Raw genomic sequence first — 1,153,433 nt, 5'->3', positions numbered from 1 at the left:
ATGGAAGTCAAGATTGTGTGAAGCACACATGAAATATATTGAAAAGCAAAGAATGAATCTTATGAAATGTAATGAAAAACAAGTAATGAATATTACGAAAGAGTTTGAAAGTAATGTGAAGGAAAAATAGCACCATAGAGTGAACTGTATGAAAGAACACATTGTGGAAAAGTTAAGGAACTGGCAAAGAGGAAAACACATAGTGACAAAGCCAAAAGGCTGGCAAGGAGAAAGCGAAGTGAATGTGAACTAGAACACAGGTGTGGTGACAGAAGAACCTGTGTGGGCAAGAAAGCCTAGGGTTATCTGTCGCAGTGACCTGTACTGGGTGGACCGTGTGGTCCGATATCTGTGCCTAGACTGGGGATACCCTATCTGTCAAAGTCAAGGAAACATGCAGATAACACATCTGCTTGTGTGAAAGAGATTGCTGAAGTGAAGCAGAAGAAAGCAATCTGTAAAAGCTGCCAAGAAACCAGAAGTGGTGTAATGTTGACCTGGAACTGGTCTTTGAATAATAAGAGACTGAAACTAAGAGTGAGTTGACAAGCTGGACAAGCTGACGTCTTGGTGAAGGGAACCCGAAGACCTTATAAACTTTGTTGTTGCCTTGAGGAAGGGAACCTTGAGGCCCCCTTTTTGGAACTGTGTAGTCTTCTTGGGGAAGGGACCCCCAAGACTTTGTGGAACTGTCTTGAACTTGGGCAAGGGGAGTAGGAAAGCAAGACAAGAGTTGGAAGAAGCTCAGAACTTTATTTATGGAACACTATTTGAGTTGTTGTTGACATCCCTACACATTGTTTAGCTTTAGTTGTGATGGTAAGTATAGGTTTTGGACACAGGCAGAATTTTAAGTTGAACTTACTGACTTAGACTATCCTTAGTTTCTTTAGGTAGGGAAATACCACCTTCGCATAGGGCAACTTAGGCCTTCAACCATACTGACATTTAAATGAATAAAAGTATTTTTATTTGAACTTTGAATCTGTTGTCTGTGCCTTGCTTCATGATGCCTTCACACGGTTTAAGCAAAGTAGGAGTATTACGAGACAAAGGGGACTGATCTCATAGTGAATCAAGTACAATTGAAGTTTTTGATGTGGAAGCAGCAGCACTGATAAGTCATCCTGACAACTATACCATTGTGCATCCTAAAACTGTAACTAAGAGAATAACCACTGTTAACCACTAGCTGTATATTACTGACAGTTGTGGATATTGCATTTGTTTTTGAACTCTGGCAAGTCTACTTGAAAAGGTGACGAAGGCATTGGGGCTGGGTCTACCATTGGCGCTATTAGGGGAAAGTGGAAAGTGGTTATTTCACCAAGGAGCAGGTATTTGCTATCATTGGAACGTTCGTTAACAAAGTTTTCCATTGACTTTGAAACATCAAGAACTGATTTGAGACATTTCCTTCTTTGGTTGAACACTAAAAGAACTGATCTTGAATCCTGGGAAGGAAAATCACCCAGGACATTCGAAGGTTATTTAGAGACTGTGAATTTTGTTCTTGTCATGTTGTATTGCCATATATTTTATTTATGTATTTGTTGCTTAGTGGGAGGGCCAGTTATCCTTTGTTAGAGTGTTTCCACTTAGCTTTGGTTAGGCAAGGAAATCCTCAGCAGAGTAGCGATAGTGAAGTATTTTGAACATATTTGTTTAAGAATAAAATAGCCTATGTTGACAGATTCACAAGCAGTTGTCTGCCTCACATTACTGACCCCTCACTTATGGTGGCTGAAGTGGGATGCAACTAGCTTGATACAAACTTGGGGCCCCAAGGAAATGTGGGATTAGGACTCCCGCATGAAATTAATAATACGTCCTACGAAGGGAGAGGAATTTGTGGTACATGCAAAACCCAAGGATACTATCTTTCAGATTAAACAAAAAATAGTGACCACAACTGACTTCCTCTTTGAGCAACAAAAACTGTTCCTTCGCTAGAAACCTTTGTCCAACATCAAGCAAGTATCAGACTATCGTTGATGTTGTATAGCCAACTAACTTCAATTCTAATACCCAAGTTAAGACCTCCCCTTACTTTTTCACCTACCTCACCTGATATTAACATCAGTGGGGCTGAGTGTCCTGAGACAACCAGAGAAGTAGAAGCTGAAACAACTATTTCTGTAGACATAATATCAGAATCTGAGGCTAGTGAAGAGTAGTTTACTTTTTACTGAAAAACCTAAGGGGATTTCTGTGGAAATATTATCTGAGGGTTTTATAATGGCTACATTAAATAATGTCTTGATAAAGCTGACTGAACCTCAGATTCAGGCAGAAATTAGATTCCAGGAAGGACCAGAAAGAATTATAGCTTCTTCACAAAGACCTGTAATCCCACAAGGTGCATTACAACCCTATAGGGAAGGGGAAGACGTGAGGCATTTTTTCTCCATTTTGAAAGATTTAGCTCACTGCTTAAATTGGAGCTCAGAATTAAAAATATGTTGCTTGGCCACCCTTCTCAAAGGTGAAATTCGAAATTCTTACCATCTTCTTCACCCAGATGGTACCACACCTTTTCCTGAGATAAAAGAGGGATTATTAAAGAAAATGGGTCTAACAGAAAAATAGTATAAACAAAAGTTATGCAACATTAAATTGACCCCAGATGAGACTCCTATAGAATTAGCTGCTATTATACAGAACACCTTATCTTGGTGGTTGGAAAATAAACATTGGAAGATGTATTAGAAACCCTAACTATAGGACAATTCATTAATTCCATACCCCATTCCTGCAAAAAGCCATTCTACAGATTAACAAACTTCATTTGCCTCCAGTTTTTGAAACTGCCTAACATATTTTAGAAGCTAGCAAACATGTACAAAGTCTACATAAAAGTAATACATAAGAAAAGAACCTAAAGTTATACCTCACTCTTCTCATAGAATAGAAAAGTCAAAAATTCCAGTGGGGTTTTCCAACAATTTCTAGAGACGTTGGGAGTGGAATTAAAAGAACACCTGGGGTGAAAGGAAAATAAGAAACTAGATCAGAGGGATCTAGAGACCAAAGACCATCCCCAATATTTTGTTTTTCATGATGACAGGCGGGACATTTGGCATGGCACTGTCCCTCTAATAAGAAAGAAGAACCTATGGGAATTGGTTATATGATGGGAGATGATGGAAACGGCTACATTGAAAAAGAGCACAAGGAATAGCATCCCACAGAAACTATAAATACCTTATTCTTATGACGAGAACATTTCAAAACCCATGATAATGCTTTGGTAAATGGTATTCCAGTCCAAGCTTTAATTGATTCTGGTAGTCGACAAACAGCCATAAAACCAAACTTAATATCATCCAAAACTCTTAAGGAAAATCGACCTATTCAGGTTATTTCTGCTCATGGAGATGAAGAAATGTATTACAGAACTCCTGTTGTCATTGTAATTCAGGGAAACACCACTAGAGTGAATGTTGCCGTCATTCCAGGGTTACCAGAAGAAATTATTATTGGTACTGACATCCCGAATTTTGAAAAACGACATCAAAATGTAAACCATCCTAGCGGTTTCTCACATTGTTCCCACAATTCATGGTCTCATTAAGAATTATTTTCTAATGACCCAGTCTGGGACTGGGAGACTGGCTGACCTGCTAAGAATGCGGGGGAGGCAGGTGAAGGAGAGGAGCGGCAACCTGGACTGTGAGGTCAGGTTTTTAGGGAAACGGTATGTGAAGAATCTGACTGCTCCCTCACTAATACTCTGCCTAAAGTCTCTTCCCAGGTGCTCAGGGAAAGGCAGACGCTCTCTGATCCTGGGGGTTGTGTACTGTGGAAGGATCACCTGGGAGGAGACGGGGCCGAGGGCGGTAAGTGTATCCCGTGGGATAAGACACAGTATTTGTCCTTTGAAAGGAAGTGCCTTCTTGAGTTGCCAAAACAGGTAATGGCATATTGTCATTATATTGACCCTAACTCACATATAAGATTTGTGTCAAGGGGTACAAGTTCTATTAAATCTGAGCAAGCCTTGTTAAAAGAAAGATCTTTTAAGAATAAATACCCTCCTTACTCCCTAAGCTATAATATAAAAAGGTGTAGAGAAATTGCCTTAAGTCAAATGTCTTCCTCTGTAACAACTAATTCTGACAGTCCATCTTTAAATGAGTTTAAGGAACATAGAGCTGCCTTTCAAATGAACTCAATTGTTGGAAGAAACTACTTTGTTGAAGGGAACTACAAGTCCCATAATCCCAGAAGTACTGGAACTGAGGCATGCTGCAGCAGTAGTCAGGCTATTAAACAGCCCACACCTGAAGGAACCTGAGAGGCATAAAAGGCCCCCTCAGTTGCAGACCATTAGAAGTATGCGAAGGAGCTAGAACTGTGACTAGAATACAAACTGTAGCAGTTGTAGCAGACAGAAGAAAGCACAAGGCTGGCAAACCAAGCAGAAATGGGAGAACAAGAGGGACGCCGGAACATGGAGACAGCAGATTTCCCCTGCTTGTTCTGAGAGGGTCCTGTTCCCCAAAACTATGAAGTTTAGAAGCTGTGCAGCAGAAGAAGTGCAGGAGAGCTGTCTTTATCCATGTGAGCCTGATTGCCATGGTTGCTGCTCAGAAGACGTGCTGGGGACCGAGACTAGGAACAGTTGCCAAGCCGTGCGTCTCAGGAGTGAGAGGGGCTCCAGAAATGTGTGGGCAGACCGGAGACACCTTTGCAGAGGAAGGGTGTGGGTACCTAAGAAGCAAGAAGCAGTAAAAGTTGTGTCAGAAGTCGGGAAAGCAGTGCAACACACAGAGCAAGAGTCAAAGAAGCAGGTGAGTGAAGTACAGCCTTCTAATACCTTGTGCAAGCATTGCCGACAACAGTATCCAGCTCCCTGTTAACTTGGGGAATAGTTAAAGTGAGTAGAAGTGGTTTGTTGATACTGAAATACCTGAACAATGGAAATGTAGCACTCCCGTATAACGTGAAATGTCGTTTACTCGTGTGAGAAGTTAGCATTACTTAAAACCATTGTTCAATCATTAAAAGAATGTTACTGCATCAAGAAGTGGTCGCGTGTCACCAATTAAGGAGAGTGAACGCTGAGAAGACCATTATCAAATACCTAATATTGATAATACCATTGTTGACATTTTAAAACTTTGAAAACAACATCAAGAAGTGATTGTGTGTGTCTAATTGTGATTTCTAAAGAAAGACTGAATCATTTTCTTTACCTTAACGTGGCATACCTTTCATATAAAAGAAGTTAAAGTGTTTAAACTATTGAAGAAGGGAAAAAGCATTGCCCACGCTAAGAATCTCCCCATATTACTAGTGAAACCAGCCTTTCTCAGAAGTAAGAAGCAATATAACTGTACTTTAAAGTTAACAACAGTTCATTGGCCTACAATACATGTGTGCAAGCATTACCTGAAGCTAAGCAAGTGGCACCAAGGCTTTTGGGAAATTACTTGGGCTGATAACTGACAGAAAAGTGTAAGTAAGGTTGGGGAAGGGAAACTGGCTGCTTGTAAAGACTATTCTGAAGTTGGCACAACCTGTAGTGCCAGAGACTGTGGAAGGGCAAGAGAAGTGAGTCTTAAAGGCAAACCCAGGTTATTATTATGGCAGACAGATGAGAGAGGCAAAGTGGCTGCCCCTTTTGAAGAGAGCTATTCAGAGGAAGAGTCCCTTGCCTACTTGAAGTTGTTGAAGTACTTTAAAGTATGCCTTATCAAAGCCTGTCTAAAAGTACAATCACTGAAGCAGTGGTAGTAGGCCAAAGCACCGAAGGACAAACCCAGGTTGTTATTGTGGCAGTCAGACAAGAAGGGAAAGAGACTTCCCCTTTTGAAGAAAGTTATTCAGAGGAAGAGTGCCTTACCTACTTGAAGTTAAAGTCAAACCTTTCCATTGACTTTGAAATATCAAGAACTGATTTGAGACATTTCTCTATTTGGTTGGACACTAGCAGAACTGGCCTTGAATCCTGGGGAAGGGAAATCACCCAGGACATTAAAAGGTTATTTAGAGGCTGTGAATGTTGGTTATGTCATGTTGTATTGCCATATATTATATTTGTGTATTTGTTGCTAACCCTGGACCAGTTTACAGGGCTGCCAAACAGCAAACGCCAAGCGGGGAACGTGTATTACTGGGGTTCACGTAAAGTTTCACACGCGAAAGGGCCTGTGCGAGTGGGGTACGTGTATAACTGGGGTTCGCGTGAAGTTTCACACGCGATTGGAGCAGGGTACGTGTATTACGGGGTTCGTCGGAAGTTTCACACGCGAAAGGGCCCTATGCGAGCGGAGTACGTGTATTCCTGGGGTTTGCGGGAAGTCTCACATGCGATTTCAGCAGGGTATGTGTATTTCGGGGGTGCGCAGGAAGTTTCACACACGAAAGGGCCTGTGCGAGTGGGGTACGTGTATTCCTGGGGTTCGCGGGAAGTCTCACACGCGATTTCAGCAGGGTACGTGTATTTTGGGGGTGCGCAGGAAGTTTCACATGCGAAAGGGCCTGTGCGAGTGGGGTACGTGTATTCCTGGGGTTCGCGGGAAGTCTCACACGCGATTTCAGCAGGGTACGTGTATTACAGGGTTCGCGGGAAGTTTCACACGCGAAAGGGCCCTGTGCGAGCGGGGTACGTGTTTTCCTGGGGTTCGCGGGAAGTCTCACACGCGATTTCAGCAGGGTACGTGTATTACGGGGTTCGCAGGAAGTTTTACACGCGAAAGGGCCTGTGTGAGTGGGGTACGTGTATTCCTGGGGTTCGCGGGAAGTCTCACACGCGATTTCAGCAGGGTACGTGTATTACAGGGTTCGCGGGAAGTTTCACACGCGAAAGGGCCCTGTGCGAGCGGGGTACGTGTTTTCCTGGGGTTCGCGGGAAGTCTCACACGCGATTTCAGCAGGGTACGTGTATTACGGGGTTCGCAGGAAGTTTTACACGCGAAAGGGCCCTGTGCGAGCGGGGTAGGTGTATTCCTGGGGTTCACGGGAAGTCTCACACGCGGTTTCAGCAGGGTACGTGTATTTCAGGGGTGCCGGGGACTCCTACACGTGAATTGGCAGTGTGGGTCCTCCCAGGTGTTCCCTCTGCACCCTCCACGGCCCCTGCAGGCAGCCCACACCACAGGGGACTACCCTGCACCCCAGGTCATGTCCTGCAGGCAGCCCATCCACCACGGGCATGCCCCCCAGCCAAGCCACATGTCACCTTGCACTACTGATCACCAACTCATGTCCCCTTGCACCCCCACCCCCCAGCACTGAGGGGCACCTGCCAGAAGGCCCCCACTCATGTCCCCTTGCACCCCCATCCCCCAGCAGTGCAGGGCACCTGCCAGCAGGCCCCCACTCATGTCCCACTCATGTCTCCCTGTACCCTGACCCCCCAGCAGTGCAGGGCACCTGCCAGCAGGCCCCCACTCATGTCCCACTCATGTCCCCTTGCAACCCCACCCCCCAGCAGTGAAATGCTGATCTCATGACACAAACCAAAAGTCAACTATGTACATCAACACATGTCCGTCACACACATACACTGGTTGGCATTGCTTGTGTAAACCCACATTTTCACATACATCAACCCAATGAGCGAATCCCACACATGGAACTAAAAAATGAAAATGTATTATGTACATGAAATCAAAAATGAAATGAAAGCATACCAAAATATGAAACATGAAATGAAAAGCATGTGAAAAAGATGATTGAATGAAAATGATAACCAATCCAAAATAATTTGAAAGAAAAACAGTGCAAAGTCACCCTCCAACAACGCAAATCCAAAGGAAATGTAAAAGAAAATCTCCATTGCTTCATGTTCATAATAAAAAAAAAAAGAAATCAATCCATAGTAGAACTATTTACAATCCATTGTCTGGAAAAAATAAATCCATTGCTCCATGTCCATAATGCAAAAAAACCCCAAAAATGAATACATGATGAAACTATATACAATCCATTGTCCAAGGATGTAAAGGATCCATGATCCCAACCAAACAAATGAAACCTACCTAAGTAACTACCTAAAAATATAACTATATACAAATTTGTGTGGCATTGTCCATTGACCACAAATAAAAGCAAAACGAAAAGGAAACCTAACTCTAAAAACTATTTACAAGGGCAGCAAGCTAGTCCGACGGCTCACTTTTGGATGTCACGGGCAAGGGCATCATCAAACTCCTGCTCAATGTCCTGGAGGAGGTCCTCTTCCATGGCCCCGAGGGTTCGCATGGACAACGACATGTTCTCCTCCAACTCCCTGCAAATTGCCTCGAGGCACTCAGCCCGCCTCAGGGCCCTCCGAATGGAGTTCTCCGCCCTGACCATCGTGAGCCATGCCTCTTCTGCCCGCTGCCACTCTGCATCTATAGCATGGCCTAACCGCTGCCACACGGAAGAGACTTCCAGTCCTCCTGCCCTCTGGCCGATGCCTGCCCCTCCTATGTCGAAGGCCCTGAGCCATGATGGCTCCCACCTTGTTGCTGCTGCTGCTGTGCCTCTGCCTGTGCCCTGGCTCTTGCTGCCTGCACATCCTCCTCCAGCTGGGGTGCAGTTGTTGAGGTGGCCACCCCTGCTGGACGTCCGACTCCCGACTGTGGCAGGGATGTGTCCTCCACCAGCCTGGCCGCAGGGTCAGAGGCAGCTCCACAGGGTACCTAGTTGATACATGGGTGGGAAGATGGCATGGAGGACGACTGGGGCATAGGGGGTTCAGTTGAGGAGGGGGTCAGAACAATGTCCAGAAAACGGAGGAATCCGGCCCTGGTGAGCTGTCCCAGTAGGTCAACGCGGTCAACGAGCCATTCGAGAAGACGTGCAGTCTCCTCATGAAAAGACTGCAGGTCACCTCGCATAGCCCGTTGACGCAACGCCACCCCACGCAGGACAGGATCAACCCGGTCCCGGATAGCCACGTCCGCAGGGAGAGGAAGGCCATTTGTTGTAAGCGGATCCCCTCCCTGAAAACGGGTCTGGACATAGGCATCCCTGCTGGTGCGGGATGATGCGGTCACAGGATCGGGGACAGGATTACACACAGGCACCTCCGCGGTGGCCTGTGCTGCCTCCTGTCCCTGCCCCTGCATTGCACCACTAGCACGTCTCCGGGTGGCGGGATGATCCCTGCCGCTGTGCTACACAGCACCCTCTCCGCCCTCTTCTTCAGTTGACGCTGCAGACAGGGAGATATAAAACACAGGCAGCAGGGCACTGTACAATGGACTGATACACACATGACAGTTGCACATGAGTGGCATTGTTTATCTACAGACATGGCATCACACTCCACGACACACATGTCATTTTAACTCACACACATGAACATTCCAACAGCAATTTTGCACCAGGCAGCACCATCCATACACATACAACAGCATGACCAGCCAAAGGTGAGCCTGACATCACATGAAACACAAGGAGTGCACTAGACATGCACACACGCCACCACACTTACATGCATGTCTACATCTCCTCCAACTGTTGTAGTGATTAGATCGTCATACATGTCACATCTGCCATTCATCCTTCTACATATCAGTGTCACGTGCATCCATGTTGCATCACAGTTGCACACTTGTCAGATACACATACATGCACATGTACACAGTGCAGATACATGCATTATAAACCACCATCCATGCCACAACCATGCCAATGTACATCCACAGAAATTCAAACATGTGTGCTCCCACACCTGCATTTGCCCAGCATGCTTACCAACACATACACCATCAATGTGTCTCACAACTGAGAGGACTCACATGTGGCAGCCTTACACCCATGTTGATACACATCCCTACATGGCCCTACATAAACACATGTGCAACCTGCACACTACTGGCACACCACGACACGCACAGCATACTATCAACATGCATGTACACTTACCGCTCGACTCCAGACGGGTCTGCCTCTCAAGGATCTGGACGTAGAGCGCTGGGCATATGCGTTCCAGGACCCTCATTTGATTGTTCGACAGCTGGCCCCGGCGCCCCTTGGCATCCGCTGCCTTAGCGAGACGCCAGGCCTTGTTGAGGGTCCTGGACCTGAAGTCCTCCCAGCGCTTCTTGACATGATGTAAGTCGTGGACTGCCACCCCCTCCGCGTTGATGGCAGTCACGAGGTCCATCCAGATCCTGGTCCGTCCTTCATTGTCGGCGCGCGAACGAGGGCATCATACTGCCCCAGGACTTGCTCCACCAGGACACCAACTTCGGTGGCAGCGAAGCTGGTGGCCCTCTGCCTCTCTGGCTGGGGGTTGCCAGTGCTGCCAGATGGTGTTGTGCCGGACATGGCAACCCCAGAGGCAGGAGTGGGTGGGCAACTGGGTCCTGGGGCTGGGCTGTGGAGCGATGGAATCCCAGTCGGAAGTCTTCGGTTCCAGCAGGGGTGGTCACAGCAACTACACCCCTGGCTGACGTGCAGGCAGCAAATGGCAGGGCACGTGGGCATCAGGCAGTCAGGCAGCAGCAGATGGCAGGTGGGAGCGTGCTTGGGGCTCTGGGGGGCAGTAATTCAGCCTTCTGGGCAGGAGCGTGGTCTTCTGTGTGTTTTCGCGTGGCCAGCTTGATACGGAGTGATTTGGCATGTGAACAAAATTGCACGTCAGCATGTAATTCGAGGAAAGGGCCTTAGCGCATAAGTGCATCAGCACACGCACGCGATTCCATTGGACCAATGGCCCTTAGCGCGTAAGCGCGTAAGTTACATTACGCGCACGGGCGTTTCCCTCATAGCACGTGATGACAGAGCATACGTGGAAAAACTGCACGTCCGAGTGTCATCGCGTTTAATTGGAGGAAAGCGCCCGTGTACAAGTGTATCTGACATGTACGTGTGGGCCGGTTTAAAAGGTACGTGATGGACGCCATTTCCTTGTATGTGCTTTTCGTGGAGAGCGAGTGGGTTTAATCTGTACTTCTTGTCGGTTCACATGCGATTACTTCACAGCGTTTCTAGTTCGTACTCCCTGTTACCTCTGACAGCTCTTTTCTGAATTTTTGTTGGGCCTGTTTCCTCAAACAGAGTTCACTTCTCCTTTTGTCCTGTCTCCTCAGACAGCGTACAATTCTTCTTTTGGCGGGGTGTTGCCAAAGCGCACAAGCACATATTTTTTACATTCTTTTTCCAGGCAGACGGTAGGTTCCGCACATACTTTGCAACTGTGCTTGCCCCGTGTGTCGCGTTCCCCATCAGAGGTCATTGTAGGCTGCGTGTATTATGCGTACGCTTAGTTTTGTGTTTCTGGGTGCCACAGCGTAGTGCGGGTTCATTTTTTCATGCACGTGGTCTACGAGGGGTTGCGTGCACGTTACTTTTTGATTTTGGGCTGCCTGTGCGTTGCGTGACCCGTCATCTTCCCCCAGGGGTCACAGACAGCTTTGTTAGAGCACTAGGGTACGAATTCCATCTGGTATCCTACCCCTTTGACCCCCAATTGCCCAGGACAATAGTTTACTGCAACTCCCATATGCACAACAACATCAGTGCCATGGTTGGGAGGCGACCAAGCGGTAAGGGAGGCAAAGGTGGCTGACCTTCAAAAGGTGGGCGTGGTGGGCGCGGTAGGGGACGTGGCCGGGATTTGCAGGGTGCCCCTATACCCCATGTGTGGAGGAACAATCAGGGACACCCAGGCCCCCCCCCATGGTTGAGGGAAACGTGAATGACACCATCCCAGCTCAGCCCCTGTTGGACCAGCCCATTGTGGCACCTGACCTGGCACAGGATGACTCCCTGGCTGACTTCCAGGTCAGCAAGTCTAGGCCACGTGTGGCGGTGCAAGTTGTTGTCACCAAGCCACGTGGATCTGGGGCAGCTATGTCATCTGCTGCCCCAAGTATGCAGGGTGGGGAGGCTGCAGGGGCAGCTGCAGCTCCATCCGCCCTAGCTCTGACTCTCTCAGCCATGACAGTGTCAGTACAGGTCCATCAAACTGATGTTCCCCCTGCCAACATTACCCTGCATCCAATGCCTGCATCAAGACCTCTGGTCATTGTGCATTCCCACACTCCTACTACCCAGTCCACCGGTGATTCTGCCCCTACTGACCAGAGCGGCGTAAGCCACTCTGGCTCTGCTCCATCTTTAAAGAAGAGGAAGAAGGGTGCTCTGGCACGACAGACTGAGACCCCAGACACAGCTACACACTCTGGTACCTCAAGGAAGCCTTGCTTTAATGATCCGGAACTTGATGCACTTGTGGCCTATGTGTCGGCACATAGCCACAAAATGCTTGTGATTGCAGGGTCCAAGACCACAACTGGTCAACGTAAGGCACACTGGCAGATCATCGCCGACCGCATAAGTGCCCTTTTGTGAGGCGCACAGCTGATGATTGGTACAAGCGGTGGAATGACCTGAAACGCAGACCAAAGAACAAGCTGGCCTCAAATCATGCCGCTACTCTGGTGACTGGCGGTGGGTCTCCACAAGAGGACAACGAACTCACTGAACATGAGTCTGTTGCTGGGGCCTTCGTCACAGAGGAACAGATCCAAGGTGTGGGAGAACTACCTGATTATGATGCATTGTCCGGTGAGTGCCCATGCATGTGTGTGTAATGCATGTGTATGTTGTTTGGGTGACGGGTTCTGATTGAGTGCCAGGTGAGAGTGTGTGTGCCTGAGTGGTATGGGTCACCCATGTGCTTCATCCAAAACATTCAGCGGCCTTGGATTTGGGTGTGACAGTATCCCTTCTGCCTACAGTAGTAATTTAGCGCAACATTACGGCAGTTGCCCTTGAAGTGACATCTTGCAACAACATTATTTGTATTTTTCAGTGTTCGTTCAGTCTGATTGTTTCAATTCTCCCACTTTTGCTACGCATTCCTCAGCCCTATTTTCACATTTGTGACATGCTTCTGTCATTGATGAACCCCACATTGGCCCACATGTTTTACCTTGTTAGGTGAATGATTTGATCATTCAGGCTGATTGAGTATTGACCTGATCACATACATTTTTGGGGCCTGTTTGAATGTGGAACATGATAGTTGTTTCCTGTCATGTTGAAGTGCACAACCATTGATGTGTACATCGGCCTGCAATCACTGTATTTTTGTACACTGGATGTGTTGCAGTGTGTGGCACATGCCTATTTTGTCACACTATGTAGCATTTTTCATCTCATCATGTCCATCTCACATGGATGCCTGACAGTATTCATTCACTGACATATGGATGTACTTGTGGAATGTACCATGGCTATGGTACATGCCATCTGTGTGATGGCATGTGTCATGTATGTGTATTGGACATGCCACTCACAGGCCAATGTGTGATGGCAGTGATACCCAGCATGCAGCAAATGTGTTGCTCTTCCATCTTGGTGTCATCAGTGTCTGCCTTTTGCCTCTTCTTCCAACTCAGTGACAGTGCATGCATGGGAGGGTTATAGTCATGTGGGACATGTGTAAATCATGTACTGGTTCTGTAGCTTGTCAGGCCTATTTGTGTGCTATGGTGCTAATGCCTGTTTCCATTTTTTGTCTTTCATGTTTTTGCAGGGGATGACGCACTTGATGCTGTTGAGGTTGAGGAGATGGTGCAGACCCAGGAGGGATCCCAGGCACGACCGGGCACCAGTGGGGGACGTGGTGTGGTGGTGGGTGAGAACCAAATCTTGCTGCAGACCATTCTGTCCAGGGGTGCCTCTGGGTGCACCTCCCCAGACCTCTATTCAGGTGCTGATTCGGATGATGAGACCTATGTGCCGTCGCAGGTAAGTGTTTCTGGCAGGGATTCTGTTCTGTCCAACCCACCTGCACCAGGGGTAGAACCCTCTATGGGGATCTCAGTGTTGGTAAATCCGCCTTTGGCGGTTACGGATGCAGGGTCACACTCCACAAAATCTGATCCTGTTCCTGGGCCAGCAGATCAGAGGGGGAATGCAGCCCTGCAGCCTCAGGCAGTGCCGGCACAGGAAGGCGCAGATCGCCGGCCCCAAACAGGTGTGGTGCCTGCCGACACGGTGGCCGTACGCCACCAGGCAATACCGCATAGGAACAATCCATGTACGGTATGGCAACCCAACAGGCAGCATCAGTTGAGATGATGGCTCAAGCAATGGAGAGGGTGGCCACTTCCATTGTCCCCCCTGAAAGGCAGATGGAGCAACTACAGCAGCTAACAGACTCCATTTGCCAATCACACAGGGAGGACATGTTGGCGTCCAACAGGGACAGATGGGCGGCACTGGAGACTATGCCAATCGATATCAATAGAGTCCCAGGGCCACAGGGAAGCCCTGAGGGTAGAACTCCATCACCTCAGGGAGACTCTTGTTGACCTTGAGGCTTCCACTAACTTGAGGACAGAACAGCAGCTGGGGCGGCTCACATGTTCGCTCTCAGCTGAGATGCAGGCAACTCGGGAGGAGATCCGGGCATCACGTCAGGTGGTGCATGGGGATCTCCACACTATAATCCTCCAGAACGAGACCTTCCACACCCGCATGCTTGCTGCCATGGAGGACCATACTGGGGCTTTGCGTGGGCTGCCTCCCATAGCACCACCACCTCCTGTGGCAGCAGCAGAGGGTGATGAGAGCGACAGCAGCAGTTCTCCCACATTGGCGTAGCTGTGCAGGCCATGAGCCCATGGAGGTGTTTTTTTTTCCCAACATCCACACAGGTGGCTGTTGGTGCGCACCCTGTCCTCGGACCTCCTGGGTGCCCCTCCCAGCCCCCACATGGCCATTTTTGATTTTTGATTTTTTTTACAGTGTGTTACCTTGTGTGGCTCCCGTGGGCATACACTGTATTCCGGCTGGGCACATGCAGGCCTGTCCTGAGTTTGGGTTAGATGCTTCGTTTCGTGAGACACACACCCCTCCTGCTTCCCGTTTCCATGGGCTTGCAAAGGGTGTGCCCAAGTGACAGTGACTTACACAGTGACGTTGGACTCCCATGAGCTGTGTGGGCAGTCTGTAGTCAATACTGTGTATACATTCCTAGTGGATATTGTTGTTGTATTGTACACTGCATGGTGTATTGATATGTGCTTGTGCATCCATGTCTTCCTCCTAATTTGCAGGTTCATTCCTCATGTCTTCACAAGGCCGTCTACTTTGGAGATGGAGTTCATGTTGTAAGCAGTGCACTTACACATTTGCGTGGCAGCAACACTGTACAGTTGGAAGTGGTCGATGTGCTGGCATAATCAGGTTGTAAGACTACCACTACTTTAACTTAGTACTGTCATGTTTATTCTATGTTTGAGGCTGTGTAGCTGAATTGTATTGTTTGTAAGTATTTGGTCATGTGTGTTGTTAGTTGTACAATACTGGGAGCATTTTGTGTGTGGCCAGTTTCCATTAGGGACACTATACTTTGTGACACTTGTGTCATGTTTTGGGGATTGCTTTGTTTGCTCTCACATAGCGTGGCATGCCATGCTGTATTGAGTGGCGGTGCTGGGGAGGGGTTGGGTGACATGGCACTGTTGTCATGTTGTATTTTTCAAGGGGGTAATGAATTTAGCAGCATAGAAGTGTGTCTTTTGAGGACACAGCATTGGTGGTGTTTGTATAGGTAGGGATGCACACAATGTAACACTTCCAGGTGACCAATCTCAGGCTGGTATGGTTGTGACAGTTGGCTGTCCCTTATGTCATCATCATTGATTGTCTGATGGTATGTGCCAGGGCTGTGTGCACTCCACAGGGGTGTGATTTTAGGTGAAGTAATTAGCCACCAGCTGCGTACGGGATGCCTCACCCCGTGCCCTTTCCCCTCCCATGCGCAGCGGGCGTGCATGTGGTTGGGGATGTGGGGGCACCACCATGTCCACGGGCAGGCCCCGGCGTGTTGCAACATTGTGCAGGACACATGCTGCCTCTATGATCCTGCACACTACTGAGGGAGCGTATAACAGCGGCCCGTCAGAACGGTCAAGGGAACGAAAGCGTGACTTGAGCACTCCGAATGTGCGCTCCACTATGCCCCGGGTTGCAATGTGGGCTGTGCTGTATCTTACCTCGGATGGCATGGTGGGGTTCCGATTTGGCGTCATCATGTGGGTGCTCAGAGGGTAGGCACTGTCCCCTGGGGAGGTGGTGATGGGTATCATTAGTGGCGTTGTGACATTACTCAGTATCTGACATGCATGCATGTGCTGTGGCATTTATACTCACTGAGCAGCCATGTATCGCCATGCCGCCCAGCTTCTAGGTCCCGGTTTAGGGTTGACATTCTGTAAATAAAACTGTCATGGGTGGACCCTGGATAGTTGGCATATACTGAGGTGATGATTCCCTTGACATCACATACTACCTGCACGGTGATGGACTGTCAGTGCTTGCGGTTTCTATAGATGTGCTCTGATGCCCTGGGGGGATGTAGAGCCACATGGGTGCAATCAATGGCACCTAGGACTTTGGGGAATTGTGCCATCCGTAGAAATCCTGGACGGCAGCCTGCCTTTCTGCAGGTGTTCTGGAGAGGTATATGTGCCTGCGGACGGATGGGCGTGCAGTCATGATGGCCAAGACCTGGTGTAGGCAGCGTGACTGCGTTGCCTGTAACACCCCCCCCCACTATAGCACTTGTCCGCTGAAATGATCCAGTGGCCAAGAAGTGCAGTGCATTGAGGACCTTCTGCAGGGGGCTGAGTGCTTGGGAGCACAGGGTGGGTGATGTGAGGTCATCCTCCCACTCACTGACCAGGTTGAGTATTATGTGAGGTGGAAACCTGTACCTCCCATACACCTGGTCATCAGGCATCCCAAAAAGGCTGGTTCTGGGTGTGAAAATTCTGGGCCTGACTATCCTCCTCCTCCTCCTGCGGTATCCCACGACCACTGCTGCTAGGAATGGTATATTCATCCTGGCGTCTGAGCTTGTTTGTTGTTTGCGCGCACATTTATGCTGCACGGGTCCACGTACGCCTGCTGGCGTACGTGTTCCCTGATTAGCGCGTCTTTTTTGGCGCACGCGTTAGCCCCGTTCGAATACATGAATACGTGTTTTGAACGTGCGTGTGGGCGTTCCGCGCATTTGCCTCCTGTACTTCCCCCGTGACGCCCACATTTTCACACGTTGTTCCCCATTCCGCGTGTCACACCCTCTGTTCCTCCTACTTTTGTTGTGTGCGCCGCGTTATGTGCGATTTCGATGTGCGCGTAGCGCATGCTGTTTGGAGACGTGTGCGCCAGCATGCGCCAAGCAGAATTTTGCCGCACATCCTGGGATTTACACGCGCACGGACTTCCATGAATCGCTGTGCACGGGTTTCGCTGCGATTTTCGCAATGGCACTGCGATTCGCCCGCTTTTGCACGCTTTTGCACGCTTTCGCACGCTTGCGCTGAAAATTTCAGCGCACATTAATTCCATGAATTGGCCCGCAGGTCTTTAGGGGAAGGGTATGTGATGAATCCTGTGGAATCCTCACAGAATCCCAGCCTAAAGTCTCCTCCCATGTGGCCAGTGTAGGGCAGTCGCTACCTGATCCTATCCCTGGGGGTGGTATTATGTGGGATCACATGAGAGGAGGTTCAGGTCAGGAAGGCTGGGAGAGTACTCTGAATCATTTTCGTAAGGATCAAACCATATTAATGGAATGTTGTAAAGTTGGAAATTCTGAGATTAAAAGGAATATGAACATTATCGACATCAAGTCCTATATACTGAGACGAGGAAGAGGAGCTCAGAGTTACAAAACTATAGTGTGCAGTCTAGTGGTTGTAATGACCCACACCTGAGGCGGACCTTTAAACGTTTAAAGACCTTTAAGGTGCAGGTCATTAAGTAAAAGCTTTGAGAGCAGCATAAGCAGGAGAAAGAACCAGGAAACGGATCTGCCGCTGTTGTGTAAGCGGGATGCCATGTCGAAGAAGTGGCAGAGGCCGTGAGTCCTGTAGAATGCAGAGAATGCACAGCAGGAAGCAGTACAGAGACTAGCTATCCCAAGGAAGAGAGAAGCTCTCCTGGTCCTGCGTGCTGCTCCGTGTGTGGCATTCACCGGAGTGCGAGCGTAGCAGAGAAAGCTTCAACTACAGGAGGCGCGAGCAACGAGCATGTTACCGAAGCTGTCAGATGCCTGTGCAAACCTGACAGAAGAAGAAACAGGAGCAGCAGGTCCAGCAATGATGCTCGGAAAGACTGGTAAATTGGCCTTTGTCAGTAAACGCCAGTGTGCTCCGAAACAGGCCACTGGCTCAAAAGAAAACTTTTGAATACTGAACTAATGAATTGAAGCAATTTGGGCGCAACTCTTATCATAAGAGAGATTGAATTAAAAATATTGTAACTACCATTGCCAAAGCCAAAAGGGAATAATATTCAAAGTGAATGTGATTTACAGAAAGGAAGATCACTTGTAAAAGAAAATGATAACCAGAATTGCCTAAGCCAAAGAAAAGCAATTAAAGGAAACCAAAGATGGCAGAATAGAAACCCTGCTTATAAGAATTATGAAGGGGGAGAGAAATACAATCTGCATTTTCTGGGGCAAATGAATCAGTGTGAGAGACATTGTCAATATGAACTGTATTCTTGAAGCCTTGAAGCAGTTTGTTGATTTGACTTCCCCATTGGGGATTTAAGTGTGAAAGTTTAAAGCAAACCTCACCACAAAGTACTCATAGTAGCAGTAGGAGTTTTATCCTGGCAGGATTTTCAATGCATATATTATAACTGTGTAGAAATAGTACTCAACGATTTACTTAGATTTAAAGTTCCATTCACTTAGAAGACATCACATATTAGTTTCACTTCAATGTAAAGTATCATTCGGTTTAACATGAAGCATCACAATGGTTATATTCAGATTTGAAGTTTCACTTTGCTTCTATATTGAAGATGTAACAGTTCTGCTCTTTTGTTACATTTTCACTCTGTTTGGTGTTAAACAAAACATGGATTATACTCAACTTGATATTTAATAGGCACGGTTTGCACTTGTTAAGGTTTTCATTCAGTTTGGTATTCAAGAAACCTGGTTTGTATTGAATTAGATGTTCAATTGGCATGAAATGCATTTGTTTAGGGGATTTCATTCAGTTTGGTATTCGAGAAACCTGGTTTGTATTCAATTAAGTGTTCAATTGACACTAGTTGCACTTGTTAAGGTTTCCTTTCAACCCGCAGTATAATATTTCTGTCACAAGTTTCCCCTTTTCTCACCTGTTTTCGCTGTTTGCTGGAATCCTTTTGGAGGAGTCTTCTTCCGTACGGTGCAGGTCTTGTACAACCCCGCACGGCCGTCTTTGGCTTCCAGCGTTCGTTCAGCTTCAATGTCCGGGATCACTAGGAAACTCCAGGAAGTCCAGGATAGGAAGAAAATGTACTCGGAGGCGGGTACACGGAGTCCGGGAAGAAGGCAGGATAAGAAGGGAGTAGGATAGTAGGAGGAAGCGGAGAACCGGGAACCAGGAAACAACAGAGTTCCGCGAAGGCAAACTACGGAGCACGCGTCTAGCCACAGCAATCAGTAGCGTTGAGACACGCGGGGCCGTGGGGGCATGGCTCCTTTGTAGAACATGCTACATCAGAAGTAAGAGCTGGTAGGCTGCGCTCTGTGATTAACGGCCATGTTGGAAGTACCACGGAGTGTAAGCCCCTATGTGTCAAGGACCAGGAGGTCCAGAAGGGGCGTGTCCTACGGTTCATGACAATTTCCTTTAATTCACTTCAAACAAAATGTACTTCTATCTGAGACTTTCAAAATCGTGTTTTCTCTCACATGCAACCACTTTGAAATGAAGTATTCCCCGTCATTCAGCGTTGGACAATGGATTGAATCGAAGATCTTCGAAAACGTGTTTCCTCAAACACGTGACCACTCCGATACAAAGTATTTCTTGAACAACCAAGCAGAAACACTAGTGCAATGGGTTTCTTAATAGATTGAACCTCACTGGTTGCTTTCAAGGACTTCACAGAAGCCAGGATCATACAGCATTTTGCTCCTCACATCAGGGGTCCAACTCCTGCCCCTGAGGCGCTCCTGTGTCGACGTCCCAACACAGGGAAACAAGCATCTTGAAAACACATAAAAGGGACAGCGTCTCCGCTTGGCTCCCTTCTTAATGTTCAGTTTGCTCAACGTAGCACCAGCTCCCACACCACGCTTACACCACCCTTCCTGCTGCTATTCCTTTCATTCCCCCCTGCACAGTTTTCTCTGTTGTCTCTTTTGCTGCTGGGCTGGCCTCCTTTTATACACCTGCAACCTTGACAGGCTGCAGGTATGGATATCAAATCAGCCCTGCCTGACCACAATCAACGGGACATGTCGGACCTTTACAGCTCTCAGCAGGCATCGGGTCTTGTACAACCCCGCACGGCCATCTTCGGCTTCCAGCGTTCGTTCAGCTTCAATGTCCGGGATCACTAGGAAACTCCAGGAAGTCCAGGATAGGAAGAAAGTGTACTCGGAGGTGGGTATACAGAGTCTGGGAAGAAGGCAGGATAAGAAGGGAGTAGGATAGTAGGAGGAAGCGGAGGACCGGGAACCAGGAAACAACAGAGTTCTGCGAAGGCAAACTACGGAGCACACGTCTAGCCACAGCAATCAGTAGCGTTGAGACACGCGGGGCCGTGGGGGCATGGCTCCTTTATAGAACATGCTACATCAGAAGTAAGAGCTGGTAGGCTGCGCTCTGTGATTAACGGCCATGTTCGAAGTACCACAGAGTGTAAGCCCCTATGTGTCAAGGACCAGGAGGTCCAGAAGGGACGTGTCCTACGGTTCATGACAATTTCCTTTAATTCACTTCAAACAAAATGTACTTCTATCTGAGACTTTCAAAATCGTGTTTTCTCTCACATGCAACCACTTTGAAATGAAGTATTCCCCGTCATTCAGCGTTGGACGATGGATTGAATCGAAGATCTTCGAAAACGTGTTTCCTCAAACACGTGACCACTCCGATACAAAGTATTTCTTGAACAACCAAGCAGAAACACTAGTGCAGTGGGTTTCTTAATAGATTGAACCTCACTGGTTGCTTTCAAGGACTTCACAGAAGCCAGGATCATACAGCATTTTGCTCCTCACATCAGGGGTCCAACTCCTGCCCCTCAGGCGCTCCTGTGTCGACGTCCCAACACAGGGAAACAAGCATCTTGAAAACACATAAAAGGGACAGCGTCTCCGCTTGGCTCCCTTCTTAATGTTCAGTTTGCTCAACGTAGCACCAGCTCCCACGCCACGCTTACACCACCCTTCCTGCTGCTATTCCTTTCATTCCCCCATGCACAGTTTTCTCTGTTGTCTCTTTTGCTGCTGGGCTGGCCTCCTTTTATACACCTGCAACCTTGACAGGCTGCAGGTGTGGATATCAAATCAGCCCTGCCTGACAACAATCAACGGGACATGTCGGACCTTTACAGCTCTCAGCAGGCATCTTCCTCGTCTGGGTACCAAAGTGGTGAAAGAGTGTGGTCCTCATTGTTCGTAGTTGTCTCTTCTTCGTCCCGGTACTGTCAAGTGTTAAATGCGGAGAAATTAGGGCAACTGGCTTATAACAGTTTAGGAAAATGGGAGAAGGGTTGGGTTGGTCACTAATGGAAAGCGGGGATGCCATGTCTCGAACGAGGGCACCCCACTTCCAGTCCCCAAGGACCCTCCACCCAAGTGATCCTCCCTCACTTCTCCGCCCCCAGGGTCAGGATCCAAGATATTCAACATTAAGTGCCAGAACTGCAGCAACTAACGGCTGAACCTGGTACATTGTAGCCTTTCTTTTGGATGTCTCCATTGTCAGAAACCTGAAGGTGTCTCACTCGCTAGTCCTCAGGTATCTGTCATCCTGGTGGCCAGGCCATCGCTTTTGGATCCAGTTCCTGGGGGTGGAACAGTGCAGGAGGATCACCTGGATGGGAGGTCTTTGGGGAGTGGAAGTGGGACACCGGACGGTGAGACGCAGTATCCCCTTGCCTGTAACACCTTTACCCCTTTAGCTTTAGGATACGTAGGTCTCACCCTCCACCCCCTTTTTGACACAAACACTTTCTCGTGGATAACTTACTGTGAGGGAAAATGGACTAACACCTGAGCCGTAAACCTGATATGTCCCACTACAATAGTCAGGCAATTACTGATCATTACACACACCTGACTTCCATCACACTTCCCCAAACGGATGAAAGGCGGAGCACGAAAGTACACACTGAGCAAGCAAAGCAAACGAGGAAGCAGCAGTTCCGAGATGGCAGTTTAATACAAGGCGGAAGACGGCAAAACCGAAGAGGATTGCAAGGAGGGAAACACCATTGACCGTTTCACTGACAGGTCGCATCGTTCATGAGCCTTCCAAAGTAGGAAACGTAAGACCTGAAATTAACGCTAAAGAATCCTGCATTGTGTATCGGAGGTACCCGGGGCTCTCCCGTGTTGATAGTCAAGGCGTGGCGAAGCGTTTGCCGCTGCGGTACTGTGCTTGGCTCCTACAACAAAACAGCATCAGTAAAGTCAGCACAGCCGATGAGTTGGGGAGACTGATACCAGACCGGTCTGTGTGGAAATCAAGGTTGCAAGCAGCAACATTGTGTGAAGAAGATTATAAGACAGCAGATGACTGAATGAACGTTGAAGCTAAAATACGATACTTAGACAGAGTGGTCCGGCATCACGTGGCTGCTCATTCAGAGGTCTCTGTTAGGTATGCAATCGAAAGAGTGCGAACGTTAAAAGAAAGACAAATTTGAAATCAACGTGGTGCTGCAACGGGTCAAGCCAAACCCCATGCACATTAGAAAGTCTTCAATACTTGATTTAAAGTTGACATTGGTCCGAACCTGGCTGAGCGAGACTAATTGTGTAGAAGGGATCTGAGCCCGGCAGAGGGGGATCCGGGGTGACCCGTGAGTCACCCGAAAAGGAAGAACCTACGAACATTGTACGATAAAGTCATAGGTGAAAGACAGGCTCAAGCCCAGCAGAGGGAAGCCTGTGTGGAACTTTATGCTAAAATGATCTGAGCCCAGTTGAAAGGGATCCGGGGTAGATATTGAATCACCCGATGTGAATATTTGTGAAAATCCAGAAGAGAAAATAACTTGTATAATTGGTTGCATTAGGCCCTTTGAGTCAAAAGACTTTGAGAAGCAAGGAGACTTATGCTCCGGAGGCCCTGATGCTGATGAGTGAACTGTAACCTCGTGCTAAAGAAGTCAGAGACTGGGTTATGCTCGAGTGGTCCGCCTTATCGCATGCTAAAAACATGGGGAAGAGAGGCCAATGGCCTAAAAATCTGACATGTCCCTTTCAACACTTTTTTCTTTTTCATAACATTGTTTACCACACTATTTGTATTTAGAGGTAAGGATTGGCAATAGGTCTTTTAGTATAGGACCTTTTATTTTGAGAAGATACCACTAGGACTACGTTATTATTATTTGATGATCGTAGCTTGCTCCCATCTGTAGATCTAGGTTTAGAAAGGCGTTTATCATACCCTTTTTGAATTTCAATAAACACCCTTGAAAAGTGGTCACTTGTGTCTGTTTTACTGTTAATGCTATACCTTCCTTACATAATCTATCAGGTTATTAATTGCACTAACCTGTATGTAGACAGCAGTGACGCTTGTAGGAGCAGCCAGTCAGGTAGGGAGAGGGTTTTGATAAGGGTAGAAGTAGTGCAGAGATGGTGCTGAAGAGAAAGCGACTTTGCAGTAGCAGCTATGTAAAGAAAATGCTGCGGAGGAGCAGCTTTGGTGGGTAACACCAGGATCTCTCACCATAGCAAGGGCAGATTGAAGAAGCTGCTAGACAGCAAGCGTACAACGGAGGAAGTGGCTTACAGAATGCTGCTCGGAAGGAAGCGGCTCATAATTGCAGAAGTGCGATAGGGAACGCTCAGAAAAGGCAATCTGGTAGGGTAGAGCAGCGAGGAGCACCAAACAGTCAGGAGGACATGAAGACAAAAACATGGATTGTAGATTTAAGTGCAAGTTCACTAATAGTTAGTAGCGACCCACCAGTTTTTTCTCTTTAAATAGATGTGAGTTTCCGGGTCTGTGATTGGGCATGGGGTTAGCGCCAGGGTCGGACTGGGCCATAAAATTGTCTTGGGTACCAATGAAAAAGTGGGCCACAATTGCAATTGGCTATTCATTCCTTTTGTGACACGGTTTGAATGGTACCCAAGGGGGATTCCTTTGATAAAATGTGATGCAAATTGTGTATTTTAAAGAATATTTATTCAGCAACACTGGTCAAAACTATTAGCCGCATAGTGAAATAACTCATCAACCTGTCCCACATTGGCCAAAAAAGTGGCCCACTTTGATAAAAAAAAACAGGTCCACACCAGCATTTTGCTTTTTTGGTTCAGCTGTGGACCTAATGCCCTATAGGCCAGTCCGAGCCTGGTTAGCGCCATCTTGAAATGATCTAGAATGCTTATACAAAAACGTGATGGAATTTAGCAGGTGCCATCTTGAACAGAAAGATGAATAGGAAGGATACTGTTACAGCGGTGGCACCGTTGGAGACGAGGAGGCAGGCAAATTTATTACGTTGCTTTGCAGACGTGATTATCCGTCTAGTCTTCCTCCAATATGGCGGCCGCTGATCGGAATATCAGCTGTTTCCCACCGCCGGCTCACCACGTTGCATCCCTTTGTATTCCTGCTAGGGTAATAGGCTTGTTTTCTCTCTTGCTCTATCCAGCACTACTACTCCTCCAAACCCATCTTCTTTGTGCCTCCCTGTTGGCGGTCTCGCACTGCTTCCTCACCTTCCCCCTCCCTTTCTTTCCTTGGTTTCCTGCATTTCCCGGACCTCTCCTACCACGGATGCCAGCACCTCCCGTGAACTTGCTTCTTCCCAGCATTCCGGATCTGCCATCTACACATTGGGTTTTTCCCCACCTTTGAGGCCATGACCTGCTTGCCTGCCCCGGTGTGTCCTCTGTCTAACAGGGAGACATTGTGGCGGCAAAGCAGGACTGACCTTACCTCTTCAAAGAACGCCTCGCTGATAAGAAGAAAGGCAAACCTGACACAAAATCTCAGCGGACTCCTCCTAAGGACAGAAGCTCCAAACTCACAGGTGAGAGTTTGCAACGCCGTGAAAACTGTCCGAGATGGCGCAACTTCAGGAACTGGTCAATGCAGTACAGGCTTTGTCTACAACGGTACAGAACCTAAAAGCGGAGAACGCTACATTACATAATTTCATAACTGCTCGAGATGCTTTGGCTCCTGAAGCCCCTTTGGGAACTCTAACATGTGGGAAGTTTGATGGGACAGCTGGGCTGATGAAGGGATTCCTTGAGGCCTATACGGTTCATTTTATGTTTCGGGAAACCAGCTTTTCTTCAGATAAAGCGTAGATTGGATATATGATATCCAACATGACGGGAAGCGCATTAGCATGGGCCACACCTTTGGTCATTTTGGCCAGCCCTTTGGTGAACAACTATGCCGGGTTTATCCAAGCCGTTAGGGAAATGTTTGAGCGACAAGAACTTACCTACAATGTCTATAAGTCCCTTCTGGACATATGTCAAGGCACCTTGGACGTATTGGCCTACATAACTAAGTTTAAAAGACTAGCGGCAGAAGCTGGATGGCCTGAATCAGCCCAGTGCTCCATCTTTAGGAGGGGGCTAACAGAAGACATTAAGGATGAATTAGCCCATGTTGCCCGTCCTGCTACTTTAGCTGACCTAGTGCCTCCAATCCTTCAGATCGAACATTGACAAGAAGAACGAAAAGAAGAGAGATAGAAATACAAAGGAACCTCCTCAGGTAGTCCCCTCCACTTCTTCAAAAGAGACCTCAGTGACCGAGGAAACTATGCAAATAGGGCCCGCCGGTGGTCCATTGTCTCCAACGGAGAGGCAAAGACAAAGCGATAAAGGATTATGTTTATACTGTTGGGTCCGGGATCATCTTTTAATGGACTGTCCGTAAGTTCCCCCTAGGAAACAGGGAAATGCCAAACCCCGATCCTAGAAGGAACGGTGAATCGGGGTGTTGGGTCTAGTCCCTTGTATCGTACGTTGAAAATAGATAATCACACAGACGACCGCCGTATGGTCCTTTGAGTAACATTGACACCACCTTTTGGGAAGGAAATAGAAGCCTTTGTGCTCCTGAATAGCGGAGCTGCAGGACTTTTCATGGACATACAATTGGCTGAAGCGAACAACATCACCCTGGAGGATCGCTTATACAATCAACCTGTTGAAGGAGTAGACGGCAGACCACCTATTTCGGGCCCCATTACTAAGAAATAAAGAACCTCTTAATGACCGTCAATTACCACCAAGAAGAGGTACCTTTTGATATCATTAGGGGGGGCTCATTTTCTTCTCATTTTAGGTATTCCTTGGCTACGGAAACATAACCCGACCATCAACTGGGCTTTCAATCAGATACAGTTTTATCAGAGCAGAATGGTTTGATCCAGGATTCTAATTCCTCCGCAGGAGCTTCGCTATTATTTATTCCCAAAAAGGATACTAGTTAGCTTGGACCCTGCATCGATTATAGAGGCCTCAATCAAGTCACCATTAAAGATCGGTACCCCATGCCCCTTAACAATAATATCTTGGAGGCCATCCAATGTTCCATCATATTCAGCAAGTTGGATCCCCAAGAGGTATAGCATCTTCTCTGAATAAAGCAAGGGGATCAATGGAAGATGGCTTTCCACACCCCCTACAGACATTATGAATACCAGGTCATGCTTTTTGGTCTGGTAAATGCACCAGCTATGTTTCAATGGTTCATGGACTGACTTTTCTCAGATATTCTATTTCAGCATGCAGTTGTCTACCTTGATGATACCCTGTTTTTTTCAGCCTCACCAGAGTTACACCATCGTTACCTCACAGGAGTATTACAAAGGCTACAAGAAAATCAGTTTATGGTTAAGCCAGAAAAGTGTCTGTTTGAAGTTCCTTCCATCTCATACCTTGCTTTTATTCTTTCCAAACAAGCTATAGAGATATATCCATGTAAGACTTCAGCTATCACCAAGTGGCCATCCCCTTGAACCGTCAAAGATTTTCAAGGATTTTTAGGGGTGGGCAATTTTGACCACAGATTCATTCAAAATTTCTCCCGGATTATACTCCCAATCACTCATCTGTAAAAGAAGGATGTTCCTTTTGTCTGGAATATTAAAACAGAGAAGGCCTTCCAACTGTTGAAAACAACATTTTGTTCTGCACCTGTCCTTATTCAACCAGATCAAGACAAACCCTTTATAGTAGAGACTGATGCCTCTCATGGTGCCATTGGAGCCGTGCTTAAACAGGTCAGAAAGGACAAACTTGAACATCCGCTAGCCTACTACTCAGCGTTCCTTACAAATAGCAAAACCAATGATTCCGTTATCGAAAAGGAGTTACTGGCTATCCGGGCAGCTTACACTGAATGGAGACATTTATTGTTGGGGGCTGTACACCTCTTTAAAGTCTGCATGGATCACAAGAACCTCAAGATATTACAGCAAATCGAATGTCACTGTAGCCGTCCAGCCAGGTGGGCCTACTTCTTCTCACAATATGACTTTACCATCACCTATCTTCCCGGGATTCAAAGCATCATTGTGGATGCTCTCTCAAGAGGATATCATGATGACAACAGAACATCCTTTCCCCCGGATAGGATATTGTGAAACAAACAAGTCATTTATGTGGTGAACACCTTCTTAGATCTGCTCTGCAAGGCTTACCTGAACGCTCTTGTACCCATGAAACTTCAAGACCAACTACATCTTGTTACCAAGGGAGATCTTGTTTTTTATCTTGGACCTTTGGTCATACCATCACCACTATTACAGGGGAAAGTCGTGTCTATGTGTAATGACAGCCCCACAGCCGGACATAGGGGCGTAGTAAGTACAATTGATCTCGTTTCACACACTTTCTCGTGGCCCACCTTAAGGAATGATGTTAAGGAATTTGTCATGGCTCACCCCATATGCAGTAAAAGTAAATATTCTACACAGAAACCCATAGGAAAACTGTTATAACCCCCAGTACCAAGAGGTCCCTGGACTCATATCTCTTTGGAGTTTGTTGTTGACCTACCTCCATCCAAAGGCAAAACAGTACTCTTGGTTACTGTGGACTCATTTAGCAAGATGGCTCATGTTTCCCCATTACCCACTATTCCATCAGCTCCAGTGATGGCCACAGTTTTTCTGAGAGACATCTTTCGTTTACATGAACTCCCTATTTCCATAACTACTGACCAAGGTTCATAATACACCTCTAATTTCTGGTCTACACTGTGCAAGCTCTTCGGCATCGAAAGAGTGCTTTCATCAGGATACGATCCACAAACGGTCAAACTGAATGCCTAAACCACACCACAGAACAATACCTCTGGTGTTACATCTCATGTAACCAAGACAACTGGGCTGATATGTTGACTCTTTCAGAATTCACCTATAGCAATACTATTCACACGACCACCAGCATGAGCCCTTTCCATTGTCTAACATGAATTCATCCGAGAACACTTCCCACCTCGGTTGTACCTCCCACAACCTTCCGGTTCTTGATGACCTGTTGACCCAGATCACGGTTAACCATAAGAAAGCTAAGGAACGTCTTCAAGCAACCCAAGAACGGAACAAGAACAACGCTGATAAACACTGTAGAGACAATCCATCTTGGGAGGTTGGAGACAAGGTATGGTTGTCCACCAGATATTTACCTCGGTGAATACGCTACTCAAGTCTAAACTCTCTCTGAGATATCTTGGACCTTTTTTTTTATCTCTGCCAAGATTAACCCTGTTGCCATCAGACTCAGTCTGCCCAAGACCTGGGATCGCATTCATCCAGTGTTTCACGCTTCCCTATTAAGAACATACATCCCGAACAAGCACAACCGACCCTTACCTCACGCAGATACAGAAATCTCTGATCCAGATCCCGAGCAATGTGAGGTCTCTCGCATCTGCGATTCCTGTTTCTATCGAGGTGATATACAATATCTAATGAATTGGAATGGATACTCTATTCAAGAAAGAACATGAGAACCAGCACAACACATACATGCCCTGATACTCTTCAAAAAGTTCCACCGACGATATCCATGGATGCCGGGGACAGATCCGAAGAGGAGTTGTCATACTGTCACAGCGACAGAGTGGTCGCTGTGGCACCGTTGGAGAAGAGGGGGCCTGTGAATCCATCACGCAGCTTTGCAGACATGATTACCGGTCTAGTCTTCCTGCAATATGGCACCCGCCGATCGGAATATCAACTGTTTCCCACTGCCGGCTCGCTGCGTTGCAACCTTTTGTATTCCTGCTAGGGTAATACGCTTGTTTTCTCTCTTGCTCTATCCAGCACCACTACTCCAGACCTGTCTTCTTTGTGCCTCCCTGTTGGCGGTCTTGCTGCACTTCGTCGCATTTCCCCCTCCCCTCCCTTCATTTCCTTGGTTTCCCGCATTTCCCGGACCTCTCCGACCACAGATACCAGTACTTCCCGTAAACTTGCTTCTTCCCAGCATTCTGGATCTGCCATCTACACGTTGTTGATTTTTTAGCCACTTCAGCTTTTCACCCATTTTTTTTTTTTTGATAAAACATTTTTATTATCATTTCATTACAACATAAACAAAACAACCAAAACCAAAAAGGGAGGAACAAGAAAGAGACGAGGCAGTTACAACCACTGGGCCGGCCCAGCCCACCTTACAATAATAATTTGTCTTGCATCACCGTTTTCGTGGAGTACGGTCACGGTTCACCTTATAAGTGTTCAGGGTGATGTCCCCGAAGTCTGTATACTTCAGGGCCCTCCCTCCTCCCATGCCGCCCATATTTTGGAGGCTTTGTTGGGACAGCCTCTTGCGGTATAGATCCTTCTTTCAATCATAGCACATGTGTCCATGTCCAATGCCCATTGCTCCAATTTCGGAGAGTCCGGGGCTCCCCATTTCTGTGCAATATTGCGCTTGATTAGGGCTGCTGCCGTATGCAATAGCAATTCTTCCCATTTGTTCAGTTTGTGCTCTCCCGGTGCTCCCAGGATTAGGACCTTCGGGTCCATGTCTATAGTTTTGGAGAGTATCCGGGCCAGTTCCCGACAGCAGGCCTCCCAGAAAGTACGGATCCGGGGACAGGACCACAGGATGTGGAAGAAGGTTCCCTCCTCATCCCCGCACCTGAGGCAGTTCAGGTTCGTTGCTTTCCCCCACCCAAACATAGCAGTTCTAGGATAATACACTCTATGCAGTATTTTCAGTTGCACCAGTCTAAGTCTCGAGGAAATGGCGGCTTCCCGTGGGTGCATTAGTACCCGGATCCATTCCTCAGGGTCGATCCCCCCTACATCTATTTCCCACTTGGCCTTTAGATTGGTCAACTCAGGGGTTGCGAAGGAAGTGATGGCGTTATAGAGAATCGATATGCATTTGGAGGGGATATATTTGGGTAAAATGTTGCGTTCTAGAGGTGAGCATTCCGGGATATTGTCCTCTGTCGATATATGGACTCTCAGGGCATGGGACATTTGCATGTGATGGTATCTCTCATTGTCTGGGAGCTGGAACCTGCATTGTAGGTCCGCAAACGGGGCAAGATTCCCATCCTTCAAGACATCCCCCACCCTCTGGATCCCAGCCCTCACCCAGCACGGCCAGGGCTTGAGCTTCGCAATTTCTTTCAGGTTGGCGTTACGCCATAGGGGTTGCGCCGCCGATAGTCTGTTCCCCCACCCCACGAACTTGTGGGCGTTCCTCCAGGTGGTAATAATCTGTGCCTTAATTGTTAGTGGGGAAGATCTGGGGGGGGGGGGGTTTGGTAGAGTAGTTGCAATGGGTCGGTGTCGTGCATTGTTCCCACCTCGGCTTTGATATGGAGTAATTCCCGGTCTCCATGCAGAAGGTCATTAATCACCACCAATTGGGAGGCCCAATAGTAGGTCTGAAGGCGGGGCACTCCGATCCCACCCTCCCAGATCGACCTCTGAAGTGTGGCCAGGGCTATACATGCTTTTCCTTCGCCCCATAGGAGCTCCATGAGGAGGGTTTCCACCCGGCCAAATTCAGCCCCCGAGATCTGCAGCGGGCGTTTGAAGGATGTAAAGGAACCGCAGGAGAGCTAACATTTTAAAAAGGGTGGCTCTACCCATGAGGGTCAGGGGGAGAAGCTTCCAGTGTTATACATCGTTGGAGAATCGGTCCATGATCGGTTTGAGATTGTGCATGGTTTAACTGGTAAGATCTGTTGTTATCCAGATCCCAAGATATCAAAAGCCAAACTTTTCTATGTGGTATGGACAGTCAAGTGGATCAGGCTGACCCCTACCCTTCACCGGGAAGAAAACAGATTTCTTCCAATTGATCCTTAGACCGCTAAATTCCCCGTATTGGACAAGCATCCGGGTCACCACGGGGCAGGTTTGGACAGGATCTCCCAGGTAAATCAGGAGATCATCCGCGTATAGGGATATCCGGTCTTCGTGTCCCTCTGGCCACCTGAATCCTATCCAGGATGTGCTCTGGCGAAGCCATTTGGCCAACGGCTCTATCGCAAGAGCGAAGAGAAGGGGGAGAAGGGGGCACCCCTGTCTTGTACCCCTGCCCAGTCGGAAAGAGCGTGAGGTTCACCCATTCACCCTGACCTCCGCCCGGACATTTGTATACAGCAGTTTCACCCATCCCAAGAATCCCTCCCCGAAGCCTATGCGTTCCATGATCTCCCAGAGGCCATCCCATCGGACCGAACCAAAGGCCTTCTCAAAATTAATCGCTAGAAGAGCAAGCGGGTTGTTAATGGTGGGAGCCCTCTCTAATGCCAAGTGGAGTCGACGCAGGTTCATACGGGTCGATTTGTGTGGCATAAAGCCACATTGATCCGGGTGTATTAGGGCATCAGCCACCGGTTGTAACCTGTTGGCTAGGAGTTTGGTAAGGACCGTAGCCTCGCCATTGATTAGCGAGATTGGCCTATAAGAGGTGCACTGATCCTGGGGCTTATCAGGTTTAGGGATGACCACAATGGTGGCCTTACAGAGGGCCTGCGGGAGGGTGCCCTGTTCCCAGGCTGTCAAAAACATTTTATGGAGGGAAGATGTAATGTTGCCCTCCCCCAGCTTCCGCCAGGTTTCAGCTGGGAACCCATTAGGGCCCGGTGTCTTCCCGGTTTGCAATTGCGCTAGTGCTTCGGCAACCTCGGTCTCCGAGAGGGCAGAGTCGAGACTCGCCCTTTGCTGTACTGAGAGAGTTGGGAGTGGTATGTCACAAAGGAGAGTTGGGTCCAGCTGCAGGGTCAGGGCCCGATAGAGTGTTTCATAGAATTGGGCGAAGGCCTCGGCTATCTCAGCGTCCGATGTGCACCTTTCACCCCTTAAGGTGACAATCTCACGAACGCAACATTGTCCCTCATCCCTTTTCTCCAGACAAGCTAGCATTCTGCCGGCTTTGTCCCCATGTTCATAGATTCTGGCTCGAGAGTGCCAATGGGCTTGTTTAGCATTGTCCAATAAGAGGTTTCAGAGCCGCTCAGTGGCTCATATAAGGGCGAGCTGGGTCTGTGGTGATGGGTCAAGGATGTGTTCGCTCTCGCGTCGGGCCAGTTCGCCCTCCACTGTTGCTATGTCTTGGAGTCTCACCCGCCTCCTATTTGCCACCCAGGATATTATGGCGCCCCGTAAGACTGTCTTATAGGCCTCCCATACCACCACCGGGTCCTGTTCTCCGTTATCATTAAACTCGAAGTATTCGGTGGAGACTTCCGTAAGGTGGTCAACTAGCTCGGGGAAACCCAGGTAGTAATTGTTCAATCTCCAAGTTCTAGGGGGGGGAACCTGTGTGCCAATTTCCACAAGTAGGGGTGAGTGGTCTGAGATGCCCCGGGGAAGGAAGTCGGCCGCTTGTGCCCTGTAAAGATCTGTGTGTGGGACAAAGAGATAGTCAATCCTGGAGAGGGAGCCGTGGGCTACAGAGTGAAAGGAGTACCCTCTGGTGTCCGGGTGTAACTCTCGCCATACATCACCCAAACCCAAAGCAGATGCAAAGTTATACAGTTTCGTAGGGGTATCCGGGTTGCGATGTCTAAGGTGCTTACGGTCAGTGGTATTGCACATGACATCATTAAAATCTCCCCCCAGAAACAGCCTATCAGGTTGGTGTTTTCCAATGAGGGCCGTCAAATCCTCCAGCAGCTCCTGCCCCAACCCAGGTGGGGAGTACACTGAAGCAAAAGCGACCCTCTCCTCCCAAAGCGTTCCCAGAATCAGCACATAGCGGCCCCTAGGGTCCTGTTCCAGGCTCTGAATAGCAAAAGGAATGCGCTTGTGTACAAGAATGAGGGTGCCCCTGGAACCCATTGTGTAACCCACATGTAAGGCCGTCCTGTAGTTTGTGCATTGGAAATGGGCACAGTTTGATCACGCAAGGTGTGTTTCGGATAGTAGGGCCACGTCGGGGGAGTGTCTGCTAAGTAGTTGCTTAATCAGGCGCCTTTTGATCGCGGAGCCCATCCCATTTACGTTCCAGGTGAGTACCTTAAAAGATTTGGGGCTTTCAGTCGGGATCGACTGGGGTTGTATGGATGCTATCCGATAGTCAGGATAAGAGATTGGGCGGGTGATTCACAAGGAGGGTGTCCCCGTCAGTGGTGATGTATTGTGGTGGCTGCCCCAGGGTAAATGATATTGTACTGTCTGGACCATCTGTGGCCTCGTCTTCCCATGAACCTCAACAAACCCTGCAGTTTGCAGTGACGCGTTGCTCCCAGGGTAACAAAAAACTCCCTATAACTTTCCCTTCCCTCCCCCTCCCCATACTCCACCCCAACACAAAGTACCTGTAGCCCAAACATCTTTGACACTCAAAGAGGGTAGAGCGTCAACCTTGTGAACCCCCGTTTAGGTGAAAACTAAAGAAGTTAGGGGGGGCCCGGTAGTCTTCTCCCAGGTCCAATGGTGATACGCCACCGCCGCCACAATATTAACGACGTAAACGACTTACAACAGTTTCGTGGCACCAACCGGCTTAGTCCGTGGTATCAGTTCGGTCTCACACCCGCTTGTGGGATCAGACGCCCCCGCGGGGGGCCCGCCAGAGTCAGTCCCCGGCTTCCGCCGGTTGGTTCGGTGAGGGTGGCTGATCCGGCTCCGGTGGGTGTCGTGCCGGTGGCCTGGGATTTCTGTCTCTGTTGGCTCGAGGTGCCGACCAGTCTCCCTCGATTTGCTGCTCTGCCCAGCGCCAGGCCTCCCTTGGGTCGCTGAAGTGGACCGGTGTGCCCTTGTGATAGATTTTCAGCTGTGCCAGGAAGAGGAGGCCGTATTTGGCTCCCATCGCTTGCAACTGCCTTTTAAGTTTATCAAAGGATTGTTGTGCTTTCTGGACCTCCCGCGTGTAGTCCGGGAAAAAGGCTATCTTGGATCCGTTAAAGGTGATCGAGCCTTTGGTTCGTGCAAGGTGCAGCAGCGTGTCTCGATCCCGATAGTTCAATAGTCTTGCGATCACCATTCGCGGGGGAGCACCGGGCACTGGTCTACCCGTGGGCATTCGGTGGGCCCTCTCTATAGAAAATAATTTAGAGAAGGATTGCTGGTCGAACAGGTCCATTAGCCACTGCTCCAAGAAAAGCTCCATGCAGTGGCCTTCGGCCTTCTCGGGAATACCTAAAATCCGAATGTTGTTGTGTCTGGACCTGCCCTCTCCTTCTTCGACTCTGGCTTCCAGAGTTTTGAGCTTGGCGGTGACCCCTTGAAGCTGTTGTTGCACTGCGTGCAGTCCATCCTCCGTGTTGGAAATACGCTGTTCCGCCTCGCCCGTTCGTGCTGACAATTTCTGCAGGTCGTGTCGGAGGAGGGACACGTCCAGGCTGATTCCGTCCATCTTCTACTCCATCGACGTGCGGGAGTCTGCTATGGCTGCCATAACGTCCCTCAGGGAGAGTCCAGGTACCGAGTCCTCCTCTACCGACGGCAGCGGTTGGGAGTCGGGGGGTTGCGTTGGAGGGATTGTGTACTGTTCGATTCTGTTTTGCATGGTGGGCCGTCTAGCTTTGTCTTTCCCCATGTCCGTAGCCGGGCACTCACCGCTGTATGCGGGTCTTCGTCGCGGCGACCAACTGGCCGCGCCCGTCTCTCCTCGTCCGGGTGGAGCGTTTCAGAGTCCAGCCAGCCGAGTCCTCCAGTCGGGGTCCCACGGGGCTACGCCGTAACTCCCGGCCCTTGCCAGTCCTCCGGAGCTCCGTCCCCGACTCTGACTGGCAACCACCTCAGAGTGCGTGGATGGTCCGGTCCCCGCTCAAAGCGCGCCCAGTGCTCCGGCGGCCATCTTGGTTCGTGGTCGGGCCTCACCGGCGTCTCCTTCCTGGGCTCCCACCACTGCAGCCCCGGCGCGTTTCAGGCTGGAATTCGCCCCAGATGTGCCCTGGGGTATCACGCACCGGAGATCGTATTTTGGGGGTCACTAGATGGTCTTAATTAGTTGTTTATAACAGAATGTTAGGCCGCGGCAGCGGGAGCTCCAAAGGCGCACATCTACCGCATTGCGCAGTTGGCCACGCCCCCTCTTTTCACCCATTTTTGAGTCCTTGACCTGCTTGCTCGCCCCAGTGTGTCCTCTGTCTAACAGGGAGACATTGTAGCGGCCATTCAGGACGGACCTTACCTCTTCAAAGAACGCCTCAGTGATAAGAAGGCAAACCTGGCACAGAATCTCAGCGGACTACTTCTAAGGACAGCACCTCCAAACTCACAGGTGAGAGATGCATTCCTTTCCATCTTTTCCATAACAATCTGGAGGAGGTATTCCTAACTACTATGGTGTAGTGAAAATAACAGTGAACCATTAACAAAGCCCTGGCAGGCGAGTATACCAGGCAGCTGACATTGTTGGAAGATACCTGGCAGGGGAGTATACAAGGGTATCTGAGAAGCCAATTAAAGAAGTCCTGAAAGGCAAATATACCTGGCACTTGAAGCTATATTAAGACTTTGACATTGTGGGAGGATACCTGGCAGGGGAATATACCAGGGGACCTGACAACGCCCATGAAAGAAGTCCTGGCCGGCAAATATACCAGGCACCCGAAGTTGTATACAGATTCTGACATTGTGAGAATGTACATGGCAGGGGAGAACACAAGGGGATCTGAAAACCCATAGAAGGATTCCTGGCAGGAGAGCACACCAGGTAATCTGTAAAAATTACACATATAGCCAAAGAAAGACTGTTGTGGAATGTATTGTTTGAACAAGAATGTTGTAAATCCAGTAAAGACACAAGGGAACTGTTGGATAGAGAGATACCCTTGCCATCCTTCTTAGGGGGCTGGAGGAAGGAAGCCACCCTCTGGATCCAAGGGTCTTTTCCTTGGAGAATACTCTTGTTGAATGATTCTTATATTTTTGGTTGTGAACACTTTTTGCTAACATCGAGTCATAGACATTTCCTTGCACCCTTTGTTGTTTTGTTTCTAGTGTGATAGTTAGCCTAGGGCATTTTGGACACAAGCATGACTTTTAAGCTACTGACTACTTCACACAGATAGATCCTTAGTTTTAGTTTTCTAGATAAGGAAGTTCCTCTTTAGAATGGGGCTAGAGAGGCATTTTGCCAGCCCATTTTTGTTTCATAAAATGTCAGACTTTGAGAAAATCATAACCTTGTGTCCACCTCTCATTTCTGACCCCTCACATATGGTGTCAGAGTGGGATCGAACTCAGTTGACACAATCTGGGGATCCCACACGAGTAGAGAGAAAACTAGCCTTTCAGTTGATACCTCTGGGGAAGACTGGAATAACAGCACCTCCTCCATCAGTGGGTCATATACCCAAGAAACCAAGACAGGTTCGAATTCCCTAACACCTGTATTTTGAGAAAGAGCTAGACAGATTATTTTTCCTACCAGTGGACTGGGATCCCTAGAAAGATACTGTGAGCCCCTAACTCATTAACATTCCACGGTGGGGATTGTTTTCCACTCATTAGCCTGCCAAGCTATTTTGTCAACTAGGAAGACCGTGGAGAGCAACATTTAACATCTTTTTGTCCCTGAAATTGACTGGTACCGGAAAAAGACAAGGTGATAGTTTCTTTGAGAGTACAGATAGATTACCCCACCAGCATGTCCCTCTACATTATACACTGCAGAGAAGAAAATAAAAAAAATGTCACCTCTTCTGTGGAAAAGAACTGGAATGTATTTCTTTACATTTTTCTTCAACTCCCATATAAATCAACAGGAGGAAGATAGTGAGAAGGTTAGTATATGGTATCTTAAAGGAAAGGAGGCCTTCGAGGGACATCAACCCGACGACATCGACGCAGGACGCCCTCTGCCGAAAAAGTTTCTGAAGTGCACAGCTGTGGACATTATAACCCTTGTGCCAAATGAATAGTGTCGAATTGTCTTTCGCGCCACTCTGGCCACGCCAAAAGGGGATCTGTGGCCAAAGCAGTGCGCCAAAACGGCCTGCGACAAAAGGATTGCGAAAAAACTTACCGTACTGCTGTTAAATGATACAAGCCTGTTTTTGGCACGGCCGTTTTATCGCCAGCTGTTTTGGCACACCATTTTGGCTAAATAGCCCCTTTTGGCGCGGCCAAAGTGGCGTGAAAGCCAATTTGGCGCGTGCCTTTTGGCCCGAGGGTCGTTTGGACACGTCTGACATTGCAGCCTATGTGTAAACGGCCCTCGTGCCAAATGGGTCCTGCGGGCTGCCCTAACCCCTGTGAGTTATTCATGTAACATGAGAGCTTGTGAAGCAGATGTGCACGTTTATTAAATGCATATTTACTTACATGTAGGGCCCAGGCATTTAATAGATTTCGGGAGCCGTTTGACAACATTGAAAGAGGGTTCCCCTAAACATGAAATGGGTAATGGCTTTAGAGTCCTTGTAATACACAGCAGTAAAACAAAAAAAAGTCATTTTAACCTCCTAGCAACAAGTGCAACATAGGCTTGTTTTTCTGCAGAAATAAAAAAAAAGGTCCACAAACCATTACCACATATTAGCTTAGAAACTGAGTCAACACCTTATATTCATTGCAAACATGTTCTATTCTTTGTTTGTCGAACTGGCAGTCTTCAAGATAAACGCTAAGTGAAAAAAAACATGAAGCACTATGTAACTAGTGTTGCAGTGTTAGTTACGCTTGCTGGTGAAAAAAGAACCAGTGGGGGTGAATATACCTTGATGCCGAGGCATCCATATTGTGTTTTTCCGCCTCCAGTAGGCGTGCTGTTGGTGCTTCGTGGCAATGCTTTTGCTCCATCAGATCAACAGTGTGATGCTGCCCCCTTAAGGGAAGCGCACGCGGCGGCGTAACGTTGCACGCCGCCGCGTGCATTATAAATAAAGGGGGCGTTCCCGGCCGCGACGTTGTGACCGGGGAGCCCAAACTGAACAGACGTGTGCAGCTCAGTTTGTGGGGTTGGGGGCTTACGGGGATCGCTACATGGGTCAGAGGGACCCCCAACAGTGGCAACGAGGTCAGCATGTTGCCCGCCCCGGCGGTGAAACTCTTCAGAACCCTTGAAACGGAGCGGACGACGGTGATCATTCGTTCCATGCCGCGGGCCGGGTAGACTCCATGCGGCAAACGGCCATTTTGGAATCCTGGCAAGGGATACTCACGGTGCTCCGGTAGGGCCCGTGTGGGGCATTCATGCCTCATTTTTGGAATATATGATAGCAGGCAGCTATATCTGCCCACACATGCCCAAATTTAGATTTTTTTTTTTATTTTTGCCGAGCCAAGTCAGGTGAAAGGGGGAAGGGTGCTGAGGCCTGCTTAACCCCTACACCTCCCTTGCTCAATTTTTGGGACATCTATGCTGAATTACAATTCATCCATGCCATCCTGCAGCTGAGGATCTTCATCTTCATCATCTCCTTCATCATCATGCCCAGCTCCTGTGTGTAAAGGCACATTTTGGACTGGCAACTTCTGTGGCCTGCAACATCTGCTGCTCATCATCATCGTCATCATCATCAGGTCTGGACAATTGACTTTCTAGGTGTGTCTGGACTGGTGCACTCAGCGGCCCCCCCTTTGGGCCTGTGCTGGCTGGGTGAGTTGCGGCCCCCAGTTCATTTTGGGGGTGCCTGTGCGCTCTAACACATGAGTGCGCCTGGTGGCCAGGGCGGTGGGCAGCCTGCAGCCCTACAGCAACCTCAAGTCCAGCCCCAACCTCAGGCTCAACCAGTTGCGCAGCCAGTGCAGCCAGTGCCCCAAGTCATGGCGCAGCTGTAGGCCCCGTCGGCGCTCCAGCCAATCCCAGAGTTTGATGTCTCGGGCCCCCCATCCAGGGGCCCAGGTGAAAATGGTGGGTGGACCGTTTGGACATGTATTTCAGAGCCACCATGGAGACGAATGATGGCAGCAAGCTGGCAACGCTGGTGTACGCTGCTGGGCCTGCAATGCAGGAGATCTTTGAGTCACTTCAGACCACTGATGCCTCGTATGGGGCCACCAAAACGGCCCTCCACAATCACTTCATACCACTCACCAACGCTGATTATGAAAGGTTCGTCATGCTGTCGGCCCGACAGAAGGAAGACGAGACGTTGGACACTTTTTACGGTCGTCTCAAATGCCTCTCCCTGGCATGTGCGTGGGGTGACCCGGATGACATGATTAGAACACTCCTTCTACAGGTCTGTTCGTCAGGAAAACTAAGGCGACAGGTACTGAGGGAACCAGGCACCACCCTTGCTCGCATCCTTGAACTGGGATGCTGCCATGAGGTGTCAGAGGCGAGGGCGTCCAAGATGGAGGCTGGAACACGCCCAGTGAAGACGGAAGAGGTATGTGCGGTGGGGCGTGGTGGCAGAGGTGCCAGGAGGCCAGGTACCAGTATCCGCGACAGGGGCGGGAGAGCTGGTGAATCCTGCCAAAAGTCTGGCTATGACCTGCCACACCCTGCCAAGTGCCCAGCGGCGGGAAGGACCTGTGTACGGTGCGGCCTTGCTGACCACTATGCTCGTGTGTGCAAGGCGTCCCTGCCTGTAATGGTGCCCAGGGGCCCAGTTCGATCGGGGTTCCTGCGTCAAGCCCGCCACCTAACGTGGCACAGGCAGACCAAGGAGAAGAAGATGCCCAAGCCAAGCAGGAAGAGGAAGAAGAGGAGAAGAATATCTTCTTTGTGTCAAGTGTAGGGGCTCTAAAGGCGAGAAACAGATGACAACCGTGGTGTGTGGTCGCCATGAATAAGTCGCCCGTCCCGGTGCTTGTAGACACAAGGGCGTCGGTCAACGTGATGGCCCGTGGACACTATGATGCAATGGCCAAACCACCGAAACTGGTCAGCCCGAGAGCCTGCATCTTCGCCTACGCAGGACCAGAACCGATCTCATTGGATGGCGCATTTGTGGCAAAGGTGGAACATGATGGGTCAAAGATCACGGCAAGGTTTTATGTGACACCGGTGAGCATGAATACACTACTGAGCTGTGCTGCGGCAGAGGCCCTAGGCATTGTAAGCTTCGCTTACTCCGTCTACTTGGAGGACATACATGACCTATTAGACAAGCACTCTGCCCTGTTCCAAGGAATCGGTCAAATGGCCGGTGATCCAGTGAGGCTGCACATAAATGAGTCTGTGCAGCCCATAGCTTTGAAACATCAGAGGGTGCCCTTCCATCTCAGGGAACAAATAGACAAGGAGCTGGACAATCTAGTGAATTTAGACATTATTGAGAAGTTGGAAGGTCCCACACCATGGGTATCAATGATAGTGGTGGCGAGGAAACCGAAACAACCTGACTCAGTAATGATATGTGTCGATATGAGGCTACCCAATAAGGCCATAAAGAGAGAAAGACATTTGACGCCAACCATCAACGACATCATCGCAGAACTGCAGGGGGCCCGCTTCTTCTCAAAGCTAGATCTCTGGGCCGATTACCACCAGGTCATCCTACATCTGGAGTCAAGGTACCAAGGTACATAACGACCTTCACAACACACAGAGGCCTGTACAGGTATAAGAGACTCCGTTTTGGCGTGTCATCAGCAGCTGAGGTGTTCCAAAATATCATCAGGGGTGCCCTAGCTGACCTGGATGGAGTCCTAAACATCCTTGACGACATCCTGGTGTTCGCCAAGACTGAGGTCGACCACTAAGAAAAGCAAGCTGGCCAGAACTTTCGAGAGGCTGCAGTCGTTGGGCCTGAAGCTCCACAGGGAAAAGTGCGAGTTTCTGCGTCCGACGATCAAATTCTTTGGATTCATGTTCAAGGAAGGGGGGGGGCCCAGATCCAAGAAAAGTGAAAGAAATCAAAGAGGCCCAGCCACCCGAGAATGTATCAGAGGTGAGGAGTTTTCTTGGGATGGTGACATACTGTGGTCGGTTCATCCAGAACTCAGCATACAGGTCAGAGCCTGTGAGGGCCCTCACAAAACAAGAAACAGCATGGCACTGGGGCCATCTCGAGCAGGCGGCGTTTGAGGCCTTCTTCGACCGAAGATACTATGGCATTCTTCGACCCAACACTTCAGTCGGAGATCATTGTGGATGCAAGCCCATTTGGACTGGGGGCTGTATTGATGCAAATTGGCCTGGATGAAAGCGTTCGTCCAGTAGAGTATGCCAGCAAGGCGCTGTCTGACACCGAGCAGAGCTACTCCCAGATCGAGCGGGAGGCTCTCGCCGTGTTGTGGCCGTGCAGGCATGGACCACAAGCCCCTGCGTCCCATCCTAGCAGGGTCCTCGTCCAAGCCACTGGCGAGAATTGAACGGTGGATGCTCGCCCTCCTGGAGCATGGAGTCTCCTTAGTGTACAGACCCGGCGCCAACAATGCGCCGGACTACCTGTCCCGTCACCCCGGGGGTGGCAGCAATGACTCACCGGATGCTTGTGCTGAGGAGGCAGATGACCACGTACGGATGGTGGTGGAAGCGGCCACCCCGAATGCCATGCCCATCAAGGAGCTGGAGGCAGCATCAGCCCAGGACGAGTGCTTTCAGATCCTGAAGACCGCGATGCAGCATGGGTCATGGAAAACCGTGCTTGAATCACTGGCCGGACGCACCCAAGAAGCCATGGTGGTGCTTGAACAATTGTGGAAGGTGAAGGAGGAACTATCGTTCTCGGCCACGGGCCTCCTGTTGAGGGGTGACCGCATCGTCGTGCCCCAAGCCAAGATCCACGAGTTGATAAGTTTAGTCCACCAGGGACATCAAGGGGCCGCCAAGACCAAGGCCCGACTATGTCTCAAGGTGTGGTTCCCGGAGTTGGAATGGAGGGTCGACGAGTATGTGGCCGCATGTGTCTGGTGTCAGGCAGCAACCCTGATACAACGAGAACCGGATATTGAAACTGTACCTAGAGGGATGCTACTGTGGGAGGTGGTGCATGCGGATTTTGGGTCTGCCACACTAGGCACACACTTCCTGGTGGTGGTGGACGAATACTCTCGCTAGCCGGATGTGGAATTTGTGGACTCAGTGGCCTTTGAGCATGTGGTTGTGGCCCTCGAGAAAGTATTTGCTGCTCATGGGTTTCCTCATCCCCTGTGCTCGGACAATGGGGTGCCTTTTCAGGGGAGCGTTTCTCAGAACTGATGGACAGGTATGGGGTTCAACACCGGAATATCACCCCGCTTTGGCCAAGAGCCAAAGGTGGGGCGGAAAGGCTGATGAGAACTCTGAATAAGACATTCCGGATAGCACAAGGCCAAGGACGCTGTCTGCAAAGAGCGGTATATCAGTTCCTGAGAGTCTACCGGACCACTCCCCACGCGTCGACGGGGGTGGCTCTGGCCGAGGCCCTAGTCAAACGGTGCCCTCGAGGGCTGCTGCTCGAGGTCGGTGAGAAGGAGCCTGGAGTGATCGTCGACGACCAGCAGGTGGATCTCGATCGAAGGCTGCGGACGGAGCAGGAGAATGTGAGGAGAGGGCTCTGCCCGCAACGCCTAGAACCTGGGGATGAGGTGCTCATAAGAAATAGGCACCCCCACGGGAAGCTATCACTCCCATATGAACCGGAACCGCTGGACGTGGTGGCGTCAAGGGGACCATGGTGACTGCATCGGACGGGAGGTCGGCAGTTGAGCTTCTTTAAGAGACTAGGGTACACAAGAACTGACCCACCCGAGGAACAAGAAAGTATGGAAGTACCTGACGAGGGGGGATGGGCTGCCCCCTTCCCCTCATCCCCAGCCCGGGGACTGCCGTTGGAAGGATCGCCCGTGCCGAAGCCCAGCGGTAGGTACCCCCAGAGGACTGGGCGAGGGAAACCCGCTCGCCTCACTGACTATGTGATGGGACAGGTCTCCTCAACGGCCCCTGTGTCGTGTGTAGTTGTCACGGGGATCCAGGGCGGCTGTGAATAAAGGGGTGCTGTGGGATGTTTTGGTTATTTGCACTGTTTGATGTGTTATTATTGTTGGTTGGAACTGTTGATGCACATTTGTTTGTCCTCATGAAAAAGGAGGAGTGTGATGCTGCCCCCTTAAGGGAAGCGTACACGGCGGCGTGACGTTGCACGCCGCCGTGTGCATTATAAATAAAGGGGGCGTTCCCGGCCGCAACAGTGCGACCGGGGAGCCCGAACTGAACAGACGTGTGCTGCTCAGTCTGTGGGGTTGAGGGCTCACAGGGATCGCTACATGGGTCAGAGGAACCCCCAACAAACGTGATGCAGCTCTGCCCGACCTAAACAAATACACTAAAGCACAGAGTTTTGAACAACCTTCAACATGTCTGTTATCTACACTAAAACCCATAACCACTGCTCATAGGGAGGATAGCTCAGGGGCAAGGTGCTCCCCTTGGAAGCAAGACGACATGTAGCACCACAGGTTTGATCCCCGGGTCCTCCCTTAGAAACCTCTGGGCATTATGTGCGTTATAAATAACCTATCATCATGAATGAAAAGCACCCATCGCGAATTTCATAAAAACAACGCACTAAAATGCAATGGAAACTGATAGGAATAGTTAAATCATATCTTTTTTTTATTTTATGTTTTAAATCATATAAGCAAACACTCATTCCCAAATTGGGCTAGAATACATTATTATAAATGTTATGTTATGTTATCGGTACTTGTATAGCGCACCATCACCAATGGAATTGGTCCCCAGGCGCTCTGGCGGATCTGTAAACAGGAAGGGTGGGGATAGGGTTAGTCGGGAGGAGGGGAGAAGGAGAGTGGGAGATATGGTGTGCTGTTGGCAGCTTCAGCTCGGTTGACACCGAGTGCTGGGCTTTGGTGCTAGGATCGGATGAATGCCTCGAGTGCTGTGGGTGAAGTTTATGTGTTGTTGATGCGGTGTGGTAAAGTGCGTGCGGATTGCTGGGAGAGAGATGGTTGTGTGGTTTTGTGTGGGTTTAAGTAAGCAGAAGATTGAGAATTGGGTTAGTGGGGTCTGTATCCAGGTTCAGGTACTTACGATTCCATTAGAGTTGTATACCTGTGGGTTCGGATGTTGCTGTGGGTTCGGATGTTGCTGGTTCCTGGTGACCGACTTGATTTGGCGGTGTTGCGCTGGTCCAGCTGTATCCTATTGCGTATAGTATGGATTGGTGGGTGCGTCTGAACCTAATCTTCAGGTGTGGGACTGGGTGGGTGATATCTATCCTTCGGTAATCTAGTGTGACCCTGGTCAGTTAAGGCTTTGAGTGGTTCAGGGTTGCGGTCATGTTGAAGTGTTGTCCTAGTGGGTCCGTCTTGGTGAGCGTGTGTATTCAGACGTTCGTATCCTTCAGTTGTGACTGATTCTTTTATTTCCGTGGAGCGAACATCCTTGAGACTGTTGTTTAGTTGTAGTTTGTGTGGTGGGGCATTGTGCTTCCTGCTTTGTATTGGTGGGCCGTGTGTAGTGATAAAACATTCTGTTTCTCGCCCATTGCCTTGGGCCCGTGATGCAGTGCTTATAACACATGCCCAAATATAAGTGCTCTAGCTAACACAGTATGTATGATGTACTCGTCCTACAACTAATGGCAATCTGCCAGGAAAAGGCACCTTATTGAACGGCGTACCTTGTCTATTCGCTGCATGCTTCATTACAGGCCCCCTCCAGGAGAGGTCCAACGGGATGCGCTGTTCAACGCCGAAACGTCACTGCGCCCAATGATCCCTACTGGCTGCAGCCGACAGGGTGCGGCAAAACGGGACCTGTGGACAAATGTCCGCGCCGAAACGTCCAGTCCCGCTGTTGAACAGAACACCTTTGACGCCGCCAGTTCACCGCAGCCACTTGGGGGCAGCGGCCGATTTGGCACGCCCATTTTGGCAAAGGAGCCTTTCTGACATGGCCAATTTGGCGCGTGGGACATTTGGACGTGGCTGACATTGCAGCCACGTCTAAACTCCCTCATGCCAAATTCAAAATCATAATTCTTTGCAAATGCAGCCCTTTGAGGTATTGTGCCTGTTAACGTGTTGCATTTGCAAAGAATGATTTTTATGAATAATTGTGGAGTGGAACATATACTGCCCACTTGGAGTATATATGCTAACGAAATGCACATTCTGGTGTGTAACAAATGATTCTATATTCATATGAAAATGGACCGCATCACCTTCCCTGTGTTTTCATCTTCTCAAATGGACCACATCTCCATCACCATGTTCACATCGCTCCAACTAGATATCTCCACCACTATGTTCACATGTCCCCAAATGGACCGCACCGCCTTCACTGTGTGCGCATCGACTCAGCTGGACCTCATCTCGTCCACTGTGTTCACCTCTCCCCAAATGGACCGCACCGCCTTCACTCTGTGCGCATCGACTCAGCTGGACCTCATCTCGTCCACTGTGTTCACCTCTCCCCAAATGGACCGCACCGCCTTCACTCTGTGCGCATCGACTCAGCTGGACCTCATCTCGTCCACTGTGTTCACGTCTCCCCAAATGGACCACACCGCCTTCACTCTGTGCACATCGACTCAGCTGGACCTCATCTCGTCCACTGTGTTCACGTCTCCCCAAATGGACCACACCGCCTTCACTCTGTGCACATCGACTCAGCTGGACCTCATCTCGTCCACTGTGTTCACGTCTCCCCAAATGGACCACACCGCCTTCACTCTGTGCACATCGACTCAGCTGGACCTCATCTCGTCCACTGTGTTCACGTCTCCCCAAATGGACCACACCGCCTTCACTGTGTGCACATCGACTCAGCTGGACCTCATCTCGTCTACTGTGTTCACGTCTCCCCAAACGGACCACACCGCCTTCACTCTGTGCACATCGCCTCAGCTGGACCTCATCTCGTCCACTTTGTTCACGTCTCCCCAAACGGACCACACCGCCTTCACTCTGTGCACATCGCCTCAACTGGACCTCATCTCGTCCACTGTGTTCACGTCTCCCCAAACGGACCACACCGCCTTCACTCTGTGCACATCGCCTCAACTGGACCTCATCTCGTCCACTGTGTTCACGTCTCCCCAAACGGACCACACCGCCTTCACTCTGTGCACATCGCCTCAACTGGACCTCATCTCGTCCACTGTGTTCACGTCTCCCCAAACGGACCACACCGCCTTCACTGTGTGCACATCGCCTCAACTGGACCTCATCCCGTCCACTGTGTTCACGTCTCCCCAAACGGACCACACCGCCTTCACTGTGTGCACATCGCCTCAACTGGACCTCATCCCGTCCACTTTGTTCACGTCTCCCCAAACGGACCACACCGCCTTCACTGTGTGCACATCGCCTCAACTGGACCTCATCTCGTCCACTGTGTTCACGTCTCCCCAAACGGACCACACCGCCTTCACTGTGTGCACATCGCCTCAACTGGACCTCATCTCGTCCACTGTGTTCACGTCTCCCCAAACGGACCACACCGCCTTCACTGTGTGCACATCGACCCCACACCGCCTTCACTGTGTGCACATCGACTCAACTGGACCTCATCTCGTCCACACTGTCCTCATCTCGTCCACTGTGTTCACGTCTCCCCAAACGGACCACACCGCCTTCACTTGGACCTCATCTCGTCCACTGTGTTCACGTCTCCTCAAACGGACCACACCGCCTTCACTGTGTGCACATCGACTCAACTAGACCTCATCTCGTCCACTGTGTTCACGTCTCCCCAAACGGACCACACCGCCTTCACTGTGTGCACATCGACCCCACACCGCCTTCACTGTGTGCACATCGACTCAACTGGACCTCATCTCGTCCACACTGTCCTCATCTCGTCCACTGTGTTCACGTCTCCCCAAACGGACCACACCGCCTTCACTTGGACCTCATCTCGTCCACTGTGTTCACGTCTCCTCAAACGGACCACACCGCCTTCACTGTGTGCACATCGACTCAACTAGACCTCATCTCGTCCACTGTGTTCACGTCTCCCCAAATGGACCACACCACCTTCACTGTGTGCACATCGCCTCAACTGGACCTCATCTCGTCCACTGTGTTCACGTCTCCTCAAACGGACCACACCACCTTCACTGTGTGCACATCATCTCATCCACTGTGTTCACCTCTCCCCAAATGGACCACACCGCCTTGACTGTGTGCACATCGACTCAATTGGACCTTATCTCGTCCACTGTCTTCACCTCTCCCCAAATGGACCTCATCTCGTAGACTACGGGCACCTCTCTGGAGAAAGATCCAAGGTGCTCTCAGGTATCATAATGTCCGCTGCCGCGGGCTCGGCTGGTAAATCGGAGCTGCTGCTTTTGTCGGTGGGTGTACCGTATGGGGGACACTTGGGGGAGCATGATGCTCGAAATACGCCGCTATTCTGGTAAAACAGCGAGGCGGGTTAAGGCACATGCTGCGGTCTGTTTGTATTCTGTGATATTCTCTCATGGCGGAGGAGTCAGCCTTTTCCCGTCAAATATCGATAACCCCAGGACTAATGGATGATGACAACACCCGTCTCCTGCAGTGTATCACTACCACAGTGTCGGCTAAGAGTTCTATAAAAAGAAATAGATCGTTATAATCCGTTTTAACATTTTACGATTGAGGATTATTATCTGTCTAAAGAAAGGTTTGTTTGGATAACTCTATGCGCGGTGAATTGCGCCACGTGGTATGGCCAGGAGCTGCCCTCACCCAAACACGATGCGCCTTGTATTCCAGAGCCACACAAACCCATGGCGCTAGCGTGTGCTCAAACGTTGGAGTGGGAACCGCCCCTTGTGTGTTTTGTACCTGGGCCCATGTGCATGCATTGGAAAGTCTCCCCAACCCCGCATAGTGCACATATTCCAATGTTTGCACCGCAAGGCACTACAACTACTGCTGCGCAAGCATACATCACAGTCTGTTAAGAGTTGTAGGCTGCAGATATGATGGGGAAGAAACACCATGGGCTTATGGTCATCCCACTAAGAGTATCTACCACGTGTTAGTGAGGATGACCAATGCATCGTGCACAGCGAGGCTTGTGCATTTCTCGGAACAAGGGCATTTTATCTCCCTGAACGAGTTTATGCCACTCAGCAAGGGGCTGTATTGGTTGATTTTTCCTAGCAACTTTTGGCTTAAATGTACACGGCAACCCGTTGCTCACAGTGCGGCCAATACCCGCGCCGAAACATCCTGGCGCCAGAACATCCCAGCGGCGAGCTGGCCGCGCCAAAACGGCTCTGCGGCCAATGGGCTGAGACAAACCAGCCGGCACCGAAATGTTCTGCTCCGGCTGTCGAAACCCGAACTAATGTGTTAATGGTCTTCGATTGCCTCCTGGTGGCCATATTGGAGAATGTTTCTTCTTAGTATGAAAAATGTCTCCTATGGTTCACTACTCAATAAATCAGAAGGTCAGTCTTTCAATTCTGCCAGTGTAAAATCCCCTATTTTTGTTTCATGCATGTATTGCTTAAAACTAATTTCATTTTAGGGTGTTTTGCAGTTTCTCAATGGCGATAAAGGATGTCTGTGTATGTATCGCATTGTGAGTTCGAGCAACAGCATTGCATGCTTGTGGTAGACGTCCCGTGGTGCTTTAGCTGATTCTGTGCAAGGGCGGAACTGGTTGACAGTGTGGCCTCTTTTTTTTTTTTTTTTTACCTATGCACATATATGTAGCCTTGCGCTCGGAATGTTAACTGGGTCAGGTCCCCAGGGTACTGGAACTGGCATACCTTCAAAGGGATCTTGAAGAGGCGCCCTCATAACACGCGAGGCACACCCGCCGCCGAGAGCATCCACATGCCAGCAGCTTTCCACAAGCAGGGGAGCCGACTTATGAATTCCGGGAGAGGGCAAATACAGGAAGTGACATCACTGGCAGTTATATGACCGCAAATTTGCATGTAGTCGCCCACCTGGTGTAACGCCCGCGGGAGAGGGGGGGGGGACGCGCAGCCCAGAACAGTGGAAACATTGACTAGAATGCACTGCATATACTAAACTCAAGTAAGAAGGAGATTTAAGCCATGGAGTTGCATTCCAGTAGGCCATCACTGCCCCTACTCCACCGCTCTATAATCGTCCAGGTTGCAGTAGCCCTCCCTCAAAAGGCAGAGCAACACAACTAGGATGGGAGAATGAAATGCTTGCTAAACAGAAGGTACAGCTGCAAGGTGGAGTACCACCACCACCACCAAAAAAAAAGTTCCCAATTCAAGGGAAACGAGAAGTAAAGACGTTTCCAGATTAAAAACTACCAAGCAAGACGTGTGTGGTGCCATAGTTCAGTAAAACATCAACAATTCAAACTTACAATAGTGCTGCTGTAGATTGGCCAGCCACAGGTGGCATTTGCTAAGATGTTACCTCTGGGTAACCAGATAGTTAGGGATGTAGCTTAATCTTAAACCTTTCAGTGGACACATCAGATGTTCTGCTGAAGTATAATGCAATCCTCGCTGAAGTATAATGCAATCAAGTGTGGTTTCAGACTTGGGGGGAAGAGTGTTAACTGCTTTTAACATTGTAGTTTAGCAGAAATTCTGGTAAAGTAGTGTACAATGTTAAAAAGTAGTTACCCAGGCTCACCCTGCACCCAAGTGATGTTTGGGACTGATGGAAGCACTCGAGTCTAAATGTTGTAGCCATGGTTGTCTCCATGTTTTAAAAACTCCCACTTTCCTGGTTTTCAACATTAATTTGAAACACCCCTTATTCAAAAAATGAAGGAGTCAGTAAAAAAAAGTACACCCCACTTATGCTTAATAACAACTTACCTTCCAAGAAACGAGCATACACCTCATTTGTCAGGGACTGCTATTAGAGGCCCTGGTACTCGCACCATTTTGCACCTGCTACAATCAATGCCCAGTTAATACCACTATGGCTGTGCCTGGCAAGTGCCTTTCCCCTGCCTGCACAAAAGGCCAAACGTTTGGCATTGCCAATGCTTGTTTGAGGTTACTGTAGACGGATGAAGAGAGAATTAAAGTGTGCAAAATAAAAAACGGCATTCACCGAAATATTCCAAATTGCGAACACTTGGGCAGTTCTACACCACTGCTGCCACCCAGGCCCGTTTCTTGGCCCAGGTGAGGCGGGCAGCTGCCCGGGGCGCAATTGCCCCGGTCCCTGCCCCTGGCTGGAGGGGTTCACATGTCTGGGTTTGTGGCGGCGATTGCCAAGGGCAGAGAGTTCGGCAGTGCCGTAGCAGGTGCTGGCTCTGCCTCTTCTGACTGTAATGTCACATAGTACAGAAGTACTACGTGACATTACGGAAGTCAGAGAAGGCTCCCAGCCCACTCCCTCCCTTGACTTTCACGCCACTTGGGCTGGGGGTGGGCTGGGGGCACAAAAAGGCGCCTTTCCTGATGGCTGCTCACCTTTGCTGCTGGCTGTATCCTGTGCTCCAGACGGCTGCTGTCCTTTCTGCGTTCCTGGCTTCCCGGTGTTGGACCCTGCGATTCGAAGACTTCACTGCTTTCCTTGCAGCGTTCCTGGCAGAAACATTTCTTTGCAGCTCAGGCTTGTTTGTGTGCACAGTGCACCGCTTCATCAGAAAGAAGCTAGGTGCCATGTTTATTTTATTATGCTTTGTTCTTCTAAGTCCTTGACCCCTTTGTTTGTGTTTTCCCTTTGGGAGCCGTACTATGCATGATTGATCTCGTGTGCGTGTACTAAGTGTGTGTTTGTGTCAGCATGAAAGTATGAGAGTGTGTGTTTTCACTGGTCCCCTTTTCCCACTGTGTGCCCCCACTGTGTCCCAATGTGTGCCCCCACTGGTCCCCGTGTCCCAGTGTGTGGCCCCACTGGTCCCCTGCCCCACCGGTCCCCTGCCCCACTGGTCCCCTTTTAACACTGTGTGCCCCCACTGGTCCCTGTGTCTCAATGTGTGCCCCCACTGGTCCCTGTGTCACGATGTTTGCCCCCACTGGTCCCCGTGCCACAATGTGTGCCCCCACTGGTCCCCATGTCCCACTGTGTCCCAATGTGTGCCCCCACTGTGTCCCAATGTGTGCCCCCACTGGTCCCCATGTCCCAATGTGTGCCCCCACTGGTCCCTGTGCCACAATGTGTGCCCCCCACTGATCCCCTTGTCCCAATGTGTGCCCCCACTGGTCCCTGTGTCCCAATGTGTGCCCTCACTGGTCCCCGTGTCCCAATGTTGTGCAGTGTTATATTGCGTTTGGGAGTGGCGCGCGGGGTGCGGTGGGAGTGGGGTGCGGTGGGAGTGGGCCACGAGGTGGGGGGCGCATTCCTAGTGTTTCACCCTGGGCACCAAATGGGCTAGAAACTACCCTGCTGCCACCACCCATAGTGCGACAGAGGCCAGGCCTTTGTGGGGCCTCAGGCTCCATTAGGAACCTATTCATGAAGAAAATAAAAAGCACACACCTTCTTTTGTCTTCATAAATAGGCTGTTAATGGGGCCTGAGGCCTCACAAAGGCCCGGCCCCTGTCGCACTTAGCATGTGTGGCAGGGGCCATTGATCGGGCTGCTGCTTGTTGATGAAGCAACAGCCCGATGCTTTGGTAATTTATTATTTTTCTTTTCAAACTGTGGATGCGCGCCCCCCTGGACATGAGGCTGCGGCCCACCAGAGGGGCGCGCTACCCACAGTTTGAATACCGCTGCCCTAAGCCCTCCTCTCCAGGACCATACACCAATATGAGTCCTAGAGGGGAGGGCTTAAAGGAATGGTTCGCCCAAAGAGCCCCAAATAGGAAAGCAGATTTAGGCAGAAACACTGCAGCATTTAGCATTTCCCATTTGGGGCTCTCGGGCCCCCCGTGGGGAGCCCGAGAGCCCCAAATGGGAAATCAGCTGTAGGCAGAAACACCGCGGCATGTAAACACAACCGCGTTGTGTTTCTGCTTGCCTTGGCTTTCACTTTGGGTCTGCGGGAGCACCGGAGACCCAAAGTGATAGCCACGGCAGGCAGAAACACAACGCTGTTGTGTTTGAAAACGCTGTGTTTTTTTTTTCTAAGTTTCTCAGGCTCCTCTGGCTTGGAGGAGCCTGAGAAACTTAGAAAGAAAAACCGCAGCGTTTTCAAACACAATAACGTTGTATTTATGTTTGCGGTCGCTTCAAAAGCTACTGCAAACATAAATACGTTTTTAAAGCTGCGGTTTTATTTCTAAGTTTTCCGGGCTCCTCCAGCCCAGAAAACTTAGGAAAAAAAACGCAGCTAGTGCTTATTTTAAAAAAATAAATAAATAGCACTTACCGAGATTCAGCTGCAGCTTTTCTGCCTGTAGTCTCCGGTCCGCGTCATCAGAGTCCCGGCACCAATGAAGGAAAAGCCACCCAGTGGTAGCTTTTGTTTACTACAGCTGGCTGGCTTTTCCTTCATTAGTGCCGCAAAAGCAAAAGCCAGCACAGGCGGGCATCCATTTCACAAAATGGATGCGCCCATGTGCTTGCTTTTTCAATTTTTGAGCTTGAATTGCTCAAAATTTTACATAGGAACTTAAAAAAAAAAGTGTGAGTATATTTGTTTTATTATTGCCCATCTTTTTGGCCAATAACATTTTTTGGGCGAACCATTCCTTTAATCGGACATGTTCGCACTTTTACCTGGCCGGAGAGAAATTATGCGGTATCGATGGAAAGGGCCATCAATGCTGCATCACTTCTCTCTGGCCGGGGGGGCTCAGCCCCGACTTGATTTTGCCGGGGGGGCTCGGGCCCCAGAGCCTCTCAGTACTCTGCGCCCCTGTCCACAAGGAAACATTGCATTTATCTGAATTAAGAACAACTTGCCTGGGAGATGTTGAGTCGTAATTGTGCACAATATAACACAGGACATGGACACCAGTCTCATGCTTCCAGCTGCTTTATTCTCTAACTACAGACTAACTGGTCCCTACCCTTGCCCCTGCTTCCCTCTCCCATGTCAGACACTTCCTCTTAAAGGGGCTGCACTCTTTACTCAGTAACACCCCCCATTGCTTATCAGGGAAGGTCGTGCCTAAATTTGTTCAACCCGGCGGAGTGGTCCCTGTATGGTCTGCTGTGGGCGGCCGGGTAACTCGCGGGTCTCTCCCTCTAATGTCCTTGGTGGAGGATCCTCAGTCCTTTCTATTTGAGGTTCTTCTTCTGTCAAGTGTGGGTTCTCATCACAGTCCTCTTGGAACAGTTTGCGGAAGAATAAGGCATTTCGGGTGATCTCCCCATCTTCTCCGATGGCTGCGACCATTGGCCCTTTGACGTCGGGGACGAGGAGTGGCTCAGCCATATCTCGCATTTGTCTTGCTTCTTCCTGATGAGTACGACCTCGCCGATTGGGAGTTGATGTTCTTCTGCCTTTCTTTTCCGATCTGTCCATTCTTTGGCTTTCCTCCTTTTCTCAGCGTCCAGTTTCCTGATCTCTGCATATTCTGCTGGGGTGTAGTCCTCGAGCTGTGGCAGCCGAGTCCTCGGCTTGTATTTTATCGTAAGCTCTGTTGGTGTCCGTCCCGTTGTTTCATGCAGCGTGTTTCTATAACTTCTCAGCATTTGCGAGGTGGCTTGGGACATTGGCATTAGGTCTGCAGTTGCCTTCTGGTGTTTCCTTTTTTATGGTGGCATAAACCACTCTACCCATGGGCATCATTTTTGGGGGGATAGGGGTGTTTGTCCCCCCAACTTTCATGGCACACCATTGTGTCCCCATTCATTTGGCTGGGGCACCTTTTCTTCAAATGTCATGTCCCCCCCCCCCAACATTTTCAGCAAAGTTACTCCACTGACTCTACCATGCGGTTGGCTTGTGGCCATAGGGGCGTGATTCTTTGATGGTGAAACCCAAGGTGTGCCCCAAACTTTCAGAAGTCCTGGCCCTGGAACGGCAGGCTGTTATCTGTTCTTACTGTGTTGGGGACTCCCCACTCACTAAACAGTTAATTGATTACTCCCACAACTTGGTGAAACGCTGTGGACTGAACATGCTTTACTAGGGGAAAGCGTGAGTATTCATCGATGGCCACTAGTAAATGGCCTCCTTTTTCTAGAGGTCCGTAGTCCATCGCTACCCTTTGCCAGGGTCCTTCCGGTAAGGGTACTGTTTGTAGTGGGCATGGGAGGCTGTTTGTTGCTGTTACTTGGCATGGTGTACAGTGCCTTAGCGTGTCTTCTACTATCGCATCCATGTATGGGAACCACACCTGGTTTTGCAATATCATTTTTGTGTTGGCGACCCCTCCATGGCCTTCGTGCGCAATGATTACCAGGGCATTCCTCAGGCTCTTGGGGCCACTAGGCGATTCCCTCTCAGGAGTGTCCCTTGGTCCATCGTGGCAAGTTACTTGTGGACCTTTGCTATTCTCTGCCGGTCCCTCCTGTCCACCAGCCCGGTCGCAATGTGTTCCGTTGTCAGGTATCGCCACCTGTTAGTATTGGTGAGGTTGATTGCTGCTTTTTTGGTGGAATCCGTCTTGCTTCTGTCAGCAAAGAGGTTACTTGTGATGGCAGGGGGTAGTGCATTGAGGGATAAGTAAGCGATGTATTCCTCCGCTTCATGTTCCTTAACGTTCTTTACCCCCCCCCCCCCCGGGTGTCGTGATAAGTAGTCGGCTGGATTAGCCTCGCCCCTGGGTTTATGAACAATGGTATAATCATACACTTGGAGCCTGATGCCCCATCGTTCAATGCGCAGTGGCATCTTGGTCTTGGGATTTCCGAACAGGGAGAGGAGTGCTTGATGGCCTGTGATGAGGACGAACGCCTGTCCAATGATAAAGTGGTTGAATTTCTCACACACCCAGACGGCGTCCAGGCTTTCGCATTCCGCCTGGAGTACGCTTGTTCGATGTCAGAGAGTGCCCTGCTGGCATATGCAACCACCTTTGTGCTGGTTTTGTCGTTAGGGTCTGTCTGTGCGAGGATGGCCCCTCGCCCTATGGGGCAAGCATTGACAGTGATCTCGGTGTCCCACTTGGGGTTGAAAAATGCCAGCTGGTGGTTGTTGGCTAGTTCCTGCTTGATGGTGGAGAAAGCATGACAGTGTTTGTTGCATTCGAAGTGAAGGTCCTTCTTGAGGAGTTTCCTGAGTGGGTTGGTAAGAGTCGCATAGTGTGGCAAGTAGCAAGTGCAGTATCCCGCCATTCCTAAGAAGGAACTCAGTTCTGCTACATCATTAGGAGCTTCTAGATTCAAGATTGTGCTGATCTTGTCGGGGACTGCACTGATCCTCCGGTCGGAGAATATGTGGCCAAAGAAGCACAGGCTGCGTTTATTGATGGTGGATTTTGGTCTATTGAGGGTGAAACCGGCTTTGTGTGGGGTGTCGCACACCTGTCTTAAGGCGTCATCATGCTGTTCCTGGATGACGCCAAACACAAACATTTCATCGCTGTAGTTGAAGGCATTCGTGAGCGGTGCGTTCAGTCTCTGTATTGTTTCCTGAAATATCTCGGCGGCAGATGATATCCCAAAATTGAGCCGCTTGTAACGGAATATGCCTTCATGTGTCGTGAATGTAGTTACGGGTCAATGACCAGCTGGTGATAACCTTGGTTCAGGTCTAGCTTGGAGAACCGGGTGGCCTGGTTCAGTCTTACCGAATATCTTCAATATTTGGTCCTGGGTGCCTCTCCCTCTGAATTGCGGTGTTGGGAATCTGCATGTTGACACAGAGGCATAAGCGTCCGTCGGATTTGGGTACCACTATTAGCGGAGACACCCATGTGGTGGGCCCGTCAACTCTCTGTATGATGCCATTTTCAAGGAGGATGTACAATTTTGTGTGTTACCTGGGCTTGTAGGTGAAACCCAATTCTCAGAGGGTGTTGTGGTACTGGTCTCACTGTCGGGTCAATTTGGAGTTTGATGAGGGTATCTTCCAACATTCTGACCCCTTTGAACAGTTCCGGGAACATGACCTTCAGCTCTCATCATTGTCCAATTCTCGTTGCAAGAGTGTCTGTAGCACTTGGGCGTTTGGTTGGAGGCCTTCCACCATCTCGGATTGGTCAAATTGAATGTTGATGAGTGCCAAGGCGGTGGCTGTCTTGTAGCTGAGAAGTCATCTTCCAGTCACAGGACTGTGTATAACGTGGATCATGGTGGGAATGCGTTGCCCTCTGTTTACCAGGTCACAGCAGAACTGACCTATGGATTGGAGAGGGACTGTTGCTGCCCACTGGAAGATGCAAGTCTGGGATGGTTGTAGCGGATAGGCACCCGCAATGGAGTGGTATGTTCTCTCGTTCATGACATTTATGGTGGCTCGTGTATCAATAAGGAATGGCGTGTGTAGTCCTCCTATTTGTACGGTCACTTTCGGTGCTGCACTATCATTGGAGGTGTCATACATCAGCCGGACATATTCCCTGCTATATCTGTTGTATTCGTAGTAGGGCTCTATTGTTGCTTGTTCTGCATCCGCTGTGGGGTTTTCGTATGAGTCATTTGTTGTGTAGTCTTGTCCAAATTTTTGGTCTTCCATCTGATTTGGTTGTGTGTGAAAGAGGTATTCTGATGTCTCAGAGTGTCTACCAGGTGGGACGACATTCACATTTACGACAGCCCTGTTGAACCCTGGATGGGTGGGATATGTCGCTATGTTTCTGTTTCGGTTGGTCCTCCTGCTGCCCTTCTCTGGGTATGGGCGCGGGTTGGGGGTTCTTGGTGGGTCATATCTTCTGTTAGGGTTTAGCTGTGGAGGTGGCCTGTATGCAGGCAGCATTGGTGTTTTCTCCCGGCACATGATTTGGAAATGATTCTCCTGGCCGCACCTCATACACATTTGCCCAATGGACGGGCACTGGCCCTTGTGGGGAAATTCGAAGCCGCACCCATGACATTGTCTCTCTGGTGGGGCTCGATGGTTGGTGTTCCATGGTTCTTGATGAGGGGTAGCGCCAGTGTATCGGTTCTCTCCTTGTGGAGTGGTGGCGATTGCAGTCACTCTGTCTGTTTTCTTCGGATTCTCTATGTTGGCCGCTTGCATGTCGACCCTTTCATACACCCGCATGAGGTCTGCTATCTCCTGTAGCGGGAGTGGTTTCTTCAGCAGGCGTTTTCTAAATTACGAGGATATGCATCCTTCTATCACCCTCAACCTGATGACCTTGTCATCGTTGAAGTTTGCAAAGTCACAATATGTTATCTTTCTCTGGATTCGGAGTATGAATTGGCCAATTTTCTTGTGGGACACTTGCGTGCACTGGTTGAAAGTGTATATTTCGTAGTCTCTGTTGGGAAGGACTACTAATTTTCAGTTGTTTGCAGTTGTGAGAAGTTGATATGCCGATTACTCCTGGGGCGGGATTGTTTTTATGATTCCTTTCATCTCCTTCCCTACGAGATTTGTGAAAATGTCTGTTTTGTTGGGTGCATCCTATTTCCCTACCACCCTCATGAAGTCCTCGAATTCTTCCATCCACTCCTGCCATCTCTGGCCCTGCTCTTCTTGGGGCTCTAGCGTGAATGGATTAAGGTGTCGTAGAAAGGTCACCGGGGCACCAGCTTGTGCACCTGCATCTACTGGCGCACCTTGCAACATTTTTTAAGCAGCTCGGTTTCGTTTCCACTGCATGTGGGCTGGGCTGCCTTGTGTCATAGTTCCTCACGTGGGGCAGGGTGTGCTTCTGCTTTTCCCAAGTCTGTAGCACTCTGTCTTTGTTGCTCTGCTCTGCTGTCCCTTCTTGTAAAGCTGGGGTGCATGTGCTGCAGTGAGTTTGGCAGCTTGAGGCTGTGGTGCACGTGTTGCGGTGGGTTTGGTAGCTTGGCTGTATCATGGAAGGTGTGGCAGCCTTGCCGTGTTACTGTCCTATGGGTCTGGGTGCACGTGCTGCAGTGTGCTCCCACGTGGTCCAGTGGGTTGGCTTTCCTATGTTGTTATTCTGTGGAGGACGGTTTGTAATTGTTGTCCTCGCTTTCATGCAGCAGGACGTATTGTCTAATTACACCGCTCTGCTTTCTGATCCTTGCGTTCTAGGGATTGTGTAGTGGGACTATGTGGTGTGCGTACTATGCAGCCTGTTATGCCGCTCTGCTTTCCAATCCTCAATGTGCGCTTGCCTTCCCAACACCTCCGTGTTAATCGCTGCCTCCTCAGGTTCCCCTTCCATCTTACCGGATACACAGTGCCTCGCACTCCTCTATGCCCCTGCAGGCGGTCTCCCTCGTCGACGCTGTCCGTTATGCCGGGATGCTCCTCCTTGCGTGGCCTGTTGTCCTTTCCGTCGCACAGCCACAGCCGACTTTCTGCACGCGAGGACCACCATGCTGACTTCGCCGACCTTGCGTGGTGTGATTCACCTTTGACGGCAGCGCCCGCCTTATCTTCTTTCCTGGCGGCCTCCTTCAGTCGCCTGCCGCAGCTCCTCGCTGGGGTACTCCTCCTGCCGCCTGGTGTGTTCTCCTTTCCGGCTGCCTCTTTCAGCCTCCCTGTGTTCTCACACGGTCCTCCTCACCGCCGACTGCACTACATGCCGTGGATTAGGTGCAGTGGGTCGTGGCGCCTCGTCGCCAGTTGTTGCGTCGTAACTGCGCACAATATAACACAGGACACAGACATCAGTCTCTTAATTCTCTAACTACAGACTAACTTGTCCCTCCCCTTGTCCCTCCCCTTCCCCCTGCTTTCCTCTCCCATGTCAGTCACTCCCTCTTGAAGGGGCTGCACCCTTTACTCAGTAATAGGAGAGAAAAATGGTACTCCGAAAAACCCTGCACTAGGTCTCTAGCACCCACTCCAGTAGCTTAGGGCTCTGTTGAAACATTCTAGGGTGAGAGAGAGTGGTACGACTTACTGCTATTGCAACCCACTCCCATGACCTCTGATGGTTCTTCGAGCGGTGCTGCTGGGCCCCCGTGCAGCTGTTGTTAAACATCCCCACCCTAGTCGCAGAGGTGTAGCTTCCTCAATTATATTGGGGAGCTCATGGTGTGGTTCAGAGATTTTCCCATCAAGCTAAGGAGCGTGCCAGCACTATATTATGTTGTTATGATACAAACAATATATACATATAACTGTGACTGCTGTGTCTTCTGAGCTTCTTTACAATGTTTTATAGTTGCAGGGCGTACCTGTCTTAATCACATCCTTTCATGTCTCCTACACAAAATTCTCATTTGCGCTCTCAAACCAAGAACTCGCCATACTAAACTCACATTGCTTGCATTGTAGAATCGTTTTCTTCACTCAAGTCATGAGGACACACACATGGCTCACAATTAGTCATGAGTGAAATAAGCGATAATGCAGCCTGTAGAATGCACTTCATAAATGGCCAATACTATTCTATATATTGCAACATGGCAGTCTGTTAAGGCATGCAAGAGTGAGCCTATGTGTAGGGTATGCTTAAAAATGACTTTAAAGCAATAAAAATTTAGTCAGATAAGGAAACTAAGGCAATGATCTGCATATTGATTTGTTCAGGATTACCTACTTTAGTCAAGTGGAAAAGCTGTGCTAGTTCTGTAGTTTGGTATCAAGTCATTTTAAGTATGATGGTGTGGTAAAAATGTGTCAGTAACAGAATTATTTGCCCTTTTACCATACAGCCATAATTCACTTGAGGTATTTCTTGGTAGCGGAAGTGGTAGCAGAAGTGGTCTGCTGTGGTAAACTTTGTTGGCAGTATCTTTTCAGTTTCTACTTGTGGACAGGGCCATCTTAAGCAATTTGGGGGCCCGGGGCATGGACACCTCTGGGGCCCCCCTCCAACAGACCAAAGGAATTAAGGGATATAGACTATCTAGTGCGCCACACCCCATGTCATGATAACAACCCATAGCTTGATATGGTGCCTCGCAGAGATTAATATAAACATGGTAAACTCCCTTTCAGATACCTTACACTCTTCATTCATGTTGTAATCAGAGTGATAAACAAGTAGCATTTCAAGGGAAACATTAGCAATCTACGACAAGGGTACTTATGTTCAAGCATAGGTACAGCAAACATTTCATCAATAGCTGCCACGTGGAAGGTATACTGGACATAGTATAACTGCGGGACACAGATTTTATGACAAAGGTACACATAATCCAGAATAGTCAAATGACTCAGATTAGCTGCCTCAGAGACAGAAAAAGTGCTCAAGCAGGCGAGCAACGGGAAGCAATGATAAAACTACACATACCATAGCATAGAGAGTGGATGACGATTTCAAGATACAAGGAAGGGGCCGTATCCAGACAGACTGAGATTAGAAGTGGGACATATTTTTCAAGCAGTGTTGAAATTCGAAAGCAAAGAAACAGGTGGCTGTGATGTGTAATATAACAATGCTCACTATCATTATAGAGGAAGCAACACTATGGGCCTCATTACGAGTATGGAGGCAGCCATGCCCTTAAAGGCATGGTCTAGTAAAAAATGTTATTGTCCCTACGGGTCGGCCATGTTTTTTTAAGCCTAAGTGGCTCGATTTTAGAAAACTTTCCTATGGACCTTACCCGAGTTTTCATCCATTAAACGCACACGAAAACAGGCACCAGGGAGCCGCCATTTTGTGATAACCCTATCACTTGCCGCATCGCTCTGGCTGACCTGCTTTTGCGGCACTAAATCAATTTCTCCGCCCCTGAGCCTGACATTATCCAAACATTCATATTCCCCGCCTCTCTCCGTGACGTTACTGTGCTGCATAGGCAAACGCGCCCAGTCGTCTTCTACGCGACTTCACACAGAACCCGGAAACCAACACAGACCATCTCACAACACAGCGCGCCACAATTCGGAATATGAAACTGTACTTTAAAATCAAACAGCAACACGGTACATTTGGTAAAGTACATTTATTTGACATTAAATGTTTAGAGAATATTCAGCAATTGCCATATGAACTCCGAAAGCCATTTATTTTCTTTTATCTGTATCCGCAATGGTACACAGGGTGTTGCTTTTCATTAAAAGAAGCACTTTGGAAGCATGGTGAACCGCAAGGCTGTTCCATCAACTAGGCACTAGTCCATCGTAAAGGTTGATATGTTGCTTCTAGCCACTAGTACAGCGTAAGGGCATGTGGGCCCTTGGCGATCGTCCCATAAAATTGTCAGTGTGCTCCAGTTGTTCACACGAAGCTGTAGGTGTCTCACGAAGAAACCGTCTGCCGGTGTCTCAAACCGATGACAGTAGCAGAAGGGGAGCAAATACCTGTTATGAAAACAAAAAAATTATAATTAGTCTCGCCAGCCGATCTTCATTAATATTACTCATTTTATTTATTACAGCCGATCAGAAACTATTTGCTTGCAAGGATAGTTCAATGGAGTATGTTCGGCTCTAAAATCAATGCGAAAAGTAACAAAATAAATCGAGGCCAACACACAATGATAAATGACAGTTAGTCTACATGCGCGTGGAATGATATGATATATGATATGGCATTTGTAACGCGCCTATACACAAGTGTTTCAAGGCGCGACGAGGCAGGTGGGGAACAAGGGCAGACAGACAATGGTCCTACTAGGCCAGGTGTCTTTCTGATCGCGCATGGGGAAGGGGGGAGGGGGTAAAAGTGCCGTACATGGTTAGTCGAATACAAGATAAATAATAGGGCCAGCTGGTGGCAAGTGCAAGTTAAATGCTGGGAGAAGGGGCTGAAGGATACAGAGACAGTCCCGTAGTGCAGGTAGGCAGTGCAGGGAAAAGTGGCTGGGCCAAGGACCGAGATCGGTGAGACCAGTGGACCTGCATGCCCATGTGCCCACTACGAACACGTTTTCCTTGCTTTTCCTAGCTCTTCATTCATTCATTTATTTATGCATCCATTCATTAGATCTTCATTCCGGTATAAAAGCGTCTAAAGATTTACTCACATTATATTTGAAATTTCCATTGCGTCTCTTCGTAATGCAGTCTGTAAAACGGACCGTGCTCTTGACAACGATTTTTCGTATACTGAACTAAAATGAAACTCGGTCTAGTTTCTGAATTTTCTGCCTTATCGTCTCTTACGTTATTGCGCACCCCCTTCAAATGTAGTTCTTTCGGCATGGTCCCTGTCTCAAGGTCAAAAAACAAAAACAATAGACCCTTATACTTCCAGTGCGACTTGTGGGCCTCTTCTGGGAGCGAGCTGAAAATGAAAGCCGCTGTCCTTCGCATTCTTTATTTGCAACATCACGTAGTAAAGGCATCTGTGAGAACTTGAAGTTTAGAATCCCTCTATGTAGTGCGCCTCAATGTGCAAATGCGAACTGGCTTCTCTCCCAAATGCCACGGCCCGCTTGGTGCGTTCTAAGGCCCCCAATTTTGTCCCCGTTGTCTGCGAGCTTTGCAGCCCAAATGGAGACATTTAATTTTTGGCGGAAGGTCAGGGAAAGTATAAAGTACCACAAAGTGAGATTTATTGTTTGTTTGTTTGTTTTATTATTTGCAATACGCAAGCCTCCCCTCCGTTAACAGTGCGCAACAGTGCGCAGCATTTACATTTATATGAGATGAGACATGAGAAAAATATATACATACACATATATGAGGTGAATAGAGAGAATTCAAAGATGACACCCAGCTTGTTCGCCACCCATGATGGTGAATGTAGGGGTTAGGGTTACAGGTACACTGTACAATAACATTTATTTACAAAAAGACAATCGTATTGCAATTATTTAAACCGGGATTTGTACTTCACAACCAGCTGTGCTTCGGGTGGGCATGGCACAGTTGCAATGTTCGGTGGCAATGAATCACTGCTCTGCACAGAAACGTCCAAAATTCCATATCTGTGCTTCTCTAACACAGCAACAATAAGGCCTTTCACAAAGCCGAACTGCATTTCATCATAGACTGGTTTGATCACCCATTGCTTACTTCGTTTTGAAAACACCTTAGTGTAGCGAGGCATCCTTACTTTACCCCTAGTCCTAGATTGTTCACGTCCGACATTGCTGTTATGGGCCAAGACCGCCAGTAGAGTGCGATGTTTCATGCCCCGAAAGCTAAAATGCAAGCGCTTTGGCCTGTACTTTAGGCACATATTGTGGAACACCTCCAAATCTCCTGTGTGACAGAATTCTGTCAGTCCTCTCAAATCTCTTGATAGAGTTTTGTCGAATACAATCTTCTCAATGGCTTTGAGTGTCTGTGAAGATGGAATCTACCACTTCTTCCGTGCCTCCTCTGGGGACAAAGGGCCATGTTCACATTGGTGGAAATGTTGATTTTCTGTCCAGCGGTGAACGTTGGTACAGTGGTGCATCAGTGACCGCCATTTTTCAAGTAGTATTTCCACTGACTCTTCACAAGTTTTTGAGCTCCACTAAAGATGGTTGGTGATAGAATGGGACCACTGCAAAATACTTTCAAAACCTTTTTTTTTCCTGCAGCCGAGATTTTCTTACTGATTGATTTAGCAAGATGCCATACGTCAAATTGATGATTAATATGTGGGAACTGCTCTCTCATTGTCTTGGCAATTGAAACGTGTCTGTCCGTGGCTATGAGGTTGATGTGCATTCCCCTTGATTGTAGATATTCCACTGATTTTATAAATCCTAGTTTCTCCATGGCCACTGAGGATGTACATTGTGTTACCTGCACGACCACCGAACTCACAATTTTCTTACTATCCATGTCCTGAAAGTGGTAGGTGCAGTACTTGGCAGAAAATCCAGGGCTGTCGCACTGTCCATCGCCGGCTAGCCTGAAAAGTTTCCCTTCGAATGTACTTACTAGAGACAATTGTTCAATTTTCCAAGCGTCACTAATGGCCAGAAACAGATAATCACGTTGGTATATGTAGTACAGCGATTTAGAAATGAAATGGAGTCCCACAAACTGAAAGAAAGCCTCTAACTTTCTAAAACTGGAGCCACTAAAAAGTGATGCATCTGCACACAGTAGATTGCCTGCTGGCATTTTCCCCAGCATCGTTTGTGCAGACCATGAGAACCTATGATTTAATCTACAGGCGGCATTTATTTTGACGTTACTGCCTTTTATTTGACGAGTCACATTAATCAATGGCTTCCCACATACTTTCCCTCTAACGGAATGCACACATTTCAGCATACTTATAATTTCCATCAAACAACTGTCGAATACAATGTATTTGCTCTCTTTCATTAGACTGTCATCCTGCGTCAACGTTGTTGCGGCCTGTGACATTGCGGAGATTTCAACACATTGGAAAGTAATATCGCTGATATCAAGTTCTGATGCGTCTATGGATGCTGCGGCTGGTTCATTCTCTGTCATTTCGACATCTATTACTTCAACATTGATGGTAGAACACAACAATGTCGACAGGTTTTTGGGTGGCAAATTTTTGGCAGGTGTAGATTGTGTGAATTGATCTGCAACTACTTCAGAGCTATCTTCAATACATTCAATAACATCTTCTTGTGGTGGTGCGATCGCACTGTAGCAATGGTCCAATGCAACTTTGCTGTATTCTCCAAACACAGTTAATTCATGTTCTGGCGATTGGACATGAGCATCTCGAGCCTGAACACGCCTCGCCTCAATTAATAGTTCCTCCATAGTGTACATGGTCTGGCAAGCAACATCTCTCATTCGCTTCACTGTCTGTGTATGTATAGTTCTGACACCCACGGGTAACTGGAGGAGAGATTGGAAAAGAGATGTTCAGTTTAAACACAAGATAAAGTGTAGTCCAATTGACTGGAAAAAAACATAAAATAGTCCCCAGCACAAACATTTTTTTAAAGTTATGAACTGTTTGTAACTAACCTTTTTTTGGTGTTTTTTCTTTGCAACTTTTTTGACTCGACCTTGAACATCTGCACGCTTTAGCTCCGATTCGTTTCCGCATGTTCTCCCTTCCTCTTGCGCGGCAACGTCTATATTTTCTGTATCCGCATAGACAGCACGGAATGAGGCTCCATCGTCTCCCTGAAACATAGTACTTAGCATAAAACACACGTGAGGACGAACACACAGGTACATCTCAATAGCCAAACACGATTTAAACATTGTGTGCACCAATCAAACGACAAGTATTCGACCAGTGATGATCTATTTCGATGGAGCTGTCAGTATCCATACCTCTGGCTCTGCATGGACTGCCATGAATGGTTGTATTGGAGAGGAGGCATCCGCATCTCCCTGAAACACAGTACTTGCATTAGTATGGTTTTCAATATTGGAAACATAACACACACTTGGGGTCAACGGCACAGGTACATATAAAGAGATAACCACAAATGATGCATTGTCTAAAACAATCAAGGAAAATATAAGTATGCAGATTTCATCGACTTATTTCTCCGATTCCTTAACATCTGCATCATCAAAATGGGATGTTGTGATTGTAGTGGAAGCTCCGTCGTCTCCCTGAAACACAGTACTTGCATTAGTATGGTTTTCAATATTGGAAACATAACACACACTTGGGGTCGAACGCACAGGTACATATAAAGAGATAACCACAAATGATGCATTGTCTAAAAGAATCAAGGAAAATCTAAATATGATCACATTTCATCGACTTATTTCTCTGATTTATTTACATCTGCATCATCTAAATGGGATGTTGTGATTGTAGTGGAACCTCCGTCGTCTCCCTGAAACACAACACTTGCGTTAATAGGGAAGAAAGTATAGCAAATGGAATCACGTTATATGAACACGCATGATGGAGCTGTCAGTATCCATACCTCGTGCTGCTGAAGAATATCTATGGATGTTGCGGGGGGCGTGGCCGACCGCCATGTGAGAAAGCCGCGCTTCGTAGCAGCTCCGTTGATGCGCTCATCATTTTGCCAACAACCTGCATCCACCTTAAATGAAACTACACCTGCGACCCGAAGATCGCTTCGGTACAGTCGGCTGACCTTCCGACGGTGTTTTGGGGCCGGTGCGTGGCCTCACCGAGGAGAAACGCCGTGGTGTAGGAGGAAAGCGCACGACTCAAAATGGCGACCGCTTGCTGACCGCGGAAGAGACGAGCGCCGGATCGCGCCCAACACAGAGCGGAAAAGGAGGCTCGCCTCGGACTCCGGCTACCAGGGGGAATTGGCCCAGTCGACCGACGGCCGGAGACTGCATCTGCCCCGTGCGCCTCCCCTGCAGTAGAGGCGCACAACGAAGGGCTCAGACCCGGTAACAGCGCTACGAGGTACGGAGTGGGAACAGGGCTGGGGGGACATTCGGCTCGTCGACCGAACCTGCTGCATCATCCCTGAGAGAGGTTGCACTCTACCACCGGCCCTATTGGAGGCCGGGGCGCTCCGGAAACAAGGGTTTGCCGAGATCATAATCCTCGCCCCCCAGCACCCCAACCCGCCGGCGCCCCCCATTCCAAGCCCGCCCGCACAAGAGATGTCCGCAAAAGGCCCCAGGAACAAGCACAAGCAGACAACCATGGAGGCGTTCGCAGCCACTGGCGCCCTCAAACCAGATGCCGCCTCGACGACCTCGGAGGTAGGACCCTCTGAACCCACGAACTCGCAACTACTGGAAGCCATTACGGCGCTCCAAAAAACCATGGAGGGCAAGATAGATGCCATGGCCATCGACTTAAACCTACTCAGACAAGATGTGCGCTCCATTGCGGGCAGAACGGAGGCATTGGAGTCCCAGGTTAAAGAAAATACTGACGCCAAAACTCGCCTCTTAAGAGAGGTAGATGCCCTAGCCCAGAAAGTCAAGAACCTCGAAGACAGGGCGGACGAGGCGGAAGGACGGGCACGCCGCAATAACATAAGAATTATCGGATTGCCGGAAGGGACGGAAGGGAACGACCCCACGAACTTTGTCGAAAATCTGCTGCTGCAAGAGGTCGGTGCCGGCAAATTGTCTCAGGGGTTCACCATCGAGAGGGCGCACAGATCCCTCACTAAGCGCCCACCACCGGGGAACCCGCCAAGGCCGATAATAGCTAAAGTCCTCAATTACAAAGACAGAGAGACTATCCTGGCTCACTCACGGAATGGGGGCCACATTGAGTCTGGCTCCGCCAAAATCGCAATCTACCCGGACTATACCCTCCAAGTCCAAAGGAGCAGAGCCCAATTCGCCCACATCAAGGCCAGATTGAAAAATGCGGGCTTGCGATACATGCTACTATACCCGGCCAGACTTAAGATCATCCATAACAATCGAACGCACCTCTTCGAATCACCGACAGATATAAATGAATGGATGGACAGGGAGCAGATCCCTGACATAGAAGGAAGGCAACGGAAAACAAGAGAAAACGGCACCCCCAAGGAAGCCTAATGAAACCACTTTATCGGGACGTATGCGAAGTAATCTCACCTTGCAGATTGTGGCACCATCGAGTGCCTTGGAGCTGACCGAATGGCACCGCTTGGTATCGGACACTACCAAGGGGATTGGCCCGCACCCCCGAATCTCTTTGGGTATCTAACCCGCCCGTAGGGCACCAGAGGACCGTAGGTCTAATGGAGCAGAAACGGGGATGTCAGGATGGGGGGAACCCCGTTAGACTAGTTCTGTTATTGGCTAACGCCAAGTTCACTGTTTGCAGGGTCGGGAAATTGCCCGTTAGCATCCCGTCCCAGTTAGTTAATGGGAAAGTCCGGAACCACCTTGACCACCACACATCACCACTTCAAACTAGTATTGTTAAGTGCCACCGCCAGAGCAGGCCACTGAACCATACACTGATAGGCCGGGGGGCGACACCACAGGGCAGCCCACCCACGTCCTCACACTCACGCTACACCCATGACTAACGTTGTTAAAGTCATGTCATGGAACGTTAGGGGCCTGAACAGCTACATCAAACAACACAGGGTCCACACCTTCCTCAAACGCCACAAGATAGGAATCGCCCTATTGCAGGAAACCCACCTGAATGCACAGAAACTTGCGGCACTGGCTAAGAGATGGAGAGGAACCCTGATAGGCACCACGTACTCTAACTATGCACGGGGAGTCCTGATATGGATTGCCCCCACCATTCCCGTCAACCTCACATGCACCCACATCGATAACGAAGGTAGGATGGCCTTGCTCAGAGGCACCATAGACGGCAGAGAATTCTGCCTAGTAAACACCTATGCCCCCAACCATGATGCGACGGTCTTCTTCCGCTCCTTATACACCCGGCTTAGCCCGGACAGAGACGGCACGCTCATATGGGGTGGCGATCATAACTGCACCCTTGACCCGCGTATGGACAGATCGGATAACAAACATACCCGCCCCTCCCCTCCCGCTAAAATACTGAAAGCCCTCTTACATCAATACGCCCTGCTAGACCTCTGGAGGACTCAGCACCCGGAAGAAAGAGGCTACTCCTTTTACTCACCCCCTCACGCGGTCTACACTAGAATCGACAGCCTACTGGTGAGCGAGGAACACTTAGACACATTTGTAGACACGCAATACCTCGCTAGAGTGCTGTCTGATCACTCCCCCATAGTAACCTCCTGGACATTAACGGCACCGCGACCCCCCATACCCACATGGAGACTCAGAGGCGAAGCACTGTTAGACAAGGCTTTCCAAGAACAGATTAGGCAATGCACGGCGAACTATTGGCTGACAAATAAGGACAGCGTCCAACATGTCAGCACGGCATGGGAAGCTTACAAAGTAGTGATTAGGGGGGAGGCGATAGCCACTATAGGGTGGGTCCAAAAGTCTATCACAGCTAAGTTGGCTATTGCTGAAAACGAGCTGCAGCAACTAGAATCTTTGGCCTCCTCAGACCCAGCCCACGTACATAGCATAATCGAACTAAAGAAGGCCTGTCTACAACATTGGGAGGCCCTCGGGAAACTCAGCTACACGAAATACATCGAAAGAAACCACGCCCTCGGTGACAAACCGGGCAAGCTACTAGCGTGGCTCTGCAAGCGGGAAACCCCTAGAATACCTATCTGCCACATGCGCGATGATGAAGGCGTAGACACGTACTCACAAGCAACCATAAACCATATATTCACGAAGTACTATCAGGCCCTCTACACCGACCCCTCACAGCCAACAGACACTGAAATAGGGGATGTATTGGACATCATTGATTTACCACACCTCGAGGAACACGCGGCTGAATCCCTGGAAGGGCCAATAACCCCCGACGAGGTCGCAGTGATCATTAGAACGCTCCCCGCAGGGAAAACCCCAGGTCCGGATGGGCTCCCGGGCGAGTTCTATAAGGCCTATGAAGCCGAACTAGCCCCACTACTTGCCCAAGTCTTCAACGAGGCATACGACACAGGCCGACTACCCAGCACCATGAGGGAGGCAACCATCATACCCCTCTTGAAACCTGATAAAGATGGCGCAGAGTGCGGCTCGTACAGGCCGCTATCCCTACTGAACACAGATAGCAAGATTCTCGCAGCAATCCTGGCCATGAGGTTACGCAGAGTCATCCCGTCCTTGATCCACCAAGACCAGACAGCATATGTGCCCGGTAGAACCATTACGGAAAACCTACGCAGACTGCACCATGTTATCCACAGCACTGAAGGCAGACGGACACAATGTGCAGTAGCATCCCTTGACGCCTCTAAAGCATTTGACTCAGTGCGCTGGAGATGGCTCCTGGCCACCATGTCTAAGATGGGAATAGGGCTCAGCTACATAAAATGGGTCACACTCCTTTACACCAATCCAGAGGCCAGAGTACGCACCAACAGCACCTTCTCACACAAATGGGAGCTTTCTCGAGGAACTAGGCAGGGATGCCCCCTATCACCCATGCTGTATATTATAGCTATAGAACCCGTGGCAGCATATGTGAGACAGGAATACGGGGATGGAGGCATACTAGTAGATGGGGTGAACCATGTGATTTCCATGTACGCCGACGATATGCTCCTCTATCTAACAAACCCCACACACATACTGCCCTACATACTGGAAACCTTAGATAGATTTCACAGATACACGGGGATCCAGATCAACCGGGACAAATCATGCCTATTCCCCCTCGCCGCCTTGAGCGGGAAAATGGCCGGTCAGCTCCCCGATCTTGCCCTAAACTGGGAACCCTCCTCCTTCAAATACCTGGGCATCAGAGTGCACAGAGACCCCAAGACTGAGCACGTACTGAACACAGTGAGGGCAAAGGAAGGCCTGGCAAGGTCAATGGAGTTCTGGAGCAGGCTGCCGCTATCGGTAGCGGGCAGGGTGGGCCTGCTGAAAATGGTGGCGCTTCCCAGACTGCTGTATTTCTTCACCAACGTACCACACAACATACCACGACAATTTTTCAACGAACTACACAGACTGTGCAGAACATTCTTGTGGCAGGATGGCAGGCGTAGGGTCGCCCTCGAAACGATGCAGAGACCGTATGACAAGGGGGGCCTCAGAGTGCCAAACTTCGAACTGTATTACCTGGCCGGACAATTGAAGCACGTGATACAATGGATGGCCGACGAGGCCACTACGGACACTCGCTTGCTATAGCCGCAAGTCCCGCAATTGCTCCTCAGGGACCTGCTATGGTCTGAACCCAAGTCTAAACAACCTCACTCATACCTGATTCTCTTGGGCGTCCAAATCTGGCGGAGGGCCTGTAAGGCTGCACTGATCCCTGACCCCTACTCTCCTCAGATCCCTATAGCCGCCATCATGGCCAACAGACCGGGAAGCCATAGGATAATAAGAGACACTTGGGAACCTTGCGGCGTAGCTACCCTGGGCGACCTGGCGGATGATCAGGGAATCTTAACCTTCGCGGAGTTACAAAAAGTCTCTGGTATCCACACGGGACAGTTCTTACTCCACAATGCAGTGATTAGGAAACTGGTGACCCGCTGGCCACCAACGGATCCGTTAAATACTGGTCACGAACACATTGAGGACCTGCTCGGGGCGGCCGAGGGTGGCCATGAGACCTCAAGAATATATGACACACTGCTAGACAGCGTCACCCAACGAAACCTCCAGTGTAAGGCAGCGTGGGAACAGGAACTAGGATCACAATTCGAAGACAATGAATGGGGGGCCATAATGGGATACCACAGGAAAGTATCCAGGAACGCCAGGTTCCAACTCATCCAATTCTACATTACGAATAGAGCGTATCTCACACCAGACGTCATCTCCAGATTTAGTGGAGCTGTGACCACTGGGTGCCCCAAATGCAACGAAGCCCACGCGGCGATGATACATATGTTTTGGGGATGCCCCGCCATTCAGTCTTTCTGGGCCCAGGTCAAAGCCAAGGTGGCCGAGGCGAACATCACCCTAGAAGTTCATACGCCAAAAGCATGCATCCTCGGCATATACCCCAGAAGCAAGAAGAACAGACCACTCAATAAACTAAAAGACCTAATGTATATACTGGCGAAGAGACGCATTGCAATGAATTGGAAGCGCCCGCGGGCCCCCTGCTTGTTGACTTGGTGGCAAGACCTCCGCAAATGGACGAACGCAGAGACAGCGGTCTGGGAGATGGCGCAGTGCCAACAAAGGCAGGACACCTCAGACGACCTACTACAATGGGTGGAGCTAACGGTTACGCTGTTCAGCCCCAACATGGGAAGCTCCTCTGGCGATGACACAGATGACCCACAACAATCACGTGGATGAACTGGTGGTGTAACACGTTTGGGCCCGGACAAGTTGGGATAGGGAGGGGGGAGGGTGGGATGGGTGTGATTGCACTTTGTTTTTTGTGTATGTTCACGTTGATGACACAATGAAAATAATAAAACAGATTTAAAAAAAAAAAAAAAATCTATGGATGTTGCAAATGTAGTGCGCACTTCCGAAAGCTGTTGCGCAGTTCGTATCCGCATGGTCCCGCTTCCACTTCCCCTGGAATTACTTGAATGTCAGGCTCTGCATCAAGTGCAGGGGTTGATGCTCCATCAACTGCCCGAAACATAGTACTTGCATTAGTGAGGATTACAATAGTGAAAACATAACACACACCTGGGGTCGACAGCACAGGTACATATCAACGGCTAACCACGAATGAAACATTGTGTAGAACAATCAAACGATGGAGCTGTCAGTATCCATACCTCCTGCTGGTGAAGAACATCTAGAAATGTTGTAGATGTGGCGGACGCTTCAGCATCTCCCTGAAAGACAGTACTTGCATTAGTATGGATAACACTAATTATAACTGAAAACAAACACCAGTGGACGATAACTAAGGTGTATATCAATTGGAAAGCACTAACCAAACATTCGGTAAAATAATTACACGATAGAAGAAAACTATTACTTGACATGCATAAAACAAGTCTGTAGCGGATTAGCCTAGTAAGATTACCTGATACGCGCTAGAAGTGGTTGATAACTGCGACCACGTCAAGGATGTAGAATGTTCTTGCTTCAGATCCAAGGGATAGTCAAGAAGTTGTAAAGGTAAATTAATGATTGATAATGAAATGCCAATATTAAAAATAGCCATGTAAGGCGACAGAATACTTGAAAAATGCTTAATACAGCACAGTTCCCTGTTCCCATATATATACATTGTGTATGTGGGTTATGAAATCGAAAAAGAATATATTGATAAATGTCATTATTCAAAAATCTATTCACTCATATCAATATCGAAATTATTACAAGGGATAGAACACCTACAATAGCAATTAATCCATTCGGCTACCTACACACGACCGCAAGGCCTAAAGCTAAATCCGGACACTTGACTCACCGGTGGCGGAATGTGGACGAATAGAGTGGGAATAGCATTTTCGAGCAATTTCCGTGTCGTTCGCCATTTATTCTTCTTTGTTACCCAAGATGTTGTGTACATGTCCAAGGAAAAGTGCCGGCTGCAGATGCGGTATCGATCACCCTTCTTGTCCTGTAAGACTTGTTGGACTCTACTTTCCAGCTCATCCAGTGGATATCCGCAATGTCTGACCCATTCGCTTTTTCGATCAACAGTTTTCGGGAATACATGCATTGTAGTGCCTTCAGATTTCGCATGGGTCTTCGAAGGGCAACCGCTAATCGAACAGGCAGGCATTGTTGATAAATCTGAAAAGTAAATATCGACATTATTATACAATCTTCAAGAATAAAGATTTGATACAAAAGTAAATGAATCATACAATGATCAATGCAAGGTTTGTTTTGGTCACAGGAACTATACCAGTTCATTATGTGCGGCTTAGTATTTGCATAAGTTGCAGAAATGTATAAATGATGTGACTAAAATCTGAACATGTGACTCGTCCCTTGGATGTTCTGTCTTGCACGAGAAGGAAACATGCTTACATTATAGACTGGACCCCCGAAGGATGCAATTCTATGACAATAGACACAGATGAAAATAAATAGATCTATTGATAGCATAGCAATGGAAACTCAAGTCAATAGCAATGAGACCAATGAACATAGCACTATTGTGTACTCTACTCGCAAATAGAAATTTAAAAATCTGCGAAATATGACTAGGGTACATGGCCTTACCTTGACCAACAAACAGTTGGATTCAGCAAGCAGAGCAGTATGTTGCAGGAGAATAGGTGGGTGGCCACAGGTAGCACACTGATGGGTTTGCTCTAAGCGGTCACAGAAGTTCACGGAAAGCACAACGACGAGCAGATTAGCGCAGATCTCAGTGGTTGCCAGGTAGCACGTTCAGGAGTTGACTTGAAAAGCACAAAGATGTTCTCATGAGACATATCAAGTGGTTTATAAAGTATTAGAAACAGGGGTGTGTTTGTGAATGAATGACGTATGTATGTCGTGGTATTAGGAGGGCGGCCTGCTTCAAGGGGAGGCCTGGCTGGAGACACGGGGTCTGAGGAGGCCATGTGACCGATGGCCCTTGGCGTGGGATACCTTTTGAAGTGCACATGTAGTTTGGCACCTTGGCCTTTCGCGCCCCTGACAGCGCGCATCCACTGGCGCAAACCGCCTTTGATAGAGGGGGTGGGATGGATGGGCCTGGGGCGTGCAGATAAGGCACAGGAAGACTGCTGAATGGGGACACACTTATGTGGATTGCAGGGGGGCGGCCTGCTTCAAGGGGACGCCTGGCTGAAGACACGGGGTCTGAGGAGGACATGTGACCGATGGCCCCTTGGCGTGGGATACCTTTTGAAGTGTACATGTAGTTTGGCACCTTGGCCTTTCGCGCCCCTGACAGCGCGCATCCCCGGGTGCGAACCGCCTTTGATAGAGGGGGTGGGATGGATGGGCCAGGGGCATGCAGATAAGGCACAGGAAGACTGCTGAATGGAGACACACTTATGTGGATTGCAGGGGGGTGGCCTGCTTCAAGGGAAGGCCTGGCTGGAGACACGGGGTCTGAGGAGGCCATGTAACCAATGGCCCCTTGGCGTGGGATACCTTTTGAAGTGTACGTGTAGTTTGGCACCTTGGCCTTTCGCGCCCCTGACAGCGCACATCCACTGGCGCAAACCGCCTTTGATAGAGGGGGTGGGATGGATGGGCCTGGGGCGTGCAGATAAGGCACAGGAAAACTTCTGAATGGAGACACACTTATGTGGATTGCAGGGGGACGGCCTGCTTCAAGGGGAGGCCTGGCTGGAGACACGGGGTCTGAGGAGGACATGTGACCGATGGCCCCTTGGCGTGGGATACCTTTTGAAGTGTACATGTAGTTTGGCACCTTGGCCTTTCGCGCCCCTGACAGCGCGCATCCCCGGGTGCGAACCGCCTTTGATAGAGGGGGTGGGATGGATGGGCCTGGGGCGTGCAGATAAGGCACAGGAAGACTGCTGAATGGAGACACACTTATGTGGATTGCAGGGGGGCGGCCTTCTTCAAGGGGAGGCCTGGCTGGAGACACGGGGTCTGAGGAGGCCATGTGACCGATGGCCCCTTGGCGTGGGATACCTTTTGAAGTGTACATGTAGTTTGGCACCTTGGCCTTTCGCGCCCCTGACAGCGCGCATCCACTGGCGCAAACCGCCTTTGATAGAGGGGGTGGGATGGATGGGCCTGGGGCGTGCAGATAAGGCACAGGAAGACTGCTGAATGGAGACACACTTATGTGGATTGCAGGGGGACGGCCTGCTTCAAGGGGAGGCCTGGCTGGAGACACGGGTCTCAGGAGGACATGTGACCGATGGCCCCTTGGCGTGGGATACCTTTTGAAGTGTACATGTAGTTTGGCACCTTGGCCTTTCGCGCCCCTGACAGCGCGCATCCCCGGGTGCGAACCGCCTTTGATGGAGGGGGTGGGATGGATGGGCCTGGGGCGTGCAGTTAAGGCACAGGAAGACTGCTGAATGGAGACACACTTATGTGGATTGCAGGGGGGTGGCCTGCTTCAAGGAGAGGCCTGGCTGGAGACACGGGGTCTGAGGAGGCCATGTGACCAATGGCCCCTTGGCGTGGGATACCTTTTGAAGTGTACATGTAGTTTGGCACCTTGGCCTTTCGCGCCCCTGATAGCGCGCATCCACTGGCGCAAACCGCCTTTGATAGAGGGGGTGGGATGGATGGGACTGGGGCGTGCAGATAAGGCACAGGAAGACTGCTGAATGGAGACACACTTATGTGGATTGCAGGGGGGCGGCCTGCTTCAAGGGGAGGCCTGGCTGGAGACACGGGGTCTGAGGAGGACATGTGACCGATGGCCCCTTGCCGTGGGATACCTTTTGAAGTGTACATGTAGTTTGGCACCTTGGCCTTTCGCGCCCCTGACAGCGCGCATCCCCGGGTGCGAACCGCCTTTGATAGAGGGGGTGGGATGGATGGGCCTGGGGCGTGCAGATAAGGCACAGGAAGACTGCTGAATGGAGACACACTTATGTGGATTGCAGGGGGGGTGGCCTGCTTCAAGGTGAGGCCTGGCTGGAGACACGGGGTCTGAAGAGGCCATGTAACCAATGGCCCCTTGGTGTGGGATACCTTTTGAAGTGTACGTGTAGTTTGGCACCTTGGCCTTTCGCGCCCCTGACAGCGCGCATCCACTGGCGCAAACCGCCTTTGATAGAGGGGGTGGGATGGATGGGCCTGGGGCGTGCAGATAAGGCACAGGAAGACTGCTGAATGGAGACACACTTATGTGGATTGCAGGGGGAAGACCTGCTTCAAGGGGAGGCCTGGCTGGAGACACAGGGTCTGAGGAGGACATGTGACCGATGGCCCCTTGGCGTGGGATACCTTTTGAAGTGTACATGTAGTTTGGCACCTTGGCCTTTCGCGCCCCTGACAGCGCGCATCCCCAGGTGCGAACCGCCTTTGATAGAGGGGGTGGGATGGATGGGCCTGGGGCGTGCAGATAAGGCACAGGAAGACTGCTGAATGGAGACACACTTATGTGGATTGCAGGGTGGCGGCCTGCTTCAAGGGGAGGCCTGGCTGGAGACACGGGGTCTGAGGAGGCCATGTGACCGATGGCCCCTTGGCGTGGGATACCTTTTGAAGTGTACATGTAGTTTGGCACCTTGGCCTTTCGCGCCCCTGACAGCGCGCATCCACTGGCGCAAACCGCCTTTGATAGAGGGGGTGGGATGGATGGGCCTGGGGCGTGCAGATAAGGCACAGGAAGACTGCTGAATGGAGACACACTTATGTGGATTGCAGGGGGACGGCCTGCTTCAAGGGGAGGCGTCGCTGGAGACACGGGTCTGAGGAGGACATGTGACCGATGGCCCCTTGGCGTGGGATACCTTTTGAAGTGTACATGTAGTTTGGCACCTTGGCCTTTCGCGCCCCTGACAGCGCGCATCCCCGGGTGCGAACCGCCTTTGATAGAGGGGGTGGGATGGATGGGCCTGGGGCGTGCAGATATGGCACAGGAAGACTGCTGAATGGAGACACACTTATGTGGATTGCAGGGGGGTGGCCTGCTTCAAGGGGAGGCCTGGCTGGAGACACGGGGTCTGAGGAGGCCATGTGACCGATGGACCCTTGGCGTGGGATAGCTTTTGAAGTGTACATGTAGTTTGGCACCTTGGCCTTTCGCGCCCCTGACAGCGCGCATCCCCGGGTGCGAACCGCCTTGGATAGAGGGGGTGGGATGGATGGGCCTGGGGCGTGCAGATAAGGCACAGGAAGACTGCTGAATGGAGACACACTTATGTGGATTGCAGGGGGGCAGCCTGCTTCAAGGGGAGGCCTGGCTGGAGACACGGGGTCTGAGGAGGCCATGTGACCGATGGCCCCTTGGCGTGGGATACCTTTTGAAGTGTACATGTAGTTTGGCACCTTGGCCTTTCGCGCCCCTGACAGCGCGCACCCACTGGCGCAAACCGCCTTTGATAGAGGTGGTGGGATGGATGGGCCTCGGGCGTGCAGATAAGGCACAGGAAGACTGCTGAATGGAGACACACTTATGTGGATTGCAGGGGGGCGGCCTGCTTCAAGGGGAGGCCTGGCTGGAGACACGGGGTCTGAGGAGGCCATGTGACCGATGGCCCCTTGGCGTGGGATACCTTTTAAAGTGTACATGTAGTTTGGCACCTTGGCCTTTCGCGCCCTGACAGCGCGCATCCACTGGCGCAAAACGCCTTTGATAGAGGGGGTGGGATGGATGGGCCTGGGGCGTGCAGATAAGGCACAGGAAGACTGCTGAATGGAGACACACTTATGTGGATTGCAGGGGGGCGGCCTGCTTCAAGGGGAGGCCTGGCTGGAGACAAGGGGTCTGAGGAGGACATGTGACCGATGGCCCCTTGCCGTGGGATACCTTTTGAAGTGTACATGTAGTTTGGCACCTTGGCCTTTCGCGCCCCTGACAGCGCGCATCCCCGGGTGCGAACCGCCTTTGATAGAGGGGGTGGGATGGATGGGCCTGTGGCGTGCAGATAAGGCACAGGAAGACTGCTGAATGGAGACACACTTATGTGGATTGCAAGGGGGTGGCCTGCTTCAAGGGGAGGCCTGGCTGGAGACACGGGGTCTGAGGAGGCCATGTAACCAATGGCCCCTTGGCGTGGGATACCTTTTGAAGTGTACATGTAGTTTGGCACCTTGGCCTTTCGCGCCCCTGACAGCGCGCATCCACTGGCGCAAACCGCCTTTGATAGAGGGGGTGGGATGGATGGGCCTGGGGCGTGCAGATAAGGCACAGGAAGACTGCTGAATGGAGACACACTTATGTGGATTGCAGGGGGAAGACCTGCTTCAAGGGGAGGCCTGGCTGGAGACACAGGGTCTGAGGAGGACATGTGACCGATGGCCCCTTGGCGTGGGATACCTTTTGAAGTGCACATGTAGTTTGGCACCTTGGCCTTTCGCGCCCCTGACAGCGCGCATCCACTGGCACAAACCGCCTTTGATAGAGGGGGTGGGATGGATGGGCCTGGGGCGTGCAGATAAGGCACAGGAAGACTGCTGAATGGGGACACACTTATGTGGATTGCAGGGGGGCGACCTGCTTCAAGGGGAGGCCTGGCTGAAGACACGGGGTCTGAGGAGGACATGTGACCGATGGCCCCTTGGCGTGGGATACCTTTTGAAGTGTACATGTAGTTTGGCACCTTGGCCTTTCGCGCCCCTGACAGCGCGCATCCCCGGGTGCGAACCGCCTTTGATAGAGGGGGTGGGATGGATGGGCCAGGGGCATGCAGATAAGGCACAGGAGGACTGCTGAATGGAGACACACTTATGTGGATTGCAGGGGGGCGGCTTGCTTCAACGGGAGGCCTGGCTGGAGACACAGGGTCTGAGGAGGCCATGTAACCGATGGCCCCTTGGCGTGGGATACCTTTTGAAGTGTACGTGTAGTTTGGCACCTTGGCCTTTCGCGCCCCTGACAGCGCGCATCCACTGGCGCAAACCGCCTTTGATAGAGGGGGTGGGATGGATGGGCCTGGGGCGTGCAGATAAGGCACAGGAAGACTGCTGAATGGAGACACACTTATGTGGATTGCAGGGGGGCGGCCTGCTTCAAGGGGAGGCCTGGCTGGAGACACGGGGTCTGAGGAGGACATGTGACCGATGGCCCCTTGGCGTGGGATACCTTTTGAAGTGTACATGTAGTTTGGCACCTTGGCCTTTCGCAACCCCTGACAGTGCGCATCCCCGGGTGCGAACCGCCTTTGATAGAGGGGGTGGGATGGATGGGCCTGGGGTGTGCAGATAAGGCACAGGAAGACTGCTGAATGGAGACACACTTATGTGGATTGCAGGGGGGCGGCCTGCTTCAAGGGGAGGCCTGGCTGGAGACACGGGGTCTGAGGAGGCCATGTGACCGATGGCCACTTGGCGTGGGATACCTTTTGAAGTGTACATGTAGTTTGGCACCTTGGCCTTTCGCGCCCCTGACAGCGCGCATCCACTGGCGCAAACCGCCTTTGATAGAGGGGGTGGGATGGATGGGCCTGGGGCGTGCAGATAAGGCACAGGAAGACTGCTGAATGGAGACTCACTTATGTGGATTGCAGGGGGGCGGCCTGCTTCAAGGGGAGGCCTGGCTGGAGACACGGGGTCTGAAGAGGACATGTGACCGATGGCCCCTTGGCGTGGGATACCTTTTGAAGTGTACATGTAGTTTGGCACCTTGGCCTTTCGCGCCCCTGACAGCGCGCATCCCCGGGTGCGAACCGCCTTTGATAGAGGGGGTGGGATGGATGAGCCTGGGGCGTGCAGATAAGGCACAGGAAGACTGCTGAATGGAGACACACTTATGTGGATTGCAGGGGGGTGGCCTGCTTCAAGGGGAGGCCTGGCTGGAGACACGGGGTCTGAGGAGGCCATGTAACCAATGGCCCCTTGGCGTGGGATACCTTTTGAAGTGTACGTGTAGTTTGGCACCTTGGCCTTTCGCGCCCCTGACAGCGCACATCCACTGGCGCAAACCGCCTTTGATAGAGGGGGTGGGATGGATGGGCCTGGGGCGTGCAGATAAGGCACAGGAAAACTGCTGAATGGAGACACACTTATGTGGATTGCAGGGGGACGGCCTGCTTCAAGGGGAGGCCTGGCTGGAGACACGGGGTCTGAGGAGGACATGTGACCGATGGCCCCTTGGCGTGGGATACCTTTTGAAGTGTACATGTAGTTTGGCACCTTTGCCTTTCGCGCCCCTGACAGCGCGCATCCCCGGGTGCGAACCGCCTTTGATAGAGGGGGTGGGATGGATGGGTCTGGGGCGTGCAGATAAGGCACAGGAAGACTGCTGAATGGAGACACACTTATGTGGATTGCAGGGGGGCGGCCTTCTTCAAGGGGAGGCCTGGCTGGAGACACGGGGTCTGAGGAGGCCATGTGACCGATGGCCCCTTGGCGTGGGATACCTTTTGAAGTGTACATGTAGTTTGGCACCTTGGCCTTTCGCGCCCCTGACAGCGCGCATCCACTGGCGCAAACCGCCTTTGATAGAGGGGGTGGGATGGATGGGCCTGGGGCGTGCAGATAAGGCACAGGAAGACTGCTGAATGGAGACACACTTATGTGGATTGCAGGGGGACGGCCTGCTTCAAGGGGAGGCCTGGCTGGAGACACGGGTCTCAGGAGGACATGTGACCGATGGCCCCTTGGCGTGGGATACCTTTTGAAGTGTACATGTAGTTTGGCACCTTGGCCTTTCGCGCCCCTGACAGCGCGCATCCACTGGCGCAAACCGCCTTTGATAGAGGGGGTGGGATGGATGGGCCTGGGGCGTGCAGATAAGGCACAGGAAGACTGCTGAATGGAGACTCACTTATGTGGATTGCAGGGGGGCGGCCTGCTTCAAGGGGAGGCCTGGCTGGAGACACGGGGTCTGAAGAGGACATGTGACCGATGGCCCCTTGGCGTGGGATACCTTTTGAAGTGTACATGTAGTTTGGCACCTTGGCCTTTCGCGCCCCTGACAGCGCGCATCCCCGGGTGCGAACCGCCTTTGATAGAGGGGGTGGGATGGATGGGCCTGGGGCGTGCAGATAAGGCACAGGAAGACTGCTGAATGGAGACACACTTATGTGGATTGCAGGGGGGTGGCCTGCTTCAAGGGGAGGCCTGGCTGGAGACACGGGGTCTGAGGAGGCCATGTAACCAATGGCCCCTTGGCGTGGGATACCTTTTGAAGTGTACGTGTAGTTTGGCACCTTGGCCTTTCGCGCCCCTGACAGCACACATCCACTGGCGCAAACCGCCTTTGATAGAGGGGGTGGGATGGATGGGCCTGGGGCGTGCAGATAAGGCACAGGAAAACTGCTGAATGGAGACACACTTATGTGGATTGCAGGGGGACGGCCTGCTTCAAGGGGAGGCCTGGCTGGAGACACGGGGTCTGAGGAGGACATGTGACCGATGGCCCCTTGGCGTGGGATACCTTTTGAAGTGTACATGTAGTTTGGCACCTTTGCCTTTCGCGCCCCTGACAGCGCGCATCCCCGGGTGCGAACCGCCTTTGATAGAGGGGGTGGGATGGATGGGCCTGGGGCGTGCAGATAAGGCACAGGAAGACTGCTGAATGGAGACACACTTATGTGGATTGCAGGGGGGCGGCCTTCTTCAAGGGGAGGCCTGGCTGGAGACACGGGGTCTGAGGAGGCCATGTGACCGATGGCCCCTTGGCGTGGGATACCTTTTGAAGTGTACATGTAGTTTGGCACCTTGGCCTTTCGCGCCCCTGACAGCGCGCATCCACTGGCGCAAACCGCCTTTGATAGAGGGGGTGGGATGGATGGGCCTGGGGCGTGCAGATAAGGCACAGGAAGACTGCTGAATGTAGACACACTTATGTGGATTGCAGGGGGACGGCCTGCTTCAAGGGGAGTCCTGGCTGGAGACACGGGTCTCAGGAGGACATGTGACCGATGGCCCCTTGGCGTGGGATACCTTTTGAAGTGTACATGTAGTTTGGCACCTTGGCCTTTCGCGCCCCTGATAGCGCGCATCCACTGGCGCAAACCGCCTTTGATAGAGGGGGTGGGATGGATGGGCCTGGGGCGTGCAGATAAGGCACAGGAAGACTGCTGAATGGAGACACACTTATGTGGATTGCAGGGGGGCGGCCTGCTTCAAGGAGAGGCCTGGCTGGAGACACGGGGTCTGAGGAAGACATGTGACCGATGGCCCCTTGGCGTGGGATACCTTTTGAAGTGTACATGTAGTTTGGCACCTTGGCCTTTCGCGCCCCTGACAGCGCGCATCCCCGGTTGCGAACCGCCTTTGATAGAGGGGGTGGGATGGATGGGCCTGGGGCGTGCAGATAAGGCACAGGAAGACTGCTGAATGGAGACACACTTATGTGGATTGCAGGGGGGGTGGCCTGCTTCAAGGGGAGGCCTGGCTGGAGACACGGGGTCTGAGGAGGCCATGTAACCAATGGCCCCTTGGTGTGGGATACCTTTTGAAGTGTACGTGTAGTTTGGCACCTTGGCCTTTCGCGCCCCTGACAGCGCGCATCCACTGGCACAAACCGCCTTTGATAGAGGGGGTGGGATGGATGGGCCTGGGGCGTGCAGATAAGGCACAGGAAGACTGCTGAATGGAGACACACTTATGTGGATTGCAGGGGGAAGACCTGCTTCAAGGGGAGGCCTGGCTGGAGACACAGGGTCTGAGGAGGACATGTGACCGATGGCCCCTTGGCGTGGGATACCTTTTGAAGTGTACATGTAGTTTGGCACCTTGGCCTTTCGCGCCCCTGACAGCGCGCATCCCCGGGTGCGAACCGCCTTTGATAGAGGGGGTGGGATGGATGGGCCTGGGGCGTGCAGATAAGGCACAGGAAGACTGCTGAATGGAGACACACTTATGTGGATTGCAGGGGGACGGCCTGCTTCAAGGGGAGGCCTGGCTGGAGACACGGGGTCTGAGGAGGCCATGTGACCCATGGCCCCTTGGCGTGGGATACCTTTTGAAGTGTACATGTAGTTTGGCACCTTTGCCTTTCGCGCCCCTGACAGCGCGCATCCACTGGCGCAAACCGCCTTTGATAGAGGGTGTGGGATGGATGGGCCTGGGGCGTGCAGATAAGGCACAGGAAGACTGCTGAATGGAGACACACTTATGTGGATTGCAGGGGGACGGCCTGCTTCAAGGGGAGGCCTCGCTGGAGACACGGGTCTGAGGAGGACATGTGACCGATGGCCCCTTGGCGTGGGATACCTTTTGAAGTGTACATGTAGTTTGGCACCTTGGCCTTTCGCGCCCCTGACAGCGTGCATCCCCGGGTGCGAACCGCCTTTGATAGTGGGGGTGGGATGGATGGGCCTGGGGCGTGCAGATAAGGCACAGGAAGACTGCTGAATGGAGACACACTTATGTGGATTGCAGGGGGGTGGCCTGCTTCAAGGGGAGGCCTGGCTGGAGACACGGGGTCTGAGGAGGCCATGTGACCGATGGACCCTTGGCGTGGGATAGCTTTTGAAGTGTACATGTAGTTTGGCACCTTGGCCTTTCGCGCCCAAGACAGCGCGCATCCCCGGGTGCGAACCGCCTTGGATAGAGGGGGTGGGATGGATGGGCCTGGGGCGTGCAGATAAGGCACAGGAAGACTGCTGAATGGAGACACACTTATGTGGATTGCAGGGGGGCAGCCTGCTTCAAGGGGAGGCCTGGCTGGAGACACGGGGTCTGAGGAGGCCATGTGACCGATGGCCCCTTGGCGTGGGATACCTTTTGAAGTGTACATGTAGTTTGGCACCTTGGCCTTTCGCGCCCCTGACAGCGCGCATCCACTGGCGCAAACCGCCTTTGATAGAGGGGGTGGGATGGATGGGCCTCGGGCGTGCAGATAAGGCACAGGAAGACTGCTGAATGGAGACACACTTATGTGGATTGCAGGGGGGCGGCCTGCTTCAAGGGGAGGCCTGGCTGGAGACACGGGGTCTGAGGAGGCCATGTGACCGATGGCCCCTTGGCGTGGGATACCTTTTGAAGTGTACATGTAGTTTGGCATCTTGGCCTTTCGCGCCCCTGACAGCGCGCATCCACTGGCGCAAAACGCCTTTGATAGAGGGGGTGGGATGGATGGGCCTGGGGCGTGCAGATAAGGCACAGGAAGACTGCTGAATGGAGACACACTTATGTGGATTGCAAGGGGGTGGCCTGCTTCAAGGGGAGGCCTGGCTGGAGACACGGGGTCTGAGGAGGCCATGTAACCAATGGCCCCTTGGCGTGGGATACCTTTTGAAGTGTACATGTAGTTTGGCACCTTGGCCTTTCACGCCCCTGACAGCGCGCATCCACTGGCGCAAACCGCCTTTGATAGAGGGGGTGGGATGGATGGGCCTGGGGCGTGCAGATAAGGCACAGGAAGACTGCTGAATGGAGACACACTTATGTGGATTGCAGGGGGAAGACCTGCTTCAAGGGGAGGCCTGGCTGGAGACACAGGGTCTGAGGAGGACATGTGACCGATGGCCCCTTGGCGTGGGATACCTTTTGAAGTGCACATGTAGTTTGGCACCTTGGCCTTTCGCGCCCCTGACAGCGCGCATCCACTGGCGCAAACTGCCTTTGATAGAGGGGGTGGGATGGATGGGCCTGGGGCGTGCAGATAAGGCACAGGAAGACTGCTGAATGGGGACACACTTATGTGGATTGCAGGGGGGCGGCCTGCGCCAAGGGGAGGCCTGGCTGAAGACACGGGGTCTGAGGAGGACATGTGACCGATGGCCCCTTGGCGTGGGATACCTTTTGAAGTGTACATGTAGTTTGGCACCTTGGCCTTTCGCGCCCCTGACAGCGTGCATCCCCGGGTGCGAACCGCCTTTGATAGAGGGGGTGGGATGGATGGGCCAGGGGCATGCAGATAAGGCACAGGAGGACTGCTGAATGGAGACACACTTATGTGGATTGCAGGGGGGCGGCCTGCTTCAACGGGAGGCCTGGCTGGAGACACAGGGTCTGAGGAGGCCATGTAACCGATGGCCCCTTGGCGTGGGATACCTTTTGAAGTGTACGTGTAGTTTGGCACCTTGGCCTTTCGCGCCCCTGACAGCGCGCATCCACTGGCGCAAAACGCCTTTGATAGAGGAGGTGGGATGGATGGGCCTGGGGCGTACAGATAAGGCACAGGAAGACTGCTGAATGGAGACACACTTATGTGGATTGCAGGGGGGCGGCCTGCTTCAAGGAGAGGCCTGGCTGGAGACACGGGGTCTGAGGAGGACATGTGACCGATGGCCCCTTGGCGTGGGATACCTTTTGAAGTGTACATGTAGTTTGGCACCTTGGCCTTTCGCGCCCCTGACAGCACGCATCCCCGGTTGCGAACCGCCTTTGATAGAGGGGGTGGGATGGATGGGCCTGGGGCGTGCAGATAAGGCACAGGAAGACTGCTGAATGGAGACACACTTATGTGGATTGCAGGGGGGGTGGCCTGCTTCAAGGGGAGGCCTGGCTGGAGACACGGGGTCTGAGGAGGCCATGTAACCAATGGCCCCTTGGTGTGGGATACCTTTTGAAGTGTACGTGTAGTTTGGCACCTTGGCCTTTCGCGCCCCTGACAGCGCGCATCCACTGGCACAAACCGCCTTTGATAGAGGGGGTGGGATGGATGGGCCTGGGGTGTGCAGATAAGGCACAGGAAGACTGCTGAATGGAGACACACTTATGTGGATTGCAGGGGGAAGACCTGCTTCAAGGGGAGGCCTGGCTGGAGACACAGGGTCTGAGGAGGACATGTGACCGATGGCCCCTTGGCGTGGGATACCTTTTGAAGTGTACATGTAGTTTGGCACCTTGGCCTTTCGCGCCCCTGACAGCGCGCATCCCCGGGTGCGAACCGCCTTTGATAGAGGGGGTGGGATGGATGGGCCTGGGGCGTGCAGATAAGGCACAGGAAGACTGCTGAATGGAGACACACTTATGTGGATTGCAGGGGGGCGGCCTGCTTCAAGGGGAGGCCTGGCTGGAGACACGGGGTCTGAGGAGGCCATGTGACCGATGGACCCTTGGCGTGGGATAGCTTTTGAAGTGTACATGTAGTTTGGCACCTTGGCCTTTCGCGCCCAAGACAGCGCGCATCCCCGGGTGCGAACCGCCTTGGATAGAGGGGGTGGGATGGATGGGCCTGGGGCGTGCAGATAAGGCACAGGAAGACTGCTGAATGGAGACACACTTATGTGGATTGCAGGGGGGCAGCCTGCTTCAAGGGGAGGCCTGGCTGGAGACACGGGGTCTGAGGAGGCCATGTGACCGATGGCCCCTTGGCGTGGGATACCTTTTGAAGTGTACATGTAGTTTGGCACCTTGGCCTTTCGCGCCCCTGACAGCGCGCATCCACTGGCGCAAACCGCCTTTGATAGAGGGGGTGGGATGGATGGGCCTCGGGCGTGCAGATAAGGCACAGGAAGACTGCTGAATGGAGACACACTTATGTGGATTGCAGGGGGGCGGCCTGCTTCAAGGGGAGGCCTGGCTGGAGACACGGGGTCTGAGGAGGCCATGTGACCGATGGCCCCTTGGCGTGGGATACCTTTTGAAGTGTACATGTAGTTTGGCATCTTGGCCTTTCGCGCCCCTGACAGCGCGCATCCACTGGCGCAAAACGCCTTTGATAGAGGGGGTGGGATGGATGGGCCTGGGGCGTGCAGATAAGGCACAGGAAGACTGCTGAATGGAGACACACTTATGTGGATTGCAAGGGGGTGGCCTGCTTCAAGGGGAGGCCTGGCTGGAGACACGGGGTCTGAGGAGGCCATGTAACCGATGGCCCCTTGGCGTGGGATACCTTTTGAAGTGTACATGTAGTTTGGCACCTTGGCCTTTCACGCCCCTGACAGCGCGCATCCACTGGCGCAAACCGCCTTTGATAGAGGGGGTGGGATGGATGGGCCTGGGGCGTGCAGATAAGGCACAGGAAGACTGCTGAATGGAGACACACTTATGTGGATTGCAGGGGGAAGACCTGCTTCAAGGGGAGGCCTGGCTGGAGACACAGGGTCTGAGGAGGACATGTGACCGATGGCCCCTTGGCGTGGGATACCTTTTGAAGTGCACATGTAGTTTGGCACCTTGGCCTTTCGCGCCCCTGACAGCGCGCATCCACTGGCGCAAACCGCCTTTGATAGAGGGGGTGGGATGGATGGGCCTGGGGCGTGCAGATAAGGCACAGGAAGACTGCTGAATGGGGACACACTTATGTGGATTGCAGGGGGGCGGCCTGCGCCAAGGGGAGGCCTGGCTGAAGACACGGGGTCTGAGGAGGACATGTGACCGATGGCCCCTTGGCGTGGGATACCTTTTGAAGTGTACATGTAGTTTGGCACCTTGGCCTTTCGCGCCCCTGACAGCGTGCATCCCCGGGTGCGAACCGCCTTTGATAGAGGGGGTGGGATGGATGGGCCAGGGGCATGCAGATAAGGCACAGGAGGACTGCTGAATGGAGACACACTTATGTGGATTGCAGGGGGGCGGCCTGCTTCAACGGGAGGCCTGGCTGGAGACACAGGGTCTGAGGAGGCCATGTAACCGATGGCCCCTTGGCGTGGGATACCTTTTGAAGTGTACGTGTAGTTTGGCACCTTGGCCTTTCGCGCCCCTGACAGCGCGCATCCACTGGCGCAAAACGCCTTTGATAGAGGAGGTGGGATGGATGGGCCTGGGGCGTACAGATAAGGCACAGGAAGACTGCTGAATGGAGACACACTTATGTGGATTGCAGGGGGACGGCCTGCTTCAAGGGGAGGCCTGGCTGGAGACACGGGGTCTGAGGAGGACATGTGACCGATGGCCCTTGGCGTGGGATACCTTTTGAAGTGTACATGTAGTTTGGCACCTTGGCCTTTCGCGCCCCTGACAGCGCGCATCCCCGGGTGCGAACCGCCTTTGATAGAGGGGGTGGGATGGATGGGCCTGGGGTGTGCAGATAAGGCACAGGAAGACTGCTGAATGGAGACACACTTATGTGGATTGCAGGGGGGCGGCCTGCTTCAAGGGGAGGCCTGGCTGGAGACACGGGGTCTGAGGAGGCCATGTGACCGATGGCCCCTTGGCGTGGGATACCTTTTGAAGTGTACATGTAGTTTGGCACCTTGGCCTTTCGCGCCCCTGACAGCGCGCATCCACTGGCGCAAACCGCCTTTGATAGAGGGGGTGGGATGGATGGGCCTGGGGCGTGCAGATAAGGCACAGGAAGACTGCTGAATGGAGACTCACTTATGTGGATTGCAGGGGGGCGGCCTGCTTCAAGGGGAGGCCTGGCTGGAGACACAGGGTCTGAAGAGGACATGTGACCGATGGCCCCTTGGCGTGGGATACCTTTTGAAGTGTACATGTAGTTTGGCACCTTGGCCTTTCGCGCCCCTGACAGCGCGCATCCCCGGGTGCGAACCGCCTTTGATAGAGGGGGTGGGATGGATGGGCCTGGGGCGTGCAGATAAGGCACAGGAAGACTGCTGAATGGAGACACACTTATGTGGATTGCAGGGGGGTGGCCTGCTTCAAGGGGAGGCCTGGCTGGAGACACGGGGTCTGAGGAGGCCATGTAACCAATGGCCCCTTGGCGTGGGATACCTTTTGAAGTGTACGTGTAGTTTGGCACCTTGGCCTTTCGCGCCCCTGACAGCGCACATCCACTGGCGCAAACCGCCTTTGATAGAGGGGGTGGGATGGATGGGCCTGGGGCGTGCAGATAAGGCACAGGAAAACTGCTGAATGGAGACACACTTATGTGGATTGCAGGGGGACGGCCTGCTTCAAGGGGAGGCCTGGCTGGAGACACGGGGTCTGATGAGGACATGTGACCGATGGCCCCTTGGCGTGGGATACCTTTTGAAGTGTACATGTAGTTTGGCACCTTTGCCTTTCGCGCCCCTGACAGCGCGCATCCCCGGGTGCGAACCGCCTTTGATAGAGGGGGTGGGATGGATGGGCCTGGGGCGTGCAGATAAGGCACAGGAAGACTGCTGAATGGAGACACACTTATGTGGATTGCAGGGGGGCGGCCTTCTTCAAGGGGAGGCCTGGCTGGAGACACGGGGTCTGAGGAGGCCATGTGACCGATGGCCCCTTGGCGTGGGATACCTTTTGAAGTGTACATGTAGTTTGGCACCTTGGCCTTTCGCGCCCGTGACAGCGCGCATCCACTGGCGCAAACCGCCTTTGATAGAGGGGGTGGGATGGATGGGCCTGGGGCGTGCAGATAAGGCACAGGAAGACTGCTGAATGGAGACACACTTATGTGGATTGCAGGGGGACGGCCTGCTTCAAGGGGAGGCCTGGCTGGAGACACGGGTCTCAGGAGGACATGTGACCGATGGCCCCTTGGCGTGGGATACCTTTTGAAGTGTACATGTAGTTTGGCACCTTGGCCTTTCGCGCCCCTGACAGCGCGCATCCCCGGGTGCGAACCGCCTTTGATAGAGGGGGTGGGATGGATGGGCCTGGGGCGTGCAGTTAAGGCACAGGAAGACTGCTGAATGGAGACACACTTATGTGGATTGCAGGGGGGTGGCCTGCTTCAAGGAGAGGCCTGGCTGGAGACACGGGGTCTGAGGAGGCCATGTGACCAATGGCCCCTTGGCGTGGGATACCTTTTGAAGTGTACATGTAGTTTGGCACCTTGGCCTTTCGCGCCCCTGACAGCGCGCATCCACTGGCGCAAACCGCCTTTGATAGAGGGGGTGGGATGGATGGGCCTGGGGCGTGCAGATAAGGCACAGGAAGACTGCTGAATGGAGACACACTTTTGTGATTTGCAGGGGGGCGGCCTGCTTCAAGGGGAGGCCTGGCTGGAGACACGGGGTCTGAGGAGGACATGTGACCGATGGCCCCTTGCCGTGGGATACCTTTTGAAGTGTACATGTAGTTTGGCACCTTGGCTTTTCGCGCCCCTGACAGCGCGCATCCCCGGGTGCGAACCGCCTTTGATAGAGGGGGTGGGATGGATGGGCCTGGGGCGTGCAGATAAGGCACAGGAAGACTGCTGAATGGAGACACACTTATGTGGATTGCAGGGGGGGTGGCCTGCTTCAAGGGGAGGCCTGGCTGGAGACACGGGGTCTGAGGAGGCCATGTAACCAATGGCCCCTTGGTGTGGGATACCTTTTGAAGTGTACGTGTAGTTTGGCACCTTGGCCTTTCGCGCCCCTGACAGCGCGCATCCACTGGCGCAAACCGCCTTTGATAGAGGGGGTGGGATGGATGGGCCTGGGGCGTGCAGATAAGGCACAGGAAGACTGCTGAATGGAGACACACTTATGTGGATTGCAGGGGGAAGACCTGCTTCAAGGGGAGGCCTGGCTGGAGACACAGGGTCTGAGGAGGACATGTGATCGATGGCCCCTTGGCGTGGGATACCTTTTGAAGTGTACATGTAGTTTGGCACCTTGGCCTTTCGCGCCCCTGACAGCGCGCATCCCCGGGTGCGAACCGCCTTTGATAGAGGGGGTGGGATGGATGGGCCTGGGGCGTGCAGATAAGGCACAGGAAGACTGCTGAATGGAGACACACTTATGTGGATTGCAGGGGGGCGGCCTGCTTCAAGGGGAGGCCTGGCTGGAGACACGGGGTCTGAGGAGGCCATGTGACCGATGGCCCCTTGGCGTGGGATACCTTTTGAAGTGTACATGTAGTTTGGCACCTTGGCCTTTCGCGCCCCTGACAGCGCGCATCCACTGGCGCAAACCGCCTTTGATAGAGGGGGTGGGATGGATGGGCCTGGGGCGTGCAGATAAGGCACAGGAAGACTGCTGAATGGAGACACACTTATGTGGATTGCAGGGGGACGGCCTGCTTCAAGGGGAGGCCTCGCTGGAGACACGGGTCTGAGGAGGACATGTGACCGATGGCCCCTTGGCGTGGGATACCTTTTGAAGTGTACATGTAGTTTGGCACCTTGGCCTTTCGCGCCCCTGACAGCGCGCATCCACTGGCGCAAAACGCCTTTGATAGAGGGGGTGGGATGGATGGGCCTGGGGCGTGCAGATAAGGCACAGGAAGACTGCTGAATGGAGACACACTTATGTGGATTGCAGGGGGGCGGCCTGCTTCAAGGGGAGGCCTGGCTGGAGACACGGGGTCTGAGGAGGCCATGTGACCCATGGCCCCTTGGCGTGGGATACCTTTTGAAGTGTACATGTAGTTTGGCACCTTGGCCTTTCGCGCCCCTGACAGCGCGCATCCACTGGCGCAAACCGCCTTTGATAGAGGGGGTGGGATGGATGGGCCTGGGGCGTGCAGATAAGGCACAGGAAGACTGCTGAATGGAGACACACTTATGTGGATTGCAGGGGGACGGCCTGCTTCAAGGGGAGGCCTCGCTGGAGACACGGGTCTGAGGAGGACATGTGACCGATGGCCCCTTGGCGTGGGATACCTTTTGAAGTGTACATGTAGTTTGGCACCTTGGCCTTTCGCGCCCCTGACAGCGTGCATCCCCGGGTGCGAACCGCCTTTGATAGAGGGGGTGGGATGGATGGGCCTGGGGCGTGCAGATAAGGCACAGGAAGACTGCTGAATGGAGACACACTTATGTGGATTGCAGGGGGGTGGCCTGCTTCAAGGGGAGGCCTGGCTGGAGACACGGGTCTGAGGAGGCCATGTGACCGATGGACCCTTGGCGTGGGATAGCTTTTGAAGTGTACATGTAGTTTGGCACCTTGGCCTTTCGCGCCCCTGACAGCGCGCATCCCCGGGTGCGAACCGCCTTGGATAGAGGGGGTGGGATGGATGGGCCTGGGGCGTGCAGATAAGGCACAGGAAGACTGCTGAATGGCGACACACTTATGTGGATTGCAGGGGGGCAGCCTGCTTCAAGGGGAGGCCTGGCTGGAGACACGGGGTCTGAGGAGGCCATGTGACCGATGGCCCCTTGGCGTGGGATACCTTTTGAAGTGTACATGTAGTTTGGCACCTTGGCCTTTCGCGCCCCTGACAGCGCGCATCCACTGGCGCAAACCGCCTTTGATAGAGGGGGTGGGATGGATGGGCCTCGGGCGTGCAGATAAGGCACAGGAAGACTGCTGAATGGAGACACACTTATGTGGATTGCAGGGGGGCGGCCTGCTTCAAGGGGACGCCTGGCTGGAGACACGGGGTCTGAGGAGGCCATGTGACCGATGGCCCCTTGGCGTGGGATACCTTTTGAAGTGTACATGTAGTTTGGCACCTTGGCCTTTCGCGCCCCTGACAGCGCGCATCCACTGGCGCAAAACGCCTTTGATAGAGGGGGTGGGATGGATGGGCCTGGGGCGTGCAGATAAGGCACAGGAAGACTGCTGAATGGAGACACACTTATGTGGATTGCAGGGGGGCGGCCTGCTTCAAGGGGAGGCCTGGCTGGAGACACGGGGTCTGAGGAGGACATGTGACCGATGGCCCCTTGGCGTGGGATACCTTTTGAAGTGTACATGTAGTTTGGCACCTTGGCCTTTCGCGCCCCTGACAGCGCGCATCCCCGGGTGCGAACCGCCTTTGATAGAGGGGGTGGGATGGATGGGCCTGTGGCGTGCAGATAAGGCACAGGAAGACTGCTGAATGGAGACACACTTATGTGGATTGCAAGGGGGTGGCCTGCTTCAAGGGGAGGCCTGGCTGGAGACACGGGGTCTGAGGAGGCCATGTAACCAATGGCCCCTTGGCGTGGGATACCTTTTGAAGTGTACATGTAGTTTGGCACCTTGGCCTTTCGCGCCCCTGACAGCGCGCATCCACTGGCGCAAACCGCCTTTGATAGAGGGGGTGGGATGGATGGGCCTGGGGCGTGCAGATAAGGCACAGGAAGACTGCTGAATGGAGACACACTTATGTGGATTGCAGGGGGAAGACCTGCTTCAAGGGGAGGCCTGGCTGGAGACACAGGGTCTGAGGAGGACATGTGACCGATGGCCCCTTGGCATGGGATACCTTTTGAAGTGCACATGTAGTTTGGCACCTTGGCCTGTCGCGCCCCTGACAGCGCGCATCCACTGGCGCAAACCGCCTTTGATAGAGGGGGTGGGATGGATGGGCCTGGGGCGTGCAGATAAGGCACAGGAAGACTGCTGAATGGGGACACACTTATGTGGATTGCAGGGGGGCGGCCTGCTTCAAGGGGAGGCCTGGCTGAAGACACGGGGTCTGAGGAGGACATGTGACCGATGGCCCCTTGGCGTGGGATACCTTTTGAAGTGTACATGTAGTTTGGCACCTTGGCCTTTCGCGCCCCTGACAGCGCGCATCCCCGGGTGCGAACCGCCTTTGATAGAGGGGGTGGGATGGATGGGCCAGGGGCATGCAGATAAGGCACAGGAGGACTGCTGAATGGAGACACACTTATGTGGATTGCAGGGGGGCGGCCTGCTTCAACGGGAGGCCTGGCTGGAGACACAGGGTCTGAGGAGGCCATGTAACCGATGGCCCCTTGGCGTGGGATACCTTTTGAAGTGTACGTGTAGTTTGGCACCTTGGCCTTTCGCGCCCCTGACAGCGCGCATCCACTGGCGCAAAACGCCTTTGATAGAGGAGGTGGGATGGATGGGCCTGGGGCGTGCAGATAAGGCACAGGAAGACTGCTGAATGGAGACACACTTATGTGGATTGCAGGGGGACGGCCTGCTTCAAGGGGAGGCCTGGCTGGAGACACGGGGTCTGAGGAGGACATGTGACCGATGGCCCTTGGCGTGGGATACCTTTTGAAGTGTACATGTAGTTTGGCACCTTGGCCTTTCGCGCCACTGACAGCGCGCATCCCCGGGTGCGAACCGCCTTTGATAGAGGGGGTGGGATGGATGGGCCTGGGGTGTGCAGATAAGGCACAGGAAGACTGCTGAATGGAGACACACTTATGTGGATTGCAGGGGGGCGGCCTGCTTCAAGGGGAGGCCTGGCTGGAGACACGGGGTCTGAGGAGGCCATGTGACCGATGGCCCCTTGGCGTGGGATACCTTTTGAAGTGTACATGTAGTTTGGCACCTTGGCCTTTCGCGCCCCTGACAGCGCGCATCCACTGGCGCAAACCGCCTTTGATAGAGGGGGTGGGATGGATGGGCCTGGGGCGTGCAGATAAGGCACAGGAAGACTGCTGAATGGAGACTCACTTATGTGGATTGCAGGGGGGCGGCCTGCTTCAAGGGGAGGCCTGGCTGGAGACACAGGGTCTGAAGAGGACATGTGACCGATGGCCCCTTGGCGTGGGATACCTTTTGAAGTGTACATGTAGTTTGGCACCTTGGCCTTTCGCGCCCCTGACAGCGCGCATCCCCGGGTGCGAACCGCCTTTGATAGAGGGGGTGGGATGGATGGCCTGGGGCGTGCAGATAAGGCACAGGAAGACTGCTGAATGGAGACACACTTATGTGGATTGCAGGGGGGTGGCCTGCTTCAAGGGGAGGCCTGGCTGGAGACACGGGGTCTGAGGAGGCCATGTAACCAATGGCCCCTTGGCGTGGGATACCTTTTGAAGTGTACGTGTAGTTTGGCACCTTGGCCTTTCGCGCTCCTGACAGCGCACATCCACTGGCGCAAACCGCCTTTGATAGAGGGGGTGGGATGGATGGGCCTGGGGCGTGCAGATAAGGCACAGGAAAACTGCTGAATGGAGACACACTTATGTGGATTGCAGGGGGACGGCCTGCTTCAAGGGGAGGCCTGGCTGGAGACACGGGGTCTGATGAGGACATGTGACCGATGGCCCCTTGGCGTGGGATACCTTTTGAAGTGTACATGTAGTTTGGCACCTTTGCCTTTCGCGCCCCTGACAGCGCGCATCCCCGGGTGCGAACCGCCTTTGATAGAGGGGGTGGGATGGATGGGCCTGGGGCGTGCAGATAAGGCACAGGAAGACTGCTGAATGGAGACACACTTATGTGGATTGCAGGGGGGCGGCCTTCTTCAAGGGGAGGCCTGGCTGGAGACACGGGGTCTGAGGAGGCCATGTGACCGATGGCCCCTTGGCGTGGGATACCTTTTGAAGTGTACATGTAGTTTGGCACCTTGGCCTTTCGCGCCCCTGACAGCGCGCATCCACTGGCGCAAACCGCCTTTGATAGAGGGGGTGGGATGGATGGGCCTGGGGCGTGCAGATAAGGCACAGGAAGACTGCTGAATGGAGACACACTTATGTGGATTGCAGGGGGACGGCCTGCTTCAAGGGGAGGCCTGGCTGGAGACACGGGTCTCAGGAGGACATGTGACCGATGGCCCCTTGGCGTGGGATACCTTTTGAAGTGTACATGTAGTTTGGCACCTTGGCCTTTCGCGGCCCTGACAGCGCGCATCCCCGGGTGCGAACCGCCTTTGATAGAGGGGGTGGGATGGATGGGCCTGGGGCGTGCAGTTAAGGCACAGGAAGACTGCTGAATGGAGACACACTTATGTGGATTGCAGGGGGGTGGCCTGCTTCAAGGAGAGGCCTGGCTGGAGACACGGGGTCTGAGGAGGCCATGTGACCAATGGCCCCTTGGCGTGGGATACCTTTTGAAGTGTACATGTAGTTTGGCACCTTGGCCTTTCGCGCCCCTGATAGCGCGCATCCACTGGCGCAAACCGCCTTTGATAGAGGGGGTGGGATGGATGGGCCTGGGGCGTGCAGATAAGGCACAGGAAGACTGCTGAATGGAGACACCCTTTTGTGATTTGCAGGGGGGCGGCCTGCTTCAAGGGGAGGCCTGGCTGGAGACACGGGGTCTGAGGAGGACATGTGACCGATGGCCCCTTGCCGTGGGATACCTTTTGAAGTGTACATGTAGTTTGGCACCTTGGCCATTCGCGCCCCTGACAGCGCGCATCCCCGGGTGCGAACCGCCTTTGATAGAGGGGGTGGGATGGATGGGCCTGGGGCGTGCAGATAAGGCACAGGAAGACTGCTGAATGGAGACACACTTATGTGGATTGCAGGGGGGGGTGGCCTGCTTCAAGGGGAGGCCTGGCTGGAGACACGGGGTCTGAGGAGGCCATGTAACCAATGGCCCCTTGGTGTGGGATACCTTTTGAAGTGTACGTGTAGTTTGGCACCTTGGCCTTTCGCGCCCCTGACAGCGCGCATCCACTGGCGCAAACCGCCTTTGATAGAGGGGGTGGGATGGATGGGCCTGGGGCGTGCAGATAAGGCACAGGAAGACTGCTGAATGGAGACACACTTATGTGGATTGCAGGGGGAAGACCTGCTTCAAGGGGAGGCCTGGCTGGAGACACAGGGTCTGAGGAGGACATGTGATCGATGGCCCCTTGGCGTGGGATACCTTTTGAAGTGTACATGTAGTTTGGCACCTTGGCCTTTCGCGCCCCTGACAGCGCGCATCCCCGGGTGCGAACCGCCTTTGATAGAGGGGGTGGGATGGATGGGCCTGGGGCGTGCAGATGAGGCACAGGAAGACTGCTGAATGGAGACACACTTATGTGGATTGCAGGGGGGGGCCTGCTTCAAGGGGAGGCCTGGCTGGAGACACGGGGTCTGAGGAGGCCATGTGACCGATGGCCCCTTGGCGTGAGATACCTTTTGAAGTGTACATGTAGTTTGGCACCTTGGCCTTTCGCGCCCCTGACAGCGCGCATCCACTGGCGCAAACCGCCTTTGATAGAGGGGGTGGGATGGATGGGCCTGGGGCGTGCAGATAAGGCACAGGAAGACTGCTGAATGGAGACACACTTATGTGGATTGCAGGGGGACGGCCTGCTTCAAGGGGAGGTCTCGCTGGAGACACGGGTCTGAGGAGGACATGTGACCGATGGCCCCTTGGCGTGGGATACCTTTTGAAGTGTACATGTAGTTTGGCACCTTGGCCTTTCGCGCCCCTGACAGCGCGCATCCCCGGGTGCGAACCGCCTTTGATAGAGAGGGTGGGATGGATGGGCCTGGGGCCTGCAGATAAGGCACAGGAAGACTGCTGAATGGAGACACACTTATGTGGATTGCAGGGGGGTGGCCTGCTTCAAGGGGAGGCCTGGCTGGAGACACGGGGTCTGAGGAGGCCATGTGACCGATGGACCCTTGGCGTGGGATAGCTTTTGAAGTGTACATGTAGTTTGGCACCTTGGCCTTTCGCGCCCCTGACAGCGCGCATCCCCGGGTGCGAACCGCCTTGGATAGAGGGGGTGGGATGGATGGGCCTGGGGCGTGCAGATAAGGCACAGGAAGACTGCTGAATGGAGACACACTTATGTGGATTGCAGGGGGGCAGCCTGCTTCAAGGGGAGGCCTGGCTGGAGACACGGGGTCTGAGGAGGCCATGTGACCGATGGCCCCTTGGCGTGGGATACCTTTTGAAGTGTACATGTAGTTTGGCACCTTGGCCTTTCGCGCCCCTGACAGCGCGCATCCACTGGCGCAAACCGCCTTTGATAGAGGGGGTGGGATGGATGGGCCTGGGGCGTGCAGATAAGGCACAGGAAGACTGCTGAATGGAGAAACACTTATGTGGATTGCAGGGGGACGGCCTGCTTCAAGGGGAGGCCTGGCTGGAGACACGGGTCTCAGGAGGACATGTGACCGATGGCCCCTTGGCGTGGGATACCTTTTGAAGTGTACATGTAGTTTGGCACCTTGGCCTTTCGCGCCCCTGACAGCGCGCATCCCCGGGTGCGAACCGCCTTTGATAGAGGGGGTGGGATGGATGGGCCTGGGGCGTGCAGTTAAGGCACAGGAAGACTGCTGAATGGAGACACACTTATGTGGATTGCAGGGGGGTGGCCTGCTTCAAGGAGAGGCCTGGCTGGAGACACGGGGTCTGAGGAGGCCATGTGACCAATGGCCCCTTGGCGTGGGATACCTTTTGAAGTGTACATGTAGTTTGGCACCTTGGCCTTTCGCGCCCCTGATAGCGCGCATCCACTGGCGCAAACCGCCTTTGATAGAGGGGGTGGGATGGATGGGCCTGGGGCGTGCAGATAAGGCACAGGAAGACTGCTGAATGGAGACACCCTTTTGTGATTTGCAGGGGGGCGGCCTGCTTCAAGGGGAGGCCTGGCTGGAGACACGGGGTCTGAGGAGGACATGTGACCGATGGCCCCTTGCCGTGGGATACCTTTTGAAGTGTACATGTAGTTTGGCACCTTGGCCATTCGCGCCCCTGACAGCGCGCATCCCCGGGTGCGAACCGCCTTTGATAGAGGGGGTGGGATGGATGGGCCTGGGGCGTGCAGATAAGGCACAGGAAGACTGCTGAATGGAGACACACTTATGTGGATTGCAGGGGGGGTGGCCTGCTTCAAGGGGAGGCCTGGCTGGAGACACGGGGTCTGAGGAGGCCATGTAACCAATGGCCCCTTGGTGTGGGATACCTTTTGAAGTGTACGTGTAGTTTGGCACCTTGGCCTTTCGCGCCCCTGACAGCGCGCATCCACTGGCGCAAACCGCCTTTGATAGAGGGGGTGGGATGGATGGGCCTGGGGCGTGCAGATAAGGCACAGGAAGACTGCTGAATGGAGACACACTTATGTGGATTGCAGGGGGAAGACCTGCTTCAAGGGGAGGCCTGGCTGGAGACACAGGGTCTGAGGAGGACATGTGATCGATGGCCCCTTGGCGTGGGATACCTTTTGAAGTGTACATGTAGTTTGGCACCTTGGCCTTTCGCGCCCCTGACAGCGCGCATCCCCGGGTGCGAACCGCCTTTGATAGAGGGGGTGGGATGGATGGGCCTGGGGCGTGCAGATGAGGCACAGGAAGACTGCTGAATGGAGACACACTTATGTGGATTGCAGGGGGGGGCCTGCTTCAAGGGGAGGCCTGGCTGGAGACACGGGGTCTGAGGAGGCCATGTGACCGATGGCCCCTTGGCGTGAGATACCTTTTGAAGTGTACATGTAGTTTGGCACCTTGGCCTTTCGCGCCCCTGACAGCGCGCATCCACTGGCGCAAACCGCCTTTGATAGAGGGGGTGGGATGGATGGGCCTGGGGCGTGCAGATAAGGCACAGGAAGACTGCTGAATGGAGACACACTTATGTGGATTGCAGGGGGACGGCCTGCTTCAAGGGGAGGCCTCGCTGGAGACACGGGTCTGAGGAGGACATGTGACCGATGGCCCCTTGGCGTGGGATACCTTTTGAAGTGTACATGTAGTTTGGCACCTTGGCCTTTCGCGCCCCTGACAGCGCGCATCCCCGGGTGCGAACCGCCTTTGATAGAGAGGGTGGGATGGATGGGCCTGGGGCCTGCAGATAAGGCACAGGAAGACTGCTGAATGGAGACACACTTATGTGGATTGCAGGGGGGTGGCCTGCTTCAAGGGGAGGCCTGGCTGGAGACACGGGGTCTGAGGAGGCCATGTGACCGATGGACCCTTGGCGTGGGATAGCTTTTGAAGTGTACATGTAGTTTGGCACCTTGGCCTTTCGCGCCCCTGACAGCGCGCATCCCCGGGTGCGAACCGCCTTGGATAGAGGGGGTGGGATGGATGGGCCTGGGGCGTGCAGATAAGGCACAGGAAGACTGCTGAATGGAGACACACTTATGTGGATTGCAGGGGGGCAGCCTGCTTCAAGGGGAGGCCTGGCTGGAGACACGGGGTCTGAGGAGGCCATGTGACCGATGGCCCCTTGGCGTGGGATACCTTTTGAAGTGTACATGTAGTTTGGCACCTTGGCCTTTAGCGCCCCTGACAGCGCGCATCCACTGGCGCAAACCGCCTTTGATAGAGGGGGTGGGATGGATGGGCCTCGGGCGTGCAGATAAGGCACAGGAAGACTGCTGAATGGAGACACACTTATGTGGATTGCAGGGGGGCGGCCTGCTTCAAGGGGAGGCCTGGCTGGAGACACGGGGTCTGAGGAGGCCATGTGACCGATGGCCCCTTGGCGTGGGATACCTTTTGAAGTGTACATGTAGTTTGGCACCTTGGCCTTTCGCGCCCCTGACAGCGCGCATCCACTGGCGCAAAACGCCTTTGATAGAGGGGGTGGGATGGATGGGCCTGGGGCGTGCAGATAAGGCACAGGAAGACTGCTGAATGGAGACACACCTATGTGGATTGCAGGGGGGCGGCCTGCTTCAAGGGGAGGCCTGGCTGGAGACACGGGGTCTGAGGAGGACATGTGACCGATGGCCCCTTGGCGTGGGATACCTTTTGAAGTGTACATGTAGTTTGGCACCTTGGCCTTTCGCGCCCCTGACAGCGCGCATCCCCGGGTGCGAACCGCCTTTGATAGAGGGGGTGGGATGGATGGGCCTGTGGCGTGCAGATAAGGCACAGGAAGACTGCTGAATGGAGACACACTTATGTGGATTGCAAGGGGGTGGCCTGCTTCAAGGGGAGGCCTGGCTGGAGACACGGGGTCTGAGGAGGCCATGTAACCAATGGCCCCTTGGCGTGGGATACCTTTTGAAGTGTACATGTAGTTTGGCACCTTGGCCTTTCGCGCCCCTGACAGCGCGCATCCACTGGCGCAAACCGCCTTTGATAGAGGGGGTGGGATGGATGGGCCTGGGGCGTGCAGATAAGGCACAGGAAGACTGCTGAATGGAGACACACTTATGTGGATTGCAGGGGGAAGACCTGCTTCAAGGGGAGGGCTGGCTGGAGACACAGGGTCTGAGGAGGACATGTGACCGATGGCCCCTTGGCGTGGGATACCTTTTGAAGTGTACATGTAGTTTGGCACCTTGGCCTTTCGCGCCCCTGACAGCGCGCATCCCCGGGTGCGAACCGCCTTTGATAGAGGGGGTGGGATGGATGGGCCTGGGGCGTGCAGATAAGACACAGGAAGACTGCTGAATGGAGACACACTTATGTGGATTGCAGGGGGACGGCCTGCTTCAAGGGGAGGCCTGGCTGGAGACACGGGGTCTGAGGAGGACATGTGACCGATGGCCCCTTGGCGTGGGATACCTTTTGAAGTGTACATGTAGTTTGGCACCTTGGCCTTTCGCGCCCCTGACAGGGCGCATCCCCGGGTGCGAACCGCCTTTGATAGAGGGGGTGGGATGGATGGGCCTGGGGCGTGCAGATAAGGCACAGGAAGACTGCTGAATGGAGACACACTTATGTGGATTGCAGGGGGACGGCCTGCTTCAAGGGGAGGCCTGGCTGGAGACACGGGGTCTGAGGAGGACATGTGACCGATGGCCCCTTGGCGTGGGATACCTTTTGAAGTGTACATGTAGTTTGGCACCTTGGCCTTTCGCGCCCCTGACAGCGCGCATCCCCGGGTGCGAACCGCCTTTGATAGAGGGGGTGGGATGGATGGGCCTGGGGCGTGCAGTTAAGGCACAGGAAGACTGCTGAATGGAGACACACTTATGTGGATTGCAGGGGGGTGGCCTGCTTCAAGGAGAGGCCTGGCTGGAGACACGGGGTCTGAGGAGGCCATGTGACCAATGGCCCCTTGGCGTGGGATACCTTTTGAAGTGTACATGTAGTTTGGCACCTTGGCCTTTCGCGCCCCTGACAGCGCGCATCCACTGGCGCAAACCGCCTTTGATAGAGGGGGTGGGATGGATGGGCCTGGGGCGTGCAGATAAGGCACAGGAAGACTGCTGAATGGAGACACACTTATGTGGATTGCAGGGGGGCGGCCTGCTTCAAGGGGAGGCCTGGCTGGAGACACGGGGTCTGAGGAGGACATGTGACCGATGGCCCCTTGCCGTGGGATACCTTTTGAAGTGTACATGTAGTTTGGCACCTTGGCCTTTCGCGCCCCTGACAGCGCGCATCCCCGGGTGCGAACCGCCTTTGATAGAGGGGGTGGGATGGATGGGCCTGGGGCGTGCAGATAAGGCACAGGAAGACTGCTGAATGGAGACACACTTATGTGGATTGCAGGGGGTGGCCTGCTTCAAGGGGAGGCCTGGCTGGAGACACTGGGTCTGAGGAGGACATGTGACCGATGGCCCCTTGGCGTGGGATACCTTTTGAAGTGTACATGTAGTTTGGCACCTTGGCCTTTCGTGCCCCTGACAGCGCGCATCCCCGGGTGCGAACCGCCTTTGATAGAGGGGGTGGGATGGATGGGCCTGGGGCGTGCAGATAAGGCACAGGAAGACTGCTGAATGGAGACACACTTATGTGGATTGCAGGGGGGCGGCCTGCTTCAAGGGGAGGCCTGGCTGGAGACACGGGGTCTGAGGAGGCCATGTGACGGATGGCCCCTTGGCGTGGGATACCTTTTGAAGTGTACATGTAGTTTGGCACCTTGGCCTTTCGCGCCCCTGACAGCGCGCATCCACTGGCGCAAAACGCCTTTGATAGAGGGGGTGGGATGGATGGGCCTGGGGCGTGCAGATAAGGCACAGGAAGACTGCTGAATGGAGACACACTTATGTGGATTGCAGGGGGGCGGCCTGCTTCAAGGGGAGGCCTGGCTGGAGACACGGGTCTGAGGAGGACATGTGACCGATGGCCCCTTGGCGTGGGATACCTTTTGAAGTGCACATGTAGTTTGGCACCTTGGCCTTTCGCGCCCCTGACAGCGCGCATCCACTGGCGCAAACCGCCTTTGATAGAGGGGGTGGGATGGATGGGCCTGGGGCGTGCAGATAAGGCACAGGAAGACTGCTGAATGGAGACACACTTATGTGGATTGCAGGGGGATGGCCTGCTTCAAGGGGAGGCCTGGCTGAAGACACGGGGTCTGAGGAGGACATGTGACCGATGGCCCCTTGCCGTGGGATACCTTTTGAAGTGTACATGTAGTTTGGCACCTTGGCCTTTCGCGCCCCTGACAGCGCGCATCCCCGGGTGCGAACCGCCTTTGATAGAGGGGGTGGGATGGATGGGCCAGGGGCGTGCAGATAAGGCACAGGAAGACTGCTGAATGGAGACACACTTATGTGGAATGCAGGGGGGCGGCCTGCTTCAACGGGAGGCCTGGCTGGAGACACAGGGTCTGAGGAGGCCATGTAACCAATGGCCCCTTGGCGTGGGATACCTTTTGAAGTGTACGTGTAGTTTGGCACCTTGGCCTTTCGCGCCCCTGACAGCGCGCATCCACTGGCGCAAACCGCCTTTGATAGAGGGGGTGGGATGGATGGGCCTGGGGCGTGCAGATAAGGCACAGGAAGACTGCTGAATGGAGACACACTTATGTGGATTGCAGGGGGACGGCCTGCTTCAAGGGGAGGCCTGGCTGGAGACACGGGGTCTGAGGAGGACATGTGACCGATGGCCCCTTGGCGTGGGATACCTTTTGAAGTGTACGTGTAGTTTGGCACCTTGGCCTTTCGCGCCCCTGACAGCGCGCATCCCCGGGTGCGAACCACCTTTGATAGAGGGGGTGGGCTGGATGGGCCTGGGGTGTGCAGATAAGGCACAGGAAGACTGCTGAATGGAGACACACTTATGTGGATTGCAGGGGGGCGGCCTGCTTCAAGGGGAGGCCTGGCTGGAGACACGGGGTCTGAGGAGGCCATGTGACCGATGGCCCCTTGGTGTGGGATACCTTTTGAAGTGTACATGTAGTTTGGCACCTTGGCCTTTCGCGCCCCTGACAGCGCGCATCCACTGGCGCAAACTGCCTTTGATAGAGGGGGTGGGATGGATGGGCCTGGGGCGTGCAGATAAGGCACAGGAAGACTGCTGAATGGAGACACACTTATGTGGATTGCAGGAGGGCGGCCTGCTTCAAGGGGAGGCCTGGCTGGAGACACAGGGTCTGAGGAGGCCATGTGACCGATGGCCCCTTGGCGTGGGATACCTTTTGAAGTGTACATGTAGTTTGGCACCTTGGCCTTTCGCGCCCCTGACAGCGCGCATCCACTGGCGCAAACCGCCTTTGATAGAGGGGGTGGGATGGATGGGCCTGGGGCGTGCAGATAAGGCACAGGAAGACTGCTGAATGGAGACACACTTATGTGGATTGCAGGGGGGCGGCCTGCTTCAAGGGGAGGCCTGGCTGGAGACACGGGGTCTGAGGAGGACATGTGACCGATGGCCCCTTGGCGTGGGATACCTTTTGAAGTGTACATGTAGTTTGGCACCTTGGCCTTTCGCGCCCCTGACAGCGCGCATCCCCGGGTGCAAACCGCCTTTGATAGAGGGGGTGGGATGGATGGGCCTGGGGCGTGCAGATAAGGCACAGGAAGACTGCTGAATGGAGACACACTTATGTGGATTGCAGGGGGTGGCCTGCTTCAAGGGGAGGCCTGGCTGGAGACACGGGGTCTGAGGAGGCCATGTAACCAATGGCCCCTTGGCGTGGGATACCTTTTGAAGTGTACCTGTAGTTTGGCACCTTGGCCTTTCGCGCCCCTGACAGCGCACATCCACTGGCGCAAACCGCCTTTGATAGAGGGGGTGGGATCGATGGGCCTGGGGCGTGCAGATAAGGCACAGGAAGAGTGCTGAATGGAGACACACTTATGTGGATTGCAGGGGGAAGACCTGCTTCAAGGGGAGGCCTGGCTGGAGACACGGGGTCTGAGGAGGACATGTGACCGATGGCCCCTTGGCGTAGGATACCTTTTGAAGTGTACATGTAGTTTGGCACCTTGGCCTTTCGTGCCCCTGACAGCGCGCATCCCCGGGTGCGAACCGCCTTTGATAGAGGGGGTGGGATGGATGGGCCTGGGGCGTGCAGATAAGGCACAGGAAGACTGCTGAATGGAGACACACTTATGTGGATTGCAGGGGGACGGCCTGCTTCAAGGGGAGGCCTGGCTGGAGACACGGGGTCTGAGGAGGACATGTGACCGATGGCCCCTTGGCGTGGGATACCTTTTGAAGTGTACATGTAGTTTGGCACCTTGGCCTTTCGCGCCCCTGACAGCGCGCATCCCCGGGAGCGAACCGCCTTTGATAGAGGGGGTGGGCTGGATGGGCCTGGGGTGTGCAGATAAGGCACAGGAAGACTGCTGAATGGAGACACACTTATGTGGATTGCAGGGGGGCGGCCTGCTTCAAGGGGAGGCCTGGCTGGAGACACGGGGTCTGAGGAGGCCATGTGACCGATGGCCCCTTGGTGTGGGATACCTTTTGAAGTGTACATGTAGTTTGGCACCTTGGCCTTTCGCGCCCCTGACAGCGCGCATCCACTGGCGCAAACCGCCTTTGATAGAGGGGGTGGGATGGATGGGCCTGGGGCGTGCAGATAAGGCACAGGAAGACTGCTGAATGGAGACACACTTATGTGGATTGCAGGAGGGCGGCCTGCTTCAAGGGGAGGCCTGGCTGGAGACACGGGGTCTGAGGAGGACATGTGACCGATGGCCCCTTGGCGTGGGATACCTTTTGAAGTGTACATGTAGTTTGGCACCTTGGCCTTTCGCGCCCCTGACAGCGCGCATCCCCGGGTGCGAACCGCCTTTGATAGAGGGGGTGGGATGGATGGGCCTGGGGCGTGCAGTTAAGGCACAGGAAGACTGCTGAATGGAGACACACTTATGTGGATTGCAGGGGGGTGGCCTGCTTCAAGGAGAGGCCTGGCTGGAGACACGGGGTCTGAGGAGGCCATGTGACCAATGGCCCCTTGGCGTGGGATACCTTTTGAAGTGTACATGTAGTTTGGCACCTTGGCCTTTCGCGCCCCTGACAGCGCGCATCCACTGGCGCAAACCGCCTTTGATAGAGGGGGTGGGATGGATGGGCCTGGGCCGTGCAGATAAGGCACAGGAAGACTGCTGAATGGAGACACACTTATGTGGATTGCAGGGGGGCGGCCTGCTTCAAGGGGAGGCCTGGCTGGAGACACGGGGTCTGAGGAGGACATGTGACCGATGGCCCCTTGGCGTGGGATACCTTTTGAAGTGTACATGTAGTTTGGCACCTTGGCCTTTCGCGCCCCTGACAGCGCGCATCCCCGGGTGCGAACCGCCTTTGATAGAGGGGGTGGGATGGATGGGCCTGGGGCGTGCAGATAAGACACAGGAAGACTGCTGAATGGAGACACACTTATGTGGATTGCAGGGGGACGGCCTGCTTCAAGGGGAGGCCTGGCTGGAGACACGGGGTCTGAGGAGGACATGTGACCGATGGCCCCTTGGCGTGGGATACCTTTTGAAGTGTACATGTAGTTTGGCACCTTGGCCTTTCGCGCCCCTGACAGGGCGCATCCCCGGGTGCGAACCGCCTTTGATAGAGGGGGTGGGATGGATGGGCCTGGGGCGTGCAGATAAGGCACAGGAAGACTGCTGAATGGAGACACACTTATGTGGATTGCAGGGGGACGGCCTGCTTCAAGGGGAGGCCTGGCTGGAGACACGGGGTCTGAGGAGGACATGTGACCGATGGCCCCTTGGCGTGGGATACCTTTTGAAGTGTACATGTAGTTTGGCACCTTGGCCTTTCGCGCCCCTGACAGCGCGCATCCCCGGGTGCGAACCGCCTTTGATAGAGGGGGTGGGATGGATGGGCCTGGGGCGTGCAGTTAAGGCACAGGAAGACTGCTGAATGGAGACACACTTATGTGGATTGCAGGGGGGTGGCCTGCTTCAAGGAGAGGCCTGGCTGGAGACACGGGGTCTGAGGAGGCCATGTGACCAATGGCCCCTTGGCGTGGGATACCTTTTGAAGTGTACATGTAGTTTGGCACCTTGGCCTTTCGCGCCCCTGACAGCGCGCATCCACTGGCGCAAACCGCCTTTGATAGAGGGGGTGGGATGGATGGGCCTGGGGCGTGCAGATAAGGCACAGGAAGACTGCTGAATGGAGACACACTTATGTGGATTGCAGGGGGGCGGCCTGCTTCAAGGGGAGGCCTGGCTGGAGACACGGGGTCTGAGGAGGACATGTGACCGATGGCCCCTTGCCGTGGGATACCTTTTGAAGTGTACATGTAGTTTGGCACCTTGGCCTTTCGCGCCCCTGACAGCGCGCATCCCCGGGTGCGAACCGCCTTTGATAGAGGGGGTGGGATGGATGGGCCTGGGGCGTGCAGATAAGGCACAGGAAGACTGCTGAATGGAGACACACTTATGTGGATTGCAGGGGGTGGCCTGCTTCAAGGGGAGGCCTGGCTGGAGACACGGGGTCTGAGGAGGCCATGTAACCAATGGCCCCTTGGCGTGGGATACCTTTTGAAGTGTACCTGTAGTTTGGCACCTTGGCCTTTCGCGCCCCTGACAGCGCGCATCCACTGGCGCAAACCGCCTTTGATAGAGGGGGTGGGATGGATGGGCCTGGGGCGTGCAGATAAGGCACAGGAAGACTGCTGAATGGAGACACACTTATGTGGATTGCAGGGGGAAGACCTGCTTCAAGGGGAGGCCTGGCTGGAGACACTGGGTCTGAGGAGGACATGTGACCGATGGCCCCTTGGCGTGGGATACCTTTTGAAGTGTACATGTAGTTTGGCACCTTGGCCTTTCGTGCCCCTGACAGCGCGCATCCCCGGGTGCGAACCGCCTTTGATAGAGGGGGTGGGATGGATGGGCCTGGGGCGTGCAGATAAGGCACAGGAAGACTGCTGAATGGAGACACACTTATGTGGATTGCAGGGGGGCGGCCTGCTTCAAGGGGAGGCCTGGCTGGAGACACGGGGTCTGAGGAGGCCATGTGACGGATGGCCCCTTGGCGTGGGATACCTTTTGAAGTGTACATGTAGTTTGGCACCTTGGCCTTTCGCGCCCCTGACAGCGCGCATCCACTGGCGCAAAACGCCTTTGATAGAGGGGGTGGGATGGATGGGCCTGGGGCGTGCAGATAAGGCACAGGAAGACTGCTGAATGGAGACACACTTATGTGGATTGCAGGGGGACGGCCTGCTTCAAGGGGAGGCCTGGCTGGAGACACGGGTCTGAGGAGGACATGTGACCGATGGCCCCTTGGCGTGGGATACCTTTTGAAGTGCACATGTAGTTTGGCACCTTGGCCTTTCGCGCCCCTGACAGCGCGCATCCACTGGCGCAAACCGCCTTTGATAGAGGGGGTGGGATGGATGGGCCTGGGGCGTGCAGATAAGGCACAGGAAGACTGCTGAATGGAGACACACTTATGTGGATTGCAGGGGGACGGCCTGCTTCAAGGGGAGGCCTGGCTGAAGACACGGGGTCTGAGGAGGACATGTGACCGATGGCCCCTTGCCGTGGGATACCTTTTGAAGTGTACATGTAGTTTGGCACCTTGGCCTTTCGCGCCCCTGACAGCGCGCATCCCCGGGTGCGAACCGCCTTTGATAGAGGGGGTGGGATGGATGGGCCAGGGGCGTGCAGATAAGGCACAGGAAGACTGCTGAATGGAGACACACTTATGTGGAATGCAGGGGGGCGGCCTGCTTCAACGGGAGGCCTGGCTGGAGACACAGGGTCTGAGGAGGCCATGTAACCAATGGCCCCTTGGCGTGGGATACCTTTTGAAGTGTACGTGTAGTTTGGCACCTTGGCCTTTCGCGCCCCTGACAGCGCGCATCCACTGGCGCAAACCGCCTTTGATAGAGGGGGTGGGATGGATGGGCCTGGGGCGTGCAGATAAGGCACAGGAAGACTGCTGAATGGAGACACACTTATGTGGATTGCAGGGGGACGGCCTGCTTCAAGGGGAGGCCTGGCTGGAGACACGGGGTCTGAGGAGGCCATGTGACGGATGGCCCCTTGGCGTGGGATACCTTTTGAAGTGTACATGTAGTTTGGCACCTTGGCCTTTCGCGCCCCTGACAGCGCGCATCCACTGGCGCAAAACGCCTTTGATAGAGGGGGTGGGATGGATGGGCCTGGGGCGTGCAGATAAGGCACAGGAAGACTGCTGAATGGAGACACACTTATGTGGATTGCAGGGGGACGGCCTGCTTCAAGGGGAGGCCTGGCTGGAGACACGGGTCTGAGGAGGACATGTGACCGATGGCCCCTTGGCGTGGGATACCTTTTGAAGTGCACATGTAGTTTGGCACCTTGGCCTTTCGCGCCCCTGACAGCGCGCATCCACTGGCGCAAACCGCCTTTGATAGAGGGGGTGGGATGGATGGGCCTGGGGCGTGCAGATAAGGCACAGGAAGACTGCTGAATGGAGACACACTTATGTGGATTGCAGGGGGACGGCCTGCTTCAAGGGGAGGCCTGGCTGAAGACACGGGGTCTGAGGAGGACATGTGACCGATGGCCCCTTGCCGTGGGATACCTTTTGAAGTGTACATGTAGTTTGGCACCTTGGCCTTTCGCGCCCCTGACAGCGCGCATCCCCGGGTGCGAACCGCCTTTGATAGAGGGGGTGGGATGGATGGGCCAGGGGCGTGCAGATAAGGCACAGGAAGACTGCTGAATGGAGACACACTTATGTGGAATGCAGGGGGGCGGCCTGCTTCAACGGGAGGCCTGGCTGGAGACACAGGGTCTGAGGAGGCCATGTAACCAATGGCCCCTTGGCGTGGGATACCTTTTGAAGTGTACGTGTAGTTTGGCACCTTGGCCTTTCGCGCCCCTGACAGCGCGCATCCACTGGCGCAAACCGCCTTTGATAGAGGGGGTGGGATGGATGGGCCTGGGGCGTGCAGATAAGGCACAGGAAGACTGCTGAATGGAGACACACTTATGTGGATTGCAGGGGGACGGCCTGCTTCAAGGGGAGGCCTGGCTGGAGACACGGGGTCTGAGGAGGACATGTGACCGATGGCCCCTTGGCGTGGGATACCTTTTGAAGTGTACATGTAGTTTGGCACCTTGGCCTTTCGCGCCCCTGACAGCGCGCATCCCCGGGTGCGAACCACCTTTGATAGAGGGGGTGGGCTGGATGGGCCTGAGGTGTGCAGATAAGGCACAGGAAGACTGCTGAATGGAGACACACTTATGTGGATTGCAGGGGGGCGGCCTGCTTCAAGGGGAGGCCTGGCTGGAGACACGGGGTCTGGGGAGGCCATGTGACCGATGGCCCCTTGGTGTGGGATACCTTTTGAAGTGTACATGTAGTTTGGCACCTTGGCCTTTCGCGCCCCTGACAGCGCGCATCCACTGGCGCAAACCGCCTTTGATAGAGGGGGTGGGATGGATGGGCCTGGGGCGTGCAGATAAGGCACAGGAAGACTGCTGAATGGAGACACACTTATGTGGATTGCAGGAGGGCGGCCTGCTTCAAGGAGAGGCCTGGCTGGAGACACAGGGTCTGAGGAGGCCATGTGACCGATGGCCCCTTGGCGTGGGATACCTTTTGAAGTGTACATGTAGTTTGGCACCTTGGCCTTTCGCGCCCCTGACAGCGCGCATCCACTGGCGCAAAACGCCTTTGATAGAGGGGGTGGGATGGATGGGCCTGGGGCGTGCAGATAAGGCACAGGAAGACTGCTGAATGGAGACACACTTATGTGGATTGCAGGGGGTGGCCAGCTTCAAGGGGAGGCCTGGCTGGAGACACGGGGTCTGAGGAGGCCATGTAACCAATGGCCCCTTGGCGTGGGATACCTTTTGAAGTGTACCTGTAGTTTGGCACCTTGGCCTTTCGCGCCCCTGACAGCGCACATCCACTGGCGCAAACCGCCTTTGATAGAGGGGGTGGGATCGATGGGCCTGGGGCGTGCAGATAAGGCACAGGAAGACTGCTGAATGGAGACACACTTATGTGGATTGCAGGGGGACGGCCTGCTTCAAGGGGAGGCCTGGCTGGAGACACGGGTCTGAGGAGGACATGTGACCGATGGCCCCTTGGCGTGGGATACCTTTTGAAGTGTACATGTAGTTTGGCACCTTGGCCTTTCGCGCCCCTGACAGCGCGCATCCACTGGCGCAAACCGCCTTTGATAGAGGGGGTGGGATGGATGGGCCAGGGGCGTGCAGATAAGGCACAGGAAGACTGCTGAATGGAGACACACTTATGTGGAATGCAGGGGGGCGGCCTGCTTCAACGGGAGGCCTGGCTGGAGACACAGGGTCTGAGGAGGCCATGTAACCAATGGCCCCTTGGCGTGGGATACCTTTTGAAGTGTACGTGTAGTTTGGCACCTTGGCCTTTCGCGCCCCTGACAGCGCGCATCCACTGGCGCAAACCGCCTTTGATAGAGGGGGTGGGATGGATGGGCCTGGGGCGTGCAGATAAGGCACAGGAAGACTGCTGAATGGAGACACACTTATGTGGATTGCAGGGGGACGGCCTGCTTCAAGGGGAGGCCTGGCTGGAGACACGGGGTCTGAGGAGGACATGTGACCGATGGCCCCTTGGCGTGGGATACCTTTTGAAGTGTACATGTAGTTTGGCACCTTGGCCTTTCGCGCCCCTGACAGCGCGCATCCCCGGGTGCGAACCACCTTTGATAGAGGGGGTGGGCTGGATGGGCCTGAGGTGTGCAGATAAGGCACAGGAAGACTGCTGAATGGAGACACACTTATGTGGATTGCAGGGGGGCGGCCTGCTTCAAGGGGAGGCCTGGCTGGAGACACGGGGTCTGGGGAGGCCATGTGACCGATGGCCCCTTGGTGTGGGATACCTTTTGAAGTGTACATGTAGTTTGGCACCTTGGCCTTTCGCGCCCCTGACAGCGCACATCCACTGGCGCAAACCGCCTTTGATAGAGGGGGTGGGATGGATGGGCCTGGGGCGTGCAGATAAGGCACAGGAAGACTGCTGAATGGAGACACACTTATGTGGATTGCAGGAGGGCGGCCTGCTTCAAGGGGAGGCCTGGCTGGAGACACAGGGTCTGAGGAGGCCATGTGACCGATGGCCCCTTGGCGTGGGATACCTTTTGAAGTGTACATGTAGTTTGGCACCTTGGCCTTTCGCGCCCCTGACAGCGCGCATCCCCGGGTGCGAACCGCCTTTGATAGAGGGGGTGGGATGGATGGGCCTGGGGCGTGCAGATAAGGCACAGGAAGACTGCTGAATGGAGACACACTTATGTGGATTGCAGGGGGTGGCCAGCTTCAAGGGGAGGCCTGGCTGGAGACACGGGGTCTGAGGAGGCCATGTAACCAATGGCCCCTTGGCGTGGGATACCTTTTGAAGTGTACCTGTAGTTTGGCACCTTGGCCTTTCGCGCCCCTGACAGCGCACATCCACTGGCGCAAACCGCCTTTGATAGAGGGGGTGGGATCGATGGGCCTGGGGCGTGCAGATAAGGCACAGGAAGAGTGCTGAATGGAGACACACTTATGTGGATTGCAGGGGGAAGACCTGCTTCAAGGGGAGGCCTGGCTGGAGACACGGGGTCTGAGGAGGACATGTGACCGATGGCCCCTTGGCGTAGGATACCTTTTGAAGTGTACATGTAGTTTGGCACCTTGGCCTTTCGTGCCCCTGACAGCGCGCATCCCCGGGTGCGAACCGCCTTTGATAGAGGGGGTGGGATGGATGGGCCTGGGGCGTGCAGATAAGGCACAGGAAGACTGCTGAATGGAGACACACTTATGTGGATTGCAGGGGGGCGGCCTGCTTCAAGGGGAGGCCTGGCTGGAGACACGGGGTCTGAGGAGGCCATGTGACCGATGGCCCCTTGGCGTGGGATACCTTTTGAAGTGTACATGTAGTTTGGCACCTTGGCCTTTCGCGCCCCTGACAGCGCGCATCCACTGGCGCAAAACGCCTTTGATAGAGGGGGTGGGATGGATGGGCCTGGGGCGTGCAGATAAGGCACAGGAAGACTGCTGAATGGAGACACACTTATGTGGATTGCAGGGGGACGGCCTGCTTCAAGGGGAGGCCTGGCTGGAGACACGGGTCTGAGGAGGACATGTGACCGATGGCCCCTTGGCGTGGGATACCTTTTGAAGTGCACATGTAGTTTGGCACCTTGGCCTTTCGCGCCCCTGACAGCGCGCATCCACTGGCGCAAACCGCCTTTGATAGAGGGGGTGGGATGGATGGGCCTGGGGCGTGCAGATAAGGCACAGGAAGACTGCTGAATCGAGACACACTTATGTGGATTGCAGGGGGACGGCCTGCTTCAAGGGGAGGCCTGGCTGAAGACACGGGGTCTGAGGAGGACATGTGACCGATGGCCCCTTGCCGTGGGATACCTTTTGAAGTGTACATGTAGTTTGGCACCTTGGCCTTTCGCGCCCCTGACAGCGCGCATCCCCGGGTGCGAACCGCCTTTGATAGAGGGGGTGGGATGGATGGGCCAGGGGCGTGCAGATAAGGCACAGGAAGACTGCTGAATGGAGACACACTTATGTGGAATGCAGGGGGGCGGCCTGCTTCAACGGGAGGCCTGGCTGGAGACACAGGGTCTGAGGAGGCCATGTAACCAATGGCCCCTTGGCGTGGGATACCTTTTGAAGTGTACGTGTAGTTTGGCACCTTGGCCTTCCGCGCCCCTGACAGCGCGCATCCACTGGCACAAACCGCCTTTGATAGAGGGGGTGGGATGGATGGGCCTGGGGCGTGCAGATAAGGCACAGGAAGACTGCTGAATGGAGACACACTTATGTGGATTGCAGGGGGACGGCCTGCTTCAAGGGGAGGCCTGGCTGGAGACACGGGGTCTGAGGAGGACATGTGACCGATGGCCCCTTGGCGTGGGATACCTTTTGAAGTGTACATGTAGTTTGGCACCTTGGCCTTTCGCGCCCCTGACAGCGCGCATCCCCGGGTGCGAACCACCTTTGATAGAGGGGGTGGGCTGGATGGGCCTGGGGTGTGCAGATAAGGCACAGGAAGACTGCTGAATGGAGACACACTTATGTGGATTGCAGGGGGGCGGCCTGCTTCAAGGGGAGGCCTGGCTGGAGACACGGGGTCTGAGGAGGCCATGTGACCGATGGCCCCTTGGTGTGGGATACCTTTTGAAGTGTACATGTAGTTTGGCACCTTGGCCTTTCGCGCCCCTGACAGCGCGCATCCACTGGCGCAAACCGCCTTTGATAGAGGGGGTGGGATGGATGGGCCTGGGGCGTGCAGATAAGGCACAGGAAGACTGCTGAATGGAGACACACTTATGTGGATTGCAGGAGGGCGGCCTGCTTCAAGGGGAGGCCTGGCTGGAGACACAGGGTCTGAGGAGGCCATGTGACCGATGGCCCCTTGGCGTGGGATACCTTTTGAAGTGTACATGTAGTTTGGCACCTTGGCCTTTCGCGCCCCTGACAGCGCGCATCCCCTGGCGCAAACCGCCTTTGATAGAGGGGGTGGGATGGATGGGCCTGGGGCGTGCAGATAAGGCACAGGAAGACTGCTGAATGGAGACACACTTATGTGGATTGCAGGGGGGCGGCCTGCTTCAAGGGGAGGCCTGGCTGGAGACACGGGGTCTGAGGAGGACATGTGACCGATGGCCCCTTGGCGTGGGATACCTTTTGAAGTGTACATGTAGTTTGGCACCTTGGCCTTTCGCGCCCCTGACAGCGCGCATCCCCGGGTGCGAACCGCCTTTGATAGAGGGGGTGGGATGGATGGGCCTGGGGCGTGCAGATAAGGCACAGGAAGACTGCTGAATGGAGACACACTTATGTGGATTGCAGGGGGTGGCCTGCTTCAAGGGGAGGCCTGGCTGGAGACACGGGGTCTGAGGAGGCCATGTAACCAATGGCCCCTTGGCGTGGGATACCTTTTGAAGTGTACCTGTAGTTTGGCACCTTGGCCTTTCGCGCCCCTGACAGCGCACATCCACTGGCGCAAACCGCCTTTGATAGAGGGGGTGGGATCGATGGGCCTGGGGCGTGCAGATAAGGCACAGGAAGAGTGCTGAATGGAGACACACTTATGTGGATTGCAGGGGGAAGACCTGCTTCAAGGGGAGGCCTGGCTGGAGACACGGGGTCTGAGGAGGACATGTGACCGATGGCCCCTTGGCGTAGGATACCTTTTGAAGTGTACATGTAGTTTGGCACCTTGGCCTTTCGTGCCCCTGACAGCGCGCATCCCCGGGTGCGAACCGCCTTTGATAGAGGGGGTGGGATGGATGGGCCTGGGGCGTGCAGATAAGGCACAGGAAGACTGCTGAATGGAGACACACTTATGTGGATTGCAGGGGGGCGGCCTGCTTCAAGGGGAGGCCTGGCTGGAGACACGGGGTCTGAGGAGGCCATGTGACCGATGGCCCCTTGGCGTGGGATACCTTTTGAAGTGTACATGTAGTTTGGCACCTTGGCCTTTCGCGCCCCTGACAGCGCGCATCCACTGGCGCAAAACGCCTTTGATAGAGGGGGTGGGATGGATGGGCCTGGGGCGTGCAGATAAGGCACAGGAAGACTGCTGAATGGAGACACACTTATGTGGATTGCAGGGGGACGGCCTGCTTCAAGGGGAGGCCTGGCTGGAGACACGGGTCTGAGGAGGACATGTGACCGATGGCCCCTTGGCGTGGGATACCTTTTGAAGTGCACATGTAGTTTGGCACCTTGGCCTTTCGCGCCCCTGACAGCGCGCATCCACTGGCGCAAACCGCCTTTGATAGAGGGGGTGGGATGGATGGGCCTGGGGCGTGCAGATAAGGCACAGGAAGACTGCTGAATCGAGACACACTTATGTGGATTGCAGGGGGACGGCCTGCTTCAAGGGGAGGCCTGGCTGAAGACACGGGGTCTGAGGAGGACATGTGACCGATGGCCCCTTGGCGTGGGATACCTTTTGAAGTGTACATGTAGTTTGGCACCTTGGCCTTTCGCGCCCCTGACAGCGCGCATCCCCGGGTGCGAACCGCCTTTGATAGAGGGGGTGGGATGGATGGGCCAGGGGCGTGCAGATAAGGCACAGGAAGACTGCTGAATGGAGACACACTTATGTGGAATGCAGGGGGGCGGCCTGCTTCAACGGGAGGCCTGGCTGGAGACACAGGGTCTGAGGAGGCCATGTAACCAATGGCCCCTTGGCGTGGGATACCTTTTGAAGTGTACGTGTAGTTTGGCACCTTGGCCTTTCGCGCCCTGACAGCGCGCATCCACTGGCGCAAACCGCCTTTGATAGAGGGGGTGGGATGGATGGGCCTGGGGCGTGCAGATAAGGCACAGGAAGACTGCTGAATGGAGACACACTTATGTGGATTGCAGGGGGACGGCCTGCTTCAAGGGGAGGCCTGGCTGGAGACACGGGGTCTGAGGAGGACATGTGACCGATGGCCCTTGGTGTGGGATACCTTTTGAATTGTACATGTAGTTTGGCACCTTGGCCTTTCGCGCCCCTGACAGCGCGCATCCCCGGGTGCGAACCACCTTTGATAGAGGGGGTGGGCTGGATGGGCCTGGGGTGTGCAGATAAGGCACAGGAAGACTGCTGAATGGAGACACACTTATGTGGATTGCAGGGGGGCGGCCTGCTTCAAGGGGAGGCCTGGCTGGAGACACGGGGTCTGAGGAGGCCATGTGACCGATGGCCCCTTGGTGTGGGATACCTTTTGAAGTGTACATGTAGTTTGGCACCTTGGCCTTTCGCGCCCCTGACAGCGCGCATCCACTGGCGCAAACCGCCTTTGATAGAGGGGGTGGGATGGATGGGCCTGGGGCGTGCAGATAAGGCACAGGAAGACTGCTGAATGGAGACACACTTATGTGGATTGCAGGAGGGCGGCCTGCTTCAAGGGGAGGCCTGGCTGGAGACACGGGGTCTGAGGAGGCCATGTGACCGATGGCCCCTTGGCGTGGGATACCTTTTGAAGTGTACATGTAGTTTGGCACCTTGGCCTTTCGCGCCCCTGACAGCGCGCATCCACTGGCGCAAACCGCCTTTGATAGAGGGGGTGGGATGGATGGGCCTGGGGCGTGCAGATAAGGCACAGGAAGACTGCTGAATGGAGACACACTTATGTGGATTGCAGGGGGGCGGCCTGCTTCAAGGGGAGGCCTGGCTGGAGACACGGGGTCTGAGGAGGACATGTGACCGATGGCCCCTTGGCGTGGGATACCTTTTGAAGTGTACATGTAGTTTGGCACCTTGGCCTTTCGCGCCCCTGACAGCGCGCATCCCCGGGTGCGAACCACCTTTGATAGAGGGGGTGGGCTGGATGGGCCTGGGGTGTGCAGATAAGGCACAGGAAGACTGCTGAATGGAGACACACTTATGTGGATTGCAGGGGGGCGGCCTGCTTCAAGGGGAGGCCTGGCTGGAGACACGGGGTCTGAGGAGGACATGTGACCGATGGCCCCTTGACGTGGGATACCTTTTGAAGTGTACATGTAGTTTGGCACCTTGGCCTTTCGCGCCCCTGACAGCGCGCATCCACTGGCGCAAACCGCCTTTGATAGAGGGGGTGGGATGGATGGGCCTGGGGCGTGCAGATAAGGCACAGGAAGACTGCTGAATGGAGACACACTTATGTGGATTGCAGGGGGGCGGCCTGCTTCAAGGGGAGGCCTGGCTGGAGACACGGGGTCCGAGGAGGACATGTGACCGATGGCCCCTTGGCGTGGGATACCTTTTGAAGTGTACATGTAGTTTGGCACCTTGGCCTTTCGCGCCCCTGACAGCGCGCATCCCCGGGTGCGAACCGCCTTTGATAGAGGGGGTGGGATGGATGGGCCTGGGGCGTGCAGATAAGGCACAGGAAGACTGCTGAATGGAGACACACTTATGTGGATTGCAGGGGGTGGCCTGCTTCAAGAGGAGGCCTGGCTGGAGACACGGGGTCTGAGGAGGCCATGTAACCAATGGCCCCTTGGCGTGGGATACCTTTTGAAGTGTACCTGTAGTTTGGCACCTTGGCCTTTCGCGCCCCTGACAGCGCACATCCACTGGCGCAAACCGCCTTTGATAGAGGGGGTGGGATGGATGGGCCTGCGGCGTGCAGATAAGGCACAGGAAGACTGCTGAATGGAGACACACTTATGTGGATTGCAGGGGGAAGACCTGCTTCAAGGGGAGGCCTGGCTGGAGACACGGGGTCTGAGGAGGACATGTGACCGATGGCCCCTTGGCGTGGGATACCTTTTGAAGTGTACATGTAGTTTGGCACCTTGGCCTTTCGTGCCCCTGACAGCGCGCATCCCCGGGTGCGAACCGCCTTTGATAGAGGGGGTGGGATGGATGGGCCTGGGGCGTGCAGATAAGGCACAGGAAGACTGCTGAATGGAGACACACTTATGTGGATTGCAGGGGGGCGGCCTGCTTCAAGGGGAGGCCTGGCTGGAGACACGGGGTCTGAGGAGGCCATGTGACCGATGGCCCCTTGGCGTGGGATACCTTTTGAAGTGTACATGTAGTTTGGCACCTTGGCCTTTCGCGCCCCTGACAGCGCGCATCCACTGGCGCAAAACGCCTTTGATAGAGGGGGTGGGATGGATGGGCCTGGGGCGTGCAGATAAGGCACAGGAAGACTGCTGAATGGAGACACACTTATGTGGATTGCAGGGGGACGGCCTGCTTCAAGGGGAGGCCTGGCTGGAGACACGGGTCTGAGGAGGACATGTGACCGATGGCCCCTTGGCGTGGGATACCTTTTGAAGTGCACATGTAGTTTGGCACCTTGGCCTTTCGCGCCCCTGACAGCGTGCATCCACTGGCGCAAACCGCCTTTGATCGAGGGTGTGGGATGGATGGGCCTGGGGCGTGCAGATAAGGCACAGGAAGACTGCTGAATGGAGACACACTTATGTGGATTGCAGGGGGACGGCCTGCTTCAAGGGGAGGCCTGGCTGAAGACACGGGGTCTGAGGAGGACATGTGACCGATGGCCCCTTGGCGTGGGATACCTTTTGAAGTGTACATGTAGTTTGGCACCTTGGCCTTTCGCGCCCCTGACAGCGTGCATCCCCGGGTGCGAACCGCCTTTGATAGAGGGGGTGGGATGGATGGGCCAGGGGCGTGCAGATAAGGCACAGGAAGACTGCTGAATGGAGACACACTTATGTGGAATGCAGGGGGCGGCCTGCTTCAACGGGAGGCCTGGCTGGAGACACAGGGTCTGAGGAGGCCATGTAACCAATGGCCCCTTGGCGTGGGATACCTTTTGAAGTGTACGTGTAGTTTGGCACCTTGGCCTTTCGCGCCCCTGACAGCGCGCATCCACTGGCGCAAACCGCCTTTGATAGAGGGGGTGGGATGGATGGGCCTGGGGCGTGCAGATAAGGCACAGGAAGACTGCTGAATGGAGACACACTTATGTGGATTGCAGGGGGACGGCCTGCTTCAAGGGGAGGCCTGGCTGGAGACACGGGGTCTGAGGAGGCCATGTGACCGATGGCTCCTTGGTGTGGGATACCTTTTGAAGTGTACATGTAGTTTGGCACCTTGGCCTTTCGCGCCCCTGACAGCGCGCATCCACTGGCGCAAACCGCCTTTGATAGAGGGGGTGGGATGGATGGGCCTGGGGCGTGCAGATAAGGCACAGGAAGACTGCTGAATGGAGACACACTTATGTGGATTGCAGGAGGGCGGCCTGCTTCAAGGGGAGGCCTGGCTGGAGACACGGGGTCTCAGGAGGCCATGTGACCGATGGCCCCTTGGCGTGGGATACCTTTTGAAGTGTACATGTAGTTTGGCACCTTGGCCTTTCGCGCCCCTGACAGCGCGCATCCACTAGCGCAAACCGCCTTTGATAGAGGGGGTGGGATGGATGGGCCTGGGGCGTGCAGATAAGGCACAGGAAGACTGCTGAATGGAGACACACTTATGTGGATTGCAGGGGGGCGGCCTGCTTCAAGGGGAGGCCTGGCTGGAGACACGGGGTCTGAGGAGGACATGTGACCGATGGCCCCTTGGCGTGGGATACCTTTTGAAGTGTACATGTAGTTTGGCACCTTGGCCTTTCGCGCCCCTGACAGCGCGCATCCCCGGGTGCGAACCGCCTTTGATAGAGGGGGTGGGATGGATGGGCCTGTGGCGTGCAGATAAGGCACAGGAAGACTGCTGAATGGAGACACACTTATGTGGATTGCAAGGGGGTGGCCTGCTTCAAGGGGAGGCCTGGCTGGAGACACGGGGTCTGAGGAGGACATGTGACCGATGGCCCCTTGGCGTGGGATACCTTTTGAAGTGTACATGTAGTTTGGCACCTTGGCCTTTCGCGCCCCTGACAGCGCGCATCCCCGGGTGCGAACCGCCTTTGATAGAGGGGGTGGGATGGTTGGGCCTGGGGCGTGCAGATAAGGCACAGGAAGACTGCTGAATGGAGACACACTTATGTGGATTGCAGGGGGGTGGCCTGCTTCAAGGAGAGGCCTGGCTGGAGACACGGGGTCTGAGGAGGCCATGTGACCTATGGCCCCTTGGCGTGGGATACCTTTTGAAGTGTACATGTAGTTTGGCACCTTGGCATTTCGCGCCCCTGACAGCGCGCATCCACTGGCGCAAACCGCCTTTGATAGAGGGGGTGGGATGGATGGGCCTGGGGCGTGCAGATAAGGCACAGGAAGACTGCTGAATATAGACACACTTATGTGGATTGCAGGGGGGCGGCCTGCTTCAAGGGGAGGCCTGGCTGGAGACACGGGGTCTGAGGAGGACATGTGACCGATGGCCCCTTGCCGTGGGATACCTTTTGAAGTGTACATGTAGTTTGGCACCTTGGCCTTTCGCGCCCCTGACAGCGCGCATCCCCGGGTGCGAACCGCCTTTGATAGAGGGGGTGGGATGGATGGGCCTGGGGCGTGCAGATAAGGCACAGGAAGACTGCTGAATGGAGACACACTTATGTGGATTGCGGGGGGTGGCCTGCTTCAAGGGGAGGCCTGGCTGGAGACACGGGGTCTGAGGAGGCCATGTAACCAATGGCCCCTTGGCGTGGGATACCTTTTAAAGTGTACGTGTAGTTTGGCACCTTGGCCTTTCGCGCCCCTGACAGCGCGCATCCACTGGCGCAAACCGCCTTTGATAGAGGGGGTGGGATGGATGGGCCTGGGGCGTGCAGATAAGGCACAGGAAGACTGCTGAATGAAGACACACTTATGTGGATTGCAGGGGGAAGACCTGCTTCAAGGGGAGGCCTGGCTGGAGACACGGGGTCTGAGGAGAACATGTGACCGATGGCCCCTTGGCGTGGGATACCTTTTGAAGTGTACATGTAGTTTGGCACCTTGGCCTTTCGTGCCCCTGAAAGCGCGCATCCCTGGGTGCGAACCGCCTTTGATAGAGGGGGTGGGATGGATGGGCCTGGGGCGTGCAGATAAGGCACAGGAAGACTGCTGAATGGAGACACACTTATGTGGATTGCAGGGGGGCGGCCTGCTTCAAGGGGAGGCCTGGCTGGAGACACGGGGTCTGAGGAGGCCATGTGACCGATGGCCCCTTGGCGTGGGATACCTTTTGAAGTGTACATGTAGTTTGGCACCTTGGCCTTTCGCGCCCCTGACAGCGCGCATCCCCGGGTGCGAACTGCCTTTGATAGAGGGGGTGGGATGAATGGGCCTGGGGCGTGCAGATAAGGCACAGGAAGACTGCTGAATGGAGACACACTTATGTGGATTGCAGGGGGGTGGCCTGCTTCAAGGGGAGGCCTGGCTAGAGACACAGGGTCTGAGGAGGCCATGTGACCGATGGACCCTTGGCGTGGGATAGCTTTTGAAGTGTACATGTAGTTTGGCACCTTGGCCTTTCGCGCCCCTGACAGCGCGCATCCCCGGGTGCGAACCGCCTTGGATAGAGGGGGTGGGATGGATGGGCCTGGGGCGTGCAGATAAGGCACAGGAAGACTGCTGAATGGAGACACACTTATGTGGATTGCAGGGGGGCAGCCTGCTTCAAGGGGAGGCCTGGCTGGAGACACGGGGTCTGAGGAGGCCATGTGACCGATGGCCCCTTGGCGTGGGATACCTTTTGAAGTGTACATGTAGTTTGGCACCTTGGCCTTTCGCGCCCCTGACAGCGCGCATCCACTGGCGCAAACCGCCTTTGATAGAGGGGGTGGGATGGATGGGTCTGGGGCGTGCAGATAAGGCACAGGAAGACTGCTGAATGGAGACACACTTATGTGGATTGCAGGGGGGCGGCCTGCTTCAAGAGGAGGCCTGGCTGGAGACACGGGGTCTGAGGAGGCCATGTGAGCAATGGCCCCTTGGCGTGGGATACCTTTTGAAGTGTACATGTAGTTTGGCACCTTGGCCTTTCGCGCCCCTGACAGCGCGCATCCCCGGGTGCGAACCGCCTTTGATAGAGGGGGTGGAATGGATGGGCCTGGGGCGTGCAGTTAAGGCACAGGAAGACTGCTGAATGGAGACACACTTATGTGGATTGCAGGGGGGTGGCCTGCTTCAAGGAGAGGCCTGGCTGGAGACACGGGGTCTGAGGAGGCCATGTGACCTATGGCCCCTTGGCGTGGGATACCTTTTGAAGTGTACATGTAGTTTGGCACCTTGGCCTTTCGCGCCCCTGACAGCGCGCATCCACTGGCGCAAACCGCCTTTGATAGAGGGGGTGGGATGGATGGGCCTGGGGCGTGCAGATAAGGCACAGGAAGACTGCTGAATATAGACACACTTATGTGGATTGCAGGGGGGCGGCCTGCTTCAAGGGGAGGCCTGGCTGGAGACACGGGGTCTGAGGAGGACATGTGACCGATGGCCCCTTGCCGTGGGATACCTTTTGAAGTGTACATGTAGTTTGGCCCCTTGGCCTTTCGCGCCCCGGACAGCGCGCATCCCCGGGTGCGAACCGCCTTTGATAGAGGGGGTGGGATGGATGGGCCTGGGGCGTGCAGATAAGGCACAGGAAGACTGCTGAATGGAGACACACTTATGTGGATTGCGGGGGGTGGCCTACTTCAAGGGGAGGCCTGGCTGGAGACACGGGGTCTGAGGAGGCCATGTAACCAATGGCCCCTTGGCGTGGGATACCTTTTGAAGTGTACGTGTAGTTTGGCACCTTGGCCTTTCGCGCCCCTGACAGCGCGCATCCACTGGCGCAAACCGCCTTTGATAGAGGGGGTGGGATGGATGGGCCTGGGGCGTGCAGATAAGGCACAGGAAGACTGCTGAATGGAGACACACTTATGTGGATTGCAGGGGGAAGACCTGCTTCAAGGGGAGGCCTGGCTGGAGACACGGGGTCTGAGGAGGACATGTGACCGATGGCCCCTTGGCGTGGGATACCTTTTGAAGTGTACATGTAGTTTGGCACCTTGGCCTTTCGTGCCCCTGACAGCGCGCATCCCCGGGTGCGAACCGCCTTTGATAGAGGGGGTGGGATGGATGGGCCTGGGGCATGCAGATAAGGCACAGGAAGACTGCTGAATGGAGACACACTTATGTGGATTGCAGGGGGGCGGCCTGCTTCAAGGGGAGGCCTGGCTGGAGACACGGGGTCTGAGGAGGCCATGTGACCGATGGCCCCTTGGCGTGGGATACCTTTTGAAGTGTACATGTAGTTTGGCACCTTGGCCTTTCGCGCCCCTGACAGCGCGCATCCCCGGGTGCGAACCGCCTTTGATAGAGGGGGTGGGATGGATGGGCTTGGGGCGTGCAGATAAGGCACAGGAAGACTGCTGAATGGAGACACACTTATGTGGATTGCAGGGGGGTGGCCTGCTTCAAGGGGAGGCCTGGCTAGAGACACGGGGTCTGAGGAGGCCATGTGACCGATGGACCCTTGGCGTGGGATAGCTTTTGAAGTGTACATGTAGTTTGGCACCTTGGCCTTTCGCGCCCCTGACAGCGCGCATCCCTGGGTGCGAACCGCCTTGGATAGAGGGGGTGGGATGGATGGGCCTGGGGCGTGCAGATAAGGCACAGGAAGACTGCTGAATGGAGACACACTTATGTGGATTGCAGGGGGGCAGCCTGCTTCAAGGGGAGGCCTGGCTGGAGACACGGGGTCTGAGGAGGCCATGTGACCGATGGCCCCTTGGCGTGGGATACCTTTTGAAGTGTACATGTAGTTTGGCACCTTGGCCTTTCGCGCCCCTGACAGCGCGCATCCACTGGCGCAAACCGCCTTTGATAGAGGGGGTGGGATGGATGGGTCTGGGGCGTGCAGATAAGGCACAGGAAGACTGCTGAATGGAGACACACTTATGTGGATTGCAGGGGGGCGGCCTGCTTCAAGAGGAGGCCTGGCTGGAGACACGGGGTCTGAGGAGGCCATGTGAGCAATGGCCCCTTGGCGTGGGATACCTTTTGAAGTGTACATGCTGTTTGGCACCTTGGCCGTTCGCGCCCGTGACAGCCCCCCATGCCAGTGCTCATCCCCGGGTGCGAACCGCCTTTGATAGTATATCGTTGCTTATCAATAACAAATGCCACATACCGGAGATTCTTGTGAGCACAGACCCACACTTCAACCGGTGTATTATAGTGGTCAAGACCCTAAAGCCTGTATAATCCAATGGTAATTGTTAGTATAGATATATGTGTGACTTTTAAAGCGACATAACCTACTGAAATACTTTGAACAAGTGTTATTTAGTGCATGCATTATCGAGAATATGTTATGTTAGCTTAGATAGATAGTGACCACCCTGCTTCACAGCGACCAGACCTTCACTCATTCGTAGCACAGATGTCTGACGTCCATCCTTGAATGGAAACACACTTGATTCATTTAAAAAATCGAAACAACCGTTCTTAAAATATATGTGGGGTTTTATTTTGTATCTTATTCTCATGACACAAAAATACAAGACTTTAAAGATTATACAGGTCAGGTTGCAGCACAGCGAGAGAAAATCCCCTGTACTGACCGCTGTCACTCGGGAACGTTTCTCTTATGGCACGAACGGCACAGGCGGGTATCACTCTTCGAACGTGGTGTCCAAGCCTCCCGTAGAGCCACCATGTAAAGGAACGATAGGCCACCAGCCTGTACCACCTGTGAAAAGGAATGAAACAAACTGTTTTTAAATGACCAAGATAAGTTTAATAAACGTTTGTTGTCAATGACAATTCTTGTCATTCTGCTCGGACAAATGCTATCTAGACAATGCACACTATTGAACGACTTTCATGCGTTACTATGATATGAATATATAATTTTGGATATAGTAGAAGACCATGAAATAGGAGTGGCATGACAAGCAGAGTATACTTACTCGTTACTCGGATTACGAGGACAAACAGTTGCGCGAAGTTCGTGCATAAGCACCATCATTATTCTCAACACGGCCCGTGTGAGGCAGGCTGCCCTGAAGTCTGGCAGCTCAGTGATGCATTGCGGTCGTGGCTCGCCTTCCGAAATGTAGGCCAGGCATCCCCGAGTTTTCTCGGCAGCAGCAGTTCTCCTCCTCGGTTGGCATTAGCTCGCACCGATTGCATGTGCACCAGGTGGAGACGCCGTCCATGCGACTAGGCCCAGGCTCTTCATCTGTTGATTCGTCCTGCCAACTGCCGTCCGAATCCCCATTGTTTTCGCGTGCTTCCCTTTCCAGTAGTTCCTCCTCGGTATACTCGGGCTCGTACATGTAGGGCATTATTGTAGCCATTGTGTGGTAAACAAAGTAAAATAATTTACCGAGATGGTACAGGTGTTCACACGGGCTACAAGCGGCGAAGGTAGCTGACCAGCGCACAGAAACGAGTCACAAAATACTCTAAGTAACACAGAGAGAGGAATAGAATCGAAAATCTGCTGCTGTGTGTTGTGAAACGGTCTGTTTATACTTATTGAGGAAAGAGGCGTCCTGCCATTTCCATGGCGACACGTCATTAGCTGAGGCGCAGCGAATGTTGACACAAGACGTGCTTTGGCGTTGGGAAATGGGCGGTACGGGTCTGCTGATGACAGGCTCAGGGGCGGGGGAATTGATTTAGTTCCGCAGAAGCAGGTCAGCCAGGGCGATGCGGCAAGTGATAGGATTATCACAAAATGGCGGCTCCCTGGTGCCTGTTTTCGCTTGCGTTTAATGGACGAAAACTCGGGTAAGGTCCATAGGAAAGTTTCCTAAAATCAAGCCACTTAGGGTTAAAAAAACATGGCCGACCCGTAGGGACAATAAAAATGTTTACTAGACCATGCCTTTAATAAGGGCGTGGCTGCCTCCATACCTGGTTCCAAGTCTGGGTTCCTTCAATGAGGAATTACCGGGCCATTCCAACCTTGGAAGACCCGGTAATTCCTTATTGAAAAAAACCCTCCCCATTCCCATTTGAGCCCCCATAGGGCTCAATGGGAATGGGGAGGGAGCAAATAACGGGCCCGTTATTAGCTCCCTGGTCCCCTTGCGGGACCCGCTAAGGACGTCTGGTCTGACCAGACGTTCTGAGCGGGTCCCGCAACGGGACCTCTTAATAGGGCATCCCGTAATGAACGGTGCCGGTCCCGTACCGGCACCGTTCCGGGAGTGCCAGGGTCGGAATGAGGCCCTATATTTAGCCAGTGAAACCATGAGAGAGTCTTTTTTAAAGATCATACCCTGAGAACAAATTCACTCTTAAGGGCTGACAATTATGAAAAGTTTAGGGACTTGCAATTTTGACAGGTGAGGAAATATAAGATTAAATGAGACACCCAGGATCACACATTGATTAAGAGGTGAAGATGGGATTCGTATCCACTCTGCAATGTATGCTCTTTACCAATTTATTTTCTAGTTTTTACCCTGAACTAAAATAATCCCATTTTACAGAACTGACATGGAAAATATTAAAATCACATAACCCAATATAAACATTTTTAAAAACAAAACGTTATAGAAATATATGCAAAATGGGAATGATTGTCTCCATCATCAAGGAAAGTATATAAATACCAGCATACTGATGGGTGTGATATGATAGGTTATTTATAACAAGTTTAATACCCAGAGGTTTCTAAGCGGGGATTGAACCTGTATTGCTCAGTGTCGTCTTGCTTCCAAGGCAAGCACGTTGCCCCTGAGCTATCCTCCCGAGACTATGCGTGTGATCTTAAAAGATTTCAGATAGGTTTCTGTTTTGTATTTTAAAGCTTTAAATACGCCCCAAACACAGGCTTGGGCGATGGTATTTAAAAATGTGCAGAAAAACCTTTGAATTGTACAAAAAACCAAACCGTTTTGTTGTCACATAAGCAGACCTTAAAATATGCTTGTAAGAAACCTGCAATATCTTGTCTGCTCTCTTCTGTCTAGAACTCCTTCCACTCAAATGGCCTAGATGTTAGGAAAGATCAGGTAATTGGACAAACAATGCCACCAGTATGTGAGAAGTAAACCTTTTCATAGAAGGCAGTGCAGTACTGTCAGTAATATAAGATTTGTCCAGGATCACTGTATCATCTGCTGGCAAAGCCAGGATCCAAGCATGAACGCTTTGGTTCCACAGTCTGGAGTTTGGATTCATAAACACCCCTAACACTTTATTGTCATCATTAGAGGTGCCTGCTTAGGTTTTAGAACTCCCCATCTAAACAAATCAATTTCAAGACCTTCACCATACTGACGCTATGTTAGTTTCTATAGCAAACGCTATCTGGTGGAGGTACATCAGTGATGATAACACCTTGCGTGCTATAAAACAAAGTACATATACATGCAGGCTTAACAACTTCATACATTCAAAACTCTGAGTAGGACTTGCTGCAATTTGGTAATCTTGCATATGAACGTATATCTCAGCAATGAGTGCTTAACACACTGAGTTATCCTCTGAACCATAGGGGCACTCACATTTATCAAAATGTATTTCAACTTTGGCTTTTGCACATGATAAATATAATCCCTACAGAAAGGTGAGAATGCTACAGGTGTTGTGCCACGCAAACTATGTATACCACAGCGAACATAGCATTACAGGATGAAAAGATCAGAACAACATGTACTTGTCAACAACAGACAGAAAATAGGTTTAGCCTTAGCAGCAAACCATAGAAAATCCTGATGTGTGACACTTCATTTTGTTGACTTAGGGAAACTGACTTTTTTTTTAAGAAGGCTTCCTCTTGGGTCCCCCTCCAGGGTCGGGGCCCGGGGCAAGTGCCACTTTTGCCCTCCCATAAAGATGTCTCTGCTTGTGGAGGTGGGCCGACTGTGCGAGGACTTGCAGCAACCCCCTTTAAAATACCAGAATCTGAGCGGAGTGCAGAAGTGGTAGCCGAAGTGGTCTTCCGTGATCTGCTGTGGAAGCTACAAAGTTGCGGACCAACGACGGAATGGTGCCTTGCAGAGCGATCACGGACATTAGTGGTGAGTGATTCTACCCTGCACAAGTTGTATAGTTATATTCGCGCCTTAAACTACTTTCGACTTGGCTCCCTCCACTTAATGAACCCGCATAATTCAGCTCCCACTTAAATTAGCTCTTACTCTCTCCACAGCAAAGCGAAGACACAGAGACGTGTTATGCCTCACACGTCATCTTCACTGAGTCTCTCATAGTCAACTCATATGGAAAGCGTCAGAAAGCAACTGGGCCCTATGCTGCCAATCACAGCAGATGTAATGATGGACAATATTTCTCCTTTGAGGGTTCTCCCTTCATCCCTGATGGATAATTATATTTTAAAAGCAATTGTGCCTAATCTAGAGCTGCCTGTTCAGGACTTGCAAGAACACTTGGGCCTGACAAACATGGCGACTTAACAGGACCGCAGAATATCATTTTCTTGTGAGGTATGTGTTATCATAGACACCAACCTTTCCAAGTCCCCGTCTTTGTGGCTGACTCCCCGAAATCAGCATTACTGAGGGATCACCCCTCACTCCTACCGGACTCTCTGTGCAATATGTTTATGAGATAACCTTTGGGCATGTCGGTAAACGAAGCCACAAATACCCAAGGCTCAGTGCTGCATGCCCTAAACTTTACTCTGACCCAATTGGCAAAATCCTACGAATGCATCTCAGAAGAATTTTGAGAACAGCAAGTTACCCATACCTCACTGGCTGCCAAAGTAGCGTTTTTGAGGGTTTTATTTATGGTTCCATCCACCATAATCCTCATAAACCTCATCTGCCTGCTTCTGTGAATCGGATTCGTTCATCTTCAGCTCCCCCATCTTCTTCTTCACTCATATTTACCCGGGTAGGTCTCATTTGACTACTCTCTCCTACTTTCTTAGACAAATTCAAGTTCCTCGTTACTGTCGCCCTGCCATCAGACGCAGTCACCATGGACCCTTTCACCGCCACCACGTCCATGGGCCGGGGTTCATAAGTCAACAAAAGTTTGCCTTCAGGATGTCTGTTCCTCACCAACATCTCATCTCCAGGTGACAGATGATGTGGCTGCAACCCTGGACGGATGTTCTCACTTTCATTCCTGGCCCTCCTCTCTTCTGACACTCTTAGGTCATCAATCTCAGCAGGTGCCCTCCTTTCTAGGCATGGTAAAAAACTGCGAGGACATCTCTTGAGAACAGTGCTTCCAAAGGGGAGACTCCAGTTGAGCAGTGGGGAGTTGCTCTGTATTCTCTCAAAAACTGGAATAGGGCCATTTTCAGGTATTGATCTGGCCATGGTCAATGCGAAATATCTTGAGTTTGCACATATCGTTCTGCCTCACTATTCGCTCTCGGCCACACCAAAGAGATCTTCCTGCGGCTTATCCCATAGTCTAACATGAACTGTGCAAAACTGTCACCTTGGAATGGCGGTCCATTATCCGAACACATTTCCATCAGGAAACCCTGTGAGGCAACTACCTTCTCTATTATTGGCGCTATGTGAGCAAACTATGTGGACTCCACAAATTCCACTTCTGGATACCGTGTCCACTGATCAATGAACACCCGGAAATGTGTGTTCCGTCCGGTGGACACGAAATCCATGTGTACAGTCTCCCAGGGGCGACAACATCTTGGAATGGACTCAATCCGCGTTTCCCATTGCACCTGGGCTGCTGCTTGGCACCACACGCAGCTCATCATAAATTCGTCGAAACAACTCTCCAGGTTCGGGAACTACACCTTATGCCTCAGGCACGCTTTGGCTTTGGCAGCACCCTGGTGGCCCTGATGCGCCAATGCAATTACCTGTGGAATCTTGACAGAGGAGACAACCATCTTCTTCCCTCTTAATAGTAATCCTGAATTGGTGAAGGCTAGTTTTTCTCTTTTACTAAGTCCCATCAGGATCCCTTTCCATTCCCCCTTGTGCAATGCTTCATGGAGGAGGCAGAAACACTCGTCTTCGCCCTAAGTGCCAGTCAACTCCTGCACTGACATGGAATTTGGAGTAGCTGATTCAATTACCAACTGGACAAACTCCTCCACCTCGGCCTCCCCAGTCTCTGGTTGACTGTCTTTCCCCAATGGATATCTCAAAAGATAGTCTGCAGCCTTATTTGACCCAGGGCGATAGACCAAACACACCCCATACTCTAACAGGGCAAGAATCCATCACTTAATCTGGGCAGGTGGTTTTGACGATTACCCTGCCATGATCAGTATAAGAGGTTTGTGGTCGGTGACCACAGTTACTGGTCTCCCCAGAATGTACAAACGGAAATGCCAGAACCCCCAGAGCACTGCTAAATCCTCTCTCTCTATTTGGGAGTATTGTTGTTCTGTTTCAGATAGGGCTCTGCTTGCAAATGCCACCGGTCTCACGTTTCCACTTGAATCATGAGTCAGTACTGCACCCAACCCAAACTGGCTCGATTCCACCACAATCTCAGACACCAGGGTTGGATCAAAAAACACCATGGTGCTATTTGCTGTGAGAACTTCCTTGATATCGTCAAATGTTGCCTGTTCCAGCGGACTCCATTGCCCCACGGTATCTTTCTTTGCTAGGTTCTGTAAAGGCTCAGACAGCGTGGCCAGATTCTTAATGAATCGCTCACAGTATATCACCATTCCGAGGAAGGTACAGACTTCTGACACCATCTTGGGGTGTTTTGCATCCTTGATGTCCTTCACTTTACCCGAGTCTGGTAACCCACACCCTTTATGGAACACAAACCCAAAGAAGTCCATTCTTTTCCAGAAGAACTCACACTTGTCCTTATGTAGAGTGAGACCAAGTGATCTATTTATTTCCAGGTTCTTCTCCATGTGTTCCATTTCCGATTTCACAAAAACCAGAATGGAATCACTGATGTTTAAAACTCTGTCCAGGGGTTTGTCTCTCAATGTGCCCCTCTCTTTCTCTTTCTCTGGGTCTTTCCTCTGCCTTATCCCATTCCCCACGATCAGCTAACTTCCTGATAGCATCAGCTTGCAGGACTGAGTGAATTGCTATTCTCGCAGCTGAGTGGAGTTAATAAATGTGTGTTTTTGCCTGCACAGTGTCACAGATCGAAACCCGCTAAATGTATCAGCTTTATAAGAAGAGAGGGCTAGAAGGAAAGGAGCAGTACAGGCAATTGAAAAGGCAAGATATTAATAAGTCCAATGGGGGAAAGGTTCCTTCTGCAACGCCTGAAGAGGGGGTGGAGGAGGAGTGCCTGGGGATGCCTTTACCATACAAGCCGACTTATGTTGAGTTACGGAAGTTTGTGGGAGCAATGTTGGAGACAGAATCTAGATATGTGCATTCAAATTATGAATAGGAGTGTGGTCAAACTCTGGTAATGGCTGCCCGACTTAAGATGGATAGACAGCCTCATGTGAATGTAAAATTGTTTTAGCAAGGGAGGGCGTGGCCGGCCGAGGACCCGAACGGATGGCTCCTAGGTAGGCTCTGGGAACCCCTTCCTCAACGAAGCCCAAATCCCCCCAAATAATGCCTGAATTTTCACAGAAAAAGACCTAGGCATATATGAATGCCTAATGCACAATCAGGGAAGAGAGGAGACGGTGAGATGCTGCCGTGTGTCAGAGCGGTCCAGGAAACCCATCTGGTGGACGAAGAGGCGCATCTCCTCGTGCAAACGAAACAATTTTACTATATTAAAGGGGATAAAGCGAATCGATTCCTCGCAGCCAAACTGAGACAGCAGAAAAAACGGAATCGCATAATCCAACTTAAAAATCGAGAAGGGAACCTAGTGCGGGGGGAAAAGGCAATAGAGCAAGTGATGCACTCATACTATACCAAAAACCTGAAAGGGGAGTACCTGGAGAGGGAGGAGCAGATAGCATTTCTTAATCAGATATCCCTGCCACGAATCAGCGATCTAGATAGGCAAATGCTAGAAGCACCCATAACAGAGGAAGATGTGGGAGAGGTGATAAGAGCAGTGAAAGGGAATAAATCTCCAGGCCCTGATGGGCTTAGTAATGCGTATTACAAAACATTTAGAACCACTCTGGTAGGCCCCCTAACGAAGCTGTTTAATTCCATCCGGGATTCCAGGAGGATCTCCGGGGACATGAGCCTGGCAACCACAGTATTGTTATTAAAACCAGACAGGGACCCCGTAAACTGCACAAGCTACCGCCCCATATCGTGATAAACGGGGATGCGAAAATCTATTCTACAGTACTGGCCCGTAGACTAGCAGATGTCCTACCGAGGATAATTCATCCCGATCAGGCAGGTTTTGTACAAGGGCGACACACATACAACAACATTTGCAGAGCCATAGACACAATCGTTTGGGGCCGAAGAACAGGACAGTGGTTTTCGGTACTGGCGTTAGACGCCTCCAGAGCCTTTGACAGTCTACACTGTTTTTTTTTTTACAGCTAACCCAGGAAAAGTTTGGGTGCGGCCCGATCTATACCCGCATGGTAATGGCCAATTTCGTATATCCATCTACTCGGCTATTGGTTAATGGACGGCTCACAGATAGTATCCCCATTCAGAAGGGTACGAGGCAGGGGTGTCCATTGTCGCCTCTGATCTTTGCCATGGCCAGGGAGCTGTTGGCACAAAGGGCCCGCGATGACCCAGAGATCCATGGGGTGGAGGTAGGCGCTGGGGGGGGTGCAAAAAATGGCTCTCTATGCCAATTACATTCTCATGTTCCTATAAGATACAGCACATTCACTCCCAAGGGCAATAGACTTGCTAGACGAGTTCGCAAAGGTCTCCGGGTTCCACATCAATTATCCCAAATCTAAGGCACTCAATATTACTGAAAGAGCAGAGCAAGTGATAGAATGGGAGGATAGGTACCCACTGAAATGGGAACAGAAAGCGGTAAAATACCTAGGAATACAGCTGACCCCCAGATATGGGAAACTATATGGGGCCAACATCCCGGATTTACTGAAAGCACTGGCAGGAGATCTAAAACGTTGGGAGGTGCAAGAACTGTCATGGCTGGCACAGATAACGGACGTAAAAATAACCTTGCTCCCTAGGTTCTATATGTGGTGGGGGCCCTACCAATACACATCCCAAATCCAGCAATTCAAAAATTACAGAGGGAGGTGATGGCCTTTATTTGGAAGGGGAAAAAACCAAGGGTCCCCAAAAAGGTATTGTTTAGACCGCAAGTGTTAGGGGGGTTGGGAGTCCCGGAAATCTGCAGATACTTGTGGGCAGCGCAGATAGCTCCCATGTTACAATGGTCACCTAGAGACAATCAAAACTGTTGGGCTACCCTTGAAGGGGAAGCAACTAAGGCTGCCTTGGAAGCCTCACCTTTCTTGCTGAACGACACAGAGGCAAAGAGGGTACATTACTTGAGTCAACCAAAGCCACCCTATGGTATTGAGACAAAGCGCTGAGGGGCAGAAAGGTAAAAATCAGGGGGGGGGGGGTACTTTAGCACCGGTTGCCCACAACCCAGCCTTTACTCCCGGGATGCGGACTGACTTCTGGGCACAATGGGGGGGAGAGAACAGACACTGACATTGGGAGACCTTTATGAAGAGGGCACGCCCCTAACATTTGAGAGATGCAAGGCTAAATTTAATATACCGGAAAGTGAGAGATTCCATTATATTCAACTGAGTCATCGGATTTCCAATGAGAGGGTCTGAGAGGGGGCAACCCAGGATCCAGTGGGGCTAGAACCCACGATAAAAGAATGCCAACTGAAAAAAGGGGTGTCAAAATTGTATAGTTTAATAGAAGCAGTGGATCCTGAGGAATCCCTCCTGTATATGCAAAAGTGGGAGGCTGACATAGGGAGGCCAATCTCCGGAGAGACCTGGAGTCAAATATGGCAAAGGGCCGCTAAAAGCTCCAAATGCACCTCAATCAAAGAAGCAGCATACAAAATGTGTTTGAGGTGGTATATGACACCAGCACGCATGCACTCCATTAATCCGGACTACCCCATATCCTGCTGGAGAGGCTGCGGTCACCCTGGAGACCTAATTCATATGTGGTGTTCCTGCTCGGTGGCAGAAATATATTGGAGGGAGATCGTGAGCCACATCAAGGAGATAACAGGGGCACAACTGCCATTTGACCCGATGGTGGTCCTACTGGGGAAGGCAGTTGAAGGGTGTTATGCAAACTCGGGGACCAAAGCCAGCCTTATTACCCATATGCTGAGTGCTGCTAGAATAACCCTGGCGCAAACATGGAAGAACAAACAAGGGCCGATAGTAGCCATGTGGTGGGTAAGACTATGGGGAGTGATGGCCATGGAAAAAGTAACTGCATTATCCTACGGCTCCTACACAAAATATTTGAACACTTGGACGCCACTGCATGAATTTACAGATGATAAAGAACAAATGTACTTTAAGCCTAAACTGCTCCGCAACATACCTGTTACCTGGAAGTGCATATCCTGGGCCGGAAGGTCATCTAGCCCGGAGGCTCATGAAGCCGAAATATGCAAACCCACACTCGAATGTTGGGACATTTTTGTTTGGGGGTGGGGGGACTTTTAAACAGTTAAAATATAAGAGCAAATAAAACTCAAAGCTGAAGCGGACAATGAGGATGAGCCAACACTTGTTATCCTCTAAATGTTTGTAACCAATGCTCATGAAAACCTAAATAAAGTTGGTAAAAAAAAATGTTGGCAATCGGGAAATACACAGGAGGTCCACGCCTTAATTGATACCGGGCGGAGGCCTCATTGATTCACGGGAATCCTTCAAGGTTTAATGGTAAGCATTTCACCATTACGGGGTTGGGAGGTAAAGAGACTCCCGCAGTCTAAACCAGAATTGACATGAAAATTGATACTTTAAAAAGGAATAAATATCAAGTACTGATTGTTCCCATACCAGAATACATCATCGGCCTTGATATTCTGGAGGGGTTGACCCTCAGGTTATAAGGTAAAACATATTAATTTGGGGTGAGTGCATTAACATGTACTCTCGTTCTCGTAGGGACATTGAAAATGCCCCTTATGTAGGTTCCCCTAGCCACAAAATAAGTATCTGTGAAACAATATTGTATCCCTGGGGGGCAGAAGGAGATTTCAGACACCATTAAGTGGTATGTCAAAGCAGGTGTGCTATGACCTGTGACTACGGCTTGGAAAAATCTGGTCTGGCTGGTTAAAAAAACGGACAGAAGCTATAGGATGACTGTGGATTATCGATAATTGAATAAGTACACTCCTCCGTTAGTCCCCACAGTTCCAGATGCAGTTACTTTGATTGAGAATGTGCAGAAGTTCGAAGGAACCTGGTATGCGGTTATCGATTTGGGAAATGCATTTTTCACAGTACCGATTGCGGAAGAGTTCCAAGAGCAATTTGCATTTTCCTGGAATGGGAGGAAATATACGTTTCAATGTTTGCCCATGGGGTACATGCATAGTCTGACTATCTGGCACCGGCTGGTGGCAGAACATCTGGATATAATTCTGTGCAAACCAGATGTGCAAATGTCACACTATGTTAATGATATCTTGATGCAAGGAAACAATGAGCAAAGCGTGCGGATAAACCTAGACCTCATTACGGAGGGACTGACAAGGGAAGGCTGGGAAATTAATGAGACGAAAACCCAAGGTCCCGCAGAGACTGTGATCTTTCTGGGGATCCAGTGGCATAATGGGCATTGGGAGATGGTACCGAAGGCTAAAAAAAAGATCCTTGAGTTCTCCACACCTGTGAATAAATAACAAGCCCAACAGTTCATAGGTCTGTTTGGATTTTGGAGACAGCATTTACCGCAGATTCTGGCACCCCTTTACAGGGTGACATGAAAGAAATTTCATTTTGAATAGGGAGAGGAACAAGAAAAGGCATTACAATTGGCGAAAGATACCATACAGAGAGTGCTTGATTTATGGCCATTGAGGTCAGGGGAAATGGAGCTGAATGTATCGGTGTAAGACAACTATGCAAACTGTGGAGTGCATTTGGGTGGGTCCGGGGACATGTGAGGAACAGTGGCAAATGTATCCATATTGTAACTGAATTCAACGATCTAGATGACGAATGATGTTGATGTCACTATGCAGCCTACTACCAGTTTCGCTGTGGGGTATCGTGGCTCCTGGAGAAAATGTTGTGAGCATGATGTTTTGTCCTCTCCTGCAGTTTCTTTTATTCGACATGGCTATGCCGCCATTGTGGATCAACCTGAGAATATATGGGTCTTCCTGGCCTGTCGTATCTTGAACATCTCACATTTCTGTCTAGCAGATGTACATGATGCTAGGAATTGTAACGCTCACCTGGTATCCCCGGGGACGCCACTCAGTCTGGCTGGACCCTTCACTCCCTCTCGAACCTCTTCCCTTGGTAATGCCTCAGAGAGTTGGGCCTGCAATACAGGAGTGCTGGGTTCAAACTTAATTGTTCCTTGCTGCTTAACCCCCCTCCTCCCTTGAAAACCAGACCTTCCCTCAGACCTGTCCTCACCTTGATTTTTTGTACGATGCGCTCTCCATCCTGCTTCTCAATGCAGTGGCGCGTAGATGGAGCGGGCGTGTTGCGACCGAGTTACTTCACTGGTGCGAGCCCTGTGCGAGTCCAGTCCTGCTGTGACTCCAACTTTGTTAAGGTAGGTTGCTTCTTCACAGTTTTGATATTTCAGTCTCTCTTCTTTCTTTCTTCCTCCTTATTCTTTTGCTAATGTCTCTGTTTTCTTTCCTCTTGGTGTGGAAAGTGATTTTGGCCTTGCCATGCGGATCGGCGTGGAGCATGAATTGGTGAGCGAATGCGCGTTGCGCTGCGTTATTCCGAAAGTAATGTGCAGTGCGTGACGATCATCTGCCTTACTTGTGCTAACCTGTGTTTCTTGTCTTGCTTGCAGGTCGCTGTGATATTCCAGAATGGATGCTGACCACGAGACGTTCGAATCAGGTAAGCGTCTTGTGCTTCCTTAACAGGAATGATTCGGTGCTCACTAATGCTGTTCTTTCTCTCTCTCCTTTCCAGGTTGTGGTGCTCTGGAGGAGAATGCAGCGCCTAGATGCTGGTGTTACGGAGAAGGATGCAGCGCCTAGATGCTGGAGTTCTCTGGACCGGATAATAGATGGACTGAAGACAGGATGCTACTCACAGGTAAGTGCTGTTGTAATGATGTTCTTGTTCTTTCAGGGTGCGCGATTCCAGGATTCAGCAGGTAAGGAATTCAGGAGGCAGAGCTGGACACGGTGAGCGTCACGCTGCTAATCGCAGAGTTACGCAAAGCGTGTTCCTCTGTTTGGGCATGGCTTATATAGCCCCAGGAACTCCAAGGCCCAACCACACCCAAAACACTAGACCGCATGGCTCAGTTCTGGGAACTGAGCTATGTGGGAGCCTCCATGTTAGACCAGCCGATTACGAAGTCCAGACCCCCATATTACCTTCACATTAAGCATGAGCCTGGCACCAGAGGCTCCAGGACTGACTCCAGGTGAGTCTTTGGCAAGGTGGCAAGGCCTTTGAGGCCATAATAGGAGACCCTAACTTGGCTCCCAGGGGAAGACTAACTTGCCTATGAGGGTTGGGGGTACGGACCATGACAGGATTCTAATTTCAACGTCCCTTGTACCGGTGCCTACCCCAGCCCCGGTGTTGCAGCACATTTTTGGAGTATTGCATAGTGACTCCCTCGTGGAGGATTCAGATGTCAGGAGTTATTTTTCTGTCTATGAGTATTGCCGATTTTGCACTGATACTGATCGCAAATGGAGAAATATGAGTCAGATTATTACCTATAATATTGCTCCTGCTGACGTGTGCTATCTAATGACTTGTGATCCTCAGTGCATCAGCAAGTGTCAACAATTGGACCTGACCGGCGATCAAAGTGGCACTGATTCTGAAAAACGTTTATGTGCTCGATCTATCTCTGTGTGTACTGATGTATCTATCAACATGTTTTGTAATTTTACTGTTCTGGCAGCCAGTCATATATGACATTTTAAGCTCCCTATTGGTTGGCTGTTCTCTTGTGGCAACAGTACATATTCTATATTCCCGCTGACATTTCTGGTGGCCCTTGTGCTTTAACACGCCTTAGCTTAATGATGTTTCCTTTACAGCCTGATATTCGCCGCTCCATGCGTGCCGTGCACCATATTGGTTTATCTTCTGATTGTGACTCTAATGTGAAATTGATGTCTGAAGCTGAAGTGTTAGCACTGGCTTTTTCTTTGGTGGGTATATTCGGATTAGCTGCTGGGGCCTATACATCCTTAATTAAGCTGGCTTGCGTGGTAGTGAAATGGCTTAATGACACATTTCAAGCTTTAACTGAGCTATTGTTAGACAATATGAATTTTAGAAAAGCTATTTTGCAGAATAAGGCTGCTATTGATTATTTGTTTTTGAAACACTATTTGGGTTGCAATGCTGTGGAAGGGATGTGTTGCTTTAATTTGGAGGATCACTCCCGTTGTATCGAAAAACACATTGGTGGTTTGAAAGACCTGATCTCCCAAGTCATGCAAGATCAGAACGGGAGCTGGTGGGATCAGGTATTTTCATGGATTCCAGGGGCATTACTTTATATTTTTGTTTGGATTTTTGCTGTGTTGATGGTTCTCATCGTTTGCTCTTGTTGTATTTCTTGTATCCCAAATTTAATGGGTATGTTTTTTCGGCAGCAAAAGCCGTCTTATCATTCATTGGGATATGGAAATTGATTGTCCAAAGGTTGGAGTGTAATGCGTGTGCGAATATTAGCTAAAAAACATGGCGCCGGTGCGCAGCCATTTTGGACATTCACTTTCATAACCGCAATGGAAGTATCCATTTTTGTAAACACAATTAAGAAGACATGAGCTCTGCAACAGATGCACAGTTGCAATGCTTATATTTGGAAGCAGATGAGTTCATTTAGAGGGATAGTCAGCGCATTGTTCGATCAAGGACGTGCCAAGAAGGGAGTCGGAGCTGTGCAGGTGCAGTGGTATGGGGAGCTGGGAGCGAGCGCGCGGGAGACGAGCTGGGTTTTTCCACTATTAACTGGATTTTTCCACTCTGTGCCTCCATGCTTGTTGGCTGTCCTTCGGCCGGGGACGGTTTGGTAACCTACGGTGGGCGGTGATCATTTCCCCATATGAGAGAGGTATCCAGGTAGTAGAATTCAGAATTGGAACCCCCGGGTGATGAAGTCTCGCTGAGAGGGAAACGCACTGCCCCAGACCCCGTTAGAATGTGTGATCTCTCTTCCCATCTGCCTTGGGACTGGGTAGTGTCAAAGTGGCCGAGATGAAGCTCTCTTCTCTTCAACTATTCTAACAGTGAAGTATTTTCTTTAGTTATATTGTTGTATGTGTTTATGTATAACCATCCTCATTCTTTTATAGTGTTCAGTGTATGTTTTTATGTTATGTGAATAAAGGGCCTGTAAAGAGCCAATCATATTTTAACTCTTGGTCCAAGGTTGGGTTACTGCCTCCCTGAGTCCAAGAACTTTTGCTCTGTGTGTTCTGGTAAGTGATCTCTAGGGTAACTGCACACAACGCAAAAGCAAAACAGAGCCATAGATGGGGGTTTGACCAGAGTGATATAGAGGAAAGGTTTTCTGACTTTCACTATAAGGGGTAAGTTTTAGGTGACAACAAGCCATTAAGAACTTGGGAATTATAGGGTCTTCCTCAGGGGAAAGGGGGGAATACTGCGCCTTATCCAGTGAAATCACTGTATCTCCCCAATAGTTGTCTCCTCCCATATGATCCTCCCATACGTCACCGCCCCCAGTGTCAGGATCATTTAGCGGCTACCGTCCCCTGGCCTCATGGGAGGAGGGCACCGCCAGGGATTCAGTGATGACTCCACTGAATTCATCACAGTAGGGTGCAGTTTGCTAATGTAAGTTTCCGTTTTTTTCCTGTCATTCTGTTTTTTGTTTGCAGTTTTGTGGATAGGGAATTTTATATAATGTTATAATAATTTTGTTATTTATTCTTACTGCATTTTCTACCCATCTAAAAGGCAGGCACCATCCTCATGGGTTAGCCTCAGGTAGCCAGCTGGGCTGAGGGTGAGGGAATTGAGCCTGATTGTTGCTTTATCATAAGTGACATTTCTTGGAGCACACCTCCACTCAAGTGCTCAAGCTGACAGAGTCCCTACAGTCCCTCACCAGCCAGGTCAAATGTCTGGGTAAAGCCCCTGGAATAGCAGGAAGCAGTATTCTGGTCTGCTATGTGTCTAAGGATATCGGCCCGAGGCTTTGCCACTTAGCAGCCACAGGAGAGACCCTATAGTGTCATATCCTCTCTCGGCATTGAACACATTTACAGGGTTGTAGGCTACTGTACCACTCTCACCACCCATGCTTAGTACAAGCCTGACTTGCCCAGCACTGCGCCCAGTCATTCCGCAGCACCCATTGTAGGTGCCATCATGTCTGCATCCGTAAGCACCCCTATTTCACCAGGGCCTAGTGTGTGCCAGTGTTGCACCAGAGGATAGAGGGCCAAACTGATCGCTCCCACCATGGCGGATGCCTTCAAGGACGTCTTACATGAGGCCAGAAGAAAGATGAAGAAGAATACCAACTTTGGGTATACCAGATAAACCAGATGATATACGTCTGGAGATCTCCAGACCGGCAGAAGAGGCATTGTGTCATTGAGAGTCTAAGCAGTCCTGCAATGGGAGTTATCCAGGTGCCCCATGCCATGCATCCGGAACCCCATAGCAAAGGACATCATGTACATGCTGGATGGAGTGTTTGGAGTTACTGAGTCCAGCATCAGCTGATGGTGACATATTATCTCACCCGACTCCACCAGTCGGAAAGACTCCAAGAATATTTGGCTAGGATTGAGCCGATTCTACAGCTGGCTTTTCAACGGAAGTGGATTGAGCCGAACAGCCTGCACCTGGCCAGACCGCAACAAGTAAAACACAGGGCAACATCACTGCCGCTGATGCCTCTGCAGCTATGACTCTGAGAACAGACCCAGAAACCACCCTCCTTTGATGAACTAGTCCAGGAGGTGCGCACTCTGGAAGGCAAGAAGGAGGACTCAGAGTACAGTCTACTGAGCCAACTGATTTCTCCATGCACTGCTCAAGAATTTGACCTGTAATATCAAGTGGAAGCATTGTGCCAAACCATACAGGCGATGTAGCTGCAGAGGCCGTTGGCAAGCCACCCCCTGTAGTATCATCCAGGCCATCATATTACGGAAGAGGCTGTACATTGCCATCCCAAGACAGAGAACACCTACTCTTCAGGCACACAAAAGAGCCAAGGCTGCCCTAAGCCTAACAATGGCGTACCACACCGCTCCAGCCTTGCCATCTCTGCCATAGTTGTGGACAGGCGGGCCACACCTTCCGTATGTGCATGAACCCACTGGATTATATCTAGGCTGCAGACAGATTCCAGGCCTTGAACACCTCAAGCACACACAATGGTGGGAAATGCCAGGGAGGACCAGGATGGCAGAGCACTTGAATCCTCAATACGACTGCGCTCTGACCGAGTAGAGACAAACAACAAGTCTGCACCAGCAGACTAGCCCATTGCTGCAGTAACACTACTGGTGGGAAAGTCATCTGGGAACAAGCATCCGCCCAGACCAGCTAGTCCACCCGAGAGGAACATCACCTTTAGTCCAACTACCAGCAAGCACAACTCCAGAACACCATGGGCAATATCTAATGGGCTGAAACGCCCACCAGCCACTGTGACAATTGCCATTGCTGAATGACAGGCACAAACGCTTCTGGATAGTGGCTCACAGGTGGCCATTGTTTATGAGCCGATCTACCAAAAACACCTGGCGCATCCCATTGGAGCCCTTGGCTAGTCTGAACGTTCTCAGAATGGGAGATTACCTGTGCCAATATCTGGAATACATCTGAGTCAGTCAGCACTCCTATCGACACCCTGGCTCAGTCAGAGTAAAGATACTGCAACATTGGTGGTAATTGGAATTAATTCCTTTATGTTCAACGCACTAGTAACATTATGTCAGGAGATAGCTGGACCACAATATGCCAGCATGTTGTCCATGAACACCATGTGCTAACAGGCATACTTGCAGAGAGGGAGCTGGTCCAGAGCTTGATGGACCCATTGGAAATGTTTGCACCACCTAGTTTGAGCAGATCATGATCCCGGAACATGACACAGTGATGGTCCCTGGCAGAGTGCCATTCAGCAGTGATCAATGACCAAGACGTCTGGTATTGAAGGCATTAGAATGTGGTGAGCTCCCAGGGGGCTTACTGGTACAGCAGACCTTGGTGACAATGGATGGAACGGACCTAAAGACCATCAAGATACTGGTAATTAATGTGACCAACGGAACCTCCTGCTTACCAGTATGCACCATCATCTCACAGTTCTACCAGACCGCTACTGTAGCCTGAGCAAGTGTTGCCACCAGCCCATCCGAGAAGGCGATGGATCCGAAGACCTTGGACTTTGGTGACTCCTCGATCTCAGAGACAAGGGCCACCTGAGGGAGCAGCTTGCCCTCCTCACCAAGCCCCTGGGATATCAGCAAGGCCCACGGAGTGTAACACCGGATCCAGATGTCTGATGACATGCCCTTCATGGTGCGGTCGTGATGCATTGCACCAGGAGACATGGAGGATGTATGCCGCCTTCTGGATGAACTTTGCAGGCAGGGTTTATCCAGGAGTCAAGGAGCCCCTATGCTTATCCCATTGTCGTTGCCCGGAAGAGGAACCGTAATGTCGGATGTGCATCGAGCACGTCGACTTAAGACCTGCACTATTTCAGACCCCTATACTGAGGCAATGGACTGCCTGACGGGGAGTATGTGGTTTTCAGTCCGTAAGGGTGCAGAAGTATGAGTTGGACACAGTGGTGATATATTTTTGGGCAAAGACTTTAATTAACACAAAAAGGTTGGAAAAATGCCTCTGTATCCGTAAACACTAAGAGGAGGTTTCCCCGCCTTAGTGTAAACTATTGAAATGTCAGGAAGTCCGAAAGCAAAATGTCTCTCACTGTTGTGTCGAAAACCTACCTCTGACTCTAACACTTATGTTTCCTAAATAACTGTGCAAGGTGTTCGTTGGCGAATGAAACAATGTTCTTAGTATTCTCAATGATCAGAAATGTTCCAAAAGTAGCTAGTAGTTAAGTGACGAAAAGAAATGTTCAAATATCACAATGTTCCATGATTGGGGTAGTGCTCCTTTCCCCTAGGCATATTCTTCTTTCAAGAGGTTGGATCACAAAGAAGATAAAGTCTACTGTTTTCAGTCTTTATATCCTGTTGACTTTGGATTCATCTCCACAAAGTATTGGATTCACTTTATTGTATCTAGGGTCTTTTGTCCGCTGGTTTCCAGTCTTTTGTGTGGGTGCAGGTCCCAGACTTGCAAAGATGGTTTAGCCTCCCCTCTTGCAAAACTGGGCAATTTTTAATAGATGTCTCTTTTACAGGGTCCCAGTTCCTCTTGTGGTTAGGCCTTGATTTCAGATATGTGTGTGGGTCCCAGACTCGCACAGCAGCGATGCTTCCCCCTGGTCCACTCTCTTGCCAAGTGAGTCACTGGATTGGATTCTCTTTCGGGTCGTAGGCCCTCTCTTTTGGGTGCACGTCCCAGACTTTCACAGTGGTGTTACTCTATCTTGATTTACTCTCCTGCCAAGAGAGCAACTGGTTTTGATTCTCTTTCAGGTTCCAGGCCCTCTCCTTTGGGTATGAGTCCCAGACTCATAAGGTAGTGTTACTCCCTCTTGGTTTACTCTCCTGCCGAGTGAGCAACTGGTTTTGATTCTCTGTGGAGGCTCAGACCCTCTCGTTTGGGTGCAAGTTCCCAACTCGCAAGGTGGTGTTACTTCCCCTTGGTGTACTCTTCTGCCAAGAGAGCAACTGGGTTTGATTTTGTTTTCAGGTCCCAGACCCTCTTTTAAGATTCCCTGGACCTCTAACAATGTCTGGTAAACCTGTGTACCTGTCCTTTCCTGGAACAATACCAGTGTTTTCCCAGTCACTGTGTTGCTCACTAAGGCTCTGAGAATTCTTTGGAGAGAGGAAGATTCTGCAGCGCTTCGTGCGGTATCTCTTCTCTTCCTGCTATGGATCCTGTGCTGCAAGTGGTTCACCGGGATTCGAGTAGCCTCGGGGTAAGAACCGGCACTGATGCCCTCGGTCCTTGGTGCTTGGACCTTTGTCAGCCTTTCCTCTACCTGTCACAGGTTTCCCCTTTTCTCACCTGTTTTCTCTGTTTTGCAGAGTCCTTTGTCGGGGTTTTCTTTCGAGCAGTTCGGGTCTTGTACAAGCCCGCTCGGCCGTCTTCAGATTCCAGGATTCGTTCAGCTTCTTCGTCCGGGATCTAGGAAACTCCAGGAAGCTTGGAATGGAGGCAGCACACGGAGGCGGTCTGCGCGGAACGCGGAAGAGACAGGACCAAGGAAGGTAGTAGGAAAGGAGAAGGAGGAAGGTCCGGGAACCATGAAGCAACACAGTTCAGGAGAACGAACTACAGAGCACGTCAGGCCACAGCTATCGGTAGCGTTGAGACGCGTGGAACCGCAGGGGAGTGGCTAATTTATAGGACGTGCTGCATAGGACATAAAGGTCGATAGACCGCGTTCCGTGTATACGGCTATGTTGGGTGTACTACAGCGAGTAACCCCCGACGTGCCAGGGACCAGGAAGACCAGAAGGGGCGTGATCGATGCCCTATTCATGGCATTTCGCCTCCTTGTGTCATCCTTGGATCGTCATTTCTTCTATCTGCGAGTCAGATCGGGCCCTCGTGACGTCACCATTCGTCTTTCATTAAGGCATTTTTGGTTTCTTCCGGGACGGTACGTAGGCCATCTTCATTTCCTCTTATTTGCTGGTAGGGTTTTCTCAATGGATACCTTACTGTCCATGATTGTCTGGTTATTGGTACTTCAACAGGTGTTGCTCTTCTGATGGGTACTGGGCAGAGCCCTACTGTGGCTCTCTGCTGGTTTATTTGCTCATCATACGTCACATATTTTGGTGTGAACGTTCCTGGAACTTCAAAATGGGTGACTGGAGTGCAGGCTTTATTTGGGACCTTTTCTACACTGCCCCATCTGGGCGATTCATCGGCCACTTTCACTTCCTCCTTTGGATTCATCTTACTTGGTTCCTCTATATTCATCTTCACTTCATCGTCTGGGTTCATTCCTACGTCATCTTCTGGGTCTGTATATGATGGTTTGAAGAAGTGTCTCTTTGGAGTCCATATCTTTATTACTCCTTTCAGGTTTACTGCTGTCCTTACATGTTCATCTTTATTCTATGTCATTAGTTGACATTGTCCATTTGGGCTGCAGTAAATCCATCTTCGCACATCATTTTTGCATTTCCTGGGATAAAGAAACTTTGTGCCTTCTGGTGCGTGCCTGCTGGCCCTAACAAAGTCTCTTATTTCTTCATCAGTCAGATCTCTGGGCTTCCATCCTGGCTTGACATCAATCATGATCTTCATCCCTATGGCTTTCTTTGCAGTTTTCTGGCATTGTGAGATTATTATCTTGATAACACAAAATCCTAGTAATATCATCACTAGCAGGGCTTCCAAGAACTTGAATGTATCTGCCATGCATTGTGGAACCCATGAAAACAGTGATCCAAACCAGCTGTCATCATCAACTTCATCGGTTTCATTGATCATTTGCTTCTGTAGGTTTGTCAGCATACCTATGGCTTCTGTTAAAGTTCAATTTTCCTCGTTGTGAGAAGGTATAAATGTGCAACATGATTCTCCCGTTTTTGCACAAACTCCACCATCCATAGCTGTGACCATGTCAAGGACATATCTGTTCTGGATAGTCATCAGTCGGATTGCTCTTAACTCTTCCTTGATGGCATTGAATCCTTTTATAGTCGTGTTGATCGTCTGCAGTAACTCCCATCTGGTTAACTGCAACCATTTAGTATTTACTCCAACTTGGATTCTTGGCACGAAGAGCATCGTGAACACTGATGAGGTGAGGCTGAACAGCCTGTGTTCATATGGGATTGCATGAAATGCTTCTTCTGATTTAGCAGAGAAGTAATTTTCTCTCTTCATTCGGGTTATTAGTTCCACAGATCTCTTCTTCCTTAGGTGAGCATCTACTTTCGGGAAACTGTCAATATTCAGGTCACTTTTCGGGATCACCAACACTGGAATGTGGACATTCACTATTGTGCATATGCCTCCCCAGTTTTTCGGCAGTCTTATGTATGCTTTGGATCCACATGCCCAATAATGATCTATGATCACTGCAGTCCCATGTACCATTCCTGGAGCATAAAAAATGTGTCCGAAGTTCTGATTCTCCCCCATTTTCCTTGTGCCATTGTTCCTGAAGCACAATTTTGGGCTTTCTAGTGGCACTATCTGCAAGGGTCCTCCTATGTCTTCGACCCTGTTAAGACGGAATTCTGAACTCTGTCCTAGTGGCGCAGAAGTTCAGAAGGCCAACCTAATTACTTGGAACAGGGTAACCTCTGGACGAGCCAGACCAATCAAGGTAGCGATCGCGGCGGTCAAGACTAGGTCTCAAGAGGGGTGTGGGTGACTGAAAGCCCGCAATGAGCACACAAAGCAAGAGCGCTTACAAACTACTCCAAACAGTTGTTATATCAAAAATATATACACATTTATTTTAAGGCCTTTAAAATAATGACCGTAGCGAGAAAATCACAATATCACAATATTAAGCCAACACATACCATATCAACACAATATATATACAAATACGACAGTCGCAAGCGTTATATGCACGAAATGTGTAGTCCACCTGCAAGGGAAGGAAAACAGGCAGTGCGATAATGCTTTAGACTCAGTTCGCCTTCAGAGGCACCTAACTAGATGGAAGTCCGAGCCCTGCGAAGAGTGGAGCCTTGTGCTCAAAGTACCTGCACACGCTGGTGCCAACGGGCAAAAGGAGAAGCTCTTCGGAGGAAGTCAGGCAGTTCGGGTTAGTGCACAACAGAAGAAGAACAGGTTCCGCGACTCAAGCGCAGCCTCCACAGTGAGCAGAAGCAGAGCGCGAGTACGGACAAAAGGGTGCTGTTTTTACACAGCGGGGAAAAGCAATGGGCTACTGCAGGAGGGCGACCAGATCCTAGCTATACTACTCACCGGTCCCCGATGCAAGCAGACCCAGGCTTCTCCACGTTAGTTTCAGCAGCTGGCAGGTTCAGAAGAGCCGGGAATGCCTTGTCGTCGTGTAGAGAAAAAAGACGTCCCAATCGAAGAAACCTGCACAGTTTTGTCACCACAGCAGGGCAACGGAGCGGCCGTGTGTATCTGAGCCAAATGTACACTACTCACTTCAGACTTGGGAACGCCAAGTGTACTAAGCGTGTGAGAGTGACAAGGACTCGAAATACAACACAACCTGGCGGCGGTTACAGAGCAGGACTCCCGTGTAAGCTGGTCAGTCAACTGGATGGCCCAGAGACGCTTCCGAAGGCTTACTGGCAGGAGATGATGAAGTCGCCGAGAATAGCTGTTCCTGCTATTCCAAAGGTCGAAGCACCAGTACAGGCCTTCTGGTTCGATCAAAGGAGGAAAGGGTTTCACAGGACGACAGCAGTGCAAAGGAGGAGTCCTTCAGCGGGTCACCAGCGATTCCTCAGTCCAGCCTCTTGGTTGCAGGATACTTGGCTCCTGTATTCCTTCGTTTGTGAGAACTCAGGAGATCGACATGGTAGTGGTGTTTCCAGCCCCCTCTTATCCATGGTTCCCTTCGCGCCAAAACGGAGGGGACCCAATGGGAGATCCGCTCATCAACACACACACCATTCGTGGACCAATCACGGACCACGGTGGTCCCAGGCATTCACACCACCCTAGACTCTCTGGCACCCAGGATGTGTATTGGGACCAGACATCCCAGCCCACACCCTGGAGGTACACAAAAGACATGTAGAAGCCCGCGAAAGCATCCGTGTTTCGCGGGAAAGTACATGCCCAAATAAGGAAGGCCCCGGGTCGGCTCGACCTGGGGAAGGTGAAGGGAGCAAGACGGTCAGCGGACAGGACAAAGGAGCCTCGTGGTCTGGCCATTTTGGGAGCCAGGCCACCATTTTGGGTTAAGCGCAAAAACGTGCTTAGAACGCCAAAAGGAGCTCAAAATACAAAGAAACGATCGCTGCCACCATTCCCGTCCCTGAATTACTTGCACCGATCAAATACCATCCTAAACGAGTATCTAGGGCCTGTAGAAGGCTAGAGACCCAAGAGAGCTGTAACTTAGCTGACAGTGCCCTCTTGTGTCATGTTGCACTAAAGCCGCAACATGATAAAAGAAACTACGGGAAACAGCGTTCCCCGGTACTGACTGTCTTAAGGGCATGTCAGTTTCCCCGTAAGAAAAGGAGCGAAAGCCCAGAGGAGTGCAGCAGAAGGCTGCACTTCTCTGGCAAAGTCAAGAACAAGGTGAAAAACAACAGCAAAAAGTTTAGGGGTTGCCACATGGAAGGAAAATTACCTACAATTACGAAATCTTTCCTAACAGACCCATGTTAGCAGTTTTGCAAGTTTTGGCCATAATGGCTTGCACAGTCTTTGTGAGTTTTCAATTGCTTCCTTGCAGGCTCCGAGGACCATCCATGCTCTGCAGATCACTACTCCTTTCTCCCATCTGTCTGGTGAAAGCACTGTTCCCCAAATCTGCATTTGACCTCTGTTTTTTCCAGATGTGAGTCTCTTCTGGGGTTTTTCCTTGGATATTTAGTCTCGAGTTTACTTCCCATCTTATTCCTGCTCCTTTAACTCCAGGCTTCTCGTGCCTGATCACATGATTCCTAGTATGAGCTCTGTTTCTTGTCTTAATGTCTTGGACATAATCATCTTCATCGGGATAAGCTGTTTCAATTGCCCATATCAATGAGGCATCACTTCCCATGAACTGGCCTCTGGTCTTGCACATTGCTACGTGTGAGAGACAGTGTGCTGTTGGGACATCAATTTATGCAGCCACAAAGACCTTGGACTTCCCCATGCTGTACGATAGGAGTGCGTAAACAAAGCATTGCCCTTCGGAATTTCTTCTTCCAACTTCCTTCATATGCTGGTACCAAATATTGTTACCTAGGTGTGCTGTGTTATCCAGGTAGTCGTTCAGTTCATTGTCATCTCCATGCATGCTTCTCTTGATTCTTAAGGTTTTCATGTAGTTTGCTATTACTACATCTCAGGTATCCCGGTCCATGGTGCAGGCCTCCTCATCTGCGCCATTTGAGTGGACAAGATTCTGGCAGCTCTTTCCTTTTCTTCATACATCTTTTTCCTGCTGGATACAAATGCCCATGCCAACCAGCCTGATGCTGGCTTGGTGTATGGCTATATTGTGGAACTGGTACTTATCTCTTGTGTGGGAACATATATGCTTGGCAATACAGTCTCTGCGGTTTTGGTTTTCAGTTCCTAATGCAGCTTCTTCGCTTTGGCTATGTGTGGAAATAATGAGTCTACTATCGGGTGTGCTGGTGAGATCTTCTTTGAATTTGCCTTTGTCTTCATTAGGGTTGCTTCAGGAGTGTTTATCATCATCATTTCTGTTGGTTTTGTCTTCAATGCTTCTTTTCTTTCTACAATGTCTCCTGTGAAGTTTCTTATGGTAGACAGTCTCTTCTTCTCTACTGCTTTGGTTTGTGGTTCTGCAGTTATTGACACTAGGCCTATTTTATGTGCATTCAGTGTTTGTGTGTGTGTAGTTGCCAGTGATTTTACTCCATTCATCTCTTGCCGACCCTGTCTCCAGCTTTTCTTCTCATTCGTCACCACAAGTGTGTGCATATCGTTGCTAATTGCATCCATTTCAAGTTCATTCACTCCACCTTCAGATCTTCTAGGGATTGAAATGACTATATAAGTACTGGGTGCTTTTGTGGGTTTCCTGCGTGCATCATTGGGTGGGTGCACTGAATTTGGAACTCTTTGTGCACCAATAAAGAATGCAGTTCTAATCGTTAATGACAATAAAATAATGATGAATATGATACATAGGTACATTATAGTCCTATACGTTAGGTGGCAGCATTTTCTTCCAGAGAAACACGGGTGCCTCTCTTCTTGTGGGAGGACCAGATTGCTGCTCTGGACCTCCATCTCGATCATTCAGCAAGTGTAAATGTTAGTATTCCTTTACCCAATATCGTCTTTCAGGTTCTGTGTTTAGAGTGTCAGGTGCTCCACAAGTGTCCCCCCTCTTGCGAGGGACAATTGTCTCTTATTTCAGGATACAGTTCCTTTGCTAGACTATGGAAAAATTCAAATTAGGTAGCACTTCAGTGAGTCCCTTTACTGTGCATGTTCAAATTAGGTAAGTGTTGCGCTCACCTGGACCCCACAGGGGTGTCGATCGGACCCAGACAGCTGCGGTCTCCTTCAACGTGATGCGTAGTGCAGAGATGACTGTCTGGACTGGCCCGCCTAGTCTTGTCTGCTGGACCCGAAGAAGTATTTTCCTGCAAGTGGAGACAGGGATTAACCACCTGTGGGTTTTAGTGATGGCCTCCCAACTGTTCTCGCTTTCCCCCACTAATCACCTCCGATATCCCCTTAGTAACCTCACCTTATGTTCGTAAAAGATGAGCTCTCCATCCTGCGTGTCTTGCAGGGGCGCGTAGATACCAGTTACTTCACTGGTTTGAAGGCGTTGGGAGAGTTCCGGTAAGTATTGACTCTGAAGTCCCTGGCGGGATCGGTAAGTATCAAGTTCAAAGATTTCAATGTGCCGATGTTCACTCTTGTCCCCTTCCTTCCTTAAGTTGCAACTGAGTTTGTGAGAAGAAGGTCTCGTAGCTGCTGCTGGCATTCAGGTAAGAGTCTGTGTTACCCAACACTGTCCGGTAACTATTGCATGCGTTAACGTGTTGTTTTTCTCCCTCTTTACAGATGCGACATATGAAAATGTGGAGAGTTATGGAATAATACCGCCGGTGGTAAGTCTATGGTGGTAAGAGGTTGTATTTGTTGATTCCCTTGGCTCACCTTGTTTTTTCTTGTGTCCCCTAGGTGCCGGATTACGGCAAAGAAATGATGGAGACAGTGCCAGATCGAAAGATGCTGTGAGAACTGGTGAGTATGGCGCCGTGCTGGAGCTGGTGAAGCGACGCGTGCAGGACTGATGTACTTTCCAGGTCCGGAGATGAAATGGTTCCGGAATTAGGTGAGGAATTTGAAATAAGTTAATTTTCTAACCTTGTCCTTTTCTTCTTCTTCATTCTAGGAGCTCCGGATTCGAGGCAGGTGTGGCAGAAGACTGGATGCTGGCTGCAGGCACGCGGGCGTGGCAGAAGACTGGATGCTGGCTGCAGGCACGGTGAGCGTCACGCTGCTGGATGCAGAATAATGCGAAGCATGTGCTGCTGTTCGGGTGTGGTTTAAATAGCCTCCAAAGTAGTTCCAGGTAAGAAGTTCCCTAGAGCCACACCCGAGTAAAAAATAGTCCCTGTAACAAAATAGTCCCATCCAGGCCTCATGTAGGCTTGGACTCTTTTGCAGCATGTTCTGCATCAGGTAAGTAAAGTCTATGAGCCTGGCGCCTATGGTGCCAGGATGATTTCTATGATGAGCCTGGCGCCTAAGGCGCCAGGACTGAACCCAGACAGCCCCTAGCCGGGGCTGCTGAGGTTTAAACAAATGTCTGGATGCCTGCTCCCGGAGCTGAGGGCCTTGGTCCTGATGCCCGGGGGTAGGCATCATGACAGTAAGCTCCCAGTCCACCCCTCGGATTTGCTTCAGTCCTGAAGACATATTGGACACTGATCAATATGAAGAAATAAGGAAAAATAACAAGTGTAACAAGTGAAGTTCTTGACACTGCTTCCTCGATCTGTCCCTCGGCGGAAGGCATTTTAGAATCTCCTCAGATAGCTCCTCTGATGATTAGAAAGTTCCACCTGAGGCATAATTCCATGCAGGAGCATTCCCATCTGTGTGACATTAGCTGGATCCCTGATGAATGTGAGGACGTCAACATCGATAGGTCTCCCCACTAGCTCGGGAAAGTCAGTGACTAGGCAAAAAGGACATTGTGTGCCAATCTGCTGTCTTCTGGTGACAGGGACATCCTTCCTGTCTTGCTGAGGTTCACGAACATATGTTTTTTCCCTAAATGTGAACAATGTCTGCACTCTTCGGTCGCATGGAGTGCGACTAGAATTATTATTTTATTTAAAAGATGGTTTAAATGTTCCGTATTTGCTGGATCTCGAAGAAATGTGAGTGTATCTGTTGTTCTCCCGATAAGAGTTGGACAGTCTTCGATTATTCGAAAGAACATTGGGTTGATAAGCTCATCTATTTCCGCCTGTGTTGGTAACATAGAGTTCTTTCTCACTGTACTCAGGGAGTAGGATAAGTTGTTCGGCAATGACAGTAAGCAGTTGTCTTATTGTCTTTTCGTTTTCAGGATCTTGAAGAAAGTCTGTGACACTGGTGAGCCTCCCTTCCAGTGACGGGTATGATCTTAACACTAGATTAAAATAGGTGACTAGGTCCTTTGTGATGTCTCTACTGTGGGACACCATAAGTGATTCCGAATAGGGTCTCGGTGTGGAATGAGTCGGGATACTGTATTTGCTTCCAATGTAAGTGTCTTTGGTCAATATTTGGCATATTCTTCTCTCATCAAGGCTTAAGTGTGCCTCAGTTCAAAGTTCAAAGTCAACAGACTATTTTGTGGCTTATACATGCAATTTCTCTTCATCCTGCAACTAGGATGCACAGAGTGTCAGTTCTTACATCCTTATGCCTTTTTTTTCCTTAGAGGAAGTGTCCAATTTAAGCCACAACTTGCAAAAAGTTCCTTGTCTTCGTCTTGTTGGACATGCGTCCTTCTTCCTCGTTATGGATCTCGTCTGCACGTGCTGTGGTTTTTCCCTGCCGCTCGTCGATTCCTCTCATTGGGGTGCAGGCAGGGGGCTTACTCCGATGTAAGGTTTGATATCGCCAAGAAAAATCCAAGCTCTCCTGGCTTGTAATTTCACTGCGGATGGAGTGCAGTCCTCTACTGTGAATGGACCATTAAATCTTGGCTCATCCTAATATTTCCTCGTGTGGTTCCTCACGAGGACAGCGTCTCCAGGGAAGACGGGTGGAACACGTAGACCTTGAACTTGGTCTGTTGCAGTATCTCCTTCTGTGTTCTGTGCTGCGGTTCACCCTTTTCGTCATCGCTGCAGCTGGTTTGAAATTACAGTAAGGCAAGATGTCATGCAGTACAGATAGTTTTGCATTTCAGATCCTAAACTCCTGTTGACTGGGCATCACATCTAGCTCTATCTCGGGGTGTCAAGGTAGTTCTCATTCTTCTTCCTGTGGCTATCTCGTGTGGCGTAAGATAATGGTCTGAACCTGGTTGGTTCCGAAGTGCATACAGTGCCAGTGGAAGGCAGTGCAACCATCCCTTCCATAGAGTAAGCTTCAACTTGGCTATCCTTTCCTTTAACAAGCTGTTGAGCTTCTCACAGATCCCATTACCTTGCGGATGATACACCGACGAGAACTTGTGCTTTATACCAAGCAGCAAGCTAATCTGCTCAAATATTGAATTAACAAAGTGAGGGCCATTATCTGATCTCATGACTTTGCATACTCCCCACCTTGGGAACACTTCCCTCACTAAAACTGTGGCCGCACAGGTAGAGTCTGGGTATGTACATGGACCTGCCTCTATCCATCTAGAGAACGGACACACCACAACAATTAAATATCTGTACCCGTTACATACTTAAATCATGTCGACGTAATCGATATGCAAGTGCTGAAAAGGCCTATTTGGCCTGCGGATGACTCCTCTCATCACTTTTAATGTGTGCCCGGCTGTGAATTGCTGGCAGATCATACAGGTCACTATAAAGAATGCAACATGCTCAGCTAAATTTGGTATGAACCAGTCTTCCGCGAGCGTTGCTGCTAGATTCTCTTTGGTCATATGGGCTGGGTAATGTAGTTTCTCCAGTGCTATTTCTAATAGGACTATAGGCATTACTGGTTTACCAGTGCTGTCTTTTCGCCACAAGCTGTCAGAGGGGTTTAAAGAACATCCTCAACATTTCCACATGTTCTTCTCTTCCTGTGGTACCTCCCCTTGGAGTTCCATTAGCTGTGTTTGCCCCAAATTGATATAACTCTCAGGTACGGTTCGTGTGACCATCATTCGTTCGTTGGCATGGATACCTTCGACTGCCATGATTGTTTCACCTTTGGATGCCATACGTTTGGCTTCCGTGTCTGCTGCTTGATTTCCGCGTGAGATCAAATCTGTCCCTTTCGTGTGAGCGGTGCATTTCACGACCGCTATGCCCACAGAGAGCCTGTCCAATAAGGCTGCGTGCTGCACTGGCGTGCTGTCCGCTCGTAGGTAGCCCCTCCTTTTCCAGCGTGCTAAACCTGCGTGCACTGTTGACGTCACATAGGCGGAGTCACTGTACACCGTTACTTCCTGCTCTGCATGATTCTCAATGGCGAGTATCAACGCCAATAATTCTGCAGCCTGTGCTGAATAATAAGATGGTATTTGTGCGCTAAGGAGCACTCAAAATTCTCCATTTGCTGTGTGTTTCATCACAGCAACGCCTGTATATCTTTGTCCGTCCCCTTGATCGATCCTTGAAGACGATCTCTCCTCCTGCCAAGGCATTTTCTTTCCCCCTGGGGATTTCATTGTAGAATTCTTCATAATTTGTGCAGTCATGTATCGGTTCTCCTTCAGTGACTGGCTCTGCTATAAACATAGCTGGGTTCACTATCTTACATCGGACTACCTTAATCAATGGATTTGATGTGATCACTTCATAAGCAGAAGCTCTCTGAGCTGTCAGTGTGCCCTTTGGTTTCTCTAGGATGGCAAATAATGAGTGATTGACGTAGAACATCGTTGAGCATCCCATCACAATGGTTGTAGCCTTCTCTATGGCGAATGCTGCGGCAGCTCAACTTTGTTCACATGGGAAATGACCTCTCATTACTAGGTCCAAATTCCCACTGTAGTATGCCTGGGGCTTGTACCCCAACGGGGTTCTCTGCGTGAGTACTGCTGTCATAACGTTGCCATCTGTGTGCGAAAACAGGTAGAATTTGTCTGCATAATTGGGAATCTTGAGAACTGGAGCTGTGCAAATAGCTCTTTTGAGTTCAGCAAACCCTTTCTCCATGGTTTCAGACCATTCAATCTTTTCTTTCGTCACTTGGGCCTTTTTTAGGGCCTGAAGAAAAGGTTTAGTATAGCTGTAGTCGAAGAACCATGCCCTGACATAGTTGCATAAGCCTAAAAAGCTCTGCATCTGCTTTATCGTGTGCGGCTTAGCCGTGTTCAATATGGCTTCAGCCCTTTCTGGGGTCACTTTCTTTCCCTCGTGTGAGATCAGCTGGCCTATGTACAGCACTTCTTGTTGACGATATTGTAACTTTTCTTTGTCAACTTTTATATCCTTTCTCAGGCAGTATAGTCAATAGCTGAACAGAATCGTGCCTGCATTGCTCTTCTGTTGTACTGCAAATTAAGATATCATCCACGTACTGCAGGACGACACTTTTTAATGCTATATTGCTTAGGTCCATCTGCAGGTCTCTGTTGAAAATAGAAGGAGACTTACAGTACCCCTGTGGTAGCCTCGTGCTTTTCAGATACATTTGTCTGAACGTGAATGGCATCAGATCTTGTGAGTCATGGTGCAACGGGATTGACAAAAATGCATTTTTCAAGTCAATCACCGTGAAATATTTTGCCTCAAAGGGTATGTTGCATAGAATTGTAGACGGGTTAGGGACTAGAGGGAACTCGGCCTCAACAATATCGTTTATTGGCCTTAGGTCTTGCACTAGCCTCCAAGACCCCCCTTTACTTTTTTCACAGGGTACACTGACGTATTACATGGTGACTCTAACATCACTTAGATGCCCTGATCCATCATGGCAGAAATTGTCTTGAAAATGTCCTCATCTGCCTCTCTGGACATGGGATATTGTCAGGCTCTTGGTAGAATTGCTCCTGGTTTCAGTTCAATCTTTACTTCTCCAAGCCCCTTCAAGAGGCCTACGTCATAGGGTCCTGTAGTCCACACTGAGACAGGCACTTTGGCTATGTCATCATCAAAATATTCAGGATGTTTTAGTGCCAACATCATTCTCTGAGGTACTTCTCTTTTAATTATTTTAACCCAAAAGGTGAGATTCACTTCCACCATTGTCTCTTTGAGCTCTGCTTGTTCTTCAAACAGATCGTCATCGGTGAAGTCAGTCACTCGATATCCTTCTTCAATGGCAATTATCGCGCACCATTGTCGGCCCTCGTCATCATAACCATCAATCAAGGCCACTCTCCCTCTCACTGCGGCTGTGTGTATCATCAAGGGAAATACTTGTCACTCCTCCTCATGCATCGGTATTCTTGGTCTAAATAGGAACTCATCAGGGGTTCTGTAACGCTCACCTGGTATCCACGGGGACGTCACTCAGCCTGTTCTGACCTCTTACGACCTCGAACCCTTCCCTGGAGTCTACTCGACTGGAGACTGGGCCTTGTTTTCTTGGAAAGTGTGCTCTCCATCCTGCTTTCAGCGCAGGGGCGCGTTGATTGATGCGGGCTTGTTGCTGCCTAGTTACTTCACTGGCAAGAGTCCGACAGGTAAGTATAATGAGTCTTTTGAACAGTTCTCTAACTTCATTCCTTTCTTAGATGATGGCCAATGTCCAGGGATGGCGACGTGTTGCTGAGATGATTAGCGCTGAAGGTGAGTGAGAGCGCGATGCACGATGCAACCCTTTTGTATTTGTATTGAACTGAGTTCTTTTTCTGTGTCTTTTAGGTGCCGCAACATTTTCAGCGTGGATGCCGGTTATGAAGAAGAAATGCAGTGAGTAAGCGCGGTATGCAGCGCCTCCAGATGTTTCCACGCTAACCTGGAGGGTATTTTCCCGCTTGCAGATGGATGAGAAGTTCCGGAGACAGAGTTCCCCCAGAGCGGCTGGGATTCAGGTAAGCGTTTGAAGCTCGTACAGTCTTTAAAAATAAGCGAAGGTTTGCTGAATGCTTACTAATGCCTTTTTTCTGTTCTTTTCCCTTTTCCTTAGGAAGAGGCGTGCCGGGATGGGAATTACACCGCTGAAGCGCTGCAAGGTAAGGCTGTTCCTAACAGTGTTCTTGTTCTTGCAGGAGCTGAGTGCAGAAGAAAGATGCAGGCCTACTGGAGACCGATCCGAACACGGTGAGTGTCACGCTGCAGGTGCAGAAAACACAAAACATGTTTCTCAGCCTGGGCGTGGCTTAAATAGTCTCTCGGTATCCCAGGTGTCTCTGGGCTGAACCACACCCAAAAGACTAGACTGCACATGCAGTTCTGGTAACCGAAATATGTGGGGGCATCCATCTTGTCCCCATCAATGCACTACAAGTCCAATCCCCAATGTTATCCTATGGGAGTGAGTGAGTCTGGTGCCACACGCGCCAAGTCTGACTCCAAGTGGGTCTTTGGAGGGATGGAGAAGCCCTTGAGGGCCATGTAGGTGATCGTGGCCTGGCTCCAGCCTGTCATCTTGGAGGGCTGGGGACATGAGGGGCAGGAATCATGACAGCACTCCCCCCCAAGACCCCTCTCAAGGTGGTCCAGGTTTGTTTGGATGGTTTTGATGAAATCGTCTAAGCAAGCGAGGTACATGGATGTACTGACAAGGCTCCCATGTCCTGTCTTGTGGACCATACCCCTTCCAGTCTACTAAGTACTATAATTTGGATCTGATGTACTTTGAATTCAGGATGTCCTTGACTTCGAATTCTGGCTCCCCGGCGACTACTACTGGCTGAGGTGGCGTTGCTACCGGGGTCCCAGGTTGAACAGGTTTAAGGAGAGACACGTGGAACACAGGATGAATCTGCATGTTTGACGGCACAGCTAGTCTGACTGCCACAGGATTTATCACGGAGGTGACGGTGAATGGACCCAGGTATCTTGAACGGAAAGTTTGCGTTCCTTTAATGGACACGTGTTTAGACGCCAGCCAGACTTTGTCTCCTACTTGGTAGGTGGGGGCCTTTGCTTGGTGTTGATCAGCAAACTTCTTTTGGCGATTCTTAGCTTGAAGTAGGTGTTCAGCTGCCCTTTTAAAGGTTTGAGAAATGGTTGTGTGCAAGGTTTTGACTGCTGGCATTTCCAGGGTTGTAGAAACGTCCAACTCAGAAGTACGTGGGTGCCTGCCATACATGGTATAAAAGGGTGTCTGCCCAGTGCTGGTGTGTAGGGAATTATTATAAGCATATTCAGCTATCCATAATAGGTCGAACCAGCTTCCTTCAGCTTGGTGTAACATGCAACGCAGATACTGCTCGAGCGTCTGATTTGTCCTCTCAGTTTGACCATCTGTTTGGGGATGGTGACTGGTGGATAGCCGGATGTCGATCTGGGCCATAGAGCAGGATTTTTCTCCAGAAGTTAGATACGAATTTAGTACCTCAGTCTGAGACCAAAACTGAAGGAAACCCCTGGAGCCGTACGATGCCTTCAAGAAATACCTTTGCCAGAGTGGAAGCATTTGGGAGCCCCTTAAAAAGAATGAAATGTGCCATTTTTGAAAATAGGTCCACGAGCACAGGAATAGTGTTAAACCCTTGACTGGGTGGTAAGTCAGTAATAAAATCGAGGGACAACGTGTGCCAGGGTGCTGGTGGGATTTCCAATGGCTGTAATAGCCCAGCCAGTTACTGCTTGGATGACTTCTTTTGAGCACACACTCTACAAGATAGGATGAATTGGATAATGTCTTTATGCCACGTGGGCCACCAATAATTTCGTTTTACATTGGCTAGGGTTTTAGTGATTCCGCGGTAGCCCTCGATCAAGGAATCATGATAACCGGACATGACTTGTTCTCGTAGTTCTTGGTTTGGTAAGAATAAACGATTCCTGAAGTAGGGCACCTGATCTTTTATCATGTAATGTTCTCCTTGTGCACTCCACGCTTGTAATTGCTCCGGACTCATCAGGTTTTGGATTTCTTCATGTAATTCTTTCTGAGTTATGGTTGCTGTGATTCCTAGGAGCTTGTCACTCGGGATGATTGCTATTGGGTCAGGGGTCTGATACCCTTGCTCTTCCACCCCCATACGGGAAAGGGCATCGGCCTTCCCGTTTTTCACCCCTGGTCGAAATGTAATCACGTAGTCATATTCAGCAAAAAAAAGAGCTCAACGTAGTTGTCGTGAGGATTGGGCCTTTGCCGTTTTTAGGTACTGGAGGTTCCGGTGCTCAGTTATTACGGTGATTGTGTGTCTGGCGCCCAAGAGGTAGTGCCGCCATGCCTTAAAGGCTGACTTAATGGCCAGGAGTTCTTTGTCTGTGATAGCGTAATTAAGTTCAGGGGTTGTGAATTTACGCTACCAGAAGGCAACAGGGTGTAACTGGCCCGTTTCGGGGTCCTTTTGTGAGAGGCCGGCTCCCATAGCCATGCTTGAGGCGTCCGTTTCCACCAGGTATGGGAGATCAGGGCGAGGGTGGCGTAAGATTGGGGCAGATGTGAATCTTGCTTTGAGTTCCTGGAAAGCTTCCTCGGCTTCTGTTGTCCACTAGAACTTTTTGCTGCTTTTCCTTAGCAATGACGTGATGGGATGCACAATTTGTGAAAATCCTGGGATGGACCGGAGGTAGAAGTTTGCAAAACCCAGCATACTTTGAACCCCCTTGAATGAATTTGGGGATGGCCAGTTCAGGATAGCATCTACCTTTTGTACATCCATTCGGATTCCATTTGGGCTGAGAATAAAGCCCAGGAATTCCATCTCGGAGACGTGGAATGAACACTTTTCGAGCTTGGCGTAGAGCTGGTGTTGACAGAGTTTCTCCAATACGGATCAGACGTGTTTAACGTGGTCCTGCTTTGATGCAGAATATACTAGAATATCGTCATTGTACACTAGAGCACAGACATCAATCAATTCCTGTAGGACATCGTTCATGAAGTATTGAAATGCTGCAGGCGTGTTGCAAAGGCCAAAGGGCATTACTTGATATTCGTGCAAGCCATATTTGGTGCAAAAAGCAGTTTTCCATTCGTCCCCCTGTTTTACGCAAACAAGGTGATATGCCCCCCTCAGGGGGGATTTGTGTAGATTTGGGCATCTTTGACTTGATCTAACAATTCAGGGATCAGTAGCAGGGGGTAGCAGTTTATTACGGTAATCTGGTTCAGTATGCGATAGTCGATGCACATTCTTTAATCCCCCTCCTTTTTTGATACGAAGAATAGAGGACGAGCTGCTGAAGACTTCGAGGGACGGATGAACCCGTTGGCCAGGTATTGGTTAAAATAGGCTTTCAGGTGCTGGTATTCTGGTTCCGTGAGCGCGTAAATTCGCCCACAAGGTATTTGTGCGCCGGGTATCAGGTCGATTTGGCAATCGTATGGTCTATGCGGTGGCAGGGTATTAGCCTGTTCTTTCTGAAAGACATCTTGAAAGTCCTGGTATTCACTTGGTAGGTTGCCGATTGCCACAGTCGCAAGCGTGGAGGTTCTGGTGTCTATTGGTTGTTTCTCTTGGAGATAACATGTGTGGGCGCAAGTCTCGGGAAAGGCCAATTCTTTTGCTCGGCAATCGATTCGAGGATTGTGAGCTACCAACCATGGCATTCCCAAAATCAACCGGAACTGTGGTGCCTTAATGAGGTTGAAAACGATAGATTCTTGGTGTCCAGCCTGGCACAGAAGGGTTAAAGCTGCAGTGCATTGGGATACTGTACCAGAAGCTATTTCCGTGCCATCGACAGTGGTAACAGTGTCGGTGGTTGATGCAGGGCGTAGCGGAAGCCCTATCTTTGCCGCAAGATCCTGGTCGATGTAATTCCCAACGGCTCCACTGTCAATGTATGCTCTTACTGCATCCATCCAAGATGGTTGTTGGTGATTGATCAAGACCACAGGTAGTGCAAAATGGGAGGTCTGTAGTTCACTTTCTTCGCTCGACAAGTGGACCCCTACACTTGCCGGGCTGGGGAGTTTTCCAATTTCTTGATGGTATCTTCCTTGTCCGTGGCCCCTACCGTCCTCCTCGGTGGCTTCACAGGGCACTCTTTAAGGAAATGACCTGACCTTCCACAGTACAGACATAACTGCTGCTGTCTCCTTTTATCCCTTTCTGCTTTAGTCAAGGGGGATCTGACCCCCCCCCAATTTGCATTGGTTCTCCTGAACCTTCCGTTGTGTGGGCAATATTGTCCTTTGAACGCACATACATAGGGTGAGGGTCCGGTCTGGTTCGATCTGCTCTTCGGTCCTGCAACCTATGATCCAGTTGAACAACAAGGTCAATGAATTCTGAGCAGTCTTTTGGGGGGTTCACTACTTGTGCAAGAACATCCTTGAGCTCCCCCCGCAACCCCTGATGAAATAACGTGGTTCTCTTCTCCACTGGCCATTCTGCTTCAACTACGAGTCTATTGAACGTGGCTATGTATGTTAATAGGTCTTGATTTCTTTGGCGTAGGGACAGAAGTTCGTTGTCTAATGCCTGCCCATGAGTATGACAGGTGAACAGCTTTTCCATCTCCTGCTGAAAGCCCCTGAAGTCATGCAGCAAAGGATCGTCTTGGGCCACAAAGGGTACAGACCAGTCCGCAGCGCTACCACTAAGGTAGAATAGCATAAAAGCGACCCGTGATTGGTCATTCGGAAAGGCCCATGGTCTACAAAGGAAGTGCAGGTGGAACTGGTTCATGAACGTTGCAAACCTCTTGGGATCCCCCGTAAATCGTTCAAGCGGGGCCAAGGGAACTGCTCCAGGAAGGGTTATCTGAACGGGATTGGCTGATGGTGCTGGCATCGAGGGCACGCTTCCCGGCAATGGTGCATGCCCTGCTTGTGACTGGAGAAGTTGCTGGCTTAAATCATCAGTGCGTTCTTTTGCTACTATCAGCTCTCTCCTCAGGGTGTTGGGCTCCTGCCTGGCTGCATGTACTTCGGAACGTAGCTGCCCCAACATGTGGGCTAACTGGTCAGTTTCTGACGTTTCCATGATGCCCAGGTGGATTTTGATGTGAGTCTTTGTGTTCTGTAACGCTCACGTGGTATCCACAGGGACGTCACTCAGCCTGTTCTGACCTCTTACGACCTCAAACCCTTCCCTGGAGTCTACTCGGCTGGAGACTGGGCCTTGTTTTCTTGGAAATTGTGCTCTCCGTCCTGCTTTCAGTGCAGGGGCGCGTTGATTGATGCAGGCTCGTTGCTGCCTAGTTACGTCACTGGCAAGAGTCCCACAGGTAAGTATAATGAGTCTTTTGAACAGTTCTCTAACTTCGTTCCTTTGCTTCCTTAGATGATGGCCGGCGTCCGGGGATGGCGACATGCTGCTGAGATGAGTAGTGCTGAAGGTGAGTGAGAGCGCGATGCACGATGCAACCCTTTCGTATTTGTATTGAACTGAGTTCTTTTTCTGTGTCTTTTAGGTGCCGCGACGTTTCAGCGTGGATGCCGGTTATGAAGAAGAAATGCAGTGAGTAAGCGCGGTATGCGGTGCCTCTGGATGTTTCCACGCTAACCTGGAGTGTCTTTTCCCTCTTGCAGATGGATGAGAGGTTCCGGAGACAGAGTTCCCCCAGAGTGGCTGGGATTCAGGTAAGTGTTTGAAGCTCGTACAGTCTTTAAAAATAAGCGAAGATTTGCTGAATGCTTACTAATGCCTTTTTTCTGTTCTTTTCCCTTTTCCTTAGGAAGAGGCGTGCCGGGATGGGAATGACACCGCCGAAGATACCCGCAGAACAGAAGGAGTCATGAATGATGGGCAGAAGCGCCGCAAGGTAAGGCTGTTCCTAACAGTGTTTTTGTTCTTGCAGGAGCTGAGCGCAGAAGAAAGATGCAGGGCTACCGGAGACCGATCCGAACACAGTGAGTGTCACGCTGCAGGTGCAGAAAACACAAAGCATGTTTCTCAGCCTGGGTGTGGCTTAAATAGTCTCTGGGTATCCCAGGTGTCTCTGGGCTCAACCACACCCAAAAGACTAGACTGCACATGAAGTTCTGGGAACGGAAATATGTGGGGGCATCAATCTTGTCTCCATCAATGCACTACAAGTCCAATCCCCAATGTTATCCTATGGGAGCGAGTGAGTCAGGTGCCACAAGCGCCAAGTTTGACTCCACGTGGGTCTTTGGAGGGATGGAGTGGCCCTTGAGGGCCATGTAGGTGATCGTGGCCTGGCTCCAGCCTGACATCTTGGAGGGCTGGGGACATGAGGGGCAGGAATCATGACAGGTTCTGGTTTTGTCTGCAAGGCCTGGCAATCCTGCCATGAGCACACGCATACCATATGCGAAAATGTCTGGCTCTAATGGTATGGCCCTCATAGCTATGTGTCCTGAGTATGCTCTAATCATTTTGCATACATTTGAGTAGTACATTCCTGGAGTGGAACATACTATGCCCTCCTCCGTGAACGAGATTGTCATGTTTAACTTCGTCATTAAATCTCGACCTAAAATGTTTACTGGTGTCTGACGAGAATATAGTAAAGGCACATTCATTTTGCATTCTCCTATAGAGACTGGAAGTGCATTTGTAAAGGGAACTCGACTGGCAGCTCCTGTAAAACTCTGAGTATCTATGGCCTCGCCAGACAAGGAAAAAGATCTGCCTTCACATTTGCACGAGCGTGTTGCACCCATGTCAACTAGGAATTAATATTCTTTACCCCCTACAACGGCATCCACCCTAGGTTCCCTGTGAGGGTCTGGTGTCACTGATAGGATAGAACACATCAGGGTTCATATACAAATTTGGTCCACTGTGTACTTGTGGAATTCCCCCATTCCGATTGTTACTTCCCCTTCCAGGGTTCGGAGTCTGCCCTGTGCTCATTGTCTGTGGCACTTGCAACAGTGCCTGTTGGGATTGTCCTTGTGGAAAATTTCCCATGCTCTGAGGTTGCACGCCTTGTTGTACTCCTGGCGCTTGTTGTTGCACTGTGTGATTCTGTGCAACACCCTGCTGTAAAACTACAGGTGGATTTGCAATGCCTGCTCCTATTCCTTGGCCGTTCTGCATCATGCCTTGATTTCTGCATGTGCGAACCAGATACCCTGCCATTCCACACTGCCAACAAACTGGCTGTGGTAGGACCATTTGCCCATTTGACATATCTTGGTTACCATTTTGCATATTTTGAAAACCTCCTGGATTGTTTTGGAAACCTCACTGATTGCTCTGCCATCCTCTTCCTCTAAATCCTCTTCCCCTTGGGTAAAACCCTGCGTTACTCTGATTATTCTGTTGTGGACTAGCCACCTGCTGCATGCTTGATTCAGCTGCGCTAGTTAACATGGCTCCTTCAAGAGCATACTTTGATAATTTCTTCTGCACCAATTTCGCTTCCTCAACCTTTCGAGTTGCTTCCTTTCTGCGATTCTTTTTCTGGAGCAGTTCACAATAATGTGCAATGGTCAACTGTATTTCAGCCCAAGGCTTGGCTTCAATCCCCACCAATTTCTTGAGTTGTTTCTGCACCGGCTCTGGCAGCCCTTGGCACAGTACATGGTAAAACACAGGTATAGATTTTGTGCACGATTCATGAGTCTCGAGTACCCATGCGTCTTGGAAATTCTGTATATAAATTAACAGATACTCAGAATCCTTCATTTTTCGAGTCATTATAGCTCCCCTATCGGAAGTATCTGGGTATAGCACTCGTAGCGATTTCCATACTGCGGCTCTACAATTGTTAAATGGAGCTCCGTCATGCGCTGTATTAATTGTGGTTACACCAGGGTCTGCTCGTGCCCACACATCATCTGCTCTCTCACCAAGTATGGCGATTAGGAGACATTTGATGTCCACTATGGTTAGCGTGTTTCCTCCTGTCATTTTCTCTAATTCATGTATCCATTTTCCAGATCCCGATGTCAGCATTGGAAGTTTGTTTTTCAGATTTTCTCGATCCATGTGTGGCCATGGAATATATTGCGGTCTTACTCCCCCTTTCTCAAGCAATGGAAATTGGGATGCATAACCCTTTCTCTCTTCCCTCATTGTTCTCCTGTCTATTGCAGGGGTAATATTCCTGCATCACCGTCTGCCTAGCAATGTCCTTAACCTGTCTACATAGGGTGGTTTAGTCACCCCCCTCTGACCATGAGATACTTTGTCATGTCGGTCAGACTGTGTGGCTGACTCTGATGCCCTCGGTACAGACTCGCTGGTGTCTGACCATCTTATTCCTTTTTCCCTTGGGAGTCGCCTTTCGCTCCGTCTCTCCTCCTCATTTGCCTTACGCTCCTCCCATTTCAGAGTCGGACATTGTCTGTCCCCAACTAGTGTGACTGCTCTTATCCTCTTTGTTCCTACTTATTTCTAATCTATCCAGGGATAGCTCTCTATTTCCGCTACTTCGGGTGACATCTCCAGTGTCATACAGCTGAGCGCTCTCCAGGCGCTCGTCTTCTCCCTCTCCTTGGGGTATTTGTTCTAGCCCATTTCATCATATATTCTATTGATCGTTTCTCCGATGCTTCTGGTATCGAAGTCATCTTCCATATTTGCCCTAGACGTGCCTGGTATTGAATCGTACGCAGGAAAGAATTCTTCGATGTCTTCCCAGTCTACAACTGGATCAGGTTTTTTAACCTCTCTCTCCAAATATTCAAGATATGTCTTCGCTTACGTTCTATATTGTCATCTAATTCTTTGCGCTTTCTCGCCTCTTCTCTGACCTTATCTTCTTCCTTTCTCTTTTCATTTCTATGTTCATTTGCCCATCGAATTTCCTCAGCTCTCCATCTCCTTATTCTTTTTTCACGTATCCTTTGCTCTTCTTCTAACCTTTGCTATTTCTTTCTGTCTTGATCATTGGCTGCTCTTGGGTTGCGATTGGGCTGTCTTTCTTGGTCTTCGCGATATAGCTGTTCTCGCCTTTGTCTGTCTTTCCCTCTTATCCTTTTGTCTCTCAACTCCTTCTCTTTCCCCTTTCTCTGTGTCTCATTGAACCTTTCCTTTTGTTTCGCGTCATCAAGTTTCAATAAAATGTGTCCTCCAACCCATTCGTCCTTTACGAATGCTATCTCATCAGTTCTATCTTTGCTTCCTTTCCATCTCTTCCCTTCTCTCTCCTTGTCGAGAGATGCACTTATCTGTGCCTGATCTCTCCTTTTGTCATCACGTCTCCCCATGTCCCTTGGGACTGCGGAGGTAATATTTTTGTCCTTATCTGTCCTGTGATTTTCATCATTACTATGTGTAGGTCATTCATATGCAGGGTTGCTATAACCCGACGTTGCTTTAAGTTCTCTCAGTGGGTATAACCCCTCGTCCTTACTTTCTTACATTTTTGTTTCGAGTGGGGCAGGTGGCACTGTGGGTGTCTCACCCCCCTCTGTGCATACACTAAGTATCCAATCTGTTGGCTGCTCCTCTTCCTTTCCCTGTTCATACATTTTCCATAACTCGTTTTTCTTGCCTGTATATGTGGCATGCAAATATGTCATCTAATGTTGTAAGACGGCTTTGGATAAAGATCCATTTTGTGGCCATGGCATAAACATCTTGTGGGCGGTGCCTTTATGCCACTCGGTACTATATTTATTTAGCTTGGGTGCGTGTTTTGGCAACTGCTTGCATAAGTGTGCCAATAATGTCATGTCTTTCATGCTTAAATCTGTTCCCTTTCCTTTTATACAACACCTGTCAATGCTTTTGTGTGGCTTGTACAATTCCAACAATATGAGCAAGCACCAAATACCGCAAGTTCCAATCCAAATTTTCACAAAATTTTATATATTCTAATTTACTCAAAAAACACAGATTTGTATGCGATTCTATCTCAGCTATTAAATCGCACAATTTTTTAATCCATTTTTTCAAAGAAAATGTTCAATATATATGACGTCACAACAGCACAGCATATGACAGACCTTTGACAGACTAGACAGGCACCAGCTGGACACAAATATCTCTGCCTCTAATCATTACCCCTTCATGGAGTGTAAACGTACCCCTTTCACGACGTCTTTAAACATTGTGGTAGTCTAATCGTTCCCCATTATGTGGGACTCTGGGTACACGTTTCTTCTAGCCACTATATTAGCATCGGAAGAAGGCGAATCCTCTCACTTCTCGGGTGTCTGCCTCGGTATCCTCTCTCTTCTCAGGTGTCCTCCCCGGTAACCCTTTATTTATTTAGTTATTCTCGAGTCATTATCCCCTTATATATATACAGTCTTTTCTACTTCTAACTACATTTTGTTTTCCCTCCTCCCTCCGTTACCTTTTCCCTCTACTTGTTCTAAGGCACGCACTATTTGCCAAAGCATTACATTTTTTGTTTCACTCACTGTTCGCATGGTTCCTCTCTGGACCCTCGGGGTCAATGCCTTCGTTATTGACTTCTTCAGCTTTTCACCTGCTCTGCTGGCCGTAGGAGTGGGAAGGGAACTGTGGGGAAAATGGGTCCCTTCAGGCCCTTCCTGCAGGTGTCGACGAGGAGAGGTAATTACTGACGGGCCCATTGGTCAGCACTCACCCTCGAAGACTAGTAATACAAGATAGCTGCACCATGCGAGGACAGAGTGCAGGATTCACATACTCCAGCAAGAATCAATAATCAGGACTAAGTAAATTGGCAAAGGGAAGTCCGTTTAATGATACATACATCAGCTTATGGAAATCAGCAGCATCACGAACACCTGCCTCACCCCGACTTCCCCGAACTTTAGTCAAACAGCCTCTTTTATGGGCAAAATCCGTCATTATTGACGTCTAATTCTACAAAAAATCATCATGCAATACAATTGGTTGGGAAAGGTAACTTAAGTATAGGTGCTATATCTGTATATGGAAATATAGCATGCGGCCTGGTTAACTCTTATCTGGTGGGCGTCTAAACCCATCCCTCTACAACACATGTGATTGACGTCACTACAAGTACGACGTCTCATTGGTTACAGTGCCTATAGGACCCTAGATTACATTGTCCCTTGTGATTGGGCAAGTTACACCCCTAAACATAAATCCCCACTTTTAATTAGCAGCATGCAGAATGGACACCCATGTGCCTGGTGTCCCAAGTTTCACCCTTCCTCCCTTCCATCAATCAGTGGTTTAGGGCTATGTGTCAATTAGTTGGCTGGGTATGGCCTCGGATCTGTAGTCTCTTATCAGGACAAGTTATGGCACCCTCAGGTTCTGGATGACATCAGGTGGGGGTACATCTTCCCACCTGTCTGGTCACGTGCTAGTCCACTGTGAATCTTCTTCAGTTCCCAACCTTTTGTGCATTTAATTCTGTGTGCGCTTAGCCACCTGCATGGGCCTCTCTTATCTTGACCTTCACGGGCAGGCTGGTATGCTCTGAAGTTGGAGCCTCGTGAGCTCAAGCTCACCACCGCTTCTCTGGTTGACCTCGATTTCCCCGGCATGAGACATCCTTTGTTAAGTTTCGATCCCGCTCTTTCCTCAGCTTAGGCCTGGATATGAAACTTGGCCAGTCAGGCCTTGGCCGCCTGGGAGTACTTCTGTTTATACAAAACGGTGTTGCACGTGTACATTGTGCTGTATTGAGGTAGATGTATACAGTTGACGCTTTCCGCTCTAACTTCTACTAAGCATTGCAAGCAGAATCGATTTCTTAGCATCTTGCGTTTCAAGCTTATTTACACACGCTCAACAGGGCGGTTGCTTCCGTCTTGTCTCATGGCACCATTCTAATACGTTTTTCACAGTGCCTCTCCCATTTTTCCACTACAATTGTCCTCGCAGTTATCAGCTTTCAGTACTCCTTCAGTTCGTTCTTGGAGCTGCTCTGGTCCTCGTCTCATCTCCACTGGCCTTCCATTATGGCTTTTGGAGTCTCTTCATGGACCGCGTGTAGGCATTCCTCATCGTTCCGTATCAACGGCTGCTATGGTTGTCTGATTGGGTATCGTGCTGCCCAGGGTTGCCTGGTTATGGGCATTTTAACAGATACTGATCTTCTAATGTACACAGGGCACAGGCCCATTGCAGCCCTTTGTTGGTTCAGCTGCTCCTCGTATGTCACATACCTTGGCAAGTACTTTACTGGCACCTCGAAGCGAGGGGCAGGGGTGCAGGACACGTCTGGGGTCTCCTCTACACTCCCTCCTCTGGTCGGTTCATCGACCACTTCTGCTTCCTCCTTTATATTGAGGTTCTTTGATTCTTCTGTGTCTTGTTCATCGTTTTCTGGGTTTACACAAGATGGCGTGAATGTATGCAATTTGGGTGTCCATATCTTTATCACTCCTTTCAAACTTCCTCCTGTTCTCACATGCTCATCTTTGTTCCAGGTCATCAATTGGCATTGTCCATTTGGACTGCAGTAAATCCATTTGCCTTCTTCGTTTCTTGGGATAAGTGAATTTTGTTCCCTCTGGTGCAAATTCACTGGCCTTCACAAAGTCCTTTATCTCCTCATCTGTCAGGTCTCTGGGCTTCCAGCCCGGTTCGACATCGACCATAATTTTCATCCCGATGGCCTTCTTTGCAGATTTCTGGCACTGTGTGATGATTATCTTGATAACACAGAACCCTAGCAGTACCATTGCTAGCAAGGCTCCCAGAAACTTGAATATATCGGCCATCCATTGTGGGACCTATGAGAATAGGTTCCCAAACCAACTGTCATCATGTACTTCATCTATTTTCTCGGTCATCTGGGTTTTCAGGGTTGTTAACATGCTTATGGCCTCTGTGAGGGTTCCATTTTCTTCGTCGTGTGATGGTATAAAGTGCAGCATGATTCTCCAATTTTTGCGCAAACACCTCCATCCATTGCGGTGATCATGTCAAGCACATATCTGTTCTGGAGAGTCATCAGTCTGACTGGTGTTGATGGTCTGCAGTAACTCCCATCTCGTTATCTGCAACCACTTGGTGATTGCAGCAACTTGGATATGCGGCAAGAGTATTGTTGTAAATAATGATGAAGTTAGGCTAAGCAGCCTGTGTTCATAGGGAATGGCATAAAATGCGTCCTCTGATTTGGCGGAGAAGTAATTCTCCCTCTTCATTCTTGACTTTAGTTCCACAGACCTCCTTTTCCTCAGGTGAGCATCTGCTTTCGGAAAGCTGTCCAAATTCAGTTCACTTTTTGGGATCACTAGTGCAGGAACGTGGACGTTCACCAGTGTGCATATGCCTCCCCAGTTCTTTGGTAGTCTTATGTAGGCCTTGGATCCACATGCCCAATAATGGTCCACTAGGACTATGGTTCCTTGTGCCATTCCTGGGGCTTCATATATGCGTCCACAGTTTTGATTCTCCCCCATTTTCCTTGTGCTTTTACTTCTAAAGCACAGTTTCGGGTTTTCCAGCGGTACTATTTGCAGGGGGCCTCCTCTGTCTTCGACTCACGTTAACAGCTTTACCAATTTTGGCCAAAGTGGTTTACAAAGTCTTTGTGAATTTTCTATTGCTTCTTGGCAGGCTCCAAGGACCATCCAATCTCGGCAGATTACGACTCCTTCTTCCCAACCGTCAGGGGACACTACTGATCCCCAGATCTGCATTTGGCCTCGGTTTTTTCCAAATGTGAGCTTCTTCTGCCGTTTTCGCTTGGACTTTCAGTCTTGAGTTTATTTCCCACCTTATTCCTGACCCTTTGACGTCACGATTTTCATATCTAATCACATGATACTTGGTGTGCGCCCTATTTCTTGTTTTGATGTCCTGGACAAACCCATCTTAATCAGGCTAGTCCTTTTCGTTGGCCCATATCAATGAGGCATCTCTTCCCATGAATTGTCCTCTGGTGTTGCACATAGCTACGGGCGACATACAGTGTGCTGTGGGGACATCTACTTCTACAGCCACGAAGATCTTGGACTTTCCCATGCTGTATGGCAGGAGTACACAGATGAAACATTCTCCTTCTGATTGCCTTCATCCAACTTCCTTTATGTGCTGGTACCATATGTTGTTTCCAAGATGGGCTGTGCTGTCCAAGTAGTCGTTTAGTTCATTGTCCGTTTAATATGGGCTTCTCTTGATTCTTAATGTTTTTCTGTAGTTGGCCATCACTATGTCTCTGAATGCGTCTGTACTGCTCTTTCGTTCAGGTAGTTTCTCTGGTATTATCCTTGGAGGGGCAGGTTTCATTTCCTGCCCTGCAGTAGTAGGGGGAGGTTTTGTGTTTCTTTTCCTTCCCTCGTGCATTCTTTTGTAGATTTCCTCCCACCACATCTAGCTTACCATCCTTCCAACACGCGGCAGTGTCGTAGGCTCGGTAGTTGCTTCTAACATTGGAGCTGGTGTGCTCGCTATCACAGTTGTGGTAGTTGTCTTGCTCAGCTCCTCATGTAGCTCCTTTGCTCTATGTATGAGTGGGAAGACATACTCAACTATCGCATGTGTTTTCTCAGTGAAGTCTTTCGTTGCTTCCTTTGTTTTATCGAGTGATTTTGCTATTTCACTTCGGTTTGGTTTCTCGCGTTGCTCCCTGCTTTCTGGAGCTGCTTGTTCCACAGGTGATTTTTCTCTTTCAGTTGGTTTAGCCTGCGGGTTCGTAGCCATTGACACTTGCCCTTGTTCATGTGCACTCATTGTATGGGTGCGTGCCGTGGACAGTGCTATGTTATCATACATTCCGTGCTAACCTGTCTCCAGCCTTTCTCACCATTCATTACTTCAAGTGTATACTTGTTACTGCTAATTACATTCAACTGTAAATCGTTTGCTTTATCATCAGTTTTTCTTGGAACAGGGATGACAATATAAGGTCTGGGTGCTTTTGTGGGCCCCAGATGTTCATTACCTGGTGGATGCACAGACATTGGGATGCTTCGTGCACCAATAAAAAATGTAGTTCTAATGGTTAACGATAAAAATACTACAATAATCACAATGCATATACATATGATGGCCTTGAAAGACAACTTGCAACATCTCCTTCCAGGGAACCGTTGGTGCCCTTCCACTGGTGGCACGACTAAGTTACAGTTTGGGCCCCCATTTCAAATACGTCCACAGTCAATAGTTTATTTCTCTTCTTATTCTGTTTTCGTTGTTCAAAGTTCAATAAACACTAAAGTGACAAGTGCAGTTCAATGTCCCCCCTCTTACGAGTGATGATGATGATAGTCTCTGAGTATGGAGTACAGTTCCTTTACTAGACTGTGGAAAAAGGATAGACTATCGTTTCCAACACATCACAATTATCCTGTATTTGTATGGCCAGCATATTCCCAGGGCACTCTTCCAACTCGCCTTGGCCCTGGGGACATACAGGACCTTGTTTGCTGTGACACCATGAAAGGATGGATTCGCTACAAATCACACAAAATAAAATTTTGAAAAAATAAAAATAAAAGTGAACATATGAGAAGGTAGGAAAAAATAAGAAAAAGGTTGAAGAAGGTAAACACAGCAGTGAAGTTCATGTCGCTGTTCCTTTCACTTGGTCCTTCGAGGTCGAGTTGGTGAACAGCCTCTCTCTCCCCCATTTACTCCACTGCAGAATGATAATGCACACAATAGGAAAAAATAAGAAAAATAGGAAAAGAAGTTCAAGATGTAGTTATCCTTGTTTCTGCCCCTTTCGATTCGTTCTACGTTGGAAGCATGAAGAACTGTGTCTTTGTTTCCTTGCTCTGCCCCCGGCTGGGGATTCTAAAAGGTTTTATCTTGGATCTCTCCTTTCTAAGGCTCGCCTCAGCAGCGGATGTCCATAATTGCTTCTTAGTTGTGATGCAATAGCTCTTAGGAGCCTGTACAGTTGGGCATTCTTTGCTGGATCATTAAGAAAAGTGGGCACATCAATGTTGCGGGGTCTGCCCACTAGTTCTGGAAAGTTTTCAATGAGATGAAAGAAAACGCGAAATGCATACCGACTGTCTTCAGGTGTTAACGACATTTGTCTGGTTCTTTGGCTCTAAAGTCACAGGCCTTTTCTTACAGTGTGATCAGTTGTTTTTTTTTTCTTCGATCTGTCCCTCGTCGGCTAATCTCACTGAAATCTCCTCAGGAATTCTCGCTGGAAATTGGAAAGCTCCACCTGGAGCATGATGCCTTGGAGGAGTGCACCCATGTGTGGGGCGTTGGCCGGATTCCTAAGAAAGGTGATGACGTCAACATCTGCAGGTCTCCCCACCATTTCCAGATAGTCTGTGACTAATCGAAATAAAACGTTGTGTGCCAGCCGTGTATCCTCAGGTGATAGGGACATTTGCCTTGTTTGCTGGGACCTAATCACAGTCCCTTCTTTTGATGCGAACACGTTTTGCACTTCCCTGCTGCGTGAGTTGCAACCAAGTGGTTCAGCTTGTACCACACTTGGTTGAGGAAGTCATTGTTTTTTGGATCTCTAATGAATGTCAATGTATCTGTAGTTCTCCAGATAAGTCCGGGACATTCTTCGATGATGCGGAAGAACAAAGTATATGTGATCTCGTCAATGATTACTTGAGGCTGGAGCATTGGTCTTTGAGTCACTGTGCTCGGGCAACTCGGCGAAGACCTCTGCGATGACAGTCAATAGTTGCCTGATTGCCTTCTTGTTTGCAGGGTCTTGAATGAATTCAGTAATGCTGGCTTCTCTGCCTATAAGTGAAGGGTAAGACAGTGCCACCAGTTGGAAGTAGGTTAGCACATCCCATGTGAGGCTTCTGCTGTGGTGAACCATATGTCCATGAACAAAGACTTGATCTTACTTTTACTTCTTATCAGAGTCTTAGGTTTTAAATGCTTTGTGTGGCTTTCAGTGTTCATGATATTAACACTTTTGCTGATATGAGTACGTGATTTTCTTCCTTTACCCTGCACCTTTGACTGCACAGAGTGTTTGCTTGCTTACTATTATCTCTTTTAGTGTAAATGAAAAAGTTCAGTCGTGGGCACAATTTTTCACAATAGTTCTTTTGTTGACTATACTGACTGTTCGTGTAATTGTTCTTTTGACACGTTTCACTTGGCTTGAGGAAATGTCTTGTTTTACGAATCTCACTTCCCTAAGGTTCTCGTTACTTGTCTGCTCATGCGTCCTTCTTCCTCGCCGTAGATCTTGTCTGCACGTGCTGAGGTTCTTCCTCCTTATCTGTAGGTTCCTCGTTGCTGGGTGCAGCAGGAGTGCCCTCTCCTATGAACAGCTTGATGTCGTTCATGAAAATCCAGGCTCTTTGGCCCATGAGCTTGACAGCGGACAGGGTGCAGTCCTCTACGATGAAGGGGCCGTTAAATTTCGTTTCGTCCCATTTCTTTCTCGTAAAGTTCTTCACAAGAACTCTGTCCCCCGGGAAGACTAGGGGTGCGTCAAGGCTGAGAGCTGTGCCTTCATCAGCACTGTCTGTTGTGGTTCGTGCTGTGCTGTCCCCTTTCCGCCGTCGCTGCAGCTGGCCTGAAATGATAGAGGTGCTGGCTATGAGACAGTCAAAGTACGCCTTCATCTCATCTCCCAGAACCTCACTAGTTGACTGGGCATTACATCTAGCTCTGTCTCGGGGGGTAAGAGGGGTCCTCATCCTTCTCCCAGTGACTATTTTGTGCGGCATAAGATGATAGTCTGAGCCTGGTTGGTTCCAAAGCGCATACAATGCCAGTGGTAGGCAGTGCATCCATCCCTTTCTTAATGTGAGTTTCAACTTGGCTATCCTTTCCTTAAGCAAGCCGTTGATTCGTTCACATATCCCATTACCCTCTGGATGATACGCTGACGAAAACTTATGCTTTATACCCAGCAACAAGCTAATCTGCTCAAATACTGCATTTACAAAATGTGCCCCATTATCAGATCTCATTACCTCGCACACCCCCCATCTAGGGAAAACCTCCCTCACCAGGAATTTAGCATCACAGGCAGCGTCAGGGTGTGTACAGGGGCCTGCTTCTACCCACCTGGGGAAGGGACACACCACCACAAGTAAATACCTGTACCCATTACACACCTGAATCATATTGACATAATTGATGTGCAGGTGCTGGAAAGGTCCATTTGGTCTGGGGATGACTCCTCCCACTACTTTTAATGTGTGCCCAGAGGTGAATTGTTGGCAGATAATGCAATTTACCATAAAGAACGCAACATGCTCTGCTAAATTTGGTGTAAACCAGTCTTCTGCAAGAGTTGCAGCAAGATTTTCTTTTGACATATGAATGGGGTAGTGAAGCTGTTCTAGTGCTACCTTTAGAAGGGCGACAGGCATTACTGGTTTACCAGTGCTATCTTGCCTCCACAATCCGTCAGAGGGGTTTAAAGAACACCCCCAACGCTTCCTTACATTTTTCTCCTCCTGGGGTGCCTCCCCCTGGAGCTCCATTAGTTGAGATTGCCACATATTGCTATAGGCTTCTGGAGTGGCTCGTGCTACCATAATTCGTTCATGGGTATGTGCCACCTCCACGTCCATGATTGTTTCAGTTTTGGATGCCATACGTTTGGCTTCCGTGTCACCTTCATGATTTCCACGTGACTCAAAATCTGTCCCTTTGGTATGAGCGGCGCATTTCACGACAGCTATGCCCACTGGGAGCTGTAGTGCTTTTATCAGCCTGTCCAATAAGGCTGCGTGTTGCACTGGTGTGCCGTCTGCTCGGAGGTAGCCCCTCCTTTTCCAGCACGCTAATCCTGCATGCACTGTTGACGTCACATAGGCGGAGTCGCTGTACACTATTACTTCCTGGTCTGCATGATTCTCAATGGCGAGTATCAGCGCCACTAGCTCTGCAGCCTGTGCCGAATAGTGAGATGGTATCCGTGCACTGACAAGTACTCGGAACTCTCCACTCGCTATGTGTTTGATCATGGCCACGCCTGTATATCTTTGTCCGTCTTCTTGGTTGATTCTAGAAGACCCGTCAATAAAGACGATCTCTCCACCTTCCAGGGCATTTTCCTTTACCCTGGGGATTTCATCATAAAATTCCTCATAGTTCACACAGTCATGCACAGGTTCTCCCTCTGTGACTGGCTCAGCTATAAACATGGCAGGGTTCACGGTTTTGCATTGCACTATTTTGATCGATGGATTAGAGATAATCACCTCATAGGCTGATGCTCTCTAAGAAGTCAGCGTGCCCTTTGGCTTTTCCAGTATGGCAAATAGCGAGTGCTCAACATATAATGTCATGGAGCACCCCATCACAATGGATGACGCCTTCTCAATGGCGAACGTGGCAGCAGCTAGGTTTTGTTCACATGGGAGGTGGCCCTTCATGACCGGGTCCAAACTCCCGCTGTAATATGCCAGGGGTTTATATCCCAATGAGGTTCGCTGCGCGAGCACTGCTGTCATAAAATTGCCATCAGTATGAGAAAACAAACAGAATTCCTCAGCATAATTAGGAATCCCGAGAACCGGGGCCTTACAAATTGCCCCCTTGAGTTCAGTAAACCCCTTCTCCATATCTTCATTCCATTCAATTTTTTCCCTCGTCGCCTGGGCCTTTTTAAGGGCCTGTAACAAGGGCTTGGTATATGAGCTGTAGTCGAAGACCCATGCTCTGACATAGTTGCACAGGCCTAAGAAGCTTTGCATTTGTTTTATTGTGTGCGGCTTGGCTGTGTTCATGATAGCCTCGGCCCTTTCTGGGGTTTCCTTTTTCCCCTATTGTGAGATCAGTTGCCCTATGTACAAAACCTCCCGTTGGCAGTACTGCAAATTGTCCTTGTCCACTTTGTATTCCTTCTCAGCCAGTATAGTTAATAGCTGGACTGAGTCATGTCGCATTGCTCTTCAGTGATGCTGCAGATTAGAATGTCATCTACATACTGCAAAACAACACTGTCCACCGCAATATTGCTTAGGTCAATTTGCAGGACTCTGTTGAAAATTGATGAAGACTCGCAATACCCCTGTGGCAGCCTGGTACGTTTCAGGCACATTTGTCTGAAAGTAAATGACATCAGGTCTTGTGAGTCACGGTGCAATGGAATTGAGAAGAATGCATTTTTCAAATCGATCACCGTGAAGCATTTTGCCTCAGTGGGTATGTTGCACAAAATTGTGGATGGATTTGGGACTAAATGGAACTCGGCTTCGACTATGTCGTTTAGGGCTCGTAAATCCTGGATTAAACACCAGGACCCTCCCTTTGACTTCTTGACAGGATAAATCACTGTGTTGCAGGGTGATTCCGATGTCACTAGAATGCCCTGCTCCATCATGACGGAGATTGTCTTTGCAATCCCTTCATCCGCTTCTCTGGACATGGGATATTGTTTTCACTTCGCCGGCTCCCTTCAGGAGAGCTATGTCATAGGGCCCTGTAGTCCATACTTTGGCCGGCACTAGGGCCATGTCGTTATCAAAGTACCCTGGGCGTACTAACGCTAACATCATCCTCTGTGGTACCTCTCGCCTGATCATTTTGACACAAAATATGAGACTCACTTACACCCGTGTCTCTTCTAGGTCAGGGTGTTCTTCGAACAGATCGTCATCGGTAACGTCAGTCACTCGATACCCTTCTTTGATGGTGACAATCGCGCACCAAGGTCTACCCTCGTCGTCACATCCTTCAACCAATGCTACCTTTCCTCGTACCGCGGCGGATTGTATCATTAAGGGAAACACCTGTCCCTCCTCTTCGTGCATGGGTATTCTTGGCCTGAATAGAAACTCATCAGGGGTTCTCATAGTCTTGTCTGCGAGGCCTGGCAATCCTGCCATGAGCACTCGTACTCCATATGCAAAAACTTCTGGTTCCAACGGTGCAGCTCTCATGGCTGCACGTCCAGAGTATGATCTGATCATTTTGCATATGTTTGAATAATGCATTCCTGGGGTGGAGCACACTATGCCATCCTCAGTGAATGAGATGGTCATATTCAACTTTGTCATCAAGTCCTGACCCATAATATTTACTGGGGACTGACGAGAATACAATAAAGGTACATTCATATTGCACTGTCCCACTGAGACTGGGAGTGCATCAGTAAAGGGAACTCTGCTATGAGCTCCAGTAAAACTCTGGGTGTTTATTGCCTCGCCGGACAAGGAGAACTTGCCTTCTAGTATGCACGAGCGCGTTGCACCCGTGTCAACTAAGAAGGAATATTCTTTCCCTCCTATGGTGACATTTACCCTAGGTTCCCTGTTAGGGTATGGTGTCACTGATAGGATGGAACACATCAGAGATCCCTGTGAGCCGTCCTATTTCATGTATAGGTTCGGTCCACTGTATACCTGTGGGTCTCCCCCACTAGAGTTAGTGCCCTGAGCCACTTGCGACAGTGTCTGCTGGGGTTGTCCCTGTGGTACATTCCCCATGTTCTGTGGCTTGACCACTTGCTGTGCACCCTGCTGCAAGCCAACCGCCTGCTGCTGTATGGAATAATTTTGCATATTGCCCTGTTGTGGGGTAGTAGGTTGATTCACCGTGGCTGCCCCCACCCCTTGATTGTTCTGCCACATACCTTGGCTTCTGCACATGCGCACCACATGTCCTGTCACTCCACATAGCCAACACACTGGCGGTGGTCGGGCCATCTGTCCATCTGGCATAGTTGGACTGCCCATCGGTGTGCTCTGGATAGCACCTTGAACATTTTGAAAACCTCCTTGGTTACCTCGAAACCCTCCCTGATTACTCTGCCATCCTCTTCCTCCATAACCCTTTCCTCTTGGGTAAAATCCCGCGTTACCCTGATTGGTCTGTGGCGGGTTAGTTGCACGTTGTTCACTCGATTCAGCTGGACTTGTTAGCATGGCTCCCTCGAGAGCATATTTTGAGAGCTTCCTTTGCACTAGTTTCACCTCTTCTCCCTTACGTGTTGTCTCTTTCTTCCGATTCTTTTCTTGCAACAGTCTACAATAATGGGCAATTGTCAACTGGATTTCGGCCCACGGTTTAGCTTCTATTCCTACCAATTTTTTGAGTTGTTTTTGCACCAGTTCCGGTAACCCCTGGCACAATATATGATAGAATACAGGGATAGATTTCGTCCAAGACTCATGCGTTTCAAGCACCCACGCGTCTTGATAATTCTGGATATAAAGCAACAGATCATCCGACTCCTTCATTTTTCGAGTCATTATAGCTCCCATATCAGATGTGTCTGGATATAGCGTATGTAGCTGTTAAGACGGATTTCTGAACTCTGTCCTGGCGGCGCAGAAGTTCAGAAGGCCAACCTAATTACTTGGAACAGGGTAACCTCTGGACAAGCCAGACCAATCAGGGTAGCGATCGCGGCGGTCAAGACTAGGTCTCAAGAGGGGCGAGGGTGACTGAAAGCCCGCAATGAGCACACAAAGCAAAGACACTTACAAATTACTCCAAACAGGTGTTATATTAAAAATATATACAAATTTTTTTCCAAGGCCTTTGCAACAATGACCGTAGTGAGAAATCACAATAAAACTCTAGTAAACCAACACATACCAAACCAATACAATATATATACAAATACAAACAAGTCTAAAGCGTTAGATACACGAAATGTGTAGTCCACCTAGAAGGGGAGGAAAAAAGGCAGTGCGAAATAATGATTAGACCCTGTCCGCCTTCAGAGGCACCTAACTGAAAGGAAGTCCAAGCCCTACGAAGAGTGGAGCCTTGTGCTCAAAAGTACCTGCACACGCTGGTGCCAACGGGCAAAAAGGGGAGTCTCTTCGAGGGAATCAGGCAGTTCAGTTCGGTGCACAAATGAAGAAGAACAGAGTTCCGCGACTCAAGCGCAGCCTCCACTGTGGGCAGAAGCAGAGCGCGAGTACGGAAAGGTATGCTGTTTGACACAGCAGGGAAAAGCTATGGGCTCCTGCAGGAGGGCGACCAGTTCCTAGCTATGCTACTCACCGGTCCCCGATGCAAGCAGACCCAGGCTTCTCCGCGTCAGTTTCAGTGCTGGCAGGTTCAGGGGAGCAGAGGAAGTCTTGTCGTCGTGTAGATTCTGCAGCAGCAGAGTTGAGTTAAAGATGTCCCAAACGAAGTGAACCCGCACAGTTTGTTACCACAGCAGGGCAACGGAGCGGCCGTGTGTATCTCAGCCAAATGTACACTACTAACTTCAGACCTGGGAATGCCAAGTGTACGAATCGTGTGAGAGTGACAAGGACTCGAAATACAACACAACCTGGCGGCGGTTACAGAGCAAGACTCCTGAGTAGGCTGGTCAGTCTGCTGGATGGCCCAGAGACACTTCCGAAGGCTTACGTGCAGGAGATGGTGAAGATGCCGAGAATAGCTGTTCCCGCTATTCCAAGGGTCGAAGTACCAGTACAGGCCTTCTGGTTCGATCAGAGGTAAAAAGGGTTTCACAAAGCGACAGCAGTGCAGAGGAGCAGTCCTTCAGCGGGTCACCAGCGATTCCTCGGTTCAGCCTCGTGGTTGCAGGATACTTGGCTCCTGTATTCCTTTGTTCGTGAGAACTCAAGAGATCGACATGGTAGTGGCGTTTCCAGCCCCCTCTTATCCACGGTTCCCTTCGCGCCAAAACAGAGGGGACCCAATGGGAGATCGGCTCATAAAACACTCACACCATACGTGGACCTATAACGGACCACGGTGGTCCCAGGCATTCACACCACACTAGACTCTCTGGCACCCAGGATGTGTATTGGGACCAGACATCCCAGCCCACATCCTGGAGGCACACACAAGGCCTGTAGAAGCCCGCGAAAGCATCTGTGTTTCACGGGAAAGTACATGCCCAAATAAGGAAGGCCCCGGGTCGGCTCGACCTGGGGAAGGTGAAGGGAGCAAGACGGTCAGCGGACAGGACAAAGGAGCCTCGTGGTCTGGCCATTTTGGGAGCCAGGCCACCATGTTGGGCTAAGCGCGAGAAACGCGCTTAAAACGCCAAAAGGAGCTCAAAAACACAAGAAACGATCGCTGCCACCATTCCCGTCCGTGATTCACTTGCACCGATCAGTTACAATCCAAAAAGAGTATCTAGGGCCTGTAGAAGGCTAGAGACCCAAGAGAGCAGTAACAGTGCCCTCTTGTGTCATGTTGCACGAAAGCTGCAACATGATAAAGAAACTACGGAAAATAGCGTTTCCCGGTACTGACTGTCTTAAGGGCATGTCAGTTTCCCAGTAAGAATGGAGCGAAAGCCCAGAGGAGTGCGGCAGAAGGCTGCACTTCTCTGGCAAAGTCTAGATCATGGTGAAAACAACAGCAAAAAGTTTAGGGGTTGCCACATGGAAGGAAAATTACCCACAATTAAGAAATCTTTCCTAACACTCGCCCTTCCCAGACTATGGACAGGGGGAACTAATCCACCCCTGGATGAGTCTCTTGTTCAGGTCGGTTAAACATTCTGGACAACCCATCAGCATTGCTATGTTGGACACCTGGCCTATGCTCAATAGTGAAGTCGAAGCCTTGTAGACTTATGGACCACCTAAGCAACTTTGGATTCTCTCCCTTCATGTTCATTAGCCACTTTAAGGGCTTATGGTCAGTTTGCACAGTGAAGTGGGTCCCATAGAGGTAGGGCCTCAGCTTCCGTAGGGCCCACACAACAGAGAAACATTCTTTGTCCACTGTGGACCATCTGAGCTCTCTGTCCTTAAACTGGCGACTAATAAAACCAATAGGGTGTTCCTTACCCTTCTCATCTACTTGCGATAGTACAGCTCCTATCCCAGTGTCAGAGGCGTCGGTCTTTGATAATCAGGGGCCCTGAGGACAGGGGCCTGGCACAAGGAGTCTTTTAAGCCGTTGAAGGCCTTCTCACACTCGTCGGTCCAAGTTACCTTCTTGGGTTTCTTCGGAGTGGTGAGGGCAGTCAGAGGGGCAGCTATGGTGCCATAGTCTGCCACTAAGTTGCGGTAATACCCCGTGAGTCCTAAGAAGGCTCTCAATTGGGTCTGTGTAGTGGGGGTAGGCCAGTCTTGTACTGCTTGTACTTTACTGGGAAGAGGATGTATCCTCCCTCCACCTACTTCATGTCCAAGGTAAACCACTGAGCCTTGTCCAATCTGGCATTTACTAGCCTTTATGGTCAAGTGTGCTTTCTGAAGAGCCTGGAGCACAATCCCGAGGTGTTTCACATGGTCTTCCCAGGTGGCACTGAAAACTGCTATATCGTCCAGATATGCAAGACAGAATTCGTCCAACCCATTCAACACATGATTCACAAGCCTCTGGAGAGTGGCAGGTGCATTCTTCAACCCGAACGGCATTACCCTGAGTTGGTAAAGGCCGTCTGGAGTAGAAAACGCTGTCTTCTCCTTGGCATGTTCTGCTAAAGCTATTTGCCAATAGCCAGCAGTGAGGTCAAACGTGCTGAGGTACTTGGAGGCACCCAAAGTATCCACCAGCTCATCTGTTCGTGGCAAGGGGTGTGCATCTGTCTTGGTGACAGCATTCAGAGCCCTGTAATCCATGCAGAACCTCAATTAAGAAGTGCCTGCCTTTGGAACCAAAACCACAGGGCTGGACCAAGGACTACTAGAGGGTTCAATCACCACAAGGTCTAACATCTTGTTGACCTCGGTCTTAATATAAGACTGTACTTTGTCTGACATCCTATATCCCCTACTTTTGGTAGGTACACTGTCTCCTGTGTCTATGTTATGTTTGCACCAAGGTGTCAAACCAGGCGACTGTGAAAACAGGGAAGAAAACTGCCTAAGCAAACTTTTCACCTCAGCCTGCTGATCAGAAGTCAGGTGAGGGGCCACTCGGACACCCTCAAAGGAGCTATCTGAAGGACCGCTTTGGAACAGGTCAGGGAGAGGTTCAGACTCCTCTTCCTCAACATCTGAAGCCAGTAGCAGTGCTGCGACTTTGACTCTTGGGACCAAAGCGTCAGCCTATTTACGTGAAACACTTTTGGAGCCTGTCCAGGCCTTCCAAGGTCCACTAAATAGTTAACCTCACCCAGGGGCTCCACCACTGTGTAAGGGCCTGACCATTTGTCCTGTAAAGCTCGAGGCCTTATAGGATTCATGATCAGGACTTGCTGACCAGGTGTAAAGTTGATGAGGGAAGCTTTCTGGTCGCACCAATGTTTCACCAGCGCTTGTCCTGCCTTCAATTTATCACTAGCCAAGCCCATCAGAAGTACCATCTGTTTTCTGAGCCCCAGCACATAATCTACTATGTTGGTAGTAACAGGGGGAGTGGGCATCTCCCATCCCTCTTTGACTATGGCTAAGGGTCCTCGTAAAGGATGACCGAACAGAAGTTCGAAGGGGCTGAAGCCAACACCCTCCTGTGGTACCTCTCGGTAGGCAAACAGTAAGCATGGTAAAAGAAGATCCCATTTTCTTCTCTGAGGTTCTTCCAGAGCCCCAATCATGCTCTTTAACGTTCTGTTGAAACGTTCCACCAGACCATTGGTCTGGGGGTGGTATGCAGAAGAGAACTTGTAGGTGACCCCACATTCTTTCCACATAGCCTGCATATACTTCGACATAAAGTTGCTGCCACGATCCGACACAACTTCTTTAGGGAAGCCAACCCTAGTAAATATGCCAAGTAACGCTTTTGCAACTGACTTGGCAGTTACAGTCTTCAATGGGATGGCCTCAGGATATCTGGTTGCATGGTCGACCAGCACCAGGATAAACCTATTGCCCGAGGATGTTTGCGGGTCAAGGGGACCAACAATGTCGATCCCTACCCTTTCGAATGTTATTCCCAAAACTGGGAGTGGTACCAATGGAGCTTGGATTGTCGAGCCAACCTTACCAGATAACTGGCAGGAGGCACAACTCCTGCAGTGACTTTCTACTTGCACCCCCATCTTGGGCCAGTAGAAGTGCATGGATAACCTTTGCTTGGTCCTCTTAATACCAAGGTGACCAGCAAGGGGCACTTCATGCGCCAACTGCAGGAGGAAGGGTCTTACAGCAAGGGGAACCACCAACCTCCTATGTTCTCCTTCTGTAGACTCTGTGGGCTCACTATAAGGAGGCCACCTTCCCAATAAATCTGATGCGTCCCAGGAGGTTCACCCTCAAGCTGGGAGCAGGCCTGTCTCCTTAGGCCTTCCAGAGATGGGCACTCACGTTGGCCTTTACTGAATTCTTCCGTGTCAGGACCACCTTCTACTAACAAGTCTTTTAGTTCAGGATGGTCGTTGGGGTCAAATACTTCAGGCATCGCCACCTCCTCGTCAGGCCCGGGCGATTGACCAACTTCCTCCACCGCAGTGGTAGGCGAGCTCGGGGGAATGTTCTCTTTCCCTCGTCTTGACTTGTTTACTCCTTTCGCCTTGGGTTTCCCCTTCGGCTGGGGCGGCGTATTGGTCTTGGCCAATGCGGCCCGTGCTTGAGACCGTGTGTAGGGTCTGTCGGCAGTGTCTCCTACGAGCCCTAAAGCTCTGAGATCATTGCCTAACAAGACCTTTCCTGGGACGTTTCTCTGAATGCTAACTGGAATCCTGACTGCTGTACCATTTAAAGTCAGATTTACAGGTATTACTGGGAACATGCGGAGTGGGCCGTCAGCCAACTTAGTGGGCATCAGAGTAGCTTTGGCAACTTCCTCTGAGTCTACCAAGGTAGAATCCACTACAGTTCGACTGCACCCACTATCCCTAAGAGCTGGAGTGTCCACTCCATTGATCAGCACACTGTCTTTAAAGTAGTGCTTGGTATTATCTGGAATCCTAGCATAAGCCTCTGCGACTTTAGGCTCCCAGGAACCCAGGGAAACTAAAACTACCTCAGCTTTTATCCCGCTGGGGAATGAGTCTGAGGAGAAGGATGCTCCTGTAATCTCTTCTTCCTCGTAGGAGGAGAAGGCCAGATTAGCGGAGTGGACCCCCAAAGGTTTAACCTTACACCGGGGATCCCCCTTCACGTGGTCAGTTGCTCCACAAGCAAAACAAGATCCATTGGGTCTGTTTACATAGGGAGGCTTATTGTAACCAGAGTTCTGTTTCGGAGGCTGACCTCCACTACCCTGTGAGTTCTCTTGTGTCTTACCCTTATTTTTCTTTTTGTGGCCCTTTTGAGAAGAAGATTTATCAGATTCTCCACCCTCCTTATCTTTGGACTTTTTCCCTTCCTCCTGCTTACCAGGATGAGTTTTGTCCTTATGGGACACTCGATGTGACACCCATAAGTCTGCTGCAATGGCCAGCTTCTTAGGATCTATCTCCTTCGAATCGGCCAAATGCTGCTTAAGCTCCGGGGAAGAAGATGCAAAAATGTGTTCCAGCATGACAAGATTTATCATGCCTTCAAAGGTAGAAACCTTATAACCTTCGACCCAGCCAGTCAAGTTTTTTAAGGATTCGGTTACATAAGATACCCAAGTACCACCTTCTTTTTTCTTGTACTCTCGGAATCATTTTAAATATTGGGCAGGAGTCTTTCCAAACTTTAAAATGAGAGTTTGCTTTAACATTGCGAAATCAGCTCGCTCAGCCTTCGACATTTCCATAATGGCACTACAGCCAGAATGGGGCAGTCTGCTGAGTAACCAGGCAATCTTATCAGCATTGTCAACTTCTTGAACTTCACATGCATACTCAAACATATTCAGCCAGTCCATAATGTCATTCCTTTCCTCATACACACTGAGCAGATTTTTCGGAAACCGTGGATGAGAGGAGGCCCCAGACCCATGTCCAGGACCCTTGGACCCATTTGCAACCTGAAGCTTGGCCAGTTCCAACTGGTGATCCCTGTCTTTCTATTTTTCTGCCTGTTCGATTTGTAGTTTGGCTATTCTGAACTCAAGCTCCTTCTGCCTAAACCGCAGCTCTTGCTTCTTGAATTCAAGCATAACCTCCCCATCAACACTGGCAGAGGAAACATTAGACATCTCATCCTCCCTGTCCTCGTGGTCGCGGTGGATCAGTGCAGCGGCAGAACCGTCAGTTCTACCAGTGAGAGCAGCCCCACCTCCTTCCGCACTGTCCTCAGAAGTTATAGCGTCAAGCTGCGCTTCTTGCCACGCCACGATTCTTTGGATCATATCCAATTTAGTGCCTTGAGAGGAAACACCTCTCTCCGCACACATCTTTTTCAATGTTTCGGATTTGGAAGCATTTAAAGTTAACAAGGTATTTGTTTCCATACTGTTAGATAGGACTATGGCCTTTTTAAAGTTATACTACGACAATTCACTACGTGTCCTGGTAGGAATAACTTGAAATGCCTTAGTTCGTGCGCAACACTGGATACCTTCAGTCGTATCCCACCGCTGTACACCAATTTTTTAAGACGGATTTCTGAACTCTGTCCTGGCGGCGCAGAAGTTCAGAAGGCCAACCTAATTACTTGGAACAGGGTAACCTCTGGACAAGCCAGACCAATCACGGTAGCGATCACGGCGGTCAAGACTAGGTCTCAAGAGGGGTGAGGGTGACTGAAAGCCCGCAATGAGCACACAAAGCAAGGACACTTACAAATTACTCCAAACAGGTGTTATATTAAAAATATATACACATTTATCCCAAGGCCTTTGCAACAATGACCGTAGCGAGAAATCACAATAAAACTCTAGTAAACCAACACATACCAAACCAATACAATATATATACAAATACAAACGAGTCTAAAGCGTTAGATGCACGAAATGTGTAGTCCACCTAGAAGGGGAGGAAAACAGGCAGTGCAAAATAATGATTAGACCCAGTCCGCCTTCAGAGGCACCTAACTGAAAGGAAGTCCAAGCCCTACGAAGAGTGGAGCCTTGTGCTCAAAAGTACCTGCACACGCTGGTGCCAACGGGCAAAAAGGGGAGTCTCTTCGAGGGAATCAGGCAGTTCAGTTCGGTGCACAAATGAAGAAGAACAGAGTTCCGCGACTCAAGCTCAGCCTCCACTGTGGGCAGAAGCAGAGCGCGAGTACGGAAAGGCGTGCTGTTTGACACAGCAGGGAAATGCTATGGGCTCCTGCAGGAGGGCGACCAGTTCCTAGCTATGCTACTCACCGGTCCCCGATGCAAGCAGACCCAGGCTTCTCCACGTCAGTTTCAGTGCTAGCAGGTTCAGGGGAGCAGGGGAAGTCTCGTCGTCGTGTAGATTCTGCAGCAGCAGAGTTGAGTTAAAGATGTCCCAAATGAAGTGAACCCGCACAGTTTGTTACCACAGCAGGGCAACGGAGCGGCCGTGTGTATCTCAGCCAAATGTACACTACTCACTTCAGACCTGGGAATGCCAAGTGTACGAATCGTGTGAGAGTGACAAGGACTCGAAATACAACACAACCTGGCGGCGGTTACAGAGCAAGACTCCTGGGTAGGCTGGTCAGTCTGTTGGATGGCCCAGAGACACTTCCGAAGTTTTACATGCAGGAGATGGTGAAGATGCAGAGAATAGCTGTTCCCGCTATTCCAAGGGTCGAAGTACCAGTACAGGCCTTCTGGTTCGATCAGAGGTAAAAAGGGTTTCACAAAGCGACAGCAGTGCAGAGGAGCAGTCCTTCAGCGGGTCACCAGCGATTCCTCGGTTCAGCCTCGTGGTTGCAGGATACTTGGCTCCTGTATTCCTTTGTTCGTGAGAACTCAGGAGATCGACATGGTAGTGGCGTTTCCAGCCCCCTCTTATCCACGGTTCCCTTCGCGCCAAAACAGAGGGGACCCAATGGGAGATCTGCTCATAAAACACTCACACCATACATGGACCAATCACGGACCACGGTGGTCCCAGGCATTCACACCACACTAGACTCTCTGGCACCCAGGATGTGTATTGGAACCAGACATCCCAGCCCACATCCTGGAGGCACACACAAGGCCTGTAGAAGCCCGCGAAAGCATCTGTGTTTCGTGGGAAAGTACATGCCCAAATAAGGAAGGCCCCGGGTCGGAAGGTGAAGGGAGCAAGACGGTCAGCGGACAGGACAAAGGAGCCTCGTGGTCTGGCCATTTTGGGAGCCAGGCCACCATTTTGGGCTAAGCGCGAGAAACGCGCTTAAAATGCCAAAAGGAGCTCAAAAACACAAGAAACGATCGCTGCCACCATTCCCGTCTATGATTCACTTGCACCGATCAGTTACAATCCAAAAAGAGTATCTAGGGCCTGTAGAAGGCTAGAGACCCAAGAGAGCAGTAACTTAGCTTACAGTGCCCTCTTGTGTCATGTTGCAGGAAAGCTGCAACATGATAAAGAAACTACGGAAAACAGCGTTTCCCGGTACTGACTGTCTTAAGGGCATGTCAGTTTCCCCGTAAGAATGGAGCGAAAGCCCAGAGGAGTGCGGCAGAAGGCTGCACTTCTCTGGCAAAGTCTAGATCATGGTGATAACAACAGCAAAAAGTTTAGGGGTTACCACATGGAAGGAAAATTACCCACAATTAAGAAATCTTTCCTAACAGTAGCGCTTTCCATACTGCTGCTCTACAGTTATTAAATGGTGCTCCGTCATGAGAGGTGTTAGTTATGGTTACCCTTGGGTAGCCTGCCCTTTTCCACACATCGTCTGCTCTTTCTCCGAGTATAGCAATTAGGAGACCCTTGATGTCCCCTATGGCTAGGGTGACGCCCCCCGTCATTTTTTCTAGCTCATGTATCCACTTCCCGGCTCCCGATCTCAACATTGGAAGTTTATTTTTGAGATTCCCTCGGTCCATGTGTGGCCATGGAATATATTGCGGTCTTGCTCCCCCTTTTTCTAGCAGTGGGAATTGGAATGCGCAATCCTCCTTTTCCTTTTCTTTACCTCCTCGGTCTCTTGCCGGGGTGGCGTTCCCACCTTGCTTTCTACCTGGCAGTGCCCTTAACCTATCTGTATAGGCAGGTGCCAACGCCCCCCTCTGACCGTGGGGTGTTTCTTCATGTCGGCTGGACTGTCCAGCGGACTTCAGTGTCCTATTTATGGACCTGCCCGCGTCTAACCATTGTACCTCTCGGATCCCTGGGAGCCGCTTTTCGCATCGTCTCCCTTCGTCATACATCACTTCCCCCGCTTCCCCATCTGAGTCAGACTCTGAATGCTCCCAGTTCGCACAACTTCTTGCATCATCTTCATTCTGGCCAACTTCTATTCTGTCTAGGGAACGTCCCCTACTCCCACTGCTTCGGGTGACATCCTCAGTGTCATATAGATGAGTGCTCTCTAAGCGCTCATCTTCCCTTCCCTCTTGGGAGATTCGTTCCAGTCCCATCTCATCATATATTTTATCAATCGCTTCCCCGATGCTTCTGGTGTGCAAGTCATCATCAATAATTGTCCCGCTTGTACCTGGCACTGCATCACTTCTTGGAAAGAACTCTTCTATGTCTTCCCAGTCTACAACAGGATTGGGTTTTTTCACTTCCCGCTGCCAATATTCTAAATCTCGCGCCCTTTGCCTACGTTTACGATTCCTCATCCATCTCTTCGCTTCTTCGCCTCCTCTCTAGCCTTATCTTCTTCCCTCATCTGTTCGTTTCTACGTTCTTTTGCCCTTCTACTTTCCTCATCTTCTCTCTTCTTCACTTTCCTTTCGTGCACCATCCTTTCTTCCTCCAACTTTAGCATGTTCTCCCTGTACCTTTCATAGGCTGCATATTGCGTGCGACTGAGCGGTATATCCTGCTCTTCGCGATATAGTTGGTCTCGCCTCAACCTATCCTTTTTCCTTGCCCTCTCGTCTCTCATAGCCATTTCTTTCTTCTTTTCCTTACTTTGCGCCTCAACAGACAGTTCACTCGACCTTGCGTCATCACTTCCTTTTCCATCTAATTTCAATAGTATCTGCCCTCCCATCCATTCGTCCTTTGCAAATGTTACCTCGTCGGTTCCTTTCTGCTTCTTTTCCTCTCTCTCTCTATCGAGAGGTGCACTCGTCTGTGCCTGGCCCTTTCTTTCTTCATCTCGCCTCTCTTTGTCCCACGGGATCGTGGAGGCCGAGTCAATATCCTGTTCCTTCTCTTTCGTCTCGTCACTGCTACACGCAGGTGACTCGTATGCAGGGTTGCTATAACCTGTGGCTGCCTTAAATTCTCGTAGTGGTTAAAGGCCTTCCGACTTACTTCCCTCAACAACTGGTTCCGGCGGGGCAGGTGGCACGGTAGGGGTCTCACCCCCCTCCGTACATACATTTAATATCCAGTCTGCGGGAGGTTCTTCTTCCTTTACTTGTTCAAACATTTTACAAAGCTCGAGAACGGCAAGGCGTTTCTCGAGCTTCTTCCCGCTATATGTGGCATGTAAGAACATGGTCATGTGCTGCAAGACAGCCTTAGAAAGAGACCCATTCTGAGGCCACGGCATAAACATTTTATTTGCGGTGCCCTTAACCCACTTCTGGCTGTATTTCTTCAGCTTTGCTGCATGTTTTGGCAATTGCTTGCACAAGTGTGCAAGTGGGGTAACTTCTTCCATTCTTAATTTTGTCACCAACAATGATCACACAGTGTTTCAATTTTACACTATTATGAGCGAGCACCACATACGCAAGCTCCAATCCAACTTTCCCGCAAAATTTTTACACCAACAGTTTTACTCGAAACACATCAATTCAGTGGCAATTCCCTCTCATTTACAGAATCGCGAAAACCAAAAATGCATTGCCATCATTTAACATCACAATAATTCCACATTCAGCATACAAAGAACATATAGGACAGACCCTTGACAGACTAGACGACACCAGCTGGTCAACGTATACCTGCCTTCTAATTATCACTGCGTCATGGGATTTGAACTAACCCCTTTATGACGTCTTTAAACGTCATCGTAGCCTAAAGTCCCCCCTCTGTTGGCTCTGGGTTCAAGTTCCTTCTGATCACTCTTTAAAGCGCAGGAACAAGGCAAATTTACAGTTTTCTCTCGGGTGCCCCCCGGTATTCCTTACAGTTTTTAATCTCGGGTGTCCCCCTGGTATTCCTTACAGTTTTTAATCTCGGGTGCCCCCCCGGTATTCCTTACCCCAGTTCCTTCAGGTGACCATGTCTTTTACCCCCTATATATATATATATACAGTCTTTTCTACGTCTAGCTCTATTATTTTTTCTCCGCCATCCACCGTTACCTTTCCCTTCTTACTCTAAGGCCTATAAAACCTTTGCCAGGATAACAAGTTTCGTTGTTTCACTCACCAATCGACTCTTTTCCTCTCTGGAACTTCAGGATCACCGCCCCTTCCTCTTCCTGCTTTTAAGGTTTTCGTCCGATCCGCTGCCCGTGGGAATGAGATGGGTTATGCTTGGAAAGGCGGGTTCCTTCAGACCCACTGCAGATTTTTTGGGAATGATTACACTATCATTGCCCACGGGGAGCTTCTCAGCCTACTCAGCCGGAATGGCGAAAAGACTTGTGATGTAACCGAAGGCCCAGAGTTACTTTGTGCTGTCGGTTTAAAGGTGTCTTATAACTATATTGATCGATTATCAATAATCGATGGCCGTAACCATCCTCTGCTACCAAGTGTCGACGAGGAGAGGTAATTACTGACGGGCCCATTGGTCAGTACCACCAAGACGGACACAAACCCAGGCTCAGTCTCTGAACCAGAACCCATGCAGATAGGAGCATTCCGTGGAAGCCTTCCGTGGACCTATATCCCCGCAAGAAAGGATGAGAAGGATTCATACGGGGTTGTGCATGTATTGTGCCTCAGACAAACACTTGGTTAGGGAGTGTCCTCTAGCCCCTCCTCGGCGTTCGGGAAACGCCAGCTCCAGATCCTAGATGGAGCAGAGCTTCGGGAGAGAGATATTTGCTCCACATCAATTCCATCCTTGACAAAAACATTTGGTGATACTACAGGCCCTCCTGTCGTCCTCGAAGAATAAGGCCTATCCCATTCTGGCCTTGGTAAACTGCGGAGCTATGAGAATTTTCATTGATCAAGACTAGGTTGTTAGTCATTATAATCCGTATGAGACACAAAGCACCAGGCAGCCGGTGGAAGCAATCGACGGAAGACCCCTCACTTCAGGACCCATAAGCCTGCAGACAAAAGAGATCCAGCTTTCCATAAACCATCACCAAGAGCGGATTACATTCGACATCATTAAGTCAGCTCATTACGCCATGGTATTGGGTATGCCCTGGTTACAGAAGCACAATCCGTATATCAATTGGACAGCAGGATCACTATTCCTAAGCTCAGAGTTTTGTATGTCCCACTGTCTATTCCTGGATTCCTCCTTGACACCCCCTAAAGAACCACTAAGAGACCAGCAAACACCACTCATGGTTTCCAATATCATACAAGTCCCAGAGGCCTATCAGGGATATGCTGATGTATTTTCAACTGCCATAGTCCAGGCCTTACCCCCTGACAGACCTGAAGACTGTGCCATAGATACAGATCCCTCAGCAGTGATTCCCTTCGGCAGAATGTTCATCCTTTGCGAACCAGAGAAAAAGGCCCTCCGGGAATACCTGGATACCAACCTTGAAAACGGCACCATAAAACCCTCAAAATCTCCAGCGGGTGCTTCGTTGTTCTTTGTTCCCAAGAAGGACACCAAGGAACTCAGACCTTGCCTCGACTATCGTGGCTTAAATCAATGCACCCTCAAAGATCGGTACCCACTGCCCCTGATCTTGGATATCCTGGAAGCTGTGAGAGGTGCCGTAATGTTCACGAAGTTGGATTTCCGGGGGGGCTATCATTTGATCCATGTCTGGGAAGGAGACGAATGGAAAACAGCCTTTAGAACACCCTTTGGTCAGTATGAATATCTAGTCATGCCCTTTGGAATAGCTAATGCCCCTGCAGTTTTTCAACGTTTTATGGATAGGGTGTTTTCTGACATTATTCCTCTTCGTCATTGTCTATGTGTGTCATGCACAACAAATCAGTTACACAACTACGCACCACACTGCCTGATACCCCGACACACACTGCTAGACTCCCTGGGTCACAGTCTGCCTCCCAAGCCATCCCTTTACCTATGGTGCGAGGCAGTCGTCATCACCGGCGGATTCGGGCCGTGCGCAGAGGCCGGCCCGGTTTGTTGCCTCGTTTCCATTGGCAACTCCCGTGGAGACTGCGTTCGGGCTTGAGCACCCGATCGCAGTTACTTCCTGGTTCCGCGACGGCTTCCCGATCACATGTTCAAGGTTCCGCTCACGTGACTGGGAGCCGGCGCACGTAAAAGCCGGGAAGTTCGAGTTGCTCACCGCTTCACAGCTGTTTCATAACTCTGTTTGGCGCTTTCAGGATTTACGTTGTTTGCTGCATCGGATTTTGGACTCAGGCTTACGAACCACGGATTGGCTTTCTTGCTCCACGGATACTGTCACTCGGAACTCTGCACGGACATTGGTACTCTGGACTCTTTTGCTACGCTCAACGGATTGCTTTCGGATTTCCCCTTCTGGCTTTTGATCTTCCGACCATAGACTTTGTGATCAGTTTCAAGTTCCCTTAGTCTACGGAAGGGCTACAGGTATCAGCCGGTACCTACCATCTGGGACACAGCTGCCCGGATCTTTGACGCTCCCTCGCATCTGACCTCAGGCACCCTAGCTCCATCACGCTAGAGTAGGTAAGAATGTTTTGCACGCTCTTTCATATCAAAGTACTGTGTTTGCCTGTGCTAACCCTAACTTCCTTTTAACAGGCTCTGGGGTCCTCGGCGTCATCAGATCCGGCAAATCATCAAACCACCTGTGGCCTCAAAGCTCGCACAGGGAGTTCCTTTACTCTCTCCCTGTGGGTGATTTGTGGACAGAGGCTCATTTACTCTTCACTACGCGGCAAGTCACGACAGACTGTGAAGCTGTTGCGTTGTGATGAGTATGGAGCCTGCAGCTGAGGATCCCGTGGCTGCCTTGGTACAGGCACTCACATTGCTAAGGGCAGATATGGGTGCAGCCACTGCTGCGATACACCAGAGGCTAGATTTTATCCAAAGTACACAACACCCTCTGCCCGCCGATGCTGAGTTCGGGGAGGCCGCTGCCGCGGCACAACCTCCAGCTGTCCAGCCTATTGTTCCTCAGCCTCCTATTGCCCCTACAACACCTCAGTTGCCAGTACTCATGCCCACGTCTTTTCCCTTGGCTGCTCCAGAAAGGTTCCACGGTGACCCTAGAAAGTTTTGCACCTTTATAAACCAGTGCAAACTACACTTCCTCTGCAGACCTCAGGCTTTTCTCGACACCACCACAAAAGCAGCGTTCACTCTGTCTCATTTGGCCGGCACTGCTGCAGCATGGGCTAACCCTTTGTTGGAAAATGACAACCCTGTTCTATACGACTTTGAGCTACTGATCACAGAAATGTCTCGTGTGTTCGACACACGTCACAAGGCCCAGTCCCGGGACCTCGAGCTGTTAGATCTGACTCAAGGAAAGGGATCCCTCATAGAATACATTGCTCGTTTCAATCAGCTAGTCGCTGAAACGTCCTGGCCTGAACAAAAAAAGGCAGTTGTCTTCTATAGAGGGCTCAACAACACCATGAAAGATGCTATGGCTGTCGTCCCTTCCTTGCCCATGACCCACACCGATTTAGTGGACCTCGTGTTACAAATTGACGCAAGGCATTCCGAACGTCGGTTTGAAACAGGAGTCCCCAATACCAATTTGCCTTCCTCTTCCTCTGATACAGGCGTCGAGCCCATGCAGATAGGTGGTATTCGCAGCCCCTTTCACACAAGTAGAGAGGGACCGCAGAAGAACTGACCATGCTTGTTTCTATTGCGGCCTGAATGGCCATTTTGTAAAGTCATGTCCTAGATGCCCTAAGCTCAAGAATCCGGTTTTTCGGAATGCTCGACCCTAGATCCGGGGGCCGGCTCGAGCAGTACTTCCATTTACCCGGACAGGTACCCCAACTATGGCAGGATTAGGCCAGTGTTAGTACAGGCCACGTTAAAACCAACACCCGATATTGTTCACGCTGTCTCGATTTACTTAGACTCAGGCGCCACGGGCAACTATATTGACATTAAACTGGCTGGATCCTTAAATCTACCTCTGATTACCAAGGAACATCCAGAGCCGGTACAGGCGGTGGATGGCACAGCACTGGTTTCAGGCCCAATCAAGCAACAGACTGCCCCGGTCACCCTAACTATTCAGAACACGCATCAGGAAGTTATCTCATTCGACCTGATTACAATGCCACAGTTTGGGATCATATTGGGTCTCCCTTGGTTGCATCAACACAACCCTTTGATTGACTGGAAGTCTGGGCAGGTTCATTTCGAATCTGAAACGTGTCAGAACTATTGTCTCACCGCACCTGACGACACTGAATCACCCTCACGAGCCCTAGGGGCCATAGCGCAACTCACACTACACGAAGACGTTCCTATGGCCCTGGAGCCTCATGTGGTGGGGGCTGTTGCCACTGGTTTCCCTACAGAATACGGGGATTTCCATGAGGTCTTTGATAAGGGTTCCTCGGAGGTGCTCCCGCCACATCGTTGCTACGACTGCCCCATCGACCTGCTTCCTGACTCTGTGATTCCCTCAGGTCGCATCCATTCCTTGTCTCCCTCGGAAGAACAAGCATTAAAGGAGTACATACAGGTAGCCTTGAAGGTCGGTCATATACGTCCCTCCACTTAACCGGCGGCTAGCCCTATTTTCTTTGTCCCCAAAAAGGAGGGTGATCTGCGTCCTTGTGTGGACTACCACCGACTAAATTCTATTACCATCAAGAATCGATACCCAATTCCTTTGATTACCCCCTTATTGGACAGGTTAAGCAATGCCACCATCTTCACAAAACTTGATCTCCGCGGGGCCTATAACCTGGTCAGAATCCGCTCCGAAGATGAGTGGAAGATGGCCTTCTGTACTCGCTACGGATTGTTTGAATATGTGGTCATGCCCTTCGGGCTTTGTAACACCCCTGCTACCTTCCAACGTTTCATGAATGAGATCTTTCACAACTTGTTGGATGTGTGTGTAGCAGTATACCTGGATGACCTCTTGATATACTCACAGAACATGAAGGACCACATATCACATGTCCGCGAGGTACTGCCCCATCTCCGCCGACACTCACTCTATGCCAAACCTGAGAAATGTCAGTTCCACACTGAAAGCGTGGAATTTCTGGGTTTCCATATCACCCTGGGGGTTTGGCAATGAACCAGTACAAGGTCGGTGCGGTTTTGGACTGGCCGAAGCCCTGTAACATTAAGGCCCTGCAATCATTCCTTGGGTTCTCGAATTTCTACAGGCGCTTCATCCAAGATTTCTCGTCCCTTGTAGCCCCCCTTACTGCCCTGACCAGTCCCAAGTCACATTTTGTCTGGTTGGATAAACACCAAGCTGCTTTTGACGCCCTGAAATTAGCATTTACTACGGCTCCTGTCCTGAAGCACCCTGACCCAGAACTCCCGTTCAGGAGGCTGATGCTTCCTCCTTCGCCCTTCGTGCGGTCTTGTCCCAACGCTGTCCTTCTTCGGGTCAGTTACACCCGGTTGCGTTTCATTCTCGGAAGTTCTCTGCTACGGAGTTGCATTACACCGTCACAGAGAAGGAGCTGTTGGCCATCAAGGATGCCTTCCAGGTCTGGCGACATCATCTGTTGGGGGCAAGGCACGCTGTCACTGTGTTCACCGACCACCGTAACCTCCAGGACTTGGCCTCGCTAAAGTGTATTAACAGTCGGCAGGTGCAGTGGCACTTGTTCTTCGCAGCCTTTGACTTCCAGATCAAACATCGGTCCGGTCTGTCCCATGGGAAGGCGGACGCATTGTCTCGCTCTCCAGGTGGGGTATCCTTGCCTGTTTTCCCGGAAAATCTATTAGACCCAACATGTTATTTGTATTTGCACCCCTCCTCTGTCTTTGTTGGATTCCATTCGCAAATGGGTCTCACTACATCCTGATCAGGTTACCGAGTGGGATCCGGTGTTTCATGACGGGCTACCATATATCCAAAACAGATTGTGGTTACCAACAACCGACACTCGCAATCTTGCTCTGGAATGGTCCCACGATAGCGCCATCAATGGCCATCCCGGACAAAAACGCACGTTGGACCTCCTCAGACGTTGGTGTTGGTGGCCCTCCATGAAACACGACATAGAAGGATTCGTTAACACCTGTGCAATATGCGCCCAGTGTAAGCACCGCAGGGGGTGTCCGGTGGGGCTCCTGCTTCCTTTACCCATACCCCCCAGGCCCTGGCACACGGTATCCATGGATTTCATAACAGACCTACCCCGAACCAAGGGATTCGATACCATTTGGGTGGTGGTCGACTCCTTTTCCAAAATGGCTCATTTTATTCCCTGTTCTGGCATCCCTTCAGCCCCGGCCTTGGCCGATCTTTTCTTTAGATCAGTCTTTTGCCTCTTTGGGTTACCCACGGTTATCATCTCAGATAGGGGTCCCCAGTTCACTTCCCGTTTCTGGCGAGGACTCACGGTCCTCCTGTGTATCGATTCCCATTTTTCCTCCGCATATCATCCGGAGACGGACGGCCAGAGTGAGAGGGTGAACCAAGCCATGGAGCAGTATTTGCGTTGTCTAGTGTTGCAACACCAGCAGTCCTGGCTGAGTTTGCTGCACCTCGCTGAGTTCTCCTACAACAACGCAATGCATTCCTCCACTGGCTCTTCTCCCTTTTATGTTTTGTATGGTCAACACCCTCGCACCTTGCCTATCCGAGACCTTGCACCTTCTGATAATCCTGCTGCTGCTGCCTGTGCTCGCGACTTGTCGGCCGTTCAGGCCCAAACCCTTACTCACCTTCGGGAGGCCCAGGAGTCTACGAAGGCTGCAGCGGATCGGAGGATGACAGTGGCACCTTCCTATGTTGTGGGGAACAGGGTTTGGCTCTCTTCTCGCCATCTCAGGCTTCCTGTTTGTCGCAAATTACTCCCTCGTTTTGTGGGCCCTTATAGGATTTCCGGTGTAATAAACCCTGTGGCTTATCGCCTCTCGGTCCCTGCCTCCTGGCGCATACACCCTGTTTTCCACACCTCTTTGTTGAAACCTTGTCCGGCCCCTACCCGTCTCCGGTCTACGCCTGGTCCTGTTTCTGTGGGTGACTCGATGGAGTATGAGGTCTCGGGTATATTGGGTTCTCGTCTTGTTCGGGGTGGTCTCCAGTACCTTGTGGACTTGGCGGGTTTTGGCCCCGAGGAGCGCTGTTGGGTCCCCGCGTGTGATGTCCATGCCCCGAGGCTTGTTTCACATTTTCACCGGGAACACCCTTCTTGCCCACGTGGTCGTGGCCCATTGAGGGGGTGCTCTGTCATGCACAACAAATCAGTTACACAACTACGCACCACACTGCCTGATACCCCGACACACACTGCTAGACTCCCTGGGTCACAGTCCGCCTCCCAAGCCATCCCTTCACCTATGGTGCGAGGGAGTCGTCTTGACCGGCGGATTCTGGCCGTGCGCAGAGGCCGGCCCGGTTTGTTGCCTCGTTTCCATTGGCAACTCCCGTGGAGACTGCGTTCGGGCTTGAGCACGCGATCGCGGTTACTTCCTGGTTCCGCGACGGCTTCCCGATCACGTGTTCAAGGTTCCGCTCACGTGACTGGGAGCCGGCGCACGTAAAAGCCGGGAAGTTCGAGTTGATCACCGCTTCACAGCTGTTTCACAACTCTGTTTGGCGCTTTCAGGATTTACGTTGTTTGCTGCATCGGATTTTGGACTCAGGCTTACGAACCACGGATTGGCTTTCTTGCTCCACGGATACTGTCACTCGGAACTCTGCACGGACATTGGTACTCTGGACTCTTTTGCTATGCTCAACGGATTGCTTTCGGATTTCCCCTTCTGGCTTTTGATCTTCCGACCATAGACTTCGTGATCAGTTTCAAGTTCCCTTCGGCTACGGAAGGGCTACAAGTATCAGCCGGTACCTACCATCTGGGATACAGCTGCCCGGATCTTTGACGCTCCCTCGCATCTGACCTCAGGCACCCTAGCTCCATCCCGCTAGAGTAGGTAAGAAAGTTTTGCACGCTCTTTCATATCAAAGTACTGTGTTTGCCTGTGCTAACCCTAACTTCCTTTTAACAGCCTCTGGGGTCCTCGGCGTCATCAGATCCGGCGAATCATCAAACCACCTGTGGCCTCAAAGCTCGCACAGGGAGTTCCTTTACTCTCTCCCTGTGGGTGATTTGTGGACAGAGGCTCATTTACTCTTCACTACACGGCAAGTCACGACAATGTGGATGACATATTGATCTTTTCCAAGGATCCTCTAAAGCATGAAGAACATGTAAAGGCAGTATTACAACGACTCTGTGAACACAAACTTTTAGCCAAACCCGAAAAATGCTTGTTTCACGTTACTTCTGTTCACTACCTAGGATTTATCCTTAGACCAGAAGGAATTGGTATGGACCCTTCAAAGGTAAAGGCCATACTGGCATGGCCCGCTCCCACGTCCGTGAAACAAGTTCAATCCTTCCTGGGGTTTGCCAACTTCTACCGGAAGTTCATTTCTACCTTTTCTGAGATTGTTCAGCCAATCGTTGCCCTCTTGAAGAAAGACACCCCCTTTATCTGGTCTACACCGCAAGATAAGGCATTCCAACGTTTAAAGACAGAGTTCACGCAAGCCCCCATCTTGGCCCAACCCGACATAAATCGGCCATTCCTAGTGGAAACGGATGCCTCTAACTACGTCATAGGAGCGGTCTTGAAGCAGGAACTTGAGGATAAACTGGAACACCCCATTGCTTACCTCTCACGAACCCTGACTCCCAGAGAGACACATTACTCCGTCCTGGAAAAGGAACTGTTAGCCATCCGCCAAGCCTTCACTGAATGGCGACATCTACTTCTGGGTGCTAGATATCCAGTTCAGGTCCGCATGGTTCATCGGAATCTTCAAATTCTACAGTCGTTGGAGTGCAGGAACAGTTGTCAGGTGCGTTGGGCCTACTTCTTTGCCCAGTACCAATTCCAAATCACTCATGTTCCCGGATCACAAAACCTGATTGCTGATGCCTTATCTCGACGTCCTGACTATGTAACTACTGAAGACAGGGCCTATCCTAAAATGTTTCCCCACACGATCTTTGTAGCTCAGGCAGTCAACCTCCTGGAAGAAATTTGAGTGCAAACCCAATCCTCTGACCTCTGGAAGGATATTTCAAGGAAGAATCCATGGAACCTAAGAGTTAAGGATGGATATTTATTCAACGACAATGCACTGGTCATTCCTACACAGAAATTACAACAAAGAATAATAAACCTCTGTCATGGTACCCTTCACTCCGGACATCGTGGCATAACCAACACCCTCCGTCTCATACAAAGACAGTTTTGGTGGCCTGGAATGAAGACCAACGTACAGCAGTACATCAAAGCTCGTACTATCTGCAGTCAAAATAAACATGATAACAAGAGACCGGTGGGTCTTCTACTGCAACCTACACTGCCAACAAGGCCATGGGAATTAATTGCTACAGACTTCATTGTGGAATTACCACCTTCCCGAGGATACACGACCATCATGGTTACCATAAACTTGTTCACTCATATGGCTCATTTTACACCCCTGTGTAAGCTACCATCTTCGTCCGAGCTTGCTGGAATCTTCCTGGAACACATATTCCGTTTACATGGACTTCCTTCCAAGATCATATCTGATCGAGGACCTCAATACGTCTATCAATTCTGGAAACATCTGTCTCATTTTGGGAATCCAACGCGCCCTCTCATCTGGTTATCATCCCCAAACCAATGGGGCCACAGAACGTGCTAATCAGATCCTGGAGCAGTATCTTCGATGTTTCGCCACCAAGGTTCAGGATGACTGGTCGCTCCTGATACCCGGGGCTGAATTTGCCTATAACAATTCCGATCATTCAGCACTTAAGACCAGTCCCTTTTATTGTAGCCAAGTATTCCATCCATTGGTTCTACCCTCTGTTCTCCCTCATCCTACACCAGTACCTACTGTCGACTCCTGGATAGAAACCCTCATCAACATACACCAGGAGGCCAAAGAAAGCTTTGAGAGGGCCAGAACACAGACTAAGAGGTATGCAGATTCCAAAAGAAGACCAGGTCCTTCTTATGCATTTGGTGATCAAGTCTGGTTGTCCTCGAAATTACTACCCCGACATCTACGGCCAAACAAGTTGGCCCCTCGGTACTATGGTGCGTTTCCCATCAAGGAAATTATCAATTCAGTTTCATACCGGATCAGACTACCAGACTCCTGGAAGAAAATTCACCCAGTATTTCACACATCCTTAATAAAATCCTACACCTAATCCTCCCGGAAATCCTGCCGACCTTCTCCTCTGCTGGTCGACAACCAATTGGAATATGAAGTATGCCGAATATGTGACTCCAGGTATAAACGGGGTCAGCTTCAATACCTGGATGAATGGAAAGGATATCCTCCTAGTGAAAGAACCTGGGAAGCACTTTCTAATCTCAAGGCCCCTCGACTGCTCAGAAGATTTCACCTTATACACCCGGGAAAATCCGGAGGAACAGGTCTTCGGAAGAGGCATGTTGTCAAGAACTACAGAACATGCACCTTTTGGACTTCCTGGTCCTTGTCACAATGGGGCTTACACTCCCTTGTACTCCCAACATGGCCCTCCACTGTGAAACACTTTCCTCGCTCTACACCTTGGACGTATCGTGTTCTATTAATAGACCACGCCTCCCGCGGCTCCGCGCGTCACAATGCTATTGCGAAGTAGCGACCAGACGTGTGCTCTGTAGCTCGCGGTATTGTTTTCCTTGTTTCTTTCCAGCCAACCCCATTCCTAGTCCCTTTCCTTCCTTTCTTGTTTCCTGGACTCGTGTGCTAGTAGCGCACTCTGTAAATTTCCCGGATTCCTGGATCTTAACATCCCGGAACTTTGAACGCAAGCTGGAGTCGGAAGAGACTCGTGCAGCCTTAGTCAAGACTCGATCCGTCCGCAAGAAGGCATCGATCAAGAAATCCAGCAAAGATCGAACTCAGGTGAGAAGGGGGAACTCCTTGACACCTGGTAATTCAAAATGGGTGACTGGAGGGCAGGCTTTATTTGGGACCTCCTCTACACCCTCTAGCCGGATGTCCACAGGTGTGTAATGCGAGCGAGAATAACATGGCGTTGATGCGCAGCTTAGAACACTCATCTACCATTGTAGTAAAAAGTCTGCGCTTCCGCGGGCCTCACAGAATGAACAAGTAGTAGGGAAAATAGAGCAGGGTCACATAGATATTTTGCAAGTGGACTGACTACAGAGAATAGTTATTGTATTGGTAGTGAAGGACAAATCCAGAAGGGGAGTTGGAGTGCACTGCAGCTGCACGATAAGGGGTCTGGGAATGCATGAAAGTAGAGAAGCGCTGGGTTTTTCCACTTTCAACTGGATTTTTCCACCCTTTGTCTCTTCGATTTGTGGTCTGCCTTTCGGCCGAGGGCAGAACGCGATTTGGAAGGGAGAGGGGGATAACTCATAAATGAGAGTGCAACACAGAAAGGTGGTTGTTGGATGTTGAACCCCGGGTGTTGCAGTCTCACTGATAGGGAGGACGCTTCGCTTCAGACCCTGTTGACCATAACTATCTCTTTTCCTACCTGCTCAGGGATTAAGCAGTGTTGTCTGGTGACCAAGATGAAGTTTTCCTCTGCTGTATGGATCACAGTGATGAAATTTATATTCTAATCAATCTATCTGTGAATATATGTTCATATGTATTCGTGTTTTATTTTTCATTATTATTTATTCTAGCCATATAGACGCAATACAAGGTGAACCGGGTAACTCTGGGAGTTTTAACCACTGTGTTTCTTCAAGTTTTGGACTCACCGCGTCTCTCATTATCAGTGACTTTTTTTCCTTTTTCTCAGGTTCTCAGACTCCTATTTTATTTTGTTTTAATAGACCCTCACCCAGCCTTTCTTTCAATTGGGATTTTATTTTGGGTTGAGAAAAACAATGAGACCCCACTTTTATGCAGTAACCTAAGAACTCTATTACCTGCAGCATGATTTTGGGTGGTTTCTTTAGCTAGGGTTAAGGAATGTTTAGTCAATTGTAAAATAGGTCTTTGGAGATTCAGAGGTAAACTATTAGTGAGTTGCTCCAGGGCCAAAGCTTCTAATTCTCTGAATGTATTCCTATCAACATTTTCAGTTTAGCCCACTCTGAGTAATAGCTCTTGTTTAATTCCCTCAAATGGGTTACGCCCCAAGGGATTTAGGGTCTGATAAGATGTCTGCAAATCTCCTTTTAGTAGGGGAGCTAAATAACACATTTTTAACTTGTTTCCCACTGAAACTGCTGGGCCAATCACTCAAAATTCAAGAAGAATTTTCACAATTCTTCCCCTTCTCTATATGGTTGTTAAATCATCTGAGGGAGAATGGGCCCTGTTTGAGCTGCTACCACCCTAGCAATACTTTCTTGATATCTTGCTTCTGCTTCAACGTGGTCGTCTACTAAACATTCTAGGTGAGCCTCCAAAGTAGCCATGATCTCAATTGGGGTTGTTTTTAAACTTTCGGATAATACTATCTTATCTGGGGTTTCTAGTGGCAATTGGCCACAGGGACAGACCTCAGTAGTCTCAAAAGAAAACATTTCTTCTTTCAATATTTGAACGAATTGCTTATACTAAGGAGTCACTAAGGTCTAAAACCGGGACCTCTCCACTTTTTGTTAATTTGTCTTCCGTAAACCATTCAAAATTAACAGAAGCTGGTGCTAGCACCGCTTTGGAAACAACTACCTGTGAACTTTTTGTCAAACTTGTTTTTTGTCGTGACTTGCCGCGTAGTGAAGAATAAAGGGGCCTCTGTCCACAAATCACCCACAGGAAGAGAGTAAAGGAACTCCCTGTGCGAGCTTTGAGGCCACAGGTTGTTTGATGATTCACTGGATCTGATGACGCAGAGGATCCCAGAGGCTGTTAAAAGGAAGTTAGGGTTAGCACAGGCAAACACAGTACTTTGATATGAAAGAGTGTGCAAAAACGTTCTTACCTAAATCTAGCGGGATGAAGCTAAGGTGCCCAGGGTCAGATGCGAGGGAGCGTCAAAAATCCGGACAGCCGTGCCCTAGCTGGTAGGTACCGGCTGGTGCCTGTAGCCCTTCGGTAGCTGAAGGGAACTTGAAACTGATCACAAAGTCTATGGTCGGAAGATCAAAAGCCAGAAAGGGATAATCCAAAATCAATCCGTTGAGCGTAGCACAAGAGTACCAAAATCCGTACAAAGTTCCGAGTGACAGTATCCGTGGAGCAAGAAAGCAAATCCGTGGTTCGTAAGCCTGAGTCCAAAATCCGATGGAACAAACAACGTAAATCCTGAAAGCGCCAAACAGAGTTGTGAAACCGCTCTGAAGCGGTGAGCAACTCGAACTTCCCGCCTTTTATGTGCGTCGGCTCGCAGTCACGTGAGCGGAAACTTGACCACGTGATTGGGAAACCGTCACGAAATCAGGAAGTAACCGTGATCGGGTTCTCAAGCCCGAACGCATCCTCCACGGGAGTTGCCAATGAAAACGAGGTAAAAACTGGGCCGGCCTCTGCACACGACCCGAAACCGCCGGTGATGACGACTCCCTCACACCATAGGTGAGGTGATGACTTGGGAGGCGGACTGTGACCCGGGGATTCTAGCAGTGTGTGTCGGGGTGTCAATCAATATGGTGCATGGTTGTGTACCTGACTTGTTGTGCATGACAGAGCCCCCCCTCAATGGCCCACGACCACGTGGGCAGGAAGGATGATCCCGGTGAAAACGTGAAACAAGCTTTGGGGCATGGACATCACACGCGCAGACCCAACAACGCTCCTCGGGGCCAAAACCTGCCCAATCCACAAAGTACTGGAGACCACCCCGAACCATACGGGAACCCAATATACCCAAAACCTCATATTCCATCGAGTCCCCCACTGAAACAGGACCAGGCGTAGACCGGAGACGGGTAGGGGCCGGGCAAGGTTTCAGCAAAGAGGTGTGAAAAACAGGGTGTATGCGCCAGGAGGCAGGGACCGAGAGGCGATAAGCTACAGGGTTTCTTACAGCGGAAATCCTATATGGGCCCACAAAGCGAGGGAGCAATTTGCGACAACCAGGAAGCCTGAGATGGCGAGAAGAGAGCCAAACCCTGTCTCCCACAACATAGGAAGGTGCCACTGTCCTCCTCCGATCCGCTGCAACCTTCGTAGACTCCTGGGCCTCCCGAAGGTGAGTAAGGGTTTGAGCCTGAACGGCCAATAAGTCGCGGGCACAGGCAGCAGCAGCAGGATTATCAGAAAGTGCAAGGTCTGGGATAGGCAAAGTGCGAGGGTGTTGACCATACAAAACATAAAAGGGAGAAGAACCAGTGGAGGAATGCGTTGCGTTGTTGTAGGAGAACTCAGCGAGGTGTAGTAAACTCAGCCAGGACTGCTGGTGTTGCAACACTAGACAACGCAAATACTGCTCCATGGCTTGGTTCACCCTCTCAGTCTGGCCGTCCGTCTCTGGATGATATGTGGAAGAGAAACAGGAATCGATGCCTAGAAGGACCGTGAGTGCTCGCCAGAAACGAGAAGTGAACTGAGGACCCCTATCTGAGATGATAACTGTGGGTAACCCAAAGAGACAAAAGACCGATTTGAAGAAAAGATCGGCCAAGGCCGGGGCTGAAGGGATGCCGGAACAGGGAATAAAACAAGCCATTTTGGAAAAGGAGTCGACTACTACCCAAATGGTATCGAATCCCTTGGTTCGGGGTAGGTCTGTTACAAAATCCATGGATACCGTGTGCCAGGGCCTGGGGGGTATGGGTAAAGGAAGCAAGAGCCCCAGCGGGCACCCTCTGCGATGTTTACACTGGGCGCATATTGCACAGGTGTTAACGTATCCTTCTACGTCGTGTTTCAAGGAGGGCCACCAACACCAACGTCTGAGGAGGTCCAACGTGCGTCTTTGTCCGGGATGACCATTGATGGCGCTATCGTAGGACCATTCCAAAGCAACATTACGAGCGTCGGTAGTTGGTAACCACAATCTGTTTTGGATATACGGTAGCCCGTCATGAAACACCGGATCCCACTCGGTAACCTGATCAGGATGTAGTGAAACCCATTTGCGAATGGAATCCACCAAAGACATAGGAGGGGTGCAAATACAAATGACATGCTGGTCTAACAGCTTTTCCGGGAAAACAGGCAAGGATACCCCACCCGGAGAGCGAGACAACGCGTCCGCCTTCCCATGGGACAACCGGACCTATGTTTGATCTGAAAGTCAAAGGCCGCAAAGAACAAGTGTCACCGCACTTGCCGACTGTTAATACACTTTAATGAGGCCAAATCCTGGAGGTTACGGTGGTCAGTGAACACAGTGACAGCGTGCCTTGCCCCCAACAGATGATGCCGCCAAACCTGGAAGGCATCCTTGATGGCCAACAGCTCCTTCTCTGTGACGGTGTAGTGCAACTCCGTAGCAGAGAACTTCCGAGAATGAAACGCAACCGGGTGTAACTGACCCGAAGAAGGACAGCGTTGGGACAAGACTGCACCAAGGGCAAAGGAGGAAGCATCAGCCTCCACGATGAACGGGAGTTCTGGGTCCAAGTGCTTCAGGACGGGGGCCATGGTAAATGCTAATTTCAGGGCGTCAAAAGCAGCTTGGTGTTCATGTGACCAGACAAAAGGGGACTTAGGACTGGTCAGGGCAGTGAGAGGGGCTACAATGGATAAGAAATCCTGGATGAAGCGCCTGTAGAAATTTGAGAACCCAAGGAATGATTGCAGGGCCTTAATGTTATAGGGCTTAGGCCAATCCAAGACCGCACGGACCTTGGACTGGTTCATTGCCAGACCCCCAGGGGTGATATGGAAACCCAGAAATTCCACACTTTCAGTGTGGAACTGACATTTCTCAGGTTTGGCATAGGGTGAGTGTTGGCGGAGACGGGACAGTACTTCGCGGACATGTGATATGTGGTCTTTCATGTTCTGTGAGTATATCAAGATGTCATCCAGGTAGACTGCTACACACACATCCAACAAGTCGTGAAAGATCTCATTCATGAAACGTTGGAAGGTAGCAGGGGCGTTACAAAGCCCGAAGGGCATGACCACATATTCAAACAATCCATAGCGAGTGCAGAAGGCCGTTTTCCACTCGTCTCCGGAACGAATTCTGACCAGATTATATGCCCCGCGGAGGTCAAGTTTTGTGAAGATGGTGGCATGGCTTAACATGTCCAATAATGGGATAATCAAAGGAATCCGATATCGATTCTTGATGGTAATAGAATTTAGTCGACGGTAGTCCACACAAGGACGCAGATCGCCCTCTTTTTTGGGGACAAAAAAAATAGGGCTAGCCGCCGGTGAGGTGGAAGGACGTATATGACCGACCTTCAAGGCTACCTGTATGTACTCCTTTAAAGCCTGTTCTTCCGAGGGAGACAAGGAATAGATACGACCTGAGGGAATCACAGAATCAGGAAGCAAGTCGATGGGGCAGTCGTAGGAACGATGTGGCGGGAGGACCTCCGAGGAACCCTTATCAAAGACTTTGTGGAAATCCCAGTATTCTGTAGGAAAACCAGTGGCAACAGCCCCCACCACATGAGGCTCTATGGCCATAGTAGCGTCTTCGTGTAGTGTGAGTTGCGCTATGACCCCTAGGGCTCGTGGGGGTGATACAGTGTTGTCAGAGGCAGTGAGACAAAAGTTCTGACATATTTCAGATTCGAAATGAACCTGCCCAGACTTCCAATCAATCAAAGGGTTGTGTAGATGCAACCAGGGGAGACCCAATATGATCCCAAACTGTGGCATAGTAATCAGGTTGAATGAGATAACTTCCTGATGCGTGTTCTGGATAGTTAGCGTGACCGGGGCAGTCTGTTGCTTGATTGGGCCTGAAATCAGTGCTGTGCCATCCACCGCCTGCACCGGCTCTGGATGCTCTTTGGTAATCAGAGGTAAATTTAAGGACCCAGCCAGTTTAATGTCAATATAGTTGCCCGTGGCGCCTGAGTCTAAGTAAATTGAGACAGCATGAACAATATCGGGTGTTGGTTTTATCGTGGCTTGCACTAACACTGGCCTAATCCTGCCAAAGTTGGGGTACCTGTCCGGGGAAAGGGTAGTATTGCTCGAGCCAGCCCCCGGATCTAGGGTCGAGCATTCTGAAAAAACGGATTCTTGAGCTTAGGGCGTCTAGGACATGACTTTACGAAATGGCCATTCAGGCCGCAATAGAAACAAGCATGGTCAGTTCTTCTGCGGTCTCTCTCTAATTGTGTGATAGGGCTGCGAATACCACCTATCTGCATGGGCTCGAAGCCTGTGTCAGAGGAGGAGGAAGGCAAATTGGTATTGGGAACTCCTGTTTCAAAACGACGTTCGTAACGCCTTGCGTCGATTTGTAACGCGAGGTCCACTAAATCGGTATGGGTCGTGGGCAAGGAAGGGACGACAGCCATAGCGTCTTTCATGGTGTTGTTGAGCCCTCTATAGAAGACAACTGCCTTTTTTTGTTCAGGCCATGACGTTTCAGCAGTTAGCTGATTGAAAAGAGCAATGTATTCTATGAGGATCCCTTTCCTTGAGTCAGATCTAACAGCACGAGGTCTCGGGACTGTGCTTTGTGGCGTGTATCAAACACACAAGACATTTCTGTGATCAGCAGCTCAAAGTCGTATAGAACAGGATTATCTTTTTCCAACAAAGGGTTAGCCCATGCTGCTGCAGTGCCGGCCAAATGAGATAAAGTGAACGCCGCTTTTGTGGTGGCATCGGGGAAAGCCTGAGGTCTGCAAAGGAAGTGTAGTTTGCACTGGTTTATAAATGTACGAAACTTTCTAGGATCACCTTGGAACCTTTCTGGGGCGGCCAAGGGAAATGACGTGGGCATGAGTACTGGCAACTGAGGTGTTGTAGGGACAATAGGGGGCTGAGGAACAATAGGCTGAACAGGTGGGATTTGAGCCGCGGCAGCAGCCTCTCCGAACTCAGCATCTGCAGGCAGGGGGTGTTGTGTACTTTGGATCAAATCTAGCCTCTGGTGTGTCGCAGCAGTGGCTGCACCCATATCCGCCCATAGCAATGTGAGTGCCTGTACCAAAGCAGCCACGGGATCCTCAGCTGCAGGCTCCATACTCATCACAACGCAACGGCTTCACAGTCTGTCGTGACTTGCCACGTAGTGAAGAATAAAGGGGCCTCTGTCCACAAATCACCCACAGGAAGAGAGTAAAGGAACTCCCTGTGCGAGCTTTGAGGCCACAGGTTGTTTGATGATTCACTGGATCTGATGACGCCGAGGATCCCAGAGGCTGTTAAGAGGAAGTTAGGGTTAGCACAGGCAAACACAGAACTTTGATATGATAGAGTGTGCAAAACCTTTCTTACCTAAATCTAGCGGTATGAAGCTAAGGTGCCCAGGGTCAAATGCGAGGGAGCGTCAAAGATCCGGATAGCCGTGCCCTAGATGGTAGGTACCGGCTGGTGCCTGTAGCCCTTCGGTAGCTGAAGGGAACTTGAAACTGATCACAAAGTCTATGGTCGGAAGATCAAAAGCCAGAAAGGGATGATCCAAAATCAATCTGTTGAGCGTAGCACAAGAGTACCAAAATCCGTACAAAGTTCCGAGTGACAGTATCCGTGGAGCAAGAAAGCAAATCCGTGGTTCGTAAGCCTGAGTCCAAAATCCAATGGAACAAACAACGTAAATCCTGAAAGCGCCAAACAGAGTTGTGAAACAGCTGTGAAGCTGTGAGCAACTCGAACTTCCCGGCTTTTACGTGTGTCGGCTACCAGTCACGTGAGCGGAAACTTGACCACGTGATCGGGAAACCGTCGCGAAACCAGGAAGTAACCGTGATCGGGTTCTCAAGCCCGAACGCAGCCTCCACGGGAGTTGCCAATGAAAACGAGGTAACAAACTGGGCCGGCCTCTGCGCACGACCCGAAACCGCCGGTGATGACGACTCCCTCGCACCATAGGTGAGGTGATGACTTGGGAGGCGGACTGTGACCCGGGGATTCTAGCAGTGTGTGTCGGGGTGTCAATCAATATGGTGCATGGTTGTGTACCTGACTTGTTGTGCATGACAGTTTTATACCAAAAGTTTTGATCGGAGGAAGACTGTATCCAATCTAATATCCAAGTTTAATTTTTGGTTTGGACCAATATCGTAATTGGGGAGACGAGCTCTGTCACTCAGGGGTCTTCCTTTAACTTTTTAACTGCCATGGGTTTTCCCCCCCCAGTGCCAAGGCCTTTTTTGGTGATTTCAGTATTTCCTATAAAAAGAGACAGTTCTCTGGACTTAAAAGAGAGATTTAAATCTATGATATACCAATCCTAACAGAATCTGGTACATCACTACTTGTTTTATATGTACTATGTATATGTTTTGTGAAGTTGTTTTAGCTTGCACTGATAGCCTGTTACGTATTCCTTGTTTTATATTGGATGTGAAGTACTGTATTGTGGACCATTGAATTTAATTAGATGTTTTAACTCTCTGGATTTATTATTAAAAATGATGTTGACCTTTTATTAGTGACTGGTCCCCCCTTTCCTAGTTCAAGTTCTACTCTAGCACCTATACTAGCTTTGTCTTCCATTTTTATAGTAACTACTATCCACCTGGATATAGACAAAGTAGACACAGTTACTCCTTGAAAGTCAGTGTTCTACCGGGATTCCTCCCTTTATAAGAAAGATTTCAGTATTTCACCATGCAAAGCCTTCTAACATTTTCTTCTTCATTAACCCCTTAATGGCCAATGACGAGCTATCTCGTCCTTGGCACTGGGGAGGTAATCCCAAGGACGCAATACCTCGTCCTTGGCACTTAAAGGGTTAAAAAAGGAGTTTTTGTTGAAAGATCGGAATTTTTAGTTTCTCAATCAGTATTTATTTAATAAAAAAATGGATTTCGTCAGGGACACTTTTAATTGGGTTTGTTCGCCCTGTACTCCTTTTATGTTTATTAACATTTGAAGGTTAAATCAATTAGTTGTCTTTCGCCAGGTTCCAGGATTACTCCTCTACTACTGGAGAGACCAAATCCTATGGATTCTTTAGTTGTCACTATAGAGATGTTGACTTGTTCACTAAGTCTGATAATGCTAATGATCCCCAAGTTTGTATCAGCCAGGTCGGATCCCACCTCTGACGCCATATATAAGGGTGCAGAAGTGTGAGTCGGACACAGCAGTGATATATTTTTGGGCAAACACTTTTGTTAACACAAAAAGGTTGGAAAAATGCCTCTCTATCCCTGAACACAACGAGGGGTTTCCCCGCCTCAGTATAAACTAATGAAAATGTGAGGAAGTCTGAAAGTAGAAAGTCTGTCACTGTTGTATCAAAAACCTACCTCTATGGACTATAACTCCTGACGATACAGTTAAATTAACAAATGCATGAATGAGCAAACCGCTCCCAAAATTTGTGGCTCTGGTAAAGAACTACAGAGCGGATCATTTATGTTTGAATAGTACCTGGTGAGTGACAATCAGATTGTTTAAAATGATCTGATTGGCCCTCGACTGTGCCTACCTGCTCGACACATCTCTGCTCACCACTGCAGCCCCGGAGTTCCTTCCGCGAGTGGCTGCCATAGAATGGGTATAGGGACTATGTGTAGTCCCTTCTCTCCTTTCCATGTTGGCCATTTACCTTGTTTTGATTTGTATTTCTTTTTTAAATGGCCACCATGGAAAGGGAGAAGGGACTACGTGTAGTCCCTTCTCCCTTTCCATGGTGGCCATTTTTTTCTTACTTTTCTGTTAGTGTTTTCAATGGCTTCCATGGAAAGGGAGAAGGGACTATGTAAAGTCTATTCTCCCTGTTCTTTGGTAGCCATTTTTTTTCTTCTCGTCTCTTTTTCAGTTGCAAAACACTGACAGCATCTCGCAACTGAAAGAAAGACTATTAGTACTCTGGTCTTACGGGCCTGAGTACTAATAGCAATAAGCCCCTTGCAGTTAGGGCATTACCGCGTCAGGTAATAACCCAGGCCTGCGTTAAGGCTCTTGCTTGGCTCGGGCCTGTAACTATGGGCCCAGGGGTATTACCTGAAGCGGTAATACCCCACCTCCTCTGGGCTTATTGCTTAAATAGTAAATTGCACAGTAGTGGACCACTTCCGTTTGTACTTGCATGCAGAAGGTCCCCTCCATGCAGTTTTAAACATTTGAAACACGCAGTGGTAAGGAAAGGTGTAAAACACTCGAAAAATCACCTTAACACGTTCTACTACGTTTGAAAAAGTGTAAATGCAATTGGTGATTGTGGGAGGCATTTAGAATGGATTCCATTCCATAGAAGTTCACTGCATTACCGGCAGCAACAAAATCACGTTCTGGCAGTAATGCAGGTGGATTTTAAAGGCATGGGCTAAAGCGGGAGGACATGTCAAGCTCCCCCAGCTCTGCCTGCCAAATGATAGAAAATCCAACAGAATCCAATAACCGGCAGTAAAATTGTACTCTGGCATTTTCAGGTCCACAGGACTTTGAAATGAACCCTGGGATCTTACTTTGCCACCAAAAAAAGGGATGCCTATTCTCTAATAAAAGAAAGGGTCAGTTATTTGTCTTGCTGTCATTTTTCAGGAAAGGCTCTACCTCCCACTTTGAGTCATATTGTGTTTTATGGACCTTTCACTTCATCAAAGATTAAGCTTCCTTTGATACCAATCTCCCTTCTTTTAAAACAGGGCACTATTGATTTTTTATTTTTTATTTATAGCTTCCACTCTTTAGAAACAATTATTAAAGACTACGTTTTTCAAATGGTATCTTTCTCAGTGCGCCAACTTTCTGCATCATATATTGTCTTGTCACGGTGGTAACTTTTGATTGTTTCCAAATATCACAATTTCCCCTCAATGGTCTTTTTTATTATCATTTTATTAATGTTCATTATTTTCTTCCAATATTTTTCGTCACTTTTTGAATCAAAGTCTAGTATTCACTTTTTAGTTACTAGTTTCCTTCTCTCTACATGTGTTTCTCCATTTTTTTTATAATGGGTCATCAGGAGAGAATACTGTATTCTTTGCTTGATATTGCTTTTGCTATTTTCTGAAAATGATTACCTTTGTGGTGTATTCTATTACTGCACTGTTAATCACAGTCGGTAAGCACCAAGTCAGAAGAGGATATCCGCTTGTCCCTCTTGCACCGCTGATCCGCGATATTTGTCTTGCTGTCATTTCATGAAAGGCTCTACCTCCTACTTTGAGTCATATTGTGTTTTAGGGACCTTTCGCTTCATCAAAGATTAAGCTTCCTTTGATACCAATCTCCCTTCTTTTAAAACAAACAGACCATTACAGATTGTTTCTTTAGCTTCCACTCTTTGCAAACAATTATTGAACACCACTTATCAATCAGATATTTTCTGTCCTTTTTTTATAAGGATAGCAAAATAACAGTCTATTGAAATTTCTGCTCGCAGTAGTTATGTGACTTTAAATATTGACTGTAGCCATTTTTTTTGTTTGGGCTATTACGTGTCAGAGCCACCACTAAGCCGAAAATATTGCATTAGAGTACAGATGGGAAGAAAGGGCATTTGAGGCGGGAGACACAGCTTGTAGGTGGTGTTTGGTTCTTTGCCCACCCATTGACTGCCCATGGCCATGGTAATCCCTATAGCCATTCCCACCCAGTTCCTGCCCCTCCCTGCCCAAAACACCTCCTCATGGGAACTCTTGCAGCTCACTTTAATCAAGCCTTACCATAATAATAATAGTGTATTTCTTATATAGCGCTACACACACATAGGTCTCAGAGCCCTGAAATAACAGATGACATTATTATCCCACAGAGTGGTACTCAATTATCGAAGGATGAAAGGCTAAGTTGACCATGCCAGGATTCACACCTGCCACAGCAGGCTGCGCACAGATATCAGGGGCAAGCGCTTAGCTCACTGTGCTATCTGCGTGGATCAAACGTTGCACTCTAAGTGCCTTCCAGTGTTTTTTCATAGCAGTCATCTGAGAGTTAACGGGTGTCAAGGTACTCTCCTGATCCCTCTCTTCACCTGATTCTTTTGATAAACGTCTTGTTTCTTCAGAGATTCTATTCTTGCGGTCCTTTCGGGTCTCCCTTGGCCTCCTCTCCTTTTTTCCATTTTTGTGTGTAAGTAAGGGCGAGCTCCCTCGGAGGCTACCTTGACCTGTTAGGAATCAGGACGAAGATGAACCCCAAGGAGCAAGCTCACATAAACTTCCAGGGGAAAAGCCTTACTAGGCAGAAAATAACCCTGGGCAAGATGGTGATTAGGTAATTTAGTGATAGGAAAAGCTTCTTCAGGAATAGTTCCCCTCCTTGGAGATGAGGAATTGTAGATGACACATGGATCTTGAAGACACAGTTCAAAGTTCTTTCCAATGGTACAGTTAAAGTTAGTCCTCTTGAGTTCAAAGGACAAGCCACCAGAAACAGCCAAAATTGCTAAAGGAAAACTGTACAAAACAAAAAGCAGTACAGCTAAAACAGGAAAAGTATCTACAGAGAAAAGGAAGAAAGACAACTAGACTAAACTAAGTAGGAGAAATGGGGGAAAAGTAACTGGTTAGATGAGAAGGATCTGTGAAAAGCTATAAAGAAGAAAAGGAATACCCGGTAAGGAAATAGCAATAGAAACTAGAACAAGAGAAAAGAACGGAACGTACAGAAGTATGGACCGATAACGAAGGAAAAAGGAAAGAGAAGACAGAGAGAGAGAGAGAAAAGATTGGAACGTACCGAGGTGCAACCGGCAGAAGTAAAAATGGAAGAAACAGTTACGAAGAGGTAAGGATGGAACGTACCGAGGTACGAACCGGAAAAGAAAGCAGAAGGGAAGCAGCTAACAGAGATAGCAACCGAAATGGAACGTACCTGAAAAACCCCGGAAGTAAACACAAAGCCGCCTGTGAGAGGACGGTACGATCCAAGACAGACAGAAACCAAGGGAAGGAAAGTTGGAAAAGCACAGAAAAGGAAAGCTTAAAGTAAGGGAAAAAATGCAGGAACAGCTAAGGTGAAATGCAACAGTACAAGCAAGGTCCAAGACGGATACAACACAAAGGCGTATCCGGAAAAGGCCATCTATAAACATCTGGCGGCCATCTTGGGTGAACAATAGACCGCAAAATGCGGTTTAGAGTGAACGAGACAGCCTAATCTCCACTTGTGCCAAAGCTTCCATGAACGGAACGTGACAGTATACCCCCGTCTCAACCCCTTTCCATCTGGCTTGGCCGGAAATAAAGAGTGAAAACGTCAGATGAGACGAGGAGCATCAATATTCTGAACAGGTTCCCAGGTACGTTCAGCCTTGGAATAACCCTTCCAATGAACAAGGTACTGCAAGGACCCTCTACAGTATCTGGAATCTGTTGTGACTTGAGTGTCGTGTAGGCAGAAGAGGCCTCCGTCCCCAAATGCCGCACAGAGAGAACCTAAAGCCACTCTCTGTGCAGCCGTTGAGGCCACAGGCGAAGATGTTCAAGTCCGGGACCGCGAACCTCTGGGACCCCACGCTGCTGCAAGAAAATGCGTATTAAGTACCAAGCAAGAAACAGTAACCACAGTATTTAGGAAAAACGGAAAGGTCTTACCAATCAGGGTCAAGGAAGAGGTAGTAAACCTAGTGGAGAGGTCCGGGACCCACGTGGACTGAAGTACCCCAAGAGGAGTAGTCCTCAGTTGTTCGCCTGTTAGCAGGAACTGTGGAGCTATGAGACAAGAAGTCCAAAGAGCCAAGGTGCAAGAGGGAGATCCAGGAGGCAGTCCAATAACAGTCCGTGGTCAAGAGCCGGATATCACTTATGCAAACAAATCCAAAGGGGTAGATCCAAGAAGAGTCCAGTAGAGCAAGCCAGGTCGATTCCGTAAGCAGTCAGTGATCCAAAGGTACGTAACGCCAAACAGGATGCAGAGCACAGCTGTGAAGCAACGAATACCTGGGTTTCCGTGTTTAAGTACTTGCGCTTCTGATCACGTGATGCGCGGCTGAGTCACGTGATCGGGCAAGAGCGTCACGTGACCTTACAGTCCCGCGACGCGGAAGCTCAATGCTAGCCCTTCGCGATCCTAGGCGCCAAGGTAATTGCCAATGAAGAAATGGCCGTAGCCTGACAGCAGTCCTGTTACGGACCAGGCGCGGGCGCAATCGCAAAGCGTGTGAGAGTCCACGTGAGTCTCGGAGAATCGGGGAAGAAAGGGAAGAGCGAGACGGGGGATGGGGGAGCGCCTTGGGGACCACATGATGAGGGATCGTGACAGAATCCACCAAATGATCCACTTCGTAGACATCTGGATCTGGACTGTCAATCTGCTGGTGTCAGAATGCACCAAAGTATCAACCGAAAAGGATACAATATTCAAAAGGATACAGGAGGTAGGGTCTTCCGGATCCCTGTTCACCCGACTTGATAGTCGTGAAGTCAACAAAGACCTTCCAAATGATACAACCCTCTGGCTGATAAAACAGGCAGAGCGATGGATCACTGGAAAGGGCGTGGGTAAGGTATAGTAATCCAGCCTAGGACAAATTAAAGTATCATGAATAACTGCTCCAACCTGAGTATGATGAGTTAGATAATGACAGGAATGATCACACTGACCTGTATCTCTGGGTAGAATAATCCAGAAGTCTCTTGATGGATTTGAAATGAAGAACAAAACGACAGGGAAGGGAAAATTAGTAAGGGAGACTTATCCCGGACGGAACGAGGCTCACGCTAGATACGGGTTGAATTCACCACAGGATAGCGTCCAAAGTTCAGTTCAAAGTCACTTCCAATAATCCTTGAAAGGCTTCCTTCCCACTTAGGGATCAATCCTTCTGTTAATTCCACAGATGCAGGAGTTAGAAGAAATAGCGTTTGAAGACAACGTGAGCGTGTGGATTTACACGCGGGCAGGAATCGCGCAGCCTGGGCCAGCCGCGTGTGAAGACAACGTGCGCGTGTGAATTTACACGCGGGCAGGGTTCGCGCAGCCTTGGCCAGCCGCACTTGAAGACGAAGAGCGCGTGTGGATTTTACACGCGGGCAGGATTCACGCAGCCTGGGCCGGCCGCACTTGAAGACGAAGAGCGCGTGTGGATGTTACACGCGGGCAGGATTTACGCAGCCTTGGCCAGCCGCGTATGAAGACAAAGAGCGCGTGTGGACTTTACACGCGGGCAGGATTCACGCAGCCTGGGCCGGCCGCACTTGAAGACGAAGAGCGCGTGTGGATGTTACACGCGGGCAGGATTTACGCAGCCTTGGCCAGCCGCGTATGAAGACAAAGAGCGCGTGTGGATTTTACACGCGGGCAGGATTCACGCAGCCTGGGCCGGCCGCACTTGAAGACGAAGAGCGCGTGTGGATTTTACACGCGGGCAGGATTCACACAGCCTTGGCCAGCCGCGTATGAAGACAAAGAGCGCGTGTGGATTTTACACGCGGGCAGGATTCACGCAGCCTTGGCCAGCCGCGTATGAAGACAAAGAGCGCGTGTGGATTATCACGCGAAGGGATAGCTCCAGGAATCAGCGTGTGGCGGAACACACGCTATCGAAGGCCCAAAAGTAGCTGTAGGAAGATACCAGGATGTAGATCAGAGGTTCAGCTACACGACGCCAATAGAGACGATCAGAAGCAGCGAGTGAAGTTTCTACGCTGCTTAAATACGTGATACCGTAGTTCACGTGACGAAGCAAAAGTCACGTGAAGTTAGCGACGTGAAAAGTGTAAACGTCGTTTTCCCGGTAACGTATCGAATAGCCTCCATTTGGAGTAGAACGGTCTAGCTGTTCTACGAGCGTAGCGTCCAGCATGCATGACAGTGCCATCCCCCAAAGGGACAACCTCTCCCCTTCTTGTGTGGAAGCGCTTCAATAAAGCAGGAGCATGGATGTTGGAAAGAGGTTCCCAGGACCTATCTTCGGGTCCATAGCCCTTCCAGTCCACCAGATAATATGGTCTACCAGAACGGAGTTTCATATCCAGTATGTCTTGTACCTCGTATTCATCAGATCCCCGCACAGAAATAGCAACAGGCCGTACCGGCAGTCTAGTAGTGTCAGAGAAAGGCTTGATGAGCGAGACGTGGAATACAGGATGCACCCGCCATCGTTGTGGCAAAGCCAGACGTACAGCAGCAGGATTAAGAACATGGAGCACAACATACGGACCGATGAATCTAGGCAACAATTTCTTTTTGCCCGGAATTCTTAAGTTCTTAGTGGATAGCCAGACTTTCATCCCAGCCTTATAGACAGGTGCGGACACCCTATGAGCGTCGGCATAGAACTTGTCACGTCGTTTGGCCTGCTCCAATTGCTGCTTCACCTTTCTTTGTAATCTCTTCAGATCACGAAGCGTACGGCCTGCGGCAGGCGTGTCCAGGGATAGACCGGAATCTAGAGGTATTGATCGGGGGTGTTGTCCATAGAGAGCATAGAACGGTGAAGTGCCTATGGCACTATGATAAGAGTTGTTATAGGCGAATTCAGCCGCCGGCAGTACCGTGAGCCAATCCGATTGGTATTGCAAACACAGACACCGCAGATATTGTTCCATAGTACAATTGACTCTTTCAGTCTGTCCGTCGGTTTGAGGATGATAAGCGCTGGACATTCTATCATCAATTAGTAATGCAGATGTTAAGGCTCTCCAAAAGCGTGACGCAAACTGCGAGCCCCTGTCAGTAATGATTACTGATGGTAGACCAAAGAAACGGAATATATGTTGGATGAATAGATCAGCCAGAACAGTAGCAGTTGGTAAACCAATACAAGGAATAAATAGGGCCAATTTAGTGAAATAATCCACTACGACCCATAGGGTATCGTATCCTTGATTTGGGGGGAGTTCCACCACAAAGTCCATAGATATCATGTCCCATGGTTTGGTAGGGACAGGCAGGGATTGGAGTAAGCCCACTGGTTTACCAGGAGTATTTTTACATTGGATACATACAGAACAAGAAGATACGTAGTTTATAACGTCTTTTGCCATGGATGGCCACCAGCACCACCTTTTGAGCAGGTCCAGTGTTTTCTTCTGTCCAGGATGGGCTGCAATCAAGGAATCATGATTCCATTTGAGGGCTTTATCCCGCATTGAAGGAGTTGATAGATAAAGCACCCCCTGTGTGAATGGTAAACCGTTATGCACGTCTAGATTCATATCCTGGACTACTTGTGGATTATTTTTTACCCACTCTTGTATTTCGGTTTTTAAGGATGGTTGAACCGAACAACCACAAATCACATGATCTGCCAACAGCTGGATCTGTACTTGTTTTTCTTCCTGCGCCTCTTTACTCATACGGGACAAAGCGTCCGACTTAACATGTTCTCGGGCAGGACGATAGGTGACCTGGAAATCGTATTGGGCAAAAAAGACATGCCATCTGGCCTGACGGGCCGTAAGGCATTTCATGGATTTGAATGCTTGGAGATTTCTATGGTCAGAGTACACCAACACCTGTTGTTTGGCCCCAAGAAGATGATGACGCCATTCTCGGAAGGCATCTTTGATAGCCAGTAGTTCCCGCTCAGTAACGGTGTAGTTCCGTTCATATGAGGTGAGTTTACGAGAGAAGAAAGCCACTGGGTGTTCCTCCTTGGTTTCTGTGCAGACTTGTGAGAGCACTGCGCCAATAGCGACACTGGATGCGTCCGCTTCAACGACAAACTGGCGATCAGGATCCGGATGTTGAAGCACGGGTGCAGTGGTAAATGCTTCCTTCAGTTTTTCGAATGCAGCTTGGGCATGTTGGTTCCAACAGAAAGGTACTTTGGAACTAGTTAAAGCCGTCAAAGGAGCTACTGTTTTGGAAAAGGAATGGATGAATCTGCGATAGAAATTCGCAAAGCCCAAGAAAGACTGTAGCGACTTGACGTTATGTGGAATTGGCCAATTCAAGACTGCCTTTACCTTGGAACGACTCATTCGAGCACCTAGATTGGTAATGTCGTAACCAAGGAACTCCACTTCCTGCGAATGAAAGACACATTTTTCGGCTTTCACATAAAGGTGGTTCTCCCTAAGTCTTTGTAGGACTGTAGAAACATGTCTGACGTGTTCCGATAGAGATGAGGAGTAAATCAAAATGTCGTCCAGATAGACAACCACAAATCGGTCCATGATGTCTCTGAATATATCATTCATGAAGAATTGAAATGTGGCGGGAGCATTGCACAGACCAAAAGGCATCACCAAATATTCGTAAAGACCATACCGTGTCTTAAAAGCGGTCTTCCATTCGTCGCCTTCACGAATGCGAACCAAATTGTATGCACCTCGCAAGTCCAGTTTGGTGAAGTAACTGGAAGTGCCCAACTGATCCAACAGCACGTTTATTAGCGGTAAGGGGTATTGGTTTTTGATGGTGATATCATTAAGTGCCCTGTAATCAATGCAGGGTCTGAGGTCTCCCTCTTTCTTAGGAACAAAGAATAGAGGAGATGCAGCAGGAGATTGCGAGGGTCGTATAAAGCCCATGGCTAGCGCCTTGTCAATGTATTCCTTTAACACGACATCTTCTTTAGGTGTTAAAGAATAAACACGGCCTGTAGGAATTTTGGCACCCGGAATCAGTTCGATAGGACAGTCGTACTGTCGATGAGGAGGTAATTGTTCTGCCTGGCCTTTATCAAAGACATCAGCATAATCAGCGTATTCGCATGGTATGATATTGTCGCATTGATGTACAACGCTGATAGCAGAATCCTCCACCACAGAGGCCAATATGTGTTGTTTATTTGACACCTCCTGACTGGTAAAGCAATGTTCGTTGCAATGAGTCGAAGGATATTGGAGCGATCCCGAAACCCAGTCAACAGTAGGATTGTGAAGGGTTAACCATGCAAGACCAAGTATGATCTCGTACTGTGGAGCAGCAATAACATCGAAGACGATTTCTTCTGAATGGTTATTTGATAACGTCATCCGAACAGGTACCGTCTCCTGGGTTACCATACCAGAAGTTAACACAGATCCGTCCACGGTATTCACCGTTTCAGGTTTTTTTTTGTTTACTAGGGGTAAGGAACGGTTCTTGGCATAGGTGATGTCTATATAATTGCTGGTGGCTCCAGAATCAACCATGGCCTTGGAAACCACTTCTCGCTCATCACAATGTAACGTCACCTGAACTATTACAGGTGCATGTTTAGGAATGGTACTGGAGTCCGATGAAACACTCGACATAGGGACTCCTGCTAATGTCGAGTTTTGGCGTTTCCCGCACGCTTGACGGGTTTTTTAGGACATGTTGCCAATAAATGCTCGGAAGAACCACAATACATACATAAGTGGTTTTTTCTTCGGTTCTCCCGTTCTGTATTGGACAATCGGCCTCTCACGGCGCCTATTTGCATGGGTTCAGGGTCGTTAGAGATGACTGCTGGTGTCTCTGACCGCCCCGAGACTGGCATGAAGGGCTTTTTCTCTCCCTTTCGAGCATTCCTTCGGGCGTCGATTTGTAGAACCAAATTGAGCAGCTCTGGGAAACCCGTAGGAACCACAGGAACAGTAGATAAGGCGTCTTTCAGTTCTTCAGAAAGACCCTTGTAAAAAACAGCCGTTTTCTTGCTGTCAGGCCATTGGGTTTCCGCCGTCAGTTGATTGAACCGGGCGACGTAAGACATAAGGGGTTGGCTGCCTTGTTGTAGGTTAAGCAACTCTAAATCTGTGGCTTGAGTAGAGTAACGCATGTCAAAGACTTTACTCATAGCAGTCAAGAGATCGTCACAATCGTACAACAAAGGGCTATTAGTTTCCAACAAAGGGTTAGCCCAAGCAGCAGCCGTGCCCCCTAAATGGGAAAGCACGAAGGCTGCTTTTGTGGTTAGGTCAGGAAAAGATGTAGGACGGCAAAGGAAATGGAGTCGGCACTGGTTTACAAAGGTTCTGTAGGTTTTGGGATCACCCGTGAACCTTTCTGGAGGGGCCAAGGGAAACTGAGTGGGCATAACCACGTTAATAGTCTCCTGTGGGGGTGCCGTAGTCCCAGATCCGGATGCGGTAGCCATCGGCGCTTGTGTTCCCTGAGGACTACCATGTAGGGCGTCTTGCATAACGTCCATACGGTGCCGTAACATGTCCTGTGCAGTAACCATTTCGTTTCTCAAATCGTGGATCAACTGTGTCAAAACAGTTAAAGGATCCGTACCCTCCATGGCTTCTGATTCTGTCAGAATGCACCAAAGTATCAACCGAAAAGGATACAATATTCAAAAGGATACAGGAGGTAGGGTCTTCCGGATCCCTGTTCACCCGACTTGATAGTCGTGAAGTCAACAAAGACCTTCCAAATGATACAACCCTCTGGCTGATAAAACAGGCAGAGCGATGGATCACTGGAAAGGGCGTGGGTAAGGTATAGTAATCCAGCCTAGGACAAATTAAAGTATCATGAATAACTGCTCCAACCTGAGTATGATGAGTTAGATAATGACAGGAATGATCACACTGACCTGTATCTCTGGGTAGAATAATCCAGAAGTCTCTTGATGGATTTGAAATGAAGAACAAAACGACAGGGAAGGGAAAATTAGTAAGGGAGACTTATCCCGGACGGAACGAGGCTCACGCTAGATACGGGTTGAATTCACCACAGGATAGCGTCCAAAGTTCAGTTCAAAGTCACTTCCAATAATCCTTGAAAGGCTTCCTTCCCACTTAGGGATCAATCCTTCTGTTAATTCCACAGATGCAGGAGTTAGAAGAAATAGCGTTTGAAGACAACGTGAGCGTGTGGATTTACACGCGGGCAGGAATCGCGCAGCCTGGGCCAGCCGCGTGTGAAGACAACGTGCGCGTGTGAATTTACACGCGGGCAGGGTTCGCGCAGCCTTGGCCAGCCGCACTTGAAGACGAAGAGCGCGTGTGGATTTTACACGCGGGCAGGATTCACGCAGCCTGGGCCGGCCGCACTTGAAGACGAAGAGCGCGTGTGGATGTTACACGCGGGCAGGATTTACGCAGCCTTGGCCAGCCGCGTATGAAGACAAAGAGCGCGTGTGGACTTTACACGCGGGCAGGATTCACGCAGCCTGGGCCGGCCGCACTTGAAGACGAAGAGCGCGTGTGGATGTTACACGCGGGCAGGATTTACGCAGCCTTGGCCAGCCGCGTATGAAGACAAAGAGCGCGTGTGGATTTTACACGCGGGCAGGATTCACGCAGCCTGGGCCGGCCGCACTTGAAGACGAAGAGCGCGTGTGGATTTTACACGCGGGCAGGATTCACACAGCCTTGGCCAGCCGCGTATGAAGACAAAGAGCGCGTGTGGATTTTACACGCGGGCAGGATTCACGCAGCCTTGGCCAGCCGCGTATGAAGACAAAGAGCGCGTGTGGATTATCACGCGAAGGGATAGCTCCAGGAATCAGCGTGTGGCGGAACACACGCTATCGAAGGCCCAAAAGTAGCTGTAGGAAGATACCAGGATGTAGATCAGAGGTTCAGCTACACGACGCCAATAGAGACGATCAGAAGCAGCGAGTGAAGTTTCTACGCTGCTTAAATACGTGATACCGTAGTTCACGTGACGAAGCAAAAGTCACGTGAAGTTAGCGACGTGAAAAGTGTAAACGTCGTTTTCCCGGTAACGTATCGAATAGCCTCCATTTGGAGTAGAACGGTCTAGCTGTTCTACGAGCGTAGCGTCCAGCATGCATGACAGCTGGACAGTGGAAATCTCCCTTCGAAAAGGATCCTTGACATAAAGCTTGAGCAGAGAAGTACTGAATACAGGATGTACCTTTTTAAGAGGACTTGGCAATTTTAACCGAAAGGCCACTGGATTCAACCTGGAAACTATCAGAAATGTACAATGTAACGAGAAGATAATTTGCCCCGATTAACCCATCTCGGAAGGAACCTAGTAGATAGCCAAACTCAAGTACTCGTTTATAGGAACCACGACTCTTCTCCAAAGCGTCTAAGGCATCCTTATGTACCTGTTTGAGAGATGTAACCAACACATCCATCACCGGTGAATTGGTAGAAGAGAGGGGATTCAATGGTATATGTAGAGGATCGAAGCCATAAGTGCAATAGAAAGGACTCATCCTGATGGTGGAATGCTTGGCATTATTATATGAGAATTCTGCCATGGGAAAAAAGTCTACCCAATCACCTTGCTCAAGGCAACAGTAACAGCTAAGATACTGTTCAAGTGTAGCATTTAACCTTTTGGTTTGACCATTTGTCTGGGGATGGTAACCCGACAAAAGAGCTCGATTGATACCCATCTGTTCACATAATGAGGTCCAGAACTTCTAAGTAAATTGGACACCTCGGTCAGAAATGATGGTAAGAGGTATGCCATGCAGTCTTACTATCTCCTTAAGGAAGACACCTGCAGTTGTCAGTGCAGATGGAACACTGGGTAACACTGTGAAATGAGCCAGTTTACTGTCACACCTGCGGTACGATACGCACTGCGCCTCTTGCGTTACCACTTTCTGCAGGAGCGAAGACTGTGGAGAACGGCTCCTTTCGGGCAATGCTGGAGGTTGCTAGGGAAACTGAGGTGGTTGTCGCGTAGTCACGTGACTGGTCAGCTGACCGCTACGTTGCCACCCAGTAGCACGACACGCCTCCTCAATTCCCGTTCACTTACCCATAAAGGTGTCCGTAACGCCAGACTAGGCGCTTCTGATTAGCGTTACTACTCCAAATCAATTACTGTCAAACTCCTTTGTGAAACTGACCTCGGGTAGCCCTCTTCGACCACTCTTTTTGTCTCTCCCTTACCTTTGATCCAGCGCTCTGCTTACTTCTTGGAGCTCTTCAAGGCGAACTCCCGCCCGCAATCTTCCCCGCCCAGCACAAGTCCCGTCTTCGAGCTGAGCAGCTCCTGGGTACCCAGCATACTCACAGGACTCAAGTCATAACCCTGCTATCGCGGAAACCAACGGTAGTCTCGATCGGTGATCCTGATTGGTTAAGACTCCTCCTCACCCGGTAAGACTGAAACTTTACCTTTATCATCTGGGAATTGTCTTCCACACCTTTTTCCTCTGTATCCACCTAACTACAATACCATACTCAGCGATTGTTCACCATCCGCATAGCTGGACAATACATACTGTAATCATTTATCTCCTCTTTGGAAACTCACCGGCAGATCAGTGCAATAATTTGAACGCTCTGCTGTAGTCATTGCACCAACGCGTACCTAGTATCTGCCATTGTTCCGTTCGGGGAGTTCCCTATACTAACCTTCCCTTTTCTTATTTTATCCTGCCGTTGTTACCAATATCTAGGCATTTCTTTAGGCTACAGAGGGCAAGAATTGGCAATTCCTCTATTGTTTCTCAGAAAGCTTTCTCTCTGACCCTGGCTAATATAAAATTCAATTTTTTCTTATAGATACAACCAATCTACTATCACCTGTATTTCAGGTACTGACCCTAGCAGCAGATCTGTATTACATTTCCTTCTTCCATTTGGTTCTAATCATTTGTCCTTTCTTTACAGCTTGGTGAAAGTGGTGTGGGTATCCCCGCTCTTTTGGGTAAATTACCATCTTGGCTGTTATCTAAAACAGCAGGAAGGTCCATTGCCAAAAAGAGTTCCCTCAGTGAGAGGGGGTCGTGTCTGGGTATTTCCACACTGGGAATTACGTCAGCAGTGACTGAAGGTTCTGGAATCATTGAACAGCTCTCATCTAGTCCTGAGCCAACGCTCCGGCCTGTCTGCACGGTGATGAATCTAACATTTACTGTAAGTGTTCACAGTAACCATTATAGCAGTACAATGCTTGGAAACAGGTAAATCTACAACAAAATCCATAGAAATGTGTTCCCAAGGCCGGGACGGTAAACCACACTGTTGAAGGAGGCCAAGTGGTTTTTGTCTGGAAACCTTGTTAGAAGCTCAAACTGGGCAGGCTTCTACGTATCTCTTGGCGTCCTGGTGCATAGTTGGCCACCAAAATCTTCTGGAAAGAAACTCTAGTGTTGCATTTTGTCCTTTGTGACCAGACATGGGAGTGTCATGACGCCATTGCAGAGCTTGAAGTTGTAACGAGGAAGAGGCTAAGTATAGTGCTTCCTGATGAAATAGTAAGCCCCTCCGGAAAACCAAGGCCTTAGGAAGATCGTTCTTCTTAATCTTCTTGGTAGTATGCTGTACCTCTCTAAGAAAAGGAACTACAGTATTCACAAGTACTTGGCTGCGAAGTAAAGGTTCATGATCAACATAGGTGCCTGACCACTCCCTGACCACTCCCCAAGACTTCTAGACAGGGAGTCAGCTACCACGTTCTTTGAGCTAGGTATGTAAGTGATCTGAAAATCATACTGAGAAAAATAGTGTGCCCATCTGGCGTGGCGACAGTTTTTGCACTCCATTTGTTGAAGTACTCTTATGTTGCGGTGGTCTGTTCTAACCAAAAAGAAGTGAACAGCTCCCTGAAGCAGGTGACGCCATTCTTCACATCCCTGGGAAATGGCCAGAAGCTCCTTCTCCAAAACCGAATAGTTCTTCTCACTGATAGTAAGGGTTTGAGAATAATATGCCACAGGATGTTCAATTTCGTTTCTCTCTTATATGAGGACTGCCCCTATAGGGTTCTAGGTAATTTGGTCGAATCTAAATGGTCGACAGGACAAATGGTCGACACCAAAAGGTCGACAGGTCAAATGGTCAATTTATTTTTCACATTTTTTTTTTTGGGGGGTTCCGCCCCACCCCCCTTTTTTTTGCTAAAAACCCCTTTTTTTCCCTAAACGAAAACCTAAAATATATATATATAAATTTTTAAAAAATTTGACCATTTGACCTGTCGACCAAATTGTGTCGACCATTTGTCTGTCGACCATTTGTCTGTCGACCATTTGACTAGACACCCCCCATTAGCCCCTCCTGAGGTGTCTGCTTCTAGTATGAAGGGTAAAGTTTGATCCGGTTGGATCAGGATAGGAGCAGTGGTAAATAAGGTCTTAAGAGCTTGGAAGGCCTCTTGAGCTGCAGTAGAAAATTCAAAAACCAGTCCCTTCTTAAGTAAGGAAGTTATAGGCAAAATGGTGTTAGAAAAATTAGGTATAAACCGCCTATAAAAATTGGCGAGCCCCAATAATCTTTTAACCCCCTTCACCGTAGTGGGCAGTTTCCAGTCCAGTATTGCCTTGACCTTGACAGGATCCATCTGAACCCCCTCTGGAGTAAGGATGAAACCCAGGTAAGCCACCTCTGATACTTCAAAGGCACACGTCTCAGGTTTGGCAAACAATTGGTTCAACAGCAGTCTTCGTAACACCTCTTCCACATGAGAACGATGCTCCTCTAGGGAGGAAGAAAATATGAGGATGTCATCCAAATATATCACCTTGGAAAAGTACAAGAGATCAGCAAAAATGTTGTTGATGAACCTTTGGAATATAGCCAGGGCGTTGACAAGGCCAAAAGGCATAACGCGATATTCATACAAGCCGAGTGGTGTCCTGAATGCAGTTTTCCACTCGTCACCACTCCTTATACGCAGAAGATGATATGCACCACGGAGATCTAGTTTGGTGAAGTATCTTGCTCCTCAAACTGCTTCCAATATATCTCTGATGAGGGGCATAGCGGTCACGAATAGTCCGTTGGTTAAGACCTCTGTAATCGATACAGGGTCTTAACTCTGAAGATCCCTTCTTGGAGACAAAAAAACAATGAAGCCCCACCAGGAGATCACGATTCTTGGATAAGACCATTATGAAGATTAGCTTCTAGGTATTCTTTGAGAGCTTGTTTCTCAGGAATGGAGAGAGGATACATTTGTCCAAACGGAATCTGAGCCCCTTCCTGCAGGTCGATGCGGCAGTCTTCTGGTCAGTGTGGAGGTAGAATTCGAGGGAGTCTGTCTACAAATACCTCACTGTACTTCTGATATTGTCTTGGTACTGAAGAAATGATGGTCTTTGTCAGTGTGACATGTTCGCTAGGCTGAGTAAGTTCTAGAGCAGATTGTAAGCAAAATTGGGTACAATAGGTGGAAGCAAAACGAAGGGTGTTGGCCTTCCAATCTATCTTTGAGTTATGTCACCGTAACCAAGGTATCCCTAGGATTACAGGGAAGTGCGCTGCCCTCATGACATCAAAAGTCAACCTTTCGGTGTTGTTTCCCCAATGCCATCTGGATGGGAGAGGTCTCTAAGACAATGGGCCCTGAGGATAATGGCATACCATCAACCCCTTCCACTGGCACATGCTTTTCCTTCTCCTTAAGCGAGAGTAGATTAGTCTTAGCCCAGGTGATATCTACAAAATTTCCTGCATCCCCACAATCCAACATGGCAAGTGTCTTGAAAGTCTGCGTGGAGGAAACATTCAGCTGAACAGAAAATACCATAAGACGACTGTCCTCCTCCTCCTCTACTGATCTGGTATTCTCGCAGGGGGTTGATCGTAACTCCCCGATACCTCCCCTGCATAGGTTCAGGGTTGAGAGTTTCCCTTCGCTTGTGTGAAATCTCTGGACATGAATTAAGTTGGTGTTTGTCAGATCCACAGTAGGCACACAATCCCTTATCTCTTCTTCTTCTCTCCTCTGGTGATAAAGGCCCTCTTGTAGCCCCTTTCTGCATTGGTTCTTCAGTGGTAAAGTATTCTTTGGACGTTGGTGAGAAGACGGGCAACAGAGAATAGTACCTTCCTTTTCTCTTTTCCTTTCTTCGTTCAAGGCATCTGAATTCGATCTGTAAAACAGCCGTAGCTAAGTCCTGAAAACTGGTAGGTCTGGGTATCGGTGCCAGTTCGTACTCTCTTTGTGTAATCCTCTGCGAAAAAGTGTCTGCTGAGCAGAATCGGGCCAGCCAGATTGTGAGGATACACATTGAAATTGGGATATGTAAGTCTGGACACCCCGAGTTCCTTGTCGAATGTCCACCATGGCTTCAAAAGAAGAAAATCGAACCTCAGATCTATCAAATCGTCTCTTAAAGTTCTGCACAAATAGTTGGTAATCGGTCATAGATGGATCTGCATTGGTTATCAACGGAGTAGCCCAAGTAAGGGCATTGCCAATCAGATTGGCTATCAAGAAGCCAACCTTAGATCTGTCTGTCTCGTATGTCTTAGGGCGAAAAGAAAAAATATACATGACATGCGTCCAAAAACTCCTCGAGTTGTTTCAGGTTACCGTTGTATCTTGCAAAAGGAAATGGCAATGGAGGAATGTCACCTCTGGTATCCTCTCCAAGGGCAATCTGCTGAGTCAGAATAGTATTCTGGTCCTTAAGTGTCTGTAATTCAATTTGAAGACCCCGGATCGCATTAGCCAGCTCCTGGAATTGTTCCAATGAAGCCATCTTTGGGAGTTGTATACTGTCAGATTTCAAGGTACTCTCCCGCTCCCTCTCCTCACCTGATTCTTCTAATAAACGTCTTGTTTCTTCAGAGATTCTATTCTTGCGATCCTTTCGGGTCTCCCTTGGCCTCCTCTCCTGACAACGTGACAACGGGGGTCATTATAAGTTTGACAGTCTGGGAAAATTGCTGATAATTTTATGACCAGCAATTTTCCCGGACCGGCAAACTACAGGTTTGCCAGTGGGGGTTCAATGATTTACCTCCGGTCAAGAGCTGTAAATAAATCAGGTCCCCACTGGCAAAAAACAGCCAGTATTTCTGGCATTGGTTTTACCGGTGCCAGAAATACTGACAAGTCCCTCCATCAAGTCCTACGGGACTCCATGGAATAGGGATTTACCGCCCTTTCCGCCACCTGTGCTATCCAGGAAATCCTGATATCAGGAGACGGAAACGGTAGGTCACTTTTCTGGTATCCCACCAGAATTACAGGTGGGAAACCAGCAAACTTGTAATAAGGGCCAATTGTCTTAATTGAAGCTGTAAAATGCATACAAATATGTAAACCAGCTTTCAGCCACTCGATTTATAAGCAATATGCGTGTCCTTCACTGAAGTCCTGTTAACAGTTTTGGCTAGTGGAAAAGTATTAGGCATTTGCCAGGCACTGCTCTCAGATTCCCAGGCACTTCAGCATTTCACACCTGCTACCATCAATGGCCAGATAATATCACTACGGCAGTGCCTTTCGCCGTTTCCCATGCCTACACAAAAGCCCAAACTGTTGGCATTGCCAATGATTGTTCCACTATTAATAGTAACAAGCTGAACTGTTGAGCTGCGCTCATGCAGGTCCCTCCTACTTGACTGAGATATCTTAAAATGCGAAATGTTCTTCTCCCCTTTATGTGTTGCTCGGGGTCTTACAAAAGGATTGCTTTGATTCTATAGATACCTGTCGTGACATGTCGGGAGGAGGGACAGTATAACAAGAGTGGTAGCATCGTTGTAACACGCCCACACCCTGCTGTTTGTGTTTTCTCTTCACTCAATTGCCAATGCGGACGAGGTAGAAAAGGATCCTGTGTAGCCATTTTGCCCTTCGTCCCAGACGCTGGCATACATTGTGCTCCTGGTTCTGCTTTGAAGAGATGCATTAATGCTCTGATTACTTACCGGTAATCTTCATTACTCCTAGTCATACTCTTCCTCGTCACAATACTTACCTCATGAGGCCCCTGCCTCCGACACAGGACCTTCTTTTATTTCTACTATCCCCTATAACTCCTCCCCTCCAACCACATCACCCAGTTTACATAACCAAGCCGGAGCATGGGACCTTCCCTGCAGTGAGGGAGAGGAGGGCCGTCAGTAATGTGACGAGGAAGAGTAGGACTAGGATTAATGAAGATTACCGGTAAGCAATCAGAGCATTACCTCAACGTCCACTCTTCCTCGTCCCAGTACTTACCTCATGAGATATACCAAAGCAAAGGAAAATTGAGACACAGAGCCAAAAACAGTGCAGAAAAACACACACCTTTAATAACTCTAAATTCACATTTTCTGCAAAGATTTTGACATTTGACATGCTTAGTATCAATGGAGCTGTGTATTTTGGCTCAATTGAAAAGGGAGCAAAAAACACATGTAGAGTGAATGTTTTGCTTATTTATTTAGCCAAAGTCAAGTCAGTGCGGGTTTGATGCTACATAGTATTTTTTTTTAAAGTGCACATACAAAAAAGCAATACAATACATCAGAAGTAAATGCCGACGGGGTTGACCTCTATGTACATACATTACATTCAAATGCTTTAAATGTTTTTTGTAGAGAACAATCCCCATATGATCTCATAACAATACTGGGTGAAGTGTAAAAAGCGGGCTCAAATTAGTCTTCACTAGTACATCCTTCTTGTTACTTCCGAGGTGTACTAGGTCTTGGGAGTAACCTACTCTTTTTTGTATGTGCATTGTCATGTGAATGTTCATCTATGAGTAGTTTGAATTTATTTGTGTACTTTTCCTTTCCTTGCTTTGCTAATATGTCTGCCAAATAATAGGCAGACATTGTCAAAACACTTTTTTAAAAATACTATGTGACATCAAACCCGCACTTACTTGACTTTGGCTAAATAAATAAGCTAAACATTCACTCTACGTGTGTTTTTTGCTCCCTTTTCAATTGAGCCAAAATACACAGCTCCATTGATACTAAGCATGTCAAATGTCAAAATCTTTGCAGAAAATGTTTATGCAAAGTATTACAGCTCCTTGTGGTAGGACACCACCCTCCTGTTCCAATAGCTGCTTGGAAGCAGAACAACGCGAAGCACTGATTGCTGGAAGGGCGTGGCTTATATAGACGGCCCCGCCCAAGGATGCAGCCACACCCTGAACACTGGACCGCATGTAGGTGTTTATTCAGCTCTCTACCTACCACGTTGGATCACCAAGAGTGTAGTGCTAAAACACCTGGCCATTTCTTATGAGCCTGGCGCTAAAGGCGCCCGGACTGGGTCCAGGTGGGTCCCTTCTCATTTTTGAAGGAGCTTATACCCTGGCCATATTCCTCATGTTGTGTCATGACCCTTAGTGTTGTCTTGGGGCAACGCTCAGTTCTGACAATGACATTCAACCTATAGTGGTTGATGAAAGTGCTTTGATCTTCCCAGGTGCTAGCCCTACAAATCTCCTGTAGAGAAACCCCCCTTACATCGGCCCAGGAAGCTGCCAAACCCGTGGTCGACCGCCCCTGAATGTGCGCAGGTACAGGCAGGCCAAAAGCCATATAGGTCATGGAGACCACAACACGGATCCACCGGCTAATGGAAACCACTGAGGCCTTGCATCCAGCACCAGCCGGGCCAAATGTAATCAGTAGACTATCAGATTGGTAGAAAGGGGCTGTCCTAGCCAAATACTCCAACACTGCCCGCCGCACATCAATGGTATGCCAGGCCACCTCCTCTGGCATTAGCGGATCCTGAAAAAAGGCAGGGAGAACCAGATCGAGAGGTGTGAATCCGAGACGCAACTTTCGGGAGAAACTTCGGAACACACCTTAATACCACTGAGTCCAGCAGCACCCTCAAGAAGGAGTGACATAATAGAGCCCCAATCTCCCCTAGCCTATGGGCAGAAGTGATGGCGATAAGAAAGGCAGTCATCAGTGTAAGATGTTTAATGTCAATCTCATAAATGGGCTCAAAAGGAGGCCCATGAAGGAACCGAAAGACGAGAGGGAGAGCCCAAGGGGGAAGCCCATTATAAGTACAAGGACGTGAAGATGAAAACCCTCAGAGCAACTTCGCCACAAACACCTCCCCATCCAGATGACCATCCCCCAAGAGGAATTTTATGGAGGCCCATTGAGAGCGAAGCGTGGAAACCACCATGCCCTTGTGAAATCCTCCTGGAGGAACTGGAGGATAGCAGAGAGGCCAGAACGCAGGGGAGGGATCCCAGACCGCCCACACCAGTCCCAGAAATGGCCCCAGTGCCTGCCATATGCCTTCAGAGTAGAGGGTCTAAGAGCATTCATGATAGACTCTACCACAGGACCCGAAAACCCCTGAGACATCAACCTAGCCCGTGCAATAGCCACACTGACCATTGAATCTGTCAGACTCCCAGCCTCAGATCCCCCTGAAGAGGACACAGCCACTTCGGGACCAGCCAAGGATCCCGGGACTGAAGCTCCAACAGAGAGGGGAACCAACTCCGGCGGGCCCCGCAGGGAGCCCGAGAGCACTGCTGCATATGCTGGAGCCGAAGGCCCCGCCACACAGCCCCACCAGGGAGGCCAGCAATCGTCATTCCCCAGCGCCCCACAAGAAGTCCAACCTGCTGGAGGCAAGAAAATTTAAACTGGGTGACGTGGTTGGAGGGGAGGAGTTATAGGGGATAGTAGAAATAAAGAAGGTCAGGAACAGTGGACATGGAGGTAAAGCTGCTTCTGAGCACTAACGTGGAAGAGGCACTAATTACATAGGCTTTTATGTGCTGGTTGTTCTGTGGTCATGACAGTGGCTCATTGGGAGCTCTGTATCAGGTTTCTCGTTAAGCAGTAAGTGTGTGGCATGAACACGATTACGCGTCTGTTTTCACTTTGCTGCCAGATGAGTAGCTAAAGAAGATTAATGCATAACACTCGCCTACGTGTCTTCGATTAAATCTCAAGCCCCACTCATGATAGTGAGAGGGGGAAAAGTAATTCCTGAAAGCAAAGCAACAAGTAGAGCTGAAAAAAATCCCTCAAGCTACGGCAACTCAAGTGCCAGCTTCACCACCCTACTAGAGCGTTTGATGGTGGGGAAATCATTACATCTCACTGTGCTGTATCTGCCTAAATTCGAAGCTCCAAGGCAGTGCTTTAAGTGGGCCGGGGCCACCCGCGGCCAGGCCCCGGCAGTCTCCAAAAAGTGGGGCTGAGCCGGGGCCCTTAAGCCATCCTTTATAAAGCTTTGCCTACGGACAATGAGGCCTCTGACTTTGTCCGTTGGCAAAGCTTTATAAAAAATGGATTGAATTGTGTACTTTTCAAGCCATCTTTTATAAACATAGAAATGTTACATATTTCTATGTTTATAAAATATGTCTTGCATACTACACAAATCATAGTAAGGTACTCATACAAATATATAAATGCTTACATGCATTTATATATTTGTTTGCATACCTTACTACAGTTTGTGGAATTTTTAGGCCACGCCCACCCCACAAGCCATGCCCCCAAATGAGCCCACTCCCCTCGATTTCTTACCCCACTTATAGCCCTGCTCCTACGGGGTATACTGTTCACAGTATACACTTGCCAAAAAAAGGCCTCACTCATGACATTGATCCATATGCTGTAAAAATAAAAGTGGCAATGTCAATGCGCCCTAGAGTATCAACAGCTGATATCATTATCTGTGCTGTCACTTCAAGTGATGTCAATACGCATGCAAATGACTGGGTTGAGGTTGTCCTCTGCGCATAGGGCTTCACAAATGCAAGAATCAGCACTGTGCAATCCTGTTTTTTTCCTCCCCATTTTGGGGTATGCAGTTTGGGATTTTGAAGACATAAATACTATAAAGCACACACTAGAGCAGGTCTGGGTGGGGTACTTACACCTGAAATGTGACAACGTGTCGTCCTGTACCCCACGCAGTATCCAAATGAAAAGGCAATAGCCAGCACCAGCATCCCTGGCGATTATGAAAAGCAAAGAGAAAAGGCGATCGGTCAAAACACTTCTAAACGAAGTAGAGGGCAGCGCCGCCATTACGGGTGCTCTTAGACAGTGATGAGCACTTAATGCCCGCACTGAATGCCGCTGTTCACGCTAACCCAGAAGAAACACGTTTGCTAAATTGCCAAATGGTATTTGAAAGGTGACACTGACATTAGAGGCAGGAAAGAGCCTCCCAGCATAGGTGTCAAAAATAAGAAAGAGTGCACTGCGAAGTCAGCGGCTCTTCACCGATTCTTTTTTCTTAGCAAGTCGTTTTCTTAGTGATGCCGTCTAATTAAACTACAAACCGCTAAGGAAAACGAGCCACAGAACTGATCTCCTTAATGCTGTGTAAAGCTCCTTGGTTTCCCCGCTCAAAAAAAGAGAGAGCAAAATTGCAAACAACGACAGTAGTACAGCTGCGAAGTCGTTAAGTCGGTCACAATGCACTTGTCCCTTTCCTTGCAAGAAGAGGTTGCCTGTCATTTTTTAGGCACAATAGGAAGAAAAACACCTACTAGATTGGAAACAGCTTTTGACATTTTGTGACCTGATAAGCAGCTCTTTGGCGAAGTAATACGTTGGCTAATAAGGGGACTGGTGGGACGAGGGGACTTGTTTGTGAGGTGGTGTGGGGGTTGCCTGCACGCGCTGCCCCGCACTGGGCATATTAGGGGGGCGGTTCTTTAGCTGAGCGGCTGTGAACGCAGCGGCGTATTTGGATGCAGGTGCTTTGTCTCGCGCGCCGCCGCCACAGGTGTGCGGTGAGGGGGGGGGCGCTCCCGGCCACGCCCACCCCTTCCCCTCCATATAAAGGCGCTCCCAGGGCTACTCGGGAGTTTTTTTTGGCAGTTTCTCACAAGGCCCCGCCCCCCCCTGCCGTTGTCCGGAGATGGGATACAGCTGGAAGGAGCGGTGCGTGATGTGCCTGGCGGTGCTGTGTGCCGCGCGGCTGGGCAGGGCTGCCGCAGGTGAGCGCATGCGCGGGCTGGCTGCGCTCTCTGGTGGTGGTGGCGGCGTGCACGCGAGCTGCCAGGGCTGTGCTAAGTTTGTCTGGTGAGGCTTGAGTGAGGTGAAGTGTGTAACTTTTGTCTTGGGTTAAATAATGACTCCCAGACAACCCTAAACGGGGCGGTTAAGATTTTGTTTAAAACTGTAGCAAACTCCCTTTAACTGCGTTTACAACTCATTCTCGATTGTCTTCTATTTTTAAAAGGTGATTTTGGGATGCGTCTAATTTGGCGGGAAACTTTTCTCAAAACAACTTGACACTATTTCTGTAGCGCACGGACATTGTTGTAGTTTAAGTTGTAATGTAATTCTTAGAATGTTCTTTTAAACAAAAAGGGGTCCTTGCGTCGCCTTTTATTCACCGCACCCCTCTACCCTTGCTCGAGTTGGCAGCGCTGGCTCCGGGAACCTTTTCTAACTATCTGCAAAGGCTTTCATAAGCGGATTTCCGACATTGCCAAACGTTTACATAGTCTTATCCAACAGTTCTTGTACTTTTGTATCGAGGTAGAGTATGCCGTATTCCCTCCCATGTTCACGCAGCTGTCGGATTAATAGCCCAGTGGTCTTTGGTGGGGTGTTTTGTGCACACAAGTTAAACGACTTCCTCCTGTGCAGGGTCGGACTGGGCCATACAGTTGTCTCGGGCACCAGTGAAAAAGTGCCCCACCATTGCAAATGGCTATTCATTTCTTTTGTACCACTTTGCATAGTAACCAATGGGGATTTTTTTGTTGGTGTGAAATTGTGCTTTTCAAAGAATATTTATTAAGCAACACTGGTCAAAACTACTAGCCGCAGAGAAAATAGACTCGTCACAATGGCGCAAATTGGCAAAAAAATTGCCCACTTTGACCAAGAAAACTGTCCCACATGAGTGTTTTATTTTTGGTTCGGCCCTGGGGCTGTCGCCCAGTCCAAGCCTGCTACTGAGATATAAACTGCTGTCATTCTGTGCATTTCCTGAAATTACAATCCCTATTGATAGTCGAGGATTGCCTGGCATGCGCCATTTCATGGTAGATGGAGTTTCAGGGCAATGCTATCGTGTGCCTCTTTCTTATGCAACTTTTACAAAGGTTCCCAAACAAGTTCAAATATTGCACGCCCTGATTGTGTAACAACCCAAAACATATTTTTGGAATGCTGTGCGTTTTATCCAGGCTGCAGAGAAGCGGACTTTCATTGATTTGTAAACCAACCCAGGATTTCAACTAGACAAAACATTTTTTTGTAATCGGGGGGTGGGGGTGTGAAGTGTCGAATGATATATGTACCTAATATTTAAGATGCTGGCTGCTTTGTATAAAACCGAATTACATTTTGGGAATATAAGAATGACCAATTTATCAAACATTTGTTTTATTTGTATATTCATTTTTTAGGCCCCTATACAACAGAATTGTTTCTGAGCGCCACAAGGCTAAATGGGAAGGGAACAGCGGAAATAACTTTGGCAAAAACAGCCATGCTCCTACTAGGCCTTGTGGCATTTGGACGTGCAGGAGATATGGAGAAGCAGAGAGATGGAAGGAGGGGGGGGAGCAGAGGTGTGGACACGTGCCGGTGGATGGCCCAGGAGGGAAGTGCTAAGGGGAGCCAAGGAGGAGTACCTCAGGCTAAGTGCTGGTGCAGGTGACTCCCAATGGTGGAATGCAGGGCCCTCTAGGACAGTGTAGTTGGGGATGAGGGTACTGGTCTGGACCTGGAATCTTGTTCCACTGGCTGCAGTGGGGTGATTAACCGGGGATGGAAAGAGGTAGAGAAAAGTAGACTTTTGAGCAGTTTAAGAACTTAAGTACGCCTAACTAAAGTCTGAGCGGGGCAGTGAGGCTGTTACAAAGGGAGGTACCAGCCGAGGAGACCTGCCCCCACTATCTGCTTGGGGAAGTGTTTGACAGTCTGAGTTGGAAGAGCCTATGGCTGTAGCAGGGGAGTATTTAGGGAGGGAATTTGGAGATAGCATGGTCCCAGGCCGCAGAAGGCCTTGTGGATGATGCAGGTCTTGAATTTGATCCTTGTAGCCACTGGGAGATAGTGAAAGGATTTTAAGGTTGGAGAGATGGTCCCTGGGCTTGACGCCAAGGATAAGTCTTGGAGCCCTATTCTGTTATCTGGAGGAGGGTAGGGAGATTGAGAAAGGGGCTGTTGCAGGATTTCAGCCTGTAGAGGACCAGAGCTCTAGAGACAGAGCTTCTGGAGGGAGGTGAGGAAAGGAAGAATGCCTCTGGGGAGGTGGAGTTGGAAGTGGGACTTCCTTGTAAGGGCTATGTTGTGAGTGGTGAGAGAGCAGAATCAAAGATGTGTGGTTTTTGGCCTCAGGGTGGTGGGGGTAGAGGACCCAAAGAGTGGCCAGATGGTAGGAGGGAAAGAGGACGCAGGGGTCGGATCTGTTTTGCTGGCAATAAGTTAGCTGCACAGCATTCCTGAACTGCAGACAGTCTGGGATCAGAGGAGGTAGTGGAACGAAGTTTGAAGGAAAGCTGGATAATTGGCATAACACTGGCAATTAGGAGATCAGAACAGGTGAGCAAGAAGGGCGAGATAGATATTGTTGAGCCATGGGGATGAGATGGAGCACTGGGTAGAGTGGTGGTGGAGGACAAAGGGCCCAGTTGCAGCTGGGAAGGGCGGTTAGTGAGGTCAACCTGTCCAGTACCTGGAAAGTGAAGCCGAGGATGTCGGCCATTTTGAAGATCGTGGTTGACCTTGTCAAAGGCAGAGAGATCAAGGAGAATGAGAACAGTGGGAGTGTTGGAGTCTAGATTTCAGAGCACGGTTTCACAGGTGTTCAGGAGAGCAGTTTCTGTGCCTCTGTATGCCCAGAATCCGGATTGCAAAAAAAGAGGGGTACCTATTTTAACGTCCCTAGTTCTACCGGTCATTCAATCAGAAATAACAAAGGGCTCGAACTAGTAGACAAAAATAAGGATGACTGGATCACAAACAATTTTTAACTTGGTTTCAATTCCCAAGACTTTTTATTTTTGAGCAAATGCACTGTCTAAAACCAATATTAAACATTTCCTACAACACTATGGCCCATTCTTTTTCATTCATTCACATTCATACTACCATCGTCAGTCTCTCTTCAACAATTCATTCTTTGAAAAATGGTCTATATATAAAAGAACAGTCGTTTATCTGTTATGTTTTTAAATGATTACAATTCATTATAAGACATCCCCATCAATTTGGGGTATCAGTGTGTTCTATTCCCACAGCTCTCACGTCGACACATGTTTCAGTTGCTCTCTGCGAGCATCATCACTAATACTCTCTGTACAGCGACCTTCAGGACAGAACCCATTTTTCAAGCACATATATTGACATGGGCCACACCATCTATAAAAATACATAAAAACTGCATCAGTATTGTTCCCATCAATCCTTTTAGAGTTATTCAGTTGCATATTAATATCTCTATAATTTATAGAGCAACATCCAACTCACCTCCTATCCAGTGGAATCAGGAGGGGCAGGATGTAGTATTCTAATTCAGCACATCTTAATTGAAATCTGGAGGATAATTGTCGTCTGATCTAGGGTTAAAAGCATATATCCATTACCATTTGTTATACCAATTTCACTAGATCGCAAAAGAAAACATTGTTTTTGTAGCTTTGCAAAAGAAAGCAGGTGCCCATCGATGGATGGGAACCAAGTTAAGAGGGGGCTATGTTACTTACTCAAAGCAGAAACAGCCAAAGTTTCCAATATTCGTTTTTGTTCGTATTATGTAGAAAAATTCCAAAGAAGACTTTTATTTTCAGAACCTTCCTTCTTTAATCACCTTTCTTTTGGTTCATGTAGTGGTTAAATTTAGCTGGTGCATCGATCTGTAAAAATATACAGATAACTGTTATATAAACTCCGCGTGACTCGCACTGCTCAGTGAGTGTTATCTTATTTCATATTGGACATTCTCCCCCTTTATTTAAAATCTATACTGGTGCCCCTATTTGTCAAAATTGGGAGCAAAAACCTCCAGTCATTAATTCGAGCCAAATCCAACCCATCTTCTCTCTGGGGTGGCATAATTTTTAGTTAAACTCCATTTAGATGAACAACTTTGCGGCTGCTGCGTATATCAAAATTTATCTTTTCTCTAGCCGTATGTGGTTTTCCTTTCTGCATACACCATGGCGTTTGCAATGTAGCCAGCAGCGTCGCGGTAGCGTTGTCATCAGCACGACTCCTCGTGTTGATGGCAGACGAGAGGACTATTAAGCGCTCGCGCGCATCTAGGGAAAACTCCTCGATTCTCAGACTCTATTTAGTCTACTCATTTTTTTTTTTTTTTGGCGGCCATCTAACCTTGGAACTTAAAAACATGTTGTATATATTTAGTTGATACATAAACTCTAATATCGGGTTTTTATACAACTCTGTTAATCATAGATACAGAAGAAAGACTGTTAAAATGTCTATTGCCAATTTTCTTGTACCCATCGTGTTAAAGCGTTCTTCTACTAAAAAAAATCTTCTGCTTAAAAAATATACGACTTATTATATTATATGTTCAAAAATATCTATATAAGGTAGACATTACTATGTGATGAAACAACACTTAATAAACGTATTTTATGAAAACACCATTTAATCCCGCAACTGCATAGGGAGTTATAAATTGAGCCCCTTGCTATTTATTTCGTATCTGCTACAAAGCATGAGATGTTTTACAGATTGGCAACCAGATGGTTCCATTCCACGGATAGATTAAGACCTTGTTTAACTGTATCCAGGGTGTGTATCCAACGTTGTTTCTGATGTAGGAGAGTACCCATGTCGCCACCTCTCTTGGAAGGCTTTATTGCTTGTAACACAAACCATGTAAGGTCTGTGTCTTTATGCCCGTATTTCCCAAAGTGCTCCACGAGCGGTTTATCTGCCACTTTCTTATACATGACCTGTGTTCCAAAATCCGCTGTCGTGCTTCCCTGGTAGTTTTGCCTACATATAGTAGGTCACACAGACATCTAATTACGTAAATGGCATTCTTGGTTTTGCAGTTGGTGTGTTTTCTGAGTTGCCATTTCACCTGTCTATATTCAAAATCAGTTCTTCTGCCAGAATCCGGATTGGTCATGAAGGTAACCAACAAGATCAGTGTGGAGCTTAAGTTGGGAGAGGACCAGCTTCTCCAGGAGTTTACCCAGGAAGGGGGTAGTGAAAATAGGGCGATGGTCTGGCAAGAGGGGTCATCAGACTGTTTGAGGGTGCAGAATGGAGTGCTTGGGGGGGATGGAGTGAAGGAGCCAGTGGTGAAGGAGTGGTTACAGAAGTCTGCAAGAGCCTGGCTGAAAGAGGTTGTCCTTAATGGTTCTGGAAGAGCAGGGGAGCAGCTGTTTGTAGGTGACCTTCATAGAGCGGACCCCTTTAGAATCTTCATCCAGTGCTATGGGCTGGAGGGAGGACAGCTAGGGGGGGTGGGAGGGGAGCATGTGCAGGAGTGGAGATGGAAGAATGAGGAAAAGAGATCCTGGGTTTTTGATGCCAAAGCAGTACAGAGCCTGGTATGAAGGGGTGAAGTGGAAAATGCAACTCGATTGTTCGGCTGTTGATGGCTCCAGAGATGTGGGCTTGGATGGGGGCCCGCCTCTTGGAGCAGCTAGAGAAGCGATATTGCTGTTTGTCAAGAGGGTAAACCCAAGGTCTGCCACTTCTGTTCAGTAACGGCACGTTTCAGAGATGCTAGATCAGTCATTGCAGTTCTTGGAGGCAGGTTTTAGGTGGATCCTCATAACGGGGGCAAGGATGTCAAGGTTGTTGGGAATGAGGTGCAGGATTGGCAAAGAGGTGCAGGTTAGCAAGCAGTCGGAGGGAGATCAGAAGTGGGAATAAGAGCGGCATGAATTTGGAGGCAAAAGCAGCAACTGACACTCACTTCATTGGTCGAATGACTGTGAAGGAGGCTGAGGGTGCCTCTGATAAAGGGCAAAGGGGTCCCAGGTGGGAGGATGAGTGGCCAGACCAGGAGAGGGTGGTGACCAGATTAGAGATGGGATGTTGCCAGAAATTAGGGTGTCCAGAGTGACTGGCAGTTGGTAGGGCTAGAAGGAAGAATAGAGGGAGTCAGAGGACACAGAACGGAGAGGTGGATGTTGAAGTCACCAAGGAGAAGGAGTTTAGAAGAGGTTGAGAGGGAGAGAGATGGGGCCAGGAGCCCTGTAGATGGGGGTGAGAGTAGGCACGAACCAAGCCTACAGATGAGGCATTCAAAAGGTAGGATTGAGTAGGTATGATGAAAGCAGGGACCCACTCAAGGAAGATCAGGGCCACTCCACCCGACTGGTGGGGTCCTGGTTTGGAGAGGATTTTGTAGCCTTCCGGAAAGTGTCAAGAGCAGTGACAGTTGGCCTTGAACCAGGTCTCTGTATTCGTGAGGGCATCAAGGTCAGTCTTCGAGAATGAGGAGCATTTGACAGCAGAGCAAGCATTCAGAGTAGCTAAGTGAAGCTGGTTACCACCTTTGAATTTTTTCTGTGGGGCTGGGTACAGGGGTGTGGTAAACCGATCGGTGGGGAAGGATTGGCAGGAGAAACGAGGACATTTGAGCAGGCAGGAGCTGGTTGGGTAGAGTAGGTTGAGAACCTTGGGCATGATGGTGCCCTTATGATGGACATTATACACCTAGAGGATGAGAAGCATGGCAGGAGTACTTCCACCTAGTACCATAATTAGTGGGTGAGGAGGAGAAAGGGGAGTGGAGACCAGATTGGGGGGAGGTCCGTAGGTCAGGGAGGGGACAGAGAAGAGGATGTCAGTAATAGTCTGCCTGGAAGGAACATTGATGTAGGTGGTAGCAATAGGTAGGCCTGGGTAGCAGTCCAGGAGAGCTTGTTTCATCTTCTCTTCCAGATGTGAGGCTGGATATGTGAGAGTAGCAGTTGACATAGATAGGGGCGATAGTGCTATGGGAGTAGCGGGGGAGACAGCTGAGAATGCACGAGAACTTGCCAAGTGACCTAGCAGCCAGGCATGCACAGAAGTGACCTAGCAGCCAGGCATGCACAGAAGAAAATATGAAATGGAAGACAAATGAAAAGATGTAAAAAGCACACAAGTTCGAATTTGCAATAGAGCACTAAAATGCAGCACACAAATCGCTGATGCGAAGATTTAAGTACACCTAATTTAGAATTTTCAGGAAAAGTATCAATGTATGAGGGCACTGCAAGAAACATTAAACATGGTTCAGAGTAACAGTGGGGCGGCTTGAGTAGTCAAAATCAGGCTGTTGGCCAACAGAGCAGACGAGCACGCAAAGGCACTTGTAACAAATGCCATAGGAAGGAGGGCGACCTGCAACTTCACTGTCATGGAGATGAATGACACTGTTAGCCAGTCAGATTGCAGAGGTCCGCTGCAGAGGCACGTAGGTGGAGAGGTGAGGTTAAATTCAGTGCAGCATGAAGGTTTCATCGGAACCAAGAGGATGGCGAGGCTGGGTAATGGCAGAAAGGTTGCAGGAGGGGATGAACGGGCCTTGAGGCTGCAGTGGGGGTGTGACTGAGATACAGGCGTGCGACCTCCAGTGAAGCTCTGGATCAGAGGGGGAGGACAGGGCAATGGTTTGGACCATAGGAAGAAGGCTGGTGTCCCCAGGGAGCAAAGTCAAAGCGGGGGCTGTTCCATCATGGGAGGGGGGTCCCTCTCAGCCCGCCCAGGCACGGATGGGGCCAGACAGGGGTGAGCAAGACCCTTTCTGGAGGTTCTTTGAGTGGGCTGGCGATCGCCTTCCGGCTCCGTTCCCCAAAGGAGGATGAATCTATGGCCAGCCAATCATGGCAAACCTCCTCCAGAAAGCACGCTCGGCTGTTATGAATGCTGTGCGGGGTGGCCATGATGAACGCCGTCTCTCGAAGGCCTTTATACGTGTGGTGGGCCCCTGCTAGTAATTCAAACTTTCAGGCATTCTAAGTATGCAGGGCACACTGACTATCGTCAGAATAGTCACCCTGACAGTAAAACGTGTGGAAAGCATGAGACACAAACCACTTTAGATGGTTTCATTGTTTTTTTTGTGAGCAAGGAGGATTTTCAGATAGTGTGAAAACGAGCGCCAGCAGTCGGGAGTCTCAGGCAGTGGGAGAGGGGCTTGGGGAGGAGGGGGGCTTGCGGGGGAAGAACTTTCAAATGTTGGGAGATGGGTTAACTTCAGAGACTTGGGGCACACATTCTAATGACTATCATTGTGCAACTTCAGTGTTAACTCTCCATGTCTGAAACCACACCCTTAAGCCCTGCTGTGAGAATAAGCAGTTTCCTATCGTCCCACCTTGCCAATATTCCCCGGACATGTAAATACTAACCCATCACAATTTGAATTGTGCAAAAATGTATGCATATGAATGCGGGTGAAAAAACGTTTTACGATAGTAATTGCCGGCAATTGCGAACTCTGCAGCCACAGGCAATGTTGGTCAGTGTCCTGTTTTGCTACTGCCCCGTAGGTCAGCCAAATCTGTCCCCATAAACTAACACCTTATGGGGGGGCGGGGCTCAGTCTACCCAATGGTCGTTGCGAAACTCGGTCAAAACCACAGGCTATGCCCTTACCTCGTGATGTGCCAGTGTCGTACGTGAATAGGACGTCACCACGGTCTCCTTTCTTTTGACACTTGCAGTTTTATAACTGAAAAGCAACACTCGGAGTAACAAGATGCAGAGAAACGGGGGGCGGTGGTCAAATCGCTTTGTTCTCTGCGGGCATTATGTAAAGTTCCTTACAAATTCGATATAGGAGGCTGCAGCAGAGCGCCACTATTAGTGCGCTGCTGCTTGACTAAAAACAATTACACAACTTTGTCGAATGTCATGTCTAGGTTTGGTTTTCTTAGCATTGTGGTACCTGTAGTTCTGGGCTTGAATTGGAAACATCACGCACTACAGGGAGGTACACGAAAGCAATGAAATAAGGCGAGGACCAGGTGTTGGGGAATACATGTGTTGCCCACAATCCCCATGTAGTAAGAAGCTAGTTTATTGATTGGGAGGTAACTGCAAGTCTGGACATGTAAACTCCAGTTCACTGATCGGCCTGGCTGGATGGCAGACATGTTATGGGGCAACTTGGCAATATTTTAAGATGATGGAATGCAGACCATTCTGTACATCAATTCTTAGTGCTTTAAATGGAGAGAAGTAGTGCAGATACACTCCAACCTAGAAGCCAGAAATTCTGCGGCAGTGCTTTTGGTGCTGAACGTCAGCGCGGCACCAAGGGGACAGGCGCCATTTAGGCACACCCTGTTTGTAGGCAATGCCCAGTGAGGTTGCATTGTGCCAAGGAGACCCCACTTTGGTAAAGCAGTGTATTTGAGAGCCTTTCACACATCCAGTTATGCTTTGTGTTTAGAATATCTAGATTAATTGACTTTCTTTGTGTATGAAACTAGCAGATATCACAGCTGTAAAGGGGAGTTTCATTATTGCTAGTTTTATTGCTTAAGAAATTCGATATATATGAGCTGTGAGTTTTCAATCGAAAACGTTGCATCAGAACTCCAGTTAAACATTTACATGTTCGAATAGGCACTACTAATAAACTTCTTGAGTAATTTCCCAGGCTTTCCAAATCAATCCCTGCTCCATCAAAGGAAGCCAATGGTAAAAGGTAAAACCCACTTAGCAAAACAGTGTTCCATGCCAGATGCTGAGCACAGTACATGCATGTATGTCTCTACTTCTGTTCTGCAGGGAGGGCCTTGAACGAGACATAAGGTTGGTGGGGAGAGGTGGCGGCAAAGGGCGCAACTTCCCCAGAAAAGGGATGCAGAAGCTTAATCCTTTGTGATAGTGAAATGAAAAGCTTTCCTTTACACCTCTCAACATAGCTGAGTACCAGTACTCTTTAAGGCGTTGAGAAGTGCAGGTAATGAGGGCTTTGCAGACCCGGCAAACTTAAAGCACTGCTTTTTCTAATGTCCAGTGTTACTCCCAGTCCTGCCCTCCAGAAATGCCTCGCCATGCGAGACCTACGTGTAGATGTACGTTTATGGGGGAGTAAACGTCACTATTGTGTAAGGGAGAAGAGCACACTGAGTTTACAAACGGGACCAACAGACTATCTCCAATCTGCCATTGGAATATACAGTAGTGTAAATTCAGCAAATCTTTTCAGAAATCGGTGGAAATGGGGTAAATTGACTGACCTAGGTGCTCATTCAACATTTCTGCCTTCAAAATGGCGGGTCGCACTCAAGTCTGTTGTGCTTTAATCCAAATGAAACTGCTTCCCCACTTTGCTATAAAGTGTTGATTACTTGATAGTGCAGCACTTTTTGATTTTTAGACTAGATTAAACGGTCTTCCTTACCAAGATTATAATGTCTTCGCATACACCCTCAACCCAGTGTTCTGTTCCGTGAGCTGTATGCTCCTTAATGTATCTGTATTCTGAACACACCATTTTCCTCGATCAACAAATGCTATGTGAAAGTATGATTTTTACCAAACTGGTCAACTTCATTTGTTATCGAAAATTGGTGTTGCTTGCAGGCTTTAATAAATGCGCAATTGTTTAACTTCCTTGGGCTGAAGTGTGGACGGATTCAATGTACTTGCTGGGTTCCATGCATGCATCACTTTGCTTTGATACTTTGAACGTCATGTTTATTGAACACGCATCACTTGTGTAGATTTTGGAAGACATTTATGCGGGGAACATTGTACGATGATGCAAAACTGCAGATGGGTAAGTGCGGTCTAGTCTTAACAAAATGTAAAACAGACAATCTTGGCTAAAATCCAAGCTTCTCCATTAAATGAAAGTATCTGGTCTTGGGCAAATCACCTTACACTGCAGTGCTTTAATTTCCTTATTTCAGTTACCTTGACACATTGATGGCAATTTTGGTCAGCCAGGGGTTGCAGATACTACTGCTGGCAACATCATTGCCAACCCCTGGTTATAACCAGAAGCACTGTCAGTGGCAGAAATGTGGCTCTTGAAGGCATGCAAGGTAGAAATACAAAGTCATGATGTAAAAATACTTCTTAAACACATGCATGCTGAAATGCGGAGTACTCTAGCGTGCGGTTTGGTTTTAAAGTGTCATTTTCATCCTCAAACCTGAAGAGCCGACTCTCGGGAATGAATTTTAGCCAGAGCATTTTTTTCAAAGGCATAGTAATGGGCCAATTTCTTTCAGATTAGGCTACTGCAAGAAGTCTGACTTCTATGTTCATGGTTTAAAAAAAATCAAACTAGAACAATCTCCCTTGTGCCTGTTGTAGTTTCTTCAACGTTGGTTTGTATTTATGAAATCGTTGTACCAGAATGCAAAGGAACACGGTCTACATCATACACGAGCTGTTCACACCCCACATGGAACACATGAAGTGCCTGTACGTATTAAGTGTTGTCAAGATGACAAAGTAACATTTTAAGCACAAACCTTTTGATCATCAAACTAGGTTACGTCTCTGCTGGCCTCACAGCTGAGTTCCAAATTATGGAATCTCCCTCCTTTAAAGGTCGATTTATTGGGATTAAAGGACACCTATTACATGTGGAAATGGCAGTACCGAATTATGCAGCTTTGTGTAAAGTTATATTGATTTAGTAGGCTAGATTGGATTTGTTTAGCGCCTACTGCCATTGATATGGAAGACCATAGTCGGAGGATTGAGAAGTGGTAGGAGTTGTGAATGCGCATTTAAATCCCCAACGAAGGTAGTAAGGAGTGGCTAGGTCCCTCATAGCATCCCGTAATTATCAATTGAGGGGACGGGTGCTGTGACAAATTGTCAGAGGGTCCACGAGTATGTTTTGCTATGTGAGTGTCATGGACTCTGCTGTATTCTATGGGAGGTGCCATTTGGGCTCAGGGTGATTTATGTTATGGGTGGGTCTAGTTGGTGAATCGGTTTGTGGGAATGCGGGCTGAGCCCCTGGTGGGCCACAGCTGTATTCCCCAGGATGCAGTGCAGGAGGGTCAGGCTGAAGAGAATGAGGCGTCGTTGCAGTTAGTCATGCAGAGTGTTTAATAAAGGCTTGCTCAAGAGGCGCTAAGTCCCACCTAGGTAAGCTCCTCAAGGAAACAGCAAACCCCACCCCTGGAAACACTGGGACCGAACATGTGGCAAAAACAGTGCTAAGGTGCGTAGCAGGATCTACCTTTGGGGCATTGTGTGGGATGCGTGTGGGGCTGAATCTCAATGTCTACATTCAGAGTAACAACCCTACTCTTGGAATACTTGCAGAAGCTAATACCAGTGTTACTACAGCTATGGTAAAAATGCATGACCATGTCTTACCTGGAAGTAGTGGCAAAGGGGAGTGTGGCATTGGGCTGGGCTCCAGGGTGAAAAGGCAAACTGGGATGGACGGCACCCTTTTGCTGAGCCCATTGCTGCCTGGGCAAGGCCTTGGGAGTCTCTCGTCTGAGATTCGAGGGTCACCTGATCCAGAGCAAACAACCAATCTAGGGTCAGCTGGGCAGTCAGGGGGTGGAATAGAGGGCTCAAGGTGAAAGGCACGTCCTGGTGTAACCCCATGGAAGTGCTCAGAGGAGCAATCTGGCAGGCAAACGTGGAAATGGTGAAAGGGGCCAATGCCTGATGTGCCCAAGGGGCAACTCACAATTTGCTTGGAGCCACGAGGCGACCTTCTCTGCGCTGGATGCAGAATGTATGCATTCTGGCAGCCCTCTTCCCAACCACTTTTGGCAGACAAGAGAAGTGATGGCAGAAAGGAAGGATTGCTACTGAATACTGTACTCGGTGTACTGCCCAAGACTGGTCCAACAATGCTACACATGCTTCTGAAGTATTTCCATAAACTGGGAAAAGCAGGACTAGAATAATTTTCTTATGGGACCCGATGAAAGGATCCACAGCATGTTACAAGCCCAAAGGTGCTGCTTTTGGAAGTGTTGGTTGCAGAATCCAGCATTTCAGTAATCCAAGTGCTGTCGAGCTGATACCACCATGCACTTTCTCCATTGCCTTTTCTTCAAACTATGCTTTGCCACAAAGCCACCACAAGAATACATTTGAGCTGACAAGAAGCCACCAATGGGGGTGGGGATTGGGGGAGATGCCATAAATCAGTGCCTTGCTGCATCGAACCTTGATAAAAGATTTTTTCTCCAGACTCCAACCACCTGTCGAGTGATCAAGAATCGAAATCGCCACTGCCTGCAATTGGAGTTGGTGGAGCTCCTCTATCCGCCAGTCCATACACATACCAGTCTGAGTCCAACCAAGAAGTTAACCTGCTTCGAACCGTGACTGGCTACATTGAAAAGTGCTCAGAAGATTTGACGGTGAAGACACAAAGGACAAAGTAGAATTTTTTTTAATCGTCTAGAGGCCCCAAAAAGACTTTTCTAGGTTCTTACCCCTGGCCTTTATACCCTGGGCCCTTGAGACAGTTAAGACACCATTCCATATCTTGGACATGCCTAAGTAACCTTGCAGGGTGCAACGTTGGAATGTTGTTGGTAACCATGTTGGTAACAAAAGGCAAAGGCAGTGCAATGGACAGTAAGTAGATTTCTAGCAAGCATAGAGTTCTGTGTAGCAGCCACAGTAAGGCCCTTCACATCAGGAGCGGAAAGCAAATTTCAGGATGCATGCCCCACCAATGTACGCATGTGCAACCAAAGAACCACCCTCAAGGGATTCTCGGCCATGACCAGCCAGATCTGTATTAGGGATAAGAGGTGGACCCTGAAGAAACTTCCAGATTAGGGTGACGTTCAGCAGACTATACAGCCCTGAGATGGCTGCCTGGGTAGTCATTGTACCCTGTTGGCAGACCTCTAAGGATTTCTGCATTAATGACTGTGCCTCTCAAAAGTTTTGGTAATTTCATTTCTGTAAATCATCTTGCCAACCCAATCACCTGCGCTGCAGCTGCCTAGCTAAGTTAATGGGTTCTGACCCATAACAGGGAGAGGGTGATTGAAACACAATGTACCATAAACCGAGCCTGTGTAAGATAAAGGTGATCTGGGGAACCTATTCTATAACCTCCTTTAAAAGCAACAAGTTGTTTTGCATTACAACCTGATGCACAAATGACTGTACTGCAACGCAGGCGCTCTGAACCAAGCCCATTGACAGCAGCAGGATAAATGTTGCTTGGCAGTAAAACTGAGATATGTAAAAACCCAAGAAAGAGGGCGTTCAAGAACTGTGGGCACAATTTACATTGACACAGCAAAACCTTTTTCGGCAGCAGGGAGTCAAGGTTCATGCTTTCAAAATTCCTTTTAAGGTACAGATCCGGGGGAGGAGGGGGTTCAGTCTCATCAGTCCACACCTCCTCCCCCCACACTCTACACTCAAAATATGCACCCAAGCTTGGTGCAGAAGCTAAGCTTTGTCAGGACAATTTCTAAACGGAGGAAGTCGATGTGCCTAGTGGCAGGCCATTTCAGAGGGGAGGTGCATATGATTGTGTATGCCCCAAGTGGTAAGACTCCAGGCACTGAAGGTGACTCAGGTGTGTTCTTATCAACTTTTGTTGAAGCACCATTCACCACAGTAATCGTAATGGCTGAACACGAAGAAATATGGATACCCCCACATCGCCCCTTAACCATGCAACTGTTGCAGGTTCATTCCTAGCTCCCAGCAGCACATGACAGTACAAATACACAAGGATCACCCTTGTGAAGCTGCTGCATGTGCTTTATGGTATAGCAACCAAGATGCAGTATTAATACCTTCCGAAATTGTGCATTTGCCGTGTCCCTTATGAAACACAGTTGAAGAATCCTACTTGCTCCAACTGTGCAACTGCTGTATGTGCTTTGACCACAAAAACAATGCAACATAGCCAGTCCTTCCCCTGTGTTGAACGAGCCGAGAAAGTTAAAGGAGAGATGTTTAAGAAGCACCTTGCTTTTTTGTAATAAGTTTGTGGCACAATGACTGGCTGTTCTCTTGGAGCACACGCCTCCACACGCTTACACTGAGGCACAGCCGCTTAAGTGTCGCAGGAGGTGCAGGTCAAGCTGTAACTGTGCACTTAACCTACTCCAGTACCAGTGAGTTGGAGTCCATACTGTGAATGTCATGTGAGGCTATAGCTCATCTTGCAGTGCCAAACCATGAGGCTATACTGGCAGAGGCAGTGTCACTAACCTATGATGGTTATGCTGATTTAAAATGGCGTATCATGAAATCACATGTACTATAATACAAAATACAGTATTATTGGTACTATTGTACCACGGTCATGAATTCACCCATGGCATATCAAGGCAGTACTCTTGTTAATGTATGGTTGGGAACCAAAACAACGTGTTTACTGCATTTGTTTTAATTCAGTTATCGTAGCTTTTTACATCAATGATGCTACTTGTATCAATTTCACAACAACACTTCATATGGTACTGACAAGTGTCATGCCACTTCTGTGATGTCATAGGTTGTCATTCCGTTACCCCCTCATAAAGGTGTAACTCTTGGGTAGGTTGGCAAGAGCGTAGGCTGTCTCCAGTCAGATCTTGACTACATGTTTTAATAGCACCTGATTTGATGCACGCAATGCTAAGTGTTAGGGAGAATTCTGTTTAGGCTGAATTTCCTAACCTAGTGAGTCCCCCAGCAGCTTTGCTGGATTTTTGGGGTTTATTTTTTTCTCCTGCCAAAAGTGACTTTTACCCTCACTCTTGGACATGATTTGAGTGTGTTTCTTTGAATCTAGATGTGTTTAATGGGCTATGGGGTCTTTTACTCCATAGGGTTTCATGTGTTTTTGTGATGTTACACAGCACCCTCCGTGCAGTAACACAGGGGTGTCATAGTGACCCCCCAGTATAGACTCCATACCCTGGGACTGACTACTGTCTCCCAGGGCATGTAAAGTCACCATTGACTTTACTAGTCTTAAATTCTGAACAGAACAGTACAAACCATCATATTGTGGACGTACTGGCTGGGGCAATTCGATTGCCCAGGGTCTGTTAGTCGAGGGGGCACGTCTCCGTCCCCCCTGATCGAGTTTTGGCTGGTGGCAGTGGATACTATTTATATTCAACCGCAAATATTTTCCTATGGGATTTCCCATTGTTTTAGGCTACTATCTTTAATTATTTACGGTAGCCTCAAACATACCGCTGGTTTATTTAATTAATAATTCTCCGGTTGGTATTTTTTGCCAAAACTTGATTCTAAAATGGCGTTTGTGTTCTCTTCTGTGACTCCAACCCAAGTCGAGCCCTTTGTTCCACTTTTTGGCAGGCTTCTCCACAGAAGCCCTCCAAAGTGGTGCCACTATGTCTGGGGTACTTGGGAGGGGTGGAGGGGAATTTAGTCACCCTGGACTGAGTTGCCTAGGCAACTCAAGTCGCACTCCGTCCTGATTGGCCCAAGTGAGCATGTTTGAGTGACAGCTAGGCTGAGTGAATGGGGGTTTGCTGCATAAAAGCAGGGCTTTGGGGACTGGAACTTCAGAAGTCGCCACAGGACCTAAGAATCCGACGAGGGAGAAGCTGAGCCGACCTGCCACGACACCACCACCGGTGGAGCCCTGCTGGACTGCCTCACCACTTTTCCCAACAACAGAGATCTCCCGCCGGAGAGTCTTCTTCCTTTGACTGGTGGGGATAACCAGTTTCACCGTCTTTTTCGCTTTTCCGACGTATCTCGTGGCCGCCTTGCCCGTGCCAAGCACCCCGGCAACCGGGATACCACGTTTTACCATGACCGCGAGACAAATGTACCACCTTTAACCGGAAAACTCAGCAGCTGGTTTCTTCCCTGGTAGTGCAACGACCTTCATCTTTCCTCCAAGTCGAGATCGTCTCTTCCCCTGGACGACGCAACTTGCACCCACTACCAGGAACTGCCACCGCTGGAGGATCCTTCCCACTTAAGGTACCGTGTCCTGCCTGGCTTCCCTTGCAACCGACTGTACGGGGTAGATTTAGCCCCCGGCTTTCGAACCTGGGTTAGCCTGGGACATCCTGGCTAAACTTTTCTAAGCCTCTACTCTTTTCTGAACCCTCTGCAAGACTTTCTAAGCCTAGTGTAATTGTGTGATCTTGGGCGCCTTTGTGCTCTGCTCTCTCTAAGAGTGGGCCCAGCCTTTGGACTTTGGCTCACCAGTGACTTTTTGCTCTCTGCCTTGCTAACCGTGTTCTGGAATCAGAGTGGTGTACCCCTTCATATTCTGTCTTTTTCCCTCCCAAGCGCTCACCTCTGTATGAAAATAAGTGGTGTTTTACTGTGATTTTCTAATAGGGGGAAAAAGGGGTGTATATATCATAATAGTAACTGTTTAGAATATTTTACAATAAGAGTGCTGGAGTGCTTCAACTGTGTTTTTAAATAAATAATTATATACTTTGATACCAAAAGCTCTGGTCAGTGTTTGTATTAATGTATCTGAGTGCCTATTGAGTATACTTTGAATACTGCCTAACTGTTCTTGAGGGAAGTCTGACTGCTCAGCCACAGCTACCAGGTAAATCTGGGTGGTACAGACTGCTAGCTACCAAGTGGGTTTACTGCCAACACCTGTAGTCTTAAATCTTTTACAGTGGTCCCTAAGGGAACTGCACAGGTTTCTGCCTAACACTAACCAAAAATGTAACTTGGTTCCTTTATTAGACATCCTACCTTTGTCATGCAGTTGTGTAATTTTCAGCAACTGGTAAGTTATTTTTTTGGTGGTCGTAGATGTAGTGACCAAAAACAAACCTGCCAAATACAAACTGTTCAAGAACCACCAATTACTAAATTAGTGCTGAACCTGCCCAAAAGGAGTCTCTGGAAACACAACACGCATCAGTTCCCTCAATAACCTAGTGGGAAGGAATTGAAAACCTGGCTTTGACCATCCGCCAATCCTCTGGCTCATGCTCTTTCAGAGGGAAGACCCCCTCCTGCTAGAGGGGTGATCAGGTTTGGCAGGCAGTGCAAGGTGGGTTTAACCATCTCGACTGCACAAATGAATTGTAGGTATATTTAGGAGCTTGACAAAGGGGAGCAAAGGTTCCTGAATAATACAGCCCTTGCAGATGCACGTGAACAATGAATAGCTACCAATGAACTACTCGATGAGTTAAAACACAACTATTGCCAAAAAAACCCAAATTGACCAAGGATACCAAAGAATTCAAATTGGACTTAGTTTTCCCATACATAACAGATCAAGCAGTTGAAGCAAAAAAAACCTAGCAAATGTCCCAGAACTAAGGACAGCCAAGGAGAAGGGTTATTTTTTCCAACCCAAGAAGCAGCGACTCGAACGACCAGTCTACTCAACCGAATGTGAGGATTTGGAAACTACCAACCACAGCCTTTTTTAGGAGGAGGGATTATTGGGGGTGGTCCAGGATGGTGCCCTCCATGGTTCCATCTATACACACCAATGATGCGCTAATCATGTGACCGCAGGCGACAAACTCACTAAGGAAACAGACACGTATGCCTATTCAACTTGGAAAATTTAGAACGAACTACAGCTAATATCTGCAATATCCAAAGGTTTGTCCTATGTTCCGACCCATCAGACCTATTGGTTCAGTACAGAAATGGAGATCAAATTTCTTCCCCAAACTATATGCTTTGGTCTTTGAAGACCAAAGTTTTATAAAAAGCGAACCTGATTCAGGTCTTCATGTTCCCTCTAAGTTCTGTCCACAGGATAATTAAATACCACATCATCCCCTTCGGAAAAAAATGCATTCTGACGGATTTGAACAAACCTAAAAAACAAACATCACAACATGTGAGATGAGAATAAAGCCATTATGGAACTCTCCAAAGACTGGTCCGTAGTCATCAAGCCAGTAGACAAAGGGGAGGAATTGTCCTCATGACTTCGGCACAGTATATCAATGATGAATACATTGTTTATGGATGGCGACAGGTACAAGAAAATAAAACGGACCCTACAAAGTTTATTCTTGACCAACTCATTGATGGCTAGTTATTGAAGAGATGGGAGCTGGATCACCACTTAAGAATTTGAATTCTTGACTAAGGGGGATACCAACAATATATACGCCCTCCCCAAAATCCATAAACATTGAGAACCCACCAGGACACCCCATTGTCTCCAGTTGTGCTTCTATTTTGGAACCAATACGCACATTTATACTTTAAAAAACCTATGAGCATACTAACACCCATATACCTATGTGATACGACCCACACCATTCAGATTTTTGAAGGTTTACCACTTGATCAAACCATGCATTTGTTGGTGACCGTGGACATTACGTCCCTTTACACCAGCATATCGCAAGTAGGAGCAATAGAATGCATGCAGTAACATCTGACTCAATACAACATGCAGATCAGGGTACCTGAGAACTTGATTGAATTGATACTGGCCCTTTGTAAGATGAGTATAATGGGCAGTTTTATTTAGCGTATGGCTATTGGCGCCCCATTTGCACCAGCTCTGGTGATTCTATGCATGTCAGATTTTGAAGACACAATATTCCATCAAGAACAAACCCCTTCAAGAATCAGATACATTAATGGAGGTTTATTGATGACCTATTCATCTGGGTTGGGACTGAAACTGACCTTCGGTTTTTGCATGGTCTCAACAACATAGATGAGAATATCCAATTCACAGTGGAGTTCAGCAGTACGGAAGTCAACTTCTTAGATTTGAAGATCCAACATGAAGATGGTCTGCTTAAATGTAATTTGTTTCACAAACCTAGCGATAGGAATACACCTACATTTCTCCAGTGATCACTTCAAACATCTGCAGGAGAATCTCCCATACGCAAATTCCACCGGATTAGGAGGAATTGCACAAATATTTCTACAATCGCACCCATGATCTGGATAATAGACTGGATGAGGGGGGATACCCCAGAGGCCTCTCACCAAATCCAAGAAACGGGCAAGATTTTACAACAGGGATGCTCTTATGACTCACAAAGAAACCAATGTGGAGAAGGGGTCAGGAACTACATGTGTAACTACCCATGGGACACTCCTACTAAATTTGTAAATTAATATCCAAATACTGGCCTCTGACAAGGTTGAGCCTTCCCGATGAACCACCAGAGGTTTGTGTACAAACGGGCAAAAAAAACTCAGGGACCAGCTGGTCCATTCCAGATTCATTTAAACAGCCCCGAGATTGGGTTTATGGAACCTTAGGACCACCATTGGGCATTACCCTTGTGGCAACTGTACCACCTGCAGATTCACCAAGATCAAAGAATTTGACATCCATGGCAGGACTTGGGTACTTCGGAATCTCACAAATGGCAAAACCAAACAAGTTGTGTATGTTAAAGAATGCCCATGTGGCCTAACGTATGTGGGTCAAATTCTGAGACCCATTCATATTAGAATCATCGAGCATAGATCCAGGATCATATTCAGAAACGTAAGTGCCCCACTGGTCAGCACTCTGTGGATGATATAACATGCTGGATTGAGGATAACATTGCAGGTAGGCTGGTACAAAAAGAAGCAAGATGGATACATAGGTTGGACTCCTTTCATAAAAGCTTGAATTGAGGAATTTGTACCCCCTATGTAGAATTGGTGTTGCAATATTACACTCCACTATTTGGAGCCACTCAACCACCACCTCACTACCGGGTGTACCAACTGTACCAGGCATTTTACTGACCAGCTGCCTGTTGCATTTTGGGCAAGGAACAGGCTAGTATGGCTCGTGGATCAACAGGACACCCTTCATCTATGTCCTGCTCAGATTTCCTTTGTGGATCTGATATAGGCTCTGATGTCTCTTATGACATCCGATTTAACACTGCAAGACTGACATTATGCTCAGTACATGATAGAATTTTCATGCCCACAATTGGTGTTGCAACATTACACTACAATAATTGGAGCCACCCACTACCACCTCTACTATCTGGTATATCAGTTGCACCAGGTCTTACCTACCAACTGCCTGCTGCATTTTGGGCAAGGGATAGGCCAATATGGCCCTTGGATAAACAGCAGGACAGCCCTCGGCTATGTCCTGCTCGGTTTTCTTGTGGATTTGATACAAGCTCAGATGTCTGATCTGTCATGACATCAGACATTACACTGTACAAGACTGAGACCCTATTTTGCATGCCTAAAGAACACACTGGGTAGCTTGTACACATGAACAGGATCGGATGTACAGCATGGCCATGTGCATTGCACATTGACTGTGGCTGCACGTTTATGTGTAAGGCTGAACATTCATTCTTGGATGTTAAGCCTGTATTGATTGCAGCAGCAGTACCATTATGAAAACATGAAGATAAGTAGGTCCAAGTATTTACTTGCCTTTTTCACTTTGTACATCGAAACCTGGCTCATACCTGCCAGAAGTAGTTTCCAAACACTGGTTTCTTCGTTCCTGTCTTGCAGCTTGCATTAGCCACGCACTGCAAGTCCTCACTGGTCGCCATGACAAGTCAACATCACGTTCAGTATGTGGTTGACATTCGGAAGTGACGCTGCTGTTAGCTTTGATATTACTATGGCAACGTGGCCGACTCAGTGAGCCGAAGACGCCAGATGAGTGAATGCCATGATGCACACGGATTACCTTCCAGGTTTGTGGCGTCCCGGAGGGACCTTAATTTCAACTTTAGTGAGTGTTTTTTTACAGCAGTTTTATTTTGCAGCTCGCTGACTGCCCGTTAGTTACCGATCCCACTGTTGAACAGTTCAGTGTACTTGGTGCAATCATGCATGTCTGCTTTCCCTGCTAGTTCTGCTATGAATGTTCATGGGTTCACTACTCTGCATCTGACATTTTTGATAGGTTTGAGATGATCACTTCATATCCTGATACTCTTGTGTGGGCAATGTACTTTAGGGTTTCTCAAGAATGTTAAACAGGGCATGTTCCACGTATGTGAGAAGCCCATTGTGATACTAGCAGACATATCAATTGCAAAAGCTGCTGATGCCAATGATCAGAATAATGGCCTCATCACTGGATGTAAAATCCAACTGTAATATGGTAGTGTTTTGTGTCCCAAGGCAGTCTTCTGTGTGAGCACTGCTGTCATTCTCACTGTTCCAATGCGAGAATAGGATGAATTCTGCACTGTAATCTGGGATCTCTAAAACAGGTGCTTCGCATATTGCCTCTTCGAAAGCTTCTGTCATTTCACCAGTCAGGCTATGTCACTCATATTTTTGAGCGTATGAGTCCTGGGGTATTATGTATGCACTGTAGTCAAAGACCCATGCCCTGCAACAGTTGCATAGGTCCAAGAATTGTTGCATTTCCCTCACTGTTCTTGGTTTGGCTGTTTTCATGATTGCCTCTGCTCTTTGGGGTCACTTTTCTTCCTTTTTGGGATGTTATCCCATGTGCAAGACTCCCCCCCCCCCCCCCCCCCCTCGCAATATTGCAATGTTTTTGTCCACTTTGTGCCAGTTTTCGGCCATGACTCAGTAATTGTATTCTTTCCTCCACTGTTTGTTTCGCTGCTCACCAGAATGTCATCTACATACTGGATCACTACGCTAACATGATGTAGGTTTTCCAGGTACATGTGGAGGACCCTGTTAACGATTGATGCAGTTTCACAGTACCCTTGGGGGTAAACACTTGGGGTTCCACTTCTCATTTCTGTGTGGAAACTAGGTCAAGTCTTGTGATGCCTCATGAAGGGGATTGAATTGAAGGCATTCTTTAAATCTGCCACTGTGAAATGTGGCTGATGGAATATTGCACAATATCGTAGCTGGATTTTGGATGAATGGAAATTCGGCTTAGAATATTTAGGGGCTGAATAAATCTCGTAGACCCCTGTTGCTTTTTTCACTGGAACACTGCCGTGTTACATGGAGACTCTGATGGCACTAGTATTCCCAGTGGCAGAAATTGTCATAAATCTTCTTTTGACATTTGACACTGTCTAACTCATGGCAAAATTGCTTTGTTTTAGCTTGATCTTAACTGCACCCACTCCTTTCAGTAAAAGTTGCATGGACTGCTGGTCAACAATGTCCTTGGTAGCTGTGCCAAGTCTTCTAGAAAAATGTTATCCGTGCCATTCTCTGTGGTACTTCAATTCTCATCCAGTGAGGTTTATGAAAAACAATCTGTCATCTATGAACAGTTTGACATCTGTCAATCAGTAAGTCCTTCATTGAGAGCGATCACTGCTCGCTATGCTTGTCCCTCTTCATCGGTCCCATGAATAACCATCCTCTCTTCTCACTAGGACTTCTATTTCTATTGGAATCACTCGCCCCTCCCAAGCATCCATAGGTACTTGTAGTCTGAATGAAACGTTCTGATGGTATTTTCAATGTACCCACTATCCCATGTAGCCAGTCTAGCAAAAGGTGTACTCCATAATGAAATACTTCTGGGTCTAATGGAATGGCCGCTGTGCTTCCTGGCCAAAAAATGCTTATGAATTTTGTGCATTTATGGTCTATCGGAAGCAGCCACAGTATTGCTGGGTGAGAGGTGTGACTTGATGCAATCCTCGGACAACATGCTTACCCAGTTGTTTGGAGTGTGCTTTACTCGGTTGGAGGGACGTGGTTCTCACCCCGGAGAGCACATAGTGGTTTACTAGGCCTGGGCGGGGGGGGGGGGGGGGAGAACAAAGTCTAGCACAGAGCAACCTTTGTGTGAAGATTGCGGCTTCAGTGGCAGCATCAGGACAGCCCCAATGCTGTAGCCATCTGCTGGGAAAGGTAGCCGCAATGGTGTAGTGCACCGAGTGAGCTAAACCAAAAGTATGATTGGGGGCGAGTGCTCAGGCTGAAGCTGCTGTTTTATTGCACCTTAATGGTACATTAACGGCCTACTGCTTCTGTATTGAAACGCCCATAAGGTCTATGGCGAGTTAATTGAGGTAAGTATTTAGTGTTTGGGTGCATGGTGGAGCTACTAAGCAGTCTATGGGCTGAGAAAAGCCACAGTGATGTGCGTTTACTCTGCAGACCCTCTAAACCCTCTAATTGATAACTTGGAACTCTTGGAAGGAGGGAGTGAGGGCAGTGGCCCTTGGGCACCTACATGGCTGCTGCTTGATCTATGAGCAGGGTGCAAGCTGATTTATAGGTGAAGGTCCACTAATGGGACATCAGACCTATGACTGGCCCTTGATTGAATTTTGGAGCAATTAGCTGGAATTGAACCTTTGCACGGGCAGTCACTTTCGGCTGAGCTGCTTTTTTTTGATTGGGTTGCAGTATCTTGTTTAGTGGTTTTGGTACTGTTGCCATTATTTTGGGAGGCCAATTCAGTCAAGAAAATATTCGGTAAAGATGCAGGATAGCAGATAAACATTAGCTCCAGCTTTAGCCAAGGAATGCCCAAGCACTCACGACCATTTACTAAGTTTTAAATTACTTTATAAATCACAAGTAGTGCAAAACAATATTAAAGCATACAACAGCAGTTCCTGGTCAGACCAGGTGTGAAGCAGCGCTCACCCAACGGGTGGAAAAACGCCACACGTTCCACTCAACTCGCGAGTTTCCTCTGGCTTGTAGTGCCCAACTAGTGTATTCTCGTGTTTGTTACCTCGCAAGCTGTGTGATGGACCCCTCCCACCTGCCGCTTGCGCATCATGTGATTATCAGTTTAAATTTACTGCAGGCGAACTCTATGGTTCGGTATGGTGGTGATTCTACCATCTTGGAATGTCAATGTTGTAGAAGTGTTCAGAAATCGAACACTAATGGGCCAAATTAATAGTAGGCTGATGCGTGCAGGTACAGGGGAAGTCAAATGCTCTGCGGGGATGAAATGTATCAACTTCATTACGAGATTTCGCACCAGTGCACAAATACAATATTTGTTGCCTCACAGCATGAGAATTCTCTGCAGTGTAACAAGCAATCTGCAAGAGGAAATGAGTGCAAAACACAAATGCAGTTGCTGCAGCCAAACTCCGACAATGCCTGTCTGTGTGATGCACAGAGAAGAACCCCACAATAGTGTTGCAAATTCATCTCAATGCACCGTGGGGTGTTGAGCGGTGCATGTTAAACCAGCTGATGTCTGGTTCGCCCAAAAGTGCAAGTGCATATGTGGAAAGAAAAGTGCATGTTTCAATAAAAAATGCCTAACTGCCCAACCCCGGGCAATACAGTAGTAGCAATAGACAATGCCTTTCTAGTGTTAGTGCAATATAAAGACTAAGTGGCCTACTTGGGCAAATGTCTGAATATATGCTCGTCTGGAAGTACTATATCAAGGGGGAAAAGGTGCACAGAATTTCCCCCCTAGGGAGATAACAAATGCATCTATATATCATGTCTCCCTATCTCTTTATCATGCAGCAGGCATGTCAGAAATCCGGCAGCATATTCCTGGATCTATTCGGTAACCTTCTTGTGAAAAGACCAACTAGCCGTGTAAATGTGCAATTGGTTCAGTCTTAAGGTGCAAGGTAATACATACATAAAGATTAATCCAAACATGATTAAAAAGTATAGGATCAATGCATATTTAGTTTTTATAAAACTAAAAGATGTCTTGTGTTCATATCAGACTATCAGTCTATTGGCATCTTGTGTATAATGGCAAAACATGTACTTTTAGGATTAAAAAGAGCATGAGTGGCAAAACTGACTAAAAATAACTATAGTTGGAATTATATATAGAACAAAGATAGCTAAAATGAATGGCTGTCAAGCTGATGGTGAAATAAAGCAGTTAGAGCTGCGGAGTCCTCTTTTTTAGGGGGCTGTGTGGCAAAGGACTAATATGAATCTATAATGCAACAAGAATACCACAGAAACAGCTACCCGCCTACACACGTGCCAGGTGTCTAGTTGCACAACGTGCTACCTTTCATGTCGATCAATTATTTGCGACAGAAAACATAGAGAAATACATATTTTAATTCATGGATACAAAACACTTAGAAAAATTAAAAACAGGAGAGACAAAAATGCACATAACATTCCATAAGAGAACCTATACTGAAAAACAATTGTCTTGACCAGTTGGTTTTAACTGAACACATTCGTCAGATACTGGTGATGTAGTGAGGTTAGTAAACAAATAAGGTGACATCCTATTAAATGAAACCTTGATGCAATTCACTATCCTTGACTTAGTTAATTTTTCTGTCCTTGACTTTGTCGACACCAACAAGTTTTCTGGGTCCTGGCAAAAGATGGTTAAACAGGCTCAGTAGCTAGTTATTTGATGCTATCAGGCATGCGTCGGACCCGTCTTCAGGACTATATTTATATAGATCTCCCAAATTGGGATTTTAGTAATAGTTAATTGGTAAATTTCCTAAAAACCAAACGAAAAAACCGTGTTGGTAACAAGATAAAAACAAAGTGTAGTGTCTGTGTGTGCACATGCAACTAATTCAACTAACCTTTTTGTGGTTTATTTGGCGTGTGTGGCCTTGATTTTAGAACAAATGCAGACATGATTCACTGGTCCCAACTGTGGTTTCTTTTCAAAGATTTTGAAACTGCAACAAACGAAAAAGATTTTTATGAAAAGTTTGTTTTTTCTTTTGCAAAACCGTCCTTGAAAAAACTGGCCTCGTGGAGGGCCGCCTCCCCTGTTGGGAGCATTATTCCCAGAATCTGAACCACTACTATTGCTAGAATTTGAGAAGGAAACACATTTTTTGTGTCCGCAAATGAAGCTATATCGTAGAATATCTTCGCTTGGATCAAGAGGTATGTTCCTCCCTTTTCAAAAAAACAGTATTTTATTAAATGCTCAAAACAATAGTGCAACATAATTGATTTGAAGGCAGTTTGTATCACTTTAGGTACGAACTTAACTTGGCTCATTTAGTAGGCTTCGCTGCTATTTCACTTCCATTTTCGTTTTGAACTCCCGCTTTCTAACGAATGTAATACAAATGACAAACACTCAAAGGCAGTCTGTACCGCTTTAAATATGAACTCGATTTGGCTCATTTAGGTGGCTCTGTTGTCAGTCATTTTTGAACTTTTGCCTTCTAATGAATGTAGCGCAAAGGAAAAAACAAACTTTTCATAAATCTTTTTCGTTTGTTGCAGTTTCAAAATCTTTGAAAAGAAATCACAGTTGGGACCAGTGAATCCTGTCCGCATTTGTTCTAAAATCAAGGCCACACACGCCAAATAAACCACGAAAAGGCTAGTTGAATTAGTTGCATGTGCACACACACTACACTTTGTTTTTATCTTGTTACCAACACGGTTTTTTCGTTTGGTTTTTAGGAAATTTACAAATTAACTATTTCTGAAATCCCAATTTGGGAGATCTATATAAATCAAGTCCTGAAGACGGGTCCGACACATGCCTGATAGCATCAAATAACTAGCTACTGAGCCTGTTTAACCATCTTTTGCCAGGACCCAGAAACACACTCTTTGGTGTCGACAAAGTCAAGGACAGAAAAATTAACTAAGTCAAGGATAGTGAATTGCATCAAGGTTTCATTTAATAATAGGATGTCACCTCATTTGTTTACTAACCTCACTACATCACCAGTATCTGACGAATGTGTTCAGTTAAAACCAACTGGTCAAGACAATTGTTTCAGTATCTCTTATGGAATGTTATGTGAATTTTTGTCTCCTGTTTTTAATTTTTCTCAGTGTTTTGTATCCATGAATTAAAATATGTATTTCTGTTTTCTGTCGCAAATAATTGATCGACATGAAAGGTAGCACGTTGTGCAACTAGACACACCTGGCACGTGTGTAGGCGGGTAGCTGTTTCTGTGTCAAGCTGATAGTACATATTTAGTCTATAAACACATAGCTCAGAGTCCACATTCAGGCCATTTGATTTTAAGGTGTCAAATTTGAAGATTGACTTGGCTTCTAGTTGGCGTAACTCTTCTCTGATGTATTTTTGTTTGACGCCGAAATGTAGCGCCAGAGGGTATGTCTGATCTCCATTTTTTATTGCTCTGTAGTGTTGCAGAATACGCAGTTTGAGGGGACCAATGGTGGATATTATATAATGTAACCCACAACTGCATGTGATTGCGTAGACTACAAACTTAGTAAGGCACGTTATTTTCTGCTTGTTGCCATTGTTTTCCATTGGCACTAATCGGAAAGTCTTTGGAAACATAATTACACATTTTAAATTGACCACATCTTTTAAAACCCACATGTTCACGATTGCCTGAAAGCCAGCTGGATGACGTAGCATTGGTTATCAGTGCTCGGTGCCAGGATATGCTACAAAGTTGGAGCTTTGCGGAAAGTCTCTCGGTCTCAACTCCGATACTTTGCATAGGTCTCTGTCAATGTTCCAATGTCGATGAATGATCACTCTGATGTTGTTGGCTTGTTGATTGTAGCCTGTTATAAATCTTATTTCATTTTTCGGTTTAGTTTGGTGTAAAGAGATCTCTTCTGGATTGTTTCTCTGCTTAATTTAAGCATTCAGTCACTGTGCTTTTCAGATAGCCTCTCAACAAATCTGTTGCCAATATTTTTGGCTTCTTTTTGAAAATCTGCCTCTTTGCTGCACACTTTTCGCCCTAAAATTCTCCATAGGGTGTAGATTTTTTGAGAGCTGTGGGATGATTGCGAGCGTGGAGTTGGAACTGGTTTCTTTTCTGTACAGGGTAGTTAATTCATTCTGATCAATTTGTAATAACGCATCCAGAAATAGCATTGTTTTTTGCTAATGGTACTAGTTAACTTCAAATTAAATACATTGGAGTTTAGACTAGTGTACTTTTCATTTTCGGTCCCATCCCATATTAAAAACAGATCAATGAATCGATGCCACATCACTGTTTGGTAAATTCTTCCAGCTTCTCATTCCATGCCACTGTCGTTTCCCACCAACCAATATAAAGATTGGCGTAAGTGGGCGCCATACATGACCCCATGGCCATGCCCTGGTTTTGTCTATAAATTGCATAGTCATACAGGAAAAAATTGTGTTCCAGACAGAATTTCAACATTTCTAACAGCATCTTATTATGCTGGCGGTAGCTTACAGATCTGCTGTCTAAAAAGTGACGGCATGCATTCAGTCCATATTGGTGCTGTATAGACTTATACAGGGACACTACGTCCAAGGAGAAAAAGACTCCCAATTGACCTCACTTAATTTCAGCAGGAGATCTGATGTATCCTGAATATACGAGTTCAAATTTATGACAAATGGCTGGAGGAAATGGTCTAGGAATTTAGGTGTTTTCCAGGAAGCTACCTATTGAGGACACTATTGGGCGTCCTGGAGGATCAATTAAGGTCTTGTGGATCTTTGGATTGAAATAGATCAGTGGGGTGAAGGTGAGCATTCTTTAAGAAATGATATTCGTCATTTTCTATCGGATCTTCATTCCAATGGAATAATAGTTCATGGTATTCGCTGTTGGTAATGTCAGGGTTCACAGTGATAGCCCCTTGGATCTGGTGCCCCAGTCATCGACTCCCATGAGGGCCTGTCAAGCCCCCAGAGCCTCTTGGACTCAGTCCTGGCGCCATTGGCGCCAGGCTCATGATATGGGATGATTCATGTAGAACTACTTGCCCAGTCTAGGCAGGACTGGACCTTTGTTTCCTCAGGGTGTGGCTGAGGGACTATTTTGTTCAGAGCAGGGAGTGGTAAAGGGACTACTTGCAAGGCTATTTAAGCCACGCCCTGCCTACAGAACACGCTTCGCGTTATTCTGCACTCTTGCAGCGTAACGCTCACCGTGTCTGTTCTGTTCCTGAACTTCTACAGCCACGGCCGTCCTGGACTCTAACCGTCGGCATCTGGAAGGGGAAAAAGACAGAAAATACGAGTCAGGGCAGCGGCGAAACCTTACCTGCAAAATCCTTCAACTGGCAGCATCTTCGACTTCTTCGGCCGCTCCCGGGCCCTCGCATCAGTCGACTCACTTCGTTCAATCTGAAGAGCCCTTTCGGGCCCAGTATCCTTCCGGAACATCTTCGGAGTGTTCCTCCATTCTTCATTCCAGCGCCGCACCACCTCTGCAAATGAATAGTGACAGTTTAGTCGCGCATAGAAGGAAAAGACAACACTTCCGATAACATTGCTTCATTCTTGCGCTCCACTTACCTGTAATACATCTGCTCGGCGTGCCAAGTCCATCTGACTCCCCATGCATAATCCATTCGAAGCCACGCCTGAAAAGAGATACTGATTTAAGGAGTTGGGGCATAATGACTCAGACTTTATACCAAGCAGTCATTGGCATAGAGACTTACCTGTTCGTCCAAGCTCTCCGCGACTCAGCATTCGCTCTTCAGATCAGTGAAGTAACTTGATCCTGGAAGACAGATTGCTGGAAGGAGGGCCTGCCTTACAAAACTACAAGGTGAGATCAGATGGTAGCAGAGAGGGGGGTCCAACTCGACTCTCTCCCAGCCGCTAATACCTTATTTTAACCTTGCAGACAACACCTCGGGAGGGTGGTAACTGGGGAAAGCCACATCACCAATCACGCATCAACCGTGAAGTTCATGTGAGCGTGATGGGTAATTCTCAAAATAGATTTCTCCACTGGTTCATAACACAATCTGTCACTGAGTTGTCTGTTTGCTTCTTTGACATAGCTGGTACTGTCCATGACAACTATGCTCCCTCCCTTATCTGAGGGTCGAATGACTATGTTGTGATCGTTTTTCAATGTTTCCAGTGCACATATTTGTGTGGGGTTGAGGTTTTTGGACCTCATGTTAACAGAGCTCGATAGGACTTTAAGATCTCATCAATTTTTCAAAGATTTCTATTGGGCTGCATGCGATGTTGGGGCAGAAAGCTGATTTTGGCTTGAATTTGCTGAAGCAGCTCATGTTGGTATTGATATGTGATCGTTCCGCCAACAAGGTGTCATCCATTGTCTGTGTATTCACAGCATTGGGATTAAAGTGCAATTCATCTATGCAGAATAAGGTGGCTAGATCTTTCTTTGATAGAATGGAGGCAGTCTCTGTATCTGAATCTTTCTTGGGTCTTTTGTCCCCAACTTGTGTTGTGAAAAATTTAGTGAGCTTAAGTTTTCGCGTGAACTTGAAAAGGTCTATTCGATCTGGGTGAGGCTTCTGGTTGAAATGTTAAATATTTTTAGCTGGTCGTATTCTTGCCTCTCGGTTTCCCCTTCTGTTCCTAGATCTTGTTGCCCTTCCAATTTGATCTTCCCCACTTTGCATGGCTGCCCCGCCTGGTTGTCCTCTTCCCGTCTTTCCTCTTGATCCTCGACCGGCTGATTGGCCTCGTCCTCTTTTGTCCATTCTGCTGTCCATATGGAGTAGCTTGAACTCTAAAAAAAAAAAAAATCAACTTTTTTGTTGATTGTGCTCCTACGGAATATGAGAGGTCAATTGCTGAACTGCTAGGTTCATCTACAAATGCTTCATTTTGTCTTGTTTGGGGATTCTTTTGTTACATTCTTGCTTTTATGGGCCCATCAAATCTCTTGGCGAAGGTGTATATTCTACCTTGCTCGTAATCCAGCCTCTCTTTTGAATTTGAGCTGTTTCCTTGTTCGTAATTCTCCTTCAAATCTTTCAAGATTCTCTTCCAGTCTCGTCATACGCTTTTTGGCATTCATCACAACCTTCTGAAGCAAATAGTTCTTCTATGGTTTCTATTTCTTTCATTAGTTTTATTCTATCTAATTTCACGTATTTGACAGGGCTTTCAATCATTTGAAATGAGCAAGTATTCGTGTGGGTTGTCCATTCTATTAGTAACGGATCTATGTCTTCAAACGTGGGTATTAAGATTCTTAGTCCCCTTGGTATGCGCTGTGCTTCTAGATGCATCGGTAGGGTCATAGCCTCCCACCATTTAGAGATCTCCTTTTTCTTTATCAAGCTTTTGTTGCACTGTACGATTTGCTGGTAGACTGTCATTGGTAGCACCAGTTGTTGTCTTGATCAAACAGGATAATCGCTGCTGCCATCTGTTTTGCTTCCACCTGGTCTTCCATATCTCAGATTACACTAATAGTGATATCCCAGACGTATGCTTGGGTATTGCACTAAAAACTCAATAAATAACTGGGTGCTAAAACAGATGATGAATGTATACATGTCTTATCCAGCTCTACAGACTTCTGTGGTGGCTCTCCCAGGTGGTCTGCCCCTCAATGTTAAGGAGATTAGCAGAAAATAGCTCTGTAATTACAATAGAGGGATGCTCAACCGTGATTTTGATGGTGCTAAAAATGTCACTGTAAATCCACAATGGTTTATCACGGGAGGGGGCAGCAGTAAATTGGAAAAACAGTTGTTGGCCCCTAGACTGCACTCTACCTCATTACTGAGCTGGTGCTGTTGGGCTAGAGCTGTCTAGGCTATAAAGATTCAAGAAAATACTCAGTAAAGATGCCACCCATGCTCTTTTTAATCCTAAAAGCATATGTTCTTTGCCATTATACACGAGATGCCAATAGACTCTCTATGATCTCTGATGTGAACACAAGACATCTTTTAACTTGATTTTATATCAACTAAATATGCATTGATCCTATAATTTTTAATCATGTTGTAATCTTTTTATACATATTACCTTGCACCTTAAGACTGAACCAATTGTTGGTCTTTTCACAAGAATTTGTTACCTCTAGAATAGATTATCCAGGAATATGCTGCCGGATTTCTGACATGCCTGCTGCGTGATAAGAGATGGGGAGACATGATATATAGATGCATTTATCTCCCAAGGGGGTAAATTCAGTGCACCTTTTCCCCCTTGATATAGTACTTCCAGACGAGCATATATTCCGATCAAGGGCTAGATTTGGACATTTGTCCAAGTAGGCTACTTAGTCTTTCTTTATATTGGACTAGCACTTTAGAAAGGTGTCTATTGCTAGTACTGTATTGCCCGGGTTGGGCAGTTAGGCATTTGCACATCTTTATTGAAACATGCTCTTTTCTTTCCACATATGCACTTGCACTTTTGGGTGGACCAGACATCAGCTGGTTTAACATGCACCGCTCAATACCCCACAGTGCATTGAGATGAATTTGCCACACTATTGTGGGGTTCTTCTCTCTGTGCATCACACAGGCAGGCATTGTCGGAGTTTGGCTGCAGCAACTGCATTTGTGTTTTGCACTCATTCCCTTTTGCAGATGGCTTGTCACACTGTAGAGAATTTCTTCTCACGCAGTGAGGCAACAAATGGTGTATTTGTGAACTGGCGCGAAATCTCATAAGTCTCTACATTTTATCCCCGCAGAGCCATGGAGTGTTTGACTTCCCCTGTACCTGCTGATTGCGTGCATCAGCCTACTAAATTGGCCCATTAGTGTTCGATTTCTGAACACATACGTAAGTCCTTGAACAACATAGACATTCCAAGATGGCGGAATCACCACCATACCAAACCATAGTTCGTCTGCAGTAAATTTAGACTGATCACATGACACGCAGGTGGGAGGGGTCTATCTCACGGCCTGCGAGGTAACATAAACACAAGAATACACTAGTTGGGAATAACTACAAGCCTGAGGAAGCTTGCAAGTCGAGCGGAATGCGTGACGTTTTTTCACCCGTTGGGGGTGAGTGCTGTTTCACACCTGGTCTGACCAGGAACTGCTGTTGTATGCTTTTTAATATTAGTTTGCACTACTTGTGATTAATTTTAAACTTAGTAAATGGTCATGAGTTCTTGGGCATTCCTTGGCTAAAGCTGGAGCTAATGTTTTATCCTGCATCTTTACAGAGTATTTTCTTGTATATATTCAATCCCTGTATATAATATACTGTAATTGTGCTTACAATATTAATGACAAAGGGATGGACTACAAAGCAAGAGAATTTGCTAAATTGCCACCACCTTGTGCATACTCTTAGCGCAGCCACCAAGAGACAGGTCATGCCGAAAGCACGTCCCATGCAGGGGGTTACGGGCCTCATTGAAAGGATGAATACCAACAGCAATGAACAAATAACTTGCTAAGAGATGGCCCTTCTGTACCACCAACTGTGTCCCCTGAACACACTAAAAAACTAGTTTGCCTGCTGTGTTCCAGGGTAACAGTCATTGGACAGTCTGCTGCGGGAGCAAGAGAAGATGGACACATTTTTTCCAACTTTCTATGAATAGATATGGATGTCCTCCAGTAGTAGCGAGTTCACCTAATTCGATGGGTGTTTGCTTGATTTTAAGATGAGCTTCCTTAACAGGAAATGCACGAAATATTGAACTCGCTGTATCACTTCCTCCAACTAATTTTTCCATAACCCCTGATCTTGAAAAAATAGTGCACACTTATACTGACAGTGGCAGCTTGGATACAGCAAAAAGTATGATACAAGATGATGCTAATCTTAATGACCCAAGCTTTATGGCAAGCTTGAATACAATTGCTGTGAAGATGCATTCAATTGTTGGTTCATGATGGACATTGGCAAACAGAGCAATAAAGGGGATTGTGGCAAGGGTAGTGATGGGATTTTGACGAATAGTGTAGTGGATAAGGGACGTACATGAGAAATACAAAGTGTATTTTGCAGAATAGGTGGATGTAGTCAGCAATTGAGTCCAGTATAAATACTTTCAATTTCTGATCCTTTTGTGTCCTTTGTGGATACAAATCAAATAGGTTTATGCAGGAACTGCCAGCTATAAAATCTCCTATTGCATGTACTCTTGCCATCTAACAACCATTTGGAAACACCACAGATGCGCAGAAAGAGAAAACAAAACTATTGTCTAAACACAATTAACTGTGGAAGCACGCACTGATGCATTGGGAACTATCACAAACATTTTCAAGAATGTGACTTCAGCAAAGCCTAAGTGCCAATTCCCCAAACATTGCTTAAGCGACGAGCTGGCACTTTAGATGGCTACAATTTCCTGAGGAGTGTCACTTAGGCCAGCAATGAAAGGTGTGGATATATACAAACAAAGTTCAAGTCACAAGGGGCCAACAGATAACATCCGATATGGGTACACAATGTAGATTGACCATGGCCAGTAAACCCTCCCAGATGACAGCTGAGATTGTAGACCACACTTAAGGCCATTTCCGACAATGTGCCGACTTGCATGTTGGTGGTGGCCAAGGACCAACCAGGCCACACTTCTTTGCATAACGATAGTACTCGCTGCTACAAACAGCATTATGACAAACCATCTGAAACTCGAGCATATTATCCAAAAAGGCTGATTTATGTCAGGTTGCTTTTGGTCCTCTTGTCAAAGGAGATTCTGGCATTTTGGTGCTAGACTGCCCTTGTGTGCGGGACAAAGACTGATGGGCAAATGGATATTCCTCCTTTGTGATAAGTATAGTGTGCTAAAAGATGGCTGCAGACTCTCAGGGGGAAAACAGAACCGGTTATCATGCAATGTTCTTTCTAGAAAGGCGCTGGGTACCTTTTTTATGTCCCTGGTATTCCTGTTCTGTGCGGCTTGGTTAGGCTTTCTCTCTCGTCCTGCGGCTTGTGGCCTTATGTGATCCTTGTTATACTTGTACTATGATTTCTCTATCTTGCTATGTTTCCATAGGTGTTGTATTTGGTCCTTCTAGGTTCCTTATGTGATCCTGTAGTTCCATAAGGTTAGCTGCCATAAGCATCTGGAAGCTTGCTCTGCATCTCTTGGTTACCTTGCGTTTAGCGTTTCTGCACTAATCTAATGAGCAAAATAAAAGCTTTTGACACTGTATATGCAGCTGTCTCCAGAACTGTAATCATGTTAGGCTGCAAGTGTGCTTCGTGGCTGTCGTGGTCACTAATCACGTCGGCACAGTTGTTTCTCGGCATTAGTCAACTTAATCCATCCAGGCATTTGGGTCCATGACCAATGTTGAAGGATCTGTATCCATAGACATACAGTGGATTAGGTTTGAATTGGTTTCTGAGAGCGTCTTTCTGCATACGTTGGCCACTGGTCCTCCTGGGGGCTGGCCGAATAGTGAGTGACTGGATGCATTTTTGATTCTTCGGGCTTTCATGTTGAACTCTTCCTCCCAAGAGGCCTTTAAGACGAGGTAGCAATACTCGTGGTGGATGGGGATGCAGAAATTGAACATCAATAATCAAAACAATTCAGGAGTTTACTTTGTTTTAATAGCAATTATCTAAAACTGGGTACAATGGGCATCATCCGCCACACAACTATCTCGGTGCATTTTAGATTTTTTTTTATAACAAACTTGCTAATGTCCCTTCCGATTTATATTAACTGGTGTTTTGCGCCAGTAGAATAGTGGCATGGAACTCATGTTCTCCTATAGTGATTGGTAAGTTGTCGGTAAATTGAATCGAGCTTGTGGACCCAGAGAAACTGCACATTCATGACAATGCATTATATTGGGTACTTATTGGACCGGGTCAACCCTGTATCTAAATGGAAGAAAAGGTCTCGTCCCCTATGGTCACTCCAATCCGTGGTGCCTCTTGTTGATGTGGTGTAACTGATAGGATTGAACACATGAAGTTACTCTGTGGGCTGTCCTACTGTGGGTATAAATTCATCCCTGTCCCAGTGAAGCTTCTTCCTACCACAGCCAAGCTCCTTATTCTGCTTGTATGCGTCTGTACTCCTGTTTTCCCATTTCATGTCTCCAGTGTTCTTGTACTGGCACTTGCATCGGTTTGCTGTCTGCATAGGGAGTTGCGTTTTGAATTGGTGCCTGTTGTGCTTGTATTTGTGGCGCATATGTCTGATAAAGTGAGATCTTGGGCATAATGTTCAGGTGGCTCTGCACCATGTGGTGGATATGCCATCCCCCCTTTTGGATACTGCCAATTATGCTGCATCCCTCCCCTACTTCTACAAACTGGAGATGTGTCCAATTTTTCCACACGTAAAGCACTGCTGAGGCTGTCCTCCAGGTCTGGGCTTTCTTCCATTAAACCCTCATTTTGGAGCTGAAAACCCAGCCCCTTTTCCTCATGGTGCAACCACCTTCCCTGTAGCCAGTAATTATATTCTCCCCTTCCTGCAAAGCTTCCTCCAGCCATTGACTGCCTGCTGTGCGTTTGTCACCACTCCTCTCCCCCCCACTTGTCAACATGACTCCTTCCAATGAAAACATAGCTTTTTCTGAACAAACGTTGCTTCCTCCAGCTGTCTGTCCTTGTTTAATTAGAAAAATGTAATTGACCATAGTGAACTATAGTTAATTGAATCTCTGGCCATGCTTTCAGTTCTCTCTGCACTGGCTCGGTAAACTCCTAACACAATGTGATGGAAAATAGCTATAGTTTTGTCCCATGGTGCCCTCGTTTCAAGATGCCATCTCTTGGGAGAGTTGGTGGAGTTGGCCCGTTAAACCTATTGGAAAAATGGTCAGTTTTTCTTCCGTTTCCGTGGAAGAACTGAGCAGACACCTACCCACACGGCGCAGACAGTTTGTGTTCTGTGGATGTGGTGTGCCAACCTACTGCCCATCAGAGCAGCATTCAATCATTGCTATTGGAGAAAGGTACATTGCTGCCCCGTATGAAGCATCTATATATGGAGTGCGATTTTTAGTGACCGCTAATCAGCTGTCATTTCCCCCCTCCCTATGAGGGTGGTTTTATACTGGGTCCTTCTCCGGTACAGTTGCTTGTGTGAATTTTCTTACTATACGGTGGGTTGGGCAAGCTTGAGTTTCTGGGAACAGCTTTACTTTGAGTGCCTGGTAAGAGTCGGCCTGGTGGTGTTTTAAAGCAGTCCTTGCTTTAAATCTAGTTCCATGCTGAGATGCCTGGCACAGTGATTAACAAAACTTGCATCTATAATCTGCGTAGTGGTAAGCCTTATGCGAAAGGCAGTCCTCATAATGGTGCTGTAAACAGGAGTCACTGAAACCTTGCATATTGTCAGACCCAGTCAATGGATGTCTAAATGTCAAGGATTCGTCCAAAGGCCCGCTAGTGGGGGAAAGTAGACTTATTTGCCGCAACAGGAAGCGAAGGGTGGGACAAACCGATTTACAGGGCAGGGTGGGGGAGGGGGGTACACTATCTTGATTAGAGGCTCATTTTCAGATTTTGTTGACATTGACAATTCTTAGAATTGCTACTCTCCGGGACACTTGACTGGTTTGGGAAACACCCTTGTTGTGAGATCTGAGACCAGGAAACCACCCAGACATTAGCGGACTTGATTCAGCCCAATCCCAGAGGCTGGACCAGAATTTATTGGCATCCCCTAATCTATGCCTGGACCTTAGTGGACGATCCGAGTGAAAATGGACATGGCCAGCACAGTGCATCTAGTAGCCCCGCTTTGGTGTTATCGGACACATCAGTCAGCCCCTGATGTACTGGATTTTACAGTGAAGATCTTAAATTTGTGGGCTGTTATTTTGGAAAAGGTTAAAAAATAACCTTTTCTCTAGATGCACTGGAGAAAAGGTTTCATAAAGGAGAATACATGATAGATTAAGGCAAGGGATAGGTGGGGGAAGCTGTGGCAAATCAGGAAAATGGTCAGTGTATTACGAATATATCGATGAGTGCCAAATAGCAGCTGTCTAACCAAGAGCTCTATTTTTTGTGACAAGGAGAGGCACTTGGCTAAGAGGGCAAAGAAAAGGGATGCATTGAAAGTTGTTAGTTATTGATGCCTCGTCCCCTGCAAGGGCACCAAAATGCAAAAATTATTGATGACCAACTCGCTATAAGTAAACAAAGTTATGAGGTGCCAACAGCGGCAGCGGCTATCTGCTGGTACATTGACCAGCTGGCTGGGGAAAGAGGATGAGGGTGGGTTAAAAGAGGTTGTCCATTCTAAGGTAACTGCTGAAACGGGGCCTGTGCAGCGGACGCGGTCGAGAGAAACCACATTCTAAGTTCACAGCTGACTTTTAATGGCAAGCTCACAGTAAAAGTACAACTAAATGCCAAGCACACATTGCGAAGTGACATCAGGAAAGTTGGTCTCCTCTGTTTACTCAGTTTCTCGGGATTAGGAAATTAAAGCAAACCTAGACTGTGGTTGAAACGGCAGCGGCTGTCTGCTAAAACAGTGTGCTGGCAATTTATGTTCGCGGATTTGTGGTAAAATTCGGACAATGTGGCAAATGCTAGCTGCTGCCAAAGGGGGGGGGCACAAGTTAAACAATTACCTCCATCAGTGTCTTGAGCATTGGGAGATTTGGATCGTGCTCCCCCTGCCCCAGTTATCAATAGGGTGTTGCATATAAATCAGGATGAGATTTATACAGCCATAATTCATTAAAAAAAAAAAACTCCTGTGCCCCTGGCCCAAATGGAATATTTAATGTGGTCTTGAAGACTGCCCCAGGGGCCTGGTCCTAAATAATAAAAATTCTATTTGACAAAGTATGTCGAGCAATAATTCCTGAGTCCTGGGGACTGGCAATTCTATTGTCAGTATACAAAAAAGGATAGGACCTTACTGGCAAATTATAGGTTGCTTTCGTTACTTGACGTAACTGGCAAACATCAACTTTTATTCTGGCTGCTCTCTAGACATGGGTTATGGAAGAAAATATATTTTGGACCCCCTGCAAATTGTTTTCAGGGCTGGTTTGGCAACTACCCATAATAGGATGCTTGACAAGTGAGACAAAGATTGGGGAAATCCACCTTGTACCTGATCTATGTGGACTCCAGTGCAGCCTTCGAATTTTGTGGCAAAAATGTAGTAATCTGGGCTGCCTGCATTGGCTGCGGACTATTTTGATAAACTTGGATAACGGGTACTGGGACCAGGTTGCGATTGGATGAAGGGGTGTTATCGGGGAAAGTTGAGCTGAACATTGGAGTCAAGGGTGTGAGCTGGCTCCCCTGGTCAATTAGCATGTGACAGATCTCAGGAAATTACTGCGCCTGGTTGGTATTACAATAAAATGATGTAAACTTGATTTCTTGTACTGTTTATGGAGATTTTTTGGTATTTATGGATCGAACAGTTGGCAGCATGAGGACCACATTTCAGGCAGATTATGCTTTATCATAATGAATTGGTCATAAATGTGAGCAAAACTAGGCAATGGTGGTAGTGGGGCAGAAAATGAGTTGGGTGGCCCTGGATACTCTGATTGGAAGAATTGAATGAGATTATCCGTATCTGGGTTTGGAGCTGAAGGCAAATGGGGACTACCACAGAGTAATGGCCTTTAAGAAAAGCAAAGCTTGTCTATAAATCAACCGATAGCTGGATTTTCAATTGAGGGAATCCTTAGTTTCTGTGGTCAGTGCTTCACCGATAGCTGGATTTTCAATTGAGGGAATCCTTAGTTTCTGTGGTCAGTGCTTCTCCCCGGTGATTTTGTACAGGTTAGAGGTGCTTTCTTATGGGGATGTGCAGTTGCTGAATGTGTTAAAAGGGAAATTCTGGAGGGCAGTACTGCATTGGTGCCATCAACTCCCATTGCGTATGTTAGTTTAGAGGTGGGACTGGTTTATCTTCACTCCAAGTCGTGCATACGAAGAGGGGTGCTGTATCTTAATCTCATATGGAACCACAGTGCCCGTACTTCATATTCTGGCAGATAGCTATGGCTGTGAACATAACGGTCCTTCAGGATTTGTGCAATTAAATGAAGAATGTTTTGTGCGTATCTGGTAGTACTTGGATTTTGAGGAACAGGTTATGATGGTATGAAAAGTGCCTATAAAAAGAGGGTGGAGCGTTGAGATTGGATAAACTGAGCATTTATCTCTGCACAATTGAATGTATGTGGCCTGTGTGACACATTCATATTTATATTTAAAAACCCTGGTGCATGTTGCGCAGCCCTAGTCCTGAAGTGCGTATCTTTATATTGCGGTTGCAGATAATTCAGCTCCCATTGCTGGTTACTCGGGTCTCACACCAAAATGCCTATAGAAAGTAGAATGTTACTCACCGCTCCGCAAGTAGGTCGGGAATTCAGGATTAGAAGACCTTGGAGACAATGGTAATACAGGAATTGATGTCAGCCTCCAATGTTCCAAGTCCCCTGAATACAATGATTCAGGCTCTTTTCCACAATGGGCCTCTCTGCTATTTCAATCTGAACAGGCAGAGGTGTCTATTGAATAAGAGCGGGGAGAACACACACCACCAAACCAATGCTGAAAAGGAAAGAAGAGGATTAGCAGTGTTGAGTAGAGGTAGGAATGTATTTAGACAACAGTGGAGAAAATATACCTAGATATGGAATGGAGATTCCCCTGGAATGGGACTGTTCTACAAAGGAAATTAGCCCAATTATGAGATGAGTGGATTCTATCTATAGGATAATTAACCTCAAAACAGACTTGAATGGTAGGAATCTCAGGGATAAATGTAGTCCAGATGTAAAAAAACGGCAGGATAAAATAATAAACAGGTAAGTTAGTACAGGGTAATAGCCCGGGTGGCACGAGGGTCGCACTAGAGCCGGGTTGGTGCAATCTCTGGAAAGCGTCACAATATGCACTTGGAAAACAGTTCAGAAGAATGATAATCCGTAAGATTCCAAATGTTCAGCGAAACTGGGAAGGTCCAAGAACTCCCAACAGGGACAGTAATTATGAGTGAAGCAGTAGCGAATAAGTGGCACTGACAGGCAATCAAATAACAGGAAAGCAAGTGTACCTTGGTGTATATAGTAGGCACAGCCTCTGGAACGGTTGAGACGTCCCGGCATACTCTTTACGAGTGATTGCAGGAAGGCGGTAGGAGCTGGGTGAACAATCCAGTCACGGACAGTGTTGATCCCAGGAGAGACGAGCGTAATTAGGAAGAGAGAAGGCAGTCCATAGGCGGTCCGGGTCAGTAACGTAGCGGTCGAGGAAACGATGCCGAATCAGGAGAGAAAACAATCCAGGGTCAGGCGAGGGTCTGGTAATCAATCAGGAAATGTAAGTAATACTTCACAAACGGACGTAACCCTGGCAGCGAGCAAGCTCAATTAGCAGCAATGAGCCCACGGAAGCCGGCAGTTTTAACGAGCAAAGGGGCGTGGCCTGCACACGTTTCCTATGTGCAAGGCGTGTCAGCTGACAGGCTGTGCCAGAGCTTGTACAGGCGCCATGGCAACCTGCAGCGGTTCCACAAGACAGTCTGCGAATGTGACATGCTTCGCAGGGGAAACATTTTCTGCCAAAGCATAACATAGAAGAATCTGTTGTATAAGTAGGTTGGAACCAGCTAGACATGTTGCCACTTGAATGTAGAGCTGGGTCTAACTCATGTGTATGCTGAGTAAGCCAGTCGCTGAGGGAGTCGCAGTCCTTGCAGTCCCTGCAAGTCCCGGCATTTCCGCATGGAAGGGATGGATCCTGCTACACAGCAGCCAGTCGACCCTCAACAGACCCACTCCAGGGCGGGAGAGGGGATGAAGAGACTTCTACGAAGCTCAAAACCACTAATCACCACAAAAGGCGAACTCAACCCAGTACCTGGGGGGCCAAGCGCCCAATCCCCCTTCATTTTCCCAAGACCGCTTGCCCAAAATAGGGCCAACCCCTCGAGGGGGGGGGGGGGTCCACAGTTTGGAAACCCACTTCTGAGCCCGTGCCCCCTCTTCGAGCAGCGGAACTCTTAGAGGGGGGCTTCGGTCACATGTTCCAAGCTGGAGCCGATCTCCAACCAACCATTTCCACAGCTCTAAAGGGACACGACAGCATCGGACCTTTAGGGAGCAACCTAAACTCTGTGCCCCTCCACACCCAAATCAGGGTGGCTAACCACAGACTCAATGCAGACTGCAAGCCTCTTCCATCGGGCTTGCTCGAGCAGCAGAATTTGCGGATTCCGCCAGATCTCCCCACGATCGTGGCCCGCCCCCCACTGCCGGCCGAAGGGCTGACAGGGGAGGTGGAAGACGAAAATGGGGAGAGCGGCGCATGCAGCCGCAAGAGCCCAAAACAGGGCGGCCACCTGGAACACAAAATCTCGCCCACAGCACCAGACAAGGCAGCTCCTACCTGCCTTCCGGAAAGCCCCTCTGTGGGTCCACCAGCGGGGGTTAGGGGGCCCGGGATCGAGGAGCCGTATGAGCGCTGCGTTGGTCTAGCGGCGTGCGAGGAGGAGCACCCGCTCCTACGTCCGCCCCGGCGGAGTGCGGACTAGAGCGGGTTGCCAAGGGAACGTTCGGGGAGCCACTCGACGAGGCTCCACCAGTGGCGAGACTCGGAACAACATCGGAGAGCCACAGCCTCGGAGAGCCGTGGGAAGCAGGCGGCTCGCCCCCTTCAGCACCGGCAGAGGGATGGGCAGACACGGAGACACATAATTGCCCCGTTCAACCCACAACACCATCGGCAAGAGTGACCACACCTCGCATGCAGAAAAATGGTCCGTTGTGCACAAATAAAAGCCCAAAAAAGAAACAAAAAGTGCAACATCAAAAAATAAAGAAACATCTCCAAGTGCACAACTGCACGAGCTAAACATGAAAAGCTCAACACCAAAGAAAAAATTCCATCTTTAATAAAGCAAGAAAGAGGGGACTAGCAAAAACTACGACGTGCAAAAATAACCAGGGTATGTCGGTAAGACTTCTTCAACCGTCTGGGCAAAAAAAAACTCGTCACAGATGACGAAATCTGACGCCGAAATTCTAGAAGCACTCATAGATCTTGCTCCAACTCCCAAGATGAGAATAACCGAAGAAGACTCGGCAAGTGGGAAACCCGTAGGGCGAGATAACCCCCGGCCTACCTTCATTTTGAGAACCGGCATCCTATTCCGACACCCACCAGCCACGAAATTGGGCTGGGAACTATCCTGAAGGATCCCATGGTAGTAAGTGCACTAGGCAGTTCTGCCACTTCGGAGCAGCAAATCAGCGAAACGGAGGGGCGGCATCGGAATGGCACCCTCGTCCTCATAACCCCTCGAAAAATGAAGAAGGCTTTGCCGATTGAGAGCCATGACAATACAAGCGACACACCAGCAGACGACTTGGGAACAGAACTACTGAGCAACAAAACCGCCCGGACTTTAAACCCATTGAAAATAATACAAAGCCCGGACATATCTGAGCAGACATTCCCGGGAAATATGAGTCCAACTATCAGTCTCACTACAAACTCAAAATGGTCAGAACCAGTGAATAGCAACAAACTCGGAACTGAGCCACAGAAGGAAGCATCGCCCCCAAGCCCAGTGGCCATTCGGTCAGACTAAGGGAGCAAACTCCTCCACACAGACTTCCCCAAATGATAAACAAAAGAAGGCCGCTCCTCAGAATTTGCCAAATCCACGCCCATATAAGGGGACACAACCTGCCCCAACAATTTTCATTGGACGAGACCCTCGCTACCCCAAATAAAGCCAGAAGGAGCAGTGAGGCTTCTGCCCCCAGTAAAAACGAGACTCCAGGGAAAAAACACGACACTCTGGCTTTTACGTCAGCAATAACAATAGCGCTCGCCCCCTTCTGTCAACTTTATGAAGCACTGAGCGACTCGCTGAAAGACCAGACTACGCTATTAGCAATGGCACACACTAAGCTGCTATTCCTTGAAGGATATATTACAGCACTAGGAACACGCCCACTCGAAAAGCCAACGGGCGCACCAGGTTGCTCTCCTCCATCAATGGGACAGGAAAAGGAGGGACAAATCCTAGAACCCGCAGCGCTCATCTCAAGAAGAAACAGAGCTACCCAAACTGAACCATGCTGCCATCCGATGTCCACGGGAGAAAGTTTGTCTTCTGCCTTAAATCGATCCCGGGAGGGCCACTTTCCGCTCTTCTCCGCTTTTCCCTCTAAACCAAAACCTTGCCCGTCTCGGACATCTGCATTAAAAGCCCCCAAAGGGCCAGCAGAAGGCACTTACATCTCAAGGGCCACAAAGTTGGATACTCCACCAAAGTCTATGTCTACAAACATAACATCCCTGAGAGCGGACCAAGAAGAAACAGTCCTAACTCTCGGAGCCCTGCCGAGACCAATTCGAGAAAAGAGACCGAAAAACCAAGAGGAGAACGCTCTGCAACAAACTTCAGACAGTGGAACAAGTCTCAAATCTTCCCTGGCCAATGAAAAAATGTATGTCACTCAGCCACTACCAATCTCACCGAAATCAGTGGACGACTTTCTAAGGGACAAGACCTCTATGAACATTTCTCAGCATCTTGACACCGGATGTAAGCATTCAAATCGACTTAACTGCAGACAAAAGAATCCTGCCCCTAAAGCGACAGGCGGAGGAAAGTGGTCAATACCCAGGCACCACCTGCCCTTGAGCAAAGCACTGATAACAGAAGGACCCGGGGAGGATCAAAGGAACTGAGTTATTGGAAACCGCCATTAGGAAATAAAGTTCTTCCTGCGGAGGATACAAAAATAACTCGAGGAGTGGGAAATAGCCCAAGGTCATGCGAACGCCCAGGAGTCCAGAGAAGGCTGACAGAATTCAATTCATTCATAACACAGAAAAAACAGACAAGAGTCAAACAACAATCTACAAACTAACAGAAATCCAGGAACACTGAGCACATGACCTTGAACAGAAACACGATACTCAGAATCTTCAGCAAAACTACCACGTTAAAAAGTTGAGGTCAGATGACCTGGCACTGGTTGAACCGTATCACAAAAAATCAACAGCAAAAGCCTACCTACATCTAAAAGCGTCATTCGTGATTAAAGACCTTGAAGACACCCGGCGAGAACTACATAAATCTGGAATCGGGATACTAAACTGGTCGGAGTCCAACAGTGAAGCATCAAGGGAGAGAGAAACAATTAGAAGCCCGCACCCGAAATCCCGAGACCGCTTAGAACCAAAGAGACGGGACTACGAGACCTCGACTCGCACCCCGCGTTGGAGAAAACAGAAGCGAGTGTCTCCGCGAAACCGACACCAAACCTCAAACTACGAAAGAACCAACTTGGAAAACCGAAGGGAGTACGCATTGCACGAAACACCTAGGCAAAATCTGAGGAGAGAACGAGACCGCGAACCCACTTCCCATGCGGAGGGAAGAGAAATCGAAACAAGAGGGAACAGAAAAGAGGAAGGAGCAAAAGTGGCAGATAACCTCTCCTACTCCTCCCCGCGACTCGAATGCTTCAGAGAAACCGGCACTCAGAATTCCATCCAACAAAGAACCAGCACGCCTCTTGAATTCCAGGACAGCCAAAGCATAAGGAATCAACTGTGGTCCTGGCTACCGAAAGCCCTTCTCAAACCATCACAAAAATAGCAACCAGCAGGGCCTAAAAAGCTGCCTCGAGACACCAAGGACATAGCTAACGATCACCCTAAAACTGGGCTCTTGGAATACGTGCGGATTCAAACACTTAACACAAAGGAGGAATCAACTTAGGGCAGTTTGACATCTTGGCCCTACAAGAAACTTGGCTCACGGAGGTACCGTCTTTGGACGGCTTTGAAATTGTTCTCTCCCCGGCAGTGAAAAGCCGCTTGGGCAGGCCATCGTCTGGAATTCTATTAGCGGTTCGCGCAGGGAGAGGAATCAGCATTACGAAAGTCCTGGAATCATCCAAACACCACCTGGTAGCATCCTTGGAATGGGCAAGCCCCCATGCGTCAAATACAACCAAAAGAAGACCCCCAGAAGGCCAAGCTCGCAGTGATTGTTGTATACTGGAATTCCCTAGTAATCTGACGCAAAGTTCCTCAAACTGATTGAAAAATCAATAGACACCCTATTTGTGGAGGAAAACACAGTTCACATAATAATCTGTGGGGACTTAAACGCCAACTGTCTGACCGGAAGGGAATGGTCGAGAGAGTCTATAAGGAAGAGCACAAAGGAAGAAAGAGGAGCCCAATGGAACGACCTTATGGCTTCCAGAGGATTCAGCAACATGGCTAAGGACTTTCCTGCTACAAATAGACCTCCGACGTGGAAAAGAATGAAAAAGTCTGCGACAATAGACTACATCTTCACATCTGCAGAAATGCAGAAAGTGATGTCCTCATTCGAGGTGATTAAAACAGAAGCAAGCGACCATAACTTACTACAAGCGACGTGGAACTCCAGCTGTAAAGACAAAAGGAGGATGAGGCATATGGTCGAAAGTAACAATCAAGGAACCCGCCTAAGGCTAACCGAAGAAAGAATCGACCAACTAACTTCGAAATACTCTTTCTGCAACTCAACAATAGATTATCAACCCCTGCTAAGCCCTTTCAAAATCATCCTGAACTAGAAACGGGAGACTGACTCGGCCAAATCGCACCAATTTGACAAACAGGTGGTGGCCAGAAGGGCCATAATACGAAAGCTAAAAAGGTGGACGAAAAGGAACAACTCGACAGCACTGCAAGAAGAACTGAAAGCAGAAACGAAAAAATATAAAGCCTCGATAAAAAACCATCGAATAAATTTGTATCAAAAAGACTCAAACAATGCTGAAAAAAGGGGCGGGAAAAGATGCCAGACTTTTGGAAACTGCTAAACCAAGTGTGCACGACAAACTCAAACACCCCTTGTAACGCAGTAAGCGAAGAAAATTGGATAACGCACTTCACTGATCTGTTTCGAGCACCATCAAAGGCGAACCCTACAAACCATGAGGAAACCGAAACAGAGTGGACTGACGTGTCCGATAAAGAAGACATCCATGACTTGTTGAGAACTCAAAGCTTCCAGAGCACCTGGACCAGACGGGATCACAAACACCGATCTGAAAACATACTCCGAAAACTGGGTGCCCTTTATAAGCCAGGTGCTCAGTAAATGTTCAAATACCAGATCCATCCCGAGGTCCTGGACCTCAGCTATAGTGGTTCCCATCTATAAAAAAGGCGCAAAGTCGGATCCACACAACTACAGGCCAATTGCCCTGTTGGACACAATCGGGAAAATATACGGCTCCCTGCTCCTAAAGAGATTTCAAAACTGGGCAAAGAGCGCCCCCTGCGCTGATCCATTTCAAGCAGGATTAAAAAAAAACAAACGGCCACAGTTAACATCATGCTACTTAGCATAACCAAAAGTAAGACTCTGCAAGGATCCTCGAACTTTTCTCGCTTTCATTGACCTATCGCAAGCATTCGACATGGTGGACAGAGAAATGCTATGGGAGAAGTTAAAAACATGCGACTGTCCCCCGAACATCCTTGCTCCAATAAAAGCTCTCCACAAAGGAACAACCATAAGGGTCAAACTAGATCAACAGGGCCTACTCTCGGAGGAGAGCTCAACCAACCGAGGAGTGAAACAGGGGTGCCCGTTGGCCCCCGAATTATTCATTGCTTTTCTGGGTGACATAAAAGCAAGCAAGAAGACTCGATCGTTTCCTCCGAAAATTGGCAACACACCAGTCTCGGGAATGCTATACGCCGATGACATCACCCTGCTGGATAGAACAGAAATTGGTCTCCAGAGACAAATGAACGATCTAGCAGAGTTTATCAACCAGGCCAACTTAATCATAAACAAAGCAAAAACAAAAGTGCTTATACTGGGGGGAAAAAACCAAAAGAGCGAAAGATTTCACCTGGAACCTTGAAAAAGTCAAAGTGGAAACAGTAAAAAACTTCAGATACCTGGGTGTAATAATAGACAGCACTCCCACAGAATCAGCGATGCAAACAGAACTCTGGAAGAAAGTGCGTTCCCTGACCTCCCAAGCCAGAGTGCTGGACAAGAAATTTGGTCGCTTCTCTCTGATTCCGACAATAACTTTCTATAAAGCCAAAGCTGTCCCGGCCCTGACATACGGAGCAGCTGCGATGCCATCGGTTCCAAACACAATATGGAAAAAACTCGAGGGTTACTTTTGGAAATCAGTACTAAATCTGCCAAAATCAACCCAGATGGAGGCAATAAGACGAGAACTAGGCCTTGTCTCACTAAGCACGACAGTGGAATTGGCAAGTGTATCCTTGTTCAGAAAAACAATCCTTCCCGACGCGCCACCTCTTTACAAACTAATTGACTTGGAGATCAAGACAGGCGCGTGCAGCATGATTCTGAATTGGGCTGAACATATAAAATCAAAGCTGACCCAAATTGCGTGTACAAAAGACCTCATCACGAATCCAAATAAGATAAAAAAAATTGGAAGAGGCTGACTGGATCAACACCGAAGAGATAGCCAAAAGAAACAAGACCTTGTCCACTTTCCCTCAAGAACCAAAGAAGCTAAATGAGACTACCCAGTTACTCAGAAGATTCCCAAACAAATCAATGAGACACTTTCTTCTAAGAGCTCGTTTAAACCTGCTACACACAAACGAGATTCTGTTTGCAAGAGGATACTCGACCTCCAAAAGCTGCCGTCTATGTAAAGCTGACTCTGAAACAGTAAGACATTTGTTACTGGTATGCCCAGTGATGCACCAGTTTCGTTTACTATATCTTCACCCGCTCCTCGAACTATACACTGATGGCGAAGAGGAAACATGGTGGAACCGCCTAATCAGTGGACAAAAAACAAACTGGTCGATCGCAACTGCAAAAATTCTACAGAACGCCCTACTACAGTGCACAGAGTACGCCACCGACTGCAATCATATAACTAGAGGAAACTGAGATCTTTTGTTAAATCCAGATTTTGGAAAAATATGTGGGCCGATATGATTCAATTAAGACAACTGAATTTTAGAATTACCGTTGAATACAGACTGATTCTATGCACAGCACTTTACTGTTTGACAAGTTTCTAAACGGTAGAAGTATGATTGTGTTTTTCTAAATTGATTCTGCTATGTTGTACAATTGATTTGTTGATTTTAACTATGGATCATATGAAGTATGAATTGGCTGGCAACTTTCTGATGTGTTTTTTGATTATGTAATAAAATGTTTAATTGTGGTGATTATGAAATTGTTTATAAAAGTTCTTAGTAAAATTTCTGAGCTATATACAATTAAGCTCTTGATGAATGTAAGCAACAAAGGTCTTCGTCATTCCACATCTTGCATGTCATACTTGCACTCATGTCTGAAGTATGAGGAAATTTCACTCCGCGTGCCCTCAACACATGTGTCCTACAATTATTGAATGGTGCTCTGTCGTGAGTCGTACTGTCGTGAGTCGTGTTCTGCTAGTTTCCAAATGGCTGCTCTCCCCAATGGTGGCAGGAAGCATACTGTCACCCACTTCTAAAGGCATCCCTGATGTCATTCTTCTAAGTTCAGAAATCCATTTACCTGGTCCTGATTACAAAGTTGGTAACATACACCTTAAATTATCCATGTCCATTTGTGGCAATGGTATATATTGCAGCTGTGCGCCCTTTTTTTTCTAGTAATGGAAATTCTGCACCATGTTCAAATCCAGCTGACCCCTTCGTCTTTGCGTCGTGTCATGCTAATTTTCACCCTTGTATAGCACTCAACCTGTTTACATACGGTGTTCCTTCTTCCAAACTACACGATTGCCCTTATGGATAGTTGGGTTATGGATAGTTGGGTTAGGCCACAGGATTTTGCCCTTCTGATTCTTCCAGATTAGACCACTTTATCTCTTTTCGGTCCTTAAGCTTGTGGAGGGGCTTTGCATGTCCTGCACCCCTTCGTCATTTTCACTTTTCTCTCTCCTCTCCAACTGATCGTCCCCCCAACTTCCATCAAGTCCCTAGACCTGTCAATCCAATTTTATTATGGGACTCATTTGATGCCAACTCTTCAGTGCTTTTCCCAGTAAGCTTCTCTGTGGAGACTGTACTACTGTTTATTTTACAGATTGCACAAGTATCCCTCCTGCTTCTGTACAGATTACCAATCCTTTGTGTATTGCTGTTCCTTACTCTTCATTTTGAAGTGGATGGTTTTGTCTCGTCCTTACCACATCTTTCCAAACTTTCATCCCTTTCCTGTCTCTCCCTTTTTCTCCTTCCTTAACCATGTGTTCTGTCAATCTTGTCAATTTCTTTCACCCATTTGTTTCGGCTTAGTTCCCGCTTTCTCAACTTTCTTCTCCTTCCTCAATTTTCCTTTGTCTTCTCTTTAGTACATCCTTTCCATCACTTCCCTTTCCCTTCTCTCCTGCTCCTTTGTTTTCTCATTCTTTTTTTTGTTTCTTTATTTCCTCCAATTCCCTTCTCATCTTGTTTCCTCTCCTCTGCATCAAATTGCCTCTCCCTTTACTTCTCTTCCTGTCTCTCATTCTTTCTTCAATCTCCTACACCCTTTTCTGTCATACCTTTTCTTCCCGTTTCCTATCCTCTTCACCTGTCTTTAACTTCCCTTTCTGTCTTTAGGATCATCCATATTTCTTCTGTCCAGTTTAAGCAAAGTCGTCCCACCCACTTGTTCAGTGATCACTATCTCTTCCCTATTGCCCTTCCCCGCTATATTCTCTCATGGGCACTGGCTTGTACTCCATCAGTTAGCTCCACTTACAGCAACTTCACTACTGTAAGCAGAGGGTGCATATAGTTAGTGCACCATGCTGCTTTTAATTTCAATGGATAGAATACCTGTCCTGCACCTGTCCTATTGATGCTGTAGGGAGGAACTGGGGGCACAGTGACCCCCCCTTCATGCTGATTAAGCATCCAGTCCCTCAAGGTTGGCTCTTCCACCTCATCCACAAACATTTTCTATAACTCTAAAATGGCACATCTTTTTTACAACTTTTGTCCTTTATACGCAGTGTAAAAGTCATGTTACAGCACAGAATTCATAATTGTACCCTCTGGAAGCCAAGGTAAGAACAGTTTTCCCGCTGTGCCACAAACTTACTGTGTGGTACTTGGATGTGATCCTTGTCCCATGGAAGAAACTTTCATAAAAGCAGAAGGGTAGTGTCTCCCACGATGGAACTTAAACCTTCAAACCCCCTCTCTCCTCTTTCCATCACTTTCTACGCCTTGCTCAACGCCTCTACTACAACTACTGTTTGGGCAGGCACCACAAACGCCGTCCATGCTCCGTACTTTGCCCTTTGAGTCCAAACCACAGTACCACATGCTCTACAATGTAAATCAATATCCACAAAGCAATGTTTTCTCGGACTAAATGACTTCTCATCCTCTTGCAGTCTTATAAACATAGGTGCACCTTTAAAAATACCTCAACAAAACACCCCAAGCCAATGGCCATCTTCCTGCTCTTTCTGACAAGGTATCCTCTAAATGTTTACCCAAAAAGGTTGCGGCCTGGGGTGCCATACTCTCCCCTGACCTTGTTGCAGGCAATCTTTTACTCTTCAATATCTTAATACCCCACCATGAGGTTTAATGTGCCACCTTCCATAGCCTTGTTTACAGGTATCCTCTCATAGATGAATCCTTCATAACCCTCACCCCAAATAATATACAGAGAAATCCCTCCCCGTTCATTAATTTGAAACTCCATACTTCTGTGAATTGGCTGAGGCCTTCAGTATCAATCCTCCCCCATACCGGCCACTTTGGCCTTGGCCTGTGGGATGCCCATAGGTGCAGGGCAGGATTTTCTCCAAGGGGCTCCTGTCGCCAATCTCAGTTCAGTGTGATTCACTGTTCTCCATGGGTCCTTCCACAGACCTGTGTAGCGGAAAGATTCGACAATCCGAGGGTGCTGGCCAACCATCTGAACTGCTACCATGTACAGGTGGACTGGAAATGATATGCTGCACCCAATAAAGGAAGAGTCCAGGTAATTGACAATAGTTTTTATGAAAGACAGCAAAGTCTCCATGCTCTCATCCTTCTCAAGCATGACCACGGCAGAAAATACATCACAATTAGTCTCATTACAATCTTGATTACAAAACCTACAGGGATTGGTTAAGGGAGCGGTCTACATATAGTATGTGTAAGTTAGGTTCTTCATTGGTCACAACTGATATAGTGGCCCCACCTCAAAAGATGACATAAATTGGCTACTGCAACAGTGGCAAGACTGCATCATTGGAAAGTGTTGGTTGGCATTGGCTTTACCAACCTTGGATACTTGGCAAGTTATCCGCACGTGAGCAAAAATAGGGGTAGGGGATTGACATCAAGGTGCTGTTTCATTCAATGAAGATGCAATCCCTGATTTCCTAGGCCTCAAGTCACGACATCCAGCTTTGGACTTGGCCTTGCCTGAAACCTCTCAAAACCTTTGGGGAGTTGAGGCAGGTGTATCTGTCTGGTGCTAATGAATGGACAGTGGTCTCTAATCATGAGTCACGTGAGACCATGTTTTGAATTCTGTTCATCTTTTACCATGAAATTTGCTCTTATGTGGGTGATATGCCTTGACTTGGTCGAGCTTTTCATGCGTTTCCAAACTTTTAATTAGCTGGCACTCAAAGGTTGTGCAGTCAATGTGCTTTGCACTTAGGAATTATCTTCTGTTCTTTAAAGCTATCCACACCGCCCTTTTCTGCAGTATCCATGGAAGGGAGCCACGTAGCCACTATCTGGCCTTGCTCAGGTCTGTTTTTCAGCTAATTCAGCACATTTAATCTCCCTGCAGCTTTGTGGTGTTTGGGTTCGCCATTCACTCGAACGTGGTTTCAGTCCATTTTATCCAATATAGCCACTTGTTACCGTTTGCTTTATATGTTAAGCAAGCTATGATGTGTATCGTTAATCTTGCGTTTCAGCATATACATTGTTTCATAAAACCGGCCTCCTATTTAGAATTTGGGGGATGCAGCACTGGGCACATTCAATGATGCTCTTACGCAGGAAGAGTTTGGAAGGGGTAGGTCTCTACAATTTGTTAATGTCAACTCGTTAGCTACTCTTAATCTTTCATGCGATAGCTGAACTCTGGTAGGATTACTAAATCTACTAATTTTGAGATTAAAAATGTCTGGGCAATATTGACAACATTATGAAAGGCGCTTGTGTCTCGGACATGGATTAATTGGTATTTAAACACAGGCTGTGTACAAACCCTATTTGGATATGATTGCTCGGAATTACTCCTGGGCCCTGTACGTGGAATTTAGAACAGGATATTTGAGGGTACGGGAATATACAAATTCATCGGGTAGCAAGTGCCTATTATGTGGCGCAATTAACAACGGTACACTTTTGTGTGAAGGGTTGAAAGAACTAAGCCCCTTAAACCATTGCTTGTATTACATGATTTTTGAAGTGACGCCAACCAATTTGCTAGACAATCTGATCTGGTAGTATGTTTTTGTGTCCAAGTAGATTCTCTGAGCATGCTTAAGAAAATGTTTATTACTAACACTTTAGATACAAGGACGTCCCATTTTGAAATAGTTATCCTTGTCTCCCTCAGTTTCGATTTGATCATGTTCTATTTTCTTAAGTAATTGAGGATTTAATTGCTAGCTATGTAGAAATATATTTTAATGGATTAAGGGAGCAATTAATGTTCTTGTATGCGTATATCCAGGATAATGGCTACCTATGTAGAAATGGGAAGATAAGTTTTTTTAATTTTTTTCTATTAATGGAACCATGACTTGTGTATTTTAATGTCTTTGTCCTGATGACTTTAAAGTCGAATTAAGGATTGTAAATGGGTTTCTAGTGTCTATTGAATGACTGTAAATATTCATGTGTAAATGCACGTTGACCTAATGTTTGCGTTTCTTCGTGAATGCATATTTGCTTTCTCATGTATCTGTATCAGTTTGGCAGTAATGTCACTTGTATTTACACCAGGTTTAGTTCACCTTGAGTTTGCAAAGTCATCTCTTCCTTGCTAGTTACAGGATAAGGTCGGTAGGGGTGTCTTAGCGAGTAGTCTCCCATGTTTGTGATATTTAGGAGGGGAAGTGGGTGACATAATTGACGTACCCTCGTTTTTATGGTATGGAGGTGGAGAGGGAATGACATTTTCATCACTGTCTAGATTGGGGGGGGGGGGAAAGATCATGATGAAGGGGTAGTGGAAACTACGGTTTTTCAGCTTAACAGAATTTAGAGGCCAATACAATATACATGATTTTGAAACCATCCAAAATTGTACTACACTCCTGCAAGGAAAGAGATTAACCCCTTGAGGTATTGTCCTTGGGATTAACTCCCTGTTGCCAAGGACGAGATGCCTCTTCCTTGGCACTTAAGGGGTTAATCAAAACTTTAGAAGGCATTGAATGGCAAAATAGCAAAATCGCCAAATAGGATTTGGGACTGGGGGGACAACCCATGGCAGCAGTTAAACGGAAGGGAAAAAACGATTGTTAGTTGGAGATTAGTCCTGCCACAGTGATTCATAAAGAACTACAATGGCACATGTTTGGTCTTTAAGTCTGCCTCCAACGTAAGCTGCAAGCCCATCAACCAATAACTCAAATCCAAGTACCCTATGACACAATTGTCTATGCTGTCTTTTCCTTGAAAGTAGGATAACCCAATGTACACAATGCAATTCATTCTTGGGTGTGAAATAATTCTCCAGACCTGGATTTCAGGCTTCCTTCATGTTTTCTGGTCATTTTAGTCCTGCATTCAAGTACTGTACAAAGGTTCCAAATAACATGTACAGATAAACTAGGAATCTAGAATGACTTGTAAAGCGTACTGCAAACTGTTGGGTCACAATTATGTCTTAAAGTATTTTGGGAGTTTTTATGCTTTGCATTATGCTATCATGTATGCACGTTACTGTTGTGCAGCAAAAATAAACATTTATTGAACTTTATCCCAAAATGACATGTCTATCTCCAGAGGTGTCTGCCGATATGCAGAGATCTGTGTGCAACGTGCATGCATATATAAATTATGTCAGGGGCAGTCTCCGCCTTTTCCTCAGTTGAGTGAGTGGAACAGTGTGGTTTGTAAGGTCCCATTTGCAATGTTGTGAAGCAGCAAAGTGGCAGTAGGGACTAGTATGCAAAAACAAGCTTATGACGAAAATGTGTGGCCGTTTTCCTAGCATAGGATGGGGGCCTGTTGGAACGCAACTGCAAGGGGACAAAGGAGTTCTAGGAATATATAGTGCTACAAGGTCATCTGTGGGACATGAGTACTTTTAAGGGGCATTGGGTGATGACTCGAATGCACTTTCAAGACTTTAAAGTTGTCCAGAGTGTCGAAAGAAATGCCACCTGGCTCCACCCCAGAATAATTCACTGGTCTGGTCTCCCTGCACAACTTTTTCTGCAGTTATCCAGCCAATGTATTCACTCAAATCGTTTAATTTGCTCTGGTACATTTGTTGACAGCTTCTCATCTGTTTGTTCACCAGTCTTCATTTGCATTTCAGATTAGGACAATTGCTAAATGTCTGCTTCAGCCTCTGAAAGGGGCTCACCAGTAAGAACGCTTTGCATTTTGGTGAGGGTAGGAAAGAACCGAACTATGGTTGGCAGGAACACGTCATTGCTGGAGAATTGGTAGACCACAAGTTAGAAACAGTTCTCGGGAAGCAAGCAATATTAACTACAATGCAAAATTAATACCCATTTGTAGACCATTTTTAGGTAATATAAACAGTTTTGTTTACAACCCAGCACAGAAGGCTAATCCCTTTTTTCAAATCGGCCGCCCTTGGGCACAGCACTTCACTATGCACCAGAATCCATCTACAGGAACACTGTTATGGTCTTTATTTCAATCCTTGATCGTTACCTTTAAGTTTGATCATGCTACTGCTGGGCACGGGCCCCATTGTGTTCTTATTGTAGAGCCTGAATTCATAGTTTTCTCAGTTTGGTATCTTTGGCAACCAGTGTTTTCCACAAGCAGCCAAATAGTTCAGACATAGGTTTATGGCCACAGTACTTCTGTAGCTCCATAAAAGTTAATTTGCATTGGAACCAACAATGCAGCTGTGAGGAATTGCCATTTGGCAAGGGTATAATGATGCTGTAACTTCATCTCCAAGGGCAGTCTTCTGTCCAGACTCCCCTTGTCAACTCCATTCCAAAAAGTGCACTTGTGCGCTGCTGCATCAGCCTAATCACAGCACCAGCTCCACTCGTGGCGTAGCGCTGGTTCAAAGGTCCCAAGATGCCCACTCAGCCGCAGTGCTGGCCAAGTCTCTGCTGTGCCCCCTTTGTCATCTCAGACACTGTATCCAGCTCTGCATGTCAATAGATTACCCCAGAATTCTTCCTATTACCCAGATTCTTTGACACAAAATGCTATGCCCAAAAATGTGTTGAACAGGGTGGATTTCTTCAGGGGTTGCTGGATTCTCCAGGGACTCCTATGGTCCATTACAAAGTCTCTAGTATTCTCCAGAAGTACCGGCATTAGGGGTTTTCTTACTCGCAAACGTAGACCTGCCCGGCAGTGTATGAGGTTTCACAGGTCTAGAAGCCCCCACCTGGCTTGGATCTATTTACAGCAACTGGGGATAAATTATTAGAAACCAGCAATCTCTTGCCTGCTTCGCGAGATGAAGACAATGGCATGGCCATGGGGAGGGAAGAGATTCCAAAGTCCTGCCCGCCAGATATTTTCTGTTTAGATTGTGCAGACAGGATCACTTTCCCTGGTTGACAATCAGCCTGGCAACAGCTGTCCACTTTATCCATGTACTGGTATTACCCAGGTAAGGTAAGATGTATTTGAGAAGTGTTATCTGAGTTACTACACAAATGTATCCAATGAAATCCATCCATGTGCAAAAATCAAGTGGTTTAACAGGTCTGACTCCTTGGACATATTGTCCTTTACTTGTAGTAATTGTTCAGGGGTAAAGTGCGTCTGAGGGCTGTCCTCAATCAGGCAGCAGCTGTACTATAACTGGTGTATGTGGTCCAAGGTTAACCTTAATCCCCATGTCACCAGAAGATGGTACCATGGGACGGGGCTCATATCAATTTTATTAACCTTTTCAAGATTAACAAACCCATCATTTACAAAGTTATGGGTTTGGCAAACCAGCTCTTTACATCCATTGTGCATGTCAATGGTATCACTAATATAAGAGGATCAGGTTTCTCAATGTGTAATGTATCTCTTGCGTGAGCTCAACGCCAGAACCTCGGAAACAGGTGGTAGTCACAGGAGTTGGTCACGGGAGTTAGCGGGGACTTCAGGACCATCCTTAACAGACATCAGAGCAGTTTATCAGGGGGGTCAGTGGCTTTTTATGAATAGCTTTTATTTACTTGCATAATGCTCCAAAAAACACTGCACATCATATGCATTGAAATGGCACCTTGCTATCCACAGAAAGGCAGTACCTGAGACTGCTTCCCACCGCTGCTGTCAGGATAGCAAACCCCTCCAAGACAGATGTGCAGTACCACCCGCCAAATGCCCTGAACATGGTGCAAGGCACAAGTGGCGGGCCCCTGCAGACACAGTGCATGCAAACTTGTCAACACAACAGCCTCTGACAGGCATTAGATTAGAGGAAATGACCCAAAGGTCTAAGCGGAGACGTCAAGATGCTCTGCTGTCTTAACGGCTGCTTCCGACTCCCCTTCCTAGATGTAGGGCTTATGATGTTGGAGCGATGCATATTACAAACCAGTTTTTCTCCTTTTTGGGGTATGTTTTACTAATAAACCTACTAAATGTGGGTTTACTTCCATTATCCTGGTTTTCCAGAACAAGAAATATTGTGTGGTTAAATGTATTGATTTGCTACTGCCAATCTCATAAAGTCAGTCATAGCTGTTAATTTCCTTTAAAAAAAACCTTCAAGCTGCTGTCTTTACCTATTCTGGCCAGATTCATGTACCTAGCTGGCATTGATATTCCTTTGGGGCCCATTCCTCTAGGGGTGCCATGTCATATGGCTTACAGGTCCTTTTTGGCGTGAGGTTCCCTGCAAGACCCAAGATCAGCTGGCCTAGCTGTTCCACCATTAAGGTTTATTATTTTTACACTGGCCCTGCAGGTTTTGGAAACTGCAGTAAAATTACCTTAAATGTGCAAAATTGCAACCTGTCTTCACTTAAGGTAGCTATTTTCTTGGGTAGCCTTGCACAAAAATATTGAACTTTTAACGTAGTGCAGAACACATTCCTTAGAGGCATACAGCAGTAACATTTTGTACAGCAGTGTGGAGTTATAGGATCTACATTTGTAGGCATGGCTCAAACATATCAATACATTCACACTCTACATATTTTTCAATGATTTACTTAAGTATTCATAGAAAGGCTCCCAAATGTCCTTGGGTCTACAGCTTGATGGAACCACAGACATGTGCCTCCTCGCATTCATTGACCTGTCATTTCTCTGACCCACATTCCGATCTCTAGAACAGTTGCAGACTTCCAGCTTGAAGGTTTTTTTTAAAGGAAATTAACAGCTACTATTGACTTTATGAGATTGGCACACGCTTGTGTTGAGTATGTAGTATAGCAGCTTTGAGGGCCCCATGAGTCATTTATGGCCCCCATGACATGTGTCTTCTGTAGCATCACCACTTTAGAAGCCTGCCTATTCAATTATGCAGCGACCTTTTTTCGCTTTAATGGAGTGATTGAGCCCTCGGATGTTCCATGACATGCATGTAATATCAGTTTCCAACATGTTTGGAGTGTTTACAATTGAGGCCCCGTTGCCGCCAGGAAAGCCCTAGCGTGCAACAGTCTTATGAAGTTAAGGAGCATTCTGCACTGTTTTTCAAACATAAGCCTCTTCATTTTGAACCGTGAACCTAGTAGGTCCTAAAATTTGCAATTGCAAACAACCTTGCCAAACCCCAACCCACAACTGGACGATGGAACCCACATGGTGCAGTCTGTGGAACTGTACAGATGGCTGCCTTCCTGCCACCAGCCTCGTGATATGGGTTACCTGTGGCCATAATCCTTTCGCTGTACGGGCCTGTTCAGCTGTGTGGAGTCAATAGTTCATGATATTTGGATCATTGTTACTTGCGGGGGAGCCCCCACATCTCGGTCCTTCTCGGCAGCGGAACAGAGACCTTGGCTTCAATGTATGCTGTTGCTTCCTCAGGATCCTCAAAGAAGGGCGCCCTTCCGCCATGCTGTACACGTAATTTTGCCTGGTATAGCAGGGCATATTGGAATTGTCAGATTCGTAGTAATTTCTTGACTGGATCAAATGACTTGCGTTTGGATAATACATTTGTGGCACTCGGGATATATGTATATTTCAGATGATTCATATCGTGGTACCTTTTCTCTTGCCATACAAAGGATTAGATCTGTCCCGATGCAGTTTGGCGAGGGTGGTGAGAGGGGGAGCCCCGGGCTTGGGGACAGGGGTACAATACCTGGTGCACTCTTTCAACCAAGAAATGTTGAGAGCCTGGAAGAGGCGAATAGTGTTTTCAGGAGGTTCTCGACAAACTGCTCCATCAGGCCCTTACAGGCCGCCTCTGACATCGGGACTATCCGGATGTTATTCCGAAGAGATCTTGATTCTAGGTAGTCACATTTGGTACAAAGTCTGCTGAACTCTTGCTGCAGATGCATGATGTCTCATGCTTTGAGCGAATCGGATGATAAAATTACAATCTCGTTTCGACTTCTGTTATGCGGGCCCCTTTTCAAGTTTAGACTTCAGCAATCTGATGGTGGAAACAATGTCATCTAGCTTCACGTTCGCAGCCATGAAGCTGCTTTGCATCACTGTGAGCAGGTGATAATCTGACGGAGGCGAGGGCTGCACAGCCGCAGATGGGGTATCAGCAGGGTTCGGGCTCTTAGCCGGCGTGCCAGTGTATGTATCCATTGGGTCTTTTTTGGAACTGGCCCCCTTGTCATGTTTCACACTGGGTAACTGTGCTGGAGACAGTTGAGTGATTGTCGGCTTCTTCAAGCATGGTTATGTGTCAGCCTTGTGGTGGTCAGTTTCCTCGCTCTATTAGGAGCTTTGCAGATAATCAAAGGGCAACATAGTTATACCTGAAATATTGTTTCAGGTGGCCTAGAGGCCGGCAGATGCAGGTCACACAGTAAATTTGGCGAGAGTGTTGTCTGTAATAGTATTAGGCCCTCCGAACTGGGCTGACCATGTGATAAAGCTGGGAGTAAGTGAGCCCAGCCAGGTGAGCTTTCAGCGTCTTCATTCACGCAGCTCCGCTCAGGACTGCCTACTGTCGTGTCTGGTGCATCTGCCTCTGATTTCAGCTAACCCCCTGCAGTAGAAGCCACATCAGAGCAGCAGCAGGGAGTAGGGTATGGCCCAGGGCTGTGTCCGCCCAGAAATCTCCTTTATGTGGGCTAACTTATCCTCTGCAACGTGCACGCTGGGAGAACACACCAGACCTGCTCCCTGCATTTACAGTGCTCGTGCCCCAGCACGGTGCTCTTCAAAGATGCACACCGTCGGGCTATCGATGCAGCACAGGCCTTGTGAACCACTGCAATGGTCGTTTTGGGACCTCTGCCAGTGGAGGATGCAGATACATCCACCGTTCCCTCTGCACCTTCAGCTGCAGCTCGGGCTGCACATTCCTGGCCTTGGCTGCAGTCCTCACCCCTCCTCCAGGGAGCGAACACCCGGGCCTGACCCAGTCCTGAGTCTGCAGGCTTTGGGGCGATCCGGGCGGCACCTCTGTTCCCGCTCGCGACAGGATCCTTAATTGACGTGGCTCTAGGCACCCCCTCGACCGGTTCTCAGAGCCCAAGGCTCAGGAAAGGCAGGCTTCAGGGCGATCCTGGCGGCTCCAGTTATTTCAGCTCCCGGGAGGATCTTGGTGGATGTGATGTCGGGCACCTCTGCAGTGGGACAGCCTCCAGTGGTACAAAGGCAGGGTGCGTAGCAGCCACCCTCTCGACTGCATACTATAGGCACTTGCAGCGTCGGGATTTCAGTCAAACGAAGCTCCTCACCGCCACTCTGGATCTGCACTCAAATGAACCCACAGGTTCACAGGACCTTCTCCAGCGTCCAGCTGGTATCTGATGATTCAAGCAGGCATTCATTTTAATTCAACCTTCAGCTTTTACGAGGCTGGAGCTCCTCGTTCAGACGACCATCTTGTTGGCTGCTCAACGCCCTAAAATACATTTTTAATAAAGGCAATGGAGGCGTACATTTTCTCACCCTTTATCCCCTCCCTAATTTGATTACCTTAAATCCTAGGTAATTAAATTCATTTCCATAACGAGAGCAAAGGAGATGTTTGCATTTTTCTACAGTGGAGGAGCTCGACCAATTCATGCCAAGACGCACAATAGCACATCAGAGGAAGTGATCCAGCAGCATGTTTATAGCCTATTGATTAGTTACAGCATGCCTGTGAACACTCGCTGCTTTTTGGGTGATTTTCTTGTGTTTTCCTTCGAAGTTTCTGTAATGAAAAATCTATGCCTCCATTGGCTTTATTAAAATTATGATTTTCTTACACCGCAAAGAATCACTAATTTGTTCAATAACAGTGAAATAAAATGCTTTTAGGATTGCACACTGTGAAGCCAGGATTTGGGCCCAGTTTGCAACGTGAACTCTTCACCACATCTTCCCAGCTCTAGTTGGGAGAAATAGGGGTTTGGTTTTTTCAAGAATACGGTTTGGTAGATCAAACTTAAAACAAATCTTGTAGGCCAACCTGAAAACTATAAATCCATTCCAAAATCTTAAAGTTCAGAGTATGGGCGTAGCATCTTTTGCTATTTAATGGGACACAGAATACAAGGTAGTGTGGCTAAAAACATCCTTGATTTTGGACCTGTGGTTACCTTGTAGATAAGGTAACTTTGTATTTTGACAGGCCTGCCTACCATTACATATTTTATGAACAGTGAATTCCTCCAATCACAAATCACCCCTTACCACCCACAGAGGAGATTGAGATCAAGCAGCAACAAACGTAGAATCCAGGCACTATGGATAAACCTGTACAGAAGTAGTCTTCTCGATCCTCATAGCAAAACCAACTCCATCCCCAATCTCCTAACAGAAGACATCTGACAATTTTGAAACGGTTAAAAAAAGACTATTCAACAAAGTGGGATCGAGGCCTATCTACAACTTTAAACATGGACTAAAGCGCTGGTACCATTGCACAACGAATGACTCCTCAAAATGAACACAATGCCTAATGAACACCACCAGACCTGACAACTTCCTCAACAAATGACACAACAAGAAATACAACACCCTTTAAGTAATACCACAAATCTTATGAAACAAAATAACATCACCAAAGCGCACTAGTTTCCCAGGCTAGCACATTTCTCTGCCCCCCAGCCCCTGAGCCACACTACCAGAGAATGTGGGATTCAAAAGCTGAGTGAAGATAAAACCAGAAGCAGGTTTACAAGAAAACTGAACCCCAAGAAAACCTAGTCTGGCAGATCTTGTTCAAAGAACCCAACTTGCAACCTCACTTCAACACCATACCAATATCTTGGCCCATCACAAGGTAATACAAACTCTCCCTCTCCAACCACTAAAACCCACAGTGCAGACCATCTGCCCTCTGATCTCCTCTGGAAATCTAGACCCCTGGGGAAATGCCACAAACCATCTGGCGAATTCAATCACCCAAGCACCAGTTCCTCCTGGCTCTATTGGCACCAACATTTGAGCACAATACTTGTCTTTTCCCTTTGCCCCCCCAACCACTCCCTTTTCTCTTTCTAATCTACAAGAGACCATGAAAATAGCAACAGTCCACAGTGCAAATCCCGAAAACACAACATGAACACTTGCCAAACTTTAAAATAAGTTCTAGAACTATTTCCTAACAGTTGACATGAAGCCTTCTAGGAAATACTTCTTGGAGCAAAGAGAAAGCTAGGTGATCGAAACATGAACTACTCCATGTTTTATCCAGCCAAGCTGCATGTTGAATAGAATCTCAGTAATGCCTGAAGCAGCCCATGACATTGACAAAGTGGGACCTCTTATGCCCCTGTAAATAAAAAGATGTAAGGGCCACCAAAAGACAACAAAGCTTGAGAATGCTTAATGGTCACGGATTCCGTGACTGCGTGTCTAGCATAATGTGGATAGGATTAAAGTATGAGAAATATCTTGTCGATATTTCCAGTTGATTGCTCAATTCTGTGGTGACCTGTGACACGCCAACTTGTGATGTAGAGCTGGGGTGTTAGCTTGATTACTGTTCTAGTGTACAGGCCCATTTACATGGGCCGAAGCGCAGATTTTCATTGACACGGTTAGGACCGCTATATATCTAAAGCAAGCGGCTCTCTCCTAGCAGTGACATCAGGCAAAGCCGACTGCATCGGATTAATTTACACAGCCAAACATACTTTCGCCCTTTTTATTATATTCGATTGTTAGATGGGTTGCAAGTGGTCACGGGAAATGTTGCCATGGGTAGTATACAGGCAGTTGGCAAAATTTAATTCAAATCTGGTGAAGTTCTGTACTAACATGGATAGGGGTGCAACTAAGGGTTTGCAGATCCGGCTGATTCCCGAGAGGGTAGGTTCATGAGGGGTGGGGTGAAGATGTCCACATGGAAATGTATATGGGAATGTGAAAGCAAGCAATACTGCAGGAGTCGCCCACCTCATGTGGTGATATAGATTTTCATTCCAGGGAATTAGTGTTCATACATTAGATTTTGATAGACAAGGTTATCCAAGATGAGTATAAATGGCTGTACGTTTCCCTAATGTAATATGTGGAGTTATTTTAATAACTCTTATTATGGCCAGATATGACGCATGCTCAGTGTCCCTTCAATCGCTATTCGACGAATTGCAGGGCTGGTAGATCTGATTCATGCATCACACAGGGATTGGGAGGTGCAGCAAGGAGTACATTAAATCTTCACCACCACTCCATTGATCCACTGTTAATAATTCCCAAGGCTTTGGCCAATCACTCCCCAGTGCGCTGTTCAATACTAAATTCATATTGCTGCTAGCGGATGGTTACTGCTGCTTATTGATACTGTCTTAAATTGTTGAGCAATGAATGCCCTGAATTACAGGCGAATTTGGAGACTGCATTTTTGAAGGGGTTGGAGCTTGACTAATGGGAGGGAGAACAAAAGGGGTTGGAACAGTAAAATAGTTGCTTTTGGGTAAAGTTTCTAATTGAAATCATAGCTGAAATCTTTTAGCAAATGCTTATATTGAAACTGTTTGGCAAAGATCTATGGTGAAGGACTTGGCTGAATGTTGTAATTGAAGATCAAATCTGAGATAGGGTTGCAGGATATATTCCAAGAAATGGGGGGGGGGGGGGGGCAAGGGCACGAAATCAGCTCTTGATAGGATACTGAAACGAACGTATTTCAAAACAGTGGCAATCTGATTTTATTGGATGGCATAACTTTATCTTAAGGAGAAGCAAAGTAACAATAAACCCAGTTCAAAGTCTGGCGAAAAAGCTATGGACGACTGTATATTTTTTTTAAATTAAATAAATATCACTTGGATGCACTTGCACATTTGGTTAAGATGTATGCTTATGAACTGTGCCGTTTTGCATTTCATTGCTCCTGTAAGGAAATGGTGCTCATTCTAAATCTCCCCTACAATCTTTGTGCTACCCCTGGCACTGCCTCAGAAACCAGGCCTAATGTCGTTCACGCTGACGTTCGTGATTCATCGCCTATTGAGAACACACGAGTCAATGGCTTTGCTTTTGGCACTCTAGGAATTGCAGAGCGGAGCCCCTACATTTGCACTTTTCATTCACCCAGGTCTATTCAAAGAATGAAGCCGGCTGAAAATCGAATAACACTTTAATTGCACTAAAGTGTAAGTCTTCCCTCAATTCTTGCTGTAGTATTTTTGCACAGGAATCCTACATAATCTACTTGCGTTACATGGGTGCTTAATAGTTTGATTTAAAGGGAATCCATTAGTTTTCCACCAAAATGAAAATCAAACTTGCAGAAAAGCACTGGGGGTGGACAGTTTACCAGCTCTACCTGCAAAAATCTGTATAGTCCCTACTGTAAAGAAGTATAAAGCAGGCGTCCTATGTCATGCCTGCTTTCCCACATTTTCTATGTGGGATTGGAAAATTAGGGAATACGTGTTCAAGCTGGTCTCTTTTTCAAAGATAACTTGCATAATGGGAGCCAGCACAGGTAATTCATGCAGATGTGCCTGTTTTAATTGCTATAAGGAACCTAAACATTTTTCACATTAACACTAGCAATATAATCTTGCTGTATTCCTGATATTTTTTGTGCATGTGGCTGCTGTTTAGCTTACTTGAGTTTGACAGTACATTGCAAACTGAAGCACCAATCTATAAACCTTTGTTAAGGAAATTACACTTTTGTATACATTTTGTAGAAAGGGAGGGTAATATCTCGGTGCTCACCACAGGTGAGCACATTTGTGCATTGCACAAATCCTTATTTAAGCGAATTAATGTACTGGGTGACAGTGAAACAGGGGACCAGGGTACAAATCATGGATTCTCCACTTGACCAATGTGTGATCATGGGAAAATCACTTTAGTTATAGGGTTAAATTTTCTTCTCCAATTGGGGTCACATGATATTGATTCAGTCCAGTTCGCACAATAATAAAACACAAGCTGCATGTATCTGGCATCAGACTTTTCCGATTGTTAGAATGGATTTCTACTCTGCTCTGGTGTACAGATGTTTAGGGGGGCCAACTGGGGTACACTTCTGGGAAGATAGCAAGACCAATTCATGGTAGCTTGGAGAGCAGTGAAGGCTAAATTGCAGGACAAGTGGGGGTGATCTGAGGTCTTTGAGCACAGTTTGACACCAATAATTACCCTTAGGCCGCAGTTTACGAAAATATACAATTTTGGCCCAAGAACAAACACAAGTGAATAATGGAAAACACAGTAATATCACCACTCCAACACACACTATGTAAAATAGTCATTTTTGGTCAATGCAGTAAGGTGCAGAATCCTACCATAACCTGCAAGGAGAAAGGGCAGGCAAAACATTGAATCTTCATAGCTGGGTTACCCTAACTTTTGAAGTCAAGCCCTACAATGAAAATCCATGTGCTGAATTTTGTGCATGTAAAAGCTCTCGACCATGCGGAAAGTCTCCAAGTACAATATCTAAGGAGCTGGAAAAGTTGGGTAGGATTAAGTGTGGAAAACCGGTTCTGAGCGCCGGGAGGATCTGCTGCGGGAGAATAAAGTGATTCCCAACTTTTGGAGGAATTTAGGAATCGAAGGCTACCCAAGGCAAGGACCACAAGGAATCCTTTGTGTGTAAAAATGCAATGGATGAACTAGGGGCCACCGGTTGTGGTTTGAGTACTCGCAGCCCTTTACTCACTTGGGGCCAAGCTTGGCAGGACTGGTGACGGTCCCATTTCCCGGTACAATTTCCTGCCCTGTACAATTTCCTTGTTTCAAAGTGCACGGGTGCTGCGAGTGCAGGTCCGGTTTACACCAGGAGCTGTATGTCATCTCGGTTGCAGGACAAAGAAAACGCCAATGCAGCTGGTCTCGGGGCACTTGAAAGGTGGGAAAGTCGCGAGCAGTGATGGTCACTGGTGCACAGTGGCACCCAACTCAGTCTGATCCACACGTCTCTTGTGGCCAAACGCAGGTGGGGACAATTAAATTTGGCAAAAAGGTGCTTTGCAGTGCAAGATGGGATTCCTCCAAAGGTTGAGACGAAACTTGAAGTCCTGCATGGGTGCCAAGGTTGGAGCTGGACAGTCCACTGGTTGGCCCAGGGACACCGAGAAGGCTTTTGCAGTGCAATCAGGAGTTTTCCTGCGATTTGTCCCACTACTCCAAACTGGTTCAAGCACCCTTGCAGGTCTTCAGAGATGGAGACAAACAGGGCTCTACCGGGACAACAGCAGGCTCAGGGTGCCAACCTTCTGCAGGGTTCCGGACAATTCTTGGGTCTGCTTGGCTCTTCTGGACATTTGGCTCAGTGTACAGGTTTTCAAACCTGTTGCTGATCTGCAGCTCTACATTCAGGACCCCTCATATTCACAAGCCCAGTGAGTTCTTGCACACAGCTGGCCAACGAGATCTGCCCCAATCATGCATACCAGCAGTGGTCCATTGTGGCTCTCATGCCCTCATGCACACCAGACGTGTTGGTACCAGTAGTGGCTTGGGACCATACAGTCCCAGCCCACTTCCTGGGTACCTACACATGTGGCATGCAGGAGCCTGCAAAAAGCAGCAGCTTTCACAGGCAACTGCATGTCCAGATAAGGAATTCCTGGGTCACAAAGATGGGGGGGGGGGGGGGGGGGGGAAAGGCCAACGGACAAATGGGCAAAGGGCATATCTTGTGGCACAGCCATGACGGGCACTAGCCAGTCATGAATCCAACACAGTAAGTTGATATACATGAAAATGCTTCTGCTGCCACGAGTCTACTCCTAGGCACATTGCCCAGTTATCTAAAAATCATTAGTGGATGACTAGGGCCCGAAAATGCAAGGACCCCATTGCACGGTACAATATTTTACTTTGTGCAATGAAATACAGTTCCCAAATGTGGCAAAGTCAAGACTACGAGAAACAAAGTTTCTCAGTACTGACAGTCTGAAGAACATGCCAGTTTCCCCATAAAGATGAGCAAAGTCAAGTGGAGTGCAGCTGAAGACTGCTCCCCTGGCAAGTCAGGACAGGAGGCTGCAACAAAAGCAAAATGTTTGGGGGTCCACAAATGGAGGTAAATTAGCAGTGTGACATTTTTCACACCATAAGATGACAGTAGTTGGTTGAGGCTTCACTTGGCATACAATTATTGCACTTAAGCCAGAGGCTGTTGATTGCATAATATGAATATACATGGTAAACACTTATAGTAGCATATTATGGCACTACCTGGGAAATATGTTGCTCTTTTAATATTATAGCAGTGCCTGCCGTCTAAGGCAGTTTCTCACATTGAGGGATTACCAGTTCTAAGATGACAGTGTGGACCGTTGGTGACGTGAGGGTAACGAGTGGGCCCGGCGCACGGAAGGACGCACACGTGGCTTGGGCCCTTCCACTCCTAAAACTGACAGCTATCTTTTTCAGCCAGTTTTTCCAGTCCGCCTGCAGATGCAGTCTTTCCAACCAGTTAGGAAGGAGGGAGAGCCTGAGGACCTGAATCGCCAAGTTAATGTTTCATATTTATTGTATGATTTTTCACCTTTTTGCAGGGATGTCAATTTTTTTTCCCTCAATTTGCCCTCTGTAGGGGTGGACATTGTGAGCGTGCTGGTTATGAATGATTCATGTGCTGTCCACATTGCAAACTGCATTTCCATGTTTGTTCTGAGTTTACTTGGGATGAACCGGTAGTGTTCTATATTGTGCAATTGGGTTCTTGGCAAATGGTTTTGTCTGGAATTGTTTTTAAGCCCTACCGTCACCCAGCCAACGCAGACAAGTGGCGTGGGTCCTCCCTTTATTTCCAGGTGATTGGAATCTCAAATATCTGTACTCAAGAATAGACTGGTATGTGGTGTGGAGATCGTCAAGAACCCCTATTTGCATCGAAGTATATCTTCAAACAGAGGAAGCCTATAAATGATGGACATTAATAAAAGTAGATCATTGATGACGATGCCCAAATGCCTCAAGGTCTAAATGATTCACCTGCATCATGGGACTGATCCTGAGTTTATTCACTTGGTTATGTCTGCAGCTAATTTCCCATTGTAGGTGACCATCATTAGCACATGGAGAATATTTGTCTTGTCCAATCAATAGACTGCAATAATTAACTATTGGTATTGACTGCATTCAAAGCATTGTGTTGAAATGCCAACAAACAAATGCAAATTACCATGCAAGATTGTTTTCAGCAAGACACTTCCTCTATTGGGAGATTTTTTGCTGCAACACCCTATTAAACACAAAGCTAAAACCTAGGAACATGCTTTAATGTTAGATCTTTCACTTTTTCATGACACCTTGTGCATGCTCATGTTAAACCTGCTGCAGTATAAGTTTGTAATTTAAATGCTTAACTTGACAATCGTATTTTTATATAACAAAATAAACGCATTTGTTCCTTTTACTCAGTTTTACTTCACCAACCCATTACTATTATGTGCTAATAGCCTTCTAGAACTTGGGAGTGTTCATTTCCTCCCACCTATGGCCCTCTATTTTGCCATCAATTGGTGGAGGCCATTATCCGGCTGTGACCCCCCCTCCCTTTGTCTAGGATAGATTTGTGTGCGATAGTTACCGAATTCCAACTCTTTGCTTGGATTGAGTGAGTACATTTGTTGGCCTAGCCCTATGTATTGTAACAGATAATGCAGATGTATGTGGGCTGGCACTTGCAACAAATGGTTGAAGGATCTGAATTGGGGTTTTACTGTGGCAGAATGGTCCGCCGGAAATTACTGCATAAGAAATGTACATTATACATAGTTTATATTTTTCATGCTGACATTGTAAAACCCCAAAACCTAACCCCTGCCCACACCCCCACTTAACATTCACCTCGACGCACTGTCCCTGTGACGCTCGCTCCCGTTCACTTTTGCGATCGGGAACTAGCGCTGCTGTCTTTTTTTTTTTTGGTCGGGCAGCTGCAGGGGTGCCTCCCACAACCACTGCTCACTATACTGTATAGTATGGTGAGCAGGGTTGTTGCGGGGGAGACCTCCACAGCCCCCGCAGCCTTTGTTTCTTTTTCTTTACCTACCCCATCTAAATATCCATACCACAAAAGGTTCGAACTTTTTGTAGTTCGAACTTTTGGTGGTATGTATTTTAGGTATTTTGGTGGGGTAGGTAAATTGGATTCAGTCATTTCGGTGGAAACCAAGAATCTGACCTATTGATGCATGCTGATTTAACCCACCACCTGAAGGCTGAAAGACACTTAGGAGATGACAAAGTAGAGGAGTTGGCTTTGCCGTGGTGGATGCCAGAAAGTGCTCCAGAATGGATATTGGAGGACCCAAAGGCAGACGAGGGCGCACAGGTCCCCGGGCTGCAAACATTAATTGCTATGTTTGGGATAGCCAACCCTTTGGGTCAAGGAATAATCTGAAAAGGATCCATTCATTCTGTTTTTTAGCACCACCTTTAAGTTTGAAAAAGTAAATATTTTAATTTCATTTAATCTGCCCCATGACATCCCCTGTCCCATACACTCGCAAATTACTATCCTGGAGTCGCACATTGTTTCGTCACAATGGTACATCCTGCATTTATGAAACATTGCTCTTTGGTATTTTGTGAACGCCTTTCTTTTCACTAAAGTTCCCCCTTGCAACCATGTCATCTTAATTACTTTGTCTTTTTATTTTGATGACTTCCTACATTTTTCACTTTGAGAACTAATTGCTATGTCTGCTGCAGACCAAGATGCATTTTTACAAACTGCTCAAAAGTGAAAACGGACCGTGCTGGGGTGCTCGACTCAATCGACAGGCAGTAAAGTAGACACTGATCCCTTCTCGGCCTGTCTTCTGGGAACAAACACCTCTACAGATAAGGTGGTCCCAGTTTACCTTGCACCTCACTTGATATGAAGCCTATAAACAGATTGCTTACTTAGCTACTGTGTGTAGGCCCCCTGATTTGCGATTTAAATATCCTGGGAGATCACAAATAGTTTTAGGTGGTTAATTTGTAAAAATAAACGACTAGGGCCCAAACATTTTCTAGCTGGTCTTGCACATTGGAGCATGCGCTCCTCAGGCACTGCCACCACCTACGTCCTATTTATGGTTAAAGATGCAACTACCAGCTCATTGTGGGTGATGGCTGAACTTTACATGGAGATGCAATTCAGGTACCAATCAATGTAAGATAAAAGAACATACTAGTTGTAGAGTGTAAGTGTTTGAACATATTCATGTGCTAGGATTCTATAGGTGCAAAGTGGAACTGGTTGACTATCCACAGAAACGAGAACAAACCTACTTTTCACCTATGGTAAAATGATTGACAAATGCAGGAATAATCATAACTTAGTTTCCAGTTAAACACTAAAGACATTTCTTGCATAGCTTGGCACTCCCACACCCTTCCTCAGCAGTCTTTCTCTGGTCTTGCCACTGTTCCTAGCTCCTGTCCTCTTGTCAGCCCACGCTTCTGTGGCAGTGATGCTGGTAAATAAAGCAGCAGAGCTGCACCAGTGTCATGCAGGCTAACCGTGCGGGTTTTGCCAGAACAATCTCCTAGCATCTTCACTGTTAACCAAAACAATTGATGATTGGCTCTTTAATGTGCATCCGGGCCATTGGGTTCTTGAATAACAATCAGTGAGCCTGCCCGGGATGCAGATACCCAGACAGTGCACACTGTTGCCTGCTGTGACACTGACTGTTAAAAGAAAGTTGCCTAAACACCATGTTATAATCACACACCCCGAAACAAGTGCCAGTGCCCTGATTCCTAGGGCAGAACCCTGGCTAACACGCCACAAAATAAGCACTGGCTCATCCCTAAAAAGGTGTTTCAAAATGTGAAGGATAACATCTGAGTGCATGGCAGATCAAATCCACTCAAAACCCATCTAATCCTGCACTGTTTTTGGCAACATGGAAATTATTACAGTATTCAGACAATTTGTCTTTAACACAATACTCCATGTAGTAACTTGTTCATCTTATTGGTGACCAACGCACCGCCATAAGCCTGTTGGGCAATTTTACAGCAGTTGTGTTGGTGTGCCCAAACGTGGCAAGTATGCCAGAGGTACTGGAGTCAAACGAAACCAGCCTCAAGGATGAGATCGACAAAGGGCAAGGCAGAACCCAGCTGCTTTATCCAAATACAGCAGGGACAGCACACATACAAATCTCGAGGCTCTCTATGAATACATAGAAAATACCAAGTATCTTGGTCATCCATGTCATAAATCACAATTTTACAACTCCTACAGTGAGTGGGCATTGGTTAAGTGAGGTGTGGCTACATGTAGATCATGTAAGTTAGACCTTTAGTGGTGGCAGACCTTTAGTGGTGGCAGACCTTTAGTGGTGGCAGACCTTCTGACTACCACCCTCGTTTTGCTAAAGGCTAAACTAGATCTATTCGCTAGGGGATTGGTTGGCCTATGACTTGGTGGGCAGCATGACACTATTGAATTTAATTGGTTAGCATCTTTGTAACCAACCTTGGTCACTTTACAGGTCGTCAACATGAGCCAGATAGGGTGTAGGGAGAGAGCTGCCCATGGAGTGTCAATTTTTCAATTAGTTACCCTCCCTCATCCTTGGGTCATGAGACTGAGCAATTACCTTGTACATAAGGTGGTTTGTGCTGGCAGCTAATGAATAGCCAGTAATCTTCACTTAGGAGTCACGTGCTGGAGGACCATGAATAACATGGAATTAACTCCTATTTATTGGGATTTTAGCCAATTGTCATGTTTTCTGTTTCCACCATAGACACACTGCCTATTCTTCATGGAGCTTGCTGGCAAAGGATGGTTGTATTGATATAAACCTTTAATCACATTGGGAGTATCCTGGTGTCTGGAACTATCTCGTGCCTTCGATCTGTTCTCATTCTCCCTAAACTTGGCTACCATCTGAGCTCTGCGCAGCTCAGTACTTCTGTGGATTCAGCATTTTGAGTGCTTTGAAGTCAAGTCCTGCGCCTATTTAAAAGCATGCTGCAGTGTAATTTTAAAGATTGATGCCCTGTTGCACTCTGGTTTCTACGTTAGTGAGCTATACTCACATGTTCATGTTGTATTCAACATATACATCTGCTATGTCTGTGTTCATGTCTTGTGGTTGCTGTTTCCATGTATAAATGCATATTGACCCTAGTGTCCATATGGAGTTCATATCTATATTATGTCTAGTGCATGTGCCTACTAATGTTGGCTTGACTGTTCTTGCTATCTTCAGCTCAGATTGGCTTTAACGCCTCAACGCTCCCCAGAAAAAATACAACCCACTAGGAAAAAAGCCCAGCACACCTCTTGCAAGGAGAACAAGGTGTATTCTCACAAATACAAGTGCCAGCAAAGAATTATGCATCAACGAAGCGCTCTGCCAAAAACAGCATAAACGGTATATAAAGGTATACTGCATCACAAGTGACATCACATAGGTTACATATCAGGTAGCTGGTTGGTGTGACCCTATACACATATAACCTGCGTGATGCCAGATCGGTTGTAGCATCTTTTGTCCATCTTCCATCGTATGGTACAGATGCTCTAATTGGAAATTTATTTAAAAAATTCATTATTTTATAGTTTACAGTGCACCTGGTACCAAGGACATGAGCAAGGTGGATTCTTTTCGAGGTTGTAATAACGTCACAGAACTATGTGAATCCCTGCTCCAATCTCAGACAATTGGCGCCGCCACAAGTTTCCCACCCACAACTTAAATTTGTTACCTTCTCCCCTGGTACTCAACAGCACAAATCACATGAACCGATGGTGGGGGCAGGCCGTCATCGGTCTGATCTTCTTGATCGATCAGCCAATGTAGTTTTATGGCCCGGGGTCTTGGGGTGGTCAGTTCACTCAAATGTGTTCTGGCCTGGGGGGGGGCAAGGGCAGAGGGTACATGTCCCTGGCTGCTATAATTGAAAGGGCTGGTCTGACAAAGGCTTAAAGCCCCTACCCCTTCTCGTGGGATAGCTCTTGAAAGATCAATTCTGACTCGCTTGGCCTTACAGGGTACATTCCTTTTGGGCTACAGGCACTAATGAGACAAAGGAGAACTGTGTATTTCCAATTAACATTCTACGGGGCTGTGAGCAGAAAACACGCACCCTTCTAACCCTCGGGATGGGATTAAGCACACTGGCATAACTCTTAACACTAGGCCTCAACTTCAAGATGGTCTATCTTTGAAACTGGAGTCTCAATCCACAAATACGGTTAGTACCAAGATTCACTATATTTCCACCAGTCTCGCTTTTTCTGGTGCCCCTCTGTTCATTAGCTACCCCCACACAATCTCCTTCTACAACACTGTTGTCCTAAATTGCTGAGGGGTCTGGGACTTCCGACACTGCATCCCAACATTCCCCCCCTTTAGTTCTGTATTAATGAACTCCCTTGCCATCCTCTCAGTCTCATACCTCCATGTTCCTTTCTTGGGCACCCACACTCTACATACTGAGTGCAAGCTTTCGCCCACTTGCGCATACTGCTCTGGGGTGCAAGTAAAATATGTACAGCCCCAATTTCCTTCCAAGTCAACCCAATGTGCCTCCATTTTTAGGATCTGGTGGGGCTGTAGTAACTGTTCCAGGAGGATCAATTCTTTGCTCTATTCTCACCATGCAAGTTATATTTGGGTCATTTGTTTGTGCCTGCCCATCTTTTGTACCATGAGGTGCCTTGCTTTCCCCAATAATCGCACTATTGGGGATCACTTTAGCACAGCATCAAAGGCCCAACTGGCAAGTGCAGAAGATCTCCCGCACAAACACCATCACTAATATTTTTACAACTGCTCCCATCCACGACTGTGCCCACGAAGAGATTGTCAAACCAATATTTTTTTATGAATCCCTGCTTCCTGCATGTTATATTATAATTGTTCTTCTATAACACACTTAATGCCAACAAGTGGTTTCTAAGCATTGGATCGGGATTTGAACTGGTTTTGTGCTGTTTTGCTTCCAAGACCAACACGTTGCCCTTGAGCTATGCTTCCTCCCCTATGTTCTGACGGTGTACACATCCTCTTGAGACCCATTGATGGCTTTGTTTGGGGGTACACAAGTACATCAGGATTCTCCTATTTTTTTTTTTACAAAGATGGCTTCGCTGGCTGTAAATCGATCAACACATACCGGTTATGCAATGTCATTAACCGGATGGCTCAGTTCGACCTTGATCACGTTGAATCCTTGTTCAATGTAATTCGCCAGCTGTATCAGTTACCACCTAACTATTTGCAGCCATTTGGCATTGGCTGCTGCTTGTATTCCTGGCACTAAGTGAAGCAAAACATTTCTATATTGTACAGACTGTATTGGTCAGGTATTTCGTGAAGCAATTGAGCTGAGCTTTTTACATTTTCTCTCTCAAATTGTGTTTTTCCTGGTTAGATCTGGAAAACAGGGGGTTGCAGTGGGGGGGATGCAGAGGCAGTTGGCCCTGGGTGTGGTGTGGGGTTAACCATGGTAGCACAAAAACAACGGTTTTGTAGGAAATGTTTTAATGCTTGAAAAATCTGAGGCAAAAAGCTGGAGGTGTGTATCCTCTAACTCGTAAGTGCAAGGCGTTACAGGAGGGTAGCAAATCCAAAGGGGTTAGTGCTTCACTGTCCAGGACTGGGGATTAGATTCTGGAGCTGTGAGGTGGTAGTCCGATCTGGATAGGGTTAGCTGTTCATATTCTGTGTTCTGTATAGTTTCTTTAATGGTTCCCGTGGGTAACAAAGGATCAGAGATATTTGCCGCTTGGAAATGCACAGATTAAAAAGAATTCTTTGGCCAAGGGGCCAAGTGTTGAGGGGAGGCTCTTCTAAAATGTCACACTCATACCATCTGGGAGTGTGCTGGAGCAGTTGTTTACGCAATATCTTATTCCTGGTCTTATAATTGGGTGTCTTTCAGGGACCACAAGGATAGAGTGCAATTTGGTCAGCGAGTGTACGCCCCTCCATGATGGTGGGATGTGCAGCCATGCCTGCTGGCCAGAGACTCAGTGCATGTCCTTTACTGCTGCTTTTCCAGTCTTGAGATCTGAAATGTTTGCGCTTGTCATTGGTGCCCAGAGACATCGCCTGCGTTTTAAAAGCACCGTTATTCTCATTTCTGCACCTTCACTGGCTTCTCCTTTGCTTCAATCCGTCATCTTTGTCACATGCTTCCCCCAGTACTCTTGACATGCTTGGTTTACCATCTGAACCACTGCTTTTCTGTGTCCAAGTCCCCCTGCAATACAGCTCATCATTCTCTTCCCACAGATTGGCCACAAGCTTCACTCCTAGCTGCATGTAGGGTCTTTGTAAGCACTGCAGGCTTCTGGCATAAGGCACATTGCTGTTCATCTGGATCCATCGTCACAAGGTGTATGCTGTGCACTTGGAACGTGCTTTGCAACCTACATAGTGCTAGATGGACAAGACATTGAGCATCCAAAAGTGTAACCTCTTGTGGTATTAGTACCGTGAGGGCTCTGCATGTGGTATTAAGGAGCAAATATGCCGGCTCCCATTTCCCTGATTTCCCCACCAAGCTCATGTCCTCGTACCAACTGTTATTCATCTCTGGATGAGGCACATCCTGTCATGTCAAAACTTAATCCCCGATATTAATCGCAAGTTTTCTTAATGCTTTCATATGGAATGTATCTTTGAATGTAGTATATTCAGATCCATTTTGTCATGCTGTTACCATTTATTGGTGTTGGTGAATTCCCATTATCGTGTTCCCATTCTGATGTGTACACGCACCTCTGGTACACTTCCTTTTATATGTTCTAACCATATAAAATTCCATACTAAATATAGTACGAAACCAAACCTAAAGATACAAAATATTTTCAATGCCAAATGCATCACACAAATACATAGAGAAAAACCAAGCATTACCAAATTTGTTCCTGGCTCCATGTACAGTAGCAACAGGCGCACTGACCAGCAATTGTACCTGCATTATTAGATAAAACAAAGAATTTGTTGGAAATAGTGAAACGAACACAAATCTTAAATCAAAATGTAATTCTGAATTCATAACATTTCTGTATGTAATTCATATACTTATGTACATTCCATTCAGTGAATTGCCCTTCAAATTTGTGTTGTCTTTTAGTAGACACTAATGTACTATTGTGGGGCTCGTTAATGGGGGGAGGGGGGTGCAGCTTTCGGAGCCTTTCGAACATCAGACAGGTGCACCCAATAGCGTAGCTCCCAGACCTTCAGAGTTGCGTACACAACAGTAAAAGGCCTGGTGTATCTTCACTCCTCCTGCGTACAAAGTCCAGAAACAATTGACGAAGCTGTGTTGTTGAAGTCGGTGCAGTGCTCATTGTTTGTTCGACCGCCGTGGTGCGATCTGTTGAGAACTGCATTTTATTGATCTAGTCAAAACAGTGAAGTAATCCTTAAATTCCACACCTAGAATGGGTGCTGCCCTGTGAGCATCATTCGTTGGGCAGTTACCACCTCATGTGGTAAGTGCGCCTAACAGGGCTGCATGCGCAAACTGAATAAAGCGAGAGGGAGACGATGCATCCAGTTTCTTTGCAGGGTGCACACAACTTAGATAATTTGTCCTTTAGATATCCATTGATCCGCTCCACGACCCAGTTGGCCTGAGGGTGGTAAATTGTGCACATCAATGATTGATGCCCAGTGAGTGAAATGGGTGCCATTGTCTGACCGCAGCACATTGCAAACACCCCAGTGAGGGAATGCCTCACAAAAAATTTGGCTGCGCATTTAGCATCTGGATATGCACAAGGACATGCCTCAACCCACCGGGGAATGGATACCACAATGAGCTCTACCTACTCCCATAGCACCGTTCTCCCATGTAAGCATATGCACCTTGTATTCTATGGGTGTGGCCACTACTGTAGGTCTGGCATGTGATGCATTATCACCATTTTATTAAGCACATCCTGTAGATTGGGGACAAACCAATTGTCCAGTATATTTGCAGCAATGTTTTGTTTTGACAAATGACCAGTATGATGCAACTGGTCAAGCGACTCAACAGTTTGTGTGGCGTCACAACTTTACCCATGCTTTTTTGTCGCCACAACAAATCTGTGGGGGATTGTCTACAGCCGCTTTTCTGCCATGACTCCTTCTCCTGCAAGGCCCGGCCTTGTAATTCAATAATCTGTGCTATTGGAGGTGAAGTGTACTGTGCTGGTAACTGCTCTTGCCCCTGTGCTATTACTGGACAATCCGATGTTGGGCACTGGAAGTTAAGCGGCCTGTTAAGCTGCCGCTTGAAACTGTGACATTATGGGCGGCATCATGGAGGGCTCGGAATGGGCATCGATTAGTTTATCCAATAATGCTGCATGTTGAACCGGGCACCCATCAGCCTGCCTAAACCCACTCCTTTTCCACCTTGCAAGCCCAGAATGCCCTGTTGTCACATAGGCCGAATCAGAATAAATGCTCTGCTGTCTGGGATGAATAATGCATGTGCAGCCTTTTCTGTCCCAGTACTTTGTACTCACCATCCACTAAGTGGCCAACTGTCGCGCCCATATGTCTCAGGCCTGTCCCCATGTCAATTGCTGAACCGTCAACAAAAAGTACTCCCCACCCCCCTTCCTCAATTGGGTTATCTTTGCTTTTGGTATGTCGTCCTCCCACTCAAAGGTTAGTCATGCCTAGCGAGGTCTTCCCCCGTACAGTTCAGTCAGGAAAGTAGCAAGGTTTACTGTTTTGCACCGTGCTGTGTATGTTTGGGCTGGCTAAAATAATCTCGTATGCGGATGTCTGCTGTGTGGTAAACATTTATTTAGATTGTTCCAAAATAGCAAATACTGCAAGCTCCACGTACAATGTTGCAGAACACCACATGGTGATTGTGGACCTTTCTCTATTGCGAATGCAGCGGCGGTAAGCACCTATTCGCAAGGTAACTGTCATAGCTTAGAAAAATATAGCCCAAAAGGAGTGTTTTTACCATTGGTTCAGGTGGTTTTAAAAGGTGCACCCCTGCCCCCTCAGCATTGACACGTTGGGTCATGTGCATCTAGACAGTGACCCCAACCAGGCACCTTTCGTCTTATCCCAGATCGGGCTGTTTGGCCAGATGTGGTGTTGCCAAGACCGACCCCCCCCCCCCCCTTAAAGTTTAGTCATTATCTGCTAGTTAGTCACCAGCACTTATTCAGAAGGATGTTGGTTATGCTAATGTTGCAGAATTTAGTCCACCTTTCCTCTAACAAGGGAGAAGATTGTCTCAAGAGGGCCGTATATATTTATAATCAGAATATTGTGGTTCTTATGGTCTGGACCAGTGCTAATGGCTGCCAAGATGCAAAGAGGCAACTCCTTTTATAAAGGGGGTGAGTGACAGGTTGGTTTTGGCCCCTATTGCCAAACCTCCCATCGGCTGGCCCCTTGATCTACGCACAACAGGATTACATAAAATATGGAAGCATTCGATAAGGAAGTTGGCTGTAAGCCAGGTCTCCCTCAAAAGAAACACATCACTAGTTAAAAGTAATCGAGTCCCTCCGGGTTAGACATGAATGAATTGTATCTACGTCTTTTCAGGGAGACCAATTATAAACATTTGATCTAATGGGTCAAAAGGTAAGTGTCGGGGCACCATTGATTGACACATTGGGGGCCTAGAGAGATGCTTGTATGTGACATGGTGGCCAACTCATACATTCATGGTCCTGTTTGACCTGGGGTTTGATATGTGAAGCTTTGGTCAACCGTTCTGTAACTCCTTCATCTTTAGCAATGTTATGAAGGTTTGCAACAGGCAGTCAGCTGATCACCCAGTTTCCGGAGGCCTATATGACGGGCACTTCATAGGCTTTTCACTACTGATGAAATAAATTCCATTACAGCCCGGTTAGTTTGACTTTCAGGCAGCTCCGTGAACGATGGTCTCACTATTGATGTTCCTTAGCGCAGAGATGTTCTTAAATGGATTCATTAAGAAACCTTTGTTCATAAATGGACTCGCTGCTCAAAGGTACATTTGCTCCAATTTGGCCCATTTTCCCAAGGGTAAGTCACAGTAGGATGAGGCTTGGGCACCTCCCCCAGTGACTATTCCATACTAGCATATATAACCGAGCCGAGTACCAATTAGCTCGGTTATGTCATTTGTACTTTATGGCATAGTTAGAAGCTTGTCTAAAGTGGCCTTGCTCATTCATTGTCCTAGGTTGGTCAGGGAAAATATTGTCCATGTGCAGAATGAGTTTTTCTCGGTGCCGCATCCAGCGCACACAAGGTGTTGGGTTGCACTTGCTAGCCACGAATCAATATGCCATAATCGGCAGCTAAGCTTTTGGCTGTGCCTATCTTTGATAGTTGGTGCAAATCCGGGACAGCATATTGGGTGCTAACATCTGCCGATAATTCCTGACTTGCCCATGTTACCATTTTTTTCAACTTCTGTTTACTTGGCAGATTTGTCGGAGCACAGTGGTTACAGTGAATGTGTTTTCAACAAAAGCACAAATACAGTTCACAACAATGACTTTGTGGTATTCGAGGCACATAAATAGCATTGATCATTGGAATGAGACGGTAGGTTCACTTTTGTTGTTCACACAAGGTTACTGATCCAGAGGCAAGGGTGGCTAGGTAGGTTTGGAACTCAATTCAGACATTGCTCGGGCAGGATGTAGGAGGTAATTGGTCAAAGTACAGTTATTCACAACTCTGGGCCGAGGTAAATGGCATCAACCAGGTTTTGGGACTGGGTGAGACACCTGCTTCCACTTCAACAGAATACATCTCTTGGCAATCATACAACCTTTATTAACAAATGAGCTGAGACTTTTATTTGAGAGGTTATCCCACATGCCAAATAGGACTGCCACAGGGGAGTGTTCAAGGGGATATCCACCACATCAGAGAGGGTCAATACAGTGTCCCAAAATGTTCCCAGTAGGGCACAAGACCAGAACATATGCATGAGATCGGCAGGGCTAAATCAGTACCTAGGGCAGGAATACTAATCATTCTGGGAAATCTGTCTTTCGGGGGTGTAATATAGTTTAACAACTTATATTGTATGCATCTGAAATTCAAGGAGACCAGTTTAGTGTGTACACACGTGTTTTCACTGGGTGTCAGAGCTAGATTCCCCAAGTCATCAGACCAGCTATAGTGGATTGTCGGGGACAAAGTGGAACGATGATTCACAACCATTTTATAGAGCGTTGAAAGTATGCAGCGGCTACTGCTAGAATTAGCAATGAATGACATCTCCCCGGTGTGGGGGTGGAGGAGAGATGAGGGGATGAGCAGCGCTCCCAAAGGATAACCTGGCCACTGCAATTTTTCAGCCACCTATAATAATGCAATTCCTGAGCCAGTATGTACCCGGTGACCTGGCAGTGGGGTGATGAATTTACCGTCAAAAACTAGGTCGACTACAGCCCTATAGCTGAGACGCTCCCATTGAGCCGCCATGTGGCTTCACAGGCGTGGCCCAGACCAGGGAACCTCCACAGCGGCAGCCATTTATAGTAGGGGCGTGTTAGTGTAGTTTAAGATGCAATGCCAGGCTAGCACCATGGAGGACATCGGATCAAAAGGCATTTGTCGTTCTATTTGCTGCCTAACATCAGACCTTCCTGTAGCCAGGTGCTCAAGCTTGACATGAGGTGGTTGTAGTTTTTCACCATACCAGTAGGAAACATATTGGGCCTTTGCGGCCAGCCAGTATAACTCTATCAGGAGCCCTAAAGCCACCCCTCTTATAAGGGGGGGTAATGGTGACCAACCTTTTCCAGACTGCTCTGGTGTGCCACAGGAATTGAGCAGTGTCCGTAAAGCTTTGAGAAGGAACTGCCAGGCCAGTTTGGAAAGTTAAGCCAGGCATGTTAGCAAATATATACAGTAGTTTGAGTACCAGCACCATCTTGAGTAGGGAGTTTTCCCACCATCGTGAGTGGGAGAGCCCTCAATCTGGCCAACCTGCTTGTCACAATCCTCCATGGCCCCGTAGTTGTCTTGCAAGAGGGAGGATCTCACACCGCAGACCCAGTGTGCTAGATATTTTATCCCATTGGGGACCAGAGGAGGGGGTAACCGCCAGACGGATGCTTGGTGCTGCCAGTTAGTGGAAACATCGGATTTGGAATGGTTTATTGGGAACCCAGAGAGACGCCCTAGCTGGATTGTCATGAAGGATTATATCCAGATTTGTTTGAGGATCCCTGTGTCCATGGTGGGACCCATATGTTTAATATAGCGTAGCATTTTTGGGCCAATACTAATTTTGCAAGCACCACCCAGAAGTACTCCCACAGATCATGTCAAATGCTTTCTGCCCATCGAGTGTCACGGACACTGCTTCAGCCACCGGGTCTATTCTGGCCATTACATCGAATAGGTGTCTAATGGTCAATGAAATTGACCTGCCTGGGATAAAGCCCCCCTGCTCACTATGGACAATGTGAGGCATCCGTGCGGGAAACCTATGTGCGAGAGCTTTGGCATAGATCAACATACATGATGGGAGAGGGGCCTGTAGGAACATTTGTTGGGCTTGAGCAGGATAGTTATGATGGCCTCACGTAGGGAAGGGGGCCGGGTGGAGGTGTAAAGTGCCTCCACCATACCTCAGACTAACGAGCAGGGACGCGTGTTCTTGGTAAAATTCACTCTGCCCAGGTAAACCACAGTGAGGATCTCTTCCATGAACAGGGGGCCCTCAAGACCCGCCGGGGTTTGAGTGCTCAGTCGCGACAGGTGTATTCCTTCAAGCAGGGAATTCACTTGTGTGCCGTGTTGGTCAGATGTAGAAAGGGATTTATAGAAATCAGAACACTGAGGATCCCCTGGTCAGACCAGTGGGGATTCCCAGTTTATCTGTTAAATCCTCCTGGGTACAGCCGCCCTCTGAATTGGCCTGTCTAGCTAGTGTTCTACCTCGACTTCTCCCCTCCCCATATTTCCTGGCTGCTTGCAGGTGAGAAATATTGCACCTCTTGGAGGCCATGTGCTTCGAATAGTTCTAGTTCAGGTCATAGCTGTGCCAGCACCTGTGGATTAGGATGTAGTCATCTCCAGGGTTTAGAGTTTGATCTGGGAGCACTGGAAGTCTTTTCTGATGGTCTTCAAGACACTGGCTTATCTAGAGATTTGACATTCCACAGGTATAAATCCGCTGCATAACACACAAAAGTATGTCTCGATTTCTGCTCAGATCCCTGCCTTGAATACAATGTCTGAGTGCTTCAGATTTGAACTGCCAAGCAATACCTGCCCCAGGTGATCTGTGTTCAGTCGGTACTACTGGGGAGTGGTCAGAGTACGAGGGATTATCATGACGTCCCTAGCCATATGTCAGAAGTGTCAATGCGTGAGGAGCTGTCATGCACGGATGAGTAGAATGTGTATTGTCGCGCTTGTGGGTATAAAAGGTGCCAAGAATCACTCAATTCCTGGTATTTATGTGGGCCAAAAGCTGCTGAGCTGCGAGACCTAGCTCTGGGGGGGCCACACTGGACCTGTACATTGTCTGATCGAGCGTCCAGTTAATGCCCCCCAAATGATCGAAGCCAGGAAAACCAGTGAGACGTTACATCAAAAAATTCAGAAGAGTCTCTTGGTGCATAGGTGTTAACTAGCAGCAGTTAGATACCTTTGATGGAGCAATGGAGGATGACCTAGCACCCTCCGGGGTCTACATATTTCTTTTTAGGATACATTTCAGATTTGTGAATTAGCATCATGACCCCCCTAGATTGGGTTGATTGTCCCCCCATGCTGGAGCAATAGTCCCTGGATGCCCCCTCTTTTGCAAGCGTCTCCCGGAGAAGGACATTTGCTCTGTGCCTATCAACATAAGCCATGATCTTAGGTGATTTTGTGGTTCCCTAACCCCCTTAAATTCCAGCTCATCAACATAAGACCCATTACAGAGAATAGTTACTGGGTGCACCTCTAACCTCCTTGTATACTTTCTGAGTATATTTTCCCAACCTTGTACTCTGCTGCCAATTAGTCCAAAGAATATCCACCTTAATCAGTTCAAAAGTGCAACAGGCGCTTGAACATTCAGACTTATTACCAGTGCAGATCTCAACTCCCACCCCCAACCTTCAGTGTAGAATCTCGATGCCGCCCTCCCCCAACAGGGCCATAACATTGTTCAAGTAGCTGATATGGGGGTAACTGCTGCTGCTCCGGTGCGCACCACAATTTCAGAATCACATATTTGAATATACCAGTGGTGGTGATGGGTTAATCTTCAGGTGCTATAAAGTCATCAAGAAGACGGATGTAGCTGCAACAAGATCATGAGGTTGCTCAGCCTGGTAATTGATCATTCTCAATAGCTCCCCCGTGGTTCTGGATCGGTATTTGGGCCTCTATGAACTTCACCGCTTCATCCAGTACTGTGAAGAAATGTACTTTGACACGGAACTGAAATTTCAGACTGGCTGGAAAAAGCATTCCATATTGCATGTCTCGGGCCTGCAGCATTTTCCTGACACCCACAAATTGCCGTTTCTCGTTTTGTACTGAAAGTGAAAAATCTGGAAAGATGCAAATTGTCTGGGAGCCCAGTTGGAGTTCCACCCCCCCTACCCCCTGGAGAGCCTCCGTAGATGGTCTGTCTAGAAAGCTGAGGATTTTCACAATGGGGCGAGGGAAGTCTCCTGGTTTTGTTTGCAGCGAGAGTCTGGTGAGTACGTTCTACTGCAAATAAGGGGAGAGGACAGGTGTCCAGCAGATCCCTGAGATTTTACACCACTTGTTCCATGCCGCTGACGAGCGTCCTCCAGGACCCCCACAGTACAGATGTTCCTCCTGGAAGGTGATTAGAGGGCGTCACACTTGTTTCTTACTGTTCTTTTCCTTCACCTGGGATGAAACTGTTTTGAAGCCCCTGAACGGTGTCCTCAGTCACCCCAATTCTCGTCGCTGCTTCAGTAATGCACCTGGACTCCTTGGCTAGCTGCAATCGCGTGGATACCACAGCCATAAGATCATCCAGCTTTTCATGGACAGCAGCAAATCATTTAGCCATGGCTTCCCTCATGTGCATAAGGTCCAGGGGTGGTGCCATGGTGTACTGTATCTGGTCTGGGGTGGGCTGGTAGAGGTTCCAGGACTTCATGAGGGGTGACTCCTGACACACCTCCCCAACTAATGCCTCTAGCCATGGCGGACATGTCGGAGGGGCGTCCACCCAAAGGAGAGCACTAAAGACACAAAGCAGGGGATCAAACTGTCAGTATGTGATGACCCAGCCTCACGTAGCACCCCTGGAGCTGGTCGGTAGTTATAGCATGCCGCTCAAAGCAGGTAGGTAGCTAGGGCAAATTGTATTGTAGCACGGCTTAGCAGTTGGCCATGGGTGGCATATGGGGCACGCACAGGCAGTTGGTCGCAGGCACAATGGAAATGTTTTAGGGTTTGACAACTTTTCAGAGTCCCTCTGGACCCACTGCAATGCAGCCCGATCAGTGGGTCGGCTAATCTGAATGGGGCCCGTGAGCCGGTCCTGGCGAGGTCCCCTGCAAACCCCAGTGATCAGTATCTGGGAGGTCAACAATGGCCCACGCTAGAAAGAGGCCGGCGTGGAGGTTGTGGCCAGAGCGCTAGGTTGACAATGTCTCAGTCCATACAGCAGCCTGTTGGGATGGGGTGTGCCAGCCTGGAAGGGAGTTTGGGGCCAGCGCGGCAATTCAATGCTCACTCCAGGCGGATGTTGGAGCAATGTAGGCACTGTGACGCAGGGTGGCCTGGGGCCATCTTAATATTATAGGATGCAAGGGCTTTAGCTGTGGGTGCACTCGCCACCAGTATGGCCCGGGTGTGTTGTGGCCGTCTGATGCTGCCTGAATCTAGTTTTGAACACTGTGGCCATGGTGCGAGCACATGGATATGCCCGCTGCCACCGGCACAGGCAAAGAGCCTGGATATGTTCCCCCCCCGCTTGCTACAACAGGGACACTGGATTGGTGCTAGGGCTGTGGTGTGAGGCAGCCAGGGGGCCCTCTTTGAATTATGCAGTAGGTAGAGGTCAGCTGAGGGGGCACTAACCGCCGGGTAGGCCTGGGCACCCTGGGGCCGCCTGGAGCAGCCAGAGTACAGTATTCAACCCTGCAACTGTAGCACGGGCACAGGGGTATGCGCGTTGCTGCCAGTTCAGGTGGGAGTCCGAATGCGCTTCCCCTCTTGTTGCATCCAGGACATGGAGCCTCCGGCAGCACCCCGGGATGCCCCGCTGAGGAGGCAGATCTTCCTGGAGCTAGTGTCTTACAGCATCAGCGGCTCCTTCCAGGACAGTCGTAGGATTGCAAGACTGCGCAGAGCGGGAGGGGGGGGGCGGCAGGCACTGTTGTGCGGCTAACAAAATGGCCCCCCTGAGAAGCTCCGGTGACTGCGTTATTATCCTGTTGAAAATCTTCCACTTGGCACACCCCCCAAACTCCCTCTTGGAGCTGGAGAATATATGTGCGAACGGAGAGGGCACCACCTGAGCCAAATGATTGCCTGGAACGAATATCATGTGGGCTGTGTGCGGCACCACCTCGTGGATCCCCTGGCCTGACTCCTGAAAAGCCTGCTGGGGGTGGGACCACTGTGTGGCAGTTGGCGAGGATCTGAAGACCTGCATCGAGGGGTGGCAGAGGACCCTGGAAATACCTGCCGAGTGCCAATACCCCATTCTGGGGAAAGTGAGGAGAGCAGGCTCCATGGCGTGCACCCGTAACGGGTGCCTTGCAGCTGCCCAGCCCTCCCCTGCGATGGAGAGTCTGCACTGCGTGAGCGGGGACCGGTATGAGGTACGTAGCCATGAAACCTGACTGCCACCGAGGCATGCAACATCCGCCTGAGGTGAGCTTCGCCTGGTCAGCGCACAGGCAGGGAGCGGGATGAGACACTGGCCCCTTGAGATAGCACGAGAGCCTGCACAATAATAAACAGCAGTCCATAGCTGGTGACCACTCCTCTTGCCTATAACTTGATTGCAACGGGGCCCGCTGGTAGGGATTACCATCCACCGCTTGGGTACTTAAACAGGAGACGCCACCATCCTCGCCCTGCACACGCCGAAGTACACCGCAGTGCCTCTGTCCATAGAAGGGGTGTGGGTGAGATAAAAGCATAATCTACTCACTATTACTGCACCACTGAGGGGTTGGGGATTGGAGATCTGAATGCCTGGAACCCTGAGGGGAGCGCGAGAAGATGCACTGCTCCCGATCACTCGAGACGAATGGCATAGCCCCAGGCCATTCAGAGGCAGCTACAATAATGCGCAGCCTGGCTACAGACGTGGCCCGGAGCCCCAGGAGCTGAAGACCTGCCATACACATTGGAAAAGCTGGGGTGGTAGATGCCGCCGTCCCCCAAGCAGCAGGATAAATGACAGGCTATAGGGGGGGATACACACTGCAGGAACAACATATAGCCCTGAGAATATTTAACTGACCCATCAGTCTTCAGATGGAGTGATGCCTCATTAAGTACCATTAGAGGAATACCCTACACAGTGCCATAATTGCCAGCATTGCAGAATACCGCAGTCAAGCAGGGTCCACACCTATACCCGCACGAGAACAGGACGGGATAACGGACAAGTAATGCGGTTCGCCCTTCAATAACTATAGAACACGGACTGCCTGATCAGTTGAGCATTAGAACCTTACGGTACTCTTACTGAACCCCTGCCTCTGAGATAATAGCCAGAAATAAGTTGAGGAAACCAGGACAGGGGTGGGAGGGGGGGCGTGATACTGGTGGCCGCACACCCCAGAGGTCTGTAAATAAAGCAGCCAGTGCTGCACCAAGGACTCTCCCCCTCGATTTGGTTATTGGATCGCCTCTTACCTCATGGCAGTTGTGGCGGCAGAGACTGTACCACAGATTCTCGGCACACAATACGCTGGAATACACAGGAACTCTTGGGGTAACATAGCTGGCTAAAATACATGCAACATAAAGACCACGCTAAGCACCCCACAAGGATCGGAGGTGACCCACAGCCTGGTAGAGGGGGCGAGCCCTGCACAGAGCCTAACGAACCAAAAAACCAGTCTGGACTAATACTGATAACCACAGCAAAGGCATAGTAAAGTGACTAAGGGCCTCTGAAGATACCATGAACGGCTAATTTACCATTAAAAGCAACACGACCAGGGTCTTGAATAACCCACGTGGGTGGCGAAGGCTTGAGGACCACACTACAATGGTCAACCCCAAAAAGCAGGCAAAAATGTACCAATTTGGCGAGTTGACCAGCCTCAGCTGACTCAACCCCCCACACCCCCAAGCAGAACCAAACTCCATTTTAAATGGAAATGGCAGCCCTGAACCAGTCATTACTAGCGCTGAAGAGCAGCACCGACAACCTAGGGGCAAAGATTGACGCCCTAACATGTAAGGTCAATATTTCAGCCATACAAATAGACAAGCAGTGTGGTTGCATGACAGAAGCTGAACAAAGGATATGAGATGGAGTAGAGTGGCCACCCTGCAATGAGAAGTGGCTGAACTACAGCAATCAGTTAAGAATGTAATGGCCGCGGTGTGGCCTGGAGCTCCGGCGACTCGGATGCTCCTTTAAGAACCTGCCGTGACGGGCCTACTGCAGCATTAAAATCTAATGTTCTGATGGTAAAATAAACCCCCCCAAATTTCACCTGGGGGGTGTCTGAACTTCCGCTGCTCACTGCGGTGTCCACTCCGGAGCTGAACGTGGCCAGGAAGCCAGCCCTCGGAGCTTCGAAATCAGCAGCCCCTCTGCCGCCTTCATCCAAAATGGCAGGGGTGGAGCTCGAGAACCTGACGTGTGGGTGATGCAGGCTTCGGCGAGCGACTAAGCAACATTGGAGGCAGTCCAGGCCACACAGCAATGAACCTGACCTGGGCCACCCCCCCCCCCCCACACCAGCTGCCACGTGCGGGTTTAGCTGCGCCTCCTCGGTGCCTTCCAGTCCCGATGCGGCACCCGCATTCGTTCCTGTGCCTGCTGGCGGCCCCACCCTGCTCCAAGTAGGCTCTTGGGTGCATGTGCTGGTGTGGGCCCTGCGGGCAGGAGACAGCGTTCGTGAGGGAGAACCCCGGTCTTCAGCGGTCCCTTGGGTGCCTGGAGGCCCCCTGTTCACAATCGGGTGCGGGCAGAGGACTAATACGGGCACTGTGCCCATACAGCAGGCTACCTGCTTGGAGGACTAGACCCAGATCTACCAGGTGGTGCCCCACAACGTGGCAGGTCCCACCCCAACAGCACCCCAGAACTCCTCTGCTCCAGGATAAGGTGGGTTTCAACTGGTCAGGAGACCCTCCGCTACTAATGGAGGGTCTGGTATTCACCCTGCAGGTGGCCCTGCTCCTCCCCCGGGAAACCATACCCCGCCCATCACACACCTGACTTGGCTGGCCCTGCCTGGGCACCCCGCTGGAGCTAGGGGATTTCAGAAGCGGCCCGGCCCTCCCTTTGGTAGCTCTTCCCCTCCAGGGACGCCTGGCCCACTCTGCCTCCCCCAATGCCTCTATAAAACGGTGGGGGCCCTCAACACACGGACTCCCTCAACCCAGCGATGATCCGCACAAGGTGGCAACATCCTCCACGCATAAAGCGTAGTTATCAAGATCTAGTCCATATCATCCTGCCCAGATCAAGCCTCTGCCGGCCCTTCCCGGTCACCCAAACTGAACATCGAGGGTCATTAGAAACCCCCTGCTCTTCTCACTCTGCGGCCCACACTTCCTGGCGCGCCTGAGCCCACTCTGCTCCCCCCTCACCGTTGCAGCATAACAGCAGGGGTCTGTGTTCCACAGCGGGGGACTGCAATCCAGGGAACCTGTGAGACCGCCAATTACCGGCTACAGAACCGTGTTTCCCACTTCAACATCCTCCACCCACGCCTCGGAGGGTCCTCGAGTCCACCTCAGGGAACCACGCTTGTAACAATGACTAAGCAATCGAAGGCGGGCAAGAACTGACATTGTATCCATGTTTCGACTGACAAAGGGAAGAAGCTCGACCCACCCCCTGAAAGCCACCCCACCAAAAGCCCAAGAAGACTGGGGCTCCCTAGCTACCAAAGAGGACATACGGGCCTTCATGGCCGACATTAAAACCGAAATCAGATCCTGCATGACTGAGCGTACCACCAAGCTAGAACACACGGATGAAAGGGTGAATGAGATGGAACAAAGACTGGGGGAGATCACTGACCGCTCCCAGGACCAGGCGGTCGCACTAGGGGAAATCCAAAGCTCTAAGATCCCTACAGGATAAGTGTGAAATCCTTGAGTTCAAGCAAGAGGATTTGGAAAACCGGGCTCGGAGAAACAACCTCAGAATCCGTGGGGTTCCATCTTCTGTGCCAGACAAAGACCTGGCCGAATACATGGGGTCTTCATCCAAGCTCTGCTTCCACACCTAGACAAACCACAACTCCTTCTGGACTGCACCCACAGATTGCGCCCACAATGAGGGGTGGACTCTGATCTCACTCCGGATGTGATAACAAGAGTGCACTTTACCACAAAGGAGGCAATTTCAGCTATCCGCCGCACCTGAGACGAACTCTCCTTTCAGGCGTCGCCTCTCATATAACAAGACCTCTCCCTACTCACCCTCCAGTGGAGGAAAACCCTCCTGCCCTTGGCTCTCTTCCTGAACGAGCAACAGATTCGGTACAGATGGCTGTTCCCAACCACTCTACAATTTTCATACAACAGCACGCTACGCAGAATCGGCCACCTCGAAGACGCCAGCAAGATCATGCGACCCTCCGCACCTCTAGAGGACACTGCACCAAGATCGGAGGACCCTATAGGCCGGGAATCGGAGGTCCTTTCAAAGCCTACACGTTCCTAATGGTCCAAAGTCCCATGAAATAGCAGAAAATAGAGCGCAAAAAGACTCTGCTGTAGGTTTGCGCCCTCCGGGGCTGTTCTCCAAGCACTGTTACGGAGATGCCTCACCATCCTTGACCCAGCCACAGATGATCACGTTTGACGCAGCGGGTCCCACCTATGGCCCATGCCCAGTTCCAAGGTACATTCCACCCCTGAGTCCTTGGAACTCCGTTACACTCGTATTTCCACGATTGGCCCTGTTGGCCAGGGGGATGGCCACATTCACAAAATTGGCCCCTCCACCAGTTATGCTCCCCGTTGGGGGCACATGTTAAAACCCAAAGAGCAAGGTGACTTAGGGTTAACATTCCCCCGGGATGCTGGCTAATCAACACCTCACCGACCCTACCCCCGAACATAACAGCAGCGGCGGATCAAGCACAGGGACATAAGACCCTAAAGTTTCTTACGCTGAATGTTAACGGATTGAACTCTCCCGCTAAACAGAATCGATCTTGAAAAAACTCCAGGACTAGGACACAGCGGTAGCTAGGATACAGGAGACCCATTTGCTACCGGAAGATTGGGGTTGGCTCTGCTCTAGGTTTTTCCCCACTTCAATTTGTTGCTTCAGGGGGCTCCAAGAAAAGCGGCATAGAAATACTCTTCAGAAAGGGCCTGAACCCTCAAATTCCTGACACCAAATCATGCCCGGAAGGCTGATCGATGGCTGTCAAGTGTCAATTGCTGGGAGATATCTATTTTATTTCAATATATTGCCCCCAACACTGGGCAATTGGCTTTTTACGACTATGTGGGCACCATCTCACTTTATAGAAGGCCAAACTATAATTGGGGGTGACTTTAACGGAGTGCCGGACCCCACAAGGGACAGATCGCACCCCCCTACTCACGGAGACTTCACTCAAGCACTCAGCCTCCTACGCTTGTTTAGAACACTCAAAGTGGTAGACTTATGGCGGATCCGCCATACTTCTGAAAGACTACTCCTACGTCCATCGGATCTTCTCAAGGATAGACCTCCTGACGTCTGCTCGGGTGCTCGCCTACACCGAAGAGGTATCCATCGGCCCCTGGATTCTGTCAGACCACGCCCCAGTAACCATGGAAATCCGAGCACACATTCCAAAGCCCAATTCTTCCCCAGATGGTCGCTATATGACCCAATGCTTAACGAAATGCTGCTCGGACACGATCGCAAAAGCGATCAAACTTTCTTAAGGAAAACCTGGTGGAAGACACCTTCCCGCAACACCTGGGACGCCCTAAAGGCAGTGATCAGGGGTAGGCTAATCACACAAGGGGTGGCATTTCATTGCAACAGACGCCAGGCCCACCTAGCCTTGGAGGAGGAACTTAAAACAGCGGAAGAGACTCGTAAGGAAAAAGGCTGGTCCCCAGGACACAGTGAGCCATCCGCATCGCCAGGAAAAAACTAGAGGCTCATTATGCCAAACATACGGCCCACCTTATGGCCAAAGCCAAGCAATTTTACTACACCAAGAGCAACAAGGCTAACAAGCTGCTGGTAGCCAAACTAGCCAAGGCAAAATTGTAACAACCATCGTGGGCCTCCGAGACTCACAGGGATAATACAATACGCGGAAACCAAAAAACTACACGTGGCGGTGGAACATCTGTGCTGGTAATGACGGCACCCTCCTGGAACCAGAGCGAACAAAGGGAGTACCTATGGAAGGCGGACCTCCCCCCCCCCCCCCCCCCACTGCACAACTTGCCTAGAGAAAGCCTGGAGTCCCCAATTACAGGTGAGGAGGCTGAAGCTAGTAAGTCACTCAAACCCTGAGCCCCGTTGGCTTCTCCGAGATTTTGTAAAATCTTTAAACCCCAACTGATCTCCCCCTTGGTGGCACTCTTCAATTCCTTCAGGGAAACTGGGACGGTGAGCCCTTCAATGCAAGAATCCACCACAATCCTCTTTCCTAAGCCAGGGAAAGACTAGAGACCCAGCCTCTTATAGGCTGATAGCCCTCCTGAATAGCGACGCCAATCTATATTCCAAGATCTTGGCTAACCGTCTGGCCCGCGTGCTGTCTGAGCTAATTCACACTGACCAAACAGGCTTTATTTTAAATGGAGCTGCAGGCGATAACATGCGCAGAACCCTGAACCTGGTCGACCTAGCCACACAACTCCCAAGGGCTGGTGTTGATGGCTCTGGATGCCACCAAAGCCTTTGACAAGGTGGACTGGTCCTTCATGCATCTTACGTTGGAGGCCTTTGGATTCGACCTGACATTCCAGACAATTGTCCTGGCTAACTACAAAGCACCAAAACTCTCCTTAGAATTAATGGTTCATTCTCTGCTCTGATCTCCCTGACCTGTGGGACCAGACGAGGCTGCCCCCTACCCCCACTGTTCGCGCTCATTATGGAACCATTCGCCCAAAGGATCAGATAGAACAGCTATATCGGGGGCCCTCACTCCAACCTGTCGCAACACAAAATCGCCCTATACGCAGATGTGCTGCTCACAATCTCGGAACCCCGCACCTCACTACAACATGCCCTAGCCGAAATAGTTGGCTATGGCGAGGTCACTGGCTTCGCCATTAACTTTTCCAAATCGGTGGCCCTGAGCATAGGTCTCTCCCCGAAGGAGCGGGAGGCCCTGATCCCAATGTGCCCAATTACGTGGAAGAGAAAGTCCATCCCCTACCTAGGGGTCCAGATCCTGGCAAACCCGAGAGATACATTTCAAGCTAATTTCACCAAGCTCTTCAAAGAATTAGAGGTTGACTTGAAACGCTGGGCATCCCAAGAAATCTCCTTAATGGGTCGCATAACGGCCTGCAAAATCCTCTTACCAATATTCCTCTACGCCTGCTCATCCCTCCTGGTAGCAATCCTAAAATCCGACCTAAATGAGCTGCAGAAGATGCTCCAGTTCATCTGGAAGGGCAAAAAAAGCTAGAATCCCCCGGAAGAAACTAGCGGGGGATGCAAGACTTGGAGCTCTAGGGGTCCCCAAACTGCAGGCCTATAGGGCAGCAGCACAACTAGCTCACGTCCGTGCCTGGCAAATAGCCGTGGACTGCCCAAGATGGGTGGAACTTGAGCAGGCAGGGCTCCTGCTCCTCAGATTCCTTCCGCACATTCCACCCACCCTTGGAGAACACGGGAAGGGCCTCCTGCTGACTTGTACCATTTCCTGGCAACATTGCTACACAGTATCCTCTTAACATGGTATAGCTGGAGAGGTTTTAGTAAAGTTTCCGGATTAGCTTGTTCATGGTAATCTGTGTTCCTCTCACCCCCCTGCCGCCAGTCATGGCTGTCAATCGTTCATCTCGGCACTTTCCACATCCGTATTAGCCAGTGTGGGAGGAGCAATGGGCATTCAGCGTCCTGTTGCCACTCATGCAGAGTCGGGAGATGGTCAAAGCCTGGCTGATTATGTAGGGTAAATAGTGCCAACAAGGTAATGCAACCAACTCTTCTTTAGGGTCTTAGTTTTGCAATCAATTTCTTTAAGAGATCATTGAGCTGTTCACAAAAGCCATTGGTATGTGGGTGATATGCGGACGAGAATTTGTCTCATCCCCGAGAGGTTACTGATGTGGTTGAAGATCTCATTTACTAAATGCAGTCCATTGTTGTAACGCAACACATTGCACATCCCCCACTGTGGGAATACCTTGCCTATGAAGAATTTTGCTGCACATGTAGTGTTGGGGTTTGTGCATGGGCCAACTTCGATTCATTTGGTGGTGGGGGGGAGGGACCTGCGACTACAAACATGTACCTGTTGGTGTTACAATTTTGGGTCATGTCTACATAGTCAATGTGTAGATGCTGCAATGGTTTTGAGACGTGGTATTTCTCCTCCATTCAGTGTGCACTGTAGTAAACCTCTGACAGATTAAACAACGATGACTTTGGCAACGTATTCTACTAGATTGGGGACGAATCAGTACTGCAAGACATTCTCTGGATGTGTTCTAGTTAAATCAATTGTCCGAACGCTACTGTAAGCAGCCCTCTGGGCACAACAGGGTTTCCGTTGCTGTCCTGCTGCAACATTGCATCTGTGGGAGATGAAAACGATCCCCTCCTCCATAATTCCTGCTCTTGTGATGAAGCCCTCACCTGCAATTCAGCCATTTGCGAAATGGGCAGTGTTAAAGCCTTCTCCTGTGTCGTGCGTTTAGAGAAATTCACTGCTTTTTGAAGTCGATGGCCTAGTTGCTGTGAGAAAACAAATCCGGTGTCCTGCGCACTTCACCACAGCGATGGCCGTTCAAGTGCATCTAAGCCAGTCTAGGAATGGCGCATGCTATACGTGTGCCGTCTGTGTGCAGGAAGGCCCTCCTTTTCCAATGTGATGGTCCTGCATGTACTCTTTACTTCACATAGGTGGAATAGTCACTGCCTCGCCTGCATGCACTTCTAGCACCAAAATAGACTATCTCAGTTCTGCTAGTGCTGAGATGCGCTGGCAATTTCGCTCTCCTCACTACCTCAAGCAGTCAATCTTGCTTTTACCACTGCTCTTCCACTATGCCTCTCCCCGTGCTGATCTACGAGGACCAGTCAATGAAGAGAATTGTCCCCCCGTGCATTCTCCTTAGCCTTGGGTAAATAATGGTATTCAGTATAGTTGGTGCAATTGTGCATGCGATCTCCCTCCTCCACTGGTTCTGCCATGAATCTGGCTGTTTGCCACTCTGTACCTGACAATTTTTGAGGGATTTGATATAATCACCTCGTAACGGGATGCTGTGTGGTCAATGTGCTTTTGGGTTTCTCAAATATGGCGAATAAATGTTCAACATTTATACTGCTGATATTCAATTGCAAAAGCTGCTGCAGCCAATGCTTCACATGCGTAGTGGCCTCATTACTGGATCTAGCAGTCCACTGTAAAATGCTAATGGTTTGTCCCATGTTGGTTTTCTGTGCAAGCACCCATCATCCCTACTCCATTTGAATGGGAAAGCAGAATTCATTATCGAGGATCCCTAATACTACAGCTTTGCTAATTGCCATTTTCAACTCATCAAAACCTTTTCACCTCACCTGTCCAGGCTATGTCAATCTAGTCTTTCTGTGCTTCTTTCAATCCTTTTAAAAGTGGTCTGCTTATGTACTGTAATCGAAGACCCATGCTCTACAGTAATTGCAAATGCTTCAAAACTACTGTAATTATTTCACTGTCTCTGGCCTGCACGTTCCATTATTCCTACTGCTCTCGGGTGCGTCCTTACTGCCTTCTTTTGATATCAGCTGACCTATATATGATCTCTTCCTGGCAATATTGCATTTTCTGTTAACTTTGTACCACTTCTCTGCCAACAGGCATTAATTTCACTGAGTCGCTCCTGCACTCTTCCATGGTACTGGATGACCGCACTGTCAAGTTGTATGTTTCTGGAGTCCATCTGTAACACACTGAAGACCAGGGTAATTCACAGTACCATGGAGGTAACAGTATGTTGCAACTGAGTCCTGCTACAAGTTAACACAGTAAAGTACTGTGACTCGGGATGCAAGGGAATTGAAAAAACGCATTCTTTAAATCAATGACTGAAAGATTTGGCTGTGGACAGGATATTGCATAGTATCGCAGCTGGATTTGGCACTAATGGGAATTCTGCAGCATTTTCAGGGAGGTGGAGTTCCTGTATAAATCTCAGACCATTTTTTTTAAAATGGGTACACTGCCTTGTTACTTATAGATTCTGAAGGAACTAATAGCCTGTCGCGTCAAGGCGGCAATGATTTCATAGATGTCCTTGTCTGCTTCCTTTGACATGGGGTATTGTCTTACTCATGGTAAAATAGCCTTTTTTAGTTTCATTTTCAGTGCCCCTACCCCTTTAAATAGCCCGATGACACATGGACTTCAGGTCCATAGCGAGCTTGACACATGCACCAAATCGCCTTGCAAAAAGACATACCTGCGTGGCCAAAGACATTCTCTGGGGAATTTCCCTGGGCTCAATTTTCAGCTGATGGGGGAGACAACTCAAATGACCCCAGGAGGAGCTGGAGCTCTCCCCCACCCCCCCCTGCCCAATGCAGGAGCAGTGCCCCGATGTGCACCCGGATTGATGCCAGACTGCCTGCCTAATTTCTGCAGCACCACGGAGCATGCCACTCGTCATCGGTAAGTAATTCCACATTTCGGTGGATTACTTCCATAATAGCACGCTACTGCTTGGATGGCCCATTATCCCCAGTCCCTGCCAAATTAGATTCGATTTTGCTCTGATCTGTGTAATTATCCATTCGTAAGATAATAGACAGAATAGCATACCTACAAATCCAGCACCACCTTGAAACCAACCAACTCTTAGGTACCCGCCAATCAGGATTCAGACCACAGCACGGCACAAACAGCCTTAATTGATCTTAAGCACAGATTGATGAACTCAATGACAAGGGAAACACCGCCATGGCACTCCTCCTTGACCTGTCAGCAGCCTTTGATCTGGTGGATTACGCAGTCCTGTGCAAGCACCTGGCATCGGCTGCCCACTTCTCAAACTAGGCCATAGCCTGGATCCAATCATTTTTGGGCAACCGCACAATGAGTCTTCTCTACATTGGCATCAGCAGACCCATCAAAATTACTTGTGCTGTATCCCAAGGCTCCTGCGTCTCGCCAACTCTATACAATATCTTTACCAAGCCCCTATTTGACAAATTGGACAGACTGGGTGTCACCTACACCAATTACGCAGACACTCAGATCCTCATTCCCCTTTCGGGCAATTTCGATACGGAAACGGCCCTGGTAAACAAAATATATCCTCATTCAGGCATGGATGGCCACACATGGACTATGCCTGAATGATAACGCCAAAATCCTACTCTGATCCATGCCAATTTAAAAAAAACTCAGCCCAACTACTCAGCATTTAACATTGATGGCAACATAATTAGTCTCAACTAGGCTTTCACCTCGATTCAGCCCTAACACCAAAAAAAACATTAACTCCCTTGCATCTTCTATACGTGCAAGCTTATTAGGGCAAGCAGAGCTTTCCTCACCCAGGCCAGCTGTATCATCATTACTAATGCCCTAATACTTTCCAAACTTTATTGCAATGCTATGTATTTGGATGCTAACAAATACATCATTGACAAAATTCAAATATTGCAAAATAACGCCCTTAGAACTGCCCTCAATTTACCTTCTAAAGAACACATCTCCAATACCAGAAGAAAATACAAATGGCTCAATCTGTGACAGAATCTCACTCAAGACAGCATCACTCGCCTTCAAATGTATTAATAATGCAGCCCCCCACACCTGGCAACAAGATTTGTGAGGAAAAACCTCAACTCGTCCCACCAGAACCATCAACTCCTACTGCCTTTAGATTCCCAAATTTAGACAAAAAACAGGCAGCAGCAGTTTCCCAGTTAAGGCAGCCCAACATTGGAAGGCTCTCCCACTTAACAGAACAGTCCTACTATAGCTTTAGGTGGAATATTTTCGCATTGCTACACTCCAATGATCCCCACGATTAACCACGCACTAATCCATCACTATTAACCCGACTGTACATATGTATATTTTGAACTGATTTGTGTGATTTAGTATGTTTATACTATGCCTGTAACAAAGCTTTTAAGAAATCTTGCTTTCCTGTGCTCTGTAGCGCCCTGTTAGCTTTGGGTTTGGTGCACCATACAAAATCAATAAACTGCTAAACATCACTTCAGAGTACTCATCTGTGAATAATCCGTCACGTTAGTTAGCCTATGCACCTCGTCATGTGCAATTACTGTACACCAATTTACTTAATCTGTCCCGTGCAAGATCACTTTCCTCACTATTTCTGCCTCCAGCTCACTCCCAATTATTTGCCCTTCCTCCACATCCGTGGGTACTTCTGGACGAAACAAACTCTGCTGATAACATTGTCCTGTATTCTTGGGAGCCATGCTCGTGCCATGTAGGAACGCTTGAGGGTCGAGTGGCACACCCTCTGGTTTTTGACCGTAAAAGTCTTTTTAAAATTCTCATGCATTTATAATGGATGACTGGGGTGGAACACAATATCCCCCCTGTTAAGTAAATTATATTGTGATGTTAAATTTACTAATCCAGTCTCTCCCCAATATACTTACTAGTGTCGGGCGGCCTATGGTTATGGGTAAGTTCTGCAAATGGAACCTTTGTCGTCGCTCCAGAAAATCATTGTGCTTCCATGGATATATCGCTCTCTAACACAGGATCAAGTAGCTCCCATATCTACTAAAAAGGAGAACTTCTTCTCACCTGTGGTCACCCTGACCAGAGGTGGTTCTTGTGGGTCTGGGTTAATGCATGGGATCGGACACAGCAAGTCAGTCTGTGGGCTTTCCTATTGTGGGTACATGTTCAGCCCTGTCCTGGTGAATGGATTCCTTCCAACTGTCTCACCCTGTTCTATGCGGTGCCTGTGGTAATATGTTTGCACCCCATGGTGTCACTGCATTCTGCTGTGTTGGTGTCTGCATTGGTGATTGCTGTTTGGTGTGACACCCCTTGTTGCATCTGCTGCATTTGTGGTGTTTGTGCCCGATACTGCATATGTTGGCGGCTCTGTTATACAGTGGGAGATATGTTGGCCTGCCTCTAGTGTCCATTGGTTGCCAGTTCTGTTGCATCCTCCCCTGCTTCTGCATACGCTTGAAATGTGCCCCATTTTCCTGCATGTCCAACACTTTTGCAATAGTCTCCCAAATTGTGGTTGCCCCTTTAAACCCTCCTTGCTGGACTGGAAATCCAAACCCTCTGCCTCTGGGTGCAAGCTCTTTCCCCTGTGTGTAAAAGTTGTACTACCCCCTTGCTAATTTCCCATTTGGGCCAGGAGGTGGCTGCTGTACCTCCTGTACTGTATTTTCTCCCAGGTTTCAACATATAGCACCAACTTTGCCTCCTTTTTCTTTCCATCTTGTTTCAATCTGTTTCCCGATACTACTAGACAAGCCTAGCAGCCGCTCGTGCCACCAAGTTGATCATAGCCATTCACTCCCTACCTTGCCCGACTACACACCTAAGATGCATACTCGACCAAGGCACCAGAACCGGGCCCTACAATCCCTCTGCCCAGCCTGTCCTTTAGCACCACTGCCTCGGTAGGGCTACATTGCTGCAAGATATATCCTGACCTAGATCAGTATCCTGCCAAGACCTACCCTGTAACCCAGCATAATTTACAACCATGGACCCGGAAAATGGGCTCCCTGACAGTGCTGAGCTTAACAATGACCCTCCAACTGTGCAAATCATAGCTTACTCTGGTCCAACCTGTAAATCTACAGAGTACCACTATCACGAAACATGAGGACGATCAGAGTTCATTCAGACCCAGAAAGTAACCATGAACAGGGGCTCCTAATAATAGATCACCCACTCCAGACACACTCCTCTCCTAACTCTATGCTCACACTCTACACCAACAAACAATAGTGCGGCTATATCCCTGGATCAATTTCGGCCTAGCTGCACACATACAATCTCTCCATGAACACCTCAACATCCTGTTAGAACGCAGCTATACCCCATGAAAAAATCAGCCTAGTTGCGCACAAACGTCCTACACAGGTATAATGCTGCAAGAGTGCAATCTGAGACAACCTCCTGATTCAACACATTCGACTGATCACTCACTACCACCACACATAGTATTAGGATGCAGCCACCATTACGCAAATCAAACTGGCTACACACATTGAGTGCACCCTTCCACTGGTGCTAGCGGTAGCCAAGTGCTGGTGCACTGGTACCCTGCTCTCGACGGACCTGGACTATGATCCCCAAGGGTGTTCAACCCACAAGCACTATGAGATCATAACAATGAGATGTAGAGTGCTATATAAATGCCAAATCCCAAAACATCAATTGTATCTCAGGCCACGGTTTTGCCTGTATCCCACAATTTTTTTTATTGCCTCTACTTCAGCGAGTCCCTAACTCAAATGTGTCTCCCAGGGCTCCTTAGTTTCCAATCTCCTTTTGTATTTCCTATATGTATGCAGCAGGGTCTTCCTTGGCCCCATTTTCCATGTCCTGATTTCCCCAGGTCTGACGTGTATGGATATTGTATTCTCAATGCCCTCCAAGCATCTGCTCTGCAATTAAAAGTTGCCCCATCATGTGTTTTGGGCTGTCACTCCAGGATACCCTGCCTGCTTCCAAATGTCTTCTAATTGTTTACCCAATATAGCAGCGAACACGGTTGCCTACTGCTAGCATGATTCCACCTGTCATTCTCTCCCATTCATATTCACTTTCCTGCCCCTGCTGTGAGTGATGACAGTTCATTAATCAAGTTTTTATCCATCTTTGGCCATGGTATATTTTGTGCTAGTGCTTCCCTTTCTCTAAGAGAAATTAGTTCAGCCCGGTCCCAGCACATCTGTGCCCCTTGTCTTTGTCACTGCGTCTGTCATGTTCTTTTCCAGATATATCTCAATCTAGTTGCATGCTGTCCTTCTAAACTGTCTGAGCATGCCTCAGTGTGCCTTCTGTAGCCATGAATACTCCCCAGGTTCCAACCTCATTGCTGGCTCTGCCCACGCCTCACCGTACCCTTTCTGGCTCATGCTGCTTTCCCCTCACTTCCTTAGTCTCATTTGTCTTCAAACATTTAGAACTTTCTTCATCCTCCCAGTCTTCAAAATCCAATCAGCTAATGGGGTTGGTTCTATATTCCGTTCCTAACCTGCTCCATTACATTCCTGCTTTCCTCAGACATCCCATTCGCTACCTTTCTATTGCCCCAATAACCTCCTTTCTATTCCTGTCTAAACTGACTACTTGTAATTCCTTACCCCTGATCCAACCCTATATGCTTGCAAATAATGGCATCAACATCTTTGCAGCATTCCTCTGAGCTCCTTTCTCGTTCCTGGACTTCATGCCGATTCTTTCCTTTGCTCCTTCCGTTTCTTCCTGCCTTTCTGTCTAAAATGGTATGCCCCTTAAGAACAGACTTTGTTTCGGTGCCTCTCCCTGCTATTTGCATCATGCTTGCTCTACCTTTCTTCCTGCATTTCTCTCTTCTCCCTCTGTTTTAATCTCTTCCTGCATCTTTCCTTTCCCCTGTCTCTTCCATTTTCTCCACTTTGCTTTTGTCTTCTTTCTCTTGTCTTTAACTTCCTTTGCCTTCTCGTTGGGACTGGACAATGCCCTTATCCAGTTTGAGCATTCTGTCCTCCCAAACATTGTTGGATAGTATGACTGTCTCCAACTTCTCATTTTGCCTGCCTCTCTGAACCTCTGCCTCTGCAAGTCTGGCTTGCAAATCGTGGCACTCGTCATACTCCATGTGGATACTGGTGGTTTACTTCTTTTCTCTCTACCGACAATGTCTTTACGGCTATGAGGGAGGTGTACATGCATGGCTAGTATATCCTGCTGCTGCTTTTAATACATGTAATGTGTGTCTGTGCAGTCGGGGACTATTTTTCACTCTAGCGAAGAGGAGCAGCTGTGGGTGTCATACACTCCTCGTCATGCTGATTAAGCAGCCATTCTTTCATCTTGGGTTGTACTATGTCCTCTGTAAATTCTCCATAATTCAAAAAATACCTAATCTGTTTCATAACTCTTTTCCCCTATCCACAGCCTGTAATTAGGTGCATATGTGTTGCAGTACTGTGAGTGCCTTCTTGCAGCCACGACAGGAACATTTACCTGTCGTACCTTAACTCATACTGCATGGTACTTGAGGAGGGGAACTTGTCTTTGTACCAAGGCAATGATTTGCATGAATGAATAATAGGGCTGTCCCCATTACAATATATTATGATATAAGTTAGCGATAGTGACCAATTTTACTTTCATTCTTATACCACTCTTTCTTCTTGAACACCCTCCCCACAATATTTTTCCACAGTGAAATACTCCTGTGGTCTGAGACCACTCCTCCTGTGCCACCCAATCCTTTTGAGCAGCACCACAAAAACACCCCTCACTCATTGTGCATCCACACCTCACTGCCCTTCAATCCTGAGTGGCACCACAAACACCACTCTTACTCTGAGCAGCCCCACCTCGCTGCTCCTGCACTGTACCACACCCTTTGGTCCACACCACCAGTTTGTGTTCTCCACAAATACACACATCCACTACTACAAGGCAACTTAACTATCTTGCATCATAAAACGGGTGCAAGCAATCAGTACACAATATAATACAATACGGCTGTCATCCGAGGTATCAGTCTTTTATTTCTGCCCGGTAACTATGCTTACCATGTGATCTTTCCTGGCCCTTGCCAAAAGCTAACTTTTTTTCTCAATTTCTTTAATTTCTCACATAAACCAAAAATAACACCTCCCCCGTTTTGCCGTGCCTGTCATACTTTCACCCATGATCTGCTGAAGGTCTTCGGTATCGAGTCTCTCCTCTCAGCATGCAACCCTCCCCATCCTATGCGGTTTGTGGGGCCAGACAGGATATTTCTCCAGGGGGCCTCCTGTTGGCCCTTCTGAGCATATTCCCGCTCTCTCGGAACATCCCCTGCTGCCCCAAGTCCTCAGGGAACACGGCAGGGACTTCTGGGCAATCTGACACTCTGCTGGTAGCAGAGGAAAGTGGGCTGTTGAGGCGGACCAAATGTCCCGGGTATGCCAGAGGTACTGGAGTCAAACGAAACTGGACTCAAGGATGGGATAGACAAAGGGCAAGACAAAACCCAGCTTCATTATCCAGACAAAGTACGGACAGCACACAAGTCTAAAAATCTCAAGGCTCTCCTCTAATATATACAAAACACGAAGTACCTTGGACACATATATGGCGTCATGCATCACAATTTTACAAAAACTATGGGGAATTGGCATTGGTAAAGGGATGTGGCAACATATGGATCACATAGGGGTTACACATTTTAATTGGGTAAACTGTATCTGGTGGATGTCCACCTGGAGAGCGCCCTAATTTTGATGTAGGTTAAACCATCTATTTGTTGGGGGATTGGTTGGCCTATAACTCGGTGGTTGGCATGCCACTATTAAGTTTTTTGGATGATATCTTACTAACCAACCATGGCAAGTTGACAGGTCGTCAAGATATGAGCCAGAAGGGGTGTAGGGGAGGGAGGCCCCTGGACTGTCCATTGTTCAATTAGTTTCCATCCCTCCTGCTCCGGTCATGGGACTGAGCAATTACTTTGTACTTGATCTTGCAAGGCGGCTTATGTCTTGTGTGTACTTTTAGGGATTCTATGTACTAATGTCGTCTGGAAAGCCTCCAGGTGGGCAACTCTTTTTTTTTTCTGAACCCTAAAACTTTCCCCAAATATTCTAGGAGGGGTATGTTATTTTTTAAACTTGAATCCTAGAATATTTAGGGCAAGTGTTTGATTTTACTGAGGGTTCATTTGTTGGGAAATGTTGTCCTCTGTTGGTCATTTCCTAGACTATCACTGGACACCCTTTTAGGGAGTCTTGCGGGTGTTTTATCTTGTGCTGGCAGCTAATGAATGGCCATTATTCTTCACTTAGTCACATGTTGGAGGACCGTGAATAAAATGTAATTAACTCCGATTTATTGGGATTCTAGCTAATTCTAATGTGATGTTTCAGGTTTCCACCAGGGACACTTGAATATTCTTCATGGACCTTGTTGGCTTACTATTCTAGTGCACCTGGCAAATAAAGGACCGCTGTATTCATATAAACCTTTAATTACATTGGGAGTTTGCTGCTTGCATCTGGCAAACTGCTGTCTCATGCCTTCAGTCTGCTGTTCTCATCCTCCCTCACTGTAACCTTGCGCTAATTTCAGCTACCATCTGAGCTCTGACTAGCTCAGTATTTTTGTGATTTCCGCAGTTTGAGTTCTTTTCAAAGTCTTGAGGCTTGGGCCTTTTTTAAAAGCCTGCTGCAGCATCCATTTTGAAGATGTCTGCCCTTGATCGGGTGCAGGGCAGAAGCTAGGGGTGACTTGGGCATCTGCCTCCCAACCGTTGCCATTGAAATGGCCCTTACATTTTAATAATTGGTCTGGTAGAGTATTTGCTGAACAATCACAGATTCTAGTAAACTATAGTGCACATGCAACTATTTAGGCTGCGCCAATGTTTCCTATAAAGGATGAGGCTGTTTAATGGTCCATTCTGTGCCCCAGATTGTGTATTGTACCCATGAAAAGCATGCATCTGTGTACCAGGTCCGGCCAGACCATTTTATTTTCAAATTTCTTTATTGGGATTTATGTAATAAAACAGTGCCTCACTGGATCGCACAGTCACAGTAGTAATAGTCAGGAATACACAAAATAGGCCATTTGTGAATTAACGATTAAACAGAAATAACAAAACAATAACAATATTAACAACATGAACAAGTCTCCATATGGTCGATGATCTAAGCAACAAGGGGGGGGTCAAGCAGCAAGCGAGCACAGGTTAGGTACTGCGCCAGTATTCCGTTCCAGATATCGTGTGTCGACAGGGGTCAGTCGCTCAAGGGGGTTTATCGTCGTTGGAGGGGTTGAGTAAGGCCCAAGTAAGAGTTTTCCAGGCAGCAAGTCCCAAGCTCGTGTTTTCAGGGGATGTGGTGAGGCCGTTCTCCCAAGCTGAGGTTTCTGCCCCTATCCAGCGCTCCAGTTCGTTGTGCCATACCTGATATTGTGGGCCTCCAGGTCGCTTCCAAGCCATAGCAATGGTCCTTTTGACCAGAATGCATGCCAGGTCCATGAGCTTGACTGAGTGTTTGAACTTGGCCAGTCTGGGGTATGTTCCAAGAAGGCACTCCTTCGGGGTCCATTCATATCTGGTCATGCCTGCCTCGCTACATAGGAGTTCCACTCTCGCCCATAGTCGCCGGACCTGGACACATCCCCAGAACATGTGTAAGAGATTTGCTTCGTCTCTGCCACACCATGGGCAGTTATGGTGGGGTAGCTTATATATTTTGGCTATTCTAAGTGGTGTCAAGTAAGATCGGTATAACATGTTGAGTTGTATCAGTTTAAATCTAGAATTTCTGGATACCGCATTAGGGAACGCTAGTGCTCTACCCCATTCGGCTTCAGTCAGTTCGTGACCCAGGTCCCTCTCCCATTTGGTTTTGAGGTCCTGACTGCGGGGGTTGGGCCTGTCTATTAGGTGACTATATATGCGGGACACAGGCCTCCATCCATCCGCCAAGCTGTATAGGTGTGTTATGAAGGAGTCGGTTTCGGGCTCCTCGGGCCATGTGTCCCATTTAGTCCTAGCCAATTTGCGGATCTTTATGTACCAAAGGAATTGACCAGCCGGAACGCCAACATCAGATTGCAAGGAGGGGAAATCCCGGAAGGTGCCCTCATTGTATAGATCCCCCCAAGTGTATACTCCCAGCCTTTCCCAGTGTCGGATGGAGGCGAGGTCCACCGAGTTCTGGCATAGGTCGGCTAAGAGCGGTATGTCCGGGTTGTAACTGTTTCAAGTGAAGAAGGCTCATAACCCTTTGCCATACCTGACGACCCAGGGTAGCTAAGAAAGGAATCCCATCCATAAGACGTTGAGGGGCCCAAACGAGTTCATTTAACCGGATTGGAGCAATCGGGTGCTGTAAAAGCAGAGTTTCGGGGGTAACATCATCGGCTAGCCATTTAGCCACAAAGCTTAGTTGGGCAGCCAGGTAGTAACGTTCCAGGTCAGGGAGCCGAATGCCTCCTTGTTCGTAGGGGAGGGTCAGCGTGGATAATGCAAATTTGTGCCTACTAGTTCCCCACAGGAAGTCTTTAAGTATCCTCCCTAAGAGACGGAAGAAGGGAGTTCTAATGTAGTAAAAAATATTTTGAAACCCATAGAGAAATCTGGGGAGAACAATCATCTTAATGATGGAAGCCCTACCCATCATGGATAGGGGGAGGCGAGCCCAAAACCCAATTGACTTGCGCAAGGGAGGCAGCGCCGCTACCGTGTTGTTGGCATGCATGAGTTCAGGCGTATGATAAATATTGATGCCCAGATAGCGGAACGTGGTGGGGCACCAACCTATGCCTAGTGAGGGGAGGTCATCTACGTGTATATTCCGGAGGGCGCCCAACGGAAACAGACAAGACTTGTGTCTGCTAAAGTGTATGCCTGATACCTTGGCAAAGTTGCCGAGGACCTCCAACATGGTTGGGACATTCAGCTGTGGGTCCCTCACATAAAGGAGAACATCGTCCGCATATAGGGAAATTATATGATCCACCCCGTCAATCCTTATGCCAGCGTCAAAGAATTGTTTTCTAAAGAAAATGGCAATGGGTTCAAGCCCGATTATATATAGCATGGGGGAGAGCGGGCAGCCCTGCCTTGTGCCCCTTTGTATGTCCCATTCCGTGGAGATGAGCCGACCAGTTTTCATCCGAGCTCGCGGCTTGGTGTAGAGGACTGTGATCCATCGAATGAATCGTTCTCCGAAACCAAACTCCCCAAGTACCGCAATCAGCCATTCCCAGAAAATTGAATCGAACGCTTTGATGGCGTCCAAAGAAAGCAAAGCGTGGGATTTCCCTGTATGAGTGGGATGTGACAGTACGTGTTGTAATCTGCGTAGATTGGCAGTGGTGTTACGGCCCGGCACAAAGCCGCTTTGGTCGGGGTGCACCACCTCTCCAATCACCCTGGACAGCCGCTTGGCCAGAATGGTTGTGAGGATTTTAACATAATTGAGCATAGCGAGAGGGCGATAGGAGTCAGTCATCTGCAGGCTTACCAGGCTTGAGGAGCGGAACCACCAAGGTCTCACGCATGCTCCCGGGCAGGATGCCCGACTCATAGGCTTCTAGGAACACCTCGTGCAGCAGCGGGGACAGTTCCGGCTCGTAGGTTTTGTAAAATTCGGCGGGTAGCCCATCACTACCCGGAGCCTTGCAGGTGGCCAGGGACTCGATGGCGTCTTTTATGTCATCTATGTTGATTTCAGCATCTAGAGCCTCCTTGCATGGCAACGGGAGTGGGGGCAGTCCAATTTCGTCCAGGGTGTTTGAGATTTCCTCGGAGGGCACCATATCAGTATGGGAGTATAGTCGGGTATAGAACTGCCCGAAGGTGTTATTAATTCCCTGTTGGGACCGTTGTAGCGTGCCATCAGCATCTTAGGGCTGTGGTCGAGTGCTTAGGGTGTTCTTTCCTACACAGCCAGGCGAGTAGTCTACCAGGTTTGTCAGCGTGGGCGTGTGTTTTATTGGTTCTGGTAATGTAATCAAATTTGGCAAGTCTGTCCCAGGCTTCCTTGCAGGCGGCCCTGGTCCTGGCCAGCCTGTCCTCCTGTGGTTGGGGGTCCAGGGTGTTGGATTCTAGCTGTTCTATTTCAGATTCTAATAATTCAAGTTCGGTTCTTAGGTGTTTCCTCATGCCTCCAGCCTTTGCTATGACCTCTCCCCTTACAACCACTTTGAGAGCGTCCCAGACCGTGCTTAGGTGGTCAACACTGTCTTTGTTCTCACAGATGTAGTTCTCTAGAGATTCTCTAAGGCTTTCCCTGAACTCTGAGTCTTTAAGTGCCTCAGTGGGCATCCTCCATGTGGGTATGGGAGAACTGGGTCCAGTGATGTTCCATTCAATTATCAGGGGAGAGTGGTCGGAGATGGTGCGACCCAGGTAGTTAGAGTCAATCTGGGGGAAGCTCTCTCTGCCGGTGAAGAGATAATCGATTCTGGTGTGAAGATTGTGTGGCGAGGAGTAAAAGGAGTAGCCCCGATCCCCGGGGTGTTGTTCCCGCCAGATGTCTACCAGGTCTAGACGATTTAGCATGGTGTTCATGGCGGTGGTAGCAGTTGACGTGCCCGCTAAGGGGGGAGCCGACCTGTCGAGCACAGGGTCGCTGACGCAATTAAAGTCGCCACCCCAAATAAGGAATGCATCTCTATAGGGTGCAATCTTTGTGTATAACATGGTGAGGTGCGCGGGGATGTTATTGTTGGGGAGGTATGAATTGACAATACATATCTCTGTTTGTTCGATGTGGCCCAAGAGTATAACATACCTTCCATCAGGGTCCATTTCAGCTTTGGTAAGCTGGAAGGGGATGTGAGGACTGATCCAGGTGAATACCCCTCTAGCGAATTTGGAGTATGTGGACCCGAACCCCTGTCCACCCCAATATGATTTGAGTGCCGCCATGGATTCCTTGGTTAAGTGGGTTTCTTGTAATAGGGCCAACTCTATCCTTTTTCTGTGCAGATAGGATTTTATTCTGTTCCGGCGTAAATAAGTACCCAGACCCCTCACATTCCAGGTGGCGATTTTAAGGCGTGTGGGCATGATGGTGGCGAAGGAGCCGGGGCGATGGGCCCGTGGCAGTTTCAACCCTCCACGAGCCAGCTCCATGTGCTGAGCGGCTGCCCCCTGGGTCTGTGCACTGCAATCTCCCTGCCGACCTTGATTGTTGCGTTGATGTGTTAATCGGAGACTTGTGAACAAATTTAACTTCCACTCGAACAGGTGGATTGAACAAGAAAGTTAACTGTGTGTTGCCCCCAGCAGCTGTTCTGGGAGGACAATGCTGGGGGGTTCCACTACCCATCGGCCTGTCCAGGTCATGTGGTGCAGTTGTGGTGTTGGCCTTGGGCCAGCCATGCTTGGGGTGGGGTGGGTTGTGACGATGTCTGTGGGGTGGTCCGTAGGGCTCCCGTCCTTAAAAGAGCCAATCAATCGTTGCTGTAAGAAGATCTATTTGGGTTCAGCCGTTGGGTGCCAAGATGTGATCCTCTCCCTCAGCCAAATTGTTGTGCTCCATCCACATAGTGGCTGCTGCCGGGGTCTCCATGTAGACGGCTTTGCCTTTGTATAGTATTTTGAGGCGCGAGGGATACAGGAGCATGTATTTGAGGGCGAGCTTCCGCAGTTGGGCTTTGACAGGTATGAATGAGTTCCTGGCTCGCTGCACTTGTGGGGTATAGTCGGGATAGATTACGATCTTGGAGCCATCGCGTCTGATCTCGCCTCCGTCCCTCGAGAATTTGAGGATCGTCTCCCTGTCGCGAAAGTTTAAGATCTTGGCGATCATCGGGCGAGGGTGTGATCCCGGAGGGGGTCGCTTTTGTAGGGCGCGGTGGGCTCTCGACAGAAGCCCTGTGTGAGCTTGCCAGCTCCGATTTCCTGCATTAGTAAGGACTCAATCAATTCTGTTGGGTCGGTGCCTTCCATCCCCTCAGGAACGCCAAGGACTCTGATGTTATTGCGGCGAGCCCTCCCCTCTGCTTCCTCCGATCTCGCTTCAAGATGAGCCACTTGTCTCTCGTGTGATGACTTTTTGCTTTAAGTCCTTGGCAGTGTCTGTGGTGTCCTGTAGGTTTATTTCCACCTTATCTATTCTTTCTGCTAGGTTGCGGGCGTCCTGACGGATGAGCTGTATGTCCACCTTGAGTTCAGACGTGCATGGAGACTAGGATAGATGGAGTGCTGCGATAGCCTGTAGCACTTGGGCGTTGCTGGGGTCGGCAGCGTTTGTTGGGGGTTCTGTCTGTGTGGGGATCTCGTGTTGGCCGGGCTGTTTGGGTTTAGCCCCCGAGAACGAGTCCATGATTGATGTACCCCTGTTCTTGTTGCGTGAGGTAGACATTTGTCCTTCCTGGTATTGTGACGGCAGGGATGAGCCACCAAACGGCCCCTAGGCAGTGTAAAAACAATGTGAGCCACACCGAACTGCGCGTTTCAGAGAAGTTCGGTGGTATTCTTTGGTAGCGCCGGAGGGCGCAAGGGGGTGTAGGTAGTTGTGTGGCCCAATGCAGGATATTACCTCAGCAGGACAACGGGGTGCGCTGCGATCCCCTGGCACGCCGGGCCGCTATCCCGCAGCCCCACTGGGCCCTGCCGTCTGTGGCTCAGGCGTGTTCCGGCTCCCAAGCGTTGGGTCAGGGTTTACAGTCTTACCGGTGCTTCTATGCCTGTGCTGTTCGCTCCCCAGCCGCCCGGCTATCTATTCAGGATGGGAGGAGGAGGGACCCGCGTAGCTCGCCGCGGTGACAGGGGCCTGCTTAGGTCTCCGCCGCCCCGACACACGGAGCTCCTCGCCGACGGGGTCTCCCACGTGGTGGCCGCTGTCCGTTCGCACTCCGTGTCTCTTCCGCGGCGATCCCGGAGCCGCGAATATGGCTCCGTCCGCTCCCCCGGGCAATGCGGAGGTTCTTTCGGGTGTTCGGGGGCCCCCAGCAGCGGGACGTCCCCCGAGGAGTAGGGGGGTGCAAAGGTGTCCGGTCTTTCCACTCCGAGGCAGGGGGGGCGGCGCCCGATGGATTATCTCCCCGCTGCCTCGCTGCCAGCTTGGCCCGTCCCTCCGTCAGGCCTTGCCGCCGTCCGCCATCTTGTTTCACCCGGGGGCAGCAGTACGAAGGCTGCGTTTTCGGGAACGCCGGTTCCGATTCCCCTCGTTCCAGCGCCGAGCGGGGTCGGAATCGCCTCCCCCTCCTGGGTGTGAGTTTGGCTCTTGGTTGGGTCGGGAATATAGGTCGAGTAAAGGATCTGGGCCAGGATCGAGACGGGAGCTCCACACAGTCACGTCTTTACGCCATCAGCGCTGGCCACGCCCCTCCCGGCCAGACCATATAAGGTCTTTGGTCTGGCTAGCCAGTGCTAATTAGTGGCTTGTAATTTCTAGGTAACTGCCTCAGTTATGGCCATCTTTGCTACATGCATTTCATGTGCAAGATGAAAGTAAGTTGGGTTTTCGAGGAATTTGAGCTTCCTTATTGAGTCCCTGTTTTGTGGGTGCGCTTTCGAATGTGTTTGCTACGTAGGGGCTCACTGACTTTTCAGGGCTGTGATGTGTACATGTTGTGGATTGGCACTCACAAATTTAAAGTTCAGCCAGAACTGCTGTCCAAACACAACCCCGCATGAAGGGTTGTAAATCATGTGGTGAAACATAATTGGGTCTGTGTGAAATGCACACACATTCAGGGTTTCGTGGGTGATGCAAACTGTCAAGGAGCATGAATAAAATGGTGCACTTTGGAACTGTCGTATCTTGGGACAGGTTAGTGCAAGTCTGGCTACAGTTAGGAAAGCAATGAGAAGATGGATCCAACCCCAGGGCGGATTCTAAAAATCTGAGGACAAATCATTAGGAACAGGAAAGACATTGGGTGGACCAGGGACACTTCCAAAAGCAGAGCAGGGCACAGATCCTCGCGCATGGGTCAGGGATTCTTCTCACTGGTCCTGGGGTTGAAGCACCAGTGTCTGGAGAGAGGTTGTCTTCGGTGACTTGGCTGGAGGCAATGCTGATCAGCAACTGTCATCCTCTGGTTATCAGACTGCATTTATTTATAGGGGTTATGGCTCCGACAATGATCTGCCAAATGGCTCCAGGAGTCCTTTTATCCAGGAATTCGACTGGAGTTAACCAATGGTATGGATCACCATTCAAACTGGCTGGGGCTGTCCAATCATGGACAGCCTCTTGCCAACACACCTGCCCACCAACAGATGTAGAGGGGGACCAGACAGTCACCACATTCGGTCACAAACAGAACGCAGCCTTGCACTGGAAAGGGCTGGTCATATATGGCAATTAAGACCCGAGAGGGCAGCAAGGTCATGGCACAACGTGGCCAAAGGACAGGCACACATTTGCGTAGCCTTTTTAGGGTATGTGGTACTCTAAATGGCATTGTGCACTATTGCATTTAAACTCAAACATGGTAGGAAAGTCTGCTGTCAACAGCCGTTCCTGGAGCCACTGTGCTGGTAACCATATTTACAAAAGAAAATTGTAATACAAAGCACTGAGACTGAATTTCCCTTTAAGGTGTATGCAGCTTTAAAAATAGAAGTATTCCACTAAGGGAGACATGGTCTTCCAGTACTGGTTATCTTATGGACTGATCAGTTTAATCATACATGTGAGCAAAATATAAGGTAAGTAAACCTGAGGATTTTTCTTGTCTCCAGTCAGGCCAGGAATAGACATTAGCACAAAGGTATGCTATCCCATAGATGGATATCGGAGGAAAGCAGCAGAAAGAAAATCTTTCCCAACTGGCGTTTGAGAGACTCCTATTCAGTGTAGGTCGATGTCGGGCCATTGGGTGGGGTGGATGTCAGTACTGTTGCCATAGTTGCTTGGATTCATTATCTGGAAAGGGCTGTTTTGACGCTGAAGATTCCTTTACCAATTGTGGTATTGAACGGATTAGCCCATGATGGCAAGTGTTAGTATTAGGTGGTGCTTTAGCACCACGTGTTGACTAAAGCTATTGCATTGGAGTACAGATGGGGTGAAATTCCATATGAGGGGCATACAGTTTGTAGGTGTTTGGTTATTTGCCCACTCATTTACTGCCCATGGCCATTTCCACCAGTTTCTGCCCCTCTCCACCCAAAACACATCCTCTTGGCATCTTTGAGCAGGCTTTCTCAAGCCTAACCAGCAAAACTTGCACTCAAATGGCTTGCCAGTGATTTATTTTTTCAAAGCAGTCTTCTGAGAGTTAATGATTTAATTGGAGCTGTAATAGTGCCACTGGGGTAATACAAATTGTGTCCTTCACTGAAGTCCTGTAAAAACCAGCGTTGGCAAAGCCAACAGTTTTGCCTAGTGTAAGGGGATTGGTCATTTACAAGTCAATGCCATTTAGATGCCCAGGTGCTTGCAACATTTTGCACTTGTTACCATCAATAGCCAGTTAGTACCACTAAGGCAGTGCCTGGCACAAGTGCATTTCCCATGCCTAAACAAAAGTGTAAACTGTTGACATTGCCAATGTCTTAAGTCTTGTAAAGGAAAGGAAGGCCACGAACTGGTGTCTAGTGGAGTTGATCCACCAAGACAGATGTTTCCTCAGTTGCCTATACTTATTTGAGACTTAGACAGTTAAATTCAACAACAAAACTGCATTTGCTTGAAGGGGTGAAATGCAAAATAAAAGCCTATGATTAAACACAGCCACAAGCTACGCCCATCCAAGGAAAGTGAAATATAATACAAGTGATCAGCTAAAATGTAAACATAAATGTTTCCTATTAGGACCTTAGGAATTGACCCCCACTGATTATGCAATCCAGCCTTACCCAACAGTTTTTAAACTATCTAGATTTTCAAATTGGAATTTTTGTAAATCGTTGTGTATGATTAAGTCACTTGCATTAGGAATTTTGTAGTACATTTAAGACTGGTGGCAGTTTTAGATAATCATGTATTTGTGGTTTTACTGCACACCAGTACATTGTTCAGCCATGTAGTATGGCAGTTCTCTACCAGTGTTGGCAATGTACAAGGGCGTGTTCCTTGTTTTGGGATGCCGATTTGTCACTTCATTGACTTCATGTTAAGTATTAGTTGGGGAGATGCACAGAATGTGAAGTTATATGATTGAAAGTACCTGGGTACTGAGAAATATTGCCATCTTCCTGTCTGAAATGCGAACAGTGCACTATTTGCCAGTGGGTGAACCAATGCACCCATGAGTCTTGGCTTTCAATAGAGCTGCAGTTGTTGTACAGCATAGACAAGTGTCCAGCTCACATGTGTCCATCCAGTTTACCAATGGATAAGAGCCCTGCGGAAGTATCCAAAGTGGCTACAGAGGTGATCAACTGGCATCACCCCAGTGATCCACCCATGCTACAGCATCAGTCCTTCTGGCAAGGACACCAGCCAGATGAATATGCACTGAATACTAAGTGGAATGAAGTTCAGTCCTGGTAAGTCTGGCCAACTTGGCAATACGGAGTTAAAGATCCCATGTTTGGGAATTGGAGGATTCATGAGATTAAGTGGCAGGCTGATGGCTCACATGAACAGGCCAGTTGGAACCACTGAAGTGTTCAGATTTGTCAGTCCAGTTGACCCTAGAACCTCTGAGGGCAATTGGTGGTCATAGAGGGCACAGCTCAATTCCTGTTGCCTGCTGAAGGAAGAGGGATGATCCTCCTAAGGAGTAATTGTGTTGAAGCCATTCAGTTATTATTCCTGTCATTCCTTGTTTGACATTTTCAAGGCATGAAAAAAAAAATTATTGCTTGAAATGAGTATTGTATGTTAAGATACAATCTTTAAAGAAATATAAACCAATGGGAGAAGGAAAAATCAAATGGTGAAATTACTTTTCTACTCCCAGACGTGCCATATAATCTTGCACCGGCCTGGTTTAGAGTAAGCCATTTTAGAAATATTAATGTTCTTGCAAGATGGTCTTTCAGTCTGACTAGCTGAAAAGATGTCTTATCAGCCATTGCAAAAAGCTTTCTTTATGCATCCTTGGCCACACCATTATTTACAGTCCCGCACAGGTTGACACCACTCCAGAACTCTAAACGGCTGTGCATTCACTTTTTTATATGCCTAGGTAACATTTAAAAGGGATAAGTGTACATGGAGGAGCTTTACATTGGTTCCTTTTTGTGTAGAGACTTTGAATATAACTCGGGAACCAGAGAAACCTTAAATTAAATCATTCTTCAAATGCATTGCACAATAAAGACTCAAATGTATTCTGAAACTTAGTACTTTGTCTGAAGCTGTCATGTTTACATTCCTGATGAGATGGAGGCAGAACCCCTCTTTTATTGTAAGGGGGCCTGACTCTAGACGGTTGGGTATCAGTAGCAAAAATGGAGAACAGTCAAATGTGTCTATAAGAAATTAAACTTTGTTTTAAGATTTCTCTACTCATGGTGAACTTTATGAGCTAGTGTATACTAATCTAGCTTCACTGCCAACATAGGGTGACCCTCCATGCATTAATGGCTAGGGTAGCTTTTGACTGTTCTTCATTTTTGCTACTGATAGGTTTACATTCCTGCCATCTTCTGCTATGCTGCTATTGAGGTTTTCCAGACTAACCACCTTTAGGTCGATTGTTTCCTTGTCTCACACTAGCACTCAAGATATTTACTCCATATGCCCTAAAATAAATGGCTAAGGGGTGATGCTCTTCGTTAGGACTTGACTCTGAAACTCCTCACCGCCTGTGCTTTAACCTCCACCTATCTGTATTAGGAAAATGCTTCAGGTACTTTTCTCTCGGTAGAACAGTGCTGCATTTACAAATGGCTCCTATTCAGCACCAAGATTCCTGCAATAGGTTATCTGCGTTCCGAAGACCAATTAACCAGACTAATCTACCTCAGCCAAATTATAGGAAACTGGCCTTATCTGACAGATGCTGATGCCGCCTTTACAGTGAAGGTGGCTAGAATTTTTTTCCAGCACATATATGTTCTTGGAAAAGTATCTCACATTTCCACTGTCCTTCAATGTAGACGCCCATATGTTTATTACCAATCTCGATTTGTTACTGGAAAAGATACAGGCATAAAACCTCTGATTTCCAAAGATCTGGACCATTGGTGATCTCCGCTGTGGATTACAGTAGATCTCTCCCTGGCCATTGAGACCCCTCTTAGTGATGGGTGCTATGGTATGGTAACATCAATGGGAAATTTAGTATGTACTTTTAATTGCTCATATATTCTATACATGTAAATTGTGAATTCTTACTGTGCAGTAATTCTCTAATACATTAGTCTTTTTGGTTGCTTGCTTCATAAAGGCTTCAACAAATGTTTAATAGGTCGATAAATAATGGGTCTTGGTGCAATTCCCCACCTTAAGTGCTAAGCAAACAATTGAAATGGGCAGTTTACCTAAAATATTCTGTGGATCATTAACTTGATGTCATTGCTTTGCAGATCTACTTTGTAATGCAACTCAGCAAACCATTTGTGGAGACAAATGTGTTCCTTTTGCCTGGCTCTGCAATGAAGAAATTGATTGTCCTGATGAATCAGACGAGCAATGTGGTGAGTTGACTTTTTTGGAGCAAATTTCAAATGAGGTTGGTCCTTGGGCACGGAGTATAGAAAATATTAAAATGTTTATTGGGGAAAATTGTATCTTAAGGCACTATTAGTAATACTTACAGATGTATGTCTGTAGATGCATGTCTGTATAATGGTCTGCATGAACTCCACTCTTTAAAATGGTGAAGGACATGATTGTCAATGTTTGCCTATACCGAAGTGGAAAGCTTTTGTGTAAGATAACAAAAATGGGGCAGGTTTTAGCTCAAAAGTAAAATGAATCACTTCTGTGATTTGTCCTTTGTTTCTTGTTTAAAGGGTAGCATGTTACTCTGCTTTTCTCCAGCATTGGATCTTTCATGGATTCACATGCTGTGAATATTGCCCGTCAGGCTGGGAATCCCTGGTTACCTTGACTTAGTAATTTTCATATGGAAACATTTGACACCTAGTGTCCCATCTGCATCGTGGGTGCTTTTGGTCCTCACCAATAGGACGTAGAGTGTATAGCTCTGCTCAAGCAGCTTCCCCTCAGATTTCAACTGTCTTCCGAGCTGTTGGGATTACTTGTATTCATCTCTCCTGAGTGAATTTCCTTAATCAAAAATGTATATTCAACTTCCTTCATCCGGAGCAATAGTCTAAGTACATGGTCCTATTTAGAACCATGGAGACCTCGGGACCAAAAGTCTTTGTTTAGGCCTTTTGACACTTGCAGCATTAATGTCTGAGGGCGATAGACATACGGAATGTCTTTACTGTCTCTACCCCAACCATTCTGCAGACGGATGTGACATCTGCCAGGGCTTCTCACAAAAAACCCTTAAGGAAAGAAACCGTCTCCTAATCTGACTCAATGAGGGAGCGTACCTGGCGTCGGAAGTGGGGTCATTGAGTGGAAGAGCTAACAATTCCTGTGACAATTGGTCATCACGATGAAGATAAAGATCTGGTGGCGAAAAACCAAACCGGTGAGGCCCTGGGTCACCATACGGCCAAACATTCTTTCCCTGTAAAAAAACTACCACCAGCTAGTGGTGAGCAGTGCCATACTAGGTATAAGCACTCGAGCAAGGCCCTGTCTGACACCATTGGAAAAATCGAGGGATAAAGGCTCACACCTGTCTGACCCGTCCAGGAGATCTCCATTGACGGACAAGCACAGATCCAAAAGCGGCTACGAGGACGTCTTCGATGAAAAAGAAACTCTACTCATTGGAATCTCGCAGATCCTCCTTGGGGCATGAATGGTCGAGACACCGGTCGATCACAATATCAAAATCCACTCGCGATAACTTAGTCGACAAGGGATGGGCCGTTGACACTGACAATCGCCACGTCAACTACCAAAAAACCCAAATTGCCCGGAGAAAAACCTAAGCAGCCGTCGACCACCATCAACACTTTGGAATTACCTATGCAGGCAGTAGGTTGTCTCCCAAAGGTATTTTGAAAACCTCAACGGGGGACGCGGTACAGCATGACCAGGTTCCTTTAGGAATGTTTTCTATAGAATACCCAGATATCGTGCCAGAAGGAATTTTGCAGCATGGAGTGGGATTTTGAGCCTCTTCCAGAAGAATATCCAGATGTCAGTGACTCGTTCCTGAAAAAGGAACTTTCTCTCTAGAGGGGCCTTGGATAGGAGGATGGGAAGACTCACCTCTAAAGTTTCAGACACCTACTCTACCATCGACACCTGCAGGGATGAGCAGTATAAATCCACAATACACCCTGATAAACCCCCAATCCTTGCTTTCCCTGCAAGCGCTTCCAACACTGCAATCACTTTTGGGGCAGCTTGATGACAGGCTTCTGCTCCTGCCGGCTCAGACAATTTGGGCACAGAAAGAAGCCAATTTACTCCACAGCATCAAAGGGACCCAAGCCATCCCTGTTGAGTCCAAGACCAGCTTCCTAGAGTTCAAACACCTCGGAGCCCTCTACCTTCACGAGGATATAGCCCACGTAGAAGAGAGCAAGGGGGAGAATTGGTGGACACAGACCAGGACACTGGTCCTCCCAGATACAATCTCCACCTCGTCTCCACGCAGAGCTGACACCTCGGGCACAGATGATCCTGACCAAGACGCATAGGGTAGCCCTGCTCAACCTTTGCCTCCAGATGACATTGGGGCGTTTCACTCCATGATGTCTAAAGCATGCCATGAGTTTGATTTGATTCTGCAAGAGGAAAAGGATAGTTTCCTCTTCGACCACATGGGTAAACGCAGGAAAGCAGTGTTTTCCATGCCCACCCTGGATCACGTTTGGCAGGAGGGCCTCTGAAGCATCCATTTACAGAACCGACAAAGGTAGACTGGACAAGAAGTTTAAGGTGGCAGACACACCAAAATGCCTCCCCTCACAACCCGCTCCAGTCGGTGGTTTCAGCAGCAGCCAGCCGCAAGGCTCGTACACAGCAAAAGTGCACCAGTCCCCAGACAACAAAAACAGGAAAATGGGATGCCTTTGGAAAAAAGGTTTTCACCATTAGGGCAACAACTGTCAAAGCAGCAAATGCCCTTGCAATAGTTGCTCGATACGATGGAGAGATGTGGCACTGGCTAGCTCCTATATTGGAACACTTGCCGGAACAGAAGGCAGCCATGATGCAGTGCGTGAAGGTAGGAAGCCTCGAATCACAGCATTAATATCGCTGTCGACCTATCTGAAACATGCTTCAGATTGGCAATGGGGTAGTTCTCAGACGGCAAGCATGGTTATGTTGCACCAATTTTTGTCAGGAAGTGCAGCACAAGGTCATCAATATACTCAAGGGGAAAATCTGTTTGGTGACAAGATTGAGGAGGCCCTTAAAGTCGTGAAGGCAAATTAAGACACTGCTAGGTCTCTTGCAGCCTGCAGGGCAGGTGGCCCTTTTGCTCCTTTTGAGGAGTTTCAGGTAATTCAAGATTCTCATCCTCTATAGACGCGAATTACTGTAGACCTAGATACTACTCTCAGGGTTACAGAATACCTCAAAGTCAGCGTGTGGATCAACCACCTCTCGGAGGTAGGAAACATAAGGCCGACAATGACTGCCTCAGTGGAAGACCGGCTGGGGAAATGTGACGTTCTGCCTCAATGAGTGGCAAACAATAACAAGGGACAAGTGGGGTAGTAGATGAAATCCAGTACGGCCACTTTTTGGAGTTAAAGCGTGCACAATTCCCGATGCCTCCTGCAAATATTTAAAACCTGCACCTTCAGGTTTTACAGAAGGAGGTACGTCCAATGCTAAAACGAGCCATCGGAAGGGTTCCTCTTTCAGCAAGAGGAAAAGCAGGTACTTTGTCAAAAAACCAAACTGGAAGTGGTGCCCAATCCTGGACTTGTAAAGGCTGAACCAAAACATAAAAAAGCATAAGTTCAAGATGGTAACTCTCCAGGAGGTCATAAAGGCCATTGAACCCCACAAATATCTGGCAGCGTTAGATCTCAAGGATGCAGGCTTCCACGTATCAATACGCCCAAAGCACTGACAGTACCTCAGATTTGTGGTTGGTAAAAGCCATTACCAGTTTCGGGTACTTCCATTCGGCCTGAAATCAGCACCCAGGACGTTCACGAAATGCCTGGCACCTTTAGCAGCCTTCCTTCAAAAACAGGGCCACCACATCTACCCATACTTGGTTCAACATATTAACCAGCCTTGCGTTCTCTCGGACAAGCGCTGCTTCAACAATTGGGGTTTACAATAAATTACACAATCTTGCACTGTTCCCTCCAAAAAAGTGTGGTATCTGGGCGCTCCATTTCTCACGGACCAAAGTCTTGTCAGACCCTTATGGGACAGGATAAAAAAATTGACAATCCTAGCAAATTTTCACGCCAAACAAGCGAGTCATGGCCCACACATGCATGTCTCTACTAGGGACCATGTCCTCCTGTATCCCTCTAATCCCCCACTGCAGGCTGCACATGCAGCCAGTGCAAAGGTTTCTGGCTACCAGATGGTCCCAAATCCAGGGTTCCTGGTTGTAAAGACTGGAAGGGGGGTTTCTGTACTCCTGCTCTCTATATGGTAGAGGATAGGCACACAGGATCCCAGCCAATATTCTCTATTGTTGGTAGCAATGGACAAGCAATCCAGGCCTAGATTCTCTGGAGGTGATGCAGGCTAGTTCTTCAGTGTAGTCCCAAGCCCCCACAAAAGAATGTCCACACACTGTATTAAAACAGTATTTATACAATTAAGGTTCAAGGTTATATACACTAACTCACTTTGTGATTAGTTAATCTAAAATGGCAAATATCTAAAGTTCTTAATGGTACCACAATTATCAAATTTCATTAAAGTGCATAAACTGTACTCTGGTCAAATGTCAAACATCAATTCATGGTAACCAACAATAGATATAGGAGGGAAAGCGGTTGGTTAGAAAAATTGGCAGAATACTAGCCCCTACCACTAGACAGTTGTGTGGAGATCAGCCTGCCCCCACCTGGGCAACCTGTAAAGATATATCACAAGCCCAGTCCATATATTGTATAAGTCTTATTTCCTTCTATAATGTTTCTACCACCCCAATGTACCTGGAATAACAGTTCGGTGACGAGTCGTCGACTGAGCCTTCTTGAGTGGTTCCCTTTAAAGCAGGAGCCACGGATCGTTGAGATGTCTCGAAAGTGAACTCTGCATCGAGGCAGCAGCTTCTGTCCCAGCGATGCTCGCCGATTCAAAGACATCCTGCAAGGAAGATGTGTGCAGGGTACCTTGATGTCGATAGTGCAGGACCGCAATGAGTTTGTGAAGAACTGTGGCCCAGCAAGGGCGTCTGAGCCAAGCGTGTCTACGGTCTTTGGGTGGCAGGAAACCCATCGGCGGAGACTCCTCGGCGCATCGCCGGCCTGGTCTTCTCCGGCGGGATAAGATGGGCGGTGGTGCAGACAAGCGCGTCCATGAATCAAGTCTTGGGCAAAGGAGTGTGCGGCTCCTGTCATCGGTGGCACAGCGTCAAGCGGTCCCTACTTCTGGGCAACACAGCTTCGATGGGCCCCAGGGGTTATGAAAACCCGGGTCAACGACGGTGGACGGAATGTCCCGTGCTTATATTCATTCTCCTCATTGGTCCCAGTCTCCGGTAGGCAGCCTGTCAAGGGTCTGACTTCCAGGTTAGCAGTGCTCGATAGTCCCTCGGAGCATGGGAAGAGGGCGCCTAACCAGGTCCTCTCTTGGATCAGTCTCAACAGCTTTTGGATTTTGGCAAAGGGCGACAGCGGTCAACCTTCAGGCTCTGCGTCGAGATACAGCTTCAGTTTCCATGTTAGTTTCAACTCCAGCTTCTGGACGAGTTCTAGCAGTGAGAGGCCCCCAGATATACTAGTTGATCTCTCATTCATTCTGCTAGGTCACACTCGGGCAACCAATCACTCAGAAGGGCATTCAGCAGTCAGCCAATCAGGCATACAGTGCATTCAGGCCATTCTCCCTCTCGCACTCAATACAAGCAATGTGTATTGGGACAAGTACCCAGACTTTCAACACCACACTGCATTCATACCAGTTCCGGGCAGGGCTGTCTCGATCATTGTGTCAAACACCAGAAACCCACAACAAAAAGTGCATATTGGTCACACAGTCCATTCACCCAGGTCCCATCCACAGGGTGTACCCACAACAGTCACTGGAAAGGCTCCAACCAGTCTGGCCTGGACTTCACAATACCATATATGGAACTTCTCCCCGATAGGCTGTTGGGTGGCAGGGACAGAGTCAGGGATTCCCAGGACCTTGGGAAAACCAGGTGACGGGAAATAAGATGGCCCCTGTGGCCTCTTGCTTTCTATCAGGAATCAATTCATTCCAATGGCAGGGCCTGGGTATCCCAAAATGGAGGATACTCAGGGCACCTGTCAAATTCAGCATGGAGCAGCAACCAGCCCATACCCAGCTGTGTGGGCCACAGAGGTGCCCAAAAATATACACTAGGGGCAAAGGGTTGCACCCCACGTGTGTGTGTGTGCGCGCCATAAGGGTATCCCATGGGTCTGTACACCAAACCAAAAACGGGAAGAGCTGCACTGCAAGGAGACCCACATGGACTCCTGAGCAGAAAACAATACAAAACACAAATGAAAAAGGACTACAGGACAAGGACTGGGAGGCCATGTCCCTCCAATGCATTTCCAGCATCACACTGGTCAGTTACCTTACCCTCACTCAATCTGTCAAGCACACTAAAATGGTGGACCTACTCTTGGAACATCGCAAAATGAATGCCCATGGTGGAACCCAATTACTATCTTTCAATTGTGACAGATGCCGCCCTGGCGGGATGGGGAGCTCATTTGGACAAGCACCAAGGCCTTTCACCCCATCACATAAACGTGCTGGAACTGCAGGGTAGTACATTGGGCTCTGAAATACTTCCTGCTAATCAAGTATTTGGTGGTTAGAATTTTATGCGCGCAAACAAAGCGGAACATGGTCAAACACCCTGGCCCAAGAAGCGCAGACCATTTGGCATTGGGCCATCCAACACATTCTGCTTCAAATCTTTCACCTGCCGGGATACAGAACAAGCAAGCACACACCCTCAGCGGGATGTATCGCAGTCACCTGAATGGCAACTGTATAACCTCCAGATTTCAAGGATTTTCTCAACGTGGGGTCATCCCCCTCTAAACATTTCGCACACTCACAACAAGCAGTGAAAGAAATGTGCAAGCAGGATCCTGCATCCCGACTCTTGGATGCTTTCTTGCTCCCATGGAACAGCGTGTTCACATGAGTCCCCATTCCCTCTTATCAGGCAACCTATACAGATACGCAAAGGTCACTGCAAAATTATCCTGGTGGTCCTGTGGCTCAGGCAGACCTGGTTCTCCGACCTTGTGCAGCTGGCAGTGGACAATCCATTCCATCTAGGATCTCATACCAATCTTCTATCCCAGAACAGCGGGATGATTCTTCGCGATCCCGGGGTCTCTCAAATTAACATGGCTCCTGACCACGATGAATTCGGCTATTTGAACATCCCTCAAGACTCTTGGCGTATTATAGCAGCTGCAACCATAACTCTACCTACATTCTTTCAAAACGCCACTTCACCAGCGGAGAAAGCCCTACACACTCTGGACGTGAAAAGGGCTTTGATATATTATCTAGACCAGACAAAATCCCTTAGATTGACTAACCAGCTCTTTGTCGCCTCTGGCCCATCCAACAAGGGAAAATCCATTTCAAAACTGGATGTTACAAGATGGATTTCATCTACAATCTCCTTCTGTGACTGCAAGGCCAATAGATCATTGCAAACGGCATCTAGAGCACTCTACAAGGGCCACAGCTGCCTCTGCAGCTCTTAGCAGGGGTTTCCATCAGACATTTGCTATGGGGCAACATGGGCAGTGCCCCACAGTTACCAGGCACTACTGCTTACATCAGCATGCTGAGGACGCGCAGATGGGACAGGCAGTCCCTAAACTGCTTTTCCAGGAAGGTAAGGCCCACAGCTTTTTTCCCTTTTCTACTTGCATATGTAATTTCCATGCATGAACGTGAACATTTGAAAGGATCTAATCTTTTTGCCTGGTTTATCACCTAACGTGTATATTGCTATAATCTATTCGCAGCATGTGCATTCCAGCATCTCCAATGCTGGAGAAGGGAGTAGTTTCTTACCTGTAACTCCAGATCTCCAGATCTCCAGTGTTGGTATCTTTCATGGATTCACATGCACCCTTCTGCCTACCCCCTACAGGCAATCCTCCTCCATTAGGGATATTCTCCTGCCTGAGTGGTGAAAGTCTGAGGGGGAGCTGCTCGGGCGGAGCTTTACACTCCACGTCCTATTGGTGGAACAAAATCACCCACAACGTCGATGGGACAATCAATGTGTCAAGTTTTTCCATACATAAATTACTAAGTCAAGGTAAACGGCGATTACCAGCCTGGCTGGGAATATTCACAGCAAGTGAATCCATGAAAGTTACCAACGCTGACGAAATGGAGTTACAGGTAAGAAACCACTCCCTTATACTGCACCAAGTACGCCTGGGGAAGTGTATGCAAATCTGCTGGATGGGTAGCTATGGTGGCGTAACCTTTATGCACAATCCAGGCTATGGATAAGGTCCAAGAGAATGTGGCCACATGTCTGTCGGGAGGAGATGCCACATTGGCGGAGGATAAACAATGTGGCAGGCAGATTTAGTTGTAAAATCAGTATGTGTAGCATGTTAGTAAAAAGATACTAATTGTTGTAGACTCCTATCCAAGTATGCATCCCCTTAAAACTGCAGAGAAAGATTGCTGAAGATGTCAGACAGTTGTACTCGTCAGTGAATGACTCTAAGCTGCCATTTCAATAGAATGATACTTAAAATTAGGTTTTAGTTTAGCCAGTCAGTCAGTTTGTTTGTTCAGATAAATTCATTCATCCATTAAACACAATGAAAACCATGACCTGTAAAATCTCACCATAAAACAGTCACACTGTTAAAACACATGTTCCTGCTTCAAATTCACTTCAAAATAAGTGCATTAATGCAATCCCAATATCATTTAAAATGGGGAATCATCTCAATTGTGCCAAGATCCCCTTTCTCTGCTACCTACATTGGGCATTTTTGTCCTTTCAAAATACCAATCTGCTGCCAAGAAATATAACTAAGCCGGCCTGTGGGAGTGAATGTTCGAGGACCAGTAAAATTGTAGGCCTTCTAATATCTCTAAGCTGGGTAAAACAAAATGAGGTGCTTCAGGGCCTCTATCAGCCCCACAAGCAGGACAGCTGGGTAATTTGGGGTACCCTACCCAGTTTACCATATTGGCCCCTTAGCTGTAGGCAGTCCTGGCCTGTGTAAAAGATGCACAAAGCTCTTATCGGACCGCTATTGCTCCGATGTCGGCAGACGAAGGATTTTCCATATTGCAACTGGACAAAAACTCAACCATGTAGGCTAACTGGGAGATTTTGGCCCAATTTGCCCTTTCCATGACAGACTTAATAATAAAATGCTAATTAGCCGAGGAGTGGAACCAAAAGGAAACTGGAGCAAGCAACCATTAGTCCTCCCAGAAATCATGCCCAGTTCCCTATTGACTGAGGCCGAGGAGCCTGGCAATCTGAAAAGCCTTTTAAGGAACATGTTTTACTTCACCTGGATCCCAGGGGCTTTCATATAGCCCCACGGGGGTGCTCCATATAAAGTGGCTGCCTTGGTCTTTAAAGTATAGTCCTTGAGAACCAAATCCATAGGTTGACCCTGACAGCGCGATAGGAATCGGCAATGCCTCTTAGATATTGAGTGAGCGCGACCAATGACCGACTCAAAATCTAAGACCCAAATAATCAAATTCTTTAACTCTGGGGATAATATCGCCATTGCAGATCATAGGGTGCATTTTCACTGATCTACTCCTGCCCCCACATCCAATTACTGCAGATTTCGAGGTATTTATTTTTAACCCCAAGTTGGCCAGGACCAGAAAGGCACTAAACCTCAAACTCTGGTAATCCGTCCCCATATCCACCAGGGCTTTCAAGAGGTAATTAATGTAACGTGTAAACAGAATTGGGGCCAAAACACACCCCTGGTGAACCCCCACTCCCCACATCAAAGCACACGGTTGTCATGGCCACTGGGCAGTAGCCCAGTGCTTCACTTCATGCAGGGTCCCAATTGACCCAGTCTTGGCACCAAGCTGATTTTAAAGTGTGCATGGCAAACAGAACACCGAAGGCAGGTGCAGCAAGGCCGGGTGGGGCCCTATTATCACAGGGAAGGCACGTGCAGAAGGCCGAAGTAGGAGCAATGTGGGGACACAGGGTGGGGCCTAAGGGGAGTGGCTGGGGCCAGGCTATATAAGCCGGCCCCACCTGCATACTGGCGCTTTGTGTTTGCTGAGTGCAGCGTAACGCTTATCGCTGTTCAGAAGATTCTTACCTGATTCAGCACGTGCGCCTTCAGCACCTACCTGGCTCAACCCGTGCATCTCCAGTCTCCAGATACCTCAACCATCTTATCTGGAATTAGCCACACCATCGCCGGAAGCACCGCCATCAGCTTCCACTCTGCAGTCTCTGTGCACGCCTTACCTGAGGGCCACACTATCGCTGGAGGCGCTGTCATCTGCGCCTGACTCCGCCGTAGCTGCCTTCATTTTACCGGTCTTCCGGAATCCTCTGCAGGTACCGCCCAGCATCCTTACCTGTTCTGAATTCCACCAACACGGGACCTTCATCAGATGCAGCCTCCACACGGATCTTCATCTCGGCAGCCAGTAGTAGTTAGACACCGCTCTCCGGCCATCGCCGACCTGCGGACCTGCCGCGCCTGCAAAGAGAAGAGACACAAGGTGAGCGGTCACAGACTTTAACTCGCTAAAGCGGCACTACTCAAAAGCTTCTGCAACTGCCTACCAGTGGTGGGGGCATCCAGAGCAGACTTTTCTCCATCACACGCTCCTGGGTCATCTTCACTACAGGGTAAAGAGAACAATATACCATTACTAGCAATATTCCTTGGGACAGTATTGTTACAAGAATACGAACAATCGTCCTCATAAAAGATGTCAAGACGGAATGGTCGCAGCCGGTCTGGACCTCTGCAATTTGGACTAGTGACGCAGGTCATCAGTAGCGCCCCTGCTGAAGGAAAGCAGGACGGAGAGCTCATCCTTGCATACAAACAGGTGAGCTTGCATGGGTAAACTTCTATGCACTACAATTTGGTGCGAAAGGGCAGAGGGGAACTACGACTCCACCACGCTTTCCTTACTGCCTCATTTTATCACAGGTCCAGCCTTCCTGACCCATGGAAAGACAGCAGTTGGGGGAGAGAAGTGACCGGAGGGAGCCAACTCCGGGGAGGGCTCCAACCGTGCCCCAATGCCCCCGCAGAGCCCAGGTGAGCTTAACAGTGCAATGACCCCCTGAAACCACTTTGCACACATGCCTGATTCTCCCTGTGGAGTTCTCAGTGTTCTTCGGGCAGCCCATGAACCCGAGCACGTCCCACAATTTTGATCTAGCCACGTTGTTGAAGGCCGTGCTCTGGTCCATAAATGCTAAATACTCTGCCTCTGCCCTGCAAAAGACGGAGTTAGTAATTCACAAATACAAATTCAGTTCCTGTTCCATGGTGCCCACCCAGGCTGGAAACCAAGCTGGATGTCAGTCCGCCAAGCACCCTCTTGGCCAAGTCTGTATCCAAGAAGCACCCTCCCAAATATTTTTAACAAAGAGTCCAATAGGGAGCTCGGTCTGTACGATATTGGACTAACTGGGTCTCCTTTTTAAAAATGGGGAAGATGTCAGACTTGCAGGAGGGTGGAAAATGGCCAGAAGCCAAGCCGGCATTAAACGCTATGGTCAACACGGCACCCATAGGTCAATCTGGTCCTGAAATGAATCCGAAGGGATAGCGTCTGGGCCAGTGGCCTTATTGAGTGCCTGTGATTTATGGCTGAAGCAACATCCTCCAGCCTAAAGCAGTTCTCAATGTCTGCTGAACATTCCCCAGCTCCATAGAGGGAAGCCAAATTATCCTTCCACATAGCCGCTTCCACATGGGTACCCCTTGTTCTTTCCTTGCGGTTTTAGGCTGAGCCCCGTTAACAAATTCACAAAACGCTTTAGCATTGTTCGACCAAGAGGCCTCATTCTTCCCAGGCTTTTATTTCAAGTGCCAGTTTCCTCTCTTCCAACATCACCCAATAACTAGCTCTTGCCCGAATGATCTCCCCGCGAGAACTATCAGCAGACTTCAATACCATTAGGACTTTTTTGGCCAAAATGCAGGAGTAGTAAAACTACCCCCTCTTGCTTGGACTCCTTTTCTGTGATGCACTACAAAACCCTTTGAGTGCCTCCAGTATATTGAGAAAATGCTCCAACCACTCTGGGTTAACTGCACCATCTAGGATGCACCGGATATCCACCTATCAGCCAGAACATCAAGGTGCAAATCTTTCCTGAATTTTTCCCCAGGTCCCCTTGTGGACACATTTTATGAGTTTACCACACGAGTGACCATCTTGCTCGCCTGCCAAACACTCCATTCCCCTTCGTTTCAAAGCAATTGGGTTCTGATGGCTACTGAGTCCAGCACCACTTCAAAAGCCACTATTCTCCCAAAGTCCACTGGGACAAATCTATGGTAGACAAAACCAGGTGATGAGTATAGTTACCCCGAATATCCCCCCATTTACAGAACACATCCCCCTTTGGTTTAGCCATAGGGAAAATTGCAAACCCATCCCACACACCCGAACATACTTCATTTTCAGGTTGGGGATGTGTATGGATAAGTCTTCCTGGAGGTCGATGGAATCGCCCGAAGGGCCCGTTCCCATTCTGAAGTTAAAGTCTCCACCCCACACAAAATCACACGTCTATTCCCCCGATTCCAGACTTGTTCATCAATGAAGGCCTTCAGTTTTTCTAGTTTTTTTAACAGCCTTATGGGGGACTGTTATAAAATGTGAGGATTGCTTCTGGATCCCCCCGTGACCCCTGATAGGGTAAGATTTGCAGCATCTGTAAGGTCAAATTTGATATCAACTACCTTGCAGTTCATTGAGGCCTTAACCAATATTGCCAATCCCCATAGCATCTGCCTCATAGGAAACATAACCATTGAGGAGTTTCTTGTGCCCAGGTTTCCTGCAGAATTATTTAGTAGGCATACAGAAATGTCGCAATTTCCTCCCTCACGAATTTCCCTCCAACCCACGCTATATTCCACGAGAGCAGACCATCACCAAGGGTGAATTCACCTGCCTAACCAGGTTTTCTCCAATCTCACTGTTAACGTCGCCCCGCACTCCACTTTCCCCACACGCTGTTACAATCTTGACAGGGGCTGTTATGGTGGGGGTAGAAACCGTACGTCAGTATCTCTTCGAAATTGCAATGCCCAAGGGTGCCACCCTCTTGTCATTCATTCTCTGACTAGCCATGCCAGCGCCAAACCTTGTTAACACATTCTGGATTGGGCAGGAATTGTATTCCCATAGGTTTCTCCCCCCTTAGGGCATCCCAACTCTGTCCCTGATTCTGTGTCCTCTCCTTTGGGCCATTCATCTGCTCCACAGCCCTCCCCAAGGACGAATAAAGTTTTAGTTTAGGCAATACCTACAAATGCACAAACCCCATCGATTTAAATTTGCAAGGACACCCAGGGCAATGTCCATGCCTTTGATTAAACTGATTCAGTGAGGGGGATGAACTTAACAGGCTTAAAAAATGGTCACTTCAATACCTCCCGACTGAGTTGTTTACTATGGGTAGCCAGGACTGCCCTATGGATTTTGCCATATGGCATTGTCTTTACCTAGTGTATACCGAACATAAAAATCAAGTGTTCAGCTGCCTGTCGTATTGCCACTATAGTAAATTGCATGAATGCGACTAGGGAGGATTATTTTGCAATATAATGGAACTGGGACAAGGTCACTCTTATAGTCCAAGACATTGAATGTCACGTCCCTCAGTGCCCTTCTGCTTGATGCAATTGAAGCTTAAAGAACAAGATTCCTCAGTATTTCTGTAACTACGGTGCTATGTGACGTGTGCATTTTCTATATTACTTGCGATCTGTTCGTAATATGCCCAAACATCGCTTAGTGTTGAATTGTTTTGACCGAGAATTAAACTCCCCAACATAGGCCCATCCATATCACAATACTGGGATGCACAGCATATTTGTATTCACCATGTTTAAACTGGTTTTTCATATTAAAGTCTCTCAAAAACACTACCAGCTGGTCGGGGCTGTGAGTGTCAAAGGGGCCTGTCACATTCAGTTCTGGCTGCTCATAAAATCCATTAACTTTGGTCACAAGTGAACTCCATGAAAAAGCAAGACACATTGCTTTGGCGTATGTCCGTATCAGGGAGTGGGGAAATGTTCAGGGATGTGTCAACGGTGAACTCTGTGGGCTGAAGTCTGCATTGCTTAACAATTCAATAGGAAAACTAATTGAATTTTAATAAAATGTAATCGTTTGAAAAGTCATTTGTTTGGAGAGGAAGCTCCCATCAACTTAAAATTGCAGTTTAGAGCTACAAATTGTAGATTCTGGCCCATGGAAACTGAGACCTGGAAGAATACAATGCACCACAACCTTCCAATTGTTCTTGCTGGCCTATATAGTAAAGTGATCTATATTTAATGACACTCAATTCCAGTGTGTTTTCGTGAGAAAAATGCCTTTTCATAAGTTAAGCAATGAGTTCACCCTTCCTACTGATGAGACTGGTGAAAGCCCACCTCTGTCTCAAGATCTGTGGATATAATCTATAGATTATAAAAAAGCATGCACACAGCATTAAATAATATTGGAGAGGAAGATGTAATATTTCCGGAAGGTGGCAATGGTGGAAGAGCACTGAACCCATCTGGATGACTAATCTGTATGCAGACTGGAGACGAAAGCTGACCAGCCCATGTTAGAAATTGATATCCAGATAGCCATATGAAAATAGAGCTTGCTGATCAAGTAATTCCATATTAACTGGGTCTCTGCTGATTCACAATGAGAAGCCACATTTGAAATATACATAATTCTGAATTAAAATTTTTGCTAGATTATCCATGGTAAAATCCCTTGAATCAAAGCACCAGGGTATTGGAGGGAAATCCTAATGACAAAGACCTAGATGCAATGTTCGATAAAATTCCATGTGTGCCATTTATGAAACAAAAAGCACTTTATATCGAGGTGCAATTTAAAATGCCACATTTTGGAGCATTTTAATTTTACAAAACTAACTCTGCATTCATCATTAAATGGAATCCTTGGCTCATGCTGGTGTAGTCACACAGGCCAAGATTTAAGTCCTAACACTATTGTCTAACCTTATCTGCCATTTTAGTGGATGTTGCAAGTCTTTTCATAAATTTGTTTGCAACAGAAATCCGCACCAAGAATGTATTCACATCAGTGTTCCTTATTTTGAAATGTGGCGAAGATCTGTGTACTGTGAAAGGGCTGGGGTGTTTTAAAATTGTACCTTTTACTGGATAAGATTACATCTCCAGTTCAAACTGTTTACATGAGAACCCACACATGAGATTAATATAAGCAGGTAACCTTTGTTTTACTGACAAATTGTTCTAATGTCAATATTGTAATTTCCATAGTGTAAAGCTGGCAACCCTTGTTTTGAAATTGAAATTTAGTTCTTTAAAACAGATTTTGAGCAAATACTGTTGCCTGGAATTGTGCTTTGGGAATATTCAACAGATTGTGCCACCCTAGCTGAATCTATGTTCAAACACAGCTCTACAATAGGGTCACAGAAATCCTCAGTGAGAGAAAATATTATTTGCACATATGGGAAGGGATATTGAAGTCGACAATCTGTCCATACTCTTCCACAATGCCTGTCCTCTCAATTTATTGACAGATCTTCCAATTGCTGATGCATATTATCAATGGAGTCTGGATTAAAACGGTGCAGCTTTAAATGTGTTGTATGCAAATTTGAATGGTTTAATCCACATCACAAACGTTTATTTTGTGGTTTAAAATGAGCAATAACCTGCAGATTCTTGCTCATATCAAACCACAGCAGGACACACACTTTACTGTACTATTAGTTTCATATCAGTTAATGGCTGTCACAAGCTATTTTACAATACAAGAAGGAAATGGTCACAGTGCTGCAGTGACAACTGAAAACAGTCTCTGCTGGCTAAAGCAGCAGGCATTGATGCCAAAGCAGAAGCTTAACTATAGAGTAGTAGTGATGCAATTTTTGTATTACATGTCAATGATATCAAGACTAGCCTGTAATAAGAACTTTCAGGCTTCAATACTGGTATTACAGGGTGCCATTTCAATCCTAAAATCGGTGCCTGTACAACAGATGTCCTTTCATTAAAAAGACCTTTGTAACTGGTGAGTGCCATTTCTAGGGCCAACTGACGTGCACTCTATCGCTCGCGCAATTAAACTAATCAGTTTACCACATACTTTGTAGATTAAATGTCTTGGCTTTTAGCATATTTTTGCTTGTTTTCAAAACAGTAAACCCTTTAATTTTGCCTGCACTTCATTGGTAGAGCTTTGTAAACCTTACATTATAAATCTCTTATCTATAACTGCGTTTCCCTTTATTGCGGTTAACTGCACCCGGGTGAATATCTTTCATAGCATTCTTTAATCTTGCACATTGCTTGCTTCGAACATGGCCAGGTTTGTATTGGTCTAGGCCTACGAGTCGTTGAGACAGTGTGCCTCTTGGTGAGGATCTTTAAACTGCTTTTTGTAATTTTCAAACTGCTTTCCTTCAACATGAGATTAACCATTGCTACTTAAGCTGCACCTCTGCCTTTTTTTAAAACTGGAGTGTAAACCTGGCCGGTAGCCTAGGTCCTAGGCCTCAGGCAGTGCTGGCCCACACATTGAGATAATTAAAGTCACAATATTTATTGTAACTACTTAAATCTGACACCTAGTGCTGTGTGTCACTTCCCCTTATAATGCCCCCACCCTAGCCGCACATCTGCATGAGGCAACAGCTGATGTGCCAACACGACACCCTTTCTTAAATCACCAGTCACCATAGTATTAAAACATCCCAATAAGTCTTAAGGGTTTCATCTCGGCCCTGACTGGCCACCCCCCAGCCAGCCAGGGGGGCTCCTCATTGATGGCAGCACCTGTCCTACTCTTCATCAATGCCTCACTGTTACCTTGGCTCGACCCCTCTGAGTTCCACAGATTCGGGGAGCCCACGGGGGTGTCCCAAGTATCCGGCTTCTCTACACATGCTTTGTAATGTGATGCTTTTCTTGTGATTGTCTGAACTTGTCGTCTGCCCTGATCATGGTACATTTCATTTGGGTAAGGACCTCCAGGGCAAAGGGGATCTTCCTTCCGCCATTGTCTGGCACACCTCCACTCGGTCACCATCCGCCCATGAGTCCTCTTGCACCCTCTGCCTTTATTTGTTCATTTTCGTTTTTTCCCGAATTTTCAGATCTGCAACTCTGGTATGTCGAGGTATGTACCTTGTGGGATGCAGGGTCTGATTGTCGGCCGAACATGATCGGGCACAAACCAGTGGTACTATGGGGTGTTGGTAGTCACTCAGAAGCTGTTATGTTTGTTCAAATGGTTTGCATGTCACATGGCAACTTGTAGTGCCTGCTTGATGCTTCCCACGAAGCGTTTCGACCATGCTGTTGGCCTGGGGCCAGAGTGGCATGTTTCTGTGCTTCAGCCCCATGTATTGTGCGAAGTTGGCAAAGTCCACACTCGTAAATGGGGGGGCCCCGTTATCAGATTTGATAGTTTGGGGATTCCGTTTTCTGAGAATGCTGTCCAATCTTGTATCACTGAGGTAGCTGCTGTGGCTGGGACAAACAAGCCATCCCTGTCTGGATCCAAGAAATCAATCGCAAGCTCCTCCCATATGCCACTCGGTAACGGGAACGTTTGTAGAGGATGTGGGGCTGGGACCCACCATGTAGAATGTCCAGCATTTCCAGAGTGACTGTAAAACCATGTGATCCCATCCCAGGAACCATACTTTTTCATGCAGGAGCCTCTTGGTGGATACCACCCCCTGGTGACCTTCATGAGCCAGGTCGACCTGCTGGAGTATGTTGGTAGCACAACCTTGTTGCATTTAATCAGTATGTGGTCCACTGTGACCTGAAGTTCATCCTGTTTCAAGACCAGGATCTGTACATCTTCCTGGATGGAGCAGTCGATGTCTTGCCTGGTCTCTTCTATGTTTAATCTTCCCTGTTGCCAGGCAACGCATGATGGCCAACGCCGGTTCCACCACCAATTCTTGCAGGAGAGTTTGCCATGCTACCGGGAACAGTTTCATGTGGTGGATGATGTAGTGCATATAGGGTTATGCTATCCAGTGCTCCGGTCGGGTGGTATTGGTGGGATGGCACAACAAATAGTCTGGAAGATTCCTTTCCTTCCCTGGCCTGTGGCATGTGAATTTGTAATCCTGCAGATTGAGCCCCCACCTTGCTATGCACAAGAGGCTTCCTTGCTCGGTTTGCCATAGATGGTGAGGAGTGACTGATGGTCCACAATTGTGAAGGTTTTTCCATTATAGGAACAGGGGCTAGGGGATGTACTAAAAGGCCCAGACTCCCTCTAGACAGCTCTCCTCTCCCTGGGAGTAAAATCTGTACGGTTGCTGAAAAGATATGGCCAAAGAATTTGTCTTCTGTAAATTGTATTTGTCTTTGTTCAGTGTGACTTGGGCAGCCTCTAAGGCCAGGCAACCCTGATGCAGTGTATCGCCATGTTTTTGTGTTGATTTGCCAAAGAATAGAATGTCATCACTATAATTAAAGCAGTTTGGTCTATGTTTGACCTGATGAATTTCTTCCTGGAATAGCTCTGCTGCAGATGATATTCCCAACTTCAGCCTCTTATAGCGTAATAACCCCCTATGGGACACGAACCTGGTGATATATCGTGACTCCTGGGTGAGTTCTAACTGATGTTAGCCCTTGTTGATGACTAGCTTAGAATATTGTTGCCCCATTGAGGCAATGAATCATGCCCGCAATTTGTGGTGCTTGGTGCTGTTTTCACTGAATGGCTTCATTTGGCTGGTGCATGTCCACACAGAGCCTTATGGAACCTCTGCCAATGTGTTAGGGACAGGCACTATTGGTGATACCCATGGGGTGGGCCCGACTGCGGGCTTGCTATTTAGGTCTAGCTGCCAGCAAATCTCTTCCTCTACTTGTTTCCTTATGTTAAAGGGATCCCTCTGTAATGTTGAACGAATGGCTTAATTGAGGGGTCGATGTGCAGTGCATTTTGGCATATAGCATATTTTGGCGCAGCTTGCCCAAACCCTTGAACAGATTGCGAATGCTTTCACCACATGGCCATTTGGACCCAGATATTTGTGTGCCATCAACTGGTACAAGATGTCAACTGGTCCCATGGCGACCACTGTTCAGAAAATCAAAATACCTCCACTGTTTAAGGGTTTATTGGACCCATATGGGTATGTCAACATACGACTGCTTCAGTGGGTGGGCAAGGTTATTTGCATCCTCGCTCATCACCTTGACTGTAGCACTGGTGTCAATATGAAATTTGGTTGGCATGTTGTGGACCTGTAAGATCAGTGTGGGGATGTGCTCTTTTGCCACTGCATTTCCTAGTGCCCACACCATTTTTCTGGGTGTTCATCGGGGGAGGAGAATTCACTTCCCGAGTGGGAATGTACCACTACATAGTGCATATTTCGGTGGGACTGTTAGGACCCTCTGTCTCGGGACCTGTATTATCCTCGTGATTCGTATTTATCCCCTTCACTCTCCCCAGGGCGGTGCGTCTTGCATTGACGGCCTGGATTCCTGTCTGGTATTTTTGTCACCTAATACTCTTGGGGAGCCACACTGCAGAGGGGCCAGGAGCGCATTTTGGCATATAGTTCAGAAGTGGTGGTCGTTACCTCTGCATGCCACACTTTTCGGTCCCAGTACCAGTCACGTGCCTTCGTGGGGACGTTCGTATCTGAAGCATGATTTGTTCGATGCTCCAACTCCCTCCTGAGGTGTCGTCATCAGTTTCTTAAGATTTGTGATATTTGGGCGTTGTAGATGGGGTTGCCTTGCCCATGTTGACGAACTGTTGTGAAATGGCTGCGTCAGTTCTGGCCATGGCCAAAATCTCATCCAGAGACCGCTGTTCAATTCTTTTGGAATTCACGGGACTCTCAACCCACCCTGACCCCTTGACTGCAGCCTGCTTCCTCATTGGAAGATCGATGAAATGAGCAATGTTTTATCAGTTGTCCAGCATTCCCCCCTCTTGTCTGGTTGTGTGGAACAAATTGGTATGTCGGGCAAAATACGTGGCTCCAGCTTCTTGAATCTCTTTGAATGTGGCCTGCTCATCCACTAGAATTTTATGTATGGGGGGCACCCACCGCTAAGGTCTGCTTTTTCCGATCGTCTGTAAGGCCTTTGAACACTTTGAAGTCCTTGGCCCTTGGCATCCACCTTGCGCCTAAATTGCTGGTGTCTGAGGTCGAAAGGAACCAGCAACTGTCATGGCACTGACTCCCCCTGCGTTATTTGGGACGTACCTGAGCAACGTGCCAACTGTCGCAGGTTTGGCTTCATGGTGTAGCGCCCGTAGGGGCATAGCCGCTGCAGTGAGGGGGTCACCCCTCCGCCATTTGAAACTGCAGGCCAGTTATATCGGGCCCGCAGCAACGGGCAGCATGGGTAGCGGTAGTTGCCAGTGTAATCCCGTTCCTATGCCTCAAACCTTGCTTCCCCCAGGAAGCACTGGCCCACACACGACAGAGGCCCACACAGTGGGATGCTTCCACTCCCAATATTTATTGCAACTAAATCTGACCCCTCCAGTGTGTCATTGCCCCCGCATAACTCCTCCCTCAAAGCCGCTCCATATCAAGGCAACAGCTAATGCGCCAACACGACAAACCGTTGCACTGCAACTTAGTCCCTACATGGGGGTGGGCATGACTTTGTTCAGCCATCTGTTTTGCTTGGAACACTGACGCAAACTGCTTTCGGTGATAAACTGGTGCTTGCCTGCATCATTGTGTGCTTACTTCACAATTCAATTTAGTTAGCACTTGGTTCTGCATTGTCTACATGTAGCTCTATCCCTGTGAGCTAGTATTTTGACAACCTCAATCACACCAATGTTTACCAATTTAAGCTACGTGCCTCAGTGTACTTGCAAAGGGTACTACTGATCACCCTGTTGCAACTTCCATGTCCAGGGGAGCTTTTAGGTTGTCTTGGGAAAACATACCCCATTCGTAATAACACATGGTCTCGATGGAGGGTGAAAACATGAATGATTTTGTGAGATTGGTGTCTCTAAAGGTGTTTAAATGCATCTACAACCCCATTACAGGCCTCACCCAGGTCGACTTTTGATAGGTAGCATGCTATTTCAGTCATGAAGAATATTTTGCTCGCTATGAATTTGCAGCCTGATCATGTCCAACAAAATAGCGCTTTGCATTGAACAGGGTGATGTAACACTCCTCCACTACAAATGAGTGGTGCAGGCCAATAGGTTAAGGGGATGTCTAGGCATGTCTTGGCCGGCTATAATCATGGATTTTGTTGGGGGGAATGGAGAATCTCTCCTTTGCTTTTGGGATGTAAATTACTAACCCCCCTTCACCCCCCTCTCCTGGCTCCTCCCAAGTGTGATGGCAGGATGGTGGGGTGGCAGTGTGGGTTTGATTTATTTTGGTTGATTTTATTTATTTTCCATCCCATGGTATTTTGGATCCTTGCACCCAGGTGCAAGAGACATGGCCACACCCAAAATAGAGGTATGTCTAAAAGGGGCATGACCATGGCCAAAAGAGGGCCGGGGTTCCATCCCCAAAAACTCTGAAGAATAAAAGATCATGGCAGATCCCAAATTATTTATAGTTGACTGGTGGGGTTAGTGCTTAAAGTGCCTTTTATTGTAACAAGCAGCAGAAGGCTTGTCCTGTTGCCTGGAGCAACGGAGTATGTGTGGGTTGTCTGGGTTTTGGGCTGATGGAGTGGGACAACAGAATACGTTTTGGTATTGGGTGTTCAGACAGCGATAAAAGGGCATGTACACTTCTACCCTTTATAGTATGTTTAGATGGAGCCGAATTCCAATGAAATATGAGTGGGCAAACAAAGCGTGCTAGCAACTTCCTTGGCTAGCTGGTTTGCCTTTCAGCTTGGCAGTAAAAGTCTTTAAAGGTGGCTTACCTTGATGTCAGCTGATGGAAAATTCCATTGATCAGGGCTGATCAAGTAAATGATTAGAAGGCAGCTTAGAGGCAGGTGGAACAGTTGTGAGGGACTGATTCAGGGCAAAGACAGAACTGGAGGATAGAAAATGGCAAGGTGGCGAGGCATAGATGGGTTTGAAGTAATACGCAAATTTAAAAGGCAAAGATCATACATAAGAGACACTCAGTATGAAGATATGTGGATGTCTAGGGGAGAGCTGTTTATGTTTCAGTGCGTTTGTGTAGCAAAGTTCTGTCTTTAATAGCAGTCGTGATGTAGGTGTATGCCGTAGTCGTATGCTGAGAAGTAGGGTGGATGTGAGATTTATAAAATGAGGCGTTGCAGATCTTCCCGTCATGTTGATCCTGGCTACCGTGGAAGCAATGAAGGGATGTAGTTTGAGTTTTCTGTCCGAGGATTTCAAAGTTGTGAGCCTTTAGGGATTGTATGAGGTAACTGGAGAAGATGGATTTGGCGCTGGTAGAGCCTCTGCCTTTGAGGTTAGTTTTGGGGCCATGCATTGCCATTTAGTTGCAAATGATAGTGGATGATGTGCTCACATGTGAAGGAGGGTATGATATGGGTGCTAAAAAGCCAAAGGAGATATATTTACCCAGGCAGTTGTGTGGAAGTGGTCTCTGGGCTGAAACTTTTTTGCTGTGAGCTCCTGGGCAGGTTGGGGGGGTGGTGGCAGGTGGGGTTTCTGTTGGTGCCTTTCAGTACAGAATGCTTTAGGTACAAGGATTGTTTTGCGACGGATGTAGATTGTAAAAGATGTCATAGTAGCACGATGAGGGGTGAGTAGTGGGAAACAGTTCTGTCTTGTTTGGCTGCTGCAAAGCCCCAATTGTACAGGGGCACAGAGTATTTAGGTGGTTGATGCAGGTGAAGAAAATTCTAATTTGGAGTGATAGACTGATCTGACTGTTACAGGTGAACTGTAGGGTTGTGTCTAGATAGGTTTTACCATGTTACCCTGTAGAGGCTGGTAGGATGCCTATAGTAGAGGAAAAGACGGATTACCCCACTTTGTCTGTTTATACTCTGGTTGGTGTACCACTAACAACCTCTCCCAAATGTCAGTTACTCACATCTCCACTACTGTTTATTATAACAATATTTATTTCATACACCTGCCAAGTATAAATGAATTTATCCTCATGATGAAAGAGGCGAAAGTGTTTTCAAAACTGGACAGGAGGAATGCGCATCAGATCCATCTCCACAGACTCCAGGCACCTCACAGCATTCACCCCGTTTGGGACGTACCAGTTCACCAAGATGCCTTTCAAGATCATCAGCAGCCTCAGCATTCCAGCGTATGATGGACACTACTGCGAGAGATGGGTAATGTCTCCTACTTCCAGGACGATCTACTGGTGTACACCACCAATGGGGACACGCATGATGCTACATTGAGGAAAGTGCCCACTAAATTACATAATGCAGGGGTGAAGCAAAGAGAGAAGTATGTCTTGAAAGCACAAGAAGTGAAACACCTGCGGTACAAGATATCTGCCAGAGGAATCTGCCCTTAAAACCTGGTGCAGGCCATTGTCAAAGCCCCAGATGAAGTAAGATAGTTTCTGGGACTTGCAGAATACTATGCCAAGTTCATCCCGAACATTGCGCTTGCGACCACTTGTGCAATTGGCCTGAAACAGACATGGAATGATTTACGTGCCTGCCGCTCTATTTGTAATATCATGTCTGGTGCACCTTGGCATGTGATTCACGTTGCACAGCCAACAGGATTCCATGAAGAAAGTCATTCTTGCAGCTTGCTGTCAATACTATTTGCAGGGAAAACATTTTCACTGGCTGACATTCTAATGGTAGTGCTGCCAACAATGTTGGTTAAAGGCTTCCCTTCGACTCCTGTGTTCTTTCAGTAATTCAAAAAAAGTATTGTACAGTATAGCTCCGTTTCTAGGTAAACTGCACTACGCAGTGAAAAAAAACGCTTTCCATGTTTTTAAATTAATGAAGTAGTGAACGGAGGATGGCACAGGGGGCAACGTGCTGGTCTGGAAGCAAGACCATGCAGAGCAACAGGTTTGAATAACAGATCCGTGCTTACAAACCGAACTGTACGGCATTGGGTGAATTATAAAAAACAATTCAATAAAATAAATTCAAATAAAATATCAAAATCGGCTTTCTTGATTCCGCCAATCTAGCTGCAGCTGAGCAATTTTCCCAGCTTGATGACTTTTTTATGCCACATGTCTTACTCCTGGTTTTACTGCTTGATCAATGGCTACCTGCAGGTATATGGTTTCTATGAATTGGATATCGACCATGGATTTTCTTGGGGCTGTGCACCGGGTTTCTGAGCAAAAACATTCTTTACATGCCTCACAGGATTTAATTGCTTGTACAAAAAGAAGACGCATGTCAGAGTTGGGTGGGGTAGATGCAGTCCTGCACTGCTCCAATTATTTACTCACCCACTCAGATGGAGCAAGCGCTTTTAGTTCACTTTTTCAATAATATTTGAAACTTAATGTTTTGTTTTTCTCCAAATTCCACAAGCATTTTTGTTGCCTGAGGTAATGAGGTGCAAATGATGTAAGATTCTGGGTGAAAAACGTCTGGGTGAAAAAAGATGTGTAAATGCCAAGTAGCATGGGATGAAGCATTTGTGTGGCATGCCTGCTTACATGGGATGTCACCATATGCTAATTCAACAGACTTGTGCCTGCAATTCCATCATGGTTGACTGATATGCAAATGTAGTTCTTTTCACCTACTTGAAGTCAAAACTTACAAAGAACAGTGGTGAAAAAATGTAAGGAGATAATTTGTGTCTCGTCTGGTGAAGAGGGATATGTAAAGTGTGAGGAGTGGATGCATTTAATTGGGCCAAAGGCAGCAGATCCCGACAGCAATGAGATTGCTTTACCCATTTCTGATTGGATGTTTTGTCACGTTGTTCAAATGTCAACTCGAGGAATATTTACCAATCTGCACTTTACTTAAAAATCCATCTAGACCTGCAGGATGTGTTTCTTAGCTCATACTCTACCTAAGAGAAATGTACTCGACCCATGTTTACCAGCGCTTTCTGTAAAATGGCACATGCTGCTAGAAGCACACTTCAAATGTGGTGCAATGCTGCTAGCAATGCAGTCAAACGTATTTGCACTTACTGCAAATCTTTATTTGCAGTAATTTCAAATAGCCCCATACCTCCAGCAAGGTTGAGTACCATGCAATTGGTACTTGCCCTACAGTCTCATTGCCAATGCTAGTGAGTTAGTGTACTGTACATGCATGATGGACCCCGGGTAACATTCAGTTTTATGCCAAATTCTCATTCATGCATTACAATTGTTACTAGATCATAAGGTATCTAGTCGGTGGTAGCGCTTAGAAGATCCAGTGGTTCGGCGAGTGGTTGTTTTAATTTGTAAGGGGTAGGTTTGCCTCGGCTACTTCTGAGAACCTAATTGTCCAACTACCAAATCACCTGAAGTTCAGGAGACTTTGCCAAGCACACAGTCTGGGCTTGGTTGAGTTTGGCATCAAAGTTATATATGAAGCATGCACAATTGGAGTTGAGGATCAGTCTTGTGGGTTGAGACAAAACCGCTACAACAATTTAGGGATGGGGAGAACAATGTAAATGGCATTTAACTCTGGCAAAGTTGCTGTTAAAGTAGGATTTGTTTTAAAGATGAAGGAAATTAGCCATATTTTCTCTTGTAGTTGGAGCAGATGCCTGAGACCACCTTGCATGATACACATGTGAACTTTGTTACTGCATGAAGAGAATCCCAGAATAGTTTTGACAGGGTACATTAAGTGGCTGTAACCGTGCCAACTTTGTGACAAGGCAAAATACTTTGGGCTAGCAAAGAACTAGTTTAGCAGCAGGATATCTACATTGGGTGGCTGTTAATCTGTGCAGTATCGATGCATTTTGTTTGCTTCTAGTAATCATGGTTAAACACTTTGAACCACTTCCTCAATCATTGCAATTGGTCGAATGTAGTTTGCATTGACATAATCTGGGGATTGGGCTAAAATAGTATAGGGCGTCCTGGTTATATTTGTGCATCAGCCTAGGAGACAGAAGGAAGTAATAGTTGAGGTAGAAAATGTAAGTTATTTTTTTGACTGCTACTCATTAGTAAGCAGAGAATTTATTGAGCACCTTTATGACAGATGTGACGGCTCCAGTCATGGGAAGGCTCACATTGCGACGGGCAGCCCATGCTTCATGACACTGCAGTCCAGTAACTTAAAATATTTGCCTCCACACTCATGCCCCTGTGAGTGCACCTGCACCAAAGAGCACTGATGGAAAAACCTTCAAGTCCATTGCTGAAATGGCTTTCACAAACTAATGTTAATGTTTGACATGTTGCTCTAAATCAGAAATTGTACAAAGGCTCAGTGAAAAAATGCTTGCCTACAATGGTGCTTGCTTTCTTGCATCATAGCAATGGGGAAATTAAGTATTGACACTTTGCAAATACATAAAGAAAAACGTTCTTCCTCTTCCCACCCCCCTTTCCCGTGGCAGCAGCACCCACCCCAGCTACTCTTGTCACCCCCCCCTCCCCCCGTCGATCCATAGCATTACGTGGTCTGTCACACAATGTCGAATACCTTCAAGTTATGCGGACACCATTGCTTCATATAGTCCCCCTGTATGTATGCCAATGACCTCTCCCAGTCCTGGCAATAATTTATATCCCATTCCCTGTATACTGTGACCCCCTCCATTGTGAGCATCCCCCACAATTTCTTAAACCGGTCAATGCATGTTGGAGGCTCCCTGCTTCCAGTGCTTCGCGGTCACCTGCCATGCTATCAGCATCATCATGAAGGCCTTTTTTTGGGCTTTGACAGATGGGCTAATCCCACGATCAATAAGTCCATACATCCACTCTGGGGCACAGGGCTGCATCAAACCTAATCATTGTATCTGGGATGTAACGTCTGCCCAGAATGGGCCCAAAACCAGGCATTGCCACCAAATGTGCTTCCAATTAGCCCTTCACGAGCCCCCTCACCAACATTCATGCCGACTAGCAGCATATATTTTATGTAACTTACTGGGGTAAAGTGCCACTGCATCATATCCTTATACCAAGTCTTGAAGCCGCGTCATTTTAGGAATATTTCCCCTCTATTTTCCCAATGGTCTATAGGGATGTCCGCCCCCTCATGTGGCCTCCCATTGATTAATGTTACCCCCCAGTGAGCAGGCGTCCCAGCATCCATCAGTATTTATATAGCATGGCTCGCATCTGCTTAGTCTGAGTGCATGGTGATTAATTTTTCAAAGATGGTCCTCTCCCTCCCTCCTGCTTGCTTGACCCCGCGGCTCAATATCCAATGTTTCATTTGATAGCACCCCCTTCTGTCACCATCTGTGAGCCCGATGTGGTGGTTGCAGTCCTCAAACACGCATATTTGCTCCCCCATCCTGTTCCCCCTAGCTGTCTACATCCCACCATGCACCATTGCCTAAAGGATCCCTGTGCCATCTTTGGTGAAAATTGCCCTTTCCCAAAAAGTGGAGTAAAGTGTGACGGGCATGAAGACGGGGCACCCTGCTCCAACAGCAGATCCCAAATACTGCATACCACAGACACTACCTGGCCTCAGCTAGTGTTTTGGGGTCTATCTCGCCTACAAAGCCATAATCTTCTCCAGGGGTTTCCCAGCCACTACCCTATCCATCTGCACCCATGGCTTGCAGCTGTCCCCAGAGAACCACTCTTGCACTACTCATATGTACCGCCTCACAGTACTTGAGAAAGTTTGGGAGCCCCCCACCACCTTTAGGGGAGCCATCAAGGTCTGTAGTTTTTCGCAGATGTTTATTCTGCCAAACAAATTTGGAGACCAATCTATTCAGTGACACAGGACCTCAGGACAGGGACAGGAAGAGCCTGAAAGTAAATTAGTACCCTAAGCAATGTGACCATTTTCACGGTTGAAATATGGCCAAGCCATCCGCAGCAGAGTCCACTTTTCCAGGTCAATCTTAATCTGCCATAGTGCCTCAGGGTAGTTCCTATCATATACCTGTGATCATGTCTGCGATGCTCACCCTTATACTCCAGTCTGCCACAGGAAAAGGGAAATATTGCAGCAGTGTTGATGGCTGTTAAGGGGTGAGTTCCAAGGTCAGTAGTTTTGACTTCTGCATATTGAATTTTGAGCCTGGCTACCTGCTCAACCCTATGTTCGCTACAATAACAGTATCAAGGTCCCCGGTGCTGTTGGTCAACATGTCATTGGCAAACGCAGTAACCTTGTGTTCCAAACTGTATGCCCCTCCATGCCAAATTAAGCCTGAGCTTCAAGAGTAGGGGATTTAAAAATGTCTTTAATAACTGAGCTAGAAGGCATCTGTCTTGTGCTGCACAGGATGGGGGGATGCACCAGTAAAGATGGGTATTGATCAATAGTCTCATCTTGGGGTTTCTATAGTTGGCTCTCACCATCTTCACAAACTTGTCTCCCAGTCCCATATGCTTCAAGACGGTAAATGGAAAAGACCACTCTACGTGTCAAAAGCTTCTCGGCATCTAATGAGATCAGCACAGGCAGTACCTGGTGTTTTGTGGCTTTCTCCACCAGGTGGGCTATTCTCGTTTAATCAAAGGTCTGCCGCCCTGTAATAAACCCTGATTGCTCTCGGTCGACTCATTTCGGGAGCAGCAGAGCTAATCTAGCCGACAGGGTACCAGTGTACCATTTTGCATCGATGTTCCGCCATGGTCTGGGTCACTTTCCCATTGATCGCAATTGCATTGAAGTGCTTAGTGAGCCTCGGCACTAGCTTCCAGCTATATTTCTTATAAAAGGCTGCCAGGGAACCATCAGACCTGTGCACCTTATACAAGGGTAGGGATTTAATTGCAGTCTCCACCACCTCCCGTATGTGTCCCCCTTTAAGATCTCTTTCCATGGGCGATCGATGCGCTACCACTGGTGAAGGGAAGTAGTCCTCTGCTGCTCCTTGATCGGGTTCCTGGAGGTGCACAGATTCATAATAGTTTGCGAAAATCTGTTATAGCCTCACTCTGTTACAATCAACCTGTTCGGCTGTGCTACCTGTAGAATGGTCTGGGCCGCAGCAGTTTGTATTTGCTGCGCCAGTAGCCCATCTGCCTTGTTGGCGCTCAGTCTCTGCTTAGCCCTCAGCAGTGACCATTTGGCCCTGCGTGTGCGCAGCAGATCAAGTTGACCCCAGATGTTTCAGCATCTTCTACAGGGCCCTCATTCACCTTTTGGCTAGGGCATGGCTTACCTCCCTCAATTGAGACTTTTGCCATTGCTCCCCACAGCTTTTCCCTCTGTTCCCTGAGTGCCATCAATTCTCCCTGCATCACTGCTTTAAATGCATCCCAAACACCACCTGTGTGGCATATTGACTGTCATTGGTGGCAAAGTAGCAATCTTGGCTCCTATAGCCTCTGCGATCAGTCCATTGTTTAGCAGCTCCCTTGGGAACATCCAGCCCCACAATCCTCTCGGCTCCTCATGGTGCCGAATCATCATCATCATCATCATCATCATCATCATCACCACCACTAACGGGGATGATCTAACAATGAAATCGACCCAGTGCTTCCTCCCCACATCCCTCATCAACTTGGCCATCCCTCATATCTAGTCTATCCTGGATAGTGACTGATACATATGTGAATCCCCTCCCCTTTCATAGTCTGCCAGACAACGCACAAGGCTGAATTGTCAAAGCTGTTGACTAGGGAGCGAGTGGACCCTGCCGCCCTGCGCCTGAGCTATCAATGTGTGGGCTCATGCCAAATTAAAGACCCCAGTGAGTATCCCTTTCCCCTACCACGAAGTGCTCCAGTTTGGTTGCTACCTCCCGCAGGAACCCATCTTGCCCAACAATAGGCTCGTACAGTCGCCAATGTGACCCGCCTGTGCTCAATCTGGACCCGCTCATATGGGTACCTGCCTTCTGGGTTAAACTGGGTTTGTGTAATCTGAGTGTTAAATGAATCCTGGTACCCAATAAACACCCCCACCGTCTTCCCCTGGACATTATCTTTGTACATCTGCAAGAACTATTTCAGCCGGATCATTGTTTTATCATTTTTCCTTGAGTTTCTCTGGAGCATTGACGTCCACTTCACTTTATTTGCGCTTCTACCTTCCTGCGCTTGAGTACCGCTCCCATTGTGTGAGCAGGCTGAATGCTCCCTGGGGAAACGCTGCTCTCTACCACGTTTTTATCGTGCGGCATCTTTCCTGCCATTTACCTTTTCTGTTGCCACTTCCCTGCCCCCTTTACACCCGAACCTTTGTAACTCCCCCCAACAGTATCCCCCCACCCCAACAAACCTTCTCATGTTCGAAACAGAGATCCACTGATGCAATTGGACACCAACCCTGTGGCCCTGAGAGTAAACACCTGGGGCAAACCCCTTTGGAGGCTACCCAAACGTCATTCCAGATTCCAAGTACTCATCCGACCATCCCCATCCCAGGTCTCCATCTCCTTGATCTTAGTATACCGCTCCATCCTCTGCTACCCCACTCGACTCGCAACCCTGTTGACCTTAATCTATAACCTAGCCACCCTTCATAACTTCCTTTCTCCCCCCTTTCCTCATCCCGGCCTAATAGTCCAGCTAGTCTGGCAGTTTTCTCAGCTTGCCCCCTCCCTGCTTGCACCCGAGGCCCTTTAAAGCATGCCCCTTTACCTCGATTTCTCATCTGCTCTGCCCCCTCATGATTGGGTGAGGGGTGCGTCTGAGCTGCTGCTCTGGCGACCTGTTCTTCCAGGTAGAACAGAACTTGCCTTTCCGCACTCGTTATGCGATGTCCCATCTATCGTGAAAAGCAGGCCAAAGGACAAGGTTCATTTATATGGAATATGCTTGTCGTTTTCGCCACGGCACTGTAGGCTCCCTGGCCTTGGTCCATATTGTTGCTAGCGTGCCTGAAGCAGCCACGGAACAGGGATGCAAGGAGGTGCTTTAACAGGAGGCACTGCGCTGTCATAGGGGACATTGAACAGTGGGAACACCTGAGGGGTACTGGCTCTCACCGCAGTTGCAGGCGGGCACAGGACTATAAAGAATCTGAAGCAAACTCCATAGGCGTATGAGGGTACCTGGTCCCTACTATTAGAAGACAACGGGCGATCCTGAACGGGAGTGGTAGTTGGATTGCACAGGCAGCCCCTGGGGGCAGCAGGCTATCCATCAGGTCAAATGGCTATACATCAATGTATACAAGATTGATCCGTCATAGACAATAGATATTCAGGAAATCAAAATGTCCGAACCGCGCTATTCCATGTAGTCCAACCCGAAAGTTAACAATTCATATACAACACCCTGCGACGTAGGTGCGCATAACACATTAGCAATCACCAATAGATCACCATTTGGTGCCATTCAGGGGCCCATTTTCACAATTGTCACAATTTTCGTAATGCACATCAAAATGTACAGTCCAATCACATTAATTGTAATTTCCATTTACATTGTGAAAGTATACGTGTTGTAGTGAAGGAAGAAAAAGAAAATGAGCCATTGGGGATGGCTCCCATACGACGACCTCCTGGTACCTTTGCACACCCTTCCGGCTTTCCAGACCCCAGGATACACCTATGGGCTCTTGCCACCACTTGCTGTATGGTGTGGGGGTGGCTAGCCCTGGGCCCCCTCCTGCTCCAGCACCTGGGTGTCTACTTTTCTTTCACTGGCCCATGTCCATATTATGCCTCAATTGCCTGCTGGCTAGGGCCCTGGGCTTCTTACAGTCCCCCTCCTGGGGCCTCTCAGCACCACTGCTCCTCCTACTGCTCTTCCAGGGCCCAGGATATTGCCTCGCACACCTCCTGCGCTGCTGCTGGCTGGTTCGTTCCCTGGGCATCTGTCCGTCCTTCCTACTGTGCTCCCTATAGTGCGCGCTGCCCAACTTCCCTCATGTAGTAACATTTGTATAGCACCAAAAGCCCTAAGGCGTCCATGCGCTCGCATACAGACGAGGGAAAAGAAACTATAGCTGAAAGTTTACATAAACAGTGTAGTTTTCAGGAATTTTCTGAAGGTTAAGTGATTTGGTTCTTCTGAGTGTTTGGGGCAGATCATTCCATGCATTTGCAACCAGAACTGGAAAGGAGCGTCCATTTCCACGTATTCTCTTGACACTGGCCACTTTCAGAAAATGGGCTGAGGTGGATGGAAGGTCTCTAGTAGACTTGTGTATGGAGACTTTTTCCTTCAGATGACTAGGTGCTGATCCATAGATGCACTTATGACATAAGGTCAGTATGAAGGGGATCCTAGCCGATATAGGAACCCGGTGCAGTTCCTTTCTGGCGGAGGTAGTTGGTTAATTGTTTCATGCCATAGACCATGCGGATAGCCGCATTTTGGATTTTTTGCAATCTGGAAATGTCTTCCTTGCTGGCCACCCAATAAGGCATTGCAGTCTTCCACTCGTGGAAGAATAACGGCCCTTGTCTTTAGAAATTAACATCCGTTGGCAGTGGCATTCAGAGGCCTTACCGGGGGTGGGGGGGTAGGGGGTTCACAGCTGGACTAACTCCCAGCAGATCATTGCCACCTGCCCTGTGCCTCCCAGGGCTGCTGGTTATCTCCCTGGCATGCACTCCACCTGGGAGCTGCAATGGGCACCCCACCTCACACACTTCACCAGCAGTCACATTTATCGGCTCCGGTGAGGGGGGGAGGGAGAGGGCTTCCCCGATCCTCCGCTCTCCTGATCTTTGCCCCCGCTGCGCTGTCAGGAAGGTCTTGTGTCTCTCTGCAGGTAGGCACAGTTTGCTTCCTTTAGGCCCAGGACGGAGCGCAGGACCTCACGTCCTCACTGTGCCACCATCTTGAATCCGCTATTTTAATAGTACAGAAATTCATCCTCTGGATGAAAGCGTTGGCTCTACTGGCACTTGAAAACCTCTGCAGTGTAAAAACCGATCTCTGCAGCAAACACTAAACTGCGCTATTGTTGAAGTGAACTCGAACAGTGTAAATGTTTAACTATTTTCCAGCAATGTGAGGCACTGCAGAAAGTGCCACTGGTCATTCAGTTTAATGCCTTAATATTGTTTTTCCCTCCAAGTCAACCCTTTGCTTGATCGGTAAGGAAGAAGGGTTGTGGCTCCTTGCAGCAAGGCACCCCAAACCATCAGCAGAGCAGCCTTGGCTGTATGCATGCTTAGGAGTCTTGTGCAATCGACACTCCACACTATTGCAAACTTTCTTATGTGGTCTTGGTGTTGAGCTAGTTTTATTTTCACCTGTATACATGCAGTGTTTTGAGTAAATGTTGGTTCAGATGCAAGATCCATGTGTGAAACGTCAGTTTTTTGAAGTACCGGTTGACCTCCAGTGGCTGTTAAAGGGGAAAATATGGTAAGGGAGAAGGCACTCCAGCACTTTTCCTGCCTAACTGAGCATTCACAGTTCAATATTCGGAATTTGTTGTGGTGAATTGACTTCTGCTATTTACAAGGATGAGTAGAGGCTAAAGTGCCCACTCATCCCCCACACTTGCACAACCCAAGAGCCAACACAATCCTAAAGATGAAACTGGCAGAGTCAGGAGATATACATTCTTCCCCTTGTGGTTATGTGGGCCGAGGGAAGGATCTACTCTAGAGTGGTATGAATGTGGTTCAATAGCAACCCAAACAGCGAAGCATACTAGTCCAAATGAAAGAAATGCCCAATCAGGGTTGTATATACATATATCCTTTAATGAAACACCATGTACAATAAAAACAAACTTGTCGGCTGGGTTGGCCGGCTGTCAAGGTTCATTGGTTGAGTTGGTACCAGGTTGCAGAGGTGTCAATTCGATGCTGAGGCTCAGGTCATGGGTACACAAGGGTCTGGTTAATTAACTTGCTGGAGCAGCGATTAAGGAGCTTGTGCTTCAAATGGTGGACTCGAGCAGTGCAAAGCAGTAGTACCTTTTGTTCAAACCAAGGCAATGATGTGCTTCAGCTGGCGCGGTCAACCTTAAAGTCGAGCAGTAAATGCTGGTTCAGAGCACCGAAGGCTAGAAAGGGCCAAAGTTGGTCCTTTTCTCTGGCTCCGAAACAGAGGGCATGCTGGCACGCACCTTCTGTGATCCTGCAACATGGTTAGGTCCTAGGTAGCAGGCGGGTGGGGTGGCTGGCAGGTGCAGGCTTTGGTCCTGCAGCATAGGTCACCTCAATGGTCCATGGGGATGATTGCGGGGCAGCTCCTGCCTTGACCTCAACTGGAGGACTTTACAAAGGATTCTCTGCCTGTTCCAGCGACATCTTCCAGGGTTGGTTTCAAGAGCTGATCAAGTAGTGATGCGAGACCCCATTGTTGATTGGACTGAAGCGGACCTGCTTCTGGTGTCAAATTCCTGCTATTGAAATAGGTGGACCTTGCCCCTTTTTAATAAACTTTTATTTTTTACAATTTTCAGTTACATGCATGGAATGAACAATGTACAATTATATATGCATATCAAGCGCAAATGATGGTGTTGTGGACAGTGATACCTACCGCCTATGTACAAAATGGTAGCATAGATGTATATATCATCACCCCACGGTTAATTTATACTTCCTGATACTAATGAATTATTACTGTACATAGCTATGATAACTAGCACAAGAATGATCATTGTGTATTAGAATACAACCAAGAGGTGTCTATCCTTGCAATTCAGTATAGTCTAAGCAGCCTAAGAGGAGTGCAGTCTGGGTAATCCAAAAGTGGCATGAATAACAAAATATCAATCAATATTTGTTAATCATTACATCCATGTCTATAGATAAACCCTTGCCCCTATTCTGGCTCCACTGCACTATGCAGGTATGTTTGAAAAGGAGACCAGTAATCCACAGCACGTACCGATTGAGGGCACCAGATCCCTATACATGTTTGCGTGCATTACACCAGGCCAGGACCCTCATCCAATCTACTGCAGCGGCCAGTTGAGGCCACCATGTTAAACGCACAAAGCTTGGCAATAGAGAGCTATGCCATGAAATCTGCGGACACCTCTCAAACCTGTGAGTGAGGCTCAGCAAGAATATTTGCGGCACGTGTGGTACATCACAATTGATAATCATGATGGGCTGTCTGAATCACCAACCAGTATAAGGTAATCAACAGTTCCAGGCCAAATGTAAAAAATCTGCATCCTGCGACTTACATCACGAACACGAACGTAGGGTGATGGGTGAATCTTTTACTGGAGTAATATTTGCTTGATGTATACTTTATTATAAAAGGAAGCAGTTGGTAGTTCATACACTTTCCTGGTTGACATATTTCCAATCAATGTCCTCAATACTGTTGAGTGTATTTCCGATCTCATTGGGCTTTCCTGGCTGTACCCTTGCGACATTTCTGAACCATAGAGTATATCCGAGACACCATGTGTTGCATCTGGTCTTTGGTTACAAGAAGTCGTGGCATACTTGAGGGTTGTGGTAGGTGCGAGTATGTGCTCAGCAGGGCACCGAAATCACGTCTAACCCTGCAATGTGTCCTCTGCAACTATGGCGCACCTCCCAGATCTTTAAACTTTATCAGATGAACTCACCTTCCATAAACCAATCGACCCTTCCAATAGCACCCAAATCCCTACATAATCTGGTGTTGAATATGCAGCTCAATCCGCCTACTGCATGCAGATCAAACACCCGGTGATAATGACAGTACTTGACTTAATGCAATACATGCTATCTGCCCCATAACTCTGTGAATGTTTGGTGCCAATATGGCCGTCTCGAAGGCTATATGCTGTCTACATGGCGCCACCACATACCAACTCTATCACTTGCCTGAGCCACCAGTAAGGGACTGCCAGTCTGCCCTCTTTAAAGGAATTGTAAGACCTGCCTAGAGAAACCTTGTCAACATAGTGGGTTTTGTCAAAGTATGACTTGGGTGGCCTAACTGCTGGTACATTCAAAAAGATCTACAAAACGTGGGGACGTCTACCATTTTTTGGAGAAAGAAAAATAAATTAAACTATTCAATTTAAATACAATATATGAAATGTAGTCAAGATTACAAAAACTATATAAATTACAAAACATTATATAAACATCCCCCAAAGTCACCCGGTTCACATCATATAATATACAAATATCAGATTCAATACAATGATAGAAATGTTCCCCACATCTTGCCTTGTTTCCTATATAAAAATCTTTCCACATCTGCCAGGTTATGCATTTCATTCAACCATACCTCCTTCTCTGAAGTAAAATCAGATTTTCAATGCCTAAGGATTTTTCTTTCCCCCCCCACCATGGCACCTCTAAATAACCACTTTTTTTGGCATTGAGTGAGCTCCTCCAAGGTTGCATCATTTCCCAATATCAATGTTTCAAAACCAATCGGTTCATTCAAGACATTCTCCAAAATTGCACCTATATCTCTCCAATTCTAGCACCTTCCTGCAATCTCACATTTGTTCCAGTGTACCTGTTTCATGAACACAAACCCAACACTCCGGATCATCCTTCAAACCTCTCTTCATAATCTATTCGGGGGTCCAATAAACCCTGTTTAGGATCTTAATTTGTCTCATTCTTTCAGTTAAACCCAAGGAACAAAGTTTGACGTTTGCACACGTCCTCGTTCATGTCTCCACTGTAATGCCAGAGCCAATCCTTCGACTCCATTCATCTCAGCAAATCATTGCCCTTATATTCATTTAAAATCTGTTTGTATACCCGGCTAGCTAGGCCACCCTCTCCTACCAATGACACTCTTCTAAAACAATCCAGATTTAACTTGGCCTGAAAATCAATCTCATCTATAGCAATCTTTAATTTCCTGTAATCTGAAATTTTCAGTATTAAATTGTTATTCTCTAGCACTCATCCAATTACCTTCTTGAAGTAGATCTCAATCCAACTGACACCACCCAAAAACCAATCCGGCCGGAATAACGTGTTTTCTAATTTAATAGAGGGATTCATCCATAATGAAGCACCAGGATCTTTGTATGCATCAACACCCAATAATCTAACCAATTTCTTCTGAGTTTCTCAGACAGACAGTCAGTGGATCTTTCACACTTCTCACTCTTGATTCTGTGGTCAATAATGCCCTTGGTGACAAAGGACCATTATAACTTGCCTCTGCCATAACCCATGCATCAGGTATCCGTGCCAAAAAATCAACTATAAAATCACAAATAAGCAAGATGGGCCCTAAAGTTTGGCACTCCTAGTCCACCTTTATCCAAAGGTAATTGTAGTTTCCACAATCTTAACCTGGGTGGCTTCTTATCCCATAGAAATCCCTGGATAAGTATGTCCACCTCATTCCAATATTGAGTATCAATATTTAGCGGGATCATACTCAAGATGGAATTGATCTTAGGGGTTAATACCATCTTTAAAGCATTAACCTTTCCCCATAGCAAAAGATTCAATAAACCCCATCACTCCATATCGTTTTTAAAGGTCATACAAATCGTATTCATGTTTACCTTCACCAAATCGTTGCCTTTCGGGGGTAATCCAGATCCCAAGATACAGCATTTTATCCAGGCACCATCTGACCCCCAGACCAGTTATACATTTTCTTACCACAGCAAGGTACCAGGGGCATCACCTCTGACTTTGTCCAATTTATTTTATAGCCAGACAAAATGTGAAACATTGTCAACTTCCATGAGAGTTGGTAATGACTTCGAAGTCCCGGAGAACCAGAAGAATATCAGCAGACAGCCATAGTTTTGTTGCAACCCCCAACATGACACACAATGTAGATCAGGGTCATATCTAATAACAGCCGCCAGTGGTTCGATCACAATAACAAACCATGGGGAAAGAGGACACCCTTGTCCTGTCCCTCTTTCCAGCCTGAATGGATCGAACGTCTACCATTGGTTTTGACATTCGCTGTCGGGTCTGAATATAGTAGTTTAATCCATGACCTGTACTTCACCCCAAAATGCATTTTTTCAAGGACTAAAAAGAGGAAGTCCCAATCCACTTGATCGAATGCCTTCTCTGCATCCAGTGAAAAAACAGCAGCACCGTCCAATGGATCAGTCGCCTTAGCAATCGTATGAAACAGCCTCCTAATGTTACTTGATATATTCCTACCTTTCACAAAACCCGATTGGTTCTCATTTTTCAAGGTTGGAAGATTATTTTCCAGTCTAATAGCCAAGACTTTCGCCAGAATTGTATTGTCTGTGTTAATAAGACTAATCGGCCTATAGATCGCAGGAAGTGTTTCATCTTTCCCTTCTTAGGAAAGACAGATATCATTGCATGTCTTGTAGATGTCGGTAGTAGGCCATTTGCCAAAGAGGCCACATACATATCCTTTACTAATTAAAGGGCCGAATTTGGCAACACCTTGTAGAACTCCACTGGAAAGCCATAGGGTCATGGTGATTTCCCTACATTTAATCTGTTGATGGCCCATTTAATCTCATCCAATGTCAATTCCTCCTCAAGTAACTATCATAATCTGTAAACCTGGTAAGCTTTGTCTTCTGAAGAAAGACTACCACTGATGGTCATACTAGATTCATTCCGGTGTAAATGTACATAGTCTCAAAAGATTGTTTTCTTCCGGATGAAAGGTGACTGGTCCATCCTTGTCTTGAATAGATTTAATTGAACGCTCCAATTCCTCTTCAGTCTATAGGCTAGCCACCGGTCACATTTCTCTCCTTTCTCAAAATACACACCTCTATCTATGGTATTTCCGTACGTCAATTATTTTTCAGTTCTCTTCAGTTTCAACAATTTAGCAGTACCATCCGAGTCACGTGGGTCTGCCATTGTTTTCTTAGACAAATCACCAATTTTCATCTCAAGTTCCTTTTTGTCTATTATGTTTCGTATTTAAACCACACGTTAGATTAATCAAATAACCTTGCATGGTACACTTGAAAGCTTCCTATACAATTTCTGGTTTCAAAATCGCCCCTGTGGTTTTCTGACACGAAAAAATCAATTTCGGTGTTCAGTTTCTCTACTTCCTCTTCCACTTGGAGAATGAATAATGCAGTCTTACAAGTATATTGTCTTTGTCTCAAACAATGTAATGCACATTGTCACATGTGCATGGTCTGTTAGCAGAATGTTGCCTATTTCACTGGTTTTATGGTACTGTCATTTTTCCGGCCGTCGGTAACATATCAAGTCTAGAATAAAGTGTTCGCCCGAGTAAAAACTATATTCTCTAGCAAATGGATGTTTCATTCTCCAACAGTCCTGCAGGGCATGTTCCTCAAGCAGGCTTTTCAGAGAATGACGGTCAGTCTGCTTACTATTCAGACACACTTCTATCCAAATCCTTGTTCCTTGCCACCTAGATTATCTGTACCCAAATCCTGTAATGATTGAGCCACTTTCCTATAAAATGACCAATCATCCACAGATGGGGCATAAATATTACAGCCACAATACTTCCCTGAATATTAACTAATAAAGCCACCATTCTCCCCTATTGGTCTGACAATTCTCATTACTTTTATTGGAACATTTCTCTGAATCAAAATTGCTGTTCCTCTTGAACGTGTGGAAAGAGGAGCCATAGACCCTCACAACCCAACCCTTCAGGGTTTCAATTTCATCCTTAAGATGAGTTTCTTGAATAAAACAAATCACTTTTTAGCTCTCTTAAATGGGTCATAACCTTCCTTTATTTTTAGATTTAGCCCATTTACGTTCCATGTAACCACACGTAGGTAATCTGCCATCTTCATCACCCCACCATTAGTGTCCAAATAAAGGCACCTCAGCTAAATGTATTAATCCTAACAAGTGTCTACCATTTTAATGATTGATATACAGGCAATTGGGGATAGTGGCAGTATTCCTCAGCACTCTGGTTTAGCTTCTGTGACATCAACTACAGCAGAGTAGTCCTCTTCAAGCAGTTTATACACATCTGCATAGACTTGCACTCCGAGATGGCTAACACCCTCTGGACACCATTTGAACTCGCAATTAGTTAAAACGAGTTGTGCTGGGTGTAAGTGGAAAAAGGCCACTTTGTCCAGATGAGCATGAGTCCAGAATCGCCCATATTCCTTACTAGCTTCGACATTTTGATCAATGTTGTGGGCAGGATTCGAGATGTACAATTGGCCGTCCACACATAGTGAGCCGAGAACCTTCTGCATATAAAAAGCAAGCCCTCTGTTAATGGGATCAATAGCTGTCGCAAATGGAGGTGTAAGGGGGCAGCGCTGCCACGTGCCACTTTATAATTCAAATGGGACTGTCTCAATTGACAATAGCTTGGCCATAGGATTAGTATACAGCAGCCTGATCAGTCCCACGTGGTGCAATATGGTGAAAAGGGCCAACTCATGGAATCTAATGCTTTTTCAGCATCTAATAGCATTGCACAGCCTGGGACTCCAGGCTATCTGGGATAGTACTGCAAATAGACTTGTGTTGCATTGTGTGGACCTGCCTGCTATGAACCGTGGCAAGACAATTCTGCTCAACAGAGGAGTCTAATTGCCAACAGTTTTGCCAATATTTTACTAACATTTACGAAACGGCCTGTATGAAGCACACTACAAAACCATCTTTAACTGTGGGGGTGAATGTCTGCTTGTGCAGGGCCTCCTGATCTACCCCTCCTAGCAATGAGGCCAGTGTGGTTGCATATATTCTTTATACTACTGTATGGCAACATCAGTACCTGGTGCCTTAACATTGAAGAGGTCTCTGATAGCTCTTCTAACTTGAGCTGTGGAAGTAGTAACATTCAACCGCTCCCGATGTTTCTCGACTGCCCAGGCCAGCTCAGCCCTCTCCAGATACATGACGCTCCCTCACTGGGAATATCTTCAGGTTTACTATATAAGGCTGAGTAAAATAATACAAATGCCTTCATGATGGATTCCTGATCCCTCTGCATCAGTCTTCTATCTCCAAAGTCCGAGTTTGTGGCTTTTCAGCTCAAGGTGCCCAGGATATAAGTCTGACTGGTCGATCTCCCTCCCCATACCGTATGGCTGAAAGTCTGCAGCCAAGAAAACTGATCTCCCTGTAAGCAGCATCTCGTAACTTGGCCAGTTTATCCTTAATGGCTGCCAGTGGCTAGTATTGCTATCTCAGTCCTGTCGAGCGTACCACTCAACGCCCTAAGCATTCCGTTCTCCTTGGAGATGCAGACCACTCATAGATATACCACGTACATTTCCCAGAGTGTAGTCCCCCTCCGCTACCGAACACCTGCTATCAATAAAACCCGACATTTCAGTTCGATGTTTGGAAGAAAATGCCACGTCGCTTTGCAAATCAAACTTGCATTTCCAGCTTCTGCAGTTGTAACTCACATTGGTTAGTTGGTATCATTGTGACCGGGGAGTGATCAGAAAGCATGCGTGTTAGAATTTCAATATTTCACCCAGATTCCCATTTTCTCGTAAATGAGCCATCTATGCAGGAATAAGAATCATGAACAGAAAAGGGTATATTCCACACTAAAGCCCTGCAGTGCTCTCGCAGTGTCACTCGGAGGTCTGGCCCGGTCTAATGTGAGATGAATTACTGTGTTCATTCATATCGCCTGCTACAAACACTGAATCGATGCATTTGTATAATTTACCGGAGATTTTCAAAGAAACCGGGGAAATCTTTCAGAATCATACATGTAAACAAATACAACGCATTGTCCAGAAATGCAACCAGCAAGAATAGTGAATCTCCCCTCAGTCAGGTACTGCTTTGTTGTTGGAAGCCTAATGCACTGTGCAGAAGTAAAGCATTATCTGACATACATTCCAGAACAAGGATAGTTCACATGGAGTCCAAATCATTTGAGGCGCCTCTCGGATGTGAACATGTGATTTGTCCCCTTGTAAAACTTTCAGTTAGCATGAAAAAGCATTGCATACTTTACATTTTTCTCGCCGCCTGCACTTGACAAAAAAAGTTTCACATTTTCAACTGCATCATTGAAGTCAGGATGTATAGAGATGCAAGCATTTTTCAAAGGGCAGCTCACACTTTTCTCTGGCAGCCTTAAGGTTCGGATCTGTCCCTTTAGTTAATACCTTGGCAATAACTGTATGGGGTGGAATACTGGGGCAGGTGTGGACCCAAATGCCTGATCCGCTCTGAGGTCCGAAAAAAGTGACCAGGATTTGTGGCAGCTGTTTTTCTAGAAAAATTCCCAGTGGTCTTTTGCTGCAGTTTCTGGCTGGACAATGAGTCGTATATCATTGTGACGCTCCTAGTCTATAATTTTCCTGTACCATCTTAATGTCCTTTTCCAGGCTTTTAACCCTCTTTTCCAGGTCAATCAGTCTCTTTGGCGAGTCCTATGCAAGTCTCTGCCTCTGACATTCAGCCACATTGCTGCTCGACCTTGCATTGAGCGTTCCAATCTGCACCCTAAGTTATCAAATTTCTGGTCTAGTGTACTGAGGGTACCCTTCATATCTGGGAAAATAGTACATAAAGTATGTTAAATGAGGTGGTCAGGGGGAGTAATAGGCTAAGCCGTCTCAACAATATCTTTTGAACTGGAGTTCTTGGCAAACTCATCCAGTCGGCTGTTTCTTAGCGGCAGTTTCAGGCATTTCCACCGCTTTGCCGGACAGCACAGCACCCAGAAAGTCCTAGTGGCAGAAAAAATACTGCAGTCTCTCCACACTCCATATAGCTATAACGGGTAGTTAACGAGGGCAGCAAATAGCCTAAATAGCAGGAGAAGCCTAAATAACCAATTACAATATCCAAGTACCCCTTTGACTAGCATCTGGAGGGAGCCCAGCTGGGCATAAAAAAACTCAAGGCCACTGCTGAATCCAGCACCAAACACAGCTACAGTGCAATAAAGCACAGAGGGCTTTTGTCAGCAGTTCAACTGTTAGATTAACATTCGAGCTTAAAATGTGCAGGCTTGAAGTAGTAAGGGGGTGGTTTGCATGTCGTCCCCCTATTAGCTGTAGAGCTCCCCTCATTACACATTTAGCCATATCAAGGTAGGCAGACTGACCCACCAAGTGATGCCCTGGCAATTTACTTTTAGGATTCCAAAAAACATATCTACAGCACCCATCAAGTGTGCTCCTCGGTGTAGCCCAGTACAAGCTCCATCCCCAACCTGAGCAGAGTAATTCTCTGCCTGGGCTCGGTGCATCAGGAGGCTGTGATCAACATTCCAAAGAGTGCCAAAGGATATGAGAGAGGCGCAGCAATGACGATCGCCACTACAATGTCGTATCCAGTATTTTTCTTTGACAGTATGGAGACACTGTGCTAGTTCAAGAGTTGTTACAACGGCCCATCTTACAACACATCCTTCCAGAGGCTACCGCGGCAAACCCCATCAAGCGGGCAATACTACCATGTGCTATTTCAACCATGAAAGGAAGTCACTTTGCCACTACAGAATTAGGTCTCCAGATTCTTGAGTTCCCAGTCCAATTTATAGTGCATATCTTGAGGAAAGGCAGCCGTCACTTATGTTTGAAAGGATTATAGGTTCTCCAGGCTGAGTGTGACCTTCAGGCCGCCATCTCAATTGATGTCCTCTAAAACCCCCCCTGTGCCTTTGCCCTTCTGACATCAGAGCAAACAAGCTTTGTGCTACAGGAAGTGGAGTGGCCTGGAAAGAGGCAGATACAAACAAGATGGAAGAATCTTCCCCCAAACTGTACAGATGTCTCACTGGCTGCACTAACCCCCTTCCCAATAAAATGAGTCATTTAGAAATGTGGCACAACCTGACCCCCCCCACCCCCTCAACCCCCCACTACCACAACGGTACAGTCCTGCCAGTGGGCAGGGTGTGCCTTGTCTTGAAGGAACACACAACCCTTCGACAGCTGAACTGATCCCACAATATCAATTTAATGTGGCTTGGATAACTGAGGCTGACCACAATACCCTAACTTGGGTACAGCTTATATTTACAATTTACCATGCCACCAGGACAGGATCAGTGTTATGCAGTTTTTGGAACGGGGGTGCATATAAATGCAGCCTCTGTGCTGCAAAAACTTGTGCTGTCATTGCAGCTGCCAAGAGGGGGTACCTGTGACCTCAACCTGCTCGGTCACTGGTAGAGCAGGAGCTGCAAATCTGGATACTCGTGCATCAGGGCATAAGTGTACAGTGTGCTTTTGGCATGGATTCTTTGAACTAGGAATATGATCAACAGATTGTAAAAACCACATGTGCGACATGGGGATGTTGCGGTTTATTATGCGGTCACTCAACTCGGAGATTCCCCCTCCCCCTCCAAGCAAGGTGGTGCACAATAAAGCACTGTTCAAGTTCACTTTGAGGCCTCCAACCCGTCTTGCTCCCAACCCCAACAAATACCTTGTCACCAGTGGACTAGGAACCAGGCCGGTGTGTAGGAAGAATATAGATTTTATTGAATCAAGGTTTGACAGACTAACATTAGCCCCCAATGCTGTGGCAACACCCAATATCGCAACCATCAGTCTATTCTTCAAACAGATGACATTTTGCAGCATGCAATCACAATTTACGACCGATTGAATTTCGATTTAACCAGTGAAAAATGTTCGTAATAAAATACAAAATCCACAAATGACTTAATTTGGAAAAATACTTCTCCCAGCAACCCCACCTCCAGGCCTCAATTAAATGAGCCCTTTGATTTGAAAGGCAAGGAGTGTGAGTACAATGGAAAAATCGTTTTGGGCTTGTTATTTTAAAGGCAAGGTTGGGAAAAAGAACTCGAATAGTTTTTCAACACACCTGTAAATAAAAGGCAGGACTTGCTAACTTGGTCAGAGAAAAATGGAAACCAAAAGGGAACTTTCGGTTTTGTACACACAGATAAGATGCAATACTTTGCAATTCTGTTAAAATGAATGGGGAATTTCCTTTTGCAACACACACGGATGAGGTGCAATACTTGGTAATTCTGATTTAAAATAAAATGCGGATGAATGTGAAATTTTGTTTTTGCACCCTCCCCACTGACTTGAAAGCTGCTGTTTTGTGGATTACTACTTTTGGGGATTAGGGACACCCCCTTCGTGGAAGTCAAGGATTTCAGAAACAGTCAACCGATTTATGGGCTATACCAGCTATAACACTAGGTTTGAATTGTGTTAGTTTCGAATTCTAACATTGAACCTGTTATTTTCTAGATGGGAATTAATTGATTTACTTTAATCCAATGTGCTAAGGATCTACACAGCTCCCCCCCCCTTCACACTTTAATGGAAAGGTTTAGGATGGCTGCTCCTAACACAATGCAATGTAATTAACTGCGTGTTACTCCAAACAATCTTCTGTGCTTTTTTTTCTTGACCTCTCCGCTGCTTTCAACATGGTGGACCACTCTTTGCTTCTGGATTCACTTTCCTCATTTGGTTTTTGTGGTTCTGTCCTATCCTGGTTTTCTTATCTAACCGCACATTCGCCATATCCTGGGGCGCCATTATTTCTCCTTCCTCTTGATCAGAGTCCCAGAAGGGTCTGTTCTTGGTACTTTTCTTTTTTCTTTATACACTTCTTTTCTTGCACCTGTCATCTCTTCCTTTGGAGTGTTGCATCACTTTTATGTGGATGACACTCAGCTCTTTCTGTTTCTCATCCTTCACACCTGACATCCACTCCACCCTCTCTTCCCGTCTTACTGCTATGTCATGGATGACTTACTATTTTTTCACCTTAAATTCCAGAAAGATTGAAGTTCCTCTTTCCTGCTAATACTCTTCCACAGCCCTCTCCTTTTCTCTTTCCCCCTCAACCTTGGTGATTTCTCCTACTGCCCGCAATCTCAGTCTTTATTTTGACTAACTTCTCCTTCAGCCATCATCTCACTCACCTCTCAAGCCTGTCGTTTTCACCTCTTTAATATTTGTAAAATTAGCCCCTTTCTCACTTTTCATGTCACTTAGCTCTTGGTTTCCTCTCATTTTTTCTCGACTTTTCTACTGCTGTTTTACTTTTTGTTCTTCCATGCTCTCGCCTAGCCCCTCTTAAATCAATCCATCATTCCTCATTCGCTCACTCTCCTTACTTTCTCATCGTGACTCTATCTCCTCTTCTCTTGGATGGCTCTCATTTCATTCTCATCTTAAAATCAATTTCCTCTGTTTAGTATTCAAATCTCTTTATGGCCTTGCTCCTGATTATCTCGCTGCTTTCATTTTATTCTCCTTCTCGGCCTTTCTGCTCTGCTGGACTCTTCTTACTTACTGTTCCCTGTGCCCCTTGTGCACAATCTCACTTTCGATCTTTTCAACTGCTGGCCCCTCTCCACTGGAACCTCCCTCTATCCCTCCGATCTGTGACTTCCTACTGTTCTGCTCCTTAAAATGTCACTTCAGTCCCCTGTCTGATTGCTACTGGCTGATTTCGAACACAATTGTTTATGCTGATTTTATTGTACTGCTGATTGTACTTTGTGTGAAGCGCTTTGGCAAAAAGCGCTATGTAAAACTATATAAAACCTAATGAAATACAAATGTTAACAGAGGGTGGTTTTGTATGGGGAATTTACTTTTAATGGATTTAATGAATTGTGTGAAGGGCAGATCCAGTTTCACCCCCTCCTTGACACACCAATGGAAAGGGATAAAGACGGGTGACTCCCCACACAATTGATGGCTTTTGGATGGGTCTACTTACATGGGAGGCTTTGAGGGAAAACAGGGCTCTTCTGAAGTCAGCACAGGTCTGTTTAAGGGCTCTCCGTCAAGGATTTCCACCTGCAGCCAGACTTTCTGCTGCTCTGGGTCCCAGCCAGCTTCATTTCCTAGCCACTGTGTCCAATGCAAGGATTGAGGCCCCTCTGCTAGTTTCTCGCAAGAGTCCAGCAGCAGCGCTCTCTCAGAATAATTCACACAAAAACCCCAGTTTTGATGCAAACCTGCCCTTTTCTGGGGGTAGTGATGCTGCAATATGGTCTTAATTCCTGCGGTCTGGATTGGCTAGTTAGCTCCATTCACCTCCCCACCATACCCCCTGCCTGCTGATAGGACCAGCAGTTGAAAGATATGTATGATGTAGGCTGATGGAGAAGAATAGATGCATCATTTCAAATTCACAAGGATTAGTGTTTCTCTTGTTCTTTTTATCTTTTTTATTTGCTTGTTTGCAGCCAAGAAAAAAGGCTTTTACAAGGATGAGGTAAAAGGAAACTTAAGTTTTCCCGGTTTAAGTGTGGAAAACAAAGTTGGAGATGGTCTGAAAAGTCTAAGGAGTCTAGGAAAAGTCGGACTAGGTTGCTTTAGAGATTTGCGATTTTATCCATCGGCAGTTTTAAAATTTTAGCAGCTGAGATGGTCCATTTGTTGTTGTCGCCAGAGAAGACGGGTCCACCAAAGGTCCTCATCACGGAGGTCACTGTCCAAAAACAATGGTGAAAGATGCGTCTTTCTGAGATTTTGCATTTCATCATTAGATGGCATAGGGTTTCTGGCTGGCCGGTTTCCTGACCGAGTCTACATACACTTGAGACCGCTCTGATTTTCAGGATTTCCCCTGTTGGTAGGAGGTTGAATCGTGCTCTGAGAAATGTTCCTCGAGTTTATTGGGGAATTTGTTTATGTATAGCGCTACCTCTTTTCTTTTGCGCACTATTGCAGGGAGATGGGTCAATAGTCTGTTAGATGAAGCCTGGTCTAAGGTCTTAATACAGTCTAGGTCTTCCATCTTAGTTTTTATCCTCAGGGGATTGGCTATCAGGTCCTCTTCTGTACAGGCTATTGTGTTCAGCAGAGCTTTGTTCCTTTAACACCAGCCAGTTAATTGTGCACAAGTCCCTTTGGCGGCTTCCTCTTTGATTAGAACATAGATACTCGGACTGTCCAGAAGCAGGAGTTTTCTGAATAGTTGGATTCAACTGTTTATTGCTGCCAGTAGGGAAAGCAGGCCGAGTTCACGTCTAATCGCTACAATGGATGTCGACTTGGGGATTTGCAAAACTGAGCACCAAAAAAAGCCCTCCAATTTTGGCCAGATCGTCTCTGGCACTTCCAGGCAAGTGTCCATGCCATATACCATTGAGAGGATGACTTTGGTTTTATAAAATTGAATGGCTGGCAGCAGGGAAAACCTTCTGTAATTTTTGTCGAGCATTCTTGTCTGCACTACAAGATTGCAGATCTTGGACCAGAGCACTCGCTGCAAATGGGCCTCGGATTTGGAGCAGTCTAAGGTAACGCCCAAATATTTAAAGTGATCGACTGACTCTAACTTTGTTCCTTCGAGGAACCACATTGGTTTTACTTTTTTCGATGGCGCTTTTTCCATGGTCAAAATTTTGGTTTTATTCTTATTGATTTCTAAGTTGTTGAGAGAGGACACCAGGTGGTCAAGTTTTCGTTGAAGCCCGATTGGGGTTTGATCAGCCAGAATCATGTCCTCCACATACAATAAATACAGAACCTCAGAGAAACTGATTTTGGCGGAAAAGCCTGAACTTTAAGTGCATAGTCTTTGTAGTCCCCAAGAAAGATGATGAAAAGTGCAGGGGCCAAAGGATGCCTCTAAAAGATGGAATTTCCACAGAAAGCAATCCATTTTGACTTGGGCGTACTCGCATAAGAGTTCCCGTGTGGAGGGCTCTGATGGGCGCCAAGATGGAAGGAGGGCAATTCCAGGCTGCTAATTTACCCAAAGCTTATTCCTGTCCACGCGGTCAAACACTTGGGTTAAATCCATAAAGGCTAGGTGCACTCGGGGAGCGCCGGCTTGAACTTTACTTTTCAAGATGTTGAGAATCATGTTTGCGGATGTGTTGGCATTTTTCAAGAAGCCAGTTTGAAGCGGGTGCGCAGACGATTTCACCCAATGTTGGAATTTTCCGAACAATAGCAAGGTGAAAACCTTGCCGATGGTATCCAATAGTGCTATCGTACAATAGTTAGACGGATCTTCTCTTGGACCCTTTTTAAAAATGGTAACCACCACCGGCGAGGTCCATAAGGGGATGGTTTTGTACTTGTTGCAGCGAGTGTAAATTAGGCTGATCAGGGGCACCCATTCTTCGGATACTGCTTTAAGTCAAAGTTGCTAAGGCCATCTGGGCCCGGTGCTCTAGAGACTTAACTTCTGGATCTTTCTGAGGATATCCTCCTTGTCTGTGATGTTTACCAAAGGAACCAACGTGGTCTTTGCTCCAAGTGCAGACGCTGCGACATGGAACAAAGAGGTTCTTAAAATGGTCTACCCATTTCTCTTCGCTTACAGAGTTCGTTAGAATCGCATTAGGTTGAAAGCCTGAGGGCCTGATTAGTGACCAATTCCTTTGTGTTTTTTTTGGGCCACAATCTGGAGCATTTGTTTGGCGTCTTGTTGGTATAGGTCGATCTTGTAGGCTCTGAGCCATGATCTGTAGTTACGTTGTCTGGAACTGGGACCATGCTTCTGGAGTATTTAGTTTAAGAAGTCTTTTGAGCTGCCTTAGATTACGGCGGCGTTCAACGAGGACTGTACTGTACCCATGCGGTCCTTTTACTTGGATGGATTTTGTTGGCAAGCGATATTTCAAAAGTAGAGGTTGATGGTCCCCTGTGGGATATTTCCCTTTGCCAATGTTGGCTTCTCTGCCATGTGTAGTTTTTCACAAGTTCAGTAATATTTGACCATGTTAACTTGAGCCTCGTTTGCTGCTGGTTTGACTCAATGGTAGCGTTCCATGAAGGGTTTTGGATGCAGCTGGTAGAGCAGCTAGTGGTCACAAGATTGTGGTCGCTTTCTTCGGTCCTCAGAAATTTAAACAAGTAGAGTTGTTCCAATAGGGTGGTAGAGACGAAAATGTTATGCAAGGCTGCAAAAGATGAAGCTCTTTCCCATATAGGAATCAGTTGGTCGGCTAAGGCAATAGACAAGGCGTTGTGTAAAGATCTAAAAGTCATAAGCGCCTGCCATTCGGAACCTCTTTCGTCAGAAGCGGAGCTTGGTAGTTTTGATGCATGTCGGTTAGGGCAGGTGGTGTTCAGGTCACCGCAGATGAGGATATTGGACAGTAGATAGTCTGCCAAGAATTTGTCAATCACTTCACTTACATTTGCACAGAACGCTTCAGTTCCCTGAGGGCTCCAGTAGAGAATGATTATCCCCAATTAGATTTTTCTAGGTGTCGAGTTCAAGTTGTCACTAACATCCCAAGTTAAAAGGGTGGCTAGTTGGCCATAAAATTCATAAGTTTTCTTTGAGGTTTACCCCTGAGCCATTATAAACTGCCAAAAGTAGGCCAGATGAGGGTCTGCTGAGAGGGCCTCTGCTGGCAGGAGATGTGATTACCGTCAAGAAGTGGAATCTCCTCCAACCAAGTTTCTTGGAGGCAAAGTATATCGAAAGCGCCTAAATCAGTTCCTCCCAGGTTTTGTAAGGTGCTGGTGCCCTCATGTTCCATGATCCCAACTTTAATCTGAACTGTTTTGGTTGATCTTTTGAGTTGGTTTTTGGAAAGTGTCTGAGGTGCAGTGGCTGCTATCTCTTGCTCATTGGATTAAATGATTTCGGCAGCAAAGCCCATATCCCTTTCCTGGGACTTGCATCTCGACGTTTTTCTGGTAGTTGGGTTCGAAAGCTTTCTGGTCCATCTTCTGCAGAAGTGCGGGCTCCTGTTCTGACGTGTTGGTCTGTTCCTTGAGGCTTGATACAGTTCCTCAGGTTTTCATTGAGAGGAACGTGAGGCACACTATCTTTGGTAATCTCTATCGCCATGGAAGAGCTCTGCAGAATTTAGGATGTGTCCCTGGTTACTGAAAGTCGCGGATTCCTTTGTAGTTCTGGACGGCCCTCTTGGAGATCTTCCCCCATCTTGAGTTTTTGTACAGTTCTTCCGTCTTCGAGACGTATAGGTGGTGTGTTCCTCTCTTGGTGGTAGAATCCCTACGGATCGTCTAATTGGATCTGCTGGTTTGTAGTTCAGTCAGTCGGAAGCCTCGGATTTCGAGGTCATGATAGGCGTTGCTGTATGTTCTGAAGAGATGGAGCTTTAATGTGCAAATAAGCCTTAGCCAGCCCTTCTCGATATGGTTCAATAAGAAGGAAATCCATCGGTTTTCAGAGTTTATCTTGGTTGTTTTAGAGAGCAGATGTAAGATAGGCCTCCTATTAAAGATCAGATCCTCCTTTATCTCTGGGGTTTGTTCAAGCTAGAGTCTCTGGTTTCGTCATTAGTTTGATTAGAATCCTTGTGTGAAATGGTTCTCCCAGAAGTTTTTGTAGAGCAGTGATCGTAGCTTAGTTTACTGTCTTTCGTGGGTTCCAAGAGTTCTTGTTTTTTTTCTCAGTTTCAGTCTCTCGCCAGAGATCTGGCGTTCTGCCTTAGGAGAGCTCTGGGGCCCTCGATGAGGACGGGATTGCAATCGTGTGATCTGGGAGAAGTTTGGCCGCTGTCCTTATCGGAGTGCGCCGATATTGTGCCTTTGAGGTTTATTGCAGGAGTCGTTGGTACTGCATGCTGCTCAGGTTCTTGCCCCAGCGAATTTTTTATCGGAAGTACCGGAACTGACGACTTTGTTGTTTGTGGACTTTCGTCAATATCTATATGGATGGTTAAGTCCATTGATTCTTTGTCCTGTAAGAAGTCGTTTACCGTAATGGGTGAAGGTGGCGATGAGCCCGTGCTGGGGCCAGAGGCTGTGGGTTTTGGGTGGTCTTTTCGGATGTTGGTGGTAAAGTCCAGGTTCGATGTTATGTGCCCATGGCCGCGTGAGACCCTTTCCCGGACTGCCGACTGCTTTGTAAGTTGGAAAACCACTTGCCTCGTGTTCGCAGTTGGCTTTTTCAAGTTGGTTTTAGAATTTTTGAAGATGTGATATCCTACGGAGGCCAGTAAGTGGGACCAAGCCAGAGAGCTGGGGCCTGGTGGATCCGTCATCAACGGATGGAGTCGGCGGTAAGGTACTGGTTGGTATATTGGTTAGGTCGATTGTCGTGGTGGACTGATGCTGAATATCTGAAGACTCGGGTAGAATAGGTCTGAAACCCGCCTTCTCCGCTGGGCTGGATCTTTTTGTTCTAAAATGTCTCATATGGTAACTTCCTTGGTCTTCCAATAACCCATAATATATAATTTTCTATATTTTACAGCGACTGTCACGCTCACCTGCTCTACACGGGGGGGGGTGCTCGTGTGCGTAGGGTGTTGTATGTTCTGATGCTGCTCTGCTTGGCTGGTGATGCTAGCTTGCGTCTCCCCTTAGTCCTTGCTTCAGGAGGTGTTAGCCTGCAAGTCGAAACAAGATATTAGCTACCGAAGGGAGCTGGTCAGTGGTTTCACCTCCCTGCGGTCTATCCTTCACTTCTTCTGGCTCACCTCGGTTTTTTAATGGGCGAGCTCTCCGTCCTGCAGTCTGGCAGGGGCGCGGTTCAGTCTTTCCTGGATAGTTACGTCACTGATCCGAAGGAAGTTGATGAAGTAGAAGGCCCGGGAGTAAGCAGGTAAGACTCTATTCCAATAACTGCTTGGAATGACTGCCTTTAAGTCTTTCTGTTCAAGATAACTAATGTCTGTTATTGCCTTACAGGTGTGGTGTTTAGCGACCTTCGGATGATGGATGACCCTCCTGACAATGATGCTCAGGATTCCTGCCGGTAAGTATAGCGCTGTGCTGGGTGCGCAAATGTTCGCCTCTGTAGCTTTCCTTTGCTACGTGCGACTAACCTGTTTGTCCTTTTCTGTTCAACAGGTACGGCGTGAGTCCAGGAAGAAGAGTAGAAGATCCGTGTGGCGGTGTCGAGCTGCGGCGTGCTGCTGAGTGAAGAACTGTCTGAAGTTCCTGTCGCCGGCCGATAAGGTGAGTAGCTACCCGAGAGGGTGATTTTTGTTCTGTTCTGCAGATGCAGCGGTTCAGGGGAAACCAGGAGATGAGATCTGGATGTACTGCAGGTAAGGCCTTCGATGCTTAAATAACTCCTGTTATTCTCTGTTTACAGGTGCCGATGGATGGAAGACTCTGGACGGGCGTGGCAGAAGGAAGCAAGAACTGATCTGACGGTGAGCGTTACGCTGCAGGAGTGCAGAATAACGTGAAGCGTGTTAAGATTGTTGGGTGCGGTTTAAATAGCCTTGCAAGTAGTACCAAGAAAATAGTCCTTCTGCGTATCCCTTCTCTCAGGTAAAGTAGTTCCAGGCCACATCCTGAACTAAATGGCTCAGCCTCTCTGAGCCAAGTTAATGCACCATGTCACTAACCGCTCCATGAGCCTGGCGCCAGGACTGAGTCCAGGTGAGCCTGGCTGGGGCCTGATAAGCCCCCAAGGGGGGCCAAAGTTCGGGATGGCCCCACCAGTTTCAGGGTTTTGGGTGCCTGCACCATGACAGACTTGGACCATACTCCTTGAACTTCGGCATGCCCTTCCTGAGCAGAGCAACCGTTTTTCGCAGTTTTCTGCTGTGCCAAAATTGGGACAGTTCCCCATTTAAAACATACTTTAATGATTTACTATATTGCCAACGCTCCCATTGCTCAGGTGTATGTAAATGGAAACAATCCTACTTTTCCACATAACTTAAATAAGGTACCTCACAAAAATGTTTTTATAGGGTCACAATGGGCATTTTCTCCTGGTTAATTTTAACCCCCGGGGTGGGCTCTTATGGACACACACAGCTCCTCTTAAGGAAAAACTGTATTCAATGTTTAATCAATGGCAGGGCATAACATGGCCTCAGTAGGTATCCATTTCCCTGAAAACATGTGACCAGCCATCTGGTTTCTGTGTTTATCTTAACATGTCCTTCTTGGCTTCAAAGCCTTGCTCTGTGCTTAATGTACAGTTTTTTTATATGAAGATTGACCCTGAGATTACTTCTGCAGGACATGTTATCTGCAACTAATTCACCACCAGACTTTCTTCTTGGTAGGCCCAGCTCCAAAAAAGCCTGGAGTTCAGAAATCGAAGGGTCTTTGTTCAGAATTAATGCACTTTTTATGGGGAACCTGACCTCAAAGGTTGTCTGTTATCTGCATCACCGTAGTTGAAATCTCTCCTCCATCTTTGTATTTATTTTTTCTTTATCGGTCATGGGTCAGTTTCGTTTCAGTGGAAATGGCCCTCTGCAGGCATGCTTTTCAAAGTACAGCTTTAGATCACCAAATGTTTTTACCTTTTTGACATTTTTTACGGTATTGTTTAACCAGTTGCATAGTAAACTACATTTAAACCTGTTTTTTGCTTCGCAATATTAACCCTGAGGTATATTCAGAATTTCACCAAATAGGCCAGATAACAGAGCACCAGTGTTCAATTATGAAAAATGAGCCTTTCCATGTCATTTTGGCTGTTGAAAATAAACGCTCTCTTCCCTCGTGTGAAAAATCATACTTCATGTGGATTCCTGAATCAGTCTCAGCAGCATCTACAATATCTTTATGCAACATATCTGTCTCTAAGAAAGTGTAGCTTTTCATATTTTATGAAAACTGCATTTTCAGCCACATGTCTATTGTCATGCATTGGGCTCAGCTTGCAATTTCATGTTTTCAGGCACATTTTCCTTCACTTGAGCGCCTGTTCAGTTTGGTAATGTTGAGAGGCCCCTTTCTGTTCACGTCCTAGGCCTTGAGTCGGGCACAAGTATTTTGGGACCGGCCTGCATTTTCTAATGGTTGGCACTAGTCCACTTCACACTTAAATACTGGCCTGTTTTTCTGACATTCAGGGACTATATTTTACCCCACAGGGGTGGTGGGGTGTTTGAATCAATGAGGGGCGCCCTTCATAAAGCTTCATGAAGGGACCCAATCATGGGTTAATTTTTAGTCTAGAGTTTTGTGTAGTGTCTGAAAGTGGTTAAACTGTGTGGTTTCATAGCTGGGGAAAAACATCAAGGGATCCTCAATATTCTTTTAACCCACAACGCCCTTCCCAACATTTTAGGACTGGTACAATTATATAAAGAAACTCAAGTCCTAGAATGTTTGGGGAAAGTGTTGGCTAGTGGGTTAAAAAAAGGAGTACCCCCTGTTTAGTTCAGTGATAAACTCACTGGGTACCGTTAAACCATCCACTCTGATACTACCATCTGAAGGTTTGGTATTGGCTTTAAAGTCATGCCAAAGTCCTACTTGTTGACAAGAGTAGCGTTTAAGGAAGGGTTGCCCAACTCTGGGTCCCGAGTGCCAGAATCCTGACTGGTTTTCAGGATATCCATCAATATTCAAGAGGAAAATATGCACATATTTAGAATCATGTAAATCGAGCTCATGAATATTAATGAGGGTTTTCCTGAAAACCCAGCATGAATCTTCCCCGCGAGGGCTGCAGTTGGACAACCCTGGTTCAAGGCAGCTCATTGCTTACTATCGTGTTCAACTTTATTTTTGACTACATGATCTTTTTAAATGGTCTTGAATGCCACTGCTGGTCTCCCCTTCAGACTTTTTAGTTGAATTAACAGATTTGTTTGGTGATCCTAAACTCCTTGTTCTCCCAGCTTTAATTTTGTAGACAACCCTTGGATAGAGGATGGCTAACAAAGGATTTCATAATTTGTAGGAGAAGAAATTAAATATCAATATGGGTTTGGAGTACTTTCCAGGTTGCCCAAAAGGTAGTGGGCCAGAAGTTGAGCATATTGCTAAGGCAGTATATTCAAAGATTGAGGCAGTGTTTTGAAACATCAGGCAGATTGGCATACAAAATGTTAAGGCCTCACCCATGCCAAAAATGAGTAGGCAGAGATCATCCATGTTTAAATCCTTGTTCTCTAATTTAATCTTATCTTTTGCAAGTCAGCAAATGCTGTTGGGATGTCGCTGTGCACCACCACTCTGTTCCCCATGATGACTCTTTGCCCCCAGCCCCTCCATGCTGTTGCTGTATGCCCCCAAACCCCCTGGTCCCCTGCAATGTCGCTGTGTGCCCCAGCCCCTCCGGTCCTTGTGTACCGTTCCTGTCTGTCTTGGCACTTGCACCGTCTGGGTGTCGCTAGACCGACTAGTGGCTAGACTTCACATTCTTGTTCATGGCCTGTGGGAGTGTAGTTTTCCCTTGTCCCCCCCTGTCATTTAGCGTTTTTGAAGCGTGCTGTGTATGAACCATGTATCACTATACATACTTTACACATCACACAATTAGAGTGCAGCTACACTCCTCGATCAATTCGGCCTAGCTGCTCACATACGAACACTATCCCATGAACACCTAATTCTAATAACACGCAGCTATATTCCATGAAAAAAACGGCCTAGCTGCACACATGCATCCCACAGGCCTAATGCACCCAGAACCCAATCTGTGTCCACCCGCCAGACTGCACACATTGAACCGATACCACCACACCTAATGTTAGGATGCAGCTACCATCGAGCAATTACATCAGCTGCACACTTAACTGGTGCACCCAAGCACCATACGACACCCTACTCTCAACTGACTTGGACTTGGTCCCGAGGGCGTTCAACCTACAAGCGCTTTGAGGTCAAACCAATGATATAGAACGCTATATAAATGCCAAATAACATAACTGTGCTGCCAATTCAAGTCGTATGCCTTTGCATACAAAAGTTCAATAAAATCAAGTGGGTTTGTATGGTGAAAGGGGAAATTCGTTTTTGCCCTGAAAAGCAAATGGCAGTGATCAAGAGCATCACCTTGAGTGATAGAATAAGCAGTCAGTGCAAAGTGCATGACGGTCATTGGTTGAGAAAATGCAGGAGTTATGAGACTACAGAAATGAAACGGTGAATTAAAATTATAATGTAGGCATTCGGCACAACTGGAGTTTAGTTCGTATGGATTACCTTTTGTAATGTTTGTGCAAATATTTCCTTAGTGATCTATTCTGTTTCCAGTGATTAACATCTGGTTGAATGATTCCCTGCATTTCATTTTGCACGTACTGAAATCTGGGACAGTGAAGGAAACGCAGCTTGATGGGAGTGTTAACCTGAGCGCTCCGAGGTTTAAGCATGGGGCATTGTGCTGTTTCCTACTGGTAATGGTTTCTTCTGCATTTTCACTTTTTTGTTATTCGTTGTGCAAGGTATTGTGCAACTTTGTAACTTCTCAGACCGGTCCCTTGGGTGGAAGTGTAATTACCTTATGTTGACCTCAGTGATCATCTCTTAGCTTACCTTGGTGTTAATGTAGAACAATATAGTGGATAGTTTTTTTTGGTCTTACCTGCAGGAGTGGTCTTCCATTCATTAGTTCTAGTCTTGATGTCAGAATTGCATGTGCAGGAGGAAATGGTTGATGGGTTATGTCATAGATTGTTTGGGCTCAACCAGTTTTGAATGTGTGCAGATGTTTTCCAAAAACAGGACACCATGTTCAGTTTTCGTAGTTTGCTCCTCCAGCTTGGTTCCCAGCAAGTTCAATTTCTGGCAATTTGAATATTCCTACAACTAGAGTTGGGGGGTGGGGTGGCGGGGGCTGAGAATTTGTGGGTGCTGACAGGGGGAATGGCTCAAAGAGCAAATGCGTAGAGCTTGCAGAACATGCCTATTGTGGTCTCAAATGTACAAGGAAGAACATACATTATCAAAGCATAGAACATTTCAACTTTTATGCTAGTCAGAAATGTTTGGCGTGCATTCAGTCCTTTAGCTGTGGTAAAGATGCAATCTCTCTCATTTAAGTTTGTGTATGAAAGTAGATCAGCTTGGGCCAAATTGGGCTCTTTCACAAACGTGCTGTGCTGGAATCACTAAACCTGGCATTTGGCTTGAGCCCCCCGCCCCCACACCTCTACCTAAATCTCATAGTGCTCTTTCAGGATGGGTTTTGTAGCTCCAGCCTAACAAGGCAAAAGTTAGATGTAACAAATTACTGGCAATAGTCAAACATAACGTGGTTTATTTTAGGCGTTTTCCTGTGGGCAATTACCACTGGTAGAATGCCATAATCTACTTCTAAGATCCTTGGTGGTGTGTGCTATGTGCAAGTGGCCAAGGCTGTGCATTGTTCTAGAAGAGGTCTTCTACGAGGTCAGATTTGGGTTCAAAACAATACACTAGCTCCTTTTGCACACATTTCAAGAAGTCTTGTTGGCTCCATGTGAATCTCATTACTCCATGTGCTTATCTTTATATAGATGTTGGGTGTCTTTAACGTAAGTTTTCAAAAGTTTGAATGTGGACCTGGAGTTGCCCCATTGCCAACAAAATAAATAAAACTGGGCTGCAATACACCGACCTATTTACAACCATTAATTTCTTTAATTGACTTTGTAGTGTCTCAAAATATTTCCAATGTTAAAGTAATGCTGCATTAGAAAAGTGATCCCTACCAGGCAAGCCTTAGTCATGATGTACTGCTGTGGTCTAGACCAGCCTGCACATTTCAAACTTGATGTCTCAACTGTTGCAAACTAAAATTGACCACTATTAGTGGCGACATTGAATTGAATGGAACTTGCAAAATGCATTCACTTACGTGGGTTTCGAGCTGCGTTAAATGTTGTACATAGACTAACCAAAATAATCTGTTTATATTGGGCACGTCTAAGGTCATCCCGCCATTTTGGGTAGGGGCGGGGGAAGTACTTGGTTCTTCTGGGCTGGAATGGAAGGTATTGAATCTGCTCTAACCTCGTTAGGTGTCAGTGGGTGCTGGTAAAAGAGGGAGGCATTACGAAATAATGCGATTACAATAATTAAGCAGGCACATGCAACGCTTTTACAGGAAGAAGCAGGGGAGTTGCTAGGGCTGGAAAAGACCCGGGGCTAAGCTGATGTCGGAACTGTTGGGACTGGGGGCTAGCTAGTCTTTTGGCTGTAGCTCCTGAGATTCTATCCGGGGCTACAACCAAAAGATCAGGGGCTGTAGCCCCTTTAGCCCCCCCTAGCAACGCCCCTGGGAAGAAGCAATAACCCATTGGGCTCAAACTGCTAGTGCCTCAGCATATTGGGAAAGAAAGCAAACCTTTGGATGAGAGTAATATCTTGACTTCGCCTCGCTCTTGTCGCACTTGTCTTGGACTGCTCCTTGTCAATCTGTAATTGGCCGCACTGGAATACAAATGGAACAGGACTGCTGCAGATTTTTGTCAAAACTATTCTTGTCCGGTTACACAAATCTGAGAGCGCAACACTTGCGCCAAATTTTGCGCGAGTTTGGGTGAATGTTTTCTAACAAAGCAATTAGTACTGTGTACATGGACTAAGTGCAAAACAGTCATTTATGCCGTCGGTAAGTATCTGCAGAGAGCCCGGCCGGTTAGGAAAGCAATAATACAAGCAATAACTACTCATATCAACAACAGTAGGGATACAGGTCACGATTCATGACCTGGTGTTCAGCCTTGTCACAATGGTGAGCAATGACATCTTGATTGTGACGAACATTTTTATATCTGTGTATAAATGCCTCCTCTTTACCGCACTTGCTACCCGTTTTTGTAGTTCTCCAGCATTGGATCTTTCATGGATTCACATGCTGTGAATATTCCCTGTCAGGCTGGGAACCTCGGTCCCTTTAACCTAGCGTCTTCCTATGGAAAACGTTGACACTTCAGTGTCCTATCAACCTTTTTGGGTGCTTTAGTCCCCACCAATAGGACGTAGGCTATAAATGGCCCCGCTCCTGCGGTTTCCTTCTGATTTCAACCGTCTCCAAACTGTTGATCACCTTGTGTTGTTTTTTGCATGCGCCTGTGCTTTGTGTATTGAGATGGCTTCTGGGGCTCCGAAGAAGTCTGCTCCATTATAGAAAAGTTGGTTTGGGGAGATTCCTCAAGATCTCTCCTGGTCCTGTGCCTTGTGGGTTGAAGGTGTTTGAGGGTGACGGGCATATGGATTGCCTCTACTGCCTTTACCCTCATCACTCGGCTGACTCTTGCGAGATCTGTAGAGTTTTCACAAAAGACTCTTAAGGACCGCAATCAGCAGTTGGTTTGGCTTAATGAAGGCCCCTCGCATGTGGGGTCATTTCGGAGCATGTCCTTGGAGCAGCCTGTGCAGTCGGCAGAACATCGCCGGGTGGCATCAGCCGAGCCTCCGGCTAAGAAACCTCGTCCTGCTCCTGTGTCGGAGGTCTGGAAGAGTGGTAGATCCTCTTTGAGTAAGCAGCTGTCGAAGGGGGCTTCTTCATCCAAGCATGGTCTGTCAGACCATTCCCGAGGGTCTGGTGGTAGGCCCGAGAAGTCGGTGTCGCAGGAGAAGGCCAAGGAGGACTCGTCATCGAAGCACTCATCTTTGCCGGACCATCACAGGTCGTCCTCTAAGCACCGGTCCAGCGCTGCCAGGGTGGCTACGGAGCTGTGTTGGATAAAGGCCCGATGCTTTTCTCATCATTGAGGATCGACAGACGGTTTACCGACGAGTGGGGCTTGGCAGTCTTCCGCTTTTGACTCTCTTCTGCCTGACATCATTCTACATCAGGACACGGCACCTTTTTCGTTGTCCTCGGAGGTGGACGACCGGGAGCCAGTGTTGGGCCTGTCGGCCTTGGGACTGCAGATTGTTGGACCGTCGGTGGCTAGTCCTGCTAGTTATTCACTGCTAAACCCGCAGTCTATGCTGTCGCTCCAGGTTCTGTCCATGCAGCAATAATAGTTTGGCCAGCTGGATGCGAGGTTGCCTCCGCTGAGTGGGGTCCTGGTGGGGTCTGTCATGGACGCTACTGGTGTTCCACTGCGTTTGTCTGCCACGGCTGGGTTGCCGGTGAGTGAAGATCATCGGTTGTAGGTCAAAGGATCGACAAAGGGTCGAGTGGTCAAAGGATCGACACCAAAGGACCGAAAACCAAAGGATTGAATTTTTTACTTTTTTTTGGGGGGGGGGGGGGTCCACCACTTTTTTCACGAAACCCCTAAAACAATATATAATTTAAAAAAAATGTGATCCTTTGGTTTTCGATCCTTTGACCATTCGAACCTTTGGATTCGATCCTTTGACCAGACACCAAGATCATCCATGTTCATTCCCTGAGGAGGGTGAACTGCTGGAATCTGAGTTGTATAGTGTGCCTCTGGACACCATGTCTACTGGGTCATCGTCGATGGGGAGGTAGAACAGCTCGAAGTCCGGTGCAGCCTTCCACGCCTGATGTTGGGGCGTTCCATGCCATGATGGCAAAGGTGTGTGGGATTTGGGTGAACACCTGAAGAACAGGAGTGTTTACTGATCACATGGGCAAGAGACAAAAAGTGATCACATGGGCAAGAGACGGAAAGCGATCACATGGGCAAGAGACGGAAAGCAGTATTCTCATGCCTATTCCGGACCACTTGTGGCAGGAGGGCCTGCGCACGATGCGGCATCCCTTTTCAGAACCGGCTGTCAAAGGGAGACTGGAGAAAAAGTTCAAGGCCCCCGACTCTACCCCGAAGTGCTTAGTGTCGCAGCCCACTCCTGAGTCTAGTGTTGGCGGCAGCCAGCCGTAAAGCCTGGAGTCGGCACAAGTGTTACTCCTCTGGACAGTGAAGCCAGGAGACGGGATGCCTTCGGGAAGAAAGTTTTGACTGTTGGGGTGACGACGGTGAAAGCGGCCAATTCCTTAGTGATCATGGCACACTATGACCGTGAGATGTGGCATCGGCTAGCACCTATTTTAGAAAATCTGCCGAGGAGCACTGCACGACTGCCATGCTTTTGGTGTTTGAAGGGGAGGAAGCTTCCAATCACTGTATTCTTGCCGTTGACCTAGCGGAGTCCGGCTTTAAGCAGATTAACAGTGGGGTAGTGCTGCATCGCCAAGCCTGGCTTAAGTGCACAGACTGTAACCCGGAGGTGCATTGTAAGGTTCTCGACATGCCCTGTGAGGGGGAGCAGGTGTTTGGCGATTAAATTGATGAGACCCTCAAAGAGATGAAGGAAGACATGGAGACTGCAAATTCATTGGGGGCTTTGCAGAGTGGGCGCTCTTTTCACTCCTTTGGATCATTCGGGGGGGCTTCGGGTAATGCCCGGTTTGTGTGTACCAGAGACCGGGCTTACGGGCGGTCAGGTTATTCCTCCCAGGGGTATCCGAGATCGGCGCAGAGGAGTCAAGACTTTCAGGCCCAGTGGAAGAGGGGTGCACAGCCCTCCACCTCTAAGGGGATACAGGCTAAACCCCAACAATGACCCCCTTCATAACAATATTCTGGGGGCAGAGTGGCGATGGATGAGTGGTGCAAGATTATGTCGGACCGTTGGGTGTTGGCTATGTTGCTGGAGTTCAAGTGTTCCCAGTTTCCATTCCTCCGGTGTATGCCTTGCAACCTCACCTTCCCATCCTACGGCAGGAGGTAGTCATGCTACAGAAAGGGGCTATAGAATTGGTTCGTGGCAGAGGGCAAGAGGTCTATTCCGTTGGGTCTCTTCACTATAAAGTAGTGGGAAAGTGGCGACCCATACTGGATCTTCCGCCATTGAACAAGACATGCAACGCCTGAAGTTCAAGATGCTCACTCTTCAGGAAGTTATCCGGTCGGTACAGCCGAACGTGTTTCTGGCATCTTGGATTTACAGGACGCATACTTCCACATTCCCATGTGTCGACGGCTCCGCAAGTTTCTGCAATTTGTTGGAGAAGATTACCAGTTTCGGGTACTCCCGTTCGGGTTAAAGTTGTCCCCAGGATGTTGACCAAATGTTTGGCGCCAGTGGCAGCGTGGTTCCGATGGGAGGATCATCACGTGTACCTGGACGACTGGCTGGTGCGAGGCTCTTCGCCTGGGGAGGAGCAGGAAAGTCTCAGTGCTACTATGCAGCTGTTGCAATGGCTAGGCTTCGCCATAAACTTCAAGAAATCCTTTCTGTTGCCGTCTAAGGACTTGGTGTTTCTGGGGGCGGAGTTTCGGACTAAACTGGGACTTGTGAAGCCCTCTAGCGAGAGGGTCATGAAGCTCCTGCAAAGGGCGGCAGAGTGGAAGATCGGCACAAGGGTGTCGGTCCGGACCTACATGTCGCTGCTGGGGGCCATGGCGTCCTGCATTCCACTGTTGCCAAACTGTCTTTTTGAGGCCGTTGCAAGAGTTCCTTGTGGATCGGTGGGCTCGGTTGCAGCTCTTGGTCAGACAAATTGGTGATCTGGTGGAAGCTCTTCGTAGGTGGGAGTGCTCGGACAATCTGGTTTGGGGCATGCTGTTGCTGGAAGCGGAGTTCCAATTTACGATTGTTGCAGATGACTCTGACCGGGTGGGGGGAGCATCTCGGTGGCTCCCAAGTGCAAGGACTGGTCTTGGGTGGAAGCTCAGCTCCACATAAATGTCCTCTAGTTGAGCGTGGTTAATTGGGCCCTCAAATCGTTTCTACTGCGCCTATGCGGTTCGGTGGTGAGGGTGTTGACGGGAAATACCACCACGATGTTTTATCTCAGGAAGCAGGGGGCACGCATTCCAGGGTGCTGTTGAAGGAAGCACAGGAACTTTGCCATTGGGCCCTGTTGCACGACATTGGCATTGTGGCTTTATCTGCCGGGAGTGTTGAATGTGCAGGCAGATGGGCTCAGCAGGGATGTAGGTCAGCTGCACAATGGCAGCTGAAGGAGCAACAGGTGTCCATGATCTTCCAGAAGTGTGAACGTCCTCCGTTGGATCTCTTTGCAACGATGGAGAACAAACAGTGCAGGACGTTCGCCAGCAGGTGGGCTCACCGGGAGTCTCTGGGTGATGCGTTCTTGTTCCTGTGGACGGGCCAGTTTGCGTATGCCTTTCCTTCGTTTCTGCTCATCCCACGGACCCTCCAGTGGATTCAGAGATGCCATGTCGTGTGATTCTGGTGTCTCCGTTCTGGGCCAGCCATGGTTCTCGGATCTCCTTCACCTGTCGGTAGCAGAGCAGATTCGGCTGGAAGCAACGCCGGACCTTCTTTCTCAGGACAACGGCGCTGTGGCACCACAATCCGGGAGCCCTCAGCCTGACTGCTTGGCTCCTGACTGAGTTTGGCCTGCTAAGGGTATCGGTGCCTGTCGCCGGATTTTCGAGGCGGCAAGAACACCGTCCACGAATGTCTCCTATGCATGTAAATGGAAAAGGTTTTGTGTATGGTGTAAGGGCCAACCGGGGGTGGACCCTTTGAACATTTCCCCAGAACAAGTTCTTCCCTACCTGTTGCAGTTGGCGGAAAAGGGACTGGCGTTATCATCCATAAAAGTCACACTTAGCAGCGATTTTCTAGATTTACTCGGAGGCGACATGCGGCCCCTCTGTTTAGTGATCGCCTAATCAAGCATTTCTTGAAGGGGTCGTTTTGTACGTTTCCTCCGGTCAAGAAGTTTGTGCCATTATGGAGCCTTAATGTGGTACTGATGAGACCACCTTTTGTACCGCTGTCGACGGCCCCTTTGCAGTTTGTCATGGAAGGTGACTTTTCTGGTGGCCATTACTTCGGCTAGGAGGATATCAGTTGCAAGCATTGGTGGTGGCTCCCCCATACTTGAGGTTCTTGAAGGACAAGGTTGTGTTGGCTACCAATCCGCACTTTATCCCTAAAGTACCAACGTTTCACAAATTCTATTGTTTTGCCCTTGTTTTTTGCTTCAGTGTCCACGCCTGCAGAACAGCTCTGCATTTGCTGGACGTAGAGGGCGTTGAAGTTTTATTTGAATCGTACTTATGATTTCTGGAAATCTAAACAGCTCTTTGTGGCTTCTGGGCCGTCCATCAAGAGACGGGTAATCTCCAAACAGGGAATCTTGTTGGGTGCCCTCTGCTAGTTCGTTCTGCCAAACTAAAGCTGGGAAGGACTCCGAAGGCACACTCTACGAGGTCTACGGCTTCGTCAGCGGCATTATGGTCAGGGATTCCACTAGTGGACATTTGCCAGGCAGCCTCCTGGGTGGTGCCGCATAACTTTACCCGGCATTACTGTCTGGGGCAGCAGCATGGTGACGTGCAGGTGGGATGGGTGGTCCTGCAACGCCTATTTCAATACGGTAAGCCCTGCAGTGTCGGGGTGATTTCATTTTTGTACTTGATCACTATATGGGTTTATTGGTCTCATGTCTGAGTTTCTGTATTGGTTTGCCTTTACACTCCGCCATGCATGATTGGTACTGCTATGTAGTCTATTCACAGCATGTGAAGCCATGAAAGATCCAATGCTGGAGAAGGGAGTAGTTTCTTACTTGTAACTCCATTTCTCCAGCGTTGGTAACTTTCATGGATTCACATGCGCCCTCCGGCCACCCCAGCAGGCACACCTGGTTTGGGTTCCTCTAGTTTGGAGGTTAAAATCTGAAGGAAAGCCGCAGGAGCGGGCTATTTATAGCCTACGTCCTATTGGTGGGGACTAATGCACCCAAAAAGGTTGTTGATGGGACACTAAAGTATCGAAGTTTTCCATATGAAAACGCTAGGTTAAAGTGACCGAGGTTCCCAGCCTGACGGGGAATATTCACACCATGTGAATCCATGAAGGATGCCAACGCTGGAGAAATGGAGTTACAGGTAAGAAACTACTCCCTTCACTCGTGTAGAAGTTTTGCTAGTGTATATAAATTGAGATGTTTTTTAACATGCAATGAATTTTAACATTAGTTTTTATGTATGCTTTTTGTATTTTTTTCATGCTTTTTAAGGGTTCGCCCGAAATCTATTCAGGCACCTGTAATTTAATAATTGTTGTTGCCTACAAGGACCGTAGTGTGATGTGATTATCTGTAAATCTGGAAAAACCTATTTCATGTACAACGTGACCTGAAACGACCACCATTTGACGTATTAGGAAGTGAGACTCTAATTTGAGTAGCTAAGCAAAATTATGTTTTAGTAGCACTTGTTACCCCTGCGTGATTGCCACTTACCTGTATGCCAGTTTTCCAATATCCTGTGAGGTTCTGATAAACTAGCTTTTAATATGAGCTTTCTTTCTTTACCCCTTTCTATCTCTCTGCTGTGGCTGACATCCAGAGCAAACATGTCATGGTGACACAAATGCATTTCAGTGTGACAACGGAAAGTGTATTTCTAGCACCTGGATTTGTGATGGGGTCAGAGACTGCGTGGACGGCTCGGATGAAGCAGACTGTGGTAGGTACACAGAATACTACAGCAAATATGTCCACTCTTGGGCTAATTTAAATGTTTTTTTTACAAATGTTCAACCAGTGTGTTTAGGCTTATGGAAATCCAATTGAATATCTTGTGATCCACCAATAACTACCATTTGTTTCTGCCCCAAAAGAAAATATATTACTGCTGTATTTAGAACTCGCTCTAGTCAGTGCAAAACAATTCCATTCTGTAAATCATCCAGGGTGTGTTTAAGAATTCACATCTGAAGTGCATGTTTTAGCTTTAAGAGCAACAATATTGATTGCGTAATGCAGGAAGTCTGCAAACCTTGTAGTGCACCTATTAGCATGGCGCAAGAAGCACAACCTGCAATACCTCTCTTCTGAAATGCAATTTTTATTTTGACTTTTTAAAAAAAATCTCATTCAAGATTACAACCTACATTGTTTCAAGGTGGAAGCAAAGTTCATAGCCTGTTCGCTGATTCCTTCTTGACGGGTAGGTAAATGTGAATAAGTGCAGCAGGGTTCTGTGGTTTGTGGTAATGGTAGAATTGATCTCCTGGGTCAAGTGCATATGCAGAAAATCTGCAATATAATCCGGATCATTTGGTCTAATGTGTGGGGCGCTGTTGCAGGAGGCAGTGGGCCTTTGAGTGTGGAGGGAGTCATTGAGAAAGGTACGATGGTGCTGATTTGGAGAGGCATTGATGAGTAATGGCCAGGGTCTTGAAGCTGATGCAGTCCTTGACTGGAAGCCTGTGGGCCTTCCTCCTAGCGGGTGTCATGTGTTCCAATTTGGGGAGGTCAAGCGTGGTACAGAGTGATTTATTTTGGATCACTTGTAGTTTTAGTTTTAGTGGTGCCCACAAAGGGGGCATTGCAGTAATCCAATTTGGTGCCAATGATGGCATGTGCAATTGCAAGATGATTGATTGGTGGAGAGGAAGGGTTTACAGGCATTGAGCTTTGTAGTGGATGCAGCAGAGGATGCCATGTCAATGTGCTGCGACATGTTGAGGGAGGAATCGAGGTAATTAATGTTTTTACTGATATGGGGATGGTGTGGCCATTAATGAGGAAGGCTTGGCAGGCTGCGTCAAGGCTGGCATGTGAAGAGTGCCTACGGTAAACTGTTTTTCTTTGGACAGGCAGAGGCTGTGGGTTGCCATCCAGGCTTGGATAGTTTTGTAGATGAGTTAAGGATGGAACGTCATAGTATCTGGGTGTCACCGCTGAAATTGGTGTAAGAAATGCCCATGGAGTCGAGGAGCTCAAGATGGGTCTAGTGTAGATGTTAGGGTGGGTGAGTTGCATGAGACTTGTGGAACTCCACAAGAGACTGGACTAGGGCGGTGATAGCATTTCTAATGTTGACGCATGAAGATGTCTGCTGGGGAAGTAGAATGCTAGCCAGTTGGAAGCTTGGGAAATTGAGGTAGTGGAAGGTTTGGTGTTTTGCCAGGTTGAAAGACCGGGAAAGGTTGAAGGGCAAGTTTGCCCGAGTGACGTAACTCGTTGATTTTATTTCAAGACTTGGAGGTGGCGACAGGCGTGTTTAAAGCTGGGAGAAAAACAAGATTAACAGCCAAGCTCTCACTCAAGAGTTTCCAACGTTTCAACAGGAAAAAGCAGTTTATATATTACAAATGAGTCACTTCGGATGACATTGTGCCCACCAAATTACAAAAACCTATCGCTATTCGTTGGCTCTTTGATAAGCTACACCTATTTCTTATAGGTTAACCTGTTATGATTGGGTGGCCCCTATCGAAGGTCCCACCCAGGAGACATTCCATTAAATGTGCTACATCACCTTTCTTAAATATCATTGGCACTAACATTATCATGCAGTGAGGCAAGGTTAAATGTTTATCAGTTGGCATGAAGTCAGGCTATCCTTGAACTGCCAGGGTATGAAGCAATATGGAGGCAGATGGGGGTAGAGGAATGTGTTGCTCTTAAATAAAACCACCCATGTTCTTGCCGCCATGCCGTCACTCGGTATAGGACTTTTGTCCTTGCAGGTCTGCCTGCTGCAGCCCGACTTGCACCAGTAAATGCGCAATGTTGCCTTGGCACATTATGAATAACTATTATGAATAATTTTACTTTGGCCAACTTTAAGATTTTACTCTGCGTTTATTTTGTATTGTAGCTGCATCTGTGCTTGTGCGTTAAACAGTCTGTCGGCTACTATATTTCACAGGCAGCTCTTTTCATCTCATGAACTTCAAACACTGTTACTGTAACTAATGTGTTTTAATGGTTGGACACTTGCTGCAGTAGACGCTGATCTTGCAAGCTGTTCCTGCATGTAAAACTCTCCTCCGGGTTCTCTCGGCCTTCCCATTTCTTTCAGGCAGGTATCATCTAGCCACGCAGATTTCTCAGAATTAACTATTTGAGGTACTTTGAGCTGTGAGGCCTAACTGACTTTCCAAAGCCTGAAAAATGGCAATTGGGGCCACATGGAGGAAAGCTAACCTTTACGTGCGCTCTGAGACTGAGGGAATTAAAGGGGCTCTGAGCCCTGCCTTTACCCCTGCCCCCCACCCCCCAGAAAGCTGAACAGGCGGTAGCCCCGTGAGGGAAAAGTCTTGAACACCAGCTCCAAGTTTGGAGCTGATCTGTCCACATGCAGCGGAGTTGGCTGTCTTGACTGCGGAGGTGGGAGAGAGAACCCCGGCCTGCAGAGGTGATTACATTAAAGGATACGCGAGGCCCGATCTGGTGTGGATCTCACATGCAGGAAGCCCACAGAGAACCTTGGCAGCTGAGCAGCCCTCCCCCGCTCTGTGGCAGCAGGTCCAGCACTAAACAGGCCACAGCAGGTGGTGCACAGGGAGGCATGGCGGAACAACCAGCCTCACTGTTCCATGCTCAGGAGAGCTGGTCACATCTTAGCTCCTGTAATAAGGCCAGAACAAGAGGTGAGATGCAGGCTTGGACCCCCGTGGTGCAGGTGCCCGGATAGTACACAGCAGAGGGGTCTTGCTGGGCAAGGGGTGCTGGACTGGGGGTGAGTCCTTCCATGTGCCCCACCTCATATTTGACCCTCATAAGAGGTCCCTGGAGCACCCACTTGGCTGATGGAGACCCGACACTAGAGAGCTGAAGTGAGGCAGTGAGGTGGGAGCCCAATACAAGGTCCAGGCAGCAATCCCACGGGGGTAGGGCAATCGCCCCATCAGATGAACACCGCAGAGGAGCACCACTGGTATGCAGCAGAGGCATGTGCCGGGAGCTGTCCAAGTTTTAAAAACCCAGCCACAGAGGAAGAGTTGGAGTAGTCCCCTGCGAACACTTGAGTGGGGTGCCCATGCAAGTATCCTGGTGAGAGCCACAGGAGGCCGACCCGAGGGTGGATGCCACTGCTCTGATGTTGCTGGACAAGCAGTAGGGGAGGGGTCGATTCCAGGGCAGTCGCAGTCTCCAGGAGTTTGGAGGAGACCAGACCAAAGGCTTAGACATCTAGAGGAAGGCAAGTGTGGCCTAATGAATCCTTGGCCTGGAGTTTGATGGCCAAAACTACCGGCTGGCGATGGAGGGCGGCATAAGTAGTGTCTGAACTCATGGGTGACTCACGGCTCTGGGCATCTGCACTGGGAGAGACGGCAGGATCAGGGGCTCAGCCCGCAGGTGCCAGAAATGGACGCAAGATGACATGGACCCGCAAATGCCAAAAGCGCAATACTCCACCAAGAGGCCCGTCTGACCCTTGACCTGGTCACATGAAGGAGGGGAGCAAGTGTACAGCCTTGTGGAGTGGTCGAAGGAGAGGTGGTTTTGAGGTGTTTTGCAAGGGGGGTGGAGGGGACTCGAGAAGACTGAGGAGTTTTGTTTGAAGTGAGTCCTGTTGACTCGAACTCTGTTGGTGATCCTGGACGGCGGTAGGGTTGGGATCTGATGCTGGGGATAAGCGGGAAGGGAGGGGGGAGGGCAATTGTGGGTTTTCAATGTTTAGGGGTTTGCGGAATAGCCCTTCATTGGGCTCAAGGTGTTCAGCGGTACAGTTCGGTCTGTATCGGTGAGGGATGGTGTCAAGGAGAGGAACGTGGTCATGACCTCCAGGGTGATTGGCTCCCTTAATGTGAGGGGCTGAATTCTCTTGCCAAGAGATCAATGACCATGCGGGAATTCCGAAGGGCGAAGCTAGATCTCCTGATGGTACATGAGGGGCAGGGAACCGCACCTGGGACAGGGATCGGGGGAGGGGTTTGTGGCCTTGGGCAAAGAGAAAAAGGGAGGGGTGGCATTTGTGCTCTCTGTTATGTTCATTAAGGGATGCATGGTGAAAGGATCAGTGTGCTCACTATGCTCCCAATGTGGGTCAAGTGGAATTTTGAGAGGGTGTGAAGAATGAACTTAAGATCTTTGGGGATGGCCAGCTAGTGCTGGGGGGATTTCAACATGGTTCTTGACCCGGTTAGAGACCACAAGAGGATGGGTGTGGGGAGGGGCGACAAGCCAGGCAAAGCAACCTCCAGAAGGCTTATTAAAATGAACCAGGAAATGGGCCTTACAGACTCCCTAGTAGAAGAGGGTTGGGGGGGAGACTGACCCTTTACCTTCTCATCGGTCCACAACTCCTTCTCTAGGATCTATTTGGTACTAGTGTATACCGAGGATGAGGGGGGCAGTCTCCTGCGTCATACTGGTCCCATGGTCCGATCACGATATGGTCAAAGTAGTTGTGGGGAATTATTTTAGTCAAAGGCCATCAGCAGGGTGGTGCTGCAATGATTTTCTGTTGAGGGATGGGGGTGGGGGGGTTGCTGTCCCAGTCGATGTTATCAGAGATCAGACTACTTTGCCTTCAATGACAATGGGGAGGTGGGGGTTCAGTCTCTATGGGTAGGCTTTAAGGCCACACTGCGGGGGGTGCTCATTGGGATCGAATCCCAGAAAAAGAACACGGGGCACAAGACCAGCTACGGGGAAGATCGGGGAATTACAGCTAGGGAGGCCGGGGGCCTGGTGGGCAACCTACCTTACACCGTGTAGTGCTGCAAAACTGCAGCTTTATAAGGCAAAGCTAAAGGCCATCTTAGTCCAGGACACGGAGAAAAAATTACTATTCCTAAAACAAATGCCCGAGCAAGGGGAAAAAGCAGGCGAGATCCTGGTTTGGAAGCTACAGGAGAAAAAAAAGGCAAGAGGGGTCATTGGAGTTCTACGAAAATCTCTATACATCTGAATTCACGGGTGATGATGGCCAGATGGCAGCTTTCCTGGATCACCTTTCTCTACCAGGGGTGCTGTTGAGTGGGGGGGATGTTTGGGGAGGGGGTGAGTCTGAACGTCTGGAGCGCCCATCTCTGAAGTGATTGTACTGACAATCAAGAGGATGAAGATGGGGACCACACTAGGGAACGAGGGATGGGTTCTCAGTCCTATTTTACTGAAGGTTCGGCTACAGCCTGGCCCCTTATCTAGCCAGTGTTCAATGAGGGGTTGACGGGAGGGGCACAATGTTGGAGGTGCAACTCACAAAGGCAGGGACCCGACGAGATGTGCCTCCTACCACCTGATTTAGTTGCTCAAAAACCCTGGCCAAAATCCTGGGCTCCTGATTGAAGGCCTGCTCCCTTCACTGGTACACGGGGATTAGGTTGGTTCGAGGGAGACCAGGCTGACAACATTCGAAAGACCATCGATCTGATGCATCCAGGGAGAGGTGAGAGGGGGAAAGGGGGGGGCATAGGGGGAGGGGGGAGGGGGAGGACGGGGGCGTGCTGTGGGGGGAGGAGTATCTAATTGCATTTCTGGTAGTTTTTAATTTGTATTACTATCGGTGATGCATTGCGACAGGCTTTAATGTGGTATTGTATTTCTAGTGATAAATGGCACTTTATCAAGTAAAACAGCACTGAGCTGTAACTATTCTAAGCAGTGATCTCAAACCTCCCCAAAATGGCTTGGTGATTCCACTTTAAGCCTTCCAATCTAGAGGACAATAGTATTTCAGTGTTTCAATTGAGTACTGTGCATCCTCCAATGTTTTGAGCTTTAACCACTTTCACCTTAATGGGCGAGTACAACATGCATTATATTCCTTTACATCTCCTCCGAGGACTTGTTGGGGATATGAACATTAACTCATTTTTCCCACGTATTTTCCTTTCCAGAACAGATTGAGCTGCTCAGAGCACATGGCTAGGCGGAGTTCAAAACCGAGCTAGGGCAGTCTGCGGTAGCGTTTCAACTGTTTGGAGACTAAGGAAGTCTCTCTGCTTGCTACTGTTACCAGGAGATGGGGAATTAACACAGTATACCAACTCCTTTTATGTGCAGTGTGTTCAAAGCTGATGAATACATATACAATATTTGCAAAGCACAAGTGGAACAAAGCATCCTGTTGCATATTGAAAACTGTACTGCAGTCTCTTTACTGTACCTATACCTGGAGGCGTTTCACCCGCTATGCTTGCCTGCAGCTTCTAAAAACAGCAGAAGTGCGCAGAGTACAAGCTGGGCAAAGTGGTCCGTTTTGGTCCAATGTAGTCTGGCGCAGATCGGCATGTCAATGGTTACTCCCCATTCTTCACTAAGCTTGCCAACGAAATCTAAAGGTAAGCCCGCAAAGAAATGTACTGCATGTTTATTTCCATGACCAGACTGACTTTGCCCTGCTTTTCATCAGTGGAAGGCAGACCTGTAATTTCAGTTTATATTGGCCAGGCCTCCCCCAAAGAGATGTCTGGCAAAGTGTTGAACAAGACCAAAATCTATAATTTTTGATTTGAGGAGAGAAGTAGGTCAGGTCTGCTTAGACACGCAACCTCAAAGCAAAACAGCCTTTTTTCATAGCTGCGGAATGCAACGGAGGAACCGGCAACAAAGGGTGAGCTATGATGCAGCAATCAGAGGGGATAACTCATTTGGAAAACCAGTTGCTTGGTTTCTGATATTGACACTCTTTGCTGGAACTTTTACTCCTGGCAAGGTGCTTCATTGCTGCAACCATCAAATGCCTCAAATGAGGCACCTACAACTGGTGGCTCCACCTGTTGCACAAGGGCAATCCCAAAGAATGTCTGACACTGAACCTGTACCCTGACCTAAAAGAGGTCTGTTGCAATAGATGCTCTGCAATCAAATCGTACGATAGATAGTAATATAAATGACACTAGCTCCAATCCAAACTCGAGCTTACGAGTCTTCGTTGCTGTAATTATTATTGAAATTATGTGGCACAATAAATGAGGATTTACAATTGCAGGGTGACCGCAAAGCCTTTAAGACTAAATATTATCTGACTTAAAAGACAGAGGCTTAACCAAAACGGAGGAGGCCGAAATTGCATCGTCCCAAGGGGCTGTTATCATGCCAGGGAGTTTGGAGGAAGAGTCTGTAGTCAAAAACGAGGATGTCAATCCTTTTCAAGATTAGGAAGAGGCACTTGGCTAAATGATATACAATGTGGGGGAGATGTCAGCCAGAGTCGTAAACCCACCTACGGATGCCCCTTGAAACGAACAGCTAAGTTCGACCATTGTTTACCTTCCAAAATCCAAGAAGTCCAAAAGATTCTGCTTAAAAAAAGGCTTCAAAAGAAGGCCAAAACTCTTTTCAGTCTCTTGTGACTCTTCTCACGCCAGCTTGAGGAGATCTCCCAAAAAAACATCCCACCATGAGATTGAAGTGGCAGGACGTCGGGTATTTGAGGTACCCCCAGAGAATGGAAACGTAAGCCTAAGACTGACACACATGTGTTAAACATGAGGTTCTTCATGATTGGAATTGATCCACCTGATTCAACAAAAAGTAGGATACATTGTTCACTGCTATTAAAACTGCTCCACGATCCATGCAAGAGTTTTAAATTCAAGTGAGTTTTTCTGGAGCCCCTGTACTAAAACGATGGCAACATTCACATTTACTGCTTCTTGCCAGAAACTGCATACTTAGTACAACAATATCAAGCTACTCTTACAAAGTAAAGCTATGTGCTGGACAGGGATGTGTATATTCCCTCTGGACCTGCTTGCTGTGAAAAATGTAAGGGTGGGCAAAAGGAGACCACCAAGCAATGCAGGAACAAAGGTGACGTGCCCGGTGTGAACCAGAACGAAAATGCATGTGGTTGGGAGTGGCTAAAGTTTCCTGCCTATGCAAGGAGAAGAAAATGAAATTGCAATGTCACCTGCTTTAACACCAGGGGCCGCTCATGAGCTAGATGGACTGATCCCTATATAACCTTCAACATGATGACGCATTTCTGTTACCGGAAACCTGGTTGGTCTCCCTACACATCGATGGTTTCCATTTATACCAAGAGCTCACTAAGAGGCCCCCGAGGACGACCTTATGGGGTCTTATTATTGGAGTAAAAAAAGGTCTGAAATCTGGTATTTTGACAAAAGAAAGCAATGGAAACCTGTTGAGTGGAGATCCCATACAGTGTGGGAGGAGTCTGTAAAAGCATGTTGGTACAAAATGTGTACACCCCACCTGGAAAACCACATCAATGACATTTTTGATTACATAGATATAATTTTTACAAAATGGGTAGGGGCATGAAACTGAATGGTGGCAGGTGATTTCAATGCCCAATGCAGAGACCATGATGCATGTGCCACTTTCGAAAATGTCAGCTGTAAGTTTATGATGGAAAAGACATTGGTGAGTTTCCACCTTTAAGGAGTGGTAGTTTACACTTCTGAATGGTAAAACGTGGTACTGCCCGGGCAAGGGCACCTGGAGAAATAGGCATAGCTCAGCCATGATGGACTATCTTTGGCAGCGATGCGCGCCTAGAAAGGGTCATGTTTTGTCGCTGTCCCAGTGAATACAGCAACCACGAGATCTTGTCCCAGACTATGGGTGTTATAGGTGTCAGTAAAATAGTTACCCTATAATGGAGGATCGAAGTCCAACCACGAGGGAAACCATATTCATTGGTCACACGACAATATGCAAAGGCTGCTAGAAGGGTTTCAAACGCTTGCCTGTATAGGTTTTTAACACTCTGTTGCATTACCACTAATGAAATGAAGACTGGCTGTGCAGTTGACCCATAGGGTGGGGCATGCAGATGCAGGCGACTTGTAGCCGCTGATAAAAAACATATTGTTTGGTGTGGCAATTTGGGACACCAAAGGTAACCTGAGAAGGGGAACTAAAACTTAGGGAGTTGAGCAAGGCGGTTTGCTGGCTTCCCTGTTTAATGTATAACAGCCTGACATACCATCTCACCTAGCTGTAAATGCTCCTGTCCTCCTAAGTTTGGCAACTCCAGGGCCGCTAGAGTAGAGTGTTGTACGCTGATGAACTTGGGGCATATGCACTGGAAAACAAACTGTTTTGGACAATATCAAGAGTATGCTAGTGGCTGGGAGTTAAGTCAACCAAAAAGCTATGTTAACATCACTGGGCTGCATCAATTACATTGGTAATTAACCCTATCTGGGCCTTGAGATGAGCACTTGGGCTGATTTAGCTCTTATAAAGGAAGCTGGAACCGGAAAGGCCCAGCAACGTACACACCTGTACTGCAAGTTTGCTAAAAATACAGCAGAGTATACTGTTGGGAAATATTTCTCTTTACTGCACCTTTCCTTTCATTTTTATGGACCCTAAACATTTTGCTTTTATTTTTGAACCTGACCTGCACTTTTTACAGTGAAGTCGTAAGCTTCACTACGCTGTCCTTTGCTCATCTTTTATGGGGAAAACTGACATGTCCTTCAGGCCGTCAGTACTCTGAAATATTGTTTCCCTTAGTGTTGCGACTGCTACTACTTAAGCTACAACAATTGATAAGTTACTAATCATTGATCAGTGCAGTACAATGGGGTACTTGTTTTGCCCTAGACTATCGCTCAAAGGATTTTAGGTTACTCTAGGTGTGCTAAATGGACAAGCTGGTGGCAGCAGTGACTTTTGAATTTGTTAGTGCTTTTTGTTTTAACCTTACTGCGTTTGGCTACAAACTGTGCCTAGTGTCCAAACCTGGCCATGCCGCATGGATTTTTGCTCGTCATTTGGCCATCTTTGTTAGCCTTCTTCCTAGCCTGATAGCCCAGGAAAATCCTTATATGGACTTCCAGTGTCCGGGAAAGCAGAGGCTTTTTGCGGGCTACTGGAGGGCTATGTGTTTGCTGGCAGGATATGGGCTCCGACTGTATGGATGAGTGTTCCCGCCAGTGGTCTTGATTGAACCACTGCTGGGGGTGTGTGGCTAGTCCTGCTATTGGCGAGTGGGAGTTTCGGCTCTTACCTGGCTTTTAGGCTAAGAGGATCCCTGCACCCATTCTAGAGAGATCCTGGAGTAACCTGAAGGAACCAAGACTTCTGTCCAGCTGTGAGACTGTGAAGAGACCGGAGACCCGACTGAAGGCGGCCTGGTGACCAACTTCTGCTGATAATCATGCGAAGGAGCTGCGAGCCTTAGATTGGAGGCAATATCCATTCCTGATGCCTGCTTGGTACCCTGCAAAGAGCCTTCGGACATGTCCGGGGACTGGCCTGTGGCTGACCAGCTCAGTTTGCCTACTGTGGTGCTGACCTCGCTGTTCCGAGTTGCCACCTTGAACTTTAGGGGAGGTGGGATGTTGGGGGGGGGGGGGGGGGCGGGGGAATCCTCAGCTTGTCCTAAAATACTTAGTTTAGTACAAATTTGGTGTCCTAGCTTTAAGGGGACCGAGATAGGATGGAAAGTCTGGCCATGACAAGTAAGGACCTTTGCGTCACCGTGCTGCGGCGACCACCATCCAACTGCTTACCTGGCCCGACTCCAGTCCCGAGATAAATCCTGCAACGAGTTTTGCTGCATTCTTCATCCAAGAGTCCTTACACCAGCGAAAGACACCAACCTGAGATCACCTTGCACCTGAAACCCCTTCACATCGATGACTGTGACTGACGGCGGGAAAACCAACCTCAGACCTTCTTCCATTGACCTGCCAAGTCCTGGAAAGAATGGGAGTATGGGAGGGAGCGGGGGGTCAGTTAGTTTCTTCCCTACCCCTAAACTCCCTTTAAAAGTTTTCCTAACTTTCACTATACTTTGCTTTTACCATAGCTTGCTGGCGCAATCATTCCGAAAGTTGGGGGCACTTCTATTAGTTAGAATATATTGTCTTCTAACACTTGGAACTGTTCACTGGACCCCAGAGACCCTACCTTAATTTTTTTCCAACTTCACAAACTGTCAACTTTCCTGAACCTTTGGGCATAAGGCCCCAAACAACTTGGAAGGACTTTTGAAGTTACCTGAAAGCTTGAAGCATATATCAAACTAAATTGAAGCTTATATCAAACTAAATTAAAACAAATGTCGAATACTGATATTGATATTTGTATTTGTTTTCATTCTTTAATGTACACATTGATTCAAAGATTTTTTTTGTTTCTATGATGAAATGTAAATGGAATAGGATAGATGAATTTAATTTTAAGAATATTATTTGAAAACATATATTATGATTCACAAACTACTCTCGTGCTCTTCAAACGGGAGTTGCGTAAATGGGTGATTTCAGTGATCATACCTGGCTATCAGTTCAACCTGACCCTCAAACTGTTACCAGTTCAGCTACCCATCCGTTGCTGGGGTTAAGCGTAAAATGACACCATATGGCCCAACTGGGTTTATTGTCCATGTTGTCTTTGATAAGAAATAATTCTTAAAGGTCAGAATTCTCAAATGCTCCCTCCTGAAACTCCCAAGGAAGGTGCCTTCAGCTGAATATCTGCTCTAATCTCTTTTTACAAAGTTTGTCCATCTTTACATTCCTGGTATAATCATTCTTCCATGAGTGACATTGTGAGGGCAACCTCTGCTACATTGACTTCAGCAGCATGACACTCGTATGTGCTCAGACCCAGGGATGACTGGCATTTGAGGGTCAGCCTTCTGGCACTTGCATGGGCCCCAGAGCTAGATCTTCAGGATCTCACCCTTTGCAGAAACTATCAGACTGTAGTTTGCCTGCAGAGAAGTGATGGGACAGAATTCTGGCAGCAGGGTCTCGTACAAACTAGTAAAGACCTAAACAAGTACCTAGAACTGGGCAGGGGGGGTGGGGTCTGCTAGTATTCCTCAATGCTGCAGGGTTGCAGAGAGACTATTGGCCCTTGTAACAAATATCCCCACCTGAAAGGTGAATCTCGATTGGGCAGAATCGTGTCCTTCATCCCTGGATGTCAGCCTTTCCATGTACCCGAAGCCCGTCTTTCCTCTGTCCTCCATTTCAGAGACCCATAACTTCCATATTCCCTATTGCTTCTGTTAGTGCGTGGTACAACTATCCTTTTACATTAACGATCACCACCGGAGTGGTCCCCTGGCGCTCTGGCGGCTCTGAAAAAGGGGAAAGGGGTGGGGGGGGATGGTGAGTTAGTGGGAATACGCTGGAAAAGTGCAAGAGAGCAGTGATTTGCTGTTGGCAGCCTCCGCCCGATGGGTCGGTTGGCTGGGCTTAGTGTTCTACGGTTGGTAGTCGTTGTGTGCTGTTGTGAGTGTCTGTGTGGTTTGTTTTGTTGTTGCGGTGTAGTGAAGTTTGTGTGGATTGTTGTGTAGTAGGATTATGGTTGGAGTTTGAGAGGTGTATGCAGACGGGTGAAATTGGTGTATTGGTGTATTGGTTAATTGGCATTGCTGTCCTTGCAATTATGTCTAGGTGTGGTGCTTGCTATCATTCACAATTCCATCCAAGTGTGGCACCTGGAAACATTCCCATTTCCATCTAGATGCGGCGCAGGCTAAAGTTCAGGATTACATTGAAGTGTGGCGTATGCCAACATTCACATTTCCGTCTAAGTGTGGCACATGCTAGCATTGACAAGTAGGTTTGTATGCACTGCAAGGCAACATTTACAATCCTAGAGGGCGCTAGAGAGCCACCCAAGATGGCCGCTTCCTGAGAGAGCTCCGTGGGGCTCTAATGAATCCTGTAACATCGATGCTCCTGTGATGGTTGGAATGACCCATCCTACAGCTGTGCTCATTCACTGAGCTTCACTGATCATTTTGAGATAAATCTCGACCCAGACGCTTGACCACAGCCCGAGATACTCGCTCTCAGATCTGAGGCCTGCTGGCTGACGGATTGAGTGGTCGTGGCCCTTGCGTGTGAGCGGAGTGGCGGAGGCGGGCACTTGGCGGGAGTCTCGGCAGCAGGACCAGGAGCAGCGCCGTTCAAGGAGGGTGGACGTGTGCGTGCTTGCCCCTGTGAGACGAGGTGGTCTCCGTCCCCCACGGCGACCCGTCGTGAGGGCAGAGGAGCGACGAGGCGGGGTGCCGGAGTCCCGAGACAGCCCAGGTGGGAGCAGACGGCAGCACGGGCGGGCTTGGCGCGGCCGCTGCCCCGCCCTGTCCCGCCACGGCATTATCTGCGCGGCCCCCGCCAACAGCTGACCGCGCTGTGGCGCAGACCTGGTGCGCAGCGCGGGGGAGCAATCCCCGCTCAAGGCCGCTTCCTAGAAACCTGATGCACGACACGTGACCTGGTGAGGCCTCCCACAGCGCCCATCCGTTCAGCTACAGACACGGAGAGGCCTGGTGCAGTTAACCGGATATCTGAAAGCTAGTAAATACCGGCAGCATTGATCCTGGGAACAAGAAGCTGCAGCCGACCCGAGGTGGCTGGGGCTTGGCCTTGGGGGCCTAACGCGCTGATACAAGCCGCATGACCCATGGGCACACATCTCCCCGCTGACTGCACCATGTGCCGCTGCCCCTCGGCACAGCTGGTATAGAAGGCCTGTGGCAAATACTGGCATACGAACTCCTTCAAAGCAGCCGCAGTTACAGTAGTGTGGCTGTGTAAGCAGCAGTGTGCCGTGCAGGTCCCACGCTCAGTGCACGGACTCTCGGCATCAAGCAACGAAGGCATCGCGCTAACATCCGGAAAAGTACGCGGTGCGGCTGCCGTCTGGGTCCACCAGGCACCGCTATAAACCAAGACAGACGCAACCTAGCCAGGTTCCACGGACAATCTCCCCAAGCTATCATGGGGAAAGGAGATAAGAACCAGAAGAAACTGACTTTCGAAGCCAGCTCACAGGCCAAGCCCACGACCAGCAGCAGACCCAACTCCCCGTCACCTGACACGATGTCAACCGAGTACCAGATCCCGCATCTCGATATAAGGGAGTTTCTGATGGACCTGAAAGCTGGCATCAGCGGCCTGGGATGCAAATTGGACACCCTATCGACGAAGGTAGATCAGCTTCAGCACAGGCTCGATAAACAAGCCGATCGACTCGACAATGTCGAACGCGTGTCCGACCTGGACGATGGATCAGCGTCACTGACATCCCGTGTCTCTGCGCTCGAAACCCAGATGAAGGTGGTGTGCGCCAAGAATGAGGATTTGGAGGGCCGCTCCCATAGGAACAACCTCAGGATCATAGGGGTGAGGGAGCGACAAATCCCAGGTAAAATGGAAGACTTTGTGGAACAGATCTGCGTAGCTCTCTTCGGTAGAGAAACACTGTCTCAGCTATTTGTGGTAGAGAGAGCGCACCGAATCCCGAACACTAGACCGGCGCCCGGCGCACACCCTAGACCAATCATTGCAAGACTTTTAAACTACAAGGATCGCGACGCCATGCTCAGGGCAGCCAGAGACAATATGGAAACTTCAATACGATGGCGACTCCATTCAAATCTTGCCAGATTTCTCGCAGGCGGTGCAAACGCAGAGGAGATCCTTTACAACAGTCAAGCGACGCTTACAGGACAATCATATCCTCTATTCCATGCTATATCCAGCGAAACTGCATATCCAACATGAGGGGAAGGCCCAATTCTTCAATATCCCCGAAGAAGCCAATGACTACCTGGATCGGACTGGCTGCAGACATGGCGGGAACAATCCGGTACCCCGTCGGGAAGAGCGAGCGAGAAGAGACCCCCCTTAATCTACAACTCCAGTAATGGGCGGATGTGACCCGCACGGCGCCTCCTTCCATGGTCAATGTACATCACAGGAACGAAACTGTCGCTATAGGAAGCCCGGTACCCTCTTGACAGGCTACTAGCCCCCCTAGCGCGGCTATGCTTGCAACTCTGTTCTATATGGGGGGATTACTGTGGGCCAGTTGGGGGTTGCCCACACAAGGGAGGGACTCAGGCCAGATGCAGCCGCTTTACTCACCCCGCAACGTTGACGATATATAACTTTGATAACCCGGAAGCCAAGCCCATCAGTCACTCCAATACTTCAAGGCACCATTATCACTTTCACGTCCTGACAGGCGAGAATCCACCCGGCCTTCAGAATGCCAGCCATAACATTTAGAATAGCCACCTGGAACATCCGTGGCGGCAATCAACCGGCAAAGAACCGGAAAATCCTTCAATGTCTCGTAGGCATAAGGTTAACATCGCCATTCTTCAGGAAACCCATCTCCCGCCGGCATCGGAATCAGTGGGCCAAGTCCTGGGGTTGTCACAGGTATTTTTCATTGTATTTGTCCTTTGCCAGAGGGGTCGCTATTCTGATTGATAGAAGGGCAAACTTCAGTCTCATTGAATCGGTGAAGGACACGGAAGGCGGGGGCCTGCTGGTGAGGGGAATAATTGCAGGGAAAGAAGTGGTGATTGTAAATTCCTACGCTCCCAACACTGATGGACCTGACAATTTCAACTGGGTGATGTCCCAACTAGGGAGGTCCAACGCAGAAACAATCATATGGGGTGCTGACCTTAACACACCGATGGACCTTACTCTAGACAAATCCCATAACACCACTGGGAATCGGTCCAAAGCCAGTAGTCAAGTTCGAGATATGTCAAGCGTTTGACCTGTCTGACGCATGGCGGCATCACAACCGAGATGCGAAAGACTTCACATTCTACTCGCACGTTCACAACACCAGCTCCAGGATAGATTACATCATGGCCTCCACCCATTGTCCGTTTGCCTGGGGAGCGAGCCAAATCCTACCACACACGCTATCCGACCACTTAATGGTCACACTTGACGTCTCCATGGCGGGCGCAACAGTCCCCGGATTGAACTGGAGATTCAAGCTGGGTGCGCTTTCAGACAGTTTTCGCAGAGGAGCTGCGTGAGGAAAGAACATCCTTCATTGAGAGAAATCAAGGCTCGGTCAAGGCGACCAGCACCATCTGGGAAACGCTAAAGTGCTTTGTGCGCAGAATATGTTTGGGTAAGGAAAATGGTGTACTGAAGCTGACAGCGAAACCCGTCTGAAGGATCTAGAAATGAAGGCTATCTCAGCTCCTAGCCCGCAAATCCAGGCAGAGCTGAAGGAGGAGCTTCAGAGGTTCAGGGAAACAGCCGAAAGAGTTAAAATTTCTAGGGCGGAAACACCAGCTCCGACAATATGAAGAGGGTCAGAAGCCAGGAGCCCTGCTCGCCCGATTACTATCGGTGGACAAAGCCCCAACCCGGGTGGAATGTGTTAAAGACGCACGAGGGCAGCGTGTCTATGCAGAAGTGGACATCGCCAAGGCATTTCGTGACTTCTACCAGGACCTGTACAGCTCTAGAGGCAATTCGGACTCTGAATCTCTGCAAGAATACCTAGACGACACTGAGCTGTACTGGGTGGAAGCAGACAGACGAGAACCTCTTAATGCTCCGATAACGACAGAAGAAATACTGGAAGGAATAAAATCCCTCGAGTTCCAAGGCACCAGGTCCAGATGGACTTACTGGAGAGTTTTACAAGGCCTACGCAACTTCCCTTGCCCCTCTCTTGCTACACGTATATGAAGAATCCATTGAAAGCGGATGCCTTCCCCAACACTACGGGAAGCCAATACAATTCTTTTACACAAAGCCGGCAGACCCGTTGACGAATGTGCATCCTATAGACCAATTTCTTTGATCAACCTGGAAAATAAAATCCTGGCAAATTCTTGCATCCAGGCTCCTTCCCCTTATGCCAGCACTAGTGATTGGAGACCAAGCCGGATTTATCCCAGGGCGCAACACCACCTATGGCATCAGGCGTCTGTTTGGCGTCATGGAGGCCCTGGATCCATCGCAACAGGCAATAGCGGTGCTTCTTGACGCCGAGAAGGCATTTGACTCTGTGGAATGGCCATTCATGCTAGCAACGCTTAGACAAATGGGTTTTGACAACATCTTTATTAAATTGGTGTCATTATTGTAAAACAGCCCCCGATCCTATATTACACTAGGGAACACTAGATCTGCATGCATTTCACTTGAAGGCGGAAGAAGGCAGGGATGCCCACTTTCAGCTTTGATCTTTGCTCTCATTATGGAACCCCTGGCTTCCAGACTACGCGAATTCCAAATACAGAGGCCTCAAATTAGGCCCCCACAAATTGTCTCCCTCTATGCTGACGATGTTATATTATTTGTCAGCAATCCCCAGGAGAACCTTAACCCGGTAATGCGGGAGGTATTAAGATTTGGGCAAATGTCGGGATTAAAAATCAATCACCCTAAATCTGTGATATTCCCCCTGATCCCTCACACGGGGCAATTTGCCGATGACCATGGCTTTAAATGGGAGAACTCAGGGGTACGCTACTTGGGTATATTTATGTCGCGAAACCATCACGAGATATATAAAGACAACTATGTCTCCACGCTCACCTCTATTCAGGAACAGGTGCACAGGTGGAAAACGCTCCCACTAACGCTGTGGGGCAGGACCTCTCACGAAGATGGTTTTACTCCCCAAGCTTCTGTACCTGTTTACCAATATCCCGTTACTACTCCTGAAAGTCGAGGCTGCAGTCTTGGAACTACTGTGGGCCGGTAAACCGGCGCGCGTAGCTTACGACACCCTAGTTCTGCCGGCATCAAAAGGAGGCCTTGCGCTCCCAGACATTGAGAAGTACTATTCGGCATCTTGGGCACAGTTTCTAAGCCACTGGTACACGACCCACTTCGTGCGTCCACATGTGCAGGTGGAACGTGCTCTGGCCTCTCCCGACTTGCTCAGTGCCGTTATTAGTCAAATCCCTGTTCCGTACAACACTCTAAATACGGTCCTCTCTACGTACGCAGTCTGGAAGAAGATACCTGCTAAGTATGGGGTGACCGTGAGATACTCCCCTTTGCTACCGATCAGGTTCATTCCAGGTGTTCCGCTCATGAATGAAAAAGTATTCTTAATATGGGTCGACAAGCTTAATATTCACTCCTTCGGTGATGTCTTCCCGGGAGGCACCTTTCTAACGCCTCAGATGGCCAAGAAAGGGGCGGAAGCACCTCACTGGATATCTTTATTTCAGACTGCGCTATACCCTGCAAAAAATACTGCCCTCTTTTCCTGAACAACCCCCTACATGGGATCTGCTGCACAAAACCATCCAGGCCGAGGGAGAGGGGAGGCTGGTCTCGGCACTCTACAGGTCCCTAGTGGCAGACACCGGGTCACCCAATGCCAGAACTCAAAGATGGGAATCGGACCTCCAGATGTCGATAGATGCTGGGGACTGGTCCTACATTCTATATCAAACCCAAAACGTCGCGGTGAATACACGATATAAACTAATACACTTAATTACGTGCACCAAACATATTACACCCCTGCCAAGAAACACCGACATCACCCTGAAGTATCGGCCCAATGTGAACGTTGTACAGCAGCGCATGCTGACTTTTTCCACCTGGCATGGGACTGCCCCGGAATCCAGCGGTTCTGGGTCTCAGTCCTGCAGATCGTTGCCGATATTATTGGGGAACAAGTAGCTCCTCTACAGTTGGCGGCCCTTCTCGGCCTCACAAAATACTTACGCCCCGCATCCCGCAGACTGGCGGCTCTCCTCCTGGTGCTGGCCCGTAGGCGGATCGCTATGGCCTGGAGCCGGGGCCCCTTACCCAAAATTGAAGATTGGAAAAAAGACTACCTATTGTCAGGATGTAGAGAGCGAATTTATAAGAACTCTACCACTGCATGCTCGACCCCCCGATATCTGGGGGCCGTATATTATAGATCTGCTAAATAGTTCAGCTCCTTCTGTTACTCAGCGCTCCTGACTCCGAAATAGATCTGTGAGATTGAAAGACACTGTATATTTGTGCCTTAATGGTGATTGACAATTAACCAGGAAAGTCCTGATGCTCGTTGTTGACATGAGTGGGGTGGGGCGGCTTCGCGGTCAAACCCGTGAGCGGGAAATGTTATGTTTTTTCACTTTATTCTATTTCTTTCCCTTTCTTCAACTCGTCCCTTTCCTACTGTTTCGCCTCACTACGTTAACGCACCCTGATGGTGTGCTTGTGTTTTTATGAAAATCTCAAATAAAGTTTAACATTTTTTTTACAATCATGAATAGATTGAGGCTGGTAGTCCTGAATCTGTCCAAGTATGCATGATGTAAGTCTATGGCAGTATGTTATGGTAAGGTAGAATGGCGGCCTTTCTGGTGTAGAGTAATTGCTTTACAACCCACCCATGCCACACTTAGTTTTTGAATAGATTGAGGCTGGTAGTCCTGAATCTGTCCAAGTATGCATGATGTAAGTCTATGGCAGTATGTTATGGTAAGGTAGAATGGCGGCCTTTCTGGTGTAGAGTAATTGCTTTACAACCCACCCATGCCACACTTAGTTTTTGTTGGTGTCTGTTCACTGCTGGCTTCACTGGCTTCCCCTGATGACACCTGCAGAGACACTATCTGGAGCCACCCTTAGCCACAGGGGCTGCTCGGGCAGGGGGCTGCCCAGGGGTGTCCTTGATGGGTTGGTGGACCAATCAGAGCGGGAGGCGGGCTATGAGATCAGGGAAGCGGGAGGCCCAGGAAGAGAACCACACGCCAAGTGCGCACAAACCAAATCATTTCCCAAATGGAGCTATTTTAGTCAGTTAAGAGGAGTAGGTCAGGAGACACTCACCAGGTCCAGTAGCAGGGACCAATCACGGGTGCTGGAAGGGATGGGAGGCAGGCGAGACATTCAGGAAGCGGATCAGGGGTTAGGATGGGATGGTGCGGAGTGCACCTGTGGATTTTACTTTGCTTTTTATTTTTAAAAGGCGACACCAAAACGGGTGCAAAGGCAGCACGAGACACTGCTTTGCAGGCAAGCCTTACCTCTGAGCTGGAGATGTCAAATCAAGTAGCAGTTAACCTTTTCACCCCTGTCGCCTGCCCCCACCCTTGCTCCCCGTTGGCCAGGTGTACGTGCTCTAACCTTCCATTCACCCAACCCGTTCCTAACCCCTGCCCCAGGTCCCCATCTTATTCCTCACCCCCGGGGTCCTGCCGCTCTCTCGCCTCCTCACCCCTCCCTCGGTACCTGACCTCTGCCCCTTCCACCCGGTCTCCAGGCCTACTACTCGCTCCCTGTTGCTGGTGGTTCCCCCATTAGGTTTCTGGTCGTCTTCATTCCCCGATGGACTTGTCCCCTTCCCTTACCCCTGTGGCATGCCCCTCGTTCCCCTGGGGGTTCCCGCCACTCCTCCCCTTTTGCGCCCCCCTGGTACCCAACCACTAGTTCTGGCCCAACTAGCTGCGCTGCTTCCCGTAAATTTGTCCCCTACAGTTAGTAGCAGTCAAGCATATGCAAACTAAATATATGAACTCCTTGCATCTTGCGGTTTCAGCTTTGGCGAAGGCTATGAATATATCGATATGTGTCTACCTACGTGGATCATAAGCATGTGCTTCATGCAATAAACTAGTATATGTACATGTAACTTCATGAATGGATACTTCATGTAGAAGTGTGGCTTCGTTGTGATGTCATTGATCTTTGGTTTTGCTGTTAGTTGACTTGCTCAATGTTTCCATGTCGTCCAAATCAATTGGGTATAGTCTGAACGACTGAGAATAACGTTTCGCGCACCTGAGATACATGGAGGATCACAGTGATGGGCCTTAAGAGCAACGCACATCTGTTTCTCTCCCTTTGTGTTGAGTTGTGTAGGGGGCAGGAGGAATAGAGGTGCCCCCCCGGTCTACAGCCCCATTGGGAAGTTTCTACCTATATATTGTGGGGTTTAATGATGGCCACAGCACACGAAAGGAAAGACTGGGTTAGGCCTCTGATTTGAAGTACATTGTTCTAATGGGAAAAGACATGCTGAACTATACATGCCAGCCCAAACCTTAACACTGCAAAGGGGCATGGTGAGTGAACATGTCTTGCTGGAAGATGACACAAGGAGCAGTGTATTAAGGAAAGTGTGTCTACAGTTTAAACAGAGTATGCTGAAAAGTCAAATCTCTATTGCAGAAAGTAATTGAAGGTGCAGCTTTTTAAAGGAAAACATGAACTACGTTGCTTCAATTTCAGTCACCAGTGGAAAAACAAGGGTGGTGTGCAAATCGAGGGACTGAACTTCAATGTCCAGAGGCATGTGCATTTTGCAAAAAGGAAACATTTTGCCAAGATTGAATCTATTATCAAATGAACAGTGATGTGCAAACATGTTCAAAATAATAGGAATGCTGCACTGTTTAAAGAAAGATGTTGTAACAAGCAAAGTACAGAATTATGGTCATTGGTGCCGACTTAGACACGAGATTCAAAACAAAGCCCCCCCTCCCCCCCGCCCCTGCACTCTTGGCTTTGCTCAGGCTCCCCCAGCGGATAAACAATTACTTTGAACCTTTCAAGCTCACAAAGATGTAGCCAGTGTGTGGCAACTATTTATTGGTGGGCTGCATAAAGAGCTGAAATCAAGTGAAGCTGAAATTTGAAAAATACTACAAATTGAAGACTTTTTGTGGACTTCCTGGCTTTATGGGGGGGGGGGGCTGCCATTAAGAGTGTCATTAATGTCAGACATTCTGGACTGAGATCAAATATTTTCAGCCTCCCTCAGCTTGGCCTTTGTCTTCACAAGGAGAGATTAATCATTTTATTGAAGGCCTAAACCATGCTCCCACAGCCCTGTACCAGGGAAATGAAACTCAAAAGAGCTAAAACTACCTGTGGAATTAATGCGATGCTATGTAGAATTTGTGTTGCCATTGTATTGCCCATTTAACCACATTTTTGTGATTTTCTTCATCTGAAAGGATAGAAAGGCCAGCCGGGTGTCATATTAAAGATTATTTCAAGGCGGTTCTGTCGGGGTAATTCCCATAAAAAATCAGATTTGCAACACATTTGTTCTAGAAAGTCAGAATTCAATTAAAGACAGAGGCGAAGGATTATGCTTCTTTCCATTTTACTACTTCAGTAGCAAAGTAACAACCAAGAATATAAACAATAACAAAGCTAAAAGAAACTGCACTAACCACTGAATTAGTCTTTGGTAGTCCTGATTTTATTGGTCTTCAAATGCACCACGTGACAAACTTAACCAATCAGTATAGTCATTGTCCATGACCACTCTCTTCTCACCCTTCCTTTGCTCGATCGAAATTGCGTCCACTGATATGCACAATCTTGTTGTGTACTCGAAAAACCTTACTCAATTCCCTGTTTTGCGTCCACCACTGAACCTATTGGGAAAAACAAATATATACGGTGACTGCAAGTCAAAAGAGTTTGGACAAAGTTAAAACAACCAGTTCCATTTGTTATAACTTTATGCATATATAACATGTAACACTTATCATATTAATCATCAAATCCACTTGAGCGTTTATAAAACTCTAAAATTAGTTCAATACATAATCATCACATTCATTGATTGACAGGGTGGAGTAATCCTTTGCCTCTGTGCCTTTAATAGAATTATGACTTTCTGGAACGAATTCTAAGTCAAGACCGGAGGTTTGGATTATGCTTGTTCAAAGCATACTCGCCACTAACTTTGCCACTCTGTTGGTTTAAAATAAAATATCGTCGATTAATTCGACCAAACTGCTGATCAAATGTGTTCCGTTCTGGCTCCTATGTTAAATGCCTTGGTAGCCATCGCTCCCCTAGCTGAGTGAGCCACCATACTTTTCTACGTCAATGCCTGCCTGATCCATCACCCATTTAAGCCATCTGGCTATAGTAGCCGGCATTACGGCCTGGAATGGTTTACAGATAGCTATTAACTGATACTCCTGGTGGTCTCACTTCCCTCGTCATAGCCTCATATGCTGACAAACATCTGACCGTGCATAATTAAGGTTGACCCAGAAAAGAATCATGGTATGGATTTCAAATCTGTCTTGGTCGTCCTCGTTATGAGGAAGGTCACTCAATTCAGTGATATTCTTCCTATTGATCTCCAGCACTCTAATGTCTATTTTATGAGACAGTCGACCTAGGAGCATGGATAGTTTGCCTGAAATGGCCTTCCTGGATAAATACTGGTTATACGGCCATGATGGAAAAGTTTCAATTCTGTGTCCACATCACATTACTGTATATTTCTCTCCTAGATGGTCTAGTCATCTCTACTCCCCTTAATAGTCTGCTAATCGGGGGGGGGGGCATTCTATCGCGATCCCTTCTATCCTGGGGTGCCCTGCTAATATCGTGGACCTGGCCGTATTGATGGTTCAATATGCTTTCCCTTGAGCTGCCATCTGTGCTAGGAAATTGGCCACAAGAACTAAATCTGTTCCATCGGGATGAATGTCCCTCTCAATAAACCAGCTAGTCCATGCAAATTTGTACAGTGTTCTTGGGGCCCAGGATTCGTTAATGATTTCAGCCTCATTGGATAATCCTGGCCTAACCCAAGATCTCCTGAAATCGTCCATGCGATTAGATTGTTTGCCTAACCTCACTAAAGGGTGGCTGAGGCCTCTGGGGTCCTGTACAATGAACTCTTACCTGGGTAGAGCCACCGGGTTGTGATGTGAGAATTCCTGTACACTGGGGAACCACACCTGCCCCCTCCAGTCGGCATAACGAACTAGTGATGCTTTCTGCCGCCTCACCTGGGCTAGCGCCCTCGCTATCATGGAGAAAGCAGGGAAGGCATAATGTTTTTGTTGACCCCACAATTGGAGGAAGGCATCTCCAGCTGAAGAACCGAGGTAGTTTGTGGTTCAATCTCGATGCAAATAGACCTGGCATGGCCCCCAACGAGTAATCCGTTCTTGGAACACCTCCTCTTCCAGCTTCCAATCGCTGGCGTCCCCAAGGTATCTGGAGTTCCAGTCGGCCACCTCATTCTGATGGCCCTGTAAGTACTCTGCCGTCACTGACACTTTCCTCTGAAGACAGTTGCCAGAATTCCTTAGCCAATTTTGCCAATAATTTGGATCTCGTCCCTCCCAGTCTGCCGAGACGTTGTCCATCTTGAGTAAGACACATTGTGCTTTCTCTTGGGTCCAGCATTTCACTGCAAAAGACCCTACCAGTAATTCTAGACAGTTGATGTGGAGAGTTGTCACCTAGTCCGACCACCTGCCCCCTGTCGACAAGTTCCCACATAGGGCTCCCCAGCCCAATCTGCTGCGTCTGATTCGATGATCAGGTCCGGGGATGAGCCGAATATGGCTCTCCCATTCCATGCATCCATGTGGTATAGCCACCATTCTTATTTGTCCCTTAGTTTGTGGGAGATAACGTTTGTTTCAGAAGATGCGCCCCTCCTGAGGTCTGATCTTTAATCTCTGTAGTGCTCTGTAATGCAGCGGCCCTGGGAATATAGCCTGGATCGATGACTCTAGTTGTCCCACTAACCTCGCTAGGGTGTCTTATGTTTCTTGATATCGTTAGCCTTGGTATTGGGTAGGCTGAAGGATCCCTGTGTTCCACTCTAAACCCCAGGAATTCCTTTGTCCATTCCCCAATATTTTGGATTTCTCCCAATTTATTAGGAAGCCCAGATCCTGCAATTATTTTACTGTTGTCTGCAGCTGACGGCTGTCTTGACACCAAGCATATATCATCTAGGTATATTATAATTCTTATTCCCCGACTCCTAAGGTGGGTCACTACTGGCTTCATTATTTTGGTGAAACGCCATGGTGCGGATGCCAGCCCAATGGGAAGGCATTGAAATTCCCATGTCGACTCCCCCAGATAAATCTTCAGAATTTGCAGTGTTCCGTTGCTATGGGTATAGTTGGGTATGTGTCTTTTAGATCTATTCTGGCGAGCCAATCTCCTTGAATTAACGGTTCTCTTAACAGGTGTATCCCTTCCATTTTGAAGTTTCTGTACACGTGTACACGACAAATTTGTTCAAACCCTTCAGATTTAGAATTGGTCTTACCTTGTTTCCCCTTCACAAGGAACATGTTGCTTATGAAACCTCTCGAGGAATCTGTTGTATTATGGCATTTTTGCTTTCCAGCCCTGTTCTGCCAATAGTAATTGTCTGTCTTTAGCTCTAAAACCCTTGGATGGTTCCTCTGTTGTGGTATCTTGTGAAAACATTGCAGAGTCTCTAGTATCCATGTATCTCCAGATATAGCGTAGCAATTTATTTATAAATTCTGCTAGTTTCACCCCTACTGCTGGGGTAATTAAGCGGAAGGCTGTTTGCTCTCACCTGTGGAGTTCTGTTGACGCTCTCTGTGCCGTGACAAAAGGCTGGTATCCCCTTTGTCATGGACATGGGGGGAAGCTACTATATAAAAAGTACAAAGGGGTTTTCTGTCTAGCGGAACTCTACATACATTATACTTTAAATAATATTTGACAGACTTCAAATGGGTAGCTGGGAGAGAGGCATGGTTAGGACAACATTGCAACAAACATATTCAATTATGATATTTTATTAAATATAAAAACTATTGATCTGAATACTCTGCCCATAATTAATGTAGGGCTTCCACAGTGGATAAAGGTACATAAGCAATCAAATGCCAAGACATTCCACATTGTGAACCTGTTGTGCAATATGCACCAATACGAAATTAGTAGATGGACAGAACCCGCTCCGTGTGAAAAATTGACAGGGAAGGAGGCTGTGCCTCGCTTGATTAAGGCAGCATACAGGTCTAAAGAATTTCAGGCAACTGTGATGTGCATTAAATGAATTCGAGATGCAGCAAAAGCTAAAGTGCATCTAATAAATCGGCCAAAGTGCATAGAAACTAGAAAACCTAAGATCTAGAATCAATTTCAAGTGTAATAATCACTGAAGTGCATTAAATCTGGAAAACATTTCATCAACAATCAAATGCGGTGGATTAAGTCAACTACAAGAAATGTTGACATCGTGAATAAACGCCAAAGTCACCCAAATTGATCTTTAAATTGGTAGTTTCAACGGTTAGATAAATCTAGTCTCTTGTGACTGATAAACGTCTTCCTCAGGACAAAGCACTCAAGCGAAAAAACACACTATGTTGACATTCAAGTTAGTGATGATTTCACCAGTTATTCTGAATTAACACTTTTCTTCAGACAGCAATTTAGTGTTAAGGTAAACGCACATTCTGTCAAATAAAAAATGCAAAGGCAGTGTTAAAAAGAGCTCAGACCGAGCCAACCTCCCAGTATAAACAAAACGAAATTCAGTGAAATTAATAATAGAACAATATGTACCATGGTCTCAACCCAGTTGGTAGAACTCTGCAAACAATTTCTTCCCATGTAAGAGGTCAATCACAAAAGCAGACATACATTAATTGATCTGTGGAGACAAGGACAGAAAAAACTGGGATGAATACAGCCCCAGTTAAAAGTGAGATTAGCAGAAGCCCACATGACGTGGGGCTGACAGAAAAACATCTAAATGTCGGTTAAAACAGACACTCACCTGTCTGTGGAAACCAGAAGTGTCGCAATGTTTCGAAAAGCGAGACTAGACCTGAAGGGCCATGAAAACAATGGAAACAAGAAGTGTTCCAATCAACTCCATAGTAAGCAGTGTCGTGGAGAAAATCTCAATGTGTGAAAACTGCTGAAAAGACAGACGCCATGAAAGATGTATTAGGATCTGTTGACAAGCCTTAAAATTTGTTTGAATTGAAATTTAAGTGTAAATACAAAATAACTTCTAATATAGGCAACTTGAAAACAGTGATACCGTCATATAGGGATGTCCAAAAACAAGATGCAGTCATTCAATCGCATCTTAAGGAGTATCGAGGGGCCATGATAAATATTAGTTAAGACCCAGCCAAAAGTGTTGCAAAGTTAAGGCACAGAGGTGAAATTACAGAATTGAAATAGGCGTCTTATCTTAACGCCCATTTGCTTGCCTCCAAGGTATGTATGGTACGCCGTGCAGTATGGATGGCATTTCAGTAGGAAAAGCCATGACAATTAGCGAGACAAACCGCCAAGGTACAGTGAAATGCACTGGCAGAGATGTTAAGGAGAAGAACCTACTGCATGCGTTTACGAACACCCGACGGCAATGACAAACATAGGTTTCAACCTGATAGTTTGGAAAGAGCCTGCTGTCTCGAGTATACGTGAATGTAATTAGTATAAACGAGCGACGTGCGAACGTGAGAAAGAAGCACGTGATCTGACTGAATGGAGAACGCTGAAGGGGTCGGCCAGAACGCCATACGAAGAACACGCCTACCTTTAGACTAGACCATGTAGGAAACCAAGGACAAGCATGTCCAATCCAATGCAAGCTAGCAGAAGGATGCATAACGCTGAAGCGCTCAATGCTTCCACAGGAATCAAGCACATAGACTGCCAAAAGGGGCCATGGTGCCAAAAGCTCACAGCAAAAGCACTGCCCATGGCCCCCACAAGGGGCATGGTATACCATGAAAATCCATAGCCATGGAAGTAGGAGTAAAAAATAAACAAAAGGAAAATCGCGTGAAACAAGTCTCAACTGAAAAGATATGTAAATCAACATAAGGAGAAACGGGGCATGCATCTTTCAAAAATGGCATGCATCTTCAAAAAGAAAATGTGGCTATCGGTCGAAAACAGCAGCGGCCAAAGAGTGCTCAAATGGCCCATGCCGCCAGCCTCTTCCCCCTTTGCCCCTTGAGGGGGAAGAAAGGGGTCTGCCTTCGGTGGTCTTGGTCTCCACTGCGTCCTATCCTTGAAGGATCTATTGAATGTGAACCAGCCAGCAGAGCGATTCCCCACCTCTGCTTGCCCTCCCGAAAATCTGCCTTCCAAACATGGTCTTGAGGGACGCTTGCACTTTATCTGGCGCTGCATAGGAGTTTGCAAACTTTAGTTCCTTGATTAAAGAATCTCCGAAGAGATTCTCGTTCGCTGTCGATGCAAAATCTGATTAAGCTTGTTAGCTTAATTTTGATCTATCTTCGCTACAAGCGATCTTCTTTCTGTGGTAATCTCATGATTTGGGTTACCTAGCATACAGATTGCTCTCTGGGCCCACCCGATCAAAATCATTGGGTCCACCGTTTCACCCTCCTCTCTGGCTTCGCTTATCTGCAATTTCTTGGTGGGTGGTCCCAACATGTCCAGCATCTTGTCCTGGCATGATAGCTATCCAGACCTGTCCTTGCGTCTTTGGTATATTTGCTCATAAAAGGCGCATTTTTGTCAATCTGTCTCAGCGGCACCCTCCTGGAGGGGAGTTCTTGGGCATTCTGCCCTCTTAATCCTTGCCTCTTTTGCTAGGACTGCTCTCAGGCGTTTTCTCAGGCCGCTATCATCTTTGGCAGCTCCCACTCGGAAGATCGGGGGTGGATCAGTGCTTCTGGGTCCGTCCCCTGCACCGTCCTAGGTCTCCTTTCTTTCTTTGACGCTTTACGGCCTTCTTCCTCTGAGGATATTGAGTATACCTCCTCTGAATAGTCATCCTCCTCCATCTGAGTTATCAGAGAATTTATCTTTCGACCTGCTAGGCCCCACCTTGGATCTCAATCTCCTTCTCTTAACTCCCTTCTTAACCACCCTTCTTAGGTGGTGTGCTCGGGGTGGTATGGGCTTCATCTGTCCTGCGGGCTGTCTTTCTGTCACCTTTCATTCTCCCCTGTGCTTTCAGGCCTTTAATCCCCTCGACCCTGTGAGAATTTGAGCCAATCCTCCATCAGAGCTATGTGCTGTGGTCCTTACCCCAACAAGGCCCCCAAGACTTTTTGAAGGATCAGTCCTCTTAGAGTGGCTCCTCTTTTGGCTAATACTAGCCTTGTCCTTATCACTGGAGGAGCTCATGCCAGCACAGAACAGTGGGCATTATATTATGCCAGGAATATTTACAGTTAATCTCTTGGAGATTGTGTGTATATATAGCGCAGGTTTTACCTGGGACTGTGCCAGTCAATGTCAGCTGTGGTACCTCTCTGTAGCCTGCAGGGCCGCTGCGTTTGCCAAGATGGTTGCGCTCTGAAGTATTGAGTGGATTATCTCCTTTGAAGTACCCAAGGATATATATGGGGATGCTCAGAGCAATCGGTTGACAGTTTATACGGAATGTAGGGAGCGCCGGAACTGTGGTCCCATTGCGCTTCTTCTGTTGCCCTACTGCGGGGCTCCCTTTATGGTTGTGGTCGTTGTAGCACCATCCCCGTCATGACCTCTCCCTCAATCACATGAAAAATGTGGATGAGCTCCACTAAATCCTCTACGCTGTGCGTGCAAGTCTGGCCCTATGCCCCACACAAATTATTACATAAACATGAAATTCATAAGGAAAAAGCACTTAACTCTATGCCAAGCAGCAAAGAAAGTGGCAGTGGAGGAGAAGAGAGATTGTGGTCATGGACAAGGACTATACTGATTGGTTAAGTTTGTCACATGGTCCGTTTGAAGACCAATAATATCAGGGCTACCAAAGATTCTATTTCAATGGTTGTTGTAGTTTTTTAGCTTTATCGTTTATATTGTTGTTTGTTACTTTGTTGCTGAGTAGTAAAATGGAAAGAGAAGCATAATCTGAGCTTCTGGTCTTGACTTAAAATTGGAATTTTAGAACTCTGGTTCCAAACTAAAAAGTGATCATAGCTTCCCAGAAAGCGGGGGGGGGGGAGCTGAAACTCGGGACAATGGTGGGTAAGTTTATCACATAACTGCTGGTAAATTTTGATGAACACTGGAATATTTTTCTGGTAATTGAGGAAAAACCACCAATTGCACATGCAACATCAGAGTGGGGCTAGTGAACGCGTTTCATGTTGCGATTTGTTAAATTTCACTTAAAAGATTTGTGGCTGCATATTAAGATTTTGCTGTTATTGCCGAAATAAAACATGTTATACTTGTCATATTTGCGATGCTGTTAAATCGCTGGGTTTTATGGCTGTGCCTAGGCTTTAGGTTATGATGCAAGACAGTTCTGGTATTAAAGTTGATCTGTAGATTTTCATTGTAGCCCTGTGACTTTGGGACACGAACAGGATGAAAACTTGCATGATTGAATGAAACACATCTGTGAAACTTCTTATACATATGCATTTTTTACAAGAAAATGTGGTTATTGAAATTGTAGTTGTCTAGTTCTGTTTTAGGAGAGTTTTGTGTTCAAATATGATTTCAATATTTTGATCCCTGTTTTGGCAGAAACGGGCAAAATAAAGTTAATACCATTTTCCAAAATGAAAATCTGCGGCAATTGATTCAGAGTAGTCATTTTGAGATTATGGTAATTTAATTTTTATGGAGCATGGCTTTTGAAATATAACCCAACGGATTTTGTTAGCAAGCAATGGTTGTCCTATTTCATTAGTAGGAATGGGATTGATTGATGGATGCAGGCAGGGCTACTGATTTCAGATTGAAAGTTATTTGCAAAGAAAGCATTGTCACTTGCCCCTCAATTCTCCGCAAACAGCACACCATCTTCTTACTATCCACGAGTCCGTTGTCACTAGCCAGTGGCAAGTGCACATTTTGTGGCCTCGGCGCAGTAGTTAATTTGTAACCATCTAAGTTACCTGGCCTGCAGTGACTAGCTTAAAGTTGAAAATAAACATCTTGTCTAGCCCTGGTAGTTAGTCTGGGCAGTTGACTTTCCTTGGGCATAGATTGCGGGTGGATAAGAGTTGAGCGTTCCTTCATGGGATTTCATAATTGTCCCCGCCTGAAGAACCACGTCAGCAGAGCATCATAAGCAGTGAAATTACCTGGGTACCATTCCTCATCACTTCACAGCCCCTTAATAAGGGTGGCATCAAAAGCCTACACCCTGATGGCAGTGGCAATGCTCTAGTTGCAGAGCTAGATGAGCAGCCTAAGCCTGAAGTGTGCAGAGGACATTGAGGATCAAACTCGGAGAAACATGATAACATCACCTTGATCACATGTTACTTTTTTAGAATAGGGTTCATTTTGATTGCATTTGCTAGGGTAATGTTTTTGGTGGGTACGTGTGGAAAAATGTCCAGGGGGATTTCTGAAGGCAGCCACCTCACTGCTACCATGCACAATTGCCCAGCATCTTTTTGTAATCAAGCTACAAACATTGTATGCAATTTTACTCAAATCTGTCAAACCATTACCCGGCTTTATGGAAGAAACCCAAAATGAGACCACCTAATGCAGCCAGTTTGCTTGCATGAAAACAAGCAAAGCTGTGGACCAAATGCAGGTCTGAGATTTGCTCTCAAGCAATGTAATCTTGAAGCATGAGTGCTAGCGTCAATAGCACTGTTATAGCTGTCCATATGACGAAAGAATTTCCGGTTTACATTTAAAAAAAATTAGATTGGGTTAAACGTATACTTTGTTTAGGTGACAATGCAAATGACATTGTTTTGTCAAATTATTCAAAGCAGAGGGTCTTCACACAACAGTTGCCAGTACAGGTTCTTGCAGTACATGATTCAGGTCTTCACTACACCAGACAATAGTCGCTTTCGCTGCCCTTTAACAGCCTGTGTGTGTTCCAAATATGTGATCTGCAACCTCCATTCTGATAACGTTTGGCTTTATAAACCGTATGGACTCTCGGCTCATGATCAGTGCTTCTGATGGACTACAAATGTAGCACGTGTCGGAGTTGCTTTAACATTTAGGATGCATAACAATGGCGCCAGTGCTTAATTTTTAAAATAAGTGCCAGTGGCCAAAAACTCTTGGCTCACTAATGCCGGCCTGGTTCGGATGAGTGCTAGATCGGCCCACCTCCAGCACATCACACTGCTGCTCCATGGGCTCTGCATTTCAATTCACTCCTTAAATACAATTACATTTCTTTTCTTCCAACCCAGTCTGGAAGCGGCTACCATAAGAGGGTTGTGTCTAACTTTCGCTGTTCACTTTTTTTGGCAGGCCCACAGTCTCAGCTCGCTGTCTTGTCGGTAATATTTAACGTTCTGAAAACTGTTGCCCGCCGCTGCGTGCAAGGCGCATTCCTTTGTGGATTCACCCACATCAATTACTGAAGACATGGAAACTTTTTGTCGTACAAAATCAACCATTTAGTCGCTCATTCATAATAAATATAAATGCTCGAAATAAAATGTTCGCTTCAGCTTCCGCTGCACTGACATGTTGAAGCAGCTTCTTACCATTATATACCCATACAAGTCATCCTAATCGCAGATTTATCAAAAACACTTATACATTTTGAAAGTGACATGCAGTGGTGCGAATAAGCCACGCAGGACTGTGAATGCCATTGTCTTTTCTGCTTCTATCACATCAGATATTGAATGTGTTTGCTCTTTTTAAATGATGCCTCTCAGGGTTTCCTTTCAAAATTCTCTATCTGCAATGTTCATGGGGAGTACATCTTAAATGCTGTGAAAGGCACGGCTCAGTGAGCCGAAGCATAGTCTAGGCACAGCGGTAAATTGGCACCCTCTGTCAAGCTCTCCATCAAAAAGATGTCTCCTGTGCACAGTCCTTGCTCCCATCAGATGTTTACTGAACGGAACTTCTCCATCATTGGATCTTTCATGGATTAACACGCTGTGAATATTTCCCATTGTCTGGCTGGGAAACCTCAGTAACTTTAATATAGCAGTTTTCCTATGGACAACTTCGACACTGTGTCCTATCGACGTCTTTATGGGTGATTTATGCTGCACCAATAGAATGTTCAGTATAAATGGCCCCACCCCCGTGGCTTCCATTCATATTTCAACTGTCTCAACTGTTGGATCACCTTGCGTTCTCGAGAATTTTTGCTCTCCGTCTTTTATCCGCGGCTTCACTGCTCCGGTGTGGTTCAGGCCCGTCATGTCATCTGTGGGCCCGAAGAAGTCGTTCCGGCCATGCGAGACCTGCGGCCCCAAGAACATTTATGAAGGACGGTCATGTGGACTGCCTGTACTCCAATCATTCCATGGAGAACTGAGATTTGCCAGGGGTTTTCCCAGAAGAAGCTCGGACCGTAACCGGCAGTTGAGGATCGGAGGTTGGTTTGGCCCGCTGGGGCAAATCTGTCTTCGGCAAAAAGGTCACCTTCGCACCAGAGGGTTCATTCAGTGGTTGCTGTAGTCAAAGCACAATTGCAACAGCTGCCGCATGGGTATTTGGCCAAAACTGCTGGCATGCCCCAACTTGATATCTTAGTCTGCTTTTCCTGTGCTGAATTTCTATCCGATTTGGAGACCAATCTTTAATGTTCCTTCCTTTTTTGAAAGCATAAATTGGTTTCAGTAATGCCAGAATATTCAATTGAAGCAGATGCCGGCGGGTGGCTATAATTTTCTTAATTTTGTTGTGCTGAGTATTGTATGTTAACGCACAAACCAATTGATCTTTTCTTAGCTTTCTGTTTTTGCTGTCTTTTTTTGAGTAGATCCTCTGTTTTGCTCGTTTCTTTGATAGGACATCCCCTGTTTTTCAGTCTTCAATAATTGCTGCTTGTTTTGTAAAATCTTCCAACTTGGAACAATTCCCGCGTACCATTAAGAATTGTCCATATGGAATATTGGACCTCGGGGACTGTGCGTGGAAACTTTGGTGATGTAATAGTGTTTCTATCTGATTCCTTTCTAAATAGATCTACCAAGAGGACATCTTTTTCTACTTTAATAGATCTAGAAACGGGATCTCTTTTTTGCTAGTTTGTATGTAAATTTTAAATTGGGATTGAGTACTGGATTCTTGCCCATAGGTAAGACGCTAGGCGGTCAGGATTTAAAAGTACTGAATTAACCATGCTGCTTAACAATGGGAACCAATCTGGGTTGTTACTGATGTGTTTAACTGCCTGCACGCCCAAAGATTTGTACAGAGGTCATGCAGAGTTGTTTGTGGAGTCCAAACGGGCATCGATTCTGGCTTTTGCACAATTTTGTTAAATCAGATTAGAACGATTTTCCTTAAATAAAGTTAGACGGATTTAATCCTACACGGTTTACCATACACATACTGGGTGAGATTTAACGGGCCCTGTTTAGAAACTAGAAAACTGGGGTATGAGCATGACAATGGAATTTGCTCCCCGATTGAAATGTTTATAAAATGAAAAACCTGGAAAGTAGAGACATGAGCTTTTAATAAGTGTTTTAATAGATTTGTTTTTAGAAATGTTTACATATCCTGAAGACACACAATGATCTGGAAGAAATCCACCAGAGACTGTTGAGTCAAAACTACATACCTTGTTCGCCAAAGCAGTGGAGCTTCTCATGTAGTTCTTTTTTTTTAAATTCTTGCGAGCAATATATTGGATGTGAATCTCCTTATACAATGCTGTAACCATCACAATCACCCAGTGTTGTATTATTGATACTTCTGATGTGCTTGTCCTGAAAGTGTTGTGCTCGCTGGGAAGGATTTCGTGCAATACACGCATTTAATGCATCTTTTTTTGTCGACAGTATGCACTGGTGTAAACGTTAAATGCACTTCCACACCTAAATGCATTGAATCTTGGCGCGTCTGCGATAACCACAGTGACTGCGATGATGGGTCTGATGAGTCGAGTTGCCCAGACAATAGGTGCCTAGAGCACCAATGGCAGTGCAGGAACAAGGTGTGCATCATGGAATCCTGGAAATGCAACGGAGTAAACGACTGTGGAGATACGTCTGATGAAGAGGCCTGTGCAATACTTGGTATTTTTTACCCTGTTCTAAATGTTGCAAATATGTTTAGTGTTCATGTACTGTACATTTCGACATACAGCTCTTATGACTCAAGGCATGCCACATCTTCAGTTTTGGCCTGAAAATATTTCTGAAATGTCTGATACGGCTGTGAGATTTTATGCCTTCTTATTCAACTGGGCCAATGCCTGTGCACAGGAATGCTCTATCCCAAAACACAGTATACTATTTTCTGGCACAGGTTTTCAAGGATCTTAGCGCTTCCTCCAACTCATGCCATCCTAAATTCCCCACCGTTCTAACGCCACCCTCAGAAACCCCTCTTGCAATGTCCCACGCACATTTTAGTTTTTGGCCAGTTTCCGACCCGCACCCTTCACTAATCGGGAGATCAAACACCATACCCTCCCTCCCAGCTCACCCCTAACCGCTCAGTGGGCGGGTTCCACCCAATTACCCCACTCCCATTTTACTTAACTGTTCATCTTCTCCCGTTGCCTGACTGCACATCGAACACTAGATATATAAAGACACTACATTCGTGGGCCCTCTGTTCGCTGCGCAGTGAAGTCAGTGGTCCATGTGAGGAATTGGATCATCCACACAGGGAAAGTGTGCTCGCCTGGGCTTTTTTTGATAAATGAAAATGAATGAGACCAACCTTCCAGAAATGAACCACACCCACTTGTTCGGGTAAATTCTGGGGTCGGCATAGCCGTACCTAGGGTCTGCTGACCTCAAGCTCACGGAAGGACCCAACTCCCTCCAATGTCACTAAGTCGAGGTCCACACAAGGAGCAAAGGATAACTGCCGTTTTATTATATCAAATGAGCAGGGACAACCTACTAGGCATCAAGTTCCATCGGAGTGCATCTCAACAATTTCAGGCTCACAGGCTCTTTTTGTACATTCGTGACGTCACAATTGTCCATCAAAATCCTTCCCCAAACCCAACACCACTCTGGGTTGGCTCCCAGAATGGTAGGTCCAGTATAGACATGTAGGGTATTTTTGTTATTGGTGGTCGCGGTGTCCGGTGATGTACTTGGTTCATCCCTAAAAATTGCTACCTGAAAAATGTTACATTAGAACACCTGATTGGCTGGAGATTCTGGCCGCCTGTTCCCTAGTGTCCTGATTGGTCAGTCTGTGGGCCCCCAAGCCTGGGACCATCGTTGTTCCCAGCCTGCGAGACACCTGCTCTTGTATACTGTGTATCAATAAGATGACTGTGACCGTGTGTAACAAGGAGTTCTTTGCTAATGCCATGAGAGCAGTCCAGTCCCAGCGTATATTGTAGGTGAATTGTTGCAATTCTGTAGTGAGGTTCAGTCTCGGACGTGAGATAGCTGCATCGGCCCAGCTTCCAGGTCTTGGCATCATGTCTGGTCGGCCGGATCACGTGAGACCGCTGGCAAAGTCTAATTACTTCGTTTTGTATTTTAGCTTGAGGTAAACTACCCTGTATCTGGGCTCATCGTGGCACAGTGAGTGAGGATGTCGCTTGCAACATTGTGGCCTTCGTGATGGCAGTTCCTGCCAGGGCGATTCTGCTCACTCAGCAGCTTGGAGCTTCGAGATTTCTGTAAAAGGAGTTTGTGTGCTGGATTGATCTGAGGCCTACCTAAGTTCTGGTTATTCTTCCAGTATGATTGTTCAAGGGTTAAAAGCATGCAATGAGCAGTCAGGTCCCTTGAGTGCTCCTGTCCATCCATCGAGTAAATGGCGATTAGTGTCTGCAAACATATACACAAGCTCTTCTGGCATCTTGCATTTCTGTAGTGCGATAGCGAGACTATATGGAAAATAACAAACGTGCAGACAGGATGTGTCACTGTCCTCTAGCTCATAGAACTGTACGTGTATGTTAGTGTGGATTGGTGTCCCCCGATTGTGCCTACTGCATGAGTGCTTCCTGTCTAATGCGGCTATGTCGTCATGGAGTCGAACGGTTGCAGCATGGCTTGCGGGAACGTCAATAGGGTTGGTCCATAGTGTCATCTCCAGCTTCGGCCTTGGTTGTCGTTGGTTATGTTGGCTAAGGCTCTTGCCATCGCGGGATTGAGCAGGAGGATGGCTGGATGTCTGTCGTGATGTGAGCTTACGTTGGGAGTGGTGGGACCGGGTGCAATCTCGGATAGTCGATAGTTGTTCAGTCGCGAGTGCTTCTTCCAGTTAGGGGCCCCATCAGGAGGGAAGGGACACTCTATCATCCCTCTACACATTTCATCTACTTACCGCACCAAACACATAGTCCCCTGTGCTCTGGGAAGACGCATCCTACAGGCGCCCCTCGGTCCATGAAAGCATTCCAAAAGAGGGGCAGGCAGACTTTCTTCCAGCCATGAGCAGCCCAATTTAAAATATCAAAGGATCCATTTATCTGCATTCCTTTGTTCTCTAGCTGGGGGCAGTGCATACTAATGAGTCTAGTGGACCTGGTTGTTCTGCCTGAACTGCCACCTGCTGGTTCTTCTGGCAGACGTTGGGGGTAGTTAAATCCAAGATGTTTCCAAAATATCGTATTGGCTTGTTCATAAGATGTTAACCTATGTTTAAGGTGAACCGAGCCACTCTAGCATGCTGTGGCTGGATGGATTTCTTGCATAATAACTGCTAAACAGTACCATTTTTGTCGCGGTTTATTACACGGTCACACCCAAGTTGGGGAGCTCCTTCCCCCCACAAAGAATGTGGCAGACAATGAATCGCTTTGAGTGATTTCAGGTTTTTTTGAGGCCCTCACCGGTGTCTCTCACCAACAAATATCCAGTGCCACAGTGGACTAGGAACCAGGCCGGTGTGTTAAGAATATATTGATTAATTTATTCAACCAAATATCACAAATACCACTCACTATGCTATACAGTAGAACGAGCAGGGTGTTGCAGGGGACACCCCTGCAGCACACCTGATAAAAAAAGGGGCTACTGGGGTGTCCCACAAGACCCCGCTCACTATACTTTACACTGTAGTGAGCAGGTGTTGCGGGGAAACCCCTGCAACTTCCGAAAAGAAGAAAAAAAAGAAAGGTACCCTGCGGGGCTGGTTCCCGATCACACAAGTGAAAGGGAACTGGCTCCGCAGTGAGACGGTGTGAAGGAAAGGTAAGTAGGGTAGTGCTATGTTGGGAGTATGAGGAGGTGTTGGGTGTGGTTGGGGGGGCTGTCATGGGTGTGTTGTGGGTTTGTAGATGCGTGTTCGCATGGGAAATGTGCGAACCTTTTGTGGTTCGCACATTTCTCATGCAAACTTTTCCGTCTCAGACTTCACGCAGATCCTACCCTACAGCAAGCAGCCTGTTCGTACATAAATGCATTTTAATTGCCATATTATAAAACGCAGTTTCAAAATATATACGTGTTGCTTTGAAATTGTCTGTGTGGATGAACTTTTTATAGGCAGAAACCATGTTCGCACTTTGAAAGTCTGGCGAGCATTTCTGAGCATATTCATGTAAATGAGGGAGTAACAAAATGACCTTTTATTTTACATGTAAAATGCTCTATTTCACTGCAGCTGCTGGGGCACAATCTGGTATTTCATTTAAGATACTATGCACTGGGGTTTCTTGAATATCAGTGCAGCTCTCCACGGATTTGTCAAAAACATCATTGCCACACGTCTGTCTTTCCCTTCATGTGCACATTTTAGCATCTTCAGATTTTTAGGCCTACTTTCTTTACTTTTGATTTGTGTTCCATATGCTTATGTCGGCCATCATTTCTGTGCTGGCCTTGTATTTTGGTGAGTCATCATAATGGACTCTGGCCTTTGTATTTCTGGCATCCAGGGGCTATTTCACCCCACATTTTTCCTCCTCCTTGCTTGTAGTTGAGACATTTTTAATTCCTGCTTTGGAGGGTTTAATTATAGGCCAGCTGTGGGTCAACACTTATTTGAGCCCTCCCTTCAAGGCCACTGCCCTTTTTTCAATGTTAATGATTCATCCGACCAGTGTTTTTGAAGCATGTGAGATCAAAGCTTTTTTCTCCCAAATGGTCATATAATCTGCACGGATTCATAAAGTGATGCATGTCCACAGGAATTCAAACAATTGCGTGGCTTGTTTGGGTGGTGATAAAGGTTATGTGCAGTTTGTCTTATGATTCATCTGTTGCATGTTAATCTGCCTATTAAAGGTACATTAAGTTTACCCTTTTGCTTTGGTAGCCAACTGATGGCTGAGGAGCATTCTCTGACCTGGCGAGCTGGAGATATCACTTTAATTCCGCAGAGATGAGGTTGACCTCCCTGCCAACCTCAGGACAAATGCCGACTAAGCTTTTTCTTTTGGGTTTCAAATGTTTTCTTTAGTTGAATAAACATCTTGTGAGACTTAAAAGCAGTTATGGGGGTAACACAAGTGGGCATCTCAGTCCTTTTGGCACAGCAAAGTGATGCGGTTTTGAATACTTCAAGCCCAACATGATTTGCTCCTTACCATTGCCCTTGAAAACTGTAGAAGCACATATATACGAAAATGTAGTAACTTACAATATAAACATGTGCTTGGTTGTACAGATGTTTGACAGCACTTTTCATACAATATGGAGGTGGAATTAAAGTGACAATGTACCTATACCTGATTCTTCAGTTCTAGTTTAGAACTTTGCATTCGGAAATTGCACCTGTAACCTTCAGGTTATGTTTCTCATTACTCGCCTCACTCACTACATGAAATATTGTCTAATCTTATAGTGAATAAAATGCAAGACATATAATGAACATTTGAAATGCCTGAGCTGAAGCCTGGGCAATGCATGATATTCTAATTCGTAGGTTGGGGCAGTTGGGTTCACCGCTTGTAGCAGCAAGAACCGGGCTGTAGCCTGAAATTCCTGTTCAAGTGTTTTGCGCTTAGATTTTGTCCATCCCTTTCACCCCCCAATAGAACTCGATGTGACTCCTAGTTCAAATGGGGTCTATAGCTTTTCAAAAAAGGACCAAGTAATTCTCAATTTATCTATTGGAGTGTTGTCGGCATCCTGGTAGATATTGTAGCATTAAACGTTATTGTTTGCAGGTGTTCTTTTGCAATGTAGAATCCGCCGGTTATAGGTATGTACAATTGCATATAAGCAGCCATTTACCTAAACATCCCTATGTGAGGATTAAACAAATTATCACAACATACCAATGGTTATAATCAAAGTTCTGTATGTAGACAACACAATACCATCTGAAAAAGATACAGCTTAACTTTTCAGTTTCTTTGAAACTGAACTGAAGCAACAGATGCATTAAGTCCTGGGCAGTGGAAGGGACATAGATAGTTGCCACACCCTTCAGGGTATGTCGCACTCCATGTTAGTTTGACCCATACTTTTAGAATGTGATGAAACTTACTTGGTGAAAACGTTTAAAAGTGAAGACTGCACAGCTAATGTCACTGCCACTTTCAGAATCGCATACATCTCAAATGGTAACTCCACTCTGTATTCAATTTCATCACATCATTGAGACCCCTTGCCTGGCTTTTGGACATTAATATTTATTGTGGATGTGATGTATTTAATAGTCCTTTGAAAATCCTCTGTATGGTGTTTGTCACTATGTACTAAAGGGGCTGTAACGAATGGGTGTCCAGTGGTCCTGCAGATTTGAAAATATGTAAAGTTTTGAGATGTTATACATACAGAACCTTCTTTGACTAAAACGTATTTTTATGCAAATCATTTGGACCCCAATATTTTTGTTCTATTGTGTACATCACTTACTATTGCTGTGGGTTTTATTTCTTGTTGAATTATAGAAGACATTACCCTAAAAGACCACCTCAAATTCACTTTTCAAATGTTCCCTTTAAGCAGATGTTAAATTAAAACAAACTTTTTGATTTCAACTTGCTTTGTCTAGCTGTACACTTTTGCTTTATTCCTTGTACTTTCCCTGCATCACCCATTGCGCGCACACACACATCTGTTAGCTTGAAGTGTCGTAAGTTACCAACAAGAGAAACCTGGACCCAATGTGACATCCACTTGTATTGTCCTCTATTTAAAGCGTTGCTGTTATCCAGCTTGTCTAAGATGGCTCAAGGAGTAGTCACCAAGTTGGATTAAGCAAGAAGAAAACTACTATCCAATAATGCAATGCCCAAGTGACTTAATGAAAGTAATGCACCACTTTCTAATTATAATTTGCGCACTTTGTAACTTGTCTAACATTTTATTGGTATCTGGCAAAAAGTCCTAGTTTCTATAAATGTGATTGTTGCATGCTATACTACCAACCAATACATTACTACTGCAGACCTCATGAAACTACCTCAGACATAATTCTGACACTTGGAAGACCAGTAATAACACCCTCATGCTACTGGCCCTTTGTGATCATGTAACCCTTTTAAATGGCTATCTTTAACCTTTAAACATTGAAGACCTGTCTCCAACTTTGCATCATGTTGCCAGGCAACACTGGTCTGTAATAACTAGTCGAGTGATACCGTGGCTTAAATATCCCGCAGCAAATAGTTAAAACATTCATTTCAAGGAGGACTACATCAGATTTTGGAAGTATTGACTGTTTTAACTGTTTGGTGAAACTTGAGGGGTTTCCCTTTATATAGGGACATATGTCCTAATGGTACTTCAGGGGTGCTGCTCAAGAAGACCTTTATGTGAACAAGTGTACATGGGTCGTTATCTCTTCTCCTTTCCTGGCAATGCAGCTAGAGTTGTGATTTTGGAGCTTTGGTCAAACAGGGAAATAAGCCACTGCCAAGCAGGTTGGCGAACATCAATGGAGAACGCAGCAAACTAGATCAGCATGCACAAATCCTAAAACTAGCATGCCCCTCCCCAAAATATAGCAGCAGTTCTACCTTTCTAGACACAGTGAATGCTATCAGAATGGTGTCCACAACGGTGCTCGTTAAGACCTCTTAAGGTGTACACTCAGAGCTTCCTGCTGATCTTGCAAACTTCAAAGGGAAACACAATTCTCGCATTCCTTCAGCTCTCATGTGGGGAGGACCAATCGGGAGGTGCAGCTGTGTCTTGTTACACATCTATGGTAGCTTTATCTAGCTTAAATTACAGAGCAGTGTCCCCAGTTACAACTGCACCAATAATAATGCACGTTCATAAAAGTTGCTTAACTTTGCAGAGCACGAGTAGTGCTGTGATAGATTTTTCACTTTGGTGTGCCCGGCATAAATACGTGCAGCAGAACATCTTTATGAAAACATGAGATCTCCTCTGTAACCAGGCCAGAATAACACTATAGGTCTGGCCTGACAAATCTACCAGCATTAATATTGGTTGGCATCTTCAAGTAGTTTTACACTTAATTTGACTTCGGTGCATAGTCTCTCATACATGCATGTACTTTAGTTTCTTATTGCACAGGTCCTTAATAGCACTGAAAGTAAATTGCTCACAGGCAGTACTTGAGTGCAATTGGGGCCATTATAAGCATCAGTCCAACAAGGTCCTGGCCTAAACGGGGGATGGGGAAGCCGCAAGGTGCGGGTGGCAAAATGTGTACACCATATACATGAAGGGGAATGAGGGCCTGCCTCTAAAGTGAGGGGTACCAGAATAAACCGCGCTTCATTCAGATATTTTGCTTTTTTTCAATCACTATGAAAAGGGGTACCTGCAAAATGCAGGTAATTACCTTCTCGCTTGAAACACAGTACTCTCCATACAGCGCAGAGTTTTCCACAAAACCACTTTCTTTGAAGTGCTATGTGAAAATGTACTTAGATGTGGTCTGAGCTGAGTGGCAACGATGTAAACTTAATCTCATGGGATGCGATTTTTTTTTTTTTAAGAGATCAGATTTTTAAACTACAGAGTTTAAATGTTAATAAAGAAAAATGTTCCTTTTATTTAATTTTTAATGTGTTGTAAGCTGCCTTTAACATAGTATGGTAATGTGCTTTTATGTTGTATGTTTCGTACAAAACTCTGTGTGGCTATGTATTTGGAGAAAAAAATAAAAATGTACTTTCAAGCCTGATTGTTCAGGACCAACTTTAAATTGAGAGCAAAGTGTGCTAATAGGCACTTCCCCCATAAAGAAAGCTTTGGCAGCCGTTTAAAATGGTTCCTTGCTGCACTGGAACAATGGTACGGGAAAGACAAAAATGTTTGGAGACTTATCGACAAGGTGATTGTAACCCCATGATAGATTTCCAGCTTGAAAACCACTCTGTATGAACAAAATGCAATTTTTGTTTTTCTAACGTAAGCGGTGTTGTTTGACATACATTTTTATTCAATCCATAAGTCATATGTTGCTGTACGCAGCCACTTGTTTTGTCAGCGTTGGGACATTACACCAATGTACACATTACAGTATTTCCCATGACACCATATAAGTAGGACAAGGATACACCTATATTCCTTATCTATGTATTCCTAGAATGGTCCCCAAATAGCCTTGGGTCTGCATGCTGTTGGGACCATGTTCACGTATCCTTCCTGTCATTTGAAAAGTCAGTTCTTTGAACCAGTCTTTCAATGTTGGTGCTTGGTTTGATTTCCACCGTGATGGAATGCATTTTTTGGCTATTATGCACCCCATGTTAAAAACCCGGATCGTGACCTTCACTTTGCCAATGTCTCTGAATAGGTATCTGAGCGGAAGCATCGGAGGGGATGTCAATTATTTGGTGCAACACTTCAGCCCCCTTACCCCAGAATTCCTGTATTCATATACAGCTCTAGAACATGTGTATGGTATCTGCCTTATCCCGCTCACATTTTATGCACCTATTTGCACCATTGGGGCGAATTTAGCAATTTTCTCCGCTGAATGTCATCTATTAAACTTTTTAAATTGTATTCTCCTGTACTGTGAGTTTGAGAGTTCTTTAGTGAGTTGGCAGAATTTCTGCCATTTTGTTTCCTCTATGGTATTTTCTGTCCCTTTCCCACTTCAATCTAACAGTGTTATGTATTACACTTTTGTTTTGCACTGTGTGTATTCTGGACAGTAGCCCGCTGCAACTTTCACCCCACACAACCATCTCTATGCATTCAGTAGTTTCTGGCTGTGGGGGAATATTAGCTATTTTTTTTTTCACAGCTGCACACATGGCTGGACCGGCCCCCAGTTTTGCTTTACTCTTCTAAGTTGACAAACCTTCCTCCCCCGAATAGAGATCTCCTAGTTTCATTTCTTTCCCTGGGTTCCAAGCTGTCTGAATATCCGAGTCAAATGTGTGAGCGGGGGCGGGAGACTTCGGGGAAGTTCCACAATGGAATACTACTGCAATATGGGATGGTCGTGTCCAGTCTTCTATAGATTCGATTCCACACATTTACCTTAAGTGGACTTGGAAAATGTAAATTTATTTTTAAAGTAGAACATTTAGAACTAACTTGTAGCGCAGTCATTTTTTGAGAAAACAAAATTCTTTATTGCCCCTGTAATAATTACATATCTGCCATTGGGGTCAATGTGGGTGGATTCTTAATTTAATTTTATGGATTCATGTATTGGTGTAATCATCCCACACGCTTGTGTAGAATACCGGTCTACCCCATTTCGGTGCCATTTTCCGATTTGTTGTCAAAGGCATGTTTCCTGTAGCATCACCACATTAGGTGAGTGACGCTCCAGATTGGCCCATATCTTTCTGGCTTTTATCAGATAACTTTAAACTGATCATGGTATGCCCGCAGTTTAAACTATCTGCCATTCATATCCAGTGTATCTATCGCACTCGATCAAATCTCGGTCTCCCAGTTTTCGAACATTCTGCCATTTTCGACCCGCTCCAAGTGCAAGTTTTCTGGTTTTCATACATTCGCTCAACATATGGGCCTGGTCGAGTAACCCCACTCTCGCACAGCTACTTTAACTTAACTTAGAAAACACCCCCCTCCTCCCACCTCCCGGCCCCATCTTTTCGAACTGTGGATGCCATCAGAGGCATTTTATTGGCCGCCATGCCCTCGTCAGGTTCCGGTGTTCCCCACCTGCTTATAATTAATTCGTATTCACATGCCTATTACAATTTACTCATTAAGTGATTTTCTCATATAGGACCTTAGTCATTCGCATCTCTCACACCTTCTGCATCTCTTATTGGATTATTTGTCTCTGTCGAGGCAGCCGCGGAGCAGGAATGGAGGCCTCAACATAGTTGAGCACATCTGCCGGGACTCGAAGTGTCCTTTCCCCATGTTGTATTCTTAGTTTAGCAGGGAAAATCCAAGAGTATGGTACTTTACATGCTCTCAAAAGTCTCTTTACAGGGTTTTACAGTCTCCTCTGGGCTTGCATGCCAGCGGCGAAGTCCGGGTAGATGTTGCTTGGTTCAAATCGCAGCATACCAAGTTCTCTGGAAAGCTTTAGGATAGTATCCTGATCCCTGTAATTTAGCAGCCTTGTTATGATCGTCCGTGGTGGTGCACCAGGACATGGCAGCGGAGCCAGGGTGCTGCGCGCTTTTTCAACAAGGAATTGCGCAGAGAATGTGGAGGTGTCAAACTGTCTTTAGGAGAGACTCGAAGGGTTCCATCGTGCCTCTACATGATGATTTGGGCACCCGATAATGTGTACGTTACATCTGGAACGCAATTCTAAGTCCTCACACTTAGTTTTTATCTTGGTCAACTGTTTTGAGGGTCAATATATCAGGGTCGTGTTGTTGGAGTGTTATCTTCTGCCGTGTTGACTAGTTTCCACCTCATTGATTCTTCCACTCTCCTCTAATTTTGCTTTGAGGAAGCCCATTGTTGTGACAATATATTCTAATATCACATTTATGGCCATAAAGCTGCTCTGCATGGTCTGGAGGAGGTGGTCGTCGCATGTTTACTTCCAGCGTCCCGTCAGGCACTGGAGTCAGAGACCACCCCAGTGGACGAGGGTCTGGCCAGCAAGAGTCCATTGGGCCTTTTTTCTTAGCAACTTTGGTCATGGTGTCTGAGTATGTTACAGGATGCTGTGCCAGTGTTTGTCCGCTGTGAGTGGCCGTATTGTTAATGATTCCAATCGGGTGTCACACACCAGACCAGAACTCTTGCCCTTATGCCAGAAGGTAGCGCACAATTAAAATTTTCTTTATTTCCTAGAATGTGGATTGAGCTGGCACCCGACCTGTCTCAACCCCCCTTTTACAAATACCCTGTGTCACAATGGACCAGGAACCAGGCCGGTGGGTGATAATACAATATATTTTAAATTCAAATGAAATCACACCATTTTAATATTGGGCAGCAATCACCAATGGGGTGATAATTACAAGGTAAAAGGATGAAATACACTTGGTTTGACCTACTATAACCTATCCAAAGCACACATGAATGGGAGGAATTTTACTGTTCGGGTAGATAGGACCTGAGTTAAGATCTCCGCCTGCAATGCTCCCTCAAACCCTTAGTTAGTAATTGGATTTTGAGTGGATAGAAAGGAGCAGCAATGAGCCGGGTACACTAGGCAGCAAACAGAATTTAAATACGACCTTCCCCCACAACATGGGAGGCAAAATCGGATTCTAAAACCTTTCCAATTGGCTAAATAACACTCAGTATTGGTAAATTATTGATTTGCATGTGCGGTTGAATAAATTAGGTAAATATGAGTTCTAACAGTATCAGGAATGTGGGATCACTAGCAACTCCAAGGCAAGGTACTAACTGCATACAGTTCAAACTTCAACTTTGAAGTGACAACACAGTGCTGCCAAAATCACACGCATAGAAATTGCACTTACTTACTTTCACAGGTTTAAATGTCGAAACGGTTTGAAAAACGGGTGAAATAGACAGAATTGTAATGCGGTTTTTATGCTGGATGACAGATGCACATCACAGGTATAATATGCAAGTGAAAGAGTGACTAACTTAATGACAGGATGAGATTTTCAAGGGAAAAGTAAATTTGGTTTTGAAAATAAAAGCAGTTAACAATCGGTTTGGAAAGGACAAGTTAACTTAAACTAGATTTGGTGGCGAGGAAAGGGAAACGCCACCCGGGAATAGAAGTGTTACGTGTCAGTTGTAACCCTTAACACAGTGTGCCTCTCTTTAGGAAGAAATAATTTATTTAATCAAAATATTACTAAGGACTTACACATGATAGAAATGAATGGAAGAATAGCGCAAACACTAGGAAATCAAGGACCTGATGCACAGAGAATTCTGACAGTTTGAAACAAGTTATCAGGGTATTAATGGGATTACTTGGAGTGGAACAAAGACACGGTATCAAGATGGGGTATGTTGTGTTGCTATGGGATGGGGTGATGCTCACATCAGCACTTGAGCTTGTGATTTGGGACAGTCAACCGGGTTTCTGGACACCAAGGCAATATCTGGTCACTGGTCACCGCAGCGGGGCTCTCCTAGAAGGAAACAGCTGGGCCTGGCCGGTCCCTGGATATCGAGGGTACAGCTGGCATTCGGGTAGTGGGACAAGAAGCCGGTCTGGTCACAGGATACTCTCAAAGGGTACCACTGCTTTCCCCCCTTTCTCCGTGAGTTATTGGGATTTCAGTGGGATTTCTTTTTGGATCAGTGGTCCTGCTTGCATAGGGTCAGCCATGTTCTGACCTGGCAGTGGGATCTGGAATCTGGCAGGATGAATATGTAAAATCGGGATATGCAGGGGCTGGAAAAATTCAGAAGACTCACGTCTGTGAGCTTCCCCTTTTTTATAAGGCGGGTGACATCACAGGATTATCCAATGGGGCATGCTTTGGCTGGACATGCCTTTAACAGGATAGGTCAGCCTATGTATGTCGCCTCCTCCCTAGAAGCATAATGGACTGAAGGAGGGCACTCAGTTTTATGGGGTGTTTTTGAGGTACAGAGCCATCCTATACTCATTTTTGCCAAAAATCAGTCTGCACATAAATCGCACATGTTTACAGTTGGGGCACTTTTGCAAATCACATATGCTCTGTGTGGAATTTGTCATTTGCCTAACATTCCAACTCCCAGGTCTGTACAACATTTTTTTGTCCTAATCGTTTGCCATTTTTGGTGGGAAATGTTTCACCTACAATTCTAACTTTATACATTTGTACATATCATAGATCCTGTTTGCATTTTTTGACATTCCACCATGGATACCTTTCCCATGATTTACCTTTTTCTGCTGTTTGCGTCCCCTACATCCTAGGGAAAGCTACAATGTCTTGTTTTAATGCCCCAAAATCATATTTAAACTGTTAAACTTTCGCATTACTGCGTTGTCCGGTTGCAGAAATAAAAATCCAAACTTTATTAATTCAGAACATTATTTTGCCCCAAATGGGCTAGCTCTTGTCTCCCATAGAAGGACATACTTCCAAATGTTGCTCTGGCGTGGCCTTTGAGTCTCCCCAGTTTAAGTTGAGGGGAGGTGGGACTGACAAATTCACACTTGTGTCCCAGAATCTATTGTATCAGATTGAAGCACTGCCACAGAGTCTGATGAGCGTGTTTGTCATGATGCCTACTCCCGGGAAGCCAGTTCAGGCCCAGCGTCCCCGAAAGCAGACATGTCCCCAGGGAGGGACCCAGCAACCCCTTATAGGGGCTCTTTGGACATTGTCCTGGCGCCTTTGGCGCCAGGCTCATAGAAGGCATCAGTCCTGGCACCATAGGCACCAGGCTCATTATGGGAGTGCTTGGATGGATTTACCTGATGCAGATCATGCTGCCGGATCCAGACCTCCTTGAGGTCTGAAAGGGACTATTTTACCTATGGGACTATTTTACCACTCGGGCGTGGCTGAGGAAGAATACTTACTTGGAACTACTTTGGGGGCCATTTAAACCACGCCCAGACAGCAGCTCACACTTCGCGTTGTTCTGCATCTAGCAGCTGGACGCTCACCGTGTCTGCTACTGCATCCTGGCTCCAGCCACGCCCGCCTGCAACCTGGAACACCTGAAAAGGAAGGAAAGGAGAGAAAGGTGAATAATTGAACTTTACCTACCTCCATCCGGAGTCCGGAACCATCACTCCGATCCTGAGAAAAGACATTATTTTTAGAAGTGCATCGCTCGCTGCAGCGCCGCGTTCCACTCGCCTTCACGAGGCGCCCTCGGGCTCTTCAGCGACCATTGGCACCATCCGTTGCCTTTCAGCGCCTAAAGAGAAAGGGACAAAACAAAGGTGAGCGAAGGAACAGATTGAGGAAGGCCTGATTCTTCCACCTTAAGACTTACCTGTTTATTGTTGGGACAATCTTTCCTCACCTCGGGTCGGCGCCGCTTCTTTGGCACTTCCGTACCCTGGCTCCTAAGGGGAAAAAGACACGCATTAGTGGGTGAAAGCAAGATCACTAAGGGAACCATCCATCAAAAAGACTCACCAGAGTTTACCTTCGGCGAATCCATTCCTCTACGCGGATTCTTCATCCTGCATCTGAAATAGAGAAAAGGACAACGGACAATTAAGGCTTGAACTTTTGCAACTGAATACTTACGGCCTCATATCGGAAAAGTCAAGCAGAGTTGAATACTCACCAAACCCGAGATCCAGTGAAGTAACTGGAAATCAACGCGCCCCTGCATCGGAAGCAGGATGGAGAGCTCGTCCTTTCAGACTCTAAGGGGAATCGCGGAGGGGGTTCGAGAAGTGAGAGGGGGGAAGGGGGGGAATCCGAATCATTATCCCGCAGACAGTTAATCCCCTTTTCCATCTACAGAAGGATTCTTCACCGGCCAGACAGGCGAGGTTTGGGGGTCCAGTCCGTCTTCCGAGTCCTGCGCATCACCTTAAAAGAGGTCATAGCAGTCCAGAACAGGTCGGCGCCTCTGTGGGAATCGGGTGAGCGTTAGTGTAATATTCTTCTTGGTCTATTCAAAGTTTCCAGATGCTGGTTCCCTTTGGGGGGTTGAGGGGAGGCAATATGATGTTCCCAGGAAGCAAATGTCCTTTGAATCCAGGCCAGGAAAAGTCTGTTCTGTGGCTTCAGCAGAGTACATGCATTTTTTTTTTCTAAACCAGAAAGCAAATCTGTTGGAATTAAATAACCCATATATGTTTACCACAAACCCCCACCCCCCACCACATTCTGTGCAAAGACAGGGCCTTAACTCAACATTTCACTTTTAAACAGCATTTTCTTTGCTTGTCAAAAGCACATTTTACACATGGGTTAATTCTGCTGGGATGTCACTTTCAAATGCGGCCTTCTCGCATTCATTTTCTGAATCTTTCCAACGCCCCACTCATGTTTCTAATGCACAGGCATCTGTCCAAATAAAGATCCATTGAAACTGACATAAGCTAGGGGAGAGAGAGCTTTTTATAAAGGATTTAGTTGTGATATTTTGTTGTAAAGTGTTTTGCGCATGGCTTGAAGTTTTTGTTGTTTTGCAGATCTTGCCTGACACAGCCTGTCATTCATTGATGAATGCATTCTTTTGCTGGAGCACAACTTGAATATGGCTGGTCCTAGCTGAGTCCCACTGCAACCAACTGTGTACTGTTGAAAACGGTGGAAAAGAGCTTCAGGGCTCAGTCATTTTAAATGTAAAATATTTCCTTTTTCAATGGGAAATTTTGAGCTAGCAGCAAAGCAGCGCTGATTTTCAATTAAGTTTTGGTGCACATAAGGAAAACACTGGGAGCCTTTCTCTGGGTGTTCCATGTTCCTTCTTGCCCAATAGGTGCTTGGCAAAGACAGCCCAGCCATCGTTTCTGTAGCTGCAAAACGCAGTTTTGATGCAAGGCAGTAGTGCTCAATGGAGCCACCGCAGCCATTCTGCTGGTACTGCTGAATTGTACCTTGGTGATGGAGGGGAATTCTGCAGTGTTGGTAAATGTACCCCACAGTATCGTATCCCAATGCCTCAGTGACCGGCCTGCACGAGTTGTCAGCTTGAAATTGTGTTGGACATCACGTGGTGATCTCAATTATATTCACTTAAAATTGTATGTGCCCCTCGTATTACTCGTGGACAGTTGCTTGTATGCTGTAGAGAAGGAGCAAAGTACCCCCACCTCAATCACCTCGGCCATCTTGCCTATGTTTGGAACCAGAGAGTGAGGCATGTGCGGTACCAGTGAAAATATGGATATCTAGGAGAATCCTGTAGGCAAGGTTCCCATTGAGAAAACATACCTGCATATGAGACAGTATGATGGCCATTTGAATTAAATCCGGAAGAAGTAAAGCAAATGAATGCTGAAAACAAATGTCATGCAGAGCCAAGCTGATGTACATAGAAGAGATGCAGATATTCTATAAGGCATCAAGAAAGTATTGACGATAAGTGGCATCAAGATGAAGAAACATATGCTACAGAACTGATGAAGATGCCAAGTCAGTTTACACGTGTACAGATGCAAAGGAAACGCATGTAGACAAAGTATTCTTGAGGCTAGGTAAGTAGTGAATAAAATGCAGCATGCATATATACAAATAAAGAATGGATGTTTCCACTACGTGTTAAAGCAGAGCTCTGCTAAAGGAAGGCCTTGTTTCCAGTGTGTCGCCGTTGGAAAACAAGTAAATTACAAAGTGAATCTCAGAAAGGCGAGACTTGATGAGCCAAGAAGGCAAGGTCTTATCAGGCTGGAGTGAGCAGACATTGGATACAAATCACGTGAAAGAACGAACTCCTGTTCAGGAGACGTCGAAGGGTTATTAAAACAGTATTTTAAATAGAGGCTCGATTTTGTGGTCTTCAGTCTCATAGAGGGAAGAAGTTGGACGAACATGATGGTCACACCTACGCATGAGGGCAGAGCGTGCCTTCACTCCCCTGAATTCTCCATAGCAAGGAACACTCCCAAGGACAAGTTCAAAGCCCTAATTGACAGCAGACCACTGTGGTGATGATGGATGAATATGCTAATTGGTGAGAAGCAATGGTCCAAGCCGAGCTCACCAGTACCTGTAAGCCCAGTCTGCGTGCTGCTAGACGTAGGTGGAAAAGTACTGACGGAGGTTAGAGTGCCAACCAATGGTAGAGGACCGCATGATTAAGGGTCATATAGTTTGTGTATCCAATGAGATGTGTATTTAGTGACATTCATAGTGATCGGTTTTAAGGGAGGGCTTAGTTGCCCCACCTGATAAGAAACCTTTCACATTTCCTCACTGTCTTAGATGAGTATAGATCATATACCTAGATATTCCCTTAGACCCTATCACATTTGCCATTAGGTTTTGAAGTTTGCCACATAGGATGACTTCAGTAACACGTAGGTTGACGTCACCTATGACGATTTATTGCTATAAGGGTGCCTTTTTTCAAGATGCATTGAGAGTTCTTACCCTGGGATGTCCGTTGTACTCCCTGTTTTAGATAATTGATATTAAAACAGTTGTCCTTTTGCCAACTACCTGAGTCATTTCGATTATTGATGTTTGAGTAACTCCTGCAACCCCATCCATCTCAAGGGTATTGGTACCTCATCTTAAAGGGCTGGAGGACCCCAGTTCAATGCTGTGTAGTCTACACTTTCTAGCGACTTCAGCTGAGGTCTCAATCGCTAGTCTGACCAGGAGTATTTCTCCCAGTTAGGCCCCCTCGTCGAGTTCATGTATTTTAAATTAGTTGGGTTCTCTGTTTGTCCCAGTGCCGTTTCGTTGAAGCAGTAGTATCCCCCCCCCCCAATTTGAATAGCGAGCCTGCACCTTTGCGTTATTGTCACTGTGTCTGGCAGTTGCAATTCCTTTTCATTCCCGAGTACCCCTTGCTGGCACCAGTTAATTTGTTTCCTTAGATTCAGTGGTGTTGGCGTCTAGCTTTCCTGCAGGGTCGCATCGCCGTAGTCCCCCAACCCGGGACCAATTTCCTTTTGCCTCACTGGATCACAGTTGAGCATTCAGCCAGAAGTATGGGCCCTTGGGGCTTTCCTGGGCAAGAGCGTTGTAGCAGTCACTCGTGCCTATTGCACTTATTTGTAAAATGTTGTGCACCCACTCATTCAAACGTTCTCAGACCATTCATCTCCCGGGGTGGAGAGGCCTCTAAAAGCTAGTCTTTCTCCAAAACCACTTTGTTGGTATTGTTCACTCCCCAAGTGGTGAATGGGGTGCCCAATGCTAGATGGGGAGCCCACTCCGGTGCTCACCAGGGCCAGTGCAGAACCACAAGGTGCAGGCAGGAGCAGTCCGTTTCTCCCCAGCTCTCCCAGGGCTGATATTCACACATAGCTCGGGTATCGCTGCGGTAGGGGGAGTGACTCTGCAGCAGCGGGGAAACCAGACTGTATCTCACCTCGATAGCCCCCTGCTCCTACCCGCAGCGGTACCGATGGAGGCACCCACCTTCCAAGGATATCACTTAGTTGAAATAAGGCCACAATGGGTCGTCTCTGGGTCAGCAGCAGCCCGAGATGTAGGGCATGCCCAACCCAGTCCACTGCAGTCTGCTCAACCCACACCGATGGGTTAATTCCTCCAGCTCTGGGAGAGGCCACTGCAGCCCGCGGGGACCAATCCGCCACCCGGTATCTTAATTACTTTCGGCTGATTCATTGAGGCAGCCTGCATCGTTTTAACCTCTCATCCAGAGCAGTTTTCGCTTCAAACTCTGGCCTCGGCCCTTCCCTCCAGCGCATCCCAGTAGCGGGCTCAGCCGATACTCTACGCCTCAGTGTTCAGATCAGCACAACTCGGGCCCCGGCCAGGCACGAAAGCTCACATTTGGACATTCTGTACAGAGATGTCTTCATTTGTCTGTTGATTTCAGTGCTGTATTAGGTATAAATCGGGATGAATTTGTTCAAGGAGTACTAGTGGGACCGGAGCCACACAATCAGGCGGCAATCTCCTTCGGCTACACAACAGTGCCCCCAGAAGAGAACATGTTCTACCGCTAATCGAATGAATCCCCAAGGATCATATACCCTCGAAATAAAAGGGGTTGGCAAAGCATTGCTAGGATTTTGCTTGCCACAGCGTGTGGTGGTCTGCAATTTACCAAATTGCCCCCCCTACTAATTTCTTTAGGACATGTGCACTCTGGGATGTAACTTTACTTTCCCATTAATGAATAGATGCTGTGACTTGAAGACATTGGGGTTGAAGGGAATTCCCAGTCGCCTGAACTGGAAAATAAGGTTCAAGCAATGGAATACCTTTTGAAGTTGCAGTATGGGTCTTGTGTGCAATTGCAGACCTTTGCCAGGGCCCATTTCAGGATTTGCGTGCTGCAGGTAAGGCTGTGGCGCAAGTTTTCTTTCTCATCGTGGACGAGCATGTGAAGATGCTGGTGGGGTGGGAGGGGGGGTAGACTGCAGCTCCTGGTATGAAATTGGAGGGTGCCGCAATTCATGATAGTTGCATGGGAAGAGCTTTGTGATGCTAGTTTGATTTCAGTAGCGAACACAGGTGTGGCTCAGCAGATCTGGGATAGGGTGCACAAGAGCATTGTGTAATGGTGGAAATTGTGGATTCCAGATATGGCACTACAGAGGTTGCCGAAAATCTCCATGTACTCGGACCGAGCTTTGTATTGATCCTTGGCTTAGCGGGCTGTACTAATCAGGCTGATGATCACATGGTTTTCTTAAGTGGCTTTTCAAAGCCTGATGAAATAACATACTAAATTTGCATCATTTTCAGATGTGTAGTGTCCTTGCTAGAACAGTAGTTGTGGGTACATTTTGGTTATTGGGTTATCTGGTGGACGTCTGTGTCCTGGACGCTGAATGCTTGCTGCAAGTTAAATCTGTGTGTTCTACAGACTTGCTTTACTGTAGGAACATGGTGATGTCGCGATAGACTGCCATCCAATAAACCATAAGCATTTCACAATGTACTACCACAAATACCTTTTCCATTGTACATTTATTTGCAAAGACAGCAGTTGTCGCTTGGTGGTGGCTTTCATTTCAGCTGAGGAGACGGAATGGTTTGCATATAACCAGGTCCTTTCATGACCGTACCTTGGAGATTGTGATTGCTGCTTAGCCTTTCATGTTAGTCATTTTCCAGGAAGGAGCTGCCTGAATCATGAAATAATATGCCTGTAACAAAACATCTTCATGATCCTCTGACATCAAATCATTTGGGTTGTCCTCCTGTAGGTGGTATCTCAAAGGATATTGGCTAATCGGAATGAATTTCGACACTAACGAAGTGATAAGGTGCCTCAGTTGGGGCTGGACTGCCCTTTTGGAGTGGGACAGTCGGATTTGCGTTTAGTCTTTCCCTTTCTGTAATAGTATCGAGGTTTGCCCAGAGCAAAGCCCGAGGTTTGATCATTCAAAAACTTCCAAACATCACTTTTTTTTGTTTTGGTAAACCATGTTACGCTCATTGAACTCTAGTGACTTACAACCATCCTTTTAATGTACTGTTGGTGCAACTGAATAGTAAAGAAAGCACCGAAAGGGGATTACCAGCTGCTTGTGATATGCACCACCTCACACGTGCTGGTGCTGCGTGGCAAGGTGTATGAATTAACCATCCCCGTACATGTCAAAAATGATGTGCCGACATTTGCCTCAAAGCATTTTGTCGTGGCCCATAGACCTGTCCTATGCATGTGATATATAGTTTTGCTCCATGTCAATCCATTTTTACTTTAAATAGATTAATACTGTGTGGCGCTGCTTGGGTGTACTTTAGGGCTCTACCTGATGTGCATAAAAAATTGTGAATGTACTACTTACAACAACCCTCCAAATGTCCTTCTGGCGAACAGGGCTATCTTGTGGGTAGACACAATTTGTGCTCCTGTGGAATATTCTAGACTAGCAATAAATCGGTTTATGTTGGTAATTTTCGCCATGAACAAGTGAAATCCCCCCATCCTTCCCAACGCTGTGTTCACCATTACTGAGTCTGCCAGTTTAAGGAAATATTGTATTGATGCGAAGTAGTTATGAAAAGTTAGTGGGTGTGAGAATGAATACTAACCCGATTCAAGCAGGAGACAAAGTGATGGGCTAGGAGCGAATTGTATCCTCCAACACAAGGTAATGGTTTGTGCAGTCAAGAGCCTGAAACCAGCAATTGGGCATTTTGCCTAGGGTGTCAAAATTCCTTACAAAGGCCTGTACACATAGCATTTTGTTGATGGACTACAATGTTTTCATGACCGCTAGTCCAGGTTTATGGCGCAGATGCCCTGACTTTGGTAATTCTGCCATTAGACAGTCTTCTGCACAAATATTAAAGGGTTCTTGAACTGGCCTTTCTGCATATACTCTTAAGTAAAGTGACATGTCTATCTGACTTGCAGTCTCATTGCCACCTTTCCAATCCTCATTAAAATCCATCATACAAAGCTGCTTAAGCCGTTACTGTTGCTGCTTAGTTTTAATACCTGTGTGCAACCTCTAAAATATTCTGAATTGCCACTGTTATATGCATGGGATTTTCACTGCTTATAAAATCTGAAGGGGGAAGCAGATCAATTAGACTGTTTGCTTAAGTGACATCCAGAAATGTCACTGAATCCTGACATTTGAAATTCGTTCTCTGGTTATTTAATCGGAGATCTTGATTTTTGGTAGAAATCCTTTCTCCGCTGCAGTTTTTAGATTTCACTGATGGATGTTTTGAACTTGAAAGGTTGAGGTCCTGTTTTTTCCAACTTGAGTTTTTTTTTTTTGTAGGGAACAAGGTTTTTTCAAACTATATAGGCCAATTCTGTAACTGCTGCCCTGAAAAGGGGTGAACGAGTAACTGACCAGTTGATAGTGGGATTATAAAATAAAATGGTTCAAAGGAGGACACGGCACACCAGTCAGCTGAGGCATTGGGTGGCCAAGATACTAACTGCATTGGATCTAGGAGCAGGGTGGCCATGGAGCGGGAATGATGACCCAGGGAATGGACTGCTCTTGGCTTAGGAAATGGAGCTTCCATACAGATTTTAAGGATTGTACTGTTTTTGATGTATGTGGGAGGGGCGGGGGTGGTCATCAATCAAAAACGTTATTCAGCCATCAAAGTACATCCTGTCAATTTACGGAAATGCACCAAAATGTCGCCCTCAGAATTCCGACTCCCGAAATTCGACTTATTTTTTTTCTGATCCCCCCCACCCCTTACAGCACATATATGTGGGGTGGTTTGGGATATAATAGTAATTTGGGAGTATTGCGGGGGGTGGGGGGGACAAGGTGTCTCCCTGCATATCTGTGGTGTAAAGGAGGTTGAAAAAGTCAGTATTTATTCGGCTGTCAGAATTCTGGGGGTCGTCATGATCGCATAGATCCCAATTTACAGTAAACCAAACATGATACTACACATCAAAGAATCGGGGGGGGGGGGGAGAGACTAAGAGCCCATCCCCTTTCAGGGTGACTTCTGCACCAGGGGCCCACCTGCGTTTGACCCCACTAAGCCCCCTTCCTAAGGCTGAGGTTTGTGTCAGTTAGGGGGGTGTTCCTCAGTTTGCCTAGTTAGGCCATCTGGACCAATGCATGGGTGCAGACTGATTAGGGTGCCATGCTTGGGCGACCAACCATCCCCACCCCCTGTTCCCCAGACCGCCTCAGCCAGTCTCCGTTCCCAAAGTCAATTCAACAGTGTCAAAGGCTTTCTGTCCTTTGCTTGGAGTTCTACCGCATCCCGCCATGATTTCTCTGGAGACAGTCGGAAGCTCCTACTGTCCGTACCAAATGCAGGCTTTTGTTTAACAGGGCATCCTTTGGGTCCATTTGTTCATTTTTAATTTTGAACCCCCATGGAGATTGTCGCACTTAGAATTCCTTGGGCACGGGGCTTAATCCTGCCCTTTCTTTGCCCTGTGGCTTCACCTCTAGTTGCCCTTAGGCTAGTGCATTTTGTAGCCACTGGGCTTGATGCATAATCTTCTGGGGGAGATGGCTGTCTTAGTTAGGCACCCCTTTGGACACCCCCTGCTTAGCAATATTATCATAGGGGACTTTTGTGTTGGTGGGGCTTTGTTTCCCAGAGTTGTGACGATCATAGTTCACAGCGGTGTGCACTAGGCTCTGGGGACATCTGTGTAATGGGGCATTCCATGGGCCGTTTGGAAGGCCCCTTACCAACAATGGAAGTGGTGCAGGGCTCCCCCTCCTACCCTCACCAGTGCCCTATCAGGCCAGCAAGCATTTTCTTGTTACCAACTCAGCAAACGCTTAATTGCACTTCTACGCTCTGGTAGAAGAGTCATCCCAGGGATTGATCAGTGGCTGACCCGGCTCCCAATTTAGGTGCATGTCGTGGGCGCTGGTGGTGGTGGTGGGGGGGGGGGGGGGGGGAGGGGAGGGAGGAGGAATAGGCGAAGAAAAGAGCTGGCCCCATAGCAAGTCAACAGTGTTCACTCCAGGCACTGATAAAGGAGCCAGAGGAAAATTCGGTAACCAAGGAATCCATGATCACTCTACAGGTTTAGTCTTGTGATTGGGGGGGGGGGGGGGGGGTGGGTTGGCAGCGGTTGATAAAGGGCAGTATTTTGGTCATTGGCAGGGATGCAGGCAGGGACTAGGCAGGGGGTCGTTGGGGTGGAGTTTGGGATCATGCAAATGCTTGCAGGTGTGTCCGGGGTGGCACCCTCCCTTTTGTCCTTTTTGGAGGTCGTCTGCATAGTTCTCAGGTATCGAGGTTCTGGTGGCAAGGGTACCATGGCGGTAAAGGACTCTTGAACCCAGGTGGGGTCAATAGAAATTGAGTGACACTCATGCCCTCCAGGTCGTCAGCCTTGTCAGTCAGGCACTACTTCAGATATTTCCTTCAGACGGTGACCTACTTCCTGTGGTATCCAGGGTCATGCCTTGGATTTCTTGGTTCGAATCAATGCAGCCCACCCCTGAGCATGTGTCAAACAGGCCATCTAAGTTGCAGTACTTTGCTCGGCGAGCAACTAGTGTGGAGTCTGTGGGCATCCTTCTGTGGGCCTCTCCAAAGTCTGTGTTCCCCCTTCCCCTAGGAATTGGTACATTTTGCCGATCAGCGAATGCACCTCCCCTGTGGGTCGGTTATCTTCTTGGGTAATGGGATAAGTAGCCTGGTCCCCCCCCCACCCCCCTCCACTCCCCAAGGACAGGATCACTAGTCATAGTTTGGGACACGCCTCCATGTTCCTGCCGTTGCATTGCCAACATCCTGCACTGTGATTTGGGTGCAGGGTGATCCTCTTCTTGGGCATAGAACAGGGAGCAGAAGAGGAGCAGGGGAGAAGGGAAGGTGGGTGAGGGCTCCATACACGAGGTTCGGGGAGAACAATTGGGTGTAGCGCCTCGCCACTGTGCCACAGTACAGTTCCAGTAGCACGCAGCCAGCCATCCAACAGCAGATATACATCCACTCCTGCATTGCTTCCCCCTAACAGCCTTCGATCCCTCAGCAGTGCAGAGCTCTCCCTTTCCTTAACACTGCGCCCTTGTCCCACCGCGGGCTTCACTGTTTTGGGGTCTGGGGCGCGTGGCCAGAGGCAACAGGAAGCAAAGACCCAGGAGGGGTCTGTAGGCTGCCAAACACTGCACCCTTGCCCTGCTGCGGATGGTGTTTAAGTAGGGTGGTTTTTGTTTGCGATGAGGAGCAATGTGGGAAAAGCAAGAATGCATTGGATTGGTAAACACAAAGGTGAGGGTGGATGGTGTGTGGCGGTGTCTAGTGAGCCTTGAGGGGGTAGGGCAGTAATTCATGGATGGATTTAAAACCTAGGAATTTGAAGAGGGATGATTTGTCTGCCAGGTGGCATGCAGGCAATGATGGGAAGTGGTAAAAAGGGCAAAGGGGTGTGTGGCAAAGTTTAGTCTTTGGTCAAGTTAAGTGGAGGCTAGCACAGTAGTCAAGGAGACTGTTACCAGAGTTATGAGGGTTTTGGCAGTAGGTTTCATCCTTGAAGGGAGTCTAGTGCCACAATGATGGGCACTTCTCTTGTGAAGAGTACCAACTGCCACCTCAAACACTTGTTTCTGCCTTATTGGGCATCATTTGCGTGGCAATGTTTTGTCTCAAGGCGTCCATGTCTGCATTACCCTTCCACTTTCGGGTGAAACCGCAAACATTTCAAATTGGCAAATGGATAGTTCTCCCCTGAGAACGGTACTATGAGGTAGAACATGTCTAGTTAGAACCGGAGTGTGAACCGCCCATATAACAGCTTGTTTGCAATTCCCAGTCAAGGTGCTCCCAAAGTTCTGCATAACCTGGACACCTATTGAGGCTGGCAGTAATAAAATGGTGAAGCAAAAAATAGCTTGTCTAAAAGGACAGTTTGTGTCCTTTAGAGGATGAGCAAGCAGGTCCTGAAAGCATGCATCAATTGATGGATTGCTGTGAGGCAGTCACGTGGGATCAGTGAGTGGGGGAGGATGCAAGTGTTTTTGAAGGAGCCCTCGGGTCAAAACAGATTACCAAGGGGGCTGGCGAGGAGAAATTGAAAAGGTGAAGCGTAGCAGGACTAGGTCTGTCTACCTAGGTTCTAGGTAGACAGGGAGGTAATGGAGTTCCTGGGTGGGCATCCCATGATGGATGGAGCAATGGCAAGCTTAGTAAAGCAGTGTTTTTGGATTCAAGGATCTGAAGAGGCGTTTTATACCATAGGAAAATAATTGGTGCTTCCAAGAGGGGCGAAGACAGAGCAGTGGTCTGAATACTGGAGACAATTGTGGGGACTCCTCTAGTAGAATTGAGAAATCTAACAGAACTTCAGAGTTCATAAGGTAGGTGGATAATCACAGGCAGATTGTTGGCACCCTTTCTGGTCAGTCTGGATTTGAGATCCTGATTGAAGCAGGAAGGGAAATATCCCAAGATGCTTTGCATGCTCCACAGCTTTAGCACCTCCCATCAAGTTATTGTCCGGAATGCCTTAATCTCATCCTGATAGAATTGTTGGCTTTGCTAATCACAGTGCACTTGGTTACTGGCCGTCAGCCATTGGGTCCTTTGGGTAAAAATATACAATGTTACTGGGTTGGGCACTTCCTCAGTAAACTAGACTCATTAGAATGTTGTCCCTAACCTCTTGGTTAACAAAGTTTGCTAATGTTCTCTCATGCCTAACCTACTTGATTTTACAGGGTTTTGGGTTAAGATAAGGTGTTTGGCAATCTATGACCTTGCTCTGTGTAATTTTCATGGGTGGCCCATGTGAAAACACTGTCACGTGTTGGTCTTGATGGCATATCTTCTGACTTCATCATCTTTGCCACTTGCATTTCAAACAGCTTGACTTCTGGGCAAGTTATCTTTTAACACAGTTCTCGGTAAAGTATTATATCGCAGGTGAAACAGCCCTTTGGAGGTCACAAAGAATGCCTGTGTATTTCTGCTTGCAGATCTGATGGAAAGGAGTCAGGATTGCATGCAAGTTTGCAGTAATTTGTGGTCCTAGTATGCTTTCTACCTTGAAAGCAACTAGCATTCCACTGATGGGTTACAAGCGTGTGTCCCTTTATAGAGCTGCAGAGCAGCCCATTTTACTACCTGAGCTGGGTGTAAACACCCAGATACAGGGTGACTTGCTTTGAGGGGGATATTCTCAGGTGAAAAGGGGACAGATGCAAATGCAGTCATCCCGGGAAGCAGGGGGCTGAGAGGGAAGAGGACCTGCATCCAGACTGCATTGACGTAATTTAGGTGTCACCCTTGCTACCCCTAAAAAAAAATATTTATTTTTTTAAATGGAAGCTTCTGGGCTGTGGCCAGTGGCATGTGGTGATTTGGGAGTGGCCTTTTATTTTTTTTAAATGTAAAAGGTCTGAACAAGAGAGCCAGAGTTCCACAAGTGTAACATTTTGAGCAGTGACCCTAAATAAGAGAATAGGAATGATCATTTCTTTCTGGACTTCTATAAAATAGTTGCTAAACTAAAGGTTTCCTTCAGAGATGCTTCAGGGGGGTGAGACACTGATTTAGTCAGTCCTTAAACACCTCGTTCACAATGCAGACAAAGCTCCAAAAAGTATTTAGAGTAGAATAAGCATCCATTTCGAACTATGCATTTTGCTTTTCGCAAGGTGCAGTTACAGCCTGCTTTTTTCTGCCGTTCTCTGTTACGGTCATCGCAAGGCATTCCATCTCGGTGTCCTCGCTCACTTAACAGTGCGCCTAAAAGCTTGTGTAGAAATGTTTCACCATAGCACATCAAGTGGCCCTTAATTTAATTTTGCCACAATTAATGCGTGGTTTCAATGTGTCTTTCCTATCGCCATGTTCAGGGTGTTTGCGTGTGTGAGGTAACGAGTGCCCAGAGTACGTAACGCTGTGAGTGCGCTGCTTACCTCGCGCTACTCTAAATTCTTTAACACAGTTATGAACCCTACCAAAGATATGTATTTTGCCAACCTCTGAAGCCTCAAAAGTACATCCACGCAGGCTTGACATGTGACTAACTTTGCACCAGACCTGCAGATGAGCTGGCCAGCTTTTAAATGTTACCAGTTTAAGTTTCCACTACAGAGTGTAATTTGCTTGGTGACTTCGAGAACATTCAGACATGTAATTGCTCATTTTACTATAGCCGGTAAGATGGCTCAGTGGATTAAGTGGTTGTTGCTGTTATGTCTGGTCTGCAGGCCCGAATACCAGCAAGGCCATCTCAGCCTTTAATCTTTCTAAGGTTGATAAATGAGTACCAACAGTGGGTGGGTGATATTGTATTTATTTTTGTTGTATATAAAGCATTCACAGTAATTTGGTAATATGGGGCCTATAGGCACAGATATCAACGATACATATGGTGATCTATGCTTGCATGAAATGTATCGGTGATATTGTACCATATTTCTCCAGCATTGGATCTTTCATGGATTCACATGCTTAGAATATTCCCCGTCGTCAGACTGGGACCCCTCGGTACACATATATAGCCTTTTCCTATAGGAAAACTTCTGACACTTGTGTCCTATCAATGTCCTTTTAGGACCCGCCTACGCATGCGTAGGCCGTCCCAGTATAAGAGGCCCGCCCCCGCGGCTCCCCTTCAGATTTCAACCGTCTCCAAAGTAGTGGGATCTCCTCGCGTTGTCTTACTATTTTGTACAAGGTTGTATACCTGGAGTTGGAGTTAGAGAAAATGTCCTCCATGTCAGGAAAAGCGCTGTTCCGTCCACGTGCGGCTTGAAAAAAGTTTACGAGGGGGACGGACATAGGGATTGTATATATTGCCTCCACCCTCATCATTCGGTGGATAACTGCGACATATGCAAAGGGTTTTCTCAAAAAACCCTCAAAGACCGGAGTCGACGGCTGGTGGCATGGCTGAATGATGGAGCGGGGGCATACCCCCCTTTGGAGGTAGGCTCCACACAATCGGCGAAAACATCACGCCGTGCTACCTCGTCGGAACCACCGACGAAGAAATCTTGACCGACGTCAAAGAAATCATCTTCATCAAAAAAGCATGGAAAGGAAATCCTCCTCGGGCGATCATAGATCGACCACGAGTCGAGTAAAAGCAGGCCAAGTGTGGAAAAGGCGGGACCGCCTAAACCACCTGCTAAGTCACCGTCGTCGGCGGTCCAGTCATCGGCCTCCACCCTGCCACTAACGCAGGTGGCATCCACCGTCCCACCGTCCCACCGACAACGGCGGCGACGATGGCCTCGTCGACGGGGGTTCTACAGGAGGCCTGGAGGCCTGAGGTTTTTGATCCGATCCCCCGGATACTTTACTGCAAGAACAGGCTGTGTCGCTGTCCTCGGAAGACGAGAACGGGAGAATAGCTGGCCCAGCAGACCTAGGGCTACAAGTGGCTGACAAGTAGTCGAGGGGATCCGGTATACCGGTATCTGCCCCTCTTCTCAATCCTCAATCTGTTTTGTCGTTGGAAATTCTGTCCACGCTTCAGTCCTTGCTACAGTCATTGGACCAGAGACTACCTCAGGCAAACCTGCCAGTCACCCATCGACGAGCCGGGCCTGTCCCGTCCACCGACACACCTACGCACGCCAATCTCAGCACTGGCACAAGAGGAAGGTGAGCTGCCAGATTCGGAGTCTGACAGGGGAGCCATGTCGGATATCTCATCATCCCCCTCCAGGGATCCAACCTGGGAGTCAGAGGTGGAGTTGGAAACCCCTAGAAGCCCAGCTCACCCGTCCCCTCCGGACGACATTGCATCATTCCATTCTATGATGGAGAAGGCGTGCAAAGAATTTGGTTTGTCCCAGGAAGAACAGAAAAAGGACTGTTTTTTTTGTTCGACCACATGGGTAGGTCTGTGTTCTCAATACCAATACTAGACCACGTGTGGAAGGAGGGTTTGCAGACAATGCGTCACCCTTTTTCAGAGCCGGCAGTGAAAGGACGGCTCGAGAAAAAGTTTAAGGCTCCAGAGTCTACCCCCAAGTGTTTATCCTCCCAACCAACGCCAGACTCTATGGTGTCGGCGGCAAGGAAGGCGAAGGCCCAGCACAAGTGCACGACTCCACCTGAAAACGAGGCGAGACGCCAGGATGCCTTTGGCAAAAAAGTGCTATCCGTGGGAGCAACCACAGTAAAGGTTGCAAACTCTCTGGCAATTGTAGCCAGGTACGACGGGGAGATGTGGCACAGGCTAGCTCCATTGCTTGATCGTCTTCCGGAAGAGCATAGGAAAGTAGCGATGTTACTTGTCCGAGAGGGTGAGGAAGCCTCAAATCACGCAATAAACATTGCGGTGGACCTCGCTGAGTCAGGCTTCAAGCAAGTCAATAATGGGGTTGTATTACGACGACAGTCATGGCTTAAGTACCTACTTCAGGCCAGAGGTACAACACAGTTTTAGATATGCCCTTTGAGGGAGACCTTCTTTTCGGTGAGAAGGTGGACGAAACCCTAAAGGGAATGAAGGAGGACTCGGACACGGCACGTTCATTGGTGAAGGTACGCATACATATGTAATGTTGTGCTCACACTTGGAGTTTGTACTAATCACCATATGTGTTAAAAGAATGTACCCTTTGTTAAAAGAAGAGGCCTTCTCTTTATACAGCGGCATTTAAGACCTGCTGACCTGGCAAGAACTTGTTTTTAACAGAAGAATTGTGTTTGGTCACTGTATGTCGAAGCATGCTGAGCCTGCTAAAACTATCTGCAGATTACGGGTGGGGAAGGAATGAGTAAGCACAGCCTCGTGCACAGAGATAAGGACACAGAGGGGCACGAGAGAGAGCGAATAACAGATAACAGGAAACCACAATAGCAGATGTTGAACTGTTGACCGTTGATGCAAAGTCATGACTGGGAGGAACCGCCTTGTGGTGGACATAATCTATGTGCAGCAATGTATGACAATGTAAAACAGATGGGTATAAAAGGACCACGATGTGCAGGGGAAAGGGCGGCACTTTGACGACTTGCTTTGCGAGACGGTTGAACTTGTGGCCCATTCGCGAATGCTTGTGTTAATAAAGCAATGTTTACTCAACTCTTTTCTGTTTGAGTTTTTATAGGGTCCCTTTTGTACTGGTTATGGTGACGGCGAGAAATCGCACCCACAATTTTGGTGTCAGAAGTGGGACGCGAAGGAGCGACAGTCCGTCACTGGGTGAGGAACGCCGCGGCGGAACCGGAGAAGGAATTGATCACAGGGCCACAACAACTGAATCCGCACCTTTGATTGCAACCAACGCGTCATCCTTGTTTTTCCGGCTCCATTGGCGGTGGAACAGCAGGCTGTCGCCCTTCGGGTCCGGAACACTCTGGCGGGACCCTTAAGATAAGTGGTATGGACGGATGCATGATGGAATAAGGAAATAATGATTCAGGGTTTGTGAAGAGGACGGTGGTAAGTCCGTCTATGAAGAAGTAATGTTGAAATGATGATATGTTAGATACGCCAGGAGGATGTATTATTATTGTTAGCCAATAGGTGCATATTTGGGAAAGGTGAGTGTTTTAGGCAATTGCGGTATACCGCCAAGATGGGTCAAACGGCTTCCCACAAGGGAGGTATAGGCAAGAGACACTATGCCCCCCTTGAAGGAACCCCTGCATTTGATATGTTGATTAAACATGGATTGAACTCGACATTGTTTTTAAGGGAGCGGTCTGAATATACAAAAGATTCGATTGAACATAATTGGCCAGATACCGGGTCCTTTGACATAGACCGCATATCCAAAATAGAAATAGTTAGTAAAAAGACGGGTTATACCCGCACAGTTTGAGGCTATACGACTATGGAGGGTAGAAGCAATGCGCAGGCGCAATGCTCAGAATAAACAAAAAGCAAAGGAGCAGAAGAGAACGGTAAATCAAAAATTACATGATCTAGAGATAAAAGAGAAGGGTGAGAGGCTAGATCAGTTGGATAGACATATGATGATTAAGAACAGTGGGGGTATGTATCCTGCCGTGCCGGTGCCTCGATATGAAGATGTGATAGGGCTAGAAGCAGAACAAACAACGACTGAATTGTTTCCAGGAGCTACAGCTCCACCGGCAGACAGTGAGGGTGAAAGGGTGGAATTCCCAATGAAGTATGGAGACCCAGATAGGTTGATAGACCATAGGAGAACGACTACTGTAGAAAAGGATAGAGATGGAGACTTGCAAATCCTTATGACCGGGCTGTATGGCACACCCCTCCATGACAGCCTACGGGACCAATTGGGGCGTTTGACACCTTTGGAATTTAGGACAGTGGCCACTAAACTATATACCTTTCATGAGGGTAACTGTAAATTGAGAGGACAGAGTACTGCGGATCTGCCCTCAGCATATCAGGACGCTGTTGCGTTACTACCAGTGACTGCGTCCAGTGTTCAGTTATGGGGATGTATGTCCGACATAATAGCGGAAGTCATAAGGGGCGGTGTTGAATGGGAGAAGGAAAAGAGGGCATGGGAAAGAGGTGAGGGAAAGAGAGGCTAAACTCAAAGATGCAGACCAGGCGGGCCAAAACGTAGCTAATCGTATGATAGCATCCATACACTCGCAGTCCATGCCCACCCTGGTGAGTCTGATGGAGGGCCTTGGCTGGCCTATACAAGTAAACGTAATTAAATATCATCTTATTAGGGTGGATGATATAGAAGAGGAAAAGGAGCCTAGATATGTGCCCCAGTGGAATAGGATTAGGACGGAATTGGATAAGAAACTGCTATCTATAAGAGTGGATGATTCAGGGGCGGAAGAATGGAGGATGGCTAAGGTGGAGAAACTATTAAAAGATTATAAAAAAATAAAAGAGAAAGCTCTTAGTCATCAATCCTCTGTTTCGCCACCAGCGCAGGCCCCTGTGAGTGAACAAACAAATACGGAAAAGTTACTATTAATGCCAATGAGAGTGCCAACCCACCATAGAGGCAGCCACTGGTAACATGATGCGCACCTATGTGTATGTCCCTTTATCCCGAATTGAATTAATGCATATCACCAAGTCCATCCCCGACCCCCGTATAGACCCGGCAGGATTCTACAAAGAAGTAGGAAAGTTATTCAGACCAGGGTTATTTACCGTAGAGGATGTAGATAACATATTGTTAGCCATTGTCCCAGAAGAAATATGGACCCCCTTTCGTGCCAAAGACAATGAAACAATAAAATGGAAAGATGTAATGGATGCAAGCAAAAATAGAAAACTGCATGAGGAATATCCTGAACCCCTAAGGGGGCATGGCATGGCAGTCCTGAGGGCTCTAGAAAAGGTGTTACCCCCATTTGATGTGAATGTGGAGAAACTGTCCGCTGTGATACAGGGTGCAAGTGAGGAAGTAGCACAGTACTTTCTGCGTTATGAAGCAGCATTCAAAGCGCACAGTGGGCTAGAGATAGGGTCTGAAACGGGCCAACGGTACTTTGCCACAAACTTTGTAGAGGGGCTCCACGGGCCAATTCAGGAGAACATTAGGAGGGCAGAAAGTACATGGATGACTAGAAACCCCCGGGATCTCCTCGAAATGGCTAGGTATTACGAAAGAGGGGAAAGAGTGAAGGGACAACAAAAGGCACGACAAGAGAAGGATTTAAAAACCAAAGTGTTGATGCAACAGTTGCATCAAGGGCCCCAAGGCAGGTATAACTACAATTATAACGGCCCGTCACAGGGCTATAGTAGCAACATGATAGGGGGCCAAGGGACAGGAAGAGGTACAGTGCAAGGAGGTGCGCTATATGGGAGGAGGGATGGGCTACCCCAAGATGTATGTGCCTTCTGCAAGAGACCCGGACACTGGAAATCCCAGTGTCCCCAGAGTGGTGGGAGAGGAAGGGGCGTACGGCCCCCTTCACAGACAACATTTGCCCCAGGAAATAGGACTGGTGGGTACGGCAACCAAGACAATAGAATGTTTAAACCCCCTCAACCCAATGCCTTTGACGGACAAGCAAGAGGGTATGTTCCCTGGCCGGCCCCGCCTCCCCCAATCTACTGTATCAGCCACGACAAACGACACAAGTGCAAGGTGTATGCCAGGGTGAAGAATGTGGAGAAGGGGTATACTATAACAATGATTTTCAGGATAACACAAGCGATATGTCCTGAGGATGCCGGAATGAGATAGCGGGAGTGGTGCAGGTTCCTATAGACCAAAGGGGGCCTTATGCCTCTATTGGGATCGGCCCCCACCAAAACTTGAGATGTCTGGTAGACACGGGAGCTGGAAACAGTTCCGTGAATATCAGAGCCATCCCCGCTGTCCCATTATCGGATAAAAGCAAGGTATCAGTTGGATTTGGGGGAAATCCAATAAAGACTCCTGTAAGTGAAATAGTAGAAGCGGAACTTCATGGGGTAAAATGGGAGAATGGGTGGCTATTGACCAATCACTGCCCATAAAACTTGTTAGGTATTGATGCATTAAAAACGCTAGGGGCCACAATATATTGCTCCCCCCAGGGAGTGAGAATGACCATAAGCAAACCTATGAGTATGATAGGAGTAATGCAAACCCTGCCCCCGGAACTCCAAGACATCCCGAATGAACTATGGGCCACTCATGGGAATGATGTAGGAGTGTTGGATGTTTCCCCAGTAGTAATCAAACTAAAGCCCGGTGCCAGGTTGCCCAGGATAAAACAATATCGCATATCACACGAGGGAGAGCAGGCACTATATCAAATAGTACAGGACATGATACGGTTAGGGGTGGTAGAGCCAACAAATGATAGCCCTTGTAACTCTCCGATCCTTCCAGTACACAAGAAAGGTGATGAAGCCTTACCCTATCGTTTTATTATTGATTTGAGAGAAATAAACAAAATAGTAGAACCCAGATATCCAGTTGTCCCTAATATTTCAAGTGTACTCACTTTAATTCCCAAAACAGCAAAATGGTTTACGGTAATTGATTTGAAAAATGCCTTCAGCATTCCTATTGCCGAAGAAAGCAGGTACCTGTTTAGTTTCACTCTTCGAGATAGACCGTATCGATTTACTAGAGCCCCGCAGGGATATACAGAAAGTCCCGCCATATTCAGCCAAGCACTAAAAACACAGATGGATAACCTAGCCCTACCCACTAACACTGCTCTGATACAATATGTTGATGATTTGCTATTATGTGCAGCCACCGAAGAGGAATGCCATTATGTGACCAGATTGGTGCTAATGCACTTAGCAGAGAATAAGCACAAGGTAGCCCTAGCCAAAATGCAGTATGTAAAAGAAAAGGTCCATTATTTAGGCTTTGAGCTGTCCGAAGAGGGGCGAACCCTGTCTACTGATCGCATTGCTTTGATACAGTCCATAAAAGGTCCAGACACGGCAAAGGGTCTCCGAAGGATAATTGGTGTTTTATCCTACTGTAGGCACTGGATTCCTGAATTCTCTGTATTGATCCAGCCCATGCTAAAAGCCTTAAAAGAAGTACAAGAAAACGGCCCATTAGAATGGACGCCTGAGATGGAAAAAGCCCTGACAGCTATGAAAGATGTTCTATGCCACGCACCGGCCTTAGGCACACCTGATTATACTAAGAGATTTTGCCTTTTTGTTGATGAACAGGAAGGTTGCGCTGTGTCAGTCTTGACACAGGAACAAGGGGGTAAACAGAGACCATGTGCATATTTTTCTAGCACTCTGGACTCAGTAGCTCGAGGCCTACCCCCATGCATGAGAGCAGTAGCTGCAGCAGCGACAGCCCTAAAACAAAGTGCAGGTGTCATCCTAGGGAGTGAAGTAACAGTAAAGGTTCCACATACGGTAGATGTTCTTCTGAATAGAGTGCATACACAGCATTTGACTACAGCTAGACTCACACAGTATGAGATGATCCTGTTTGCCAGTAATGTAAAAATTGAACGGTGTAACACTTTGAATCCAGCGACACTGCTTCCTTTGCCCACCTCACCTGATGACATTAGGCATGATTGTGTGATCCAAATGGAAGAACACACTAAGGGTAGAGCAGACCTGCAAGACACCCCGCTGGTTGATAATGAGGGTATATTATTCTGTGATGGTTCCTGTTTCAAACTGCCAAATGGGGAGACAACAGCAGGGTATGCAGTAACTACAGGGGAACGGTTGATTGAGAGTGGGAAAGTGTGTGAAAAATCGGCCCAGGCAGCAGAATTAATTGCGCTAACTAGAGCATTAGTGTTAAGCAGCGGTATGAAAGTGACAATTTATACTGATTCAGCCTACGCTCATGGGGTGGTTTCCAGTTTTGGTAAACTCTGGGGAGAGCGTGGGTTTTTAACCTCCCAAGGTGATACTATTAAACATGCCCGATTGATTGCTGAATTATTGCAAGCCCTTACGCTGCCCAAAATGGTGGCCGTAGTGAAGTGCTCAGCCCATAAAAAAACACTGGATTATGTCACGGAGGGAAATTCTTTGGCTGACCAGATGGCTAAACTAGCTGCCACAAGGGACACTCGGTGGGAAGCCCGACAGCTCATAGTGGGGAGGGATGTGACTATGGAAGGGACGAAGGAGCGCGTAAAGGAAATCCAAGCAGATGCAACCATTGAAGAAAGACTATCTTGGCACAAGGATGATCAATATGAGGAGACGGTAGATGGGCTATGGGCACATACCAAAACGAACACCTGGGTACTACCTGATGCATACTTACCTGTGATAGTGAGCGTGGCTCATGGTCCAACCCACGTTAACGCAAGAACTATGGAAGAAGTTTTAAGTACTGTGTGGTACAACAAAAGATTGGGAATGTATTGTCGCCAATGGGCAAAACAATGTGAAATATGTGTTTTATATAATGTGGGGAAAGGTGTACCGGCCCCGGCGGGCCACAGTAAGTTACCCACCTGCCCTTTTGAGGTGGTGTATATGGACTTTATACAGCTGGAGCCTGTAAATAAACATTCCTACTGTTTGGTGATGAAATGTGGGTTCTCAGGATGGGTGGAAGCATATCCCCTGCGGGACAATAGTGCCACCTCCACAGCACAATGCATATTGAAACACTGGGTGCCCTTGTATACGGTCCCCAGATATCTATGGTCTGACAATGGGACTCATTTTACTGGTGAAGTAGTACGCAAAGTTTGCAAGGCCCTTGGTATTGATCAACGTTTCCACACAGTTTTTCATCCTCAATCAGCTGGGATTATAGAGGGCACAAATAAGGTACTGAAGAACAAACTGGCAAAGGCTTGTGCTGAAACGGGACTGAAATGGCCGGATGCATTGCCTATTGCATTATTGAGTATGCGTACTATGCCTAAGCGTACACATGGTTTATCTCCTTTCGAAATTGTTATGGGGCGCCCACCAAGTATTGGGACCCCCATATCACCTAAGAGATTGTCTGAGCAAGCATGGCCTGCATTACAACAGTACTATATTGGGTTAACTAATAGACTGATTTCTATTAATGCACAGGTGAACGCAGTAGCTCCATCTCCTCTGATAGGAGAAGGTCACGACGTGCAGCCCGGTGACTGGGTTGTTATAAAAGCCTTCGATCGCACCAGCGGACTGCAACCCAGATGGAGGGGCCCGTTTCAGGTGCTCCTCGCAACACAAACTGCGGTAAAAGTTGATGGCAAACCGCACTGGTACCACGTGAATCACGTCAAGAAGACGCTTCCATTACTGATTCCTCCGGAAAAGGGAACCAACCAACCCCAGGTTGCAACAGTACTGCCAGACGCCATTAGTAGGTGTGCCCATCGTCTCCGATCCTGTGACGTGTATGTGCCAAGCAACGTGTAAGGACACTGTTTTGAACTTTGATCATTAGGGAGATGAACATTTGGACTCTCTTGTTGGTTTTAGCAGAATTGTGCCTTACTGAAGACGGGCTTGTAGCCTGAAGGGCCTTCGGCGTTCCCCTCCTGGGACAGGCGCTACGAGACGTGGGATAGATCGGATGAAGGTTTTCAGTGAGACCTACCACTATTAGAGTAATAAGGACACTGGTGCTTTAAATAGGGGATATTGCTATATCGCTAGGTTGCAACTGATATACGCTGTATACTGAGCCATATACTGAACTATGTCTACACCCGTGTATGCTGGTTTAGTCCCTGAACGGATAAGTGTATGCTCCTCAAACACAGAAGGTAAGAGGAAAATACCAGTTTGTACCACAAGAGGCAAAATTTTGTTTTCTGTATGCACGATAGTAGTACTAATAGCATTTGCCATAATATTCTGGTATCTGGAACATCCATCTAGATATGAATTAAAGAACCTGTTGCCCGAGTCAAATGAAACAGGGAGAACAGATTGGGTCAAGAGCAGGAATCGAGATGCCTATGACCAACACGACCCGGAAGACTATGCTAAAAATGAATACGTGAAGATAATAAACACAACATATGGGGTAGTGAATAAAACTGATTGCTGGATCTGCACCCACATGCCCCGACATAGCAGTGAAGGCATCCCAGTGTATGCATCGCCAGTTACTGAGGATGCCGGGTGTACATTAATTTACATGAGAATAGTGTCAGCACAGCAATACATGATACCGAATACCGCTTGTTATGTTAGAGGAGAGAACAAAACCCTTCTAAAGGAAAAGATACGCTATAAAATCAAAACTGAGGGAATCGGGCTTGCACCTGCTATGGTACGGATAGTAAGAGAACCTCCTCCCCCCTATCACCATCACACAAGAGTTTAGGCCAAAGAATATATGTTTTAAGAGGAGCGCAAGAGGTAATCAAAGAATGATCTCGGGGTGCAGTCAAATGGTGAATCTAAATAACTACGCGAAGGGATTGTTACAGATTGAAGGACATGCCTACCTCTGTAACAAGAGGGCTTATTTGTGGTTAGCCAAAGATTTTGTTGGGGTATGTTACATAGCCAGAATAATGCCGGCTGTGATGGTATATGCCCCGTCTACTCTGCATAAAGAAATACACAGCAGAAATAAACGAGCAGTAAACCCAAAAATTCCTACGTATCAACCTACAGGATGGGAAACGTTTATAGATCTGATGGGGGTCCTGGTTCCTCCAGCGGGCATCTTTATGAACAGTCAAGAAATCCAAAAGCTAAACGGGGCCCTTGAGTTCGTAATCGAAGAATCTGCAGACCTAATGGAAAACATCACTTATGAAATGAAAGCAATTCGGCTAGTGGCTCTCCAAAATAGGTATGTCTTAGACATACTCACTGCAGAAAGGGCCGGAGTCTGTTTTTTGGTGGGATCCCAATGCTGTGTTTACATACCAGAAGGGAGTACAGGAATCCTGGATGGAGTAAACAAACTGCATAAAGTGGCGGATAGCATCCACCAGGAGGAAGGGTCAGGAGATAGCTGGTGGATGAAGCTCCTGAAAGAAATTGGATGGCAACTTCTTACGCCTATACTGGTTCTAGCGGCAATAGTTGTAGGAATTTGTCTCTGCATCCAATGCTTCCCGGTATGTGTGTCGTGCTGTGTTTCCATGTGTTCTTCCAGCATAACGCGCCTAAATCCAATGGATAAAAGCCATGTACAACAGGAATTTTTTGACATGGGAGGCCTGGAGAAGATTATGGTACATACAGTATGTGATGTTGCTTTCCTACCATCTGCTTATGCTAGGACTGTTTAGATTGATGCTCAAGTGTGAGCAAAGGGTGGATTGAAGGTACGCATACATATGTAATGTTGTGCTCACACTTGGAGTTTGTACTAATCACCATATGTGTTAAAAGAATGTACCCTTTGTTAAAAGAAGAGGCCTTCTCTTTATACAGCGGCATTTAAGACCTGCTGACCTGGCAAGAACTTGTTTTTAACAGAAGAATTGTGTTTGGTCACTGTATGTCGAAGCATGCTGAGCCTGCTAAAACTATCTGCAGATTACGGGTGGGGAAGGAATGAGTAAGCACAGCCTCGTGCACAGAGATAAGGACACAGAGGGGCACGAGAGAGAGCGAATAACAGATAACAGGAAACCACAATAGCAGATGTTGAACTGTTCACCGTTGATGCAAAGTCATGACTGGGAGGAACCGCCTTGTGGTGGACATAATCTATGTGCAGCAATGTATGACCATGTAAAACAGATGGGTATAAAAGGACCACGATGTGCAGGGGAAAGGGCGGCACTTTGACGACTTGCTTTGCGAGACGGTTGAACTTGTGGCCCATTCGCGAATGCTTGTGTGTTAATAAAGCAATGTTTACTCAACTCTTTTCTGTTTGAGTTTTTATAGGGTCCCTTTTGTACTGGTTATGGTGACGGCGAGAAATCGCACCCACATTGGGTGCCCTCCAGAGTGGCCGCAGCTACAAGTCTTTTCGTCCCTTTAGAGGAGCTTCAGGTAATTCCAGATTCTCTGCGTCTGGAGACAGATCCTTTGGCAGATCGGCTTACCCCTCCCAGGGATACAGACGTGCTTCCCAAACGACAAACCAACGCCGTAATTTCCAGACGTCCAGGAAAAGACCATCATATCCGTCGTCGAGAGACAAGCAAAATAAAGATCAGCAGTGACCTACAACGCACCGTTCTGGGGGGGGAAGAGTGTCAGCATATGTCCACGAATGGGAACGAATAACGACGGATCAATGGGTGCTGGACACTATAAGAAACGGACACTCTCTACAATTCAAACACAGCCCTCCGCACATTCCACCTGCGTTCACTGCTCATTCCCATCTGAAGATACTGCAACAAGAGGTAACACTCATGTTAGCAAAGGGTGTGATAGAATTAGTTCCAACATCACAGAGGTCAAGGAGTTTACTCAAGATATTTCGTCGTAAAAAAGCCGAACGGCAAATGGCGTCCCATTTTAGACTTGCGCATTCTCAAGTCTTTAAAGAGCCTAAAATTCAAGATGCTCACTCTGCAGGAAGTGATCCGCGCCGTTCAAGAGGGGGATTTTCTAGCGTCCCTGGATTTACAGGACGCGTACTTCCATATTCTAATGTGTCAAACATAGGAAATTCCTGAGATTTGTAATAGGGCGTACTCACTACCAGTTCACGGTTCTTCCCTTTGGGCTCAAGACCTCCCCCAGAACGTTCACGAAATGCCTGGCTCCAGTAGCGGCCTGGCTAAGGAAGCAAGGCCACCATGTATACCCATACCTCGACGACTGGCTGGTAAGGGGATCCTCCCCAGCGTCGACCAACACAAGTTTACAAGCCACCATGCAGCTTCTACAACAGCTGGGATTCGCCATAAACTTCGAAAAATCCTCTGTTGCCATCGAGAACGCTGGTATTCCTGGGGCACAGTTCGAGACCTAGTTAGGGCTAGTGAAACCGTCTCTCGACAGAACCTCAAGACTCAATCAGCAAGCGAGCCGACTACGGCGAAAGACCAGGCTCTCAGTGAGAAAATGTTTCGGTCCTAGGGGCCATGGCATCCTGCATCCATCTGGTGGAAAACTGTTGCCTATTCATGAGGCCAGTCCAGGAATTCCTCGCGGACCGATGGACGCAGGCTCAAGGATCGTGGTCAGACAAGATAACCATCGACGACAAGCTGCTTCAGACCGTTCAGTGGTGGCAGAGTTTCCACAATCTGAGCAACGCTGTACCCCCTACAGGAACCGGAGTTTCAGCTAACCATAGTCACGGATGCGTCCCTAACCGGATGGGGAGCTCACATGGGTACTCTCCAAACGCAAGGTTGCTGGTCTCCAACGGAGTCACTCCTACACATAAACGTGTTAGAGCTCAGAGCAGTACGATGGGCCTTGAAGGCATTCCTACCACACATCAAGGGTTCGCCAGTACGAGTACTGACCGACAATACAACGGCCATGTTTTATCTGAGGAAACAAGGAGGGACGCGATCAAGAACTCTTTCCATAGAAGCCCAGAAAACATGGCATTGGGCATTAAAGCACGACATTTCCATCATGGCTCACCACCTCCCAGGAGTGAGGAACTCCCAAGCAGACTCCCTCAGCAGAAGCATGGCCCAGATACCATACGAGTGGGAAATGGACACAGTTCACCTGATGAAAGTGTTCGAGAAATGGGGTCACCCCCCTCTGGACGCATTCGCGACCAAAGACGATAAGAAATGCGAGCAATTCGCAAGCAGATGGCCTCAAGAGGGTTCCATGGGGGAGGCATTCTCCTTCCCATGGAAGGACATGTTCCTTTATGCTTTTCCCCTGTTCCCCCTCATACGGAGGACAATACAGTGGATACGCAGATACAATAGCCGGGTAGTTCTAGTTGCACCATACTGGCCAAGGCAACCGTGGTTCTCCGACCTGCTTCACCTGTCGCTGGAACATCCCATAGCGTTTCCGAGAGTCTTGAACCTACTATCCCGGGACAAAGGCACGGTGTGGCATCACGACCCGGACAGTCTCAACCTTGCAGCCTGGCTCCTGACTTTTCGGAGTTCGGTGCTTTAGACGTTTCGGAGGATTGTCAAAAAATTCTGCAGGCGGCTCGAGCCCCGTCTACAAACAAATCTTACTCCTATAAGTGGCAGAGGTTCTGTGAATGGTGTAGAGGACAACAAGGCCTACAACCGTTGTTGGTGACGCCGGAACAAGTTCTACCTTACCTGCCTGCTCCTCTTGGCGGAGAGGGGGTTATCCTTCACATCGATAAAGGTGCACCTGGCGGCCATCTCAAGGTTCAAAAGGAAGAGGCAGTCGTCTCCTCTATTTAGCAACAGACTTGTAAAACACTTCATGAGGGGTTTATTTCGAGTTTTTCCCCCGGTAAAACGTTTTCCCCCAACTTGGAGTCTCAACAGTGTTGGCAGGCTTAATGAAACCGCCTTTTGAGCCTATGGCCACGTCCGACATAAAATTCATTTCGTGGAAGTTGGCATTCTTGATTGCTATCACATCAGCTAGGAGAATCTCGGAACTGCAAGCGCTGGTTGTAGACCCGCCATACCTAAGATTCTTTAAGGACAAAGTGGTCCTGGCAACTAATCCTACGTTCGTCCCAAAAGTTCCGACAGTGTATCACAAACACTCATCCATTGTTCTCCCTACTTTCTTCGCCACACCATCATCGACAGCAGAAAAAGCTCTTCATACCCTGGACGTTAAGAGGGCTCTGAAATTTTACCTGCATCGTACACAGGAACTCGGGTCTACTCGACAACTGTTCATCGCATATGGTCCGTCGACGAGAGGAAAAGCAATCTCTAAACAAGGATTGGCTCGATGGGTCTCATCGACGATTGCGTTTTGTCACTCCAAGGTCGGAAGGCCACTGCAAGGACATCCTAGAGCCCATTCTACAAGATCAATGTCCTCCTCAGCAGCTTTATGGGCAGGAATTCCGCTGACGGACCTATGCCAAGCTGCGGCATGGTCAGTGCCCCACACGTTTACCCGCCACTACTGCCTTGCCAGGCAGCAGGCCGACGAGGTGCAGATGGGAAGAGCTGTCCTGCGCCATCTGTTTCAGTAAGGTAAGCTCCACGCTGTGGAGAATCTGTTTTCTACCTTTTTGATGACAGTATACTTTGTGGGTAAGGTTATGAGTTAACTTATTCCTACTGTACATATGCATTGTGTAGTATGGTGAGGGTATATTACATTACATTCTCACCGCCGTCTCAGGTGTTACTGCTATACAATCTATTCTAAGCATGTGAATCCATGAAAGATCCAATGCTGGAGAAGGGAATTGTTTCTTACCTGTAACTCCATTTCTCCAGCATTGGTATCTTTCATGGATTCACATGCGCCCGCCAACCTCCCGGAATGCAATGTATTTGATTAGTTTAACCCTTCCTACTTTGGAGGGGCGAAATCTGAAGGGGAGCCGCGGGGGCGGGCCTCTTATACTGGGACGGCCTACAGAGCATGCGTAGGCGGGTCCTAAAAGGACGTAGATAGGACACAAGTGTCGGAGGTTTTCCTATAGGAAAAGGCTATATATGTGTACCGAGGGGTCCCAGTCTGACTGGGAATATTCTAAGCATGTGAATCCATGAAAGATACCAATGCTGGAGAAATGGAGTTACAGGTAAACTATTCCCTTTCATAGTGTACTTAGGAACATTGCTATGTGAAGCCGCTTCCTGTTGGTGAAAGGTCGTGTTCTATTGCTTCAGGTGATGTCACTTTGTGGTGGAGTGAAATGACACTTCCTGTGATTCTTTCGTTACCCCTGTCATGTTGGTGAAACTGTCCCTGCCAGACTGTACAGAGGAAAAAAAAATGCATACCAGACAGATCGCCTACTGTTTCAAGTGGGAAGAGTTCTTTTTCGCTGGTGTAGTGTTGCTAACTCCCCTGAAAGAGTGGGGTAGAAATGTCATATCCTTCATTGATTAAACCTAATAAATTCACTTGGTGCACACACTGCACTTCTGAGTTTGTATTTGTAAATTGGTAAATGTGCAATATTTTATAATTCAATAGATTATAAAAGTATAGAGTTCGTATGACCCGTAGAATTGGATGTCAATGTGATCTCATGACCGGCAGTATGAAGATGCTGAATGCATATTTAAAATTTCACACGTGCCTTTGTTCAAATATGGTCTACTTCAAATGAGTGTAGACATCTTCTGCATTAATCCCGAGAAGGCAAACATGGTGACGTCAGCCACAATGTGTGGCTCTGTGTAAATATTGAAGCTCAAAGCCTAACGTGTTTGTAACTTGTTATGTTCCTGAGATCTGCAGTTCACCTTGGTCTTTGGAACATCCTTTTCAATCTCTCCCAACCAACCACTGTATACCTCATTGCTTCCTCCATTTAATAATTGTAAATTTTGCACGTTGTGATGGTAGTTCTACACATTGCAGGTCTATCATTGGGAGATGTGTCCATAAGAGAAAGCTGCTGAAGTGACGCACTGGCCAAATTAAAACATGCAGCAAAGGAAGCTGCAAGACTCGCAGGAGAAAGTTGATTGTCTCCAAACATTGCTCCTCGAGGCATTTTCAATAACATGATTGTGCCACTCCTTTCTGAGCAGCCTGTTCAATTTCTAATTCCTGCAGTCGTTTTGTGGCGACACAGCAGAACATCTCCAGCTCCACCTTTTAGCAAGGTTCCTCTTGCAAATTTAATGGATGGCAATGTAACGTACTTTGCTGGTCAGCAGAATAAGCATCTGATTAGTCCCACTGCATCTGTGGTGTTCTCTGATTGGTGGAAGGACATTGCATTGGGTGCAGCAGTGACCGCAGGGAGGGGAAATGTGGCCAGTAGGAAACTAAATCTACTGTTGGGTTTAGGAGAGATGGGGTTGGATGTGGAACATGTAATAGGGTGGGGTCCTTGGAGGGAGAAGATGGGTGGAGGCACATCACTAGAATGGAACCCCTTTTCCATCAAAACACGTGCTCTGCAGGGCTTTTAACGTGGCTCTCACACTTTCATGGGAGCACAAGCAACATCTAACAGGCTTTTGCCTTGTGGGCCAAAACATCAAGATGCTAAACCAGGCAAGCCGAGCTGCCCACATCAGTTGCTCTTCCTGCCAAAACATTTTGGGTTGCATGTGTTTGTCTACGACTGCTTCCTTCGGGAAGTGGGCCAAGTTATTAGTTTATGGTTGGTCAAAATGTCATACTTCATAGGGATCCAGTGGTTGCTTCATTCAGATCCTTTGCACTGTGACTTGCTAATATTCACTGAAATATCCTTGGTTTAGCTGCAGTTAAGTTGTGCAGATTTAACGCAACAAAACACTTAAAATTCAGTGGATGTCGAAGTCATGACCAGCTTAACTCGGCATGCTCTCATTGATGTCCTCCATAATCCTATGCCCCTCATGTCTCATAATCCTATGCCACTCATGCCTCATCCTATTCCCCTCATGCCTCATAATCCTATGCCCCTCATGTCATTGTGAATCCCTTCTCTTATGATATGTATGTGCGCATGGGCTTTGCAAAGGGAATGTTGTGCAGAGTTAAGCTGGTCATGGCTTCCCAGGACCGCTGAATTTCAAGGTTGTGTAAAATCTGTGGAAATTAACTGCACCATAAGGTTTTTTCAGTATATTGCAAGGGTTTTGTGATGCCATATTTTATTAGACATAGTCTTTTTACAGGCCTTTGGCCATGACCTCCAATACATGTTCCCTCCAATATTTTGTTTGTACCCCCTATGTGGCCACAGCCTTTTGGTGTGGCTACTGTACATGTCTTTCGGGCCCACTAGCCAGGGCCTTCTGCCCTGACCAGTGAGCATGGCCTTCAGCCGTGCCCTTTGTTTAAAACACTACTGGGCCATTATCCATGGCCTTTGCCAATGTGCATCTCTTTTGGGCCCACTAGCCAAGTTCTTCCGCTGTCCACTTCACATATTGCACCATTCAGTTGTCTAAAGTAACAGTAGCCATATCTTGGGCCACACCCATTACCCCACTTCACTGTACCAGGAAAATTCCACTTTTATTTGTGTTCTCCTTTTAACTGTTTAAAAAAAAAAACGTTGTTTTGCAAAATATCAGCCAAATCGCTCTTGCGAGTCAAAAGTTAGCAATTCAATTTATTTGGTTTCCTATGGAACTTGATACTCAACTAATAGTGTGGCGATCGCTGTTCTGTCTCTGTTCAACAAAATAATGAATGGTGCCGGCTCATCTACCAAGTGTATCGACTTTCCCAAAACATGTACAGTTCTCTGGACTGGCATGTGGTATGGTAATGTGTTGGCACGACCCGTTGTGTCCTGCACATGACGTGCCTTCCCTTCTAGCCTATTTCTCTGTGGCTGCCTTATACGGAAGGTGTACGAGCAGGATTTTGAGAGTGTTTCTGTTTAAATCCTAACCCCCGCCGTACCCATTGTGAGTAAGGGGTGTGTGATTTGTTCAATCAAAGAGGTCGGTGTTTGATGCAATCCTTGCTAGCTAGTGCAGCGGACATCTGCAGGCCCGTTTCTGATTGTAATTTGCCCCAGTTGCTTGTGGGAGTCGAGGCGCATGCTCCAATTTCCTGCTTTTACATTCTGCCTGTGCACCGTTGACACCTGTTTTTCTGTGGTGTTTTCAGGTTTTATTGCTTGTAAGTGGATAATGTTTAGGACCAGTGTATGTTTGATTGGACTGATTGACTTGTTTGTTGCAATGGGAGATGGGGGCATCGAGTTATGTATGGACATGTATGGTTTGGTGTCGTTATCCTCCATCTATTGTATTAGAATGTTGAGGCCTTTGTGAATGACAGCTCGGTGAATGAGTTGTAAATATTTCATAAATCCCACTTGGACCGGAGCTATTGTGCCCAGGGATGGTCCATTTGGTGTCTCCCATGTCTTACAACTAGGCTAAAGATTAACTGAATTTTTTAAGTGATGTGTTTTCTACTTAGTGTCTACATGTACACTAAAGTGCATTTCTTTATCAAAATTTGACCTACCACCAACTCAAGAGAACTTCTTGAATTGACACCCGAGAATATTCATGCCAGGTCCTCACAGACCATGTATACCTTAATAAAAAAAAACTTTGCATGATGCTAGATGCCTCATCACTTGTTAAATCAGTCACGGTAGATATGAAGGCTCACTGCTTCAGAGCAGTGCCACTTGCATTTTGCTACTTTGAGCATTTGCTACTCTTACTGAGGCTGTAAATTTGGCCTACAAGGAGTGTAAAAACAGGTCAACCCCTTTTTGCCAAGAAGGCCCACTACCAGGTGAACCTGGTAAGAGGTATTCTTCCTTTCGTTACCAAGGAATCTCGCTGTCTACAGAGCCCTGGTTCTCTCTAGGCTGGACTACTGCAACAGCCGCTTTCTCAATCTGCTTCCTCTACGCCCCACCCTCTGCAACTAATGCAGAACAGGACTGCAAGACTTGATTGCCGCCTGGTTAGAAAAGAGTCTGGATATTTCAGTCTTAAACTCAGTGCTATACCCACTCAACCACCAACAGGGCTTTACTTGAGCAGGTTTTTTTTATTATTTGTTTAGCCATCAAAGTACACAATGGACAATTACTATGCAAAAAGATGTAATATTTGGTCCTTTGCACTATAGCACTGGCAAGCATTTTCCCAATGCTACATTTTTAAATCTGCATTTGAAGCACAGTGCAAAACCGTAGGGTCAGGGGAAAGTGTCCCAGTAGACTACCCTGCATGGCCCAATCGAATTCCAGATGGCAATGAATCTGGATGGCTCAAACTATTTGCTGATATAAGTAACAAAAAACCAGGTTTGAGACTTATCTGGATAATGGTGGCCAGACGTATTGATTAAAATCTGAAATCCTAGATGATGTGGCCAGACGTATTGATTAAAATCTCAAATCCTAGATGATGATACAGTTTATCTGAATTCTTATACAGGAATTACTGATTTAATGAAAACAGACACTTGACAAATTGGTTTCTGCCCTGCATGAGAAGTAGAGGACCAAGCACTTGCTGAACCCTCACTTTTACAAAACAAGAGCCAACCCAATCCTAAAGGTAAAATGGGAACACTTAAGGGAAGTACCTCCTTTGCCTTTTGTAGTAGCATGGGTAGAGGGGTATGCTGTACTCGGGCAAATCCTAAACGGCAAAGTATAACCGTACAAAATAAAGGAATGTCCAATCCACGTTATATACACATGTATACATACCTTAATTAAACACACGTATGCAAAAACGAAATGGACAATATTACAAAAACTCACTCCTAGAGAACACAGATTATGCAAGGTAGGAAAATGGTGCACTCTGGATAATGAAACTGGGGAGGAAAAGGCCATAACCCCAATGTTCAGAAAGGAGATGTTGAGTTGCGAAAAGAATTGGGACCTAACGCATCTCTATGGCCCAAAATGGACCATGGGGCAGTTATCGGGCAAGAATACCTTGCAGTGGATTGACAATGGCAAACCAGACTTTTCAGTGGTTTGAAGATGTGGCAGTCGCGGTGTTCCACCAGCAAGCAGATGATGTGGTGGGGGGTTCAAACAGACTGTTGTGGTTTGAACTGTCACCAACGCATTGCGGATAGTTTAGGTCACTAGGTTCAGCTGTCAAGGTTTGCCGGCAGTCATGCTGGTGACTATGCATGGGCTAGTTGGTTGAAGGCTGGGATATGAAGGATGGTGGTTTAGGGAGAGCACCAGGTGGTTCGACTGGAATGGTGATTAAGAGTAGTAGTTTGAATAGTGGTTTGAGTGATGCAAGTGCCATGATGCGGATTTGTTCAAGCTGAGGTGACGATGTGCTTTAGCTGGTGCGATGCAGTGGCAAACTAGAATGGGCAGAACTGCAATTTGAATGTTGTAGAGTGCCCAAGGCAGCTCTGAAGGGTCCTGTTGATTTGAAATGGGTCAAACCCTCGAATCATGGCTAGCAGTAGAAGGAATACTACCGGTCTAGCATCTCTCAGGATCTGACAGTTCCACTCCAGAGTCTCCATGACAAGAGGAGTCCTTGTTTCAGGCTCCCAAATGTGGAGGAGGTTGGCACACACCTTCAGGGGTCCTTCAGCAGGATGAGGTCTTGGGCAGCAGCATGGCTGGCAGAAATGCAGGCCTTGTTGCAGCAGCCATTCACCCCAATGGTCCCTGGGGATGGCTGGGGGACGGAGCCTGCCTCTGCCTTGCTACACCTGCCTTCACCTCAACTGCAGGACTGCTAAAGAGGGTCCCCCCAGGCCCGGGACTCTGTTTTGTTCACAGCACTCTGTGCACTGTTACCATTGTTGCCACTGGTCTGAACACCTAACCTGAGAGAGTACCTGCAGATTGCAGTTTTGGTGGACAAACAAAGTATCAATCTTGTCTGCTTCGCTGTGAACTCCTCTTCTTACCATGAGTAATAGCAGTTGTTTGGCTCTGCTGGGTCACGTGTGCGAAGACCGCAAAACAAAGCCTTTGTCTATTGATGATTGTATTCTGAATTTTGTAGGTGGATCACTGTCTTGGGAATCAGAAGTTCCACCCACTCTTGTCCTTTGCTGCGAACATCTCTGTGCTTTGTGCTGCAGAGCATGTACCTCTAGCTCCATGTATGAGGCCTGTGGTTTCACAGGTATTCACCAGTGTCATTCTATAGTTTCCCTATTCCTTCGATATCATCTTAGAACCTATAGGGCTCTATCACGACTAACCTCTGTCTGTGTAGATCCTTATGATTAGTTGCGATGAAGCGGTTGCGAGCTTGTTCCACGTATGTTTGGCTTTCTTGTGTTTCTGCATTTGGCTAAAGAAATTTTGGCAGTATATACATTTATCCGTCCTCTATCTACAGACGGTGTAAGCATGTTCATGTATGCTTGTGTGCCTGTGTATCATCATGCAGTAATGCACATTTGTTTAATGACTTATGCTATGTCGTGTTTTCACTAGTGATGTCATAACGACTGGACTTTGTCATCAGTCAATTTGGTGCATCGATGCGGCACCGGTCTCCTTGAAGCTGTCAATTGGATATGGTTTGAAGGGTTGCCTGAGAGCATCCCTTTGCATGTGTAGGATACATTGGTGCGCCTGGTGGTTGGACGAACAGGGAATTACACCTTTCATTCTATGAGTTGACATACGCATAGGGGACATGAGGGCCATTCCAGGGACCCCCTCTTCACTATTCTTTAACCACACAATGTTCAGATGAAACCATTAATCTGGTCCTATGTTAAGTTTGGAATCTGTTTAAATGCACTATTTCTATAGTATCAGGTGGCCTCTGAATCCCATTTTCATCTGAAGCGTATGGTTCAAAAGTACAATCCTGAAAGAGATGGAAAATGTTACATCAGAATGACCAATTCATTTGTTTCCTAGATCTTTTGGGGCCTTTATCCCATGTTATGTAATAGATTTCGAATGGGCATGGCAAGATGGCACATATAAATATCAATTCTATTCTGCAATGTATACTTTTTTTTCATTATTCACATAGACCATTCTACTAGAAATGGCATGAGTTACACTATTCGATTCATCTAAAAAATAAAATGCCTACCCTTTATTTACAATGAGTTATACCACAAATATTTCAAGCCATATGGAACAGTTTACTCCCATGATGATGGGGGCAAGATTAGAGTAAAAACTCTGACGCACCAAGTTCAATGACCAATATAAGCTCAAGGAGGACTTGTTTGGGAGTGCATTAATGGAAGAAACCAATCCTAGAACCCTTTCAACCCCAAATAGGCATGATCGGATAGGCGGGACCCAGCCCCCAGTATAAAACCATGACTGAGTCGGTGAAGCTTTGAACATATGCCAACTCACAAAATTTGTCGGAGGGAACCAGAATTTCACAAGAGTGGAGGTGCTGGACCTGGAGGATTTTTCAAATTGGGCCTGAAGGGGAGCAGTGCTGGGGGACGGCTTGTTACTTGGATCCATAGGGCAGATAATCAGATGAACTGAAGCACAGTGCCTTACCAGCCACAGGACAACACCAGTCGAAGGATTCCTGAACCATCCAACCTGTTGAATAGGCTGATTTCTGCTTGCAATCTAATTGGATTACTAAAATGTTAACCTATCCCCCATTGTTATAAAATATGCAATCATCCCTTGGCAATTGGATACTAGGAAGGGGAGTGTAATTTCTGGATAGATTAAATAAATGCATGCATTGTGTGGGCTTGTTTTAAAGAGCCAAGGATTTCTTGGAATATGACTTCATTGCGATTCAATAGATTTGGCGAAGGAATTAGTAACTTGATGTGACATGACTGCTCTCCACCATGTACAAAAGTAGACTATTTTTCACAAGTTTGTAAAAAATGTGGTTAAAGTAATTGAAAACTTGCAATTTAATAGGATTCCTTTACTTCACGCGCCTACTTTCCAAACCGAAAGCAAACCCACTTAAAATGTCCCCATTCAATTATTTCCGACTTGAAAACACATTTTAGAAATGTTTTAGTCAATGGCTTCTAAATGGAAGCCAGCCCTCCATTATCTCACTATTTATGCAAATGTTCACTTGGATAGCCCAGTAGAATATCTTTTGACACTATTGGACTTAAACTGCATGTCATTACCTATACAAATAAAACATGCAAGTTTGAATCTATCCAGTAAAAAGATCTGTTTTGAATTGATTTATTGCTTCTATGTTCAGATTGGAAAATCAATCCAGTTTCTCAGGCAGATTTGTATGGATCTATTCTACTGGAGTTTGAGAAGTTAATTGGTTCACTGCTCAGCCCACCCCCGTACCATCTCCTGGGCACCCTGTTGATTCCACCCCTTTTCCTTTTCTACCCTTGGCTCCCAGCAGGGATACCCTGGAATCCTTCTACTTGCCTCTCCCTTCTGCTCCAGCCTGCACCCCCTCAGCCTGATTTCATTGCTCCAGCTCCTCCACTGTCCTGTGTCAAATGTCTACTCTTGTCTTGTACAGAGGACTTTGCCTCCTGGGTCATGTGCAGAATGTCCTCTGTGCAATGTGTCTTACACCATATTGATCAAGCTGATTTTCTAAATGCTTACATCTTGATTTGTGGGTTAATATGCCAAGTAAAGTCTGTTTTGGTGAAATTGATTAACAAGGCAAAAGTAGACATGCAGCAATTTTGTAATTTTTAATTGTCAGATTTCTTCTGTTTTGGGGACACCACCCCTCCACCATTGTGCAATACCTGTTTTGACCATGTATTTTTAATAAAATTAAAATATCGACAAGAGGTTTCTCCAGCATTGGCTCTTTCAGGGACACACATGCTGTGAATATTCCTAGTCGGGTTAGGAATCCCTGGTTACTTTGACTTGAAAAACATTTCACCTTGAGTGTCCCATCAACATCGTTGTGGGTGCTTTGGTACCCACCAATGGGACGTCGAGTGTATAGTTCTGCCCCAGCAGCGTCCCCCCAATATTTCAACTATCTTCCGAGCTGTTGGGATTCCTTGTGTTTCTCTCCTGAGAGAAAAGTACATTTCCTCAAATTCACTTTCTTCAAATTTCTTCTGGTACAACTGTCAAAATACATTGGTTTCCAGTTCCAACCATGGAAACTTCAGGACCCAAGTCCTTATTTAGGCCTAGCGACACCTGCGGCCTAAAAAACGTTTGGGGGGGACAGACACACGGAATGTCAAAGCCTATACCCGAACTATTCCTGTGACAGCTGACACATCTGCCAGGGTTCTCTCAAAAGACCCTCGTGGACAAGGACCGACACCTAATCTGCTGGCTCAATGAAGGAGCCTATCTGGTGTCTGAGGTTGGCTCGTCACACAGTGGCAGAGCAACCACTGTCTCTGACAGGAGGTCACCGTCAAGACGGAGTTCCAGATCTAAGGAGTCGGTGGCAAAGAAGCAGAAGACAGGTGAAGGAAAATAGTCCTCTGGGCACTATCAAGCCAAACACGCTTTACCTGTAAAACGACCAGATAGTGGTAAAATCCCATTCTGGGTACAAACACTCTTCAAAGGATCCATTGTCAAAGTCACCACAAACCAAGGGGGAAGGGCTTGCACCCATCGTCAAAATTGGCAGACCCGTCTAGGAATCCTCTGGCAAACGACGAGCCAAATTGACTACGGCATCCTCCTCGACCTAGTTGTTGAAAGTCTACCTCGATGAGTGGCAAAAAACGCTTCTCGTTGTGGGAATCTTGAAGATCCTCCTACCGCCATGAGTCATCGTGAGACCTGTCAACGGGCAAATAGTCATCTAAGTCTACTGTGGCAACAGCACCATTGACGGCAGTGACCACCCCAACGGCTTCAGTCTACGGCTCGTCTCTCGTTGACCACTTGACCACCTTGTCGATGACAAAAGTCTGCTGAAAAGCGTACGCGCCCACCGACCACCACATCAGAGATTTCTGAATTACCGACAGAAGGCAATATATTGTCCCCTAAGGGTATTTTTAAAAACCCCAACTGGGACAACATTGCTGCACAACCAGGCTCCCCTGGGAATGTCTCCTATGGAGTACCATTTATCATGCCAGAAGACCTTCTGCAGCCTGAGATTACATCTAATTTTGAGCCTCCACCATACGAATGTCAAGGTGTCTTTGAATCCAATCCTGAAAAATGAACTTCTGATGCTCCTATCCAGGGACCATCTAGAGAGAACACACCTCTAAGGTCTCAAACACCTACTCCAACATCAGCAGGAATAGGTGGTATGCAGACACAATACCCTTATAAACCCACAATTCCTGGTTTCGATGCAGGACCTTACTACACTCTGTTAGGTCAGCTTGACGCCAGGTTTCCGCTTCCTCAAGCAAGTCAACCTTAGAGAACCTCAAGTTACCCCTCAAAGGGATCCATCCTATCTCTGTAGATACTAGGGCATACTCCCTAAGATTCAAACACCTCCTAGAACTCCACCTCCACATACATTCAGTCCACATAGGAGAGACCAAGAAGGGGAATTGATACACAGAACAGTACACTGGTCGTAGGGATACAGGTTCCACCGCATCCTCGTCTCTACAGAAAGCCATCACATGGGACACAGATCCTGACCAAGATGCACCAGGTAGCCTGGCTCAGCCTTCACCTCCGGACGATATCTGGGATTTTCACTCCATGATGTCTAAGGCGTGCCAGGAGTTTGGCATAATTCCATAAGAGAAGAGAGATGGTTTCCTCTTCAACCATATGGGTAAACTTGGGAAGGCTGTCTTCCATGCCCATTTTGGATCATGTGTGGCAGTCGGGTTTCTGTACTACAAAACATCCTTTTTTTTATTTTATTTTTTTTCTTCTTAACAGATAGCAGTTAAAGGAAGGTTGGAAAAGTTGTTTAAGGCTCCAGGTACTACAATGAAATGCCTTGCTTCGCAACCTGCTCCAGAGTCAGTTGTCTCATTGGCAGCAAGCCGCAATGCTCAAACACCACAGAAGTGTGCCTCTACAACAGACAATGAAAATAGGAAAATGGGTGCCTTTGGAAAGAAGGTTCCCACCATTGGGGTGAAAACTGTTAAAAATAGTGGCTCGATATGATTGAGAGATGTGGCGCAGTCTTGATCCTTTATTGGAACACTTGCTGGAACAGCAGAGAAGAGGCCATGATGCGCGAAGGAGAATAAGCCTCGAATCACAGCATCAACATCGCTGTAGACCTTTGAAACTGGGTTCAAGCAGATCGGTAATGGCGTAGTCCTTAGATGCCAGGCATGGCAACTCTGTACCGACTTTCGCCAGAAAGTGCAACACAAGGTCATTGACATGCCTTGTGAAGGGGAAAATCAGTTCAACAAAATGGAGGCCCTTAAGGCCATGAAGGGTGACTCCGACATGGCTAGGTCTCTCACAGCCCTTCAAAGCAGGAGGTCCTTTTCCCTGCTTTCAATGAGCCTCGGCAATGCAAGACTCTCAGGCTCCAGAGACAACAAGTGCTATGGTAGCCCCGGATATTACATTCAGGGCTACAAGCTTAATTATCAATCGTCCCCGCGCAATGGAGAATACCAAGGGCAAAGAAAGCGCAGATCTGTCACCTCCCAGAGGGGTAGGCAAAATAAGACACAACAGCTGCCGCAAGGGCAGTCAGGTGGGGGGGGAAAATGTGGTTTTCTACCACAAGTGGCAAACAATAAATAACGACAGGTGGGTGCAAGATGCAATTCAGTACTGCCACTTGTTGAAGCTCAAGCACCCGCATATCCTTCCCCCTATAAAGGTACCTCACCCGCATTGTTTCGTTTTACAGCACCAGATAGGTAAAATGCTAAAAAAGAGCCATTGTAAAAAGTGCCTCCTGCAGAAAGAGGTTACTCCAGATACTTCATGGTAGAAAAACGAAAGTGGCATCCTATTCTGGATCTACGAACACTAAACATCAAACAAAAATTCAAAATGGTAATGCTCCAGGTGCTCATAAAAGCCGTTTAACCCCAGCCTTGTGGCCTTAGACCTAAAAGATTCATACTTCAATGTGCTAATACATTAAAGGCACCGAAAGTAGCTCCGATTCGTTGTCGGCGAAAGCCTTTATCAATTTCGGGTACTGCCTTTCGGCTTGAAATTGGCACCCAGAACATTCACAAAGTGCCTGGCACCTGTAGCAACCTTCTTCCGGAAACGAGGCCACCACATCTACCTGTACTTGAGGATTGGCTAGTACAAGGGTAAACTTATCAAGCCTTATCGTCTCTTAACCAACCAAACAATGCTACAACAATTGGGCTTTACAATCCACTATATGAAATCCTGTACAGTTCTCACAAGGAGTTTGGTTTTCTTGGGCGCTCAGTTCCTTACGGACCACAATCTGGTCAAACCTTCTGCAGAAAGAATCATAAAATGGATAACTGTAGCAAACACATTCACGCCAAAGCAACTAGTTAGTCCACGCACACAGAGCTCTTTTGGGGACCATATCCTCTTGCATTCCACTTATTCTCCACTGCCAGCTGCACATGCGGCCAGTACAGATGTTTCTGGCTACCAGGTGGTCCCAAACCCAGGATTCCTGGTCAGACAAAGTAACCATCTCATGGACTCTGTCAAACACACTGAAATGGTGGACATACCCCTGCAACATTGCGAAAGGAATGCCACTGATGGAGCCAAGTTACCATTTTACCATTCTAATTGATGCCTCCCCGGTGGGATGGGGTACTCATTTGGACCTGCACCAGGTAAAAGGCCTCTGGTCCCCAGGGTTAGCCTCCCTTCACATCAATGTACTGGAATTACAAGCAGTGCACTGGGCTTTAAAAACCTTTCTTCTTCTAATTGTGAATAGTGGTGCGCATCCTCACTGACAACACAACCACAATGTTATACCAGCAAGACAGAACGTGATTTGTCACAGGAAGCAGACCATCTGGCACTGGGCCATACAGCACAACATTCTACTTCAGAACTTCCACTTGCCCGGGAAGCAAAACAAGCAAGCAGGGACTCCTCACAGATACACGAGTGGCAACTGCACAGCATCCAGATAGCCAATTTTCTCAAGGTGGGGTCATACCCCTCTAGACCTTTTTGCCAGCAATCAGCAGTGCCAGAAATTTGCCTGCAGATTTCTGCATCCGGACTCTCATAAGTAAAATTATACAGATAATATGCAAAGGTTGTTGCAGAACAATCTTGGTAGCCCTGTACTGGCCCAAGCAGACCTGGTTTTCCGATCTCCAGTTGGCAACAGACAAATTCATCTAGGGTCTCATGTCAATCTTCTAAAGCAGAACGGGATGATCTTACAGGTATCCCTACATATTCTCCTCACCAAACATATCACTGTACATATGGTAGTTTGTCTCACCATAGGCAATAATTTTGGGGGGGATCATTTGTGGGAGCAGGGGTGTCCCCTGCACATTTTAAAATGCAGGGGTTGCGGGGGTGTCCCCCCAGGGTCCAGGGCTTAATGTTGCTGCATAAATATGGTTATTTTTGTATTGCGATATTTTTGCGGGGATATTGACACATGGAACCTTCTTTCATCACGACCCAGGCGCTCTCGTTAACAGTGTGGCTCCTGGCCACTCTGAATTCGGTCATTTGACTATCCCTCAGGCCTGCCTGCGCATTCTAGCAGCAGCTGGAGCCCCTTCTACCAGCATTTCCTATAGCTGAAAATGGAAAAGATTCTGTACATGGTGTGCAGAGCAGCCTAACCTGCAGCCTCTAGCTAGAACACCTCATTAGAACCTTCCTTGTCTGCTAAAGTTGGCTACAGAGGGTCTGGCTATCTCGTCCATCAAAGTGCACTTATCGGCAATCTCCAGGTTTACACAGAAAATATCTTCTCTACAGTGACAGGCTAAATGAGCACTTCTTAAAAGGCCCTTTTTTCGTACCTTCCTACCAAAGAAAAGGATTTCACCTGTATGGAGCCTGAACCTTGTCCTAGCAGGGCTTCCATTCGAACCTTTTTCTTCAAGCCACATCAAAGTTCTAACTTGGAAGGTGGATTTTTTAGTGGCCATTACATCATCTAGACTGGTTTCGGAGCTTCAAGCCTTGGTTGTAGACTCCATCTCTACAGTTCATGAGACAAGGTGGTTCTCTCCACTAATCCTCATTTCATAGTTTCATAATACTACCATAAATCTACTTACATTCTTTCCAAATGCCCCTTCATCAGCCAAAAAGACTGCACTCTGTCAAAAGGGCATTAAAATATTTGGATCACACAATCTTTTAGATCAACTAAGCAGCTGTTTGTAGCCTTTGGTCCATCCAACAAGGCAAAATCCATATAAAAACAGTATTTCAAGATGGGTTTCATCTACAATCTCCTTCTGCCACTGTAAGGCCAACAGGCCGTTGCAATCGGACCGCAGAGTGCACTCCACTAGAGCCACGGCTGCCTCAGCGGCTCTGATCTGGGGCACCCATTAGAGACATTTGTCAAGCAGCAACATGGGCGTTGCCCCACACTTTCACCAGGCACTACTGCTTACACCAGCAAAACGCTGAGGATGTGCAGATTGGACAGGCATCATTCAGCGACTGTTCCAATAAGGTAAGCCCCGCAGCTTCCAGGGTTGTTCCCTTTCTCTACTTGAAGATGTATTCTTTTCACATTAATACAGACAATTATGAAGTACCTAATCTGTGTTTGCCCGATTTCCACCTCCTAACATTTATACTGCTACAAAATCTATTCACCGCATGTGAATATATGAAATATCCAATGCTGGATAAGGGAGTAGTTTCTTACCTGTAACTCCATTTCTCCAGTGTTGGTATCTTTCATGGATTCACATGGGCCCTCCATCTTTCCCACTTCAGGCAAAAACCCTCTTTGAGGGATACCCTCCAGCTGGAGTGGTTAAAATCTGAGGGAAACCTGCTGCGGGCAGAGCTATACACTAGTCGTCCCATTGGTGGGAATTAAAAGCACCCACAACGACGTTGATGGGACACGTGTCAAGTTTTTCTGTAGGAAAATTACTAAGTCAAAGTAACTGGGGTTTCCCAGCCTGACTGGGAATTTTCACAGCATGTAAATCCATTAAATACCAACGCTGGAGCAATGGAGTTGAAGGTAAGAAACTACTCCCTTCCAATACTTGAGTTGGAGCTTGCATGTACCAGATAGAAGTGGGAAATGTTGTGTGAAGTGAATTAAGGCTGTCCTAGAGAGACACTGGGAAATATTTTTCTTCGAACTGAATTGAGATGAATACAAGACTAGTTTATACACAGGGTCAACCTGTCATTTTTAACCACCCAAGGACCAAAAATAGAATGTTGAGACGTGCCTCGACTAAAACGATTTATTTCCATGCTCACATAAGCTACAGCTGACTGAAAAACAGCACTAACTAGATTTCTGAGTAGCTAGCACTGGAAACTGGATGGACCTACTATTTATAAAAGTTGAAAAATGTCATCCTCACTTATGAGAATCCAGACCCATTGAATCTTATTTTAGTTCTTGGTTGACCAAATCTGAATGAAGTATTGTAAGCCAGATGTTCTCCCTTTTTATTTTTTCTACTAGAGCAAATGCAAAACCGTAATGCTTCTCAATGAGACCCCCCACATACAAATACTTTGCAACTTGGTCCAATCAGCTGAAGGATTTTCAAATGGGCCATTCATATTTTTAAAGCTAAAAAGGGTTGCCTGTGGACTTGGTGAATAATATATACAAACACTAGTCAGACGTGCACTACCTTTAAGGCAGGATTCCCTGCTCGAAGGCACAAGGAACTGCATGAACATCCGCTTCACTAGTGTGGGACGAAGTGCGTAGGCCGCCCAGAAAATAGTGGTGGTTCTGTGGTGGTATTCTTTAGTGTCCCTCTGGTCTCATGGCCCCTCTCTCGGACTACTCTGGGGACCCACCACCCGCCCTCCGATGGGCAGGCTATAAATGTCCTCCACTTAACCTTACCTTTTGAGCCCCCAATTTAACTGTAGTTTTAATTAATCGATAACCCCTATACTTTAGTTTCTGTTCTCATATTCTCACCAGATATTACCACAGGCACAAATCTCGAACTGCCTGATGAAAAGATCACCGCATTAGGAAACCTCCATGCAGTGTGATCTATGCCGTAGCAGCATTTAATGTATTGCACTTTCTAAGATGGCTGCCACTCTGAAATCGACTCTGATGCTCCAGTGAACGCCGTGCTCCACCCGGATTGGTTGTTGCTGTGCAGTTAACCTATCGTGGGGCACCGGCAGGTGATACCCGGCCCCCAACAAAGGTACACAACCAAGGCACCTGTCCCGTGCCGACCTGTTGCCGGCGCCATACCCTTTGCCTGTAACCCCATGTCCAGCGTTACTCTACTTCCACTCTCACCATAACCATCGTTATTGCTGGTGCCTGACTTAGAACTTGCCCACCTTGACTGATACCAATTGGTGGTAAGACTATATTTAAACTCTATGGCCTAGCACTTGACTGCTCAATGCTAACTACTGTGCCTCCTCTCGACACCAACAGAACTTGAAATAATACCCCCGATCGCACGGTGTACATGGTCAAAGACGGTCCATCTACATAAACAACATACACCTTTGTTAGACAGCCTCCCCATGAGACCTATTGCACTGGGTGTGCGATCGAACAGTGTCATATCTGTTTATATTATGACTTCTAGCCATTCTGTAGTATTATGACTATTTACTTCCTAGTGCGTTGTCTCAATAGTGCTCTGATTGTCTAGACCGTGTGATATTTACCTAGTCAACTGCATTACGATCGATTGTATACCTGTGGTAGTTAGCCTCGCAATAGCATTGTTTATCCATAGTCCAGCCAACTCCTATGTCAAGTTAAGGTATAGTTATGCGTCATCTAGCCTCCTAACTTCGTTCAGTTTGTCTATACTCCAGTGATACCGAGCCATTGATAATTACCGACTCAGTTGAAACGTTAACTTGTTTGAAGCCTGATACTGTCTATGATATGCATGATGTTTAAAACGCCCCTTGAGCCAGCTGCATATGAATCTTAAAGCCCTTTCTAGTCTTACTAAAGTATTCCTCACACTGAACATAGCCTACTTAACATCGGACCTACTGAATTGTTCACCCTACGGAGCATTTATGTGGTTAATATGTGTCACTTGTTCAGACTGTACCCCCATTAACTAACTATGCAACATTTAACTAACATCTGTAATGTTTGATAACCTATTTTAAACAGTGCTTGGGTAATCATGCTCACCTATAACAACGCGTAGCCTTTCTTGGACCAAGAATAGATGCACTTACACTTATCATGATTACCTTTGCTATGGCGGCCAAACTCCCTGCTAATGTCGACATCTCATACACCGACATGTCGCACAACTTTACTAATAATTTTAAAAATATTAGTACTATGAACAGTGGCAAACCTACAATCTTCCTCACTCTGGTAGTATCCTCCAGTTGGATCAAGCCTACCCCTTTCTTACTCCCTGGAATCCTGTACATACCAATTCCCTCGCTGAAATACAATTGCAATCTCTAGCCCTGAACGCGCACCCCCTGCAAAGGGACCATACTCCCAAGTCGAATAATACCATCAAAGATATGAGACTGGTACCCTCCATCCAACCTCGAAGCTCCCATGCCCAACTACAGAAAGGAATAAAAGTCTAGCCTCTAGACTGGGTAAATCTTATACCCTATTGCCATAGACCCTGCCCTCGATAAACTCATCCACTGTCCTAACAAATCACCTCGCAAAACCACTAAAACCCCTACAGCAAACAAACCTAAACCAACCTTACCCAAATGACCTGCCAGTAACTCGCAACCTATTGCTTTTACTGGGGCCTTAAATGCTAGATCGCTAGTAGCCCACTCAGTGGAGATTGCTGACCTAATTCTTGAAGAAAATTAGACTTCCTGACAATTAGAGGAACTTAGTTACACGCAGCAGCAGGCCCTTCTCTCCTCATTGCCACGCCTGACCATTACATAGCCTACAGATCAGAGAATCTGCTAGAGGGGGTGTGGCCTTCATCGACAAAGCTTCATTAGCATGAAGAATCATCCCACATATTACAACCTAATGCGAGCTCCTGACAGAAACTTCCCCTCTCGTCCCTGAGGACCCTATCCATGTACCTAATCTACAGACCCCCAGGACCTTTAGCCACGTTTGAAGAAGAAATCAACACACTGATAACGGCCAACACAAACCACCTTCCCAAATCCTCCAACTAGGTGATTTCAACCTTGGCTATAATGATCCGACCGACCATTCGGCCCTGCTACTGGCTAATTCACTGCTAGAATTAGGCCTTACAGAGTTCTCCTACCCACCCATGATAAAGGAAGAATCATCGACTGGTTTGCAGACCTCAACTGTACAACTAATATAACGGCCATTGAACCCATATCCTGGACAGACCACTTTCTAGTCACATTTGACTTGCAAAACTGTATCCCCTTCTTCAAGACCAATGCACCCGCCATGCCAACAAGAAAAATATCACAGTAGATGACCTCCTGCCTTTTCTGGGACCCCTACTAGGACCCCCACTCTCTGCTGACCCCGCTGAGCTAGTAGAGCTATACAATAAAACAATTACTCCTGCCCTGGACTATATTGCTCCCCTAAAATTATGCAAAAGCAAACCTTCGGCACACCTGAACACTTAGTTCATCCCTAAACTTAAAGACCTAAGGAAAGAAAATGTGAAACCCTCTGGAAAAACGACCCGTCCGCCCGTAGCAAAAAACACTTCTCCAGCATTGGATCTTTCATGGATTCACATGCTTAGAATATTCCCCGTCGTCAGGCTGGGAATCCCCAGTACATTATATAGACCCTTTCCCGTAGGAAAACTTTTTCGACGCTTATGCGTCCTATCCACCTCGTTTTGTATCATGCGTGCCCGCGCCATCAGGACGCCATGATATAAATACAGGACCGGCCCCCGCGCTCCCTCAGATTTCAACCGTCTTTCAAAGTAGTGGGATCCTCGTTACTGCTAATCGAAATTAGGTTGTATTTTCGCTTCGGCGACGTTACATTCTGGAAAAAATATGTCCGGAAAAGCTTTATTTCGTCCTTGTGCGACATGTGGACTCAAAAAAGTCTATGAAGGTGATGCCCACATGGATTGTATCTACTGTCTCCACCCGCACCACACGGCGGATACATGCGAGATATGCCAGGGTTTCTCCCAAAAAACACTTAAAGACCGGAAAAGAAGGTTGGGCGACTGGCTTAACGACGGAGCGGGTGCCTATCCGGCATCAGAAGTTGGCTCCACGGCCTCCAGGAGCAAGTCGGAACCTCCCTCGAAGAAGGTGCGGCCTGTCGAAAAATGCCCTGCGGACAAGCATACGGGGAAGCATGCTGGCTCTTCCTCATCACACAAAGTCCTCCTCATCCTCTAAGACGGAGAGGCAAGCGGCATCAAAATCCTCAGGGGACCGTCCTAGGTCTTCCGTGAGTCGAGCCGCTTCAGCAGGGAAGTCGGCAACGAAATCAGCTACGAAGTCTAAAGGCTCGGGCCGGCTACTTGCTTGTCGACCCCGGTGTCGCTGACGATGCCTATTACTATTCAGGCAGCAGCGGTGGGGATTCCTTCGACGGTGACTCAATCTATGGCCTGGCAGCCAGAGGTTTGTGGCCCGGCCCCCCCTGAGGTCCTACTGCAGCCAGACACGGCCTTGTCGGTGTCGGTGGAAGGAGAATGTGGCATGGTTATGCAGCCGTCGGACTTGGGTTTACGGCCTTCCAATACGTCGACGACGAGTGCGAGTGGGGGTGTGGTCCCTCTATCCTCGACGTTGCTGACCCCCCAGACGGTTCTGTCTCTGGATGTGCTTAATACACTTCAGAAGCTCCTGCAGCGTCTGGATACGCAGATCCCTCAGCCTGGCACTTCATAGTTGATGTTTTCTGCACCTTCCGTCGACGAACAAGCTCAAGCAGCTCGCTCGACGACCAAAAGCCCGTCGGCCTCCCAGGTGGTGAAGGATCGTCCTCGAGCGCAGGAGGAGGGTGAGCTATTGGAGTCCGATTCTATACGAGGTGACTCAGGGTCGGACATTTCCCTGTCACCGTCGAGAGACCCAACATGGAATTCGGATGTAGAGGTAGAGTCTACGAGGAGCCAGGCACAACCATCTCCTCCGGATGATGTGGGAGCCTTCCATGCAATGATGGGAAAAGAGTGTTCTGAGTTCGGCTTAATTCCTGAGGAGCAAAAGAAAGACTGTTTTCTTTTTGATCACATGGGTCAAAGGAGGAAATCTGTATTTGCCATCCCAATCCTGGACCACTTGTGGCAAGAAGGCCTCAAGACGATGCGTCATCCGTTCTCGGAACCGGCTATTAAGGGGCGTATTGAGAAAGTTTAAAGCTCCGGAGTCCACTCCAAAATGTCTAACATCACAGCCTCTGTCAGACTCTGTGGTATCGGCGGCAGTGGCTAGGAAGGCCAGAGTACAGCAAAAATGTTCAACCCCACCAGAAAGCGAGGCCAGGAGGCAGGACGCCTTTGGGAAAAAAGGTGCTCTCAGTCGGCGCCACGACGGTAAGAGCAGCCAACTCCTTGGCGATTGTATCACGATACGATAGGGAGATGTGGCATAAACTAGCCCCTATCCTAGAACATCTGCCGGAAGAACATCGAAAAGCAGCCATGTTGCTAGTACGAGATGGTGAGGAGGCCTCGAACCATGCAATTAATATTGCGGTGGACCTAGCAGAGTCTGGGGTCAAACAAATCAATCATGGCGTCGTACTACGTCGACGAGCGTGGCTCAAATGTACTACTTTTAGACCTGAAGTCCAATACAAAGTCCTAGACATGCCATGTGAAGGAGAACATCTGTTTGGAGACAAGGTAGATTAAGCCTTGAAGGGGATGAAAGAAGACACGGATACCGCTAGGTCTCTCGGCGCCCTCCAGACAGGTAGAAGTTTTCGCCCCTTCAGGGGTGCTTCCGGAAACTCCCGCTTTGGAGCTTCTAGGGACCGTGGATTTAACAGGCCCTCATACTCCTCACAAGGTTACAGACGGGCATCCCAGTCGACACGTAGAGGCAGAGATTATCAAGCCTCCAGACGACGTGGCTCCCTCGTCGACGAAGGACAAGCAAACCAGCAACCAATGACGGCCTTCGGAACGTCCTGGGGGGTCGAGTCTCATCATATTGACCAATGGAAATGCATCACCACAGATCGATGGGTTCTGGACACGATTCGCATGGGTCATGCGCTGCAATTCAAAAACAAGCCTCCAAGTCTTCCGCCAGTGTTTTCGGCCCAGCCCCACCTTCGAGTTCTAAGACAAGAGGTGGCGCTTATGCTGCAAAAAGGAGCGCTAGAATGGGTTCCTGTGGCACAGGAAGGACAAGGGGTTTATTCCCGGTTCTTCGTTGTCAAGAAGCCAAATGGAAAATGGAGGCCCATTCTCGACCTGAGGGTACTCAACAAATGGCTAAAGGGCTCAAAATTCAAAATGCTAAAGCTCCAGGAGGTTATCAGGTCCGTGCAACCCATGGATTATCTGTCGTCGCTAGACCTTCAAGACGCATATTTTCATATCCCAATACGTCCACGACACAGGAGATATTTAAGGTTCGTCGGGCGAAAGCATTTTCAGTTCAAGGTCCTCCCGTTCGGTCTCAAGTCCTCCCCCAGGACGTTCACCAAGTATTTGGCCCCCATAGCGGCCCATTTTAAGGAAGGACGGTCACCATGTCTATCCCTATCTAGACTGGCTGGTCAGAGGTTCGTCCACGGAACAAACACGAAACAGTCTGGGGGCCACAATGTCCCTCTTACAGGAACTGGGCTTCGCGATAAACTTCAGCAAGTCCTCCGTAGAGCCTTCGAGGACCTTGGTCTTTCTAGGAGCGGAGTTTCATACGCACACAAGCCTTGTAAGACCATCCAGCGAAAGAATACAGAAGCTACAAAGCAAGGCGTCGGAATGGAGATGCGGTACCAGGGTGTCGGTGCGCAAATATATGTCCCTGCTAGGGACCATGTCATCCTGCATTCCGTTGATAAACAACTGCCGTCTGTTTGAGGCCTTGCCAGGAATTTCTAGCGGACCGTTGGGCGCAGAGCCAAGGTCGCTGGTCCGACAGACTGGTCATCGACGAACAACTGGTACAAGCACTCTGTTGGTGGAGAGTTTCTACTCATCTAACGAAAGGAATGCCTCTGGTGGAACCGGAGTTCCAGAAGACGGTGGTGACGGATGCATCGCTGAGCGGATGGGGAGCTCATCTGGATACGTTACAGGTACAAGGCCGGTGGTCGTTACAAGAGTCCTCCCTGCATATCAACCTGCTAGAACTGAGAGCAGTGCGGTGGGCTCTAAAATCTTTTCTTCCTCAACTGAGAGACTCTGTGGTGCGTGTCATGACGGACAACACGACTACAATGTTTTACCTAAGGAAACAAGGAGGAACACGTTCCAGGTCCCTGTCGATGGAGGCACAGAAAATCTGGCATTGGGCCCTGCAACACAACATGCTAATCTTGGCGTTCCACCTGCCAGGTGTGAGAAATGTGGAGGCAGATGCCCTCAGCAGGGAAATGAACGAAGTTCACGAATGGGTGCTGAACGACCAGCAACTACAACATGTATTCAAGAAGTGTGGACATCCTTCCATCGATCTGTTCGCGACGAAGGACAACAGGAAATGCCCGCAGTATGCAAGCAGATGGCCTCAGCAGGGCTCACTGGGGGATGCGTTCTCCTTCCCATGGACGAACAAATTCCTGTACGCATTCCCTCCATTTCCTCTTATCCGGAGGACGTTGCAATGGATCCTCAAGTACCCATGTCGGGTGATTCTGGTGGCCCCGTATTGGGCCAGACAGGTGTGGTTTTCAGACCTGCTGCACATAGCGGCGGCGGAGCCAATGAGGCTCAGGAAGATCCCCAACCTTCTGTCTCGACAGGAGGGTATCGTTTGGCATCACGACCTGGACAGCCTCAAGTTGACGGCCTGGCTCCTGACTTCGCCGAATTTGGCCAGCTAACGATTCCGGAGGAGTGTCGTCGTATTCTGCAAGCGGCAAGAGCACCTTCCACAAACACTTCATACTCTTACAAATGGAGGCGTTTCTGTCAGTGGTGTGTGGATCAACCAGGTTTGGTTCCGCATTCGATTACGCCGGAACAGCTCCTTCCATACATGCTGTTCTTAGCTCAAAAGGGCTTATCGGTGTCGTCGATAAAAGTACACCTGGCCGCCATCTCCAGGTTTACACGTCAACGACATTCCGCACCATTATTCAGCGACCGCCTGATTAAGCACTTCCTTAAAGGTTTGTTCAGGAGCTTCCCTCCCGAGAAGAGATTTCCTCCGGTGTGGAGCCTCAATCTGGTGTTAGCGTCTCTGATGAAACCTCCTTTTGAACCAATGTCATCATCGTCTCTAAAGTTTTTGTCGTGGAAATTGGCCTTCCTGGTGGCCATCACTTCAGCCCGACGTATTTCGGAAATCCAAGCTCTAATGGTAGACCCACCATACTTAAGATTTTTCAAGAACAAGGTGGTCCTTGCCACTAACCCACAGTTCATACCGAAAGCTCCTTCAGTGTTCCATAAACATTCCTCTGTTGTCTTACCTACGTTTTTTCCAGAGCCATGCTCGGGAGCGGAGCGCACGTTACACACAGACGTGAAAAGGGCTCAAGTTTTATCTTCATCGCACGCAACCTTTCAGGAAAACGAGGCAATTGTTCATGGCCTATGGTTTGGGTGCTAAAGGCAAAGCCATTTCAAAGCAAGGACTGTCGAGATGGATATAGTCTACCATTTCGTACTGCCATTCCAAGGCTGGGAAGCCTCTTCTGCGACGCCCAAGAGCTCATTCAACTAGAGCGGCGGCATCGTCGACGGCGCTGTGGTCCGGAGTCCCTCTGGGGGACATCTGCATGGCGGCTACCTGGGCGGCTACACACACTTTTACCCGCCATTACTGCCTGTCACAACAACATGCCGAAGATACTCGGATGGGACAGGCGGTGCTTCGACACCTATTCCAATAAGGTAAGCCCCGGTTGAGGGGTTAGATCTTGTTGCAATTATGATTGAATATTGTTCCTTTTCTATGTTAACAATTGCTGATGGGTACACGACCATAGGGAACGGGCATTGTGAGGAAAGTATGTGAGTTTGCATGCACGCCTCCTCTTTTCGGGATGGTACTGCTATGTAATCTATTCTAAGCATGTGAATCCATGAAAGATCCAATGCTGGAGAAGGGAATAGTTTCTTACCTGTAACTCCATTTCTCCAGCATTGGTATCTTTCATGGATTCACATGCGCCCGCCTGCCTCCCCTGGGCATGCAAACTGGTTCCCCCACTACTTTGGGGGCCGAAATCTGAGGGAGCGCGGGGGCGGGTCCTGTATTTATATCATGGCGTCCTGACGGCGCGGGCACGCATGATACAAAACGAGGTGGATAGGATGCATAAGCGTCGAAAAAGTTTTCCTACGGGAAAGGGTCTATATAATGTACCGGGGATTCCCAGCCTGACGACGGGGAATATTCTAAGCATGTGAATCCATGAAAGATACCAATGCTGGAGAAATGGAGTTACAGGTAAGAAACTATTCCCTTCTAAAGATCACAGCCAATTACAAAGAAGAAATGCTTCTAGCCGAATGCAACTTCTATAATGAACGGATCGCTACAGCCTCCTCAAGTACCAGAGAACTGTTCAACTTTCTCAGAACTTGAGACAACTATCCCCCCTGAAGAAGATTGTATTAAAGACCAAACCTGGTGCACTAAAATCAAAGATGCCAAAGCCAATACAATCTCAATGCTCCAAAAAACATTACTGACAAACTACTCCTTCAGTCACAAGATGATACTCAAACACAACCTTCACCTCCCTAACTTGCCCCAGCGATTCAAATTCACTGTTTCCACCCATGAAGTTACAAAGATTGTAGCCTCCCTCAAACCCTCTAACTGCCAAGGGGACACATGCCCATCCACTGTCAAAAGATGCAGCAAGCATACTTGCCCCTTTTATCACCTTTAATCCATGCTTCCTTCAACACGTGTTCTATTCCTACTAACCTGAAACTCCTGGGTACTCCCCCTTCTGAAAAAACCTTCTTTGGACCCTATTATACCCACCAACTTCAGACCGATAACCACAGTCCCATTCTTGTTAAAGATCTCAGATAAAGCAGCATATAACCAAATTCAAAACTTTCTTGAGGTAAACAAACTACTGTCTCAATCAGGCTTCAGGCCCCAACATGACACTGAAACTGCCCTGATTGACCTAAAAATCCAAATCAATGATTTTAAGGATAGTTCGTTCAGCCCTTCTGCTCCTATTGGACCCGTCGGCTGCCTTTGACCTGGTTGATCATGGGATTTTGCGTAAGCATCTCTACAGCAGCCCATTTTTCTCCAGAAGCCACAGCCTGGATTAACTCATTCTTAAGCAACAGGACCATGAGTTTTCTCCACATCGGCTGCAGCAGATCCAAACCCTATAATATGCAGAGTCCCACAGGGCTCGTATTTGCCACCCACTATGTACAATGCATTTACAAAACCACTATTTGACGACTTGGATGACCTGGGTGTCACCTACACAAATTATGCTGATGACACCGAGATCCTTATAACACTGACGGGTGACTATGACAAAGACCTAGCCCTTGCCAATAGAATCATCATTCAGGCTTGAATGGCCACACATGGTCTCTGCTTGAATGATGAACTGAACTACTCCTCCTAGCGACCCCTACCAGTAGCACTAAATTGGGAGACTTATATCGTTCCTTCAACATCGACGGACATATCAATGTCGCTAAAGAAGTAAAAACACTGGGTTTTTACTTGGATTCCTCCTTGAACATGTGCAAACAGGTCAGCGCAACAGCCAACAGCTTACACTTGCAAGCTGATCAGTTCCTGTACACTTTTCCTCTCCACTAAAAGTTGCATTACTCTAGCTAGAGCCCTAGTACTTTCCAAAATCGACTATTGTAATGCTCTTTATTTGGGAGCTAATAAACAGGTCATTAAACTACAGATCTTACACAACAATGCCCTCAGAACAGCCTTAACCTTCCCTCAAAGACAACATCTCTCCTCTATTAGATGCAACAACTGGCCTCCTATCAAGGAACGTATCCAACTGAAAACTATATCCCCAACGCATAAATACCTTAAAGGAATGGTTTGGTAAACATTTTTTATTGCCCCTACGGGTCGGCCATGTGTTTTTTAAGCCTAGGTCGCTCGATTTTAGAAACCTTTCCTATGGACCTTACCCGAGTTTTCGTCCATTAAACACACGCGAAAACAGGCAGTAGGGCGCCGCCATTTTGTGATAATCTTATCACTTGCTGCATCGCCCTGGCTGACCTGCTTTTGCGGCACTAAATCATATCCCCCGTCCCTGAGCCTGACATTATCAAAACATTCATATTCCCTGCCTCGCTCCGTGACGTTTATGTGCTGTGTAGGCAAACGCACCCAGTCTTCTACGCGACTTCACACAGAACCCGGAAACCAACACAGATCAACTCAACACAGCGCGCCACAATTCGGAATATGAAACTGTACTTTAAAATCAAACAGCAACACGGTACATTTGGTAAAGTACATTTATTTGACATTAAATGTTTATAGAATATTCAGCAATTGCCATATGAACTCGGAATGCCATTTATTTTCTTTTATCTCTATCTGCAAATCCGTAAAAGTTTATCGTGAGTCACGCGCTGTTCCTTTATGGTACACAGGGTGTTGGTTTTCTTTAAAAGAAGCACTTTGGTCGCACGGTGAAACGCAAGGCTGTTCATCAAGTAGGCACTAGGCCAGCGTAAAGCTTGAGAAGTTGCTTCTAGCCGCTAGTACCGCTTAACAGCATGTGGGCCCTTGGCGATCGTCCCATAAAATCGTCAAAGTGGTGCAGTTGTTTACAAGAAGCTGCAGCTGGCGGTTAAAAAAACCATCTGCCGGGGTCTGAAACTGGTGGCAGTAGCAGTAGGGAAGGATATACCTGTTTTGAAAACCTAAAATGTATTATTGGTCTCGCCAGCCGATCTTTATTAATGTTGTTCATTTTATTTATTATGGCCAGGCTGAAACTATTTGCTTTCAAGGATAGTGCAATGGAGTATGTTCGGCTCTAAAATCAATGCGAAAAGTAACAAAATAAATCTAGGTTAGCACACAATGAGAAACGACCGTTTGTCTACATGCGTGTGGAATGTGGACCTGCATGCCCATGTGCCCGCTACAAGGACGATCCCACAAACATTTTCCTAGCTCTTCATTCTTTTATGCATCCATTCATTAATTCTTCATTCCGGTATAAAAGCGTCTAAAGAGTTACTTAAATTATATTTGCAATTTCCATTGTGTCTGCGTAATGCAGTCCGTAAATCCCACTGTGCTCTTGACAACGATTTTTCGTATACTGAACTAACATGAAACTCGGTCTAGTTTCAGAATCTTCTTACGTTATTGCACCCCCCCCTTCAAATGAAGTTCTTTCGGCATGGTCCCTGTCTCTCAAGGTCAAAAAACAATAGAACCTTATACTGCCAGTGCGAGTTGTGGGCCTCTTCAAGGCGCGAGCTGAAAATCAAAGCCGCTGACCTTCACTAGAAATGAGCATACATTCTTTCTTTGCAACATCCCGTAGTAAAGCCATCTGTGAGAACTTGAAGTTTCTAATCCATCTATGTAGTGCGCCTCAATGTGCAAATGCGAACTGGCTTCTCTTCCATCTGCAACGGCTCGCTTGGTGCGTTGTAAGGCCCCATATTTTGTCCTCGTTTCCGAGCTTTGAAGCCCCAAAGAACCATAACTATTGACTTTTAATTTTTTGGGGAAGGTCAGGGAAAGTATAAAGTACCCGAGGAGTTGAGTTGAAAGTGATATTTATTGTATTTGCAATACGCAAGCCTCCCCTCGGTTAACAGTGCGCAGCATTTACATGAGATTGCGAAAATTAGTTACATCAACAAAAATATATACATACACATATAGACAAGGTCAGCAATATGAGGTGAATAGAGAATTCAAAGATACCACCCAGGTTGTTCGCCACCCAGGATGGTGAAGGTAGCGGTTAGGGTTAGCGTACTTTGTATGTACACTGTACAATAACATTTATTTACAAAAAGACAATCGTATTACAATTATTTAAACCGGGATTTGTACTTCACAACCAGCTCTCCTTTGGGTGGACCTGGCACAGTGGCAATGTTGGGTGGCAATGGATCAGTGCTCTGCACAGAAACGTTCAAAATTCCATATCTGTGCTTCTCTAATACAGCAACAATGAGGCTTTTGACAAAGTCGAACTCCATTTCCTCATAGACTGGTTTGATCACCCATTGCTTACTTCTTTTTGAAAAGGCCTTACATTACCCGTAGTCCTAGATTGTTCACGGCCGAGATTCTCGTTATGGGCCAAGACGGCAAGTAGAGTCCTATGCCTTATGCCCTGTATGCTGAAATGCAAGCGCTTTGGCCTGTACTTCAGGCACATATTGTGGAAAACCTCTAAACCTCCTGTGTGACAAAATTCTGTCAGTCCCCTCAAATCTCTTGATAGTGTTATCAAACAATCTGCTCAATGGCTTTGTGTGTCGGTGAAGATGGATTCAACCACGTCTCCTTCCGTTCCTCCACTGGGGAGAAAGGGCCATGTTCACATTGGTGGAAATGTAGGTTTTCTGACCAGCGGTGCACGTTGGTACAGTAGTGCATCAGTGATCGCCATTTTTCAAGTAGTATTTCCACTGACCCTTCACACGTTTTGGAGCTCCACCAAAGATGGTTGGTGATAGAATGTGACCACTCTGAAATACTTTCCAAACCTTTTTTTTTCCCCTGCAGCCGAGATTTTCTTGATTGATTTAGCAAGATGCCATACGTCAAATTGATTAATATGTGGGAACTGCGCTCTCATTGTCTTGGCAATTGAAACGTGTCTGTCCGTGGCTGAGGTCGATGTACATTCCCCTCGATTGTAGATATTCCACTGATTTTATAAATCCTAGTTTCTCCATGGCCACGGAGGATGTACATTGTGTTACCTGCACGACCACCGAACTCGCAATTTTCTTACTATCCATGTCCTGAAAGTGGTAGGTGCAGTACTTGGCAGAAAATCCAGGGCTGTCGCACTGTCCATCGCCGGCTAGCCTGAATCGTTTGCCTTCAAATGTACTTGCTAGAGACAATTGTTCAATTTTCCAAGCATCACTAATGGCCAGAAACAGATAATCATGTTGGTATTTGTAGTACTGCGTTTTTTAAATGAAATGAGTCCCACAAACTGAAAGACTCTAACTTTCTAAAACTGGACCCACTAAAGTGATGCAGCTGCACAGTAGATTGCCTGCTGGCAGTTTCCCCAGCATCGGTTGTGCAGACCATGAGACGTATGATTTAATCTACAGGCGGCATTTATTTTGACGTTACTGCCTTTTTTTTGACGAGTGACATGAATCGATGGCTTCCCACATACTTTACCTCTAACGGAATGCCAACATTTCAGCATACTTATAATCATCAAACAACTGTCGAATACTATGAATTTGCCCTCTTTCATTAGACTGTCATCCGGTGTCAAAGTTGTTTCGGGCTGTGACGTTGAGGACATATCACCACATTTTAAAGAAATATCGCTGCTATCAAGTTCTGATGCATCGGTGAATGCTGCTGCTGGTTCATTCTGTCATTTCAACATCTGCTACTTCAACATTGATGGGAGAATGCAACAATGTCGACAGCTTTTTTGGTGGCAATTGTTTGGCGGGTGCAGATTGTGTGAATTGATCTGCGACTACTTCAGAGGTATCTTCAATACATCCAGTATCATGTTATGGTGGTGCGGTCGCAATGTAGCAATGGTCCAATACAACTTTGCTGGTTTCTCCGGACACATTCATTTCGTGTTCTTGCCATTGGACATGAGCATCTCCAGTCTCAACACGCAGCGTCTGAATTAATAGTTCCTCCATAGTGTAAATGATCTGGCAAGCAACATCTCTCGTTCGTTTAACTGTATGTATAGTTCGGACACCCACGGGTAACTAGAGGATAGATTGGAAAAGGGATGTTCAGTTTAAACACAAGATAAAGTATAGTACAATTGACTGGAAAAAAAACATAATAGTCCCCAGCACAAAAAAGTCTAAAGTTATGAACTGTTTGTAACTAACCTTATTTTTGTTTCTTTTCTTTGCAACTTTTTTGAATCGACCTTCAACATCTGCATGTTGTTGCTCCGATTCGTATCCGCATGCCTCCCCTTCCTCTTGCGCTGCAACGACTATTTTCTGTATCCGCATAGACGGCACGGAATGAGGCTCCATCGACTCCCTGAAACATAGTATTTTCATTAGTGTATCAAAATATTGTTAGCATAAGACACGTGAGGACGAACGCACAGGTACATCTCAATAGCCAAACACAATTTAAACATTGTGTGGAACAATCAAACGACAAGTATTCAAGCTCTGATGACCTAGTTCAATGGAGCTGTCAGTATCCATACCTCTGGCTCTGCATGGACTGCCACAAATGATTGTATTGAAGAGGCATCAGCAACTCACTGAAACACAGTACTTGCGTTACTATGGTTTTCAATATTGTAAACATAACACACACTTGGGGTCGACAGCACAGGTACATATAAAGATAACCACAAATGCATTGTCTAAAAGAATCAAGGAATATTTAAATATGATCAGATTTAATCGACTTATTTCTCCGATTTCTTTACATCTGCATCATCTAAATGTGATCTTGTGATTGTAGTGGAAGCTCCATCGTCTCCCTGAAACACAGTACTTGCGTTAATAGGGACGAAAGTATAGCAAATGGAATCACGTTATATGATCATGCTCAATGGAGATGTCAGTATCAATACCTCGTGCTGCTGAAGAATATCTATGGATGTTGTAAATGTGGTGCGCACTTCCGAAAGCTGTTGCGCCGATTCGTATCCGCATGGTCCCGCTTCCCCTGGAATTACTTGAATGTCAGGCTCCGCATCAAGTGCGTGGGTTGATGCTTCAACAACTTCCTGAAACATAGTATTTGCATTAGTAAGGATTACAATATTGAAAACACAACACACTTGGGGGTCGACCGCACAGCTACATATCAATGGCTAACCACGAATGAAACATGGTGTAGAACAATCAAACGACAAGTGTTCCAGTCCTGATGATCACGGTCGATGGGGCTGTCAGTATCCATACTTCGTGCTGCTGAAGAACATCTAGGGCTGTTGTCAATGTGGTGGACGCTTCAGCATCTTCCTGAAAGACAGTACTTGCATTAGTATGGATAACACTAATTATAACTGAAAACAAACACCAGGGGATGACAACTAAGGTGTATATCAATTGGAAAGCACTAACCAAACAATTGGTAAAATAATCACACAATACAAAAAATGTATTACTTGACATGCTTAAAACAAGTCTGTAGCGGAATAGCCAAGGATGATTACCTGATACGCGCTAGAAGTGGTTGATAACTGCGGGCACGTCACGGATGTACAATGTTCTTGCTTCAGATTCAGTGGAAAGTCAAGCAGTTGTAAAGGTAAATTATTTGATGAAATGCAAATATTAAATTGCCATGTAAACCGACAGAATACTTGAGAATAATGCTATTGAAAATGCGCAATATAGTAGTTACCTGTGCCCATAAATAGATTTCCTTTGGGGGTTATAAAATCGAAAAATAATTTATTGATAAATGTCATTATTCAAAAAGCTATACACTGGTATCAATATCAAGAGTATTACAAGGGACACAACACCTAAAATATCAATTAATCCATTCGGCTACCTACACACTACCACAAGGCCTAAAGCTAAATCCGGACACTTGACTCACCAGTGGCGGAATGTGGACGAATAGAGTTGGAATAGCGTTTGTGAGCAATTTTCGTGTCGTTCGCCGTTTATTCTTCTTTGTTATCCAAGATGTGGCGTACATGTTTGAGGAAAAGTGCCAGCTGCAGATGCGGTATCGATCACCCCTCTTGTCTAAGACTTGTTGGACTCTACTTTCCAGCTCATCCAGTGGATATCGACAATGTCTGACCCATTCTCTTATTCGATCAACATTTTTCGGGAATACATGCATTGTTGTGCCTTCAGATTTAGCATGGGTCTTCGAAGGGCAACTGCTAATCGAACAGGCAGGCATTGTTCGAAATTCTGAAAAGTAAATATCAAGATTATAAAACCTTGATGAATAAAAATTTCATAAAGTAAATGAACCATACCATGCTCAATGCAAGGTTTGTTTTGGTCGCCGGAACTATACCAGGTCATCATGTGCGGCTTAGTATTTGCATAAGTTACAGACATTTTTTAAATTATGTGACTAAACTCTAAACATGTTGTGACTCGTCCCTTGGATGTTCTGTCTTGCACGAAAAGGAAACATGCTTACATTATAGACTGGACCCCCGAAGGATGCAATTTGATGACCATTGACACATGAAAATCAATCTATTGATAGCATAACAATTGAAACTCAAGTCAATAGCAATGAGACCAATGACCATAGCTCTATTGGGTACTGTAATCGCAAATAGATAGAAATGTAAAAATGACTGAAATATGACTAGGATACATGGCTTTACCTTGACCAACAAACAGTTGGATTCAGCAGGCCGAGCAGTATGTTGCAGGAGAACAGGTAGATGGCCACAGGTAGCACACTGACGAGTTTGCTCGAAGCGGTCACAGATAGCACGACGACGAGCAGATTAGCATAGATCTCAGTGCTTCTCAGGTAGAAGGTTCAGGAGTTGACTTGCAAAGCACAAAGATGTTCTCATGAGACATATCAAGTGGTTTATAAAGTATTAGAAACAGGGGTGTGTTTGTGAATGAATGACGTGTGTATGTTGTGGTATTGTGGTTTGCAGGGGGGCGGCCTGCCTCAGGGGAGGCCTGCCTGGAGACACGGGGTCTGAGGAAGCCATGTGAGCGATGGCCCCTGGGCGTGGGATACCTTTTGAAGTGTACATGCTGTTTGGCACCTTGGCAGTTTGTGCTCGTGACAGCCCCCCATGCCAGCGCTCATCCCCGGGTGCGAACCGCCTTTGATAGAGGGGGATGGATGGGCCGGTGGGCATGCAGGAAAGTGTGTGGGAGCGAGGGGCCATCAGGCCCCTCTCCTTTACTTTTCAGTAGAAACTCGGACCAAGTGTCTCCAGTAGTGGGTTCGCCCCTTGCCCTGATGTGATAACTTTGGTTGACATTCGCGTAGATGGGACCACTGAGCAGGACACGGGGCATCCATTTTTGTACCCCCTTTCCAATCCATCTTGGTGACCAGGCCTCACTGCGCACAGCACATGGCCCCCACCCACGTTCCCACTCTGACTGGAAAACTCCAGAGGTATTTGCAACAGCTAATAAATGTAACACATCACTCTTCCTCTTCGATCACTGTCCTGCATGTGAACCAGCCTGAACTAAGCACATAGCTTGTTCATCTCCACAAACGTGTCCTCAATACCTGCATGCATTATTGAGAATCTATTATGTTAGCTTAGATAGTGACCACCCTGCTTCACAGCGACCTGGCCTTCACCCATTCGGAGCACAGATGTCTGACGTCCATCCTTGAATGGAGACACACTTGATTCATTTAAAAAATCGAAACCGTTGTTTAAAATATGTGGTTTATTTTGTATCTTATTTTGATGACACAAAAATACAAGACTTTACACATTGTACAGGTCAGTTTGCAGCACAATGAGAGAAAATCCCCTGTACTGACCGCTGTCACTCGGGAACGTTTCTCTTATGGCATGAACGGCACAGGCGGGTATTACTCTTCGAACGCGGTGTCCAAGCCTCCCGTGAAGCCACCATGTAAAGGAACGATGGGCCACCAGCCTGTACCACCTGTGAAAAGGAATGAAACAAACTGTTTTTAAATGACCAAGATAAGTTTAATAAACGTTTGTTGTCAATGACAATTCTTGTAACTAATGGCATTCGGCACGGACAAATGCTATCTAGACACTGCACGCTATTGAACGACTTTCGTGCATAACTATATGTAATTTTGGATATAGTAGACCATGAAATAGGAGTGGCATGACAAGCAGAGTATACTTACTCGTTACTCTGATTACGAGGACGAACAGTTGCGCGAAGTTCGTGCATAAGCACCATCATTATCCTCAACACGGACCGTGTGAGGCAGGCTGCCCTAACTCTGGCAGCTCGGTGATGCATTGCGGACGTGGCTCGCCTTCCGAAATGTAGGCCATGCATCCCGAGTTTTCACAGCAGCAGTTGTTCTCGTCCTCGGTTGGCATTAGCTCGCACCGATTGCATGAGCACCAGGTGGAAACACCGTCCATGCAACTAGGTTCAGGCTCTTCAGCTGTTGAATCGTCCTCCCAACTGCCGTCCGAAGACCCATCGTTTTCGCGTGTTTCCCTTTCCAGTAGTTCCTCCTCAGTATACTCTGGCTCGTACATGTAGGGCATTATTGTAGCCATTGTCTGTTAAACAAACTAAAATAATTTATAGCGGTGATACTGGTATCTGTTCACACAGGCTACAAGCAACGAAGGTAGCTGACCAGAGCACAGAAACGAGTCACAGAATACTCAAAGTAACAGAGGATTGGAATCGAAAATCTGCTGCTGTGTTGTGAAACGGTCTGTTTATACTTATTGAGGAAAGAGGCGTCCTGCCTTTTCCATGGCGACACGTCATTAGCTGAAGCGCAGCAAATGTTGACGCGAGACGTGCTTTGGCGTTGTGAAATGGGCGGTACGCGTCTGCTGACAGGCTCAGGGGTGGGGGATATGATTTAGTGCCGCAAAAGGTCATCCGGGCGATGGGGGAAATGATAGGATTATCACAAAATGGCAGCTCCCTGATGCCTGTTTTCGCATGCATTTAATGGATGAAAACTCTGGTAAGGTCCATAGGAAATGTTTCTAAAATCGAGCGACTTAGGCTTAAAAACACATGGTCGACCCGTAGGGGCAATAAAAAATGTTTACCGAACCATTCCTTTAACTCGGCTCAGCAGTACCTCGTGGGTAAATTCCACAAAAACCAGCATACTCGTCTAACGAGAGCATCCAATTCAGGATCTCTAAAAGTACCCAGACACAAACCAAAAGCAGGGGGCAGCAGCTTTCCAGTCTTGGCGGCCCAACTATGGAACACTCTACCCAAGACTCTTAGAGCTGATCAGCCCGTTTCTAAATTCAGGAAAAATATGAAAGATTGGATTATTGCCAACGATGCACCTTACTAGACCTACCAGGTACCTGGTCCTAATTTGACTCACCTGAAACAGGTACTTTGCTGTACTCTGTAAAATATGAATGTATATTTCCTGTATTGTTCGTTGCGGACTGGTATTGCCATGTATGTCTCTTCATACCGTTGTCCACTGTATTTTTTACTGTACCTGTGTACATATACTGTGTAACTAAGGAAAAGCATATGCGCCCAGATACCTCTGGGTCCGGCGCGCATTATAAATAAACCACAACCGTTTACCCTGCATTGTCCTTTTGGTCAACATGTTTTCTTCCTTCACCAATGGATACCAACCAGATAAACTGCAGTGCTGATCTTATTTGCTTCAGCATTGGATGTGCTTTATCCTCGTTCATCATTGTTGGAAAATGTGTGTCCACTGTGATGCCCCGTTCCACTAAGGTAATGGGACTTAAGTGCCGGGAATGTAGGACCTACCCCAGCCTGAATGAACTGGAGTCTGGCAACTCCTCGAATAAGTTAACCTATTTAACCGGGCACAGAAAAGGCCACTTAGCATCACTCGCCCAGCCTGGGCTGTAACTTCTGTTCTGCACATGGTAGAAAGTCTAGGCATATTTTTTTATTTACTGATTGGAGCACCTGAAATTAGTTGTAACCAGTTTTCACACAAACGGGCTAATATTAGTTTAATACCAGTTTCACTTTTTATTTAAAGAAACGTGGCCTACACCATCACAATCCTTTGGATGGTTTTGCATTGTGCTCCTTTCCTACACAACTACAACCTTACAGCGAAGTTCTGAGCTTGAGCAAATTGAAGATGGAGATCTAAAAGTACCTCACTGAGACAATCGTTGTCTGTTTCAATGGGCGTTGTTTCTCTTGTTTGAAAACGTGCTTATTGAAAATGTGTGCACGAGTGCCTAGAGCAAAATGGAGGTTGGACATGGGTGATGAGGTGTATGTCCCTTTCAGGTTTCTTGACACATCAAGGACGCATGCATTTTAAAATGATTCTTTGGTGATTGAAAGGTCAGTGGCTGCTCCACATTGTACTGTCACAGCATCCTGTGCTCTGGCCATTCCCTGCCAAAAAGAGTATTCAGGTTTGATTTTTAGACTGCCTTTTTGATTCTTGCAAATTTAATATTTTGCAATCATTTAATCCAAAAGTATAATAATATACAGAAGAAAAAATAGCCTAATAGTAAATATTGGATCGCGGTTATACATACCTGATTTCTACAATGTTACCGTCATTTTAAGACCATTAAATCTAAAGCCATGTGCAGACCGGGCCTGCTGCTAAAATCCAGAAGCTGACGAGAATTATCAGTTTTAAAGGGTTTATGCACAAGTTAACATTGTATAATTTCTTCAATTTTTGGCTTGGAGCACCTGATTTAGTTTTGCAGTAATGGGAAAGTTAAATCTGCGGTGCCAGTGTTCTTTAAAACAACCTTGTAATTTAACATAAATATTTCTAGGTTGTCTTTCGGCAATGCAAAAATGTTTTGACCGCACCATGTATGCTGTAGACTTTAGTGTTTCCAAACATTACTTTTTTATTATTTAGAAATGCACACTATTGACACTACAACTTTCTCCATCTTGAACTGTCAGATTCATGTTCCGAAGGGATGTACAAGTGTGATGTCTCAAAATGCATCCCAGAAGGCTTACTCTGCAATGGACAAAAGGACTGCGAAGATGGAACAGATGAACTGAATACTTGTGGTAAGACAGCTTTTGGTTCTGCATATTTATGTATACATAATTTTCCTCATCTTGTAAAGTAGTGTTGAGAATGATGTAAAGAATACATATTTATGGGTGAAATAGCTTGGTGCGTGGGTGAATGTACGAGCTTGCATGTTAGATGGTTGGGTCTGTGTAGATTGCACATTTTGTATGCAGTTATAGAAAACTTTCTGTTAACTTTGTTTCTTTTCAGCGTTGGATTTGTGATTTTAATAGCTTATTTGTTCGGAGGCTCAGTAATTTGTCTCTTGACCATTTTTCCAAAATATCTTCCATAAATAGTTGAAAGCTACTACATTGATGTCATTAATCACTTTCACACCGAATCGCAAGATTTCATTGTGTGTATGTATGTGTATATATATACATACACTGAGACTACCGTACTTGTGGTTGGCTTATGTAATATTGGCCGACATGTGATGCACCCTTTCCCACGATACAAGATACTTGGTCTCAGTGAGCAGCCTCTGCAACTTGATTTCATTTTTCTCTCATCACTCGTAGGGATGATTAATGCATGTGTCTTAAGCTTTCCTGCCCATACACCATGACTTGAACCGGGTGTACGGTCTTAGACATGCTGCGCTTAACCTACTTGGGTTCATATAGTAGTTTTGGGGATTACGCAGTAGTCTCTGAAAAGAGAGCAGCCTAGGTGTGGAGTTAGAATATCGCCTTCAATTCACATTTGAGGACCTAAAATTCCTGGTTGAAAACAAACAAGTGCAAATATTAAATTACTGGACTGTTTTATTACAGATCTGGGATTGTACATTTCCTGGGTTGGACACAGTAAGAGCAGTGTGGAGTTCTGTTACACCATTGGTTCTTGAATATCAAAACAAGGATAATTCCTTACTATAAAGCCTGTTGCTTCTCAACTAACTCAGTGAACCTCAACAGATATCATGCGAGATGTCATCACCTTGGCCTGAGGGCAATTGAAGTGATTACAGAACTAAAGTGGGCAGGGTTTCTGTTATGCCGTTTTATCATGGCCAAAATATCTGGGAGTAAAATGCATATTCTGGGCCCTTATCTCAAACCGATTGGTGAAATGGGAGAATTCTGGAAAACCCAATTAGAGCTTGAATCGAATCAATAATTATACAGGATTCCTATTTGGAAAGAACACCAGCTTCTGAGGTACATGATGGGAGGAGTGGGATAGGTGGGACTTTCATGATGGGTGCAGAGGGCGGGAGGGATGATCACTAACCGTATACTGTACTTTTTTTCCTCTCAACCCCAGGCTTTTCACAAACCACCTGTCAAAACCCAATCTGTCATCCCATCCCCAAAGTGCATATACTGTGCTGCAACCTCAAACTACTCCTTGCATGAGGTTGGAGGGGTGGCATGAAACTAGGTGTGGTGATTGGCGTGCCACACTAGAAAAGTAAAGGGCTTGCACCAGGAGGGGGCAAACAAACCTAGCTGGCCTCCATCAAAGCTTGGTGAATCTTTTTGTTAGCTTTCATCAACCGGCACAAGAACGCAGACTATCTTGACCAGTTATGATGGAGGGAGTCCAGAACCTGTATCCCCATAATGTAATTTTGGGCTTCATTATTTGCCACATCTCAGCCTTTGAGGAGATGAGTTCAAAGCTATGGCTTAGGTTTCCTTTTGAGCATTCCACCTGGCCGCCTTGCTGAAATCAACAATGCACTCTAGTTTGGGTTATGTTGGTTGTAGATGGTGAGCAGGATGACTGAGATAAATCATCTTGGTCAATTCCTTAGTCCATATTCTCCTTCCTTCGTAACACCCACCAATCCCTGGCAGGCTGCTACTCTGCCAACCACCTTAGTTGGCGTTAAAAATACCTAAATGAATGTTGCCATTTGTAATGAACAGCATGTGGGATGGCACACAAAGTAACCTATGCATGCCAGCCCTGGAATGTACAGGTCCTAATCACTTTTGTCACGGAAATATCCAGTCAACGTTCCACTGTAGGTCGGAAGCGGACACAATGGAGAACAAGGGCTAAAGACATTGTCTATTTTGTGTATTGACTTTTTCCAGTAGGTATGCTATTCATGGTGCAAGGTCTGCTTGAGCATGTGTACACAACATTGTACCTATTGAGTATTCACACATCTGTAAAATGCTTACATTAACTTTAGTTCCTTTTGCCACGCCTCAAACGTATTATTCTGTCAATGCAGGTAAGAACTGTTCTGTGGAGAATGGAGGGTGCATGCAGGAATGTGAAAATGTAAGTTGGGGCGTTGTGTGTGCCTGCACCGCTGGTTGGAAGCTTAAAGAAGATGGGAAGAGCTGTGAAGGTAAGCATGTATAGATTTCTTATGCTAATGAATCCGATTTAAAATAGTTATAGTTGGCAAGACGCTACGTTCAACAAATGTGTCTGCAAGATGCGCTAACATAAATGATATGCACACAATTCGTCCCACACTATGCAACCTTCCTAGTTGGCTTGGATTTCTCTGGGAGACTGGATAACCACTGGAAGTGGTCGACTTAGCTCTACACTTAACCAGATGTACCAATCCCTTTCAGTGTAAGGATGGTATCCTGGTTTATTGCAGTTCAATACAATGCAATTGGGCCACAGAAACCATCCATGCAGTTTATGGAGAGGTTTTTAAAGCTCCCTGTTTGGCATTGACAGACTTTCTCCTGTCCTATCTGACACTTGCAGGGCAGCCTATTGACTGCCCTGCTGCATGGTGGTTGTTGGGGGGCGTTGAAGGATGGGGCTTTGTGGGACACCCCTAAACTACTAACTAGGGGAAATGCACTGTGATCCCCTACTTGGGAGTACAATTGTGTGAAGCAAAACATGTCCCTGGCTGGGGATACCTGATTTGCTTCACACACATGTTCCTGGAAATCTTAATCTTTTAAACTCGACGTGAAAAATAAAATGCAGAAAGCTGAAAGTAGTGTTGATGAGGCTTTTTTAAAATATTATTCCACGACAAACAAGATTCTGTTTTATAAATGAAAGCGATAGTCCAAGTTAATGGAATGATGACACTTATCCAAATGCAATACAAAATCACAAATTAAGGATACACTAGCACTAGAAAAATTAGAATGGTTTTGTAAACTGAACCTGCTATGCTTATTTTTGCCTAATTTGCACATGTCTTTTGTTTTAGTAGTGTATTGGTTTTACAGGACGAATGTGTTTCAGACTTTAAACAGACTAGCCACAAAATGTGAAGTTTTCACTCCTGTAAGTTACCTCACCAACTTTATTACCGACATTGTTCAACTGAAAAAGTATTGGCAGTCCATACATTTCTCCCACCCATGAAGAAAAATACTCATGATTCCATTGGTGTTATTGTGGGTGGGGGTAGCCTTTGTGCGGATCTAGGTATTTCCATGGATCTCTCGCATTAAACTGTCCTTTGATTTGTAGGACCTGTTTACAGGGGTATGCATGTCATTTTGTTCAGCATTTTCTCAATATAAATCTAAACTATCCTTTATCTTGTCTAGGGTTGCTTTGTCACTAATAGGCCCCTAATATATCTTGGGTGTGTTGGCATCTAGTTATGAAGTCTATTGTGACCATGGAAAATACCTATAATTTCTAAATTCATTGACCTCTAGAATGGACATCTTTTTGGAGATCTACTATGGTCTTTAATATCTTGTTTTGAACAGAACTCAAAACCCCTGCCCGGTCATCTTGCAAAAGGAGTATTCCAGAAACAATGTTCTAGCACTTTGTAGAAAGTGGAGGCGCACACAGCAGGTTGTCTTTGAAATTTCTGTCCAGGCTCAAATCCCACTGAATTCACTACAGGGGGTTGTCTGAGAATTTCTGTACAGGCTACTGCTTTTCTCCCAGACCAGACAACCCTGTACGACTGGAGCGGTTTATGGAAAAAGGATTCCGTTAAGGTCAGGAGGATCAAGTGCCCAGGCACTGTTCCCGGAGCACTGCAAATGCAACCATGTTAGAAAGGTTTTGTGGTGATTCTGTCGCTATATGAACACTAACAAAATACCTTATTTCTGGTCCTAAAGAGCCCAAAGTAAAACAATTCATACAGTCTTGATTGCAAGCTAAAGGTGCTAAAACACAAGCAAATCCAAAGTGTCCCTGAAATCCACAAAAGGTAGACGAACCATCCGTGTCCTAACATACAATCTGAAGGAGTGAATTAAGATCATGTTTGCAGCCAAGTGGGTAGTAGAGGAACACTGAAAAGGAAGTCTGGATGGATATGTAAAGTTGAGGATCAGTGATTGGAGGAAGAAAGCAAAGAACACTGGAGCGAGTAACGCTGAGAAGATAGACTAAATACAATTGATCCCAGGAATATGGAGAAGTCTTCACGATGATAAAAAAATTGAAAAATCTTGGAGTTAAAAGCCACTGAAAAGTAGCCTGAAGGTCAGAAAGCTGTTCAGCATGTTGCAAGTCTTGCGGGATCCAGATATGCATGTGTTTGCGTCGTGCAATGGCTAGTGCTGCTCGGAAATGTACTCCAGACAAGAGCCGGGAACGTATTTGTTACCATAGCTTCCAACAGTCTCGTTTTGGGTAACTGGTCGTTTTCATGCCTCCGTTTAACAGTAATATGGAACCTGTTGCTTCTATTCCGGACGCTGTCCCAGAATTTCTTCCAAATCCAATCTAGGTTGATTAATGTTGGTCTGCTTGTAGGTTGATGAAGTGCGAGCCTATGGCTTGCAAACCACACTGATGATCCACCAAGATTCCTAAACTGATCCACGGCCCCCAATAGAAGCTTTCCATTCCACTTGATTTGGGTTGAGCCACAGGTGGCTCCTGCTTCCCACCTGAAGGCCAATAGGTTATTCAACCAATTAAATGCATTTCTATTGTGTATATGGTTCTTTGAAATATATTGACCCCACATACCAATTTTCAATATAAGTTATATCAAAGTTAAACTTTCTATTTTGGGTTGTCACCCCAATTGACAGTAGAAGTTTGCGTCATACAAAGTAAATGACATTTGGTACCTTAATCTCTTGGGCAGCTGAATACGGCTATTCTCCCAAAGGCTCTTTTTTAGGGAACTGAACAAATAGTCTTAACCCAACTATTCTTATTGGCTGTTGAAACACTGACCTGTCACAGGAAAGGTTATTTGCAGATAGAAACGTTTCTAGACATTTCAGCAGAATCACCGTCTTGAGTGCATTGGTTTGAACCCAATATGTTTTGTTAATCCATCATTCACTTCTGCACCCTGGCCTAACTTTCTTTTGAAAAGTGGGGGGTGGGGATGGGTTTGACCCATAACATGAGTTTTTTTCTCATTTTTAGTTTTTGATGGTGGCCTTTTGGATGCTCCTTGCAGGTGTTGGTTATGGAAAAATGTCATCTGCTGCCAGGCATGCATAATAGGCACCTTCATTGTTGGAGGTCTCGGCTGAGGAATGTGGAATCTGGGACCACATTTGTAGCCATCTATTTGCCATGCACGATGCCATGAATGTAACTTTGGCTGACACATTTTCCTTCACATGCTTGTAATTCCACCCATTTTCTCCCCACAAGCCATGGCCTCACCCCTAGTGGTACATGTTTTGCAAGCTCATACTTATCGTCTTGGGAGGATAGCTCAGGAAGCAAGACAACACGGAGCAACGCAGGTTCGATCCCCGGGTCTGCGCTTAGAAACCTGGGTATTATGCGTGTTATAAATAACCTATCTTATATCATTGTCATTCTTGGTGACTTTTCGCAACATTGCCCTCAAACCAATAGGTATAATTGCTCAATAATACAAATGCACCACTATACATTTGGGAAGGGACATTGAATGGGGCATAAAATGACACCCTTTCAAGTCCACACACCGTTGTACAGCGGCTAATCCCCACGTGACATATGACGACGCATGTTTCAATAGTAAAGGAAATTATTCGGCACTGGTCACCCTTGATGCTGGGAATGCAATTCCTGCAGATGCTGCACTTTAATTCAATGGTGCACAGCGACTAAAAGTTGCAAAGGGATACCTCTCGCTCATCCGCTATGATTATTGAGCTGCAGAGTGAGCAGTAACTGTTTCAAACAAAATGTTCCAGTTTTGTTGCTGTTGTATGCATTGATGGCGAGACCCTGGTCATGACTGCACTGTGATCTCAACCACCTGCCACAAATACTTTTTCTTTGCAAGTTTCTAACTTTTTTTCACTATTTACTCTTTAGACAACACCTGCTCCCTCCCCTCCTGTTTTGTCGCTAAGCAGTCCCTGTCTTCATACATCATGCACTGTTTTCGATGGGCTGCTATATTCCCATTTCCCGTCTCTAGTTTTGCGACGGAATGTGTACTGTCGTGGGTAATTTGGCATCCTTTTTGTGAAAAAAGGGTGCATCATTAGCAGATGCCGTTTGTCAATGTGTAGAATTTCAGTAACGCAAATAACTAGCAGAAGGCTGGAAAAGGGGCCTGGAGTACACTCCATTCTGACAGGTGGAGTTAGTCGAGTTCTTCAGTGTTGGCCCTTAATACTCTCGTTGAGCTCTTGAGGGAATTTTGAGGTGCACCAGAGTGTACTTTCAGTCTGTGTTGCTGATCAATGTACGTGTTCTAGTCTTGCATTTCCTACATTTATTTTGGCTTCTAGTATTAGTTTTCCTCGAGTATTTTCATTCTCATGGCTTCTGAAAACGCTCAAGAATCATCTCATGAAATACCCAATACCCATTTTCCTTCAGTTGATATTCCAATCATTTGATTTTGATCTGTATCCCAAAATTAATTTCTAATCAAGACAATTGTCTTGCACAACTCATTCCCGCAACATTTGTCATCTGTGGGCCTAAATCATGTGATGGCAAATCGGACTGGTTTTTGTTAAACCATTTCCAAATGTGCTAGTACCACCTCAATGAGTAATGTTTGAGACTATCTTGGGAATCCATCTAGAACATGTTGCTCTAGTGTCCATGTGTAATCCAAGCAGTACTTTCCAAGCCATGTGGTGGTTGCTCCTATAAACCTGCGTCATGGCTGTAGTTGCCAGACTTGTGCGTGTGCTAAAGTGCTCCTACCTTATAATCCTATCATGCTAGGATTAAGTTTTAACCAATTATGCCCCAACACATGGGTCCTATGCATAGATTTTCTTCCAAGGAAAGTCTTACCATAAGACCTGCCCATTGGAGTGCTTAGATTTCCTCAGTTTTAAGAACACAGCCTTGATGCCTCTCTAGCAAATGAACTGTACAGTGTCGCAGTATACAATGTACAAGTCCCACGGGTACTGTGATTTATGGGGTTACAGATTTGCCTTTCTCAAAGTTGGTTTTACTTGCTTTTTCTCTAGTCTTCTGATGACCAGTTTCAATGTGTGTTGCTCTTTCTTGGCCATTACATCAGTTTTCATGTTTTTCCACTTCTGTTTCTTTAGTCCTCAATTGTCCACTTCAGTGGCTGCCTCTCAAGTGGCTTTATCAACTAGAGCATTTGATTTCACCTTTCACTTCTGATGGGCATTTATTCCTACGCAATTAACCTTTATGACCCAATGTTGTCTCCACAATGCAAATGTGCCTCCATAGCTTTGAGAACTTAATGTGCAGAGGTTGTGCTAAAAGGTGTTTGGGGTAGGGGTATCTGGGTGGGTGCATGTCATTTAAAAACGCTTGCATCCATATTCCGCCATATCTAGTGTAGTACCAAAGAACATGATCCAGACTCCGAAAAGGTAATGACAGCAATGTGACTTATTGTGGTCGTTTTGAAGTATACATTTGCTCCGAGACCAGTAATTGAAGTTTATTTTTTTGCAGATGTGGATGAGTGCTCTCTGGAATTTGGCCCATGTAACCATCTGTGCAAAAACACTATCGGGTCGTTCACTTGTGGGTGTGTGGATGGTTTCCAGCTATATTGGGACACTGTGTGTAAGGTTTCAGGTATGTACAATGCAAGCTTTCTACATTATGTTAAGGTAGCCTGCATGGAACACTAGCATGCTGAAGGTCTGCCGAATGTTAATTTAATTGGTCATGAAATGGCTGTGTATTACTGGTAGAGTACACTGTACATGTGCTGCAAGTGGAAAGTTATAGAATGGAGAGGATGCATGTGTGAATCAGGTTTCCAGTAGCATTGCTTTTGCAGTGCTGAATCTACTTCCGCTTCATAATGTGGCGTCCTGCATGCCAAAACTAAATGTGTGCTTGTGGTGCTTGCATTACTCGAGCATTTTCAATTGGTCGATCTTCGAAGTTTCCAAACCCTGCTTTCCTAAGAATACTGACTGGTACAAATGGTTTAAATGGGAGTTTTCTGTCCTGGTTTTAAGGTACACGTAATATTGGGTTCTGGCACGGCTTCATGTTTGAGGCTTAAGCCGCTCATTCTTAAACGGCGATGCACTATTGAGGTTATCGGCGTAGTGCCCCTGCGGAAGTGAAGATGTGGATGGAATAAATTCACTAAGCAAATTACCTCCAGGTGGGTTCATATAGTGACATCTAAGGAATTAAGACATCTAGGGATCTTAGCGCACATATGTGCTTGGGACAAAGTTCTTTTTACAGCTCATTCAAAACATCAACCCTCTTCCCATCCACCCCCTCCCATTGCTGAACCCACCTTTGCCACTTACTGACGCTTCACTGTTTGCAATGCACCCCTTTCCCGCACATTGGGCAAGGAGCACAGGGTGCATTCATTCACTTGGGCATTAAACAAGGCTGATCCCTGGAATCACTTGTGTGATGTACGTTGAATATTTTGTATGAATTTGACTAATGTAAACTGCTATGTAGATCACCAAACATTTTGCAGCGCAACTGGGTGTTAACTTCTGAACTTGCAAAAAGGCATTAAGATAACTCGCGACCATCTCCCTACTTTAAACTGCTGCATGTTTCATACCGAGTACCACTGCCATTCTCATGGCCTACAGGTGTTCCCGTGGTTCTGAAAGGGAAAGTGGGCTGGGTGTTCTGGGAGAAGGGAGGAACCCGGTGTCATGCCCAGCTGTTTGTGTTGAACCAGGAGTAACTGGCGTCTGTGAAGGTGCTTTTGTTTACACCGGAAGCGTTTAGTTGCTAGATGGGAGATGGTGTTTGACTTGTCAGCTGTTTGACATAGGGGAGTGGGGTTGTTTGAGTTTGAGAAATGTGAGTTAATGGATCGTTTTATCAAGTGAGTTTTCTCTGTCTGAGATGTGCATGGTTTGGTGAGTGAGGGTGGTTGAGTATGAGATTGTTAGGTTTTAGGAAACTAATTGTGGAGGCACTGGGCGTGGTGCTGCTATGCAATTAACCTTTTCTTGGGCATTCATATTTACTTTTTTTTTTTGCATCTCGTTAGACAACGCTACGCTCGTTTTGTTGACTATGACTGAACAGCTGCTAATCATGGATGTGAGGACCGGTGAATCTCAGTCCCTTTTGTCAATGAAAGGAGTGCCCTCTGCAGTTGCATATGATCTGTTCCGTGAATCATACTTTTGGGTGGATGAAAAGAACCACCTGCAGAAGTACACAGTTGGATCCAACTATACGCAGCTTTATCCAGGTGACTAATGCAAATGTCTGGCACAACTGAGTTTCACTTTGATTTGAAGCAGCATGTATGCACTGTTTGATGCTCTTGCTTGGCGCAGCATCACAGATCCACGCTATGAGTGCAGATCACTAGAGAATGGACCATCTCTAGGATTGGTGGACCATGTCCAAAGAAATGTATGGTAATGTTATCCTTCTGGTCAGTGGAAATTAGAAATGTTTTTGCTGCTGATGTAAAATGTCGAAGTGTCTACACTGGTATCTCTAAGAGTGCATTCCAAAATGTTGTAAACTATTGTAAAGGTTTGATTTTATTTGCATATATATTCAATTCTCCTGCGCTTAAGTCATACTTGCATTGTTTGACGTATATTGCTCTGCCTTACTACTGTAGGTTCAGCAAAAGAATGAATTCAACCACTGATTTATGTATAAGGCACATGCTTTTGAGGAGTACTGAGCGGCTGCTTTTGGGTTTACTGCAAGAATAGAAAGGGAAGTTCTAGTGGAAAGATTTAGATGAGGCTATGTTTCAAATGTTTTTAGATTTGAAGAAGTTCCAAGACTCTTATGCTTTACTCCAGGTTTTAAGAATCTCATTTATTTGAAACTATATAATTGTGATAGTTTATAATGGTTCTCTACTTGTTTGAAGTGTCAGACCATTAGATTATGCAACACAGTAACACATCTTTGACACGACCGAATAGCACATTGTTGGAGGGAGAGCAGAAAAAGATCGGCCAAGCAGTGGCCAAGAACGAATAAATTGCTGAGCCCAGGCAGCAAGTCAAGCCACCAGGTTCTTCACTGCGGTATGTTTCTCAATGCTAGTACAAGTGGAGTCTCAACTGCCATTGCATAGTATGCACTGGGCACCGGCGCGCACACATGACTGTAGATCGACACCTGTTTGTGCCAAGTGTATTGAGTGAATGCCGAGGACCAGCCTGCATTGGCACCATGTATTTGCTTGGGATAGTGATTTGCTACATAAACCTTATCCTCCACTTACCAACTGTCATTCAGAAACCCTCCATTTCCAATCACCTCAAACTCTTTCTACATTAGAATCACTACTGAGCCTTATTCCATCACTAACACAGCTACCCAGCACCAGGCTGATGTATTTCAGCCGTTCCAGGATGGTGTGCACCTGACTGTAGAGCCCGGACACCTTCATAGTAAATACCTGTATTGCAGTGGCTCCTGGGAATGGCTGACCAAGGCTTGGATTTCCAATTGCTGCCCCTTTTGTGACGGGTCTATACCCAAGTTACATGACCAGATTGTTGTAGGGCTGTGGCCTAGAAGATTGGTTTGTGGGCTGGACATATGGATCAAATGCCAAGGCGTCTTCCCTTATGAACTGAACACATGTCTAGAAGCCAATGGCAACTGGAGGACTGGACTTGGTGATAGTGAGGGGTTGGTGGGTTGAGTGCACGGGGTGACTTGTAAGAGCTGGTGTCCAGTCGCACGTGGAAGTAGGAGAGGATGTGCTATTGAGTTTGATCTGGGCTGCGTACGCACAAATTTGGAGAGGTGCAGAGTAGGCCTGTGCTCAGTCCAGCCCCCTGATATGGTGTGTAAGCTTGCTGGTGGCCACGGAGCATGAGGAGGTGGCAGTGTGTTGGTTGCAATGGAGCAGAGTGCTGGGCCCCCTGGCTGTGGGCCTCATGGGAATGTAAGGAGAGTCTGGTGACACAGTGAGCGGCTAAGAGCCGCTTGAGGCCAGATACTCTGTGGGTTGGCTCTGGTGAGGGGTAGAATGACCAGGCTGCCAGCTGATCAGAGGTTAACACAGTGCAGGTATACTGGTGGAACATCCTTGGGAGGCTGAAGTCAACTTAGCTTGACGGTGTCTACCACACTATTCCACAACTACTTCCCTTGATTGCATCTTGCGTCATGTACGTTGGCATGATCCTGAAGACCTCAGACGTGACGAGAGTGGCTGGAAAAAAGCTCTGGCCATGGACTCCTATACAAGCACACAAACCAAAGAAGTTGAAATGGAACCCACCTGTAATAACTGCCCGGCAAGGGATCTGGTGCCTTCGTAAATGGAACCCATAATGGCTGCTATACAGAGCAGTTTTGCGTCTCAACTCTAAGCTTGCTGACATTGTGGCCAACATAAGCTCCCTGCAGGCCAAGCTAGACAGTGGATGCATAACTGCTCATTGTGCGCTTGTCCTGGCCCCGAAAACCTGGTGTGCCACTGCGCATGATTATGGCAAGGCTATTCAATTGGAATAAACTCCAGAACTGAGGAGGCAGTCTTCTCTTGGGTACCAACAGCCGGTGCCGAAACTAGTACCTCACCTAAAGGTATAGTCCCCCTTACCAATATCGTCCTCCCTCTGTTCTGAATGAAGTAATTGGTCGCCTTCGGTACTGGTACCAGTTCGGACATGGAGAGAAGGTGAGTCCGCAGAGACCTTTGGTTGAATTCCACAGCAGAATATGCAGGTACTCACTGGGGTGATGTATACCCAGACAGCGGATGCAGTCATGGTGCAGATTGGCTGCTGAAAATTACTTCTGACAAAGGATGCATTGCTTGAAGCCTGTGGCATACGGCATGCGTAGAGGGAGTCACTGCAAATAGAAAAAATAAAGAACCAATCACTAGGAGAAAAGGGATGAACCGCCAAAGGAACGCCCAGAAAAGGGAGTTGCAGCTCATCAAAATCCGACCGGCCCACTAGGTGGAAACAGGAACTGGGTGTGGACCACTGGTGATGTGAGGGTAAGGGTGTGGGCCTGGCGCGCAGAGGGCCACATGCATGACATAGGCCCTTTCCATTCTAAAACTCTTAGTGACAGTTATCTTTTTCAGCCAGCTTTTCCTGCCTGTGGATGGAGGTGTTCCCAACCAGTTGTGAAGGAGGGAGAACCTGGACTAAGAACCTGAATCACCACAAAGGTAATTTTCATATTTTGAATAGATTTTTATCTATTTGTGGACTTCTTGGCGAATGTACAGGCAGCATCATATTACCCTGTAAATCCCCTACTACATAATACTATTCCATCTAAGATTTGTATACAGCATGGTGGCAGCGTTTTTTTTTATGTTCCTAGAGAACCGGAGGCCTACATTGAAGCTTTTTTCATGCTCCCAGCACGAGGCAGACTGGGCGATGGAGGACTTGATCGAGGCTCGCCAGCGGGTCCTTCTGGCTCAGCGGAGTACTTTTATGTACTGGTAAAGTAGGCTCACTGTTCAATTGTCTAGATGATACCGGGACAAAGTTTCCGATAGCATTGCTCTCCTTGAAATTTCATGTTCAGATGTTTGGGATATACACTATCAAGTTGGGGAGGGTGTGTGGGATGGGCCTAGTTTAAAGGTTTTGGCAGACATACTGTTCTTTGGCATGCAGGCTGTGGCTATGCCACAGCACGCAATATATTCAGGGGTTATCTGCAATGGCTGCTGTGAATGTTAACAGTGCGGGGGGGGGGGGGTCATTACATTTCTTACTTGAAATGCACGGGGATTGAGAAGCCCAACCATGTCCAGATAATTGCTAGCATTTCTGGAGATGCATGGCCCCAAGGTCCTCATGCTGTAGGAGACTCATGCAATGGGTGGGGTGCACAAGACATTTGCCAGAAACTGGTCATCAGATATTCTACCAATTAATCGTCAAGAGGGGCAAGGACCCTCCATCACTCGGTCACATGTGTAGTTACCAGGACCTGTTGGACCCTATGGGAAGATATGTAATGGTGTGGGATACTCTGCCTGGCAAAATGCTTGGATTGGTCAATACATATGGGCAAACTGTTGATGACCCTGACCTTTATAGGCAGTTGTCAGATATTGTGGCCATAAACCAGATACTCCAATTGTTTGGGGAGGGGATTTTAATACTAGCCTGGATATTGGCAAGGACCAATCAGATGCCCCTCGTTCCCCCTCTGCTATGGCTCGAGTGTTGCAGATAATGTCCCATTTACATTTGGTCTATGTCTGGAGGGGCTCCCATCCCTTGGGAGTAGAATAGATCTTCTACTCGATGGTCAATGATACAATGTCCAGAGTAGACTTTTGGCTACTCTTTTCTGGCTTAGAATTGGAAGTGTGAAATTGTCTTCTGAACATTTTCAGACCACTCTGCAGTGTGGCTGTCCCTTAAAATAGACCAAAAGCCGAAGCCCCAACCTATGTGGAGGATGTTTCCCTCAATGTTTTACCCAGATCTAACACACCTCCTTGATAAAATTGATTATTTTTCAACCAACAATATTGGCTCTGTCTTTACACTCCACGACCTGTGGAGCATGTATGGTATACTTACATGGGAAATTACTGTCCTGGTCTGTTGGGTCACTTAAAACTATAAGGGTGGAATTACAGCATGTTGAAGAGCAGATAAAGCAGTTGGAGAATGAATATGGGGTGATAAGGAACCGGGAGATGCTAGGTCTGATTAAGGTAAATTAGTTAAAATGTCAGGAAATGGCTAAAAAGGAGGTACGTTGCATATCAAAGCTGGTTCTTGCTCATAGGTACAGAGGCAGATGGAGCCGGAAGGTCTTTAGCCGGAGCTGTAAGCGTGGAAAGTAATGGACAATAGTTGGGGTTATGGGGTCAACTGGTATAGCTCACTACTGAGGGAGATAATCACACAGAATTTAGAACCTATTGTCATTGTGTGCAAATGCTGACACGTGCTCTGAAGAGACTGGTGGCATACAGGGGGAGCATTGACCTCCTGCATCTCCTAGAGGAGGCATGAATTGCCCTGGACTTGCCAGTCATGGCTGAGGTAATTGTCGCTATTTTAGCATTGACATCTGGCAAAGCACCTGGGTGGGACGGCTTGGCTGTATAATTTTTTTTTTTATAAAGAATTCAAACTATTCCTGGTGCCACATCTGCTCAAATTATGGCGAGAATAGCTGGAACCCAGGGGAAATTCCATCCTCCCTAAGAGGCAATTACTACTGTTAAAACCTAATGAGCTCCCAGACGATGTAGCTTCATACTGACCACTGTCAATGTGGACGTGAACATTTTTGCTAAAATCCTGGCTACCACTCTGCCATGCATGTAATTACACACACTGATCAGTCTGGATTCATCCCAATCCAGTCCACAGCACTCCATCTGAGACTGATCTTTTGCATTATATCACAAATAATCCTGCATGCTTGAGCTGTAGTGGCTTCACTGGATGCTGGAAAAGGCTTCTGATTCTGTTTCTTGGCAATACTTGTTTACAGTTCTTTGGCATTTCCAGTTTGGTCAATACTTTCTTGGCTGTGTCCGGCCCATGTGTTGTACCAGTAACACTTTCTCATAGCATGCAGTCAGGGAGGTGTCCGGGGTGCCCCTTGTCTTTTTTCACTCATGATGGAACAGTTGGCAGTGCTCATTTGAATGAAGCATGAGCATAGGGGTATTCGCCTTGCTGGGCCACTTCAGCTGATCTAGCTGTATGGGGATGCAACTTTATTATACGCCCATGATTTGGAGAGAAATCTCAGCTCGTTATGGATTTTTATTTTTTAAAACCATTTTTTTTTTCACACAATCAACAAAACAAGTCCAATAGTGCATGTCAGTTTTTAAGCATCAGACATATATCATAGAGTGGCCACGTTCTCCCCAAACCCCCCCCCCCCCTTTAACTCGCGCTTATTCTCCCTCGCTGCCCACCAGTTTCTTCTAGAGGTTCATCCTACTCTGTTTCCAGGGGAGTCCTGGTCGTCTGGGCGACCTTGGGTGGATCCATTCAGTATGGCTACTAGGTGTCTCCAGGCCATTAGGGTTTGTTTCTTCCTCCCCTCCCCTGTTGGCCGCCTCATACCATACCACGGTTTCGGCATCTGCCCATTTCTAGAGATCATGCCACCACACCTCTATGGCTCGCCTTCCAACCCATGGCAATTCTTCGCTTAGCTAGCATGTAGGCCAGGTCCTTCAGTTTGCTCGCATTCCTCAGGTTGCGAGGTCTTACAAAGCCCCACACCATACAAGCCCATACAGATTCCACATTTAAACTGGATTCCTTTTTCGGTTAACCGGTGGGTGATCTCACCCCAGAATTTCTCAATCTCTGGGCATGCCCAGAACATATGTACCATCTCAGCGTTCACCTCCCCACATTTAGGGCATGCTTGTGTTTCTGTGCTCTTAAATCTGGCGACCCTCTGAGGGGGTCATATACACTGAGTTACATATAGTTGGATCTGCTGCAACCTTGCATTCCTGGACACTTTTTTGTGGTATTTCTGGGCCCTTTCTCAAAGCCCATCCTGCATGGGCTCCCCCACTTTGTCCTCAGTCCCTTCTCAATTGGGTCACCTCCTTTCCCACTCTAGACACCAGGAGTTCGTAGATTCGGGAGACTTCATGTCCCCTCCTGTGAGATATAATAGATTGTTTCTAAAGCTACATTGGGTTGGTCCACAGGCACTGATTCGGGCTATGATTCTCACCCTCCGGACCACACTGGTATAGGTGTTATATTGCCCTGGGTGTAGTCCAGTTTCATCTACCAACTCATCAAATTCCATTACTTCCCCTTCTTTCCATATGTTTCCCAATGTTGCTATACCCCCGGTTCCCAATGCTTGCGGATCCTCTTCCTTAATTGCTCGTCCACACCCAAAAAATGCCGCTAGTGGCATCTGCAGGGAACATGGGATCGGGTTCTCCATAACCCTACACATCCTAGTTCCAACAGCCTCGATCGCCCCCTCAATTCTGGCTTTGGCCCCATATCATCTTTCAGGAAAAACGGGGCACATTCAGATCTTAACAATCTGGATTCTGCTGTGGGGGTCTTCCGTCGGCCATTTCGCCACATATTGTAGTTGGCTGGCCAGGTGGTAGATCTCAAAGTTGGGCAGTTGTATACCCCCTCTATCATACGTGTTTTGCAATTTCCATAACGCTATCCTATTCCTGCTGTTGTGCCAAATAAAGCCTCTGCATAGGCTTTGTAATTTGCCAAAGAAACGCTTGGGTATCAAAGGGGATGTTCACAAAAAAGTCTAGTAGCCTGGGCAGTACAACCATCTTAAACAGCACCACCCTCCCTTTCAGGGCTGCCATCAGTCAGGGCCATCTGACTGAGTCAAAGGCCTTCACCGCGTCTGAGGCAATTGCTACTTCTTGTGTCCCTTTCTGTCTGTTCTATGACGCAGTGAAGCCTTCTAAGATTGTCAAATATGCTTCTATGCGGCACATATCCCGTCTGGTCTGGATGTATGAGTTTGCTTATGACCCGTTTCAATCTGTTTGCTAGCACCGCCGTAAGAATCTTGCTATCCTGGTTTAGCATGGATAGTGGTCTGTACGATCCGCAATCCGTGGTAGGTTTGTTGGGCTTGAGGGAGGTAATGATTGCTAATCTGATGGATTCCGGTAATCTCCTGGTCTCCCATGCCTCGTTCAGCATATCCAGTAATGGGGCGGGGGGGCAAGGGGGTGCACCTCCGTCCCATACATTTTGTCAAACTTGCTAGGGAGTCTGTCGGCTCCCGGTGCCTTGCAGGTAGGTAGCTGCCTCACTACAGCTTCCAGTTCCTCAGTGTGATTGGGGCGTCGATATTCTCTGTGCTCAGCTTCAGTAAGCCTATATCCTCTAATGTTTTCACTATCTCGCTCCATTCTCCCCCTTCCACGCGTCCATACAATTAAGAGGAAGTGAATAATGGGTTTGAATTCTATTGAGTGTCTAGTATTTAACCATACTTCCCTTTTATTGCTCTGATAGCTAGTCTGGGTGTCTCCTTTTTATATAACCATGCCAGCAGCCTCCCTGGCTTGTCTCCACCTGTATGTTGCCTTTGCGTATATTTTTTATAGTAGTTACAGACCTCTCCCAGTGTCCCCCACATGCCAGCTGTAATTTGCTTATGGCTTCGGCGGTCTCCAGGGAGCCATCTCCCCTATTCATAATTGCTTCTAGTTCCTCTTTGGCTTTTTGTAGTTCCCGGGTTATCACGCCTTGGAGCCCTTTGGATTTTGATATGGCTAATCCCCCTCACCACCACCTTGAACGCCTCCCACAGAGTGCCCGCCGAGTCTACGCTATCGGTGTTCTTTTCGAAATATTCTATGATATCCTCTCTGGTCCTCTCCGAACACTGTATCCCTTAATTCCTCAGCTTCCAATGTGGGGATCTTCGCTCTGGGGGGCAAATGTTGCCATGTTAACAGTGGGGAATGGTCCGAGAGGACCCTTGCTTTGTATTCCGCCCGCACTATCTCCCCAGTCATTGAAGAAACAAACATTTAATCCAACCTTGTATACAAGTTTTGTGGAGCCGCATAGTGCGAATAATGCCTATCCTGTGGGTGGTGTGACATCCATATATCTTCTAGTTGAAATTCACCCACTAGGTTCCTCAGAGTTTTGGCAGCAGTGGTAGGTTTACTTTGTTTCGCATCCGATCTGTCCATCCCTGGATCCAGCGTACAGTTAGTCACCCCCCATATGAGTACACCTCTCAGGTATGGGTTGACTTTGCTATATAGGGTCCTGAAATAGCCTGCAGTGTCTTGGTTGGGGGCATATGTGTTAATAATGCACACCTTTGTTTTCAATCAATCCCCTTATCACCACCATCCTCCCATCCAAGTCCTCTTTGGACTGTAATAGCTGAAAAGGTACATGCGTAGCAATCCAGTTGGTCACCCCCCCCTGGCGTATGCTGAATATGTTGCCCCAATGGTGGTACCTTTCCATTTTCCCCGTATCACCTCCTGTTTGTCCTTTGTGAGGTGGGTTTCTTGTAATGGGGATATATCTATCTTCTGCCTCCTCAAATACATCCTAACCTTGTTCCTCTTTATATAACTATTGAGCCCTCTAACATTCCAGGTTACTTTCTTAAGGGCTCCCATTTTCAGCCTTACCCTGTCTGCCCTCTATCCCTTCTCATCCGTCCGCGCAGTGTCGCGCAGGTGTAAGCTCGTTCCCAAACTAATTCCACTACAAACACCCCTACTCCCTTCCCATCCCGTCCCCAACTGTTGCCGAGCTCCATCCCAGGGTTTTGGGCGACCCCCGCATTTGGTCCTATCTTGGATAAGCCAGTGCTAGGAGCCCAGCAGGCGGTTGCCACACTACCAGTAACCCAACTAACCTATCTAATCGGGTATGAGTCCGGGTTCTCTTTACCTCCCGCTCTAATGCCACATCAACTCTGCCCACCGTTGCCTTACGTCCTATGTCTATAATCCAGTCCCAATGTCAGTTTATACAGCACCTCAGCATCTGGACCAATTTTCTCGTTACTCCATGCCTCTCCTTCTGGTCATCTGCTCCCGTTGGGCAGTTCTGTGCGTCCAGCCACTCCGTCGCATCCTCTGGGGTCTCAAAAAATATTGATTGGTTCCTGTGGAACACTTTCAACTTTGGTTGATTAATAAATACATTAGCATGTATTGGTAGCTAGCATCGCGCAGTCTCCTCTTAACCGGTCCAAAATTTAGTCTGTCTTTGCACCTGGAGTGTGTAGTCTGGATACGCGTTAATAGATGTGGATGCCCTTTGTATCGTACCACCTTTGTGGAAATATTCCAGAATCCTTTCTCTGTTGCAGTAATTTAATGTCTTGGCAATGATCGGTCTTGGGGGAGCTCCCGGGGGTGGAGGGCCTTCCTGTCAGAGCCTCATGCGCGCTCCACCGCAAATCCTTGAGTGAATGCTCCTCCTGCTATCTCCTGCAATAGCATGGTCTCACTATACTCTGTAGGGTTCGATCCTTCTTGTCCCTCAGAGTCCCACAATACGTATATTGTTTCTTTGTGCACGTCATTTGGCTACTTCAGCCCTGTTTTCCAGGTTGCTCACTTGTCTCAATGCGTGCATCTCCGAGGCATGCAATGCGCAAGCAGCTGTTTGGTTTCACTTCTTTCTCCAGCTTGCTTGTTCTTTCCGCAATTGTTCTTACATCCTGTCTTAATAGGTTAACATCCATTTGTACTGCATAAATTTTCACTTCTAACGACTCCTTAAGTGTGGTCATGGCAGCCTCCAGTTTCGTTTCCCATGTCATTTTCAAGTCTGCGATTGCCTCTAAAATTTGCTGATAGTCACGTGCTGGAGATCGGCCTGTGCACTCTTCTCTTTATTCCTGGCCCCCTCCATTGTTTGCGGTGTCCTTGTGAAGTCCTCCATGGTGGGTTGTTTCCCCTTTGTCTTGAGTGGCTTGAATGCCATGGCACTATATCCCAGCATTTCAGTTAAAGGCAGTTGGGGTCAGGGTATGTTTGTGATTACACTCTCCTGCCCAGTTCTAGGTTCCGTTTGGGAGGGGGCAGGGGGCTTCCCTCTGTGTTGACCGGGGCCAAGGTGCTTCTCCCTGGAAGTGGGATACCTGGGTGCTCAGTACAGTCTTCAGTTTTCCGCCTTCTCTAGCCTTGCCTTGGTTACACTGCGGCACCCGCACTTCCTGGGTCTATGTTGAGCTGTGTTCCTTATTACTCCGGGGGAGGGGGGGGGGAGGGACGGGGGAGGGGGGATATCCATCCCTGTTCTTACCAATGGTTGTCCGCGTGTGCTTTTTACGGGGCAATACACTGTGCGACTATCATGCGCGTCTGCACAACTGCAGTCCCTCTCTTTACACCCCAGTGTCCCATCTGCCCCTTTGTCTGGGTGCTCTTGTATTCTGAGCCCCCAGTGAGTTGCTCTCCTTGATCCAGTGATCAGTTATCACTGTCCGGTCTGGTTGTATTGTTTATAAGTTGTCGGGTGGGGGCCACCTCTCAGTCTTTGAAGTGCCTTCCCAGCCGATGTGTGCCCCTGCGCGTCTTTTCTAGTGCTGCGCTCAATGGGGCTGCCGTGCTGTAATGCGGCATCTTCCACTTCAACCTGTCTCACGGTGTGCGTTCTGCTCTGCCCGTTTCTTTAGCAGATCCTGCACCATGCAATGTGCAGCATGTGGCCCTTTTCGATGGCTCTGTATGTCCGTATTAAAGTTTGTGGTCGGTCCGTTGTCAGTGTTCAGGGTTACAGCAGCCTTGGCAGGTCCTCTCATGGGCGGCTCAGTAGGGGCGAAACAAACTCATCTTGCATTGGCTGCCCGTCTGCGCGTGCACCATCTCTAATGTCATGAGATGGTTCTTGATTTACATCTGTGCGCCGGGACCCGGGGTCACTTCTGTGTGCGTGCGCTCCTGATTTCACGCTGTGAAACTGGGGCAGGCGCACATTCGTGACCAGTGCGTCTGGGCTCGGTGCTGGCTATTTTTTCCGTTTTCGGATTATTCATTGCTCAAAAGGGACTTCGCCACTTCTCCCTTGCGACGCACAGCCATCCGAGCCCTTTGTTAGACAAGGTGGCCATTTTGTCCATTCGTTCTCTAGTTGTACGATCCGTTTTCTGCAAATCTTGTGTGGCACGATTTAGGTTCCTGCTTGGTACATTACGTGCAGCCTTCTTTCCAATAAATGTTCCTTCCTTTGGGATGCATGAAATGTAGTTTGACGGCAGGCAGTCTCTGGATAAGTTCCGGATCCGCAGTAGCTCCAGAGCAGCCCAGCTTCTCACATGGTTAGTTAGCCATGCCCCCCCCTCCGTTATGGATGATGTACTCAAATGTACAGGTTATTCAGGATAGTCAACAGAATCAAATCGGAATGGTTTCCATTGACAGATGCAACAGCTCCACCCCCCACCCACTACTTGATCGGCTTTAGGTGGGTCACTCCATGATTAATATCTGAGCATTAAGCTCTCTAGAACACAGTAATGCCTTTATGCAGACCTTTATGCCGAAGATATACTACTCCTCACTGCAAAACTGAAAATATGGGCTGGACTCACAATCTCGATGTATGGCCGGCTTTGTTGAAAATGATTGCTTCTCCAAAAAATGTTTAACATCTGTTTGGCCTGGTAGGACCTTCTTCACAACATTGAGATCGCTGGTGATGGAACTCCTCTGTGGGATGGGAGTAGCCTGAATCAGCTGGCAGAACCATATGAACTCTGGGTGGGGAGGTGGTCCAGGCTCTTTCGCAGGTTTGGACTCTTAGTTCTATATAATAGTGGTGTCTTTGTGGGATTTCCACGGATTGCCCCGCCATTTGATGATGTACGGAGATCTTGTGATCAGACTGGGCATCGGTGCTTGTTGAGTTATTCACTAAAGGGCACTTTGTATCTTTAAGTGAATTCCGATACATTGGTGAATAATCCCACAAAGATACTGCAATATCACATGAGGGCAGCAGCCTGGCTGCTATGGCCATCCTTTTCCGCAGGTACTGGAGACTCATCCGTGTATTGAAGCAATTGTGGTGTGGGGGGAGGAATTGAGATGCATGGTCTTCAAACCTTAGTCTTATCCATGCCGCCCAGACCTCTACAAATGAGGTGCGCTCAAAATGGGAGCGCGATATGGGATGTGTTACTGGCCAGGATATCTCCGATTAAATCTCTTGGGGGACATTGGCATGATACCGATAGTCATTAGGAGATTGTTCAATGTGGCCTGTATAATTGCCAAAAAGTGTATTCTCAAACACTAAATCGAAGTCAGCCCTAACCTGTTCACACTGGCAAAAGGGAAGAGACTTATGTTGCCATGGTGTCAGGATCCCATGGCACACTTACACATGTTCAAAGAGACACTATACTAGAAAATCCTCATTTAAGAGATTACACCATCACACACTTATGTAGAAGTATGGTAGCATGAGGTATGGATGTTGATTCTGAATTTTACATCAGATTACTTAAATACATTTCCTTAATATTAATCTAATCAGGAAGTGTCTAATTTCCCAAGCCAAGATGGTGGGTCTGTTCCACAGCAGTGATTGGATGAGAAGTGCTGTGAGGTGATTTGGAACTTTCACCAGGATTCTAAACTGCCTTTCATTCCAGTTTCCTTAGAGGAAGGTTGCAGTTATTTTAGTTCTGAAGAAATTTAAACTTAGTGAATTATAGAAAACAATATTTTAAAGAAAACCTACTGAGAAGATAACTTCAAGAAGAGTTCATTCAGTGTTCAAAGAACAATTTCGTTACAGATGAAGCAAGCTAAGTCATTCTGAGAAATCGTTATCAAGATATTATCTATTTGTGCCAAGAAGTATTTTTGAAAAGAACTTTGAAAAAACTGTTATTAAGCTATGAACTTTCATGCACTAATTTCTCTCGCGTTGTTTACCGGCTGGTAAAACTAACGTTTGCTTTTGCTGAAATATATCGGTTACTTAGTATTTTATCCTTATTAGACTTTGAGTTTAGAATATATATATAAATATTGAGTTTTCTAAAAGTTTAACAAAACTAACCTTTTTAGATCCAGATTAACAGTTAGCGGGCATGTGAATTCGTTATAGATACTTTAGAGTAAAGGACCTGTTGATGTATATTGTGCGTCCTTCAGTGTATTCCTTCTTCCTGGTTATGTGGTATTCGCGTCTCATTTGGTGTGAATTTACCAGGGAAGTATATTAGAGTTGGAGTGTTGAGTTTTCCGTGGCGTAGGGTAAACTTAGTAGTGCGCGGTTTTTGTTTAGAGCGTGGTTCCTCCAAATTCAAGCGCGGTCCATCTATTGCGCGGCTCGTCTCTTGTGTGCGCGGTTCTTTGGAGAATGCGGTTCATCTGAAAGAAAGAACGCGGTTCATCTTAAAGTAAGCGCGCGGTTCTTCTATTGTGCGGATTTCTGAGAGCGTCGTTCGTCAGCGCGCGGTTCTTCTTAAAGAGTGCTGATCACCTTTGAGCACAGTTCTTTCGTGTGCAGTTATTTTTATTTAGTGCACAAATTTTCTACGATTAACCATAAAGGGTCATTCAAGAATTCATTTTTGAAGTATTTTTTGGGACTAATAATTCTTTACCATAACAAATTTTCATGTGTTAGTAATAGAATTTCAAAAGGCAACTTCGTTTCAGTAAGAGACTGAATAATAATATTTTTAGCCTATCAGCTATCAAGCATAGGCTGCAGGTATTCACCTTTCTTTAATTGAAAACATATAAAGATTAAGAAGTTAAATTTTGTATAAAGATATAATTATATATTTGTGTTTAGATTTTCACAGACAAGACACTGATGAAAACAATTCCAATAATCCAATAATCCAGTTCCAGATGGAAAACCAGTAGTCGAGAGGTCAACATAGAAACCAGTGAAAATCTGCTTTTGTTTTGTTATCCATTCCCCTTTCCCCTTGGGTTTGCCAATTTGGTAATTATATCTTTTGAGAGATTGTTGAGTTGGCACACTTGGGAGGGGGGTGGGGGGGTGTCTGGTGGGCCAGCATCACTCCTGCAGGAAGTTTTCAAGATTGGACCTTGACACATGGGGACCTCTACCTGTAGGCCTAGGGGTATGTCTAACCCTCTGCGGTTATACCCACAGCAGTCTGTCTCATTGGAGGGGGAAGATGGATGTGTGAAAAATGACAGGGGCTGGTGGTGCACGCCGTTCTGTTGTGGTTTTTGCAGAGTGCGTTATGTAGCTAACCTTGCATGCCTATGAAGATTTTGAGATGTCCTTTTTTCCTTCTGAAATTAAGTTTTAAAAAAGGAATTGCACAGTGCTAAGCAACTTTAGGCTCACGCGTAGCACAGCCTTGTAAAATGGGCAGTTTAATTCTTAATTTAACAGCCATCTAAACTGAGATCCGCCATATTGAAATGTGATCTGCAATAAAACGCTTACTCATGCACTCAAAGGAAGCAGATGCTAAAATAGGTGGCAATTATAGTTTGGAATTGTAAATCTGAAATTTCTTACGTAAACACATGTCTGACTTCCAGGTTAATGAGCAACGAAACTGAGCAGCAAGAACATTGAGATGCTGAAACAGCTGGAAATGCCTTTCTAATGGGTAGTGGGGCTGCTGTTCTATTTACTTAAGGACAGTTGAAAATGGTTGCCAGTGGTCTTGTAAAATGGAAGGCAATAGTGCCTAGTTTTCTGGGCTGTGCACCGGATCGAATGTGTTGAGCAGACCAAGGAAAATTGCCTTTAACTCAATGGAAATTAACTGGAAAACCAGTGCAGATGTTTAAATTAATGACAAGCACTTGCTTGGATTGGTTAACTGGGCAATGGGGGGTGGACCAAATGAGCTGAAGGGCATTACAAATCCTTTATAAACCAGCTGTAAAAGACAACAGCAGACCACTTCACAGAAGCAGAGGCCGCACCCCCCCCTCACATCCAGATGAGGGCAGAGTCTGGAGTACCCAGCTGATCCGACAAGACTTCACTATCTACGTAAGAGGACAAGCAGCTAATTTAATGGCTAGGCTATGACAATAGTGGGGCAATGATTTCAAATTGTTACATTAAAGGCATTACTAAATTAAAGTAAACCGCTTTTAGGTGGCTTCACCCTGAGACGTATACTGCTAATGAGGCGAAAACTAAGCACTTTGTAACTTTTTCCAAATTTTTTCTCCGACATGTTAGGCAGAAATGCCTTTATATAGCATTTGTGTAACCTTGGTTTTTCCCGATAGCACCATTAAGAGACCGTATGATGGATTGAGTACAATTTTTCAACCGTCTGCAATGTACTGAGTTTATCATGGTACGGAGTTTCAGCACTACACCTAGGTCCCTGTGTTGCCCCTTGCATTTCTTTGGCCAGGATGAGTGTACCCATCAAAGCACAGGAAGGATGAGTGGAGTTGTTGCAGGGGGATTTGAAAGACTTCACTTGTAATGTTGTACTCAGATCTAGATTGCTTTCACGTAGTTCTGGGTTAACTGTCCATAGAAGGCATGGACCTTTTGACTTGTGGGTTATACAGGGGTTGGTCTGTGTAACTGGTTCAATGCACGCATCACCATAATTCTTGCTACTGTGCCACAACAGCTACACACATTTATTGGTAGTTTTCACATTTTAGAAGTGAATAGAAGAGCAAGATGCTGGGTATCTATTGAGGTACCTTATTGCCGATATTGCAAACTGTACATTGTTTGACTACACTTTATGATCCGATAATCTCTCAAATAGAATTCATGTGTTTGAGTATAAAATACTCTTGCATGTACAAATACTTGATAGAACTGTGGGGGAAAATATTGATAAGTCTTATCATATAGACAGCAGTAATAAAAATTGGTTCCTAGATGTAGACTCACAATATTGACATCCAATACCAAGCCCGTCAGGTGCTCATGGGTAATGTTTTTTGTTGCCCTAAACCCAGGGATCCAAATCTCTCGAGCACTGTTGGTTGCAGCACTACTCTGCTGCAAAACCTGCCCCTCAAGCTCCACATTTATGACACAGTTGTGGTGTTTAGGATCTGGAATGCCCAGTCTGATTGAAATCATGACACTCTCCAGGGAAAAGGAGTTCTAGACTATTCTTTGAAACCTCTGGGGGCATCTGTCCAATGCAGAGGTCTGGCGGAAGCTGCAGACTTTGGCACCAGTATCTAACCGCACCTGGCAGCTCAGAGGCCAAACATTCCAGCATGTTAGGAAAGTACAGCAGCAGGGTACTAGTTGGGTGTGATCAAGACCACCCAAGTATCTTTGTAATTGGAGTATTCAACAGAGGCAGGAGTTGGGAAGGTTAAGTTATGGTAGCATGAGGGCAGGAGCCAGGCCAGAGCATGGGCAAAAAAGGACACAATGCTACATTTTTCAGCACTGTCATGGTTAGCACAAATGCCACCCTGCTGGCCAAATGAGTCCTACTTGGCCCGTTAACTATGGTTCCATTTTTGTGCAGCATTTAACCTTCACTGGTAGTGGGTCACTTCTAGGCAGATACCCACTGGTAGCTGATTTCTCAACACCTTTCAGGAACCTATCTTTTTGGGCATTGGTATTTGAAGAAGGTAGATGGTCATTATGTGAACATAGCCCGTTTCATGAGGCTTGAATTATGCAAAGGTTAATTGAAGCAAAATATTCTGTGGCAGAATGGGAGTGCGAGTGAAAATGCATTAACCTGTGCTGCTTAAAGTGTGATTGATGGTGATTCCAAAAGAGTGAATGGGCACGTGCATGTAGTGATCAAAGGAATAATGTGCTTTAATAATATGCTGTTCTGAACAAAGTGGGGGAAAAATAAAACTAGGGATTTAAGTCTGCCAATTCTTTTCTGTTTAGTGTTATTTTGCCATCTGATTTGTGTTCCTGCAGGAGAGGAGCCAGTAATAACCTTCCCTACACTACATCCATTGCTCCCTTCCTAGCACTGCTATTTCCAACTGCCCTGTACCCATTGATCAAAAGTACCCTAATCTTCCTCTTCCAGGCGAAGGGCTGGTTGCAGTCTAGTACTTTTGAGTCTGCAGCTAGCAAGCCAGAGGCAGCTTGCTGGTCAGGTGAATGGAGCCTGACCGTGTGGTATCAAGGGCATAATCTGCCATTGGGCCACTTTGTGCATGCAAGAGTTTGGCCACAAAATTAAAGGGGTGCACTAACATTTGGCTGTGGCACAAGGACAAGCATTCTAGTCAGAATTCCTGCCAGTTTAAACTATGCTTTGCAGTGGCAGACTCGTCTTTTATGCTTTAAATATTGGTCACGCTATGGATATAACTTTCTTTACCCCCTCTTTACAGTAGCACAATTGATCAGCTTTTTTTCAGGCTGTAGATTACTTCACTGATTTATATCTGCTTGATATTTCAGCAACTTGACACCAATTGGGTGTTGTGGCTTGCCAAAACTCAAGACGGCATTTGTAATACACTAGAACTCCTCTTAGTACTTGACCGCCTGTGCTTGCAATGTATTAAGTGATCACTGCAGCAGTCGAAGGAAAGCACAGAAGGAAGCATTCACAAATCTGTGGTAGCTGCAGAATGATAAAATCTGCAACTTCCAGTCAAACCCAGCAGTGAGCCTGAAAAATGATTGAGGTGCTGCGACAGGTGCACTTCCTGACACTCACGCGGTCCAACATGGTAAGAGAACTTGATTTTGCCTCTAGATGCAGCAAAGTGCTCTGGACTTTTGTTAATCTTGCATGGGTCGTAGTCCTGAAAGGGAATGCACACCACTGCTTGGCATGAATCTTCAATTAACAGCCACCTTGCTGTTTTCAGCAGAATGAGAGGAAGAACTCTGATTATGAGCAAGACATGTTCACAATAGTCCCAAGAGCCTGCACAGTGCATGATTGTACAGTTGCATGGATTGCAGAGGCAGCAATAATCTGAAATTGACTTGAAAGACCACCATTGGGCATTGCCTGCCTTTTTTCATACATCAGATTCTTAAGCTATCTCCACTGAAAGGAAAAGCAGGAATGAGCCAACTTGGAAAATCTACTAGAGGATTGGTTGCCTAGGCAGGCTCTGGTTAGCCTTTGTTAGTGACCACCATAATCCTTCACATCCCCCAAGAAGATATTCCATTTTCATACATTGTCTTATCAATGTAAGTCAAGGGTTCAACACTGAATTCCCGTTTTAACCTCAACAGATTCATTTTTACTGCAATTCTTCAGTTATCCTGTTGGGAGAGGATGTTTTGAAATTCCAAGATGGGAAATGAGCAATACTTTCAAATATTCTGAGAACCATCGTGAGGAGACATGTGACATTCTTACTCGGATATTTACCACATTTGTGACGTTTATCAAATTGATGCCAGTTCTGCTAGGCTATACAGAACCAAACTGTTGTAACATGAAAATGGATAATCAAAGTTCTCCAACTAGTTTCTCTGCCCCATAGCTGTGCTGACCAAATGTTGGCTCCATGTGCAATGAAGCCATAAAGCAAGTGTGCTAAGAAAGAACCTTGGCAAAAGTATCATAAGATACATTTATAGGAAATCTGTGTACCACTGCAAATATTTTTCTCGAAGATGTTGAGCTCATTTTATGGAGGGATGTGACAAGTGACATACTGGCTGTAGCCTTGTATTTACTGGTGGTAACTGACATTTTCATAGGACCCACCATGAAATAAAGGCAAAGAAAACTGGCAATTAAAAGACCTAGAAATGGGCTCACACCATGGGTTCACTGGCATTATCCCATGTTAAAACCCCAGCCAAAATAGTAATTTAGGATGTGAGATCCACTTGTATGAAATTACAAACAGCTGCTTGATTGAATTTATTTTGGGGACCGAATGTAGATGAATGCCCCAAAGCTTGATTTAGGTTGGATTTAGCAGGCGAGGATGACACGGTTAGTCCTCCTGTCTTGATCTATATATGCTATTATACAAAGGCAATTTTTGCACATGTCCCTTTTCAGAATTAGTCTCATGAAGGTGGTGTTTTGGATGAGATCTAAAAAGAAAAATTGTATCCTGTGTAATGCATATTTTTGTGCAAGATACATTGAAGTTAATTTAGTGGGAAAACCTGTTCATTCGTTATACTTTATTTCGGCATTGGAAATGCCATAAAAGCAACAGAATACAAACAATTAAAACACCAACATTCCTTAAGTACAGCTATTCATTGGACTTATAAATTATTATAGATCGGTCCTAAAAATTACATAACTGAAACATTTTGCGTATAAAATACCAACTGATGGTACTGACCAGTTTAGTACTAAATGTCCCATATGCACTTGGAAATGTAAAGACTCTTAAAATGTAATGTGCAGTATTATACAAAAGACAACTTGCAATAATAAAAATCATCTGCTTAAAAAAACACACAAGCATAAGAAACGTTTAAAGCTATGTGTAAATTGCAAGGCTTTTGTGCAAATGGCAATTCATTGGACAAGATCGGACCTATGAATTGGGAAGCAAAACATTATAGTCTTGCAAATATCACACCATATACATTTAGGAACACAAGGAAAACTCTTTTAAACCAGTTACGAATTAAATTATGAATGTAAAGAAAAAGGCACTTCACACCCCTGGGACACAAGACAGACAACTATTTTTTTGTTGATAAACTTTTCAATTCACTTTTTCATTACAAAACTCAAATATTACAATTCATTCAATTTTTCATTTTCATCACTAAATAAAATATTTAAAAAACATGTGTTCATCAATGTACAAATTTAGCATCTAGCAATTACAGAACAGTTATCATGACCAACAAACAGAATGAAAAACCAAGCATAAAGAGGAAGAAAAAAAAAATCTAATATAATCGTTTTTGTTGCTTCTTTCCATGATCAACACATTCACTTTGGTTAAAGTTTTAAGGATGATAAAAAATGTATTGTTGCTATCTGTAGCATCTTATGAGAAGAGCCCGCAATAAACGCCCAACATGTTTTCTCTTCCAACAGTCCCAGATATTTATGAAAGTTCTTAAAGTGCATTACTCAACGAAGTTAAATCAGGACAGTTCACAATCAGATGTTCAACAGTTTCTTCTGTCACCTCATTCTGACAAAATCTGCAGATATTTTCTTGTTTTGATATAAGTTTCCGTTTACAAGATAGGGCCCTTGTGCGCCATAGATTAAAACTGAACCGCAAGATTGCATGTCTATAGAACATAGTTGGTATTTGTTCAAGGAATTATTTTGGGTATACTCATGTTTCGGTGAAAATACTTCAGGGAACATAGAATGATGGCACAAACATCTCTCATGGTTATCGATCCATTCCATCTATAGAGCTGCCTTTTTGCTTCATCTGGGTTGGCTATTAACAAATCGATTGAGACGTCTGCATGTGTTAAGATCTGATAAATTGCCAACCACCCCCTTTGTACAAATCGATGGGAGCTAGAGACGATATACTCAGTGTTTTCAGTATACTTGGGCTAGATGTTGATATTCTACATTTTCGAAATAATGCACATTTTCCAGGAATTTTTTTATTTGTACTTAATCAAAAGATTTTTACAAAAATAGACTTTTTGTCATGCTCTTGTCGTACTGAAGAGAGAGAAGAAGAAAAAGAAAAGTAACTTGACTCTCTAAAAATGTCCTATCTACGCAAATTTACGGCTTCCAGTATTTTATATGTAGCTATTTGCCATTGCGTTTTCTCTCCTCCAATCACATGAAACCAACATTTCTTCGTCCGAGAAGATTGACCTTAGGTATCGTTTTCTTATGTTGGTTTGCGGCACATTTTAGGAGTAAATGACGGATTGTTTCCTTTTCTTTTTCCGACTTGCCTCTAATGGCCAAGATCTCATTGGTCGGCAGTAGTTTTAAGCGGGCACGTAACAGCATGTCTCTCCCCTTCCTTGATGGGAACTTCTTAATGTATTCTTGGAGCTCGTTTATTTTCTTCGTATTAGGTGGCAGGTGTATAGTTAGTTTGTTGTTTCCTGCTGTTTCTTTGGGTTCTTTATTAGTAAATCTTCATCGGCCTGTATCTGTTCCAACACTTTGATGTTTTCTTCTTTCCAGTTTACAAGCCGTTTACTTGTGTTTTTTTCTATTTCCTGATTGACGAGGTTGTATATTGACAAAGGCTCTGCCATCCGGCATTTCCTGTACAACATTAGTGTTTATTGTGTCACTGTACTTTTGATGGATGGTAAGCTGAGCTCTTGATGAATCGATGCGATCGGGGTGGAATTTGGTAGTGTTAGAACTTTCCTCCAAAATTTTGCCTCCATTTTTGTCCAGATGTTTGGTGGCAGATTGATCATTGCGTCTCCGCCATATGTAAGCGTTGGCATCACCTTTTTCTTATAAAATTCTAGTACTGGGATTAGCGAGTATCTGCCAAACTTTTTGTCTATGGCCCTGGCTTGGGCTGCTATTTTGTTGACTTTGTTCATTAGAGCTAGTTGCATCGCTTTATCCTGTTTTGAAGAGTCCAAGATCACTCCTAGATATTTGAAATCAGCTACTCTTTCAATTGGTGTGCCTTCCAGATTTAGTCTCAGTTTTTTCTTTTTTCCTGATGTTTCTAATATCAGGAATTTCTTTTTTTTTTTACATTTATTTCCAATTTGTTTTTTTGCATGTATTTTTGTAGCTTTGTTGACGCTGAAGTCCTATTTGTGTCTGGTCCAGTAAGACCAGGTCGTCAGCGTAGAGAAGTCTCGTTATGGGAGTTTTACAAATTTTTGGAGGGAATGATTGTGTTTCAGTGTCTTCCTCGTGCTGTTGGAATAGGTGATGACGACAAACCACTTTTTCCAGCAATAGGTTGCATATAACGAGATGAGCCCCAATTCATATCAGATCCAGGAAATAGGAATGCAGTGTGGTAATTGCAATATTTGTAACCAGAAAAGTTTTTCCCATTTCTCACAAGTATTAGATGAGATTGGGGTATCCGTTTCAAGACCATATAAAATGGTTGGTACTACTTTTGCTTTCCAGTAAGTCAGAGCTGTACGCACCGTAAATTTGCCATAACAATGTAACATAACTTTTGTCTGAGACACCGTAGTTTGGATTTGTTTGATTGTGTGCTGCCTTTACCAACACATCCCAAGGTACAAGTAATCAGATACAATATCCAATGGTATGCTATTAATTGACCAATTGTTCAATGTGCCTCCATAGTTAGTCAGCTTATATACAACTATTTGGGTTTTCGATGTAATAATACTCAATTCATTGTGGCTAATATATTATTCAAATGTCAGTAACTTTTGTAAACCCACTGGAGTCTTGGCTATGAGGACGAAATCGTCCGTGTGCTTTGATCGTAAATCCCTTCATTTTTGGCGAATCAGAATTTATCTCAAACACATGTTTCATACCTTGTATGAAATAATAAAAAAATTGCAGAGGCCAGGAGACACCCGTGCTTAAGGCCTTGTGATGTCGGTATTTCCTCTTACAACAGACATTGTAGATTTAACCTAATACGAATAACTGTATTGGAGTGGAATTCATGTATTATCGCATAAAGAGGGACATTGATCACGTAGTAGTTTCGACATTAGCAGAACACACGACACTGAGTCAAATGCGGCTCGCAGATCCACAAATGCGAAAAATACTGGTTGTTTTGTTTGACATTGGTATTTTAACACATTGATGCATAATAGGTTAATACCTGTTCCTAGGCCCTTTACAATTCCTGTTTGTTGGTGATGGGGTAGTTGACATGTTGACGTCCAAGCATTGAAGTCCCTCGCTACACATTTTTCGAAAGTTTTGCCCGGTATATCAAGAAGGTCTATAGACCTATAGTTTGATGGTTTGTCATAGTCGCCCTTCTTGAATATCGGGACCAGAATCGAGGACTTCCACGTGCTAGGTAATGATTTTTACACAAGAATTCTTTGGAACATGAGTGTAAAATTCCGGCCCAAAGGTGTACATTTTCTTTAAGCATTCTATTGTGGAGCCCTTCAGGGCCTGCTGTTCTCGAATTACTTGCTTAATATATTCACAAATCTTACTCTGAACACTCTAGTTTCCACTGTTTAATCGTTTGCATTTTATAACAGAAATTATCGAATATAGGGCCTGCAAATAGGTCCCTGAAATATCGTGATTTAATAATTTAGCTTTGTATGCTCTAGTCCAATTGATGTATCTACATTTTGCTGATCTTAACCTTCCTAGCATCAATGGTGATCCCGCTTCCAGAATGTACTTGCGATCTCTTCGATATGCAGCTTTCCTTTCTCGCACTACATGGTCATATTTGAGTATGTTTTACTGTTTGATTGTGTCTTATAAGGATATCTTTGAATTGATCTAAGATTAGTTTATAGGGATGTAAAATGTTATCATTTGCATGTGCCTGTATGTGATTGTTGAGTGCCTGCAATTTTGATATTTACCAAATGAATCTCGTTCTATCATTTAGTTGCCAGAGATTGTTGCTAATATATCTGTTGGTCTTGCTCTTTAGCTAAATACCACCTAAACTGAGTTGCTAATAAGTTGTGGTCACTTTCAGGTAATTTAATTATATTTAAAGAGATGATCCTTGAAAGTGCCTGCTATCAACCAAGATCTGATCAATTATGCTGGAGCTATTTTTTCTGTGCCATGTTGCTTGGGCTGGTATATCGCCTGTGATCGCACCATTCACAAGGATAAACTATCTTTCTGACATAGGCAAAGCACATTCGAGCCTCCTTAGATTACTGACCTTTTTTGGTTTTGTTATTGTAATCTATGTTGAAATCACCTACAACAAAAGTGAAAATTACATTGGTTGCTAGTGCAATCATCTCTAGCATACTGGATAATTTTAAATAAAATGTATCGTCTGATATTCCATATGGATTCCGATTATATATTTATCAGTCCAATTGTTCCTGCTGGACTATCAATTTCACTAGTTGTGAAAAGCTACCGTGATGTAGCCAAGGTTCTAAACTAAGCGAGCCGCAACAAGTCCTCTAATTGCTGGTACCAACGAGACAGCATAATTATCCCACACTGGTGACACAAGTAACCAGGTTTCCTGAAATGCTAGCACATCAAAGTTGATAGTAAGATTTTTTTATTGATACTTCGAGGTGAGTATGGCCTAGTGTTCCAGCATCCCGTAGTAATTTGTGGAGATTCATGCCCATCACTTAGTTATGTTCTAGAGAATGCTGAGGAGTTGGATTGTAATCTTGCTCTATGATCCGGTTTATATAGGGTTCTAGTAGATATAGCATTCGTATTTTGATGGGTTCTTTCCGGATCTTGTGCTAACAAAAAACCCATTTCAAAGAGCTGCATTTTTGCTTTCCATAACGCATTAAAAACTAGTCCTGATGGTATCCAAAGTCTTACTACTGTTAGATTCTTTCCCGCAATTAATTGAATCAGTTCAATATCTCTGGATGTAATCGACTCCAGATCAGGGAGATCTGCAAAAACTGTTTAGCACACTTTCTTGATTTTAAATCAAACATATTAAACTGCCCTCCACGACATTTCATTATTAAGGAGTGGCAGCTAGAACTGATCTTTGGCTGAGTCTGTTTTGCCTGATAGTTATGTAACTGCATCCGGTTATTCATAGATCTTAAAGGATCAGTAGCTGTTGACAAAGCTTGCTTATAAGGATACGGAGGAGGTCTGGCATGCGCATCGGCATGGTCCCTACCTTGATGTTAGAGTGGGCCTTGCTCCATCATGGTTTCGAGTAGTTTGTGTATGGTTGTCATGCTCTTGCTGGGGAATATTGCTTATGGTCATCTTTTTTTTTAGTTCTGCCCGTGCTCGCATGCTTGCTCTGCATCTTCTACTTGGCGCCCCATATGTGCCTTGAGAGCCCTGTCCCACCTTGTCTAGCATACGTGGGCGAGATTCATCACCTGATACTATTCCATAGTCTTTCTTGGACATTCTCAAAGCTTTCTCTTAGCCAAATAAGAATCAATCATTTTTTTCATAATTTCTATTGCATTAAGTGTTAACATTTCCACATTAATCGGTCTATCCTTAAACCTTTTTTGCTTCCTTACTTTATAGAGCACTCCTGTTATTTTTTTAAGTGCTTGAACTAATTCATTTATTGGAGTGTTGTGTTGGGGCACTGCTCACTTTTGGAGTGGGCTCACTTGAGAGGTCACTAGAACTCTCCTGATGGTTCATCAAACTTGTTTTATCTTGTGTCGACTGTCTAGTCCCCCTCCCGCAGGCGGTTCAGAGCACACTTCCTTATTTACGGACTACTGCAAGTGTGTTAAAGGACAACATCATTTTGGATACGCTTGTCGAAGTAGTCTTAGTCTGTGCCTGTTGCGTGTGTTGCATCCACAAATGAATAGCATTGATTTGTTCAGCTTGGGTTGTCAGTTTCTGGTCCAATTTCTCCATTAACTTTAAAGTTATTAATGTGGTGTTTATTGCGGAAAGAGTTATTTCTAACATATTTGATGTACACTTGTATGCGGAGAGGCATCATCAGACACTCGCTTTAAGGGGCATTGCCTTTAGAGTGGGATGAATGTATATGGAGGATTCTCCTAGCTTAGATTTTTCAACAACCTGAGAATCTACCTCACACTATTGATTACTACATATGGTGATAGGTGATTTGCATTGGCTAGCATAGTTATGTTACCAGCTTCCAGGCTATCAGCTTCCTGGAATTCAGATTTGGCTGTGGGGAGCTTGCAAACGAGTCAAAGGCCCACGCATCCATGCGCCCCAGTCATATTCACTTCAGGGTGTAATATAATGCGGCATTGGTGATACAGCTGCCCCTGCTGTGCTTTTAGCCAATCCTCTACCCACCCCACGTGGTGTAAAAAAAGATGCTGTATTTACCGAATCATTTATCGAGTGCCCCCTCCATTGAAATGGCTTTTGGATTTTAAGAGCAGCTGGTGTTATTTTGGGAGGGGCAGCAGGAGTTAGAATGATTGCTGTGCGTGATGCACACAACTTCGTTGACTCAAACACCATTGTTGGATTACTGGGTTTCCTAATTTATGCCGTATTTGTGGGCATACAAGTTGTCAAAGTGTAAAGCTTGCAATGCATAAGCCACCACTGAACCGGTGTGGCTCATCAAAATGTAACGGTCACCCCCAAAAAAAGAAAGAAAAAATAAACTAATAAAACCAAGAAGAAAAGAAAATACAAAAGTCAATCTGACTGAGTTTACAAGAAAACCACACAACTATCAACAAACTAAAGTAATAACTCAACATGTAAATATAACCAAACCTGGACGATTGCCACACGTTTACAAACGTAACCTATATCACCAAACACCCGTACCCCTCGGGCAAAGCAGGCTAAGCAGTACTTCAGCAAGGTACTTCCTTGCAGGGTGCGCGCGCGTAAGTGCGTGAGCAAGCCAAAGATATAGTGAGGACGGAAGTGCGGTCCCTCCAGGGGCGTGGTGAACAGATTTTGCACACAGTGCTTTCTACAAATAGAAACAAAAAAAGGCTGTCAATTGCATTGCTAAATATGTAACCAAGTCTCTTGTCCAGGCTAGTGCAATTTCTCTTCTTGAGCAAGTTTCTAACCTGGGAGTCAGTCCAGATGACTAGATGCTGCAAAAAAGCATTCCAGCGTTCAATGTTCACTCGTTTCTAGTGGGACCCAGCGGGCTAAGCGGTACTTCAGCAAGGTACTTCCTCAACTATTTGATTTCCACTTTTGTACAGCATAAGACCATGGCCTCAGCTCTGGTTCTAACAGCACCCTCATGAAACAATGGTTTCAAGAATCTCTATCTTGGGTCACCATGAAATGGAGAAGGTTTTCAATGACATTTGAACAAAATAAACTGGTAGCCATAGTTTCCATTTATTTTATTTAGTGCAGACAGATAGAATACCCATATGAAGCTCGACATACACAGACCATCTTAGTTTTCATGCTATCCAACTAATCCTCTTAGCCAAAGGACTGCTTTAATGTCAATACCTGGTTGCTTGATTCAATGGTGGCAATTTGATGATAACCTTAATTTCTCTTTTCAATGCATAAGCATTTCTAATCCAACATTTGGAATGGACTGAAATAATGGTCTGGTTAGCCCAGTAGTCACTTAAACCAATGCCTTGAAACTCTTTTCTTAAGTGGGTAAGCCATGATTTGTATTTATTTGGGTTTTATATAGCACGTAAGCCAAGGGGCACTGTACAGAGAATCAAAGCAGTACACTAAAATAAATATCAATAAAAGCAAACAGGGTGAAGAAAATGGAATTTTAATGACTTGCAGAATAAAGAGAAATGGAGTAAAGGGAATGAGGAAGAGCATGCCAGTGTAGGGGGGGCCAAGAGGGTGAAGGAATGAAAGCGCGATTGAGCACAAGGATGTGGAGCTACGAGAAGACATTAAGAATGACTGGGAGATGGGGAGGGAGTGTATAATGAGACCAAAGAAAAAAGGTAGTTGGGTGCAAGATCATAAAGAGACTTGAAAACAAGACATATAAAGTCATTAAGTTGAACTTTGAAAGATAGCTAGCCAAGAGTAGAAAAGGGAAGATGAAATTTGCTAGCAGAGAAGACAACGGAGACTGATGGAAGCATTAAAACAGATTTCAGGGAGCAGGTCGGGTAAGTGGAAGACCAAAAAGCAATAGAACAATAGGAAAGTCATGAGGAAATCGAGGAAGAAAACATTTTAGTGGCTTCAAAAGTCAGATTTCCGAATGTTGTATAAACGGAAGAAACTGGCACGTGAGGACACTGAAATGTGGTGGTTCCAGGATAAAGCAGAAACAAAATAGAACCCCAACTTGCGAGCAGTGGAAGAAACAGAAAGCGGAGATGGGGAAACAAGAGGGGATATATAGAAGGAACAGTGTTGGCAGCAAAGAAAGATGAGTAAGATAATCAGTCGACATCCAAGAGTTAATAGCCAATAGACAAGCAGACATTCTGTGGTGAACATCAGAAGAAAAAGAATAGACAGGAAAAGCTGAGTATCGTCAACATAAAAATGGTGTGATAGACCAAATAAAGAAATAACCGCAGCGAGAGGTGAAGTGTAACAGGAAAACAAAGGACCCAGAACAGACCTTGAACGCCATGGGCACGCGAGAAAGTGTCAGATGTTCTGGCCCAAGAAACAATGTTCTTTGGGACAGTTATGACCAGAACCAGTAAAACCAGTGAATGAGGACAGTAGAAGAGTGATCAACAGTGTCAAATGCAGCTAAGAGATCTAACAAAATAAGATTGTTTAGAATAACTTTCAGTACATGAAGAATTCGGAACTGAAAGAGCAGTTCCAGTAGAATGATGGGGCCAAAGGCCTGACTGAAATTGCAGAATAGAAGAATTGGATACAAAAGTAGAGACTGGAATACACCAGCTTTTCAAGTAGTTTAGAGAGATGAGGCAATAAAGAAATGGGGCAAAAACTAGAGACAAGCGGGTCAGCAGAAGGTTTCTTTAGAATTTGGAATAATCGAAGCGTGTTTGAAGGGTGATGGAAGTTGGTCAGGAGACCGATGTTAAGAGGTAAGCTTAGAAACCAAGGTAAGGCTAGACTTTGGGAATGAGTACCAAAGGGATAGGATCAGTAGGGGAAGCAGTCGGATGAGCTTAAACCAATAGAAGTCTCCTCATTGGTAATAGGTTTGAAACAAGAAATAGAAGCTGAAGGAGCTAAAATGGGGAAAAACCGTGTTGGTGAGAGGGAGGATTCAATGCCAGAGTGAAGGGAAAGCCACCTTTGAAGAAAAGAATAGAGCCAAGTCCGATGGTGAAAGAGTAACGCTATCAGAATAGTTGGGAGTATGAAGATAGTGGAGAAGTGGAAGGATAACTTCATGCTTCCATCTTGTGACATTACATCCTGGATGGCCTGTTTATATTTTTAAAAAAATGACAATTTGACCACACTCGGGCTCAATAAAAAATTGGCATCTCCTTGATGATTACTTCATTTCTAGAGCAATCGGTTTCCAGTCAGACCAAAAGATTTGGAGCTAACTTTGGAAGACCGAAGATTCTTTATGAAGTTCCACTGTTGCAAGCCTTGGGCATTAGTCCAGCCCCAAATGTTCACCCCATTCAAGGCTTATTCTCACCGGTCTTTACTTGCAGGGTCACTCACCCCACCATTCCCAAACTCCCTTGCAAACCTCTCCATCACTCACTATACTTGGAGAGGGACTATTTTTGCCTTGGAATGTTGGCTACACCAACTTCCCTTACGCTCATGCACAAATAATTGTGCACTTTGACTTACTCAATCTGGCCCTCACTCAAGGTGAATTTAGGATTTGAGTGACTTGATGGCACTAAATACCGTTGCCTTGGTTTTCTGTGTGTTCACCGACCTCCCATTCGAATTGCAGAATTCCGCTTAGACCTCTAATTGACTTAACTTTTGAGACCCATGGGGTTGAGGGAAAGCAGAACTGCATCGTCCGCCAACATGAGTATAGGTATCTTATGAGCTAAAATGAGTATCAGTTGGGACTGCTAACATTTTGGTAGCTAACCCATTGATAAACAAAACCCTGGGGGCTAAGCACAGCTCTGCCTGACACCCATTTCAATATGCACGGGCGCTGAGATTTTCCCCAACCCCCCCAACGGATCATTGCCCATTTGCTGTATACAAGGACTTGATGGCGCTCAATAGTTGTCCAGAATAGCCCAGAGCCTAGCTCTAGGAACCCGGTCTTTAGATCTATGAAAACAGAGTACATGTGCATTCTCCTAAATATGTTGTATTTCACACAAGGCATAATCTTAGGCTTTAGCCCACTGTGCTGGTATTACTCCTAAAACCTACCTGTCGCTCTAGGATACATTTTGTTTTTAACTTTTATTGGTTAAACATGTTCAACCTTAACATTACAACATAAATGAATATTCAAATATCAATATATACATATATCACACTTCATTAGCCAAGACTGGAAAAATGTACGCCATTGTACAACTATTAACGTCCATATAAAAACATAATCCATGGTTATCAAGAGGACAAAGGAGTTTGTGCAAACCCGCAATATATTATGCATTCTTTCTTTTCCCAACCACTTGGTCTGAACATCAAGCTGTGAGATTATTTAACCCATTTCATTTACTTTCCCTTCAAATGTAAACTATTAAAGAAATTCACTACCAAATTTTCTATGGATGCTAGTTAACCGCCCAAACACTTCTCTCAAACTTATCACATTCCATGTATTCACATTGTGCAAATTGTTTTTTTAAAGTGCATAGATCTCTGTGCCTTCAAACTTCGAAACGCCAATGGGTGCTTTAAAGTTTCAAAAGTTCCATATTGCTTGCAAAATCTACAACCTGATTCCTCTGTTTTTCGTCTTAACAGAGCTTCTCCACTAAGATACAAATTCCACCTAAAATGTACAAAGTACTTCCTTATCGTAAGGCACGGAAAGACTTGGGTGGGAAGCAACATTACCCAGTTTATGTTCACCCGCTAGGTGGGTTAGACTAGCAAAACCATGTGAAGACTGAATTGTTACATCAATCCTTCTTGAACATATGTTTTGACCCGAAGTGGCTCTTGTATAAGGTAACTTTTTGTAAGGCCACAGGCACCCAAAATAGGCCTACATCAATCAACCTAATCACTCAAGACCAGTGCAGCACCTTATTCTACTAGGGACCCAATGTCCTAACATAATGTTCTATCAGGGGATAAATAATTAACGAACAAAGACGGGTCATACCACTGTCTAGACTTAAAGGAATTTATCCTCAATTCAAACGGATGTTGGCACCGCATTGGGAATGCCGGGTAGCCTATGCCATGTTAAACTTTCTAAAGTTCCCAAGACGTCGGCGTCCAATCATGCAATAGTTTGATACCAAACAGCAAATGGTTTGATACCATAGAGTAGTATAGGTGTAATTTTTCCCAAAAAATACTTTAAGGAAGACGAGAAAATGTGCAGTCCTGACTCTTTATAAATTTCATCTGAGATCCGAGCCTCCACTTTCCCCCTCAGATTTACTCCAGACACTGTGGGTTCTGTCCGTAATGGGAATCCCAGGTATATCAAACTATTAACTTTGTCTAAGGACATTTCCTTCATGGTCCATATGGCTTTTTTCCATTTTGTGATCGATATAATTTTCATTTTTTCGCCATATTAACCTAACAGTTTGCACTTGCATAACTGTCAAATACTGAAATGAGTCTTCGTAGTCTTACACAGTACAATCTGCTAAAATAAAATCTGCATAACCCAACCAGCAAATGGCCAACTTTCTAATTTTTTGCCTAATAAAAGCAGCGGGTTCCAAAAAATCACCCACATCTGATATGTACAGATTAAAAAGGCAGGGGTCCAGAATGCACCCCTGCGTTAAGTCGTTCCAGGTTATGTTCTGAGACAGAGCCCCCTTGTGATTGATCCTCACCTGCATATTCTAATCTTTGTGCAGTTTAAAATAAATCTGGTATTACCCGGGCATGATGTTTTCTCAATCTTTCGACACACCATGTTGAATGCAGAGGATAAATCAATGGCTGCCAAATTTATGATTTCATACTTTCCTTTGACTAGGTTCCGAAAGCCCCCTATGGTAAACCCATTTTTCAGAATACTATTTGATTTTTATTTATTCGTCCACTGCCTATCGCCAAATACTGTTTCAATACTCGCTAGAAAAGATTTTACTATCTGAATCTAGTGTTGTGATTGGGTGACAGTTTTCTGGGTCCAATCTAATGCCATGCTTGAATATGGGGAAAACCTAGGATATCTGCCGGGTAGATTGGAGACTCCCTTTCTTCAGGATGTTGTCAAGGTACTTTTATTATCACCCATTTTCTTGAGTCGCCTTAAATAATCTATTGGACGTTTGCTGGATGCTCTAGAGTTACTAACTCTCAGAATTACCCTGTATAAGTCATCCACGTCATACACCAGGACTTCATCAAGTTGGCTATTAGTCCTAATATCCCTACTCAAATCACTCTGGGACCCTGTCTCTGGATAAAGAGTCAATGTGCAACACCCAGTCTGTTTCTGACACGGCACTAACACCCTACTCACAATATTTTGTCTGTAAGGAATTTGCACGTTTTGAAAAATCTTGTATCCCTTATACAAAAACAGGATATTTCCTCCACATCAGCCTGTAGAAGTGAGGTTTTGTTTTTTCACCAAATCGTTGTATTGCTGCTTAACATTTTTCAAGCTCTCATTTAGACCAGTCCCATTTGATTTATTCCTTTTTAATGTCCGATAATAGACCATTTCTTTTTCGTTGGGCTAGAAAGTAATTATACTTTCGGGCCTTTTTGGATATATTCCTTGGTTGAACCTTCCTAATTTGATTTCTCCCAAATGATCTATGCAATAATTAATCAAATTTTAAAATTGAGTGAATGTAAGGAGCTTCCAATCATACGAGGAACACCCTAACACTAGTTCATTGTTAGCTTGGTCAATACAGTTATCATTCCATGGAACTCTATTACAAGCAACATTAAGAACCACTACTTCATGATATTCTTTTGATGGATCCATTCTCAGATTAAATGAGCATTTCAGCATGCAGTGAACACTCCACATATTCTGGCTGATTTCTAATGACTTGCGTTTCCCAAAAATAACCTTCCATAAAAATATGATCTGAAGTGGAGGAAGCCTTACCACTGTACCAAGTTGGGCAAGCCTCAATCACCTGAATTACTCAATTTAATTTGGGCAAGCCCGCATAAGGAAGTCAGTTTACCATATTTTCAATTTTTTTCTAAATTATTTGTATGGGGCGGGAGAAGGAAGGTAGCCGGCACGCAACAGATTCTTTTCCTTACTTTTTAAGCATGTTGAATTGAAATCTCCCAAAACCAACATAACCATTGGCATCCTTATCCATCCAGCTGGTGAGAAGTTCTAACAGGTTTGTCAAAGTATCCAAGAGGCATACACCAGTATTCCAATATAAATTGCACAACAGAAATTGCTGATTGACACACCCCACTCTGATGCCATACTCCACTGCCATCAGACCTTCTCTAATATTTTTTTAATAAGAGTATAGTGTATTGTCCCAGATCTGTGTGCTTGTTTCAAGTACTTGATGGGGTGCAAAACCACTTCAGCTTTTTTTTATTTAAAAAACAGGTATGTTGTCTGGCCACCTCTAGCATCAGACCTCAACATATTGATTTCACAGCTAAGTTTTTCACAATCTTTCCTGATCTCTATGGACATGGAAAGTAGGTGTTTACACCCAATGCAGTTACCAAAACAGGGCTGCTCGTTAATATTCCTGCAACCATGACCCACCCTGTCCATACACGCGGGCTTAGCAAAGGGTGTTATCAAGATCAGAGGGTTAAACCTGTTAAATATGGGTGCATTAGCTACAACTGTGGATGTTGGGACAGGGTCTGATGCCAAGTGACTTCCCCCCCCTTCAACTTTTTCAACATTCACAGTGCACGTCCTTGGTTCCATCTGTCACCACTGAACCATTAACCTTCACCGGGATGTTCTACCTTTTACTGCCACTTTGACTTGGATTTTTGGGGACTTCTCTTTGAGATAGTCAAATGCTAGCGCTCTCATGTCAGCCAAGGACGGCTTGGATTTGAAATTACTGGCTGCCCCAAGTGCAGGAATATCTGGAGCTACTTCTAATGATGCAAGTTCATCCAAGTCAGTTATAGCATAGTTCAAAATAACATCCTTCAGCTTGTTTGGAGCTCTGCTCTGTAAAAGAGTGCTTTTAGTGAGCCAGATTAGCAAAATCTATAGTGAATTCAATATTATACAAACATGTGACTCTCAATCTTTGCATTAACTTCCTCTGTGATGGGCATCACTGCTCTTTTCCAGCCTGCGCATTAGGCAGAGATTTGGTAGCCCTCCTTTTAGAAAAGTTTCAAAGTAAAAAAAAAAAATTAAACATACAGTTAAACCATTAAAACACAGCTTAAAACCAGGTCTTACCCACTAACCATTTTCCCAAGTACAGGTACAATTGTACAGGTGATGTCAGCTGAAACCCGTAAGCCTAAACTTCACTCTAAAGTGCAAGAACCTATACACTTTTAGGGCCAGATGGACAGACTGGAATCAACAGGAGGCAGTAGTCTGCTTCAACAGTTCAAAGAACCCACGGGCGAGTAACACTCAACCGCTGAAGGGGCTGCAAGTTAGTAGCCCCCCGCCCGCCCTGCCTCCGTGCAAGGAATTGAATTTGTGGAAACGAGTGGATCCTTCATAACGGTGTAGAAGCAAGCTGATTTCTTTTTTCTTTTCACCTTCTTGAAAGCCATAATGGTTGCTTGCTGGGAAATTATACAGTTGTGAAGGTGCCTTTTCAAATTTAACTTTTGAAGCTTGCTTACATAGGATATGTACATGTTGAGCTACCTGACAAACTAGCATTTTTATAAATGTTCATTATCTTTAGTGTAACAGCTCATCGCATCAATTTGAATGTTTATGGAATAACATAATGAATCATATGAACATAATGGGGAAAATCTTCCTAAAAATGCCCCACATTTAATGAATGTTGCCCTCTAAGATTGCTTACCGCAGTTCACAATGGTCTCATTGTTTACATTTTTCTCACCAGAGTTCGTCCCAATAACCCGTTTTTTTAAAGATAAAACCATTAAATGCATCACATTCAAAGATGGCCGACTGAGGGACGCCTGAACAGCAGCTCCATTAACTCACATCGTATGGGCTGATGAGGCTCAGCAGTTTACCCCAATCTCTGCAAGCAATTCTCCCATAGGAGTCGCTGAGACTGGGGGTGGTCGCAGCGAGAACCCGGAGTTGCCTAGGAAGTTGTGAGGGGATGGCGATCCATGTGGGCCATCTGCCCAGATGGGCCGGTCGGCTCCCAACAGAGAAGTGGATTGCAGTAGAACATTGGGAGCGGTGAGGAGCATGGCGGTGCTCTGGCATCAGAACAGGTGCCCAGGTGCTGTGAAAGCTGGCTCATTCATTGAGCTTGGCCTGGACTCTGCACAATGCTGAAGGAGAGGTGGCATGCATGCAGTGAATGGGAGTAGGAGCCCCTGTAACAGAACGGGAACTCTAACGTTCTTGAGACTCTGCACTCAGAGATACCAGCTCACAGGCCCCCTCAACGTGCCAATCCTGAAGACCGGCCACAGACACTTTCATGAAGGCTATCCACACCAGTTATTTTGGGACAGGGTCTGATGCCAAGTGATCCCCCCACTAAAAGGGGGCCTGGGGCGAACAGAGTAACAAAAGTGATTCACCTGGAGACATAGAGGCCACAGAACAGGGGTAGGTGAGGCGATGCTGTAATGTGGAGTGGAGGACTCTGGGACCCCACTCGCAGCAACAATGGCGGTCAAGATGTAAACTGGTTACTACACGCCTCAGAAAAGAGCAGTGCAGACTAATGATGATGAAGCACCATAGCTCCCCTAATAATCAGACATAAACCATTAATAATCAGCGAGAGGTGCTGGGGCAGGGCTGATCTTGATCACAGAAGGAGATGGCCAAATGAAGGGATAAAGAAGGGAGTTATGGAGTATTTGGTAGGAATACCACAATAGCTTCAGTATATGCACCCAAAATGGCACTGGAACATTTCAGCCTGGCATGCCTGCAAGCCCATGATGGATTCAGCGAGGGGTGGTTCCTTCTTGCAGGGGGCTGAAATTCTGTCAAGGAGGGCAACTGAGACAGATCACAATCCAAGTGTTCTCGGCTGGCAAATTCTTTGCGATAGTTAGAACAGGGCTGGAAGACTTGGGATTGGTGGATGCTTGGAGACCTCTGCACACCTGAGAGGGACTACACTCACTACTCTGCAGTACACCAATCCTATTCTTGCATTGATTACATATTTGTCGACATGTCCCTGAAAGCCAACCAGGCACTAAATATACAGGTCAGCACTGTCCGACCACTCTGCGTTGGTGGCACAGATGGAATCTGGCCAAAAATCTGTTTAGCTGAAAACTGAAACGGAAATGTACTGACACTCGCAATAGTGAGGGACCATTTAAAGGAGGCACTGATGGAGTATTTTAGGCATAAAATGGTGGCAGACATCGCTGGGTATCTATTGGGATGCCATGAGTGGTGGCAAGACAGACTATAATTTCTTTGGTGACCATCAACAAAATTAATAAGCAGGAAGAGGTGCTATTAGCTGAGGCAGAGGAGCAAGAAAGCAAGTCTAGAATGCTTCAATCCAGGCTTAACCATAGGAAATTGGTGAAAAACTGGGAGGTAAATACAGAATGTGTAAGGCAGAGCGATTACTGCTAAGGTCAAAACATGTTTTATGAAAAGGGGGAGAAAAATCAGATGGACTCCTAGTGAATAGGCTGAGAACTAGGGAAAATCATTCAAAAGATTGTCTCGGGAGGATGGAGCAGGGGCAGCATGCTCGCCTTGGAAGCAAGACTGGGAGCAACACAGGTTTGATCCCCGGTTCCACGTTTAGAAACCTCTGGGTATTAAGCGCGTTATAAATTACCTTTCATATCATAGATGATGGGAAAGAAGGCAGAGGGGAAGAGCACCAATTAAAAGCCTTCTGCTACTTCTACACCTTATACAAGGCTGAGGGTGTGAGCGAGTAAGCCAGGCAAAATATTTGCCATCACTCAAGCTGCATACCATTGGCCAAACTTCGCAGAAAATGTTACCTATTCAATAACCATGGAAAGTCCTAGGTAAATGCACATTTTACGGGCCCATTTCACTTGCCAATCAAGACTCTAAGATATACACACATTTTAACTAATGGGCTCGGTATATTTATGCACACTGATCGACCCAGACAAAACAGGCTTTATAGGAAATGGGTTGACGGAAGATAAAATAAGAGTAAGGAACAGGCACTGCTCCTGACACTAGGCGCTGAAAAAGCCTTTGACCGGGTGGACTGGTCCTTCCTCAAGTAAAGTGGGTGACATGATTGTCTAAATACATAGCCCCCAGGGCCAGGTTCAGTGTTAATGGTCAGATGACCGAACCCATCTTGCTGGGAAGAGGTAGGCCTGCCCACTGGCTCTAATTTTATTTGCATTGGTGATGGAGCCCTTCGCGGAGAGGGTTCGCACCGCCATAAGAATTCGAGGGGTCAAAATGAAGGGGGTTTGGAGGTGCCCCAGAGTACAAAATAAGTATTTTTGTGGATGATTATACTTTGACGGAAATTCAGAACATTTCCGTCTCTCAGGAAATTTCCATCTCAGTTCATTCCCTTACAGGGAAATCGTGACTTCAAACCGGCTCTCCTGGACAAAGGCTTTGAAAACTGGAGCAAGAAGGGAGTCATGAACATGAGCAACATGGTGGCGGACACCGACAGTTTTTTGAGCAATGCATTGATGACTTTGGCTTGTTAGATGTGGGACAGATTTTAGGTATCAACAGGCTAGGCACTGGATGCACGACCCAGCAGTAAATTGAGGTGACAAAACCACTTTCTGCTCTTGAAAGACCACTAATGAAGCACAGCATGAAAGGTTTGACAGGGACATTATATAGATGCCTCACGGATTCTCGGGTAGTAGAATGGCCTAAACAAAAATGGGAGAATCTGCTAAAGATTGCAGTAAATAGTTTTCCAATCTATTGAAGGAGTCCATCTGCACACACCACAAAAATTAAGAATAAAATACTACAGATGGTAATACAGGCCGCACTGATGCGAGCAGTTCATGCTGGAGTGGGTGTGGGCAGGAGGGGATGCTAACATGCCATGGGAATGTGTCCAAAACTGAGCTTATTGAGGAGTGCTATGGAGGAAGCAATCTATGAAGTGGGAGGGGCTGAGGTGAAATCTCAGGCTGGAATTCATCTTGTATTTATTTTAATTAGTTTTTCATAACGTGCTTAATACTGAAGTTTGGTTGCTTAGTGTGGATTGGAACCTCTGTTGCTCGGTGTGGTCTGGCTTCCAAGACCAGCATGTTTCCCCTGTGCGATCTACAGAGGGCGAATGTGATGAAATGGAAACCAAATCTTGACAGGTTAAAAGTATGATTTTTGGCATCACAGCTAGTGATCACCTCAATGTGAGGTATGGGGGAGGGCCCCATCGTTGGTTAAATGGATTCCAATTTTAATGGATATGGCTGCCATGGAGAAGCCTATGGCGATGATAATGGGCAACCTAGGGAAACTGGAGTTAATTTGGAACTCCGACAGCCGGTCTTGAGCTGTGAGGCCGAGTTGCTTTAACCAAGGTCGCCAAGACCACTCTTCCAGCCTCAGAATGAAGTAGGACAAAGGTTGAATGTATTGTTGAACTCAAGGATTATAAGTGTTAGGTGCTTGTGTGGGCCGGATGGGAGGGAAGTTAGGAGGGCAGTGGGGCGGACTGTTTGAACTGTTCAATTGAATAAAAATGTTTTAATTCAGTCACAAAATAAACACCAGGTGTTGCAATAAAATGCGTTTTTGAAAACTAAGTTTTCCCAATTTGTCTTCTAGCACTTTTTAAATCTTGTAGGTTTCACCAACTTTGTTCTTATAGATTGCAACCACTGAACAGGAGTTTGGTGTTCCTGGCATCCCCAAGCCCCACACATACAGAGAGTGAAGACTGATTTGTAGCTCACTGGACACCTTATGAATGGTGGTGGTGTAGCCTGACGGTTACAAGCTTTCTATGAGGGGGCTGGAATTGAATGCTATAGGAAGAATCTGGGGCAGTGCGGCTAAATGACTTGTCACAAACAAACCTTGCAGCATGGCATAGTTGATCTCTATCAGAAAGGACTGGTAGCATCGTGACTATAGTTAAGTGTAAACCAATCATTTGGCCTGATATTTGCAGTAGTAAAGAATTCCTTTGTTCAACCAAAATGGTGAGGTTTTTAGTTGGTCTGTGAAGATTGTAGGAATTACTTAGATGGCATATTAAAGATGAGATAAAGGTTTTACGTTTTATGCTTTGATGAAAATTAAGAATGTATGAATTGGGTAGAAATCTGTTTTTTTAAAGATGGAAATCTTTGGATTGGTTTATATTCTGATAAAATTGTAAAAGGTTTGTAATAAAACGATAAAGAAAAGGTAACCGTATGTCCCCCTTCATTCTCAATTCTCATTAAAGCCTTCTTGATCTGTTTGAATCATTTTATGTTAAGATTCCACACTAGAGGTTTCTGTGTAAGGTCTTTACAAAATGAGTATTTCTCAACCATGTCTTTGGTCTAAGCTTTCACACTATGAAGAGCTGAAACATTGCCGTCCTTTACGCGTTAATCTCGTGAGCTATATTTTTCAGTTGCATTTTGGGTATTAGAAATTGTCAGGCTGTAAATTGAATAAATACTATTGCACAACTGACACCAGACCTCTGGGCCCAAATTTATTTTTAACACCCTTAGAGCTGCGGAAGGATTCTGACAATTTTTTATGAGAACTAACAGTGCCGTTTGTATGACATCAGTAATTTAATGAAACCAGTGTAGGTTAGGAGAAAAACAAATCTCGATAATTGTAACGTTTTTCTATATCTGAAGTCGGTCTGTGTTTCTGGGCCCTTTTCTGTTTCAGCCATGGGAACATCTGCAAAAATCAGATGGGTTGTGGTGACAGGGTATGTCATAATGCCCAATGTGTGGCTCAGCACACACCACAAGTACATCACATGATTTACTGGGAAAGGTTTGGTCTACTGCTCCCCAAATACAACCTTGCAGGCAGAAAACCCTGAGTGGCAGTTCACTAAAACAACCATTCCTGTCCACAATTACTGTAAATGGGGACCATCCCACCAGATCCACATGAAATTGGCCGAAGTGCCAAATATAGCTTTAAGTAACCCAATGCAAATTACATCAAATTAATCGGTTTAAATATCCTATTTCTTGACCCCAGTATTGGACACAACAAACAAATGTGACCGCCATTTGTTTAAGCCTTAATGAAGACATTTGCTTCATGGGGTGCATGAACCAAGAGTACATTTACTGCAGTCCCCATGAGATTGCCGTGTTTTGTCAAGTATATGAATTTCATGAGGGAGCCCTCCTATACGGACTGGTACTTAAGGTCAGAAGTCCACTGCTTGGATGCCGGGTTTAGAAATGAGAAATCTTAAGGTTCATATAACTCACCTAGTTACTTGGCCCCTAACCTTAATAAATTGGGGTTCTTATATATCCTATTGTCCATTATCCAACATTGGCATGTAGGTCCTTCACAAACCTTTGCTCGTACCCATTTATTGTTAACCTTCTGTGCCAAATTTGGATAGTGCAGTCAACAGCTATGTGGTTGGGAGGATTGGTAGATTAAGTGCTGTAATTGGAGCAAACCGTTCTAGTCAATGCAGTGATGTGCCCTGCAGGCACTCTCAAAACCTTGTAACACAATACTGTAACAAAGGCAGAATAGCAGTAAGTAGGGGGCTATCACCCATCTTCATATGATGGGTAATCAACCCTATACTGGCTGACTTATTGCCCCAAAACTGATGTGTGCAGCAATATTTCTAGCATGTCCTGTAAGACACAAGGCTCTGGCAAACAATCATTTTAGCAGGAGATTCTATGCTCATTAACAACCTAGGAAACTTTAATCAGTATTTAGTGTTTTTCATGAAGCCTGTCACTTATTGGTTGCTCAATTCATGCTTATTTACAATAGTCCCAATGGTTGGCTATCTAAATGGGCAAAGTTGTTGCTGCAAGAGGAAAGTCCATTAATGCCAATTTGATCCCAAGTGAAGTATACAGTGACATCTAACTTGACATTCAGAGACCAGCCCAAATATACTCATCCCTGTGAAGTAAATGGTTCTCATTTTTCACAAATGAGATGTGCATAAAGCGATCAGTGGCATGAAGTGCCCTGCCAAGTGCAGATTTGCAAGGGAGTTTTGTTGCCGAGTTTGGTGTGGGTGTCTTCTCTGTGATGGCCATTTTGTAGTCATCAGAGCATGGAGGGAGGGTCCATACATGCTGCAGTGTCAGGCAAAGGGCACTGCCAAGTGATTGTGTATTCTACCTTGCCTGTCCCTCACTTGACTTACCCCCAACCCATGTACAATCTTAGGAGTAAATCTTCCTTTAAGCACTGCATGCAGCCACTTGAAGATTCATCTTTCAGCCCTTTAAATCCTTGGCCTGTCACTTTGCCAAATTAAACACTAAATTAAAAATCCAGAATGTTACTGTAATTTTACAAATGCAACATCTTCCTCTAAAATCACATTTCCAGTGTGATGGAAGCATTGATGGGAAAACCTTACCTGGAAAGCTTATCCTCCCTTCAGCAGAAAAACCTCTCATGTACGCATTACACGACTAAGGATGCATATCCTCCACATTTTGTGGCGCCACCTCCCCAAAGGCAACTTGTGCCCATTGTGGAGGCTAGAACATACTCAGCCCTAAGGGTGATCCCAGTGTCGCCTACTACTCAGGTTGATCCCCTTTCCATGAGTCTCCCTCTGTTCCAAGGTAGCGGGGACCCCCACCTTTGTGCTATGTTTGAGTCCTTTCACGACTCAATTAGAAAGGGGCTGGATTCTTTCACTACATTGAACTTTAACTTCTCTTATTAAGCTGTACAACATTTTTTCAGAAGTCAAATCTCACCACCGTCCTTACTGAGATTGACCAACGATTAGAAAACTGGAACAATTTAATCCATTAACACAACCATCTAACTTTGATCCTCCAAACATCATCTTAGATAATTCTGTTTTAGAAGTCCTTCAGACCTTTCCATCAAGACATCTATGCAGCTAAAGCTTGAAACAGTTATACAATCCAGCTCACAAAAAAGAACTACAGATTCCAATTCTGAAGGTGTTGGGTGTGCTTAAGCTTTTAAAATACAATCTGAGAAATCCTTAAAATGAAATTAAAACCGGAGCTAAATAAAGAAAATACTCAGTCTTAAACCTTTATAAGAGGTTCTAACATACTGTGCCCTCCATCAGCTAAAGCTTTTACTTCGGCAAACTTGGAGGCTGTTCTACCTTGCAAAGCAACAAAAGGAAAAATGTATCAATTGCGGCTGTGGTGAAGACCAAGCGCAAGGTTTCTAGCCCTATCAATAACAAGAACCACGTATTTTGGTAGTAGTGCAGTAACTTCTGAACAACATTTGTTAAATTTACAAGATTTGCCATTTGTTAGACTTGACTCGCCAACACGGGATTCACACCTACCCTGGAGCCCAACACAGAAAAATGCTTTTGTATTCATTTCTAGAAGGTGATACATCTATGCCTTCTGATGGTCCATTTAAGATGATCTAATATCTACAAAAAGAAGTTTTAACATTTTTTCTTTAGAAAAGGAAAGATATGCCACCACTTCCACGGGTACCCTGTCTCAAAAATGTGTTTTTAGACAGTTTTAACCGTAAATACAAATTTTATTAGTCATACAAAATTCATTTTAAGATCAAAAAATTCATCATAAAAATGATCATATCACATAAAACAAACAATCAATTTCTAAAACCACACAAGTAATTCAGCTTCAATCGAATCAGATCCCAAAATTGATCTTTTGATAGACTCGTATGACCCAATCACACTGAGTCCCCTTACTTCAGAGATAAACTTCTAACTGATTCAGTCCTTAGTTTCCCAAAAACCCAACTTGTACAAGTTTCTGTCCCTGTATCACAAACATGTGGGACATTCTTCAGGGGTGTGTGTCTTGTGTAGATCTTATTCAAGATGAAACCACATTTCCAAAGTTCTATCTTCTTGTTAAAAGTCTGTGTACCCTGTTAATACAAAAATGGAGCACTGTATCACTCTCACTTTTCACATAGTTCTGTTAACTTTATTACCCTTATCCCCATAAGGGTGAAGAGAATGTAATTAATAACATACCTTCCTAACTCGGGGGTTCTCTATCCCAGAGTCTTCTTCTCAACCTCTATTGGTTTAGACAAATGTCCCGTTGATTGAGGACTTCATGCCTGTATTCCTATATCTTCTGTCCTAGTGCACAAAATATACCCGTGTTAAACTCTTATTGCCCATATCTTTGAGCTCATCAGTCCTTATTTATTGCAAGGAGGCATCTTACCATATAGTTTTAATTATGCCACCCGGGATCACTCCATCAGCGCTGAAACGATTCACTTGGTTCAAAAAGCTTCATCTACCCTTCCAGCTATGTATACCTGAAAGACATCAACACCGAAGCACACAGAACTTCAGTTTAATTCCCACATAATACAGATCTCCTGCATATCTTGTTTAGGTAAACCATCCATTACTTACTGATGACTCCCACTGGGGCTGGATGTCCTCAGTAAAATCCTGTTTGTCCTCTCCAGTGTGCTGTCACCAGCGTTTTACACGCTCTTTCCCTGGGTACAAAAACGCAGGCTTGATAATCTCCTGATGTCCTGCTCTTAATTTAACATCGACTTGTTCCAAAAACCAACCGGCAGACAACTCCGGGAGCAATCTAAGTCTCGCGTATGTCACCGCGGGTGACGTGATGGCGTCATCACGTCCCACGCGGGTCGGTGAACGCACGTCGCGTAGCGATGACGTCATCCCGCCCCGCGAAATATGTGCGTGCGCCAGTAGCTGGGAAATGAAGTCCCCGATCGCCTATTTATCTACCATGCTCAAGCATGTCTGGCCGCCGCATATCCCCATGTCTGCAATTTCATCTTGAACAAAAACCACACAATCGATGTGAGCTGTAGGTAACCATTTCTATTCCCCATACATTTCAGTTCGACAAAGCATTGACTTGCTTCGAAACATTGTGGCACAATCCTCCCTATGTTCTGAGAAAAGGTGGATTTTCTACATGTATTACATACTTTCTGTGCCTATTTCTCATATATCATAATCTCCAATATGTGCATATATTCGGCAATCTACATGATCTCACAATTACATCAATAGAGATTCGATGTTCAAAAAATCCAGAGAAAAGGAAGGAAGATCGAGTCATAGACAGCTGTCTAAGTATTGTGCCACTCCACGCCTTCATTTAAACCCTGGAGATGGCTTCTAGATAAGAAAATAAGTTTTTGTTCCAACTGTAATAACTTTCCATTGATCAGTGATTGTGACTCCCCTTTAACTTGTTTCAGAATCACCCATTCGAATTCATTACTGGTATGTTTCTTTTCAATAAAATGTTTTACCATTGGTGCTTGTTCGACTCTATTCCTAATGCAGCTTCTATGCTCGATCATCCTTGTTTTACATTTTCTGTTTGTCTTCCCGATGTACATAAGTTGACATGGACATTTAATTAAATAAATGACATTGCTCGTTTCACAATTTGTGTGTTCTGTCATTTGCCATATTTTCCCTAAGCCTAAATCAACTGATGTAGTCTTCCTTGTTTGCTGGCACATGGTACAATTACCACACGGATAATGACCCTGGACTGGCGAAAGGCCCCACAAATTTGTCTGTTGACCTCCTCTCTTCTTAGTCTTAACATCATTCCTCATGACTAACTCACGCACTGTGGTGCTTTTTTTAAAAGCTATAATGGGACTTTTCATTTCTTTAGTCATAATTTTCTTCCAATTCCTCTGAATAATACCCTTGATTTTGTATGAAAGGTTACTAAATGTATTCACAAATACTAGCGGGGTCTCTCTAATTTCCGCATCTCTACGTATTTGTTGGTCCAAAAGGGCTTCTCGGTTGTTATTAAAAGCTCTCTTAGCCGCCTTCTTGACCAAAGAAGAAGGATATCCTCTGTCTACCAATTTGTTAATAAGCACATTGGCCCCATCTTCATACGAGGCATTAGTACTGCTGTTCTTCTTCAACCGCAGAAATTGCCCAAAGGGTAAATTGTTCTTGACGTGTTGCGCATGGTGGCTATTGTAATGTAATAGTGCATTCCTATCTGTTTCCTTAGTAAAAGGTTTAATCAGTAATACACCTTGTTCATGATAAATACAAATGTCTAAATAATATATTAGTTCATTGCTGATGTTGCTGGTGAATTTGAGATATCTATTTTGTAAGTTCAACCATAAAACAAAATTTCTAGATTCTTCTTCACTCCCCTTCCAGATGACGAAAACGTCATCTATATACCGAAGCCAACATAATATGTTCTCTTGGAATGGATTTCGGTCGGTGTACACCACCGTTTCTTCGAACATATTTACATACAAATTGGCCACATTGGGTGCCATTGCCGCCCCCATGGCCGTCCCTTCAATTTGTTTATAAAACTGGCCCATAAACTGAAAAAAGTTGTTCGTAAGGGCCATTTCTGTGCACCATTTTATAAAGGAATTCGAGACTGGAGAGTGATCTTGTCTATTCAGCAAAGTCTCTTCCACTACCTCTAATGTTGCCAATTGAGGTATATTCGTGTATAAGGCTTGTATGTCTAGACACATTAACAGATTTGTCCTTGGATCAAAGGTATTTCCCTCAATTCTATTGATGGCATCTGTTGTGTCTTTAACATAACTTTTCATACTGGGGATAAATGGTCTTAAATAGAAATCCACAAATTTCGAAATCGGCTCCAAAAGGGAATTGATACCCGAGACAATGGGTCTACCCGGGGGTTTCTCCAAACTTTTGTGAATTTTGGGAAGGATATAAAATATGGGAATTCTCCCATTTTCTCTGATTAAATACTCCCCCTCCTGTTTGCTAATCATCTCCTGTTCCACCGCTTTTGTGACTTTTTCTTTTATTTCTTTGATGAGATCTTTGCTTGGGTCTCTATCTAGTTTTTCGTAGTGTGCTGTATTGGAGAGGAGGTTCAAGCACTCCTCAACATAGTCGTTTTTGTTCATAATCACTATAGCCCCACCTTTATCGGCCTGGCGTATAACAATTTGCTCGTTTGTCCCCAAATTTTTTAAAGTGAGTTGTTCAATTTTGCTCAGATTGGAATGATGCGGTATCCCCCGTGATTCTAGGGTGTCAATTTCCTCCAGAACTTTTCTCTCAAAAACCTTGGACTCGGGAGTATGCGAATTATGAGGAGCACAAAAAGTGGAGGGATTCCTTAAACCACTACTGTTCCCACCATTCTCAGGGGGGATGTCTTTGAAAAACTCCCTCAAATGGACTTTGCGCATAAATTGATTAAATTCTGTCCTGAATTCAAAAGGATTGTGATATTTGGAAATCACAAAGTTGAGTCCTTTGTTAAGAACCTCTTCTTCTTTTTTGGACAGAATTACATTAGAGAGGTTTACTACCAACCCCTGTTGCTGCGTGTTTGCATCCGCTCTGGTGCCCATTGTCTTTGATTTTCGCCCCTTCCTAAAAAAGACTGTCGTTGGTTGTCTCCTCTACGACTATTTCCTCTAGAGCCTCTACCCCGCGGGGCGGGATGACGTCATCGCTACGCGACGTGCGTTCACCGACCCGCGTGGGACGTGATGACGCCATCACGTCACCCGCGGTGACATACGCGAGACTTAGATTGCTCCCGGAGTTGTCTGCCGGTTGGTTTTTGGAACAAGTCGATGTTAAATTAAGAGCAGGACATCAGGAGATTATCAAGCCTGCGTTTTTGTACCCAGGGAAAGAGCGTGTAAAACGCTGGTGACAGCACACTGGAGAGGACAAACAGGATTTTACTGAGGACATCCAGCCCCAGTGGGAGTCATCAGTAAGTAATGGATGGTTTACCTAAACAAGATATGCAGGAGATCTGTATTATGTGGGAATTAAACTGAAGTTTGGAAGTGGTTTAAGGAATCCCTCCACTTTTTGTGCTCCTCATAATTCGCATACTCCCGAGTCCAAGGTTTTTGAGAGAAAAGTTCTGGAGGAAATTGACACCCTAGAATCACGGGGGATACCGCATCATTCCAATCTGAGCAAAATTGAACAACTCACTTTAAAAAATTTGGGGACAAACGAGCAAATTGTTATACGCCAGGCCGATAAAGGTGGGGCTATAGTGATTATGAACAAAAACGACTATGTTGAGGAGTGCTTGAACCTCCTCTCCAATACAGCACACTACGAAAAACTAGATAGAGACCCAAGCAAAGATCTCATCAAAGAAATAAAAGAAAAAGTCACAAAAGCGGTGGAACAGGAGATGATTAGCAAACAGGAGGGGGAGTATTTAATCAGAGAAAATGGGAGAATTCCCATATTTTATATCCTTCCCAAAATTCACAAAAGTTTGGAGAAACCCCCGGGTAGACCCATTGTCTCGGGTATCAATTCCCTTTTGGAGCCGATTTCGAAATTTGTGGATTTCTATTTAAGACCATTTATCCCCAGTATGAAAAGTTATGTTAAAGACACAACAGATGCCATCAATAGAATTGAGGGAAATACCTTTGATCCAAGGACAAATCTGTTAATGTGTCTAGACATACAAGCCTTATACACGAATATACCTCAATTGGCAACATTAGAGGTAGTGGAAGAGACTTTGCTGAATAGACAAGATCACTCTCCAGTCTCGAATTCCTTTATAAAATGGTGCACAGAAATGGCCCTTACGAACAACTTTTTTCAGTTTATGGGCCAGTTTTATAAACAAATTGAAGGGACGGCCATGGGGGCGGCAATGGCACCCAATGTGGCCAATTTGTATGTAAATATGTTCGAAGAAACGGTGGTGTACACCGACCGAAATCCATTCCAAGAGAACATATTATGTTGGCTTCGGTATATAGATGACGTTTTCGTCATCTGGAAGGGGAGTGAAGAAGAATCTAGAAATTTTGTTTTATGGTTGAACTTACAAAATAGATATCTCAAATTCACCAGCAACATCAGCAATGAACTAATATATTATTTAGACATTTGTATTTATCATGAACAAGGTGTATTACTGATTAAACCTTTTACTAAGGAAACAGATAGGAATGCACTATTACATTACAATAGCCACCATGCGCAACACGTCAAGAACAATTTACCCTTTGGGCAATTTCTGCGGTTGAAGAAGAACAGCAGTACTAATGCCTCGTATGAAGATGGGGCCAATGTGCTTATTAACAAATTGGTAGACAGAGGATATCCTTCTTCTTTGGTCAAGAAGGCGGCTAAGAGAGCTTTTAATAACAACCGAGAAGCCCTTTTGGACCAACAAATACGTAGAGATGCGGAAATTAGAGAGACCCCGCTAGTATTTGTGAATACATTTAGTAACCTTTCATACAAAATCAAGGGTATTATTCAGAGGAATTGGAAGAAAATTATGACTAAAGAAATGAAAAGTCCCATTATAGCTTTTAAAAAAAGCACCACAGTGCGTGAGTTAGTCATGAGGAATGATGTTAAGACTAAGAAGAGAGGAGGTCAACAGACAAATTTGTGGGGCCTTTCGCCAGTCCAGGGTCATTATCCGTGTGGTAATTGTACCATGTGCCAGCAAACAAGGAAGACTACATCAGTTGATTTAGGCTTAGGGAAAATATGGCAAATGACAGAACACACAAATTGTGAAACGAGCAATGTCATTTATTTAATTAAATGTCCATGTCAACTTATGTACATCGGGAAGACAAACAGAAAATGTAAAACAAGGATGATCGAGCATAGAAGCTGCATTAGGAATAGAGTCGAACAAGCACCAATGGTAAAACATTTCATTGAAAAGAAACATACCAGTAATGAATTCGAATGGGTGATTCTGAAACAAGTTAAAGGGGAGTCACAATCACTGATCAATGGAAAGTTATTACAGTTGGAACAAAAACTTATTTTCTTATCTAGAAGCCATCTCCAGGGTTTAAATGAAGGCGTGGAGTGGCACAATACTTAGACAGCTGTCTATGACTCGATCTTCCTTCCTTTTCTCTGGATTTTTTGAACATCGAATCTCTATTGATGTAATTGTGAGATCATGTAGATTGCCGAATATATGCACATATTGGAGATTATGATATATGAGAAATAGGCACAGAAAGTATGTAATACATGTAGAAAATCCACCTTTTCTCAGAACATAGGGAGGATTGTGCCACAATGTTTCGAAGCAAGTCAATGCTTTGTCGAACTGAAATGTATGGGGAATAGAAATGGTTACCTACAGCTCACATCGATTGTGTGGTTTTTGTTCAAGATGAAATTGCAGACATGGGGATATGCGGCGGCCAGACATGCTTGAGCATGGTAGATAAATAGGCGATCGGGGACTTCATTTCCCAGCTACTGGCGCACGCACATATTTCGCGGGGCGGGATGACGTCATCGCTACGCGACGTGCGTTCACCGACCCGCGTGGGACGTGATGACGCCATCACGTCACCCGCGGTGACATACGCGAGACTTAGATTGCTCCCGGAGTTGTCTGCCGGTTGGTTTTTGGAACAAGTCGATGTTAAATTAAGAGCAGGACATCAGGAGATTATCAAGCCTGCGTTTTTGTACCCAGGGAAAGAGCGTGTAAAACGCTGGTGACAGCACACTGGAGAGGACAAACAGGATTTTACTGAGGACATCCAGCCCCAGTGGGAGTCATCAGTAAGTAATGGATGGTTTACCTAAACAAGATATGCAGGAGATCTGTATTATGTGGGAATTAAACTGAAGTTCTGTGTGCTTCGGTGTTGATGTCTTTCAGGTATACATAGCTGGAAGGGTAGATGAAGCTTTTTGAACCAAGTGAATCGTTTCAGCGCTGATGGAGTGATCCCGGGTGGCATAATTAAAACTATATGGTAAGATGCCTCCTTGCAATAAATAAGGACTGATGAGCTCAAAGATATGGGCAATAAGAGTTTAACACGGGTATATTTTGTGCACTAGGACAGAAGATATAGGAATACAGGCATGAAGTCCTCAATCAACGGGACATTTGTCTAAACCAATAGAGGTTGAGAAGAAGACTCTGGGATAGAGAACCCCCGAGTTAGGAAGGTATGTTATTAATTACATTCTCTTCACCCTTATGGGGATAAGGGTAATAAAGTTAACAGAACTATGTGAAAAGTGAGAGTGATACAGTGCTCCATTTTTGTATTAACAGGGTACACAGACTTTTAACAAGAAGATAGAACTTTGGAAATGTGGTTTCATCTTGAATAAGATCTACACAAGACACACACCCCTGAAGAATGTCCCACATGTTTGTGATACAGGGACAGAAACTTGTACAAGTTGGGTTTTTGGGAAACTAAGGACTGAATCAGTTAGAAGTTTATCTCTGAAGTAAGGGGACTCAGTGTGATTGGGTCATACGAGTCTATCAAAAGATCAATTTTGGGATCTGATTCGATTGAAGCTGAATTACTTGTGTGGTTTTAGAAATTGATTGTTTGTTTTATGTGATATGATCATTTTTATGATGAATTTTTTGATCTTAAAATGAATTTTGTATGACTAATAAAATTTGTATTTACGGTTAAAACTGTCTAAAAACACATTTTTGAGACAGGGTACCCGTGGAAGTGGTGGCATATCTTTCCTTTTCTAAAGAAAAAATGTTAAAACTTCTTTTTGTAGATATTAGATTGTACTCCACGGAGTAAGAGGTTTATTAATCCCCAAACTGTGGTTCTCCACTGCTTTGAGAATAGACCATTTAAGATGATGCACATTTTGGACGATGCACCCAATGTAGTTAAAGTTGGGTTGGAATCGCTGTTTTCTTCAAAATCAATGTCACTTTTAAACAGATCAAATGTATTGTCTTTGCTATGTGAAATTCCTAGCTTGAGGAATTTGGACTCAAGACATTGACTTGATTGACTTCATTGAGTCATGTACTGTTGTGTGCATTTTAGTTCAAGAATTGTTTTGCTACTTTTGGAGGAATTGCAAAAGCTTTTCTCTGTGAATATTTATTTTTAAATATTAACTATATTGACACTTTTAAAGGTATATGAAATAAAAGTAATGATGTAATAACACATGAATTAAATGATTTGTCCAAGTCAACACCATTTACCACCAATATGTATCGGTCTATAAATAAAAATGGTATGCTCTGCCAGACAGAAGACATGTTTGTACTGCTTTGAATATGCTAGAAATATTACTGACTCTATCCTAATCGACTCCACCATGTCTCTTATCAAAGCATTGCTATCACCTTGTACATGCACACTGATTTGGGAAGAGTATTTGGGCCAGCAGGTTGGCTGAGTGTCTCGGGAGGATAGCTCAGTGGCAACGTGCTCGCCTTGGGAGCAAGACAACACGGAGCATCACAGATTCGATCCCCGGGTCCGTGCTTAGAAACCTCTGGGTATTTAGCACATTCTCCAGCTTTGGATCTTTCATGGATTCACATGCTTAGACTATTCCCAGTCGTCAGACTGGGACCCTCGGTACACATATATAGCCTTTTCCTATAGGAAAATTTCCGACACTTTTGTGTCCTATCTACGTCCTTTTAGGACCCACCTACGCATGCTCCGTAGGCCGTCCCAGTATGAGGCCCGCCCCCGCGGCTCCCCTTCAGATTTCAACCGTCTCCAAAGTAGCGGGATCTCCTCGCGTCTTACTATTTTGTACAAGGTTGTGTACTGGAGTTGGAGTTCGAGAAAACTTCCTCCATGTCAGGAAAAGCGCTGTTCCGTCCATGCGCGACGTGCGGATTGAAAAAAGTTTGCGAGGGGGACGGACATACGGATTGTATATACTGCCTCCACCCATATCATTCGGCTGATAGCTGCAACATATGCAAAGGGTTTTCTCAAAAGACCCTCAAAGACCGAAACCGACGGCTGATGGCATGGCTGAATGATGGAGCAGGGGCATACCCCCTTCGGAGGTAGGCTCCACACAATCAGTGAAAACATCACACCGCGCTGCCTCGTCGGAACCACCGGCGAAAATCTCGACCGACGGAAAGTCATCTCGGAGTCATTCAACTAGAGAATCCTCGTCCAAAAAATCGTCATCTTCATCAAAGTATGACCAGGAAAGGCCGAAATCCTCCTCGGGCGATCACCATAGATCGACCTCGAGTCTAGTAAAGGCAGGCCAAGTGTGGAAAAGGCGGGACCGCCTAAACCACCTGCTAAGCCACCGTCGATGGCAGTCCAGTCATCGGCCTCCACCCTGCCACTGACGCATGTGGTGTCCACCGTCACAACGACTGCGACGGTGGCCTCGTCAACGGGGAATCTACAGGAAGCCTGGAGGCCTGAAGTTTTTGATCCGATCCCCCCGGATACTTTATTGCAAGAACAGGCTGTGTCGCTGTCCTCTGGGGAGGACGAGAGCGGGAGAATAGCTGGCCCGGCAGACCTCGGGCTACGAGTGGTTGACAAGTCGTCGACGAGGGGATCCGGTATACCGGTATCTGCCCCTCTTCTCAATCCTCAATCTGTTTTTGTCTTTGGAAATTCTGTCCAGGCTTCAGTCTTTGGTAAAGTCGTTGGACCAGAGACTACCTCAGGTAAACCTGCCAGTGTCACCCGTCGACGAGCCGGGCCCGTCCTGTCCACTTACGCACGCCAATCTCAGCACTGGCACCCCAAGAGGAAGGTGAGCTGCCAGATTCGGAGTCGGACAGGGGAGCCATGTCGGATATCTCATCATCCTCCTCCAGGGATCCAACCTGGGAGTCAGAGGTGGAGTTAGAAACCCCAAGAAGCCCAGCTCACCCGTCTCCTCCGGACGACATTGCATCATTCCATTCTATGATGAAGGCGTGTAAGGAATTTGGTTTGTCCCAGGAAGAACAGGAAAAGGACTGTTTTTTTTTTTGTTCGACCACATGGGTAAGAGAAGGAGGTCTGTGTTCTCAATACCAATACTAGACCACGTGTGGAAGGAGGGGTTGCAGACAATGCGTCACCCCTTTTCGGAGCCGGCAGTGAAAGGACGCCTCGAGAAAAAGTTTAAGGCTCCAGAGTCTACCCCCAAGTGTTTATCCTCCCAACCAACGCCAGAATCGGTGGTGTCGGCGGCAGCGGCGAGGAAGGCGAAGGCCCAGCACAAGTGCACGACTCTGCCTGAAAACGAAGCAAGACGCCAGGATGCCTTTGGCAAAAAAGTGCTATCTGTGGGAGCAACCACAGTAAAGGCCGCAAACTCTCTGGCTATTGTAGCCAGATACGACAGAGATGTGGCACAGGCTAGCGCCGTTGCTGGATCATCTTCCGGAAGAGCATAGGAAGGCAGCGATGTTGTCCGAGGGTGAGGAAGCCTCCAATCACGCAATAAACATTGCGGTGGATCTCGCTGAATCCGGCTTCAAGCAAGTCAATAATGGGGTCGTATTAAGACGAGTCATGGCTCAAGTGTACCTACTTCAGACCAAAGGTACAATACAAAGTATTAGATATGCCTTTTGAGGGAGACCTTTTATTCGGAGAGAAGGTAGACGAGGCCCAAAAGGGAATGAAAGAGGACTCGGACACAGCAAGTTCATTGGGTGCCCTCCAGAGTGGCCGAAGCTACAAGTCTTTTCGTCCCTTTAGAGGGGCTTCAGGTAATTCCAGATTCTCTGCGTCTGGAGACAGATCCTTTGGCAGGTCAGCTTACCCCTCCCGAGGGTACAGGTGTGCTTCCCAAACGGCAAACCGACGCCGGAACTTCCAGACGTCCAGGAAGAAACCATCCTATCCGTCGTCGAGTGACGAACAAAATAAAGATCAGCAGTGACAGTCAACACACCGCTCTGGAGGGAGTGTCCGCATATGTCGACGAATGGGAACGAATAACGACGGATCAATGGGTGCTGGACACTGTAAGGAACGGGCACTCTCTACAATTAAAGCACAGCCCTCCGCACATTCCACCTGCGTTCACCGCTCATTCCCATCTGACGATACTGCAACAAGAGGTAACACTCATGTTAGCAAAGGGCGTGATAGAATTAGTTCCAACATCACAGAGAGGTCAAGGAGTCTACTCAAGATACTTTGTCGTAAAAAAGCCGAACGGCAAATGGCGTCCCATTTTAGACTTACAAGATCTCAACAAGTCTTTAAAGAGCCTAAAATTCAAAATGCTCACGCTGCAGGAAGTGATCCGCGCCGTTCAAGAGGGGGATTTTCTAGCGTCCCTGGATTTACAGGACGCGTACTTCCATATTCCAATGTGTCGGAAACACAGGAAATTCCTGAGATTTGTAATAGGGCGGACTCACAACCAGTTCACGGTCCTTCCCTTTGGGCTCAAGACCTCCCCCAGAACGTTCATGAAATGCCTGGCTAAGGAAGCAAGGCCACCATGTATACCCATACCTCGACGACTGGCTGGTAAGGGGATCCTCCCCAGCGTCGACCGACACAAGTTTGCAAGCCACCATGCAGCTTCTGCAACAGCTGGGATTTGCCATAAACTTCGATAAATCCTCTCTGCGGCCATCAAGAACGTTGGTGTTCCTGGGGGCACAGTTCGAGACCCAGTTGGGGCTAGTGAAGCCTTCTCTCGACAGAACCTCAAAACTCAATCAGCTGGCGAGCCGACTACGACAAACCACCAGGCTCTCAGTGAGGAAATAAATTTCGGTCCTAGGGGCCATGGCATCCTGCATCCATCTGGTGGTAAACTGTCGCCTATTCATGAGGCCAGTCCAGGAATTCCTCGCGGACCGATGGACACAGGCCAAAGGATCGTGGTCAGCCAAGATAACCATCGACGACAAGCTGCTTCGGACCCTTCAGTGGTGGCAGAGTTCCCACAATTTGAACGGTGTACCCCTACAGGAACCGGAGTTTCAGCGAACCATAGTCAGGGATGTGTCCCTAACCGGATGGGGAGCTCGCATGGTTACCCTTCAAACGCAAGGTCGCTGGTCTCCAACGGAGTCACTCCTACACATAAACGTGTTAGAGCTCAGAGCAGTACGATGGGCCTTGAAGGCATTCCTACCACACATCAAGGGATCGCGAGTACGAGTACTGACCGACAATACGACGGCCATGTTTTATTTGAGAAAACAAGGAGGGACGCGATCAAGAACTCTTTCCATAGAGGCCCAGAAAACATGGCATTGGGCATTGAAGCACGGGATTTCCATCGTGGCTCACAATCTCCCGGGAGTGAGGAATTCGCAAGCGGATTACCTCAGCAGAAGCATGGCCCAGATACACGAATGGGAAACGGACACACTTCAGCTGATGAGTGTTCGAGAAATGGGGTCACCCCCCTCTGGACGCTTTCGCAACCAAGGACAACAAATGCGAGCAATTCGCAAGCAGATGGCCTCAAGAGGGTTCCATGGGGGAGGCATTCTCCTTCCCATGGACGGACATGTTCCTTTATGCTTTTCCTCCGTTCCCCCTCATACGGAGGACAGTACAGTGGATACGCAGATATAGTTGCCGGGTAATTCTAGTGGCACCGTATTGGCCGCGGCAACCGTGGTTCTCCGACCTGCTTCACCTGTCGCTGGAACATCCAATAGCGTTTCAGAGAGTCCCGAACCTACTATCCCGGGACAAAGGCACGGTGTGGCATCACGACCCGGACAGTCTCAACCTTGCAGCCTGGCTCCTGACTTTTCGGAGTTCGGTGCTTTAGACTTTTCGGAGGATTGTCAAAAAATTCTGCAGCCGGCTCGAGCCCCTTCTACCAACAAATCTTACACCTATAAGTGGCGGAGGTTCTGTGAATGGTGTCGAGGACAGCAAGGCCTACAACCGCTGACGGCGGAACAAATTCTACCTTACCTGCTTCTCTTGGCAGAGAGTGGTTTATCCTTCACATCGATAAAGGTGCACCTGGCGGCCATCTCGAGGTTCACGAGGAAGAGAGTCGTCTCCTCTATTCAGCGACAGACTGGTGAAACACTTCATGAGGGGTTTATTTCGTACTTTTCCCCCGGTGAAACGTTTCCCTCTCCAGTGTTGGCAGGCTTAATGAAACCGCCCTTTGAGCCTATGGCCACGTCGGACATGAAATTCATGTCGTGGAAGTTGGCATTCTTAATTGCTATCACATCAGCTAGGAGAATCTCGGAACTGCAAGCGCTGGTCATAGACCCACCAGACTTGAGATTCTTTAAGGACAAGGTGGTCCTGGCAACTAATCCTACGCTCGTCCCAAAAGTTCCGACAGTGTATCACATACTCGTCCATTGTTCTCCCTACTTTCTTCGCGACCTCATCGGCAGCAGGAAAAGCTCTTCATACCTTGGACGTTAAGAGGGCTCTGAAATTTTACCTACATCGTACACAGGAACTCGGGTCTACTCGACAATTCATCGCATATGGTCCGTCGACGAGGGGAAAAGCGATCTCTAAACAAGGATTGGCTCGATGGGTCTCATCAACGATTGCGTTTTGCCACTCCAAGGCTGGAAGGCCGCTGCAAGGGCATCCTAGAGCCCATTCTACAAGAGCATCGTCCTCAGCAGCATTATGGGCAGGAATTCCACTGACAGACATGCCAGGCTGCGGCATGGTCAGTGCCCCACACGTTTACCCGCCACTACTGCCTTGCCAGGCAGCATGCAGACGAGGTGCAGATGGGAAGAGCTGTCCTGCGCCATCTGTTTCAGTAAGGTAAGCTCCACTCTGTGGAGAGTCGGTTTTTCTATCTTTTGATGACAGTATACTTTATGTGGGTAGGGTTATGAGTTAACTTATTCCTGCTGTACATATGCATTGTGTATTATGGTGAGGGTATATTACATTACATTCTCACCGCTGTCTCAGATGTTACTGCTATACAATCTATTCTAAGCATGCGAATCCATGAAAGATCCAATGCTGGAGAAGGGAATAGTTTCTTGCCTGTAACTCCATTTCTCCAGCATCTTTCATGGATTCACATGCGCCCGCCAACCTCCCCGGAAAGCAACGTATTTGCTTGATAAGTTTAACCCTTCCTACTTTGGAGGGGCCGAAATCTGAAGGGGAGCCGCGGGGGCGGGCCTCTTATACTGGGACAGCCTACGGAGCATGCGTAGGCGGGTCCTAAAAGGATGTAGATAGGACACAAGTGTCGGAAGTTTTCCTGTAGGAAAAGGCTATATATGTGTACCGAGGGTCCCAGTCTGACGACAGGGAATATTCTAAGCATGTGAATCCCTGAAAGATACCAATGCTGGAGAAATGGAGTTACAGGTAAGAAACTATTCCCTTCTAAATAACTTATCCTATCGGAACATAACTTGATGTACAATGCAATATGGTCTTGTGTCTAGCAGCCTTTGTCCACCCCAGACCCAGTGTCGCATTACTCTCCTTTAAAGAACCTGTTCCACAGAATCAACATATCTTTATGAACACAATGTACAGCTGAAATCGGCAAGCCCAGACCTCAGTATCTCCATGCTACCCTTTGAAGACCCAGTCACTCCAATCAACCAATGTATGTCACTGTTGATGAGGGCCTGCTCCTATTCCACTCACTTGATGCTTCTCCTCTGCCCATCTGCCACTCCTTATCAAGCAGTTTTCACCTAGTCCCTGCACTCACAATGGTCGTTGGGGTGACCATGTTCTGTGAAATGTTACGTCCTCCATCCTGCACCTACCACAAAGTTTACAAATCCTTGTATGGCACAAAGTTTACACATCCTTATGGCCATGTTTAGATAATGGGTCACGTACCTAAAAAAAAAAAAGCCAACCAAAGTTTGGGAAGTCCTTCTACAGGACCAAGTCACACACCACCTTTTCAAAGTACTTATAAAAAAAACTTCAAATCCTTAGCAAGAAAACCTCTCGGCAGTCTACTAGGGACATCATCGCATGGCTACTAATCTTTGATATGATATGGCATTTATAATGCACCTATAAACAAGTGTTGCAGAATATACACATACTTTTTTCCAAACTGCTGGTGATTGAACCCTTTGGTTTCTCATTATTTCCAAGTCCATTCATAGCTTGTTTAAACCCATTTGCCACCATATTTTGTTATTTCTCTATTTTATAATTGTCAATGTTTTTATATATTTTTAAATAGAAACATTTTTCCCATTTTGTTCACATTGCTCTGATCTTTGTGGCATCAGGGATGCTGAAAAGACTAGGATTTTTTTTTTTTCGAGTAACAGAACATGGGCATATGAGCGTTGTGTAGTTTGGTGGGTTTCTTTTCAAGGGGCTGTTGAAAAAGGCCAAAGCACATTGTATTTGGTTGTATTGTTTTAGAAGTCCATTGCATACTTTGAGTTATCTCATTTCTTTACTTCAGGAGTATAAAACAATGGGTTTACCCCAAAATACGGAGAAAAAAGAAGTTGAATGCACAGTAAAGGTGCATTCGACCGGTATTACATGCTTCGATGTTTTATACCAGAACAAGGGGAGCATGGATTGTGGGGTGTCTCCTGCTTCACTAGTTCGGTATTATGGGCTGCAGGGGTGTCCCCTGCATACATTAAATGACCAGCAGGGGGCACCAAAAACATGAATTACAAAATGCCAACGAGTGGGCTTCAGTTTTGTAATTCGAGCTTTATAACCTATATCCTAAAACAATGCCTTCCTGTATTTTGGGTTGTCCTAATTTCAGCCATGTGGAGACTCTTGGTACAGTGCTGCACATTTTCCCAAAGGACATTGCTTTGACGCGATCATGGTTGCTCAACAGTGGCTTTCCAAGCGTGAGTGCAGAGCCATGGATGTCTTCGAGGATGAGTGGCAATAGATTCCACGTATGCAGCACTCGCCTCTGGGAAAAAACATCCAAGTTCACTCGGGTCACCTCAGACTCGCTTCTAAGTTACTTCACAATGCTGTTCCAACTGTTTCAACAGTCAGGCGAGTAGTTCACATGAATGATTTATATATTGGTATGCACGTTTGTTTCATAAATTTTGTTAATCTCAATTTCAACAAGTATTTCAAAGTTACACTTTGAGGAGAATTACTTTCTGAATTTTTGAAACCTCCAACAATTCATAGCAAGGTCTTACTTTCTGTTCCCCCGTAATTCTATTACCTATTCTGTTTATTCATGTAAGGTAATGATTTGAACTTCTTTAATTATGTAGACTGCACAGATGGTAATTGTAACGCTCACCTGGTTCCCACGGAGGCGCGGCGTCGAAGGCGCAGAACTCTGAAGATGGACAGGAAGGGCCCCTCCTGCTTCTGATGCAGGGGCGCGTTGAAACCCAGTTACTTCACTGGATTGAGGATTGATGGGAGTTCAGGTAAGCTTGACTGTTCAGGTAAGGCGCTGTAAAAGTTCTGTTCAAAAGTTCAAGCTTAATAATAATGTTCGTTGTCTAATTGCAGCAAGCGCTAATGCTTATGTCTTTTTCCCCTTAGGGGCCGGGGTTCGTAGTGCCGGAGATATGGCGCCGACCCGAAGTGAAACAGTTCTGGATGAGCACTCAGGTAATGTCTTTGCATTCACTTATTCAATGTCTTTGTCTTTTTTCCCCATAGGGGCCGGGGCCCGGAGATGCCAGGAAGCGGCAGGACCCGAAATGCAGTGGGAATAATCCAACAGGTAAGACTTAAAAGGAAACTGAGCTTTCCTTATTCCTTTTCTCCCCCTCACCTTTGTTCTTGTCTTTTTTCCTCTAGGCGCCGGGGCGTAGCTGAATCCGGAAGATCGCTGCTGAAGATGGAAGCGCCTTGCAAAGGTGAGTAAAATGCAGCGCTGCAGCGATCGAAACTAAATGCCTTTAAAATGATGTCTTCCTTTTCAGGGCCGTTGGAGAAATGACTCCGGGATGCAGATTTAGCAGGTAAGGGCTTTTCTTCTCCTATTCTCTTCCTTTCTCCCCTTGCAGGTGTTCCAGGGTGCTGGCAGGCGTGGCTGAAGTCAGGATGCAGGAGCTGACACGGTGAGCATCCAGCTGCTAGGTGCAGAACAACGCGAAGCATGTGTGGCTGTTCGGGTGGGGTTTAAATAGCCTTGGAAGAAGTTCCTGGTATGTATCCTTCCACCAATCAGGTATGTATCCTTCCCCGACCACACCCGGGTGTTGAAGTAGTCCTACAAGTTAAGTAGTCCCATTCAGGCCTCAAGAGGGCCTGGATGAAGCAGCAAGGTCTGCATCAGGTAAGTGTGCACCCAAGCACTTAAACACATATCCTCTTCTATGAGCCTGGCGCCTAAGGCGCCAGGACTGGGGTCCGCTATGAGCCTGGCGCCTAAGGCGCCAGGACTGAGTCCAAAGGGCCCCGACTTGGGCCCGCTGAGACTTCCCTGGGGAAAATGATGTCTGCCTCTGGGGTTGCTGGGCCCGGCCTGGCTCCTTAGAGGTAGGCATCATGACAGTAATGCAGATGGTTGCCTCAGAAAATAACCCTTCCAATAACCAAACCGCAAGCCCTAGTGGCCTGCACAGAGATTGCAGTACAGTGTATTAGTTGGCTTGTTTAGTAAAAAAAATGTTTTCCGATTGATCATGAAAATATCAATTGCATAATTGATCAAACATAACTTTTCCAGGATTAAAAGAAACCTCACTTGCCTTGCATTATTTTTGTACTACTTTGTCTGCAGGTATACTATAGATGTAAGTCGGTGTCAAGTTCTACTTATTATTCCATAAACCTCAATATTCTTTCCTCAAATGTGTGATTTAGATACTTTCAAAAATGTTAATCATAAGTTATATTGATACTTATTGCAATACACTATACTTCGAAATAACTAATACAGGAGGATGCCAGTACTTCAGCTACATATTCCTCATTTGTAACCGCTCAGGGGGAGAAGGCATGCGATATATGGACATTTAATGATAATCAGTTAAGACCTGCTCTTTTAAAGTTGATGTATTTAACTAGAGTTAACGTTATATTGGATTATGGAAACAACTGACAGTTCTATATTTCTTCTATGAAGGACCGTGTAGAAAATATGAATGCATGCAACAGTCGGTCGTCATGCACCATCCACCATGCAACATTGGCAGTAATGCCTACATCAAAATATTACTTTAGGTCATTTCATAGATTCCTTTAGCCTCTAAATCTTTAATATACTAAAGAACTAAACCACAAACTGTATAACAATACCTATTTTTGGTGCAAATACATATTGCTACTTACATTTAAATTCTATTAACATTAACGTCCATTCCCGATGATACCAGTGAAGTTCAAAATGTATATTTCCAAATGAATCTTTCTTCCCCAATTTAAGACTATTTAGTGTTTACTTTCTATTTACTTTTTTAGCCAATTCTAACACTATGCATCTTTTTCTAGATCATTAGCTTATCTTTGGTTTTTGCATCAATTTTTGGGGGAATCTTTTCATGCCTATGTGGCTTTCCTATATTTCACTTTGGATAGACTACACGTTTAACATTTGAATAGCGATTTCTTATCCATTGTTTATGTGCAAGGATTCTACTGATGCGGTGGAGATTGAAGACCAAGTACCATGGGTATAAAGATGAGTCTTTATTATGCAAAGTACTTTAATTTACCTTTAATTGAGCAAAGTGTTAAAAGTGAAACAGGGAAATTGTCATTAGCAACTTTTTTGTCCTAAGGGCATAAAAGTACATTATACAGTTTAAAAAGTTTTTTTGACCAACACATTTAAGACAATAGCAGCAACCTTGATATGTGGCAATAAATAAAACAAGTATAAGATTCCAAAAATGAATTGAAAGTATAACCAATGTTGCAGAGCATCGACTACAGATTTATGGATCTGCTTAGGAAATGAAATCCTCACAGTAATGAATTGTGTGATCTATTTGCTAAGTGACGAAGAACCCCTCCTAAGAATGCATTAAAAGCCTATTCGGCAAAATGAGAAATAATTAAAGCTCCATTTCCTAAGCATATAAGACATATGAACCATGTCAAGATTATAAGCAAATGACATCAAAAATTAATTGAACAAGGCTGGACTTCCCCGAAATGAGGGGGAAGACTAAGGAAGGGGGGCTGCAATATTGGTCACAAAATTTGATGGTTTGATCTGTGATATTAAGGGTGAATTAGGGGATTAGGGGTAAGGAAATTCAATGTCTCAGACGGTGGAATTGTAGTGTATTTTGTTATGATCGTTAATTTAATTGAAACATTGCTGTAAGAATTCTAGATTATGGTTATATTTTCAGAAACAAATGCATATTTCGTGTTTATATTTTGAATACATTTCTCTCCCATCCATATTTCTTTAGATCTTACACTCCGTTCTGTCTAGATTCCTTTCTCAAATTTATGCTCTTTTTCTATCCTTTCTCTTCCTCTTTTTCTCTCCCTATGTATCTTACCCTTTGTCTATTTTCTCGCTTTCCTTTCTTTACCTTCTATATCGCTCTTTGTTTCTGTCTTTCTAGATCTCCAGCACTTTATTTTTTTTCCAACTGTATTTCTCGATCTCTCTTGCAGATCTGGATTTGTTTTATCAACTCTAGTTCACTCTTCCATATCACTCTATTTAAATCACTTGCCATACCCATCAGCTCAATTTGTCAGTTTATTTTGGAGTTACATAATCCATAAAACATGCAGTAAAATACAATTAACCATTAAACACCCAAACAAATTTCAAGCCACAATATAAAATCAATAACCCAATACAGATGAACCCCATAACTCTCTGTAGCTTTCTTGCGTTCCTCCTTTCTTTTCTCTAGCCCTCATGTATATCACTTTACTTTTCTTGCCATCTCTGGTTGTCAATTGATACTTCCATCTTTCACTTCTCTAACTCACTTTTTCTAAGACTTGTTTTGTGTTTTACTCTTTCTGTATGTCTTCTTACTGTCACTTTCTTTTGCTTTCTTTCTAACTCTTAACCTCTGTTGCACTCTATTGTTTCCTATTCCTCCAATTGTTACTTTCTATCCCTACCATTCTTTCCCACTGACTAGTTCTTTCTGATTATTAAAACAGGAAAATAAAATGAGATCTTTGTAAATGTGTACTGTCATGTATTACTCGTTATGATTTAGCCATTATTTCTACAATTGTAGGTATCGCAGTTCATGAAAATTACGATTTTTGTCTTGATGTACATTACTAAACAATGAGAACGTGAAAATTGGTTAATTTTGAAACTAAATGCGTTTTTTGTCTCCCAATAATATTTCCATTTCTTATGGTTGGTTTTTCTTTCACTTTCTATATATCCATCCTCATCCATCTATCAATCTCATTTCTCTATCCATCCTTTCTCTATACATCCATTTACTTTTACTCTATACAAATGCACTTCCATACTTTCATTTCAACATTTTCACTCTCCCCCACACTTGCTTTTTCCTTTATACCTGTTTTTCTGTTGCTCTATCTTGCTATTTCTAATTCAATCTTCCCGCTAAATCACAATTTCTTTCTCTTCGTTAGTCTTTCACTCTTCCCTGTCTGTTTCTCGATTACTTTATCCTCCCTTTCACTTTCTTTTCATCCTCGACCTCAATTTCTCTCATGATTTTTGCTGTTTCACTTTCTCTGCTTTTTTATCTCTCAAACTTACATGCACATCCTTTCTCCCTCTTAACCTCTAACCATTTCTACTGCTTTCTCTGTTCCTCACTGTCTTTCAGTCTCTATTTCTTACCTTCTTTCTATTGCTTGTTTTCTCCCTTGAGACTTAACATTTTCCCCTCTCTTCTCTCCTATCTTTATTTCAATCTCCATGCATTTCTTGCGCTTACAGTCTTGGTCTCTATCCTCTTTCTTTGATTCAATCATTCAACAATAATTTTCTTTCTGCTTTTCTCTTTAGCTACTCCTAAATCTTTAGATCCCCTTTTAGCTCTTTCTCTCCCTCAGTTTCTATATTTTCTTTATCTACATTTGTCATTTTCGCTCCCTCTAGCTCCATGAATCTTACTTGTTCCCTCACCCCACCTGTATCTTGGTGCCTGTTGCCTCTGTAAAACAAAGCATGTATCTACGCAAAATGTTTAAAAACAATTTAATGAATGCAATATATAATCATTTGTATTTAGTCGGCTTGTTTGTCTATTTCACTTTCTGTATTCCTATTGTACTCTAAAATCCTAAAATCTAGTCCGTTTTTGAGTGACCACTAGTAAAATTGTAGCATGGAAATAAGTGTACGAGTTGTCACTAGACCGCTGACCTTGGTTACTTTATTTGTAAACTCTATTCTCTGCCGAGCATGACCATCAGAAGTTTAGAGTTTGGCATTCCAAAAGTATATTTTGCTGCATGTAACGACAAAGGATTCCTTTTCTAAATGGACTGTTGCCTAGAAATAGTGATGCAAGCATCGAACGTTGAGAGCCATATAACAATGCTCTTCAAAAAAGGTAGTACAGTGACTGCTTGCAGTAGCAAATATAAGTAAATGTGTCATCTGTGGTGCCTCAAATAATATTTTTAGTTTGACTGATCAACAATGATTTTACTCCTTTGGGGGGGATGGGGTTAAACAAACAAATGTGAATACTGATGTGGTAGTGTGTTCATTCGCACATTTCGAAGTGATCCTCTATTGTACAAATATAGACGATTATGTGAGAAATCTAGATTACGGTATGGTACTAAAATGTATTGATGAACATGCTTGTGAACTGAACCTATGTGTGGGTGCCATAGAAACTATCAGATATGCTTCATGGTCCATATAGCTCCATCTAGGCCAATGGAATGATTGACATTTATGTGGGATCACTGTGCTGTAGTTTGCCCCTTCGCTGCACCTATTGAAAGTTTTTAACTATAGAAACTCTTACCTGAAGTTAACCACAAAATATTGAGGGAAGTGGTACGGCATGTGCTCTGTAGGATCTGGCCATTTAGTCCAATGTGAACACAAACATTTGCATGGTAAAGATTTGGCAGTCAGTGAATGGAACATTTGGATTTCAGAGGATCTATTTTAAATGGCTATTTGCTTACCCTGGAAAAAAGATGTTTGTAATTATTGAAAATAAGAATGAGGTGGATACATTTGTAATTTGAAAATTATTTTATATAACATTACTTATCATTGCGGTCATTTAACACCAAAATATAAATGATTGGTAGCCTGCTCTTTCCATTGTGATGACTGTACACAGTTGAAATGCTGTGATTGTAACATTTGCATTTCAATACAAAAACAAACTATATGCAAAAATCTCGACTACTTGCATTGATTCAAAGTAAACTACAATACAATGTTTTTTGTGAGAAGTGACTAAAGTAAAATATGTCCATTGTGTGAGTGAGTTGTATGAGTGTTCTGAGGTTTGCGTGCGGAAACGTGATTTCATAGATGTGTACAGATGAAGTTTGTTGTGCACAAACAGGCGGCTTTGCATATTGTGCCTGCCTGCTGTTGGAGGGTCAAAGGGTATGATTTGTTGCCACCATGGCACTTCAATTTAGGGTGATATATTTTCACAAGATGGCAGTTGGGGACCCGTGCAGTTAGTTATTAATGTCACAAAATGTAAGTGAATATGCACCAAAAGAGAAAATAGATATCTGGTACAAAACCTGTGCATTTCCGATTGGTTGATTATAACACTGGGGTGCACCTTCAAGTATTAAGCAATCCAGTTTCTCTATAGTAACATGTTTAATAAAGTAACTCTTCTGTATAAACAGTTTTTTATCAAGATGATGGCTAGACTTCTGAATTTTTTTTTTTAAAGCATGTTCAGTTTTGCGGTTGTGGATCGTTTATTGGAGTGCACTGAAACCGTTTTGTTCTGTTTGCTTGCAGGTGTTGGAGGAGTGAGCAGCATTTCTGTAGACTGGATAACCGGTCAGCTGTTCTGGGCCAGTCGGGAGGAGAAGGTGATATGTGCTGGGCTCATCGACGGCCGTGGATACGTCAAGATTCTGGAGAAAAACCTTTTCCCTGAGGATCTGATTGTGTTTCCTACAAAACGGTAAAGGACAGACTGCTTTCAAAATGTTCAACCAAGCTTTGTTGAAGTGTAACTGACCCTTCACGTACAATTGCTAGTTGTCTTGTGAATGGAGTAGATAAGCTGTGTATGAGTTGATCGGCTGCATAACATCTGACTGGAAGAGTTTTATTTTTTTGGTGAACCCTTTTGCCCCTTCAACTATCGATATTCATGGGCACAGTTAGCCGATTAAATGGTACAGGGATGATTTAGCATTCTCACAGCACTTCCTGCCCTGCTTGCAACATCTAAATGACCTGATTTCGGGCTGCATTAATTTGGTCCCCGCATCCCTGCCCCGTTCAAGCCAGGGATATGCGGCAGCACAGTCAAGTAGAATGCTCTGTTAGCATGGCTAACTGTAGCCACAGTGGGCAGCACCTCATTCCTCAATCAGGGTTACCAAATGGTGGTTCACTATTCTATTGAATGGGTCGGAGGCATGCTCAGCAATGGAGATAAGCGTTTGGTGCCAAATCTGATTTTCACCCCAATGTGTTTTGCAGGAATTATATACTGTGTGTTCATACTTGGCTAGACCTTGTCTTGTCTGTTCCTAGCTGGTGGTAGTACCGACATTTTCACCTGTACAGAGACAAGACATTTGAAATAAAGGGGCCGCAGCAAATAACAGTAATGGGTCGCCGTTCCAAATGCAAAGGCATACGAGTTACTGCTATTGCAGTGCTGAAAACATTTGATTGTGCCCTGTGGTGCCCCCTTGCAGTCAATGGTATTGTCGGTAATGGAGGGAAAAACAAAATGCCATGCAAGGGAAGGGGGAGGGGAGGCCCAGCCTACAGGAGCCCTGTGGTTATAAACCCTCCCATGTCATTGGTTTTTTTTAAAACCGAAAAAAACATGGTCCTGCGATTTATGGTCCTTCTACCTCATCGCTCATCAATGGCCACCTGGGGTCTCCCTAGCGTTGTGTCCTTGCTGTTGTGAATATGCAAGCACATTGGGGAAGTGGGGGCATCTTGCATTAGTGCCTCTTTGGTTATTTTAGTGGCAGACCACTAGTTTTAAAAAACCTAATTTAGCAGCCAATCCTCATAATTCATGCAATAGTTTTAAAAAAGTTCTCAACTATTTTTAACGTTCTTTTAAGAAAGCCCTTCCAACGAACATGGCCCTCTTTAAAAACATTACCAATGCCTAAACCACGTATAGAAAATCGGGTTGCAGTAAAAATAACAAAGCAGGTAGGCACTGGCAAATTAAAATGCTTAAACACAGGAATAATCAATACTCTTCTGATTCAATCATATGCTGGACAAAAGTGCAGAACATCCTCAAACTCATGCACACACAAAGGGTAAATCTTACAGTAAGGAAAACCATTCCAACCAGCTGTGTTTACAGATAACCTTAAACAGATAAAACGAGCCCTATAGATTAACCACCAGTCAGATTTATTTGAACTCCGGGTAAGAGAATTGTAGCAAGTCCATTTGACTAATATACGTAATCAGTCTGCTGGTTCCTACCTGTAGTTCATTTCTCACGCTGTTCTTTAACTAAAATTCTGAGAGGCATGTCAAGTTTTCTCCAAATCCAACAACGTACTAGAAGGAAAAACTTCCTTTTTTCCATACATAGTGCAACCAGAGAATCTTGGACCAATTGCCCCTCCCCAATAAAGAGATAAACTGGGGTAATCTAGCTTTATCATTGGCCCAAATATGGAGACAATTAAGTATTAAGGCCATGGCCCCGAAAGGAAGACCAAGAGGTTTTCCTGCACCTGTAAGTCTTTTGGGGGAACTGTGCCCCATAAGGTCCCATAGTTGGTTGCCACCCTCGTCTGTCGCATATACTTTCAGGATGAGGTCAAGGGGGCACCCTTGGGACATGGCCATAAAATGTGAAAGGCCCCAAAGGATGGGTCATTTTGGTTTGAACATATGAGCAGAGCTGGTAACCACACTAGAAAATCAAATGGAATAACTGCCCCATTGCATAGCATGGAACTCATGCTTATTTGCTTTCTGCCCTTCCCGCACGCCATAACCGCACACTTCTCAGTATTAATCTTCAGGTCTAAATTATTCACAAAACCCTAATAGTCATGTATTGGCTTTTGAAGTGCAGTTGGGTTTTCACAATGAGAACAGTATCGGCATAGGTAGGGGAATGTTTCCCCCCACTCCCTTCGGAAAGACGGGCTTGGTGTCCACCAGAGCTTCCAGAAGGCCATTAATCTAAAAGGCATCTGTGCCAAAATGCAGTCCTGTGGGACCCCAAGATTTACTACAAAGTAGTCTGTGCAAAGCCCATCCGCCCCATAATGAACACAGGCCTGATTCCCACTGTGTATTTTGCCTGTAACAAGATCAATAACTCCCCTGGACATTTTGTGCTCGAAAGCATGTTCCCAACGATTGGCCCTGTTCACCTTGTCAATGGCTGTGCTTAGATCCATGCAAGCTAAATAAATTGGCTCTCCCTAAAGTCTGCCATTAATGGATAAACATTTAAGACTTGCTCACTGGTACCCACCCATGCACTAAACCCCAACTGCATATCGGTTAGAATGAATTTTATGGATATCCACTTCTCTAGGTACCTCAGCACAATCTGCCCAATTGTTTTAAAGAATGAATCCCGTAAGGAGATTGGAAGATTGGGCAGTGGGCTAATAGTATCTCCCTTTTTAAAAATGTGGGAAATGGCTCGCTTCCAGGAAGCATTGGGGTATTACTTGGAATTTAAAATCACATTTAAAAATACTATCAAAAGTTAGTACCATAACTCAATGGGATTCATAGAAGGGTGTGCCGGGAAAACATCCAGCCATGACGCACAAGATTATGTGCTCTGCTTTTAATAGCAGTAGTTGCTACTTTTGTGTGAACTGAATGAAGCGCTTACTGGTCTGCCTAGTTACACAAACTATGATATAGGGAGGTAAAGTGGTCAACCCACACCCCAGCAGCCCCATGTGAAACTTTGTCCCTTTTGAACCGCTTATAGACAAGACCAGCTGCCACAAATTCCCAAAACCTCTGAGAATCTTTTGCAGAGATGGCGTCTAATAGATCGCACCAAGCAAAACTGTCAAGCTCTTTACGGGCTTCCAGTTTTACCTTAATTGGCTCTTGCCTAAATAATGTCCTGTCGCAGTTTAGAAGGGGACTTCAGGGCCACTAAAAGAGCCCTTTTGGCCTGTGTAAGCATCACACCACCCCTTAACTGGTTCATTGATCTTAAACTCCACTGGGAAACTCTCAGCAAAAACACCTAGCAACTCTGTGGAACTGGAGACAAGCACATCTCCTATCCTTGATATTAAAAAGCATGACTTTGTTCCTTTCTAGCATTCTATAATGGAGTTGCTTTTCACTTACTTTAGCCCATTTCATGTTGTCTTTTGACCGGGTGAACCTCAGCTATATCCAAAGACATTAACCAACCTAGAATTTGCTCTCCAACTATCAACTTGATGGGGCGGTGATCACTACTGTGGTCATCAATCACTTCAAACCCCTTTCTTATCCCAGCATCTTGGCGAAAAGCACAAATCAATCATGGAGGAACCATAGTGACTCAAAGTTGGATGGGCTGGAATATGGGGTAGATGCATCCACTGACGAATGCAAAGCCACTATGACAATTGGAGTACAAAAGCGCAGGTATCCGCTGGTTGGGATTTTAAACGCCATGTCCTCCTGCTGTACAAATCAAAAGGAGCTCCATTACCCATTTTCATATTGATGCCCCCTCCCTTAAACAAAGCACCCTATTCTTTTCTAGTTTCGGGAATTACTTGGTTATTCATAAACCCCTTAAATAATAAACCATTCTTATCAGACTGATGCAGGCTATTATAATTTATAATCAGCATGGTAGTACCATCACTCTTAGTAGTCATGACCATTTGTAAAAACTTCACCTGGGTGTCCAAAATGTCCACCCTACAATTCCTAGAGGGCTCGAATATCTAATCCCCATTAAATCTGCCTGTTTTTTCATGCTGCTATGGCATGGGGAACATAACCATACAAAGCGGTGGATGAAGGGCCCAGGTTACCTGCAAAAGCATCAGCTTATCTCTTTAAAAAAAAAAAAAATCAGCATTAAAAAAAGTATGATTTGCCCCAGCTGTATTAAGGAAAGAAAACGTCAATCTTGTAAAGCAACAGGCGTTTGCGCTAAAATGTCCTCCACAACATGAGGACAGAACCAACACTTCGGCCTCCCTCCCTGGGCAAATTGGGAGGTGGGGGGGGGGTTTGGTCAGGCTATCCTAGATTGCGCACAGTAGGTAAAACCAATTTGATACAATCGCCCTCCCTACCCAAGGGCTCCCAAGCACCCCCCTCCCCGTGATCCACACCTCAGCGCCGTACTGGGGTGTTTGTTCGAATTTAAGGCTGAGTTGTTTTTTCAAAAACTCTGCTCCCTCTTAAAGGAATGAGGATAAGACTTGCCATGGCCTTACTCCATTGGTGACCAAAAGGTTAAAAGAAGCCAGTGGAACAAGTTTACTATACAGAATTTACTCATTTGATCTTGGGCCACTAGACTAGTTAATTTATCATGAAGGTAAAATCTCACAAAGGTAACCACAATACAATCACCCACAGTCTTCGCAGTCATCCAAACCCACCCAAATCTGAGCCATCAAAACCTCTTTTGGATTAATGCTTGGTCCCATGCAGTTCCTATTAACACAATGGCTAGTTTTAAGAAGGTGGTAGATGACCTACTTCCCTTCTGCAATACTGGGGCATTTACAATGGCCCCCACCAAAAGTGCTGCAACAGGAGACAAATTCATAATGTCTCTCACCCACACCATTGAGAGAGGAGTGAGGAGCTGATGTCTGGAGACTTGATGAGCCTTCTAGTGAACCTCCTTCTGGGTACATGAGTCAAACTTCTACCTCCACACAGATGAGGGTTTCGGGCCTGGATAAACTAGATCTGCAGGTCATGCCTCAAAAAGCTCGGCGGTTAGTGTGCCTGACAGTATTAGATTCACAAAATGTTATTGTGAGAAATCCAAAAGGGCTTTTCATATCTCTAATTGAGTCTTCCATGATCAATGGTGTTCATAACTTCCGGTTCAAAATGTTACATTCACAATGGTTGTAAACTTAGCCTTCAAAACTTCTTCACCCATCTCGGTCAACAATTTAGATAACACTGATTGGTTATAATATCATGGATAGGGCTCAATTTCTTTTCCGTAGTCTAAAAGTTTGAAATCCGCTTCATGTACATAATAATCAAGCAGGGTCAAAAGACCCGGGCTATTTTGACTCTGGCGCCTCTGTGACTGAGGGCAAAGAGTCCTCCCTCAACAAGGAAACGGTCACCACCTGCTATGCTTGCCTTCTGCACCCCCCCCCCCCGCCCCACCGGTGTGATGATTTGCTTTCTTCAAAGCTAGGGACACTTGCGTGGCTTTTCTTTTACCCACCTACCCCCATCAGTATCATGTTTAGCGGGGAGTATAAAAGGTTCCAAAACATCCAGGGGTCCTAGATTCAGTAGTCTGAACAAATACTGGCTATAGGGTCCAAGCAGCTTCCCAGGCTGCAATCCCACATGTGGGAGTGACAGGACGGGGGTGGCACATCCAAGAACTCCAGCCACGTGCAATCACCTGCGCCCCTAATTCTCACAGGCTTCACCATTGCAGGGGAAACCACAAGATTTAAATCAAAGGGGGCGGTTGCCAACAGTAGCAACACAAAGCGGGGTTTCCGCCTTAGTCTTCCTCCAGCAGGAGCATGAACACCTGCGCCCTTTAAACCCTGGCAGAGTCTTACAGATTATTCAGAAACACTAATGGAGGGTTGGAAGGGGAGAAAACTGCTGAAAATGCGATAACTTCTAAATGTATTTATCTACACAAACACTTAGATTCTACCTTGACTCCACTCTAACCACGAGCAATAAAGCAATTCTTTAGCATCCACATCAGCATATACATGCAAATTAATCGGGGTCGCAGACCTGATCTATCCTCATCCAGCTGCATCATGTTAGCAAATGCCCTCATACTCTCGATTGGACTACTGTAACTGTAATACTTTGAGGCTAACAAGTACATATTAAACAAGATACAAATGCTACAAAATAACACCCTAAGAACGGAACTAAATATCCCAAATACAAATCACATGTCTGTGATTGGAAGACAAAACCATTGCTGTCAATCAAGAACAGAATCCTGCTAAAAACTGCCCTGACCCACAAATGCCTCAGTGCCGCACCACGGTACCTCACCGATCGGATAGTCAAGAAAACAACCATTCACCTGGCTAGATCTTCCAACTCATGCCCCCTCAGCGTACCCCGCTTCAATCTAGCCAAATCTGGCAACAGTTTCCCAGTTATGGCAGCCCAAACGTGGAACTTGCTCCCCTACTCACTCCGGGTGGATCAAACCTACCCTAGCTTCAGACGCAACATGCAGAAATGGATCAGAACCAATGACTCTCACCCAAGGACCTAATGTTAAACATACTATGCAAAGTATCCATCATAAAATCCTGCAACTGAAACCACTGCCTATATTGCTCGGCAATGCAATTGTATAAATCTGTAATGTAATTGTATATATCCTCCATGTTTACCTCCAAATTGTGAACCATAATTTTGTGTAATGTGAATATCTCCACCTTTGTACCTGTAATACGATGACTAACTCTCAAGCCTAAAGCCTCCTTGTACTGCTTGCGCCCAGTTAACTTCAGGTTTGGTGCGCCATAGACAAATAAACAAAACAAAATCACGACTGGATGAACACTGCTGCAGACAGACGAGCAATAAAAATACAATAACGCAAAAATGTACTACATGACCACAATTCAAGCAGAGGGAGTAGGACAGGATGGTTTAATTTGACAAATTGGTCACCAAAACACGAAGATTAAGTTGTTATCAAACACTCACACAGACCAGATGTGTTGGGGGAGGGAAACGGAATGACTCCTCTTGAACTACTGCTTGAAGTACATACATGTTTAGTAATTGGTTAATATGGTGTAGAAGGTCCACTGGGGTTCCAAAAATAATTCAGTATTGGTTTGTAAAGTCGGATTACTCCAGAGTTAAATTGAACAATTATAATATCCACATAGCAGCACAAATCGATGCATTAAGCTATAATTTACATACAAATGATTATCTGCAAACCGCAAATTTTTCCATCTGCCAACCTGCAGCGCAATGAACCAAAGAGCATTAAATCATACAGCACTTCCTGGCTTTTGAAATCAGCTGCTGGATCTTCTATGCCACGCCCCTGGTCGTTGGTGCACAACGGAGCCAAGTGTAATGTGTATGGGTTTATGTAATCCCTTTTCTCCACGCAAACGCGGCAGACACTCACTTATGCAAGACATGAAACATTTCACTGGCTTCACACGTGGTATGAGGAATGAATTGAGTCCAGGTGAAAATAAATTGTGAAATCGATGGGAGGTATTTGAACAGTGTAGTGATCATGATAGCCAACAAATCACATTTTTTTAAATCTACTTTGGATCAGAAACAAAAGCAACACCACTCCAAGAAAGTATTTCAAATGATATAATTTTGTCTCTGTAGTGTGCGCTTTCCTCTTCATTTTAGTTTGTCCTTCAGGATTCCCCCACAAAAGTGATGCGTAAATTCCAGTTATACCAAGTGTCTCAATCCAAGATCCCTGTGAGATGATTTATTCAATCTTTGCAGATTACAAGTCTTGCATATAATTTGCATTGACACTCTTATTTAAAAATCCCTCTTAACCTTTGTGTTCCCGCTGCCGATGAAAACAGGTTTTTAGGGTTGCCGAGTAAATGCTCATTGACATGACTGTACAAAGGGCTTGGCAGGAGTTGGTTGATTACATGGTGGCTGGCGTGGGTTTAGGGGTGTGCCAAAACCTCTTATAACAAGCTTTGAATATGGACGTTAATTTTGATAATATGGATAGTGAACAGGCATGGCTGTTCTGCTCGGTCTTCCCATATGATAGTGCACATCACACTATTAATGGAGTATTGCATTCCCATGTCTAGTGTAGACACTGTTGGCTAAAATATATGTTCTGTGGCATCAACAGGTTAGGCAGATGTATCTCTTGGTCAATGAGCAACATTTTAATTTTCTTCCGTAATGATCAAGTGTTATATTAGCATTTTTGTTTGTTAATAAGTTGATGTTGTTGAACCTTTCATACATTTCACAATCAAATGGTGTACTTGCAACACACTTGCCTAGTTCATGTTGGTCCGTGCTCCCGTGAATCCTCCAATAAATGTGAACCTTTTGCATTGTAAAATGCAATATGGTATTTTTAAAACAGACATCAGTAAGGTTGCAACTTTTCATCCGGTTTCATGCTAAACTCCCATGTGTTTTCATGGGCAGATTTTCAAGAGGGAATATCTTTGAGCATTGATTCCAATTTATTTCTTCAAACTTTACATTTTACAAGCTGACAGTAGCGGCTATACCTGCTTTATTATAGCCTTTTTTTTGATGTGCCTACTTTAATAATTGTAAACCCACTGATCTAGTCCGCCAAACCCTTGCCTAGTAACTGTACACAATGAAAACCAGTATTCATGCAGTATACCTGTTGACTTGGTGCAAAGAACATGTGATTAGAGCGAAATCATATCATAGTCGTTTTTTAACATGTTGCACATGATTTGTGTACATCATTGCTTCCACTTCTTCCTCCTGCTACTTTTGGTGTCAGAGCCCCTGATCACAGACCAACCCAATCTGATCAAAGAATATTAACCATTCAATTAAGATTTCAATGCACATCCACATTTTACCATTAACTTTTTAATTGCTATAGAAATAGGTGCTTTTTTATTTTAAAAGCAAAGTGCATTAAAAAATTAAGTCGTCATAGCATGAAATGTCAAACTTTGAGTAACCATCAAATGTTATTGTCCATTACAGGCATGTAATCAGATATGCAACAGCTGATTAACATTGAGTTGGATGTTAAAAGAGAATGGGCTAGTTTTACGGAATAAATAATTAAATATAAAAATGTATGGTATTTATAATACTAAATGTAAGGGGAAGCATTGTCATTTTTATTTTGTTTAATACCAGGATCATAAACAGTAAGCCAAGACCCTACTTGGTACACCCTAGTTCACAATTCTATCCTCCCCTTATTTTATCTCCAATAATTGGCGTTAAACCAGCATGCACTTACTAGTTCATCTGAACACTCCTCTATGTAGTCGGGCCCCTGAGATGGATCCAATTCACCATAACCAACTTAGTTATGCGCTTTACCTCAAGCAATAATGTGAGGGTACCACCTGTGGCAAATGGCCACTACGACACGCTTCAGTTGTCTTTATCACAAGTTACCAGAATAGATAAGTAGTCTGAGGCTGGTTTACCATTCTTCGTTTTTTTTTTTATAAAAGATTAGAATTATGCAAAATATCAAAAACAAGACCTGTAATGCACAATGTTCTCACAAATGTTCTGTGATTGCAAAAATTGAAATGAAATATCCACAAATACAACCCATTTGCAGTTGCTTTGCCAGCCATAAATTTGTTTTTTCCCAGAATGGGCTTTAACCACCCTTTGTGTTGAATACCCTGTTATTTAATAACCTTGGGAGATAACATTTGCTTTTTGCAGCTTAAAGAAAGCGTATAAGATAAGGCAGGGAACCCTCTTTTTTTCTAAGGCGGCTTGACTCCAGAGGGTAAGGCAACAATCATGAAAGAAATTGGAGTCAACAGCTACCCTGGTCATTGACGCTTTCAGTAGGAAGCTTTTTCACAAACGTCACAGTGGAGCTAATTTAGCACATATCAGTTAGCTCATAACATAAACACGAAAGGATAAAGATATCTTTTTCAAACAAACCTTTTCAAAAAACCTTTTCAAGAGTCGAAAGGTAAAGTATTCCATCCTTGGCACAAGAAAAACAATTTGTTTGTATAAAGTTATGCAGTAATTGTACGCATAGGTGGGTTAGTACAACAATGGTGATTATGATTATAACAGTATATGTAATCACCATTGTTGTACTAACCCACCTATGCGTACAATTACTGCATAACTTTATATGTTATGAGCTAACTGATATGTGCTAAATTAGCTCCACTGTGACCTTTGTCAAAAAGCTTCCTACTGAAAGCGTCAATGACCAGGGTAGCTGTTGACTCCAGCTTAAAGAAAGCTCCAGCTATATTTGACACTTATTTTTTTTTTACATAGAATGAGTAACATAAGAATACTGCATTTGTAACTGACCATACAATTCCTGGCTGTAACTGTTTAGAAATTTTCACCCAGAGTCATCGCATAACACCCATATTTGTTAATTCTATGACAACATTCGACAGCTACATACCCCTCAATTAACCGGAACGCACCCCAGAATGTACTTGGTTCAGTGTGCACTGTACTGCAAAACACTCTAGTTTTCTTCCCGCTCATCAAAGGAGGATATCAGCCCAGTCTTCTGTGCTATCCTGTCTGCTTGCGGGTGCGGCACACATCTCCCCAGGGACAGTGTGCTTGAGATTAGAGAGCCACTGCCCCAGCGAGAGAGCCAGCCTTCTCACAAACTAAATCCTCTGGCTGAGACTTCCCATGAAGGTAGGTTTACTTGCATAACATGTAAGCGAGTACCGCCTTTGGAAGTGATGTCATGTGCCAACCATAACCGCATCCCTTTAACAAGCAAACACACTAGAATGTTCTAGACGCACGTGACCAGCTTCCACCATTAGAAGGCAGCAACGGATGAAGTATTACAATTCTCTGCACTGTTTTTTCCTGTTCTGAAAATGAAAAATGGGTTTACTTTGAGTAAAAAGGGCACTATATTCCGCAGGTTGCATTCCTTACCTTTTCACTGCAAGAAAACAGCCTTTCATACTGCAAGTTAATTTCCTTATGTGCTCTCCAAACAGATTGCACAGCCTGTGTTGTCAGTTCATATAGTATACCAACCTGCATCAAAGTTTGCACCATACATTAGACTGAGCTGCTATGAATAGTACAGGGTTATGTTAATAGTTGGTGGTTAAGGGTTAATAATTGTTAGTCTTGATGCTTCATTTCACTCAGTCCATAACCGCAGTGTGGTGCAAAATGATAACATGTTATGCATTGCCACTCCCTTTTTAACTTGTGTTTTGCACGTTCACAGTGATGACTTGCACTCGATTGAGTCCAAAGCCTCACACATGAGTCTCACTTTTGTCGGCAAGAGGGGTCAGTTTTCATCTTTGCTGAAATTCAGAGCTTTAGTTAAAATTCAGAGCACTCTTCTTTTCCTGCAGCATACACGTATACAGAACAAAACCTGGAGGAAATAAATCTAAACAGATGTGTGCATTGGGTTTTAGGATCATTAGCCATTGGCATAATACTCATTATGTAGAATAGCAGGATTGGAGTTTAGAAATATGTCAAAAGAAGCCAATATTTGTCGGTTTCTTGAGCTCACCTGCATCTTTCACAGCACTGTTTTCAGTCTTATTTATTGAACAAATGTTCCACCAGGAAATGACATTCAAAAGATGTTCCTGTGTTCAGTGACCATTTGGTACAATATGGCATTCATTTGTGGGAATCTAAAAAACCTAATCAGTCACTCGGCAGTTCAAAATGTTAGCAAGAGCTAATGGAGTCAAGTATTTAACAATCTTTAGCAGCAAACCATATATCTGATCCGTTTTCTCTACATATGACATTTTAATAAATTGTAACAGCAGTTGGGTGTTTTTAGAGTTGAAGCTGGACCATTTTATGAGTAATTTCTAGGAACACTTTCGATCAAATGAGTGTTTGTCCTGTTGCAACACTTGACCAACATTTCTTGGCTGTTTTGTATTCCGTTAAGATTCGTACTGGAGCAAACCACTTACCCAAACCAAGATTTGGACATTTCATGGATTCAACTTTTAGATGCTGGTCTGTAAAATGCAATACCCACTTTTAATTTTGGTAGATCGGATTTTGTGTAATTTAATGTGATCAAATACATTTTTACATTCAATGTTTAAGTATGCAGAGAAAAATTAACTGATATGACATTTCATAATTGTGCTCGTACAATTAAATGCCATAGTAAGAATACCTAAAGCATTATAATCCTAAATAACTAGAAGGGAACCAGACATGGCAGTGATTATGAAAAGGAGCATTTTAAATAAATTAGTTGGTTGTAGACCATTAACTAAACACAACTAAAGCACCTCAAAGTCCCAACAATTCGGAGATAGAAAAGAGCATGAAAAATGTAATCCACTTATTCACGATTATTTAATTCATTGATTGGTCAATTACTTTTAACTAATGTATAACCACAAAATCAATCCTTCGTATTTCAAGATTACAATCTCCCATTTTTCCTCAAACCAGTTTATTCATCAGAACCGTAAATATTGAAAATGTGATGGATCTGGATTGTGTCAGGACTGTACAGATGAGGAGGTTGGGCTTTGGCTGCCATCAATTCTACTATGAACTGGTACAGGTTTAGGAGCTCTAGTCTTTCCATTCAGTATCTGAATCGGGTCTTGCAGAATTTAACAATGTGGATGATCCGATATTTGAGGTGACTGTCCATGGATTTTGCAGAATAAGACCAGATGAAGTCAGCAGAGCCTCAGGGTCAAAACAGGCTTTAGAAACGCATAGGTCTCTTGTGATGTTTTGGCAGGACTAATTTGACCATAACCAAAGTGTTTTTTTTTTTAATGCGGACCGATCAAAAATATTCTCCCAACAAGAGTATCTTTAGAGAAATTAGAGACCTAGAGTTGCCTACAAACTGGAATTATCCAGCACATTTTAAAGTATTGAAATGCTCTAGTACAGATTATTATAGGTCTAGAAGTTTGTATTAATCTGTGGGAGAAGTCCATGGGCATCTGAAACTCAAAGGAAGTAGTAAATGATGAGCTTAAGTTTAGGAACACATTTTTTCATAGAAAACTGATTTCCTTCGGCGTCCACTGCAATACCAAAACTGATGTCCCGTTTATTGTGGTCTTCCTTGTCCGCATTTGTCAACTTGTTTGAACATTCATTTGTAAATGCTCCAGAGGTACCGGAGCTACTGCTCTATTTTCCAGCATATAAGTATGATAATCGGCTTCTCCAAGACCGCCATTGAACCGCAACATGTCATGCATTCCCTGCAGTTCCGATAAAGGTATGTTTGTTCCATCGTAAAACCCAAGGTGCAAATACTAGATAGATCTTCTAAAATTAAAATGTGGAATATATCTTGGTAAATTTCTGGTTACAAAAATGTTCTTAACAATAGTCAAAGGAGTATCGTATGCCATTTTGAGGCATATCAAACCCAACTGTAGTAATATGATCTAAACTTTGAACGATCTGTTAGACTTCTCCAATTGGCAACTGGTCTATCAAGATACCTCAATATAGTATCACATGGTAACAATTCTAGATGGGAAGACCAACTGAAACAATTATATAAGGCTTCCAATGAAGGACTAATCCATGATAGAGCCTCAAATATGAATAAAGCCATAATTTGTTTCAGTACAGTATCTGTGAAGAATGGATGTCGGATTAGCTACTATCTTGCAGCGAAACCACCAATAATATAGAATCTATGCCAAAATGACCACTGGGTCCTGACAAAGTATGGGAAATGTCTCATTGCTGCTGGTATAATGCATAACCTTCAAGGAAGCCTTGTACCAGTAGGGGAAAGGATCACATCGGCATCCACGACTGCTTTACGCCAGTTGTACAGAAAATAGTAATTGTTTTTCTATGTTGCTGAGATCTGCCAAATGAACAAAGGCTTTACATCTAGTATTAACAGATTAACTGCTGAATAATATATACAGAGTCCTGACGTGATGTGTAAAATTACATTTTTATTGCTGCTGACACCAAACCACTAAATGGAATATATGGCACTTGGGCATGTCTGAAAATTCATCTGTAGCAATGGTTGCATGCCTTAATCATTAAAGTTGCTGTAGCATTACACTAATCCTGTGAGTGCAGTACTATACAGATGTTCATTGATCTGGGTTGTTTCTGCCGGCACTGTATTGCATAGTGTTGAAAGGTAGGTAGAAATCTTGTTACGCGCAACAGATTGCCTCGGGAGAGGCATCAAGGCACTTCAGGCAAATCTTAGAACAGACTACCTGGAACTCACCGAGGCATGGTTTACGGCCAGTTCTGTCATGATTTTTGACACACTCCTCCCAGTAGGCTACAAGATTCTCTCCGGACCCAGAACCAACCGTCCTGGAGGTGGAATAGCCCTGATCTTTCGAAAGTGGGTCCCAGCCTCTGTCATACCTACACAGGCCTACTCCCCCTTTGAATGCCTGGTCTACAGACTCTCTATCCCTCATGGCGTCTCTAACGGTGGCCACCATCTACATGCCATCTGGCCAGGTTGCCCGCTTTTTCTCTGAATGGGCTGACCTCTCCTTTTCTTGCCTCTACTTCTCAGCGATATCAACATCCACCTGGATGCTTCTAATCCCTCCTCTGGGCTTTTTCACAACCTCTGCAACATTTTCCTTTTTGCCCTTTGGTCCCGACACACACTGCCGGACATACTGTGAATGTTCTCATCACCTCAGACATCCCTCTCTAACCCTCTCAGCACTCCTGTCTTGAACTGACCACTTTCTATCATCTGAAATTCCCCCTCCGGCAAAGCTCAAGCACTGCTACCTACCTTCTTGGTTATTCAGCCCATGAAGCGTGTCAGTGGATGCCTTTGCCTCTACTTCTTCTTCCTACTCCTGACTCACACCTTGACACTGCCCCTTTGTTTCCTATACCCTGGATATCCTTGCCCTGCCATGAGAAACCGGCTGAAGCCTACCTCCCAAGAGCAACTCTTGGTATGATTCCAACCTTGCCATCCTGAAACGCAAGTATAGGGTAGCTGAGAGGAAGTGCAGGGCTTCGGGCACTCCTCTGACAAACTGGCCTGCCGCCTGCTCCAAAGGAAATGCAGACTGTCCTGTTCAAGAAGAGAGCACACATTGAAGCCTGTGTCTTGGCGGCAACACGGGCAAACTCGTTAAAATCTGCAAGGAACTGTCCAATCCTGTTGCAGTCTGTACATCATCTGTTCCCTCCAAGGTCCGCTGTACGGCTATGGCCTCACTTCTCTGCTACAACTCTGGACATCCCGTCCTCCATCTCCGCTTCCTGCCTTGGCCAGCTCTCCCTCTCCTCCTTTCTCCTCTTTCTCTGACAACACCTGAAAAGGTTTCTGGACAAGTCCGATCTAAAAGTTTCTCCCAAACAGGTGCTCCCCTGCTCCTCCAGAACCATCAAGGACCATATTGACACCCTCGCTCCAGCCTTGGCCAATTTCTTAATCACTCTTTTGCCACTGGAACTTCCCCTTTCCCCTTAAGGACTCCCCTGTCCATCCCCTCCTCAAGAAGCAGTCTGCCGATCCTACCTGCCCTGAAATCTATCACCCAATCTCCATCACCCCTTTCCTGGGCAAACACTTGGCAAAGTTGGCCGTCTCCCAGCTTACTCTCCACACTGAATCTCTTGGTTGTCTACATGACAATCAGTCTGGCTTCAGGGCTGCCAGAGGCACGGAAACAACGCTCCTGAACACCTGGGAAGATCTGCTCTTAACTAAATTCCAGCATTCCTTCTGTCCTCGTCCTCTACTTTCGACAGTCAACCACGCCATCTTGGTCAATACGCTGAGAACCTGGGCATCATGGGTCGGGGCCTGCAGTGGCCGACTACCTTCCTCTTGGACCGGCTCTCCCTGGTCCATCTTGGTGCGTTTCCCTCCACCAGCTCTCTACCCATGGTGTTCCCCAGGGCTCTATCCTCGCCCTGGTTTTTTAACCTCTACTTGGTCCACCTGATCTGTACCTTCTCTAACTTTCAGTGTTATGCGGATGACACTCTGCTTACCTTGAGGCTCCCCTCAGCCGCCTCTCATTCATTCCCGACTTATCCGCAATTCAGGATTGGTGTGCCTCCAGCGATCTCTGCCTTAATGTCAGTAAGAAGCAGATCCTTTTCTTTGGGACCCCTGTCTCTGCTTTCCGCTCTCACTTTGGCCACCTGCCTTTGGCCCTCTGCCTTCTCCTTCCTGCGAGGCAAATAATATTTCTGATCTTTGATCCACTCTTTATCTCCTCACATCTCAGACTTCCCCAAGAAGTCCCACTACCAGCTGCACCTCCTCAAAGGGTCTCTTCCCTTTCTCCAGCATTGGATCTTTCATGGAATCAAATGCTGTGAATATTCCCTGTCAGGCTGGGAAACCCCAGTAACTTTAACTTAGTAATTTTCCTATGGAAAAACATTGACACCTTCAGTAGCCCATCAATGGTGTTGTGGGTGCTTTTGGCAGAACCAATTGGACTTTGACTGTTTAGCTCCGCACAAGCAGTTTCCCCTCAGATTTCAACCATCTTCCAACCTGCTGAGATTCCTGGCGTTTCTCTCCTGAAAATGCACCTTTCTTCAAGAATCTTTTTCTTCAAATTTCATCTTTCTGGTTCTTTGGAAGCGAAATACTTTGGTTTCCAGCTCCACCATGGAAACGTTGGGTCTAAAAAAAAGTCCTTGTTTAGACCATGTGAGACTTGTGGCCTAAAGAATGATTGAGGGAGATGGGCACTGAGTGCCTTTACTGTCTTTACCCGAAGCATTCAGCTGTCGGATGCAGCATCTGCCAAGGGTTCTCTCAGAAGACCCTTAAGGACAGGAAACAAAGCCTTATCTGTTGGCTCAATTAAGTGGCCTATCCTGCATTGGAGGTTGGCTTGTCACGGAGTGGAAGAGCAACTACTCCCTCTAACAAGAGGACAGTCACAACAGAGTTCCAGGTCTGAGGAGCCAGTGGCTAAGAAGCAGAAGTCTGGTGAGGCAAAATAATCTTCAGCCATGACAAGGCAAACACTCTTTGCCTCTAAAGAAACCAGTCTACAGGTGAGAAGTCCCAAGAGGGCTCACACCATCCTCAAAATACGTGGACTCATCCTGGAAAGCTCCATCGACAGGCAAACATAAGACCAGACCGGCTACGACAACCTCCTCACCCTAGTCGGTGAAAAAAACTACCTCAGCGAGCACCAAAAAACACCACTTGTCAAAATCGCACAGATCTTCCTCCACCCAGGAGTCCTCTTTAAGACACCAGTCCACGTCAAAACTGTCAACACCATCTACGACGGCATAGATGACAGCATTTTTGTCAGGGTATACTGCTCTTCTCCAGTCTACCACCATCTCACCGGTGGAGAAAAAATTGCCGGCTGAGACGCTAATGCATCCATCATACACTAGGTTGGAGGTTTCTGATTTGGAGGCCAATGTTTTGTCCCCTTAGGGTATATTAAAAACCCCGCCTGGGACCATGTTACAACGCGACCAGGCTTCTCTGGAAATGTCCCCTATTGAATATCCAGTGGTCATGCCAGAAGATATCCTACAGCACGAGATCACGTCTGACTTCGAGCCTCCTCCATATGAAGGCCACGGGGTGTTTGAGTTGGATCCTGACGGAACTTCTGAGGTTCCCATTCAGGCATCCTCTACAGTGGTGGACATGCCTCTAAGGTCTCAGACACCATCACTAACATCATCGGCAGGACTAGGAGGTATGAAAATGCAATACTCCCTCATAAATCCTCACTCTCTGGTATCAATCCAGGTCCTTACCACCCTACAATCTCTTCTAGACCAGCTTGATGCCAGACGTCCTTCCTCAGGCTCCAACAATCCATCCTTTTGGAGACCCACAGGTTATCCCTCAAATGGATTCATCATACCCCTTTCAAGACCAGGGTGCATGCCCTAGGAGGCACACACCACCTAGACCTCCACATGTTTACCAATTCACCCTCTTCTTGTGCCCTACATCGTGGACTAGACATGGACCAGGACACTGATCCAAGAGATCTGATCCAAGGAGAGCTGACAGAGATCCGGACCAGGATGCTCCGGGTAGGCTGGCTCAAACTTTACCCCCGAATGATATCTGAGTATTTCACTCCATGATGTCAAAAGCATCCCATGAGTTTGGCCTCATTCCAGAGGAAAAGGATTGTTTTCTCTTCGACCATATGGGAATAAGGAAAGCGGTCTTTTCCATTCCTATTCTGGATCATGTGTGGCAGGAGGGCCTTCGTACCATGAAGCATCCTTTGATGGAGCTGGCGGTGAAAGGACGATTGGAAAAGTTGTTTAAGGCTCCAGATTCAACTCCAAAATGCCTTGCAATACTTCAAAAGGGCATTGAAATATTACTTGGATCGCACAATCATTTAGATCCAATAAACTCTTTGTAGCCTTTGGTCCATCCAACAAAGGATGATGCATATCGGAACAGGGCATCTCAAGTTGGGTTGCAACTACAATATCCGTCTGCCACGCAAAGGCCAACAGACCGTTACAATCAACCCCCAGAGCTCACTCCACAAGAGCCACAGCTGCCTCAGCAGCTCTCTGGTCTGGGGTACCAATCGGACATTTGCCAAGTGGCAACATGGGCTGTGCCCCACACTTTCACCAGGCGCTACTGTTTATAACGGCAACATGCTGAAGATGTGCAGTTGGGACGGGCAATCCTTCAATTACTGTTCCAGGAAGTTAAGCCCCCAGCTCCTGGGGTTCTTCCTGTACTCTCCCTTTCAGAGTTAGCTTTTGATTTGATGTACACGTCCTCATAATATCCATCTTGTGTTTGCCTGGTTTACATATCCAAGCATGTATACTGCTACAAAATCTATTCACAGCATGTGAATCCATGAAAGATCCAATGCTGACCATCTGCTGTACCGACTGGTTGCTTGGCTAACCTGAGTCTCACTGAGTACCAGGCTCTTGATCAGTCACCCTTGCACTGCCTCCGGGCCTACCTACAGTCCCTTGTTCTCCTTGCACTACCTAGAGCAGCGCTACCCTGGCTGCACTTACTACTCAGGGCATTGCTGCCCTATTTTCCCTCCCCCCTTGCACTCTCGCCTCCCTTTCCCCTTCTCATACTGACACTTGCACGATCTGAATGACACAAGGCTTAGTAAGATCTTTTGTCTTGTCCTACATGTCTTCCCTCCCTTGTCTTGTTGCGCCTGGAACCACTTGTGTACAGGCGCCTTTTAAATTACTTGTATCCTAACTAAGCCTCCAAGTGTTTTCTGAAGATGTAATGGTCAAGACATAGAGCAAATTCTGTTTTGAGGAGTGTTCAGCAGTAACCACTGTGATTCATCAGTAAAAAACAGCCATTGACTTGCGATATTGCAGGTTCTTGGAATTGAAAGGAAATTCAGTGCTGTCAAACTTGAATCAATGACGTGAAAAGCGTTCCTGATCCACTGACATCCAAGCCTTCCAGAGAATAATACCATTAAAATGGATCCAGAGAGTGGGTGATGTATCCCGAGGTGTTCATCTTGTGGGCTGCTAGCCACACCTCCCAGAATTAATCCTTAAACATCCCTAATATATAACTTTATTGTGCTTTCATGGGCCTCCATTAAGGTAATGCAGCTGTTGTATGAATCTTAACACAAGAAGAAAGAAATAACTTTCAGATTGTTAGTGTCAAGTACATTTTTGATGCTCATCTATTAGTTTTACTTTCATGTAGGTCATGCCCTACTGTCCTATGGTTGGATAACCAATTCTAGTCTTTCTAATCCTTTCAAAGATATCTTGCTTTTCAACATGCATAGGTACTAATAGTAAAGTTTCCTCCATGTTATTGGAATGGTGGGAGAGGAGAGGCCGTGTGAAGGTTTGTTTACCACCATTCCACTTGAACAAGATTGACAATTAGTACACTGCAAGGCTGAATAAGTGGCATGAAAGTGTACTCTGCCTTTACAGTTCATAGTTTATATTTGTGACCAAGTAAAACACCTTTCACATGAAACCAGGTAGGACAAGTAATTAACAATGCTTTTGTTTTACCATTTGATTTGCCCTTTTTCTCACATACCTCATCCATTATGATCCCCTCAGTGTTTTATTTCAATTGGTTTTAAATCAGACTAGTGTCTGCACCTACAAACTTCCATGTTGGTAGTATAGATTTTTGAAAGTTTAAATGTTAAACATTTGAAAATGGTTGGTTAAATCTGTGCATGTTACTGTTTGCTCCTATTAAACAAGAGGACCCTTCAGGAGCTACATAATAGCTCGACTTAGCAAACAAATAGTGATAACGGTAACTTTCATTGATGCTGATGTGGCAAGTGCCCAATAAAAAAAAATGAATAAAAACTTGTCAGAGTTGGAGCGATAAAAGCAAAAATTCCCAAACATGAAAAGTTACTAACTCGGTGTTGTAACTGAATAAAGGGACGCGGCCCCTTTTAAGAGAAGAAACGCACCAGAGCAGGAAGAGGGCGGAAGGGGAGGGACATGGGAGGGAGTGGGACAGTTGGGGGAAGGAAAGAATAAAGAAAGGTTGGACCAGATAATGGCTCCTGTCGTCATTCGGCTCTGCTATGGGTGAATAGCTAGCGAGCGAGCCTAACTGGCGACGAAGCTGCCGTCCCAGGCATGCAGCAGGGAGGGCTCATTAGCCCAGCAGGATAACAGATTTCAGTAACCTTGGCACCAAGGCAGTAATGCGGCCACCTGACCGCAGCAGAGGGGGCCCGCTGCTTGCGGCGCCAGGCCCAGCAGTGCGAGAAGACGCCACAGGAACAAGGACCCTGCAGCGGAATGTCGCTGCAGCTGACATCCAGCAGCTTTAGAAAGGTTGCCGCCGGACAGTGAGCCCAGCAGCTGAAGAGGAACACTGCCGGGCCGCGGGGCCAACAGCAAGTAAGGAGCACCAACAGGGGAGCGCAGAGGGACTACGCAAGTCAGCGAACACTACACGGCCAGGTAAAGACTCTGCGCCCCCTGCCAAGTCCACACACTGACGTAAAACAGAGCGAGACTCGCACATATACGCCAGCGCATATCATTAAAGCCTAAAGAGAAAGTAAGTGTGACATCAGCACACCGGAGCGTATCATCATGCTTCAAAGAATTACACATCAAAGGGAAGCATAGTGACATTCACTTCATCATGTCGCGTATCATTAAAGACCAAAGAGAAAGGAAATGCGACATCAGCACACCAGCGTATCATTAGGCACCAAAGAAATACGCATTAAAGGGAAACCTAGTGAGCATCACTTCATCACGCCAGCACGTCTCACTAACCAGCCACGCCCCAACAAGACCAAGAGATGCGAGGCTACAAGAAAAGGCACAGCACACCAGAAAAATCAAAGGGGCATACAAGCCTCTTACACCACAAGGCCTGGGACCCAATTAACCACCACCAAATCCTACACAGCCACAAATAGAACATGCAACAAAGAAGCACCTCATACTGGGACAAGTGAACATTGGAGCCCCCACTTGAATACTGCAAACGGCCTCACCCTACCGCAAAGCCACCAGACACTGTGACACACCACCCAGGGTGCTACCATGACCGACCCAAGCGCAAGCAGCGGCAGATGCAGGATCTCCCCCAACTGCTGCTGCCAGTCTCACTTCACATGCCAGCCTCATGAGGAGACAAAGCCCATTCACCCTCAACCCACATGACCAGGGTCAGCGATGGGAAGAATGGGTCGAGTAATTCGAAGACTTCGTAGGTGTCATCAGCACCCAAGATCCTCCCAACAAGATCAGCATCTTCACAAATCTGGCGGGAAGAGAAATCAAACATAATACGTACAATTCCCCCGCAAGACCGTGCCACCTATTCATGCCTCCTGGAAGCCATCAATCAAAAACAGGTAACGCCCAATCGAGACTATGAACGCTATACCTTCAATCAGTGCGCCCAGCTCCCCCACAAATCAATAGAATTTGTTATCCACCTCCAAAGGAAAATAATAAAGTGACTTCCCCAACTTCAATGACGATTAAGCCATCAGACTACGCATAATAGGATGTATCTCGTCAATGGTCAGAAAACACCTTCTGAAGAAACCCCTATCCCTCAAAGAAGTACTGGACTTGGCCAGGGTGTATGAAAGAATAGATGTCCAAGCCGCAGCCATAGACAACCCAAAAAAAGGACGACATTGCGGCCATAACCCCATACACCCGATACCCAAACTCTCAGGCGACAAGCTCCCAGGAACACTACAGAGCGGACACAAAGTGACCAGCAATGCTACCGCTGTGGGTTCGAGTACCCACACAGGACCATGCCCTGCTATTGGTCAACGATGCATAAGATGTGGCCAGGAAAACCACTTTCAAGCCATGTGCAAGGAACAACTCCCCGACATGGGCCTGAACCGCCCGCAGAATACCAATCACCTTCCGTAATCACACAGAACAACCTGACCAACGACCTATCGAAAGAGGATTGATATACCCCACAAACTCCCACCAATGCCCGAACACCGCAAGAACATTAGGACTACGAATTGAACCTGCAGGAAGGCTCACAAACTTTGACTTCCACCACTATGACCAAATGGCACCTACACAAGGGAACGCCCGCCACCCCAAGAACTGACATCCAACCCTTCCCGTTGGACTAAGACCCATACAACAACTCCCCACCGAGATGTCTTCAAAAAGGTACAACAGCCCCTATACCTACAGGATGGACGTCATGAGTTTGGAACTATACCACGAGAAAGCAGCCCTCTACCCCCTGCGACAATCGAGGACCCACATCTTCCAGTAGGGAGCAGCACTACCCATGACGTCCAAAGGACAGCTTCAATGTGATCTCACTCAGACCTCACAACAACCACCATAATACATTTCATTCGGACTCCCTCAATAGGAAGATGCCTCCTCAACTACAGAACAGCCAGGGCTCTGGCACTCATTGACCTGCAATACGAACAGACTGAAGTCATTAAAGGACACCTATCAGATAGCGGTGACATTGACAATAACCTGCCGGCCCCTCACCAAAGAGGCCCTCAAAACTAAATTCCCCAAACTATTTTAAGGGGTAGGAATGCTTAAAGACTCAGTCATTCAATTGCACATCGACCCCAGTCACACCAGTGCCACAGCAGCCCCGCAAAGTGGGCTTCCACCTCCAGGCCCAAGTATCGAAAGAACTCCAACTCCTCCATGACATTTAAAAAGCAGAAGGACCGACTCCATGGGTATCCCCCATTGTAATAGTGCCCAAAGACAACGGATGACTACTTATATGCGTCAATATGCACATCCCCTACACTGCCATCCAAAGAGGCATCCCGGACCAAGTCTGGAGGACATGCTCATCAGACTGAACCAAGCAACACACATTTCAAAACTAGACCTCAATCACTGCTATCCCAGCTCGTCATAGACCCAGCTTCCAGGTCAATAACCACCTTTTCAACACATGAGGAACTATTCAGATATAAACGCCTCACCTTTGGCATATCTTCTGCCACAGAAATTTTCCAAGAGGCAATCAGGCGCCTAATATCTAAAGTAAACGCCCAAAACTACAGCGATGACCTGCTGATCTTTGGAAAGTGTCAAGAACAACATGATGAGGCACTAGTGGCAGTTTGCAAGATACTTCAAGACGCTGGCCTAACACTGAATGGGCCCAAATGCGATATCAACGAAACCAGCCTCAGATTTTTTGGGCACATATTCTCGGACAAAGGCATAAAGGCTGACCCGGACAAGATGAAAGCGATCACCGATCTTCAAGCCCCCACAACAGCGGAATTATGATCATTCCTAGGGATGGCAGGATACTGTGTACGCTACCTCAAAAACTATGCCACGATCACCGACCCACTCCGAGCCCTCCAAGAAGGACAAACTCTTCAACTGGGACCCACAATGCCAGACGGTTTTTCTGACCATTAAAGAGTCTTGCCAACCATCGTCAGCTAGCATACTTCCACCCTGAGTGGCACACTCATCACAGACGCCAGCCCAGTTGGCCTGCGAGCCATCCTGGCCCAAACCAATACCAAGGACAACACCCGACATGCAGTAGTGGCCTATGACAGCCGTGCCCTATCTCACGCCGAGAAGGCTTACTCACAAGCAGAGTGAGAGCCTCACGGCCGTATGGGCCTGTAAAAAGTTCCACCATTTCATAATCGGCGAAGGTTTACCCTGATCACGGACCACCAGGCGCTAGGCATTATTTGGGAACCCCAAAACAAAAATGCCCCCCCGAATAGAACGCTGGGGGATAAGAATACAAGAATATGATTACGAAATCATCCACAAACCAGGAGAAGCCAACCCGGCTGACTACTTGTCAAGACGCCCATTGGCAGGTAGTGACAACTACATAGTTCACGAGGCGGAAGAATACATCTCATACCTGTCCTCCAATGTCATGCCACCGACCATCTCGACAGCAGTCTTTGTGGCCAGGAGCAGAGCTGACCCCACGATCAGGACTGCCATACTCCTCACCTGCACAAACAAATGGAGGGAATTGCAAGAACGAAGAAACTAAGGGGAGGAGATGGACATGAAAGACCTAAACTGCCTAGCCAAGATACACTCTGAACTAGTGGACACTGACCAAGATGTGCTGCTACGAGGAAAGACTAGTAGCCCCGAAAGACCTTGGAAAACACTAGTGGCCTTAGCACACGAGGGCCACAGAGGGATTGACGATACGAAAAAGATCCTAAGGAACCACAACTGGTTCCCTTACATGGACATCGTAGTGGAAGACATGTTGGCACATTGCAGACCCTGCCGGCTAGCAGCAAGGAAGTCATTTCCAAACCCCATGCAGCCGAACCTTCCAGAGACACCCTGGGAAAAGGTTGCAATGGATTTCTATGGGCCCTTGGAGGAAGGAGGCTACCTGCTTGTAGCCATTGACGAACACTCAGTTTCCATTCATCAAACACTGTCAACATCATTCTGTCAGACAGCACCCATCATAGATGAGCTTTTCAGCGAATGGGGCATCCCCAACATCGTCAAAACAGACAACGGTTCTCCGTTCCAGGGACGCGAGTTTGCCAAATTCGTGGACCTTCTTGGCTTCGATCACCAAAAAGTTACCCCACTCTGGCCCCGAGCCAATGGAATGGTGGAACGATTCATGGCCACTATAAAACTAACGAGGCAGAAAGCCCTAGCTGAGCACGTATCACACTTGCAAGCTATCTGCGGCATGCTCAGGAGCTACAGAAACACACCACACAATGCAACGGGGGAACACCAGCAGAACTAATGGTGAGATACAGACCCTGAACGTGCACCCCTCAATGGGAAGATTACCCACCTGAAGACGCAGCCATAAGGGAGCGAGATGCCAAAAAGAAATAGAAAGCCAAAGAATGGGCTGACAAAAAGAGGAACGCAAAGGAATCCCAGCTCGAAGTAGGGCAGACAGTCAGTGCGACAACCAGAGGTGGAAAACGGACACCGCTACAACCCAGAGCCTCGAATCATTACGGCTGTAAAGGGACCCATGATGACCGCGACAGGAGAACCAGGGGAGATAACACAGAGCGTGTCGTTCTTCAAAAGACTATCTTGAAGATCAAGAAACATCAAATGATTTCTGAGGACTCAGAGTCCGAAGAGGACGCACGCCCCCTGGTCGAAGCGATTGGTGAAACCAGAGTCTCCAGGCAGACCACACAGGACAGTGAGGAGACCGAAGAGACTCATCGAACAAATGTGACCCCTGTTTTCATGTTGAGCATGGGGGAGGTGTTGTAACTGAATAAAGGGACGCGGCCCCTTTAAGAGAACACCAGAGTGGGAAGAGGGCGGAAGGGGAGGGACACAGGAGGCAGTGGGACAGTTGAGGAAGGAAAGAATAAAGGTTTGGACCAGATAATGGCTCCTGTTGTCATTTGGCTCTGCTATGGCTGAATAGCTAGCGAGCGCGAGGAAGCCTAACACTCCGGACACGAACTTCAAAGATGATACCCAACAGTTGATTATACCATTATATCTTCACCTCCTTTCATACCAGCTATAAATTATCCCTTAAATCTTCATTTCTAACAAATAACGTATCCATATAGTATATTAAGAGGCTTTACGATGTGAACAAAACACAATTCTAGATTGCATTGCAGACTCTTGTATTACTTTCAATTACGTTACATTGCAATGCATTTTTAAACAGGACATTGACATTACATAACATTTTTGAGCACCATGACTGTGTTATTTAAATCTGATGCTTAGTTTGGCTGCAATGCCAGACTTGGGACGAGATTCCCCAAAGCTGTGTTCCAAGGGCCCTCCAAGGGCCCTGTGTTCTTGAACCTGCTACAAACCCACTGTAACATTGTTTACACTGTTGACTTCAGACCTCAGACTTCAATTCCATTTGTTTGATGGCAGGTTTGGCAACCCAGTACTATTCCATTTGTGAATGCCAACCCCATAATGCAATTACCCTGAAAAAACAGTTCTAGCCTGCTGCCTACCAATGTTCTCCATTATGAGCAAGTACAGCATACTGTGTACAATTCCACCATACCATCTATTCTGGAATGCAACCTTTTGTGCCTATAATTGGGACATATGTGGGTAACCGCCAACAGGGGCTGCATGGGGAGGCAACAGTCCTTTTTTGTCTGTGCTTCTCTTGCTCTGAGGATGTATGCATTGGTTTCACACATCCCCTCACCCCCTTGAATGTTTGTTGCCAGCATAGTAAGTCATTGCCACTTTTCAACCACTATGTCCACTGACATTTTTTATTAGAGCTCCACCAGAGATTACTTATGGACTGCAGCCATTTCGGTAGTTCTTTGCAGCCCTTTTTTCCCCAGCAGCGTTAATTTTCTTGGCAACAGACTGACGCATGCCAAATGTTAAATTGATTCCTTATCTCTTGAGAACGTCTGTCTTGTGACTTGGCTAATGGCAGAAAAGTGGGCATTGCCAATTACAGGTGTAACCCTCTTGTTTCAAGAAGTTAAATGGATTTCAAAAACGCATGCTTTGCCATGGCAACGGAGGATGTAGATTTGGTCACCTGAACCACTTCATAACTGACCTAATTTGTTATCGTCGAAGTACTGGAGTTGATCGCAATATTTGGCAGAAAATCCAGGGCTTTCATACTGTCCACCTGCCAGATAAATCGTTTTGCCAGAGAGCAGCATTGTCCAGTTATACATGCTGTTGATTACACAACTGTATTACAGGTAATAAGTAATGGTGCTGGTATATATAGTAGATGTTTGAGGAAATATCATGATTTACTGGACTGGAGTTTCTTTCAATCAGTTTGAATAACTATTTGCCAATTTCAGGGTGGATCACCTGGATTCTTCACAAAATTATAGGACGACAGTCAACCACTTAGAACAATGTTGTAGAATATAATATTGGATGAATAATAGATTCTGAAGATTGTTCTTCTTTATACTACCTTCACTGTATGCATGAAGGGCAGTGGGAACAGCATTTGCCAGTGACCTATGACTTTCTTGGACACCCCTTCTTTGTAAACTGAGAAGTTTTACATCTCAACAGAAGAATTCTTGCTGCACACTTGGGAGAGATTGCCTATTACACCAACCAAGACCTGGGAAAATGTGGAGTTTAGAATCAAGTGACCCTGTTATGGCACACCTCATCTTTAAATTTAGGCAGTCTCAACTTTCCTTTGATTCTCCCCTCACTTGTCAAGTGTGATTTAAAATGTGTTGTGGACAATTGGATGCCAATTTCAAAATATTACGTTGCAAGAATCCTTGGAGACTTTACTTTTAGAAGTCATTTGGAAATGTGCATTGTGCCCCAGATTGCAGTAAAATGCCTGATCATTTTAAGCCGTGTGCAATTCCTAGGTGTAAGCATTTAACTTCTTGAAATATGTAAATGGCAACAAATGAGAATCCTTATTCAGATCCTACTCACTCCCTGTATAATTTAGGGTTTTGTTTCACCGCCAACTAATTTACATTACTTCCTTAGCACACTTGTGTATAATACGCACAGCAATACTGGCCAATTTTATAGACATGGATGGAATCAACCTAGCATGTTTAACAGGGGAGCATGTTGTGGGTGGAGGTACAAGTCTGAATGGTACTCAAAGTTTGCCTAAGGTGATGGAAATCGATGAGAACAGGATCTGATCACAACAAGTTTTAAGAAACATTTTGACATTACTAGGCTCATCCTAAGTGAGAAATGCCTGATCGAAAAACTGCAATGGCTCCCTCCTGCTTAAAAGCATAGACATACCATATCTGCCATTTTAAGTCTTGTAGAGGGTGTACCTGCGGAACACAAGTAGTCACCTGCACGTGGTGTAGACTATGCTATGAATTAAACCATTTTGGGTACATTGTGGGGTCCTTGAGTATATTTACCCAAAGACTGAGTTTGACTGATTATATATTTATATATAAAATATACTGATTTTATATTGATCCTTCTGGAGGCATGTAACGGTCAAGCCAACACTGATATTCCAGCGCTCTGTTGTAACGGTGTGACCTGCGGACACCTAGAGTGACACCAATTGGAGAGGGGGCGAATCAGTGATTAGGCGAGCTGCCCTGCCATACTCTCGTTAATTGGGAAACAAATTGTCCCCTGGAGCGAATAGCTGTGGACAAGTCGACCATCTATAGCGGGCATAGTAGGAAGATTTCGTTGACAGGGGTCACAAGCAGAACATCTTATCGGCTGGTTACTGGCTTGAATTAATACCCCATCTGCACTGTGACTCCATATGGCCTCATCCAGAAGGCCTGCACTTTTCATACAAGAGTGGTCGTGCCCACCATGGGCAAGGACAAGGCCAAGAAACAGCCTAGCCAGAGCAATATCAACCAATATACACCACCAGTTACAGGCCCAAAATGAACAAGAACAATCGGGCATTATGGCTGAAACGGAGAGCACAATATCTTTAAAGGACGTTATGTCCGCCATTGCGGACTCGCGAGCCTCCATGGAACAAAAAATGGATGGCATTAGTATGGATGACTCACTCCTATGTCACAACCTGCAAAAACTAACATTGCGCACTGGCGAGGTGGAGCAGCGCATATCTGGGGCAGAAGATCGGCTGCAGAATCAAATCATGGCTGAAAACAATGGAAGAAAGTGAATTTTCTCGACTGCATAATGGTTTTTCTATAGATTGCTGTACTCTCCTTGCAGAGGCGCACATGTGCTGCATAAATCTGTGCTGTAAATTCCCAAAGTCATGAATCATTTTCAATTTTACCATTACCAATCATTGGGAATGCAAATTTGGTGTTAAACCAAATGGACTTCCCTCTGAAAAGCACTTTGTACCAGCTATGGTTCCAAATACACAACACGTTTCTAAATGACTAAATAGAAAATATGAAATCATTGCCCTCCTTCAGAACTGTTTACCAAGGGCATGTGCTCATCACATGAGCTATCAAAGGCCTCAAAAATATGTTTACATGATTGATTTTGGATAACATGAGAGGTCTCCTTTGTTCCCACTACATTAGCTTGCAGAAGGCAAGCTTTACCAGGCAAATCTCAAGGGATAATTCTTAATGGAAGAATTTGCTTTTGAAATAGTAAAACCAACAGGTTTTGGCCAATAAATGCTAATTCCGAATCACACTGCAAACTTTGAGCTATTGGAATTCGAAGTTATTTTTCAAGAGTACCCTAGCAAATAGTCCCATGGGCGGGTCTGGTTTTTCTCTGGGTTGAAACCATGGTTCACTTTAACTCTACACAATATTAGACTGAAATGAACACAGCAAAAGTGAATTTACTATAATGTATCCCCATTTAAAATGTCATGTGCATATCCTTGCATAATCATAGGTGTCCCCACTTGCATTTATAAATAGTTACTTTGTTATGCATATTCTATAAGGAATACATCACAATTTGGCTTACTTTTTCAGTTACATCAGAAAGCCTGCACTTCAAAATGAAGATTTTTGTAGCACATACAGTGCTTTTTTAAAATGCAGTTCCATGATTGATAGCGAATAAAGCAGTATCTGTTGACCTGTTGCTCTCAAATACTCCAGGATAATGTATTGCTTTACAATAATCACTGTAATTCGCCCCTCTGTCCACTTGGTGCCACTCTGGAGTGTCCGCAGGTCACTTGACCGTTTCGTGCCTCCAGTAGGAAGCACACTGTGCTCGGCAGTTGATCACTTTGTTCCCTTCGCACAGGCACGCAGTGCACCCTGGACAGTCCATCCAAGACACAGCTAGTTAGTTTCTTTTAGGCCCAAAAGGAGTACATTATTTCTCCAGCATTGGATCTTTCATGGATTCACATGCTTAGAATATTCCCCGTCGTCAGACTGAGACCCCTCGGTACACATATAGCCTTTTCCTATATGAAAACTTCCGACACTTTTGTGTCCTATCTACGTCCTTTTAGGACCTGCCTACGCATGCTCCGTAGGCCGTCCCAGTATAAAAGGCCCGCCCCCACGACTCCCCTTCAGATTTCAACCGTCTCCAAAGTAGTGGGATCTCCTCGCGTTGTCTTACTATTTTGTTCAAGGTTGTATTCCTGGAGTTTGTTAGAGAAAATGTCCTCCATGTCAGGAAAAGCGCTGTTCCGTCCATGCGCGACGTGCGGCTTGAAAAAAGTTTACGAGGGGGACGGACATATGGATTGTATATATTGCCTCCACCCTCATTCGGTGGATAACTGACATATGCAAAGGGTTTTTCTCAAAAAACCCTCAAAGACCGGAGTCGACGACTGGTGGCATGGCTGAATGATGGAGCGGGGGCATACCCCCCTTGGAGGTAGGCTCCACACAATCGGCGAAAACATCACGCCGCGCTACCTCGTCGGAACCACCGGCGAAGAAATCTCGACCGACGGAAAAAGAGTCGTCTGGAAGTCACTCAGCTAGAGACTCCTCGTCAAAGAAATCATCTTCAAAAAAGCATGAAAAGGAAAGGAAATCCTCCTTGGGCGATCATCATAGATCGACCACGAGTTGAGAGTCGAGTAAAAGCAGGCCAAGTGTGGAAAAGGCGGGACCGCCTAAACCACCTGCTAAGTCACCGTCGTCGACAGCGGTCCAGTCATCGGCCTCCACCCTGCCACTTACGCAGGTGGCAGCCACCGTCCCACCGACAACGGCGGCGACGATGGCCTAGTCGACGGGGGTTCTACAGGAGGCCTGGAGGCCTGAAGTTTTTGATCCAATCCCCCCGGATACTTTACTGCAAGAACAGGCTGTGTCGCTGTCCTCGGGGGACGAGAACGAGAGAATAGCTGGCCCAGCAGACCCAGGGCTACGAGTGGCTGACAAGTCGTCGACGAGGGGATCCGGTATACCAGTATCTGCCCCTCTTCTCAATCTGTTTTGTCGTTGGAAATTCTGTCCACGCTTCAGTCCTTGCTACAGTCGTTGGACCAGAGACTACCTCAGGCAAACCTGCCACAGTCACCCTTCGACGAGCCGGGCCCGTCCCGTCCACCGACGCACGTCAATCTCAGCACTGGCACAAGAGGAAGGTGAGCTGCCAGAGTCTGACAGGGGAGCCATGTCGGATATCTCATCATCCCCCTCCAGGGATCCAACCTGGGAGTCAGAGGTGGAGTTGGAAACCCCTAGAAGCCCAGCTCACCCGTCCCCTCCGGACGACATTGCATCATTCCATTCTATGATGGAGAAGGCATGCAAAGAATTTGGTTTGTCCCAGGAAGAACAGAAAAAGGACTGTTTTTTTTTGTTCGACCACATGGGTACGAGAAGGTCTGTGTTCTCAATACCAATACTAGACCACGTGTGGAAGGAGGGGTTGCAGACAATGAGTCACCCTTTTTCAGAGCCGGCAGTGAAAGGACGCCTCGAAAAAGTTTAAGGCTCCAGAGTCTACCCCCCAAGTGTTTATCCTCCCAACCAACGCCAGACTCGGTGGTGTCGGCGGCAGCGGCGAGGAAGGCGAAGTCCCAGCACAAGTGCACGACTCCGCCTGAAAACGAAGCGAGACGCCAGGATGCCTTTGGCAAAAAAGTGCAATCCGTGGGAGCAACCACAGTAAAGGCCGCAAACTCTCTGGCGATTGTAGCCAGATACGATAGGGAGATGTGGCACAGGCTAGCTCCGTTGCTTGATCATCTTCCGGAAGAGCATAGGAAGGCAGCGATGTTACTTGTCCAAGAGGGTGAGGAAGCCTCAAATCACGCAATAAACATCGCGGTGGACCTCGCTGAGTCAGGCTTCAAGCAAGTCAATAATGGGGTCGTATTACGACAGTCATGGCTTAAGTGTACCTACTTCAGGCCAGAGGTACAATACAAAGTTTTAGATATGCCCTTTGAGGGAGACCTTCTTTTCGGTTAGAAGGTGGACGAAGCCCTAAAGGGAATGAAAGAGGACTCGGACACGGCACGTTCATTGGGTGCCCTCCAGAGTGGCCGAAGCTACAAGTCTTTTCGTCCCTTTAGAGGGGCTTCAGGTAATTCAAGATTCTCTGCGTCTGGAGATAGATCCTTTGGCAGATCGGCTTACCCCTCCCAGGGATACAGACGTGCTTCCCAAACGGCAAACCGACGCCGGGACTTCCAGACTTCCAGGAAAAGACAGTCATATCCGTCGTCGAGAGACAAGCAAAATAAAGATCAGCAGTGACATACAACACACCGTTCTGGGGGGAAGAGTGTCAGCATATGTCGACGAATGGGAACGAATAACGACGGATCAATGGGTGTTGGACACTATAAGAAACGGACACTCTACAATTCAAACACAGCCCTCCGCACATTCCACCTGCGTTCACCGCTCATTCCCATCTGAAGATACTGCAACAAGAGGTAACACATGTTAGCAAAGGGCGTGATAGAATTAGTTCCAACATCACAGAGAGGTCAAGGAGTCTACTCAAGATATTGCGTCGTAAAAAAGCTGAACGGCAAATGGCGTCCCATTTTAGACTTACGCGATCTCAACAAGTCTTTAAAGAGCCTAAAATTCAAGATGCTCACTCTGCAGGAAGTGATCCGCGCCGTTCAAGAGGGGGATTTTCTAGCGTCCCTGGATTTACAGGACGCGTACTTCCATATTCCAATGTGTCGGAAACACAGGAAATTCCTGAGATTTGTAATAGGGCGGACTCGCTACCAGTTCACGGTTCTTCCCTTTGGGCTCAAGACCTCCCCCAGAACATTCACGAAATGCCTGGCTCCAGTAGCGGCCTGGCTAAGGAAGCAAGGCCACCATGTATACCCATACCTCGACGACTGGCTGGTAAGGGGATCCTCCCTAGCGTCGACCAACACAAGTTTACAAGCCACCATGCAGCTTCTACAACAGCTGGGATTCGCCATAAACTTTGAAAAATCCTCTGCGGCCATCGAACGCTGGTATTCCTGGGGGCACAGTTCGAGACCCAGTTAGGGCTAGTGAAACCTTCTCTCGACAGAACCTCAAGACTCAATCAGCAAGCGAGCCGACTACGGCGAAACACCAGGCTCTCGGTGAGAAAATACGTTTCGGTCCTAGGGGCCATGGCATCCTGCATCCATCTGGTGGAAAACTGTCGCCTATTCATGAGGCCAGTCCAGGAATTCCTTGCGGACCGATGGACGCAGGCTCAAGGATCGTGGTCAGACAAGATGACCATCGACGACTAGCTGCTTCGGACCCTTCAGTGGTGGCAGAGATTCCACAATCTGAACAACAGTGTACCCCTACAGGAGCAGGAGTTTCAGCCAACCATAGTCACGGATGCGTCCCAAACCGGATGGGGAGCTCACACGGGTGCTCTCCAAACGCAAGGTCGCTGGTCTCCAACGGAGTCACTCCTACACATAAACGTGTTAGAGCTCAGAGCAGTACGATGGGCCTTGAAGGCATTCCTACCACACATCAAGGGTTCGCGAGTACGAGTACTGACCGACAATACAACGGCCATGTTTTATCTGAGGAAACAAGGAGGGATGCGATCAAGAACTCTTTCCATAGAAGCCCCGAAAACATGGCATTGGGCATTAAAGCACGAAATTTCCATCGTGGCTCACAACCTCCCAGGAGTGAGGAACTCCCAAGCAGACTCCCTCAGCAGAAGCATGGCCCAGATACACGAGTGGGAAATGGACACAATTCACCTGATGAAAGTGTTCGAGAAATTGGGTCACCCCCCTCTGGACGCCTTCGCGACCAAAGACAACAAGAAATGCGAGCAATTCGCAAGCAGATGGCCTCAAGAGGGTTCCATGGGGGAGGCATTCTCCTTCCCATGGACGGACATGTTCGTTTATGCTTTTCCTCCGTTCCCCCTCATACGGAGGACAATACAGTGGATACGCAGATACAATTGCCAGGTAATTCTAGTGACACCATTCTGGCCAAGGCAACCGTGGTTCTCCGACCTGTCACCTGTCGCTGGAACATCCCATAGCGTTTCCGAGAGTCCCGAACCTACTATCCCGGGACAAAGGCACAGTGTGGCATCACGACCCAGACAGTCTCAACCTTACAGCCTGGCTCCTGACTTTTCGCAGTTCGGTGCTTTAGACGTTTCGGAGGATTGTCAAAAAATTCTGCAGGCGGCTCGAGCCCCTTCTACAAACAAATCTTACTCCTATAAGTGGCGGAGGTTCTGTGAATGGTGTAGAGGACAACAAGGCCTACAACCGTTGTTGGTGACGCCAGAACAAGTTCTACATTACCTGCTCCTCTTGGCGGAGAGGGGGTTATCCTTCACATCGATAAAGGTGCACCTGGCGGCCATCTCGAGGTTCACGAGGAAGAGGCAGTCGTCGCCTCTATTTAGCGACAGACTTGTGAAGCTCTTCATGAGGGGTTTATTTCGAGTTTTTCCCCCGGTAAAACGTTTCCCCCCAACCTGGAGTCTCAACAGTGTTGGCAGGCTTAATGAAACCGCCTTTTAAGCCTATGGCCATGTCCGACATAAAATTCATTTCGTGGAAGTTGGCATTCTTGATTGCTATCACATCAGCTAGGAGAATCTTGGAACTGCAAGCGCTGGTCGTAGACCCGCCATACCTAAGATTCTTTAAGGACAAAGTGGTCCTGGCAACTAATCCTACGTTCGTCCCAAAAGTTCCGACAGTGTATCACAAACACTCGTCCATTGTTCTCCCTACTTTCTTCGCCACACCATCAGCAGCAGAAAAAGCTCTTCATACCCTGGACGTTAAGAGGGCTCTGAAATTTTACCTACATCGTACACAGGAACTCAGGTCTACTCGACAACTGTTCATCGCATATGGTCCGTCGAGAGGAAAAGCAATCCCTAAACAGGGATTGGCTCGATGGGTCTCATCGACGATTGCGTTTTGTCACTCTCGAAGGCCGGAAGGCCACTGCAAGGACATCCTAGAGCCCATTCTACAAGATCGATGTCCTCCAACAGCTTTATGGGCAGGAATTCCGCTGACGGACATATGCCAAGCTGCAGCATGGTCAGTGCCCCACACGTTTACCCGCCACTACTGCCTTGCCAGGCAGCATGCGGACGAGGTGCAGATGGGAAGAGCTGTCCTGCGCCATCTGTTTCAGTAAGGTAAGCTCCACGCTGTGGAGAATCTGTTTTCTACCTTTTTGATGACAGTATACTTTATGTGGGTAAGGTTATATGAGTTAACTTATTCCTACTGTACACCTGCATTGTGTAGTATGGTGAGGGTATATTACATTACATTCTCACCGCCGTCTCAAGTGTTACTGCTATACAATCTATTCTAAGCATGTGAATCCATGAAAGATCCAATGCTGGAGAAGGGAATAGTTTCTTACCTGTAAACTCCATTGGTATCTTTCATGGATTCACATGCGCCCGCCAACCTCCCCAGAATGCAATGTATTTGATAAGTTTAACCCTTCCTACTTTGGAGGGGCCGAAATCTGAAGGGGAGCCGCACGGGCGGGCCTCTTATACTGGGACGGCCCACGGAGCATGCATAGGCGGGTCCTAAAAGGACGTAGATAGGACACAAGTGTCGGAAGTTTTCCTATAGGAAAAGGCTATATATGTGTACCGAGGGGTCCCAGTCCGACGACGGAATATTCTAAGCATGTGAATCCATGAAAGATACCAATGCTGGAGAAATGGAGTTACAGGTAAGAAACTATTCCCTTGCGTGTCATAAGTTCCCACTCCAGGCCGCCACAGTGCTATGGGCAGTTTTGGGTGGCATCCCCTGTGTATTGTTTGTAGGAGCTGTGCCCTGCTTGTATATTCACAGGCGTGCTGTCCATGCAAGGTGTTTCAGTGCTCGTTGTGCTGAGTTCACAGCAATGCTGCCTCTGTTTCTTGCTGCGCCAGCATCACAGCACTATCAGGTATCGCATTAATCTCCACTGGGAGAAGGTTATCGACCAATTGACCCCACCTGCCAGTTCTGGAGGTAGTACTATTTGTCTCTCTATGGACTTTGTCCCCCCCCCCCCCCCCACCACCACCACCTTTGGGTGTTGCCACCAGTGATCTGGATTCCCTTTCTGTCCTGGATTACCTCTGGCACTCAGGTAGGTAATACCCGTGTGTGATGCCCCCATCCAGATAAGAAATGTGTGGGGCCCAAAGTGTAGAAATTATAATCATCCAGTGAAGATTGGAGATGTGTAGTCTCGGAGTGTGACTGTTCAGCAAGGCAATGGAAGGACTTGTCCGATTGGTGACACAAGCATGGAAATATGTTACCCTTTAATAAATGTGAGCACATTGGGGAGAGGATTGGGCTAATGGAAAAGCTGCAGAAAAGAACACCACTTGGATTATGGAAGGAGAGACCAAACTTTTCTGCAGAAAGGAAGGTATCTGTTCTAGAGGATGAGTCCACTCCACAAGGGAAACTTCAGAGAAGGGAATCTGAAGCAGTCCAGGCTTCAAGGAAGCAGATTTGGAGGGGCCTTGCTAGTTGGAAGATTTCAAATCTAAAGGGGTGTATGCGTTTCCTAAAACTGAACTAATCTTCTCAAAAGGGAGTATGAGCTTTCCCCAAAAGAAATATTGCTCTAAATCCCAGAAATGGGGTGGTTTGGGTAGGTGTTATCAAAATACATGCATTTACATGGTACGTAAACAGTGCAGTCTCACTACATGTAAAACTGAGATTCCAATACCATTTAAACATTGTTGTGTGCACAATATAGATAGCGCTTCAGTGCATCGATCTTGAAAATCATGAGCTCATTAAGTTTTATCCAAAACATTTTCACAGTTAACATTGGGCTGTGATATACAGATGTCCATGGCAGCCTAATCAAGATTTCTCTTGTTTTCTTTTTCTGTGAAGGCCTTGCTATTTAAGTATGTAAAGAGCCTAATTGTCATTTCCGACTGCCCTAGAACGTGTGTTAAACTAGTACCTTATAGATTGACATTTATTTGCAATACTAGTCTAAGGATATTGGTGTGAAACTAGCAAACTGATATGCCACAATACAATTGTGCGTGAATGACCGGCAAAAGGTTGGCAGGCACTGGTGGTGCAGTTGTAGAGGAGATTGGCACCAAAAATTCACTTATCCCGTCCTTATTTCATGATTCTTTAAAAGGATCTCTAGCACACCTGCAAATTGCCAGTTGACACATCTACTACTTCACATTACTCTATACAAGGTTTTTAAGATCCTTTGATCCTTACCTCTGCTTGTTGAAAGGCCTAGGAATTCCAAATCTCATTGTTTCCGGTTTTGAGAGAGTTGGTGTGTTTTGGATTGCACCCCAGAAATGTAATGCCCATCGTGCAAAGATGAGATTTCATTCAATTCATTTAACGCAATGTTACCTGGCACACGTGCACTTAAGGCAACAAGGGATGATAAACGGTTGCCCTAAGATTGGGCAAGAGAATGTAACATGGCTTTCATATGCAGACGTTCCAATTGAACATACATATATTGGTATGCAAAGGACATTGAACGAATTGTTTGTAAGCAAAGGAAATAGTTTAATATCAAACATGGATAAAACTATGTATTTTGGTTAAAATCATCTTGGTTTATTCGTGGAAGGTTGAATTGAGCAAGTGGACATATACATATTTTGTCTGCCTTTTTACTATTGATAAAGACTATAGAGAGAATTGTTAAACATATGAAACTGCAATGCTTACATTAATGTGTTGACGGGACGCCGGATACAGCATGAAAGGCATCCTATTATACAAGCAAAGCTTTTGTCTGGCAATATTGTGTGTTCTGGAAATTGTGTTGGCTGAAAGTCATAGAAGGAACATTTTGCAGAGAAATGTTGGGCCTTCCACAAAGAGCCCCCATGGAAGTAATAAAGTTGAGTTTGGACTGACTTTGTTGGAAGAGCAGGCACTTAAGAGAGGGGGGTGGCAATGTATATAAAGGATGTTGCATATCATAAATGCCCTGCGAGTCTAATGGGGAAGGTCATGATGGAGGGGTTTGATTAGTGGTTTCCAGAAATTTAACAAAACGCTGTTTAATTCTTTGGACTGTAGCCCAGATTGGGAATTGGAACTTGATCAGTTGAAACAAACATTTGAAAAAAAGGTAGGTTTGTGGGATGGAACTTAAAGTATCAAGAGATCACGAAGGTAACGCAAATATACCTGGTGATGAGCCTGTCCTCTGCTTTGAGACGATGTACTAATGAGGATACATCAATTGCCCAGCTTAACTATCTGTGGCCCTCAACTAGGTTTCTTTACGGAGACCAGAACTTGCAGGATTTGTATATTTGCACATATGAACAACCCTTTATTGACTGAATGTAAGGCTTTGGTCAGTTTATATATGTGCAATTTGGATAAATTAGCATTGGGCTATATGATCAAAAATTGTGATTATTGGAACTATTGTTTAAACTCTAATACTGCTGTACGCATAGCACTTTACAGAATTTGTCTGCAAATAGCCATTTTAATTAAGGAACGCTAGATGAATTTATATATTGAGGGCTAACTAAATTTTTTATTGTTAAATCTAGTGTGGATGTGTATTGTGAATAACCAAGGTCCTTTTTAGAGTTGATGTATTATAATGGTTGTTACCTACATATGTATAATGAGATGAAAATTAATGTTATGAATGGGAGTGGAAGTCTACGAGATATAGTAATTGTGTTGATAAATGAATGTGAAAAGTTTGTATGAACTAGAACACATTATAAGTACAATTTAAAAACGGTTAATATCCTTTTTCTTTGCGGCAGCACGTTAACATGTGAGGTGACTCGAAGGTTAATGCTACCCATGTTTGCATGCCGATCTGTGTAGTGATTGCTCTCCGGCATTTTTGCACCTTATCAGATTTAGTTGAGTATAGTTGCTTACTTAACATTTTTTGACTTTGTCCCTGAAGTGATATCAGTTTTCCTTTCAATGGAACGCTTTTAATCATTTTTTATAGATGCATGTTTTGGATAAATTATGGAAGAAGGGAAAACTCTGCAGTGGAAATGGCGGGAATGGATGGTTCCGACAGGCGGATACTAGCCGCCGTTCCCATGGAACAGCCTGCAGGACTTACTGTTGATTACATCACCGGGAGACTTTATTGGATCAGTGAATACAAAGAGGTATTGTATTTTGTAAGCATTCATCAGCTGTTTTGTTGATGTTGTGCATTAGGCAGAAAATAAGTGCTTGTCTAGCAAAAGCTGTTGTGCTTTACATGAAGAATAAAAATCCTATTCCAGTAATTGGGGTGTTTCTAACACATGAAGTGCCAAGGCTAATCTTAGTTATGGATGTGGTGTAAGTGTTCAACATATTAAATCATTTAGTATTGTAAATACTCTATCCAGTATACCACCAATGACTCAATGTGCAATATTGCTTTAATGGATGGACAACTGGTGGCACGATTAGCTATTCATCTGTAGAATGCGTCTTCATGATTGTGTCATGCCTACCCCCGGGGAACCAGACCAGGTCCAGCAACCCCGGAAGCAGGCATCAAATTACTTTGCGCAAGCCCAAAAACCCCTGCTAGGGGCTGTTTGGGTGCGGTCATGGCGCCTATGGCCCCAGACTCATATGGCGAGTAAGTCTAGGCGCCAGGCTCATAGAATAGAACTTACCTGATGCCGACCATGCTGCAAGCTTACGTGATGCAGACCATGCTGCAGAGCTCCACGCCAAATGAGGCTTGGAAGGGACTATTTTACCTAGGGACTATTTTTTACTCGGGTGGGGCTGGGGAGGAATACTTATCTGGGACTACTTTGGGTCCTATTTAAACCACGCCCGAAGAGCATGCACACGCTTCACGTTATTCTGCATCCAGCAGCGTAACAATCGCTGTGTCTGCAAGCCTGCATCCAGTCTTCTGCCACGCCCGCCTCGAGTCTGCAGTTCCTAGAAAAAGGGAGGAACAGAAGAAGAAGAGGTTAGAATAAGACCAAAACCATCGATCATTACATGAATTCCGGATCCACCGCGCCTTCGAGCTGGAAGAAAGAAGCATTTTACGCGTGCCGCCTCGCCTGCTGCAGCGCCGCGCTGAACTCACCGGCCTTCGGAGCATCCTCCCTCACGATCCACTGCATCCTTCTGCACGTTCCTGCCGCACTCTGGCACCTAATGGGAACACAAGAACAACAAAGGTGTGAATCAAGGGAATAAACAGAGGCAATAGTAACTACCCCCATAGACTTAACGGATTACCGCCGGGGGTACTATTCCTCTTCACGGGCCGGCGCAGTCTCCATTGCATCCTCTGCGTACCCCGGCCCCTAAGGGGAACAAAAGGACGACAAGGTGAGACGAAGGGACAAACCAGGGGAACTCTTCTCACCACAATAGACTTACCTAATTTTACCGCCGGAGGCATTATTCCACGAACTTCATATTTTCTCTCCACACCTGAATAAGGGAGCAAGCCACAGGTTACATTCTGGCCTTATTTTATTGAACTTTTGTAGAATAAGCCAAATCCTTATCTGAACTTCGTCAGCTACCACGAGGAACTCTTCGCTGGGGTCAAGCTGCAAACTGCAAGGAATCGGACAAGAGTGAAAGTCAGACATGTGAACTCTTACGAACTACATCCTTTTCGGAGTCAATATTGTTCTGGAACTCACTAATTACTTCGAGCCAGTGAAGCAACTGGTTATCAACTCGCCCCTGTGCTCAATGCAGGATGGAGAGCGCATCTTTTCAAACCATCAGGTGAGACTATAAGAGGGAACATCAAAGGTGATCTTTGGGGAGAACAGCGGGGGTGAGGGGGATTTACGCTCAACCCCACGGGTGGTTAATTCCCTTTCTCCATTTACAGAAGAATATTCCTATGGGCCAAGCAAACGAAGCTAGGTGAGCCAGTGCAGTCAGTCATCTCGGCCCTACGTGTCACATTGGTGGAGACCGCAGCTGTCCAGTTCAGATGGACGCCTGTGTGGAAGCCAGGTGAGCGTAACAGATTGTCCTTGCTGACATAAAAAAGTGATATAGACGTGTAGTGTAGGTTGATGGAGAAATCACGGTGGATGTTTAATGTCTATAAAGATGCATTTTAAAGCGACACCCTTGTGGATTCTCACTGAACAGTTAAGGTGCATTTGCAACTGCTGGAATTGCACAGATCACTTTTGTACACCCAAGCAAGCATCGTTTCAAACTGTTTGACACTGCATTCAATCTGTAAGATAGACTTGGAATAGTCCTCTTAGAGACATCTAAAGCTTTTGCTTGCAGTCTGCGTTATGGTCTGAATTATGGAGGATGCTGAAGTGATAGCAGCCTTTTCCTAAAAGTAACATTTTCATTATTAACTGTGATAACGGGATGTTATTGGAAATGTAGTTCAATACTTGGTCATTTAGTGAATACTTTACCCCGAGCAAGAAGCTGGCACATGGAAAAAAGCTATTTTCCAGCTTCACAAGGACAAGAGTGGAATGGAGGTGGGCGAACTCGGGGTCAGCACTCAAATTTGCTGATCATGAAACCCATTTTGAACATTGAAGAAAAACATTTGCATCTGGGAAAGGTAGATTGACCAATCACAATCCACCTTTACGGGCGGCTATTGTGCCTGTCATGAGAAATGGCAATAAATGGACGCCACCATAAAAATGGGAAAGGCACTAGGTCCCTTTTCGCATGACTGCCATTTTGAATCCTGTTTTCCATGGCTGCCATTAGACAAGGGACCTAGTACCTATTCTATTTTAATGGCGCAGCCATATTTTGACTTTTTCTCCAACTGGAGTTGTGCTCCTGCAGAGCTCATCTACTGTCGGAAGAAAAACGAACTAAACGCACCCTGGAAAATTCCAAGGTGCGCATATGGTTTTCACACCCCGGCTGGGGGGGGGCGGACAGCGTTTTACGGCCTGCAGCCCAAGCTGAGGACCTTGCTAGCTTCTATGAAAGCTCGGTCTGGTGGGCCATTATGCACCGTCTGCCCCACAGTCTGGGCACGAAAGCTACATAATACAAGAGTTCTGTTAATAAAATGCATACTAAGACAATCCAAAATTTACTTGTATAGTAATTTTTAGATCATACTTTCTCAGAAGGAATCTGCTTGCTTTTGCAATTTTGGAAGTCCTTTGATCTCCCTTCATTTCCAAAGTCTCTTTAAATATTTTTGAACTTGGGTAGCCCAAGTCCCTCTGATCATGAAGCGGATTGCCAGTCAGTCTTTCCATATGCTGCCTTTAATTTCTTGCCTAGTCTGTAATTGGGGATGTGCATGATTAGAGGTTTTCTTTATGGTGCTTAACACTACCTTCAAGCTGTGTTGCGTGCTCTGTGGAGGGACGAAAGGGGCGGGGTGGGGGGCATAGAGAAGGTGTGTGAAGAGGCTGATTGCCATTTGATGGTAAATTGGAGGGGGACTGTGTTTGATATCAGTAAAGTGCAGAGGCCTGCCATTAAATTCCCCTTCTATCAGAATCTGCTGAAGAGCTCACTGTTTCCTGGCTGCTTTTTTTAAATTGTGTCCTTTAGAACCGAGAGCTAAAGTAAAGGGGGGGGGGGGAGCATGGGGTTGTGCCGGATACAAGCCACTTTATTTCACCAGCCGGCCAGTGCTTTTGGGAGAAAGGCAAAGTCCAGATTGCAAGGCGATCATGCAGCCCAGGTCTTTAGAACTGATTAGGATACATCTGACCAGACCTAAGCATACAGAGAGCCCTAATCCATACTCTAAAGGTCGCACCAATGAGGCTTCATTTGAAAAGGCCACATGTGCCCTTAACTGCGGGTGTAAACTTTGCATCACTCGCCTAAATAGGAGTGCCCTAGATTCTAAGCTATCAGTCTAAGTTCCGTTCTATTTAAAGTGACTCTACTTTGTGAACCAGGGCCATCATCTAACAAAGAATTGTGATGTGTGCATAATTTCCACTTTTTGTCAAGGCTCTATTTGAACTCATTATTAATTAGCAAAGGTTAACTGATTTTTTAAGGACCAGGCAGTATAGCAAACACGGAGTAATTGGTACATTTAATACATTGTCCAGTCAGTGCTCACTTGTGTTCTTTGGCTCCCAGTGCAGATGGTGCTGGGAATGTAATTCAGCATGATGCATATTCTATGGGAAAAATCTAAAATGGCAGGAAAGTCTTGATCCTTTTAAAAAAGTATCCGACATTCGATGGCAGTGTCTTCAACTGCAGGGAAGAGTCTGGAATGGCCCATGTGTACATTGGTCTCCTCTGCCTCTTCAAAGCCGATGGTGCGAAAACGGCATGTCTAGTCACTCGTCACAAAACCACCCATCCCAATGTGTTTTGTGTTGATTGTTGGACTTTTAATTGTGACAACAGTGCCATGGTGCTGTTACGGGTTGGCTAATTTTGACCTTCCAAAAGGAGTAATTGGTTTTGCTCTTTTTGCAGAAGTGTGAGCTGCGCCAGGTACCCCTATGAATTCTTTGCATGTGGTCAGCCTTAATGTGTGGACATAGTTAGGAGTCTCATCTGACCATTCAAGGTGTAGCTGTTCTATATTCAAGAGCACGATGTGTTCTAACAAAGGTACTTGGTCTGTATACACTAAATGTTTGATTTACTGGGCACATGACATCGATCAATGATGCAGTATGTCTATGCCTGTTCGGTGAATGCATTCCTTAGTGTTCCAGTCCCCTAAAATGAGGACAGAATATTCGCACAATGACAAGGTTGATTTCGATATGCTCGTACAGCGCGCTGTACAGGCCTGTGTAATTGGAAAATGGCAATTTAGATATCATGGCTGGCAGAGGTAGAGAAGAGGCTTTGAATAAATGCCCCTGGGTGCAGACCTCTAGGCTAGCCTGGTGGTGACTTTTGGGTGAGCAGGGGGCACCAGACAGGTCACCGGGCCCACTTCTCCAAGCAGGGCTGTAGAAAATAAAGGGCCTGGCACACAATCTTGCCAAAAGCTGCACTAAATAGGTGTCTTGCTCTGCAGAGATCTGGTGCAGAGTGGTGTGCAGCGAAGGATTTTTTCTTTTGCCACCTTTGCTGCAGGGACATGGGCAATGGTGAAGTGGTAAGAGATTCTGAGAGCACCGGTTGAGAGCCACGCAGTAGGAACTTTGTGGAAACCTGGAGTGGAACAAAGGAGGAGGCGCAGGTCAGCTCACAATAGGCAAGATCCACTCCTGCAGTATGCCTGCTCCCTAGAGTACCCATCGGGAATCCCTGACCAAAGGTAAGCGGGGGGACGTGACCAGTAGAGCACCGTGGGATTTGCGCGAAGTGAGGGATCAAGTTGCAATAAACCTTCCCCTTTCTATAATGGCTTGGCAGGTCAAAAATGGTCTTGAGGGTTGCCCAGAGCGATGCCAGTGGTTAAGATGAATTCTAAACCTTCCATCACATCCTTTGTTTTGCTGATGGCATACATTGAACATGGTTTAGCAGAATACTACTGGACATTCTCATACACATTGCCCAGCTGCTTTTTTTATACTTGTTAGTACGAATACATTATTAGTGTACTCCCTAATCTAACAAATGTTTTGGCAGCACCAGACTACCGGTCCAAAGGGAAGGTTACTTGCAGAGCGTGTACAGTCAATAGTGGGAGCTTGAAGGTTGCCATGATTGGTAAATGCCATTCTATTTTAATAGTTTGCAAGAGTGTTGTGGGGTACAGAAGGTGAGGTGGGGCTGGTGTGGAGGCAGACTTCAATCATTGGAAACGTAAAGGGGTTATTGTGAGGATGACAGAGGCTGGTCTCAAGCATGCATGGAAAAAATGGGTGGGAAAAAGAGGGGACCCTCCATCTGACAGCAATCATGTTCTAATGAATCTGTGCTTGAGAGGAAGTCTGAACTTGTAGAGGAGAGAGCAACAAAGGTACAAAAAGATGAACTAGTTGGTGGAGCCAGGTCAGAAATGGGAGCAGTAAGTAAGCAACAAAGGAGGATTCAGGGTGGAAGTGAGACATTTCTTTAATCGGCAATAAATACCATAAAGGTAATAAAATCAAATACAAGCATATACATTGCATTCAAAATCAACGGGTTATAGGTCGATAAACTACATCTGAAATACATGTATTCTGTTACATTCTTAGATTTTCATTAAGAAAACTCAAATGCAATTAAGACACACAGATAAGGGCATATGTCTGTATAACCATGCACAGTGAATATACTTTTAGAGAGATTTAATGAGTCGGAGGACGAGGAACAGTGACAAACCCATTAATAGGGCGGGGGACAGACCAGATGGGGGGGTGCAGGAAAAGGGGTCTGGCTAAGAGGGAAAAAAGCCGTAAAAAGGGCCCTAGGGTATTTATTTTACAACATGTGCCATATTAACTGTCATTCTTTTGAAATTGAGGAATCTGTGATGGCCTAATATTACTGATCAAATAATATACCGTATGCTCCTGATGAATGGAAACTTCTTCGGGCAATACTTTGGGCTAAAGTTATGATATAAAGACACATTTATGAACATTCCTGAATCTCCTGTACTTAACCACTACGAGATCCTGTTTGTTTTATTGGACTTTGCTACTTTAACATTATTTATCTTTGCCTGGCTGATAACCACCAGTATAAAGGTGTGCAGGGAACCAGGTATATCCTCTGCATACCTTTTTGTTGCTGCATTGTTTATACAACATCTGTCAAGGTGAACTCCCCTGCACCAGAATGAGTATCAAACTTAGACAAACTCTTGAAACAGCAAATACCTTGTGCACCGGAACAGCTTGCTTTTAGCTTAAAGTTGGGGCCACTGTCGGAAGCAATGGGGCCTTACCCTTACCCTAACACTGGACAAATGTAAGAGGTCGGAAAGGGTTTTGCGATTCCATGTAAAGGTCCCAGCAGAGCATCCCGGGTGGCTAACCTCATGTAAGCCATGGACATCCTGATGGTCTTGCGAAAGGACACGCAAGGAGTGCAATCTGATTATGGTGGCCAGGCCATTTCACAGGGCCACCTCCACTAAAAAATCGAATGTCCCCTTTTGACCCATTCTTGAAAATGGAGGTGGGGAATACAGATTGATAACACCACCTGTGATTCTCGGAAGATAACTGAATTACTGCTTGGACAGAGGGTAGTGTAGTGTCTTACACCTCATTTGGTTCATGGATGAATATGGTGGGGCTGGAAAACGGGGGGGGGGGGGCCTCCAACCACATATCAGTTTGTTGACGCTACTATCCTATTTGTGTGTCCACTGCGTTGTATCAGTTTCACTACGTATTCAAGCTTCAAAAGTAAGCAAAGTATCCCATAGTGGAATAATTTTTTTATGTATTGAATCCATGTACATCTTGGGAAAACAATTTTATGCACAAGAAACTGCTATATTTAGCAGGTCATGCCCTGTGGCTGGGCAAACATCTTCAGTACTCATGCTTCATCAAATGAAAACAATACAGATGGCATAATACTTGGTTCAGTACTGAATCACAAAACCAACATCTGAATCAATGGTGTTAGTACTGTTTGTGTGGTAAATATTACATCATATTTAGACCGTATTGTGAAACATAAGTGACCATATTTACACACAGAGGATACAGTAGTGCGCACAGGGCACATAGTAATTGTACACATTTCCTGGTAATGCTTCGAAGCAGAAACATGCTTGGGAACTGTATCTGGAGAAGGGTTGTAGCTAGTCTATTAGTTGTAAGCTAACTTTGAAGCTGGGACTTGCTAGAGTAACCAGCTGCGGGGTGGGTTAGATATTCCCACAGAGGACCAAACCGTTGGTCTACACCAGGGGGAGGAGCCCCCTTGGAAGTTCTGGTGGATTGAAGAGAAAGGTCTATGCTCTAACCACAGGCGTTTCGGCTCCTTGGTGAAAAGCCTTCATCTGGGCCTCTGGGTTTGTCTCTCTGAAAGTCCTAGGGGGAAAGGCTGTGGCTAGAGGTGCCCTTCGGTCGTTGAGGCAATATTCGAAGGCGGGGTAGTGCTCTTTCAGAGAAAATTAGGTGGCTGGAGCTTTTCTATAGAAGGCTGCAATAAAATCTGCATTCATGTATTAGTCTACCAAGATGGCAACCTGCTGCGGGGCATTGCGCTTTGACTGAAAGTACTATTATGACATGTTTTCCTATGGGTTGTGCGAGATAATGTGTTGTACGTTGGTGTTTCAGCAACTTACCACTCACCTGCTTGCAGGACTATTGCAGTATCTATGGGGTTGTGCTACAGAGGACTTTCTGCTTGGGCAAAAAGGTGATGTTGATGCATGTCCCAGATAACAGGGAGGCTGGGGCTGCCACTGGCATGTGGCAAATTTGAAGGGCGTGCTTGTCCTCCTTCGGACGCAGTGTCATATGAATGGGGCCAACTAGCAGACAAGGTGATTGCCTTCAGGGTGTAGTGACCGTTTCCCTGTAGTGTACGGACGGCCCAAAAACAAATAGGAAAAATCCATCCAAGGAATTTATACTAGAGTGCATGATTTGCAAGAAACAGCTTTAACACATGCAAATTACAGCTGGGGGGGATAAGAGGGGGACGTCAGTCAGACCTGAACCCTCTCGATCCACCCACATTGTGGTTTTTCGTATTGAAATATTAACTCAATTTGAAGAATTTAAAAGTATAGAGTAAATGTTCATTCCACATGCCCTGGCTCCCACCTATATAAAAATCTCAACAACTTATATTCGCTCTATTGGTTACTACATTACCCATGACCATCCTAAGTGCAGCCCCCTACGAATTACCTGTTTATGAAGTCAGGAAATTCTTCACCCTGATTCACTAAAGTTATACATGTAACATTTACTAAAATGGTATACCCTGATTGGTCAAAACAAGTGCATGTAACTTCTGATATGCAGTCCTCGCAAATGACCAAATCATGTAGTCTGTGTGAACAGTAAAGTCCACAAAATAGACACAGTAATATCCTCCCATGAGCTCAGCAATGTTGTACTCCAGACAGGTCACAGGCCTCGTAGCAGTTTACTCTGCAACACATTTTTGCAACTCCGTTTTTAAACATGTTGCCATCTCTGGCGCACATTTTTCCAGCTATCTCTTGAGAACCAGGCGTCTTCATAAAAAACTGAACTGAGGCTTCACTCCTTGGACACTTATACTTGTTCATACTACTAAGCCATTCTATTGCAGACCCAATTGTCCCAACCCACTCCGTAGGGGGCCGTATAACCACAATCTAGTTTGACACTTTGGCAATGTCTCCACTCAAGGCTTCAATGACACCAAAATATGTCTTTCATAACTATTGTACTTGTGTATCGTCAAGATCACAGATTTCGCTCAAAGCTCCTGATTACTGCTAGAACCTCCGTCAGTAATCAATGTGTGCTGCCCCTCACATTCGCCCCTTCCCCAGCCCAGCCAGGACCCTGGCATGCTGAACGCTCGCTGAGGGAAGGAGGAATAAAGTTGAATTAAATGGAAGGACACAGGCTCAGACTGCAGCCTAGTGCCCTAAACCGAAAGCTACACACTGACAATATGGCAGGACTCTGGCTAGAGCCCCTATGCTAATGGCAACCAGCAACACTATCTTTGGTTGCCCTTCATTCCACTGCATACTCCGTAGCCTAGTGCTCTCTGAAATATGGCAAAACAATCCAATTTGGAAGTGGCCTGAAATACTGTGACAAATGACAAACACAAACACTTTAAATCACCATCTTTTATCCTAATGGAGTTTCTGCAGCTTGTACTTCCCTACACGTTTAGGACGTTGCACCCGCATCCTAACAAGAGCAAGAAAAACAACTTCCAGGCATTTGCAGTCGCTCCTGGGGCAGCTCTTTTTCAGCACCATGGTAATGCCACTGGAGGGGCCGTTTTCCTTGTGGCTGGCAAGGGCCCCAGAGGGCCTGAAGCACAAGCATAACTTCACTAGATTGAAAAGGGGGTGAAGGATGATTTAAAGGTATGGTACGAATTCTTGGTTAAGCACAAGGTCTTGCTTTGAACAGGGCTCCAAACTGCCTGTGTGCAAATGGGGCGTTTCACAGATGCTTCAGGGAGCATTGGCACAATATTGGGGAGGAAATGGTGTGCTATTGCATGGACTTGTAGCTGGCGGTGTATCGATATTGCATCCAATTACTTCAAGCTGTTCCCCCATACTGGTAGTCACTATTTAAAGGGGGGAGGGGGAGTGGGGCAATTGGCACCAAAGACAGTGTTTTGCTCCAACAATCGGTCTATCATGCAGGTGATGAATAAGCAGTCTGCAAAGTATCTGCCTCCACTGTGGGTGGTCGATTTAAAGTGCTTGTACTTCGACACATTTTGTAGTGAAATTGATGTTTAATGGTGCACACGTTTCACTGCCGTCATTTTCAGTGGAAAAGGTTTTGGAAAGTGGCACAAAAAGCCGAACTTTGGAATGTTGGGCCCCTCAGCTGACTGTCCTACCGTCGAATGCACTATACAAAGCCACATGCGCTAGATACAAACATTTCAGGCACTGTTGTGACCTGGAGTGCTGTGGGGCGGGGAGTGGGGAGGGGGGGGTGGTACCATGTAGAGGAGGACATTGGCGGAGGATGTCATTGTGTGTACATAGTGATCCATGGAGATGCAGGTCCTCTGCAACAGTAGTCACTGTCCTTTCGCAAAGGTTTGGAAGAAGGCAGGCCTTCCGGATGGGTATCTGATCAGAGGCAAACCGGTCGGAAAAGGTGTGGCAAATAAAGCATAACAGGCAGGAGATTACTTTTATCTTGGAGGAGATTTTATCAGGGACGTCATTTCGGCAAAATGCCAGGGGTAGCGGAAGTGACGTCACATGAGCCTTGAGATGACATCACAGGAAGCGATGTCATTTGACATCACTGGAAGTGATGGAACCACTATCTTTCACCCCTTGATAAAACAGCAAGTGGCATCACAGCATTGTTGATTACACAATATGCTTATGATATCACTTAAATGTGATCTACATTTCATGATCACCATATGTATCGTCAATATCAGTGTGTATAGGCCCATATTACCAAATTACTGTGACTGCAAGCAGATGTCCAAGGCCAAATGATTTATTATATAGCTCTTCTGTTTAAGCGCTTTATATAGAACAAATATGCATACAATAGTACCCAATCTGTTTTGGTACTTATTTATCAACCTCCGAAGGATGAAAGGCTGAGCTGGCCTTGCCGGGTTTCGAACCTGCAGATCACACACATCGCAGCAGCAAGCACTCAACCTAGTGAGCTATCTTACCGGCTATAGCCATCTTAACGGCTATAGTAAAATGAGCAATTACATGTCAATGTTCTCAGTGTCAGAAAGCAAATTACACTCTGTAGTGGATACTATTAAACTGGTAACTGAGATTTAACAGCAGGCCAGTTATTCTGCCGGTCTGGTGCAAAGTTGGCCACATGTCAAGCCTGCGTGGATCTACTTTTCCAGGCTTGAGAGGTTGGCAAAATACATACCATTGAGAGAATTCATAACTGTGTATTAAAGAATTTAGAGTAGCTCAGGGAAAGCAGCGCACTCGCACAGCATACCATACTCTGGACACTCGTTACCTCATACATGCAAACCAACATCCTGAACAGCATGCCATGGAGATGGGAAAGACGGACATATTACAAAAAAAGTGTTAATTGTGGCACAATGAAATCAAGTGCCACTATGTGCTATGGTCCAACATTTCTGCACTGTACACAAGCTTTTAGGCACAAGGGTTGTGATCGTAACAGACGGCAGAAAAAAACATGCTATAACTGCAACTTGCGAAAGGCAAAATACATAGTCCGAAATGGATGCTAATTCTACTCGTATTGCTTTTTGGAAGTTTTTGTTCAAACCATAAGTGGTCCATGGGATGCATTAGTGGCAGCACAATTCCATTGACATTTATCTGGGCCATTAGGGATGGCTGTGCCGAGGAGGGAGGCTGATAATAGTAGGGACGACCAATGGGTGGAATGTTGGGTGGAAGACACTAGGATGCTTTTCAAACTCCCCGTGTCTAAAACAGATGAGTGGGAAGAGAGAATGGGTCTCTTTGAAGGTAAAATCGAAAAGGGGTACCGGTCGAGTGGCTACAATGAGGGATTGCTTGCAATCATAGCCACTGGACCGGCCTGCTGGTCCACAATTATGGCACTCCACTAACTTTACTAGTGCATCCCAGTGATGGAAATTGGGCTGTATCACGTGGGGATGGATCCAGTCTGATGCAGAATAGATTTGTTTAGGATTGGTGCGGCTTGAGTGCACTTGCGGGAAGAGTGTTTAGTTCCCATTTTCCATCTGACTGGTTCTACCCCTCCCTCTCCTAAGGCATGTAACCTCAGTGTTTTCTGATCGCGTCCTTAATCTCCTCTTCATTGCTTCTAGTTTGAATGCAGCCGTGGCTCTGCCCCCTCACCTGTAACTCTACCAAAGCCCTCTTACAACCATGGTACTCGGCTATGTGGAATACTGTGCCTACCCACTCATCGGTTTTAAACACTGGGATTTTTAAAACTATCCTGGTGTCTAATCTGTGCATTCCCGTTGCAAAGGCCATGAGCACAAAGCTATTAGAGAGAAGGGATTCTCAATCGCAGCTGCGGAGCAGGTGCAGGTGTCTAGGTCACCTGGCCTAGGCCCGCCCACCTAGTGCCTTCCTGGTTGCTGCTCTTTTTCCCTACTTAAGGAGCCCTCCAGCCTCTTTTCCTTTGCAGCTGCGGAGCAGGTGCAAGTGGGTCTAGGTCACCTGACCACCACCCACCTTAGCACTGCCTCTTCTTTCCTACTCTTAGATCAAGGGCGTATCTTGCCTGGTCTTCCGAAGCGAAGGGCAGACGAAGAAAAGGGCAATTCCTGTTTGGACCTGTTCTGACCAGGAGGACCCATTGCCCAAACCCCTGCTCAGGCAGCAGGTAAGCATGCATGCACCAACGTGTTTACTCCCTCTGTCCCCACAGACCATCCCAGCCTCCTCTGGTCCCCCTGTGATGTTCCCTTGGGGCCCCTTCTCGCACACAGGTGTTGCCTGTTTTGCTTGATTCTTCTACCCTGCTCCCCCACCCTACTTTTGCAAGAGTCTGTTCTGATATATTCTGGTTTCATCGTCTTGTGACCAATGCTGAATTTGACTTTTATGGACTTCATTGAGTCACGGTGCGTCGCCCTTTTTCAACTCATGCTGGACTTCCTTTGCATCTTGTACTCATGGTGGCCCTGAATCATCGTGTTCCCATCTTAATCTTGTATCCTGGCTTGCAACATTGTTACTTCTGACTTCTGCAACTGTATTCACTCTCCCCTATTGCTTCTCCACTCTTTTTGACTGCTTACTGTCTCCTACTCCCTTTACTTTCTTCTATGCACTTTATCAAAATTGTCCCTGGACCTAGTATGATAGCAACCTCGTCTGTCTCCTCCCCTTGTTTTTTTCCCCTCACCCCACCACTAAAGTGTCAGGCCCAGTACGATGGTCGCTTTTGTTCGTCACCGTTTGTTTTTCTCCGGCTCTACTAGAAATGCCGTCAGGCCTAATACGGTAGTCGCCTGTCTGTTTCCATTTCCTTCCCACTCTCCCTGTCGTTATCTAGGTCTTGGCTCTTCCACCATCTAAAATGTTGTGCGGCTGAGTATATTTAATTTCACATCCTTACTGTTCATGGCCTGCAAGAATGTCATATTTTCCCTTTCCCCCCCCCCCCCCTCCCTTGCCTTGAAGCGCTTTGAAACACATTGTGTGTATGCGCTATATCAACTATCATGTGATGCAAAATGGCATGAGGGGCATGGCAGCATTGGTGACAATAATGGGAACAGTTAAGCTGGTCATGACTGCCCATATCCGCTGAATTTCAAGGGGTTTGTTAAATCTGGTAAACTGTACTGCACTTTAAAGTTTATTTCAGTGGCTATCTTTATATATGGCATAAACTAAGCAGTATCTTTCGCAATTCACTTTACAATAATGATTAATTGCTCTTCATTTTATAAATCATGTCACACTGTGATGTGATTTCAGAGAAGACCATGTTTGTTCTGTGCCCCAAGCTCCAGAACCCATACAAGCAGAGATCCAGGCTGCAGGCTAACCCAATGCTTACTTTTAATGAGCATTTTGGCAGATTGAAACTGCAGGTATGAGACTGCTGTTTGGGAGCTTGTCTCTTCTGCTGTAAATATTGGGAGGGAGCTGATGTTGGGTTGATACTAAATGAGAACCAGTTCTGCCATTCCTTCCTTCCTCTGATCCCCAGAATGTTCCTATTTCATTACCTTTTTTGCTCATTTTTGCACCCTTTATTGTTTTTCCACCCCTTTTTTGTTCACTTTGCTCTTATTTATCCAGCAGACTATAGCTTGATCTCGTCCATATCCCCTAATTTGCTCTTTCATCTATTCCTTTCTCATGCCTCTTGCTTATTAAACCATTTCCTTTAATTTGCCTCTTCTCTGCCCACCTTTGCTGAGCTCTACATTCTGCTCAGACTTCAATGTCCTAATATATGATAGGCTTTCATGTGTGCATGCATATGAAAGCATGTGCAGTACAGGTATTTGAAAGTATGCACATGTGAATTTTTGGTCTGCATGTATGTGAGGCTATAATATGCATGTAAATATGCTACATGTGAAAGGCTGGGTGTGCACATGCAAGGCTGGGTGAGGCCTGTCTGCATGTGAACGCCTACATTGCTTGTGAAATGCTGCATTGCCCTGCTATGTGTTGCTGTGATTATTGTACATGTCACCATTTGGGCACCATCTTAATTCAATGACAGCCGCAAAAGTGAAGATTATGTTTAACCCTGCTTTTGCCAGGTTTTATAGTACGTACAAAGCTTGCAAGGAATAGGCTAATCTTTTTTTTTTTTAAATGAATCTGCATGCCATATTGTAGGCACTTGATAGAAAAAGAGCATGCTGTCTGACTTTCATGCAAAACATGCTTTCCATTGACAGTTGCCAGATTTATAATTTGTATGGCTATGCAGAAAAAAATGAAGCCTACCCTTGTATGCATATGTATTGACCTCACAAAGTGAAACCACAGAAAATGACCTATGTAGTCTTTGATACTCAATGGGTTGATGGTAAATTGCATTACAAAATGTTTCTATAAATAAGCAAAATAAACTTGCGATGTGCAGACTAACAAGTGTCATTATCATATATGAAGGCAGTACCTTGGATGAGCTTTTTTTGCATAGTGTACACATGTGAACTGAATAGATTGTGGGCACTTTTGCATTTTGGAGGATAGCACAGTAAAATTAAATTATTTGCCAAGGATCACTCATTTTAGTTAATTGTGAAACTGGGATTTGGGACCAGTCTGCAACCTAAAGCACTTAACCAAATATTTTCTCAGCTTTGGTTGGTAAAAATCACCCAAGCTGAGAAACATATACATTCATATAGAAATATGTTAAGAACAAATACGATGGTCATAGCCTTATTTTCCCCTTCTTGAATGGAAAACTAAAAACTCGAATGCAAAGTAATGAGGCTAAAATAAAACCTCATATCTTGGGAAATGCATGTTGGGAAATGCATGTTTAGGGGACACTGTCAAACAATGGTTCATCAGTAAACCATCGCTGATAAGCAACTTCTCATTTAAATGCTCTGACAATAACAGTGTAACTATTTGTGAGGGCTTAGCGCAAGCCCTGTTGAATTTGCAATGGTGTCAGTGTCGATCCAGCAAAAGGCCTCCCCTTAGCACCATTGACAAAGCAAGCCTGCGAAGCCCCTTAGAGCCTCTGCTGCCGCACAGGGGGCACGTGTCTTGCACTGGCCCTGATTGAAAGTAAGGCTATACAAATTTGATAATCCTATACATTGGATTGATGATCAAAATATTTTTTGTTGGCATTCTCGACATCAATTTTGCCAGACTAATTTATGCCTTGACCTAATAAAATCGTATTTAGTTGCAGCTGGACCTACATAGTACAATGTTTGTGTATATATTTTCAAGGAAAAAACTTTAGTTGCAGGGACATTAAGGTGAGAACTTTATGCAACAAAACTCTTTAAATTCAGCTAAAGCTACCTTAAGTTTGCACCCCCTGTTGCGCAGCCTATGACCACTAGGATGACTTGGAAACTACTAATATTGGAATGCAATTCAGAAAAAGGCAAAATGGTCCCTAAGTGCCATACTTTCAAGGACTGACAGTAGCATGGTTGAAAAAATAATGCAGAGGCTGTGTTTGTTCGTGTTATGAGATATTTTAAACTAAGAAAGCACACACCATCCGGGACTGTCTCATCCATGCATTAACTGGGACTGACCCTGCTTAGCTTCCAAGTGAGGAAGGGCCCTGCCCCTGCAGTCCATGTTGCTCTAAGTGGTCTTGTAACTTGTGTTTGTTTATTTGGCAAAATGGCTTGAGGGTGCCGGTCGCTACTGTGAAGAATCCTACAGATGCCTCGCTGAAACTGGGATCATAAAACAATTCCTACATTCGTCTAGCCCCCCCCCCCCTCTTGGGCAACCATGCACCGGTCTTAGACAATCTTAGACAATCTCCTGTGGTGGTGTGGATCACTATACCCCCCCCCCTCTGCTTTCGTATCTCAGGGCCTATGTGCATGGTTACTCCTAACATACTCATATAGACACAATAACATAAGACACAAAGAAAACACATGAATCGATTCAATTATAACAATAGAATGCACAGCAATGCAAGATGCAAACACTACTGAAAAGCAAACTCGAATTTGCACCTTTTATGCTTCTGGTGCAAATCTACCATGCAGTGGATAACTATAAGCCTTACAGGCTTCTAATGCAAGCCTGAGATTTGTTGGGTGTCCTGACCCACGTTTGGATTATTATGCTGCAACATTTGGTGCTGTGGGCTTAGGAAATCCAAGAGGGCGGAAAAGCCCAGGTTTGCGCCAGAATCCTGGAGAACCGTGCAGTCTTTGCGCACAACAAAATGGTCGCCTGACCTGCCACCCACCAGTGTGAGCGTGAGGGGCCAGGAGTGCCATGAGTGAAATGTGTGCCAAAGGAAAAACAGCAGTACCGGTGGCTAAAAAAAAAAGCGCTTTGAAATCACCTTAGTTTCTCTGAAATGCAAACTAAAAATGCCTATTTTAAACATTGCAAGATATTAAAAAATCTCACTGAACACCAGCAGACATTTGGCAGAATGTAGTCTTGTGTAAAATCTGAAAGGTTTAGAGGTCGTTATCTGGATGAAAAGGGGAGAATTCTGTCATAAGTGGACACATCTTACAAAGACGGGGATCGGATGGTTTGGTGCTACAGAAAATGTTAACTGGACATATAATATTAGAAAAATGGTACATAGATAAATATGTATTTGGATCAGAAATAGATTTGTGTGCAATTTGACAAGGGGAGGATCCTCTGACCATAAACCTACCTCATCACTCTGACTCACAACCCAGTTCCCCCAATCAAGGGAGAGAGGATGAACTGGCCAATGATGAGTTGAGAGGGTTGGGCATGCAGAATGAGCCAACCCACCCACTTTCAAAGCACATAAAAGGAGACTGTGCAGGACAGGCAGGACATTCATTTTTCACTTTCTGCGGAGCATTTTGACAGACAACTTCACATCCAGAGACTCCAGACTCCAGATAGACTACAGAACTTTGAACCAAGAAGGCCTACTGCAAGCTAAAGTATTCTCAGCTCGCCTTACAAGTTTGCAAACCGATTACCCCAGATCTCCAAGGGGCACATCAGAATAAAACCGCCGGGCTGTGCGGTTTGCTGCTTGCTAAGAATCCTGTGTATCCAGAATAGAACCAGAGACCCAGAAAGCAATGCTGAATCCAGAACCACAGACCAGACGCTGTATTCAGAACCACTAGCAGAACCACAGACCAGAACCAGTACCGGAAATCGCCAGAAGTCCAGTCCAACCTGTTGACCAGATCCATGACGAGGCCCAGTCCTTCCAAAATTAGGAGTGAGTAGCCAGAACTTTGCAAAACCCAATCTCTTAGTTTAATATCTAATTCAAACTATTTTAACCTATTGAGAACTGCATCATAGAAATTGTGTCCCTTCTTTTGATTCAAAGCTGCAAAACTCATCTGTCATTTTGAAACTTTAAAATTTAATTTCTGAAAAACTACCTTCACAAAATCGTCCGTATCTCTGGAACTGTTTGTCCTAGGAACGAAATTTAACATTCATCTTAAAGCTAAGATTCTAAGCTTTCCAACGAACCTAAAACCTTATATTTTTACCGTAATCGCACTCAACGTACTTGGAAAAAGTGCAGCGATTTGGCTCAAATTTCTTCACGTGTCAAAATAGCAGCTCCTTGCTTTCCTTTGATGAAATTCGTTTGCAACCTGACAATCATTCATAGAACATAGCTACTTTAAATTAGTTCAGGATCACTTTAGCAATCACCCACCCTGAACCTCTAGAGGGAATTAAAATCACTTTTATTATATTTTTCACTTCCCTGCCACCACATTCAAAAGGATTTTGCCTGTGTTTAAAATCATATGTTTTCATCGAAGCTCGCTGGGGGGAACTGGAACTTTGTATTGCATTTGATTGTATTCCTGAAGACTGTTACTGCCTAGGTGGGGGGAGTGAATTGTCAGAGAAGTAATCATATCTTTTGCTGAAGTCATATCAAATTATTTCTGTGTTGCATTCTGTCCCACCTTGCATTTCCTTGAACCATATAAAGCATTCTCTGATACCTTATTCCCCTGTTCCTAGTCATAAGTCACCAGAACTGTGCTATTGTAGGATTACCTGTTGCTTACTGCTCATATTCACAAGTGTGATATCAATTATTAATTTATTATAAAAGTGCAATATATATATATATCTCAAACCTTTTAAATTTGCAAAACAAACTTACTTCTTGGCTCAGTGGGATTCTAAGAGAGGGGTGTTATATAAGGGTTGTCATCCAGAGTACACGAAATGGACATAAAAATATATAAATAAGGGCTTCCCTTGAGCAATCCCAGACAAGGCACTGACTTAGTGGGACTGCTTGATTGCATTAGAATCTGTTAAAGACTCCAATCTAATACAAGTTTCAGCATTCCTCTCCAATCCACACCATACTTCACTCTCTCGCTCTAAGACAATCCCTGATTTCCCCTTTCCCAAACCCAAAGCTCTTTGTGTGAGTGCCTGTTCTAATCAATCAGTTTACTTTAGGCCATAAACCATACTTCCCATTTGCTCCCCTTGGTCTCCAGCTGTCTCCCCTCTCCCGCTACTTCTACAATCAGTCATTCAGAGGCAGGCCTTGGTCTCTCTGCCAGATCAATCTCATCAAGGCCTTATCAGAATGCTTCCCCGAGCTCTCGATCTCCCAAAGCCATCGGATTCTGCTGCACCAAGACACCTCCCTCATCTCAGTCAGCTCCCTCGATCTCTCAATCTCAGAGCGCAGCACCATCCAAAACTCCATCTAGCACCATCTAAAACCAGCTCGAACGAACTCCCATCAACATCTAAAAACTCCCCTCACCTCTGGTTATACTATTCCATGACGTATGCAAATCCCTATGGTTACATTAGTTCTCTAAGCTAAGAATGTCTTTCTCTGTCAGCATTTCTAAGCAATGCCTCAAAGTCTGTGTTTGCATGTACTTTTACCGCAATCATTTCGTATTCTGGTCGTGTTCTTTGTCGATGTGACATTTTAAAGATAGCTCTGTCATGGCCTTCTATCTGCCTGCAATACACTCTATTCCTCTATTCACTACTGTTGGCTTCACAAAATCCCTCTTTCCTCCAGAGAACAGGCCATCTCGCCTTGCAAAAGCACACTCTCCCTCGATCTATCCATGTGGCACTGCCTCCACGGCCCCCACCTTTTCTCTCTGCGAACAGCAAGCCATGCTGATTAGGCCTCTTTCGCCTTCTCCATTCGGACAAGGGTCGATCTGTCTGCCTGCCAAGCAACTGTTTACGAATACTTGTACTTGGTGTAATTCAAAACAATCTTCGCACACCGCGGCGCTTCTGTCTCATTCAGTGGAATGGCTTCATGCTTTCTCTATTCACGAATGCAGTGCCGATAAGCTTTCATTCATACCAAGCACTATACTTAAAGCTCAATTCATTTTTCTAGGTGCACACACAATGCGTGATGTTTCTACAATGCATGCATGTGTACATGTGTACATGTAACTACAAAACATAACCTGTGTCTCTAAATGGCTCTACATGTGTAACTACATATAACATGTCTCTACACTTCAAATATGACAGTGTCATTCTATCAGCAAATACACATGTTACAAAGTGGCAGTCTAATGTAATGTGGATAGTATGCTACTTCTGCATGTACTAATCAGAATATATGATGAATAACTAAACAGGATGCAATGATGGAATGATTCCTAAAGGGGTAATAATGGGTAACAATGAGTAATGATTCTCTAATGATAACAAATCTGGCCTCCAATTATCAGTTTTTACAAAACCCTGCCTAAAGTCTCCTCTCAGTTGGCCAGGGGAAGGCACTCTTCCTGATCCCAACCCTGGGGGTGGTGTACTGCAGGAGGCTCACCTAGGTGGAGAATAGGCCCAGGGTGGTGAGGCTATTCCGTGGGATGAGGCGCAGTATTTTTTTCCTTTGACAGGAAGACTCTTCCCAATGTACCTAAGGAGGTAATAGCTTATTGTCATTTTAACGTCCCTAAACTTCACATTAGATCTAGGGTTGTGAACCCTAAGGGTATAAAGCCTGAGCAGGCTTTATTGAAGAAAATATCTTTTTGGATGTCCCAAACTAGACCTCTTCCTCAATCACAAGGGTACAATATAAAGTAGTATGGCAATGTCTTCAATCGACTATCTTCCTCTGTAACAACTTATTCTCATAGCCCCTCTTAAAACTTTAAGAGAATATAATCATCTCTTGCCAGTACTTCAAATATTGGTTTAACGGGAAATACAAGTCCCAGAATTCCAAAAGAAGTGAGATGAGGAAGAGGCTGAAGAGGCATGCAGATGTAACCGGCAGTTGTGCCTAGTAACCATTGCTGTGGTCGGGCAATTGAGGCTAATGGCCCACACCTGAAAATTATCACTAAATCTGGGAGGCATAAAATGCCACCTCAGGAAGAGAAAGAAGGGAATGGAAGGAGATGGAACGTGAACTGCACTCCAGGCTGTAGCAGTAGAAGCAGAAAGAAGACAAGAGGCTGGGAAACCACGCAGAAGTGAGACAGCAAGAGGGACACCGGAATGTGGAAACATCAGATTTCACCTGCAAGGTCTCAGTCCTGTTCCCCCAAAATCTGAAGTGCAGAGACTGCACAGCGGAAGACATGCAGGAGAAACTGATTTTCCCCATTTGAGCCTCATTGCTGTGTGCCCCCAGCTGTGTACGTGCAGGAGACTAAGGCAAGCAGCAATTGGAATGCTGATGGTCTTGTGAGAGAAGAACTCCCAAAATGTATAGCCGGACTAGAGACACCTGTTCAGGAGAAGGGTGAGTCCCCAGCGAGCCGGAATCAGTAGAAGTTATGAAAGTCTTGAAAGTACAACCCGCAGAGCAAGTGTCTAAGAAGCTGGCAAGTGAAGCACAGCATTCTATCACCTTGCGGGAGCCTTGCCAGTAACAGTATCCAGCTCCTTGTTAACTTGCATATTGCTTTATGCGAGTAGAAGTTTGTTGCATCTAAAACATTTTCGACAATGGAATCGTAGCACTCGCATATAACGTGAAAAACCTATTACTCGCATCAGAAGCTAAGATTACTGAAACCCATTTCTCCATTGTAAAAGACTGTTGCAGTATACAGGTGTGCTTGCATGTCCGTTATTAAGGAGAGGGAACGCTACTAGGACCATTACTGAATACTTGAACTTGTCAATATTTTATTTGTTGTGTATTTGTAAGGTGCTTATAAATCAATTAAATTGTGTTTTAAACACAAATTAAAATCCATAAAGTGGAAAAGGACATGAAAGAATGGTTGGGTGTACCTAATTGCGATTCTCAAAGGAGGCTTGAACTCCATCCTCTATCGACATGGGAATACAATTACTTGTACATCTTTAAAGCTTAAAATCTACTTCAGAGGTTGTGTGCCTACTTGGGTTTTCTACAGAAAAACTGAATCTTGTCCTGTGACTGTGACACATCTTTCATTCTTATGACATGGAGTATAAAACTGGTGAAGAGAACCAGCATTACCAAAGCCAAAAGTACCCATTATTAAAAGTGAAACAAGCCTTTCTAAGTGTTAGAGCCATCCAGCTGTATTGTGAACCTGTTAACAATCAAGTGGCCTGAGATACAGGTGTTCAAGCATTACCCGAAGCTGAGTGGCACAAATGCTTCTGGGTAATTACTTGGGCTGATAGCTGGCAGAAAGCTCTGAATAAAAGCTGCGGAAGGGGAACGAGGTGCTTGTAAAGAATCCTTTGAAATGGACACATGTTGTACCAAAGAGTGTGGAAGCCAGAGAGGAGTGAGTCTTAAAGGCCGAACCAGGTTGTTCTTGTGGCAGACGCATGGAGGCAAAGAGACTGCCCCTTTTGAAGAAAGCTTTTAAAAGGAAGAGGGCCTTTCCTACCTGAAGAGGTTGTGCATCTTGTCGAAGTCTGTAACATTTCTAAAGTTCTGAAACTGTGCCCATAATCTGTAGTATTGCAACTGATGGTATATTAAGTTGTCGGTCAATGCAACATTGCAGTGTTCTTAAACGAGTAAAGTGCTGTGAGAAAAAGGAGACTGTTCTCATAGTAAAAACCAGTAGAAGTGTGGTTGTGAAGTGGAAGCAGAAACACTTGGAAATCATTCTGACAAATATACCAATGTAAATATTGAGACTATAACAAAGTCCTAACTGTTGATAAAGAACAGTGTTATTGACGTGTGGATGTTACATTGCCTTTTGAACTGTGGCAAACTTTTTGTGACGAGGATTACCATTGGTGCTATTTTTTTGTTACCAGTGGACTGTTGGTTTAACTTTTACTTTGAACTATTGAGAGCTGGTTCAAAACCTTTCGTTTCTTTGAACATTTTAAAGGTGACTTTGAATCCTGGGAAAGGGACTTTACACAAGAAAAGAGCGAATTCAGACTATGTGCCAATGTTGTTTATTTTGTATTGCCATACATTTTCATTGTGTTTTAGTGTGAGGGCCAGTTATCCCATGTTGGGTGTTCCTATAGCTTTAGTCAGTTAGGACATTCAACAGCAATAGTAGGGACAGTGAGGCATTTTTAATATCTTTAATCAAAATTGCATATTTTGATAAACAAGCCATTGTCAGCCTTGCATTACTTATCGTCATACTAACTTGCTTCAAAGTGAAGCAGGGTCAGTCCTGGTTACAGCATGGATGGGAGTACTGGATGCCTTTTTGTACCCTTACGTCCTATCCCCTTTCCTCCATACTGCATGGGCTTCCCTTCCAAGGGACAGGAGACTAAACCTTTCACCAGAAAAAACCTTCGCCTATAAATTTAGAGGTGCGTGTGGGTGCGGCACAGGGAGCATGTGCTGCCCTGACTTCGCCCTCCGGCGCCACACCTCTGTCCCCTTTTCCACGTCAACAGAAACGGGCCAAATTCACTAGCGCTCCCGAGTTTGGCTTAGGCATGTAATTCCACACGCAGATTTTTTTTTTTTTTTTTTTTATCATTGAGGTACTCGGTCCTCAGGCGTCACGCTCCTTCCCGGCGCATGTCGACTTGCACAGGGTTCAGCAGTTGTCCATCCTGCAACAGGCTCTTCCCAACTTCAGAACCCCACACCCTCTACCTACATTGTCTTGGCCCAGACCACGGTTGGCAAGCTTGTACAGCATGTGTCTCGCTGTCATCGAAATTGCTGAATAACAGATTAGCCAGGTGGAGGGAGCTCTTCTAGAAGTCACCTCCAGAGGACCTCAAGAACTTTGTGAAACACTGAGCCAGGCCCAAGGTAGGGCTGCTATTTTCCATCGCACCCCCGAAAGGAGACTCCTTCCCAAGGACTCTCCCGTGCGGGAGGGTCCGTTCAGGTTCTTGTACCAGCACGTGCACTGAGGCTGCTGCAGCTACTGGCCTTCGGGCCAAAGGATCAGTGGATCCTCCCGGTGGCTGTGTTGAGGGACCGAAGGTTCTCGTACCGGATTATCATCCGAGGGGCTCTGCCTTTGTACTGGCAATACTTCCAAGGGGGCGCCTAAACGCAGCTCTACCGACCCCCTGGTCAAAGTTGTCACACCTATCTGGTCTAGACCCGAGGAGCAGGGTAGGCCTTGTGATCCACACCCAAGAGTCTTGGAGTAAGCTGGGCCCAGTGAGCTGAGCAACATGTTGTAGGCACATGGCAGGCAGCTCGACAAGATGCCCGCTGCGCCAGACAGAGGCACCAGTCCAACACCATTCCAGGAGTTCAGCGAAGAAAGAATGTCTAGGTGGGACTGGCCTCAACCAGGTACGTGGCCTACAGCCTATCCTTCTGCACAGGGCGGCTTCCCACTGCGTCCATTTGGGCAGGGTATGCAGTGGCTCTAGCAGCTCCCGGCTACCCCGTCAGTACCCCTACCACCTCTCCGGCCAGTGAAGAGGGTTTTTTCGAGAGGCTCCTCAGGCTCATGAAATCACCTCGGATGGGGGTTATCCTCAAGGACACCACCAAGGAGGTTCTCCCTACGATGCTAGTGGCACCACAAGCACTGCTGCCTTTGGTCCCCGAGCAGATTCCTCAGGCGGCTCCGTACCAGCCTCTTCCTCCTCCTCAGCCTCCGGCTGCAGTCACTGTTGCCCAGCCTCCGCTCAAGCTACTCCTCCACAGGAACCTCCTGATCCACAGGATACGGATGATCCGGACATGCCATCTTCAGCTAGGGCCTTCTACGAACATCTTGCAGGGCTAGCAGAGTACATGGGCCTAACCACAATCCAAGGTTTGAGCAGCTGGCAGAGGGGGTTCTGGCTGAAGTCCTAATGTGACGCCCCTCTGCCAAAATGGGGATTCCACTGCAAACCGATGTAGTCTCCCTGGCCAAGAAGGTTTGGCCCAAGCCCCACTTGGTCCATCCGGTCAATGGACGCCTGGACGCCAAGTGTAGGCAAATGGAGGGGGATAGACTCTTGCTATCGGCCCATCCTCAGCCACACTCCTTGATCGTTGCAGCATTACTATGCTCCAAGCCTCAGTCGCCTCCTCTGCGGTGCTGCTACGCAATGAGATGATCTTGGAGGCGTACAGGAAGAAACTCTATTTCAACACGTCCTTGCATATTCATCAAGCCAATGCTGATGCCATGCTGGTGGCCGCTAACTAAAGGTTATGGTGGGAAATCGCTGACTTCTTCCTGGAACTCCCTAAGCAGAGCCAATCACATTTTAAGGTGGTACTGGTTGAGGCCAAGCTGGTGGCACAGGACCTCATGGAATCCACCGCGGCCCATATTGACACCTGGCTGTGCCATCTGTTTCGCCACAGACATAAGGACAGCCTGGCTCCGGGCAACAGAATTCAACCCGGACGTCCAGGAACGCATATTAGATCTACCGTTTGGGAGGGGGGGGACTCGGACTCCTCCACGGACGAAGAGCTGGACAAGAAGAAAAACTGCTCACAAACGGCCAAGTCTTTATCCATCTTGACAAATACCATGCCCAAGTTGTACTCCCAATCACAGCAGCGCTCCAACAGGGAGGGGCATACGTATGGATGGTTCCGCAGCTTCCAGTAACCGAGATCCAGGCAGCCGGGCCGGTCGCAGTCTCGGAACTGGCGCAAGCAACAAGAGGGTTGGGGGCAGGTGTAGGGGCTTTTTCCAGTCATCCTCCATGACGGCCTCTGAGGGAAAGAAGGCATGACACGCCCCTTCGGGTCCATGCATCTCCAGTGGGTGGGCAGGCTTACTCTCCATGCACATTTCTGGCACCAGAATTTCGTGGACCCCTGAATCCTCTCCGTAGTATCGACGGGGTGCTGCCTACCCATACCAGCCTCTCCTTCCTCTCCCCTCCCTCATGTTGGGACAGCAACTCTTCTGGCAGAGATCCAGTCGCTCGTAGAGCCAGGCAGTGGAGGAAGTCCCAGCCTCCCAGCGGGGCTTGGGATTTTACTCCAGGATTTTCACCATTCAGAAGAACCAGGTGGGCCTGAGAGTTGTGCTGGACCGTTTCACCCTCAACCTCTCAACCCTACAAAAATTCAAGATAGTTACACCAGCTTTTATAGTGGAGACATTGTGCAAGGCAGACTGTATGTGCTTCCTGGATCTGAAGGACGCGTACCTACACTTCCCGATTTGGCAGGCCGTCGTTCTTTCCTACGGTTCAGGATCATTGGCTACCATTTTCAATACAAGGTCCTTCCTTTTGGCGTCAACTCGGCCCACGGGGTCTTTACCAGGGTAATGAATACAGTGGCTGCCCTCCTAAGAGCGCAGGGCCTCCATCTATCCATACCTCGTCAGGGCTACATCTCCGGAAGCGTTTCACCACTCTTCCCATGCCCTTATGAACACACTGCACGATCTGGGCTTCTCGCTCAAACACAAGAAATCGCAGCTGCAGCCCACGCAGACTGACATTCTTGGGCCTCATCTGGGACACTTGCTCCGAGAAGGTATTTCGTTCGGAGGACAAGATCTCGGCCATCAAGAGGGCCAACTCCGACTTCCTCGGCAGAGCGGTGACCTCGGCATGGTGGTACCAGCTTCTTCTGGGTCTCTTGGCAGAGGTCCTATTAGCCGTTCCACACACAAGGTTGAGGATGAGTATTCAGCTGCACTTCGCTGCCTCATGGAACCAGGAGCGGGGTTCCTAATCAGAGATGAACGTTCCTCCATCTCTCCACCCGTACCTAACATTGTGGTCCAGGTACTGCAACCTATGGACTGGCAAGCCCTTTCAGCCACCCTCCCTGCAGACCGCCACCATCACCACAGACTCCTCACTCTAGGGCTGGGGAGCCACCCTGGATGATCTCTCGGCCCACGGCACCTGGACTCGACAGGAGCAGGAATACTGCATCAATTGGTTGGAGCTGAACGCCATCTGGCTAGTGCTCAGAGCATTTCTACCACTTCTCAGGGGCAAGGTTGTCCTCATCCAGACAGACAACTGTTCTAAGTCAACAAGCTAGGAGGCACCAGATCCCCCTCCTCGGTGCAGACTGGCAATCAGCATGTGGGAGTGGGCCCTGGAAAATGACATCTACCTCATGGGGGAAGCCAACCTGGAGGCGGACAGGCTCAGCAGGTTGGGAGTGGACAATTCTGAGTGGCAGCTAAACAACCTCGTCATTCAGGAGATCTTAAATAGTTGGTGGTCAACCCCAGGTGGATCGCTTTGCCACCTGGCACAACAGGTGGTGCCCTCAGTTCGCCTCCTGGCAGGGACAGGGCCCAGGTTCCGGCTCCCTGGGCGATGCATTTCAGCTTCAGTGGAAGGGCATGAAGGCTCACGTCTTCCCGCCCACTCTGCTGATTCAGTGATTTGCAAGATCAAGGAGTCTCGCCAACTCAACATTCTAATAGCTCCATGGTGGCCAGCCAGGCCATGTTTTTTGGAGATGCTCAGCCTCTCGGAGGTGCCTCTGATTCACCTCCCGATGGGCCCAGCACATTTTCTGGCACAACATGGGGGGGCAGGGTCATCCACACCGCCCTACAGAAACTAGCCCTCAGTGTGGTACCTTAGCAGGTAACACTGCAGCACCTCGGCCTCTCCCAGGCTAATCTGGAAATGATAGAGGGCGCAAGGAGCAAGGCCTACCAGGGCCCAGTTTAAAAGTAAATGGACCAGATTCTGCCACTGGGCAGACCCCGAGGAATTGGACCCCCTGGCATGTTCTTAGGACAACGTGGTCTCCTCGGTGCACCTCGCCCACTCTGGTGTGCAGGTGGACATGTGGCGTACATACCTCGCAGCAATAGGGGCTTACAGGAACTCCCAGGGGGAAATCTTCTCCTCCTCTAATCCTTTCGGCAAACATTTGACGGGGCTCGCAAGGCTCCACCCACCCGTCAAGAGGGTGCACCCTTGTGTGGGACCTCAACATAGTTTTGGGCGCTCTGGCGCACAAAACGTTTGAACCAATGGCGTCTGCAGACATCGGGCTTGTCGCCATCAAGACGGCCTTGCTAGTCGGCCTCGACTCGTAGAGTCGGTGAAATGCAGGCGCTGGCCACCTCTGAACCATATACTACCTTTCACAGGGACAAAGTAGTCCTGCAGACACCCCCGGCATTTCTGCCCAAGGTGCCGTCTGCTTTCCACTTAAACAAGGAAATGGTCCTTCCTACATTCTTTCCAGATCCTAAGGACGAAGCACAGAGGGTGCTGCACTGCCTGGATGTCTGGCGTGCCCTGAAATTTTACTTGGACAGGACCAAGGGCTTCCGCAAAGTGGATGCCATGTTTGTCACTTTCAGAGGCTCAAGACCAGGCTAGGCCTCCATAGCTCCCTAGATCTCGGCCATCAAGGAAGCGTACGAGGGCCAGCACAAGCCGCTTCCGGCCAACATGCACGCCCATGCAGTCGGGGCCAAGGCAACGGCCATCGCATTCCAGTGCAATTTCTCTTGCCAGGTCATAAGCAGGGCGGCCACTTGGGCCACTCCCTCGGCTTTCTGCAAGCATTACTGTTGGGATGCCGGCTCTAGATCTGATGCGGCTTTCGGACAGGCGGTTCTCAGGAACCTATTTGCTTAAGGAGGGTCTCCTCTACACCCTGGGGTTACATTCAGTTGTAATTGCCCATGCAGTATGGAGGAAAGGGGACGGGACATAAGAGTAATTATAAGTTACTCACGTACCCTTGGCCCCCTTTCCTCCATACATCCCACCAACCTCCCCCCACGCCCCCCCACACCCTCCAATAATACTGGTGTCATTAGGCAATGTTCAATCTATTGTCAACGGGGACTGAGGTGGCGGTGGAGTCGGGGCAGCGCATGCTCCCTGGGCTGCACCCCAGCGTGCCTCTAAATTTAAAGGGGAAGGTTGTTTCTGGTGAGTTTCGTCTCCCGTCCCCCAACATCACTGTAAAATATACATTTTTTCAATAGCCGCGTGTGCAGAACTACAGATGCACTTGGCTATCTGTATTCATTTTATGTATAAACTAGATGGCCGTGGCTATCTTAAGTTTGTATAGCTGCGAATATCAGAAAATCGTTTGTGTTGACTCCCCCACACTCCCCAGATGGCCACTTCCCCTCTCCCAAAACACGCTGTTTCTGTGACAGTTTGCTTTGAGATGTTGGCTATTCACTCATATAGCCGAGGTTACAGTAAAGCTTTGTTTGTGCTGCAAACTTGGTCCCTAGACACCCTTCAACTCACAAATTTCACTTGGTGTTCCCTGACCCACCCCCACTCCTAGCCTGATGGCATTTGCATGTTTTTTGACCTGCTTTTCATGTACCCGTAACCTCTGCTATAGCCTCCACCGTCTCTAGCATCAAGTACAAACAAAGATGGCGGCTGTTTCATTTCTTTAAAAAATTAAGTTTTGGCTATTTACCCGAGAGATGGCTGTCTATTTTGGTGAAGGGGACACCCTCTTCACCATCCAATATTTTAAACTACTGCATGGAATAAACCCAAAAGGCCTCCAGGAAACACTTGTGCCCAAGTTGTTTCGGACCTGGTCCAAATGCATCCAGCGGTTTGAGCTGTGCGGTCTGACAAGAATGTACCTTTTGTCTATGGGAAATAATGGGAAGTAGGCTGCAACCTTTTTTTTTTTTGTTTTCCTTTTTCTGAATACCTTTTTAATTTAACAAATCTTGGGAGGGGGCAGTGAGCCTCTAATTGACTTAACATTTTGACCAAATCTGTTACACAAATCAAGTTAATAGCAATAGAATTGTTCAAGGTTCCTATGTGACTCACTCACCTTAACTACAGGGCGGCAACTGCTGCTATATACTGCTGTGTATGTATACCATGCAAATGCTTGATAAGGTGGTAAGTGAAGGGGTAAGGGAGTAGAGGCAGAAGGACAGGAGTGTGCCCTCCCCCGTTAAGGGGGCCAGGGAAGTGTGGGGGGGGGGCGCAAGAAGTCGAGTGCCACAGGGAAAAGGGGGAAAGGGAGGATCAGTGGGTGGGCCAGGCTGGACCAAGTTGGGCTAGTCTGGGAAAGGGAGGCTGGGGGCAAGTGCTGGCAAAGGATGCAGGGGAAGGACTGGCCCCTGTATGACTCTGAAGGGACCAGTTGCTGCAGAGGGGGAGGAGAAAAGGAAAGTCTAGAGGTTTCTGGAACTTGAAGACCCGGCTCAAATTGGAGGGGTGGGGGGGAGAAAGGCCATTCCAGAGGGAGGTGCCAGCTGCAGAAAGGGATCTACCTCCCATGCTCTGCTTGAAGAAACATTTGGCCTGCAGAGAGTTGGAACCAGAGGACCGAAGGACTCTGGTCGGGAGGTATTTAGGGAGGGGAAAGCTTAATGTAAAGGGGTCCAAGGTCCCAGACAACCTTGTGGATGATGTGCAGAGGGTCTTAAATTTGATCCTTGCGATCACTGGGAGCCAGTGGAGAGATTTAAGGGCAGGAGAGATGCAGTCCCTGGGCTTGAGACAAAGGATAACTCTTGCTGTCCTATTCTGAATTAGTTGAAGGGGGAAAAGGGAGGAAAGGGGCAGATTGAGGAAGAAGCTGTTGCATTACTCCAGCCCAGAGAGCACCAAAGCTCTAAAGAAATTGAGCTTCTGGGGGAAGTAGATCAAAGGTAGAATGCCCATGAGAAGGTGGAAATGAAAGTTGGAATTCTTGACCAGGTCTGTGATGTGTGGAGAGAAAGGGAGAGAGAAGTCGGAGCATCCCAAGGTGTTTTGCCTCACAGGTTGGTGAAGGGATGGGACCCTAGAAGTCTGGCCAGAGAGGGGGTTGGGGAAACTAGGAGTAGGCATCCAAATGAGTATGATCTGTCTTACTGGTGTTAAGGCAGAGATCATTGGCGGAGCACCATGCCTGAATAGCAGTCTGTTATGGGGGAGGAGGAGATAGAAGATGGCAGCTTGAAAGTGAGCTCTGTCAGCTGCAGAACACTGAAAATTAGGTGATCAAGAGTAGCCATGGCGAATAAAATAGAGCCCTGGGGGATGCCACATGTAGAGTGTGTAGGTTGAGAGAAAAGGACCCATTTGCACTTGGGAGGGTCTGTTAGGAAGTAAGCCACACCAGCCTCAGGTATCAGACAGTTTGAGGATGGAGGTGTTGACTGTCAAAGGCAGAAGAGATCGAGGAGGATCAGCACAGAGGTGGCGTTGGAATCCAGGCTAGATGATAGGTCTTCATGTGTGTTCAGGAGAGCAGTTTCTTCAGCATTTGATCTTTCATGGATTCACATGCTATCAATATTCCCCATCGTCAGGATAGGAAACCCTGGTTACTTTGACTTAGTAATTTTCCTATGGAGAACCTCAACACCTTGAGTGTCCCATCAACGTCGTTGGTGCTTTTGGTCCCGACCAATGGGATATCAAGTGTATTGCTCCGCCCGCAGCTTCCCCTCAGATTTCAACTGTCTTCTGAGCTGTTGATATTCCTCCTGTTTCTCTGCTGAGAGAAAATTAAGTTTCTTAGAAAATTAACTTTTTTTTTTTCAAATGTTCATCTTCCGGTACAATCAACGTCGAAATTTTGTTTCCAGTTCCAACCAGGGAAACTTCCGGACCTAAGAAGTTCTTATTTTGGCTCTGCAACACCTGCAGCCTAAAAAACGTTTGAGGGGAGGGACAGGCACACCGAATGTCTTTCCTGCTTATACCCAAACCATTCCATGGACAGCTGTGACATCTGCCAGGGTTTCTCACAAAAGACTCTTAAGGACAGGAACCAATGCCTAATCTGCTTGCTCAATGAAGGAGCCTATACGGCGTCTGAGGTTGCCTCCTCATGCAGTGGGAGAGCAACCACTCCCTATGATAGGTCAGGTCACCGTCAAGACAGAGGTCCAGATCTGAACAGCCGGTGGCAAAGAAGCAAAATACAGGTGAGGCAAAATCATCCTCTGGGCACGATAAAGCCAAACACTCTTTACCTGTAAAGAAACCACCACCTAGTGGTGAAAAATCTCATTCCAGGTTCAAACACTCTTCCAAGGGTCCTTTGTCGAAGTCACTGTCACACAAACCAACTGAAAAGGGCTTGCACCCATAGTCAAAATCTGCTGACCTGTCCAGGAAATCTGTCGACGGACATACAGAGCCAAATCGGCTATGACATCCTCCTCGACCTCGTCGTTGATGGTCTACCTTGAAGTGCGGCAAAAAACACTACTAGTCGGAATCTCGAAGATCCTCCTCCAGCCAGGAGTCATCATCGAGACACATTAACCGCCAAATCATTGGCATCTTCGTCAGGGTCTACTGCTTGTCGATGACCAAGAAATCTGCTGAAAAGGCTATGCGCCCAGCGACCACCATGTCAGATTTCTGAATTACTGACAGAAGGCAATATATAGTCTCCTAAGAGTATTTTAAGGACCACGATCCTGCGCCACCAGGCTCCCTTGGGAATGTCTCCAATGGAATACCCAGTTATCATGCCAAAGGTCATTCTGCAGCATGAGATTACATCGGATTTTGAGCCTCCACCATACAAATGTCAAGGTGTCTTTGAAGCCGATCCTGCAGGAACTTCTGATCCTCCTATCCAGGCACCATCTAGAGAGTAAAACACACCAAGGTGGTCTCGAACACCTACTCTGCCATCAACATCTGCAGGAAAAGGCTGAATATGCAGACGCAATACCCCCTTATAAACCCACACTGCAGGTTTTCTCTGCAGGTCCTTACTACACTGCAGTCTTATCAACTTGACGCCAGGCTTCTGCTTCCTCAAGCCCAAGCAATTAAACCTCATGGAGAACTGCAAGTTAACCCTCTACGAAGGGATCCACCATATCCCTGTAGAGACAAGGGTATACTCCCTAGGATTCCAACCCCTCCAAGACCTCCGCCACGTACATTCCGTCCATGTAGGAGAAACCAAGGGGAATTGATCGACACAGACCAGGACACTAGTCCGAGGGATAAAAGTTCCTCCGCCTCCTCGTCTGCACAGAGGGCCGACACAGATCTGACCAAGATGCACCAGGTAGCCTGGCTCAGCCTTCGCTTCCGGATGATATCTGGCCATTTCACTCCATGATGTTTAAGGCATGACAGAAGTTTGGTCTAATTCCAGATGAGAAGGATTGTTTCCTCTTTGACCATATGGGTGAACGCAGGAAGGCAGTCTTTCCCTTTCCCATTTCGGATCATGTGTGGCAGGAGGCCATCCATACTATGAAATCCTTTTAGGAAGCTGGAGGTTAAAGGAAGGTTGGAGAAGTTCTTTCAGGCTCCAAATACTACACCAAAATGCCTCACTTCGCAACCTGCACCAGAGTCTGTTGTCTCAGCAGCAGCAAGCAACGAGGCTCAAACACAACAGAAGTGTGCCACTCCACCAGACAACGAAAACCGGAAAATTGATGCCTTTTGGAAAGAAGGTTCTCACCATTGGGGCGACAACTGTTAAAGCAGCCAATGCTATGGCAATAGTATGATATGATCGTGAGATGTGGCACCGCCTGACTCCTTTATTGGAACACTTGCCTGAACAGCAGAGAAAAGAGGCCACAATGCTGCTGCGCGAAGGAGGAAGCCTCGATCGCAGCATCAACCTGGCTGTAGACCTTGCTGAAACCGGGTTGAAGCAGATCAGCAATGGCGTAGTCCTTAGACGCCAGGTGTGGCTACGTTGCACTGATTTTTGCCAAGAAATATAACACAAGGTCATTGATATGCCATGTAAAGGGGAACATCTGTTTGGGGACACAATTGATAAGGCCCTTAAAGCCATGAAGGGTAACTCTGACATGGCTCAGTCTCTCACAGCCCTTCAAAGCAGGAGGTCCTTTCACTCCTTTCAAGGAGCCTCATGCAATGCAATATTCTCAGCCTTCAGAGACAACAAGAACTATGGTAGGCCTGGATATTACTCGGGGCTAAAAGCAGAATTACCAATCCTCCCAGCGCAACAGAATACCAAGGGCAACAAAAGCACGGATCTGCCACCTCCCAGAAAGTTGAGCAAAATAAGGCGCAGCAATGATTGCCGCAGGGCAGTCAGGTGGTGGGAAGTGTTGCGTTCTACCTTGACGAGTGGCAAACCATAACAAACTGGTGGGTGCTAGATGCAATTCAGTAGAGCCACCTGTTCAAGCTCCCACAAATCCTGATACCCCCCCTTACAAATGTATATCACCCTCATCTGGTTTTACAGCACAAAAATGCGGCTCATCCTAAGAAAAAAGTTCCTCCCTCCTCCCTCAGCAGGAGGAGAGGAAAGGTAGTATACTCCAGTTACTTTGTCAAAAAAACAGACAGGAAGTGGCGCCCTATTCTGGATCTACGAAGACTAAACAAGAACATCAAAAAACAAAAATTAAAAATCACGCTCCCGGAAGTCTTAAGAGCCATTCAGCACATGGAATTCCTTGCAGTCTTAGATGTCGAAGATGCATACTTCCATGTGCCAATATATCCGAGGCACTGAAAGTACCTCGGATTCGGAGTCGACGGAATCCATTATCAATTTTGGGTACTGCCTTTTTGGCCTGAAATTGGCACCTAGAACATTTACGAAGTGCCTGTCACTGGTAGCCTTCCTCCGGAAACAAGGCCAGCACGTCTACATGTACTTGGACGATTGGCTAGTTCAAGGTTCTACCATTTAACAAGCCTTATCTTCTCTAAACCAAACAAACGCTCCTCCAACAATTGGGCTTTACAATCAAACAAAATCCTGTACAGTTCCCTCAAGGACTTTGGTTTTCCTAGGCGCTCAATTCCTTACAGGCCACAATCTGGTCAAACCTTCTGTGGAAAGAATCAAAAAATGGATAACTAGCAAACTCATTCACACCAAACAAGCTAGTCACAGTCCGCACATACATGGCTCTTCGTGGGACCATGTCCTCTTGCATTCCGCTTATTCCCCACTGCCTGCTGCACATGTGGCCAGTTCAAATGTTTTTTGCTACCAGATGGTCACAAACCTGGGGTTCCTGGTCGGATAAAGTAACCGACTCTGTCAAACACACTGAAATGGTGGACATACCCCTACAACCTCGCAAAAGGAATGCCACTGATGGAGCCAAATTACCATCTTACTATTGTTACTGATGCCTCCCAGTTGGGATGGGGCGCTCGTTTGGACAAGTACCAAGTCAAAGGCCTCTGGTCGCCTGAGGAAGCAGTCCTAAACCTCAATGTACTGAAATTACGGGCAGTGCACTGGGCTCTAATCATTTCTTCCTCTAATTGAGAATTCAGTGGTGCGCATCCTTGTGACCACACAACCACAATGTTTTATCTATGGAAGCAAAGCGGAATGCGATCAAACACCTTGTCCCAGGAAGCACAGACCATCTGACATTGGGCCATCCGGCACAATATTCTATTTCCGATCTTCCACTTGATGGGATGCAGAACAAGCAAGCATACACCCTTTGCAGGGACTCATCGCAGAGACACTAGTGGCAACTGCACAGCATCCAGATGGCAAACATTTTCTCAAGGTGGGGGTGATCCCCCCCCACCCCCCTCCATCCCCCTTAGACATATTCACCAGCCCCAACAAGCCGTGCCAGAAGTTTACCAGCAGGGTTCCACGTCCTGGCTCTCAGGGGGATGCATTTTCGTTCCCTTGCAATGGCCGGTTTGCTTACGTGTTCCCTCCATTTCCACATCAGGAATTCTATACAGATGAATAATAGAATAATCTTGGTAGCCCCGTACTGACCCAGGCAGACCTGGATCTTGGATCTCCTTCAATTGGCAGCAGATGATCCAGTCATCTAGGATCTCATGGCCATCTTCTATCCCAGAACAACGGAATGATCTTTCATCGTGACACAGGCTCTCAAGTTAACAGCATGGCTCCTTACCACTCCGATTTCAGTAATTCGAATATCCCTCAAAACTGCCAGCGCATTCTAGCAGCAGCTAGAGCTCCTTCTACCAACATTTCCTATAGCCGAAAATGGAAAAGATTCTGTGCATGGTGTGCATAGCAACCTAACCTGCAGATGCTAGTTATAGCACCTCATCAGATCCTTCCTTATCTGCTGAAGTTTGCTACAGAGGATCTAGCGATCTCTTCCATCAAAGTGCACTTATTGGCAATCCCCAGGTTTACATGGAAATCTTCTCTACAGTGATGGGCTAATCAAACCCTTCTTAAAAGGCCCTTTTCGTACCTTCCCTCTAAAGAAAAGGATTCCATCTGTATGTAGCCTGAACCTGATCCCAGGTCTGGGCGGCATCTAACAACTCGGCCGAACTCTTTAAAATCTGCAAGGACCTGGCCAGCCCTGCTGCAGTTTCTACCCCTCCTGGCGCCTCCCATGCCCTTTGCACAGCCCTTGCCTCCCACTTCATCTCAAAAACCCAGGACATCCTGTCCACCCTCTCCTCCCCTTCCCCTCTCACCCTCCTTCTGTGAACTCTTACCCTCCCTCAGCCACCCTCCCACCCGCTTTCTCCTCCTTTCCTCTTTTCTCCCCCGACAAAGTCGCTAGACCAGTCCGATCTATGAAAGTCATCAAAACAGGTTCACCCCTGTTATTTTAAAACCATAAAGCACCACATTGACACCCTCTTTCCTGCCCCTGCTGATTTCTGCAACCTCTCCTTTGCCTCAGCTTTTCCCCTCCCCTCTTAAGCACTCGTGCATCTCAAGAAACCCACAGCTGATCCTTCTTGCTCAGCTAATTATGGCCCAATTTCCATTGCTCCTTTTCTGGGCAAACACCTGGAAAAGCTGGCCATATCTCAGCTTAACCTTCACTCTGATTCTGTTGGCTGTCTCCACAACCATCAGTCTGGCTTTAGAGCCGCCAGAAGCACGGAAACTGCTCTCCTGAACATATGTGAAGATTTGCGCTCAAACCTTGAATCCAACATTCCCTCTGTACTCATCCTACTCTCTTCTGCCTTTGACACGGTCAACCATACCATCCTGCTTAACCGTCTGACACAACCTGGGCATCGCCAATCAGGCTCTGGCCTGGCCTCTCTGATCGACCCTCCCAGCTTCCAACTTGGGTTTCTCCTTTCCTCTATCTCCATTTCTACCTGTGGTGTTCCCCAGGGGTCCAACCTCTCACCCTGGCTCTTTAATAAATTCCTGGCAACTCTCGCCCACTGCATTGCCATTTTCTGCTCAAATTTCCAGTGCTATGCTGACGACACGCAACTCCTTTTCAGGCTTCCCTTGGCCACCCCTTCTCCTTCGCTCATCTCCAACTGCCTATCTGCCATTCAGGATTGGTGTGCTGCCAACAATCTCTGCCTGAATACCAGCAAGACTGAGATCCTTCACCCGCCTTTCCTGTCACTTTGACCCGGCTCCCTTGACCCCCCCCTCCTACACCCACCTGCAAGCCCATGTACCTCAGGGTCATCTTTGACTCCATGCTTTCCATCTCTGCCCACATCCCTGAAGTCTCAAAGTCAATCTTCCTACTGCACCTCCTCAGAGGTATTCTTCCTTTCCTCGCCTTCTGCCAGAAGCTCACGGTCTCTCGAGACCTGGCTCTCTAGGTTGGACTATTGCAACAGCTTCTTTCTAAATCTACCTGCCTCTACTCTGCCTGTTGCAAGTTATCCAGAACAGGACTGCAAGACTTGTCCTTGACCTGAAGCCCTGGGATCGTATCCCTCCACTGGCTCCCAGTGGCTGCAAGGATTAAATTAAAGACCCTTTGCATTGTTCACAAGGCTTTCTGGGGCCTGGGTCCAAAATACCTTCAGCTGTCCCTCTGTAAATACCTTCCCTACAGAGCCCCTCACTCCTCTACCTCAAACTCCCTCATGGTCAGCCATTTTTCTAAGAAAAGAGCTGGGGGTAGATCTGGTTTTGGCTGGGGCCTCCCTCTGGAACAGCCTCCCTGCCACTCTGAAACTTGAGAACCACTTCCGGTTCCGGAAGCACCACAAGACCTTCCTCTGCTTCTGCCTTCTATCCTCTACTTTGCTGATCTGTTCTGTCTTGGCATCGTGCACCTGATCGACCTCTTGATTTAGGGCCCAGGTACCTGCTCACCCTGCCACCCACCTTCACTGCTTCCGGCCAATACCTTGCACTGGGGTCTGTATCTTTAACCCTACAATCCCTTTTTTTTCGTTTTCTGCACTTATTCAGAGACACCCTTTCTGATGACTTATTCGTAGCACTTGCCACTTGCTGGCTGGACTACCACTGTTTTTTTAAAAATGTTTTTATTCATGTTCACTGTTTTTTGCTCAAGCACTTTCCACCTCTCCCCTCCTGCCCTTATACCTCCCCCGTCTCCCATGCACTTGCGCATTCTCAATATCACTGGGCCTAGTAAGATTGTTTTTGTTCTCCCTTCTCCTCCCTTGCCTCATCGCACTCTGAAAAAATTGTGTACTAGCGCAATACTCATGAAACATCAATATCCCAGCAGGACTTAGGAAGCCTCCATTCGAACCTTTGTCGACAACCCACATCAAATTTCTAACCTGGCAGGTGACTTTTTTTTAGTGATCATTTCAGCTTCTAGACTGGTCACGGAGCTCCAAGCCTTGGTTTTAGACCCTCTGTATCTACGGTTCAAGAGACTGGGGTACTTTCCACTAATCCTCATTTCATCCCTAAAGTACCATCAGAGTTTCATTAAAATGCTGCCATAACCCTACCCACATTCTTTCAAAATGCCACTTCACCAGCGGAGAAGGCTCTGCACACTCTGGATGTCAAAAGGGCATTGAAATATTATTTGGATCACACAATCTATCAGATCGACTCAGCAGCTGTTTGTCGCCTTTGGTCCATACAACAAGGGAAAATCCTCATAAAGGTCACCAGGGTTTCCCAGCCTGCCGATGGGGAATATTCACAGCATGTGAATCCATGAAAGATACCAACGCTGGAGAAAGGGAGTTACAGGTAAGAAACTACTCCCTTCCGTGCCTCTGACAGCCCTAAAACCGGACAGGTGATCATGGAGACAGCCGGCCAATTTGTTGTGAAGGGTCAGCTGGGATATGACCAGTTTCTCCATGGGTTTTCCCTGGAAATGGGTAATGGAGCTAGGGCGATAGTTAGCCGGGCAAGAAGGGTCAGACTGCTTTTTTCAGAGTGTGTACAAGGTTGCTTGAGGGGTTGGGGGAAGGAGCCAGAAGCAAATGAGTGGTTGCAGAGGTCAGCCAAGGCTGGAGCGAGACAATGTTGTCCTTGATGGTTCTGGAGGAGCAGGGGAGCTGCTGTTTAGAGACTTTCATAGAGTGGACGACTTGATCTCATCTGGCGCAATGGGAGTGAAAGAGGAGTATTGGTGGGGGGAGGGTGCCAAAGGAGGCGAGAGGAGAGGGAGCAGAGGACAAGATGTCCAAGGTTTTGGAGGAGAAATGGGTGGCCATTGAGAGCAGAGGGCCTGGGAGGAGGAAGAGGATACTGCGGTAGGATTGGCAAGTTGCTTGCAGATTTTAAAGAGGTCAGCTGTGGTGTTGGTGGCTCCAGAGATACAGGCTTGGACATGAGCCGTATTTTTGGAGCAGATGGAGAGGCAGTATTGCCTTTTGAGGTAGGCGGCAGGCTAGTTTGTCAGAGGATGAGCTAGATGCCAGCCACTTCTGCCCTGCATCTTTGCACTTGTGTTTCAAAGCGGACCAGTCGGACAGGGGCAAGGATGTCCAGGGTGTTAGATATAGAGGGGTGGAGATTAGCAATGACCTACTCAGAGGGAGAGTCCAATGAGGGGGACAGAGGGGGAAGAAGGAAGAGGCAAATGCAGTGACTGACACATGCTTGATCGGATGATGGATAAGGACAGCCAGTGCTGGTGGAGACTTCGAACAGGAAAGGTCAAGGTGAGCAGAGTGAATGGTCAGACTAGGGGTAATGAGGGGGTTAGAGAGAGGGGTGTCTGAGATGAAAGCATCAAGGGTGTGTCAGGCAGAGTGGGTTGGGCCAGAAGGAAGGATGGAGGGATAGTGGCCCAAAGGTTGCGAGATAGTCGCAATGGATGTTGAAGTCCCCAAGGAAGATACGTTTTTGGGAGGAGGCAAGAAGAGGGGACAGGCCAGTCCCTTCTGAGGAAGAGGGAGCATGGTCCAAGAGGGTCTGTAGATGGTAGCAAGAGTAAGCGAGAAAGTAGGTGAGACGGACAGCCTGCAGACTAGGCTTTCAAAGGATGAGTAGGTTTGTGTGGGGATTGAGGCAGGAACCCACTCTGTGAAGATCGGAGCACCACCACCAGCCTGCTGTGGCCTGGCATTGCACAGGATGTTGTTGCCTTCAGGTGAAAGGGTTTCAAAAGCAGTGACTGAGCTGGCCTTGAAACACGTCTCAGTGAGAGCAAAGACGTCGGTCTGTAAGGAGGTGACTGATGTCAGGAGAGTTTGATAGCAGAGCAAGAATTGAGGATGGCTAAGTGCAGTTGGTTGCCACCTTTAAAAGATTTGCGAGGGGGGGGGCACAGTGGTAGGGGGCCACAACTGGGGAGGAGTTGGGCAGAGGCTTGAGGGAAGGAGGGGGGGGGGGGGAGAAGAGTTGAAGAGGAAGACTCCTGTCAATGTGGAGGTTGAACTGAAAGCCCTGGGCCATGATGGTGCCATTATATTAGACATTAATGCTGCCTTTGGAAGATGCAAAGTCCATCAAGAGCACGTTCCATCTGGTGCCGCCAGTAATGGGAGAGGAGAAAGAGGGCAGGACAGACTATATGGGTGTTCCATAGGGTGGAAGAAGGAACGGCAAAGAGAAGGATGGTGATAAACTGTCTAGAGGAGGCATTGATATAGGGGTCTGCAATGGGCAGATCGGGAATGGCTTTTTTAGTTTCTTCATACCAGACCTAGTGAGAGAGAGAGGGAGGGTATGAGATGGAGAAGCAGTTAGAAAAGATATGGTAGATGGAGAGATCTATGGGGTGAGGAGGAGGGGGGTGCCAGAGGATACCAGGGGAGAGGGTTAAGCACTATGCAACAGTAGAATCACACCAGGCGGCTAAGCAGACAGATCATTGAGCACGTTGGAAGTGCCCAGATATGCAGACTAGTTAACAATTGGTAGCATACCTAAAATCGATTTTAGCCAAAAGCACTAGAAGCAGTACAATATGGTGGTGGATGCACAATTGAATCACTGAATACCAGTTGACGGTGCATTTCATGTGATAATATGCAGTATGTCGGCAGCATCCCATTCCAACATTTCTACCTTTTTGTCCCAAACATTGCACACCATCTATTCTGCATCAATGTCATTGAGAGCCAAAAGGGACCACACTGTATTTAGACACCCGATAGCTTACCGCAACATTTGTGATCAAGCGCTGGAAAGTGCAAAACGTGTCATGTTTGACCATTCGTCCCCTATTTTGATGCCCCACTGCAAATAGTTATTCATGCCAAATTGTGCTAGTTTTTTAAAAAGTTTTATATGAATAACTCGGACCTCGAAGTGTGGCCCAGCTGCTTTCCACAGTATTGAATTCTTTTTCATACATTTACATGGTGCGTATCCCTTAGGACCGGCACACAACTTTTATTTTCTCAGCGCGGGGATAATTGCTTACGTGATTGCTGGCTCCCACACAGTGACTGATGGCTTATTTATGTGAGGGCAGGAAAGAAATGAGGAGCGTCCACGGGAACAGGCAGCCATCTATTCTTACCAAAGGTTTTGCCGAGATGCATGTTGGAGGATGCATGAGGATGCATATTACGGTGTTCTTATTTTCTCCTATGCCCTGATGGGGCACTGCTGTTTTATCAGAATTTGTGGCTGCAATTGAGCTTGTATATGCTTTTACCAGCCTTTTAATTTTGTTGTATTATTTTGAATATCAAGCAGGAGAATCGGGAAGCAGATCACCTTTTTCAGCCACAGACTTCATTTAATGAACAGCAGAATGTGTTTATGGAATGTGCTGGCAATTTAAGCAAACTGAACTTCACCCACTGAAATTGCTTTTAAGAGAATTAGAAAACCATCAAAAATGCAAGATTGACAAAAGGTGGGAGGAACATTCTTTACAAAATGATTTGGACATGGGGCAGATACCAAGAGTCCTCCGTATTATGACTACCCCTACCTTTGAAGATCAAGTTCAGGCAATGTTGGAAGAAAGGGGGCAGGCTACAAATGAAGGTTCGGTGTGCGAAGCAGTGTGTCTGGTGAGAGCGGTGAGGACAGACCGCTGCGTGAATTCTCCTGCTTTCCACACTGAAACGGTGTCTCTGCAGTCCTATTTCTACCTCTACTATTTCGAGAAGGACTCTCTACAAATACACCGCGCAGGCGCGGTGTACGAAGCAGTGTGTCTGGTGTCCGGTGACCGCCGGCCAAAGGTAAAGAGGTCCCCTTTATACAAGAGTGGCCTTTACATTGTGTGCCCATCCAAATCACACAGCTCCCAGCTCCAATCAAGCTGCCATGGCACCACTATCACCGACTGACGACGATCTAAGTCGCTGTCTTCGAAGCAGCAAACCGACACACGAGCTGAGCTCGCAACAAGACTCTCGACCCCAGAGAAACCAAGTCGGGGAAAAACCGGAAAACGGCAAGGGGAAACCCCGTCATAGACGTGGTATCCTGTGGTGAGAGTGCTTCAGGCCCTCCTTCCCCCCCTCCCCCCCTGCTGATTCCCGTAAACTCCATCGCCCCCGAGCGAGGCATCGCACCCCCTGAATCCAAGAGCATTGGGGGGCGTGGCCGTGACAGCAGTGGTGAAGCTCGAAGGGCGGGCGGGCGGCGAAGGTGTACACTCTGCTGCCGCGCCTAATCGGGAGGTGGAAAACTCTCATAAAACCCCACTGAAAGAAGTCACCTTTGAACATTTCATCGTGATCGCAGGGATCCGTGCCACACGCTACTCCCGGCAGTCTGACCGTTTTGACGAGGGAGCCCATGCCGCTGACGGTCGGAGGACCCTGAACGGCCGGGCGCGGCTCGCACAATATCCCCTGCGGCAACGAGCGAAATGCTCTACCGGCTCCCCGTAGGCGCACTGCGCTTCCACGCTACAATTGGGAGAAAGCAGCCTGACAACACCGCCTCGAAGCCATCGTTCACAGCCGGGATGGGCGCGACGAGTACAGCCCAAGTTCACCAATCAACAAAATTGTTAAACCTTCAAAAGCGACCAAAACAAAGCTTAATGAAGAAACAAAAAATCGCCCAAATAAACATTGATTCCAATGACTCATGGGACACCGAAAACGAGGAGCAAACACTCTCCTCAGATGACTCAGTATTTGAAATGTCCCAGGAGTCGGGCACTGCAGACCAGAGGACCTCATTGGTGCGGTCCGACAACCAAGACCTGAATAACGCAGAATTGCCCCTAGGTCAGGCTAAAGAACCTACACAAGCCACAAATCGAACATCTGCCAGTCGACAAGCCGTTGGAGTCGACTTAAGAAGGAAACAACAACTTATCTGAAATCATGAGTAGGACGGAAAAAAACTTGCATACAAAAGCTTTACCAAAGCCACGTCTGTTGCTAGAAAAACCACTGGCAAAGAAACAGAGGAAAACAACATTGAAAAACCAGGGGGGCTTAAAATGTCTGCCCGCCCCCCTAATATCTGCTTCCCTAAAAGAATATTTTATAATTCAACACGAGTAAATTAGACCAGGACCCAGAGCTGTCCGACGCGGAAATCTTAGAGGCGATTGTAGAGCCACCTCAGAGGACTAAAGCGCGAAAAACAGACCTGATTGCACCGACCTCAAAGGAAACTGACGCCCCACAAGCACAACAAGACCTACTTGGGGGCCAAAACGTGGTGGATAAAAATAAATCTAATCAGCCCGACTCTGACACACGGCCAATTGCCTCAGCGAGAAATAAATCTCCTAGAAGGCAATAACATCGACTCAGCAAAAGACAGCCGCAACATCACGCCTCCTACGCCCAGCGTAACTATGAGTTCCCTAGATCCCCTGTCAAGAGAAAGGTCCATAAGTGATACCACGAACGGCCAGGCCGAAGACCACTATGCATGGACGCGGCCGCACATTGTGAGCAAGCCGGGGAGACCCTCGAACGAACCTCCATACATCATCCAAGGTGAAACACTGTCCACAGTAAGAAGATCCTCAGAGATCCCACTATAGTTCACCTAACAAAGCTACAAAAACCCCAACCAAATCACGGCGACCAAGTGAAACACCAAGCTTCACAGAAAGTCTCCCTCAAAAAAGAAAACTGACCTACTGTCCATGTCGGCATTTACAATTGCCCTAAATCCATTTGGGAAATTGTATGAAGCCATTCACGAAGCGCTTACAAACACAGCCATGATAAGCAATATGAAAGACAAACTATCCTATATTGAGGGCTACCTAACTGCTGTAGACCAGAACTCTAAATCTAGAGTCTATACTTGGAGAAAAAATAGACAAGCTGACTGAGGAGATCCTTAAAATTAGAACGTGCCAGGCCGAAAATCCCCCTCAAAGTCAACTCAGACGGATGAGCATGAGAAGGAATCGGACATGGCCCCAATTTTCGTCAAAATGGGAAATAAACCTGCCACGCTCGCATCAGCGGACCTAGAATCCAAACAGTCAAAAACCGGTCCCCAAAGAAGGGTGAAAAACCTCAAATTCTATCCTATGTAAACAAAGCCCAAAGAACCAAACTTCCAACTGAGTTCCAACACCAATGTACAAACAGCTTCAAAACAACATACAAATGGCAGATCGACACCATCCAATGCGCAGGAAAAGGAGTCAAGCCATGGTTCTAATAAGTGACGCTCAAGACATGTCCGTGGACCCTAATGGACATCTCTCAGCACCTGGAAGATGAAACGGTAGCCACTACTTCGATCACAAACACAGCGAGCGCCCAAAAAGACCCCATAGTCTCCGCAAACGAGCAAGAAACAGCGCCCTCCATGGCCAAAACTGGGCGTCCAGCTAGAGAGCCGGCCGACAGTAAGAATAGGGTGCGCTCAAACTCCCCAAGCACAGCCCTCGAAGCCGCAAAGAAGTTAAATGAAATTGAAGAGGACCGACCAAAGAGAGAACGAGAAGAGACCAAATCAAAATCTACATTATCCGAGACCTAGAGCGCACTCATTTAAGAACCACACGAGAGCATGGGAGGCAGAAACAAGAAAAAAACTCGAAATTGGCAGACTCGGTGCTCTTCAAACTAGAGCAAACGTCAGCCAAAGACAGCTACCTGGTCCTCAACCGAAGAACAGTCCTAAGATTATTGGGAAAACTGAAAACCTCCAACATATAACATCTGACGACCTCACCTTAATTGAGCCTTACCATCGAGAACATAGAGCTAAAGCAAATCTTCATATAAGAAGCAAGGCGACAAGTACAATCACTCCAGAAATAACAAAAGATCTCCAGCGCTTAGGACTGAAAATTCAACTGCTCGCGAAACCAAAAATAGACCAGAGACTCAGAGGGGAAGGAGAGCATTCGGAGAGCCGACGAGACAGGATTCCCCGTCCACCAACCCCAGAAGGCCAGAGAGGAGAGTGGAGATGGAGGGCAAAAAAGTCGACTCGGAATACTCAAACGGAACCGGAGAACCTCAGCACTTAGCACTAGTAAATACAGGTGCGATGAGAGACAACACGAGAACCGCCACTCAGAACGCGGGGCGACCCCGGCAAAAAGAGAATCTAAAGAAGTATCTGCCTCAAAACCATGGAGATGGCTTACAGATACCTTCTCCCGACAACAAAAAATAGCAACGACCAGCGGGCTCCTCTGAAGTCAGAAAGATAATCACAACTCCACTGACCCAGTGCCACAACAGCACCTTAAAAATGGCATCGTGGAATACCAGAGGACACCGCCACCTAACAAGAACAAACAATCTAAACTTGGCTGCCTTTGGCTTGATCTGTCTACAGGAAACCTGGCTAACGACCAAACCATCCCTAGACGGATACGAAATCGAAATATCTCGGGCAACCAGAAGTAACGCTGGTCGACCCTCAGCGGGCATACTGACCGCCGTCCGAGTGGGCTCAGCACTCACCTCAAAGGGCATACTCACAGCGAGCTACGGCAAATTGACGTCACTAGCTACTTGGCTTCACTTCAATCATGCCCAAGACGCCTGGGAAAACTCCGACCTGGCAATATTAAATCTATATTGGAATCCAGAAAGAACAGATGATTTTTGTAACTCAATAGCCGAGAGCATTGACGAAATAACGATGGACAGGAAAGTCCAAAATATCATAATCTGTGGCGACTTGAACGCAAAGTGTAAGGTTGACCCATCGAAGAGTGCAATACAAACGGCCACATTCCAGGACGACGAAAGGGGCCGCGCGTGGGAAACCTAATGAAATCGAGAAAATTCTACAACGCGGCGGAGGCCCCCAAATTCCAACATCGGAAAGGCTTGAATCCTCGGCCACATTAGATTACATATTTATCTCGGAAAGCCGGATTCCTTACTTCGTGGACTATAGAGTAAAGAAAACGGCAGAAAGCGACCACAATCTGCTTCAGATGACATGGAACAGAGCCTCGCTGGAAAGACCCGAGTATCTACCAGACGTGGAGACAAATATACAACAAAATCGCCTCCGGCTCACCGCATCAGACATTACAGCCTTCAGGGAAAACCTAAAAAGGACCCACGACCGGGAGCCGGGGGAGCCAACCAGACCTGAATATACATCCCTACTGGTAGCCCACAAAGTGTCCTTCAACGGGAAACCACGAACTCGGGTTCCACATACCCACGCATTTAACACAGTGGCCGAAAAACGACGAGAAGTAAAAAAAGCCAAACGATTGGCAGTAAAAATGAAAAAAAAACGCTCTGTGGTCCGCCCATGACGACTCAGCGAGATCTTACAAATCATGGCTAAAGACACAACAACAAATGTTATATCAAAACGATGCTGAAGCCATGTTACACCCTCTCGCCTCAAGAAATACAAGAGACCTCTGTTCACTATTAAAGACTGCTAATGGCCAGACCGTACCATTGATTTCAAACTCAGTAACTGAACAAAGCTGGATACAGCACTTTACAGATCTATACCAAGCTCCCCTAACCCGGGAACCACGGACAGTGCTGCCGAGCACAAACCAATGGATCAACTTGACTGACGTAGAAGACATCTCTAGAATAATTACCAACCCAAAAGCATCGAGAACTCCGGGTGCGGATGGGCTGTCAAACCTAGATCTTAAAGAACACCCGATGGAATGGGCCTATGCCATCAGTGAACTATTTAAGCAATGTCAAATTCAGAGGCAGATTCCAGAAACGTGGACAGAAGCAGTTCTAGTCCCAATTTTCAAGAAAGGAAACAAAAGTGCGCCGGCAAACTACAGACCAATAGTACTCCTGGATATCATCGGCAAGATCTTTGCGTCACTTTTGTTGCCTCATTTCAAGAACTGGGCCAGAAAATCTCCCTTGGCAGACATCTTTCAAACAGGCTTCCAGAAAGGGGCAGGAACAACAATAAACCTCTTGATTCTGAATATTATAAAAGCAAAAGTAAAAAGTGGAGCGCCCAAGGTCGTCTTGGCGATGGTGGACCTATCCCAAGCATTCGATATGGTAGACCGGAACCGAATTTGGTCGAAGCTAAGAACGTGAAACTGCCCAGGTCCGGTGCTTGAGCCCATAATAGCCCTTGACACCTCCATCGCTCCGGGTCCGCCTAAGCCGGCAAGGCACGCTCTCGGACAGGATCCAAACTAATCATGGGGTCAAACAAGGATGCCCACTGGCGCCAGCGCTATTTATATCATTTATTGGAGACTTTCACGATTCAGAGAGAACACTGCGATCTTTTCCGCCGAAAGTAGGTGCTCAGCAGATATCAAGACTGTGGTATGCCAACGATCTGGTCCTTTTGGACCAGACACCGATAGGCCTACAAAGACAATTGACAAACCTAGCCACCAACTCGCAACAAAAAAAACTATGGGCCAAAATGAGAAATTTAACTGCACAAGCTCGTGCAATAGACAAAGTTTGGAAAATTCTCGTGGACCCCTACAATCCTGTTCCACAAATCAAGTGGTTCCTGCAGTAACCTATGGGATGGCGGCAAACTTGTGTCTGGAAGAACTATGGACTCAGCTGGAAGGTCTATTCTGGAAATCGGTACTGGGTTTGCCAAAAGCAGCACCGATGGCAGCGATTAGAAGAGATCTAGGTTAGTCATTAGTGGTGGCGGTAACAGAGTGCCACACAGCTGTATCGAAAAGTCCTGATCCCTGACTCACCACCAATTTTTCAGGTGGTCGCTTCCGAGATCAACAAGGGATCCTGTAAACCACTACTGGAGTGGGTCGCAAAAATTCAAGTAAAATTAGAAGAGGTAGCGTGTGACGAAGAAACGCTAATTCACAATCCAGGGCGAGTAAAGATCAAATTTGAACAGCAAGACTGGATAAACTCAATCAAAAAAAGCCAGTCCTACAAACCTACCAACAACGCACAACAGGTTGAAAGTCCCATTAAAATACTGCGAGAGATTCCCGGAAAAAGAGTTAAGGAAAAACTTCAAGCGGGCTCGCCTAAATTTACTTCCTACAAGAGAAATCCTTTTCATCAGAGCTCTTGCACGGACCCAAGACTGTCGTTTCTGCGCTACCAAAAAGAAGTAGAATCAATCTGCCACCTCCTCACATCCTGTCCAGGCCTAACAAAGGAAAGGCACGCCTTTTTGACACCACTGAGCGACCAGTCTGCAAGCCTCGACGAAGAAACTTGTTGGTGTAGAATGATAGCAGGAGACGCGGCCAGATGGTGGAGGGCTGCGGCCAAATTTCTTGAAGTGGCACTCAAAAAAGTCACTGTTGGCCAAGTGAAACGCCAAGCACTCCACAAATCCACCAAAACACACTAACACCAACACTTTAAATTCTTCTCCTCTGGCAGTGGTGTCGCTACGTAGCGGGCAAAGGATCTAAACGGAAACCAGCAACCTTTTGTTAAAACCTTCGGGGTTGTAAGCAAAAAAAAAAAAATAAATATAAAAAAATGAAGCTTCTGCTCAAATATGCTACGTCAGATCGTATAGTGATACTCCAATCAATAGAAACAGTTGAAAATCTGCATAAGGTAATACCACCCACTGAGGAAGGAAATAAACTAAGGGCTACGATCAATGTCCATCTGGTGGCTTATGAGGAAGAGAAAAGTCAAGCATCAGAAATTCATTAGAGATGAAACTGATTATGAAACTGACATTGTGTATACCTTTGTCAAACGTTTTGATGTGTTGGAAAAAATACCCATGGTGAATCCAGCTGTAGTTGAAAATACAGCTTCAATGTCTTCCGACTCTATCGTCAATTCTGAAACTGAAGAAGAGACTATTAGGCTTTCATTGTTTGGAGGAGATGCAGCTCCTTTGTCAAGATGGGAAAACTCAAACTAGGCAGGGGTCGCAGAAGTGGTCCAAATGGTGGGAAGAACACCTGCAGAGGGAGAGTTGGGCAAGGATACAGGCAGATAGCCTCACAGCAGATGAACACGCTTTGGAGGATGGGGGAAGAAAACCCTAGTACCAATATGCAAGTCATTAATCTGTCATCTCATCAGTTGACTAATCATCCGACTGATCGCTTGAAGCTTGGCCTTCATGTATGCCCCAGTTTTTCATTTGGTTATGTACAAACCAGATTGGATTTTCATCAATTTTTTCATAAAATAGTTTTTTGCAATGAACCCCATGGGGGTTTGTTAAATCAAAATCTGCACCTCAGCAAGGGAGAACTTATCTCCTCCTTTCTGATCTCGATGGTGATTCCTTGGCTAATCTGGTTATATTTGCTGATATTGACATTGATCCTGTGAACATTGATTTATTTTGAAGGTTTTGCTATAGATCCAGACTGGCCAGGCACCATGCACTTCAAAAGCAAGTCTTCATGTAATGGTGGATGTGTTGAGGCATTTCTTGACTTATGCATAGCTGATTTTCACAAATTACAACTGTTGCCGATATGCAATACAAAAAGGAATCTGACCGTTTCAATCTGCTTCTTCAATGGACTTACAAAGCCTCACTGAGGTTGTTTATTAAACCCTCAGATAAGGGATATGATGTCTTACAAAATTGAGTTCTGTCGGAAGCCTTTCAACGGTTAAGGAATCGGTCATGGTATTGGCAATCTGCAAATCAGTTTTCTAAGATTCAGACTGAGCTATTGGTACTTGTTAATAAATGGTGACTTGGGCGTTTTGGATGATAACATTTTTGGTTCCTTCCTTCACCATTCCCACTGTTTATTTTTTTTGCCGAAAACTCACGTCGTTGGTTTGGCCACCGGGGAGACCCATTGTCACGTTGGGTTCTCTATTGGAAAATATCACGCTTTATTGATAACCTTCATATATTGTCTTACCCGCATTTCTACGTGACACTAAGATTTCTATTCAGCTCATTAATGAGGTTCCTTCGAAAGATAGTCTAATTTTGACAATGTTGGAGGTGGTTCCTTTCTACACCTATCGATCATTCTGTTGGTGTAAGGGCCTGAATCTTTTTTGGATACATTCTTTTAATTTCCTTTCTCACAGTACTATGATTTTGGAAATGTTAACCTTTTGCCCGACCATTGTTTTTCTATTTGAGTGCTTGTTTCTTCAACCAGTATGAGCCGACATTTTATGTAAAACATACTGATCAGATTATAGCCTGGTGGCATTTTATGGATGTTTGTTATATGGAAGCGGATGGGTTAAGTTTGTTAAACAGCTCAATCGTAATGAGGTTAATTTATCTTTTACAGATGGCTGTTGCATTTTGGCAGTTGTGTATCTTTATGTGAATGTGACACTGGACGTGAACAGGATACACACCTCTGTACATAAAGAAAACCAACCAGCTCCAATCTCCCCCTAAATGCTTTGAGTAGCCATCCTGTAAGCTGCAAGAACAGTATACCGTATGGGAAATGTGTTATCTTAGAAATTGTTCAAACTTGATTCATTTGATCAGTGTTCTTCCCAGGCTTCCAAACATTCTGTCCCGTGGTGATTCAAAATGTCATTGAGAAGGCCTATATCAAGGGACAAGAACTCCAGAGATCATTTGTTGAGTATGAATAAAACAAATCGGCAGGTGGATGAGAATCTTTGCCTTGCTTTGACTTGCAGTACCTCATCGCAAAGTGTGAGAGATTTCAAAGACACTGGCATGTTCTCGGAATAGATGAGGACTGGCCATTATTACTTTGTGTCCATCCTTACCATTCAAATGGCACCATCATTGAAAGACGAGTTGGTTTCCAGATTTTTACGACCTGTGAGACCTTTGGTACAGAGTGGGTGGTTTCCCACATTTCCAGTTGGTTGCTTGAAATTTTCGAAATGTAAGTTTTTACCCATGCAACTGCACCAACATTTGTTCATCCAGTAACTGCTGTATCTTGTGACCTCATTACATGTTACACTACATTTGGTGTTTATGTGCTCAGCTGCCCACACAAGTGGTATGTAGACAGCACTTCATGCAAGCTTAAGATCAGTATTTTTCAAAATCTCAGGGACATAAGGACATCAGATCCATCTTATCCTGTGGCCAAACATTTTAAGGAGCACCATGCCAGCAACATGCATTGTTGATCATGAACCCATACATCCTAGGGGGAGGGATAGAACTCTTAAACTGACCGCTGTTACAGATCCAAAACTCTTTGCCAATGGCCATCGAGCTCTAAATATGGCTTGTGGGCACCTAATTCACACCTGCAAATCATCCCAACAAGGCTGAGCCACCTGGTCATCTTGATGACACTATTTGAGCGGCGCAAAATTGTCCTTTGGCCTGGTTTTCATGTGTCGACTTGCTGCAGACAGCTCTGTCTGGGAAGATGACTCTCTTCAGAACTCTCCGGAACCGTTCGCTTGAAGTATGTATAAAATAGTGGGGGTTAATCCCACGGCTGCCAGTCCCTTTTTAAACCGCTCTTTGCTGCTTGAAAATGTACATCTCATCCCTGACTTGGCTATTATCTCTTCTGAGGATATTGTAAGACTCAAATTGCTGTTGGTGCATAGTCATGCAAATTGGCTTTTGGTGCCTTTTTAAGATCTCCTATTGTGGTGGAATGAATTTGTAAGAACTCCATGTTCCTGGAAGAAATGATTTTCGAGGTGTATTAATTTCAGCCTGCAATGCTCTTAGACAGGCTCTGTCCCAGTACTCGGCTGTGGGAAAGCTGGGTGCAGTGTTTAACCCAGGGCACATAACCGGCATTATTACTCAGCCATAGAGTAGGACTGCACTTCTGAGCTCTTTAGACTGCCTGGTGATTGGCAAAGGATGGGAAAGAAATCTAATTGACATAGTAGCACAGTTAAGGAGGTTCCATGTGAAGTCCATCTCAAGGGATTCTGGCATGGGTTATAATTTATCATGTTGCTAACATGTGTAGATTGAAAGAGGTCCCGTGCTGGTCTGAGTATATACGAGGGTACCAATTAGTTCTTCAGGAAACTTAGGCTATAACCCCAGTCTGGTTTTAGGGATATAAATCCTTTTTTTGTACCAGCTATGAAGGGGCCAAGTGGTAGACTCAGTGGAGGCTTGGTGATGCTGTTGAAGGTGGCAGAATGTGTGTATATCCGCTGACCTACAGCTCCTGATTTATTTATTTTTTAAATGGAAGGGGCGAGCAATTGGTGGTTATATAGACCGGGAACAAGCACTTAAAGATCTGGGCAAGGTTGAGTCTGAACTCACTAAAATTCCCACAACAGAGGAAGGCAAGCAATTACGTGCAAAAATTGATGAAGCCTTAATCTCCTATGAAGATGCTATTAAACAAAGAAAACATAGAACATTTCTCAGAGACAAAACAGACTGAGATGGGTCGAGCTTTCACCTTTGCTAAACGTTTTGATTCCCTCTGCAAAACTAATGCCATACAGTCAGCATCTACTAAATCTGGGGATCCAGTGGCTGTAACATCTGAGTCGGACATCTCTGCATCTGAAACCGACGAGCCTATACCTAAAATGAGTTTTTTAGATGAAATGCGACTTATGTCAGGATGAGAAAAATCAGAAAAAGGGCAGGGGTCGCGGCAAACCAAGAGGAAGAGGACAGAAATCACAGGCAGGAAAGTCATCCGCCGAGGTCGACGTGGGAACCGGCTTAAAAGGGCAGCAACAGGGCAGATTAATGCGCTGTGGTGTCAAAAATTAACTGATAATATGAAGAGCTGCCAAATCATTAACCTTTCGTCCCATGTCCTCACCAAATCTCAGACCTCGCTCCTATCCCTAGGTCTCCATTTCTGTCCGACTGAGAATTATGACTATGTACAAGCAAGCATAGATTTCGAAAAATCAAGCTTAAGAAATTCTTTGCCAATACTGTCATCACGGCCAAGCATTTAACACCACCCACTGGTGGCACTGATCTTCTTATCTCTGACATTCCATCACTCATGGATCTGGCGTGCCTTGATGACAAATATGACCCCACCAATGTTGATTTCTTTGACTTTGACATTAATCCCAACTGGGACATACGTACTAAACTTAAAAATAAATCAAGATTCAACCCACAATTCCCAGTGGGGGGGATGTATCAAGGCATTCCATGACTTTTGTGTGAATGATTTGAGAAGACTTCGTCAAAACACAAGTACCACTAAACAGAACCTAACTATTGCCCAACGCCTGGCCATTTGTGAGTTACAGCAGTTATCTAGCATCATCAAACCAGCAGATAAGGGCTCTAATATCGTCATCCAGGATCGAACAAAATATGTAATGGAGGCAAATCGACAATTACATGATCGTCTGTGCTACACAAAACTGTCGAATGACCCCTTTGAAGAAATTAGGACAGACTTGATTGCCCTATGTACCAAGTGGGCGAGTGAAGACCTACTGGAGGATGATATGATCAAATTCCTCACTCCTGCATGTTATACTATACCCACGATCACGATCTACTTTCTCCCTAAAATACATAAATGCCTTAACCATCCCCCAGGTAGACCTATTGTTACTTTGTGTGGCTCATTATTGGAACATCTAGCCCAATTTGTTGATGAAACACGGTGTCCATTTGTATCAGTTACCGTACTACCTGAGGGATACAAAGGATTTCCTGCAACATGTTACTAATACACCTTGGGAGGAAGGTTTGCTCTTGGCTACATTAGATGTAGTTTCTTCATACACATCTATTAGTCACACTGTTGGTATTAATGCATGCAAATATTATTTGGACACTCGCTCTTTAAATTACCTTGGACACAGTTCTATGATTTTGGACATGCTTTCTTCCTGTCTAAGTAATGATGTTTTTCTTTTTGAGGGTTCCTTTTTTCGACAAGTAAGGGGGACTGTGATGGGAAGTACCTTTGCACCATCTTATGCTAATCTCACGATGGGGTGGTGGGAGGCTACTTTTCTGTCTGATTTATTACTATCTTCCTTTCCGACTCAGATCATTTCTTGGTGGAGGTACATCGATGTCTTTATTATTTGGAAGGGTTTGGAGAGTGATTGTTTGTTGTTTGTCAATAGTATAAACGGTAATCACGCTAATCTTGCCTTTACTGAATGCCATAGTCGGTCTGAGACTGTCTATTTGGATGTCATCGTAATGATGGACAACTCGGGTATTCACACGGCACTTCATAAGAAACCAACAAATACTGGTCTACCTCTCCATGCCAACAGCTGTCATCCTGTATCATGCAAAAAATCCATCCCTTACGGTGAATTTATCCGGTATCGCCGTAACTGTACGAACATTGCCTGTTTTGATCACCATTGTGCACTGACAGCCAGGGATTTTTTGAAACAAGGATACGATAAACAATTGAAATGTCTTATCTTCGAGCACGTGGAATGTCCAGAGACAATTTACTGTACAACACCAAACCCAAAATTGCTGCTAATGATGATCCCAGATTCATTATTTCATTTGATACTGCCTCCAATAACATACGGAAAATCATTGAAAAACATTGGCGTGTTCTTACTTTAGACAATGATCTCGGGTCTATTAGTCCAGTCGTCCAACCATGACATACAAACGTGTGCCTTCCCTGAGAGATAAACTTGTGTCCAGTTTTTTACCTCCAGGCGGTAAAAATCAGCTTTCTACCACCTGGCTCCCTGCCTCTCACAGGATTTACCAAATGTATGAAGTGTAAGGCATGCGCCTATGCTACTGTACAGAAATCATTTGTACATCCAGTCACAAATTCAGCAAAAGATCAAATTTTCTATTAATTGTGACACTACTTTTGTCGTATGTGCTTTCCTGCCCATGTTTGAGCTGGTATGTCGGGAGTACAACATGTAAATTGAAACTCAGAATCTTACAACATCTAAGAGCGATTAAGAATTCTGACCCGGCATACCCCATGGCCAAGCACTTTAAATCTGAACATGACAATAATTTGAAAATGTTACCTTTTTTGCAGTGGCGCATGTACCTCCTCAACCCAGGGGAGGTGATCGGGTACTTAAATTGAGACAACTTGAAACCAGATTTATTCTGGATTTTGATACTAAGTATCCAAAGGGGCATAATGTAGACGAGGAGTTGTACACCTTTCTGGGCACCTGATGATCTGTCGTTTTCACATACTTTTATGTGAAATTTTGTTCCTATTTTGATATTGCCCCTTTTTCTTGCATCTTTCATTATTTGTCCAATTGGACTTGAATTTTATGTTCCTGTATGGTTCCTTCAGTTTTGGATGATTTTATTTTTCATCCTGTTTCTTTATTTTTCTTGATTTTATTATTTAGCTGTATATTTTGTAATATATGGGGAGGGGCACACTTGATGATCTGTCATGTTTATCTCACTTGAGGTTTATACATAGCCCACTATATATCTGACTTTTATTATTCGTTTTAGGTCTTTTCACTGCTCTGAACCAGTGGCTTTTCCAGCTTTATTTTCTGATTTATTTTCCATTATGTGATTCTGGGCTCTTTAACATTTTGTGTCCATCAACATCCCCAGTCCTAGGTATTGGTAACTGGGTATGTGTTCCGCTGCTGATGCACTAGCACTTTATTACAGCCTCATCATTATGAGGGTGGACAGGCACTTTGCTGTCTTGCTGCTTTAAATGCACTTTAGTTAGGAATTGGCACTTTGCACCTTTCTGGACACAGAATATCCAATTAGCCTTTTTATGCATTACCAGATGGACATTTTAGCTATTTTATCCACGTTCGGATAATGGACACAGTTTACACTAATTGTCTTACATTATTTGGCTGTTTTATTACCTTTGCGGCCCTATTGTGTTATGGTTAGGTCCTTTCTTTTCTATGCTTTGCAGGTTTTAACACTGGACGATTGTTATTTATATGCTATTGTATTGAAAATATGGAGTTTTAATGATTTTATGTACAGGTATAGAGTATTTGCCTAATTCTTGGACAATTTTACTGTCAAATGTATTTATTGCACTCTGCATTCAATTTGTAGCCATCAGTACCCTGATTTGTCTCTCCCCCTTGTACTTTATAGGGGTTTGCTCCAGTACCTGTACCATTTGCGCACTGTTTTTGTACATCTGGACCCCTTTCCAATATGGCCGCCACTGTGCCTATATGGAGTCATTACCTAATGTTGTCACATAGTGGTAGGACTGTGTTCCTTGTGTGTATTTGTACTCTTCTATTCTTCCTCCCCCCCCCACGTGACCAAGCGCTGAGTTAGCGCGAAACGCATTGTTTTGCAGGCTGCACACCACAGCGTCCTGCTTTTTGTTCGTCTTTGTTGCTGCCCATGCATTGTAGTGAATTTTTCACAATGCACATTTTAAACTGTTAAAACATTAAGACACCTATACTCTGCGGATGGTGCCTGTGTGTTTTTGGTCTGGATTCCTGGAGAGTGCATTCATGTCTGGCCCGCGGGAGTGCGGTTCGCTATTTCCTCTTCTTTTCATATATATATATATATCACCTGGTAATCAAAACACATTGACAAATAAGATGAACATAGCTACCCTACGACTAGAAAAAAGCTAAAACAGCTTTGTCATAGTAGCAGGTGACCACTGATCTTAAAGATCCTATGGGGCCTCCAGGTGGTGAACTCTGCATTCCCCCGGAAAACACACCCCCTGGCCCTGGAAGTGGCAAGAACATTTGATCTCCATCTGAGAGCTTGCAACAGGTTTTTTTTCAAAGGACCAACCGGCTAAGAATTAATTTGTGGGTTTAGCTGGTGCCTCACTGTAGATTACAAACTGGTCTCGGTAACCAATGGGACAAAGCTGTCAATATTGATATGTGATCGACAGGAGAGTGACCACACTCCCTGGTCTATTAGTTAGTCCAGGCATGGGATCTGGTCCACATGGCGTAACATCACAGCACATTATGCAAACAGGTCAATAGCGAAAACAGCTAAAATGGTCAAAGGTTATTGAACAAGGGCATAAATCAGACATAAATAAATCAATTTTGAGAGACCTAATGACCATCTCCAGTGCTCAGTGTTCATCGCCACTTGTGTTGCTCGACTTTAACAAAAAGGTCCACCCTTGCTCCACTGATCTCTGCCCCATTGGCCCAACTCAGAAGAAGGGCCTTTGTTACCTCAGGCTGGTATGATGGAGAATGCCATGTAGACAAAATGAAAATTATAACTTGTTTTAAAACCAATGCCGGGGAATCTAAATTGAAAAATAGTTAGTCATGCATAATGCCCTGGAACAGGAGGATAACGCTCCTTCTGGAGGATGGTGGTAGGTAGAAAGTTTAATGGTGACCCGGCATTGCAATGTAGTATTCTAGCTGATGAATGGTATCTCATTTTTCTTCTCAAATCTCATTCTGGTGACAAGGGAAACTAAGGGCAATTTGAAGTTGGGTGTGAACTGTCTACATTGTCTACAAAGTGTGAGTATGTCTGAAGTTGGGGCAGCGCTATAATTTATGAAGAACGGTTAGGCTGTGGACCCCGACCTGATTAGGATGAGTGTATAAAGTTTTTAATGCTATTCTTTCTACGGGCTTAATTCCTCCCACATTGAATCGGGCAGAGATATCCCTTTCTATTACAAGGGTTGAAGAGATCTCCCCTCTAATTACCGCCCAATTTCAATTTTGGATGGGGCTGGGAAAATCTTTGCAAATATTATTCTTGGCCACTTGGTCTTGGTCTGACTCTAATCACATTCTTCCAAAATCCTGCATGCTCCATGCAGGATTTTCAAAGAATAGCGGTACCATAGATCAATGTTTCCTTTCATTGCTTCTAATTCAAAAATGTTTTTTCATTTAGAATGAAATTATATGTTGGTTTCTTGGATCTTTAAACGGCATCTGACTGTCGAGAGTTACTCTGGCATATACTGGAAGCCCGCAAAGCCCCTTTGCAATTATTTCAATTCATTCGCAACTGTTCCCAAAATCAAGCAAAAGTTTAGTTTTGGGTTTGGGGGGGGGGGGGGGGGGGAGAAACCGACGAAAGCTTTTAACATATGTAGGGGAGTGAGACGGGGACAGGATTGCCTAAAAAATGGGCTTGGTGTAATACCCGGCCCTTTTTAATGCCGACACTGCGGCTATAATAACTCATTCAGGTCTAAAAAAGCTTTACTCAACCTTTTTCGCATAAATGCATAGACCTAAAACAGTTAAGATCATGGTTTTTTAGCCCAGTCTACCCAAACGTGCGTCTATCTTTAAAATTAATGTTATACTTGAACAGGTTAGTCATTTTGATTCCCTGGGAATCTGGTTTCAGGAATTTTGAAGCTTGGTGCCTCAATTGGTAAAATCCAGCAGTTGAAAGCAAAAATAGAATTGGGCTATATATTCATTTTTTGTGCAGCATGGTAGAGGAGTGCTTCACCCGATCTGATTTATTCCAAAACCAATCAACTCGACTGCCTCTCATGGCACAGAAGGCTGGTGCTACACGACCGCTAACTAGTTAGAATGTTCCAACAGAACATTTTAAAATAACTGCTAATGTTACCTTCAGGTATTCCACCCTCAATATATTGGATTCCACCTTGGTTGAGCGGGTGACTGCATGCATTTGAATCTTGGTGAGACCCTCCTGGGCCATTCATTTTTTTTTTTTTGCTGTTTTGTTCTGTGCCCCTTACCCCCTGTTTCTTTCTCCCTCCGTGTTTCCCTTCTGCTTTGTTCCCCTCCCGCCTCACAGACCGCCCATCACCCTGATTGGCCACCCGTTCTTTCATTACTGGCCTTCCCAAGCCAGCCCCTGCCCGGCAGCCCCTGTGACCTAGGGCCCCTAGGCAAAGGGCAGATCCCATAGAGGCTGCTCCTGGTTGTGTCTGCAGGTGTCCGCAGGGGAAGCCAGTTGCCAGCCATCAACCGGCGACTAAAAGCTATTAGTGGGCCGGGTTAGGTATAGAACCTCACTGTACCCTGCAAACCTGTCCATATAGCAGATTTTCAAAGTTGGGTGTTTTTCTCCTGTTTATAAATTGCACTGTGAAAGTATTTAAAATTGCATTTGAAACCTAGGCCTTTTTCCCTCTATTCAGACTCTCAAACTTGGGTGTGTAAAAAATCCTTCTAAAATGTGCATTGTGAAAGTAGTGCTGTTCTTTGGATTTGCCTCCTGCATAGCTCTCCTCTCACAGACCTTTCTACCGCTATCTTAGCGTCTATTGCCTTGTCTAATGGTCAATTTGTCTTCTGTCTCATCTGCTTGCTCCTTGCGGCCTCCTTCTCTGGTCTTCTCCCCTACACCCTCCCACTCCCTTACTCTTCTCTCCTCAGCCTACCTACTCTATGGTGCTCTGTCCCTCCTATCTTTTCTAACTGCTTCTCTATAGACTATCCTGCCATCTTCACTAAATCTGGTAGGAAGAAGTTAAAAAAGCAGTCTGGTCTCCAACCCAGGCCTTCCTATCGCTGACACCTATCACAGTACCTCATCCAGGCAAACTTTCACCGACATACTTTTTGTCCTTCCCTCGCCAGACCTATGGACTCCACATATGATCTCCTGCCACTCCTCTAAGGTCACCATTAATGTTTACGTGAATGGTACCGTCTTGGTCCAAGGCCCCCAAGCCAACCTTTCTCTTTGAGACTCTTCCAGCGTCTCATCAATTTCCTTTCTTCTCCTGCTGTCCCCTCCATCCTCTCCATGGCTTCCTTAGCCTCCCCCTGCTGTCTCCTCTTTGGCTACCTCACCCTTGCCTCCTTCCTCTTCTGCCCCGCCTCTGGCTTCTTCTACACCTCCGCAGGGCATACCTGATTTGTACTCCTCCCCAGAAGTCTTTCACGGATGGCAACCTTCTCCATTTCGCCACTCTAAACTCTAGCTCAGTCGTCAAACACTCCTGACATCTGCCACCTCCTGGAGGAACTGGACCTCGATGTCCTCGGTCTCACCGAGACATGGTTCACGGCCACTTCTGCCACAAGCTTTGACACTCTCCTCCCTGTTGGTTACAAGATCCTCTCTGTGGCTAGATCCAAACCTTCCGTAGGGGGTGTAGCCCTGATCTTCCCAGAGTGGTTTCCTGCCTCGGTCATTCCTACGCAGGCCTACTCTTTCGAATGCCTAGTCTGCAGGCTCTCTCCTTGCCATTCCCTCACTGTGGCTACCATCTATTGGCCACCTGGACAGATCCTCTCCTTCCTCTGTGTGGGAAGAGCTCTCCTCTTCCCTCCTTGGTCTCAACCACTCAACTCCTTCTTGGAGACTTCAACATCCACCTGGATGCCTTCTGTCCTTCCACTGACTCTTCTGTGACCTCTGTGTGACTCTCGCTCTCTATTCTCTCCGCTGACCCAACTCACTCTGCAGGGCACGCTCTGATCGCCTCAGACCTTCCCCTTTCTATCCTTCTCACCACTCCTCTCTCCTGGAGTGATCACTTTCTCCTTTCCTCCCACCTTCCCCTCTCTTCCCCTCAGGCCAAGCCAACTCCGGCACTGCCACCTATCTTCTCGGTTATCCGACCCATGAAGCGTGTGTCAGTTGAGGATTTCGCCGCCACTTTCTCACTCCTCCCCTCCACCCTTGGTTGACTCACACCCTGACTCAGCCCTGTCCATGCTCCACTCTGCTATATCAGATACTCTTGATGTTCTTGCCACTGTCATGAGGATCCGCTTGAAGTCCAAAGCCAAGTGCAACTCTTGGTATGTCTCAGACCTTATCACCCTTAAACGCAAGTGCAGGGTGGCTGAGAGGAAATGGTGTGCTTCTTGAACATCCTCTGAAACTGGCCGGCCACCTGCTCCAAAGGCAGTACCGGCTCTGTCCGAACAAAGAGCCCACATCAAAGCCCGCGTTTCTGCGGCATCTAACAACTCGGCCGAACTCTTTAAAGTCTGCAAGGAGCTGGCCAAGCCTGCTACAGTCTCTACCTCACCTGTCCCCTCCCAGGCCTTCTGCACCGCCCTGGCTTCTCACTTCATCTCTAAAACGCAAGACATCTTGTCCTCTCTCCTCCTCCCCCGCCTTTCCTCTGGCCCTTCTCCGGCCACCCCTCCTCCCTGCTTCTCTGCCTTTGCCATTCTCAGCAGACTAGTTTGCTAGAGAAGTCCCATCTATGAACGTCTCGTCAAAACAGGTTCACCCCTGTTCCACCAAAACATCAAGGACCACATTGAAACACTGGCTCCTTCTCTGGTTGACTTCTGCAACCACTCCTTCACCTCTGGAGTCTTCCCCTCCCCCTGAAGCACTCCCTTGTGCACCCACTTCTTAAGAAGACCTCTGCTGACCCTTCCTGTCCTGCTAACTATTGTCCAATCTCATCAGTCCTTTCCTTGGAAAACTCCTGGAAAATCTGGCTATCTCCCAGCTTAATCTTCATTCTGAATCTGTTGGCTGTCCATGGCCATCAGTCTGGCGTCAGAGCTGCCAGAAGCACAAACTGCTCTCCTGAACATCCGTGAAGACCTGCTCTCTAACCTCGATTCCAACACCCCTTGTGTCCTCCTCTTACTTGATCTCTCTTCTGCCTTTGATACGGTCAACCATGCCATCCTGCTCAACCGTCTGTGATAACCTGGGTGTCACCGACCCTCCTAGGTCCAACTTGGGTCCTTCCTCTCCTCTATCTCCACCTGTGGTGTTCCATAGGGTTATAACCTCTCTTCCTGGCTCTTCACCCAATACCTAGCACTTCTGGCCCACTGTATCCCCACTCTCTGCCCCAACTTTCAGTGCTATGCGGATGACTTAACTCATTTTCAGGCTCCACTCTGCCACCTCCTCGCCTTCTCTGGCTGTCTGCCACCCAGAAGTGGTGTGCGGCCAATGATGTCTGCCTTAATGCCAGTAAGACCAAGATGCTCCTCATCGGCACACCGACGCCCATGAAATATCTTCACTGGCTCCCAGTGGTGGCGAGGATTAAGTTCAAAACCCTCTGCATTGTCCACAAGGCCTTCTTGGGCCTGGGACCTCGATGCCTCCAACTCTCTTGCTAAATATCTTCCTTCTAGAGCTCTCCGCTCATCCGCCTCCAGCTCACTCAGTTGCTTCTCCAAGCAGTGAGTTGGTGGTAGATCTTTCTTCTGCTGGGGCCTCTCTCTGGAACAGCCTCCCTGCCTCTGAAACGTGAGAACAATCTCTGGTTCCGGAAGCACCTCAAGACCTTACTCTTTGCTTCTACTTTCTCTCTCCCCCCCCCCCCACTGATCTCCTGGCTGAATCTGCACTGGTTACCTGGCTACCCTCTGATCTCGGGCCCAGGTCACCGCCCCGCCAGTTGCACTCCTGCACTGCCCCCCTGGCAGCCCTTGCAGTCGGACTGTTTTTGTATCACTGCAGTCCTACCAGCACTTGACACCGGAAGTTTGCACTTACCCTTGCACTGCCACCAGCTGGCTGCACTTTTATCTTTATTGTCTTTAGTTATTGTCTTTATCTATTGTCTTTATTTATTTCACTGTTATCCTATGTACTGCACTGCCCCCTCCCCTTTTTCCCCTGCCCTCCTCCCGTCCCCCTCCGCTGCACTTGGACAATCTTAATGTCACCTTGCCTAATAGGATCGTTGTCTGTTTCCCCTCCCTTGCCTCATCGTGCCTTGAAACACTTGTGTATAGGCGGGTTCTAAATGCCATATATCTTGAGTTGGATATTTTACCTGTGGTGATCAGGGCAAAGTATGATCCTACCAAATATTGGTTGAGATTGTGGAGCCAGGAAGACTTTCAACCTTATCGTGAGGCTCTGTTACGTTTTCTGAGCTTGAATAGAGGGAGAAGCTTGAAATGATTTACTCATGTAAGAAAATGCCTATCTGAACCTGAGTAACCTATGGGGAAAACCTGATTACTTGTCAGGCAGTAGGAAAAAAGGCTGTTAACCTTGCCATCAACAGCCGGCTAAGTAATGATTTAATGTGTGATGCTCAAACAGTCTGGTGGCTTTGTCAGTTACAGATTGTCCAAAGGTGTTATCGCTTATGCTGACTTAATCAGCCTGTTTTATGAAGGATCCTTATACCTCCGCTTCAGATTAGGGACGTTGGCGGTTGCAAGTGTCACATCTTAGGAAATCTCAAGAGGCCGATTTGTGCCCAATGTGTACGGTGGCAACAGAAAATGTAACGCACTTCATGTTGATTTGTCAAAATTACCCTGATGTTGAGATGTTACCTGAAACCAATTTTACTCTCAGCTGGTATTCTCCACACACGAGGCGTTTTCATACTTCAGTAACCCTCAGTGTTTGTATTTACTATGGCACAATAGATCAAGTTTTACTCTCCTTATGGTATAGAGTAGTGCATTTGGAATCGAAATCCGATTAAAATAATGTTATGAAGGTTTTACTGTTTAGTATTGAGTAATGTATAATGAATTATGTATTTTGTGGTGTTGATTTTATGGTTTTATGACCATAATAAATCTTAAAAGTATAAAGATAAATATGGGGTGATATCCCAGGAGTGTTATGGCAGGGCCTCACACAGCTCCGACCTGGGCAAATGGCAATGCCAATCATGTACTTGGTTCTGCAGTGCCACTAATTGTATGAAGGGATTCATCTGGCACAAACTATTCATATCCCAATACCAGTTAGATTGTGGGAATACGTGGACAGATGTATCTGGAGGACATGGGCAATAAAACCACACTGATGCACAACTTTCTCCAGCATTGGATCTTTCATGCATTCACATGCTGTGAATATTCCCTGTCGGGCTGGGAAACCCTGGTTACTTTGACTTACTAATTTTCTGGTGGAAAAAACTTCAGTGTCATCGTAGTTCTGGGTGCTTTTGGTACCCACCAATGGGACATCAAGTGTATAGCTCCACCCCAGCAGCTTTCCCTCAGATTTCAACCGTCTTCCAAGCTATTGGGATTGCTCACATTTTTCTCTCCTGAAAAAATGAGATTTCTTTGGAAATTTGCTTTTTTTTTCCTCCTTCCAATTTCGTCCTCCGGTACAACCGACGTCAAATACATTGGTTTCAGTACCCACAAAGTCCTTATTTAGGCCATGCGAAACCTGCAGCCTGAAGAAACGTTTACGAGGGGGACAGGCACTCGGAGTGTCTTTACTGTCTATACGCAAACCATTCCATGGACGGCTGTGACATCTGCCAAGGCTTCTCGCAAAAGACCCTGAATGACAGGAACTGATGCCTAATCTGCTGGCTCAATGAAGGGGCCTATCTGGAGTCTGAGGTTGGCTCATCAGTTTCAGAGCAACCACTCCCTCTTACAGGAGGTCACCATCAAGACTGAGGTCCAGGTTTGAGGAACCAGTGGCAAAGAAACAAGACCGGTGAGGCCAAATCACCCTCTGGGCACGATAAAGCCCAAACACACTTTACCTGCAAAGAAACCTCTACCTAGTGGTGAAAGGCCCCATTTGGGGTCCAGACACTCTTCCAATGGTCCATTGTCAGTCACCTTCGAACAAACCAAGTTAGTAGAGCATGCTCTCCATCAAAATCCACGGACCTGTCCACGAAGTCTCCTCTGTCGATGGACAAGCACAAAGCCAAATTGGCTATGGTGTCCTCAGCAAAAAAATCTACCTAGATGAGTGGTAAAAAAACATTACTAGTCATCAGAATCTTGGAGATCCTCCTCTGGCCAGGAGTTTTCGCGACACCGTCAATGATCAAATCGTTGTCCAAGACTACTCCGACGGCATCGACAACAATGACTGCATCTTTGTCAGGGTCTACGGCTCGTCTCCTGTCTGACCACCTCGTTGACGACTAAGAGTCTGCTGAGAGGCCTATGCACCCGGTGACCACCGTGTCTGAGATTTCTGTATTAGACTGAAGGCAACATATTGTCCCCTAGAGCATTTTGAAAACCCCAACTGGGACCACGATGCCATACAACCGCTTTCCCCTGGGAAGGTCTCGGGTGGAATACCCAGTTATCAAGCCAGGAAATATTCTGCAGCATGGGATTACGTCAGATTTTGAGCCTCCACCATACAAATGTCAAGGTGTTTTTGAATCTGATCCTGACGAAGGAACTTCTGATCCTCCTAATCAGGAACCCTCTAGAAAGAAACACACCTCGGGTCGCAAGCACCTACTCTGACATCAACATTTGCAGAAATAGAGGCGGTATGCAGTCACAGCATCGACCTCGCTGTATAGACCTTGCTGAAACTGTGTTCAAGCAGATTGGCAATGGAGTAGTCCATAGGTGCCAGGCATGGCTACACTGTACACTCTTTCGCCAATAAGTGCAACACAAGGTCATTGATGTGCCTTGTAAAGGGGCAAATCGGTTCGGCGACAAAATTGATGAGGCCCTTTAATCCATGAAGGATGACTCTGACCAGGCTAGGTCTCTCGCAGCCCTTCAAAGCAGGAGGTCCTTTCGTGGAGCCTCAGGCAATGCAAGATTCTGTCTCCAGAGACCAGAGCTATGGTAGGCCCGTATAGAACTCTCAGGGCGGCAAGTGCAATTATCAATCCTCCCAGCGCAATAGAGAATACCAAGGACAAAGAGCGCAGATATGCCACCTCCCACAGAGGTAGGCACAACAATGACTGCAGCAAGGGCAGTCAGGTGGTGGGAAGTGTGGCGTTCTACCTCGACGAATGGCAAACGACTGGTGGGTGCCAGTACGGCCACTTGGAGTTCAAGCACCCGCATCGTCACGTTTTACAGCACGATGTGTCAAATTCTGAGAAATCGGACCATCAAACTGCCTCCCTTAGCAAGAGGAAAGGGAGTTTACTCGGGCTGGACATAAAAGTTAACACTCCAGGATGTCATAAAAGCAGTTCAGCCCCAGGAATTCCTTGTGGCCTTAGAGCTAAAAGATGCATACTTCCATGTGCCAATACATCTATGGCACCGAAAGTACCTTCAGATTCGTAGTCTGCTAAAGCCACTATCAATTTCGCGTACTGCCTTTCGACCTGAAATCTGCACCCAGAACATTCACGAAGTGCATGGCACCAGTAGCAGCAATCCTCCGGAAACAAGGCCACCATGTCTACCCGCACTTGGATGTTTTGCTAGTTCGAGAATCAACGTATCAAGCCTTATCGTGTCTCAACCAAACAGACGCTGCTACAATTGGGCTTTACAATCGACTATATGAAATCCTGTACAATTCCTTACAAACCATAATCTGGTCGAACCTTCTGTGGAAAGAATCATAAAATGGATAACTCTAGAAAACTCATTCACGCCAAACTAGTCAGTCCGCACATACATGGCTCTCTTGGGGACCATGTCCTCTTGCATTCTGCTTCTTCCACTCTGCCAGCTGCACATGCCACCAGTGCAGACGTTTCTGGCTACCAGATGGCCCCAAACCCAGGGTTCCGGGGTTCCATCTCATGGACTCTGTCAAATGCACTGAAATGGTGAACCATACCCCTGCAACATCACAAAAGTAATGCCGCTGATGGAGCCAAGTTACCATTGTTACCGATACCTCCCAGGTGGAATGGGGTGCTCATTTGGACCTGCATCAGGTCAAAGGCCTCTGGTCTCCCAAGGAAGCCTCCCTTCACATCAATGTACTGTAATTGCGAGGAGTGCACTGGGCTCTAAAATCCCATTCTTACTCTACTTGAGAATTCAGTGGTGCAAGTCCTCACCGACAACACAACTATATTTTACCTATGGAAGCAAGGCAGAACGCGATCAAACACCTTGTAACAGGAAGCACAGACCATCTGGTATTGGGCCATCCGGTACAACATTCTACTACAGAGCTTCAACCTGCCCGGAATGCAGAACAAGCGAGCAGACACCCTCAGCAGGGACTCCTCTCTGCCACACGAGTGGCAACTGCACAGCATCCAGATAGCCAACATTTTCTCAAGGTGGTACCACCCCCACTCTAGACTTTTTTTCGCTAGCCCCAGCAAAAAGCAGTACCAGAAATGTGCCACCACGATTCCACATCCCGACTCTCGGGACGCATTTTCGTTCTCTTGGAACGGTCTGTTTGCTTATGCGTTCCCTCCATTTCCTCACATAAGGAAAACAATATGCAAAATTATCTTAGTAGCCCCGTTCTGGCCCAGGCAGATCTGGTTCTCGGATCTCCTTCAGTTGGTAGCAGACAATCCAATTCATCTATGGTCTTGGGCTAGTCTTCTATCCCAGAACAACGGAATGATCTCTCATCACAACCCACTCTCTCGTTAACAGCGTGGTTCCTGACCACTCCGAATTCGGTCATTTGACCCTCAGGACTGCCTGCGCATTCTAGCTAGAGCCCCCTTCTACCAACATTTCCTATAGCTGAAAATGGATCCTTCCTTATCTGCTAAAGTTAGCTACAGAGGGTCTGGCTATCTCTTCCATCCAAGTGCACTTATGGACAATCTCCAGGTTCACATGGAAAAGGCCTTTCTACAGTGAAAGGCTATGCAAGCACTTCTTAAAATGCCTTTTTTGTACCTTCCCGCGAAGGCTTCCACCTGTATATGAAGCCTGGTCCTAGCAGGATTTATGAAGCCTCCATTCTAACCTTTGTCTTCAACCCACATCAAATGTCTAACTTGGAAGGTGGCTTTTTTTAGTGGCCATTACGTCTTCTAGATGTGTTTCAGAGCTTCAAACCTTGGTTGTAGACCCTCCGTATCTACGATTCATGAAACACAAAGTGGTTCTCTCCACAAATCCTCATTTAATTTCTGAAGTACCTTCAGAGTTTCATAAAAATGCTACCATAACTCTGCCCACAGTCTTTCCAAATGCCACTTCACCAGCAGAAAATGCTCTGCATTTGCTGGATGTCAAAAGGGTATTGAAATATTTGGATCATACAAAATCTTTTAGATCAACTAAACAGCAGTTTGTAGCCTTTGGTCCATCCAACAAGGGCACATCATATCAGAACAGGGCATTTCAAGATGGGTTTCATCTACAATCTCCTTCTGCCACTTGAAGGCCAACAGGCCGTCACAATTGGCCCCCAGAGCGCACTCCACTAGAGCCATGGCTGCCTCTGTGGTTCTCTGGTCTGGGGTACCCATCAACATTTGCCAGGCGGCAACATGGGCAGTGTCCCATACTTTCACCAGGCACTACTACTTACACTAGCAACACGCTGAGGATGTCCAGCTGGGATGGGCAGTTCAATGACTGTTCAAGTAAAGAAAAGGAAACCACCCTGGAAGCTGCAGGGCCTTCCTTACTGGAACATGTTTGCCTGGTTTCCACCTCCTTACATTTATACTGCTAGAATATCTATTCATAGCATGTGAATCCATGAAAGATGCAATGCTGGCGAAAGGAGTAGTTTCTTACCTGTAACTCCATTTCTCCAGCATTGGATCTTTCATGGATTCACATGCTTTGAATATTCCCCGTCGTCAGGCTGGGAATCCCCGGTACATTATATAGACCCTTTCCCGTAGGAAAACTTTTTCGACGCTTATGCGTCCTATCCACCTCGTTTTGTATCATGCGTGCCCGTGCCGTCAGGACGTCATGATATAAATACAGGCCCCGCCCCCGCGCTCCCTCAGATTTCAACCGTCTTTCAAAGTAGTGGGATCCTCGTGTTTACTACTAGTGAAAACTAGGTTGTTTTGTCTGTTTCGCTTCGGCGAAGTTCAAATTCTGGAGAATTATGTCTGGAAAGGCGTTATTTCGCCCGTGTGCAACCTGTGGCCTCAAAAAGGTTTATGAAGGAGACGGCCACATGGACTGTATCTACTGTCTCCACCCGCACCACACGGCGGATACATGTGAGATATGCCAGGGTTTCTCCCAAAAAACCCTTAAGGACCGTAAAAGAAGGCTGGTCGACTGGCTTAATGACGGAGCGGGTGCCTACCCGGCTTCGGAAGTTGGCTCCACGGCCTCCAGGAGCAAGTCGGAGCCTCCATCGAAGAAGGTACGGCCAGCAGAAATTCGCGCTGAGGACAAGCATAAGGGGAAACATGCTGGATCCTCCTCATCACATAAAAAGCCCTCCTCCTCCTCATCTAAGACGGAGAGGCTAGCGCTGTCAAAATCCTCCTCAGGGGACCGTCCCAGGTCTTCCATGAGTCGAGAAGCTTCAGCCGGGAAGTCGGCATCGAAATCGACGACGAAGTCTAAGGGCTCGACAACGACGACTAGTTCGTCGACCTCGGTGTCATTGACAATGCCTGTTACCGTTCAAGCAGCAGCGGTTGGGATTCCTTCGTCGACGGAGACTCAGTCTATGGCTTGGCTTCCTGAGGTCTATGACCCGATCCCCCCTGAGGTCTTACTGCAGCCAGACACGGCCTGCTCGGCGGAAGGGGAAGGTGACGTGGTTCTGCAGCCATCGGATTTAGGCTTACGGCCTTCCACGTCGACGGCGACGAGTGCGAGCGGGGGTATGGTACCCATATCATCCACGTTACTGACCCCCCCAGACGGTTTTGTCTCTGGATGTGCTTAATACTCTTCAGAAGCTCCTGCAGCGGCTGGATACGCAGTTCCCTCAACCTGGGACGTCATCGTCACTTTGTCCGTACCTTCCGTCGACGAGCAAACTTGTACGGCTCGCTCGACGACGAAACACCCATCGGCTCCCCAGGCGGTGAAAGATCGTCCTCGAGCTCAGGAGGAGGGTGAGTTGTCGGAGTCCGACTCTACTGGATGACTCCGGGTCAGACATCTCCCTGTCACCGTCAAGGGACCCAACATGGAATTCGGATGTAGAGTTAGAGTCTACGAGGAGCCAGACACAACCTTCTCCCCCTGATGATGTGGGAGCCTTCCATGCAATGATGGGGAAAGCTTGTTTCGAATTCGGCTTGATTCCTGAGGAGCAGAAGAAAGACTGTTTCCTTTTTGACCATATGGGTCAAAGGAGAAAATCGGTATTTGCCATCCCAATCCTCGACCACGTGTGGCAAGAAGGTCTCAAGACGATGCGCCATCCGTTCTCGGAGCCAGCCATAAAGGGACGAATCGAGAAAAAGTTTAAAGCTCCGGAATCCACTCCGAAATGTCTAACATCACAGCCTCTGCCTGACTCGGTGGTGTCGGCGGCAGCGGCTAGGAAAGCCAGGGTCCAGCAAAAATGTTCAACTCCACCTGAAAGCGAGGCTAGGAGGCAGGACGCCTTTGGAAAGAAGGTGCTCTCGGTCGGAGCGACGACAGTAAGAGCAGCCAATTCCTTAGCGATCGTGTCACGATATGATAGGGAAATGTGGCACAAACTAGCCCCTATCCTAGAACACCTGCCAGACGAACACCGGAAAGCAGCTATGTTACTGGTGCGGGATGGCGAAGAGGCCTCGAACCACGCTATCAATATCGCAGTTGACCTAGCAGAGTCTGGTTTCAAACAAATCAACCATGGGGTAGTGCTTCGTCGACAAGCGTGGCTCAAATGTACTACTTTCCGTCCTGAAGTACAGTACAAAGTCCTGGACATGCCATGCGAAGGGGAACACCTGTTTGGCGAAAAGGTTGACGAAGCGCTGAAAGGGATGAAAGAAGACACGGATACTGCTAGGTCCCTCGGCGCCCTTCAAACGGGTAGAAATTTTCGCTCTTTTCGCCCCTTCAGGGGTGCTTCTGGAAACTCCCGCTTTGGAGCCTCGAGGGACCGTGGATTTAACAGGCCCTCGTACTCTTCACAAGGGTTTAGACGAGCGTCCCAGTCGGCACGTAGAAGCAGGGACTATCAAGCCTCCAGGCGGCGAGGCTCCGGTCCGTCGTCAACGAAGAACAAGCAAACCAGCAACCAATGACGGCCTTCGGAACGTCCTGGGGGGTCGAGTCTCATCACTTCGACCGATGGAAATGCATCACCACAGATCGATGGGTCCTAGACACGATTCGCATGGGTCATGCACTGCAATTCAAAGACAAACCTCCGCGTCTTCCTCCTTTATTCTCGACACAGCCCCACCTCCGAATCCTACGACAAGAGGCGGCGCTTATGTTGCGAAAAGGGGCGGTGGAAAGAGTTCCTGTGGCACAGGAAGAAAAAGGAGTTTATTCCAGGTTCTTTGTTGTCAAAAAGCCAAACGGCAAATGGAGGCCCATTCTCGACCTGAGGGTACTCAACAAGTGGCTAAAGAGCCTAAAATTCAAAATGCTGAAGCTCCAAGAGGTTATCAGGTCGGTGCAACCCATGGATTATCTATCATCACTAGACCTTCAAGATGCTTATTTTCACATCCCAATACGCCCACGACACAGGAGATATTTAAGATTCGTCGTCGGGAGAAAGCATTTTCAGTTCAAGGTCCTCCCGTTCGGGCTCAAGTCCTCCCCCAGGACGTTCACCAAGTGCTTGGCCCCTATAGCGGCCCATTTAAGGAAGGATGGTCATCATGTCTGAACATATCTAGACGACTGGCTGGTCAGAGGTTCATCCAAGGAACAAACACGACAGTCTACGAGCCACAATGTCCATCTTACAGGAACTGGGCTTCGCAATAAACTTCGACAAGTCCTCCGTAGAGCCTTCGAGGACCTTGGTCTTTCTAGGAGCGGAGTTTCATACACACACAAGCCTGGTGAAACCATCCAGCGAAAGAATTCAGAAACTTCAAAACAAGGCGTCGGAATGGAGAGGCGGTACCAAGGTCTCAGTGCGCAAGTACATGTCCCTGCTAGGAACCATGTCGTCCTGCATTCCGTTGATAAACAACTGCCGTCTGTTTATGAGGCCTTGCCAGGAATTTCTAGCGGACCGTTGGGCGCAGAGCAGAGGTCGCTGGTCCGACAGACTGGTCGTCGACGAACAACTAGTTCAAGCACTCGGCTGGTGGAAAGTGTCTACTCATCTAACGAAAGGAATGCCTCTACTGGAACCAGAGTTCCAAAAGACGGTGGTGACGGATGCATCGCTGAGCGGATGGGGAGCTCATCTGGATACGTTACAGGTACAAGGCCAGTGGTCTTTGCAGGAGTCCTCCCTGCATATCAACCTGCTAGAACTGAGAGCAGTGCGATGGGCTCTGAAGTCTTTTCTTCCTCAACTGAAGGACTCGGTGGTGCGTGTCATGACGGACAACACCACTACGATGTTCTACTTGAGGAAACAAGGAGGGACACGTTCCAGGTCCCTATCGACGGAGGCACAGAAAATCTGGCATTGGGCCCTGCAACACAACATGCAAATCTTAGCGTTCCACCTACCAGGAGTGAGAAACGTGGAAGCCGATGCCCTCAGCAGAGAAATGAACGAAGTTCACGAATGGGTGCTGAACGACCAACAACTTCAACAAGTATTCAAGGAATGGGGACACCCTTCCATAGACCTGTTTGCAATGAAGAACAACAAAAAATGCCATCAGTACGCAAGCAGATGGCCTCAGCAGGGCTCACTGGGGGATGCGTTCTCATTCCCATGGACGAACAAATTCCTGTACGCATTCCCTCCATTTCCCCTTGTCTGGAGGACGTTGCAATGGATCCTCAGGTACCCATGTCGGGTAATTCTGGTGGCCCCATACTGGGCCAGACAGGTGTGTTTTTCAGACCTACTACACTTAGCGGCGGCGGAACCAATGAGATTCCAGAAGACCCCCGACCTTCTGTCTCGACAGGAGGGTGTCGTTTGGCATCACGACCCGGACAGCCTCCAGTTGACGGCCTGGCTCCTGACTTCGCCGAATTTGGTCGGCTAACGATTCCGGAGGACTGTCGACGTATCCTGCAAGCGGCAAGAGCACCTTCCACAAACGCCTCATACGCGTACAAATGGAAAAGTTTCTGTCAATGGTGTGAGTATCAACCAGGTTTGGCCCCGCAATCGATTAAGCCGGAACAGCTCCTTCCATACTTGCTGTTCTTAACTCAAAAGGGCCTGTCGGTGTCGTCAATAAAAGTACACCTAGCAGCCATTTCCAGGTTTACTCGTCGACGGCACTCGGCACCATTGTTCAGCGACCGCCTGATTAAGCACTTCCTTAAAGGCCTCTTTCGGAGTTTCCCTCCAGAGAAGAAATTTCCGCCGGAGTGGAGCCTCAATCTGGTCTTAACGTCTCTTATGAAGCCTCCTTTTGAGCCAATGTCGTCATCGTCTCTAAAGTTTCTGTCGTGGAAATTGGCCTTCCTGGTGGCCATCACTTCAGCCCGACGTATTGCAGAAGTTCAGGCTCTAATGGTAGACCCACCATACTTACGATTTTTCAAGACCAAGGTAGTCCTAGCCACTAACCCACAGTTCATACCAAAAGCTCCTTCGGTGTTCCATAAACACTCCTCTATTGTGTTACCTACGTTTTTTCCGGAGCCATGCTCGGGAGCGGAGCGCATGCTACACACATTGGATGTAAAAAGGGCTCTCAAGTTTTATCTTCATCGTACGCAACCGTTCAGAGAAACGAGACAGCTGTTCATGGCCTATGGTTTGGGTGCTAGAGGAAAAGCCATTTCAAAGCAAGGACTATCAAGATGGGTGTCATCTACCATTTCGTACTGCCATTCCAGGGCAGGGAAGCCTCTTCTACGACGCCCAAGAGCTCATTCAACTAGAGCAGCGACATCGTCGATGGCACTGTGGGCCGGAGTCCCTCTAGGGGACATCTGCATGGCGGCTACCTGGGCGGCTACACACACCTTTACCCGCCATTACTGCCTGTCGCAGCAACATGCCGAAGACACCCGGATGGGACAGGCGGTGCTTCGACACCTATTCCAATAAGGTAAGCCTGCGGGGTTGCATCCTGTGGAATTTGACTGTATGTGGTTCGTTTTTTCCTATGTTAACTATTACTGATGTATACATGATCATAGGGAACGGCCTTTGCGAATAAAGTATATGGGTTTGCATGCACGCCTCCTCTTGGGGGTGGTACTGCTATGTAATCTATTCAAAGCATGTGAATCCATGAAAGATCCAATGCTGGAGAAGGGAATAGTTTCTTACCTGTAACTCCATTTCTCCAGCATTGGTATCTTTCATGGATTCAGATGCGCCCACCTGCCTCCCCTGATCATGCAAACCGGTTCCCCCACTACTTTGGGGGCCGAAATCTGAGGGAGCGTGGGGGCGGGGCCTGTATTTATATCATGACGTCCTGACGGCACGGGCACGCATGATACAAAACGAGGTGGATAGGACGCATAAGCGTCGAAAAAGTTTTCCTACGGGAAAGGGTCTATATAATGTACCGGGGATTCCCAGCCTGACGACGGGGAATATTCAAAGCATGTGAATCCATGAAAGATACCAATGCTGGAGAAATGGAGTTACAGGTAAGAAACTATTCCCTTCTCAAACATTGGTATCTTCCATGGATTCACATCTGCCCTCCAGGCTTTCCCCTTCACACCAACAGTCTTTGCTGGATATCCTCCAGCTGGAGTGGTTAAAATTTGAGGGGTAGCATTCCAAGATGGCCACCGTCTAATCGGGACATGCTCCTCTGAGCTTCGTCTGAGCGGGAGTCGTAAAGCTGTTTTTTTAAGCGTCCCGAGACCCGATCGGCCGGAAGAAACGCTTGAATTTGTGGCTGAGATTGAGTTGGGTTCGCTGCGGGAGGCAGACCCTGTGCCGAGCGAGCCGTGTCGGGCTGTGGGGCCCGGCAGAGGACGAGCCCCTAACCGCCATTGCAGAGTGGGGGAGGGGGAGGCCTCTGGTGTCCTCGCGGTCTGAGTGGCTCGACCATTGTGGACTCCGGCATAGTTGGGAGCCCTGATTTCCCCCCCCCTCCCACCTTGGAGTGTGCTGGGATGCCCAGTGGAGCCTTGAGGAGATGGAGGTTGCACTGCGGGACGCCGGCCCGAGCACTGCGGTCCCCTGGCTCTTCTTGCCCGTTGGCGGCGTTCCAGCGGGACGTGGACGGCGCCCGAGGGGGCGTGGACTATCCTGTGGAGAATCTGCTCGGGGGAGGCGAGCGGGTGTGCCCCCCGATCTCTGGGTCCGTGCCCCCCCCGGATGTTATGGCACCCTCGCTCCGCTTGTCTGCCGGTGGCGCTCCTCCGGGGCATGGACAGCACCTGAGGGGGCGGTTGGCTGCGGAGCGAGGAGTGCGCGGGATGGGCTCGTGAGGGCTGCCTGACGCTGCTGGTGGCTGTGCGAGTCCCCTCCTGGACCAGCGAAGGGTTCCCCCTGTAGGGACCATGAGAAGTAAGGAGTGGGGGGAGGAGAAGAGGAAACGCCTTTAATATATGCAAAAAAGACGCTTTGGAGTGAATCCTCCTCTGCTTCCATTGCCTGACATAAGCTATACACGGGGGTTGGAGGTTGGGTCCGCCGCTCCTCCACTGGAACGCTGCGGCCCATTCTTGGTATCATCGGGCCTGCGGAATCCGGGGTGGGGCGGGCCGGATTGATTGGGGTGATTTCCGTCCCCTCTGCATATGGGGGCGCCCCCTGATGTGAGCCTAGGGTGCCGTTCTTGGTAGGCACTCCTGTTGGAGGCTGGGGCTTGGTGGGCAGGACTGGAGACAGCTGTGCCCCCTCTGTGGTTTGAGCCCCCCCACCTATGTGGAGCAGAAGATGGAGCGCGGGACCAGCCGGAGGGGACTCTGAGCATAGCCTGTGGTGTCCATTCTCGCACCCATAACTCTGAAACCACACAGAGGACGCACTGAGCTCCTGATCAAAGCCTAGCGTAGACTGCGCTGGTATGGATTCCGGGGGAGTGGGGGGGGGCCTGACCCGATGACTTGGACGCCATTGGGACAACTGCCCAGGCTCAGTATAGAATAGACTTAACCCAAAAGAGCAGGGTGGCAGCCCCCCCCGGATCCGGCCCGGTTGCTCCAGGACACAGACCTCGAATTGATTGGGCCCTTTGGATTCACAGCAACTGGCGACCTGCTGAGCCCCCCTTCCTCCCCACCCCCACATCGGGAAAACAGATGCCAAAAATCAAATTTAAAGGCGTTCCACGCCCGGAATACGCAGTTGGAACGTTGGAGACGATATCGCACTGAAGACCCTCGGAGCGAGACGGCGGAGGAGTGTGGCCCACAGCAACCTGCGGACACCCAGGTGAAAATGGCTCTGAACAAAGAGGACCTCAGAGTGCCTCCAGGGAATGGAGAATAGGATAATGGAGGCCCTCCAGGGACACCTAAAGGCATTAAGGGAGGAACTTCGATTGACAATACAGGAATTTGAGAGGGACATTACAGACTTAGGGACTAGAGTCGATACAGTAGAAGCAGGTCTCTCAGAAGTAGCCGAGGATTCAAAACAATCCAGCGTACTACTGGAACAGATTTCGAGGGCGATCTCACAATTTAGAACTACAAGCTGAGGATCTTGAAAATGGGTCCCGAAGATCAAAAATACAAGATAAAGTGGTTCCGGAGTCAATTGGTGACAAAGATCTGAGAGAAACTATGCAGCTGTGTTTCAGCAGTCTCCTAAAGGAGGCCCAGCCGGAGGATATACAGATTGATAGAGTGCATAGAATTGGCTCCCCCAGGAAAGAACCAGGTGCCAGGCCCAGAGATGTCCTTCTGGCAATGACTTCTTACACGTTAAAGGAGGAAATCCTTCGTGCAGCAAGAGGTCTGCAGGTGGTCACCATCAATCAGGCTCAGGTCCAGTTGTATCAAGACTTAGTCCTCTCGACACTGCATAAGAGGAGATTAATGGCTCCGGTCACAAAGGCGCTAAGATCCAAAGGGATCAGTTATAGATGGGCGTACCCCTTTGGCCTGCAGTTTCTCTGGGAGGGCAAATACCACCGAATCTCAACCTGCGAAGGAGTTGAACTCCTACACCTGGAAGAGGATGACCGCCCCTGGGACCTAGCTCCCGGCTGCAGCCACAGAAGTGGGCATCTAAAACAATGGGAGTGGTCTTCGACTCCTACAAAGAGGGGAACGGAGGATGCAGGGAGATCCCAACTATCAAAATGAACACGACTTCTTGAGGAATGAACTCTGGAACGAAGCCTCCCACAGATGGTGCGAGGAGGTGAAACCCATCTTGGAATCAATGCAGGACGGTCATGGGTCCTGGCGGTGTACTAGAGGGAGGAGAGGTCATTTCCAACGCCCTCAGATGGGCGCAGAGAAGTTTTGGTTGAACTTTGTTCTGAAGGGTTCTAGGGGGCTGGGGGGAGGGATTCGAGGGGGAAAATAGCGTGAACCAACATGTCTATTCAGGTTCAAGGGTTGGCGTGGATCAATATGGTTCGAGGGATAGGGTTGATCGGTGGGAGCTAAAATGCTGGAACTCTATAGATTATATACACAAAGTAGATGGCTGAAATGAATGTGGTCTCGCTTAACGTGCAGGGCCTCAACTCGCCAGTTAAACGCCGCTCCATACTGTCGAGACTTGTGAATATGCACATTTCTATAGCTATTTTACAGGAAACGCACCTTCTCCTGGTGGACGAGGGGAGACTAAAACACAGGGCGTTCTCTCGCCGATACTTTGCCTCAGGGGGAAGGAAGACTAGGGGGGTGGCCATTCTGCTTGGATCCGACCTGATCTTTAAAAAACGGGCAGTATATAGAGATCCAGAAGGCAGGTGCTTAATCTTAAAGGGGACGATCCAAGACGAACTCTATACATTAGTTGCAATCTAGGCCCCTAATGATCGACAAGATCTTTTCATTAGAGAAGTTCTAAACTCGGGGGGCCTGGTGTGAGGGTCAGACAATAATAGGGGCCGATTTTAACTGTCATGGACCCCACTCTAGACAAAACCCTTCCACCCACTGCTGCAGATGAAAGAAATAGACAGGCGCTGGGAAAACTTTTTAGGGATCTGGGAGTCATAGAAACATGGAGATTTTTTCATGGCCAACTAAGAGTTTACCCATTACTCAGCTCTACATAAGGGATATTCTAGAATTGACATGCTGTTAGTGTCCTCTACCTTGATCCCACGCATTACTAAAGTGAACATAGAAGCCCAGTATATCTCTGATCATTCCCCGGTCCTGATGCAAATGGTCCAATCGATCTATAGAAGCCCTAGACCCTGGTGCCTGAATGAATTTATTTTGAAAGACCTGGCCCTAAGGGCATACATGGAAGAGGTGATTCGAAATTACTTTCAGGAGAATAACGGAGCAGTAAACTGGGAAACAGTCTGGGATGCCGGAAAGGCCGTGATTCGAGGGGAATTCATCTCACAGACAGCAGCGTACATGAGGGAAAGGGATCTCATCAAAAAGAATTTGGAAGCAGCGTTAAAAGCGGCTGAAACTCAGCACAAAACTAGGCAATCCCAAAAAACTTAGAGCGGTCAGGAAGGCAAGAGCTCAATTAGAGGCTCACGTAGCGGAACGCACAGCGCAAACACTGATTAACACCAAGCAGACATACTATGTTCATGGAAGTAAAGCTAACCGGTTCCTTGCAGCTAAGCTTTGCAAACAAAACTCCCGCAACTATATAGTACAATTAAAAAATCCAAAAGGTGAGCTGTGTTACTCCGAGAAGGGTAAGATCGAGATCATTGAAAAATTTCACCAAGAATTGTTAGAAAGGGAGCATCTGGACCCTCGGGCTCAAAGAGAATATATATCAAGAATCTCCCTTCCTCGGGTCACTCAGGAAGATAATGACATCTTACAGGCACCCATAACTCCACAAGAAATTAGCGACGCCATATCTGCACTACCCTGTAATAAAGCCCCGGGCCCAGATGGTTTGGGAGGTGGATATTATAAAACATTCCGCGGACAACTGCTGGGGCCCTTAACACTTGTTAAATCACATGAGAGAGTGTGGAGGGGCCACGCCTGATATGGGTGATTCCACCACCATTCTTATACTCGAACCCGGTAAAGACCCCACAGACTGCACTAGTTATCGTTCGATTTCGCTGCTTAACACCGATGCTAAGCTCTATGCTAAGATGCTTGCAACCAGACTTGCGTCGGTTCTGCCTAAAATTATTCACCCGGATCAGGCGGGGTTTGTAAAAGGGAAACACACGCAAGATAATATCAGGTGGGCAGTAGACATACTGGATCTGGGAAGTAGGTCAGGGCAGAGATTCGCTATTGCCGCTCTGGACGCCAGGAGGGCATTCGACAGCTTAGACTGGAAATACTTGGAGCTGGTGCTGGAAAAGTTTGGATGTGCCCCTGGCTTCAGAAGAATGGTGCTGGCGAATTTCCACTGCCCGAGCACAACAGTCATGTTTAACAGTAATCCCACAGCCAAAATTAAAATAAGCAGAGGGAGTAGGCAAGGCTGCCCTCTCTCGCCCTTAATATTTGCCATGGCGATTGAGCCCATAGCTGAAACGATACGACAAGACCTAGATATAAAGGGGGTTAGGTGTGGTGAGAGCATCCATAGAATAGCACTATACGCGGACGATATAATGTTGTTCCTAGGGGACCCTGCAAACACACTCCCCAGAGCACTGGACATCTTACAAGAATTTGCCAGAATATCGGGCTTTAGCATACATTTTTCAAAATCTAAAGCCCTGAATATTACAGAGGAGGAGGTAGCCACAGACCTGGGAGCTGGGTACCCCATACTATGGGAAAAAATCAATAGAATATTTGGGGATTCAATTATCAAAGAATTATAAAAGTCTCTACAGAATAAATATACCCCCATTGCTAAATCATCTAAGGGAGCAGCTGCATAGATGGGATGCTCAGGAACTATCCTGGTTTGCTCGGATTGCGGCTCTTAAAATTACCTTGTTACCTCGCTTCTTATATGCAGTGAGCTCGCTTCCGATTGAGATCCCCTCCAAAATATGCAAAGCACTACAGAGGGATTTGACCTCCTTTATCTGGCATAAAGGGAAAGCAAGAATTCAACGAGGTATTCTAAGGAGGCCTCCTCTCCTGAGGGGACTGGGCGTCCCGGACGTGTTGAGGTATTCCTTAGCTGCACAGATAGCACCAATGCTGGCTTGGGGGAGGGGAGAGGCATCAAAGAGCTGGGTGGGCATTGAACAGGGCGTGACCACAATCCCACTGGGAGCATTGCATGGCCTCAAGAGAGCTGATAGGGGAGCAGGGGGGCGCCTGTTGGAAGCAACCAAGGTCTCGTTAAAGGTTGGGACTGGGCACTGAAGTCAGAACATTGCTCCAGGGCTAGGACCATACTCCCCTATGGCACATAATCAATGCTTCACACCGGGCAAGCGGCCCGGCTTTTGGAAGAACTGGGATCAGGGCCTACAGCTACATTTGAAGGATTTTTTTCAGGAGGGTAACCCGTGGCTTTTTGAAGAATATAAGCAGAAATTCGGAGTAGGAGAGGTAGACCGGTATACCTACATCCAGATCAGACATTGGATAGTACAGAAGGAAGTTAAGAAAGCAGCCACAAGGAAGCCCGTAGGTCTGGAACTAACACTACACGAAGGAGAGGATGTGAGAGCTCTCTAAACTGTATAAATTACTGGACAAAGCGCAAATCAGTGACACCTACCCGTATATGGACAGTTGGGCGAAAGATATAGGGGGGCCCATCACTGAAAAGGAATGGGCTCAAGTATGGGCAAGGTCACGACCGGTCTCCACGTGCTCAGCTGTCAGGGAAACTGCACACAATTTGTTTCCGGTGGTATCTAACTCCCCATAGACTTCATAAGATGAACTCCAGTTACCCCCCCCTGTATGCTGGAGAAACTGTGGAGGTATTGGCGATTTATTTCAGATGTGGTGGTCCTGCCCGAAGGCAAGAGTATATTGGAAAGAAATTTTGGGCCACATAAAGGATATTACTGGGAAGCAATTGCCAAATGCACCTAAAGCGATCCTGTTAGGCATTCCAGTGGAAGGTGTATATCCTGCAACCAGAAACAATGCAATGCTTATTACCCATCTTTTGATGGCAGCAAGAATGACCATAGCACAGGCGTGGAAACGCCCAGAAGGCCCAATGGTAGCCTGTTAGTGGGTTAAGATGTGGAATGTGCTAGCCATGGAACGGGTGGGTGCCCTGAGGGATGGCAAATATCTGAAATTTCGAGACATTTGGGACCCCTTCCTGGCTCACGTCAGACAGAGAGGCATACTTCTTTAGGCCAAATCTTCAACTTTGAACATGACCAAATCATGAGCAAGAATCCCGGTGCATTGCAGCTGCTTCCTACTTAATATATAACAACCCTATTCGGTTGCAGAAAGTTGGATCCATGCCATCAAGGAGCGGGATTGGGGGGGGGGGGGGAGTGTTGGGGGGAAGGGTTTATGAATTTTATGAATTGTTATAGTTTTGTTTAATATGGTTTCGAAATAATATGTAGAGGTAAGGTTCTGTGTGACTGTGGCTACAATGTTCAACGCGCATTAGGCTGGGTCAGCATCTGAACATGAAGCCCCCTGGGAGTCCTCTCAGGGGAGATAGACTAAAGCTTAATGAACTCATGATGTGATAGATGCGCTTTATTTTTGATGAATGAATTTGAGAACCTTAATGTATGCCCGGTTACCGCTGATTTACTATTTTGTATACTGAAAGACCAATAAAAATATTTGTTTAAAAAAAAAAAAATCTGAGGGGAAGCTGCTGGGGTTGAGGATGCACTCGATGTCCCATTGGTGGGTACCAAAAGCACACGACGACTTTGTTTGCACACTGAAGGTGTCAAGTTTTTTCCATAGGGAAATTACGTAGTCAAAGTAACCAGGGTTTCCCAGCCTGACGATGGGAATATTCGCAGCATGTGAATACATGAAAGATACCAACGCTGGAGAAATGGAGTTACAGGTAAATACAGCACTGCAACTATACCTACTCCTACAGACAACACTTAAAAATGAACACCTTAATCAAAAGATCCATCCAATTTAAACTTGCACTTTTTTTTATGCTCAGTTATTTGTTTTTTGCTAATGGCTAAAAATCTGGCCAACTTTAATTTTATATTCTTGTCACATCAAGTTCCATCTGTACTGAAAGGAGTGCTCGAGTCCTTTCTTGTATCGTGAAGTGGAAGTCCTTTCTTGTTTGTGCATGCATGGGCCTCATCCAGACCAGTGAGATGCCGCTTTGTAAAGCGTTACTGGCATGGCAGCACTTAAAGGTCTCCATTTTACAAGCAAATGGCTCTGTCCCATTGTACCTTCCAGAACATCAAAATAAATATGAATACAAATTACATTAGCGTTCTTCGCTTTGAGCGGAAAGAACGTTATGGATTGCAACACTTTGCTGTAGTGTGACATTCATTGACTGTCCCAAGAAGAGGGCAAATGTATCTTAAACGATCAGTGTGCTGCCACAACATCCACTAGGGCTGTAACCAGATCCTGCCGTGTAAAGGGGAACATGGTTAAGGGGGAAATACAAGTTAGGAAGCTGGGTAGGTAGTAACATGAGAGAAATATTCAATGCGCAGAGCAGACAACATGGATGTTCCCCTGATACATAGGAATTGCTGGGCAGGTAGAAGTGTCGAGGCAGCCATGATCAGCGATAGTCTGGTCACGGTCAAGGGACGCTTCCACGAGCAGCAATAGATCTGAGTAAATGCAGCTAGAGGGACAATGTTGCATAAACGCAGTACTCACGCATGTAGATAATGCAGTCCTTGGCTGCTGTATTCATACATTTGCTGAAGTTGGGCTGCATGGAGGGTTTGTGAGTTGGGTTAAGATTCTTTCCCATCCTCCGTTTGCTGAGCCATTTGACGAGTTGGCCCAGTGTTCCCCATTTAATGACTGAACAAGAGACCTATCAAATAGGCAACTTCCCAAGCACAGTAAGTTTCACTGGACACCGTGTATAATATTCTTAAATGCCATTTTTTAATGTTCACTAACTGTTCTAATAAGCTATGCACAGACTTGAGCAGGCATCTGGTTCATACGTCATTGAGTAAATATTAACATTCATTTCCAGTGCAATGACACTTCCTACACCTTGCATCCATTTGCTCACTGCAGCACTGGGTAGGTTAAGTTTGACTTGCATTTCGAAGTAAATCCGTCTTTCTAACAGTCTGTTTTGAAACTAGCAGCACAGTTGTTTTCATTTTATTAAGAACCTGATATTTTACCAGTCATTTCTGTTTTATTAAAGTGCATTTGGTTACATACATTTTAATTTATAGCAACATAAATCATTAGGCATTTCATATTATTTCAACTAACACACATTTCTCGATCACTAAAACAATTTCATATTTTCATATCATGATTAAGTCGGGTAATAAATAAAAAATCACCTACTGTCTAGACATTTTCCAACGTTCTGCGAAAATAAAGGAGAAATCAGGAAGTGAAATCTATGATCTAAAGTTTTGCCCAGTCTAGTGTTCTGAAATATTGCTACTAAGATTCTTAGATGAACTGAATTGGCCATGTTTCATAATAAGGCCAAAAGCTTCGCTGGAGACGGACAGTAACAAATTGCTTTTGGCCCACATCCGTGCAACAAGGTATTTCATTTTGTTTTTAATTGTGTGCATAAAAGGTGCAAACTAAACAGAAATGTAGCAACAATTACGTAGTGGACGGAGAAGAAAAATGGACAAATATTTAGGGTACATCAAATGGATCCGCTGAAAATCTTAATAGTATAAATCATAGTAACAATAAGCGTACAAAAGCAAAGCCATCTAAGCGGAAATACTATTAAGATAAAATATTCTGTTAACATCAGATTTCTATCTAGGAAACTATAAAATCAAATGCAGAAAATAATACAACACACTAGAATAAATATAGAAAAATATACTTGGGAAAGACAGCAAGTAGAGGTTATTGATATATGTACTGAATAAGATTACAAATAGTATCTCAATCGTTACAGTAAATGGTGCCTTTTACTGGAGAAAACATCAACACAAGTGAAAATGCATAAAGAGAACCAGTCATCTGTACACAAATACCCATAAGTAGGATCAAGGGGGTTTAAAAACATCTACTTGTCCACCTGCATTTGCTAGAATATTTTGAGGTGCAAAAGTTAACTCGTGCTTGGGGCAGGATAAATAATGGCCAAAGGCTTGGCATTTAATCACATTTCTGTAACACATGAGTAGCAAGGCATTTCCCTAGTCTATTTATTGCAGATACTATTCCACCATGATTTAAAATTGACCATATCAAAATATTTCCAGTTAATGCTATTGTGAATAGCAATCGACAAAATAAAGGTTGTATAGACTAGAAACGTGGTAGATTTTACTGAGCGGGGAACACCCCACAGAACAGTTTAGTTAAACCATGTTTTGGTCCCTGTAGAGGGGGCTCCCACACCTATAACCCTAGATGAGAACAAAACCCAACAATGTTATGATCCAGGGCAAGTTGGTCCAGCAACTCATCTAGGTATATTTACAATAAGAAAATGGTACCCACGTCAGTCATACATTAGCAGCATTTCTCCAGCATTGAATCTTTCAAGGATTCACATCCTGTGAATATTCCTCGTCGTTAGGCTGGGAAACCCCGGTAACTTTGAATTTATTTTGCTATGGAAAAAATTGACCCCTTGAGTGTCCCATCGACATAGTTGTGGGTGCTTTTGCTATCCACCAATGGGACATGTGTATAGCTCTGCCCAAGCAGCTTCCCTTCAGATTTCAACTGTCTTCAGAGTTGTTGGGATTCTTCACGTTTCTCTCGTGCGAGAAAATTACATATCTTTGAAAAAAAATACTTTTTTTCTTCAAATTCCGTCTCCTGTTACAGCCGTCGAAATTCATTGGTTTCCAGTTACAACCATGGAAACTTCAGGACCATAAGTCTTTATTTAGGTCATGCGAAACCTTCGGCCTAAAGAATGTTTGAGGACAGGCACAAAGTGTCTTTACGGTCTATACCTGAACCATTCGGCTGACTGCTGTGACATCTGCCAATGGTTCTCTCAAAAGACCCTTAAAGACGGGTACCAACACCTTATCTGCTAGCTCAGTGAGGGGACCTATCCAGTGTCTGTGGTTGGCTCGTCCGAGTGGGAGAGCAACCACTCCCTCTGACATGAGGTCACCATCAAGACCGAGGTCTAGATCGGAGGAGCCGGTGGCAAAAAAGCAAAGAACAGGTGAGGCCAATTCATCCTTGGGGCATGATGAAGCCAAACACACTTTACCAGTAAAGAAACCTCTCTGCCCAGTGGTAAAGTCACATTGAGGGTCAAAACACTCTTCCAAGGGTTTGTCGTCCGGGTCTGTTGTCGAGGCCACCGTCGGACAAACTGACGGAGAAGGGCTTGCACTCATCAAAATCCACTGACCTGTCTGGGAAATCTCATCTGTCGACGCGACAAACTTAGAACCAAACCAGCTACGACATCCTCTGCAACCTTGTCGTTGAGAGAGACTACCTCGATGAGTGGCAAACACATCTCTCGTTGGAATCTCGGAGATCCTCCTCCAGCCATGAGTCATCAAGACGGTCATCAACCAAATCGTTGGTGAAACCAACAGCAATCAACGACGGCGTCGACCACGTCAAAGGCATCTTAGTCAGGGTCTACAGCTTGTCCCCAGTTGACCACTTCAACCACCTTGTCGACCACTCCGTCCATGACCAAAAAAAGTAGTCGGCTGAAAAGCCTGAGCTTCCGTGCGCCAGGTTGGAAGTTTCAGAATTGCCAACAGAAGGAAACGTATTGTCCCTTAAGGGAGTTGTGTTTAAAGTCCCAATCGGGAACAGGATGCAGGACAACCAGGCTCCCCTGGGAATGTTTCCTTGGGAGTACCCAGCTGTCATGTCAGAAGACATTCTGCAGCACGAGATTACGTCGGATTTTGAGCCTCCGCCATACGAATGCTAGGGGATATTTGAATCTGATCCTGAAGAAGGAACGTCTGATCCTTGGAGTGAAAAACACGCCTCTAAGGTCTCAAACAGACTTTTCCATCAACATCCGCAGGAATAGGTGGTATGCAGACACAATACCCCCTTATAAATAAAGTCCTGCTTTCCATTCAGGTCTTTACTACACTGCAGTCGCTATTAGGTCAGCTTGACGCAAGACTCCAGCTTCCTCAAGCAGTTCAACTTTATGCACAACCGCACCTTGCTCCTCAATAAGGGGATCCAACCTATCCCTCTAGAGACCTGGGCGTATGCCCTAGGGTTCAAACACCTAGACCACATCCACTGCCATGTACTTTCAGTCCACGTAGGAGAGAACAAGAGGAAGGAGAATTGGTTGACACAGACCAGGACACCTATTTGAGGGATACAACTTGTGCTGCCGCCTCATCCCCAAGGAGTGCGGACACATGGGACACAGATCCAGACCAAAATACACCAAGTAGCCCAGCTCAGCCTTCACCTCCGGACGATATCTAATCTTTTCATTCCATGATGTCCAAGGCATGCCAGGAGTTTGGCCTAATTCCAGAGGAGGGAGGAGTGTTTCAATTTTGACCATATGGGTAAATGCAGGAAAGCAGTATTTTCCATACCCATTCTGGATCACTTGTGGCAAGAGGGCCTCCGTACTATGGAATGTTCCTTTACGGAGCCTGCGGTTAAAGGAAGGTTGGAGAAGTTTAAGGCTCCAGGCACTACTCCAAAATGCCATACTTTGCAGCCGGCTCCTGAGTCAATTGCCTCAGCGGCAGCAAGCCGCAAAACTTGTACACAGCACAAGTGTGCCATTCCACCAGACAATGAAAATCCGAGAATGAATGCCTTTTGGAAAGAAGGTTCTCACCAGCGGGGCGACAACTGTTAAAGCATCCAATGCCCTGGCAATAGTCGCTCGATATGATCGAGATGTGGCACTGTCTGGCACCATTATTGAGAAAGGCTATGATGTTGGTATGCGAAGAGACCTCCAATCACAGCATCAACATTGCTGTAGACCTTGCTGAAAATATGTTCAAGCAGATCGGCAATGGGGTAGTCCTTAGACGCCAGGCATGGCTACGTTGCACACACTTCAGCCAAGAAGTGCAACACAAGGTCATCAATATGACATGCGAAGGGGAATAATCTGTTTTGTGAAAAAATCTATGAAGCCCTTAAAGCCATGAAGGCTGACTCTGGCACGGCTAGATCTCACGGCCCTTCAAAGCAGGGAGGTCCTTTCGTTCCTTTTGTTCCTTTCAAGGAGTCTCAGGCAATGCAAGATTCTCAGGCTCCAGAGACAGCAACAGCTATGTTAGGCCCGAACATTACTCTGAGGGATACAAGCCGAATTATCAATCCACCCAGCGCAATAGACTACCAAGGGCAAAGACAGCGCAGATCTACCACATCCCAGACAGGTAGGCAAAATAAGGCACAACTATGACTACCACAAAGTCAGGGGGAAATGCAGCCTTCTACCTCGACAAGTGGCGAACAATATCGACCGACGGGTGGGTGCTAGATGCTATCTAGTATGGCCACTTGTGGAGTTCGGGATTTATGGACACTTGATCACCCCAACAAAGTTATCTCACCCACATCATCACGTTTTATAGCACGGGATAGGTGAAATGCTAAAAAACAAGCCATCGAAAAAGTGCCTCCCTCAGCAAGAGGAAAGGGAGTATACGCCAGGTACTTTGTCAAAAAAAACAGACTGCAAGTGGCAACCTATTCTGGATCTATGAAGACTCAACAAGAACATCAAAAATTCAAAAACGCTCCAGGTCATAAAACCATTCAGCCCCAGGAATTCCTTGCAGCCTTAGACCTAAAACTTCCTTGTGCCAATACATCCAAGGCACCGAAAGTACCTCTGGTTCTTAGTTGGCGAAAGCCACTATCAATTTCGGGTACTATCTTTTGTCCTAAAATAGGAACCCAGAACATTTACGAAGTGCTTGTCACCAGTAGCAGCATTCTACAGAGATGAGTCCACCACATTTACCCTTACTTGTATGATTGGCTAGTTTGAGGGTCAACGCATCAACAAGCCTTATCGTCTCTCAACCAAACAGGCGCTACTCCTAACAGTTGGGCTTTACAATCAACTATACAAACTCATGTACAGTTCCCTCAAGGAGCTTGGTTTTGCTGGGCACTCAATTCCTCACGAGCCACAATCTGGTTAAACTTTCTGTGGATTTAATCAACAGATTGAAAACTCTAGCGACCTCATATAAGCCATACAATCTAGTCACAGTGCGCACATACATGGCTCTTCTGTGAACCATGTCCTCTTGCATTCCGCTCATTCTCCAGCATTGGATCTTTCATGGATTCATATGCTTAGAATATTCCCTGTCTGTCGACGGGGAATATTCTAAGCATGTGAATCCATGAAAGATACCAATGCTGGAGAAATGGAGTTACAGGTAAACTATTCCCTTCCCCACTGCACATGCGGCCAGTGCAAAAGGTTCTGGTGACCAGATTGTCTCAAACCTGGGTTTCCTGTTCAGACAAGGTAACCATCTCCCGGACTCTGTCAGACACACTGAAATGGTGGACATTCCCCTTCAACATCGCAAAAGGAATGCCACTGGTAGAGCCAAATTACCATCTGACCATTGTAACTGATGCCTCCCAGGCGGGATGGGGCACTCAATTGGACCAGCACCAAGTTAAAAGCCTCTGGTCCCCCGAGGAAGCCTTACTACACCAATGTACTGCAATTGCGAGCAGTGCACTGGGCTCTCAAATCCTTTCTTCCTCTAATCGAGAAATCTGTGTGCGTCCTCACCAACAACACAACCACTGTTTTACCTACGGAAGCAAGGCGGAACGCAATCACTTTGTCACAGGAAGCACAAAACATCTGACATCCGGCACAACATTCTACTTCAGATATTCCACTTGCCCGGGATGCAGAACAAGCAAGCAAACTCCCTCAGCAGGGACTCCTCGCAGATGCACGAGTGGCAACTGCAGATCACCCAGATAGCCAAAATGTTCTCAAGGTGGGGCCACCCCCTCTAGGCCTGTTTGCCAGGCCCAGCAACAAGCAGTGGCAAAAATGTGCCCACAGGATTCCACATCCCGACTGTAAGGGGGATGCATTTTCCTTCCCTTGGAACAGGTTATTTGCCTACGCGTTCCCTCCTTTTCCTCTTAAGGAAAATGATACAGATGATACACAAAGGTTGTTGTAGGATAATCTTTGTAACCCTGTATTGGCCCTGGCAGACCTGGTTCTCCGATCTCCTTCAGTTTGCAGCAGGCGATCCAGTTAATCTACGATCTCGGGCCGATCGAGTATCCCAGAACAGGCTGATCTTTCATCACAACCCAGGCTCTCTCGTTAACAGCTTGTCTCCTGACGACTCCGAATTCATTTGAATATCGCTCAGGACTGCTGGCGCATTCCAGCAGCAGCTAGATGTAACGCTTACCTTAAACTCTGCGGGAACACCACTCCACTTAACTACTTCTTTTTTCTCAGGGTGTGTTGCTTCTCTCTCTAACACCAAGCCCACAAAGAGTCTAAGAAAAAATGCAAGGTGTCAATTCCCAGGAGGTTCACTACATAGCTGAGAGGAATTTTAATTCTCTCAAAATCCTCTTTCTAAAATCTAGATAACTCCTAATTCCCTTACCTTATGTTATGGTGGGCTATCCATCCTGCTTCTATGCAGGGGCGCATGTTCTGTAGATGGGGAATTCAGAGCACAAAGGAGAGAAAGATTCCTCGCTAACGGGGGGAAATGGAGGTTGCTGAGGGTGTTAGAGTCAGGAAAGGGAAACTCTAGTGCAATTGTGATGTTGCAAGGAAGAATCACTGAGGAGAGAACACCTTTTAAAAGTAAGCGGGTGTACTGCTAACACTGTTCTGAACTGAGGAAGCCCTTCCTATAAATCTCAAAATGATGATCGAATAAGGGATAACACAAGGTGCTTATGTATGTAACTAACTTCAGACTTGTACACTCTGGGAGGGACTGGAGAGAAATAATCCTAAACCAAGAAAATGCTATCAGTACACGGGAATTCTCCTGTAACTGCAGAGCCAATTGGAATACTAATTGGCTACTGGAAGTGGGAAGCTAATGCGTTCACCTACTACAAACTTGCAGATGAAAAAACTATGTGGCAAACAAAACCAGTGTGTACAGAATCAATTATCTCGGGTACATTCGTGAGGCGCCAAGACTCGTGACTGAAGACGCAGGTCATGAGGAAAAGTTTGTCATAAAAACGAGTAAATGTACACAGTAAACACAACACGCAACACAAGTGTGTCTGGCAACCATAAAAGCTTTCAAAACACCAAGGTACTTGTGGTTATGCTGAGGTAGGAGAGAACACACAGAGTTGATTTTCTCTCCGAACACCTCACTAACGCCAAATGCCGAGGACAGACAGGATGGGCAGAAGACTGGGCACCGAGGCAAATGAAAAGGAATTAAATAACAAACAGTGGATTAACTACGGCGGAGACTAAGGACAGGATCAGGGAATTATTCTGACTGAAAATCCGGACAGCGGTAAGCGTCACTGCGAAGGCAAAGACGCGAAGCGCGGAACAAACAGGAGGAGGGGCTTAAATACTATGGAAGCTGCTGCAACTAGACCGCTGTCTCATATTAAGGGGCATGCTCAGACAGCCATGTTACAAGATGAGGAAGTGTTTTTTAATTCAGCTAACCCACTATGTTCTGTCTACCCTTGGACCAGGAATTGTAGGCAACTAACCAGGAAACCTTGGAGATCTTTTTAAGAGGGAAACCCGTGGTCATGACACTAGAGCCCCTTCGACCAACATTTCCTATAGCCAAAAATTGAAAAGATTGTGCTTGGTGTGCACAGCAGCATAACCTGCAGCCACTAGCTATAACACCTAATCAGATACTCCCTTATCTACTAAAGTTGGCTACAGAGGGTCTGGCGATCTAATCCATCAAAGTGAACTTATCGGAAATCTCCAGGTTTATATGGAAGAGAAGATCTTCCCTCTACAGTGACGGGCTCATAAAACACTTCTTGAAAGGCCTTTTTCGTACCTTCCTGCCAAAGAGGATTCCACCTGTTTGGAGCCTGAAACTGGTCCTGGCAGGGTCTATGAAGCCTCCATTTGAACCTTTGTCGACAACCCACATCAAATTTATAACTTGGAAGGTGGCTTTTTTAGTGGTCATTACATCTTCTAGATGTGTTTCGGAGCTCCAAGCCTTGGTTGTAGACCCTCCGTACCTACGGATTATGAAAGATGGTGGTTCTCTCCATTAATCCTCATGTCATTCCTAAGGTATCTTCAGAGTTTTATAAAAATGCTACCATTTCTCTTCCCATGTTTTTTCCAAAGGCCACTTTGCCGGCAGAAACTGCTCTGCACTCTCTGGATGTCAAACTGGCATTGAAATATTATTTGGATTGCACAAAATCTTTCAGATCGACTAAACGGCTGTTTGTAGCCTCTGGTCCTTCCAACAAAGGAAGATCCATATCAAAACAGGGCATTTTTCGAGATGGCGTTCATCTACAATCTTTCTGCCACTCGAAGGCCAACAGGCCGTTACAATCGGCCACCAGAGCACACTGCCCTAGAGCCTCGGCGGCTCTGGTCTTGAGTACCTGTCGGAGCCATTTGCCAAGCGGCAACATGGGCAGTGCCCCACACTTTCACCAGACACTGCTTGCACCAGCAACATGCTGAGGATGTGCACATGGGATGGGCAGTGCTTCAACGACTGTTCCAGTAAGGTAAGCCCCTCGGCTTCTGTGGTTGTTGTCCATTCTCTACCTGAAGAGGTACTTTATTTGTATTAACACAGACCATTTTGAAATATCTGATTCTGTTTGTTACTTGGTTTTTTCACCTAATATTTATACTACTACAAAATCTATTCACGGCATGTAAATCCATGAAAGATCCAATGCTGGAGAAGGGAGTAATTTCTTAGCTGTAACTCCATTTCTCCAGCGTTGGTATCATTCATGGATTTACATGCGCCCTCCAACCTCCCCCACACCCCTTTTCAGGCAAACCTCCTCTTGGAGAGGTATCCTCCAGCTGGAGTGGTTAAAATCTGAGGTGAAGTTTCTTGCGCTGAGCTATACACTAGACGTCCCATTGGTGGGTCAAAAAAGCACCCGCAACAACGTTGATGGGACACTCTGGTGTCAATTTATTCCATAGGAAGTCAAAGTTACGGGGGTTCCCAGCCTGACGAAGGGGAATATTCACATCCCGTGGATCCATGAAAGATACCAACGCTAGAGAAATGGAGTTACAGGTAAGAAATTACTCCCTTTTGGTCCACTAGCCCCATTTAAATAATTTTGCAGCAGTTAAATGATAGCTAGGAAAAAAATAATTGAGTTAAGCCTCCACATTTTTAAAACTGTGTAGTTGGTGTTGGACCACAATATCACATCCAAAACCACCCCAGAATCCAAATCACAATTCAGTTCAGAGGTCTATTTGCAAAGTCTTTCGACACCAAGTAATTGTAAACGTTGGACAATTTCAGATGGGATGGACTGATTGATGTAGCATAATTTTGTCGCATCAGGAGCAGCTTTACCGCCTAGAAAGAGGTTCTAAACAATGTCATTCAATGGCATAGTATATTGGGAAAGCATTGAATAGGGAAGAGCACATGTAGCTCTGAATCCCCTCAGGTTATTGGGACACATGTTTGACATCTTCAGTTGAACCAAAGGTTGCAAAAAACCACCTTGATGCTTGACTTTAATCCTATTTGCGATTCCATAACTGCTGTGCGCATTTTGAAGGTTTTGAATTATGTGGAAATAAATTCCCTGAGGCAGGGGTCTGCAACTTGTCTCTAAATGTTGAGCTAAGACTCCCATGATCCCTCACCATTGACTATGCTGATTATGGTTGATACGGGGCGTGGGGTGTTTTGTAGTACAAAACATCTTGAGCCAAATGTTGCAGACACATGCCCTAAGGTATTAGTTTATAGGGGATACTTATTAAAAAGAATCTGTAGAGGAGAAACAAACATTAAAAAATAACCAAGCTGGTTTGTTTAAAAAACATTGTCCTTGCTTCAAAACATAGGCAGCATAATGAAATATAAAATAGTGGAATGTAATCTCCCTATTGTCTTTGCAACATTTCCATTAACTGAGGGATTTTCCCCCATATACACTTTGTAACACTTACCTTGGGCTCCGCGGGAACACAGCGCCTTATAACCTCAACTACTCTTCTCTCGGTGCACGGTTTTCTCACTACGCCTTTTCCTTGCGTTCAATAAGCCGAAAATCTGTGGTATATGACAACCAGTCAAGTGTGGATTCTATGTAAAAGCTGTGAATAGTCTTCTCACTTGTAACCTCTCCCTCCCTGCTGAGTTCACACTGGTCACCTCTACTTATGTTATGATGGGCTCTCCATCCTGCTTCTGCGCAGGGGCGCAAGTTCTGTAGATGGGCTCTGAATGAGGAGGAAAGGAACTAACTCTGGTTGGACAGGTACTAGAGAGTTCCAATAACCACAGGAGATGCCAATTAGGATGCTAGAAAAGGTTCCAGGTGATTATATCGACACCAAGGTGCTAGGACGGAGATGAGGGATAAGACTCCAATTCTGAAGGAAATGCCACCTACACCAATAATTACCTCACAATGTTCCTTGTGTCTGGGGAAGGGGCCAAGGGAGTGAGTGCACCTTACGCTCAAGCAACAAAGACACCTCCTGTAAAGCAACACGCTATGCAAAATTCTTTCCTCGCAAAACTAAAAAGAAATTTGGAGCACAAACTAAGGAAAGGAACTGAAGGAAACTAATGATGTTTTGACACTGTGCGTGCCCCAATATTATGTACAAACGTAGCTACTGTGACTAAATACGGGGAAAAAACAATTCACATTCACAACCACAGCCTTAGTAATGCTTACAAGAGTGGAGCGCGGCTACAAAAATGCCCGCGTTTGAAAACTACAAAGACCGTGTTAGGAAAGATTTCTTAATTGTGGGTAATTTTCCTTCCATGTGGCAACCCCTAAACTTTTTGCTGTTTTCACCATGATCTAGACTTTGCCAGAAAAGTGCAGCCTTCTGCCGCACTACTCTGGGCTTTCGCTCCATTCTTACGGGGAAACTGACATGCCCTTAAAACAGTCAGTACCGGGAAACGCTGTTTTCCGTAGTTTCTTTATCATGTTGCAGCTTTCGTGCAACATGACACAAGAGGGCACTGTAAGCTAAGTTACTGCTCTCTTGGGTCTCTAGCCTTCTACAGGCCCTAGATACTCTTTTTGGATTGCAACTGATCAGTGCAAGTGAATCACGGAAGGGAATGGTGGCAGCGATAGTTTCTTGTGTTTTGAGCTCCTTTTGGCGTTTTAAGCGCGTTTCTCGTGCTTAGCCCAAAATGGTGGCCTGGCTCCCAAAATGGCCAGACCACGAGGCTCCTTTGTCCTGTCTGCTGACCGTCTTGCCACCTTCCCCAGGTCGAGCCGACCCGGGGCCTTCCTTATTTGGGCCTTCCTTATTTGGGCATGTACTTTCCTGCGAAACAGATTCTTTCGCGGGCTTCTACAGGCCTTGTGTGTGCCTCCAGGATGTGGGCTGGGATGTCTGGTCCCAATACACATCCTGGGTGCCAGAGAGTCTAGGGTGGTGTGAATGCCTGGGACCACCGTGGTCCGTGATAGGTCCACGTATGGTGTGAGTGTTTGAGCGGATCTCCCATTGGGTCCCCTCCATTTTGGCACGAAGGGAACCGTGGATAAGAGGGGGCTGGAAACGCCACTACCATGTAGATCTCCCGAGTTCTCACGAACAAAGCAATACAGGAGCCAAGTATCCTGCAACCACGAGGCTGAACCGAGGAATCGCTGGTGACCCGCTGAAGGACTGCTCCTCAGCACTGCTGTCGCTTTGTGAAACCCTTTTTACCTCTGATCGAACCAGAAGGCCTGTACTGGTACTTCGACCGTTGGAATAGCGGGGACAGCTATTCTCGGCATCTTCACCATCTCCTGCACGTAAGCCTTCGGAAGTGTCTCTGGGCCATCCAGCAGACTGACCAGCCTACCCAGGAGTCGTGCTCTGTAACCGCCGCCAGGTTGTGTTGTATTTCTAGTCCTTGTCACTCTCACACGATTCGTACACTTGGCATTCCCAGGTCTGAAGTGAGTAGTGTACATTTGGCTGAGATACACACGGCCGCTCCGTTGCCTTGCTGTGGTAACGATCTGTGCGGGTTCACTTAGTTTGGGACATCTTTAACTCAACTCTGCTGCTGCAGAATCTACACGACGAGACGTCCCCTGCTCTCCTGAACCTGCCAGCACTGAAAATGACGCGGAGAAGCCTGGGTCTGCTTGCATCGGGGACCGGTGAGTAGCATAGCTAGGAACTGGTCGCCCTGCTGCAGGAGCCCATAGCTTTTCCCCGCTGTGTCAAACAGCATGCCTTTCCGTACTCGTGCTCTGCTTCTGCCCACAGTGGAGGCTGCGCTTGAGTCGCGGAACTCTGTTCTTCTTCATTTGTGCACCAAACTGAACTGCCTGATTCCCTCGAAGAGACTCCCCTTTTTGCCTGTGCATCTAACGCTTTAGACTCGTTTGTATTTGTAGATATATTGTATTGGTTTGGTATGTGTTGGTTTACTAGAGTTTTATTGTGATTTCTCGCTACGCTCATTATTGCAAAGGCCTTGGAATAAATGTGTATATATTTTTAATATAACACCTGTTTGGAGTAGTTTGTACGTGTTCTTGCTTTGTGTGCTCATTGCGGGCTTTCAGTCACCCTCACCCCTCTTGAGACCTAGTCTTGACCGCCGCGATCGCTACCCTGATTGGTCTGGCTTGTCCAGAGGTTACCCTGTTCCAAGTAATTAGGTTGGCCTTCTGAACTTCTGCGCCGCCAGGACAGAGTTCAGAAATCCGTCTTAACACTGCGCTAATGCGAACTGAACATAATTATGCTCGACATGGGAGCAGTACTAGCGGTAGGTTGGGAATAGTAGAACGGCTTCTCCGGATTACTTCCTCACAGGACACACGAAACAAGGGACCAGACAGACTCGAACTAGATATGGAAGTACAACAGAATGAACTGTGAATGTGGCGGGCACAACAGAAGGGGTACAGGGAACAGAGGAATTCCTGTCGGGAATGAACCGCAGTAAGCGTCCGCTAATAAGCAAGAGGATGCGAAGCACAGCTCAACAGAGGGGAGGGGCTTAAATACTCGCAGAGCCCACACCACTGGAACACACTGCAGTATTCAGGAACGGCTGCCTGGCGGCCATATTGAGTGATGCGGAAATGCTGGAATTACAATTGGCCAGTGTCCTTTCTGCTCTTAGCCCAGGAATGATACGCTACAGCCCAAGACCTCCTAGGGGAAATTCCATGGAAAAGTCCCGTGGTCATGACAGTATTCCCCCCCAAAACCCCTCCTAAACTGGAGCTTCCCTTCCTAGGTTTGCACGGGTTGTTGCGGTGATAGGCCCTTAACAATCTGGGGGCATGAAGATTTTCCAGGGGCTCCCATGTCCTATCCTGAGGGCCGTACCCTTTCCACTCCACTAAGTAGAATAATTTATTGCGCATAATCTTAGAGTCCAAAATTGCCTTGACTTCATATTCAAGTTGATCATTCTCTACTTCCACAGGAGCTGGAGCATCGTGGATGCGAGTGTTAGGATAGACTGGTTTCAAAAGGGAAACATGAAAGACCGAGTGGATCTTCATGGTCTTTGGAAGTGTTCGTTTCATAGCGACTGGGTTGATTATTTTCTCAATGGCAAATGGCCCCAGAAATCGTGGAAGAAACTTTCGCGACCCTTTTAAGGCCAAATTCTTGGTGGCGAACCACACCAAATCCCCCACCATATAGTCTGGAACGTCACATCTTTTGCTATCTGCAAATTTCTTTTGAGACTCCTTTGCCAAAGACAATTGTTCTCGTGCTTGATCTATGGCAATTGTAATCTTTTCGTACAGAGATTTCACAGCTGGCATTTCCAAGGTTTAAAGTGGATCAAAGGCCGATGTGCGTGGGTGCCGGCCATGCAGGGTGTAGAATGGACGAAGTCCAGTGGAGGCATGGACTGAATTATTATATGCATACTCAGCAATCCACAAAACATTTAGCAAGGTGTCTTCAAGTTGGTGCAGCATACATCTTAAATACTGTTCCAAGGTTTGGTTGGTTCGCTCAGTTTCACCATCCGTCTGGGGATGATGGCTGGTGGATAGGCGCACATCGATTCTTGCCAACTCGCAACATCTCCTCCAGAATTTGGAGACAAACTGACTTCCCCGGTCTGAAACTACTGAAGGGAAGCAATGCAGTTTCAATATGTTCTCTAAAAAGGTTTTTGCCAAGACTGAGGCGGTTGGTAATCCTTTCAATGCCACAAAATGCACCATTTTGGAAAATCAATCCACTACCACCAAGATAGTATTAAACCCTTCACAATTAGGTAAGTCCGTAATGAAGTCCATAGAAATGGTATGCCAGGGAGCAGGTGGTACATTCAATGGTAAGAGAAGGCCAGCAGGTTTTTTTTTGTTTTATTTTGAGTGCAATTACCACAGGTCTTCAGGAATTGAACAACATCTTTTCGCAAAGTAGGCCACCAGTATGATCTCTTCACCTTTTCCAAGGTTTTGGTGATACCCGGAGGGCCTTCCAACAGAGCTCCATAATTAGCAATCACGTGTGCTTGCAGCTGGGGGGTGGGCAAATACAAATGTCCCTGATAAAAAGGTAAACCATCTTGTACTGAAAAACATTCTCCCTTTGATTCCCATCTTATCAATTCCTCCTGAGATACTCGATTTAATCTGATTTCTCAGCTCTTAAAGGGTCGGATCTGAAGTATCCATGGTTCCAAGCACCTTCTCCCCGGAAATGATCTCCACAGGATTCACAGGCACATAGGCTTCTTCCCCTTTTCCAATGCGGGATAGGGCATCTGCCTTCCTGTTGCGTACACCTGGTCGGAATGTAATGACAGTCATATTCTGCAAAAAAAAGCCCATCGTAAATGCCTAGAGGATTGTGCCTTTGCAGAGCGTAGATATTGCAAGTTTCGATGGTCGGTGAAGATGGTTACCGTGTACCTTGCTCCTAGCCGGCGATGCCTCCATTCTTTAAGCGCACACTTAATTGCCAACAGCTCTTTGTAACAGTATAGGTCAATTCTGCAGAGGAGAATTTTTTGGACCAGAAGGCCACAGGGTGCAGTTCTTGGGTGTTGGGGTTGCGCTGAGGCAAAACAGCTCCCATGGCCACATTTGAGGCATCTGTTTCCACCACGAAAGGAAGGTCCGGTTGCAGATGTTGAAGCACAGGTGCGGCGGTAAATCGTTCCTTTAGTTTCTTAAAGGCCTCATTAGCTTCCTTGGTCCACTCAAACTTTTTTTTCTAAGCAAGGATGCGATGGGATGGACCAAACGAGAAAAGTCAGACGAATCGCGATTAAAAATTTGCGAAGCCAAGCAAACTCTGAATCCCCTTGATTGAAGTGGGCACAAGCCAGGTAAGAATGGCGTCGACCTTCCTGTTATCATTTTGATTCTATTTGCCGACAGAATGAATCCCAAAAATTCCACTTCAGGAACATGGAACTGACATTTTTCTAACTTGACATAGAGTTGTCCTTGAGAGTTTGAAGTACAGCAGTCACATGCCTTACATGATCTGAAGGGTTTGCAGAGAAGATTAGAACGTCATCCACATAAACCACCGTGAAGATGTCCAACAATTCTCTGAAGATGTTGTTCATAAAGGACTGAAAAGCCGCTTGAGCATTGCAAAGCCCAAAGGGCATCACTTGGTATTCGAAGAGACCGAACCGCGTTCGAAAAGCGGTTTTCCACTCATCTCCCTTCTTGATTCGAATAAGATGATGGGCGCCGCGGAGGTTGAGCTTGGTGAATATTCGAGCCTGTTTCACCTGATCCAGCAAGGTAGAGATGAGGGGGAAGAGGCTATCTATTCTTCACTGTGATCCGATTCAATGCTCGGTAATCTATACAAGTTCGCAATTCTCCTTTTTTGGGCACAAAAAAGAGCGGTGAGGCCACTGGTGACTTGGATGGTCTGATGAATCCATTGGCCAGATACTGATCCAGATAGGACCTCAAATGGACATTTTCTTTTTCGAGAAGGGCATAAACTCTGCTGCACGGAAGCTGTGCTCCGGCAGTGACATCGATTTGACAATCATAAGGCCTGTGTGGCGGCAAAACTTCAGCCTGTTTTTCTTGAAAAAGATCCTGGAATCTTCGATGCTCTTCTGGCAAGGAACCAATGAGACCTAGAGTAATCGGTGTACTTGAATCAGGTTGCAACAGTGTTACTGGATCTTTTGTTGACACTTATTCTGACAACTAGAGGCAAACTTCAAAGTTTGGGAACACCAATCGATCAGGGGAGTGTTTTTCTAACCAGGGTATTCCCAAGATGATCTGGAATTGTGGGGCTCGAATAAGGTCGAAAGGGATCCTGTGTCCCTCCTGACAGAGCATGATGAGATTAGTGGACTGTGTCACAGGACCTGACACCAATGGAGTGCCATCCACTCCTGAGACGTTCTCGGCTTCCAATTTCTCCCTTAAAGAGTCCCAATTTGCTAGCCAGATTTGGATCCATGTAATTGCCAATAGCTCCACAGTCCATGTAGGCAGTTAGTGCATGCCTCTTTGTGGGAGTCTTGGGACTAAAAAGGACAATTGGGAACACAAAGTGTGAGGTCACAGCAACCTTTTCCATGCTCGACAAGCTGACCTCTAAACTTGTGGGGCACTGGAATTTTCCACCACCTGATCCTTCTTATCTTGATTGACACCCCCAAAGGTTTCCTAGCAGGCTTGACTGGACAATCCTTTAAAAAGTGACCGACCTTGCCACAATACAAACACAACTGGAGTTGACGTCTTTTCTCCGTCTCGGCTTGCGATATTGGACCTCGAATTCCCCCCAACTGCATGGGTTCAGGATGAGTCTGAGCCTGGTTTTAACAATGGTTCTCTTGGGTGTGCTACAAAAGCTTGGGCTGTCTTGATGAGCTCGAGCTGTTCTTCGGTCCTGTAAACTTTGATCCAACTGTATGGTCAAGTCAATGAATTCTGTGATGTTTTCAGGCGGATTCACTACTTGAGCCAACAGATCTTTCAACTCACTGCGCAATCCACGGTAAAATGTTTTTTTCTGAGGGCCAATTTGTTTCTGCCACCAGCCTGTTAAAAGTGGCCACATTTGCAAGCAGTTCCTGATTACCCTGCTTGAGCGACAGCAGTTCATTGTCCAACGCCTGTCCTTGCGTGTAACAAGCAAATAGTTTTTCTAACTCTCGTTGGAATTCTGCAAAGTTCTCTAACACTGGGCCGTCTCTATTAACCAGGGGAATAGACCAATCGGCTGCATATCCACCCAAATAAGACGAGACAAATGCTACCTTAGATTGGTCAGTGGGAAACGCTCCCAGTCTACAAAAGAAATGCAATCTGCACTGATTCAAGAAGACTGCAAATCTTTTAGGATCCCCTGTAAAATGCTCCGGGGGTGCCAGGGGAATATTCCAAGTAATGACCACTTGGACTGGAACCGGGGATGATGGGGAGGTGGAAGACTGGGAAGTACCTTGGGTGTAAGGGCACTTGTCCCGCTTGATTTTGTAACAATTGATGAGCCAGCTCCTCTGTCCGCTCTCTATTTATTCCCAATTCTCTTCTAAGGGCACTGGTTTCGGACCGAGCTGCATGGACTTCAGCCTTTAGTTCTCCCAGGAGTTGGGTTAAGTGATCCGCCTCAGGAGTTCCCATGGTGTCCAGGCAGAGCACTTTTCTGTACGGCGTCGCATTCTGTAACGCTTACCTTGGGCTCCGCAGGAACAACGCTCCTGATAACCAACTACTCTTCTCTGGGTGCGTGGTTTTCTCACTACGCCTTTTCCTTGCGTTCAATAAGCATAAAATGTGTGGTATGACAACCAGTCAAGTGTGGATTCTATGTGAAAGCTGTGAATAGTCTTCTCACTTTTAACCTCTCCCTCCCTGCTGAGTTCACCCTGCTCACCTCTACTTATGCTATGATGGGCTCTCCGTCCTGCTTCTGCGCAGGGGCGCAAGTTCTGAAGATGGGCTCTGAATGAATGAGGGGGAAAGGAACTAACTCTGGTTGGATAGGTACTAGAGGGTTCCAATACCCACAGGAGATGCTAATTAGGATGCTAGAAAAGGTTCCAGGTGATTAAATCGACACCATGGTGCTAGGACGGAGATAAGGGATAAGACTCCAATTCTGAAGGAAATGCCACCTACACCAGTAATTACCTCACAATGTTCCTTGTGTCTGGTGAAGGGGCAAGGGAGTGAGTGAACCTTACGCTCGAGCAACAACAAAGACACCTCCTGTAAAGCAACACGCTATGCAAAATTCTTTCCTCACAAAACTAAAATGAAATTTGGAGCACAAGCGTGAAGGAAACTAATGATGATGTGTTGACACTGTGCGCGCCCCAATGTTGTGTACAAACGTAGCTACTGTGACTAAATGCGCCAACTACGGGAAAAAACTATTGGCATTCACAACCACAGCCTTAGTAATGCTTACAAGAGTGAAGCGTGACTACAAAAATGCCTGCATTCGAAAACTACAAAGACTGCGCTAATACGAACTGAACATAATAATTATGCTTGACATGGGAGCCGTACTTGCGTTGGGTTGGAAATAGTAGAACAGCTTCTCTAGATTACTTCCTCAAAGAACGCCACTCTCACAGGACACACGAAACAAGGGACCGGACTGAGACTCGAACTAGATATGGAACTACAACAGAATGAACTGTAAATGTGACGGGCACAACTATATTGAATAACAAGGGGTACAGGGAACAGAGGAATTCCTGTCAGGAACGAACCGCGGTAACCGTCCGCTAATAAGCAAGAGGACGCGAAGCGCAGCTCAACAGAGGGGAGGGGCTTAAAATTCGCACAGCCCACACCACTGGAACACTCTGCAGTATTCAGGAACGGCTGCCTGGCGGCCCTATTGAGTGATGCGGAAATGCTGGAATTACAATTGGCCACAGTGTCGTCTCTGCTCTTAGCCCAGGAATGATACGCTGCAGCCCAAGACCTCCTAGGGGAAATTCCATGGAAAAGTCCCATGGTCATGACACGCTTGATGAAAATGAATTCAATAATTTCAAAAAACAGTGAAGGGGTAGCATTCAGAGTAGAATACAATAGGAGAAATAATCTTCATGTCTTCCAGGTACCCCACCAAGTCAGATATAGGGGTGATGGGCACTAACAAAATCCTGTATATTGCAGAATACAAGGCTGTAACATTAAGCTTTTGTTTCTTTAAAATCTGATGCACAGCAAACTCCTCAATAGTTAAGTTAGGTAACCATTTCAATCCTGAAACATTAATTCCATCTAAAACGAAGGATTTGAAGGGTGACTGACTTGTCTTTATTTAATCTGACCCAGACACTAAAGAAAAGATGAATCAGTTTGAGCATATTATGAAGTTTAGTATCCGGATTAGAAATTAGAATAGCACCTTGATTTTTATTTAGCTACATGAAACACAAGAACTATTCGCATCACATCAAATTAACTCCATGGTAACACAAACAAAATTAAGACCCACCTTGCTGAGTGCCCATTTGAAGAGTTAAAGGTGTTGAGAAATGTCCTTTAATCAAAACACACTTTGGGGTTGGAATATGTTTGGGGGAAACAAAGATGGTAGGGATTTGGGTCTTATTTTAAGGTTTCAAATAAATAATCCCGTTCCAACGGACTTCTGTGGTAATAGCTGCAAAGCGAACAGGGATACTAAAAAAGTCTAGTGTTGATAGAAACAGTTCAATTTTTTAACAAACCCCTTTTTGATCGGGTTTAATCAAATAGAGGGATAGGATCAATATGATTGGATGGAGCCCAAGCCAATATGTTACTGTCCCAATTGTGGAGGTCTACAATGATTAGGAAACTCCCTATCCTTTCCAGGAGGAGCTCGCCCACATCAGAAAAATGAGTGAAGTAATTTGGGTGCTAATAAATGGACAAAAGTGGAAACCATCTGGACAAGGAGCTTTGCCTGTTTTATTAAGGTCTTTTAAATGTTCTCTAAATTAAGACTGATCTAGAGAACTATGGTTGCATGATGGTCTTTGTACTAAAAAATATGTACAGAGATGTATTGGAATGTTCACAACTGGCATCAAAAATTGCTTTGTACAGGGTTCTATCCTGCTTCCCCACCTCCTGGCTCATCTGTGTAGATTCATCCTGTGGCTGTGATGTCATAGAATACAGTTCCTTTTTCATATAAGGAATTTTGGAATTCAACTTTGAGGCTCGAGCTTTTATAGCTTTATTAGTTTTCATACATTTTTGCTTTGCATTTCAGCAAATGGCCAGATTTTTGCTCAGAAGCTTTTTATTGAAATCCACTGTTTCGGTGTTTGAATTAATCCTCATTAAGTTTGCAATTATTATAAGAATTTTCCTAAGCGGTTTTTGTTAGTAATGTCATTGCCCTCTTGCGTTTATTTGCCTCGTATGAAATGTCTTAGAGTGGGTTTATAACAGTCCCAATTGTTAACAATGGAAGTGCCAATATCTTTAAACAAAGTATTTATGGTCCGCAACAGACTTGGTAAATTCATTCATCAGCAGTGTGTTTTTCTCCAGAACATTTAACGTGATAACTGGAGCATAGTCTGATAGTGATGCTCTGAATCAGTCGATAACAGAAGTTGAAGGGGATCAAACAATGATGTAGCCAATGCACGATAGAGAAATATGCAGAGATGAGGGGAATGTAAAATCAATTGAAGGATGACCTCAGAACTACAAGTACATTCCTTATTCGTTTTACTACTTTTAAATATGCATGTTTACTTCCCATCTAAATGGACAAATAAAGTCTGCACACCATACTAAATTAGGAAGATAAGATTGCAACAAGAACCTTTTTAAATATATCCAAAATGAGGCATTTGGCCAGCTAGTGCCATAAACATTTGCTATGGAAATAATATTGGAACCAGTGTTTCAATTTAATTGGAACCATCTACCTTTATCGTAGTAAGTAAAATATATTTAAGGACTTACTAAGATGTGCCAACAACCTAAAACTCATTTAAAAGATTTCAGTAGATGTTTCATGTAGACCTGCATTAGCTGGTTTAAATCTTTAGATTTGTTAGTACTTTTTACTTTTATTAGCATTTTCAATACTTGGAAAAAAAACCTACAATACTGCATTACAAGAATATAAGGTACAAGATAAAACAAACTAATGAACAATCATTCTCCAGCATTGGATCTTTCATGGATTCACATGCTTAGAATATTCCCCGTCGTCAGGCTGGGAATCCCCGGTACATTATATAGACCCTTTCCCGTAGGAAAACTTTTTAGACGCTTATGCGTCCTATCCACCTCGTTTTGTATCATGCGTGCCCGCGCCGTCAGGATGCCATGATATAAATACAGGACCCACCCCCGCGCTCCCTCAGATTTCAACCGTCTTTTAAAGTAGTGGGATCCTCGTGGTTACTGCTAGTCGAAATTAGGTTGTATTTTCGCTTCGGCGACGTTACATTCTGGAAAAAATATGTCCGGAAAAGCTTTATTTCGTCCTTGTGCGACATGTGGACTCAGTCTATGAAGGCGATGCCCACATGGATTGTATCTACTGTCTCCACCCGCACCACACGGCGGATACATGCGAGATATGCCAGGGTTTCTCCCAAAAAACCCTTAAAGACCGGAAAAGAAGGTTGGTCGACTGGCTTCACGACGGAGCGGGTGCCTATCCGGCATCAGAAGTTGGCTCCACGGCCTCCAGGAGCAAGTCGGAACCTCCCTCGAAGAAGGTGCGGCCTGTCGAAAAACGCCCTGCGGACAAGCATACGGGGAAGCATGCTGGGTCTTCCTCATCACACAAAAAGTCCTCCTCCTCCTCATCCTCTAAGACGGAGAGGCAAGCGGCATCAAAATCCTCCTCAGGGGACCGTCCTAGGTCTTCCGTGAGTCGAGACTCTTCAGCAGGGAAGTCGGCAACGAAATCAGCTACGAAGTCTAAAGGCTCGGTGCCGGCTACTTGCTCGTCGACCCCGGTGTTGCTGACGATGCCTATTACTATTCAGGCAGCAGCGGTGGGGATTCCTTCGTCGACGGTGACTCAATCTATGGCCTGGCAGCCAGAGGTTTGTGACCCGGCCCCCCCTGAGGTCCTACTGCAGCCAGACACGGCCTTGTCGGTGTCGTCGGTGGAAGGAGAATGTGGCATGGTTATGCAGCCGTCGGACTTGGGCTTACGGCCTTCCAATACGTCGACGAGGAGTGCGAGTGGGGGTGTGGTCCCTCTATCCTCGACGTTGCTGACCCCCCAGACGGTTTTGTCTCTGGATGTGCTTAATACACTTCAGAAGCTCCTGCAGCGTCTGGATACGCAGATCCCTCAGCCTGGCACTTCATCGTTGATATTTTCTGCACCTTCCGTCGACGAACAAGCTCAAGCAGCTCGCTCGACGACCAAAAGCCTGTCGGCCTCCCAGGTGGTGAAGGATCGTCCTCGAGCGCAGGAGGAGGGTGAGCTATCGGAGTCCGATTCTATACGAGGTGACTCGTCGAGAGATCCAACATGAAATTCGGATGTAGAGGTAGAGTCTACGAGGAGCCAGGCACAGCCATCTCCTCCGGATGATGTGGGAGCCTTCCATGCAATGATGGGAAAAGCGTGTTCCGAGTTCGGCTTAATTCCTGAGGAGCAAAAGAAAGACTTTTCTTTTTGATCACATGGGTCAAAGGAAGAAATCGGTATTTGCCATCCCAATCCTGGACCACGTGTGGCAAGAAGGCCTCGAGACGATGCGTCATCCGTTCTCGGAACCGGCTATTAAGGGGCGTATTGAGAAAAAGTTTAAAGCTCCGGAGTCCACTCCAAAATGTCTAACATCACAGCCTCTGTCAGACTCTGTGGTATCGGCGCCAGCGGCTAGAAAGGCCAGAGTACAGCAAAAATGTTCAACCCCACCAGAAAGCGAGGCCAGGAGGCAGGACGCCTTTGGAAAAAAGGTGCTCTCAGTCGGCGCCACGACGGTAAGAGCGGCCAACTCCTTGGCGATTGTATCACGATACGATAGGGAGATGTGGCATAAACTAGCCCCTATCCTAGAACATCTGCCGGAAGAACATCGAGAAGCAGCCATGCTGCTAGTACGAGATGGTGAGGAGGCCTCGAACCACGCAATTAATATTGCGGTGGACCTAGCAGAGTCTGGTTTCAAACAAATCAATCATGGCGTAGTACTACGTCGACGAGCGTGGCTCAAATGTACTACTTTCAGACCTGAAGTCCAATACAAAGTCCTAGACATGCCATGTGAAGGAGAACATCTGTTTGGAGACAAGGTAGATGAAGCCTTGAAGGGGATGAAAGAAGACACTGATACCGCTAGGTCTCTCGGTGCCCTCCAGACAGAAGTTTTCGCTCTTTTCGCCCCTTGAGGGGTGCTTCCGGAAACTCCCGCTTTGGAGCCTCTAGGGACCGTGGATTTAACAGGCCCTCATACTCCTCACAAGGTTACAGACGTGCATCCCAGTCGGCACGTAGAGGCAGAGATTATCAAGCCTCCAGATGGCGCGGCTCGGGTCCCTCGACGAAGGACAAGCAAACCAGCAACCAATGACGGCCTTCGGAACGTCCTGGGGGGTCGAGTCTCTCCTTATCGACCAATGGAAATGCATCACCACAGATCGATGGGTTCTGGACACGATTAGCATGGGTCATGCGCTGCAATTCAAAAACAAGCCTCCAAGTCTTCCGCCGGTGTTTTCGGCCCTGCCCCACCTTCGAGTTCTAAGACAAGAGGTGGCGCTTATGCTGCAAAAAGGAGCGGTAGAACGGGTTCCTGTGGCACAGGAAGGACAAGGGGTTTATTCCCGGTTCTTCGTTGTCAAGAAGCCAAATGGAAAATGGAGGCCCATTCTCGACCTGAGGGTACTCAACAAATGGCTAAAGAGCTCAAAATTCAAAATGCTAAAGCTCCAGGAGGTGATCAGGTCAGTGCAACCCATGGATTATCTGTCGTCGCTAGACCTTCAAGACGCATATTTTCATATCCCAATACGTCCACGACACAGGAGATATTTAAGGTTCGTCGTCTGGCGAAAGCATTTTCAGTTCAAGGTCCTCCCGTTCGGTCTCAAGTCCTCCCCCAGGACGTTCACCAAGTGTTTGGCCCCTCTAGCGGCCCATTTAAGGAAGGACGGTCACCATGTCTATCCCTATCTAGACGACTGGCTGGTCAGAGGTTCGTCCATGGAACAGACACGAAACAGTCTGGGGGCCACGATGTCCCTCTTACAGGAACTGGGCTTCGCGATAAACTTCAGCAAGTCCTCCGTAGAGCCTTCGAGGACCTTGGTCTTTCTAGGAGCGGAGTTTCATACGCACACAAGCCTTGTAAGACCATCCAGCGAAAGAATACAGAAGCTACAAAGCAAGGCGTCGGAATGGAGATGCGGTACCAGGGTGTCGGTGCGCAAATACATGTCCCTGCTAGGGACCATGTCATCCTGCATTCCGTTGATAAACGACTGCCGTCTGTTTATGAGGCCTTGCCAGGAATTTCTAGCGGACCGTTGGGCGCAGAGCCAAGGTTGCTGGTCCGACAGACTGGTCATCGACGAACAACTGGTACAAGCACTCTGTTGGTGGAGAGTTTCTACTCATTTAACGAAAGGAATGCCTCTGGTGGAACCGGAGTTCCAGAAGACGGTGGTGACGGATGCATCGCTGAGCGGATGGGGAGCTCATCTGGATACGTTACAGGTACAAGGCCGGTGGTCGTTACAAGAATCCTCCCTGCATATCAACCTGCTAGAACTGAGAGCAGTGCGGTGGGCTCTAAAATCTTTTCTTCCTCAATTGAGAGACTCTGTGGTGCGTGTCATGACTGACAACACGACTACAATGTTTTACCTAAGGAAACAAGGAGGAACACGTTCCAGGTCCCTGTCGATGGAGGCACAGAAAATCTGGCATTGGGCCCTGCAACACAACATGCTAATCTTGGCGTTCCACCTGCCAGGTGTGAGAAATGTGGAGGCCGATGCCCTCAGCAGGGAAATGAACGAAGTTCACGAATGGGTGCTGAACGACCAGCAACTACAACAGGTTTTCAAGAAGTGGGGACATCCTTCCATCGATCTGTTCGCGACGAAGGACAACAGGAAATGCCCGCAGTATGCAAGCAGATGGCCTCAGCAGGGCTCACTGGGGGATGCGTTCTCCTTCCCATAGACTAACAAATTCCTGTACGCATTCCCTCCATTTCCTCTTATCCGGAGGACGTTGCAATGGATCCTCAAGTACCCATGTCGGGTGATTCTGGTGGCCCCGTATTGGGCCAGACAGGTGTGGTTTTCAGACCTGCTGCACATAGCGGCGGCGGAGCCAATGAGGTTCAGGAAGATCCCCAACCTTCTGTCTCGACAGGAGGGTATCGTTTGGCATCACGACCCGGACAGCCTCAAGTTGACGGCCTGGCTCCTGACTTCGCCGAATTTGGTCAGCTAACGATTCCGGAGGAGTGTCGTCGTATTCTGCAAGCGGCAAGCGCACCTTCCACAAACACTTCATACTCGTACAAATGGAGGAGTTTCTGTCAGTGGTGTGTGGATCAACCAGGTTTGGTTCTGCAGTCGATTACGCCGGAACAGCTCCTTCCATACTTGCTGTTCTTAGCTCAAAAGGGCTTATCGGTGTCGTCGATAAAAGTAGACCTGGCCGCCATCTCCAGGTTTACACGTCAACGACATTCCGCACCATTATTCAGCGACCACCTGATTAAGCACTTCCTTAAAGGTTTGTTTAGGAGTTTCCCTCCCGAGAAGAGATTTCCTCCCGTGTGGAGCCTCAATCTGGTGTTAGCATCTCTTATGAAACCTCCTTTTGAACCAATGTCATCATCGTCTCTAAAGTTTTTGTCGTGGAAATTGGCCTTCCTGGTGGCCATCACTTCAGCCCGTCGTATTTCGGAAATCCAAGCTCTAATGGTAGACCCACCATACTTAAGATTTTTCAAGAACAAGGTGGTCCTTGCCACTAACCCACAGTTCATACCGAAAGCTCGTTCAGTGTTCCATAAACATTCCTCTATTGTCTTACCTACGTTTTTTCCAGAGCCATGCTCGGGAGCGGAGCGCACGTTACACACATTAGACGTGAAAAGGGCTCTCAAGTTTTATCTTCATCGCACGCAACCTCTCAGGTAAACGAGGCAATTGTTCGTGGCCTATGGTTTGGGTGCTAAAGGCAAAGCCATTTCAAAGCAAGGACTGTCAAGATGGGTATCGTCTACCATTTCGTACTGCCATTCCAAGGCTGGGAAGCCTCTTCTGCGACGCCCAAGAGCTCATTCAACTAGAGCGGCGGCATCGTGGACGGCGCTGTGGTCTGGAGTCCCTCTGGGGGACATCTGCATGGCGGCTACCTGGGCGGCTACACACACTTTTACCCGCCATTACTGCCTGTCACAACAACATGCCGAAGATACTCGGATGGGACAGGTGGTGCTTCGACACCTATTCCAATAAGGTAAGCCCCGGTTGAGGGGTTAGATCTTGTTGCAATTATGATTGAATATTGTTCGTTTTCTATGTTAACAATTGCTGATGGGTACACGACCATAGGGAACGGACATTGTGAGGAAAGTATGTGAGTTTGCATGCACGCCTCCTCTTTTCGGGATGGTACTGCTATGTAATCTATTCTAGGCATGTGAATCCATGAAATATCCAATGCTGGAGAAGGGAATAGTTTCTTACCTAGGGTCTATATAATGTACCGGGGATTCCCAGCCTGACGACGGGGAATATTCTAAGCATGTGAATCCATGAGATACCAATGCTGGAGAAATGGAGTTACAGGTAAGAAACTATTCCCTTCTCATCACAACATATTGTTAAAACATTTCCATATACATAAAATTATCAGTTTTCACATTTCTTCTAAAAACGGATCTCCTATTCCTCAAAGGAAAGTATGAGAATATAAAAAATACAGTATAAAAGTTTTAAAAAGCAGCCACCACTAACCCCTTGGAAGTTCTATTACTACTTGGGCATCTTTTCCAGATGTTCATTGTCAGCCCAATTTATGCAAACAACTTCTTGAGAGATACCAATCTTTTTGACATTGGAACAGGACATTCTAATAGTTGCCCTGTAGATTAAATGCTCTCTTCCCAAAAAATGTACAAAATATATATCCATATTAAGGTTTCCCCTCTTTAACATCACCTTTCGTCAGCAGCAAATTCCATCTTAAACTCATTAAAACTTATCTGTAAAAATGGTTGGGAACAAGTGCAAATAGCAGCAACAGTGCCTCTTTTTGTGCTTGGGAGCAATGTGAGTCAACAATGGATAACTATGGAAAGAATCTATTGAATTCATCCAATCTCCCCTATATAGTGCATTTTTACATTTTCAGAAAGGGTTGGTGATAAAGACCTCCGAGTGAACTCCATTTGAATACAAAGTTTCAGAGTATTCCTTTAGGTTATCATGTGTCCAACGATTCACCCTATGCATGTTTAGATTCCATGCAGATTTTGATTTCAGCATATACACTGATCGGGCAGCTTATTTTCCGAAACCATGACAGTTTCCACTGAACTGGTACCCTGAGAAATAGGTTCCCTAATTCAAAGCAGATCCCTGCTAGTGGGACAGCATTAGGTACATTCAACACACATCTCCACAATGCAGCCTCAATTTTGTCCAACCAACAACTTGTTGACTTTAGGCCAGAGTTCCATCCTGTAGATTGCTTTTGGGACAATGTTCCTCTGATGGAAGTCGATCGCAGATTTTATTGAGTAAACAATCAAACTTACTATTGAGTTTCAGCAGCTGGTTGGATGCAGCCTTCTGGGCCAGGGTGGAGCATATGTTCAGTGATGATGATTGTGCTGAGATGTGGAAACCGAAGTATGTAACACTCGTAGTACTTTCCCCTGGTATTTAAAAAAAAAAAAAAGTTTGGAGACCACCAGGGGGCGCGGAGCATGTCAGACGCGTGAGGCTCGCGCTCCTGACTGCACCGCAGGGCCTAGCATGATTTCCCAGTCCCCGGCCGGGGGTGCGTAGCCCAGCTGAAGGACAATCGCCCCGTGCAGTTGCCCCTGCAGAGGGAAGGGCCCACTACAGGCACCCCCACGGCGCAGGCCCGTACCGCGGCCCCAGGGAGGGTGTCTGAGCGAGTGCCGGCCGCAGAGCCGAGAGAGCGACGTGGACCGCGAAGGCAGCCAGTCCCGCCGAGCTGCGGGGAAACCAGAGGGGCCATACGCCTCTCCCCCCACCAGTAGAGTACGCCCGGAGGACGCGGTCCTTGTGTGGCCTCGGGCAGAGGGCCGCCTGACGCATCCCCTGCCAAGACGAGGAGCTTCACGGGCCCGAGGGCTGGAAGGAGGCCGCCCTGCCCCCCCTCAGATCATCACGCTGGAGCGGAGGAACCGGAGGAGAACCACTGGAGGGATCCTGGGAGTGCCCCCAGCCTGAATTTTGAGCCTGGAGGCCCACCCGGCCCACTCCAGTAGCAGCACCCATAGAGGAGCCCAATCTAAGGCACCGGTCTAGCAGGTGACATCGAGGCTCCCTGGGCAGCTGCGCTCACACAGAGGGGCCCAAGAAGGTGAGGAGGCAGCGGGGGAAGCAAAATGCAGGCGACCCAGCGGTGGGGGTGACCCCCCCCAACCCCTCCTAGCTGATAAGCCTGGTAACTAGCCCAGTCGGGCAGGGGGCCTGGGAGGCCTCGGCCGCCACACAACCTTGGGGCCTCCCCTGGTCATGGTAGCAGGGGCCCTTCCTGGACAGAAGGCCCGGGCTCTGGACGCGGAACTTCCATAGAGCCCTGGGGACAATATTAAGTAAAGCCAACAGAAATTCAGTACTCTGGCACAGAAGTGGGGCTGGTGCCCCGATCTGAACATTGAGGATACCACAAGGAGCACCTGCATAGTGGCACCACCCCCGGGTGCCTCCTTACACCCAGACCCTGGAGCAGATCCCACCCTCCGGAGTGATCCCTTCCCTGCAGCACTTTCGCCGGCACCCCCCCCCGGCCCAGAACGAGGTCCCCGGAGCCATCATGCCCGCTGTATGAGACCCACCCCCGGCTGCACTCACGAAGGACGACCTCGGGGACCTCCTCCAGGAGATCAAGGCAATTCGCACAGACATACAGACCTCAAGGGGAGAGTGGATACTCTGGAGGACAAAATGGAAGGGATGAAAAACAATCATCTCCAGACAGACCTTCTGGACACGAAATATGAGCCAAGGCTAACTCTCTTAGAAATAAGAGGACATAATTCTCAAGATAGATGATTTAGAAAATGGAACGTCGAAATAACCTGCGCATTATGGGCGTGACCCAGGAGAGAGGGGAGACAGTTTCCGACGTGGGTAGAAAAGTCCAGGGCCTGATAAACCAACTTTTCATGCTTGAGGGGGGCAAGGAGGTCCAGCTGGAGAGAGCGCATCGAGGTGGTGGAGGAGCAGCAGGGGGTAGCCCAAGGTCCATCATGGTGCAGTTCCTCGGCTATAGGCAGAAAATGGAGGTCCTGGAGAAGGCAAAAAGGTTGGGGAGCTTTACCTTTGAAGGGGATACAATCAAGATCTATCAACCCTCACCCGCAGAAGAGAATGCCGCCCACTCACCCAGTGGCTTACAAGCCAGGACATAAGATATAGATCGTCCTTCCTGTTTGCTTTATCTTTCGAACGAGCTGGGTAGACTACAGGGTGACCAGTGGCAAAGAGGCCACACAGGTGCTTAAGGGAGACTTCCAGGTGGAGGGAGAAGGAGCGGGAACCCAGGCACTGGCAGAAGCTAGGAGAGAACCCCTGAGCTACAAAGAAGAAAACTGAGGGCAGGAGAAAATTCAAAAAACCAAACACCCCGACGTCAGAAGTAGGAGATTAGAGGAATGAATATGATCTGGCAGGGCGTGCGAGGACAGCAGCTGGATAACCCCGGCCGGGGACACGATTTTTGATCTAGAGAACTGCGGTGCACGAACATGCTTTCACTCTGGTGGCTTGCCCGTTGGTAGGCGTCACAAACGGGGGGAGAAGTGGGGAGGGCAGGGAGGGGATTCTCGGGCTCAACACAGATCCAGCTCCAAAGGGGAACAGGGCAGCTTCCACCGGACCGGGAAACTAAGGAACACAATGCATAGAAGCAATGGCAGACAATGAGAGAAAGGGCCGGGTCAGAATAGGCTCACTCAACGTCAAGGGGCTTAACTCCCCAACAAAGTGCTCCCTACTGGGGCGATAAATGAACACAAGGGTAGATGTCGTCTTCATACAGGAGACAGAACTGTGAGGGGCGAAGAGGGCCATCCCCGGATCACATGTGGGCCCAGCATTTTGGGCTTCCAGCCTCACAAAGAAAGGTGGAGTCAGGATCCTGCTTCATAGGCAACAAAAACTAACAGAGGTAACCTGTTGTGAGGGGGAGGATGGGAGAGCTTTGGTACTGTCTGGTAACCTGCATAAGTCCAGGGTCACTCTAGTAGCTATATATTGCCCCAACGTAGGTCAGATGGAATTCATCCAAGAGGTCATGGGAGAGGGGATGCCCAAGGCGGAAGGTCTCTTGTTCCTGGGTGGGGACTTCAACATGTGGGCGGACCGGGACTTAGACCATAGTGGGAAGATTACTTAGCCAGGCAGAAGAGGGGAACGACCAGAATGGGGGCTCCCGGATCTGATGTGGAAGCAGGGGCTGGTGGACATATGGAGGGAACTACATCCAAGGGATATATGGAACCAGTACGAGAATAGATTACCTGTTCACGGGACACCAGTACATGAGCATAATAGATGCATGTGAGATTCGCCCCGTCAGTTGGTCAGACCAAGACATGGTCTGGTCAGACGTCAGCATATCAGGTCTGAAAGCCAGGGAATCCTTATAGAAATGCAACAATTTCCTACTGAGGGACGCTGTGTTTAGGGAGGAAATGTCCACGGCAATCGAATTCTTCGAGCTAAATGACACAGGTGAAGTGGACTGGGAAATTGGAAGGCGGCAAAGGCAACCTGGAGGGGTAGGCTGATAATGAAGGAGCCTCCAAAAAGAGGGTGAGGACCCTCCTGTCCCACAGGTTAAGGTCAGAGATACACTCCCTGGAAAAGTCAGAGGGGAAGGAGGAAGGAAAGAAAGAGGGACCTGGGCTTGGCGAGAGAGTAGAGACAGGAACTCGGGGGAGGGGGGTAATGGAGGGGGGAAATGGAGCTGGGCAAAATTGTAGTGGGACTCCAACACCTGCCCCAACGTAGGTCAGATGGAATTCATCCAAGAGGTCATGGGAGAGGGGATGCCCAAGGCGGAAGGTCTCTTGTTCCTGGGTGGGGACTTCAACATGTGGGCGGACCGGGACTTAGACCATAGTGCGAAGATTACTTAGCCAGGCAGAAGAGGGGAACGACCAGAATGGGGGCTCCCGGATCTGATGTGGAAGCAGGGGCTGGTGGACATATGGAGGGAACTACATCCAAGGGCAAAGGGATATATGGAACCAGTACGAGAATAGATTACCTGTTCACGGGACACCAGTACATGAGCATAATAGATGCATGTGAGATTCGCCCCGTCAGTTGGTCAGACCAAGACATGGTCTGGTCAGACGTCAGCATATCAGGTCTGAAAGCCAGGGATCCTTATAGAAATGCAACAATTTCCTACTGAGGGACGCTGTGTTTAGGGAGGAAATGTCCACGGCAATCGAATTCTTCGAGCTAAATGACACAGGTGAAGTGGACTGGGAAATTGGAAGGCGGCAAAGGCAACCTGGAGGGGTAGGCTGATAATGAAGGAGCCTCCAAAAAGAGGGTGAGGACCCTCCTGTCCCACAGGTTAAGGTCAGAGATACACTCCCTGGAAAAGTCAGAGGGGAAGGAGGAAGGAAAGAAAGAGGGACCTGGGCTTGGCGAGAGAGTAGAGACAGGAACTCGGGGGAGGGGGGTAATGGAGGGGGGAAATGGAGCTGGGCAAAATTGTAGTGGGACTCCAACACCTGCGTCAGAGGTACTATGAAAAAGGCGACAAGGCCGATGCCATGCTGGCAGTCAAACTCTGAGGCCAAAGGGCAGACAGATGGGTGTCAAGAATTGGGAATGGTGCAGAGGAGGGAAAGATCAGACCCGGAAGGCATAGCAGAGAAATTCGCTAGTTTCTATGATACACTCTACGGGAGGGAGGGGGAAGTGGAGAGGGAAGCATGTGTGACACACCTTGATGGGGTCACCCTCCCGACTCTTGGAACGCCTGCGTCTTTGGCCCTAGATGCCCCGATAATAGAGGAGGAGGGGCTGAAAGCAATATCTGGGCTGAAGCTGGGTAGGGCCCCTATGGAGGACGGATTCACTGCAGGCTTTTACAAGGCCTTCTCGGGCCTACTGGTGGGATTCCTAGCAGGTCTTTTCTCAAATATAATGAAGACAGGAAGGTCGCCTCTGTCATTTGGTAAAGCGCTAATCACGGTGATCCCTAAGAAGGGGAAAGATCCAGCGGACTGCTGCTCTTATAGACCAGTCTCCCTCCTCAATGTGGACGCTAAACTGTTGAGGATAATCGCGATGAGGCTGGACGGCCATGTGCCGAGCCTAATTCATACAGACCAGATGGGCTTCATACAGGGGGCTGACACTTTACGTAAAACCCTGCACCTCATGAGGGTGGCAGCTCCGAAGGGTGAGAACCCGGTCTTGGTCTCCATTGATGCCGAAAAGGCATTTGATCGGGTCGACTGGGGGTTCCTACATGGGGTACTTGAGAAGCTGGGGTTCGGAATTGGGATTAGGCAGGGCATCAAAGCCTTGTACAAATCAGCCAGAGTGACAGTTAATGGACACCTGAGCCTCCAAAGAGGGACGAGGCAGGGCTGTCCCCTCTCCTCTTTGCCATGACCATGGAGATACTTGCAGAATACCTCAGAGGTTCTCCTACGGTGCGGGGCATTGAGGTGGGAGACCGCACCTTCATACTCGGCCTTTATGCAGACGACGTCTTGCTCTACCTGAGGGAACCCAGAGTCAGTCCCGGCCACCCTGCAGGTAATTGAATTGTTCGGCCGTTTCTCAGGCTTCAAGGTCAACGTAGGCAAGTCAATGATCTTCCATTTGCTCCTGATGCAGATAGATGCATAGCCGAATTGTCCCCTCTGGGTCTCCAAGTCAGCGCGGATGGGATAAAATACCTGGGGATCAACATCGTGAGACCCAGTGAGGACCTGAGCCAGGCAAACTACCGCCCACTGTTCGAGAAATTGTTCAGGGACATGGAAGGCTGGGGGAAGGGGCAAATCTCGTGGATGGGTAGAATAAACGTGATAAAAATTAATCTGCTCCCTGTAGTGCTGTATCTCTTCCAGATGCTTCCCTTGGAGGCTCCTGCAATATACCTCAGAGAAGCCAAGAGGCGCATAGTGAAGTTCATATGGCAAGGCCCGAAACCCAGGATAGGGTATGAGACCCTCACCCTCCCCAAAGAGGGGGGGGTCGCCCTCCCAGATCTTAGTGCCTATCATAGGGCGGCACAGCTCGGGGCTTTAGCCCCTCACCTTAGAGAGGACCCCAATAAGCAATGGGTCTGCATTGAGAACTCCTTCCTAAGCCCAGTCACTGTAGGCAAATGGTTATGGGTCCCATTAAAAAAGCTCCCAAAAAGGATTAGGGACCACCCAATCTTAGGAACTTTGTGGAAAGCACTAGCAGGGAAGGGAAACGGGAGAAAGTGACCACATGGCCCTCGCCACTAAGTCACATCTGGTCCACGCCAGTACTAGAAGAGATTCCAGGCCACGAACATTACCAATCCTGGTTTGACGTGGGGCTTTGTAGGGTTGGTCAGCTGGTGAGGGAGTACTCATTTATACCTATCCAAGAACTCGAGGCACTAGAAATTTGTACTCTCACCACTCCTATACCTTAGACTTAAGGGAACCCTAATGAAGCCAAAACTGAAGGAATACATACAAAGGAAGCTCACCCCGGTTGAAAAAATCCAGGACTCTCACATAGAAATGAAGGGGCTCATCTTTCCTGAATGAAGCTCTTCTGACCCCCTGGGAGGGGGAACGACCAGGAGCCTCAGAAGGAAATTGGAAAGGGACCTGGGCTGCGCCATTGGGGATGGTCTCTGGGGGAAACTCTGTAGTAGAGCTTTCAAGACATCGATTTCTTGCCAATATAAGACCCATGCCATCAAACTTCTCCACAGGTGGCAGTATGACCGATCACCCTCTCTAAGATGTTCCCAGATGTTGTCCCAGTGTGCTGGCATGGATGCGGGGGGAAAGCAGACTATTGTCACATGTGGTGGACATGCCCAAAAACCCAAACCTACTGGTCGGAGGTGCTTAGTTGGATCAGAGAGGCGGGGGAGGGGGACTACCCGCTAGACCCCATCTTGCTGATATTTGGCCTACAACAAAGGGATGAGCACTGGGAGAAATTACCGGACTTGACACTCTTTTACTGGCAGCCAGAGCGGTGCAAGCCAGGACCTGGAAAAGAGCAGCCCTTCCAACAAAGAGATTGAAGTTTACAAGATCTGCACTTCTTCCCCCTCAATGCAAGAATTGTTGTTTTACTGGGATTGATCAAGAGGCTATTGTCTTAAGCATATTTTGAGAAGGCCCAAAAAAGTCTCTAACCCTATACAAGAGTTGTCGAAGAGCAAGAATAGTCTGCATAAGCAATCGGTATTACCCAAATTGTTTACTATTGTTCGAATGAACAATTGACCGAATTTAAAGGGTCACAATTGACATATATATATATATTATGGTTTGGCGTTGGGTGGGGGGTTTCCGCCCACATATTTTACAATTGACCTTCACAATTCGGTCAATTGTGAAAAGGTCAATTGTCATTCTAACAGTCGTTGTAAAACGAACAATTTGTATACAACAAAGCAATCCAGGGTATCTTTAAAGAACCAATTTTGGGAGAAATTAACGCTGAGGGGGATACGTTCTGAAACGTCCGATACATAGAAGTTAGAGGCAGGAGGCCACAATGCACCCCTGCTTCAACCTGGATTTCATTGAGAGCCATCTGGATAGGCCACCTTTTTTAGTTTCTTCATTATTCCGGTCCCTTCATGTAAGCCGATAATAAAGCTCAACAGTCCTCCTGGCAGCCCCATTTGCCCAATGTTGACAAGAGTCTTCCATGGTTGACTGTCGAATGCTGTTGAGAGGTTGATCGAAGCAACATATGTAAACCTAGTCTTATCGGCTCTTGGATGGCTCTTAATACATGACCATTTAAATTGTTTGAGTGGCCCTTTCAAAAGCCCGTTTTCAGCTTGTGCAACCTTCCAGTAGAGTGGGCCCAGCCCTCCAAGTGCTGCAGCAGGAGGGATGCAAAGACCCTGCTATCCATGTTGATCAGTGTGATTGGATGGTAATTCTTTGCATCGTTCTTCACGCCCATCTTGTAAATTGGAACCACAAATTAAGTCTGCCACGACTCTAGGAAACCGCCTTTATCCACAATACTCCTAAATAGAATTGTCAATGCTATAGCCCAGGTAGAGGGGTCCTCCTTTAGAATATTTTTGATTAGGCCATTTGGCCCCAGGGCCATGGAGCATTTAGTTGCTTTGATCACATCCAGAAGCTCCCCGGTTGCTACAGAGTCAACTCGTTTGTTTTCGCGAGCAACTGCTTGCCTGTACTACAAGGGCCCAGTGAATAAAGCTGCTTAAAGTGCATGACCCAGGCTGCCTCTGGTACTGCATTCAACTGTTACAGCAATCAAAGCCTCCTCTGCATTTATAAACTCCAAAAACGACCCCACATCCTATTTAAAGATAATGTGCAGCATTTTCTGCATCCCTCTGGAGCAACTTAGCATGATGGCATTTTCATAGGTCCTTTTGTATTTTCTTACTCACTTTAATTTCAACTCGAAGGCCGAAATTTTTAATTTCTCTAATGACTTTCCTCAAATCCCTTTTGGCTGCGAGAGAATCATCGAAGGCATGTAAATGTTTTTTTCTCTTTTTTCCATTAGAAGCTATATTTTTTTGACTAAGTCAGCTAGAAAAGTGTCAAATGTATCCATGTTAAAAACTGCTATATTCCATTCAAACATGGATTCCTCAAAGTCCCGTAAGCTATTTTTCAGGTGACTTATATTGTTCAGTGTGGTCTACAAAGACATAATCCAAAGGGGAATTACTGGATCCTCAATGCCATGTTGTGTCGGGCCTCATCTCCCTTCACCCTGCCATTAAGCATCTGAAGTACTACGGAGGATAGAGCTACTTGCCTCTTCCTGCCTGCCTGTGCTTTATAGCCTGAAGCCACCATATCTGTAGTTACGTCCCAGACATCCCCAGTGTAGCGACCAAGACACATTGCATTTAAATCACTCGCCAATAGGGCGTGGCCCAACATTTTCTTACCCTTCTAGGTTACTATACACTCAATGAGTCGTAGGAACCCGTCCAGATCACCCACTCCCTTATGTGAATATATATTTACATGAAGGAAGTTTGGTCCCTTGACAATTCTGCAGCCAGTGCCCCAAACAGGAGATTTGGCACCTGCACAGCAGTTAATCCCTGGCCCGACTGGATCGCAGTTATCAAACCACTGGCTGGACGGCTTCCACAACTGGATTAAGTGACCTGAAAAAATACCTGATAACCGGGGTGTGCTGACAACCAAATATCCTGTATGATAACACAATTACTTTGTTTCAATAAGGACATGTCTTCCACATTTGAGAGCAAGTGCACGCTCCCTCATGAGTTTCACAATGATTTTCAATTGTTCTACACTACCAGGAGAAATGCTAGGAGTGTACCGATCATGGTCTGCTCTTTTCCCACAGAGTTGGCCTGACTCTTGGCCAATACACCTGCAAGGCACTTCGATTATCTGAGTGGTCTGCAACACCTAGTCTGCATGCCATTTGAATGCACAGTGACAACCAGGCCACCAGGTCCATGCATCCCCTTTTGCTCTACCTTATTTTATTTTTAAATTTGTTTATTGGCATTTTCAGTAATATCACTTACAAGTTTTGCAAATGCGTCTTGTGCATACTCTTTTACAATGCTTTTCGGTTTAGCCTTAACAATATAACAAACAACAAATAACAGTAACTGTCTCCTTGCCATGTCCATATGTTTCAGCATCTCTTGTTTCGGGGAGGAGGGGGAATAGGGAAGTTGGGTAGCATACTCAGGGAGGGTACAGGGGGGGGATACCTTCCCAGGACCATCATCGTTTCCAGTCATACATCTGGGGTTGCCCTTTCTTGTCTTGTAGCTGAGTTCGTTTCGGGTCATGGGCTCATGGGGGCTTGTCGTCCGAGGGGAGGAACATATGCCTGGTAAGTTCTTTCCATGCCTCGAGAGCTCTGTTGGACTCATCCGTAGATCTAGTGACCCTTTCTTCCCAGGCCTTGGTCTCAGCCGACACCCATCGCTCCGCTTCACTATGCCATGCTTTGTATTGCGGTCCTGCGGGTCTTTTCCAGGACATGGCTATGGTTCTTTTGGCCAGAATGCACGCTATGTCCATGAGTCTGACTGTTTCAGTTTGTCTAGCCTAGGGTAGGTTCCGAGTAGGCATTCCTCAGGTGCCCATTTGTAGTTGGTCATGCCTGTTTTCTCACATGTCTGTTTTACCCTATCCCACAGTGTCCTGGACTTGGGGCATTCCCACATGTGGATTAGATCCGCTTCCTCCCTTGTGCACCAGGTGCAGTGTGACTGCGATTGTTTGTTAAACTTGGCTATTCGTTTCAGGGTTAGGTAGGTTCGGTGCAACACATTCATCTGTATTTGTCGAAATCTATGATTTCTGGACACCTCTTTGGGGAATTCAAGTGCCCTATTCCACTCCCCCTCTGTCATTTCTCTGCCTACATCTATTTCCCATTTACCCTTCATTTCCGCGCTCCGGGGGTTTGGTATGTTGCTCAGGTGTCTGTATATTTGAGATATTGGTCTACTGCCCTCCCCCATATTGTATAACAGCGTGAGTAGTGGTTCCGGGTCCGGTTCCGCAGGCCACGCTTCCCATTTACTTCGTGCTGTGGAGCGAACCTTCTGGTACCAGAGGAACTGGCCCGTGTGGATGCCCTCTCTGTCCTGTAGTAGGGCAAATTCTTTAAAGATGCCCTCTTCATAAAGATCTCCCCAGGTGTAGACCCCTCCGCTTTCCCATAATCTGATTTGTTTTAGATCAGTGACCGTTGTGTACAGGTCTGCGAGCAAGGGTATTTCTGGTGCATAAGCGTTCTGCGTGCGGGTGAGTGTCCTTGTTCTACGCCAGATCTCCCTCCCCAAGATGACTGAGGGGTGCTGCTCCTAGCAGTTTCATAGGTACCCAGAGCAGTTCCTTCAGGGTGAATGGGAGGCTCATGGTCTGTAGCAGGGGTGTTTCATCTGTGGGCTCATCGGATAACCATTTAATTACAAAGCTAAGCTGAGCTGCTAGGTAGTACTTTTCTAGATTTTGGAGTTGGATGCCGCCTTGCGTGTATGGCAGGGTCAGTGTCGACAGCGCTCTTATGTCTGTTTTCCCCCCCAAATGAACTCTTATTAGCATCTCAAACAGCCGGAAGAAGGGTTTATTAATATAGTAATGTACATTCTGGAACCCATATAGGAATCGCGGTAAAACAATCATTTTAATTATGGATGCCCTTCCCATCATAGATAAGGGGAGTCTCGACCAAAAGTTCATGGATCTGCGCAGAGCCGGGAGCGCTGCTTTTGTGTTATGTTCATGATCAGTGCTGGGGTGTGCATTATTTGGATTCCTAGATATCGGAATGTGGTGGTCTGCCATCTTATCCCAGCCTCCAGGAGTGTTTCTGTCATTTTTTAGGGCCGCTAGTGGGAACAAGCAGGATTTTGCCTTGCTGAATTGGATCCCAGAGACTCTGGAGTAGTTGTCCAGGACTTCTAGTATAGTTGGCACGTTGATGTGTGGGTCCCTGACATATATAAGAACGTCATCTGCATAGAGCGAAATGATGTGGTCCACCCCTCCTAGTCTTATGCCGGCGTCAAAAAACTGTTTCTGGAAATAAATAGCTATGGGTTCCAGCCCCAATACGTACAGCATTGGGGCTAGTGGGCAGCCTTGTCTAGTCCCTCTTTGTATGCTCCAGGCGTCTGACACATGCTTCCCTGACTTTACTCTTGCTCTTGGCCTGGCGTATAGTATCTCAAACAAAGACAACAGGGTAAATTATGGCTCAAAGAGCCAGGATGGCAACTGCCTTCCCAAACCGTAGGGAATAGCTGGTACACAGGAAACGGTATGCTGGGGAAAAAATTCATCAACTTGCCGGTAAGGGCAAGACCAAACAATTAGTGATATTTCTGTGGACCGTGGTCCTGTCCTCTTGGACACAGGGTGTGAAGCTGGTCTGGTGCGGGGATGAAAGTGAGGGCAACCAGCACAAATATGCAAAAGTGCGAGAGGGGAATTCAATCTCGCATTTTTAAATCTAGGCAGCTGGCAATCAAAACTGCGAAGATTGAGGCATTGGAATAGTCATGTAACTTTATTTTAACACTAATGACTAGAGAGTTCCTTGCAAAAAGGGTGGTTGTCCAAGGGGGTGATTACCAAAGTACCGAATAATCGCTAAAAAAATGCACTGTCCCACTTGGTGTGGGATGGGAAAACCAATACTTTTTGGGTTTTCTCTCAATTTTATGCAGTAACCCCTATTGGTCTTGGGGGTATCATAAAATGTTGTGGTGGAGCCACAACAGGTAAGGTCGACCGGTTTCGATGGTTCATGACTGATTACCGACCATCTTCTTCAGGACAAGATCAATCTTCATGTTCTATTGAATAGTGTCTGTCCTCTTACTAGGGCAGCGATGACAGGCTGCAAAGTGGATCCTGCGAGGGGAGACACAAGAAACATAATTGCAGAGAGGGAATGAATTGGCCTCTAACTGCAATGTTGCAACAATAGTACATCCAGAGTGCAGCTAAAGAACCTGTTACAATGCAAGTAAATGCTAACACAAACAAGGTGCTCGCCAATTCAGAGCAAAGAGCCAATCTACTGGTGGCTAAAAACATAGACAAATCAACCCCGTGGGGGAAGGAGGGAAAGGTGACAGGATCTGTGCACGTGAGGAAAGGGAAAGGGGGGGGAGGGGAAAAGGGAGGAAAGGGAACGAAAAATGGGGTGTGCGAGGAAAGGGGCCTACCTGGAGGGGATAGCTGTGCTATCCAGGAGGTCAGTTGAGAGCCGAAAATGAGCTCTCTCCAATGGCGTACCTACGGAGAAGGCGAGACTGATAAGGGACTGGATGTGCCGAGGGGAACGCTGAAAGGAGCGCGAGGAAATTCGCCTACCTGAGGAAAAACGGGCGAGCACTGAAGAGCTGCAGCCTGCTCGGTCCCAAGGCTGTAAGTGTGCTGTGCGGCTACAGCGGTAAAGGCCAGCTACATCTAACGGTGCATGGAGGCGTGGCACCGTGCGTGAGGGGCGCGTAAGCCAATCGGCTTTAGCCACGTCACGGGTGTTTACAAGGATAAGTGGCCTATCACAGGCGCAACCCGGGCAGGGATCTGGATCGCGGGCGGCCAATCTAAAAACGTTATGGAAGGTGTAAGTCTGCTGACGGGCTGGGACAGGAGCGGCCATGTAAAGAGTAAAAAGTAAAAAAGGCTGGGGGAGAGCCGGGCAAGGCGTGGCCCGTGAGGTGACGTGGGCGCGCGCGGCCTGCTGCCGTGCTGGGAAAGGAGTGGCCATGTACCGAGTTGAAACGCTGGGGAGGAGCCGGGTGGGCGTGGCCCATACGAAGACGTGGGCACGCGCGGAACCAGTCAATGGTCGGTGGGTGTATGTCAACAGGACCGGGCTCGTGACGGGGCGGGCAGGAGGAGGGACAGAGCTTACGTATTGGCCCACAGGGGGGCGGGCTGTGAGGAGGGTGCCTGGATCATGAGTAGAGAGTGCGGAGGGTGACCAATGGAAAGATGCTGAAGCGGTTAAAGCCTGCAGCAAGGAAAGAATGGAAACAGTAGAAGTGATGCCAAGAAATAGACATTAAACAATAAAGAAACTATAAAAAAACCATAAAAGGTCTGGCTTCTGTCTTGTTCCATGGTGAAATGCAAGTGGATATTGCGTGTATTGAGCCATTCATGGAAAGCCGAGAGCTCCTCATTAGAGCCTCTGAAGATGATAAAAATATCATCTATATAGCGTCGCCAGATGAGCAGTTTGTCACGAAAAGGATTGTTTGGCGCATATATATGCTGGATCTCGAAGGAGTTGACATAGAGATTGGCCAAGCTCGGTGCGAAGGTCGCACCCATCGCAGTGCCCGAGATCTGTTGATAGAATTGGTCATTGAACATAAAGTAGTTCTTCGTGAGGGCTATTTCAGCCAAGGAGGATATGAAGGTGGAAGGTACCTCGTGGAGGTCGATGCCTGAATCAAGGAGATCTTTGAGCATGGTTAGAGTTTCTTGTTGTGGGATTTTGGTGTACAAAGATTCGATGTCAATGGTGACTAGCCAATCAAGTTCTGGGTTGAATTGTACAGAGTCAAGAAGGATGAGCATAGCTGTGGAGTCTTTTACATAGGATTGCATTTTTGGAATTTCATCCTTAATGAAAAAGTCTACATATTGAGATAAAGGTTCCAGAATAGACTGAATCCCGGAAACAATGGGACGGCCCGGAGTGGGCAGGGTGGTTTTATGTATTTTTGGAAGGGCGTACATGGCTGGAGTCCTTGGATGCAGTGGCGTAAGGAAAGCTGCTTCCCTTGAGCTGACGTATCCTTCTGCTTCCGCTTCTTCAATGATAGGGGCTATCAAAGCCTGCAGGGAGGCTGTTGGGTCACTGCGAAGTATTTTGTAACTGGAGGTGTCGCAGACCAGGGCATTCACCATATCATTATAGTCGTTGGTATTCTGAATGACTATAGCTCCTCCTTTATCTGCCGGTTTGATGGTTATGTCTTGATTCTTAGCAAGGGCAGAGAGGGCATCAAGTTGGATTTTGGTGCAGTTGTTGTGAACGAATGGAATGTTATCTTCAATTTCTGAAAGTTTCTTCATGAGGGCTTGTTCAAACGTGATGGATTCGGCCGTGTACGCGCTTGATGGTACGCAAAACTGAGAGGTGGGTCTAAGACCAGTGACATCCGTTTGTGGATTAGATTTATCTTCAAAAAATTGTTGCAGATGTATTTTCCGTAAGAGTTGATAGCATTCGATACGGGTTTGAAAGGGGTTGTATCTAGCTGTAGGTATGAATGAGAGGCCCTTTTGCAGGATCTCTTCCTCTGGTCGAGTCAGTTGGTGCGATGATTTGTTCATAATAAGGGAGGTGGAAAAGTTGTTGCCTGTCCTCTGCTGCGTGTTACAACCGTCGGCTGTGGTGGTGCGCGCCATCTGGGTCCGCGTGGTCCTCTGCCTCGCTGGCCTAAAAAAGGTACCGCAGGGGTGTTGTGTGGTGCAGGGATGTTGTAATGGACTCTTGAACCTTGACGTCCATAGCCGCCAGAGCTGTTACCGGAGTTAGAACTGGAGTTAGACCATGACCTGTTTTGGCTTCTCTGTGAGTTCTGAAACCGCAATTGTGCTGCATCTCTCCTTGACTGTCGTGCCTCATCTGTGAAATATTCATCGGCAACATACGGGTAGACTTTTACATGAGTGAAGTTCTGCAAGTCTTTTTTGAGCTTCAATATTTTTCTATTGAGATTGGTGTCTTTAAATTCTTTCAAAGATGTTTCCAAAAGAGCTAATTTTGCTGTGTATACGTCAATTGCAATCTTGGTTTTAAGAGTGTTACTTTTAATCGTGAGTTCTGCTAATAATTTATCTGTAACTGTTTTAGCTGTATTGATGATTAGAATCAGCCAGTCTCGAGTGCATTTGTTCGCAATGAAGGACCAATCTTTTCTGAACTGGAGATTGTCTAGGAAAATCCGTGGTTCTATATACTTCGCAGTGACCCAACAGCCTCCCTGCAGGCTTTGATAGCCCCTATCATTGAAGAAGCGGAAGCAGAAGGATACGTCAGCTCAAGGGAAGCAGCTTTCCTTACGCCACTGCATCCAAGGACTCCAGCCATGTACGCCCTTCCAAAAATACATAAAACCACCCTGCCCACTCCGGGCCGTCCCATTGTTTCCGGGATTCAGTCTATTCTGGAACCTTTATCTCAATACGTAGACTTTTTCATTAAGGATGAAATTCCAAAAATGCAATCCTATGTAAAAGACTCCACAGCTATGCTCATCCTTCTTGACTCTGTACAATTCAACCCAGAACTTGATTGGCTAGTCACCATTGACATCAAATCTTTGTACACCAAAATCCCACAACAAGAAACTCTAACCATGCTCAAAGATCTCCTTGATTCAGGCATCGACCTCCACGAGGTACCTTCCACCTTCATATCCTCCTTGGCTGAAATAGCCCTCACGAAGAACTACTTTATGTTCAATGACCAATTCTATCAACAGATCTCGGGCACTGCGATGGGTGCGACCTTCGCACCGAGCTTGGCCAATCTCTATGTCAACTCCTTCGAGATCCAGCATATATATGCGCCAAACAATCCTTTTCGTGACAAACTGCTCATCTGGCGACGCTATATAGATGATATTTTTATCATCTTCAGAGGCTCTAATGAGGAGCTCTCGGCTTTCCATGAATGGCTCAATACACGCAATATCCACTTGCATTTCACCATGGAACAAGACAGAAGCCAGACCTTTTATGGTTTTTTTATAGTTTCTTTATTGTTTAATGTCTATTTCTTGGCATCACTTCTACTGTTTCCATTCTTTCCTTGCTGCAGGCTTTAACCGCTTCAGCATCTTTCCATTGGTCACCCTCCGCACTCTCTACTCATGATCCAGGCACCCTCCTCACAGCCCGCCCCCCTGTGGGCCAATACGTAAGCTCTGTCCCTCCTCCTCCTCCTCCTGCCCGCCCCGTCACGAGCCCGGTCCTGTTGACATACACCCACCGACCATTGACTGGTTCCGCGCGTGCCCACGTCTTCGTATGGGCCACGCCCACCCGGCTCCTCCCCAGCGTTTCAACTCGGTACATGGCCACTCCTTTCCCAGCACGGCAGCAGGCCGCGCGCGCCCACGTCACCTCACGGGCCACGCCTTGCCCGGCTCTCCCCCAGCCTTTTTTACTTTTTACTCTTTACATGGCCGCTCCTGTCCCAGCCCGTCAGCAGACTTACACCTTCCATAACGTGTTTAGATTGGCCGCCCGCGATCCAGATCCCTGCCCGGGTTGCGCCTGTGATAGGCCACTTATCCTTGTAAACACCCGTGACGTGGCTAAAGCCGATTGGCTTACGCGCCCCTCACGCACGGTGCCACGCCTCCATGCACCGTCAGATGTAGCTGGCCTTTACCGCTGTAGCCGCACAGCACACTTACAGCCTTGGGACCGAGCAGGCTGCAGCTCTTTAGTGCTCGCCCCGTTTTTCCTCAGGTAGGCGAATTTCCTCGCGCTCCTTTCAGCGTTCCCCTCGGCACATCCAGTCCCTTATCAGTCTCGCCTTCTCCGTAGGTACGCCATTGGAGAGAGCTCATTTTCGGCTCTCAACTGACCTCCTGGATAGCACAGCTATCCCCTCCAGGTAGGCCCCTTTCCTCGCACACCCCATTTTTCGTTCCCTTTCCTCCCTTTTCCCCTCCCCCCTTTCCCTTTCCTCACGTGCACAGATCCTGTCACCTTTCCCTCCTTCCCCCACGGGGTTGATTTGTCTATGTTTTTAGCCACCAGTAGATTGGCTCTTTGCTCTGAATTGGCGAGCACCTTGTTTGTGTTAGCATTTACTTGCATTGTAACAGGTTCTTTAGCTGCACTCTGGATGTACTATTGTTGCAACATTGCAGTTAGAGGCCAATTCATTCCCTCTCTGCAATTATGTTTCTTGTGTCTCCCCTCCCAGGATCCACTTTGCAGCCTGTCATCGCTGCCCTAGTAAGAGGACAGACACTATTCAATAGAACATGAAGATTGATCTTGTCCTGAAGAAGATGGTCGGTAATCAGTCATGAACCATCGAAACCGGTCGACCTTACCTGTTGTGGCTCCACCACAACATTTTATGATACCCCCAAGACCAATAGGGGTTACTGCATAAAATTGAGAGAAAACCCAAACAGTATTGGTTTTCCCATCCCACACCAAGTGGGACAGTGCAATTTTTTAGCGATTATTCGGTACTTTGGTAATCACCCCCTTGGACAACCACCCTTTTTGCAAGGAACTCTCTAGTCATTAGTGTTAAAATAAAGTTACATGACTATTCCAATGCCTCAATCTTCGCAGTTTTGATTGCCAGCTGCCTAGATTTAAAAATGCGAGATTGAATTCCCCTCTCGCACTTTTGCATATTTGTGCTGGTTGCCCTCACTTTCATCCCCGCACCAGACCAGCTTCACACCCTGTGTCCAAGAGGACAGGACCACGGTCCACAGAAATATCACTAATTGTTTGGTCTTGCCCTTACCGGCAAGTTGATGAATTTTTTCCCCAGCATACCGTATAGTATCTCAACCCATCTGATAAATCCTGGTCCGAAGCCAAATTCCTTGAGCACCGCCACAAGCCACTCCCAGTAAATGGAGTCGAAAGCTTTTATGGCATCGAGGGATAGTAATGCACTGGGACTCTCATCTTCACTAGTTTGCGCTATAATGTGTTGCAGCCTGCGCAGGTTCATTGACTTGTTGCACCCTGGTATGAAGCCGTTCTGATCAGGATGTATTATGTCGCCTATTATTTTAGACAGGCGGTTGGCCAGTATGGTGGTTAAAATTTTCACATCATAATTTAGCATTGCCAGTGGGCGGTATGAGTCGCACAGGTCTGCCGGTTTGTTTGGCTTCAGGATTGGGACCACAAGTGTTTCCCTCATGCTTTCCGGTAATATCCCCCTCTCATATGCCTCTTGGTAAACTTTATGTAGCAGAGGTGCGAGGGAGGATTCATAGGCTTTATAAAATTCTGAGGGCAACCCATCAGTGCCAGGTGCCTTACACGTGGCTAGGGACCTAATTGCTTCGGTTATGTCCTCGTGTGATTTCTGTATTTAGTGCCATGGCCTGTTCAGTAGGCATTTTATGGAGCCCAATCTCGTCCAGCGTGTCCATGATCAGTTCTTGGGGGACCTCTTCCGCCTGTGAGTATAGGCGTGCATAGTATTCTTTGAAGACTTCATTGATGCCCTGCTGTGTGTGGTGTATGTTCCCTGCTTCGTCTCGCAACGATGTGGTGGGGTGTCTGGGGTGTTCCCTGCGGCATAGCCAGGCCAGCAGCCTGCCCGGTCTGTCCGCTTCTATATGTGTTCTGTTCGTTTTGACCGTGTGGTCAAACTTTTCTAGTCTGCGCCATGCTGTTTCATTCTCCCCCCCTTAGCCTTCGAAGTTCTGATTCCCTTTCCCGGGTGTCTATGGGGGCCGCTTCCAGTTCTCCGATCTCCCTTTCCAGCTGGTCTAAGTCCTTCCTGAGCGATTTCCGGATTCCGCCGGCCTTTGCAATGGTCTCCCCCCTTATCACCGTTTTTAGGAGATCCCATACCGTGCTACTGTGTTCCACGCTTCCCACGTTGATTTCTATGTAGCTATCTATGGATTCTTGCAGTTCTTCTCTAAAGGCAGGGTCTTTAAGAGCCTCTGCCGGCATTTTCCACATGGGAATTGGGGGTCTGGGACCATTGTGGTTCCATGTTACTAAGAGAGGGGAGTGATCAGAGATGGTCCTTCCTAGGTACTGCGCTCCTTCCACCTAAGGTAAGTGTTCCCTGCCAATGAGGATGTGATCTAACCTCGTGTATAGGTTGTGCGGGGATGAATAGTATGAATATCCTCTTACGGCTGGGTGCATTTCTCGCCATATGTCTGCCAGGTCCAGTCTATCTATCATTGCAGTCAGAGCTGTTGTTGCTGCTGACGGACCTTTCGGGAGGGGAATGGATCTGTCTAGGTTCGGGTCGCATATGCAATTGAGGTCGCCCCCCCAGATGAACAGACCATCTGTGTTGTGCAATTTTGGGGTATAACGAGTTCAAGTGGGCCGGTATATTGCTATTAGGAAAATAGGAGTTCAGGATGCATACTTCCGTCTGCTGTGTCCCCATAGCATTACGAATCTACCTTCCGGGTCTATTTCTGATTTGGTCAAGCGGAAGGGGAGCTGTGGGTGTATCCAAGTGTATACTCCCCTAGCATATCTGGAATAAGCAGTACCGAATCCCTGCCCTCCCCAGTGTGTTTGAAATTTGGCCATTGAGTCCGCGGAGCAGTGGGTCTCCTGTAAGAGTGCTATCATCACCACCTTCCTGTGCAGATAGGTCTTAATTCTGTTTCTGCGGAGATATGTCCCCAGGCCTCTCACGTTCCATGTCAGTATTTTAATTGCCGTAGTGGTCATGGTGGTTTAAGGTGGGTATGGTGGTAATTCTGCTTCTCTCTTAAATGCCCGTGGTTGTGGGCCTGCTGTCGAAGGTCCCTTTCCTGTGTGGGCCGAGGCACTGGTTTCCCTTTCCCCTCGGTCGGCCCCTCCTCCCCCTCTTTTCTTTCCCTTTGGAGACTTACCAACAGTAGTAACGTTCATTCTGGTGAATGAGAACAGTAAACAGTGCAACTTTGAACTGCCCCCAGCAGTTGCTTCCAACTTGCAGCGCTCAGGGGCTCCCGAGCCTTCTGGGCCTTTCCAGGCCTTCCGGTGCGGGTGTTGTGTCGGCGGTATGCCTACACGTGTCTTAAGGGGGTGCGTTGACGTCTTGTCGTGTAGGTTGGTGTGCTCCTGCCCATTATCGCTTTTTTGATGCTGTAGTTTGTCATGCCGTGCTTTGGTTTGTTTATCAACCTGTTGTGCTGACATCAGCCTTTCCCGCCCGGTTCTTCGGGCGTTCAATGTCCTGTGGTTCCTCTTGCCATTCCTTCCTTACCATCTGCAAGGTTGTTGTGTTCGAGCCACATGTTTGCCGCCTCCGGGGTGTCCAGGAAGACCGCTTTACCTTTGTTTATCACTTTGAGGCGCGATGGGTACATCAGCATATACTTGAAGTTGAGTTCACGTAGTCTTGCCTTCACCGGGATAAAGGAATTTCTCGTGCGTTGTACAGTGGGGGTGTAGTCCGGGTACACCACTATTTTGGCATCTTGTCTCCTAATTTCCCCTCCTTCTCTAGAGAATCTTAGTATAGTCTCTCTGTCTCTGAAGTTTAGGACTTTGGCAATCATTGGGCGTGGGTGTGAGCCCGGCGGAGGTCTTTTTTGTAGGGACATGTGGGCTCGCTCTATAGAGAATCCTTGGGACAGGTTGCTGGCCCCGATTTCCTGCTGTAACATCGTCTCTATGAATTCCGTTGGGTCCGGGCCCTCCATTCCCTCCGGGACCCCAAGGATTCGGATGTTATTGCGACCTTGCCTCTAGCCTTGCCACTTTTAGTTCAAGGTCCTGGACCCTGGTTTTGAGTTCCGTCGTGCTTTTTACGTTGTCCTGCAGGGTAGTCTCCACCGTGGTCACTCTTTCAGTGAGATTGTGGGCATCTTGTCTGATTAGCTGTATGTCCGATTTCACTTCATCTATTTTAGTTTCAAGAGATGTGCGTAGTGCCGCTATAGCTTGTAGTACTTGCATATTCGTGGGATCTCCTTCTTGAGTCGTTTGTTCTGCTGTTGCCCCTGCGTCTTGCTGCTGCTTGGGCCTGACTGTTGTGAAGGAATCCATCGTTGCGGCTTTCAGTTTGCCCTTGGGTGGTGACATCCCCTGTCTTTGGGTGTTTGGTTCTCCACTTCGCTTTGGGATCACTCACCCGTTCTCAGGTTGTAGGTTCAGTGGCTTCCCTCGTTGGCACCTACGGTGGTGTGGCCCCTCCTTGCAGCCTTGTTTTCCTGCCCCGGTGGTGTTTTGGGCCGTCGGCGGCCCCTTCTGCTTATGTGGCTGAGCAGTCGTGGTGGCGGCCCTGGCTGCAGTGGGTCTGGGGCACTGTGGTCGGTGTGCCTCCTCCCCTTCAGGGCCCGTGGCACCACATGGGTATCCAGTTATCACTGCGCCCTACCTTCCGTGGCGCTGCTTCCCCTCTGCTTCTGGCTGGTGGGTGTGTAGGGTGCCTTTTCCTGCCCTTGGGCCGTCCCGATGCAGTGCTCCCTGTGGCCCGGTAGTCTCTTACGCCAGTCTGGATGGCGGCTTGGGCCCAGTAAATCGGTCGTCTGTGCCGGCCCTCTGCCGTGTTATCTGGGAGGCTGGTATGTGTTACTGTTTTGAAGCTGTGCCCAGGTCTCGGCCTCCAATAGGGGTATGCAGGTCCCCAACGTCTCGACGCGGCCTGCTTTGGGGCAGCTGATGTTGTGCCTCTATCCTGCCGCGTCCGGAGCAGCCTGCAGTCTTTCGGCCTCCTGATCTGTGGGTCGACTGCTTGCGTGTTGTCTGTGCTCCTGTGCGGCACAGGCCGTATCCATCTTCCCCTCCGGTGAGGCACAATGCGGGCTTCCCCCCCCCCTCTCTGTTACCGAGGCTCCCTCTGCGGCTGTGTCCCAGCTACAACGCGTAGCTCGAGGAGAGGGATCCGCGTAGTCACCAGTTGGCTGTTCGTCGCTGGTGTCCGGGGCACAGTTACTCGCCCATGCGCCACTCGAGGGGTTCGTTGAGTACAGGGTGCGGATTTATGTTCGCCTCCGCCTTCTCGTGTCTTTTTGGCGGGTTGCCTCGATTATGTGCTTTAATCCGCCGCAGACCGCTAGTCCGTTACGGGCGCCGCCATCTTGTGAACCGTAGGGGGCTTCCCTTCGCACACTTCATTTCCGCACTGTGCGGGTCCGTTTATTCCCGGAGGCAGCGTCGGGTGTCGGAAAATGGTTCCCCTTCCAGCTGCTGCAGCGTTTATTGCGATTTGTTGTTGTTTGCCGGAGTTAAGCAGCCCGTAGCAGGATCGTGGGCAGGAGCGCTGGCGGTTCCCGTCTTCACGCCATGCACGTCGACCACGCCCCCCTTGCTCTACCTTATCTTCCCAGTGGTCGATGCTAAAGCCAAGTTGTTTCAGTTTCTGATTTTCTAAAAGAACCAATTCATGAGCCAAAGTGTAGAACACACCCGTCCATGTTTACAGTCTGGAAATTCTACCCTTTCAATAGAAGACAGGGCTCTCGAGCTCAATTTCAGAGAAGATCAATATAACATTCTTCCTATTCAGGCAAACTGGGATATTTTCATCAAGTGTTGGTTAAACATGATTGGTTTCCCACATGCTTCTGAGGATAAGTTGTTCCCTCAGTATATCTGATTTAAAATACTCTGTCCCCCACTTCAGCACATTCTTACTCTTTGCGCACACCTGAGAGGTGAGTCTTATTCGCTCATCTTCTCGGAGAGTATGATGCAAGGAAGCTTTTCTATGAAGTTTCTTATCCCAGATTCTCCTGACCCGCTGTCAGCAATTGGACTATTTTCAATCAAATGAGTTAATTCAGTAAGGGACGCTGTTGCTGGAGCGTTGCAGGTCTGCTGCACAAATCTCTGAAGAATGAAGTTAATACTTAATCTGCAAACTCATTCATTTGTGAGTGATCAATGATAGCAATTGCCCAAATTTGAATAATCAACCTTTATTTCTGTACTAGATCCAGCTCTTTGGAAGGAGTCTGCATTTTTCTGTGGGGTGTGCAGAATGTTTGAGGTTGGGTCAGCAGTTTAAATTGGTTTTGGGGGTTCTTCCTTTGCTGGGCATGGGCACCTGCTGTACACCCTACCAGTCCAGCCCATCCATAGTTCTGTCATCACCCAAATTGTGCATCGGAACAGCCACAATCTTGTCTTTGTGAACAATACAGTTCACTTTGGATCCTCCTTTGGGCCAGCCACTTTCTACAATCTCCTCATTTGTGCCTGGTTACTCTGCAATAGGGCTCTATTTTGGCTTTTTAGCCCTGTATGGGATGCCATGCCCTACCAGCTTCAATTCCAAGGATTTTAATGCACACATACTGCTGCACTCCACTAGGCCACTGCTGGATATGCTACTCTTTGTCGGGTCTTGGGATGCCAATCGGCTCCAAGGAATTTACCCCATAGTCGCCAGTAAGGCACCCTTAACTGTTTTCATCTGCATTTGTCGTGTACACAGGCACATAAAAGCTTACACATGTACAATTCAAAGCTGCAGATTCACCGACAGTGGAATTACTTCCTTCTTGACTGTAAATACTCACGGATTGAAGAGCCAAGGTGCTCTTCGGGGATCAATCTAGTCTCACTTTTCCGAGTGGGTGGAGTGCAGACTGTAGACTGCCTCACGACGCAGTCCAAATCACAGAGCACACGTAATTTACAGTGAATGGGAGGAATAGTAGGAGGCAGAGCTACAGTGAACACACTCGAGGAAAAAAGCAGTTCTGAACACCAAGTCGCTGAGCCGTTGTAGACTGCCTCACTTTGTTGCCTCACTTTCAATACCTTAAAGTTCCAATAAGTATACTTCAGCAACAGAGCAATCAATTGCCTTTCAAACAGTATAGAAATGTATAACATTCAAATAGCGGTAAAGCACATCTAGGAAATAAGACAACAAAATATAGCATCAATACCTTCAGAAATAAAAGTAAAGGGAGGGATGCACTGTAAAAGAAAAGGGGAAATTAACACAAGATTAACTTGGCCCAACAACACCGATGTTGCAAGAGTGGAAGAACTGCCTCAAGGCACCAAGCTAGCAAGAAAAAGGTTTGGGAGTGGGGAAACCAAAAAAGGTTGTTACTCTCTCCTATTTCCATTCTCCTTTATCCCCAATGTTTTGCATATTTTTGTCTGCTCTCAATCTAGGCTCATATTGATTCCTCCCTTACTATTTCCTCTCAAATCTCTGCACTCTCCTAGTCTTGGTGATTTCACCTCGTCAATATTTGCAATGCTAGGCATTTTCTTTAGTTTCATGCTACTAAGTTACTTGTATGATTCCTTAATTGTCTTTCCTTTTCTATTCAAATTTCCTTTTTGGTCTACCTGCTACACAGTCCACTCGCTCTGTTTAACTCATCTATACGTCTCTTATCTTAAACCTTATTCTCCAGCTTTAGCCTCACTTTGTTGGCTCTCTTCCCTCCTGCTTTCTCTAACTTTCTTTGCTGTGTCTTTCAACCTCTTCATAATCTGGCTCCTCCCATCTGTAATCTTTTTTATACCACTACTTGTTCTTTATGCTCAGTGTTTCTTCTCACTGTTCCTCATCCTTTTGCTTCATTTTCTCTGCTGGCACCTCTCCATTGAACGCATGTCTTCCTCCCTCTTTCCACCTACTCCATACTCTGCTCTAGTCTTTCCTCCTAAATCAACCAACATTTGTATTGATTTGTATCATTGTACTTGTGTTAAGAGCTTTGGCGTAACACTCTATAAATGCAAATACATTTAAAAAAATTAACAAATATATAGCCAGCTGCATTGATGAATCGTTTGATTAAACGGTTGTTTAACAATTTAGTCCATAGAGACCATAAATATTGATGGCAGCGGAAGACACTCATTCCCTGACGTGTTGAAGAAAGCCCAAGACCCTTTCGGGCTGGCTGTGTTCGAAGGATGGATGTTTTGGGCTGATGATATCCAACTGGTAATTGCTTCCTGCAGTGATCTGGAGGACAGGGAAGTGCTGCTCAACAGTTCTGCCATCTCTGCATTCACTGTGCTCCATGAGCTCCAGCAACCTCAAAGTAAGTCGGGATATGCAGTTGCATTACAATGCATGAGCAGATTAATATTTTAATGCAAAGCAAGAGCTAAAGATATTTGTGTCCTCAATACTTTAATTTGATCTTTCATTTCTGGGATTCTTGTAGCAATCACGATGTACACTAGAAGTTCCATTATTCAGGTTTGCATTTGTACTTCTAAACCTTTGTGCTTGTAGAAGGATTTCACATCAGACTACTCAATTTGTTTCTTGGTTTAGGTGATGCCTCCCCATGTGCTCCTGGAGTGTGTAGCCATATCTGCCTTCTGTCATCAGTTCATGCCAGAGGCTACAGGTGTGCCTGTCCAGATGGTACTCTTCTCTTACCATCTGGAAAATGTGAAAGTAAGTTGTAAACTGTTTCTCATTCGTTAACATCAGTTTCCGTTTGTGTGCAAGAGCTTTCTTGCGTTTAGCATTATTGCTAATAAAATTAGTGTATGCATAGTCTTCGTCCACATATGGTTCTGAATTATTGATCATAGTAAAGCTCTTTCTTACTGAACAGCCCCTCCTTTCTGGTTGTGGCCCTTTTATTCCTCCTGCTCTGCCACAGGTCTAATTCAATTAGCACAAAATTAGAAACATAATTTTTTAATGTTTTACTGGCTCTCAAGGTTCTTTATCACAGTATTTAATGTTGAGCTTTCCTTTGACTTAGAGGTATTGAGGAAGGTAATGGTGCATGGGTAGAAGTGGGTCATGTATCTGTTCACAGGTTTGACTTTATGCATTCCTGAGTGCTGTGCAGGAAGTTCATTTTAGCCCTATTTTGCATTTGTTGTTGGAGGGAATTTGCTGATGTGTGGCTGTTGTGTAGAGGTCAGTGTTTGTTCATCGGGGAATGGTGATGTGCGAGATGCAAAGGGCTCTGTATAACTTATTGATGATGTAGATCTACAGTCAGTTTGCTGCAGATAGAACACACATTGCTGTGTGTAACTCAGTATTTTTTTGCTCAGAGGCAATATTGTCTTTCAGATAGGTGCAGGGAATAACTCTACTGAAAGGTGTAATGGGAAAATAGTCTACTTGATTTCAGTTGCGTTAATGGGCTTGTGGGCGCTCAGAATTTAACCTTCTTGGGCCGGAATAATATATACATTCATTTAGGGTGGAGAGGGAACTAGACAATAACTTAACTGTTAGTCTCTCTGCAGCAAATTGTATGAAAGGGAAAAGTCCTCTGTCCTCCCTAGATTATAGTGGGTCTATGCTCCAACCTCCTTGCTCCTGATGACCCCTACCCACCAACTGCCCCAATCTCTGTCCTGATGGTACCAACTCTTCCTTGATAGCCTGAGTATCCCTTCTCCAGCTGATATCCTATGTCCTTCCAGCCTGCCACTCTCTTCTCCTGATGTCCTGTCTCTCTCGAACCTCCTTGAAACGCTCCCGCCAATTCTCAAGTCTCCTCTGTAGTCCTAGCTTGTCAATCCCCTCCAGACATCCTCCTTTGGTGGGACCGCTTCTGCCTTCTCAGAGTTGCAGCATCTACATCGAGCAGCCTGCCTGGCTCCTTGCACAACCCCAAGGTTTGGTAAGGTGCACTTAGTGATGCTATGTTGAGGTGGATGGATTTGATGCACCTTGGCATACATACAAATCCTGTGCACATGCAGACATAATTGAACATGTTCTTGCTTCAGAGGTCCATATTATTGCTTCAGAGGGTTTGTGACTACCTGGGTGTGCTAGTTCATGCTAGATGCACATATTGGCAATCTTCCATCTTTCTTATCGATGTCTCACCTGAAACTCGTTTTTTTTCCTTTCTTTTTTTTAGGTTTTAGAGGATTGTGCTTATAATGCACATACACGTGGGAGGGGTGGTGTTAATAGTCTCCAACTGTAGCCAAACACAATAGTGCCCATTGGTTTGGCAATTTATCTTACTCTTTGGTGGTATTGTTCCCCTATGCCAGTTGTCACAATCCCTCCCATTCCCTTTTTATATACCTAACCCTCAAGTCCAAGGTCTAACTCTGGGGTGTCCATTTCCAGGCCTTGATTGCCCCAAACCTGACTGGTTTTCATGATATCAGTCAATTGTTCTGACAGAAATGTGCGTATATTTATCATTTTTGTATGCAAATTCATCCTGTGAATATTAATGAGGGATATCCTAAAAATCTAACCTGTTTACTGCCCTCGAGGGCTGGAGTTGGACAACCCTTGTGTGTAGCCGATACTTATGCCCATGCTTCATCTCCTGTTGTCATTCTATCCTTAACTATGCTCTCTTGCATACATGCCAACATGTTTTCCCTAGTCCAGGCATGGTTTTAACTTTGCATTCTGGCACTTGTAGATCTGTTAACGCAGAAATTCATGAATTCAAGTCCTAGAATATAAAGTTAAAACACAGACTAGTATCTCCTAAATGGAATGGATATAGTTAGCATTTATGATGACTGCTGTGCTCTCCTTTGTGCTCAGATGGATACCCAACATTCTGGGCTTTCTCACCCGACGGCCCTCACTTCCCTGAGATGACAAGTTCTTTCTTCACTCCTGTTCTGCTACTTGCATTGTGTGAATGGGTGAGGCATGGTAGCTCCTTGTATCCTAACTCGCGCTTCCTCCTCGGCATCGATGGGAGATGAGGCTTTAAGGATCAGAACAGGATTGTGATCATTCTCTGCAGCCCCCTCTTACCTCCTGACCCGCTCCTTTATGGCTGCACATGGAGGAGAAAGAGGGATACAGGGAAAGAACAGTCAATCTCCTTCCATTTGTTGTTCCCTTTTATTCCCTGCCACAGTGCTGCCTCCTTGTCAATTTTGTTAATCTGCTAGGCAGCACCTAGGATTACAAACTGATTACAATTTGTGCTAGATGGTTTGATAACATCAATTCCGAGAACTTTGAAGATTTGAATCTCTTGTGGTTATTTGACAGTTGCCCCTTATCTGAAGGGTCAGCTGAGAATGGTTTTTCCATGGCAATTGGATCGTTCCTGCAGAAGATGTGAATCTTAGCTGGTTGGAATTAACATGGCTAGCCTAGGTTTAGTTTCTCATTTAGAAAACCCCAACTTCCCTCTAAAAAGCTTATATCAAATTAAATTCTGATTAACACGTTCGGCACCTAAGCAGAGTACCGGGATATACAATAGCTTGATTTGGCTTATAATTTGTGAAATATTTATACAATGGCAAACATTTTCAGGGAAGCTAAAATTCAAAATAGAACTTGCATTCAAACATTTTCTGAGTTTCACCTGATTGTGTTGAAACTTGGTGCGCAGTACCCACTGACTCATTCCAATTCATTGTTTTAGATGGGTGTTAATATCTGAAGCTGTGCATCATGTTTGCCTTGCATCAAATCTTTGTCAATAGGCTGTAAATCAGGAAGATTTGTGAAACCTTGCATTTTGAGGGAAAATTACTATTTTTGTGACTGTTGAGAATGTGATGGCCAGTGACCACATAAATAATGGTGCATTCTGAGTCAGAATGTAATCTTTCAAGTTAAATATGCCCAACAATACTGTTTTTCTCTTCCAGACCTGAAGATCTTGTATGCAAGTGGTAAGAAAATTAATCTGCTTGAAATTGGATTCAGGAGAGATGATGCAAAGACACATTTGGTTCAGGAATTGTCAAAAGACCTTATACTAATGGAAGTAGATTGGAAGAGAAATCTGGTCTATTGGACGGATGCAAATGGCCAGCTAATGCGATCATCGGGCATGCTGGGAAGTGTTCAAGTCTTACCTACTGGTGGTGCAGGTAACTTTTGCAAATCATATGCCGGCACTGGTCGCACTTGTTCAAAGAAACTTGATTACTTTGTAACTGAGATTTCTTTTCATTTATCACATTTCTTTTGCATTTCCTTATCTGGATTCCTTTCACAAATGCACTAAATGCCCTTTCTATTGCCAACTTGCCTTCACTGCTCTTTAGGTAGAATGACGAGATGTTCAGGTTTTGCAAGGACTGTCAGAATTGAGTTTTATTTAAAACCCCATCCTGGTTTCGGAGAAAGGAAGGATGACAGTTCTATAATCGCCTACAATTCTAAACTAAACTTTAGTTTTGTCATCCAAGGATGGGCTTGAGCCCCAAACCCTCCAAGTAGCAGTTATATGCACTAACTTCTTGTGCCACAGACGGGCTGTGTAACACGTAAATAGCAAGACCTGTAATGTCAAACGCAGCAACTGCTTGTTTACTTGCTTTTTTTTTTTTACTTGGTGTTAGTCGAGATGCTCAACTTGTCACACTAAATACCAATAACCATCCAGTGCATACATAGTACATTAAAGTACAACCTCCAGTATTACTTAATTGTGCTTATTATTTGCATGCTTTTATCAAAAGTCCAAACTGCAACCTTTTTATTCAGATACTGTAGGATAGGGGAGGGGCAGCGCAAAGATCATGTTAAGTGTTGGGGAGGAGGTGGGAGTGGGTTAGTCCTTTAATGTTGACGACCTGTTTTTTTGTCTTGAAAATGTAGTCACCCTATAGAAGGGTAATGCTTGGTTTACAGAGAAGTCATGTGTCAGCATGCAGTAATTCTGAAAAGGCTGCTTGTCCACCTAAACATCTTGCTGCTATTTCATGCAATCACTCAAACCACTGTAGTGTTATGGGCAAAGTCCTCAAAGGTCATTTCAGTATGAATGATGGGTGCCACAATATGTGGACTTCGCAGTGCGATTATTCTGTGTAACTTTGATCCTAGCCCCGACATCTTTGTTTCTGTGGCACACCCAAACCTGATCTGACCTTGTATTCCACCCTTATCAAAGATGAATATCCTGCTGGGTAGACAATTCAGTAGGCTTGCGCAAGCGTGACAGTGCACTATGAGCTAATTTCAAGTGACTTTGTCATGGGCCTGCTATTCGTTTTGCCCCATTACGCCAAGCGTGTGCTGCGATCTGTTAGCTTTTCAATATTGGCAGGTTGCCTGTATTGATTGGAACCTTCGCCTTGCAGCTGGGGGAGCAAGGGGCTGGGGGGAGGTGGACTAAGGCTGACGCTTGAGCGAATCGCGCGTGCCTGGTTTATAAGATTTTATTTTATTCAAAGCACAAATAACAGATCAAAAATCTCAATGACAAAAGGCAAATACTGTGGCTAGAAAATATAATTCAGAGTGATAATCACTATTAAATGGTGAAAGAATAAGTCAATTGATATTCATGGTGCAGGAAAGAAAAACAATTTTCATGAAGTGAAGCTATAATAAACAAATTCACATTGATTAACAATGTTGCATATGTATTATATAACTAGATTAAGGATGTATCACTTAAAGTATTGCCATTTCTTATGTTTAAGAGGGTGCTTGAGTTGGCATTACGTTTCTCAAGTCCATGAACATCACATATGATCCACCAACCTTTGATACAGATCTTGGAAAGATTTTTCAAATTAGATGTAATTAAGTTAGATAGCAAGTAGTATGAATAGGTCAAAAATGTTTTACATTTTTCCAGCACTAAATGCTTATACATCCCAATATGATGATATTTCAACTCAGAGGGGTTGACATTTTAAAAATGTATTGTCGAAAGCTCCAAACTTGATTCTAAAAAGCAAATGATCAAAAAACATGACTAAAGAATCCAGTGGCTGACAGACGAGACCAGCTTATATCATTTAGATTTCTTGGATATAAAGTGTTTTTTGGGTGTAATAAAAAGGCTCCGACTGAAGTTCAACGTTTGGGTTAGGTTTGCAGAAACGGATATGTACTTGATATTAGTCCAAATCGTAGACCACAGTTCATGAAAATGTATAGCGCAGTAGTCTTCACATTGTAGTTCAGATGTCAACTTCGTATTAGGGGATCTTTCTCCTTTTAATATTTTGTAACGACAAGAGGCTTTGACGGTATAAAGAGTTGCCATGAAACGTAGTCTAGTAGGTTCGGCTACCAATTCATTAAAATCATTTCTACATCTAGCATCAAGACCAGCATTAATTACATTGAGATATTGATGGAGGGAAAATCTTGGAAATTAAAATTTTATTTTAAATTCTATTGTAAGTATATCACCTCCAATGATTATTTGGATCAACTTTAACACTTTTACCAATCAAGGTTTTTCGAAAGATAGGCCTATTTATAGTTATATTTTTATTATACCAAATAAAAAGAGAAAAGGCCTTTGCACGTTTATTTTAATTAAACAAATCTCTTAAATATGAATTAGTGATGCATATCATTTTCGAAAAAGCCCATTTTGGAACAGTCAAATGTTATATATCTTTTTGATGTCATATGGCAACACTAGAGATTTTTCAGGCATCAACCAAGCAGGAGGATTTAGGATCTCATCAGGAATACACCAGTCCTTGGCAAGCTTTAGAACAAAGGCCCTATGATTGATGGTTAGGAAACCCAACGCCACCATAATCGTGAGTATTTCAGTTTATTATAGGCAATCCTTCTCTTTTCCTTATGACCCCAAAGTAAGTTGATGAGTATCCTGTTAATAGATTTTAAAGAGGTTGGTACTGTCATGATGCCTACTCCCGGGGACCCAGACCAAGTCCAGCAACCCCGGAAGCAGGCATCAAGTTATCCCAAGCAAGCGCAAAAACCCCTGCTAGGGGCCATTTGGGTCCAGTCCTGGCGCCTATGGCGCCAGGCTCATATGGAGTCAGTCCTGGCGCCATAGGTGCCAGGCTCATAGATTAAAACTTACCTGATGCAGACCATGCTGCAAGAGCTCCAAGCCAAAAGAGGCATGGAAGGGACTACTTTACTTGGGGACTATTTTTTTTACTCGGGTGGGGCTGGGGAGGAATACTTACCTGGGACTACTTTGGAGGCTATTTAAACCACGCCAGAAGAGCAGCACACGCTTCGCGTTATTCTGCATCCAGCAGCGTAACGCTCACCGTGCCTGCAAGTCTACATCCAGTCTTCTGCCACGCCTGCCTCGAGTTTGGAGCTCCTAGAAAAAGGGAGAAAGGAGGAGAAAAGGTTAGAGCAAGAGCAATACCTTTGATCCTTACCTGAATTCCCGATCCATCGCGTCTTGAAGCTGGAAGAAAGAAGCTATTTATGCGCATTGTCTCGCCTGCTGCAGCGCCGCGCTGAACTCACCGGCACTCGCAGCATCTTCACATTCCACTGCATCCTCCTGCATGTTCCTGCCGCACTCCGGCACCTAAGGAGAAGACAAGAATAGCAAGGTGAGCCAAGGGAATACACAGAGGAATATTAGTTACCCCCCATAGACTTACCTGATTTTACCACCGGGGTACTATTCCTCTTCATGGGTCGGCGCAGCTTCCACTGCATCTTCGCCGAACCCCAGCCCCTAAGGGGAAACAAAAGGACAGCACGGTGAAACAAAGGGACTAATAAGGGGAACCATCCTCACTACAATAGACTTACCTGATTTTATCGTCGGAGGCATTATTCCCCGAGACTTCATACTTTCTCTCAGCGCCTGAATAAGGGAGAAAGCAACAGGTTACATATTGACATTATTTTATCAAACTGTGTTGGAAAATACAAATCCTTACCAGAATACTACCGTTTGCCACGAGGAACTCTTCATTGGGATCAAGCTGCAACCTGCAAGGAATCGGACAAGAGTGAAAGTCAGGCATTTGAACTCTTACGAACTTTATACTTAAGGCGTCTTGCCGGGAATCTCGGAGTCAATATTGTTCTGGAACTCACCAATTCCTTCGAGCCAGTGAAGCAACTGGTTATCAACGCGCCCCTGCGCTCAATGCAGGATGGAGAGCTCATCTTTTCAAACCATCAGGTGAGACTATAAGAGGGGACATCAAAGGTAATCTGTGGGGAGAACAGCGATGGTGAGGGTGATTTACGCTCAACTCCACGGGTTGTAAATTCCCTTTCTCCATTTGCAGAAGAATATTCCTACGGGCCAAGCAAACGAAGCTAGGTGGGCCAGTCCATCCCGTCATCTCGGCCCTACGCATCACATTGGTGGAGACCGCAGCTGTCCAGTTCCAATCGACGCCTCTGTGGGAGCCAGGTGAGCGTAACGGGTACAGGGACATGGAGCATTTGCAAATAATATACAATCACAGGTGAGCACATCTTGATGGCCTCCGATCTTCCCCCACCATGTTAAATATAAGGGGGACAATGTGGTTACTGATTCATTTAATTTTAATTGTAGATTTTGTAAATCTATCTTGGCCGTTTGAGCCAGTGAAGGGGCAATTGAAATACCCAGTTATTTAATAGATATTGGGTTCCAGCTGAGACCAAGGTGTACAAAAGTCTTTAGTACGGTATGTATTAAGCAGGAGCATTTCAGATTTAACTTTATTTAAATTGTATCCTGAGAAATGAGTGAAAAGGTCAATAGTATCTAATAGATGGGGCAGAGTTATGTTTGGATTTTCAAGGAAAATTAATATGTCTGCATATACAGCAAGTTTGAATTCTGAATTACCATTGCTAATCCCTACAATATCCGCATTCCTACATATTCTAATAGGGCTTTGAGAGCAGGCAAATAAAATAGGGCAGAGGAGACAGCCTTGCACCTCCCGTGCAACTGCCATATAGGAGTTTATTCGATGGCTTTTTATTTATGCAATGGATCAAATTCATAAAAAGTCCAGTATTAGCTGAGATTATTCCCTTAAAACCTACCTGATCTAATTTCACCAATTTAATCATGAAAGATTCTATTCTATTAGCTAACATTTTTGCAAGATTTTACAGACCGAATTAATCAACGAGATTGGCCTATGGTTTTTTGGGTTGTTAGTTTTCCTTATTGTGTTTAGGAAAAAGGACTAGGAGAGCTTCGGTAAAGGATTCACCAACTTCGGAGAAAAATGTATATAATTGTAGTTTTGGAGAAAGAGTAGGGGACAAATGCTAAAAGTAATCCATAGAAAAACAGTCTGGTCCCGGAGCTTTACATTAAGGTTTTTAATAGCCCTGGTCATTTCCTTAATGTGAATGGGTGTATTAAGGCTACTTAAATCTGGGTGATTGTGTTTTAAACAATCCAAAAAAATCATAGAAGTCTATATTGGTGTGGGTGCTCTGAGGAATATTTTTTCATAACATTTGGTAATTGTCCATTTCAGAGGTTACTACTTCGCCTCATTCATTATTAATCCCAGAAATTCTAGTTTTCTTTTTTGACTTTGAGATGAGGCTAAAGCTTTGCCTGCTTTATTAGATGCTTGGTAGAAAGTTAGTTTAACACCAGAAGCTAGTTTAGCTTTTTATTAATAGAGAAACTAAGAGCAAGAATTTGTCAAGAGTATAATTAGCTGTAGACTTATTGTTTCTCTAAATTTCACAATCGGACATGACGAGTATCTACATCCTTTTTACCTTCCATCTTTCTCTTGGCTATAGAAGAAATTAAATGCCCACATAGAGCTGGTTTATAGGTATCCCCGTTATTGGTAGCAGAAGTGTCATCTTTATTGAATAAAAAAAATCAGACTTTTTTAAATGAGCATCTTGGAGTAATGCGTTATTTAATCTCCTATTAAGATTTCTAATGCATCCCCGTTCAATTTTAGTTATCACTGGAGAATGTATCTGAGATAACTGAGCATTTAATAGTCAATTATTGAAGTTACTATTGATTTGGCAACACAAATATAATCAATACCGGAGAATGAATTGTGCGGGACGGTGTGAAAGGTAATGTCTATCTGTAGGATTTGAAAATTTCCACGAGTTAATAACACCAGTTTCTATTAAACAACTTGTACATTTCATGTGCAATTTTATTATTTTTAAATTGACAGGGGGATCTTCTATCTAAAGATCAATAGTATTAAAATCTCTACATAATATCAGATTAGGGAGCTCAGTTTGTAGTATCCTACTTTTCACATCTTGCCAGAATTTAGAATCTGGTTTGATAGGCCCATATACATTAAGAATCAAAAAGAGCAGAGCCTATTCCTAATTTAGAAAGACCCATCTGCATGTTTATGAAGAATCTGGTATTGAGTGCTTTTTTTTAGATTGCCACACCATTATGCTTGCCATCTGCTTGACTAGCTAATACCTCACCTATCCAATACTTTTTTAATTTCATGGACTCTTGTAGTGATAAATGGGTCTCCTGTAAGCATGCAATGGTTGTTTTTGAATTTATTAATGTGACCTAAAACCTTTTTTCTTAATTGGAATATTAAGACCCTTAACATTGCATGTCATGGTCATAGTTTAAAAAGAGACCAGAATAATTCCAACAGTGAATATATACTTAAAACATGTTTCAAACCATGAAACTTTGCATATAACCAGTAATGTATAACGGAGCAAAGGCCATGCTGCTAAAAATAAACAGCAAGCATTGCAACATCGGACCACACGGTGCTGTGAAATAAAAAGAAATTAAGATTGTATTGTTCAAGAAGAATCCACCCAAAAGTTAAAGGAAAATCTGGTATAATAAAAAAAGCAGAGGTCGGAGCTGCAACATTATGTGCAGAAAAGGGTATGTAAGCGCATCCAAAGGTGGACGAAATGGCAAGCCAAACAGGAGAGGTTGCCCACTCCAAAATAGTTTTTAATCTTTCCGTTCCAGAGGAAAAATATTTTAAAGTAGTTTCCCAAAACCATTAAAGAGAAGGTAGTACATAGTGTGACCAGTGATACTGATATCCATTTCCTCCTTTTTTTAAAGTCTTAAGTTCTTGGTCAATTGGGTCTTGGAATGAAGAGGTTTTACCGTTCATGGTGACTTTAAAGGTACAGGGATGGATCGTGCCAGATCTCGCTTGCGATGGCAAAGTAATACTTTTCTCCTTTGAACTGTAGTTTTGGATGCATCCTGTGAGAGGAAAATCCTGAGTCCATTCCATACCAGATGGTCCATTCCTTTTAGCCTTTTGTAAGATCAACTGAAGTTGTGTATACTTGAGGCAGAAAAATTGTTCTAGGCACATTTTCCTTTCAGTTTTCCTGAGCCCAATTCTGTGTGCCCTTTGTATATTGAGGACAATGAATGAATGCAAATTCAGGATGTTAGGCAAGGTTTTCTTAAGGAAGAGGGCAACATCCTCTCCTTCCACTCCTTCTGGACAACCACGCTGAGGTTATTTCTGCGATTTCTATTTTCCAAATATTTTTGTTTTTGCAGTGTATGAATAGATTCCTCCATATGGACGACTTGACTGGCAATATCTTCAGCCACGTGGATTTTTCTTTCAAACTCTTCTATCCTGTTTTCAATATTTGCCCAGCATTCATCCATTTTTTGAAGTTTGACATTTGTGGTTTCCTTTTAGGGTTTGCGTGCTCTTATTTGCAACATAAATCTCCATATTGGGTTTTAATGATGCTTGAGCAGCAGGGGAGTCACGGTTTGACATTTTTAAGGTGGCAGCCACTTCTGCTGATGGTTCTTTGTTAGTCGAGACTTTAGCCTGAGCTTTTAATGAGGCCATAATAAAAGGCATAACAAATCAACCAGGACGTATTGGAATTGCACCAAGAGCCCCTCGTGGTTTCCTGATAGTGCTGTAAATCTAAGTTACAGCTTGTCTGCCATAAATGAATAAGACTGGCAAAATAGTTGTATGATATTGCATTGAGGCCAATAACTTGGGGAAAATAGAGGTTAATGGGAAATTGCTGAAAACAAAGAATTATTCTTCACCAAAGGTTAATTATTTCATATATGGCAGTTCTACAATAAACACACAATTATATCCTGTCAAGAAATTTGGTGCCAAAAACATTGTGTATATATGCTTCTCGAATAAACCCCTTTAAAAATGGGTACAATTACTTCAAGAAGTCACTGTTCCATGTAGATACAGGCTTTATGTAAGGCTGCATGTGTTGTACAAGAAAGCTGAACCCTGATGAAAGCATGCGTCAATTGTCTGAGACCCGACTTTGCTGACGGGAAGTGCACTCGATATTGCTGCGTCTGGCCTCCTGGTCGTCTGAAAAGTTGCCACCTAAAGCTCGAAACACTCTCGCAAACAAACATATCGGTTTAACAGGAGTCAGCCTGCAGAATAAACGTAAAATAGTACCCCTTCTGGAACGCGATAACGGAGAGAGTTCTGCTTTATGCTGCCATCTTGTACCGTGCGAAGGCACGCTCATGATTCTTTACTTTGAACTACTCTGTGCTGCTCTTCACTAGTGGTTCTTTTAGCCTTCAATTGATTTGCACTTTAATTCTTGCATTTATAGGGAACTGGTGTCAAATAGATTAATTGCTGAAACATATTTTGCATATTGTATAAAAGTATAACGACATTTCGCATTGATTAACAAATATAAGATGCCGAAGGCTGAACCCTTCATACTCATTGGCAATCTTCCAGCTCAATCTGCGGTAGTCTCCGCTGCCCTTGGTACAAAGGGTAAAGGCCCTTCTCCAGTTCTGGACAAAAATGCAAAAGCATGGGAGACGAGGTAAGAAGTCTTATACTAACTCTACCTTACAATGTAGGCAGGTAAACCCTGCTACAGTTCAGGCAGGATTTAATATCCTTAATTGGGAGAATCTTGTACGTTTTGCCGACATGCTCCCTCGGGAGGCCGTGCACAAATCCTTCTGGATTTGAGGGTCGAGAAGCTGCTATCCAGCAACTTAAAGTGGTCAAACACCTCACTGACACAACAGCAAGAGCAGTCGCTAGTGCAGGCTGCATGCATAGACAAATTTGTCTTTCCTGGATATCTTGGTGAAGGGAAGAGACAAAGTGCTTGACCTTCCACTTGATGGAAAACTCTGTTCGATCCATCCACAGATGAGGTACTCCAGAAATGTAAGGCCAGTATAACAGCAACTAAAGCCTTTAGCTCTATTTCTGTGAAAAAACCATATCACTAAAACATTAAATCTTGTAAACCATGTCCTCAAGTAAATAGTGCTGCTGTCACTTCTGCAAAGTCTTATACTCTTATGTTGCGTCCCCTTTCCTCCACACTGCATGCATGGTCATCCTTTCCAAGGGACGGAAGACGGAACCTTTTTCACCAGAAAAAAACCTTCTTCCTCTTTAAATTTAGAGGCACGCGGGGTGCGGCCCAGGGAGCATGCGCTGCCCTGACTCGGCCCTCTGGTGCCACACCCCAGACCCTTTTCTGAGTCAACGGGCAGAATTCACCAGCACTCCTGGGTTTGGCTTCGGCCATGTAATTCCATGTGCGGATACTTCTTTGTGGTCTGTCTTTTTATCATTCCGGTTCTGGTCCTCAAGCGCTACGCTCCTCCCCGGTGCATGTCACTTCCACAGGGTTCAGCAGGTGTCCATCCTGCAACGGGCTCTTCCCAACTTCAGATCCCCACCCCTTCTACCTACTTTGCCTTGGCCCAGTCCACGGTTGGCAAGCTTGTACAGCGTGTGGCTCGCTGTCATCGAAATCGCTGAAGAACAGACTAGCCAGGTGGAGGGCGCTCTTCCAGAAGTCGCCTCCAGAGGACTTCAAGAACTTTGTGAAACAACGAACCAGGCCCAAGGTAGGGCCGCTATTTTCCATCGCACCCCGCAAAGGAGACACCTAAGGACTCTCCCACACGGGAGGGACCGTTCAGGTCCTTATACCAGCACGTGCACTGAGGCTGCTGCAGCTACCGGCTTTCAGGCAGAGGGATACTTGGAGCCTCCTGGTGGCAGTGATGAGGGACCGGAAGGGTCTTGTACCAGATAATCATCCGAGGGCTCTGCCCTTGTACCGGCAATAGGGGCGAGGGGCTATGCCCTAGTATCGTCAATACGCCTGAGGGGGTGCCTAAACACCGCTCTGACCACCGGGTCGAGGGCGTTGCACCTACCGGCTCTAGGCCCAAGGAGCAGGGTAGTTCTTGTGATCCAGACAAGAGTCTTGGAGGAGGCTGGGCCCAGCGAGCCGAGTAACATGTTGCAGGCACGTTGCAGGCACGTGGCAGGCAACTCGACAAGATGGCCACCGCGCCAGACGGGCACCGTCCAACACCTTCCAAGGAGTTCGGCAAAGAACGGGTGTCAAGGTGGGACTGGCCTCAACCAGGTATGTGGCCTAAAGCCTATCCTTATGCACAGTGGGAAGCAGCAGCTCCCGGCTACCCAGTGAGTGCCCCTACCACCTCTCCAGCCAGTGAAGAGGGGTTCGTAGAGAGGTTCCTCAGGCTCATTTTGTCACCTCGGATTGGGGTTATCCTCAAGGATGCCATCAGGGAAGTCCTCCCTATGATGGCAGTGGCACCACAAGCGCCTCTGCCGGCGGCGCAGCTGCTGCCTCTGGCTCCCCAGCCGATTCCTCAGGCAGTTCTGTACCAACCCCTGCCTCCTCAGCCACGGTCCCTGTACCCCAGCTTCCGGCTCCAGCTGCTCCTCCACAGGATCCTCCTGATCCGCTGGATACGGATGAGGAGGATCCGGGCATGCAATCCTCAGCCAGGGCATTCCACAAATGTCTTTCAGGGCTGGCGGAGTACCTGGGCCAACCCGAAGTTGAGCAGCCGGCAGAGGGAGGTTCTGGCTGAAGTCCTCACACGGCGTCCTTCTGCCAAAACAGGGATTCCACTGCAAACCGATGTAGTCTCCCTGGCCAAGAAGGGTTGGGTCAAGCCCCACTCTGTCCGTCCAGTCAATCGACGCCTGGATGCCAAGTACAGGCAGATGGAGGGGGATACACTCTTGCTCGCGGCCCATCCTCAGCCACACTCCTCAGTGATCGCTGCTGCATCACTATACTCAAAGCCTCAGTCGTCCTCTGCCTCCTCTGCAGCGCTGCTAGGCAAGGGGGAGAATATCTTGGAGGTGTACGGGAAGAAACTCTATTCCAACGCATCTTTGCATCTTCGTCAGGGCAACGCCATGCTGGCGGCTGCTAACCAAAGGCTATGGCAGGAAATTGCAGACTTCCTCCCGGGACTCCCTACGCAGAGCCAATCACGTTTTAAGGCGGGGCTGGCTGAGGCCAAGCTGGTGGCGCAGGACCTCATGGAATCCACCATGGCACATTTTTAACAATTATCGCTGTGCCATCTGTATCACCATGGACATGAGGACAGCCTGGCTCTGGGCAACGAAATTCAACCTGGACGTCCAGGAACACATATGAGATCTACTGTTCGAGGGGTGGTGGGGGTGAGGGGACCTCTGCCACTGTTACTCTGACCTGGTCTCTGCGGAGACATTGGGGCACGGTTGCAGCCCTCCCGGAGATGAGGTTGCTCAGGTCCGACTTCGCCCTCTGCGCTTAGGTGGTGACTGGTGATGATTGGTGATGCTGCTCAGGACCGCTCCTGCGTGGAGAATAGGGGGCGTGAGTATGCCAGCTTGTGCGCCTGATCCCCTTCCAGACCCCTTCTCCCAAACCGTGGGATGCGCTGTCCCTGGAAAGCTCACCTGTTTAGTTTTGACATGCATGCCGTCCTGCTGCTTCTGGCAGGGGCGCTTGTATGATCTGGACCGAGTTCCTTCACTGGTCCCTGGTAGTCCACTCCTGCTGCAACTAAGCCACTATACTTCAGCTAAGTGTTCCTGTTTGCCTTTGTCTTTCCTCGTCTGTTTTTGTTGTATTGTAAAGTTCGGTGTCTTGTATTGCTGTCCGTTCCACTTTTGATGTCCTCCTTTGCTTTCTTCCCTTGCAGGTGATGTTGCCGGCCCGGCAGAAGCTGCGGGGCTCGAGGCAACAGCCGGAGGGAATGAGGAATGAAGCTGCAGTGGTACAGTAGCTGGTAAGTTAACTAGGGGGTGCACGGGGTTACAAATGCGGCGCGGCCCTAGGACGGATGTTCTAACCTTGTCTGTCTTCTTCTTCACAGGGTCTGTGTTCGTGGATGCGGAGTGCGGTGCTGCGGCATCAGGATCAAGATCACTGGATGTCAGGAGATGAGTCTGCAGATGAAGCACCAATTTCCTGGAGGTGAGTATGTAGGAGAATGCCTGGTTTCCAAAGGTAAGTAAACTGGTCCAAGTGGCAGTGAGCATCGGGTTGCACGCGAGTGCACAGTAACGCGAAGCACCAGCCTTAAGGATGGAGCAGCTTATATAGCTGAGCTTCTGAAGCCATGCCCACCAGGTTCAGCCTGCCTGCCACACCCGATGAGTCAGCACATGAGGATGTTCTCTGGAATAAAGGCTTTCAGCTCCTGGAAAGTTCTTGTAAAATGAAGGCACTCCTGCACTGAAATAGTGTTCCTGCTCACATATCTACAGGAGCCTGGTGCCAAAGGCTCCAGGACTGAGTCCAGCCAGGGCCCCTGTGTTTATAGGTCCCAAAGGGACATAAGTGAGTAAAGTGACCCATTGCCCCCATCACCAGATGGTGTGGTTTTTGTGTTCTGGGGCGTGTGGCCATGACATCCACTCAACCACTGACGAAGAGCTGGACAAGAAGAAAAACCGCTCACAAACGGCCAATTCTTTATCCATCTTAACCAAGACCACGCCCAAGACGTACACCCAGTCACAGCAGCGCTCTGACAGGGGCTGTACATATGGAGGGTCTGCGGCTTCCAGGAACTGAGATCAGGCAGCCGGATGGCTCGCTGTCTCAGAACCGGAGCAAGAACAAAAAGGGGGGGGTAAGGGCTTTTTCCAGTCCCCCCCCCTCTGCGACAGCCTTTGAGGGAAAGAAGGCATGACATACCCCTTCGGTTCCACGTCTCTCCAGTGGGGTGCAGGCTTGCTCTCCATGCACATTTCTGGTGCCAGAATTTCGCGGACCCCTGGATCCTCTGTAGTATCCACAGGGTACGCCTACCCATCCCAGCCTCTTCCCTCCTCCCCTCCCTCAGGTTGGCACAGGAACTCTTCTGGCAGAGATCTGGTCGCTCGTAGAGAGCCAGGCAGTAGCGGAAGTCCCAGCCTCCCAGCAAGCCTTGGGCTTTTACTCAAGGATTTTCGCCATTCAGAAGAAAAACCAGGCGGGCTGGGAGTTGTGCTGGACCTTTCCACCCTCAACCTCTCCTTACCTCTACAAAAATTCAAGATGGTCACGCCAGCTTTTATAATGTAGACATTGTGCAAGGGAGACTGGATGTGCTCCCTCGATCGGAAGGACCCGTACCTACACGTCCCGATTTGGCAGCCCCATCGTTCTTGCCTACGGTTCAGGATCATGGGCTACCATTTTCAATACAAGGTCCTTCCTTTTGGCCTCAACTCTGCCCCCAGGGTCTTTAACAGGCTCATGAGTACAGTGGCTGCCCTCCTGAGAGCGCAGGGCCTCCACATCTACCCATACCTCAATGATTGGCTCGTCAGGGCTACATCTCCGGAAGCGATTCACCACTCTTCCCAAGCCCTTATGAACACACTGCATGATCTAGGCTTCTCGCTCAATCTCAAAAGTTGCAGCTGCAGCTGCAGCCCACGCAGACTGACATTCTCGGGCCTCATCTGGGACACGTGCTCCAAGAAGGTATTTCCTTCGGAGGACAAGATCTCAGCCATCAAGAGGACTACCTCCCACTTCCTCAGCAGAGAGGTGACCTCGGCATGGTGGTACCAGCATCTCCTGGGTCTCTTGGCAGCGGTCCTATTAGCCGTTCCACACACGAGATTGAGGATGATTCAGCTGCACTTTGCGGCCTCATGGGACCAGGAGCGGGGCTCCCAATCCGAGATGGTACAGTAATGGTGCACGCATAATTAAAGATTTTAAGGTATGTTTTAGAATTAAAATATAGATTAATTCTTGGTGCGGGGGAGGAACGGAGGTCTTGGCACAAGGCCCCTACACAAAACACGAATAAAGATTAAACCTATGAATCCTCCCATCCCCTGCACACTGTCTTGTGTTGGATAAACCAACTACTATAGTCTATGAAATAAGTCTGACATGATTTAAGCAGTAATAATGATTTCCACACAAGTGTTGTAAAACAATGCATAGATATATTTTCACAAAGTACAATTTCAAGGAAAAAAACAGTTGAGCAGAGAATGTATGGAAGAAACATCAACAGTGGTCCTTTCTCATTGGCGACGCGTTTCCAGGAAAGTCCTCTTCATAGGCCTAAACGGACTGTAAAAGAAATTAAGTTTAACATGAGCTGAATTCTGTCATACAATAATTCTAGCGTACTAGGTTATCCATACATTGTTAAACAATTTTTTGGGCGGTTTGCGATAACCCTAACAATTTCTTAGATTTTACACAAACAAGGCTGAATTGTATTCAACAAAGATTAAGCTAAAGATTTACCTGTCACATGTAATTGGTATTAGCAATAATATGAAAACTAGACCCATTTTCAAACGGGTGTGCTCAAGTCAGATATCAAACACAACCCCATGTTTAGATTAAAGCAAATGGTCAGAGGACCAGAAAAAACGCTAATTACCTAGTTGGAGAATAGGTGAAACAACGTGATGGGGAAAGATTCCGATAAAGCAATGGTGCAGGTCCTGGTTAGGCAGGCTAGAAGGCAAAGCTGTGGTACAGCAAAGGCGGTTCCAATCAAAAAGGTAAGTATAGCTTGCTGATCTGCTAAATCTGTGGAAAGATGTAATGTAGAAAGCACTAATGTCAAGAGGGGTGACTGACCTCTAGATTAAGCAAAGGCAATAGACAAAGTTGAGTGAGTTTACAGTAGACATGGATGTCATATGACAGTAGCGAATCCACAAATGGGTGAAAAATAAAGAGCTGGAGTCGCAACAAAGCGTGAGCCAAGTGGATGAAAAAGGGAGGTTTGTGAGGATTCACAGAAGATGGGGGGGGAAAAAATAGCTCAGCTACGAATATTCAACAAGTGATATCCTCCAACAAATACAAAACTCTGCCGAGACGTGACATGTCTCGGGAATTGGGAAAAATAAAACTGTAGAAGGGAATAAAAAATGAGTGAAAGTTGGAATATAAAGCAGTAGTGCATGCAAAAGGGTACTGAAAAGACAGCAACCTACCCCAATAATTATGATTCACGCATCAAGTAAATGCGTTTAAAGGTCAGAAACACGATTAGTTCACGGTAGTGAAGTGGGCAGGATGCTCACTTGCACACACAACCTCGAGTAGACATCCGAGGGAATTCAAACTAGCGCAGAGGGTGGGGGTGGGGGTGGGGGGGAAAGGAAATAAATGAGTACAAAATAATGATAGAATAATTTTGAGAGGATCACTAGCGTAGAAATAACCAGCGAGGTAGCCTACGTGAGGCTGCGTTCTACAGAGCGCAAGCAGGAACTGAATGGTGTGCATCGGCATCTGTCGCCACAGTAACGCTGGGTGCCATTTTGGAGAGGGTTAAAGAGTAGAGCATGTGACGTTGTTTCTGATTGTGATCCAACTGAATTAGGGAGAGGACTAGCAAAAACCCGCTAAAACTCTAGGGGGCCATATTGTAGTGGAACAAGAGTAACTATATAAAGTTTAGAAAGGATCGAAAAGATTAAGGAAGATAACTAGATTTACCTAGGAGGGCCGCGACATATTGGTCATGAACAGAGGGTAAAAAAAAGGATAAAAAGCAGATAAAGAAGATAGAAAAAAATAAGGGGTAAAAAAATTACTATGAAGACATAGCCCAAAAGTGGGCAAGGCCTGATATTAAAGAGGGTTGTCTTGGATACTAAGAAGCTAAAACCACAAGGGATGTTCACTTGTTAAACTTACATATCCAAAAATTGTTGTAAACATTACATTTGTGACAATATTAACCAGCGTTATATCTAGTTTAATAATTTTACATCAAGGTAAATTCAAAATTATAATTCAAGTGGTCAATGAAGGCATTCGGTGGTACAGATAGTGAAAGAGATATATAGGTCACATACTCTAACATGATTCACAAAAAAGTGCATAAGATATTCATCCGATTTGCATCAATAGTCCATTAATGAGGAGTAGTACTAAACATTCAAATCACAGGGTAAATATTAAATAAGAGTAAAATCTGTCCGAGATCCTATAGGAAGCAATTGAGTGAATGCTCCTCGTTCAACCCCTTGGGTTGGACGGTATCCAGAAAATTAATCCAGAATAATTCTCTCTGAAGGAGGGAATGGTAATCACTCCCTCTTTGAGGTTTCTTAATTACTTCGAGAATCTGAAATCTCATCTGTGCGATGGTGTGGTGTTGGGTGTTAGTGTCTTGCTACTGGCGAGCGTTGATTGTTGCGTATATTGGACTTGTGTTCTGTCCATCGTTCCTTGGCCGGTCTCATAGTTTGGCCTACATATAGTTTACCACAAGGAAATTTAATCGTGTACACTACACCCGGTGTCGTACAATACAGGTAGAGTAATCTTGAGATCAAGTCACTAATTATGAAGACACTTGAGAAAGCAAAAGATAACCACTGGATTAGTAACAACACATTTGAATATTTGGCCAATAAACATCCGATCACAACCGTATTTTACAGATTGCCAAAAATTCATAAGGATAGCCTTAAGCCACCACTGAGGCCCATAGTTGCCGGGACTGAAAGCATCTTCGGCCCCCTGTCGGTCTACGTAAATGTTACTTCAACCTCTTGTACAAGCAACCCCTACGTATCTAAAGGACACTACAGATTTCCTTAATTGTTTGAATGAAATCACAGCTATCAATTCAGACTGTTCTGTTCAGTCTTGATGTGTGTAGCCTTTACACCTCAATACCTCATGGAGAAGGACTTGAAGCGGTTGAATGGCTACTTCTCAATACAGCCAACCTCAGAAGAGAAGCTCAATTTGTCATTGAACTATTGAACATTATACTATACAACAGTTACTTCCGCTTTTTAGGAAAATACTATCTGCAGATTTCTGGAACTTCCATGGGTTCCTCCATGGCTCCTATGTATGCAAACACCTTTGTTTAAATTTGATAATGATTATGTACTAAACGACCCTAAGTGGTCAGCCTACATATTTATTTGGAAATGCTTCATTCACGACATTTTTGGGGTATGGTGTGGTACACATGAAGAGCTCGAAACATTCTTTGTTCACATGAATTCAGTCCATCCCAGGATTAAATTTACTATGGAAGTTGGTAACCCCTCTGCACTTTTTAGATGTTAATCTTGAGATTGCTAATGGAAATATCACCAATATGTACCATAAACCGACAGATGCTAACAACCTATTACACTTCTCCAGTTTTCACCCAAAAGCTATTTTACAGAGTCTCCCATTTAGCCAAATCCTGCGGCTTAAAATAATTTCAGAGCCAGATGGTCTTGATACTGAGTGCTCTACGCTCATTGAGAAATTTAAACAAAGCGGTTACCCAGATGATGTACTTAATGATGCCAAGACCAGATCCCTTAACGTTACAAGAACTGACCTATTGAAAACCAACTCATGAGAAAGCTACTTCCCTACTGTTTATCTAAATTTTCCCGGCAGAGTTTCCAAATCAGTAAGTATTAAACACTGGGAAATCCTACACAATTACCCATCACTCTTTAGATTGTTACCCAAGGTGCCAATGATGTGCTTCAAGAGAGGTAAGAACCGGAGGGACAAACTAATCAAGGCTGAAAGACCATCAAATGATAACTAGCAATTTCTAATGACACAGAAAAAGGGCACTTATCCGTGCCTAAATTGCACACACTGCAACAATGTCACCAAGGGCAATCTGCTGTCTCACCCTCAGACGGGCAATAAACTAAAGCTCTGCGATTACTCTACCTGTATGACACCGGGTGTAGTGTACACGATTAAATGTCCTTGTGGTAAACTATGTGTAGGCCAAACTGAGACCGGCCAAGGAACGATGGACAGAACAGAAGTCCAATATACGTAACAATCCACGCTCGCCAGTAGCAAGACACTTTAACACACAACGCCACATCATCGCACAGATGAGATTTCAGATGCTCGAAGTAATTAAGGAACCTCAAAGAGGGGGTGATTACCATTCCCTCCTCCTTCAGAGAATTATTCTGGATACATTTTCTGGATACCGTCCGTCCAACCCAAGGGGTTGAACGAGGAGCATTCACTTAATTGCTTCCTTTAGTCTTATTTAATGTTTACCCTATGATTTGAATGTTTTAGTACTCATTAATTGACTCTTGATGCAAATCAGATGAATATCTTATGCACTTTTTTGTGAATCATGTTAGAGTATGTGACCTATATATCTTTGTCATTATCTGTATCATTGACCACTTGAATTATAATTTGGAACTTACCTGGATGTAAAATTATTAAGCTACATATAACGCTGGTTAATATGATAGGTTATTTATAACACGCTTAATACCCAGAGGTTTCTAAGCGTGGACCTGAGGATCGAACCTGTGTGGCTCCCTGTCGTTTGGCTTCCAAGGCGAGCACGTTGCCACTGAGCTATGCTCCCGGGTCAATATTGTCACTAATGTAATGTTTACAACAATTTTTGAATAGAAGTGGAACAAGTGAACGTCCATTGTGGTTGTAGCCTCTTAGTATCCAAGACAACCCTCTTTAATATCAGGCCAAGCCCACTTTTGGGCTATGCCTTCATAGTCCTTTTTTACCCCTTATTTTTTTTTCTCTATCTTTTTTTTTTAATATCTGTTCATGACTAATGTCCCAGTCCTCCTAGGTAAATCTAGTGGTCTTCCTTAATCTTTTTGATCCTTTCTAAACTTTTATACATACTTACTCTTGTTCCACTACAATATGGCCCCCGCTCAATCTTTAGCAGGTTTTTGCTAGTCCTCTATTTCTTTCCCTAATTCAGTCGGATCACAATCGGAAACAACGTCACATGCTCTTTACTCTTTAACCCTCTCCAAAATGGCACCTGGCGTTACCATGGCAAGATGCCGATGCACACCATTCAGTTCCTGCTCGCGCTCTGTAGAACGGAACCTCAAGTAGGCGCCCTCGCTTGTTATTTCTTCGCTAGGGATCCTCTAAAAATTATTCTATAATTATTTTGTACTCCTTTATTTCCTTCCCCCCCCCCCCAGCCTCTGCGCTAGTTTAAATTCCCTCAGATGTCTACTCGAGGTTTTGCATGTGTAAGTGAGCATCCTGCCCACTTCACTGCCGTGAACTAATCATGTTCCGGACCTTTCTGACCGCATTTACTTGATGCGTGAATCATAATTATTGGGGTAGGTTGCTGTCTTTTCAGTACCCTTTTGCATTCACTACTGCTTTATACTCCCAACTTTAACTCATTTTTTATTAGCTTCTACAGTTTATTTTTCCCGATTCCTGAGACATGTCATGGTCTCTGCAGAGTTTTGTACTTGTTGTTGAAGTGGATACCACTTGTTGAATTTTCATAGGTAAGCTAATTATTCCGATCTCCTGCAAATCCAAACAAACCTCCCTTTTTTCATCCACTTGGCTTGCGCTTTGTTGTGACTCCAGCTCTTTATTTCTCACCCATTTGTGGATTCTCCACTGTCATGACATCCATGTCTACTGTAAACTCACTCAACTTTGTCTATTGCCTTTGCTTAATCTAGATGTCAGTCACCCCTCTTGACATTAGTGCTTTCAACATTACGTCTTTCCACAAATTTAGCAGATCAGCAAGCTATACTTACCTTTTTGATTGAAACTGCCTTTGCTGTACCACAGCTTTGCCTTCCACCCTGCCTAACCAGGACCTGCACCATTGCTTTATCAGGATCTTTCCCCATCACGTTGTTTCACCTATTCTCCAACTAGGTAATTAGCGTTTTTTTCTGGTCCTCTGACCATTTGCTTTAATCTAAACATAGGGTTGTGTTTGATATCTGCTCGTCCACTGAGGTTTGGGCGCTGCCCACTGCTCCTGACTGTTCAGCACACCCGTTTGAAAATGGGTCTAGTTTTCATATTATTTTTAATACCAATTACATGCGACAGGTAAATCTTTAGCTTAATCTTCATTGTTGAATACAATTCAGCCTTGTTTGTGTAAAATCTATATAAGAAATTGTTAGGGTTATCTCAAACTGGCCAAAAAAATTGTTTAACAATGTATGGATAACCTAGTACGCTAGAAGTATTGTATGACAGAATTCTGCTCATGTTCAACTTAATTTCTTTTACAGTCCGTTTAGGCCTATGAAGAAGTGGACTTTTCTCCTCGAAACGCGTCGCCACTGAGAACGGACCACTGTCAATGTTTCTTCCATACATTCTCAACTTTTTTTTTTTCCTTGAAATTGTACTTTGTGAAAATATATCTCTACATTGTTTTACAACACTTGTGTGGAAATCATCACTGCTTAAATCTTGTCACTTATTTCATAGACTATAGTAGTTGGTTAATCCAACACAAGACAGTGTGCAGGGGGATTCATAGGTTGAATCTTCTGCTTTTGTTGCGTCCCAATCCGAGATCAACGTTCCTCCATCTCTTCACCCAGACCTAACATGGTGGTCCAGGGACTGCAACCTATGGACGGGCCAGCCCTTTCGGCCGCCCTCCCCACAGGCCACCATCACCACAGACTCCTCGCTCGAGGGCCGGGGAGCCACCCTGGGTGATCGCTCCATCCACAGCATCTGGACTCGACAGGAGCAGGAATACAACATCAATTGGTTAGAGCTGAATGCCATCTGGCTAGCGCTCTGAGCAGTCCTACCACTTCTCAGGGGCAAGGTTGTCCTCTTCCAGGCAGGTAGGCACCAGATCCCCTCCTCTGTGCAGGCTGGCAATCAGCATGTGGGAGTGGGCCCTGGAAAACATATCTCACGGCAGTCCACCAACTGGGGGAAGCAAACCTTGAGGCGGACAGGCTCAGCAGGTTGGAAGTGCACAATTACGAGTGGCAGCGAAACTACCTCGTCATTCAGATCTTCAACAAGTGGGGTCACCCCCACGTGGATCTCTGCCACCTGGCACAAGTGCCCTCAGTTCACCTCCTGGCAAGGACAGGACCCCGGCTCCCTGGGCAACGCATTTCGTCACCAGTGGAACAGCATGAAGGCTTACGCCTTCCCGCCCACTCTGCTGATTCACAGTGTGATTTGCAAGATCAAGGAGTCTCGCCAACTCAACATCATTCTAATACCTCCATGGTGGCCGGCCAGGCCATGGTCTTCGGATCTGCTCAGCCTCTCGGAGGTGCCTCAGCTTCGCCTCCCGATGGGCCCAGCACATCTTCTGGTGCAACAGTGGGGCAGGGTGATCCACCCCACCCCACAGAAACTAGCCCTCACAGCGTGGTACCTGAGCAGGTAATGCTGCGGCACCTCAGCCTCACAGGCTAACCTGGAAATCATACAGGGCGCAAGGAGCAATGCTACCAGGGCCCAGTATAAAAGTAAATGGACCAGATTCTGCCACCAGGCGGACTCCAAGGAAATCAACCCCCTTGCATGTTCTTTGGACGACGTGCTCTCCTTCTCGGCGCACCTCGCCCACTCTGATGTGCAGGTGGACACCTGCCGTACGTACTTCGCAGCCATAGGAACTCGGAGCAGGGGGGGGATCTTCTCCTCCAATCTTGTCAAGAAGCATTTGACGGGGCTCGCAAGGCTGTACCCGCCCATCAAGAGGCTGCACCCCATGTGGGACGTCAACATAGTCTTGGGCGCTCTGGTGCACAACCAGTTTGAGCCAATGGCATCCACAGACAGGCTGGTCACCATCAAGACGGCCTTGCTAGTCCGCCTCACCTCGGCTCGTAGAGTCAGCGAAATACAGGCGCTGGTCGTCTCCGAACCCTATACTACCTTTCACAGGGACAAAGTAGTGCTGCGACACACCAGGACTTTCTGCCCAAGGTGCCATCTGCTTTCCACCTGAGCGAGGAAATGGTCCTTCGTACGTTCTTTCCCAAGGACGAAGCACAGAGGGTGCTGCACTGTCTGGATGTCAGGCGTGCCCTGAAATTTTACTTGGACAGGACCAAGGGCTTCTGCAAATCGGACACCCTGTTTCACTTTCGGAGTCTCAATACCAGGCTACCAGGCCTCCAAGGCCTCCAAATCTCGCTTGATGGTCTCGGCCATCAAGGAAGCGTGTGAAGGTCAGCACAAGCTGCTTCTGGCAAACATGCACGGCCACATAGTCGGAGCCAAGGCAATGGCCATTGCATTCCAGCGCCACATCCCTTGGCAAGTCATACGCAGGGTGGCCACTTGGGCCACTCCCTCGGCTTTCTGCAAGCATTACTGTTTGGATGCCGGCTCTAGATCTGATGCGGCTTTTGGACAGGCGGTTCTCAGGGACCGATTTGCTGAAGGAGGGTCTCCTCTCCACCCTGGGGCTACATTCAGTTGTAATCGCCCATGCAGTATGGAGGAAAGGGGACGTAGGAGTAATTATAAGTTACTCACTGTAGTGACTAACGTACTTAGTCCCCTTTCCTCCATCTATCTCACCAACCTCCCCCTAATGCTGGTGTCATTAGGCAATGTTAAATCTATTGTCGACGCATCAATGGGGACTGAGGTGTGGCGCCGGAGGGCAGTGTCAGGGCAGCGCATGCTCCCTGGGCCACACCACCGCGCGCCTCTAAATTTAAAGGGGGATGTTTTTTTTCGGGTGAAAAAGGTTCCGTCTCCTGTCCCTTGGAAGGGATGCCCATGCATGCATTATGGAGGAAAGGGGACTAAGAGTACGTTAGTCACTACGGTGAGTGATTTATAATTTACTCTTCTAAAAAGAGAAGATATAGACCCAAGTCTAAGTTGGGACCTTCCCCTTTCTCATTCTGCTCTAGCAAAAGAAGTATATTTGATTTCCTTCCAGGCATGTATTGCTCTTACTATCAAGGAGCATACATCCCTGGTAACAGGAAGGCTTTTCAACGTCCTTCCCTTTTGGAAAACCATTACTCAAGAGGAATGGGTTCTGAATGTTTTCAACATGGTTACTGCCTTGCCCTTCCTCACCTCCAAAGCTCCAAAAATGTTCCCCAGAGCTCCTGGAAGAGATCCAAAATCTCCTTTTCTTAGGAGCAATAGAGTTGGTTCCTCAAGTGGAAGTAGGTCAGGGATTTTAGTCTAGTTACTTTCTGATCCCAAAGAAATCAGGCAGGATCCATCCAATTCTGGACCTTTCAGACCTCAACCAATTTCTGTCAATCGAAACCTTCCACATGGTGACCATTCCTCAGATTCTGGCTTTTCTTCATCCAAATGATTGGATGGCATCTGTAGATCTACAGGATGCTTATTTTCACATCCCGTCTACGAAAATCATCATCAGTCCCCGAGATTCACAATAGGAATGTCTCATTACCAGTTAACATGTCTTCCCTTCAGGCTGAATTCTACCCCCATGGTTTTCACCAAAGTTCTGGGGTCATGGCAGCCTATCTTCGGTTAAGGACAGTCCATCTATACCCTTACCCAGACTGGCTTCTCAAGGCCCAGTCTCGAGAGGAATTGCTTCAGTAGATGCAATTAACATGCCACACTCTATTCAACCTTGGGTTTTCCATAAATGTGACAAAATCCCAGGTAATATCTTCGCAAAGGATCCAATTCCTAGGAGCCGTCATAGATACTACTCTACACAGAGCCGTTCTACCCCTGGAAAGGGTGGAAGCTGTTCAACAAACGATTGTGAAGTTCAATTCCCACCAGACTGTCAGCTTGGTGGTTTCAAAGGCTCTTGGTGCTTATGGTCTCCTGAATAAACCTAGTTCCCTTTGCAAGGCTCCATATGAGAACGGTCCAGTGGCATCTTGCTCGCAACTGGAACCAGCTCTTGGATTCCCAGGAAAGTCAAATTCCAACACAGGTTCAGGACTCACTACTCGAACTCCCCAGAAAACCTGTTAATCTGTTTTCCCTTCCAACCTCCTCCTCACCAAGTAGTCCTAACGGACACAGTTGGAGAGCCCAAGTCTAACAGCTCACGGTCTTTGGTTCTCTTAGGAAAAGGACCACATAAATGTTGTGTAACTATGCCATATTTTCTTGCTCTGAAATCATTACTTCCTTCACTTCAAGGAAACTTGGTGATAATTCTAACGGACAATGCCACTGCAATGTTTTATATCAACAAGCAGGGGGTACTTGTTCCCTTCCTCTGTCTCGTAGCAGAAGAAATTTGGTATTGGGCCATTCAAAATCTATTTTTCTTGTTGCCGTCCCATCTGGAGGGAAAGAACGTCCTAGAAGACAAACTAAGCTGGTTAGTCTGCTCTGCACGAGTGGGAGATGAAACAGTCAGTATCAAACATGAGATTTCAGAAGTGGGGCCATCCATCGGTAGTCCTCTTTGCCGACCAGCACAACTCTGTCCTCCAGTTTGCACCAAAGCAATGTCAGGGTCTTCAATCCATGGGAGATGCTCTACGTCTGGATTGGTTGAACCCAACACTTTATGCGTTCCCACCTCTCCGATTCACAAAATGTTAAAGTTCAAAAGGTCACTGAATCCAACAAGGATTCTAATAGCCCTGTTCTGGCCTCGCCAGATCTGGTTTCCAGACCTTCTGGAGTTAGTGGGAACTGACCAATTAGATCTTTTATCCTTCTTTCTTTTGACTCAACAGAAAGGGCAGGTCCTTCACCCCTCCCCTCAATTGGTGAACTTGAAGGCTTGGTTCCTGAAAAACAAGCTTTTTCCCACTTACATTTGTCAGACCAAAATATAACCATGTCAGCATCTAGAAAAGCTTCTTCTAAGAAACAATATTGTAGCAAATGGTTAAGTTCTGTCACTGCGCCTTGGACCAAGACCTTGACCCTCTAAAGGCTTCTATTGATAGTCATGTCTTATCTAGTTTACACTGTGTCAAAGTAGACACGTGCAGACACTGCTTATCAGCTATTGGTGCTTACCTGAATAGAGAACATTTCCTTCTCTCTTTCCAACAAAGCCATTAAAAGGCACTTTGAGGGCCTTCTACGCTTGCATCCCCCTATTTGTCAACCTACACCTGAGTGGGATCTTAACGTTGTCTTATTGGGCCTAATGCAAAAACCATTCGAGCCTATGGCCTCATGTGAATTAAAATTTGTAACTTGGAAAACTGCTTTCTTAGCCATTATTCGGCTAGGAGGATTGGAGAGCTCCAGGCTCTCTTCAAAGGAACCATATATAGTGTTCCATAAGGACAAAGTTGCCCTACGTATGGTCGCCTCCTTCCTACCTAAGGTGGTTTCCAACTTTCATTTAAACCAGGAAATAAGTCTTCCTAGACCGCATACTTCTGTGGCCGAAGAAACATTATATAACCTAGATGAGGAGTACTTGGATCATGTATGCCCTAAGTTTGCGATCATTGTACACTAAATTGCGATTGAGTAGTTTACCTGTGAGGCAATTGTGCAGTCAATGGAATAGTAATGGAGCAGATGTTTGCCCATTCCTTGGTAACTTGACAGTAGTGTCCATTTTATGCTAATTTGTACAGAGTATTCTGGCATCAGGAAGTTATTTGAAACCATTGTTTTTAGCCAGGTACTGTCGCGTGACTGCTCAAGCAATGCGAGTTTGAAGGTGGAGATGAGCCAAATTTAACAAATATGAGGCGTCTATTTTTTTGTTTCAGGGTACATCAGAGGCCCGGGAGCACTTGTACTATCTTTTTAAAATGTAACACTTTTTGCGATGGTAGTTTGTAGAATTGTTTATTGCATTCCGTGATGGCAGTCCCTCTCTAGGAGACAATTGTATGCATGAATTAGTGGCCACAAAAAGGGTGGGGGAATTAATTGATGTCTAGCTTTCCAACAAGACTGACCAGAGTGCATGGGCCATCCAACAGTACCGTAATAGGTAGTTCAACTACATTGAACCAGGTTTTCTTGATTTGTGAGCGGTTTTAATCTGGTAAAGATGCGGTGAGTCGCAGTGATCCAGCTGGGGAGAAGGCAGCGAGTTGCTTTCGAAGTGAGGATTGTTGTGGTTTAATGCAGCATTCTAATATATATGATATGATGGGTTATTTATAACGCTCTTAATACCCAGAGGTTTCTAAGCGCAGACCTGGGGATCGAACCTGTGTTGCTTTGTCTCTTGCTTCCAAGGCGAGCATGTTGCCCCCAAGCTATCCTCCCGAGATAGCTTAGGGGTCACCATAGCATGTTTGATCATGGGGTCAAAGACTAAGATGTTGGTGGCTCACGGCAGTTTGTATTTCGACAACATGCTTCTAGTTAGAGCCAAAGCAACAATGTGCTCAACTGGCATGGGGAGGTGCTCAACTGGTTCGAGGATGCAGCAACAGTGGTTTAGAGTTTGACGAAGTGCCAAATGCACCACCAAAGGTTCCGATTACATTCAAACCAATGGAATGTAGAGGACCAGCTGCTTAAGTTGCTGAGTCCCAATCAAGGTGCTTGGCGACAAGATTGGTCCTTGTTCGTTGTCCCAACCCAGTGGATGCCAGCACCTGAAGGAATCCTTCACCTCCAGTAAGATCTGGGTACCAGTGCAGCCAGCACTGAGGCAGGTCTTGCTCCGCCAGCAACCTCAATGTGCCCTGGGAGTGTGTAGGGAACAGATGTTGCCTCTGCATTGGAATACTCCACTGTCACCTCACTGGCGAGGGCTCTAGAAAGGTCAACTCTCCCAAAAGAGGTCCATAGGAATTCTTCCAGTCTAGGAATGAACAAAAGGAGTTGGGGGGGGGGGGGGGGGCGAGGGGGGGAGTGGGGGGGTTGGAAGGGGGCTCTGTTATGGTATTGGACAAAAGCAAGCCTGCTCTAAGGGTTCCAATCCCTGTCCTTGTGACAAGTGGTCCTTGACTGCTTGCATTATATCCAAGGTACTTTGTGCTAAAGAAAGTGGAGGAGGCCGGAAGGAAGGAGAGGTAGCGATGAATATGGTGGAATCCTTCCCAGACTGTATTGAGCACCTTCTCACTAGACCCCCCCCCCCCCCCCACCCCCCAATTCTCAGTCTCCTAGCATCAGAAGCCCTTTGGTATAGAGCACCCTGCTGTGAGGCTAGTTCTTTTGTTTAGGGTGTGTCCTTTGATTCCTGTTTTCCAATCGCTCCTCCTCCACACAATCAAGAGGCAGTCTTTCAACTCTTGTCCTGCTGACTTGCAGACACAAGCTCACCGACTAGAATATACCCAATCCTCTGTTGGCTAACCAGGGCTCAGTGTTGACATGTGTATGATTTGAACTCAGTGTGACTTTTAATAATGGTGACTACCACCCAAAAGATTAAACTGCCACCATGATGGGAATTCCTCCTAATTATGTACTTTTGGACCATGGGTGCAGACTTTAAATGCAGAGACTGGGCTGCCCTAACAGCTGTCAAACAGGCACCTGTGACCTCTGAACCTGTTCTGTGCCACTGGGAAGCAGGTACCACAAATCAAGGAACTGATGCAGCAGGGCACATGTTGCTATGATTTTTGACTGGAGCTTCATCAAACCTGGGGCGTGAGGGAGAGGTTGGCATACCATTATTTCTGGGATTGAATCAACTGCATCATTTTTTAAAAAAATCTACAAAGCCAGGACTTCTAAATGGTATAATGCATCTAATCACCCAGCTGCCCATTGTCTCCAACCTGCATGGAATCCTCTCAAACACTAGTCAACAAGTTGGGCTACCTTCCCAAACTAACCTTGGACCTTATCTACTCTAGTCCTGGTTAGTGTATCTAGATGAGCATTTTGACTGGCTCAAAGCTTATCTGTCACATACAACAGGAATAACTGAACAATTTTGTATTGTACTAGGAAAAGTATCCTTTCTCTGGGTTCTCTGGACAGACTTTACACATCAATTGTTGAAAATGAACGATCCTGTAGGCTGATGTTCTGCCTCACGCTGGCATGGTGCAGTTCGTTGTGGTGCATTGTGGTGCAAATATCTTGGAAACTCTGCATCCTACGGCCTTGAAACGTGGTTTGGGACCTCTGGTTTTGTTCCTCGTGTTGAGAAACATTGTTTCCCTTCCCAGTGAACATGGTTTCAGCAGGCACCATCTTGCAAAAATTGTATGGTAAAGTAATTTCACCTCATACGGCAGAAACTTTGCAAACTTCTGGACACTACCTGCCCTCACCTTCGCCTCCCTGGTCCATTAGCCTCCAAAACATTTTGTTTCTGTTCCCAGAGAACATGGTTTACATCTTTGTCAGCAGGCCACAAACGAATTTGCTGAAATCCGGGGAAAGGGGTGGGATGTCCAAATGTCATGTAGCCTTTGTCTGGAGGGTCCTAACAGGTTAGTATGCAAAATGTGGTGCAGATTGGTGAAACGGTGTGGAATTGTATAACGACCAACGCTTCGCCAAGCTACAAACCCCAAGACAAATGTTCACTTGTATATTAGAATTGGTCTCTGTTCAAGAGCACTAAAATTAGGCTGTGTTGGGGAAAACAGATGAGCGTTCAATACGCTTGGAATGGCATGCCATTACTTCTGCTTTATTGATGCTAACCTGTTTGAATCCCGTTGTGTGTCCCTCAGCTACACAGTTTAGGCAAGTGAATGTACAGGGGTACTTCACACAATCGTGCGCATGCTAAAAATAGTTGAGGGTGTTGGGATGCATGTGCAATGCGCTAAATGTGTTGAGGTACATGCTGCAGAAATTCTATTAGCAAGAAGATTTGGTCACTTTTAGTGTTTGTCATTTGTCACAGCATTTCAGGCAATTTTCGAATTGGATTTAGTATGTGGTGGAATAATGGGCAGCAAAAGATAGTTACTGGTTTCCATTATCATAAGGGCCTCTTGCCACATTAGCCAGGGTCCTGCCATTTTTAGCTAGGCCTGTCAGTGTAGGTTTGGTTATTTAGGGCACTAGGCCACAGTTCTGAGCCTCTGCCCTTTCATTTAATTAAACTTTATTCATGCAACCAGTGTTCAGCATGCCAAGGTTCTTGAAGGAAGGGTGAGGTGTAGAACACAATAGTTCAAACAACGTCCATCAGAATTTGGCTTCAATCTAGTCATACAAAATCTTATATGGCAAGCTAGGTCTGAGCTCCAATCTCTTGGCTTTATATTATCAATTGACTCACTCAATGCCCTTGCTCTTCAGCAAAATGCCTTACCTACTAATAAAAGTGATTTTGCGCATGACCAGCAATGCGCCCCTCAAATCACTTCAGCATTTGGTTTGCACTCGCAATAAACTTCACAATCACATTAACTAGTCTCTTTACCCGTGACACAACCCATCTTTCTCGCCAGCTGGAACACCAGAGGGTTCTCCCATTTGATTAATAACAATGTTCTTGCATGTCACAACATTTTATTGTTTCAGGAAGACTGCCCCATTATGGGACAATCCTAGCTTATTTCTTAATCCTGCTCAGCGTGGCATCTCAGGTCGTCCTACCTCTGGTCTTCTGACAGCCATAAAAATGGGCTCGGGCATTTCTGCTCAGCAGTGGCACACTCCCAACCAGTTTCTTCAAATGATCAGGTTATCCATTCACAACATTAATTATGCCTTGATTAATGTATACTGGAACGCGGCTGGCATTTCTGATGACTGCTTCCTTAAGGCTCTAACTAATTTGCTGAATTTGGTTGCTCTTGATTCATCAGTTGCAAACATTATATTGGCGGGCGATTTAGATTTAAATTGCTTTCAACCACACTCCACTAACCGGCACAGAATATTCAAGTGGTTAACAATAATTTCAAATTATAATTTTGTAATGCTTAATGGAGCATTCTCATCAGACTCGCCTCCAAATTCCACGTGGTCTAGAGGAAAGTTTTTCCATAATTGATTACATATTTGTAAATGCTGATTTTTTTTTGGGAAGTATTGATAACTTCAAGGTAATCACTAATGCTAACAGTGATCATAATCAACTTGTTGCCGAATGGATGAACCCTGGTCCATGTACGCAAATTCCTATGTCTTGTTTTCATGGAAATCTAACCTTAATGGGGGAAACAGACTATGATGGTCAGCTCAATCCTTAAGTGACTTGAATGGTGCTTTGGACCATCTCTCTAACAAACAAATTACGCAGTATTCTACGCTAATGCAACACTTTCAACCCTGTAGACCATCAAATAAAAATAGTGATTGGTCCTAAGCTCCATGCTTTTAACTCAAATGTTCCAGCTCAAAACCCATACTCTGGCCCTGAAACGTCAGGCTATGCTCGGGCTGAGAGCTGATTTGTTAAAAACCATTAAAACCAGGCACAAAAATGCACTGAAATCCCTTTAAGCCCAAATGTAACAAGTGGATGGTGAACTGTTACTCCAGTCTGCCTGTGCCAAAAATGCAGCTGGGTTATGGTCTCTTATAAACAAAAACACCAACAGCCTCCATTTGATATCTCAAGCTAATTGCGTATCTGAACAATTGTGGGCAGCCCACTTCACGTCTCTCTATGCTAGTCCTCCTCTAAAACAATCCTTAACGGATCATGATCCGCAGCCTTTTCATCTATCTTTCGACATAGATGATATTAAACTTTACATCGCCAAAGTCAGCAACTCTGGTGCTTGTGGTCCAGATGGTTTATCCAATCGAATGTTCAAAAAACATCCACACTTTTGGGCAGAAATTCTGAATAAGATCTTCACCACCATTAAGACCCAGTGTTTACCCTCTAGTTGGACCCATTCAATAATAGTCCCTATCTACAAAAAGGGTGATCGATCCTTACCATCTAGTTACAGGCCCATAGTGCTCTTAGACGCTTCAGCTAAAATATTTACAAGGATCATCCTACGGGACTTCAATCTCTGGACCAAGCAAAACAACCTGAGAGATCCCTTTCAGACGGGATTTGTTGTGGGCTTGGGCACATCCCCAAATCTTATGGTCTTAATCATGTTGAAGTCTAAGTATGCTGATAAAAATCAAGCTTTATATCTAGCCTAAATTGATTTTAAAGCAGCTTTTGACTCCATTGATCGAGCCATCCTCTTCCATAAATTGAAGCTTCATAAATGTCCTGCCTCTCTCCTGTCTTTAATTATACTTCTTCACACTGATGCTACTATACAGGTTCGTCTTTCTATGGCTGGTGTACTTTCGTCTTTCATCAAAACAGCCCGAGGCCTTAAACAAGGCTGTATTCTAGTGTCCTCGATTTTCAATTTTTTTTTATTTTCGATCTTGGTATCTGTCTTCAGAACACTGTGAGTGACTCTCCGAAACTTGGGCCCAACATGAGTTATTTAGCATATGCTGATGATTTTAATTCTTATTTCTCAAACCCCCTCGGGGCTGCAAAAACTTTTGAACACTCTAGCCACATACGCAGAGATAAATAATCTTACAATCAATACTCAAAAAACGCAATTTGTGATTTGGAAACCACAGCACAAAAACAAAACAAAAATAAAACCATCTACTTGGTATTTTCACAATGATCTATTAATCCAAGTAAGCCTGTATAAATACTTGGGTGTGCATATACAGGACTCTTTCTCAGCCCATGATCAACAAACAGATTTTTTACAAACTTCGTATGCTCATTGCACAGGCCAAGATCTTGAAAAGTAAATTTGGCAAATTTACGTTGAAACATATTTTGCTATTCTATCAACAAAGTAATTCCGTCCCTCTCCTATGGTCTCTGTACGATGCTCCCAAAAAAATCTCAATGGTGGCGAACTATAGAAGCGACCTTCTAGAAACAATTATTGCAATTCCCCAAAAGCACCCCACTTCCATTAATCAGACATGAACTAGGTATCACATCGCTAGAATCTCAAGTTAAATGGAAGATGTGCGCTTTATTAAGGAAAGCTACCTTAGGCCTGACCTCTGGCGGCCTGCTGACCATTTTGGCTCAACACCTGTCAGCACAAGATCATGTTTTTTCCAAAACGTGGTGCAATATTGTTTTGAATTCACTAGCAGATGCAAGCATCACACTTGAACTATTGTTAATAAACCCAGTTCGAGCAAAACAAAAGCTGTTTGAACATGAATGGATTCAAAATCGCACTTTGTGCCTCCAGTATAAAGATTTTGATACTCGTGTCTTTGGCATAAAAGCCTTAAATATAACAATCTTATCTATTAAAGTGCCCGAGACCAAACATGCGCCAACAATTCCTAAGGTTTCGCTTTAACCTCTGGCCCACAACACAAATTCTGGCCAGACGTAAGCTTATTCCAAAATGTGCAGATTTCTGTCGTTTTGTAGATAAATCTCAAATCGAAACATCGAAACCTTGGAACATTGTATCTTATTCTGTCCAATGCTGGCATCTCAAAGATCGAAATATTTTAAAAAATGTAACTTGACCAAGTTCATGTTTATGTCTACAAGCGACATTTGGTCAAATATAAATTTCCCGAATCTGACCATCCGTGTGGCAATCATTTGCTTTCTCGATTCGATTTTCCCGAAACCAAATGATTCCCATTTTGGAGAATATGCAGTTTAATCATTTATTTCTGATTTCTGATTTCTGTATTTCTGTATTTGACCTTTTCATTGCTTTGCTTTTAAATGAAATGTTGCTAAACTGTATTGAAAAATATTTGTGTTTGTATTTTTGGCTATATATTTGAAAGGATGATTTTATTTTCCATATCAAATAAAAAATAAAAAGTTGTTGCATGGCCTAGCTGTTCTTAGGAGCTTTGAGTGAAATGTAGAATAAATGCCTCCCACAAAGTTCCTGCCTCTCACTGATCCCATTTTTGTTGCAAAGAACTTTTATATTATCAAGGCTGGATGAGAAGACAGTATCCTGGGGTGCTAGTTTAAACTGGATTATGGAGCTGTAATCGGCAAACTCATGGGAATGGGAGAAGGGTTAGAGTATGTCCTTGGGAGAATTAAGTGGTGAATACTATCCTTGCAAGGTCTGGGATGAGGAGCCACAAGTCAATCCTGGAGGACGATTTATGGACTGGAATATTGCGCATAATCTTGGTCACCTTGGTGTTCTATCCGCTCGGCATCTATAGTGCTTATCAGTCATACCGTCAAGCAGGATGCGGGCAGCTGGGGCAATGCTACTTGGCTTCTTGCCTGAGAGGTCCAGGTCAGTATCAAAAATCACGAAGTTGCACCCTCAAAATATTGGTACCGTAGGCAAAGTTGTGGAGTACCTAGATAGCTGTGGAGTAAAATTGGGTATCGTCCATATTGGGGCCATAGGTGTTCACCAACAGGATTTCCTTCCCTTCAATTCTCCCATATATAATTGCAAACAACCCCATCAGATCAACCAGATTACAAACCTGTTTGACCAATAGGTGTTTGTGCACCATCATTGATATGCCCCTCGACTGTGGAGTATGATGTATAAAATTGGTTGCAACCCTCGTACTGGCAAACCTTGACTTTCTTTTCTGTAGCGTGACTCCTGCAAAATGACCCCACCCCATGCCGCTCGATGTAAGCAAGCACCTTCCGCATCTTGATAGGATTGCCAATACTGCATATGTTCCAGTTCATACATGCCTCATTTGCCGTATAAACTGCCAATGCCATGAATTCCCTAGTCCACATCACAGGTACACTGACATCTTGATCTGCAATGATACGCCACATTGTCAACTGCTGGCAAGTACAATTTCTACCCCAAACAACCCACAACTGCACTCCCACTACCCTCACTACTCTAGAGCAGCAGGTAGTCTAAGACCCCTCCCCACAAACCAATTCCAACTAGCAACTTCGATCGAGGTTCACTGTATAGACACGCCACTGCTCTAGTCCCTCGGATAGACGAATCTGAACTGGCATGGAATCAAATGCATCCTTAAAGATTCATAGCAGTGTTAGCCATGCAGAGGCAGGGGTCTGGATATCTGACCCATTCATGTCCAGGATTATGTGATATTGTGGGAAATGAAGTTTAGTGCTTCCTAAGGGAGTGTGAAGGAGGTTTTATTTTGAAACGCAAAGCAAAGTTTTTGTCATGATCATTGCTTCCAAGGAGCTAGGACCAGCCCAAGGTCCTTGGAAGCAGGCCCCTAACCTTCATCCTAGGCACCAGCCGGTCCCCACTGGGACCTTTTGGACCTTGTCCTGGCGCCGGTGGCACCAGGCTCATCAGAGTCACTGGTCCCGGCACTGGAAGCGCCGGGCTCATAATTTGTATAAAGATGCTTGGGTGGACTTACCTGCAGCAGACCATGCTGCTTACTCACCAGCCACATAGAAATCCTCTGTGAGCCGGGACTACTCTCTTACCCGAGTGGGGCAAGCTGCACTCCCTGGATACAACACTGGAACTCTTCTGGAACAGGAACTCTTTTCTTGCTAGGGCGAGGCCGTGGAGGAAGACGCCTCATCACTCCAAGGCTATTTAAACCACACCCGATTGATGAAACGTGCTTCGCGTTATTCTGCATCTGCAGCAGAACGCTCACCGTGTCTGTTCCAGTTTTCTTCTTTCCGATCCTGAACCTGCAAGAATAAACACTTACCATTCCGGTATCCAGCCTTCAGTAGCACCTGCAAAGACAAGAAGCAACAGGTTAGCACGGCAACCTTCTCGCGCAGCGTTTTCCTTACCTGGATCCATCGGCAGCTACCATCTCTTCACGCTGCTCCTCCGCCTGCACTCCGGGAATTCTGGTTTTCTTCAACGCTGCAATCCTGCACCTGAAAGACAAAAGAAGAGACATTAGACAGGTATTTTACTTGCGCGCCATCGCGCCCGCCACCATTGGGCGCATGCAAATACTCCGGCCTTTACTTACGCATTTCCAAGCGTGTCAATTCAAGACTCTGGCGCGAACTTCAGCTTTCTTCACACCATCTTCGCCCTGCAAGACAAATAGAAAAAGCATTATACAGAGCCCTGTTCCACATTAACGTGCCCACGCACCTAAAGACTGTAAGGACTTAAAAGGTGTCCGGAAACTCACCGCTCGTGCAGTTAACGACGGTAGCAACCCTCTGATTTCAAGAGGCCTACGTTTCATCCAGTGAAGGAACTGGCAACGGCACCCTGCACCAGACGCAGATGGAGAGTCCAGCATTCACCTATCTAAGGTGAGCACGTTGACCTTGGGGCTCCACGGAAAAGCGAGGAAGGGAAAGAGAGAGATACCCGACAACCCCAGATCATTAACCCCATATTCTTTCACCTGCAGATATCTCTCTCTTTGAGTTAGATACACAGTAAGAAGAGGAGCAGCCCCGGAAGCCAATCGAGTCCTGCACTTCACTTTTCGAGTCAGACACCATCCTGCCAAGACCGGCGCCTCCATGGGAATCAGGTGAGCGTTACAGTTTTGCTGGGTATAGCATCGAGTAGTATATAGATCACTTGCATAATGGCTTTTTAACCCCCACGAGCTGGTCTTCCATACTTGCTGCACAGCGACTGAAAAAATCAGGGTATATGTGAACCCTACTGGATCCCAGTTGGAGCTCAGCTTTGTTTGTCGCTGCCCTCAGTATATGTCATGATTCCTGCCCCTCATGTCCCCAGCCCTCCAAGATTTCAGGCTGGAGCCAGGCCATGATCACCTACATGGCCCTCAAGGGCCTCTCCAACCCTCCAAAGACCCACTTGGAGTCAGACTTGGCGCTTGTGGCACCAGACTCACTCACTCCCGTAGGATAACATTGGGGATTGGACTTGTAGTGCATTGATGGGGACAAGATAGATGCCCCCACATATTTCGGTTCCTAGAACTGCATGTGCGGTCTAGTCTTTTGGGTGTGGTTCAGCCCAGAGACACCTGGGATACCCAGAGACTATTTAAGCCACACCCAGGCTGAGAAACATGCTTTGTGTTTTCTGCACCTGCAGCGTGACACTCACCGTGTTCGGATCGGTCTCCAGTAGGCCTGCATCTTTCTTCTGCGCTCAGCTCCTGCAAGAACACAGTTAGGAACAGCCTTACCTTGCGGGGCTTCTGCCCATCATTCATTACTCCTTCTGTTCTGCGGGAATCTTCGGCGGTGTCATTCCCATCCTGGCACGCCGCTTCCTAAGGAAAAGGGAAAAGCACAGAAAAAAGGCATTAGTAAGCATTCTGCAAATCTTCACTTTTTTTTAAATGCTGTACGAGCTTCAAATGCTTACCTGAATCCCAACCGCTCTGGGGAACTCTGTCTCCGGAACTTCTCATCCATCTGCAAGAGGGAAAAGACACTACAGGTTAGCGTGGAAACATCTAGAGGCGCCGCATACCACGCTTGCCCACCGCATTTGTTCTTCATAACCGGCATCCACGCTGAAAACGTCACAGCACCTAAAAGACACAGAAAAAGAACTCTGTTCAATGCAAATACGAAAGGGGTGCATCGCACATCGCACTCACCTTCAGCGCTACTCATCTCAACAGCACGCCGCCATCCCCGGACGCCGACCATCATTTAAGGAAGGAAAGGAACGAAGTTAGAGAACTATTCAAAAGACTCATACTTACCTGTTGGACTCTTGCCAGTGAAGTAACTAGGCAGCAACGAGCCCGCATCAACGCTCCCCTGCGTTGAAAGCAGGACGTAGAGCACACTATCCAAGAAAACAAGGTGAGCTGTGGATCAAAGGGAAGGGTTGGACCCCGGGGAAGAAATAAGGGGTTCAAGCACACAGACAATAGGGAGTTAAACTCTACCAATCCTGTGTTTCAGGCCCAGTCTCCAGTCGAATAGCCTCCAGGGGAAGGGTTTGAGGTCATAAGAGGACAGTCTGAACAGGCTGAGTGACGTCCCCATGGATACCAGGTAAGCATTACAGTATAGCATCTCGGTCTCTGAAATTGAGGACCCTAGCAACGATGGGCCTTGGTGTGACACCAGGGCTTTGGTGGAGCAACGGGGGATCTATGCGCTCACACAATTATGAACTTGGGTGTCAGCTGTTGCTAGTCTAGTAATGACATCAGCGTGCTTTCCACAAAGGACTCCCTGCTGCCAGAAATGGGGCCCCTCCGGAATGCCAAGCATACCAATATTACGCTGAGACCTCGACACAACTCCTCATTTGTTTATTTATACCGCACCGCAGCCAGAGTGCATCAGGGCGCACATATACACAGAAGACAACCAAAAAGATTCACAGGACATTGAATAATCCTAAACCCACTTCCTGGTCCTATCCTCCTGTACCAAAGAGGAATGTCTTCAGTTCTGATGTTCGTGTCTGAGAGCAGAGTTATAGGGAGACTGTTCCAGATTTTGGCAGAGCAGTTTGTCAAGGATCTGCTAAGCCCTTTTGAAAGTGGGACAGACAAGTCTGGTATTCGATCAAAGAACTACTGATGGCTCATACCAAGTGGTAGTGTATTTCAAGTAGCTTGGGGATTTCCCATAAAGGCACTTGTGTAGTAAGGTGGCCCTTTGAATGTACACCTACCTGCATCAGGGAGCCAGTGCAGACCCTGCCGGTAGGTTGAAATGTGGCTCCTTCTTGGGCTGTTTTTAACAATCCAGACAGTGTCGTTCTGAATAACTTGCAGTCTCTAGATGCTTTTCATCAGCACCCACCAATGGCGCACTACAGTAATCTATTCTAGATAGAATGGTTGCATGGGCAATGAGGTAGGGGGTGAATTTTTCAGAGCAATTTTAGGGGGTATGCAGTTCTTAGTGACCAGGCTCACAGTCGGTTTGTACGCTAAGTGGTTTAATTTGTTTCTTTAACTTGGCTGTTGCATTCCTGGGTGAAAAAGCACTGATAACAGCCATTAAGGTTAGCTGATAAGTAGCTGTTTTACCCTTATTGAGTCGCATCTAGTTTTCCACCATCCATAAATCCATTCTGTTATAGATATTGTGGTGATTCTGTCTGTAGCATAGTCCCCCGAGATTTCCAGTACCAGTTTAGTGTTTCCAGAGTTTGTCCAGAAAACTCTGGATTCTTCGAGAAGACTACATAAGAATATGAAATAAATGTTGAACAGTATCAGGGACATACAAGTACATTGCGGCACTCCGCAAGTGATATGATTGGTTATTTATAACGCGCTTAGTACCCATAGGTTTCTAAGCGTGGACCCGGGGATCAAACCTGTGTTGCTCCGTGTCTTGCTTCCAAGGCGAGCACGTTGCCCCTGAGCTATCCTCCCGAGACATGAAGTGGACAGAATAGGGTCTGAGGAGGCATCCCCCTCGCTCCTCAGCAGACTCTTGCCTGTCTCCCTGATAGAAAGGAGTCAACACACTTGCATGTCATTTCGGAGCAATGACAAGTGCTTCTTAGGGTATTTTGGAGTTGTTTATGATCCAGTAAGTCAAACGCGGTCGAGGGGTGTAATTGGATCAGGATGCCATATACCCTGGTCCATAAAGCTCAGCATTATGTTGGTATCGCGTTATCTGGACCAGCAGACAGGTGCATTGTGCTTAAGGTTGTTAGTAGTTCCATACTGGTTACTTGAGTGAAGTTGAAAGCAGGACGTGCCTCTGTTGGTGTGCAGTCAAAATATTGGAAAAAAAATGTCGAATGACAAAAATATTGAGAAAAGAAGTCGAATTATTTTTTTTCATCTTTATTTTTGGCTCTCGTAGATGAAAAAAAGTTAAAAAAAGAGGGGGTTGGGAGGAACCCCCATTTCGAATAAAAAACGTATTAAAATAGAAATTCAACTTTTTTTTCAACTTTTTTTTTCGATATTATGACTATGAACAGCCTCTTAGTTACAGAGATTGGCAAGGGGAGGGGGCGATGAGTTGGGAGGATGAATTCAATGTGTTCAATCAAGCCGTAATCTGATCCTCTTGTCCCTTGCTTTGACTACTTTTTCCTGGAAGGCCAGTTGTATTTTGGATCAGTCTGTGTTGGATGGAGTAAACCCTTGAGAAAAACAAACGGTTTCCTGGACTTATTTTTGGTCTCAGAGATTTGTTCATTGTAAAAGTTCTTTTTTGAATCAAGGATTGTCCTTGTAGTTTTTCTCAAGGATTTTCTAAGCAATTCTATTACGGCAGACAGGCATTTAAGCCCAGCATCTCTGCTTTTCTTTTTTGGTTTTCTGGGATTTTAAGTCAGATGAGCACCATGTTTGAGAGGTCTGGACAGTTTTGGTAAGAGTTTAGCTCAGCTCCCATTATCGTCTGTCTTCAACCAGACCCACTCTGGTCTCAAACTCTGCGATCCTCCTTTGCACTTTCTCCAGTTTAGAGTTAATGGCGGATATATTTGCAACAACATCAAGCTTGGAATTGACAGATAATACAGCGCTCACATTGGCCCAAATTCTCTGAAGCTCCATGGGCTTGATTGTAATGGGGGTGGGTGGGCGATAGGTTCTCAATGTCAGGGGCATAGTCCTGCTGGATGGTTTCAGCATTTACCTTGTAAATATGTCAATGTGCCCCTGTTTTTTTCTAGACTTTAGTGGACATTAGTGGGGTCGGCAGCAGTAAGGGCATCAACTTTGGTGTCCACTGTTTTCTAGTGTTGCCCAGTATCCATCTGATTAGTTGCTCTTGTATCTATCCGGTTCTGCAAGCTAATCTGTGGGATTTCTAGCAGAGCACCTCTGGTGTCACAATGCGAACAAATTGTAAACCTGCAGTGCTGGCAGTGTCCACAAATTTAATACTGCATGCCAATGTCCTTGTGTCGGCCACACTCCCTCTCCCACCTCACTTCTCGACCAGAGCCTCCAGCAGCAGTTCCGCAGCTGTGGCACTTGCCAGTCAGAGCTTGGCCCCGCCTGCCTCACCTCAGTAATTGGCTGCAGCAGTCGTAGAGGCACAGGGGTGATATGGTAGGTTATTTATAATGTGCTTAATATCCAGAGGTTTCTAAGCTCGTACCCGGGGATTGAACCTGTGTTCCTCTGTGTCGTCTTGCTTCCAAGGTGAGTATGTTGCCCCTAAGCTATCCTCCTGAGACTAGGGTGGCAGGGAGAGGAGCCGATCAGAGGTAGCCTAGGGTGGCGGGGAGAGGAGCCGATCCGCGGCAGTCATCTGTACCTGCCCAGCTGCACCTACCCGACCGAGTGCAGACATCGGTTCAGCAAGTCAAGGCATCCCTCCGCCCAAAGGCCAGTGGAGGTCGATGCAGCACTTCAGCATCCCAGAGTTACACGAGTGTGCTGCAGGGCCTTGCCGCCTTGGGACCTTTCTCTCTGTTTTCGCAGACTCTGTAGTTATGCCACATGCTGTGCAGGCTTGATTGGGCAATGGTCATGGAGCTTCAGGCAGACACAGCCATCTTGCTTTTATATTTTCTATAGTTCATATTTGATCATTTATGCTTTAACAAATTGTTTTGTACTCTAGTTAGAGCATGAGTGTTTGTATGACCCATATATCAGCACCATATGTAGCTAAGGAGCGTGCTTGTAGTCTGTACAAATGAAGCACTGGTGTTATCACATGGAGTTTTCTGATCCCACCACAATATTTTTCGAGGGTAACAACTGCTTTGTTCATCTGATGGGTCCATAGGCAGTTCTGAGACCCTGGTACCTAAATAATCGTAAGTGGGCACCTGTTCCAAGATGGCACCATCAATATCAATTTTAGTGTGCTTTGCCAACCTATGTGTAAACACCAAAGTCTCAATTTCTTTTGTTTAATTCAAGGCACAGCTCTTTACACTTATTTCAGACAGCTTGGTTATGTTTTAGGCCCATTGGTGTCTCTAAAAGGACTGCGTCGTCTGGTAAGAAAGCTGGGAAACTTTTGTTGATTTTTGGGGATCTACGGTATTTTACTAGCCCCTCCAATATAGATATAAAAAAGGAAAGGAGCTAGCACATGACCTTGTTTTACTCTTCACCTCGATACGCACTGCAAGTTCCCACTCTTTCCCCATCACACTGATGCCTTGTTGCCTTCCTATAGTGTCTTAATAGCAGCCAATATGTTCCCACGGATATTTCTCTTCTATACCTGCCAGAGTTGGTTTCTGACAACCCAATCGAAGGCAGTTCTAAGGTCTACAAAGATGGCATACTCCTTGGATTTGTTTAGCATTGTGTTTTTCCAGGATCAGTGCAAGTCTTTAGATCTGGTCAAGCATTCTGATGCCTTTCTAGAAACCAGATTGCAAGTGGTTTATTCCAGTAAAATCTACCGAACTCTGCAGATGCCCAAGTATAACTTTAGCATACATTTCTCCAGCAGAATCTAGCGGAGAGATTGGCCGATAGTCCCCCTAGTGAACCCCTCAACAATCTGCAGAATCTCTGCTGTCTGCTATGACTGTAGGATAGTGCCACCATTTAGAGCTGCATTGAAGACGCACTACAGCACCAGGCCCAGATCTGTATCACTTTTAAAGAGGTATATTGGGATGTTATCGCGGCAGGGGGCTTTCCCGCTGTGAGTGCCTTTATTTCTCCCTCCACTTTCTTAACGGTTATGGGCAGAGACTCGCTAACCAAAGACAAAGACCCTGGGATTTATTGGGGTCAATGATGCTTGTTCTGGCTGATCACAATACAGACCCACAAAGTGATTTTTCCAGATATGTTGCATTGTAATGCATCTGGAGAATTCATTCACATCTCCAGCATTGGCTCTTTCATGGATTCACATGCTGTGAATATTTCCGTTCGCCAGGCTTGAAAACCATGGTAACTTTACTATAGTGGTTTTCCTATGGAAAACTTGGACACTTTGTGTTCTATCAACATATTTATGGGTGCATTAGGCTGCACCAATGGGACGTCTAGTATATATAGCCCCACCCCGCAGTTTCCCTTCAGATTTCAACCATCTCCAAACTGTTGGGCTCACCTCATGCTCTTTTGAGAATTTGCTCTTCGTTTGCTTTGTGTTCCGGGCCCATCATGTCATCTGTGGGCCCGACAAAGTCCTTATTTCGACCATGCAAGTCTTGCGGTCTCGAACATTTATGAAGGGGGGGATTGGTCATGCAGACTGTTTGTACTGCTTGTATCCCAATCACTCTGGGGAGAACTTGTTGGATTCTCCCAGAAGACACTCAGGGACCGCAATCGACAGTTGATTTGCTGGTTGAACGAAGGGGCCTATCTGGCTTCGGAGGTGGGGTCTGCCTGCGGGGGCAAGTCCTCTGTTCCTTCGGCCAAGTGTTTGCCTTCGCAGCAGAGGGCACGGTCAGGGGAACCGATGCCTAAGAAGCAGCGCACTGGGGTAGGCCCGGTGTCAGATTTGGTGAATGGCAGTGATCAATCCTTGTCACGACTGGTGTCGAAGGGTACGGGGTCAGGGCCCCCTCTGAAGACAAGTCTGAACCGTGGGCTGATGAGCCAAAGGAGTCTGGTTCCCGGTCCTTTGACTGAGAAAGTGGGGGATTGGTCACGCAAGGAGGCCGAGGCCTTGCGTGACTGACCCCTCCACCCCCCACTTTCTCCGACATCAAAGGACCGGCATCATTCCTCTTCGGGCCCGGAGTCTTCCAAACACTGCTCCTCCAGGTCTGCAGCCAAGCGGTCCTTTTCGCTGATGACTGCCCTGCCGATGCAAGGAGTATCTTCCAGGGTTCCATCGACAACTAGCTCTTCGAGGGACCCTCCATCGACAACCATTTTGTGGCCCACCATGCCATTGATGACAGTACAGATGTCTCCGACCACCACTGCGTCAACTGCTTTGTCAACCGCTCAGGTGGGGGCAGACACCTGGAGAAGTCCTTGGTGCAGCTAGGGCCCGATGCAGGGCCATTGCCTTCGGGTGAAGTGCCATGGCAATCTGGGTCTGGTTTTCCACCAATGCTCCTGATGGAGCTTCCCCAGCAGGACCCCTCGACCTATGACTTTGCCTCTGTTCAGGAGGCAGATGGTCATCCATTTCTTGATCCTTTGGTGTTGGGCCTGCAGCCGGCTGCTCCCTCTACATCAGATGGCCTGGGTGTGGCTCCACTGTAATACCCATTGCTCAATCCGCACTCGTTGCTATCAATGCAGGTACTCTCATCGCTGCAATTGCTCCTGGGGCAGTTGGATGCCAGTCTTCCGGTGCCTCAAAGCCTGATTGGGACAGGTCTTGCCAGCTGTTCCAGGTCAGGAGTTTTTGGAAACCCCTCGCCATGGACCTGGTTGCCCTAGGTCTCCCCTGGTTCGGCTTCCGGTGCCATCACCCATGGGTTCAGCCCTCCTCATAGGGATCACGAGGAAAGAGAACTGCTGGTGGAGTCGTAACCGGATAGCGTTCCGCAGGACACACTCTACTGTCTCGCCATCGCCCAGGCAAGCAGTTACTTGGGACACTGAACCAGAAATGGATGCTCAGAGTAGCCTGGCACAGCCTTCTCCGCTGGATGATGTTGGTGCGTTTCATGCCATGATGGCAAAGTCTTGCCATGAGTTTGGCCGCACTCTGGAGGAGAGGAAACTTTTTTTTTGGTTTGGGGAAGCGGAAGGCGGTCTTCTTATACTCCGAGACCCTTGGCCGGCCCATAGAGCCGAGGTTTGCTCAGAAGTAGTTTAAGATGAGATAGCTGCACCCTTGAGATGGATGGGGGTGCAGATGTATTACTCCAACACCAATCAATAAGGACAACTCAATGGTTTGGCAAAGGGAGTCTGTTTAATGACGAGTACAAAAAACAGGGAGCCATGGATATCGGCAGTGATTCGATCGTCCTCCTTGCTTCAACTCCTACGAACTTCATACAAGTTGTAACATTTTATACTCTCAACTCGTCATAATTGACATGTAACACTCAAAAGTTAACATGCAAATTTATTGGTTAGGAAAAGATAACTTTAATATAGATACTATATCTGTATATGGTAACTGAGTGAGGGGATTGGGTAAATACTGTCAGGTGGGCGTCTAAGCCCTTCCTTCAAAAATGACTACTGTAGACATCACTAAAAGTACGACATCTCATTGGTTCTACTAACTATAGGGCCCTAGATTATTTGGTCCATTGTGATTGGGTCGGCACCGACCCATGCATGCATTTCCACTTTGCTTAGCAGCATGCAGAATGGTCGGCCAGTTGCCCCTCAGTTACCCGGCCTTCCTCAGATTATGGTTGCAATCAATCATCACTTTAATAGCCATGTGTCAATTAGTTCACTGTGGTTGGCCTTGAAACTGCATCTTCTGTCTGGAAAAGTTCTGATGTCGCTGCTTGGTCCGGTGCCAAGCGTAGATGTGAACCTGTGCTGCTTCTTGCTCGGTTGGCCACGTGATTCCCACACCGTGAATTTCTCGTTTCTCTCAATTTGTGTATTTGATTCTTATTTAGCCCGCCACCTGACTTTGCCTTCTTATCTCGACCTTTCAGAGACAGGATGTTCTGTTAGTTTCAAATAAATGTAGCTACTGTTCGCCTAGTATATTGGTATGATCTTGGTTTCCCTGGCACGAGTTGCCTCTGCCGAGTTTCGATTCAGCCGTCTCTCCTCGTGTTGCTAGAATATGAATCTTCTCGCGTTTGGCCTTTAGTAACCTGGGTTGATTCTGCTTTGTTTGCAAAGTGGAAATATACTTCTAATAAAGTACTTTGTTTGATGTAGATTTATGTATAATGGCGCTTGCCACACTATTCTTCTACTAAGCATAGCAAGCCACACTGTTTTCGTAGCTTTCTTGTGATTCCAAGCATATTTATAGGTGTAAACTGATCAAATATCTTCATCTTGCCTACAGCTTGAACTTCTTTGCATTTCAACATCGTTCTTCCACTTTAGGTTCACAATATCTTTATTCATGGCATTTCGTCTGTCATTCTTGGGTCGTGATTTCTTCTATCTGAGACTGTCCGGGTCCTCGCGACATCACCATTCATCTTCCATTAAGACCTTTTTGGTTTCTTCCGGTACACTACTTGGGCAATCTTCATTTTGTCTCATTTGCTCGTAGGGTTTCCTTAATGGATACCTTACTGTCCATGGTTTTCTGGGTATCGGTACTTCATTAGGTGGTGCTCTTCTGATGGGCACTAGGCAGAGCCCCACTGCGGCTCTCTGCTGGTTTATTTGCTCTTCATACTTCGCATATCTCGGTGTGAACGTTCCTGGTACTTCAAAATGGACGATTGGAGTACAGGCTTTATTTGGGACCTCTACATTCTCTATCCCCATTTTGGACCACGTGTGACAGGAAGGTTTTCGCACTATGGGCCATCTGTTCTCGGAACCAGCGGTCAAGGGCTGCTTAGAGAAGAAATATAAGGCACCAGAGTCAATGCCAAGGTGCCTGACATCGCAACCCGCTCCGGAGTCTGTGGTGTAAGCGGCTGCCACTCAGAAGGCTCATTGCCAGCATAAGTGTGCAACACCCCTGGACAGTGAAGGCCATCAGCTGGATGCTTCTGGGAAGGTGTTGCTTAGGGTCGGGGCTACAACAGTCAAGGCGGCCAACTCGCTGGAAATCATGGCGCGCTACGATCGTGAGATGTGGCACAGATTGGCTCTGCTGTTGGAACCCCTACCCGAACAGTGAAAGGAGGTGATGCTTTTGGATCACGAAGGTGAGGAGGCCTCCAATCATAGCAATAATAGCGGTGGACTTTGCTGAATCTGGGTTTGAACAGATTAATAATGGTGTCGTGCTCCGGCGGCAGGCCTGGCTGTGTTGTACTGACCTCCGGCCTGAAGTCAAAGCACAAAGTGGTGGGCATGCCTTGCAAAGGTGTGCAGCTGCTTGGGGAGAAGATTGACGAGGCACTAAAGAATATGAAGGAAGACTATGGTACAGCGAGGTCCCTGACATCATTGCAGAGCAGGCAGTCCTTTTGCCCTTTTCGGTAATTTCGGGTAGCCTCAGGGAATGCTCAGTTTGCAGGATCTCGCGACAAGGGGTACAGTTGCTCTGGCTAGGTCTCTCAGGGGCTCCGACGAACATTCCAGTCTGCTTAGCGGCAGAAGGACGATCAATCAGCATAAGAGTTTCATCCTCCGCTCATAGAGGCCGGCAGTCTAAGCCTCAACAATGGCTGCCAAATGGGCAGTAAGCTTGGAGGGAAAGTGGCGCAGCATTTAAACGAGTGGCGTTTGATTATGACGGACCAATGGGTGCTGGATGCAGTCCTATACGGCCACTCGGAATTCTGGCATCCACTGCTCCATATTCCACCAGTGAAGGTATTGCAGCCGCATCTATAAGTCTTGCAGCAGGAGGTACGTCTGATGCTGCAGAAGGGGCCTATAGAGCAGGGTTCTACTCCTGGTTCTTTGTCATCAAGAAGCCAAACGGCAAATGGCGCCCCATTCTTGACTTAAGGCCGCTCAACAAAAACATGAAAAGCCAGAAGTTCAGGATGCTCACATTGCAGGACGTTGTACTGTCGGTTCAGCTGGGGGTATTTCTGGCATCGTTGGACCTCGAGGATGTCTACTTCCACATCCCGATGCATCGCACGTTTCTGCAGTTCATGGTTGGCAACAAACATTACAAGTTCAGAGTTCTCCATTTTGGCCTCAAATCGGCTCCCAGGATGTTAAAGTGCCTAGCTCCAGTAGCAGCTTTTCTCCGCAGGGAGGGACATCATGTGTATCTGTACCTGGGTGACTGACTAGTCGGCGGACGTCGGAATCTCTTCAGGCAGCTATGCTCCTGTTATAGCGTCTGGGCTTTGCGGTCAACTTTGCCAAGTCTTGTCTATTACCCTCCATTGTCCCATGCAGCTCAATCTGGTGAGGCCATCGTCGGAAAGGGTAAAGAAACTGTTGTCCATGGTGGGCTCTTTGGTACCAGGAACGTCGGTCACGATCCGCGTCTACATGTCTCTTCTGGGAACTATGGCATCTTGCATCCCTCTCCTCAGTTGCTGGCTGTTCATGCGGCTGGTACAGGAGTTTCTCACTTCAATATGGTCCGACCAGGTTCTCATCTCCGAGTCACTTGGAGACGCCCTGTAGTGGTGGACTTGCTCCGACAACATAGTCAAGGGGATGCCTCTGGTGGAGCCACAGTTTCAGCACACAATCGTCAAGGGCGCTTCCCAGGTGGGTTGGGGCTCACCTCGACCAGTCCCAAGTACAAGGCCTATGGTCCCGCAAGGAGGCTTTGTTGCACATCAACATTCTGGAGTTGAGAGCAGTACACTGGGCGCTGAATTAGTTTCTCCCCCTCATTGAGGCCTTAGTGGGAAGGGTTCTGACGGACAACACTACGACTGTTTTACCTACGCAAACGGGGGAACGCTTTCCTGACCCCTGTCCCGGTGGCGCAGGCTGTCTGGCACAGGGCCATAGTGAATGAGGTTTGGCTTGTGGCTTACTATTTGCCGGGGGTTCAGAACGTTCAGGCGGATGCCCTCAGCAGAGACTCCGTTCAGATGCACGAATGGAGGCTGAAGCACAACCGGGTGGCAAGGATATTTGCAACATGGGGGACTCCTCTGTTGGACTTGTTTGCCAGCCCAGAAAATGAGCAGTGCCGTCGCTTCGCCAGCAGGGTGGCTCCTCCAGCGGCGAGGGGGGAGGTGTTCATTCCCATGGAAGGGCCTGTCCGCATACGCGTTCCCTCAGTTTCCTCTTATCTGGAGAACGACCCATATGGTACACAAAGCTCCCTGCAGGCCGTTCTGGCCCCAACAGACCTGCGGTGTGGCTTTAACGCTTACCTGAACTCTGTGGGAGCACCACTTGAACTCTTTCCCCAAGAATTCTTCTTAGCTAGGGATGTATACTTTCTCACTGGTTTTTCTTCCTACTGCTGTGATGTTCCTATAGTGATACACTGAATTTCTACATTTAGATAATTCCAAACCTTGTCTGAATTGTTGCCAGATTATCTTAAATCTGAGGATTTTTATTGCGCTCTTTCGCTATCTTTACCTCCTGTTCTTTTATGATGGGCTCTCCATCCTGCTTCTGCGCAGTGGTGCTTGTCCTGAAGATCTTAAATGGATGGAACTCTGAATTGGTAATTATGGTTGATTAATCTTGCCTTATGTCCCTCTTCCTCTGATAGCTAAGTGACTTCTCAAGAAACAACCTGCATGGGATATTTAACTGGAAGCAGGAATGCTCTATGCAGTAAGGGGTTTTATGTAATCGGGTGAAGAATGTAAACTCTATGCTTTCTTGCGATAGATGTTGCCACAATATGTAAAAATTAACCTTGCTAAGGAAACCCTATTTCTAGATTGTGCAACAAATATGCATGAGCACACCTAACTAGTGACAATCTACGTATTGGCAATGTGTAAACTGAGTGAATTGCCCACACAAACGTACACCCCAGTGGCTACCTAATGCGGTGAAGTTTGTGATTAACAATGTAGGAATGGATTATGGACTGCTAAGAGTTGTTCAGTGAGCGGTAACCTTAAGGAATGCAACTGGATGCTTTGTATCGTTCGTAATGCAGAGCAGATTAATGAGCGCTGCCCGCAATGTGAACAATACTCAGGATAAAACAATGTGCACCGTTCGTAATGCAGAGCAGTTGATTGAGCGCTGACCGATATGAGAGCGGTGCTCAGAGAATCTTAATGTACATGTATACAGTTCGTGATGCGGAGCAGCAATAAAGTTCTGACCGTGCTGTGAACGGTGCTCTAACAACGTAATGAAAATACCAACAGATAAGCTATATCAAGTGCTATGGAAAAAGGCACATTAAGCAACAACACAATGACTAAGGTGACTTGCGGCAATAGCTGCTGACAAGAATTCGGCTTGCATGAGTGAACCGTCTGAGACGACGTCAGTTCGGTTCAGAGACTAAGGAGACAATGACTAAAGTTGCTGTAATGGGGAATTCTGATGCTGAATAACGCTATGGGAATCAAAAGGGAAATAGATTACTTGAGGTAAAAATAGATCACAGGAGCCGCGGTAAGTGTTAACTTCAAGCAGAATGACACGAAGCGCAGAGCTCACGAGGGGAGGGGCTTAAATAGGGCATGAGGAAGAAAGCCTAGACCAACACTGTCCAAGAACAATTAGGCGGCCATGTTGGATAGTCAGGAATTGGCCACCTCATTGTCTTCCTCAATACTGTAATGTCTGTGCACTACCCATGAATGGTAAGCAGAGGACCAGGTTTTCTTGGGAAATCTTCTGGGGGCCTTTTCTATGATCATGACAGTGGCTCCTGACCACTCTGAATTTGGTCACCTAGAGATTCCACAGGACTGTCACTGCATCTTGGCAGCCGCAAGGGCGCCATCTACCAATGGGTCTTACGCCAGGAACTGGAAAAGGCTTGGTGTTCGCAGCAGCCGAACTTGCCGCCTTATCTTCGGCTGTTGTCGAAGGAGGGTCTGGTGTCATTGATCATGGTCCACTTGGTGGCCATTTCCAGGTTCATATGGCAGCCCAATTCTACGCCCCTGTTCAGTGACAGGCTAATTAAACATTTCCTCAGGAGCCTCTTCAGGACGTTTCCTGCCCCCCCGCCCCTCCAACGAAGTTCTTTTCTGCGGTCTGGAGTCTGGACTTGGTGCTCTTGGCCCACCTGAAACCACAGTTTGAGCCGATGTCCACAGCGGCAGTGAAATTTCTCAGGTGGAAGGTGGCTTTTCTAGTAGCCATTACGTCGGCCAGGTGGGTGTCAGAATTACAGGCTCTGGTCATCGACCCACCGGATCCGTTTCATGAGGGTTCTCCTATCTACCAATCCTCACTACATCCCTAACACTCCGTCGGAATTTCACAAGAATACTACGATGGCATTGCCCACATTTTTCCCAAGGCTACAACTCCAGCGGAGAGATGTTGCATTCCTTGGATGTCAGGAGGGCTTTAAAGTTTTATCTGGAATGAAGTCTTTCAGGACTTCATGACAACTTTGTGGCTTTCGGCCCATCCACAAAGGGAGGCCGATCTCGAAGCAAGGCCTTACCTGTTGGGCGTCTACGATTTGCTACTGCCACGACAAAGCCAACAAGCCATTGCAGTCCACTCCCAAGGCACATTCTCCGAGGTCCGCAGCATCGGCGGAGCTACGGGCAGCCATACCCTCAAGGAGATTTACCAAGTTGCAACGTGGGCAGTGCTGCATACCTTCACCAGACACTGTCTGTGCCAACATGATGAAGACGTGGAAGTGGGGAGTGCGGTCCTCAGACGCCTGTTCCAATAAGGTAGGCCCCCTCTGCTTCAGTTTTTGTTTTTTGTTAATGGTTTTTCATTTGTAATACCTGAAACTGGATTCTGATATATTGTTGCTTCTTGTGTGTAAGGTGTAGATCTTGTTTGCCTGTTATACATCGCCTGGTCTTTGTACTGCTATGTAGTCTATTCACAGCATGTGAATCCATGAAAGATCCAGTGCTGGAGAAGGGAGTAGTTTCTTACCTGTAACTCCATTGCTCCAGCGTTGGTATCTTTCATGGATTCACATGCGCCCTCCCCCTTCAGGAAAACGTGCTTTGAAGGTTTCCTCCAGGTTGGCGAGGTTAAAATCTGAAGGGAAGCCACAGGGACGGGTTTTCTTATAATGGATGTCCTATTGGTGCAACCTAAAGCACCCATACAGACGTTGATAGGACACTCGGGGTCAGTTTTCCACAGGAAAACCACTATAGTAAAGTTACCAAGGTTTCCCAGCCTGACGGTAATTATTCACAGCATGTGAACCCATGAAAGATACCAACGCTGGAGAAATGGAGTTACAGGTAAGAAACGTCTCCTTTCCCCACCACCATTGTCCAAAAGGAGCATGAATCCACATTCTTGCAAGCAGTTAGCATTTCATCACATCTTTTAATGAATTGATCTTTCTTAGTTTGAAATCTTTCAATAATGATCTGTGGGACTGCAAGCACCGTTTCTTTTGGGTGTCCATCCTTAAGAAAAAGGGTTAATTTCCCTTTTGCTAATTTGCACTCGTCATCGAACCATTCATTCTTCCTGATTGTCAAGTGCTTGATCGTTCGAGCTTGTTTTGTGAGTAATGGATATACATTCTGGCCCATGTCCATTGAATAGTCTGGTTTTGAGCCCCATGATCACAAATGCTAGTTATGTTCCCTGCTATAGCTCAATAGATATCGGGTTTAAGAGTGGGGATGTTAGAGGACCATTGGACACAAGACCTACATTAATCAGTTAATGCTGCCCTCCTCAGGGTTTCCATGAAAATTATTGCCTTGGGTAATTGCCCATATGGTTGATTAAGAACTCACATTTCTACCACTTGGTCCCAGTCCTCGACACTTATGATATGATCGTTTATTTATATAGCGCCTATACGCAATGTGTTTCAAAGCGCTTCAAGGCAGGGAACAAGGGAAAATACAACCACATTCTTACAGGCCATGAACAGTAAGGATGTGAAATTAACTATCGTACTCGGCCTGACGACATTTCAGATAGTGCAAGAGCTAAGACATAGATAAGGAAGGGAAGGAGGGGGAGAGTGGGAAGGAAATGGAAACAGGCAACAACCGTACTAGGCCTGACGACATTTCTGGTAGAGCCGGAGAAAAACAAAAGGTGAGGGAGAGGGGTGCCGAAAGGGAGGGGAGGAACAAAACAAGCGACTATCATACTAGGCCTGACGACATTTCAGATAGTGCTGAAGGGGTGGTGGGGAGGAAAAAAACAGTAATGGGAGGATGGAGGAAACAGACGAGGTTGCTATCATATTAGGTCCAGGGACAATTCTGATAGAGTAAGTGCATAGAAGAAAGTAAGGGGAGGATATCGGAAAAGGGAGAAGGGAAAGGAGGAGAGAAAAGAGAGTAAGCAGTCAAAAAGAGTGGAGAAGGAAGAGTGGAGAGTGAATACAATTGCAGAAGTCAGTAGTAACACATAATGTTGCAAGCAAGGATACAAGATGAAGATGAGAACAGCATGATTCAGGGCCAGCATGAGTACAAGATGCAAAGGAATTCCAGCATGAGAGTTGAGAAAGACTGACACACCATGAATGAATGAAGTCCATAAAAGTCAAATCCAGCATTGGCCACAAGACAGTGATGGTGAAGGAAGGCACCAGGTGGGCGGGGCTTGCTAAGTGGTGAAAAAGAGCAGCAGGATATAGTCCATACTAATGAAATGCTCACTAATAAATGAATACATTGACTGCACCACATTGGGGAGTTTCAGATCAATAATTCGATAACTTATTGTCTGATGCGCACAAGCCCAGATGCCATCAGGTCCTGATAATTTTATCCAACTGCCCCTGATCTGTAATACTTTGGTTGTGGATTTACTTTTAATTGAATATCATACATGCCCTCCAGATGGTTCAAGGATCTGCTAAAGGCCATGCAACCCATTATCTGTGTCACACGGTGAAAGGACAGGTGGGGGCGCAGCCAGGAGCCCCAATCTTCTGGTATACGCCATGGCATAGAGGGGGTGGATGGACTAGAATCCACATTCCAGACCCCTATAAAGTCTTCACGCCCATCAACATCCTATCATGGAACATCACAGGATAGAGGAACCAGTCTTTATACAGGACAACGATTTGATATGCCTGCAGGAAAACTGTTTGTTGGAAGCCCCGGAGACCCAAGGATACAGCACGTATGCGATTGTGGCACAAAAAAGGCCCAAGAGGCAGACCGAGAGGTGGTCTACTGATCTGGGAGAGTCCCAGACTAAACTGATCTATTATAGAGCATCCTATGAGTAACCCAGATTTACGACACCTTGAAAGGGTCACCCATAAGGCCAGTATTATCCTATTATTCAACATCTATGGATCACCCCTATGTTAATCCTTTGTGAACCCTTAAAAAGATGCAAGAGACCACCCAGGCACAAAACCAGTGGGATAAGATCTGAGCTATGTTGCTGACAAGTGATTTGAACCTGCAGTTTCAGCCCCTGAAGGTTCTCGACAAGCTGTGGGATGACTGTGCACCAGTGGGGGACTTCCCCACGTGCTGTACTAGCTACCCACTGAGATCACATCCACAAGCAATTGATACAGCTTGCCTACTCCTAGACTTCAACCTGAGAGCCTGTAATGGGAGAACCAAATCAGGTCAGCCAGCAGCAAACCCTTTCAAGGTGCATAATTGAAATTCAATTCTCAATTGCCCATGAGCCAACCTTGGTATGTTGTACATAAAAACACTGTGGAGTCATGTAGCCTCACAGGTCTTAAATTGGTAGATGGGTAGGGAGGGTTTGTCCAGAGTTGGGCAGGGCCTATTGTGTAAGTGGATGTTGGCAGTTTCTCCTGAATTTTGGTGCCTTATCAGGGGGATTCACGAGTGCAAACTTGTTGATTGATTCTGCTAATGTCAGCATGCCACTCGCCTTGTAGAATGGCACCTGGGAGCTCACCAAGCTGGGCAATACTGATGCACTAATCCCCTTGGGGTGCAATTAACTTGCTCAGGTGGGTTTGTCACCTTTTTTTTAAAAAAGGTGCCTCATCACCCAATCCAATTTTGCCTCCTCTGCATGTGTTCATACAACTGAAATTGGTATTGGCTGTGGTCTTTATTCAGGGTTTATCATTCATATGCGTGTTTGTGCTAGTATGGTTTGCTAGCTGTATTTGGGTGTCCATTTTATCAAATCAAATTGGTTGAATTTTCTTTGATGGCTACATTTTGCCCCATATATATGCAGCGGGAGACCCCCCCCCCCGCTGTCCCCCATAACCCTTATACATTAATGATATCGCTATATACCACCCCAACATATACATGCAGCAACATGCGCAATCAAATTTGTGAACAATTCTCCTGCGTCCAATTCGGACCTACAGTAATCAGCCAACACCAGATTAACATCACAATGGCTTTTAGTTGGCCTATTTATGCGATAATCACTCCCAGATCTTCCTGACACATCTGCAACTACTGTGAGGAGTATGCAGAGTTAGGTGGAGAGAATTAGGGCCATTTGCAGGCTCTTCTGTCGAAGTTGAGAAACTCCAAGTTGGTTGTAAGGGTTTGGCCAGTGAGAAAATGTGGTTGTGCGATAGTAGAATGCAAACCTCTGATCTAGTTATCTGCATGACCCCTCAATATCGACAATTCCTCCTCCCCTCAGGCTCATTTGTTGCCAACACACCAAACCTGTTTGTTCATGTGACTTCTGAGGTGGCCACTATTGCAGTGTCGCACTTATCCTCTGCACCGTTGTCTACTGCACTTCTTCATTGCTGGGACTGATGGGCGTTGTCAGAGGTTTCACAAGATTATATTGAAGTAGGTACTTTGCATATTTTTTTTCTGCCAACCAACTTGAGGAGCATTCTCTTCCAGTATTCTGGATGAATTGTACATCTGGCCCCAATAGCCCATTCTGTATCAGTGGAGTTAATATATGGGCTTAAAATGGCCCTACTGGGTTATTAAATGGGTTTCAGAAGGAAAACCTGTAAGGCATTGTGCATGCTACAGTCCGAGAAGAGCACAGGACTGATCTAGTGTACGATACAGGCTCAGACACATGAAGTGATGGGCATCTTTCTGACTGGTAACCAAAAAGGTTTGCAAACAAAGGTCCACCACTCTACATTGCAGGGGAGTGTGCTGGAACTGTATAAAAGGTGAGGCTTCTGGAGTGTAAAGCAAGTTGACCACAGGACACAGAAGTGACTGAAGACGCTGACCAGAGATGCCTGCATCCCCTTTGCAAGACCGTGAAGTGACCACTGCTGTCCTGACCCAGTTTTCTATGTGACAAAGGAGCTCCAAAGAAGACTCCTTCCCTTTGGCTGGTGGGAACAACCAGTCCCAAGACGACCTTTGAAACGAGCCATCTTACGAGGTCCTAGGAGCTTTCAGAGCTACGGAACCCCAATACCTGGAGACCTGCTGCCCATTTAGATTGCATCGTTGTGGAAAGGCAGAAACTGTCCATCTGTGCTGAGCCTGTAAGGACACTCCAGAGATCTGATCCAACTCATCCAGACCCACTCCCAGAGTGTGGGACTGTAAAAAGATTGATCGGGTGATCCGTGTCCTTCGTTGATGATGCTGAAAAGACGCCAATGCCGCAGAGTGAACCAAGAAGTTGCTGAAGTCTTCCTACAGGTCCTCCTAGACTGCTGCTGAGAGCCACCGCCCATTGTCCTGCCTTTCGTCACCAGACCATGGAAACCGAGGTCTGGTCCAGAGCTGCCACATCGTGGAGGATCCAACATCAACACTTTCTTCAAACCAAAGGTACTTTGGGGGGAAAAGTATTGCTTACCAGATTCCAAGAAGTTGCTCCAGTGCATGTAGAGGTGTCCAGGGCAACCCCCTCTTACTTCTGACCCAAGCCGCTGCTTATGTCCCCTTTTCAAGTCCGTTAATAGGGCTCCTTTGTTAGTTGCTAACTTGCTGCTTCAATAACTGTAGACACTGGAAGAAATCCACAGGAACTCTTCATTATTCGCTGCGCTGTTTGTCAAGACTTCAAGCCCTCTCCAGTGCCTTTAGCTAGGGCTGCATTTTTGGACTTCAAAGACTTGCCAGGCAAAGAAAACTTCTCTAGAACCTTGAACTATGCTCATGTTGCACTAACCACTTATTTTCCTCCCTTTAAGTGACTTCTATATGGGTTTGCAGAGTAAATTAATTACTGTATGACCTGTTGAAAACTGCACAATTGCGCTGTTACAGATCATGATAACCTTGTCTTTCCATTTCTAATGTTGCTACAAATGTAACCGCGAACAAACACAAAAGGGAAAGTGCCCTTTGAAGTGCATTATCTAGTATTCCTAAGCGTTCTACCATAAACTTCAGAAGAATTTAGTGATTCTGGTGTAACTATAATACATATATGTTTTATATAATTATGTGTAAGTGCTTCTTTGTTGTGCCTGTTAGATTCAGAGTACTTACCTACAGCTCACATCCTCTCAAGATAAGCCTGACTGCTCTGCCACACTACCAAGGTCCTGAGTTAGTACAAATCTGCAAACCACTGGCATAGCTAACTTAACTTACTGCCAGTAGGAATTCAGGAAATCTCACCTAACCGAAGGGAAGATGGGTGATGGGAGGGGGTTGGTTGCTGAGGTTGTCTGTGTCCAGTGTTGGTTTCTTGAGAAGAGTATTTTTCTGATCCTGAGTTTAGAGCAGAAGGTACCTTGAGTTAGAGATGTTGATGATTGTCAAGTAAGGGATGAGTGCTTAGGTATGAGGTTTCAATACAGGGAAAATGTCATATGCATATGTGGCCTGGCATTGAGGGATGCTAAGGTTGCAGTGAGCTCGTCTTGCGGGCGCCTCTTGAAAGTTGTCCAGGTAGCTGTAGTTTTGTGAGATGGGATGTCTAGTGTACAGTTAGCTGTGGCTGTCGGCGTATCATCCCGCTGAACATATGCATTAGAGTTGAAGGCAGTGGAATTTATGATGGTGTGCAATACAGGTGGGTGGGGCAGAGGGCTCATGCTGTGCTTTTGATCTCTTTGAAGAGTGATCCGCATTCACTGTGCTTGGCTATAGTGTTTTGGTAGTAGTTGGCCTTTGCACTTGTGGTCTATCATCTGTGTGTAACGGAGTCCCTTGTGCAGGGTACGTTTGGATGCAGTGCAGGATTTTCCGCATGTTTTTTCGTATTTTATGATGCTTCCTTTCTTGAATTTGAGTTGTTTGGGTGTGGAAGGTTTAGGTTTGAGAGCAATTTCGTTGGTGCATAGTAATTGTTTTTTGCAAGTGGGGGTGTACTTTGAGAAGCAAGTCATAGCCCTGGTTGAATGGTAGATCTTCCCCTGAGGGGGTTTGCAAGGTCTTCCGTAAGGTCCTACTCTGGCAAATTCTTGAATGATCTGAAGGCTTGTTTGCCGAGTTTCTGATTGGTGCATTTGACTGGGCTGGTCTGAGTATTGTGGAAGGATATTGCCAGATGGTCCGACCAGTCTTGCAGGATTGGAGAGGTGCGATGGAGGGGTGTGTATGGCGGTGATGTCGATATTGCCTTTACTGAGTTGGGGCTTTTGTATTCTGTGAGGTTGGGAAGGTCAAGTATGCAGTGTAGATGTTCCTTCATCAACTTGGTTGCTGGGATGCCAGGGATGTAGAAGTCACTGAGGAAGATGTTGGCATGTGTCAGACACATGGCGGTGACCAAGTCTGTGCAGCCTTTAATGAAGGTATTGGTTGGTCTGTAGATGTGAGAAACCTGAAGGCGTCTCCCTGACTAGTCCCTGGGGGTTGGCCATCGAGGTGGCCAAGACACGGCCATCACCATTGGATCCAGTTCCTGGGGGTGGACCAGTGTGTGAGGATCATCTGGATGGGGGTCCTCTGGGAGTGGAAGTGGGACACAGACTGGAGACGCATTATCCCGCTTCTTCCAAAACCTTTTCCGCATCCTGCCATGTAGGATACTCACTCTACCCCTCCCCCTTTTATGGCTAGAACCCTTTTGCACACTACGAAAGACAGAGTAACACCAGAGCTGTTTACCTGACATGTCCCAACACAGGGGTCCGGCAATCGACCAGAATCACATACACCCAACAGCCCTTTCCCCACAGGGATAAAAAGTGGAGCACGAGAGCACACTACGAGCAAGGCAGACCGCACAACGAGAGGGCTATCCCAGGGCGGCAGTGCAAGAGGAGGAGAAAGACAGCAAGAACCGATGGGGTGACAAGAAAGAAGTGACCTTGCCCTTTCCGGCCCAGACCAGCAAAGTCTCCGTGGAAGGAATCCTAAGACCGCGAACAATGGTCCACATGTGTTGCCGCAGATGTCAACGGTACATGGAGCCCGCTTATGCTGATGAGCAAGACAGAAAGGGATGCTTGCTACTGTTCTTGACTCCAGATACAAGGAAAGCCAAGTGTTTCATCACAGCTGGTGAGTCAAGGGGAGTACCGATGAGAAACTAAACTGTTGAACGAAAGGTGTACTTGGGAAAGTAAAAGGGAACTTAAAGAACTGTTAACTTTTAAGGGGAAACCAGCTACAGAGGGCTCTGGCACAATAGGGGTGCTTACTCAGGAGACTCTGGTTAATACCCCCTGCTGTTGAAACTACCGAAACCAGAAGGCCATAGAAAAGCTGCATGGAAAAGGTCAAAGTGGTTACACAGGGTTGTAGCAAAATACTCTTTACAGTTGAGTCTTTGACCGAAAAACCATTGGATAACTGAGGGAAGCGAATCGTGCATAGTGAGAAAGAACTGTAAAATTGGCAAAAGTGAACCAGACGGCGGAATGCCTGCAGAACGGGGCGAAGCATGATGCCCAATGAACATTGTGTTGAGAGAGTGAACCCGACAGAAGGATGTCCTTAGTGGATTGTCTGAAAGGACAATAAGACATGTGAAATACAAGGGAAGGTGTTTTGGGAAAAGTCGTAGTGAACCCGACTGAGCAAGGCTGACATTCGAGAGGGTTCTGAGCCCGGAAGATGGGGGGGGGGGGGGGGGGGACCCAAGGTTGAAGAATCATCACTTCAAGTCCAATCAGAAAGGAACTTTGTTATTTTGAACACATCAGGTCCTCGGAGGCAAGAGACTTTTTGTAGAAAAGAGACTTAACCATCGAAGATCCTGATACCTGAGAACAGAACTGTAGTCTCGTGCTGGGAAAGCTCGAGCTTGTGCTGTGCTCTGGAGTCCTCCCTTGTCCCGTGCTCAAAACATGGGGAAGGGAGACCCCCAGCTACCACATCCTGACTTATCATTTTTGAACACTTTTCTTGTGAACCCTATCCCACACTCTTTTTGTATTTATTTGTAAGGATTGGCAATAGTTATTTTAGTATAGGCCCTTTTATTTGACAAGATGCCTCTAGGAATGCCTTATTGTTTGATGGTCGTAGCTTGCTCCCATCTTAAATTTATTTTAGGTGTTTTCCAACCTACAGTTCAATAAACACCCTTGAACTGTGATCACTTGTCTTTACTGTTGCTACCATGAGTTCCTTACAATGAAGTGAAAGGAGCCAATGGTGCCGATATCCTGTTGGGTGCATGGCAATGATGCCATGTTAATCCTGGCGAGGACTCTGACGATTCTGGACAGTCTTATTTTAGAATGATGTAGCTATTGGACATCTAGGATGGGGGTGGAGGTGAATGTAATGAAGATGGCGTCCAAGTCACATGGTGATACCTGCTGTGTGGTGGATTGCTGAGTGGACATTGCCGAGCATCAGTTGTCATGTAGTGTTGGATGATGCGCTGATGGGGTCTATGGTGATGTGCGTGAGGTTGGTGCAATGCAGTGTCCATGATGCTAGTAAGTGGTGTAATTAGCAATGAGTTGGGATGGGCTGGGCTTTTCGGATAGATGGTTGAAACACATATTTAATGGTGCTTACCGGATGTTAAAGGAGTTGGAGTTTTGGTCCTAGGTCATTCAAGTCTGAATCGGTCCAAATGCCCTTTTCTTCGTCTGACCTTCACTTCTGACACCCAGGCGAGAGACACCCTTGATGAGAGTTGAGGAAAGCAAGGGGCCGGGCTTAGCAGAGACTTGGGGTCATGAGCCTGTAACTATTTGCCCCAGCTCACCAACTGCAAATGATGCTGGAGGGCTGCTTAAGTAAGGTAAACAGTGGCTGAACAAGGCACCAAAGGATTAGCAGTGATTGACAGGTGATGCTTGGGTCACGTGACAGATACACTTGCACCAGCTCTCCAACTGGGGTTGGTGCTGTGGCTTCCACTGACCTTTCTATTCATTTAATATTTGATTGGGGGTGTTTGATAGACCCTGCATGAAGTTGGAAGCTTAACTTTGTCCTTCCCTCCTATCTGTGGCATTATTCATCCACCCCATCACTTGTTTCCTAGGTCATACCCTATAGCCTGCACCTAAATGGGTCTCCCCCTTTATCTTGCTGGAAGTCCTCATCTGTGGATATGGGGGTGGTGGCTTGTATTCGTTTTTTTCCTGACTCTTCAATAGATGAAATGTGCAACTCCTCTCACCCTTCGGAGACTGTGGGCTGAACCTCCCACTGGCACTTTAAGGTCCTGCAGACACGTTGGAACCCAAAATGGCCATTCTCTGTAATGGTATTAACCACAAGATGGCACGTTGCAACATTTACAGCCACAAAATGCAATGTTGCCTAAAAGAAATTCTTTGGCTTGCTGGCAATTTCTGTCGCCAGACATTTACTTCTTGCTTGCTAAGATGGTACACTGATTTACAGAGACAATAGTGTTGAGCATGCACTGCTAGTAATTCAAAAGCATTTTAAGTGTGTGTACTGATGTATTTGGTGTGTACTGTGATGAATCCTGCGGACTCCTAACAAAATCCCTGCCTAAAGTCTCCTCCCCGGTGACTAGGGGTGGGGGGAGGCAGCTGCTTACCCGATCCTAACCATGGGGGTGGTATTAGCTGGGTCGATCACCTGGGAGGAAATGGCCACCAATGGAACAGGAGGATTCCGTTAGGAGAGACCTGCGCTTTCTATGGTGCTAGACTAATGGCGTGTTGTCAGAATAAGTCTTCCCTTCATTAAGCTATCCACATTGAGGGTAGTGTAAGAATCTCCTGGTGGGGCCAAGGGTAAGACGGACACAAGTGATCACAGTTCAAGGGTGTTTATTGAACAATGAAAATGGTTTACAGGTTGTAAAAATGCCTAATATAAACCTAAATCTAAGATGGGGACAGATGTTGACTATCAAATGAAAATAAGGCTGTCCTAGTTATGTCAAATGAAAAGGCCTACACTAAGAAAACCTATTGCCAATTCCTTACACTAAACAAAAAGGGTCTACGGATTAAGTTTCAAGAAAGACAATAGTATTCATTTGAGAAGTCAGGCTGCAGTGGTTTTAGGTCTCCCTTCCCCACTTTTTAGTGCAGGGTAGGATGGGAACTGGTGGAGCACAGTACAGTCTAGAGGTTCTCTGGTACGAGACGACTGTTCCAATAGACAGTCCCGGGCTTCACCAGCACATGACAACAGTTCCAGTGGATGTTCTCAAGACGTTGATGGCCAAGTCTCATTTCCTTAGAAAGTCTCTTGCCTTTGGCCTTGAAGTGTTCAAACAATAAAACAAGTTTCTTTCAAAAAAAAACCTCAATATGGTCAATATGTGTGATGGGTTCACCCCTGGGCCCCCCTCTTCTGGGCTGACCCTTGCTCAATAGAATTGATTAATAGAATCTTTGGAAGATAGCTTCACTCCTTGGATCTCCTCATTCGGACTCTGGCCTCTCTCGACTGCCAGCCCTTGGGTGACAGCTTCACCCCTGGATCTCCCTCGTCCGGGCTCGGACCCTTCTTAATTTATCAATGTCTTTGTCAAAAAGTTCAGTGGACCGCCCTTCTTTGGGGTCCTCTGTACCACTGTTTCTCTGGAACTTTCTACGTCACCTCCCTCCTTCCGCATCCCTCTTCTGGGTTCTTTTTCCTTTTTGTTTCTAATGTTCACGGGATTCACGTCCCAAGTTTTTCTCTCATTCACCAGGTGGGATCCACTTCCCTTACTTTAGCCACCCTGCAGATCAAAGTCTTTCGATTGTACAGGGCGTTTGCGCAACCCTCACATATGACCACTTTGCATCCTATGGCGGCCTTCCTATGGCCTTCTTCTGTAGTTTCTCCAGATGGAGCTCAACCAGAGTCTCTGGAATTAGCACCCACATGGTGCCAGTGTCCCTCTGTCGCTGATCTCCCCTCCATACTTCACAGTTCACTTAAAGTTCATTACTTTTAGTTTCAAAATTTGCCACTTTGCTATTCTCATTAAACACCTCTACTGGCTTCTCTCGATTCCCCCTCGGCTCACTGGGTGTGCTTAATCGCCTAGCATTCTGCTTCTTTGTGGAGTCAAGGCCGGTAGCGCGGGAGCTGCTTTTGCTCCTGCATATCGCCATAAGCTCACCCAGTGTACCGCTGAGATCTGGGGCAAGACACTTGCACCATTGTTTGAGATTTTAGGCTCTCCTTTTGGAAGGCTCCGTGGGCTGGGGATGAAGAGGGCAAGGTCGATTCTCTCCTCGCCACCATTTCTCTTGCTGCAACCCTTTCCTCCTGCTGCCACCCTTTCTCCTTCTGAACTGCCTTGTTAGCCGTCTTGTCCTTTCCGCCGTCTTGCTCACCTTGCCTGTCTTGCTCTTTCTGGCTACACTTTTTATACCTGTGGGGAAGGAAAGGGCCATCAGGTGTGTGTGGTTAGAGTGAATTGCCTGACCTTGCCTGACCTTTCTGTCTGGATCCGTCCGATACACCGGTTTATCATTACAAGACTGTCTTGGGTATAAAACATTATTTGTGTAGCGAAAAGAGGGATTTGTCGTATCCGAGTATCCTAAGGGGTGAGTGGAAAGTTGGTGCAATGAGCCAGAGTGACCAGGGTGTGAAAAAGAACAAAAGGGATTGCGCTATAAACCAGGGGATTTATGGGAATTGCAGTATATTACCTCAGCAGGTTGTGTTTGTAGAAGAGAATCAGAGGGACAGAATTTGTAGGTTTTGCAGGAATAGCTGGGGTCATGATGGGACCAAAGGGGATTTTGGAAATTGTAGTATGTTACCTGAGCAGGGGGGGGGGGGATTGTGGGAAAGAATCGATAGGAAGGAAAGACTGCTTGGAAGTATTTGGATAGTGAACTGGAATACAGGGGTTTTTGGAGTGACGGTTTCTGAATCGGACTGGCTTTGAGATCCTAGGGGATAGTTTCTGTCTGGAGGGTTTAATGGGTTTGGGTAGGAGAGATTTTCTGGGAGGAGGTGAGGCTGAAGTAATATAGCCTATTAACGCCTCGGAGATCTCCACCACTCCTTCCCTGGCATGATACCACATCTCACCTGGGGCATTCCCCGGAACATAACCTCAGGGCCCCTCACCCAGGTGATCCTCCCTTGCTTGTCCACCCCCAGTTTTGGGATCGGAGAGTGCCAGCCCTCCCCTGGCCACCCGACTATGGTTTTACTGAGGACTACCAAGGGAGAATACCCTCAGGTTTCTCACAGTAGTGAAACCTCTTGTGATCAGCAGGGAAATAAAATGTGGGAATCTGAATCTTGAAACTATGGCTTGTGATTAATATAATTCTTCCTTGAATCTGACTCTAAAATTGAAACCTCTAAAACCCTTACCTAAGAATGTATTCAATAAACAATGCAAATCCAATAAATGTACATCTCTGAAGGAAAAGATAAACCTAACATCATACATGCCAACATTCTGTGACCAAAAATCTGTAGCAATCTTAGTTTCAAAAATAGTAACTAGAATAATATCCCATGAAATGTCACATGAACATTGGCCTTCAGTCACCACAGAAAATGACCTGAAGTGACATGTGGCCTTGAAGAGATCACGGGAAAAGACTGCCTGGTGTGGCCTATCCAAAACTCCTCTGACCCATCATTAGAAAGAAATATACCAAATAAGTGAGCTGTGAGCAGTGTGATCAGATTCTTCGTCATTAACACAAATAGGAGATGAAGCAACTTTCTGAAGAGGCTTCCCTCAGTGATTTACTTCTGCTTTCGTCAGAAGGCGACGGCCCACTGTTCATGCATTGAGTGCCATGTCCAAAATAAAATTAAGCGTACTGGGAGGAGCCTTCCCAGGAGACCCCCCCCTGAGGTGCACCGGCCACCACCTCCAAACATGTGGGACCTCCCAGCTTGGGATGGTAACAGGTTTTCTAGCCTCCTCAATCCCCAAGCATTGACGTTGTAATGAAGTAGCAGAATTCTGTACCGACTGGGAGCTTTTCACACGGTCTAACTGACTTATGGAAAGCACCATCCATTTCACAAGAAGAAATCCGTTCCACTGAGATTTCCCTCGGAATCTCCCTATTTTCGGAGAGGAGAAACAAAAAGGAATAATGTTGATCTTGAGTTGCTGTGCTAGTTGCACTAAATTAAACTCACCTCAATCCTTACCCTGTTCTTTGGAAGTGAGGGAGGAGCTACAAGGATGCTGACCATGCTGTGCCGGGCCTAAGGCAGCCAGGCCAAAAACAATATTTTTTTTTTACAAATAAAATCAGTGTTTGTTGCCACTAAATCGGTAGGCGGTAGGACTACTTAAAAAGCTGTATCCTACCGCCTAAATCGGTAGGGTTGGCAAGTATGCCAACATTGGAGACTTCAAATCCCACAATGTCTGAAGTACTGGGACGTGTGAATCAGAGGCCCTAAACTGCAAGATGCAGTCTAGTGGTTCTAATGACCCAGACATAAGCAGGTCTTTTGAATATATTGGGCCACTAACGTGTTTCATAAACTGCGATGGAATCGTCCTGACAAAACATTGTTGCTGATACAGAATTGTGCAAGTGTTTTCGTAAGAAAGACGGGTCTTGTTGAACTGTCGGTTAAAGTCCAAGTAAAAGACTTTTGGAGCAAGAAGAACTTTATGATCAGAACTTGGCTACAAAACTGAACTTCCTTATTTGAACTTTTGATTGAAAATCCTGCTTTGAATCATTGCTTGAGTGGCAGAACCTCTAGCCAAACTGTCAGTGCTGATTCTGTCAGTAGTGGAAACCATAGCACTGATGAAAACATCTGTGATCTGGTTCACACAATCTCTTGTGAGTGCCATGTCTTCTAAAGATATTGGCGCAAAAAGAAAAGGCTAGACACTTTGGAGATCGGAGATCAGGTGTTTTCACCAGTGCAATTGTTTCCCTATTGACGGTCAGCCATGACCATGGATCCAGAGTCCAAAATGCCTCTGATTGTGCACTCCTAATAACTGGACAAGAAACATTAGCTTTTTGTGGGTGAGCAGGTTCAAAGCCATGGTTTTCCTAAAAGATGAAAGTGACAGAAGTTGAGTATTTACCTTCTCATGCCTAAAGGAATATCAAGCTCTCACTCCCAAGAATGGCCCACTCCCTTTAGCCACCCTGGTCTCATTAGCTGGCTTGGGTTGTATTTGAGAGTGAAGACTAGAACAATGTGCTTGCTGCAACAGCTACAAGAGACTGGGGGGGTAGTTTTGAGGAGGATGATCCTTCAGTGTAGCTGATAAGGTGGTCTGCAAAAACATGGGTCACCACCCCTACATGCCATGCACTTCTCTGCTATATGGAAAATGTATTTGAAGTTGGGTGATCATAGCAATGGAGACATGGTTTAAAGAATGCCAAACTCCTAGAATAAGTGATTCTTTAAGTGCAGCTGAAGGAGAAGTTAAACTTGTCCTTTAGAGGGATTGCAATCAGCAAATGGAGGGAACTTTGCTCCATTACTAGCCACTCATCCTTTGTGTGTGTGGGGGTGTGTATATATAGACTGTACAAGTCGTTCACAAATAAAGTTAAGACCATGAAAACAAACTTTCGAGCTAGTCCCCATTCATTTTCCCATAGAGAGAAATTGTCAATTTTTGTCATGCCTCAGCAAAAAACTGCTCAACGGTATTGGACGTGGTTTGAAACGACTTGGGCATGAAGCGTTAATTTGCAATCCTTTTGTGGTCAGGGGTTATTGTGTCCCGTACTTCTGAAAATATTTGATGGGGGGAGTTACCCCTTCTCCCATATGTATATCTTCCATGGTGCTTTGCAGGATGAGGCTTTTTAGAGATGGAAAAGCCGCCATCTTTTATTCTTTTCCTACGAGATAGCCGCAGCTGAACCCGTAAATATCGATAAACTAAAAGCATTAAAATAGCAGTTGAAGTCGGAAAAACAGTACAAAAGGGCATCAGGGTGGGGGCGGGGGCTTGTGAGATGCCACCATGTGAAATTTGGGAGTTGGCTGTGTGCTGGGAACTGAATTTGCAGCACAAAGGTTTTCCTGCAGCCAGTGATCCAGTCCGGTAAATACAGCGATCAGAGAAGATGAGATTGGGAAGGCAAAGTGCGTCACACGGAACTAGTATTTGAGGGGCAATGATATGATAGTTTATTTATATAGCGCCTATACACAATGTGTTTCAAAGTGCTTCAAGTCAAGGGAGGAACAAGGACAAATACAATGACATTCTTACAGGCCATGAACAGTAAGGATGTGAAATTAACTTTCATACTCGGCCTGACGACATTTCAGATAGTGCAAGAGCTAGGACATAGATGAGGAAGGGAGGGGGAGAGTGGGAAGGAAATGGAAACAGACAGGCGACTACCGTACTAGGCCTGACAACATTTCTGGTGGAGCCGGAGAAAAACCAGAGGTGCGGGAGAGGGGTGCAGAAAGGGAGGGAGGAACAAAACAATCGACTATCATACTAGGCCTGACAACATTTCAGATAGTGCTGGAGGGGTAGTGGGGAGGAAAAAACAGTAAGGGGAGGTTGGAGGAGACAGACGAGGTTGCGATCATACTAGGTCCAGGGACAATTCTGATAAAGTGCATAGAAGAAAGTAAGGGGAAGAGATAGGAAAAGGGAGAAGGGACAGGAGGCGAGAACCGAGTTAGCAGTCTAAAGAGGAGAAGCAAGGGGAAAGTGAATACAATTGCAGAAGTCGTTAGTAACGCATAATAATGGAAGCCAGGATACAAGATGAAGATGGGAGCAGCATGATTCAGGGCCATCATGAGTACAAGATGCAAAGGAAGTCCAGCAGTGGTGAAAGAGCGGCAGGCAGGAAGGCACCAGGTGGGCGGGGCTTGCTAAGTGGTGAAGAGCAGCTGGCAGGAAGGCATTAGGTGGGCGGAGCTTAGGCCATGTGACCTAGATCCACTTGCACCTGCTCCCGCTCCCAATGAGGGCTGGGTGGGCAAATGGGAGTTGGTGGGGGGGCCGCCTTGCCATGAGCAGAGGGGAACTTGGTTAGTGAGGGCTCCAGGGACACATATGGTGTTTTTTTCCAGTTTTTTCCAATAATTGCGGCTATATGTAGTTAACTGATATTTTAGCAGCGGTTAGAGTTTTTAAAAAAAGCATATTTTTACAGCTACAATGAGGTCACGGGTGAACAGTCACTGCCCATTGCCAGTGGCTGGGTAGCATTTTAAACGACTGAAAGCCTGGTAGTGTTGTAAAATATGAAGTCTGCATGGCCAAAGGCCGCAGCTAGTGGTGCCGGAAAATATTTAGTGAGCACGGCCAAAGACCATTGCCGAAGACCATGACCAGTGCTACTAAAAAATATGCAGTGGGTATGGCCACTTGCCATGGCAAAAGGCCATGGGCAGTGTAGAATATATTTATGGGGCAACAATTAATGCAGGCAATTAATTCCCTCCTCCCAGTCAAGAGCGCTACGCTTATGAATAATTTATCAAATTTGGACTAGCTCTGCCCCTGACAAATCACACCACTACTATCCCTCACCTCTTTGTAATAGGTAAGCCAAGAATCGGGACGATGTGTAGAAAGAATATGTATTTATTAATCCATGGGAAAAAACAATCTTGCAAAAGAAATATCACCTGGCAAGCCACCTTACTCTGGGGCACAATCTTTCCTTCCAACCTCAATACAAACAAGTTAAACACCATCCAATAACAATTCACAGAATATTTGGGACACATCTGCTTCACTCCTATGTCCTGTCACCTTTCCTCCATTCTGTATGGGCGTCCCTCGGTAGGGACTGGAACAAACTTTTTCACCAGAAAAATGTCTCTTCCTCTTTAAATTCAGCTATGCGCCGGGGGGCGCGGCCCCAGGAGCATGTGCTCACCTGACTCTGCCCTTCGGCACCACCCTCAGTCCTCTTTTCCAGGTCTATGGGAGCAGACCCGCTTCACCTGCGCTGTGGCTGAGGCCTTTTTTCCCCTCCTAATTCCATGCGCCTCTTAGTCTTCCCTGGGATGTTTGTCCCTCTTTTTAATTTCCTTAAATCTTCTAAATTCATAGGAACTTTAATTTACAACGGCTTCCGGTGCCCCGACCCTCCCCGGTTCATGACGGCTGTGGTGGTTTTCGGTAGGTGCCTGTCCTGCGATGGATCCTTTCCGACATCGGACCTGCACATGCTCTTCTGCTGCAAAGTCCATGGATGGGGCGGCTGTTCAGTGTGTGACGCCCTTATTACCCGATCACTCGAGAACCGGCTCGTGAGGAGGAAGGAGCTGTTCTCCAGATCTCTGGCTGTCCAAATAAAGGAATACATGCATAGGAAAACGCAAAGGTCTAGGTAAGTGTTCTGTTATTCAAAGCACCACGCTAAGGTGACTCCTTCCTTGGGAAGCAGTCGGCAGGAGGGGCCCATCAGGCTTTCACCAGCCAGGGTACAGACGCTCACTGGAGTACTGGCTGAAGGGATCCACAGGTAATGTGGTACACATCCTACCCAGTGCCGTCGGGGGCATGGGGCAGAGGCAAATTGCACCCAGGGCAGACACAGTGCTGGAAGAGTGCAGCACGCCATCTGTACCTGTGCAGGAATGCACATTGCCAGCGTGCAAGTAATGTTACTTTGAGAAGTTCTTCACTCTGATGAAGTCTCCTCAAATGGATGGTATCCTGAGGGGAATTATTAAAGACATGCTTCTGCCTATGCCTACACAGCCTTCTGCTCACGTCCAGCTCCAGCTGGCTCCATCCTTAGTCTCGGCAGCTTAACCATCTGTAGAGACACTGGCTCCTGTGCAGCCTAGCATCACAGGCCGGTCCACGGCCCCCCAGGCCACAGTTGCTCCAGCCATGCTGCCTGCAGACCCTCAGGATGCCACAGATCAGGGGGACACGGACGAAGATCAGGACACAATCTTCAGCTAGTGCCTTCCATGATATGCTAGCGGGATTGGCGGAGAACCTGGGCATCCCTCAGTCAGAAGGAATAGCCAGAAGCAGGGGGTGCCAGCGGAAGTGGTAACCATCAGACCAGCCACCAGATCAGGCATCCCACTCCAAAAAGACATGTAAGCCCTGGCAAAAAAGGGCTGGTCCATGCCCCATTTTATGCAGCCCACCAACAAACTGCTGAACGCAAAATAGTCAGGCAGAAGGGGGTGCACTCCTATCGGTTCACCAGCAACCCTATTCATCGGTGATGGCGGCGGCTTCCATGTACGCCAAACCAGACATCTGCATTGTCCTTATACCTCAGCCTTTTGGGGCGAAGAGGGTTCTGGACGCCTATGGGAAGAACGTATACTCAAACGCCGGTCTTGACATGTGGCAAGCAAATGCATACGCTATACTGGGCGCTACAAATCCAAGGCTATGGAGGGAAATTGTTAATTCCTGATCTGCCTATACACATGCAAGCGTCCTTCAAAGCGCAATTGGCCAAAGCCAGGCTAGTGGCACAGGACCTAATGGAGTAGTCTGTGGCTCGTATCGACACAGCCGGCAGGGCCATTTGCATGGCCAGCAGGGTTAACCCAGATGTACAAGACTGCATCCTGGATCTCCTGTTTCAAGGTGGGGTGGGAGTGCGTGGGGGAGGGTTTGTTCAATTCTTCTTCGGATGAGGAGTTGGACAAGAAAAAGAACAGTTCCCAAACCACCAACCCCCAGGCTATACTAGCAAAGCCTGCATCTAAGCCTCTCGTCATCCCCCAGGCAAGTGCAATCCGCCTGGGGGATGACGGGAATATCAGATGCAGGGGCTTTCAGGACCGGAGAGCTAAGCAACTTGACGGGTCCCCCAGCCAACACAGGTGCAAACAACCAAGGACCTGCCACAAAGGCTTCTTCCAGTCCCCCTCCCAGGCACCAGCCTCCGAGGGAAAGAAGTAATGATGCAGCCATCAAGGTTGACAATTCTCCGGTGGGGGGCAGGCTTGCTCTTCGCATTCAGTCCTGGTGGGCAATCTTCATGGATCTGTGGAACCTATCTGTGGTCTCCCATGGTGTCTGCCTACCCCCTCCTTCCAATTCCCCTGTGCTATCCACCCCTCCTTCAGATCGGTAAACACCAGCTCTCCTTGCGGACATCCCTCACTAGTAGTGAGAGGGGCAGTAGAGGAAGCCCCCCCCCCCCCCCAAGGCTTTTTTCGCAATACAGAAAATTCAGCCCCATTCGTATTCACAAGGTTCATGAATGCGTGGCAGCGCTGCTCAGGTCAGAGGGCCACCACATGTGCCCATACCTAGACGACTGGTTGGTCCGAGCGGAATCACTGGGGTAGGTTTGGAATACGGCCTGCAGACTAATGGCTATGGTTTACGAAATGGGGTTCTCCATCAACCACAAAGTCTTAGCTCCAGCATACCCAAGCCTTGGTCTCCCTAGGCCTGAGATGGGATACCAAGGGGCAGAAGATCTTCCCCACCATGGAAAAGGTGGCAGCTCTAAATGCGGATAGTGGGCATTTTCTCAGCAGGTCGAAAACCTCGGCCTGGTGCTACCAGCACCTGTTGGGGATTAGGGCTACATGTCTCCTGGCTGTTTGGTGTGCAAGGCTCAAAATGAGGAGGGTGCAGTTACACCTCTTAGCTTCATGGAACCAGGAACCTGGTTCTCAAGCAGCATCAGTGTACATCCCAGCGTAACTAAACCATGTTTTGGTTTGTTGAGGAAAGGGACCAATCTTGTGGGCAGACAGTTCGGACAGCCCCTGCCGGCTTATACCATCATGACAGACTCCTCCCTGGACGGGTGGGTAACCATGCTGGGCAACCAGAGTGTACATGATCTGTGGACAAAGGCGGGACAGAAGAGTTGCATCAACTTGTTCGATCTGACGGCCATGCAGGCTGGCTCTCAGGGCCTTCCTATCGGTGATCAAGAACAGCGGCGTCTGTATTCAGAAGGACCGCTCCTCTTGCATGTACTACCTCAACAAACAAGGGGGCAGCAGATCGCCTCCCCTGTGCTGGCTCACCATCAAAATATGGGATATAGCTCACAACATATGGCTTTCTGAAATCCACCTTCCGGAGTCCCACCTAGAGGTGGACAAACTCAGTAGATTGAACTGCCACTCTTAGTTGTTGACACCCAATGAGCAGGCACTGCAGGAGATTTTCAACAAGTGGGGCCAGCCCCAGACAGACCTATTTGCCACGGAACAGAAATGGCGATGCCAACTGTCTCCTGGCTGGGACAGGGCAGGGGCTCACTGGGTGATGCCTTGTGACTTCAGAGGAACAGGATGTGGCCTTACGTATTCCCTCTGACTCCCCTGATCATCCACAAGGTCATCCGCAAGCTCAGAGAAGATAGTCACTTATGGCTAATCCAGGTTGGGCAAAGGAAAGAGGTGTAGACCCATTGACATCCACACTTGATCGGGTGCTGTCGTTCCCGGCACATCTTGCAGTAGGGGGGGTTGGGGGGGAGTGAGGAGGGGGACCAGGCCGACACATGCCGTACCTTTTTATTTAATGGTTCAATAAATGGAGCCGTGAGATTGGAGTCAATTCACGTAGATTGAGTTTAGTTAAAGCTTTGTCTGCATATACTCTAGGTGGGAGCTTGGACATCAGGAGATCAATAAATGAGTTGTCTGATAGTGGCAAGCAATAATCTAGGGTGCCCCAACACTTTTAGTGGTACACCACCAAACAAAGGTATGACCAGCTTTGTGTGGGACCAGTCGCCAATTGATGGCACCCCCGGTTGGTCAGCAGTTGATCAATGGACAGGGCAACAAGGTCCTGTTGGCTATACCAAGGTTGAAATGCCCGGAATGGAGGGTTTCAGAAGTGAAAGATGCAGAGGATAAAAGTTCTTCAAACGACGGAATACTATATCTCCATAGTACACTCCCTAGCCACTTTGGAGACTCTTTCTTCTATGGTATAGCCCTCAGCCCTCACAAGAATTGTGCAACAACCTTGCCTCCTTTATCACAAAAATTGAGGCCATTCGAGCTAACATTGCTAAATCGCCTGCAATACTGTCCCCCGATACCCTTGGCTTTCTGCCCGCCCTTTCTACTGACTCTCTTGCTAGTTGGTCCACCTTTCCACTATTTACCGAAGCAGAAGTCTTGGCAGCCATCCTAAAGATTAAATCTTCCTCCCCCGAGGATGCCATTCCTGCCGCTATAATGAAGACGATTGCCCCTAACATCTTGACCGATATTACGATGGCTATAAACAATTCCTGCCAGTCCGGACTGGTTCCCCCGGAGTTGAAATCTACGAGGGTCATTCCCCTTCTTAAGAAGCCTTCCCTGGATCCCACTATTCCTGCTAATTTTCGTCCCATTTATTTGCTCCCCTTTCTCTCTAAACTCTTGGAATCTTTGCTTACACCTCTTTTGTCTTCTTTCCTGGAATCCTCAAATCTTTAATCGTGCCCAGGCTGGTTTCAGGTCAGGAAGAGGTACGGGAAGTGTGCTTGTCTCTGTGCAGGACGATATGACCAGATTAGTCGATGCGGGAAGAGTTGGGGCTCTGATCCTGTTCTATCCACTGCATTCAACACGGTTGACCACCCCATCCTCCTCGTTCGCCTGTCAGACTGGTATATCTGTCTCTGTTCTGGCCTGGTTTACTTCTTTTCTTTCAGATCGCACACAGACCCTCACCATGCCACCCTTTCTCTCCTCCTTTTGTTTAACATATACATCTGGGCTTTGGTCTGTCTCATCCGCTCTTATGGGCTTAATTGTTACTCTTACTCTTATGTGGATGACACACAAATCCTGATTAGTTTGGATCACGAGCAATCTGAGGTCTCAGCCTGCCTCCATGACTGCCTTATGGCAGTCTGGATCTGGATGGATCAGAATTGGCTAAAGCTAAATGGAGATTAGATGGAGGTACTGTTGGTGGGATGTCCCTCCAGCCCCTTACTGTGGACCCCTGCCTTTTGGCCCTCTTCCCTAGGCCCTTTACTTGGTCCAGTCAGCAAAGTGAAACACCTAGGGGTTATTATCTCTGCCTCCTTGTCCAACCAGGTTATGGCCGTCTGCCAGTCCGAGCACCATCAGATCCGGGTACTTAAGAGGGTCATGCCTATGATCCCGGAAGCCCTCCGCCCCCGTGGTTGCTGCGCTAGTCCTTACACGGCTAGACTATTGTAATTCGCTGTATTTGTCGTAACCCATCAGTCTTATTCGACTCCAGCGTATGCAGAACCTTGCAGCTAGGTTAGCCACTGGTTCTCCCTATGGTGCTCACATTTCACCAGTGCTTCGCCAACTCCACTGGCTTCTGGTGTCTCAGCGAATTAATTTTAAATCACTATCGTCCATCGGGCAATCCACGGTCCTGGAGCTGAATTCCTGCAGTCAAAATTTTCCCGATACTCTCCGGATTGGGATCTCAGTTCCGCTACCTCTAATCTAATCGTTCCTAGATTCAACCGGGAAAGGCTTGGCGGTAGAACTTTTTCTATTGCCGCTGCCAAACTTTGGAACAATCTCCCTCCGCTACTTAAGGCCGCTTCTAACCACTTGTGCTTTAGAAGAGCTTTGAAAACTAATATATTCTAGTCCCTGGCTTTCCCACCAGGTCTTCCTTTATTGAGCAGCTCCTCTCTAGCGCCATGATGCCTTTGGGCGACCGTGCACTTTATAAGTTGAAATAACATAACAAACTATGTGGAGGTCTATATATAAAAATAAAATTGTGATATGATTGATGGTTTAACCATTAAAGCCTCAACACCATCAATTTCTTCTGTCAACTGAGTGAAAACTGAGAGGAGCGAAGATGATCACAGCCACCTTTTGCCGGGCCACTTGGCTTGTTTTTACACTGAATATAATCATTATGGACCACTGAAGAGAAATCAGGATTGGAGGTATCAGTTAGCCAGGTTTCCTTAAGAAGGATTATATCCAATTTTTTTCTCATTGCTGTTCCATAACTCTAAAGCATACTTTGGCGGAGAACGGGTATTCAAATATACACAATTCGGAGCCTGTAAATCTGTTTCAACATAGGGGTGGGGGGGGGGGGTCAACTAGTGACTAATTAGCTTTATCTTGGGGGAGGGGGCTATTGGAGCATGGGCAGGAGATCACATTGGTTATGGGCAGATTTGTCCTGGTCTCCTGAACATTATAAACCCCCTCAGTGGTTGATTGAAAGCATGCTGCCCCGCCAGAAAAAGGAGCCTTGGTATTGGCGATCTCACTGTGAACTTTCTAACATCCCTTATATTGGCTCCTCATTATCAACCTCCGCTACAGTAAGGGCCATAGTGGACATGTTGGGTATCGGCCCATCTGACATTGGCCTGAAAGTACCACTGTTAATAAAACTTGGAGCATGTTACAGCGGTATGTTGAGGTATTTATCCACAATTGATTTACAGTGCTGACTAAACGGAAGTCTGAGCCGTAAGATAAACCAAAAGTACAACAAAAGGGAAGCTAAGTGTCAGAAGAAAAGTTACCTGTGGAGCAACAGGTTTGCTAACGGGACAGCCAACAGCACGCTACCACCATAAGACGAGTCACCCTTTCTGATACATGGCGCTGACGTACCTGAAGTAAAATAAATAGGGGAAGTGAGCGGCGCAAAGGCCACTGGAAGATGAAGTACCCAAATAATTAAAATGCTTGAAAGCAGAGACTGGTAGGGTGCGCAGGCGAAATGGCGGCCGGACCATTCACCTCCCTTTTTAGCCGCAGCAGATTGGCAAAAAGCAGTCGGCAAAGCCATCAGAATGCCCGCAAAATGTTATCCTTTGTCTGAAACACCCAGACACGATCAAAGCAAGTGTGAGCAGCGGCACTGGCAATATCTGGATAACTAGCACCTGACGTGCAACGGCTCCTCAACATGTGGACCACTGCAGAGGCCCAGTGAGCAAGAACCGCAGTGCATTCACCCGAAGCATTAATCCATTGGCAGATGCTAAAGCGCGGCATGCAGATCAGAGCTGCGTCAAGTGACTGTAGGCGGTAAGGAGTGCTGCATGTGGATCGAAGTCGCTGAGAGGTGGGCGATGATGCTAAACACTGGTGAGCCCATGGAGGAAAGCAGGCACCCATGCTGGCCCCGCTCGCAAGTGGAGATGTCCTGGCCTGATTACAGAAAGCTGCACCCCCAGAAGCACAGTAGCATAGACCACCAATGTGGAAGTCTGTGCGTCAAGTGGAAAACCCAGTGCTGATGCCCACAAATACACTGGGCAAGGAGAGACCGAAGCCAGTAGGCGAGAGCAATGTAAAAGCTCTTTAAGGTGGATACTTGATGTGCCCCCAGTGGCCATGCGAAGCAAATGGGTAGGTGCAGCCACCAGCCCCAACAAAGCCTAGACACTGGCGAGGCCATGACCGTGTGAGTGCATGCAGGGGAGGTGGAGTGACTGAAGCAGCCGTCTTCCACAGCCCTGCCTTCTGAGAACAGTCTTATCATCCAGGGGAGACAAAAGAGGCACCAGCCTTAATAGCAATACAATCACATGGTGGTAGCCACTCCAGTACGAAAGATGGAACATCTGAGTAGCAAGGTACTGGAAGGACCAATGCCAACAGCCCTGTGGACCGGGACCCATTGGGTGGACTCAGTGGCCCGGAGAGGGGGTGCAACATGTGCACGCCAAAGCATAAAACTAGCTCAGTGCAGCCACGTGCACATCAAAGGAAGGAAAGGAGATGGAGGGCCACAGTGCCATAGACCACTTAGTAGGGCAAGAAGCACTGCAGCATGCTGAAGGTATGGTGTGTTTGTGAACTAGAACCACCACTGGGGACACAGCACTAGCAGAAATAACTGCTGGAAAGTGGAGCAGCCCTCCTCATAAGAATATTCACAAGGGAGCCATAAAACTGTGAATCAGCAACCCACTGCCGCGCAGCTTGCCCATACTGCAGCAGTCACTCTGGACCCCCGCACTAGAGTAGCCCTGCAGTCATTCCGTCGGGACGTTCCCAAGATGAAGTCCACCCCAGACAATCGCACCAAACCTTCCCAGAGAAGACCATGAGGCCTCGACTAAAGCAGACCTATGCCTCTTGCTGGTTCTGAAATCCGGTCAATGAAGAGTAGCACCTCGGCAACCATAATAGTACTCCAAACATGAATGGACGAAATGGAGGACAAACTGGAAGCATTGGAAAACAATCGGTAGCAGTAACCAAAATGAAAGTGGAAAGCCACGTTCTCAACCTCTAACAAAGAGAAGCAGACTTGGCAGTGAAGGTTGACCTCAAATGGGGAGAGATGCGCTAACATACTTATCGTGGGCTTGAAGGAGGCACCCGAGGAGACACTGCAAGCACTAGAACGGCAGGTCAAAGCTCTCATAAATTCCCTCTTTGACGATCTGCCCACACCTACAGTTGAATTCGACAGGATACACAAAGCAGGTCGTCCTCCAAACGGCCTACGGTCGGTCCTAGCAAAATGTCATGACAAGCAGTAGGTGGGAATTGTGCTAAAGGCAAGAGGATGGGACAAGATTGACTTTGAGGGGACGAGTGTCCGCATATTCCAAGACCTGACCACAACGACGCTCTAAAAAGGCGAGACTGCAAACTGTTAATTACATGGCTGGAAGATCAGGGCATCCAATACTGGTGGGGGGGGGTGGGGGGGGTTCCCATTTTCGCTCAACTTTGAATGTCGAGGGGAATACTACAAGGTGACAACAGGAGATGAAGCGTCGAACGTCCAACGCCTGAAAGCGGAAGTCAGGGGATCATCGCTCAGAGATTAGAAATACACAGGAGCCAAAGGAAATAAGCCATGGGCCACAGCCGAGGTGTGGCCGAGCAGGAGGAGCAAGGAAATGGACCCACCCACAAATAAAGTGACAGATTAGGGTGCTCCAAAGTGAGTTGAACACATTGTGGAAAAGCACCGACCCAGTTTCGCTATCTGAAGCAACATTACTTTGAGAAAGGGGACACGGCACCCCCTCTGCTAGCAAACAGATTGAGCGCACAGAGGGTGGACAGGGCAGTGAACAAAGTAATGGGCACATCAGGGGGCAAACCCTAATTAGCCCATTGGAAATAACCCCGCGCTTTTCCTAGTTCTGCGCAGCTGTGAGGAAACCAGCGGCAGTATCTCACTGGATTGGTGTCACACTCGCGTCAGCGAGCGAACCGCTCAATGTCCCAGTCGATAGCATTGAGGTCCTTACAGCAGTTTCAAAGTGGGCTCAGCACCAAAGCAAGATGGCTATACCCCGGCCTTCTACACAGTATATGGGGTGATCCGTGCCCAGTTTCTCGCAAAGCCTTTAAATAACATAATGCAGACACTACCATCATTATACCAGTCCAGGATCATAGTTTTGCCTGAAGAGGGAAGGGACAGGACAGATTGCGGCTCATACCACCCAATATCAGTCATAAACGTTGATGCAAAAATAGTTTTCTGCCAGCCCAGTTGAGTAATATTCTCTCCACATTGGTACACAATGATCAAGTGGGGTATGCAATGGGGTGATGGGGCTCGGACAAGATCTGCAAGACCCTGGGCCGAATTGCCTGCCTGAAAGCAGACGATGTAGACCAGAGTCTAACAATTAATGCCACAAAAGGCTTTGAACAGAGTGGAGTGGCCCTTTCTACGTGTATTCCTTAGCAAATTAGGCCTGGGGGAGGAATGGTCAACGGGCTCTGGCGCTGTATAAAAACAGGACGGGCCAAGTTTTAGTCAATGGGATAACCTTGCAGCTTTCCATTAAGCAGGCGGGCATGCCATGGATGCCTATTTTCACCCTTAATTTGTGCTAGTCGTAGAACCATTAGTCCAAGTGACCCGCCAGTGTGCCAGCATACTTGGTCTAGTGCAGAATGGGAAGGCATGTAAGCTTGCGGCGTTCGCGGATGACATTTTGGTCTGTCACTCACCCAGAATCCTCTGTCCCAGCCCTTCTGGAAGCCATAGCAGAGTATGGCACAACCCCAGCCATGCCATTCACAACAGATAACACCAGAGCGTTGCACATCACAGCACAGGAAGGCATCCAAATAAGAGGCAGGCATTAAATACTTAGGGGTGATGCTTACAAAACAGTTTGAGCTCTACAAAGCAAATTACCTGCCGCTGTGGGCAGCCATTGTTCAAGACATAGACGGATGAAGCTAGCCCTATTTTGGATTAGGTTCACGACCATAAAAATTAATGTCTTACAGAGATTGATGTTTCTGTTTAAAACTTTGCCGGTCACGATACCGGCCGCCCTTTCATTTGGAGATGCGGAAAGAACTAATTTCATTTCTATGGGCTGATCAGAGGCCTAGAATTGCATACAAAACACTTTCTCCTGAAAGACGGGGGCAGGCTAGGTTGCCTGGACCTATAAGAGTACTACAGGACAGCCCAGCTATGACTACTGCTAGACCATGTGCGATAAAACATTGAGAAGTAATGGATGGTGCTGGGAAACAGGCTTTTTACCCCAGTCGCAATGGGTGAATGGCTGTGGGTTCCCCATCACAAACTTCCCCATAGAATCCGAACACACTGTTAGCTGTTTTTTGGGCTCTGTGGCAGAAAAGGGGTGACACAGTAGGGGGTGACATGATGGCCCTTCCCGCTTAGTTGTATATAGGCACCACCAATGAGCAACTTTTTCGTTGACCCTAACCGCTTCCAAGGGCTCTGAGGTGGGCCTGATTAGAGCTGGGCAAATGTGGTGCAAAGGAACCATGCCAACAAAGGGAGATTTGAACAGGCCCTAAACCTCATAGAAATCGCACCACTGCAGTACTTGTAACTTCGAGGCGTGCGATTAGACCCGTGCTGGAGCGAGAAATTACAGCAGCTATGAACACCTCTCTAGCAAGTTCTTGATACACACCAGGGCATGAGGGGGGCTTGTCTCAGTTGTACGCAGTGCTACCAAACAGGGGGCACTTGCCCGTGCCACACAAGCGCAGTGAGAGGCTGACTTGGGGCTGCAGGAAAAGGCTAAAGCGTGGGCCACAATCTACAGGACAGTGTAGTCCTCCACGATGACAATGCAGTGTAAAATGCATAATAGGTGGTTGTTTCGCTCGCACCTAACACAGCAATGGTTATCCAGAATATGTCCAGGGGTCAGCCTAAACTGCTGGAGGGTTTGTGCTCAATTAGCGGTTATTGGCATCAATGGTGGGACTGGGTGCACACAATGGAAGGCATTACCAGAACCCTCTTGCCATTGATGTTTGGGGCAGAGGAGGGGGATGAACACTGCACTGTACTCCCCACATATGCCTCAACTTGGTGTTGGCCGCAAGGGTATGCCTGATGAGGCAATGGAAAAGCAACGCACTCCCCAGTCACGTGGAGATTGGTTGGACATAGGCTACAAAATGGAAAGCCTTATGGCAGCTCTCATGGATACCCACGTGCACATAGACGTGGAGTGGCTACCATTCTTGGAGTACCATAGGGGGGAGAATCCAGGAAAAGGTGGGCTTTGAGTTTGAAGTGCTCCATGGAATGGCAGGGCCAACCTGCCCCGGAACACACATGTGGGGTAAACGTGTTGACCAGTACACACTCCAGTGAGACCCGGACACGAGTGGTGGAAGTTGAAAGGGTGCAGACAGCTATCTAAATTGGGAAGTGCTTGAGGAATGTTTCAATGTTTAATCCCATTCGTGTTGTAGGGTAGAGCGAGGAGGCAGGGAGGGAGTTAACCTGAGACAAGTGTACGCATATGTAAACTAGAACCGGCCCTTTGGCCTAGCTCTCATTCTTGGAACTAGATGCAGCGGCACTGTTTTTTTTCCTAGTTTGGTGTCTAAATGGTTATTGGAATGTGTATATGCTGCTAGCTCTTAGCACTGTTGAAAATTACATGATTCAATAAGAATGCTTAAGATCACTAAACGATTTAAAAGCAGTACCGAAATTACCCTATGTGAAAGGCAAACAATTTGATAAGCTAAAAGTCCTAGTAGTTCGAATGGGCAAGATACAAACCCATCAAATAACTACAGGCTCAGTCCAGAAAAAGATATGGGGCTGTATGAGATGTGAAGAAAGTTTTTTACAATTGTTCAAACCAGCCTACCCCGTCATACGGCCAGGTGGGTCCCACAGTTTCGACACTAGTGTATATTAACTGTCTTTTTGACAAAAATCTGAAATTAATCGAATACCAACAGTTTTTCGCTCCTCAGATGTAGGAATTCAAACAAGTGTCCGTCAAAAGTTCACAAGGATTTGCAACTCGCCAAAAATAATTTTACTGTTTGTTCCGAAACTGAGCATTTCTGGAAACAATGTTGGCACATTACCACATTCAGTGTTGCTGTCTGACGAGCTATAGCAGTCGCTGTAGATTAATGTCAATGGGCAGTGAGAGCCAACCTGGTCTTCCATCATGAATTTTCATTGAAGTACTCAAAAGTCTGCCTACATCCCTTCCCTGGGTTGCTGATGTCCACTCTCTGCTGTGCTTCCCTGCACTGGTATATGCCCCCTCCATGCCCTCTCATGCCTGCCACATCTGACTAGCTACAGTTATTCTCACTTCTCTCCTGTTTTCAGGAGTCTTGCTGAACATCTCCTGCCGCCTGCTTTTGTTCTTCTGTGGCAGTCTCCTTCCACCATTGGCTGATCTCCATTCTCCATCTCATTCCAGCATCCTCTAGGCCTTTCCGTCATCCACCACGTGGCACTAAATGTGTTAAAACGCTGCTCTGTGAAAAGGGCCGCAGCATTTTGACAATGCGGGGAAATGCCTTCATCCAGACATTGGCTGTAAAAGGCTTTTGTGTCAAGTCTTTGGTTAACTCGAAGTGCTAGAAGTCGCAACCTTGTGCCACTGATTTGATTTGAATTCAGTCTCTTGCTGTGTAAAGTGCGTCCACCCTAGAGTTTGGAACAACTGAACCTGTTTTTTGAAACCGTGAACTGCGAGCCCTAGATTTTTGCAGATGCAGCTCAAGCACTGACCACTTGTCTCCTGTGTGCGGAGTGCTACACTCGACACCCTCAGACTTGCAGCTACTTCTGTTATCAGTTTGGACGCTGAACTAAATGTTGCCCTTCTGTTCCAGGCCTCAACATGCTCTAGCCACCAATGAAGTTCATTTTGGCTTCTTCTGAAAGAGACTGCTTGGAGGATGTTCTGCTTTAGTTGTACATCCTTCAATAGTCTGGAGCGCTTGATATTTTAACAGACCTGGAAAAATGGCTTGGATAGATGATGGACACCAGTCTCTCTCCAATTCTGAGGGAGTGATCTTCTTTCCCAGTAGTCGCCATAGCTCTTTCCCGATTGTCTTGCCTTTCTTTCATGCCAGTTTGAGGGAGGCTTCCATTGGATCGATCATGAAACCCTAGGAGTTTCATCAATCCTGCATGAAAGAGGACCATCTTCCCAAATTATCTGTCCATGGAGAAGTTGGATTATCTGCTGGTTGCAGCGGGGTCATAATTCATCATAGGAGGTACATGCCACTTTCCTTGTGTGGCTTCCACTAGCTTAATCTGCTTCATTAAGCCCCTAGACTTTCATAGGAAACTGAAGGGCAAACTAGTGAATTACCAAAATTGCTGGAACTGTTAAAGCTGTAGGAGAAAGATTAGGACTGCAAGGCACGCATCTCGAATCCAGCCAGATAGGCCTGTCCCTGTGTAGGATGTTTCTGACCGGGATCCTTCATTTTTTTTCAATTTCTTCATTCACTGACCCTCTACCCTCAATATCTGGGCACTGATGCCCTCCCTTAGTTGCCCCTCTACCTCTTTGGCCAGTGGTTTACGAAGTTTTGTCTTGAAATTATCTGCCTGATATCTTAGATGCCAAATCCAATCCGAAAACTTTGGCAGACCCATGCTGTTTGGTCAAGAGACCCGCTTACTGATCTGCAGAAATGACAAAAAAGTAATCATATTAATTGTGACTGAAGATAACCTGATTGTGAATACCAGTATAACTTGTATAGGTAACATTTATTCCTTTTAAACACTTTTTGCTATTTATATAGGAAGGTATTTTAAATTTTGCTTTTGTATTTGAGATGTGCATATATACTGATATTGTTTATTTTGTTTCTCTTATTGTTTTATTCTCTATGTACGTTTGTTTTGATATGTGTAAAGTTTAAGTTGCTTAGACTAAATCGCATTCAATAAAAAGATTTGCAAAAATCCTCTTGGCTTCCTCTGGGTGTTATAGGGTCTTGAGTCACACGTGGCCCCTTTATCCTGAGGTAAGTTACTCATCTAAAAATTGATCGGACATAACTTTCATTTCTCACTGCTCTTAAACTAGAGCTCTTTTATTTCAGGGAGTGGATCCTTCATGGTGGTCCTGGACATCTTATGGGACCAGGCACTAACACCTTTATTGTAATTTTTTATTTATTTATTTTTTGGGTGCTTTACTGAACAGCCCCTTGGAACAGTGGATAACTTTTGCGCATTCATCCGATCCGACTTTATTTTATGGTGAATGTTATAATTTATACTGTGCACTGCTTCCATTTGTCTAGTCTCAAAGCGCTCATGTGGCTCTGTGAGGAAAGTGGGTGGGGTTGGTTAACGGGGTAAGAGGGATAGAGAATGGAGATTGTGCTGTTGTGTTGATTCCAGAACCAGGAGAATCTGGTGTCTGCATGTGAGGTTTGTTGTGTGCACTGGACTTGTCCAGAGGGGTAGCGTCTTGGTAGTCTGAAAATATTTAGTTTTTTGCGGTGGGTGTGAGATTTGAGCTTTTTGGTGTAGTTTTGCTGGACCTTTTTGGGCATGTAGTGCATGAGGTATGAAGGTGTCAAAAAGATTGTGTCGTTAGTTTAGTTGGTACAAACAAAAGCTGGGACACACCAGCACAGGTAATTTGCAAGTCGTCATTTTTATTCTCGATGTTACTTGCTTAAGATAACTAGTGCGTCAAACTATGAATTCAGTAATATTTGTTCTGGCTTTGTGTTGGTGGATATTTTTGTTTTGATCAGTGTTTTATGTACTGCTAATACAACATTTTCCTTTTTAGTTTGCACAGCAATGGTCGACCTAAGAACAGGTAATATATATTGGCTGTCTTGTGATGGAAAAAGTATCCAGGTGACCAGATTCCTGGGAATGGGGACGAAGAAGCTGTACCAAGCCAAGACCACCATTCAGCATATGTTTCTAGACTGGAAAAGGGCAGCCGTGTACTGGATTGAAAAGTCCAAACCATTGCAATGCATGAACCTTAGTGGCGGAGAGGTACGAGATGTGTGGGACGGCCCTGTCCCGGATGATGCAGACATTTTTCTAGACATTAAATCAAATGCCATCCTGTGGAACTCCATTCAAACAGGTGAGTTAGAGGTAGCTTGTATCATATTGCAATCTTTACTGAGTTGCCTGACGTTAACATCCAAACACGTCAGACTAACCAAGGACTGTCTGATGGAAATGAGTGGGGTGAGAATGATTTTCATGCATGCGCGTCACTGGCTTTCTCACTATATCCACCTCTGCCTGATCCAAACTTGAAGGAAGTTTAAACATTTTCATTGGTTAAAGTTGTGCTGTTCTTTGGTTAGTTTCTTGGCAAATCTATACTTGGCAATCTCCTTACTTGATGGCTTGCTCTTTTGGTCTAAACCTTACGACTGGTCAAATAAGTGACTGTAGTTCATGTGTGGTGGTGGTGGTGGTGGTGGTGTGATCGGCACAGATGATGCAGACTGCCAAATGGGGATTTAAATCTGTTTAAAACCCTTCAAAATACTTTTCGAGAACGCAAATTACGCAACTTTTTCTATATCGGGACTTAAAGATAAAGATCTTGCTTTCATAATGATTAATGTAGCTTGTATACTTTAATTGCACATCCAAAGATCTTTATAGGAAACTACTACTGTAAAATGCCTGTTTAGTAATGCACTTTTACTTATTCCATCCATCTTGACTTGTGATTTGTTGTTTCTCTGTGCCTGGGGAATGGTGCTTAGCCAACCGGGTGGCAGGAAACGTTAGCAGAAGTGACTGCCAGTGTTCTCTCAGGCACCAGAGTGTCTTCTTCCTGGTGCCACCAGATTTGTGAATCTCAATGTCCCTCACCCTACTACCCCTCGCCCCTATCGGTACCCTGCATCTCCTCATCCATCCAGCCCCACTGCAGACTTACCTGTTGCATTGGATCCTCCTTCACCAAGCAGCTATGCTTTGCCCCCTTAGAAACAGAAATGCACCTTTTAGCCAATCTCTAGAAGGAGGAAAAACTTTAACTATTTGTACCCGGGAGGCCCCACGGTTTGAATGGGGATCACACTCCCATCTGTATACATGACAGTGTAACCTTAAGTTGGGACTGGTGGGCAGCTACTGGTCCTGTACGCCCTCGAACTTGGGTTTGATTACTACAGTGTGACTTCCTGCCTTATCTGCTGGAAAGTACAATTTGATTCTAGAAACCAACATTACAAAACAGTTCCATAAAGTCAATTTTAGATGACCTTTTGCAGTGGCACAAAATGCACTCCAAATGAGTGTAAAGGATGGGTTTACTCTGACAGTCCATAATGTAGTGAATGTTTTTTTAAAGTTACTTGTGGAAATGCTCCACGCAGCCAAGGAATAATAAATGGGGCATGAGTTTTGGGCTCAGTTGTATTTTTGACTGAATCTCTTGTGCATGCATGTTGAAATGGTGCATCTTGTATTGCTAGAGAGATCAAATGTTGAAGATTAAATAAGGGATGACCTGCAAGGCATTTGTGAACGGTCTTTAAGGTCTCCAGGACCATTTTTTTTGTTTTTTCGGGGGGGAGGGGTCTTTCTGTAGAGTGGAGGTTCCGTAGTTTGGCGACTGTAGAATAAATCATTTTGCTGGTGAATAGCTCTTATGTAGCCTCGTGGTGTGCCAAACCGTGTAAAGCCTTTAAAGCTGGAGAGAAATAGTCCCATCTCGTAAGACTCATGGCCATGTGGCCTGCTTGGATTTCAATTGGCCAGAGCGTTTTTAATCTCCCACGTATACTGTATTGCAATAGTCTACGTGCATTAGATTTGGTGTGCTGGTGAGCTCCAATTTATGAATTGAAACCAACAGTGGCAGGATTTTCTGTAACACCAGCATTTGGGAGATGGCCTTGCCACCATGACCCGTGTGATACCTGAAACAAAACAGTCTTCAAGAATTCTGGCTTGGGTGCCAACCTTCCTGCATTCGCAGTAGTTATTTTTCAGTCCATTAAGAAATGGCAATTGGATGGTCATTCATGGTTTAGTAGTTTTATGATTTTGCGGTTGTCTGCTTGGAACTGGAAGTCATTGGGATGCCAGGGTGCTCCAAAACCCTGATTAGCCAAGAGGAAATTACACCCGCAGATACACCCCTGCTTCAGTATGGTGAAAAGGAATTGTCTGGCCTCCGCTTGAAAAAGGGTTTTTTGGGAGGAATCATTTACATCACTTGAGAGATTGCTCCCCAAAGCCCAGATCACAAAATATCTTAAAAGAAATGAGTTTAGATGAAAGAAATGAATGTTTTTGACATGACCAGGAATCCCCTATATTCTAGCCACATGGAGCACTGCCAGACTTTAGGTCCGTGCTGAACAAAAGGCGTGCCCTCGTTATGCTCTCCCCAGGTTGCATTTGCATGTGTGCTCTTTGCTCTATCGTAGAGTGACATGATGAAGTGCTTCCATTTTAAAAGTAGTATTTCTAAAGTGCTGCCCAAGTCCACTCATCGTTTCCTGGCAGCATATCCGCATCAATTGTTGACGACATGGGGGGCGGGGGGGTTCGGGGCCAGGAAAGGTATGTTTTTTTTTTTAGGTGGATTGGGAATGTTTCATTCAATAGCGGCACTCTTGCCATACAGCACCTCTCGAAAAAATCTATCCCGAATTACCCAAAAGCCGTGCCTGAATGTTTGCTCCTGCAATGAGTATACATGTGACAAATGGCTACATTTCGCAAAAGGCACCTTTCTCATTCATAGTTCAAACATTTTATATGCCCAACAGTGAAGAATGTCCCACATTGGACTCCCCACATTGCAGAGGCCCCAGAGGACACTTAAAACAAGACTGTGCTCTGCATCACTCAGTGCTGAAACTGGGCTAGGACCCAGAGTGCATTATGCTGCACTCATCACCTATGCCACAAGTCATTCACTGTGTCTCATCGAGTGTAGGTTCCTTTACATAATTGTATGTCTCGTGACATTTTCTTCAAATTCCACAGGAGTATATACAAATACATTCTCGCACAGTCTAGAAGCCAACCTAGTGGAAAATAGTCCCAACATTCATTGTTCCTCCGAGCAGGTAACCATATTGCAGTACTTAACCCAGAATGTATTGTGGCTTGCGTAATAAATATGACTCCAAGACACTGTCCCTAAAAGCAGCTTTCCACACCCTAATCAACGCCTCATTAGGAATACTTTTTCCCCTTGTTCCAAAGGCTTCTACCGTGCCCCCCCCTCCCCGCCCCAGCAACCCCACACAGGCACGAAATGTGCATTGCTCAGTTCAGTCATTACACGACTGGTGGAGAAATGCAACTTCGAAGTTTAGTACTACTGGAGTTAGTAGGGTATGGCTTTCATGGGAAGTGTGCTGTCCTGCGTAGGATTTGTAGGCTGGTAGCTCGATTATAACACACTATGCCACACATGAAGCCAGAAGCCCTGGCAGAATTACAAACCATAGAAACCCCCTTGTATAATTAGAAAACTACCCCTCAACAGGACTTCCTGTCAGTAGATGCACAGAACCAGTTGCTGCACACTGCCGGCGATCCACCACACCGGGATGTCTTCCCACAGTGATGATCCTAAAATGCCTACCCGGTCTGCCAGAACCACTCCACACGAAGATTCACACCTGCTACACTCTATATGCAGACCCAAGTATGCCACTCGCACACTGCAATCTAAAGATGCCTTCCTACAGACATCTAAACAGCAGAACAATGCACTTCTACATCCAACTTAAGTACCACAACCCTGGCCCCTGCATCCTAGCACCACAAGCACTCTGGTTTTTTAGTGAACACAGATGTTTCTGCTTTCGACACAACACCCACAAACATATCTGTGCACAAAGTTCAGGGTGTGCCAGGCTTGAACGTATCCACACAGCTGCAAAACTAATTTCCACTATTGCCACGGACCTACCTGCTTTTCAGACCGACCAGAGCACATGGAAACTATGCATATGTCAACGGGGCATGGTATATATCCCAGTAACCTAATGCAGTTTTCCTCTGTATAGAAGACCACTAAACGATGCATGTCCCAAGTGAAACTGAAGTCCACCGCACATTTTTCCAATTTAAGCTTGAATATGAAAATAAAGTCTGCCTTACTGGGATGTGAACCTGTGACCAGTACTCCACACACCTAACTTAGCGGCTTGCATATTTGCCTTAATGTTGTGTTAAAATCTCCTTGATATGTCTTCCAAATGTACTTGATTTCCACAAATCTCAAACATACTTTAAATTCTCAATTGTCTCAGCAAATCTTCCAAATATTGTATCCAGGACTTAAAAATCCTTATTTTGTCTTGTGCAGACAAACTTGTCCTCCTAGCACAGCCCCACAATTATTACAAATATGAACTCCTTTACTGTAAATATGTTCGATATTTGTATTTGTTTAGTGACTCAGTTTGTTACAAAAGTTTTACACAACAAAAACATGTTCAATAGTAAAGCTTCACCGCATGCATCGTGTAATGCATTATTTTAAATCCTTCGAAGTGTCAGTTGCTGCTTTTGCCACAATCTTCATTCCCCCCTCCCACCACTGACTCACCCTGACAGTTCCTGCTAATCTTCAACTCCCCATCACCAACACGCTGGACCTCCATGCCCCTGTTAGGTAATTTTTATTTGTATGGCACCAAAGCCCGTGGGCACTAGGCCGCTAACAAAAACACAGACGGAAGAGACAGCAGGACACAGGCAGAAGCTTCCTAGTGATACTACGCTTGAGGATGGTTTGTAAACGTTTCCTGAAGGTATGGTGTCATTTTTCCATGCGTAGTTCAATTGGAGGTTCATTACATGCTTGTGCAACACATACTGGGAATGATCTGCCATTCCTTCTTGCTCTTATAAATTAAGGAGTTGTGAGCTTCACTAGACCGCAAGGATTGTAGAATTCCAATTTCTCTTTCAGATAATTAGGAGCAGCTCCAAACGGGCATTTATGCCCAAAAGTAAGGATTTTAAACGAGACCCTTGCTGCGCCTGTGGAGCTCTTTCCGAGCTTTAGATACTGGTTCTCGCTTGGAGATATTGCAGACTATTCTAACAGCATTGTTCTGAGTTTTCTGCATCGCCTCATTCTTTACTAGCCCCTCCCAAAAGGGAGTTGCAATAATCAAGTCTTGGCATGATAGCCCAAACTAGTGTTTCAGTTTTTGAGAGACCATTAATAATCTGCCTCAAGAGCTTCAAGTAGTAAACTGAATTTGTTGCCACGTAATTCATGTGGTTGTCTGCATTAAAGGATGCTTCCATATAGGTATTTGGTTTTTACCTTGTCTACAGCTGGAATTTGGCATCCTTAATTTACAAACCCTTCATAAGCATGACTCAAGTTTCCCCTGCCTTACTTGGAACTATGAGCTCAGTTTTTGAGCTATTTAAGCAAAGCTAATTAGTTGACATCTAGTGTTTGCTAGCCGGATATACTTGGTTCAGTTTTCCCAAATCTTGGATGTATTCACCACTAAGTTACATTGTGTGCTGCATATAATCAGTGTAATTGGTAAACTGCAGATCGTTCTTTTCCATTCTTACACATAGTGGTTTAATATAAATATTAAACGAGGGGGACAAGCAAGCACCTTGTGGCACCCCATAGAAAATCTGATTCCAAGGAGGCATCCCCCCCAGCAGATCCTGAACTACTTCCTTCCACTAAGCAAGGAGTCCATCCACTCACATTCTGTGAACAATTGCCAATATCAGCAAGTGTCTAGTAGTCGTGTATGATCTAGCAAATCAAAGGCTGATGAGTCAAGAAGGATCATCAGCTTCATGCTACTTTTTCAATGTAGACAACATCTGGGTTTGCAGATCTAAAAGTGCACTCAGTGCTGCAATTACTGCGAAAACCAGATTTGGTGTGCTGTAATTTAATGGCTTCCAGTTGTAATTGAGGTGTGGCAATTGTATCCATTACCTTGAGCAGAAAGAGTATTTCTAATTGGTCTAAGGTTAAATGCTACCTTAGGATGTAGTCAAAGGGTAGTGACCACAACATCCTTAATCAAGGATGGGACTGATTTATAAAGGAAAGAAGCATTAAGAAATCTCGTAAGGAAATGTGCAGAAACATTCCCATTTTCCAAGATAAAATTATTTTGGAGGGTAAAGTGTCTCCAGGACAAGTAGTAGGGTGCATGTCCTTCCAAATATTTTCCATCTCTGTAACTGATACAGGACAGAGGTCAAGGTATCCTTGATATTTTGAATTCTGGCTGATTTTGTTGTGTGCTGCAATACTTTTATCAGAAAATGCCTGCTGAATTATTGAGCATTCGTCTTTGTCCGGCACACACTGTACTGTCTTTCCAGAGCACTAGTTTTCTCCCATTTCTTTAAATATTTCGAAGTTTCTTCGGTTCGTTATTTGCCCTGCTTATTTGTTAATTGCAGAAACATTTCTTTGACTCTGATTTTCAATTTATATTCTTTTTGTCAGTTTCCAAGCTTTATTTTCCTCAGTTTTTATTTTTTTGTTCCGCCTGCCTTTCTGGTGTTTTTGTTAATTCTGTGGCAAAATAGCCTTGATAATTGGGTATTATACTTTTCATTTTAAAAGGAGCAGCTCTCTAGAAATGCTTTTACCTGAGCTTTCTTTCCACTAGCTTATCAAGAGGGACCAGATCTGCTGTCAGATTCATGAGTTCTTCCAAACAAGTTGTCGGCTCAGCAACTTTTATTTTTCTTATTTCTACTATAAACTTGCCTAGAGGTTTTATGGCTTTGCTGCCGAGGTGCAGGTAATGGTCTGACCAAATACATTGTAGTATTTCTAGTTATAAAAATCCTATTCCTAACCGCTACCCAATCCAGGGTATGTCTTTTGATGTGTGAGGGGTCAGAATTGTGATTATGTATGTCCTTATGTTTTAAAGTGTATTCTAAATCCATGGCTTGCTTATCCTTGATCTCCATCTGTTGCAATCTCCTAAAAGGATAGTAGCACAGTTGAGTTTAGAGTGGTAACAGTAACTGCCCTAAATGATGGTTAAATGTTGCCATCTTCTGCCACCCTCTCCTGTCTTGCGAACTACCGCCCTATCTTCATTACACCCCTTCATAGGCAAACTTTTGGAGAAGCTGGCCATCTCCCAGCTTATCCACCACATGGAATCTGCTGGTTGTCTCCACGACCACCAGTCTTGTTTTGGAGCAGCCAGAGGCACCGGAACTGCTCTCCTGAACACCTGTGAAGACTTACTCTCAAATCTCGATTCCAACTCCCCCCCCACTCCCCCACCTCATCCTGCTGGACCTTTCCTCTGCTTTTTATCCGGTCAATCATGCCGATGTTACCCAATAGCCTCTGTGATACCTTTGGCATCACAGACCTAGCTCTGGATTGGTTGACCTCCTTCCTCTCTGATCAGCCCTCCCAGTTTCAACTGGGCCCATTTCTCTTCTCCATCTCGCTCTCTACTTCTGGTGTGCCTTGGGGCTCTATCCTCTCGCTTTGGCTTTTCAACATCTACCTTGCCCTTCCAGCCCATTTGATCTCCACCTTCTCTCCTAACTTCCAGTGCTATGCAGACGACACACCGCTCTCCTTCAAGCTGCCCTCCGCTGCCTCCTCCTCATCCGGTCATTCCCAACTGTCTTCTATTCAGGCATGGTGCACTGCTAACTATATCTGCCTTAATGCCAGTAAGGGGAAAATCCTTCCTTCTCATCGGGACCCCAGCTCCTTCCTTCACGCTAGTCGCCTTCCATGGCCCCCCTCTCCCCCTGCCTGTGCAGCAAAGAAACCTTGGTGTCATCTCCGACTCCTTTCTGTCGCTTGCTCCGTCGCTTGCTCTGTCGCTTTGCTCTCTTCCATTACGGACATTGCCAAGAAGCCCACTTTCAAATGCATCTCCTCTGAGGCTTTCTCCCTTTCCTCACCTTCCCACAAACTGTCCCCAGAGCATTGGTAATTTCCAGGCTGAACTATTGCAACAGCCTCTTCCTTAATCTGCCCAATTCCTCCCTTCGCCCCATTAAACTAATCCAGAATAGGACTGCAAGACTTAGCCTTGGTCTCAAGGCCATGGACTGCATCTCTCCAGCCCTAAAATCTCTCCACTGGCTCCCTGTTGCTGCGAGGATCACGTTAAAGACTCTCTGCATTATCCACAAGACTTCTACCTCCTGCTAGAGCCCTTTCGGTCTTCTAGCTCCAACTCTCTGCAGATCAGATGCTACAAGTAGAGAGTACGGTTGGATCTCTCTCTCCTCCACAGGTGCCTCCCTCTGAAATGGCCTCTCTACCCCTCTAGCCAGATCTCCTTAAGTTTCCGAAGCTTCTCCATAGCCTTCCTTTCTCTTCCTCCTTCCCTGCTAATGTCCCCTTCTGCCTCTATTGACTGGCTGCCTTTTTACTTCAGATTATTACAGTGCACCAGGTTCTCCTAACCAAGTTCACCCGTGCACTTGTCTCCTCCCCCACCAAAACCTGGCACTTGCGCTTCCGCGCTCCCTCCACACTAGGCCTGCTCTTCGGGCCCATCCAGCTTGTCCCTCGCACTTAGCTCATGAAACTTCTTTCCCCTGCACTCTGCAATCCCCTGGCACTTGTTTGCCTTGCCTTGGCACTCGCATACCCCATGGGCCCTTACGCCCTGACTGGAATTCCTCCCTGCCCGGAATTCCGCACTACCCCCCCCGCCCCACCCCCCCAACCGCACTACCTGTTACTGAACTTGCATGATCCCAATGACACAAGGCCTAGTAGGACCGTTTTTGTTTTCCATCCCTGTTGCCCTCAACCTGGTCTTGTTGCGCCTTGAAACCCCTCTGTGTATCGGGACATTATAAATGTCCAATAAATAAAAAAAAATGGGACTCTGCTATAAACTAATGCAGAGGAAACCTGAACAAAAAATGGATTCATGAAGATTTTAAAAAAGGGCTTTATTGCAAATTGTAGTCCAGATACTGTCGAGCAAACGGGCAACAGTATTACTTCCTGAGGGAAGCACACTTCTGTGATGTAAGTTACTCCAGTGTTCCATGCGTGAATGCACGTGTATTTATTTCGAAGTTTCATGTAGCATATTTAGCTATTTGCTGGTGCATGTGACATGATGGCAGCAGTGCATAGGGTGGGGTGTAGCATAACGTGGTGAGTATGCCGGGCGTTATTGGGACACTAGTCGTTTATTTACATTTTTAAAGCGCTCACACAACCCGGTGGCATCGAGGCGCTGTTAGCCTAGCATTGGCATATGTAAACTATTGCATCCAAATGAACTTTACAAAGATGGGATTCGCTAATAAATGCCATCTACTTTTGGTTGTACTGGATGGGCGATTTAATTCTGAGAATGAATGTTTCAAACATCTTTCCTTCACATACTGTATACCTTTGATCCCATTAATGTACCGCATTTGTTTATTAAAAATGTGTAATTTAGTTCTAATTTGTTTATTTTGAAATGCAGGTCTACAGTCTCTGAGCCTTTCAAGGGGCCGACTATTCACATTGTTGAAAAGCTGGAAGAGGGGGCTAGTTGCTGCCTATGAGCCTTACCTGGCAACTGCGAACTCATCCGCGCTGGTTCTGTGGGACAGGCGGACGATGAAGGTCTTCACAACATACCTAGAAACCAACATAAGCAAAGTCATAATTCTGAGCAGTGACCAAGTGATCGGTGAGTTACTTTTAAACAGAGTTTCAGTAACGAGCAAAACTAGGATCCACAATTGGGCTTCAGTCACACGGGGAAACGGCCTCCAAAGGATCTGGACTGCATTTTGTGTAATTCAAAATGCATATACTTGAGAGCCCGCATGTTGAAGAGAGACAGCAACGCACGATAAACGGCACCCCCCTGCTGTACCCCATTGGAACCATTAGCTGCTACCTTCTCACTTGCATCTATACCTTACTTTGCCAGATTTCCATTTTGCTGCCAAAGAGCCACACACTTGCTTGGACTCGAGGCAGAACTGCAACTTAAAAAGTCATACATTACAACCAAACCTTAAGCATGAACATAACTTAATGTGTCCTTACATTACTTGTTTAGTCATAGTCGCACATCTACACTACAATTACCACTATTGCAAGTATTTGCAGGTGTTTACTCTATTAATTCATCCAGGTGTGTAGTCATTAAATCTTGACCATTATCGCCTTCAGTGCTCCTTATGCAGAGAAAGAAAATATGGAAACCTCTTCCATCAGTTAATTTGTGGCCAATGTACGCAAAGAAAACTGTGGGGTTTGTGGCCACAGCAGATTAACAGATGACCTACATTCTTCAAGTATAAATGGTGACCACCTCTTATTTTGAGCCCATTCAGAATGTTTGATAACTATCAGTTTTGATTACGAAAATGTTAAGGCAAGTTTGTGCCTCGCCTTTCACAGATGGTTATTGGCCACACACAGGCCAGACCCTCTAAATATCCCGGGTTTGTTAGTTGTCTGCAAACTGTAGAGCTACCAGACAGTTAAACAATTTTCTGTATGACTTAAGTATCCGAAAATAAACGTCACCCCCATTGTGTTGTCTATGTATAAATTAAATGGCCCTTCGAAACTTCCATACATTCTGTTAATGTAATCTTCTACCTCAGAGATTTTCATTTTAGTGCCGCAATAAAAAATTGCTCGATGTGAATTGAATGCATTATTTCAATCTTGACAGTCAACCACTGTTAGAAATGTTGGTTCCTACAAACATACCTGGTTTAATGTGAAACAATACTCTTGCCTCTTCTGAAACAAACATCTGGTGTTCCATTAGCATTTTGGAGACTCCCATTTTTCTATAAAATATGCTTGTGTTGCTCCATAATGGCCTGGATCTGATTGGTTCCCAGTATGTTATAACCAATCAATTTTTGATCCCTCTGAGGGTTCCTTTGACTTGTGCATTATTAAAGCATTTGTACCCAAATTATCGGCCTTGTCTCATGCTGTTCTCAGTTTTATCAGACTATCCTAAATGTAGAAAAAAAATATACCAATTCGTCATTTGCTTAATCCCGACTCTTGAAGCAGTTTTTCCATTTGCAGGAATTATGCACAAGTATATTATTACTTGGGTGTATTCACAAAACTGAACGTGTAAACGTTTACATGTGGTTTCCCGTCTAAACCTCTGCCTTTAGAGCATTAAGACCTTGATCTTAGCAGCCAAGAATGTAATGTCTATCGGTGGTATTTTAGGGTGAATGAGATTGAATGGACTGAGCGTGTAGGAAAATTAACATTTCCTGTTCGCTCAATTTAAAATGGTGAATACAATTTAACCACATATTCACAATTTCATTCCAACCAGGCTCTGAGCACTAGATCTTCACGGATGTGTAATCATTGTGCATTTTGTTTTTACTGCACATTGTTTATTTAATAGTTTTTTTATAACACGCTTAATCCCAGAGTTTGGTTTCGAAAGTGCGGATATGGGATTTGCTTCCAAAACCGGCATGATGCCCCTGTGCTATGCTTAGTTAGAAAAGATTTCTCTTAACTGCAACCTTCCTTCCATTTTTATGGACCCCAAACGTTTTGCTTTTATTTTTGATCTTGACCTGTACTATATATTGGACCTGTCTTTTGCTCCTCTGTTATGGGGAAACTGACATGTCCTTTAGGCTGTCAGTACTGGGGAACTTGGTTTGCCTTAGTCTAGTTTCTTTGTTAATACTCTTAGTAACTTATGACTTGTGGTAACTTGTCATTCTACAAGGCATCTTACAATGCAGTACAATGGTGGGTACACTTTTGTTTTTGCCCAAGACTAACACTCAAAGGATTTATGGTTACTCTAGGTGTGCTAAATTGACTTTTTACCATTTTGGTGCTTTTCATATTAGCGTTACCACGTTTACCCCGGTTGGTTACTGACTGTTGCTCTTGCCCAAACATGGCCATGCCACAAGGTTTTTTTTTGGCTTGTCCTTTGGCCATTTCGTTTTTATTAGCCTTCTTCCTGGCCTGTGAGGCAGGAAGAAGCAGAGGCTTTTGGCGGGCTACTGGAGGGCTCTGTGTGTTTGCTGGCAGGATGTGTATTTTATTTATTGTATAGCGCACTAGGCCCGAGGGCAACCAGGCGCATATCTTAAGGCACATGTTATAAAAATCCAGTTACAGGCAGGATAAATACACAGGCGCATATCATAAGGCACAAGGGTACAGAGTAGTAATGATACGGTTACAAGCAAGTGTGAAAATTGGCAAGCAAGGAAAAGGTGGCTTAGGCTGGTGGTGTGTTGGGTGTAGAGGAGAGCCATAGCTTGGCTTTGTGTTTGAATAGCGTAGCGGATGGGAGGGATCTGATGGCCAGTGGCGAGGAGTTCCACAGTTTGGATGCGAGGACAGGGAAGCTGACCCCTGACATGTGGGCTCGGACTATTTGGTCCCAATCCACAAACTGGTTTCAGTGTGAGTGCGTCGCATGAGTGTTCCAGTCAGTGGTTCTGTTTGGACCACTGCAGGGGTGTATGTGAGGCTAGCTCTGCTGTTGGCTAGTGGGAGTTTCAGCTCTTAACTGACTTTTGGGATATGAAGAGGACCCCTGCACCCACTCTGGAGAGATCTCGGAATAACCTGAAGGAGCCAAGCCTACTGTCCAGCTGTGAGAACTGTAAAGAGACATGAGACCCGTCTGAAGGAGGCCTGGCAACCAACTTCTGCTGCTGTCCTTGAGTAGCACTGTCTTACTATTGATCTTCAACAGTCCTGCGAGGGAGCTGCGACCCTTGCAGTGGAGGGAACATCCATTACTGACATCTACTCGGTACCCTGCGAAGAAGAGCTGTCTGAAGTCTCCCGGGCCTGTCCTGTGGCTGACCAGCTCTGAGTTTGGGCTGCCAATGTCACCGTTCTGTGTTGAGGTCTGGAACTTGTCCTAATAGACTCACCTCAGTGAAATTTCAGAGTCCTGAGTCGAGGCCCGTCCTGAGAGGGGTCCTGCATTGTTTTTCTGCATTCTTCATCCTAAAGTACTTCCAGCTAAAGACGCCGACTGGAGAGCTGCTCGAACCGGCAAGCCCTGCAAATCAAGAACTGAGGCTGACAGCGGGAAAACCAACCTCAGACACCTTCCATTGACCTGCCAAGCGGTCCCTCTCAGGACAAGCCTCCCAGGATTGAAAAGTCAAAGGATGTGCATTCCAGGCCAGAGAAGTCTGCGACACTGTCGCACAAGGCCTCGGCAGCTGATAAATAGAAGGCAAAGTCTCGAACGTCTTCCTTGTCGAAGGAGGACCGGCACCGTTCCTCTTCAGGCCATGCGTCTTCCAAACATCGATCCAGCTCCCTGTCCAAACGGTCCACTTCGCCTGTTGGATCACCTCGTGGTTTGCACGTGCTTCTTCGTATCCGTCCAGTATGTCATCTGTGTGCTAAAAAAAAATTCTTTTTAGGCCTTGTGCTACCTGCGGCCTGAAGGTTTTCGAAGGGGATGGTCTGTCTATATCCCCATCATTCGGCGTCCTGAGAGATATGCCAAAGGTTTTCGCAGAAGACTTTGAAGGACTGCAAACCGCTGGCTCATCGGTTGGCTGAACCAGAGTACTTACCCGGCTTTGGAGGTGGGCTCGACCCGGGGGAGCCAGTCTTTGGTGATGGCAGAGAAGGCCCCTGAACACCACATACTTGCCAACCCTACCGATTTAGGCGGTAGGATACCGCTTTTTAAGTAGTCCTACCGCCTACCGATTTATTGGCACCAAATGCGGATTCTTTTTTAAAGAATGTTTTTTTTACCATTTTATTTTTTGCCCACGCCAGCTCGGGGTAGTCTTTCAAGGTCTCCCCCGAGCTGGCGTAGCGGGAGAAGGCGCAGCATGCAGGCCTTTGATGTCAAAGGCGCCCACGGCAGTGGGCTAAATGTGCTCCTCCGCCACGGGTGCCTTTTGACAAAAGGTGCCATTAGCCCCCCACCACCTCGGGGGGGGGGGGTCCTTTCAAGGGCTCCCCCGAGCTGGCGTGGTGACAGAAGGTGTGGCAGGCGCCTCATTGTCATTGAATGCACCCGCAGCGGCGGGCTCATTCAATGACAATGGGCTGCTGACGTGCCCTATTCCTATCATTACCTCCTCGCCTGACTATTAAACTTTAAGATTCCTACAGATTTTTGGTCACAGAATGTTGGCATGTATGACACCAGCAGGCTGCGTCGGCAAAAACCCCCTGCTAAGAAGAAACGTCTGTGTTGGGGAGAGGTGGCAAGTCTTCTACGTCCTGGTCACATCACTCGAAGGGGGGAAAGTGGCTCCTCGCTGCCCAGGTTGGATCGGCTGGACAAGTCAAAGGTGTCCGGTGTTAGGCCCGAGAAGGCGTCGGACAGAGGACATGCAAAGCCGTAGGAGTCTTCCCCCTCGAAGCACTCTGCGTCTAAGGACCCTCATAGATCTTCATCCAGCCGGGGCTCATCGAAGCACCATTCTGGCTCTTTTTCCAAGAAGTTTGCTTCACCAGAGAAAGCTAGGCCTGTGGAGGCCTCAGTTCCGATGACGAGAGTCGTCGACCGGGGGGGGGAGGGGGGGGGGTTACCTTGTTGACAGTGGTGGTACAATCTTCTCTTCAGTCAACTGGTGTCATCGACCCCGTCCACGGCTGTTGCTGACAGTGGCCCGCTGTTCTTGTTGGCACAGATGGAATTGGAGGGCTTGTTGCCGACAGGAGGAACATGGCAGTCTGCCGGCTTTGGGCTCATGCTTCCAGTGGACATTCTGTAACAGGAACCGGCTGAGTACTGTTTCCTTGGGTTTGGAGGATGAACAGAAGCAGACATTCGCTCTATCGGCTCTGGGTATGCAGGGTGCATGTCAGTCTACGTCGAGTAGGGTGGGGTCTTGGCCGCCCATTTACCCGTTGGTGATTCCACAGTCCCTGCTATCCTTGCAGGTGTAAAATACGCTCCAGTTATTGGGCAGCTGGATGCGAGGCTGCCGCCTCCGCTGAGCCTTGTGGCTCCGGTGGTTGAGTGTGCCTGGTGAAGCACCTAGGTCGCCTCTGGTGCAGTTGCCATTGCTGTTGCCGGTTGGGTTGGACCGTCCCAGAAGTCATCCTGAACGGGAGTTGCCAGATTCGGATCAGGAGAGTGCTTCGTGTGATAACCTGTCGACGATGTCTTCATCGCCGACGAGTGACGATGCATGGGATACAGATCCTGAGGTAGAACAGCCTAGTAGCCCGGCTCAACTGCCTGCGCCTTTCCATGCCATGATGGCGAAGGCGTGTCAGGAGTTTGGTCTGGCTCCTGAAGAACGACGAAAAGACTGCTTTCTCTTTGACCATATGGGAAAGCGATCGAAGCTGGTCTTCTCAGGTTCTGATTCTGGACCACGTGTGGTAGGAGGGTCCGAGCACTATGCGCCACCCGTTTTCTGAACCTGCGGTGAAGGGGCATCTAGAAAAGAAGCTCAAGGCACCCGGATCAACTCCCAAATGTCTTGTGTCCAGTGGTCAAAGTGAGCGGGAGCAGTCCTCTACTTTTTTAAATTACGTGTTACAGCTCCTATACTTTTTATTTTAAAAAGAAATCGTTCCGGTATGGTTTAGTTTTAAAATAAGTGTAGGAAGACGTTGCAGCTTGCACTTTCAGTGCACTGCACTGAACGCTCCCTTAAACAGCAGGTGCAAGAGTTTGGGGGTTTGTGTTGTGTGTGGGAGGGAGCGTGGCTATGGGGTTTGTGGGGAGTGGGTACAGGCCAGCAGGGAACATAGTTCCACTACTTCTTTTCGTACACTTCGACCCCTGCTCGTGTCACAGCCCACGGCCGAGTCCGTGGTGTCGGCGGCACCAGCCATAAGGCCAGAAGCCTACACAAATGCATTTCGGGAAGAAGGTCCGGACTGTGGGGGCTACCACGGTAAAAGCTGCAAATTCCTTTGCTATTATTGCCATGTATGACAGGGAAATGTGGTGCAGGTTGGCCCACATGCTTGATCAGCTCCTGGAGCAACACCGCAAGGAGGCAATGCTGCCGGTTTGCGAGGGGCGGGGGGGGCGGGGAGAGAGAGAGGCCTCCAGCCATAGCATTGCAGTGGACCCGGCAGAGTCTGGTTTTAAGCAAATAAATAATGGGGTTGTCCTCCGGCGGCAGGCTTGGCTGAAATGTATGGATTTTCACCCAGAAGTCCTACATAAGGTTGTGGATATGCCCTTTAAGGGTGAGCACTTGTTTGGGGGAAAGATCGACGAAGCCCTGAAGGGCATGAAAGAGGACACTGACTGTAACATCTTTTGGTTCCCTGCAGAGTGGGCATCCTTTTTGTTCATTTCGGGCCTTTCGTGGAGCCTCTGGTAATGCCCGGTTTGCTGCCTCCTGAAATGGAGGTTACGGACGCTGCAGCTATTCGTCTCAAGGCTACAGGCGCTCGTTCCAGTCTGCTTAAAAGAGCAGGGACTTTCAGGCACAGCATTAGAAGGGTGCACGCGCCCCGGCTGCTAAAGGGAGGCAGTCGAAATCTCAACAATGTCTGCCATGTGGGCAATCTGTTGGGGGGGGGGAATGGTGGTGAACCATGTTGGCGAGTGGCAACTTATCACGTCAGACCGCTGTGTGCTGGCTACACTATGTCTCAGCCACTTGTTGGAATTTCGGCATCCCTCCTGCGCCCATGTATGTGGCGGTCTTGGGGCAGAAGGTTGTCCTCATGCTGCAGAAAGGGGCGATAGAACCAGTTCCGGTCTCAGAGCGGGGCCAGGGGGTGTATGCCTGGTTTTTTGTTGTAATAAAAGCCCAATGGCAAGTGGAGGCCTATTCTAGATCATCGGCGACTAAACTGGAATCTGCAATACCTGAAGTTCAAGATGCTCACACTTCATGTCATCCGCTCGGTGCAACCGGGAGAGTTTCTGGTGCCGTTGGATCTGCAAGACACCTACTTTCACAGCCCGATGAGGCCAAAGCACCGTAAGTTCCTGCATTTTGTGGTAGGGGAAGATCATTACCAGTTCCCTGTCCACCCGTTTGGCCTGAAGTAGTCTCCCAGGACATTTACAAAGAGTCTGGCTCCAGTGGCTGCTTTTCTCCGCAGGGAAGGCCATCATGTGCACCCCTACCTGGAAGATTGGTTGGTAAATTGTCTGTCGCCGGAATGGACGTCTTTGTCTCTGATGGTAACCATGGACCTGTTGCAACAGCTGGGATTCGCCTTCAACTTGGAAAAATCCTATCTGACGCCGTCTAGGGAGTTGGTGTTTCTGGGGGCTCAGTTTCTTATACAGGACAATCTGGTGAAACCTTCCAGCGAAAGAGTGGTGAAGTTGCGGTCCAAAGGTGCTAGTAGGACCATGGTACAGTGGTCTGTCCGAAGTTGCATGTCACTGTTGGGAGCCATGGCGTAATGCATTCTGCTTGTTCCAAATTGCTGCCTGTTCATGAGACAAGTGCAGGAATTCCTCAGCCAGGTGGTCGCAGAGTCGAGGGTTGTGGTCAGACAAAGTGGTCGTTACCCGGGGACCGGTGTAAGCCCTTAGGTGGTGGATGTGTACAGACCATCTCGTACGAGGCATGCCCCTGCGATCGTGGCAGATGCTTCCTAGGTGGGGTGGAAGGCGCACCTCGACAAGTCAGATACGGGGGCTACTGTCTCGGGAGGAAACAGGTTTGCATATTAACGTGCTAGAATTGAGAGCAGTGCACTGGGCTCTGGAGTAATTTCTACCTCGCCTTCAGGGTACTGTGGTGCGGGTGTTGATGGACCATACCACCATGATGTTCTGTTTGAGGAAGCGGGGCAGCACGCATTCCGGATCCTGTCAAAGGAGGCTTAGGTCTGGCAATGTTCCCTGGCTCAGGGGATCCATATTGTAGCTTTCCATCTGCCGGGGTTTCAGAATGTTCAGGCTGACGCGCACAGCAGACACACCAGTCAGCTGCACTAGTGGTGGCTTAAGGAGGAACAGGTTGCAAAAATCATTTGAAAATGGGGGTCTCCCATGCTGGACTTGTTCGCTATGCAGGAAAACAAGCAGTGTCTGGGGTTTGCCAGAAGAGTGGCTCATCCAGAGTAGATTGGGGATGCGTTCCAGTGGATGGGCCTCTCCACGTATGGGTTTCTTGTTTCCACTGATTCGGAGAACGAGCCAGTGGGTGCGCAAGTACCAGAGTGATCTTGGTAGCACCATTCTGGCCCAGGCAGACATGGTTCTAAGATCTTACATCTGGTTGTGGAAGAGACGTTTTGTCTAGGAGCGGACCGGGATCTCCTGTTGCAGGAGGAAAGCAGAATGTGGCATCACAATCCAGCATCTGTCTGGCTGTGTGGCTCTTGACCACGGCGAGTTCGGTCATCTAGGTATCTCACACAGGAGTGTCAGTGGATCTTAGAGGCGGCAAACTCCCCTTCTACCAATGTATCGTGTGGGCGTAAGGGGGTAAGGTTCTGTGCCTGGTGTGAGGAGCATCCAGAAGTGCAGCCATTCAACATCTCTCCGGCCCAGATTCTCCTGTACTTGTTACGCCCCTCTTTAGTGATCAGTTGGTTAAACATTTTTTGAAGGGACTGTTTCGGACATTTCCCCCGTGAAGAAGTTTGCACCGGTGTGGAGCCTCAGTGTTTCTCTCGGCTCTGATGAAGCCACCGTTTGAACCCATGTCGATGGCTTCCTTGAGCTTTCTCTCATGGAAAGTTGCATTTATGGTTGCAGTCACGACGGCCAGGAGTCTGTCAGAATTGCAGGTGGTGGTCATTGAGCCACCGTATCTGAGGTTCATGAGGGGCAAGGTTCTCCTGGCTACTAATCCGCACTTTATCCTGAATAGTGCCGTCAGCATTTCACAAGCTTGCTTCCATTGCTTTACCAGGGTTCATTGCTAATGCGACCACATGGCCAGAAAATGGCACTGCATTCTCTGGACGTTAAGAAGGCACTGAAGTTTTATGTGAACCGTACTCTGGGTTTCCGGAGGTCGAAGCAGCTGTTTGTGGCATTTGGTTCCTCCAACAAGGGACCACCCATCTCCAAGCAGGGACTTTCCAGTTGGGTCTCATCTACAATTTCGTTTTGTCACGCAAAAGCTGGCAAGCCTTTGAAGGGCACTTCTAAGGCTCATTCTACATGGGCCACTGCGTCATCGGCAACTCTATGGTCTGGTATACTACTTGTGGACATTTTCCAGGCAGCTTCCTGGGCGGTGCTGCATACCTTCACCAGGCACTACTGTCTGGGGCAACATGTGGAAGATGTGGAGGTGGGACAGGCAGTCCGCCAACTCCTGTTCTAGTAAGGTAGGCCCTGAAACTTCAGGGGATGTTCTATTGTTTTTTGCCTTACTGGTTTTTGTTATCATGCCTCTAGTTGCATGTCATTTGAAGGGTTCATTTTCATGACTTGAGGCATGGGGTGTGGTTTGCCTGCCGTGCACCTCCAAGTTGTCATACTGCTATATAATCTATTCACAGCATGTGATCCATGAAAGATCCAATGCTGGAGGAGGCCTGCGGGCGCATGTGAATCCATCAAAGATGCCAACGCTGGAGAAGTGGAGTTACAGGTAAGAAACTACTCCCTTACCCACCACCACATATATATATATATATGTGGCAAAATGGGGCTGTTGAAATTCAGCTTTTTGGTATGCGTAGTGATGGTATACCATCACCACTTGCTCCATAAAACCACTGAAGTGGTGTGACCCTGATACCATAGTTTCTGAACACATTTGATGGTGGTTGTAGTTGCACAGAAAATGGTTGTTTCATTATGAACTGTCCATTCTACTAGAATGTCAGTATGGGTGTCAAATCTGGAAGAATGTCACCTCATGAAACGTAATGCCCTTAAATCAAAAAAGGGAGAATCACAATACAAGCCTTCTCATGAGAGAGAAAGATGGAAATATGAATCAAAACTTGACCGTCCAAGATGTGAAGATATTCTCGTCTGTCGCTGAAATGGGCGAAGGAAACTATGAAGAGTATGCACTGGCGATCAAATTATGAAGTCATTGGGACTTGAATGCAGAAATATGGGATTGACACTGGTACCACTTCCTACAGCAGGGCAGAACTAGGCACCAGAAATCCCAGGAGGGAGATTAAAAGCAAGTAGCAGCTGTACATGGCGAAATATCAGACACGTGGTGTTGATCCCAGCCACAAGGATTGAGTTTAGATTCTGTTGCTTTCTGGATCACCACCTCATTTTTTAAAAATACAACTGCACAGGCAGCAGTGGGTGCTGTTTGATGGTGTAGTGTATTCCCCATAAAATATCATTGCATTGAACACTGGCTCCACATGAAAGTAGTCCAATTCTTTATTCAGATATCTCCATTTGAATATTGAACAATTCAAACTGTTGCATACATATTTTCACACATAAAACCAATTGAGTTTTAAATGATTTCAAGATCTTCCTTTCATTATACCCCAACAGTAAACTATTCTATAAATGCGTCACCTTCAAATGGCAGCCTTGACCAGGGATACGCCATTGCTAGCATTTATTAGCAGGCACATGGCATCCACTGTTTGTAGCATTGCCTGCTGTAAAATGTGGTTTTAGCCCCCGCAAAGGTTTGTGACAGTGCCATTTTAAAAGTATATAAACCAAATCATCATCCTTAATACAAACTGTATATCTGGGGTTAGCAGCAAGTCTCTTTCTGCGTCCCCTCAATGTTAATATTGTGCTGTACAGCAATTCTTTTGCAGTCAGGAGACCCAGTACCCTGGAGTTCTTATTTCTAAATGATTTATCACCCTGTCATAATATGCCAGGAAGGCTAGCGCATTCGCTCTTGCTATTCTTATGCCTTCTTGACAGCTTCAGTCTTTTAGATTTAATTTGAATATAAAAGATGCTCCAATGAAACTTAATTTGAAAGATCCAATTTACCCAATAGGATGATGCCAGATTAGTCGAGAAGAATAATCCTGGTTATCTAGTTAATTTTGGACACCATGTTATTCAAATGCACACTTAAATTTTGACCCATCTGTTTCTTGAAAGATGAAGGAGCACATTTCAGTCATGCTTGATTTTTAATGGTAGAAGCATTTGGTTCAAGATGAAGCACTCTGGTCCGAGTTTCTTGGGTTAAGCCCATAATTATAGCAAAATTATTTAGTACTTAACATACAGGGACAATTGGTATGCCCGCTAATTTTACTTCTATGTAACTGAGCAAACATTCACTTCAAAAACCTTGAGGTATTGATTAAGCATGTGAGAACCAGAAATAAAGTCTAATCTAGCCCCCAAAGCAGCATTCAAGCTTTCTTTTGAATAAGGGACGTCCAATTCCCACTATCAGCAAAAAGGATTCTGAAGTAAGAATGCGAGAACTCAAATTCCACTGAAATAACAAATAGAAGTGTTTGTCTCTGAGAAAATCAGATTAAGGGCATGAGTGTCAAAATGTTTGGCTCAAGCTAGACTTTGTTGGAGTCCACTAGGCATCCAATCAATGCAAGCAGTATAATCTTCAAATATACTTCCATTAATTGGTGAATTTGTGTTGCCGGATACCTGCGGGACAAAGTCTAGGAGGAAGACTGAAAAGGGAGGTGGGGGTTAAAAAGCCCACGTCTGACCTTTTTGGTAGAAAATTGGCAGGTCTACTTGCCATTTGTAGTGTCCCATGCTGCAGCATTTCTATCCGCATTATCTATTTAGATGAAATGTAATAGCCCCTTGGATGCCCAATTTTCTTCAGCTTTGACCATAGATGTTTTCTGTTTAGTCAAAAGGGACTTTGCTAGAACATATATATGGTATGTATATGTGGGCTTAGGTAGAAGCCCACATATAGATACTAGTTTTATTTGTTGGTTATCCATAATGATGTTTAGAACGAGACAGTGGTCCAATGTGCTAAAGCCTTCCTGGGCTCCAGCTTGGTATGAGGACATATTCGCCAAATCCTCCAGTTTATGAAGTGTTATGTGAAAAATGAACTAGACACATCCAAAAAGAGAACTGGCCAATTAAGTGTGGATCATTTCTGCATTTATTGAGCAGGGTATTATCTGGCTGTGGTGTCAAAATGTCCATGTTTTTCAATATAGCTTATACGACCAGTGAACTAACCAAATGTATGATATATGGCCATCGGGCCCAGCGACTTTGACAAAATGCACAGGTCTTAAAATGTTGCTGTAGTAGAAGGCAGTAATGGCTTGCTGGGCTCACTATTTTAAAAATGCCTGCACCAAGCCTTTGCGAAAATAACCCTGCTACAGTTTAACTATACATTCTTGCTGCCCTTTGCACACTATTTTGGAAATTAGTGATAGTTTGTATTGGCTTCCACTGCCAAAAGATCCCACTGTCTTCAGCTAGGTTTTTCTACTATATTCATTTTTTATTTATAAGAACACATTTTTGGCCAGAATGTTTCCCCGGCTCTTTCTTTCTCACGTAGATGATCTGACTGGGCAATATTTTATATTTCTTGGATTAATAGCTGATCATTTTTGTATCATTTGTTTCAGCAAGAATTCTATTGCAGGTTTTAAGTATTCCAAGATTAGAAAAAAGCAAAACCATTCTCTTTCTAGTTTAGACATAAAATAACACAGCTCAATTATCTACATTTCTTAAACTTGCTACATAGGAGAAGGGACCCATGCATCTGTATGCATCTTGCGATCTTTCACGCCAAGTACAAATGGTAAATGCCGGACTTGCTGAAATACGTTGGCATATCAGGGATGTTGTCTATAAATCTGCCATTAAGCACAACCACTGTTTTTGTTGCAAAAACAAGCAGACCAACTTCTGTTGGGATTGTTGAGCAGATATGCCTTGGGGACAGCTAAGCTTTCCTCAAGCCTGTCCTATTGATATACTTACTAGGACCCACGTCATGTCCACTACCATAACAATTCTAATACTAATACAATGTTAACACTGTTTGCTCAAGCAACGCTTGGGACAAAGTATGTATGGATGTCCCATTAGGGTGAATATAATTATTCATTCAATTAAATAATCCTGGCTGGCATCTTTCAAAGCTACAATGGCTACTTGGTAGCCACCACTCGTACTCTGATTCACATGGTAACAATTCAAGCAGAAGTGTAGCTATCCCTTTTGCAAGGCACCCTTTTAAAGATCCCCCGCTCTCGGTCTAAATAACCTCCTAATCCTTGAAGATTAAAACCTCTTCCAGCCCGGTTTCCTGGAGAAAATTCTGCCAGCTTTTTAGATGGCAGAGAATTCACAACAGTTTCTTTTTAACCCATATAGTATGCCATGCAAGCATATTTATCAAATGTGAAGCCTGTTGTGTGGTACAATCTGTGCCACTGTGATTACAAAAAACTAGATGGTGAACAAAGTTGATGCAGCCGGGAACAGATTGTCTCGACCTGTGGTTCTATATTGGAACCACTATCAAAATATGTGGACCTCTTTTAGTCCCATTTCCACTGAGCGCATATTTAAAAGACTCCATGGAGGTCATTCAATTGGTAGAAAGCATGCCTTTTTATACTTCTGACTGGCTTGTTACACTGCATGTTGGTTGATTATATACGAACATTCCCCAGAAAGAGGCACTGGATGTGATATTACAAAACCTTGAGCTGCGAGAAACTCCACTTCAGTTTACCTATAGAATTTGTGAGACTTGCTCAGCTAGCATTAGAAGAACATGTTTTCTTGTACAAAGCCACGTTCTATAAACAAGCCCATGGGACATCAATGGGCGCGGTCTTTGCACCTGCATTGGCCAATTTGTTTGTCCAACATTTTGAAGACAGACCTGTTCTATCGAGAAATAACCCTTTCAGGGACACAATCTATCGTAGGTATATTGATTACATCTGTGGCAAAGTGATTCTACCTCTATTTGCCTTCTATGAATGGTTGACCACACTGAACTCCAATTTAAAGTTTATTATAACATCGTCTGAAAGCAATTTTGTTTCTAGATCTGTTGATGCAAGTAAACATTTAGAGGTGACCCTCTTCAGAAAGCCAATGGATAGTAACCCCATCCTACATCATACCAACCAAAATCCTGGGAGTATGAAAAACAATATCCCTTTTAGTAAATGTCTTCATATTCGAAGAAATTGCACCTCTCAGAATTATGTTCATTTTAACATGAGAAGCCACCTACTGGCACATGGATATCTACTTGAACACTAAATTAAATGTGCCTGTTTTTTCCCACAAGAGAACTACTATTGGAATCTAGAGAGGTGGTTTCCTAACACTAGATTGATATGCGACCTGAGATGACATTGATAACTTATTCTTTACGCAACCATATCACTCAGAATTGGCATATTTTAAGTTGCTGAACCAGATTTAGGGAGACCATTGTTTGCTTTTAAAAAGGGTGTCAATATGCGCCAGTCAGTAGTGCAAGCAGCAGTGCGGGCTAATGAGAAAAGTGACTCATTAATTATTGGGATTACCATCAACTGGGGCATTTTAAGTGTGGTAACGGTGCAGTATGTGACTGCACAATACAAACTGTTTCATTTAAAACAAGTGATTGAAACTGGATGCTACATTTCACCAATTGTAGAACGACTTATCTATGCTCAACTAAGCACCTAGAGGCCCTAGGGTCTTAGTTCTGCGCTTTATACATTTTCTAATATTACCTGTTCCTGTAATACACTGGCCCTCATTACAAGTCAGGTGGTGGACCATGGTGCTATTAGCACCATGGTCCATGGTGGATGGCGGCATTACCGCCCCATTCCAAGATGAGTGGGCCGGTAATTCCCCATTCACCATTTGCCCTTCCCCATTCCCATTTTTGCCCCATAGGGCATAATGGGGAAGGCACTAATTACGGCACCGTAAATTACGGTGCCGTAATTAGCACCAAGGTCGCTTAGCGCCTTGGACTTTAACGCCTGCAAAAAGCAGGCGTTAAAGTGTGAATCAGGCGTTAAGGGTTAACGGCGCGGACGGCGCCGTTAAACCCTTAACGCCTGACTTGTAATGAGGGCCACTGTATGTGGGTAAAACTATGCATGCAGTCCATTTATGCATTAAATAACAGAAGTCTAGAATACGCATTAGCGGTTACAACTCTAATGGTATCCCATTTGTGTCCAAGGAATCATACGTAGGAAGACCTACAGTGGTGGGTTGGGTTATTGACATGGCAATAAAAGGTGCTTTTCCATGGAAACCTCTATCCAGATTGGCACAGTGATGGATTTGTTGATGAAACTCTCATTGAGGATTTGAATGGCCAATTAGACTGGTCAGTATTTGAGAGCTCTATGCAAGGTAAGAAACTGGTGGTCATACTTGGTAACCAGTGCCTGCTTGGTGTTTGGTGAATGAGGTTTACATGTTGCCTTCTTGTGAATTCAGATTAGTCTTTTGGCAGCTATTTTGAGTGCCATGCTAAATGTGATTGTGTTTATATTGTGGCAAATCATGTCACCTGTGATTTTTATTTTGTGCCCTTAGTACTATAAAACTAGGTTCCACGTGGTGTTGAATTAGCAGCACAGCATGTATTCCAATTGAACGTGGGCTAACTGGAGGGCAGAATGCCTGCATATATTGGAAAGTTCAAGTTTGTAAGGACATCACATTGGCTATGCGTACATACTAATATGGCCCCTGTGATAGACTGTACGTATCCATATAGTTTTGTTGTGTTGGATCAGGGGATAGTGCAATCATGATGCAGTTTTTTATTTTGCTGTGTAGAATCCCCGAATTTAATATCAGAAGTCAGTTTTCTGCATCGTTTAGTCAACTATTGTGTACACTACGCTTTCTTTGAGGTACACTTTTGAATGTGATTTAAAGAGTAAACTTCATAATGCAGGATGATTGGAAGGGCTTGGCAGTAGATCGTAAGCATGCATCAACATGGCTGCGATGAAAAGCGGTGTTAAACTTCTGTGTAGTCCTTCATTTGTTTTTGAACTACATACGTAGCTTCGTTCATAGCTCTTGTGGTGTCACGTGACCCTGCGCGCAGGCACGTGACACGGGAAAAGAATAAAGGAATCACCGGAACTGACGGAGGGAGGTCAGTCCGGGTTTAAGCACGAAGCCCGCGAGTTGTGTTTTCTTACGCGCAGCTGCCCCCGCGCCGCGCCCTGGATCAGCCCACCCCCGCGCCTCGGCAGGGCCGTAGCAACCCCCTGGGGCCCTGATACACAACATCACACTGGCGACGAGGTGAGCCACGAACCCGACACGGAGCCGTGCACCGACGCCCACATCAAAGAAAAAAAAAACCTGCAGCAGAGAACAACGCTGCGATTGAAGTGGTTGAAGCCCCACCTTCTGATCAAGACAGGGGCTCCCACACACAGCTGCAACAAATCCATCTAACACTCCGGGTGGAATCCAGCGACCCTGAACAGGTACTGCGCAGCGGCATACAAGCTACACCGCCACCCTAGACCCACGCTCCAACACTAAGAAGAACACCCACAAATTAACATGTCGAGCCCAAGCACCAGCCCTGGGAGGGCCGGCACGAGTCCTTCTTCCAGGAGGAGCATCTCCTACGAACACCCCGACCCGACACAGACATCATTTATGCCGCCATTTGACCCTTTCACCTCAGGTGCCGCCATCAGATGGGAAATCTGGCTCCAACAATTCGAGATGCACCTCGAAGCCAGAGACATCACCGTGCCCAAGAAAATGTGCACTTTCCTCCTACTTAAAATTGGAGCAGCGGCCCTGCGCCTCTTTAATGCAACACCCAACCACGGCAACGCAGACAATTATGACGCAGCGAGATCTGCACTCACAAATATGTTCAAGCCCGACCTCAACCCAGACTACGAACGCTTCCACTTTTGCATGGCGAGGCAGCGAGAGAAAGACGGTTGACAAATTTCACGCCCGCCTTCGTGAAATGGCTGTAGGCTGTGAGTTCCCGGACGAAGAATTCGCCATCCGTCTCCAAATCATTAACGGAATATCCTCTGAAAAACTGAGACGGGCTATACTTTCAGAACGTAACATACGCCTCTCACGGATCCTTGAAATGGCGCGTCTCCGTGAACAAACGGAAGACCAGGTAGCAGTCATGGAAGCAGCGATCCAGAAACTACCACTAGACAGCCCCGGACCTATGGAAGACGTAGCAGCCATTTCCAGACGCCAGAACACTCGCACGAGGCAAGATTGGAAGGCCCACCCACCACAAGGGCGGGACAAAAGCTGCAAATGGTGCGGAGGCCCATGGCATAAAGGCGAATCCTGCCACGCATGGGGATCCACGTGCAGGAAATGCAATCGCCTTAACCATTTTGCCGCGGTCTGTTTGAACCCACCGGACAAAGACCCTGCCCCACGCCAGACACGAACGCCGGAAAAAGTTTGCGCCCAGAGAAACCTCACACCTCCAGACACGAAAAGGAAAAGCCAGAGCCGTCGATGAGTCCCAAAGGCCCCCAGACTCTAGCGACAGCAGCACGTCCCCCGAAAGAGGAAACAAAAGTAGACGGAAAAAAGGAAGCAGACGGATACACCGAATACATCTCATATCTGCAGTTGAACCACATCGGTCACGGCAGAGGAAGAGACCGTCGTGCACCGTTCTCTCCAATGGAGAACCATTGAAGGTAGTCATCGACACTGGCGCAACAGTGAACGTCATGCCGGTGGCAGCATTCAACAGACTTCACCGAAAGCCTGATCTCCAACAAAAGAGTCAGGCTATACGCCTACGGTTGCAAGAAACCCCTCCCCGTGTGAGGGTCATTCAAATCAAACTTCGCCCATGAAAACGCCAACTGCCGCGTGCGCATATACGTGGTGGACGCCGGCTGCGAGACGCTACTGAGCTGCAGGACAGCAGAGAAGCTGAAGCTAATGCATTTCGCGTTCAGCCTCCAACGAGACGAACTCAGCAGACTACTAAAACGACACAGTAGACTATTCCAGGGCATCGGGTGCCTCAAGGGGAGGACCATCAAACTCCACATAGACCCCACCATTGAACCGAAGGCAGTTCGGCACAGACGGATCCCGTTCCACCTACGAAGCGCGGTAGAAAAAGAACTGACCAAGCTTGTAGAAGAGGGGATCATTGAGAAAACATCTGGACCAACCCCGTGGGTCTCACCCATGGTCGTGGCACAAAAACCCAAACAGCCGAATGCAGTAAGAATATGCATCGATATGAGGCTTCCCAACGTCGAGATCGGGAGAGAACGCCATGTAACCCCCACGATCGACAAACTCATCGTAGACCTCACCGGAGCAACCGTTTTCAGCAAACTCGACCTCAGATCGGGCTATCACCAGCTACGCCTATCTAAAGAATCGAGGTACATCACTACCTTCTCATCTCATCTCGGCCTGATGAGATACAAACGGCTAAATTTTGGAATATCCTCTGCGGCAGAAGTGTTCCAACATGAAATCCGCAAAGTCATCGCGGGTTTAGAAGGGACCACCAACATCAGCGATGACATCCTTGTATACGCCCCAAATAAAGAGGAACACCACCAACGCCTAGCGGCGGTCCTGAAAAGGCTCGAAGATGCAGGCCTGACACTCAACGCAGAGAAGTGTGAATTCAACAGGAGTGAACTGTTTCTTTGGCTACATATTCAGCGCGGAAGGGGTATCCCCCGACCCGTCAAAAGTGCGAGACATCAAGGACTCCAAAGCACCACAATCAGCCTCCGAGGTGAGGAGCTTCATGGGGATGGCCACCTACTGCGCACGTTTTATCCCCGACCTCGCAAGCGTCGCAAGTCCACTCAGAGTTAACAAAGAAAGACCAGAAGTGGGAGTGGACCGCAGCTCACCAACAAGCGTTCCAACAAATCAAGGACACTCTATCTGCCTCCACCACCATGGCATTCTTCGACATAGGAAAACAGACCGAACTTCTCGTGGATGCCAGCCCTTGTGGCCTAGGAGCAGTATTAACCCAAACAGACAGTGAAGGCAGAGTATTCCCCATAGCATTTGCCAGCAGAGCCCTCTCAAAACCCGAACAAAACTATGCGCACATAGAAAAGGAAGCTCTGGCCATTCTGTGGGAATGCCGACACTTCAAGGTCTACCTGCTAGGGAAGAAAGCTAAAGTATTTACAGATCACAAACCACTAATCCCGATCTTCCGAGGCTCAGCCCCCCACCCACCTGCACGCATAGAAAAATGGATGCTGCAGCTACAACCGTACAACATTGAGGTGGAGTACCGCCCAGGATCGGACAACCCAGCAGACTACCTGTCCCGTCACCTAAGGCCAGCTACTGACAGTGAACAGCACCACGCGAAAGAGACCGATGAGCATGTTTGTCAGGTAGTTGCCTGCGCAAGACCGAGAGCCCTGACTCTACAAGAAGTTGTGCAGGAGACAGAAGAAGATACCGTCCTACAACACACGGCAGCAGCCATCCAGTCTGGCAATTGGAAAAACTATTCACATCAATTGCCCACCGCACAACACCAGCCCAGACCAAACTCAGAGCACTGTTTGGGATCAGGCACGAACTCTCAATAGCTCCAGAAGGAGTGCTGCTGAAAGGGCACCGCATCATATTGCCAGAATCCCTAGAGGAAAGGGCTCTCAGATTAGCCCACAGCGGACACCAAGGAATCGTAAAGTCAACAGCCTACCTCAAGTCCAGGATGTGGATGCCAAACATGCAGCAAAGAGTAATAGAACTAGTCGAATCCTGCGCGGCCTGTAAAGCATCCAGGAGACCCGATCACCCTGAACCAATCAGCAGTACCCCAAGGATCTGCACACGCTGGGACGCGGTCAGCATGGACCACTGCACCATTGCGGGAGAAGGGTACCTGCTCGTGGTCATCGACGAGTTTAGCAAGTATCCGGAAGTCGAACATGTAACCTCAACCAACGCCGCAACCACCATCCTCGCGCTAGAGAAGATATTCGCCACCCACGGAATCCCGAGGAAAGTGAAGAGCGACAACGGGCCCTCCTTCACCAGTCAGGAACTACGTGACTACTTGAAGGAAGTGAACGTCGAGCACCACCGAATCACCCCGAGATGGCCCCAAGCAAATGGAGACGCAGAAAGATTCATGGGATCACTTAACAAGGTCATCAGAATTGCCAAAGAACAAAGACACCCGTGGCTGACGGCTGTGTACCGGTTTCTGAGGACACACAGACAGACCCCGCATTCGGCCACCGGGATCAGCCCCACCGCCCTCATGTTCGGGGTACCTATACAAGCAGAACTCCCGGTACACCCCCACTGGACAGCCCCAGAACCTGACATCCCAGCGATAGACGCCAGACGGCTAAGGAGAAACTAACAGGAGAGCATCGCCAGGCGAGCCAGCCACCGAGAACTAACCCCAGGGGACACTGTCATTGTCAAGAACCGAGCACCGCCCAAGAAGATGTCCCTAAACTTTGAAGTACGACCATGGACAGTCAGTGCAACCAACCACAGCATGGTCACCGCCACCCGAGGGGAAGAAACCGTGACACGCAATGTCACACTTCAGGAAAGTGCCTGCGGAAATGTGGGAAGAACCATAAACACCGGAAGAGGAACACCGCAGACTCCTCGAGGACCGGCACCAACGGAGAGTCTAGCCACACCAGGAGATGCAGGCAGATCACACTCGCCCAATGGGGAAACCGAAGCGGAGATCACAGAAAGGGACAGGCCTACAGAAAGAAACACCCGCTACCGTCTGAGAGAAAAGCCCAAACCGTCATGCCGTCTCCAAGGATACATAGTAGACGGAATCTACAGGCGAACGCCCACGCCAAGATGAACCCCGAGAAGGACACGAAGGAAAGCAGAGGCATTTAAGTCGCACGTTACTCTGCGAGTCAAAACAGTTTACAAGATCCCGTGTTAATTACCATGTTAAGTGTAATGCATAAATACCTCCAAGTTGGGGAGGAATGTGGTGTCACGTGACCCTGCGCGCGCGCGCAGGCACGTGACACGGGAAAAGAATAAAGGAATCACCGGAACTGACGGAGGGAGGTCAGTCCGGGTTTAAGCACGAAGCCCGCGAGTTGTGTGTTTTCTTACGCGCAGCTGCCGCCGCGCATCGGCAGGGGCCGTAGCAACCACATACGTAGCTTCGTTCATAGCTCTCAACTCTCACGCTTTTGGCGGGTGTCACCCGCCTTGTAAACAGCTGACTCAACCGCCAAGCCTCCAGCACACCCATTCATTTCAATGGGCGTCTCACCCGCCAAAACTAAAATCTGGTGTTTTCACCCGCCTTCGCGACCCAAATGGTTGAGCTATGGCTTCGTTTGGAAGCCCCATGCCGAGATGTGAACAGCTTTGGGCTGTCTAACATTTAGACGCTGCACTTGGAAGCTAATAAGGTGGGTCATATTAGTTGGCCACACAGTAACCTCTTGCTGTAGAGTGTACCGTTAGTCACGCAGAAGTAATAGTTATATACAAGACCTTAACTTGATTTTCTGTGTATTTATACAGAGCTACGTTGCGAGGTTGTGCGTGATTGCTTGATGTGCTTTGACCCGCTGAAGCTTACGAAGTCTGCATATTAGTTGTGGTGATAAGAAATTGAAAGGTATAGAAAAATGAGGGATCTATATTAAGTGTAGTAGCTTGATCAGGTGCAGGTCAATTGCTTTGCAGTTAATACATGTGTGACCCTGGACTTGGGAGAAGAATACATTGCATTTGTTTTGTGCTAAATTTTACAACTTTGAGATGAGAAGCTTTTGAGCTGGGCGCCGGTTGGTTACCCACACACCGGGAGCACAGGTATTTCTTAAAGCTTAGAGTTCTGTCCTTGTGTTACTACAATGTGTGTCACTGGTATTAATTTTCTTTTTGTTTTTTCGGTCGAATTTTTTGTGTGGTTTGGTTGTGCCCTGAGGAAGATGACCGTAGAAACTGGCCTTTGAAACTAGTGGGGAGGGCATACTAAAAGCTACTTACCATTCTGTGGCTTTTTACACACTGGTTGTCCTCTGTTTTTGTTGTGTATACATAGGGAGGTAGTGTGCCATCTGGTGATTGCACCTACTCCACTATAAATATATGCAACAAATGTGCTTATTATATAAGGCACTTGCACTTTCAGATGTTTCCAATGTCTCTGAGCATATCACTGGCACGTCCAGATGTTTGTATGTTTTTGTTTCATTTTTTGTGGTCTACTGGTTTGTTTAGATTGTGAATGAATTAAAGAACTAATCTTTTTGCACATTTTGGCTTGACCTTTATTATATATATATATATATATATATATATATATATATATATATATATATATATATATATATATATATATATATATATATATATATATATATATATATATATATATATATTTATTTTCCTAGAAGGAATGTACATGGAGAGCGTGGCAGTATGTATTGCTGACCTATGACTAGTTTGTGGAATATAATTCACTGTCTTGATCTTCATAGTTCCAGGAACCCTGTTGTACATTGCATTTCTGCTTGTACTGCATGGACGTCGTTCAACTCATTCCTGCCCTTCTCTGCACATACTTCAAGGAACACACTGCCCAACATCCACAACCCTTTACACTCCCAGGAGGCACAAAGTGAAAAGAAAATATCTGGATAATGGTACACGGTTGTTTTTTTTGGTTCGGACAACGTCATTTTGATATACGCCAGGCATCAATTGCTATCCTAACAGGGTCAATCAATCTGGCCCTTATATAGCACAACACCTTCACTATAGGCATCAGGTTGGTAAGAGTGCTGAAGGTAAGGACGAGAAACTCATGTAAACAAATCTTTAGTTTTGCCTTAAAAAGGGCAAAGTTCTGGATCTTTCATAGAGGGAAAGAGTTGCATAGTTTTGTGCCTGCCACAGAGAAAGCTTGACCACATATTTCTAGCCGATAGCATGGAATTTTCAGAAGTCATTGAGAGGCCAAACGTAACGCGACTTGGATAATACGGAGTGGTGTTTCTCCTGTAATACCAGGCATCCTCTGCCCTCAAGTGGTGGTTGAATAAAACGCAATGATTTAATCTGAATCCGGGCCCCCAATGTAAGCCAATGGAGGCTCTCTTGATCTGCAGAAATGGGCGTTCCACAAGGAATGCCCTTAGCTAGTCCGATTACTGTATTTTTCAACACTTGCAGCTGGTTGAGTAGATAAGCGCGCTTAGCTAGTTGGAAGGCATTACAGTAATCAAGACTGCCATACATTGAGACAGTAATGACTGCTGCATGGAGAACAGAGGGAGTAAAGGGAAGAACCTTTTTCAGTTGCTTCAATTTGAGAAAGCCCACGGTGCAAATGGAGCTGACCTCAAGTGACGGGGAGGCCATGCTCTGCATGCCAAGATTTTTTACGACTTTCACCGGAGAAGGTGGAGGGCCCAGATCAGAAGGCATGATCTGAAATAACATGTAATGTTCATAGCCACTCCTAGACCAAAAGAAACAGCTGCAAGTTTCACGATGTTAACTTTATGGCACCATTTCATCCCCATTGAATGAAAAACCACTGCTTGCAAAATTAGTCAACATTCATCTTTTAATACATCATGCAAGTGGGCCAAATCTCAAGTTTTAGATTGTTATCAAAGTGTCAAAAAGCCAATTGCTCATGAATGACACATGGGGGGAAAACTGCAGAAACGGTTAAGGACCACAAATCTCGAATTTCTTAATTGCAAGTCCTACACAGATTGAAAGATTCAATTGTGCTTAGCAGTTTGATCAGTGATGAATCTAGTGAGATTACTAGGAACCTGGTATGGGCTTCCTCATGTGGACAGGGGAAGAAAGCCGCTACCTGATCCTGACCTGGGGGGATATTATGTGGGATGATCACATGGGAAGTGACCTCTTCAAATCTTGATTTCCCCTTATTCTTACTGAAGCATTAATAGCATAGTGTAAACTAATGTAACTGCTATGCAATATATTATGGACTTCAAGATCCTTAATTCAAGTTCACTGGGACGAGGAAGGACTCGATAAGGATTAGAGGTGCCATTAAACAGAATGTGTGGTCTAGTTAAGTCACCGAAGCGGGACATTTTAATCCAAGAATGAGCTACAGCCTCTGTCTGGGACTGACTTAGAAGCAGAAGGAAGAGTGCTAGCTGAAGCAGACATGAGAAGAGAAGGCATGCAACATTGCAGAGCATGCAGCAGGAAGTGGTGCCCTGTGGAAACGTGTTCCCAACCCGACTGGTGCTGTATCAGTGAGCGGGAGGACACGGAGGAACAACCGAGCTGGCAGAGCTCCGGAGAAGGGCTGTGCAGACTGCTGAAATTACAGGAGCTGGCAATGGAGTGAGCAGAACCCAGAAGGTCCGCCACAACAGAAAATGAAGCAGACACACCAAAGAAGACTGGTGTTGCCCTTAAGTTAAAGTGGACCACGGGGCACTCCGAGCAGGACATTTGGCAGAAATCAATACTTCTGAATACCCAACAAATAAAGTAGAGGCGACAAGGCTGCAATTCCTTGTTCATGTGATACCAAGTTGGGGAAACCTGTAACCTGCATTGCCAACTGCCAATAGGCTGTAAAGGAGTCAAGTGGCAACTTTGGTGCAATTCTCCTTTCTTGAGTTTAACCCACATTGTCAAGAGACTATAGAAAGAGGCAGCTATTCAGTCCTCCTCGCCTGGGATACTGGTGTGGAGAATATTGGTTGTTACTAATGTCAATTGCATTTGTAGGAGTATTCTTCCTGGCAGGTGAGTAGACCAGAAAATATTTTGAAGAAGTGTTTGTCACAATGATAGTTAACAAGCCCAGCACACCTCTTTGCCACAAACCGTTGCCTTACCAAAGGTAGTTCCTGTGCTATCCTGACAAAAGTATTTGATTGGAAGAAGTGTGATATGCTAGTAATTGCTTTACATCCTGAGGAAAACAATTGCCTTGGTTTATGAACTTGTCTTTTGTGACAGACATTTTCCTTACCAAGAAGGATATTATGGAAGACCACAATTGCTTTGCTTTTGGAACAAGTGTTTGTGAAAGTGACATTTGCTTTATCAAGTGAAAGGATGCAGTGGAATTAAAATGTTTTGTTGAACTGAACTGCATTGAATTAGAACTTTTCCAAGGGTATTCCTGAATTGATCCAGGGTAAGGGAGTCCAACCCCGGTTGCAAGGAGTACTTTAAAAAAAAAAAAATGTTTGAACATTTACATAGTTTTGTTGAATTGAAGACAGCCAAGATTTACATGTATAGCTTTGGTGTATATTTGTAACGCTCACCCGATTCCCGCAGAGGCGCCTGTCTTGACTGGGTGAATGCCGTATCTTCAAAGGTGATGTGTAACACACGGTTGGCTCTTTGGGCTGGACCTCTGTGCACTTCTGACTCGAAGAGTAAGATGTCTGCAGATAGAAAATATGGGATTAATGAACTGGGGTTATTGGGTGCCTCTCTCCTCTTCCCTTTCTCTTCTCCTGTAGAACCCCAAAGGTTAACGCCCTCACCTTAGGTAAGTGAACGCCGAGCTCTCCATCTGCCTCGGGGCAGGGTGCCGTAACCAGTTTCTTCACTGGATAAGGGTGCAGGCCTCTTGACCTCAGAGGACTGCTGTCCGTCGTTAACTGCACGAACGGTAAGTTCTGGGCACTTCAAATGTCTTAAAAGTCTTTTGTAATATCTCTTGTTTTGCAGGGTTCCGGCGATGGCGGGCTGATGAGAGTTGAGGATCGAACCCGCGTGAGGAATAGAAGCGCCTGGAAGCACGTAAGTAAGCGCTTGTAGCCTGCTTCACGATGCGCACTAACTGTCCCTTTTATCTTGCAGGTACAAGTTCGGAGCTTTAGAGAAGCTGAAGGGTGCTGGAATACCCACTGGATTCGGCGTGGGAAGGAGTAATGGCACGTGAGTAATAAAGTTGCCCAATGTCTTTAAACGCACCTTCTTTTGTCTTTCAGATGCGGGATGCAGCGCGAAGGCCTCCGGAGCGTGCGAAGAGCTGGTAAGCTTTTGTCTTTCAGATGCCGGAATGCAGCGCGAGGCGTTGGTGACAGCCGATGGACCAGGTAAGAGATGCGCTGCCACTGAAGACCGTAGTGCTAACCTGTTCTTTCTTTGTCTTTACAGGTGCTGCTGAAGACTGGATTCCAGGATGGTAAGCCTTTGTTCCCTTAGGCCCAGGATCAGAAGCAGAAGACACGATGAGCGTTCTGCTGCAGAAAATGCAGAATAACACAAAGCAAGATTCATCCATCGGGTGTGGTTTAAATAGCCTCCTGTAGTGCTTAGGTGTCTCCTTCCACAGCCACGCCTAGGTAAGAAAAGAGTTCCTGCTTTCCAGAAGAGTTCCAGTATTCTGAACCTAGGGAGTGGCTCCTGCCCCACCCAACAGGAAAAGTAGTCCCAAACAGAAGAGGATCAGGGGTTCAACTGGTAGGTAAGTAAGCAGCATGGTCTGCTGCAGGTAAGTCCACCCAAGCATTATGAGCCCGGCGCTTCCAGCGCTGGGACTGGGCATCTTTATGAGCCTGGTGCCACTGGCGCCAGGACAGGGTCCAAAAGGTCCCAATTGGGACTGGCTGGCACTCGGAACCGGGGTTATGGGTCTGCTTCCAAGGGAGTCGGGCAAGTCCTGATCTTTTGGAAGCAGAGATCATGACAGCACCCCCCTCAAGGCCCCTCCCAAACCGGGCTTCTCTGGGGGTTTGGGCTTGTTAGGAAATGTTCGATGAAATCTTTTGATTAGACGAGGCGCGTGGACATATTCTGCAGGTTCCCAGGATCTTTCTTGGGGACCGTAGCCTTTCCAGTCAATCAGGTAAAATAGTTTAGATTTGGAGATCTTGGAATCCAGGATGCTTTTGACTTCAAACTTGAGTTCTCCATCAACTAGAATAGGTTTTGGAGATGTAGTTAGTCGGGTTTGAGGTTGCACGGGTTTTAATAGAGACGTGGAAGACCGGATGTATCTTCATGTGAGGGGGCAAGTCCAACTTGACCGCTACTGGATTTACTATGGTAGTGATGGAGTAGGGACCAAGGTATCTTGGGTTGAATGTGCGTGGTCCTTTTAGAGGTAGATATTTGGTGGATAACCAGACTTGATCTCCTACTTGATATTGGGGGGCTTCCTTCCGATGTTGGTCTGCTCCTTTCTTGTATTGTTCTTTAGCCCTTTGAAGGTGAGAAACGGCTTCCTTAAAGGCTTGGGTGATTGTACAATGCAGGTGGTCTACTGCTGTTGTTCCAAGATCTTGGAGTGGATCCAACTCCGAGGTTCGAGGGTGACTACCGTATAAAAGAAAAAACGGGGTCTTCCCAGTTCCCGAGTGGACAGAGTTATTGTAGGCATATTCGGCTATCCAAAGGATATCTTTCCAAGTTTTTTCAGTTTGTTGTAGCATGCAGCGCAAATACTGTTCCAGAGTTTGATTGGTCCTCTCGGTTTGTCCGTCGGTTTGAGGGTGGTGGCTGGTCGATAGTCTCACATCAATTTGAGCCGACCGACAGCAACTTCGCCAAAAATGAGAAATAAATGGACTACCTCGATCCGAAATTAGAACTGAAGGAAAACCGTGCAGTCGGACGATGTTTTCGAGAAATTCTCGGGCCAGAGTTGCTGCTGTTGGTAAGCCTTTGAGTGGAATGAAATGCGCCATCTTGGAGAATAGGTCCACGATTACTAGGATCGTATTGTATCCGGAGCATGGAGGTAGATCGGTGATGAAGTCCATAGAAAGCGTATGCCAAGGGCGAGGCGGGATGTCAATAGGGCGTAAGAGGCCGGCTGGTTTTTCCTTTTGACTCTTGTTTTGGGCGCATACTCCACAGGACATTATAAAGTCTCTATCTTTTTTCCAAGACGGCCACCAGAAGTAGCGCTTGATCTTTTCCGAGGTCTTGGTCATACCAGGATGTCCTTCCATTAAAGAATCGTGATAACAAGAGATTACCTTTTTCTGTAAATCTGTGCTGGGCAGGTATAACCGTTCTTGGAAATATAATAGGTTGTCCTTCACCGTAAAGTCCTTTCCCTGCAGATGCCAATTCTGTATGTCTGCTGGAGTTACCAGTAGCCTGGCTTTATCCTTAACTTCCTCTATGGATTGTGTGGCGATTACACCTAGAATTCTTTGTTCGGGAATGATAGGTACAGGTTTAGGATTGATCAAATGTTCTTCCACTCCCATCCGAGAAAGGGCATCAGCTTTACCGTTTTTTGTACCAGGTCGATGGGTAATTATGAAGTCAAACTCGGCAAAGAATAGTGCCCAACGGAGTTGCCTAGAGGATTGAGCTTTTGCGGTTTTCAAATATTGCAGGTTTCGGTGATCTGTAATCACAGTAACGGTGTGTCGGGCCCCCAGAAGATAATGCCGCCAAGCCTTAAAGGCGGACTTGATAGCTAGAAGTTCCTTATCGGTAATAGTGTAATTGATTTCAGGAGGCGAGAATTTGCGGGACCAAAATGCCACGGGATGCAACTGATTGGTTACTGGGTCCTTTTGTGATAGAACTGCCCCCATGGCAAGGCTCGAAGCATCAGTTTCAACAATGTAGGGGAGTTCTGGGCGAGGATGTTTTAAGATCGGTGCAGAGATAAATCTAGTCTTCAAATTCTGGAAAGCTTGTTCCGCCTCGGTAGACCATTCAAAAAGTTTGTTTTTCTTTAACAAGGCGGTGATGGGCTGGACTATTCGAGAGAATTCGGGGATAAACCTGCGGTAAAAGTTAGCGAAGCCTAACATGCTTTGAACACCTTTTACGGAGGATGGCGATGGCCATTTGAGAATTTCATCGACCTTCTTTGAATCCATACGCACTCCGCTAGGTGATAATATGAATCCCAAGAATTCAACTTCAGTCACGTTGAAAACACATTTTTCCAACTTAGCGAAAAGTTTGTGTTGACGCAATCTCTCGAGGACCATTTTCACGTGTTTCAAATGTTCAGTTTCCGATGAAGAATAAACGAGGATGTCGTCAATGTAAACAACAACACACACATCTGAGCTCTCTGAGGACATCGTTCATAAAATATTGAAAGGCGGCCGGGGCATTGCAAAGTCCGAAGGGCATGACCTGATATTCAAATAGGCCATACTTGGTGCAGAAGGCCGTCTTCCATTCATCGCCCTCTTTTACTCGTACCAAGTGGTAGGCTCCTCTAAGATCCAGCTTTGTATATATGCATGCTTTTCTGACTTGGTCCAGGAGTTCAGGGATCAAAGATAACTGATATCTATTCTTAACAGTGATCTGGTTCAGGGCGCGATAATCTATACAAGTTCTAAGGTCCCCTTCTTTTTTTGGAACGAAGAACAAAGCTGAGGAAGTAGGGCACTTGGAAGGACGAATAAACCCATTCGCTAGGTATTGATCCAGGTATTGTCGGAGGTGAAGATTCTCAGGCTCGGTGAGGGCATAAATTCTACTACAAGGAGGAGTAGATCCAGGTATCGGGTCTATCTGGCAGTCATAAGACCTATGAGGAGGTAGAGAGTTAGCCTGATCCTTCCGGAAAACATCTTGGAATTCTAGGTATTCAGGAGGTAACTGGGAAGCCTCCGAGGAAATTGCTGCCAGTGCAACACCAGGTCGAGGGTGACAAGTAGAGACCCATTCTGGAAACTGAACCGTTCTTGCTCGCCAATCGATCTGAGGATTGTGCTTCTCTAACCAAGGAATTCCTAGAATAATCTGGAACTGAGGGGCCTTGATCACATCGAACACGATCTTCTCATGGTGTCCATCTTGACTTACTAGCGTCACTTCTTGGGTGGTATGCGTTACTGGTCCAGAGGCTCTCCGTACCATCCACCGTAGTAATGACGTCCTTTACAGCCTTTGGACAAAGTCAGATTCATCCTCAAAACCATTTCATGATCCACATAATTGCCGATGGCACCGCTGTCGACGTAAGCTTCAATCGCATGTAATCGATCCGGATGTTCAGGGCTAATGAGGACCATAGGTATCGCGAAATGCGAGGTCACTGAACTGGTTTTAACGCTCGGCAAGAGGACCTCTATTCTTGTCGGGCGAGGTCGTTTCCCTGCTCAGAGTTTGTGACCCTGGTAACTGCAGCTCCTACTGCCTTCTTGGCTGGTTTCACCGGACAGTCTCGAAGAAAGTGCCCCGAGTTTCCGCAATAGAGGCATAATTGCAGCCGTTTTCTCCTTTCCCGCTCCTTTTGTGTTAGTGGTCCTTTCAGGCCCCCTATTTGCATGGGTTCCCCGGAGTCTACTCCTTTGGTAGGAGTTGGTGGTTTGGAAAATACTCGAGCATCAAACTTGGAACGATCGGCCTTCCTGTTCTGCAGTCTGTGGTCAATTTGAACGACTAAGTCAATATAGTCCGAACAGTCTTGCGGGGGATTCACTACTTGGGCTAACACATCTTTGAGCTCTCCACGTAGACCTCCATGAAACAGCGTAATCCTTTTGTCCTCAGGCCATCAAGTTTCCACTATCAGTCTGTTGAAAGACGCAATATAAGCCAAAAGGTCTTGATTACCCTGTCGCAATGAAAGGAGCTCATTGTCCAAGGCCTGCCCCTGTGAATGTCTTGCAAAGTTTTTCCATACTGAGCTGAAAAGCTTGAAAATCATGGAGAACCGGATCATCTTGATTAACTAGAGGGATCGACCAGTCTGCCGCATTGCCACTAAGGTACGAAAGCACAAAAGCTACCTTAGCTCGATCAGTTGGAAAGGCTGCTGGCTGGCATAAGAAGTGCAACCGGCACTGATTAATAAATACTGCAAACCTCTTTGGGTCACCAGAAAATCGTTCGGGCGGAGCCAGAGGTACATTCCCAGGTAGGTTGATCTGCACTGGGTTCGTAGAGGATGTTGAAGGAAGATTTGCCCCTGATGCGGGTAACGGAGTTTGTCCGGCTTGTGACTGTAGCAATTGTCTAGCGAGATTGTCTGTTCGCTCCTTGGAAATAATCAGTTCCCTTCTTAGAGCATTCGTCTCCTGACGGGCTGCATGCACTTCTGCTCTTAGTTCCCCAAGTAACTGGACTAGCTGGTCGGTATCCGAGGTTTCCATAGCGCCTGGGTGGGAGTTTTGCGGTAGGCTTTGTGTTCTGTAACGCTCACCTATTTCCCGCAGAGGCGCCGGTCTTGACTGGGTGAATGCCGTATCTTCAAAGGTGATGTGTAACACACGGTTGGCTCTTTGGGCTGGACCTCTGTGCACTGTATGTCTGACTCAAAGAGTAAGATGTCTGCAGATAGAAAATATGGGATTAATGAACTGGGGTTATTGGGTGCCTCTCCTCTTCCCTTTCTCTTCTCCTGTAGAACCCCAAAGGTTAACGCCCTCACCTTTAGGTAAGTGAACGCCGAGCTCTCCATCTGCCTCGGGGCAGGGTGCCGTAACCAGTTTCTTCACTGGATAAGGGTGCAGGCCTCTTGACCTCAGAGGACTGCTGTCCGTCGTTAACTGCACGAACGGTAAGTTCTGGGCACTTCAAATGTCTTAAAAGTCTTTTGTAATGATATCTCTTGTTTTGCAGGGTTCCGGCGATGGCGGGCTGATGAGAGTTGAGGATCGAACCCGCGTGAGGAATAGAAGCGCCTGGAAGCACGTAAGTAAGCGCTTGTAGCCTGCTTCACGATGCGCACTAACTGTCCCTTTTATCTTGCAGGTACAAGTTTGGAGCTTTAGAGAAGCTGAAGGGTGCTGGAATACCCACTGGATTCGGCGTGGGAAGGAGTAATGGCACGTGAGTAATAAAGTTGCCCAATGTCTTTAAACGCACCTTCTTTTGTCTTTCAGATGCGGGATGCAGCGCCGAAGGCCTCCGGAGCGTGCGAAGAGCTGGTAAGCTTTTGTCTTTCAGATGCCGGAATGCAGTGCGAGGCGTTGGTGACAGCCGATGGACCAGGTAAGAGATGCGCTGCCACTGAAGACCGTAGTGCTAACCTGTTCTTTCTTTGTCTTTACAGGTGCTGCTGAAGACTGGATTCCAGGATGGTAAGCCTTTGTTCCCTTAGGCCCAGGATCAGAAGCAGAAGACACGATGAGCGTTCTGCTGCAGAGAATGCAGAATAACACAAAGCAAGATTCATCCATCGGGTGTGGTTTAAATAGCCTCCTGTAGTGCTTGGGTGTCTCCTTCCACAGCCACGCCTAGGTAAGAAAAGAGTTCCTGCTTTCCAGAAGAGTTACAGTATTCTGAACCTAGGGAGTGGCTCCTGCCCCACCCAACAGGAAAAGTAGTCCCAAACAGAAGAGGATCAGGGGTTCAACTGGTAGGTAAGTAAGCAGCATGGTCTGCTGCAGGTAAGTCCACCCAAGCATTATGAGCCCGGCGCTTCCAGCGCTGGGGCTGGGCATCTTTATGAGCCTGGTGCCACTGGCGCCAGGACAGGGTCCAAAAGGTCCCAATTGGGACTGGCTGGCACTCGGAACCGGGGTTATGGGTCTGCTTCCAAGGGAGTCGGGCAAGTCCTGATCTTTTGGAAGCAGAGATCATGACAATATTAGTATGAGGGTCAGACTTTTTGGACACTAGGTCATCTTGCTTTAGTTTGTTTGCTTGTTAGAGACATCCTTGTTGGGATAGGGAAAGAGGTTTATATCTCACCCCTTTTCATTTAATAAATGGCAATCTTTGAGCAAGCTGTACCGTTGTGTCCTTTTCACCTTTTGTCCCCTCATTGCCTTTTAAGAAACATTGTGTGATTTGAAGAAAAGCTGTGTATTTACAATTTAGAAAAAGTGGGAAATTGAGATGTGCAATTAGGCGTAATGTGAACAGACACACAAAGATATTGCAATGTAACTTCAAAAATAACACATTTGATATTCACTTCTGTGCTAATGTTATATACAGTTTTAACTGCTAAACTTTAAAGTACAGGGGGGCTGTGATTTTTAATCTAAACTTGCACGATGATGCAACTTCAGTGCCAACCACAGCCAATGTTTGCTCTTCCTGAACCTTAAGCGATTTGGCTTTTGATGGAATGGGTATAATTTTGAATTTGGTAATTTGTGACTTGTAACAGCTTCATGTTCAGATTAAAAACCCAGCTGCAGAGCGTGGTGCTCTGTGCAGCACACAGCTGAGGGGCAGAAGGGAATGGTGCTCCAAAGGTTTTTATCAGCAGTTTGAGTAATATCCTGAATTACTGTTGCACCTAAGCAGGGGGGTAGGGAAGAAATTACTGGCTTTTCATTCAGTAATCTGTTCTAATTTTGGCTTCTACATTTGTCAAGGCAGTATGTATGCATTCAATAAAACCATGTTAATGAACGATTAAGTGTGAAACCTCACATTTTATTTAAACATTTAATGTTAGGCTGCTTAACAGTTACTAAGCCTACTGGAGTGAAGTACAACTGATTTTGAGCGATTAATACCCTTAGTGATGTTTGAAAAAGGTACAGTACTATCTTTCGTACGACACATTGCAAACCCCTCAAGATTGGCTAAGGTAGTCTTAGCGGGAGATGACTGAACTGAAGAGCAATTTTAATGTGCCATTGTATGTTTCCCATGAATACAATGTTTGCAGTTGTTTGGATATGATTTCATTCGCTTTAAGGCCTGGTAATTGGTTATATGAACTATGACTCCACACAATGTGCAGTGCAGCTTAACCAATGGGACAGTGCTCCCCAATTGAGCTGTTCCATTTTTCAATGAAAGATTGTAAAGGCAGCATGCAATGAGATTCCTCCTGGTAATCTGACCCCCCCCCCTCAAATTCTAATCCACAAAATCTTGTGTGCACACCTTTCATGGTGGTGATTTTCTTCAAATTGCCAACGATGCTTCCATCAGCTGGGCAGTGTCGACCTTTTGCATATTTTAAAGCAAGGACCGGAGAGCAAGGCTCTGGGATTTCTGCTATGCTCTTCTGGCATTAACCGTGACAAAACGACTAGTCCTATTTAAGGCTAATGTGCGATGTACGATGGATGGGTTCTTGAATGTTTTCTGTAGCTTAATGTAGTGCCAAATTTACAGTCCCTTTTTTGTTTTGTAATTTCTGGATCAGGACCCACTTGTATCAACACTAAGATCTCAGGCTTCAATTTGGACACTTGCATTAGAGAATGAAGAAAATTCTGGTACATAGGACTCATAATTGCTCATACACTAGAATCCAATGATTGCTGAGTGCTTATGTAATCACAGTGCAAACCAATCCTTTTAAATTTGGTTGATCGTGAGTGTGCTCAGCAGGACCGCGATGAAACAATGTTTGGTTTTGCTTAGAAAAAGTGGACTTTCTGAATTGGATTTACAGTACAACGTTCCACTTCATTTCACAAACCTGCTTCTGAAACATGCTATCAAATCTACATTAGTAGACTGGATGATATCTTTGACTAAATCCTGTTCCTGCATGAGTGGCCACGGTTCTAGTCATGAGCCCTGCTAAGGAAAGCACTGTACCTTTTCCTGTACTGGCATGTTACCACCATGTTTGATTAGGAAGTCATGCCTGGCAGCTCTCTGCATTTCTAAACCTAAATGATCCTTTAGAATGTATTTTGTTTTGTGTGCTGGAAGTTTGATAGTCCTGCGTCATTCTCCAATAATTGTCACAGCTTCCATGTGGTGACTGGTTCGTCCTGCTCTCCTAGCACTGTAAATTATTCCATCTTGTCCATTAATCCCAGACAAGTGTTTACCACACTGAAGATTGATTAGCATCCTGACCCAGCACTGCAAAATCCCAGAGTTTGTGGCTGTGTGCTGCTTTGTAAACTTTGACTGACATTTTCTAGAACAGTGACTACTGGGAGGCAGTTTCCTTGCTAGCTGGACACATCCTGTGATGTTGCTACAGGCCCATGCAGTTCATATCCTATACTTGGCTACGGTAGTGAATTGCGAACAGAATAATTGGAGATTACTTAGTTGTTGGCATCCAAGTCCATGATCCAGCGCACACATCTCTAATGAATACCACTAAACTTAATGTGCTCTTGGGACTCCTGCATGTATTACGGATTACAAACTTAATTGCAAACTGCACCCTCTAAGGCCCTTAAATATTTAGCCATTTAAATTGGTTATTCACCGACAAATGGCACATTTTAATCCTCTACTATTCACACATGTTGATTGAACACACGTTTCTTTTTATTTACACTATAATCACACTCCTACATACTCTAAACATTATTTCTCTTTTGTCCTGGCTTGCCCTCCTTCCCAACTGTTTGGAAATGCCTGCATTCGCAGGTGGGCTGGAAAAGCTGGCTGCAAAAGATAGCGTTGCCTATGTCACGCCTGCATCCCTCCGCGTGCCGGGCCCACACCCTTACCCTTATGTCCCCAAAGTACCACACCCAATTCCTGTTTTTCCACTTCCTCCTGGGCTGGTCGGAATTTTGCTGCACTATGACTCCCTCCTTTTTGGGGCTTTACTTTTGCTGTCATCCCTTTTCTTTTAGGGATTTGTTCTTCACTTTTATTTTTTCAATTTGTGGTGCCTCACTCTACGTATGCCGTAAGGGATAGGATTCAAGCAGTGCATCCATTGCAGGAAGCATTTCTCTGCGGCCGAACCACGTCATGCCAGAGTCCGCTGTTTGGGTATACATCACCTGGTAAGTACCTGTCTTTTGCTGTGGGATTCACCTCAGATCTCTGCAGACTTGCCGTCTCTTCCATGTCACAGCTGTGACAGGTACTGAAGACGACCAAAGACTTCGTTCAAAACAGGAGGGGAGGCCGACATCGGTAAGAGGGAGAGCGTATCTTCAGGTGAGAGGAGTTTCGCCACCGGCCTTTGGTACCCAAGGGAAGACTTCCTCCTCAGTTCTGGGATCTTCACAGGACCGTTCAGGGGGGAAACCCCTGGCATGTTCACATGCGAGTACCTCTGTGTGGGAAAGGGTTTGAGAAGATCAACCTGGTACTGGAAGTTATTTAAACCAGACCAAATGATGACCGTACCGGGGAAACCCTATAATGCCTCAGAATGTATTGTTTTGCAGTCTATAATACAACTGTTGGCGAGCTGGTCTTAAAACGTATTGTCAGATCAGTTTTTTGATGGGTGCCGCAATAGAAATGCCTCAGTAAACCAAACAGGCAAGTGTTCATGCAAAGAGGCCCTCTCCTCTGGGGTGGACTCTGTCCATTCAGATTCCACTGTACCGGATAAAGCCAAGTCGGCTTCCGCATGCAAGACCTCTGGTTCTTCGGTACCGAAAGACAAAGTTGTTTCATCTACAACCGCAGTTGAGCCCTCAAGCTCCTCAGAAATGAGAACCATACCTGCCTGACAGGGCTGACTTGTCTTCCCCTACAGACTAGAAGAGCCCCAAACTAGCCCTTCACAAATGGCGAATGACATCACCAATACAGTGCTGGAAACCATGCTTTCTGAACCCTTCCTAGATGTTCTGGCTCAACTCATTAAAGACAATGTCACCTACTTTTTTTCAGGGAATCTGTGCCCACCGATCCTACTCCTGAACCAATCGCGCTATCAGTGGACAAAGAGGACTCTGCTCCTCCGTCCAAGAAACACATTACCAAAGACTGACTCCGATTCGGCTGATGGACCCACTCAGTCACCATATCAAGTGTTTCTTGATATCGTGATAAAAGCCCTGCAGGCACTAGAAATCCTCCCCAAGGATAAACCTGAAACGTCAGTTGTTTTTGGGAAACTGCCATCTCAGCAGTCAAAAGTACCACTTACCGTTAAATTGTCAGTTCTAGAGCAAGATCTAGCTCGATGGGGTAAGCCTTATTCCGATTCACACATCTCCAAAGCTCGAAATAACAAATATAAGGTGCCTAAGGAGTAACCCTTCATACTTATGGGCAATCTTCCTGCACAATTGACAGCAATTTCTGATGCACTAGGCACAAAGGGTAAAGGCCTTTCATCTCCAGATTCAGTTCTGGATAAAACTGACAAAGCATGGGAAACTCAAGGTAAGAAATCTTACACTAACTCTAACTTACAACTCAGGCAGGTAAACACTGCTACAGTTTCGGCAAGATTTAATATCCGTATTTGGGAAAATCTTGAACGTTTTACTGACATGCTCCCCCAGGAGGCCGCAGAGGAGTTTTCCTTCTGAATTCCAGAGGGTAGAGAAGCGGCTATCCAACTCAAAGTGGTTAAAGACCTCACTGACGCAACTGAAAGAACAGTAACTAGTGCAGTCTGCATGCATAGACCTGCATGTTTGTCAGCCTCTTCCCTTCACCAAGATATCCAGGAGAAGGTGCTTGACCTTCCATTTGATGGCAAGACACTGTTCGATCCATCCACGGATGAGGTCCTCCAAAAAACACTTAGCTCAAGTTCGGTGAAACAACCCTATCCCCAAAACATTAAATCATTCAAACCAATTACTCAATATAACAGTGGTTCAGCCAGTTCTGCAAAGTCTTATTACTCTTCTAAGAAGAGACGATGTATAGACCCAAATGTAAGTGTCATGGTTATGGGGCCAAGGATGCAAACATTCGAAGGCCACATACACAGGGGACCCGGGTGGACACAGTCCTGGCGCCTTTGGTGCCAGGCTCATGAAAAACAATAAGCAAGGACATTTATTTAGGTCAAGAATAATTTTATTTTGAACATAGCACCTCATTTTGGGTGCAAAGTGTATTTGACATGGGATCTTCCATCACTGAAGCAGCCCCACGTGTACTCTTAGGTAGGGCTTCTGCTGTTGGGTTGCCTTGCACGTGCTGACTCTAGGAGTGGCAGGCAAGCCAGGCGTGGGCATGCTCACCATCATAGCTATATAAATTGCTCCAATCCCCGAGGCAGACGCTTTGCGTTATTCTGCACTTCCATGCAGTGTAACGCTTACCATCGCCTGGTATTAAACTAACCTTTCGAAATCCTGCTTCCAGCCTCCATACTTACAATCTGGTGAACCTGCTCTCACCTGTGCGTGTCTTCGTTGGTACCGCAGTTCACCTTCAAACCTTCCGGGACGATGAAATCTTCATCCTGGCACCGCAGCATGACGTGCCCCACCCGTGACCGCAGCACCTGCAAGTAAAAAGGCAAGGTTAGACACTTAACAGACATTAAGTTTAATGTTGCGCTACCACCGAACCTTGCGCTTTTCCTTAAACCCTCACTCGTCTGTTGTCGGACATTGCGTTTTCATCCATCTTTCTCCAGCTGCGTTCCGCGCCTCCACAGCTGCTTTTGGGCCGCATTTACACCGATTGGGAAGAAAACAGAACAGAAACCGTTATTCAGGAATTCACAATATTGAGAGCAATACTACCAAAACAGAAGGGGGAAAAGACAGACATTGAGAGACACTTACCACCAACCAGGGGAAGCATAGTCTGAGCTGGACTATTACTTACCAGGGATCAGTGAAGGAACTAGATACCATCAACAAGCGCACCTGCCAGAAGTAGCAGGACAGAGCTCATCAATAATTCACAGGTGAGCCTTATGGGCCGATACATGCCCACAGAAATCGCACCTTGGGTAGAAGGGTTTGAGAGATACAACAGTCACAGATCAGCGCACTCATGTTTTCTCATATCCACGCAGGAGCAGTGCTACCGATGGTCCACTTGTCGCCACCCACAGCTTATCCACAGGGGGAGACTTGACGGGGGTGATCTAACTCCTGAGAGGGCTGCAACCGTGTCCCAATGCCTCCGCAGAGACCAGGTGAGCATAACAGTAAGTCGGGACCTTCACCTTCCTCAAATTCGGCACAAGAACAAAAGAAGTCTTTGACTTCCTTCTGGGCATGTTCATACCTTACGCTCCTACGATCATCAAGCAACATACATCCCCAGTGACAGGAAGGCTGTCCAATTTTTTTCCCCTTTAGAAAACCTCAAGAGGAATGGGTCCTGAATATTATTCAGCTTGGTTACCGCCTTGCCCTTCAGGCTTTTCCACCAGCCTCTCCTCTGAAGCGCCAAAAATCCTCCCCAGAGTGCTTGGAAGAGATCCAAAAACTCCTTTCCTTAGGATCAATAGTTGGTTCCTCGAGAGGCATTGGGTCAGGGATTTTTCTCCTGTTACTTTCTGATCCTAAAGAAATCAGGCTGGATCATTCTAATTCTGGATCTTTCAGACCTCAATCGAAACCTTCCACATGACCATTCCTCAGATTCTAGCATCTCTTCCTCCAAATGATTGGATGGCATCTATAGATCTACAAGGTGCTTATTTTCACATCCCCATCTACAAAGATCACTGTCAGTTCCTGAGGTTCACCATAGGAAGGTCTCATTTACCAGTTCACATGTCTTCCCTTCGGGCTTCATTCTGCTCCCTGTGTTTTCACAAATGTTCTGGGGTCAGTGGCAGCCTACCTTCCGTTAAGGACAGTACATCTATATTTCCTTAACTAGAGTGGCTTCTCAAGGCCCAGTCTCCGGAGGAATGGTTTCAAAACATGCCACTCTTTTCGACCTGGGTTTTTCCATGAATGTGGCAAGATCCAATTCCTAAGAGCAGTTAAAGATACTACTCTACAAAGCCTTTCCACCCCTTGAAAGGGTGCAAGCTAAGCACAACAAATCATTGTAAAGTTCAATACCCACCAGATTGACGTCTTTGTGGTTTCAAAGGCTCTTGGGGCTAATGGCCTCTTTTATAAAACTAGTTCCCTTTGCAAGTCTTCATATGAGAACGGTCCAGTCGTATTTTGCTTGAAACTGGAACCAGCTGTTGCATTCACAAGAAATTCAAATTCCAAAACAAGTTCAGGACTCACTTCGCCGGTGGAATTCCCCAGAGAACTTGTTAATCTGGTCTCTCTTTCAGGCTCCTACGCACCAAATGGTTCTAACAGACTTGTCAGAATATGTTTGGGGAGTCCATTGTCTAACAGCAAAGCCCTTGGTCCTCTCAGGAAAAGGACCACATAAATGTCCTCTAACTAAGCCATATTTCTCGCTCCTAAAGTCATTTCTTCCCTCACCTCAAGAAAAGGTGGTAAATTCTAACGGACAATACCACTGCAATGTTTTATATCAACGAGCAGGGGGTACTTGTCTTCCAGGTGTCTCCTAGCAGAGATGATTTGGTATCAAGTCATTCAGAATCACATTTACTTGTTGGCGTCCCATCGGGATGGAAAGAAGAACGTCCTAGCAGACAAACTTATCAGGTTACAGTCTGCTCCGCACGAGTGGGAGCTGAAACCGCCAGTAGCAAACATATTTTAGAAGTGGGTCCATCCATCAGTAGACCTCTTTGCCAACCAGCACAACTCTGTCCTCGGTTTGCCTCAAGGCAAGGTCAGGGTCTTCAGTCCCTGGGAGATGCTCTACATCTGGATTTGTCGAACTGAACACTGAGTTTCCACCTCTACCATAAATACCCACAATATTGCTCAAATTCAGAATGTCACAATCTGACAATGATTTGAATAGCCCCACTCTGACCTCGCCAGATTTGGTTTCAAGACGTCCTGCAATTAGCGGGGACTTCCAAACTAGATCTCCCAGCATCGAGTGATCTTTTGACTCAACAAAGGGCAGGTCCTTCATCCCTCCTCTCAATTGCTGAACTTGAAGGCCTGTTTCCTGAAAAACAAGCCCTCTCCCACTTAAATTTGTCAGAGCAAAATATAACCATGTCAGCTTCTAGGAAAGCTTCTGCTAAGAAGCAATATCGTAGCAAATGGTTACATTTCCTTCACTGGGCCTTGGGCCAAGAACGTAACCTTCTTGAGGCTTATATTGATAATGTCATGTCCTTGATGTCTTATCTAGTTTCCACTGGTGTTAAAGTAGACATGTGCAAACATTACTTATGTTTTCTATTCAGGTATGCACCAGAAGCAGATTAGTATTTCTCGCTTTCCAACATTTGAAGGCACTTCGATGGCCTTCTACGCTTACATCCCCTTATTTGTGAACCTCCACCTTAGTGGGATTGCAACCTGGTCTTGTCAGCCCTAATGCAAAAACTATTCGAGCCTATGACCTCATGTGAATTAAAATTTCTAACTTGGGAAATGGCATTCTTAGCTACTTCGGCTAGAAGGATTGGAGCGTGCCATGCTCTTTCCTCAAGGGAACCTTATTTAGTGTTCCATAATGATAAAGTAGTCCTCCGTACAGTCCCTTTTCTGCTTAAGGTGGTTTCCTGATTTTCATTTAAATCAGGAAATGTCTTCCCGTCTTTCTTCCTAGACCGTATTCTTCTGCGGCCGAAGAGACCTTACATAACCTAGATATTGTAAGAACTTTAACATTTTATCTAGAAAGGACCAAACCATTCAGAAATGCAGACCACCTCTTCATTAATTAAGGCAGTCCTTCTCCTGGAAATAAGGCAGCTAAGGCTTCAAATCGCTATGAGTTGTCTCATTTATCTCCAAGGCTTATGATATGAAAGGGCTTGCGACTCCGCAGAGACTTCAGGCTCATTCCACTAGAAACAAGGCAGCATCAGTAGCCTTTACCAGGCATGTTCCCATTAGACATCTGCAAAGTTGCTACCTGGGCATCCCTGCTTCCCTTTTGCAAGTACCATGCTATGGATACCTCTTCTAGAAATTATGCAAAATTCGGACAAGAGGTTCTCCGCAACTTGTTTTCCTGAATCCTGTACATGCTGCCTCCTCCACTCTAAGTCTTTTTAGTCTGGTACCAAACAGTTGGGAAGGAGGCAGAGCCAGGACGAAAGAACATTAGAAATTACCTTCATGGGGCTTCAGGTTCTCTAAGTGCAGGCTTTCCCTCTTTCACAAAACCCACACGGCCATCCCCTACAGTAAGCATATACTTAAATTCTACCACTATCGGCGGAACCACAGGAACTGTGTGGAGCGTTGGTGGCATAGGGTTAAGGGGTGGGCCCGGTGCGTGGTGGGTTGCACGTGTGAAGTAGGCCCTACCTCTTGAAAGGTCTTAAAGTGACAGATATCTTTTGCAGCAAGCTTTTACGCCCCCCCTCCGGATGCAAGCATTCCCAACCAGTTGTGAGGGAGGGAGAACCTGGAATAAGAGAACCTCAATCACCAAGAAGGTAATTTTTCATATTTGTCATTCTGTCAATATGGTTGAATGAAAGCTACATTTAATGACATAACTGAATTAGTGTCTTTGTGATCTCTGGCGTTTTCATTTTGGCTCGATTTAGAAAAGTGTACCTTTCAAATGGTCCGACAAGCTCGGTCACGTGCAGTCGGTCTTTCGAATGTGCTTTGTGCGTCTTAACGGAACGAGCAATGCAAAAAGGTTATATTTCAACAGTGTATACATTTTTGTGTTGATTTTCATGTGTAGGTAAAACATTACACGAGTTCTGAAAGGATACATTTGGATCATTTATTTTTACAGCTTCAAAGCCACAATGTTCGAACAGTTTATTTTTAAAATGTTAAACGAATTGCCTCCTTTGAAGAACTGATTATGGATTTTATTGTGGTTGAAGAAAGGAGTAATGCCTCATTTCGACAACTTTCTTTTTAATGTTTAAGATCTTATATGATTCAGGCCATTACACCACTTCCTTCTGCCCCGAAATGGGACCAGATAGGTTGACAGAATTGCAGTAGGACAATGTTACTGAAAAGTTATCGGTGATGCCAACTCTTAATTATGTGAAGATTACTAGTGTTTTATTAAGTCCTCCATGAATATTAATGGCACAAAAATGGCCCATAACCAAAATGCAATTTGACCTATTTGAAAGGCAGCATTGTTTTAGGAGCAGCAGCACCTAAAACAATCAGTCATTAGCATTGGTGCCTTAACTTTCACCAGGTTGAGTAGTCTTTCACATTACTTGTTCCTTCCCAGGTTCTCTTCTGAGGTAGTGATGGTGCTTTTGTTTTAAATAGGTTGGCATATGCTTTGCGTGTCCCATGTAGACAGTTCTGGGGGAAGAGATCGAGATATCATTCGTTTTTCCTGAGACCGCTCACTATCATGGGGTTGAAACAGTTGTGTTCAGAGATTTTGTATTCGTTTGAAGATCTCGGTCCCATGTAAAAGTGCTCATTGTAGCACTGCACCAAAATGCAGTGCTCCAAGGATTCCTAGCCTTCCTCTGTAAGACTGTGGATTCGGACGCTGACAAGTTGGCAGGTGGTTGATGGGTTTGATATCTTACTCGCTACAGTTCAGGGACAATTTTGTTGGCCTGATTTTGGTGTTGGCATCACTCTTTCAAGAATCAATTGCATTGTGTGGCGATCTCGAGAGCAAACAACCTGCACCTGAAATGAAAAGCACACAATTCAATCCATGTCCTTTAGACAAGATTAACGCTGCTTAATGATTCCTGCAAGACAATCCCGCATCAGAATATTTTCAGTTTACTTTAAACTGATTAATTTCTAAATGCAAGTGATTGCCTCCTACCATTACAGAAGTCACCAAAATGCAAACAAATACATGCTGTAATGAAAAACAATACAGCCTGCCTATTTATTTCAGTTCGGTCTCGCAAACAAAAATGATACACAGATCACAGGAATAACTAAGCTCCTTCAAAACATCATCCTACATTATCATAAGTGAATGTCTTGCTGAACAAGGGGTCCTTCTATTTCAATCACTTTAGTGATGAACACAAAATAATCAAAGCATGCACATGTATCCTGGACCTTGGTTAAAGTTCAAACAACTTGCTTTAATAAATCGTGTGATGGTAGAAGAGGCAATTCCAGCTAATCAACTGTCACCTAGTAGCAATTAAATACTAATCAGCAGTTCTGAGCCACATAACAGTACTTTGGGTCAACAAAATACACTGAACATCTTATTTTGCGCTAATGAGGAAATTATCACTCTTTTGGGGCATTGCTAATATAAATACATTTTGCTTTTTCAACCTTAAGCTGACTGCTCTCCAGGATGCAACAAACCACCTGTGTTTTCTCCCCCTCATTGGGGATGGTCAGTGTGTGGTAAAGGTGGCTATCCTTGAGATTGGAGCATCACAGCATATTTACCATTCACCAAAAATATTATGGTGAGTCAGAAAATTCAATAAAAACGGACCTGCAATATTTGTTAAATCATAGCAGTCATAAAATCAGACTATTAAACCTCACATCCATACGTTTAGTTTATTACCACAATATATTTACTTTGTGGTTCAGAATTTGGGCTTCAGATGTATAATTCAACAAACGAGTTGTAGCTGACAATGTTTTAACAACATTAAATGAACCTATGTGTATTTAAGTAAAACGTGTTCATTTAAATTTTGAGTGAGGTACAGATGATTACCACTTGTTCCTTGGATTCTATTTTTTATCCCTGTCAATATTCTCAACTATAATTTAATTAACCCAGTCACAGGATTATGTAATTACTTTTGTGAAATCTGATTTTTTTTGTTTGCATCAGATGGCCGATTTCAGGAGTGCACAGAGCAATAGACATGTTACCATACACACTGTAGTTTTGGTGAGATTTGAGAGGTAACCCTTAGCATGTAACAAACATGTAACATACCTGGCTGAATATGTGGCGGCAGGTAGTCATCTGTACGGTAAGGATCAGGCTCAAAGCTAATTGACAGACAAAAAAGGCAGGCACATATACTGGGTAACAGATTGATCAGAATGGGTGCACTGGAATATGAAGGGTCTCGAGGGAGCAGGAAAAGCCCTTGGGATCAGTACCAGCAGATTACTCTTAACCATGCAGCAATGTCATGGAATGGACATGCTGATGAGATGGTTGTACTGTGTATAAGGGTGAAGCTGGGGACCATATGAGACGGGTAAAACCCCAACGAGTGGGCCAAGACAACAGAAGTCTTTCCCTCATCTGATCTTAACGGCGGCCAACCCAACGGTCCCACTGTATACGGTTACAGAGCTGAGATGCAACAATGGAGTAATTTGTAATCGAGACAGAAAAGCAGAATGGATAGAAATAACCAAGTGCAGGATAGGGAGAGGAAAGAAGCGAAGAGCAGTAACTGTAGACGGAGGCTGTACACAGAAGGTATAGAAGCACTACTTGGAAGGCAGACGTGAATGCTGGCATAGAACTACTCATGGACGAAGTCAGGACAGCAGTCTGAGAACTAGTAGGGAAGTAGGCAAGGAAAGATGCCTACAACAACTTGGAAATCTAGCATTCTAGAAATATCATTAAACAAAGCTTTAGTCCTAGAAAAGGGAGTTGGCTGATCGCAACTCAGTGAATACTTGTTTAAAAAAAACTCTGTGCACAAGTCGCAGACAAGACAAGCGGTCACTGCAAACTCGCGCTAAACAGCAGGTCCTTTAACTATGGACAGAATTATAGTAGTAATAAAGAAATAGGAAAGCTGATCCTGCAGGCTGCTGCTAACTTTAGAAATTACGTGTAATTAGAAAACAGGAAAAAATGACAGTAAATCATGAAACTTGGACTGCAGAGAGAAAGCAGGGCAGCTTCCTGAGAAACGAGGCGATTCTGAGTCTCTGGGGTGTGGAGGGTGGTGCGCCCAGCAAAACAAGGATTTGAAGAAAATCAGAACGGCGGCACAAATACAATCAGAAAAATTATCTTTAGCAACAGACTGGACAGAAGTTGGAAAGCAGCTACAGCAGGGAGGATTCAGTAGCCAAAAGCAAGATGGCAAGGAAAAGTTAAACGCACAAAGTGGGAACTCCCAGTAAATTCAGTTGATGGAACACTTGCTGCTACTCAAGTGAGCTTATGAAAGACTTCCCAGCCCAACAGGGTGGCGATGAGGAAACTTCAGTAGATTCTAATTAATGCCTCGCCTGCTCTTGGGAGTCTAGCCTGCAACTGGTGAATGTTATCCGGGTCTCCAACTCATAGCAGTTTGTTGCAAGGAGATGCAGTTGGTACGCCTCCCCCAGCCTTCTGCCTCTTGAACAGCATACATGTACCAGAATGCATCTGCTGGCTTAACCAAAACCCTGGATGGAACATGAAATGTGTTTGGTCCAAAACTGCATCAGTAAAATAGGTAAATGAATACCATGAACACAGATTAATAATGGGTGCAAACAGTGGTGCTGGGTATTGGGAGGGTAGAATCTGAACAGCAAATTTCAGGAGATTGTTGCTTTCTGAAACAAACCGAGGAAATGCAATTTCATCTACATAGGGAAATGTCGGCCTCTTCCCAATATTGGAGTAATAAAGTATTATAGAACCTCAAATAGAAAAGGGTCATTGGTTCACTTTCACGAATCTTGAGTAGAACATTTTGGAGTCGGCATCTTGGAGGAAGTTTTCAGAACTGTTTTTTTTTCCCACTCTCTACTAAATGTTGAATGAAATCACTGGGACAACAAATCATCTTATCCCCTTTCTCATCCTTTGATCCAGGTAAAAAAGCCTTCCAAGCACTCTCCTGCCCCTTTTTGGCCTGAGGGTGCATGCATTTGTGCTCTGAAATGATGCCCCTCAGCATCCTCTCTGCAAATGTGGAATTAATTTCCTTGATCAAATGGTCATCTTGCAAGAACAAAAAATCTCTCCGAAAGGGTCTGGACGTTTCTCATAACCCTCTCACCAGATGCAGAAATTTTCCATTTGATGGCCCTCTGATTGGTTTGAGGTCACTAACGCACACCCAGCAAGTCCATCCTCCTCTTTCTCAATTGTCATCCAAAGGCAATGCAAATTTCTTTCACCCCCACCCTGAAAGTGAGTTTTGTGAGCTGGTGGTAAACATATTATTAGGAAACGTTTGGGGATTCTAATGAATATCTCTGAACTTGAACTCTCAAACTGGCCATAGTACTATATGTTATAGCAAGTTGTACAATTTCTGATCCAAAGTTGCACATAATTCTCAGGCATATATGGTATCAGAGTTAGGCAGGTTTTGTTATTACATGGGCCTTTAAAATGCAAACCATTATGTGAATTTCTGCAAGTTCTTTTTGAAAGGTTGTTTTGAGATAGATTCTCGATCATAGTCTTTTCTACACCTTAGAGTTCATGGACTAACTGTTCATCTTCAACTTGAAATGACCAACTTTGATGGATTGTACGTTCATTGCATTATACAAGTAGTTTTTGCTCAAAACTTTAACATTTTAATGAATTGTAAAGCAAGTCTTTGTGGTCCCCAGAGCATATACTTACTAAAGGTTACTTTGATAACATTAACCTAACACCGTGTGAATTAATGAATCTTTTGCAATGTGCTTAACACTGCAGACCAGTGTCTAAGTGCAGGACTGGGATTTGAGCCTGTGTCTCTGCATAGTCTTGCTTCCAAGATGGGCTCATTGCCCCCGAGCTATCCTCACAGCCCCTAACGGTTGGAATCACTCCTGGAACCACAGTTTCGAGGGGATTGGGTCCTCCAACGTATTCCATATCTATGACATGTAATCACCACAGCTGTGCTGATTACATGTCATAGATATGGAATACGTCGTCGGACCATCCCATCGAAAGAACGTTACCAGGTAAGAAAGTAACTTGTTCTTCTTTAAAGTTCACTAATTGTGTCTAAATTCATGTTTTCCTTATCTAAACAGTGGCTTTGCCTCTTCAATAAATGTACTCATTGATATTTTCTAGTTAAACTTGAATGCAAAAGCAGTTTACTCTGCTAGTCTTGGGCAAGAAAAAAATCGTATCAATTTGAGCTCTTGTCTGACATGAGACAATCTAGTTAGCCTCACCCTGTAACACTGCCAATAAGCAATTAAACATCTAGTGAGTTGCATGGCACGCACAATCACATAAGTCATGAGTTGTATGTTCAGAGCACATACTGTTTTTCCCCTGATTAGTTTCCTCATGGCAATGCACTGGGATTCGACTGCCAGGCCTTAATTTGCTTGGTAAAATTTATGCAGTGACAACCGGTTTATCTTCATTAAAACATATAGTACTGTTTTACAGACTGTTAATAGACAACATTTAGTGGATGAATATCAGTGCATTGTACACAATAATTGAGTATCGACAGAATAGGACCCACATAGTTGTAGAATGTCATTTCTCCAGCATTGGATCTTTCATGGATTCACATGCTGTGAATATTCCGTTAGGCTGGGAAAACCTCAGCAATTTTAACAGTAGTTTTTCCTATGGGAAAAACTTTGACGCCTTGAGTGTCCTATTGATGTCGTTATGGGTCCTCTGGGTACCACCAATGGGACGTTGATTGTGTAGCTCCACCCCCACAACTTCCCCTAAGATTTTAATTGTCTTCCAAAGCGTTGGGATTATCTCGCGTTCTCTGAGAGAATTTGTCTTTTTTGTGAGAAATAAGATCTTCCTTCACTTCTTTTTTCGCTGCTTACACACTTTCGATAAGGAAAGGTGTTTTCAGGACCCGTTATGGGATTCTCTGGTCCGAAAAGTTTTAAGGCTGTATGCGACCTGCGGCCTCAAGAATGTGTACGAAGGGGACAGGCATTCCGAATGCCTATACTGTTTGTACCCGAATCATTCCATCGAAGACTGCGACATCTGTCAGGTTTTTCCCCCAAGAAACACTCAAGAACCGGAACAAGCATCTCATTAGTTGGCTGAATGAGGGAGTTTATCAGACTTCGGAGGTCAGCTCCTCACGCGGGGTCAGGGCAGCCACTCCTTCATCTAAGAGGTCGTCCTTACGCCAACGCTCACATTCAGAAGAACCTCCTAAGAAACAGTGCTCTGGTGAGTCTGGCCCGCCTTCCAGTCTGGATAAATCTAGGAAAAGGCATCTTTCGAGTGGTGCGGGGTTGCAGATTTCTCCCCCTCGCGACATTCCCAAGCCATGCTTCGAAACACCAAAGAAGGGCTCACACTCTCAGAAGTCCAGATTTGGCCCGTAAATCTTCATCGGACAAGAAAAAATCGAGGCCTACGTCCTCCTCGATGAAGAAAGCCTCACACGCTGACAAGTATCACTCTGTCTCTCATAAATCCCCCGCCCACGGCTATAAATGCAAATCCAAGTCATCCAGTCCGTCGCATTCTCCATAGACTACCATACCGGTGATGAAGACAACATCTTGCCCTCCACCCCTTCCTCCTCCTCTGTCGACAACTCCATCGAATATGACCCCTCCGACTACAACATCAACCTCTGGCCCATCGACGGCCATGCTGTTGGCTACCGCACTGTCGACTCCTACTCCGATGACAACATCGACGACTAAAAAAAAAATCATTGTCGACCCATACCTCCTCTAGAGGGCCAGCAGGGATCCATCTCCCAAGGACAGATCAAAGGGATAATAAAAGTAGAATTGGTTTGCTGTCTGTAATAGAAATGTATCGAGTACAGGTTTCGGCACGCTTAATGATAAACTGCTGTACACTACTAGATGTTACAATGACGGACACTGGTTATGACACTAAACTACACAGGGTTCTACAATGCATGACCTAAAGGAATATTTTGGTTTTTGTATTCCCGTTAGATTTTAGGGGGACTTTTCCTTTTGGGTCGTTAAATTACCTTCTAGTTTCCACATGTTATTCGGGCTTTATGTACGGCAGGTGTGCCGTGAGATACATGGCATTGGCGGTTGATTTGACTGTGGTTCACTGACCATCGCAATAGCTGCCACTGATTTATGGGGGATGCAGCATAGGGTTGTTAGGCAATGAGCTCAACCCTACATAGAGCCACCGCTGTGATGCGCTTTAAAGGGGCCCATCCGAATTGTATAGAGTCCAGGGTAGCCCATTTGCCTCTGGTTATTAGTGCCGCTCTGAGAATAACTTCCCATTCCTATACTCCGAGGAGATGGGTGGAGCTACTGGGATTAGAGTAATGAACCCATGATTGGGCAGGTACAATATGCTGGTCATCCAGACAACCAGGTTTAACCAGCGTACACCGAAGGATTGACACACGTGGGGGACCTGACGAAGATGCCTCCCGAAATAGGTGAGACTGAGCACGCACTCATGTGGGAGCACAGTGGTCTCCATAAATATATGTGAACGCGGTTGAGCGCGAAGTAACAGAACGTATCTATTTACTCTTTAGACCGGCACCATACTTTATCACGAGCTGTTTGCACTAGCGGGGAGGCTGTGAACTCCACTGGAACTAGACACAGAGATTGTCAACCGTGGTGGAAACAGTCATCTGTACCGATGGAGGGCCACACAGAGCTTTTCTATTCTAACTCAAAGGTGGCAGGACCCCACACCCAGGGTGTTCCGGATGGGTGAGTGAACTTAGTCATCATCACTGGCAATGCTATGTTAAAGCAAGAGATTCATACTCTTTGACGCGTAGTAACATGCAGTCACTAACCTGAATTTAGGAAGGTGCCAAAAAACGGGTAATTGTAACCCTTTTTTTCTGTGTATTGTAGATCCCGTGGCAGTTGGTGGATACAGACAGGCATGACCACGCAACATTAATTTGGAACTCGAGATGTCAACTGGAGTGGCAGAAATCACGATATAGCAGAAGATTGATTTTTTATTAACAGTGTAATTGTGGTAGACCTGTAATAGCAATGTGGGTATTGTATGTAGTGTTCCCCTGAAGAAACTCCCATAATTATTTTTAATGAGAAGGAGCGTAACATGTCGGGATCTATAGGATGTGAATGAGTGAATAAGGTCATTAGAGGATGTAAAACAACTTTTTAATTGTAATTAGAAGAACCAGTGGAGAGCTAATTGGAAACTACCGTTTTTTGTATACACTACTATATCTACTAGCTGTTTAAGAACACAAATGTTCTACAAAACTGTGAACTGCACAAATGAAATGATGGAATAAACACTTTTTTTATTGATAAAAATGTAGAATTGGTTTGCTGTCTGTAATAGAAATGTATCGAGTACAGGTGTCAGCACGCTTAATGATAAACGGCTGTACACTACTAGATGTTACAATGACGGACACTGGTTATGACACTAAACTACACAGGGTTCTACAATGCATGACCTAAAGGAATATTTTGGTTTTTGTATTCTCGTTAGATTTTAGGGGGACTATTCCTTTTGGGTCATTAAATTACCCTCTAGTTTCCACATGTTGTTCAGATCAAAGGGCTCGCCTGTGCCTACACAACAGCCCCTTCTCGAAGTGTCTCCCATATTGCCAGCGGAAATACTCCAGCATGAAATTGCTTCTGATTTTGAGGCACCTCCCATGAGCAGATGAGTTTTAAATCAGATCCCGAATAAGGAGTTTCAGAAACGCCTCTCCTAGATCCATCGGTATTGGGCCTACAGAGGGTAAAAGTCTCCTTCCTTTCCGTCCAGCTCAATAAACTGGGGCTTTTCCAACTCAATATCCACTACCTAACCTACAGTCACTACTGTCTTTGCAAGTACTTTCTACTTTGCAGGCTCTCCTTGGACAATTAGGCGCCAGGCTTCCAATGCCTCAGACGCAATCAATCCCTCTGCTACAAATCCTGCAGACTGCTCATCGTCTGAAGGATACTTCGGACGACTTACGAGATCAAGGCTCTCGCCCCAGAAAGCAATCCCCGGCTAGACCACCTCCCCCGTCTCCTAGGGTGTTTAGTCCTCGCCGCAGGGAAAAGGAGGAAGGAGAGCTGGATGACTTGGACGTTGCCCCTCAAGACACCCTATCCACTGTCTCCTTCTCCAAGGAGAGTGGACACCTGGGATACAGACCCAGACTAGGATGTGCTGGGTAGTCCAGCCCGACCATCTCCCCCCGATGACATTGGAGCATTCCATGCTATGATGGCTAAAGCCCGCTAGGAATTTGGTCTCATCCCAGAAGAAGAGAAAAAGGACTTTCTTATCCGACCCCATGAGGAAGAGGAGAAAAGCGGTTTTCCCAATCCCTATATTAGATCACGTATGGCAGGAGGGTCTCCGTACGATGTAGCACCTGTTCAGAGACAACAGTCAAGGGTCGCCTGGAAAAGAAATGTAAAGTTCCCAAATCTACTCCAAAGTGCTTAACATTGCAGCCAACACCGGAGTCTGCGGCGGTTAGCAGGAAAGCTCGCTTTCCACACAAGTGTGCCACTCCACCAGATAACGACAACTCTAAGTTGGATGCTTTTGGGAAAAAGGTCCTTCTGCTGTTAGACCACCTTCCGGAACAGCAGCGCAAGGAAGCTATGCTTTTGGTGAGAAATGGGGAGAAAGCATCGAACCATAGCATAAATATTGTTTGACCTGGCTGAGACTGGCTTCAAGCAAATCAACAAGGTGGTTCTCCGGTGTCGAGCTTGGCTTCACTGCACGGATTTCCACCAGGAAGTTCAACACAAGGTGATAGACATGCCTTTTGAGGGCGAATGTTTTCGGGGGAAAAGATCGACAAAGCCTTAAAGTCCATGAAAGCACACTCCGATAGTGCAAGACCCCCTATATCCCTGCCGGGCAAAAGGCATTTTCACCCCTTTCGTTCCTTCCACGGTGTCTTTGGTAATGCAAGGTTCTCGAGATAAAGGATACAGCAGGTCCACCTACTACTCTCAAGGCTACAGGTGTTCTTTTCAAACCGACCAACGCAACAAGGACTACCAAGGTCAGAGGAAGCGGGGATCCTCTTCACAAAGAGGCTGTCAAAGTAAAGCCCAACAATGACTGCCACATGTGCGGTCAGCTAGGAGGGAAGGTGGCGTTGCACCTCAGTGAGAGGCGTTTAATATCAACAGACAGATGGGTGCTAGATGCTATCCAATATGCAGTATACAGCTGCCATAGATAAGTGGTGGGAGATAGGGAGGTCCAAGATGGAAGCTAGATGAAGAGATGCTCTGGTCAGGTACCCCTTGCCCTACCTGTGGAGGAAAGGAGGTGGGTTGTGTCTGGGGTGACCTGAGTGTGGACAAGCCTCAATGTGGGGCCTTGTTTAGGAGGGAAGGAGTCGTTGGATGAAACTTTTTGTGGGGTGATAGGTGTCCCCCACGTGGTGATGGCACCAAGAGCCTGTAGGGAAAGGCGAATTCAGAGGGCAACCGCCAAAGGTTGTAAGTTGCTGTGAGAGGGAAATTATATCTCGTAGTGATGACTCGAGCACCTTATAGCTAGCATGAAAAGTATGAAGGCATTCGGATTTCCAAGTAAATGCTTTATTTACCCTAAAGCCTCAAGGTCCATTGCATGCGGGCGATTGTCTGGGTCAAAGAAAGAAACAAAAAATGTGAATAATTATTCATGAGCCATTTGGCTTTTTGTCTTAAAAGAACACTTGCACTGGTTCTGGTGGTTTGCTAGAAACCCATTTTTCACTGGGTTGTGGTATTCAATGTCTTGGTACCCCCTACTTGTCTTGGGGATATCGTAAAGTGTTGTCGAGGGGCCACAACGGGTCTGGTCGACCGGTTTTGATGATTATAAGCGGTTGTGGACCATCTTCAGGACATAGAATTTCTTCGTTTGATGATCAAATCACTGGCTGTCCTCGTGGGTAGGACAGCATACACATCATGAACAGGCCACACAGAATCCTGTATTGGGAAACATAATGGAACATTGCAAGGAGGGCATAAGTAACCTCTAGTTGCAATGTTGCATAACAGAAGGTTCCAGAGCATTCAAGATTATATCACAATAGCTTTTTTGCTTTAAAGAGTGCATGTGCTCTTTTTTTAATTGGAGCGTAGCCACAGAGTAGTGGCTTGAACTTAACTCTAGAACCCTTAGCCCAGACCATCGGGGTGAGAGAAGGAAGGTGCGGGGGAGGGGGGTGAAGTGGCCCTGGGAAAAGGTCTGCCTAATGCAGCAACAGCCGCCTTGCGGGTCACGAACATGAAGGGGCTCAAAAGAAATGTAGGGGAGACTGCCATATCTTACCTTGGTGTAGTCCGGGAAACGTGTGATCTCCACGGAGTTGGAGTCACGGTTGTTCGTGCAGCAGCGCTGCGTCTGTGTAAAAGTAAAAAATATATTAAAAAAATAGCTACGTATGGCGGGGCAGCTAGGTCAGGGGCTGCACTGAAAACAAAAGGTGATTTTGCCAGATAAGTAGGCTGCACTGGCAGAAGCTGTGGTGGAAGCCATCCGGGTCTGAGCGTGGAAGGTGCGGAATGGAGGAATGACTCCTTCCGCGTGTGACGCGCTGTTGAGGGCGTGGCTTAGCAGACTGCTCGGTCCAATGGTAGTGCAAGAGCTGATGGGTGTGAGCCCTGGCCTCTTCCAATTCCTGCACGTCGATAAGGGGGGGTGTGTTGGCTGAAGGCAGAGGCCCTGTGGGGGGCGGGGCCTGTCATACAGTGCAGGGGGGCGCAAGGCTCCGGGGGCAAGTGATGCCGCTAATGGCGCTGGATCCGTGCCGGTGGGCACATAGGTGATCCTTGAATGAGTATGGGTCGGCTGGTGCACACGTGCATGCAACCGAGTGCCCGTGTGATGTGGGCCGTCGGCCCTGCAACCCGTGGACAAAGGGAGTGCAGGGGAGGGAGGGGGGTGGCTGGGACGGCGCAGGCTCGTGGGAAAAGGGGAACTGTAAAGGATGGAAGACGGCTGTACTCCCGAGTGGGGGGGAAGGGGGGGAAAGAGGACGGATGGGGGCGGCGGAGGACTGTAAACTGAATACACTGTGTGGCATATTGTGTCAGATGGCATACCGGGCATTCTTAGAGAAGGTGCGTGAGAGGAGATGCACACAAATACAGCATATGTGGACAAACATGCACACAGTTGCTTGGTTCTAAGAGTCGAGCATTCAAAGTGTGTTACTGCATGCACGAAAAATAGATGTCTGCACCCGTGTGTTAGTGATGTAGCCAGGAGTCAAGCAACCTGTATAGAAAAGCATGCAGTTCATTGTTTATTTAATTCTAGCAGGAGTAAGGCATTCAGAGCATGATTTAGTATGCGCGGAAAATAGGCACTGTCCAAGTGCATGGTTTAGTGCTGTAGCACTGCAAGCTCCTGCCACTGCTTTGCTTCATTCAGGCCTCGATTGCATGTGTCCAGGTGAAAAATCCACTTCTGTTCTTGTGTAAAGAGCATGGCGTGGTAATTCCCTCCTCGTTTCGGCCGTTTGATCTTTTCAAGAATTGTCCATTTGAATGCCTTGGCTGTGTGGCCTTCTGCCAAAAAATGAGGGACCATTGGCGCTGTTATTTTCTTAGTTCTGATACATGATCTATGTTCAATGATTCGTTTTTTGACTTCTCGGGCTGTCATCCCAATGTACCGTAAATTACATGGGCAAGCGATCATGTACACTACTCCTTTCGTGTTGCAATTTGTGAAAGTTCTTTGGACCCATGGTGTTGTCCAGCCAATGTCAACAGTGGTGCTGCGGGCAGTCTGTGTACACATGGAGCATTGTCCGCAAAGACTATGGCCCACAGGGTGGGTTTGATTCCATAAAGTGTTCTGCATAACTCGTGCTGCATCAGCTTCTGGGCGTGCTGTATTGACAAGAGCATCTCTTAGAGTCCGTCTTCTTTTGAGCGCAAAACGTGGTGGTGCTATATTGGATGTCCCTGTATTCAAAATTGCCCATATGGATTTGATTTCTTTCTTTATTTTGTTAACTGAAGGAGAGTAACTGAATACTGTTGTGATTGTTTTGTCCTGTTTGCTTGTGATGTTGCTCAAGTGTGCATGAGCGAGGTATATGTCTGGCCCTTTTGTAGGTGTTGTGTATGATCATCTTCGGATACCCACGTTGAGCTAGTTGGTTTTTGAGAATTTTGGCCTGATTGGTATAGTAATCAGTTCTGCTACAAAGGTGTCGGTAGCGCAAAAATTGACCAAAGGGGAGGTTGTCCTTCAAAGATTGTGGATGGTAGCTGGAATACGTCAATGCGTTTTTGTCAGACCTTAGAAATAAGTCCACCTTCTGAAGCTGTAACTGCCAAATCTAGGAAATGGGTATGTTTCCTGTCCTTTCCCATGATGAACTGGAGGTGGCTATTTTGTTTATTGATCCAGTCGTGGAATGCCAGAGCGTCGTCTTTGGTGCCTCTAAAGATGACACAAATTTCATCAATATAGCGACACCAGCAAAGTAGGTTATCTTGAAGTGGGTTGGTTGCTAGATAAATATGCCGGACTTCAAAAGAGTTGACATATAGGTTTGCCAAACTGGGTGCAAAGGTCGCACCAATGGCAGTGCCGGAGTCTTGTTAGAAAAATTGGTCGTTGAACATGAAATAGTTCCTTGTTAATGCTATCTCGGCCAAAGTCAACATATTGGCTGAGAGGTTCTAGGATCGACTGTATTCCTGAAACAATAGGGCGGCCGGGCGGCCAGGTGTAGGGAAAATGCCTTCATGTATTTTGGGTAAGGCATCTAGGGCTGGAGTCCTCGGATGTTTTGGTATTAGGAAAGATGCTTCCCTCGAGCTCACATAACCTTCTGCTGCTTCTATGAGAGGTGCTAATAAAGCCTGTAAGGCGGCAGTTGGATCATTGCGAAGGAGATGGTAGCTGGTGTCATTTACTAAGGCTTCCACCATCTTAATGTAGTCAGCAGTGTCTTGAATGACGATCGCGCCTCCCTTGTCCGCCGGTTTTATAGTTGGTTTCATTTTTTGCCAGGGCGGATAGTGCTTCCAGTTGAATTTTGGTGCAGTTATGTACAAACGGGATATTCGCTTCAATTTCTGACAATTTTTTCATCAAGGCTTGTTCAAATGTGATGTATTCAGCCGTGTAGGCGCTCGAGGGTACGCAAAATTGTGACAGCTGTCTCAAGCCTGTGGTGTCCTGTTGCATATTAGTTTTATCTTCAAAGAATTGCTGCAGCCGTATCTTGCGGAGGAGTTGGGTACACTCGATCCGGGTTTGAAAAGGATCGTGTCTGGCTGTTGGTATGAACGAGAGACCCTTTTGAAGAATCTCCTCTTCTGATTTTGTCAGGTGGTGACTGGATTGATTCACAATCAGGGTAGTTAAGGCATCATTGCTTGTCCTCTGCTGCGTGTTACCACCATGGATTGTTGCAGTGTTTGCCATCTGGGTCTGCGTTGTCCTCTGCTGCGTTGGCCTAAAAAAGGAACTGCAGTACTGTTGTGTTACGCAGGATTGTTGAATTGGACTGTTTGGACTTTACGCCTGTAGCTGCCTGAGCTGTTGCTGGAGTTTGTGCTGGAGTTGGACCATGATCTATTCTGGCTTCTGTGTGAATTTTGGAAGCGCAGTTGTGCAGCGTATCGTCTTGCTTGCCTTGCCTCGTCTGTAAAATATTCTTCAGTGATTTATGGGTAGACTTTCACATGTGTGAAGTTCTGTAGGTCCTTCTTTAGTTTAAGAATTTTCCTGTTTAGGTTGGTATCTTTGAATTCTTTGAGATGTTTCTAGTAAGGACAATTTGGCTGTGTATGTCTCTATTTCAATCTTGGTCTTAAGGATATCGCTTTTTTGAGTGAGTTCAACAATCAGTTTGTCGGTAACTGCCTTGGCTGTGTTGATGATTAAAATTAGCCAGTCTCGGGTGAATTTGTTTGCAATAAAGGACCAATCTTTCCTAAATTGGATGTTGTCTAGGAAGATCCATGGTTCTATACGAATAATCAAACGAGAGATAATTTCCCTCTCACAGCAACTTACAACCTTTGGCGGTTGCCCCTTGATTTCGCCTTTCCCTACATGCTCTTGGTGCTATCACCATGTGGGGGACCCATCACCCCACAAAAAGTTTCATGCAACGACTCCTTCCTTCCTAAACAAGGCCCCACATTGAGGCTTGTCCACACTCAGGTTACCCCAGACACAACCCCCCTCCTTTCCTCCACTGGTAGGGCAAGGGGTACCTGACCAGAGGGCTAGAGCATCTCTTCAGCTAGCGTCCATCTTGGACCTCCCCATCTCCCACCACTTATCTATGGCAGCTATATACTGCTAATTAAAGTATCCTTTCCCCGTCCAACTGTCTTTTGTGTACCATTATACCCCTACGGTTTGGGATGATAGTTACTTCGCCTTAAGCAAGCCTCAATTTACCCTGTTATTACCTGCTATCCAATACGGCCACAGGTTCCCATTCCGCCCATAAAAACATCTCAACCTCACCTTGATATTTTACGTCGAGAGGTTCGTCTCATGTTAGAAAAAAGGGCCATCGAGAGTTTTTCCCCATCGGCAAGAGGAAAGGGTACCTATTCCAGGTTTTTCATGGCCAAAAAGCCAAACAAAGTGGCGCCCGATCCCAGACCTGTGGCTGCTCATGAAGATAAACAAGCAAACATTTCAGGATGCTAACCTTGCAAGAAGTTAGAAGGGCGGTGCAGCCCAAGGAATTTTTAGCATCACTAGATCTCAAAGACGCTTACTTCCGCATACCTATTCACCTAAGGCACCACAAGTTCCTCAGGTTCACAGTAGGCAACAGTCGCCTCCATTTTCGAGGTTCTCCCCTTTGGCCTATAATCAGCTCCCAGGACTTTATCCAAGTTCCTGGCTCCCATAGCAGCTTTCCTCCGGGGAAACGGCCACCATGTATACCCGTACCTGGACAACTGGTTGGTCAGGGAGGCAATTTAGCAGCAAACATTAGAATCTCTCAACAGCACAATGCTTCTACAACATATAGGCTTCGTCATCAACTTCAGCAAATCCTCTCAAACACGCTCAAAGGATTTGGCCTTCTTAGGAGTGCAATTCCGGACTAATCATAACTGAGGCCCTCGGAAGAGAGGATAGAGAAACTCTTGGCCTTGGTGGGTTCCTTTGCACCGGGAAAGTCCACCTCAGTCCGGTTGTACACGTCCCTCATCGGTACCATGTCGTCCTGCATCCCTCTCATTCCAAACTGCCGCCTCTAGACGCACCAGTTCAGGAATTTCTCACTTCCAGGTGGTCCCAGATCCAGGGATCCTGGTCGGACAAACTAGTCGTCACCCGGCCACTGACGAAAGGCCTACAGTAGTGGATTCATCCAGCCAACATCGGACAGGGCATGCCCCTGGTAGAGCCGGATTATTTTTACACCATTGTGACCGACGCCTCACAGATAGGATGGGGTGCTCATCTGGACCAGTTCCAAGTCCGAGGCCGGTTACCCACGGAGTCCTCTCTACACATCAATGTCCTAGAGTTCAAGGTGGTGCACTGGGTTCTCAAATCTTTTGTTCCCCTCATCAAAGGTTTGTTAGTGTGCTCGCCGACAACACAACCACCATGTTCTACCTGCGCAAGCAAGGAGGGAGACACTGGCAGATCCTATCCCAGGAAGCTCAAACCATCTGGCACTGGGCCATCCCCCACAAAATCCAGATCCAGGCCTTCATGCCAGGCATTCAAAGCAAGCAGGTGGACACCCTCACCAGACACACTTCACAGACGCACTAATGGCAGTTGAACAACTCCCAAGTGGTGAAGCTCTTCGTGAGGTGGGGCATTCCCCCCCTTGGGACACTTTGCCAGCCCTGAAAACAAACAGTGCAAGCAGTTTGCCAGCAGGGTCACTCATCCGGATTCCCGGGGGGACTCATTCGCTTTTCCCCTGACCAGGATGTTCACCTACGTGTTCCCTCCTTAACCCTGATGAGGAAACTGTTCAAATGGTTTGCAAGGTCCCCTGCGAAATCATCATAGTAGCCCCGTTCTGGCCCAGGCAGACTTGGTTTTCCAACCTGCTTCACCTGGCAGTGGACTATCCGCTTCACCTGGGTTCCCAGCCAGGTCACCTGTCTCAGAACAAGGGAATGGTATGGTTAACAACCCAGGATCCCTCAGACTGGCTGCATGGCTTCTGACCAGAGTTCAGAAACCTAAACAAACCCCAGGACTGTCGCCGTACTGTAGATGGAGCTCTAGCTGCAGCCAAAAACACGTCATATACCCGTAAATAGAAAAGGTTTTGTCTGGTGTAGGCGGCAACCAAATCTGCAGCCTTTGCATGTTACTCCTCAACTCCTTCCTTATCATTAGCCAAGGATGGCCTTGGGGTATCCTCGATCAAGGTTCACCTGGTGGCGATATCCAGATTCACGTGAAGGATCTTCCCCACTTTTCAGCGAGAGACCGATTAAGCACTTCCTGAAGGGCCTTTTCAGAACCTTTCTCCCCAAGGTTTTCCCCGTTTGGAGTCTCAACCTTGTATTATCTGTGCCCCTGAACCCGCCTTTTGAGCTTATGTTGACGGCGGAGATCAGATTTATCACTTGGAAAGTCATCTTTCTAGTGGCTATTACGTCCTCCAGATGAGTGTCCGAGCTGCAGGCTTTAGTCATCAATCCACCATATCTATGCTTTATGCAGGACAAGGTTCTTCTCTCCACAAAACCACATTTCATTGCAAAAATTCCTTCGGATTTGCACAAACTCTATTTCTGTCAACATTTTTTCCTGATGCCTAGACTCCGGTGGGAAAGGCCTTACACTCCCAGGATGTCGAAAGGGCTTTGAAGTACTACATCGATCGCACTAAATCATTCTGGTCCTCCTAGCAACTCTTTGTGGCTTTCGGTCCTTACAAGGGTAAACCTATTTCAAAACAAGGCATCTCTCGCTGGGTGTCGGCTACTATCTTTCTGCCACTCAAAGGCCAACAAACCTCTACAATCGGCTCCCAGAGCTCATTCTACAAGGTCCACAGTGGCCTAAGCAGCTCTTTGGGCCAGCATAACAATCGGAGACATTTGCCAGGCAGATGTGGGCAGTGCTCCACACGTTCACCAGACACTGTCTGCATCAACAGCATGCTGAGGGTGTACAGGTGGGGCGTGCAGTGCTCAACGCCTGTTCCAGTAAGCCCTGCAGCTTCCAGGATTTTGCTCCTGTTTTTGCCTTATGGTTTTATGTTTTGTGCCTAAATGCTCATGTTTACTTAAGGTTTATTTCCTGTTACACCTCCTGCCATTTCTACTGCTACCAAATCTATTCACAGCATGTGAATCCATGAAAGATCCAATGCTGGAGAACCTGTAACTCAATTTAGCCAGTCTCTATCGTTCATGGATTCACATGCGACCTTCTGGCCTGCCCCCTCAGGCAAACATCCTTTTGGATATGCTCCTTTTGGAGAGGTTAAAATGTGAGGGGGAAGCCGCAGGGGCAGAGCTGGACACTCAATGTCCCATTGGTGCTATCCAAATCACCCATAACATTGATAGGACACTCAAGGTGTCAAAGATTTTCCCATAGGAAAAATACTATGTTAAAATTACCAAGGTTTTCCCAGCCTCACGACCGGGAATATTCACAGCATGTGAATCTATGAAAGATACCAAAGCTGCAGAAATGAAGTTACAGATAAAATACTCCATTCATGCGGACAACACAATGTTTTGCTATGACCTGGTATATTAACTTTTATCTACAGTTTTGTTTGCAGCTGATGTTCTCATGTCGGCATAAAATGCTCAAATTCCTCAATTCAGAAGAAGAAAACAAATGTACAGTAGTCTCCATTTATTAATTTAGAGCACTGGTCTAGTGCATTGTTGAATCCCCTTGGGGAAACGGAATTGCTTAAGTTGTGGTCAGACGTCAGTAAATTGAGCATACGTAAGAAACAGGAATTTCCACTTTATTTTGATGATTGTTTTAAGTGGCCTGCCACCTTCAGAAATGTGCCTACAAATCAGAGAAGCGGCAAGTAGACTAGCACTGCCAAGTGGATGGCGATAGAATATGAAAGATCCACTTTGTACTTCAATATGGAAGGGCCAGATTGTAAATGTTTAGAAGTCAAACTAGCAATCTTAAACTCCATTCTGCACTGAATTGGGAGCCAGTGAAGAAAGGCTCTGGCAGTTGTAACATGTATGCTAAAGTTTTAAGGTCCAGAGATTAATCGTATTGCGGCCTTATGGACCTATTGGGTTTTGGTGAGGATTTAAGTGCAAAGGCACACCATGTAGTGCATTTCAGTAGTACGGCCTTGAATTCACAGCTGGACCTACCACTAGGTGTCTTAGTGATAATAGGGTCTGTTTTTCTACATAGTCTGAGCTATTGATGGTTATGGAAAAGTATTCACCAAAATAGAAACCCAGATTTTATCATTTGTATTTAATGTAAGGGGCAGCCTTAAAGGTGGAATTGATGTTTCACAAAAGTTCCCAATTTTCGATTCCAAAAAGTATCACCTGTGTTTTTGACCAATGTACTTGTGAATGCTGTGCTTCCATCCAATCTTAAATGGAGAAAAAGTAAGATTCTAGCCTGGAGATTTCACTCTTGGGATGAACAAGGTCTGATTTATCTTCAACCTACAATTGTGCACTTACATTTGATTGCAAGAGATGAAGGGCCAATTTAAAGTTGCAAAGGAGCGGGATTGCTGTGGAACATCTGACTGCAGCATAGGGAGATGACTAAGGTCCTTACTCAATGTTTGGGCGAAGGACCTCCCAAAGGCCTGAAAGAAATCAAGCTACAGACGATCCTCCTCTGAGGACTTCATTGTGTCATCCCAAAACCCTAATAAGGCAGCATTTGCCACATTGCCTGATTTGGATAATAGAACCCTGAAAAATACAAGCATAGAAGTTCTCGAAAGACTCTAACAGACCATCTTCTAACAGTGGTTATAAGATGGTCAAAGCTCCAAGTAAGGTGAAATTAGAGTGGTAATCCACTACTTTCTAAATTAGTTGGCATAAATTAAATATTGTAATGCTTTAGAAGGGGATTGAGGGCTACGCTTCAACAAAAATTAATTCAAATGAAATCTCTAAGAATGTATAAACCTGCTCAGACTGACAAGCTTTCAGAACTTGATTTAAAAATCACAACCGATTGGAAATGTGTCAAAAATATTGCTCCACCATCCTATACTAAGCCGAAGTATGGGAAAAATATAATGGATTATTTTGGCTATCCTAAAGAATTACCATTACAGGATCAATGTTTCCCCATGCCTTTTATTCAATGGCACATCCAGAGCCATAAATTATGAAAAATTAGGCTGTTACCACCCCTAAACTGGACTTAAAAACGGTTAAAATGGTTTGGATCTCGTCCCCCAAAGTCGGCCATTCATCATTTACTCATCTACTCTGTTACAAAGGTAAAGAATTCCCATGATCATATTTCACTAGATAGCTTGAAGCTTATACCCCCAATTCAATGGCATCTGTAGCAAAACAAATAAAATAGACTTAAAAGGAAAATGGCACGAGTGTCGCATGATGATCCTGAGAACTAGCTCTGTACTTGTTGGAGACCATAAATGAAGCATTTCTGGGTTATCTGATCACCTTCTGGAAATGTGTGCCTGCTTGTTATAACAAATGTGTCCCAGTTAAGTAGCCCAGTAAGCCAGAGTTGGCTTTCTTCGCAACTCTGCCTGGAATGTCTCAATCTATCAGCAGAGGGCTCCCTTAAATGGTTTTAACTTTAAGCAAACCTGCATAGAATTCTGTAAATCACTTGCTAGGTACCCAAGAGCTGGCTCAGACTGCGCACATACCGCCAATCCCCCCCTTCAGTATAAAACTGGCATCTATGGCGGAGTCCTTTCAGTACGTTTTGCATTTTACCGTTGTTAATCGAAAAAGCTGTTACTCGGACAAGAACTTTGATCTCCTTACGTAGATTTGTAAGGATACTTTATAACCTGTAAAATTTCTTTTTGACTAACAAAAAACAAAAATTAAGGGCTGAGAATAATCCTTATGGTGCTGTTTCTCAGGAGTTGCTGGTGTATTTTTCCATTGGCTGAATCAAAAATGGAAAGTAAGGAGTTTTTCCCCATTTTTGAAAACAATATTAAGGCCAATAAGGAGGTAAATGAAGAAAAACGAAGATTTCTACAATAACATGACCGAGGACCAAATTTGCCCAACTGATGGATACTCATTTTGGAGGCAGTTGGTAACTGCAATGTTAATGTTTTTAAAGAATCGGTTGGTTCCAACCTTGATCCCACGGGCTACATACTTTATTCCTCTTTGATGCAGTTTACAGGAATATTTCAGCCCATTATCCTAATAGTTCAAATGAATAACAGAATTAAATGATTGCAAGGTCACTTTGGACTCTTAATGGGGGCTGCAATGTGTACAGGCCCCTAGGATTAAGTGTTCCCCCAACAACCCGAGTTCAATTCCATCTATGGTAATCAACAAGAATTGTGATTAATCTAATTCTGGAAGTATATTAATAGTGCAATCCTATATTACAGTGTAAAACTCCTGTACGGTTTATAGAATTTTCTCAAGTTATTTTCAATATTAATAATGCAATAGGTTTTTGCTCCCTATGAGTCTCCTATTAAGAAATGTATTCACTTGATTCTATATCTTCGACTGATAACATGGTTCAATATAGCTATAGCTTGCTTTAAAATATTAAATTAATATCAAACTGCTTTAAACTCTTTAATGTTCATCTGCATGGCACCACTAGCGGTCTCAGTGATTATGGATGATCTACTTCAGTGTTAACTGCTGGCACTTCTTGCGCCCCGGAGGACATGATCTGAAAACCGAGCTGAAGGGACCAAAATAATTTTAACCAGACCTGTTCACAGACCACCTTCAATTCTATAAATTGCCATTGCAAACACATGCTAATACAAGTTCCCTAAATGTGACCACAGGACGTGGGAAATGAGGGGACAGTGGAAAATTAGTCCATGCGAACAAATGATAAAGGAATGGTTTTGGTTTTCTTTTTTAAAATTTTTGATTTTACAACATATAACTTGTAACATTCCCAACCATCTCCCCCCCTGTCCTTCCCTTCCGGGAATTCCTATGCAAGCAACTTTGCTGAAAAGGCGCTTCTACTTCGACTTAGTTAAACATGTCCAATATCTTAAGTTTGTGTGGGCACCATTGCTCCATGTAGTTGCTTTGGAGGTATTCAAGGGTATCTCTGCAGTCGTCCCTGAATTTTTGATGGGGTCACTGTATGTTATGTGCTCCATAGCTATATGCGCCCAGACTCTTCTTATCCAGTCAAGAGCCAAAGGCGGGTGCTTTTGCTTCCATTTTTGGGCTATTTCAAGCCACGTGCCTGTCAATAGACCTATAAAGTTTCATTTTTGCGTTTTGGTCAATTGTTTATCCTTGGGGTCCCATAGTCCGCATAGCCATACTTCTTCTCCTATGTTCCCCATGGCTGGGAACATTGATTTCATGTGTCTGGACATCTACCCAATATTGCTGTAGGTTCGGGCAATTCTACCAGACGTGCCGCCAGTCTCCTTCCCCTCCAGCATTTGTTTGGGGAGTTCCGAACAATTTTGAGCCTTTCTGTTGTGTAGTGCCATTGTAGGAGAATTTTCATCCACATTTCTTTTCTGTATCGCCTTGGTAAGTTTAGGTATCCCCCATAAGGGTTCCCATCGCCTTCTGGAGATCATTTTCTGTAGGGTCTTCCATCTTTTAATGCATGTCCATTTTATTTCTTCCTCTGTATTTATATATTTATAAGTAATTGACACAAACTTTTTTGTTCTGGCGTGTGTCATTCTATTCGAAAGGAGTTAGCTCCCTTGTTGCAGCTTCTTTAATTCTAGGTGTGCCTAACCAGTGGATCAATTGGTCATACTTGTATCTGTCCTTGGTGTTCAGATTTAGCAGTGCTGTACATTCCTCGAACAACCTTATGTTTTGCTCCTTGTACATATCCCCGACCATTTTACAAGCAGCCTCCTCCCACTTCTGAGGCAACCCTTTCTCCTCCCCAGTGGGAATTCTGGATTTTTGAATAAAGGCATGAAGGGGGCTAGGTCTTTGGTTAGAGTACCTTTCTGTGTAGCCTTATCCCAGATCTCTAGCTTAGCTTTCATGATTTCGCTGATTTGTACATTTGGGTGTCTATATTTCTTCGCTAGCCAGAGCAGGTGTCTGATGGGTGTCGTCACCACAGCTGTCTTGTGCTGCCCAGTTACTGGGAGTTATCTGGTATCGATTCTTTCAGTACCCGTAGCTGAACAGCTTCGTAATAAATTGCGGAAGAGCACAACTACCTTCGTTCCTTGGAGCCGTGAGAACTCCACTTGATACCCTCGGTGTTTTCTCTTGCCATATGTATGCCATAGTAATTTTCGACAGGGATTTGAAAAATGTTGATGGAACCCTAATCAGTATGGCTTGGAATAGATATAACAGCTTAGGTAGAATGGTCATTTTAATAGCCGTTATCCTCCCACACCAGGATCTCGACAAGGGGTTCATCTAGTCGGGTCCCGTTTTATTTGTTGTAGTAGTTTGGGGTAATTTTGTGAGTATAGGTCTTGAATTTTACCTGTCAGAGTAATACAGATATTTTACCCCCGTTTTCACAATCTTCAAGTGCAGATCTGACACCACCTTGTGTATTTGTAATGTGTCACCCGCCAGTGTTAAGATTTCTGATTTCTGCCTGTTAATTTGAGACCTGACAGGGAGCCGAATGTTCAGATCTCATGAGGTTTGGGAGGGACTTCACTGGTTCCCCCATAGTCGCCAGCATGTCTTCTGCATAGGCTGCGATTTTGTGGTTGTCCTGCCATGTCTATGCCCTTTATTTCTTGTTTGTCCCTTATCCGTTTTAAGTGGTTCCAAAAATATAGCGTATAGCAAGGGAGACAACGGGCACCCTTGTTTTGTACCTCTCAATTGAAATCTTATTGGAGAGGCTTCATTCACTGCCACCCATATATTGGGGGAATTGTAGTTTGTCTTTACCATACTTATAAAGATTTCACCTATGCCCATTTTCCTCAGTATATGAAAGAGGAGCGCCCATACTACCCGGTTGAATGCTTTTTCTGCGTCCAAGGCAAGCTCCATCGCTGGGGATTGTGGTGTTCCTGTTTTTTCCACTAAGTGGATGACCCTCCTGATGTGGTCATGTGTTTGTCTTCCCGGGACAAACCCGGATTGGTCTTGATGGATCAATTTCGGCAGTACTAGCTTATGCCTTGAGGCTAGTATTTTGGTATATAATTTTGCATCTTGATTTATAAGGGCTACCGGTCGGTATGAGCTAGGGAATTGTGAATCTTTCCCTTGCTTATGAATTACCAACTTCTTTGCCTCGTTCATCGACTGGGTAATATTGCCTTTGACCCTGAAGGAGTTAAATAATTCTGTTAGGACCGGGGCTGGTATATCTTTGTATGTCTTAAAGAATTGTGCGGTGTAACCATCTGGGCCTGGGGCCTTATTCCTGTGGAGCTCCTTGATTGCTGCATGGACTTCTTCCTGTGTAATGTCTTCATCTAATACTTGTCTTTCGAGTTCTGTTAGGACCAGGAGGTTTACCCCGTCTACATAGGTTTTTTGTAGCTTTTCATCTGGTTGATCCGAAGAGTACAGGCGCCGGTAAAATTGCTCAAATATGTTTCCAATCTCTGACGTTTGGGTTGTCTGATCCTGTTTCTTCCCTTTGAGTTGCCTAGCCAGTAATTTATCTGCTTTATTTGCCTTTATATAGTACCAGTGTTTCAGTCGTAGCAGGTGTCTTTCCGCTTCTTTTGTGCAGAGGGAGTCTAGTTGTCCTTGGACATGTCTCGGTGCTTTCTGCAACTTAGGAGTGGGGTTCTGCGTTATTTCGGCTTGGATTTTGAATGTTATTATCTAACACTTTTTCCCATTGGATATTCTGCTTCTCCCTTTGAGTCTTTAATGCGATTAGCTGTCCCCTTGTTACTGCTTCCCATTGTTTCTTTGGATATTTCTGGTAATTTATTAAAGGATAGGTATTCTACGATGTGTTCACGAGTGTTTCCAACACTAAATCCCTAATTATGTCTTCTGGGATCCACCAGTTCCACAATCCTGGGACATTTGGGGTCAATGCTATCTCTGCCCACAAGGGGGCGTGATTGGATAGTGAGATGGAGCCTGTTTCTGACTTGCAAATTTTCCCCAGAATACCTGCCGAGACCCAGAGATCTATCCTAGACATTGTCCCTAGGACATGTGAGGTATGTGAAACCTTGTTGTGTAGTGTTAGTGTGCCTCCAGACATCTTCCAGCGCTAGGTTGGACATTGTCTGTTGTAGGGCTTTCGATGGTGTTCCCTGTCCCTGCTGTCTGGGCCCTGACCTATCGCGAGTGGGATCCCATGCAATGTTCAGGTCCCCTCCCAGTATAATTTCCCCTATGGTAATTTTTTTTCTTCTAATTTGTCCAAGGTGCCTTTGAGGAAACCCTCCTGTCCCGTGCTTGGAGCATACACTGCCGCTAACGTGATGGGATAGCCATCTATTTTCGTGTTGACAAATAGATATCTCCCCTGTTTATCTGCCTCTCTGTATGTTTAGAGAGTCTAAAAGTATCTGTCGGGCAGCGATCATGACCGCTGCTTTATTTCTTCAGTTTTGGCCTGTAGTATCTGATTGTACCCTTTCAGCCGAACCCTGTTCTTGTCCTGCCCTCTGATATGGGTTTCCTGAAGCATGATTCTGTTGTATTTCCCTTGTCTCAAAAAGTGCTCCACTTTCTTTCTTTTTACTGGGGAGTTTAACCCACGAATGTTATGTCAATATTTGTATCCCCATCATATCGTAGGTATTAGTGCCTCGTTGTGCTTTCCAGTAGTTATGGTCATTCCCAGTCCCTTCCCCTCACCCAAATGTGCAATCCCCAACTTTCCTAATTCCCTTCCGCCCTTCGTCTTCCACCCCCCCCTCCAATTGCCCTGAGGTGGGCTCTGGTTCCTGTGACCGCTCGGGCGTTGCGCCATGCCCACAATATCTCAGGGATAACTTGTAGGGTATTCTAAACCCTTCTAGATTCCTAGTGTTCTCTCCCACCCCTCTGTCGCATCTGTGAATGCGGTCGTCTCGCCCTTTCCTTCGCTGTCCATTGAGCAAGATGGAGAGTCACTCCCGGATTTCCTGCGTCTTGCCTATTCAGTTTCTTCGTCAGATTTCTCACTCCTTTGTCTGTGGCCCTTTACATTTCGTCTGTTTCTCTTCCATTCCCACTCTGTTCTTTTTCTGGGTGGGCCTTTCTATTAACCTTCCTTGACTGGCTGCTTCTTGGTCTTGTATACCCAGTATCTGTTTCACTTCTTCACAGGAAGTGACCCTCTGTTTCCCTTCCCACATGAACAGTAAGCCAAATGCGAATGTCCACTTGTATCCAACTTGTTTCGACATTAGTACTTTTACCACTGGGCCCATTTCTTGGCGTTTCTGCAGTGTGGACTGCGCCAAGTCTTGGTATAATTGAATGTCCTCACTGTTCATTCAAATATGGTCCATAGTGCGGGCCCTACGCAGAATCTGTTCTTTTTGGGGATATTATGTGAGTGCCACCAGGACATCTCGGTCTTGTTCTCGGTTCTCCTGTCCTCTTGGGGCCCACCCAGTGTACCTTATCTATTGCCACCTCAACTTCATCTTTCGCTTCAAGGATATCCTTGACGACTTGCTGGACTGCTTCTTTCAGATCTTTCTTCCACGGATGCTGCCATATTCTTTATTCTTATATTCAATCTTCTTGATCTGTTCTCAAAGTTCTTGCATTGTAGTTCAAGATTATGGGTCCATCTCAACAATTGTTCCTGGATCTCTGCCTGCTGTTGTGCCTCTTCGTCTAGGTTTTGCGTTATTTTTTCCAACGCATCCTTCCTTTTCCCTAGACTTGTCATCTCTGTTCTAAGTTCTTGTACTACAAATCATATTTCCGTTTTCATTGTCTCAAATATGGACTGCATTGTGGCCATGAACTGGGCCTGGAATTCCCCAAACCACATTTTCATGTCTTCTCTCATTGCCATATCGTCTGATAGCGTTTCTACTCCCTCCTTGGCAGTTAATCCTTCTAAATATTTCTTTCTCGTGGAGGTTGTAGGTAATACTGCCTCTGTACCCCACAGTTGTGGCAGACACTGATCCTGTTTCTTCTGGATTTGGACATAGGTGCTGGTGAAGTTTATTTCCCCGTGGCTCTGTGCCTCTGCTCTTTTCCCACAGGGGAGCGCGCAGATCATATATTCCCCCTCTGTATTGTGGGATTTTGTGCCGTCTCTTTTCAGTGGCTGTCGTGGATAGCTTGGTTCTTTCTGAACTTTGGGGGGATACCGAGAACCTGGCTAGGTGTTTACTGGGGTCTCCGACTGTCTTCGTCTCAACCTGAAGCATGATGGGTTTGCGGAGAGTGGTGTTGGCTGCGATTTTTTTTTTTTTTGTTTTTTGTTGGTGTATGGGGACTTGCTCCTCAGATTTGGCGTTCTGACCTTCGTGCCCGTTTATCCTTTGGGTGTTGTGGGCAACCGCTTCAACTCGGGGACAGCTTCCCCCTGCCGGATCAGATCCCAGACCGTGGGCCTTGTTTGTTGTGGCTTCTCCCTGGGTTTCAGAGACTCTGGGTACTTTGCTTGGATATTTTTCCTGTTGCAAGTGGGGGGGACCACCTTCCCCACTCTCCCCGTCCCCTTGCTTCCTCTGTGCTTAAGGGGAATTGGTTTTTCAGGGCTCCTCCTGGGCCGTTCATATAGTGTCTAGCTTTTGTCCCCCTCCCCTGCACTCCTTTGTGGCCTCCGGCGTTGATTATCCCCTTCCGCATCCCACGAGGGTAGCGTACCTTATATTGCTGGGTCCTGCGTCTGCCCGTTGCTCTGTTCCGACTCAATCTGTTAGGCACCTGCGGCTTTGTCCTCTGCCCTTCCCTGTTGCTGGCGAATCCGGAGCGGGTTGCAGGGCCTCCTCTTTCGCACCTTCGAGTCAGAGCGCCGAGCCCTTTTTGGGCAGCCGATGGGTGTCTGGGCCCCAGTCCTTGGCTCTGTCCACAGTTAACGCATCGCGGGGATGACCCGCCAAGGATGTGCAGCCTGGATGTGTTTTCGTTATGGGGCGCGCCAGTGTCCTCGGCTTCTCGCGTTCTGCTGCTGGCTGCTGCGGAGTCCTTCTCCCGGTCCATTTTCCTGAGCCGTGGTGGACCCTGACTTCGCTTCTTCCGCGACTAGCCACTGGTCCGATTTTCCTCCAACCTGCTGTGCTCTTGCTGAGACCTGATGTCGCCTTGTTGCAGTGCTTTATTGTTGCTGCATGGGGAAGGGGGGAGGGGATGGAGCTGCTCTCAGGCCGGTCCTCTCAGTATCGCCGCCATCTTGGAATCCGGTTTTGGTTTTCTTCAGCATAACAGCCCACTTCTCAAAAAGCTTTGCTGTTCCTACCTCTAGTTTAGTTTTAATCTTGTATAATGCTGCCGGAATCAAAATTGAATTTATCCTGGCTTGTTCCGGTTATGGGTAATGCATACTTGCCAACCCTACCGATTTAGGTACCTTTTTTTTTTGCCCACGCCAGCTCGGGGGAATCTTTCAAGGGCTTCCCCGAGCTGGCGTAGCGGGAGAAGGGGCTGCATGCAGGCTTTTGATGTAAAAGGCGCCCATGGCGGTGGGCTAAATGCACCCCTCCGCCGTGGGTGCCTTTTGACAAAAGGTGCCATTAGCACCACGCCAGCTCAGGGGAGTCTTTCAAGGGCTCCCCCGAGCTGGCGTAGTGGGCGAAGGCACAGCATGCAGGCTTTTGATGTTAAAAGCGCCCACGGCGGTGGCCTAAATGCGCCCCTCTGCTGCGGGTGCCTTTGACAAAAGGCGCCATTAGCCCCCACCACGCCAGCTCGGGAGTCTTTCAAGGGGTTCTCCTAGCTGGCGTAGCAGGAGAAGGCACAGCATGCAGGCTTTTGATGTAAAAGGCGCCCAAGGCGGTGGGCTAAGGGCGCCCCTCCGCCGCAGGTGCCTTTCATAAAAGGCGCCATTAGCCCCCACCACGCCAATTCGGGGGAGTCTTTCAAGGGCTCCCCCGAGCTGGCGTGGTGGCAGAAGGCGTGGCAGGTGCCTCATTGTCATTGAATGCACCCACGGCGGCGGGCTCATTCAATGACAATCGGCTGCTGACGTGCCCTATTCCTATCCTTACCTCCTCGCCTGACTATTTTTGAAACTTTAAGATTCCTACAGATTTTTGGTCACAGAATATTTGCATGTATGGTAATGTGACATTGTGTTCAGTAATCTTGGTTAATTAAGGAACTTTGGTGTGAAAATTGTTCATTATTTCTTTCCAGCAATAAAAGGCAAATGGGGCTCCCCAAGGTGCTTAAAATTATTGGCGACTACGAAACTGACATGAACATTACATATTTTACCCTGTCCTAATGTCAATGGCAGAAATGCACGCATTAGATAAACATCCTTCTATTGAATGCCTTTATTTCACCATGCAAAGCCCATGATCTGTTAATGAAATTCCAAGATCCGGTTATTTGTTTCATAACTATAAAGATTGTAATTTCAATGACTGGCACTCTTAAGGGTAGCATATGTGAAGATTCCACACACTACACCCTGACAGATTGTTGGCATCCAAGTTGAATTTGAAAAAGTAATTTACCATGGAAATCCAACCAGATTTCTTTTTTATTTTTCAAAAATGAATAGCCTACTTTATTTAAATGGCGGAATGGAGAACATCCCGTAAATCCAACTTTTATTTCAGCATCCATATGGACATCGATAATTGGCTACTGTTCAATAACTCTGAAAGATTTAAGACCTTGGCACAGACCCATGCCACAACTTTTGCTCAAGTATTTTAACTGCTGGTTATGTGTTTGAGCACTAGTCGCATGCTAATTAAATGTCTGTTTTTAGTTGTGTATTGGCGATCGAATGATCTGTCAATTTAATGTCCATAAAATTGAACTTGCCTTGAGTTCTCAGTAATGTATCATTACACCTTGCTTGTAAATCTAACTGAAATCTACCAGCCAGAAAGCTATGAATCTTCATTTAGCCATTCCTGTATTCCAAAGGAGGGTTGTGACCCCTCCTACTGTAATAACTTTGGCTGCTTGATTAAATCTCCTATATTTGATAGGGGAACCCCAATGTTTGAGCTTAGACTTCCTCGTAAAGGTCTAGTCAAAAAATCAAGAGGAAACTTCTCAATTTCACCGGAATAAGTCATCTAATGTTGGGAAGTCCAGAAACGAGTAAGCATTTCCGGTCATTCACAAACCTGAATCAACTTTTATAGCAAGGAAATTGTGTAATAAACAAACAAAACCAAGGCTATACACACAGCTGCATTATCAGAAGGAAACTTGGGCAAATCTTGAGCACATTTAACTGGTACTACCTCTTGCATATGTCACAGTGCAATTCTCGAAGGTTTGAACCTTATTTAGGTTATCTTTTATATATCCTGTGCTACTGAGATGACCTTAAATTCTGAACCTTGCAGATCTGGTACCACAACTATTCCAATGACCCAATAGTTTGTCATTGTCAAAGCAGTGGAATTAATCTTGAACCTTTGGTCCAGATTAACTTCTGTCACCTATACTGTAGCAGCACCTGTGGGTTCAACTGCTTTAAACCATATCTACTTATGCATTATAAAATGTCAACTAACATACTCTTGGAAGGGCAGTATTTTAATCTTGATGCACACAAAGAAAAAAAGATGCTGGACTGTGGAGCATTATTTGCTACAGATATTCCATGAGTTGTTGGCATGCTGCCTCGCTCTGAAGTTACAAACTGAGAAATACTGTCTTAAGTTTGACAAAAGATTTACCAATTTCTCCTTGATCTCTAGTGCTTTTGGAAAAGTGGCTAAGATACAACTATGGATTAAGTATAAGAAATGAGGGATATTTATTTTATTTATTGGATATTTGTAATGCGCCAATACAACAAATGGTCTATCAAAACGGATATGAAATATTATAAAATGCATAGTAGTACTTGAGTTTGAGTGTAAGTGGAAGCACAGGGTCATCAAACAAGTAAATGCCTACACACAATGGCCTTATACAGGCCTGTATCTGGGACCTAATTTTGCTTTTTTAAAAACATCTTCCCCAAGAAATTAGCAAATCATCCCGTAAAGGTAGATCTTTCAAAAACCCTTGATTGGCTGACACGTGGATCAGGAGTAGCAACTGCAAGGAACTTCGTTCTACTTGGCAAGGATCCCTTTTACTCTGGTCCAAACGCAATGTTCAATCATCCTTGGAAGGGTGCCTGTTGGGGCGCTATCTTGCTAATGGGCATACACCAATTGTTTTGCAAAGAGCCAGAAGTAATTATTGTGAAGAATATTTTCTGAGAAATGATTCCAAAACTTAGGTTCTTTTGAAGAAAAAGTATGGTTGCTAGTTTAGTTAGTACTTGAGCTCAGAACATATACAGCAGGTAAATGAGTATAAATATCTAGTGTGGTACCAAGGGACCAGATTAGTTAGGACTACATGCTTGTCCCCTAAGGGAACACCTAGAAGTAAAGACCGACTCCACAGTAATAAAAGCATTTAATTACTCTTTTCTCTATTCATGTGTGTGAAGAGGGAAAATGGGACGATCCCTTCCCACGATTCCCGTCCAGACCATGCCCTATGACGTCCCTAGCACCCACCTCGGGATGAGTTCAGCCCTCTGACTGCAGCCCAGGACGTCAAGATCCACCATGGCTATGCCCCGCACACCAAGGCCAGATGTGCGTCATACAAAGCACGTGGTGGGACCTTGGGTGGAGCGGAGACCGACAATATGGACCAACTCGATTAGACGTCACCCACCAGTATCACCACTGTTAGAGATGACATTACGATATAGCCAACGGACAAGAACACACGTGCCACCAAGCACCTAGATCAGACACACACCAGCCCACACGAAGAACATGTTCAGTGCTATGACAGAGGACCGCTCAGACATGCATCTTTATTTTTCACATAGGGCAACTACTGCACTGCAGAAACGTAAGATGCCAGAAGAGCTTGTGTATATGTTTGCAAACGCTTTTTTGCTACTAAACCATCAAGATGTCACCCTGTAGATGGACTAATGTATAAGGACCCAAATCGCACCTTGTGACCCCTGTGTTATGTACTGTATGCCACCACCCATAGTCGGCTAAGGTAGGCCGCAAACCAGAGTCCCCAGGCCCGGAGCAGCTCAGATGGAGCTGCAACCCTGACAGGAGCCCCAAAGCCAAGGCCACGAAGTTGCAATCTACACGCCGCGCTCCCAGCGCCAGGTTACACCTGCCACTGCTAAACACTCCTCGGAGCAGAAATACAAATCAAATCTCGGTAATTCTGCTTCAGTCACAGTCTAAACATGTGACCAGGCCGACCTGATATGATGCCAAGCTCCAAGGACCAGAGAAGCTCTGGGGTCTCACGTCTGGGACCCAGACTGCAACAATGAAGTTACAAGTTGGACACTGGCGGCGATGAGAAAGGGACACTCAACAGCCAGTACTAAGACCTGTCCATTGTCTGGCCACGGACACAGTCGTACATTGTTGCCAACACCAGGTACATCGGGTGCTGGGAACGACTATGGTCCCAGGCTTGGGGGCTCGTGGATTAACCAATCAATGCGAGGGGCTTATCACTGACGACACTATAATTCAACCAATCACTAACTTCATTTAATACATTCTATGTAAATTAACAAGGGGGGTCCTGGGAGTCCCTCTGCCAGACATTAGTCCTGGTTACGAGAGACTTACCCAGAGTCTTTAGCTCACTATCTTTCACAAAGAAGAAATATCCCAAACATATCAGTCTTTCTCCTGCCCTAGGGCAGTCCAGCACCGAAATGCTAGGCAATTCTCATCTGAACAAGAGTACCAACAGCATCCCCAGACACGTGTTTCGGTCTGGTTGGACCTCCTCAGTAGTGAAGAGCTGTGCCTCTGTGAAAGATGGTGAGCTAAAGACTCTGGGTAAGTCCCTCGTAACCAGGACTAATGTCTGGCAGAGGGACTCCCAGGACCCCCCCCCTTGTCAATTCACATGTTCTATGTAGCCTTTTTTAGGGATGACCCAAGCGTACCACCTGATCTCTTCTCCACCACTATTTTCTCCTGTACTGATCCATACTGACCCTACCACCTGGGGAGCCAACCCGGGGTAGCGTTAGGTTTAGGAGCAAGCTTTCCCAAGTGACGCACGTCGTAGCGTCATCTGGTTTGAAAAAGGGCCTGCGATCCCATCACTGCTGAGATGTTCCATGGGTACCTATGCTCCGAGAACCTGTCTGTTTGGTTTGTGCAATAAAAAGCAGTAACTCTTTCCTCTTGTGTGTGCCTCATACTCCTCTGGGACGCGGGAGGAGTTGGAACCTCCCCAACTCCAGAGTTCCGCGGACGGCCCTGCCGACCCCCAGGAATTCACCAGACAAGTGTGCGTGAGCTTTGGCTTGGAAGAGTTCATCCAGCCAACAATAGGGCATGGTGGAATGTTAAGAGAAGAACAAAATAATAGAACAAAGCAACAAAACTTCCCTGCACAAGAATGGATAGGGGAGAGGAGAAAATCATCAAGTAGAATTTTGAGGAATGAAAAACAGGTGAAAAAAACAGTTGAATAGAGCAGAAAAGGGAGGAGAGAGACTTGGCTGAGGCTCTTGCCTCGTCCAACCCTCAGGGACTACATTCATCTTGTGTGGTGTGTGGGGGAGCATCCCCAAGAGTGATCCAGGGGGCAGAGCTGCTGATGCTAGGGGCACCGTGGCCTTCCTGAGGCCATGGCAGGTGTCAGCCTGCCGGGGGCAAAACCAGATGGGTCCCAGCATTGTAAAGGGTCTGTGTGTGCAAAGTGCTGCCCGAAAAGAACAGTCCAGCCTGGGTTACATGTAGGGGATGGCCCGGATCGGGCTACTCAGCCATGCCTCCTTTAGCCCGTCTGGCGGCAATCAAGGTGGGCCCTTCATAGAAGTCTTCCCAGGCTGCGTATGTCGGGCACGGGGGAAGTCCGCTACACCCTTGAGGGTGGACCGTTGAACAGATGTCCCAGGATGGCCTCGCTGGCCAGCCTGGATAAAGAGGTAGAGAGAGGGGTGTGGGGGAGGGAGTCCTGGGCTGGTCTGTTGTGCAGCCCAAGGTTAAGTAAAGCCTAGAGCTTAAAAATGCCATGGGTGAAGCAGTGAGCAAGGAAGGGCCCTCCAGCCAATGGGGCCCACCCAGAAGATTTGTGAGGGCCATGGTTGTGGGTGGACCCCACCACACAGGGCCACACAGAAGAATCTTAAGGGGCCTCAGGGCTGCAGTGGTGATGGGTGGACTCCTAGGAGCATGGGGACCGTCCAGGACCATTAGGGAGAGCATTGACTGTGGAGGGTCCATGTGGAGGACTGGGCCACCCTGAAGAAAGAGGGGCTGGGCATTGCTATCAGGGGGACAGTCCCCCAGCTTCACAACCAGCCTACAGCCAGCCTTGCAATCAGCCTTGAAGCCAGCCCTGTTGAAGCACCAGAGATGGATCCATGGAAGCTACTGTAAAGGGGGTGACTGGCTGCAGCAGTCACCCCATTGTGACCGTGTCATGTGTTATCTAGTAAAATATTACAGGGTCTGTGGTATCCACCCTGTAGGTATGGTTAAATTGCTCAACCCATAGGAAGAGAAGCTTTGGGGCGGCTTGTATAGTTGATGCTGATCAAATTCTCACCAAACTTTGCCAAAGAAGTATACAGCCAACTCTGAATTATTTTGCAAAGTTTTGTGATTTCATCAAAGGGAGGAGGGGGGAGTTATAGGCGGAGGTCCCAAAACTTTTGAAATCTGGATAGATATCCGAACTTGCTTGAGTAGCGGTGGCCTGGTCCCAAAAGCATGTTTTTGTGAAGTCAGTGTTAATCTGTCAGATTTTTTTTAAAAAACTTTTTTAAATGACAAAGTTAAAAAAAATGTCATCTGTCTGGTCCGCAGACTCACTTTCTGATTCGGTGTCTATGGAACCTTCTAAGCCAATCAGGTGGCTGTGACATTTGCCATTGTACGAAACAGCTGATTGCATTAAAAAGTTTGAAACTAACGCCGCGTTGGATTTGCGAACTGCAGAAAATTGTGGCCTAAAGAACACATTTGTGGTTATTTTGAGGATGAAAGTGTTGCATCTTTTTTCCAGCGTGGTTTTTCATTAAATTGGTTAGTTTGCAAGGGTTAGCATTAAGCACATTTCTGATTTTGTTGAGTTAATTGTTCCATTATATCAGAGGCAAATGTGTTTTGTCTGTATGCCTCATTTATTCTACTTTTCAAGGCTTACTTTGCGTCTTCAGTAAGCACACCAATTCTAATGCTTTTTAAAATGTGAGCATATGCTAGATCTGCAGACTGTCGCAAGGTTTGTAAGTTCTCTGTAGCAAAAATGACACCACAGATTGATTGCCTATGCTTCAGAATGTATTCTGGTATTCTTTGTAGCCCAAAGTTTTAAATATGGGTTGCTCTTTCACTGGTGTTAACTGCAGGAGGCCTCCAAAAACAATTTTTTCCTACAAACATTTCTTCATATCCAATTTTGTTTAATGCATTATATGAATTAAAACCAACATTAGGTTGGAAACCATGATTACTTCATCGACTAGGCAGACCTTCATTTGTCATGGAATTCTGCACCTTCTGCTGACAATTCTTTATTTGTTTTTTCTGCTGGGAGAAGTAGTCCGTGTTAAGTTGCACCTCTTATGTTGTCAGCAGCTAGACCTTAGGGGGCTGTTAGAATAGCCGAAAGCGGTTATTTGTGTTGTCTTCTAAAAATGTTACTGGTTTGAGGTTTTGCCAGAACCAGCTTCACCACTTAAATACAAGAGCAGAGGTTTGTGTTAATAATTTTTGCAACTGCAAGTATTTTCATTTTTAGTCCATGTTCAATTTCTTCAGTGGCTTCTAGGTACATGGTGAGGCGTTGATCATTGAACTGTGATTTGAGCACTGATAAGAGTTTTAAATTATTTAGATTGATAAAGGGTGTTTTCTACCTCATTCATTGCTATTTCTGCTTCATTTTGAATGAGTGGTTCTCCAAGTGGTTCTTGGCTGCCTGTAAGAGATGGTGGACTCCCTTTAGGAGTGTCATCTAATAGTGGTTCTATTTCTTCTTGTTGGCATTCCTTGCCTAACATTTCTTTGTATTGTTTAAATTCTTTTGTTATACGGCTTTAATCTACCTTGAATACAGCTTCAAATGTTTCGGTCACCAAATAATTTGTCCTCTTTTCTCCAAGGTTTGCATAGTTGCAGTAGTGGTATGTAAAAGTTCTCTATGCTCTGCAGATTTCAATGCTAATTTCACATTGCTAATTAGACTGGGTTTTGAAAGTATTACTAGACTGCATTAACAATTTACTATTTTCCACTAGTCTCATTCGGCCTAACATTTCTGTATATAGTTTTTGGCTTTATCGTACAGGAACATGTTACCCGAAGCAGTACTTCTGTTTGGATATTGTGTCAATCCAAATATTTTTATGATGTCTTTGCTACGGGATTTCTGTTGCCATATATTGCATTTCTTGGTAGAATTTAAGAATTCTTTTTTTACGATGAAACTGAACCAAGGTTGAGCCAACAAATGTTTTTGGATTTGCCATACAAGAATCTACCTGTTCTGCAGCTTCGTAGGACCCGCCCTCTCTGAACTCAATTTGATACCAAAGCTGTATAGGTTTTGTGAAAAGGTTTTGCAAGATGTCGACTGATGTTTTCTAGCTCAGTTTTCTCAGCTATGGTGAGCTAAACTGTGATACATCTTGCAACAGCAATTGAATTGTCTGTAATGTAGTAAATGCCTGTTTGCGTTCCACAAGAGTGCAATGGATTGTAATCATTGATGTACTTGGAAGCTTAATCTCTTTTAATGTTGTATAGGTTTGTAGTTGACCCTGTGCGTAACTGAAGACCTATAACTATTTACTTGACATTTAGTACAAACTGGTCTAGGAAATTCAAAGTGACATTTGCTGTAGTATTTTCCTTTTTGATTTTGTATTGAAGTGGTCATTATGTGCCACATATGATGATAAAAACATAAGATTTGTGTATGTTATTCTGTATGTCTTCTGAAAGGATGTCACAGGTACTGTAGTTTTCAATAAATTGTAAGTGCCTCATCACTACTGTGGCCAAATTAGGGTTAATTTTCATCCACAAAAGCATGTTTGTTTGTGGTGCTCCTCTGGATAGATATTCTTTACTCAAAGTGTTCTACTTCTGAGTGGAGGACTGTTTTTATTACAGATTAAGTGTAGCCTGGCAATGAAACAATGATGAAGTATCTTGACAAATTGGCAGGATGTCTATTGATTTTTTATTTTGGTTTACAGTGCATAGAAGTCATCCCATGCATATTCTGCACAACTTGGAGTAACATTTGGGTGGGCCTAGGTTCCTTAAAATGCAACGTATCCGTGTGATGCAGAACCAGTATTCCTTTGTACCATGCATATTTGTCAAGAGATTTGCAATACTTGACTGCAACACTTCATCTTTGTCTTTTGTCTTATCTTTTGAACGAGTTGAGTAGCTGACCTATTTATGAAATGGGTGCCTCTTTAGTGTGTGCGCAAATCCATAACAGAGTTGCTAGTTCGCTTTCAAACAAGAGATGCTGAATGTATTCCAAGATATCGGAAAAATGGTGATCTTAAGAATAGATTTGTAGAGAATATTCTGATGTACTGAATATTGCCTTCCTTTTCCTGTAGGGAAGAGTAGTGGATGCACGTTACCTTTTTCCCCATATACTCATTGGAGACCCTTTGGCTCAACATATTTGATATGTTTGTAATGCATCTTCCATGGTGTCTCTGGAATGTAGTGGGTGAAATGTATACTGGTCAAGAATGCTATCTTTAGTGATAGGATTAACATGTTACAATTGACCAGTTTGTGGTGAATCTTCATACATTTTTTATTTTTTTTATTTTGTTCTATGCTTTTCTTTTTAGTATTCATTGTTAGATACTTTAGTGCTTCTTTAACTTTAAGTCAGCTAGTTGACAAATGTGTGTCTTTTGTTGGCACACCATTACCTATTACAATCAAAGTCCTACTCCCAGTGTTTCTACATTTTTGTTGAGGTCTAAAGCTACTACTTTGCACCAAATGCCTTTGAGTAATGGAGGCAATTTGTCACTTTTGTGTCTGACATTATAGCTTGGAATAGGTGCACTGTTTGAATTATGACACTTCTGTAGATTAAGTTGTTGGTGAGCATTTGGAAGTTGAATTATTTGTAAGTTATTTATAGCTTGAAATGGCATTTGCTTATTAAGCTTAATATTACAGTATGTGCAAACTATTAAGGGATCAGTTATGTTGTATTTGTTTTCCGCTGTTGGATCTAAAGCCAATTGGAACCATTGCGATTTTTATTCATTGTACTTTTATAGGACATACCTACTTTTCTTACAGAAAGTTCTGCGAAAAGACACATTTTGTCTGGAATTTCAGAAGACCCGTTTTGAAACTATGCTATGTTTTTTGTATGTTTTGTGAGCAGGCTAGTGTTAGAAAGTTAATTTGTTGATGTTTTGTAAGTTAAGTGTTTTCGAGTTTAGTTCTGAAATATTTACTTACAATTTATCTGAGGACTTCTTGAGCTGTTCCATTTAGGAGATTGTCAGTTATTGTGGTTCTGAAGAGGGACTTTTAGCATTGTACTATGCACAAGGTTTTGCAGAATGGCGGAAGGTGCTTTTATAAGCAGTCCCCGAAATGGTCTGTCCTTGTAGTCCAGTGCGGATCCACACTGGGCAGGAGTCCACGTTTTGTAAAAGTTTGTTTGTACTGTTATCTTTAATTTTAACACAGTGATTGAGGAATTGTTGTAAAAATGTCAATGTCTGTTGGCACACCTCGCATATTGAGCTTCATGTTCATTTGTACACTGGATGGCTTGTATAGACATGAGGAACATTTGGTTGAAAGTTTGTTGGGAGGAAGATTTTTCGAATAAGGTTTCTTTTACCATAATCTTTCATAGCCTCTTCCATTGGTGTCTATGGCAATTAGGTTTGTTGTCTTCATTGAAATACGGTTCTGTGCTACTGGTGTAAAACCATTCACCTGTGCAGAAGTTAGAAAAGTTATCTATGTTCACATTGTGCCGGTTTAGACTTTTTTTTTTTTTAATTGTACTGGTTTCTGTTTCACAGCACATTCAAAGACACATATTTAGGTAGCTTTAATCAGAGCTTCAGGTGTCAGTTTTCTTTGGTAACGTTTAAGTGAGAAATTTTACTTCAGACCTTATTGAGATTAATAACCACTGGAACAGTCTTTGAAAAATGTATTTTTTAAAGTTTTACTGTGGCTACATTGACATTGCTAGATATAGTTTGATGCTTTAAGTTGTGATTTCTTTGCTGCATATTTTGATTTCTTTTTTGAAGCAGCAGCAATACTTTTTTAGTAGTGACAGTTGTACTGTAAAGGAGCACAGTTCTCTTGCTTGAATGTTTTCGATACATTGTTTTAGTCTAGGGTGAGTATATGACTAGCTTTTTAACTGTTCAATCTTTTCTTTTCTGAAGAGCTGAGTTTTAGTAGGCATTGTTTTGTATTTGTTAGAGAAACGAAAGTGTACTTTAATGTTACAGAAGGGTTCTGTTGGTTTTATTGTACAGGTATGCAGAAGAGTTGTGGATGGATATTTGCTACTGGGGACAAGGAGGGGTGTGATAATATAGATTATAATGGGACATCTTATGAGGAAGAGGGATGTGGGGATAATGGAGAATGTGAGGAAGAGGGGTTTTGGAGTCATATAGTTTATAATTGCGTAGTAGGATGTGACCAAGGAATGTATAGATAATGAGAGCTATGGACTAAAATATGTGTAGAGGGAGAGGGTCTGGTCTATACATGTGGTGTAGTTGTCGGACCAAGAGGGATATGGAGACTTGGGGACCTTTTCTATAGTCCCTTTCTGCAGCATCATGCACACCTCCTGCTGCAAAACCTTTAGATGCAGCTGCAATACCTTCACCAGTGGAATAAGGAGTGGCGGATGCCAGAACTGAGTGGCTGTATTGGACTGCATCCAACACCCATCGGTCCATCGTAATCAAACGCCACTCGTTGGAATTGTTGTGCCACTCTTCCTCCAAGTCAACTGCCCTTGTGGCAGTCATTGTTGAGGCTTGGACTGGCAGCCCAAAGTAGAGGAGGCGGAACCCCTCTTTCGCTGACTCAGATAGTCCTTGTTCCACTGAGCTGACTGGTAAGATCGACAAAACCCTTGAGTAATAGCTGGAGCGACTTCAGCCTGTGTTGCAGGAACCCACAAACCTGGAATCGCCCGAAATGAGACAAAGGGATGAAACAAATGCCTACCCTGCAGGGTCACCATGGACCTCGCCGTATCCGAATCCTCCTTCATATTCTTCAGAGCCTCGCCAATCTTCGCCCCAAACAGCTGCTCCTCCCCGCAAGGCATGTCCACCACTTTGTGCTGTTCCTGAGGTCAAAAATCAGTACAGTGCAACCATGCCTGCTGCCAGAGGACACCATTATTTATCACTTTAAATCCAGATTCTGCCAGGTCCACCGCAATGTTAATCCTATGATTGGAGGCTTCCTCCGCCTCACGAACCAGAAGCATTGCTTGCTTCCGCTGCTGTTCAGGTAGATGGTCCAGCAGCGGCGCCAGTCTGCCACATTGCCATGTCGTATCACGCCATTATGGCCAATGAGTTGGCCGCCTTCCCCGTCGTCCCCACCGTCGGCACCTTCTTGCCAAATGCATCTAGCTTACTGCCCTCATTGTCTGGGGGCGTCGCACGCTTATGCTGGCTATGTACCTTCCTACTGGCAGCCGCCGACACCAACTCAAGAGTGGGCTGTGACGTGAGGAACTTTGGCGTGGACTTGGGTGCCTTGAAATCTTTCTCCAAGTGGCACTTGACCGCAGGCTCTGTGAACAGATGGTGCATTGTGCGAAGGCCTTCCTGCCACACATAGTCCAAGATGGGTATAGAGAAGACCGCCTTCCGTGTTTTCCCCATTATAATTGAACAAAAAGCAGTCTTCTCTCTCCTCCTCTGGAGTAAGGCCCAACTCTTGGTAAGCTTGGCCATTATGGCATCAAAAGTGCACACCTCGTCCGGGGGCGAGGGCTGTGCTGGACTGCTCGGGGATCCACCTCTGGGGCCGTATCCCAGGTAACCGCCCACCTCTGCGAGGATAAAACTGAGCGTGTTTTGTGGTACGCTATCTGGTTCAGACTCCCATCTCCCTGATCCCTACGAGGATGGGTGTATCCCCTAGGCAATGGAACAGTCAGCCAAACCTGGGAAGACTTCTGTGGTGGACCCTGGCGAGAGGTACCCCCACTTCTTGCTGTCGGCACTGCCGGTAACTCCTGCTCCACTGGCGTTTGGGGTACCGGGAGCCAGGCATCCAACTGTTCGAGGAGCGACTGCAGCATACTCGGCACCTGCATTGAGAGCAGGGAGTGCAGTTTGACCAACGGATACTGCGGCAGAACAGCACCCAGGCCGCCTGACGTGGATTGAACCTCTAGCCGTAGGGCCAACGCCGATGGGTCGAGGAGCTGATGAGACGTCTGCTCCAGACTCGAGGTAAAATCTTAAGTTTAGGGATCTTTTTGTACAATCTCCATCAGGAGCAAAGGTGCAAAGCCTGTCGCATATAGATGCCAGTCAGATAGCACAACGAGTAGAGCGCTTGCTTTGACATCTGTGCAGAGCCTGCTGATGCAGGTTCAAATCCCGGCAGGGCCAAACTCAGCCTTTCATCCTTCCGAGGTCGATAAATGAGCACAACACACTGTGGGAAATAAGCAGCGCTCAGGTGCCTGAGGGTTCGTAGTCCCACTCCCGCCAAAAAAGCCATCGACAAGGCAGTCCTCAACATCGTAGTTGCCAGCAAGGTCGTAGTTGTCGTGATAGTGATAGTTGACAAGCTCGTTGTCTGCAGAATTGAAGCCCCAGCCAGTAGCCTGGATTTTGGCAGCAAATTGGATGATTGGGAGCGAAGCTGGAACCGTGTTTGGAAGACTTCTTGCCAGATGGCGAATGACGCTGGTCCTTTGAAGACTACCACTTCATCGACTAGGAGGAATGTGACCGCAACTTCTTGTCCGAAGACGAGGGCCTGCGCGATGTATCCGCAGGCTTCTCTAGCCGGCCACTAGAATTCTTCGACTTCTCAGCCCGTGGCGCAGGCATGCCTGGAGTGGGGCCTCCGGACCCCGTGCCCATCTGCACCGGCCTTGCCACCCAAAGACTCACCACTCTTTCCTAAATCTGAAGCCGGGCCTGCCCCAGGCACAGTTCCTTTGGGGCCGGCTCTGCCGATTGCACCCGGTGGCGCAAAGGAGACCTCTTTGCCGAAGAAGTAGAAGACTTGCCCCCTCGGCCGAAGCAACCTCTGATCCCGGATAGACCCTTTCATTCAACCAGCAAATGAGCAGCTGGTTACCATCTTTGAGCATCATCTGGGAGAACCCCTGGCAAATCACGCAGTTCTCCATGGAGTGATTGGGGTACAGGCAGTACAGACAGTCTGCATGACCATCCCCTTCATACACTTTCTTGAGGCCGCAGGTCTCGCATGGGCGGAACAATGACTTCTTTGGGCCCACAGATGACATGATGGGCCTGGAGTACACCAGAGCAGCGAAGCCGTAGAAACTACGAAGGGCACGAATTCGCAAGAGAACACAAGGTGATCCCAATAGTTTGGAGCCGGTTGAAATATGAAGGGAAGTCGCCAGGGCGGGGCTTTTTATACTGGACGTCCTCTTGGTGTAGCCCAAAGTACCCATAAAGACGTTGATAGGGCACTCTGTGTCTTACTTTTCCATATGAAAACTGCTATATAAAGGTACCGAGGTTTCCCAGCTTGACGGGAAATATTCACAGCATGTGAATCCATGAAAGATACCAATGCTGGAGAAATGTAGTTACAGGTAAGAAACTACTCCCTTTTTATTTGCTTACTCTGTATTAATTTGTTTTGTGGCTTTTGTGGAGACCAATATTTTGACTCAAATCAGGGTGCAGTGACGTTTATAGAAATATCAAATTTGTTAGTGTATATGCATTTGTCTTACTACTTTTATCCATTGGATTTTCAAAAAAGAGATAATGCAGTAGTTACTTGCCTCTAAGATCTTGTGGATTGTCTGGCTACGGCAAAGCTATTTCATCAAGTGACTCATCTTTTAAGGAATTGAGTGGAAACAGAAGTTTGACAAATGTCTTTCTGTCGGCATCTAGAATGGCGATTGGCCTATAGTTAAATTGGTAATCTTTCTTGCCTTTCTTATTGCTGGGGATAATATTCGATATTTTCCATGACTCTGGTGTTCATTGCTTAGCAACTATATCTTTATATAAAATCACTGCCCATAGATCTGGGGCATTTTTTCATATAAAGTTGCTTGTCACTCTCGATGAAGCCTTATTTAGGAGTAGTCTAATGGTCTCAATATTGAAGTTTAGTTTCCATGCTTCAGTTCCGATAGTATTGGGTTTGGTATTTCAGGGATCTCTATATAGGTCTGCATAGTGTTTCTCACACGTTTGCTGGAATTAGACTCCAGAAGTTGCATGCATTTTTATTCAGTATGGTCTCATGCATGGCCTGCCTATCGTTCTGGGCAAGTATATGGCAATGTTATTGGATCTAGTTCTTGTAGCCTTGTTTCAGGATATGTACCTTGGCTACTTTCCGGCTTCTAGGCTATGAGATTTCTTAACTAATTTTAGATTTTGTTTTTTCTTTTTCTGATTAGCTACACATGTATGCCTCCTTACTCTTACTTTGTTCTCAGGCTGCTTGCTCTTGTTTTTTAATAAAAGAATTAAAAAACATTTGGAGCTTAAGATGGCTATCCTCCAAGATTGTCTGATTGAAATAAATAAAGCACCAACTGGGAACATAATATATTTACATTTCTAGCATTCCACCATACTATTATTCTGATTGACCTGTGAATTCATTTCTAAGGACATACTTAATGTAATTTCAAAGATGTCTGCCAGCATACAATGATCCCTATTCTCCCTTTTTTTTCAATGTGAAAGTGATTGCATTCTGAAAACAAATCATTGACTAAGACATTATCAATGCATGATACTTCGCCATTTGACCAGGTATCACTTTTCCCCCGTCCCCTTGGACGTTTCTGTTTGACATTTGCATACTTCAGCTTTCTGAGAGTTTACCCATTGATCACTGTAGCGGGATCTCTTAATCACGTTCCCACATCCTGATTGTTGGGATTGACTCCGGAGACCACACAGTTACTCACCTGCCATATCACCACAATGAGTCTTTCTGCATACATTTGTAGTGTGATGCGTTCCAATAAATATTGATCATTTATACTACCAGCAAGTTTAAATGTTACTGCTAGTGATCTCTTATTGCAATCAGCTAGGTTTAGAATTTTGCCAAATGGGCTTGATTTCATAGCTATATCATCCGAGGGGCGCCCTCCATTTTCTCTCATGGCCAATTATTGGAAAACTAGTGGAAAACTCTGTGTACATGGGTTAATGTGTAAAGGAAGACATTTTCAGAGTGTAAATATATTATGTGGTGTATTTTAATGTAATTTATGTTAATAGAAAGAAAGTTAGTAAAGGATTCTGCTCCTTTTTCTGTGGAGGAGTAGTAACCTCAATCTCTGAATCCTTTGAAAGTTCAACATGGTAAATATGGCCAATTGTTGTATCTGCTCCTCATTATCTTTGATTCCCTTTTTGGGTTTTAAACTCAAATATATGTTGAAGTATGCCAGTGATACAATTCACGTGCAGCATGATTCGTAGTAGACCGAACATAAAATAAATTGAAGTTCAAGTTTAAAACGTACATAAATATTACTCATATACTAAGACATTTTACAACGAATAATTACATAAGTACACTGAAGTTTTATTTGTTGGAGAAATAGTGCTCAATCAAATGAATTTTTTTTTTTTTTAAATGTATATATTTTCTTAGTGTGTGCAACTTGAAATATGCTGTTAAAGTGGCCTTGTTGCAAAACACATTTTGTTCACCTGGAAGATTAACTTGAAGTCTTATTGTTGTATGCGTAAGGCAACCGCACCCTCTAGCAGTGATAATGGGCGAAGCGGGCAGGACGGCTTCGGACAAATCTACATCTGGCCTTTTATTATATAGTAGAATGTTATAGCCACCTATCGGTGTTTCTGTAGTGAGCCTAACTTCCTGTAACAATATAATGGCATGTTGAGTTTTTTTTTAACACAGCTCCCAGTTGTTTAATAGCGGATTGTGGCCCCTCGTATTCCATGATGGGCATGAAAATGTTCTTTTCTCTGTATAAAGGTATTTACCCCACTACTGTTTGCGATATGATGGTTTTCTGCTGATTAAAATATTTGGCAGCCAATGCCAATCTGATATTTCCTGTGGTTTTACCAGATTATCTGATTTTTTGTGCTTACAATATTTTTGAACTTGCATGTTCTGAATACTCACAAGACATAGTAGGTTTTGCCTTTGCCCCCTCTGTTCTCACATTTTTGTTGTAATGCATTTCCCTCCATGCCCCGTGGGTGCTTTTTAAACGGTATTTTCATATTGTATAAGCACCTAATAAGCAAACAATAAATAAAATGGATTACAACCTTTGCTTCGTTCTATACTTTTGAACATTCAATCAACAGATTACAACTAGATCCATTTAGATGCCTATTAACTAATGTACCCTATCTTTTAGTTGAAAGTTTTGCCTGCTCCCTGTGCTTCGATGAAGGGGCCTACATCATATCCCATGTGCCTTAAGTCATGGCCTTCTGTGACTATCTGGTCAAACGAAATTGAAGAGTCCATTGAGATGAAAACAAGATCTGTTATGTCATATTCTGAGCCACTATATATCACTTGAGACGATCCAGCATAATTTGGGAATCTCATAGGAGAGGTTCAAAATATTAGATCGGTTTAAAATAATTTTAGTCCCTCCCCAACATAAATTCCACCAGCAATTCTTTTTTTTGTATCACCGACTGCATTCACTTGTGGGTTTAAACTGGAATTCATCAAAACCTGATACAAATTCTTCTATATTTGTGGACTATGTTGTTCCCTGGCCCATGTGTCTTGAGTTGTCAACTGTTTGGGTTTGAGTGAAACCTTGGCTAGGGCCAAAGCCACCTAGTTTTGGGATATATCCATAGACCTTTTCATGCCCGAATGGACCTTCATGGAGGAGTTTGAAATTGTCTGGCCCAAGCTTCATTCCGAAGTCGCTTTACTAGAATGACGGAATTCGGGTTATGGTAGTTTCATTTCGCAGCCTCCTCACATTCAGTATTCTAATGTACCTGAATGGAAATATTTATGGAGTGAACACTGGTGCTTCTCCCTGGGTTCTCCTTAGCTTTGTCCTCATCCTTAAATTAAATGTAGGCTTCCTTCCAGGTTCCACAGTACTACTTGTTTGTGCTCGGGAAGCATCTACTTCAGTCAAATGTGGATTTAGACGTTTTCTAGAATTTTGGTTTACCCCCATGGTTTTTTCTTAAATTTCTTACTAGCTGGATTCGCTTTTTATTCCAACTCTGTCCCTGTCACTTCACCTGGAATTTCAATAACGTCTTGTGCACCAGTATTCGTGCCTTTATTCTCCGAGGATTGATGGTTCCTTTTTGTTCTCGTGTATTTTAAGTAAAGGATCTTCTAGTTTTAACTTTATTTCAGAGTTACCGATTTAACTTCCAATTGTATCTGTTAATCATCTGAACTAAAGCATTAAGAACAATATTAAGTGCTGCAAATGATGGCGATGTTGGCCTCAGTTTTTCACGTTAGTGAATATTGCATATTGGGGGGGAACTCTCCTATATAGTAGAGGAAGTATGTTATCGTAACTGGTTTCGTGTTCTGTCAAAAAATTAAGGCAATCGGTGTCGTAGTTGAATTCTCTGCTCCATTTACATCAGGCACCATACTCTTCCCCTTGGCAAGCTGCACACAAATTGAAACGTTAATGTAATTTGTCATTTGAATAGTGCCTTTATCCTATTGGTATATGGCTCTAAAGCACTTGTATGGCCTCAAATACATGTTCAGGAGGGCTCGATCAGAGACCATTTCAGAAATGTCTAAGCTTGAAACAAACTTCTGCCCAGATGAGCAGTATAAGAGGAATAAAAGGATAATGTAGGTTTTTGGGCTTTTGACTATAGTTGCTTAAGATTAGTTTGTGGGGTAAAGATGAAAATGTAACGCTTGCTGAAACATCATTGGTGCAAACCCATCTGACTGAACAATTACCTTTTCTTCATGTGGATCAGTGAAATTGTTACCCCATAACATGGCTACTCATGTGGCTCTCCAGATGTTAGGAGATTCCATCATAGCTACTGTAGAGGGGCTATCACTCCGGCCCTTCAGCGGTATCAATCTCAGGCACCTATGCCTTGTTCTTATGAAGCCGGGATCTGGGAATTTAAGAGTACCCAAACATGGAGTATAGCAGAAAATAAATTCTTGAAATTACTTCTACGGTTACCTTCATCTACTACCAACGCTTCACTGCATACGGAATGTGATTTGCAACCGGTAGAAGTTCTTAATGTTGGGAAGAGGACAGTACCGTCCCAACCCCCTAGGCGCTTTAAAGTTGGGCAAGATGCATTTGAGGCACTATGATGTGCCAGAAGGGGTGCCTTCCCATCTAATCGGACCCCATTTTAATATAACCAGATAAAGCCTAACTACATGGTGTGGGCCAAAGCACGAGTAGCATAGCTGTTTTGCTTAGATATTAGTAATCATAGGTAGGAGGGAAGGCCTGCGCGGTAAATGCAGCGTTGCATGCACTAAGCCTAAATTCACGAGACCACAAATCCTCAGCCATGCCCGAGCTCCCATTAGGACAGCTCACACCCCCAACCGCTACGGCGTCTATTCGTTCTAACAATGTTGCAAAGATTTTTTTTTTTTTTTTAACCCAAGAGGAATGTGCCCTACAAGGCCGCGATCAGTGACCGGCACCTGGTGTGCATGTTATCTCACACTGGCCAAAGCATGAACCGGGCCATTACCAGGTGACCACGAGTTATAGCCCATATAACAGACTAAACCTGAAGATCCCCGAATTCCATGGCAGCAGGTGCCCTTTGACCACCAACCCCAAAGTAACAAGTCTTGAAATGTTCAAAGAGGGCGGACAGGGCATATCGTTGAAGCGACAATCATGTGATTCATATGGTGAGGTGCTGGAAGGGATGTATTATAGCTCAAAATGAGGGTGGAGGCCTTGGAGCCGGGTGGAGGGGAGTGAGTGAAATGTGTGTAAAGGTTGGAGTGCCCCAGAACCTCCTTTGTGCTCGTCTTAAGGCCTGTCAAGTGCACAGTATGAGTGATAAAATAGTTGCATGGTATGAGTATAATTAGTTTTCGGACCTTCGACGTGAGAAGATTATCACTGCAGCACCCACGTGATGGTAGACGGAAGGACTGGGCTGAAACCAATGGCCTGGCAACCCTTAGGGTGCAGGCAGATCCTGTTTAGGTGCACACCAACCAGCCGCGCAAGATTTTACCCTATATATACCCTGTATATTGCATCGTGTATGACAATGTTTTGCTTTATAAGATTATGCTTGCACTACTTTTCAGCAGAACGTTCTTGGCAGCAGAGTTATTTGCTGGTGCTCTCATCTGTGTGTGATTAAAATGTGTTATCCTTACAAGTTCGACTTGGGCCTTTCTTCCCTAGCAGGTTGTATTCTGCCTGGTGTGAGCGTTTAGGGGCGTGTCTTTATTAGCTTGAAACCCATATTGTACTGGGTAGAATATGGACTTCACCTAGCTAGTCTGTTACAGAGAAGCTCTTATCCATGTTCTGTCTCGAAGGCTTAAGATCTCTTATGTCACTTAAACATGTGATATCCTGCCTTTTTAAATTTAGGTCTGTCATGGAGGTCACCCGAATCCATAACCAGTGCAGCAAAGGGATTGGTTAAGCATGCCAGCCTCGAATCATCTTGACCTATGGAGGCGGCATGTGACAAACTTGGTACTGGATGGCTTTATAGAATGTCTAAAGAAAATGTTGGTTTTGTAGTCTATTTGGATGTAATTACTCTGACTAGCACACTAGCTCTACTTGGAATTGTCATATGGAATTCTGAAATTGGCAAAATATATGCAGAATTGGCCCTGCATTCCCCAGTCTGTCTGGTATGTAGGTCCCTGGAAGAATGTATTAACCATTTTGTTTGAGTAATAAATCTATCCCCGATGCGTAGGCTGGTATCAGTCAAGTTAGCACGGTCATGGTTTACTGCAAGAGAACCTGTGATTTAACTGCAAATTATTTTGCAGGCACATTTTTTCACAGAGCATGGCTCAGGAGATCAAATGTAATTAGATATAGTCCCCACTTCCCCCGTCCCCCAAGACCTCTGTAATGTTTTTCTATTAACGTTTGACTATTCCCAGCAGGATGCATTAGGCTACCTTGAAATAAGTGTTTTTTTATCCTAATCCTTTTTATGCTTCCGTTTTTATAGGCTGAATTTGTTATTGGTGTTTATATTCTATGTTTTAAAGAAATGTAACTTTTATGGCTTGTGCCGCATTAGTGTTTTTGACTGACCAATGTTTACTACAACACCCATGAACCATCCCCATGTGGACTCTGCTGGCTAGTGAGAATTGGAGTTGAAGTCCAAAAGTTATGCAGGGCCAGATGGGGAGTAACCCTGACTCATAATATAATGGCAGGTGTAAATATGGTATACATTTCTTATAATAGAAACATAAGTGTATAATTTGATTGCAATCTGGCACACTCTTGTTCTGCATAACTTCAAAGTATGTTTTCTAAACCGTCTTTTGCATCCCGGAATTGGAGTGACCATTGTTAATATGTCTAATTTAAAACTTTTGCCAGTGCTTGCCTAATCAGTCACCAGCATTATTACACTTAAAATAGATGATATTCTAGACTCAAATTAACTTATTGTTTCTTTTTGCAGGAAGTGACTCCTTATGCAGTGTTGGGAATGGAGGGTGTATCACTGATGAAATTTGTGTATCGGGATCTGGTGGTGGAATTAGTTGCCTTTGTCCAGATGACCACTTGAACTGCATGGAAGGTCAGCATTGTAAAGGTTCTGAGCTTTCAACTGTATCTGAGGGGTTCAGCGAGAATACTGTGGCTAAAATGAATCTGACCATCATAACAAACGTTTTGAGGAAGTGCTCTGGGTTTAACACTTCCTGGAGTCGAACAGGGTAAGACCTATCTTACGCCCAACTCCTAATTGCACAAGGACGCAAGAAGTTGAACCAGGTCTGTATCCATTGGGTAAATGTTCTTTGGGTCGCCATGGTGTCTTTCAATTTCTTGGTTGCTGTTAGTCTGTCAGGTTTGTAATTTTATTACATTTTTATTACTTTGGTATTTGCGCCATGCAGTCTTGATATTCTGAAAGGCCATTGCATCACCCTGTTGGAGATATCTGGCGTTGAGTTTTAATGCTATTTTTGGTGGTCTTTCTGGTGGGATTTCTGTGGTATAGTGGTGAGCCCTAAATAGGAAGAACTGCCTGATTTTTATACCGTGGTTTATACTGGGGTCACTAACGATACGCCAAGACTAGAGTTAGTACACTATAAAGCATAATTTCATGTCCCGGCAGTATTTTATTTACAATACCATGTTATGCCCTTTTGGCGGTATCTCAGAACAAATTTACCATGTAAACAAAATACTGTCATTCATACAGAGCCCCTGAGAAGCACCCAATCCACAGTGCGCAACTTTGCTTTGTATTTTACCACACAAGGCAATACGAATTTACAATATTGTTTTTTACCTCAGTCTAAATTCCAACGAAAGGAACCAGAACACATAAGAAAACTGAAGCTGATTTACCATTCACTTTTTGGTCTTTATTAGAAGTATTCAAAATATGAAAACAAAACCTGCAATTTACAATGTTCATGTGACATTTCAAATCTGTGATTCGAAGAGAAAAATTGATGAGCACAACACATTTGAAGTTATTTCCCCGGCGATGAATGAGCCTTGCTTTGATTAGGCTTCAAGATGTTCTATGCAGTAATTGAGACTTTCGCGCAAAGGGTTTCAAAACACTATTTGCGATAATTTTAGCAGAACGCTGGACATTTAACCTTGAACTTCGCAACTAACCTTGGCAGAGTATAAGCTTCTGTTATATATGAATTTTGTTGTGTGAATGGCGAAGCATATGAAAACAGTTGAATAAGTTTAAATATGCAAGCACATCTTTCTACGCTGTAACTGTTTAAAATGCACTAATTTTGATCCCTTGAATAACGCACAGCTTTTAATCTATGACCACATTTGCCACTTTGCACTGCTCATTTTTTAACTGGAACTCACCCAAGAAATAGTGTGTGCCCCAAACTGCAAACTCCGTCCAGCAGCATGGACAGGAGAATTCTTTCTGGTTCACTCCCCATCTCAGCCTGGCAACAGCCCACATAGTCCTTTCCCAGTCTGCGACTGCTGCAAAATTTGTACACAATCATGAACTGACATGGTCTGAATATTAGGGGATATTAGTGGTTAGGGGATGGAGATTAGGGCTTACTTGTTTTATGGCTCATTGCAATTCAGTTCATAACTGTGGTGTGGAGCAAAATGCTAACATCACATTGTGACGATTCGAATTACCGCTTTAGCTGGCATTTGCTTTATGCATTCACAATGACATATATCAGATTCAGCCTGAGTCTCACACATGAGTCTCACACTCATGGGATACATTTTCATCCCTGTTGAAATGTGGAGCCTTAGCTCAAATTCAGAGACCCCTCTCCCTTCAACCCTTGGTGCTATATTATGTACATTTTGCTTTCTTTGAAAGGGGAGACATACTGGATTTGGCCAAGATCAGCCAAAAAGCACAACAGTACATAGAATGTATTGCTTTCCCAATAGGAACATTGTTCAAAGTTATGGACTTTGAATAATGTCTCAAATGGTCATATTGTAATTAAGAAAATTGTTAAAGGTATAAAAACATGTCCTATTAAATATACCCATGCTGACATGGTACAAGGTGTTTGAAGTTGAGGTACATTTCTGTGTGCTTATCTGCAAATGAAAGCACAAACAGTGTTGATGTAATGTTGCGGAACAAAACTAACACCTGACTATTGTGTGTCCTTTGCATTACAGTTTTGGATCCATCGGTTGACGGAACATACCTCCTGCCCACGCCATACTGCCCTTCTAGATTTGTCCCCTGCCGGGATGGAAGGGAGTGCATAGCATCAGAGTTTGTGTGTGATGGTGATAGTGACTGTGCAGATGGATCCGATGAAGACGACTGCCTCAAATTCTGCAATAAACCAGGTGATTTTGTTCAGTGCTGCTAGTGTTAGTCATTGCTGTGCTTGTACATCCCTTAATTGTGCACACTGCTTCTATTCAAGCTATACTAGTAAGTCTATGTGAGATGTATGCCAGCGTTATTGGGCTGATTTACTGGACGAGCATAGCCACGTTAACATTTGCTACAAAACCACTATTTGTGCTTTGATCACTTGAATAGGTGGCCAACAATGGAGAACTAATGCAACTAAAAATAATCTAGGCTCCTAGTTTTTGGTTTGTGTGCTCTTTAATGAAAGTGTTGGTATTCCTTGAATAACAGGTAACCGGTACATTTCCTTTAACTTGGTTTACCCATGTCCCAGTGTAATTGTGCTGACATTCAACGGGACTGTGACTGGTTAAGTGGCTTATGATTTATTAGTTTTTCTAATAATGAAATGTGTAGACAAGTGAATGTGGTAAACTGTATCCTTATTGTGTCTGGGCACAACTTTTTAGCGAGCTTTCACAGGTGCGCTGCGGTTTTTCACATTTTCTGAGCTGTCATTTGCAAAGTCCTAATTTGTGTGTTCAGAATCCCTTTTTTTCACCTTGCAGTTCTCCCAATGTGCTGTGCACTTGTGAATATACCTCTACTTACTTATCAGGCAATAACTCTACCATAGTATAGTGGTCTTTTTTTCTTTTTTTTAAATGGCTTAGACCTGTTTACTGGCTTGTATCCTGGTGAGAAATCGACAGAAGCCATTGGCAACCTTTTCAGATTCCTCTGTGCAGAGGCTATTCTACAAAAAAAATAAGTTATTTCGAATGGATTGTGCCCTCCAATGTATTACACATCTTTGACATGTAATGCCCACACCTGTGTTACTTCGGAAATTTTTCAGCAGAGGGTGACGTCACCGGATGTTATGAATAGGATGCACGGCGCCCGTAGCCTCAGTTCTGGTTTTTTCTGCAAACGTGTTTGCTTCGGAGGCTCTTCACGCCACGTGTTTTCCTTGCAAATGTCTGCAAATGCCCGCGGTCTGGCTTTAAGACTTGCCGGGACTGCAAGTCTAAGATGTTTACGGACCCGCATCGCATTTGTGTTTGGTGTCTGGGAGAGAGTCATACAAATTAACAAGGGGGTCCTGGGAGTCCCTCTGCCAGACACAAGTCCTGGTTACGAGAAACTTACCCAGAGTCTTTAGCTCACTAGCTTTCACAGAGAAGAAATATCCCAAACATATCAGTCTTTGTGCTGCCCTGGGGCAACCCAGCACCGAAATGCTAGGCAATTCTCCTCTGAACAAGCGTACCAACAGAAATCCTGACAAGTGTTTCGGTCTGGCTGGACCTCATCAGTAGGGTGGATCCCCTAGCAACTTGTTAATTTGCATATTTAAGTAACTTTGGGTCTCACCCTAAGTTACTAGGGGAATCCAGACATGGACCCCCTGCTCACTATTCTTAGAGGCACAGCTCCTCCCTACTGATGAGGTCCAACCAGACTGAAACACGTGTCTGGGGATGCTGTTGGTACTCTTGTTCAGAGGAGAATTGCCTAGCATTTCGGTGCTGGACTGCCCCAGGGCAGGACAAAGACTGATATGTTTGGGATATTTCTTCTCTGTGAAAGATAGTGAGCTAAAGACTCTGGGTAAGTCTCTCGTAACCAGGACTATTGTCTGGCAGAGAGACTCCCAGGACCCCCCCTTGTCAATTTGGGAGAGAGTCATGACACTGACGACTGTTCCAAATCCAGTTGCTGACTGCTAAGGCCTTGCAGGGGTGTAAGGGGAAGTTACAGATAGGGGTTCTAAACCCAGTAAGTCCCGTAAAGCTGCTAAGGGGATGTCCATTGACGATTTGAGGGGCAACTCTCCTCGGCGGAAGCAGTCCCAGGGATCTTGGTCCCGGAGTGGTTCCCGCCATTCTTTGTCCTCGTCTCGGCATTCTTGGAAGCCCTGTCACTGGTTGCCTTCCCCGTCCTCATCGAAGGATGTTGCTGTGAGGAAAGTGGCTTGTCCCACAAAGTCCTCGACTCCGGAGGAATGGGCAGCCTTCAGGCAGCAGATGCTGGCGATTTTTCAATCCCAGGGCACAGTTCTGTCCGCGCCTTCGGAAGAAACCGTCAGGGAATGGTCTCAGTCCATGTCTCGTTCGCCTTTGGGCTCTGGTCCTTGGCGTGATTCTCATCGGGATCCTTCGCGGTCCCGCTCACACAAGGTTCAAGTTGATCGCTAGACACGTGCTGCTTCCAGATCTCGGTCTTCGTCCTCAGCGAAACCGCAAAAATCTGGTAAGAGCTCGAGGTCGGCGTAGACTACGGCGCCGTGATGGGGATGTTGAAGCTTTACCTTCACACCAGCCTTTGTCGCTGCCGAAGCCGTCGGTGCCCTCGACTCCTTCGGGGCCTTTTGGCCGGAATTTCCCGATGGAGGTCCCTGGTACTGTGGATCCTCCAAGGAAGGCTACTTCAAAGTCTGTGAGGCCTGTTAAGGATTCCAGACCCTCTTCTGTCCTCAGGCAGGAGTTATTTCTCCCTCTGGATGATAGGATGAAGTGAGGTCAGATTTGGAATTTGACCCTGTTGAGCCTGATGTGGCTCCTGTCTGGTCTGGGGACATTCAGTTGAAAGAGTTACGTCAATCTCTTCATGCCAGTGATTTGGACACTTCTCCTGAGGTTGAGTTTGGCAGACCTGAGCCTGGGGCTCATGCTGAGTCATCCTATAGGAGACTGATGGCTAGGGTCACTGAGTATCTTGGTTGGTCTTGTCCTCCGGAAGCTTTTGTTCAGGATGATTTAACTGATATTTTGGATCAAGGTCCGTCTGTCTGACCCAGTATTACCTTTTCATTTGATGTTGCAGGAAAGGGTGGCAGCTGCTTGGCAGACACCGGAATCTCTTCCGGTGGTTAACAAGTCGTTAACTAAAAAATACTGCCCTTCCAGTAGCGACCTCAGCTACCTTTCCTCTCACTCCACTCCCGAGAGTTTGGTGGTTCAGGTGGCTACAGCCACCTCGAGGCAGGTGGCGTTCTCTACCATCCCTCCCGATGGGGACGACAAACGCTTAAATGGTTGGGCACGCAAGGTGTTTTCTGCAGGGAGTATGGCGCTGAAGTTGGCCAACTCCACTTGTGCCTTAGCAAGATTTTCACACTTTGTGGAATTATTTCTCTAGAGACTTTCAAATTCTTAAGGTTGCTCGGCCTCATGGCATCCTGCATTTTTTTGGTGCCAGTGTCCAGGCTGAGGAGAGCCCTGCTGTCATGCCTACCCCCGGGGACGCAGACAAAGTCCACCAACCCCGGAAGTAGGCATCAAGTTATACTAAGCAAGCCCAACAACCCCTCGTAGGGGCTATTTGGGTGCAGTCCTGGCGCCTATGGCGCCAGGCTCATATGGAGAGTAGGTCCTGGCGCCATGGGCGCCAGGCTCGTAGATTAAAACTTACCTGATGCAGACCATGCTGCTAGAGCTCCAAGCCAAAGGAGGCTTGGAAGGGACTACTTTACCTAGGGACTATTTTTTTACTCGGGTGGGGCTGGGGAGGAATACTTACCTGGGACTACTTTGGAGGCTATTTAAACCACGCCCGAAGAGCAGCACACGCTTCGTGTTATTCTGCATCCAGCAGCGTAAAGCTCACTGTGCCTGCAAGTCTGCATCCAGTCTTCTGCCACGCCCGCCTCGAGTCCGGAGCTCCTAGAAAAAGGGAGAAAGAAGAAAAGGTTAGAACAAGAGCAATACCTTCGATCCTTACCTGAATTCCCGATCCATCGCGCCTTCGAGCTGGAAGAAAAGTTATTTTATGCGCGTCGCCTCGCCTGCAGCAGTGCAGCGCTGAACTCACCGGCCTTCGCAGCATCTTCACATTCCACCACATCCTTCTGCATACTCCTGCCGCACTCCGGCACCTAAGGGGAAGACCAGAACAGCAAGGTGAGCCAAGGGAATACACAGAGGCAATATTAGTTACCCCCCCATAGACTTACCTGATTTTACCACCGGGGGTACTATTCCTCTTCACGGGTCGGCGCAGCTTCCACTGCATCCTCTCCGAACCCCGGCCCCTAAGGGGAAACAAAAGGACAACAAGGTTAAACAAAGGGACTATCAAGGGGAAACCTCCTCACCACAATAGACTTACCTGATTTTACTGCCAGAGGCATTATTCCCCAAGACTTCATACTTTCTCTCAACGCCTGAATAAGGGAGAAAGCAACAGGTTACATATTGATATTATTTTATCAAACTGTGTTGGGTTAATACAAATCCTTACCTGAATATTACTGGTTGCCACGAGGAACTCTTCGCTAGGGTCCAGCTGCAACCTGCAAGGAATCGGACAAGAGTGAAAGTCAGACATTTGAACTCTTATGAACTTACATACTTACGGCGTCTTTCCGGGAATCTGAGTCAATATTATTCTGGAACTCACCAATTCCTTCGAGCCAGTGAAGCAACTGGTTATCTACGCGCCCCTGCGCTCAATGCAGGATGGAGAGCTCATCTTTCCAAACCATCAGGTGAGACTATAAGAGGGGACATCAAAGGTAATCAGTGGGAGAACAGCGGGAGTGGGTGGGGGTTAACGCTCAACTCCACGGGTAGTTAATTCCCTTTCTCCATTTGCAGAAGAATATTCCTACGGGCCAAGCAAACGAAGATAGGTGGGCCAGTCCAGTCCGTCATCTCGGCACTATGCGTCACATTAATGGAGAACGCAGCTGTCCAGTTCAGATCGACGCCCCTGTGGGAGCCAGGTGAGCGTAACACCTGCAATGGGTCCTCAAGATGCAGTGGTCACAATTCTCAGGCAAGATGTCGGATCCCGTTCAGATTCCACTCTCGGTCTCGCAGGATCTTCTGTCGTGGGCCAATGAGGGGAACCTGATGGAGTTGCCATTTTGGCAACCGTGGCCGGAGGTGACGGTAGTGACGGACGCTTTCCTCCCAGGATGGGGAGCTCATGCTGAAGATTTGACCGCCAGCGGTCGTTTGTCTCCGTCGGAGTTCAAACTCCACATCAACCTGTTAGAGCTGAGGCCCATCAGGCTGACCCTGAAGGCTTGTTTGCTATCTGTGCGGGGGAAGGGTGTCCTGATCATGAGGGACAACAGTGGCCATGCATTACTTCAACAAAAAAGGGGAGTAGGGTCACTCCCGTTGTTCAGGGAGGCAATGCAGCTCTGGTTCTGGGTAATCCAGCAGGGAATATCACTCTCGGCAATACATCTGGCCAGCGAGGAGAATGCGGCGGCGGACGCTCTGAGCAGGCAGAGCACGGTCTCTCACGAGTGGGAGTTGCCTCAGGAAGTCAGACACGAGTGTGGCGACCATGGTTTATCCCGATGTATCCACGCAGCAGGGGGTGGGAACTTCAACCAGCTATGTTCAGCAGGGAATTGTTGTGGGAGGCGTTTGGACTAGCGATGACAAAGATGTTAGAGTGCTGGGTAGGCTAGTAACTAATCGAGAAAATGCAGCTGGTCTTAGTTCTGAAGAAAATACTTTTGGCTGTGCAGCTGTAAATATTTTAGATGACATTGCTAATGCACTGTTCAACCCTGGCAACAACTCGCCTGTACATGTCATTTTGAATGGATTGGGTCCTCCCACGTATTTCTTATCGTTGATATTTCCATATGCAGCTTGCTGCTTTTTAATTTCTTTTTCTTCAGTAGAGGGCGCTGCGAGTTTGACTGTCGAGTCGATGTCCCTTGAAGGCCTCGTCTCGATGTCCATGTCATCAGTGGGATAAATAGTTGTGCGCAGCGTCAGTTGCTCAGTTCCGTTTTTCCACAATTCATGAGCTTTGGGAACATGACGTTCTGTGAAGAGAACAAATTCTTGGAGTTTTGGTCAAGAAAACCTTCGATTAGTTGGTACGAGATGGCCTCTTCATCAGCTCCATCTACGCCCGATCCAGCTTCAAAAAGTGATAAATTGTGGGGCAAAGATGTCCTTGACAGATCCCCACAGGGTCTGTCTATGGTGCCTTGGGGCCGAGCATCCCTGTTCCGAGTGCGAGAGGATTTCGATGAAGGCGAAAGCCGTAAGGTAGAGCAGAAGGAATCTGGAGAGAGGTAGGCTTAAAAAATCCATTACCCCTACCAAATTTACCTCAGTCGAGACTGTTGTCTCCTCGTCGAAAAAAAACACTCCCAATCTAAGCGCAGATCGCATCATTCATCTGCTTCGAAGCACAGTAAAAAAAAGGCATCCTAGATCTTCTCCGTCATCCTCCAGTTCACCGGAGAGAGTAACATGCCCTACCAAAAGCAGCTCCCCAGCTCAGTGGGAGGAATTTCGTAAAAAATTATGCCTGTTAGAGAATGCGCCCTTGACCCCCCCCACAACCCCCTCTCGGACACCTAGAGGTGATATCCCAGGAGAAAAACCTGGTAGAGACCAAAGCCGTGAGTTGACCTCGACAAGGCATACTCCTCGATTGGGTGACAAATCCTTGAGTCGAAGCCTCTTTGACGCACAAGGCGTCGACACTGTCGACTTGCACATGGACGCCAATAATTGCGTCATAGACGCCTTTGGCACCTCCGTTGCAAGAAAGCTCTTCGATGCCTCGAATGTCAACCCTGTCGATGCTGAGAACTTCGATCCCTTCAGCTTTGTTGAAGTTGTCGATTTCTATAGACATCCTCGAGGCCAATCACAAATCCATCGAGGCCACTGACGTTGATATCGACAGTGACAAGTTAACTCCTCCTGTAATGACTGCTATTACTCCTTCCTGATTGGAAAAGAGCTACACACCTCTACCACACTGATTTTTTTTCAGAGCTTTATCCTCCATTTATGAGGGAGAGGATTCAGATACAGAAAGACCCTTTGGTCTAGAATGTGTTGGACCTCACATTCCAGAAGAACCAATTCCAGAAGAAGTCAGATTGAAAGATCTGTAGGATTCCTTGCAGGAAGCAAGAAGAATAGATGCCTCCCCAGAGATGGATTTTAGCAAGCCTGAACCAGGGGAACATGCTGCGAGTAATAAAAGGTCACTTATGGACAGGGTCATGGAATATATGGAGTGGTCTAGGCCTGCACCCGTATATGAATAAGATGACCTCATGGACATACTTGATAGAGGACCACAAGAAGATTCTATCTTGCACTTTCACAAGGCTTTACAGAAAAGTGTCCAGCAATTGGGAAATGCTGGAGGTTATTCCTGCAGTCAGTAAGAAACTGTCAGCAAAATATAGTTTCATCTGCAGACCCCCCATACTTAAACATCCAACCCTAGAAAGCTTGGTTGTTCAAGCTGCAACTTCGTCAGGAAGAAACTGTGCATCCCACAATCCTGCAGGAGCGTGACGATAAAAAGGTTGACGCCATGGCCAAGCAAGTTTTCTTGGCATGTCGCATGGCGCTAATGTCTGCAAACGCCACATGCACGCTGGCAAGATTCAGCCGCACCCTTTGGGAATGTGTTTCAATGGCGGCTGACCGTCTCCCAGAAGGGGAGGAACAAGATGTTTTTTTTATATTATCAAGAACGGGAAGGATGCGATGTGTGATTCTCTCCAAACCGGTCTCGACTCTGACAGCATCAGCATAGCGGCTAGTTCCACAATCGGCAGATTTGCGTGGTTGCAGAAATCTGGATTTGCTCCTGATGTGCAATCCAGACTTCTAAATATGCCCTTTGACAGCACCTATCTATTTAGTAAAAGCACTGACAGTTTGGAGAAGTTGCAAACTTCCAAAGCAGCGGCCAAATCCCTTGGAGCTGCAATTAGACAAACTCAAAACCGCCCCACGGGTACACCTTGGAGGGGTGGTTCCTTTCGCTTTTACTCTGCATTCAGAAAAGGCAGAGGACAGCCAGCTCAAAGGGCCAGAGATGATTCACCCATCGTGGACGCAGCAAAAAGTTATTGAGTCTGCATCTGCAAGTGCTGCTTTACCCTCTGCATCTGCTTCAGCCGTCCCAAAACCCCTCTATCACAAGACATCAATAGGAGGCAGTTTAACTCAACATCTGACAGAATGGCAGGCTATTACTTCAGATGCTTGGGCATTGGAAACAGTTGCCCAAGGTTACTGCCTGCCTTTCCTACACGCACACTAGAGTCATCAATGGGGGAACAACTCGTTGATGTTTCCAGATCCGCTCCTTATCCAGGAGATTTTGGACCTGCTAGAGAGAGGTGCTATAGAACTGGTATCTGTGGCAGAGAGGAACAAGGGTTGGTACTCCCCATATTTTCTCATTCGAATACCTTCTCAAACTCCAGTTTATTGGAGCAATCCTGGACACATCCCTGGGAAAAGCCTCGCCACCAGAGGTGATGGCTCAAGACATTTTACAGATGGTGACAAAGTTCCAAAATGCCCAATATCTTCCAGCCTTCGCCTTTCTGAGGTTGCTCGGCCTGATGTCATCCTGCATCTTTTTGGTGCCTCAGGCCCGCCTGAGTATGAGATCCCTCCAGTGGGCTCTCAGAACCCAGTTGTCACAATTCTCTGGAAAGATGTCCGATCTCCTTCAAATACCAAACAGAGTTCCTCTGGACATTCAATGGTGGGCTTCTCGAGAAAACATCTTGAAGGGAGAACCCTTTTGGCAACCATGGCCAGAGATGACGATAGTGATGGACGCCTCACTTATGGGGTGTGGAGCCCATACCAACGATTTGACCATCAGCGGTTGTTGGTCTCCATCGGAGTCCAAACTACACATCAACCTTTTTAGAGCTGAGGGCAATCAGACTAGCGCTGAAGGCCTTTCTGCCTTCTGGACGGTGAAAGAATGTCCCGATAATAACTGACAACACAGTGGCCATGTACTACCTCAAGAGAGGTGTAGCATCACTACCACTGTGCATAGAGGCAATACAGCTCTGGTTTTAGACAATGCAAGAAGGAATCTGTCGGAAGTCCACCTAGCCGGAGAGATGAACACGGTGGCGCATGCTCTGAGCAGGCAGAGTACAGTACCCCACGAGCGGGAACTAGCTCAGGAAGTCCTTCAAGAGATCTCTGCCATTTGGGGAACCCCTCAAGTGGATCTGTTTGCTATGAATGCCAACAGGAAGTGCAAACTGTGCTGCTCCAGGTAAATTCCTCCGAGGAGCTGAAGGGGGTGCGTTTGTGGTGGACTGGGAATATCCACTCCTTTACACATTTCCTCCAGTTCCCGTCATTCCTCCTGTAATAAGGAGGTTGAGGAGGTTCAGGAAAACCATAATCCTAATTGCCCTGGATTGGGCCAGGAGAATGTGGTACCCTGGACCTTCTAGACATGTCCATCTGTCCTCCGATTCGTCTTCCACAAAGAGAATCTTCTCTCGCGAAAGGAGAGTCAGGTTCTCCATACGGATACCAGGAATCACAGCCTTCACTGAAAGGCTGAGGTACAAAGATTGGGATCCCCCGGATGATGTAATGGAGGTGTTGCTTTCGGCCAGACGGCCAGCAACCAAATCACTAAACCGCCGCCATTGGAACAAGTTCTGCAGCTGGGGTAGAGCTAAAAATGTGGACCCTTTTTCATGCAGTACACCGGTGTTCTTTTCTTTTACACCTAGCAAATTTAAGACTCCAGATCGGCACAGTTGAGGGTTACCTAGCAGTGCTGTCCATTTTTAAACACCCTGCTGAGGAACCCTCATACTTAAAAATACCCTTGGTTATTCAATTTTTGAAAGGGTTGACCATTGTTTTGCCCCCAACTCCTTTTCAAGTCCCCTTGTGCGACCTACATTTAGTCTTAACATTTCTAATGGGTACTCCTTTCGAAACCCTTCATTTGTGCCTGCTTAGATCTTAGATTTCTTACCTTCAAACCTGTTTTTCTAGTGGCAATAACTTTTTGCACGGCGGGTGAGCGAGTTACAAGCTTTATCCTGCAAACCCCCTCACACTTTCATAAAGATAGTTGTTCTACAGGTGAAGCCAAATTTCCTCCCGAAGTTTGTGTCGGTATTTATTACTCAAGATAACATTCCCTTCATTTTACCCTTCTGATCTGGGAAAAGAGGAACAAAGATTACACAGACTTGACCCAAAGCGTGCTTTGAGCTTCTATATTAGCAGACTGGCAAAGTTGAGACAAACAGACCAATATGTGGGATACACAGATCACAAGCTAGGTCTAGCCATCACCAAGCAGACCATTTCAAGGTGAAGTATAACGATTATAGAATGGTACATATTGGCAGGTAGGGACCGTCCAGAACATCTGAGGGCTCATTCTACCAGGGGTATTGCAGCTTCATCAGCTCTTCAAAGGGGAGTTCGGTAAGACATTTGTGCAGCTGCCACATGGTCATCTGCAAACACGTTTACTAAAGTCTATAGCTTTGATTCCTCCACTAGCCAGGAAACTAAATTTGGAAAGGCAGCATTGCATTCTGTGCATACTTAAAGGATAAAAATGGGACTCCCTCCTCCTTTATCCTTTATGCTTTCATCATCTATCAAAGATGAGGACTACGTGGGAGGACACAATCCATTCGAAGAACAAGTTAATTACCCATGGCAACGTCAACTGATGTTCCTCCCACGTATTCCTTATCGCTTCTCCCATCCTTCCCCGGAGTAAAACTTCCATTTTAGTTAGTCTGTGCTTCCTCAAGGGTAGTAAATGACTCATCCTACACAGTACCAAACTCTTCAAAACATACTGAGCAACGGACGCTGCGGGTGACTATTTATACCACTGATGTCGACATCGAGACGGAGGCCTTCGAGGGACATCGACTCGACAGTCAACGCCCTCTACTCAAAACATTTTTCCGAAGCAGCAAGCTGGATATGAATATATCAAAGATAAGCAATACATGGGAGGAACATCTAGTCGAAAGAACGTTACCATGGGTAAATAACTTGTTCATCTGGTCTACAGGGTGATCTTGCACTGCTGCAGTATGAAGACATTAGCTTGGCAGCAAATGAGGGTGAAGGCGGTGTTGGGCATGTTGGAACCATGTTACCCCTGTTAATCATATGGACACGCTGGATGAATTTGATGCACTGATGGCTGCTAAGCAGGCTGCTGGGTTACAATCCACTGCCAGGGAGACCGCCCAGGAGCTTTCAGATACTCCACACACTTGCCAAAAAACCCGCCCGTGAGGAATTTGTAAATAGCCCCATTACAAATGTACATAGTGATAATGTTGCAACTGAAGGTACTCCTGTGTATCTGCTTGCTCCCCAGGAAGCTGCTGGAGATGCTCAAGATGCTGGCATCATTAATTTTATAGCTGTAAATGCAACCGTTGCATGTTTTGCTGCTTCTGCAGACACTCATAAGGGCGGCTTTAATGATGAGGGACGAGGGTTATATGTCAGACCTCATTAACGTTTCAAATGATCATGTTATAAGTGAAAGTGATGGTTTTCCAACAGATGTTTGATTCTCACCAGTCTACTCCTGTTGATGCTAAAGATGCAGGCATCATAAATGTTACAGCTGTAAATGAAAGTTGCATGTAGTGATGCCACTGCTGACACTCAGAAGGGTGGCTACTTTCATCACTGGTGTCCCGAAGGTTATCTGCCAGGGGCTTCAACACTTTGACTGGTACTACTTATGAGCAGCAGTATAGACGCACCCTGTTGAAACAGACTTTCCTAGCCAGTCAGGGTGTTTAACATGAGTGGTGCGCAATGGTGCAAACAATGTAAAAGTCGGCTGTTTTCTTAGAGAAGAAACTGTGCAACCTGAGATGTTTTGTACGGTAGTCGTACAAATACTTTAAAGTCACATCTCAGAGTGAGCAAGTACACTACTTGGATTTTACCAGTCTATACTCCTCTGTGAATGACAAACCATATCCTGTAGGGCGTCCTGAGATAATCTAACAATTTTGGGGATATAGCCCAGTATTTCGGTCTGACCAGGTGCAAGGTCTAACCACCTGGTGGTCTTTACATGTGGTGCCCTATGGATCCAACAGTAAGCTGATGTTTCTGTTTTGTCATACATGCATAGAGATAAAGCAGGGCGGGTGTGGGCACATAGATGAAGAGCATGGGCTGACGGATACTTGATGTGTGATTGAGATACAGGCAGCTTTGAAATGCTGTTACCGCCTGGGGCACATACATGATTTATGGCATTTTAAAGCAATCACCCTCAAGCACTTCTGTGGATATATTCAGATGTTCCTACAGAAGAAATGGGGGAAACCCCGGGCTTCCTGGCTTGGTGTGGAAGATGCCTCTAAACAGGACTACATAGATGATTATTATAAACCTCAGGACATATGCCTGCGTATGGAACACATAGAGGACAACTTCATCCGCAACTGTTGGCAAAACTATGCATTCATTTGTTGTGGGCAAATTTACACTGTCAATTTGCCAAACGCAACCATTGTCCCATACCCCGACATGTTTCACGCTAATTTATTAGATGATTCTTGCGACGTGAGCAGTTGTGTTCATAGATGATGAAACGGCTTGTTTGTTGGTAATACGCCATGTAATATCTGCAACTTCAGACGAGACCAATATATTCATAACTGCGTTTACAACCGTCTATGCATGCTTTTAGATGTACTATTTGATGCAATTGCAACAGCGTTTTCTGGATCACGATACAGCAATATGTTTGTCAGCAGTCCTGGGGATGTCAACCCGCCCACCGGAAATTATCTAAGGTGGGGTATAACTTCAGAGCTAGTCTCGGGCGAATACATTGTGGCGTTTGTATCCGTGGGTCCCAAAACATACATATATCGCACATCTCTAGGCACCATTGGTATGAAAGTGGAAAGTATAATTCTGAATGTTAACAATACAGCTGAAATAAATGTTGACATTTTGAAAGATCTAGTACAGTCCTTTGTATAGGGGGATGTGTAATACCCCACGGTCTATCATTACACAGCCATGTATTGTGTGTGATAAAAAAACAATGGGAAATTTGCACAAATACTCTGTAGAAGACACTCAGTGTTGTGTGTTCATCAAAGGACATTGGCACCGGGCAGCTTGACGAACCCCTACGGCTATTAAGTATTTGGTGTTGATCTTTGGCCACCCCCCCTCACAATTTTACGATGTCCCGGCCTCCTGTACATGTGGACCATCTAGGCCACGCAGGTGGTGCGATCCTTCTAGTGGTCTGTCTGGGAGTTAGTTGTCTGAATGTGTTTATTTTTCCTTTTTGTATTAAACTGCTCGTAGTATAACTTATATTCTTTTTTCTGTATTAAATGTATTTTTTCATTTCTGTATTTAAGTTTGTGCAAGTATAACCTTTTTCGTTTCTGTATTGGATAATCTCTTTTAATACATATTTTTTCAATTCATAAAACAGACTGGCTCGTTGTGTAACACATGCTGCTTGTTTTAGAAAAGAAAGTGACTTTATTCATACGTGTACCACTACTCATGGAGCAGTCAACAACTCGACATGGCTACAAAAACAGTTTCTATGTTTTAATCACACTGTGTAATTTAAGACACAATGTAGAACTATCACTCCAGCATTGCTTCCAATGTTGACTTTTTTTTTCTCGCAGTTTATGCTAAAAGCTCTTAACACCCTCCATAACTATCAACACTCCTTTGTCGTAATATATTTTGGACAGCTTTACACCAGACATGTTCACCCCATAACCACTGAACATAAAGCCACAACTAGGTTTTATACACAGATTTTTATTAGCATTTAGACCATCCATTTCTATTCAGATTTTATTCACATTAAATAGTTTGGGTTATCGAATGTGACATGCAGATCCTTTCGCCTACCAATTCTGCAGTATCTGCAATTACTTCATAGACCGTCGTTCACCGCGTCGATAAGCAAACGTGCACAGCCTACAGTTGACTGACAGAAATTCATCAAGCTCCCAACTGCCAATGTCCTTTACCGCATCAAACTGTTTCATGTTAACCTTCAGTCACAAGGAGGGGCCCACAGGCCACCTTAAATCGCTGAAACCCCTCCTTTGTGCTGTGCTTTTGCCAGCAGCTGTCCATTAGTGGATGGCAGCTGTTGGAGCATATGTTTGCGATACATAAATGATTTACTTCACATCTGTATACCACCAGTGGGGTGTCCATATAACACACCATCCTTGGACATATAGTGCTTGGATGCGCTTTAAGTAAATTGTAATAATTGTTGTACACGTCGAATGGCGCTTTCCATCAGGTGTTCATTTTTTATTTTCTGCAAATACATATAAAACATCTACATTCTCAATCTTCACAGGTCTGTTTAGGGGGCCCCATGTTTGTTGCTCTATCATACGTTCTGTAATCCTGGCTCTCCCTCCTTAACTGGTTGGGAACCCATGCATTCGCAGGCGGGCCCGAAAAGCTGGCTGCAAAAGGTGAAGGGCCTAAGTCATGCTTGCGTCCCTCTGCATGCCAGGCCCAAACCATACCCTCACATCACCAACTGCCCACACCCCGTTCCTGTTTTTCCACCTAATGAGTGGGTCAGAATTTTTTTGCTGTGCTGCGACTCCCTTTTTTTGTGCATTACTTTTTTCCAAGTGATTGTTTCTTTATTTTATATTTTCTGTTTCCACTGCCTCTACGCATGCCGTATGCGACAGGCTTCAAGCAGTGCATCCGAAATAATTTTTCTGTGGCCGATCCCCACCATGCCTGCATCCGCTGCCTGGGTATACATCACCCGGTGAGTACCTGCATATTTTGCTATGGAATTCACCCGACGTCTCTGCAGACTCGCCTTCTCTCCATGTCTGAACTGGGACCGGTACCGAAGGCGACCAAGGGCTTTGTTCGCAACAGGAGGGAGGCCGATATCTGTAAGAGGGGAAGACTATACCTTCAGGTGAGGTACTAGTTTCAGCACTGGCTGTCGGTACCCAAGGGAAGACTGCCTCCTTAGTCCCAGAGTCTTCATGGGACCGTTCAGGGGAAACCCCCGGCCCATTCACCTGAAAGTACCTCCGGGTAGGAAGATGTTGATACCTTCAGGTGAGAAAGGGTCACAGAAGACCCACCCAGTACCGGAAGAGTTATTTAATCCAGATGAAATGACAACGGTACTGGCAAAACTCTATTGCCTTGCTGCACCGAACAGACCAGTGTACATGTAAAGAGTCTCGTGCCTCTGGGGCCAATTCGGTCCGATCCGTCTGTACCGAACAAAGCCAAGTCGGCTTCTGCACATAACTGCTGGCACTTCGGTACCAAAAGAAAAGGTTTTACCCTCAACTACTGCAGTTGAGTTTGCAAGCTCCTCTGTACCGAGGAAATCCCATAAGTCCTCTCATAAGAGGCATATGCACTCTCATTCAAGAGCTAGTCTGGTACAGAATTCTCTGCGAAAACACAAACTGCTGTGGCGTCTGTCTCTGGCTCGGTACCGTAGTGCCCGAAAAACTATTCAACTTTAATTTCTGACTTGGAACACTTCGACTCTTAAATGTTTTACTCTTCCACCAGAACAATTGTTCAGCACTCCAGTGAGAGCTCTGACGCCTCATATTTTGCCTCAATGTTCTCCTCAATCTGAGGACAATTTGGGCCAACCTTCACTGGGGCCATCGCAACCTGCACCCCAACTGGCTCCAAACAACACTAGTGGTGGTGTTGAACATTTTCAATCCTAGCCAACCGCTTGATAGGGTTGATTCTTCTACTTCTACTATCACATTGGAGGAACCTTTACCTAGCCCCACCCAAATGGCAAACCACATCATTAACACTGTTCTGGAAACTATGCTTTCTTAGCCCTTCCTTGAATTCTTTGCTCAACGCATCAAGAACAAAATGTCACCAGTACTACCGCAGGGATCGGTTCCAGTTGACCCTACTCCCGACCCTTTACCAGTACCAGTGGACAATGTGGACCCTGCTCATCCAGCCAAAAAAAAACAGAAAATGTCAAGACACTGGCTCAGATTCAGAGGAGGACACCACTCATTCACCTTCTAAGGTGTTCATGACATTGTCACTAAAGCCATGCAGGCTCTTGAAATCCTACCAAAGTAGAAGCCTGAAACAGCTGTTGTTTTTGGGAAACTGCCATTACAGCAGTCTAAGGTTCCTCTGCCCATGGCAGCATCCGTCATGGAGCAAGCTGCAGCTCGTTAGGGAAAACCTAATTCCGATCCCCAAGGCCCTGGATAATACAAGGTGCCCAAGGGCAAACCCTTAATTCTTATGGGAAGTCTGCCAGCACAATCAACAGTAGTTTCTGCTGCCCTGGGCACAAAGGGTAAAGGCCCTTCTCCAGCTTCAGTGCTGGACAAAAATGCAAAAGCATGGGAGACCCAAGGTAAGAAGTCTTACACCACCTCTACCTAACCACTTAGGCAGATTAACACTGCTAAAGGTCTGGCGAGTTTTAATATCCTTAACTGGGAGAATCTAGAGCGCTTCAATGGCATGCTACCTCAGGAAGCCGCAGATGAGTTTTCTTTCTGGATCTCTGAAGTCCGGGAAGCTGCTATACAACATCAAGTTGTTAGATCTAACTGACACAACTGCTAGGGCAGTTACTAGTACAGTCTGCATGCAGAGACACGCAGATCTGACTTCCTCTTCCCTTCAACAGGATATCCAGGAGAAAGTGCTTGACCTTCCATTCAATGGCAAAACGTGTTGACCCATCCACAGATTAGGTCCTGCAGAAATGGAAGGCCAGTGTCACTGCAGCTAAAACACTCAGCTCCACCTTGGTGAAACAACCATATCACAAAAACTTCAAGGCATTTAAACCACATACACGAGGCAACAGTGGTTCCTCCACTTCTGCTAAATCGTACTACTCTTTCAAAAAGTGCAGAAGGAGTTCATTTGACTTGCATCAGGACATGTACATACCTTCCGCTCCTACTATCAAGGAGCATACATCCCCCCCCCCCCAATAGCAGGAAGGCTTTCCAACGTCCTCCCTTTTTGGAAAACCGTTACTCAAGAGGAGTGAGTTCTAAATATTAGTGAACATGGGTACCGCCTTGCCCTCCCGTCTACTCCACCATCCTCTCCTCCAAAGCTCCAAAAATCATCCACAGAGCTCTTGAAAGAGATTAAAAAACCCCTTCTAGGAGCGATAGAATGGGTTCCCCAAGAGAAAATAGGGCAGGTATTTTACTCGCGTTGCTTCCTGATCCCAAAGAAATCAGGCGGGATCGTCCAATTCTGGACCTTTCAGCCCTCAACCAATTTCTGTCTCTGGATACTTTCTGTAGGGTAACCATCCCTCAGATTCTGGCTGCCCTACATCCGAACGATTGGATGGCATCAGTAGACCTACAGGATGCATATGTTCACATTCTCATCTACAAACTCCGTCAGTTTCTGAGATTCACAATAGGAAAGTCTCATTACCAGTTCACATGTCTACACTTCGGGCTAAATTTTGCCCACAGGGTTTTCAGAGGTTCTGGGGGTCAGTGGCAGCGTTCTTTCGGTTGCAGACAGTCCATCTACATCCCTACCTAGACTGGCTTCTCAAAGCCCAGTCTCCTGAGGTATTGCTTCAGAAGTTGCAAATTACTTGCCATACTCTGTTCAAACTGGGGTTTGCCATAAATGTGACAAAGTCCCAACTCTGTCCATTGCAAAGGATCCAATTCTTGGGAGCATTTATGAACACTACTCTGCACAAAGTCTTTCCACCCTTGGAAAGAGTGGAAGCCATTCAACAAACCATTGTTCGGTTCTCCAGTCACTAACAGCTTGGTGGTTTCAAAGGCTCTTCGGCTTCATGACCTCTTGCATAAACCTAGTTCCCTGTAACGCTCACCTGATTCCCGTAGAGGCGCCGGTCTTGACTGGGCGTATACCGTATCTTCAAAGGTGATGTGTAACACACGGCTGGCTCTTTGGGCTGGACCTCTGTGCACTGTATGTCTGGCTCGAAGGGTAAGATGTCTGCAGATAGAAAATGTGGGATTAATGAACTGGGTTATTGAATGTCTCTCTTCTTCCCTTTCTCTTCTCCTGTAGAACCCCAAAGGTTAACGCTCTCACCTTAGGCAAGTGAACGCCGTGCTCTCCATCTGCCTCGAGGCAGGGTGCTGTAACCAGTTTCTTCACTGGATAAGGGGAGCAGGCCTCTTGACTTTAGAGGACTGCTGTCCGTCGTTTACTGCCGGAACGGTAAGTTTCGAGTAATTCTAATGTCTTTAAAGTCTTTAGTAATGATGTCTCTTGTTTTGCAGGGTTCCGGCGATGGCGGATGGCGGGCTGAAGTGAGTTGAAGATGGAGCCCGTGTGATGAATAGAAGCGCCTGGAAGCACGTAAGTAAGCGCTTGTTGCCTGCTTCACGATGCGCTCTAACTGTCTTTTTATTTTGCAGGTACAAGTTCGGGGCGGCTGCAGGGTGCCGGAATACCCACTGGGTTAGATGTGGAAAGGAGTAATGGCACGTGAGTATTAAAGTTCCCCAATGTCTTTAAACGCACCTTGTTTTGTCTTTCAGATGCAGGATGCAGCGCCGAAGGCCTCCGGAGCGTGCAAAGAGTTGGTAAGCTTTTGTCTTTCAGATGCCGGAATGCAGTGTGAAGACCTCCGGAGCGCACGAAGAGTAGGTAGGCCTTTGTCTTTCAGATGCCGGAATGCAGCGCGAGGCGTTGGTGACAGCCGATGGACCAGATAAGTGAAGAGCTGTCACTGAAGACCGTAATGCTAACCTGTTCTTTCTTGTCTTTATAGGTGTTGCTGAAGACTGGATTCAGAATGGTAAGCCTTTTTCCTTAGGCCCAGGATCAGATGCAGAAGACACGAGCGTTCTGCTGCTGAGGATGCAGAATAACGCAAAGCAAGATTCATCCATCGGGTGTGGTTTAAATAGCCTCCTGTAGTGCTTAGGTGTCTCCTTCCACAGCCACGCCTAAGAAAAGAGTTCCTGCTTTCCAGAAGAGTTCCAGTGTTCTGAATCTAGGGAGTGGCTCCTGCCCCACCCAACAGGAAAAGTAGTTCCAAACAGAAGACGATCAGAGACTCAACTGGCAGGCAAGTAAGCAGCATGGCCTGCTGCAGGTAAGTCCACCCAAGCATTATGAGCCCGGCGCTTCCAGCGCTGGGACTGGGCATATTTATAAGCCTGGTGCCACTGGCGCCAGGACTGGGTCCAAAAGGTCCCAATTGGGACTGGTTGGCACTCGGAACCTGGGTTATGGATCTGCTTCCAAGGGAGTTGGGAAAACCCTGACCTTTTGGAAGCAGAGATCATGACATTCCCTTTACAAGGTTCCATATGAGAACAACCCAGTGCATCTTGGTCTCAACTGGAATCAGCTCTCGGAAGCCCAGGAAACAAAGATCCAAATTCCAGGCCAAGTCGAAGACTCTCTGCACTGGTGAAACTCCCCAGAGAACCTGATAACGGGATCTTTCAACCTCCCCCTCACGAAATATTTAGAACAGACTCTTCAGAGTATGGTTGGGGAGCCCATTGTTAAAGCTTAACTGCTCATGGTATTTGCTCCTCTCAGGAAAAGGACCACATAAATGTCCTGGAACTAAGCCATATTTTTAGCTCTAAATTCTTTTCTTCCCTCACTTCAAGGAAAGGTGGTGAAAATTCAAACTGAAAATACCACTGTTTTATATCAACAAGCAGGGGGGGTGGGGGGTTGTTCTCACTCCCACCCCCCTGTGTTTGCTAGCAGAACAAATTTGGTATTGGGCCATTCAAAATCACATTTTCTTATTAGTGTCCCATCACGAGGGCAAGAACATCCTGACGGACAAACTAAGCAGGTTACAGTCAGCTCTGCACGAATGGAGCTGCAACCATCAATAACACACATGATATTGCAGAAGTGGGGCCATCCATCAGTAGACCTTGTTGCCAATCACCACAACACACTTTGTCTGCAATTTGGGTCAAGGCAAGGTCAGGGTTCTTGGTCCCTGGGAGATGCTCTACATCTGAATTGGTCAAATCTAGCACTATATGCCTTCCCACCTCTTCCATTGATTCACAAAATGTTGCTGAATTTCAAAATTTTACACAACCTGACAATGATTCTATTAGCCCCGTTCAGGCCTTGCCAGATTTGGTTTCCAGATCTTCTGGATTTAGTGGGATATTCCCCCCCCCAACCTCCTCTTAGACTTTCCACTTTCGAGAGCTCTTTTGACTCAAAAGAATTGCTCAACTTGAAGGCTTGGTTCCTGAAAAGCTAGCCTTCTCCCACTTGCATTTGTTAGAACAAAACATTGCTATTATGTCAGCCTCCAGGAAATCTTCCACTAAAACAGTATCGTAGCAAATGGTTAGGTTTTGGTCTCTGGGCCTTAGAACAAAACCTTAAACCACTAAAGGCCTTCATTGATAACGTCATGTCCTTTGTCTTATTTTGTTTCCACTGGCGTCAAAGTAGAGGATTAGGGTTGGAAGCCTGTGACAGAATTGTTCGAGGGAGAACAGACTATGTTTTTCTCAAAATAACAAATTCTTTTCTCCCCTGAACATTTTCGACTTGGCCACCACCTAGACCACCACCCCTCTACTTACTTTGCGGCTGCACACTTCGCTGTGTGTCCGCGACTCGCTGTGTCCCGCCGACGCCTGTTCCCTTTCACTTTTTTCAGGCTTTTTGGACACTTGCAAACCTTGCTTATCTATTGGTGCTTACCTGAATAGAGAACGCAAGTCTTTCTCTTTCCAGTGAGGCAAAGCCTTGCATTTACGGTATTGAGGCTACCCCACCAATAACATAAAGTGGCAGTTTAATTTTTATTTCCTACCTATGAATGAAAACTAAATGGCAAGTGTTTTGGTGGGTGTAGGGAGGGGTTGATGTCCGCATTTTAGTGTTCAGTGACTTATCTGTTGTGTGGAACATTCGTGACCCCACCTATAGGCCTAAAAAGAATTTGTTTGCTATTTCTAGACTAAGTTGTGGAGTTTTAAATTACCACTTGTAGGAATAAATCTGTTCAAATTATAGTTCCCATTATGGCAATACACTGATATAAAATGCCCATCTAATACCATCTTTACCCACAATTCTGGGCAATAACCGTGGTTCTCAAAATGTATTTAAATAAATGATTTGCATATTCGCAAGTGTTCTCCAGCTTTGTTTTAGATCTCTAAAACAAATGGCCAGCATAACTAATGTACATGCCTACATCAATCTTTCCATTGGTGCAAGCACAAACCTTCACTTCACTAGGAATTGTAAATACTCCTTTAGAAATGTTTTCTTTCTCAATAACACAATTGACATTCAATTTAATTTTCTCCAGTATCAACAAAGTATGTATCGGATTGTTACTTGAACAAATAACATTTAAAGTACACCTACATTCAAATTGGCTCCCGTGTTTAATAGAGAGGTAGCATGCTTAATTTGGATCCTGCAGGTTTGAATTAAAAAAATACTTTCAAGGATTCTTGGCGCTGCTCTAAATGAGTGAATTATTCTCCGAACATAGATATAGAACTTTCTCTATGTGGGGCAAATTCCAATAAATGTGTGGGTGTTGCTCTCAATCTATATACATGTGCAACTAGCAATCTATATACGCATGCACAGCATTTACTTTGCCTGTGTAGTTTTCAGCCTTTGTATCATCAGGCTGGAGATGTACTATTCATTTTAAATGTTAAAACACATCTGCCCTTCCATGTTCGACATGAGTGTGCCTATGCATTCAAAGATGGATGGCAGGGGCTTAGCACTTTGCACAAATCTTATTGAATAGAGTGTCTTCTCTTTATTAATTTCTGGTAAAATATCTAATTTATGGCTAGCCTTCCCTGGCTGCTTCAGTGCATCTTCTCTTTGACTAGGTTTCGGCGACCTGTGGCTCTCCAGATGTTTTGGACTACAACACCCATGATTCCTCACCATTGACTAGCTTATGGGAGTTGCAGTGCGAAACCCCTGCAGATTCAAAGGTTGCAGACCCCCATTTTAGACCACGGTGTCATGAATATACTATATTCCAGATTTGACACAGGCTTAAACCAAATTATTTTAAATGGTGCTTCATTTTACAAAGGTAAATCTTGCTGCAGAAGCCAAAGCGCATCAGGCTTTAAGGCAAAGCATGTCTGCAAATGATTCTCCAAGGGTCTTGGCTTTCCTCAGCCTTCTAGTTTCTCAGATCTTCCAGCTTCATCTTCCCATAGTCCATCATTCTATGAGCAGGCAAATATTGTTTAATGCCTCCCAGATCTTGGGAGAGGTGCAGTGTCTACCACTCTTAGAACACTAAATGTAGGTGTAAAATCCCTCCTCCTGAAAAAACAAATTTCCTTTTCGGGACCTTACTTTGCATGTGAACATACTAGAGTAGTAAAACCAATATCAAATTCTGTAGATTTGTGGGCATGATCACATACTTGAATGATTGTGCCATCATAAAATATGGAGGAGTTGCCTGTTTTTCCATTTGTCGTGATATTTACATGGCACCCAATGTGAACGTTTACATGGTTTGCTAGGTATATTTTCTAGCTACAAAAGGCAGTTTGTTTTGTGTCCATCAGTTTTGAACTATTTAATTATTACATACTTGGATTTTAACAGAACTTCTATTTTCCTATGCAGTTTGTAAATGCAGAAATGTTAGCTTCATCCTTTGGAAGGCACCATTGATACATCACCTGCATACAGTTCATTTTGATTGTTTCATTCTAAGTTTCACAAGTGTTTTTTTTTCAGGCCACGTGATGCGGTTCATCCGGGGTATCTCATATTGTCTCTGTATACAATTTTCAATTACCTTGAGGATTACTAAAACGAGAATGAGAAATGTATCGGTCAGTAACCCTTAATGGGTCACAATGTTTTTTTAGCTGAGCTAATCGTTATGTAGATGAACATACCTCTCAATGTCTTAGTTAAAGGAATCCTGTGTCCTGTGGGAAGGGCTGAACCACCTGGGGGAAGGATTTGATTGGTGGGGGGGATTCTTGTGGGGGCTATGAAGGATAGAGCATCGTAGTGCCATTGGTTGTAATGGTCTAGGGACAATGTGTCAAGGTAGCATGTCTTGGGCTTCTCATGGAGATTAGACAACTGCCACACAAGCTCAACTAATGGATTTTTTGAGCCTGTGCTTGATGTATGCTGAAGTCTACTTTGAAGTTCAGAGCCCAATCCCCTTAGCAGGCATCTGACAGATGTATGAGGCGGTTTCCTTGGCAACTGCCTTTCACTAGTTTTATCAATGGTTGTGTGGGCTCATGTCTTGTAATCCGTTCCTGAACAGAGTTTCTACAGGGAGGTGAATTCTCAAACATTTTAAAGTCCCTCCTCCCTCAAGTTCCAACAGAAATAGGTCAACCAGTCTTTTCCAAGTTTTAAGAGCATAATGTAATTCAATGTACAAAATACATGAAAGGCATAAATAAATGGGTCTTGGATAAAACCTTTTGAGTGGAACCTTTTGCATCATTTCAGTTCAAATTAAACAATCACTGAAATTATATAGTTTTCTATGCATATATAGTTTTCTATGATAAAGTGCAATTTATATTCTCTGTGCTTGGGACCCAGGACATCACGTATGGTTGCACTCCAAAATTCTGTGCTTTGTCTTTACCACATGTGGCACTGTTCTTGTTTGGTTCTCTACTATGCTTTCAGCAATGATAAACCAGTCTTCAAATTTAATTTAAAAGGAAAGACTTGGATATATCCTTAAGCACTTATGTCTTTAGTTGCAGCTTGCATGTTCCTATAGGTATACTTTGGTCATGCTAAACAAACAAAAGGCAACATTTCCAACAAATTACACAATTTGTGACTGGTATCGCTTGCTCTTTCAGGAAGACTTTTTTCTCAATTCACTTTAATTTTGGCCATTATGCTTTGCTATATTTTCGCTTGTACACTATCGTTTTTTATTACAAGCATAGTGGCCTTTCTTACACCGCATGGTTACTGAAAGTGAGACTTCCTTACTCGGAGGTACTGGTACTATTCCATTGGAAACATTGCAGGCCTTCAATTAAGGTTTTGAAATGTACTGTATCTTTGGTGCAAAGTAGTGCACTATCCAATTAAATGTAATGCATTTCTGCCATACATTTCCTATTCCCGCACTTCCCCGTTTCCCCACCAGTTTACATTCTTTAAGAGTTAAATGGTAGCTGGAGGAGCTCAAATTGCATGGCCAGTTACCCTTTCCCTCTGCTAATGCTACTGAGAACCCTCTTCTCAGTGTTGCAGCACTCCCCTTAATACTTGAAAAACACGCATGCTTTCCACTGTTAACAGCTTAACCTTTCTAAATTTCCTATTTCAATTAATTGCTCTAGTTATTGAAATTCTTCTGCTTGATAGTTGGCCATATTGTTTACCTTGCTGTGAACCTATCCATCTGACTAAGGTGCTACCAACCTTTGCCCTCTAGCTTGTTAAAGTTGATCCGCTGACTGCACGTCTGAACTGTTTTCTTGATATTTCAAGGTATGTTCAGATGCCTGGATGGGAAAAAGTGCTTTGACGAGCGGTTCCGCTGTGATGGTGTTCCGCAGTGTGCTGATGGGTCTGATGAAATGGACTGCTGGAAGCCCACAGAAGACTGTGCTTTGCGCTGCGACGAGAAGTCACGCTGCATTCCAAGAAGCTGGATATGCGATGCCAACCCGGATTGTTTCGATGAAACTGATGAAAAGGACTGTGGTAAGACCTGTTTCATTTGTATTAGCACTGATGGCTTGACATGTGTCCTGAATAATACCTATAGGCGTATTACCTTGCTTAAAATTGCTAGTTGTATTTGAGCAATTCAGCTGTACCGATCAATGACTCATTGGAGAATGTCATAACTTTAGACCAATCTCACACCCTGGCTACGCACCTGATATTAGAGTTGGATTAAGAGCACACTAGTATCTACCTCTTCAGGGATTATGGCAAAATTGGTATCCAATCCAAAAGCTTGGATTGGTTACTTGTGGTGTAAAGTTAGCTCAATGTAGGTTCTGAGGATCTCAGGCCATCAATAGTCCTTGGGTGTTTGGGCTACTATGTAACAGGTTGTGATTTTTCACCTGGGTTGATACTAGTTTCTTTGAAGCTCTAATATTAATTTGTCTATATTTACCTTGAATCCTTTATGCCATAGTTATTCCAATTTTTTATGAGTAAGGACTTGTGTTCCAGGTGTACAGGAATATGCTTTAGTACATACCCATTGAGGAACTTTGCCAATAAAAGTCAGTGCACTTGGCTATTGTTTCCAGACTACCTAATTATAAGCTTAATCTATGTAGGAAATTCTTCAACTGACCCTCTGAGGAATAGGCTAGCTTATAACAATGAAGGGGTGTTCCATATATATCTGGCAATACCTGCCTCAAGTGTGTACTAAAAAGTCCACTACAACTATGGACGGCAAACTAAATAAAGTGTAGCTAAAATATGAAAGTATTAGGTTACCAGGTAATCTCTTGTCAGTGTATAGAAAATGCAGTGCTTTCAACAGAGTAGTCCTATAATTGGTTCTTATGGTACAGCAGCAATGCTACATTAAGCAATTTGTATTCTCGATTTCTACTCAAGCATCCCTTGCAAAATTCCATCTTTTTATTCATGTTTTATTGGTTTAGAAACACAGAATATAAACCTTCAACATACATATCCTCCACCATTATCACAAGTCAATTTTCCCTATTACATTCAATAAATTAAAATGAAATAAACCAGATTGTTTCAAATCCCTACTGCTTTTAAAACAACCTATGTCAAACCAAGGAGGACATCAAAGGAAGAAGAAAAAAGCAGAGGAAAGAAAGTCCCTCAACTCTCTGCAGGCTTTCTATTCAATCTAAATTCATATCACTCCGCATCCATTTACACAGCTTTTTTGAGCATACATTCTACCTACCTCATAACAGCAATGGTAAGGCGGCTACTTTTGCCAAGGGGCACCCATTCCAACCAAAGCGTGTGCCCTAGCAAACAAGCACTCGAATGCCCTTCTAGACATTTTCTCACATCCCTTTAAAGCTTCAGACAGTTACTAGGTGTACCTTTTGTTTCTACACATCCTTTTTCCTTGCAGAACCTATGTTGGGCATTCCTAACCCCCGGCCATTTCCTGGCCCATTGAACTTCTCTTGTGTTTAGAGCATTGTTAATAAAACGTGATGACCGGGACCAACGAGAACCTCCATATCTTTGATGCAGGGCCTTAGCCTGATTAGTTAAAGAAGATCACTTGGATCTTAGATGAAGGTATTGACCCTTTTTGTTCAAGTTCCTATTTATCACCCCCCTCAGACAAATCATAGATTCCATTACATCGAGGGGCTTATTGCCCACTCTCCACATGAAATCCCCCCCCACCCCCCCACTCTTGCGGGCTGACGACATGGTTAAAACTTTGGACTTCGTCACATTGACCTTAATTCTATTTTCGGTAAGGAATTTTCTAAAATGATTCCATTCGCTGCTGTAGGCTAGTTGGCGTTGGGTCCACGAAGACTAGATTGTCCGCAAATAAGATCCAGAGGACTTCTATCGAGTTAATTTGAGGGGGGGAAGGCTACCACGCCCTTTTGGAAAGACGCGGAATCGGCAATGTAGAGACAAAACTATAGGGGTGCAAGTGCACACGCCTGCTTTAGTTCCATTTGTGTGGTGATCTTTTTAGTTAGATGGCCTCTGACCGTCTAATCCATACTGATGTCAGAATACAGGGCCTCCATAGCCTCAACTAGATCTACAGGACACTGGCTCTCAACGTGGCCCAAAGCTTTCCACAGATTACCCTGTCGAATGCCTGCTCAAGGTCCATAAATGGTAGCTACAGGCAGGTTTTTGTATCCAGTGGCCTCTTTAATATTAATTATGAAGAGGTTAAGAGTTGTCCCCACCCCCTTGACAACCCTGTTTGCCTAGGGTCCAGGATTCCACTCTCAACCGCCCATACCTTTTTTTAGGACTCCCAATAGTACGTTTGCAAATAGTTTCCCCAATGAATCAAAGAGTGCGATAGGATGGTAATTCTTTCGGATCCGCCCTGTCCCCCTTTTTAAAGATCGGGACAATATTTGCCTCTCACCAAGAGGTTGGTATCACCTTGTTTTTCATGATCTGGGAAAATCTCACCACCAAAAGTGTCCCCCATTGCTGCTCTTCTTTAGTTCTTGATAGACAACCCATCTGGCCCTGGTGCTCTAGATGAGCTCAAATTCCCAATTACCTGAGCTTCACACTCATCAAATCCAAAATTCCACCTTGTGGATTCAGGGCCTCCTACTCACGCTCTACCCACCCGGGATTCGAAAAAAGATGTATAATGGGAGACCCAGGCTTCTTCCACAACAATACTTATTGAGTTTCCCGCTCTGAAGGTACCTCCATTATTGATTAGTTCCAAGAGATTTCAGAAGGTCTTGTTGCATACAATTATTTTGCATATGCTCTATATCCCTCTGAGCTTTCCCTATCCTGGATGCTGTCAGCCAGTTTCAATACTTCTGCCTGACTTTCTGCATTCTTTCCTTCTTTAACACTTCACCATCCATTGCAATCTTTCGTATGGCAGCTCGCATTTGGCGCCTAACCATCACCAATTCCTGATCATATACATGTTTCCTGGCCAATTTACCATTTCCCTTACCACTCCCTTTTTGAGAGTAATCATTCAGTATCCCAAGATAATTAACAGTATTAGGGTCTGCTTGGGCCACTACTTTATGTTGGTTAACTATTTGTGACACTGCCCTATCCCTTAACCTTAGTCTGTTCTTTACCCATTTCAACTCCACCACCCCCATTTTCTCCAAACATTTCACTGGTCCCAACAGGGATATTGAGATTGCCAATAGGTCATGATCGCTTGATTTCTGTTGGATTTTCCCAAACTGATACACCTTTATCCTCAAGTTATCCGACACAAAGCAGTAGACAGTGTATTATTTTGATAGCCCCCCTTCTCCACGTATGTTTACCCGGGATATCTCCGTCAGTTTGCGCATTGTGCACTAGGATTGTGCAAGTGCAGTAACAGGAGGTGCAGGGGGGTAGGGCGGTCTGCAAGAAAGCAGAATGCTAGGATAGGAAGGGAAGTGCAGGGCAAAGAGGACAGTGCACCATTGAAAGGGTGGGGTATAGGAGGGGGTGACGAGGGCCACAGGGGCTAGGCTGGTGATAAGGGAAGGCGAGGTGGGCAAGTGGAAGGGATTGCATGAGGTGAGTGTACACATGCTAAGTGCGAGGAATGGGGTGGACTGGGTGGGGAGAGGCCCTGGTGCCCTGTGGAACTTGGAGGGATACCAGGCAGCCAGTCACTGCAGCGACTGGCATTAGCAGGGGAGGGAGAGAGGGAAGAAAGAAGAGAAAAGGAGGGTCTTGAGCTTCCAGAACTGAATCAGATCCGGCTTAATCCAGAGAGGGGCAGAGACCATTCCAGAGGGATACTCCTGCAGAGGAGAGCTCCCCCACCCCCGGCTCTGCTTACAGAAGTGTCTGATCTGCAAAGAGTTGGAGCTAGAGGACCGACTGGCTCTATCAGCGAGGTATCTAGGGAGCGAGGGTTGGATGCAGCGGGGTCCCAGGCCCCAGAAAGCCTTGTGGATGATAGAGAGGGTCTTGATCTTTATCCTAGCAGCAACCAGGAGCCAGTGGAGAGGTTTTAGGGCTGGAGAGAAGCAGTCCCTGGGCTTGAGGCTAAGGATAGTCTCTGGATTAATTTAAGGGGGCGAAGGGAAGATAAAGGAAGTTTGAGGAAAGAGGCTGTTGCAATAGTCCAGCCTAGAGAGTACCAGAGCTCTAGAGACATTGAGTTATTGGGGGAGGAAAGGGAAAATGCCTCTGAGGTGCAGCGGATATTTTGCCTTCTTGGCAAGGTCTGTGATGTGAGGAGAGAAGGAGCGGGAGAGAAGTCAAACATGACCCCAAGGTTTCTTGCCTCACGAGGGTGAGGGGAGGGTGGCCAGAGGGTACGAGGGAGGGAAGGAAGGAGCTTGGGTCCCAATGAAAAGGATCGGTTTTACTGGCATCAAGGCAGAGATCATTGGTAGCACAACATGCCTATATAGCAGTTGGGGGTGAGAGGAGGAAGAGGCGGCAGTGGAGGGAAGCTTGAAGGTGAGCTGCATGTAGTCTGCATAGCAATGAAAGTGAGGAGAGAAGTACAGGTGGGCCAGAGGGGCCAGGTAGATGTTTAAGAGGTGCAGCGAGAGGATAGAGCCTTGAGGGATGCGGCAGGTGGAGTGGAGAAAATGGCTGTCTGTCGGAGAGGAATGAGGACAAACCGGTACAGTGCCAGGCCTGTGATGCCAAGGGTGTTGGAGCAGATTCCTCAGGGTAACATGATTGACTGTGTTGAAGGCAGATAAAAGATCAAGAAGGATAAGAACGGATGGAGCGTTGGAATCGAGATTAGAGAGGACGTCTTCATGGGTGTTCAGGCAAGCGGTTACTGTGCCTCTGGCTGCTCTGAAGCAAGACTGGTGGTTGTGGGGACAACCAACAGATTCAGTTTGTTAGATCAGTTTGGAGATGACCATCTCCAAGAGTTTTATTAGGAAGGGGTAATGGAGATAGGGTGATAGTTAGCTTGGGAGGAGGGGTCGGCAGAGTGCTTTTGGAAGCATGGATGCACAAGGGAGTGCTTGAGGGGTAGCAGGAACAAGCCAGTTGCAAAGGAGTGATTACAGAAATCAGCCAAGGCTGGCACAAGGGAGGCAATGTTTTCCTTGATTGGTCTGGAGAAGCAGGGGAGCACCTGTTTGGAGGAGACTTTCATAGAAAGGACTTGCCTAGAGACTACACCCGGTGTTGTAGTCAAGAAAGGGGAGAGTAGGGGAAGGGGGGGGCAAGGGAGGCCTGAGAGCTGGGCAGGGAGAAAGGAGGGGTGAAGAGAAGTGAGGACAGGATGTCCTGACTTTTGGTTAAGGGGTGGGAGGTCAGTGAAGTAAGAGGGTCAGGGAAGGCAGGGGAGAAGTGGAGACTACAGTAGGATTGGTGAGTTCCTTGCATATTTTAAACTGTTTGCCCGTGTTAGTGGCCCCAGAGATGTGGACTTGGATATGATCCCTCTTCTTCAAGGGGATGGAGAGTCTGTATTGCTTTTTGAGCAGGCGGCAGGCCAGTCTGTCAGTGGACGTGCCTAAAGCCTGCCACCTCCATTCAGCAACTCTGCACTTACGTTTCAGAGAGGCTAGGTCAGAATCATACCCGGTGTTGCGCTTGGAGGCAGGCTTCATGTGAATCCTCATGACGGGACAAGGATGTCCAGGGTGTTGGTGATGGAGAGGTGAAGATTAGCAAGGGCAGAGTCGGTGTGGGAGTCCATGGCAGGGGTGGGAGGTGGAATGAAAGTCTCACGTCTTCTCCCCTTTAAGCTTTCTTTAAAGTCTTCTCTACACCTTTTACCATTTGCATTTGTTTACTGAACTATTTATATATTGGATAGTGCTTTTTATAAAGTGCTGTACACACATACCAATACAAAACAAATGCAAAATACAATGCTTTCTTGATGTATGCATTACATCCCGGGCTACTGAATAATTAACAAACTGCGATACTTGTATCATCCCATAGTGTCTTAATTTCTGACATTTAAGTACTGATAAATATAAATGAAGGCTACTAGGAGGCACAGGCAGGGTGGTCTGAATAAGCACACAACATTCCCCCACCATTCCTACAATGGAGATCATGCCCCACTCCCCTAAAATTGTAGGAGAGCAGGAAAAGCTCATAACCCCTTCTATTCATAGTTTAATTTTCAGAGCTGAGTGCCCAAGGAGCAGCACTGTGTAGCTGGCAGCAGTTGAGCAGGACTGTATATATAACGACGAGGACCGTTTTGGGATTGCCTACTGTGAGTTACCCAGTTTAATGTTCACACTTAAACACACAGTTTCTTTGTTAGAGTAAAGTTTTGAAAGAGCAACGCGTCTCTAAATAAACTTACAAGCGTATGTGAATGCACTGTGCCGTGCTAAAAAACACGTTGGACCACAATGGATCATGTGTTTGCCGCTTTCTAGATGAACAGAAACAGAATTTTAATGGATTTTCTCTATTAAGCGGGTGCAGAAGGTTAAAACGAGGAAAAAGAAGAATGGTGGAATATTCTTCAATCAATTTCTCATTTTTTCTCTCCATTTTCGTTAAAAAAACAGGGAATCCACAGAGTTGTTGTATTGGGGATTCAAAAACCAAATGCGCTGACTCCAGGTAGTCTTGTTGTACTCGGGGCTCAACTCTGGTCAAGGTATATCGATGACGTGCTCCTGATTTTCACAGGCAATGAAATAGACCTCTCAGCTTTTATGGTGTGGCTTAATAATCAAAATCCTTTCTTGAGATTCTCTGAAACCCACAGCAAAAACAGTGCATTTCATTGACCTAACATTGGAGGTCAGGAACGAGACCCTCATGAGCACTGTCTTCAACAAACCCACAGACAGAAACTCATTACTCACATACAAGAGTTACCATCCGGCCAGTCTAAAAAAGAATCTACCGTTTGGACATTTCCTTAGATATCGAAGGAACTGCTCACAACTGACCGATTACAACCGCCAATCAGCTTAGGCCACCAAACTGAGAGAGAGGGGCTATCCAAAATGTCTAGTTAAACAAGCCCGAAAAAGAGCTATGAACATTCCCAGAGAGCAAACCTTAGAACATCACGCCAAACAAAAAGAATCAGACAACCAAATCACGGCTGTGCTCAGTTTTTCACCTTTGACAAAATTAAGAAGGAAGTTTTAAAACTTTGGCCTATATTGAATGATGGCGACTCGTGCCTGTACACCCCGAGATTTGCCATAAAAAGACGCACAAATTTGAGAGACTCCTTGGTGCACTCCTACAAGGACATCGAACCAAAACTCAATACCCTGTGGGGCCAGAATCCTGCTACTGGCCACTAACAGCTTGATGGTTGCAAAGGCTGTTGGGCCTCTTGCATGAATCTAGTTCCCTTTGCAAGGCTCCATATGTGAACGGTCCAGTGGCATCTTGATCGCAACTGGAACCAGCTCTTGAATTTCCAGGAAATGAAAATCCAAATTCCAAAACAAGTTCAGGACTTCTCTACTCTGGAACTCACTAGAGAACCTGTTAACAGGTTTTCCTTTTCCACCTTCTCACCAAATAGTCATAAGACTCTTCGAAGTATGGTTGGGGAGCCCATTGTCTAATCACTCAGTCTTTGGTCCTCTCAGGAAAAGAACCCCTTAAATGTCCTGGAACCAGCGGCGTCGCTAGGGGGTGTTAGGGGGGGCCGGGGCTTCCCCAGTGAAACTTTGTGCCCCCCAACCTAAGACGAGCAGTGACCATGTTCTCCCCCTACTTTTGTCTTTGGCCCCCTCTGTGACTCTCCTAAATTTGATTCCTGGAGACGCCACTGCCTGGAACTAAGCCATATTTTTCACTCTGAAATCATTTCTTCCCTCACTTCAAGGTAAGGTGGTGAAAATTCGAACGGACAATACCACTGCAATGTTTTAGATCAACAAGCAGGGTGGTACTCGTTCCCTTCCCCCGTCTCCCCTAGCAGAGAATATATGGGAATTGGGCCGTTCAAAAACCCATTTTCTTGTTGGCGTCCCAGCTGAAGGAAAGCACATCCTAGAAGATAAACTAAGCAGGTTGCAGTCTGCACCGCACTAGTGGGAGCTGAAACAGTCAGTAGCAAACCTATTTCAAAAGTGGGGCCATCTCTCAGTATACCTCTTTTCCATCCAGAAAAACTCTGTCCTCAGTTTGCATCAAGACAAGGTAAAGGTGTTCAATCCCTGGGAGATGCTCTACATCTTGATTGGTCGAACCAAACACTTTATGCGCTCCCACCTCTCCCATTAATGCACAAAATATTACTCCAATTCAAAATTCTCATAGCCCCGTTTTGGCCACACCAGATCTGGTTTCCAGAGCTTCTGTAGTTAGCAGGGACTTCTCTATTAGATCTTCAATCATTGAGAGATCTTTTGACTCAACAGAAAGGGCAGGTCCTTCACCCCTCCCCTCAATTGCTCAACTCGAAGGCTTGGTTCTTGAAAAACTAGCCTTTTCCCACTTAAATTTGTCAGAGCAACACGGAACCATCATGCCAGCTTGTAGAAAAGCTTCTACTAAAACAATATTGTATGAAACTGTTATGTTTGTCACTGGGCCTTGGACCAAGACCTGAACCCTCTAAAGGCCTCTATTGATGTCATGTGCTTAATGTCTTATCTAGTTTCCACTGGTGTCAAAGTAGACCTGTGCAAACACTACTTATCAGCTATTGGTGCTTACCTGAGTAAAGAACGCAAGTCTTTCTCTTTCCAACAAAGCCATTAAAAGGCACTTGAGGGGCTTCTACGCTTACATTTCCCTATTCGTGAACCTCCACCTCAATGGGATCTCAATGCGGTCTTAGCAGCCCTAATGCAAAAAACTTTCTAGCCTATCGCCTGATGTGAATTAGAATTTCTAACTTTGAAACCGGCATTCTTAGTAGCCATTACTTCGCTAGAAGGATTGGAGAGGTCCAGGCTCTCTCCTCAAAGAAACCATATATAGTGTTCCATAAGGATAAAGTTGTCCTACGTACGGTCCCCTCCTTTCTACCAAAGGTGGTCTGACTTTCATTTAAACCAGGAAATGGGTTTTTGCATTTTTCTTCCTAGACCGCATGCTTCTGCAGCCGAAGAAACACTACATAACCTAGATGTTGGAGCCTTAAAATATTATCTAGATGGCACCCACAACTTTTAGAAAAGTAGACCCGCTCTTCGGTACCTATGGTGGTCCTTCTCCTGGCAATACAGTAGCTAAAGCTTCCATCGCTAGATGGGTTGTCTCCTGCATCTCCAAGGTTTACGACATGAAAGGGCTTGCGACTCCGCAGAGACTTTGGGCTCATTATGCTAGAGCCAAGTCAGCATCTGTCTCCTTTACCTGGCATGTTCCCATTGTAGACATTTGTAAAGTGTCTACCTGGGCTATCCCGCTTGCTTTTTACGAGCACTTTGCTATGGATACATCTTCTAGAAATTATGCAAAATTCTGTTAAGGGGTGCTTCGCAACTTGTTTGCCTGAATTCATACATACTGCCTCCTACACCCTTACCAAGGCTTTTTAGTCTGGCCCCACCCAGTTGGGAAGGAGGGAGAGCCAGGATGCAAGAGAAAGGAAAAATTACTTTCATGGTGATTCAGGTTCTTATTCCAGGCTCTCCCTCCTTCACAACCACCACCCAGCCATCCCCTACAGTAAGCATATACTTACATTCTCCTGCCATCGGCAGAACCACAGGAATTGGTTGTGGAACGCTGGTGACTTAGGGGTAAGGTGTGGGCCCGGTGTGGGTGAAACCTAGGCCCCACCCCTTAAAGGTTATTAGTGACTGCCATCTTTTGCTGCTAGCTTTTCGGGTCTGCCTGCGGGTGCAGGTGTTCCCAACCAGTTGTGAAGGAGGGAGAGCCTGGACTGAGTTAACCTGAATAACCATAAATGTCATTTTTCCTATTTTTTTTCTGCCATGCTTTTTTTTTTATATCCGAAGACTGGTGGACTTGAAAATAGCTTCTCTAAGGTGCCATCTAACATGATTTCCCAATTTCTCTTCACAATCTGCTTTATTTTCCGGCTGTTTGCGGAGTAGGCTGATGTATAAACCAATGAGGGGTTTTCTTTTGCATATTTTTATTTCAATAAGTTATCTCTTGGAATTTGCTCTACTTCGCCACCGCTTTGATTAGCTCTAGATCCCATCTCCTCTGTGCAAATTTCTCTTTCAACCCGTTGTCTGTGTCTTCTATCTAATTGATGTTCAATTGATACCACATAAATTGGCTTAATGGAACACTGTTGAGTGTCCATTGAGGATGAAAGCTGGTAGCTAGTTGCAGGCTATTACAATCAGATTTAGTGAAAATTCTTGTTTTAAGCAGATTGTCCTCGCAGTACACTTGTACATCAAGAAAATGGACATCCGTCAAACTATGCATTGAGGGGAACTTATGTGGGTGCATATGGTCCCTTTCAAAGAACTTGTACAACTCATTCAGGGGACCTCTCCATATGCCAAACACATCTATAGATGTCTTATTTAGCAAAAGATGTTGACTCCAACTCTCTGATCTCAAAGCGTGCTCAGTCTCTAAGGAGAGCACTTGAACACTCAAATGGCATGCTCCCTGGTGGTACAATTAACTAAATGTGCATTCTCTGTTGCCACGGAGATGCATGGTTTTGTAAAATACATTGAACCTTTTCAATCTGGAGGATTACAAATGGTTTTAGTGGTCCGATATGTGGGCATTGCAAAAGTAATGTGGGAGAGGTTCCCACACAAAAGAAATCAGTTTGACGTATGGCATGTGTCTAAATCAATTGCCAAAAAATCAATGTGGCAGGGAAAAAAGGATAGGCAAGAACAGATTCAATGGTCTAAGTTCATCAGTAATCTGTGCTGGAGTTTGAAATGCTGTGAAAATTCAGTGGGCATACTTCGGGAAAAGGGCACTCCCTTATCCACAATGCAGCTAACAAACGCTCATGGTAGGAAAACAAACATAAGTGCCTTCATACAGCTCTGAGAAATTAACAGGAGCAACGGAAGAAGTGGCTGGATCCCGGGTCGCTGCCTCCCACAGCCTTTTAGAAGATGGCATATGATGAAGTTTTCTCCAGAGGGCCTATATAATAAATAGCCTCATAAATAAAGGGCCTCATTGAATTTTGACAGTGGGAAATTGGCGGTTTTTCACATCTGTAGAACAGGCCTACAAGGTTGGGGCCGGTACAAGGCGATCGGTACCGACTCACGAGAACAGGTGCCGCAGCCCTATTGCATTATGACCTGTTATTACACAATGAAAAAAGGTCTGGGTAGCCAATCAAGTATTCGAGCCAATAAGGTTGACATTTGTGAGAGAGCTCACTTTGAATGTATTGGTGATGGAAATGCATAGCATGAGAACTGGTTTTACTCCAACATACTCTGTGCCAAAGAACATTGCTGTAGTGTAGTCTCCTCTAAAGTCTGCCATTGTAACCAAACACGCAAGAGGATTCAAATAAAGTGGTGTGGTCAATTTTAATGCTTTTGTAATGTACAATTTTCTGGTTTGCAATATGAATTATCGTTGCAGATAAAAGGATAACAAATTAAATTAATTTTGTTATTCTAAAGCCGTCTTTTGAAGTGTCACTGGTAGTTGTAAAACCTTGGTACAGTTGTGTCAAGATAATGCAAATTACAGCACATTAAAGATTATAGATTGACAGATGTGCAACATTGTGTGCTACCTTTTGTTTTGTACAAATATAGGCTTGCTTGCAACACTCAGATCTGAAAATAAAAAGATTTTTAGGTGTTAACGTAGTCTTTGCAAAGGACAAAGGCCTTCTGCATGCGAGTGCGTGTGTAATGCTATTATATTCCGTTAACAGAAATTGGTAGAAGTAACAATTTAAAAAGTCTGGACATAAATCCTACATGAGCCCAACAAACACATACATATAAATGCAACAAATTAAAATATAATTATTTAATCCAGCACCAAAAGTCAATTTAACATTTATAACTATCAACTGAACAGGTTATTTGTGGATCAATTTCTTGATGCAAGTCAAACACTGAGAATAAAACAAGGAAAATCCTTTTACAAAACTAAAGAACAATATTCAATGAATTAAAACAATACAAAAAGATCAACACAACGTAACCATATAGGCAAAAAATTGAATATGTACACTGGAACGTAAAGTTAACCAGAATGACAACACAATTTGAATAGCAACTAATCTTGTTGAGAAGATAATCGCTGTTGGAACAAAGTGGGTAAAACAACCCTCAAAATTGTATGTTGACTCTACTTAAGTTTCAGGCCAATAATAAGGGTCCACATTCTAACCAAAAAGGGGCTGAGCCCTCCTCAGGACATCAAATCCAAGCAGCATACAACGGTGCGTAGGTTGATTTACATAATCTGTAATTCCCAGCAACAGTGGATACTGAAAGACTGATACGATAGACTAGGTGTAAATGAATAGGCTCCCTAAAGTTTCAAAATGTTAAATGGACTAACCGGCCATTAATAAAGTATAAATCAAGTACCTGAAGTAGAGATATCAAACCATTACATTACTTTTGAATGGAGGTGGTTTCAGTCTAAATTGGGGTTACAATCCCAACATCCAATGTAGTCCTACCAACACTGCATCTAGAGAGATGGCAGGTAATCCTCTTATGGTGCAACCAAAAAATATGCTGTCAATAATGACTGCATAGAGCCTAGGAGTGAAATGAGATTGTGTTGAAGATAAGTGCCAAGTTGTAAAAGTGGAAAGAAATCCACATATAGCGTAATGCACCAAGTAATGAGTTTTGTAAAACTGAATAACACCGAGCAAGATCTGAGCGAAAAGCCCCAAGGGACCGTCACCTGGCCCTGAATTGGAAAACCAGTGCAACCCTGTACCGTCACCAAACATATGGGAAGAAAAACGTGTCAGATGATGTGTAACCACCACTGTGTATATCCAAAACTATATATATCTGAGCAATAACCTGTGCTGGAAAGACTGGTGCAGTCTCTGAAAATCTGTACGTGAGGTACTGCTATTCCGTGACGTTTGGTCAAAGCCACAATTCGTACTGTTGCTTGCAGTGTACCGGTAAATTCTTACTTGGCAGATTATGTCCGACGCGATGCACGACAATCAAAAGGGCACACAAAAATAGTCCATGTGAGCATACGGACTACTGACAAGAGGCGGCCATCTTGGAACGAAGTTCAGAGATTGAAGCCGTATTCAAACATGTAGCCTAGTCTGAGATGGCACATCTGTGCCCACTTCTTGCGACTAAATTAGTGAAAGTTCATACAGGATGACAAACAGCCTTCATATAAAGTAAAGTACTGATGCCGGCAAAGTACATAGAGTGCAACTTTCACTTTACTTTAAACGTAAAGGTCACTTTAAAGTAAAAATTGACCAATTAATGTTCTGATTGAGACCAGAGTTGAGACCAGAGTTGTGTGCCTAATCAAAATCCGTGCTGCCCTAATTTATGTAAACTGCGTATGGTGGAAAGGTTATCGGGGTGAATAGCTTCCAATATGAACCACTAAGTAATTGACTGAGCTCCCACTCTCCAAAAAGTGCTTCACCAGGGGAGCTGGAGTCTGAGCTGTTCTAATAGTTGATCGGTGTTCTTTGATGCGGGTACAGGTGCTCCATGTGGTTATGCCAATGTACCACAGATCACAAGGGCAGACAATGACATACATAGTTAATTTGGTCTGACAAGTCGTAAACTGTTGCAGAGTCCAAGAGAAGTTCTTATAAGTGACAATGTTTTTTTTTTTTGGGTTAAGGGACATGCTGTGCAGTGTCCACATGGGTTATGCCCAATAGGTGACATCGATAGGTTACCAAATGATCTGGCAATGTTAGGTGACCTGGTAATGGTATCCAAGGCCAAATGTTGTAACGCCTTTTGAGGGAAAACAATAGTGTATTGGTTAATTTGTCCAATGTTTGAGAACTAGTTGTTTCAAATTGGGAGTAAATCTAGAGAAAAGTGGTGATGCAGGCACAGATCCGTTTGGTATTTTTCTGCTGTTCTGCAGAGCATAGGCGTTTCTCGATTCGTAAACCAGACTCTTAGCGGTTCCTTTCATTAAATGTAATGGGTAACCCTTTCAAGTAATTTATGAATGGTATTGTTTGCTCAAATGATGTAATCTGATTTCTTGGTACAGTTGCGCCGTAGGTGCAAACACTGACAGTGTGGAAGACTGTCACGGAGATGTTGGGGATGTTGGCTAGAATATTCGAAAAGTGTTGCGATCTGTGGGTTTGGTATACAATGTGGTATGTAATCTATTGTCTGTGTCTGACGGTTAAATTGAGAAAATCAATCTCTTTGCTACATTAAGCAGTGAAGTGTAGATGGGGTGAACATTGTTCAGCCACGTTATAAATTGATGCAACTCTTCAATATTGCCATGCCAGAGACATAGGATGTCATCAAAGTTAACGTCGGACATGACTAAAGTACCTTAAATGCTTTATGAATGTGTTAATTTTGTTCGGACCTATTATGCTATTCAATGTGGCGCGTTGCGGGTAACCAAGACCAATATCTGTCAACTGGACTGAACATCTAAACCACTTTTTAAAGTAAAAGGTAAACTCAACGAATTTCATGTGGAGTGAGAAATATTCGTGCCAACTGGGTAAATGAAGGTTCAAAGGAGAGTAACATGTTTCCTTTAAAAGGTGCTGAAATGTTTCACTTTGTGGCTGGTTGCAATTTTTAGTTGGAGGCATGCGTTTATTTCACATTTACAGCAGCCTCTAGTGAGGGCACAATGTAAAATGTTTGTGCTTGGCAAAAATGCTGCATGTGTCTCGTCTAATAAGTGAACTGAGGGAATCGTTCAATGTGGGAGAGCCACTGTTCAAACTCTAAAAAGAAAATTGAGTGATGGCTATACAATATGGCCTCACTAGAAGAGAGCTCATCGGTAGTGGCATATTTAGGCTTTCTGCTGCCCTAGGCCCAAATAAGTGCATGCACCCCCCAACATTACTCCCCCTCTGCCAGATCACCAGTTTCCACTCCTTCAACAAACTGTGTTGTCTAAATGCCCTTTCACCCCCATTTTGTCTCCAAATTATATAGACGTTTTTAAGGTTGCTGGGATTAGAAAGTTATGGCTTCTCCATTAATTCAAGGCTTTTATATTAGTTGAAAGAGTGTTTTCAGATCTCTGGTGCCCAAGATTTGGAGAAGGCACTGTGTTCTACAGTTCAGTGCACTAGACGTAATTTTTACGGCTGTCTACTTTCAGTGCGGTCCGGAAATAATCTTTCGGACGAAGTGATGAGAACATAAGCTGTCTAACAGGACACAAGTGAAAAAAGGTTGGATTGAGGAATTTTGGTTTCAGTGCTAATATCTGGTGTCTCTCAAATTGGCTGCTCTCACTCTGAGAAGCTCCTAGACTGTAATATTAATGCAACATAACTATAAATCTACATCCGGTCTTGTCAAATGGTAGAGTTTACATATGATATATATGCAAGTGGTGCAGGCATATCTTATAACATTTTTTAATAAAAATAAATTGACCCCCCCCAACTTTCTCATGGTCACAGCTCTGGTGTTAGCAGGGAACAAAATGGAAATAAGGCAAGATACCGGCTGCAGGGCTTGAACGCCATTAAAATATGGCAAAATCACAAGTGAAATTTGTAAACTCTGCCTGGGTGTAAACACCCCAATCAGTAGAATAAAGACAGTTGGAGAAGATTCTTGGCATCTTTAGCTGTTCGTTCTTGTGGTGGAGTAATGGATAAGGGCGACCCTAAACATTCATGTGTGGGAAGCAACCGCATTCCTCGTAGCTGCACAATGCAGGCACCTTCTATAACCAATGAAGTGGTACATATGGTTTACATCATTGCTGTGTGTGCAATTGTTCAAAATACCCAAAACTCTAAAGTAAAATGGAGCAATCTCTCCAGCATTGGATCTTTCATGGATTCTCATGCTGTGAATATTCCATGACTTCAGGCTGGGAATTCCCGGTTACTTTGACTTAGTAATTTAGTGTCCCATCAACGTTTTTGTGGGTGCTTTTGGTCCCCACCAATAGGACGTCAAGTGTATAGCTCCGCCCCAGCAGTTTCCCCCTCATATTTCAACTGTCTTTCGAGCTTGTGGGATTCCTTGCGTTCTTCTCTCCTGAGACATTCACATTCCATGAAAAATTGAATATTTCTTCAGCCTTTTACTCCATCTGGAGCAACCGCAGCGATTTATACAGTCCCATGTGTGACCATGGAGACCTCTGGACCCAAGAACGCCTTGTTCAGGCCTTGTGACACCTGCCGCCTAAAGAATGTATACGAAGGCGATAGTGCCTTTATTGCCTCTACCCCAACCATTCCGCTGAGGAATGTGACATCTGCCTGGGTTTTTCCCCCAAAAAAACCTTAAGGACAAACTGTTGCCTAATTTGTTGGCTTAATGAAGGAGCATTCCCAGGGTTGATAGTGGGCTAGTCAAGGAGTGGTAGAGCTACCACTCCCTCTGACAAGAGGTCGCCTTCACGTCAGAGTGAAGTCTGTAGAACCGTTGGCTAAAAAACAAACAGGTGAGCCAAAATCATCCACGGGTCACAATAAGGCCAAACACTCCTTCTGTTACAAAAACATCAGGTAGCATTGAGGGGGGTCCCATACAGAGTCTAAACACTCGTTCAAGTTCCCATTGACAAAGGCGCCTTTGGAAAAACTGAGGGATAGAAGTACACACCAGTCGACAAAACCCATGTCTGATTCTTCATAGGTCCTCTCTAGCTAAGGACAAGCCTAGATCCAAGTGGCCACAAAGACTTCCTCTTTGTTGTCTGCAAAAAACAAACCTCATTCGTCCTCAGTCTCGCAAATCCTCCTCTGGGCAAGAGCGCTCCTTGAGACACCCGCTGACGACCAAATAGTCGTCAACATCAACTCGGACATCGGTGGCCACAACAGGACGTCGCTAGTCAACCATCACCTTGTTGATGACCAAAACACACATCACCCGGAAGTAAGCTGACGAGCCTTCAACCCCGTCAACCACTGTTGCAACGGAGAACAGTTACCTATACAGGACAGTATATCTATACACCAAGAGTATAGTAAAAACCCTGACAAGGGGCGCAGTAGAGCATGGGCATGTTCCTCTAGGAATATCTCCGATAAACTACCCAGACATCATGCCTGAGGATATTTTACAGCATGATATCACTTCAGATTTTGAGCCTCCCCCAGAATAGTGCTCAGGGGGTCACTGACTCAGATACAGAGGAAGGTACTTCCCAACCTCCGATTCAGGACAAACCCTCTGATTGCCTACCATCAAGAGGAGAAGACGCACCTACTCTACCTGCAACACAATCGGGAAGGGGAGGTATGAATCTTAAATACCCCCTCCTAACCCACAATCCTCGCTCTCCCTGAAAGTGCTTTCCACATTAGTCACTATTGGGACAGCTCAATGCCAGGCTTCCACCCCTGCAACCACAACCAGTTCATGTATGCGGGAAAGACCAAGGTGGCACTGGCAGCAGCATCAAAGGGATTCAGGCTATCCTGGTAGGGACAAAGACAAACTTCTATGAGCTCAATCCACTCCTAGACCTCCACTTCCTCGAGGACATAGTCCATATATATGCGAGCAAGAAGAGGGAGAATTAGTATGCACAAACCAAGACGCTGGTCCACGGTACTCCAGATCCACCACCTCTTCGTCTCCTCGCAGAGCCGACACATGGGACACGGATGACCCGGACCAAGATATGCAGGGTAGTCCTGCTCAACCCTCGTCTCCAGGTGACATTGTGGCTTTCCACTCCATGGTTTCTAAGTCATGCCATGAATTCGCTTAATCCCTGAAGAAGAAAAGGACGGTTTCCTTTTTGACCACATTGGAAGTGTAGGAAAGCAGTGCTTTCCATACCCATCCTGGATCATGTTTGGCAGGATGGTCTCTGCACTCTTAAACATCCATTTACAGTGCCGGCAATTAAAGGGAGCCTGGATAAAAAGATGAGGCAACTGAAACACCAAAAGTCTCCTCTCACAACCCACTCCTGAGTCTGCATCAGTGGCAGTGAATCGCAAGGCTCGTACACAGCACAAATGCGCCACTCCTCCAGACAATGAAGGCAGGAAAATGGATGCCTTTGGTAAGAAGGTGCTCACCATTGGTGCAAAAACTGTGAAAGCAGCAAATGCCCTTGCTAAAGTTGCTCGATACGATCGAGAAATGTGGCATCGGTTGGTTCCTATATTAGAACACATATCGGAGCAACAGAGGAAGGAAGCCATGATGCTGGTGTGTGAAGGGGAAGAAGCCTCAACCCACAGCATTAATATTGCTAGATCTTGCTGAAAAAGGGTTTAAACTGATTGGCAATTGGTTGGTCCTCCGAAGGCAAGGATGGCTACGTTGCACTGATTTTTGTCATGAGGTTCAGCAGAAGGGGGTCGACATGCCGTTTTGAAGGAGAAAATCTGTTTGGTGAAAAGATTGATGAGGCCCTCAAAACCATGAAAGCACACTCGCACTGCTAGATCGTTTACTTGCCTACAGGGCAGGCAATCCTTTCGAGGAGCCTCGGGTCATTCTAGATTCTCGTCCTCGAGAGAACAAGAATTACAACAGATCTGGATACTATTCTCAGGGCTACAAGAGAAATTACCAGTCCTCCCAGCTCAGCAGGGAGCAATGCTGCTTCTAAGCTGTGCGCATGTGCACTTGCCCAGCTTTCTTCTGGGTGCCGCTCAGAATTTCAGTAGCATACGCAGAGAATTCCCATCTAGTCAAAAAGATTAAATGAGGAATAATTCACAGCAGGTACTCAATATTTGCTTTCTCTCAAAATGAAGCTAAAATATACAAACTAGCCTTGATATTCTGGTGTAGCCTATATACATTGCCATACTATGCAAGCTTGACCTTAATTTAAAAACCCTAAAAATAGAATACACCCACAAGAGGTTAAAAACTAATATGAAAAAGTGGCTCCATGAACAGAAGATACAACTAAGATATGCCTGCACATATTAACCAAATTATCTCTCCCCGCTCAGGACTCCTATACTTTACCACACTTAAATCTTAAGACTCAAACATCTGTTCCAGGCCACATTTAGATATTACCAGACAACCTTGACTCAGCCCACCTTTACTCTGCAAAAGGCTACCACAAATGTATACCTATAGCCACTTGTTTTAGTTTTATATGAATGGCGTTCAAGCATAAGAATTTGTTACTCATTGTGCCTTGGCAAAAGCGTCACCCAGACTATGTAACCCAACTGTCGGTTCAAATACCAGCTACTGACTGTAAGTAGGCTCTTGGATGTGTAACGTCATCCCATATTTCCTATTCTTTGTACATATAACAAAAACACTTTGTTGTAGCCCCCCTTGCAAGTCAACACGTTATGAATATTCAACTATTTGCCCACTGAGGATTGTGAGTAGGCAAATATGTTCAGCGCCTCCTACTTTAGCATTGCAAACATCACCCTATAAGTGGTTAGCAACATTGCGATATAATTTACTTGGCCTGCAAGGCATAACGGGTATGGACTGTGCCTGGTATTGATCATATGCAGTGTTTAGGGCAACCGATATTCAGATTACTGGAATGCTTTTTACACAATCTGCATCCTTTCCAAGTTTTCATAGTTCCATGGGGCATAGACCATAACAGTTTATATGTTAACTTGCTGCAATAAAAAAAGTCTCACTGAGCACTTGTACAATCCTACCCAACAATGTAAAGGTGGGGGTACGTTGCAAACAATCTTGAATGCACTTCATAGTAATTGTGCACATAAAGATTCATGACATTTCCATACAATGCCCATAATATCATGGTGATGCTTTAAATATGTTTTTCTTGCAAAGTATTGTTGGCATGCAAATAACCCAGTTAGTATTTTACTGCTATAATCCCTCACTTTTTACAGTGCCCCGTCAACTAGTATTGGAGGCTAGCACAGGAGTCGGGGAGCGGGTGGAAGGTGTGGTGTGGTGGAGTAAGGAGTCTGACAAAGAGATGGCATGTTTTAACACTTTATTTTAGAAATAAAGAAAATAACTAACTTATCCCTATTTCTAAAAGATTATGCCTACCTAAACAAATATCAAGTCGGATGCTCGTCGCCAGGATGTTTGTACAAATTAAAAGTGTCTGCACTGTATCCGAAAACCTACTCTAACCCTACCACTAATCTTCAAAAGAATTCAGCATCCAAGTGAAACTAATACCAGGAGAATTACTCCCTTCCCCTGGTGAGCTGGCTTAGTCTATCTTTTTCTACAATCCTTTGCTTTAGCTTCTGATTCTACAACAAAAGTCCGGTCAGGAGAAGGACTCCCTTCTCCTGATCCACCTTTCCCAGCCTTGAGGACTGTCTTGGGATATTCTTTGGCAATAGTCCTCAGAAGTATCTTTATTTCTTCCCAGGGGCTTCTGAAAGCTTGCTTTACAATTCCAGCAATTCTCCCCTGTCTGACGTTACGAAGATTACCTTCAAACAGCTCTTGTTGTCTAATACTCTCTTCAATCATGCTTGGATTGTCACTGTGACGAGGGGGATTCCGCCTGATGCACTTTGATTCTCTGGGTGTCACTACTGTGTCAAAGGAGATTACTCCTGAGGCTTTCTTGACTTTTGAGCTGCCCCAAACCCCTACTGGGTCTCCCGCTGTTCCTGTTGCCTGCAACATGTCAGGGCTGCTTTGCTGATTCTTCCTGGGGCGATGGGCTGCCTTGCGTTGCTTCAGCACTTCCTGCTTCCTTCTCTCTCCCCGCTTCTTCCTTGGGACTCTGCAGAGACTTTGGAGACACAGCTCTCGCGCAGTTGCAGGACCACACAGTCCACCTCTGAGGTCACACTGCTACTGGCTTCTGTCTCCTTCCAATGGTCAGGAGCTTGGCTTCCACTGCACAGCTCCGTCGACTGTCCTTAGATGTCCCTACCACCGGACATCAGCGTTTGTGCAGTTTCCCGTTGATTCGAATTTCCTGGGTTGGCTTCACACCGGCTGCTCTGTCACACTGCCCATTCTCGCTCTTTATTTTCTGTAGCTGTGTCCTCACCAGTCTAAAGTCAAAGTCCTTCTTTACTGTTGTTGAACCGATCTTTGCCTCCTTGGGGCCAACTTTCCTCAGTGCCAGGGCAAGGAAGCCTGGTTTTACTCTGCAGGTTCCTTCAGCTCTTCTGGGTTATTTTACTTTGCAGATCAAAGACCGAAGAGACATTACCATAAAAGACCGTTGTGGTATCAGGGATTTCTAACAGGGACTTGGTCCCAAGGGAAAAGGGTTTGGGACATTTCTTCATGGAACAGGAGTCTCTATCCCCAGGAGGGGAGTCCCTCCCTGTAAGGTCCCGTATTCCCCCACCCCTCGGGGGACTACTGGGTAGTTTCCTGACCTCTCTAGCCTCACGGGGAAGGGCTCCCCGTGGGGAGAAGTGACAAGATCCTTTGAATTGTCAGAAAGAGCACAGAAGAACACTCCTTCGGGTGAAAAACAAATTAGCAACCAGGTTTCTTTCTATGCACGGCTGCTGAGGGCTTTTCAATATATTCATGTGGTTGCGTTTAATGCCTCATGCATCTTGTTCAACTGATAACAGTGAATTTAAGAAGAGTCTCTAGTTAAAGAAGGCACTCGATCTGTTGTAACTGTGAGCATTTTGCTATTGACTTGAACAGTAAATATGTGATTTTCTTCAACAGGACTCAAGAAAACACCTCAGTAATGCCCTGGTAGAATTTCATGTAGGCTGTGGTGAGCAGGTTTGGGCAAAACTATGTGCTGTGTTATGTGCCCTGTCAGTTCACCTATGTCAGGATTACTTGCAAGCAAGGCTCTGATACAATGTTAATCCATACTGTGAATCAAATGACTTTTCATGGATTAAGAAAGTAATTCTTTTTGCCAATAAGGATATTTCATGCTTATTAAAATGTTCTTTCCCCCTAAAATCCCTCTTGAGATAGGTCAGTAATATCAGAGTTCCTACCTATGCCATTGTTCTACTGGTCACCGATACAAAAATATATCTGTGGAGCTTTTTGTAGAAGCAGGGGGGTAGGCTCCGATAAGTTCAAGCATTCCCGTTTTTGTTGGGCACCTTTTCCTGTTTTTAAAGATAAAAGTTAATGGGGTATATGACTCTTAGCTGTAAGCCTTGTTTTGAGTAAATGGTGTCACGACTCACAGGACAATGTAATGTGGATACTAAGCAAAGGCCCAGGAAGTCTGATCATATTCTATGATGCAGTTATTCTGATGCATTTATCGCCCTTACACAAATTATGAGACGTGTTCTCCTGGGCCTTGAATTTCTTCATTAAAAAGGCACATGAAGTCCTACTGGTATTTTTTGACACATTCATTTTAGTTGCCATTATTCCATTTGCTAAAATTGTATCCTGTTTTCACCCCATTTGCATTAAACACTTTTTGCATTTTCTCCGAGGAGCAGTGGAGAAACTTTGCTGAAAATGTTGGGGGGGGACATGACCTCTGAAGAAAAGGTGGCCCATTCAAATGAATGGGGACAAAATAGTGTGCCATGAAAGTTGGGGGGGGGGGGGACAAACACCCCCGTCCCCCCCTAAAATTACACCCATGCCGAGGAGTTTTGGTAAATGAATAGTCACAACTAAACCTATTGTTTATCGTGAGCATACAAAGCTTTTTCGTGCATACAAGTTTTTTTCTCTGCACATTACTTTTGGTAGGTACTATGGCTTATCTTGAAGTCTGGACTGGTTGATGAGTTATCACAGGTTAGATTTGAATTGAAATGGTTAGGAATGGGAAACTCCCTTTCAACTCTTAGGTCGCTCACGAAGTATGCATGCTCGCAAAGTGGCTTAACTCGTTATTCAGTTTCACCAGAGGCATAGAGGGGGTAGGGTTTGAGTTGGCAAGGCCCATCCACAATCTGTAAATGCCCTCTCAGCAGTGCTGTGTGGGCATTTACAGATGTTAATGTCACTGAGGTGGGCCCAACTACATTAGCTTCATGCCCCACTTGTTAGACAATCCTGGCTACGCTTCGCAAGTGCACACATGGAAAATGTGCGCACAAAAGCTAACCATTTCTGCACTTGGGGGGGAAAAATAATTGGAGGGAACATTGCCAGGGAGTGTCACCAATGACAGCGAAAGTACGGATCGCAGAAAAAGTCCCAACAATGACTGCCTCGGGGGCAGACAGGTGGGAGGAAATGTGGCGAGCAATAATAGACAGGTGGGTGCTAGATGTCATCCAGCACGGCCACTTGTTGGAATTGAAACGCCTACAAATCCCGTTACCTCCCATAACAGTTTCACACCCGGACCTTCAAATTCTACAACAGGAGGCGCTTTAAATGTTAAAGAAACGGGCAATCGAAAGGGTGCCTCATTCGGCAAATCGTCAAACCAGACTGGAAGTGGCGTCCTATCCTGGACTTGCAAAAGCTAAACAAAAAAATCAAAAAGCAGAAGTTCAAGATGTGACAGTTTAGAACATCATAAAGGCCATATAACCTTGTGAATATCTGGCAGCGTTAGACCTCAAGGATCCGTATTTCCTCATTCCAACACATCCAATACACAGAAAGTATCTCCGGTTGAAGGTCCGCAAAAGCCACTACGTTTTGAGTACTTTCATTCGGCCTAAAATCAGCACCTAGGACGTTCACAAAATGCTTAGCACCAATAGCCGCTTTTCTCAGAAAGCAGGGCCACCACGTTTACCCATATCTAGACTGGTTGGTTCGAGGTCAAACATATGAGCAGACCATGTTTTCTTGGAGACAAACAGAAGCTCTTCGCCAACAATTGGGATTTGCAATAAAATACACCAAATCTGGGGTGTGGATTGAGGCGCCGGCAATGCAGCCGCCTCGTTGGGAGCTCCGGGGGATGCCCGGGTTTTAGCCTTTGTCTGTTCTGCACTTCTGGTTCCGGCATGGAGACATCTCAGCGCGAGGCGGAACCTCTCCTGGTGCGGCCGTTCAAAAGCGGAACGAAATCGGAGAGGGATACCCCGTAAAATAGAACTTTGTAGACAGCATCAGGGAACTGGTCCCTGCATTGCATCAGCAAGCGCCCTTGATGCAATCGACCCCGAATCAGAGTGATTTGGCCGCAGCTGAAAGTACCACGGGCAAATCGTTTGCATGAGAAAGGTGCGAACTACCAGAAGTTTGCACCTTTCTCATGCAAACACACAAATTCTCCCGCACACATCACACCCATAACACCCCACACCCTCAGCAGACCCACACCCTCAGCACACCCCCAACATAAACTAACCCCACTTACCTTGTCTTCACGCTCTGTTCCTGCAGCGCCAGTTCCCTTTCAATTTCGTGATCGGGAACCGGCGCTGCAGGGTCCTTTAATTTTCTTTTTTTTTTTTTAACGGAAGGCAGTGGGGGGTGGGCCCCACTCACTATACCATAAAGTATAGTGAGCGGGGCGATGTGGGGGACACCCCTGCAGCCCCTGTTTTTTTTTAATTTTTTTTACAATGCTACCACCAAAGGTTCGAACCTTTGGTGGTAGCATTTTTAGAACAAATGGTCATTGCGACCATTTGTTTATGGTAAAATTGGCCTAAACCATCGATCCTCCCCCACTCCCCCATCCACAGCAGCATGCAGCACCTGTGCCTGCATCCACCCGCCGGCTACCGGAAGATCCTACAGCGGCTGGCGACCGCAGGCCCACATGGTAAACGGCCTGGGCAGTGATGCATAGCCACCGGGGGCACAGTGGCGTGCGGCAACATCGGACCACAAGCGGTGGCCTCGAGAAATGAAGGAGGCACCCACCACACCATTCCGATCTTGGCCTCTCCCCCCGCATCCCCCTTCTGGAGCCTAGAGGTTGAAGGGGGCCCCCTCAGCCCACACCAAGGGAGCTGCAAGCGCCCGTAACTGCTGGACCTTGGAAGCGGGAAAACTCCACAAGAAACTCAGCCCAAGGCCAAATTATACCTCCAAGGTGGCGGCTCTGGCGGACCTATGCTAAATTGACCCCCCCAACCGCCCAGCCGACCAGTCAGCACGGACCACGACAGCACTGGCCCTGAGACATCCGGAGGTAAAGAGATGAGGCAGCCGAGGCCCCTGATCCGCCCCTGCAACCAGTGCCTGCGGCAGAGAGGGGGAACAGCGCCTGGAGAGGTGTGCCGGAGCTGTGCGCCGGCCCCCCTGAGCCAAACTAAGGGGACAGTGGTTGCCCTCCCGCCCACGGACGCCGGGCCGCCTGAACTATGGGAGGGGCTCCTGGGCCCGCCTGTCGCACACCGCAGGCCCACTCTGAATAAACCCTCCACCTTATCTTTGAGGGTGGCCCGTGTCATGCTCACCTGATTCCCACGGGGGCGCTGGCCTGGTTTCGAGTGCTGATGCCTCTTCAATGGTGAAGCGCAGGGCTCTGAAGATGGATAGGACGGGCCCCTCTACTCTGGCTAATCTGGCTCGCAGGAATATCCTCCTGTACGTGAAAAGGGAGTATTACAATCTGGCGGAATAATGCCCGAGCCTCCCACTTCCTTCCAACCCTCCTCGATACCCTTCCACTATCCCCCGTGAAGTCTCAGCTTAAGGTCTGAAAGGACGAGCTCTCCATCCTGCTTCTGACGCAGGGGCGCGTTGAACCCAGTTACTTCACTGGATTGAGGTTGGATGGGAGTTCAGGTAAACTTGATTATACTGGTAAGGCGCTGTAAAAGTTCTGTTGCAAGTTCAAAAGTTCAAGCTTTAAAAAATAATGTTCATTGTCTTTTTCAGGTGATGAAAGAAGATTCCTTTGGAGACTTCTTGCAACAAAGCGCTAATGTTGATGTCTTTTCCCCATAGGGGCCGGGGTTCGGAATGCCGGAGATATGGCGCCGACCCGAAGTGAAAAGTGCAGTTCCAGTAAAGATCTGATAAGTCCTAGATGAGCGCTCAGGTAATGCTTTTGCATTCGCTCATCTAATGTCTGTCTTTTTTCCCCATAGGGGCCAGGGTCCGGAAAATGCCTGGAACCAGCAAGACCCGAAATGAAATGGGAATGACCCAACAGGTAAGTCTTAGAAGGAAACTGAGCTTTTCCTATTCCCTTCCTTCTCTCACCTTGTGTTCTTGTCTTTTTCTCTAGGCTCTGGGAAGTGGCTGCGAATCCGGATGATCGCTGCTGAAGATGGAGGCGCCCAAGAAAGGTGAGTGAAATGCAGCGCTGCAGCGATCGGAGCGGAATGCTTTTAAAAATGTCTTCCTTTTCAGGATCGTCGGTGAGATGTCTCCGTGATGCAGGTTTAGCAGGTAAGGCCTTCTTCCTCTCCAATTCTCTTCTTATCACCCTTTGCAGGTGTCCCAGGATGCTGACAGGCGTGGCTGAAGTCCAGAAGCAGAGCTGACACGGTGAGCGTCCAGCTGCTAGGTGCAGAACAACGCGAAGCACGTGTGGCTGTTCGGGTGGGGTTTAAATAGCTTTGGTAGCAGTTCCAGGTATGTATCCTTCCACCGATCAGGTATGTATCCTTCCCCGACCACACCCGGGTGGAAAGTAGTCCCACAGGTAAAGTAGTCCCATTCAGGCCTCAAGAGGGCCTGGATTGTAGCAGCATGGTCTGCATCAGGTAAGTGCACATAAAAACACTTGAACACATGTCCAGCTTTATGAGCCTGGCGCCTGGAACTTCCCTGGGGGGAACGATGCCTGCCTCTGGGGTTGCTGGGTCGGACCTGGCTCCTTGGAGGTAGGCATCATGACACCGTGGCAACACTGCCTCCCCCTCGAGGCACAGCATCAGTAGAGGGGCGGCCCGGCGCCTGCTCCCCCCCGCAGTGGACGACTCCGGTGCGGCACCGGCAGAGGGCTGATGCGGTAGCACGCACCCCTGAGTTCTGGAGCAGCGGGGAGCTGCGGGGGTGTCCCCAACCACTTTCCACCAGCCCTAACACTCCGCCACGGGACTGCAGGCAGTGTCGGCCCCTCCATCACGATCCTCCCAGTGGACCCACCAAGCTAGCCCTGAGGAGTGAAAGGCTTGCAGCCCACCAGCACAAGCCCAGCTGGGGGCCTTCCCATCGCCAGTGCAGCACCACACCTCTTGGCTTGTGGCAGACCCACGAATCCTGACATCAGCCTGGGGAGGCCCAGAGCTGCCCTCCCTAACCTCCCTGACCTCCACTTGCCCCATTTAATGCCCCCCCCTCGGGACCCCTCCACCTTGGTCCCCGTGGACCCAACAGGCTGCCTTGGGGGCATTCCCCTTCCCCTACACACACACAGCCACAGGGACATGGCGCCAGCCCTATCTCACTACCCAGACCACACCTCTGAAGCCAGCGGACCCCCGCCACTACAGACAATACTGAAGGATCTGCCCGAGTGGTCCCCCTGCACTAAAAGGAAAGCTTGAACAGCAAGGAACCAGCAGCCCAAACGAGTTTGGCAAAACAGCTGTAAATATCCCATCCACTGCAGGGAACCTCAGCAAACACTAGCCTGTAGAGCACCAGAAGAGTACTGCGGAGCCAGCCTGGAAACCCCTACCAGTGGTAATTTGATAGGCGGCATTGTCAAGGCAGGGCCTTCCCCCCCGGGACGCCATGTGAAGATCTACATACCCAGCTGAAGCAAAAAATGGGAGCTCAGCTGAAACTACTCCCCCTCATGACAACAGCCTGCAGACACATCTCACCCGGGCGGACAGCGACCCAGATACCAAAATGTCTAAGCTAAAGGGCCTGAAGTCTGCAGATATAGCCAAATTGCTCCACCTGAAGGAGAAATCTAAGCAACTGGACCCTCACCCCCCCCCCCCCCCTCTGCCCCCCCTCCCCCCCTGACCCAGCCTTCCTCGCCCGCAAGGACCCAACGACAATGTGCTACAAAAGATGACATTCAGGGTCTCCTCCCCGAAATCAAAATGGAATTCCGCAACTGCATGGCAGAGGTCACAACCAAGATAGATGGCCTGGACAACCGCATTGAGGAGGTGGAACATGGGGTCGGGGACACAGAAGACCAAGTCCTGGAACACACTGCGCAGATTGCGGAGCTGCGACACAAAATCCAGACTCTAGAGGACAACGCAGAGACTATGCATGGCAAACAGGAGGACCTGGAAAACAGGACCCGCAGAAACAACATCCGTATCAAAGGGGTTCCCGCCTCGATCCCGGACCAGGCCCTCACTAAATCTGAGATCTCTTCCAGACTCTCCTCCCAGACTGCGATAAGTCACTACTTCTACTCGATCGCACTCAGACTGCGAGGCCGCCGGAATACCCCAGCAGCGGCTAGCCCTGAAGTAATCACCAGAGTACATTTTTTCTCTACGAAACCCCGGAGATCATGACAGCGAGCCGCTCACAAGGCGACCTGACATACTGGGGAACTGCCATACAGCTGTTCTAGGACACAGCCGCTCCCACAGTCCAACGGCGGAGGGCCCTTCGGCCTCTAACAACCTTTCTGCAGGAGCGGAAAATCAAATATCATTGGCTCTACCTGGCCTCACTTCAGTTCACACTTGAGGACCAAACGAGGGTAATCCATACCCTGGGGGAGGCAGGCAGCATTATGGGATGCAAGCCCTCGACACCAGAGGAAGACGCATCCACCTCCCTGACGGATAAACTAACGCAGCTCAACACTGAAGCCTCAGCATAGCCGCTGGATGAATGTTCAAAAAGGAGGGGAAAACTCCCGCCGTAACCGACCTTCAGCACTCCATGCCGGAACCTGCACTCTTGGCACCTGGGTTTCCCACGCAATGCCCCAGCTGAATGGATGGACAGTCACTTCGGCCCGAGGCACGTTTGGGCCAGTTTGGTAAATCTTTGTTCCTTCCTTTCTCTTAGTTGGGCTGGGACCTTCCCCAGCCCCCTTGGTTACTGGGGCCTTGTTGGCCCTGAGTTGGACAATGTTAACTCAGTTGCAGCTGAGTCGTGCCAACACCGGTCCCCCAGTGGACTCCCCTGAGCACAGGATTACCCCCCCACCACCCATCTGAACCCTAATGGCGCCCCGCTGACCTAATCTCTGGCGCACACCAAACTCTCCTACATCTCACTGAACGTCGGGGGCTTGAACTCTCCCACAAAACGTAAGTCCACCCTTCGATGCCTGCAGGACCTTCAGGCCTCGGTGGGGTTCCTCCAGCAGACCCACCTCTTAGCAGAGGACTTCACTAGACTGCGGTGCCGAGCATACCCCACACAATATTTCACAAAAGGTAGCAGGCGCTCCCCTCCAGAGAGAACATGGCATGATAACCTGTTCTGTGGTGAGTTTGCAGCACACACTTTTTGCTCACTGTACCTTTCACAGATGGGAAATATCCATTTGCATATCAGTCTTTGTCCCGCCCACATGGGCAGTTCAGCACAGAAAGGCTATGGCAATTCCTCTCTGAACAAGAGTACCGACAGCAACCCCATAAACGTGTTTCAGCCTTGTTGGGCCTCATCAGTGAGGTGAAGCTGTGCCTCCCCACACAATACCTGGCCTCTGGCCCCAGCAAGGAAGGGGGCACAGCGATTCTGTTAGCGAAAGGCATCCCCTTTAAAGAGGAGACCCTGCATAGCCCAGATGGCAGATTTGTAGCGGTTAAGGGGGATCTTTACGGGCAGCTCCACACGCTGATCGCGGTCTGCGCACCAAACGACGGCCAGGCGGCCTTCTACACTACCCTGGAATCCACTCTTCTCCCGTTCCTCGAGGGACAGGTGGTCCTGGGCAGGGACTTCAATGGGGTACCCAACCCCTTACTGGACAGGTCAGGCCCCCCGTCCACCAGGGATTTCAGGTTGGCTTTGGGCCTCTGCCACCTATTCAAGACACTAGGCGTGGTAGACACCTGGAGGGTCCTTCACCCGGACACCGTGGACTACTTTCTTCTCCCATGTTCACCGCTCCTCATCCCGAATAGACCTCATTTTAGCTAGCACGCAGCTCCTGCAGTTCAAGGATGATGTGGAAATCAGTGCAAGGGTACTGTCGGACCATGCCCCAACTCTCCTCACCGCAAGGGTCTTTGACCTGGATCCCCCAGAACTGCGCAGTTATTCTCTATATGAACCAATGCTGCATGATATGGAGGTGCGCGATGCCCTAGCCAAGGCGATCAGCAATTACTTTAAGGAAACCCCCCCCGCCCCCCCCGACCTCACCTCTACAGCAACAAGATGGGAAGCCATGAAGGCCGTAATCGGAGCGGGAACTGATGGCTCAGGCTGCTGCATATACGAGGAGGTGAACCATGAACAGAAACCAACTAGAGAAGAACATGATGCAGGCAGGTACGGCCCTAAAAAAGAAGTGGTCGGCCAAGATGGTCAGGCTATCTTGCTGGAAGCCCACTACGCCGAGGACACAGCCCAGACCTTGCTCTGGACCAAACGGAGCTACTACGCATATGGCAATAAAGCTAATAAATATCTGGTGAACAAACTAGCCAAAACCCGCCGACGGAACCACATTACCGCACTGAGGGACCCAAAAGGTAGAACCCTGTACGGAGAAGGGGCGAAACTACAGGTTTCGGCAGCCCATCTGACACCCTGACCTCAGCCCCCCACCCACAGTCCCTCCAGGAACAATATATAGCACATGCCCGGCTCTCACACATCTCAGAAGCGAACAGAGCTGCCCTTGAAGCCCCAATTACAACCGAAGAGGTGGAAGAAGTACTCAAAAATCGGAAACCCAGGGCCCAAGGCTGAGACGGCTTTCCACCAAAATTCTACAAACATTCGCTGTAATGCTCACCTGGTATCCACAGGGACGTCACTCAGCCTGTTCTGACCTCTTACGACCTCAAACCCTTCCCTGGAGTCTACTCTACTGGAGACTGGGCCTGAAACACTAGATTGGTAGAGTTGAAATCCCTACTTTCTCTATGTGCTTGTGTCACGATGCCTACCCCCGGGGACCCAGACCAAGTCCAGCAACCCCGGAAGCAGGCATCAAGTCATCCCAAGCCAGCCCAACAACCCCTGCTAGGGGCTATTTGGGTCCAGTCCTGGCGCCTACGGCGCCAGGCTCATATGGAGAGTCAGTCCTGGCGCCTACAGCGCCAGGCTCATAGATTAAAACTTACCTGATGCAGACCATGCTGCAAGAGCTCCAAGCCAAAAGAGGCTTGGAAGCGACTACTTTACTTAGGGACTATTCTTTTACTCGGGTGGGGCTGGGGAGGAATACTTACCTGGGACTACTTTGGAAGCTATTTAAACCACGCCCGAAGAGCAGCACACGCTTGGCGTTATTCTGCATCCAGCACCTTAACGCTCATCGTGCCTGCAAGTCTGCATCCAGCCTTCTGCCATGCCCGCCTCGAGTTTGGAGCTCCTAGAAAAAGGGAGAAAGAAGGACAAAAGGTTAGAACAAGAGCAATACCATTGACCCTTGCCAGAATTCCCCATCCATCGCACCTTCGAGCTGGAAGAAAAGTTATTCCACCGCATCCTCCTGCATGTTCCCGCCGCACTCCGGCACTTAAGGAGAAGACAATAACAGCAAGGAGAGCCGAGGGAATACACAGAGGAATATAAGTTACCCCCCCATAGACTTACCTGATTTTACCAGTGGGTCTACTATTCCTCTTCACAGGTCGGCGCAGCTTCCCTGCATCTTCGCCGAACCCGGGCCCCTAAGGGGAAACAAAAGGACAGCAAGGTGAAACAAAGGGACTAACAAGGGGACCCCTCCTCACCACAATACTTACCTGATTTTACCGCCGGAGTTATTATTCCCCGAGACTTCATACTTTCTCTCAGCGCCTGAATAAGGGAGAAAGCAACAGGTTACATATTGACATTATTTTATCGAACTGTGTTGGAAAATACAAATCCTTACCTGAATACTACCGGTTGCCACGAGGAACTCTTCATTAGGGTCAAGCTGCAACCTGCAAGGAATCGGACAAGAGTGAAAGTCAGGCATTTGAACTCTTACGAACTTTATACTTGCGGCGTCTTGCCGGGAATCTCGGAGTCAATATTGTTCTGGAACTCACCAATTCCTTCGAGCCAGTGAAGCAACTGGTTATCAACGTGCCCCTGCGCTCCATGCAGGAGGGAGAGCTCATCTTTTCAAACCATCAGGTGAGACTGAGGGAACGTCAAAGGTGATCTGTGGGGAGAACAGCGGGGGGTGGTGGGAATTTACGCTCCACTCCACGGGTGGTTAATTCCCTTTCTCCATTGGCAGAAGAATATTCCTACGGGCCAAGCAAACAAAGCTTGGTGGGCCAGTCTAGTCCTCATCTCGGCCCTACGTGTCACATTGGTGGAGACCGCAGTTGTCCAGTTCCGATCGCCTCTGTGGGAGCCAGGTGAGTGTAACAGCTTGAACTTTATTCCACGGGGTCCAACCCTTCCCTTTGATCCACAGCTCACCTTGCTTTCTTGGAACGTGTGCTCTCTGTCCTGCTTTCAGCGCAGGGGCGCGTTGATTGATGTGGGCTTGTTGCTGCCTAGTTACTTCACTGGCAAGAGTCCGACAGGTAAGTATGAGTCTTTTGAACAGTTCTCTAACTTCGTTCCTTTCCTTCCTTAGATGATGGCCGGCGTCCGGGGATGGCGACGTGCTGCTGAGATGATTAGCGTTGAAGGTGAGTGAGAGCGTGATGTGCGATGCAACCCTTTTGTATTTGTATTGAACGGAGTTCTTTTTCTGTGTCTTTTAGGTGCCGCGACGTTTTCAGCGTGGATGCCGGTTATGAAGAAGTGCGGTGAGTAAGCGCGGTATGCGGCGCCTCTAGATGTTTTCACGCTAACCTGGAGTCTTTTCCCTCTTGCAGTTGGATGAGAAGTTCCGGAGACAGAGTTCCCCCAGAGCGGCTGAGATTCAGGTAAGCGTTTGAAGCTCGTACAGTCTTTAAAAATAAGCAAAGATTTGCTGAATGCTTACTAATGCCTTTTTTCTGTTCTTTTCCCTTTTCCTTAGGAAGGGGCGTGCCGGGATGGGAATGACACCGCCGAAGATGCCCGCAGAACAGGAGAGATGAATGATGGGCAGGAGCGCCGCAAGGTAAGGCTGTTCCTAACGGTGTTCTTGCAGGAGCTGAGCGCAGAAGATGCAGGCCTACTGGAGACCGATCCGAACACGGTGAGTGTCACGCTGCAGGTGCAGAAAACACAAAGCATGTTTCTCAGCCTGGGCGTGGCTTAAATAGTCTCTGGGTATCCCAGGTGTCTCTGGGCTGAACCACACCCAAAAGACTAGACTGCACATTCAGGGAACCGAAATGTGTGGGGGCATCCATCTTGTCCCCATCAAGGCACTAAAAGTCCAATCCCCAATGTTATCCTATGGGAGTGAGTGAGTCTGGTGCCACAAGCGCTAAGTCTGACTCCAAGTGGGTCTTTGGAGGGATGGAGAGTCCCTTGAGGGCCATGTAGGTGACCGTGGCCTGGCTCCAGCCTGACATCTAGGGACATGAGGGGCAGGAATGACATTCGCCCCATGTTGCTACACCCAATGACGGAGCTATTTAACTCTTTTCGGGACTCGGACACTATTGTGCCCTCTATGCAAGAGTCTACCACAATCATGCTATTGAAACCCGGCAAGGACCCAAAGGAGTGCTCTTCATATAGGCAGATATCTATGCTCAATGTGGACGCTAATGCATACTCCAAAGTACTGGTGAACAGGTTGATGCAAATCCTTCCAACTATCAGACCAGGACCAGGCAGGGTTTATCAGAGGGAGAAGCACCATGGACAACATCCGTCGAGCGCTCAATCTCATCGAAGTCGCGACCCAAGAACATCGGGGCCTGGCGGTCTTGACTTTGGACAGCACTAAAGCATTCGACAGGGTGGACTGGAACTTCATGCGCCTTACCATGGAGGCGTTCCGGTTTGGCCTGATATTTCAGAAAATGGTGTTAGCATATTACAAAGCCCCAAGAACATCACTCCGACTGACTCAGAAGACCTCTCCCCGATCCGGCTTTCGTGCGGGACGAGACCAGGCTGTCTGCTCTCCCTGGTGATTTTTGCTCTGGTCATGGAACCAATCGCCCAAAGGACACGAACCAACGAGAACATCACTGGGCTAAAAATAAACAGGGAACAATTCAAGATCTCCCTACACGCCGACAACATGATGATCTCAATCAACTGTCAATCCTAATTTCCCGCTACCCTAACTGAGGTGGAGACGTTCAAGGGAGTGGCTGGATTCCAGGTGAACTACTCCAAATCAGAGGCACTGAGCGTCAACCTGGGCGATCCCCTGGTGGCCAACCTCCAGGTACTCTGCCAGCTAGCATGGAGCAACGGCCTACCTGGGAATACGCCTCACAACAGATCCGAAACAGCTCTACACTGCTAACTTCCCGCTGCTCCTCAAGGAATTGGAGGAGGACCTCCAACAATGGGACAACCAAGAGATCTCTACTGGGATGGCTCACAGCATGCAAAATGAACCTCCTCCCTAGACTGCTGTACCTGTGCTCCGCTCTCCCAGCCCCCCAAAACAAGCCTTGGAACAACTACAGAGGAAGCTAGCGAAATTCGTGTGGAATGGATGCAGAGCCAGGATACCTGATACCTATGACTGGGGTCGCAAAAAGGGGCGGCTTCGGGCTCCCCAACCTGATGAACTATTTCCTGGCAGCCCAACTAGCGAGTGCTACGGCCTGGGTGAATCCGGAGCCCCCCCGACCCCCCCCAAAATGGTCCCGCATGTGCATGGCTCCGACGGAGGGGGAAGGTGCCTAGGGGCCCGAGCCCGCTCTCCCTGGTCATCTGGAACCCTAACTTCAGGCCAGGAATGGAGGCCGCTCGCTTCAGCCGATGGACTAGAGGAGGCCTCCGATCCCTCTCCGAACTCTACGAGGCCAATAACCCACTCAGCTTTGAGGAGTGTAAAGTCCGCTTTCAGCTGACAGAAAGAGAGATTCGCATACGTCCAACTCCGCCACTGGATCTTACAGCCCACGGTCCGTCGGGGAGCCCCCGGGACCTCCACCCTCTCAAACAAGCGACAGAGGAAAGCACAGGCCGGGGTCAGATCACCAAACTGTACCGCCTCCTCCAGGAGGACATGCTAAAAGTTAGACCGCCATACATGTCCAGATGGGAGACGGACCTGGAACACTCCATAGAAGACTAGACATGGGTTGAGATATGGTCCAGGATCAACTCGACAGCCAGATGCGTTACAAACAAGGAATATGCGCCCTGAAGCTCCTTCACCACTGGTTTTACTCCCCAGTTCGCCTGCACCATTGCAATGCTGACATTGACCCGAGCTGCTGGAGACGCTGCGGCGAGTGGGGATCCTTTTTCCACATGTGGTGGGGATGCCTGACAGTACCAGACCTTCTGAGGGAGGTCCTGCGGATCGCGGAAGACCTCACCCAATGCAAACTGCCAATGGACCGGGAGGTAATCCTTCTTGGGGTGGCGAACCCGCACTGCTATCCCAAAATAAGCCGATCTGCCAAAAGTGCTCACACACCTACTACAAGCAGCTAAGATTACAGTGGCGCACAAGTGGAAAGCTCAGGAGGGTCATCTTCTGGCCCTCTGGATAAAAGTTTGGGAGATCCTGGTGGTGGAGAAAGTCACAGCGGCGAAGGAGAGGTCTCTCCACTGCTTCACCGACTGCTGGGCCCCAGTATTGGATGATCACTCCTGATTCCTGGCGTTAACATTTCAATCCTGCCTGGTATCGAACCTTCTGGGCCCCCAAAGCCCTGATGGATCTCCATCCCAGCGGAGCACCACAGAATAAAGAGGTGGCAGAGGAGGGACCACTGGGAGGGGGTAAAGAGCAAAGCTGCATGCATATTAACTGTAAAGGGGAGTCACAATAACTCATATAATGCATAGATGACGCTGTAACCGAAACAAATAAAGTTGTTAAAAAAAAAAGACACCAAATCTTGCACAGTAACTTCAAAAAGTTTGATGTTCCTCGGTGCTCAGTTCCTCATGGACCAAAGTCTGGTCAGGCCCTCTTCAGACACTGATAAAATGGATAACGCTAGCAAATTCCTTCACTCCAAAAAGCGAGTCACGGTGCGCACATGCATGGCTCTCTTAGAGTCCATGTCTTTCTTCATCTCGCTAATCCCCCACTGCAGGATACATATGCGGCCAGTGCAAAGGTTTCTAGCAACCATATAGTCCCAAACACATGGGTCCTGGTAAAACAAAAATTGCCATCACTCAGACTCTCAACTGCACTAAAATGGTAGCATACCCCTACAACATGGCGAAGGGGAAGCCCCTTGTGGAACCCAACTACCATCTCGCAGTTGTGACCGACACCTCCCTGGCGGAGTGTGGAGCTCATCTGGACAAACAACAAGCCAGAGTCCTGTGGACTCCCGAAGACTCGGTCCTCCACATAAATGCGTTGGAACTACGGGGGGTACATTAGGCTCTGAAATCCTTCCTCCCTCTAATCAAAAATTTGGTGGTATGAGTCCTCGCGGACAACACAACTGCAATGTTTTATCTGAGAAAACAAGGCAGACCATGGTCAACCACCCTGTCCGAGGAAGCAGAGACCATTTGGCACTGGGACGCAACAATATTATGCTTAAAGTATTCCACCGCCTGGGATACAAAACATATAAGAGGATACACTCAGCAAGGATTGGTCACTGTCCCACGAATGGCAACTACACAACAACCAGATACCTGAATTCTTCTCGACATGGGACTATCCTTCTCTGGACCCATTTGCAGAGAAATGAGCAGTGCAAGAAAATTGCGCGCAGGATCCCTCATCCCTCAGGGGAACACATTTTCGTTCCCATGGACCGGAATTTTCGCATATGCGTGCCCTCTTATCAGGTAAACGATACAGATGATATGCAAATAACACTGCAGGATAATCCTGTTAGCCCCGTACTGGCCCAGGCAGACCTGGTTCTTTGACCTCCTTGTACTGGCGGTGGACAATCCAATCCATTTAGGATCTCACACCAATCTTCTGTCGCAAAAGGACAGGGTGATTGTGCACCACGACCTGGGCTCCCTCAAATTAACAGCGTGTCTCCTGACCACTCTGAATTCAGACACATAAACATCCCTCAAGATTGCCAACGCATTCTAGTGGCGGCTAGTGGTCCGTACACTAACATTGCCTACAACCACAAATAGAAAATGTTCTGTACATGGTGTGCACAGCAGCCCAACCTGCAATCACTGGCCATAAAACCCCAACAGGTTCTTCCCTATCTTCTCAAATTGGCACAAGGTCTAGTGATCTCCTCTATAAAGCTGAACTTGGCAGCAATTTCTAGATTCACAAGGAAGAGGATCTCGTCCTTTACAGCAACATGCTACTCAAACACTTCTTAAAAGGTCTCTTTTGTACTTTTTTCTCCAAAGAAAAAGATTCCACTGCTGTGGAGCCTGAATCGCGACCTGGCTGATCTTATGAAAACTCCTTTAGAACCCCCATCAACAGCGCACATAAAGTTTGTGACCTGGAAGGTGGCATTCTTAATACCCATTATATCCTTTAGATGAGTTTTGGAACTACAAGCTTTAGTAGTAGATCCTCCTTATCTCGGATTCGCAAAGAACAAGGTGATACTTTCCACCAATCCTCACTTCGTCCCAAAAGCCATCGGAATTTCACAAGAATGCAACCATAACTCTGCCTACATTATTTCAAAACGCCACTTCACCAGCAGAGAAAGCCCTACATTCCCTGGATGTGAAAAGGGCGAAAAAATATTATTCAGACCTGACATCCTTTAGATCAATAAATAGCTTTTTGTCACCTTTGGCCCATCCAGCAAGGGAAAATCCATTTCAAAACAGGGCATTGCAAGGTGGATTTCATCCACAATCTCCTTCTGCCACTTGAAGGCCAACAGGCGTCGAACTGCGGCTAGAGTTCATTCTACAAGGGCTACGGCTGCCTCTGTGGCCCTCTGGTCCGGAGTGCCCATCAAAGACATTTGCCAGGCAGCAACATGGGCAGTGCCTCACACTTTTACCAGGCACTACTGCTTAGAACAGCACAATGAAGACTTGTGCATGGGACGAGCAGTCCTTCAATGGCTATTCCAGTAAGGTAAGCCCTGCAGCTTCCGGGGTATTTTTTCCTATACTTATGTATTTATACTTCTTGCATTAGTGCAGAAAACTTGCAAGTCTCTAATTTCTGTTTGCCTGTTTTATCTCCTCCTAACATGCATGCTGTTATAAAATCTATTCACAGCATGTGAATACATGAGATCCAATGCTGGGGAAGAGAGTAGTTTCTTACCTGTAACTCCATTTCTCCAGTGTTGGTATATTTAATGGATTCACATGCGCCCTCCAGCCTACCCCCTTCAGGCAAACATCCTCTACAGGGTGATATCGTCCAGCTGGAGTGGTTAAAATCTGAGGGGACGCTGCATTGGTGGGGTGGAGCTATACACTCTGTCCTATTCGTGGGAACCAAAAGCACCCACAACAACGCTATGGGACACTCGAGGTGTCAAGTTTTTTTTCCATTAAAGTACTAAATCAAAGTAATCGGGGAATACCAGTCTGACGGGGAATATTAACAGCATGTGAATCCATGAAAGATACCAACATTGGTGAAGTGGAGTTACAGGCAATCAACTACTCCCTTTTTGAGCGTTGTAGCACAATATTAACTGTGTGGGTGTGGTTTGGGCTATAGTTCATGCCAGCTTGCGTTTAAGGTTATGTAAAATGTTTGTGCTCTGTAGTGTTGGTTGGACTAGACCATGCATAGGAACATTTTGAGATGTATGAGACTAGATGTAGATGTCCTGCTGTTGTTTGAAGTACTGTTTCACAGTAAAAGTCCTACCTTTCATTTAAAATATAATTAATGTAAAGATTACTTATAAGAATCAGTTTTGCACTGACATGCTTTGCAGTTGGTTCTCCTGGTAGTATTGAGCGTGCATCAGAATGTCAGACACATGATCAACCCAGGAGGGATGCCATCTGCCTACTTAGCACTGAGCAGCTTCTGTAAAGATGGATGGATATCTTTACGGGACATTTTTACAGCTGTGAAACAGTGTGTAACTTTGGCACAGTTTTTGTTCTCACCCTTCTATGGCTTTTGGGTATCCTTTCACAGGCTGTTTGATGCACTTGCAAATTGAGATTTACTCTTTGCCATTTTAACTTTGATCGATTTCATAATTGCACCTTTTGGGGGGCCACAGATATCTGAAATGTGGGTCTGGGGAGGGAAATTACTGCTTGCTTATGAACATCATTATAGTGTCACCTGTGGTAACTCTGTGCTTGACTTAAGCATAGGCATGCGTTTAATATTGCAAAATGATGCATAATTTGTAACCTTTTCTGGCGGGGCAAACCCTCATTTTTTGCAATGGCTTAAAAGTGATTGCTTACCACAGTGTATGTGTGTATTACAAAGAACTCGAAAGATAATGTGAGATGGCACCAATGAAACCAATGATGTTACAGAGCATTTTGGGAAGATAAGAATGACCGAAGAGCTTTATGTCTGTCACATATGTCTGAGAGTTGTATGACTGAAGCACTAAATACCTAAAGCACGCTGTGTTTGGTACAAGTTTCCTTTTTTCTTTATATGCACAAGTAATCCTAACAATCAAGCTTTTGAAAAATGCAAGCATATTATCAAGTTTGGCCATTAAATACTGGCAGAGTGTATTAACTGCTAACAGCTCAAAATTGCTTAGTGTTGTGGATCAGCAAGACTCTGAGAAACAATGTGCTTTATATTTAATAAATGACAACCAGTAAATTGAAAATAAACTTCACTAAAATGCTGCTCCTCTGGCAATCTGCTGCCCTAGGCCTAGCTCTCCTTGTTGTAAATGTATATGGGGGTATAGAAAAATATACTGGGCTTACAGTGGCAGCTGGTCCGTTGGGCGACTCATTCAGCATTAATTGAAAGTGAATTATGGTTGTAACCAAATCTTGGGTGGAGACAGGAATAACCCCTCTGTTTCTTGTAGGGATCTATGTCGCTAGTCACTGGACTGACGGTGAGCCACAGGAAAACCTGTCAGAAATAGTAAAACTAGTATGCCGAGGCATGCAAAAAGATCCAGGACAAAAGTGCCTTGTTAGTGGTAATTGCAAAATGAATTTTAATTTCAACTGTAGTGAGATAAATGCCCTCTAATTACACGTGTTTCGGCCCCTAACGCCCTTTTTCAAATTAGGGCTGGTGTAATCAAAACTGGTGCAAAATTAAATAAACCGCACAAATGTATTCCGTCATACACATTCAAGGCAGAGATATAAAACAAAACAGTAAACACATTTTTCAATAACATGGTATAAATATAACAATACGATTGTGTAATTGTCAGATCACAAAAGTTCATTGGTCAGTTTTAAAAAGAAAACACAAAAATAAAAGATGATCATAATGGTTAAATGGGGAGAGGTAAGGAGGAAAAGACATACAAACAAGACAAAAGAAAATTAATGCAATAGTCTCGGTTGTCCTATCCAAATAGTGTACAGTTAGAAACCACGGCTAAATCTTGTCAAAAACTTACCCACACAGGGGGTTATTGACTTCTCGTTCAGGAATAGTATATTGGGTCAAATCCCATTCATATCTATATAATTCCAATGAGAAAGATTTAAGATTCTCTTTAGGCTCCTAATTGTTCAAACTTCAAGAGATTGAACTCAATATTGTTGCGCTCAAAAAATTGTTTCATTGTGCATGTTATATTATGGTAGTAATACAAACGCTGCATTGCTCCTCCATTTTGTAAGGTGCAATGTTGCATTCTGGTTAGTTTCCATATAAAAAGTAGTGCGCTAAAAAGTATGTTTAACTACATGTGTATTATGTTTGACAGAATGTGCTCTCAATATTGTTCTTTAATTTGCATATCAATGCTCGTGTCCATTACATAGGATGTAATGCTGCGCTCATAGATTCAACTAAGTGTCTCAGTTTGTCCAAAATAATACCAACGCTGTATTCTACCTCCAATACATGATGTTTTAGTTCAATTCAATCGCAATATTGCGTCTCATCCGAAACAAAATTATCATTATCTATCTGCCTATTACATGTCCCCACATCTTTAAACGCCCTATTGTGAGAACACCGGTATGACTTGACAGCAAAGGCCACTTAGAAGGAACAGAAATCTCTCGCATCGGCTGCACTCATCCAGTCGAGCGCCATCTTGGAACCTAATTTAACGGTTCCCATGGCTACCTGACGCCAATGCTGTCGCTTCGCCCTGTTGCTTTGCAACAGGCACGCGAGCAGTCTAAACTGCATGCTCTGATTGCGGTTGCCTAAATTAACTCATTTAGCTACTCGTTTGATTGTTTCCATGTACCGCTTAGCCCCATTACTTAGCGTATATCTAAGTTAAATATACTATTTATCTTGGTTTAAGTTGACTCTTTTAATCATTATGAAAGTGAAATTGCCGAATGTGTCAATTACATTCTTCAAACTGTTGATGGACATCTAAATACAGGTGCTATTCCATAGTTGCAGTGTAATTACCTTAATCGTGTAGGCACACTGGTTAGTGTGTGCTAATATGGACATTGTGTTTCTGGTTAATGTAAAAAGTGATCTAGTAGAAATTATCCAAATAAAGAACTAACGAAAACGTGTTTTAAGAAAGAGAACACATTAGTGCATACCGTTGTTATTAATGAGTACTGTTGAAATAGTTGACAGTAAGTTCCATTCCAGATATGCCAAAATGTATATCTGCCAATGCCTATACCACCACGAATCTGAAATCACATATCCAACTAGTTTCAACCACATGAGTGAAGTTAAATGCATTCAAGTCATTATAAATGGGGGTATGTGTGGGGTAAACGCCTGCATAAGAAGTAGCCTGTAAAGAATTGTTCATCATTTTAAAGCATTTCTGCGCATTTTAAGGGAAATGTCGTTCTTGCTTGACCAGTTAAATTTGCACGCCTGAAAGCGACATTTCATAAGACACGAAATTCGATTTTTACCTCGACCATAAGTATTGCAGTCGGCATGGTATTTCATGTGTGAAATTGGGGCTTAGTACTTTATTTAGGCTAGCTTGCCTTAAACAGTTTGAAGTCTTAGTTCTTTCTACATGTCACTTGCAAACACAGCAACTAAATGTACATATTTGGAGATGCCTGCTATTTGACTTGATATTTTGAAGACTTGTTGTAATCCACACAACTGTAATGCTTTTCAGTGTTTGCAGAGACGTACGAACGGAGTAACAATCCAGTTCACATGTCATCTGAAAATGGGCATGCATGGCTACATTTTGAACCATACATATAATGGGCGAAAATTTAGTGCTTTCAGGAAGAAGTCCGTAAGAAATGTGCCCCTTTAGACTTAAGTTAACTTAAAATATATTGGGCTATGACATGAAATGCATTGTGCTTGACTAGTCTTTTTCACAAGTACTGAAAATGTAGGCACGCAGTGCAAGTTATCGCCAAATTCTATTTTGGGAATATCAGCGGACAAGACTACCCATAGGGCAGGAAAAGTGGTTAATGTGGTGAAACGGCAAACGCTGCACCAACTAACCCAAAAAGGCCTTTAATTGCAAGGCCTACACTTGTGAACGTGCCGGTGTTTTACCAGTAGTACGGTTTTGTCGAGGATGGTACAAATTAGTCCTACTTACTGACCATCAGTCATGCCTGTAAGTGCTCTTAAGATAAACGAATCCACAAACAAAAGTTTATATTGGCTCATGTACTATATGGTGTCCAATCCATGTAGAAATAGATCACTACCATTATTAGTGTGGCTCCTTGCTGCCATTGTTCTGTTTAGGTAGAGAAAAGATGCACTGTAGCACTAATATTAATTCAAGTATTGAGCTGTTTAGTATAGGTGGGCCAAGTTCATCATGGCTAGATAACATTGGTTACTTGTAGTTGTATGCTGCATCATTTCGATAAAGGCACCGTTCCGCATGGTGACGCAGGTTTTTTTAAAGTAAATTATTTGCATGACGTGGCTGACTTTAAATGAAAATTCTCAAGTCAGGAAAAATGTCTTGCAAACGTATTACCCATCTTCCAATTCAAGAGCATTTTAACTACATGTGAACTAAAATTCACAATTCTCTCATGACCAAGTGTAGGATGCTTTTGCATAACGATAAAGTAGATTCACTTAAGCCTCATAGACATCAGTATGGGGCATTCTCGTGGTAAGATCCGCCCAAATGTTGTCCCGAGCCAATGGCCATTATTGCAGGCACAAATGACCCCTCTCGAGATCTAGGCAACTAGTGCATACTGGCAATAGCAATATTGGTTTTGGAGTTGCGATTGTAAAGTAGAAAATGTTTAGTATTGAGTAAAAGAAATACTCAAACCGCGCTAGTAAAGTAAATGTGCTTTTATTTTTGTTATTTAAAAAAAGGTGTCTGCAATTAAAATGCTTATTTTATGAAAACTTGGTTGAACTGTAACGTTTTTAACATAAGCATGCATTAGGTTTAACGTTAAAAGAAACGGTTCCCTATAAAAGTGTAAGGTCTTCACGTGTTTTAGCTTTCTGTATGGTGTGATAAGTTGGGTGTTGCAGTGGAATGACCCAAGAGAGGAAATGTTTTGTTAAAATAAATCATTCTTGGAAGTTGTATTGCTCTTTCCCTTTCTGCCTTTGAATACGGAATATACAGAATGCAGTGGATAGCAATAGGTATTGACTGCATGCTGAACATTTGGATTGGCCGCGTGGACCTCCATATGCTAACGTCTCTAAATCTTTGCTGTAATCTAGTTTGGACACCGGTCCATTCGGTGGTTTGTACAAGTGTATTATGGATGAGAGTTGTCCTTTGACACCGAAAAAGCAATGTCTGAAGATTTGTATCTGTACAGTCTGGATCATGAGCATGTTCTGTTTACATCTCGATTTATTGCTTCCTGTGTGTTTTTGCTGGGAATGGGTCTATTTGAGCAGTAACATCTTGTATCCTTTGAGCAGGGATTTGTTTGTTTTTTGTTCCATCAGAAGCCCATGTGAGTGTGGTTGGATAATGTAACATTTGGGCAGATTTCATATCCCCATTTACATGGATCACTGGAGTATGCTTTACTGCATCACTCATAATCATCCCTTTAGACAAAATTGTACCTAGTCTTTTCTGCGTTAATGCTCATTAACTTTCAGTCGCTTAACCATAAAGGGCTTGGTGGGCTTATGTGCCTTCAGCACTCTCTCAGTAGCACATTCTGTAATGACATTCTCCTCTAATTGGAGGTGGAGAAAATAAGGCTTAAGGTTATCAGTTACTGCTCCTTGTGCAGGTAAAACTAAATCATTTAAGATGACATGAATTATACCGCAGGCTAGAATCGCCTCAACCACTTATGACTTGACTCTCACCCCTTAACGCAACACCACATGTAGCCACCCTCCCCCACCCCCGTAAGAGGTAGGGAAGCTAGTAATACAAATCTAGATGGTTAGTCCTGGAACTGGTCCAGTTATCATAGTTGGATGGAATTCATAAAACTGGAAGCTTTTCTTAACTGACGAGTCCTTTGCCCGTTGACCATCTGACCTGACTGCGGTGGCCAAAGAGTCTGTAAACTGAATAGTCTCATACAGTATTTTATACTCCAAGCTCGCACATGCTTGAAGAAAATGTTTCTGGCCAGCAAATGTTCATAGCCTGTGATATGCACATATTTGTAGACATTGAACGAATTAGCTGGATTAGTTTAGTTTGAACGTCTTTCACTGGGAAGACTCTTCAAGAAAACACTTGGATCCATTTTTAAAATAATTGGTAATCTTATTTGTACTGGATGATGTTTGAATCTGTATGTTCCTGTGAATTCAAGAGCCCCCAGCAGCATGGGTTGACAGTCATTATCGGTATTGCTCTGCAGAATGTAACCCGCATGACTTGCCATAGTCCCCTCCCCACTTAAGTGATAAAGCACAATGGCATAAAATAGCACTTCTCAAATGGATAAAAGAAAGTCCCGTATTCCTTTTCAGTAAAGTTGCCACTTGTCACACGGGGCCCCGCAGAGACTGCTGAAACACTTCAACGCACTTGTGCAGCAGCTTTCATTCCTGTACGTTTATAATATGCAGGAGCTAACTGGTGATTTCTGTTAAACCTTGCACCCTCGGCCTTGGTGGCACTGAACAGGTCTTTAGTCTTTCCCCCTTACTAAATCCTTGGTTGATGGTAGCCCACAGTTTTTCTTGACCGTAATAAGGCGATAGTAAGTGCAATGGCTAGTCATTCTGCTAATGTTGCATGCATTTCATGCAGAGCCCCTCTTCAAAGCAATCATCTAAAATCAACCGGAAAATAGCCATTTCAGATACTTTAGCAGAGCATAGGCATATGTGTTGCTCCAAGATTTTGCACCATATCGTTTTCTAGAATGTTGATCAGATGAATGTTCCAGTGCATAAACGACCAGCATCCTGCCCTTGGGACTAAGATTGCCAGGGCCCTACCTCAGCTGTCTCTGCTACTTTCCAGCAGGAGCTGGAGTCTCACAAACAATAAAGAGTTCCTTTACACGAAGAGCTGCATTTCCTGTCTGGATCCACTGACTCCAAGGGCATGAATTCACTAGAGCCTGGGCAGAGCACAGTGTAAGCAGCCATCCTCCTTCCCTCACAACCAGGAAAACTAGCTTGTCATTTACAGCAGTCTGTATTTTCTCAGAGCTGTGGGATTGTAGACCGTGGAAAGACTGCTTTACCTAAAGGGCACCTTTACCAAGCCTGACCTTGTTTGCATCAATAGTAATCTGCAGGCCCGCAGGGCCAGAATTCACAAAGGTGGTCACTTTTGAACACGATTAATAACGTGCCCTAGGCATCCCATTACCTGGTGTCCCAAAGGGCATGTCCTTGATCGGTCCTAGGGCCACATACTGTACACTAGTCCCCTTTCCATCTAGCTTCTAATGCTCCCAAACTACCACTTGAATATTGCTTTCTGCATCGTCTCAATCAGTATACTTCAACCAGTACTCTAATGTGTATATACCCTGTAAAGCTTTTGGCCCTTTGATATTTTTCTTATGGTAACTTTACTTTTGCTAACCTGGCCTTGTTTATATATGTTATAAATAACCGATCATATCATATATATCATTGTTAGATGGGTGTCTTGACATTCAGTGGGGGTGGAAGCACTTGTCCCTTCATGTACTGGAAGTAAAATATAGATCCTTTTAAGAACAAGGGAGTTCAGACAGTCATTACTTCCTATAGCAGCTTTGACATGATTGCACCTTTTGATTTGTGCTCGGGGTTCTTCGATCTGCTCCACCACTGTTATTTTTTAATGCGTTTGGTAAATTGCCAAATTGTCACCATTTTTTTGTTTATATTTTTTCACTGTTTATATAATTTGATCTTTGTGTGTTTGTAATTTTGTTTGATTTTCAGTGTTTCCCCTCATGTTTTCTACTAAATAAATGCATTGCATATAACACAAAGCACATCTATTGTACAGTACACATCATTGTTCTCCCCAATGAGCAGCCTTGTTCAAAAGGTGTTCAGCTCTGGCTTCTTCCACTTGCGCGGCTCCCCCGCAGTTCATACTTGAAAGATCCCATGTGTAAAGGTGCACTGCATCTGATTGTTCTTATAACAGAGGACATTCACACTGCACTTTAAGCTGCTCCCCTGTCAACAGATTGTGGGTCCAATTGAAGGAGCATTCCTTGCTGGTGTGGCATCATGGCATCATGCATCTTGCCCATCCCAGCTAGTTCAGTCTGCAATCAGACCAACACTGCTGATGGTGTCCCATGAAAGCTATTGTTAGCATGCCCCCAAAGACCTCAAAATGTGTGGTTGCCAATTAGCTTCCTAATGGGCATTTGGCCACTGCTCCCAGCTAGTGTATGTAGTCATGGATGGAGTTGGGCTGAGAATGAAGTTTGTATACCATCAATGAAATGTTGAAAATGATCTGTTATACATTAAAGCACTTTTTCTGCATTCTCATGCAGTTGTATGTATAACACAACATTAAAAGTTAAAAACGTTTTCACGTGGCTATTTTCTTATTGTAGTTTTACAACCTTATGCTTCTCATCTTACTGAAGAAATCTTAAGCATTAGTTTTCCCCCCACTCACCCACCCTTCCCTACCCTATAGCCCCACAACCCATGGAAACAAGCGTCTGGGACCTAGCAGTACACAAAATGTAACTACTGGCTTGTAGTAATGCCTTTCAGCATCCTCTTATTTGAACCTAATATTCTCTTTTGGGGGATGGGCGGCCACCTTCACTTTCCTATCAATCCATCTTGCATGTCTTCATTCCCGAATATTCACGTCAGCCTAGACTGGCCACTCAAGTTGCATATTTCTGGAGTAAGGCAGTCCATTTCCCTGCACGGCTGTTATCTTGTGATATTTTCCATTTCAAATATTGCCAAGGCTTTTAGAGCCCACATGTTTTACCCTGGGAGAGAATATCTATATCCTATATTGATGCAAGCCCTCGTCGCCGAAAGGGATAAGTGAACCAAATGCGACAGACTCCTCCACTCCCACCACCTGAACTCCAAATAACATCCGCATTGGGTCTAAAGGCAGTTCAACCCCATCTAGATCCCTTATACAGCCCAGTACTTACCAGAAGCATTGTACCATGGAGCCATGTCCACCATATATGCCAATATGTGGCCCTTTCACCACATCCATCCCAACAACTAAGGTCAATCCCTGGAAATATTTTGAAAGGCACACTGGATTGTTCTGCCATCTATACAATAATTTATATCCATGTCATTTATATTGATGTGCAATTGACATTTTGTGTGCATTTAGACATGGGGTTCTGTTTCCAATCATTCAATTCCATTTCTAAATCCCTTTCCCATATTTTCTTAAAGGATTCTGCTCTCCCTTCTGTCTCCAATAGAAAGGATATCTGAAATGAATCCTGCTGTTTTAGTATTGGTAACAAGAATATGCTCCTTGTCAGTGAATTCCCTCTGCTTATGTCATCTGCACCCCTTTCAACTGTAAGTACATAAACTGATCATTTTCCCACGTGTAGCCCCCTCCAATACGTTTATCATAAGTCATGTCCCATTAACAACTGCCCAACCGTCTCCAATCCCGCCTCAAACCATGATTCGAAGCATGGTGGATCTACAATACCATCGCGGATAGGCGGTCCCCATAGGTTACTTAGCAGCGAAGGCCATGTAGTGATTTCGTCAATCACTTTTTGCTTCCCCTAAAGTTTACATGAATTACCTAGTATCTTGTCTGTGTTCTCAGAGGGATCGCCTAGGGGACCCATAGCCACTCCAACTGTGACAGGGCGCAGTCGGTGATTCTCCAGTGTTAGCCATTGTTTGTCCTCATCCTTTCACAGGTGTGGGACTATTGCTCGAAACTGGGCCGTGCTATAGTACATATGTATATCTGGTAGTCCCACTCCCCCTGTATCCCGTGATATCAGATTAACATATGCCACTCTTCTGTCGTCCTTGCGACATGAACCACACTATCCTATGCTTCATCTCAGAGAAATGTCAGTTTGGGCGCTCTGAGAAACATCTGGTGCATGTATAAAATCTTTTGCAGCAGGTTCATTTTAAATGCATTTAATCTACCCATCCATGATGCCATCTGGGATCATATTTCCATATTTGCGAACAATGCACTCAACATTTTGGGGGGGGGTGGTAATTGGCTTCATAGAGGTCACCAATGTCTCCGATGACCACGACCTCCCGATATTTCATCACATTGCATTGTATGGGTATATTCCGGGACCACAAGTCATCTACTGACTGTTCCGGGTCTAATGCTTTTTCTGCATCTGGACGGAGCAGCACATCATTTGGTCAGATTTAGTGTTTCATAGTGTATCTGCTCCTTGATGTCCCTGTATAAAATCCACTTGATCAAAGTATACCAATCGGGGGGGCATCAAACCTTAGACGTGATGCCAGGGTTCTCGTATAAATCTTTTCATCCACATTTAACAAAATCAGGCGATGAGAATGACAATGCACTAGATCCCTACCCTCTTTGTGTGATATGAAAGTCATTTATAACGCGCCTGTACACAACTGTTTCTAGGCGTGACGAGATGGGGTGGGGGGGTTTTTCAGAGGCCAGAAGGACAAAACAATCTTCTTATGCCTTGTGTCAATCGGATCGCACAAGTGCAGGATGGAGGGGACTGAGTGCAGGTAACAAGTGCTGTCATGAGGTGGCTCATAAGTGCAGAGAGAAGACTGTAGGAGTTGCAGATACATACCCTTAAGTGCTGGGGGTCTCCTGAGCAGTGTAAGGGCAACTGGACATGCAGGAGCCTGGCCTGAGTTTCAGCGGGTGGCCAGGTGACCAGTGTGCGGAGCAGTCAGAGACATCAGCAAGGGAGAAGAAGAGAGAAAGCAGAAGCGAAAAGGAAGGTATTGAGTTTCTTCTGGAACCAGAGGTGGTTTTATAAAGTTTGAGAGAGGCAGGGAGGCTGTTCCAGAGGGAGGCTCCAATAGAGATCTACCCTCACCCCCCACTCTCTGCTTGGAGAAGAGGCTGACCCTCATTTGTGTGATTTGGTCAACGCATTTTTCCGCGAGTGAGCTGCCTTCAGTCTTATTGCTCGGGTCCTGTTTTTTTCCTTTATTTTGTAATTATTTTTGACCACCCGCCAACTCTATGGAAGCATCGGACACCCCTGCACCCCAAAACCCCCAAATTAACAGAACATGGGAAGCGACACACTCCTGCAGCGACCACTCTATGTTCGGTTAATTTGATCTCAATCAAATGGTAACACACAATTCGATCAAAACGTTCATACGAACAGTTTTTTTCTGATCAAAAAGGATGTTACCGTCTGACCCTCAGAGTTGGTGGTGGATGAGCGGAGGGCTCCCGAAGGAAAATGTTTAGGAAGAGAAAGTTGGAGTGAGTGCCGTCCCAGAAAGCCTTGTGGATGATGCAAAGGGCCTTGACCTTGATCCTTGCAGCCATGGGGAGCCAGTGGAGAGAGTTCAGAGTTGGAGAGATGATCCTTGGGCTTGAGGCCAAGGACAAGTCTTGCAGTTCTGTTCTGGATAAGTTGTAAAGGTCGAAGAGTAGAGACGGGCAAATCTAGAAAGAGGCTGTTGCAATAGTCCCGCCTAGAGGACCAGGGCTCTGGAGACAGTGAGTTTCTGGGGGAACGTGAGAAAAGGCGGAATTCCTCCGATGAGTTGGAGCTGATAGTGTGATTTCTTAGAGACATCAGAGATGTGAGGAGAGGGTGGAGTCAAAGATGACAGCAAGATTCATACTCGCTGGAAGGAGTAGGAAGAGGGCCCAAGGTGAGCGGACAGAGGAAAGGAGGGCATAGGTGGCCCAATGAGGAGGATCTCCGCCTTACTGGCAATAAGGCAGAGATCACTGATGGCACACCATTCCTGAATTGCGGCCAGCCAGTTTGGTATGTGAGAAGGAGCAGAGGTGGCTGAGGGGAGCCTGAAGGAGAGCTCGGTGTCATCCGAATAACACTGAAAATTAGAGCAGAATGTAGCGATGCAGTAGCAAGAAGTGCCAGGTAGTGGTTGAAAAGCCAGGGAGAAAGGCTAGACCCCTGGGGAACACCGCAATTAGAGAGAGAGATGGATCAGATATTGCTTTGCTAAATGATAACGGCACCTTCCCAGTCTCAAATGGTGAACTGCTTGACCAGCTGAGGGAGCAACCCACCCTTGTCTGGTGCCATTGGCAATCTGTCAATTGCTTTTTGTACCTCTTCTATCATAAGCTGGCGTCCAGTGTCTCAGCCTCTGTGCTAGTCACATTTGCCCTTTCAATGTCCCGTAACTAGCGATCTATCTCCCCTTCCTAGTTGTGGTCATCACTTGTGTAATATTCCTCACAATTTTGAGTCTCTGCCACCCTTTTAGGCATGTTAAGTACCTGCCCGTCTATATCCTGCACTCTCAACACTCATCTTTCAGTTCACTATATCCCCTTTCTCTGAATACTTTTCAGTTTCCTTGCCATCTCGCCCATTTCTATTGCTTTGATTTCGGCACATTTCTGTTGGAGGGACAGGAGTTCCTTCTCCCCATAACGATGACTGTTGTGTATTCGTCCTTCCATTTCACATATGTCCTTGCACAAGGTGGCTTCAATCAACCCTCTCCTGCTATTTTTCTCGATCCCTCATCGCCAAGCTGCGTCACGTTGCCTTCCCCACTTGCAAAATCACATCCATCCCTTTATCTCCTGTATCATTCATCTCAAAATACTCTCGTATTTCCCAGTCTAATTGAGCTACAAATACCTGGTCTCTCCACAACCAGTTGTTACACCTCCATCTCTAATCATTTTTATCAACTGCAGTTATGTTGACCACCATGCATACCATATCATGATATGTCCACCCCACTGGTCGTATCTCCCCATGGAGTACTCTACTCTTCTGTTCCCTATTCAGCAATTAGTTGATTCTAATATATGTTGCATGAGGTGCAGAATAGATGTATCTTCTCTCCAGAGGGTACATGTCCCTTCATACGTCCACCAGCACTCTCTTCCGAATAGTCAACTGACATCCCCTACTGTGATATTAAACGCATTATAAATGAACAATTAAAATAAATAAAATAGTGTGCATCATCCTGAGTCTTTTATGTAGGTTATGTAGGACAATACCCCCTCCACCTATCTTAACCTCACTAGATTCCCAACATACCTCTCCTGGACCTGCACCCTTCAGGGAATGTCCCCACCGCCCCGTCAGCCTAATCTCTTGTAAGAATAGTATATCCAGTGTTGCCTTGCGGAGCTCTTACGCAATCAAAGACTTCTAAATGGGTGAGTTCATTCCTTTGACATTCAGCGTTCCCACCGATATTTGGGCATCCAGCCTCATCTGAGGTCTATGTTCAATTATTATTCTCAAGCCCCTCCATTTGGTCGTCTATCATCTCCACTCTACCCGGCAGATCTGCTGTGGGTAATTGGATGTCACTCATCAAAGCTTTAATCTCTGAGAATACCCCCAATGTCCTCTTTCATGGCCAAATTGTTTGTACCAGCCATCCCTTGTGGCGGTCTGTCCCTCCCCATTGGTGTTACTCTTAGATTTCTGGAGGGCTACAAATGCAGACACCTACTTTGGTTTCAGTTTTCCTCATTGGTGCATCTATAAAGTCCTCCAGCTCTGCAGAGTTTCTTCACACTCTCTCGCCAGGGTCAGGCCTCTGTATTATACTGCCCTCAACTCTGCATGTGACCTCTGCAATATGATCTTTGTGGTGTTTTAGGGAATATCCACCTGGTGACTGTGCTTTCCAGTGTCTATGCCATCGTAAAAGATTTTCCCCAAGCCCCTCCCTCAACACCGATGTGCTTGAAACCAATGTTTTCCTACAGAGCCTACCTAGTTTATATCCCACTGCCATTCTGCACTGGGCCCTGTCCCTGGACCACCTCACCTTGTTGCGGACCTTCAGGCAGTCTCATCTCCTTTTAAAACACCCTTATGGGTTCAGCCTCTAATTCAAAGCATCAGCATGCCTGTAACCAGTTCTTAGACTTTTGCTCACTGCAGCCTTCAAAATCAATTCCCCCAACTGTGGAATTGAGGGCGGGGGCACCTAGTCACCCCTGTGAAAAACGCAGTTAGCCTCCACTACATTCCTATCCGACTCACCAAGCAAAGTTCAGGACTCTGCACACACTCGTATACTGTGCGGTCCATGCCCTTCACTTGTAAAGCGTGCCCTCTTGGGTCATGCTTCTTGAGTCTTCTGATGCCTCTCGCCATATACCCACTGCTTCGCTCTGCCAGCAGAATTGTGCTAACCTTCTCTTGTCAGCTACATTGGACGAGGGACTCTCCAAAGCCTGAGTATGGCCTCACCTGTTCACCAGACCGTCCCCTTCCTGAGGGGGATGGTGTGGTCTGTGCCCCTCTAGGAGACTGCAACATCTCACTTTATCCTCAGCAGGTGCAGGCTCTGGTTGCTCCCGGATCCCAAGGCTGCTCCTACAAACCGCTTTAGGTCCTTTCTTCAAGCGAGTCTCCAATCTGACCACACTGTTTTTCAAGTGGGGGGAGCCCGTAATGAACTGTACAATTGTTTTCCGTCCACCACTTCACTCTGCGGTGTTTGGCTCTTCCTCCGGGCAATGTGGGACTGCTCAATATTTTTTCCAACAGAGGATGTGAGAGTCAAAGTTTAGGTGGCCATTGCAGTCCGTGCCCCCCTAGTTGTGTCCCACAGTGGCTATTTTAACCATGGAGTTTGCATTGTGCCCATTTAGGCCACTTTTTGTTTTTAATTTGGAGTGCTGGGGGTTTTCAAACATGAGATGGATGTTCTTAATGTCATTGGAACTTGGTGATGGCTTCTGCGCAGATATCCTGCTTTTGTCTAGAAGAAGCCACTCTGTGAGTATGGGCCTGCACTTTGCCATTGTCCACCCTTTACTGTGCAGTGTACCGAAGGGATCTTCTATCAGCGCTACTCTCCAATTTATATCCGATAACTTTTCATTGTTTATTTCTGCTGTTTTAACATTGAACCGTTTTCAGGATAAATGGAAAAAAACTGCATTCAAATTTAAAGAATACATGGTTGCAAATAAGTGCATGGGCAATAACTTGCTGAAGATTCACACTAATAAAATGGAAATTCTAGCCATAAATACTACAGGAAATCGTTGGACTGAATTTGTTTGGTTTGAGACATTTGGGGCGTGCACTAATCCTTCCCATTCCAAATTTGGAATTTGGTTTGACTGATATCTATGTTCAGATTGCCAAAGTTGCCATCAATTGCCCTACCTTTCGTGGTAATGAAGGCATTTCGTGAGATTGGTCTTTGGAGACAGAATTTACTTGGGCTTGCCCAATACTAAACTCTCATGTCTGCAGCATGTCCAAAATTCAGCAGCCAGACCTTTACTTGACAAAGAAATGGAAAACATATTTCACCTGGAATCGAGTCTGCACACTAGCTACAAGTTGTCAAGCATTTTAGTTAAAACCTTAACCGTTGTCCATAAAAGTATATATGATACAAGTTGATAATGTTTCCGTTCCTTGCAGTTGCAGAGTTATAACAGTCCATAAACACAGTAAGACACATGTTGGTGGAAGATAATTGTGTACAGGCTACCCTTTGATTTTAGTCTTTGATTTGATCTGTTCTTTTTACTGTGAAGTATTGTTTTGTTGCCCTTGGGTTATTGTGCACTTTATAAAACCACAAATGGAAAAATAGCAAGCATGTTCAATGGTGAGGGGTCAACGGAGAAGTAGGTAAAAATATCCAGAGACGCATATACCAACTTTTATTACCATGATTAGTGCTTACTGGGCAATATGTACATCGGGTATAGGGCTTGCATCCATGGTTTGTTTGAGGGCATCCATTTTCGTATTCCTCAGCGAAGATCTGCAATATAGTTGCATAGTTTTTTCAGCACTCAAATGTCATTTTCTGTAGACATTCAAAAAATCGTTTACCTTTTTAATAAATTGGTGAAGGTTGCAGGTCCATGTTGGCTTCAAGCCTGTATCGGGTACGAAGGATGTAGTGCAATGTCTCCCCTCACTCATTTTAGACCAGGTCGGAAAAGACTGACATTGGCTCAATATGCTACATCAAATTTTGGGCCTCCACTCCCCAAACCAAAGAAAAAGGTCATACAAGCTCGAGGAAAGTACTTTGCAAACTGCAGACCCACCGTGTTGTACAATTTTGTCGATTTGAGAAACAGATTTGCAGAAGAAAGTTACTGCACAGGCTTTCTTCACTTTGGCCCACCACCCACAAGTACCACCGTTGCTCTGTATTGGACTACTTATTGACCATGAAAGCAAAGAATTCCTACAGAACCACTGTCCTCGAAACTGCTTTAATCACTCATCGCTTGGGAGGCCACTCCCACAGTTGAAGTGCAATTGAGACTTGATGTGAAAGCGCCTAGAAAAAACCACTTCGAAACCTGCATCGCTGGCACGCAGTAGCATGGTGCGAAGGATTGAATGGAGTATGTGATTTACTGTACGGCTGTTAAGCTCTCTCCGTCTCCTCCTTAACTAACTTCACTGTAATCTGCAAATGTGCTATGTTCATAGTTATGCAATTGACAACTAATGCTGATGCTAATTGCACGCTCTTACACCATCTGTCCCAGTGCAATTTTTTATCATCTCTTCCTCTTTGTCCAACTTCCTACACAGGTTTCTACTATTGGGGTGATAATCTAAAATATAACATACATTTTCTTTACAGAAGTCCCCCACTCCCCCAGGTTAAACATCACCTACACTATTCAACTGAGTTATTACACCGTTCACCATTCAGGGAACCGCAAGCAACAGCTGAAAATTGTTTTCAAGACTTTGTCCACATTAAGTTTGATGCTAAAGTAAACCGATACGTTTTTACAAATCAATGGAACACATTGAGGTTTTCCGATATAAGTAATATTGTGAAAATAAGAAATGCTCCATTTAAGTAATTGCTTTTAGCACCAGATAGATAAAACATGCGATGGCGAATCAATTTTTAGTAAACTCCAATGACATTGGCACTCGAGCAACAAAACAACCTACATATATGCCATGCTACTTTTGGGGCTGACTGTTTCAAAGTGTGTGGTAGGTGAAGTGATGGACCAAATTGTTACATTTCCAAAATGTATTGCTTTATTTAAATAAGAAAAGGCCTCCTGTGCCTCTAAAGGATTGCCCTACCTAACACAACTAACTATGCTCGTCAATCGTGTAGTGCAGAGCAATAGTCGCTCTTCAATCCCAAAACTAATCTACACTAAGCAAAACAACCAGAAGATGCAGAAGAATCACTCCCTTCTCCAGCATTGGATCTTTCATGGATTCACATGCTCTGAATATTCCCTGACATCAGGCTGGGAAACACCAGTAACTGTAACTAAGTATTCCTATGGAAAAAACATTGACACGTTGAGTGTCCCATCAACGTCTTGTGTGCTTTAGGCAGCACCAAAGGGACATCTAGTGTATAGCTCTGCCCCAGCAGCTTCCCCTCAGATTTCAACCGTCTTCCAAGCTGTTGGGACTCCTTGCGTTTCTCTCCTGAGAGAAAAATGTACATTTCGTCAAGGAAAATTGCTTCAAATTTCATCTTTCGAGTCCTTCGATGCAGAAAATACTTCAGTTTTCTGCTCAATTATGGAAACTTCAGGAATGAGAAAGTCCTTGTTTAGGCTACATAAGACCTGCAGCCTGAAGGTCTGAGGGAGACGGGCACTCCTTTACTGTCTTTACCCAAACTATTTGGGTGACTGAGGCAACATCTGCCAAGGGTTCTCTCAGAAGACTCTTCGAGACAGAAATAGACGCCTCATCTGTTGGCTCAATGAAGGGGCCTACCCGGCGTCAGAGGTTGGCTCGTCACGGAGTGGGAGAGCAAGAGCAACCACTCCCTCTGACAAGAGTGCGCCGTCACAACAGATGTCTAAGTTGGAGGAGCTGGTGGCTAAAAAACAGAGGACAGGTGCGGCTAAATTGTCTTTGGGCCATGACGAGGCCAAACACTCTTTACCTCTTACACCACTGTCTAGTGGTGTCTAGTCCCATGCAGAGTCCAAGCACTCTTCTAAGGGTACTGTGTCAAAGTCTTGTCAGACAAGCCAAGAGAAAAGGCCACGCACCAGTCTTCAAAATCCGCAGACTCATCCCAGAAATCTGTCAACAGACGAGCATAAAACTCAACCAACTACGACGTCCTCAACCTCGTTGGTGAAAAAATCTACCTCGATGAGCACTAAAAAACATTACTCATCGGGATCACACAGATCTTCCTCCGGCCACAAGTTCTCTTCAAGCATCACTCATCGACTAAATCGTTGTCAAAACAATAGTCTGTATCGACAAAGACAGCATTTTCGTCTACGTCGCATCTCCAGTCGACTACCATCTCAACTACCTCGTCGACAACCACCTTGACGACCATCCCATGTACGGCCACCCTGCCGCCGACAAAGCAAAAATCGCCAGCTGAGAAGCTGACTTGTACATGGTCCGCCAGGCTGGAGGTTTCAGAAATGGAAACCAATATATTGTCCTCAAAAGGTATATTAAAAACTTCATCTGGGGTTGCTGCACCGCACGACCAGCCTCCCCTGGAAATGTCCGCAATAGTCATGCCAGACGATATTCTGCAGCATGAGATCACGTCCGAGTTCGAGCCCCATAAATATGAATGCTAAGGGGTGTTTGAATTGGATCCTGAGTAAGAAATGTCAGAGGTCAGGGACCATCTACAGTTATGGACATGCCTCTAAACTCTCACCTTCTCTACCATCTACATTGTCAGGAACAGGAGGTATACAAACCAATACTCACTCATAAATCCCCAATACCTGCTATCCATGCAAGTCCTTTCCCCACTACAATCTCTACTGGGTCAGCTTGACACTAGACTTCCTCTGCCTCAGGCTCCAACAATCCATCCTTATGGAGACCCAAAGGTTATCCCTCCACACAAAGGGAGGTATCTTACCCCTTTCGAGACCTGGGCACGCGCCCTAGGTTATCCCCTCCATGTGAATTTAGTCCGTGAAGGAGGGAACAGGAGGGGGAATTGGTCGACCAGGACACAGAACCTCGAGATACAACATCCACTGCCGCCTCATCTCCTAGGAGAGCTGACACATGGGACACAGATTCTGACCTAGACGCACTGGGTATCCCGGCCCAACATTCACCCCCGGACGATATCGGAGCGTTTCACTCCATGATGGCAAAAGCCTGCCAGGAGTATGACCTAATTCTGGAAGAAAAGGGTTGTTTCCTCTTCGACCATATGGGGAAAGGGAAAGCAGTTTTTCCCTTCCTATTCTTGATCATGTATGGCAGGAGGGTCTCCGTACCATGAAACATCCCTTTACAGAGCCAGCGGTGAAAGGGAGGTTGGAAAAGAAATTTAAGGCTCCAGATTCCACTCCAAAATGCCTTGCTTCACAACCGACGCCAGAGGTCTCAGCTGCTGCAAGCCACAAAGCTAGAACACGACGTTAGTGTGCCTCTCCTCCTGACAATAGAAAATTGGATGCCTTTGGTAAGAAGGTTCTCACCATTGGAGCCACAATGGTTAAAGCGGCCAATTCCCTGGCTATTGTCACGTGATATGATCTTAAAATGTGGCACCATTTGGCCCCTCTATTTGAACACCTGCCAGAACAACAAAGAAAGGAGGCTATGCTTTTGGTGCAAGAAGAGGCATCAAATGACAGCATCAACATAACTGTAGATCTGGGCCAAACCGGCTTTAAACAGAAGATCGGCAATGGAGTAGTCCTCAAATGCAAGGCTTCGCTTCGCTGTACATACTTTTGCCAAGAGGTACAGCACAGTTATTAATATGCCTTGCGAAGGTGAGAATCTATTTGGTGACAAAATAGAAGAAGCCCTTAAGGCCATGAAGGCAGACTCCGACATGGCTAAATCCCTTACAGCTCTGCAAAACAGGAGATAATTTCCCCACTTTCGTTCCTTTCGAGGAGTCTCGGGTAACTCAAAATTCTCAGGCTCCAGAGACAGCAAGGGGTACAGTAGACCCAGATATTATTCTCTGGGCTACAAGCGCAATTACCAATCTTCCCAGCACAATGGAGATTTCCAAGGGCAAAGAAAGCGCAGATCTTCCACCTCCCAGAGAGGTCGCCAGAGTAAGACACAACAATCACTGCCACAAGGACAGTCAAATCGGAGGAAATGTGGCTTTCCACCTCAACGAGTGGCAGTCTAGAATTACGGACAGATGGGTGCTAGATGCTGTCCAGTACTGCCACATGTTGGAGTTCAAGCGCCCACAGTTCCCAATTCCCCCAATAATAGTATCTCACCCATACCATCATGTCTTAAGGCACGAGATACGTCGCATACTAAAGAAAAGGGCCACCGAAAAGGTGACACTCAGCAAGAGGAAACTCTAGGTACTTTGTGGTTAAAGAAAAACAGATGGCATATGAAGCCTGATTTTGGACCTAAGGCTACTGAACAACACATCAAAAAACAAATGATCAAAATGGTAACGCTTCAAGAGGTAATAAGAGCTGTCCAGCCGCAGGAGTTCCTCGCGCCCCTAGAGCTCAAGGACGTGTACTTCCAGGTGCCAATAAACCAAAGGCATCACAAATGCATCAGGTTCGTAGCAGGCGAAAGTCATCAATTACGGGTTCTGCCATTCAGCCTAAAATCGGCACCTATGACATTCACGAAGTGCCTGGCTCCAGAAGCAGCCTTCCTCCGCAAGCATGTTTATCCGTACTTGGAAGATTGGTTTATTCGAGGATCCATGTACTAACAAGCCTTATCGTCTGTACAAAACGGAGATGTTTCAACAATTGGGCTTTGCCATCAACTATACGAAATTCTGTAGAGTTCCCTCAAAGAACTTGGTTTTCCTGGGAGCTCAATTCCTTACCAACCACAATCGAGTCAAACCTTCTGCAGAGTCGAAAGATTGCTAGCTGTAGCAGGCTCATTTGCACCGAACAAGCTAGTCACAGTCCACTCTTGCATGGCTCTTCTGGGAACCATGGCCTCTTGCATTCTGCTAATTACCCACTGTCACCTTCACAGGCGTCCAGCGCGAACAGATGGTCCTTGTCAGACAAAGTAAAAATCTCCCAGACTGTCAGATACTCTGAAATGGTGGACACACCCCTCTATCACAAAAGGAATGCCACTGGTGGAGCCAAATTTCCAACTCACCATTGTGACAGATGCCTCAGAAATGGGGTGGGGTGCACATTTAGACCAGCACCAGATCAAAGGCCTCTGGTCACCCGAAGAAACCTTACTACACATAAATGTACTAGAGTTGCAGGCAATACACTGGCCCCTTGGATCCTTTCTCCCCCTTATCGAGAGCTCAGTGGTACGTGTCCTCACCGACAACACAACCGCAATGTTTTACCTACAGAAACAAGGTGGGACTCTTTCAGACACCTTATCCCAGGAACCACAAAACCATCTGCACTGGGCCGTCCGGCACAACATTCTGATCTTCCACTTACCAGGAATGCAGAACAAGCAAGCAGACGCCATCAGCAGGGACTCATCGCAGGCACATGAGTGGAAACTGCACAGCAGCCAGATAACCAGAATTTTCTCAAGGTGGTGTTGCCCCACTCTGGAAATCTTTGCCAGCCCCGCCAACAGACAATGCCAAAAATTCACCAGCAGTATTCTGCATCTGGACTCTAAAGGGGACGCATTTGCCTTCTCTTTGAACTGGGTATTAACTTGCACATTTCCCCTTTCCTCTCATAAGAAAGACCATACAGATGATGCACATGGCTCCTTGCAAGATAATATTGATAGCCCTGTATTGGCTGGTTCTCTGATCTGCTCCAATTGGCAGTGGATGAGCCAATTCATCTACGCTCCCAGGCGAATATTCTATCCCAGAATGAGATGATCTTTCATCACAAACCAGGCTCTCTCGTTGACGGCATGGCTCCTGACCACTCTGAATTCAAGAATCTAAATATCCCTGAGGACTGTCACTGCATCCTAGCAGCAGCAAGAGCCCCATCCACCGTCTGCTATAGCCGAACGTGTGGATTCTGTGCATGGTGTACACAACAACCTGATCTGAAACCGCTAGCTATAACATCTCATCAGCTCCTTCCTTATCTGCTGAAATTAGCTACAGATGGTTTGGCGGTCTCTTCCATCAAAGTGCATTTATCGGCAATCTCCAGATTTACACAGAAAAGATCTTCTCCGCTATATAGTGACAAACTAATCAAGCATTTCATAAAAGGCCTTTTTTTCCCACCTTTCAACCATAAAAAAGGATTCCACCTGTAATGAGCCTGAACCAGGTCTGGTGAAGCTTCCATTCGAACCCATGTCTACAACCCACATCAAGTTTCTAACTAGGAAAGTGGCTTTTTTGGAGGCCATTACGTCTTCTAGACTGGTTTCGGAGCTCCAAGCCTTGGTTATTGATCATCCATACCTGCACTTCATGAGAAAGGGTAGTTCTCTCCACTAACTTGCATTGCATTCCCAAGGTACCATCAGAATTTCATAAAAATGCTAACATCACTCTTCCTAAATTTTTTCCAAATGCCACTTCGCCAGCAGAAAAGGCTTTGGATCAATGTCAAAAGGGCATTGAAATATTACTTGGATCGCCCAATGTCTTTCAGGTCCTTGAGGCAACTCTGTAGCCTTTGGTCTATCGAACAAATGAAAGGCCATCTCCAAACGGGGCATTTCAAGATGGGTTTCTTCTACAATATCCTTCTGCCACTCTAAAGCCAACAGGCCATTACAATCGGCCCCTAGAGCGCAGTCCACTAGGGCTATGGCTGCCTCAGCGGCTCTCTCGTCTGGTGTTCCTTTAAGAGAGCTTTGCCAAGTGGCAACATGGGTGGTGCTCCCACACCTTCACCAGGCATTACTGCTTAAACCAGCAACACGCTGAAGATGTGCAGATGGGACTGGCAGTCCATCAGCGACTGTTCCAGTAAGGTAAGCCCCGCAGTTTACGGGGTTGTTACTGTTCTCTAGCATAAATATGTATCCTTTCTGCATTAATGTACATGTCTTCATGATGTCTAATTTGTGTTTGCCTGGTTTACACCTCTGAACATTTATACTGCTACAAAATCTATTCACAGCATGTGAATCCATGAAAGATCCAATGCTGGAGAAGGGAGTAGTTTCTTACCTGTAACTCCATTTCTCCAGTGTTGGTATCTTTCATGGATTCACATGCGCCCTACAGCCTACCCCCTTCATGCAAACATCCTTTGAAGTTCATCCTCCAGCTGGAGTAGTTAAAATCTGAGGGGAAGCTGCTGGGGTGGAGCTATACACTCGATGTCGCATTGGTGCTGCCTAAAGCACCCACAACAACATTGATGGGACACACAAGGGGTCAACGTTTTTCCCCATAGGAAAACTTAGTTAAAGTAACCAGGGTTTCCCAGCCTGACTGGGAATATTCACAGCATGTGAATCCATAAAATATATCAACGCTGGAGAAATGGAGTTGCAGGTAAGAAACTACTCCCGTCTCCTGGGCAAGACTTCTCAGCTTAAGTAAACTATTCTTAAATTGTTATTGGTGACTTCCTGAATCAGTTCTCTCCATTCTGAAAGGGGGGCTCTTCCACCCCCAGGGTATCCCCTTTCTTCCTAGGAAAGTCGTGTGGTTTATCAATTTAAGGTTTTGACCCTCCTTAACGAACTTGCAGCGGCTTTTTGCTACTTTCTTCAATTAAGTTTGGATGCAGTGACCCTCTATTTCTTCAGAATATTCTTTCTTCATTCACTTAGCATGGCTCTTGCCAGTTCACTGGGACAAGTAGCTTGAGGATCATCTTTATCCCCCCGCCCGGGTCTCCTACCGCTCCTGTTAACTTCACTACCTGCTGTCGTCACCGGGTCTTCCTGTGGGGTTTGGGATCCCTCCTGGAATGTGGAAGGTTACGACGTTCACTCCTATCATGTTCATTCTCGTGGCTCCCTGGAGCCAATACTGTAACGGTTTCTGCATTCAAGGACTGCACAGTACACCTTCTGGGTCACGCCACCACTTCTGATCTTAGGCATCCATGGCAAAGCTTCTTGCCCTCAATGCACTTCCTTTTCTCATCTTCTGGCTGTATCCTCTCAACTGAGGATCTCCTGGGTTTCAGCAGCTTTTTCTTGCCCCTTTGAAAATCCCAGGCTTGCATCCTCTGGACGCTAGTCCTTCCATTTTAACTGGACTCTGCGGGGACACTCACGATGGAACTACGTAACACAGCTTTTCTCAATTAGTGTGCTTCCAAAACTCCCTTCAACATACCATAAAAGGTTCCTAGAACAAACACAAGAGAATTCTAAGAATTTTGACTAGCGCTTCAATGAAGTTAAACTAATCCAAAACACTAATGTCATTCTTCAGCTTTTCTCATTACCTTGGGAATTTATGTTAGCTCTCCATCCTGCATTGGTGCAGGGGCGCTGGTTCTGAAGAAGGGAAATGGCGCTAACTATGGTGACAAGGAAGGACGTTATTACCAAAATTCAAATGAACTGGGAAGAGTGTGAACCCTAGACGACTGTGCCTAAACTGAAGTAGCTGAAACTAGTGGTCTATCCAAGGGACCCCCACCGGTGAATAGGGCTGGGAAAGATTGCTGAATTGGAAGTACCATAGATGTGAGGAAAATTTCTACACACACGCTTTCGTGGAACCACCACAGGAAAACGAATTTGCCTCAGGAAAACGCTCACAACCACCGAGCGTGCAAGCCTTTGAAAATAGCAAAATGCGTCATCAAAAGCTTGTTGCAAACAATGTGTGAAGAACACATACCAACTAAAACCAAAAGCTAAGAAAAGCTCAATAACTAATGAAGCGTAAAATCGGCTCCATTACATTGCGCGCAACATGCGTTTAGATAAATATTACAACGTAACACAGAACTTCACAATACCATGGAAAACCATGACACTTCAGGGAAAATAAAAGATACTTGCGAAATATCCTGACTGAAACCCTTGAACCATGGAAGCCGCTCTGTGTCTGGAAAGTGACGGGGCTAACTGAGTGACAGGGAAGAATTCCGTGACTAGAGTTCCAAGACCCTACTGTGGAAAATTCTGTGACTGGAATTGTAGGAATTACAGGGAACTCAGGGGAAACAAATAACGGGAGCAGAGGGAACAAAAATGACAGAAAAGGAAGGGTGGCTGGTGGCGCTGAAACGTGACAGGACCTAAAGCTGGACAGCGGTAAGCGTTGACTGGATTCTTTCCGAACGCGAAGCAGGGAATGCTCGAGGGGAGGGGCTTAAATAGGAGAGAGAAAACAACTAGACCTACACTGCGCACGCTACCAGCATAACCCAGGCAGCCCTGTTGAGTGTCAAGATGTACTACCCATGCCTAACACTTCCCTGAGTTGCCTTTTCCCAACATCCACGAATGGTAGATTGAAGACCAATTCTTTTTGGAAGCAATTTTAGGAACCTTTGCTGTGATCATGACAGTCAGCAGTATCGCAACGATTGCATAGGGTACATAATAGACAGAATTCAACAATTTAATGGGCATCCTCCCACTTTCCCCAGACCTTATTAGCTTTCTCTGGGCATCCTCTAGCCGTATATGCTCGCTGTTCCATCGCTATGCACGAGTCCACATCTGTAAGCCATTGTGCATGTTCTGGAATTTTTAGAGCCCCAAAGTTTCGCAATGTTATGTTTAATCAATGCTGTGGAGGTTGAAAAAAGCGGTTTGTCGACCCCTCATCCTCCACACCCAAGAGCAACAGTTTAGGGTCTCTAGGAACAGTGCAACCCAGGACTCTAGAGTTTGTCGCAGCATTGTTGCCAGTATCGTATGTGAGAGTAATCCCACAATATGTGTAAGATGATGCCCTCCTCTCGGTTGACAGAGGCAGTTAGGGTCTGCAATTCTGCCCCAACGATAGTGCCACCCTTTGATATATTCTATGCAATATTTTAAGCTGTATGAGTCGGAGTCTGGATGATATGGCAGTCTCCCTTGGATACATCGGTATTGCAATCCAGTCCTCTGGTAGAATAGCTCCTACATATTTCCCCCATTTGGACTTCAAACTCACTAACTCATGTGTAGCAAAGGAGGTAATGGCATTGTACATCAGAGAAGGGATATTGACATCTATACGGTCTAAGACTAGGTTTCTCTCCATGGGAGTGTACTCTGCCATGTTACCCACGGCAGGGAGATGTCGTATTACGTGATTTAGTTGAGTGTATCGGTATCGCTCAGTTTCAAGGAGATTAAATCTGGCAACCAAGTTTTCGATTTGGCACTAGTTTCCCTCCTGTGATTATATCACCAACTTTTGTAATGCCCGCTGATATCCAGCTATGCCATTTTGGGAGCTTATCCACCTCAGAGATTCTTTTTTTGCCATAGTGGTTGTACCGGGGTGATTTTCCCCTCCCAGCTAATGTGTTTGTGTGCCTCTGCCCAGATTGTCAAGTGAGAACGTGGTTCGGGAAGGTCACAGTATTAGTTTTCTGATACAGGGACTCCAGTGGGGTTGACTTTGCTCCCTTTACGGTGTCGGGACTAATGTGTGGAAGTGTTGTCTCCATGTAGCATGTCATTTATTATTGTCATTTGTCTTGCCCAATAATATGTCTGCAGACGCGGCAACCCAATGCCTCCCTCCCAGATGGACTGTTGCAGGGTGTGGATTGCTAATCTCGGGTGTCCATTGCTCCACAGGAGCTTCCTGAGGGTTCTATCAATTCTGTGGCAGTCACGTGTGGGGATGTGTAGTGGGGCTTTCTGAAAAATGTATAAGAATCGTGGCAAGGCCATCTTAAATAGCGCTGCTCTCCCTAATAGGGTCAGTGGCAGGGCAACAGTGTTTTACATCTTCTGTGAACCGCTCCAATTGGATGGAGATTTCTGACCACATTTGTTCAGGTCTTTTGTGATCTGCACCCCCAGATATCGGAAGTGGCTTGTTTGAACACAAAAAGGACATTCATGCGGGACAGCCTCCTCCGCTCCCTTGATCGGGAACAGTATAGATTTGGACCAGTTTACCCTTAGTCCACGTAAAGATTCATAACTTTCCAGCAGGCCTGTTACTATTGGGCAATAGGTGGCAGGGTCATCTAGGTATATGAGCAGGTCATCAGCTTATAACAACCTTATCTTCCCAATCATCTGCCCATCGAAATCTGCTCCATGTCTGAGTCTCTTAGTGCCGCTAGGGGCTCTATTGCCAGTGCAAAGAGCACTGCAGATAGGGGGCAGCCCTGTCTCGTTCCTTTTCCTAGTTTAAAGGGCTTTGGTGGCCATCCATTCACCCTAGTTTCTGCCTCAGAGGAGTTAGAGAAGCTGCACCCATCCCATAAATTGTTCACCAAAGCCCATACAGCGCTTTACTTCCCACAGTGCCTCCCAGTACACCGAATTGAAAGCCTTTTCGAAGTATATTGCCAACAGTGCCAGGTGGCCATGGAGACCGGAAGCTCTTTCTAATGCCGAATGCAACCTATGTATGTTCATGCGTATGGATCTTTTTGGCATGAAGCCGCATTGATCCGGATGTATCAATGACGTGATGTAGCCGATTCGCCAGTAGTTTTGCTAAAGTATTTGTTTTGCTGTTTATTAGGGAGATTGGCCTGTACGAACTGCATTTCTCTGGGGGTTTGTCAGCCTTGGAAATCACACTTATGGTAGCTTTCCTTAGGTCTGCAGGTAGTTGGCACTGTTTTCGAGTGTGTATATACATGTAGCAGATGTGGTGTTATCTCGCTCCCTTCTATCCTCTTCCATATCTCCACCTGGAAGCCATTTGGTCCCAGTTTTCTCGGACTGGAGTTGTGATATGGCCATTACCAGCTCCTCTTCTGTGATCATCTCAAGCATAGTTTTTTGCTCGGCAGTTAGGCTCGGAAGGCTTATCGCGTCCAACAGAGGTTTTAATAGGAGCACTGAGGGACCTGTAGAGATCGGCATAGTAAGCTGCGAAACCTTCTGCAATGTCTTGGTCAGTTAACAAAGGATGTGCATTCTCAGGTTTAATCATTCTGACTTGACTATGCCCCTCATCTCTGCGCTCTAGCCACTCCAACAGCCTAGCAGCCTTGTCGCCAGTTTCGTAGATTCTGGCGCGCATCGCTCTATGTGCTTGCTTGGCGTTGTCCAGGGCTATATTCTGTTATCGTTTTTGGGCGAACACTAGCAAGCGATTAGTCTCAGGCAGGTCTAGTGTTCGGTGAGATTGTTCTGCCTGTCTCACTTCGACTTCCTTCAATTTATTTAGATGCGCTTTCTTGTGTGGTGCAGGGGAGGATCTCTCCTCGTAACACTAGTTTGTATGCTTCCCATGGCACTCCAGGGTCATCAACTGTCCCAGTGTTCAGTTCGAAATAGGTTTTTGTGGCCTTTTGGACATGTTCTACGAATTCCAGAAAACCTAGATAATTAAGGCGTCAGGAGGGAGGGGGATGTGGTCTTGTTTTTGTCAATTCCATCAGCAAGGGAGAGTGGTCTGAGTTCCCCCATTGGAGTAGGGTCGTGCTAGTCGCTGTGTGTACATCTGTCGTTGGGAGGAAGAAGTAGTCCAACCTTGAGAGGGAAGCGTGAACCCCTGAGTGGTAGGTGTATTCTCGGGTCTCAGGATGGAGATCCAGCCACACCTCTCTCAATCCCAATGCCATGGTGAAGGTGGCCAGCATTGTGCGAGTACCATGGTCCCTCCCTCTCAGATGTGTGTGGTCCGTTTCCACGTTCATGACCTCATTGAAATCACCACCTAGGTCCAGTATGTCTGAGGTCTTTAACAATTAAAGGGGTGATGTCATCTATGAACGTAGACATCCGTGCAGGTGGTGAATATGCACCTAGTATTGCTATGGTTTGGTTCCACAATGTTCCGGTTACATAAACAAATCTACCCCCTGTGTCTTGTACCACCTTGGAGAGCGTGAAGGGGAGCTTCTTGTGAAGCAGTATGAGCACCCCTCGTGAGCCCATGGTAAAAGCAGCATGTACTACCATGCGGTAGTTGGTGCGTTTAAATAGATTGCAGGTTGTGCCTGCTAGGTGAGTTTCAGTAAGTAACACCACATCTGGTGAGTGTCTGTTTAGAAATTGAGTGACTAGCGTTTGCTTGATTCCGCTACCTAGCCCTTTAATGTTCCATGTTAGGAACCGTAGGGTTCAGATAACATTACTAGGTGATGCCATTAGAGGTAGACTGGTTGCAGTTGGATCATGTGTGGGTTTGTGGGGGGGGGGAGGGGGAATACCTGTGCTGCAGTTCCTGGATGTGATGTATTTATAGAGGAGTGTGTATGTAGCGTTCCCCGGATCCATGTGTAACTAACAAATAATTTCCCCACCCCCGCTTCCATATACTACACCGAACATGAAGCATCTGTCGCCCAAACTACAATTGACAGTTTCAGAAAAGAGAACCAAGAAAAGAGAAAACAACCAGCTGTCAAACAACTCTTAGTCAAACTGTTTTGAACTGGGGTGTCCAGATGCTGGGGGGTGTTCCCCCCCCGGGGCCGCCCAATGTGGAGTCTGTACGTGGGGCCCATGACTATGCATCGTCTTTGTTGAACCACCAGTTTATTTTTAGATCAGTTTTTAGTAGGGTTGGATTATCTCACCGTGGTACGATCAGCGGTCATCAATCGGCAGTGGCGGTGGGTCAGGATCTTGCCCTACTGGTAGTGGGGCAGGCAAGCCTTGGTCAGGTGGTGGTTGGGGTCTCCTGTTGCTATTAGTTCTTGCCACACTCAAGTCACCTTCGATGTGTTGCTCCGCCCACCTCCATGCGTCTTTGGGCTCTAAAGTGTACTGTTGTGCCCTGATGGTAAATTTTAAGCTGTGCTGGGAAGAGAAGGTTACAGCCTCACATTCAAGGTCTGAAGGTGCTTCTTGAGTTGATCAAAGGATTGTCTGGCTTTCTGGACCTCTCTAGTATAGTCTGGAAAAAAGGCAATTCGGGATCCATTGTGTGCGATTGTTCCCTTAGTGCGGGCCATTTGGAGTAGTGCATCACGGTCCCGGTAATTCAGCAATTTAGCAATTAACGTGCGTGATGGCGCACCTGGTTTAGTCCAGATGACATGCGATGGGCCCACTCGATGGAGAAGAATTTGGAAAATGATTTGGGCTCAAACAGGTCTGTCAGCCGTTCTTGAAATAATTCCATGCTTGGCCCTTCTGTCTTCTCCGGTAGGCACAGTATGTGGACGTTGTTGCGTCTTGATCTTCTTTCTCACTCGTCAACTCTCTCCTATAATGTTTTAAGACGTGTCGTGTCATGGGTTATGCGCTGTTCCGTGTTGGGTAGCCTGTCTTCCGCTCCGGATATGTGCTGCTCGGCTTCCCCCGTACAGGAAGTTTATTTTTGCCGGTCGTGTCTGAGAAGAGACGTCCATGCTGATGCCATCCATTTTTTTTGCTCAATGGATGCCCGCGAGTCAGCGATTGCGGCCATGACATCTTTCAGGGATAGAGCGTTCCCAGCCTCTGTCATATTGTGACTGTCTTGGTCCGAGGGAGAGTTCGACGGTGTTGTAGTCTACTGATTAATTCTGCATAGGGTGGCTTTCTTTGCCCATCAGCTGCCAGTTCGGGGGGGGGGGGGGTCACTTGCTTTGCGTACAGTGGATGGTTTCCTCCGCGGATGCTGAAGTGAGGCGAGTGTGGTCAGCACTTGGACTGCGGTACGTTGGTGTCTACTGCCTGTCAGTAATGAGGTCGTAAAGTTTGTGTGCTGGTGCACCTTGGAGCCAGTTGGATCAAGGTCTCACAGTTGCTTTGGCTTCCGTTGTGTTCATCATCAGTCACTTAGACTTTTGGCCATGTCTGTGTGGAAGAGTAGTCTGATGGAGAGTGACGTTGGTGTGTTCACCGTGGGTCTGCTTATTCAGTTGCTGTTATGTTGATTCATTGCTTTCCGTTGTGCTCTTCAGCCAGGGAGGGAGTGTCCAGAGCAGTAATCAGGGCTTTGAAGCACTTTGTCGCAGTGGGGAATCACTCTATTGCCTGATGTGTAGAACGGGAGGGTTGAGTTTCTTACCAGTGCCTTTCTGTGGGTCCAAATTCGTGGATCGGAATCTTCATGGCAAAGAACCAGGGTTATACGATTGGGAGTCGGATCGTGGCGCACAGTTTATCTTGAGGGAGACCCAGATTCTGAGGTTGGATATGGTGGTAGAGTAGTCGGGCACCGCTGTCTTGAGGAGGGGAAAGGAGCTGTCCCATTCAGACCGGTGCAGTAGATCACCGGTGATTTCCTGTGTTGGTAGTTCACTCCCTTCAGAGTGGGATAACTGTCGGGTAATAGGGTGTGTGACGTATTAATGCGTTCTTTGCCGCAGTTGGTCTCTCCTAGCGGGTCTGTCGATTTCCCAAGTGGTCCTAGTCATGCGGTTTGGTACATAGCAGTGAGGTGGTTAAATAGCTCTGATTTTGGTCTCTTTAGTTGTCCACTCTTTTGGTACAGTTATGTTGCCTGCTAAGGGTTGTTGAGGGTAGAACGTGTGAGCTTTGTGCCTCTGTGTCTCAGTGTGGTAACAGTTATGGTGCCCTGCAGCCGGGCACATGCGGCTCGCTGCTCACCGCAGGTTCCGGGTTGTGTGTTGGTGGTCTGCAAGGGTTACAGGATTCTCTTACAGTAGCACAGGGAGGGGGGGTGGAGAGAAAGGGGCCTACCTCCCCTCTCCCTCCAGGTATCATCCATGCAGTAATACCACAGAAGTCTTGGGGCCATACCCTATTGGGAGTATTGAGTCAGTGTGCAACTCACGTACCGGATCTGCCCCCCCCCCCCTCCCTCTCCTCCGCCTTTGCCCAGAGATGTACTCTCTCTGTTAGACACTTCAGCTTGCAGTTCTGGTCAGAGCATGTATGGCTTGGGTGGATACTGGGCAGGGTGCCCACAAGTTGGCTCTGCCGGTGTAGTCGGTGGTGATCTGGTCAGAGAATGGTAGGCGATGTTTGTGTGCAGTTTGGTGGACGTTCTGGCAGTTCAGTACATCAGAGGGCCCCCCCCCTCTCACTGCGAGTCGTCCGCGCCTCCTTGGGGCTCGCTTCAGTGCGCTCTCCCCCATGTGGGTTGTGGATTCGGGTCCCGGTGGTGGTCTGGCTACACAGTCCACTCTTCCCTACGGAGCATAGGGCATGGTGGGCTCTCTCGGTGCCCCGCATGCTCAACAGTGCCTGGGCAGTCCGCGGGCTACTCTGGGATCTGTTATTTCCTTGTGGTGCAGTCTTGGATGAGGTCAGCTGCGGCTTCACCCTCACACTCGGCGTTCCATGCTCACCTCCCAGTCATCTTGGTGTGCAGGCAGAACGGTCCTCCATATTGTATTCCTCCTCCAGGCCAAATTCACGTAGTGTTGCTGGTGGGATCTCTGTATTGTACGCAATCCCTCAGGGTTCGGTTGGCGGCTCGGCACATCTCCAGAGTGCCTCAGGCTGAACAACATTCATACACTCCTAGGTGGGTGTAGAGACAGCTCCAGTCACGTCTGTGGTGTCAGTGCTGCATTCGGCCTCCCGGGCCCGATCCGCAGTGTCTATCTCGTTTTCCTACGTGCAGGTTTTTCGGCATAGGTGTTCCCGGCTACCAGCCAGCGGCCCTTGCAGTGTGTGCAGGCGAGGTCGTTGCGCCACACGGGATCGCACCACGGTGGTCCGGCAGTTCTCCAATCTGCAGCAGGTTGGATCGCCACCAGTTCCCTCCAGCTCGGTAGAGGTTGCGTCCCAGACGTCGCAGGCGCGATCCGCAACTTGCGCCCATCTTGTCTTTCCCCCCGGCACCAATGCTGATCTTTCCCGGCAGTCGGAATCAGTCAGGACAGTTTCAGTGCTAGTTTTTCGCCCATCTGCACTCCAAGAGCACAGCTCTCAGCAAAGTTTTGTGTAGATTTATCACGGATAACAGGCTATTTTGTCAGGATGTGTGCAGCGGCCACCGGAGCTTCAGGGACTCGGGTCCAAATTGCTCAGCAGCTAGCCACGCCCCCTGCCCTTCTCATTGTTGCTCAAGTTGTGATATTAAAGTGCTCTACAAGCAAAACACTTGCTCATTTGTCATAGGTCTTCACTGCATACCTTTCCATGTTCTAACCATTATTTTATATTAGTACCCCTTTGCGCACCTGCTATTTACACTTTATAATAGGCACCTCATTACTGCTTCTCTCTTAATCAGCAACAGGTCATAATCAACCCTCCCATCTTGTCTAACTTAACTCCACACTTTCTCCAGCATTGGATCCTTCATGGATTCACATGCTTATAATATTCCCCGTCGACAGACTGGGAACCCTCGGTTTAAAGCAGTTTCCCATAGGAAAACTTTTGACACTTTTGTGTCCTATCTACGTCGTTTTGGGGCTGCCCACGCATGCCCCACGAGGACGTAGCGGTATAAATGCCCCCCCCCCCCCCGCCGCGGCTCCCTTCAAATTTCAACCGTCTCCAAAGTAGTGGGAGCACCTCGTGTAGTCTACTATTTTGTATGGTTGTGCTGTTGGAGTTTTCGCTGTTCGCTACGTGCGGGTTGAAGGTGTACGAGGGGGACGGACATATGGATTGCATATATTGTCTACACCCTCATCATTCGGCAGACAAGTGCAACATATGAAAGGGCTTCCCCCAGAAGACTCTTAAAGATCGAAGACTAGTGGCATGGTTAAACGATGGAGCCAGGGGCATACCCGCCTTAGCAGGTGGGCTCCGCGTGCAGCGTGGCCTCCATGTCAAAATCTTCAGGGGCCCCACGCCGCTCGACATCGTCGGAACCCCCGGTGAAGAAATTACGACCGGCGGAGAAGGAATCATCGAGAAGCCATTCTAAGTCTTCGTCGAAGGAAGCCTCGTCATCCTCATCTTCGACAAAGAAAGACAGAAAAGAAAAATCAAAATCCTCCTCGGGCGATCATCATAGATCGACCTAGAGTCAAGAGGCAGAGAAGCGTAGGTTGAGTTCAGAAAAGGCGGGAACGCCTCAAGGACCTACACGACCACCACCACCACCACCGTCGTCGACAGCAGGGCAGTCGTCGACCACTTCTCTGCCACTGACACAATTGGTCTCGACCGTTCTTGGGCCGCAGACGGTGACGACGACAGGGCCAGCTTTAGCCTCGTCGACTGAGATCCCGCAAGAGGCCTGGCGACCAGAAGTATTCGACCCAGTTTTGCCAGAGACCCTACTGCAGCAAGAGGCCTTGTCAGTGTCCTCGGGAGAAGAGGATGTGAGAGTAGCTGGTCCTGCAGACCTCTGGTTACGAGGGATTACCAGGCCTCTCTCCGGGAGCATTCCGGGGTCTACCCCTCTTCTCAATCCACAGTCATTCTTTGTCGCTGGAGGTTTTATCCACGTTGCAAACGTTGTGAAGACACTGGACGAGAGACTACCTCAAGCAACTCCGGCCAGGTCGGCCATCAACGGACCGGGCCTGTCTCATCGGCCACCTCCGTCAACCCCCACAGCAGTGCCAGTGGGTGGAGACCTCTTAGCTCCATGCCACGAGGAAGGAGAGCTGATAGATTCGGACTCCGACAGTAGAGCCTTGTCGGATGTCTCACTTTCCCCCTCCAGGGATCCAACCTGGGAGTCTGAAGCGGAATTAGAAACCCAGAGAAGCCCGGCTCAGCCGTCTCCCCCGGACGACATTGGGTCATTTCACACCATGATGGCCAAGGCTTGTACAGAATTCGGGTTGGCCCAGGAAGAGGAGAAAAAGGACTTTTCTTTTTGACCAAATGGGAAAGAGAAGGTCGGTGTTTTCAGTACCCATCCTGGATCATGTGTGGCAGGAGGGGTTACAGACCATGCGCCACCCTTTCTCGGAACCGGCAATAAAAGGTCGCCTGGAGAAAAAATGTAAGGCCCCAGAAGCTACCCCCAAGTGTCTCCTCCCAACCAACCCCCGACTCGGTGGTGTCAGCGGCGGCGAGAAAGGCGATGGCCCAGCACAAGTGCACGACCGCCCCCCCCCCCAGAAAGTGAAGCCAGAAGACAGGATGCCTTTGGCAAAAAGTGCTGTCGGTAGGTGCTACCACAGTGAAAGCGGACAATTCTCTGGCCATAGTAGCCAGATACGACGGGGAGATGTGGCACCGACTGGCTCATATGCTGGAGCATCTTCCGGAAGAACATCGTAAGGCGGCGATGTTACTGGCCAGGGAAGGTGAAGAGGCCTCCAATCATGCCATAAACATCGTGGTGCACCTCGCGGAATCGGGGTTTAAGCAGGTGAATAACGGTGTGGTTCTCCGAAGGCAAGCATGGCTGAAATGCACCAACTTTAGACCAGAGGTGCAATACAAGGTGCTGGATATGCCTTTTGAGGGAGACCACCTGTTCGGCGAGAAGGTGGACGAGGCCCTGAAGGGCATGAAAGAGGACTCGGCCACGGCGCGTTCCTTGGGGGCCCACCAAAGTGGTAGAAGTTTCAGGTCTTTTCGTCCCTTTAGGGGAGCATCAGGAAACTCCAGATTCTCAGCATCGAGAGACCGATCCTTCAGTAGGCCAGCATACCCCTCCCAGGGATACAGACGGGCTTCTCAAGCGGCAAAACGATGCCGAGACTACCAGGCCCCCAAGAAGAGAACAGGTTACTCGTTGATGAGGGATAAGCAGATCAAGGACCAGCAATGAAGGACATCAGAACTTTCTGAGAGGCAGGGTATCATGCTACATCAACGAATGGGAGCAAATAACGGATCAATGGGTGTTGGATACTGTAAGATACGGACATTCCCTGCAATTCAAAAGCAACCCTCTGCACATTCCACCAGCGTTTGTAGCTCAACCCCGTCTGAGCGTGTTGCAGCAGGAAGTAGCACTTATGCTACAAAAAGCTGCTATAGAATTGGTTCCGTCGTCGCAGAGGGGTCAAGGGGTTTATTCCCGATACTTTGTGGTGAAAAAACCAAACGGAAAGTGGCGTCCCATTCTAGACCTGCGCGATCTCAACAAGACGTTGAAAAGCCTAAAATTCAAGATGCTCACGGTCCAGTAAGTGATCCGGTCAGTTCAGGAAGGGGACTTTCTGGCGTTTCTGGTCCTGCAGACGCGTACTTCCACATACCAATGTGTCTGCGACACAAAAAGTTCCTAAGGTTTGTGGTAGGACGGACTCACTACCAGTTCACAGTACTTCCTTTTGGGCTGAAATCCTCTCCCAGAACGTTCACGAAATGTTTGGCCCTGGTGGCGGCCTGGCTGAGAAGGCAAGGACATCATGTATACCCATATCTCGACGACTGGTTGGTGAGGGGGTCCTCCCCTATGTCGACTCGCACAAGTTTGCAGGCCACCATGCACCTCTTACAACGGCTGGGGTTTGCGGTAAACTTCGAGAAATCCTCGTTCACGGCATCGAGAACCTTAGTGTTCCTGGGCGCACAATTCGAGACTCAGTCAGGGTTAGTGAAGCCATCCCTCGACAGAATCACCAAACTCAATCGATTGGCAGGTCAGCTGAAAATCAATACCAGACTATCAGTGAGAAAATGTCAATTCTGGCGGCTATGGCATCCTGCATTCCTCTGGTGGGAAACTGCTGTCCATGAGTTTCTGGCGGACCGGTGGATGCAGGCCCAAGGGCTCTGGTCGGACAAACTGACCGTCGACGACAAGAAGCTCCTACTAGCTCTTCAGTGGTGGCAGAGCTTTCAGAATCTATCCAGAGGGGTACCCCTACAGGAGCCGGAGTTTCGGCTAACCATAGTGACAGACATGTCCCTGGGAGGCTGGGGAGCACACATAGGCACTCTACAAACGCAAGGTCGTTTGTCTCGGAGGGAATCTCTCCTGCACATCAACGTTCTGGAACTGAGAGCAGTGTGCTGGGCCCTGAAGTCTTTCCTGCCGCACATCAGAGGGTCCATAGTGAGAATATTGACAAACAACACGACTGCAATGTTTTACTTGAGGAAGAAAGGGGGCACGCGATCCAGAACCCTTTCCACCGAGGCTCAGAAGGTGTGGCATTGGGCTCTGAAACACGATGTATCCATCGTGGCTCATCTTCCGGGAGTAAGGAACGAGCAAGCGGACTCACGCAGCAGAAAAATTGACCAAATTCACGAATGGGAGACAGACATCGTTCAGTTGTCGAAGGTCTTCGAGAAATGGGAACGGCCTACGCTGGATCTCTTCGCTACGAAGAGGAACAAGAAGTGCGAAATGTATGCCAGCAGGTGGCCACAAGAAGGTTCTTTGGTGGAAGCGTTCTCCTTCCCGTGGACGGACATGTTCCTCTACGCTTTCCCTCCATTCCCTCTTATACAGAGAACTCTGCAGTGGATACGCAGGTACAGGTGCCGGGTCATCCTAGTGGTACTGTGTTGGCTGAGGCAGCCGTGGTTTTCCGACCTGCTTCACCTGTCGGTGGATCAACAAATAACGTTCCCAATCTCCTGTCCCGGGACAAAGGAACAGTGTGGCATCACAATCCAGACCGTCCCAATCTCACAGCTTGGCTCCTGACTTTTCAGAATTTGGTGCCTTGAGCATTTCGTCGGACTATCGGAGAATCCTGCAAGCAGTGCTGGCCCCTTCCACCAAGTCGTACGAGTGTAAGTGGAGAAGGTTCTGTACGTGGTGTCAAGGACAGACGGGAGTGCAGCCTCTAAGGGTAACTCTGAACAGCTTCTGCAGTATCTGCTACACCTGGCGAAGAGCGGATTATCTTTTTCATCAATAAAGGTACACCTGGCAGCCATCTCTAGGTTCACAAGGAGGCGGCAGTCGTCTCCCTTATTTAGTGACAGGTTGGTGAAACACTTCTTGAGGGGTTTGTTCCGGACGTTCCCTCCGGTTAAACGTTTTCCACCAACGTGGAGCCTTAATGTGGTGCCAGCAGGGTTAATGAAACCACCCTTTGAACCAATGGCCACATCATCAATGAAGTTCTTGTCATGGAAAGTGGCTTTTCTAATAGCTATAACATCAGCTAGGTGGATCTCGGAGTTGCAAGCGTTGGTCGTAGACCCGCCGTACCTAAGGTTTTTTAAGGACAAAGTGGTTCTGTCAACTAATCCTTGTTTCATTCCAAAAGTTCCTACGGCTTATAAACACTCATCCATTGTCCTGCCCACCTTTTTCACGACCCCCTCATTAGTTGCGGAAAAAGTCCTCCATACCTTGGACGTAAAGAGAGCTCTAAACTTTTACCTTCATCGGACTCAGCAACTTAGATCTACGCAACAACTCTTCGTTGCATATGGTCCTTCGGCGAAAGGAAAAGCAATTTCAAAGCAGGGACTGGTCCGATGGGTCTCGTCGACGATTGCCTTCTGTCATTCCAAAGCGGGAAAACCGCTACAAGGGCTTCCGAGAGCTCATTCTGCAAGGGCAACTTCGTTGTCGACTGCGTTGTGGGCAGGAATCCCACTGACAGACATTTGCCAGGCGGCGGCGGCGTGGTCAGTGCCTCACACGTTTACCCGCCATGACTACCTCGAATGGCAGCATGCGGACGAGATACAAATGGGAAGAGCAGTCTTACGGCATCTGTTTCAATAAGGTAAGCCCTTTTTCAAGAAGGGTCTGTACTTATTTTGACATATGTATATATGGATATTTATATATAGGTATTGATATGTGCATGTACTGTTGCATATTTTTAAATTGGCATCTTACGTAAGCGTGTTTCGCTATACATATGCTTAGGAGGGTGCCGGATTGCATTCACACCTCCCCTTTTTCAGGATCACTGCTGTGCATTCTATTCTAAGCATGTGAATCCATGAAAGATCCAATGCTGGAGAAGGGAATAATTTCTTATCTGTAACTCCATTTCTCCAGCATTGGTATCTTTCATGGATTAACATGCGCCCGCCGGCGTCCCCGGAATGCAATCGTCTTATATAACTAGGTTTCACCCCATTCTGCTTTGGAGGGGTCGAAATCTGAAGGGAGCCGCGGGGGCATTTCTACCGCTAAATCCTAGTGGGGCATGCGTGGGCGGGCCCAAAACGACGTAGATGGGACACAAGTGTCGAAAGTTTTCCTATGGGAAACGGCTTTATAAGCTTACCGAGGGTTCCCAGTCTGTCGACGGGGAATATTCTAAGCATGTGAATCCATGAAAGATACCAATGCTGGAGAAATGGAGTTACAGGTAAACTATTCCCTTCTTCAAAAATATTGGTGAACCTTAATTCATTGGGAGACATGGAGAGATGATTCTTTAGACTGTTACTGTCATTAATGGCCCAAATTTCAACATGGAAAGGCGCAGGGTGCTGCTCATGCTCTGTTTGGGCTATGAACGCTGAGGACTCTTAATTTGGCTTCTTTTACATATGCTGCTGGAAAAGGCTCCGACTTACCAACACCTTATGAAATTATGAAAAAATGATGAGCATGGTGTTATGATACGACTTCAGTACAAGAGAGCATGCAAAAAATTGATTCATAGTCCTATATTACTGCACTTGGAGAATTAGCTAAACCACGTAATTTTGGTACATCATATGATGAGCGACTGCACAAACAATTTTTGATCAAAGTTAAGGAACTTAAAATAAGGGAGGAAATCTGGGCAAAAGGATCCCTCTCTGGAAGAAGCTCTAGACATCTAGACATTGTCCAAAGAATTGAACGTATGATGGCATGTGTTAAGCAGCTAGAAACTAAATTGGTCAAAGCTGCTGTTGGCACCATTTATCCTCTGGAGCCCAAAAGGTATGTTTAGCAAAGGAGATGACACAAGTCATAGTTCAAAACCTTTCTCATCCACCAAGAAATGTTTCAGGTTTGGCAGCTCCTCACATTTAGTGAATAACGCTTCTTGTCCTGCACTTAATGCTCAGTGTGCTAAATGTGAAGGAAAGGCCATTTTACAAAATGTTGTCGGCCCTAACAAAAAGGTTATGGAGATGAATGTTAATGCTGAAAATGAAGCTGCAGAAGGTAATTCCTCTGAGGGAGAATCCTCTGGTGTCACGTGGGCGGTATACATTGTTGGGCACAACCCTGATGAGAAGCCACATGCCATAGTAATGATGAATGAAATTTCTGTGAAAATGCCTAGTGATTCTGGTTCGGATTATACCATCTTCAAAAAGTAGATGTGACAATCCAAATTCACATACGTCAGCTTTAAACCTTCCCATGTTAGCCAATGCCTATGGTGGCTCAAAGATTGCAATGCTAGGTTCATTGCTTCAACTTTACAATGCAAAGGGAAAAATACAAGAAACATGGTATGTCTGACAAAGAAGGTTGTCTTTTAAGCTGGTACCAATGACAGGAAGTGGGATTAACAATTAACCCAAAAATTCTGGGGTGTGTTGCTTCCATAACCACCATGCCAGAAGAAAACATGGACAATGTATTTAGGGATTAACTTGGTTGCCTCAAAGGTAAATGTCATATAATTAAGTTGAAGAAAGGGTCTCTTCCTGTCATCTCAAAGGCAAGATGTGTTCCTATTACATTAAGGGATGGGTCACTAAGTAAATTAACACAATTAAGAATGACATCATTGAACCCATCGAATCAGAATGGTGCTCCCCAGTGGTGAGGAAACCCAATGGAAGTGCCCGAGTATGTGTGGTTCTCAGGGCACTCAAGTGTGTAGTGGTAGATTGCTTTCCAAACATCGCAGAAATGGCCAGCCTCACAGAAGGAGCCAGCATTTTCTCCACCCTTGACCTGGCATCAGCCTATCACCACATTTTACTACATCCAGAAGCCGAACTACATTACGCAAGATGGCACATTCCAGTACAAAAGGATGCCATTTGGCTTGATATATGCTGCTGCATTCTTTCAAAGGATAATGAAGGAAACATTGGGTGACATCCTAGAGGTATTCTTTTATAAAGACATCTTAGTAATGGGGACATCCATGAAAGATAATGAGATAAAAATAGTACTAAACAAATTAATTGATGCTGCTCACATTACAAAAAGCCAAATGTTTCCGAATATCCCATATTAACTACATGGGTCAGTCTATAGGTGAATCTCCCATGCAGGGTTTAGTTTAACCTATTATACAAGCTAAACCTCCCAAAAACAGACAAGAGGTTATGCCTTTCTTAGGTGTAGTAGAATATTACTCTAAATACATAAGGAACCTCTCAAATGACTGCTTCAATATTAGGAAATTGTGCAAAAAAGGCCAACATTTTGAACGGACTACGGTGTACGAATGAATCTTCTGCAATAAAGGGATCTATTGTGAATGCACCCTTTGACCCAAACAAGCACACATAAATTATGACAGACACCAGTCACCAGTAGAACAGGTTTGGGGGCAGTCCCCATGCAAGCCTCCAAGCATGGAGACAACATCATAGCATTTGCCTCTAGAGCACTTAAAGAAGTGGAACAGATATTCGGTTATAGTAAAAGAAATCAAGATACTCGTATGGGGCAGGAAGTTTTCCATCATCACTGACCATAAACCTTTAGTGTCCGTATTTATGTCAAAAGCTTTAAGTGGTGTCCCAAGAAGAAGAATGAACTGGGTGAGAGCGATACAAGGACATTAATTTACCATCGGGCATGTTCCAGGTAATGAAAATGTCATAGATTCTTTCTAGGTTTTCAGGTAACATATGTGATGGAGATCCAGAAGAAAAATTACAAGAAGTTTTCTGGGTATGCAGAGGTTCAATAACTCTTGATGAATGGCAACACAGTTGCAACAATGATATGGAACTTTAAAAAAGTTAAAGAATGTGTACTCAATGATTGGGCTGGTTGGTCACCTAATGAGGGACTAGGTGCATTCCATTATATAAGGGATGAACTTATTATTGAAGATATAAATCTTCAGTGGGAGAGCTGGGAGAATCATCCCTCCAAGTGGTATCAGAAAAAACTCAGTTGGCCTATGACAGCCACAAGGGTATGTTTAAAACTAAGTGCATACTCTGTGCAGATTATTGATGGCCAGGGCTGGACTTGGAGGTAGAAAAACTGATCAGAAATTGCACCACATGTGGATCATCTGACAAGGTACTGAAAACCTGCTTACAACCTCTTCAACCAATAGAAATGCACAGCACTCCTTGGGAATACGTTGCTTTTAGACTTTTTGGGTCCCCTAGGTTCCAGAGATGGTAGGAAAAAGTATGTTATAGTCATTGTGGACCTTAACTCCAAATGGGTGGAGGTACGCTCTGTTTTCGAGGCAGATTCTAGAGCCGTGGTCACATTTGTGGGTGATAAATTTCATATGAATGGGATACGAAAGAAAATAATTGGACAATGGTGTCCAATTCACATACAAACTCGTAAAAAGGTTTTTTAATTATATGGTAATTGAACATCATAAATCAATATTCCACCCGCCAATAGTATAGATGAAGGGTTTAACAGAACATTAATGCAAAATATTTACATGGCAAACCATGGTGGTAAGAATTGGGAGTATTACATGGGGAATCTTGCCCTAACATACAGACTAAAACCAAATGCCACAACGGGCTTGATCCCATTTGAGGTGTTGAGAAGAAGAGCTGCATCTCATCTGTCCTCCCTGGTTGGGCAGGATGGAATGTGTTGAATGAAATGCAATTGAAGAGAAGAATTCAAAAGACAAATGAAGCAGCGAAGGAATGGTGTGATAAACATTTCTGCACAAGATTAACTAGGGTTAAGCATGGGGACCAAGTATGGGTTCACAGACCGGTGGAGGTTCTCAAAGGAGAAAGTAAATTCACTAGTCCATTGGGCCCAGTCCGCAGTTTGGAGGATGCAGTCTTACTAGATGGGCAGATCTGGAATAAAAGAAGAGCAACTCGCCCCAACTAAAATGTATATAGACAACGGGAGGTGTGATATCTCGCTGACATTTTTATTGTTATAGTTGTTTTCATGGTATTAAGGTAAAGACACCTTTACAATGTATGGTCAGTAATGACCGTTAAATAAAATGTTACGACTTGTAACTGATGTTGGTAAACTTGTTATGATGCCTTTACCATAAATGGTCATAAACATTCTGGTAGATTAATGTTGTTCTGACATCAACTGCATACATAAACATGCTGTGCTCTCATACCAGATTTAAAGGTGCCTCTTATACCATTCATGTAACAAATATCAACAAACATGTTTGTAATCGCCATATGGAATCTTTGCAAGGTTCCACTGTGCTGTATATCTGTGCCTAACTCTTCAGATGCTTAGAATTATCTGCAGCAGAAGGGCCTCTATCTTTTATGGAAATAAATACTTCCTTGAAGACTCACCTTGGCTCCTGGAAGTCCCTCACTTCAATGGCGTTTTACATGCCATCCCTACTAGAACCATTGCTCCTCTGAAAAACAACCATTGTTTAGCATTTTTCTTTTGAATACTTTTGCCATGCTGCAGATATTCTGTCTCCAATGCCTTCAGGAATTTGTTAACCGAATTGTGATCAGGGGTTTGCTGTTGTCAAGTTGTCCATGGCACATCGCACCTATGGTGGAATTTTTAGTTTAAGGATGTTGAATGTGGCTGAGCTGGTTGGGTGGGCACTCCTTTGCTTAGTTCAAACTTGCTGCTGAGACTCCATGATGCTACTAATATCAAGGGCTAGATTCTTTAGAGGTGACCATCTCTAAATGCTGTTCAAACGAAGGAAAATACATTTGAGTAGCGCCTACTTTTCAAGTTTGACAGTGATAGCATGCCTTAAGCAAATAACTTCTAATTGGGTGAATAGATTTCTGGAATTAGGTTGTACTTAATGTGCACTTGTGTTTTTAGATAGCTAGAACATTGCACTTCCCAGTTTCCTCTTAATTCATTTACAATATCTTTATATCGCTGCATTCTGCAAAGCCATCCCGATTTGATATACATGCAGATGACCAAGCCTGTTTTGCCTTTGCTTTTAGGTCATAAAGAATGCAGCAGCTCCAAGTTCCAGTGCCGTAGTGGGCAGTGCATCTCATTATCCATGCGCTGTGATGGGGACCATGATTGCCAAGACCGCTCTGATGAGGAGAATTGTCCGGTTTCCAAACCCCAGAAATGTCCATCGGGGGAGATTAAATGCCAGAGTGGTGGGGGTTGCATTCTCAAGGAATGGCTGTGCGATGGACAAGCTGACTGTGAAGACGGAACAGATGAAAAGGTCCTTTTTTTCCTATAAGCCTTTGATTGCACAATGCATCGCCATTTGTTTGGCAAACTGCTTTTTATGTAAGGTCTTTTCTGAAGTGGGATGAGTCTCTCAGAATATTGTTTTCCATGATTGTAAAATAATTTCAGAGATAAATCACTACATCTTCTTATCAAGCCTACAGAAAGTCTATTTGTGAGAAAACTAAACCAAGTAAAATGTTTGATGGCTGATGGTGTTTGAAGTGGCAAACAATTTGTTAGGTAGATCTTCTTCCTGTGGAATGATTTGGGTAGAAGCTTGTAGGAAAGAGGATCCAATGCATTCAGATTTTTCAAAAATCCTTTCCCCTGCTCTTGCCAAAATCCCCTAGAGCATCCTCTTTGCAGGTTTGTTATGGACCCTCAATTCTTTATTACTTTTTTCACTTTGTTCCGGGGTACAAACTGTAGGCACAGAACTACAATTTTACATAAATAACTTACAATTTCTAAAACTAGACACATTTATCTTGTGTTAAAAAAACAGGTTTCCAAACGTCATTCAGCTGAGCAGTCTTGTATTGTGTTTCAAGTCCATTAACTTTAGTAGTTTTTTGGGTTGCAGGCCTGCTTTGGAATTATATTAGGTGTCCAGTGTCTAATTGGATACAGCTCCTCCTATGATTAAATGCATGTAAAAGATGACTGTACAAAGATGTTTGAAAGCACCAGGCAATAATTTCTAATATCTCCAATATAATCTTCTCTAAATCATCCTTCAATTTCAATGTTCCACCTCTGCCAAGCATGGCTGTCTTACCTCACCAATGCAATAACACATTTTGTGGTGTTCTGAATTTTTCCCAAAAGTATTTGGTATTTTGAGTAGAGGATTACAGGACAATAATAAGTACATTCCTGGGAATATAAAAGCAAGTGTTCACCAAACCTTATTCCTGCCTCAGTCCCTGACAAACAGGACTCCTTTTAACTCATCCCCTCTCCCCAAATCCAACAGCCAACTTTAGGCACTCGCCAGAATTAAAATAATAAAGTGCCTTAATTAAGTTATAAATGCAAACGTACAAATGTCATCTACGTAGTATATAGCTCTGTTCGCTTAATGGTAAGTACTTGATATTAACCAGCAGTGTTTGCCATAGCGATGATCCAGATTTTGAAACACCAAGTAATTGACAGTGTTTCATGGTCCCTCTGCCTGTATGTGCTTGTCTGGCTTCCACTGGCATGCGTTTGCTGAAATTTCTATGGCGCATATTTCCCTTTGTCATTTTTCTCCCTAAAAACGGTCAGTGTATGGGAAGATAGACATGTTACATTTTAAATTGCATCTAAGATTTTGTCACAAAAAAAGCTCTGATAACAGGCAACTTCAAAACATGTGCAGCAGATTCCCCTCCTTGCTAACATTGTTTGAGAACTGGAAAAATGTACCCGTAAACATTTTAAATACATTCTCTGGAGAAACATGTAGAGGACTTTCAAATCATTGCCTGGGGTTCGTAGCCCATAGTCTCAATTCCTGCTACCATGCTGTATTCCAGGGCATCTTTACCACCACCTCATCTTGTAGATTGAGACTAATTTATAGTCCAGTTTATTTGCCACTATTATCGCCAATGCTTTGAAATCTGCTGTCTGGATTATTTGGCTCTGTTTTACCAGCGTTTAGAGGACACGTGCTGTTTCGTTTCAACCTAAAAAGTATAAATTGTCACTCTCAAACAGCTGCTCTTCCCTTTGGTTGTAAGAGTTCTTTGTGAGCACAGAAAAGCCTCCCTTCATCTTGCAAACTGAATTGCTTTCAGACCCAAAGAGTTCAGGATTGACATATTTTTGTGCCCATGGCAATCAAAAGGAACTATGAATGTATGTTTTATATTGAAAGCTGTTCTTGTACTGTTCTTCCGTTTAGTTTCCTTCACTACTGCTGGCTAACTTGTGTTAACTAGTGAGTTTATAAAATGACTACAATCGGACTCAGCTAGCCAATACTATGCCATTAGTGCAGTTTTTCATAGTTAAGGACTACATTTTCAACAAATGCAAATTAATACAATAACCATAACCCATACATATTGGTCTTCCCCCTTCCAAACACACTCTCCAAATGGTCTGGTGTAGAAACCTGCTATGCAATGTCGACCCTTAAATTCAAGTATACTGCTGATTTCTCTGAGCTTTCAGGTTTTCATGGCTATGCAAGAGATGCAATCAGTCCTCTTTTTTCTGCCCCCGACCTCCGGTTGGTTTCTGAGGCTTGCAGTGTTTTCTTTCCCACTTAAAAAATGTAGGAAATGTGCAAGCCCCAGAATTCCATGCAAATGCTGGACTGGGTGTCCTTCTCATGCATGGGCCCGGGAAACTTGAGAGCTCAGATTTCTGCTGCTATAATATCCCTAATATAAATAACACCAAGACCACCCTTTCGTCAAGTCCTTATTAATAGTGTCCACGTTTAGCCTTTTGTTAGTCAAGGTGAAAGTAAACATTTTGACTGCCACCAAATGAAATTAATCTTCTGATATCAACACGGCAATGTGCAAGTAAAATATGATGGATAGGCTTTTAATCTTATAACTACAAATTAGTCCTAACCAGGAAGTTTGATATCTTGCCAAATATTCTAATTTCTTCAATAACTTTGCATAAAACTGCTAATAATCTGCTGTATATAACTTTTCTAGTAAACAATTATTTCTAAATAATGCATCAGTTATCCAAAAATTCAGGTAATCTGCAAAAGGCAGGGCATAAATAGTGCAGTTCTGCTGTCTCCTTCTACTGATTCTTGTCTCTTGATCTTAATCCATGTAACCTTATCCATGTGGAAGGTCTTTGATAACTGGCAAACCCCCAAACCAAAACCTATCGAACATTGGCCTGTTAAACTTGGTCTAGACCGTGAATGCCTTCTCCAATAACTGGATGCCTCGGCAAGAGCTCCCCAGAAAGTGGTGCATGGCTCCCAGAATCCTGAAGGCCTCAAAAGCCTGGAAGATACTCTTTTTAGTGCAGTCCTATTTACCCTGAATCAAGCCAACCATCCTTTAGGCTAATATCTTGCTGTAGATTTTCAGCTCAAAATTCCTTAGGGTACTTTTCTAGTGGGATTCACAATCTGTTGATTTCCTAGTTTGTATTAGTGTAATGAAGAGTGGTGAAACGCCCTGCCAGTCAAATTTCAGGGGCTGAGCCGAAACCAAGATTTGTCCTGCGAATATTGATTCAGATGGGCCAGTCAAAACATCGGACTTAATTGAATACTTAAGCAAACTAATCGGGAAGCTTCAGTGGCCTTACTGAAAACCCTGCTCACTTCCTAGTTCTATCTGGGCTGTGCCTCTTTGTTAGGAGAGGAACAGATCTCGTCCAAATGAAGAGCAGAATAGCCATTAAACATTTCTTGCTTGTCTTTGACATTTAGTTGCCTGGCTGCAACATTTCATAGTGTGCTTGTTTTGTGAAAGTCCTTAGACTAAACCTTTAACATTACTGATGGTGGTTTATTGAATTGCTTACCTGATCTTCCATCCCAAAAATATATTGAAACCCTTAAACAACTCCTTTCGAGACCCCTTATAAATGTTGTGAATGTCTCTGGGAGAGTGTCAACTCTGAGGGTGGCCGGGACAGACGGAGGTGGAACAGAAATTAAGGGGCAGTAGGAGGGTGATATTAGATGGATGTGGTGCGGAAGGTGGAGCACAAAGAGCATGAGGGGCAGCTGGTAGCTGCTGTGGGTGGTGAATACATGGCATGAGCGGCAGCCAGAATTCCAGGGGGGTAAGTGAGTGGGAGAAGAGTAGATGGCTGAGCTGATGCTGATGGCTGCCGCCCAGTGGAGGGGCAAGGCGGCCAGAGGATGGGGCCAAACAAAAGGGGTTCTGTACCAACCCTTTCTAATCTGGTCCCCTCCTGGGAGTGGCTTTATTTCCCTTGCTTGTCACCAAGGTAGTTTGACACATGCAGTTGTGTGCATGCTCTGCTATAGGGAAGTGTTGTAGAGCTAAAAGTCTGAGCATTCTTTATTGTGTACAAATGCAATTTGGAAAATCGTGCAGAGGTAAATCAGATTATTTATCCATATTCCTCCTGAACACAGTAATGTCATATGGTGTTAGGGAACCATCTGCAAGCATCTATACCAATGCAATCTATTCCATTGCAGGATGTAGAGCAGTGATATAAGACCCAGCCATCAGCAGCAGAACTAGTGACCTATATCGGGCCAGTTTCGTTAGTTGACTCCACACCCTTTAGATAAATAGAAATTATGGCTGGGCCTTCATTTGGCAGCAGTAGCCCAATACCCTGTTCCGGCATGCATGCACACAGTGCATTTTAGGGTGGTGGTCAGCTGTGGGGAGCTGGAACCAGTGGAATACCAAGATGCTCACCTGAGTGTCCCTCATCTCATACTCCCTGCACTAAACCGAGAAGGGAGAATGACTAAAGAGTTAAATGTTTCCATGGACTAGGCCTAAACCGGACTGCTCATCGCATCACTTGCATCCTGTGATCATACACACGCTTATTTTTGCAAACCCTCACTGACCATGTACATCCTCTGGTCTTCTCTCCATCCTTTTGCAGCCCCATCGTTGAATTTCCCCACTCCCTTACACGAATAACACCACCAAGATATTGCTCAAGTCTCCCAACTCCTAAACTTGTAAGGGGCTCCCACACATTCTCAGGACAATATTGCCCCTTTACCCATCTTTCAGACCACCAATGCGTACACACACACAGGCGCCGCCTAACTGGACAATCTTGTTTGTTCCTCTAATCTTTACCCAGTACATGACCTACCCTTCACCTACCATTACCATGGATGCGTGGGGTTTAATGACTGCCAGAATTATATAACTGAAAGGCTGGGTTGGGCCTCTGATTTTAAAAGTATTGTTTGAATGGGGAAGACATGCTGACCTATTTATGCCAGCCCAAACAGTAAGACAGTGAAAGGGCCCGGTGAGTGAACATGTCTTTTGCTGAAGATGACGCAAGGAATGCAAAAATCCAGATTGATCCAACTGGTCAGAACTGGAGAAGTCTTTGGATGCTGTCAGTCCAAACTCCTGCAAGATTCAGCAACTACTGTGGGAGACAGTAATCTCAGCAGCCATCTTGGACATTGAGCTATTTAAACCCCACCCATTTTACAGATCCTTGGCGTTGGAATAGTAAGGCTCACTGCACTGAAGCGGTGTCATGCTCCTGATATGGTTGCTTCTGCACCGGAATACTCATGCAGACCTTTATCTGACTTCTGCACTCCACCTACATTCAGCATCTGACCACTCGATCGCTTGTTGTAGTCACTGCTCCAGTGGCTGCTGCACTTACCTGATGCAGATCGGAATTTTAACATGGACTCCAGTTGGTAGGCTCTCTGGGAGTTCCCAGCACCCATCCAAGTAAGGTCTGTGCTGCACCTGCAGAACTGGAACGCAAGGTGCAGACATTCTGGTTTTGTTTATTCCCTGTGAACACTTACCTTTCAATCTCCTGGATCCATTCCTGCCTGGCTTGGCACCAGACGGTTTTCCGGCAGAGACCAGTGTAGTGTTAACAATATCGAGGAACCTGTTAATTTTAGACATTCCAGAACTGTAGACACCCCATTTGCAATTGGCAACATCAAGGGCATGCAAAGTTTAGTGCTTGTTGTAATAGAACCATTTTAAGAAATATTACTGCGCCATCAGAAGCCAAAATGGGCAGGACTTTGTTGTTGGATTAGTGAAGTAACTAACACAAGACTGCTTCAAAGTCTCTTCCCCCTGCGCACCAGGTACCGCTTGGCACGGGTGACAGGGAGCTACTACAGGGAGGGAAGACACAGTATCCAGTGATTTTATCGAGAACATTTTATTAAAGGCATATTTTAGCAAAACTACTGAAAAACACTTTTTTTTTCTTTCTTTTAACATATAAATGGGGGCAGGGGTAGGGGTTAAAACAGGTGGGAAGGTTTCTGGGGGATTCAACAGCCAAATTGGGAGGGAGCTTGCGGGGTGGGGGGGGAGGGGAGATCTCGCGAATATAAAGATATTTATTTGCTAAAAAATGCTGTGAATGTTTTCGGTAAAATCACAAACTGTTACTTATACTCATATATTCCCTTATGTTTGCACTAGGACCCACAGAAGCACCTTACACATGCATGCATAGAATGAGCAGAGCAAGGTGGTGCAGAGGGGGGTAATTGGTGGATATACTCCATCCCTTCCTTGTGGAGGTCGCCCTGGGCTGTCTAAATAAGGGCAAACACAGTGGGCCTTCATGGTGAATGTATTTGCGGGTTTCCAGGGCGACCCTGCAAGACCCAGTAAATCTGGTGACCGTAATTTACGGTCAGATAATATAGCCCTGGCAGCACTAAATGCTCACTCATACTGTGAATTGGAAGGGGCCATCTTGGGGTTTTGAGGAAATTCTTGTCAGAAGTGCTGGCCAGACAAAAACAGTATTGTAGTCAATCATTGTCCCTACTTGTGTGACAATGTTCCTATACATTTGCTACCTGAGCTGCTGAAAGTTATCTGTATTTTGGAGTCCGTTCATCTTCTATGAGGATTCTCTGTTGAGTGAAGAGTGTATGCCACTGGATTGCAATCACCAGCCTAGATGTCTGTGATCACACAAGATGTTAGATGGCATACTCAACAAGAACAATGTGCTCCCGATATCGAAGACCATGTCCTTAACATCTCGGGTGGTATGTTGAGCACCAGGGTTGTTTCATGTTGAATTGTCTTCCTGACACTCTTCTGAACAGAATTGTATTTCTGCCTGCTGCATCAGTGTATGTTTTCACACCTCAAGTGCCTCTTGTTCTGCTTTCCTGTGGCTGAAAAATAGACCTGTTAATCTTGAAACCTGAATCAAGAAATGAGGCCAAGAAATTATTTTCGTGGAGTCCTGTGCATGGATTACACTGTTTATGAGCATCTGCCTCAAGAGACTAGCTATATCCACCTCCCCAGCCATATGCAAGGCTAGAAGGGGTACACCAGCTGAGGCATCTCATTGAAGAAAGCACAATACTGGTGAACATGCTTTGTGGGCGGCTCAAAGGGCCAAGGGAAATGACTGATGGTGCTCTCTAGCCATAAAGAATGCCCCATGGTAGGCTCTATTGTGACTTTGCAACATTTGCTAACAGCATTGCATCATACATATGCAAAGTAGAATTCCAGCTGGTAGCAATAGATTGTGTTGTAACTTAAACTGTAGGCCTGGCTGAAGTGTGAGCTGCTCTTGTGGGGCATAGTGTGTACTTCACAAGCTGGCGATTTCCCATGCCATGCACAAAGCAAGGAACTTTTTGTCTTGAGTTTGTAGGGCATCAGGAATAGTAGACCCATTGCCAAAAGCAGGAAAGCCAAGCTGTAGCTGTTGTCGTAGCCACTGTGCCATCACCGCCTTAATTTCTTCCATCTGTTAATTCCCTTGTGACGGATCCCTTGAAATCGTTGCATACACAGTGAGCCAGTGCTGAACACACTTAGGTTTTCCTAGTGCCACTTGGAGATCATGACCCCACTTTGCTGTCGGGAGAAGGCATAGTCCCAGCCCTGAACACAGCAGCAATGATTTCGTGGGTCCTAGTAGCAGTTGTGTGTAGTTGGGTGGTTGGCTGTTGGTAGGGGACCCAGAGGCATAGCCAGAATTGTCTAGCAAATGGGGCCTGATGCTATTGTAGTTGGGCCCACTGCACTGACAAAAATATCTGTAAATACCCACCAAGCACTGCTGAGTGGGCATTTACAGATTTTGGGTGGGCCTTGCCCCGCAGGCTCTACCCTGCCTACGCCTCTGAGAAGACCTACAATTGCTGTGTGTTTGCCCCTCTCCTTAGCATGGTACCTAATCTTGTGGGACAGCAAAGTTGTGGTACCTAAGTTGGTCCAAGGCTTGCCCCTGCATAGTTGCAGGGAAATGCTGGTGGTGAGATATTCTGTTTTGATCCGAATAATTTCAACCTTCATTTTTTGTGTGCTCGATACTTTGCCTACCACAGTCATCTCACTGCAAAGGTGGGGTGACGATTGCAGTGGTGGTATTGGGGTGTGGCTACCACAGACATTTTGTACCTCCAGCTCTTGGAATGTTACCCTATACACAAGTGAGGGGTGGCGTGGTGGGTAGTCTTTGTTTTGCTCAACTGTGACATGGGTCATATCTGTATTGGGCATTTCCATAATTGTTGGTGCTTCTCTACAATTCGATTGTACAGGCTCATTAGTGGAGTCCGTCCGCACATCTTCGCTCTTACTACCCAGAGATGGTGCACTGAACAACCTCGAACATCAGAGCATGTACTGCCATCTCTTGCACAGTAGGTGCTGCAGAATGCAATCTTGTCTTCAATTAATCCAGCATAATTCTGGTCTACTCAGTCTACTCAGTAGATGCTATGGCTGATGTAAACCCAGTTTAGCCACATGCCTACTCTGCAGCATTTAATGCAATGTAGTCATGTTGGCACTCAAGATGCTAAACTCGCCTCGCATTTATTTAAAGCTACTGAATGTAATTTCCTACCACCAAAGAACCTTAACACTGTTTCTACACAAGTTACAGATTTTCTCCATTCACAAGATTGTCATGCCCAGATACAGCAGCTGAACGTAATCTGCTGTCTTCCTCCAAACAAATCTGGTGAGCTTCAGAATTTTAAGACCGGTGTTAGTTATGCAAGATTTTCACTGGGATTATCTTCCCCTAGTTCTAATAACAAGATGGCACGTGTGCAGCATATTGATTCACTGCTAGTGCAGATCTGCCTACAAAGCGTTAGACTGCCATGCAGCCATATCATTTCCCTTGCAATTAAATGATGGCACACTGTTACAGCCCTCGAAGCTAATTTGCCTACCCCAATGTTTTTAGGCGGATTATCTCCTCACTCGGAGAAATGGCACATGAGTTTTTCATGGAAGACGAGTAGTCCCTAAAACATGTCTGGATTTTTTTCATACCGATTTACATGTTCGTTCTTGCTGTATCCCAATATCTTATTCATTTGGATGATTAAGCGCCATTCCAACATTAATTTGGTGCATTAACATTTTACTGGAATTCACTCCACTCGTATAGGTGATCAGACTATTTAAGTGTTTTTTGTTAACCTTGAATATTGAGCTTTTTGGAGGTCCATACATCAGATACGTTCAATTCCAGTTAACACAATAAGACTTCAAGCTAATTCTGAAAGATCCAGTTCTTGGACACTAAGATGTGTTACCAGTCTAACTGTGCAGCTTTGCCAAGGAGTCAGTTTGAACTACATCTGGGATTGAGGAATACAGTACTGATGCAACAAATTAGGTTTCTATAAGCAGAGAATGTACTTTAAAATTCAATTTTGTTAGTTTCATTACACTATTGATTAAGATGTTACTAAATGTTATAGGCAGATATCATATGTTCTGGTATGTCTCCATTTAGGGTGAGAAATATGTGCATTTGTGAACTCGACTCAACCTTCCACCCATTATACAAAGCATGTACAATACTTTAAAAAAAACACATTTTCGGTTTTAGCAAAAGGAAAGGGAACTCGTTGGAAACCCTTCTATTCCTCGATTCCTTGTGGTAGGATGACACTGGACGTGGTTGGGTGTATGGATATGGCTGTATGAGATATTCTTCCCCATAAACATGTGTATAGGTTTGTCTATTTAATGCAGTAGTTGGTTTATATCCAAGGCAAATGTATATTTAAAGCAATCTGGAAAGCAACCTTTTAGTGTACAAACAGAAATTGGCTGAATAAGTTAAAGGTAACCCCAGCGCTTATACATATAATCTTCAACTAGCACCGGGCAGTGGTTGTCTGGGAAATGTGGGTACACTGCCAATGTACTACCACAGTACGTAAACCAAAGAATAGAAAGTCCCCAAACACACTGCGCCAAAGAAGTGCAACTTTTAGAATGCGGTCTGATGATTATTCAGGATGATCAAAAACAGCCTGACGCATGTTTCGAGCTAAACTGGCTCTTCATCTGAGGCTGATATGTAACATTAATATATGCAACATAATATTAAAACATGCGTAATAAAAATTCAGTTGACATTTTTAAAAAGAAACGAAACAAGACAGTTAGAAGCAAAGAATTAGACAGATGGTCAGTTGCACCAAGAATACAAACACCCGTGGGTGCGCGGTGAAAGAGAAAAATAATTGGATCATACCTCTAATGATTCGCAGATGCGGTAAGGTCTGGAATCAGAGAAAAATATATGAAGCACACTGTCAATAGACAGATTAAATGACATAAGCGATCAAGTTATTTTGAATTAGATACTAAGTTGTATGCTTGATTGCGTTGAATATTTGGGCATATAGCATGCTGTAAATGGCCAGATTGACTAACATGCGTGATAAAGTTATGGCGAGTTGGGTGAAGAAGTATTAAACATGAATTGCGCCCAAAATAAAAATTTGGCATATGTTGCCAATCAGAAAGCAGTGGGAAGGAGTCCTGTTGTGCAGCCGCAGCTTGCCTGTGAAGTATACCAGCAGCTGAAGACTACAGCGTAAGTGTGGTTCTTTACTTTAGCTGACCTACTTATAGGCATTTTTATGCCTCCTCTGCATTGAATTCTATACTCCATATACAAGGTACCTTTTCACCTTACAAATAGTTGACAAAATGTCTTGATCGCGCTGGACTACCATTATTGAAACACTTTCCACATCTGTTTTCTCCTTTTCTTTCTCCCCCCCCCTCGATTGTATCCTTTGTTTTTTTCATATGCATCAATATGACTATTCTATGTGACATGTGCAAAATGCAATTTCTAATCCAATCATCCTAATTATTTTACTTTGACTTGTTGCCCCTTGTGACACTTAACTTTGTTTTGTTTCTTTTTAAAAATGTCAATTGAACTTTTATTTTGATTACACGTGTTTTAATATTATGTTGCATATATTAACGTTGCATATATTAATGTTACATATCAGCCTCAGATGAAGAGCCAGTTTAGCTCGAAACACGTGTCAGGCTGTTTTTGATCATCCTGAATAAACATCAGACCGTATTCTAAAAGTTGCACTTCTTTGGCACAGTGTGTTTGGGGACTTTCTGTTCTTTAACCTTTTAGTGTAGATTGCCTATATCACTTCCTGGAATACCTGCTGAGGTACAAATAAACCAATGTTGAGCTTCCTGCTCTGTCAATTCCTAAATTAATTCACAACCTGCTGCTATTGGCATGCTTAATGCATTACGCCAGTTTAACGCTGTATCAAAATGACAAAATGTTAGGCATACCAATGTGCTTGCACAATTATTAATCTTAAATCAATTAGTGCTATATCACTTATATTTATTAAATGAGAAATCGAGAAAGTCAAGAATGTCTGATCATTTATAATAAAACTTTATTATGCTCCTAAAATATAACACAGAAAATCAGAAGTTGCAGGTACCTTGAACACCGAGACCTAAAGACCTCTTATGGTTCCCCCACCGGGAGGATTAAGGCATTTAATTTGCGTTATTCGATTTTATGGATGTAGATTTAGGAGACGGTTTTGTCAAAGCTACCCATGGTTGGGGTTAGAGTGCTGGATTTCTTGTGGAAACCGCTACCTTAAATCTAAACATACCAAATTCGAATTGAACAATATCCATTTCTAACCTGTAACTCTGATGCAACAGTGCTGGTTAATCTGTTAACGTGTGGCCTCTTGTAGCTCTTAGCTATGTATTGCTGGCCCACAGATACTGTAACGGGTTATTGAGAAACCACCCTCACTGCAGAGTTCCTTCCCTCCCAAACTATTTAGGAGATTATTTTCTTCAGCCCTACTTCAGACACATCATGCCCTTTTGATCCCTCTCCCCTGAGCTAACAATGAGCCAAGAACCAGGCCGGTGCACAGGAAATATTTTGGAATTTATTTAAATAAAAGTAATAGAAATTAGCACAAAAATGTTAAACACAACTTTATCCGTAGAACACAATCAACTTCACTCAGCATAAATAAATCACAAAAGTGAGTTGAAAATAACACAATCCCAATTCTTCACTTTCTGCAAATTTCTCTTCATGAAATAATTGCTGATCAATAGTGAAAGCAATTATCATGTAGTGTTGTGCGATTTTGATTTTCCTGAGGGCTTAAAGGCTAGCAGTAGGATTTCAACATTGGTACAAAACATTGGCAATTAGGATTTCGGCCACCCTTTTGGTTTAAAATTAAAAGACAGGTGACATAGCGGTTTGTTTTTCAGACCCCCCCCCCCCTTTTTTGATCTGTTTTGGGGAAGTCTGACAAACATTGGAATGATTCGGGGAAGTTTTGGATTTCAGACCCCTTCCACTGATATGCCTCTGGTGGAGAAGCTAGACAAAAAGATTGGGCTGATTTAAGAACAAAGTCTCACCCCTCTTCCTTAAGTCGGGTGAGTAGAACAAAAAGGATTACCCTATTAAATTAAAGGCCATAGTTTTCAGCGCACACTGGGAAGTGAGCTTTGTTCATTTCAAATTTTAACAAAATTCACCTTGTGTTCTGCCAAGTGGGGATTCAAATATATTATTTTTAGTTAAAAAGGCTAAGGACCTACACTGTTTCCCTCCTGCCCCCCGCCCACTAAAGTGAAAGGATTCAAGTCAAGCAGGCTCCCCCCACTATTGGGTCTCACAGGGCTCAGTTCTACTTGCATAGAAAGCCATTGTTTAAAGTTCAGGAAAGCCAGCTGCATCTCAGGACATTCTGGAAAGATGGGGCCGGGGTCTGGTCACTCCGCTCTGAAAGATGGCCTCCCACTCTCCACCATAGAACCCAGTCAGCATTGAGGCCTTCCTAGAAATAGATGGTTCCACGCAGATGCACTTTCGGCAATCTCCTCTGGTATTTCCTTACATCTATCAGATGGTAAGTATTAGCAGCCTTCCTGACGGTCTTGCTCTTGTTTGCGTTTTTCTGCATCCCTCTGTCCTAGTGCAGTCCCACTTGTATAGCCGCGATGACACCACCAATTTTACAATCTTGGGGGAGTGCTCTGCAGTAATCCCCTCAACAAGGATTGGACTGTTACCCTCATCTATTCCCAAATACAGCATCCAAGTCAGGATTGATTTAGGGGTCTGGAGCAACATATGGCAATTCCCATTTTTAATCGCCATTTGTTCTCCTTTCAAATTTTTGGCAAAAACTACTTCTGTATCACAACTTCATAATTTTACTAGCAAACTGCTATAACATACATATTTTCTGATTCAGCTAATCATGGGGAATTAGATAAGATGACCACCAGGTCCGTACCATGTGACCCCTTTCTGCAGTTGCCATAAAAAGCATAACCGTTATGAATGTGTAAGTTATTACCCATATACCGACTTTTAGTCTCCACCCATTCCTCAGCTCTCACATTTGGAACATGTTCAGATCAGCCAGAAACCTAGTGTAACTGGCCGTTACAGGTCCCTGAGTCGCAGGTGGAGGAATTTTATATCCCTACAATCGCCTGGAAATTGCATAAAAGATAGTACATAAATTAAATCAGTATGGCTCATGGTTGTGGGGAAAAAGGCCAAAAAGATAAGTCCTTTTTAAATTGTGAATCTTCATGTGGGCCAAATGGCCATCCTCCTGCCTTCTGGCCATTTGTTTTCACTGGGTCAGCCTGTGCCCAGAGGTTGTCGTCAGTCTTTGTGTTGGAAGCTTGCTGCTCCCATTTTCACACACATTTGTCATTCTCCAGCCAAGGGGAACTTCTCCTGCAGTGAATGCCTTCAGAACCAGCTGGTCTGGAGGGCTTTGAATTTCAACACCTTTAGCAGGACACTTTATTGCAGTTGGTAATTAGATGGGAGATGTGACTTCCAGACTGGCAGTGGGAGATGTCCTTGATAGGTTTTCCACAGCCAGAAAAGGGGTTTGTCTTGGGCTGACCTTTTTCCATGGAAACAGTGGCTTTTCAAATGTCACTGTTTTGTATGTGAAACATAATATGCATTGCTTTCTGTCAACCCGCACATTTGTTCCCCGACATCCTTCTGTTAGCAGTGATGCATTTTCACTGCTTTTATTTGCACACATCTGTGCAAGCTGTTTTTGTGCCACTGTTTAAAATTCCTCTTTTCCTTGTGAAAGGGAACCGATTCCTCCTTTTTTGTGAATTAAAATGCTCCTTTTCCTTTGGTAATGACAGTTAGGCCCCTTTCCCACATGGCTCTTAAATTATACTTGAAAATAAAAACAAAGGGCAAGCAATTTTTTAAAATTTTTTTAATCCTCCTTTTTGGGGCCTTTGAATGCACCCTGTGAGCCAAAGCAAATAACACATTATGCACTCTGCAAACCTAGTGTCCATCCTCTGGATCTCAGATAACTACCAGCATAGCCATGGATTAACGCTGCTCTTCCACTCTTCTCCATCAGCATCTGAAGGAAAGCCAGTCTAGCAAGGTGTATCTATGGGAAATGTGTAGGTTATGTTCCTCATTAGAGGTCTTAACAGAAACGCACGTAGGCTTGAATAACTCGGGGCGGGATACAGGCTTTGCTGTCACATTTGTTGAAAAGGTCACACAATGCACTTCTAGGCCTAAATTATACTTTTTGCCACATGTAATGTAAACCCAGAGTCTTGCTTTTGGTTCTCTCTACTAGGATTGCAAGCTGGAGCCAATAACATGCAGTCAAATGCAGTTTTCCTGCTCAAGTGGGAATCAGTGTGTTCCTGACTTCTGGAACTGTGATGGAAAGCAGGATTGTGCAGATGGAAGTGATGAAGAGCAATGTAAGTCCTGGAACATGTCATGTGCCATTGGGATACAGCCAGTTCAATGAGATTGTTGCACAGTTGGTGAATTAAAAATGAATATAAATTGTTTGTGGAAGTGGAAATTGATGTTGCGATATGTTAATGTACTAGTAGTTTTTCATTTGTATAGCGCCTTTATCCCATTAGTATTGACTTCACCTGCTTGGCGTTGAAAGCCCACGGGGTGTGGGGGAGAGGGGATATCAGAGTCCAATGTTTGAAAAATTCTCAGCAAGAATAGAATGCGTGTGCATTAGGCCTGGATAGAGGGGTTAGAAGGGATGGCTATAAGCTACCTATGATCAGGCATGTGGATGGGTGCTGGGGGTTCCAATTCTAATTGTTATAATTGTTCATTTATTACGCGCTTAATACCAACGAGTGGTTTCTGAGCGTGGGATCTGGATTCGTACCGGTGTTGCACTAGGTTGTCTTGCTTCCAAGACAAATGCATTCCCCCTGAGCTATCCTTCCCCATCAGGTGGAAAGGAGAGTGCGTGAGTGCAAGAGACTCCTGTCTAGCTAGATCACATTTTTGTTGTGATTCGCTGCTTTCTGATGGCAGAAATGTGGTGCTTCATGTATTAGATGGAGGTGAATGCGTGCAAGTATGTAGCCGTGCCTTGTGTCCCCTGAAGTGGTGATTGACTACCTACCTTGAGGCACAGATTGGTGTTTTGTCTTCAGTGTGGCCAAGTGTTCTTGGTCATCCAGTTTGTACTGAGAATACTTGCTCTGTAGGGTAAATTGAGGTGTTACCGGGTGAGACCATGCCTAGGTTTCATGAGGTGTGTGAGATGCAAGTTCTTCAGGTTGCTGCAGGGAATAACCAGGTTTTGAGAGCTTTCCTGAAGGCAAAGTACTCCTTATTGCAGCAGATGTTCAGTGGAGGCGAGTTCCAGAGGGTTGGAGCTTGCACTGATGGAGGATCCTCCTATACTGGTGGAATTGAAAAGAGGGGATCACAAGGAGGCGTGCAAAGCGTGACCTAATGTTTCTGATGGGTTGGTAGTGCTTGCTTGGCTTGTATAATTTCTGAGCTGTCTTGTGGAGGGTGCAGTGTGTGATGCGCGTAGCCTTGAAAGTGGCCTGTCAGCTGATAGGAAGCCAATGTAGTGCTGCAAGAGCTGGTGTGACGTATTATCTTGGTGAGGGGGCAAAGAGGAGTCTGGCTGTGGAGTTATTTGAATTTGCTGGCGTTTTCTGAGCTGATAAGATGGAGCTTTCAGATTGAGGGAGCTGGCGTAGTGTACGTGGGAGAAGATTATAGAGAGGATTGCTGAGAGACTGAGGGCAGTAGTTATGAGGGAAGATTTGCACGAGGATGTGTAGGTGGAATGACGAGTTCTGGACACAGACTTGCTGTGATAGGACAGTGATAAATCCAAAGTTGATCTCAAGTTTTTTATAGGCGGTTGCTGTGGGCAGCGTTTCTTGGTAGGGTGGGTTGGGAGCGCTGTTTTATCGCAGATTAGGATTTGTTTCTCCAGTGTTGAGGTGGTTAGCGGTCGATTTCAGAGAGGCGGGGGGCAAGGTCAGGACGGGCGGGGGCTGGCGACTTGGAAATCTTAAATGATCTGGGTGTCAGCTGCGTAGTTGTAGCAGGTCAGGTTATGAGAGCAGAGGAGTGCGGCGAGAGGGCCACATGAAGTGTCTCCAGCAGAGCTGGTCATTGAAATACCACAGGTTCTCACTTTATTGGTTGAAAAATATACTAGCTCTCACTTTTGTGGGGGTTTTGCCAGAGCAGAGCTTTAGGTCGACTTTCTATGCACAGGCACTTATTTTGTCAGACTCAGTTTGATAATACCATGTGGCAACTTTATTTTACCTTGCTTGAAGTGACACGACAATTAACTGATATATGAGTCATGCTCCTTTATTTCCATGCTCAGTCCATTGTTCATGAGCCACTAGTGTTCCTATGCTTTTTTCATGAACAGTGAGCCCGGAAGGTGACATCCCTGGGCACTCGTTTGGGTCATGCTTACACACTGCTCCAGTGAACCTGCCACGATGCCTAAGGGGTGCTGTGCGCTCTATAAATGCTAATAAATAAACCTCAACTCCAAGTATGCTCACATTGTGGGGAGCAGCAGTCCGTGGCGGCAGCACTGGGTTGTGAACTGCTGCTGTGACTTAGCTTCGGTATTCTATGAAATAGTTGTGGTCCTGGATTGTATTTTTCTTTTTAATTAAGCACGGACTGTTGGCGGTCCATTTTAAGATTTTTCTAGTCCGTGAGCATAGGTACTTGTGTAGTGGAATTCTTGGGCTGCACCTTGTCTTTGTGTAAGCAAGTGAGTTATAGAATAGTCTTTCTCCATAACTTCCCCTAGTCTAAAACTCTTAGATAAAGATACAGCAGGAAGTGTTTTACACGTACACATTTTGTCAATTTCCTGAGCCAGCTGTATACAAGGAATTTGTAGGTATGGAAGACCATTCTGTGGAATGTTTATGGTGGGCTGGCAGATTGTTGATATGCATGAGGTCTCCTGTAACGGTAAGTGAAGGGTGTTTGTGTGTGTGTGTGTGTGTGTGTGTGTGTGTGTGTGATATATATATATGTGAAGGTGTGCATTTCAGGCATGCCTGGTAAGTGTCGGAGTGAGTGAATGGATGGTTGGACATGTCAAACGTACCTCTGCATGAACCTACCAAAAAGAATGCATTACAAATCAAACTGGACCTTGCGGCCAGAACGTTACTTCATTTGAAGGACCTTTTTCATTTATAAGAACATTTCAGTTTTGTTGATTTTTAAAGTTAGAAAACCTTATGTGCAACCTTTTGTGTACGTGTATATTAATATACCGCTATAAAAGCATTTCACCTGCTGGTGGTCAGTAATCTGAGGTCATAACGGTCTCAGTACACATCAAGATGCCCCCCCCACCTGGCATGAGGTTGTCTCGCACTTAAAGCTGATCCCAGTGAAACAGTGGTGCCACGCTTTTTTATTTTTAAATTGTCAAGTCCATTGAATTGCGCAAAAACCTAAATGGATCCTCTGAAAAGCACACGTGTTACTCTTGCCCACGCTTTTCGTTTTTAGGGGCCACAAGAAAATTAGAAGTCCCTTCTTGTTCATGCTGGTATTGTATATTCCATTTGAACCGTTTAGAAGTGCGTGCGAGGATTGGGCAGAATAAACGGCATCTGGGACTAGGTGACCGATTTTGATTTGAATCAAACCATTTAATTTGTTATGGTGATGAAATGAGAATAAGAAGTTCTTTTAAAAGGAGGAGCTAGGTTGCTCCTTGAGCTACCTATTCGGAAAATGCAGCTCTGGCACCCAAACATGTACGAGAACCTGAAAAAGATCCTATTTGAGCGCCGAGAGGCTACTTCCAACAACCCACTGAGCATCCAGATAGAAATGTGAACATTAGCATGTGCCACATTTAGACATTAGCTTGCGCCGCATCTAGACAGGATCATGAACATTAGTCAGTGCCACATCGAGGTAGAATTTTAAATACTAGCCTCTACCACTTTCAGATGGAATTGTGAATATTAGCCTGTGCCACATCCAGATAGAATTGTGAATATTAGCCTGTGCCACATCCAGATAGAATTGTGAATATTAGCCTGTGCCACATCCAGATAGAATTGTGAATATTAGCCTGTGCCATATTTAGACAGAACTGTGGAGATATTCATGCGCCACATCTAGAATCTGGAAATTAGCATGCATCACATCTAGACAGCGATGCCACTAAACAGCCCACTAAAAGTCTCACCCTTCTCAAACTCTAACCAAACACACCTCTAAACTGCAGCAAACCACATGAACTTCACTACACCTCAACAACAAAACGAATCGCACATAGCCGAACACGACGGCTACCAACCGAAAAGCACACCCAAGCTCAGCGAACGTGCAAACCAAACTGATGCTGCCAACAGCACATCACTGCTCTTACACTTTTTCCGCTCTGACTTACTAACTCACCCCACCCCCTTTCCTTTTCAGATCCGGCATAGCGCTTGAGGACCACTTTGGTGGTGATAGTGCATGGTACAAATGTCAAGGATGTCCCACCCCACCACAAAGTTTGACCACTGCCTCAAAAGCCTGTAATATTTTACTTTTGGGGGGATACACGCATCACATTACCCTCAGACTGCCAGGGTCAACTTGACGAGCCAATGGACCTTAAACTGAACATGTACTACTCCTCTCACATTCCTGCCAGTGCCACACATGGACAACCTACCAAAGCTTTCCAGGGCTTATGCAAAGACTTTCACTTGGGTGTTTTCACTCTTGAAAGGCTGTCCTGTAATTTCAGTAAGCCATAATGTACACATGTGAGTTATCTTTTTTGGTATGCAACAGAACTTCCACCTTTCAGAGGGGGAGGGAGCATCAGGATTTTGATAAAGCAGTCCTAACACAGCAGCTCTGTAACTGCTCTCCTTACCAAAGGCTTCTGTCATGCCACCAATTCTATAACAATTCGATCTTGGCTTTGCCAACCTATCAACATTGACGCTAATCTTCCTCAGCCATTGGTTCACATTGAGGTCAATAACTCATGGGTCATTCTTCTATTACACCACCTTCAGGACAGCCTGGGGTCAGGCAGCAATTGCCACCTGCTCTGAGGACAGGCCTGACCCCCCCCCCCTTAAGAACACTGTCCTAGATCAAAACTAGGAGAGCAATGTAACCCTCTGCTTGCGAGAAGCAGCTTCCTTTGGAAAACATACTTGCAGGAGAAATGCAGGTTACTAGTAGCCCGCAATTAATAGGGGGCTAGACTTGAACGCATTGGCATATTAGTTGAAAAATATTTTCGGAATACATTCCAAACTTCAAAATAATAGTCTATGGTTTAAGTTTTACAACAGAAACCTCTGGAGTCACCTGTGAGATTTTTCACCTCACCCACATGTGGAGGGGGCAGCTTTGTAAAGGTTAGGCTGAAGCTTAATCTCTATGTAGCCTGCCCAGGAGTGGATGCACTAGCAAGATAAGGTCTATGAAAGATTTTGCTCTCCAGAAAGCAGGACATGGGTTGTGCATAGGCAGCCAGGGAGCTATGACCTCCGAGACATTTGTACCATTTTGGTATCACCTGCCGTGCATTCATTTGCCCCAAAGTGATTACGCAGACTTCTGCGAATCGCAGTTAGAGGTTAGACACTGCTCTGAGAAGTTATTGGGTTCTAAAATGAAGGGTTAAGCAACCACTCCCATACTGGAATATATCTGTAGATTAGTTGCAGACCAAGCCCTCGTGCGTGTTGACATTTGTTCAGTCCCTTACATAGCAGTGAACACACTGGAACAGCGGAAGGAGGCATGCCCATGCCCTCATTGGCCCTGAGGTGCAGAATGGGCAATGGCTGAAATAATTCAAAGTCTTCCTGCATTAAGGACCCTTAGACCAGAGTGCCCAATGCACAGGGTAGGGCCAAAATGCTGTGTAGAGATCCTAAGACTGCAATCAGGGAAACCTTCACTGCAATGATCTGTTCCATGGTTGCGGGGGCTGTCTCCTTCCTTGGGTCTAGTCGGTGCCAGGTATAATGTCCAGGAAATTATTTGTCTCACAAACCTCTACCATTGCATGCAGTGCTGCCACATTGGCTTACTGGTCATTTGGTCATTTCTGCACATATAACCTTCTGGCAAACTAGAGACGTGATTGATGCAGTTGCACATCAAGTACTTGTGCTCTCATGCTGGGACCTTCTTGTAAGTGGAATTGGACATTTACAAAGTGCCTCACAGGTAGGTAAAACAGAAAACCACAAAGTAGGTTTCTTATGTTTCTTTTAATTTTGTGGATGGAGCTTGACTTGACTGAGGAATTTCAGTCTATACTGGGTCACCTAGTTGGGATATATTTCATTTAGCTATAGTGATGCTGCATGCTAAGCACCGCTCTACATACTTGGCCAGATTGGGTGGCTTCACCGGGATTGGGATCAATGGAAAACCTGAGGCAGTCAAACATATTTGTTACTGGTGTGGACCATAATTTCATCTTATAAATGTGTCTTTAAATGTGACAACTTTGTAGATAGGTGCTAGCGTCTGAAAAGCTGCCAAATACTGCTCAACCCTCTTACCCACAAGCTGCTGTCTGGTCTTAGAAAGCATGCCTTTTGATTGCAGTTTTTGACTTTCAGCAGTTATTTGATGAGGCGTTCAAGGGTTTCTTCGGGCACGCCTAACAGTGCAGTTCCAGGTGAAACTGGAATAGGTGGGAGATATCGCAAAGATTTTTGCTCCTTGACCCCTAGACATTTTTGTTACCCAGCTTTTTCGGGGAATAAACCCCTCAGTGTGGCGGTGTGAGGAAGTGGTTGGAGAAGGTGGTCTGTTTGTGGTCCGTTTGGGAGATGGTGGGGCGAAAGAGACCTCTCCACCCAACCCCCCCTCCACCCTTTTGCTTTGTACCTTCGGCTGTTGGAAGGACTCAGCATCACCAGTGTGCCATTCTCCCTATAACTAAGGTGAGCGTTGAAAGTCATTGTCCTGTAATCTACTTCTGACCAGCTGGGAAGTTGAGGTATACTCTTGCGGTTTATTGCTGCACTATGCCAGACAAAGCAGAGTTGCACAGAATCTCACTATGTACGTGAACCAAAGCCTTATGGCCTCCAATCTGAAAATACCCGATCCAGAATCTGGGGATGCACTTCGCGCCCCTCCTGGCATAAATGCTTTGGGAAACAGCGCCTATAAATGGGAGAGGGAAAATGACTGCATATTATCCTACAAAGCCTATGGGGCTACAATGGCCATCAAACCTGTCCACGAGGCATTGTTTGTGTGGCAGGAGAGTATGAGTAACTCGGCCCCGGACATTGACAATAAATCCCTGCTGAGGCTGTGCTATGCCCAGCAAGGAAATTCGCAAAATGTTTCAAGCGGAGCATTGAGTCACAAAAACATGCTTGCAGAGGAGGAGATTGATAATTGCATGAGCAAGGAAGTTCTGCTCGGTGATGACTATCAATGGGTTAAATGTCCCGCACATAGCGGACCCACAAGGAGAGATTGTCTGGTAGTCCCAAAATGATTTGACACAAATATTGATTCTATCCCATCCCCACAGAATAATAACATAAGCTTGCATGTCAGTACTGAGGGGTGACCTCAGGATCAGCCTTGGACTTGTGTGGGGCAAAAGATGAAGATCTTAAAACCCCAGGGGGACTTGATTGTTTGACTTTATGACCTGGTTAGTGAAAAAGCGAAGCTCAACAGTCAACCCACACTGCAGACTGGTAATATCAATGAGCCTTCGCATAAATGTTGAGTTATGTGCAACCCGATTCTCCTGACGCAAGTAATGCAAATGAAGTGAGCAAAATGCAGTCAAATCTCCCCACCCAGAAACCTCAATGGCTGGCAAAGCGCCAACAAAACAGCTAGCATAAGTTAAAAAAGGGCCTGCCTACTCGGGTGGTTATTATTGAATCTCAGCCCCTTCATTCTATCTTGAGATCTGACATAAATTCAAAAAAGTTGAGAATGTGCGTCTCACCAGAAGAGATCTGCCCAAAGTGCGGGTAACCTGACCAGCTGGCTGATGAAGGAAGATGGGCCACTCCAGATAGCTATCCCAGGGCCACCTCTGTCCACCAAAAGTCACTGGTAAGTGGGTAACTATGGTTATTCCTTCTGTAACCGCAGAGGCCGACCAGGTCTCTGACATTAAATGGAGATTCACTTAATGCATCCATCTGTGTGGAACGTGAGGTCTATGTATTGGACCGTTAAGTTCTAACAATTGGGCTACATGAAAGGGATCTGGAATTTAAATCGTTCGGCCCTCTTGAATAAAGTCCCCTCACGCAGAACTCTGAATTCTGGAGATGTTTTATTTCATCGAGCCGCTCATCGCCTCTGTGGGCAAGGCAACAAAGATACACTGCTGTTTACCTGATACGTCAACACCAGGCATCCTTGACTGACTTGGGTTTTGAATTGGACAAAAAGCTGTCCACAGTGAAGCCACTAGTATGCTGTCCACAGTGCAAAGGCCCACACGCTGTCGGTAACGCCCCTAAAGCCCCCAGTGCAAATGCTGTAGCCGACTCTGGTGTCAAATTTGACAATTCCAACGGTTGGGAATGGTTGCGGAGAATTTTTCCTTAAACCCGGAATAACCACTTAAGTCGTAAGATTTTGAGCTGGAACGCACATGGGTTTTCACACTGGTTGCTTAATGGGAGGATTTGGAGTGCCTTGCTTGAACATTACCTTTTGTTTTACAAGAGTCCTGGCTAACATTTGATGTTGAAATTGGCGGATATGTCACTTACCAATCAAAGGCCATTAAAGGGACAGTGAGGTGCCAGTCTGGAGGGCATCTGATTGGTGTTGGGAACAAACTAAATCCCTCCCCAGTATGTGCCAGAGAGGTAGGGGGAAATGTCCTGGTGGTAGAGATCAGCATGACTGTGGGTGAAGGAAAGGAGCAAATGCTGATTGTAAATTTATATGACCCGCCATGAGAACTTGTTTGTGAAGAAGTGTTTGATTATTTAGATTATATCCTGCTGCTTTGGGGAGAGCTGGTAGTCAATAACCCCGTAATTATATGTGGAGACTGGAATGCCAGATGTGTGGACAGAACCTGGTGTCCGGTATATAAGAACTTGGCTGAATACAATGTCATAAAACATAAAATAACGAATTGTAGGGGGTCGCAGTGGCTCAGCTATTTGCGGGAATGGAAATTGCTCCTGCTGAACGGGTGGGTTGAAGGGGAACGCCCGGTGGCCCTACCTAGTTTGCATGGGGGAAAAGGCCACGTTGGACTATGTTGGAGGAAATAATTGCCTGTTGGAGTTGAACACCCTCACAGTGGTTCTTAATGTATATAGCAATCGCGCTATACTGTTACTGGATATAACTAAAAGTCCCCGCGAGAATGATACCCTTAAATGTGGCAGCGTTGAACCAAACCATGCGGGAAACCAGCTCTGCTGGACCAAGACTAGAATAGAGAATTTTGGAGAGGGTTTTTTTATACAGAGTTGCTTCGACTGTAGAGGTCTGAAAATAAGTGCCGCCGAAATAGATTCTGACCAGGTCTGGGGACAGTTCACAATATCAGGGCTTTGGATTCAATCATTCAAACTATCCATAGTAACAGCACTGCTACATTTTATGTAGCCTGCCTATGTTGTTTTTAAATCCGCATTTGACCAAGTAAATGGGGTGACTCTGCGGGCCAAACTTGCTAAACTGGGCTGTCCAGCCTGGCTTCTGCAAATATTAATGTAATTACACAGCAACAATTGGCCATGTGTTAGGTTGGATAATGGGGGCACAGTGACAGTACCAACTAGGGTAAACAGGGGAGTCAAGCAGGGTTGTGCTTTTGTTCAATTTGCAGATCTGTCCTCTTGCCTTGTCTGCTGGAGAAAGCTAATTGTCCCCCTAAGATTGCAGTTGTGCCCATTGTCGCTATGTTGCATGCCGATGAGGTTATTTGCAAACAGACTTTTTCAGGCATGAAAAACATGCTTAACGAACTAGCGACCTACAGCAGTAAGCATGAACTGACCATAGACCTGGATATGACTAAGATCATGTAGATATCTAGGAAAAAGGCATATATTCACGATGGAAACTTGGTTGGGTGTCATAAATTATGTCCTTTCCTACCCATGTTGGGGTTTGGAACTAAATTACATATCAGGTTATGCCCAGATCATTGAGAGCAAAATCAGGAGGGCCAAACTGACTTTCCAAATACTTAAGTTCGCCAACGATCATGCCAATTACTCAATTAATGGGCATTATGATGTACAGACAATGCCTTTTCCCTGCCATCCTATATGGGTTTGAAGCCCTGGCCATGCAAGATTTTTCCTGGTTAAGCAAGATAGAGGCGACTCCCACCAGGGACTGCTCTGATGGTGCCTGCCTGAGCATGCAGCTTCCCACTTGCCGGGCCCTAAAGTGGACTGAGCCCCCACTTTGACCCCTCCGGACTGCACACTACTGGAGGAAACTGTTTCGGAAGACCCGGAGCACCATCCGAGAAAGTTTGGGGCGGATTGCCCAGCGGGCTTCCCAGTTACCAGAGCCTGCAGGTCTGCCCAGGAGTGGAGCCTTCCCCTCCCTGAGGGCCTGAGTAGTGCAAGATGGGCAGGGGCTGGGAGGCCCTGAGCTGAGACAGCATCTGCTCTGGGATCAGCAGGAGCTCGTCCCGAGCCCCTGTGTCAGCGGGGAGGTCGGCCTAAGAAGTGTGGAGGACCAGTTCGGTATCCTGAGGGGAGTAGGGCCTACCAGAGGAGCCAGATTGAACCGGGAAGACAGCGGGTGCAGGTGGAAGCACTGAGGAAGCGTGCCCGCTACAGTTGGAGGGAGGAGACTGGACCGGAGCGTAAACGGGTGGAAAATCTGTCTGGCGGCATATGGGCACCTGCAGGCGAGAGCAGTGGCATAGCGCTCCCCAGGGACAGGAGGAGTCGGAGCAAATTGAGGGACTGCCTGAATGCACACTGCCAGGGAACAGAGCGGCCCCCTAATTCACATGCCGGAGTGAGACCAGTAACACATGGAGGCCCCCTGGAGGATAGCCTTTGGTGTTAAGGTAGGGTGAAGGGCTGGATGGAGCGCCCCAACCCTGGGGTCTGGGCACCGCTGGCTGCTGCCCGGTGTATGTGCCTGTCCCAGGAGACGCCTGCCTGACAGCTGGGTGGAGCGGTCAGGAGTGAGGAGACGCGCCACAGAGGGACCTGTTGGAGCTTGTGGCACGCCTCCCTGAACACAGAGGGGAGAACAGACTGTGGTGGGGGCCCAGAGGTGGAACGAGGACCCAAGGCCAGTGGCAGAGTGGAGGGGTGGGGAGGCTAGACCCCGAGGGTTGTAGTTTCGGTCCTGCACGATGTACTGCGAGGAACAAGCAGCCCTGGACATGGGAGGGGAGGCACAGAGCCCTGTTGTGTGGTGCTCTGGTGGAAAGTGGCGCTGTGAGACCCAGGCTATACGCCTTCTAACGGGTCTACCTGGTCATACAGTCCACTGCAGGGTTTAAGTGGATGCCCCTGGCAGTTGGGGGTGCTAGACCTAAAGGGGAACCCCACTGATAGAATCCAGAACTGTGGCGCCCCTATGGACTTGAAAGGGAAACTGGGGTGATTTGAATACCTACGAAACCAGGGAATTGAGAATGCTACCCTGGAACTCTCAATGCAGGAGGGGGTGGGGAGGAGACCCTGTGTGCACAAAGAGGGATATTGCCTCACTACTAGAGGAGATCCGAGGTATGAGGACAGATTTTGGATGCAAAGTGGACACAATTAACATCTGGATCGATGCAATGGACGAGAGGTTGCAAACAGTGGAAAAAACAATCCGTCCTCCCTGGAAACACCAGAGACCCACATAGATATGAGGATGGCAGAGCTGGAGAGGGAGGGGGAAATTACACTCAAAATGAAATTATTTGAGGTACCGTCGGAGGACGAAACTGAGACCTCTGCAGGTTTGTCCATGAAATGGCAAAGGTCCTGTTTGGTGACTACACCATCGATGAGCCCAAAATTCATAGGGTGCACTGAGCAGGTGGAGCAGGCAGAGGCCTGAGATCCATGTTGGCTCACTCCCATAACTATCCCGATGAGCAGAAAATACTGGAAAGGGTGAGGGGATAGGCACAGTGATGCTGGGCAACGCAAAAGTTGCGATTTTCCAAGACCTGTCCTCATTCACGCGGACAGAGATGCTTACCTGCACCTCTCACGAAATGGTTGAACGAGAAGGGGATAGGATACTGATGGGGCTTCCCCTTTTTCGTCTCCTTCGAGGTGGACGGATGCGATTACAAGCTCATCGCAGAGGATGATATACATATGGTCTTTAGGGAGCTGATTGGCGGGGGGCTGAATCTGCATCGGAAGGAGGGTCAAAGGGCCCAGAGGGACGCATACAAGTGCCGAAGCGACACAAGGTGCCGCGTTTGAGGAAGTACAGGAAACTTGACACACCGCCAGCAGGAGACACTTGATTGAATGCTTTTGCATCTTTCGGGGTGGGGGGATAGAAAGCAGGGGCCCACTTGTTTCAAAGGTTGTTCTTTTGAAATGCTCATGAGTGCAAGGGGAAGATTACATCAGGTTCTTTGGAGGACAGCGGCAAGGACTTGGAGGTCGGCTAAGGGACACGGGACGGCCCCTCCATTGGAGTCTGCTGCTGGTTTTGGTTATTGAATTTGGTCTTAGACTTAAAAGGGTGATAAATCTATTATGCGCTGTCACGATTCACAGTTACGTGGGATTTGAGGTGTCTGTCCCAAGGGATGGGTTTTAGGTGGGGAGATGGACCTGAATAAGGGGTAGAGGAATGATTGCTGATCTGCAAATTAAATGTCAAGGGGCTCAATTCAGTGACCAAGAGGTCCCCAGTGGCCAGAGAATTCCGGAGGTCTGGGATTGATGTTCTTTCTCCAGAATTGGATCTTTCATGGATTCACATGCTTAGAATATTCCCCGGCGTCAGACTGGGACCCCTCGGTACACATATATAGCCTTTTCCAAAAGGAAAACTTCGGACACTTTTGTGTCCTATCTACGTCCTTTTAGGACCAGCCTACGCATGCTCCATAGGCCGTCCCAGTATAAGAGGCCCGCCCCCGCGGCTCCCCTTCAGATTTCAACCGTCTCCAAAGTAGTGGGATCTCCTCGCGTTGTCTTACTATTTGTACAAGGTTGCATTATTGGAATTTGAGTAAAGAAAATGTCCTCCATGTCAGGAAAAGCGCTGTTCCGTTCATGCGCAACGTGCGGCTTGAAAAAAGTTTACGAGGGGGACGGACATATGGATTGTATATATTGCCTCCACCCTCATCATTCGGCGGATAACTGCGACATGTGCAAAGGGGTTTTCTCAAAAAACCCTGAAAGACCGGAGTCGACGACTGATGGCATGGCTGAATGATGGAGCGGGGGCATACCCCCCTTCGGAGGTAGGCTCCACACAGTCGGCGAAAACATCACACCGCGCTACCTCGTCGGAACCACCGGCGAAGAAATCTCGACCGATTGGAAAAAGAGTCGTCTGGAAGTCACTCAACTAGAGACTCCTCGTCAAAGAAATCACCTTCATCAAAAAAGCATGAAAAGGAAAGGAAATCCTCCTCGGGCGATCATCATAGATCGATCGAGAGTCGAGTAAAAGCAAGCAAAGTGTGGAAAAGGCGGGACCGCCAAAACCACCTGCTAAATCACCGTCGACGGCGGTCCAGTCATCGGCCTCCACCCTGCCACTTCCGCAGGTGGCAACCGCCGACAACGGCGTCGACGATGGCCTCGTCGACGGGGGTCCTACTGGAGGCCTGAAGTTTTTGATCCGATCCCCCCGGATGCTTTACTACAAGAACAGGCTGTGTTGCTGTCCTCGGAGGACGAGAACGAGAGAATAGCTGGCCCAGCAGACCTAGGGCTACGAGTGGCTGACAAGTCGTCGACGAGGGGATCTGTTATACCGGCATCTGCCCCTCTTCTCAATCCTCAATCTGTTTTGTCGTTGGAAATTCTGTCCACGCTTCAGTCTTTGTTAGTCGTTGGACCAGAGACTACCTCAGGCAAACCTGCCACAGTCACCCGTCGCCGAGCCGGGCCCCTCCCGTCAACCGACGCACCTACGCACGCCAATCTCAGCACTGGCACAAGAGGAAGGTGAGCTGCCAAATTCGGAGTCTGACAGGGGAGCCATGTCGCATATCTCATCATCCCCCTCCAGGGATCCAACCTGGGAGTCAGAGGCGGAGTTGGAAACCCCTAGAAGCCCAGCTCACCCGTCCCCTCCGGACGACATTGCGTCATTCCATTCTATGATGGAGAAGGCATGCAAAGAATTTGGTTTGTCCCAGGAAGAACAGAAAAAGGACTGTTTTTTGTTCGACCACATGGGTAAGAGAAGGAGGTCGGTGTTCTCGATACCAATACTAGACCATGTGTGGAAGGAGGGGTTGCAGACAATGCGTCACCCGTTTTCAGAGCCGGCAGTTAAAGGACGCCTAGAAAAAAAGTTTAAGGCTCCAGAGTCTACCCCCAAGTGTTTATCCTCCCAGCCAACGCCAGACTAGGTGGTGTTGGCGGCAGCGGCGAGGAAGGCGAAGGCCCAGCACAAGTGCACGACTCCGCCTGAGAACGAAGCGAGACGTCAAGATGCCTTTGGCAAAAAAGTGCTATCCGTGGGGGCGACCACAGTAAAGGCCGCAAACTCTCTGGCAATTGTAGCCAGATACGATAGGGAGATGTGGCACAGGCTAGCTCTGTTGCTTGATCATCTTCCGGAAGAGCATAGGAAGGCAGCGATGTTACTTGTCCGAGAGGATGAGGAAGCCTCAAATCACGCAATAAACATCACTGTGGACCTCGCTGAGTCAGGCTTCAAGCAAGTCAATAATGGGGTCGTATTACGTCGACAGCCATGGCTTAAGTGTACCTACTTCAGGCCAGAAGTACAATACAAAGTTTTGGATATGCCCTTTGAGGGAGACCTTCTTTTCGGTGAGAAGGTGGACGAAGCCCTAAAGGGAATGAAAGAGGACTCTGACACGGCACGTTCATTGGGTGCCCTCCAGAGTGGCAGAAGCTACAAGTCTTTTCGTCCCTTTAGAGGGGCTTCAGGTAATTCAAGATTCTCTGTATCTGGAGACAGATCCTTTGGCAGATCGGCTTACCCCTCCCAGGGATACAGACGTGCCTCCCAAACGGCAAACCGTCGCCGGAACTTCCAGACTTCCAGAAAAAGACCATCATATCCATCGTCGTCGAGAGACAAGCAAAATAAAGATCAGCAGTGACATACAACACACCATTCTGGGGGGAAGAGTTTCAGCATATGTCGACGAATGGGAACGAATAACGACGGATCAATGGGTGCTGGATGCTATAAGAAACGGACACTCTACAATTCAAACACAGCCCTCCGCAAATTCCACCTGCGTTCACCGCTCATTCCCATCTGGAGATACTGCAACAAGAGGTAACACTCATGTTAGCAAAGGGCGTGATAGAATTAGTTCCAACATCACAGAGAGGTCAAGGAGTCTACTCAAGATATTTCGTCGTAAAAAAGCCGAACGGCAAATGGCGTCCCATTTTAGACTTGCGCGATCTCAACAAGTCTTTAAAGAGCCTAAAATTCAAGATGCTCAGTCTGCAGGAAGTGATCCGCGCCGTTCAAGTGGGAGATTTTCTAGCGTCCCTGGATTTACAGGACGCGTATTTCCATATTCCAATGTGTCGGAAACACAGGAAATTCCTAAGATTTGTAATAGGGCGGACTCGCTACCAATTCACGGTTCTTCCTTTTGGGCTCAAGACCTCCCCCAGAACGTTCACGAAATGCCTGGCTCCAGTAGCGGCCTGGCTAAGTGTCATGATCACTGTTTCCAAGGAGCCAGAACCAGCCCAACGTCCTTGGAAGCAGGACCCTAACCCTAATCCTAGGCACCAGCCGGTCCCTACTGGGACCTTTTGGACCCTGTCCTGGCGCCGGTGGCACCAGGCTTATCAAAACCATCGGTCCCGGCACTGGAAGCGCCGGGCTCATAATTGGTGTGAAGGTGCTTGGGTGGACTTACCTGCGGCAGACCATGCTGCTTACTTACCAGCCACTTAGAAGCCCTCTGTAAACAGTAACTTCTTTCTTACCTGGGTGGGGCAGCTCCACTCCCTGGATACAGCACTGGAACTCTTCTGGAAACTGGAACTCTTTTCTTACCTAGGCGGGGCCGTGGAAGAAGACGCCTCATCACTCCAAGGCTATTTAAACCACACCCGATAGATGAAACGTGCTTCGCGTTATTCTGCATCTGCAGCAGAACGCTCACCGAGTCTGTTCCAGCCTTTCCTCTTTCGATCCTGAACCTGCAAGAATTATACTTACCATTCCTGTATCCAGTCAACATCAGCACCTGCAAAAGACAAGAAACAGGTTAGCAAGACGAACTTTACACACAGTGCTTTCTCACCTGATCCATCAGCAGCGGCCGTGTCTTCACGCTGCACCTTCGCCTGCAAAGACAAAAGCATTGTTATACTTACCGGCACGCCGTGAATTCCGGATTTCTTCATTCTGCATCGCCGCCTGTGAAGACAAAGTTTAGTTAAAACGTACTAACATTCCGCTGACTCCGGCGCTGCAAACCAACATCTGAAAGACAAAAGAAAGACATTAAGCAGGTATTTACTCACGCCCATCGCGCTCGTCGCAATAAAACGCCTGCGAATACTCCGGCGTCTCTTTAACACGAACTAAGCTGCAAGGAAAGAGACCGTTAGAGCGCTTGCCATACTTACGAATTTCCAGGCGCTTCACTCCATCTTCCATCCCAAGAGTCCTGCAATACTTAAGGGAAAAGCATTATACAGAGTCTTCTATATTAACGAGCCACGCATTTAAAGACTCACCGCTCGTGCAGATAACGACGGTAACCATCCTCTGAATTCAAGAGGCCAATGTTTCACCAGTGAAGGAACTGGCAACGGCACCCTGCACCAGACGCAGATGGAGAGCCCAGCATTCACCTATCTAAGGTGAGCACGTTGACCTGGGGGGGCTCTACAGAAAAGCTGGGAAGAGAGAGAGAGAGAGACATTCAACAACCCAGGCCATTAACCCCATATTCTTTCACCTGCAGAAACCTCACTCTTCGAGTTCGACACACAGTGCGAAGAGGTTCGACCCCAGAAGCCAATCGAGTCCTGCACATCACTTTTCGAGTCACAGACACCCTCCTGCCAAGACCCGCGCCTCCGTGGGAATCAGGTGAGCGTTACACTAAGGAAGCAAGGCCACCATGTATACCCATACCTCGACGACTGGCTGGTAAGGGGGTCCTCCCCAGCGTCGACCAACACAAGTTTACAAGCCACCATGCAGCTTCTACAACAGCTGGGATTCGCCATAAACTTCGAAAAATCCTCTCTGCGGCCATCGAGAACGCTGGTATTCCTGGGGGCACAGTTCGAGACCCAGTTAGGGCTAGTGAAACCTTCTCTCGACAGAACCTCAAGACTCAATCAACAAGCATGCCGACTACGGCGAAACACCAAGATCTCAGTGAGAAAATACGTTTCAGTCCTAGGGGCCATGGCATCCTGCATCCATCTGGTGAAAAACTGTCGCCTATTCATGAGGCCAGTCCAAGAATTCCTCGCGGACCGATGGACGCAGGCTCAAGGATCGTGGTCAGACAGGATAACCATCGACGACGACAAGCTGCTTCGGATCCTTCAGTGGTGGCAGAGTTTCTACAATCTGAACGGTGTACCCCTACAGGAGCCGGAGTTTCAGCGAACCATAGTCACGGATGCATCCCTAACTGGATGGGGAGCTCACATGGGGGCTCTCCAAACGCAAGGTCGCTGGCTCCAACAGTCACTCCTACACATAAACGTGTTAGAGCTCAGAGCAGTACGATGGGCCTTGAAGGCATTCCTACCACACATCAAGGGTTCGCGAGTACGAATACTGACCGACAATACAACGGCCATGTTTTATCTGAGGCAACAAGGAGGGACGCGATCAAGAACTCTTTCCGTAGAAGCCCAGAAAACATGGCATTGGGCATCAAAGCACGAAATTTCCATCGCGGCTCATCACCTCCCTTGAGTGAGGAACTGCCAAGCAGACTCCCTCAGCAGAAGCATGGCCCAGATACACGAGTGGGAAATGGACACAGTTCACCTGATGAAAGTGTTCGAAAAATGGGGTCACACCCCTCTGGACGCCTTCGTGACCAAAGACAACAAGAAATGCGAGCAATTTGCAAGCAGATGGCCTCAAGAGGGTTCCATGGGGAGGCATTCTCCTTCCCATGGACGGACATGTTCCTCTATGCTTTTCCTCCGTTCACCCTCATACGGAGTACAATACAGTGGATACGCAGGTACAATTGCCGGGTAATTCTAGTGACACCATACTGGCCAAGGCAACCGTGGTTCTCCGACCTGCTTCACCTGTCGCTGGAACATCCCATAGCGTTTCCGAGAGTCCCGAACCTACTATCCCGGGACAAAGGCACGGTGTGGCATCACGACCCGGACAGTCTCAACCTTACAGCCTGGCTCCTGACTTTTCGGAGTTCGGTGCTTTAGACATTTCGGAGGATTGTCAAAAAATTCTGCAGGCGGCTAGAGCCCCTTCTACAAACAAATCTTACTCCTATAAGTGGCGGAGGTTCTGTGAATGGTGTAGAGGACAACAGGGCCTAAAACCGTTGTTGGTGACGCAGGAACAAGTTCTACCTTACCTGCTCCTCTTGGCGGAGAGGGGATTATCCTTCACATCGATAAAGGTGCACCGGGCGGCCATCTCGAGGTTCACAAGGAAGAGGCAGTTGTCTCCTCTATTTAGCGACAGACTTGTAAAACACTTCATGAGGGGTTTATTTCGAGCTTTTCCCCCGGTAAAACGTTTCCCCCGACTTGGAGTCTCAACACAGTGTTGGCAGGCTTAATGAAACCGCCTTTTGAGCCTATGGCCACGTCCGACATAAAATTAATTTCGTGGAAGTTGGCATTCTTGATTGCTATCACATCAGCTAGAAGAATCTCGGAACTGCAAGCGCTGGTCGTAGACCCGCCATACCTAAGATTCTTTAAGGACAAAGTAGTCCTGGCAACTAATCCTATGTTCGTCCCAAAAGTTCCGACGGTGTATCACAAACGCTCGTCCATTGTTCTCCCTACTTTCTTCGCCACACCATCATCGGCAGCAGAAAAAGCTCTTCATACCCTGGACGTTAAGAGGGCTCTGAAATTTTACCTACATCGTACACAGGAACTCTGGTCTACTCGACAACTGTTCGTCACATATGGTCCGTCGACGAGAGGAAAAGCATCTCTAAACAAGGATTGGCTCGATGGGTCTCATCGACGATTGCGTTTTGTCACTCTAATGCCGGAAGGCCACTGCAAGGACATCCTAGAGCCCATTCTACAAGATCGATGTCCTCCTCAACAGCTTTATGGGCAGGAATTCCGCTGACTGACATATGCCAAGCTGCGGCATGGTCAGCGCCCCACACGTTTACCCGCCACTACTGCCTTGCCAGGCAGCATGCGGACGAGGTGCGGATGGGAAAAGCTGTCCTGCCCCATCTGTTTCAGTAAGGTAAGCTCCACGCTGTGGAGAATCTGTTGTCTACCTTTTTAATGACAGTATACTTTATGTTGGTAGGGTTATATGAGTTAACTTATTCCTACGGTGCATATGCATTGTGTAGTATGGTGAGGGTATATTACATTACATTCTCACCGCCGTCTCGAGTGTTACTGCTATACAATCTATTCTAAGCATGTGAATCCATGAAAGATCCAATGCTGGAGAAGGGAATAGTTTCTTACCTGTAACTCCATTTCTCCAGCATTGTTATCTTTCATGGATTCACATGCGCCCGCCAACCGCCCCGGAATGCAATGTATTTGATTAAGTTTAACCCTTCCTACTTTGGAGGGGCCAAAATCTGAAGGGGAGCCGTGGGGGCGGGCCTCTTATACTGGGACGGCCTACGGAGCATGCGTAGGCGGGTCCTAAAAGGACATAGATAGGACACAAAAGTGTCGGAAGTTTTCCTTTTGGAAAAGGCTATATATGTGTACTGAGGGGTCCCAGTCTGACGACGGGGAATAGTCTAAGCATGTGAATCCATGAAAGATACCAATGCTGGAGAAATGGAGTTACAGGTAAGAAACTATTCCCTTCTCCAGCAGACCCGGTTAGCCAGGGGGAAGAAAGGAGAATCCCATGCAGCCTTGTGGGACAGGAATACTGGCGTGCCAGGGTTTCAAGAAAGGCGGGTGTAGGTACCCTAGTACACAAGCGACTCAGAATGGAAGTACCAAAAGTATGGAGGTGCCCAGAGGGAAGGGCGGTTCTATTGTCGGTTTTACCCATACTAATGACTCCTGAAGTAGGGGACTGGACACCTGATGGGTGGATTGTGGTTCATGCACAGTGGGGTAGGAGAACTATGGGAACGGGAACAGCAGGGGCCCCACATATGGGGGAGTTGGATTACAGGATTGTCTGGGCCCATATGGTTAGTGGGACGATCAGCGCTTTTTCCACCCCCAGGAAAGGGGATTCACGTACTACTCACCCCATGGGACATACACCCAGACTGATTAGTTGTGTGTACCGAGGGAGCTTCTTGAGGTGGTTTCGGTTTATGAAATCCACCTGATGGCCTGGTCAGATCATGACATTGTGTCTCTAGATCTGTCTTGCTTTGAGCTGGGGCTCGGGAAATTGACCTGGAGGTGTAATGAGTCCCCATGGAAGGACAGAGCCTTTAGAAAGGAGTTTGAAGAAGCGATGGATGAGTATTTCCTCCTGAACGATACGGGAGATGTGGCACCAAGAACGGTCTGGGATGAGGGCAAGGAGTCATGGAGGGGTCACCTGATCAGGGACTGGGCGCTCAAAAAAAGGCAGCGGACCTTGTTGGAAAACGGGCTGCGTGGGGGAGATGGGGACACTGGAGGGCAGAATACGAGCAACAGTAGAAGGGGCAGGGGAGTGGATAGAGGAAGTCTGAGGCAAGAGGAAGAACTCTGCTTATTAGAAGAAGGCAAGGTAGTTCGGAAGCTCCAGTTTTGAAAGCGAAATACCATGAAAAATGGGACAAGGCGGATGCCCTCCTGACAGCGCATCTGCGTTGTCAAAGGGAGGTAAGATGATTATTAGGTTTGTAGGGATCAGATGACAACCAGTGACTTCACCAGTGCGAATAGTTGAGGGTCTTGCTGACTTTGAGGGGCAATACAGGGGGTGGAACCATCCCTCTGGGGGTGGCATGGCACCTTATTTGAAGGACAGGTCCTTTCCAACGCTGACTCTGGAAGAGGCAAGGTCAATGGAGGACCCATCACGGGAGATGGGATTATGCAGGCCATACGGACATTGCACTTGGGTAAAGCACCAGGTGGAAGACCGATATACTGCAGGCTTTTACAAGACGTTTGCGGGAACCCTTGTCCCACAACTGGTTCAATTGGTCAGTAGCATAATGGAAACTGGATGGGCCCCGAGATCTTTTGTAAGAGCACTCATCTCTGTGATGCCGAAAGAGGGTAGGGATTCTTGGCTTTCTAGCTCATATCGCCCGATCTTGCTTCTTAATGTGGATGCGACACTGTTTCCACAGATGTTGGCGACAATACTAGACACCCATATACCTCGGTTGGTGCACGCAGACCAAGTGGGTTTCATTAGGGGTCGACAAGGGGCAGACACAATGTGTAAAACCTTGCACTTGATCGTAGGGGGCCAGAGGAAGGGGAGGTAACCCCACACTCTTATCAGTCGATGCAGGAAAAAGCATTCAACAGTGGACTGGGAGATTCTAAGAGCAGTCCTTGCTAAGTTTGGGATAGGGGAAAGGTATGTGTGGGGAACCATGGCTTTGTATTCAGAACCAATGGCCAGTGTCCCCTCTCACCGATATATTCGCCTTGTCATTGAAGCCCCGGTTCAGAGGCTGCAGAACGACCCCTGTGTGGAAGGTATTCTCACGGGAGGAGTGGAATACAAGCTGGGTCTATATGCCGATGATATCTTATTACATCTTAGAAACCCAGCGTCCTTGGTCCTAGCAGCAGTGGAAATAGTGGAGCAATATGGGGTGTTTGCAGGCTCTAAAATCAATAAGGGGAAATGTAGTATTTTCCCCTTAAACCCGTAGGGGGACGTCGATGGGCAGAGCCTGACTGCACTAGGGATGAGGATTGAGGTAGATAAGCTGAGGTACCTGGGGATAAATGTCACAAGGGAAATGGAGGCGCTGGAAGAGGCTAATTTCCCTCCGTCTGCTAGCAAGGCTATTAGAAGATCTGGACAGATAGGGCAAGCTGACAATCTCATGGCTGGGACGGTTGAACACCATAACGATTAACTTTCTCCCCAGAAGATGCTCCCGATTCACATCACAGATTTGTTCTTGCGTGAGGTTAAGTGTTGGCTCCTGTGGCAGGGGAAAAAAGCCAGGGTGGCATACGAAGTACTGGTTCTCCCAAAGGGTAGAAGGGGGCGGGGGTGTGCTTCCCGGACATTTACCTTTACTACAAAGCGGCACAGCTCAGGGTTATTTTTCCACATTTGAGGGAATGGCAGGACTCCCAATGGGTAGATTTGGACGACTTCTATCTTAGTCCGGGGATGGTGGGGGAGTGGATATGGGTGCCAAGAGACCGCATCCCAAGGAGGATTAGGCAACATCCTATCCTGGGGGGGTCATCTGGAACATTTGAAGGAAGGGCCCGGAGATGAAGGGGGTGTTGATGGGGGGCCTTCACCGAAGATCCATCTGTGGGATCCGGGGGTTGGGGATCATATCCCAAACCTGGGTAGGTTCCAAACATGGTATGAGGTGAGGTGGGACTAACAAGAATTGGCCAGTTCTGGAGGGACAGATGCTTTATTTCATTGGTCGAACTCAGAGCGCTGGGAATAGGGACACTTTCCATGTTCTCGTACCTTCAACTGAAAGTGGTGATCACGGCAGAGTCCTGAAGGATATGATGCAAAGGGAGCTCACCCTCCTGGAGAAGATCCTGGACTCGAAAGCTGAAATGAGAGGCCTAATCTCGTCTTTATACCTGGGGCTGTTGGAAGGGAACATGGGGAGCATGGGGAAACTGCTCACAAAATGGCAGGGGTACTGGGGGTGGAAGTGGATGACCACTTGTGGGGCCATATCTGTCTGAACGTACAGGGGTTCCATTGTCTGCCAATACAAACTGCACGCTCTTAAACTACTCCATAGGTGGCAATATGACTCTGTACAGCTCTCTAAGATGTTCCCGGAAGCAAGTCCTTGCTGCTGGCATGAATGTGGGGTGCGAGCTGACTATATTGGCACGTGTAGTGGGGCTGTGAGAGGGTTCAAATATATTGGGATGAGGTGCTGGGATGGATTGAGGAATTGGAGGGAGTCCCCTGGACTAAGGCACAGTTATTGGTCCTATTTGGATGGGAGGGCAGCAAAGGGGAATATTGCAGCCTCCCACGGCTGACACACTTTCCATTATTGGCTGGAAGGGCGTGCTTGGTGATGCATTGGAAGAGGTTGTTGCTCCCAGGTGATAAGGAATTGATACATTTCGGGAAAACCATATATGTAATGGAGAGAATCACGCCAGCCATACATGGGAGAGGGGCAAGGGCTGAGAGGGAATGGGGGGAATAAAGGAGCAGATATGACGACGGAGGCCTGAGCTGGAGGTCAGTGGCATGGTTGAGACGGTTAGAAGGTTGGGGGCGGAGGGGCGGTGAAAGTTTCAAATGTGCAGGTGGTATGGTGGTTAGTGACACAAATGGAAGAGGTAATGGATTGAAAAGAGAAATGATTCGGACAAACCATACCCAGAGGAGGCTCCTCCGAGTCATGAGGTGGTGACAGCATGAGTTGTGAGAGAGGGGGGGGGTGGGGTGGAGGTCTATGTAGGTTGAGAATTTGTTGGGAGCCATCATGTGAATCATTTTAACTTGACATTGATATTTGGCATAATGTGCATTGTTTATTGGTTTTAGCCCCTCCTGCCTTATGGAATACCTACGCTTAGAACTTGGACGAAATGTTGAGGGGTATGGCCCTCGGGCACGAGGTTGCTTTTACATAGACTAGGGCTGGTGAACTTCTGGCTCGCCTAGGAGACTGTGGTGGCAGGGAAGCGGTCCGCAGGGGCATCAACTATATGACCCTAAACCTCGATACCTTGCTGCCATTGATTGGGCCCCCAATTTTGACGTGGGAACATCTTATGTGGCAATGAATTAGGCTTTTACAGAGCGATTTTAATAGATGGGGTTGGTGTAATAACTACTCTCACCTATCTATACTAAAGTGCTATGATGCAGAGTACAATGTGGTACATATAGGAAAACACAACCGTATTTGTTATTGTGGCCTGACGGGTAAGCAAGATGGTTCATCTTCTAGCTTTGAATCAACCAACTTCCTGTATTGGCTGTGTGGGCAGCGTCAGCAGCTTGCTGCTGAGGCACGTTTTTGTTGTATTTGTAAAAGCCCAGACAAGAGGGAGACTGCAAGACATGTCCTGCACCAGTTTGCAGCCATGGGGACTATATATGTGCACCCTGGGGCGTTTGGTACACACCAGTATGAGGCAATTACAACAGAGGCCTTTTGGGACTACTGCCTAAACAGACACAATCTCGTCACAGATGGCTCTTTATCGGGTTTGGAACCAGGCGAAACGGCTGTGGCCCAAATAGCACACAGGACATTTTAGATACTTTTGCCCGGGAGGGGTGAGGGTGACATGCTGGCCCTGCTGTCATTGTTGGTTACTTAACCATCTGGTAAGACATTTTACGGAGATTTGAGGTTGAAACCTCGCTACTGGAAGTCAATGTATAATAATAGCATGAACTGTTCTATAAACTGCTTGACCTAGTTGGTTTTAATGCATGGGTATTCACCAAGTATATCCTAAATTAGAACATTTCAATGCATACAAACACAAATGTTTGTGTGTTTTGGTTTATTAATGATTTTTATTTATGCCCCTTTGTTCTCTTATTTTCAGGTTTTAAGTTACTAGGTTGTTACGTTATGATACGTTGCACTATTAATGAATGTTAAGGAAACTAAGTTTAATACATTTGTAGATTAAGTGATTGATATGAATTGTGTGAATTGTTTTAAGGTGAATCTTGTGTAAAGTTCAATACGAGCTAAATCACAATAAAAGATTATTAAGACCTCAAGCAGTTTGCAAGACTTTGGCTGTTGGTTCCACATGTTGTAATCAAGTTCCCCCTTAAGCTAGGTCCACGCTCAACACCCTATACCATAATAGTGAGGACGCTTAAGGCAGCAAGTTGTTTAACACTTGTGCAACGCCCCGACTCTAATGTGCAGAGGGCCCCTGATCGCTGAGGTTGGGTTGAGGCAGCGGAACACTATGGGACTCGCCACAACTAGGCAACCAGATAATGCTGTGGTGGGAAGTTGTGTGCTCTTGTGTCAAGATTGTGCCTTCCTAGTTTTGTTTGGTTCAATGCAACATTCTGGTGTAGATCCTGTGTTAAATAGTTGCTTGACCAAGGTGGCTGTTGGTAGGTGCACTATTCTTGATCCTGTGCTCTTTGGCCTGCTTTTATATTGTTCAGGACTTAGTTTTCTTTTTTGTAGTTTTTGTTTTGTTCTTCCTCTTGGTTTTGTCCTGGTCAAGCTGTAGCTCTTGGCAGCACCAATTCTTGCACCATTTTGGACTGCTATGCAGTTTCGGCTGGATGTTGGTCCCATCTGTTGGTGTGCAAGTATGTATGAAGTTGGGCTGGCCATCCAGGATTTGGATGCCTGCCATTGCTTTGAATGGTGCGCTGTTGTGGATTGCTGGGCAGGGTTATCCCAGCTCCAGCACAACTAGGAGACCCAGGCTGTCAAACAGATTTGTTTGAGAAAACTCACCGAAAAACGACTGGAAAGATGGACTGCTCCTGAGGATCCAGACTGCAGTGCTGGGCTGTGCTGGGTCCGGTCTTTTTGTGGATGCATCTATTTTTGCCTTGCTGGAAGAATCTTTTCCACAAGCCTATCCTTCTGCTACCCACGTGTCGCGTTCCGTGTTTTGTCATATTTCAACATTCTAAAGACCCGTTACTGCTGCAATGCCTCATCATGCAGCTCCTGAAGGGAGTTCTTTGTTGGACTCCATCTTCACCTGGGACTCTGCTACTGCTGACGGGAGACCCCAACTGTTGACTAGTTGGACCCTATCCCGACGGCTGAACTTCCATATGGACAGGCCCTTCGTGGACGTTTTGTGCCAGAGCCGTTTCCTTGGTTGCTGTCCTGTCATCGTATTTCCCCAAATCCATTTCTTATGTCGTTCTTGGCTGCTTGGCTCGGTGCAGTCTTCTGTGCCCACCTGTTTGCAATCTGTGGGCTTGCGTCCCACTCTGCAGTCGTCGTCCTCCTGACCTCTGGTGGTGGAACCTGGTTCTTGAGCACTTTTGTTGGAGCCCATCATACTCCTCAGTTGGACGCTTCCTTCTCTTCACCTGTGGACTTTAAATAATGTTGGTGTTTCACCTCAAACTAGCGTGCTCAATTGGGTTTGCCGTGTTACCCACTATGGACACGTTCTCTGGAACGTTTAAATAAATCCCTAAAAGTGACAGCCTTTGCTCACTTGTGAACTCCCACACTCTATGCCTTCCTTTGGAGTCCTGTAGCTATAGAGCAATTATTTTTAAAGTTATCCTGTGATTTTTCTGTGCAATTCAAATTGACACGTTGGGGAGTGAATTGCAGCAAGGTTTCTTCTGTGCATGGCCTTGTGCTCAAATGAGCCGGTCTGCTCTTACTGGTTAAGCTAGAAGGGATCCTTTATCGGTCTATGGCTGTATTTTTAACAAACGATTTTCTGTGACCTGTTTGCAAGCTCTCCAACAATTCTGTTCGGCCCTGGCTTCTCACTTCATCTCTAAAAGCCAGGACATCCTGCCCAGCCTCTCAGCATCCCCTGATTCTTCCTCCTGTATCCCTCCTACCCCTCAGCGCCCCCCTCTACTCCCCCTGCCTTCTCTTCTCCCCGACAAGGTTTCTAGACAAGTCTGATCTATGAAAACATCAAAACGGGTTCTTCCCTGTTCTTCCAAAACCATCAAGGACACATTGACACTCGCTCCAGCCATGGCTGACTTCTGCAACCACTTTCACCTCTGGAACCTTCCCCTCCCCCCTGAAGCACTCTAGTGCACCCTCTTCTCAAGAAAACCTCAGCTGGACCCCCTCCCTTCTGGCAAACTATCACCTGATCTCTATCACTCCTTTCCTGGCCAAACTCCTGGAAAAGCTATCCATCTCCCAGCCTAATCCTCACACTGAATCTGTTGGTTGTGTCCACGACCATCAGTCTGGCTTCAGAGCAGCCAGAAGCATGGAAACTGCTCTCCTAACATCCGTGAAGACCTGCTCTCTAACCTTGATTCTAATCTTCCCTCTGCCCTCATCCTACTTGATCTCTCTTCTGCCTTTGACACGGTCAGCCATGCCATCCTGCTCAACCGGCTCTGTGATAACCTGGGTATCACTGATCAGGGTATACAGTTCTTTTGCCGCAGGATTTTTCGTCTCAGGACTTCATCGCCGGTTTTTAATCGAAAAAAAAACATTTTTTTTTTGGGGGGGGGGGTTAAAAATTAAATAAATATTTGTGGGTGAAAGGGAATAATTTAAAAAAAAGATGAGTTATTTTCGATTAAAAAAACGGCGATAAAGTCCCGTGACGAAAAATCCCGCGGCAAAATAACGTAGAACCCTGATCAGGCCCTGGCCTGGCTCACTTCTTTCCTCTGGGTTGACCCTCCCAGGCCCAACTTGGATTCTTCCTCTTCCCCATCCCTCTCTCCACCTGCTGTGTTCCCCAGGGGTCTAACCTCTCTACCTGGTTGTTCAACCAATACCTGGCACACCTCTCCCACCACATTGCTGCTCTCTGCCCCAACTTTCAGTGCGGATGACACCCAGCTCGCCTTCAGGCTCCCCTCTGCTGCCTACTCTCCTTCACTCATACCGGATTTTCTGTCTGCAATCCAGGAGTGGTGCATCGCCAATGATCTCTGTCTGAATGCCAGCAAGACGGAGATCCTCCTCATCGGCACACCTGCACCCCTCTTTTCTGCCACCCTCTGGCCCTCCCCCTGCTACCACCCGGGTGGCTAGGAGCCTCAGGGTGATCTTAGACTGCTCAATCTCCTTATATCTCCGTCTCTAAGAAGTCAAACTACCAACTGCACCTCAAGTATTCTTCCTTTCCTCTCCTTCCCCCAGAAGCTTAGTGTATCTAGAGCTCTGGTTCTCTCTAGGCTAGACTACTGTAACAGCCTCTTTTTAAATCTTCCTGCATCTACTCTCTGTAACTCATCCAGAACAGGACTGCAAGACTTGTCCTTGGCCTCAAGCCCAGGGATCGTATTTCTCCAGCACTGAAATCTCTCCATTGGCTCCCAGTGGCTGCAAGAAGCAAGTTCAAGACACTTTGGTCCCAAGCCGCAGAAGGCTTGTGGAAAGTGCAAAGTATCTCCAGCTTTCTCTTCTGAAGTATCTTCCTACTTGTGATCTTCTCTCCTCCAACTCCTTGTGGGTCAGTAGCTTTTCCAAGCAACGATTCGGGGGCAGATCCCTCTCTTCGGCTGGCACATCGCTCTGGAACAGCCTCCCTGCCTCTCAAATTTGAGCAGAACCATCTCCGGTTCCGGAAGCAGCACAAAACTTTACTTTTTGCCTCTGCCTTCCTCTCCCCTGCGGATCCCCTGCCTGATACTGCACTGGTTACCTGGATACCCTCTGAACCACGGGCCATGGTCCCTGCCCTCCCAGTTGCGCACCTGCACCGCCTCCTGGCAACCCTGCACTTGGGGCTGTTTCTGCCACCCTGCAGCCCCCCCCCCCTGCACTTATCTAACACCTGTTTTTCAGCACTTAATCCCTGCACAGCCACCTGCTGGCCACACTTCTTGTTTTCGATGTTTGATCCTATGTCTTGCACTTGCTCCCCCCCCTTCCCCTGTCACTTCTCCCCTTCCTTCTCCCCTGCACTTGCACAATCTCAATGTCCCGGTACTTAGTAAGTTTGTCTTGTCGCCCCTTGTTCCCCTCGCTTGCCTTGTCGCACCTTGAAACACTTGTGTATAGGTGCAATATAAATAAAATATATCATATAACGGTCTCACCAGGTACTCTATCTAACGAACTGCTCTTTTCGGCGCAGAGTTTACGAGTGAGTTGAGTCTTGTTTACTATTTTTCCGCATAGTTTTCTTGTTAACTAAAGTACTTATTTGAACTGCGTCACTTAATGCGGCACTGAAAGCTTAAATAGATTGTCACCATGCCTCTATTGTGTCGTCAATTGTATTGCCTTCTTGTCTGAGTTAATTGTACTTTGATACCAGCCCTCTCCCACCTTTAGAATGCTCTGTTGTGTACCATTGAAAGTGCTGTGGACTGTCTTGGTGGACACCCTGTGCACTCACCATCGGATTGGTCTTTTGATTGAACACCTCACCAGGTGGCTTCAGAAAAACATTCCCAACTATCTCCTGAGCGGCAATACATGCAGTGCGGGTTTCCATGGTATCTTTGGAAATCGCGCACATGCCTCGGAAATGTAAACCGTGCATGTCCCTATTCGCATGACGGTTAGCCTTCGCGTTCCTGTGAGCGCACACAGCAAATGCATGTGCGCCTTCTATATGGCGCGATACTTTTGAGGGCCTTCTACAGAGGCGTAGACGGGGTAAGGCCTGAGCAGGCAAGGCCCACCCAAAATCTTGAAATGCCCACTCAGCTGTGTGTGGGCATTTACAGATGTTAATGTCATTGTGGCTTTTATGACCCTGGAGACAGAGCGTTATAAAAATATCCACAGAGCCTTTTCTCACGGACTTGCGTTTACTGGAGTCTCAGTGCTGGCAGTTTAAAACAACCACTGGAGGACGTCTTAAAGTGCAACACCAGCTTGCCTGGACCTGGGAAAACTAACAAAGATCTTTCCTGCACTTTGGCTCCACCTCCCAACAAGCACGTCTTGTTGTGAATCTTTAAGACCCCACGTCACTGCGCACCCGCGAAGTACTACAAGTACTGTTTGCTGTGCCGGTAGTCTGCGCTTTTATGACCCTGGAGACAGAGCGTTATAAAAATATCCACGGAGCCTTTTCTCACGGACTTGCGTTTACTGGAGTCTCAGTGCTGGCAGTTTAAAACAACCACTGGAGGACGTCTTAAAGTGCAACACCAGCTTGCCTGGACCTGGGAAAACTAACAAAGGTGACTGCTTTTGTGCACGTTGTGTCCAGTGACTTACACGCACGTTGTGTCTAGCAGTGCTTAAATGCACGACAGTCCTTCCCTGTTATATTTCATTAATTATTATTTGTTTCTTTTCTTTTCTTTTTTCTTTAATCAAGATCTTTCCTGCACTTTGGCTCCACCTCCCAACAAGCACGTCTTGTTGTGAATCTTTAAGACCCCACGTCACTGCGCACCCGCGCGCGCACCCGCGAAGTACTACAAGTACTGTTTGCTGTTCGCGGGTCGCCGGGTCGTCGTGGTCTTAAGTACTTATAAAAATTATTTATTTCATTTTATTTTTCAAATTTATATTCTAGTTTTGAACCTAAATTGAAATCTTATTTACTATTTAAATCTAATTGTGAAACTTGACGTATTTTGCTAAATTCTAATGTCTGCATACACTCTAACCACTAGCATGCCGCCCACCATAGCGATTAGAGAAAAACTGGGTGCATCAACTCGGGACGCTACCATGAGAAAAGCTTTGCATCAACCTCGACTTACGAGTCTGTTACCAAAAGTGGGGCGCATGATTACTCAGCGCCCACACTCAGTTTCAGCTAACGCTCGACTATGCCCGAGGGAAGTGATAACAAGCGAGGATGAGGCAAATATTAATAATCCATTTACCACGGCCCAATCGGCTCCCACAGGCTCATGCACGGCAGCTCAGCCATCTGATCCCGTAATCACGGATCTCATACACACGGTACCTATTGACATCTCATGTACGGCAGCTCAACCATCTGATCCCATAATCACTGCACCTATTGATATCTCATCTCGAGAAATCAGTCTACACGGTGCCCCCACTGATAGCACTCTAATAGCGGCTTGTTCGGCCGGAGACCTACGACCTGTTGTAGCCCTCTTTCCTGGGGACACTGTACCACAACCTGTTTTAAGCTCCGTTCTGGCCCAACAAAATCTAAGACAAGCGTATATCCACCTGACCATGATTGGCGAAATAGAGGAAGATGATATTGAATTCATGAACCTTTCCAACCGTACTGATAAGTGCTCTGAAGAAGCCCTATACATTTGTTCAAATACTGGTGACCTAATTCAATTAGAACAAGATACTCATAGCCTTTCTAGTACAAATGATGAAATCTTGTCACCTGTTCCATCCCACAAGGACGCCCCGGCAATAGAACCAATGGTCTCTCCTATAATGGCATTGACTCCCTCACCCGAATCGGTCGAGGAAGTAGTCTCCTTTATAGCTCCCACTCCGAGACAGCCACGCTTTGAACAGGGGGCTCGTGTCTCCGACTTCTTCCTGAACCCTGCACACAGGGAGAGATATTCATTCCCGGAGGCCCCTGCCCTGAATAACACACTAACAGCCATGAACACTGCTTTATTGACCTTGGCAAAATTATATGAAGGGCTGGACTTTAAAATCTCTAATCAGACAGTCTGTTTAGAACATTTGTTGCGACTACATTCTAAACGCATCATTCAAAATAATACATCTTCTCAAACTCAGGACTCATGGATTTCTAAACAATCATATACAGTCCACACGCAAACGTGTGACAATGATCACTCTGTATCTGCCGGCATAGTGCAAAAACCGGCATCAGAAAAACCGGCATTAGAACAATCGGATATCTCAGAAGCTAAATCTATTCACATCAACGTTACCCCTAAGAACTCTGAGGTCCCAGTAACCGTCACCGTGCGAGACCCAGCCACTTTTATGGCTGCGTCTGTGCCGGCTGCTGTCTCCAACACAAAGGAAACACAGATCTATGACATTCCAGTTTCAAAAAATATGTTTGAGGTTTTCAGCACAACCTCTGTCAAAACCAGTAATTCACGACCAAACAAAAAGAGGAAAGTGCACTTAGCCAAAAACAAGCCATCGGTTCCAAAACCAATAGTGGGGAAAAAAAGGAAAAATTGTGTAGATTCATTATCGGATTCGGTGCTCATATCTACACCGGAATCTGATTCCCAGATGCTGAGAGCAGTTCCAACGACTGTAGCGACAGTGGCACACAAACCACTAGATGATTTAGTGCAAATGGTCGAATCCAGCAATGAACAGCGAGTTTCTCAGTTAAAAAGTTCAGAACCACCCTCCTCAACGTCCCCAATGGTCACAGTACCCGCCTTGGTGGAGTCATTGAATCAAACCTCCATTGTTCAAACTGCTCCCATTTTAGTAGCTATCCAAACACAGATACAGAAATCTATTGACTCATACATGAAATTATTACCAAATAATCTCTCACAGATAGGTAGACAGGCACAGCCGGAACCCTCACAAATAACGACAACAGCCAGTCAAGCCAAAATCCAAGATGTACAATCGGCTATTTTACAAGTACCACAATCACATGATCTCACCACACAGAACACAATGGTCACTGCTCCTCCTGCAAAAGATGATTGTTTGATAAAAAATGTACAGGGTGAAATTAAAGCTTCAGTTGAGGCCTATATGATGCGAAACTCCAATACTAATATACAGCTGAAGTGTGCGCATCCATCTCAAGTCCCTACCCCTACCCTTCCCTCTAATCAAGCCCTACTATCGCGACACGAGATACGAGAAGAGATTAAAGCATCTATTGAAGCCCTTATGTACCACCCAAAAGAACCTAACTCACACAAAGCATCGGATCAAGGGTTCCCCTTACCTATGCCTTCTATCACTCATCAAGATAGAAGGACACGATCTCCAGTAAGGTTGCCAATACAGGCACAAGAAAGACCTGCACAGACCAAGACAAAACAAATTAGACTGCCCCATCGCTTCATAATTAAATGTCGCGAGGCTCCATATAAATCCTATGATTTAAATCGGTCCAGTATTTTGAACATATGTACAGAGATACCAGCTTTATCAGCTATTTCATCACTGGATATCGAGCAAATAGAATTTATAAACCATATGGATCTATCTATTGCACGCCTGTATATTCGATCATCATTAGTAGCTGAGACTTTGTGGCAAGCCAGAATGATGTTATTCGACTTGGGGTTTAATCTTACCCAAGAAATAGCACATGGTTCGGCTACACCGCAGGGACATAGCTCACGCATCTTCACCTCAGCTTATAACATTACTTCTCATCAAAGCCCACCGGACCAGACAAAGTCCACATAACTAGGTGGAAGTGCCAAAGTCCTCAAGTTGATCTCCTGGAACACAAGAGGGCACAATCACCTCAACTTTACAACAGCGGGAGGTTTGATTGATATGGATGTAGTTGCCCTCCAGGAAACCTGGCTTGTTCTACCACCGATTTGGGACTCACATAATATTCTGTTTACACCAGCCGAAAAAGGTGTCCTTGGCAGACCCAAAGGTGGACTTATCATAGCAGTTAAAAAAAGTTGTGGTCTGAAATCAATCATTCGGAAATCTCCTTCAGCATTTCAAGTGGCGATACTATCTAATTTCTGTAAAAAAATAGCCATTGTTAATATCTATTGGTGCAGCAATACTCGAATGCAGATGATTTCTTTAAGCAATTTGTGGATATATTGGATGTTTTGGCCCTAGAGAGTGATCTATCGTGTATTTTGATATTGGGCGACCTCAACTTGCATCTCATCCCAGAAGGGAATATCGCCCCAACAAGAGATGAACTGAAATGGTCTTTGATTATGAGTGAGCGCAATTTTCAGATGTTAAATGGTAATGTGACAGGTGACTGTCCCGCACAGACCACCTGGCAAAGAGGAGATCAACATGCAATAATCGATTACATCTATATTAATGCAAAAGCCTTTAACTCTGTCCAAAAATTGGAGGTTATTCACACAAGTGTAAGTGATCACCATAAATTAAATTTGTCTCTGTAAATTGATTATATTCAACCGACACAATGGCGGAACTCAAATGTAACTGATGTAGTTGTAAATAATGGGCGAAATAGATTATCTTGGAATACAGAGAAGTTGAGAATATTAGATTCGAATCTAGAGACTATGTACCAGAGAGAAAATCTACTGGTTTGTGACTATACAAATGCCATGCAGATGTTCACTCGAGTAGTCACTGGTAGCGGGATAACTGAGCACCAGCATACCCATGCCTATGACTCAGAAATAGCCCATCGTAAATCTGAGCTAAGACAAGAAATTCGGCAACTGCGGAAATCAGAGAAAACTAATTTGGCCGAAGAAATAAGATCAGTCAAGCAAAACTATAAAAAATGGCTCAGATTAAGGAGAGCCAAGGTCTACGAATTAAATGGAAAAGCTATACTTGAACAACTTATCCTGAAATCTACAGCTGGCATATGGGCCCTTCTCAACAAAACATCTGAGACTCCCAAATTTACAGTCCAGGTAAACTCGATTTCTTCTGAAGCATGGCGGCTGTATTTTCACAAACTCTATCTTTCACCCTTTCCTGACATATATTTAAATCTTCATTCGTTTACTGCTTCTGGAACATTTACATTTGACATTGACGACATAAAACTTTGCATCAAGAAACTGAGCTCATCTCGGGCAACAGGTCCAGATGGGTTGCACAATATGATGTTAAAAAGCCATGTAGATGAATGGGCGAGGATTCTCTATCGGATCTTTAATCAGGTGCTGAAGGGTGGCGTTATCCCTGAAACGTGGAGGAAATCCATTATTCTCCCGATATATAAAAAAGGCAATCGTGAGAACCCCAGATCCTACAGGCCTATAGCGCTCCTGGACTGTCCGGGTAAATTATTTGCCCGGCTGATCTTAAAACAATTTAACAGCTGGTTACAAGATAATAACTTGAGAGATCCTTTTCAAACAGGCTTTTTACAAGGGGTAGGCACTGGCATAAATATTATTACCTTATCAAGCCTCATTCAGAAAGCATACCAACAAAAACAGCCCTTGTACCTTGCTTTTATTGATTTCCAAATGGCATTTGATGCCGTTCCAAGAGAACGGCTCTATAAGAAATTGGTTGATGCTAACTGTCCATGGCAAATTTTAAAATGGATAATTCAATTACATACTAATACCTCAATCCAGATTAGACTCACTAATGATGGTTTATTAACCCCCCCAATACCAACTGCCAGAGGTCTAAAACAAGGCTGTTTATTAGCTTCAGCCTTGTTCAATTTTTTTCTTTCTGATATCTATCGCAGCTTTACAACACTGATCTCTGACTCTCCGAGGATCATGGGTGTCCAGATACAATGGTTACTATATGCCGATGACATGGTATTATTATCACATACCCCAAAAGGGTTGCGACATCTCCTAGGTGCGCTGGACGAGTACACAAAAATAAATGGCATAACAATGTTGAAAAGACAAAGGTCATTCAATTTGGCACCAAGAAACAAAGCAGTGCCCATTTATACTGGCCTCTCCAATTGTAAGATTACCAGCACTAATTTCTATGTGTATTTGGGTACAACTGTGTCCAACTTGTGTGCTGCTGATCACTATAATCAACAAGGACTTCAGAAATTACAAACGTGTATCTCACAAGCCCGGATCATCAAGGCAAGATATTGTAAATTTTCTTTACTCCCGATTCTTACATATTTCAAATTGAAAGTGGTGCCGGTCATCCTCTATGGTGCAGAAACCCGGTCTATCATGTCATACTCCTACTGGGCCATGAGGGAGGGGCGGTTTTGGAGGCAAGTTTTGAACTTGCCCACCTCACAACCACTACCAACTTTGAGATATGAGCTGGGCCTAATTTCTCTGTACGCAGCCTACAAATGGCGCCTGTGTGCCTTGTATCGCAAATGTCTCATGAACAAAGCTACAACAGGCATAATCAATACCATTTCCATATATTTATTGAACTCTATGGACGTTTTTCCAAAAACATGGCGCCAAAAAATTAATTTAATTTTAGTAAAAGCGCAGATTAATCCAACATTGCTCATGGAAAATCCAAACAAAGCCAGAACAAAAATCTGGGAAGGTGACTGGATCTATACACGCTCTGCATGTTCCAACTATAAACATTTTGAGGCTTCTCCATTTGAATTAAAACGTTATAACACAGTGGCTGATTACATGGTGAGGTCCCCCAGCTCCAACCATAGAAATGGCTTTATGAGATTCAGACTAAATCTGTGGCTGACCAATGAAGTGATGAACAAACGGAATAATGCTGTTATTCCTCAGCCCTGCCGGTTTTGTAAAAATCAACCAGAAACTCTCATGCACCTGTTTTCAGAATGTGATAATTTAGCATCAGTAAGGAGTGTCCATTTTAAGCCTCTATTTAAGGATCAACTCATCTTGACTCCAAAAGAGCTTTGGGTCTTAATTTTTCATACTAATAGAAAGGCTGTACGATATGCAGTTGTCAATTATTTGCAGCAGTTGAAAATCTCAATGTATGCAGTACCAAGAAAATAATGACCTTGTTACATACGCATTAATCTGTGTTGTAAACCACTTTGTTTATTGTTCAATAACTCATACAATGTTTTATCTGATTTTAGGTAATTTGTAAATGTGATTTTATGTAATTTTTCTTTTCTTACAAGTTGAAAGGTTGTGAATTATGCTCACGACCAAAACAACTATATTAAAAAAAAAAAAATAAAAAAAAAATAATGTCATTGTGGCGGCCCCAACTAAGTTAGCTTCAGGCCCCACGTGTTAGACAATCCTGGCTATACTCTTGTTCTGGAATAAGAAACTGGGCAAGTAAGCATTGTTGGCCCTTGGCAGGGCACATTTAACCGTGGATCGACTTACTACTGAACACCCTCATGCCAACTGACGCATAGATGGAATAAATATATATATACTTGAGTGTATAGCTGATGGGTGAAGTACTCGCCTTTGACATGCGGCATGCTTGCCCATTGCAGGTTTTAACCTTGGCAGGACGGACTGGGTCTCATCTTTCAGAGGTCAAATTGAGTACCATAAAATTGAGTAACGGTATGTATTACTACAGCACATAGGAGCAAGGGTTATCTGCCATGAAGAGCTATACGAAAAAGAAACCTGTTAATTTTCTAATATATAAGGCATGGTACTTTTGTGTCGAGCACTTCAACATTCTCCATCCCATGTGAAGCAATACAATAACAATTTGAGACTGCCTTTCTCCATCTTGTCGAAATGTAGTGCCCTTTCGAACGCAAACAACTTTATACAAACACCCGTAACAAGAAGAATTAATCAGGTTAGACTGTGGATATATTGTAGCCCGAAAGACTCCCGACAGATGTAGTTGCCAAAGATTACCAGAAAGCGGTGTAGAGATTACAGGCAATTGTTTTTTTTTATACACAATACATTACAATCGTGCATGAATTTTTTTTTCATTGTTTAAATAATTTGAAGCTGTGTAAATTTGTTCTTTCAACATAGGTGCTCCTAAAAAATGCCTGAGTAGCCAATTCCAGTGCAACTCGTTGGATTGTATCCCGGCTGCCATGGCCTGCAATGGGATCAGGAACTGCATTGATGGATCCGACGAGGGTGGAGAATGCAGTGTGAGCTGCAAAGGCACCTGTGCACAGAACTGCTACAAGTCCCCGTATGGGCCGGTGAGTTGCTGCTACGGGCGAGTACAGTAATGAAACAAGCTGGGGTTTGCAATATGCGTCCATTTCTTATAGCCTTCTGCTTTGCATAAGGAAGAATATTCATAGAATGTGCAGAAAAGTATAGACTGGTCTCGGGCATAAAGCACGCAATAAAATATTAATACATTAGAATGTGCCTGTAAAAGTGAACAGTAACTTTGAAAATGTGAAGGCCCAAATGAGTTCATACAGCCGTTAGGTCGCTGAATGGACGCCAAGAGCCCATAATGTTGACATGTTCACTTATTGCCAAAATAACTTTCCTACCTGGAAGAATAATCTGTGTTCCAAACGCCATGGTTCCCAACACTTAAAAATGTTGCTGCCTTGTGATTCAGTCAGCACACGGAAACTCTGGGAGAAGTGTTTGCACAGCACTGTATACTCTTTCACCAGGCATTGAGGGATGCCCAATGACTGGCGTGGGGATGAGGGGGAGGTGGGAAGGGGTAATGCTCATTCTTAAACTGTAAACCTTTCTAGACCTAGCTTGGTGATGGTGCTTGAAGGCTGAAGCTGGTAGAAAGAACCATTTATGGATAATGTTTGCGTTGCTGTTCCCCATGTCAGATGTCTGGGTTAATACCATAATCTTACCCATTTTGTGCCTCATGGAATTTATAAATCAGCAGTGAAGTCTTGTGCTTTCTATACACAAATATTTCTAAAGATGTTGCAGGCTTGGGATACTCAATCTGTGTAACTATCTAATCATAAAAGGTCTTCACCCAGAAACCACTACTGTCCTGTTGGTGTCTGGTGTGGCAAAAATGATCATATTTTAGTGGTGCTTGGTCCTCTGCCGGTTCTTTTTTTCAGGTGAATGTTGGTGTGGGGGTGACTTGGCACTGCAGCGAGAGTCATGCTTTGGCTGTGATAGTAATGTTGAAAACTGCCCATCACAATTGACATGATTATTTTTCATTTTAGCTGAAAGGTGGCAACGCCATCTGTGGGCAATAAATTCCTGTAGTGAGGTTTAGGATTTTTGCAAGTATACAGAAGTAGGAACTTTGGCTGCCTGTTTACTTCCTATGGAGCAGTTAAGGCAGAGTGTGCCTGATCTTGACATGGCAACTGGTGATTGGAGAAACACTGGTGGCACTCCATTCCTACCTCCATCAGTTTCCACCTTCCCATTCCTACCCAATAACCAAGTCCAAATTACTCCTTCATTTAACTTTATTGCTTCTCACTGTCTCCCCCACTCACAGCCTCTTCCTGCTCCCCCTTCCTTTGACGCACCCATGGTTTTGCATTCCTCTGAAGTGTCTGACTCTACCAGCTCCAACCAGAGGACACCCGCACGAACTGGTGCACAAGCCTGAAGTTGGTTTCTTATTCACAATCTTCTATGAATTGGAACATGTAGTGGGAATCCAAGTAGAACTACCCCGAGGCATTGGAGAAGAGCATGTCGGCAATATAGGTGCAATTTCCTCCTGCTAATTTATTGACACAGCATAACTGTGCAATTAAATGGATTTGTTCGCAGGTCCAGCATAAATTGAGTTGCTTTTTTAAATAAAGCCTGCTGTAATCAGTTTTTGCCTTTTTATAGGCTATTGTACAAAGAAACCAGTCTGGCATTCCAAAGTGATTTTTCTGTTGTGTGATCAAGGGCTGCACTCGTCTCCCAATCAAAGCAAAGCACACACAAGCTGTTTCTTTGGGTTTCTAGTTGTAAATGATCCACTGTGATGCCTTCTGCGAATTTGGATTGGCATATTGCAGCATGCCAGGTGTATTATTAATGGAGAAAAATGAAACTACAAGTCAAAGAAATGGAATGTGCTAAAGAGAATTACCTGAAGGCATTAATGATGCTGCCAATTGGCAGCCATGCATCATCGAAAAACACACACCTGGTAATCGTGTGTAAAACGGCAGTTTTTAAGATTGAACAGAGTTGCCTTTAATGTCTTCTGCTCAGTTTCACGTTCCTTATTCTTGTTTTCCAGCCATCTCCAGGCTTGCATCAGTTTCTTTCAGCGTATCATGATTAATGCTATATACCCTCATCCTTCACGTTTGAGACGCGTGTTGGTTCAGCAGGGTGTGCCATGAAAGGGTGGCAACTTCGGGGGAAGTGGAAAGTGTCAATGATGTTGCATTGTAATGCACATAAACTGAGCATTATCGGACATGTTGCAGCAGCCGAGACACATGGAACACAAAAGGCTTTGCGTGCCAACACCTGCAATTACGAGGAATTACCCGTTTCCAAATACGGTCCAACAGTTCTTGCATTGATCCCCCGGCTGGTTTGTTTAAAGGTGACTGCCGCTTGTGTGCGCACAACCCACTTATTTCACTCTGTATTGCTCCCCCTTTTGTCGTTATTATGCCTTCACTACTACACACTTGTAAATTATGTACCAATGTGCAAACTGGTGTTGATGAAACTGGCACAGCTGTGTTCAAGTAGCACAATAACATTTGGCCCCATTTTATTTTTCCCACCTTTGCAACTAGACAATATGGGATCGGATACTGGTGTGTTACCAGGGAATGCTGTGTCTAGCCAGTATGTGCTTAATGGCCATAATGCAGCATTGCACGCCTGGTTTAACTGGACGTGGTACACTATGGCACTGCTCCAAGCAGAGGGCATAATAGTTTCTGGGCCCAGATGAGTGGCAATGGAGAGTGGCACATCTGTCCTCGTGGAGCATAAAGAAACCTGGCATCACTATGCTAACTGGGATTTTCTTCTAATGACGGTACACATTCCTGGGCATTAGATGCAGATGTTGCAAGTACCCCAGATTTTGAGAACACATTAAACACATTCATAGATAAGACTTCGGTGTCCATGGAGATACTTAAGCCACAACCACTTCACCCCTTTTTAAAGTTATTTGGTGAGGTACGTGTGCATCTGATGCCCATACATGGCGTAGGCCTGCAATATCACTCAAAACCAGTGTTCATTTGTCTGTCTTTCCACAGTATGAGAGTAATCCTTTATGTTGCATCTCAAAGCGATAATTTACTTGGCCTGAAATCAAAGAGGGTGGACCTGAAGCTCTTTTCCTCAACAGTTTGAAAGAGGCCCACATAAACCTCCAAAGTGCATGGAAGGGGGAGAGATGGTTTTCATCACTTCAGGGGGTCTACATAGACTCTTGGGGTCTCCATAGCTCACAGATGTGTAGTTTCAAACATGAATTCCTGCACAATTGAAGAGCGTACGATTAGGCAGGCAGGCAGCTGGGTCATTTCTAGCAGCTCCTGCTGCCCATACACACGTACCTGCTCAGCTGATCCAGCACTGATCAGTCTTGCATCCCCAAGCAACAGCAGCTAACGGAGCACGTAGTTACAGCATCACACTATGCATGAAGTCTGAAGACCTTTGCATACATTTTCCTTCTTCGTCAGTGCTGTAATGAAAATCCAACTACAAAGATCCAATTTGCTGAACAATTTAATCCTTTAAAGTTCACACAATATACACATTGTTTTAATACAGGGTGAACACTGATTGGATTCCATTTAACAGTGGTCCTTTCTATATCTGTGTTACAAAATGTTTTAAAAAGCTAGTTGCTGCTTCGCTTGAGTGACATTTGTACAACTTGCTCATCGGCTGAATCTGCCATTTTATAGCACAATTTTAGCTCGGATTCAACTCTGATCTAAGCCACACACACCCTTCCAAGACATTATTTATCATCGTTTTTTTCTATTTTTATTATTTTTTTAAATCTTGCTACGAACCCACAGGTAAGCGCTGAAATGTTACTCAAATCATTCACAGCTCGGTGACTCCTAGTCCTTCCACAGGGGTTGAACCACCAGTAAGCGCTTTCCACAAAACCGTTACAAAGAGGAGAGTGATTTAGGTGTCCTTTCAATCACATGGGAGTTCAGGCACATGTGTTTCACTGTAATAATCATGGACCCAGGGTTGAACACCTGTCTAGTCTACCCTTAATTGATTTGGGTCCAGGGTTCAACCCTGATAAATGCCTCCTCAGTAGGCGACCGCTTGGAATAAAGTGTGCCAGGTTTGAAGCAACTCCAGCAACATTGTTTCATATGGTGAACACCTTCTATTGCTTTATAATTTGTTTTAATGTATTCTCTGCTTACTTGTACAATTAATGTTTGCAGTAAACGGCAAGTCCAACTCTCCAGTTGTCAAGGTGTGACTGTTGAAATGGATTCCTAGAATCTGGCTTGGTGGATAGATTTTAGGAGGCACCCTAGTTATAATGAACAGAGGAACTCTGAGAGGAGAGCAGTCGAGGCTTTTCTCAGGGGTCCACACAATGAGGCACACAAATTCATTTTAGAGAGGAATGTACACAAATCCTATATTTAATCTAGGGCTAAAACGGCTACTAAAAAATGAAATAAGCCGGTGATATTTCCACTACTCAAAACATATGCAGTCACCATAGATTCTAAAATGCATTCAATGAGCTCAATTAATAAGATAAGTGATGCAGTAAAATTGACAAGTCAGAAGAAATATGCCCTAGCTTTAGCAGTCCAATCCCTATGACGTGTGGAGCAATCTGCCCAAAAGTAACAATGCCTTGCCCCAGGATGTATCTGATGCAGGTAAAGTACTTGGTGATAGTTCAAGAGAAGACCTGCAACAGTGATACGCAAGTTAATCTGTGTTCTTATCTTTCAGGGAAAGCTGCTCAGGTGGGACGACCAAAAAGCAGTGGAATGGAAGGATGCAAAGACTTGTTCGCCATGTTATCCTAATCGGACAGGGAGAGACATATGCTTTGCATTTACTTACCTCCCTAACCCTGATTTTCTCAGGTGACTGGATGGGTTGGCTGGCCGGCTAGCTCAAGGTTAATTTCCCTGACGTTGGCTGCAGTGAGAGGTGCCCAAAAACTGTGGTTGGAAGGATTGTTCTGGTCGTGCCCAGGAGCAGAGTGCAACCCAATGCAATGGTGAAATGCAGAAAGGACTGATGCACACCTCCTTTAGAACGAGTAGGAGAGTTCAGTGATGGCCACTGTACACAGATGGCAGACGCCCTTCCAGTCGCGATTGAAAACTGCCTTCCAGCGCACCAGGGGAGGCTGAGATTCAGCCGGGCGCAGACTTGCACCGCAAGCTGTCGACCACCAAAGTTATGGATGCAAACGCAGAGCAGAGTCATTTCTAGTGAGCTGGCCTACAAAAGAGCTGGTTAGTCCACTGAGTGGTCCAGAGACTCTTCCAAAAGCTCAGAACGACTGGATCCTCTAATGTGTTCAGACTGGTAGGTCCCACCAGTCCGGGGGTGTAAGCACCGCACAGGGCCTTCGCACATCAGGTAGTCCAACAAGGATTCACTAGGTCAGATGCAGGAAGGGAGCATGAAATTCTGAAGACTCCAGAAGAGGCCCAGTCAGCTGTTCTACACGCGATTCTTGGCTCCAATGCTGATGTGAAGAAATGGCTGCAGGAATGCTATTTTAATTCAAAATCGTGTCTGTAAGCAAGTGTAAGCCGACCAATGGTAAGGATCTGCACCAAGAATCTGCCTGATCTGACACTTAAAAGGCCTGGCACGTTCAGGCTACCCTAAACCCCACATGTCTGGTACATTTTAATGCAGCCTCAAGTGTCATCTGAAACTCTCAAACAATGTGCACCCTTTAACTGACTGTTTTTCCACAGGCGTATTTTAGGGTGGACTCGACGCGTACACCTAGAGAGCTACCTACCCCCTACCCTTTGTATGGCCACAAGCCCAATCAGACCTGCCACACCATTCCATACTAAGCCATTCCAAATGTGCTCCAAGTGACAGTGATACCGGAAGACATTGGTTTTATTTGATCAACGTTGCAGGGAAGAAAAACCATCAAATTCATAGAACATGTATTTAAAATATATATCAGTTTGTTTGCTGTCGCATACTTTTTGATAACTACTGGTAGAACCTTTTCAGTGCAGGCGATTGTCCTGCAGCAAAAGTTTTGTGTAAGTGCTTGAAACCAAACTTGTAGATGCCATTAATTAGCTTTGCCTTGTTTGTGGGTGTATCAACCACTCCAAAGTAACTCGAGGTGCACAAAGGCCAATTACATCGGATTAAAGTCAAGCTACTTAGGTGAAGTCCTAACCCAAACATGACCCTGGCTCCCAATGAATCCTGCATCAGAGGAATGTTTCGGGTCATTCTTGTATTATACTTGATGTCTAGGCTTCCTAGTAAACCATTGCACACGTGGCACTAGCTTGCCATAGACAACATGGTCCTTCACAGCAGTGTCCAAAATTCCCTAAAAGATTCTTCATGGGACTTGGCATGTTATTGAATGTACCCACAGACCTTTGCTTTCAGCGGGTGCTTCAGCTAAGCTTTACTAATCGGATGCTATCTTTTCTGAGATGCCATCTAGTAGGACTATGAGTGTCTAATACCTAAACAGCAGGTTTTTCGATGTCCTAGTCTGTCTCCACTATTGCATGCAGCACCCATTTCTTGTTAATATCACAGATCATAGGTGACAACATAATAGAAGTCCACTATTACTGCACTGTGGGCATACAATGAACACATGCAAATATATTACAAAATGCAATGCTACTTTTTTTTTCTCGGGTTACAGCCCTACCACCAAGTTTTTTTTTGTGCGAGACCATAGATATGTCTTCACAGTACATTCAAGCACAGTACAACCCAACCCGCCACCCAAACCCCCTTTCCTGATGAAGTCAATCTTGTTCCCAAAATGCAGTTTCTTCTGACGCATATGAATAATAAGTGTATGAAACTGTAATCCTCGGATTGATTTGACTTTTCAAGAATGACCTTGTTTGTCTTTTTTCTTTTTGTTTATTAGGTTTTCAATAAAATACATCAATTCCACATAGATTCAACACAACCTTACAGCACGTTTTTACATATCAAGGTCTTGAACAACCTGCTTAATATAAATCTATAATGCAATTAAACTATGTGAAACCTAAAAAACTAACCCCACCAAATGCTCTTCCTAACACACAAAACATCACGAATTCAACATGAAAACACACAACACCACAAAGACAACACAGGAAGAAAAAAAAGGGGTGGAATAAGGAAGGAGGGGTGTTAATTAGACCAAGCTCTTTACACCAATACCTCACCAGTTTTCCTCAATCTCTCTGCAGATTCATAGATGGCATCAAACGATCCCCATAACAATATATATTCTTCTTCCTTACCTTTATTCCTCAATGAAACCTTGTCATTTTTAGATAAAACCCGCAAATCCATCAACCAATCGTCAATGTCAGGTTTCTTCCTAGTTGTCCAAATTCTGAGGATCAACCTAATCGCTATCATCACAGCCCTATTAATCCAAAAATTGTTTTATCTAGTTTGCACACACCTTTACACATGTGAGAGCAAGATTATATTTGCTGCAGATTTTGGTAGACTTATTCCAAAAATTAAATCAATCCTATCAATCACCTCTCTCCAAAATGTCTGTACCCTTGGGCATTTTCACAGTAGATGCAAAAGAGTACCTCTATCAGTACCACAGCTCCAGCATAGCTCATCTAATTTCAGTTTCAATTTAAACATCTTTACAGGTGTCCAATACACTCTTCCAACAATTTTCTGCCGGATTAAATGCAAATTCATATCTTCCCTTATATTCACTTACTATATCTTTCCAATCTTTATCAGAAATTAGCCTGTTGAGAACCTTCAACCAAGCCTCCCTTAATCATTCCATGCAAACAGATGTCTCTTCCATGGGCATGAAATTCATGTAGGTTTGTACACTGTATTCCTGTCCAATTAATAACTTACTGATCTCTGGCTTCCTTCCAAGTGAGCCACCCGCCATTGCAATCCTCTGTTCAATCATAGGAGCCAAACTAAAATATCTAGCCGCCTCTTTGACCCAGACCATATCTACTTATTAACTCTTCAAAACTCAACACCTTAGTCCCATCTAAAATATCATCTAATCTCAAAATTCCTCTTGTGATCCAGCTCTTCCAGTTAAGATATCTATTGTTAATTTGTAAGGCTTCATTATGCCAGATTGAGGCGTCCGCGCTGAAACCATAATTCTGTCCATTCTCACCAAACCAAGAGCCCAAAGCCTGTCTAGTTGCCCCAATCGGCTTCAAGATCAGCCTTTTAATGAATAGATCCCCCATACAGTAGAGATTATCTAAATGATATGGTGCACACATCTCCCTTTCCATTTGTAGCCAGATTGGTTCTTCAATATTTTCTTCTCTAAAGTAATATGAACTCTTTTTAAGCAAAACAGATTTGTAGTATTTCATTAGATCTGGATAAGCAAATCCACCCTCTTCTACTTTCTGCATCAGCATGAATTTTGGAACACAAGGTTTTTTCCAATTCCCCACAAAAAGGATTCAAAGAGCTTCTCAACCTTCAACAATTGCTTTTTATATATCAATAATGGGATGGATTGAATAATATACAATAACTTAGGCAACAGAACCATTTTAATTGCATTGATTTTTGCACACAGGTGTAAGTTTAATCTTTCCCACTTTTTAATTATCAGATTAATTTGAGCTATTACCTGATCCAGATTGCATTGAATTATTTTATTCAAGTCTCCAATAACATGTATGCCCAAATATGTGACGCCCTCGGGCGACCAAGTTTCCCTAATACTATTATCACATGTTCTAGACAACGGAAAAATCTGTTTTTTCCCAATTTACTTTGTGTCCCGATAATTTACCTACTTCCTCAAACATTTCTTTTATCGCAACTCCACATTCCTCCGGATTAGACAACAAAACAAAAATGTCATCTGCATAAGACAAGACCTTAACCTCTGTTTTCCCAACACATATTCCCTTTATTAGTTCATTGTCTAATGTACGCTGCAAGCGGCTCCAATGTTAAATTGAATAAAAATGGTGACAATGGGCAGCCCTGTTGCGTTCCTCTCGACAGCTGAAGCATCTTTGAGATCTCCCCATTAACCAACAACCTAGCCCTAACATTATGAATACATTCTACCATCCTCATAAACACTGGTCCAAATCCCATTTTTAACAATATGTATTCCATGATTTTCCAATTGACTGTCAAAGGCATTTTCAGTGTAAAAAAAACTATAATTTCATTCGAATCCTTTCCATAATATACCCCAATCACATTCAACATAGTCCGTATATTGTCATATCCAAACCGTCCTGGAGTAAAACCCACCTGAGACTCATCAATTAAATCTCCCATACATGACTGCAATCTATTAGCCCATATCTTAGTAAAAGTTTTAGGTCCACATTTAGCGGAGAAATTAGTCTGTAATTTCCACACTTTTTACTATCCTTATTTGGTTTCGGAATCACAATGATCAATGCCTCTTTCATTGAATCACACATTACTCCTGATGGCATAAATTCGTTATAGACCTCACATAAAATTGGAGCTAATTTAGCAGTAAGCCTCTTATAAAACTCAAACTATACCATCTGGCCTTGGGGATTTACCATCTTTCATCTGCGAGATAGCGGAGTTAACCTCCGTCACATCAATCATAGCTTCCAGTTGACTTTTCTTTTCTAAAGATAAACTGGAAAGAGAAATGTTATCAAAGAATGTGTTTATACTCTCCACACTAGGCTGGTATCCTCTTGGTACACTTCTTCATAAAAACCTCTGAATTGTTCACAAATTTCTTCAGTCTTATGTAAAGTATCACCTGTATCCGTTAGAATGGAAGAAATACTTGTATCCACCCCCATTCTTCTAAACTTGTTAGTCAATAATCTCCCATTCTTGGCTCCATACTCCCAAAACCGCTGTTTTGAATAAAACATACCTTTATTTGCCATCATATGTACATAGCCATTCATTTCAGTTCTGTTCCGAATCTCCATTTGCACAAGCCTTTTGCATAGACTTAACCTCTTCCTCCATTTTCTTAACTTCTTCCTGGCTTTTCTTTTTAGCATGAGTTGCTGTGCTTATCAACTCGCCCGGGAGTACTGCCTTAAAATAATCCCAAACAGATTTAACTCCTGCTGTACCTCTATTGTCCTCAAACTGTCTAATGAAGTCCTCTAAACCTGTTGTAACAAGACTGTCCTTAAGTATATTAGCTTGCATCCTCCACCTTGTAGACCTCCCACCTGTATTTTTAAGATTCGCCTGCATGTCAAGCAAAGCATGATACGATATACCCCTTTCTCTAATATTTTAACTCTCTACCTGACTAACGTTGTACTTGAGAAAAAATTATCTATCCTTGAATAAGAATTATGAACAGGTGAATAGAATGAATATTCTTTTTCCCCCATGATGAAGCTCCCTCCATACATCTGTAAGCTCATATTTAAACACAAAATTATGCAATTTTGCACTCATCTTTGCACTATATCTACACTCAGACTTCCGTTCTAGATTACTATCCATTACTATATTAAAATCTCCACCCATAATTATCACCTCAGCCTCCATTTTATCTAGCAATGAACCTAACTGACTGAAAAACTGTTTGGCTGGCATGGAGCATAGACGGTCACAAATGTAATCTTTTTCCCATCAAAAATGATATCAAGCAACAAGATCCGGCCTTCATCATCTTTCAGTGTTTTTTCAACCCTCATTGGAAGACCCTTCCTAAACAATATACTTACTCCCCTAGATGTAGAATCATAATTAGAAATTACTTTAGAGTATTTTGGACTAGTCAAATAACTTCCACTTTGTTCATTTAAATGAGTTTCCTGAAGGATAACCTCATCTGCTCTACTCCAGATCCTTGCCAGAACCTTAAGTCTCTTAATAACATTGCCAACTCCCCTAACATTCCATGTAACAAAAGTTAATGAAGCCATAACACAAACTCTAACTTCAATTCATTCTTACAACGGCCTTGACACGAAAAGGATAGAAACAGAAAGAGGGGTTACACATGACGACAAAAGATATATAAAAAGACATACATATACACATCTGAAGCGTTGTACCATTCGAAAAGTCTGATCATCAGACTTAAAATAAGCAAGATTATATACATCAAATACATTATTCCAAACTATATCCACCAGAAACCCATCCTATGCCCAAACACAAACTATATAAGCAGATTATTCCCTAACTATCAATATCAACTTTTAAGAACATTCCCAAACTACCCCAACATGAATATTTAAAAAAGAATAAAATGTGTAAATAATGGTACATAAACACAGCCCAATTTTCGATCTGAAAGACAACCTAACTCAAAGGATGAACATTTTATAAAAATACCATGAAATACAAAACTGTCTATCTACCTCATATTTTAAAGTAGTTCAGTCTATAATCATTTAATTTTTGGCCTTAAATATATCAACAATCCATTGTCCAATTAACCAATTCCACTTCCTCCCACCTACATCAGCTAAATTGTTATATATATTATATCACACACATTCACATCAATGTATTGAGTTGTGACAATTCCTACATGTTATCCTTACATTATGAACATTGTGATCATGTTTCCCTTACTGCATTCAACCTCCACTTATATGGTGTGATTCTAAATTAGGGTACAATACCGGACAGTGCTAAGCCTTACTAATCCCAACTACCTTACCATTCCAATGTACATTCCAATCATTCAGTACTATACAAATCCATTTCTCACATTCCCTGCAGTCAAGAACCATACCAATGCTACACCATTACATGATTAAAATTCACTGAATAATATTTCAAGTATTGAACTTTTGAAGTGACTGACTGCAAACATTGTATGCATCCCTCTCTCGCCACCCCACAACGCTCCCTCACCCACAGTCTCTAATGCACCAACCACTAATAGGCTTCACCCATTGAACTACATTCATACAAGCCTAAAAAATATATATTACTACCTATACTATATAACCGTCGACTAGCCTATGCAATATACAGCAAAACCTGTCCTAACTCCCAACCAATTAGCGGGTTGAACATTGTTCCTGCTCAATTCAAACCGTTAGCATCCAATTCATAATAATGTAACAATGTGTGAGCATTTGTTTTTTTAAATCTGTTTGCAATTTCACATTTCCCCATAACCCACACCCTCTCAATCCCATACATATTGTACTGTCTTGACCAACAAACGTTGCACGCTTCATAGCAGTTACACACGGACGTACAGAAAGCACTAATCCATTTAACCATAACACTGAAATGAAATGTGTCTGTATGAATTGCCAGAGACCCGTGTTACATGGGGAACACCTCCTGAACCTTTTCGCTCGCTCACCAGCGTACTGTAACCGTCCTGTTAGCTGCACCATAATTGTCACACAAGTCTCGGCCGTAAGTATAAAGGGCACATGCTCCGCCCATTCCAACAGTCATCCACGATCGGCAGGGGCGGCAAGAAAAGGACACATCCAACGCTTGCAATGGAGGGCAGACGGTCCACTCATGTCTGCTCAATCATCTGAAGCAGGTCTTTGCGCCCGTTCCAGCCTGAAAGTCACCAGAGGATTGTAATCTCATAAGTATGAACATTCCACCAGTTCCAACACCGCCGCGACACTTCCCGTTATGTTACGTCGCGTAATGTTTGCATCCAAGACAAAGGTGCTTTCCTCATCAGGGCAGCCATTGTAACCAGCATACATATATGTTTAAGAATGAGTGCAGTATTCCAAGGCAGTTAAGAATAACGAAGTACAGCAGTCCGCCATTTTGTGGCCCTATTGTTTGATTGAATGAAGGATTTATAACAAGTTTCAAAGCAAATTCAATCAAAGCAGCTTTTCAAACTCAGCCAGTCAACAGTACTCAAAATGATCTAATGTAATCTGACCTTACTTTCTTCTTCTTCAGTCTACTCAGTTTCGAAGTCTGACATCCCTTCCATAGGATCTTGTTCCAAGTCAGACAAAAAAGCTTCTGCAAAGTTACTTTCAGTAAAGGAGTGTAGCTGACCTTCCACTACAACCCTAAAAATGGCAGGGTATATCATGTAGTATTTTAAATTCTTTTTTCGAGCCTTCACTTTAGCTTTATCAAAAGCCCTCCTTTTGTCCAACACATCTCTGCTTAGATCCACAAACACCATTCTTATTACCACCCCAAGCCAGGTCTTTCAATTCTCGAGCTTTCTTCAAAACCAATTCCTTCACTGGGAATCTTAGAAACTTGACAATAAGATGTCGAGGTCTCTCCCCCAGGGATGGCGTGGGTCCAAGTGACCGATGAGCCCTTTCTATTTCCAATGTCACTGTTGAATCTAAGTTCAAAATCTTAGGTAAGGTTTTCTGTAGGAAATCCATAGCATTGCCTTTTTCTGCATTTTCTGGAAAACCAGCAAAGCGAAGGTGGTTTCTCAGAGAAAAATTATTTCTCGGACAGCTTCAAGGTAATTTTCTCATTGGCCAATCTTCTCTAATCTGGTCCTTAAGCTTCATGGTCTTCTCATCCACAAGGCTCAACTGATCTTCAGCTGAACTGACCATCTTGACCACAGCTTCAAATCTCTCTTCTGACTTTAAAAGAGCTGTCTTAATCTCCACAATGTCCATTTTCATTTCGCTCAGCAAATCCAAAAGTTTGTCCTCAACTAATTTTTCCTTTGTTCTCCTTTTCAACTCTTTTTTTTGTCTTTTTGCCTCTGGGGTATTTGGCACAAACATTTTATATATCGATTAGGAAAACAGCATAGGGCACAGGAGCACAGCAGTTATGCTGCCATCTCTGGAGCGGACAGTTCTAGAACCCTTACAGGATATCCCAAATTGAACACTATATCTCAATACAAATATTTGAGGGTTTTTTCTAGTAATAGGGTGTGCAGGGGGCAGGAGTATCCCAGTTTTTGAATACCAGTTACTCTTGTACCTACAAATATTTGAACACTCTAGCATTAAGAATGCAACAATACGGTTTAATGTACTGAATACTAAACTAAATACAAAAAGCACATTGCTGAAACCCAAATTCACCTTCTTGGTTTGGATTGCGAATATATGTGAATGATTTTACTTTGTGTATCTTTGTTGTATGTGCTGCTCTGTACTAAACCTGTGAAAGTTAGTTTGTGAAATGCATTATGAAGCTGGCTGAATTTTGAGGTAGTCCTTTTCGTGAGTATGGGTTTGTTATAATGTGCATATTCCTATTTATTTAAATAATGTGCCATTTTGAATGTGTTGGCTACATATTTTGGTTTGTGTATTGTTGTTAATCTGATGTCATCACTCCTCTCCCGTGGATAGCCTCTCCCCATGTGGCCAGGGTCCGGCAGCCGCTACCTGTTCCTAACCCATGTGGCGGATATTTAAAGAACCACATGGGGTGACCCTAAAGGGGGGGGTGAAGTGACATCATTGGGTGCAACGTGGTATCCCCATTCCCTTTTAGGGACACCCCTTCAGTTCCTCAGAGCCTCATGACCTATTGTGGCAGTAATCCTCAATTATCCCCCAACACTGCAGTGCTATCAGTAAAAAAGGCTGACATGAGGAAGAGAGTAAGCAGAATGAAGATTACTTCGCTACACCCAAGTCGACGGTTTAGCTGTGGAGGAATTCAATTGGCTCCAAACAGCTCCCATCACTTCTGCAGGAGTTCCTAGATGAAGCCGTGCAGAACTAGAGAGACCTGACCAGCTAGTGATTGCCGGGAGCCCAGAGCTGTCGGGGGGGGGGGGGGGCACGCGAGCAAAGCAGGGCCACAAGACAAAGCATCGCACTGATGCGAGACCCTGAACAGGGAAAGCTCTGCTGTGTACTACGCCACAGTGGGGAGAGAACCAGTGAGTATTGGAGATGCCGACGTTTACTGAAGCATGACCAATGCGAAGAGGGGGCACGTGGAGGATAGTGAAGACCCCTAATACCGGTGAGCCAGAAAAAACAGCACTTCATGGCGTGAACTGCAAAGAAACACAGAAGGGATGGCTATGTTCTGAGGCAGTGAACATGGGAGCTGGGACATTGTGAAAACCACCAAGTGAACAAAAGTGAATTTGTGGAAAAACAAGTGTTGTGTGAGTCTGGGACCTGCACTCAAAATCACATACGGTGAAAGAATTCTCAAGGAAGAATACCCTTGGAGATATTGTCCTGGCAGGGGAGTATACCATGTGTTTCATGAGTCAGAAGAAGCTAAAGGAAGATTCATGGCCTTTCAATGGCTCCAGGGAATAAACAAGCTGCGATCAGGGAGCTTACCCCCCCCCGCCCCCTTCGAAATGTGTGACGACCAACTCAGGAGACCATCATATGATAGCAGCACACTATAGGCTATTTTCCGATCCCCTGGCATGTCCAGAAGTGGCACACATGAAACGATGGGCGAGTGCCCTGGGAGGCCCTATACCGGAGGAGCAGTGGCGAAGGCTCTGGCAGAGTATACCAACCCTCACAAGGGCATTCCAGATTCGGGAGATGTGGATAAAAGTAATGGTACAATGGCACCTAACCCCAGAGGAATTGCATAGATATTATCCCACAGTGTCTAGGGTCTGTTGGCGGGGATGTGAAAAGGGTGGCAAATGGGGGCACATCTGTTGGGTATGCCCAGCTCTTCAACCCTTCTTTGACAATGTTAACGCGACTATGAAAAATATTTTTGGCCCCCAAATTCGCAGAAATTAGGAGGTGGCGATGCTGGGAATGGGAGATCCTACAGATGAAGGCTCAAAGAAAGGCATATTGGATTCCTAGTATAGCAGCACTGTCGTTAGCGCCCCAAGAATGTAAATCGTCGTAAACCCTCACAGAGCACATCTGGATCACAAAGATATGGCATTTCATCTCATTGGAATGGGTGACTTGCGCAATCCAAGGAGATCAAAGGAAATTCAGAGGCCTGGGACTTGGTATTGGGCTTCATTCAGAATGATTGTTGTATGAACTGGTGCCCACAGAGAATCTGTATATTGGAATTGGTTTGATGACCAGGATTGGCAATGAGACTAGGAATGTTATGAAACTCATTGGTTGGCTGCTGTCAGGGGCTGGGGGGAGGTGGGTGTTTTGGAGGGAAGAGGGGGTTGGGGGTGTTGGTTTTCTCTATATTGCAAAAAATCGAAATACTTTTTTAAAAATTACATTTTCAGTAAAATGTACAATTACAATGTCCAGTCTTTGCATCAACTTGAATATCAATGTGGCACATAATAATGCAAACAATTGCATGAATAGTATGTAAAGGTTTCCTTACATTATTTGCTCATTTTCCATTCTAGCAATGTAAAGGTGGAGCACCTTCACGCTAGACAGCTCTTATGAATAGGAACTTCATTTTCGTATGTTATATTTCATTATAGTGCATCTTATCATTTCTTTGTGATTACTCGCCACATTGTGTCCTTGAAATTGTTAGTACGAGGAATTTGCGGCCAAATTGCAGAGACCCTGTATTGTGTATTCGCATTGCCAAAGGAAAGTTTCATTTTCAGGAACAAATTCAACAAAAATGTACACTATTGTCTTCCAGGTTCAATTGCAAGCTGCGCAGTCAAAATAACATTTTTACTCTTCAAAAGCAGTACATCTTTTCTTTAACTATGAATACACATTCTTAACCTTACCTAGTTTACTTATTTAAATTTTAACGTACAAGACTTCATGCGGACGTGGGAGTATTAATCTGCTCAGCTACAATGCAAATGGAATAGAACTTGTCTTCAAAATCATTTATTTTGGTACAATCAATAACGACTAACTACTTTCAATCCAATTCAAACACTGTCCTACAGTAACAATGACAATTATATCCACGGTTTAGTGTGTTTCATACAATAGTAACCATTGGCGTTCTGAGCGGAGGAGTGTTGCTTGGTGTCCCTCTGCCAAGAAAATGTTGTTGCTGTCTGAGCAGGAGTACACCGGAAACAGGTGTGCATGTTATATTCTGTGGTTTATAGCACACACCTCTGCCATTTGAATTGTCTTCATGCACCTTGTCCCTTCCCGGGCACAGCTGCAGCGGTGTGCGACACGGACACCACACTGTGTTCAGGGCTGCTCTGAGGCAGTCTGTGCAGCTGAGCAGTGCACTATTTCCATCGGGCCCCAAAGGCACCAGCTGCGTGCCTGCTTACTATGGCATGACTTTGTTTGGGCATGTAGGTTAAGGTTTGTCATAGATCCCCAAACACATTCCCTGCCACTCAGCGATTACTCCTGCCACCTTCCTCCCATGTTGCAGAATACCTAAGGCCCATTTCACCCCAATTTAGCTTACTGCTGCATATGTATGGAATTCATGGTCCACATATAGGCTGCAATGCATTTGTGCACCGTGAGGCCTACCCGCCTATCTGTGCCACACGACTGCTGCTGAACAATGACGAGCCTCACTCACCGGAAAAACTGTTTGCCTGGTTGCCTGCATCCCGTTTCAACTCCTGTTAGGACCCTCAACCCAACACTAACAGCAACAGGCAACCCACATCCTGCGCTAGAGTGCCTCCCAAAAGCATCGGCTGACCAGCCCTGTAACTGTGCCCAACACACATCTTGTGGACTGTTCTCCACCTCCAGCCACTGTCTCTTGTGTGTTCCCACCTTCTGGGCCTGACAAACTAACCATGACCTTGCAATACCTTCACCAGAGCAGCACCTTGCCCACACACAAAGCACTGCTCCGCTTAACCTGGCTGCCATCAAGCATCCCAACCCTTGCAACCAAGCTAAAACATGCTTGCCACATCATTGTGATGACCCTATGGTATCACATACCGCTATCTGTCTCACACCCAATAAGAAAATCAATGTCACTGTACCTAGGCCGCCGAACGAACAGCCTTTTGGATCCTCCCAAAAGGGCCAAAAGAGTTTTTTTAAAACGGTCCCACTGCCCCTATTCAAGTCAAACACAGTAAGCTCACACCAGGACCCACAGATAGCCCACTTAAAAGGAGCCTTAGTGAATGCAAAGTCAATTACTGCACATAGTCAACCTTGTAACAGTGAATAATCTTGATCTCTTCGCCGTTACAGAAACCTGGTTACGCCCTGCTCTGCCCCAAATCTATCACTAGCAATACCCCCTAACTACATCATCTACCATAAAGATAGATCTCTTGCAAAAGGTGGTGGGGTAGCGATCATAGCCAGAGAATCGCCACCTTTTAGAGAAATAGCCAATGCTCCTGGTCCCTCTGGAGAGATGCTCACAACTAAACTGATTCTGTCCGATACATCCACAATAACCTTCCATCTTGTCTACTGTGCCCCTGGCCGGGTCCCCTCCTTTGACAAGGATATCTTGCACCTGCTCTCGAATGCCAAACCAACGTCTAAGACTATTCTCTTAGGTGAGCTGAACCTTGGCCTACATGATGACATGGATAAGAATGCTGCTTCCCTAGACTGCTCGCCGACTGCGCTAGGTTTTTCACAAGACATTCTCAGTCCCACACACTCGAAAGGCCGAACTCTTGATAGTCTAGCTGATCTGAATTGTAGTTTACTCCAATGCACCGTGCCCATGGATGGATCAGATCCAGTTCAATATACCAGTGACCTGCACTACACCACTGTTACCACTCTCCCTCCCGCAGTAACTCTAAGTATGTTATGGCATTTATGACGTGCCTATACACAAGTGTTTCTAGGCGTCACATGAGTCATCACAAAATATCCAAACCTTGCTTACTGCCTCTCCTAGATACACTAGTACTGTCAGAAATTGCTGTTACTGACCCTGCCTCCTTAGACCTCTACAACCATCCTCTGGCGCAGGCTATCGAGTGTCCCCACTCACCTTATGCAGAGTCAAACTGGCCTCCCACTGTAACACTTCGTTCTCCTCTGAACTTAAAGCCCTCTGTCTACAAACGCAAGGCTGAAACCAAATGGTGAATGACTCCTCTTAAGTCAATAAAGCTAGCTTTTCATCCACATCAAGAGCCTACCAAAAAGAAACTGCTTGAAAAAAGCAGTACCTTAAACAGAATTGCAAATGCCAAATCCAGCTCCCTTGACCTCTTTGCGGTCTTGCGTGAGCTGGAATCGCCCACATCGCCCCCGATATTATGCACCAAGGATAGCGCCTGCTGTTCTAACATTCAAAATTCCCTACTAGCCAAAATTGATATGCTCAAAAAGATCCTGACCAAACAAAAGTCCCTAAAAGCTGCTAATCTTCTCCCAGCAAACAACGAGCTGATTACTGCACCAAACTTCCTCTTCTATTTTAAATTGGTCTCTGAAACTCAGGTCTCTAGGATTACCGTAGGCCTCAAACCTTCTAGCTGCCAAGGAGACGTCTACCCAGCCAAAGTCATTAAGGACTGTGCTGACTTCCTTACATCCTTCATCATGACTCATTAATGCCTCCTTCTCTACCTGCTCAGTGCCATCCCACCTCAACGATGCCTGAGTTCTCCTGCGCCAAAAAAAACACAATTGACCCGGACAACACTATGAATTACTGACCAATCACCACTGTCCCCTCAAGATACTAGAAAGTGCAGCATACCTACAGATTTAGACTTTCTTGGAATCCGACAACTTGCTAGAGCTGTGTCACTCAGTAAACTAGATCGGCCTACAAATCATTCTTTATCAAGGGCAATACTGTCCGAGTCTCAAACTGTCAAGACCATGGGTGTGCACTCAGACACCACCTTGTCTCTAAATACAGGTCAATGCCCTTGCATTGTCGGCGGCATACACCTCAAGCTGATTAACGCCTGCAGACCATTTCTTCTTACTGACAGCTGTCGGACACTAGCCTGCACACTTATCAGTTCCAGGCTGGACTATTGTAACACCCAATTCGTAGGATCTCCCTCTCAGAACATCCAGAAACTACAGGTCATCCAAAACAATACCCTAAGAGCGGCACTGACATCCCAAAATGAGACCACATCACAGCCGCTAGAAAGAATGCGCACTGCATTTCAATTCGAGGTAATTCTCTTCCAAAGCCTGGCCATCACACACGGATGTCTAACGGGCATTGCCCTCAATACCTTTCACAAAAGCAACAAAAAAGCACAATCGGCCAGACCCAGCCACTCCTGCCACTCCCACCAACTCATACCAAACTTTAAGCGAAGGAGATTGGCGATCTGAGCTTGCCCCGGTATTGTCTCCAGGAACTGGAACTCTTTACCTCTATGAATAAGATCAGAACAATCCTACTGGTCCTTAAGGAAACATCTTAAGACTATTATTTTTATCCTGAGTGTGGCCTGATTAAAGCACGTTTGTAGATTCCCAGGAACTGAATTTGTACTGTTTGATTCATATTCAAGTTGTAACCAGTGCCTTGATGCCTCTGGGTTTAGTGTGCTTAATATATGCATAAATAAATGCCCAGAATGGAGGCCATCACGCATCAGTGGGGGTGGTGCTGGATTGTCTGCCCCAAGCTACCCACCTGGCTAGGTGCTGACACGTTCCATGCTTGGTTTTAAAGCAAGCATGGTGTGCGTTGTTGCTTGGCCGGAGTGCAGTTTGTTGCTGCCAATTTCAGTGTCCTGATGGCTTCTCTTTGGGGCATCCTGTCTGGGACAGCAGTGTGGCCATATGCTCCTGCTCTGCATCCCACATGCACAATTGGTGGCACAGCAGGAGCACGATTTGTGTCTCACTTCACGGCTTCGACAGCACTGCAGGCCTGATGAGGGTCGGAGCCAGATGTCCAAATGTTGAATGGAGAGGGTACCAAGTCAAGTTACCATATGGGATGCAGGAACTGTGTGTAGGTTTAGCATTATTTGTCAAAGGTGCTTTTGGTGGGAAAAGTAGCAACTTATTTGTGGTATCGCCCCCCAATCTTTCAACACTGGAAACTACCCCGATGGTAACGGCACATCATATACCATTAGCACGTACACCTAGGTGGCAGGTGTGTTCACATGTTTCTGTACTTGCATCCGCTCTATGGAGATAGCCAAAATCGAACACAGTGGAAAACCACTTGATTTCATATGCCTATGCTTTAATAGGTTCCCAGTATTGTTTCTGCTCTGGTTATTGGGTGCCAGGTACCAGGGTCCCATGCATGGATTTCATTGTGGGGATTGCGCTGTGTTGGCGGGGGGGGGGGGAGGGGTAGGCTGAATATGAGCTCGGGTGCTTGTGCTCTGGGACTTGGCAGTGTTGGTTTATTTTTTTCAGTTTACTGGGATTTACACTACTTACTGTGAATCTATCAATCATATAATGGCATTACTGTTGCAAGGGCTTTAACAACCAGGTGCCAGCCTTGCTTGTAAAGTCAAGCACCCCTTCACAACAAAACCGTGTCCCGCCAGGACACATCACACCCACCTTCACACTTCTTAATATACACTATTCGATTACACACACCAAAAACCTCTGTCGCAACCTCAAACCCAATACACGACACATGCACAATTCTCCATCAGTTGCGTCATTTGACCCTTGTGACTCTCACACTGCCCTCAAAATGTAGTCACTGCACCAATTCCCTCACCTGAAAATTGTTACCTAGCCACTTCCTAACCACCTACTGTGCTGGATAAAATGCACAAAACAATTTTACAAATCCTCTTCACGTCTCCCATGACTGACTATGGTCTACAAAAGGCTGTTCAACTACACAACACATCTTGGCCACACCAGTGGCATATTGGAGGGTGCAATACATTATTTTCAGTTGAAAAACACAATACTACAGACACACAGCGAAACAGAGACCTATAGACGGAGGGTGTGGGCTACTGGTTTAGGTTGGAGTATGGTTTATCGAGCTACGGAGTTGAACCAAAATGTTGATGGATCACCAGACAAATGTATACAGATCTAAACTGATTCATAGTGATGCATAGATAAAGCTGCAGACAGATGCACTTTGAGTTCGAGGTGTGCAGAACAATCGATGGGGGCATATATAATGATGCATAGATGGAAAAGAATATATGTAGATGGCTAGAGAGTGATCAAACATACAT

General features: G+C 46.6%; 1 protein-coding gene across 1 annotated transcript; it reads left to right on the top strand.

Annotated features, from left to right (window-relative positions):
• The first annotated feature begins 234,514 nt into the window (after window positions 1–234,514).
• LOC138510849 (vitellogenin receptor Yl-like) lies at window positions 234,515–1,144,414 on the top strand. The gene is made up of 22 exons (XM_069626522.1): window positions 234,515–234,622; window positions 351,054–351,164; window positions 416,597–416,716; window positions 451,124–451,360; window positions 531,128–531,241; window positions 533,443–533,562; window positions 539,037–539,162; window positions 540,574–540,780; window positions 606,374–606,542; window positions 645,799–645,967; window positions 781,372–781,600; window positions 781,840–781,965; window positions 785,133–785,357; window positions 867,593–867,904; window positions 877,245–877,454; window positions 970,065–970,184; window positions 972,260–972,436; window positions 996,761–996,976; window positions 1,079,197–1,079,435; window positions 1,094,076–1,094,205; window positions 1,131,383–1,131,561; window positions 1,144,379–1,144,414. Exons 1-22 carry the CDS (start codon window positions 234,544–234,546, stop codon window positions 1,144,412–1,144,414), a joined length of 3,651 nt encoding a protein of 1,216 aa, XP_069482623.1. The 5' UTR covers window positions 234,515–234,543.
• Window positions 1,144,415–1,153,433: the final 9,019 nt, after the last annotated feature.

The sequence above is a fragment of the Ambystoma mexicanum genome, chromosome 6p (genome assembly GCF_040938575.1).
Source record: "Ambystoma mexicanum isolate Mex_15411 chromosome 6p, UKY_AmexF1_1, whole genome shotgun sequence".
Lineage (NCBI taxonomy): Eukaryota > Metazoa > Chordata > Amphibia > Caudata > Ambystomatidae > Ambystoma > Ambystoma mexicanum.
This window is presented reverse-complemented; position numbering and strand designations above follow the sequence as displayed.

Bases quoted from the DNA above. Each gene is read 5' to 3' on its own strand.
- LOC138510849 (XM_069626522.1), top strand. From the start codon at position 234,544: ATGGGATACAGCTGGAAGGAGCGGTGCGTGATGTGCCTGGCGGTGCTG. The intron at 416,717-451,123 runs GTAGGTACACAG...TTTTGTCGACAG, and splicing joins CTCGGATGAAGCAGACTGTG to TATGCACTGGTGTAAACGTT. The intron at 970,185-972,259 runs GTCAGCATTGTA...TTTGCATTACAG, and splicing joins CCACTTGAACTGCATGGAAG to TTTTGGATCCATCGGTTGAC.